Here is a 1,144,779-nt window from a genome sequence, read left to right as displayed (position 1 = left end):
CCCTGGGATTCTCCAGGCAAGAACACCAGAGTGGGTTGCCATTTCCTTCTCCAATGCATAAAAGTGAAAAGTGAAAGTGAAGTCGCTCAGTCGTGTCCGACTCTTAGCGACCCCATGGACTGCAGCCCACCAGGCTCCTCCGTCCATGGGATTTTCCAGGCAAGAGTACTGGAGTGGGGTGCCATTGCCTTCTCCGATGAAGAAAGTGCAGGGACTAAGAAATGTTTATACTATGTATACAGATCACAGTAAAGGACACACAAAGTTGGTGTTAATAAACCTACCCCTCTTCCCATACAGGAAAACACTGAACACTAATTTAACAGAACCTTCAAAATGTATACATTTTTAATAGGCAAGTCTTGATCCTAAGAGTTTGTCTTTTGTCATTTAATAATGTTGAAATTAAGCTTATATTACTGCTCCCTTTAGGAGGTAGAGGTCCTGAAAGAAGACTGGGATTTCAGAAAGGTGAAGGCTGGGAGGTTAAGCATTCATTGAGCTCTTGATAGTGGAAGGCACATCATTTAATTCTGGCTGTCTGGGTTGGTGGTAGTCTGACTTTATTAACAGAAAGTAGGGCTCAGAAGCATGTTAACTTTCTCAAGGTCATCCAACTGGTGAGTGACTTGGGGCTGCTACCCAGATCTGACTTTAGTCTTTTCCCTGCTGCCTCCCAGATTTGTAGTTTATGAATGAAATCAGTTAATTACTACTACTCAAAAAAAAAAAAAACTTCGAGATGCTGATAAATTCACCAGTACAATGATTCTGATGACTTAATTGGTCTCCAAAGCTGCTCATTTTTCATTCAGCAACACTGCATTTCCTTCTATGCCTACATCCCCGTGTGACCAGGCACACCACCTGTTTTCAAGCATGTTCAGACGTGAATTTCATTACATACTGAACAGGTCTTAAGCTCAACCAAAGGAAATTTAACTTCCCATGTAGTTCCAACTCTAGAACCTCCTTAACTTTCCCTTATTCTAGCTCTTACGCTGTGGACACTTTTCAATGGCTGAATTAGGAGAGCTGCCACTGTGGAAAAGCCAAAGCACTAGAGTACAGGGTTGGAGGACGTGCAGGATTCTGCCTACGTTATCCACACTCTCCTGCTTGACCAATGTAACAGTCCTCGGCCTTTAGTGTACTGAGTATTTCCAATATAAAAAGCCACTTAAAAAGACCATGAAAAGCCTCCCATCATGTACCAGGCCATCTTTATTCCTCATACCTGGTGTACTTCTAAGTATTCAGCTGAAAGCAGCTATGTAACTAAAGCAACTTGTTTTAAAAAAGCTTTCCAGGTGATTCAACTTGAAAATACTGGGTGTATGCAGTCTGTATCTTCATTGATCGTTAACAAGAAGAGTTTTGTGTACAGCACTGTGCTGTGAAAAGCTGAACTACATATACAGCCCTGACGAAGAGCTGTAGCACTCATACTGTTATGACTCTGAACTTGTGAAAATCCACGGCTGACTTGTCTCCAAAGCAATTGTTCCTATGACTTGAAAGACTTAAGAAAACTGATCTTGGCGATATGCCTGGACACTGGTTAAGGTCTCAATAAGCCTGTTAATTTCATGGCAGTACGATTAAAAACCCTCATTTAGTGAAGCTCTACATTGCTTTGGGAGGTAGTGTTGTGGGGGAGGGAACAGGTAGGTCACATACAAGACCTGAAACAAAAATGAACAATTTTCTCCATTATACTAAAAGCAGCAGGGGGCTGGGGGTGGGGAAGTGAAGGAACAATTAAGTAGGGTGAATTGCTAAATGAGATTACTAACTTCGGTGAAGGGGAATTTCTGACTTTATGTTCTTAAATAAAACTCGTAATTTATTATATTCTTAAAAAAACACAAAACAACAAACCCTTACTCCTTACTGGCTCCTTATTCCTTGTGACTCAACTGGTAAAGAATCCGCCTGCAATGCAGGAGACCTGGGTTTGATTCCTGGGCTGGGAAGATCCCCTGGAGAAGGGAAAGGCTACCCACTCTAGTATTCTGGCCTGGAGAATTTCATGGACAGTATAGCCCATGGGGTTGCAGAGTTGGACACCACTAAGTGACTTTCACTCCTTACTGGTGTTATCAACATGAAATAAAGACAAATCTAACGTGACTTCAAGACATTTATTTTATATTTAGGTTTAAAATGCCTGTTAGAGAAAGTAACTTTTCTATCCTAGTTCTCTTTTATGAAAGGCACTGCAGGCTTCCAATTTCTTTCAAGTATTAAGTGCAGGAAAACTGGTGTGGAGGGGAAAGGGGTTGGAAAGAGCAGCAAGGGTAAAGCAATTTGATTAAATTTCACGACTAATTGTGGAGGTGATTCAAGAAGGCACACAAGAAAATACCAAAGTATGAGTCTGAATGAACAACTCAAATTCTGTAAACCATAGGCCTGCACTGTCTAACACACAAGTTTACTGCACCTGGCCTGGCCTTTACCAGTTTCCTGAATTATCTACAACCTGTAATGGATGCTCTTCAACACCATCCATTAATCTTAAGCCTCACATCGCAATGGATAGGTACTATTGCTGACATTTTGTAGATTAGGATCAAGGCACAAAGTCAAGACATTTACCCAGACACCAGCCATTAAGTGATGGGGCTGAGACTGGAATATGGACAATCTGATCCTCGTGGCCACACACTCCTTGATGATACATGAAGTCACTCAATTAAAGACTTTTATATTAGAGATCTCATTTCCCACATCTCCCAGGAAGTTATTTCTGATTTATATTAACAAGACATGTTGGAGCCTTGGATTTATGTTGTCAATAAACAAACTTTATTAATAATTCCTTGTAATAGATATTGAGATGAAATTCAATGTCTAATTGAATTCATGCCATATACACAAACTCTTGTTTTAGATTTTCTATTGGCAAACATCCTTTCAATAGTCCTTGGGGGTTCTGAGTACATTCACAAAATGAAATCCCAATTATTGCTGCCAACAAATGAGTACATAAGTTTTTCAAACTAGGTGGGTGAAACTGCTTGAAAAACACAACTTAAAAAAAAAGAATGTACTCATTAATTAACAATAGGCAAATCAAGTTAAATCAACCACTAAACAGGTTTTAAGTGAAATTTCTCCCCCAAACTTGGAAATAAAGGAAATCAGCCCTCAGAATTTACTTTTGCGATTAATGGATCACAGGAGAACAGGGTAAGTCACTTTTGAGAGACCAGAATTACTCCTAGCCACACAACCTTCCAATGTATCTTGCTTATTTAGCAAGCTACCTTAAGAAACTTGAAGCAGAACACATACTGGTAAATGAACAGAAGAGGAGTCATAGAAGCAAAAGGTGGCTGTGCCCAAATTAACATTGCAGAATAAAAAATGGATGCATAGTATCAGACCTAAAATGCTTGGAATACAGATATTTCAGAGGCAAACTTCTCTTACCAAGACAAACTTCTATTTGGCTTACAGCAAAAAAATTTTCAGGTTATTAGTTGTGAATCCTCAAATTAATGCACTGGTACTGTAATTTGACACCTGAGAAGGACGGGGCAGAACGCGCTGCTTCTCCAATCCAGAAACTCCTAAATTAGCCTAACAAACAAACTGGTCCATGAAATTAGCGTTTGTCACCAAGTTTTTCTCACTTGTGGGACTTAATCATTTTTCTGGATAAATGTGGTTAGGAAATCCTACTGCCTTCCAAGAAAGCAGAGACTGCTGAATAAAGAATTCTTTGTAACAAAAGCTATGATTTTTCTCAGCGAAGATCTTAAAAATCACCTAGCTATTTAAGCCAGTAGTAGGTCACAAAAAATTGCTTTTCTGTTTAGATAAAACTTGGGAATGGTGAAATATCTTGACAGAACTATCTTCCCTTAGAGATATTACCATGTTTTTTAAAACTATTTCCATAGTAAATGTAAAACCCTAAAAAAATCTAACCAACCAAGGGTACTACCTAAAAAGTATGTAATAGTCATGCATATATATGCAGTGGTTTATTAGTTAAGATTAATCTTAAGATTAGTTAAGGAATAAAAACAATTTAAGTTCTCAAATATAACAAAAAATATGTGCTTAAAATGCTTTTAAGGCAGGACATTCGGTAACAAAAACATTTTAAATTTGATTAACTGAAATTGACCTTAACTAGTCATTTCTTTAGTTCAAAGTAGACAGGCCAGGAAATATCATATCCTACATAATTATAATGTTTGCACAAAGTAATGTAAGCACCCCTTATGACATTTTGCATGAAACCATTTATCATGGTAGAAATTTTGATTCTTAAGAACTCTAACAAGAATGAATCTGCATACACAGAGATCTAGATGCACTTGTACTGTTTTCAAAGATAAACCTTGGGGTGACTACATGACTTTTCAGTATTTAAATACCTGCAACAAAAAATGAACCTCAGCGTTTATTAAAGAAAAAAAAAAAAAAGGAACTAGGACATTTTCCAAGGTCTTACCACTAAAAGATGCTACCACCGGTTTTCTGGGATAATGTCTGCCTCTGAGAATGTTTCTGTGAAAAAACCACTCCTTTGCTTTGGTTCTGAAAACAGTGTATTTTAAAACAGCTAAGGCAAATATTTAGGGGCACAGCTCAATATCAAAAAATTAGTTCAAAGAGGTAGAAGTAAAGCCTTTCTATGTAATGTGCTTCTGCATAAAGGTAACAAATCAATGATCTCTGATCTAAGGAAAACACAACTGCAAAATGAATCACTCTTTTATAGGATGTTTAAAGATAACGGTTTTTAATAGTTCAAATATTTTAAAAAATCTCATCAAAATGTATCACCTTAACAGTACTTTGCACATGTGGAATTTCATACCTAAATTTGATACTATTTTGGTTTATTTATGGCTACTTACAAGAAGACTCAGTAATAATGTCCATTCATTGGAGTCTTTTTCTTTGGTTGAGCCTACTGGGACCAGGCTGATGAACTATTTTATGCAAACAAGATGGTCAAATTCATGGCAATATGAATTATAAGGGTTCTCATTTAATGGAAATGAAACTTAAAAGAATTTCCATATTTTATCCCCACTGTGGTTTTAGAAGCTAATATCCTGTTTAGAAGTTAAAGAGTTTGAATAGCTCACACAACCCTGTAAAAATTACAACTGTCTGCCCTTTAATAAATAAAGTCATTGTAAAGAATTACATTTACAGAGTGAAAAGTGAATACATAGCATTATCAATTTTGGAAGTAACTAATAAGTACTTCCCCATAACAATATACACTAGCTACCTTTTTAACTGTCCATCATTAGCACCAAAAAATTCAACAAAATTACCTTTATTCTCACATCTCAAAACAATTCTGCAAATTCTTAGTGAAGTTTAAGTATAGTCACAGACCTTAAATATTCACATTGTTTTCTATGTCATACTGAAAATAAGTTCACTACTTTTCTGGATATTCTTTACAAAATCTTATTAAAATTCCTGGTATTATCATCCCCATTATACAGTAGCACAACCACCCAGTATCATTTCACATGATAGCTCCGTAGAGGTTTCACATCTAAATTACCAAGAACAAAAAAACCCCTTCCCTCCCTCATCTTGCACTCTTCTTAATTCTATACTAGTCCTTGGATTATGTACCACTGTAAAAGTGTAACTGTATCAAAATTACCATGTTTATGGATACAATAATATGCCATACAGAGCAACAAAGTTACATGTAATGACAAAGATTACTAAAGTTATGCAAGACAAGAACAAAGTTAGGACATGCTAGCTAAGCAAAGTCCCTAGAAAGAGACTCCTAGTATCCTAAATTCAAATAACATTGACAAAATAATGAATAATTATCTTAAAAAAATTATAAAGCTATCGGCAAATCAGGTAATTGCTAAATAAAAGTAGAGCACAAGATTAAACTCTAATATTTACAACTGCAACATACTTGAGTAAAATTACAATTGTGCACATATCAGTGGCTTTGTAACAAAAATAATTCATATACATAGAGGAAAAAATTAAGACAGTTTTCAGTTCAATAGAAGTTGAATTCAACCCATCTCAAAGATACTCAACAGCTCAAAGATTTACCACAGAATTGAAGATTAGCTGATAAACCAGAGCCACGTTACTGGCATTTAAGACAAATTTTAAACAAGTTAAAGTCTATCATTTGCTCAGAAGTCAGAAGACTGTGCAAACTTGACCTCAACAGGAATATACTGAGATGTGCAAACAAATGGAAAACCTCCACTAGCTGTTTTATCTGGAGGCTTACCTTTTTTCTTCCCCTCAGAGAGCTTCCTGTTAACAACCGTAAGATATAAATACAGGTACAATGCACAGTCAGTGACCTTTTTTGTTTATTTATTGTTAGAATATAAAACAACTGAGAGAGCAATAGGTTTAATTTCAATTTTATAAGGAAGACTGCATTTACCTGAAAAAGAAATATGGCATCACACACAAACACACTTCAAGGGAGGGGTATGTTTAAGAACATGGTGTCATTCTGAATGCCAAAGGAAAAGCGATTCTGTTTATGGTTAAAATATGTAGTGTTAAAGTTCTTTATTTAAGAAAAAAACTTACTAATTCTGCACTAATGTAAGTTTTTGTGAATTTAGTTTTCAAATCACAGTAATCTACATAACCATTATTAACACCTCTGTGTTTATAGTACTGCAACAAGCCAACAAACACTTAAATGCACTTCACATCAAGAGTATGTAAACTTTATTTTTTCCTCTTCAAGCCTTCAGAAATTCAGGGGCTCTTTCAGCAGCCAGTCTGGTCAGAACCTCTGAAGGCAGAATCAGTGCCTCATGGAGAAAACAACCATCTGTGGCACTGCATACCCATCCGGTAGTGAAGTGTCCCCCTTCAGTGGCTTCCAGTAAGGCCTAGAGTTTAAGGTTAACATGAAAAAGTGCCACCTTTGTTTTAGATTAGTGATGGACTCTGACAAGATAAAATAAAGTTATTCTGTATATTGTTATACTTACAAGCAGCTCCAATCCTGAGTATTTATGGTAATATCTAAACATACAAAAATGTATGTACATTTTTCTCCACCTTCTTGTAAACAGTTGTCAGTATACTGTTTTATCCCTTTATCAGTGAAACATGCAAATCATACATACAAGTATAAATACACAAAAGAAAACAATTTACACTCATTCAAAAGCCAAGCAACAACAAAAAATAGCTACAGTATTCAAATTATAAATAAACGAATGCTTGAGGCATCTTATATTCCTAGAAGCAGCCAGCCATTCACCCTAATGTTCTTAGCTGCAATTGTAGAAATACTGAGTTTTGCACCTTCCATGCTTTTACAGTATTTATAACACTATCATATGTGGAGATAAAGACTTGTTTACTATAATCTCTTCTTTTCAGAATGAAGAATAAAGCAGCACTTACAAATATTGAAGCAGTGGTAGTAACAGCAGGTGTTACCACTGCTAGATCAGGAGGAAGTTTTTCATTCTAACAATTTTTAAATTAAAAAAGAAAAGGAAAAATTGACCTAAAGAAATGATTACATGTTCATTCCTTGGGCACTTAACAGCGAGTCCAGCATGTCGAATGTGTCTTTGTAGTCCATATGCTGGCTGTTTGTACTGTACTCGTGATTGACATCAGGACCGTTGGTCTCCACTGGCTTCTTGTCCAGTTTCACGAGGGTGCTGAGATGTCCGTAGCCCACCTGGTATGTGACAGGGGGAGGAGGGGGTAAGGGATGGTTAAAAACAGAGTTGTGAGAGGATATATACTGCTTAACAGAGGAGGAAGAACTAGATGAACTACCTGAACTTTTGGAACTTTTGCTCATTTTGGAGTGATGGTTGTGAGATGCATCATTGATATGCAGCTTCTTCCTTGAAGAGCTGGAACTAGAGGAAATGCCATCACTGCTCAGGCCAACAGGACTCCTCAGAACAGTGGGCGGTACTCCGTCAGCACTGTGTTTACTGCCACCACTGCTGCTGCCACTGTATGAGTGGGAATGCTTGTGACTGCTGGGGTGGTGGCGGTTGGAAGGATGCTCCTTGTGCTTCTCCTTATGGTCCCTGCTAATATGTGGGCTGGAATGCTTGCTCTTCCCACTGCCTTCATCAGAAGAGCTGTGTCTTTCTGAGGAAGAAACTTTTATTTTCATTTTCAGTTCTTCTTTACTGACACTTTTATCAGTGGGTGGTATTGGAATCCGTAATTTCAGTGATCCACTCTTTTCCTTCTTCTCTGCCATGTATTTTTCAGGTTTTTCAGCATTTGTAATGGGAATTTTCATTTTAATGGGAGAAGTCACAGAACTGCTGCTGGCTGCCTGAGACTGTACATGTTTGTGTTGCTGTTCTACCTGGGCAGCTATATAATGATCCCTTGCATCCAGATCAAGGCTTTCTAGCTTACGTTTTTCTCTATATTTATCTAAAGACATTTTCTGAGGAATTACTCCAGGAGTAGCAGAAATTGGCCCGTGGTGTTTACTGCTCCCTGCTTTATGAGTATAATCTTGCTTAACAGAAGAGTGATCAGAAATTTTGTCAGGTCTGTGATGTAATCCTGAATGCAATGATGCAGAAGGCCCCTGCTTGAAGTTGATGTTGTACTGGCTACCAGACAAAGATGTTTCCTGTTTCTGTGAATATATCTGTTCTGTCCTTGCCGATTCTTGATGCTGAGGCCATTCTTGGTGTGATGACAAACCATATGAGGTACTTGGCATTCCTGTTGCTAGCATTGACAAATTATCAGATGCATGGCTGTCTTGAACAGAAATATTTCCTGAATTTAGAGGTACTGGTGCAGGGAAAGCTGATGTAGATGGTTTCTGAAAACTTGGTTTGGTAGGCACACCAGTAACACTATCTACTAACATGGAATTCTGGACCAAAGATGAACCCAGAAGAGGCGTTTCTGATACTTGTCCATCTACTTTTGGTTTCCCAGCTGCCTGGTTAGCCTATTTAAATAAAACACAAAAGAAACAATGACAGCAAAGGAATTTAATAGAAATTTCTTTGCTTATAAAAATTCTATATTAAATATATGAAAATAAAATCACCTGGGGTTGGACTTTATTGCTAGTAAACAAACATCTTATTTAGAGCCATAAAATAAAACTATATATAGTGAAAGCATTGGCTTTAAACTAGATACTGAATAAATTCCAGCCCAGCATCTGAGAGAGGAATTTAACTTGTCTAGCTTTAATTCCCCTTCTTGTAAAGTGAAGATACTATTTCCACAGTAATCACTATGAGAATAAGAAATCCATATTTATAGCAAAGTCTACTGGACACAGTAGTTGGATAACTTATGAGCGCATGTAGCTTATGATACACTGTAATTACTTCAAATATTAGAAATAAGAATATTTAACCATAAAAATTCAAATTAGCAAATTGATGTTCTGATAAACCCTGTCAATTCTCTTACCCTCCAGTATCGAATCTTCTTCAACCTACTAGGCGTTTTCTCCAATATTTGTAGAAACTCATGTGTTAGCTCTAAAAATAAAATTTAAATTTAAAACTTAGAAGGTGCCTTTAGATTTAGAATTCTCTCAAGTGGGCAATATTAAAAAGAAAGCACAAGAGTTCATCTACTTCATGACCACCTTCCTAATTCAACCATTAGCACATACAGAAGTACACACAGCTTTGAACTGGTATTTTCAAAGAAGAATCTTAAAAAAAATTTTTTTGATAAAAAAAAAAAAAAACCCAAAACAAACAAACAACCAAAAATAATCAAACAAAAACCCCTCCTCCCACATCTCCCTGATTTTAAATGCTTACTTAGAATCTCCGAAAAATTTAGTCACATTTAAAAAATTGCTCCCAAACAGAAAACTGCTATCAGGCAAACATCAGGAATAATTGTGGTGGGGAAGGTCCATCATTAGATTCTTTACAATCAGTGCCCGAAAGTTTAAGGAAAAAAGAGAATATTTGTATAATCAAGATATTAATTACAAAGAGAAAATTAGTAACTTTACGACCCTAATCAAGTGATCATAACTGGCATTACCAGCAATAAAACATATCAACTTGATATACCTTGATGAAATGCACTGAGTAGGACAACTCATTTCTGTGGTATTCTTGCCCCAAATGTAAAACCTCAATTTAACAATGGGAAAACATCAGACAAACTCTAATTGAGGAACATTTTATAAAATAACTGACCATTATTCTTCAAAGTGTTAAGGACATGAAGAAAAGATTGAAAAATTATCACAGACTGGAAGAGATTAAAGGGGGGCATGGCAACTAAATGGAACATGGGATCTTAGATGTTATTATTATGTAAGATGCTAATATTAGAGAAACTGGGTACAGGGTATAACAGCACAGACTTTGTACCATTTCACAGTTTCTTTAAATTTAAAACCATTTCAAAGTTAAAATGAAAAAATTTCTTTACCTATACTTGTAACTTCCTAGCAATCAACACATTATTAACATTTCAGTAAACCACGCTGGTCACATTTCTACAATTTTTCTTCTTAAATTTAGGATTATAATGAAATAAGAGATGATTCACTTTTCCAAAGTGGTATGGTTAAGATGAATTCTAGTTTTCAACTCCATAGAAAAATAGTGTTATTAATAAAGTTACTGGCCACTCTCAACACAAGTATTAATAATATCAAATGAGAATGTCATGTAATATTATTAATGCCAATTTAGTATAAAGAGACTGATAAAAATTTGGCATCATTATGTGCTCATAATCTGTGACAACTAGTTCCTATTAAAGACTCAGGAGCTTTTTGATTCAGTTTAGATGAAAAAAAGATCTAATGCCTATACTACCACTTCTTCATTAAAAAAAAAAAAAAAAAGACCACTTTTCTACCTGGACATAGTGGTAAATCTAGCAGATACACAATCCCCCTGGGTCCAAAATTAACAATAAATCATTCTGATTCAGCTTCAGAAAAATTCACATTATAAAAAACACATGGGGGTTTGTTATTAATTAATAACCGCCCCACCACAACCCTCTTATAGGTAGGCCAAACACAATCAATGTTGTTCTGGTGACAGTCATTAAATGTAAAATTCAGATACTCTTAACATCTGAAATTTTGTTACTTTTTAATGTAATCAAAATAGAGAAAAGGCTGCTACATAATATGTTGAAATTTTCAGTGTGTTAAGTGTCCAAGATTCCTATTCAATGTTCAAATGAATATGAACTTGAGCTTTTTCAGAATAGAAGCAAAGAGATATTTAGATGGCTCGTGTTGTGTCAAAAAAGACTTTACCTACAATTTAAGAGCAGGATAAAAGGCAGATTACTTGCTTTCTATAAACTTTATTTTAGAGACATGTATAGAAACTATTTCTATTAAGTTTTTATCTTATTTATATCTTATCATATCTATCAATAGATAAGACAACTATTTTACCTTACCTGTTGACTGCTAAAATAAGATGGTGGCACAGATAATTTCAAGTCACAAATGGGAAAATAAAAAGTTCCCATTAGTTTTTAGACGATGTTATATTTCAACTCGCTGAAGATTTCCTACTACTCTGAGTAAATTTTAAACTATCACTAGTGAGCCAAATATGACCTGTATCCTGTTTTTGTAAATAGATTTACTAGAACACAGCTATATACTTATAGTTGCCTGTGGTTGCTTTCTAGCTCTGGTGGCAGAGTTGTCTTGTTGCACAGACAGTATAGCCCACAAACCCTAAAACAGTTACTACTTGGCCCTTCACAGAAAAGGGTGCAGACCCTTAAATAAATTTCTACCTTAAAGAAGCATCTGAGATATTAATGGAAAACCACATTCCGAAGCCTTAGGGGTCTCTCACTTTTACGTAACAGATGTCCTATAAATCCAGTTTTCTCATCAGTTTCAATTTTGTAAAGGAAGCTGGGGAAAGCACACAAAAAGAAGCTGAAAACCTAACATATCAGTTTAGATCTAAGAAGTGTTATCTATTTCCTTTCTGTAATCTATAGTTCCTGATTAAAATGTGTTAATCTGCAAGGATATTCTACCTCTGGCCTGCCAGAAAAATTTCCTTTCAGGAGACCCCCAAATGCCAGATTCATAATTTATAGAACTTATACTTCCAATTTTTCCTTGTCAATTCATACTTATTAATGCACGGCAACAATGACACACTTTATCACCAGCAGAACAACAGAACAAGGAATATTACCATGAAAATACCATTAGCTTACTGCTTCACATCTTCTACAGTAAGTTAATACATGACTTTGTGTTTATACATTTTAAACCCGACAAAATTAGTATACTTTAAAATTATGTATGCTTATATTATCAACCTGCAGCATTATATTAAATCATATTTCTTTGAAAAGTCATGAAAGAGTTTTAGATATTGAATAGTGGTTAATAATATGTTCATTTTTCCCCCTTTAGGCTAATGAATTTATTCTCATCCTCTTCATGTGATCATGTAACTGTACTTTTAAATCCTATTGCCAAATTGTTAAAACAGAACTACGTTTTAAAAGATTTTTTATCTTTTCAAAAGAGGAAATACCAGTAGATGAAATGATACCTGGGATTGGCTTATCAAGTAACTACAGGGTGAAGGAGGATCCTAGACTGGCCAAAACTGTTCAACTGACCATGAATATATGGGAACTCAATATTTTTTAAAACCTATACAGAAGCAGACAGAATGTTTAATCCATGATAAAAAGTAAGAAAATATTCTGTTGTAACAAAAAGATTTTCTCTACTTACCATCTAGTAATTCCAGAGTAACTGTAGGATCCACATATTCCCACCAATGTTTTCCATCAGTTGACACAGGAATCTCCCAATTGGACCATTTGCAAGCCAAATGAATGCATACACATGCTATCACTGTTGGTTTATACTGAAGACAGAAGGTTGTAAGATGCAGACTGTTGTAGAGCAGATTTGGAACGAAGAGTCATAGAAATTCAAATATGTAAAACAAAGAAAAACATTTACCAATAAGATTAGAGGAAAAACAAAATTAAAATTTCTTTTTTAAGTCTAGAGTACAAAACCTTATTTTATAAAATTAAAAGCTAACATTATGATACTTTTTATGACTATGGTCACAAAAACTCAAACACTAAATACCCATATAGATTATCAATGTTTTCATACTCTTACTTCCCAGAGTATATTATTAATACTACTAATACTAATATATCAGTATTTCTAAACTTTGTTTTTACATCTAAATTACAACTATTTCTTTATAAAAGTAGAGGAAGACAGTACATTTCCAGTAATTATTATATATAAGTAAAATGACTTAAAACTTTTTTCGGTGGTATTTTTGTTTCTTTTGTAATGTCATGGTAGAATAAAAAAAAAGCAGAAAACTGTACAACTGACAAGGTAATTTCAATACCACATTATAATTATAATCAGGGATTCTACCATTCCATGTGGCTTAACATTCATTCATTCTGAAGTAACTCATATATTTAACACTTCTTTAGGTAAAACTATCTTCTCAGCAAAGCCACAGAGAAAACTTACCTTTTGCTGAATAGCTTCAAGGCCCAATGCTGCTAAATCTACAAAAATACTACCTCTCTCCTTCCATGACATGCCAAAAACTGCACTTGCAACATGTCACAGCTAGCTTTTTCTAACCCAAATTTTAAATTTAAGTGGTTCTTGCCTTGTTGTTCAGTATTTCTAGGGACAGAGGTTAAATCCCAACAATATATACCTAAGAAAATATACTGGCTTTTTTGGCAATTCAAAGTTTTAAACAAAACATAACAGTATCACAAGAAATTAAGGACCACATAAAGCTGGTTTAGTCCACTCCTCCCCAATGACTCATTAAAAAAATCAAATTTAAATCATTATTATAATCAATCCAGAACAAAATTATATATTAGATATGAAAGGCTTTTAAAAACTATTCTTCCAGTTCAATTTCAGAACTGATGAAAATGTCTACTGGTCAAGCACAAACCCATACTGTTCTTTAGAGAAAGTACTGAACGTTTAAGTAAAAATTACACTTATGCAAATCAAGGCACTGATAGGATGTGACTACTACTACTAATCTACTACTGGTGGGTATTATCTGGAAAAAAAACCCCAAGTTATATAAATTTTATTTATTAAAAAAACTTTAATGATTAAAGTTAATATAGGATCAAAGTGAAATTTTTAAAAATTGTCATTTAACTATAATTGTAAACTAGAAATAGCTTTATACTTACCAAGTTGCTCGAATTTCTAGGTTAAGTTTAGCTCTTTGTAATCTTTAGCTGCTATTCAGGCTACCAATTTTAGACTTATGCACTCACAAATCGAGAATATGTCACCAGAAAGCACCACTACACTTCACATTGTGCATTTAACCCCTCTGTGCCAAAAGTCCCTTGTACAATACACCGCAAAGCAGACAGGAAGGTACCACCACAGTAGATGGTCCAGTCTCCTGCTGCAACAAGGGTGAGAGACACATTGAGGGGGCCCTGCATTAAAGGAAGCTATAGTGTGCTACAACAGTGCAACAAAGAGGGTCAGGATAACAACCTGTTGGTAGCCATGAAATAGGATGTCTGTGCCAAATCCTTGCTTGCTGTAAGAAAAGAAAAAAAAAAACGAAGACAATACTATCAGCTTTAACATGCTACCATCAAAAAGTTCTCAACACAACAAAAACTTCAAAGATTTGTACACAAAAAGTAAATTTTACTTACTACTTACAAATATCACAAGAGCGCCATCATTTTCTATACTACTGAAAATCTTCAACAACATTCACTCAAATGTTTCTTGCTATCCCCCAAAGATCTGAGAAACAAGCCGATTTGCTTTTAGCTAGCCAGTTACAAGGGCTAAACTTGTTACTAAGTTAAGCATCTAGTCAGCTAAAAGTTGCAATAAAGCATTCTCCTGGATTTAAAAAAAAAAAAGAAGAAGAAGAAGAAAAGATTTTGAAGTCTAATACAAAATACAAAGAGTTGCCTGCCAGACTTAATCCTCAGTCATCACATTTAAGTTGGTTTAAGTACTTCCACCAAAAAAAACAAAACAAAAAACAAAAATCAAAAATAAACCCCCAACCCCCAAACTCAGAGAGGACAACCTGCTCAGTTTTTCATCATGTTACTAAGCATCACCAGAATAAACCACCTAAAAACATCACAAGGATGTACAGAAACCACTGTAATCATTTTTAAATTATATAATCCAATTAATGATAACTTTAGAAAAGATATAAGTACTTTAGAGGGAATCAGGATACTTCAATACTGGTCTTCAACAGAAAAGCAATTTTTAAGAACTAGTTTCTTAAGACACTGGCATTGAAAACAGCCCCCATCTCCCTTCTTCTGCTTCTTATTCTTCCCAACAGGGATGCCTTTGCTACAGTTTCCCTTTCTCCCCCAGTTACATTCATTATCACTGACATACCTTTCCCCTCTTCTCACCTAGGATTAATTCACCTCCACTCACCCCACTCTAACAGGACTCAAGTTCCTGCCCTCTCCTAGTTTTATTCGTGGCACGTGTAATTCCCCGCTGCCCCATGGATCATCAACATAAAGGTTTACAAAAGGGATTTGGGCTTAGCAGAGCTGTGCTAAGGAAGTGTCAAAGCATCGGATGTCTTGGAGGCATTGTGACTTAAGTAAGGCATTCTTTCCTGGTGGAGAGGGAAGGAGAAATCACAGAAATGAAAGGTCCCTGTAAAATGACATTAGCCAATTGTGCCGCAAAGAGCATAATAACTTTCTCATCTCCAGATATGGGGGGCATGGGAGAACTTCAAAGAAATCAAACAATTTACCCCCACCCCCATCCCCACCCCACAAAAGAATCAAAATATATAGATAAGTAAAAATAATTTTAAATTGCCATTGTACTCTTCACCTCAGAATATATGTAAATTCAGTAACCTATTAAAAGTCATTGCGACAGAGAAAAACGTAAGGAAAATGTTCTTTTGTTAGCTTAAAGTGGTTTTAGGGCAAAGGAAAAAAATATATACCAAACATGAAAGAACATTTTAAAAATGGACTAAGATGCAAATTAGTTACTTGTAAATGTCAGACAAAAATGACATTAAACGAGATTTTTACAAAAATTTAAGAATTCGTCACATTTTAAACATTAATAACAGTAACAAAAAAATCAGATTTAAATATTTTGCTTTGGATGATATATCCAATTTACAGATTTTGTGAATGTTTATATATTACTATTCAGTTCTGCAAAATAAATGGACTTTAATCTCTCTAGCTTCTTTAGACAGGATTTAAGAGAAGCTGACTCAAATTTCACAATACCAGGCTGAAAATTCAGTTTCATTTTCTACTAAGTGTGTGTGTATATTTCTTAACCTATATTTAATATCTTTCTTCAACATCTTTCTTTGCTAAGCTCAACTTAGGGCAAATTAAGTGCCTCTCCATTATTCAAACAAAACAGCTCAACCTTTCAAGTTTCCAGGGAAACAAAACTTCTCTAAAGCTTTATTTCTTAATTCCATGTCTACACTAGTTTATCCATACAATTCTATACTATGCTGTAATACTAAGGATGAGAAAGTGCTACAAAACATATAACCATGAATAGGAACCATAATTAAATATACGTAACATCTGCTCTTAGATTTAAAAAAAAAATCTAAGTCTATTTCTTAACAATGACAACTCAGTTATCAGACAATAGGTTTGTTTTTTTTTTCAACGTAGCCATTAACAAAATAAAATCCTACCTAGGGATAAAATGAATTCAATTTAGAATGAATAAAATAAGAGAACATTCAGGTAAACACTAGAAACAAGGCTTTCAAAAGTCTTACCCATTTTGTTTAGAACAAACCTAAAGAAGTCTAGTGGTAAAGGAATAAAATCGCAAAATTTCATTTTCAAAAAGAAATAACAGAAGAAGGCACACTAAAAGTTCCAAGTGACAAGTGCATACCACTTCAAACGGTAAACAGGAAAGGAAAAGTAGTACAGCATGCATCTGTGTGAAAACTTATTTCTAGAGATACAATGATATATAGGATTCATTAACAAGAGTAGAAAAACATATACCACATGCTTTATAAGGAGTAAAGAAACAGTACAAAACTTTGTACTCTTGTTTATAAACTGTTTAATAGGTATATCACATGCTGTTATGTATTATACACAAAAAGGAAGCCACTTTTAGTAAGGCTAAAGAACTTAAATCAATTTTGGCCAAATAAACACAGGTGTTAACATTCCCTAAAATGACAAATCTAAAGGCAATTTTTATCTGAAAGATGTGAAGGTGACCTCCAAATTCAAAAACTGTAATCGGTTTTCAAGAAGTCAATGAAGTTTGATATAAATTGGAAATTAATACTATTTCCTCCACCTATATGTTAAATGGCCCACATCTTAAAATATTAAATGAAATGGGATGAGTATAGCCCAAAATAAAGAGTTCTAGTATTTGGAAGCTCTCTAATTATTATTATTTTTTTAGTGAAAAGAGACTCTCACCTAAATTTAAAGGAAGTTAATTCACCAGGAAGGACCAAATACAGAAGCAGATGAATAGGCAGGTGTAGAACACTGAAACATAATGTTTCAAACTGACATTTCTTGTCATTTTATAATAAAACCCCCAAAAAGCTAGGAGAACAAAACAGCAGTCATTTCAAATATAGACAAGAAGAAGCACTGGTAATTTAAAAGTTTCAAAGATCACTTACCTCTTACTAACTGGGTACATTTCACCACATCTGTGTGTGGGTGTTCAATGGTGATCTCAAAACCTGAAATGAAAAGCACTTTTTTTCCCAATCACTTATACCAGTATAATACTTGCCTGAGAAATCCCACTCATCACACAACTGTAATTATGAATTTTTCATTATTAAAAAAAAATCAAAAGTTAGTTTCTCATCACTGACATGCTTATTATACCTTCAATCATAAGAAGTAATATCTCGAAAAGCATTCCAATTACGAAAACTGAAAAAGTTACTTAGAGATAAATAGTATTTATTCAAAATTCTGAATTACAATTAGTTTGAGATTATCCTTAAGTTACAAACTACAATCATGACAATTATTAAAGCAGCCCCACAATTTAAGCAGGGAATTCAACTATGTAACATATTTCTTAAGTATATTCCAACTCCTCCTTTCAGAAGATGTGAGAAGAACATTTTTCATAAATATAATCTTTGGGCCACAGTGGGAGAAGTGATCTTTTAAATGATACAGTTCTCTTATTTTCTCAGTGTACCTTAGATAAAAGTTTCAATCAGTTAGCTTGTAATTACATCTTATTATTAATAATAAAAAAACTGTTAAGGCAAGTGAACCCTGTAGGTAGGGCATAGTTTCTCCTTTTCCTTTCTTAGAAGTGGAGGTCATTGTATAGTGCCATGAGAAGTAGTTAAGGAGTAATATTCCAATAAGCAGGTAATCTCGATTTTCAAAGTTAGTGTGTGGTCTATTCATATTTGTTATTAAACTTGCAAAAATTACACTTTAGCCATGAGTTGTATCTTGTAAATTCTAATGTTCCCCTTAAAATAATGCTGTTCGTTCTGTGTTTAAGAAATCTGTCATCAGTAATATGAATATGATGCATTTTATATGATAAAATAACTTTTAAAAATAATGTTTTCCCCTTCAACTTTCATTATATGAATATTTGTCAAATCTCAGATTTATATAGTAACAGTAACATGCTAAATCACTAGATTTGGAGAGAATAAAAAGATTTTCACTTTTATTTTTCTTGTTTAATTGCATCCAGATTCTCACTTTCATTCTTCTATCTTTTTATATTATAAAAACCTTCAAGAAGTTATATGTGTTTCAAACAACCTACTTATGGAAAGCTACGATTATGACTTCTATTCAACATCTGGGAATTCAGTATAAATAAGATAAAAACAACTAATAATAAATAATGATTATTTATGAAACACTGTGGCAATTAAAAATATCTTCCATCTTCAAATTCAGTGTTAAAGCAGAATTATTATTCCACCTTGCACACACAGGATAAAAGTAAAGGAACTATGACCAAGTTTACAAAGTAAATAAAGAATATATATTTAAGTGCAGATCTCAATAAAGCCTATATTCTTCCCATGACACCCTGCTAGGTCCTTCCAGAAGTAATACATGACTTTACACAGTCCACACCTCCTTAAAGCTCAATCTCCTCATGAGTAAAGTAAAAGATTAGAATAAATGATCTTCAAAGATGATTTAAGTTGCACAAATCTTACAGACGATTAACTTTTAGACAAGGATGATGGACACTTAAATTACTGTCATATTTAAAATGATGTGATAAATTTATAGGCTCTAGCATAGCAGGACTGCCTCAGATGTTTATAACATTATAATCATATACGACAGCCCTGAAGGACCATTTTATTACCCAATGCAAATCCAGAATGAACCAGAGTCTTAACTATCTGAAAATATGAGAAATCACACTGAAAGCTATGTTGACCATTCAATTAAATGTTAAAATTTTAAAAATGGTTTCCTCAGAACCAAGCACTACTACTCTGGCTCCAAGCTGTATTTTCTTCAATGATAAAATTGAAACTTTCTTCAATGATAAAATTATTTCAGAAATCTGTTCCTTTATTTAGAATATTGCATTGATCAACACATACACAAATAATACTTGACCTAAGTACATACCTAGGGTTTGTAGCATTATGGTTTCAAGTAAAACCAGTTCTTGAGTCTGTTGAAGATAAGTCTGCCAGGTAAAAATAATATCAAAAAGTTTAATAAACATAACATAGCTAGACCACAGTAATGTTAAATCTCTTAAGATTAAATCACAGATCCATTACAAACTCCAACAAAATCTTTCGGAAATATGAAGATGAACTGAGGGTGACAGATAAAACCTATCTCTGTGATAAACAGATTCAGTTACTTCTATTATAAGAAATGTTAAAGCAAAACAAAATAAAACCAATCTAACGCTAATAATACAAAAGAGGGTAGATTAACTGAAAACAAAGAGATCTCCAGTCTGTAAGGTAAAACTTTACCTAGGCATTGGCACTTCGAGTCCCATTAAGGATAGGAAGCACCAACTCAAGAAAGATCAAATTCAAACTGGCCTTTAAACAAAAGCCTCATCAGCTCACTACAGGATACTTCATGTATTAATTCCTTGACTTCCACAGTTAGTCAGTTGTTTTTTAGAATAACTTTTTCTCTTCAGAAAAGACAAAATCAAAACAAACCCTCAAACCCTTAGATTAAAAAAAAAATTTTTTTTTAAGCTATAAAACACAGAAACAATGTACCGAACACCTGTGGGGACAAAAATAGAGACTCTTTTTCCTCAACTTCACTAAATCATTCAAGTGTAATCACTCAGGGAAGAAAAGGTATGAAAAATTTTCTGCCATCTCATTTTTACATCATGACAAATGACTAGGGTGATAAGAAAACCATATTATATATAAATATTCATTTATGTAAGGACATACTGCTAAACTCAGAGTGAAAGCACCTTTAATTTTATTAATGCCCACTTTGAGAAGATCACTGAGCTTCATTTTAAAACAGTCTTTTCTATTATTTAAACAATACCCTAAGTAATCACAAGAAATAATTCTGAGTTCGTAAAGTTAATAGAAACTAAAAGAAATAATTTTAGATAATCTCATATTCACTATACTGAATGGCCACATTAATATTTTAGTCTCTTAAATCCAACACGTAGGATAAATACTTGTCACTAATAGAATCAGATATATTTAATCTGGACCTTAAACTTGATCCAAATCAAACTGAATACTGGTAGTCATTCAGTAGTTAGAAGTTCTTGATAAAGCAATTCAATTACATAGGAGTGCTAGAAAAAGGATTTCAAAAGCCCAGAATGCTATAGCTTCTGTTTTAAGACATCAGAAGACTTAAAAATGGGGATATGAAACTAGACCTATTGAAATGTTGATGAAGAACAAGCTGTTTGGAAACTAGTATTACTTTTTTTTTCCCCCCCTCCAGACTATTTTAGGAAAATAAAAATATTTTTGAAATGCCACTCATGTAAGCATAGTAAAATGCATCTTTATGTATCAGAGAAAAGCAGTAGTATATATGTATTGATAATAGAACACTTTTGTAAAAAGACTAATTACTGGTCTAGAGATAAATCCAGAGATTTTTCTATTCCTACATTTGCTGACAATTTAAAAAAATATCTATCTATGGTCTTAAATATCTATCTATGGTCTTATGGATGTATTTAAGACATCCAAAGATGAGATGATGTCCCTTCTACGTGTATCATTGATTTGCTGTGAGAATAAACAGAACACGAAACACTTAAGAGTACCTTTGAATCAAAGACTTAAATGATTCAGAAAGACAAAAACCTCACAAACATAACATGAAATGTATTTCTGTCAGATCACTTCCTGGTATATACCTTCCTAAGTGATAACAGAAATAAGCAGCACGGGACAGCAACACTAATTGAATTACATTTTTATTAGGTCTAAATGATGAAAAGGTTCAAATTTACAAAGAAAACTCAAAACAACGAATTTTTACATACATCACATTTAGTATCCAGCAGTGGCTCTAGGGGATGAAGACAAGCATGTGCTACTTTGATAACATGTTCAAGTTTTCGAGCCTGTTCTTCTACTTTTGCAGCCAAGAATAATGCAGTAGGTGATATCATCTGCAGAGAAGACAAAATTTGGTGATTTAAAAACACACACATTTTGAGAACACCTTCTACTTTCTAAGAGGGGGATGCAAAAAAGGAATGTAATATTTACAGTATGAACTGAAGCTGGGCTATGACAAGATTGATGTAAGTTTTTAGAAAGTTATTCATTAGATATAACTTGTTACTTCAGTCTATAAAATCTGTTTTACTTGCTTTGCAAATAGAAATCTAAAAGGAAAAGACTTACACTTTAGAAGAAAGTTTAAATAACAATAATAATGCACACTGGGGAGGTAGAGGAAAAAACTAAAGCAAAATAATAAAGCCAAACCTCTTTAAAAAGGAAGGAAGGAAGAAAGTGGTAAAGTATAGTCAGATTTTCCCTCTTTTGAGGCAGTCACCACTCACTGGTACTCTTTTAATCAATGCTTCATTGTTTGGTTAAGAGCTATACCCTCTTAAGAAAGAAAAAGAAACCTCCTAGACGAAATCATAATAGGATTCTGAACATGAAACTGCTACTTAATTTCTCTATAACTTCAATAAAGCAATATTAAAAATACCCTGAAAATTCATGTAAGACAAACCAATAGCGTAGAAACCTTGCCAATTGGAGACGAAGAAATCATCAATTTGTTTTACCTTTAGTAAGTTATCTACTGCAAACAGAAATGTAAGAACATAGCACTATAGAGATATTGACTAAGAGAACACCATTTTGAGCAATTATTTATCCAAAAAGTTAGTACTAAACCAAATAATTGCTGAGTCAGAAAACTGGCATATGTTAAATGTTACTAGAAGTAACATTCTAAGATTCCATACAAGAAATCGGTCATGAAAGGATCATTTCTAAATGTCAAGATTTAGGTACATTATTTTTTAAGAGATGAACATCTAATTGTATGGAGACAGGTAATCAATCCCTACACAGAAACAATACCAACAGAAGGGTGGGAGGAGAAAGGAGGGCATAAATCCCATTACATGTTTTGGGTAGTCAAAATAAAGAGAAAACTTGATATAGGGAAGATGGACCCTTTCTTCTGACAGCTCTTCAAACAACTTACAAATATCACTCCTAAGACATAAAACTTAATCCTTGGATTTTGGCTTTGACAGGGGCCTTCTCTAATCCAACTGCATTTGCAGGTAAGTAAATGGAGTAAAAATGACTTCATGAAGTTGTCTTTCTACATAAAAATCTTTAAAACAGACCTAAAATTAAGAGAGTTTGGCTCTAAACAACCAAAAATAATGTTACCTTAAATAGACTGAATAATTCCACCTTGGACTTTCAATTTATTTCAGTCATTTAAAATTAAAATGACAAGGCAGGCTTAAAAACTTGAGAATGCTGATTTAGTCAAGCAATATCAAAATTAGCCAGTATTCTTGAAATATCAGTTATATAGCAGTGATCCAGGGCAGGGGGTTTTCTAAATTGTAAAAAGTATAAGATAACTGAGAGTAGACAATTATCTTCCATCTGTTCTGTCATTTTTTTCTACATACTGAAAATTTCTTACCACTGTTACCTAGTTTGATTAATTCCTTTGCTATTTAACAGCTTACCTCAAAAGATCACATCCTCCCAACTTCTGGAATCAGAGCGAAATGCTCTTCTTTATTCAACAGGAAACAGTATATTCCTCTGCCATTGTACTTATACTGTATTCTAACTTCTGATTTATTATATTTGCCTGCCCTACCAGTCTAGAAGCAGCTTGAACACAGAGACTAAATTATTCATTTGTGTTCCCATTATCTAGCATTGTGCAGCTGCTGTTCACAATACTTAATGACATGTGGAAAATCCACATAAAGGCACCAACATTAAGTTCACAGTATTCCAAATGTCATAATAAAAATCTAAGAGCCAATGCCAAGGTATGAAATGCAAGAAACAATAAAGTGAATATACTTTCACTTTCCCACAATCTCTCATTTATTATCATTCATGTCTAAAAGGGGAATGGCTACACCAAAATTCAAATGTTAGAACTATCTGTCGAAGAATGAAGCATAGAGGCTCAAGTGAAAAGTCAAATTAGGCTGAACTTAATAAACTGTTTGCCTAACTGCCAGGTAATTTCTCTTAACTTTCCTAAAAGGCACTTCTGAAAATCACCAGTGAGTTTTTCTTGGTAAAACTCTCTTAGGACTCCTAGTAACAGCTCCATCCTCTTCAGACTTTTTGTAAACCTTGGTATCAAGAAGAACTTTCAAGTCACACAGCTCTTCACCTTAGAAGATAGTCTCAAATGGAATCACAATACGCATACTAGTGAATGATTCTAAAATTCTACAAGAATTTAAAAAAAAAAAAAAAAGGCATTTGAGGAGCTTAACATTGATCTTCAGGGTAGGTTCCTTGTTTATTTACCCACATGCCTAACAGAAGTCTTCTGTTCTCCCTCTAAATAGCGTTCAAGTCTCATTCTCCTTCAAGCAACACTAATACCCAACACTCTTTCAAAGTTCCTGGTGAAATCCACTAACTCCACTTAGATTTCCTCCTCTACTGCCTGCAAACATCTTACTCCATCAGGGCTGTAAAAACAAAAGAAAACAAAACACCTTTGTAGATAAATACTTAGTGAATATCCATGTGAGGCTTTAAGGATGACTAAGGAAGGTAATTAAACTAGGTACTACTGCTTTTCGTATGAAAAGCTGATTTTGTTGTATGGCTTACTAACACGAAAATAACTCCAAAAGTTTAAATAATAACAATATTTCTAGTTGGTCTGTGGCTTTTAAAGGTGAACACACTTCCGAAGGCAACAAACATTCATTACCAAACTTGGTTCAAAGTCAAGGAATTTATACCAATATTGGAGTAGACACTTGGCTGGTTCACATGACCAATTACACACTGAGATTCAGTTTACTGGGGACAGGGACCATGTACTATCCATCTTTTGTGCTCTGGTACCTAGTTTAATAAACTTTCTCAAGGTACTCTAACTAAAGGTAATAAAAACTGATCTTTAAATAGTGTCCAGAGTTTGTCACTCTAGCAGATGTACAACTATTTCACAGGGATATTACATTCTCAAAACAAGACAAATTTCTACAGAAATATACCATACAAATGATGGAGAGGGGAAGGTGGAGGTGATGATGCCAGCTGTCGCATAGTAGTCAGACTGTCTCAGTGGAATCCTGGCTCTGTTATCTGACTAGCCTAGGAAAATTACTTATTTTCTTTGTGGTTCAGTTTCTGCATCTGTAAAATGGGAGAAATAGTATCTGCTTATAAAGTTGTGCTGAGGATGAAAGGAATCAATATACGTAAAGCACTTGGAATAGTGCCTCAGAGTTAATATGACTCAAATATTATTACTACACCCCTTCTCAGTCTTTTGGCTAAGATTGAGTGTACTATGTTGCAAAATAAAACCACAGCTGTGTATTAAGACTCAAATATTATTATTACTATATTGCTTCTAGGCCTTTTGGCTAAGATTAAGCGTACTATGTTGCAAAATAAAACAGTTGTGTATTTTTACTGTTGATTTTAAATTTAAAAAGTGATTTAACACCCTCTTTAAAATTCCCTCCTTTCTTGCTCATCTTCTTCCTTGTACAAACTCAGTTCTTTAAAGGGATCACTGCAGTCCTAACTATTTAACTATTATAATAAACAGATTCAAATACTGAAATGATGACACCTGGTTTTACTTTAATGATTACACTTGTAACTCTTTTCTCTTTTCGCTCCAATTGTTTTTCCACACTTCTCTTTTTGTATTCCTTTGTATGTTTTGATTTCTCCCTCTCAGTCTGACTCCCTCCCTTCTCTATCCTCCTCCAGCCCATTCCTGGCCACTGTCTCCCCCGCCTGCTCATGATGCTCTCGCTGCTGACATTCCTCACTCTCATTGCTGGCTTCAACCTTGATAGTTGGAGGCAAGGTCAGTCTGCATTAACAAAAAGCTTAGGTGATTGTTAAGTCACCAAAAATGGTTATATCACCATTAGTTTCAAATAAATCATTTTTGTCTTTATTCTTTAAGTAATTAATTTACTGCATAAACTTTGTGCATACATTTGTATTTAAGAAAGAGCCATGGTCATTTTGTTACTCTTCAATCTCCTAATCCAAAAAAAGCCCTAACAGAAGCAAAGAACTCCAAGTCTGTCTTCTATTTGTTAATACATTATCAACAAGCTTGTTCTAATGTATTTTTAGGTTTCATCTTTAGGTCCCACAGGCTGGTGAGGCTATTTCTCCCATATCCCTTAACTGCCCCAACACTCCCTGTCCCCTAAGACTAGAATTAACTATTTTCTGTGCCTTGAAGATGCTTCATTAATAAATATCCAACTAGTTCTAGGTATGGCAGCTTATAATTTGGGACTATGTCTATCGTTAAGGAAAAATGGTAATGGTGCAGCTTCAGCAAAGACTCACAGAAAAAGGATTCCAGAACAGAAAAAGAAACCTGCTACATTTCTGAATACTATACAAAGGAACAGTGAAGTTAGAAAAGCTCTCCTGAAGCACATCTACTTATTAAAGCTCTCAAGAGTTCGATAAAAATTATCTAGGTCATACAAAGACATTGTAAGAAAAAAACTATAAGAGTTGTCCCGTAGCATCAAAAATCATGCTAGAAATAAGTACTTCAGGGACTTCCCCCATGGCACAGTGGGTAAGAATCCACTTGCCAACGCAGGGGACATGGGTTCGATCCCTGGTCTGGAAGGATTTCACATGCCCTGCAGCAGCTAAGCACTACAACTACTGAGGCCTCGTGCTGCAACTCGGAGAAGGCAATGGCACCCCACTCCAGTCCTCTTGCCTGGAAAATCCCATGGACGGAGGAGCCTGGGAGGCTGCAGTCCGTGGGGTCGCACAGAGTCGGACAGGACTAAAGCTACTTAGCAGCAGCAGCAGCTGCAACTACTGAAACCCACGCATCTAGAGCCTGTGCTCTACAACAAGAGAAACTTCCACAAAAGCAATGAAGACCCAGAGAGGCCAAAACAGCAACAAAACAATTTCTTTAAAAAAAAAAAAAAAAAATCAACAAAAGGTACTGAGAAAATGGAATACTTGCATGAAAAAATGAGACCTTTACCTTATACTGTACACAAAAATTAACTCACAATGGACCAAAGACCTAAATATAAGAACTAAAACTTAGAAGATGAAGGGAATTACTTTATAATTCTGGATTTGGCAATGATTACTTGGGTATGATACCAAAAGCACAAGCAACAAAAGAAAAATAGGTAATCTGCACGTCATCAAAGTTAAAGACTTTTGGGCATCAGGAAAACAAGAGAAGTTGGCCTACAGGAGAAAATACTTGCAAATCATATATCTGATAATGGATTAATATTCAGAGTATATGAAGAACTCATATAAAGTAACAACACCCAACTAAAATATGGACAAAGGACTTGAATAGATGTTTCCCCAAAGAATACATTTAAATGGCCAATAAACACATGAAAAGGTGTCCAATGTCAGTAGTCACCAGAAAATTGTAAATCAAAACTTCAATCACTTCACACCCATGAGGATGGTTATTATCAGAAAACCAGAAAAGGGTAAGCCTTAGAGGATGTGAAGCTAGCATCTGTGTGCATTACTAGCTAGAACATGAGATGGTGCTGGTGCTGGGGAAAACAGGATGGCAGTTTCTCAAAACATTAAAACAATTATAATGTGATTCAGTAATTGCGTATCTGCGTACATACCCCAAAGTACTGATAGTAAGGAACCGAGTAATTTGTACACTCATGTTTATAATAGCTATACATCTGCCCATTAACAGATTAAAATGGATCAACAAATTGTAATACAATTTGTGGTACATACTCAGCTTTAGCAAAGGAAGGGAATTCTGACACATGCTACAACAAAGACAAATCTTGAAAACATTACGTAAAGTGAAATAAGCCAGACACAAAAGTTCAAATATTTTAAAAGTCCACTTATAAGAGGTACCAAAAAGAGTGAAATTCATAGACAAAGTAGAATGGTGGTTGCTGAGGGAAAGGAGACATGTGAAGTTTGATTAATGAATGGTTTCAGTTTGTGAAGATAATAAAGTTCTAGAGATGGATGGATGGTGGTGATGGCTACACAACAATGTGAATGTACTTAATGCCACTGAACTAATACAGTTTAAAAATGGCTTAAATGTCACATTTGTGCTATATTTTACCACAATTAAAAAACACCAAAAAGCTAACTCACCTCCAGACAGACATTAAAAAATCAATTCGTAACATAAAATCTAAGTAAAAAGGATATGAAACCACATATTCAAAGAGCACATCACACACCTGATCATATCAACCTAGACCAACCAACACAAAAACACACTGTACTGAGATTACTGATTTTAAAGGGAAAAATAAACTCCTGGGCTACTTAGGCCAAAAAAAAAAAAGAAATAAAGAAAATTAGATCACCACCCAAACTGCCAGCAATGCTTTATACCAGGAAAGAAAAAAGTTTACATAAATTTAAGATACTCAAGAAAAGAAAGCAAGAGCCAAGTATTTTACACCCCCAAATTGACCATGGGTATAAAGGGCACAAACTATTATCATGCAAAAATTCAGACAATACTGTTTCCATGATATTTAAGAGAACTTCAAACAAATGACTCAGAGATTTCAACATAAGCACCAAAGGCTCAGATAGTAAAGAACCCGCATGCAATGCAGGAGACCTGGGTTCGATCCCTGGGTCAGGAAGATCCCCTGGAGGAGGAAACGGCAACCCACTCCAGCGTTCCCGCCTGTAAAGTCCCGTGGACAAACGAGCCTGGCAGGCTACAGTCCATGGGGTCGCAGAGTAGGACCCAAGTGAGTGACTAATATTTTCAACTCTCAGTGAACAATACTTCCCTGGTGGCTCAGATGGTAAAGAATCTGCCTGCAATACGGGAGACCTGGGTTCAATCTCTAGGCTGGGAAGACCCCCTTGAGAAGGGAATGGCTACCTGCTCCAGTATTCTTGTCTGGAGAATTCCATGGACAGAGGAGCCTGGACGGGCTATTGGGGTTGCAGAGGGTTGGAGTGAGTAACCAATACTTTCACTTTCAAGTGAACAATACAAATAAAGTTACCTGCAGAACTAAGCATGAATGAAGATTAAAAGGAAGAGTACAAGATGAACCTGAAATATCTTGTTATAATAAAATATTTGAGGAAACTATCCCAGATTATATGGGTATGGAATTATATACACTCTGGCAATTCTACTCCTGGGAAAATACAAGGGCAACCAAAACATGGTTCTGGTTTCAAAACATTTATGTGGAAACACAAAACACACATAAACGTTCATAGTGGTAATATAACAGCCAAAAAAGCAGAAACAGCACAAATGTCCATCAGCTGATGAATATACATACAAAATGTAGTATAATGGTAGTTCAGCATGAAAAATAAATTAAGTACTGATACACAGTACAACACAGATGAACCCTGAAAACATCATGTACTAAGTAAAAGAGGTCGGTCACAAGGGATCACAGACTGAATGATTCCATTTATAGAGACTGTCCAATAGGCCTGGGGGAAGAATGGGAAAAGATGGCTAAAGGATGTGGGGTTTCTTTTTGGGGTAATAACAATTTCTTAAATTGATGCACACAACTTCATGAACGTACACAAAACCCACTGAACTGTACACTTTCAAAAGGTGAAGCACAGTGTGGGGATTTTATCTCAACAAAGGCGGTAAACACGGGGCAAGAATCAAGTATTTATCCTACCTTTCCCATATAAACTTGTACCAGCAAGTGTCCAAATAGTAGATGAATCACAGCATTTCATTATAAAAAATATTACAGCTTAAAAATGAAGAAATGGAGAGTTAAGAGTATCAATGAATTAAAGGATCGAGGCACTGAATATCAACACCACAAAAAGAAACCAGATATTAGGAGTGTGCTGATTGAAGAATGTAACAGCACTGATAGTCTTGCCAAAGGGATCTAAATGAGTCTGATCAAATTTCTGGACCCAACTGGCAATTTTCAGGGAATACAAGAACAAAGTACATCAAGTGAAATACTGGGCAGGATGAAGCACAAGCTGGAATCAAGATTGCCAGGAGAAATATCAATAACCTCAGATATGCACACGACACCACCCTTATGGCAGAAGGCGAAGAGGAACTAAAGAGCCTCCTGAAGAAGGTGAAAGAGGAGAGTGAAAAAGCTGGCTTAAAACTAAACATTCAAAAATCTAAGATCATGGCATCCGGTCCCATGACTTCACGGCAAATAGATGGTGAAATATTGCTAACAGAGACAGACTATTTTCTTGGGCTCCAAACTCACTGCAGATGGTGACTGCAGCCGTAAAATTAAAAGATGCTTGATCCTTGGAAGAAAACCTATGACAAACCTTGTGTGTGTGTGTGTTAGTCGCTCAGCCGTGTACAAGTCTTTGCAACCCCATGTACTGTAGCCTGTCAGGCTCCTCTATCCATGGGATTCTCCAGGCAAGAATACTGGAGTAGACTGCCGTTCCCCTCTTCAGAGCATCTTCCTGACCCAGGGATTGAAGCCAGGTCTCCTGCATTGCAGGCAGATTCTTTACCATCTGAGCTACAGGGAAGATCTTGACAAACTTAGACAGCATATTAAAAAGCAAAGACAACACTTTGCCGACAAAGGTCACTGTAGTTAAAGCTATGGCTTTTCCAGTAGTCATGTACTATAAAGAAGGCTGAGTGCCAAAGAATTGATGCTTTCGAACTGTGGTGCTGGAGAAGACTCTTGAGAGTCCCTTGGACTGCAAGGAGATCAAACCAGTCAATCCTAGAGGAATTTAACCTTGAATATTCATTGGAAAGACTAATGCTGAAGCTGAAGGGGATGACAGAGGATGAGATGGTTGGATGGCATCACCGACCCCATGGATATGAATTTGAGCAAGCTCCGGGAGACACTGAAGGACAGGAAAGCCTGGCATGCTGCAGTCCGTGGGGTCGCACAGAGTTGGACATGACCGAGCAACTGAACAACAACAACAAAGGAAAACGATAAACTGTACTATGAGCATACAATAAGCAAGATTCGGACAGGTGGAGACTCTATAGGTTAAACGTCCTAGGTCCTTCAACAGACAAAATTCAAGTAAAAGAAAGGGATGGAGGGGAAATCTGTACTTTGAGACAGGAAACCTGTCAAATCTTTAATAACAGTCAAGGACTGTAGAGTTTCTGTCCCTTTGTGTAGGGAGGGACAGGGCTGACCCTGGGATAGGGCACATGAAGGCAATTCTGGGCTAACTATCAAAGCTCCCTTGCTTGAGTAATAGTTACAAAGTTGTCTGCCTTATAATAATTCACTAAGCTATATATTTAGTGCTTTTATATGTTTGTGTTTCATTTTATAACAATTTTTAATTGTTTTAAAACCCACTTTCTCCCTGCTTCCTCTGGGGGGTGGGGGAGACACAAGTTGTTTGATCCCTGGTTGAACTAAGATCCCAAGTGCCATGTGGCCAAAACCGACCCCCAAAACAAAACAGAAACTCACTTCATTCCATATATGCAGTTATGCTACAGAACTAAATGACACCAAATAGGTAAAATGCAACAGGATGTGAATAAGACCCAAAGGATAAGGTCAGAGAATGAAAAAAGAGCAGCGTTATCTGGGGAATGTTTTTACAGAGTTGGAACTTTAGCTTGGTTGCGCAACCTGACAGGTCAGGACCGCATGAAAAGTGAAGGGAATGCACCACATGGGAAAGCAGGGATGTGCAATGCATAAACGCCAAGACTGACGTATGGCTGAAAGAACAATGTCCCACCTAGTTCAAAAGTGGATTTCACTGGATTTTGCACAACACGGTAAGTAAATAAAAATCTGAGTATTTTCATTATTCACTTGTATACTCATCTCCTTAGAAATCATCAGCATCAACAGTTACTGCACCCTAGTTCTTAAACACATTAGGGACATTTCTTAAACGTATTAGACAAAAGTGAGAACAGCATGGGATTAGGCAAAAGATCTGAGTTCAAATGCCGATCACACAATGGCTGCTTTCTTTCTGGACAAGTAACTTAGTAACCACATCTGTTTCTTCAGAAGGGTAATATTTCAGCTGCCCTAAGTGAAGTGCATATTATACAGTGAGATCTTTCCCAGTATTATTAGTGGATTTTGAATGTAAGATTATTCTTGGACTAACTGCTTATTAAATTAAAAGGCAGGGATGTCCCTGGTGGTCCGTGGCGAAGACTCTTCGCTTCCAATGCAGGGGGCCCAGGGTTCGATCCCTGGTCAGGGAACTAGATCTTACATGCTGCAACTAAGGGTTCACATGCCAGAACTAAAGATCCCACACACAGCAAAAAAAAAAAAAAGTCCCAAGTACCGCAACTAAGACTCGGTGCACCCAAGGAAATAAATCTTAAAAAACAAAATTTAAAGGCAGAAGTAGAAGTGAGCTATAATATAAACAACCACTCAGATTTCAAAGACATTTTATTCTAGCGGCTAAAGGAATTGAAATACATGCTGATTTAGATCCTAGAATATATGGCCACTGTACAGTTATTGCTCAGTAGCCACAGGAGTGACTGGTTCCAGGACCCTTCCACAGATTCCAAAACCCATGGATGCTCAAGTCTTATATAAAATGGTGTAGTATTGGCATATATCCTATCTACATCCTTCTATATTTTTTAAATCACTTCCAAATTACTTATAATACCTAATATAACACAACTCCTATGTAAATATTAAGAGCTGCTGGTGTGGGGTAAACACAAGTTTTGCTTTTTGGAAATGTTGAATTTTTCCCAAATAGTTTCAATCCACGGTTGGTTGAACCCACAGATGCAGAGGGCTGACTGTATAATGGACTATGAGACACAGAGGAGAAATCAAAATTAAAATGAACAATCTTCAACTTTAGCAGATGTCAGTGTTACCTTAACAGTAAGAGAGAGGATCCCAGGTCTCACCACAAGTATCCTGATTACACGGGTTTAAGATATAGTTCACTAAAGCATATTTTAAAGGAACATTTTGGTAATTCTCATGCACGAAGCTGGTGAATCACTACTGGCACAATGCAAAAGCTTTATATATACTGCTTTCAGTGATAAACTTCAAGGCTATGAAAAGATTCCTAACAACAGATACTTGAGGCAGAAATAGTGATAACTGCATGAACAACGGAGTCTAGATCTGGGTGAGATTTTTGCTTCTGTCACTCTGTTGCTGTGTGACTTCAGACAAAGTGTTTAACCTTTATGATTCTTTTCTTCCTTATTTGCAATAAGAGGATAACCAACTTCAGATAAATATATAAGAACAACACACCAAAATTAACCTAAGGAGGAAAAACAAAACACAGAAGCCCAAGAAACTCTTCCCATGAAACCAGTAAATGAATATAGTAGACACTTATCACCAGATAAAAAAAGCAGTAATGAAATAAAGCAAAATTAAAGGCTGGTATGTTTGAATAACAAAAAAAAAATTATGTCAAAAACCACCATAAACAAAACTAGAAGACAAACTACTAAAATATTTGCTAATATGATAAAAAATTCATAAAAAGCTCAAATAAGAGGCTAAGGAACATATTAGTACTTCACAGAAAGGCAAACTAAATTTAAACTTTAAATTTTAAGAATATCAAAAATGTTTCCCTTAAGCCCTAAATTAGAAAAAGATCACAAATTGATCTTTGTTCTTAAGGTCCTTGAGGAATTAAGATGAATACGCAATTTCTTACTAGAACATATAAAATTCACCAAACACTCAAAATTAATCTAGTAAGGATAACACAGCTTTAGTCTCCTTAACTCTTTCGGTTAACCCATGGTTTTCTCAACCTTAGCACTACTGACGTTTTGTACCAGGTACCTCTTGGCTTTAGCGGGCAGCCCTGTGCACTGTAAGATGTTTGGCAGCATGTCTGGCTTCTATTATTCACTATGTATCAGTAGTACCCCTTTCCCTAGTTGTGACAACCAAAATGTTTCCAAACATTGTTAAATGGGTGGTGGGCAAAACTGCCTCTGGCTGAGAACCACTAGGTAAATCTATACCATCCTTTTCTAGTGCCACCTTAAAAATTACTTCTCCAGAAACAGCCACATCTGTCCCCAACTGGGATCAGTCCAATTCTGTATGTTTTTATATTTGCTGCTATGTGCTGGATCCAAAGCCTGTGAAAAAACAAAAACCCTTTCCTCTGCAGATAAAGATACACACAAATGTTTGCACAAGCAAAAAGTATTTCTGAAAGGGCACACAAAAACAATGAACAGCAAATGGTGTAGGGCATGGGGCTTAGACACTTAGCTGGAAGGGAGGTTTATCATATCCCCTTTTCTACCATTTTCATTTAGCATGTGTCTGTTAATTTTCAAATAATAAAACACTTTAAATGTATCTACATAGGGAGAATGTATATAGAAGAAAATGCAGAAGAATTCATTCAACACACCTGTGAAACAGCAAGATTTGATCCGTTCTGTTTACAAACCATTGCTGAATATCTAGTTCATGTGAGGTAATGGTGAATATAACCAAAAAAGAAAAGAGATAAACAAACACCCCTTGTCCTTATGGTGCTCACCTTCTAGCCTGAATGCTGAGGGGTGGTAATGGTGAATTTTTACATTTAACCTTATTTATATTCCTATGCTTGACAGAAATTTACAGCTTTCACAATAAAAATTTAAACAAAATCCTTAGCTAACCAATTCTACCAAAATGTTGGTTTTCTTTCACAAATGTCATTTTTTATGGTGATTTTATGAGCAATTTTAGTATAAGTAAGCAACAGTGGCTGTAAATTGGATGAAATCTACTGTTAAAAAAAACTTGCACCAGACTTGCCTGGTGGTCCAATGGTTGCCTCTAGCAGCCAACAGAGGGCCCAGGTTTGATCCCTGGTCTGAGAACTAAGATTCTGCATGCGACAGCCCTGCCCTGCCATCTTGAATAAATTTTGATGCAAAATTATTAAAAATCAGAATGGGAGAATGCTTTATTATAGGACAAACAACTGGGACTATGGGCAACTTTCTAGATAGATATAAGAATGGATTTCCTTTAAATCATTTAAGTCTTTACAGAGAAGGAAAAGAATGCTAAAGGAACATCTCTAAATTTTCAAATGCTATCAATTGTCAAGAGCCAAGCCAACTGAGAATCATTAAGACTGAAGGAAAAAAGTGGTAATCATTTTTCAGCACAAGCAAATACAAGGTCTTTTATGCTTATCAGCTGACTAATTTTAGACGTATTTAGTGAAACTCAGATATGACATTGATGATGCACTCTTAGAAGTCAAAAATCACTAGTTCTGAATACTGCCCTTAACTAACCATGTATTTGATACCTTAAACTAATAAAATACATTTAAGTTTGGCATAAATGTTTCAATTGCTGAAGTTCAAGAAAGGGGCAACATATCCAAAGAAAGTAAAGAGAAGATTAAAATGACCCCATGAACTGGAGAAATGCTAGGAAACTAGACAATGACCAATAAAAATACTAAGAATGTGCTCTTTACAACTTCATCTTAAGAGAACTCATAAGATTTGGAATTAATACAAGAAACAAGTGCATTGTAAGCTTGACTAACCAAACAAACTAATGAACAGAGTTTCTAGGAGAAGCTGAGTCAATATGTGCTCTATGACTGACACAGGGGACAATGCTCTCCCACAGGATATACTTTGGAGGCACTGTTGGCTCCACAGTTTTTTTTAATACACTTTACTAGATTCATCTTGAGCTTGATCCAGCAAGGCCATCCTTCAATTACTAATCTTAACTACATAAATTTTACTGCATCCAGTGAGCAAAAGATAGATTTATGTAATTAGGTTACGTAAAAAACTCATTTCCTGCTGATAGCAAGCCAACCTTCTAAAAAGAGAAACTGATAATGATAAAAGACAGCTCTGTTGACACTGATTTTTAACACAAGAGCAATCTGACCTTTAGGGGATTTTTTACTTTTAAATTTGTCAATGTGAGAAAAAATAAAGCCACATAAATATTTTAATATAATGAAGGCATATTTACTATAAAATCGGATATATTTTATCACCAACATCTTTAAATTTAAGCTTGTTCTGGTTTAATGTACCAAATGGTGTTTAATTTACTTTGCAATGACTTAAAGTTTACTATGACATTCCATTATAGCCTTATAAGAAAACTTTTCCCAATAATGTGGCAGAATATGAATTTAAAAGTGACTCACATTCAATTTGAGACCACCCCCTTCACCCTAAAAGAATAGGAAAAAAGATAAAAGAGTGAGGCTGTGCAATTGTTGCAAGTGCACCAACACAAATATTAAAACCACTTTTGATATAATAGCAAAGGTAAAAAAGACAATGGTTAGAAATGAAGACTGCAATTTACTTCTCAAAACAGAAACACCAGGTTTTAATTATTCTGCTAATAACAACTCTGTACAACATTGAGGTTTGCCTTTATACACACATAAGACAGAAAGTAGGGTAATAAAAATGAGTACTTTGGCTTTCTTATTAAATGATGGCATTTAAATAAATTAACAAGAGTTAGAATGCCAGCGACCTGGGCTTCACCAGTCAATTTAAAGTTACAGCTGTGAATTTTGGCTGTAAGCATTTGCTTTAAAGCATACCAAACAGGCCATAGAGACAAATTATGAAAGAGGGACGGTTCAAAATGAGAAGTGTAGTCTTGTAGTGAAATCATTACTGAAGTAGAAAAGCAAGCAAATGGGCATCTGCAGCCACACAGAGAATTTCCAGAACTATTTTAATTTGTGACTCCTACCAGTATTTTCCAGGGCTACTTAAGTCATATTCATATTAGTATTTATCAGTTCACTACTGCCTTAGAAGACAATTTAAATAAAAATGCTATTTCTCTCAATCTAAATATTACTATCAAAAAGGTTTCCTCTCTCTTCCCAACACTATCACCGATCTAAGTTCTATGCACAAGAAATAACTAGGGAAATAAAAACAGAACAAGAATCACACAGATTTAAAAGATGGAGAAGTAGAAGTAGAAGCTATGGAGACTGCAAGAGACCAAAATGCATATAAGAAATGTATATTGTTTCTAAGATAAACCTATATGCCAATCTGATAAACCAAGTCAGATTTACAATCAGAAGAGATTAATATAGCAATCAATCCAAACTATGAAGCTTTTCCTTTCTTCCAACTCAAAAGAAGAACCTTTTCAAAAACTGCTTTCTTAAAAGGTCTAATAATCCGTGCGTGAAGTCTTCCATGGTCAATTTTTCCACATACGTTTCAGAGTAACATTCTAAAATAACAGCTGTGAGCAAAAAACACGGTGAGAAATAAGGTAAAATATTTACCTTAGAGTTAAGTATTTCTAAATGATATGTAGTTTTCTTTGTTAACAGGTACAACACAGTACGCTTATTTCGCTGAAAAGAGTACACATCCAACTGCCCTGTTTCATAATTTAAAATTGCAACTAAAAGCCACTACTCAATTTGTGACACACAGATTTACAGCATATGTTCCAAATCAGTACTTTAGTATTGCAAGGTAAGATGTACTTCAAACTAATTATACACACACACGACATAGTTTTGTCTGAAGCAAGATACAATTCAAATCACCAAAAATTTAAGTAGACAACTAATGCTAAACTATGATAAATCACGTTTGACAACTTAAATTGTGTTAACAAGTGAAATACTTTTTCTAAAAAGCAAAATAGTTCTCTCAAAGGATTCTTACAAAACAACGTTGCAATTAAACTAAGCCCAATTCCCACTATTTGAAACAATATGCGTCCAGATGACCGCGTCTCCCCATCACATTGTACACTACTACCTGAAATTGTTTGAATGTCGAACATAAAACTTAAATTCATACAAATGTAATAAACACTCTTTGAGAAAAGAAATGCTTCTGATTTATCTCTCAGCTCAAAAGAGCCGGCAGAGCCTGACACAGAGCCTGGCAGCTTGTCATCCCAAATTAAAAAACTAACAAACCAACGAACCAGAAACCGCGCATTTGAAGCAAAATGTTCATCAAGCCATTCACCTTCACTGTTAACTTGGAACACTAAATACAGTAGTAAAATCCACGACCAACTCCTTTCTACGTATCGACCGTACCTTAAAATTTGGTTGCAGCAAAAACAAACAATAAAATAGTGCAATAAAATAGTACTTACGTATCTACTGAATTTGGTGAAAGAATGGTGCATGTAAAATCTGTGCATATAAACAATCGCAGTGTTTATTGTAAGCTGAGAGCTGGAACGTAACATTTAGGAAATACTGGAGAAAAACAAGATCTCTTTCCAAAACAATTTTGAAGGAAAATATCCGATCTACGGTCCTTTTCCAACGCTACCCGTTCACTCAAAACCAATCCCCAAACTGTAATAATAAGTAAATAAATAAATAAATACCCACAGGATGGTGGGGTGGGGGCTGGCGGTTATAAAAGGCTCCAGACCGAAATGGTAATACTAACAGTAACAACAAATGCCGAGCATTTCGCTCTAATATTGAAATTAAGCGAGCCCAAGAAGGACTGATCAATGGCTACGGCTGACTAAACCCCAAATCAGAGTTGAAACAGGCGAGCGCACACCCATACAAAACCTTGTCAATATAAAGACCTCCCGTGCGCTGCCCAGGTACGAGAAAACCGCCATCAAATTTGCTGAGAGAGCTAGCTCGCAAGCCCTTCTCGGACGAGAAGTCGAAGCAACCGCCTCTTTTCTGCCATAATCCCTAAAAGTCCCCTCTCGTCTGGGCGGCACTCCCATCCCCCGCCGCCACCACGCGCGGCCCCAAACAGATTACACAACGCAGCCTCCCGGCCCGCATTCCCGGTCTCCCCTCCTCCTCCACCTCTCCGCCGGTCGCTCGCGGCCTTCCGAACCCGAACCTGCCTTCCCTTACGGCACGGCCGAGGCCCAGCAAAGGCCGAGGCGACGGCGCCATGTTCGCGCGGCACCAGGCCCGGCGACCGGGCGAGTAGTGAGAGGGACAGGGCGTGAGCGGCGGAAGGCCAAGAATAAGAAAGGATACACATTGAGACGCTGTCCCATTTCCTGGATGAGGTTGGCCGCCTGCTGGCGGTACGAGAGCTCTTTATCCGCCTCCACTCCGCAGCGACGGCTCGGCGTGTTCTCCAGCTGTTCCCGAGTAAAGAACCAGCGAGAAGAAGCTCCACGGCCCGACGCCATGACACTTCCTCCTCCGCCCGCTCCCTCACCCACCCCCCGCCCCTCCGGGCTCGCGGACTCCCCGCCAAGGCCGCGCGACCCCGCCCCACTCCGCTCGCCGTAGACCAGGCACCGCCTCTTTTCACCTCCGTCGCCGTGCGTGCGCGTGCGCGGGGACCGCTCTATCGGCTCGTCCAGCCTTTTGCTTTCTCTTTCCTGCCTCCATCCTCGCTCTCGCGGACGGGACCACAATGCTCCGCGCCCCTTGTCATTTGGAGGCGCCCAGAGGTGGGGGTCGGCTGGAAGGAAAAGGTCGGCGCAGTGCATGCCGGGTCTAGGATTGGCTGGGCTAAGGGCGTGGTGGAGAGGAAGGGAGAGACTGGTTTCGGGTCGGGTGACGAGAGAGGCGGGCACGCGGCTGCGCCATGTGTCCTGGGCGTGAACTCTCAAATCCCGGCGATGCTGGAATCTGGAGTCTGGCAGCGCTTAAAAAAAAAACAAACAAAACCTTCCTGTGTCGCAGTCGTGCGGCACATCCTCTATTTTTCACAGCATCGGTCTGCGCAATATCGTAGGCTCCCTACTCTCAAGTGGTAGGTGGACAGCCTTAGCTCAACGGGTGGCTCTGGCAGGGACCTACCTGAGAAAGGGTGCAGAAGAAATGACGCTCCACGTTTGTGCTGCACCTCAGTGCTTTTCCTCTACATTATCTTGTTTGAATTCCACGACGACGCAGGCTGAGGGTTTAATTGCCTGCCAAAGGTTATCCAGTTAGCAATCAGAGTATCTTGATTTGCAAACTAGGTTTCCAGTCCGTTTCGGTAGTGGTTTTTTAAAATCTATGATTTTAAAGAGAAGTTTGAAGAGAAGCAGATGTTTTAAAAACAGCTGAGGAAAAAAATTATCAGTGTTAAATATGGTAACACTATTCATTAACCCTTTCTCCTGTCCCTGCAAGAAAATTCCGCAGAGCTCCACCCTGGGAGTGGGTGCGTCTCTGGCTTAGAGCCAGCGCCTACTGTGTGTGAATAATTTTCTAAGTTTTAAATTTTTGTTGTTAAGTCCTGTCCGACTTTGGCGATCTCTTGAACGGTAAGCTCCTATTTGCCAAAGATTAGAGCACAGGAAGACATACTTCTAAAGGCAACTGGTACTTTCATTGAGTTCTTGATTAAATCTCCAGGCTTTTGTCATCGTTTTGGGGCTCCGATGCTCAGTGTACTGATCTATCTTGGCTTTGCCGGCCCCGTGTCACACACAGTATTGAGGTATTTTGGTAGTCACCTGGCGTGAACGGTTGTCTAAATAACTTACTTTCTTACCTACCTTGCTTAGAAGTTCCAGGGCAGATTGACTGAAAGCAACACTTAAAAAGTGTCTACCTTGAACGCTCATTCATGATAAAAGCTCTAACAGACTAGGAATGTAAGAGAACTTCTGCAGCTTAGTCAAGTTGATACAGCCTTAGAGCTAGCATCATACTTAATGGTGAGAAACTTTCCTACTAAAGCATGACTCCCATCTCATCACTCCTTTCAAAGTTGTCCTAGATAGAAGTCCTGTAAGAAAAGGTAATCAAAGTAAGCAGATCAGGAAGAAAGAAAGAAAACTGACTTTATTCCTAGTAGCATAATTGTTCATGTAGAAGATCTTGAAGAGTATTAAAAAAAACCTGGAACTAGTAAGTGACTATAGCAGGATTATAATATACAAGAGTCAGTTGCTTTCCTGTGTACCACCCATGTATAATTGATATTTGAAGCTAAAAACAATATCATTTATAAAAAATAAAACTTAGATGTGAATCTAAAATATGTACAGGATCTGTTTATAGAAAACTGTAAAGCTATGATTAAAAAAGTAGATATGAGTGGAAGGATATTGTGAGTTCATGGATTCCAAGAATTAACATCAGTAGATGTCAGTTCTTTCCAACTTCATTTGTAAATTCAATGCAGTCTCAATAAAAAATTTATCAAGTTCTTTATAGATAAGTACTAATTGATTCTAAAGTTTATATGGAAAGACAAAAGACCCAAAGTAGCCTACACAATACCAAAGAAGTGGAATGGGCTCTACTACTACTACTACTACTACTACTACTACTACTAAGTCGCTTCAGTCATGTCCAACTCTGTGCGACCCCATAGATGGCAGCCCATCTGGCTCCCTCTTCCCTGGGATTCTCCAGGCAAGAATACTGAAGTGGGTTGCCATTTCCTTCTCTAATGCGTGAAAGTGAAAAGACAAAGTGAAGTCGCTCAGTCGTGTCCAACTCTTAGTGACCTCATGGACTGCAGCCTACCAGGCTCCCTGTCCATGGGATTTTCCAGGCAAGAGTACTGGAGTGGGGTGCCATTGCCTTCTCTACCTAACCTCAAAGCTACAGTATGAAAGACAGTGTATATTGGCAAAATAATAGACATACATCAGTGGAGCAGAATAGGGAGTCCAGAAATAGACCTGTAGAAATATGGTCAACTGATCTTTGACAAAGGAGCAAAGGCACTTAAATTGAGAAAAGATCATCTTTTCAACAAATAGCGCTGAAACAATGGGACATCCATCTGGCAAAAAAAAAAAAAAAAAAAAAACACCCCACAAATCTCACAAAATCTCAAAAACCTCACTTTTAACAAAAATTAATTTTAAATAAATCATATCCCTAAATGTCAAATGCAAAGCTTTACAAATTCTGGAATATAACAGGAGGAAACCTAGGTGACCTTGTTTGGCAGTGAGTTTTTAGATATAACACTAAAAGATGATCCATGAAAGAAAAAATTTAAGTTGGACTTTTAAAATTAAAGACTTCTGCTCTATGAAAGACAGTTTAGAGAGTGAAAATACAAGGAAAACGTCTTTGCAAAACACTTTCTAATAAAGGACTTGTGTTCCAAATATGCAAATAACTCTTAAAGCTCAATAAGAAAACAAAGAACCCAATTTTTAAATGGGCAAAGGGAGGAGGGGTCTTCCCTGGTGGTCCAGTGGTTAAGACTCTGCACTTCCAATGCAGGAGGACATGAGTGCCATTTCTCATCAGGTAACTAGGATCCCACATGCTAAGTGGCTTAAAAAAAAAAAAGGGCAAAGGATCTGAACAGATACTTAACAAAGAAGTGATACAGATGGCAAATAAACATTTGAAAAGATGTTCAACATCATTTAAGGACTTCCCTGGTGGCTCAGACAGTAAAGCGTCTATCTACAATGCAGGAGACCCGGGTTTGATCCCTGGGTTGGGAAGATCCCCTGGAGAAGGAAATGGCAATCCACTCCAGTACTATTGCCTGGAAAATCCCATGGACAGAGGAGCCTGGTAGGTTACAGTCCGTGGGGTCACAAAGAGTCGGACACAATTGAGCAACTTTACTTCACTTCAACATCATTTAAGTAGTAGTTTGCAATTTTAAAAGACTGGAAGCATGACCATTCATGATTTGAGGATTGAATAGTTTGATATATCTATACAATGAAATACTAGTCCCCTATTAAAAAGAAGGCATCAAATGCTGAAAGAAGAAAAGCTGCCAATCAAGAATACTCTACCAGAAAATCCATCCTTAGGAGTTGAAGGAGAGAGTTTTCCAGACAAGCAAAAGGTAATGAAGTTCATTCCCACTAGACTGGCCTTACAGGAAATGTTAAAAGGACTTCTTTAGGCTGAAACAAAAGAGTGTTAATTGGCTGCAGGAAAACAGGATAAATACCACTGGTAAGTTCTGTAGGAAAAATCAGAATAAAGTTTTAAAAGTGATAGGTTAATTACTTTCAAAGTTTGAAGATTAAAAGACCAAGTAGTAAAAATAACTATAACAACGAAAACTTGTTAAGAGACATGCAAGATAAAAATATGTAAATTGTGACATCAAAAACATACAACATCGGTGGGGAAGGGAATATAACTACAGAGTTTTATAATGCATCCAAACTGAAGTTCGCTTGCTTGCTAAGTCACTGGAGTCATATCCAACTCTTTGTGACCCTGTGGACCAGACTGGAGCCCTCCAGGCTCCTGTGTCCATGGGATTCTCCATGCAAGAATACTAGAGTGGGTTGCTAACACGCCCTCCTCCAGAGAATCTTCCCAACCTAGTGATTGAACCCACATTTTTTAAGTCTCTTGCATTTACAGGTGGGTTCTTTACCGCTAGCGCCATCTGGGAAGCCCTAAGCTAGCTTCAGCTCAGTTCAGTTTAGTCGCTCAGTCGTGTCCGACTCTTTACGACCCCATGAATCGCAGTACTCCAGGCCTCCCTGTCCGTCACCAACTCCCAGAGTTTACCCAAACTCATGTCCATCGAGTCAGTGATGCCATCCAACCATCTCATCCTCTGTTGTCCCCTTCTCCTCCTGCCCCCAATCCCTCCCAGCATCAGGGTCTTTTCCAATGAGTCAACTCTTCGCATGAGGTGGCCCAAGTATTGGAGTTTCAGCTTCAGCATCAGTCCTTCCAATGAACACCCAGAACTGATCTCCTTTAGGATGGATTGGTTGGATCTTCTTGCAGTCCAAGGGACTCTCAAGAGTCTTCTCCAACACCACAGTTCAAAAGCATCAATTCTTCAGTGCTCAGCTTTCTTCACAGTCCACCTCTAACATCCATACATGACCACTGGAAAAACCATAGCCTTGACTAGACAGACCTTTGTTGGCAAAGTAATGTCTCTGCTTTTGAATATGCTATCTAGGTTGGTCATAACTTACTACATACTGGGTTACTCTTTCCTTCCAAGGAGTAAGCGTCTTTTAATTTCATGGCTGCAGTCACCATTTGCAGTGATTTGGAGCCCAGAAAAATAAAGTCTGACACTGTTTCCACTGTTTCCCCATCTATTTCCCATGAAGTGATGGAACCAGATGCCATGATCTTAGTTTTCTGAATGTTGAGCTTTAAGCCAACTTTTTCACTCTCCTCTTTCACTTTCATCAAGAGGCTTTTTAGTTCCTCTTTACTTTCTGCCATAAGGGTGGTATCATCTGCATATCTGAGGTTATTGATATTTCTCCCGGCAATCCTGATTCCAGCTTGTGCTTCTTCCAGCCCATCGTTTCTCATGATGTTCTCTGCATATAAGTTAAATAAGCAGGATGACAATATACAGCCTTGATGTACTCCTTTTCCTATTTGGAACCAGTGTGTTGTTGCATGTCCAGTTCTAACTATTGCTTCCTGACCTGCATACAGGTTTCTCAAAAGGCAGGTCAAGTGGTCTGGTATTCCCATCTCTGTCAGAATTTTCCCCAGTTTATTGTGATCCACACAGTCAAAGGATTTGGCATAGTCAGTACTTGTATAATTATAGATTACCTTTACGAGAATACACATATACAGACAACAGATAAAATTGGCTCCCTCTGGGTGACATACATTGAATTTAATGCTTTTGGACTCTTCTACCATGTTTGTGGATTGACTTCTCAAAAATGAACTTAAAATTTTTTATTAGGTATCTGATAAAAGTGAGCAGTGTTTTACATTCAGAAATGGAAACCTATTCACCTTTGTTCAATTTTGATTCGGAAAAAGCCTCAGAATTGTTGTAAGCTAAGCAAATATGAAGTTGGTATTGATTTTAATTAAATTCATCTCAAGTAATTGAATATATATATTTTAAATGGAAGTATAGTTGATTTATGATATCAACTATAGCTGATTAGTTAGTTGATTAGTAAGTGTCCATCACAGTGATTCAGCTATATATTGGGTTGGCCAAAATATTTGTTCAGATTTTCCCATAAGATGTTATGGAAAAACCTGAACAAACTTTGGTCTACCCAATCACATTTAAATAAATAAATATTTATTTATGTTTGTATGTATTTATTTTGGGCCTCCTGGGTAAAGAATGTGCCTGCCAATGCAGGAGACATGGGTTTGATCCCTGGGTCAGGCAGATCCTCTGGAGAAGGGCATGGCAACCCACTCCAGTATTCTTGCCTGGGAAATCACATGGACAGAGGAGCCTGGTGGGCTACAGTCCATGGGGCTGCAAAAGAGTCCTAAGTAAAATACAATATTGCAACTAAACAACAACATTTTATTTATATGTAATATTATATTTATATATTCATTTTCACATTATTTTCCCTTATAGGGTATTACAAAATATTGAATATAGTTTCCTGTGCTATACAGTAGGTCTTTGTTGGTTATCTGTTAAGTATACAATAGCGTGTATGTGTCAGTCCCAATCTCCCAACCTATCCCTCTCCCCTTTGGTAACCATAAGTTTGTTTTCTAGGTCTGTGAGTTTCTGTTTTGTAAATTCATTTGTGTCATTCTTTTCGATGAATATAGGTGTAAGTTTGCTGGTTGGGTAATAAATATTGGGTTGAATTAGAACTGGCTTCCTTTATAGGGGAGATAGAAAATTTGGAGAAGGGTCCAGTCCAAGGAAGAGAAATACTTGGATGACTATGAAGAGTTGTCCTTTGGAATCTGATGGTGGTGGGATTTTTTTTTTTCCCTCCATGGGTATGTTTTGGCGAAGTACATATACTAGATAAGAAGGGAGACAAAAGCCTAAAAGGGGGATTTTCTTGAGAGATTTTTGAGATTTTGGGTGTGATAAGTGCCGAAGAATTGATGCTTTTGCACTATGGTGTTGGAGAAGACTCTTGAGAATCCCTTGGACTGCAAGGAGATCCAACCAGTCTATTCTGAAGGAGATCAGCCCTGGGATTTCTTTGGAGGGAATGATGCTGAAGCTGAAACTCCAGTACTTTGGCCACCTCATGTGAAGAGTTGACTCATTGGAAAAGACTCTGGTGCTGGGAGGGATTGGGGGCAGGAGGAGAAAGGGACAACAGAGGATGAGATGGCTGGATGGCATCACCGACTCGATGGATGTGAGTCTGAGTGAACTCCGGGAGTTGGTGATGGACAGGGAGGCCTGGCGTGCTGCCTATGGGGTTGTAAAGAGTTGGACACGACTGAGCGACTGAACTGAACTGAACTGAGGGAGGCCTGGTGTGCTGCAGTTCATGGGGTCGCAGAGAGTCGGACACGACTGAGCGACTGAACTGAACTGAAGTGCCGTTTTAGGGCCAGGAGGGTCTTTTCAAATTTCAACTAGTTATATCCTTGTTGCGGTCCTTTAATGGACTGGAACCTGGTGGTCTGGAGTCAACGATAAGAAAGTGAAAGAAGGAAAGAGGCCAATATTCCCTGGGTTATGCAGAAAGCTAATAAAACCCTGGGACAAGGCTTGTACTGTTCATGTAGGCACAGGGCACCCTCTCAAAAGGTCTTGAGAGGTCTTGAAAGCCCGGGCAGGAAAATGAGCTTGGCAGGCTCCACACTCCAGAGAATCAGCCAGAAAGAGAGACAGAGAAAGAGACAGAGATAAAGAAGGACACGGGGACCCAAGTCTCTAGTGGAACAAGGGTCCTTTATTGAACTCTGTGTGAGTATATATACCTTATTACAAGGTAGCTTCTTCAGATAAAGATCAAAAGACCAGACTTTACAAGTTACCAAGGGAATAAGGAGTAACAGAGGCCGTAAAGCCAAAAGACAATCCATATCAAAAGAGGATCATAAACCATCCCTTTCGCCATATGGAAAAGCTAATGAAGGAAATCCTATGCAAGCATCCCATCTCTTTGATCTCAGTCCTGGGAGCGGCTTGCCACTCCGCTTGTTCCTGACAGGAACGGATAAGGAACAGAGGGCTCGAGAGAGACAGGAACCAGCACACAGGAATCCTACTGTTAAACTTTCCCTGACATATCCTAATTAAAAACCTCGCAGCCTTTTGGTAGATCAAATTCCTCAAACCAGTGTATGGCCCCATGTGATCTGGTCTCTTTGTACCAAGAAGGGCTTGCTTTCTCACCTCCAGCCCCAGGGGTATCCTTTCCTGCTGCGCTCTCTCCTGCCACAAGGCTTTCATCCATGCTCTTCCCTCTCTGCTCTTCCCTTTCCTCTTTGCCTCTCTACTTTTCAGCTGTTGTCTGGTCTTCAGAACCCAGCTGAAGCAACAGTTCTGAAAATTCTCTCCCTAACTCTAATGGGCTCATGTCCCGTATTTTAAGCTCTCTATACACTATGTGTGTCTCCTTCCTAGCTCTTGTCACAGTAGCAATTTTACATCAATTTGTTGCTTGTTTGATACCTGTCTCCCTAACTAGATTATAAGCGCAGTTGAGGGCAGGAACCGTGTTTGTTTTTACTTACATTATCCCAGCAGCTAGTGTACATAGTGCACCCTCAGTAAATACTATTGAATGCAAATGAATTAGGTCATAGTTTCTGCTCTCAAGAAAGTTCCGGTCTAGTGGGAAGATAGCAAATGCAATTCAAATTTAGAAGTGTCTGCTATTAGCAATATCAGTACAACTTTTAAAAGTGGATGATACTGATTAATGACATCTCAAAGCCTAGAAAACCATCATTCTAGGTCCTGAGGAATTTTAAAGAGAGCTAGAGAAAGAGCAATGCTATCAGATACATACTTGGAAATTTTTTTCTGGCCATAGGGTGGAAAGTGGATTATGCCAGACTAAGCCAAGAAACAGGAATATACATAAGAGATAATATCAATAATCTTGATGAGAGTTGAGGACCTGAATCTATTTGGAAGCATTAGGGAAGACAGAATAGATAAGAAGTGAAAGATATAAAAATGGCAGAATCTATCAGACTTAATGTCAGGTTTGATATGGGTGAAGGAGAAAATTTAAGTGACTGGGTGATGCCACTGATCAGTATTGGGACTATAGGAACTGGAACTATTTTGAGATAAAGGGATTGAGTTATACTGAGAGCGTATGATTCTGCCCCCAAGTACTAAGTACCAACGTAGTGAAAAGATTTTTTTAAAACCTTAGTTTTGGCTGCACTGGGTCTTCGTTGTTGTGCGTGGGCTTTCTCTAGTTGTGGCGAGCAGGGGCTACTCTTTGCTGTGGTGCATGGGCTTCTCATTGCAGTGACTTCTCTTGTTGTGGAGCATGGGCTCTAAGGTGCAAGGGCTTCAGTAGTTGTGACTCGTGGGCTTAGTTGCTCTGAAGCATTGAGATCTTTCCAGACTAGGTATCCAACCCATGTCCCCTGCATTGCAAGGTAGATTCTTAGCTCCTGTACCACCAAAGAAGCCCAGTACCATAGTATTTTATATTTTTTCTCTTTTAATGCCTAAAGCTATTAGGCCTTCTTGAAACATTGTCTCCCCCTTACTTCTGAATACATTTTTTTCTGGTTTTCTTCCTACTTCACTGAGCACTACTTAGTTTCCAGTGCTGGTGAATCCTAGTAATTAGTCTTAGGTTCTTTTGGTTCTCTGCTTCACTTTTTCTCCTGGTGATTTCATCCAGTCTCATTTCTTTAAATACTTTCTATATACTGATGCCCTTTTCCCAACTTCCCTCTTTAACTCCCCAAAATAGTGTACCTAACTGCTTATGGACATTCCTACTCAAATGTCTGAGACACACCTGAAATATAGTAAGTCCAACAGCAGACGGAGAAGGCGATGGCACCTGACTCCAGTACTCTTGCCTGGAAAATCCCATGGACAGAGGAGCCTGGTAGGCTGCGGTCCATGGGGTCATGAAGAGTCAGACATGACTGAGCGACTTCCCTTTCACTTTTCACTTTCATGCATTGGAGAAGGATGGCAACCCACTCCAGTGTTCTTGCCTGGAGAATCCCAGGGACGGGGGAGCCTGGTGGGTTGCCGTCTGTGGGGTCACACAGAGTCGGACACGACTGAAGCGACTTAGCAGTAGCAGCAGCAGCCAACAGCAGAGCTATTGATTCTCTTTCTTCCCAAACCTGTTTTTGTCAGTCTTCCTCACGATGGTAAAAGAAATCAACCCAGATGCTCAAGTGAAAAAAACTAGGAGTCAAGGCACCTCTCTAAAGTATGGATGAGTTTAATAGCCTTAGCTACATTACAGAGGCTAAATGTCCCTAGAATTACTGCACAGAAAGGACATCATTAGAAAGCCCTTCTTTATATTTGGTTTAAAGAGGAAGTTTCTCATCTTTTCTAGTGTCTGCATAGTTTCACCTTATCTTAGAGTTAAATCTTTGATCGAATCTATGTTGGAGTTATCCTTATGTGTGATATGACAAATGTACCTAATTTTATTGCAGCATTATTTGTAATTGCAAAATATTGGAAATTACATATAATGTCCAAATGTAAGAGACTGAACGAACTATGGTGCACACACACACAGACACCTGGGAATCAGCCTTGATTTTTTTCTTCCCGTTTGCCCTTGTCCTCACATTTATCAAGTGCTGTTGCTTCTCCCTACAACCCCATGTCACTGTCCCTGTTCTACTACTCTTGCCCAAGTCACCATCGTTTCTTGACGCCTTAAAATAATTCTCTGCTGCTGCTCCTAAGTCGCTTCAGTCGTGTCCGACTCTGTGCGACCCCATAGACGGCAGCCCACCAGGCTCCCCCGTCCCTGGGATTCTCCAGGCAAGAACACTGGAGTGGGTTGCCATGTCCTTCTCCAATGCATGAAAGTGAAAAGTGAAAGTGAAGTCGCTCAGTCGTGTCCGACTCTTAGCGACCCCATGGACTGCAGCCTACCAGGCTCCTCCATCCATGGGATTTTCCAAAAACATAAGACAGAGTATGTCACAAACCTATTTTAAAAACTCCACTGGCTTACTAAAAAACTTAATATGAAAATCTAAACTCTCGACCACAGCTTACTTCTCTGGCCAGCTTTTCCGTGTCATCCCTGTTTCTCCCTTGCTCACAAGCTCTGTCCCAGCTCTTTTCTGCCTCAGAGCCTTTGCTGCTCTAGCCCTTCCCCAGAATACTCTTCTCCATGGCCATTTCTTTCTGTTACTCAAGTCTTAGTTCAAAGTCCTCTTTAAACAGGTATTCTCTGGCCCTACAACTTAATGTTTTATCTCCCATCCTTCCCCGAGTCATTCTATACATCTTGTTTTAATTTCTGCATAATGTTTATCAGTATAAGAAAAGTTTCCTCCCTTCCTCCTTTCCGTCCCTCCCTCCTCCTTCCCTCTTGCTCTCCATTTCTCCTTTCTTTGTCCTCCCTCCTTTATTTGTTTACAGTTTCTTACCTACAGGTTGTAGGTTTCATCAGAGAACAGATTTTATCCTTTTTGTTAACTTTCTATGTCCCCAGTGTGTGGAACTGCCTTACAACCCTGGCATATCACATAAATACTCTGTGAATATGAATATACCCCAAATCTATTTAAACTATGTATTTATGGTTGCTTTTCATAATAAAGCAGTCATCAAACACTATGTTTAAAGTGCTCAAATACAGAATATTTAAAAAGAAACAAGACATTTTCCCCTAAAGAATGGGGAAGTAAAAAATAATAACATATGCTTCATGTTGCTGTTTGACTCAACTTTTTCTTTTAAAGCAGACTGGAGTAACAAGCAAAGTGTTGGGTGGGTAAAGTCTTAGAAAGCAACAGGAGAAGAAAGAAGGAAATGGAGTTATAGACTAAAATAAAGAAAATAATAAGATGAGTGTAGTTTAGCAAAGATTAAATCAGTACAATTTACATGTCATACTCAACTCTTGACTAATAGGAGGGAAAAGAAGTATGAATGAATCAAGAGGATGGGACTTCCCTGGTGGTCCAGTGGTTAAGACTGTGTTTCCACTGCATGGGGCATGGATTCAACCCCTTGTCAGGGAACTAAGATCCCTCATGCCATGGCGAGGCCAAAAAACCCCACACAAAAACAAAAAACAAGCCAGAAAACCACAATTAGAGCAAGCGGGTAATTTTGAAAAATTACGTTTTAGAATTCAGCCAGAGGTACATGAACCACAGATGTTAATCACCCCTCTCAGAACCAAGTTCATCTTCAGCAGCCCAGGTGGAACGAATAGAAATGCAGTCAGTATAACAGTCTACCCTGGTATTGCCCTGCTCAACCTCCGCAGCTTGCTTTACACAGTCTGCTCGGTATTTCAAATGGAAAGAGTTTCTGGTAAAAATAAATTATATACTGAAACTTCTCTCCAGAATAGATAAGTTCTTATTCATATGGAAACTATGTTCCCATTGTTTTGCCTTCCTATTTACCATCTTCCAACTCTTAACATGCTTTATTCATTTTTATAGACTCATCTCGAGTTCCAGCTTCTGTGAAGATGTGCCCAAAGTTGGAATCAAATGAATTTTTCTTAACTGAAATTCTGTGACATGCGTTTTTTATTGCTTAGTAATTATTCCACAAACATGTATTTTGCCTCCTTAATTGGGCTGTAAGTTCCTAGAGATTATGGAAAATGTGTTGGACTCTAAAGCATTCCCAGCCCACTTCTGAGCTAATGGAAGGTATTTAAAGTGAATAAAAATAGGTTATTTGGGACCTATTAACCAGTCCATTCTGAAGAAGATCAGCCCTGGGATTTCTTTGGAAGGAATGATGCTAAAGCTGAAACTCCAGTACTTTGGCCACCTCATGCGAAGAGTTGACTCATTGGAAAAGACTCTGATGCTAGGAGGGATTGGGGGCAGGAGGAGAAGGGGACGACAGAGGATGAGATGGCTGGATGGCATCACCGACTCGATGGACGTGAGTCTGAGAGTTGAACTCTGGGAGTTGGTGATGGATAGGGAGGCCTGGAGTGCTGGGATTCATGGGGTCTCAAAGAGTCGGACACGACTGAGCGACTGAACTGAACTGAACTGAACAAATATTTGCTCAAGGTAGAGAACCTACATAAACCCTCTAGGATGAATCTGTTATTTTTTTTCATATGAATCATTAATGGCATTTTGCTTTTTATTTCTGCCATTAATTTTAAAGGCTGTAGGAAAATAATTTTTGCACATGAAATAATGTGCTGTTTTTCAGAATAAAAACATGAGAATCGTTTTTGTTATGAATAGTTTAGGGTATTTGGATATATTCTATTTCTGGATAAAAGAGTTCAAAATAGGATTTCAATAATGCATATGTGATACGTATTTAAAAGCAAAAGTAAAATGTCTTCTTGAAATTTGCCTTTGTAATAAATTCAGTCATTCAAATTGTTTCCTTTCAAGACCCAAAAATTCTAGGGCATTGCCAGCTTTGAGTTTATCCTGAAAAAGAAAAGAAAAGGTTTTACTTTAAAGCATTATTTAATGGCTGTTTTAAAGTACTTACTAACTGTCTTCAGGTTTTTAAAAACTCAGTTCCCCAATGTGAGAGAAGAATACTAGGTGTTTAAACAATGATCTCTTGACCCATGTTTTGCCACACTATTTTAAAAATTATACTCATATATTTGTATTGAACAATATTTTAAAAGCAAAAAATGAATGATGGGTGGTATATTTGTGCTTTAATTATTTTCTGTACTTCTCAAATATATTGACAATCATAGACAAAACATGGTAGAGGTTTTAAATTTTTGAACATGTAAATAATGTATTATTTACATTATAGCTAATGTAGAAAATATATAATTTTATATTTTTTAATAGTAGCAGTTTCTAATGAAATATTTCTGCAAATGCATTTTATATTAAATAGTAAGTACAATGATAAGTTTAAGCATATTATAAACAGAATTATGGGATGACCCAACAATTCCGCTTCTAAATATATCCAACAGAATTTTTAAAGTATCAAACAGATACTTGAAAGGGAATGTTCATAATAGTACTCTGCATAGCAGCTGAAAGAAACAGCACAAGTATACATCAACAGATGAGCAGGCTTTTAAACGTGGTATACACATAAATGGAATATTCAGCCCCCAAAAGGAATGTTCTTTTTTCTTTCAGGTTTATTGAGATATGATTAATATACAACACTGTATAAGTTTAAGATGTACAAGTTATCCTTCAATTAAAAAATAAATTTAAAAAATTATGACAATAAAGGTTTAAAAATAAAATAACATAAAAGTAAAAAAAAAAGTACAACATAATGATCTGACTTGTATACATCATGAAATGAATACCATAATAAGTTTAGTGGGTATCCATCATCTCATATGGACACAACATTAAAGAAATAGAAAAAATATTTTTTCTCTTGGGATAAGAAGTCTTAGTATTTAGTCTCTTAATAACTTTCATATGTAACATATAGCAGTGTTAATTATATTTATCCTGTTGTACATTACAGTCCTGGTGGCTCAGTGGTAGAGAATTTGCCTGTCAATGCAGAATATACGGGTTTGATCCCTGGATTTGGAAGAGCCACTGAAGAAGGAAATGGCGACCCACTCTTGTATTCTTGCCTGGGAAATCCCATGGGCAGAGGAGCCTGGTGGGCTGCAGTACATGAGGTCATAAAAGAGTCGGACACGACTGAATGAGCATAAGAAGATTACAATCCTAGTACTTATTTATCTTTTAACTGGAAATGTGTACCTTTTGACTGCCTTCTCTAATTCCCCCTTTGTCCCTTTATTTGAAATCTAACTTTGAAATTTGGTTGTAGAAGGAGGGGAGGAGACTTTTAACAAGGAAAACCCTCCTAGGAAAATGACTTCTTTGGTAACTTCAACAGGACCCTTCAATGAGTTTTAAGAATTACTTGGAGTCAAATACAGAGAAAAGGTACAGCTTAGGTACCACTACCTTCTCCGTATATGTGTTGTCCTTTCACATGACCCTGAATAAGAGTCTCAGAATATTGTACAACTATGTACATTGATAAGTTTCACATGAGAAAAAGACTGCCAAGTTTTTTTCACCTTCTCCCCAGCTATAGATTAGATCTGCTCCACGGAAAAAGCTCCTGTGATTTGAGAGTTAACTTTGTGATACCCTAATTGATATATGCCTAGCTTGCAAAGGACAGGCATGCAGCTGAGAGTGGAAGGAAACATGTATGGGGTTGTGTAACATCCATACCATTAGTGTGTATCTGTGTATCATGACCACGTCAGGGTTCTCACATAGGCTTGCAGAGTGGGTAATTTGAGGCAAGGAGCTCTCACTTGGGGTTCTTCCGTGATTCACCCTGGGTCATCCTTCTGTAAAGGAAGACTTCAGAAATAAAGGCTGCTGCTCTGAAAACCTATTTGCTTTACTTTTTAAAATATGTTGGTACCAAGTATCCTTTGAAGGTGATACATTTTGGTGTATTGGATAGAGACCTGATCCTGGAGTTAGGAGATTTGGAGTTGAGTTTATGTGCTATAATCCAGCAATTATATCCCTTTGGCAAATCACTTAACACCCAAGTCTCATTTTCCTCCTCTGCATCTGCCTGGTGGAATGCATTTGCCTATCTCTCAGTGTTGTTGTGCTCATCAAATGGATTTATTTATTTCATTAAAAAAATTTTAAGTGAAATTTTACCTTCATGTGGCTCAAAATTCAAAAGATAAGAAATGTGTTTCCTTTTACTAGTACTGCCCAACCACTACTTTTTCTTCCCAGACTTATCAGTTTCTTATCTGTTCTTCCAGAGATATTTTATTCATATATAAGCAAATTCTTATATGTAGGTTTATAATTTTTTTCACAAATGGATAGTGAGCTATTTACAAATGAAAGTATGTGCATTTTTGGTACCTTTCTTAATATATCTTAGAAATTGATTTTTAATACTTTTTAATGGCTATACTGACCTGATGGACATGAGTTTGAGTAAACTCCAGGAGTTGGTGATGGGCAGGGAGGCCTGGCGTGCTGCTATTCATGGGGTCGCAAAGAGTCAGACACGACTGAGCGACTGAACTGAACTGAACTGAATGGCTATATAGACTCCATTGTATAGACATACTATTATTTATTTAACTATTCCCCTGTAGATTGTTTTTAGTCTTTATTACAATGTTATGATGAGTAACATGTAACGTTACAGAATATCATGTATTTATGACTGCATGCAATTTTTATTCAAGATTTTCTGAAAACTCGAAAGTGATAGACGTAAAATTAAATAACAAAGGCATATAATAGTAATTATTATTATTCCACTAAAGTCTTAATCAGGATATTTGACATGGAGTTGGAGTAGACTCTGTGAAATAGTGAAGGACAGGGAAGCCTGGCATGCTGCAGTTCATGGGTCGCAGAGTCGGACACGACTTTGCAACTGAACAATAACAACAGGATACTTGGGGTAGTCTGGTTTTAGTTTAATTTTCATTAATGTTATAGGAAGTTTTTCATTTTCAACTCTTGATATAAAAAGTAGAGAAAATCTTAGTATTGCTTTCTACTTTAATAAGTATATATTTAACAATTATATGAGCTCAGTCGGTAAAGAATCTGCCTGCAATTCAGGAGACCTGGGTTAATTTCCTGGGTCAGGAAGATCCCCTGGAGAAGGAAATGGCAACCCATTCCAGTATTCTTTCCTGGAGAATCCCATGGACAGAGGAGCCTGGGGGGCTACAGTCCATGGGATTGCAAAAGTAGGACACGACTTGGTGACTAAACCACCACTACCGTTTAACAATTCAGGATTTTTAGTTCCTTAAGGTGGGTAAGTGCCAAAGGAGACACTTCCTGTTTAAAGCAGTCCAAGGTTTCCCAGTTAATAACTTGTGACTAGTATATATCAAAATGTGCTCTTCTTGGCATCTGTTAATGTGCTTCAAGTTTCTAAGAAGATGTGATGAGCTGTATCCCTAACAATTAGAGTAAAGAATTAGAGTTGAAGAGAACTTTTGGATCCTAGTTTAGAAGAGAGTCAAGTCTCATACAAAAGGGTTATGACTGAGACTTTTGTAAAATTTTTTAAGAATTTACATCTCCGTGTTTTCATTTTGGCATCCCTGGCCCCTAGTGGTGAAGTCTTAGGAAGAACTTGTTTCATTGTGAGCGGGTGTGGAATGGGATTTGCATGCTCAGTCGGTCTGATTCTTGTCTCCTTTGGCTCCTGCACTGGCAGGGGGATTCTTTACCACTGTAGGATGGGAAAGTCAAAATGTTAGTTGCTCACTCATGTCTGACTCTTTGCAACTCCATGGATTGTAGCCTGCTAGGCTCCTCCATCCATGGAATTCTCCAGACAAGAATACTGGAGTGGGTAGACATTTCCTTCTTCAGAGGTTCTTCCTGACCCAGGGATCAAACCAGCATTTAAGGTGGGCTCTTTACCGTCTGAGCCACCAGAGAAGCCCATGGGATGTGAAGGGGATGGCAAAGGAGAGGAAATTTGGGGACACAGTGCCTCATTTTAAGCTCATTTTGTTTCAGGAACCTAAGGGGCAGAATAGGAAGTGTCAGCATTAAGACACATTTAGCCACCCTAAAAGTCACATGCTGAAAGAAAAACAAAATCCAGTTGCTTGAGGGTTCTGCATCATTGAGTCCTGTTAATCAAGACTTGAGTCTAGATATCCAAATTACTAGAATCATTACAACTTTGGAGATTGGTAGATTTATAATAGAAACATGTTTTCTTATTCATCTAACATGCAAATCTAAATATATTATTATAATATGCTTCTTTACCGTTTTCTTTGTCTTTATGAATTAGTTGTACTAGGTTCACTTTCAGCTTTTTAACTTTCCTTTGTTCTTTAATAGATCAGCCGATTCTAAAGATCAAGCAACAGTTCTAGAAATACTAAGTGCAACAATTTCTCTGTCCTTTGCTATCCCGTATCAAAGTGCTCTGAAACCAAACACAGTTAGATCAGGAAAATTCAGGAATAAGATCATGAAGTAAAAGGCACATACCTTGGTTTCTGCATCAAATTCTCCCATGGATTCTATCAGTTTCCCAGGTTCCAACTCACCTAGTGGGAAGGGGTAATCAGTTCCCAAAATGACTTTATCCTAAAAAAAGAAAAATTTTATCCCTACTTTTTTAAAAAGCATCAAAGAACCTCTTATAAACTTAATTATATTTGCAAACACTCCTATGGTAAAATAACAAAATTTTCCCTGATTAATGGAAGCAAATTGATTTTGAAGTTTTAGGATTTAATGGCTTCAAATCGTATTCTGACATTTTGTCCAGCAGGTGGCGTTATTAGGTCTCTTAAAACTGCAAATAAACCTCTATCCTCCCTTGTTTTTCCTAAGGAACTGAATTGCAGAATACTCAAATCTAAGAAGCAGGCATTTATTTAATAAAACATGCTAATGTCTTCAGATGAAATTAATGATTCTATGTTTCTTAAAATGATGCATTGCAATTGACTCCACAATTCTTGAAAATATACTAGGGTTAGAAAGGAAAACATAAAAAACTAATAACTGGATGAAATGAATGAAAAGAAAAGAAACAAAAACTAACCAGTTCCCACCCTCCCCCAAACAATTACTATCTCTGTAAACTAGATTGTGTTTTTTAATGATGTAGCTTTGAAATTCTATTTGATACTTTGTATGAGAAAGCACACAGTCTTGTCTGTCTGCAAATACATAAAGCAGTATGTCAAGTAATGTGCTAAAATCTAGATTGCCCTGGTCAACAAAACAGAAATGGGGACAGAGAGGGATCAAGATGGCAGAATAGGAAGATGCCTAGTTCACCCCCTGTCACACCTGAATTACACTGCTGAACAGGGCAACTATCTCTGAGAATGACCTGAAGGCTAGTAGAAAAGACATAAAGAACCACAACTTGACAGACAGAAGGGTGGAGACACTGGCTGTCAGGATTCACATTCTTGGCATGGTGACTCACAAGCAGGAGGGAGGAAAATCAACTGTGGAGGTCCTACCTGAGGAGCCAGGTGTCCCAGTCCCACACTGAGGTCACCAGCCTGGTCCTGCACTGGGAAGATGAGCACCCAGAATGTCTGGCTTTGAAAACCAGTGGGGCCTATGTTTAGAACTAGAGGCTGGAGGCCCATCCTTAAAGGGCACATGCAAAAACTTACTTGCTCCAAGTCCCTATGCAGAAGCTGCAGTTTGAAAGGAGTCTGGTTCAGACATACTTGCTGATCTTAGAGAGTCTTGTGGAGAAACAGGGGGCAGCTGGGACTCCCCTTGGGAACTGACATGCTTGTGGCAGCTGTTTCATTATCTCTCTCTACCATGCTGACGCAGGCCCTGGTGGTTGCTTTTTTGGAATTCTCCCTCTAGCCTGTTAGCGCCCGGGTTAGCCCCAAGTACCAGCACATCTGCAACACCCAGCCTTGCTACAATAAAAGGGCTCATGCAGCCCATACAGGGGACAGTCTTGGAGAATCTGACCCTGGTGATCAAAGGGGAACATGCTGCTGGGCTTCTTTAGGACAAGTCATTTCTCCAAGATTGAGAGTTGTAACCAACTACATAATACATAGGAGTAAACTTGGAGACTTAGGCAAATTCAGGAGACAGAGGAGTATGTTTCAAACAAAAGAACATGACAAAACTGAAGAAAAAGACCTAAATGAAGTGAAGATAACCAATCTACCCGAGAAAGAGTTTAAGGTAATGATTGTAAAGATGCTTACCAAACTCAGGGTAAGAATGGATGAACAAATGAGAACTTGAACAAAGAGTTAGAAATTATAAAAAAGAACCAATAAGAGTTGAAGAATACAATAACAGCAATGAAGTATACATTAGAGGGAGTCACTGGTAGAGTAGATGATACTGAAGAATGGGTAAGTGATATGGAAGACAGAGTAGTAATAATCACCTAAGCCAAACAGGAAAAATAAAAATAATTTTAAAAAATGAGGATAGTTTAAGGGACGTTTGGGACAACATGAAGTGTACTAACATTTGCGTTATAGGTGTCCCAGAAGGAGAAGAGAGAAAGGATAGAAATAGTATTTGAAGAAATAATAGCTGTAAACTTCCCTAAGAAGGAAACAAGCATCCAGGTCCAGGTAACATGCTGCTGCTGCTGCTGCTAAGTCGCTTCAGTCGTGTCCGACTCAGTGTGACCCCATAGACAGCAGCCCACCAGGCTCCCCCGTCCCTGGGATTCTCTAGGCAAGAATACTGGAGTGGGTTGCCATTTCCTTCTCTAATGCATGAAAGTGAAAAGTGAAAGTGAAGTCACTCAGTCATGTCCGACTCTTAGTGACTCCAGGGACTGCAGCCTACCAGGCTCCTCTATCCATGGGATTTTCCAGGTAACATAAAGAGTCCAAAACAAGATGAACCCAAAGAAATCCATACCAAGACATAATTAAAATGGCAAAAGTTGAGAAAGAATTTTGAGGGTAACAAGAGGAAATCAATTAGTCACATACATGGGGATCCCATAAGGCTATCAGCTGATTTTTCAGCAGAAAATCTGCAGGCCGGAAAAGAATGGCATGATGTAATTAAAGTGATGAAAGGTATTCCTGAGATGAATATAGCATTGTAAGTCAACCGTAGTTTAATTTTAAAAAATACAATGGATAAGAATATGATATATTTGTGTAATGGCATAGTATACAGTGTTCAATGAACAAATTTTGGAGAAAAAGACAGAAATAATCCCTCTCCTCAGAAACCTCATGATCTAGTAAGAGAGACACTAAATTAATAATCAATAACAAATCCATCTATTGAAATAAAATAAGAGGAACATATTTTCAACTAGAAATTTTACTTCTGGTAAGTATCCCACTCATATGCATGTAATAGAAATATTTCAAGGAAATTAATTGCAACATTATTGTAGTAGCAAAACACTATCAAATTAAATTATAGCATATCCCAAAATAAAAAGGAGTGAAGGATAATTGCATATGCTGAAATGAAATAATCACCAAGTTATATTGTAAACAGGAATGATCTTCACAGCAGACACTTAACACTACATTGTGAATGAATCTTGTAATTGAGAAAATACAATGTAATAGCTGTCAAATGGAATTTACTAAAGCTAATTCAAATATCATATGATACTGCTTATATGTGTAATCTAAATGGTACAAATGAACCTTTTTACAAAACAGAAATTGAGTCACAGATGTAGAAGACAAAGAGATTGGGATCGGCACATACACATTCCATTCAGTTCAGTCTCTCAGTCGTGTCCAACTCTTTGCGACCCCATGGACTGAAGCATGCCAGGCTTCCCTGTCTATCACCAACCCTGGGAGCTTATTCAAACTCATGTCCATCAAGTTGGTCATGCCATCCAACCATATCATCCTCTGTCATCCTCTTTTCCCACCTTCAATCTTTCCCAGCATCAGGGTCTTTTCAAATGAGTCAGTTCTTTGGATCAGGTGGCCAAAGTATTGGAGTTTCAGCTTCAGCATCAGTCCTCCCAGGGAATATTCAGGACGGATTTACTTTAGGATTGATTGGTTGGATCTTCTTGCAGTCCAAGAGACTCTCAAGAGTCTTCTCCAACACCACAGTTCAAAAGCATCAATTCTTTGGGGCTCAGCTTTCTTTATAGTCCAACTCTCACATCTGTACATGACTACCGGAAAAACCATAGCTTTGACTATAGAGACCTTTGTTGGCAAAGTAATGTCTACTTTTTAATATGCTGTCTAGGTTTGTCATAGCTTTTCTTCCAAGGAGCAAGTATCTTTTAATTTCATGTCTGCAGTCACCATCTGCAGTGATTTTGGAGCTCAAAAAAACGGAAATCTCTCACTGTTTCCATTGTTTCCCCGTCTATTTGCCATGAAGTGATGGGACCAGATGCCATGATCTTAGTTTTTAGAATGTTGAGTTTTAAGCCAACTTTTTGCTCTCCTCTTTCACTTTCATCAAGAGGCTCTTTAGTTCTTTGCTTTCTGCCATAAGGGTGGTGTCATCTGCATATCTGGGGTTATTGGTATTTCTCCCAGCAATCTTGATTGCAGCTTGTGCTTTATGCAGCTCAGCGTATCACATGATGTACTCTGCATAAAAGTTAAACAAGCAGGGTAACAATATATAGCCTTGATGTACTCCTTTCCCGATTTGGAACCAATCTTGTTCCATGTCCAGTTCTAACTGTTGCTTCCTAACCTGCATACAGATTTCTCAGGAGGCAGGTCTGGTAGTCTGGTATTCCCATCTCTTGAAGAATTTTCCACAGTTTGTTGTGATCCATATAGTCAGTTGGCATAGTCAGTAAAGCAGAAGTAGATGTTTTTCTGGAACTCTCTTGCTTTGTCAGTGATTCAACAGATGTTGGCAGTTTGATCTCTGGTTCCTTGCCTTTTCCAAATCCAGCTTGAACATCTGGAAGCTCATGGTTCACATACTGTTGAAGCCTAGCTTGGAGAATTTTGAGCATTACTTTGCTAGTGTGTGAGATGAGTGCATTTATGCAGTAGTTTGAACATTCTTTGGCATTGACTTTCTCTGGGATTGGAATGAAAACTCCTTTCATTACTCTATATTGTAATGACCTATATAGGAACAGAATCTAGAAACGAATGGATATAGGTATATGTATGATGAATAATGTATATGTATATAATGAAATATGATTCACTTAATAGACAGTGGAAACTAACATAACATTGTAAAGCAACTATACTCCTATAAAAATAATTAATAAGAAGAAAGAGAAAGTTATAAAGACGGGAAAACAAAGTCTAGGACAATGTATTTGCTATGCTCATATTTCTGTTTCTAATAAGGAACCTATAGAAACACAAATATATTTGTATGGTAAAGTCTATTTCACAAATGGTAGCCAAGAAAGAAGATAGTTTCTTGAGAAACAAGATGGTGAGGAACAAGGATGCCTGCTGTGCTACAGTTCACGGGGTCACAAAGAGTCGGACATGACTGGGCAACTGAACAACAACAGCAACAGCAGCCGAAAAACAAGTAATATTAGGTGTCTCCACAAATGAAGACTAGGATTCAGGGCTGTAGGAGATGCCCCTTTTTCTCTTTTGGGGATATAATTCACATACCACAAAATTCACTCTTTAAAACTGTACAGTTCAATGTGTTTTAGTATATTCATGAATTTCTGTTCTCATTCCCACTAATTTCAGAACATTTTTATCACCTTAAAGTAATCTGCATACTCATTAGCAGGCACTCCTTGTTACCTCCTGCTTCTAGACCCTGTAAACACTAATTTATCTTCTGTGTCTATGGAATTGCTTCTTCTGACATTTCATGTAAATAGAATCATGCGGTATGTCACCTTCATTTAGAATATCATTTTCAAGATTCATCCATGCTATAGCCTGAATCAGTACTTCATTTTGTTTTGGGCCAAATAATATTCCATTGAATAGATATACCACATTGTGTTTATCCATTCATCAGATGATGGATATGTGGTGGTTTCTACTTTTTGGCCATTATGGTAACGCTTCTCTGAACAAGTGTTTTCATATGAAAACCTTTTCCCTTCTCCTGGTATATACCTAGAGTGGAGTTGCTGGATCATATGATAAGTCCATATTTAACATTTAGAGAAATGGTTTTTCGCAGTGGCTGCAGCATTCGACATTCTCAACAGCAATGTGTGAAGGTCCCAATTTCTCCAAATCCTTACCAACGCTTGTTATTGTCCATTTTTTTAAACTATAGCTATCATGGTAGGTGTAAAGTGATATCTCACTGTGGTTTCAATTTGCATTTCTGTAACGACAAATTACTTTACTAGTGTGTGAGATGAGTGCAATTGTGCGGTAGTTTGAGCATTCTTCGGCATTGCCTTTCTTTGGGATTGGAATAAAAACTGACCTTTTCCAGTCTTGTGGCCACTGCTGAGTTTTCCAAATTTGCTGGCATATTGAGTGCAGCACTTTCACAGCATCATCTTTCAGGATTTGAAATAGCTCAATTGGAATTCCATCACCTCCACTAGCTTTGTTCGTAGTGTTGCTTTCCAAGGCCCACTTGACTTCACATTCCAGGATGTCTGGCTCTAGATTAGTGATCACATCATCATGATTATCTTGGTCGTGAAGATCTTTTTTGTATAGTTCTTCTGTGTATTCTTGCCACCTCTTAATATCTTCTGCTTCTGTTAGGTCCATACCATTTCTGTCCTTTATTGAGCCCATCTTTGGGATTTCTTTGAAGGGAATGATGTTGAAGCTGAAACTCCAGTATTTTGGCCACCTCATGTGAAGAGTTGACTCATTGGAAAAGACTCTGATGCTGGAAAGGATTAGGGGCATGAGGAGAAGGGAACGACAGAGGATGAGATGGCTGGATGGCATCACTGACTTGATGGACGTGAGTCTGAGTGAACTCCGGGAGTTAGTGATGGACAGGGAGGCCTGGCATGCTGCGATTCATGGGGTCACAAAGAGTCAGACACAACTGAGCGACTGAACTGAACTGAACTGAACGACAAATTATGTTGAACATCTTTCCATGTGCTCATTGGCCATTTGTATGTCTTTGAAGGAATATCTATATGTCCTTTGTGTCTATTCAAGCCCATGTGTTTCCTTTTTATTGTTGAGTTGCCAGAGTTCTTTATAGTTTCTAAATACTAGAGATATACCAGATGTATGATTTATAGATATTTTCTTCATTCTGTGGCTTGTCTTTTCACTTCATTGGTTGTATCTTTTGAAGCCCAAATTTTAGAATTTTGGTGAATTTAATTATTTTCTTTGGTTGCTTTTGTTTTTGGTGTCATAGTCAAGAAATTATTGCCTAAACATCATGAAGATTTGCAACTAAGTTTTCTTTTAAGAGCTTGTAGTTTTAGCTCTTCCCTCTAGGACTTTGGTCCATTTTGAGTTAACTTTTGTGTATTTTGAGTGTGAAGAAGAGATCCAACTTATTCTTTTTATGCATGTGGATATTCCATTATGCCACTACAATATATTGAAAATACTATTCTTTCTTTATTGACTTGTATTGGTACTTTTGTTCAGAATAAGTTATCTTTATGTCTGTTTTTAAGCCACCATCACTCAGTTTTGATTATCCTATATATCTGTGTAGAAACTTTTGAAATTGAGAGTGTGAGTCCTCCAGTTCTGTTCTTTTTTAAAATCATTTTGTCCATTCTGGGTCCCTTGTATGAATTTTAGCGTCAACTTGTCAATTCCTGTGAAGACAAACAAAACAAACCCTGGATTTTTGATAGGGATTGCATTCAATCTGTAGATCAATGTGAGGAGTATGGTCATTTAACATTAAGTTTTCCAAAAGATGAACATGGGATGTCTTTCCATTTATTTAAGTCTTCTATAATTTTCTTCAACAGTATTTTGTAATTTAGTGTCCAAGTCTTCACTTCTTTAGTTGAATTTACTGCTAAGTATTTTTATTCTTCTTGATATTTTTGTAAATGGAATTGTCTCCTCAATTTCATTTACGGATTATTCAATGCTAGTATATAGAAATGTGGGTAATTTTTGTATATTTATCTTATATATTTGTATATATTTTATGTATTTATTCTAGAACCTTGCTGAATCTCTTTATTAGCCCTGATGCTTTATTTATGGGTTCTCTAGATTTTGTATATACAAAGTCATGTCATCTGCAAATAATTTTGCTTCTTTCTTTCCAATTTTTATGCCTTTTATTTATTTTTCTTGCCTAATTTCCCTGGCTACAATCTCTAGTACAATGTTGAATGGAAGAGGTGAGAGCAGAACTTTTCAATCTTTTGCCATTAAGTATGATGTTAGTTTTTCCCTTGTCTTCTTTTCACAGCCATTTGTAAGGCCTCCTCAGACAGCCATTTTGCTTTTTTGCATTTGTTTTCCATGGGGATGGTCTTGATCCCTGTCTCTTGTACAATGTCACGAACCTCCATCCATAATTCATCAGGCACTCTATCTATCAGATCTAGGCCCTTAAATCTATTTCTCACTTCCACTGTATAATCATAAGGGATTTGATTTAGGTCATACATGAATGGTCTAGTGGTTTTCCCTGCTTTCTTCCATTAAGTCTGAATTTGGCAATAAAGAGTTCATGATCTGAGCCACAGTCAGCTCCTGGTCTTGTTTTTCTTGACTGTAGAGAGCTTCTCCATCTTTGGCTGCAAAGAATATAATCAATCTGATTTCATCAATCTGGTGATGTCCATGTGCAGAGTCTTCTCTTGTGTTGTTGGAAGGGGGTGTTTGCTATGACCAGTGCATTTTCTTGGCAAAACTCTATTAGTCTTTGCCCTGCTTCATTCCGTATTCCAGGGCCAAATTTGCCTGTTACTCCAGGTGTTTCTTGACTTCCTACTTTTGCATTCTAATCCCCTATAATGAAAAGGACATCTTTTTTGGGTGTTAGTTCTAAAAGGTCTTGTAGGTCTTCATAGAACCATTCAACTTCAGCTTCTCCTTTGACTGTGTGGATCACAATAAACTGTGGAAAATTCTGAAAGAGATGGGAATACCAGACCACCTGACCTGCCTCTTGAGAAACCTGTATGCAGGTCAGGAAGCAACAGTTAGAACTGGACATGGAACAACAGACTGGTTCCAAATAGGAAAAGGAGTATGTCAAGGCTGTATATTGTCACCCTGCTTATTTAACTACTATGCAGAGTACATCATGAGAAACACTGGGCTGGAGGAAGCACAAGCTGGAATCAAGATTGCCAGGAGAAATATCAATAACCTCAGATATGCAGATGAACCCACTCTCATGGCAGAAAGTGAAGAGGAACTAAAAAGCCTCTTGATGAAAGTGAAAGAGGAGAGTGAAAAAGTTGGCTTAAAGCTCAACATTCATAAAACTAAGATCATGGCATCTTGTCCCATCACTTCATGGGAACTAGATGGGGAAAGAGTGGAAACAGCATCAGACTTTATTTTTTGGGGCTCCAAAATCACTGCAGATGGTGACTGCAGCCATGCAATTAAAAGATGCTTTCTCCTTGGAAGGAAAGTTATGACCAATTTAGATAGCATATTCAAAAGCAGAGACATTACTTTGCCAACAAAGGTCCGTCTAGTCAAGGCTATGGCTTTACCAGTGGTCAGGTATGGATGTGAGAGTCGGACTGTGAAGAAAGCTGAGCGCCGAAGAATTGATGCTTTTGAACTGTGGTGTTGGAGAAGACTCTTGAGAGTCCCTTGGACTGCAAGGAGATCCAACCAGTCCATTCTGAAGGAGATCAGCCCTGGGATTTCTTTGGAGAGAATGATGCTGAAGCTGAAACTCCAATACTTTGGCCACCTCATATGAAGATTTGACTCATTGGAAAAGACTCAGATGCTGGGAGGGATTGGGGGCAGGAGGAAAAGGGGACGACAGAGGATGAGATGGCTGGATGGCATCACGTACTCGATGGACGTGAGTCTGAGTGAACTCTGGGAGTTGGTGATGGACAGGGAGGCCTGGCGTGCTGCCATTCATGGGGTCACGAAGAGTCAGACACGACTGAGCAACTGCACTGATGATGTTAGTTGTGGATTTTTCATAGATGTCCTTTATCAGATAGTGGAACTTCCTTTCTACCAGTTTTTGAGTGTTTTCATCATGAAAGACTGTTGGAGTTTGTTGAGTGCTTTTTCTACATATATAGTTTAGTATTCTTGATAAACTACTTGAGCAATTTTCTGATAGACTTTATCGAGCTTAAAAGCCCCTCCTGCTGCTGTTTGCTGCTGTTTAATTGTGAATTTGTGTCTGACTTTTTTGTGACCCCATAGACTATAGCCCTCTAGGCTCCTCTGTCAATGGGATTTTCCAGGCAAGAATACTAGAGTGGTTTGCTATTTCTTCTCCAGGGGATCTTCCTGACCCAGGGGTTGAACCTGGGTCTTCTGCACTGGCAGGCAGATTCTTTACCACTGAGCCACCAGGGAAGCCAAAATCCCCTCCTAGGAAATCCATTCAGTTGACTATTAGTCTTGAAACTCATCTAAGAACTTTAACCAATGAAAAGAGGCAAAGAGGCTAATTGTCCTTAACTAGATAGTCATCTCCATTTTTAAAATATAGTCTAATAATAACTGTCTAACCATTTTTCCCCTATAAAATGACTCTGCCAAGATAGAATCTTTGAATTGGGCTCTTCAGAAAGCTTCTTCATTTGAAATAAAACTCTGACCTATGCTTATAGTCAGTCTTGAGAGTGGTTTTGTGTGTTGAAGGGATGAAGGCTTGAATATATGAAAGAGGGAAGTCAGATTGTTACTAGGCCTAAATATTAAATGTGTTTTTTTCCATGAGTCCATAGTTAAATATTATTATTAATATTAACTAAAGTCTGTACTCTACAGTAAGGCTTACTCTTTGTGTTGTACATTCTGTGGGTTTTGACAAAAATGTTGTGACATCTGTCCACCATTCATACAGAATATATTAAATGTATTTTAAGTACTCTCACATTGAGTTATTGTGAGGATAAATGACACTTTGATTTCTACCAGAAAAAAGATTTCCCTAGGTTTTATGATTACATTTACATGAAATAATGTGGAGAAGTATATACTAAAGTTTAGAGGAAGGCCTTGATAGACTCACAATTCTATCTCTAGATTCCTGTATTCATGTACTATATAAAACCAAGCAAATAAATACACCTGCTGGTAGAAACCCTAAAGACCCAAAGTTGTGTCTCCTCACATCTGTGCCAACAGCTGATCTTGATCTGAACTGCCAGCTTGGTATTCACTGGAGGTTCATTCGTCCTTATCTCTACTCCTTTTGCTAAAGTTGTTTACAATTGCAAAACATAACATAATTTTAAAAAGTCCCATGCTTATATTACATTTGTCAACCACATTAACATGAAATTGAAACCTAGAAAATGATTTTTCATTCTAGTCAGGAATTCTTCCATTCCAAGTATTACAGCCTTCTCAGATATAAATATGGTTTAAGCACAGAGGAGTCTGTTCTGTTCTATGGCAAAGGAAGCAAATGATTTTAAAGCAGGAATGAATCACTCCTCTGCAATTCATTCTTCCTGGTTAAGGCACTTCTTTGTTCTCCTGCCTAGCTTGATTTTGGAAGCCCGTTGCAGAACACCAGACTTACGGTTTGCTGTGTTAGTCGCTCAATCGTGTCTTGACTCTTTGAGACTCATGGATTGAAGCCTGCCAGGCTCCTCTGGCTGTGGAATTCTCCAGGCAAGAATACTGGAGTGGGTAGCCTTTCCCTTCTCCAGGAAATCTTCCTGACCCAGGGATCGAACCTGAGTCTCCCATATTGCAGGCAGATTCTTTACTGTGTGAGTCACCAGGGAAGGTACAACTTATGGTTTGGCAGTATTTAATTATTATTTAATAGCTATTGCTCACAATTCCTCTCTATAGGCGATTAATTATCCATTTGTGATAATCTAGTTTGTAAAATGTTTCATACCTATTATCCATTTAAACACCTTTTATTGATACCTTCTGATAAACTTTTGACCATTTCTAACTTGTTAGTGATTTCTTAAGGGAGAGGGAAGTAGGCATAAAAAAACTGGAGGTAAAGTTCTTGTTAATTGGATTTCTTACTCAGAGAAGGGATAGTACAGGGAAGAGATGGGGAGAAGAGATTCCTTCAGAGTCAAATGGTCCTGTAGGATGAAGGTCACTTGCTCCATTGCTTGATACCAATCTCTGCTTGATAGATGCTTAATAAATACTTATTGAGTTAAAAATAGTTTTTGTATTGCTATTTCTTGTTTTGTTCCCTAAGTCATGTCCAACTCTTTTGTGACCCTGTGGGCTCTAGTCCTCCAGGCTCCTTTGTCCGTGGGATTTCCCAGGCAAGAATAATGGAGTGGGTTGCCATTTCCTTCTCCAGGGTATTTTCCTGACCCAGGTATTGAACCCACGTCTCCTGCATTGGCAGGCACTTTCATTACCACTGAGCCACCAGGACAGCCCCTATTGCTATTTCTATCACCTACTAAAACCGCAAATTGCTTGTGTTCTAAATGGATGCACAGTCTGGTTAAGGAAGCATAGGATATGGTCTTGGATGACTGTTGCCTCGTTTCCCATTGATACAAGCTCTGTGGGATATCCAAGGTTCTCGTGATATCTCAGGCTTGCAAGTAACATACCTGGTCCTAGCCTTCCAAAAGCTAGAACTTTGTTCTTTCTTTTTCCTTCTTGTCTGTGATCTAGACTTCTAGTCCTTTGGCACTGGCCATAATTATGAATCATTTTTTTAAGGATATCTGTGATATTTGCTACAGTAATGTTTATTAACATCTACATTTTAGTGGGCCCTTTCTAAAGACTCTACTAAACTCAAAGGAATAATTCTAATAGTTGATATTTTGGGTAGTGTGGCTAACTCTTCTAGGATTCTAAAATTAAACCTTCTCAACAGGTACTGGCTTTCTTTATTAGGCAGGAAAGAAGTGGCTAATCCTGATTGATTTCTCCACACCAACACTGCCCCAACATAATTGCCCTCCCCAAAGTTAGTGGCACACGTTCCCTATGAAGTCAGAGACTTACTGAGTGATAATAATAGTGATTAATATTCCTGCCAGGGAAAAGAAATAAACTGCTCACCTGCTGGGATGCATTAACTTTTCACATTCTCAGGGAATGCTGTGAACACTGAAAGATGTGACTTACTAAAGAAACTCAAATAGTGGAAGAGAATTCATTTGTCTTCTGGAAAAGGAACAATTAACTCTCTTCTCATTAGCGTATTTCATTAGTAGCATTTGTGGTAATTACAACACACCTCTATTACAACATAGCTTATTACAAAAATCCTAGTTTATCAAGGATTCACTTTGTTTCCTGAGACATAATTTCCTAGAGAAATGGCCTGATTTAATTCAATCAGTGCAAAGCAAGATTAGCCTTATATCCACAAGATCATTACACAACTCAGTTAAACAAATATTAACTTTATACCCACTGTGCAAAAAAGCACTGACATTTCGAGAGTCCTTTGGCATTGTGTTATATTAGCTCCTCACATCAACTCTGTCTGGCTATCATCTGTGTTTTACAGTTGAGGAAACTGAGGTTGAGGGTAATCAGTGACCTGATACTGAAGTTCACCCAGCTAACATGCAGTAGAGCCAGGACTTGAACTGTCTCTCACTTACCATAACTTCTTGAGAAGGTAGTAAGTTATACTCTTGTTCTCGGGAAGCTTACAGGCATCAAAAAGGGTTCCACTCTACTGAGGACTGCAGTGCACAAGAAAACATCACTTATCCAGAATACTTACAGACAGAAGTATTAAAATACAGTTAATTTTCAAGTCAGAGTGGAAGCATTTCTAATACATATGGTATACTCCACCACCTACAATGGATATAATCACATCTTTGGTGATACAGGACCTTCTCATTGCTTTAGAATCCTAAAATGGAGCAGTGCCGAATGTTAGTCAGAAGACCTAGAAAATGAATGAAGAAAAAGCTTTGGCTTTTGCACCTGACTGGTCTCTAGTTTTAGGTCCATTTTTTAACCCATAGATTCAAATGCCCAAGACAAGATCACACGTATGCTCACTGTAAAAACTGGTCTGTAAAATGCCCCCAAATAACATTTTATTTCTATAAATGAGCCATTTATTTTGCTGTCAGATAAAATACTTTCTATTTTGCAGAACAGGTGTTTCTGGTTTCTCTTTTAAAAATATACAAAATAACATATAAATAGATGCTTTAGTTTGGGTGATTGAAAGTCTCTCTTGCAGACAGAGTCCTCTTCATTAAAAAAAAAAAAATTGAGGGGAACTTTGCAAACATAGAATTAACCGTTTTAAAGTGTATACTGTGATGACATCTAGTACATTCATATCTAGTACGTTTCCACTCTGATGTTTTCTTGTGATGTACAACCATCATCTCTATCCTGTGCTAAGACATTTTTACACCCTCAAAGGAGACCTTGTACATATTAAGAAGTCACTCTCCATTCCTACCCACCCCATGGCAACCACTATTCTGCTTTCTGTCTCTGTGGGTTTATCTATCCTAGATTCTTCAAAGAAATGGAATCATACAATACATGACCTCTGCGTCTGACTTCTTTCACTTAGCATGTTTTCAAGATCCATGTTGTAGCTTATATTGGTAATTCATTTCTTTTTATGGCTGAATATAATATCCCATTGTATGGATATACAACATTTTGTTTATTCGTTCATTTGTCAATGGACGTTTGTTTCTACCTTTTGGCTCTTGTAATAATGCTACTACCAACATTTGTATACAAGAATTTGTTTGAACACTTGGTCTCAAGTCATTTTCGATATCTACCCAGGAATGGCATTGTTGGGACATACTAATTCTATGGTTAACTTTCTGTAGACCTACAAAACTGTTTTCCACAGCAGCTTATGGAAGATAACCATTTTATCTTCCAACCATCAGTGTGCAGTGTCTTCACATTCTTGTCAATATTTTCCATTTCAAAAAAATTATGGTCATCTTGATGAGGATGAAGGTTATCTCATTATGGTTTTGATTTGCCTTTCCCTAATAACAAAGGTCCGTCTAGTCAAGGCTATGGTTTTTCCAGTGGTCAGGTATGGATGTGAGAGTTGGACTGTGAAGAAAGCTAAGTGCCAAAGAATTGAGGCTTTTGAACTGTGGTGTTGGAGAAGACTCTTGAGAGTCCCTTGGACTGCAAGGAGATCCAACCAGTCCATTCTAAAGGAGATCAGTCTTGGGTGTTCTTTGGAAGGAATGATGCTAAGGCTGAAACTCCGATACTTTGGCCACCTCATGCGAAGAGTTGACTCATTGGAAAAGACTCTGATGCTGGGAGGGATTAGGGGCAGGAGGAGAAGGGGATGACAGAGGATGAGATGGCTGGATAGCATCACTGATTCAATGGACATGAGTGTGAGTGAACTCTGGGAGCTGGTTATGGACAAGGATGCCTGGCGTGCTGTGATTCATGGGGTCACAAAGAGTTGGACACGACTGAGTGACTGAACTGAACTGAACTGAATAACCAGTAATGTTGAACATCTTTACCAGTGCTTGTTAGCCATTTAGATACTAATATCTTTTTTTGAGAAATATTTATTCAGATCCTTTGCTCAATTTAATTGAGTGATGTGCCTTTTTATTATTGAATTATGAGATATTTGAATTTGAGATATATGAGATTATTATATATTTGAATACAAGTCTCTTGTTGGGTGTATGACCTTTGTGTGAGTTTTTCGTAAAAATTATTGTGCTTTTCAGGTTCAAAATTTCTGTTTGTTTTCTTTTCATAATTTTTATATATTTATTGTTGGTCTCTTTTTGTTCAGACATTAGTCTCCTGGTTTCCTTTAGTTCTTGGTCTATGATTTTTCTTTATTTCTTGATCATATTTAAGGATGTTGATTTAAAATCATTGTCTAGGTAGTCCAATGTTTCTCCAATGACAGTTTGTTAGTTTCTTTTTTTTCCCCACAGGAATGGGCCACAATTTCTTTTTTCTTTGCATGCCTCTTAATTTTTTTGCTGAAAACTAGACATTCTGAATATCGTGATATGGTAACTTTGGTAAGCAGATTCTTCCTTCTTCTCAGGGTTCATTGTTGTTTCTTTGTGTGTTTTGTATTGTTTATTTAGTGACTTTTCAAACTATTTTGAAAGACATTCTTTGTTATATATGCTCTCTGAAGTCTCTGTTACTTAAGCTTGTGTCAGCTCATGTTTGGACAAAGAGTTATTTAAATTCCCAGAACAAAAAGAGAATGAAAAAAAGACAAGGGAAAAATCTCTCCTGGTCTTTGTAGATTGGCTCCGTGATGGGCCTTCCTTGAAAACTTGGCCAGGCCATTTACAACCTCGCCTTGGCATTCACTTGCTGCTGATGCTGAACCTAAAGATCAGGGGGAGATTAAAGCACAGGGCCCTATTGTGTCTTTTCTGAGAAAGCATCCTGCTCTGGGCATGTGCTTGACTTTCTAGGTTCTTCCTTATTTTTATCTTGTTCCCTCTTCATTTTTGATGATGTTGCCGGAGAAGATCCAAGCCTTATTTTACATCATTACTTCAGAAAGAGGCATATCATCTTTCTTCCTTCTACCTTCAATCTAAGCCAGAGAGAGTACTAGAATATTCTTTAAATTCTGAAAATCTGGCCAGACCCTTTCTATAACTGTAGTTTCTGCTAACCTATTACTGCATGTAACCATGAATATGACTTCAGAGAACTGGAAGCTGGGCCATAGGAGGATGAGATATAGGTAAGATAAATTTCGTTAGAGAAAAGGAGGAAAGCTCAAGACTAGTATTATTACATGTATCCAAACTGGTCTTCCGCTTGTGCATGATGACATAAGGCACTTACCCTAGAATGTAAATCAATGCACCGCTTCCTTTACTGAAAAAGTCTTGCTGTTAGAAACAAAATCAGGACTTCCCTAATGGTCCAGTGGTTAAGAATCTGCCTTGTAACACAGGGGTTACTGTTTGTATCCCTGGTCCAGGAAGATCCCACATGCTGCAGGGCAGCTAATCCCATGGACCACAACTGCTGAGCCTGTGTGCTAGAACACAAGAGCCACAGTACTGAGCCTCAGTGCTGCAACCACAGAAGCCCACTTGGCCGAGAGCCTGTGCTTTGCAATAAGAAGCCCCTGCAATGAGAAGATCATGCATCACAACTAGAGAGTAGCCCTTGCTCACCACAACTAGAGAAAGCCAAGTGTAGCAACAAAGCCCCAGTGCAATTAGAAATAAATAATAATTAATTAAAAATATATAAAATATTAAAAAAAAACAAAAGTCAGTTAAACTAAACTGTGTCATTAGTAAATCAGTTTACATTCTGGCACAAATTCTTCCTCTTATCATAGACTGGTAACAAAATCTTTGTGGCCTGGAATTGATCTAAGAATCACAATTTGAAACCCCATGAAATAGATGGTAAAGTGGATTTTAAAAAGTGTACACCCACAAGGACAAAGAGAACAAGACAGAAGAAATAAGAAAATTTCAGAAACTGGAAAGCTGTTGGACAATAACTAACTTTAGAAGACCAAGAAAGAGAAATTCCTAGCTAGTATGAGATGGGCCAAAAAGTAATCTGGCTTATATCACCAAGCCCCCAAATATTTGTAAGAGACAGCCTCAGGTACCTCTGGAAGTCAAGGCAAAGACTGAACTAACAACAGGAGGTTTCATTGCAAGCCTGTTGCAGAAGCAGTTAGACCCTAGACCACCTCCCTCACTGCTTAGTCCAGTGTCTGCTTTCCCCTCATTCTGACAAAAGATTGGTCAGTTAGTCTCAAAAGGGGGTGAAAGAGAGAGTCTCTAAATTGGAAGATACCAGGCACAGTTGAAAGCATGGCATGTTCTGAAAGCAAAAGTTTATTAAAAATTGAGCATCCCAGCCCTTATTCTCCTCTCAGTTCCTAGAATACTGGCAACCAGGCCTTTACTGGTTTTAACCCATGTGGCGCTAATGGTAAAGAATCTGCCTTTCAACACAGGAGATGCAGAAGATGTAGGTTCAATCCTTAGATCAGGATTGCCTGGAGTAGGACATGACAACCCACTCCAGTATTCTTGCCTGGAAAATTCCATGGACAGAGGAGCCTCATGGGCTACAGTCCATGGGGTCGCAAAGAGTCGGATATGACTGAGTGACTGAGGACTTTACCATTCAGGTAAGAAATGGAAAGAACTTCTCTGGGAATGTGATAAATCAAAAAGGAAAGACCAAATATCTAGAATTTCCAAAGGACATGGCCCAGTTGGATTACTCTAGAGAAAGCCCCACTTGACAGGTGCCATCCATATGCAGAGACTTCCAATCATCTTTTTAGTGACCACTCTTAAGTATAAGTAGATAGCCAGGGATTATGGACATTTAAGGAAAGCATTTAATATGAAATACTGAGACTTAAAAGACAAAAAACTAATTGCAGGAAGGCTTGTGGGGAGAAGTATATTTCCCAAAATTATTAATATTTTTAGAGTGTTGAGTTACTCACTCAACAGTAACAGGATGTTTGAAAAAAGTTTACAGAACAAGAACAGTAACATCAAGATCTTGCAAATTAAACATTAAAAGCCAATTACATAGAAGGATTTATTAATAAAGTTCAGGAAATCTCCCATAAAGTAAAACAAAAGCTCAAAAAGGGGAGATATAAGATAGAAGAAAAAAAAAGATTCAACTTTAGAATAGGAACTCCAGAAAGAGAAAACAGGGGGTGGGGTGGGGGTGGGGGGGGAGGAAGTCATTAAAGAAGTAAATTAAGAAAATTTACAGAATAAAAGGACTCACCAAATGGCTAACATAATAGGCAGAAACAGTCCATTACTAAGAAATTTCAGGACAGAAAGAAAATCTTATAGTCTTTGAGACAGAGAGTGAAGGAGAGAGAAGTATGTTTTATACGAAGTTTCAGAGATTAGACTTGCATTTTATTATTCAATAACAACTCTAGAAGTCAAAATATAATGTGAAAATGTATTTAAAATTCATCAGGAAAACAGGTTCCAAGCTAGAATTATATACTTAGCTAAACAATTAACTCTTTGTAAGGGAAGAATATGCTCAAAATCCTTCAGGCTAGGCTTCAGCAAGTACCTGAATCAAGAACTTCCAGATGTACAAGCTGGGTTTAGAAAAGGCAGAGATCTAACTGCTGTCATTTGCTGGATCATAGAGAAAGCAAGAGAACTCCATAAAAACATCTACCGTTTCATTGACTATGCTAAAGCTTCTGACTATGTGTATCAGCAAACTGTGAAAAACTCTCAAAATTACGTGTTTGCTGCGAAACCTGTATGCGGATCAAGAAGTGAGTTAGAACCTTATATGGAACAACTGACGGGTTCAAAATTGAGAAATGAGTACAAGGCTGTATATTGTCACCTGTTTATTTAACTTATATGCAGAGCACATCACAAGCTGGAATAAAGATTGCTGGGAGAAATAACCTCAGATGTGCAGATGATACCATTCTAATAGCAGAAAGTGAAGAGTAACTTACATTGAGCCCCATCACTTCATGGCAAATGAAAGAAGAAAAAGTAGAAGCAGTGACAGATTTTCTCTTCCTGGGCTCAGAAATCACTGTGGATGTTGACTACAACCCTGAAATTAGAAGATGATTGCTTCTTGGAAGGAAAGCTATGACAAACCTAGACAGTTTATTAAAAAGCAAAGACATCGCTTTGCTGACTAAAGTCTGTATAGTGAAGGCTATGGTCTTTCCAGTAGTCATGTACAGATATGAGAGTTGGACCATAAGGAAAACAGAGTGTCAAAGAATTGATTTTTCGAGCCGTGGTACTGGAGAAGACTTTTGAGAGTCCTTTGGACAGCAAGGAGATTAAACCAATCAATCCTAAATACTCATTGGAAAGACTGATGCTGAAGCTGCAGCTTCAACACTTTGGTGACCTGGTGCAAAGAGCTGACTCACTGGAAAAACACCCTGATGCTGGGAAAGATGGAAGGCAGAAGGAGAAGAGGGTGACAGAGGATGAGATGGTTGGATGGTATCACCAATTCACTGGACACGAACTTGGGCAAACTCCAGGAGATAGTGAGGGACAGGGAGGCCTGGCGTGCTACAGTCCATGGGGTTGCAGAGTCAGATATGGCTTGGCAACCGAAAAACAGGGGAAGAAGAAAGAAATATTGAGATAATCAAGGCTTCAAAAATTTTATCTCCCATACTCTCTTTCTTAGAAAGTTATTAGAAGATGTTCTCTACCAAGATGAAGGACTAGAGCAAGAAATTGGAAAATTGTGGGTCTCAGGAAGCTGGGAACCCAGTGAGAGAGAGAGAGAGAGAGAGAGAGAGAGAGAACATGAGGCATGCAAAGGGGGGATCTCAAGATGGCAGCTGAGCAACAGGTCTACATAGCAACCCAGTCCATATTTGAGCAAGTCAGAAACTCCTGAGATATTTTTCCAAAAAGAAAGAATTAATAGACTTACCGTATCTAATGTGTTTAAATGTTCTGAGAAGAAAGTTACAAAATTGGTGGAGAGTTTGGGGTTAATTTAGTGTAAAAAGTAGTGGGCAAAAAAATTTAAAAGGTGAAAGAATGAAAGACAGATATTGTTGGGCTGTAGTTGTCTCATTGAACCTCATAACAAAGCCTGAATCCAAATTGCCCAGCCATGTAATTCCTGGATTCCTGACTCAGAGGAAATGAATGAGATAATAAATGTTCATTGTGGTTTTAAACCTGACCTAGTTGGTTGGTTGTGCGTACTCAGTTGTGTCTGACTCTTTGAGACCTCATGGACTGTAGCCCACCAGGCTCCTCTGTCCATGGAATTTTCCAGGCATGAATACTGGAATGGGTTGTCATTTCCTTCTCCTGGGCATCTTCCCTACCCAGGAATCAAACTGACATTTCCTGCATCGCCTGCATTGGCAGGTGGATTCTTTATCACTGTGCCAACAGGGAAGCCCCAAACCTAACCTAAGTTTTTGGTTAATGTAGCATGTAGCAATAGATAACTAATATAGATTTTGGTACCTGGAAGTAGGCCATTGCCATAATGAAAACTTAAAAACATGGGAGTGGTTTTGGAACGGATTGGTCGGAGGAAGTTGTAAAGATCTTGAGACAGTGAAAAGACTGAAGACTCTTGTTAAGACTGTTATTAAAAGCGTGATAACTTGTGAGAAAGTTACCAGCAGGGATTTTGGGAGAATAAGGAAAATGTTATTGGAAACTAGAGGAAAGGAGATCCTTGCTATGTTGTGGCCAAAAAAAAAAAACCAACAACAACAACAAAAGCAATATTGTTACCAACAGTAATATGCAAAGTAGAAATTATATTTATCAACTGGGTGACATTACAAAGGAAATTTCCAGACAGTGCTGGAAGTGCTGCATGCCTGCTTCTCGCTGCCTATAGTAAAATGCAAAGCGGAGTGCCTTAAAGGGAGGAATGATAGCTCAGTCAGTAAAGAATCTGCCTGCAGTGCAGGAGATCCCTGGTTGGGAAGATCCCCTGGAGAAGGAAGTGGCAACCCACTCCAGTATTCTTGCCTGGAAAATCCTATGGACAGTAGTTTGGAGGGCTACAGTCCAGGGAGTCACAAGAGTCAGACATGACTTAGCAACTAAACCAACACCATTATAAATAAAGGAATTGTTGGGTTTGAAATTTCTTAGCTCCTCTGACGGCAAATGATGCTAAAATTAGAGGTAGCTTTCCAGCAAACGTTAAGAGCAGGGTGCAATCTGAAAGATATAGTCTAAAAATGAAGCCAAGATGTAACTACAATATGTTTGTTATGACTTCAAAAGATTTAAGACAGTGCCTCAAAGAACAACCATCAGACAATAAAGGCTTCTACGTAGCTTAAGAGTGTTGTCCTTCAGCAGCCTTTGCAGAAAATGTAGAGAAAGTCTTTTCTCAGAAATTTGTGGGTAAGGCTTTTGCACAATGGTATGAAGCTTAATGTTGGAAAAGGAAATGGCAACCCATTCCAGTATTCTTGCTGGGATATTCCCATGGACAGAAGAGCCTGGTGGGCTATAGTCCATGAGATTGCAAAGAATCAGACACGACTGAGTGACTAGCACACACACACCTGAAGCCTAATAAGATTCATAAAAGACCTGCAAAGAGAACTGCATTTGCAGAAACACCACCAACTTGGATTTAAAGGAACAGCTAGAACTAAATGAAGCCTTTGGGCCTCAAAAGTTGTGGAGAGCATAAAGCAGTCTGTAGAAACTACTCAGCCACAAACATGGGCTACCTTTCATGGAAAAGGAGGGAGGATTCGGAGAGTAGAACCAAGACTGGAGAATCATTCTACCCTCTGAGTTCTAATCAAGGAATTGTCAACACGTGCCCGATAGATTTCAGATTTGCTGGTGATGAGTAACTCCTCTAAATCTCCTGATTCCCCTCTTTTGGAAAGGAGGGTGTGAAGCACCTACCCTTCGCCTGTCTCACCATTTTATAGTTGAGTATGTGCTGGCAAAGAAGTTAGCTCTGTACTCTCAGACTGAGAGAAACTCCACATGAGGAGTGCCATCCACAAGTTACTTTAAATGCTGAGATACTACACTTTAAGCTTATGCTATAAATGGATGAGACTTGGAGGTGGTTGTGGGAGGACTAAAGATATTTTGCATTTAGGAGGAATTACGAAGTTCGTAAATAATTTGTCACCAGAGTGTATAGTGTGGTAGTTTAAAAATATGTCTTCAAATTCTTTGATACTCCTCCCTTCAAAAGGTGGAGCTGAATTCCACTCCCTTTGAATGTGGGCCAGATTTAGTGACTTGCTTCTGAGGGTAGGTCATAAAAGGGCAGCTTCTGCCTGGTACACCTCTCTCTCTTGCTCTCTTTTCCTGTCCTATACCCGTTTCTCTCTCAGATCATTCATTCTTTAGGAAAGCCATGTGCCATGTTGTGAGGATACTTAAGGAGAGTTAGAGGGACCCAGAGGGAGAGTTAGAGGGACCCAGATGAGGAGGAAGTGAGGCCTCTTGCCAAAGTCCAGCACCCATGTGCCAGTAATGTATAAAAGTCACCTAGAAAATAAATCTGTCATCCCCAGTTGAGCCTTCAGGTGACTGCAGCTCTGACTGACAACTTGCCTGCAACCTTGTGAGAAATTCTGAGACCGCTCAGCTGTTCCTAAATGCCAGACACAGAGACCATATGAGATAATAAATGTTTATTGTTGTTTTGATCCACTGAGTTGGGGCAATTTCTTTTGCAGCAAAGAGCTTAGCACTGGATCTAGCCAAAATTATGATGCAATCATAAGGGGAGGATAACAGACCTCTCAAAATCTATCTACCTAAATATATAAAGCGAATTTTCTATGATTATGTTAAGGTGAAAGTGAAAGTCGCTCAGTCGTGTCTGACTCTTTGCTACCGCCTAGACCATACAGTCCATGGAGTTCTCCAGGCCAGAGCACTGGAGTGGGTAGCCGTTCCCTTCTCCAGGGGATCTTCCCAACCCGGGGACTGAACCCAGGTCTTCCACACTGCAGGCAGATTCTTTACCAGCTGAGCCTCAAGGGAAGCCCTGATCATGATAAAACTGGGAAGCAATAATTTTTTTCATATTTTTCACAGTGATAGACCAGTAAAATATAACCAGTATTCTTTGCCTCTGTCTTTAAAAATAAGTAGACAGAGAAAAAGCAAAGAATTTTAGAGATGGGAGGAAGCTAAGAGATTATATAATTTAAGTCTTCTGTTTGGAGGGAACTTTAGAAGTAGTTGCTGCTGCTGCTGCTGCTGCTGCTGCTAAATCGCTTCAGTCGTGTCCGACTCTGTGTGACCCCATAGATGGCAGCCCACCAGGCTCCCCCGTCCCTGGGATTCTCCAGGCAAGAACACTGGAGTGGGTTGCCATTTCCTTTGGGGTGCAATAAATGGTTTTGGTGTATATATGACATATATCTATTTATCTTTAAGGTATTATTTAGAATTTTGACTTATCAAAATAACACCTATACATAGTTAACTGAAAGTGAAAGTATTAGTCGCTCAGTCATGTCTGATTTTTTTCGACTCCCTGGACTGTAGTCCGCCAGGCTTCTCTGTCCATGGGATTTTCCAGGCAAGAATACCGGAGTGGGTTGCCATTTCCTTCTCCAGGGGATCTTCTGGACCCAGGAATCGAACCTGGGTCTCCTGCATTGCAGGCAGATTCTTTATTGTCTGAGCCACCAAAGAAGGTTTTTTAACTATGTTTAATACATAGTTAAACAATTAACTATTACTAATGTCTTTCTTATAAAATACAGTCCTGGGTCCACTTTCCCAGCTCTTGTTGCTGAAAGCAGCCTCTTTTACCTTTTAACATGATAATCACCCTCACAGACCCAGATAATAAGATTATAATATTGTTTCTTGGTTTATTAGCTTTAGAGAGTATTTACTGACTTCCCGTTATGATCGTGGAGAATTTCTTACCCCAACTTCCCTCCTCCATTTTCCTAGCGGAATTACAATTTTCAGTTAAGTTAATGCTTAATATTTACACTAGAAATATAAATATTGTTCACTGTTGAGTCAAGTAGTATGCAGTGATTATCTCTCTTTGTATGGATGTTTGTTTTCTTGGAGTTATTTCCTTTGTTTCATTTGCTATATTTTTTATATATGTACAGCTTGTTTGTTCCTAATGCGTTAATAGATCTGTTGAATGCCTGGCTGATGATCATTGTTTCAAATTCAAACACGTCAAATAATCCATCCATTCTTTCCTTTTGTTTCGTCTGCTATATTTTCTATATACATACAGCTTGTTTGTTCCTAATGCATAAATAGATCTGTTGAATGCCTGGCTGGTGATCATTGTTTCAAATTCAAACACATCAAATAATCCATCCATTTCATTTTATCTGTCCTGGACCTCCCTCTACAGCTCGATAGCTCTAACCTCCCTCCTCTAGCGCTAATTTGGACAGTTTCTGTCTAGACTGGCTGTCATGCTAGGACTTTCCTTAGCTCTTCTGGTTTGGGGATTGTTTCTGAAAGATTTTGATAATGTGAATATAACCAAAATGAAGAAACATTAATATTTTAAAGAGAATCCTAAATTATTAATATATACTGCCTCTGTGTCCTAGATTCACCAGCATGTGAAGTCACATAAAATGAGGTCACATTTGCTCTTGACGCCCACATTTCTGTGGCTCAAGTCTTCACAGTTTGAATGCATCTTTGCAGTTTTGCAAAGTCCCCTCTGAGATTTTCTAAGAGTCCATAAAAGGGATGTACTTCCTAACTAGTCTATCCACTGGTTACCACAAGGCACTTTCCATGTTCTTCCTCTTCTGCTGTGACCTCCTGGCCAATGTATATTGCCCTGAATTCTGTTTAAAGGTGCTAATGATATTACTCATAAGATGGTTGTTGTATTAATATTTGCTGAGGGTGTTTTTTCCTAAAGTTGCCATTGTCAGGAATACCAGGGATACTACATTTGATGGGAGGTAGTGAGAATGACCCTTTCCCCAATTCCACATCAATTTCCTAGTCCCTGTCCTCTGTTGCCTGAAGTTCAGAGCTCACGTTATCTTTCAGTTTCTCCTGTAGTTTCCTACTTATACATCTGTCCATAGCCCCTTTTTCCAAACCAGTAATAATCAGAAGTCACAACTAGCTAAGTTTCCATTTCAGAAGGGGCAACGCAAAAGCCAGAAGGCTCAGAAACAGAGCTCAGTCACATAATTTATTCCCAAACCGGAATGTTCAACATTTTTATTCTAGTGAGCTTCTCAAGCCAGAGAAACAATCAACTTTAAAGTGAGATGTAGTCTCCATTCTGGAGATTGAACACTACTTGCAACTTTCAAATAGTGGACCTCTTTCTCTGCTAAACAAGATTGTAAATGCCTTGGAATCTACTCTCAATCCAAGTACCACATTGCCAGCCTTCAAATATGTAGATGCTCTCAACAGGAGAGCTGCTAGCAGACCACAACAGAGGAAGGACTTTCTCTTGTGAGATGTAAAGCACTACCTTGCTGATCTTTCTGGCCAAATGAGAGAATTATTTTCAAAACAAAGGCCAGAGAAACATTTCAAATAGTGCCTAAGACCCTTCAGCATCTTCCCTTGCCTCCCTGACCAGTGCCATGTTCCAGTTTCCTTCATTTAGCGGATGAGTTAAGTTAAGAGTCCTCTGCATGAATGCTAAGTCACTTCGGTCATGTCCAACTCTTTGCGACCCCGTGGACTTGTAGCCTGTCAGATCCCTCTCTCCATGGGATTCTCCAGGCAAGAATATTGGAGTGGGTTGCCATGCCCTCCTGCAGGGGATTTTCCCAAGCCAGAGACTGAACCCACATCTCTTATGTTTCCTGAATTAGCATGAGGATTCCTTACCATCAGCACCACCTGGCAGAGTCACACTTTACCTAATTCATAAGACGTGGAGCCAGGATTTTAATTCAGGTGTATTTGACTTCAAAACTGGTGGCCTTTTCCTGCTTACCTCATCATGATGTGTCACTTGCTCAGGATCACTGCACAGGTGACCGTAGGAAGAGGAACTCACATGGGAGCTATTAGCCATGTGGGTTATCTGGGCTTTCCCTGGCATACATCCATGATGGTTTTCTGGTGACACATGGTTTGTGTTGAAGGAGATTCTGGATAGGATACCTCATGCGAGCAAACTTAATTCCATACTTTAATGTCCCTTTTTTTCTTCTAATGCCTCTTCTCCCATACCCCTTTTATGGAGAGAGACCAGGCAACTGGTTGCTGATCCTGCACTCTACTCCCCATAAGTTATCTGAATAGCAGTTCTGGCTTACCTTTCCTATGACATCTGTTAACAGCTTGAGGGCCAGAGGATCATGAACCAAGGAGTCTGTATAAAAGGAACCAAGGTATTTCTTTGGGTTGGTTGGATTGTCCTGTGCACACAGATCAGGACGCATGCTGAATCCATGGGAGATTCTTCCAACTGTGAAGGGGAAGGAACCACCTGCAAGTAAAACGCATTTCTGAGAGGCTAGTGTTACTTGAAAAGGATTCTTTTCAATCCTCATGTTGTATGCAAGGAGAAGTTCCTATAGCCCAGTTAGTTAACTGTATTTACAGAGGACCTACTGGGTTCCAAATGCTGAGAGATGACCCAGAATAAAGGAGCGAGAATATAGAATGAAGTTAACTCATCTGGAAATTCAGATTTAAGGAATGCATCCTAGGGAAAGAAGCCAAGTATGTAAAGATATGTGGTCAAGATTTTAAAAATGAAGTGTCTTATGATAGAAAAATACAGAGGCAACCTATCAGTTGGGAAATATTTAAATAATGATGGCATATCCATAAAACATATTGCTATACATACAACCATCAAAAATGATGGTGGTCTGTACTCACTGACATTGAAAGATGTCTCTATATGCTGATGAGAAGGAAAAACAGATTAGAGAACAGTATGTACAGTTGGATATTGTGTGTATGTAACCAAGAGTTCCAAACTCATTTACCTATAGGGACCAAGCAGGAAATGTAAAGGAATGAAACAGGCCTATTTCTAAACAATAGTGAATGGTAAAGACTATTGCAAACTGGAGAGCTTATGGTCTAACAGGCATTTAAATAAAAACCAAAGCAAAATCAAGTAAACTGTGCCAGCCAAACTAAATTTGTCTGCAAAAGTGGGATTTGGTCCTTGAAACATCATATATTTTATAACTAGAACAGTGACTAGAAAGACCAAATTGTATCCCTCCAAAATTTTGTCCCTGATCCCCAATGTGACTGTATCTGTAGATAAGGCCTTTACTGAGATAATTAAGGTTAAATGAGGTCATAAGCTTGGACTGGTCCTCATAAGAAAAGGAAGACACACCTAAACTCTCTTTGTCTCTTCCTGTGAACACACACAGAAAAGGACAGGTGAGGACATAGTAAGGCAGCCTTCTGTAATCCAGGAAAAGGATCTCACCAAAAACTAACCGTGCTGGCGCCATGATCCTGGAAATCCACAACTCTGAGAAAACACATTTCTGTGGTTTAAGCTGCCTAGACTAGTTGTATTTTGTTCTGGCAGCCCAAGCTGACCAATACAGATGGGGTCTTACCTCCATGTGCAAAGCACACTTTCAGTTTAGGAAACTTCTCAAACACTCCACCCATGATCATGGAACAGATGGCTGCAGTGGTCTCAGCTGGCATTCCTGGAAGAGGAAGCAGTCATGATGTATAGGGATTGTCACCACAAGCAAGAAGTTCAGTGATGCTAATGGCAGGGGAATAGCACCTTACTGTAATTGTCAGTGCTGGGAAACACAGTTTCCTTGTGCCCCAGCATGGCTTGGTTTTATGCAGGCCTGACTTTGGCAAGCAGAAGCCATGGGACACTCTCTATTTTCCACTTGCAAGTGAAGTCATCTAATGGCTAGAACCGTCAAGGAGCGAGAGGACCTGGCTTTTGTCCTGATTCTTCCAGCTTCCATTTTGGATTCAGTGGATCATGTAGAGTACAGTGAGTCTAGGCTGAACCCTTCTTCTTTCACTTTTTTTTTGCTTCTTGGCCTTTGAAACTGATATAATGCCCTTGAGTCTGGGGTTCTTCACCTGTGAAATGGGGACAGTACTGCCCATCTTGCAAGGCTATGCATGGCCTTGCAAAGATGATATTGGGAAAGTTCTTGGCCAGAACTTCACACGACAGGTGCTCAACAAATATGAATTGCCTCCCTGTGTTCCAGTTTTCCTCATTTGTAAAATGGGGATCATAATGATTAGTTCTTGCCAGTTAGTGAGTGCTCAGAAAGTATCAACTAATATTAATATTCCTGCCAAATCTTTGCTGCCCCCTTAGAGCTGAGGTTGAAAGTAACTGGATTAAAATGAGTGATTTCAAGTGCTTTGTGCTTCTAGAAGAGGCAGCTGGTCCAAACCTGATGCTTTCATGTCCATGGAGTCAATCTGGGCAATATTTCCAGATTACTGTTTTTCAGTCTGTGATTAAGAACTCTCTGGGGTGGAGAAGTAAATGGCAACCCACTCCAGTGTTCTTGCTTGGAAAATCCCATGGACAGAGGAGCCTGGTAGGCTACAGTCTATGGGGTCATTAGTAAAGAGCATGTTTCATGTAAAAAAAAAAAAGAAAGAAAGAAAGAGCTCTCTGGGGGCTCCATGAATGAGCCCTGGGCCTTCTGGAAAAGCTGACTCTCTGGCTGCCAAATGGGGCTTTACTGGTTGCTCATCCTGCCTTAGGTCTGTCACTGTTCCATGGACAGAGAGGCCTCTGGCTCCCTCAATCCTTAGCCTCTTGAGAATTCTGGAAGTATGATGTTATTCATCTCTGTTTGGGAGTGGTTTGTGGGCAGAGTTTCCCTCCAGTGGGGGGATGAGTAGCATCATATGTGGACAGTAACCCCATGTACATTGTCCATATAGGAGCCAAAGCGGAATATTTATAATGTGAATTGGATCATGACCCTGCCCTGCTGGGAATTCTCCAATCTGTTAAAGACTGCCTTTACATCCAGAATAAAATACTGAAAGTAGTCTGCTTGTTTATGATCTGTGGACTTGTTTGTCACCTCTGGCTTCAGAAGGGCAGAGGCTTTGTCCATGCCTGGTATATCCTTAGTGCCAGGTACAGGGCCTGACATGCTGGAAAGGATCAATATATATTTGTGTTGCAAAATAAGTTATGAGATGATCCTCTGTGTAAATGCTCTCCTTTGTTTTTCCTGTGGGAAGTTGTAGTACAAATATGTTTGTGGGACTTGTCAAAGTGTGTTATGTGAATTGCAAAGAGATTTTCTTTGAAGCTGCAGAGCACTGGGGCTTCTTAGGTTATCTCTTCTAACTGTTGCTCAAGAATTTGGTGGGGGATGGGGAGGAAGCTGCCTTACTAAATTCGTTGGTCTCCAAAAGCAGTAACAGGGGCATAAAATGTCAGGGCAGAAAGAGAAGCCAGACCAACTCTTATTCTGAGTCTGGTAGGCCTAGTAGAGATCTCACCTCCTTTTCCTAGTAGAGGTCTCTCCTCTTATCCTCAGGTGGAACCATGGGTGAACAGTGCAGATGGGGGAAGAGCATGTAACAGGGAACTTGAAAGCCTGGTCCTTCAATGGGGGAAGTTGACCTTCTACTCACAGTTCCAGGGTTCTCATTTGTAAAGGCTGATGCTATCACTGGCTTCTAAAAAGTCTATTAGATAGGCATGGCTGCTTTTCTTCAGAGACTTTTTGGGAGTCCGTGTAGTGAGGTAGCTTGGGAGTCAGACAGATTTGCTTTTCACTTTTTAACCATGTGACTTGCACAGCTTACCTAACCACTTCAGTTTCTTCATCTTTAAAACAGATATTTTAGGGAATTCTCTGGTGGTTCGGTGGTTAGGATCTTGAGTTTCCACTACAAGGAGCATGAGTTTGATCCCTGGTTGGGGAACTAAGATCCCTCAAGCTATGTGGCATGGCAAAAAAAGGCTATTATAATGTCAACCTCATAAAGTTTTGTGTGAGTAAGATTAAAATTAAATGAAGTAACCCAACTAAATCACTCTGCTGTGTACTTGGAACATTATAAATCAACTGTACTTCAATTTAAAAAAATTAAATGAGATAATACATACAGCAATAAGAACTCAATAACTCACAATCCTGTCAATTATTCATATTTTCTCTCTTTGACATAATAGCATCCACAGATAATTGGAAAACACCAAGGCTTGACTCTCTTTTCCAGATCACAAGCTGACACAAACCTATGAGCCAAGGGAACCAGTATTTGGCCATCCGTCCATCCATCTGCATGTCCCAGGGGTGCACAAATAGGGAACAGTTCAGCCTTTCAGCCTCCTTCAAAGAAGCAATCAGAGGGTGAGGGGGTTATTGGGATGAGCCAGCAAATATAGGGCACTCTTTTAGGGTATTGCTTTTCTCTGGGTCTATATTGATCTGAATAAATAAACTATTTTTGAAGTTTTATCTGATCTATATAACAGAGTCATTGACAAACTAACTAAAAAAGAACACTTAGAATTAACAAGGGTCTTGGTTAGAATCAAAAATAGCATTGGCAAAATGCTCGAGGATTGATCTCACACCTCAAATGCCAAGGAAATTTCACCTGCTGGTTCCTGTTTGGTCCATTCTTTCAGAAGGATTGCTCAGATTGTATCATTGGAGTCATAGTTGGCGTGTTCCCTCCTCTGCCCCTCCTGGAAACCCAATGATGTGGAAAGTAAGGAATTGATGGGCTGGGAGCCAGGGGCTCATGACTGTCCTGGAGCAAGTTGGCCTGACCTATATCATCTGGCCTCTCTGAGTCTGACATTAGGTGGGAATTTATGGGCTCTGCAGGCACTCACAAGGCCTCAGGACCACAGCTTAGCTGCTGTGAGCAAGATGACTTCAGAAAGGGAAGAGCTCTCAGTGCTGCAGCGAAGCAGGTACTGAAAAGAATGTCATGAGCACAACTGCTCCAGGACCTTTTGGGAACTGGAAATACCATCTGGAGGGCATGACCTTTACTTAACACAATGTTTAATTAGAAAAAGTCCTCTCAACAGGTTTTTTATATTACTGGCTTGCCATGGTTCAAAACAAATTTCCTTGGAGCATTTCTTTTCCAAATATATTAAGGTGCTGGGATGATTCATCCTATGTCTACAAATAAACATCTGGGCCAACCAGGCTGATGCAATGTGACTTGTGTGCATAAGCATTTTCAAAATGGAGAAATAGTCCTGGGACAACAGGTGATTCTGAAAGTGGCAGGCAATGTGTAGATTGAAGAAAGGACTTCTAACTCAACAGGTTCCAGGGAGTGGAAGAGATATAAATCTTTTGAAGGGAGAGGAGCTAGTTGGTTTCTACTAGTGGATGCAGGCTGGAGAGTATCAACTTCTTGGGATGGTTTGTGCTTGATAGAGGCACATGATCATGGTATCTTGGTGGGATTTCACTCTTCATGAGGATAAAACTTCATTTTGTGTAATTGTGATGGCTCATTTCTATTCAGTTAAAATTAACAAATATTTTGGATCACCTTTGGTATATGAGACATTATAGAGAATATGAAAATAAGTCACACCTTCAAAATCATGATAACTCTAAATTTATTGAGCACTTACTGTGTGCTAAAGGATCACAATAAACTGGAAAATTCTGAAAGAAATGGGAATATCAGACCACTTGACCTGCCTCTTGAGAAACCTATGCAGGTCAGGAAGCAACAGTTAGAACTGGACATAGAACAACAGACTGGTTCCAAATAGGAAAAGGAGTACGTCAAGGCTGGATATTGTCACCCTGCTTATTTAACTTCTATGCAGAGTACATCATGAGAAACGTGGGGCTGGAGGAAGCACAAGCTGGAATCAAGATTGCTGGGAGAAATATCAATAACCTCAGATATGCAGATGATACCACCCTTATGGCAGAAAGTGAAGAAGAACTAAAGAGTCTCTTGATGAAAGTGAAAGAGGGGAGTGAAAAAGTTGGCTTAAAGCTCAACATTCCGAAAACTAAGATCATGGCATCCGGTCCCATCACTTCATGGCAAATAGATGGAGAAACAATGGAAACAGTGGCTGACTTTATTTTTCTGGGCTCCAAAATCACTGCAGATGGTGACTGCAGCCATGAAATTAAGACGCTTACTCCTTGGAAGGCAAGTTATAATCAACCTAGACAGCATATTAAAAAGCAGAGACATTATATTGTCAACAAAGGTCTGTCTAGTTAAGGCTACGGTTTTTCCAGTGGTCATGTATGGATGTGAGAGTTGGACTGTAAAGAAAGCTGAGCACCGAACAATTGATGCTTTTGAACTGTGGTGTTGGAGAAGACTCTTGAGAGTCCCTTGGACTGCGAGGAGACCCAACCAGTCCATCCTAAAGTCCTTGGTGTTCATTCGAAGGACTGATGATGAAGCTGAAACTCTAATAATTTGGCCACCTTATGTGAAGAGCTGACTCATTTGAAAAGACACTGATGCTGGGAAAGATTGAGGGTAGGAGGAGAAGGGGACAACAGAGGATGAGATGGTTGGATGGCATCACCAACTCGATGGACATGAGTTTGGGTGGACTCCGGGAGTTGGTGATGGACAGGGAGGCCTGGCGTGCTGTGGTTCATCGGGTCACAAAGAGTCGGACACAACTGAGTGACTGAACTGACTGGCCGTGTGCCAAAGCTGTTATGTATATGTAGATGTATATAATATATATTATATATGGGCTTCCAGGTGGCGCTAGTGGTAAAGAACCTGCCTGCCAATGCAGGAGTCGTAAGAGATGTGGGTTTGATCTCTGGGTTGGGAATATCCCCTGGAAAAGGGAATGGCTGCCCACTCCAGTATTCTTGCCTGGAGAATCCCATGGACAGAGGAGCCTGGTGGGCTATAGTCGATAGGGTTGCATAGAGTCGGACATGACTGACTTGACTTAGCACACATGCATATATGTAGGTATTATATATATAGCAATTTCACAATTGTTAACTAGTTTAATCCTTTAGGAGATGAGTACTTTTTATTATTCTCATTCTACAGAGAGGGAAACTAAGGCAGATAGAGGCTAAGTAAGTTACTGAGGTCTTCTGGCTAATAAATGGTAGGCAGTTTTCCACTGCCACTCTGCTTCATACAACAAGGTCATTTTTATACCTGAAAACTGATATGAGTATGTTGCTGGGTTCCTTCACTGAGAACAGAGGTCTAGGAGATTAGGGGGACAACCAGGTGCTCTGGAGCTCTGGCTGACCTCTCAATGACAAAGCCAATTTGGCTCACAGAAACTCCTCTCATTCATTTCAGCAAGTTAGTGGTGAGGCTGGCAAGTCTTGCTAACCAAACAAACGTGCTGTCAACCCCAGGACATCACAAGTCAAATGGGGCCAGGATGCTTTCTTGAATCCCCACAGAGACTGGCAGACCCCAAAACAGCCTAGTTAGAATGATTAATTGAACTGATCACAAAAATGAAAATATCCATTTGGACCCCAACTGGCTGCTGTTGCTTTCTGAGCACCTTAGTAATTCATAAAGCTAAGTCCAATGAATAATAAAATGACTTATAGCTGAAGGCTTGCTCACGCTGTGCTGAAACAATTTTTTACACAAGTAAATAAATCCTCTTTTCAGAGCTCATTAAAGTTTCTAGAAAACATATGCTGGATCAGTTCAGCCACTGCAGCCAATAATCTTCTGGGAGTTCAGTATTTAGAGGAGCATTAAATCTTTCAGGTTATTAGGAGGCAGTTTAACAGGCAGTCCCCCAACTGGTGGGCAGTGTCCATAGGCACAGACATGGAAAACATCCTACATGTAGTCAGAGCTTAATAAATAATAAATGAAATAAATGATCAGTGATTATAGTACCTGATGGGGCCACCAACATCTACTTAATTCACTACTGAATATTTTGCGTTTACAATGAAAATAACCAAAAATGATACTATTATAATTCTAGGAGAGAAGACATTTTTTAAAAATGCAATGGAATAAAGAATTACGCATCTTGAATTCTGGCATTAAGGAAAGCAGATTTAGGTACAGAAAGAACCTCCCAAAGTAGAGAGGACCGTGGGATTGTGGACTCTTCTGCTGGATATTTCAGAAATGGCTGGCACTGCATTTTTGAAAATATATTTTATTATGCCATGTTTCAAGTATAGAAAGTTATAAACAATAGTACAATGAACAGCTATACATTTACTATCTAGTATCATCAAATATTAACATTGTGATGGTATATTTTTGTTGCATATTTTTATTATACTACATTTAAAAAGTAAATTGTTTTAAAAGTATCTTAATTGTGAGTCGGTTAAATAAAACAAGACATATTGCAATACTATGCATTTATTTTAAGTCACGCATTGAGAGAATTTTCACTTAGGTTAGAAATTCTCAATTAGAATATAAAATCACATGTATAATAGAATTCCAATTCCATTAAAATATAAAATATGCAGATGTATGCATATAAAAAGATAAATGCACTATTAACCATGGTTAATCATCTTTGAGTGGCAGAATTATGGGTTATTTTTGTTTTCCTCTTTATTTAAAATATAGTTGATTTGCAATATTGTGTTAGTTTCAGATGTACAGCATAGTGATTTTTTTTTGGCAGATTATATTCCATTATGGGTTATTACAAGGTATTGGGTTTAATTCCCTGTGCTGTACAGTAAATCCTTGTTGCTTTTTAAATTTTATGTATAGCTATTTTTCTCCTTATGCTTTTTTATATTTTCCACAATTGGATTACTTCATAATTTTGAAAAATGGTAAGAATTTTTTTCCAAAGCAAAAGTAAATACTTTGGGGCCTGTCATTAACCCGACCCTTTGGCACAGTGGCTGTGATGTGGGTAATATTTGGCTTCCAAATGAAACCTCTTTATTTAAATTAAAAAAAAAATTTTATTTTCTATTGGAGCACAGTTGATTAACAATGTTGTATTTCAAGTGTATAGCAAAGTGATTTGTTTACAAATATACTTGTGTCTATTCTTTTTCAAATTCTTTCCCCATTTGGGTTATTACAGAATATTGAGCAGAGTTCCCTGTGCTTGATAGTAGGTCCTTGTTGGTTATCTATTTTATTTCCAAATTAAACTTTAAAAGGAGAGCAAGAGGGCTCAAAAGAAGAGAGATTTCACTGAGTTAACTTAAGGCTGACCTGGGAAGCATTTGCACTTGTCCCTTTTCTAGTAGGATGGACCTTCCTGTGGGGGGGCTCTTTCCACAGTCCCCCTGCATCCAGCAAGTCATCAGGCATTTCTCCAACCCAGGGACAACCAGCATGGTGCCTGCTCCACGCTGGCTGAGTGGGCACCTCGTACTCACCGCGTACACTGGGAAGAGTTCCTGTGCGTTCAGGTCCCACTCGTTGATGTGGGAGCCGATCTGAACCCCAGGAAAGCCCAACTTCTTCACACAGCGCTCCATCTCCTTAACCGCCAGCTCAGGGGCCTGCATGGGCAATGTCCCCAGACCCACAAACCTCCTGGGGTGGCTCGCAATGGTGGCAGCTAGGTCGTTGTTCAGAAGCTGGCACAGGTCTAAAGTGTCCTGAGGTTTGGCCTGGTGGAGACAGGCAAGGGAAAGCACATGGTTCAAAACCTACTTTAGATATCTACTCTGCTCAGCACCTCCTCTAGGCTCAGTCACTTGTCCCTCCCAGTGGCTTTACACCTCGTAAACCTGAAGCACAGTTTGAGACAGGCACTTGGCCACAGAAGACCCAGAGGCCAGTCATTACCAAGGTAAAGAAAACGGCTAGGATATTGCTGATTAATTAGAAAACTGATGTAATCAGGGCCTGGAATCCTACACTAGACATAGAATGAGGGCAGACCATCCAGCAACCCAGATAGGAGCCTGCAGGGCTCCCCCCTACCCACATCAGGAACTGAGCCGGATATCAGGGCACCTCCTTGTCACACCTCCTTGGGGATATCAGGCTGCTCATGAAACTCTCTTGTCCCTGTCTTTCTCCTTGTCCTTCCTGTTGGCGGTGACACTCAAAGAGTTACCTTATTAGCAAGATGCTGATGCAGACAAAGTTTGCTTTCTGTTCTCCTAACTCTCCCTCCTTCCTTTCTGTCTTTCTTTTCAACATCCCGCCCCACTGCTAAGAATTTGGTACTCTCCAGCAATGCCAGTTGTCCAGTTAGAACAGCACCCAATCAGGTAAATTCAGGTATCTTGAGGTCTTAGGGTATTTTTATTTTAAGCAGTGAATTTCATCATAGGAACAGATAAGTATTGAATCACTAATATTGGAATTATGAGCATAGGTGGAGGAGGTGAGAATAGGTGGTATTTCCAATGTTCCTTAAATCACCACATGCTTGAATATATATTTGGTTGAGTGGGTACTTAGTGTACCTCCAACTACTTACAAAAGTGTCCTTTTGCAGGCTTGCCATCATGCCTGAAACTTTTAGCACTCAAGATTTAATCACTTGGGGAAAGACATTCAACTCAAGGAATCCTGTTTCGAATTGTGTATATTTCCATGGGAGAGGCAACATATTAGGCCATCACCATCACTCCTATCACCTCAAAATCTTTATCACTTTAGAATAGACTGTCTTGTCAGTTACTGAGCCTGGCTTGGCAGGAATGAGTCAATAGGTCATTCTGATGGAGATTAAGATTGAGTCTAGAACTGTGCTGTCGAGTGGAAATACAATTCAATTACATGGTAACATGCAGCTATTGGCTACCATACTGGACTATGGCGTCCTAGAGCAAGGACGTGACTAGGAAGACAGGCCTGGGAGAGAACAGTGCGAGTGTGAGGCGCCTTGCTGATCTCTAAAGGAGGGTTGGGTGGGCAATGTCAAGACGAGGCATCTGTCTACTTGCTAGGGAACTGGATGTGAGCCTTTGCTCACCAAGGAGATGGACTGAGATTTCACACTCACCCAGTAGCTAAACATGACGGGAACCGTGGAAAGGGCTTGCACAGTCACTCCTAGACACAGACACAAAAGCAAAGCCAGTGAGAAGAATGACCCAGGCACCTCTGTATTTCCCAGGGCCTTGGAGCCTAGCAAGTCTCCGTCCCAACTTCCTTCTGCTCTCCCCTCCCTCACTGTGTCTTCCCTGTCTCCTTCTCTCAGGGTCTCTGGCCTAGGCTTCCCTCATCCCTCAGCCTCAGTTCTAAGAGGAGGAGGAAAGGCTGGACAAAAATGAGATCATTGAAGAAAAACTAAAATGCCCATTTTTCAAAGGTTATTTCAGCAACTGTGAAGTTGTATTTAAGCAAGGCATTTCCCCATCAGTTTTTTTAAGGTGTTTCATCTCAGGTCATGCATGACAGAGTATATTTCTCAGTCACCTTCCTGGCCCTATAATTCATCTAAGTGAGTCTGGGTAGAGTCCCACTGTCTGGAATGCCCAGAATGAGGCCCTGAGTGTGGTTCCAGATTCCAGCATCCAGCAAGCCTAAACTGTCTGATAGTCACACTCCTGGAGCTGGGGTATTGGGAGAGATGCTGCCAAGCCAAGGATGGGCCCTCTTTCCCTCATACCCACTTCCAACCCAACAGCAAGTCCTGTTTGCTCTGCTCCAGTTCCTTTTATGCACTCACCTCTCCCCATCTCTTGCCACTGCCTGGTCCAAGCCACCAGCATTTCCTATGGGGACTGCTGCAGAAGCCTCCAAGCTGGTCTCCTACCATCACTCTTGTCCTCTTACAGTTTGTTCTCCACTTGGAAGCCAGAGTAAGTGTTAAAACTTAGATCAAGTCACTCAATTATTCAAAACTTCCAAGTACTTTTAGAGTAATCACACTTAGAGTAAAATCCAGACTTGAACATGGTATAAGGCTCCACACAGTCTTTCCTGCTCACACTGAGCTTCATTTGCCTCCTGCCTGTTCTTTGGAGCTCTTTCCTGCCCCAGGGCCTTTGCATGGCTATTCCATCTGCCTGGAATGCTCTTCTTTTGGCTCATCGCAGGATGCGCTCCTTTTCACCTTTTCACCCCAAGATCTCAGTTCAAGCATCAGATCCTTGGAGAGGCTTTCCCTAACTCCATGCATTCTCTCTCTCACCGTTCTGTTCTTTCAATGTTCTGCTACTTATTACAGTCTGTCATGACTGTAGTTAGTTGTTTATTCTGTGCCATTCCTTACTTGATCATAAACACCACATGAGCCTGTCTGTCTATATCCCATTCCTAGTGTCCAGAATAGTGCCTGACTTGTTGAACATACCCATATATTAAAAAATAAATCATTGTTTAGTGAGGACTACACCCTACAGCTTTTGATTACAGAGCATCGTTAAACATTGCCACAGATCAGGATTTGTGTCCATTGATTAGTTTGCAACAGACAAGTCCCTTTCAACTGTAAAATCTTCACATTTTACACAAATGCTTTTGCTTACATTATTCTGTTTAATTTCTCCACTTTATAGATTGGATCTAAGGTCACATGGCCTGCCAGTGGTGGGATGAGGCTCCTGTCCAGCTTGGCTCCTTCCCTACACCCCAGTAGCCATCACTTGTCTCTGTATTTCATATTAACATAGTAAATTGCATTATTTATGTGCTGGTTTATTTGGATAGCTATTCTTTAGTCTCTGGGAATTGAGAGGGGAAAAAGCAATTAGAGCTGATATTTAAAAAACATAGTTTGGCATAGCACTGCTGCTGCTGCTAAGTCGCTTCAGTCGTGTCCGACTCTGTGCGACCCCATAGACGGCAGCCCACCAGGCTCCCCCATCCCTGGGATTCTCCAGGCAAGAACACTGGAGTGGGTTGCCAAGCGTTCCCCAAATTTACCACTTTACCTTGAGTAAAGTGGGCAGAGGCCAGGGGTGGAGAGAAGTGACATCATAAAAACAAATTCAGAGGCCTTCCCTTAGAAAATCTGACTCAGTGGATGGGGCCTGAAAAAAATTCCTAGTAAGCACCCCAGGCAATTCTTATCCTGAGGGAGGCTTGGGAAAAGCTCTCTTGGAAGAGTGATGGAAAGAGAGACAGTCCCAAGTACAGTCCCAGCTCTACCATTTACTGTTGTGTGTTCCGAAGCAAGTCATTTAAACTCCTTGCATCCCTCAGGTGGGAATAGGTACAACAATGCCTGCCACATAATGTGATGAGGTAACCCAGGAGCTACCAATTTCAATTCCTTGTGAAAATGGCATGGTATGCTGAAATCTTCTGTGTTGTGTCTTTATCATCGTATTTTCTTACCTCGGTGGAGGCACAAGGATACACTGTTAAGCCCTTATGGCCAGACTGCCTGGGTTCAAATCCCTGTTTTGCCCCCTATAAGTTATGTAATCCTGGACAGATTGCTTAACCTCTGTCCCTAAGTTTCTTCATCTGTAAAATGGGTATAATAATAGTTGCTACCTCCTATGGTTGTTATAGAAATTGACTTAATACATGTTGGGTGCTGAGAACAATGCCTGGAAACAAAATAAATGCTCAGCAAGGGTTAGCCATGACTGTTCTCTTAAGGATAGCCATGGAATGAAACACACACCCAAAGCCAAAGAGGACATTCTTTATCTAAACTGCAGTCTTAAACAATGGTTCTGACACTAGTCATCATTTCCAATAGTTTTCCCCTTGAGAGGTGGGAGCTCTGGCTCAGCTTGGGCTCTGCTATCAGTCTGGGAAGCCAGTTCTCTCTCCAGTGCCCCTCCCATCCCTGTTCTAGAACAGGGGCATATGTACCATTTTCTCTGGAATGGCCTATAGAGGTGCTTCAGGCTTTCCACAAAGTTCAATGTCAATGCAATTTATACATACTTTTAATTATTAAAAAAAATCATAAAGCACTATCTGGCCTAGAGTGCGTGCCTGTGTGTGTGCATGCTAAGTTGCTTTAGTTGTGTCCCACTCTTTGCAACCCAATGAACTGTAGCCTGCCAAGCTCCCCTGTCCATGAGATTCTCCAGGCAAGAACACTGGAGTGGGTTGCCATGCCTTCCTCCAGGGGATCTTCCCAACCCAGGGATCTCTTTTGTCTCCTGCATTGGCAGATGAGTGCTTTACCACTAGCGCCACCGGGGAAGCCCATCTAGCTTAGAGTTGCCAGAGACCGCCTGCTCATTTGGGGGCTGATAGTTCAACTCAATTTGTGCAGACCTTAGAATAAAATGTCTCTTGCTGTCTCTGTGTACATAGTTGAACTTCTCATGCATTTGTCTTTGGTTATAAAGGTGGTAGATACAACCTCTTTGGTTTGTGTGTATGAACTGTTTGTTTTCTGGATTAAATCTAGACCACTACTGTTAAAATTTAGGCCTGACGGTGTTATTGTGGGGGTTCCTCATCACAGCCCCTGGGCATGGCCCATGGGTGTCCAGAAGGCTGGGTGCCCTTGTTGGAGCATGCTCTCCTTGGTGGCACAGTCAGCCGGGTAATAACAAGTGAAAGCCCAATGTGGCTGTCATACCATTCTTAAAAAATTAAATTTTATTTATTCTTCATCCCTGTCCATCATATCATATTTTAGATAGGCTTTCACAATTCTTTTAAACTGGGGGGATTTTTGTTTGATTTTTAAATATAAGATAAGGAATGCAAGCAGTTATTATAAATTGTTATTGATTTAGCTAGGAAATAAAAATTTCCTAACTCTCCCCTTTCAAATGTCTGGATTGGTTTCATTGTAGAGTATAGTGGGACTATATGGTTACTTTTTTGTAGCTGCTCCTGCTTCCACCCCCTGTGTGTCCGTGTGGATGTTCTGCGTACTGTGCTAAAGCAAACTGCACAAACAAGTTGGATCCTAACCCTAACTAAGAAGGCAGTTGGCATCTTTAATCTGTGAATTCTAATATTTATTGTTTTTGTTTGTGTGTGTGTGTGGCCATGCCATATCATGTGGGATCTTAATTCCCTGACCAGGAATGGAACCCAGGACCCCTACACTGGAAACCCAGAGTCCTAGCCACTGGGTAACCAGGGAAATCCCTAATTCTTACTGTTTTAATTGGCTCTATAAGTGAATACTATGCATTTGAATTTAAAATTTTTAAAATAATAAAATACTACTTTTATCTTTTTGATAATATAGCATGTGTGCTACGCTGCTTCAGTCGTGTCTGACTCTTTGCGACAGTGTGGATGGCAGCCCTCCAGGCTCCTCTGTCCACGGGATTTTCCAGGCAAGAATACTGTAATGGGTTGCCATGCCTGCCTCCAGGGGATCCTCCCGACCCTGGGATTGAACCTGAGTCTCTTATGTCTTCTGTATTGTGCAAGAGGGTTCTTACCACTAGTACCACCTAGAAAGCCCCTATAACACAGCATTCTACTTTAAAACAAGTGTACCTAATTTGGGGGCTTCCCTGGTGGCTCATATGGTAAAGAATCTGCCTGCAATACTAGGAGACCTGGGTTCAATCCCTGGGTTGGGAAGATTCCTCTGGAGAAGGAAATGGCTACCCTCTTCAATATTCTTGCCTGGGAAATCCCATGGACAGGGGAGCCTGGTGGGCTACAGTCCATGGGGTCTCAAAGAGTCAAACATAACTGAGCACAAACATACCTAAATTTTAAATACACACTCCAAAAACATTATAGTAGGGGGTGCCATCCGTCCCCCAGTGAAGCTGGAACAGTGGAGAAAATGGGATCAGGGGGTGCCATCACATAAAACATGTAAGGTAATCAAAGGGCAGACTTGCCTCTAACATCAGATGAAAACATTAATACCTTTTCTCATTGTAAATACCTGTTTGGTCCATTTCTCTAAGACGAGCTTCTAGATCCCAGCAGTTCTCTTGGACCACTCTGAAGACCTTCCCATCTTTCAGCATCTTTGCTTCTCCCTAGGACAGAAAACTCACATCAGCAAAAGGTGACCTAAGCTTACTTAGCTGGAGAAGGGAACAGTAATCCACTTCAGTATTCTTACCTGGAGAATCCCATGGACAGAGAAGAGTGGTGGGTTGTAAAGAGTCAGACATGACTGAGCGACTAACACACACACGCACACACACAGGCTTACTTAGATTAATTCTTCCTTGTATGCTTGGGAATGTGGTTCTCCCCTAATTTTTTTAGGCATTTTTCCTTAATCCTTGAAGAAGTACTAATCTGTTTGTTTAGCAGAACTCAACTTGTTTTCCCCCTGCCTTAATATTGACTTGGATTTGAAGGGGTGTGCTCTGTGGGTGTCAGAGGCTGGATACAGAGAGAACCAGGTCGTGGTCATGACCTTTTGGGACTATACATCTGAGGATTGTGTAGGTTAGTTACCTTGCCATTCTAAACTGCTGGCTCCAAAAGCTGAGAGGATGGCCCAGGATCTGGAAAACTCTAGATTTATAACATTTTAGAACTGGTAAGGACCTCTGAGATAGGCCATGTTGTCCAACCCTGTTTTTTTAAATAATATTTATTCACGGATTTATTTTTGGCTGTGTTGGGGCTTTGTTGCTGCGCCCAGGTTTTCTCTAGTTGCAGCAAGTGGGAGTTACTCTTCTCATTGCAGTGGCCTCTCTTGTTGTGGAGCACGGGCTCTAGGCGTGCAGGCTCAGAAGCTGTGGCACATGGGCTTAGTTGCTCCATCGTGTGTAAGATTTCCCAGAGCAGGGATTGAACCCATGTCCGCTGCATTGGCAGGTGGATATTCTTAACCACTGGACCATCAGGGAAGCCTCAGCTTCTTGTTTTATAAAGGAGCAACAGATGGATAGTGAGAGGAAATAATTTGTCTGGCAGAGCAGGGCCCGCTGATGTCAGCACCTGCAGGGCGAGGCAGGCCATGCGGTGACGCAGTCTAGAAGAGCATGTGAAGTTTGGTGCTGAGCTGCTGCCTCTCCCAGGCATCATGCCTGCCTTGTACACTACCTTTCAATACTCAGGGAAGGGGGGCCAAACTAAATGGCTTCTCAAAGTATGGCAGTAGGCTCTAAATTGAGCTTCGGGTTGCTGATCCCTAAAGAAAGGGAAAAGTTCTGATCAGGTCCCTAAAATCAGACTGCTCAGGTTCAAATCATTATTCTGCAATTTATTGTGTAGCCATAAGCAAGTTAAACCTCTCTGAACCTCAGTTTGCTCTTTTTTTGTTGTTTGTCTGCTCTTTTTTTCATTATAAAACATGTTAATTTAGCACCTACTCTACTTTTTTTGACTGATGTAAAAACTCTAAGGATATACAGTTGGAAAAAGAAAGGATATACAGTTGAGGAAAAAAGACAAGTTAATAATCTACCACTAAAATTTAGGTTATAAGCATGGAGACTGGAAGGATTGAGAAAAGGAAGAAATTAAGGCACAGATTCCCACCCATGGAGATGAAGAACAGACTACTTGAGTTGATTGGGCAGAGGTTCCATAGGCCTACTATTTTTGTAGATATTAGTAGTTTATTATTTAAAAATGTGTTTTATTGAAATATAGTTGATTTACAGTGTTTATTAATTTCTACTATACAGCAAAGTGATTCAGCTATCCTTCCCAAGATGGTATAATGTGCCACCAAGACCCTCATTCAAGAATGGAGGAGTTGGGAGTTCCCTGGTGGTCCAGGGGCTAGGACTCTGTGTTTTCACTGCAGGGGTCTGGGTTCAATCCCTGGTTAGGGAACTAAGATCCCTCAAGTTGTGCAACATGGCCAAAAAAAAAGAGGATTTCTTCTCCTAGCTTCTGAGAATTGCCAGGGAGTATTGCAGGCAGACAGCTCTCAGTTGTCAGTCCCTATGGGGAAAATAGGAAGATTGTCTTGGGTGGAGAGAACCACTTCCCTCTAAGTCCTGCCTCATTTCCAGGGAAGCCCATTTCCAAATACTGATTACTATGCAGCAAAAGGCCCCTCTTCTTTGTCCCCCAGCCCCAACTTGGGACCCCTGTGGAGGTTGGCTCTAGAGCTTCTTATAGGGTCAGCTTAGACCTCTGTTGAAAACATCACAGCTCAACATTGCCCTGTTTTATCCTACTTCCTCCTTTCCCGTTCCACTGATGTCCATTCTGAGAGCACTTCCTATTAAGCCTTCTGTGTGTTCATCTCCATCTCAGAGTCTGATTCCCAAGGAACCTTAGAACCTCACCTGTGACGCTTCTGATTCTTAAGTTCTAGTTTCAATACTGTCTACAAATGAGTCCAAATATAGCTGATATTTCAAATGTCTGGTATTGTGTATCACTAAAAAGTGTATTTTATAGAATGACCATGTTATCCAGCAATCCCACTCCTGGGCGCATATCCAGACAAAACTTCAATTCAAAACGATACAAGCACCCCTATGTTCATAGCAGCACTACCCACAATAGCCAAGACATAGAAACAGCCTAAATGTTCATTGACAGATGAATGGATAAAGAAGATGTAGTACAATGAAATACTACTTGGTCATAAAAAGAATGAGATCATGCCATTTGCAGCAGCATGCATTCAGCTAGAGATTATCATACTAGGTAAAGTAAGAAAGAGAGCGAGAAATACCATATAATATCATTTATATGTGGAATCTAAGATTTGGCACAAACGAACCTACGTATGAAACAGAAACACACTAAAAGACATAGAGATCAGACTGGTGGTTGCCAAGGGGGAGGACAATGGAGGAGGGATGGCCTGGGAATTTGGGTTTAGGAGCTGCAAACTATTACCTATAGAATCAGTGGATAAGAAGGAAAATATTAGCACAGGGGAAAAAAGAAAAACATGTGTATTTTAAAATTCAGTCTTTTATCAACAGATTTCCATTCTCTTCCCGCTTCCCCAGGTGCCCACTCAAGCTCTACCTCTAGACCATGCAAGCTGCTAGACTGGTTGGGCTTGAGGTGCAGAGCTGGCAGAAATAACCCAGACGGTGTCACCGGAAAGCAGCCTCCGTAATCACTGCAGCTGTCCCTTTAAAGTTTCTGAAGGACAGCTCCATGGGAAGCTATGTTACAACCACTTCCGGCTGTATTCACTCAACCTGCTACTGCTCATCTCTTGCTCAGACCTGCTTGTCCTCCTGGTTCTATTGCATCTCTCCTTGATGTCAGCATTATCTTTCTCACCCCTCTGAGACCACATAACTTTTTTCACTTCCCTCTGCTTGACATATCACCATCCCATCCATTTCCCAATATGTCTCCAAAATAAACCCTGCAGTGATCCACATTTCTCCATCTCCACTGCTCCAGCCTTGGTCCAAGCCCTATCTTCTCTCATCTGAATGACTCTGCAGCCTCAAGCCTGATCTCTTTCTGCTTTCACTCTTGTTCCTCTCTAATCCAGTCTCCACAAAGCAGCAGAGTAAACTCTTAAAACCCTAAATCAGACCTTCCTAGTTCCCCACTGGAAACTCTTGAATGGATTTCTATTGTCCTGAAGATAAAACGCAAAGCCCTTAACCTGACCTAAGTAGGTTCATCATCTAACCCCTGCTTATCCCCACAACTTAATCATGTGTCTACACCTTTATAAATAGGCTCTTTGTTAACTCTGTTCGAAATACCCTAAGTATTTTGTTTGTTTTCTGTTTAGAACCTGATTGACTTAGCTAAAATATATATATGTAAACATATTAAATAATCCTATGTCCTTTTATATAGGTGCATGTATATATAAGTAAAATCATAGGAAGATGTCTGGAAAGATACCCACCAGACTGTTAATAGGAATTACTTTTGAGGATGGGGAATGCTGATCCAACAAAACTATAGCTTTATCTTCAACAACTTAAATTTAAGAAGGAGAAATTACTCAGATTCTACTTTTGTAATGGAAAATTAACCTTAAAAATAAAAACATGAAATAAGGACATTGGGAAAAATGAATGGCTTTCAGTCGATTTTAGCTGAGAACCCCATATTATAAGGAATATATTTTCCAAAGTGACCCAGTACATCTGTATATATCTATTTATAAAGATACAAACTTGAGACAAAAGTTTCATGAAACAACACTTATCCTCACCGTGAACAATACATTCTGCTATTTTCTTTTGTAATGTATTTTATTTTAAAAGCTGTCCTAACCCACTGGATTCATATTATTACTCATTGTTGGGTTGCAACCCACTAAACACTGGACTAGACGATCCCTAGGCCTACAGTCCTATGGTTTTTTTATCTTCATGAAAGTTGCCCGCTGTCTTGCCCTTCCCACCCCCTGAATTCCCTTACTCTTTTACATAGCACAATATTGTTACTGTCTGTATGTATGTTCTTTATTCATTTGAGTGTCTTCTTGGCTCCCCAGTGAGAGGGAAATCATTTTGAGAGCAGGAACCTGATGATTGAAGATCACACAGAATAGTGTGGGTGAAAATACTAAGTGTGATCCCAATGGTGTGTGTTTGTATTTCAAGGGCCTGAAAAACGCTCAGACATTGATGGCCCATGTATTTGAACTGGGCTGTGGATCTGGCCTCCCTTAAATGCTGCGGGGTGTTCCTGCCATTAGCACTTAATTCTACCCTACCCCATGCTGCTCCTGAGAGGAAGGTGTACATAGTTTTAGAAATTTTCAACCAAATATTTCAACCCAAGGACAAATGATGTTTTTCAGTTCTGAACAAGGCTTTACCATGGCAAACAATACCCCTTGATTCATTCCAAAAGCATTGAAAAATCAAAGGTTAAGAAGAGAAACAAATAGGGCAGACCAAAGATGTGTTTGGGAAATACCTTTCGGGAAATAGGAATCTCTGAGGTAAATCAGTCATGGGATGGGGGACAGAAAACATTATTCACAAAAGGAATGTAGGTAAATAAAAAGGAATTGCTCTAAGCTGAATTTGCAATTTGTATGTATTTATATGTTATTTTCCAGTGAGTGTGATCCCTGACCACTGTAATTATTTAAAAAATACCAATTTAATTCTGCTTTGGTTTGATTTGTTTTGTTTTTGAAATGTAGGAAAGGAGAATATCACTTTGATTAGACAACTGTTATATCCGATTTTGCTGGAACTATGCAAGTGGTAGATTTGATTTGAAATATTTTCATTCTTGGGTTTCTTGTTGTTTGTTTGAGGTTTTTTGTTTGTTTTGTTTTTGTTTTGAGATTTGCTGTTATGTTTACCAAACTTTTCTTGACACAAAAACGAAATGAAGGCCATTCAGATCTAGTTATGAAGGGTAGAAACTGCAGCCTGGGACATGGAGTAAAAAAAAATAAGTTACAGGCTGCTCATCCTTCACTTGGGGCTTCCTAGTGGCCTTGTCATCATCTCCACTCAGCTTATTTTCTCTTTTGGGCAGACTTGAGATCCAGCTTAGGGCTTCCCGGGTGGCTCAGTGGTAAAGAATCCGCCTGCCAATGTAGGAGATGCTGGAGACACAGGTTCCATCCCTAAGTTGAGAAGATCCCCTTGAGGAAGAAATGAAAACCCACTCCAGTATTCTTGCCTGGAAAATCCCATGGACAGAGGAGACTAGTGGCTATAGTCTGTTGGGTTGCAAAGAGCTGGACATGACTTGATGACTGAGCATGAGCAGAAGGCCAGCTTAGATCACCAGCTCCCAGGCTAGGAACTGTCACTTTCATGGGAGAAGTGCAGTCTGGTGTCTAAACTGGCACTTAGTGGGCAGTCTTTGATGAGGGTGAGAATGAGCTGCCCCAGAGATTCTGATGTATAAAAAAACTCTTTAATGATTCCTCACTGCCTTCAGGATCAAGTACAACAGCCTAAGCCCATCCCCCAAGGCCCCGTTTGATGAGGCTTCTGCCTACCTCTCCAGCTTCTTCCTACCACCTTTCGCCCCAAACTCTTATATGACTCTATCTGACCCTGACAGAGTACACTAGGTGGCCTTTTAATGCTTTTCTTTTTTTGGCCATGTTGCATGGCATGAGGGATCTTAGTTCTCTGACCAGGGATCGAACCTGCACTCCCCATATTGGAAGTGCAGAGTCTTAACCTCTGGACCACCAGGGAAGTCCCCAGGGGACCTGTTTAAGCCATTAAGACCTTTCAAGGAATTTGCATTGCCTTGAGACGAAAATCTGGCCTCCTTAGCATGTGCTTCAAGTCTGTCCATGATCTGGTCCCTACCTGCCTCTTTTCCTGCCATCTCCCCCTTGCACTACATCTTAGCCAAACTGCCCTCTTCTTGTTCTTTGAATACAGCCCTTCCTCACATGGCAGCCTTTGCAACTGCTATTTCCTCATCCAGGGACACTCTTCCAGGGTTTTCCTTCTCATCATCTTAAGTCTTTGCTAGCTCCCCAACCAGCCAGCCCAGATAAATCTCCCAGTCACCCTTTGTTCCAGCACTGCTTTTTATTCCATCCGCTGAAGCAATTATGTTTGTTTGCTGCCCCTAGAATTTGAGCAGGGAGCATGTCTGTCTTGTTCACCAGCATATTCCACGTGTCTAGCCTGGTGGGCCTGGCATCAAATAGGTGTCAATAAAAATCAGTGAATGAGTGGATAGAGCCAGTGGTTTTCAAGCTTGAGTGAATATCAGAATCACCTGGAGACTTGTTGAAATACAAATTGCTGGCCCAATCCACAGCATTCCTGATTTTGTAGGTCTGAGATGAGGCCCAAGAACTGGCCTTTCTCCCAAGTTCCCAGGTGACACATTTGCTGGACTGCAGCCCATACTTTGAGAAATGCTGATACCAGCCCTAGCCAAGTGCTTGAGTTCTGAGCTTACAGATGTTTAATATCCCTATGCCTTTGCTCCCTGTCTTTGTTTTTTTTTTTTTTTTTTCCCTTTATTCCTTGGGCAAACCTTCACCTCTGCTTCCAGACTCAGAAAGAGCATCACTTCTTCCAGGAGGCCTTCTCCAAATCTTTGGTGCCCAAATCTATACCCTCCAGTACCTGGTCATTATCTTGTCACAGTGCCTTACCCCTGGTCTTCCCATACCCGCAGTCCTTCAGGGCTGACTTAGTCATGTTTGTGCTTTGTTGGAAGCTCAGGAAGGTTTCCCCTGCCCTCCACGAGGGCATGTGATGCCTCTGAGAATGAGGTTGGCCTGGACCCCTAGTTGGCAGCTCACTCTCAGGCCTCATTATGTGCTAAATGTTTTGCCCCAAGCCTTCCTCCTCTTGCTCTTTCCTCAGGCTAAACTCCACCCTTAATAACAGTGGCTTCTTCTTGCTTTTGTCTCCATGTTTAATTTCTCCACCTGTGCTCAAACCTAAACTCTTCCATTTATTTGGTCGGCCTTAATATACTGTCATAACTGTGGAGAGAGCTAGGTCGCTTACTTGAGGCATAGCAATGCTAAAATTGGTTCCAGGGCAAAGAATTAAAAAAAAAAGAGAGAGAGGGAGATTTCTTCATGGCTTCTCCAATTTCAATTTTGTCTTTCTAAATGCTGCTCTTTGAAGTTACACCCATTTTTCAAAATACTTTGGGAAACCTCAGTGCTGCCTACTATAAAGCTCAGTTGGAGAGCAAAAGAGTTGGGGGTCCCTGGAGGACCGAGTGCAAGAAGGTGTCAGACTCAGTTTGTCCAGGGGTCTGAGGCACAGTGGTTCTTTGGGAGACACTCACCTTGCCATTGTGTTGGAGCTGCACCCAGCCTCCATAACCGAATCTCTGTGGGGAAAGGGGAGAACAATCAGACTAGAAGACCACAGCAGAGAAGCCTGCAAGAAAGCGGAGTCCCTGGGCCAGAGCATCCAAGTGCCATCCTTTCAAACAACTTCCCGTTTCCTTCCCCATGCCCGTGACCACTTATTCCATGTTTATATTCAGATCAGGTGATTGTTTCCTGAAATTTTCAGGAAGAAAATCCCTTATCACAGAAGTGCTAGTTTTATTTTTTTTCCCCTAATGCATGTTACAGCATGTTAAAAATTAGTTTTATTTGTTAAAATTTTAATTCATCTATCAGTTCAGTTCAGTTCAGTTCAGTCGCTCAGTCATGTCTGACTCTTTGCAACGCCATGAATCGCAGCACGCCAGGCCTCCCTGTCCATCACCAACTCCCAGAGTTCACTCAGATTGACATCCATCGAGTCCGTGATGCCATCCAGCCATCTCATCCTCGGTCGTCCCTTCTTCTCCTGCCCCCAATCGCTCCCAGCATCAAAGTCTTTTCCAATGAGTCAACTCGCATGAGGTGGCCAAAGTACTGGAGTTTCAGCTTTAGCATCATTCCTTCCAAAGAAATCCGAGGGTTGATCTCCTTCAGAATGGACTGGTTGGATTTCCTTGCAGTCCAAGGAACTCTCAAGAGTCTTCTCCAACACTACAGTTCAAAAGCATCAATTCTTTGGCACTCAGCCTTCTTCACAGTCCAACTCTCACATCCATACATGACTACTGGAAAACCATAGCTTTGACTAGACGGACCTTAGTCAGCAAAGTAATGTCTCTGCTTTTGAATATGCTATCTAGGTTGGTCTATACACATTATTTTATTTTTTTGGCCATGCGGCATGTGGGATTTTAGTTACTCAATCAGGGATCATACCCATGCCCGCTGCAGTAGAAGTGTGGAGTCTTAACCACTGGACCACCAGGGAAGTCCCTGCAATTTCTGAATAAGGATGAACATTAAAAAATATTTGCTTGTGTACCATCTAAAATCCTTTTCAGACCACTAGCAGTACAGGATGGAAGGACCACTCTTCAGGAAATACCATCTTAGAACATTAATCCTGCTCTTCAAACTGTGGGATGCAATCTGTGAGTAGCTCATGAAATCAATTTAGTGGTTAATAACCCAGATGTTCTGAAAACATGAAACAGTATGTGTAACAGATGCCACTGGTGTCCTACCCATATTCCTTCCCCGTAGTGCTTCTCTGAACACCAGCCCTCTTTCAAGCAAAAGCACTCACAATTTTTGGACAAGTTTTTCCCTTTTGCCAGTGGAGCCAACTTTGATTAACCAACTTCTAGAGGATCAGAAATACTAGGAAATTAGTGACCGCTTTCTTGCCTGTCCCCCAGATCCCTCAGTCATGACTGAGGGCATTTGTATATAAACAGCATACACTGTTTCTCAGCCCCTTGGGCAGGGTGGCTCTGAGATGAGGCACGCATTCTACACTTTCATGAGCTGTGTCGCTTTCTCTGTCTCATCTCCCCACTCTACTGGTGTTTCCTGGGATCACCTCCAAAGTAAACTAACTGCATTTAAACCCTTATCTCAAAGTCTGCTTCTTGGAAAACTCAAGCTAAGATAGTAAACAGTGGAATATAATGAAATAGAATAGAATAAAGTAGGATACAATAGCATAGAATAGGATGAAATAGGATAGGATAGAATGCCTTCTATGCCTATTAGTTTTGGAAACTCTTATTTCCATTATGTAAATGAATCTTTGTACTGAGTCACAATATGAAATATATTTTTTCTTGGGGGTCATGAATAAAAAAAATCTGAAAAACTTTGCCTAAGAACATAGGTATATATGACTCATGTTAACGATATGTTTTAAAATCTCATTCTGTGTGTTCATTCATTCATTCATTCGTCAAACCCTCATGGAGTCCCACCATGACCAGCCTTTCTAGGGCAGAGAAAATAAAACAGAAGGGAACACAGTCTTGAGAGGCCAACGCTGGGCAGGGCTGGGTGGATGACTGAAGAGCCTCATCATGTGTGAGACCTGCAGTGCCAGAGCGACACACAAGTGCCCTGGGAGCCTGGAGGAGAATGCTAACACTCAGCCTGGGTCAGGCAGTGTCATGGGAGGGGGCCTGGAAAGGAAATCTGGGATTGGATTGGAGTGTAACCTCCAGTGTGCAGTATTTCCATGCTCTAACGCAATGGTTCCCAAAGAGTGAGGTCACAGGGAGGGCATGGAGGCCAGCGACCATGATGTAAAGGGCTTAGTCAACAGCTCCTGTCAGCAAAAACGGGCAGAGTTAATGAACTCCACAAGGATCCTGGCTTGCTGTGGTTGGATGAGAAGAGGTGACGATAGTTTGGTTCTTATGTCAGGGCGCAGGGAGGTTGTGTTGAGAGGGAGCCAGGTTTTCACAGATCTCTTCCTTCCTGGCTTCCCTCTCACCTCCAGACTGAGAGGGGAGGTCTGGGCTTGAAGCACAGAGGCATTCGTGTGTTTCTGAGTCTGTCCCTGGATTCTTCCCCAGGAGACTTCAGATTTGGTCAATTCTCTACCAACTTTATTCTACCTGGGTAGAAGGTCTGTTCTTGAATTTTAGCTCCAAATAATCACATTAGCTGTGGAAATCTACCTGCTGCTTCCCAAGTGACACAGGAGGAGCTGGCTTAGTAGGCTGGGCATGCAAGGGGCCCTGTCTACCTTGGACCCCTTGCATGTCTCCTTCCTGCACCCCGTTTCTCCTTTGTGGTGCATTCCCACTGTCTTCATGCATTCGGTCCCCTTGTGTTTTACTTCTGTCTTCCCCTGGATAAAGCTGCCCAGAATGTGTTGGAGGAAGGGCTGGAATGGCCTCAATCAGTTACACTTTAGAGTAAACTTAAATACACTCTGGAACTGGAAATTCGCCATTGAAAGCTTAGTTTAATGTGAAAGAAAAGACTTTATTTCCTTCTTTCTTTCCTTCCTTTTTCCCCTCCTTCCTCACGCTCTTACTTTTCCTTCATTCCCTGTGGAATGTTAACCCGTTAGTTCACAGGTGAGAGAGACATTGCATTGGGGAAGGGCAGAATGGCAGGCAGAGGCAGAATGGGGGGACCTTGTCACACATGCAACCCTCCTCTTACAAGATCCTTTACTTTCTTGGAGCAACTTACCGTCTTGAAGTCACTGTTTTCTTAGGTATAAAATGAGGCTAACGGGAGTCTTAGTGACATAAGGTTTTGAGGGAAGTAACTGAAACAATTCAGAGAAAGCTATCGACACCAGACCTGGCTTATAGAAAGGGCCTCATCGATGCTAACAGTGACAATGATGGCGACAATGATAATGGCAGTGACCGCGGTGATGGCAAGGGGAGGCAGAGGTGGTGGTGGTGGTCTCGGCAGGCACGGCGGTACTGGAGGCATGACGCGGCAGTGGTGATGGTTGTGGAGGTGAATTTGGTAGCAGTGGTGGCACCAGGGATGATGGTGGTGGTGGTGACAGGCAATGATGGCAGTGGGGTGGCGTGGTGGTGACAGCCTGTTCCGTCCTGAGGTTCTGAAATAAGGCACACCCTCCACTAAGGAGAGAAAGAAGGAGCCCTTTGTCACTCTGCGTTCCTCCCTTCCCTGTCTTGGAAAGCACTTGGAACACTTTGGAACACTTTATACTTCCCTTGAACTTTACAAAGGCCTAATCTACTTGTGGCAACTTTATCTGTTCCAAATCTGGGCTGCGCACGATCCGTCAAGTCTCATCCTAGGTTGAAAGAGGCTAAAGTTGAAATTTATGACCTTGGGAGTAGTTTTTGTCAGAGCAAATGACAAGGAGGCATGTACCATCTGAAAATGTTGAGTCTGAACAATGTCCCATGGGCATTTATGGCCATGACAAAAAAAAAAAATTAAATTCAAGGAAATTAAGTTCCATATACAAGAGTTGTGTTTCTGAAGTGGCTAGATGTGAATCAGAGGCTGATGAACTTAATGACACTTTTAATGTCTTGGGGACCTCACACTCGTGAGGTGACTAATGAATTCCCGGGTGATGATCTCTATTTTCTCAGAGGAGATATTTAAAAGTCAAGTTTTGTCTGGGATTTTCTCTCCTAAAAACATTACAGTGATTAAGTGCAATTGAATCCTTACTAATGAAAGCAGATGTAAATACGTAATCTTTAAGTAAAAGCCCCCTTAAAATTAAAAGAATCTTTGCAAGCCCTACTGTCAGGCACAGAGTAGGTGGGCAGTAAAGCCTTACTGAAGGAAAAAGCTGAAATCTTATTATCCTTCTTGTTGTTAGGAATAATATCATTGTGCATCAACCCCAAATACCTTTTACACAGGTTTCTTGGGCCAGAGTGTGGTCCCTGATTCATCAGGAACAATTTAATCAAGTGCGCCCTCCTGAATCTGCTCTCTCTCCACCTCGGATTCCACCCACCACCCCCGCCAAGGATCTTAACTCTAACTCTGACTACACTCATTATTAGAAAGTGAAAATGAAAAAAGTTCTCAAATCCTAGTCCTTTGTAATCATTGGTTAATCGTCAAGCCAAGCGTTTGATTCTGCTTTTCTATTTCTTCACTGACTAAGGAGGTCAAGGTATTTGAAGCGTGTCTATTAATATTTAACAAGAAAAGGCAGATTTGAAAAGAGATATCCATTCTTCCAGAGGGGCTTCATCTTCTAAAATGAAACTAGGGCTGGCTTATTTTTTTCATTCTTTATTGGAAAGCTTGAAAAAATGCTAAGGAAAGATCAGAGACTGATGCTCTGAAATAACATTTTACCTACAAGAGACTATTTGAAGACAAAGGAAAATCTGCTAGAACTGTTGAACTCTATGAACACCAAGGCATATCTGCTATTCACTCATGTCACTTTAATATTCATATAGACTGATGATATAGTTGATCATATAGACTGGGAATAGGGAGAGAGAAGGATCCCAGGATGATTTAGATGTATTGATCTCACTCTTCCCGGTTCGAAAATACAGAATCTGTTTTCTGCAAATTGTTTCATGACTAACTTGCCTACATTCCAATGGAAATGCCTACCACATAACAGATCACCTGTTGTGAGGAAGCCCTCAATGGTTTACATGGGTGTGGTGAATTGGGAAGGGGACTGCTGTCAAGGGTGGCCTTGGGGGCTGGGGCGCAGAGGGAAGGAAGCAGGGACATCCCACCCAGCAGTAATGCAGTCCTGGACCAGCTCTCTGAGGGTGGGTGGGTGTGGACAAAGAGCTCTGGAATGGCCGCCACAGCCCCATGAAGCTCTGGAATTCTAGGCTCATTTCTGAGTCTTAGTGACTTCATCTGTCCAGCCAGGCTAATGATAGAAATCCTATCTGCAATTCACAAGATGTTATGTGAATCTAATTACATGTCTCTGTTGCTCTCTGGAAGTGTAAGAGTATTATGATTATTATTACTACCACCACCATCATCATCACGTATGTCAATTATCAAAACAAGAAGAGATTCACAGAGGACAGACTTGTAGTTGCCAAAGCAGGGGGGTGGGGGGAGGTAGGGAAGGGAAGAATTGGGAGTTTGGGATTAGCAGATATAATCTGTCATATACAGGATGGATAAACAACAAGGTCCTACTGTATAGCTCAGGGAACTATATTCAGTATCCTGTGATAGACTATAATGGAAAAGAATATGAAAAAGCATATATATGTATAACTGAGTCACTGTACTGTATAGAAGAGATTAATGTAACTTTGTAAATCAACTGTACTTCAGTAACTTTTAAAAAAGTGCATCAGTTATCTGCTTGCAGGATGTAAGACTGCTAGATAAAATCCTAGTTTATGGGTATAGAACGCCCCTCCCCTCTTCTGAGGCATAACTGGAAGATAGGAAGGCATAACATCAAGAGACAGTGGAACCTGTGTGTGGGGAGCCTACAGCGCATGCATTTGTGCTTATAGCCTCTTCATGCTCTGCGTCCTCGCGCTTCTGGAGCAGCTTTGGCGGTGCCTTCAGGGCCTGGCATTAGGTGGGACACCTAGATATTTGCAGCTCTTGGTGACCAGTTCTCTGCTGAAACTGGAGGCAGTCTTCTGGTGGGAGGCAGGTCATGGGAGGTGGGGTTATGACATGGGATACCAGGTAGGAAGTTTTCTCCCCTCAGCAAGAAGAGGTACCCTTTTAGGCTACTAACGATTGATCATCACTAACATTGTGAACAATGTCTACACTTTAATAATAAAATATAACGAGGACAACAGCATTCAGAACATCAAGTTCCCATGTAGGCACTTAGGCTCCTTTTGGAGGGGTTAGTTCAATAGGGTGGAGAAGGCAATGGCAACCCACTCCAGTGTTCTTGCCTGGAGAATCCCAGGGACGAGGGAGCCTGGTGGGCTGCCGTCTATGGGGTCGCACAGAGTCGGACACGACTGAAGCGACTTAGCAGCAGCAGCAGCAGCAGTTCAATAGGGTTATTGTTTAGTCACTAAGTCATGTCCAACTCTTTTGCAACCCCATGGACTGCAGCCCTCCAGGCTCCTCTGTCCATGGGAGATCCCAGGTGAGAATACTAGAGTGGGTTGCCATCTCCTTCTCCAGAGGATCTTCCCGACCCAGGCATTGAAACTGCACTGGCAGGCAAGTTCTTTATCGCTGAGCCAATAGGGTTAGTTCTTACCATTAACTGTAATAGGAAAACCTTTCAAAGATGATTTAGCATCACTTGTGATTTTTGATCTATAACGTCCACTATCCATCTTACCTAAAATACCAATGGACAAAGAAACACTTAAAATGACCATTCTCCCAGGAGACAACTATGAGAAGAAAAGAGTTTCTTCTGTCTGCACAATGAAACAGTGAAACCACATTTTAATTAGAGTTTGGGTTCATTCACTTTTCCTCACTTGGGATAAAAATAGGTGGAACATTATGAGTCATCTAAAAGTACTAGAGAAGGCTGAATGGGTAAAATCTGATACTTAGCCTGAGTAAAACTCAAACCAATTTTAAATTTCTTTCGTGTTCTCCACTTTCTTTTTTAGTATTCATTTAGAAGTTTTTAATGGCAAAAGGAAATTGCCATCTTTTGAGAAACACAGAGAAAAGTCTTGAGAGACATTCATTGTGCAGAGGTTTCATGTCATTTCCGCTAGTTTTTTTTTTTTTATGCTCCTACTCTCTAGTTCATAACAAGAATTTACAGCTTAAAGATCAAAAAGGGAAGGTTTTAGACAGTGTTTTAAAATAGATTAAAAAAATTCTACAAAGCTATCATTTGGTGCTTCCAAAACTTATTTTCAACATCTTGGAAAGGAAATATGTTTTAGAAGTCCTGGGAACCTATCACATTTAGTTTTTAATAGTCTCCTACTTGAAACTGTAACTTTAAATTCTGTAAGTGCCACCTATCTTTCTAGCAGCTGAATAAGTGACTTAAATGGAAGTAAAACTGCTTGACTTATATTGTCCAGAAGTTTTAAAGAATGCTTCATTTGAGGGGAAAAGGGATTTTTAAAGAATATTTACTTTTAAAATCAAGTTTCTTTCAAAGTAAATATGAAATCTAAAAAACTAGGAAATCAGAGCTACCAAATAACTTAAAAACTTCCTGAAGCAGAGAAATTTAACATCTAATTCCCAAAAGAAGACATCATTCTGTAATAGAGGCATTGAGAAACCCTAGAAATAATTCTAGGAGAAGCTTTAGAAATAATTCAGCAAATTAATCACCATTACCTTTTTTAGGTCTGGCCATTCTCTTGGTAGAATATGAGTGTGGATGTCAATCTTCATTGCCACAGGATCAGAGGAGATGCATATAAATAAAGAAGTTTTGATATGAAGAGGTCTTCATGAAAACCATCGAGTTAATTGATTTAGTTGGTCTCTTTACGGCTGCCACACCACTCAGTATGCCTGCTTAACTGGTCTAGAGCCACTGGAACTGCCTTCTTAAAGTCCACAGCTCTGTTTGTTTGTCTACTTGGCTTTGGGTCAACAACTCTTTGGTAATCAGGACTCAGGGCACAAAATTTGAAAAAAAAAAAACAAAAAAAACCAAACTACTAAAGCCTCTGAGGTCAAACATACTTGCAGGCTGCTTTTGAGTACAGGAGGTCTAAAACTGACTAATCTTTGTTTTTAAATATCTTAATTTTTATAACGATATACATATTTAGAAATCAAGTATCAGAAGGCTTTTAAAGAAAACTAATAGATCCCTGACTCATGTGTTCTTATTCTTGGTTTAATTCCTTAGAAGAAACCAAGTAATGCTTTTGCTTTTTGTACCATAGTTACCTCCAGGTCTTTAAATCATACTTAGCAATTGGCTTGTTCATGATAATCTAGGATGTCGAAAAGTTGTGGAGGAAGTTTCATCTTTACTTTTTTTTAATACTTGATTAGTCAATATTGATATATTTTTATTAACTAAAATCCATAGTTTACATTAGGGTCCAGCCCTTGAGTTGTGTATTATGTGGGTTTTTGTTTAGCTTTTTATATTTTATTGGAGTATAGCCAATATAATTTACTTTTAAATCATAGAAAGAACTTCATACTTTGTATATGTAGTTTCCTCCATTGCTTTTTTTTTTTTTAATTTATTTGGTCGCACCTTGTAGCATGTGGGATATTAGTTCCCCAACCAGGGATCAAACCCATGTCCTCTGCATTGGAAGACGGAGTCTTAACCACTGGACCACCAGAGAAGTCCTCTTTTATTTATTCATTCATTCATTTAACAAATTTTTATTGAGAACTACTGTGTGCTGAGGATATAAGGCTGTATGAGAGTTAGAATGATACATACATTGTTATAGGTACTTGTACAGAGTATAAGTGTTGGGAGAAATAGAGGGTTGTCAGAGCAGTTTGGGGAGGGCTTCCACTTCTCTTTCCTTGATTTGACTCTGCCAATCAAAGAGATCAAGCTCAAGGAGAAGCAGAAATGCCAGTTTAGGAAGGAGTAGAAAAGACCATGTGTTTACTTTCAGGAAGAGAAGGCAAATCTTTCAATAAGGATTGAAGAGATTATTAATATATTGTACTGGACATTTTCACTTCTTCACCTAAGGATGGGTTTGCAATTTAAAGTGGCTTTAGGAATTTTTATTAGCTAAAAATGAGTGGGAATGTCAAGGAGACTGCCTAGGTTTTCATCCAGGGGGAGGAGAAAGACTATCTTTACCAAGCAGTAGTCTTTCCCAAGCAGAAGGGAACGTAAGAGATTTAAAATATTGCGTGTGCAATACATCCAGTGAGTCCTGTCAGCATACATGTAACAGAAGGAAAGAACAACGCATTTTTAAAAAATTAATTAATTAATTAATTTTTGGCTGCACTGGGTCTTTGTTGCTGTACCCGGGCTTTCTGTGGTTGTGGCAGGGGCTACTCTTCATTGCAATGAGGGCTATTCTTTCTTGCAGTGAGCAGGCTTCTCTTGTTGTGGAGCATGGGCTTTGGGCACTCCGGCTTAGTAGTTGTGGCACATGGGCTTAGTTGCTCAAGGCATGTAGGATCTTCCCAGACCAGGGATCGAACCTATATCCCCTGCATTGCAAGGTGGATTCTTAACCACTGGGCCTCCAGGGGTTCAGAAAAGAGCAATGCTTTTACTTCTGCTCATAAAGACAAGCAAACATTTTGGCTTAAAAGGGCAGGAGGTCGCAGTGTCCTCATGAACTAAAGAAAGTACTCTTTCAGTTTCTACTATAACACTAAGGAAAAAAAGCAAAAGGAAAATTGTATAACATCTCATCTCACATCTAGAAAATGAATTATGAATCAGATGAGCTTTATACTGGCATTACTTTGTGGAAGAAGGCAAGAGATCCTTAAATTATTCAGTAGTTTCATTGTCTAAAAATAAAATATGGCTTAGACCAAGTCTGAGTAGTTGCTTTCTCCTGGCCTTAATCTTATGGCTATGAATCAGCTCAAATAATTACCAAGGTTCAGTTCCTGACTCTACTGATTTTTAGCCAGATATCACTGGGGAAATTTACTTAGTCTCTCCGTAGATGCTTTTGAAATGTGGTGCTGGAGAAGACCCTTGAGAGCCGTTGGACCGCAAGGAGATCAAATCAGTCAATCCTAAAGGAAGTCAACCCTGAATATACATGACAAAGACTGATACTGAAACTGAAGCTCCAATACTTTGGCCAGATGCAAAGAGCTGGCTCATTGGAAAAGACCCTGATGCTGGGAATTATTGAGGGCAGAAGGAGAAGGGGGTAACAGAACATAAGATGATTGGATGGCATCACTGACTCAGTGGACATGAGTTTGAGCAAGCTCTGGGAGATAATGAAGGACAGGGAAGCCTGGTGTGCTGCAGGCCATGGGGCTACAAAGAGTTGGACACGACTTAGTGACTATAGAAGAACTGATTCATAAAGTTGTGTTAAGCATTAACGTGAATAATACAAAACTGTCAGCTATGAATTAGATGATGACATGTAATCCAATTATTTCTTAATCCACCATATGCAGAATGACAGGAAGTCTGATGGTGGATTATATAAGAACCCTGGGTTAATGTGATGCAGGACTGTGGGGTGGAAATACCCTCTCTGTGGTGGTCCTGATTGTATATCTCCTTGGCCAGGCCTGTGATCCACTTGAAGTTAGGCAGCTCCACTGGTAGAAAAGGACTTCTCCTGGAAGCTCCCACTCCAAATTAGAATTCTTCTTTCTTCCTGTACTAGCTCTTCTTTGTGTTTCCTCTCTCCGTGGATGACACTGTCCAAACCGAATTTCTCCCTCTTTGCCTCTCTCTTTCTCTTCCCCACAATCAATAAGGCTTCAACTCTTTTTATTCTAACCCCATGGGTCTCCCAATCTTGTTCCTTCCTCTCCAGTGTCACTTTCAAGCCCTCATCGTCTCTCTCCAGGACAGTTTAATCGTCTACTAATGGTCTCTGACTCCGGTCTTGGCCCGCTGTAATCCATCCCCGGGACTCTTGGCCAGTGTGATCTCTCTAAAGTTCTATGTGATCTCATTTCCTTCCAGCTGAATGTTTTCCATGGTTTCTCACTCTAAGTTCAAGTGTGCATGGAAGCAAGGTCCCATATCTACTTTTTACCTCTTTTGTGCCTGTACTGTGCCACTGCTCTCTGTGCCCTAGGCTTAGGGAGCACTTTATGCCTCCCCAGATGGAATGCATTTCCATTTTTGTCTTTACGTATGGCTTCTCTGGCGGTCACTGAACATTTAGCTTAAACACCACTCCTCTATGAAGCCTCTCCAGACTACTCCAATCCACAAGTGGTAAAGGAGGGCTACCCACTCCTGGAAGACTTAGTTAGTTGAGGGAGTGAGTGAATAGAAATGACCCCAATAAAGCTGTGGCTGTTTTAAAGTTCATCTTCAAGGGTAACAGAATCCCTTTCTGCTATCTTTTACCCAGCCTCTTGCTTCTGGCACCCAGAGACATTTTTACCTCTTTTTCTTTCTTATCAATATTTGCTATTTGAAGAGGATCTGGCTTCAGTCTTTTGCACTTGAGTTTGAATTTGTCTACATTGTGGAACTGTTGAATTAATGAATTTTTGAGAAAATACCATAGGGTCAGGGACCATGTTTGTCTTTTCTGTTACAACCTCAGTGAAAAGCAACTGAGTAGGTGATGTGATGATTAATTTTATGTGTCAGATTGGCCACAGTGCCCAAATATTTGATTGAACACTTTTTTTAGAAGTTTCTTTGAATGTTTTGTGGGTTTTGTTTCATTTTTTTTTTTCGGATGGGATTAACATTTGAATCAATAGCCTTGAGTAAAGCAGAGTACCCTCTATAATGGGGGTGGGCCCTTCCAATCATTTGAAGGCCTTAATATAAAAAGACTGACAACCCTGGATGAGGAGGAAATTCCACCAGTAGATGGTTTTCATACTTGAACTGCAGCTCTCTTTATTGGCTCTCTAACCTATTGGCCTACTCTGCAGATTTTGGATTTGCTAGCCTCCACAATTACATGAAGTTAATTCCTTAAAATAAATCTCTCTATATATATACATACACACACATCTTGTTGGTTCTGTTTCTTTGGAGAAACCTCAAAAAATACAGTGTTTTATAGGTGTCTCAGTAAATATTTGATTAACTAATTCATCATTAATTAAATACACATGAATAGGTACATAAGATGTATTTTTCTGGAACGTTACTGTCTGAGCCTCACGTTATGAGTATGAACTGTTATGTGAAAGGTTTCAGCCTTTATTCAATAACATGCAGCAACAGATATCATTTCCAGTATTTCTGTGAATTCTCTGGCACTTTTTATTTTTGGAAAATGAAGGTATTCAAGGGTAAAAACAGAAGCCAACTCTTGGATTTTGAGCTTTTTCTTTAAATTATAGTTGATTTAAAATGTTGTGTTAATTTCTGCTGTATAGCAAAGTGATTCAGATATGCATATATATATATATTCTTTTTATAAACATTCTTTTCCATTATGGTATATCATAGGATATTGATTATGGTTCTCTGTGCTATACAGTAGGACTTTGTTGTTTATCCATCCTATGTAGAATCTTACATCTATTAACCCCAACCTCCCACCCTGTCCTTCCCCCAACCCTCTCCTCCTTGGCAACCACCAGTCTGTTCTTTGTGTATGTGGTTTTGAGTTTTAAAAGCTTCAGCCTCAATGGTTGACTTTGAACCATAGACTTAGGAAGATCTGGGGTTGAGATGAAATTTTCACCCACCTCTGATTTAATAAAGACCTCCTCCCCGAGAAATAAAGACCTCCCAGAGCAGGCAGAGGGGAATCAGAGAAGGAGAAGGGAGTGTATTGATACTGTGGGTCCCTGAGGAGATCATCCCTTTGCCCTGCCTCCCATGGCCAAGCCTGGGAGTGGGATAGGAGGAGAAATCTCAGATCGGTTGTGAGATCTTGATCTGGTAGGAGAGGGGATTCCCAGGCACTGCTTGGGAAGGCGGCAAGAAATTGTGGTAGAAGGTTGTAGCTGAGCAGAGAAGGCGTTATATAGGTAAGCAGAGTGCCTGAGGCTCCGTAAAGCAAGAGAGTTGCAGATTGAACCAAAGAGGAGGGTGGAAGTAGCTGAAAGCAAGCCAGTCTTGAAGGGGCTCTGGGGGAGGGAGGTGATGAGTCAGCAGGCGCCTGTGTGTGCTGACGATGGAACATGTTTCAATATACATCAGCATGAACAGTGACCCAAATGAAATACCACTGAAACTGAGTTTCCCTGCTGAGTTTATAATTAACCTCTCTATCCAAAACTTTACTCTCCTGCTTATCCTGTGCCTGTTCCCTTCAGGATTGAACAGTATCAAAGAGAAGGGGAGACTGAAACCTAGTAGGACTCTGTGGGGCACTCCCCGTTACAAAAGCCCCTTTTGTGTCCCCTGTTTCTTGTAGAAAAAGACTTTGGCTTCCTAGGCCACCCCTGAGTTCCAAAGAGTCATTTGGATCACTCTTTATGCTAGTGTATATTGATACACATTCCTTCCATCATCAGTGCACACAGGTGCTTGCTGATCACAAACACATAGAACCCAGATTGGTTGGAACCAGAAAGTGACTAAAACACTTTAATGATTAAAACATTGCCCTGTCACCTCACCACCAATCAGTCAGAAGAAAGTCAACCCTGATCCTTACTTTTGCTCTTAACAACTCTTCCCTGGGACTTCCCTGGTGGTCCAGTGGTTAGGACACCCATGTTTCCACTGCAGGGGCACAGGTTTGGTCCCTGGTCGGGGAACTAAGATCCTGCATGCCCCGCAGTGTGGCTGACAACAGATTCTTCCCTGAAAGCCTTCAGGGAGTTCGGGTCTTTTCAGTATTAGCTGCCCATTTTCTTTGCTTGGTGTCCTACAGTAAACTCTGTACTTTCCTTTGCCCAAACCCAGTATCAGTACATTGGCTCTTCTGCCTGGCAGGTGAGCAGACCCAAGTTTGGTTTGGTAATACCTCTTCTGCCTGCTAATGCCTTGGGCAACAAAAGAGAGTAAGGAGAGCCTGGGGTAATGGTTTAGAGCATGGACTATAGCATGCTGCTGCTGCTGCTGCTGCTAAGTCACTTCAGTCGTGTCCGACTCTGTGCGACCCCATAGACGGCAGCCCACCAGGCTCCCCTGTCCCTGGGATTTTCCAGGCAAGAACACTGGAGTGGGTTGCCATTTCCTTCTCCAATGCATGAAATTGAAAAGTGAAAGAGAAGTCGCTCAGTCATGTCCGTCTCTTTCTCAACCCCATGGACTGCAGCCTACCAGGCTCCTCTGTCCATGGGATTTTCCAGGCAAGAGTACTGGAGTGAGGTGCCATCACCTTCTCCAAGCACCACCTGGGAAGCCCATAAATCAACTATTATAAAAATCTTTTAAAATAATTTAAAAAGATTTTTAAAAAGCATTAGAGGGAATTCCTTGGTGGTCCAGTGGTCAGGACTCTGAGCTTCTACTGCTAGGGGCTCAGATTCAGTTTCTAGTCTGAGAACAGATTCCACAAGCCGTGTGGCATGGCCAAAAAAAAAAAAAGGCATTAGATCAAATAAAGATACTCCTCAAGGTGAAAAAATATAAATGCACAAAGTGGTTCTATTAGAGTAGTGAAATTCTGAATTGTTTTTTCAATTTCTGTATTTTCAAAATATCTCATAATGAAGTTATAATACTCTAATCATTGGAAAGGTTTATAAAAATATATTTTAAAGGAATTTATAATGTGGTCTCAAAAGTCACTATAACTAATGTCATCTTTTTCTGTGAATCACAGTGTTTTGTCCTATCTAGGGAATTTTATCATAGGTTACCTAATATTTTCATCTCACTTTGATAACCTTAGCATGTAGCTTACCTGTTTCCTTAAACGATTGAGTCAGTAATCCCACAGTGCTGTATGTTCTACTCCAGTTGCCCCCTGAATTATTTTTTAAAATCAACTGCAGAAACCAAAAATTAAGATTCAATCCAGGATCTCCTCTGATTACATTAGCTTTTGCCAAATCAGTGTAACCTAGTAAGATTCTACATTCATGGAGAGCTATGTCTCACGGAAGTCAGGAAAAATGACTGGCTCACTCTAAATCAGATTTATTGAGTGTCAACCTAAAATCTAGTGGTACACTTGGATTTTATTCTTTTTTTCCCCCCCACTGTGACTTTGACTCAGAGATCAGCTCTCCTCTCTCTCTTCATTCACAATTGTCATAATTGATGCCTAATTCAGAAATGAGGTGGTAGGCATTTCCATAATGGGAGACTATGTGTTATTCACTCATAAAGTCAATGCTACGGCTGTCAGTCACTGCTTTCACAGTGCTATGGAGGGGAAAAGCAGAAGTGAATGAATGTGAAATCCATCATCTAAAGTATATTTGAAAAAGAAGAATTCCATTCTACACTTACTCAGAGCTCTAATGATAGAAAATAATAACTTTTATCCCACGAGGTTGAGGATGGATTGAGAAAGACCAGAGATTCTCAATCTTAATTCCCAAGTGGTAATCACTAGGGGAACTTTAAAAATGTTGCTCTGCCTCCCTCCAGCCACTGCCCTTGTCCCTGGTTTCCCTGTCCAGGGAGGTCTAGTTAAATTTGAATTTATAATGTTTATAGTATAAGTATTTCTCAAATATTGCATGGGGCATACTTATACTAAAAAATTCATTATTTATCTGAAATTCAAATTTAGCTGTACACTCTGTCTTCTTCCTTGATAAAGCTTCCATACAAATACCCTTCCTCCCAAATCCCCAAACAAGATTCAGAAGTGAAAGGTCTGGTGCACCAAGATTCGGAAACACTGGGCTAATAAACCTTAAAAGGTTTAAGCTGTAAAACTCTGGAAGCTGACCGTTGGCAGAAGGCAAACTAAAATAGGAAAGAGGAAGATGGGAAATGATTGTTAAGACAGCTCCGTAGAATCCATCACAACTTCTTTGAAGTCTTCTGTTTTGTTGTCCTATATTCTATATTGGTTATAATTTACTGAGGAGGACATTCATGCTACACATACAGGCCCTTCTGGATTACTATACCCTTGACTGATGCTGAGTGGGGAGTTCTAGGTGTTTATGTAGGCATGTGTAGCCATGCTCTGTGTCACTGATCATTTCTGCCCCCTCCAACTGTGTCCTCTGGCAACAAGGCTGGCTGAACCTGGAGGAGACACATGGCCCAAGACAATCAGTTTATGGTCTGGACAGTGGCCTGTAAAGTATTGTGGTATAAGAGTTCTGCCCAGTAGATTGGTGGTGATTCAGTTGGACCAGACAGATTCTCTCTTGTGTTTTATTTCTGTACACAGAGAGCCAGATAATGGAAGGAAGCAGAATCAAATGGGATAAGGTTGGGTCAGTGGTGCTGACTTCAGTGAACGTTAGAATAATTTATAGGGCTAATTGGGCTAGCTTCTGCTGCAGTAACGAACAAGCCCCAGATCTCCATGGTTGAAGGAAACAGGTTTATTTCTTGTTTGGGCCACGTGTTTGTTGTAGGTTGTCTAGGTGCTCAGTTTCCAATGTCAATGTCAGCTTCCTCACTCTGAGACTCAGCCTGATGGAGCAGCCACTGTCTGGGACATCCTGGCCATGATCACAGCAGAGGACACAGGGAGTGCGTGGTGAAGCACATCCTGACTCTTAAAGTTACCCCTGGAGCTGACATGTGTCACTTCTACTCAACTGCGCTGGCCAAAGAGAATCATATGGCCCCACATAACTTCTAGTGGGCTGGTAAACACAATCTTATTTTCTTAGAAGGAAGAGAACTAGAAGATTTGCAAACTGCTTTAATTTTCAACCAATGGCTGGAACCAAAAAAATACACACAGAAAGAGGCTAGCATGCAGAGGGCATGAAATCATCAGAGCCAGGGACTGAGGAAAACCCTGGCTGGTCAGTTGGTAGTGGCAGGGGTGATTAGAGACAAGATGTGGGTATATAGAGTCATATAGTGGTTGATGAGAGTTATTGAAGCTGCTTTTGATCCTAAACCACCTCTAAAATTGTTGCATTATGTTCTGATAACCATGGATGTATTAATATAGATGTTCCCACACATCTATGTGAGAGTCCCAAATGCTTATTCCTACAGACACCTGTAAGCTCATAAAGCCTTCTCCCACAGGGTCTCATCAGATAACCAAGTCACCACCAACAGAATGTGTCCCAGCAATTAAATTAATTTCAACATGACTTCAGTCTGCAACTTGTAGATCTCAAACACTGTGAAGTGGACACGTAGACCAAAATAAAACATCTTAATTTTTAAAAAATAGTTTCATTTATTTATTTGGGGCCGGGCTGGGTCTTTGCTGCTGCATGGGCTTTTCTCTAGTTGTGGCGAGCGGGAGCTCCTCTCCAGTTGTGGTGCATGGGCCTCTCATTGCTGTGGCTTCTCTTGTTTTGAGCACAGGCTCTAGGGCACGTGAGCGTCAGTAGCTGTGGCTCCTGGGCTCTAGAGCACAGGTTCCATAGTTCTGGCACACGGGCTTAATTGCTCTGAGGCCTGTGGGATCTTCGCAGGCCGGATATCAAACCTATTATCTCCTGCGTTTGCAGGCAGATTCGTTACCACTGAGCCTCTGGGGAAGCCCACAAACATCCCAATTTTTCAAAAAATTTTTCATTTTATTTTGCAATAGAGTTGATTAACAATGTTGTGTTAGTTTCAGATGCATGGCAATGATTCAGTTATTCGTATATATGTATCTATTCTTTCAAATTCTTTTCCCATTTAGGTTATTGCTGAGTATCGAGCAGAATTCCCAGTGCTTGTTGGTTATGTAATTTAAATATAGCAGTGTGTACATGTCAATCCCAAACTCCCAATTAATTAAAAAAAAATGTTTTTCCTACATAAAACTCTAATTCTGCCCCAGATCCAGTCTTTGGATTTCTAGTTTTTCCCCCTTCTTTTCCTTTTCTCCCCATTCTGCATTTCAAAATCCCCAAAATCTGATTTAGCAATACAGGGGTGGGGATCTGTGTAAGCAGACCCAGCTGGACTCGTGTGTGGTGTTGGAAGAGAGGAAGGTTTAGAGATCCACTTACGGTAATAATCTGACCCAACAAAACCTTACAACAAACCCCCATTATTTTAGGAAACTGATAGACATCTAGTTCCTTTTACTTACAGAGTCCAAACAAACTGAACTTTCATACTAGGAGTAAATGATTTCCAGTGTGAACAATGTGTGTGCAGGGCTTAACTGTTCTGAAAACGTTAAAAACAAGAAGGAAAGAGGTAAGTTTTCATCATTGCTCACCTGCTCATCTTTTGAAATCGAGCTTAGTCATGTCCAAGACAGCCCCACTGCAGTGAAATTTGGGGTCTACTGAGTCGTTTTCCCACACTGTTTGCTTGTCTTAACACATGAGTTTATCGTGAACCCTGTGATTCTTTTTCCTTACTGCTGTCTCCTGTTCAGTAAATGTCTGATTGGGCTTGAGTTCTGAATTTGGTCCAAGTCCTAGGATCGCTTCTGTGGACACTTCTAGGGCAGGCAGTATTTCTCTGGGGCTCAAGAAAGAGGGCTTCCTTCCCTGGGCTCCATGCTTTAATGGACTTTGCCTCCTGTCTCTCCTCTGGTCTCAGCACCCCTACAGAGTGAGGACTCCCAGAGATCAAGGGGCCATGCCCCGCTGTAGGCCTCCTTCTCACCATTTAGACACAGTCCTGGAATTCCCAAGGGTTCTGAGCTTTCTTCTAGGGTCTGTGTGGGTCTCCTCCTGGGTCTTGGGTAGCACAGATTGTGCCACTGCATGCATACCTCTAGGCCCAAAGTGTGACCAAGGAGTGGCTGTTTGGAGGTGTGTAAATGGAGCCTGGGCATGTGGGCTGGGAGTCTGAGACCAGGAGGGGACCTAGAGGTAAGAAGAGAAAGGGGCATATTTCATGGTCTGGGGACCAGGGCTCTCTGCAGTATCATGATTGGGCACAGAGCCTTTAAGAACCCAAGAATTTTAACTTCAAACTTGACTTTCCACATGGTTCTGAAGGTATATTTGTAAAAGTAGTTTGGATAGAATATATTCCACAGTTTCTTAGGTTGGTTTTCCTTATAAATATTCATAATTATGGCACATAGATCTCCATTTATCTTTTTAATTTTAAAATTATTTATATATGTATTTATTTAGGCTGCACTGTGTCTTAGTTGCAGCACATGGGATCTTTTTTTCCAGAATCCATTTTTTTTTAAATTGCAGCATGTGAGCTCTTAGTTTCAGCATGTGGGATCTAGTTCCCTGACTAGGGATGGAAACTGGGCCCCCTGGGTACCACTGGGAGTGTGGAGTCTTAGCACTGGACCCCCAGGGAAATCCACATAGGTCTCCATTTACATCCTTGCCGTGTGCTAGGTGTGTGCTAAGTCACTTCAGTCATGTCTGACTCTTTGTGACCCCATGGACTGTAGTCTACCAGGCTCCTCTGTCCATGGGATTCTCCAAGCAAGAATACTGGAGTGGATTGCTGTGCCCTGCTGCAGGAGATCTTCCGACTCAGGGATCAAACTTGAGTCTCTTTGTCTCCTCCATTAGCAGGTGGGTTCTTTAATACTAGCGCCACCTGGGAATTCCCTTGCCCCAGACCGTGTAAATGTTAGAGACTGATCTGGAGGGCAGGTGGAGAACTCAGGAGGTCAGGATTCAGATTGTGGCCTGGGGCAGTAAGGAAGCACCTGTCAATATAATTCTGTGGTGCAAATACTGATGAATCTGCTTTGACTATCAAATTTTACAGATTTAAGAAACAATGAGTTGTCCCCAAATCAGGTTCTCCAAAGCCTCGCAAAAGAGCTTGGCAGAAAAAGGGTAAATACTTATATTTCACTTAGCAAATCTGTCTCTCACTTTAATCTGTCAACAATTTGTGTACAACAAGCTATGTTGTCATATTGAGAGCACTAGTGCTAGAATTAAAAAACGTGGTTTGTAGACACTGCAGCCTGGTGGCCAAAAGTGTGGGCTTTGGAATCAGAGAGATACAAGCTGGGACGTCAACTCTTCTGCTTACAAGCTGAGTGACCTCAAGCAAGTATCAACCTCTCTGAGCTTCAGTTTCTCCATCTATAAATAGAATAAGGCTCCCTGCCTGACATGGGTATAGTTAGGATTTAATAAGACACACCTGAAAGTGCCTGGTGCGTAAGGGGTAACTGGTGCCACTGTGTTTTTGTTGCTTTTATTGTAATAATTGATTGTACAACCTTCTACCAGCTAGTTATTTAAACTCACTTCAAAAGTAATTAGAAAAACATAGGATAGCACATTCACATAGTTAAAACCAGATATGAAAAAAATATATATATTGAAAAAAATTTTCCCCCACCCCTCTCCCCATCCATTCCTCATTTCACACAGCCTTATCTTCTGTGTTAGTTGTGGGTGTGTCCTTCCAGTATTTTATTCAAAAATAAGCAAATAAAAATAATATATTCTTATTTTCTCCCTTTTCATACACAAAAGGTAGCACACTATATTTTTTTTTCACTTAGCAGTGTATCTTAGAGATCTTTCCATATCAGTATGTAGAGAGCTTCCTCATTCTTTTCTATAGCTTCATACTATTCTACTGTGAAGTTTATTTCCTTACTCCCCTCAGTTCAGTTCAGTCGCTTGGTCATATCTGACTCTTTACAACCCCATGGACTGGAATACACCAGGCCTCCCTGTCCATTACCAACTCCCGGAGTTTACTCAGACTCAGGTCCATGAGTCAGTGATGCCATCCAACCATTTCATCCTCTGTCGTCCCCTTCTCCTCCCTCCTTCAATCTTTTCCAGCATCAGGGTCTTTTCCAATGAGTCAGCTCTTTGTATCAGGTGGCCAAAGTATTGGAGTTTCAGCTTCAGCATCAGTCCTTCCAATGAATATTCAGGACTGATTTCCTTTAGGATGGACTGGTTGGATCTCCTTGCAGTCCAAGGGACTCTCAAGAGTCTTCTCCAACACCACAGTTCAAAAGCGTCAATTCTTCGGTGCTCAGCTTTCTTTATAGTCCAACTCTCACATCCATACATGACTACTTGGAAAAAAAAATAGCTTTGACAAGACGGACCTTTGTTGGCAAAGTAATGTCTCTGCTTTTTAAGGAGATAGATAAGGTTGCAGGAGGCAGATAAGGTGGTCTGGGATTCCCATCTCTTTAAGAATTTCCCACAGTTTGTTGTGATCCACACAATCAAAGGCTTTGGCATAGTCAATAAAGCAGAAATAGATGTTTTTCTTGAACTCTCTTGCTTTTTTGATGATCCAACGGATGTTGGCAATTTGATCTCTGGTTCCTATGCCTTTTTACTCCCCTAGAGATAAACAACTGGATTGTTTATTTTTATTTTTTATTTATTTTTTTATTTTTTTTATGCTGCAAAAAGTTTTATTGTTTCCATTTGGTCCAAGGCTTGAGAGAGGGCTCCAGGGTGTTAAAAAGCTGCCTAGTGGCTGCAGAGAGGGGCTTCAGGCAGCCCTGATGTTAGGTGGGTTCTTCAATGGCCACTGGTCTCCAGAAGCTCCTAGTCATGCTTGAGGGTAAGCCTTTCGAAGAGATACTCGCCCAACCCAGCCTGGGGACCAGCCAGCCTACGGAGGTTGGTCAGGTGTTCACCTATCTTCTTGATGAGTTTCACTTCCTCATCTAGGAAGTCACAGATGTGGGGGTCTCCGCGGGCAGAAGCCAGGCCATGCAGATCCAGCAGGGCTTGATTCAGGTTCTTCTCTAGGAGAAGGGCTGCTTCCATAGCGTCCTGGGTTTTACCCCACTTATCTTGAGATGGCTTCTGCACGTCCAGGAAGAGGGCACCGCCGCCACGCTGGTTTTGCAGTTTCAAGAGACGCTCCGCGCCCTCGTGCTTCTCCTTGACCAATTCGCGAAAAAAGTGACCCACTCCTTCCAGGGCCACATCGTCGCGGTCGAAATAGAAGCCCAGAGAGAGGTAGGTGTAGGAGGCCCGCAGTTGCATGTTAACCAGGCGGTTGACGGCAGCCTCCACCTCGGTAGAATAATTCTGACGAATCTGGGAGCTCATGATTGGTCGGTAATAATAAGGAGTTAAAAAATGGTGGCTGGTCCCCGTGATCGCGGACAGCTGAGTGGGTGACTCCGGAGGTTGCGACTGGAAAAAAGGTTGGAGGATGGTTGGAGGCTGGAGCAAGGGGCGTCCCTGGGTCTGTTCCGTCCAAGCACTGTTGAAGCAAGAGACAGATCCGCGGGGCCGCCGAGCGCACTTCCGGATTGTTTCTTTTTAAAAGCAATCTTACTGAAGTGTAGTTGATTTATAGTGTTAGTTTATGGTGTATAATAAAGTGATTCAGCTATGTATATATGCTTTTTCATATTCTTTTCCATTATAGATTACTGCAAGATATTAAACATAGTTCCCTGTGCTCTATAGTAGCACCTTGTTGTTTATCTGTTTCATATATAGTAGTTTGTTTATCCGAAACCTCCTGATTTATCTCTCACTCTCCTTTCCTCTTTGGTAACCATGAATTTGTTTTCTATGTCTGTTAGTCTATTTCTGTTTTGTAAATAAATTCATTTGCATCATAGATTCCACATATAAATGGAATATGATATAAGAGAAATATGATATTTCTCTTTCTCTGACTCCCTTCACTCATATGACAATCTCTAGGTCCATCCATGTTGCTGCAAATGGTGTTATTTCATTCTTTTTATGGCTGAGTAATATTCCATTTTATACATTTTCCGTATCTTTATCCACTTATCTGTCAATGGACATTTAAGCTGTTTCTATGTCTTGGCTATTGTAAATAGTGCTGCTATGAATATTGGGACACTTGTATCTTTTCGAATAAGAGTTTTCTCCAAATATATGCCCAAGAGTGGGATTGCTAGATCATATGGTAACTTTGCTGTTAGTTTTTTAAGGAACCTCCATAATGTTTTCCATTGTGACTGCACCAATTTACATTCCCACCAACAGTGTAGGAGGGTTCACATTTTGCTACACTCTCCAACATTTATTATTTATAAACTTTTTAATGATGGCCATTCTGACCAATGTAAAGTGGTACCACAACACAGTTTTATTTGCATTTCTCTAATAATTAGGGATAATGAGCCTCTTTTCATGTGTCAATTGTCCATCTGTAAGTCTTCTTTGGAAAAATGTCTATTTAGGTCTTCTGCTCATTATTTTACATTCGTTTGTTAGTTTTTTGTTATTGAGTTGTATGAGCTATTTGTGTATTTTGGAAATTAAGCCTTTGTCAGTCACACTGTTTGCAAATATTTTCCCCCAGTTCATAAGTGTTCTTTGTTTTCCTTTGCTGTGCCAAAGCTTATAAATTTGATTAGGTCCCATTTGGTTACTTTTGCTTTTATTGCTATTGCCTTGGGAGACTGACCTAGAAAAACATTGCCATGATTTATGTCAGAGAATGTTTTGTCTATGTTCTCTTCTAGGAGTTTTATGGTGTCCTGTGTTATATTAAAGTCGTTAAGCCAAAGAGAGAAGCTCTATACAGTCAGCAAAAACAAGACCAGGAGCTGATGGTGGCTCAGATCATGAACTCCTTATTGCCAAATTCAGACTTAAATTGAAGAACGTGGGGAAAACCACCAGACCACTCAGGTATGACCTAAATCCAATCCCTTATGATTATACAGTGGAAGTGAGAAATAGATTTAGGGGACTAGATCTGATAGATAGATTGCCTGATGAACTATGGAATGAGGTTCATGACATTGTACAGGAGACAGGGATGAAGACCATCCCCATGGAAAAGAAATGCAAAAAAGCAAAATGGCTGTCTGAGGAGACCTTACAAATAACTGTGAAAAGAAGAGAAGTGAAAAGCAAAGGAGAAAAGGAAAGATATAAGCATCTGAATGCAGTGTTCCAAAGAATAGCAAGGAGAGATAAGAAAGCCTTCCTCAGTGATCAATGCAAAGAAATACAGGAAAACAATAGAATGGGAAAGACTAGCGATCTCTTCAAGAAAATTAGAGATACCAAGGGAACATTTCATGCAAAGATGGGCTCAATAAAGGACAGAAATGGTAGGGACCTAACAGAAGCAGAAGATATTAAGAAGAGGTGGCAAGAATACACAGAAGAACTATACAAAAAAGATCTTCATGACCCAGATAATCACAATGGTGTGATCACTCACCTAGAGCCAGACATCCTGGAATGTGAAGTCAAGTGTGCCTTAGAAAGCATCACTATGAACAAAGCTAGTGGAGGTAATGAAATTCCAGTTGAGCTATTTCAAATCCTAAAAGATGATGCTGTGAAAGTGCTGCACTCCATATGCCAGCAAATTTGGAAAACTCAGCAGTGGCCACAGGACCGGAAAAGGTCAGTTTTCATTCCAATTCCAAAGAAAGGCAATGCCAAAGAATGTTCAAACTACCACACAATTGCACTCATCTCACATGTGGAGAAGGCAATGGCATCCCACTCCAGTACTCTTGCCTGGAAAATCCCATGGACAGAGGAGCCTGGTGGGCTGCAGTCCATGGGGTCACTAAGAGTCGGACACGACTGAGCGACTTCCCTTTCACTTTTCACTTTTGTGCATTGGAGAAGGAAATGGCAGCCCACTCCTGTGTTCTTGCCTGGAGAATCCCAGGGACGGGGGAGCCTGGTGGGCTGCCGTCTATGGGGTCGCACAGAGTCGGGCACAACTGAAGCGACTTAGCTGCAGCAGCAGCAGCACATGCTAGTAAAGTAATGCTCAAAATTTTCCAATCCAGGCTTCAGCGATACATGAACCATGAACTTCCAGATGTACAAGCTGGTTTTAGAAAAGGCAGAGGAACCAGAGATCAAATTGCCAACATCCACTGGATCATGGAAAAAGCAAGAGAGTTCCAGAGAAATATCTATTTCTGCTTTATTGACTATGCCAAAGCCTTTGACTGTGTGGATCACAATAAACTGTAGAAAATTCTTAAAGAGATGGGAATACCAGACTACCTGACCTGCCTCTTGGGAAACCTGTATGCAGGTCAGGAAGCAACAGTTAGAACTGGACATAGAACAACAGACTGGTTCCAAATAGGAAAAGGAGTACGTCAAGGCTGGATATTGTCACCCTGCTTATTTAACTTATATGCAGAGTACATCATAAGAAATGCTGGGCTGCAAGAAGCACAAGCTGGAATCAAGATTGCTGGGAGAAATATCAATAACCTCAGATATGCAGATGACACCACCCTTATGGCAAAAAGTGAAGAAGAACTAAAGAGCCTCTTGATGAAAGTGAAAGAGGAGAGTGAAAAAGTTGGCTTAAAGCACAACATTCAGAAAACTAAGATCATGGCATCTGGTCCCATCACTTCATGGCAAATAGTTGGGAAAACAGTGAAAACAGTGGCTGACTTTATTTTTCTGGGCTCCAAAATCACTGCAGATGGTGATTGCAGCCATGAAATTAAAAGACGCTTACTCCTTGGAAGGAATGTTATGACCAACCTAGACAGCATATTAAAAAGCAGAGACATTACTTTGCCAACAAAGGTCAATCAGGTCTTGGCTATGGTTTTTCCAGTAGTCATGTATGGATGTGAGAGTTTGACTGTAAAGAAAGCTGAGCGCCGAAGAATTGATGCTTTTGAACTGTGGTGTTGGAGAAGACTCTTGAGAGTCCCTTGGACTGCAAGGAGACCCAACCAGTCCATCCTAAAGTCCTGGGTGTTCATTGGAAGGACTGATGATGAAGCTGAAACTCTAATAATTTGGTCACCTTATGTGAAGAGCTGACTCATTTGAAAAGACCCTGATGCTGGGAAAGATTGAAGGTAAGAGGAGAAGGGGACGACAGAGGATGAGATGGTTGGATGGCAACGCTGACTCAATGGACATGAGTTTGAGTAAACTCCAGGAGTTGGTGATGGACAGGGAGGGCTGGTGTGCTGCTGTTCATGGGGTCACAAAGAGTTGGACACGACTGAGCAACTGAACTTAGACTGAGAGGACATTTTGAATTTATTTTTGTGTGTGATGTGAGGTCTGTCCAGCTTTCCCAACATTACTTGCTGAAGAGACTGTCTTTTCTCCATTCTTTATTTTGCCTCCTTTGTCAAAGATTAATTGTCTGTAGATGTGTGGGTTTATTTCTGGGCTCTCTATTCTGTTAATTGGATTGTATCTGATATTTTGCTCTAATGAATGATGCTGCTGTAAATGGACTTGAACACGTGCCATTTCATGCAAGTAGGTATATCTGCCTTAGGTAGGAAACTAGAGTAAATGCACTGATAATTTTGATAGATAATATTAAAATGTCTTCCATGGGAGTTATACCATTTTTTACTTTCTCCACAATGTATGTGGTTTAAGTCATGTGAACATTTCACTCATTTTTTCCATGTGTCAAACAGGACCAGTAATGATGCCCAACTGTATTAGTTTCCTGCTGCTGTAATAAACTTACCATAAACTGAGTTGCTGATTTTTTTCTGTAATTTTTGTTGGAGTATATTTGATTTACAGTGTTTTGTTAGTTCCAGATATACAGCAAAGTGAATCAGTTATATATATATATATATATATATATATATATATATATATATATATGCATATATCCACTCTTTTTTAGACTCTTTCCCCATATAGATCATTACATAGTATTGAGTTTTTTGTGCTATACAGTATGTCCTTATTAGTTATTTTATATATAGTAGTGTATATATCAGAGAAGGCAATGGCATCCCACTCCAGTACTCTTGCCTGGAAAATCCCATGGACGGAGGAGCCTCGTAGGCTCCAGTCCATTGGGTCACGAAGAGTCGGACACGACTGAGCGACTTCACTTTCACTTTTTACTTTTGTGCATTGGAGAAGGAAATGGCACCCCACTCCTGTGTTCTTGCCTGGAGAATTCCAGGGACGGGGGAGCCTGGTGGGCTGCCGTCTATGGGGTCGCACAGAGTCGGACACGACTGAAGCGACTTAGCAGCAGCAGCAGCAGTGTGTATATATCAATCCAAATCTTCCAATTTATCCCTTCCCCCTTTTCCTCCTGGAAACCATGTTTGTTTTCTACATCTGTGACTCTGTTTTATAAAGAAGTCCATTTTCTTTTTAGTTTCCACATAGAAATATCATGATATTATCTTTCTCTGTCTGACTTACTTCACTCAGTATGACAATCTTTAGGTCCATCCATGTTGCTGCAAATAGCATCATTTCATTCTTTTACATGGCTGAGTAATAATCCATTGTATATATGTACCACGTCTTCTTTTTGGACATTTAGGATTTTTCTGTGTCTTGGCTATTATAAATACTGTTGCAATGGACTTTGGGGTGCCTGTATTTTTCCTAATTATGGTTTTCTCTGGTTATTATGTCCAGGAATGAGATTGTTGGATCATATGATAGTTCTATATTTAGTTTTTTACAAACTTAGTTGCTTTGAACAACACAAATCTTACAGTTGAACAACACAAATCTTATCTTATAGTTGCTAGAGATCAAAAGTCCAAGCTGGGTCTCATTGAGCTATTGACTGGAGTGCATTCCTTGTGGAGGCTATGGGAGAGAATTTGCTCCCACGTTTTTTGGCCCATGGCTCTGCATTACTCCCAATTCTGCTTCCATTGTCACATCTTCTCCCTCTAACTTTTCTGTCTCCCTCTTATATGGACCTTTGTTATTACATTCAGCCCACTCAGATAATCTAGGATGATTTGATATCTCAGGATCCTTAACTTAATCACTGTTTGCCATGTAAGGTAACATATTCACAGATTTGGGGGATTAGGATAGACTTCTTTGCTGCTGCTAAGTCGCTTCAGTCGTGTCTGACTCTGTGTGACCCCATAGATGGCAGCCCACCAGGCTCCGCCATCCCCGGGATTCTCCAGGCAAGAACACTGGAGTGGGTTGCCATTTCCTTCTCTAAGACTTCTTTGGGGAGGCATTATTCTGCCTACTACAATTACCTACCACATGGGATGTCAGGAGAGTCAAGACAGAGTAATTACCTGTAGAAAGTTATAAATTTGCTGTTTCCTTGTTAATCTCCCCAACTGGAATGTAAGAGTGGAGGTGCTTTTGGTTCAACTATTTAGTCTCTGTTTATGCTTGATACTGTGGTCACTGAGCAGCACTTCAGTATAATTGTTTTATATTTTATAATTATATTTAAGTTATAATATATGAAAGAGTGAATGAAATTCTTAGAAAAAATATAAAGCATATGCAAAAAAGCCATTATTTTTTTTTTTTAAAGAGTATCTATATCCCATTCTTTGGAAAGAAAGCTTGTCTTGCTAGACAGAGAATGGTGGTAAAGACCACCATGAATTATTGAGCCATTATTTTGTCAAATTTTGTGAATCAGTAAAACAACCTGTTCTTATTCAAAATGTGTTTTGATCTTTCAATGAAGAAAATATATCTGCCCATATCTAAAAAAAAAAAGATTTTCAGTTTTCCAGTTTAAACTTAACATGCAGATAGTCTGTCCATGCAAAAAGTCTGTCCCACTTTTTTCTCAGCTTGTGTCACTGAGTCCACGGATCAAAGAACAGACTGGATTAAAGTTAAAACACACAAACACTGAGGAATTCCGTTAATATGCACTGATAGTGCCAAAGTAATCACAAGAAGAACTGCTGAGACGTCAGTAAGAACCAAGGCAAGGGCACAGAATTACGTTAGCAGTGATTGTATTTTCATCATTACACCCTTGCATTAAAAAAAAAAAAAAGTCAGTTTAACTTGAAGAATGTCATCAGTGAAACTGTAGAAGTTATTAATTTTATTAAACCTCAACTCTTGATTATATACCTTTTTAATATTCAGTGTGGCAAAATGAAATATCTTCATAAAGATCTGGGGCTGCATATCCTGAAGGATACGTATCCTAGGTGACTATCTGAGTTATTAGCTAAACTAGCCACCTTCCTTATGAAATGCCATTTTTACCTGAAAGAATAACTGTCAGACAATCTGTGGCTAGTGAGACCTGGATATCTGACAGACAGTTTCTCGAAAATTAGCAAAATGGATTTGGTACTTTAATGTAAACAATGAGCAGTATTTATTGCTAGTGATAAAATTCTAGCTTTCAAAATTTTCAGAAATAGAACTTTGGAAAACTTGCATCCATGTCCATGAATTCAGTAGCTTTCCATCAGCAGCTTTCCTGATGAAGCTGGTGGTGGCTGTTACTTTTTAAATATTGTGTAATGAATTGGGTCAACATTTGAGAGACCTGCCTAATTCAGAAAACCAGTATTTTCCGGGTATTGGAACGCATGATGATACAAAATCTTTCCAAATGCAAGATAAACCAATGAATTTTAATGTCACAGAGTACAAAAAAAGTCATTGATGTGATTTCAGATTCTATACTGCAGCTAATCTTTTAAGAAAGTACCAATTGTCAAATTTTAGTGTAGTATCAAAGAAGAATATCCAAAATTATCTGAAAAGGCCATTATAACAGCCCTCTCTTTTCCAACTCTGTATCTTTATGAGCCCAGATAATCTTCATATCCTTCAACCGAAGCCATCACAACTTATTTAGCACACAAACAGATGTAAAATCTGCAGTGTTGTACTATGCCATGTACTAAAGAGATTTGAAAAATTAACTCTCTTGCTCCCTCTCCCTCTCTCTTGTGGTTTTGGAAAAGATGTTTATTTTTCAGAAAATGTTATATTAACATGATATGGAATTGTTGTTTCTATGTGAATTGGTAAATATTCATAGGTTTAACCCACATAACTAAAAACTCCTTGAGGTCCTCAACAATTTTTAAGCATGTAAAGAGATCCTGAGGCCAAAAAGTTTGGGAATTACAATATAATGCAAGATAGGTAACATAACCCTAACCCAGAAAGTCAGGGCATACTTGGGTCAGTGAAGAGGCTGTAATAAAATTATATTTCATTATCAGTGGGCAACCTTTCTCAGATAAATACATTTAAATAATATGTTGTTGACTACATTGGTAACAGAGCAGATAATCAATTTACCCAGAAACTAGCAGGCAAGTAATTGTCTAAATATATTCTTGTTCTGACCATCCCTTTATTTTTATCACCCTCTTGGGGAAAATCAAATTGGAAACATAATAAGGTCAAAACTCCTACTGTCCATGCGCAGCCTCCCATGCCAGGTCTGCCAGTGAGAATTTCATACCAGGCCTCAGGATATGAGTGGGATGTATTTCAATTAAAGAATAGTTTTTGACTTCTCTAGGAAAAAAAAAAAAGTAGTGGGATCAATGGATATTTAGCTACAGTAACAAATGGGATTCAGCTGGGGCCTGATGGGTTTAACTGGGTATCAAGGTCTTTACATATTTTCGACAGACTGAAACTCCAAATCTTGTCCACTGATATTGGTGTGCAGCTGCCTACACAGATTCATTCCTTCTCAGCTTTGATTTGGCACTGTCAGTGGCCCTCTGGTCATTGTGTAAGTCCAGCCTTCAAAACCAAAGACAGTCATACAAGGATGGCTGTTGTTGTTCAGTCCCTAAGTTGTGTCCAACTCTTTGCAATCTTATGGACTACAGCATGCCAGGCTCCCCTGTCCTTTAGTATCTCCCGGAATTTGCCCAGATTCATGTCCATTGAGTCAGTGATGCTATCTAACCATTTCATCCTATGCTGCCCTCCTCTCCTTTTGCTTTCAGTCTTTTCTAGCATCAGAGTCTTTTCCAGTGAGTCAGCTCTTCACAGCAGGTGGCCAAAGTATTAGAGCTTCAGCTTCAGCCAATCCTTCCAATGAATATTCAGGGCTGATTTCCTTTAGGATTGACTGGTTTGATCTCCTTGCAGTCCAAGGGACTCTCAAGAGTCTTCTCCAGCACCACAGTTAGAAAGCATCAATTCTTTGGTGCTCAGCCTACTTTATGGTCCAACTCTCTGTACATGTACTCATCTGTACATGACTACCGGAAGAACCATAGCTTTGACTATATGGCTGCAGTCACTGTCTGCAGCAATTTTGGAGCCCAAGAAAATAAAATCTGCCACTGCTTCCACTTTTTACCCATCTGTCTGCCATGAAGTGATGGGACCAGATGCCCTGATCTTAGTTTTTTGAAAGTTGAATTATAAGCTAGCTTTTTCACTCTCCTCTTTCACCTTCATCAAAAGGCTCTTTAGTTCCTTTTCACTTTTTGCCATTAGAGTGATATCATTTGCATATCTGAGGTTGTTGATATTCCTCCTGGCAACCTTGATTCCAGATGGTGATTTATTCAGCCTGGCATTTTGCATAATATACTCTGTATAGAAGTTAAATAAGCAGGGTGACAATATACAACCTTGTTGTACTCCTTTCGCAACACTGGCAGGCCCAATGAAACCAAAGTCAGCGTCATGTCAAGGTTTAGACACTCCTGTTCACAAGCAGTCTTCATTTGATCATTTTTCTTTCCTGAGTTTGTTGAGAAATTAATATCAAATATTGGCTGACAAATCTAGTCATTGCAGATAATACCCCTCTAATATCAGAAAGTGAAGAGGAACTAAAGAGCCTGAGTACTGTATAAAGTACAGTAGCACAGTATCTTTATATCAAGCCCAGAATGTCTGGAAGCAAGCAAAAAGCAGCAGTGATGAGGAAAATGCACTGGCTCAGAGAAAGGACAGTGAGAGACAATAGGAAGAAGTAACTGAAGAACCAAAGAGATGCACGATGCAAGGAAATGGCAAGGGGATTTTCTTTATTTGAGGAGGCACAGGACCCAAACAGAGAACAGTACACAAAGGTTGCAGCAGCCATTCAGAATGCAACCCAGTGCTACCATGTCATCTGCGATGAGAAAAGAGGAGCTACTGCCTGACATCACTGGATTGTTTGTTTCAAGAGGCTAGGTAGAACTGAATCCAACAAGGAACCAGAACCTGTGCTGTCAGTGTCAGGCATGAGGGAAACTGCAGCTTGCCCTCTGTCTCCTATTGCTGATAATCCTTCGGCTCTACCATCTCCCACCTCCTCTCCCTCCTCCAGTCAGTAACTCTTCTTGCCGGTTCGCTCGATGCCAGTGGTTAAAAATCTGCCCACCAATGGAGGGGACACAGGTTCGATCCCTGGTCCGGGATGATTCCATACACCTTGGCTCAGCTAAACCCATGTGCCACAACTACTGAACCCGTGAGCCTAGAGCCTGTGCTTTGGAACAAGAGAAACCACCACAATGAGAAAACAACTAGAGAGCAGCCCCCGCTCGCCACAACTAAAGAAAGCTAGTGCACAGCAATGAAGACCCAAGGCAGACAAAAATAAAGAAACAAATAAGTAAAATTTAGTAATACTTTATTACTAAAAAAATGCTAACCATCATCTGACAATGCCGGGTTGACAAAATCTTCCATTTGTTAAAAGCACAGTATCTGCCAAGTACAATAAAGTGAAGTGCAATAATGAGAGAAGCCTTGGTCACTTACAAATGAAACAGTCCTAATAATTTATATTTTAGTTCTTTTTTCTATAAATTTGATTAAAATTCCTGGTCAAAACAAATGGGAGTCCATTTTACTTATAACGATGATAATAGCTGATGTTTCCTGAGCCTCTTCTGTGTGCCAGTCACTGTTCTAAGAGCACCATGTACACTCATTCATTTAATCCTCACAGGAGCCTATAAGGGGCTACATCTCCATCTTGCTGATGAAGAAATTGAGACACTTGGTGAGCCCCATTTCCATCAAGCCCGTGTTCAACATACTTTCTGCTCGTAGGTTAGGGAAAACCTATGAAGACCTTGCCTTCTATTCGAGAAGTCACCAATTAAGTGAGTTACTGTACTTGTAAGGGTCCAAAGTTTATTTCTATTTCCAAAAGTGTCTCACAGAAACCTTGGAAGGATAAGACAGCATGATGGCAGCTGCAATGCAAGATCCCAAAGGAACAGTCAGTGGCAGGCTGCTTCCACATGAGGAGGTCTCTTTGTGCAGAAGGAGGGTTAGAAGGATTCTTTTCTCTCCGCAAGATTAACTGAATAATCAAGGGTAGCATACCACTCTCAGAAATATGGACTCCCTCTGAAAGAAGAGGGATCAGGAAATAGTGGTGTGTTACCATAGCAGAGGAGATGGGGAGTTGGCTCTTCTGCTATCTCCTGGCAACCGTGTGACAAGGAGCTGCACTAGGCATTGAAATACAGGAGAGAAAGCTCCCACTCGGGAATCATCTGAAAGAGAACTTTAATCAAGCTTACCTTGGTGCCTCAAGAGAAGCTCAGATTTATTAATAGAAAATAAATATATCAGGCTCCCCTAATGTATAACTCCGTGGATTTCCTGATGTGTCATGAAAGCAATGAAAGTTTACCTTTAGTTTTTGAAAAACATGCCAAGGAAGGATTAGCCCTTGTTTGCAATTGCCTTTGCTCAGGGGCCGAGTACCTACTGGAACAGAGCTGCCAATGACCTTCTTCTCTCTAACCACTAAATCTTTTAGTGGTATTCCCAAGCTACCGTATCTTTGCCTAAGTCATTCCTTTAAAAAAAATGTGTCCTATTTATTTTTTAAAAGGTCAGACTGTATTTTATTTTTTGGGTGTGCCATGTGGCTTGTGGGATCGTAGTTCCCTTACCAGGTAGATATTGAACCCGGGCCCTTGGCATTGAGAACTCAGAGTCCTAACCACTGGACTATCAGAGAATTCCACTACTTTATTCTTTTTAATTGCTGTCTGGAATTTTGTGAAATGGATGTTCTATAGTTTAGTTTGTTGTTCAGTTGCTAAGTTGTGCCTGACTCTTTGTGACCCCATGGACTACAGCACTCCAGGCTGCCGTTTAGTTTACTATTGTCTAACTCGTGGACTGCACTAGGCATTTTCAACTTTGGCTGTTTCCAGAGTTTTTTTTTTTATAACAAGCATGGCTCTCCTCACCATCAGGTTAATGCTACTTGTGCAAATAGGTTTGCTGAGTTGAGGAGTGTGCACATTTAAAATATTATAGCAACTTCCTGGAATACCCTGGCAGCACAGTGGTTAGGATTTCACACTTCTACTGCAGGGGGCATAGGTTTATTTCCTGGTCAGGTAATTAAGATCCTGTAAGCCAAGTGGCATGGCTAAAGTATATATATATTTATTGTAGCAACTTCCAAATTTCCCCTCAAAACACTAAAGGTTTTACACTTTTGTTAACAGCTCCCTATGAGCATCCTGCCCCCTTACTTCTCAGCGCCTTTGTACATGTTCTAATTGGGATGCTTGCCTCTTACTTGTCTTTCAGGGCTTATTTTAAGCTTTCCTTTTGGGGAGCCTCCCCTCACTCCCTGTCCAGGTCATGGTCTTGTGTCCTAAGCAGTCAGAACATCAAGCTCTTTTCCTTCAGAGCATTTAGTATGTGTACATTAAAAATTGTTGTTGGCAATATGATATATGTCTCCTCGAAACCCAGCTTCTACACCTGGAAGTTCTCAGTTCACATGCTGCTGAAGCCTAGCTTGAAGGATTTTGAGCATAACCTCGCTACCACACAATTGCCTGGAGAATTCCCATGGACAGAGGAACCTGGTGGGCTATAATCCATGGGGTTGCGAAGAGTTGGAAATGACTGAGTGACTAACACTTCATACACTTGCTGTTTTAAATGACTCCTGAACATAATGTTGAAGTGCTGTCTTTTCCTAAACTCAAAACCACCTAGTTAGTCATTCAGTCGTGTCCTGCTCTTTGTGACCCCATGGACTGTAGCCTGCCAGGCTCCTCTGTCTATGGGATTTTTCAGGCAAGAGTACTGGAGTGGGTTGCCATTTCCTTCTCCAGGGGACCTTCTGGACTCAGGGACTGAACCTGGGTCTCCCACACTGCAGGCAGACTCTTTATCACCTGAGCTACCAGGGAAGACACCTTACTTAATGTATATTTTTGACTCATTAGCATTGAACTCATGGCCAGCAGCACTTAACTTATGCCTGAATGAAGCTAATCTAACAGATATATTTTCTCCATAAGACACATCACAGCCATTTTGAGTTTAGGAAAAGACAGCACTTTGACATTATGCTTGGGAGTCATTTTAAATAGCAAGTGTATGAAGTGTTAGTCACTCAGTCATTTCCAACTCTTCACAACCCCATGGATTATAGCCCACCAGGTTCCTCGGTCCATGGGAATTCTCCAGGCAAGAATAGTGGAGTGGGTTGCCATGCTGTCCTCCACTGTATCTTCCCAACCCAGGAATCGAACCTGGGTCTTCTGCATTGTAGGCAGATTCTTTACCATCTGAGCCACCAGGGAAGCCACCTTAAATAGCAAAATCACCAACAAAAAGCTCAAAATTTTGAAAAGTGTGGCACTAAATAGTCTGTGCAAATAATGCTGTTTACAGTGTGAGAGCTGAAACAAGAAGGCAGAATATCAGATTATTTAATCTCAGCTAGGTGCCCAGAGATTCAAATTTCTCACTACTCTGCATTTACGTACAAATTACTATAAAAGTGCTGCACGTACAGTCAGTCCTCTGTATCCACAGGTTCAACCAACAGTCGTTGAAAAATACCAAAAAAAAAAAAAAATTCCAGAAAGTTCCAAAAAGCAAAAGTTGAATTTACTTGGAATGACAACTATTTATATAGCATTTTCATTGTGTTAGGTATTATAGCTAATCTAGAGATGATGTAAAGTATACAGAAAGATGTGTGTAGGTTCCATTTAAACACTACACCATTTTATAAAAGGGATTTGAGCATCCATAGAATTTGGTGTCTGGTGGGATGTCTTTGAACTAATCCCCTGTGACTACTATCTTCCCTGGTGGCTCAAATGGTAAAGAATCTGCCTGCAGTGCAGGAGACCCAGGTTTGATCCCTGAGTTGGGAAAATCCCCTGGAGAAGGGAATAGCAACCCACTCCACTATTCTTCAGAGAAGGCAATGACAACCCACTCCAATACTTTTGCCTGGCAAATCCCATGGACGGAGGAGCCTTGTAGGCTCCAGTCCATGTTGTCACTAGGAGTCAGACACAACTGAGTGACTTCACTTTCACTTTTCACTTTCATGAATTGGAGAAGGAAACGGCAACCCACTCCAGTGTTCTTGCCTGGAGAATCCCAGGGACAGGGGAGCCCGGTGGGCTGCCGTCTATGGGATCGCAGAGAGTCGGACATGACTGAAGTGACTTAGCAGCAGTAGCAGCCACTATTCTTGCCTGGTGAATCCTGTGGACAGAGGCAGCTGGTGGGCTACAGTCAATGGGGTCAGACATGGCTGAGTGACAAACACTCACTTTTTCACCTGTGACTACTGAAGGAACCTGTTATTGCTTTAGGGGTTACAAATACATATACATTTTAGTGAATAGGCAAATTTGCAAATTCAGAATCCTGCAATAGTGAGGATCAACTATATTTTGTTTGACTAGGATGGTGACACCAAGAAACAAACATTGAGCTGAAATGACCAGGATTACAGGATGTCCCTGCTTCCAAATGTTGACTGGAAGCTGACTGCTTCACACTTATGAGAGTCTGGAACTCCTGGTGTGGTTTCCCTCTTCCATCAAGGGCAGGTCTGAGAAACCATCCTCTGTGTGCTATTTATCCCAGTGAAATGGGATGAATGAGTATCAGGGGCAGGCTTGGACAGAAGGAAATTATAGGAAACAGAGACTTGTCTGATGAAGGGGAGGGCAGAGATATTCTAGTGTCTATCCAGGTGGGGGTCAGGATTGTGGACCCCCAGTTTCCAATGCCTTGGGTTTCTCAAGGAGTGCACAGGGCACCACGGGAGGTACTGCCCACTTCCTCCAGCCCAGCCTCTCCTCTGCAGGCCATTGGGTGGGGCCTCGGCCAGTCCACAGTCTTGTTCTGCCCTAAGGACATTTCTCTGCAGTTTCAGATGGGTGGTCTCTCCTTGGGCCAGAACTGGGAGAGAAAAAAAAAGGAAAACAAAGAACTTCACTAGTGGTCCAGTGGTTAAGACTCCATGCTTCCAATGCAGGGGATGCAGGTTGGATCCCTGGTCAGGGAACAAATATCCTACATACAGTGGGGTGTAGCCAAAAGAAAAAGAACTGGGAGAAAGTGGTAAATAGACAAGTTCCCAGCATCTATTCCTAGCATGTGAGGAGTGAGTTTTCCAAGGACCTGAAATCTATCCATTAAGCACACAAATTAGAATTTCTAGGCATCTGGGTGGAAATTTTTTGGATAAACATTTTGTTTCACTGCCAGGTAAAATGATAATATTAAACATAAAATAGTTTGTAGCATCACCCTTACTACACTACAGTTTTTCACTGAAGTGACTTCCTTAGGGCTCAAAGACTTCTATACTGAACACCAACAGCTGTCTTCCTTTTGTTTATCATTTGTTGGATTTTGACCATTTAGCTGGCCAGTAATTACTCTGCTCCTATCAGCATTCTCATCAAGTCCAGAAAACTGTCAGGTTCAGACTTAGCAGGGTAGATCTGAGCTGTTAAGCCAGAAAAAATCGTCTGGAAACCCCAGAGTAGATGCTGCAGTGAGTCTGCTTGCTGACTCTGAGTTCCAGAGAGTTCTACAGAATTATTGCCGTAGTGGGTTCCCTTGTCCTGGTCCTGTGTCTTGGTCAAGATTTTCAACTCTGAAACAAATACCTATTACTTCTGCAGTTTTTCCCAGGCCTGGCCTCCTAGTGGCAAACTCGCTTGCTTTTGCCATGCTGTGGTCTTGTAAACTGATCATCAACCTCCGCACCCACTCTGTGACCACTTTTTATTTTTTAATTTAAGTGGTTACATAGTATTGAATTTTAAAACAACATTTATATATCGATTTATTTATGGCTGCTTTGGGTCTTAGTGTGCAGGCTTCTCTCTAGTTGTGACACACAGGCTTAGTTGCCCCAAGGCATTTGGAATCTTCGCTTCCTGACCAGGGATCAAATCCATGTCCTCTGCATTGGAAGGTGGATTCTTAACCACTGGATCACAAGGGAAGTCCCCGTGGTCCCTCTTTTCTTTACTGCTTCCTTGCTTTCTGGTCCAGCTGTTGAGGTTGGTGCTGCTGGCCAGAGATGGGACATTACCATATGCAGCTGATGAGCTGTATCCTAGAATTAGGTTGTTTGCTCAGAGATGGGTTGATAGGAAATCTCAGTGGGTGGAAAATTTCAGGCTTGGCAAAGTTTTCCCTGAGGGGCTAGAGAAAGAAAGTAGCGGAAGAGTAACTTCAGAATGCCTGCGCTATCTGAAGGAGTTTCTAGAACTCCTAATGAGAGGCTACATCTAGAAAAGTAAAATTTCTAGCCATTCCACAGTCAGTATAACAAAGACAAAAGTTTTATGTTTTGTTTCATTTTGTCTGGACTGAGCAACTGTTGAAATTTTACCAAGCATCAGCTTCCTGTCACAAGCAAACTCCAAATGGGAAAGAAGTTTCCTCCCTACCTCTGGGGATGGCATAGGTGCCCAACACCCCCTCCCCAACCCCATCACCCCCTTCCCCACCCCATCACCCAGACCAGAAGCCAGGGATGTATGACAGAATGTCCTTTTCCCTCCTGCCCCGCAACAAATCTGTCATGAATTCCCGTCGTGACGCTCCATCCCGCCAGTGTCATGAATGTGTGTCAGTCCTCACAAATTGCTTCATCTCAGGTTTTGGTTTCTGATGTTCCACCTGCCACAGCATCACCTGAGAGAACTTCCCAAAAGGTCAGTAGCGTTCTGTGCCCCCTCTGTTGTTGTTCAGCCACTAAGTTGTGTCCAACTCTTTGTGACCTCATGGACTGCAGCATGCCCGGCTCCTCTGTCCTCCACTGTCTTCCAGAATTTGCTCAAATTCATGTCCATTGAATCGATGATGCCATCCAACATCTCATCCTCTATCGTCCCCTTCTGCTCCTGCCCTCAATCTTTCCCAGCATCAGGGTCTTTTCCAGTGAGACAGCGCTTCACATCAGGTGGCTGAAATATTGGAGCTTCAGGTTTGGCATCAGTCCTTCCAGTGAATATTCAGGGTTGATTTCCTTTAGAATTAACTGATTTGATCTCCTTGCAGTCCAAGGGACTCTCAAGAGTCTTTTCCAGCACCACAATTGGAAAGCATTAATTCTTGGGTTCTCAGCTTTCTTTGTATTCCAACTCCGATGCTCCTTTGCACATCACCAACAATTTCATCAACATGGCAGGTACAGTCTTTCTCTACTTTGCTGACAAAGCATGTGTTCGTTGTCAGCTCAGGGGCTTTTCCCCAGACTCCCCAGTTTGCCTGGTAGTTCCACCTAGAAGATGGACCCAGAAATGTGCTGAATCCCAGATGTCCACCTGATAACTCAGTAACCCCAGACAAGTTATTTAACATTTATGAGACTCACTTTTTCCATCTGTCAAATGGGGATAATTTTCAATTAATCTAGCATCAAAACTCATCAATTTAACCTGGCATTGGAATCAGGGGATGTGTGAAGAAGTGACTTACATTTTATACAACTTTATATTGTTGGCCTCTCTAGTAAGAATACATGCATGTATAGTCATGTCCAGCTCTTTGTGAGCCTTTGGACTGTAGTCCACCAGGCTCCTCTGTCCATGGGATTTCCCAGGCAAGAATACTGGAGTGGGTTGCCATTTCCTTCTTTGGGGGATCTTCCCAACCCAGGGATCAAACCTGCATCTCTTGTGTCTCCTGCATTGCAGGCAGATTCTTTACTTGCTGAACCATGGGGGATATGCATTACTTTCACCAGTAAAAATATTCAAGGGATGAAAAAATAGTCTGGTACAGTTTCTGTAGGGTCTGGTTTAAATCCAGCTTGCCCACTTATTCGCTCTGTGACTGTGGGTGAGTTACTTAACTTTTCTGTGCTTACTCTGCTAATTTGTAAAATAAAGAGTAACTATAATACTTATCTTGCAGAGTTATTTATTGTAATCATTAAATGAATGACATACATTAAGTATTTGGAATAGTGCTGGCACATTAAAAGTGCTGCATAGGGGAATTCCCTTGCGATCTAATGGTTGGTACTCCACGTTCCCAATACAGGGGGCCATGTCGGGTAACTAGATCCCACATGCTGCAACTAAAGATTCTGTGTGCTGCAATGAAAATCTCGCATGCTGCAGCTAAGATCTGGCACAACCCCCCCCCCAAAAAAAAGACCATGAGAAGTGCTGCCCAGGACTTTGCTGATATTAGCGATGGATGATGAGACAGTAAATGAATCATACCTGTCTGATGTCTTCTGCCCGCCCCACATATTTTCTAGGATTGCTGTGAGGATCCAGTGAAGTGATATACGAGTGACACCTGGTCCATGTTAAGTGCTCAGTGCCTGCTAAATGTATACCAATTTTCTTCCCTCCTGCTAAATGTATACCAATTTTCTTCCCTCCTGCTAAGTGTATACCAATTTTCTTCCCTCCTGCTTTCCTTGCATTTCATGCCTCAGTCGGAGGACTTTTCCTTTTCAAAGGCTTTCCCGATATCTAGGCTGTCTGGGCCAATCCCACATGTTTCTATTTTAGGACACTTTTCACACGAACATGTCATTGTTGGTTTACCTCTGTGTTCTGCACCAGACTCTTAGAAATTTACAACAAAATTGTCTTAATTTACCCTTGCATTTCTAGTCCTTGGCCTAGTACCTGGCAAAGAGTAGGAGCTCAGTATACATTTGCTGTATTTTTTCATAAATAAGTATGATCTCTACCTTCATGCAGTTTATAATGCCTCTAGGGTGAAAAGAATACACATATCTGAAAGGTCAATCCCATCAACAAATGTAAAGGTCTATTTTTGGAATATGATGGCACAAGGGGTAGTGAGGGTGGAGGAGAGCTCCAGCCCTGGAAAGGGTCAGGAGACATGGGTGGAGTGTCCAGGTTGGTTGCTGAAAATCATAGGAGACTAGGCAACAGGTACCTAACTTCTGTGAAAGGAGGTCCTGTAAGCTGGAGAAGATGACAAAAATGCCAGGCTCCAGGCAAGCCTTTGTGGCTCAGATGGTAAAGAGTCTGCCTGCAATGCCGGAGACCTGGGTTCTGATCCCCGGGTTGGGAGGATCCCCTGGAGAAGGGAATGGCTACCCACTCCATTATTCTGGCCTGGAGAATTCCATGGATGGAGAGCCTGGTTAGGTATAGTCCATAGCGTCGGAAAGGGTCGGACATGACTGAGCACTTTCACTCTGAGCAGATGGGCAGATATTAGGCTTGTGGGGAGGAGGCTGGAATATTTCAGGCAGGGTAATAGCTTGAGAAGAAATAGTTTAAAGGAAATGAAGAGACAGACAGGAAAGAATCACATATCTTTATTGTCCACAAAGAGGAATTAAAAGTCTCATTGGCTTGTGAATGCTGGCATTTTACTTCATCTATCAGTTTCGAAGGAAAGCAAGAAAAACATGACCTGGACTATGAAAGAAAAGCTTGAGGACAGAGGGGTCTGCTCAAATCTGGAGAAAACTGACTATAATTTCAGTGGAATTACATTTTAAAAAATAGCACACTCTTGCATTTAAAACAAAACAAAAGCAGTAGGTATGGAGATAGTTAAGCTCATAACCAAAAGTTTTTATTGCTTTGAAGTTTAATTGAGTTGTTTAAGTGAATTTTAATCTTCTAATTCCACAACTCAGTAAAAAGTTCTTAAAAAAAAACCCCTGGCATCTAGTTGTTTTGTATTTAGCTTTGGAGAACCAGACGGGACATACAAATAACACTCTTTTTATTATTGCTTAACTGTATTTTCTAAATTTTTTTTTTTTCCCCAATGTGGTATTACTCGAGGAACTTTAAAAGTTCTGAAATAAAAACAGACACAAGTTAGAATAACCTCTGAATTTTTTTGAGCCCATCATCTCCTATCTCTGGCTCATTTGCCATTTACAAAGCAGCAGCCCAAGAGATAGTGATAGAAAGGAAACATGCAGGTTCTTTGGTGTCTATGTGTACTTTGCCCCTTATCTACATTTTTGTGATGCTTAGACTTGAATAGTAACAGGCTAGCTAGAAACCATCTCTTCTTTGGTTAACCTTTGGCTATTGCCAGTGACTCAGTGACAGATCCTGTTACTAATGGATGTTGTCCTCTAAGTGGAAAATCACTGGTCCACACACCATTGTGGGCAGCTACAGGCACAGTGCAGTTTCAAATCACTCTACCTGTAATGTAAGAGAGATGATCCTCCCCCCATCCACCCCTGTTTTAAGCTGTTTTGTCCAACCTGGCAATGGGGTGATGGTAGAAAGAATAATGGTTTCCCTAAAAGATGTCCATGTCCTAATCCCCAGAACCTATAAATTACTTACATGACAAAAGGGACTTTGCAGATATCATTAGATTAAGGATAGTGAGTTACCATGGATTATCAAGGCAGAACCAGTGTAACCTCATAAGTGTTTGTTAAAACAGAGGCAGAAGTTTCTGTGTTGGCAGAGAGGGCAACTTGAAGATGGAAGCAGAGAAAGAGAGAGAGAGTTTCAGATGCTATGCTGCAGGCTTTGAAGGTGGAGGAAGGGGCCATGAAAGCAGGCAGTTTCTAAAAGCTGGAAAAGGCAAGGAAGCCTATTCTTGCCTAGAATCTCCAGAAGGATCTCAGGCTTGGTGACACCTTGATTTTAGCCCAGTGGGAACCATCTTGTATTCCTGATCTTCAGAACTGTAAAATAGGAAGTTAGGCTTGTTTTAAGCTGCCAAGTTAGTGCTAATCTGTTATAGCAGGGATGGGTCACTGAAGTGCTGGTCTTGAGAAAAGGAAAGTTACTCATGGACAGGCACTAATCACCCAGGGATAGCATGAACTGGAATCTTCAAAGTCATTACACTATGAACTGCATGTGAAAGAAGGAAAATATTACTCTTTCGGGCCCAACAGGTGGTCCGCAAAGGTGGTAACCTTACAAAAGCCCATGATGATGAGCATTGTTACTTGGCAGATAAGAATATATATTATGCTAGAAAGGGGGATTTTTTTTTTAAGTTCCAGAAATACTATTTAAAAATGGAGTTGTAAATACATAAAAAGTAACATAAGTAATAAAGGTAACAAAAATAAATAAAGAGAATAATGTATCCATGCAAAATAAAAATAACATAGTAAAAGTCCAAATATTTGTAACTGAACTGTATAAACACTTAAACAATACCCTAAGTAGGACAGATGCTTATATTTTCCTAAATAGCTTCTTATCTTTTACGTCCATGTTGATATAATCACTACCCAAACATTAACCAAAGAGGAAACAGTGGTGATTATTTTGTTCTACTTTTTCTTCGCATGGATTGACCCTGTTTTAATGTTTCCTTTATTGGGGGAACTTTTTTGGAAAGAAATACCCCTTTTCATTAGACAGTAGATAGGCTACAGGTGCACTGTAGAAACATAAAATGTAGAAAAACAGAATGAAAATCATCTGTAACCCAACTCAGAAAACCACTGTTTTAGCAGTTTTCTTTTAAACAAGTTTTGCAGTTCCTAAGATTACAGAGTATAAGTTTGAATCCTTTTATTTAATATATCATAAGCATTCCCCATGTCACTATAAATTCTCTAAAAATGCTGCTTTTAATGCTGATGCCATGCTCAACTACAATTTATATTCTAAAGTGACCTACCAGTGCTGTTATTGAGCATTTAAGATGTGCAGTGAATATTTCTATGTAATAATCATTGTCTGAATTTTGGATTCTATGCTTAAGATAAATATCCAAAGATAGACTACCTGCTTTAGAGGCTGTGGATAATATCAAGGTCTATGAAGTTTATTGAAAAATTATTTTTCCGTTAGGTGTGTACTAATTTCCTCTTATTAGTAGTTTATATTGGCTGAGAAATATGCATATTGTAATCGGATCAGTGGCTTTCAAATATATCTTATTGGTTCACTCTAAAAATAACCCACTATGTATCATAACCCAATACACACATACACACACACAGAAACAAAGATTTCTCTTTCAACGTAAGATGCCCTACCACTATGATGTTATACTTTCTATGATCATTTTCCATTTTTTTAATGCTAGTTTTGATTCATAAGGTGATTTCAATGCCAGTGAGTGAGCCACGACCCAGTTTGAAAAAACTGCTTTAGATTATGGTGGTAGATCTAGCTGAGTGTAATTCATATTTGCATCTAGAAGGTTCATAGGAACTATGCCTTCTAAAAGTATCTCAAATCTCAAGTTTCCTGCCATTTCAAGAAACATGCTTATATGATGATGTGATCATAGCAGTAGATTAAAAATAATATTTGTATTAAACAGCCGATCACACTTTGGAAAACCTGAATTAGCTCTACCTCCAAGCCTAAATGTCATCTCCATTATAACATCCATTATAGATGTCTGTTAATTCACAGAATTCTCACAGGTATACACCTTGTGATTTCTATGCATTTAATAATGGAAGATGAAGTGGCAACAACAGATCCTTAAAATTTTGAATTCTGTGAGATTTTGATGTAAGTTGCACCTTTGGTGCTATCAACACTTTTGTGTGTCTGTGAATTCTAGATAGGCTTTAAAAAAAGATTTCCTTTTCCCAGCTAACATCTGGGGAAGGCGAATGAGCAAGTAATGGGCATTTAAAAATAGAGAAAAGGACATAAAAGAAAGTAACCATCTCTATTTTTACTTAGGTGTTAGATTAATTTTCCGGATTCAGGTCTAGAGAAATTCCTTCACACGTGTTGAACGCTACCACTGTGATGAAATTTTTAAAAAGTCTACCAGCAAATATATCTACAATATACTGTAGGCCATTCAGCGCTAGATTTTATGAGTGATTTAAATGCCAAACATTTCATGAAACATACTGTATTTGTGATTGCTATTCTCTCTCTCTTTTTTTTCCAGGCAGCAAGTCAATGGAGAGCCCTAGAAGAAATGCAACAATGATGAAACAGTTGAATGTCAAGGATGGTGAAAAAGTGCCTCAAAAAATACATTTTTTTTAATTCACTTTTCCTTTTAAAAATTCAAAGCACTTCATAGACTTTTGTCCTCATTAATTTTCACAGTCCTTTAATATCACAAACAGACAAAACAATTCTTTTTTTAAATTTAAATTTGGCCACACCGTGTGGCATGCGGGATCTTAGTTCCCCGACCAGGGATTGAACCCGCAGTCCCTGGATTGGAAGCGTGGAGTCTTAAACACTGGACCACTAGGGAAGTCCCTGGACAAAACAATCTTCTACCCACTGACTAGACAGATTTAGAGAGAAAGAAGGGCTATGGCCAAAGGACCTGTCCAGATTTGGAATTCTGGATGAAAAGCTGACATTTGTTATTCTGTCACCATCTCACATGTGACCCTGCCTGCAAATACAAGTCCCTCAAGAGTTTGACATTCTGCGACCAGAGTTGCGTGAGGGCTCTTAGCTACCCAATCAGGGTTCAAACCTGTGTCTCCTGCATTGGGAGGGCAGAGTCTTAACCACTGGATCACCAAGAAAGTCCTCAGAGTTTGTTTGTTAAACACTAAAAGAGCATTACAGATATGCCAGGAACTGTTCTAAGTGCTTTCCAGATAAAACTCAGCTAGCATTCATGTCAATCCATAGAAAGTGGGCATGATTATTGTTTCCATTTTCCTGAGGAGGAAACGGAGTCACTGAGATACAAAGGGCTTGCCCAAGTGAAGCCCGGGTGTGAAGACTGCACATTGGGCTGCACGGTCTTCACCGCTGCACTTGGCTGCCTCACATGCTATAGAGTAAATAAACCCTCAACCTTTCCCTTTGAAAGCCAGCCTTCCCTAGGGTCTTCTGTGGTCTCATACTTTGGAGCATATGTTTTGACATGATGATTTTTTTTCAGAGAAGGAATTCAAAAACTCATGTGTGTGTGTGTGTGTGTGTGTGTGTGTACGTATGAGATAAACAGAGATGAAGCAGAATAGAAGTTTACACACTACAACTCAGATGCAAAATAGAAAACCAAGTAACCTTACATACATGAAATTAGTCCATCCTGCTTCAGACAACTCCCTTCTTGCTCATGCTGATAAAGACACCTGCAGTTTCTTTATTAAATTTAACTCAATCTCTTCCAGTTTAAAACTGTCAGCTGGGGAGTAAATAGTGGATTCAAATTCACATCCTATCTCAGGGCTGTGTCTCCCTTCTTCTCAGGCACTTATGTGCAGAAAGGAGTGTCCTTTGGGTTTCTCCTGCCTTCCATAAGATGACCCTCAGCCTGCAGGGTCTCTGGGCCCTCTCTACCCATGATGCTGAGAAGTAATGGGTCTTGGCTGGAATTTTGGGTGTCATTGCTAAAGCTGAAATTTCCTGATACAGTCTTTAGTCATAAGGCTCTATACTCTGTGGTCTCTTCCTCATAATGCCAAGCTTCCTCTGGTACATCAGTTTTCTTAGCACTCGCTCATCCCCTATTGATACTTCTGGGTTTTTCTCAAGCCTTACATGTGGCATGTAAATGGGGGTCCACTGGGAACACTGACTCTCCACCCTTTCTTAGGAGCCTCAGTGCAGTGCCATTGCCCAGAATGGGACTTCTTTGAGTGCCCTGCAGTTTCCTCTGACCTAAAACTCCAGCGTTCTCAGGTTTTTCAAAATGTAAGAGTGGGTTCCTTATATCCCTTCTGGAAGTTTCCACCCCACAAGACAGGCTAGGACATTTGCATCTGAACTTTTTGCTCCTTCTCCCCTTTCCCCTTTCAAATATTTTGCCCTTATCCAAGCTCTTCCATTCCCTATCATCCAAACTTTACTTCTTCTTACTTAAGGGAAAGTTTCCAAATTTAGAAAATCACTTGTTGTCATTCAAGAAAACCCAGCTTTCAAGATTATTATCTTTGCTGTGGACTTCAAATCAGTTTGAAACTTAAAGGTGAGATCAAAGCTGATTTCTTTGATCCCAGTGGTGTCACCTTCTCTCTGAAGCAAAGAACCATCGAAGAATTGTTGAAGCCACAGATGGGGAGTTGCCCAGCAACATGATTTCCCAGGAATGAAAAATAACATTCCTGGACTCAGGTATGAGTATTAGAGAATAATGAGGCTCCAACTTAAAAATCTTAATCTATAGACTACTTATAAGTGTAAACTGATATTATGAATACATATACCTGAATGAGCTCTTTGTTTTTTAAAAATTTATTGGAGTATAGTTGCTTTACAATGTTGTGTTTAATGTCTGTGTATAGCAAAATGAATCAGCTATGCATATACACACATCCCCTCTCTTTTGGATTTCCGTTTAGGTCACCACAGAGCACTGAGTAGAGCTCGCTGTGCTGTACAGTAGGTTCTCATTAGTTATCTATTTTATACAAGGTTTAAAATGTACACTGCAAGCCACCATCACGGCCCTGTCCCTTTCTTCTCTACTTCAGGCTCTCCTCTACCTCCTTTAACAAAAACATATTCTGTTTCTTCTCTGTTTTAAATCCTTTGACTTTCTGTCACCTTCAGGATTAAGTTCAATTTCTTCTGTGACCCAGGCTCAGCCCAGTACTCCAGCTTGCTTTGATGCCATCCTTTTTCCTAATCGTCCTATGTCCTGCCCGCTGAAAGCCAAATTCCCTGGACCCCTCTTGAGCCTCCTGCAGTCCCAGCAGCAAACGCTGCATCTGCTGCCAACTGACTTGATGGCTTTCCACTGGCTTCTCCATGCTGGCACTTGGCTTGTCCTTTCAGACCTAGCTCAAGTGGCATCATCTCCAGGGAGCCTATTTATGGCTTCAACATATTTTCTGAGTTTGATATGTCTCCTTTGAGCTACTGGGGGCCTCACTGCTGCTGCTGCTGCTAAGTCACTTCAGTTGTGTCCGACTCTGTGCGACCCCATAGACAGCGGCCCACCAGGCTCCCCCGTCCCTGGGATTCTCCAGGCAAGAACACTGGAGTGGGTTGCCATTTCCTTCTCCAATGCATGAAAGTGAAAAGTGAAAGGGAAGTTGCTCAGTCGTGTCTGACTAGTAGTGACCCCATGGACTGCAGCCTACCAGGCTCCTCTGTCCGTGGGATTTTCCAGGCAAGAGTACTGGAGTGGGGTGCCATTGCCTTCTCCGGAGGCCTCACTAGCCTAGTATTTATCAAGTTGGGTGGTTTTTATTTTTTATTTTTTTTGGTGCACGGCAGCTTGTGGGATCTCAGTTCCTTGACCAGGGATTGAACCTGCCCCCTCAGCAGTGAAAGTGCAGAGTCCTAACAACTGGAGTACCAGGGAATTCCCTATCAAGTTGTATCTTAATTGTCTGTTAATCTTTTTCTCTCTGCCACCACCCTCCCACAGACACACACACAGACACATAAGATCATGAGTTCCAAAAGGCCGTAACTTGTGTTTTTATCTCTGTATTCTCAGAATCTAGCACGAGTGCCTGAAATGCACTATATGCTCAAAATTCTTCATTACTGGGAAGAAGAAAGGGAGGAAGAGGGAATTTAGAGTACATCAAGGCTCAGGAGAAGTACACGTTATCTTGAAGTTGTTCTAGTTATTAGTACTAACAAACTGGCTAGCATGACAAACCCGAAGGCATCGGCTTTTGTTCCCCCTCTTTATTTGAGGCTGCTAACATGTTTTGTTTTGCCTTTACTGTTAACGAGACTATTCCTAGCAAGACTGGGTCACAGTGACTAGCACAGTACTGCGGAGCACCCAACAAGACCTCAATACCTTATCGGTGAACTGACTTGTCCAACTGTTCATTTTGCCGTCTAGGACACAGGCGACCAGGGCCCTTCTCTCAATCTGTGGTTGTGACCCCCTCATAGGCCTGTGTAAATGTTCTCATTCCATGCGGTATCCATGCTCCTGAAGTCACCCCATTAAAATGGCCTTGCAAGGTAAAACAGGAATCCAAGAATCCCCAAATCTCCCTGTTTTCTAAACAATTGTCATGTGATGCCACCAGCTAGAGGGTCCCATGACAAGACTTTGACACAACAGGTTTTACCATCCCTCTTCCCTCCTCCACCTTTCCCAGGAAAATAGGACCAAAAACTATCAGAAGTAGTAGATAAAACTTCTTCATAAGCCCAGTACCGGAAAAGGAACCATGCCCCCATAAACCTCATGGAAGCCATATCTTGGATAAGACCTCTGCTTTTATTTATTTATTTATTTTTAAATTTATTTTTAATATAAATTTATTTATTTTAATTGGAGGTTAATTACTTTACAGTATTGTATTGGTTTTGCCATACATCAACATGAATCCGCCAGAGGTATGCATGTGTTCCCCATCCTGAACCCCCCTCCCTCCCTGTACCATCCCTCTGGGTCATCTCATTGCAGCACTGTTTACAATAGCCAGAACATGGAAGCAACCTAGATGTCCATCAGCAGACATACGGATAAGAAAGCTGTGGTACATATACACAATGGAGTATTACTCAGCCATTATAAAGAATACATTTGAATCAGTTCTAATGAGGTGGATGAAACTGGAGCCGATTATACAGAGTGAAGTAAGCCAGAAAGGTGCACTGAGAAGACCTCTGCTTTTAGATTGTTCCAGCTGTTTCCCTCCCCCCCACCCCCCCCCAACAGGAGGCAACCGTTACCCACTTTGCCTGATGTGTTGTGTACAATTGTGCTTCGTTTCTGGATATAACTAGTATTATAACTGAATATAACTAGTATTTCAAGCTTTTCCAGTGTGTAGGTAGGAAATAAAGTTACATTTGCGTGTGATGCCCAGACTGAGATAGTTTGAGCCTTAGCCAGCTGTACTGTGAGATACCAGAAGCTCTTACCTTCTCCTTATTTCTGGAGGTTTTTAAAGGGGTGCCTCACAAGTGCTGAGAGACCTGTTTGTCCACTAGGTGACCATGCAGTGCTCACCATGTTCTGTCTGTCATGTTCTGGTTGGATTCCCCAGGATGAAATCCGTTGCTCTCAAAACTTCCTAAAGGAACCTCACTCTATATTGCCATCGAGGATGGTGCCTATTGCAAACTAAGCTCAGGGATGGTTTGGGGAGATTTCAGTGGACACTCACCATCTTATTACAATAAAAACAAGCCTCAGATCAACTCTGCCACCCCTTCAGACACTTATTACATGAACATTTATTAGCAAACAGCAGGGGCCAAAATGGTCCCCAAAACCGCTTTTGTAACTTCAGTGGAGGTTCCAGCTCTCTGCTATTAAAGTTGCTCTGATGAGTCCAACATCCTAGAGGCTGAATTCAGTTTGGGTTAGAGTGGGCTTTGGCAACCAGTAGTGCTCAGAAACAGTGGCTGGATATGAGATCATTTTGGAACAATCATTCCTCAGTGTGCAAGATTCTTCCTTCCTGACTATTAAGAGTGGGAAATGTCTCTAAAATACTATGTCCAGCCACGTGCTCCTGCTCACTCACTCAATTATGTCCAATTCTTTGTAACCCCATGGATTATAGCCCAGCAGGCTCCTCTGTCCTTGGGTTTTCCCAGGCAAGGATACTGGAGTGTGTTGCCATTTCTTTCTCCAGGGGATCTTCCCAGCCTACATATCTTAAATATAATTTCTTTTACCAAATAAGAATGCATTTCTAAGCATGAATCATGTTCATCAACAAGTTGCTAATTTCATCCTTGAAAAGCAATTTCTGATGTTCACTGTTGTGATTAGCAAAGTATTGAAGAAAAGACTGACATCTGAAACACTCTGTTTTGGTCCTTCTGATGTAAGGCCAGCTGATCACCACTTGAGCATATATTCTTTCTTTGGACAGCCAATATGCCTAGAGATGATGCCTAAACTAACTAGCACACATGTAATCACACCTGGTCAGTGATGAAATATTTAAAGGAATTTTCAGACACAGTGGTGTGTGCCTGGAATTATCAAGAACATCTGTTTCAAAGAGCTCTCTCCTGCTGTTGCTAAAGTCTGCTTCCTGGACTTCCAGAGCAGCTGTGAGCAAATATGGCCATGGATCCTCTTATCTGCTTCATGACCTCTAGGCCACACTTTGTTACTGGCCTTGAACGGTATCACCCATAAGGCTTTCACTAGCCGTTAGGGGGCCTTTGTATGGATTAGGAAAAATGCATCCTTTCTCTCAGGTGGGTGCAGGCTGTGCCAGAAATGGATTGGATTATTGTGGCCACTCACCCCCTTGGCCAGGTGCTCTTGAGCAGGGCAAAAAAAAGGCCTTGACTCTCCAAGTACAGACTTCCCAAAAACCTCTCACAAAAACCAAAAACAAAACAAAAAACCCAAACCAAACAATAACAAAAGTACTCCTTTAGCTCTTCCCTTGTGTCCTCATCTTTTACAAAAAGTTGTCCAAGTGTATCCTCATCTTCAAAACACACACATACATGCATCCTAGTAAAATGTAGAAAAGTCACCACCCATCTCCAGAGAAACAAATAATCATTCAGGCAAACGCTGGTCTCAGATTATGGACAGTCAAGAGAGACCGTGCTTTCCTTCCCTCACAGTGCCCTCAGTTTCCCCCAACCCTTCACCAAGCAAACTAGATTTGGAGAAAGACACTTTAGCCTTGTGACTATTTATGTGATTAAATCAGAACACTCAGTATGCTTTTAGTGGCAATGCACAGAAAACCCCAAGTAGCTACAACTATAAGGAAAATGTATCATCTTACTTAGCAAGAAATCTTGAGATAGAATAGCCGCCAGGGCTGAGTATTTCATTGCCTTCAAGAGTGTTGTCAAAACCCCGGATTCAGGACTTTCCTGGTGGTCCAGTGGTTAAAAATCTGCCTGCCACTGCAGTTTGATGCCTAGTCTGGGAAGATCCCACATGCTGTGAAGCCACTAAGCCGGTGAGCCACAACTACTGAGCCCCCGATCTAGGGCCCACAAGCTGAAACTGCTATGCCTTGTGCTGCATCTAGTGAAGCCCACGCGCCTAGAGGCTATGCTCTGCAACAAGAGAATCCACCACATTAAGAAGCCTGAGCACAAGTAGAGAGTAGCTCCCACTTGCAGCAACTAGAGAAAGCCCACACCCAGCAAGAAGATCCAGTTCAGCCCGATAAGTAAATAAATTGTTAAAAACAACTTCTCATCAAATCCTCCCAGGTTGGAACATGTAGTTAAAAAAAAAAAAGAACTTCCCTAGTCTACCTGGCAATGCAGGGGACTTGAATTCCAACCCTGGTCTGGGAAGATTCCACATGCCTCAGAGCAACTCAGCCAATGTGCCACAACTACTGGGCCTGTGCTCTAAAGCCTGAGAGCTGCAACTACTGAAGCCTTCACACCTACAGCCTGTGCAACAAGAGAAGCTACCACAATAAGAAGCCTGTGCACCACAACGAAGCATAGCCCTTGCTGGCTGCAACCAGAAGAAGCTTTCACACAGCAACAAAGACCCAGTGCGGCCAAAAATAAGTAAATTAATTAAGAAAAAAAAAAAGATTCTGTCCACTTTGCAGTCCTTTTCATATCAGCTTAGCTCCCTCCCTGTCACAAAGTGGCTGCCATGGTTCCAGGTTTCGCACACAGACATGACAGTGTCTGGCAGAATAAAAGGAATTTTTTGTTTAATGTTCTTTTTTGTTTAACTAGTGGGAAAAGGGAATTCCCTGTCTGTCCAGTGGTTAGGGCTCTGTGCTCTCACTGCTGAGGGCCTGAATTCAATCCCTCGTCGGGAAACTAAGGTCACAAGCCTGCAACACAGCCAAAAAAAAAAAAAACAAAAAACTAAAAAAGGTAGTTAAATAAATGAAATTTAATTAGTGGGAAAAACTTTTCCCAGAACCTCCTCTTCCTCTAGCACCTTTGCTTTCCATCTTTTTGTGAGAACTGTGTTACATGCTCACACCCACATCAATGGCCAGCATGGAATTGGGACACCAGGATTGACCGTGGATACAACCACTATTCACACCGGGACCTGAGATTAGGAAGAATGAAGGGCTTTTGAGGAGGTGCACGAGTGTGAAAGAGACACGTATTCTAGGATGTGAATACAGTTCTGTATTGAGTCAGCCTTTATCCCACCTGTCACATTGAGGCATTTAATACTCATTTGCAGAAATTTGCTTGAAACTAGAAGCTTTAAGTTGAAATTGGTTTTATATTCTGCACTGCTCTCTGCTGTGTGTCCTCTAATGATGCCTAAGTGGAGAAGGATGAGGTGGCTTATCTCTTGCTTCCCCATTTCCTCTGGGAGGACTCTGTGAAGTGTCAGTGAGATATCTGATAGAAGCCATTCATAATAGCAGGGCTCAGGCATTCCTCTCGGGACCCCCACACACGATTCTTCTAGAGGCCTCACCTGGACCCAAGCAGCAGTTCTCACCCTACGAGACCCCTCAGACCCCAGGATAGGAACCACTTTTCTATACCTAGACTGCCGGCATGCCACCCTCTTCACCAACTGTCACGGTGGGGACAACTTGGGTGGGAAACTACACTTCCCCCCAAAGAGAGGTACTCGCGTTTTCCCAAATTAATTTCTTCCCCCAGGTCATTTTCATTTTGAACCCTCTTTATGCCCTGAACTGTGACTGTGAGTCTTGGCACTTCACCTTACGTCTATTTTAGTATCGACAAAAATGTCAAGGTTGTGACATGTGATTCCCTTTCTAGAGCCCTACTGAAGGTGCTAAAGAGGAAGTGTGTTGTCAGATGATCTCCTGAGGTCCCCAGAAACAGCATGCAGAGAGAAAGAGAGTGTCCATGTCAGCAAGGCAGGTCTTCATGAACAGAAACAGGAAATACGTTTGCTGTGACCCCTATGGGCCAGGGGATCTGCAGACATTTTATTTAGTCTTGCGGCACAGACTTGTGGATATTATCATGCCAATTTTGCAGGTGTGAAAACTTAGTCTGGGATTAAGTAACTTGATCAAGGTGGTATTTAAGCCCAGATGTATTGCTTTTAAAACCTGTGCTTTTACCAGCACATCCTGCCGGCCTCTAGCAGGATTGAATGAGGTTAAGTGTCCTGCGGGCATTGTGGCAAGAGATCACTGACTTCCATGGTGATAAAAACCTTGACTCTGGGGCCCCTGTGGTCATGTCACAGTTTCACCTTGTCCTGGCAGGAGCAGCTGGAAGGATGGGGGAGGGAGTGGGGAGAGTGGGAGTAGGAGAGGGGCCAGCAAGTTTTGCCCCACACCCTCTACTTCCTTTGCAAATCAGTATTTGGAGCAGCTGCTCTCTCTTTGGGTCTCACATTTTCCAAGATTTCAGGCAAAATGCAAGCAGGTCATTAGCTCTGAGCCTTGTACCATGTCAGGAATAGAAAGATGACAGTTCCTCTCTGAATGAGATGTTCTGGGAACTAAAAAGACAAAATGAATTCCCGTGGGTTTTGTCTTTCCACCATGAAACCACTGCTGAATAACCTTTCCTGAACCTAACAGTTTGTATAAGGAAGTAAATTTCCTGCTGCCACAGAACCAGCCTCTCACCCAACTGTGGGCAAAAGTCCTGTGGCAGAGAGGCACGTTACCCATAAGAGTCACACAAACCAAGCGCACATTTGTGTGTTTATCCACCAGGTGCCACTGCTGCACATCAGAGAACTAGGCTCTTTGTCTGCTCTGCCTAGGATGAGGCACTTCTGCAAAATGAAGCATCTTTGGCATAGAGCCTGCATTTGGATAGTGACGATATTTCATGGATGGATATTCGCCAGGTGACTCTCCCAAGGGGCCCTGCGTTTCCTTTCTCCTATTTCTTTGTTGTCGTTTAGTTGCTAAGTCATGTTGAACTGTTTTGCCACCCCATGGACTCTAGCCCACCAGGCTCCTCTGTCCATGGGATTTCCCAGGCACCAATACTAGAATAGACTTCCCTGGTGGCGCAGACGGTAAAGCGTCTGTCTACAATGCGGGAGACCCGGGTTCCATCCCTGGGTTGGGAAGATCCCATGGAGAAGAATTTACTCCAGGACTATTGCCTGGAAAATCCCATGGACAGAGGAGCCTGCTAAGCTACAGTCCACAGGGTTGCAAAGAGTTGGACATGACTGAGCAACTTCACTAATACTAGAGTGGGTTACCATTTCCTTCTCCTGGGGATCTTCCCAACCCAGAGATCGAACCCATATCTCCTGCTTGGCAGGTGAATTCTTTACCACTGAGCCGTCAAAGAAGCCCCATATTTCTTTATTAAAAGGTAAAAGTAACTAATACTTTCTGGGCATCATGCAACATACAAAATATAGACATCAGCAAGAGTCTGAAAAGAAATCTATCAAATGGCTAAGAGTGATTATGGTTAATAAGATTAGAAGTCATTTACATTTTTGGTGTTTATTATCTGGTTTTTGGTCTTTAAATCGAACATGAAATACTTTCCTACTTAAAGAAAAAAGAAAAATAGAAATGAATTCTTCTAAGCAAGACAAAGGATAAGGAAAATAGCCAGTTCTCCACCTCAAATTTCCAATGTAGAAAGGCAGGAGCAAGATCTGGGTTCAGACATTTGCTTTGCCAATGGGTGGCCCGTTGTTCAAGCTTGTGTTTTTATTTATTTTATTTGTTTTATTTAAAAGATATTTATTTATTTATTTGGCTCTGGCAGGTCTTTAGTTGCAGCATGCAAACTCTTAGTTGCAGCGTGTGGGATCTCTTTCCCTGACAAAGGATTGACCCTGAGCTTCCTATATTGGGAACTTAGAGTCACAGCCACTGAACCACCAGAGAGGGCCCTACTGCATGTTTTAAAATGCCATTTCTCTGACTCCCAGTTCGTATCTCTAATTAGCCTTCTTTTCTGAACTCAAGATTTGGATTTACAACTGCCCATTCAGTAGCTCTACTTGGAAGTCTCAAAATTAACATTTTTATTAACATTTATTAACATTAACCTCATGCGAAGAGTTGACTCATTGGAAAAGACCCTGATGCTGGGAGGGATTGGGGGCAGGAGGAGAAGGGGATGACAGAGGATGAGATGGCTGGATGGCATCACTGACTCGATGGACTTGAGTCTGAGTGAACTCCGGGGGTTGGTGATGGACAGGGAGGCCTGGCGTGCTGCGATTCATGGGGTTGCAAAGAGTTGGACACGACTGAGTGACTGAAGTGAACTGAACTGAACTGATTAACATTAACATAGACTCTCGAGATTAATATTCCAAGACTGAACTAATCATCACCCTCCAATCTGCTTCTCTCACGACCCTCTTTCTCCAGTGATGGCAGCTCCATCTTTCCAATGCTCAGACCTAAAGCTTTAGGGTCATCCTTGACTTATGCATTTCTCTCACATCCTACAAACTGTCTGTAGACCGGCCTAGCATATGTGGCATATCCTGTCATATCATAAAATTAAATTGCTTCTCTTTACCTTTACTGATACACCATGATCCAGGTTATCACTCTACCACGATTACCATGGTAGCGTCTTGGCTTCCTCCCTTGCATTTGAATAGAATTTTAGGAGGCAGATCTTGTTACATCTCTGCTCAGATTCGTCCAGAGGCTCTATCTTACTTGGAGGAAAAAAAAAAACACCCCACTGTCTCTGGCCTTTTTTCTTCACATCTCTCTGACCCTCCCCCACTTGCACTGGTCACCTTTTACCCTGTGAACGTATTAGATGCACAGCAGCCTCCAGGCCTTTCCACTTGCTGCCCCTCCACCTGAAATGCTCTTCCCCAGGTGTGTGCACAGCAGCTCCCTTACCTTCTCCAGATCTTCACACCAGTGTCCCCTTTCCAGTGAGGGCTGTGTGTGCATGCTTAGTTGCTCAGCTGTGTCTGAATCTTTGTGACTCCACAGATTGGGGCCCACCAGGATCCTCTGTCCATGTGATTTCCAAGCAGGAATTCTGGATTAGGTTGCCATTTCCTTCTCCAGTGGATCTTCCTGATCCAGGGATCAAGCCCAAGCCTCCTACATTGGCAGGTGTGTTCTTTACCACTGAGCCACCTGGGAAGCTTCCTGGCTCTAAATCCCTCCACCAAGCTTCAACTTGCCTTTGAATCCTTTCTTGCTCTGCTCCTTTCCATAGAACTAATCACCATTGCACAGGATTTATTTTATTTGTGTTTATTGTCTCCCTTCCCCCAACCCCCAGCAGGAATGTGAACTCTATGAGGCAAGGGTTGTGTGTCTGTGGTCCTGCTGCATCCTTGGTGGCTGGAACAGAAGAGGCATCAGCTTAGTGGTGGGTAGAGTAATGACCCCCAAAGATGACTGAGTCCTACTCTGCATTCCTTTTAAGTTTTTAAGAAAGGAAGAACTTTGTAATGGATATATATATATATTTTAGTATTTGGCTGTGCCAGGTCTTCTTTGTGGCATGTGGGATTTTTAGTTGCAATATGCGAGATCTAGTTCTCTGGTGAGGAATTGAACCCCAGGCCCCCTTCCTTGGGAGCTCAGAGTCTCAGCCACTGGACCACCAGGAAAACCCCTGATTCCTTTTTTTTTAAATTGAGGTAAAATTGTTTAACAATGTTGTGTTAGTCTCTACTGTACAGTGAAATGAATCAGCTATATGTATACACATATCCCCTCTTTTTTGGATTTCCTTCACATTTAGGTCACCACAGAGCACCGAGCACATTCTCATTAATTATCTACTTATACATATTAGTGTACAGATGTCAATTCCAGTCTCCTAATTTGTCCCAACCCCCCTCACCCCCTAGCATCCAGATGTTTGTTCTCTACATCTTTGTCTCTGTTTCTGACTTGCCTCCACTCCTTTATTATAAGATATTCTCTCATACTTTATCCTAATACTTTTAGAGTTTTTCTCTTTATTGTTTATATCTAGAGTCATCTGGAATTTATTAGATATAGGGATCAGATGAGAGATTCAGTTCTTTTTTTCTCCCTGACAACCCAGTTGTTCCAATGCTGTTCCCCTCTGGCTTGAAGGGACATCCTTGATCCAATAGCAAGTTTTTCACAAGCATGTGTGTTTATTTCTAGGCTCTTGCCTATTGAATTGAACTGCATGTCTATTCACAGGTTACTCTCCAGGTAATTCTGTTAGTTATTATAGTTTTTAAAATAAATTTCTATTGGCATATAGTTGACTTAATTATTGTAGTTTTGATAGTGCATTTTAATATCTGCTAGGGTTTGTCTCCTCTCATTTCTTCTCATTTTCAGAAAACTTTTGGTTATTTTAGTATGTTTATTTTTTCCATGTGAACTTTAGAATCAGCTTGTTAGATTCCAAAAAAAAAAAAAAGATCCTTTGGTATTTTCACTGGGAGAGTATTTATAGTTGATTTATGGTGCACTGACATATTTATGGTACCTAATATCATTTTGAAATTAGTTTAAAACTTTAAATTGTGCAGGTATTTTAATCTGGTAGATTTTTAGCAACAGAACTGCTAGGTCAAACTCTAAAGACCCTTTCATTGGTCAAGTATTATGACATAGAAATGACCTCTCCACCAAAGAGAGATTTGTCTGAGAGTGTGCCCTCCTCCAACAGTGCATTCCCCCAAGCCTGAGTGAGGGCATTGCATGTAGTGTGCAATTCAGAACTCCTGGGGGAGCTCTTGGTCCCTTTACAAATGTATACCATCCAGTGCCTGGTCAGTGAATGCAACTAACAAGTTCTGGGTGCATAGAGGCTTCGTTCTACCAAAGGGGCTGGCCCTGACCGAAATTCTCACTACACGTTAGGCAGGAATACTGTGGGAGAGACTCAAAGATGGATAGTGGGCAGAAGTGTTCCTGGCTTACTGTTCTGTAACTTGGAATAATACCTTTTCCCTTCCCTTAAAAGACTGTTAATTTGCAATCATGAGAGGTGACATTCAAATATTAATACAGCATTAGCTCATGACTTCAGGAACCTTAAAGGATAAATGGGCTTTGGCAGGTTGTTGGCTGGAGAACTGAACAAGTATAAACAATAATTACAATAAGACAATGCTTTCTGAATCCTGACAACTTACTTTAAAATTAGTTTTGAAACCATTTGTAGATCAGAAGTGATGGAAGACACCCTTCTAGCCTTCACCACTTAATCCTGGTGCCTCCTTTCCTTTCTCTGTGATGATCCCAGGTCTGCCAGGGCCCTCGGTTGGTGCCAGATCAGGTCCATGATCCTTCAAGAGTAGCTGGGGGTTTAGTTACATCCTATTACTTGTCTTTAGTCAATTTCCTCTTCCCTTCCAAATCCTCATCACTTCCCTTAAGCTTTTCACACAACCCAGCTCTGTCATAGTCAGGTGGCTTCATCTCCTATGTGACCAAAAAATTAGGTTGTTTGGCAAAAACTGTTCTTATTTCCTCCCTTTCACTTTATCCCTAATATATTTGTTTGTCCAGTCTCAAAGGATGAGTACCCCAATTAGGGCTAACCTGTGCTCTAAGCCTTGGCTCTGTCTTCTTTTCCATCAGTGATCGCTTCTTTCTTATATGCAGCTGGGCTGCTGCATCACACAGCCATAGGAGGTGTCATTCACATGGAATGCCATGTAAATGATGCCACCTGGTGTTGGCCATAGACAGTCTTGACTTGAAAATCCTATTTCTCCCCCATCCTTTACTCCTATCTGTCATATTAACAGTCTTGCTGTTCTCTTCGTCCTTTGTAACCATCACTTATTCTCTCTCCTCTAAGCCAGGCTTTTTATTTTATTTTTTTTTTTAAGAGTTGGTCTTTTTATTTATTTATTTTTGTTATTTTTGTTTTTTTATATAAATTTATTTATTTTAATTGGAGGTTAATTACTTTACATTATTGTATTGGTTTTGCCATACATCAACATGAATCTGCCACAGGTATACACGTGATCCCCATCCTGAACCCCCCTCCCACCTCCTTCCCCGTACCATCCCTCTGGGTCATCCCAGTGTACCAGCCCCAAGCATCCAGTATCATGCATCGAACCTGGACTGGCGATTCATTTCATATATGATGTTATACATGTTTTAATGCCATTCTCCCAAATCATCCTACCCTCTCCCTCTCCCTCAGAGTCCGAAAGACTGTTCTATACATCTGTGTCTCTTTTGTTGTCTTGCATACAGGGTTATCATTACCATCTTTCTAAATTCCATATATATGCATTAGTATACTGTATTGGTGTTTTTCTTTCTGGCTTACTTCACTCTGTATAATAGGCTCCAGTTTCACCCACCTCATTAGAACTGATTCAAATGTATTCTTTTTAATGGCTGAGTAATACTCCATTGTGTATATGTACCACAGCTTTCTTATCCATTCATCTGCTGATGGACATCTAGGTTGTTTCCATGTCCTGGCTATTATAAACAGTGCTGTGGTAAACATTGGGGTACATGTGTCTCTTTCAATTCTGGTTTCCTCCTGTGTATGCCCAGCAGTGGGACTGCTGGGTCATAAGGCAGTTCTATTTCCAGTTTTTTAAGGAATCTCCACACTGTTCTCCATAGTGGCTGTACTAGTTTGCATTCCCACCAACAGTGTAGGAGGGTTCCCTTTTCTCCACACCCTCTCCAGCATTTATTGCTTGTAGACTTTTAGATTGCAGCCATTCTGACTGGTGTGAAATGGTACCTCATTGTGGTTTTGATTTGCATTTCTCTGATAATGAGTGATGTTGAGCATCTCTCCATATGTTTGTTAGCCATCCGTATGTCTTCTTTGGAGAAATGTCTATTTAGTTCTTTGGCCTATTTTGTGATTGGGTCGTTAATTTTTCTGGAATTGAGCTGCAGGTGTTGCTTGTATATTTTTGGGATTAGTTGTTTGTCAGTTGCTTCATTTGCTATTATTTTCTCCCATTCAGAAGGCTGTCTTAAAAATATGGAACGCTTCACGAATTTGCGTGTCATCCTTGCTCAGGGGCCATGCTAATCTTCTCTATATCGTTCCAATTTTAGTATATGTGCTGCCGAAGCGAGCATGAAGTCAGTTTGTTTTATTGTATTTATTTATATTTATTTGGCTGTGCTGCACAGCCTATGGGATCTTAGTTCCCCAACAAGCCCTCAGCAGTGAAAGTACAGAGTCTTCCCTGAACCTCCAGGGAATTCCAGGAAGAAGGCAACTTGAAGCTTTCAAACTTTGTCTTTACATTCTTTGTTTTACAGATTTGGGGATTATTCATAACATAAAGAGTAATGGGTAATTTCTAAATCCATAGAAAAGATAGCTAAAGATTTCCATATAATTTAGCTTCCTCAAATTTCACAGGATTCTGTTGCCTAATGTTGACATCTGATCAATCCAAAAAGTCAATTAATATTTGGAAATAATCTTCGTTTTGCAAAGCCAATGTACTCTCCCTTTGATTCATTTCACTGGGCAGAAACGAAAGATGAGAAAACAGCCCATTGTTGCCTTTCTGTAGTGTTTGGAGACTTCTGGACAATGTCTTTAAGAGATATAACTCCTGATCCCCAGGAGTGGTAGTTCTTCTTCATTAGGGCAGAGGTCCCCAATGTCCAGGGTCTAATGCCTGATGATCTGACATGGAGCTGATGTAATAATAATAAAGATAAAGTGCCCTATAAATGTAATACACTTGAATCATTCTGAAACCATCCACTGCCCACCCATCCATGGAAAATTTGTTTTCCACAAATCAGGTCCCTGATGCCAAAAAGGCTGGGGACAGCTGATTAAGGAGATACTAAAGGCAAGGTCTTAAATGCATCCATGGAATTTGGTTTTCCTTACTTGCTCAAAAATACATTTTAAAATACTTACTGGTTCTTCAGCAGCCAGGCCAGATGTGTCCTTGTCAGACTGAGTGGATTCACTCCCTGGGTAATGGCCAGTCACAGACTGCTACTTATCTTGGCCTTGTAATGGTGGTCATGGGGGGATATGGGGAAGCCAGGGAAAATATAGATCAGAGAAAGAGCTTCAAGAACCCTTAATGATCACACAGATCAATGATTCTGAGCCTTGCCTGCAATGGGAATCACCTTGGGGATCTTCTAACAACACTAAGGCCTGCCTCCTACCACTCAGATTTTGACACAAGTATCTGGGAGTGTAGCCAGGACATCAGTAATTTTTAAACACTCCTCCAGTGTTTTTCATACACAGCTTGGGTTAAGAACCACTGACTTTGTTCCCAGTGAGAACAAAGCTCACTGAATCCCAGAACTTCTAGGCCACATGGTTTGTGAGGTAGTAAATGAGGTTTCAAACTCAGGCTTTGCACATCTTCTGTCAATGGTCTCAAGAAGAAGGAGGCATAGCCAGAGAGAAAAGAGAGGCAAACTTATTTAGAAGGTTGGTGGGAATGCTTGTGAATTCACTGAAAGTAGATAATTTCTGTGGTTCATCTAAGAGTTGTGATTAGATCACTTCAATATGTTCCCCAGTGAGAGGGCATGGCATGGGCAACCACAGACAACAGCCTGGTTAGCCTTTCTCCTCCAAAGCCATACCCTCCCTTGGGATTGGTGCTCACCCCTCTGGGTAACAGAATTCAAGTGAGAAAGAACAGAGCTCATGGAGAATGCTGGTTTTGGTCTTGATATTCCCAAGGCTGAAGAATGTGAATGGGAATAGGACACCTTTGCTTCTGACATTAAAGAGAATCATTGGGAAAGTTTATAGGAACAAAAAACAAAGTTAAGAATTCTAAAACTTTATTTTTTTCGGTTTCATTTATTTAGAAAATTTTGGAGTATAATTGATTTTCAATGTTGCACTAATTGCAACTGTACAGTAAAGTGAATCAGTTATTCATATAAATGTATCCATTCTTTTTCAGATTCTTCTCCCATATAAGTTATTACAGTGTGTTGAAAAGAGTGCCCTGTGCTATTCAATAGCGCCTGAAACAACTAGCATGTTTTTGTGTGCTTAATAGGCTTTTGGAAGTCTTTTCTGGTGAACTGTCTATTCAAATCCTTTGCTCATTTAAAAATTAATGTATTAGTCATGACTGTATTAGCCGTAGGAGTTTGAGTTTGTTTGCTTGCATGTTTGTTTTTTGATAGATTCCTTAGGATTTTCTATACACAGAATCATGTCATCTATAAATAAGGACAGTTTTTTACGTCATTTTTTCTAATTTCAGTTCAGTTGAGTCACTCAGTCGTGTCCGACTCTTTGCGACCCCATGAACCGAAGCATGCCTGGCTTCCCTGTCCATCACCAACTCCCGGGGCCTGCTCAAACTTATGTCCATTGAGTCCGTGATGCCATCCAACCATCTCATCCTCTGTTGTCCCCTTCTCCTCCTACCTTCAATCTTTCCCAGCTTCAGGGTCTTTTCCATTGAGTTAGTTCTTTGTATCAGATGGCCAGACTATCAGAGCTTCAGCTTCCTATGAATATTCAGGACTGATTTCCTTTAGGATTGACTGGTTTGATCTCCTTGCAGACCAACGGACTCTCAAGAGTCTTCTCCAACACCACAGTTCAAAAGCATCAATTCTTCAGCACTCAGCTTTCTTTATAGAGTTGTTTTATCTCTTTTTGTTGCCTTACTGCAGTGACTAGAACCTCAAGTACAACATGAAATAGGTCCGATGAGAGGAGACATTTGCCTTGTTCCTGATCTCAGGGTAAACCAATCAGTGTTTCATATTAAGTATGAAGTTAGCTGCAGGTTTTCCACAGATACCCCTTTACAGACTGAGGAATTTCCCTTCATTTCCTGTTTTATTGAGAACTTTTATCATGAATGGTGTTGCATTTGTCAAATGCATTTTTTTTTTGAGCATTAAAATACTTTATAACAACAGAAGGTAGCTGGAAACACTACATGCTAACAGACAATATGACACATAACTCGGGGTGGGGATGCAGAGGAGTCAGCTGGGAGTGCGGCTGAGGCCACCGGTTTAGACCAAGAGCCTTTCGATGGACAGCTGGATGGACTGGATCTGCTGCTTCAGTTGTGAGCCCTCTTTAATGGTGACGGAGCAGGCGATGACAGGCCTGGAGACCCCGCAGGCTCGCCCCAGAGCCTGCTTGGAGCGCACGAACACATAGGGCACGTTCTTGTCCTCACACAGCAGTGGGAGGCGCAGGATGATCTCCAAGGGCTCCGCATCTGCAGCCATCACGATGAACTCAGAGATGCCTCTGTTGAGGGTTTTGGTGGCCTCATTGGCTCCTTTTCGAAGCTGCTTGTAGTTACATGACTGCTGAACAAGGTTCAGTAGTTTCTTGGTGAGGTGGGCATCTGCAAGAGGGTAGGCCTTTGGATTGATGTCAGCCTCGGTCATAGCTGTGGTTCAGTGGTACCGTCCCTCCTCAAGAAGCACAGGCGATGTCAGAAAAGGTCAAATGCATTTTCTACAAGTGTTTGAGATTTGATAGACCTAATATTGGAAATAGACTGTGGGTGGAGCTGGAAGAGGAGAGTCTCAAGGCTGCAGCTGGAGGATCAGAGGAAAAGTGATTAAAGGCATATTACTGGATTCAGATTGCTACTGTTTATTAAGAATTTTTGCATTGATATTCATGTGGATCAGCCTTTAGTTTTTTTGTGATGTCTATCTGGCTTTGTTGTTAGGATAATGCCAGCCTCATCTAATGAAGTGGGAAGTGTTCCGGTATCCTCAATTTTTTGACAGATATGTAGGAGGTATTATTATTTTAAATACTGAATGAAATTATCCAGGTGAACTTTTACAAGCTTATTTCAAATTATGTCTCTTTTTGGCTTAAAATCCTGTTGGTTTCCTTTCTTTCATTTTTCTGGTTGTGTGGCTTGCAAAGTCTTAGTTTCCTAACCAGGGATTGAACCTGGGCCCTCAGCAGTGCACGTGTAGAGTCCTAACCACTGGACCACCAGCAAATTCCCCAAATACTGTTGCTTTCTATTCCATTTAGATCAAGACCCAGCCTCGTCACCTGACTTATAAAAATCCTAAGTGGCCCCTTCTGTCTACTGTTCCAAACTCACCACTTACCTGTCTGCCACCTTCTCTTATTGTACTTCAGCCACCTGAGTTTTGTGTGTCCCTCAAACATACTGAGCTTGCTGTAACCACACACAACTTGTTTCCACCTCTGGACCTTTGCATCCATTGCCTTCTGGTCCTGAAACCTCCTTTTCCCTACATGATGTCATCATTGGTGCCATCCTGATTTTAGATCTCAGCCTGAACCTCACCTCCTCAGAGAGGCCTTTCTCAAGGCTAAAGGATCTAGTTCATCACTCTCTACCCCATATCCTGTTTTAATTCCTACATAACAACTACCTTGGAGTTTTTCTTGGCTATTTATTAACCATTTCTTGGTTATATTATTAACCATTTTATTGGAATGTAAGCTCCCTAAGAGTAGAAACCTCATTTTTTTTTTTTTCCTGGCAAAGACTTCCCACTACCAAGAACAGTACTGACACATAGTAGGGGGTCAGTAAATGTTGGTTGAACAAATAAACATCTCTAACAGCTGCTCTTTGGGAGCAGGCACTGACTGAAGTGTTTACAAATGATATGTAATTATCATAACCCTAGACGCAAATATGATTTTCCTCCATTAACTGAGAAGGAAATGAAACTTAGAGGCACTAAGTAACATGGTCCTGGCCCCCCGCCAGTTAGGGTGCAGAGTGAGGGCGCACCCCACTTTGTTTGATGGAAGAGCCCGAGCCAATCTGTGCCTAGACATACCTCCTCTTTGGTTATAGACAGAAAGAGGTGATCCAACAAATGACAGGTAGTGACCTCAGGCTGACAAGTCTTCGTGGAAGCCCAGGGTGAGGCCCCTTGGTTCCAAGCAGTGATCTGTGTGGACCAGAGGAACTGCTACCAGGGCCCCCTTCCCCCTCCCCAGACAGGCTCAGGCTGTGCTTTCACATCCTCTTTTTGAGAACAGATTCGCTTCCTTAATCACAGCTGGCTTCATCTTGTGCATAATGCAAATTCTTACTCCTGTCTTTTGTGAAATCAGTCAGTGACCTCCACATGTCTGTGAGCTAAAGCATTGGTCTTTTAGACAGGCTGGTCCCAGAAATTAATAATAACTAAGAATCACTTGAGAGGTCTTCTGCTCTAAGCACCAAGAACATCTCAGGGATGACCTCACATCATCCTTGCAACCGCCCCAAGGGGTAATTCTGACTATTATCCCATTCTATGAATTAGAACTCTGAGGCTATACAACATTATGATTTATAAGAAATATATACAATTAGATCTACCAGATGATCAGAGTATATTTCTCAGATATATTTGGTCTTCATCCACAGTTCCCCAAACCCTTGACATTTCCTGAGCAATAAGAGGAATGGGAACATCTTTTGTTATAATATTTGGTCTCTTGTCCTTAATTCCTAAAAAAAGAGCCAAGAAGGTTAAATTGGTGCCTTGTTACTTATAACAAGCCCTTTCCACCACAACTAGGTTTATGTTAATGAGACGACTTCTGTAAAGCATCGAAGTGGGGAGGGTGTTGCCATAGCAACCACATAGGCAGAAAGGATTGGAACTTTTAGTCTCACCCATGATTTCCAGGGAGGAAAGAGGGGCTGGAAGTTGATTCAGTACCCAGTGGCCAATGAGTTAATCAATCATGTCTATGTAATGAAGCCTGCATAAAAAAATACACACACAAGAAAAGAAGGCTTTTGGAGAGCTACCTTGGTGAACCAGAATACTTCCACGTGCTGCTGGGGCCAGGCTCCAAGCTTCCCAAGGACAGAAGCTCCTTTGTTGGGAACCTCACCCAGTGTATCTCTTCATCTGGTTGTTGATTCATATCCTTTGACATCCTTTGTAAGAAATTGACAATCTAGTGAGTAAATGGTTCTGTGAACTGTTCTAGAAAATTCATCAGACCCAAAGAGCAGGTCATGGGAACTTCTGATTTATAGCCAGTCAGGAAGAAGCACAGGTAACAACCTCAGCTTGCACCTGGCATTTGAGGTGAAGGGCAGTCTTGTGGGGCTGAACCCTTTACCTGTGGAATCTGATTGTGTCTCTGGGTACATATTGAGTTTGTTGGTGTGGGAAGCCTACACACACACACATTGGAATTGGATGCAGGAACATTTTCAGGCTCAAGGAGGTTAAATTACGTGCCCCAAATCACATAACTAGTCCAGGGCAGGTCTAGCACAGGATATGAACCTATGTCTGTCTAGACTGCCACTGCCTACACATGCTTACATCACTGAGTGCAGTATCTGGCAGAGAACCAGGCATTATGTGATGTTTCAGTTCAGTTCAGTCTCTCAGTCGTGTCCAGCTCTTTGCGACCCCATGAATCGCAGCACGCCAGACCTCCCTGTCCATCACCAACTCCCGGAGTTCACTCAGACTCACGTCCATCGAGTCCGTGATGCCATCCAGCCATCTCATCCTCGGTCGTCCCCTTCTCCTCCAGCCCCCAATCCCTCCCAGCATCAGAGTCTTTTCCAGTGAGTCAACTCTTCGCATGAGGCGGCCAAAGTCCTGGAGCTTCAGCCTCAGCATCAGTCCTTCTCTTACCTTTATACAACAGAGAGAAAACGATGGTGATGACAGTTTGCGGCATTTTGATGGCTACATTATCTCACTAGGGCCCTCTACGGGGTGCTGTTGGGTCCACACTCATCACTTTTAATTGGCTACCCTTCCCACGACAGTTGGGAATGTTGGCTTCTCACAGCTCTCAGCTGTTTCCTCCTTCTGAGGCCTGGGCTGCCTAGAAATGATTGCTTCCCTCTGTCAGCCAAGGACTGACAGATATGGGCTGCAGAAGCCCAGTCCCTTGTCTCAAGGCTGGATAAGTCTGGTGCCATCAGTGCTACAGAGCTCCCTGTGGGGTCAGACTGAGGTCAGAACTCAGATGCGCCACTTCTTTCTCGGCTTCTTCCTCTATCCTCTTCCACGTCCCTCATTCCTCTTCTCCCCAGAGCGTTCCTACCGAGAATCTCCAACTCAGGTCTTGCTTCTGTAGAACCTCGGACAAGCCCTATGAGTCCACAGCTACTCTTTGTATTTTTGCAGAGTGAAATTGTGGAGGTGCTGCCCCAGTAAAGTCACCTCACAGAGCTTCTGGAGGTGTGACATGACTTTGGGCTCCCTGTCCAGGGAGGGGAGGTTTCTCCTCTTTGAAACTACTGCTTCCCAAGTATAGGAGGAGAAATTTCACCTTCACAGGCTCTCCACTGTCTGGGTTCACTCTTATTTCATCCTTTCCCTGGCTTCTGTCTCAGCGTTGTCCTGCATCATCTGCTGTGGACCACGGCTATCAGACACACACAGGCAAGCTAGGGGCTGAGGCAGTCATGGATTTTATCTGCTGGCATGATTTTCCTGAAAGATGATGCTGTGAAGGTGCCACACTCAATATGCCAGCAAATCTGGAAAACTCAGCAGTGGCCACAGGACTGGAAAAGGTCAGTTTTCACTCCAATCCCAAAGAAAGGCAATGCCAAAGAATGCTCAAACTACTGCACAATTGCACTCATTTCACATGCTAGTAAAGTGATGCTTAAAACTCTCCAAGCCAGGCTTCAGCAATACATGAACCGTGAGCTTCCAGATGTTCAAGCTGGTTTTAGAAAAGGCAGAGGAACCAGAGATCAAATTGCCAACATCCGCTGGATCATCGAAAAGGCAAGAGAGTTCCAGAAGAACATCTATTTCTGCTTTATTGACTATGCCAAAGTCTTTGACTGTGTGGATCACAATACACTGGAAAATTCTGAAAGCAATGGGAATACCAGACCACCTGACCTGCCTCTTGAGAAACCTATATGCAGGTCAGGAAGCAACAGTCAGAACTGAACATGGAACACAACAGACTGGTTTCAAATAGGAAAAGGAGTGCGTCAAGGCTGTATATTGTCACCCTGCTTATTTAACTTCTATGCAGAGTACATCATGAGAAATGCTGGGCTGGAGGAAGCACAAGCTGGAATCAAGATTGCCAGGAGAAATATCAATAACCTCAGATATGCAGATGACATCACCCTTATGGCAAAAAGTGAAGAAGAACTAATGAGCTTCTTGATGAAAGTGAAAGAGGAGAGTGAAAAAGTTGGCTTAAAGCTCAACATTCTGAAAACTAAGATCATGGCATCTGGTCCCATCACTTCGTGGCAAATAGATGGGGAAACAGTGGAAACAGTGGCTGACTTTATTTTTCTGGGCTCCAGAATCACTGCAGATGGTGAATGCAGCCATGAAATTAAAAGACGCTTACTCCTCAGAAGGAAAATTATGACCAAGCTAGACAGCATATTAAAAAGCAGACATTACTTTGTCAACAAAGGTCCGTTTAGTCAAGGCTATGGTTTTTCCAGTAGTCATGTATGGATGTGAGAGTTGGACTATAAAGAAAGCTGAGCGCCAAAGAATTGATGCTTTTGAACTGTGGTGTTGGAGAAGACTCTTGAGAGTCCCTTGGACTGCAAGGAGATCCAACCAGTCCATCTTAAAGGAGATCAGTCCTAGGTGTTCAATGGTGGGACTGATGTTGAAGCTGAAATTCCAATAATTTGGCCACCTGATGTGAAGAGCTGACTCATTTGAAAAGACCCTGATGCTGGGAAAGATTGAGAGCAGGAAGAGAAGGGGTCGACAGAGGATGAGATGGTTGGATGGCATCACTGACTTAATGGACATGGGTTTGGGTGGACTTAGGGTGTTGGTAATGGACAGGGAGGCCTGGTGTGCTGTGGTTCATAGGCTCGCAAAGAGTTGGACATGACTGAGTGACTGAACTGAACTGAACTGATGATTTTCCTCCTGTCCTTCCCACTGATAACACAGCTTGCCTCCCCACCCCCACCTGATTTCAGCCACATGTGGGCACATGACACGGCTGAGCCAGTGCACCGTCTCCTTCAGGGTGCAGAGACTTGTTCAGAAGTGAGTGCATGCTCAAGCCAGGCCAATTGGCCCCAATAACAGCCAATCAGAGCCCTTATTGGGGCTGTTTTTTGGAAACCAAGAGAAAAATCTGCTTCTGAGATGCTGGAAGGATTTGAACCTGGGTCTGCGAGGGGCCATCTTCCCTGCGATGTGGAAAGAGCCCTTCTGAGGTCAAGGAGACTAAGCCAGCATCCAGGGAGCAGCAGCACAAAGAGGTGGCTGGAGAGAAAGCAGTGGTCCTGACAACATGGTGCAGTCCTGGATCTGTATGCAGGATACATCCTGTCCTTCCCAGTTACACAAGCCGGGGCAGGCCTGTCATCGATTTCTGTCTGTTGCATTTGAAAAACTTCTCAGCTGCACTGAGCACAGCTAGATGTAACTTGCAGGAGGAAGCATTCCAGGAGACAGGCGAGATTTCCCAAGGGCATATCACCAGCTCCGTCATCAGAAGGTGAGAATTAGCACATCAGAAATCAGTTTCTCCTGATTCTGGGTCCTATTCCTTTTATTCCAACCTTCCAGTTTTTCCAGTGAGAGAATTACCAGCCCTTGCACCTGGGTAATGAATGATCAGGGTGCAGATCAGCTAGAAAGAAGCTCTGAAGATGTAACTATGTCTAGGTGCAATGGTTCTCAACCTTTTTTGACACGAGGAACTGGTTTCATGGAAGAGAGCTTTTTCATAGATGGGACAGGGAATAGTTTTGGGATGATTCAAGAGCATTAAATTTATTGTGCACTTTATCTCTATTATTATTACATCAGCTTCACCTCAGATCACCAGGCATTAGATCCCAGAAGTTGGGGACCCCTGGTCTAGAGAATCTGATCCAGCCAGAAATCCCCCAGCAGAGCCATCTTCCCCCAGGTCTTTCCAACAGGCAAGGATCTGAAGTAGGGAAAGGAGCTTGCTAAAAGGGATATCTCAGGGATATTTTTGGCCTTTGCTGAACCCCAGCAAGGCAGGGTGTCTTCATGGGACTTTCTGTCTTACTGTGGTTTTTGCTACTATGTTTATTCCTCCAGGGAAGTTTTAGGAATCTTCTCACTGTGTGGTTGGGAGTTCTGATTAGAGTTCTTGCAGATATGAGCCACCCCAGGTCTGGCTGGTTCTGGGGGACACAGGGAAGTACACATCAACTTCCCTCTTTGTCCTCCTCCACATCACCTGACTGCATCTCCTGTGGCCATGCCCCTTCCTGCAGTAAAGTCTCTTCTTAGGAGGGGATTGAATATCCTGTAACTATGCCTTCATGTGAGTTTTCCTGGTGGCTCAGATGGTAAAGAAACTGCCTGCAATGTGGGAGACCCTGGGTCAGGAAGATCCCCTGGAGAAGGGATGGCAACTCACTCCAGTATTTTTGCCTGGAGAATTCTGTGGACGGAGGGCCCTACAGTCCATGGAGTCACAAAGAGTAGGACACAGCTGAGCAACTAACACTTACACATGCCTCCATGTGAATATGACACATTGCATCTTCTTCTCTAGGAGATTTTGGAAGCTAGATACATATTTGGGTAATAAAAAATAAATTTGGGTAATAGTTTCCCGTTAAAAGACTTCAGGGAGTGATAGGTATATGAGCCTTTTTTTTTTTTTGGTAGGAATGGAGAAAAAAGTATCTCTCCAGAACCTTCTGTTTTCATATATGAAGATGGTGGTACTGATGTTCAGTCGTGTCTGCCTCTTTGTGACCCTATAGACTGTAGCTCACCAGGCTCCCCTGTCCATGGGATTCTCCAGGCAAGAATACTGGAGAGGGTTGCCATGCCCCTCTCTAGGGGGTCTTCCTGACCAGGGATTGAGCCTGGATCTCCAGTGTCTTCTGCATTGCAGGTGGATTCTTCACCACTGACCCATTAGGGAAGCCTCACATTCAGGTTTGATCCCTGGTGGGGGAACTAAGATCTCACATGCCATGTGGTGCAACCAAAAAAAAAAAAAAATTCCTCATCTGTATCATGGAACCTCAGCCAAACTTAGATGACTTCTGTGGCCTCATCTAACTCTCTCAGTTTTGTACAATTATTAGTCTGGCTTTCTTTTTGGCTAGGCACAATAAGTAACTATGTCTTTTACACAGAAGTCAAAGTCACTCAGTCATGTCCGACTCTTTGTGACCACATGGACTGTAGCCTGCTAGGCTCCCCTGTCCATGGAATTCTTCAGGCCAGAATACTGGAGTGGGTAGCTGTTCCCTTCTCCAGGGGATCTTCCCAACCCAGGGGCTGAACCCAGGTCTTCCACACTGCAGGCAGATTTTTTACTGTCTGAGCCACCAGGGAAGCCCAAGAGTACTGGAATGGGTAGCCTATCCCTTCTCTAGGGGATCTTCCAGACCCAGGAATCAAACTGGGGTCTCCTGCATTGCAGGGAGAGTTTTTTTGTCAACTGAGCTATCAGGGAAGCCCCAGTGTCTTTTACAGATATTAAGAAATCAAGGTCTAGTGATGTATGAGGACACACTGCTCTGGCTAAGGGTGAACTAGAACCCAGTCATTTGTCTCTTCATTTCCATTAGATCAAAGAGTCATAGAAGAGGTCTTTCTTACATATATTGTGTTTGGATATAGAACAATCTGAGCCTGTTTCAACAGTGTTGGAATCTTGAGATGAGAGCTCAAGGTCAGACCAGGACTTGAAAGTCAAAGTCAAGGTGATGAGGAACGGCTCAGGGTGATGAATTAAAGTCAATTTTCAAGTTTATAAACAGCTACAAAGCCTCATGGTCCCACAAGGGAGTGCCGCTGGGATTACTATTTTGGAATGAAATCAGGACATTTTTTTTTTAACCTATTAAGGGGCTTTTTATTAAAATCTTTCTGTTTTCTACCTTATCAGTACTTACAATTTTCAGTCTTTTCATGAGAAAAATGGAAGAATATATCGCGAATGAGAAGAACAAATATTTCAGCCATTATAGATGGGTTGCTTGGAGAATTGGCTTCAGAGTTGTAGTTCAGAGAAAAACTACATTGAGTACTTTTAATAGGGTGGTTGTTTATTCACTCTTTCTTTCATTAAACCAAGGAATGCTGCTGCTGCTGCTAAGTCGCTTCAGTCGTGTCCGACCCTCTGCAACCCCATAGACGCCAGCCCACCAGGCTCCCCCGTCGCTGGGATTCTCCAGGCAAGGAATATATACATATATATTTTAAAAATTTATGTTATTTATTTATTTTATTGTCAGCTGTGCTGGGTCTTTGTGGCTGTGTGCTGGCTGTCTCTAGTTGCGGTGAGCAGGGGCTCCTCTTTATTGTAGCGGGCAGACTTCTCACTGTGCTGGCTTCTCTTGCTGTGGAGCACAGGGTCTAGGCACATGGGCTCAATAGTTGCCTCATGTGGGCTTAGCTGCCCTGTGGCGCGTGGAATCTTCCCAGACCAGGGATGGAACCTGTGTCCCCTGCATTGCAGGGTGGATTCTTACCCATTGGACCACCAGGGAAGTCCCTTAAGGAATATTTTTATTAAACAACTACCTTATGCCAGCTACTATCCTAGACCCTTGGGATACATCAGTAAATAAAATGGGCAAAAGCCCTTGTCCCTATGGGTCACACATTATAAATATATTTGATGGAGGGTGGCTCCAATTACACCACCCTCAAATTACAGGTCACCCTGTAATTTGGTGACCCAAATTACAGACAGGTCATTTGCGTACGCCATGACCAATGGCAGAAACACTGAGGGCTATGGGACAGGGGGACTGCTCAAGGACTATTCATGGGAACTGAGTCGCTGAGGCTGAGTCTTGGGCAGCTGTTTCCCCCTCCCATCTATGCAGCTGCCTCTCCTTTCAGTGGTTGTACACATGGTGCAGATGGAAGGGTGGACCCTTGTGGTGCCAGATCAGATTCTGTGGTTTCAGTCCTGGCTAACTGCTCCCAGCCCCTACTCCCCATCTATGTGGTTGTGGGAAAGTCACTCTCAACTTCTCTGAGCCTCAGTTTCCTCCACTGTAAAATGGAGCCATGTGAGGATGACTTTCTATAGTGGTCATGAGTATTAAGTGGCCTCCCTGGTGGCTCAGTGGTAAAGAACCCATCTGCCAATGCAGGAGACGTGGGTTTGATCTTTGAGTTGGGAAGATCCCTTGGAGAAGGAAATGGCAACCCACTCCAGTATTCTTCCCTGAGAAATTCTTTTGTGGACAGTCTAGGGGTCAAAAAAGAGTTGGACACGACTTAGCAACTGAGCAACAACAACAACAACATATGAGTATTAAAGACTGGAAAATTCTTGCCCCAGAGTATCCCTGATCCTGTTACCTGTTTGCACTTCTGGTGCTGGGCTGGGATAAGCCCTGGGGCAAATAGTTAGCCTGAGATTTGAGCAGAACTGAGGAAGACAAGCCTGTTGGTGGATGGGTTTGAGAGGGCAGACAGGGGGCACTGGGGGTAGCTGGGAGAGGGCAAGGCATTCATTCATTTGTTTGTTCAAACAATGTTCACCAAGCCTATGTACCTGTACACTGTGTTGAGACCCAGAGAGGTTGAAAGGAAAGATGTTCACAGTCAGGTGAACGGGACAGACAAGTAGCAACTCCAATACAGTGTCATACATGCTCTGATAGAGGCAGGCACTGGTGGGCTTCCGAAAAGGAGGCTCACCTCCCAGCCTTGCCATGGGGAGAGTGTTAGAGAAAGTTTCCCAGGCCACATCACCACTGAGCTGAGGGCATTAGCCAGATGGAAACACATTCCAGGCAGTGGAAAAGCAAAGGCAGAGTGGTGAGGGAACATGGTGATTCGGGGGAACGCAAGATGTGAGTGTGGCTGGAGTTTAGGCATTGAGCGGGGAGAGGCCCTTCAGGGGTCAGAACATGGAGTGCTTTGGTTGTCAGGCTAAGGAGCTAGGAAATACTAACCCGATATAACGAGGAGCTGTTGGTGGACTTTTCACTGGGGAAGGCATGACTAGACTCATTTCTTTTCTTTGGGGTGTGTGTGTGTGTGTAGAGCCACGTGGCTTGTAGGATTTTAGTTCCCCAATCAAGGATCAAACCCAGGGCCCCAGCAATGAGAGCTCCAGGTCCCAACTCCTGGACCACCAGGGAATTCCCTTAACTCATGTTTTCAAGCTGTTTCTCAGACTGCATTGTGGAGAGTAAGTTGGGTGGGAGACATTAGGAGGCTCTTGCTCAATTCTGGTGACTATGAGAGTGGCCAGACCTTAGGGAAACAGCCATGGGGCTGGACCAGTCATTCTGCCTTTGACTGCATAGAAATCACCTAAACAAATTTTTAAAAGACACTTATGTCAAGGCTCTACCCCCAAATTAATTAACTTAGATTATCTTGTGTGGGCTTGGCTATAGGTTTCTAAAGTTCCCCCAGTGACTGTAATGGGCAGTCAAGGGGGGAAGACCACTGGGTTAGAGAGATAGGGGAGAGGAAATATCTTTGATGGGGTTTCTTAGAATTACCTGGGAGCATTTATTAGAAGTACAGCCTCCTAGTCCCATCACTCAAGAGTGAATCTGAGTCTCCGGAGTCCTGATCTGGGACTCTGCATTCACAAAACAGTGATTCTTAGTGCTCCAAGGTTGGAAAAGCACTCTACGGGATAGTAAGGGTGGTAGCCAACAGAACCTGGGAGGAGCAGAGGTCTTCCTGCTCCTGGGAGCACTGCCAGCAGAAGTCCAAGAGGACACAAGGGAGAAGGGACCCAGGGATCACCCAGACAGGGATGGAAGGTCAAGGGAGCTCCATCCGGTCCAGCCAGGAGTTTCCATCACATGCTTGGGCTTGGGCATTGTATTCGTTAGTTGGGCTGCCATAACAAAGTACCACAGACTGGTTGGCTTAAACAACAGACATTTGTCTTCTCTCAGTACTAGAGGCTGGAAGTCTAAGATCAAAGTGCCGGTTGGGTTGGCTTCTTTTGAGGCCCTTCTGTTTGGCTTGTAGATGACTGCCTTTTCCCTGTATCTTTACATGGTCTTCCCTCTGTGTGTGTATGTGTGTGTGTCCTAACCTCCTGTTCTTATAAGAGCCTGGTCATATTAAATTCAGGTCCATGCGTGAGTGTTCAGTTGCTCAGTCATGTCTGACCTTTTGCCACCCCTTGGATTGTAGCTTGCCAGGCTCCTCTGTCCATGGGATTTTTCAGGGAAGAACACTGCAGTGAGTAGCCATTTCATTCTCCAGGGGATCTTCCAGACCCAGGGATGGAACTCATGTCTCCTGTGTCTTGGGTCCACCCTAACTTAATTACCTCTTTAAAGGCCCCCACCTCCAGTCACATTCTGAAGTACTGGGACTTAGGTCTTCAACAAATCAATTCTGGGGCAACACAGGCAACCTGTAACAGGCATCTCAGAGCTGGAAAGGGAGAGGAAGACTGATAGGCTCTGACACCCATAAGAAATGAGAGCACAGAAATAGATCCTTTTTCTCAAAGGCAGGCTGAGAGAACACAGGCCTGAGATATAGCAAGAGGGTTTTAGATTACACCTCAGAAAGTCTCTGACAGAAAGGAGCAGATCACTGGGAGACCTCATTCAGAGACTGAGTCAGCTCATCAGGGTTGTGAATAAAAGGGACAGAGTTATGATTTAAAAAAAAAACTAGAAAAATATTATGGAGGAGAGGACAAAAAATTGTGCTTATGGTTGATGACAATGGGAAGGAAAGTTCTTTGTATTTGTATCAAATATTTTGTATTAAGACTTCAAATCCCTTCCAGGTAACCTAGCAAAGTGTCTGGGTGTGTTTGAATAGATTCTGGTGTGAAGGCAGGGGGATGGCTGGGTAACTCCTGGGCTTCATTTCAATCCTCCAGTTTCATCAATTTCAGGTTCCTCTTTGGTCCAATAACAGTTTTACATCTCCCAGTCTGAACTCTATTTCTGCATCTGACTTTTATTTCCTTTCAAATAAATCAACAATGAAATATTTACTACGCCCTTGACAGAGGCAGTATAGCTCATATCTATATTAAACAAAATGATAAAAGAAAAGGAATTTGTCCTTTGGATAGAGACTGGTAGAGATGTACCTGCTGACCTTTAGAGAACACTGTGTCCTCTTGTGTTTATAAAAATCATTTAAAAATAGCTTTCAAAAATTATGGCTGATTCATGTTGATGTATGGAAGAAACCAACACAACCTTGTAATTATCCTCCAATTAAAAACAAATAAATTTTAAAAAATTACATCTTCAGTTTACGATATTGTTCAGAATGAAATGGTCAACATAGAGTTTTTGTAAAAGAAATGTTTAAAACAGTTTAAATGTTTACCAATAAAAGAAATGGTTAAATAAATTATTGCTTACCAGTATGATAGAATATCCTGTAATTTTAAACCGGAGGTAGATTTATATGTATATAAAGTTGTAGAATAATGTGTTATAGAATACTGTGATCCCATTTTTTTCTTTTTAGTTAATTTTCCCATTTTATTTTAAAATTAGGTAAGTTTATGTATAGAAGAGTATATGTTTAGACCAAAAAAATAAAAAAAGACTCAAAGGATTTTTTTTTAAAGGATGTTCACTGTAGTGAATAATATGGTGTCCTCCCTAGCATCCATCCACGGTTGCATGCCCCATTGTCTAGTGACTTGAGTTTGAATGGAAAGGACCCTATGTCCACCTCTAGAAACTGGCCCTATTCAGGGAGCCAACTAGGACAATTTCATACTTCCTGCCATAAAGGTTGAATTCAGGAATGGGAATTGACCCAATCAATACTTGGCATTCCCCAGGCCTCAGTGGTGTGTTCATAAATAAGCATGTGGCCAGATTTGGTCTGATCAGAATGAAGCCTGTGACGTTCACTCCATGGTTGTTGAGTTTCTCTCTGTCTTGCTTTTCTTTCCCTCCCTTCTCCCCTCTTTGAAGAAGCATGTGGCCCTTTTAGCAGTGTTGGGGAGAAAGAATTTTCCTCTACCCTTCAATGGTTCTTTTGGCTGGTCTAATAATCAAATGGATATGAGACAGATTAATACAAGAAAAAATAAATTTTGCACATCCAGGAACCCCACATACATGGGAGATTTAAAGATAGAAAGGTAAAATGAGGGATATGGCCACCCTGAGCTGAGGAATAGGGTAGGTTCTGGAGCTTCTGAGGACAGAAGTGTCATTCACCGGACGATAAGAAGGGGAGCAGATGGTGGGTGATTACCTGTTCGCCCTCTCATACAGATTGGTCACTCAGATGATGATACTCATTTTGGGAAAGATCTCCAATTTAAATTCTTCTAGGGAATTCCCTGGCTGACCAGTGGTTAGGAATCAGTGCTTTCACTGACAAATGCCTTTTTAGTCCCTGATTGGGGAGCTAAGATCCCACAAGCTACAAGGTGCAGTCAAAAATAAACAAACTCTTCTAGGTAGTTAAGGAAGGGTAGAAGTTTCTCTTGACCCCACAAAGTCTCCATTACTTTAACCTCAAAAGAATCCACATGCCATGGGGACTTCCCTGGCCTTCCAGTGGTTAAGACTCTGCACTTCCACTGCAGGGGGCTTGGGGTCAATCTCTGGTCAAGGAACAAAGATCCCATATGCCACTCGACACAGTCAAAACCAAACAAACCAAAAAGCATAGCTTCTGTGTCTAACTGAATCACTTCACTGTGCGCCTGAAACTAACACACTGCAAATCAGCTGTGCTGTTGTTCAGTCTCTAAGTTATGTGTGACTCTTTGCAACCCCATGTACTGCAGCGTGCCAGGCTGCCCTTCCTTCACTCTGTCCTGGAGTTTGCTCAGACTCATGTCTTTTGAGTCAGTGATGCCATCCAACCATCTCATCCTCTGTTGCCCCCTTCTTCTTTTGCCCTCAGTCTTTCCCATCATCAGGTTCTTTTCCAAAGAGTTGGCTCTTTGCAAAGCATTGTAGCTTTAGCTTCAGCAGCAGTCCTTCCAAAAAATATTCAGGACTAATTTCCTTTACAATTGACTGGTTTGATCTCCATGAAGTCCAAGGAACTCTCAAGATTCTTCGCCAGCACAATTAGAAAGCATCAGTTCTTCAATGCTCAGCTTTCTTTATGGCCCAGCTCTCACATCTATACATTACTACTGGAAAAACCATAGCTTTGACTAGATGGACCTTTGTTGGAAAAGTGATATTTCTGCTTTTTAATATACTGTCTAGGTTTGTCATAGCTTTTCTTCCAAGGAGCAAGTGTCCTTTTCATTTAATGGCTGCAGTCACTGTCCACAGTGATTTTGAGCCCAAGAAAATAATCTGTCACTGTTTCCACTGTTTCCCCATCTATTTGCCATGAAGTGATGGGACCAGATGCCATGATCTTAGTTTTCCCTCTTTCACCCTCATCAAGAGGCTTTTTAGTTTCTCTTCACTTTCTACAATTAGAGTGGTATCATCTGCTTATCTGAGGTTGCTGATATTTTTCTTGACAATCTTGATTCCAGCTTGTGATTCATCCAGTGCAGAGTCCTAACCACTGAATCATAAACTATGTGGCTGATGGCAGACAGTGGTGAAACTTTGAGGGGACTGATAATATTCTGTTTATTGAATTGGCTCCATGTGGGAGTTGGCTTTGTGAAAACTGAGCTTTCACCTTAGGATTTGTGTACTCTCCTACATGTAATGGGTTGATCCAAAAGGTCCTTCAGGTTTTCCCACAATATTTTACAGAAAAACCAGAATGACCTTTTTGGCCAAAGCAATATGTTAAACTTCAGTAAAAGATTTACATAAAAACAATGCAGACTTTCAGGAAGAGGGTCTGCCAAGTTTAAAACCATGTCAATTCAAAAGCGTCTGCCATTGAGACCTAGGTGCGAGGGGGTATCTGCCATCTTTTAAGGGGATGGTACAAATGATATGTTTTTTTCCTCTTATTTTAGCAGTTAACTAATGCTTGATATAGGGCTTCCCTGATAGCTTAGTTGGCAAGGAATCCACCTGGAATGCCAGATCACTGGGTTCGATCCCTGGGTTGGGAAGATCCCCTGGAGAAGGGAAAGGCTACCCACTCCATATTCTGGACTGGAGAATTCCATGGACTGTATAGTCCATGATGTTGCAAAGAGTCGGACATGACTGAGCAGCTTTCACAAGCGCTTGTTATGGGAGTAGCTGAATTTATTCATTTATTCCTTCAACACTTAAAAAAAAAAACTCTCTGCATGCATTGTGATAAATGCCTGAAACACTAGGATGAAAAAACTGTGTTCTTGCCTTGAGAAATTTCCCATCAAGCAGAGAGAAGTAGGTGTATAAACAAAATTAGAGAAATAAAGTGTTATTCAGGCTATAACAGAAGTATGGATAGCTTATGAATAGTGGGAGAGAAACAGGAGGAAAGATCAGAACACCTTAGCAGGTGGGTGTATCAGGAAAGGCGTGCAGAGAATGGAACTGTAGAAAGAACAGAGGGTAACTGGGTGTGCCTGTATTTGGCTGGGATTGAGAGAGTGTCTAGAAAGCTCTTCCAGGAAGAGAGAATCACAAAGGCAAAAGCACAGAGGTGTGAATGAATTATCCAGGCAAGTTTGGGAAACCAAGGAGATTTTGCTTAGTTGAAGAGACAGGGACTAGAGGAATGGGGAGAGTCGTGAGAGAACAGCAGCAGGACACAGATAAGAGGGCTTTCCCTACCAACCAAACAGATTTTTAAAACCTTTATTCTATAAACAGTAGCAGAGGAGCAGCATGGTCAGAGTAATTTTTTGGAAAAAGTGCTGTATAACAGAAGGTGGAGGGAGTTGGACCAGAGGAAGACACATTGGCAGGGAGACCACTGCGATGATACAGGCAAGAGATGGTGGGGGCCTGCAATAAAACAACAGGAGCCTGATAGAAAAGGTAGGTCTGATATAATGAATGTCAAGAAGGTGGAAGAGGTCAGTCAATAATTACCTGCTGCTTGTAAGGTGTGAGCAAGAGTGAAGTCAAGAGGAGATGTTTTTAGGAGGCTGGCTCAAGCTGACAGTGGATGGAGCTGTAATTCTCCAAACTCAGCATGTCCAAGGCAGACCATGTTATCTTTCCCCCCCAAAACCTGAGAATCTTCAACCTACCTTTATTGACTTGGGGGTGTTGCATCTCAGGGCTCTGCGGAGATGAGAGGAGAATCAGGGGATAGTAGCGCCGAAGAAAGCTGAGTGCCGAAGAATTGATGCTTTTGAACTGTGATGTTGGAGAAGACTCTTGAGAGTCCCTTGGACTACAAGGAGATCCAACCAGTCCATTCTGAAGGAGATCAGCCCTGGGATTTCTTTGGAAGGACTGATGCTAAAGCTGATACTCCAGTACTTTGGCCACCTCATGCGAAGAGTTGACTCATTGGAAAAGACTCTGATGCTGGGAGGGATTGGGGGCAGGAGGAGAAAGGGACGACAGAGGATGAGGTGGCTGGATGGCATCATTGACTCAATGGACATGAGTCTGAGTGAACTCTGGGAGTTGGTGATGGACAGGGAGGCTTGGCGTGCTGCGATTCATAGGGTCGCAGAGTTGGACACAACTGAGCGACTGAACTGAACTGAGACACCATAACTTTTACTTTTTACATTAGCAAAAGAAAATGCAACAGTGTTTTTTTTCTTTTTTTTTTTTTTGAGTTTATATGACTCCATTTTCCCCTTTGTACTTCATTCTTTTTAATTCCCTCTTCCTCCCTATCTTTGATGGCCCATTGAGCTGCGATGTCTCATTAGTCCTGCTCAGTGTCCCTTGGCAACTTCTGATGGGGTTCAGTACAGTACAATCTGCTTCTGCCAAGGAAGACCTACCCTCACAATCTAGATGGTTATTCTGGAGAGAATTTTTATAAATATTTTGATTGCAAAATAAAACACACGCATTGCAAACCACACACACACACACACACACACACACACACACACACACACAAAGTGTGGTGTAGCAAATTACTATAAAGCAAGTGCTCCCCAGGTCAAAAACTAGAACTTCCCCAGCCACGCCAGAAGCCTGTTTAACAGGGCCTGTCTTCATCCTCACTCCAACCCCCTTCCTCCCCTAGGTAAGCACTATATGGAGAGAATTGTAGGTCTGTATACATTTACACAAAGTTTGAGCTAATTTTATCACAGAATCTTCATGCCTATATTTGCCCTTTCCTGCGATGAAGTGAAAGTGTTAGTCACTCAGTCATGTCCCACTCTTTGCGACCCCATGGACTATGTATAGCTCACCACGCTCTTCTGTCCATAGAATTCTCCAGGCAAGAATACTGGAGTGGCTAGCTGTTCACTTCTCCAGGGGATCTTCCAGATCCAGGTATAAAACCCAGGTCTCCCATATTGCAGGCAGATGCTTTACTGTCAGAGCCACCAGGGAAGCTCTGAATATTCTGGTGACATAGGTAGGCCTCAGAAAATTCCCACAAACAGGCAAGGTATAAATACCTGGCTAGGGAATTAGCTATGTATGGATGTGAGAGTTGGACCATAAAGAAGGCTGAGCACTGAAGAATTGTTGCGTTTGAGTTGTGGTGTTGGAGAAGACTCTTGAGAGTCCCTTGGACTGTGAGGAGATCCAACCAGTCAATCCTAAAGCAAATCAGTTCTGAATATTCATTGGAAGGAATGATGCTGAAGCTGAAGCTCCAATACTTTGGCCTGATGTGAAAAACTGACTCATTGGAAAAGACCCTGATGCTGGGAAAGATTGAGGGCAGGAGGAGAAGGGGACTACAGAGCATGAGATGGTTGGATGGCATCAGCGACTTGATGGACATGAGTTTGAGCAAACTCCAGGAGTTGGTGATGGACAGGGAAGCCTGGCATGCTGCAGTCCATGGGGTCGAAGAAAGTTGGACACGACTGAGCGACTGAACTGAACTGAAAGGAATTAGCATGAGATAGTGGAATCAGAACCCATTCCAGTGTTCTGGCCTGGAGAATCCCAGGGACGGGGGAGCCTGGTGGGCTGATGTCTATGGGGTCGCATAGGTCGGACACAATTGAAGCGACTTAGCAGCAGCAGCAGCAGCAGCAGCAGCAGTGGAATAAGACAGTGTGTGTGCGCTAAGTCGTTTCAGTTGTATCCAACTTTTTTGTGACTGTATGGACTGTAGCCCGCCAGGCTCCTCTGTCCATGGATTCTCTAGGCGTTAGAGTGGGTAGCCATGCCCTCCTCCAAGGCATCTTCCCAACCCAGGGATGGAACCCATGTCTGCTGCATGGCAGGCAGATTCTTGAGTGCTGAGTTACTGGGGAAGCCCTTTCCTGGGATGCCCCTCTATGTATCACTGTTAGTGTTCATCCCCCTGAAACTTGTCCAGATTGCCGTTTTCTCTGTGTTGAATGACCACTGTGTGTGTGTTGAGCATCAGTGAATCCCAGAGGGTAATGCCCTAGGTCCTGCTCCCTCTCTGTACTGTGTTACTAGTTACTCATGTTTTGTTGACTTGATTTTTTTCCCTTTTGTCAGTTTTTTCCCCATATGTCCCCCATTCCTGACTATATTGTAAGTCTTTTGAAGTAGAAACCAAACCTACTGCTCATGCATTCCAGACCCTTGACCCTTTCTATTCAGAGGGTGGGTCATATGCCAGTATTGGCATCACCTAGGAGTTGGTTAGAAATGCAGAAACCTGGGCCCCTCACCAGGCCTATTGAATTGAAATCTGCAACTTACCAAGATCACCAGGTGGTTCTTGTGCACATTCCAAGTTAAGAAGCACTTTCCTAGAGAAGTGCTCTCTTAACTTGGCTACAAGTTGGAATAACCTGGGGGTCTTCCAAAAACACTCATGCCTAAGTTCCACCCTTAGTGCTTCTGTTCCAATTGATCAGGGAGTTGATTTGGACCTTAGGATTCTAAAGTATATCCTTACTGTCCCATTGTTCCTAGAATTTTTTTTTTCTTTCATGTTAAGACCAGAAATATCCTTAGCAAATGAGGGCAAGTCGGTCACTCTAGACCTGAAGATTATAACATGCAGATAGAGTTAAGATGCATTGCTTAAGAGCAGATATCAAAGGTAGGGATGCAGGTCTAGACCATTCTTTTAAGTCCCTTAAAAGTAGGCTTCCCTTGTGACTCAGTGGTAAAAAAATTTGCCTGCCAATGCAGGAGATGTGGGTTTGATCCCTGGGTCAGGAAGATTCCCTGGGGAAGGAAATGGCAACCTGCTCCAGTATTCTTGCCTGGAAAATTCCATGGTCAGAGAAGCCTGATGGGTTACAGTCCATGGGGTTGCAGAGTTGGACACAAATTAGCAACAACAACAACAATAGCAGCCAAACAGTGTATTGATTAAGAGCAGGGCTCAGGGAGCTCCAGTTCTGGGTTCATTAGCAATGGTACTTAACCTTATCTCTAAGATGGAAATACTGTTAATACCAGCTTTACAGGGTAGTAAGGGCTAAGTGGACTCTTTCCTGTCATATCCTTAGAAGTCATGACCTTAGCAAGTAGTTACCTTACCAGAGGTAACTGCAGCTGAGGCTCTTATTGCCTGCTTTGTTTTTTGGGGCTTCTTGTCCTTTCTTCTCTTTCTTGCATAAATACCTAGGATTAGGGATCTGGCTTCAGACTTTTCTTATGCACTTTCCTTACCTCTTTTAACCTTCATTGCATTGAAGAGAATTAGGGCTTTGTTCTGAGTGGGGCTTTGGCTTAAGGGAATATTGTGTTTGGTCTGATTCTCTATCCAGATCACTGAAACATTTTTCATATCAGCAGGAAGGCTGTTTTGCTTTCTAACCATTCATGTGTTCCCTAGAGTAACACTTAGTTCCTTCAAGAACTTTTCCTTTGTATTTGCAAGGAGGCTAACTGTTTAGGGAGAGAGGTCTAGCTTTTTGGCTTATCTCAGCTTTTGTAATGCTTTCCTCATAAGCTTAGTCATTTCTAGTCTTTGACTTACAGTGAGAGAGGTGTGAATCTTCCTTTTATTTGAACACTTAGAGGCCAGTGTAGGGTTATTAATTGGCCTGATGGCTGGTGACAGAGCAGTCAGAACACACACCACATTTATCAGTTGAGGTCACCATCTTACGTGGGCTTGGTTTGTGGAGCCCCAGATGGTAAAGAGACTGCCTGCAGTACAGGAGACCAGGGTTCGATCCCTAGGTTGGGAAGATCCCCTGGAGAAGGAAATGGCAACCCACTCCATTACTCTTGCCTGGAAAATCCCATGGATGGAGGAGCCTGGCAGGCTACAGTCCATGGGGTTGCAAAGAGTCAGACACGACTGAGTGACTTCACTCACTCAAAACAATTACAATGGTAACATCAAAGATTCCTGATCACATATCATAACAAACATAATAATAATTTTTGAAGTGTGAAATATCTTGAGAATTAGAAAAAAGTGAAACACAAATGAGCAGATGCTTTTGAAAAATGATGTCAATAGACTTGGTGAATGGGCTTCCCAGGTGGTGCTAGTGGTAAAGAGCCTGCCTGCCAATGCAGGAGACATAAGAGACATGGGTTTGATTCCTGGGTCGGGAAGATCCCCTGGAGGGCATGGCAACCCATTCCAGTATTTTTGCCTGGAGAATCCTATGGACAGAGAAGCCTGGCTGGCTACGGTCCATAGCGTTGAAGAGTCGAACACTGAAGTGACTTAGCATGCAGATACATGCAGACTTCCTAAATGCAGGATTGCCACAAACCTTCAGTTTTTTAAAAAATGCTATCTACAATAGAATGAGGCATGTGATGAGGCAAAAGTCACTCAGTTGTGTCAGACTCTTTTCCATCCCATGGAGTGTAGCCTGCCAGGCTCCTCTGTGGGATTCTCCAGGCAAGAATACTGGAGTGGGTTGCTATTCTCTTCTCCAGGGGATCTTCCTGACCCAGGGATCAAATCCAGGTCTCCTGCATTGCAGGCAGATTCTGCACCATCTGAGCCACCAGAAAAGCCCCCAAATGAGGCATACCTGTATTGAACATGTAAAAGGGAATAAATAACAAAAAAGGACACCACTCAATCTGTGTATTTCAGTAGTGAGGTTCATGTGCTTTTACCCACGTGTGACTTTCCAGAGTGTCCTGGTGGAAGCCCTGTTCTAAGAATTTGAGATTTCACAAGATTCACAAAACTTCCAAAATCCTTAAATATACTAACAAGTCCCAGGAAAAGCTAGTGGGACTGGATTAAAATTGTGACTATTAGTTTAATTCTTGGCTGAGTACCAAAGAATTGATGCTTTCAAAATGTGGTGTTGGAGAAGACTATTGAGAATCCCTTGGGCTGCAAGGAGATCAAACCAGTCAATCCTAAAGGAAATGAGTCTTAAATATTCATTGGAAAGACTGATGCTGAAGCTGAAGCTCCAATATTTTGGCCACCTGATGTGAAAAACTGACTCATTGGAAAAGACCCTGATGCTGGGAAAGATTGAAGGCAGGAGGAGAAGGGGACTACAGAGCATGAGATGGTTGGATGGCATCACTGACTCAATGGACATGAGTTTGAGCACACTATGGGACACGGTGAAGGACAAGGAAGCCTGCGTGCTGCAGTCCATGGTGTTGCAAAGAGTCAAACAACAAAATCCTTTCTCACCATTATTCATGAACATTGTACTCCTGATGACCATATTAAAATTTCCAAGAAACTTAAAAGTATTATTAAAGTACCTCATGTACTTTGTCTTTCCATGGTTTCGCTTCAGCAATGGGCAAAATTTAAGGTTAGGATGTCTACCTCTCAGACTCAAGCCTTCTCATCTCCCCCCACTTTATTTTTTTTTAAAGTAGACTTTAATTTTTAGGATAGATTTTTTTGATAGATTGCAGGAAAAATGAGAAGATAGTATAGCAAGTTGCCATAAACCCTGTACTCCGTTTCCCCTATTATTGACGTCTTATGTTAGCACGGTACATTGCTTTAATTAGTGAAGTATAACTGATACATTTGGATATGAATTTGAGCAGACTCCAGGAGACAGTAGAGGACAGAGGAGGCTAGCATGCTACAGTCCATGGGGTCACAAATAATCAGACACAATTTAGTGACTGAACAACAACAAATCGATACATTATTATTAACTAAGGCCCCAGTTGTTCAGATGTTTTAGAATTTAACCTAATATTCTTTTTCTGTCCCAGGTTCCCATCTAGGAAATAATGTACTTAATTGTCATGTCTCCTTAGGTTCCTCTTGGCTGTGACAGTTAAGCCTTCCCTTTTATAACATTTCAGTTCAGTTCAGTTACTCAGTCATGTCTGACTCTTTGCCACCCCATGAACCGCAGCACGCCAGACCTTCCTGTCCATCACCAACTCCCGGAATTTACCCAAACTCACGTCCATTGAGTCGGTGATGCCATCCAACCATCTCATCCTCTGTCATCCCCTTCTCGTCCTACCCTCAATCTTTCCCAACATCAGGGTCTTTTCAAATGAGTCAGCTCTTCACATCAGTTGGCCAAAATATTGGAGTTTCAGCTTCAACATCAGTCCTTCCAATGAACACCCAGGACTAATTTCCTTTAGGATGGACTGGTTGGATCTCCTTGCAGTCCAAGGGACTCTCAAGAGTCTTCTCCAACACCACAGTTCAAAAGCACCAATTCTTCGGCACTCAGCTTTCTTTATAGTCCAACACTCACATCCATACATGACTACTGGAAAAACCATAGCCTTGACTAGACGGACCTTAGTTGACAAAGTAATGTCTCTGCTTTTTAATATGCTATCTAGTTTGGTCATAACTTTCCTTTCAAGGAGTATGAGTCTTTTAATTTCATGGCTGCAATCACCATCTACAGTGATTTTGGAGCCCAGAAAAATAGAGTCAGCCACTGTTTCCCCATCTATTTCCCATGAAGTGATGGGACTGGATGCCATGATCATAGTTTTCTGAATGTTGAGCTTTAAGCCAACTTTTTCACTGTCCTTTTTCATTTTCATCAAGAGGCTCTTTAGTTCTTCTTCACTTTCTGCCATAAGGGTAGTGTCATCTGCATATCTGAGGTTATTGATATTTCTCCCAGCAATCTGGATTCCAGCTTGTGCTTCCTCCAGCCCAGCATTTCTCATGATGTACTCTGCATATAAGTTAAATTATTATATTATTGTAAGTTATTTTGTATTAGTCACCATTTTGATCATGAAATAGAATGCATAGTACCTCCACACATAGTTTAACATCAATATAATGGCAAATTATAACAAAGAAGTAAAATAATATTTAACATGTATTTGCTTTTGTAAATGCTCATATCTGCATCAGAAGTCAAAACATAGTAGTTAGATCAGTTCGGTTCAGTTGCTCAGTTGTGTACGACTCTTTGTGACCCCATGGACTGCAGCACCCCAGGTTTCCCTGTCCATCACCATCTCCTGGAGCTTGCTCAAAATCATGTCCATTGAGTCGGTTATACCATCCAACCATCTCATCCTCTGTGATCCGCTTCTCCTGCCTTCAATGTTTTCCAGCATCAGGGTCTTTTCTAATGAGTCAGCTCTTCGCATCAGGGGGCCAAAGTATTGGAGCATCCGCTTCAGCATCAATCTCTCCAATGAATATTCAGGGTTGATTTTCTTTAGGATTGACTGGTTGGTCTCCTTGCAGTCCAAGGAACTCTCAAGAGTCTTCTCTAACACCACAATTCAGAAGCATCAATTCTTCAGTGCTCAGCCTTCTTTATGGTCCAACTCTCACATCCATACATAACTTCTAGAAAAACCATAGCTTTGACCAGACAGACCTTTGTCAGCAAAGTTATGTCTCTGCTTTTTAATATACTGTCTACGTTTGTCACAGCTTTTCTTTTCTTTTTTTTTTTTTTTGTCACAGCCTTTCTTCCAAGGAACAAGCGTCTTTTAATTTCATGGATGCAGTCACCATCTGCAGTGATTTTGGAATCCAAGAAAATAAAGTCTGTCACTGTTTCCATTGTTTCCTCATCTGTTTGTCATGAAGCTATGGGACTGGTTGCCATGATCTTCGTTTTCTGAATGTTGAGTTTTAAGCCAGCTTTTTCACTCTCTTCTCTCGCCTTCATCAAGAGGCTCTTTAGTTCCTCTTTGCTTTCTGCCATAAGGGTGGTGTCATCTGCATATCTGAGGTTATTGATATTTCTTCCGGCAATCTTGATTCTGGCTTATGCTTCATCTAGCCTGACATTTCGCATGATGTACTCTGCATTTAAGTTAAATAAGCAGGGTGACAGTGTTAAAGCCAAGGGAAACAGACTCACTCAGGACAGTGTGGATAGTGGAGTGCAGTTTGTTACATCGGCGGGTCTGAGGCAGAGTTTCTTCTTTAGCCAGGGACCCCAACCAACTTTTGTGAAAACCTTATATACCTTAGGTGTAAGTTCTCAAGTCCACATCCCCAAATTCCTTAAATCTAGACTGGAAAATGTTAAAGGGAGATGGAATCAGGTTATAGCCATGATTCATAATCAGAAGGGTCAGCTGGTTATACATTGTAACCCACACCAGTGGGTGCCATAAAGATTGCAAAGGTGATTGACTACATAGGGGATTATTACATTCTTTATGGCGAAGGGAAATCTTAGTATGGAATCTGGTGTCTATCAGTCCAGGAGGCCTGTTCAGCCGTAGGTATGTGATCTCCATTGCTACCAGGCATATAGTCCAAAGTTCACTGGGAATGTAAAATGGAATTTCCTTCTTTTTCAAGATGGTGTCAGCTCAGCCTATTCCTTTCCTCCTTCAACAGTATACAGCCCTGATGTACTCCTTTCCCAATTTGGAACCAGTTCGTTGTTCTATGTCCAGTCGCTTCTTGACCTGCATATAGGTTTCTCAGGAGGCAGGTAAGGTGGTCTGGTATTCCCATCTCTTTAAGAATTTTCTACAGTTTGTTATGATCCACATAGTCAAAGGCTTTAGTCAATGAAGCAAAAACAGCTGTTTTTCTGGAATTCTCTTGTTTTTTTCTATGTTCCAATGGATGTTGGCAATTTAATCTCTGGTTCCTCTGCCTCTTCTAAAACTAGCTTGAACATCTAGAAGCTCACAGTTCATGTACTGTTGAAGCCTAGCTTGGAGAATTTTGAGCATTACTTTGCTAGCATATGAAATGAGTGCAGTTGTACTGTAGTTTGAACTTCCTTTGGCATTGCCCTTCCAGTCCTGTGGCCCTTGCTGAGTTTTCCAAATTGGCTGGCATATTGAGTGCAGCACTTTCACAGCATCATCTTTTAGGATTTGAAATAGCTCAGCTGAAATTTCATCACCTCCGTTAGCTTTGTTCATAGTGATGCTTCCTAAGGTCCACTTGACTTTGCACTCCAAGGTGTCTGGCTCTAGGTAAGTGATGACACCATCATGGTTATCTGGGTCATGAAGATCTTTTTTGTATAGTTCTTCTGTGTATTCTTGCCAGCTCTTAACATCTTCTGCTTCTGTTAGGTTCATACCATTTCTGTCCTTTATTGTGCCCATCTTTGCATGAAATATTCCCTTGGTATCTCTAGTTTTCTTGAAGAGATCTCTAGTCTTTCCCATTCTAATATTTTCCTTTATTTCTTTGCATTGATCACTGAGGAAGGCTTTCTTATCTCTCCTTGCTATTTGGAACTCTGCATTCAGATGGGTATATCTTTCCTTTTCTCCTATGCCTTTCACTTCTCTTCCTTTCTCAGCTATTTATAAGGCCTCTTCAGACAACCATTTTGCCTTTTTGCATTTGTTTTTCTTGGGGATGGTTTTGATCACTGCCTCCTGTACAATGTCATGAACCTCAATCCATAGTTCTTCAGGTACTCTAATAGACCTAATCCTTTGAATCTATTTCTCACTTCCACTGTATAATCGTAAGGGATTTGATTTAGGTCACACCTGAATGGTCTAGTGGTTTCCCCTACTTTCTTCAATTTAAGTCTTAATTTGGCAATAAAGAGTTCATGATCTGGCCACAGTCTGGTCCCGGTCTTGTTTTTGCTGACCATATAGAGCTTCTCCATCTTCGGCTGCAAAGAATATAATCAATCTGATTTCTGTAGTGACCATCTGGTGATGTTCATGTGTAGAGTTGTCTCTTGTGCTGTTGGAAGAGGGTGTTTGCTATGGCCAGTGCATTCTCTTCACAAAACTCAGTAGTTAGGTATTTATACCCATTTAAATTTAAGAGCAGTAAGACAAGACTCTGGTATATTATTAACACTTTTTCTTTATTTTTGACATTTTGAGGTTAGAGCTAAATAAAAATATTTAGATACATGTTTGGAATTACTGGGCCTGTGACAGTTACACATTTGACAGGTGCTGATGTACTGATTGCTGACTCACAAGCCACGAGTGGGACTGGTGTCATTGTCCTGATTTTTCCAAACAGTGAACAAAGTAGTCTTCCCTAGATTTATACAGTAGTTGCATTTACAGAAAATGCACTGTGTATTCAAGTGGTGCAAAAATATTTTGTTTATATGGAAAACAGAGTTGAAGTTCTAATGTAATAGAAGCATATTTTAACTGCCCCAAAAGTCCAATCTGACATATGAAGCCCATGCAGGACACAAACAATCACTGTGTTGCAAAATCCTGGCCTGGCAGGTCCTGCAACCTCCTCCACCCTCCACTTCAATGCCACTTCCCTCTGCCCCTTGTTAGACTCAATTAAAGCATCTGTAAATTTCCAAAATACCCCCTAGGGGGCGGTATTGTTGTGGGCTGTAGTGCTAGAGTTTAACAGGAGACTTACCATCTTTTTTTTTTTTTTAATTAACTTTTATTGGAGTATAGTTTTTTAAACAGGAGATTTGCCTTGATTTCTTCCTTTGTAAAATGAGGAGAGTAGTAAAGGGATGGAAACAATTCATGTAAAACACTTAGTGAGGTGCCTGGCACACAGTACATGCTCCAGAATGTAAGCTAATATTATCTCCCAGTCAGTCAGCAGAGATTGTTCCCCCAGGTAGATGTGGGTGAGTGAAGATAGGAATCAGGCACGCACCACATCCCCTGCTTGCATCAGCAGTGAGTTATTAAACACTTACAGTCCGCAAAAAGGAGAGCCCGGGGAGAGCTGGAGTCAGAGAAATCTTTCTGGAGGAGACAAGAACGGCTTATTGAGCCAGGGCAGCTGCAACTTGAAGGAAATATATTTATCCCATGAATAATAAATAACTCCTGGACCCTTGCTTTGAGAGTGTGGTCTTCAGACCAGCGGCTTCAGCAGTGTCTGGGGGTTTGTTAGAAATTTTAGCCTGTACCCCAGACAGATTTAGAATCTGCATTTTAACAAGAATCTTGGGTGTTCAATTGCACATTACAGTTGTGGTGTGATGGACTAGAGAACCAATTGAGGGACCAGAGGAAAGAACAATGATACTTTATCCTTTGAGAAAACACAGATCTTGGGTGTTTCTGACAGAGGGAAGGAGGGAGAGGGAGGAGGCGGGGAGAGATGATGAGTGAGTAGGGGGCAGGTTAGTCAAGATTATGGAGGGCAGTTAGATTCTCAAAGGTGGTCGTACAGCAAATCATCTACATTAGAATTTGTATTATTCAAATAAATATTCTCAGCCAGATCCCAGATCTACTGAATCAGAATCTCAAATAACAAGGAGTCAGTATTTAAATAAATTTAAAAAAGAAAAAACTTCTCCAGATGAGTTAAAAATGGGGAGGGAGTTTTAAAAACTAGCCACATTTTCACCTGTGGTATTAGAATTTCCTGTAGTATTTTTGTTGGTAAACTCCCCAGGTGATTCTAATGTTTGTGAGCTAGTGACAGGAATTAAATGGGAAAACCTGGAGGAAAAGTCTGGGTGGGAGGGAGTAAGAGGTGTCTGCAAATACCTGAAGGCTGTTTACCTCAGAGTGAAAGTGAAAGTCACTCAGTCCATCCGACTGTTTGCGACCCCATGGAATATGAGTCCATGGAATTCTCCAGGCTAGAATACTGAAGTGGGTAGTGTTTCCTTTCGCAAGCAGATCTTCCCAACCCAAGAATCGAACCTGGGTCTCCTACATTACAGACAGATTATTTACCAGCTGAGCTATCAGGGAAGCCCCAAATTAGAGGTCGCTCAGTCTCGCCAACTCTTTAGTCCTCGGAATTCTCTGGGCCAGAATACTGGAGTGGGTAGCCTTTCCCTTCTCCAGGGGATGTTCCCAACCCAGGGATCAAACCCAGGTCTCTCGCATTGCGGGCAGATTCTTTACCAACCGAGCCATCAGGGAAGCGCCTCAGAAGACAGAAGCAAGACCAGTGGGTAAAGTTTTTTATTTTTGTGTGTGTGCTCAAATAATCATAGCGTTTTTCTCCCCCCCCCCCCCATTTCCCCCTTTCCTAGCAAGAAGGGGCCTTTGAAATGCCCTTGTCCACCTCTTAAAGTTTGTAGTTATTGTTTAAAAAAGGTAAAGTAAATTGGCCAAGGTCAACTCAGATATTCTCAACCCATCCCAACGGCAGCAACAAAATGAGACCCTCTTCCCAGTGCTAGTGATATTTCCACTGCACGACAAAGGTATTTTAATCCCACTCGGATTTCCATCGCAGGCAAACCGAGAATGAGAAACTGGTTACTCTTCAAAAAACAGGGTGCCCTCCCCCACAGTAGGCAGGCTTTAAATAAGGAATTGGCATTTTAGAAGACTCATTAAATCTTAAGACTGATATACATAGGAAGAGGAAATCTATCTTTGTGAATCTGGATACGGATATTATATTCAAGCCGAATCTGAATAATGGCCGGTCCCCTTGGGCACCTCTCCGGGTTACACCACAGGGCGTGGGTCCCCGGGTGCACCCACCTCGTTGGTTCGCAGCGGAGACGAGCCGGACCGCTCGCCAGGGGTCGAGCTCCGCGCGGTTAGAGGAGGGAACAGCTGGCCGCGCCAAGGAAGCCAGCGGAGGGCTTCCAGTAGGAGGGAGGCTTCGATATGACCTAAAGTATCAGCAAGACTTGGCTACTCAGAGAGGGAATAGCTGGTGGCGGACAGGCTGGATCCACGGTCCAAGGGCAGTCTCAGTGGTAGTGGTGGTGGTGGTGGGGCGCGGTTAGGGTCCAAACTTCTATAGAACGCCCTGTGGTCCTAAGACACCCGGTCTCTTTAAGTTGGTGTGGAGGGTAATCGACGCTCTTAGAAGACGACCCAACACCGGTGGGGGTGGAGGCAGGTGAACCTCGTTCTCCTGAGATGGGCGATGAGGATGGCAGCCCAGGCAGGAGACCCTGCTTAGTCTGTGAAGCCCGTGCAGCGCCAGAGAAGGGTGCCACATTAGGGCGCTGACCGCTTTCCTAACCAAGCGCGGGCGCAGCCTTCTCGGACAGTAAAGGAAGCGGGTCCGAGGCGATCTCCTCTGCTCACCATCCCGCGGCACGAGTGGGGCGGGTCTCCCATCACACCCTCAGCAGGCCCTGCCCGGGTTTCTGCCGGTCCCGGCTTTCCCAGTAGTCCAGCCCACACCCCCGAGCCTCCGGGCTTCAGGCCTGGCCGGATCCCTCCCTCCCCACCGGCCTCGGGGCGCGGGCTCCGGCGCCGGGGCCTCGGGGCGGGTCCCTGCCGCACGCACCTGCCCCCGGGGGCGGAGCGCGGCAGCTGCTGCTGGGCCCGAGTCTCTGCCACCGGCCACGCGAGCCGCGCGGCTCCCGCACACCCCCCCGCCCCCTGCCGCCGCCGCACCTCCACTCCGCGGCGCCCGCGCGGTCGGTCCGTCCCTCCGCCCGCTCCCAGCCGCGGCGCCTCGCACTTCTAACTCGAGTCCCCGCCGCGCTCGTCGTCGCCACCCGGACCCGCCGCCCCGCGCCATGGAGACGGCCGCGGGCAGCGAGCGCCGCAGCACCCCGGGTCCCGCAGTCCCGCCGCCGCCCAGGGGCCACGCGCCCTTGGCCACCGCCTCCGGCCCGCTGAGCTCCCCGGCGCGCGAGCCGCCGCAGCCCGAGGAGGAGCGGCAGCTGCGTATCAGCGAGAGCGGCCAGTTCAGCGACGGGCTGGAGGACCGAGGTGAGCGCGCGCCGCCCCGGGCCCCTTCCCCTGGCCCGGCCCCTTTCCCCGGCCGGGCGGGCGCGATGAGGAGCCGCTGCTCGGGGCCCGCCTTTCCGCTGGCGGGTGGGGCCGGGCTCGGCGCCTCGGAGCGCGCTGGGGCGCGGAGCTCCGACTTCCCGCGAAAGCGTGCAGAGCTGAGGGCGGCAGCCCCACCTTCCGCGGCCGGCACCGCCCGAGTCGCGGCGCCTCCGCCGGAACCCGAGAACCCGACTGCCTCCTGGGAGACCCCGCCGGGGCCCGCACCCTCCTCTCGGCCAGCCTTGGCTCCTCCAGCGCCCACTGGAAAAGTTTCCTGGAGGCGTGTGTGTGTGTGTGATTTTTTTTTTTACCCCCCCTCCGCTTTCCGAGCCGAGCGCTCCCGGTTGACTGCGGGTCGCGCTCAGTTGGGAGGGTCCTGAGCTCAGAGCATGCTCCTTCCCAAACCCCGTTCGGCTCCGTGGGTTAACCAGTGAGAACTAACTTATGCGGATTCAGCTTCGAGGGGCGACTGCCCCGGCGAAGGGGAGTCGGGTGACCTCCGACCCTCATTTACTGGATACCCAGTTTATCGTGGGTCGCTGCCCCGCTGTTTGCCGATACAGAGGACTGGGACACTTGGATTTGGACCACTGATCCTGGATGGATGCCGCTGGAACCTGGTGGTTCTCGGAGCGCGCATCCCAGCCCCTTCAAAATCCCTGGATGCTGGCAAACGTCCCTATCCCAGGAGGCCAAGCCCGACCCTCCGACAGATAGCCGGTTACCCCTTTGAATTGCCCACATAAAACGCGAGAGACTGCCCTATTCATTCCTATGTCTATCTCCTCCTACATTTCTCTTTTTTCCCCTCCCTAGTTCCCTTTCAGCCCGCTTCTTGGCCACGTCTGTACCTTTTTTGTTTCTTGCAGAATCGAATCCAAATCGGCCCCCTCAAAAAGACTCAATGGCTCTGCTAAAACCGGTTAGTGGCCGAAACGGGATTCTGACAGCCGGCCGCTCCGGGGGGAGCGGCTAGTCGCCACCTCCACCCCCTGTTCTTGGAAGCCTTATTTTGTTGGCTGTGGCGGATTTGTATATTTCAGTCTTAGCAGGTTTCTGTATATTCTTGGTATCTCCTGTACATTTTTATTCCGGTTTAGTGTTCGGAGGCACGATCTCGTTCCTTAGAAATTTTAAACTGTAGCATGTGAAAAACAGAATGACATGGAAGCGGCAATTCCCAGAGAATCGGCAGGGATGCTCGGGCGAGAACTGGAGCCACTCCGGTTGCAACGAGTTCCGCACCTATGTTGCAGTTTCTCCTCCTATTCTCACCTAACTCGATTATCATTTTCGAGCTGATGATGGGTGACATCACAAGCACCCAACAAAATCTATCATTTTTATTGTAGATCGTGTTAATTACCTTTCTCTCTGCAACTGATGCTGTAGGATTTAAAATTTTTGTATTGAAGAAAGACCGAACTCTGGGATGGGCTTATTTTTGTAGCATTGCAGGTCGTCTGTATCAAGCTGGCCTATTTCTCCCTATCTCACAAAAGAATAGGAGGGGAAAAACGTGCTAGGGCAAGTTAATATTTAGTGTCATTTTGTAGCTCGGGCTCAAGCGTAAAAAGCCCATCTAAATTCATTCTTAAGGTTATTTTTCACTGGTCAACTGAATTTTATTTTCCATTATGTTATTGCATGAAAGCATTCACTGTTCATAAACTGTCACTGTGTGAAAGCGCTGCTGTCACACACTGCCAGTCTGTTAAGATGAGTCCTGTCCCCCAAAGAACCCGGCTTGGTGTGGCCTTGAAAGCTGAAAGTCAGAGTGACATTATTCTGTTTGACCCGTTCCTGGTAGCCAAGAGTTAATGCTGAATGAGTCATTTCTATTAAATAAATCAGAAGCTTATCTAGGGAGGTTTCTTAAAATATTTTTGTGTTATTTTTTCTTATGGGGCTGCATCTTTTAAATATCGATTTTTTTTTTTTTTTGTATCCCTTGGGAATGGTTTGATTGCTACTACTGCTATATTTTTCCCAATAGTGAGAGGCTTTGGGGAGGAGGAGGCCTCGGCAGCTGCCTGCTATGTATCTCTACATCATGCCTGGCTTGCTTGTCTTCTAAACCTAAATACCTACCTATGGGTGTGTGGGAGGGTGGACTCCTGGTTCTGTACCCATATTTGGCCTTCTCTCTTGCCATAAATTCCTTCTGAGCTGTCAGGACCCTGTTAACACTCTCAATCTAACTTTGATCAAAGGCTTGCTTATAAAAATCTAGTGTTTGGGAACTTTAGAGGTTTTTTTTTCCCCCCATAGAAGTGATGTGGCTGGTTCCCAGAAACCTAGCTAGCTCATATTGTCAGTAACTGCAGTGCCATTTGGTTGAGCCTTGTAGTTCAGGGAGCAAGAGCTTTGTGGTCCAAGACTGACTAAAACAAACAAAACATAGGCCAAGTTTGTCTTAGGCATTTCCACACCCTCCCTTTCAATGCCCACTCTTCTCCCCACAAGTGTTTCCCATCATTCTGCCCCAAGGCTTAGGGCCCTAAGAGTGTTATCTGCTTCAGCATTTTCTGCTGCCTTCCTATCTAATGAATATTCCCCTTCTTTCTGAGAATCCAAGCATGACCAGTTCTTAGGAGAAAGCGGGGAACTAATTCATACTAGCATGGAAATGACTGATGGCTTCAACCTCCCTGTGTATATTTGCATCTCCTCAACCGCAGTATCAGTCCTTCATTAATAAAACCCTTATGCTTACTTATGCTTACCTTATGCCAGGGTCCAAATTACAAATAGGTGAAATTTGAGTGAGATTAACAATTTGAAGGTGGAGGCCAACTAAAGGCCTCTTTCTTGTAGGAGCCAGCCATGTGAGCAAATGTGAGACCTGCCTTGGGTTCTGTAGGCTGTGCTACCTTTCTTCTACTTTTGAAACACAGCTTCCTGAAAATTTTAGAAATTCTCGTCACATCTCTGGCTTGCACATGTGCATGCAGCTAACACAGGTTGGAGGGGGGAGGTAGAGGAACCTGTGTGCAGACAATTCATTTATAAGCCAGGTCTTCATAGATCATTATATCCCACTTCCCTTTGAGGAGTGGAGAGTCATCCACTCTAGGTTTTAGCTCTATTTTTAGCAAGGAAAACTAGTAGGAAGCAAGTGAAAGTTGAATAGGAATGGGAAAGTTTCTCCCTTCCTGGACAGTCTCCGTTACATTTACTCCGGTGTTTAAAGTTTGAAACTTCTCATGGGGAAGCACATACAGGATCAGGTCTGGGGAAGAACTATCAATCCTGCTGATTAGGTGCAATGCTGCACCACCTTAGCAGGACAGTGCAGTCCAGGTGAGCTGGCAGCCCACACTCCTCCAAGGGGAGTGCTGGCCCCCTCAGGGGTGAGGTGTGTTCACTGGCCGTGCAGTCAGCTCCAGTCACATTGTTGGAAACAGCTGGCTTTGGAAGGAAAAAATAAATGTCATGTGTTGGAATCAGAAACCCAGATCATGGTTGTTTCTCTTAGAAAATTAAATCTTCTAGAAGGAACCTTGTTTTTTCACCCCCAGTGGATAACCTCTTGAGATTGTTGCTGTCAAAGTACCCAGCAAATGAACTGCTTACTTGAGTCAGTACTTAAATGTTACAGCTTCACTTCTGTTGAAAATCAATTGGCCAGGATGAAAGAAAGATTTCTGTGTCATCTGGGAAAAGGGAAATAAATTATAGGGAGTCAGTGGGACCTGCATAATATTTTTGGTTGTAGCTTAAACTGGAATCAAGGGTGATTGCAGTTGAAAATTAAAATGGGTGTTTTTAGCAGCTAGGGAAATAGGCAAAGGGACAAAAAGAAGTAGACCAAGGGACAGTTTGAAATCATTTGTACCCAGGGCATAATGTGATGGGAGGTTTTTCTTTTTTCTGTCCAAGTGCATTTTTTAAAGGAAGGTTTGGTGAGATTTTTACAGTGAGGTGATCGAGTTTATACCTACCTTTTGCAAATTCATCTCCCTTTTGGTTGTAAATGTGTCTGCAGGTTTCAATGACTAAAAAAATCCGGCTGTACACTGGACTCACTAACCAGGCTTCATGACTTTTCCCTGTTGTTCAGGACTTGTGATCTCAGTAGTTAATGGAACTGGGAACTGTGGTGTTGGAGAAGACTCTTGAGAGTCCCTGGACTGCAAGGAGATCCAACCAGTCCATTCTGAAGGAGATCAACCCTGGGATTTCTTTGGAAGGAATGATGCTAAAGCTGAAACTCTAGTACTTTGGCCACCTCATGCGAAGAGTTGACTCACTGGAAAAGACTTTGATGCTGGGAGAGATTGGGGGCAGGAGAAGAAGGGGACGACAGAGGATGAGATGGCTGGATGGCATCACTGACTCGATGGACATGAATTTGAGTGAACTCCGGGGGTTGGTGATGGACAGGGAGGCCTGGTGTGCTGCGATTCACAGGGTCGCAAAGAGTCGGACACAACTGAGTGACGGAACTGAACTGAACTTGTTATATTTCAAACATGATGCAGTTCTCAGTAGCCCAGTGCTTAATGTGGTGCCCAGTCAGTCTAGTGGGAAGATGCCTTTTTACGCAATGTGTAAGTGTGATTTGTTGCATGCTGTGTAGTATTTTACACATGGGTGCTTAAACCCTGACTACCAGTTTCTTCATCATTTGGAGCAGTTGTGATAAGGCTGTTCCACCTCTACGAAGTATATAATGGGTTATTTGGCTAGAGATGGTGTCCTGTTTATGTGGAATGTGTGCTTAGTCACTCAGTTGTGTCCGACTCTTTGCAACCCCATGGAGTGTAGCCCGCCAGGCTCCTCTGTCCATGGGGATTCTCCAGGCAAGAATACTGAAGTGAGTTGCCATGCCCTCCTCCAGGAGATCTTCCCAACCCAAGGATGGAGCCCAGGTCTCCTACATTGCAGGCAGATTCTTTACCATTTTAGCCACCAGTGGGATGCTGGGCTGAGAATTTGGTTCTCCATGCAACTAAGAGATGCCGTATATGATCTCTTTTTAAAGGAGAAGAAAAAATGTCCATCAAGATCATACTGATGTTATACTTTGACTCAAGGCTGTTGAAACTTGGGCATTGTCTCAGAGGCATCCTGTATTTCTGTTGTTGAGGACTCAGTGTCGAAAGCATAGGAGATGAAATCAAACCTTTATTGTATGTGGCATGCCTGGGAAGAGGCCCCTAGTTTTAGTAGGTTTACCCCACTTAGTCTGAGAATTTTTTGACATAAGCTTGATACAAAGGAATAGATACTATAGAGCAGAAAGAGGAGAGAAGAAAACATGGCATGTAATTTAGGTCAGCTGGCTGTTCGTTGTGGTTAAAGAGAAATGGTCCTTCTGTTAATTAATGAGGGGAGCCGCGAGGGTATTTGTATTCCATGACTCATTGCTTTGGGCAAAACCCAGTCCACCAGTACCGGCCAGGATGGTGGATCAACGCAAATTGGTGCTGCAGTTGAGGAGCCCAAAAGCCCAACCAGATGTGGGCTATTCATGCTGTTTTCTTAACGAAAGTCTTTGTTAGAAGGAGCTGCACCTGCTTGAGTCCGTGAGCCAAGGGAGTTAACACAGGGGCAGGGGCATGGCTGGGGTCATATGTCCTCAGGTCAGAGGTTGGTGGGCTGGCAGGCTCCTTTATAAAGAAGACAGCTGGCATTTCCCTGTGGGAACATGAACCAGATACGCTTGAGCCAGCGATCTTTCAAGAGATGCCCCAAAGCTTGATTTCCATGCCACTCTCCTAAAACACCTCTTGGATAACTGACTCACCTTGCTGCACACTGAAACTAGCACAATATTATAAATCAACTATATTTCAATTAACAGTCCCCCCCAATCTTGGCCCACAGGCTGTTGGTTTATAATCCTTGGATAAGAACATATAGCTCTAGTTGTGGGTTTCTTAATAAGGAAATGCCTAACTTCCTTTTCTCCTTGTATTTGTCAGGCTTACTAGAAAGCAGCACTCGGCTAAAACCTCATGAAGCCCAGAACTACAGAAAGAAGGCGTTGTGGGTCTCCTGGTTCTCCATTATTGTCACACTGGCTCTGGCGGTGGCTGCCTTTAGTGAGTATTCAGTCTTGCTGATTGATGTAGTTTATGGGTGTTGTCGGTTTTATTCTCGACTCCTATGGGATGCACTTTTGCTTTTAGTTGACTGTTATTGATGAGTAAATTTTTTTTCGATGGTTACATAGTCACATGCTTATAAATTAGTAAAATGGCTTCTCTCCTCTGCAGAGGCGAGAGGTAGTTAAGAAGACTGGGAGTCTAGGCTCTAATCAGTATGCGCGTTTGTGGCAGTCAATTCTGGCTGCCAGCTGAAATAGTGAAAATATTCTCTTGGTGGATGCCTTCAGCCTGGGCTGACATGTAACAAATATATATCCTTGAGACTGGTATTTTGAACCTCATGCTACCAGATGAGTGTAATATTGTAGTACGACCTCTCCTCCCCACCCCCACCCCTGAATTATATTTGCCTGAGGTTTAGAATAAAATCATCTGAACATTTTAATGAAACAAAAATGGGAGGATCCCCTTGCAAGTTTTCAGTGGACTTGGAAACAAAAATATTTATCATAATCGAGAAGGACTAAGAAAACTGACCGCATTCTGCCCATGGATAATCCAGTTTCCCTGTTAGGAAGCCCCATGACATGCATTTTCTCTACTAACATTTGCAGCCTATAGAAATGTGCATGTGCTGTTTATTCTTATTAATGTGCAGTGATTCACAAGCTTAAGCAGTGACATTCAGCTTCAGCTCAACCTTGCTGGAATCCACAGTGATTTTTTTCTTTTTAATGCTAGGAAAAAGAATATATGATATGCATTTTGTGATTAATTTATGGCCTTAACAGATTTATATTCTGGGTAATGAGTATCATACAAAATGTGTCATGTGACAACTGCAGAGTAGGAGAAGGAAGGGCTGTGTCTGCTGGAATATACTACCCTGTGTGTTTTTAAAATTCCATTCTGCACAGTTAGAGCTGCTGCTGGAAATTGGTGTTGGCTCCCATGGGGGAATATTAGAATTTGACCAAGTGTTCCTTGCAAAACTCAGTGTATATTCCTTGAAGCGATATCTATTTGGAAACACTGTACCACATCTTGGCTTTTTTTTTTTTTTTTTTTTGCCACTTATTTAGCAGCCAAGGATAATTTCAGGGTAGAAGCATTTATCAGTGAGCCAAAAATCTCATCAAGAGGAATTCTGATCCCTGAAAATAGCTACTCCTTCCTTTTTTAAAAAAAAAAATCCTGAAACAAGAGTAACAGCCCTACTGACATCCCTGGAGGATAATTTGGTTGCGGTGGCTGGTGGTGGGCTCCAAATCTGACCCTGTGATTTACATATGTAAAGAAAGAGGAATGGCAGGAAGGGAAGTGATTTACAAACAGCATAATAGTTACTCTGAGTGATAGAGCTGTTATGACTTTATAATGTGATTGTTTGAGTGAGGACCTGAATGTGGAGAAATACTGAGCAAGTTTTTCCTTTGGGAGAAGAATCCTACATTTGATGTGCTTAATCAGAATAAGAAAAAAATTAGGAAATTTTGGGTTTCCATATTATGCCTGTTCAGCTGGGTTATCTTAAAAATTTTGTTCCATTTCTTATAATAGGAAAAGACTGTTGCATAATGCATATGCACTTATAGTATTGCTTTATGAAAAGGGTTCTGTTTCTCTTTAAAATGATTTTATCCCCTTTTTATAGCAAATAATTTAACTCCTGTAACTTCTTGTCTATTAGATGTTGGCATTGGGGTATACATGGCATCATGATTTTTGTTGCTTTCTGTGGTACATTAATTTGTTCCCAAGTTGCTTTCAATTTGTTTTGGTACAGTTAAACCAAAAAATGTAAAAGCTAAACTATGTATTTTCTCATTTTAACTAGAGTAACTTTACTGTGTGTGCACATGTGTGTGTTTTATATTTTAGACCTTCGAGGTGGTCTTTGGCTGCATTGTTAGGGTTGTTGGTTTTATTCTTTAGTTCCCTAAATCTATTTGTAATATGAAATATTAAAAACTTTTAAAACATCACTTACATGTTGATAGACTTTTGCTCAATCCTTTTCACAGTTTTGAAGGGGAAGAAAGTCAATAGAGATTAAGCAATATAAGCTGACTTTTGAAATTGTTTAAATTAGTATTTAAAGGAAAATGGTATGTTTCAGAAAGCACAGTAAATGTATTTTTTAAAAAGGCTCAGAAGGAGCCCTCACTATTCTGCAAGGAGGTAGTTGACAGAGAGATGGGATAAAATGGAATAGGCTGGCTTGGTGAACAGCTGTTGTATCCAATGAAATGGTCAGGTTGAACCAGAGAACTGCTATGGAATGCAGTGCTGTGACATGGCAGAGAAGTGTGGAGTGTGTGCCCGTGTGTGCATATGTGTGTGGTGTGTGTGAGTGTGGTGGTGTGTGTTGCCAGGAGGTGATAGTCATGGTGAAGAGTAGAGGACGGTATTTATTGTCACGTCTTCTTGCTACTACTGGATGGTAAACTCTTCGGGGCAGGATGAACATCCATTTTTACTTGGAAATCAGTATTCAAGATGGTTGAATGAATGAACTGAGAAACATTTTCTAAAATGCAATTTTTTTTTAAGTTGGGGGAAGCAAAAGATTTCTTAGAAATAAATTTCATCTAAAGATTTGTTTAGATACCAGATTTAGGTCTTATTTATTTTATAAACAATTGAAATCTATTTAAGACAACTGGATAATCCTATGGCCATTCTCTTACTAAGGGCCTTTCTTGGAACTCTGTGGCTTGTTCAGTCAGAAACCCATCTTTATCTCCTTATCTGCCATTTCCTCTTTAATTGTACATGCTGGTTTTGAGCTGAGCATCCTCTGGAGAAATGCTGTTGTCTCTTTTGTGTTTGGAAATGAGGCTGATGGATATATGTAAGTTTTGGGGATGCCTCTTTTTTCAGGACTGGAAAGATTCATATTTTTACACAGTGTGTACATTTGCAAATAAAGACTATTATCCTTCACTTCCTACCAGCTTCCAAGTAATCAGGTACACTTTATTTTCACAAATCAGTAGTTTCTAAAAGACCCAATGATAAAAATAGCTTTGTTTAGTATTACTGAGTGATCGGTGATAAATCACTTACACATGTAAGTATGGATACAGGATGTCTGACATACAATGGATGATGTAAATGGATGTCTGGTATAGTCTGAAAAATTAGGTGAGTTTTCAAAGTTTGTGACTTTGAAAGTATTTTGAGAGGAATATGTGCTTTGAAAGGGAGATGAACTATTTTTGGGAATCCTTGGTAATGTAGTGATTTTTGGACCTGCTCAAATGCTGATATAAAACCAGATGGTAATACATCTTGAATATTTCAGAGAGAGTTTTAGTTTGGCTTTAAAATTACTTCTGTTTATAATCGGTAGGCAGCATGGAAAATGGCAATCCTGTTATGAACAAACCTTAAAAAATCTGTTTTAATAATGAGGTTAGAAAGAGAACAGAAGTTCTGTTTCACAATTCAGGGTTTCGACATCATTGATGTCTTTGTTAGAATGATTTAGGAAAGTGCATTCTGACTCTGAGGTTTGAATGAGTGTGAGTTAATTTTTAGGCACTCAATACATGTTCTGTGGGAAGTGAAGATCTATTTGAAACATTCTCAGGGGAAAACCTTTCCTAAGATACACAGTTCCACTTTGAAAAAAAAATTCAAACCAAGATCTTCTCAGAAAAAGTTCTCTCAAAAATTTTGTGAATCAGTAGACTTAAGAATTGGAAAATTTTCTGAAAGGAGTGGTTTCTATACTTGGGGGTTTACAAATAATGTATCTGATTGTTGTATAAACTCTTAACCCTTAAAAATGGTGGAATAAGTATACTTATTCTTTTTATTTTTAATTTGTGAGTCTAAGAGTTGAGCAGAGAAGGCAATGGCACCCCACTCCAGTACTCTTGCCTGGACAATCCCATGGACAGAGGAGCCTGGTGGGTGCAGTCCCTGGAGTTGCTAAGAGGTGGGCACAACTGAGCGACTTCACTTTCACTTTTCACTTTCATGCATTGGAGAAGGAAATGGCAACCCACTCCAGTGTTCTTGCCTGGAGAATCCCAGGGACGGCGGAGCCTGGTGGGCTGCCATCTATGGGGTCGCACAGAGTTGGACACGACTGAAGAGACTTAGTAGCAGCAGCAGCCAAGGGTTGAGAGAGAGATAAAATGAAATTATAGGTGCTTTTATAAACTCAGCAAAATATGTCTAGGAATTTATTATGGTATCTCTCAACTGACACATGTGTGAGGTGGGAAAGGCAAAAGACTCTCCAGTGGCCCTCTGGTGCCCTGAGAGAGACATCTAAAGAGTTACAGTGGCTTAAAATGTGTGGCCTGACCTGGCCTTTGCCCCCCCTTACTCAGATATCCCAGCTTCTCAGGACTGGAGCTGGCATCTTTCAGCAAAACTCATCTTCTGGTAGACCTTCATGTGGCTGAATCCTTTGAGGGCCTCACCAGCCATAAGGACTCATTTCCCAGAGTAGTTTTATTCATTCTTCGGTGTGTTTTCTTCATGCCAGTTTTCCCCTTGGTGTCCCACCTGCATTAGGTCAGGATGCCTGTGAGACCCTCACTGCTCCTGCGGCTGAACCTAAGACCCAGCCCCTACACCATTTCCCTAAAGACTTAGGGGGCTTCCATTCTGCTCCTTCCTGTTGTTCGCTGTTCTTGCTTATTTTTCTTGATGAAAGAAGGACGTGCACATTATGAAAGTTCATGAGGCCGGAAGTACACAGTGCCGATCTCTTTCCCATCCTCAACTTTTTCTCAGTTACCCCTCACCAATGCCAAGCCTTGTTGCCAGGGTCTTGTATTTCCTTCTAGACGTTCTCCGGGCGTGGGAAATGCAGGTGTGGCCCCTGTGTCTACAGTCCCCCGTTGCTACTTAGGTTCGATATGGGTCTTATTCTTGCTGATCTTTCAAGGAGCCCGGCCTCTTTCCAAGCTGCTGTTTCCCCAGGGTAGTGTGGTGGGGAGTTTTCCGGAACAACTTCCCAACCACTGCCGGTCTGGGCTGCTGAGCTGAGCGGGGAGGATGTGGGCAGGAAGTTTGTGAGCCACATCCTGGGCCTCTTTAGGGGGATAACTTGCTCCCCGGGGGAGCGCGGGACAAATGATAACCAGAGATGCTGATTCTGAGAGGTGGAAACCAGGAGGGAGGAACAGCTGAAATTCGGTTTGGGCACCTCATGTTGACAACACGCCCTGCCTCTGGGTTCTTCCTTCCTGCCCTCATGTCCTTGTGGGTTGTGGACTCAAAGGGTGATGCCTCATCTCCACACCCCAAGAATGCCGGCTCACAGATGATGCCGGCTCACGGATGCTTAGCATCTTAGTCCCGCCCCTTTGCTCACCTAGAGGCCCCTTCTGATCTTGCCCCTCCTCCCTGGCTGAACTCGGCTCCTCCCATCCCCCCCGCCAAGCTTGCCCACAAATGCTTCCTGCAGTTCCCCGGACACTGCATCCTGCTCTTCGCCCCCGCATCCATGCACCTGCTCTGCCCTTGGCGTCAGAGGCCCTGTGTTCCTGACCCCTATGTTTTGTTTTCTAGCCAAATTTTACTTATCCCTCAAAACTGAGATGAAAGAGCCCCTAGTCCAGGAAGCCTCCTCTGACCCTCCGTTTTCTGATGAAATGCGTTTTGGGAATATAGCCAATATTTTATAATAACTATAAATGGAGGAAATATAATTCTTAAAAATTGTGAATCACTATGTTGTATACCTGAAATGTACATAAGTAAGTAAACTATACCTCAATAAGAATGATTTAAAAATGGAAAGAAAAAAAAAATGCCCTTGGTTTCCAGAGCTTGGTGGGCACTGGGCAGTGTATCAGGAATGTGATACACGATACTTACATCATTGTGTTGCCACTCGGTGAACCCTCCTCAAAGGCAGGGCCCCGTTTTCTGTGGTCTGCCTTCTCAGACCCTAACACAGTTGGCGCTCAGATGCTGGTTCAGTTAGTTCAGTTCAGTCTCTCAGTCGTGTCCGACTGTTTGGGACCCCATGTTTGGGAAGCTTGCCAGGCTTCCCTGTCCATCACCAACTCCCAGAGCTTGCTCAAATTCATGTCCATGCCATCCAACCATCTCATCCTCTGTCATCCCCTTCTCCACCTGCCTTCAATCTTTCCCAGCATCAGGGTCTTTTCCAGTAAGTCAGTTCTTTGCATCAGGTGGCCAAATATTGGAGTTTCAGCTTCAGCATCAGTCCTTCCAGCGGATATTCAGGATTAATTTGCTTTAGGATTGACTGGTTTGTTCTTGCAGTCCAAGGGACTCTCGGGAGTCTTCTCTAACTCCACAGTTCAAAAGCATCAGTTCTTCGGCACTCAGCTTTCTTTATAGCCCACTCTCACATCCATACATCACTACTCGAAAAACCATAGCTTTGACGATATGGACTTTTGTTGGCAAAGTAATGTCTCTGCTTTTTAATATGCTGTCTAGGTTGGTCATAGCTTTTCTTTCAAGGAGCTAGTGTCTTTTAATTTCATGGATGCAGTCACCATCTGCAGTGATTTTGGAGCCCAAGAAAATAAAGTCTGACACTGTTTCCCCATCTATTTGCCATGAAGTGATGGGTCTGGATGCCATGATCTTCGTTTTTTAAATGTTACGTTTTAAGCCAGCCTTTTCACTCTCCTGTTTCACTTTTATCAAGAGGCTCTTGAGTTCCTCTTCACTTTTTGCTATCATAAGGGTGGTGTTATCTGCATATCTGAGATTATTGATATTTCTCCCAGCAATCTTAATTCCAGCTTGTGCTTCATCCAGCCTGGCATTTTGTATGATGTACTTTGCATATAAGTTAAATAAGCAGGGTGATAGCATGCAGGGTGATAGCATACAGCCTTGATGTATTCCTTTCCCAATTTGGAACCAGTCTGTTGTTCCATGTCCGGTTCTGACAGTTGCTTCTGATACTGATGTTTCAGATACTGGTTGGACTGGAGTAGTTTTTAACATCTCCCTGCTGAGGCCACTGTGGCTGCAGCAGGTTGAGGATGTATGTTTGTAGGTGAAAATCTCAGAAAAAGGAATGGCAGCTTTTTCAAGTGAAGGGAAACAAGTGGGAAAGCCAGTGGGGATGGGGGATGCAGGGCCCTTATCTCTCCCTCCCCCCACACCCCCACCCTCCCCTCTCCCTCTGCCTCCTCTTGGGCCAACAGATCCAGGGTTCCATTGATCCAGACTCACTCATGGCTGTTAGGAGGGTGCGTCTTCCCAGTCCCCAGGCTTACAACGAACTGTTGTTTCCAGCCCACAGTAGAGGAGGGGTCTTAGCAGCTGCCTGCTTGTTCTGCTTCCCGTCTCCCTGCATTCTGCACACAGCCTTTAATTAAAATGTGGCCAGGGTGTATTAGCACAGAGGTGTCCTTGTCGCACAGCCCCGGCGCTGACTCAGGGAAGCTGGGCAGTGAGCCCTCTGGACTCATTAGGCTGGGTGGGTCCTTGCCCCCTCCTTGCTTGTGTCTGGGCTCTGCTAACAAGCCTTCCAGAGTCCTGTGGGAAACTCCTGAGGGCTTTTCCTTTTGCCTCTCAGGCTCTTTCCAGGCACAGTTGTTAGCCGGTGGGACAAGAAGGGGTTATCTGGTCTGCTTGTGCTTAATGACTGTGATCTGGTCCTCTGGGGATTTCCCCTTGAAGGTGAAGTTTCTGGCAGAGTCCTCCTTGACGAGAGGTTATTTCCTGGAGCCTCGTCCTGAGGGCTGAAGATGAGGTTGAAGGGACGGAGAGGACTCTCCTTTTCCCAGTAAAGAAAGCTGTTTCTGAAAAAAAAAGAAAAAAAAAAAAAGAAAGCTGTTTCTCACTTTCTGCTGTTTCCTCCTGCGTGTCCTTCCAGGCTGTGGCTGTGTCCATCCAGTCCTTAGCGAGAGCCTGTTGCCTGTCTGGTGTTCTGGGTACCACAGAGAACCCTAGGGCCTGGGACAGTTTGTCATTCCCTTGATAAGCTTGGGTCTAATGGGGAGGGGATTCTGTGGACGCTGGAGCAAGTGATAGGGTAGTGGGGTAGGGCAAATAACCTGTCAGACACATAGGATGCTCAAGAAAAGATATCACTGGTCTGTTAGAGAAAGGACAGTCTGCAGCCTCCCCAAGAAAGAATTAAAGGAAAATCAGAGCTATGAATGCAGAAGCTAAGGCTGTCCCAAGGCCGGAGTGCAGGAAGACTTAGGAGGGGCTTTGGAAACTAAGATTTTGGAATAAAGTAAATGCACTAGAGGATTTTACCTTCAGTGAAGAGATGGACCAGAATAACCCCCCCCCATCAACCCAGGAAGACCACTCAACTCTGTGTGTGGGGAGGCTTCTACTAGAATTTGTAACCATGGGAATGACCTTGTGCTCATTTGTTTTTGAAATTTTCATAGGTTGCTTTCCTAAGAAATAGACTCTGACTTGGAGAGTCATTGCAGGAGGTTTATTAGGAATGGGGGCTGGGAGAGGCTCTCAGGAGAATTTCTGAAAGGAAGCAAGGGAAGCAGGATTGGGCCGGGGGAGAAGTTGAACGATAGTGCTGTTATCTCAGAGACTTGTCCCATGGGGACTTGGAGCCGGGATGGCCATTCAGAATTGTCTTATTGAAGCAAGATTGCTAGACTCGTCATTGGTATGGGCTGCCCCATGGAGAAGCGTGACCTTGGGAGAGGCAGCTTCCTTCAGTAGAGGGCGGATCCAGGAGAGGGATGAGCTGTGAGCCATTGGCAGCCCTCATTCCTGGCAGCTGAAGGAATGAATGGGGAGTCCCTGAGGGAGAATCCATGGGGTACACCATGGTGTCCTATATAGGTGCTCATCCTGCCCGGGTATCCTAGGAACCCTCAAGCTGAGATACTGACATGGATCTGGTTCCATGTTGCAAAGACCCCTGGAATGCCTGAAAGAAGCAAGTGTAGAACCTCCACTAAGTCCCAGTAGCCTCACGTGGATGACACGCCACCAATGCTGAGCTCATAATCCAACATTAGGAAGCTCCTGAGAAAGGATTTTAACCAGATGACTAAGTCATACAACAGCATGATTAGAACTCGATGAGAAGAGACTCTGATAGAATCTGTAAAATGCATATATTTAATGAACAGACAATAAAAAAAGGAATCAAGCACGTGAAGGACACTGAAAAGAACAACTGGGAAACAAACAAATAAATATGTATTTTTGTTGTTTTTATGGAAGCCATAGCATGAGTGTAGTTTTGTTTTTTGCTGCACCGCACAGCATGAAGGATCTTAGGTCCCTGACCAGGGACTGAACCTGTGCCCCCTGCATTGAGAGCACAGTCGTAACCACTGCACTACCAAGGAAGTCCCATGTGGGTGTGGTCTTTAAAGTTAAGAACTGTAACGGCACCGCGCCCCCCATCCCCGCCCTGCCCCCGCAACTCTCCTCTCTGTTTCCTCCTCATCTCCATGCTGGCTATCACTTGGCCTCTCTAGTTGATTCTTTTCTTATACCTTTAAAAATAACAGGCTTCTAATGCCAGTTCTTGAATTTTTGTTGTTAAGGTATTGCTTGTTGACTTCCCAGCAGGGAAGAAGATAATTTACTCTCTCCTCTCCTCCTGGCCCCACACAGACATGCTGACTTCCTGAATTCCCATCCTTGCATAATAGTTATGGTTTGCGTTACTATGCCTACATAAATCTTGCTCACTGAGCTATATGGCAAAGAATGATTGCCTCTTTCCTGCACCATTTTTTATTTTCTCCGGTTTTAGTATTTGATATGTAAGTTCTGCTTTGTTTGTTCCTATGTTTACTTTTCCCTGCATCTCTTTATTTTTGAAAAATTATTTATTTGTCTTCGTTGCTGCTCTTGGGCTTTCTCTGGCTGCGGCAAGAGGGGCGATTCTGTTTGTGGTGCACGGGCTTCTCACTGCTGTGGCTTCTCTTGGTGCAGAGTGCGAGGTCTAGGACATGCGGGTTGCAGTGGTTGCAGCACACGGACTTAATTGCCCCACGGTGTGTGGAATCTTCCCCAACCAGGGACTGAACCCATGTCCCCTTCACTGGCAGGCAGATTCTCAACCACTGGACCACCAGGGACGTCCCTCTGCATCTCTTTCTTATTAAGTTATAGTTCAGCATTTTTATGTCAACCTCCGCTTCTTTGTAATATTTTCAGATGCATCAATAATTCTGTCAGTGTTTTCTTGAAGAAATCTCTTTCAGAGCTGTTTGACATTTGTTAATCTGTTTGGTTGCCCTTTCTATTTGATGGGCATCCTAACATCCTGCATCCTAGCATCACCCTTCACCACGGATTTGGGCATTCCCTGTATTTCTCCTCTGTTGAGTCCCCTGTTTCCTGGATGTCATGTTTTTTTCTTCTTTGGCTGACACGCTTATCTTCTCTTAGCTCCCCTAGGAAGGAGCACATGGGAAGGGAAGCTTTTTCAAGCCTAAAATGTCATTAATATATCCTGACACTTGACTGATGGCTTAATAGAAAATTCTCAGTACAAATAATGTTCCTTAAGAGTTTTGAAGCTCTTATTTCTAGGGTTACTATTTAAGTCCTAAACCTTTCTAAATCATAATCCTTTGTATGAGACTTGCTGTGGTAGGGTCTTTTTCATAAATGTATGCCCCTCCTTTCTATTTTTTTTCCCCATTTATCTTTTTCTGTCTCTCTGCTCTACATTCTGGGAAATTTCCTCTACTTTATACTCCTATGTTTGTATTGAGCTTTTCATTCTTACTGTCAAGTTTATTTTTAATTGCCTGAGTGTGCCTTTTAAAAAGTCCTCCAACTCTTGTGTTACTGATCTTTTTCGTGGACCTTTTCTGATCTTTTTGGGAAAATATTAATGACATTAAAAAAAATCTTTTTCTGGTTCTTATATTGTCTTTCTCTGAGGTGCTATTTTTTCCATTTTCCTTGGGTTTATTGTTTTTGTGAGGAGTCCTGTGAGCGGTGATCCTTGATAGGTCTGCTCATATTAAGAGTGGGTGTTAAAAAAAGTAGATGTGTACCCTATGTTTGTAGCAACACTATTTATGTTAGCCATCCCTCCCAAAAAACCCCCCAAAATACAATAGTCAAGACATGGAAACAACCTAAATGTCTATCAATAATGAATGGATAAAGAAGGTATGTGTATATGCTACAATGGAATACTACTCAGCCACGAAAAAGAATGAAACAATGCATTTGGGAGCAACATGGGTGGGCTAGAGATTATCATTCTAAGTGAAGTCAGGCAAATACCATGTGCTATCACTTCTGTGTGGAATCTAAACTATGACACGATGAACTTACGTATGAGACAGACTCACAAACATAGGGAACAGACTTGTGGTGGCCAATGGGAGGGGCGTGGGGGAAGGATGGATTGGGAGTTGGGGACTAGCAGGTTGAAACTATTATACCGAGAATGGATAAACAACAAGGTCCTACTGTAAGGCACAGGGAACTAATTTCAGTATCCTGTGATTAAACCATAATGAAAAAATTAAAAGACAAAAATAGTAGGTGTTTAAAAGCTGACTGGAGCTGTGAATATATGGGTGGACTTTGTGGTGGACTGTTTTGTTGGGTGGATCCCAGTTTAATGCTTCCTGGTCCTTCCTCCTGGGCTTCCCAGGTTGCCCAGAGAAGGGCTTTCTGATCTGTCTGGAGGGTAGACACTTACTGCTTGAATTATGTGTGCTGAGTTGAGGTGGAAGATTGAGATCTCATCATTCTATTTGGAATTCTTCACTTGGTCTGCTGGGTAAGAGTTCAGTTTGATTTTCCCACCTTTAGCTGAGTCTGGCGTTCCTCAAATAAGAAACTGTTGTACCTTCTTCAGAGCATAGATCTCTAATGTCTAACAGGAGTTGGGGAGGGAACCTGGAAAGGGCTTTTAAAATAGACTTTGAACCAGTCATTCTGTTTTCAGTTTTCTCTTTGTTACACTGTGCTACCAATTCTGTTTTTTCTTCAGTGCCCTGAATGTAAATTGAGTTGGCTTTTTGCTTTCACACTCTGTCTTAGGAATTTGCTTTCTGGAGTCTGTTAAATCAATTACTAGTTGCCCATATGTTTTCTAGCATCTAAAAATTGTTTTTGTTGCTTCTTCCATTTTCTTTTTCTAATGGGTTTGTCTTTTTTTTTTTTTAATCTTTCTACTCTTAGTTTAGAATTTTTTTTAGGAGAAGCAAAGGGGCTTCCCTAGTGGCTCAGATGGTAAACCTTTAGTGCAGGAGACCCAGCTTTAACCCCTGGGTCGGAAGATCTGGAAAAGGAAATGGCAGCCCATTCCAGTACTCTTGCCTGGAAAAATCCCATGGACGGAGGAGCCTGGTAGGCTACAGTCCATGGGGTTGCAAAGAGTTGGACACGACTGAGTGACTTCAGGAAAAACAAAAGTAACCGTGAGGAACCATCCTGCCATATTTCCCTGGAAGTGGCACACACAGCAGTTTATCATGAAAATATACTAAGTGAATTAGAAAGCAATCAGAAATAGTGAACCAAAATATAGTCTGAGAAACTTACTCAGAATGTAGCCCAGAGTGATACTTCTCTTTCATGTTTTCTAAGAGACATGAAATTATGAAAATTTCTAATGTAAATGAATAAGAATTCTAAAAGTAGAAAAAAGAGGAAATAGAGAATAGTCATTGTTTTTAGAGGTGTCTGAGACTGTTTTGGAATTGGTGGAAATTTAAAAATTGATGTCTTTGAACTATATTATGCTGACCATTGTGTGAGTGACTTGATGTCAGAGATTTTAAAATAAGAAAGAAAAGTACACTAAAAACATGTCTCTTTCATCTAAAAAAGTGCTGGTCACAACCTATCAAACTGATTTTATGTGCCACCAATGGGTTGTAACTTTCAGTTTAAAGAACACTCACCCAGTGGGTCAATATAGAACCATACATCCAACAAGTCTGTTTAACGTTATGGAACATTTATAAATGTGACCACTTCCATGGTTATGAAAGAAGTCTCATTCAGTTACTAAGAATTTGTATTTTACAGTGTTCTTTATTCACAATGCAATGAACATTTGAAATAGCATGTAGCTAAAATGCTTCTGTATGTCACAACATATGTGGGAAATTAACACCTTTCTGAGTATCACAAGGGGGAGAGGTGCTAAATATTTGAAAATATTTAGAACTTCAGTTCAGTTCAGTTCAGTCACTCAGTCGTGTCCGACTCTTTGTGACCCCATGAATCGCAGCACGCCAGGCCTCCCTGTCCATCACCAACCCCCGGAGTTCACTCAGACTCACGTCCATCGAGTCAGTGATGCCATCCAGCCATCTCATCCTCTGTCGCCCCTTCTCCTCCTGCCCCCAATCCCTCCAAGCATCAGAGTCTTTTCCAATGAGTCAACTCTTTGCATGAGGTGGCCAAAGTACTGGAGTTTCAGCTTTAGCATAATGTCTTCCAAAGAACACCCAGGACTGATCTTCAGAATGGACCGGTTGGATCTCCTTGCAGTTCAAGGGACTCTCAAGAGTCTTCTCCAACACCACAGTTCAAAAGCATCAATTCATTGGCGCTCAGCCTTCTTCACAGTCCAACTCTCACATCCATACATGACCACAGGAAAAACCATAGCCTTGACTAGACGGACCTTAGTCGGCAAAGTAATGTCTCTGCTTTTGAATATACTATCTAGGTTGGTGATAACTTTCCTTCCAAGGAATAAGTGTCTTTTAATTTCATGGCTGCAGCCACCATCTGCAGTGATTTTGGAGCCCCCAAAAATAAAGTCTGACACTGTTTCCCCATCTATACTATATAAAACAAGAGACTAAGAAACAGAAAAGCAGTAAACCCAACATAGGTGAAAGGAAGAAAACAGTACATTTAAGAGTACAAATTAATGAAAGAGAAAAAGATGAAATAGAATCAATAATACTAAAAGCTGTTTAAGACTAATACAGTTAGGTTCAGCTCTAGACAAAATGATCATAACAGAAAAGGAAGGAAGGAAAAGTAATTGCAAGTTAAATGAGGAGTAATAACTAGAAATAAAGAAAAACATAGTCAATCAGACTGTTTACAGTTTTATGCCCATAAATTTGAAAGCTTAGGTGAAATGCATAGTTTTCTAGAATCATAATCTGTTATGATTGACTCAAGGAAAAAAGTGACCAAAATGGCAACCCACTCCAGTGTTCTTGCCTGGAAAATCCCACGGATGGAGAAGCCTGGTTACAGTCTACAGACTACTGTCCATGGGGTCGCGGAGAGTCGGACACGACTGAGCGACTTCACTTTCATGCTTGATTTAAGTTAAAAAAGTTAATCTAAGCCATTGGTTCTCACTCAGGTATGATTTTACACCTAACTCTGTGCCCCCTCCTTTCCCAGAGGACATTTGGCAGTGTCAGGAGACACGTTTGGTTGTCACAGCTGGGGCAAGGAATGCTACTATCATCTGGTTGGCAGAGGCCAGGGATGCTGCTGAACATCCCACAATGCGTGGGGCAGTCCCCCACGAAACAATGAATTACCTGGCTCGAAATGTCAATAGTGCAAGGTTGAGAAACTCTAATCTAGGCCAACATGGTTTTATAGGTGGTTTTATGAATATATAAGGATTAGATAATCCCATTCTTATGTATTCTGTTTCACTGAAAAAAAAAGGAATACTTCCCATATAATTTTTTAAAAATTTATTTTTAATTAATTTTGGCCAAGCCATGTGGCATGGGGGGTCTGTCTAACCAGGGATGGTACCTGCGCCCTCTGCACTGGAGTCTTAACCAAGGGACTGCCAGTGAAGTCCTCAATGTTATTTTGAGGGTAGTACTACCTCGATACCAAAAATGAAAGACCTTAGAGAAGAATTTACAGATAAGCAAGCTGAATCTGTGTTTATATAACAAAACAGTAAATAACCATCTTTACCACATTGTGTTAATTTTAGAATGCAAGGATGGTGTAGTCCGAATAGTTATTATGTAATTTACCATGTTTGTAAATTAAGAGGAAAAGTCATAGTGTCTTTCGGTAGATATACAAAAGGCATTTGAAAGAATTCAAGGCAAGATAAAACTTTTAGCAAAGAAGGGATTTACCCTGATAAAGACTATCTAACTTAAAATGTTAACAATTGTAAGTGGTAAATATTAGAAGCAATCCTGTAAAATCTAGAATGAAGATAAGGATGCTGCTGTTATCACTTTTCTCCAGCATTATTTTTGATGTTCCAGCCAGTGCAGTAAGGCAAGAAAAAGAAACAAAAGTACATACATAGACTGGAGATGGGGAAAATAAGAAACCAGCTTTGCTCATGGATAGTATAGTCTACTCTACATAGAAAAGACAAGACAGTTGGCAGACACTATTAAAAGAAATGAGAAATTTCAGCAAGGTTGATGTGGATGAGTAGAAGTTTAACATACAGAAATCAAGTGTGTTCCTGTACAATAGCAACACAGTTGCTTAAAGTTGTTTTTCAGTTGGTCAGTCGTGTCCAACTTTTTGTGAACTCATGGACTGCAACACGCCAGGCTTCCCTGTCCATCACCAACTCCTGGAGCTTGCTCCAACTCATGTCCATTGAGTCAGTGATGCTATCCAGCCATCTCATCCTGTGTTGTCCCTTTCTCCTCCTGCCTTCAGTCTTTCCCAGCATCAGGGTCTTTTCCAGTGAATTGGCTCTTTGCATGAGGTGGCCAAAACATTGGAGTTTCAGCTTCAACATCAGTCCTTCCAATGAATATTTATTCAGGGTTGATTTCCTTTAGGATTGACTGGTTTGATCTCCATGCAGTCCAAGGGACTCTCAAGAGTCTTCTCCAGCACCACAGTTCAAAAGCATCAATTCTTCGGTGCTCAGTCTTTTTTATTATCCAGCTCTCACATCCCTACATGACTACTGGAAAAACCATAGCTTTGACTGTGTGGACCTTTGAGGCAAAGTAATGTCTCTGCTTTTTAATATGCTGTATTCAGTTCAGTTGCTCAGTTGTGTCCGACTCTTTGCAACCCCATGGACTGCAGCATGCCAGGCTCAGATGACATCGCCCTTATGGTAGAAAGTGAAGAAGAACTAAAGAGCCTCTTGATGAAAGTGAAAGAGGAGAGTGAAAAGTTGGTTTAAAGCTCAACATTCAAAAAACTAAGTTCATGGCATCCAGTCCCATCAGTTCAGTTCAGTTCAGTTGCTCAGTCGTGTCTGACTCTTTGCGACCCCATGAACTGCAGCATGCCAGGCCTCCCTGTCCATCACCAACTCCCAGAGTTCACCCAAACTGATGTGCATTGAGTTGGTGATGCCATCCAACCATCTCATCCTCTGTCATCCCCTCTCCTCCTGCCTTCAATCTTTCCGAACATCAGGGTCTTTCAAATGAGTCAGCTCTTCGCATCAGGTCACCAAAATATTGGAGTTTCAGCTTCAACATCAGTCTTTCCAATGAAACACCCAGGACTGATTTCCTTTAGGATGGTCTGGTTGGATCTCCATGCACTTCATGGGAAATAGATGGGGAAACAATGGAAACAGTGACAGACTTTATTTTTTTGGGCTCCAAAATCACTATGGATGGTGACTGCAGCTATGAAATTAAAAGATGCTTGCTCCTTGGAAGAAAAGCTATGACCAATCTAAACAGAATATTAAAAAGCAGAGACATTACATTGCCAATAAAGGCCTGTCTTTTCAAAGCTATGGTTTTTCTAGTAGTCATGTAGGGTTGTGAGGGTTAGACTATAAAGAAAGGGGAGTGCTGAAGAATTGGTGCTTTTGAACTAGTATTGGAGAAGACTGAGAGTCCCTTGGACTGCAAAGAGGTCCAGCCAGTCAATACGCTGTATAAGTTTGTCATTGCTTTTCTTCCATGGAGCAAGCATCTTTTAATTTCATGGCTACATCACCATCCATAGTCATTTTGGAGCCCAGGAAAATAAAATCTGTCACTGTTTCTATTGTTTCCCCATCTATTTGCCATGAAGTGATGGGACTGGATGCCATGGTCTTCATTTTTTGAATGTTGTGTTTTAAGCCAGCTCTTTCACTCTCTTCTTTCACTTTCATCAAGAAGCTCTTTAATTCCTCTTTGCTTTCTGCCCAGGAGTAGAATTTTTAATTTTCATCACAATGCCATGTCTTATACTAACAAACCAAAAGGAATAAATCTAATATACAGTTCCTTAAGTTTTAAAATATCAAAGTGCATTAAATCTGAATAAAGAAACAAATCCTGTTTTCATGGTTGGGAAGATGATAAAGATATCAATTTTCCTTATAGTAACCTGATTACATGCAATTTTGCTAAGAATGCCAATAATTTTTTTCTAGTAAAGCTGTAAAATTTATGTGGGGGAATAAAGGGCTAAGTGTAGTTAAAGTGATCTTGAAGAACAAGGTACATGGACTTGGCAAATCTTTAAACAGTAGAGCAGTTGAGGACTTCTGTGGTGGTCTACTGGTTAAGACTCAATGCTTCCACTTCAGGAGATGCAGGTTCAATCCTTGGTCAGGGAACTAAAGATCCTGCAGGCTGATCCATGCTGCATGGCATGGCCAAAAATAACAATGACAAAAAAAAAACTAGAGCAGTTGAGATTATGATATTTTTAGGGACAAACAGACCAAGGAAGTAAAGTAGGCAGTTCAGAATTAGTACCACACATATGGAAATTTGATATTGAGAGAAGTAGCATCACAGATTGGGGAGGGAAGTAACCGTACTGGAACAATTGGCTGTCTGTGCAGAAAAAATGAACATAAATTTCTATCTCCCACCACAGACAAATACAAATTCCAAGTGAGTTAAGACATTAAACTGAAAAGCAGGAATCTAAAACTTTTAAATGGAAGTATGAGAATATGCATATGACCTGGCAGTAAAGAAAGTTTAAAAATTTAAGACACAGAGAGCACAAGCATCAGTTAATTTAACTACAACCATAAAAAATAAATAAATTTAACAGTAAAATAAACATTCACAAATTTGTCTATAAGCAGACTGAAATCTTTGTACGTAAGAAAGAACTATATAAAATGAAAGATGAGCCTACGACTGGGAGAAGATATTTACAAAGCATGCAACTTTTATACGTGTTCAAGGAGATGCACAGACTGTTCACAGCACTTTTGTCTGTAATGGCAAAACCTCGGAGGGAGACAGATGTCCACTAACAGGAGAACTGATAAACTCCATGTCTTAATTCTGTGACTCTCTCTATAGCATCACTTTTCAGCTTTGTAAGATCCAGGGTACCCTTTTTATAGTTTTCATATATATATATATATTTTTTAAGTTATTTGTTTATTTATTTATTTTTGGCTGTGCTGGGTCTTCAGTGCCGTGCAGGAACGTTCTCTAGTTGCAGAGAGCAGGGGCTACTATCTAGTTGTGGTACACAGTCTTCTCATTGCAGTGGCTTCTCTTGTTGCGGAGCATAGGCTATAGGGCATGGGGGCTTCAGTAGTTGTGGCTCGTGAGCTTAGTTGTCCCAAGGCATGTGGGATCTTCCCAGACCAGGCACTGAACCCATGTTCCCTGCATTGGCAGGTGGCTTCTTAACCAGTGGACTACCAAGGAAGTCCTATAACTTATATGTTACCATACCCATTCTACTATCTTAAAATAAACTCCCATCTATACATACAATTTATAAAAATAACATTATATCCTGAATGCAAAGTAATGGAAAAATAAAAGCAAGATAATTTTGAAGAAAATCGTGCATATGTGACTGTATAAATGCTTGGTATGATGATATTTTTAGATACAGTTAAGCAGTTATTTACACTTGTGTATAAGGAGGAAATTGGGGTCTTAGAGAGAAGATTTCATTGTTTACGTTTTATACATGTCTACAAAAGATGGGGCATTTTGAAAGAAGGACTGAAGAGGTTGATGTTGACGTGGACATGTAGAGTCATGACAAGTGTGACGCCTACGAGGACAGATTGATACACGTGTTTTGTTTTGTGTCTTGAAAACCTGGAGTGGAGTTGCTATTAGTGACCTAATATTTTGAACTGGTTTATAACTCTTTGTTAAAGTCTCACTAAAATCAATCATGCTCTCCTTTTCATTTACATGGTATTTCCTGTAAAAAATCAGTGTATGTATAAAACTATGCAAAAGAAAACAAAGTTTCCTGCAGAGGTAAAAATAGAATTGAGTTCTAGGCTCAGATACTTTTTCACCTAAATGAGTATCTTGTGGGTTTTCTGAAATCCTATGGGAAAAGAGAAAATTTTTCATTGCACAGGAGTTTTGTGTGTAATGGCAAAACCTCGGAGGGAGACATTTTAGAATATTAAGATCCTTGACTCCTTCTCAGTCACTAAATACTACCATCTCCCCAGGCCCACATTTAACAACCAGTGACAACCCAACACATTTCAAACATTACCCCTACTGTTCTATTGAAAATGGCTCAACTGGAACTTCTAATGTGGAGTCAATGGAAAACAGTGCTTAAGAATGGAAGACTCTACCAATGATATAATCTTAACCAATACTAATGTATTGTTCACTACTGCAGTGTTTGTGAATACAGAGGTGTAATAACAAACATGGGAATGGTAGGGTAAACTCAGGATGGTGTCTTGCTTGGAGTGGGTGGACACAAGGGATCAATGAAGGATATACAGAAGGCTTTATCTGTAACAGTAATGTTCACAATCCCCCCACCAAAACAAAAGTAACAAACAATAACCAACCCCGAAAAATACCCTTTTGGTGTAAATGTAGTGAAGTGTTAAGATTTTTCAAAACTGATGGTATGTGTATAGGTGTTCATTCTTTTATTGTTGGATCCTTGCAATATAATGTCAAGTGAGACAAAAAAGAGGATGACTTAAGATAAAGGTCAGATAAAGGATTAAAGTTTTATCTGTACTTAATTTTTGCTTCCATCCCTCCCCACTTTTTTGCCATTGTCTACTGATTCCTTACTATGAACTAGTAACCTTTTCTTTCTCCTCCACTGTTTTCCGTAGCATCTAATTTGAAATACCCTTTTCCTCACAGCATATACCCATAAGCAGTCAGTAAACATGTTTTTTTCATATACTCTTTCCCAGGGACAGAGGAGCCTGTTGGGCTGCCGTCTATGGGGTTGCACAGAGTCGGACACGACTGACGTGACTTAGCAGCAGCAGCTCCCTGCTTCTTCTCTCTTTAAAATATTATGTAGTATTCACATTGTCAGATCAATGTGTAGCGAATTCCCTGGCAGCTCAGTTGGTAAAGAATTCAACTGCAGTGCAGGAGACCTGGGTTCGATCCCTGAGTTGGGAAGATCCCCTGGAGAAGGAAATGGCAACCCACTCTTGTCTGGAGAATCCCGTGGACAGAGAAGCCTGACGGGCTACAGTTCATGGTGTCACAAGAGTCGGATACAATTTAGTGATTAAATCACCAACCACTATATTGTGTTTCTTATAGCCATCATTTAGTCTTAGTTTTACAAGTAAATACTATATTGTTGTATATTGTCTATTGTTGAGAGTCATTGCCAGTCCTTATACTGATGTTTCATTTCAGTTCTTTCTCTGCTAGATTCCTCAGGGAGAATTCATGGGAACATTTCTGGAACTCTTGCATGTATAGAGTATTTTTTTACCTTTATACCTGAAGCTCATTTCAGTTCAGTTCAGTCGCTCAGTCATGTCCGACTCTTTGCGACCCCATGAATCGCAGCACGCCAGGCCTCCCTGTCCATGACCATCTCCCGGAGTTCACTCAGACTCACGTCCATCGAGTCCGTGATGCCATCCAGCCATCTCATCCTCGGTCGTCCCCTTCTCCTCCTGCCCCCAATCCCTCCCAGCATCAGAGTCTTTTCCAATGAGTCAACTCTTCGCATGAGGTGGCCAAAGTACTGGAGCTTCAGCTTTAGCATCATTCCTTCCAAAGAACAACCAGGACTGATCTCCTTCAGAATGGACTGGTTGGATTTCCTTGTAGTCCAAGGGACTCTCAAGAGTCTTCTCCAACACCACAGTTCAAAAGCATCAATTCTTCAGCACTCAGCCTTCTTCACAGTCCAACTCTCACATCCATACATGACCACAGGAAAAACCATAGCCTTGACTAGACGGACCTTAGTCGGCAAAGTGATGTCTCTGCTTTTGAATATACTATCTAGGTTGGTCATAACTTTCCTTCCAAGGAATAAGTGTCTTTTAATTTCATGGCTGCAGCCACCATCTGCAGTGATTTTGGAGCCCCCCAAAATAAAGTCTGACACTGTTTCCACTGTTTCCCCATCTATTTCCCATGAAGTGATGGGAACGAATGCCACGATCTTCGTTTTCTGAATGTTGAGCTTTAAGCCAACTTTTTCACTCCTGTTTCACTTTCATCAAAGCTAGTGGAGGTGATGGAATTCCAGTTGAACTATTTCAAATCCTGAAAGATGATGCTGTGAAAGTGCTGCACTCAATATGCCAGCCAATTTGGAAAACTCAGCAGTGGCCACAGGACTGGAAAAGGTCAGTTTTCATTCCAATCCCAAAGAAAGGCAATGCGAAAGAATGCTCAAACTACCGCACAGTTGCACTCATCTCACATGCTAGTAAAGTAATGCTCAAAATTCTCCAAGCCAGGCTTCAGCAATATGTGAACCGTGAACTTCCTGATGTTCAAGCTGGTTTTAGAAAAGGCAGAGGAACCAGAGATCAAATCGCCAACATTCACTGGATCATCGAAAAAGCAAGAGAGTTCCAGAAAAACACCTATTTCTGCTTTATTAACTATGCCAAAGCCTTTGACTGTGTGGATCACAATAAGCTGTGGAAAATTCTGAAAGAGATGGGAATACCAGACCACCTAACCTGCCTCTAGAGAAACCTATATGCAGGTCAGGAAGCCACAGTTAGAACTGGACATGGAACAACAGACTGGTTCCAAATAGGAAAAGGAGTATGTCAAGGCTGTATATTGTCACCCTGCTTATTTAACTTCTATGCAGAGTACATCATGAGAAACGCTGGGCTGGAAGAAACACAAGCTGGAATCAAGATTTCCAGGAGAAGCTCGTTTTGGCTAAATATAAAATCCTTGGTTCACTTCCCCCGCATCCCCGCCAAATATCTTAAATATGTTACATCATTGTCTTACAACATAAGGCATTCCTGTCAATGTTTAATGACATTGATTTTCTTTCTTAAGAGTGATTTGGTCATTTTCTCAGATGTGTAAATAATAACTTTCAAAAAATGACCAGGAGTCTTCCCAAACTATATTTCAGTGATTGTTTTCTGGATCAACTTTTCCCAGATAGAAGGTGTAGCTTGATGTCTTTCTATTTCAGAAACGTTTCTTAAAGTATCATTTTTAGTATTCTATTCTGTTGCTTTGGTTTTATTCCTTAGAAACTTCAGGGGTAGGTCTGTTGGATCTTCTTTACCTGTCATCTATATCTGTTGCTCAGTTGCTTGCTCGGTCATATCCGACTCTTGATGACTCCATGGGCTGTAGCCTTCCAGGCTCCTGTGTCCATGGGATTTTTCCAGCAAGAATACTGGTGTGGGTTGCCATTTCCTTCTACAGTTGATCTTCAGACCCAGGGATTGAACCTGTGTCTCCTGAATTTGCAGGCAGATTCCTTATCACTGAGCTACCTGGGAAGCCCTCTGTATCTCTTAATTTTCCTCATTTTATCTTTCACTTCTTTTTGAGTTTGAAGATTTTCTTCCTTTCCATTTTCTAGAAAATAGCATTACTGTTTACTTATTCTTGTCATTCTAGTGTTCTCTTCATTGCTGACATGAAAATTTTCTTTTGGTTTTAAGCCTTTGCTGAGTTCTCTCACCTTTTTTAGAAGTTTTGTTTCTCCAGCCACATGTTGCTGAAATTTTAAATTCTGGTATGTATATATTTCCATATGGGCTTCCCAGGTGGCACTAGTGGTAAGGAACCTACCTGCCAGTGAGGGAGACATAAGAGAGACGGGTTCGATCCCTGGGTCAGGAAGATCCCATGGAGGAGGGTATGGCAACCCATTCCAGTATTCTTGCCTGGAGAATCCCATGGTCGGAGGAGCCTGGTGGGCAACAATTCACAGGGTCACAAAGAGTCAGACGTGACTGAAGTGACTTGGCATAGCATGCACATTTCTCCATACACATGCCACTTTCTTTATTATGGTGTACTCCTTTTTGAGATCCTGTGTTAGAGTTTGCATCACTTTGGTGAGTGTGTGCTTTGCATCACTTTTTTCTAGTGTGCTCACCACATAGAGGGATATTTTCCTGCTTCTCCTTCTTTTATTTACTTGAATAATATTTGAGTGCAATCTTTTTCTGAGACTCATGTTTAAGTAAAACAAGACCTCCTTTACATCTATGAGGAAGGATTAGTCTGGAGAACTTTTTGAGCACAAGAGCTTCTAGATCTTTTTTTCCTATAAAGCAATTAAAAAAATATGGCCTCCTTCTCCGGATTTGCCTCTTTGGTTTTGCTCCTGTTTCTCATCTGTCATTATGATAGAGCTTTTCTTTGCCCCAGTTGCTTGTGGCCTATTTAGTTTGAATTCTGCTTCTAGTAATTTCTCCTAAGTGTGGAGCTCAATCCTAAGAGAGAGCTTTGCCTTTAGTTCAGCACACATAGCTTTAGCAGACTTAATTGCTGTCCTGTGTCCATGAGTTGGAGTTTGTAAGACTTTCTTGCACTTTGGACTGCCTTCTCAGATTGACTTACTACTAATTCCAGTGGTTATCTGTTTTAATTTGGTGGTTTTTCCCTGTTTCTTCTTTTAAAAAAACATTCTATTTATTTATTTGGCTGTGCCTGGTCTTAGTTGCAGCATGTGGAATCTTAGTTTCCTAACCAGGTATTGAACCTGGGCCCCCTGTAGTGGGAGCATGGAGTCTTAGCCACTAGATCACCAGAGAAGTCCCTCTGTTTTCTTGATAATTTCTGATCAGTGTTCAGATAGATACTGATCACAGTGTTCAGGTCAGTGTTTATATTTTATGTTTTCTGGCATTGCCTTTCAGCTAGTTTTGTTGTCAGTGTTTGAGTTTTTGTTTTATTTTTATCCTACTTTCTCCAATGTTTTTATTAGAGGACTTCAGAGAGATTAATAAACACTACTTACTGCCATTTCCATTTTTCCAAAAAAAAAAAAAAACCCCTTGGAGTTTATATTTCTTACTTGGGTCTGTTTTGCATAGTGCTTTTTTTAATCCAAGGAAATTTCTGGCATTCTGTTACTTACATTTAGAAACATTATAGCATTTTTCTATGACAAGTGAACTTTGTTTATTTGATGAAGTACATTTTCAAAATGGAGACTTCTTGACTTCTTTTTTTTAAAGAATAATGTGTATATATATTTTGTGAGCTCATTTTGTGAGCGTTTGGATCTAATCCCAGGTTATTCTTTACTGGGAATGAGGAAATCTGGTATCAGAACTGAAGAGATATTTATTATTGAGTAATTGATGTACCAACCTCCTGAAAGCAGAGGCTTAAACTTTACATGTCCCATAAATAGAGCATTCTTAGGGAATGATTTTTATACAAAAGATGGCTATCTTTTTGTTCTAAGCAGGGACAGATGCAATTTATTTCTGATGAAATAAGAATAACTTCTTAGTTGCAAATAGATTTCATTACCTTTAAGTGATGAAGTCACTGTGCCAAGGACACTAGTCCTTCAGTTCTCCAGTACTCACACCATAGATCAGGCACGTCATATCTAAGTTACCATTGTGGGTCGGGTCTTCACTCTCCTTTGCACAGACCAGCACCCTAATATGTCTCTCTTGGTGGTCAGGGTATCTCCCCCCACCCCATCACACTGAAACATCTCAGCAGCAGGCACCTGTTCTCTTCTGTTGGGTCTCGCCAGCACCGTGACACTGCCTGCCTGGAGCCAGTAGCCGGGTGGTCAGGGTTTATTGAACTCACTGATTCAGTGAATAAATTGAATAAGAGTAAGTTGTTTCTCAGAGTCAGAGAAACCCTGTACAATTCAGGGTTCCATCTTTATTTTCATAGTTTATTCAGGTTACTTTGGCATTTGTATTTTGCTAGTATTGATGGCACCCCACTCCAGTACTCTTGCCTGGAGAATCCCATGGACGGAGGAGCCTGGGGGCCTGCAGTCCATGGGGTCGCTAGGAGTCAGACACAACTGAGCGACTTCACTTTCACTTTTCACTTTCATGCATTGGAGAAGGAAATGGCAACCCACTCCAGTGTTCTTGCATCTTTATTTTCTTCCCTCTTTATTTTCCTAGTTTATTCGGGTTACTTTGGCATTTGTATTTTGCTAGTATTAATGGCACCCCACTCCAGTACTCTTGCCTGGAGAATCCCAGGGATAGCAGAGCCTGGTGGGCTGCCGTCTATGGGGTCGCACAGAATCGGACACGACTGAAGCGACTTAGCAGCAGCAGCAGCAGCAGCAGCAGCAGCCTTTGCATTGGTGGAACAGCTCCAGTTTTGATTGTACAGGGTCTAATGGGTTAACCTGGAGAACCTCAGTGTAAAGAAAGCTGAGGTCAGAAAGTTTTTAATTGTCTAAGCTTGGGTCAGGTTAGTAAGCTTTTTTACTAGTTTGTTCAAGGCTCTGAAGAATTCAGTGGCTTTTCCTCTGATGAATTAAATCTATCCTTCACCTGGATTAGTGACTTTTTATGAACTGCTGATGTAGCTTGTTAGATAAATGGATGGATTTTCAGTTAATGTAAAGCCAGAGGGGCAGGTTGAATGTTACTTCTGGGCTGTATGTGCAGTTCTTTGGAGAAACCTCATTTTTAAGAGGGGACGGCTATAATACTTGCTTAGGCATTCATTTGAAATAAAGTCCATCTGTTGTGATTTATGTTACATTGAACTGTTCAAATTAGGAAGCCATAATATTTGGTTGGGTTTCTCAGGTGGCTCAGTGGTAAAGAATCCACCTGCCGACATAGGAGACATATGTGGGTTTGATCCCTGGGTCCAGAAGATCCCCAGAAGAGGAAATGGCAACCTGCTCCAGTATTCTTGCCTGGAGCATCCCATGGACGGAGGAGCCTGGTGGGCTATAGTCCATGGGGTCACAAAGAATTGGACATGACTAAGCACGCATGGGGTTGCTAAGAGTCGGACACTACTCAGTGACTTCACTTTCACTTTTCACTTTCATGCATTGGAGAAGGAAATGGCAACCCACTCCAGTGTTCTTGCCTGGAGAATCCCAGGGACGGGGGAGCCTGATGAGCTGCCATCTATGAGGTCGCACAGAGTCGGACATGACTGAAGCGACTTAGCAGCAGCAGCAGCAGCAGCAGCAAGCACACATGCAGCAGCATCAGCCATATTTAGTTAGAATAGCTCAAGATATTAGCTTTTCTAACTGCATCTGTCTTGCTTAACTCATTCATAAGTACTGGGCAAAGGTGAACTGCAAATGTTTTCCTCTCTTTGTTCTAGCCTGGGAGCAGATCTCTCTGAAAGCCCCTGGGCCCCCATTTCCTCCTAAGTGGTGGCAAGCTTCTTAGGCGGCATCATCTTGGAGGGGATGTTATAGCACTGATTGTTTGGGAATGTGGTCTGGATGGCCCATGTGTCTACAGCAGAACTGTCTAATGGAAACAAAACAGAATTTGAGCCACAGATGAGAGCCACTGCTGCTGCTGCTGCTAAGTCACTTCAGTCGTGTTCGACTCTGTGTGACTCCATAGACGGCAGCCCACCAGGCTCCCTCGTCCCTGGGATTCTCCAGGCAAGAACACTGGAGTGGGTTGCCATTTCCTTCTCCAATGCATGAAAGTGAAAAGTGAAAGTGAAGTCGCTCAGTTGTGTCCGACCCTCAGCGACCCCATGGACTCAGCCTTCCAGGCTCCTCCGTCCATGGGATTTTCCAGGCAAGAGTACTGGAGTGGAGTGCCATTGCCTCCTCCGGATGAGAGCCACATAAGCCATTAAAACATTTCCAGGAGCTACATTAAGCAAAATAAAAAGAGACGGGTAAAATTAACTTCATTGATATTTTTAATTACCCTAATATATCCAAAATATCCAGCATTTTATAATAAAATGTAAGAATCATTAATGAAGTGTTTTACCCTTTCTCATGCTAAATCTTTGAAATCCAATGTGTGTTTTGTACTTACAACGCATTTTATTTTATTCACGCTATATCTCATATACTCAGTAGTTACATGTGTTTCCTGGGTATCATACTGGACAGCATCCTTCTCGAGTGGGTGTGTTTGTGTCTTGGGAGCGAAGATATTTCATTGTTCAGTATTATGAGATATTTGAGTAGGATTAATACTTTGATGAAAACTGAAGGTCAGATTTTCTATTATTGCCAAACACCTGTTGTTTCCCTGGAAATGAATGTCTATGAATGCGTCTAGTGGAGAAACTGTTTTAGCTGAGAGATTTGGTGATGGGAGAACTAATTATTTCCTCCCCAAATTACAAACTTATTTTTACCTATTTAAGAATATCTGGAGGATTAAGCATTCCCATATAGAAAGACTGGGAGAACATTGGAGTTTGTATAAAGAGGAAATTGTCAGGGGCTTCCTTGTTAGCTCAGCTGGTAAAGAATCTACCTGCAATGGAGGAGACCCAGTTTGATTACTGGGTTGGGAAGTTCCCCTGGAGAAGGGATAGGCTACCCACTCCAGTATTCTTGGGCTTCCCTGGTGGTTCAGACAGTAAAGAATCCACCTGCAATGTGGGAGACCTGGGTCCTATCCCTGGGTTGGGAAGATCCCGTGGAGGAGGGCATGGTGACTGGTTTTGCTTGGGGATTTCCCCATGGACAGAGGAACCAGGTGGGCTACAGTCCATGGGGTTGTAAAGAGTTGGACACAACTGAGCGACTAAGCACAGCACAGAGATTTTCAAGTTTCTCCTTTGCCGTTGGTTGATTGCTATATTTTCATAGTGTGTCTTGTGTATCTACTGCAGTGACATTCCTTTTATTTTATTTTCTGTCTGCCAGCCTCTCAACCCCTCTCCTGTCTTTGGAGACTCTCACCATTTGGTTCTTGGTGGGACCAGTAGGGCTCTAGGAGAAAGTTGCTTTCCCAGGGCTGAGGCACAAAGCCTGCAGGGGATTTGAGTCCAGTGAGGCTGTCCTTTAAGGTTCCTTCCTGGCCAGGAGTCAGGTAGCTTGGTGCTGAGTGACCACTAGCGGCATTGTAACCAGAGTCACCTGGCCATATTATTGGCTCTGTTCTCAGCACCTTGTCTTGCTCAGTTTCTACCAGTGCTTGTTTTGTCATCCTTCCGGTCTGTCTTCCGAACTCAGAACTCCTTCCAGGGCAAATCCCTTCTCTTTCTTTTTTTAAAAAAGTTATTTCTTTGGCTGCATCAGGTCTTAGTTGTGGCACACGGGATCTGTAGTTGTGGCATGTGGGATCTCGTTCCCTGCCCAGGGATCAAACTCAGGCCCCCTGCATTGGGGGTGAGAAGCCCTTAGCTACTGGACCACCAGGGATGCCCCCCATCTCTCTGTGTTAATCAGAGGTGCTGAATGGGGTTAGCAACCGAGAATTAAGCTCCTTGAGTTTGGGAGCTGTTTCCACACTTCTTTGTACCATCCTGTGGAACATGGCTCATCATCTAGTAATCAGATAAACTGAGTTCTGCTTTTCACTAGTGATTCATTGGTGAAATAACCCTGGGTATATACATGTTGATCATGGTGTGTGTAGTCTGTGAAGAATTGACCTCCACTTGGAATAGCTTTCCTTAATTGTCAGCTGGATCATGCATTTCATAGTTACCTAAGACCCAATATTACCATCTCTGCTGTACGCGTGGTCACAGCTACATGCGTCACTTCTAGAGAGGTCTCTGGTCTGTAGTGTTTGCGTACATTGTTGAGATGTATCCAGAGAATGAATACACAGTGGTTGTGTCTTGTTAAATTTTTATGTATTTAAGATGAATTTTATTTCTTAAAATGATACATGCTGATGATTGCAGTCAGAGAGTGCTAAATTCGATAACAAAAAACTGTTCCCTCTGCATCCACTCCCCTCCTTCCTCCTCACATAGCTATGCTTACCCCAGAGACAGCCACTTCCCAATGGTTCTTCTGTGCTTTTCTGTAAACCCTGTGTTTCTAAAGTCTTTACTTTTTGGCGTTTCTATGAACACATTATGGAGATTTTAACTTTATTCCTCATTGGGGGATAATTCTCTCTGGGTCTTGGGTATTTCCACATGTCTTGCAAGCAGAGGTGCTAACTCCTGTGTTTCAGATCATCTTTTCAAAGATACAGCCTTCAAGCTAGCAGTAATATCTCCTCCAAAGCAGAGAGCAGTTTGCTTACAGTCTTGGAGGGAGAGAGTGTTTTCCTCCAGAGATAAGAGCAGGTCTGCCTACTGCCTGTGAGGAAAGGTTCAGCTTCAGAAACCTGGGGTTCTTCTCTTGCAACACAACTCATGATTTATATAGGTATCATGAATGTGCATGGCCGGGGAATAGAGGCTTTTAGAATCAAGGGGAAAATGAGGGTCTTCCCTGCTGGTCCAGTGGCTGATTTCATGCTCCCCTGAGTGGTCAGGGAACTGGATCCCACATGCCACAACAAAGAGGCGTGCCACAGCTAAAAAAGATCATGCGTGCCGCAGCTGGGGCTCCCATGACCTGCAGTGAGGATTGAGGATCCTAAGTGCTGTGGCTGGGACCTGGTGCAGCCACATAAATAAATAAATATGAATATTTAAAAAGGGAAAGATGTCACCCTGGCTACTGCTATTGCTGTGAGTAATAAATTATCCTTTGTCTCTGACCCAAAAGTCTCATGTCTTCTTCCAGCATCCATGAACCTGTCAGGATAACTTGTTAGTTTTAAAGTCAGGTAAAATCTGGGACCCTTCACAACTTTTCATTTTTACCTCTCCAGTTTTCCCAGAATTAAGGTTTTTGGTTAAATCTGTATTAGGTATAATTTTGACTATATAAAAATTGTACACTGATGAGGCGAGGAGCATCTATGATTATACCTCCTTTCCTCTATAATTTTTGTTGCTCCTAAAGTTGCTAATTGCCTTTTAAAGATATTCAGTTGATGAGTTTTCTTTTTTTTTTTTAAAGTATTTATTTATTCGGCTACACCAAGTCTTAGTTGCAGCAGGGAAGTCCCTGGTGAGTTTTCTTAAATCTCTCGTCACATCTTCCCATGATTTCTAACAACTCTATAATATGTTAAAAAAAAAAATAGACAGCAGCTGAGAGATAGACTGTCAGATAATCTACCAGTTCTTTTTAACCGTAGACCTACCTCTTGGAGCAACCACCATCCTGTTCTCACGTGTACCTGTTACTTTTAGGGGCTCTATAGTTGTTTTCGCTGAGCCTGTGGCAGGCTTCCAAATCCCCATCCATAACTACTTCTCCATTCTTCCATCTGCTTAGAGGCTGGGTAAGTTATATTTTCTCTTCCCTAGCTTCTGCAGTCTGGGGTGTCTATGTAAAACTTCTGGCAAGTGATATATGAGCAGAGGTTTGTCAGGGAAAACTTTTACTTTCCTGATAAAAAGGACAAGAGGGACTCAGGTGGTATTCCTTTCCTCATGCTCAATGGTGGGCATGATGCTAGGACCTGTGACAGTCATTTCTCTGAAAAGGACACAGGGGTTTATAGGATAGTAGGGTCCTTGGCCTACGCCACACCTAACATTAGTTTTGCTCTAGATTTTCTTTTTGTAACATGAGTCAATACTTCTCTTTTTTGCTTAGGCCAGTATGGTTTGGATTTTCCAACTCTAATAATGAAAAATTCCCAATGATTTTAAAAGCTTTTCATTATTCCTGACCTGGTAATGGAGAGTATGATCGTGTTCAGGAATCTCTAAGGTGCAGAAAATGGGTTTAATGACTATGTGATTGATTTGTAGACAGAGAATCCTTTCGTAGTTTTGACTGTATTTCCTTCTGTCGTGTTCCTTTATAAAAGTTTTATAGCGATGTCATGAAATGCTGATGGAAAGAGGTGGGAAGTGGGGCCTGTGGTGGGTGTTCTGGATCCAGTTAAGCTCCTGGTGGACCTTTCAGTGACTTTTCTGGAAAATCCCTAATTTTATAACATATAGATGTAACCTGATTGCCAAATTATGCTTTATTACTCATAAATAATTCATTTCTTTAATTTGATATTCTTAGCATTCTCAACTGCTATTTTTAGCAAAGGGCAAAATTTCTCCCCAAATTGCTCATGATAAAAACTTCTAGTTACTGATTGGGTTGTTGATTTGTTGTTTTCTACCTACTGTGATTGAAAAAATATTGCCCGCCCTGTCAGTAAACAAACGATGTTGCAGCCATTGCATTAGAGTCGCCCTGATGAGGGAACTCAGGATGGAGGCAGGATGTCCCCCCATCTAGCAGTCAACAGCTGCGGCTTCCCCACTGCCAAGGTGCACCCAGAGATTCAAGAGGAGAAAACACAAGATACTGGTCCCAGAGAGCTGAGGGGCATTTCAAAGGAATGATTTCAGTGAATCATTCAATCACTTGAATGCAAGTGACTCTTGCATTTTCCCATAGATAAAAAAGCAGTAAATTTCTTGAGATGTCTGATTTTCTTTCACAGTAATCTTTTGATGTTCCAACTACCTGGTCTTTATTACAAAAACTCCTATGTATCCTGGCTCCCCACTTGCCTCTTCTGAGCAGTGTCTCAGAGTTCTCTGAGATGTCAGTTTCGTCCACCAAATAAAACACGACTCATCTTTTAGGTTGTGTATTTTTTTTCAGTCAACACTACCCAGAGGTCTTCTTGGATTAAAAGTTTATGTATTATTCAGGATGTTTCAGTGATATGTGTAGAGGAAGAGAGTCCTAAGTGGTAGGTTTATAGTGGAAGTCTAGAGCAATTAATTGAGAATTTTGGAAGCAGTTATTTTTAAAGATCAGACATCCCTCAGATGTAATGAGTGGCTTCAGGAACCTACTCAGCCATGATCTTTAAACACTGTGCTTGACTTTGGGGTGGGCGCACATTCAGCCAATTACTTGTCAACTTGGAATCCAAGGGAAAGTCTGGAGAAGCACTCCTGTTTTATTTTAGTTATGACACCAGTGAGGTAAGAATGTGAAGACTGAGATTTAGATTGGAGAGAGTGGGCATTGTTGGAGTGCCATCTTTTTCTGTTTATCTGTTTTTTAGCTGAAGTATAGTTGATTTGCAATGTTGTGTTAATTTCATGTGTACTGCAGTGCTAGGTTTTGTGTGGACCTTGATCTTGGGAGCTAATTCATTCTGCTCTATGTCTTCTTTCTGGTGTTGCCAGAACGCTGGAGTTGTAGGGCACCATTTTGCTCTCACGCCCTTTTTTGGTACATGTAGAGTCCAGCCTCGCCATCTGATGGCCCAACTCCCAGGGGCCTCCCTTGGAAGAAAATGCCCTTCCCATCGTCCCTAGCCTTGAGAGAAGTTTCCATTCCTTCAAGGCCCTGCCTAAGCCTTCCCTCCTGCTCATGGTCAGAATTAATGGCCATGCTTCTTCCCACTTATGCTTCTACATTACTGCTGCTTATGGTTTTACTTGGTGCTCATTTCATCTTGCCTTGTAGTTGAATGTATCTATAAACTTCACTAGAGGAGCCCCTAGAGTAAGCTTTGTAGTTGATAAATTCTTTCAGTTGCTAGATGATAGAAGATGTTGAGTTCAACATTTGTTAAGAGAATGAATGGATATGCGGTGTGTGTAATAAGGCAGAGACCAAAGGCTGTGTGTTTTCTCCATGACCTGGGACTGTGTGCTGAACTTTTATGTGTCTTGCTTTCCCCAACTGAGATAATGATACTTGATCAGAGTATTGGAGCTCATGCATGCCACTGCTTAGGATGTGGGAGCACATACACAGGTGGCAACTATTGTCATCAGTCGTTGCTAATAAATTGCCCACTTTACTGCTTTGAATTTTCCGTAAGTTAAACTGTACTCTTCAGAGACCACTTGAAAAATCAAGGGCATAGTGTAAAAAAGGGTTCCTTCTGTGTTCCCAGTGGTGAGGATCTTAGCATCTTAGCAAATTTAGGGAATTGCTGATCAAGTCACTTTAGTGCCCCCATTGTCCTTTTACCTGTTACTGGCCACATTTCTTTTCATAGCACAATCTGAACAACTCCCCTCCACACCCCCATGTCTATCAGACACTTGCGTGAAGCCAAGAACTGTGCTGGGAACCCAGGATAGAGTAAGGAAGACGTGCCATCTGCCATTCAGTGTGTCCAGAAATGAGCAGGACTTATTACAGATTGGATCAGGAGGTTTGCAAAATCTTTATGAGCAGATATTTAGGTTCTGGTGTCAAGTGATTCAGACTTTGGAATTCCCCCTGATGTTTGCTCTGTCAGGAAAAAAAAAAAAAAAAAGTTCTCAAAAAAAAAAAGAGAAAAGATATTCCTGTTGTTTGGAGCTTAACAAATGAGCTTGGTTTGAAATTAGGGGTGAGTGCAGTGGACAGAGTATGGAATGGGAAGTCAGGAGGCTTGGGCTCCCAGCTTGGGACTCTGCAGTCGCTGCTGTTCCTGGAACCTTGGCTTCCACACTCTTTGGCAAGTTCTGAAAGTGAAGAACTCCCTGGGGGCTCTTCCAGCTCTAGCAGCCTGTGGTTCTGAGGACTGAGGACACCTTTCCCATTAATTCTAACCCCGTATGCCTTCCCTAAAGGGAGGGACAGCCGTTCCCTGTGGTTTACTTTGCGTGGTGATGAGGCATGACATGATCAGCTGACCGAGATGTGGCTTTGACTGCTCCCCCTGCCCCCCAAAATGAGCTGAGTATGATCTTGGCTTCCACAGACAGGAAGAGAAAATTTAAGCTGTCTGAAGCCACCGAGGAAAACAAATACAAATTTGCAAGAAAGTTCCCCATCCTCCAGCCTTTCTCAGCCTCAGCTTTGCAAGACGATAAGCCTTACTGCCTGAGGAGGCATGCTGAGTGCAATGAATTAATGCCCGTCTTGTGCATTTAGAAGAATGGGAGCCATGCACCGTGAGTGAGGAAACTCAAGCCCACCATTTTCTGGGGCCTGTGGTTGAGATGAGGAATCCTGGTTGGAATGGATTGTAAGGCCAAGTGGCAATCTCTGGGTTAATCACATGCAGAGTCTTCTGTGTTCATTTTCTCAGACATCTCTTAAGTATCGGGCATGACCATTGTATCTACTACTGTGGGCAGGAATCCCTTAGAAGGAATGGAGTAGCCATCATGGTCAACAAGAGTCTGAAATGCAGTACTTGGATGCAATCTCAAAAATGACAGAATGATCTCTGTTCGTTTCCAAGGCAAGCCATTCAATATCACAGTAATCCAAGTCTATGCCCCAACCAGTAACGCTGAAGAAGCTGAAGGTGAATGGTTCTATGAAGACCTACAAGACCTTTTAGAACTAATACCCAAAAAAGATGTCCTTTTCATTATAGGGGACTGGAACGCAAAAGTAGGAAGTCAAGAAACACCTGGAGTAACAGGCAAATTTGGCCTTGGAATACGGAATGAAGCAGGGCAAAGGCTAATAGAGTTTTGCCAAGAGAACGCCCTGGTCATAGCAAATACCCTCTTCCAACAACACAAAAGACTCTACACATGGACATCACCAGATGGTCAACACCAGAATCAGATTGATTATATTCTTTGCAGCCAAAGATGGAGAAGCTCTATACAGTCAGCAAAAACAAGACCAGGAGCTGACTGAGGCTCAGATCATGAACTCCTTATTGTCAAATTTAGACTTAAATTGAAGAAAGTATGGAAAACCACTAGACCATTCATGTGTGACCTAAATCAAATCCCTTATGATTATACAGTGGAAGTGAGAAATAGATTTAAGGGCCTAGATCTGATAGATAGAGTGCCTGATGAACTATGGAATGAGGTTCGTGACATTGCACAGGAGACAGGTATCAAGACCATCCCCATGGAAAAGAAATGCAAAAAAGCAAAATGGCTGTCTGGGGAGGGCTTACAAATAGCTGTGAAAAGAGGAGAGGTGAAAAGCAAAGGAGAAAAAGAAAGATATAAGCGTCTGAATGCAGAGTTCAGAGAATAGCAAGGAGAGATAAGAAAGCCTTCCTCAGCCATCAATGCAAAGAAATAGAAGAAAACAACAGAATGGGAAAGACTAGAGATCTTTTCAAGAAAATTAGAGATACCAAGGGAACACTTCATGCAAAGATGGGCTCAATAAAGGACAGAAATGGTATGGACCTAACAGAAGCAGAAGATATTAAGAAGAGGTTCCAAGAATACACAGAAGAACTATACAAAAAAGATCTTCATGACCCAGATAATCACGATGGTGTGATCACTCATCTAGAGCCAGACATCCTGGAATGTGAAGTCAAGTGGGCCTTAGAAAGCATCACCATGAACAAAGCTAGTGGAGGTGATGGAATTCCAGTTGAGCTATTTCAAATCCTTAAAGATGATGCTGTGAAAGTGCTGCACTCAGTATGCCAGCCAATTTGGAAAACTCATCAGTGGCCACAGGACTGGAAAAGGTCAGTTTTCATTCCAATCCCAAAGAAAGGCGATGCCAAAGAATGCTCTAACCACTGCACAATTGCACTCATCTCACACGCTAGTAAAATGATGCTCAAAATTCTCCAAGCCAGGCTTCAGCAATATGTGAACTTCCTGATGTTCAAGCTGGTTTTAGAAAAGGCGGAGGAACTAGAGATCAAGTTGCCAACATCTGCTGGATCATGGAAAAAGCAAGAGAGTTCCAGGAAAACATCTATTTCTGCTTTAATTGAATATGCCAAAGCCTTTGACTGTGTGGATCACAATAAACTGTGGGAAATTCTGAAAGAGATGGGAATACCAGGACACCTGACCTGCCTCTTGAGAAACCTATATGCAGGTCAGGAAACAACAGTTAGAACTGGACACGGAACAACAGACTGGTTCCAAATAGGAAAAGGAGTATGTCAAGGCTGTATATTGTCACCCTGCTTATTTAACTTCTATGCAGAGTACATCATGAGAAAAGCTGGACTGGAAGAAGCACAAGCTGGAATCAAGATTGCCGCGAGAAATATCAATAAACTCCGATATGCAGATGACACCGCCCTTATGGCAGAAAGTGAAGAGGAACTAAAAAGCCTCTTGATGAAAGTGAAAGAAAGAGAAGAGTGAAAAAGTTGGCTTAAAGCTCAACATTCAGAAAACTAAGATCATGGCATCCAGTCCCATCACTTCATGGCAAATAGATGGGGAAACAGTGGAAACAGTGGCCAAGTTTATTGTTTTGGGCTCCAAAATCACTGCAAATGGTGACTGCAGCAATGAAATTAAAAGACACTTACTCCTTCGAAGGAAAGTTATGACCAACTTAGATAGCATATTCAAAAGCAGACATTACTTTGCCAACAAAGGTCTGTCTAGTCAAGGCTATGGTTTTTCCAGTGATCATGTATGGATGTGAGAGTTGGACTGTGAAGAAAGCTGAGCACCAAAGAATTGATTCTTTTGCACTGTGGTGTTGGGGAAGACTCTTGAGAGTCCCTTGGACTGCAAGGAGATCCAACCGGTCCATTTTAAAGGAGATCAGCCCTGGGATTTCTTTGGAAGGAATGATGCTAAAGCTGAAACTCCAGTACTTTGGCCACCTCATGTGAAGAGTTGACTCATTGGAAAAGATTGATGCTGGGAGGCATTGGGGGCAGGAGGAGAAGGGGAGGACAGAGGATGAGATGGTTGGATGGCATTACCGACTCGATGGACATGAATTTGAGTGAACTCCGGGAGTTGGTGATGGACACGGAGGCCTGGCGGGCTGCGTTTCATGGGGTTGCAGAGAGACGGACACGACTGAGTGACTGAACTGAACTGAAGTGGTTTTTCCTTTGTAAGGTGTGTACCTCTTTCCTAAAGCACTAGCTTTTTAGTTATTACTTTTAAAAGTTCCCCTTATTTCTGGTTTCCTCATTTACACTCATGAAAATAAACCTACCATGAGGGTGCTTTGGGGAATATGAAAACTATACTGGCCACATATGGACATCAGGTTGTTTTATTCCTCGAGGAAAAAGGTGCTTGTTGATCAACCACAGACCTTGATTGATGTCTCTGTGCTGGACGCCAGGCTCATCACTTGTCAGGCAGGAGGACTTGAATACTGTGTGTGATGGTGATGCTCTGCTCAGGGAAGGCATGGTGCCTGGGTCCAGTCATGGAGGCTGGATAGTGGGGTTTCCAGGTAGCTCTTATGTTCCTCTTTGGTTAGGAGACTGTGCATGTATTGGTGGGGGCAGTAGGGAGAAAGAGTTCTTCAAAAGCCTTGTGCCTTTGGGAAATTGCAGGTTGTTAGATCAGTTTGGCAGGAGCACAGAGATGGGGTTTGTGTGAGAGGAGCTACGCGAAGTCAAGCTGAGGAAGTAGGGGCAGGGAATGCAGGGCCGGCTTTTCTGGCGGGGAGAGGAGGCTCTATCTAGTAGTACTGAGCAGGGTCACTGAAGGAGGTCACACGAGAGTGTGGCACAACCTGGTGTGTGTGTCAGAGACGACCACGTGGCCTGTGTGGGGTGGAGGAGGGTGCCCTGCTAGCTGGCTGTGGTGGACACTTGGGCAAGAAAGGAGGGGCTTCATTGTGCATGGATGATGTGCTGAATGGACAGGAAAGGATAACTTAGGAAGTTAGGGTTGCTGTCGAAGTGCCCTTAAACCACCCAAGGATCTCAGGCAGTTAATCTAAGTTTGGTGAAGACATACTTTTATTATCCAGTCTCTATTCTACATTATCAAATGCACCCTGTTTAACCAATTTTTTTTTTTTTTAGTTCTTTTTTTAAAATTAATCCATGGCGGTTGTAGCAGTAACCATTATAAAATGAATCTTTGTTGAGCACTTCCTGTATGTCAGGCTGTCTTCTAAGCCTTTCTTATGTTTTTGTGTGATCCTCATAACAACTCTATGTAGAAATGGCAGAGTGCGGAGGTTAGCAATGCGCTCGAGGTCCTGCTGCCCACATGTGGTGGGGCTGGCTTCCAACCCTGGGCCCCCTGGCTCGAGGGAGATGGTCGTTCTTTCTGCATGAGCCCTGAGGAGAAGAAGCCCTGCTGGCCTGAAACCTCTGATTGTCTGAACAGGAAAGGGAGGCTGGTCCCACTCTCGTGAAATGGACAATGGGCAGCAGGTAGGGAACTGTCTGTCGTACAGATCGGCTGTCTGAAGGACTGATGGGAGGCCTGTGCTGCCACTCAGCTTGTAACGAGCCTTTGGGAATACAACACCAGTGGAGAAATACAAGTTTTGGTGATTTAGTTAATGAAAAAGTGAAAAATATGTGGGAGGTGGACATTTGGTTTTATGTGACTGGTGACTTTAAAGGCTACTATTTATAGGTTTCTTCTTTGTGCCTTAAATCCTGCCTTTGATTTAGTCTTTTAATTTAATCCTTTTATCACTCCCTTGTGGGTAAACATCCATTTAAATGAAAATTTCATGAAAACAGTAATGAATTGTTTAGAAAATGATTAAAAATTTTAAGATCTCATAAACATTTTTTTGCTCCAAAACCTTATGTTGGAAACCTTATTTTCCCATGCAGCCATTTACGTGATTTAGACTTCTAAGCTAGCAACCTCCTTCGCCAGCTCTCATGCTGAGTGGCACAGAGCCACGGAATCCAAGGTATTTCTGTCCCTATTCTGTGGATACATTGGTTCCCTTGTGTTTTCAGAGGAATTGGTGTTCAAGAAGTGTGCGTGCCAAGTTGCCTCAGTCATGTCTGATCCTTTGTGACCATATGAACTGTAGCCCGCCAGGCTCCTCTGTCCATGGGGTTCTCTAGGCAAGAATACTGGAGTGGGTTGCTGTGCTCTCCTCCAGGGGCTCTTCCTGACCCAGGGATCGAACCCACATATCTTAGGTCTCCTGCATTGGCAGGTGCATTCTTTACCACTGAGCCACCAGGGAAGCCTGTTTAAGGAGCAAGTTAGGTTTATGCAGCTCCAGGGTGGAGTCATTAGGGGAATGGGAGGCTGGGCAAGTCTCTGGGCAGAGTGGAAGAGGACCTTGTAGGTGAGCCCCTCCCAGTGGCATCACTCAATTGTGGGGTGGTGGTGGGGCTGGGGATGAGCTTCTGGGGTTAGGAAACTTGTTTCTAGATAGGGCACCACTTACTAGCTCTGTGACCTTGAGCAAGACCTTGAGTCTCTCAGAGCCTCCCCACCTGTCTGTACAATAGGGACAGTGATGCTCACCATTGGCCCTTTCCAAGGCAGGTATATGAATCAAATTAAATGCCGTAGAAAGCCCTGGTCTGCTCTGGAATCATTTTACAGCTCCTTACACTGTTCTTCCTTCCATTGCAGAGCTCTTCTCCACTCAATCACTTGGATGAAATCGTTCTTTCTAAATGTAAATTCTTACAGGAGCCAGGAAGGCATGAAAATGAGTGAAGTGGGCACGGTGGGTGGGGTCCATGGCACACACCTGTCACCTATTTGAAATGCCACTGTGCCCTAAGTGGAGAAGACCTCTTCTTTTTTTTTTTTTTTTCCAAATTATTTATTTGTCAATACCAGGTCTTAGTATGGCATGCAGGGTCTTTAGTTTCAGCATGTGAATTTTTAGCTGTGGCATGTGGGATCTGGTTCCCTGACTGGGGATCAACTTGAGCCCCCTGCATTGGGAGCACAGAATCTTCACCACTGGACCACCAGGGAAATCCTGAGGAGACCGCTTCTAATATGTACAGCTGAAAATGAATGAGTTTGTTCTACAGCTGATGGACCAAACAAGTAAAGCTATATAGTTATATACATGTATGGAACATGTTTGGTCATAAGTACATATTCTCTAGCCGAGGGGGTGGGGGTCAGTAGTCCCTACCAGGATGGCTTTGCTGGTTGTTAAAAGACCGCTTGGTGAGCAGCCACTGGCCCAATCTCCCTGCCTCCACCCTTGCACCCACCCCTACCCCCTGCCAAGATCCTGTGGACATACCCACTAACCAGCTGCTGAAAGGGTGTGGGCCTCCAGGCCTGACCTCAGCCCAGGAACAGATGCTATTCTTTATGGCTGATGGAGGCCAGAGCTCTGTTGTCAAATACGATAATCATCATCTCTGTGTACAAGGCTATTGTTTTTCTGTACATACATAGATCTTGACAGTGTTTTTCACTAAGCGAAAGATTGGCATGGTCATCTCTTGGGGAAACAGTTGTTCTCAGATACAGTGGCCTCATTAAAATGTGGCTTATCTACTTGGAGTTAGAGGTGAACAAAACATCTCAATAAAAATTCATTTTAAAGCAATTAAAAACCAATAACTTGAAAGATTAGTGTGTTCAGCAGGCATTTATTGATCGCCTGGAAAAATAATAACATATCCCAAGCAGTGACCATTGGCTTGGCTCAGTGAATGTATCACGGCTTGTGATGGCTCTGCATCCTTGCTGCCCCGGGTACCTCCGGTGGTTTGGTTTTACAGGTGCGGAAAATGAAGGAGCTTCTGGGGGTGATTTGAGTAGCAGAGACTGGGTGTAAACCCAGGTCTGAAGATTCCAGAACCACTGCTCTCACCTCGATGCCCAGCAGCCTTGCCCCTACTGGGGTGACCGGAAGGCTGAGTAAGATAGATGATTCTGGATTTTCCTGCAGGAGCTCATTCTAGTGAGAAAGATCTAGACGTAAACATAAATAGTCCCCACAGCACCATGTTACTTACAAAAAGAAACCTTGACCCCCTTTTTTCCTGTGTAATTCATAAGGCCTGGAAAGGCAGCCAAAGAGAGGAACACATCCCTATGCTCACATCAAGGGAGGGGGGACGAGGCAGGATGAACCTTGTGTATTGTTTTGGCAGTGAGCCTCAACTCATGTCTAGCTTCCAGAATAGTGGGATTCCTCCCTGCCCTGGTATAGCCTGTGGACCTTAAACCTCAGAGCTCCTTGGGGTCTCTGTCCAGCTCTCCTTACTCTTGGGTGTTTGCTAGTGGCTCGGGGAAAGGGCAGATGTTAAAGATGATTTTCAAGGGCTCAGTGCAGTTCTAGAAAATATGCCTTCTGGAGCTGCAACAGCAGAATCAGTCCTGAGACCAGAGAGAAAAAGTAACCCTGACCAAGAGCGCACGGCAAGTCCTGTTGGGGCAGGGCTGGCCCCCATGTCTTCCTGCTTTGGCTGCAGGTGAGTTTTCTGGAAGGTGGAGGAGCTTTTCACGGCCAGAGCTTCTCCTTGCTGTTAAACCCTACGAGGAGAATAATGACCTTGCTTGTTCTTGCCGAGGTGTCCAGCAATGTGGGAAGCGCTGCTGTCCATTGCATTATGAATTGATGTAACATGGGTTGCATTTAAATTAAAAAAAATAAAAGGCTACTTGGGTATTTATTACCAAGTAATATTATGACAGTAACACATCATTTGGGAAAAAAAAAAAGTACTCCTCTGTTCTTCTCCCATATCCCAGGGACAGCCATTTTAATATTTTTTGTTCACCCCTGAACTTTCTTAATCTATTTTAAGAATCATATATCTGTGGTCGTATTATAAATACAGTTTTGTATTCTGTGGTTTGGGTCGACTTTGTTATAAACAGACCTTCCGAGATTGAAACTATCTCCCTTCTATGCTGCCCCTGCCCTGAAGTGAAGTCTTTCTTTCGCTTATAAGAGTTTAAACCATGGTATGTTTTTTAAAAAAGGTACTGAAAGATGGTGGTTTCTTTGTTTCAAAAGGCTACCAGCACCTTCATCTTCTGTCTTCCCCATGCTTTTTCTACATGGATTTTGCAGTAAGGTTTTTGTCCATAGTGTTTCTCTTACGAGGAGTGGGATTTCATTGAGGGAAGGGCAGCCAGATGAGCTGCAGAAACTTGGGAGATGCTTTTGAAAAAAGCATTTATTTATTTATTTTTTGGGGAAAAAAAAAAAAAAAGCCCCATCACGGCATTCCAGCGGGCCTCAGGCTTCTTCTTGCAGCCTCCTTCCTCACATATGAGAATCCTGGCACGTCTTCAAAGGCAACCTTCCTCTGCATGGTCAAGGCTAGGGTGTCTGTGGGAGGAAGGCAAAGAGCAGGGTCACGAGCTTTGATTGTACAGCCCTCACAAGTTACACTAAGGGGATGTGGACACATTTCATGGTATTTTACATCCTTCTGCGTAGGGGCTGTGTCTGTGGGAAAAAAATGGACAACAGAAAACATGGATACTCCCCTCAAGTTTTTCCTGCCCTATTTACAATGTCTTATCAGTTGGTTCTAGGAGAAAACAGTGAGGGTGGTTAAGTTTTTCACTTTGCATTGCCTCATGTAGCACTAACTCACTATGGTCTGTTCATCCCAAGTATTTTTTTCCTCTCTCTCTCTTTTTTAAAAATTATTTTATTTTCAGTTGCATTGTATGTGGCAAGAGGGTTCCCAACCTGCAAGCGTGTGGGCTCTGTAATTATGGCACGTGGGCTAGTTTGTTGAGGTGCACAGACTTAGTTGCCTCGAGGCATGTGGGATCTTAGTTCCCCAACCAGGGATTGAACTCTCATCCCCTGCATTGGAAGGCAGATTCTTAACCACTGGACCACCAGGGAAGTCCCATTCCCAAATATTTTTATGTTTAAAAATATATGTATAAAATTACATGATGTCATGTATGTGAGATACCAGAATAGGCAAATGTATAGAGGCTGAAAGTATATAAATGTTTGCCTAAGGTTGGAGGTGTTGGGGGAAAGCTAAAGGTGACTTCTAGAGTATAAGGAGTTTGTTTTGGGGAGGGTGACAATATTCTATTATAATATTCTAAACTAAGTCACAGTATTGTTTTTGCTTTGGCTCCATCCCTTCATTCTTTCTGGAGTTATTTCTCCACTGATCTCCAGTAGCATATTGGGCACCTAATGACCTGGGGAGTTCCTCTTTTGGTATCCTATCATTTTGCCTTTTCATACTGTTCATGGGGTTCTCAAGGCAAGAATTCTGAAGTGGCTTGCCATTCCCTTCTCCAGTGGACCACATTCTGTCAGTCCAACTCTCACATCCATACATGACCACTGGAAAAACCATAGCCTTGACTAGACGGACCTTTGTTGGCAAAGTAATGTCTCTGCTTTTCAGTATGCTATCTAGGTTGGTCATAACTTTCCTTCCAAGGCAGTGAATTATATGGTGTGTAAATTATGTCTCAATAACACTGTTTGAAAAAAATATGAATGCATATATGTTCAGTGCAGTACTAAACAATATATTAATATAACCCAACAGAAAGATATGTGTTTGAAGAGAGAACACACAAAAAACCCAATTCTTTATGTAAGAATTCATGGAGGTTCAGGCATGTCTGTGAGATATCACAGTTTTTTTGTTGTTGTTGTTCTTTTGAGAATGGGTGAAGAGGTACTCAATGGAGTCTTCTGGCTTTTGAGAGCCAGTTGCTAAATTTTCAGGATTTTTGTAAATTCCTGACATTGAGCTAGTAGCTTGAAATTGGCAACAATGTGTGTATTTACACCATGGAAATTGGCAAATGCTGTAAGTCAGGGCTTTTTCTCCCTCCAGGAGCCACCACAAGACTGCACCTTCATTGTACCTTGCATCACACACAAGTCAGCTCTCCTCCTGGCCATTGAATTAAGAGATAAGTTTAGGAGAATTATATTGATGAGGGTGAGAATGGTGTGATTGGGAGAATCATTGTCCTGGGTCCTTGCTAAGCTCTCACATTCTTTCTGTCTGAAAGCATCTAATTGACATGTTTCTTTGCCCTTGGTGGCTAACCTGAGGGGTCTTCTCTTTTTGGGGAGCTGTGCTCTGTGGAATGTTAGGAAATCATCAGTGATTGCTTTTGCCTGGCTTCTTGGCTTGTGAGAAAGAAGACAATTTGATTCCCAGATTCCAAGACCTGATCAGTTAATGAGTACCATTCTCCCATGGAGGTGGCCCTGTTGTGGCTCTAGATAAAATTTCCAACTATGACTTGTAAAGCTAAGGGACAGAATCTACTTTCCTTCATATTCATCTTCTTTAATTAATTCAATCTGATTTAGGCTTACATATCTAAAAGTAATTTTTTCCAGGCAGGAAATATCTGAATTATTCGTATAGTCCCCATTATGAACTGTGCATATTGGTCCCCTGAGAAATCAGAGCTACGTATCTTACTGCTGTTCCCCTGTGGTAGTTTGTCAACATCTCTCAGTGAGATTAGTAATTAGACAGCCAGCCATGCTGGAAATTGTGGAAATAATAAAGGGTTTTGGAAAACCTCAGGTGATCCAAGTGGCTGAAGTTGAAACCCAGGTACAGTTATCTTCATGCCTACATGGTTCACATTTCTTTCATTGGTTCATCATTTTTTATTAATAAGAAAAGTAGTGGAATGATGTATTTCATTAAATTATATTAATACTTGGTCTTTTTTCTTTGTGTGATGATCAGAATGAAATTTTGACATGAAATTTCAGGAAATGAGTTTTTCCCTGAAATAGAAATTTCTTCATATATGTCTTTTTGTTTTAATACATATTTATAAAATATGATTAGTACATAGAAAGTAAAAGCTAATGTTTAATCTTGTCCTCAGAGGTGTCCCTCCCTCAGATGAGGAAGAGATATTTTTGTATTGAGAAAATGCCTGTGATACCATATATTAAGTGAAAAAAAGGCAGATTAGAGACTGTTGTGTATAGTACTATTTGATTGATGTACAGGAAAGTATACCCCTAAAATACCCCTAATGTATCTATATGGAAGAATTTATATCCTGGATAAAAGTGTGTGTTTGTATGTATCTATAAATGATAAAAATATCAACCTTTTGTTTCCTAATGAATGTGAGATACTTAAACTAGTCCCCTGTTGATAGATGCTTAGAAACACAGTTTTAGAATTCTGAACAGTGACGTAATGAGAATATACAACAATATAGTTGTGTATATGGGCTTTCCTGATGGCTCAGTGGTAAAGAATCCACCTGCAGTGCGGGAGATGTGGGTTCGATCCCTGGGTTGGGAAGATCCCCTGGAGAAGGAAATGGTAACCCACTCCAGTATTCTTGCCTGGAAAATCCCATGGGCAGAGGAGCCTGGTGGGCTACAGTCCCTGGGGTTGTGAAAGAATTGGACATAACTTAGCGACTAAACAACAAATAGTTGTGTATAGTAATTTGTGTTAATTTCCTATTACTTCTGTAACAAACAACCACAAACCTAGTGGCTTAAAACCCACACAAAGTTATTATCTTACAGCTCTTGAGATCAGAAGTCTGAAGTCAGCTTCAGTGGGCTAAAATCAAGTTCTTGGCAGGGCTTTGTTCTTTCTGGTTTCTCTGGGTCTCCCCGGAGCTGTTTTCTTGCCTTTTCCAGTTTCTAGAGGCTTTCCCACTTCTTGCTGTGGGGCCTCCATTCATCCAGCAATCATATCCCTTCAATCTCTCCTTCCATTGTCACTTTCCATTCTCCTCGTTTCCTTTATAAAGACTATTGTGATGATATGAGGTCTACCTGAAGTATCCAGGATAATCTCTGCAGCTCAAGATCCTTAATTTAATCATACTTACATAATCCTTTTTGCCATTAAGGTAAAATCTTGACAGATTCTGGGGATCAGGACATGGACATCTTTGGGGGGCATTATTCTGCCATATGATTTAAAACAAACTACTAGCTTATACTTGCTTATGTTGTTCAAGTCATTTTCATATCTGAGCACTCGGTCCTAGGAAAACAGAAATGAATGGCATAGTTTTTCTTGGGGGTGGGGGGCTTTTCAGGGAGTTATAGCACTGAAAGGAGAAGGCAACTCATGAAAGAACGTGGGCTGTTGGAGGGTCTGTGGGTCATTCAAGTACAAGGTGAGAGAGAGTTGAAAATGAAAGTTCTTCAGAGGCAGACCAGCAAGTGCTGGTGTGAACCTATGATGTGGGCCTTGACCTTTCGATCAGGGCTTCTTATCCGAGGTTAATGGAAGGACACCAGAAGTCTCTTGTACCACCTGACCTGTGTGTGAAAGTTGAGGTGTTGTGCATTTTCCTGTGGTGGGGGTTGATGATGTTTATTAGATTTTTCATGGGGTTTGTAAACCAAAAGCTCAGGAGGACCACAGCTGTGGTAGGACCCTGGAGGACTCCATGCAGGGAAATGATGGTGTGATTTTACTGCACCTTGGAAAACTGGTCCCTGTGGGGTTTTGGGGGGCACAGATAGAGGCAGAGACATCCTCAGCCCCCCAGGGATGGCAGCTAGCGATGGTGAGGTTGGGCAGATGATGGAACAGAGCAGCAGTAGTGGTCTATGGTAGGTGAGAAAGGAAAAACCGACGGGAACAGGATGACTTTGATTGAGGAGGGTGGAGCATAATTTGCCAGTATGCAGGATGGATGAATTTAGTGGACTTAAGGAATGTAGGATGATGGTCAGGATTAGGGGCCATTCATTTTCGGGTGGGAGGGAGATGATAAATTCAGTTTTGTGTATATTCATGTCATGTGGCCTATGTGGTCTATCCAAGTGGAGGTCAGTAGTATACAACATATAAGCACAGAGATTTCTGGATTACAGAGGTGTTGTTGTTAAGTCGTGTCTGACTCTTTGCGCCTCCATGAACTACAGCATGCCAGGCTTCCCTGTCCTCCACTGTCTCCCGGAGTTTGCTTAAGCTCATGTCCATTGAGTTGGTGATGCTGTCTAACCATCTCATCCTCTGCTGCTCCCTTCTCCTCTTGCCCTCTGTCTTTCCAAGCATCACAGTCTTTTTCTAGTGAATTGGCTGTGTCAGGTAGTCAAAGTATTAGAGCTTCAGCTTCAGTCCTTCCAATGAATTTTTTGAGGTTGATTTCCTTTAGGATTGACTGGTTTTATCTCCTTGCTGTACAGGGGTATAGATACTCACTAACTGTGTTTCTATATTTTAATTTCTTCCTATCTAATACCATCCACTCTGTTCCTTAATGGTAGAGTTAAACCCTTAAAATGAGCAGGATCCTAAGGTTAGGGATTTTGTGGGGGAGACAAGTAGCAATGGCTATAAATTTTTCATACTTTTATAATTTACAGAGTATTTTTTCACAAACAGAATCCCCTTCTATCTTTATATCCATCTTATGAAGGGTGGCAGTAGATGAACTGTAAGTGATGTAAGGATAATGATAATGAATAATTGTTGATAACATATATCCAGCATTTACCATGTCAATCTAGGTTCTGAGTATTTTACACATATTAGCTTAATTCAGCTTCACAATAGCCTTCTAAGATGGTTTCTTTCACTATCCCATTGCACAGAGGAGGCAGCCAGGGTCCAGAGAAGTTGGGTCACTTGCCCTGAGTCACAAGCTAGTGATGGATGGAGCTTGGCTTTGAATTCAGGGTGGAAGTGTTAGTTGCTCAGTTGTGTCCGACTGTTTGCAACCTCATGGACCGTAGCCCGCCAGGTTCCTCTGTCCACGGAATTCTCCAGGCAAGAATTCTGGAGTGGGTAGCCATTCCTTTCTCCAGGGGATCTTCCTGCCTCAAGGATCGAACCCAGGTCTTCTGTGTCTCCTGCATTGCAGGCGAATTCTTTACTGCTGAGCCACCAGGGAAGCCCAGGTGTGACTCTTCAATTCTGTGTCAGGCCTCTCAGTAGTGGGTCTCAGCCTGCATTCCTGCTGATCATCTCCACTCCTGTGCTCCTTGCACTTCACCATCCTGTCTCTCCAAGGACGGGGGGAGATGACAATTGCGTTTCAGTTTTATAGCCGGTGATGGGAAGGAAAGTGCCCCAGGAGAGGGTGAATGGGGCAGTGTCAGGATGGAGAGGAGCAGCATTCCAGGGGTCAGCAGGATGAAGCAGGAGTCTCAGTCCCCAGCTCTGGACAGAGGACTTGGTTTGGGGCTTTAACCCTGGGAGGTTAGTGTTCCCGGAGAGTCAGGCTGTGGAGAGTGATTCCAGACACAGGAGGGGCATGTGTATTGGTGTCTGGTGGAGCCAAAACAGTTTGGGAAGAGTTAGTAGTGACTGATCCTAGAGGCTTTCAGGGACCAGGAGTTGGGGAGGGGTGGGTCTCCTTGCTGGTGGAGCAGCTTGGGTGATTTCAGCAGAGAATCACCTGAGTGTGTTTGGGCCTCTGAATTGGCTTTGCTAATAGTGAGGATTCTGCAACCCAGGCAGTACTCTCAACCTTTGGGGACCTGAGTGTCTTGGGTCTGGTGCCAGTCTCAGCATTATTAGTCTTTATTGAGGGCCAGTGAAGCACTGGCAAGGACAGACAGGGCACGTGGTCCCACTCACCAGGCTGCAGACAAGGCTTCATGGGTCGATGGAAAACCTCTCCAGAGGGAAGCCTTTGCAAACAGCATGGTGTATGGAGGGCAGGCCTTTCCCAGGATGGGGACTGAGTTACTCAAAAAAGATGAGCCATCTGTAAGGACAAAGGGATCAGCAGCTGAGAAAAAGAAATGAGCCAGAAATGAGCAAAAACATCCCAGACGGGTTTTATTTATGTAGGCACCTAACACGGTGTTGGTTTCAAAGGCCTCTAAAATCGAGGACTTCAATGTCAAGTATTTGGCTCTCTGTGGGAAAGTATCTAGTTACAGATGATCGATCTCACGTTCCAGCCAAACTTGGTTTAAAGGCCTCTGGTTTCCTGAAATGGAACCTCCCTGATCCCAGGGCACACCCTGCTCCCTTCCTCCCAGCTGTTCCCAGTAAACCTTTCTTCCCCTTACAACGTCACTTCCTGTTGCTGCCCACAACCATTGGATTGTAGCAACTCTAGCCAATTCAGTGTCACCAGTCCATTTTTTTGTTTTGTTTTTGATTGACAAGTGAGCCTGATTCCCAGTGTCAGAGGCTTGCTCACTATAGCTGTTGTAGTGGAGGAAGGATGGTGTAAGGGCAAGAATGCTTAAGATGGTGTGGAGAGGCCCCCATTTCACCCACCTCTGCGGGTCCTCTGCTGTGGGTCTGCTCTTGGGGAGCACAGGAGGTCCCTTCCCTTCTAGCTCTGAGGATTACCTAACCCCAGTGTGAGAGGCCTTGAGGTCTCTCAAGGAATCCTAAAAGAGGTATTGTCAACATCTTAAAGTGAAAATTTAAACTCATTTTTTTTAAAGTGCCATTTAGCCTACCAGAAGTTGAGTTGTGAAACTACATGCTGATAAGATGTTCTAAACATACCCCAGAGATGGTAAATAGCTATCTTGGGGGATAAAGATCCTGGGTTCCAGTCACTATGTTGCATAAAAATATAGTGGTTCCAAACCAACAATGACCTGCATTTCGTGGTTTCTGTGGGTCAGACATTTGGGTGCAGTTCAGCCGTGTGGTTTGGGGCTGGGGCCCCTGGTGAGGTTGCCATCAGAGAATGGTTGTGGTTTAGGTCATGTCAAAGACTTGTTTGCTCACATATCTGGGGTTGTGAGGAGACCCTTGGACAGCTGGGGGCTGGCACAGAGGGGACTTCGTGCACATCTCTCTCCACTCCCATGGAGTCTTTCCATGTTACCTCTCCAGCACGGTGGCATCAGGGTCACCAGACTTCTTCTTTGTTGGCTCAGGGCTCTGAAGGTATGTGTCACAAGAGAGAAAGAATTGGAAGCGGATGTACTTTGTGTAGTGTAGCTTAGCAGCTGTGCCACGTTCTCTTTGTTGAGGAAGTCGCAGAGCTCTAGCCGGGTTCAAGTGAAGGGAATGTAGACCCACTTCTTGGTGGCAAGTGTCAGTGTTACATTTGTCGGTGTTACGTTGTGAGATGCACAAGTGGGATGAGAGAGCTACTGGTGTAGCTGTCTTTGGAAGGTGGCTTGTCAGAGCTGATGAGCTTTGAAATTGCAGTGTTAGAGAGTCTTCATTAGGGATCCAGTTTCTTTCTTCCAACTGAAGGCACTATTTACAATAGCCAGGACCATGGAAGCAACCTACATGTCCGTTGACACATGAATGGATAAAGAAGATGTGGTTCATATCTACAATGGAATGTTACTCAGCTATGAAAAGGAATGAAATTGGGTTGTTTGTAGAGATGCGGATGGACCTAGAGTCTGTCATACAGTGAGGTAAGTCAAAAACAAATACTGCATATTAACGCATGTATGTGGAATCTGGAAAAATGGTACTGATGACTCTACTTTCGAGGCAGGAATAGAGACACAGACGTAGAGAATGGACATGCAGATGCAGTGGGAGAAGGGGAGGTTAGGGTTGACATATATGCACTATCGTGTAAGCTAGCTGGTGGGAAACTGCTGTGAAGCACAGGGAGCTCAGCTTGGTGCTCTGTGGTGACCGAGAGGGGTGGGATGGCGGTTTGGGAGGGAGGTACAGAAGGAAGGGGACGTGTGTCTGCATACAGCTGGTTCAGTTTGCTGTAGAGCAGAAACCAGTGCAACATCGTAAAGCAGTTATTCTTCAATAAAAATAAAAGTTTAAAAAGTGGGGCTGGGGGGCATGGAGGTGACTAGGGCTCTTTATTCTTATGTTTTCTTTTCCCGTGTGATTGGAGGATAAGACTAGATCTGAAAAGACTCCCTAGGCCATCGCCAAGATTGGAGGGACTTTGCAAAGGGAAGAAACAGCTCAGAAACATATGATTGGGCATCAGAAGGGGTTTCTGTTAGCTTTTGGGGAGGGACTTTGGTCCTTATAGAGTGAGCAGATGCTGGAAGTGATCAGAAGAATTTCCATTCACTCCCTTGTCTTGTTTTTCACAAGTGAGGACAGGGAGCCCCAGGCTCTGCTTGAGCAGGATGCTGCTGTGGTTGGGAAGTGGCCATGGGTATACCCTTGCCACTTTGATTGCCTCCCCTGTGGTGGTCTCTTTCATGTGGCACGAGGCCTGAAGTGCTGCATCCCTTGGTATGAGAGTTCCCCTAGGAAATGTCATTTAGTCAATGAGGTGGACAAGTGACCTCATGTGATGATGGATTTTCACTTCCCAAGTGTGAAACAAACATGGGCTCATCCTGTCTCAAAGGAAAATGATGGAAACACCCAACCTCCTTTGTAAATTATTTTGTGGTTGGGTTCTTCAGTCAGTTCAGTTCAATTCAGTTGCTCAGTCGTGTCCGACTCTTTGCGACCCCATGAATCGCAGCACGCCAGGCCTCCCTGTCCATCCCCAACTCCTGGAGTTCACTCAGACTCACATCCATTGAGTCAGTGATGCCATCCAGCCATCTCATCCTCTGTCGTCCCCTTCTCCTCCTGCCCCCAATCCCTCCCAGCATCAGAGTCTTTTCCAATGAGTCAACTCTTCACATGAGGTGGCCAAAGTACTGGAGTTTCAGCTTTAGCATCATTCCTTCCAAAGAAATCCCAGGGCTGATCTCCTTCAGAATGGGCTGGTTGGATCTCCTTGCAGTCCAAGGGACTCTCAAGAGTCTTCTCCAACACCACAGTGCAAAAGCATCAATTCTTCGGCACTCAGCTTTCTTCACAGTCCAACTCTCACATCCATACATGACCACTGGAAAAACCATAGCCTTGACTATTGATGCTACAACCGAGAGTCTCAGCCTGAGTATTCTACTAATATGGGAAGTGAGGGTGAGTCCCCATGGTCTTGCCCTCCTGGGCGGGGCTGGACCCACAGCCCAGATCCCGTAGCAGCATGTCTGGAGCTTTGTCCACTAGAGTTGCAACTGTGTGGTTTCAAAAACTTGGCAAAACATTGTAAATGTCACTGAATGCGTTTGGCTGAAATTGTCAGATTTAGACTATTGGATTGATTTTTCTTCCCATCTCAAGAGATGTAATGATTAACTGTACAGTGTGTGACTCATTAAACAAATAACACTCTAATACTCTAGCTGACTGAGTGTTCCCTTCTAAGGAGTCACTTTGGGATATTTCACAGAATGTTTTCCTTGCTTAAAATGTATTTTAAACTTTTCTTTTGCAATTACATTTAGAAACGATTACATGTCTGAATTAGCTGGACTATAGGTTTGTTTGCTCTGAGAGACCCCAGTTGGTCGTGGCTTAAGCACACTGCTGAGGCATAAGCGGTCCAGGGCTCTTGTGACGGCTCCATTGTACCAGAGATGCTGTTTCCTTTCTTTGTGCTCTGCTTTCTCTAGCATGTTGATTGCCTCCACGTGGTGAGATGCGCTTTCCATGGCCTAGATTTCATGTTCACACGCCAGTCAGTGGGAAGGGGAATGAGGTGGGGAAGGGTTATCCTTTTTCTGCAGGGGAAACACCACAAGATCAAAGCCACAGTCCTGTCATTGGCCATAACTTCCTCATGGGGCCATCCCTAGTGGTAGGGAATGCCGGAAATAGAGTCTTCATGTGGGTACTGTGTTGTTCAGTCACTAAGTCGCATCTGACTCTTTGTGACCCCATGGAGTATAGCATGCCAGGCTCCTCTGTCCTCTACTGGAGTAGATACTATCCCCTACTGTGTCTCCTGGAGTTTGCTCAAATTCATGTCCATTGAGTCGGTGATGCTATCTAACCATCTCATCCTCTGCTACCCTCTTCTCATTTTGCTTCAGTCTTTCCCAGCATCAAGGTCTTTCCCAGTGAGTCAGCTCTTCACCTCAGGTGGCCAGGGTAGCAATAGTCCTTTCAGTGAATATTCGGGGTTGATTTCCTGTAGGAATGACTGATTTGATCTCATTGTAGTCCAAGGGACTCTTAAGAATCTTCTGTAGCACCACAATTGAAAGCATCAATCCCTCAGCTCATCCTTCTTTACAGTCTCTCACATCCGTACATGACTATTGGAAAAACCATAGCGTTGACTATGCAGACCTTTGTCAGCAAAGGTCATGTCATATGGCCAACTATAAACTGGGCTTCTACAGAAGAAGAGCAAAGAGGGAATAGATACTGAAGGATGACCAGCAGCCTCTGCCACAATTGGTTTTTAATTCTTCTCACATGGAGCACTTTTTTTGGTGTGGGTTTGATTTGGGGTAATATTAGACCCTTTGAGCTAAATGGGCGAATAAGAATGTTCAAGCAGTAGGTCATATTCGTGCTGGGATAAACAAGGGGTCATCATGAGTGCTGGATGGAGTTCCCTAGTAAGGCTTATACTCTGGGTCAGAAAGGTACAGTGTCATCGAGGGCTTTCAGTGATGTTCTGAGGATGGAAGCTTTGATAGAAAAGACTGTGGCCTCCCAAAGCGACATCTCTGAAGGGAAACCGTCAGAGTATGTAAATTCTGGTAACAGGTTACATTTATTGAACACTTACTGTATGCTAGACATTGTTTGTTATGTGGGGTATCTCATTTAATCCATGTAAAATCTTTATGTAGATGATACTGTCTATATTTTTATTGAAGTATAGTTGATATACAGTGTTGTGTTAGCTTCTGGTGTACAACAGTGTGTGTGTGTGTGTAAACTCTTTCATATTCTTTTCCATTATGGTTTATTACAAAATACTGAGTATAGTTCTCTGTCCTATAGAAGGGACTTATATCTATTTTGTTGTTTATCTTTTCTATATAGTAGTTTGTATCTGTTAATCCCAAACTCATAATTTCTCCCTCCCTCACCCCCATCCCCTTTTGCCTTTGGTAACCACAACTTTTCTATGTCTGTGAGTCTGATTCTGTTCTGTAAATAAGTTCATTGTATCATATTTTAGATTCCACATATAGCGATATCATATGGTATTTGTCTTTGGCTTATTTGCTTCCCTTGTGGCTCAGCTGGTAAAGAATCTGCCTGTAATGCGGGAGACCTGGGTTCGATCCCTGGGTTGGGAAGATCCCCTGGAGAAGGAAAAGGCTACCCACTCTAGTATTCTGGCCTGGAGAATTCCATGGACTGTACAGTTCATGGGGTCGCAAAGAGTCAGACATGACTGAGCAAATTTCACTTTTACTTTCTTTACTTTGCTTAGCATGATAAGCTCTAGTTGTATCCATGTTGTGGCAAATAGCATTATTTCATTCTTTTTTATGGCCAAGTAGTATTCCATTGCATGTATCTACCACATCTTGATCCATTTAGCCTGATGCTATGATAATCTCCTTTTTTATAGATGAAGAGCTGGAGTAAATTCTCCAAGGTCATAAAATGAGAAGGTGGTGAAATAGGTTTTGAAGCCAGGTAATCTGGTTCCAGAGTCCCACTTTGCATCCTGAAGTGAAAGTCTACCCTCTGGATGGTGAAGCTGATGAAGTGCAGTCTTCTGCTTACTCCAGAGAGCCAGGGTTATTCCATACACCCCCAGGCAGGAGCATGGAGGGCTCCTACCTCAGCAGTTCAGCCTATCCTGGCTTTGCTAGAGGTGAAGAAGGTGGGCACCAAGGAAGGGCTTTCAAGGCAGAGGATGCGGCATAGGTGGAGGCAGAAACAAGAATGGATTTGAGGAAGCAGTTCCGTAAGTTTGGAGTAGATGGTCTGTGTGGATGAGAATGAATGATGACGAGTATGGAGAGATGGGCCCCTGATGGAGGAGCTGGGTGGGCAGAGTATGGTTCTTTTTTAAGAATTTTTATTTGTTTCCCTGTGGCTGTGCTGCGTTTCATTGCCGCGAGGGCTTTTCTCTAGCTGCGGTGAGTGGGGGCTACTCTTTAGTTGCAATGCTCAGGCTTCTCATTGCAGTGGCTTCTCTTATTCCTGAGCACAGGCTCTACGGTGCGTAGGCTTCTAGTGGTTATGGCAGGTGGGCCCAGAAGTTTTGGCTCCTGGGATCAATAGCTGTGGCCCACAGGTTTAGTTGCTCTACACAGCATGCGGAATCTTCCCTGATCAGGGATCGAACCCATATCTCCTGCAATTGCAGGCAGATTCTTTACCACTGAGCCACCAGGGAAGCCAGAGGATATAGCTATCAAAAATCTTCCTACTCTCTTTTTGTTGCTATTTCTAATAATTTAAGAACAGGATCAGATCTTAGAGGGAGCTGCTTACAAATGTGTCAGTAAACATATTATCAAGAAGGAGGCTTCTGTTGATCAGAGTAGGGCATGTCCATTCAACTACTTTAAAAGCAGTTTCAGGTCACAGAAATAACAGAAGTAAATGTTTGAGCACTTTCTATCACCCAGGTAGAACTTAACACACATCGTCTCATAATGCTCTCAATAGTGCCTTAATACTTGACAGAGGCTGCTGGTGGTGTCCCCAAGTTACAGATGCAGAAACCAAGGCACAGAGAGATTAAGTGACTGGCTGGAGCACAGGGCCAGTGAATGGTGGGGCCTTGTGTTGAACTGGGCTCTGTAACCACTTTGCTGTGCTCTCTCCCTCTCTGTGAGTTAAAGAGAAGGGAGGGGGTGGGTACGGTGTGTACTCACTCAACTTGCAGTACTCATAGTGTTCTGAGTCCTCATCAGGTCTTCCAGGGGACTGACCATTCCTCAAAGTGGCATTAGGTGTGGTGTGGCCAGGGATAGATGGAGTGCAGAGTTCTCCATGTGTGGATCCTGACCAGCTATATCAGCAACACTGCCGTTATTAGTTTCCCATGTCTGTTGTTACAAACTACCAAAATCTAGTGGCTCAAAAAAAACCGAAATGTATTCTCTTACAGTCTGGAGGCCAGGAGTCTAGGCTGAGTCTTATGATGCTAAAGCCTGTGGAGAGTTTGTTCTTGCTTCTTCCAGCGGGTGGTGGCTGCCAGCATTCTTTGGCTTGTGGCCACATCACCCCAGTCTCTGCTCCTCATTGTCACATTGCCTTCTCCTCTTCTGTCATTGACTCTTCCCGAGCTTGCTTCTCATAAGTACCCTTGACATTACATTTGTGACCTACCAGACAATCCAGAATAATTTTCCTATCTCAGCATCCTTAACTGAATCACATCTGCAAAGGCTCTATTGCCATAAAACCTACATATCTTTGTGTGGGAGGGAGGAGGTGACATTATTTAGCCTATCATACTGGAAACTTTTAGAAATGGAATTTTTTGACCCCCTCAGATGTGTAGAATAGTGGTCCCCAATGTTTTTGGCACCAGGGACTGGTATCATGGAAGAGAATTTTTTTCACCCATGGGGTGGATGTGGGGGATGGTTTCTGAATGGTTCAAGTGCATTACATTCATTGTGCACCTTATTTCCATTATTATCACATCAGCGTCACCTCAGATTATCAGGCATTAGATCCCAGAGGTTGGGGACCCCTGCTGTAGACACAGAAACTATAGGGGTAGGGGCCACTGATTCATGTCTTAACAAGTCCTCCAGATGATTTTGTTGGATGCTGAAGCTGACATTGAGCTCACACAGCTCAGCCGGTAATTGGAAACTGCTGAATCAGGGGTCAGGGAAAGGGTAGTCAGGGCTACAGGGATCTTGTGTTATCCTTATTGATGTCCACAAGGGTGTGAGTGTTAACAGGAACCAATATGCACTAGGCATGATGAGAGCCTGACTTTGCTGCTTGCTAGGGAACCTGGTCTGAGGATTCTAGACCTGGAATTTATGAGACAGTAGAGGGGTACATGGTGTACATAAAAATGCTGTGATGCAGGTGGGAGAAGAGGAGGAGCCACAGAACAAAAGTGGGAGAGATTACGTTGGTTGGGCCCTTTAGATCACATCTATAGGGTTACTGAGGGTCAGCAGGTTGGCCAGGTTGGATGTTTACCTGACAACGTGGCCTCGGGCACTTTAGAGCATCTGAGAAGGAACAGGTGTGGTGGAAAGGGCAGGATTCAAATGTTGAGTGTCTCGGTTTTGTTACGTTCGAGCTGGGTAGCCTGGGCATGTTACCTCCTGTCACCACATCTCCTCTCAGCTGTGGGATGGGGGCAATTCCTGCCTTGCAGGGTTGGAGGAAGGTGTGGGGAGATGCAGGAGGCTGTGTGCACGGAACATCCGCATCCTTGCCCAAGGTAGAGAAGATCAGTGCAGTCCTCTTGATGATGCTTCAGACTAAGACCACAGCAGGGGTGCTCAGGCAGAAAGCGCCCTGTGATGCAAGTATTTAGAGCACTTGACCACGCCTTCTAAACTGTCACCCTTCGGATTCATCCCAGAATGCAGTGCAGCACTGGTCCATACAGCCAAGCCGGGGCCTCCTACAGGGCTTATTGCTTTGATTTTTTTAAGGAAGTGGCAAGGAGTTAAAAGGAATTTTGATTTTATGAGCTTCTGGGGTCTCTGCTGAATTCTGTCCTGCATGTTTGCTTCATGAACCAGACTGAGAACTTCAGGGGCCACCCCACAGGCTTCAAAATGTTAGGACTAATGAATTTCTAAGAAGCAGAAACCATCCTGAAGTGTCTTCAGCCAAAATCAGGGCTGAATCCTAAGGCTTATTCCTATAGGAGGCGGGCCTGGAGCTCAGAGCTTGGACTGTCACCAGGTCCTAGGAAGCTGCTGGGACTACAGCCCTCATCTCCCACCTTCGTGCCTCTTTCTGGGTCTGTTTAATTTCTTCTTTTGGTGCAGCTGGGCTTTCTTCACTGCCCAGGCCACTGGGTGAAGTAAGGGCTTCTGCTTATAAGAAAGGGTTGGTCACACAAAGGGAGAGAAGAGTCCAGCAGATCCAGTTCAGGGTTTTCTGGCCAGATGGGCTAATTGGCCTGCGGTGGGTGCTTTATACAAATCATGTCATCAGTGGTGGTCTGGAGGATACTGTCGCCCAAGTCTACCAGGCCTGGCACAGAGAAACTGTAACTTGGTTATTAGGCATAAAGTATAATGAGAGGTCTTGGAAAGCCCCTGGTTCTTCCTCATTCTTTGGAAGCACATGATTAGAAAAGTGTCTGGGGTTCTGGTGGATTTCAGGTCAGTGGTGTCAAAACATTGCTACTGCTAAGTCGCTTCAGTCGTGTCCGACTCTGTGCGACCCCATAGATGGCAGCCCACCAGGCTCCCCTGTCCCTGGGATTCTCTAGGCAAGAATACTGGAGTGGGTTGCCATTTCCTTCTCCAATGCATGAAAGTCAAAAGTCAAAGTGAAGTCGCTCAGTCGTGTCCGACTATTAAAACAAATAAATTACGCCCTTTCTCCCTTCATTTCTTCTTTCTTAGGAGATAAATACAAAGGAAGAGAATAATAATCACTCACTTCTCAAATCCCAGAATGAGTCACTATTAACATTTTAATTACATGTGTAGCTAGTCTTTTCTGTATCTGTCCAGAAATTGAAATTATATGAAAAATTATGAACAGAACACACATTAAGTGGTTTTTGATCAATATTCCCTTTCTGGCCTTGATTCCAGTATATCTAAAGATAGCCACTTTTGTGAGTTTGTCATATATCATTTTGGTCCTTTCATTATATCTTTCATTACATCTTTATGTATGAACTCTACCCATTTCAAATATCCATCTTAAAGAAGGGGAAACTATATCATATGTTTGCGCATTGGTTCCTAGGGTGGAAAGTGAATGAATGAAAGAAGTAACCCCCAAATATTTCCTTGAAAGGCTAAAATTTTGTTATTCGTTTTGAATTCTGACTCCATTAAAAAACAAGACACCATTTTAATTTATTTTTATTTACTTATTATTTTTACTTTACAACATTGTATTGGTTTGCCACACATCAACATGAATCCGCCATGGGTGTACATGTGTTCCCAATCCCGAACCCCACTCCCACCTTCCCTCCCCCAACACCATCCCTCCGAGTCATCTCAGTGCACCAGCCCCAAGCATCCTGCACCGTGCATTGAACCTAGACTGGCGATTTGTTTCTTATATGATATTATACATGTTTCCATGCCATTCTCCCAAATCATCCCCACCTCTCCCTCTCCCACAGAGTCCAAAAGACTATTCTATACATCTGAAGACACCATTTTTAAAATCACATGATTCTCTAGGAAATACACAGAGCCTTCAAGTGCTTAATCTTGGATTGGCAAAATATTTTTTCAAGACTGTGTGAGCTGTGCCACATTTGCTTATTGTTTGAATGAAGAAAAGTTAAATTAGTCTTTATTCTATAGAATTTGCATGAGTTCTGTATTGTGAATGACTCACTGAGGTCATCATAAGCCTCTTGAAACTTAACAAATGTTGCTGTGTCCTACCTGAAAAATTAAGGACTTGCAAAGTATTCAGATCCAGTTGCATAAGTTTTGTCTAGAGAGGCTATAGAGGATTACTTAGGGATGATGCTGTGCTGCTGGGTGAAGCCATTGTTTTGGAACATGAAGATGGCTACAGATTTCACCTGCCAGTTAAATGAAGGAAGTTCTCCTTTGAATAAATACCAAGTGAAAACGATGCCTTGGTATGTGAATGTACTTTTTTCCTAGGGTCTCCTTCCATTTCTGAGCTATCAGGAAAACACTATTTCTCCCTTTCTCTTTCTTTTCTCTCTCTCTCTGTCTCACACACACAGCCATGGGGCACTTGTTTTGGAGATCTCCAGCAAAACCAGCATGTGTGCATGTGACTACCTGGCTCAACTATTTAAAGTGCAGAGCTGCTGGAGATCTGATTTAGGTTTGTCTAATGGCCTAGTTTCTCTTGCTCCTCTCTGCCATAGACTGGCCCCATGGTAGACCTTAGTTGGCTGACTTCAAACGCTGGCCATGGGTTGCCTGGCGGACCTTGTTTGGAAGCTCAGGTAAATCAGTACCACTACAAACAGATGTCTCTAAGGATGCACTGCTGATTTGGGGATCAGGAAAGGAATTGTTTTTATTTAAATCAATTTGTTTTATTTAAACAAAAACAATTCCTTTCAAAGCAGTCTGAGTTTCTACCAGGGACATTCTTTTTTTAAAAAAAAAGTTTAAAAATTTACTTATTGATGTATTTTTGGCACGCTGGGTCTTCATTGCTGTGCAAAGGCTTTTTCTAGTTGTCGTGCGTGGGCTTCTCACTGCGATGACTTCTCTTGTTGGAGAGCACAGGCTATAGACACGTGGGCTTCAGTGGTTGCAGGACATGGTCTCAGTAATTGTAGCTCATGGGCTTAGTTACTTCAGGGCGTGTGGAATCTTCCTGAACTCATGTCCCCTGCATTGGCAGGTAGATTCTTAACCACTAGACTACAAGGGAAGTCCCTACCTGTGACATTCTTGATTTACTCTTTCTTCTTATCCATCCATCCATCCATCCAGTCCCTCCGAATTCCATTAGCAGTTGTCCAAAATGTTTCCTGTTTGCCCAATCCTCAACCATCTCTGCTGTTCCAGGCCACCATCCTCTCTTGTGGGTACCATTCCAGTGGCCTCCGACCAACCCTGCTTCCAGTCCCCTCCCAGCTGCCTTATCTCTCCCTTTCAATAGCAGAGAGATCTTTTTTTTTTTTTTTGAACTATAAACTAAACCTTCCCACTCTCTTACTTTAAACTCTTCCATTGTTTCTCCATTTCTCTGTTATATGAAAATCTAAATTCTTTCCCCTGGCCTAGAGATCTGCAGTGGTCTGACCCTACTGGCCCTTCAGACCTCATGGGTAGACTTCCTATGACTTACTCCCTACAGACTATAGCCACTTTCCTTGGTTATCCAGCATACCCAGATTCCTCATCCACATCTTGCCTCAAAAATCCCCTCTGTGGAGGCCTTCCTTGATCCTCGTCTAAAATAGCCCCCTGTTGCCCATATCACTTGATCAAATCACCTTCTTTTGTATTTTTTGTAAGTTAGACATCACCAAAGGTTTTCTCTTGTCTTCGTTGACTCTTTCCCTTGCTTCAGTGTAAGCTCAGTGGTGGGGACTTCTTTCTGTCTCACCAGGACACCCTCAAGGCTTAGAACAGAAGGTACTTGGCAAATGTTTGTGGAATGAATTAGCTAACATGCCCACAGGAGATGGTACCAGCCAAGGAGCAGGCCTTACTGTTCCTTGCATAGTGTGGATGGCGGCAAGCCCCGAGATGCTTCAGTCACTTTATGGTGTGTTCTGAGAGGTCCTTCACAGGAGGGATCCTCAACCCCCAAAGCAGGGACTAGTACAGGTCCATGGCCTGTTAGGAACCAGGCTGCACAGAAGGAGGTGAGCAGCGGGCAAGCAAGCAAAGCTTCATCTGTATTTATTGCTGCTCCCCATCGCTCGCATTATTGCCTGAGCTCCTGCCAGATCAGTGGCAGCATTACATACTCATAGGATCGTGAGTGTGCTGCTGTGAACTGTGCATTCAAGGGATTTAGGCTGTGAGAATCATCCTGAAAAACATCCCTACCCTCCCATCCGAGGAAAATTTATCTTCCAGGAAACTGGTCCCTGGTGCCAAGAAGGTTGGGGACCACTGCTTTACAGGGTCTGTGCTCAGTATGGCAGGGAGCGGGGTCAGGGTGGGGTGGGGCCCTTGATCTTTTCATCTCTCAGACTTGAAAGTCTGTTGTCCTTATTCTTTCAGAAGCATTTTAAGCTTCTTTGCAGGTCAGAGTTTCATAAAAACGTAAAGGATTTTTATGCTATCTTCTCTTTGGAATATGTGTTCTGCTTTGCATCTGCTAATACAGTTGTTTTGCTCATGTCAGTACTCAGAACAAGGCCAGTGTATTTGTTCTGAAAACATTAAAAAATACATAACTTTTCAGATTTATGCATTGTGTCTCTGTATCATCTGGGGGTGGAGGCAGGGGAAGAACTTGTAATTCGAACAAAACTCATAAAGGCCTTTCATATTATTGTTGTTCTTTGACTTAAATAGAATTCTGAATCAAAAACTGGCTTTCTGTGACCTTAGAGCTGTTGGGTTGGAACAGTGAACATTCATGGCTGAATATTTTCTTAGCAGTTTTCTTTCTGCAAGGGCTGCTCATGTTTTGGGCTGTTGCTTTGTGTCCTCATAGCCTTTCACCCACACATCATAGAAGCTTCCTGAAGTCTGTAGGAAACTGCATGTGGATGGCTATGACCAGCCTACTGAGTAATAAAAGTAACAATAATATTTGATTCTCGTTCTTACCTGTTACAGCTGCTTGTTTCTAAAACAGGCTTTGACTTAGAAATAAACCTTTCAATCTTGATTTGAAACTTTGTCAACACCTATAATTTCACTGCTTCAACACTATTTTAATTTTTCACTTATTTGATTTTGAATATACAGACAGTTGGGTTCTTTTAATTTAAAAGTAACACAGGTTGATAAAAAGTATATATTATAGAGAAAATTATATATTATAGTTAAAAATTATAGTTTCCAAGCATACTTCTTAGGTGTTAATGTTTGAAATATGTAATTCTAGATTTTTAATACATATAAATCTTTATTTTTTTTTACATAAAAATGTGGTCATACTGTGCATATTGCCTTATTGTTTAGTTGCTAAGTCATCCGACTCTTTTGTGACCCCATGAACTCTAGCCTGCCTGGTTCCTCTGTCCATGGAATTTTTGAGGCAAGAATACTGAAGTTGATTGCCATTCCCTTCTCCAGGGGATAGCCACGACCCAGGGATTGAGCCACCGCCCCTAGATTACAGGTGGATTCTTTACCATTGAGCCACCTAGGAAGCCTGTCTCATAGTGCCCCTCACCGTCGTTTTTCACTCTCAGTAATACATTGTGGACATCTTTGCATGCTGCCACATAAAGACTGACTGCATTCCTTAGTGTGGCTACACATAGTGTTCTCTTTTGTGTTATGTTAGGTGCTTCCTCAGTAGAGTTTATGTAAGTTTTTTTTTTATTTCATTGGAGTATAGTCAGCCCTAAAGGAAATCAATCCTGAATATTCATTGAAACTGAAGCTCCAGTACTTTGGTCATCTGATGTGAAGAGCCGACTCATTGGAAAAGACCCTGATGCTTAGAAAGATTGAAGGCCAAAGGGAAAGAGGGCAGCAGAGGATGAAATGGTTAGATAGCATCATTGACTCACTCGACATGAATCTGAGCGAGTCTGGGAGACAGTGAAGGACATGCTGTAGTCCATGAGATCGCAAAGAGTTGGACAAGACTTAGTGACTGAACAACAACAAATAGTTGATTTTCAGTGTTGTGTTAGTTTTACATGTACAGTAAAGTGAATTAGCTATACATGTACCAGTCTTTTTTAGATTCTTTTTCCATATAGGTCATTACAGAGTATTGAGTAAAGTTCCCTGTGCTATGCAGTAGGTCTGTATTACATCTTATACGTAGTAGTGTGTATATGTCAATCCCAGTCTCCCAAGTTACCTCCCCTCTCCCCACTTCCCATTCCCCATTCCCCACTTCTGTATCTGTGAGTCTGTTTCTGTTTTGTAAATGAATTCATTTGTATCTTGTTTTTTTAGTTTTCACATATGAGTGACATCATGCGGTATTTGTTTTTGTCTGGCTGACTTCACTCAGTGTGGCAACCTCTAGGTCCACCCATGTTGCTGCAAATGGCATACACAGTGTTCTATAGCAATAGTTTATATTATTTCACCCATTCCAATGGTTCCAAAGTTTTAGTTATTAAAATATGCACTCACATTTTAATGTAATTTCAGGGTACTTTCAAGTTTTTAAATCATTATACACATTTATCCATGTTTTTGTTGTATAGTTACTGTCTAAAATGGACACCTTTCAGCCAAAACATTACCCAACGTTTTGTAATGCTTCTAAATTCCACCTCTTCGTTACTATAGAGAGTACTTCAGTGGATTATGCTGCGCTGTTGTTTGCAGAAGGGACTGTAAACATTTCCAGTGCAGCAGGACTTGGGGGATGTATTGGTCACTGGTATTAGTTCTGAGTACTGGGCATGAGAGGGGTTTAGAGGGGAGTGAGTGTTTGTGTTCTACTGAGCATGAGACTCCTTAAACTTTTGAGTACTGGTTGAAACTGAACATTTCAAGTGTTTATTTCCTTTTCTATGAATTGTGCACATGTATTTTGCCCATTTATTTCTTGAAGCTTTGATTTTTTTTAATGAGTTTGAGATTTTATGTATTGTAAATATCATATTTTGTTTTTTAGCCGTGAGCCATCCACAGTAGTAATATCCTGAGGAAGTGTTTACTTCTGGTTGAAGTGAATCATTTATGTCCCATATTAGCGAGGGTTGAATGAATATAAGAAATATCACAATTTAATACTGTTGGCAGGAAGTAAGTTCTTAGCACCATGAATCATGAGACTGACTTCAGAAAGGTTATTATAATTAGAAGCAGTGATGCTTACACAGATTGCTTCGTTATAAGTTTGTATGAGATTGTGGTCCTTTCCTTTTATGTCTGAGTGTATAATTGAAATAGAAGTGTAAATACAATACTTTGCTGTTGCCAGTTGGACACTGGCTCTTCTTCACATACTTAATTTGTGTCTCCTCTACGCATCAGTTGGTTTTCCAAATATTCAAAGCTGGCGGTGGGCAATGTGTGTTTATCTTTTTAAGATAGATTTATTTATTTATTTGGCTGTGCCAGTCTTAGTTGTAGCTCGTGGGATTTTTAGTTGCGGTATGCAAAGTCTGAGTTGTGGCATGGGGGATCTACTTCCCTGACCAAGGATCAAACCTGGCCCCCACTGCATTCGGAGCATGGAGTCTTAGCCACCGGACCACCAGGGAAGTCCCAGGCAATGTATTTTTGATGTGTTGGCGACTTTTCAATATCTGTGGGATACAGAGAACATAAATCCTTCTATCAGGTGACTTTGTCTGCCACCTCCACAATTTACATTGAACTTGGCTGCTCTATCCAGTGAGAATTTAAATATTATTCCCACTGTACACGAGTGCTCAGAAATTATTGAAGAGAATCTTTCACAGGTAATTTTAGGGATTGGTAGAACATTCAGAGACTGTTAGATTCTAGTTCTGTTTGATAGATGAGAGATGCTGGGGTGGGGAGAACTAACTTTTATAGTTTAAATTTTATAAATGACTGAGATTCTTTCGTTTATGACTGTGTTTTGTGTATAAATGCTTCCTCTTTATCAGTTTTCTTTTTAGTGCTTAATAAATATGCTTCCTAGACATTTTGATTAATGAGTTAGTGGATAATAATAATAATATAAACTCAATTTATGTTGGAAGGGAATATTGGAGGGGTCTTCCTTTTGTGAGTGAGGGAATTAAAGCATGGAATGGTTAAGTAGCTTGGCCAAGAACCCACAACTGATTGAAGACAGGTCTGGTTTTTCTGAGACAGATCTAGTGTCTTTCTTTTCCTTCTCAAGTTGAAAATTTGCACTATGCTTTTTGTCAGTGTTGACAGAACTTTCTGAGTAATTTGGGTCTGGAAATAAGGACCCAAATTGGGAATAAATTTTAGCTGATTTGCCTTTAGCAATTATATAACTCCAGGTGAATGCAAATTATGAAGATGAATTGTTTGTAAATATGAGTTATCATGAACAGTTTCTTGTGTGGATTTATCATGAATCTAACTACAATGTGTTTAAGTCCTCAGGCTCTTTCTAATGACCCAGTCTTTTCATTTAATTAGAAGAAGCAGAGTAGGCGTTGATGCTAAAAACAAACAGATGATCATCAAAAAAGCTATTCTGTGCATGTACATATTGAGACTATATTACATATATTAATCTTCAGATACTGGAAGTAAATAAACATACAGGAGAAACTTAATATTAGAGGCAAAATCTGTTTTTTGAAAACTTTACTAAGTTAACATAGAGTAAAATTGACTTTGTTTTGGTATATATACTACTATGACTTTTAAAACATGTACAGGCTTGTGTAATCATCTCTGTAACCAGGATACAGAACAGTTTTATTACTCCCCAAAAGTCTGATTGTACCTGCCTCTCACAACTAAGCCTTGCTGCTGCTGCTGCTGAATTGCTTCAGTTGTGTCCAACCCTGTGCAACCCTATGGACTGCAGCCTGCCAGGCTCCTCTGTCCATGGGATTCTCTAGGTAGGAGTACTAGAGTGGGTTGCTGTTCCCTCTTTCAGGGGATCTTCCTGACCTAGGGATCGAACCTGGGTCTCCTGCACTGCAGGCGGATTCTTTACTGCTGAGCCACTAGGGAAGCTCAGCTATGCCTTGGCAACCACTAATCTGTTCTTTTTCACCATAGCCTTGTCTTTTTGAGGATGTCATACGGTAGAATTTTACAGTATGTAACCTTTTGTGCCTGGCTTCTTTCACTCACTTTTGTCTTTGAGATTCATTAAAATTGTGTGTCAACAGTTTGTTCCTTTTTCTTATTGGTTAGAATACCATTGTATGGATATAACACAGCTGATTTATCCATTAACCTGTTGAAGGACAAACATTTGGGTTGGTTCCAGTTTTTGATGATTATAAATAGCTGCTCTGAACACCTGCATTTTGTGTCAGTTGAAGTTCTTTTCTCTAGGACAGATGTTGGCAAACTTTTTCTGTGAAGGGATGGATAGTATTAATAAATATTTTTGGCTTTGTAAGCTGTACAGTCTTTGTTGCAAGTGTTCAACTCCACTGTTGTCAGAAGCAGCCAGAAACAATACAAAAACAAATGTGTCTGGTCCAATCTGGATGCTGCTGAATTTGGCCTGAGGGCTGTAATCTACATGATGGTAAATTCTTAGGAACAGGATTGTTGGACTGAATGGCAAGTTTATGTTTAACTTCTAAGAACCTGTCAAATTCTTTCCCAGAGTGGTTCTATTATTTTGCATTCCTACACTGATAAGAGTTCCAGTTGCTCCATATCCACTTGGTATTAGCAATATTTTTTTAAATGCCATTCTAATGGAGTTGTATCTTACCAAGATTTTTGACTGCATTTTCCTCTTGGGTAATGATGACAAGCACCTTTTCATGTGCTTGTTTGCTATCTCTGTATCCTCTTTATTGAAGTGTCTTTTTATTCATTAAAAAATGAATTTTCTCACAGTTGAGTTTTGGAAGTTTTTTTAATAAATTCTGAATATAAGTCTTTTGTTTGATATATGATTTGAAAATATGCTCTTTTAGTCTGTAGCTTGTCTTTTCATTCTCTTTATTGTGTCTTTTGCAAAAAATGTTTTTAATTTTGCAAAGGCCTTTTATCAGTTTTTTCTTTTATGTATCTTGCTTTTGGTGGTGTGTTTAAGAACTCTCTGGCTAACCCAGGGCTCCAAAGATTTCTCTTAAAATTTTGATAGTTTCATGTTTTGCATTTATGATCCATTTTGAATAAATTTTTGTACCATGTGTGAGGTATAGGTTGTGGCTTATTTTTTTTCCCTTACATGTGAATGTCCAGTTATTCCTACATCACTTGTTGAAAAGAACATCTTTTCTTTATTGAATTGTTCATATAGCTAATTTGTAGAAGATCAAGTGGCCACATTGTGTGATTCTGTTTCTGGACTCTTGTTTCATCGATCTATTTGTCTTTTTGCTGATACCACACTGCCTTAATGACTGTAGCTTTATAGCAAATTTTAAAATTTAATAGTATAGTTCCTTTAATATTGTATATTTCTTTCAAAATTGTTTTAACTAATTCTTTTGCCTTTCTAAATTAATTTTAGAATCAGTTTATCTATATGTAGAAAAAAAAATCTTGCTGAAATTTGACGGGAACTGTGATAAATGTACAGATCAACTTGTGAAGAATTTGCATCTTTACTATGTTCAGTCTTTCAATCCATAAATATACAGTGCCTATCCATTTATTTAGTTCTTCTTTGATGTGTTTCATCAGTATTTTGTAGTTTGAACTGGACATGTTTTATTATGCTGCTGCTGCTAAGTCGCTTTAGTCGTGTCTGACTCTGTGCGACCCCATAGACGGCAGCCCACCAGGCTCCGCCTTCCCTGGGATTCTCCAGGCAAGAACACTGGAGTGGGTTGCCATTTCCTTCTCCAATGCATGAGAGTGAAAAGTGAAAGGGAAGTTGCTCAATCATGTCCGACCCTTAGTGACCCCATGGACTGCAGCCCACCAGGCTCCTCCACTACTCAAAAAGTTGTTTTCAATTATGCACTGTTAGTACATAAAAATTTGGTTGATTTTTGTATGTTGATCTTATATTCCATATTCTTGCTAACCTTAGTTATTAGTTACATAAGAATTCTTTTTTTTTTTTTTTTTGCTGTTTTTGAGATTTTGTATGTAGACAATGTCATCTGCAAATACAGTTTTCTTTCTTTCCAATCTATTTGTCTTTTATTTCTTTTTCTTGCTTTATTACACTGGCTAAGGGTTCTAGTATAATGTTGTATAGGAATATTGAGAGTAAACATTCCCTTGTGTTTGTAGTTTGTGGAGTTTTTGACATGAATGGATGAATATTGAATTTTCAAAATTTTCAGTTGAGGTGATCATGATGTTTTTCTTCTTTATACTATAAGTATGTTGGATTACATTTGTTGATTTTTGAATATTGAACTGGTTTTATATTCCTGGGATAAACCTCATTTGCCCATTATGTATTGTTCTGTTTCATATAATTAGACATTTGTTGTGAATTTTTGCATCTGTATTCATGAGGGATATTGGTCTGCAGTGTCTTCTTTTTATACTTTCTTTGATTGGCATCAGGGTAATATTGGCCTTATAAAGTATTCCTTCTTCTTTTATTTTCTAGAAGACTTTATGTGGAATTGGAGTTATTTCTTTCAATTTTGGTAGAATTTGCTAGTGAAATTATGTGGACCTGGAGATTTGGTCTGCAGAAAGGTTTTAATTACAGATTCAGTTCCTTAAATAGTGATAGGGCTATTCAATTTATCTTTTTCATTTTGAGTGAGTTTTGGTAGTTTGTTGTTTATTTGAAATTGATCAATGCAATATAAATTGAAAGAATCATGTGTATAGAGTTTTCTGTTATTCTTATATCCCCTTATTCTTTTAATGTTAGTGGAATCTATAATGATGTCTCCTCTTTCATTCCTGATGTTGATAATTTGTGTCTTCTCTCTTTTTTGGTCAATCTTGCTAGAGGTTTATAAATTTTATTTTTCAAAGAACTGGCTTTTAGTTTTATTGATTTTTTTTCTCTTTCATTTCTTTCAGTTTCATTGATTTCTGATCTTTATTATTTCCTTTCTTCTGTTTACCTTGCTTATTTTGCTCATCTATTTCTAGTTTTAAAAGATAGAAGCTAAGATTATTGATTAGATACTTTTCTATATAGGCATTTAATAATCCAAATGTTCCTTGAGGCACTGCTTTGTCTGCATCCCATAAATTTTGATACGTTGCATTTTCATTTTAGTTAAAAAATTTCTTTTGCAATTTCTTTTGAGATATCTTGTTTAACTCATGAATTATTTAGAATTATATTATTTAAGTTCTAAATATTTAAAGTTTTTGGGTCAGTTTTCCATTGATTTCTATTTTATCCTGTTATGCTCAGAGAATATATTTTGTATGATTTCAATTTTTTTATTATTAAGATTTGTTTTATTGACTCAGAATATGGTCTCTCTTAGTGAATATTCTGTGTGCACCTAAGTATTTGTTCTACTGTAATGGGTTTTCTATATATGTCAGTTAGTTCCAATTAGACGCTAGTGTTATCCAGTTTCTACTTCCTTGCTCACTTTCTTACTAGTTCTGTTAATGAGAGACTAGTATTGAGGTATTCTACTGTAATTATGAATTTGTCTATTTCTCCTTTCAGTTCCTCTTTCATGTGTTTTGAATTTCTGTTGTTAGGTGCCTATGCATTTAGGATCTTATTTTTTCTTGATGACTTGACCAATTCATCCTTACATAATGTCCATCTTTATGCTTCGTGGTTCTTTGTTCTGAAATCTACTTTGAAGTGACGTGAAAGTTGCTCAGTCATGTCTGACCCTTTGCAACCCCATGGACTGTAGCCCACCAGGCTCCTCTTTCCATGGAGATTTTCCAGGCACGAATCCTGGAGTGGGTAGCCACACCCTTCTCCAGGGGAATTTTCCCGACCCAGGCATCAAACCTGGGCCTCCTGCATCACAGACAGAGTCTTTACCAATGAGCCACTGCGGAAGCCCTGAAATCTACTTTATCTGATATTAATATAGCTTCTTCAGTTTACTTTTGATTCATGTTAACTAGCATATCTCTTTGACTTTTCACTTTTAACTTATTGATATAAGTGTTATTTGAAATAATTTTTTTCCAGGTGTCAGAAAATCAGGTTATTTATTTAATTAACTTATTTATTGGGCACTCTGCATGGCATGTGGGATCTTAGTTCCCTGATCAGGGATGGAATCCGTGCTCCTTGCAGTGGAAATGCAGAGTCCTAATCATTGGACTGCCAAGGAAGTCCTGATAATCAGATTATTTTAAAATTTTTTTCTATCTTTTAAAATTGATATTTAGACCATTCACATTTAATGTAATTATTGCCATACTTTCCTTTAAGCATATCATTTTATTATTTGCTTTCTGTTTGTTCCCTCTGCTTTTTGTTCCTCTGTTTCTTCTCTTCTGCCCTTTTTGAGTTATTTGACTAATTTTTAGTATTCTATTTTGACTATTGAATTTTTGATGATCTCTCTCTATATATATGAACATGTATGTATTTCTAGTAGTTTCATTCATTTACATATCATATTTTCTCCCTCAGCCTGCTGCTTGACTTTTTATTTTCTAATCATATCTTTTTCTGAGGAGAAGACTTAAAATTTAATTTCTCTCTTTTTAAAATGATATTGCTTTCTGTGTTATATTTAAGAAATCTTTGCCTGTCCTCAATTTGCAAAGATGTTTTCTCGTGTTTCCATCTAGGAGTTATATAGTAGCTTTCATGTTTATGCCTACAGTATTTCAAGTTAATTTTTATGTATGGTGTGAGATAGGAGTCAGAGTCCATTTTTTTCCTTTCAAGTGGATATTCATTTATTGCAGCAACATTTGTTAAATTGATACACCTTTTTCCTTTTTCCTGGCATTGCATCTTTGTTGAGAATCAGTTGATCATATATATATGTGCGTCTGTTTCTGTTTTTTATGTTCTATGCATTGTTTATTTAACTGTCCTTATAGCAATTTTGATTACTATTGAGCATTTGCACTCATAGGCAGTTTCCACTGGTTTTCTAGTTATTTTTCCTTTCTCACTGTGCCCTTTATGAACTTTCTAAACAATGCTATGCACCTTTTCTTTTTCATGTTTGTAGTATGTTTGCACATTTGCTTGCTGTTTGTCATATGGCTCAGCTCAGCATGTATAGCTCTATTTAGACCTATTTTTTATTTTAATAACATGAAGCTGATTTCTCCATGACACCCTTTCCATCTGAAACGATACTTGCTTGCCTTCCTCACTGAACTGGAATTTGAGGACTCTTAGTATTAAAAAAATTTTATTCCCTGAAGATACACCGTACGTGAAAAGGGTTGGGAATGGAGCTTGGTTAAAGCTGGGTACAGCCATTTTGAATGACCTGAGCTGTGCTTTCTCTTCTGAGACTTGGTTAAAGGTTTTAAACCTGGGTTTACCCTCTCAGAGTTGCAGATATGCCTGTTCCCATGAGGTGAGAGTACGTGCAGGCTTGGAAGCATTTTCCCAGTTCCCATGACACTTCCCAAATAACAAGCTCTGCCAGTGTTCCTGACTTCTACTAAGATCTCGAGATACTACTGTGATGGTTAGAACTCATTCCTGCTCATGCCGCTGTGCTTGATACTTCTAAGCTATTATCCATTTCCTCATCTTGCTTCTCTTTAAATTGATGGGTGTTGGTAGACATTTTCACTGTGTTGCAAAAACATACTGCTTCATTTTTGAAAACCTACCCACTTTCTTTTTTCTCTTTTGGGGCTTCTATTTTTCACCATTTTGTTAGGTATTAATGCAGGGAAGGAGTGCTGGTCCTTAAGCTTTGCCATCTTTACCCAGTTGTCTGAAAGAATCATTCATTTTTCCTTTTTCTGGATCATTTATAATTTTACCTTTATAAATTTTACCTTTATGGATTTTGCATTTTATGCCCATTTTATTGACATGAGTTTTAACCTGTACCTTAGTACTGGTTGCAGAGCTGGTACTTTAAAAACTGGAGCTCTATTATGGTAAATAGAAGTGACAGTAAAGGGAAGCAAATTCTTAGGTTCTTACAACCTGGGAACACTGATTCTTTTAAGGGAAGTTAAATTTTCAGCATTGTTTGTGTTTGAGAGAGAAGTAAGGAAATGATTTAATGTCTGAAATTTAATTTGCTATTCATTTATAATTAAATTTGTAATTAAATTTAATTTGTTGAATTTAATGATGTTACTGACTTGATAGTAAAGGAATGAACCAAAGAGACTTTAGCATTTTCCTTCCCTGGAAGAATGGGGCATATTCAGAAAAAATAATTTTTATTTCATTTCCAACAGTAGTATCTAATACCCTAAGCTTTGGGAAGAGTTGTATGTCATCTTTGGTTTGCTGCTTGTTTTTGTGACATTTTCTAGGTCTTTATTTCTGATTTAGCAGACGAATTGCTGTAACTAGACAAAAGAGCCCTCCACGGACAAGATTATACACAAATACAGCACATTTAGATGGCAGCTTGTGTTAGTGACATTTTGCTGTGAGCCTCTTAGACGCTTAGCAGCTCACAGCATCTCCAATGGAAGCGAAAGGCTACCAGAAAATGAGAAATTGGACTTGGAACCAGAAACCAAAAATAAAAGTAACCATGGCAGTGTCTAAGCAGTGTGACAGTAAGCTGATTTTCAGATGGTGGGACTCTCATATTTGTCATGATACTGAGGTGTTTGGTGCCAATAGTCCTGAGATTCTGCATGTCAGTTGCCTTCTTTGTCTTCAGTTCTCTGCTTTTATTTCAGTGAAGCCTTTTCTTTGACATGGGAACTCTGACTGTCTTCCAGTTTTCCTTAGAAAAATCTCATTTTCCTGCTGTTCTTGAACCCTGTGTCCATTCTGCCTGGTTGAACGCAGCTTCCACCCTGCTTCCTTGCCTTTCTGTGGTGTCTTTTTCCTGTTGTGTTGAAGATTGGGCCAAGGTGCCGCATCGTCCCTTTACTCCTCTGCTGCGGGCTTCTCTCTCCCTTCAGGCTATTCTCTACTTGACTGACCCCTCTGTTGGCTTTCATGACACACTATTGTGCTTTTTGTTCCTGTCCTTTCTGTTCGATTGCCTTGTCTTGGCTTCCTAACTGTTGGTGACACAAGAGAGGTGGCAGCCTGCACCCTTCTTTCCTTGGGTGGTTCTGTCTGATTCCAGTCATCTTTCTGGGTGCCCTAAATTCCTATTTCTATTCCTGTCTCCTCTCTTGAGCTTGGTGAGACATTTTCGTCAATTAAGTTAGTAAAGTCCACCTGGTTGTGCCTAAGACTCTCCACATGACCACGGGCAGCATGGAACTCTCCTTCAAGTAGAAGAGTGCAACCCACACTAAGGGTTGTGTTTGCTACCCATGTCCTCCTCTATTGGTCTTGAAATCCCTTTAATTTTTTTTTTTAATGTTTCAAGGAATGCTGCTGCTGCTGCTGCTAAGTTGCATCAGTCATGTCCGACTCTGTGCGACCCCATAGACAGCAGCCCACCAGGCTTCTCTGTCCCTGAGATTCTCCAGGCAAGAATAGTGGAGTGGGTTGCCATTTCCTTTTCCAATGCATGCATGCATGCTAAGGCACTTCTAGTCATGTCCGACTCTGTGTGACCCTATGGACAGTAGCCCACCAGGCTCCTCTGTCCACGGGATTCTCTAGGCAAGAATAGTGGAGTAGGTTGCCATTTCCTTTTCCATAAATGTGAGTATTTATTTAGAATGAGAAAAGAAATCACAGCAAATTAGGAATTTTTAGAAATGGACAACATCACAGACTCCCAAAATAAAACATGGCATCTTTATTAACTGCCCAAAATACTTTTTTCCTTTATTATTTTTGGTTACATATTCTTTTTTTAATTCCAATTTTGTTGAGATGTAGTTGACATACAGTGCTACATAAATTGAAGGTGTAATTTGACTTATATACATCATGAAGTAAGTGATTGTCACAATAAATTTAGTGAACATCCATCATCTCATATAGGTACAAAATTAAAGAAATAGAAAATTTTTTTTCTATGATGAGAACTCTTAGACTTTGCTCTCTTAACACCTTTTACATGTAGCATGCGGCAGCAATAATTATGGTTATGTTTTACCTCACATCCTCCCCTTTCTCTCTCCTTGCCCTCAATCACATCTTCCCACCTGCACATCCCTGCACCTTAACTACTCTTTTTCTGTCATCCCCCTTCCTTGAATCCTTTACGCTCTTCTGTCCAGATGTCTCACCTTGACCTACAGATGTCTCTGATCTTGTCTCCCTTTCTTTTCTTGCCTCTGCCACTCGCTCAGGAACCTTCAGTGGTGCATACACTTTGACACAGCATTTCCACTTCTACTAGGATTTATCTTGCAAATTTACATAGACACGGGCATGCCAAGACTGACACTCTGTTGTTTGCTGTCTTGTTTTTAACAGCTGCTGCTGCTAGGTCACTTCAGTCGTGTCTGACTCTCTGCGACCCCATAGACAGCAGCCCACCAGGCTCCCCCGTCCCTGGGATTCTCCAGGCAAGAACACTGGAGTGGGTTGCCATTTCCTTCTCCAATGCATGAAAGTAAAAAGTTAAAGTGAAGTCGCTTAGTCGTGTCTAACTCTTAGCGACCTTATGGAATGCAGCCCATCAGGTTCTTCCATCCATGGGATTTTCCAGGCAAGAGTACTGGAGTGGGGTGCCATTGCCTTCTCTACAGCAACAGGGGGTAATAACCTCTGTCCATCAATGGAACACTGCTTGTATGAATAACGGTAGAGCTGTATAGAGAATAGGATGTTCTATGGCGATTAATAATAGTGAGGTATGTATGTATTTGCTGACATGTAACAACTCCAAGACACATTGGTCAGTTGAAAAAAAAGGGTAAGGGACATGATAGTTGTTGTTGTTCAGTCACTAAGTCATGTCCAACTCTTTGCAACCCCATGGACTGCAGCATGCCAAGCTACTCTGACCTTCACTACCTCCCAGAGTTTGCTCAGATTCATGTCCACTGAGTCAGTGATGTCATCCAAGCATCTCATCCTCTGTCGTCCCCATCTCCTCCTGCCCTCAATTTTTCCCAGCATCAGAGTCTTTATCAGTGAGTCAGCTCTTCATATCAGGAGGACAAAATATTGGAGCTTCAGCATCAGTCCTTTTAATGAATATTCAGAGTTGATTTCCTTTAGGATTGACTGATTTGATCTCAGTCAATCTGACAAAACGTGCTCCACTGGAGGAGGGAATGGCAAACCACTCCAGTGTTCTTGCCATGAGAACCCCATAAACGGTATGAGAAGACAAAAAAAGTATGTATTTTAATATATTTCTATTTGTGTTTTTTAAAAGGCAGGATGAGTTTATATACACACTTGAATATTCATAAAGTATTTGTGGAAGTTTACTGGACAGTTTTGCAGTTTATTTTTAAACTGGGTGTATATATTGCATTTTTCCTACAGAAAATTTAGAAAATAAATAAACAAAACCCTTCAGGCACTTCTTGGGGCTATAGAAGCAAGTCTGAATTTCTGAACCAGCTTTCAATGAAAATGCTTTTAGATATGGCACTGTGGGTGTTGCCAGTCTCGTATGTATTCCTTCCTTTTGTATGGTCTTTATCCCAACCTGAGCCTACTGAAGAAAGGCATAGACCTCTCACCATTGGTTTGGTGGGTGTGATGTGGGCGCAGCCCCAACTGAGGGGCTCTCGCCACTGGGTGTCATGTTTTCACTTTAGTAAGTAGATTGTGTGGACAAGTGAAAAGTTGGGGAGGGTAGCCAGGGTTATGGTAGCTGAGTTGGGTAAGACAGGAAAGGGTGGGCTGGAGAGAGAGCCATATACCTTCTGATATGGACCTTTGGGGGGTTTTAATAGTTGGCCAACCATTGTGTTCTCTCTCCTCAAATATCACCCCAAGGCATCTTTTCTGTGGCCTCTGCTTGCTAGCTAAGTATGTGCCTGTATCCTTTGGTCTTTTCCTCTTGGAACACCCTTCCTAATCTCTGCCTTTGCAGATGCACCCACCCTTCAAGGCATGCTAAGATCTTCATCTTCATTCCCTCCAGTTAGTCAGTTCATTGCTCAGTCGTGTTTGACTCTTTGCAACCACATGGACTGTAGCACCCCAGGTTTCCCTGTCCATCACCAACTCCTGGAGCTTGCTCAAACTCATGTCCATCGAGTCAGTGATGCCATCCAACCATCTCATCCTCTGTTGTCCCCTTCTCCTCCTGCCTTCAATCTTTCCCAGCATCAGGGTCTTTTCCAGTGAGTCAGTTCTTTGCATCAGGTGGCCAAAGTATTAGATCTTCAGCTTTAGCATCAGTCCTTCCAGTGAATATTCAGGACTGATTTTCTTTAGGATTGATTGGTTTGATTTCCTTGCAGTTCAAGGGACTCTCAAGAGTCTTCTCCAATACTGCAGTTCAAAAGCATCAGCTTTTGCACCCTGCTTTCTTTATGGGCCAACTCTCACATCCATATGTGACTACTGGGGAAAAAACCATAGCTTTGACTCTATGGACCTTTGTCACCAAAGTAATGTCTCTGCTTTTTAACATGCTGTCTAGGTTGGTCATAGCTTTTCTTCCAAGGAGTAAGCGTCTTTTAATTTCATGGCTGCATCACCATCTGTAGTGATTTTGGAGCCCAGAAAAATAAAATCTGTCACTGTTTCCATTGTTTCCCCATCTATTTGCCATGACATGATGGGACCCGATGCCATGATCTTCGTTTTTTGAATGTTGAGTTTTATGCCAGTTTTTTCACTCTCCTCTTTCACCTTCGTCAAGAGGCTCTTTAGTTCCTCTTCTCTTTCTGCCATAAGGGTGGTGTCATCTGCATATCTGGGGTTATTGATATTTCTCCCAGCCATCTTGATTCCAGTTTGTGTTTCATCCAGCCCGGCATTTCTCATGATGTCCTCTGCATATAAGTTAAATAAGCAGGGTGACAATATACAGCCTTGACCTACCCATTTTCCAGTTTTGAACCTCTCCATTGTTCCATGTCTGTTTCTAACTGTTGCTTCTTGACTTGCATACAGTTTTGTCAGGAGGCAGGTAAGGTGGTCTGGTATTCCCATCTTCTGAAGAATTTTCCATAGCTTGTTGTGACCCACACAATCAAAGGCTTTGGTGTAGTCAAAGCGGAAGTAGATGTTCTTCTGGGAGTCTCTTGCTTTTTCTGTGATCCAACAGATGTTGGCAATTTGATCTCTGCTTCCCCTGTAGGTTATCAGGGTCTGCTCTCTGAAGCTCTGAGCCTTTTATGTGTCTGGGTTTTCACATTTATCTTTTTCTTTTCCACATCTTTGCTTGCCTTGCCTCCCCTGCTGATGACATGCTGATAAGACCAGAGTAATTCATCACTGTATTCTCTTTGCCAAATGAGGTTTCCCAGGATTCCTGTGGTGTTGAATGTTTGGTCTGGTCCCCTCTAAACAGAGTGATATTCCTTAGTCCAGTGGTCTTGTGAAATGGAATATTTCCTGCCATATCAATAAACAAGTGTGTCATAATAGCCATTCCGACCCTCCAAATGTGAATTTCGGAGCCCGAGGGCAACCAGGAAGGAGAAGGGTGAGCCAGGAACTAAGCATGTGAAAAATCAAGTCAAAGGATGCTGGCCCCAGATAGCTGAGATGCATATGAAAGGAGCGATTTCCTTTAAGCCCAGACTCTTGTATCTTCCCATACATAGAAAAGTGCTAAATTCCTTAACTCGAGACACTTGGTTTTCCTTATTTACAACGATCTTTTGATGTTCAGGCGACGTGCCCCTTGTTGGAAACTTCTATATAACCTGAGTCCTCCCTCCCTCCTCGGAACAGTTCTCTCAGGGTCATTGAGATGCTGTCTCCTGGGCTTGAAATCCTATAAGTTCCCACCAAATAAAGCATAACTCTCAATTTTTAGGTTGTGACTGTTTTTTAAAGTCGACAGTCTTGACTTCTTGTTTGGAAGATTTCGACCCTGAATGATGGTTAAGAGAAAGGGAGAAGGATGAATTGTATTTCTGCTCCTTTAGCAAAGGAAATTAGCAAAGCCCTTTCTGGGGTGGGTGAGGGGAGTGGGGGGCTCAAGGATGCACTGAACCAAGGGCTGGAAGAGCCCTCCTCCATGGCAGTGAGCGCAAGTTCCTGTCACCAGGAAGTAAGGTAGTAGTATTGGTATTTTTCAGATCAGTCCAAGAAGCTTAGCAAGGAATCAGATGGTAATTCTCTCAATGTGCAGTGTAAATGGACTTTCATAAATGTGTTTACTTATGTGTTTCTCTAATTATTTTTTCAAAGGTATTTTATTTTTAATTTTTAAATTAACTTCTTTGGCTGCACTGGGTCTCTGTTGCAGCATGCCGATCCTTCGTTGCTGTGTGAGAACTCTTAGTTGTGGGATCTAGTTCCCTGACCAAGAATTGAACTCTGACCCCCTGCATTGGGAGCCTGGAATCTTGGCCACTGTATCTCCATAGAAGTCCTTCTAATTCATTATTTTCCATGAGACTTTTTCATGTTTTTTAGTCAGTCCTTTTGTTCTCCCTTTTCTTTCTTCTCAAGAACAAAGAAGCACTAAACTTGTGAAGCCAGCTGTCAACACTGGAAATTCTGCTAGGTGAGATACCTGATCATTTGATCTTACTTTGTCTCGATATGTTTCTCATATCTCTGTTATCTTCTCTAAACTTAGCTGCTAGAGTTAGAAGTTTAAGAACATGTGCCTGGTTTGGTTCTATTCCATCTTTTTATTGCAGAGTCAGTGAACTCTGGCTGATTGCTCAGTCACTAGCTGTTTCTGAGAAAGCTTTATTGGGATACAGCCACACCCATTCATTTATGGATTGTCTGTGGCTGCTCTCCTGATGCAAAGAGTTGAGTAGTTGTGGTGAGGACTATATGGGCCTCACACCCTAAAACAGTTACTCTCTGGCTCTTTTCAGAAGAAGTTTTCTGATCTTTGTGCTGATTTGTATTAAATTGTCTTCCACTCCCTCTCCCCACCTCCACCCCGTGATCATGTTTTCTTCTTGGTTGATGCTTTTCCAGTGTTCAGACCATGTTGGTTGGTTGGTTTGTTGCTAAGTCATGTCTGACTCTTTTGTGACCCCATGGACTATAGCCCACCAGGCTCCTCTGTCCATGGGCTTTCCCGGGCAAGAATACTGGAGTGGGTTGCCATTTCCTTCTCCAGGAGATCCTCGCGACTCAGGGATCGAACTTGCGTCTCCTGCATTGGCAAGTGGATTCTTTACCAGGGAGCCACTAGGGAATCCCCTCAGGTCATGGAAAGTATTCAGGTATTCAGCAGACAGGACTGGCTGGTGGAGAGCAGACCTGCTCTTCACCTGGCTGTCCTTGCAGGGGGGACTAAGTCACTGGCCTTCCTGGTGCCCATGGAAGAGGGTCTGGAGGAGGTGCTGAACACCGCTGCTGCTGCTAAGGAAGCAGGTGCTAGGCTCAGTGCTTCCCATGTTTGGGCTGTGCTTAGTCGCTCAGTCGTGTCTGACTCTTTACGACCTCATGGATGGTAGCCTGCCAGGCTTCTCTGCCCATAGGATTCTCCAGGCAAGAATACTGGAGTGGGTTGCCATGCCCTCCTCCAGGGGATCTTCCCAACCGAGGGATCAAACCCAGGTGCAGGCAGAGTCTTTACCATCTGAGCCACCAGGAAAGCCCTTTCCATGCTTAACCTCCCACCGCTTACATGTAGAGAATGGTATCATCTTTGTTTTACTGGGGGAAAAGGAGGCATGGAGCTGTTTCTTAACTTGCTGCAGAACATGATGGGCAGAGGCCAAGCCTGAATATGCATCCAGTCTAAGGTCTGTCTGACTCCAGAGAGCAGTGTCTCACCTCCTGTGCTTGGCTGCTGCCTCACTGAAACCAAACCCAGCCTGAGGCGCCACAGGCTTGTGTTCCAGCTGGTTGTTCTTGATCTTTCTGGTGCGATTGAACGCCTGCCTACTGTTGGCTTCCCTACCTCTTCCGCCTAGAAATAGAAGTTCTTTCTTGGTTTCTTTACCGTACTCTTCCTCTTACTTTTGCATCTTAAATCTAGGCACTCTTTCAGATTCTTCTTTATCACCCCTCTCTTAGGGATCTTATTTGTGGTTGAAGCTTGAAGAGCCAACATTCTACAGAAAACCCTAAACCTGAAACTTTTGGAACTAAACCTTGGTCCTGTTCTTTTCCCAAAAGTTTATCCCTTTCTTTCTGTTGTCTTGGTGGACTTTTCTTGGGTGTCCCCCTGAGATCATGAACTCATTTTCTTCCCTGGGTTTCTGTACATGGCACTGTTGTTCTCTCACTCATTGAGATTCAGAATGTAATGGTCAGGTTTCATCTTATTCTCTCAGTGCTTCTTGTGTCTGCATTATCTTGTGTGTTTGCCGCATTTCTGCCACATCAACCCCACGGCAGCCGTCACAATGCCTTTTGCTTAGACTGGTAGACTGACTCTTTCTGCCTATCTTTAATGTTTCAGGCCAGGAATGACAGACTGCTTCATGGTTCTGTCTTCTCTTGGCCAGACTGGGCCTCAGAAGCCTTCTTAACACAGTCAGTGATGGCACTCCTGTCTATCCCTTCTCTGATTTATTTATGCAGTTACAGTGATATAATTTCCTGGAAGTGCAGCGCCATTTGTATCATTGATCTGCTTAGTAGTTAGGCAACTGAAAGATCCCAGTGGTTCCTTGCTTCCCACCTCCAAGCTAATCCTTCTTCCCGGAATGCCTTTCTCATCTTGCAAAGCTCATCTCAGTTGCTGTTTCTTCTGTGGTTTCTCTGATTTCCAAGCTAAGGTGAGTTTTCTCCCTTCCAAGACTCCATTTTGCTTTGATTAAAACTTTCTTATGAAACTTGGCTCTTTACACATGTGTTGTGACTGGTGGACTTATCTAATTGTTTATTTACTGTGGTCACCCATGGCAGTGGGGTGGCTGTGGCATGCAGCAGCTTGAAAGGGGGTCTGTTTCCTGACCAAGGGCTGAACCTGAGTTGGATCAGTGAATCCTAACCACTAGACTGCCAGAGATAAGTGGCTAGGAGCAGGGCCCTATCTCTTGTCTGCTCTGAAGAAAAACCTCAGCAAAGAAATGAGAAGTAGTGAGGCAAGTAAAATGTTTATTAGGAGAAAAGATATGTGCAGAGAAAGCATGGGCAGGCTTAGAGAGAGGGGGATGCTGTGTGCTTTTATATTTAAATCACTTATATGGGGGCAGTTCTTCTGGGTTTCCTCTAGCCAATCATTTTGCTTTGTCTGGCTTTGAGTCCGCCTTTGGTCTGACTCAGGGCCCTCCCCTGTGTGCACCCATATCTTTTAGCTAAGCTGGATTCTGGTGCAAGCGACAGAATATATTATCATATGGCGCCCCCTCCCCTGAGGATCCTTTCTGCACATGCCTAGCTTGAAGGAGTCAGGGGAGGGTCTCCTTAACCTCAAGAATGAGAAGTCTGTGACCTCTTTATCTTTTATCCGAGCAGGACTCAACTTCTCCTTGCCTCTGCTATTATGTTTGCCTTGGAGTATCTGTCCATAGGGGACGGATTCCAGCTGCTCAGCCTGGAGCCCACCTCTGTCCTGCCTCAACCGCGCTGCTGATGCACTGAAGCAGGGACTCTTCTTGACTTAACTAACGTTCAAGATCCCTTGAAAATGCTTAATAAATATTTGTTGAATCAGTTCGAATGGGAGCATAGGAGAAAAGTCATAAGGTTGGTCATGAAGTTTAATAGCTTCTCATTCCAGTATCTCTAATATACTATTAAGTTCTTCAAAGTATGCCTTTGGTAACATTCAAGTTTTGAAATACCGTCACCTTCAGTTTAAGCCCCAGTACGAGTCAGTTCATTGTGACAGAACACAAAGCACCAAGGAGCAGCTTTCGTGGCACGTCCCTGTCTTGGTCTCTGACTCAGCTCTGTGGCATTGAGCCTGCCTCTTGGCCTTTCTCGGCGTCAGTGTTCTCATCTGTAAACTGGGTGTGGATGAAGATCCTTTTGTTTTCTTAAAAATTAAAAAAAAATTACTCTGTTTTTGACTGTGCTGGGTCTTCGCTGCTGCGTTTGGGCTTCCTCTAGTTCCTGTAAGCAGTGGCTCTTGTGGGGCTTGGGCTTCTCAGTGCTGTGGCTTTTCTTGCTGTGGGGCACAGGCTTTGGGTAGGTGGGCTTCAGTAGTTGTGGCACACAGCATGTGGAATCTTCCTGGACCAGGGATCGAACCCTTGTCCCCTGTACTGGCAGGTGGATTCTTACCCACTGCACCACTGGGGAAGTCTCAAGATCCTTTTCTGATAGAGCAGCAGTGCCAGGGGAAGATTTTGTTTCCTAGGGGACATTTGTTAATGTCGGTACATTTTGGGTAGTCCTTACCCAGGGATGCTGCTAAACTCCCTCATTGTACTAGACAGCACCCAACAAACAATTATTTGGTCCAAAATGTCAAGAGTGTTGACGAAACCCTAAGGTAGAGGATACTATGACTCAAAATTTTATTTTAATTGAATAAGTATCACAAATCTGATATTTTAATTATGATTTAATGGAAGCCATTCTTTTTCTCAGAGGTGTTCTGAGATCTAAGATTGTTTTCATTTTTTAGTGTTTAAACAAATGGGGATAATTAACATCAATGTGTGTGTGTGAGTTACTTACTCAGTTGTGTCCGACTGGTTGCAACCCCATGGACTGTATCCTGCCAGGTTCCTCTGTCCATGAGATTCTCCAGGCAAGAATACTGGAGTGGTGGAGGGAGGGTGGGGAGTTTATTTATTTATTTTTTTTTTAAAAGAATACTGGAGTGGGTTGCCATTCCCTTCTCCTGGGGATCTCCTAGGGTCTCCTTCATTGCAGGCAGACTCTTTTACCTGAGCCACCAGGGAAGCCCTGATTAAACGTCAGAATGGAGGCTTAAACTGTTTGTAAAGTCATATCCACCTTCATCACATTGGGTCTCTAATTCTACAGGTTTCTGTCTTAGAACATTTGAAAGAATTTGCAGGGAAGAAGTTTAAAAAAAATTGGAAACCATGTGTATGTGGGCTGAACATAAATGGAGGAATTAAAAGTGAAACATTTAGCCCTCTTATTCCTCTAAGTACCACATTTACTGGTGTTGTCTGGGGAAGTTCCTGAAGCCTGATGAAGGTAGGGCCTGGGTAATTTGAAGGTGGGACTATTTGCTATTCCTTGGGACCAGTACCCAGTTAATATTGCTTTGTAATATGGAAAGTTTATCTCGCTAAAAACCCCAAAGCCCAGAAAAGGAATAAAGCTGGTGTGGAAGTAGCAGCCGGGTCCAGTGTTGTTTAAGTACTTGTTCCCTTGGAATACCAGGGACCCAGTCTGTGTGCCCCTTGCCAACTGTAGAAACCAAAGGGGATACCCTCTTACGATGGATGTGTTTGGAGTGAGTTGGGAGAATAAGGTCATTTTCTCTTGCTTCTTCCTTTTCTTCATCCATCTCTCCACAGATGAGCTTTGGAATGCTACCAGGTACAAGAAGAGAAAATGTAGTTTATGGAGAATCAGTTTTGGAATGAACTCAGAATCGCATTCTAAGAAATTAGTGTGAAGTTGGAACAGTTGCAGTGAATGGCAAAAATACAAAAATAATTGAAATATATTGGAGTGAAATGAAACTGTTCACTAATTAAAAGGATTAGATGATTTGGTAATTGCACCTAATTTTACTGTGGTGCCATTAACCGATAATGAGAGAGAAGCCACGATTCCAGCAGAATTCCTTCAGGAAGACATGTAGAAAACCTGACTAGGGTGACTTAGCCGAATGGGAGGTTATTCTTCTAGGTTGAATCCAGAGGAAGGCAGTTCAGAATCCTGCCAGGCTCCCAGACTTTCCAGCTTTTACTTCTCTGTTCTTAGTAGCATTAGAGTTTCATTGTCATGTTCGTAGGATTGCTATTTCGCTTCCAGGTTTGGCATCCCACATGCTTGGCAGACAGAAGAGGGGAAAGGGTCTGAGCATGCTCTGCTCATAACCCAATTGGCTGGTTCTGGTTCACATGGCCACCTTTGTTGCAAAGGAGCCTGGGAATCAGGCAACCTGAATCAGGATATTGCTGTCTTTCCAGAAGTGGAGTTGTCATGGAACAGGCTAAAGCAGAATGAATCTCAGAGAGGCCCAAGTAGTGTCTGCTGCTCAGTGCTTTTGTCCAGTAGACCTCATTGTAAGCTCATTCCTGCATTGGCCTAGGAGAAATAGATCCGGGAAAAGAATTTTCCCCGTGTTTTCCTGCTGAGTTTCTCTTTCAGTGGCTGGGCTGAGAGTTTGTGTTGTATTTGATTCCTTTTTGTTGCCAGAAAGACTTTAAAATTATCCTTTGCTATGTGCAGCATCATTGTGTGATTTCCCTGCCAGGACTGAAATGTTCACTTCCCATGCTGGGGCATAAAGGCTAGCTTAAAGGCCTTTGAATGCTGCTCCGGTGAGAGAGGCTGGAGAACATGGGCGCATTTTAATTTAGAGAGAGGAGCATGAACCCCTTTCTATTTTCATGTAGGTTAAGTGTATGGTGAAATGTTCTTTCAGAGGAAGATGCCGGCTGTTCAGGTTACCTGTGTTTCTGGAATTTTCTACTCATGAGTGGGTGGCAGTTCTGTGGAAACTGGTAAGCAGTGGTGGCCACACAGATGTTGGCTTATATGCTGTATGCTGACTGTAAGGCGAATACAGACACATGCCTGCCCAGATGGTTTATTATTCTTTATTGTCCACTGTGATTACTGAACAAGGCGTGTTTATATTTTGATCTATGTCAACTGCCTGCGACAGTCAGAGCCTCAGTGTCCACCCTGATTTACTGCTGGCCCATTTGAGTCAGCGATCTGATGAACCTCCTTTGGGGCTTTTTCCTCTTTATTGGTATGTCCTTCTCTATACCTTGAAGAGACCCTGGGCTGCCTTTAATCCATTTCTTTTAGGTTCCTGTTTGTACTTGGTTGCTGATTTTCCTTTTTCAACCAATTTTTCTTTTTCTCAAGTGTTTGACACTTAGCTGAATGAGGCTGTCAAAATGTTTTCCTTCTATCATTAGCATAGCCTATCTTAGCTCGGTATTGTGTGTGTTTGTGGTAGGTTTTTGTTTAATCTGCCGAGCCACAGATTAACAGCCAGACCTCCCCCTCTTCCCCTCACACATCTCCCATACAGAACACAGATATAAAAAATTAGTTTCAAAAAGCATCCTAGACATTTCACATCGCTGAAGAGGACAGGCTGCCTGCCTCACTGACTGGAGGTGGTGTGTCTTCTTGATGGAGGGTTGCCATGGCAACCGTGTGCAAGCTAAGGCGTCCTGGGAAAGGGGGAGGGGGTCTAGCTGTCAGACCCTTGTTCAGCCCCTCAGCTATGTCTTATTTCTTACCGCACTCTTGGGACTGACATTCGACTCTCCAAGTGCACGATGGATGTGGACGTGTGGAGATGGCTTTGTCAACTGTGCCCTTATCTTGGTTATTTCCTTGTGCCTTTCTGTCACATTCCAGTATCAGGTGTTTTCCCCTCTTTCGGCATCTCTTATTCTCTGCTCAGTGCTGCGTTGGAGATGAGGGGCCTTATAAAGAAGATTCAGCTATATTAAGCCATCACTGACTTGAAAATGCTGGAAATGAAAAGAATATTATTTAGAGGGTTTTTTTTTTTCTTGCTTTTTGAAATGGGCTGGTTGTGTGGTAGGTGCATTAGGAGTGATGATACCTTTCTTTTATTAGGTATCTACTGTGTTCGAGAAACTTATCACGTGTTGTCTCATTTGCTCCTCATAGCAATTCTCAAATGTGGAGAATTATTATTCTCACTATACAGATAAGAAAAATAGGATCAGGGAGGTTAGATAACTTCCTTAAGATCACACAGCAACTACATGACAGAAGTGAAACCCAGGATGTTACTCGTTGAATATCGTGAACAATCCTGACATAGTAGGCACTTACAATGTAGGTTGCATGATTGAATTCAGTTGCTACTGACAAGGGCCTCAGAGGGTCTGTGAATACTGATATTAATGTACAAGTCAACATGTCCTCTCATTAGAAAGTAAGTAGCTCACTGATATTCAGATGTAGCTGTTTCCATTAGTTTGGACGTCTACCTGAAATGCCCAGTCAACACAGATCAATTTGTCCATCAAACCCTTTCTTCACAAGCAACAGATGTCAACTTTGAGCCAGCCCAGCTTGGAATCACAAATTCTGAATTACTGTTTCAGGAAAATTACTGTTTCCTTTATTGATAAGGCTTTGCTTCTGTGTGAAATCCATGCAAATAATTCTAATGAATATACTGATAGAGTTTTATTGGAGAACTTGATAAGAGTGATACTGAAGTTTATTTAGAAAAGTAAATATGCGGAAATAACCCAGACTTGGGACAGAGATTGGTGACAAAGGACTAGGGTATAACCAGAATTACAATGAAGTTTAAATTGAAGACTTTAAAAATAGAATGGTGCAGGCCTGGTCAGTGAGAGAGAACAGAAAGACCAGAAACAGCATCCCCTTACCACCCCCAAGTGTCTATAAAAACTGAGCATACGATAAGGCAGATCTTATAACTACCAAAAATTATTATGTTAATATATGCTTTTACATCAAAATATAATATATATGAAAGTTCAAGGTAAAAGTAATATCTTTTCTTCCTGTAATCTCACTCCTAAGAAGAGATTATTAATATATGTTTTTTGATGTATATTACAAATATACCTACAGACATGCATACATTTTGGGAGACAGGCAGCACGGTGCGTTGGTCATTGTTGTTCAGTTGCTCAGTTATGTCCAACTCGTTGTGACCCCATGGATAGCAGCACGCCAGGATTCCCTGTCCTTCACCATCTCCCGGAGCTTGCTTAACCTCATGTCCATTGAGTCGGTGATGTCATCCAACCATCTGGTCCTCTGTTGTCCCCTTCTCCTCCTGCCTTCAATCTTTCCCAGCACCAGGGTCTTTCCCATTGAATTGGCTCTTCTCATTGGGTGATCAAAGTATTGGAGCTTCAGCGTTAGTCCTTCCAATGAAGATTCAGGGTTGATTTTCTTTAGGATTACCTGGTTTGATCTCCTTGAAGTCTGAGGGACTCTCGAGAGACTTCTCCAACACCAAAGTTCAAAAGCATCAATTCTTCAGTGCTCAGCCTTTTTTTATGATCTAACTCTTACATCCATATATGAGTATTGGAAAAACCATAGCTTTGACTCTACGGACCTTGTTGGCAAAGTAATGTGTCTGCTTTTTAATATGCTGTCTAGTGAAGTCAAGTGGGCCTTAGGAAGCATCACTACGAACAAAGCTAGTGGAGGAGATGGAATTCCAGTTGAGCTATTTCAAATCCTAAAAGATGATGCTGTGAAAGTGCTGCACTCAATATGCCAGCAAATTTGGAAAACTCAGCAGTGGCCACAAGACTGGAAAAGGTCAGTTTCATTCCAATCCCAAAGAAAGGCAATGCCAAAGAATGCCCAAACTACCGCACAATTGCACTCATCTCACATGCTAGTAAAGTAATGCTCAAAATTCTCCAAGCCAGGCTTCAGCAATACATGAACCGTGAACTTCCAGATGTTCAAGCTGGTTTTAGAAAAGGTAGAGGAACCAGAGGTCAAATGGCCAATATCTGCTGGATCATCAAAAAAGCAAGAGAGTTCCAGAAGAACATCTATTTCTGCTTTATTGACTATGCCAAAGCCTTTGACTGTGTGGATCACAATAAACTGTGGAAAATTCTGAAAGCGATGGGAATACCAGACCACCTAACCTGCCTCTTGAGAAATCTATATGCAGGTCAGGAAGCAACAGTTAGAACTGGACATGGGACAACAGACTGGTTCCAAATAGGAAAAGGAGTCTGTCAAAGCTGTATATTGTCACCCTGCTTATTTAACTTATATGCAGAGTACATCATGAGAAATGCTGGGCTGGAAGAAGCACAAGCTGGAATGAAGAATGCTGGGAGAAATATCAATAACCTCAGATATGCAGATGACACCACCCTTATGGCAGAAAGTGAAGAGGAGCTAAAAAGCTTCTTGATGAAAGTGAAAGAGGAGAGTGAAAAAGTTGGCTTAAAGCTCAACATTCAGAAAATGAAGATCATGGCATCTGGTCCCATCACTTCATGGGGAATAGATGGGGAAACAGTGTCAGACTTTATTTTGGGAGGCTCCAAAATCACTGCAGTGGTGACTGCAGTCATGAAATTAAAAGACACTCCTTGGAAGGAAAGTTATGACCAACCTAGACAACTGTGGTGTTGGAGAAGACTTGAGAGTCCTTGGACTGCAAGGAGATACAACCAGTCCATCCTAAAGGAAATCAGTCCTGGGTGTTCATTGGAAGGACTGATGCTGAAGCTGAAACTCCTGTACTTTGGCCACCTGATGCGAAGAGCTGCCTTATTTGAAAAAACCCTAATGCTGGGAAAGATTGAGGGCAGGAGGAGAAGGGGATGAGAGAAGATGAGATGGTTGGATGGCATGACCAACTCAATGGACATGAGTTTGAGTAAACTCTGGGAGTTGGTGATGGACAGGGAGGCCTGGTGTGCTGCGGTTCATGGGGTCTCAAAGAGTTGGACGCGACTGAACAGAACTGAACTAGGTTGGTCATAGCTTTTCTTCCAAGGAGCAAACATCTTTTAATTTCATGGCTGCAATCACCATCTGCAGTGATTTTGGAGCCCAAGAAAATAAAGTCTGTCATTGTTTCTGTTGTTTTACCATCTATTTGCCATGAAGTGATGGAAGTAGATGCCATGATGTTAGTTTTTTGAATGTTGAGTTTTAAGTCAGTGTTTTCAGTGTCTTCTTTCACCTTCTTCAAGAGTCTCTTTAGTTCCTCTTTGCTTTCTGCCATAAGGGTAGTGTTATCTGCATGTCTGGAGTTATTGATATTTCTCCCGACCGTCATGATTCCAGTTTGTGTTTCATCCAGCCCAGCATTTCTCATGATGTATTCTGCATATAAGTTAAATAAGCAGGGTGACAATATATGGTCTTGATGTACTCAACTTCCAATTTTAAACCTGTCCATTGTCCATGTCTGTTTCTAACTGTTGCTTCTTGACTTGCATACAGGTTTGTCAGGAGGCAGGTAAGGTGGCCTGGTATTCCATCTCTTTCAGAATTGTCCACAGTTTGTAGTGATCCATACAGTCAAAGGCTTTAATGTAATCAATGAGGCAGAAATAGGTGTTTTCCTGTGATTCTCTTGCTTTTTCTTTGATCCAGTGGATGTTGGCAATTTGATCTCTTGTTCCTTTGCTTTTTTAAAATCCAGCTTGAACATCTGGAAGTTCTCAGTTCATGTATTGTTGAAGCCTAACTTGGAGAATTTTGAGCATGACTTTGCTAGCATGTGAAAGTGCAATTGTATTGGTTATGAATGTTGACTTTTGAGGTAGGACAGTTAGTTTCATGTATGGATGTGTGCCCTTGGATGTGTTATTAAAACTGTGTGCCTCAGTTTTTCTCATCTTTACAGTGATGGTAATAAAAGTACTTCTAGGGTTTTTGTAGGGGTCAAATGGCATAATATGTGCAAAACTCTTAGATAAAGCCTAGATAAAGATAAGCACATAAAACATCATGAATGTTCAATAAAAGTTAGCTTTTAAAAGTGTAAGGCTGTACCAGGTATGTTTTGCAATTAATTTATGTTTGTTGTAGGCGTATACTGTGAGTGGATACTCTTTCATGTATGTGTGTTTCATTCCTTTCCTTGACTGTATATTGTTCCACTGCACCAATTTATCAGACTCCTGTTGGTAGTGTGTGGGTGTTTCCAAGACCATCCTCAGGCTTACTGGTTCACTAGCAGGACTCACAAGATGTAGAAAAGATGTTACACTTGCAGTTATGGTTTATTACAGGGCTTCCCAGATGGCTCAGTGGTTAAAAAAAAAACAACCACCTTTCAGTGCAAGAGATGCGAGAGACATGGGTTCAGTTCCTGGGTCAGGAAGATCCCCTGTAGAACCTACTCCAGTATTCTGGCCCAGAGAATCCCATGGACAGAGAGGCCTGATGGGCTATAGTCTGTAGTGTCACAAAGAGTCAGACACAGCTGAGCACACACGCATGCATGGTTTATTACAGTGAAAGGATATAAACTGGAATAAGCACAGGGAAGAGGCACATGGCAATGGGGTCAAGTCAATAGAAACCGGAAATCAGCTTCCAGATTTTCTCCCAATGGAGTCACATGGATGCACTTAGTTCTTCCAGCAATGATGTGTGGCAACACATGTGACGTCTTGCCAAGCAGGGATATTCACCAAGCCAGGATATTTATCGGGAGTCATTAGGTAGCATGCATTGCCTGTGTGACTGGCCTCAGCTCACCACACTCTAGCCTTTCAGAGCAAAAGCAGGTGTCAGCCATATATCATATTAGCATAAACCATCTGATCAAATTGGTACTGCAGGCATACAGAAACATTCTTATCAGACAGAATGTTCCAGGGGCTCAGAGCTTATCTCCCCAGAGCTAGTCAAGAATCAGTCCTCAAGATGGGACTTCCTTGGAAATGTGCAGAGTCTGATCAGTATGGGTCTATTGATTTAACCCTATTCCACAGACAGGCATTTAGGAGCTTTCTAGCATCTTGTAAATATTGTATGTAAAGAATACTTGAAGAAGTAGCTGTATACATATTGTCTTAAGGATTTCTGTGAGTGTTTTTATGGTATAAATTCATAAACCTGTTGAGTCAAAGAGCATATAGAATTCAGGTTTTGACAGCTGTGTGATTTTATCCATGAGAGGGTTGCTCTCACACTCTGACCAAGGAAATCAGCGGTGGCATTCCACACCACCCCCCCAACCCTGCCACCCTCTAGAGTGTTTTATATCCTAAACCTTGGTGATCTTTTCCAAACTGATCATGACAACATGTCAGTTTAATTTGCAGTTCATTGTGATAAGAGAGATTGTCCATTTTTAATTTCTTTTTTTGAGTTGAAGTTGCCTATCAAATTTAAAGGATAGAAGGCTACAATAGAGTCAGGACAGTTGGTTAAATTTCTTTGAAAAAGAGTAGGTTTATATTTTTCTCAATATGCAATAAAGTACATCTCGGATGAATTGCTTCTCTGTAAAGGACCAGGTAGCAAATACTTCAGGCTTGGTGGGCTGTACTGTCTCTGTTGTATGTCCCTTTCTTTTTTCTCGAACAGCTCATGGGCCATAAAAAAATAAGTAACAAGTCTCATAGTTTGCTGGCCCTGTATTTAAACAATTTACTGTAAGAAGTGAGTCATCTGATTCTTACATGGTTAGTATGAGAATATTTTTATATTAAGTAAGACCCAAATGTAGAACATTTTCTACTTGCAGTTCAGTGTTCTATTATACTCCAATTATAAGCAATAAAGAAAGTCAACATAAGGGAAAATAATGTACCAAAGGGAAGAGCCTGATGACTAAACACAATTTTTAAATGAGGATTTAATGGTTTAGTCCCAAACATCCATAAATGCAGTGCAAAAAGAAGATGAAGAACTAGATATTTTAAAAATGCCTTTATAAAAGATATTAACCAGTGTAACAATGTTAAAGACAGACATGGCTACCCACTCCAGTATTCTTGCCTGGAAAAGTCCATGGACAGAGCAGCCTGGCGGGCTCCAGTTCATGGAGTCTCAAAGAGTCAGACACGGCTGAGCCACTAATACACACACAGGAAGAAAAGTCCTGTCACATCAGAAAATGGGCAAAGGACACAGCCAGACAATTCCAAAGGAAGAGATTCAGTTTACTAGTAAATATGACACCTGGAACACATTGTCACTGGAAAGAAAAGAAATATATGTTTAAACATTAGGCTAATATTTCCAACCAAATTAGCAATGACTAAATAAAATAGTAATATGTCATGATGGCACAAGTGGTGTGAAATGAGCACTCTAATATGCTGCTGCTGGGCATGTAAATAAAAAGTCTTTCCAAAGGACAGTTTGCAAAGCTCATCTCAAGAGCCTTAATCAGGAGCTCAGATTCTTAGATCTGAAAATAACTGCAGGAATGCTGAATGATTTAAATGATACAATCTGTGTTTTAGCTTGGGCTACTGTAACAAAACATTGTAGACCCAGTGGTTTATCAATAACAGAACTTTATTTCTCATAGTTCTGGAGGCTGGAAATCTGACATCAGCGTGCCAGCCTGGTTGGCCTCTGATCAGGGGCCCTCTTCCTTGTTACAGGTAGTAAGCTTCTTCCTGTATCTTCACATGGTAGAGAGCAGAGAGACAGAGCCAGCTCTTGTGTCCCTTCTCATAAGGGTGCTAATGCCATTCATGAGGGCTCCACCCTCATGACCTAATTACCCCAGAGGTCCCCCCTCCTCATTCTATCACAGGTTAGGATTTCAACATATGAATTTAATGGGGAACACAAACATTCAATGCTCTTAACATATCTATTTCAACATATCGAAAACACCAAAATATTTAGAAGCAATTTGATAGAAACCATACATGAGTATGTTACTTACCCATAGGAGGGAACATTAAACATGCTAAAATTCATATCCCTGAAGAGTGTTTTATTACTAGGTGTGTTTTCGGCAGAATAAGCCCCACCCTCCACCCATGTTCGTCCCTAGAATCTGTGAATAGGTGACCTTACACGGCTAATGGAACACTAAAGAGTTAGGTGTGATTAAGTAAGGGATATTGAGATGGGAGGATTATCCTGGATATTCTGAGTGTGTCTTATGGAATCACAAAGCTACTTCTATGAGGGCGGCAAGACGGTCAAGGTCAGAGAAGGTGATGTAATGACAGAAGCAGAGGTCAGAGTAATATGGGGCCAGGAGCCAGGGAATGCAGGCCACCTTTAGGAGCTGGAAAGGCAAGGAAACATTAGAGAGCCTCCGATAGACGGCAGCCCTGCCAACACCTTGAGTTTTGGTCACTTAGTTGCTCAGCGACTTAGCAGCAGCAGCAGCAGCAGCAGTTGCTCAGTGAGACTGATTATGGACTTCTGACCTCTCAGTTCAGTTCAGTTCAGTCGCTCAGTCGTGTCTGACTCTTTGCGACCCCATGGATCACAGCACGCCAGGCCTCCCTGTCCATCCCCAACTCCCGGAGTTCACTCAGACTCACGGCCATCGAGTCAGTGATGACATCCAGGCATCTCATCCTCAGTCGTCCCCTTCTCCTCCTGCCCCCAATCCCTCCCAGCATCAGAGTCTTTTCCAATGAGTCAACTCTTCTCATGAGGTGGCCAAAGTACTGGACTTTCAGCTTTAGCATCATTCCTTCCAAAGAAATCCTTGATTTCTTTGATATCCTTTAGAATGGACTGGTTGGATCTCCTTGCAGTCCAAGGGACTCGAAAGAGTCTTCTCCAACACCACAGTTCAAAAGCATCAATTCTTTGGCGCTCAGCCTTCTTCACAGTCCAACTCTGACCTCTAGAACTATAAAATAATGAACTTGTGTTGTTCTGTCACTAAATTTGTGGTAATTTGTTATGGCAGCAGTAGGAAAGCCATACTCTAGTGGAAAGCTCACATACTGTCAGTGGGATGGGGAGACAGGATGTCACCACAGTGAGGTGGTTGTTGGGGGGTGGTGCAGCCCCTGCAACAGACTGTCTGATAAGCTGTTGACCCTGTCTGCCGAAAGTGTACACTTGCTGGATTAGACAACTTTAGGCTCAATGTTGTCCTGTGTCATAGTCTTTATTGTGTTACTGTTTAGGAATGACATATGAAACGATCCGTTTTTCCTTTTTCAAAAAATATTTATTAGGCTGCTTCGGGTCTTAGTAGTGGTGCATGGGCTCAGTAGTTGTGGCCCGGGCTCAGTAGCTGCTTTGAGGCATGTAGGATCCTAGTTCCCTAACCAGGGATTGAACCCAATGCTCTTGCATTGACAGTGGATTCTTAACCACTGGACCACCAGGGAAGTCCCATGATCTGTTTTTCAATGCATGATATTTGCAGCCATTCAGGACCTATCTCACTTTTGAGTTAATCTTAGCATCAGCCAGGTGACATCTCACATAAAGGAAAATTCAGAATCATGTCCAGGTGTCTCTGCTTCCAACCTCTCAAATCCTCTGAATGTCTATCTCCTTATAGTGTTCTGTGGTGACTGTGGCCCAGAACAGCATGTGGCTTGTGATCACAAAGTCTCCCCCTCCCCCAACCCCAGGAAAGTACAGATGTGCAGACAAATTCCATCAAGAAATGTTGCTAACCAAACCTTGTGAAACTTGCTTCACCTGTCTGGGCCCCATATGCCTATATTCCCTTAATAAAAGTTAGGTGAGTTTAGATGTTGGGAACTTTCTGGTCTTTCCCATGTTGAATGTTTTAGAATTCTTAGTTGAATCTAGTCCTCAGATGTGAGTGCCACTTTCACAAAGTGTAAATGGAGGTCACAAGATGAATTTAATATGGTTGCCCCTTGGTATCTGTGGGGGATGTGCACCCTCCCCCTCCCCCTGCAGATATCAAAATCCCTGGATGCTCTAGTCTCTTGTAAAATGATATATGATTTGCATACAACCTGTACACCTCCCCCGGGATACTTTAAATCACCTAGAGATGACTTAATACCTAATAAAATGTAAATACTATGTAAATAATTGCAAATGAAATGTGCATAGTACAGTGTAAATAGTTACCAGCACAGCAAATTCAAGTTTTGCTTTTTGGAACTTTCTGGAATTTTATTTAGAATTTTTTTCCCATGTTGAGGCCTGTGAGATCTTAGTTCCCTGACCACGGATTGAACCTGTGCCTCCTGCAGTGGAAGTGCGGAGTCTGAACCACTGGGCTGCCAGGAAATCTCCTTTTTGGAATATATTTGATCAAGGATGGTTGAATCTGCAGGTGCAGAACCATGGATACAGAAGGCTGATTGTATACGCCTGGGTACGTAGACTTAATTGATGGCTGGGGTTTGCATGGTTACAAAGGAAAAAGAACACACAAAGTCAGTGTTGATGACAAGGTGAAGTTTCTGTCCCTTTATTTTTTCTTCTGTTCTTTTTCACTACCACCAGAAATCATCAGAAGAGGGATAGAAAACAGGATGGGAGGAAAGAAATGGTGTGGTCCCCTGAAAGCCCTTCTTAAGAAACTGATGCATGGGCAGAGGTTAGAAAACATTCTTGCTGATTTGTGTTTTTGATACCACCTCTCTGCTTCTACCTTCTTTCTGCTTTCTTCCTTTGGTGAGAATAGATTTTGTTTAGTGCTAAAATACTCCAGGGGCTCCCCTGTGCTTCTGTGTAACCCGTGCTCCATTCAGCAAGGAGGCTGATAGTTTTTCAGAACTTGAGAAGATTGCTCGATTTAATATTATAAGAATCAACACACACCATAACTTAAACATCTGCATCTGGAGTTTTCTTCTCGTAATACTTTCTGCTGGGAATTCACTTTTAAGTCAATGGGGGTTAATAGAAACCAGTATCATTTATCCCAATACTGAAGGACATACCACACTCTCTTAGTGTCTTAGGCACTTGGAAGCCAAATGCTTTAGTACCAGTTTCAGCACAGCCTGTTGGCGATGCAAAGACTAGCCTTTGCTGTAATTTAGCAAAAAGATCTTCTTGGCAAGTTTCATTCCACAATTAGCATTCTCCCTGTTAGGAAGTGAAACCATGGATTTCCTGCTGCGGGAGTGACAGAGGCAGTGTAGGGATGGAAAACAAACGTATTTGCTGTGCCATCCAAGCTATGATTTTTGTTGAGGTATAATTTACGTAGAAGATCTGACAGTTGTAAAATTGTTGAGTTATGCAACCGTGATTCATTGCCTCAGCCCCCAAAGTTCTCTAATGCCTGTTCACATTCAGTGCCTGTTCCTAGCCCTAAGTAACCACAAATCTTTGTTTCTATAGATTTGCCTTGCCTAGAAATCTCATGTAAATGAAACCATGTAACATGTAGTCTTTCATGTTTTGCTCCTTTCAGATGGTTTTGGGTTTCATCCATGTCATAGGAGGTGTCAGTATTTTATTCATTTTATTTAATTGAAATATATTTGATATATAATATTGTATAGGTTTAAGGTACAATGTCCTAATGTGATACATTTATATACTGTGATATGCTTATCATTTTATCATTAGCTAACACCTCTATCATGTTGTATAGTTATTATTTCTTTTTTGAGCATCAGATCTCCAGGACTTATTTATCTACTAGTTGTAAGTTTGTAGTCACACCATCTCCCCAGGTCTGCAGTTCCTCGGCCCCTGGTAACCATCATTGTGTTCTTTGGACGTTTTGTGGGGGGAGGGGCCACACTGCATAGAATGCAGGATCTTAGTTCCTAGACAAGGGATTGAGTCTGTGCTTCCTGCAATGGAAGCAAAGAGTCCTAACCATTGGACTGCCAGGAAATTCCTTCTGTTCTCTGTTTTTATGGCTTTAGCTTTTTAAAGATTCATACAGTGAATATTCATATAGTGGTATCTTATAGTATTTGCCTTTTTTGGCTGATTTACCTTCATTTAACATAATGCCCTCAAGGTACCTTGTTATTGTTGCAAATGGCAGGATTTCCTTCTCATGGCTGAGTAATATTCCATTGTATGTGTGTACCATATCTTCTTTATCCATTAATCCATTGATGGGCTCTTGTTTCCACATCTTGGCTATTGTGAACAATGTTACAGCAAACATGGAAGTTCAGACATCTTTTCCATATGCTGTTTTCACTTCCTTGGATATACACCCAGAAGTGGTATTGCTGGATCATATGGTGATTCTATTTTTAATTTTCTGAGGAACCTTCATACAGTTTTCCATAATGGCTGAGCCAATTTACATTCCTTCCAATAATGTTCCCTTTCCTACACATCCTTGCCAACAATTGTTATGCTTATCTTTTTAATAATAGCCATTCTAACAGGTGTGAGGTGATATCTCATTGTGGTTTTATTTTGCATTTCCCTAGTGACTAATTATGTTGAGCATCTTTTCCTGTATCTTTTGGCCATTTGGATGTCTTCTTTGGTTATGTCTATATAGTTAATCTACCTGTTAAAAATCATATTGTTATTGAGTTGTATGAATAATTTATATATTTTGGATATTAACTGCTTATTGACATTTGGTTTGCAAATATTTTCTCCCATTCCATGGTTTGCTTTTTCATTTTGTTTATTATTTCTTTTGTTGTGCAACTTTTTAGTGTGATATTGTCCCACTTTTGATTTTTGCTTTTGTTGCTTGTGCTGTTGGTGTTAGATCAAAAAAATTATTGCCAAGACCCAATGCCAAGGAGCGTCTTCCTTTTGTTTTCTTCTAGGAGTTCATGGTATTAGGTCTTATGTTTAAGTCTTTGATCCATTTTAAGTTAGTTTTTGTGAGTGGTATTAGGGTCTCATTTCATTATTTTGCATGTGACTTTCTAGTTCTCCCAGCGCCATTTGTTGAAAAGACTATCCTTTATCCATTGAGTGTTCTTAGAACATTAATTGACTGTATATGTGGGGTTATTCTTTTTAATCGTTGAATAGTGTTCCATTGTACAGATACCCAGCATTTAATTTATCCATTTAGTTAATGGGCATTCAAACTGCTTCCAGTTTGGGGTCTTTATTAGTAATATGCCTATGAATATTTATATATTGTGTATATTTTCATTTTTTTATGTATTTTTATGTATTTTCGTTTCTCTTGGTTATATATTGAATTAAATGGTAACTCTTTGTTTAACCTTTTAAAAAACTGAAACTGGTTTCTAATGTGGCTGTATCATTTTACATTCCTATTAGCAGTATATGAGAGTTATATTTTCTAAATCTTCTGCTAACATTTGTCACTGTTTGTTTTTTTATTGCTAGTCATTCAAATGGGTATTTAGTAGTATCTCATTGTTTTAATTTGTGTTTTCCTAATGACTGATGTTGTTAAGCACCTTTTCATATACTTTTTAGCCATTCTTTGGTAAAATACTGTTTAAATTATTTGTCTGTGTTTTTAATTGACATGTTTGACATTGAGTATTATGATATATATATATATATATATGTATATATCAGTCATTGATCAGAAATAGGACTTAAAAGTATTTTCTCCCAGTATTGGCTGGTCTTTCCATTTTGTTAATGGTATCTTTTGAAGTACAGAAGATTTACATTTTTATCATATTCAGTTTATCAACTTTTTCTTTTATGGATTGTGCTTTTGGTATCATATCTAAGAAATCTTGACACTTAATCCAAGGCCATAAAGATTTTCTCCTACTTTTCCCTCCACAAGTTTTACAGTTTTACAAGTCTTATCCATCTATTTTAGTCAACTGTCCATTTTAGTTAATGTTTTTTTCAGGAATAGGAAAGATTTTTTACTTGCAGCAAGTAAATGATCCTCAAAGCAGTATCACCCATTTTAGTTAATTTCTTTTTTGTATAGGGTATAAGGGTAAGGGTCTATATTCATTTTTCTTCTTTTGTGTGTAGACATTTAGTTTCCCAGTGCCATTATTGAAAAGGTTGTCATATCCCCTTCGAATTGCATTGGCACTTTTATCAAAACTTAATTCACCATAACTTAAGTTTTTTTTTTTTTTTGGACTCTCAGTTCTGTTTGATTAATAATTGTATCTGCTTTTATGCTAATATCACACTGTTTTGATTATTATAGTCTTTTGCTGCTGAAATTAGATAGTGTAAATCTTCCATCTTTGTGTGTCTTTTAAACAATTATTTTGACTTTTCTAGCTCCTTTGAATTTCTATATAAATGTCATGAACAGCATGTCCTTTTCTTTTTATAAAAATATATGGATTTTCAGGACTTCCCTATTGGTCCAGTGGCTAAGACTCTGGGCTCTCAAAGCAGGGAGCCTGAGTTCAACCTCTGGTCAGGGAACTAGATCCCACATGCTGTGACTAAAAGATCCTATATACCATAACTAAGGCTAGGTGCAGCCAAAAAAAAAAAAAAAATATATATATATATATATATACACACACAGATTTTCATAGTGTATCTATTGAATTAATAGATTGATTTTTGTAGAATTTCTGTTTTGGCATTACTGGATATCATAGTACAACATTTTCCCTTTTATTTAGCTCTTTAAGTAATGTTTGTAGCTTCTAGTGTAAAAACCTTGCACTTCTGTTAATTTTCTTCCTAGGTATTTCATTCTTTTCAAACCATTGTGAATGAGGTTGTCTTCTTCATACCATTTTCAGATTGTACATTTGTAGAATATAGTATATATAGAATAACATTGAACACCCGCTCTGTGTCCAGAACTCTGTTTAGTGCTGAGGATGTGATGAGACATGGGTCAGAAAGTGGCAGTACTCTGGGGATGAGACTTTTTAAGGAGCCTCAAGCCCAATCTACCTCCTCTGCAACTGGGATTGCAACCTCAGCCGAGAAGAGGTGGGCATAGTTTTTCCAACCTCTGGTCCATATCAACAGTCTTTTCTGGCAGTGGTGCTACTAGTTTTCACATTCAACTTGGCCCTTGTATCACCATCCTATTCATTGAACTGGGCTGGGTGGTCGCTCTTGTCAGAGTCCTACTGTACTTACCCAAAGCTGAGCATTATTTTATGAACATATGCATCCCAATTTATCATATGCCTTTCATTATTTTCCAGAGACCTGAAACGATTGTTTTGACAATTTTATCCATGTATTGGGTTATTTTTAGAGAAGGGATTTATTGACGTCTTCTTTCCTTTTCTTCCTTACCAGAAGTCCTGCCTATGATCTTACATGTCTAGAATGTGTAAGGCATGGTGGAGTATGTGTGAAAGCCTAGTGGAAGAAAAACAAGGTTTATAATGAACCTCCTTCTGGCATTCCCAATTATATATATTGTGATCATTTAGTAATACGAACTCAAAGTGAGTGTACAACAACACCTTGTGTTGATGGGACCCTCCATCACAGTTCTCCTTCTGTCACAGTGTTCTTCTTATTTAGAGAAACAGAAAAAAATCTTGCTTATTTTCCCAATGTGATAATCTTATGAAGATATGACGTATTGATGGAGGTTAAATGAGAGAAACTTGTTTGTGTATGTGTGTGCTCAGTGGTGTCTGACTCTTTGAGACACTGTGGACTATAGCCTGCCCCGCTCCTCTGTCACTGGGATTTTCTAGGCAAGAATACTGGAGCAGATTGCCATTTCCTTTTCCAGGGGATCTTCCTGACCCAGGGATCAAACCTGCCTCTCTTGCACCTCCTGCATTGGCAGACAGATTCTTTACCACTGTGCCACCTGGGAAGCCTAAGAGAGACTTAAATACTATTAAAATTAGACTTGGTTGGTTTGCTACAGATATTAATACTTCAGTATTCAAGTCTACTATACTTTGAGTTTCAATAGAATTTACAGAAGAAAATACAGGTTATAATCCAGTTTAACAATGCCATTTAGGTAAATAATATAATAATATAATTAATACCGATTTTCCCAGTAATTTGTTAGTTTATCATTAAAGGTTTAGGACAAAACTCTAAGGTTACTGTGAGCTTTAAAGTTCTGAGGCATCACACAAATTAATCGCCTAGCACAAGCAATATTATTTTTAAATTTCTAAGACAAGCTGGTCAGTCTTCAGTGCAGCATTGTATTCTTTAAAACCTTATTTATTTTTGGCTGTGCTGGGTCTTCATTGCTTCACCCCAGCCTTTTCTAGTTGCAGTGAGTAGGGGCTACTTTCTGTGGTGGTGTACAGCCTTCTCACTGTGGTGACTCCTCTTACTGTGGAGCTTGGGCTCTAGGTGCCCAGGCCTCAGTAGTTGCAGCCCTTGGGATCTAGAGTGCGGGCCCAATAGCTGTGGTACACAGGCTTAGTTGCTTTTTACTGTGTGGGATCTTCCTCCACTAGGGATCAAACTGGTATCCCCTGCATTGGCAGGCAGATTCTTAACCACTGGACCACCGGAGAAATCCCCAGTATTCTGTTTTTAACAGTGATAGCGAAGATCATTCCTCAAGAAGGCAGGATTATTTTATTTTCAAAGTTAAAATGTAGGCTACGTATTGTCAAAGTGAATCCATCAATATGTAAAAGCATTATACTCAATAACCAATGAGATTTATCCCAGGATGCAAGGTTAGTTTAACATCTGGAAATCAATTAATGTAATACTTCATATTAATAAAATAACAAAAGTCACACGATCATCTGAATAGACACAGAAAAAGCATTTCACAAAATCTACGCTTTCTGGGGGCTTCCCTCGTGGCTCAGCTTGTAAAGAATCTGCCTACAATGCAGGAGACCTGGGTTCAATTCCTGGGTTAGGAAGACCCCTGGAGAAGAAGGGAACGGCTACCCATTCCAGTATTCTGGCCTGGAGAATTCCATGGACTATAGTCTATGGGGTTGCAAAGAGTCGGACATGACTGAGCAACTTTCACTTTCATTTTATTTCATCCTTTCTGTATCAGAATCCTCCACAAACTAGAAATAGTTACCCTAAATCTGATAAAGAACGTTTATGAAAAACCTATACCTTACCATCGTACTTAACAATGAAAAACTGAATGCTTTTTCCTTAAGATCAGGATATCTACTCTCACCATTTCTATTCAGTGTGGTTCTGGAGGTTCTAGTTAGGGCAATCAGGCTAGAAGGAGAGATGTATCCAGACTGAAAGGGAAGAAGTAAAATTGTATTTGTAAGTGACAAAGTCTGGCTCAGATGGTAAAGAATCTACCCACAATACAGGAGACTCTGATTCCATCCCTGGGTGGGAAAGCTCCCTTGGAGAAGGGAATGGCAACCCACTCCAGTATTCTTGCCTGGAGAATCCCATGGACAGAGGAGCCTGGTGGGCTACAAAGCATGGGGTTGCAAAGAGTTGGATATGACTGAGTGACTAACACTTTTTCAGTTTTACTTTAGTCTTCCATACAGAAAATACTAAATATTCACTAAAAAGCTCTTCGAACTAATAAATGAGTTCAGCAAGTTCGCAGAATACAAACAAACTAAATATACAGAATCAATTATATTTTATGTAATAGCAGTGAAAAGTTTGAAAAGGAAGTTAAGAAAACAATTTCATGAACAATGGCATCAAAACAAATAAAATACTTAGAAATTACATTTTTCCTTAGGAATTTGTTTCCTTAGGAAAAGAAGTACAAAACTTGAATTTTGAAGCTACAAACCACTGTTGAAAGAAAATAAAGAAGATCCAAATAACTGGAAATACATCCACATCTGTATCTCATCATACTTGCTAATCCCTGCTCCCCTGGTGAAATAAGATTCACTTTCCTTTCTGGCTTCACTGTACCCTATAGAAATAGCTGTCACAGCACCTTCAACACTTCATTATACTTTTGGTTTGTTTAGATACTTGTTGCTTTCTTTTGGCCTGTCAATTCCTTATAGGTAGAGACTATATTTCTCGGTCTTATTAATTTTTGCATCCCTACCTCTGTGCCTGGGGATGTAGCAGGCTTTCAGCAAATGCTGAATGGATATGTGGGAGACTTAGGGGAAATCAAGAACGGATGAGCGATCCTGGTCCCTTTTGTGCTGGGATAGCCTGGATTCTATTTTGTGGAAATTACAGGTGTGTGTGTGTGGGTGTGTGTGTGTTGTGTGTGGTGTGTGTATGCGCTTCCCTGATGGCTCGAGTGGTAAAGAACCTGCCTACCAATGCAGGAGACCTAAGAGATGTGGGTTCGCTCCCTGGGTTAGGCAGATACCCTGGAGGAGGGCATGGCAACTAACCTACTCCAGGATTCCTAGAGAACCCCATGAACAGAGGAGCCTCCTGGCTACAGTCCATAGGGTTGTAAAGAGTTAGGCACGAACTAAAGCTACTTAGCAGGTGTGTGAGTGTATGCGTGTGAATGAAGAGAAATAGTAACTGACTTTTGACCACAGGGTACAAATTTTGGGTAATTGCCCATTAAATTTTTGGTTGTTTCATTTTTGTTTTATTTTATATTGGAATGTGCTTGATTAACAATGTTGTGTTAATTTCAGGTATTCAACAGAGTGATTCAGGTGTACATATACATGTATCTGTCCTTTTCAAATTCTTTCCCCATTCAGGTTATTCCAGAATACTGAGCAGAGTTCCCTGTGCTATACAGTAGGTCCTTATTGGGTATTTATTTTAAATATAGTAGTGTGTATATATTGGGGAAAGAAATGGCAACCCACTCCAGCGTTCTTGCCTGGAGAATCCCAGGGATGGCGGAGCCTGGTGGGCTGCCGTCTATGGGGTCGCACAGAGTTGGACGGGACTGAAGCGACTTAGCAGCAGCAGCAGCAGCAGTGTGTATATGTCAGTCCCAAACTCCAAGCTTATCCCTCCCCTAACTTGTTTTTTTTTGTTTGTTTGATTTTTCAAAATACTTATATCAAGATCATTTGTTTTAAATTATGTCTTGTTTGTCTGCTTTGTGTACAGCATCCTGTGAACTAGTTATTTGAACATGGCTGACCTGCCTCTTGTAGAAGACAGTTGGGGTAGTTGAAATTACATTCTTGGTAAAGAAGCTCTTTGGATTTAAGGATTTTGCTCAATCTGTATAATTATCCCCAGCCCTAGGGTCCTTCCACTCACTCCCATTCCTTCCAATGATTCCCTAAGGCTGTACTTCTCAATCCTGCTGCTCATTGCATTCACCAGGGGAGCTTAAAAAAATATTTCTTATCCCCTCCCATGGACAAACTGCCTCCAAATTTCTAGGGATGAGACCCAAGCATGGATAGTTTTTGTAAAACTTCCAGATCGAAACTAAGCAGGACTCTTGTGGGGCCTTCCTGGGTCTTAGAAATTTTCTGTGTTCCCTGATTGTTGTTTGTAAGGAAAAGACTTCATCCTCCCAGACCTTCCCTGAGTTCCAAAGGGCAGATTCAAGCAGTTAGTGATTAGGGAAGTGAGGAAATGCAGGAACAAAGGAAAAGCAGTCAAGAAAGAATAGTAGAGTAACAAAGCCGAGTCATGGTTCCCCTTCAAGGGATGTACTTAGCAATCTGATACACATTTAGGGTTCTTCTACCAGAACTAAGGCCCCCAAACAGGTGGAGGATGGTGACTCCATAATGAGTACAAGATTCCTGGGGCACTGCTCTGTTACCTTACCACCATCAATCAGAAGAAAGTCATATACCCTGAATCTCAAATGTTGTTTTTAAATAAAGTGTTGGAGAGTTCGAGCCTTTGAGTATGAGCTTCCCATTCTCCTTGCTTTTAGCCCTTGCGATAAATAAGCCTTTCTCTGCTCCAAACTCTGAGTTTCAGTTTGTTTGGCTTCACTCAGCATCAGGCACACAGACTTGGGTTTGGCCATGAGGCAACTGCTGTGCAGACAGTGTTGAGAATCAAACTCTGTGGGCATCCTGGGGGTCTTTCAAGAATGATGCTGGCAGTATGTGTTTGAACTTTTGAGTACAAATACCTTCTTTGGGAAGATGAAATAAAGCAGATTCTCAAAGTGTGGGTCAGCAGATCAGCAGCATCAGCATCACCTGGAACTTCATTCAAATATGTATGTCCTTGGACCTTCACCCCAGACCTACTGGATTGGAAACTCAGGATTGGGGCTCAGCAGGCTCCTTTCGCAAGCATTGCAGATGACTGATATGCTCTGAAGTCTGAGAATTACTGTGTTAAAAAAAATCAGACCTCTGTTCTTGTAAGGCATGAGGCTAGACCACGGCTGGCGATGGTCCCCGAGTTGGGCGTCTGCACTCCTCAGGCCTCCTGTGTTGCAGGAGGTAATGTGGGGTGTGAGAGGATGGTCACATCCCAGGTCTTAGGTGAGTCCCTGGGATGACCACCAAGTGTGAGTTCTTGGCTTCATGCAGGAAAGAATTCAAGAGTGAGCCATAGTACAGTGAAGGAAGGTTTATTCAAGGAGATACAGGCTCCATAGACATAGTGTGGGCCATCTGAGAAGGCAAGAGGCTCCGAAATATGGGGTAGTTAGTTTTTATGGGCTGGGTTAATTTCATAGGCTAGGGAACGAGGATTATTCCAACTATTTTGGGTGAGGGGGTGGGGATTTCCAGGAGTTGGGCCATTGCCCATTTTTTGACCTTCTTGGTCAGCCTCGGGAACTGTCATGGGCCCTGTGGGTGTGTCATTCAGCTTGCTGATAGGAGTTACAATGAGTGTATACTGAGGCTCAGAGTCTAGTGGAAGTCACCTCATCTACCACCTTGGATTTAATCGGTTCTAACCAGTTTATGTTGTCCTTAAAGGCTGTCATTCTTTTCAAGGTTGTGCCCTACTCCCTTCCTGTCTCACCTGAACCCTCAACAGAGCAGAGAGCCTGCCTCTGCCTTGATTAAGGAGGTGAAGGTCCATCCTGGGCTAGTTTTGTTTTCAGCAGCCTTTACCCCTCCTCTCATAGGTATCGGACCTCCTTGTTCTGGTAAAGATGGTGCCTTGGGGTGTTTCGTTTAGCCCACCTACCCTTCCTGCTTCTTGCAGGATCTTCAGTCCTTTTGCCTCCCCCTCACTCAGCATCTTGGGTTTTCTCTCTCTGCTTTCCCCTTCCCTGTCCCCTGCAGACCCTGCTAGCCTCACCCATAAAACCTTCCAGTGTTTTCAACACTGGAGTGCCCAGGAGTCTATACTTTTTGCTGCGCCACATACAAGTCTATGTACCTGTAACTCACTTCTTCATTATTCTAGTGAAACTGCTTTTCACTGAATTAAAGTTTACCAAATCTAAATCCTCCCTCCCCCCACCATTAATCATAGTCTTCTTTGAATTTTCTGTGTTGTTCAATGTTCTTGGTCACCGTTTCTGGATTGATAGATACTTTGTGCCATTTGTGTGTCACCCTCTTAATTTTACTTTCCCTGCCTTCCATTAGTTTGGCCCCAGAATTCTGTCCTCTGCTCACTTATTCCTCTGACGTTGACATCCATGCCATGTCTGACGCTCTGCTTGGTCCTGGGGATACCATAACACACAAGACACAGCCGTCACCTTCCTGGAGGCCGTGGTGCCCCAGTCTGACTCTTCCAGGGAGATGGGCTCTGGGAACACTTTGGGTGGAGTGGTGATTCTGCAGGCCTGGTCAGGAGTGACTCAGAGGAGGGGACTTTGGCTCAGGGAATGCCCAGGAATTTGCTCGTGGCAAGGGCAGGGAAGAAAACATTCATTGTGAGCAGGGGAAAGAGCATGCCATTTTCCGAGAGCAGCGGTTTTAGTGTTAGATCGTGGGATTCATGACAGCAAGTGTTGGGATTTGAGCCTGGAGGGGTTTGGGGAGCCAGATAAAGACATTACATGCTGTGTTTAGACATTTGTAATTTACCCTGAGAGCAGTGAGTTAAAAAAATACACATATACGTTTCCAATTTAACTTTTGCCCCAAATAACCCATTCTCACTATATCTCCGTCTACAGTATCCCCTCTGTAGTACTCAAGTATTTAAAAGGAAAAGTGAATGCCCTCCCCCACCAGAATCACCCCAGGGGCCGACTTCTGTTACCAGTTTCTGTGTTCCAGATATTTATAAATATAAAACTTGCTATAGTCCCTTGAATAATACATTGCTGTCGTCTTTACACGCCAGCATGTTTGGATCTGCCTCATTCTTCTTAAGACCTGTGGCATTTCCTTATACCAATGTCCTGTATTTTGTTTAACCACTTTCCTATTGATGGGCATTGAGCATTGAAGTTGTCAAGTGTTCACTATTGTGAATGTGTAACAGTGTGCATGCGCGCGCGCACACACACACGCACGCACATAGCAGCACACATCCTTGTCTATGTTTCTTTGTTCTTTCGAGTTCTTCCAGTAAACTTTGAGGAACTTCAGAGGAAACACAAAGGGGAAACTGCCAAGCCCAAGATTAAGCTCATTCATATCCCTCCAAGGTGCTTGGAGCCAAGAGAAACTTTGCCAAACTGATGGGTGAAAAAGAGGCACGTGATATTTTAGTAGATATCCCTTTTATGAGCAACATTGAGAATATTTTCCTATGTATGTTGACCAATAATTTCTTCTGTGAAGTGTGTATCATTTGTCTGTTTTCTTACTGGGCTGCTTTTTTTCTTACTGATGCAGGGAGGTTTTAAAAAGATTTGAGTTATTATTTTTTCATTGGCATTTAATTACCATTTTAATTTAATATACAGTTTGTGAATACTTGTGGATACACGTTTTGAATACTCATGAGGGCAGTCGCTCTATCTCCTTCCCTCAATCCTATTCTGTGTCCCCTCTGCCCCAGGGCTCTTACCAGTTTGGGGAGTGACTTTTCAGTCCCTTTTATATCCCTTTAGACACCTTTGTATTGAGAGAAAATATCTTGAGGGTTTTGTGTTTCATTAGCTGCTGAAGATACATTTCAAGTTCTGAAACTTTTTCACGAGCAGTATGTCTAGTTCATCTTTCTTTGTTGCTATCAATACATATAAAACCAGCTATCATGGTTACCTGCTGCATAATATCCTGTATGTGGCCGTAACGGGATTTATTTAACCATATCCCCCATGGATTAACCTTGCCCCCTTCCTCCCCAGTCTATCCTGTGTTATAAACAGTGCCACACTTATAATCCTTGTGCATTCCCCCTTGATCACTCCAGTGTTTGTCCTGAATGGTTTAAAGCAAGAAAGTTTCGATCAGAAGTGTCTGCAGGAGCCACTCTGACAACAGAGTGAAGGAAAGGCAGCTAGGTTGGAACCAGTTAGGAGGTTATTGCAATAGTCCAGGTGAAAGAGAAAATGAATCTGAATTGATGCAAAGTTTGGAGAAAGAGGAGACCTGTGAGATGGGTGTGGAGTGGTTTAGACTGCCCACAGACAGTGTTTGAAAATTGAAACAAAGCTTCTTTCTTTTCGTTGATTAAGTTGGTACATGGATTTGGCAGATATGAGTAGAACAGTGCCAACTGTAGCGTTGTCTTCTGCAATGCTAGTCCTTGGGGAAGGAGAGAGCCTTTAGCCCAGGGAGGGTTACAGGTGATGCCTGTCACTCTGTCAGTGCCCCAGTATGTGCTTAGGTCAGGGGTGTGTGTGTGTGTGTGTGTGTGTGGTCCTAGTGACCTGGAATCCTAAGGAGTGCTACTTGATATTCTTTTGTCAGGTAAAGGACAGCAGCTGTGTGAGTGGTTTCCAGAAGGTGCCATAGTAGTCACTTTGTCTAGCCATGGGCAGAGCGCTGGAAGACTGCTGCTTTTGTGGAGCATCTGGGAATATATGGGGTATAGTCACTCACTATCTTAAATTGCTTGGCTAAAATCTCTCATGATCTTCAGTTCAAGATTTGAGTCCCCTTTAGGGCCAAATCCAAACCCTAATGAAATTCCATCATCTTTTATAACAATATATAGAACCTTTGAACTTGAACTAATTTAAAGGAGAGCCTGGTAGGGAAAGGGCAAAAGCCTTGTTAAAAGATAAAATATACCTATGGCCCTGTGCCTAGAAGGGAAATTTTCTGGGTAATCACTTCCAGCAGAAAGATAGAAGGTTGAAATGACCTGCTGCTGGATATGGGGCTGGGAAAGAAAAGTGAGAGTCAAGAGCGACTATGAATTTGTAATTCAGGTGACCAGAAGGGTAATGTACAGATGGGACAGCAAAATACATCTGTGTTAGAATACAGATTTAAGTTCACAGTGCCCATAGCCCACACATTAGTCAGGGCTCTCCAGAGAAACAGAACCAATAGGAGAAACACCCACGTAGACACACACGAACACACGCACACATGCTCACGCAGACCCTCATGCGGTTATTGTTCAGTTGCTAAGTAACATCTGACTCTCTGTTACTCCATGAACTGTAGCACGCCAGGCCCCTCTGTCCTTCACTATCTCCTGGAACTTGCTCAGACTCATGTCCACTGAGTCAGTGATGCCATCCATCCAACCATCTCATCCTCTGTTGTCTCCCTTCTCCTGCCTTCAATCCTTCCCAGCATCAGAGTCTTTTCCAATGAGTCGACTCTTTGCATCAGGTGGCCAAAGTATTGGAGCTTCAGCTTCAGCATCAGTCCTTCCAATGGATATTCAGGATTGATTTCCTATAGGATTGACTGCTTTGATCTCCTTTCTGTCCAAGGGACTCTCAAGTGTCTTCTCCAACACCACAGTTCGAAAGCATCATTTCCCTGGGTCTCAGCCTTCTTTATGGTCTAGCTCTCACATCCATACATGACTACTGGAAAAACCATAGCTTTGACTATAAGGACTTTTGTCAGCAAAGTAATGTCTCTGCTTTTTAATATGCTGTCCTGTGGCTATGGAGACTGAGAATTCCCCAAGCTCGAGGTCTAAGAAAGAGGTGGAGTAGTTTAGTCTGAGTCTGCAACCCAAGGTTCCAGTGGTGTAAATCTCACTCTGAAGGCAGGAGAACACAACATCCCAGCTCCAAAGTCAGGTGGGGAGGCAAGTTCTCTTTTTCTCAACCTTTTGGTTCTATTCAGACCCACTGTAGATTAGATGATGTCCACCCACATTGAAGAGAACAGTCTGCTTTCCTCAGTCTACTGATTCAAATGCTAATCTCATCCAGGAACATCCTCATAGACATAATCCAGAAATGATGTTAGCCTAATATTTGCTCTCCCTGTGATCCAATAAAGTTGGTACATAAAGTTAACCATTGTGTTCCATAAGATAGATGTGTCTAATAGGGATTACAACTCAAGATAGAGGAGGACTACAGGTACACTGTACCTGCACAGGTACAGGTGCACCGGTGACTGTGAAAGTGAAACAAAGATTTTAGAGTGAATGGGAGCCTCAGGAGGGTGTGTCAGTCAAGTTAGACCATTCTGTGTCAAGGATAGGGAGAAGAAATGGAATAGCTAGTGAGACAAGCAGAAAATCAGGGAAGAAATGGGTTCTTGAAGTCTAAGGAAGACATAATTTCAGGGAGGAAAAGATGAGCTAATTTAGACATTCCCCTAAGATGAGATTTGATTAGTGTCCTTGGAAATCAGGACATCTTCATTCACCCTTTTCAAAAGAGGATGCTGGTCATTTCCATTTTAAGTATTTGCTCTGTTGGGCTTCCCAGGCGGCACAGTGGTAAAAGAACCCGACTGCCAGTACAGGAGATGCAAGAGACGTGAATTCCATTCCTGGGTCAGAAAAACCCTCTGGAGGAGGAAATGGCAACCCACTCCAGTTCTTGCCTGAAGAATCCCCTGGACAGAGGAGCCTGGCAGGCTACAGTCCACGGGGTCACAAAGTGTTGGACACAACTGAGCGTGGACACAGACAGATCTGTTCTTCGATGGTGTTCTCTTGTGGCATTCAGAGATTTCAGTGTGTCTATTGCATTAGGGCAATTCAAGCTAGCTGCTGTAATAACAGTCCTAGAACTCTCAGGGGCACGACACAATTAACTCATAGTTTCTCACTGTATATGGGTAGGGCACATATGGGGTACCACACACTATATGGGTAGGGCAGCCCTCCTTGGCAGCAGCCCTCCAACAGTGATTTGGAGGACTGAGACCCTTTTATCTTATGATGCTGCCATCTTTAAAATGAGATCACTCCAGTATTCTTGCCTAGAGAATTTCATGGACAGAGAAGCCTGGTGGGCTATATTCCATGGTGTTGCAAAGAGTCAAACAATGACTGAGCAACTAACTGTTAACTGTTTGTAGTTGCTGAGGAAAGGCAAGAGAGAGCATGGACAGGATTGTAGAGCTGTATGGCTAGCTCTGGAAGGAGCGTGATTAACTTCCATCCATATTCTTTTGACCGGAACTGAGTCATGTGATCTCTATGTAATTGCACAGGAAAGTCTAGACTGGGAAATGGTGAGCATTTAACCCTTCTCTGGCACAATACCAAAGGCATACCTACAGCCTTCACCTCTGTCTCTAGTTACAGGGTCCACATGTCTAATTTCTTAGTGGGCATTTCAGGCTCTACTTGATTGAATTACAATTAACCCTTGAACAATCGGGTGTTAGGACACTGACCTTCTGAGCTGTTGAAAATCCATGTACAACTTATGGTGACCCTCTGTGTATGGAGTTCCTCCATATCCATGATTCTTCTATGCAAGTTTCCACATCCTTGGATACACCCAACCTCAGATGGTGTGGTGTTGTAGTACTTACTATTGGAAAAAAAAAATTGCATACAAGTGGGCCCTTACAGTTCAGATCTGTGTTCCAGGATCAACTGTAGATCTTACTACTCCCTTCTTCCTGCTATAATAGAGATTGCTTTCAGTGGCTGATAACAGATTTTAGTTTTCTCCTTTAATTTTCTCCTTAAGTTCCTTTCAGTTAGGGAGTCAGAGAGGTACATTCCCATCTCCAAGCCCTTGCTCAAGCTATTGCCTCTTGCCAGAATGCTTTTCCTTTAGGTATTTATCTCACTGCTTTCATGTCTCTGTGAAACTTCAGCTTAGCTAGGATTGCTTTGTCGTGTCTATTTAATATTGTGATACCCACCCCCACCTAGAATTCCTGATCCTCTGCATTCTACCCTCTTTCTTTATATTTCTTACACCTTCAAATGTGCAATATGCTTGTTTATTATACTTAGTTTTATATAGACTGTTGTCCCAGAAGAATATTAGCCTCAGGGCAGGAAGTTTTGCTTTCATTTCTTAACCAGATAGATCAAGTGTCTCAGACAGTATCTGGCATATAGGAAGCCCTCTATAAATATTTGTTGAGTGAATTGCATTTGAATTGCTTAGACCAAAAAATCTTGGAATCTGTATAGAAGATAGGAGCACAGTGAGGGTCTGGTTGGCCGTCAAGCCCAGCAGAGTTGTTATTGCAGTGGCCTCTTTTCCCTGGCATGCTCATGGTTTAGTTGCTGCTGCTAAGTCACTTCAGTCATGTCCAACTCTGTACTACCCCAATGATCCCATGATCATTGTATGAACACAGTTCTTGTACCTGGTCTGGTTTGTGGGATGTGGGTGGGGGGATGTGGCAAGAGAAACCTGATGTTTCTTGTTCCCATGACATAGGTTTAGGTTGACTTGTTCTTTGTAACAGGCAGTCAGTCAGTTCAATTGCTCAGTCATGTCCAACTCTTTGTGACCCCATGGATTGCAGCACTCTAGGCTTCCCTGTCCATCACCAACTCCTGGAGCTTACTCAGATTCATGTCCATTGAGTTGGTGATGCCGTCCAACCATCTCATCCTCTGTCGTCCCCTTCACCTCCCACCTTCAATCTTTCCCAGCATCAGGGTCTTTTCACATGAGTCAGTTCTTTGCATCAGGTGGCCAAAGTATTGGAGTTTCACCTTCAGCATCAGTTCTTCCAATGAATATTCAGGACTGATTTCCTTTAGGATGGACTGGTTGGATCTCCCTGCAGTCCAAGAGACTCTCGAGTCTTCTCCAACACCTCAGTTCTAAAGCATCAATTCTTCAGTGCTCAGCTTTCTTTTTAGTCCAACTCTCACATCCATACGTGACTACTGGAAAAATCATAGCTTTGACTAGATGGACCTTTGTGGGCAAAGTAATGTCTCTGTTTTAATATGCTGTCTAGGCTGGTTATAACTTTTCTTCCAAGGGGCAAGTATCTTTTAATTTCATGGCTGCAATCACCACCTGCAGTGATTCTGGAGCCCAAGAAATTAGTTTCTCATTATTTCCCAATCTATTTCCCATGAAGTGATGGAACTGGATGGATGGATCTTAGTTTTCTGAATGTTGAGTTTTAAGCCAACTTTTTCACTCTCCTCTTTCACTTTCATCAAGAGGCTCTTTAGTTCTTCATTTTCTGCCATAAGTGTGGTGTTATCTGCATAGAGGCTTCCTTGGTGGTTCAGAGGTTAAAGTGTCTGCCTCCAATGCAGGAGACGTCGGTTTAATCCCTGGGTTTGATCCCTGGGTTGGGAAGATCCCCTGGAGAAGGAAATGGCAATCCATTCTAGTATTCTTGCCTGGAGAATCCCGTGGTCGGAGGAACCTGGTAGGCTACCGTCCATGGGGTTGCAAAGGGTCGGACATGACTGAGCAACTTCACTTTCACTTATCTGCACATCTGAGGTTATTGATATCTCTCCCGGCAGTCTTGATTTCCAGCTTGTGCTTCATTTTGCATGATGTCCTCTGTATATATAAGTTAAATAAGCAGGGTGACAATATACAACCTTGACGTACTCTTTTCCCGATTTGGAACCAGTTTGTTGTTCCATGTCCAGTTCTAACTGTTGCTTCTTGACCTGCATAGACATTTCTCAGGAGGCAGATAAGGTGGCCTGGTATTCCCATCTCCTTAAGAATTTTCCACAGTTTATAGTGATCCACATAGTCAAAGGCTTTGGCATAGTCAATAAAGCAGGTGTTTTTCTGGAACTTTCTTGCTTTTTCAATGATCCAGGCAATTTGATCTCTGGTTCCTCTGCCTTTTCTAAAACCAGCTTGAACATCTGGAAGTTCATGGTTCATGTACTGTTGAAGCCTGTCTTGGAGAATTTTGAGCATTGCTTTACTAGCGTGTGAGATGAGTGCAATTGTGCGGTAGTTTGAGCATTCTTTGGCATTGCCTTTCTTTGGGATTGGAATGAAGATTGATCTTTTCCAGTCCTGTGGCCACTGCTGAATTTTCCAAATTTGCCGGCATATTGAGTGCAGCACTGTCACAGCATCATCTTTTAAGATTTGAAAGAGCTCGACTGGAATTCCATCACCTCCACTAGCTTTGTTCATAGTGATGCTTCCTAAGGTCCACTTGACTTTGCATTCCAGGATGTATGACTCTAGATGAGTGACCACACCATCGTGATTATCTGGGTCATGAAGATCTTTTTTGTATAGTTCTTCTGTGTATTCTTGCCACCACTTCTTAACATCTTCTGCTTCTGTTAGGTCCATACCATTTCTGTCCTTTATTGTGCCCATCTTTGCATGAAATGTTCCCTTGGTATCTCTAGTTTTCTTGAAGAGATCTCTTGTCTTCCCCATTCTATTGTTTTTCTCTATTTCTTTGCATTGATCACTGAGGAAGATTTTCTTATCTCTCCTTGCTATTCTTTGAAACTCTTAATTCAGATGGGTATATGTTTCCTTTTCTCCTTTGCCTATAGCTTCTCTTCTTTTCTCAACTATTTGTAAGGCCTCCTCAGACAACCATTTTGCCTTTGCATTTGTTTTTCTTGGGGGTGGTCTTGATCACTGCCTCCTGTACCATTTCACAAACCTCTGTTCATAGTTCTTCAGGCACTCTATCAGATATAACCTCTGAATCTATTTGTCACCTCCACTGTATAATCATAAGAGATTTGTTTTAGGTCATACCTGAATGGACTAGTGGTTTTCCCTACTTTCTTCAAGGTAGTCTTGAGGGCCTAAAAATAAAAATATTTTAAAAAATATTTTAAAAAATTTAAAATATTTAAAAATATTTTAGATAATAAAAAAGACCCATAAAATATTTTAATTTCTTTAAAAATCAATAGAAAAGTAGAACTTTTAGGTTAAAGCAAAAGTTTTCATCTATGATAGAATACTCATATACAAAGTTGGAAAATATAATATGTAATTAATAGGTCCTTGCTATGTAACTAATATATAAATGCTGGCTGCTGCTAAGTCACTTCAGTCGTGTCTGACTCTGTGCGACCCCATAGATGGCAGCCCATCAGGCTCCTCCATCCCTGGGATTCTCCAGGCAAGAATTACTGGAGTGGGTTGCCATTTCCTTCTCCAATGTGTGAAAGTGAAGTCACTCCGTTGTGCCTGCCTCTTAGCAACCCCATGGACTGCAGCCCACCAGGCTCCTCTGTCCATGGGATTTTCCAGGCAAGAGTACTGGAGTGGGATGCCATTGCCAAGAGGCAAAAATGACCAGTGCTTTTAAAAGTCAGACCCCTGGCTGTGACTTGCCTGGGGTCAGCTAGAATATGGTGGACTTAGGCCTAAAATTGCTTTCAAGTCCCCTTCCTATGAAACTGGGGCCTAAAGAGGCTGTGCTAGGCTGAAAACCACACACTATTGAGCTGTTGAGGTCATTTGTAAGTCTTTTAAACCTCTGGCTAATGCTTCTTGCCTGTGCGCTGTGCCCGTCTGCCTGAAAAACCTTCCAAAGAAGTAACTTAGAAGGATATCATTTCCAAGTATATTTCATTTATTTTAATTATTTCAACAGATGATTATTGACACTCTATTCCTTAGTCATTTATAAGGAAGTCATCAGTAAGTGGCTGTGCAGTTTCAATCACTCTTCAATCATGCTAGATAAAACTTTTTACTGTTACTAATAAGCCAAGTCTTAAAGGAGAGTAAGCTAAGGGGCCATTAGGTCCACAGATCCTACTCTTAAGGAGGAGGAGACCTGCTGTACAGATTTTTGTGTTTTAAAATGAAAATGCATCTGGGGGCTTCTGGTCGTGAGCAGTCAGGTATGACTTGATTCCTTTCCTTTCTCTTCCATTAGGCAGCATTTTTAGTCTTCTGCATGCATCATGTTTTATGCTATTGTTTGTTCATTATCCTGTTGGGTCAGAGACAAGTAAAGAATTAAATCATATAAAACAATGAAGTCACATATAAAGACCGCATTCACCTTCCTTACTGTTTCAATTCCCTATGCTGTTTTGCTCATCTAAACTGAGTTCCACCTAGCCCATATGACAGCTGCATTTCATTCTCATTCATCACTTGTACAGTCATTCATTCAACAAATGTCGTTTGATTGCCTTGTAGGTGATGGGCAATTTTCTAGGTGCTGGGGATGCAGAAGTAAGCACAGCTGGCAAACCCTGCTCTCAAGGAGCTTGATGTCCAGTGTGGGCAGCACTAGATTTGTTTGACGGCGTTTTAAATTTTGAGGTTCCCGATAGCTCTGATGTGTATGTGGGGAGTTTGTATGTGTAAATACTCCTACACATAGCAGAAGCCTTTTTACCAGATCTGATTAAGACTGGGTGTTTTGTTTAAGAAAAAGTACAGTAAACCTGGGAACTTAGAGATATCATCAGTGTTAATTGTAATTTTATGTGTATGAAGTTTATGCATCTACACCTAAAATATGTCCCCTTTTTGAATATGGATTGAGTGGTTGGTGTTTTGAATTGAGCTTGTTATGAACCATATCCAGAACATGCTGCCCCTGATTTCCAGTTGCCTGGGGTTAATGCAGAGCAAGCATGTACATGTCAAGACGTGTCAGGTCATCCAAGCCCAGGATTTTACATTTTTATAACTTTTTCCTTTCTTCCCAGTCTTTCACAAATATCTTGTCCATACCTGGTGTGAGTTGGTTATTTTTCAACAAAATGGTTTTAGCAAGTCTTTCTAAAGCATTTAACCTAATTTATAGAAACCATGTTTTCTTTTTTATCCTGATGAATACCAATCCATCTAATATTTGTGTCGGCTAGCCTAGTAGTTAAAAGTGCAGGCTGCGGAGCCAGACTGCCTATGTTCTATCATAGCTCTGCAGCATTTAGCTTGAAACTGGGTTGTGGCCTGTTTTCTCATTGATAAAATAAGCCTAATTATCAGACATATCTCACAGGATTGCTGAGAGAATTTTATCAGCTAATACAAACAAAGTCCTTGAGCAATATCCGGGACATAGTATGTGTTAACTCTTATGATTACTGTAAATATTTAGTATTAAGTAATTGTATTCAGAAATTCAACTGGCATTTACAGGACTGGGAGCAGGCAACAACGTTTCTTGGCTAAAAACTGGTGAAATTGGAATGGAGCGGGCATCCAGGGAGAATAGTCTAGATCCCTGGGCATCTTATAGTAGGTCTAGTGGCTGCAACTCTGGCAAGTATGTAAGTGGAGATGAGTTGAGAGAGCTTATGCTCAGTGTATTATTGATCATCTATGTGCAAATCCTGTAATTCAGAACATGCATTGAGCTGCGTGTTAATATGCTGTCCATCTTTTTATTTTGTTTAGTGAAAGCCATTACCTTGTTACAAAACCATTCTCTCTGATTCTCTCAGAGAGACAATGAGAAAGACTGGTCTTGAGGTCATGCTCCATGTCACGCTGTAGAGCTAATATTGTGCAGACTCTTTGGGATCCAGAGAACTGGCCACTACTCTCTTCTGAATTTGGCACACTGTGTGCTTGAGGAAATATTTACTTGCTGATTAGCTACACTAGTAGATGGAAATAAACTGAAAGTAACCAGCTCAGCAAGCAGGATATCTGCTGTGGGCGTGCCTCCCTGGTTTACAGTTCTGCCGCATGCGTCCTCGGCTCTTGTGACGGGGAGAGTAACTTTTTGCACCACATATGTCTTTGTTTTTATCCTGCTGTGTGTGTGAGAGGGCATGGTGACAGGCAGCATATAAATAGTTAGCTTCCATTTTTATTTTTAGTGGTAATGACTTTTTTTTTTTGAAATGTGATTTCTTTTTTAATACATTCTGGGGTGTAATTACCACCTCGTCAGAATGCATCACGTTGATTTGCAACTCTCAGTAAAATTGAAGTCCATGTATAATAGAATAAAATAAGCCTGGTAATGAAACAGATAACCTTTAGGCTGTTTTAATGTTCATAATTTCCCTCTCTCTCTCTGCCTCCCTCTTTCCCTTCCTTCCTTCATTTTTAATAAATTGGAATTATGCTGCTTAAAGCTGTTTATGGAGTGAGCTAGACGGCATGTGTTTTCTGATATCCCAGCTCTCCCATTGTTCAAGGGTTGTACTTATAAGTGGATTTTCCCCTTTGCATCTTTATTTACATAATTGCCCACAGCCTTTAAATTTGTCCATCTAGAGAACCTGAAGTCTTCATTAAATGACTTTCCTGTTCTGTATCCAGACAGGCTATGTGCTGGCAGAATAGCCTTCATAGGGGTTAATCCCTACAAGACTGCCAGCATCTTCCTGAGTTAAATCTCTGCGTCTAAAAAACCACCCCAGAATCAGAGTCATCTTCAATATTTTATGAATCACGCTTTTAGTCACTCAAAACCATCAACCCTGCAGTCGTAGGCGTTCTGAAGGGCCTGCGTCCAGATTGGAGAAGCAGTGACTAACGGCCGGTTTTGGACTTGGGTTACCTCCCACCCTGTCCCATCCTCTCCGGCCCCCTCCCTACTGGGCTCTGTTCTTACCACTCAAGGGCTGCACATCCAAGGCTTTTCATCAGAGTGTTTCTTAGGTGATCTCCTCCAAAGAGAACTGCAGATAGCGCCAGGGCATGTGTCTGTTGAAGAACGTAGTGTTGGCTGGTCCTGCATAGCTCCTCGGAGGTGCAGAGGGCAGTGGTGAGGGGACTGTCTGCTTCTGCCTGGGCTGCTCTTTTCAGCAGTCAGTCTTGCGGGCAACAGCGTGGTGTCCTGCATTGCTTCCTCATTGACTGTCGGCTCAGTGCTCAGAAAGGGGTTCCTCATGTCATCTTAAGTGAATGCATTTAGAATCACAGTGGGACTTTTAGGGGATTTTTGTGTCCTCTGAAAAGCTGAGAGCACCTTTTTCTTCTCCTTGTGTCTCAATTCTGCCCTCACCTCTAGTTCCTTTTTTTTCTGACTGCACTGTGTGGCATGTAGAATCTTAGTTCCCTAACCAGAGATCAAACCTGTGTCCCCTGCATTGGAAGCATGGAGTCGTAACCTCTGGACCACCGGGGAAGTCCCTACCTTCACCTCTAAAGGTCACCTCAAGTTCTAGTCCGGCCTGATGGCAGGTCCTGTCTGTTTATATGGATTTCTCCTTTCTCTGAGCTCATAGGAGCTTAATCTGTACCACACAGCCCAGATATTCATCACTTATTTTGTCTCATCTTCCTGAAAGCTTCATATTTTTATTCACAATGAAACAGAAGCCCCTGGAGCCTAAGCTTTGGAAGCAGATTAGATGATATTATAACACTGGTCTCCTCTCATTTCCAAGGATATATGATATTTATGTCATGCCTGTCTGATATGTGCACATTTCTGGGTTGTGAAGGCTTCAGGAAAACATAACCTGGTGGTTTCTCCTAAGAGCCAAATGGGAGGCAGCCACACATATAAGGCATGGCATTTGACTGGCTGTGGGAGTCCTAGAATGTCAGACTGTGGAATTCGAGTTTTATTTGGTAGACACTTGAGGAGCTATGATTTAGGTCATACCTGAATGGTCTAGCGGTTTTCCCTACTTCCTTCAATTTAAGTCTGAATTTGGCAATAAGGAGTTCATGATCTGAGCCACAGTCAGCTGCCGGTCTTGTTTTTGCTGACTGTATAGAGCTCCTCCATCTTTGACTGCAAAGAATATGATCAGTCTGATTTCAGTGTTGACCATCTGGTGATGTCCATGTGTAGAGTCTTCTCTTGTGTTGTTGGAAGAGGGTGTTTGCTATGACCAGTGCATTCTCTTGGCAGAACTCTATTAGTCTTTGCCCTGCTTCATTCTGCATTCCAATTTGCCTGTTACCCCAGGTGTTTCTTGACTTCCTACTTTTGCATTCCAGTCCCCTATATTGAAAAGGACATCTTTTTTGGGTGTTAGTTCTAAAAGGTCTTGTAGGTCTTCATAGAACCATTCAACATTAGCTTCTTCAGCATTACTGGATTACTGTGTGATATTGAATGGTTTGCCTTGGAAACGAACAGAGATCATTCTGTTGTTTTTGAGATTGCATCCAAGTACTGCATTTTGGACTCTTTTGTTGACTATGATGGCTACTCCATTTCTTCTAAGGGATTCCTGCCCACAGCAGTAGATATAATGGTCATCTGAGTTAAATTCATCCATTCCAGTCCATTTTAGTTCACTGATTCCTAGAATGTCGATGTTCAATCTTGCCATCTCCTGTTTGACCACTTCCAATTTGCTTTGATTCATGGACCTAACATTCCAGGTTCCTATGCAATATTGCTCTTTAGAGCATTGGACCTTGCTTCTATCACCAGTCACATCCACAACTGGATATTGTTTTTGTTTTAGCTCCATCCCTTCATTCTTTCTGGAGTTATTTCTCCACTGATCTCCAGTAGCATATTGGGCACCTACTGACTTGGGGAGTTCCTCTTTCAGTATCCTATTCATTTTGCCTTTTCATGCTGTTCATGGGGTTCTCAAAGCAAGAATGCTGAAGTGGTTTTCCATTCCCTTCTCCAGTGGACTACATTCTGTCAGACCTCTCCACCATGACCCTCCCGTCTTGGGTGGCCCCACATGGCATGGCTTAGTTTCATTGAGTTAGACAAGGCTGTGGTCTGTGTGATTAGACTGACTAGTTTTCTGTCAATCATACCATTCAGGAATGACCTAAATAAAATCTCTTGTGACTATACAGTGGAAGTGAGATACAGATTTAAGGGACTAGATCTGATAGATAGAGTGCCTGATGAACTGTGGAATGAGGTTCATGACATTGTACAGGAGACAGGGATCAAGACCATCCTCATGGAAAAGAAATGCAAAAAAGCAAAATGGCTGTCTGAGGAGACCTTACAAATAGCTGTGAAAAGAAGAGAAGTGAAAAGCAAAGGAGAAAGGAAAAGATAAAGGCATCTGAATGCAGAGTTCCAAAGAATAGCAAGAAGAGATAAGAAAGCCTTCCTCAGTGATCAATGCAAAGAAATAGAGGAAAAAAACAGAATGGGAAAGACCAGAGATCTCTTCAAGAAACAGTTCATGCAAAGATGGGCTCGATAAAGGACAGAAATGGTATGGACCTAACAGAAGCAGAAGATATTAAGAAGAGGTGGCAAGAATACAAAGAAGAATTCTACAAAAAAGATCTTCATGACCCAGATAATCGCGATGGTGTGATCACTCACCTAGAGCCAGATATCCTGGAATGTGAAGTCAAGTGGGCCTTAGAAAGCATCACCATGAACAAAGCTAGTGGAGGTGATGGCATTCCAGTTGAGCTATTTCAAATCCTGAAAGATGATGCTATGAAAGTGCTGCACTCAGTATGCTGGCAAATTTGGAAAACTCAGCACTGGCCACAGGACTGGAAAAAGTCAGTTTTCATTCCAATCCCAAAGAAAGGCAATGCCAAAGAATGCACAAACTACCACACAATTGCACTCATCTCACACACTAGTAAAGTAATGCTCAAAATTCTCCAAGCCAGGCTTCAACAATATGTGAACTGTGAACTTCGTGATGTTCAAGCTCGTTTTAGAAAAGGCAGAGGAACCAGGGATCAAATTGCCACCACCTGCTGGATCACGGAAAAAGGAAGAGAGTTCCAGGAAAACATCAATTTCTGCTTTATTGACTATTTCAAAGCCGTTGACTGTGTGGATCACAATAAACTGTGGGAAATTCTGAAAGAGATAGGAATACCAGACCACCTGACCTTCCTCTTGAGAAATCTGTATGCAGGTCAGGAAGCAACAGTTAGAACTGGACATGGAACAACAGACTGGTTCCAAATAGGAAAAGGGGTCCATCAAGGCTGTATATTGTCACCCTGCTTATTTAACTTCTATGCAGAGTACATCATGAGAAATGCTGGGCTGGAAGAAGCACAAGCTGGAATGAAGAATGCTGGGAGAAATATCAATAACCTCAGATATGCAGATGACACCACCCTTATGGCAGAAAGTGAAGAGGAACTAAAAAGCCTCTTAATGAAAGTGATAGAGGAGAGTGAAAAAGTTGGCTTAAAGCTCAACATTCAGAAAACGAAGATCATGGCATCTGGTCCCATCACTTCATGGGAAATAGATGGGGAAACAGTGGAAACAGTGTCAGACTTTATTTTGGGAGGCTCCAAAATCACTGCAGATGGTGATTGCAGCCATGAAATTAAAAGACGCTTACTCCTTGGAAGGGAAGTTATAACCAACTTAGATAGCATATTGAAAACCAGAGACATTACTTTGCCAACAAAGGTCCATCTAGTCAAGGCTATGGTTTTTCCAGTAGTCATGTATGGATGTGAGAGTTGGACTGTGAAGAAAGCTGAGTGCCAAAGAATTGATGCTTTTGAACTGTGGTGTTGGAGAAGACTCCTGAGAGTCCCTTGGACTGTCAGGAGATCCAACCAGTCCATTCTAAAGAGATCAGTCCTGAGTGTTCTTTGGAAGGAATGATGCTGACGCTGAAACTCCAATATTTTGGCCACCTCATGCGAAGAGTTGACTCACTGGAAAAGACTCTGATGCTGGAAGGGATTGGGGGCAGGAGGAGAAGGGGACAACAGAGGATGAGATGGCTTGATGGCATCACCGACTCGATGGACATGAGTTTGAGTGAACTCTGGGAGTTGGTGATGGCCACGGAGGCCTGGCATGCTGCGATTCATGGGGTCGCAAAGAGTTGGACGCGACTGAGCAACTGAACTGAGGAGCTATGGACCTTTGTAGATGGAAGTGGTGTGAGGATGCTCTGCATTTCAAAAGACTTATCTGGAAACAGTGGGCAAGAGCTGGTTGGAGCCAGACCACAGGTGTGAGATAGGGAGCTGTCGCGGTGGTGCTCATGCCGTGTGACAGCGGCCAGCCTGAGTTGGGGACTCTGAGAGCAAGGGGGAGGGTTGGGTGGAAAATTTCAGGGAGGGAGGCAGGTAAGAACATAGGGCTAGAGACGCCAAGCTGGTCTGGCTACTGGCTGTGTGACGTTGGGCAAGTTCCTTAACCTTTCTGTATCTCTTCTTGGTCCTGGTCTGAAAATGGGGTCCTTAACCTTCAACTTCATAGGATTGGATTAGGTGTAGCTCATCAGTAACTCTTAGAAGAAATAAGAATCAGAGGATCTTGGGACCTGGAGGATAGGGGAAAGCCTGAAAGATGATGGGAATTTTAAGTTTAAGTGACTGATGAATAAGAGCAAGTTATCTTTATCCTTCAAGTTCAGATTGTATGACTGTTGCTGTTAGTAATGTAGTTCTTGATTTTCTACCTCCCTCAGGTTTCTTGAGGGTTTGGGGCTGTGCGTTAGTCTTATTTGCATTGCCAATGCACTGCATGCACTGGGTACTCAGTGAGTGCTGAGTGCTGGCCTCTTCTTTGATCTGTGCCTTCTCTTTCCAGTGCCCAGGTCCTGTGCGTTTTGTCTGTATGTCAGAGCTCACCACCTCGGTTGCTCTTTCTGCTGCTTTTTGCTTCTGAATATCAAGAACTTGTACACAGACCATTGCAATAACTTCGTAATTACACTCTGCTTTCAACCTTTGTCTTGTCCAGTCCTTCCTGGGGATTCCTGGGTAATAGAATAAACTTTTTAAAGCACATGCTGGGAGGGATTGGGGGAAGTAGGAGAAGGGGACGACAGAGGATGAGGTGGCTGGATGGCATCACCGACTTGATGGACATGAGTTTGAGTGAACTCTCGGAGTTGGTGATGGATAGGCAGGCCTGGCATGCTGCGATTCATGGGGTTGCAAAGAGTCAGACATGACTGAGCAACTGAACTGAACTGAGGAGCTATGAACCTTTGTAGATGGAAGTGATGTGAGGAAGCTCTGCATTTCGAAAGGCTTATCTGGAAACAGTGGGCAAGAGCTGGTTGGACCCAGACCACACGTGTGTGTTCCCTCTAATATTGTGTTCCCTCTAATATTCAGTGACCCCCATTCCTTGGAAAATAAAGCCCATGTTCCTTAGTCTTCTGTTTAAGGCCCTATATGAACCCTACCCTACCCTTCAGTCTAACTGGTCTTCTGTCCTCCACCAGGAATGGCCTCCTTTTCTCTTGATTTTTTGTATATCTGATTACCATCCTGCAATACTAAAGCTCAGTTGTCACCTGCAGCCCTTCTTGATTCCACCATCAGCAAGCAATCTTATGGCCTCTTGGACTTTTAGGACAAACTTTACCTTGTGATACATTTGCCTTGTGAATTTCCAAGTGTCAGGGTCACATGTGGGTAGGTTCTTTACCACCTCATCTGGTAGATGTCTTTTGCACACCAAAGGTGTCTAATGAACATTTGGATGGAAAACTGTCCTTCTGAGAGGAGCTGTGGTGTAACCTTGGCTAATGGTACGTGCCATCCCTGTGTCCTGGGAGGGTCTTGTCAGTGTCCTGAGAGGGTCTTGTCTTCCCTCAGATTTCATCTGATTTTAAACTTCCCTCCAGTTTTATCTAATTTAGGGACTGTAGATTGGACCCCAAGGTGGTAGTTATGTACTTTTTTGGCTTTGCTTCTCTGGTCTGAATGATGCTGTGTGTGTGTGCATGCTAAGTCACTTCAGTCATGTCTGACTATTTGTGACCCCATCAACTGTAGCCTGCCAGGCTCCTCTGTCCATGGGATTCTTCAGGCAAGAGTACTGGAGTGGGTTGTCATTTCCTTCTCCAAGGGATCTTCCTGATGCAGGGATCAAACCTGCCTCTCTTTGTGTCTCCTGCATTGGCAGGCAGGTTCTGTACCACTAGCGCCACCTGGGAAACCCTGAATGATGCTGTGATATGAGGTGACTGGCTTAGGTAGGCTGTGGAGGCAGATGCCTTCACTGCAAAGTCCTCTCTCTTTCCCCCTTCTTTCTTGTTCTCTAATTCACTCTTTTCTCTTGGAGCTGCCAGAGAATGGCTTTTTAATTTCATTCACAACTTAACAGCTTTCCAGGTCTGTGGGCTGACTGGTTCTCCAGGTTCTTCTCAGCTCTCCATGCAGTAGGGTTTTTTGGAAAGACAACAGTCCTCATTCACAGCATGAATTCTCTTGGCTCCAGAAGTGTTCACTTAGGACCCCAAGGTAAGCGGACTTGGACTTAGGGAGATACTACAAGTTTGGTACGAATCTACCTGGCATTGAAGGGATTTGGGTTCATTTCTCCCCCCCTGGGCTTCTGTAACGTTTTATTTCCCTTTAGCTGTGGCAGTTTACAGGCACTGTAAACTACAGGGTTATTTTTTCTGGTAGCACAACAGGGAACACAATGAAGTTGCTTTCTTCCTGAAAGTAAATTAAATATAAACACTGTGGTCATTGGATTTGAAGTGCATCCCTTCTTGTTCTATGTTTGAAGACCTTTTCATCAGTGCCTGGGAGGTCTCTGGAGCCTTTTAGGTTTTTAACATCACCGCGTGGCTTAACTGAATCTCTGTTACCCGGGAAGGGAGTCCCACCAGTCGGGAACCCTGGGGCAGCGTTTGTGCCTCTCTGCTTAAGCAGCTGCTTTCCTACTCAGAGTCTTAGCATTCCAGAATTAGGGCTCCTTGGTCCCTGTGCTGTGATTTATCTAGGAGTTCCTGTCTCTTTTGTGTCTTCATCAGCAGGAACATATATGCCCAGACAACATGTTTTGTGTACATGGCTCTTTTAGCCCAGCTTCCCAGGTAGAGGTGATATTTTGGTTCAAGGTAAAGGGTATATCTTCTTTTTTTTTTTTAAGGACTTTAAAGACCATAGGTTTTCAGAACTCTGGAAGGAGATAGTAAATAAAAAGTTGACCCTTAATCAACCCTTATTTTCCCACCTTTTCATTTTGCCCAAGTCTCATGGGAAAGGAAGTGCCACTCTGCCCTCTGTTCTTAGGTGTGGAAAGGATAAAAGGATCCTTTAGGATTTTTCTGGTGAGTTAAATGTTGGTGATGCTTGCTTTAAGATGGCTTGCTATAATAGCCCCTGCTGCTCCACTACCTTTATGTGGTTAATTAAATCCTTCATTACGGCTGCCACTGGGACCTACCACCAGCTCGTGATGGGGTCTGGGGTTCTGTTGGGGCTGCAACACCAATGCCACCAGCAGGACAGGCCTGGACTCTTGTCAATAGCTGTTATGGGTTGGCTTGTATTTCCCAAAATTCATACGTTGAAATCCTAACCCCTAGTACCTCAGAGTGTGACCATATTTGGAAGTAAGATCCACAGCTGTAATTATTCAGTTAAGATGGGGTTACACTGGAATAGGATGGGCTGCTAATCTAGTATGCCTGGTGTCTTTATAAAGAGGAGAAATTTGTACATGACACAGAGGGAATGCCATGTGAAGACGAAGTCAGAGAATTAGGGTAAAGTAGCCAAAGCCAAAATGGACAAAGCTCACCAGTAAACGATCAGAAGCTAGGAGAGAGGCATGGAGCCCGTTGCCTCTTACAGTTAGTTCTCAGAACGAACCAGTCCTGCAGACGCCCTGATCTAAGGCTTCTTGCCTTGAGAGCTGTGAGACGATACATATCTGTTGGTTGAGCCCCAAGTCTATGGTGCTTTGTCACGGCAGCCCTGGCACACTAATACAGACTTGGCCTGAGATTAAGGGATCCCCAAAGAAAAGAAGGGGCTTCCCTGGTGGCTGAGTGGTAAAGAATTTGCCAGTAATGTAGGAGATGCAGGTTCGATTTCTGGTCCAGGAAGATCCCCTGAAGGAGGGCACGGCAACGCGCTCCAGTATTCTTGCCTGGGAAATCCCATGGACAGAGGAGACTGGTGGGCTACAGTCCACGGGGTTATAGAAGAGTCGACATGACTGAGCAACTGAACAACAACAGAAGAAAAGGAAGTTGCCCTTGAAACAGCCCTTTCTGCAACAAGTGTCATCCAAAGACTTTATACAGCATTTAATACCTTAATGTAAAGCTTTTTACAACTGATGACCCAGATTTAGAACACTCTTTGGAGATCCTTAGAGCCTTGCTTGCTATTCATTACTATGATAAGGTGTTTGTACTAAAATTTTGGCTTTATGTAAGTAAGTTTTAGTTGCTCAGTCATGTCTAAGTGTTTGCAACCCCATGGACTGTAGCCTACCAGGCTTCTCTATCCATGAAATTCACCAGGCGAGAATACTGGAATGGGTTGCCATTCCCTTCTCTAGGGGATCTTCCCAACCCAGGGATTGAACCCGGGTCTCTTACATTGAAGACTGAACCCAGGTCTCCTACATTGCAGGCGGATTCTTTACTGTTTGAGCCACCAGGAAAGCCCACAGTTTTGGCTTTTTATATATTTAATGAATGAAAAAGCAGCTATCCTTCTCTTTCCATGGTTGCATTTTATGAATGAAATATCTTAATTTTACATCATGTTTATAAGGAATGTTAACAAGAATAGCTAACACTTATTGGGCATTGACTATGCCAGGCTCTCTTCTAAGCGCCTTATTGTACTAATTTATTTGATTCTCACTTCAACCCTCTAAGAGGCAATGGAGGAACAGAGAGATTAAGTAATGTGCCTAAAATTGCCCAGCAAGGAAGTGGAGGTGAGATGATAAAGAGTTTTAGAGATATTCAATTTGCAGCCTTCACCTGAAAATGAATTAGGTTAAGAGGTTGCTAACTCTTTCTATTGTTTCTGAGGAGGGGTGGGTGGAAGGGTTGAATGTATCACTTTAACAAATGCCGTTCCATGTGATGTAGTTATAATAGACTGAATATGTCTGCAGGCAGAGCATCAGTTTTAGGGCCTGTCCTTTAAGTTCCTAAAGAACATCCAAGTGTCCATGACGTGTCTTGACCATGAGCATCTGTAGGGTAGTGGGCAGGTAGTGGGCAGAGACCTGTGTGCAGTTGGGGTCCAGAGCAGGGCCTTGAACTTTGCAACTTACCAGCTCTGTGGTTTTGGACAAATCATGGCCTGTGGTGGCCTGAGCTTCTGTAGCTGTAAATGGAAATACTACCTTGTGTTTACAGGCTCACGCCTGAGCCTGTTGTTGATACTTTCACCTTATAGATGGTTTTGACAAACTTTCCAATATGAATCCAGTATAGGTTTTTTTTTCTTTCCCTAGCAAGAATCTTGGGTTTTCATCCTGTGTTTTTCAACTATTTTTTATAAAGCAGTTTCAGAGAGTTCTTTTAGAATGAAATGGTCAACAAATCTGTGGTTCTGGGTACTTTGTCTTCCAAATAAACCCTGAGGATTGTATCTTGCTTGAAACTTAGTTTGTGGGAGAAATTTTTTACCTGTGATTTTTACATGGGTAACAGTGAAGGGGTTGTGTAGACCCCCAAGCAACCCTACTATACATTCTCTGGGTGGTTGTTCCATGTCTTAGGAGGAGCTCAGTGAATACATGCCTTTGCAGATGTTGCTTTGAACACCGTAGCTGAGTCATGAGTTTGTGGTTTTTGTTGAAGGCTGTTGCCTTTCTCTGATCCAGCCCTCTATTGACAGGCTTCTATGTTTATGCTTTTGATTTCAAGGCAATTGCCTTGTTCCTCAGCTCTTCTCCTGATGACAGTTGAGAAATTTTACATGGGTATATCAATCAGTTCAGTTCAGTTCCGTCGCTCAGTCGTGTCCAATTCTTTGCGACCCCATGAATCGCAGCACGCCAGGCCTCCCTGTCCATCACCAACTCCCAAAGTTCACTCAGACTCACGGCCATCGAGTCAGTGATGCCATCCAGCCATCTCCTCCTCTGCCGTCCCCTTCTCCTCCTGCCCCCAATCCCTCCCAGCATCAGAGTCTTTTCCAACGAGTCAACTCTTGGCATGAGGTGGCCAAAAAGTACTGGAGTTTCAGCTTTAGCATCATTCCTTCCAAAGAAATCCCAGGGTTGATCTCCTTCAGAATGGACTGGTTGGATCTCTTTGCAGTCCAAGGGACTCTCAAGAGTCTTCTCCAACACCACAGTTCAAAAGCATCAATTCTTCGGCACTCAGCTTTCTTCACAGTCCAACTCTCACATCCATACATGACCACTGGGAAAACCATAGCCTTGACTAGACAGACCTTTGTTGACAAAGTAATGTCTCTGCTTTTGAATATACTCTCTAGGTTGGTCATAACTTTTCTTCCAAGGAGTAAGCGTCTTTTAATTTCATGGCTGCAGTCACCATCTGCAGTGATTTTACAGCCCAAAACTATAGAGGCTGACACTGTTTCCACTGTTTCCCCATCTATTTCCCATGAAGTGATGGGACCAGATGCCATGATCTTTGTTTTCTGAATGCTGAGCTTTAAGCCAACTTTTTCACTCTCCTCTTTCACTTTCATCAAGAGGCTTTTGAGTTCCTCTTCACTTTCTGCCATAAGGGTGGTGTCATCTGCATATCTGAGGTTATTGATATTTCTCCTGGCAATCTTGATTCCAGCTTGTGCTTCTTCCAGCCCAGCGTTTCTCATGATGTACTCTGCATATAAGTTAAATACGCAGGGTGACAATATATAGCCTTGACGTACTCCTTTTCCTATTTGGAACCAGTTTGTTCCATGTCCAGTTCTAACTGTTGCTTCCTGACCTGCATATAGGTTTCTCAAGAGGCAGGATATATCAATAAGGGCATCCAAAAATGTGATTTCATCGTAGACAAACAAGGAGAGTTTAATGGTGCCTCCGTTTATCATTAAACCTTTATTTCTAACAATAGCATGCATTTTCTGGGCAGCAATCTTGTAGCGCATTTGTGTAGCACCAACTACGTGGCAGATGCTGTTCTAGATCCACGAACAGAAATCCTGGTCCTTATGGAGCTCAAAAGAAACAAAATACATATGCAATTGTTAGTAGTGCAATGGAAAAAAGTGAAAATGAAAAGGGACTAGAGCACAGAAATAGCAGTTCCATGTTAAATAATGGGAGAGAAAACCTTACTGAGAAGATTACACATGCGAGGAGGATGTAAGGGAATCATCATGCAGGTGTCTGGGGAGGTGCATTCCACACACAGGGATGGACAAGGCAGCAGGTCGTGAGCAGGGCAGTGGGCTTCTCAGAATAGCTGCACAGCCAGTGTGCCCTGAGCAGGGGTGGGGCATGGGGGCAGGTATGAGTTCGTATGAGAATCTGAGCACTGAATAGGAGCCTGCTGAAGTTTGAGAGTGTGGGTTGAAGGTAGTGCCCGTGAGTGTGGTGAGACTCCTTTCCTGGAATTCCGTTGGCTCCAGCTCCCTTGTTGGCCCTTGAATTCCACTTCAGTTGAAGACATGTGGCCTTCTGCATCTGAGGGTCTGTGGCCTTCTCTACAGGGGTTAAGTGAGAGGCCTTATTAGCCCTTGATTTGGTTTGTTTTTTCCCTTCATTCTGTAGGAGGGTTTTTGTCCTCTGAAAGTTTTGTCACTGAGTAACAAATATGAGCATCCACAGGGTGATGATGATGAGAGCTAATTATTAAAATCTTTCCTGCCAGTAGGTGTTTACTTTATGTCAGGCTTCTCTGGTGGCTCAGACCATAAAGAATCTGCCTGCAACGTGGGAGACCTGGGTTCGATCCCTGAAGATCCCTGGGAGAAGGAAATGGCAACCTACTCCAGTATTCTTGCCTGGAGAAGTCCATGGACAGAGGAGCCTGGCAGGCTATAGTCCATGGGGTTGCAGAGCTGGACACAGCTGAGTGACCAACACTTTCACTTCACTTTCACTGAATGCTTTACACGTGTCAACTCCCTCCATACATGGCAACTTCATGAGCTGGAAATTATTATTCCCATTTTACAAGTGAAGAAACCGAGGCACAAAGACATGAAAGAATTGTCTCACTTTTCAGTGCCAAGCAGGGGTGGGCTGAGTATTCAAATCCAGACCACTGGATTCTCAAAGCTGGTGCTCTGAGTAATTGCTTTGCCAATAGTAACATTCCAAGGGAGCTCCAGAGATTCCACTCCCACAATTGTAAATGAAAGTGAAGCTATTATAATATTTTCTTTTTTCCAAACAATCATTGCACACTGAGATGCCTCCTAAAATAGAGAAGTATGTTTTAGTGCCATTGTTATAGGAAGTAAAGTAGAGATGTGTAGTAACCATGTGAGGCATGTTCCAGCAGATGGATTCTTTTCTACTTATTGAAAGTAAGGGGTTAAGCTCCTTGAATCCCCAGAAGTGATTCTTTTGACTTCCTCTCTCCCACTTCCCTCTGCTGCTGCTGCTGCTGCTGCTAAGTCGCTTCAGTCATGTCCGACTCTGTGCGACCCCATAGACGGCAGCCCACCAGGCTCCCCTGTCCCCGGGATTTTCCAGGCAAGAACACTGGAGTGGGTTGCCATTTCCTTCTCCAATGCATGAAAGTCAAAAGTGAAAGTGAAGTCGCTCAGTCGTGTCTGACCCTCAGCGACCCCATGGACTGCAGCCTTCCAGGTTCCTCCATCCATGGGATTTTCCAGGCAAGAGTACTGGAGTGGGGTGCCATCGCCTTCTCCGCACTCCCCTCTGCCTCCTCTCAATGTGGAGGCCGCCCCTGCACCTCCACCTGAGATAGCACCACTTCCTTTTCTTTGGGTGCCAGTGACTTAATGTTGCTATAAAATAAGGTATCAATTTGATACAAGATTATATTTTGCTCCTTTTTCCAGAGACTATTTATTATGATTAATTGGTTCTATGCACCTGGTTGTCCTAGAGGCAGGACCAAGTTAAGCAGAGATTTCTGACTAATCCAGTTGCATGCGTTTGCAAAACTTACTATCCCTGACCTAGCCTCTGCCCTCTCTTTATTTTATTTATTGAAATATAGTTGATTTACATTGTTGCATTAGTTTCTGGTATACAGCAAAGTGATTCTGATATATACATTTTTTTCATATTCTTTCCCATTATGGTTTATCATAGGATACCAAGTATAGTTCCCTATGCTATTTAGTAGTGTGTTTCTGTTAATCTCAAGTTCCTAATTTGTATCCCCTCCCCAGCCCTTGAAAGTGAAAGTGAAGTCACGCAGTCATGTCTGACTCTTTGTAACCCCATGGACTGTAGCCCTCCAGGCTCCTCCATCCATGGGATTCTCCAGACAAGAATACTGGAGTGGGTTGCCATTTCCTTCTCCAGGGGATCTTCCTGACTCAGGGATCGAACCCAGGTCTCCCACATTGCAGGCAGATGCTTTAAGCTCTGAGTAGGTAACCATAAGTTTGTTTTCAAAGTCTGAGAGTCTGTTTCATAAATAAATTCATTCGTATCATTTTTTTTAGATTTCACTTAGGAGTCATATCAGATGATATTTGTCTTTGATTTACTTCGCTTAATATAATAATCTCTAGGTTCATCCACAAATGGCATTATTTCTTTTTATGACGAGTAATATTCCATTGTACGTATGTACTACATCTGCTTTATCCACTCATCCTTCCGTGGACATTCAGGTTGCTTCTGTGTCTTGGCCATTGTGAATAGTGCTGCAGTGAACATGGGGTGCGTGTATCTTTTTGAGTTACAGTTTTCTCCGGTTATATGCCCAGGAGTGGAGTTGATGGATCATATGTCTGCTCCCCTCTTTGGTTCCGTTCTCTCTCAATAGGTATCTGTCTATATAGCACACAGCTTTCTTTCTTTCTTCCCTTTTTGAAATGATCATACTTGGCAGAAACCCTTTGAAAGTTTCCTCAATCTCCTGCATTTCTTGTGTCCTGTCATGGACCTCTGCATTTGGTGTGTGTGTGTGTACACATGTGTGCAAATCTGAGCAGTTCTGATGAAGGTATCTCTTGGTATTTCTACCCACACTCAGGGTGATGGAGCTTCATGACACCATTTGGAAGGGGGGAGTCCTCAATTACAGGACTATTTTCCATTGAAAATATTTAATGGAGAATCAGTGGCCCAGAGGTTGGAGGGATAGTTACCTTTTTGGTTCTAGTGCTTCATTTTAAAGGTGTCTTCTTTATGATTGATATGGAATAATTAGTGTACATGTGCTGATATGTATGGTGGGAAAGGATGAGGTAACTAAAAGTATTAATAGAATGTCCCTTCATCAAGGTCATAAGAAGCTCTCCCACCCCAAAGAGTATGAAGAATATTCTAAACTCCTGTACCTGGGGGATTGTTAGGGGGTGGGCTAGGGGAGGCTCCATATAGCAAAGCAGCCAGAGTGGGCTGGTAGTTGCTAAAGATTTTAAAATTAAAAAAATAAAAAACTAAAAAAGAAAAAAAAAAAAAGAAAATGGACCCAGGTCTGAGCTTCCCTGGTGGCGCAGTGTAAAGAATCCACATCCAGGGCAGGAGACGTGGGTTCAGTCCCTGCTCCGGGAAGATCCCACATGCCACAGAGCAACTAAGCCCGTTCGCTACAACTACTAAGCCTGTGCTCTGGAGCCCAGGAGCCACAACTTCTGAATCCCATGTACCGCAGAGCCTTTGCTCTGCAACAAGAGAAACCACTGCAATGAGAAGGCTGAGCACCACAGCCAGAGAATAGCCCCCGCTCGCCACAGCTGGAGGAAAGCCCTTGCGGCAGTGAAGATCCAGAACAGCCAAAAATAAATACATAAAACAAAATAAGAAGCCAAAATGGACTCCAGTTCCGGAATGAGTGTGAATTGTTGACATGCAGTTTTTCTTACCAAAGTAAAGTGGAGAATATCACGTATTTCTGAAAGAGACAAGCAAGGTGTGTTGTTGAGTCTATGTGCATATATACACTTGTGAAGAGGATGTGAAGGTTGTTTCTGTAGTGTGTATTTTCTAGTTAATTAAAGAGAAGCAATTGTCTTTTTAAGAGGACAGAGGCTGAGTTACTTTTCAAATAGCTACTTTGGGTGATAGAAGGTTGGTCTTTAAAAAAGGCAAAGGAAAGAAAGAACAGAACCAACTGGAAATGTTGCCTCAAGATGCTGCTGGTACCTCTGGACTCCAGGTTCTTTCTGCCGGATTGGCCCAGTGTGTCTAACCCTAAATGTGGCATCTCCCTGCTCTGACTCCATTCTTACTGGCACCAGTGTCTACAATGGTCAGCCAGTTTGTCTTCATTACAGCATCTTGGAACTGAATTGAATCTTAGTGTTTACCTCATGAAACCTTTCCTGGAAAGGCTGGTCGACCAGAACCACTATCCACATCTGGAGAAGGAAATGGCAACCCTCTCCAGTATTCTTGCCTGGAAATCCTATGGACAGAAGAGCCTGGTGGGCTGTAGTCCACGGGGTCACAAAAGAGCTGGACCCGACTGAGCACACATGCATACTATCCACATCTTCCCTGTGTCCTAAGGTTGTTGACCCAAAGATGGGCATCCTTAGCATAGTGAATGAATGAAACCATTTTATTACATGTTTATTAGTGTGTAGTTTGAGGGAAAGCTGGTGAGCTGAACAGGATTTTGTTTTACTCTTTTTTTTTTTTTTTTTTTGGTAAAAGGAGTACTTTATAGCGTCATGTAGTCTGTCCCATCAACCTGCCTAATTGGGCTTGACAATTAGGTTTTGGTTCTTAAACAGTTTTGTAACCCTTCTAATTAAAATCCAGTGTTCGGTGTTATGTCTCGTAAATTGATGGCTGTGACTCATGGGGTTGAGATGGAATAATTAATTTTCAATTCTTAATGAATTCTAACTCTTTTCACCTTTGTTTCCTTCACATTGAGGTCCAGACAACAGCATTTAATGTGCTGTGAAAATTCATCTTCTCAACTGAAGAGAATTCCTTTATTAACATGTGATTGGGCAAGTGAAATACTTCTGCTTTGCTTATTGAAGCTCTTGATGAAAGCCTGGAGTTTCGATTTAAGTACCAAATCTTCCCTGGTTTAATAATCAATAATGTGCTTTTTTCCTGTGACTTTATATTGTTTTTGTAAGGTTAGGTTTTTCAGTTTGGTATCACATGAGATCTTTTATATCATATATAGGAAAAGAAATTCTTAACATTAACCAATTGCCAAGAATTAGTTTTTTTAAAGCAATATCCATAAATAAGTAAATTGGGTACTACATGATTGATATTTTACATATGTTCCTTCTAATTTTTGAACTTTGTGAGTTAGTATCTAACTTTTCAGAGGTGAAAACTGAGGTTTAGAAACATTAAATAATTTGCTGTTACTTAGAGCTGATGTAATGAATGGATATGAGAGTTGTACTATAAGAAAGCTGAGCGCCAAAGAACTGATGCTTTTGAACTGTGGTGTTGGAGAAGACTCTTGAGAGTCCCTTGAACTGCAAGAAGATTAAACCAGTCGCTCCTAAAGGAGACCAGTCCTGAGTGTTCATTGGAAGGACTGATGTTGAAACTGAAACTCCAATACTTTGGCTAACTGATGTGAAAAGCTGACTCATTTGAAAAGACCCTGATGCTGGGAAAAATTGAGGGCAGAAGGGGATGACAGAGGATGAGATGGTTGGATGGCATTACTGACTCAATGGACATGAGTTTGGGTAAACTCTGGGAGTTGGTGATGGACAGGGAGGCCTGGTGTGCTGCAGTTCATGGGGTCGCAAAGAGTCAGACATGACTGAGCGATGGAACTGAACTGAATAGCTGATGTAAGGTTATAACTGGATTCAAATCCAAATCTGTCTTAGTGCCTTGTGTAGACAGCTTGACCCCACTACCCCTGAAAGAACACTTATTCTTCCTTGTAAGGGAACAATTAGGGGGAAAGGTGCTTAGTGAAAGAAACTTTAATTTTACTTAAAAAGAAAACATGGAGGAATGAATCACCCTGAAAAGACTGAGTCAGTTAGAGGATAAGTGTCCTGTTTGTAGTTAAACAGATTTATGGTGGTGTGGTTTTAAATCCATTTTGTTTTGTACTGTGAGAAAAACAAATGGAGTTTTGAAAAAGAATTCTGTGTCCACACTATGTATGTTTTAGCAAACTGGAAATTTTATCAGTAATCTTTGTGTTGAAAGCTCTTAAAGGGATAGTTGCCCTTTTGTAGATACAATGGTGCCCCCTTGAATGGCCTTGGGTCAGCGGGGGGTTGCCAAGGACACAGTTACAGGGCAGCTGGGGCTGCTCTTGAAAAGTGGGGTGGGGCTTGGATGGACCAGAGCTACCCCTCACCCACCCACCTCCGAGTCTAGGAGTGCTTGATACCATCCTGCTGGGATTTTTGTTTGTTTGTTTGTTCACTTATTTATGGCCGCCTCAAGCCATGTGTGGAATCTTAGTTCCCCAACCAGGGATTAAACCTGGGTCCCCTGCATTGGGCTTCCCTGGTAGCTCAGCTGGTAAAGAATCCGCCTGCAGTGCAGGAGACCCTGGTTCAATTCCTGGGTCAGGAAGATCCCCTGGAGAAAGGATAGGCTACCCACTCCAGTGTTCTGGCCTGGAGAATTCCATGGACTGTATAGTCCATGGGGTCGCAAAGAATTGGACACGACTGAGAAACTTTCACTTTTCTTTCCCCTGCATTGGAAACACAGAGCCCCAACCACTGAACCACCAGGGACATCCCCCATCCTGCTGGACTCCTTCCAAGCGCTATACCTGCTGGAAATTTCTGCTCCACCTTTTGATATCCTCTAGGAATAATCGAACCATGCTATTTACTTTTGGATTGTCTATTTAGATATTGGATGGATTCAGCATAGAGGTTTGTAACTCTGTGGTAGGGGATTTGGGGATGGAGGGAATGCAATATATTAAGTTGTTGGGGACTAGAGCAGTCTTTTCCTCTTTATTTCCTCAGAACATGGTCAGGTACCACTTGGCTGAGCTGTTAAAAAAAAAAAGGTTGCTTCTTATGTACATGCACGGGGAGACACACACACACATGCACGAGTTATTTATGTATTCATGTGATCAGAATTACCTCATCTAGGCTTCATGTCAGATTCCTGGGACAAGACAAAAGGGGAGTAATTACCACTGCATATTAGTGTCATTTTGGATGTGTACAGTATTTTCATATTAACTGTACAATTGGGAAGCGTTACCTGATGCCTTTTGCAGTTACCAAATTAGTCTTCTCAAAATAGCTGCATGCAACATTACACATGCAGAATCTATTAGCACACTGCTCGCCTGGACCTGTGCCAGGGTTCTAGGCTGGGCAGGGACCCCTTGCCTTGGTTGGGGAGGTTCTTTTCTGTTTGAATTTGCACAGCACTTAAAGAGCACAAGCTTTTATTTATTTATTTATTTTTTTCCAGAACAAGCTTTTATTCAATGGTTAAAGAATGGAGAAGTGGGAACTTAGTTCCCAAATCAAGTTCCCAACCTGACTTGGGCTGTCACTATATATATACATATATGTGTATATATATATATCTATATAACACAGATCCAGACAAAAGGGAGGGAATTGAGTAAAGAGAAGAAGGAATATCATGAATTCTCTGAGGACATGGGTGTGGTTTGGATCCAGAGCTGAGTTGTTCAGTTGCTAAGTCTCGTACGACTCTGCAACCCCACGAACTGCAGAATGCCAGGCTTCCCTGTCCTTCACTGCCTCCTGAAGTTTGCTCAAATTCATGTTCATTGAGCTGGTGATGCTATCCCAACATCTCGTCCTCTGCCACCCTCTTCTCCTCTTGCCCTCAGTGAGTTGGCTCTTTGTATCAGGTGGCTAAAGTATTGGAGCTTTGGCTTTAGCGCCAGTCCTTCCAATGAATGTTCAGGGTTGATTTCCTTTCGGATTGACTGGTTTCATCTCCTTGCTGTCCAAGGGACTCTCAAGAGTCTTCTCCAACACCATAGTTTAAAAACATGCGTTCTTCAGTGCTCAGCCTTTGTGGTTCAACTCTCACATCCGTACACGACTACTGTAAAAGCCATAGCTTTGACTATACACGTTGGCAAAGTGGTGTCTCTGCTTTTTAATATTCTGTCTAGGTTTGTCATAGCTTTTCTTCCAAGAAGCAAGTGTCTTTTAGTTTCATGGTTTCAGTCACCATCTGCAGTGATTTTGGAGCCCAGGAAAATATGGCAACACTCCTTTTCAGTCCTTATATGGACTCTTCCTGTTGTTGTCTTGGTGGTAGGGTGTATGTCCTTTAGTCTTGGAGCTTCAGCATCCAGTCTTTCCCTAGTGGCTCAATTGGTAAAGAATCTGCCTGTAATGCAGGTGAATGACGTTTGATCCCTGGGTTGGAAAGAACCCCTGGAGAAGGGAATGGCAAACCACTCCAGTATTCTTGCTGGAGAATTCCATGGACAGAGGAGCCTGGTGGGCTACTGTCCAGAAGGGTCTCCAAAGAGTTGGACAAGACTGAGCGACTAACACTTTCCAATGAATATTCAGAGTTGATTTCCCTTTACAATTGACTGGTTTGATCTGCATGCTAATACATTACAATGAGTGTATAATGAGGCTCAGGGGTCTCCTGCCATCTTGGGCCCCTGGTGAGTTCTAACTAGTTTTTGCTTTTCTCTTTGCATCTTGCTCCTTTCGTAATTGGACCTGAAACTCAGATAAGACCAGTTGTTTTTCATTCTAGGGAGGGGCAGGGCTATGACTCTGGGGCAGCCGCCATGGTGACGTAATGGCGGTGGTGAATGCATGACTGTTCACTTGTGTAGCAAGGCGGGAGTATAATTGGCTGATGTGAAGGTCACCCATGACATTTCTGGTTCTAGAGAGATTATACTAGTGCAGTGGAGGCATTAACATCACCAAAGTGCCCTGCCCTTCCCTTTGGTGTGTCTATCTGGGTTCTCCTGTTTGACTTTGGTGAGAGTAATTGTTTTGAAATGAGCAAATCCAGAGCACAGAATGTGAGCAGAATCCATATGTGGACATTTTTTTTTTTTTCTGGTTAAATCCTGTAATTAAGACTTTTAATGTAAATCTGCCAGGATATTGCATATCTCATTGGAAAACTACCCTTCTCTTATTTTTAAATTATGAAACTCATATATTACCAAAATCAGGAAAATTGGAGGATTAAAGGAACCATTCAGCCATCATTTCCCCTCATTTAGAACAGCAGTAGGTAACCTATGGGCCTTGAGGCTCACAGTGGCAGGTGGAGGAGGAGGAGGAAACACCTCCAGCTGATGTGGGTGTGACCTGGGTACTTGGGAGCCTCCTGCAGGCAATTGCAGGTAGGGAGGGAGGCTGGGACGCTTCCCTGGTCCCTCTGTCCTGGCTCTGAGCCTCTGGCAGAGCAACCCTGTGGGGACTTCTTTCAAGAGCAGCACCTCTTGCTGGACTCTAGGCTCCTGCTGGCTCTGGGGACACTGTCACCACCCCTTGTCACTCCAGCCCTTGAAGTGGAACTTAATGTTCACCTGTGGGTGACTCACCATCTGAGTTTGCTCCCTTAACCCTGCAAGGAAAAGTCACTTCATTTGAACCACTTAGGGTGACTTCTGTTCCCTGCTGGGACCTTGGTGGATGGAAGGGATTCTTGGGGAAAGGAAAGGACCATCCAGAAGAGAGAAGATGTGATTCCCTTAGAGAAAGAACAGAGATTTTGGTTTTCCAGAGGAGTTGATTTAAAGTCCATGCCGTACATTTATCGTGTGTGTGGTGTATTGAAACGTGTCGTGCGTATATGTTTGCATGTATATTATAGGCAGAATTTGGGGTGAGGGCAGAGGGTGTGTGACTTTCTCCTGATTGGTTGGTGCTGAGGTGTTAATAACAGGGCGGTGCTCCAGGATTCTTGTGTCCCGCCTGAAGTTACCATCCTCCAGGTTGCTGGGGGTCTTAATTCTGCTGAAGAACTCAAAGATACTATTCTGTATATTTCCTGAGGATGAACCAGGACTCTGCCTAGGCTGCAGTTTGGTTTCTTGTTTGTTCCTCAATAGTTTCTGCTTTCCCTCCCTTTCCTGATGAGCAACTGTTTGAACCTGTCCTTTGGAATTCAGGGAAAGGCAAGGAAGGTGAATGAAGCCCATTTCCTAAAAAATAAGGAATAGGGGATAAAGAAAGAACTTGCACGGGGAGGGCCTCGCAGGGTCTTACTCTATTTCATGTATATATGACATACATATATCTGGCTATCTGAAATGCTAAAAAAAAATGGCCGTTGCCTTCAAGAAGTTCAGGAAATATTTATGGGATGCCTGTTTTGGGTCAGCCTCTTTGCTTAGCCCTGGGGTGAGGTTAGAGAAGGGGCTTACACATGGGAATAAGGTGTAATAATTAATAATTGCGACCCCTGGGGAGCTTCCCAGCTGGAGATGTCAGAACCAGCAAACTGGTTTGTGTGGGCTGTGGTGGTGCACAGATCAAGGTATTTACAAGATTTAAAAAGCACTGGCTGCAGAGCATATCAGCAGGGAGGATTATTATTAATAGTATCTCTGTGTAATGATAATTTCATTTTTAGCAGACTTCAAAGGATTGTCCCTACCTCCTATCCTCAGACAGCATTTGTAACTGAAAGAAAGGAACCCTTGTGCCTTAGAAGAACGGAGGTGGGCCTGCTTGCAAGTGCAAAGAGTGCTATCTCTGCAACTTGAAATGCTTGCAGATGTGTTAGATCTGGGGGAAGGCGTGTCCCCTGCCGGCCCTAAACCCTCAGCTTTGTAAGCAGCCAGGCTCAGGCTCGGCTCAGCCATTATCTTCCTCTCCTGCTGGTTTGTGTGGGAGACCTTTCTCTCCTAGAAAAGAAAACCTTGGCCTCTGAGAGGCATTCAGCCCAATTGGTAGGGAATCCTGCTGGGCCCTTTGTTGAGAGTTAACATTCTCACTGCCGCTTAATGGGTGGCCTTGGTGGACTTTCATTTCGGGAGAGCTGACCTTGCAGGCTCCTCTGGGGTCAGACCCTTATAACTGAGTGTGCAGCCTTCCCTGTACACAGGAATACCAGCGGCCCTATTGGCATTTCTTCAATTTCCTAATTTAGGATTTAGTGAGAAATATAACAGCAACTGGCCCTTCAATGACTAAAACCACTTTGCAGAATTTCACAGAGAGGTCATAGTCTCCTACTTAGTATTTAGTGACTTTCTTTTTAAGATCGCCCACAAGTTCCCAAAGTCGTCACATTCCCTCTGTTCTTCCTTTATCTCTTTTGCCCTCATTCCACCCACTCAGGTGAGCAATCAAGTGTCCTTTTCTCAGAGGTTTGTCCACTGTTGATGTCCCGCCCCACCCGATGCAAATAAAAAGTACAGAGACAGAGTTTGAAGGTAATAGAAAGGTGGCTTTAATTCTCAGCTGGCGTGGATGGGAAGACAGTAGGCTCAGGCCTCAAGAACTGTGCCCCCACTCCATGAGGAGTCTAGGGGCTTAGATAAGATGAGGACTCACAGTCAGGAGCTGGTGATGAGCAGAGCTATTATGATCTTGATTTTTTCCCTCTTTTCTTCTTTTAGAAAGAGTCATAGGCTGGTGACAGTAACCCGTAATTGTGTCTGGCAGGTAGCTCTGAGGCCTTCTTTCTGATATATAACTACAAGGGGAAGAGTGTCCTAAGGGTAAACACCCGATACAGGATGTATTTAGCATAGAGTCAAAGGAAAAAGGTGTGAAGTGTAGCTCCTGCAGAGATAGGGGGCACAAAAGCAAGCTTAGTTACAGACCTGCAGAGCTAGGAGCAGGTAAAAAACAAAACAAAACCGAGCTAGGAACGCTCAGGCGTGCTCACTCTTCTCTTTATCTTCTTGGTTCTCACGAGTGATAGTCTCTCGGTTGTATACAACTCTTTGCTACCCCATGGACCGTAGCTTGCCAGGCTCCTCTGCCCATGGAATTCTCCAGGCAAGAAATACTGGAGTGGGTTGCCATTTCCTTCTCCAGTTCTCAGGAAAGGGAAAGAAAAAAACTCATTCCTCTTTTTTTTCCTTTTCACTGGGACATGCCAGCACAGCCCTTAAGCACTTCAGGCACTAGACGTCCTAGCCCTCATTTTCCCCTTCCCCTTGGCTTCTTTTTTTTTTCCACTGGCTCTTCCATTTTTTCCTACCTCTTAAGTATAGGCAGTCCCCCAACCTTCAGCCTTTGCATGGTGAATTCCCCTTCCATACCCAGAGTCCTCTGTAAGCCATGGGTTTTGGGTAAAGAGAAGAATGGCTTTATTGCTTTGCCAGACAAAGGGAGACACAGCAGGTTCCTGCCCTTGAAAACTATGTGTCCCAACTCAGGAGGATTGGGTGAGGAGTTTCATAGCAGTAGCCGAGGGTGGTGTGGCTGATAAGATTAGGGTCTGTGCAGGGCCTGCACGCTTTAATCTTGTCTTCCTAATCTTGATGAGCTTCTCTTGTTCCTTTAATCTGGAATGAAGAATACTCTGTAGCCATCATGGCCAACAAAAGAGTCCGAAATGCAGTACTTGGATGCAATCTCAAAAATGACAGAATGATCTCTGTTCGTCTCCAAGGCAAACCATTCAATATCACAGTTATCCAAGTCTATGCCCCAACCAGTAACGCTGAAGAAGCTGAAGTTGAATGGTTCTATGAAGACCTACAAGACCTTTTAGAACTAATACCCAAAAAAGATGTCCTTTTCAATATAGGGGACTGGAATGCAAAAGTAGGAAGTCAAGAAACACCTGGAGTAACAGGCAAATTTGGCCTTGGAATATGGAAGGAAGCAGGGCAAAGGCTAATAGAGTTTTGCCAAGAGAACGCACTGGTCATAGCAAACACCCTCTTCCAACAATACAAGAGAAGACTCTACACATGGACATCACCAGATGGTCAACACCAAAATCAGATTGATTATATTCTTTGCAGCCAAAGATGGAGAAACTCTATACAGTCAACAAAAACAAGACCAGGAGCTGACTGTGGCTCAGATCATGGACTCCTTATTACCAAATTCAGACTCAAATTGAAGGAAGTAGGGAAAACCGCTAGACCATTCAGGTATGACCTAAATCAAATCCCTTATGATTATACAGTGGAAGTGAGAAATAGATTTAAGGGCCTAGATCTGATAGATAGAGTGCCTGATGAACTATGAAATGAGGTTCGTGACACTGCACAGGAGACAGGGATCAAGACCATCCCCATGGAAAAGAAATGCAAAAAAGCAAAATGGCTGTCTGGGGAGGCCTTACAAATAGCTGTGAAAAGAGGAGAGGTGAAAAGCAAAGGAGAAAAGGAAAGATATAAGCATCTGAATGCAGAGTTCAGAGAATAGCAAGAAGAGATGAGAAAGCCTTCTTCAGCGATCAATGCAAAGAAATAGAGGAAAAGAACAGAATGGGAAAGACTAGAGATCTCTTTAAGAAAATTAGAGATACCAAGGGAACATTTCATGCAAAGATGGGCACAGTAAAGGACAGAAATGGTATGGACTTAACAGAAGCAAAAGATATTAAGAAGAGGTGGCAAGAATACACAGAAGAACTGTACAAAAAAAGATCTTCATGACCCAGATAATCATGATGGAGTGATCACTCATCTAGAGCCAGACATCCTGGAATGTGAAGTCAAGTGGACCTTAGAAAGCATCACTATGAACAAAGCTAGTGGAGGAGATGGAATTCCAGTTGAGCCATTTCAAATCCTGAAAGATGATGCTGTGAAAATGCTGCACTCCATATGCCAGCAAATTTGGAAAACTCAGCAGTAGCCACAAGACTGGAAAAAGTCAGTTTTCATTCCAATCCCAAAGAAAGGCAATGCCAAAGAATGTTCAAACTACCACACAATTGCACTCATCTCACACACTAGTAAAGTAATGCTCAAAATTCTCCAAGCCAGACTTCAGCAATACATGAACCGTGAACTTCCTGATGTTCAAGCTGGTTTTAGAAAAGGCAGAGAAACCAGAGATCAAATTGCCAACATCTGCTGGATCATGGAAAAACCAAGAGAGTTCCAGGAAAACATCTATTTCTGTTTTATTGACTATGCCAAAGCCTTTGACTGTGTGGATCGCAATAAACTGTGGAAAATTCTGAAAGAGATGGGAATATCAGACCACCTAACCTTCCTCTTGAGAAATCTGTATGCAGGTCAGGAAGCAACAGTTAGAACTGGACATGGAACAACAGACTGGTTCCAAATAGGAAAAGGAGTACGTCAAGGCTGTATATTGTCACCCTGCTTATTTAACTTCTATGCAGAGTACATCATGAGAAATGCTGGACTGGAAGAAACACAAGCTGGAATCAAGATTGCTGGGAGAAATATCCATAACCTCAGATATGCAGATGACACCACCCTGATGGCAGAAAGTGAAGAGGAACTCAAAAGCCTCTTGATGAAAGTGATAGAGGAGAGTGAAAAAGTTGGCTTAAAGCTCCACATTCAGAAAACAAAGGTCATGGCATCCGGTCCCATCACTTCATGGGAAATAGATGAGGAAACAGTGGAAACAGTGTCAGACTTTATTTTGGGGGGCTCCAAAATCACTGCAGATGGTGACTGCAGCCATGAAATTAAGTACGCTTACTCCTTGGAAGGAAAGTTGTGACCAACCTAGATAGCATATTGAAAAGCAGAGACATTACTTTGCCAACAAAGGTCCATATAGTCAAGGCTGTGGTTTTTCCAGTGGTCATGTATGGATGTGAGAGTTGGACTGTGAAGAAAGCTGAGTGCCGAAGAATTGATGCTTTTGAACTGTGGTGTTGGAGAAGACTCTTGAGAGTCCCTTGGACTGCAAGGAGATCCAACCAGTCCATTCTGAAGGAGATTGGTCCTGGGTGTTCTTTGGAAGGAATGATGCTAAAGCTGAAACTCCAGTACTTTGGCCACCTCATGCGAAGTGTTGACTCATTGGAAAAGACTCTGATGCTGGTAGGGATTGGGGACAGGAGGAGAAGGGGACGACGGAGGATGAGATGGCTGGATGGCATCACTGACTCAATGGACGTGAGTTTGAGTGAACTCTGGGAGTTGGTGATGGACAGGGAGGCCTGGCGTGCTGCAATTCATGGGGTCGCAGAGTCGGACATGACTGAGCAACTGAACTGAACTGAGTTCTGTAAAGAGCTGAAAGATACCGTTCTGTGTATCCTCTGAGGAGGAAGCAGGACCCTGCCTCATGGCTGCATTATTGTTTCTTGACTGCTCCTCCATTGTTTCTCCATCCCTTCCCTTCTCTAACGGTTGTTGTTGCTCAGTTGTGTCGGACTCTTTGCAACCCCATGGACTGCATGACGCCAGGCTTTCCTGTCCTTTACCGTCTCCTGGAGTTTGCTCAACTCATGTCCACTGAGCCAATGATGCCATTCAACTGTCTCATCCTCTGTTGCCCTCTTCTCCTCCTGCCCTCAATCTTTCCCAGCATCTTTCTGAGTCAGCTCTTTGCATCAGGTGGCCAAAGTACTGGAGCTTCATCTTCAGCATCAGTCCTTCCAATGAAGGGTTGATTTCCTTTAGGATTGACTGGTTTGATCTCCTTGCTGTCTGAAGGGACTCTTGTATTCTCCAGCATCATAGCATTGAAAACATCAATTCTTCGGTACTCAGCCTTCTTTGTGGCCCAACTGTCACAGCTGTACTGGAAAAACCATAGCTTTGACTATACAGACCTTTGTCAACAAAGCGATGTCTGTGCTTTTTAATAGACTGTCTAGGTTTATCATAGCGTTCCTTCCAAAGTCCAAGTGTCTTTTAATTTCATCGCTGCAGTCACCGTCTTCAGTGATTTTGGAGCCCAAGAAAATAACATTGCTGTGTTGATTCAGTTCAGTTCAGTTCAGTCTCTCAGTTGTGTCTGACTCTTTGCGACCCCATGAATAGCAGCACGCCAGGCCTCCCTGTCCACCACCAACTCCCAGAGTTCACTCAAATTCACATCCATCGAGTCAGTGATGCCTTCCAGGCATCTCATCCTCTGTCGTCCCCTTCTCCTCCTACCCCCATTCCCTCCCAGCATCAGAGTCTTTTCCAATGAGTCAACTCTTTGCATGAGGTGGCCAAAGTACTGGAGTTTCAGCTTTAGCATCACTCCTTCCAAGGAACACCCAGGACCAATCTCCTTCAGAATGGACTGGTTGGATCTCCTTGCAGTCCAAGGGACTCTCAAGAGTCTTCTCCAACACCACAGTTCAAAAGCATCAATTCTTTGGCGCTCAGCTTTCCTCACAGTCCAACTCTCATATCCATACATGACCACAGGAAAAACCATAGCCTTGACTGACGTAATCTGCCTTTTGGAACTCAGGGAAAGTCAAGGAGCCCTACAAACAAGGCACAGGGGACAGAAAGGCTTCTTTGCCCAGGGAGCCCCACAGGGTCCTGCTTGGTTTCCGTGCCTCTGCTGTTTGAAGATTGTCTCCCTAAAACGTGTCTTGTTGTGACTTGGAATATTCTCTTTGGCTCACCTGTTGAAATCCTGCCTCAACTTAAAATGGAACCAGGCTCATCTGTGAAATCTTTTGTGTTCTCTCCCAGCCCAATTTGACACTGTGCAGCTGCAGGAAATTCATTCTGCCTTCGAGAGGCTGGGCATGGCTCCCTATTAATGAGAGACCTATCTCATTAGAGGGTGACCCAGCGAGATGGTGTGGAGCTAGGGAAAAATCCCAAGAACACTGCCTATGTGTCTGTCTTGCCCACCAGACTGTGAGCCCTGGGGCAGGGATTTTTCTGTTCACTTCTGTGCCTGAAACTTGTTTTACTCAAGTCCCTGTGCCTGAGTCACAGTGAGGCCAGACAAATCGAAATGTCCGAGTTTGGAGCAGAGAAGGGTTTATTGCGGGGCCAAGCAAGGAGAACAAGGTGCCTTGTGCTCAAAAGACTGGAACTCCCAGATTATTTCTAGGGAAGAAATTTGGAGTGAGGGCAGCAGGATGGGTGACTTTTCTTCTGATGGGCTGGTGGTGAGGTAACAAGGTGATTCTCCAAGAATCCTTTGCTCAGCCTGAAGTTGCCATCCTCACCTGGGTGGGGGCCTTATTTCCCGTAGAACAGCTCTAAGATGTATTATCAGATTGTTACCACATCCCTTGAGGATGAACTGGGATCCTGCTTTATGGTACACTGTTGTTGTACTGCCTCTCCTATGTTCTGCATTCCCTCACTTTCCTAATTAGTAACTGCTTGACTTGTCCTTTGGGACTCGGCGAAGGTCTAGGAGGCAAAGTCTTTTCCCTGCAAACAAGAAATGGGGGGATACAGAAAGGCTTTTGTGCCCAAGGGAGCCCCACTGGGTCCTGCTTGGTTTCACAACCCTGCACACATGGCAGGCCCTCAGGCAAAGGGTGTGGAGCTGAAATAAAGTTAGATGTGAGCACTACCCCAGGGAATTGTCTGACACCCTCAGAGGCAGTTCTTAGCCTCAGCTCCTGGATGAACATAAGCAGGAATGATGGGAAGCTAGAGGGGACAGGAGGAGGAGGGTGGGGTTGGACCATGGTTTAGATGGGTTGGTTTCCAAGGTGCTTAATCATTTTGTAGGTAAAAACTAAGGCTGAGCATCTTTATAAAGTTATCCTAGCTATCAGTATGTGTGCTTTATGATCATTTCCTTCCTCTTAATTCTTTCCCCTTAAGCTGTGCTGAAAAAAAAATCCACCAGGGCGAAGGAGGTCACCTTTCTCCCTCCCCTCCTCTCTGCTCTGTCTGACCTTCCAGGCTGCATGCTTATGACTTACCTCCTTTCCCCCAGAGCTAGGCAGGTCTGGGATGGCCTGGCTAAGCAAATAGTTCCTATCTCACTCTCTACCACTAGGCCGTGGGACACCTTTGAGCATGTTAGAAAAATGCCCTCTTTCCTGAATCTGGATGTAGGCCCCACAGCAAAGTGCTCAGCTTGAGTAGTCCACCAGCCCTCACTGAACCCCCTCTGCAGGAAGCCCTTGCACAGTGAACAACCTTCACAGCTGTACGGGGCTTTATATCGATCTGTGCTATCATGCGATCTCTTCCCATCTTGCTGCTGGGAAACCCACAAGCACAACAGCTCCTGTTCATGAGTCTGCCCTACCATTTGGTCTTTAGAGAATTTCTTCATCCAAATTGGTGTTTTCGTTTTTCGTTTTTTAAAAAAAAAAAGTTTTCCCTTATTTCTGGCTGTGCTGGGTCTTTGGTGGGGTGCATGGGCTTCTTTTTGTGGTGGCTTCTCTTGTTATAGAACACGGGCTCTGGAGTGTTCAGGCTTCGGTGGTTGGGGTGCCAGCTTTAGAGCGCGGGCTCAGAAGTTGCAGCATGCAGGCTTAGTTGCCATGTGGCATGTGGGATTGTTCCGAACCAGGGATTGAACCCGTGTCCCCTGTGTTGGCAAGCATATTTTCAACCACTGGACTACCAGGAAGTCCCAAATTGGTGTTCTCTTGGTGCAGATTTGAGGAACACTGAAAGATCTTGACAAGTACTAAGTAATTTGGGGGTGGGGGCCTTTGAACACACCTGCCTGGCTCTTTGGTAAATAGTTGGTACCCTGCTTCTATTTTACTCTCTTCATACTTGGCCATTTCCCCCCCTATAGACACATGATAAGCAGATCTTATTTATTTTTATTGTATTCTCCCACTCTGTCTCCTAAGTTACCAGGATCTGCTGTTTCTTGACTGCTTGGCAATGTGCATTTTATTTCTCAGTCCTAATTACTGTCTGGATTTACCAGTGTGTTCATAGTGGGTTTAGAAAATTTTACTCTAAACCCTTAGAAACGTAATTAAAAATACAAACTGCTGGGTGGTAACCAGGAGCTCTGGCATGCAGGCCATGTAACAGATGATAGCAGCCCGGACAAGCTCCTGGCTGTGGGTCCCTCTCCAAGTTCACCTGAGGGTCTTAACTCCCTGAGTGCTGACAAGGAAGCCAAAACTGAAGCTGGCATCTCAAGTATAATGAGCAAATTCTAGCAAAACACATTTCAAGTTTTGCAGAATGAAAGGATACAAGCCTTAAAACAGTGAAATAAACAAACCAAAACTCTTTCTAAATATTTATTGCAATGTGAATCCTCTGGTTAATTAAGTTATGTTTTAAATTCCTTTTTAATGTTTGAAATTATATTTATGTATCATCATGCTTCACACTAGAGTACCACAGAATTCTTAGAATCGATCTGTCTACACATTCTTAGAACTGCAAATTGGCCTTTACCTCTTTAGAGTAGTTCTTGTCCTCAGCGCTGTTCATACTTTGGTCCAGTTAAATTTTGTTGGTGGGGTGAGGGGGAGGCTGTCCTGTGCCTTGTAGGGTGTTCGGCAGCATCCCTAGCCTCTCCTCACAAGATGCCAGGAGTGTCCCATCTCCCAAGCTGTGACAACAATGTCTCCAGACATTACCAGATGTCCATGCCTCCAGGTGAGAAGCACGGGGTTTGTACTTTTCTCATACAACTTGAATGTCACTTTCTAGACTGAGCCCCTTCTATCCATCAGTTTTTTTTTTTAATTTGACACGTATTTCACATTAGAATATGGAAGCATTCTCAGCATTTGGGTCTCGCAGTTGTGGACTGCATATGACAAGAATCTGTTCTGTAGGGAAATGATCGGTTTTCTGTCTTTCTGTGCCTTGGGGCTCTCTTCCTGTCTTGTGATGATGATAATGTGCTGGGGTGCCTGAAATCTGTTTCCTCTGGCCAGGAAAAGCCCTTTGGTGTTCTTTCTTCAGCACACACCTTCCTCAGGAGTTTGGGTGTGGAAGGCCCCATGGTGGTCAACCTAGTGACTGTATTTCTGGGCCATCGGTGTCTTGGGCATAAATTTTTGCAGATTCAGCACTGTGTTGTACTTCTGGGGTAATCATAAATATTTAAATGAGGATGCATATACAGCATCTAAATGTCATATTAAATATCTTCCAGTGCAGCAGTGATTTTCATTAGTTTTCTAATTTTCTGTTGGTTCTTTGCAGAGCTGTACAGATTTGCACAGGTCATGAAGAGGACTTTATTTCAAATCATTAAGCACTTAAGAGCCTATAATAAACATATATGGTCTTCTGAGCGATGGCCTTGGCTGATAGAATAGCGAAAGGCACTCGAAGGTCATGTTACTTGAAGTTGGGAGAAGAGGGGTCTGGTTCCAGGTTTCTTTTTTTGCTTTTTTAAATTTTAAAAGAGATTTAATGTTTATTATTTTTATTTATTAACTATTCTGTTTATACATCAGTTATGTCTCTCTAGTTGTTTTGGTTGTCTAAAGCTCATTTTCTAGTCGATTCTTAAGGAAGGACTCATGGGGATAATACCCCCCGATTGGTTCCAGTTTTTAGACACATTGATGATGGGGCCTCAGTCAAGTTGCCTCCCTCTCTGGACCCTAGTGCTTTTTCTGTTAAATAAAGATGTTGGGCTAGACAGACCACCTCTAAGGACTCTTCCAGCTTTAAGTGAAAATGAATGATTTTAATTAAAGTGATAATGAGCTTGGTATTTTCAGATATAATTAGACTGAGTCAGAGAGGTGTCTTTTCTAAGAGGAGGGTTAGTGCTACAGTATTAAAAAATTATATGTATTCCATCAGTGAAACTTTCAAGTAATGGATGTAATTAATGTTACCATGGAGAATTTGTGGCTGGAAAATCAAAGCTCTCTTTGCATCTTCTTCATTTGCAGTCTCTGCTCTGAAGCAAACATCTTTGGACTATATGTGTCTGGAGGCCTAGGGTGGGACTGACTCTTTGTCTCTATGAATCTGGGGACCTGGGTACCAGTTCTAGCTTTCCTCGGTGATCTTGGGCAAGCCACTTTGTGTCTCAGGGCTCCATTCTCACTTTGATATGAGTAATTAAGCTTTCGTCCTGTGCAGAAACTATAGAAACTATTAACTTAGCAGGTGGGCCACTGCTGTTGTAGAAAATGCTGCTTCTTGGATGGCACATGTGGGGACTTTACTAGTAAAGCACGCATATCACACTGTCTCTGTGATCAGAACGGCTCACTGAGCATAAACTGTCTGTACAAACAGTGTGGTTTATGCTGAGCACCTGCTTGCCTTCTGAGAATCTGAGGTTTTGGTATCTGCTAACTTCCCAGGTGGCTCAGTGGTAAAGAACCCACCTGCCAACCCAGGAGACATAAGAGAAGTGGGTTTGATTCCTGGGTTGGGAAGATCCCCTGGAGGAGGGCTTGGCAACCCATTCCAGTATTCTTTCCTGGAGAATCCCATGGACTTAGGAGCCTGGCGGGCTATAGTCCATAGTGTTTCAAAGAGTGGACAGGACTGAAGCAGCTTTGCATGCATGCACACACAGACAGAAGGTATGTACAAGACGATCCCGATAAAATCCCCAGGTGCTGAGTCTCTAATGCACTTCTCCAGGAGTCAGCATATCCCCTGTGTTTCCCAACTTGTTGCTGGAGGAATTAAGCACGTTCTTCTCCATCTGCCTGGGAGAGGACTCTGGAAGCTGGGTCTTCCCTGGAGTTCGCTCCAAGCACCTTTTCCCTTTGCTGATTTGACTTTGTGTCATGTTGCTGTAATCAGCCTTAGCTGTGAATATGACTAGATGCTGATTGCCGTGAGCCCTTCTGGTGAAGGGCTGCTGACATAGGTACTCTAAAACTCTTCCAAAGTCTATACAGTACCATTCTTTGGATATTTTTCTCCCATGCCATAGGCTTTCCCCAGTCCTGAACTGAGCTGGGAGACATCCCCCTGCTCTGTGGTTAAACCATAGCCTGAAAGTGAAAGTGACAGCTGCTCAGTTGTTTCCTACTCTTTGCGACCCCGTGAACTATATTCTCCAGGCCAGAATACTGAACACTTTCCCTTCTCCAGGGGATCTTCCCAACCCAGGAATTGAAGCGAGGTCTCCTGCATTGCAGGCAGATTCTTTACCAACTGAGCTATCAGGGAAGCCCAAACCATAGCCTAGTTGGTTAGAAAATAAGCACCAGTGAGAAAGGATCACTGTGAAGTGAGTTAAGTAGGCAAGACCATTTCGGCCATCATCCTGTTAGCTGTGTGTTTTACATGTTGGTGCATCCTTCTTGTTGTTGAATTGGATATAGTTGGATTCTTAAGACTGAGGCTGTTAAAAATTTGAGGGGAGCTTACAGAAATCCTCCTGAGAATCGGTTTCTAATTTATCTTTGAAGTGAAGCCAACACGAGTGGGGGAGTCTTGTTTATTATTGTGTCCTGATTGAAAAAGACATTCATGTGTTGTAGCTGTCAAGACTGTTCCAGTTACAAGCAGGAGAGATCCCTCATTAATTTAAGCAAAGTAATTGAGAACACATTACCGAGTGCTGTTCGCTGGATCCGTGCCCTCACGTGATGTTGTTAGAATTCTGTTGCGCTCTCTCCTCCTGCCTCTGTCATTCTCTCTTCTCTCTCCTTTCTTTTGTGTCAGCCTCTTCTCAAGCCGAGTCTCCAATATATGGTGGCCTTGAATTATCCCCAGAGTCAGAGCCATTTTAGTAGCAATAACCCTCAATGGGAAAGGGCAGATGTCCTCAAAAGAAAAAATTTATTTTACCTGTGCAAGGAGCAGAGTGAGCAAAAATAACTGTCTTATGTAAGTGGATCCCATATAACAGTTCCATGGTATCCACAAAATTGAGTCTATGCGGCCCCTTGGTTGGTTGCGTCTTTAAGAACCATCACTGAATATGGGAATAAAATATGACTATTTTCCCTGATGGGTAATAAATGTATTAGAGGCTTGATATGGGCCAGGGGCTGGGCATTGTCTAGAATGCCAGTCCCACCTACAAAGTCGCATCCCCTTATTATTATACAAAGGGAACCTTCATTTACATGCATTTTCAGGTGTTTTTTATATTAATTAACTCTTTACAGCTAAATTTTGACAGAACCCTAAATCTTTTTTAAATTTATTTTTAATTGGAAGATAATCGCTTTACAATGTTCTGCTGGTTTCTGCCATACAACAGCATGAATTAGCCAGAAGTATACATATATCCCTTCCCTCTTGAACCTCCCCTTTACCCCATCCCACCCCTCTAGGTTGTCACAGAGCACCAGGTTGAGCTCCCTGTTTTATACAGCACCTTCCCATTAGCTATCTATTTTACATATGGTAAGATGTATGTTTCAATGCTACTCTTGCAATTTGTCCCATCCTCTCTTTCCCCCATTGTGACCACAAGTCTGTACTCTATGTCTGCATCTCTATTCCTGCCCAACAAATAGGTTTTATCAGTACCAGTTTTCTAGGTTCTATCAGTTCAGTTCAGTTCAGTTGCTCAGTTGTGTCCGACTCTTTGTGACCCCATGAATCGCAGCACGCCAGGCCTCCCTGTCCATCCCCAACTCCTGGAGTTCATTCAGACTCACGGCCATCGAGTCAGTGATCCCATCCAGCCATCTCATCTTCTTTCATCCCCTTCTCCTCCTGCCCCCAATCCCTCCCAGCATCAGAGTCTTTTCCAATGAATCAACTCTTCACATGAGGTGGCCAAAGTACTGGAGTTTCAGCTTTAGCATCATTCCTTCCAAAGAAATCCCAGGGCTGATCTTCTTCAGAATGGACTGGTTGGATCTCCTTGCAGTCCAAGGGACTCTCAAGAGTCTTCTCCAACACCACAGTTCAAAAGCATCAATTCTTCAGCGCTCAGCCTTCTTCACAGTCCAACTCTCACATCCATACATGACCACAGGAAAAACCATAGCCTTGACTAGACAGACCTTAGTCAGCAAAGTAATGTCTCTGCTTTTGAATATGCTATCTAGGTTGGGTCATAACTTTTCTTCCAAGGAGTGTCTTTTAATTTCATGGCTGCAATCACCATCTGCAGTGATTTTGGAGCCCAAAAAAATAAAGTCTGACACTGTTTCCGCTGTTTCCCCATCTATTTCCCGTGAAGTGATGTACTATCTACTCTAAATAGGGCTGCTATGAGCATTGGGGTACATGTACCTTTTTCAGTTATGGTTTTATTAGGGTATAATGCCTAGTAGTGGGATTGCCGGATCATATGATAGTTTTATTTCTAGTTTCTTAAGGAATCTCTATACTATTCTCCATAGTGGCTGTATCAATTTACGTTCCTACCAACAATGCAAGAGGGTTCCTGAACCCTAATTCTTAATAGCCAAAAAGGAAGTTGCTCTGCTTGAAATGAGGTAGGAGTGGGCCGGGAGATCTGTATTATCCCTAAAGGTTGTAAACCTAGAGAGCCTAAGGAATTCATTTTGAAAAACCCTGAGGTGGATGGGCCAGCCACGGTGAAGAGTTTGAAAATATTTCATTCTCTATCCTGATACATAGTTATGAGTTATTTATCAGCACTGAATGGAAATAAAGCTGGTCCCATCAGAAGAAATATTGTCATAGGATCAAGAAAAAGCCATGATTCCTCAGTTTTACTTTCTTCTGGGGAAATCAGCACTGATCCATCTTTGATTCATAACTCAATATCACTGGGAGATTGTCCTGGTTCATGTAAAATGCCAAACACACACCTCTCTACCTGTAAAATCCAACCAGTGCTCAGCGCAGACTGTTTGTCTCAGGGTAGCTGTGAGTCTTTGGCTTAGTGACATCATGGAGTGTCTATATTTCACATTCAAGGCTTGTATCGTCCATGTTTGTTCTTGCGACTGAGCCTAGGCTTCTCCTGTGAAGTTGTATTGATCGTGCGATGGGTCTGCTGATGTCTTTTTTTTTTTTTTTTTTTTTTTTTTTTTCCGCTGTTGTGCTCTTTCCACTTTAGAATGCTCATGGGGCACATGTACAGCTGATGCATTTGTTGACTTAGAAACCAAACTTAAGATTTCTTTCCTTTATTCTTGTTTCTACCTTTTTATAGGCTATGACTATTCATGCTTGAGGTTAATGAAAGCTGACAATACTTTACTGAAACATAATAGACCTGGCTGACCCCTAAATAGAACAGTTAACACAAGATTTCAAATACAGTAAAGTGAATACTGTTTGTTGAGTAAATGGCCTTATTCTAGTATAAATCTTATTTGAATCTCATTTTACTGTTTTGAGTAATAAGAATGCTAAGCTCATGCAATTAACTACTTCAGATGTGATGGTGTCTTTTATATAAGAAAATATATGTGTTTTTGGTAGTTTTTTTAATTTTAAAAAATTTAACTTTTGTTGAAGTATAGCTGATTACAATGTTTTCTTAATTTCTGTTGTATAGCAAAGTGATTCAGTTATACATATATTTATAGATATTTCCATATTCTTTTCCATTATGGTTTGTCACAGGATATTGAATACAGTTCCATGTGCTATACAGTAGGACCTTGTTTGTCCCTGAAAGTTTTCAACCCTTAACAGAGGGGGCAGTGTAGCCAAGCGGAGTCCTAACCTTTTTAGCTACTGCAGAATATATTCTCTGACCTTTGTGTCTAGGACACAAAGTGAGTGTCCGGGACAGTCGTATGATTGAGGATGTTTGTATCTGGTGCTCCTTTTCTTGGTTCTCCATTACCATCATCCCCAACTAGGAAGGCAATGCTTTGTTGCAATGGAGAAAAGGTGCTGTCCTGGAGCCATTAATTTTGGGCAACCTCTGACCTGTATTTTTACTTTGTTGCTATTGTTGCTGTTCAGTTGCTCAGTCATGTCCAACTCTTTGTGACCCCATGGGCTGCAGCATGCCAGGCTTACCTGTTCTTCACTATCTGCTGGAGTTTGCTCAAACTCATGTCCATTGAGTTGGTGATGCTATCCAACCATCTCATCCACTGTCACCCTGTGCTCCTGCCCTCAATCTTTCCCAGCATCAGGGTCTTTCCCAGTGAGTCATCTCTTTGCCTCAGATGGCCAAAGTATTGGAGCTTTAGCTTCAGCATCAGTCCTTCCAATTATTCAGGTTGATTTCATTTAGGGTTGACTGGTTGGATCTCCTTGCAGTCCAAGGGACTCGAGTCTTCTCGAACACCACAGTTCGAAAGCACCTTTGGTGCTCAGCTTTCTTTATGGTCCAACTCTCACATCCGTGCATAACTGCTGGAAAAACCATAGCTTTGACTATATGGACCTTTGTCAGCAAAGTGATGTCTCTGCTTTTTAATACACCATCTAGGTTTGTCATTTACTTCTGGATGTTGACAAATAGCGGGTCTAAGTGGTTACTTTTTCTGTTTTTTGTTTGTACCATCCTCAACCAGGGATGGAAGCCTGGCCCTCGGCAGTGAAAGCACAGAGTCATAATCACTGGACCACCAGAGAATTTCCCAGATGATTTTTAACTGGAGAGTGGGCCCAGGTGGTCTAAAAAGCCAAAGCCTAGCAACTCTAATCTCCATCTGCAGAGGCTTTTTGGCCAAATCCAGTTTAAGTGTGTGATGGCACATAACTGTAGTAACTGACCTGCAGTGACCATATCTAAAGTGGTTAGGCTTCTTTCTTTGGTTTTGGTGAATGAACCTTGGAAATACATGTGGGACATTAAGTATAAGTAGAGAGTAAAAAGCCAAAAGGATGTACAGTGGAATGAGAGCATCCTTTCAACTTCACGTTTGCAGTACCCTTCTGAGGTCATCATCATCTACAGTTTGTTGTGTAACTTCTCTGAAATTTTATCCATGTATGTATGCATTTATTTCTGTACATACAATCTATTACTTTGTGTTATTGACTCACTACATTTTGCAGCATTACAAACTTTTTTCAGAGAGCTTAATGAAAACATCTCATAGAATGAATGTGTGATAATTTATTAAATCACTCCCTTCGAAATGGATACATAAGTGGTTAATGTTTTGCTGTTTTACATCTGTAATAAATACTCTTGTATATATTCTTTCAGAAACTGTGGCAGTTCAAGTATAGAGTATATTTCTCACCATATAACTGCTGGGTTCAATGTATGTGTAGCTTACATTTTGCTAAACATTTCCAAGTTTTCCCATTGAAGAGATTTTCCCATGATATTGAATGAGAGGATTTGCATCCTATGCCCTCACCAACACTCAGCTTTTAAAACATCCTTGTATTTTTGCCCTTCTAATAGGTGAAATAGAACTGATATTTTCTTATATTCAATATTTTTGTCTTATGTTTATTGGCTATTTTAGATTCATTTTTCTAAAGCTGCTTGTTCATGTCCTTTCTTCACTTGAACTTTTTAAAAAATAATTTTTATTGGAGTATAGATGCTTTACAATGTTGTGTTATTTTAGTTTCTGATGTACAGCAAATAGAACCAGTTATACATATACATACTCTTTTAGATTCTATTTCCATATAGGTCATTACAGAGTATTGAGTGGAATTTCCTATGCTATACAGTAGGTGCTTATTAGTTATCTATTTTATATATAGTAGTATGTATATGTCGATCACAATCTCCCATTGTATCTCACCTTTTCCCCTTCAGTGGCCATAAGTTTGTTTTCTACATCTGTGACTCAATTTCTGTTTTGGAAATAGGTTGATTTGTACCGTGATTTTTTTTTTTTTAAGGTTCTACATATAAGCAATGTCATAAGATATTTGTCTTTCTCTGTCAGACTTACTTCACTTAGTCTGACAATCTCTAAGTCCATCCATATTGCTGCAGATGGCATTTTTAGTCTTTTTTATGGCTGAGTAATATTCCATTATAAATGTACCACATCGTCTTTATCTATTCCTTGGACTTTAAAAAAATGCTGATTTATAAGTATTCTTGTGAAAAATTGAAGTATAATAGATATACATTAGAGTGTCCTGATCAAAATTATACATTTTAAATTTTCATGAAATGAACACATCTGTGTAACCACCACTCACGCTCACTCATCTTTTCACCTGAGAATCCCTTCTCCTGCCCTCTCCCAGTCATTGCTCCTGCCCCAGAGGTATCCACTATCCTGAATTCTACCACTGTACATTGCTTTGTCTGTCTTCAAAGTTATGCAAACAGAGTCATAAGTAGATTATCTGTCCAGTGAAGGCTTTTTGTTTGTGTTCTTTTCCATCTCATCATCATTTGTTGAGACTCATACATGTAATTGTGAGTAGATGTAATTTGTTTATTGTCACTGTTGTGTGGTGTTCCATTGGATGAATATACAGTACCGGCCACTTATCCACTCTACTGTTGAATATTTGGGTTGTTTACAGTTTTGACAATTAGGAACACTGCTACTGTCAACATTTGGTAAGCATCTTTTGGTATCCATATGTGTGCATTTCTCTTGGGTACATGGGAGTAGAATGACTGGGCCATAGAGCATGACTAGCTTTTATAGATACTGGCAACCAGTTTTCTGAAGTGTGCCAATTTACATTTCTACAGCAGTTTTTAAGAGTTCCAGCTGTATCATCTCCTTACTAACATTAGAAATGGTCAGCCTTTTTTTTTCTTTTGTCATGGTATCTGTGGGTTTTATTTTCCTGGATGACTAACGAAGTTGAGCATATTTTCGAATGTTTATTGGTCACATATCCATCATCTTTCATGAGGAGCTTGCTTAAGTCTTTTGCCCATTTTCCTAGTGGGTTGTTTTTCTCTTATTCATTTGTTAGACTTAACATATTCTGGATTTAAGTCTGCTAGTAGTTATCAGTGTTATAAATATCTTCTACCCTGTGGCTGTTTTGCTCATTTAATAAGGTCTTTTCATGTAGTTTAATCTAATGATCTTTCCCTTTATGATGAGTATATTTAAGTCCTATTTAAGAAATTGTTTATTGCCCACAAGATTATGAAAATATCCTCCCATATTATATTTCAGATATCTCCTATGTTATCATTTATTTAGCATATTTATATCTATAGCTCATCTACAATTGTGTTTTGTGTACGGTGTGAGGTACGTTTAATGGCCCAGTATCATTTATTGAAAAGACTTTTCTTTCCTCCACTGTACCTTAGGATACCTTTATTGTCACCCTATATGTGTGGATCTTTTCATTCTGTGATCTTTTTGTTTATCCGTGTGTCAGTACTATTCTGTCTTAATTACTATAGCTTTGAAATAAATTTTGATATCTGGTAGTGACTGTCTTCGGAGAAGGCAATGGCACCCCACTCCAGTACTCTTGCCTGGAAAATCCCATGGACAAGAGGAGCCTGGTGGGCTGCAGTCCATGGGGTCGCTAAGAGTCGGACACGACTGAGGGACTTCACTTTCACTTCTCACTTTCATGCATTGGAGAAGGAAATGGCAACCCATTCCAGTGTTCTTGCCTGGAGAATCCCAGGGACAGAGGAGCCTGGTGGGCTACCGTCTATGGGGTCTCACAGAGTCGGACACGACTGAAGCGACTTAGCAGCAGCAGTAGCAGCAGTGACTGTCTTCTGTGTTGTTCAGTACTGTCTCACTACTCATGACTCTTTGCTTTCTGCTTAAACTTTAGAATCAGTTTATCAATTCTCATTAAAAAACTGCTAGAATTTTGATTGCTAACAGTAACTCTTCTAATCCACGAACATGATATTGTCTCTTCATGGTGTGCTTACTCTAATTTCTCTCAGCAATGTCTTATTATTTTTCTTGGTAGAGCTCTTATGCATTTTTTATAAGTTTCCCCTCTAGATATTTGATTTTAATGTTGTATCTTTAAAAATTGTATCTTCTTACTATCTGGTATAGAAACAACTGGTATTTGTACATTGACTTAATGTCTGGTGGCCTTGCTAAATTAACTTCTCATTTCCCTTTGGTTCTCTGGTTCTGTCTGCCAGTTTGCCATTCATCCTTGTCCTAATATCTGGGGATGTTTTCAGAGCTGCATGCAGCTTTGAGTACCTTTTCCCTGTACATTTTCCATCCAGTCTCAGTTATAGGGAGCATCTTCCTGCCTTGTGAGCAAGATAAGACTGCATGGCTGACAGTGGAACCTCTGCTCCTTTCCCTGAAGATGCCATTGATTTCCCAATTGCCTGAATCTTGTACCAGTGCTTTCTAAGCAACTGTTCCTTTGGTTTCACCTTCTTTGCTCTCTGGTGTGTGAAATGTGGGAAAAGGGATCAGGCATGGATGCTAGGACTCACTCCAAAACTTGCTGTTGCTTGTAAGGGGTCATCAGTTGTATCCTGATGATTGTACTATTGAACTGAGGAAAATTTGAGCTCTGCATAAGATTTGATGGAGGTATATTATCAGCTCTCAGCACATTCCTTCTACATTCCTATAATGTAAGGTTTAATGTATTTGATCAGTTCAGTTCAGTTCAGTTCAGTCACTCAGTTGTGTCCGACTCTTTGCGACCCCATGAATCACAGCATGCCAGGCCTCCCTGTCCATCACCAACTCCCAGAGTTCACTCAGACTCACGTCCATTGAGTCTGTGATGCCGTCCAGCGAGTACGTGATGCCGTCCAGCGAGTACGTGATGCCATCCAGCCATCTCATCCCCTGTCGTCCCCTTCTCCTCCTGCCCCCATTCCCTCCCAGCATCAAAGTCTTTTCCAATGAGTCAACTCTTCACATGAGGTGGCCAAAGTACTGGAGCTTCAGCTTTAGCATCATTCCTTCCAAAGAAATCCCAGGGTTGATCTCCTGCAGAATGGACCGGTTGGATCTCCTTGCAGTCCAAGGGACTCTCAAGAGTCTTCTCTAACACCACAGTTCAAAAGCATCAATTCTTCGGTGCTCAGCCTTCTTCACAGTCCAACTCTCACATCCATACATGACCACAGGAAAAACCATAGCCTTGACTAGACGGACCTTAGTTGGCAAAGTAATGTCTCTGCTTTTGAATATACTCTCTAGGTTGGTCATAACTTTTCTTCCAAGGAGTAAGCGTCTTTTAATTTCATGACTGCAGTCACCATCTGTAGTGATTTTGGAGCCCCCCAAAATAAAGTCTTACACTGTCTCTACTGTTTCCCCATCTATTTCCCATGAAGTGATGGGACCAGATGCCATGATCTTCGTTTTCTGAATGTTGAGCTTTAAGCCAACTTTTTCACTCTCCTCTTTCACTTTCATCAAGAGGCTGTTTAGTTCCTCTTTACTTTCTGCCATAAAGGTGGTGTCATCTGCATATCTGGGGTTATTGATATTTCTCCTGCAATCTTGATTCCAGCTTGTGTTTCTTCCAGTCCAGTGTTTCTCATGATGTACTCTGCATAGAAGTTAAATAAGCAGGGTGACAGTATATAGCCTTGACGTACTCCTTTTCCTATTTGGAACCAGTCTGTTGTTCCATGTCCAGTTCGAACTGTTGCTTCCTGACCTGCATACAGATTTCTCAAGAGGCAGGTCAGGTGGTCTGGTATTCCCATCTCTTTAAGAATTTTCCCCAGTTTATTGTGCTCCACACAGTCAAAGGCCTTGGCATAGTCAATAAAGCAGAAATAGATGTTTTTCTGGAACTCTCTTGGTTTTTCCATGATCCAGCGGTTGTTGGCAATTTGATCTCTGGTTCAGACGCATTAAATTTACTCTTTAAATTTGGGGTTTGGGTTGGTCATTTCTTAGTGTCTCTGGTTATTATATTCTTTCTCTAGTTTCCCTTGCTTCGTGTTGCTTTGGTGGGTTTTATAGAGGACAGTGGTAGGGAAGGAGAGGAGAAAAGTCCTTTTTCTACCTTGTTTAACTTTTATTCTCTGAGTGATAGTGTTAATGGTTTTCTAATGACTTTGATTCAGCTCAATTAAGTACATATTTTTCAGCACAATTTTTTTTAAAAGCCAAGTCTTTAAAGTCTTATTCAGTGTATTCTTCTTCCCCACAATGTGTTGTTTTTTTAAAAAGTTCCATTAGCAGTTTTTTTTACCAAAGAAGTCCAGTGTGTGGTGTGTGGTCATAGGTGCTGGACTAAGGGGCATCTTAAGTCATCTGACAAGGCTGGACTTGGGTGGCAGGATCTATCCCCTTGCCAGCTCTCATTGCCCATGGCATCAGCTTTTGATTAATCCTTGCATTTTAAATTAAAAACCAGATATTATTATTAGGTTTAGGCATTTTGCAAGCATTTATTGCTCAGTAAGCATTTATTATGCAGCCACTATGGGCTGGTGCTTTCACAGACCCTGGGGATAGAAAGTTGAATACTATGGAATGAGCCTGACTTCAGGTTTTCACAGGCTGGTTGGAGAAGACACCAGGATCTCTTCTGCATGGTGAAAGGTGAGGGCAGCAGGGACAGGGGCTTTGGGTGCCAGAGGAGAGATGCTAAGCCAGCTAAGAAATAAGGGTTTGAGAATGAGCATTCAAGCTTCAAATTTCTAGCAACCACACTCAAACAGGGGCTTCCCAGGTGGTGCTAGTGGTAAAGAATCCACCTGCCAGTGCAGGAGATTCAAGAGACACAGGTTCGATTCCTGGGTCGGGAAGATCCCCTGGAGTAGGAACGGCAACCCACACCAGTATGCTTGCCTGGAGAATCCCATGGACTGAGGAGCCTGGTAGGCTATGGTCCATGGGATTGCAGAGTCAGTCATGACTGAGCAGAGTAGACACTCAAACAGTAGTCTAGAGACAACAAACTGTCAGAGTTCTCTTCTATGAAACTCTCCCACCTCTGTTTTCTGTTCAGTGAATGCTTCATTTATGAGGCAAAAGTAGCAGCATTCTGTCATGAAGGGATAGTTAGGACTTTTAGAGGCACGTTTTATCAAATAACTGGGCAAGTCATGGCTGTATCCCCAGCTCATCACAGCAGTGAATGGCACATAGTATATGCTCAGTAAGTATTTGTTTATTGAATGAAGGAAGATTAAGGAGCTCAGGCTGCTCTGGTTGTTCTGGAGAGGGTTGCAGGTTAGGGTCTAAGTATCACCTGAAGACCCCTGGCCAGGCCTGTTGCCCACAGGCAATAGAGCTGTGCTGGCATCCCAATAACCAAAGCACAGGGGGGCGGGAGTAAAATCATATGTAAGGGGGATTGTTAGAAATGTGCAGGTGATATTCCCCAAGAACCCAGCTCCTCCCCTTAGTTCTGGCAAGTGAGAACTTTGGGATGAATGTAGCAACCAGTGAGGGTTGATGGGTTACTCCACTGACAACAGTCTGTAAGTGATCATCAGAGGTGGGTAATTGTGTTTCCAATAGCTCTTCTGCCTGTTTATTCCTAGTTTGTAGAAGAAGGAAAGTGAAAATGTGCTGCTGAAGAAACTCTAGCTTGAAAAACTGGGCTCTGGGCTTTTCATCCCTGAGCTAGTGCTTCTTGTGCCTAGAAGCTCTGAGCCTCTCAAAAGCTGGTTTCTCCCTATTAAGTGGCAGTTGTCCCATTCACATTCTAGGAAGACTGATTCCTGCTCTGGGATGGGGGTGAGTGCCTTTCATGTTACATTCACCGAAGCAGAGAGCATGACCTTCTGCTGTGTGTTGGAAGGAGTGAGATGCCCTGGTGCAGGGTGGAGACTCTCCCTGGGTTGTTTTCATTCTGACTTCTTTTGAATATATGTGTACTCCTGATTCTGTCTGGCTCTTAACTTTCTGAGTTCGAGACTATTCTGGCCCTTCCCATAGTCCTAGAGTTTTGCTCTTTCCAGATGCTCCAAATTCTCCTTCCAGGAATGGGCCTTATAGAGGCTGCTTTCTCTGTGACACCCTGCAGAGTGCAGGCTGCCACTCCTGTTTGCTAAGAGAATGGCTGCTTGGTCACCCTTCGAGGCCTCTCTGCATGTGGAATCCTAGTCCTGTCTGCTCTCTCCCTGAAGGCTATTCACTGCAAGTTGGAGGTAAGGGGAAGGTATTATTTCAATCAACCTATCAACCTGAGTGTTTTCATGTGTTCAGGCAGTGATTTGGGTATGTGAGAGACACCAAGGAATAAAAATGAAAAGCCTACAGCCTTTGTGGTGCTTACATTCTAGTGGGTGAAGGGGGCAAATGGTATACAATATTCGTAGATTAGTAAATGGGATGGTGTGGTAGATGTATGCGTTCTGGATAAAGGAACCCTAGAGCCTGGTAAAGGGAAGGTTGCAGTATTAAGTAGGGAAGTCAGGACAGGCCTACAAACTGAGCTTTGAGCAGAGACCTGAAGGCAATGAGGGACTGGACCAGTTGGATTCTGGGGTAAGAATGCTCTGGGTGGAAGTACTAGCTAGAACCCAGGCTTGCAGGAGTGTGCCTGGCTCAGGTGAGGTCAGTGAGCAGGTGCAGCTATAAGGGGAGGAGGTCAGAGCATGGGCCTCATCCATCATAAGGACCTAGGCCTTTCCTGGGCGTGGGGCAGGTAGAACCCCTCTGGCTGCATGTTGAGAGCGGGCTGAGGCAGAGGTACAGGCAGGGGGACAGTTAGCGGGATGTGGGAAGTCCAGGCAAGACACTTTGGGATTTTCCTCCTGTTATAAACCTGAATGCAAGTGCATCGTTTACAGCAAAGCTGCCCAGGTCACCATCAAATGATATTCCCTGCCCCAGAGCAGTAGCTCAAGAGCAGTGATTTCTAACGTCTTCATACACATTCTTGCTGTGGTCACACAGGTTATTGTGTGATGGGACGGGGGAAGGAACTTTATGGCTACTTTCTGTACATGACTGCCTGTCTCTTGGTCACATGGAAGAAAGAGAAACCTTCATAGTCATTCCTGAGGTCTTGGCAAGGACTCTCTGCAGATAGGCAGAGCCCTGGATGGTGGGTGGTCAGTGCCCATGGCCTGACGGGGCTAATGAAAGCTTCTCAGATTCCAGGGAAGATGAAGCTCTCAAAGAATGGTGTAGGCTTTGAGAACTGACCCATGATACAGCTTTCTGTAATTTGCCAAGAGCCACACCTGACACTGGAGATGTCAGACGCTAGTGTTTGTGAAGCCCACGTGAATATTTAGCAGGCATTTTGCTGGGTATTGCAGGCATGGGGATGATACTGCTATCTCTTCCCTTAAGCTGCTCAGGGCTACACCACCAAGCCTGCCTGGTCAGCTACACACCCAAAGGGGCCAGTTGAGCAAGGCCAGCCAAGTCCAATGCTGCAGGAAAGACTGCTGCCCAAGAACACGTCTTGTCTGAATGCAGCACTGGCTCTGCTGAAAGGGACTGCTCAGCACCAGCAGATCCCGGGTTTTTGAGACAAGCCAAAAATTCAGGTGGTTTTTTTCCATTCCTTCCTTCCTTTCCTCCCTCTCTCCTTTTTTTTTCCCCTACTTTGTGAAGTCTCTCAATTAAAAATTTTCATATTTCTGATACTTGAATCATACTATATGGGCCGAACAAAAACTTCTAAATTTCATCCTCACGTGGCCCTCTTGCAGATGCTGGTCTAGACAAAGTACAAGGTTGTTACTGTGCTGCCACTGAAGATGAGTAGCTGAACAGGTTCAACAGTGTTGTTGATTTGTTTTTCTAACTGCGTTCCCTCTTTGCCGTCAGTGATGACTGAATTCAACATCCTGTCACTCGTTTTTGGTAGTATGTTATATTCTTGTCTGAGTGGGAGGGAGCGTCTGAAAGCTGTCGGAGGTTCTGTTTAAGTGAGTCAGAACATCAGTCAATTTTGTCTCCTCCTGCTGCCTAGATTGCAGCCAATATGATGAAACTGGATGATGGAAAGATGGGTTCACAAGCCGAGTTAGTTCCATGGCTGTGGGTGAGGTGGTTGCTAGGCATCTGAGTGACAGAGGTGGTCTAATTAAAGTGGGATTGATTTATTAATGGAGCTTTACTGGGTACATAATTTAGCAACCCAGAGGTGTTATGGGGCCTGGGGTATTACTAAAAGAGTGCTAAGACTCAAGACAATTATTGCCTGGCTTTGATGAGAATGACAGATGGGTCCTCATTGTTGGTTAAATTTTGCCTGCAGTTGAAATGGCCTTCTTTGTTTCATCCTTGAGGGGCTCCAGGCCTTGACCCTCAGCTGCCTCGCTGGCTCTCTCACCTCTCTGCATTTCCAAGGCACTTTGTCTGCTCCTCCCGAAGCCTCTCGGGAGCCCACTGCTCCTGCTGCTTATTCAGCTGCGTGATTTGCATGCGGTTGGGCCCTGACAATGGGTTGCCTGGGTCTGATCCATTTTCCAGCTGTCCTTCTGTTTGAATTGGAGTTTCCAGCTGAAGTGATTTCTGGCCTGAGTGGGATTTATTTAAAGAAGGTCTGGTCTTTAACTAGACCTGTATAAATATTTATTTAGGACTTCTGTTGCATGTGTGCTTCTGAGAGTGTAGCTCTTATTACCCCCTTCACATGTCAATGAAAGAAGAGTGTAGGACCCGCAAAAACTAGGGAGGCTGGAGGGCCCTTATGGGGGAAGTGACATTCTGCTTGTGTCCCTGGCCTGTCTGCCCCCGCGGTGCTTCTGAGAACTCTTTGGAGGCGTTTCCAGGCTTTTCATGTAGGTGATGTAGCCTTGGGGAAATGGGTTTCAGAAACAGAGACATAATGAAGATGTGTCTGGTAGCTCGCCTTCGTCTTAACCAGAAGCCCGTGTGAGCTCATGAGCTCACAATGCTGCCTGCTCCCTGGTGTGCATCATAAATATGATTTCTGCTGCATTGTTATGAGTTGGGTAACTTTTCCCTCAAATAAAATGTATTTCTTTTTCTAATTTGAATGGACGTGTAGGCCGGTTGTGGAAAATATAGGCAGTACAAAGAAGTAGAAAGAAATCTACTCAAATATTCCCACCCACCAAAGATTAACTGCTGTTATCGTTTGATGGATTTTTTAACTAAAAGTTGTTTTTAGTGCATTTCAGTGTATAAATGGACAGTATCACATATATCATTTTGTTGCTTACCTATTCTCAAACAGTAAGGAGATCTATTATCTCACATAGCTCCCCTCTTACTCCCTTTTGTCTCGGACCAAATGGCCTCATACGTTCCAGGTACTCCACCTCAGGGCCTTTGCACTGACTCTTCCCGTTATCTGGACGTTTCTTCATCTAGATGACTGTGTGACTCACTCCCTCACCTCCTCCAGATCTTTGTTCAAATCTCACCTTCTCAGTGAAGCCCCTTCTGACCTCTCCATTCAGTTTGCATCTGTACCATCCAGGGGGCTTCCTTAGTGGCTTGGACGGTAAAGAATCTGCCTACAATGCGGGAGACACGGATTTGATTCCTGGGTTGGGGACATCCCCTGGAGAAGGGAAGGGCAACCCACTCTAGTATTCTTGCCTGGAGAATTCCATGGACAGAGGAGCGTGGTGGGTTACAGTCCATGGGGTTGCAAAGAGTTGGCCATGACTGAGTGACTAACACTTTCACTTTTCAGCCAGAACTGCTCCTGACCTGGACCCATTCCTTTCCCATGACACCAGTACACCAGCTATTTATTATCAATATTATTATTCTTTCTTGTATGCTAAAATAAGCATTAGCCAGCAGCACACTTCCTAAGCATTTTTGAACAGCTATATATATAGCTTATTCTTTAGATGGATCATTCTTTAATCATTACCCTACTGCTGGATATTTAAACTGTGTCCAGTGTTTTGTTATTATAAATAATGCAAACCTGCTATGAACCTTTCGGTAGAAAGTGTTTGTCCATTTCTTAGGCATTAAAAGAGATTTTTGGAAAGGGATGATTTGGGTCAAGATGTATTATATCCAGTGATACAAACTCAACTCAGACTGGCTGAAGTGGCTTTGGTTCGTTATCTTCATATCCGCTTTCCTCTGTATTGGCCTCATTCTAAGCTGGCCTTCATCATTGAGCGCAAAATTGCTACTGGCAGCTCCTGTTTTCATGCTGCCAGCTCTGTGTCCCCTCTTAGATAGAGACATCCTCTTCCCAGTATTTTCAGCAGAATCTCAGGACAGGTTCTCACTGGCTCAAATTGAATTGTGCTATCTTTAAATCATTAACTTTGGCCATGGGACAGGGGGTAGGCTAGAGTGGGGGTCATGGTGACATCCCACCCAAACCCCATAGTCTGAAGGTAGGTGACCTCCTGTTTCCCAGAGGAGTCTGAGGGCCCTTCTACCCAAATGGGGAATGGTTGCTAGGCAGGCCCCAAGCTGCAGATCTTCATTTGACTTAGGAACATCCTAAGGACTCTGAGTCTTAATATATTAAAAAAAAAAACAAAAAAAACAAGAAAGCAGGGAAAGTGAGAGGAGCCCCATTGCTATGTGTGCGTTTCTGGGTGTGTAAGGTCAGTCTAATCAGATGGCAGCCTGTTTTCACTCTCATCACGGGGAAGTGAGAGGTGGGGAGTAGTCTAGGTCTCAGCTCCTTAGGGAATGAGACTCAGTGGCCTGTAGGTAGTACTGCTTCCCTGAGTGCGTGGTTCAGTGATGAATGTTAGAGACAGTCTCTGAATGTGAGGACCAGAAACATTGCTGAAAATTTCCCCAGTTTCCCCACTGGTACCAGTGGTATCCAGATGAATCTGGAGGCTGCTGACAGTTGGAATGTGTAGCCAAGATTCATTGTCTGTACACTTTTGTATCATACTGAAATGTGGAGACAGGTTTGGGGTGAAGTAGCAAAGAATAGCTTTATTGCTTTGCCAGGTGAAGGGGGATACAGCCAGCTAATGCCCTCAAAACTGTCAATTCCAACCTGGAGTGGGTAGTGAGGAGTTTTATTGCAGTGGTTCGAAGAGGAAGGCGCGATCAGCTCATGGACATTCTGTGATTGGTTGGTGGTGAGGTAATAGGGAGCATCATCAACCTTCTGGTCCTTACTGGTCTGGGCTGTGAGTGCTTGTGGACAGCATACAGTTAACTTCTCCCACCTTATGGGAGTTTCAGTATATACAAAACTGCTAACAGATCCCTGGAATAGGAAATGGCAACCCGCTCCAGTATTCTTGCCTGGGAAATCCCATGAACAGAGGAGCCTGGAAGGGCTACAGTCCATGGAGTCACTAAGATACTGCTCTGTATATATCCCTTGAGAGGAAACCAGGATCCTGTTGTAAAGCCTGAACTTTTGTTTCTTGGCTGCTCCTCCCTTGTCTCTACATCCCCTCCCTTCCCTTGTTAGAATCTGCTGTTTGGACCTCGGGGAAGGCCTTGGAGGCTGAGTGAAGCCTGATTCCTGCAAACAAGAGAACGAGTGGTGCAGAAAGGGTTTTGTATGCAGGGCCCTGCTCAGTTTCAGGTGCTCTATTCAGGAGCAGCTGCAGTATTAAACAGCCTCACACCACGTGCTAAGAGCCACAGAGGCTTCATTACCTTCAGCTGGACCTCTGCGTCAACCAGGAACAGCCTTCCTAGGAGAGCTTTGCCCTTGCAATGGGGTTGGACCTTGGCAGCTTGCAGCGTAATGGCCTGAGGTCAAAAGGGCCTTTTCCTCTTTGTTGTCCAGCGTTGAGTCTAGCACTTGTGTGAAAGGCACCACTGGGCTTTTGATGGATCTTTGCTGGCTTCACAGCTCCCCTCACCCAGGTACACGTGGGCTGCAGGGCCTTCCTGTAATCTCTGCCTCGGTGGGTCGTTCTGGCCCAGGACTTCTTCAAATGGAACTCGTTCCGAGTGTGAGGGAGGTTGAAAATGCCATGATGAAAACCCCACAGGTGGCTCTCTTTCTGTGGGAGCAGGGGCTGTCTAAGCTAGTCCCACCTTTGAGGCCCTTCTTATCCCAGAACTAGAGTATGTCTTGTCCAGTTATGGCTCCCCACACTCCCGCCCCCACCAAGTCATTTACTCTTCAGAAACTCCTAAAAAGCTGACTGATCTCTTCCACTGGGTCCTGTGCTAATGACTATTTGCTGTTCTGTCATCTCAAAAGCTTGGGGATTGCTCCCATAGGACAGCTGCCAGAGCTGTGGCCAAGTGGAGGGCCCTTCAGTACACCCTCAGTTCCCCACACAATCTTCAGCCTTTCTCATCTAGAAAATTAGATGGAACCAATTTAGAAGTAAATGGGACATGGGAAACCTTCCTTCTCTTCTGGACTCTAGGTGGTCCTGGAGCCCTCCTGCTCCCATTTTCCTTAATGCATGGGGGTGTAGAACAACATGAAGATTTCACTTGTCCTATCAGTGATTCATCCACTGGGCAGGCTTAAGCCACACAAGCAGAATTTTCTAGTATAGTTCTGAAAGTACATGATATCATGGGCCTTGACTGCCGTGGAGTCAGGGAAATCCCCTTCAGTGGCTATATCCTTTGCTGGATTCTAGAGTCTCTGAGACAAGGTTCCTTGTGTTTCTTAATAAAATCAAGTGGGTGTCAACTTTGAAATCTGTCACTTGTGGAGCCCTATGTGAGTGTCACAGGTGTGGAGACCTATAGCAAGGTCACAGGACAAAAATCTCTGGAATTAACCAGGTTCCATAGCAACTGTTGCCATGAGCCTCCTGATCTAAACCTGCCAATTCCTTGACCCCATATTAGGTAGAATACCCACTCTATTTAATCTACCCTGGTATCTCAGACAGTAAGGGAATGGCAGCCCACTCCAGCATTCTTGCCTAGAAAATTCCATGGACAGAGGAGCCTGTGTTTATACCCCATGCCTGTCTCTCTGCTCCTCAATCTGTGTAACAAACCATGGCCAACCCTAGCTCTGATGTTTCCAAGTTTCAATTCCAACAGGGTACATTGACCAGCTAGAATCCCAGTCTCAATTATTCGTTTAATTTTTAGTTGGAAACTTTACTAGAACACTTGCTAATCACGTGTCCCAATTATCTATAAAAATCAAGTCAGTAGTTGGTTGCTTATAACATTCAAAGGGGCTTTCCTGGTGGCTCAGTGGTAAAGAATCTGCCTGCCAATGCAGGAGACTCATTCAGTCCCTCGGTTGGGAAGATCCCCTGGGAAAGGAAATGCAACCTACTCTAGTATTCTTGCCTGGGAAATTCCATGGACAGAGAAGCCTGGCGGGCTACAGTCCCTGGGGTTGTGAAGAGTTGGACATGACTTAGTGACTGAACGACAACAGCAGCATTCAAAAATCCATCAAATTGTTGCTAGGCAAAGAAGATTGGTATATTGACATACTAGATTAGGTCTACCAGGAACTTGGTCAGAGTTGGGAGAAATGAGTTCTTAGTGTATTTATCAGCTACATCCTTTATAACAATAAAATTCTTAGATTCTGTTTCTGCTACACAGAGGAATTCCTTATACATAGAAAATGAAACATGTTTGGGTTGCCCTGGGTTGGATGTCCCCCCCCCACCCCCCGACCCCGTGGCTGAGGGCAGGAGTACAAAGCCCAGTATGGCTGCCTGGGGTCTGAGTGGATAAGCATAGAGCAGCTCTCAGAGAAGGGACATGTGCTGAGTTGAGTGGGAGTCCAAAGGGATGTTGACTTCCATGCTCTGTATCCATGCCTTCCTTATTCCTTGAGTGAGTGCTTGTAATACCTGTGCCTGGAACAATCCACTTCACAGCCTTGCTGACCCTCAGGGTTGGGTTTCATTCTTTATTAGTGAGTGGGCATGTGCTTGTTTAATAAGGCTTTTGCCTGGAACCTTGCCTTATTAAGTCAAATTGAGAACTGTCTTGGAAGCTGTATGTGGTTTTGGCACAGAACAGATCACAGAATCAGACAAAAGTGCTACCCAATCGACTTGCCCCCCAAAAGGTAGATTGGTTTTTGAGTATGGATGAAATATGTCTTAATTATAATTGTGGCACCTACTTTTGTAGACATCTCTTATTTAAGATAATTTATTCTTGTTTTCCTAAACAGTATTATTGAGGTCCACACTGGATTTTAAGCTCTGGAGGGCAAGAGATTTTTTTCCAACTGTGCTAGCAATGGTGTGTGTATCAGCAAATACCTTATTATGAGAACAGTTCAGATGGTTACAGTTTCACTTTCAAAGTTTAATATGGTTCCTAGCCCTCTGTTCCCAGTTGTTACATTCTCAGAGTCTCAGCAGTCATTTGATTGACAATCACTTGAGCGTTTTCATTCAGAAGCTGGCCCTTTGGTGCTTCAGGATACACTGGGAAGGGAGATCCTTGAAAGTGAAGTCTGGAATCTTTTCATATCACTCTTGAATTTTTTTTTTTTAATTCTCAGATATGACAAGTACAGTTAATTTTTAAATTCATTCTCATAGAACTTTTCCAGTGGTGTTTAAAAGGCCATATCAAATATATGGATACTCTCACAAATGAGAGAAAATATTCACAAGATCTTAAAATATTCTGAATACTATTTTCTTTCTTTTTAGCTGTCTCCGTTATGAGGTACAGCGCCTCTGCTTTTGGGTTTGCAGTAAGTAACCTGAAATGTACTTTTATGAAGTTTTGCACGTTTCTCCCGGGCCCACAAATCTCATGCTGGGGCCTCTGGTTTAAGAGGGTGGTTAGCAGATGAGAGAGAGAGCATGACAAACATACATTTTATGGAAGTCGCTTCTACAAACAATTATAATTTGATAGAAATAAACTGCAACGACAGTGTATAATTCTCAACAGCCGATCAGGGCCACCATGTTTTCTGCAAATCCTTGAGAGGATTTTTTTTTAAAGGGTTTAGCCCTTTCCCCAGCCACTTAAGGTTGTAGGTTTGAAAATGGGCACATACTGAAGTGAAGCATTTGCTGGTGTGGGCAAAGGTGATGTGAGTTAAGATGGGGCTGCCATCAATAGAATGTCAGTCTTCAGCCAGACTAGGGGTACCCTGGTTTCTGAACCTGCTTCCTGATGGGAGTTAGTTAGAGAAGATGGGTCTCAGATACTGAAAACTTGGGTAAAGTCTCCCCACATCTTCGAGAGAGCATTAGTGCTTGTAGTTTTCCAGATGAGAAGTGTGTTGGGGTGAGGTGACTCATGCAAAGAAAGCTCATTTCAACAGCTCTCCTGCTTCAGGGCTTCCTGTACCTGATGGTGTGTGTTCCTGTTCCCAAAGCCACTTTTCCTGTTGTTTTGAGGACTTAATGTTTTGAGGCTGGCAGATTCTTTTCAGAATCTTTTGAAAGGTGTGGACTGTCTCCAGAAATTACGCACACGTCACCCTCCTACTCTGCCCACCTCTCTCACTCACACTCCTCTCTCCTTCCCCTCCTTTCTTCACTCTCTTCTTACACATTCACTTGTTCATTCGAACAAATGCATTGGTTTTTGTATCCAATTTCACAGTGTTGGCAGACTTCATGGAGCACCCTGGGTGACGCCACCCTCACCCCTGGACCCCAGGTAGAACAGTCCTATTGAGAGCCAGAAACACAGAGTCCTTGGGCCAAATCCTTTGCTTGGGATGTACAGTGAAATGCTGAAATCATCTTGCCTGCCCTGGGGAGACCAATTTCACATCTGTCATAAGTGTCATCACCCCACCCCCATCGCCAGCATGCTGGCAGTCAGGGGCCCCTGGAGCAGAGCTCAGCGCACATGGGGTGTGGCTCTCCCCGTGCCCCTGGCAGCAAGCGACCAGGAGGAGCCATGACCCTAGCACCACGTGGGTGTGTTGGGTGCCCTGACTTAGAATTCCCAGGAGCTCCACCTTGAGGATGCTGAGTGGCCAGCATTGTAATGATGTGAAGCCTCTTTGCTCTGAGGTCACTGGTTCAGCTGTTCCAAGTCACAGAACAATTGCCCTGTGTCTTCACGGTTGTGACCTATTAACTCTGGAAAACCACTAACACTGTGTCTCCTCCTTCTAGTTTGATGCCATCCTCGATGTCCTGTCATCAGCAATTGTCCTATGGCGTTACAGCAACGCGGCCGCTGTACACTCTGCCCATAGGGAGTACATGTAAGTGGATTTTTATCTTCTTTCACTTTGTAGAACCCTTGCCATGTAATCAGGCTGTCAGCACAGCTCACCTTGCAGCTTTGGTACAGTGATGAGAATAAGGTCCCCAAATTGCCTTTGAGAGTGGCTGGTGTGATATCACATATATGATTGGCCCCTTCTGGGATGCTCAGAGAGATGGGGTGTGCCCTTATAATTTTCCCTGTTCTCTGCTCTTGAGCCTGGAGTGAATGTTTGTGTGCTTATTTGTCTGTCCATCCATTCATCTATTCATCGGTCAATCTGATACTGCACAGCTCAGATTGGGACTTGAACCCACTGTCTTAACTGAAATCATACACTCAGTCTCAGGACTTAGTGAAGCTCAGATTCTTTATGGCTCAGCACAGAAAGAATTTAGTAAGAGACACAAAGTGACAGCTAAGAAGTGGATTTATTTAGAGAGATACACATTCCATAGACAGAATGTGGTCTGTCTCAAAAGGCTAGAGTGGCCGTGGGAGAAACACACTCCACAGACGATAGTGTGGGCCATCTCGGAAGGCGAGAGACCCTGAAATAGGAGGTGGCTAGTTGTTTCCTTTTTTTAAAACAACTTAGTTGTGGCATGTGGAATCTAGTTCCCTGACCAGGGATCAAACCTGGGTCCCCTGCATTGGGAGCGTGCAGTCTTAGCCATTGGACCACCAGGGAAGTCCTGGGGTGGTTAGTTTTATGGGCTGGATAATTTCATAGACTAATCAGTAGGAGGATTACTCCAACTAGCTTGGAGAAGGGACAAGGATTTCTAGAACTAGGGCCACCACCCACTTTTTGGCCTTTCATGGTTTGCCTCAGAACTGTCATGACACTGGTGGGTACGTCATTTAGCTTGCTAGTGTATTAACAGTGAGCGTATGTATAATGAGGCTTCAGGTCTACTGGGCATTGGCTCTTCGCCATCTTGGACCTAGTTGGCTCTAACCATTTTTTGACATGTCCTATGTCAATGCCCAATGCCCATTTCCTATGACATATGCCCACGTCATTCTTTTAAAGGTCATGCCCTGCCTCCTTCCCTCCTGTTCCAAATCCATCTAACATTCATCCTTCCATCTTCTTTCTCTTTGCGTTACCAAAACCTTTGAATTTTCATGCTTGTTTTCCCTTCCTTTTTAAGTAAGATGTGTTCTCCACTGTGATTTACAGAGGACATTTTGAAAGCGTTCTAAATTATTCTACTTGTCTTCTGTCCTTCTGTGTATTAGAAAATATTGCTTCCTCGGTCTCCGTGTTTCTTGGGTGATTGTTTGTCTTTGAAGTACTTGTGTTTGTGACCATAAAGCATGTCTTTTTCAATTTCCATTTTTTATATTCTTGGTAATTCCCAGGTTCCAAGGTCAGATTTGTTGACTTTGAATCTCAGCTCCACAACTTGTCAGCTTTGTGACCATGGGAAGCTATCTTAAGTGCTCTATGCTTTGTTTCCTTATCTGGAAAAAAGCAGGTATTTGACAATTACGTGAGTGAGATACTAATCATCGTGATATATGACATAATATCATATTATATATATATAAACATGACAGTGTCTGGCATGTAGTTCAGTAAACTTTAGCTGCCATCATTATTAAGGGGGTTCCCCTGAGACTGAGTCACTGTGGCTTGTCATTAGAGCAAGAGCTTTACTCTACTTCTATAGCTTCTGGACAGCTGAATACAAACGAGGAAAAGCCCTGTTGCTGGTGGTGGTGCCCAGATAAGAGTTACTCTTGAGGGAGATGCTGTGTCACACTCAGCCGTATAAAAGTTGAGTGTCAGGGGACTCAGGAAATAGTAATATATCTGAGGTTGCTTGTGCCAGGTGGAAAGATGATGCCAAAACTGACTCGCAAATGAGAGCCAATTTTAGTTTAGTTGTTGGCTTGAGATAGAGCACTAAAGCTGCTTTTAAGTGTTAGATTGGCCTTTTAAGAAATATAATTAAAATATAAAATCTGTAACATCATAGATGATGTTATTTAGGATAAAGTTAAATTTTGAAAAAGTGAGTCAGTTTACTGGTTGGAAAAATCAAGAAGCAATAGTAGTAAACTGATTTTGCAAAAGATACTGATGGTTCCATAATGATCAAAGTTGAATTACCAGCTGTCTAGCCAAAGGAACAGTGAATGCATCTACCCAGGATGTTGCTGATTGGTCTTTGAGGAATACAGTAAGAACAGTCTAGAGAGTGAAGTATAGAGATAAGCTCGACTTTCAAGAGCTAGTCCCTGTCCTGTCAGATGAACACATTCTTTGGATCCATAGTTCTGTTACCAATAGGGCAGCCACTAGAGGCTGTTTTAGCATTTACATGTGGCTGCTCCTGAGAGGTTAATACACACACCAATACACTATTAACAGAGGTTAATAAGATGTATACCAAATCCCGAAGATGTAAGAAAAAAGAATACAAACATTTTATTAATATTTAGAAAACAATATGGATTACTTGTTGATATAAGAATATTTGGGATATATTGGGTTAAATAAACTATTACAATTTTACCTCTGTTTACATTCTTAATGTGGCTTTTAGAAATTTAAAATGACATATGGGACATGTATTAAATTTCTGTTGGGCCTTGCCCTCTGAAAAGAAAGCTCTTCCCTCTGCCTTGCTTGTTTTAGAATCAATAATCCAGAATTTGATTTGCAATTCTAGAAGGAATTGTGTTCACTGTTTCTCAATTTCTGTTTTCTAATTTCCTTTTTAAATCTGATTGCCTTTATGCTAAAGTGAGTCTCTTACATATTAGTCACAAAGCCACAAATTATTGTGGCTTTTCTATAGTGTTGGGATCTCGGTGAACATTTACCAGGTGGCCAGCATGTTATCCAACATTGATTGATGATAAGAAATGTCATTGGTTTCACTGTTTTTAACGATCCCCAAATATATACCCTTAAAAGTGTGTCTTTGATAATACCCATAAGGCAGAAACTCCCCAATTTGCTTTGATAATTCCCGGATGATTGTTCTACGTGATGATGCCCATGGATTCATTTGGAGATTCTTAATCTAGAAATTAAAACAACACTCAGAATCCTCTGTATTGTTGGGTTAGTTTAGATTTCAATCCTTGGCTCATCCCATGTAAATTAAAAATTCATGAAATCACTGCCAGCTGAGAAACTGGTGTCTGCATATTAATGAACATGAATGAGTTATAAGGGGCATAGCTAGAAAAACTACTGGTTTTCAGTTAGTTGCTGGAGAATAAGTTTTGAGAAAATGAGGACATATCCAACCAGTCCTTAGTTAGCTCTTCTAACTTTCCCTCTTCTATTTCTAAGCTTCAGAGTGAATCTTGAGCTTGGAATTGCCAATGCAAAGTGATAGAAACCCTGCTCAGCCTTCTGCCTGATGACTGTGTGCACTGACTGTGGGAGTGATGGGTGTTTGATACTCAGAGGGCGAGAGCGTGCCTTCAGCACCGCCACAGAGCAGAGCGCCAATAAGCTTTGTTTTGTGTCACACTTTTTTATTGTGGGGAAAAGCATATCATATTTACCATCTTAAATATTTTAAGTTTACAATTCAGCAGTGTTAGGTGTATTCATAGTGTTGTGAGCAGATGTCGCAAATTGAGACTCCATACTCGTTACACAGCTTCCTATTACGCCTCCCCCAGAGCTTGGTAACCGCCCAGGACATCCAGCTGGCTGAGGGCTGGGAGGGAGGACCAGACAAGGTGAGTGAGTAGTCGTGTTGGATTAGAACCCGACTTCTGTTGGTGGCTGTTGGTGTGGGGCACTGTCTTGACAATGGGATGCTAAGAACCAGGATTTCGCAAGTGAGGTAGGTGGCTGATAACCTACTTACCCCTCCCCCTCACCACATTTCCCCTTTGATAAGTTTATGTTTGAAATCTGTGTGTCTATTTTATAAATAGGTTCATTTGTGTCATTAAAATAATTAGATTCCACATATGAATGATACCATATTTACATATTCATCTTGCTCTGTCTCAGCCAGGTTTCATTAGGGCAAGGGGTGAGGGAAAGAGGCAGAAAAGTCTGGGTAGGTGGAAACTGGGAATAGGATGAACGTGTTAGTGAGGAAAAGAGCAGGGCCACCCAGGAGGGCACCCAGGAGTGTGGCTATAGGGTGGGGTGGTGACAGTTGTCCTGGTGACTGTGGGCTGTGAGGCCACACAAAAGAAAGTAGCGCTCTTCATACACTTACGTAGTCATCTCTGAGGTTCACTAAGTGAGGAAAGCCTGGAACCAAACCGTGCTTAAAGTCTTTTCTGCTTAAAACAAATGAGATTTGCATCCACACAGACTGTTTGGACATATGAAAAAAACTGTGAGCACACAAAGGAGACTGGCAGCAGGGTCGCCTCTGGGAGGGGGACTGGGGACAGAAAAAGAGGGCAGACACTTTCTTTGTATCCTTTAGACCAGAGCTGTGCATTGAACTCTCTGTGATCATGGGCATGTTCTCTGTACTGTCCAGTATGGTAGCCACTAGGCACATGTGACCTTTGAGCCCTAGACATATGGCTAGAATGATGGATGATCTGGATGTTAAACTTTATTTAATGTCAATTAATTTAAATAGTCATACCTGTGGCTAGTGGCTACCATGTTGAACAAAGCCTCTTTAACTAGTTTGATCATTTTTGTGGTGTTTTAGTCGCTAAGTCGTGTCGACTCTTGCGATCCCGCGGACTGTAGCCTGCCAGGCTCCTCTGTCCATGGGTTTCTCCAGGCAAGAATTCTGGAGTGGGTTGCCATTTCCTTCTCCAGGGGATCTTCCTGACCCAGGAATTGAACCTGGGTCTCCTGCATCGCAGCATCATTTTTAATCTATTAAAAAAACAAACCAACAAAGTCGTTAATAAATCAGTGTCCAGGGAATTTGGAAATGAGAGGAAGATATGGCAGGGAGGAGGTGATGGAGGCAGAGGGTGTAGGGGAAATTAGTGCAGGAGGAACTTGGCAAGGTTGGAAGACATGGAGAATTTCACGCCTCTCTTAGCCATGCCCAGCCCTGGGTACCGTGTAAGTCCATGGGAAGTATCACAGCCTCCCGCTGCCGTCTGCTGTGGAGGGCCATCAGGATGCTTGCCGTGGAAGGTACAGCTTGATGCTCGCTGGGGGCCGGTGACATTTTGCATATGATTGCAGCACAGGTGGGAGGCCCCCTGAAGGTGCCCCAGTGCCAGCTGTCTGTTTGGGCCATTTATCCATCAGCTCCCTGAGATGGAGAGGTGGAGGCATATGGGAGGCTGTGCACCTTTACAGGCTTCTCATCCTGCTACAATGAAGCAAAAACGCAGCCTGGGAGGTTGTTCTCTTGTGCCAAATGTACCTCCAAATGGCATTATGCTCTGCAGCATTTCGGGAAGCAAATGTGAGAGGAATGGAAAAGTATTCTTAGACAGAATCTTTTGTGTGTCTTCTCCTGTGAAGAAGCTGGGACACACTGATTCTCAAGGAGGCAGGGTATTCACTCTGTTTCTCTCTTCATTTTGCTTGGCCTGAAAACTGCCAGTTGACAGGATAGCTTGATAGTCTTTTGATTCCTGGTTTCAGTAGCATCCTTACTGGTTTTGAAGCCAGTCCCAGAAAATGAGAAAGAAAACCGATGCAGTCAAGAAAGGATGGATTGGTAATTTGCTTTTGGCATCTGGTCTAAGTGAATTGCAAAGGCGAGTGTTGTACCAGGAACATAAAATAGTACTATATCCCCCCACCCCACCTTCTCAGGGAGCATCCTATCTGATCATAAACTGAGGGCTCTGGGAAGGCGAATTGCATTTCCCCCACATTTGTCTAGTGCTCTTAACTTTACAAAGCTCTTGAGTGTGTTTTAGCTCAAGAGCAGACCTTGAACTAGAAAAATAAATAACTTCGGAGATGCCCTCTGTGACTGATGAGAGCTAATGTAGAAGGGAGGGCCTTGATAGCAGGACATGAGCTTATGCATCTGCCTGAAAGAATTTGGGTTTAGTCTTGCCTGAAGGCAGAAGGGAGTTGCGTTCCACTGTCAGGAAAAGAACATATGAAACCTGCCAGACATAGACATGATATTGATGGGTTGTTATGCAGTGGGCAGGATGTATGTTAGAAGAAGGAGGGTAGGTTTGATCCCTGTTACAAGTTAAATTGTGTGTCACTGAAAGATGTTGATGTTCTCACTCCCTGTACCACAGAATGATACCTTATTGGAAAACAGGGTCTTTGCAGACGTCAGTAAGTTAGACGAGGTCCGAATCCATTAAGATTAGGGTCCTTGTGAGACGAGTGGACACACAGAGACAGCGGCACTCAAGGAGAGATGGCTGTGTGACAGTGAGGCAGAGTTCAGAGCTAAGGGGTGCAAGCGTTGTTGGTAAACCCCAGCAGCTGGCAGAGGCAAGGAAGCCTTCTGCCCTGTAGAGTTCAGAGAGAGTGTGGGCCTGCAAACACCTTGATTTCAGGACTTTGAGACCCCAAAACTGTCAGACAATAAGTTTCTTTTGTTTTAAGCCCCCTGGTTTGTGGTACTTCGATAACAGCAACTCGGGAAACTAATACGCTCCCTGAGAAGAGTTCTCTATCAGGCCTGCACTCCTTTGCTCTGAGCTTCAGTGACGCATGCATCTTTTGAAATTTAAGTTTTCTCTTGTGTGAAAGGGGGAGGGCCATGATAGCTACCAAAGGTCACTGAGATGAAGCTTAAACACGATATTGAATGTGATGTCAGTATATGCTCAAAAATGTCGGATCATTATGTTCCATCTTGAGAGTTTTGAATTTTTTTTTTCCAGTCATCCTGGGATAGTTTTTCCTTGTCTTCTCTATTGTTTTGTTTTCCTTTTCAAGAGTGTGGAATAAAAGACTCTGCAAAGAAAAATGGGAACAACTCAAATACATGGTTTGGCATATGTAGAAAGTTGCTGTCAGCCTTGAGCTATGGGGTAGCAGTGTAGTGAAGTGATAAAAGATTATTCCTGATTTCATCCCATACACTCCACCCCCACCTCCCCCAAAGTCTGAAACAGGACAAAGCAATACATGATCATTGTAAAAGGTTGAGGTAATTTCCAGTGGCACAAATACAATAAAACTTACTAGCTATAGGACCCCCTGGAGCTAACATTTTGATGGTGTGTGTGTGTGTTTGGCGTGTGTGTGCACTAAAGCACTCATGTGCATCATTACATATACATACTTTTTTTCCCCCACATTGAGATGATCTATATTTACCCCTTTGAAAACTGGGTTTTCTCTGCTACCACCATGTTTTGAACATCTTTTCATCTTAGGACAGAGATATGTTATTTTTTTTATAGCTATGCAGTATTCTATGTATGGATTTAACATAATTTGTTTAAGCAATTTTCTACTGAAGACATGGGTTGTTTTCAAAGTCTTGGGGTTAGAAACAACCTGAAATAACTGTCCTTACACATTTTTATTTTTATGCTTGTCCTCTTATTTCTTAAGGATAAATTACTAGGCATCTGGGTCAAATAATATGCTAACTTACAATTGTGATACCTGGTGTTAAACTATGCTCCAAAAAGGTCATACTGATTTACACTCCCACTGGCAGGGGTGAGGATGTGTGTTTACTTACTTTTGCCAGCACTGTGTTCTCATTCTTTTTGATCATAGTCCTCTGTCCAGGTGGAAATTGCATTCTCTATGCTAAAGTACATTTAAAAAAATGTTAGTTACCAGTCTAGCTGAGCATATTCGCATATGTGTTTTTGGCATTTGTATTTCTTTTGGAAAATGGGTTGCCAGAATTTCAAATAGGATTAGAAGTCTTTTATTTCCGTTTTGGGACATTGCCCAGACTCTGGCTGCTAGAACTTTGGTGGCTGAGGAAGTACAACTTCCTTCTTGCTCTGGCCACCATCACTCATAATTATTTTTCTTTCTTTTGCTGTGCCATATTTTTTTCTTTCATAAATCTAATTACCTATGATATATTTAATAGATGTATTAGTAAATTTGTTTATTGTCCATCACCCTTGCAAGATTTTATACTCACAAAAACAAGGGTGTTCCTTAACTGTCTTGTTCTTTTTATCTCCTAGAACAATGCCTGGCATTTAGTAGGTGCTGGTTAAAGAGTTGTGAAATAAAAAATTGAGCTATGGAACCCCTGCATCTTTCTTTAAATTAATTTTTATTGGAGTATAGTTGCTTTGCAGTGTTGTGTTAGTTTCTACTGTATAGCAAAATGAGTCGGCCGTACACTTACACGCATCCCCTCCCTTTTGGACTTCCTTCCCACTCAGTCACCACAGTGCATTAAGTAGAGTTCTCTGTGCTAGAAGTTTGTTAACTATTTTACAGATAGATGGAACATATATCTCATTTGTTATCTGTTTTATACGTAGTATCAATAGTGTGTACGTGTCAGTTCCAGTTTCCCAGTTCTCTCACCCCTGCCTTTCCCCCTTGGTGTTCATACATCTGTTCTCTGTGTCTCTATTTCTGCTTTGCAAATAAGATCACCCAGTGGAACTGCTTCATGTTATGTAAAATTTTCATAGCCTTTATTAAGAGGATAATAAATATTCCCTGAGCACCTGCTCTGTGCCAGGTATGCCAGGATGTGAATTAGGTACAGATATTATTTAACACAATAGAAATGGTGAATATTGCTTCTGAAGGCTCATGGCTGGTAAATGGATGCACCTGGGGTTTGAACCTAGGTCTTGCTTGCCTGGACATTTGCATGTCTCCATTATGCAACCCTGCCTCTCCAAATGAACATTTGTGTGTCTTAGTTATACCACTTAAAAAAAAAGTCCCTTCCACCCCCAGAAATGGCCCTTGCTAGCAATTAACTGCAACCTAAAATAAATGGAGGGAGAGGGAAAGTGGAATTAAGAACTATAAAATTAGGCAATGTGAAGTGCCGTCCTGGGCTTTGGTTCTGTGTGTGGCAGTGAGATGGTTGGCAGTTGGCCAGACAAGGATAAACTGCCCAGGCCACCTTGGGAAAGGCTAAGGACTGGAGTGGCTCTCCCAGGAGCAGGTGGTCATGTCCTGGGTCACCTGGCAAAGGACGGCCGTGACAGGCACTGTAGCCCTTGGTATCTGAAAAGCCTTGCAAATGAGGATCATTCGCCTTAGCTGCCATGCTCTTTGCAGCTTCAGTTGCTGTTTTCAGGCCCGGCTGGCAGCTGAGCAGGGCTTTCTGCACCGTGGGCTGAGGGCTTTGCCGTCGAGGAGTAGGAGCCCGTGTTGGTCCACTGCTGTGGCCTCTTCTCTGGCGCCTGCTGCGGGGTGGGTGCTGCTGTTTAGTCTCACCCTCAGGTGGTCACCTTTGGAAATTCGGGCCTGAAAGTCTCGTTGTCTATCACCCCTTTATCTTCCACTCTGGGCTGTGGTTCTTGGAGGTGAATGGACTTAGTTCAGGAGCCCTCTTTGAAGCGGGGAGGTTTGAGGCCTTTGAGAACAAGGCCTGTCTCTTTGCTGGCAGGAGACCTTGGTACATACTTTCCTTCCTCTGAGGAGTCCTATTTTCAGAGGAAAACTCTGAGGTCTTGATTCCTTCACAGTTTTCTTTGAAGGTTCAGGGTCAGAATTTTTATGTGTATTTCTTCTCCCTTCAGTCTCTAGAGCTTGTCCTGTGTGTTAGCTGTTGAACATGTAAAATTAAATTTTGTATAGTACTTGCCACTAATGACTAGTTAACACTAAAATGTTGATGTTGGTGACAGCTGGTGGTGACTTTCTTCTTTATGCTTTCTGATTTTTCTGAAAAATATTTTACAAGGTACATGTGTTAGTTTTGTAATCCTATCAAGCTCACTATATTTCCTCTGGGGGAGTATAAAAGGCAAGCCAGTGTGGGAACAAAGAATAAAGCTCTCCTCTCCTCTCTGTTGGTTTTCCCTGCCATGATTATCCTGTGGGTGCTGTTGTTCTCACCGTCAATGTCACAGGGTGCTTTTAGCTATGATACTACCCAGCACCCAGCACAGTTCATGTAGCCTTCCTTTGCGGGTTGGGGGTGGGGGGAGTCAGTCAGTGAAATTGCCTTGATTGTAATTCTGGTAACGTTTTTCTCCCTGTCTCCTTTCTCTAAATAGATACACCCTTTTGAGCTTTTAATTAACATAGGTTTTACAAACATCTCTATATGATTTGGCTTGTTCATATCACTAAATAGAAAGCAGCTAAAGGGATACTTCAGTTTTTTTTTTTTTTTTTTGTTTATTGAGAATAGTTTCTACCCACCTCATAAAATGGTTATGAAGAGCCAGTAAGATAATATAGGTAAAGTTTCTGGTCATAGTATTGCTTGTTACATACAGTAGGTATTAGATAAATAGGGTTATTTTTAACAGTAGGCTTTCTAGGCAAAATAGAGATAGGGTTTTTTTTTTTTTTTTTTAATGGCTGTATTGAAGCAGACTTGGAGATCTAGAGAACAAACTAGTGATTACCAGTGGAGAGAGAGAAGGGGGCAATAAAGGAGTGGGGAGGAAGAGGTACAGACCATTAGGTATAAAGTAAGCTACAAAGTAGACAACAAGGACCGACTGAATTAGCACAGGGAACTGTATTGAGTATCCTGTAATAAGCCATAATGAAAAAGAATATGGAAAAGGGTATATATTTATATAACTGAATCACTTTGCTGTGTAGCAGAAATTAACACAACACTGGAAATCAGCTATACTTCAATAAAACAAATTATATATAAAAAAGAAAAAATACAAGGATATATTGTACAACACAGGGAAGATAGCCAATATTTTATAGTAACTATAAATGGAGCTCAACCTTTAAAAATTGTGATTCACTATATTATACACCTGTAACTTATCTATTATTGCACAGCAACTATACTTCAGTAAAAATATTAAAAATAGCTTTATTAAAATATAGTTCACACAGCATACATGTCAGGAGAATGCAATGGCACCCCATTCCAGTACTCTTGCCTGGTAAATCCCGTGGATGGAGGAGCCTGGTAGGCTGCAGTCCATGCGGTCGCCAAGAGTCGGACACGACTGAGTGACTTTTCACTTTTCACTTTCATGCATTGGAGAAGGAAATGGCAATCCACTCCAGTGTTCTTGCCTGGAGAATCCCAGGGACAGGGAAGCCTGGTGGGCTGCCATCTCTGGGGTCGCGTAGAGTTGGACACAACTGAAGCGACTTAGCAGCAGCAGCAGCAGCATACATGTTTATGCACTGAAAGTGTACATGTCAATGGCTTTTACTATATTTGCAGTTCTGCACATCTATCAATATAATCAATTTTAGAACATTTTTACCACCACCCAAAGAAGCCTCATTCTTTTTAACTTTTACCACTCCAACCTCTCCTAATCCCCTTTCCCCTCTCCCAGTCCTTGGCAACTGTGATCTCCTGTCTGCCCCTGTGGTTGCCCATCCAGGGCCTCTCAAGTAAGTGGAATCATACCCTGTGTGGTTCTTTACTTAGCATGTTTTCATCCCTTACTTAGTCTGTCATTTAGCATAGTATTTTCCACATCTCCATACCATAGTGGGTATCAGTGTTTCCTTTTCGTTGCTGTAAAATATTCCACTGTATGGATGTGCCATAGTTAATTTTTCCCTCCCTCCATTGATGGACATATGTGTTGTTTTACATTTTGGCCTTTTAAATAATGCTGCTGTGAACATTTCTGTGCAGATGTTTGCATGGAGACATGTTTTCATTTTAAGGGGGTTTATACCTAGGAGTGGAATTGCTGTGTTATATGGTGACATTTGAGGAATTGTCAAACTGTTCTCCAAAATTGCTGTACCATTTTACATTCCTGCCAGCAATTATGAGAGTTCTAATTCCTCCATATCCTTGCCAGCACTTGTTATTATCTGTCTTTTTGATTCTCGCCATACTAGTGGGTGTGAGTAATATCTTTGTGGTTTTGATTTATATTTGAGAGTTCACATGCTTTGGAAAAATCACCCTTTTCTTCCTTTGTTTTAGTCTTGGTCTTGATTCCTGCAGACCCTTTAGAAGTTGCATTACTCCTGCTAGTCAGGTGGGTTGTGTCCAGAGAAGCCTTCCTCTGAGAGGTCCTCCATCCCACTGATGATGTCCTCTGGCCTCCTTCCGGCTCTGCAGAGTCTGCCTTTTGGCCTTCCAGGCTGAGGTTTGGTTTTAATGGCACAAGGACAGGGAACTCAGCTTAATCAAGCTTGTAGAACTGACTGTAAAAATAAGGTGCCAGTTTATTGGTGGATGCAAAATGTCTCCATCATAAGACCTTGTCTGGGTATCCATGTGGTTTTTTTCATCTTTGTCCCTATAGGTAGACCAGTGTAGAAATCCCAGGCATCGGAACAAGCAGGGGTTAGATGGATCAGTGTTTAGTGGCTAGAGCTCTGAGACCCCGATATCGACATATTTTGTAGTACGTGCTCAGTTGTGTCCGACTCTGTGACCCTGTGGACTGTATAGCCTGCTTGCCAGGATCCTCTATTCAGTGGATTTTCCAGGCAAGAATACTGGAGTGAGGGGGTCATTTTCTCCTGCAGGGAATCTTCCTGACCCAGGGATTGAACCCAAGTTTTCTTTCATTTCATGCATTGGTTTTTTACCAACTGTGCCACCAGCAGAGATACTATTCAGGACTAAAAGGAACCACCTTTGAGACCAGGCTACTGGCTGAGAGTCTGTCTCCTTTGAAAAGCACACTTTGGAGGGATTTACCATATTTGTCTTCATGATTAATTTTTCTTTGTGTTTCCTTAGTTGACCAACCCATTTCTGTTTTATGAGATTTTTCTTCAGTTATGTCAATAGTGTCACCATCTGGTAGCAATGGAGAACTTCCCATTCTTCTCCTTTTTTAATTCTGTGTTTTGAGTGCCTATAGACCCTAAACATACAGCTATAACTTTCATAGCCTGTCAGGGAATGCTTGCCCGGCGTTGGAGAGCTGGGATGTATGCTGATGATCTACGCCAAGCCCTGTTGGACTCCAAAACCTGGTGCTGCCCTCATTTTGGGATGGCTCCCTGTAGATTTTGCTCAGCTGAGAAGCCCCGTAGATTCCTTGTGTGCTGATGGCAGGAATGACTTGGATCCTGAAGTAAGCGGGAGTCAGGAGAGAACAGCTGGAAACAACCCCAGATCTTCATCAGCACCCACAGGGATGTCTCAGGGCTTCACAGTGAGTTGGAAAGGGTTGCTGAATGGATCTCCTTTATTTTTCCCAGCAGCTCAGAAAGAAGTCACCTTTCAAATTTAAGAGGCCCCAAAACCATGTTTCAGGTCTGTTTCTGCTACACATAATGTAACTCCCTTTTGTTTTATTTCCTCATTTATTAGGTAAAGATTAATCTTTATACCTGCTTTGGGGGTATCCAGTAAAATATGAAAAGAAGGGGTGTTCTGAAGAGTCAAAGTGTTACATGTTGTCTGTGTATACATGTGTATGTACATATACATACATGTATACATAATATATAAGTAAATACATAACATTTTATATGTATCCTTAAATACAATCAAACTAATAAATTTAAATTCTTTAAAACAATCTTTATTTTATTGTAGTAAGAACACTTAAGATGATGTTCTGTTGCTCAGTCATGTCTGACTCTTTGCAACCCCATGGACTGTAGCACACCAGGCTTACCTGTCCTTCACTGTCTCCTAGAGTTTGTTCAAACCCATGTCCATTTAGTCGGTGATGCCATCCAACCATCTCATCCTCTGTCGTCCCCTTCTCCTCCTGCCCTCAATCTGTCCCAGCATCAGGGTCTTTCCCAGTGAGTTGGCTCTTTGCACCAGGTGGCCAAGGTATTGGAGCCTCAGCTTCAGCATCAGTCCTTCCAACGAATATTCACCCCCTAAAAACAAGCCTGACTTTACCTACTTTTAGAATAAAGTTCAAATCCTCATCCTGTCCCAAGGTGAGTGAGGCCAAGATGATGGGAAAACCAGACTCTCCAAGGTGCAGTTCTTCCAGGATGTAAAGTTATATACCAGAGTCTAAAATTACATTCCCTTCAAAAATAGTAGTGGTACAGAGGCTCTGTTGACAAGTCCTGTCTAAGAATGGATGGAAATTTGACAAAAGACATATTTGCATATTGCAATACCCTCTTTTATCCTTCTATGGAGTAAACATTTTGTTTGCTCCAGCTAAGACCAATTTGGCTATGTATCTGCTCTTCCTCAGGGCTCCTTTGGCTGCTGGGGTTGATAGTTCAGGAAAGGTGGTCCTGGAGGGGCTCCTTCCTGACTTCTGTTTGTGTAGGAAGGATTCATGAATAAAGAGACTTCTGTGAAGTATGAGTGACTCTAAACTTCATCCCTCTTTTGAATTCTGTAGCTCATTTGCATTTTTGGGTGATGATCTAGACATCTGGTTTCTGGTCGGATATGTGTTCTGTCAACTGTGAGGAGCTAAACTAAATTATTTATTTGTTCACCTCATATGTGAGGAACTAAATTTTGGGCTTCCCAGGTGGTGCAGTGGTCAAGAACCTACCTGCCGGTGTAGGAGACTCGAGAGACGGGCATTTGATCCCTGAGTTGGGAACATCTCCTGGAGGAGGAAATGGCAACCCACTCCAGTATTCTCACCTGGAAAATTCCATGGACAGAGGAGCCTGGTGGGCCACAGTCAGCGGGGTTGCAAAGAGTTGGACATGACTGAGTATACATACTCCACTCCAAACTTTGTTTCGAAAAAGTCCAGTTTTCCTATCAGGAGACGTATTTTGTAACACCTGACTGATATGTACTCATTGACTCAGCAGTGATTTGTTGAGTGCACACCAGGGGCCAGGTACATTTTGAGAAAAACCAAGAAACAGGCAAACACGCTTCCGCTCTAATGGACCTAAAAGGAGGCGACAGAGAGTAACGTAATTGTATAGAGAAGTAAGAGCCATGAAAAAAATCATCCAGGTATTGTGACAGAGAATGTGTGAAGGGCTTCTCTGAAGTTGGGGGTCAAAGAGGGTCCCAGAACTGTATTTCGGATGGCAGGAAAGGGCCTGGAAGAGAAACATCTCTGGGCAGAGTGATTGCTGCAAACAGAGGCCTGAATGTGGGAACCAGCTTGGTGTGTTTGTAGGTCAGAAAAAAAGGTTCTTGTGACTGGACCCAGTTAGTGGGAGGTGGGAGGAGAGATGAACCCAGGAGGTGGACAGGACTTTGGGGCCCTTGGGAGGAATTTTGATAAGAGCAGTGGGAAGCCTTGGGCAAGTTAAGCCGGCTGGGAGGGGCGTGAATTGATCTGATTATAGAATTGATGTCAGAGAGCTCAGGTGGTTTGTCATAAAGAAATTTGGCCGTTCTTATAAATGTGTGAAGCTGTTTGTTGTTTCTTTAAAAATGAAAATATTTATGTACATTTCACCAGTTGTAATTACACATATTTGTGGGTCAATTACGTTTTAATTCGTAACATATTTTTGAGAATTAAAAAAATTTATTTTATATTGTAGCATAGATAATTAACAATGTTGTGATAGTTTCAGGTGGACAGCAAAAGGACTCAGCCTTACATATATATATATATATACACATATACATACATGTATCCATTCTCCCCCAAAGTCCCCTCCACCCAGACTGCCACATAGCATTGAGCTGTGTTCCCTGCACTGTACAGTTGGTCCTTGTTGGCTGTGCCTTTTAATACAGCAGTGTGTTACATATTGATCCCAAACTCCCTAACTAATGATTGATTATTTTTTAAAACAAAATGTTAGTTCATATAAATTTTAAAGTGAAACTTGGTCTCATTCATACTTACTTTCATCCTTTCCTCTTTCTCCCCCTGAAAGGAGAATTATAGTGAACAGTTGTGTGTATGTTTTTCCAGAATATTTTCTATGTGAATACAATATAATACACCACCCATATGCTTTACACACACACACACACACATATGACTAGGTGTAAATGAAAATAGAATCTGTACATATTGTTCTGGAACTTTCCTCCTTTTTCAACATAAAATCCAAGGACATTTAAAAATCCCCTACCTATGGATCTAACCTACCCTTTTTAATGGCCTCATGGAGTTTTGTTGTTGACTATACCAGAATTGATTTTGCACTCTATTGAGAAATCGGAGTTGTTCCAGCTTTTCTGTTGTAAGCTATAATGCCATCTACTGCTTGTGTGTGAATCTGTACATACCTCTTTGTGTCTGAAATATGGGGTGCTTTTTTTCTTTAATGAGAGGCAGACTGTGAGTTGAAAAGTCCTGTAGTGCATCCTAGCCAAGTCTGTTTTCTGAATGCGGGTGAATGCTGGTCTGTTGGCAAGAGCATGCCTTACATAGGAGACCTGTCAGTCCTCACGTATGGTGGGGCTGTTGTTTGCCCCTGCTTCGTAACCTTGGCAGTTCTTGGAGTGGCTAATGTGATTGGAAACGGTGCCAGCCACAAATGCAGGGGAGAATGAGGAACATATGCAGGGGCTGGTAAGCTCACCTACTTTATATGCATGTCAAGCTGGCAGGATTCCCCAGGCACCCCTCACTGTGTGGGCCCAGCTGCAGGTCTGCATGTCTTCCCGAATATCATGAGTAACTAAAGCCCGGGGACAGGCTTACAAACAATCAACTACACAAAGCTAGGTCTGCCCTTTGCATAATTAACCTGCGATTCTGCATTTCCAGAAACGTGATGGTCAGAGGAAGTGCCAAGCCCGTTCAGGATCAAACATAGTTTCTTATTATCTAATCTGCATCTTGCAAATATCACATTCTATTAAAAGCAAAGGAGCTTAGGAAGAAAGATTGGGCTGATGCAAAGTCTTGGGAGAAAGAAATGACTTAAGAGTAATTTTCTGCATGTGTGGTCCCACCCATTCCTTATGATGTGACCATCCCTGAAGACCAGTCTCACCAATACTTTTGGGGAGGAAGTGCACGGCCCTTGGGGCTTGCTGTGTGTGAGTTGGACGTGAGGTCCAAATCCACCCCCATCCCCCTCCTATGGTCTCTATCCACTGCCTCTCTGTGCCCAGTCACCAGCAGGGAGGCCAAACCCCCCCTGAGAAGGTGAATGGGCTTACGATATTAGCCAGAGTACATATCTCAATGGCCTTTTAAAAGGGGGCTTTTTTTTTTTTCTTATGGCAGAGCAGCGCAAATGTACATGTTGTTACTTCCTTCTCCACATCAGAATCAGACTGTGGTATAAGCTGATGAAAGGCATCGGTGCTCAGGTCAGAAGGAATCAAAGCACAGAGAAGGAAATATAGCAAAGTCTGTCAATGGGTTTCTCTTTGGGGCCTAAGCATTTTTATATTTGGCCCATTTCAGAGGGAGAGTGTGTGTGTGTACATGTGTTGGGAAATTGTACTGTGGGAGGAAATGTATTTGCACATTAGTTACTTTCCAGAAATAATTGCTTTGATTCATTCCCCCTCCAATCCCAGAGGGAAGCCCAGGTTATTAGGTTTAGCTCCAAAGAAGGCATATGTTACTGAGTTAGAGAAAAAGCCTTAAACTAGTAATTCACATTCTTTTCCTTTTTATAGAATAAAAAGTATCTGGATAGATTTATTGAGGAGGACACTTTGCATCTCTCGAGGGCCCATTTTATATTGGGAAGTCAGTCTCTTTTCCCTCTGCCTCTTAGAAAGTAGAATTGGGGGAATCCACATGGATGAAGGAGCTGTTTCTTGAGCATCTGAGCAAATGGGTGTTTGTAGGATGAAATTTTACTTTGGGATTCAGATGGGGATATGGGACTTCCTTGCCTGTGATTTTAATTTTCCCGTGAAGGCCTGGACAGGCCACTAGATTGGAAGGGACCTTGAGGCCCCCAGTGCATCTCTTCCTCAGTGTTGAAATCTTCCCTGTGGTGTTTCCATTATAATCCTGGGTGGGGGCCCTGCAGCCCCTGCCTGGATTCTCACAACTTACCATTTTAAGATTTCTGAAAATTAGGGGTAAAAAAAAATGATGTTTTATGACTTTAATATTTAAATATTAAAATTTATTGTTTTAAAATTGAAAAATAATCTCAAAGTATAAAAGTAAAAACTACCTCTTATCCCTCCCCCCAGAGAAAATGCTTAACTTTCTTTCCATCTCTTTGATATCCATGCACAGGTTTGTGGCTACTTTTACAAAGCTGAGTTAATGTTCTGTGTACTGTTTCTCTCCCACTGAATTTTCTAGAGAGTGAGCATTTCTCTGTTGTTAAAAATCTTGATATTTCATTAAAAAAAAACATTTATTTACTTTTGTTTGCAAAAAGTAAACTTTTTTTTTTTTTTTTTCAAAAAGTAAACTTAAATTTTTGGCTGTGCTGGGTCTTAGTTGCGACATGCAGGATCTTTAGTTGCAGCATACATATTCCTAGTCACGGCTTGTGGTTTCTAGTTCCCTGACCAGGGATTGAACCCCAGCCCCCTGCATTGCGAGCGTGGAGTCTTAGCCTCTGGATCACCAGGGAAGTCCCTGATATTTCATGTTAAGTGTCAGTATTGCGTCTTATGGATGCACTATCAGTAACTGTTCCCGGTTGGTTAAATACTTGTTTTTCTTTTTCTTTTTCTATTATAATCCAGCAGCAAAGAGTGTGTTACATTCTTGCCTGTATCTGATTAGTTTTTAGGGAGAAAATTCCTTGAAATGGAATTTGTAATCTGATGTGATACATATGACTACATTGTCCTCTGAGAGGATTATATTCCAACTGACACTGAAGTTTTTCTTTTTTAAAAAATGGGCAATTTAAGAGGCAAAGTGGTATCCGTTACAACTTTGTTTGCTTTTCAATTTTTTTCTAAGACATGACCTCACTCCAAATTGATTGTGTTTAGCTAATCAAGATTTTCCAGAAGGGTTATCCAACCAGAATTTAGTTCACTTAACTGCATCCTCATTTCTCTATCTTGTTCATAAGAATGTCATAAGAAAAAAACTCTTGGCCTTCATGAAATAAAAATCTCTAATCCAAAGCAATATGCTGGTTTACCAGACTTCTAAAACCATCTGTGAAGGAGATGAAGTTCAGCCAGTGCAATTCAGATGGACAAAGTCTTGCTCATTTTGGAATCTTCCTAATAAGTCTGTTAAATAAGTCAACTAAGAGTTTGCAGTAAAGCTTTTTTACCAATCTTTAATTTCTAAGATCTGTTTAAAAATAATAAGACTTGTTTTCAGACCTATAGAAATATTTTCTGTTTGCCCTTGTTCTTCTTTCAAAGGCTGCTGGCAAATTTTCCATAATAACATTGAATGTTGTTTCAGTGTTTGGGATGATGGGGTTTGGGACCTGGATGCTGTTAGTGTGACTGAGCACTTTTCTTGAGTCTCTCTGGCTGCGTGTGTGTGTCTTCATGAACTTCATTTTCTGTGCTTGTGCCTTGTCCACTTGAAAGGTCAGGATGAAATGAAGAGGAAGTGGTGCTCGTTCTGTTTTTTTGTGTCTTCTCTTAACATGGACCATTTTCTTGGGTTGGAACCCGCCTGAGAGTTTTTCTCTGAATAGCACTTGAAAAGGTTTCGTTTTTGCCTTAAAAATAAAAAAGATGTTCTCAAGGCTCAGCCCATGTGGGACCTATGTTTAATATACGTATTTGCACTATGCATTTGATCATGTCTTTGAGTAATTAATTGGTTGAATATTTTCTTACATTCCTCTAAAATCTCACCTCATCAGAGAATTTCTCATGCTGTCACAGTGATGAATTTATGGGCATCTTTTCTTTCTATCTTGATGTTTTCCAAGCCAGTGCTCCTGGTTTCAGCCAGGGCCAGAAATGACTCCCAAGATTAGGACAGGTAACTCTGGTAGCCTCGCTCAGGTTTTTGCAAAGACAGGAATTGGAAAGCCTCTGAGATGTTGGTCTCATTGCTACATGCTTCTTTGGAAATCATAAAGCCCTTGTCCCTTGAAAACTGCCTGCCACACCACCTCCTCTCCACTCTCGCTCGGCCTTGAGCTATGTTAGAGCAGGATTTAGGACTCTGGGACTTTTTAATATCCTTTGCAGATATTCAGAATTTGTTTTATTCCCCTCTGGAAGGTTTTCTGTTACTTTCTAAAGTTGTTTTTTTTTTTTTAACAAACTTTCCAAGCTCTCTCCCCTTCCTTCGTCTGTCCGTCTGTCTAGTATATGTATATCTGTACATCCATATGTGCGCACACACACACAAACATGTACATGGCAAATATATGTAGACACACATGCACATGTATACATCCAGGTAGAGATTTGCAAAGGAGCCAGGAGGAGTGAGAATGAGAGAATGAAAGTGAGACAGATGTCTTAATGACAATGGATGTGAGATTTATTCCTGATTATAACTCATAGTCATGTCTGAAAATGGTCTGTGATGACTGGAAAGGAAATGAGGAAATAGGAGATATACTTAAAACTCTAGAAATACTTAGCACTCTAGAAAGACAGTTATTTGCCCCCATTTTGTTTTGAGGTGAGACATTTTTATAAGGCCTTAGGGGCTTCCCAGGTGGCACTAGAGGAAAAGAACCTGTCTGCCAATGCAGGAGACAGAAGAGTCGCAGATTCGATCCCTGGGTCAGGAAGATCCCCTGGAGGAGGGCCTGGCAGCCCACTCCAGTATTCTTGCCTGGAGAATCTCATGGACAGAGGACTTAGCAAACATGGTTTAGGGCTCAAAGCTTAAAGGGTGAATGGTGGGAACCTCCATCTGTGCATCTGCCCCCACCAGGCACACGGGGCCTCGCTGTCTGGTGGAGGTATTCTGTGCATTTTTTGAACTAATTTTTGCCTGTGCTGGATCTTGGTTGCTGCACAGGGGCTTTCTCCAGCTGCTGTGAGCAGGGGCTGCTCTTTGTGAGTGCGCAGGCTTCTCATTGCGATGACTTGTTGCAGAGCACAAGCTCCAGGTGTGTGGGCTTCAGCAGTCGCAGCACTCAGGCTCAGTACTTGTGGTGCATGGGCTTAGTTGCTCTGCAGCATGTGGGATCTTCCCAGACCAGGGACTGAACCCACGTCCTCTGCATTGGCAAGCAGATTCTAATCCACTGTGCCACCTGGGAAGACTTGTGTACATTTTTATTATTGGATTTTCCAGTGAAAATTTGATGGGAGCTGGTAAAAGACAAAGTGTGGAGGATATGTGTTTACCTTGTCCTTCTTAAATTCTGATGGCCCAGTTAGGACAAAAGCAGACACAGAACTTCAGAAACTATGGTGTTTGGAAGTAGATTTCCTAAAGGACCTATCAGTGCACTGCATTGCTGGGTGGTGTTCTGTGCTGTTTCTAAGGCAGTGTGAGCTCCAGTTTTAGAAGTAGGTAACCTAGATGAAGCAGCTTCATGAATTACACAAGGGTTCATGTCAGGCAAGCAGGTTGTCTGTCATAGTGGTAGCATGGATTTTAATTCAACTCCTCCCCGACAGCCTTTTGACATGGGTAACTATTTTCCTTAAAGTATTTTACAAATCTTGGGTGGTTTTATAAAATTCTCTTGTCCTGCTAAATGGTCCTGAAGCATCCCTTCCCTTTTCTTTCTCTAAATAGGAGGGGGAACGATGCCTTTGTTCCTCCCTATTGGCTTTGGAAAAAGTGTATTAATTCTGAAGTGATAGTCATCGTGTTTTGGGACCTGTTGCAGGCAGAGCAGATCTAGCTATGAAAGCTTTATGCCCAGGAGTGTGGTTGGCACTGGAAGAGACCTGGCCCCAACCATCTCTCCAGCATACTCTCTGCAGTAACTGCCTCTCCTAGCCTGAGGGGTGAATTCATTGTGCACTTTAAATACCTCTTCCTACCTGCTTGTGTTCCTGTGTTTCTCCAGCCTGTTCCCTCCTCCCTCCACTTATCCTCACCTGACTCCCCTGAAAGTCATGGCCTCCTCTGGAAAGGTTTTCTGGACTCTATACATCTACTGGGTGTGGCAGGTTGATTAGAAGGAAAGGCCCCTTAAAGTCTGGCCAGGGACCAGGGCAGGTTCTGCGATGGTTCGCAAGTGGTGCCCACCCTGCGCTCAGGCTATCAGGAGGCAGATTTCAGTGGGTCCTTCCCCAACTACAGAGTTGGAAGTCAGAGTTCATTTGCACGGTTCCAAACTGTCTATATGTGCTCCTTTACCCCAGAGGTCAGTCTCAAAAGCATGTTCTCCAATCCACTGGGCACACCTTCATACAATGCCTGCAGGGCCACAAGGAAGGAAACCAGGGCCTTCAAAGGGCTGCTCAGTGAGTGATTTTGGAATAAGTGGAAGAACACAGTGATACAATTCCAAGTGATCAGAAACTGATGGGTGGCTGGGGACATGTCATTTACTGCAGCGCTGCTCACATTCAGGGACCCTGGACCCCCTGAGGACTTGCCAGAGCTAACCTGTGGGGCCCACCCCAGAGTCTGATCAGGAATGGAATGAAGGTGAGAGTTTGCATTTCTAAGAAGTTCCCAGGTGGTGCTGATGCTAATGGTCCAGGGACCACACTTTGAGTAGCCCTGATAAACTGTATTTGAAGACAGCAGCTCTTACACTTGACTGCACATCAGAATCACTTTAGACTGCCCCTCAGACCAGTTCCCCCAAATGTCTGAGCATGGGACCCACATGTCCTGTGGCCTGGTGATTCCCGGGAGCAGCCAACTTTGAGAACCATTTTTCTAAGACTTCTGGGGGTTACCAATGTTAATACATTTACAAATGGCTCTGGGAGGTTAAGATGCAGACCATGGTTCAGGACTGGAAATGGACCTGTGAGCTGCTGGTCCATGAGCCACACTTTGGGTGGCAAGGGGCAAAAATATTGGAGTAAAACAGAGTATCTTAGCTTCAGTGCTGTTGACATGTAGAGTCCGGTGATTCTTTGTTGTGGGGCTGTCCTGTGCATTGTAGGATGTTTAGTGGTGATCCTGGCCTCTACTTACTAGACGCTGCTAACACCCACCATGCACGTATGACAACTAAAAGTGTCTCCTCCTTTAGTTGCGTCTGACTCTTTGTGATCCCATGGACTGTAACCCACCTGGCTCCTTTGTCCATGGAATTCTCCAGGCAAGAACACTGGAGTGGGTTGCCATTCCCATCTTCTGGGGATCTTCCCCACTCAGGGATCAAACCCAGGTCTCCTGTATTGCAGGCAGATTCTTTACTATTTGAGCCACCAGGGAAGTCTTTAAAAATGTCTCCACATGGTGCCAAATGCTACCTGGGGGTAGAGTTAGGGATGAACGCACTGGAGTAAGGGGACTTAACTGAGGTTGGAAGGGCCCCATCTCCCTTCTTCACATTTCTTTTTCTTGAAAGGAAATTTTGTTCCTTTGAACTGGAGAAAAACCATTTATCCACATGTAGACTGATCCTAAGTGCTTGGCAGAGGCCACACAGTGACTGGAGTAATTCATAGCAAGATGAATGAAGCTTCAGCTTCTTTTGCCGAAGGCAGGGGAAGATGGCAGAATTATGATGAAGGAGTAGGTGCCTGAGAAGTTGCAGGGCTGGTGGGCTTGGGGTGGGGCACAGAGGTACCCAAATAATTTTTTCAGTAATGGATTTTGAAAGGTATCAGTAATTGCTTTATGTATATTTCCATGTGAAATTTTGCTTGTTCCTCATTCCAGTCATCTCTGAGTTTTAAAACATTTTGAACATCACATGTCAGCTCATTTCTGTTAAGTGAAATTTTTGGCATGTGACCTTTTAACAAGCCCATGAATAATTTCCTTAATTGACTGGCTGGTGATGTTTTTATTCAGCCATGTCAGGAGCAGTCCAGTGACAGAACACACACTCCCACCCCGACCTACACACCCACTGACAAGCTATTAAATCAGCCAAGGGTGCAAATTGCATATCTCTTTCATGCTTTTGAATTGGAATCCTTTCTTACACAAAGCCTGTTAATGGTTAATAAAACTACTGTGTACACAGACATCAGTCTTTATCTACAAGACCCTAATTTTCTAATTGCTTGAACCACCTCTGGCATTAATGGTGCAGATTGAATGTACGTAGGGATTACCCAGGGCCTCTTTACAGGCTCCATTAGGGGTGGTGTCGTTCTTTTCCATCTGTCAGGAAACCATTGGGCTGGTAATTAGGAAGGGAATGGGCATTGCAAGGGCTGCTCAGAGCCACGTGGCATTTTTCTTTCAAAATGTACAGGACCGTATCTTTCTTAAACCCTTTTTGTTTTTTTTAAGGCAGTGACAATTTACTGTAATTCAAAACCACTAGGCAGGCAAATAGAGCAAAATGGGGTACTTGGAACAGTAGCTAGAATAACTATGATGGGAATAATAAATGACTTTCCTCTTTACTGCTCCCATGATCATTCGTTCCATGTGGCTGGCAACCTGTCCCTACCAGGATCTTTATGTCGGTGGTTGATAAAGTCTCTGTTAGATCTGAGGCCCCCAACACAGGCAGAGTGTATTATTCACAGATGGGCCCCTGTAGTTTCTGGTTGTGGGATTTAAGAGGGCAGATTATCTAGTATGTGTATCCAAGAAGCTCTAGGTTCTGACACTGTTAGTACCAAAATAGTATAGGAGACTAACCCGTTTAGGTGAAACACATTTCCTGTTTTAGGAGTTGGCTTCCCCACAAGAAGGGCTGCAAATTCCCTTCTGACTGATCCACTGAGCTGGTGTTTTGTTTTATTTATTTAGTTTTGATTCTCAGGGGAACCTCTGTCTTTTGGTAACAAAGTTGTCTCCACTCTCTATGGGAAACAAATCCCTGCAACAGTCAGTGTCAGTAAGAGGCTCAGATGAAGGCCACTGAAGTACAGTGTCTGGGTCCCAGATTTCAGGGCACTCCAGAATCATCAGTGGAGCTTATAAGACCCCAGAGTTGTGTGGGTCCACTGGAGAAATTTTCTACAGATTTGGGGTGGGGCCATGAAATGCTAGGTGCAACAGGAGCTTCAGATCATGCTTTGGAAAAGTGAAGATCCAGAATGAGGTGAGAAGCAGCCTGGTGGGCGGCCAGAGAATGGGCTTCTAGTGATGCAGATGAACACAGGGCACACCTCAGCTTGAAAGCCTTCAACATGCTCCTGAAACCCATTGAGCCTTGGTTTCCTCGTCTGCTCAAGTCAATCAATAACATCTGTCTTAAATGGGATAGTGTAGCAAAGCCTCGAGCCCAGTGCCTGCCCCTTAGTAGTGTTATTCAGGGGGTGGAGTTAGTTGGGCGTTGAAACTGACACCCATGGATCAAAAGGAATAGCTCTTGTCTGATGTGTCTCTTATTGTGGATATGTCCTTCTTAAGGAAGTTTATCTTCACCTTTCGTGCACAGAGGTTATGGCAGCTTTTCTCTGAGTTAATTGCTGCTCTTTCCAAAGGTTTTGCCCTGCATCAGTCCAACATGTGTTACCCAACTTAGATCTCTTATCTCAGTTTGATGAACTTGGAAACCTGAAGTCCATGCACCGTGCATTGCCCAAAGAAAGTCACACACTAGAAATGATTGAGAGCAGGGTTTTTCAGTGTTGGCATGGTTGACATTTTGGACCGGATAGACCGTTGTTGTAGGTGCTGTCCTACACTGTAGAATGCTGTCAGCATGTCTCGTCTCTACCCATGGCATACCAGTAGCATCATCCCAAGCTGTGACAATATAGAAACTCCAGGGACTTTCCTGGTGGTCTAGCAGTTAAGACTCTGTGTCTCCACTGCAAGGGGTGCAGGTTCGATCTCTGCTTGGGGAACTGAGATCCCACATGCCTCATGGTGCAGCCAAAAAAAAAAAAAAAGTATCTCCAGATATTGCCAAATGTCCCCTCATCTACTGGAGGGTAAAATCACCCCAGTTGAAAACCATACAGACTCAGAGCCTTGCTACTTCCTTAAAACTGATGTCCCAAGCCTCTTGCTTCATAAAATACCAGGAGAGCGCTATAAAAATAAAAACAAAAACAAAAACAACCACCACCTGCTTAGGCCCTGCTGTAGACTAGAGTCGGCTCTTTGCAACCCCATAGACTGTACAGTGCATGGAATTCTCCAGTCCAGAATACTGGATTGGGTAGCCTTTCCCTTCTCCAGGGGATCTTCCCAAGCCAGGGATCAAATCCAAGTCTCCCACATTATAGGCCGATTCTTTACCAGCTGAGTCACAAGGGAAGCCCTAGACTACAGAGTCGGAAATGTCAAGGAGTACCTAGTAATCTGAATTTTTTTAACCCTATAGATTACTCTGATGAGCAGCTAGTTTGGGGACCAAGAGATGCACCTGTTGCGGTCCCCTTGCCGGTAGCTGTGGGTGGACTTCCCTGTTACAATCTCATTCTAAAGATGAGTTGGCTGTCTGCCTTGCTGGATCAAAGAATTAGTAACGGTAAAGGAAGATTGTAGATGAGGAGGCACTTTGGACTTCATGTGATGAGTTATAGGTCCCCTGTCATAGGAAGATGGGCATATGGTCCAAGGGAAAAGTTTTTGTTTGAATCAGTTATGTTTTCTGCATCATCTAGCTATATGCGTGTGCCTGTGTAGTCTCTCAGTTGTGTCTGACTCTATGGACTGTAGTCCTCTGGGCTCCTCTGTCCATGGGATTCTGCAGGCAAGAATACTGGAGTGGGTTGCCATTTCTTCCTCCAGGGAATCTCCCTGACCCAGGGATTGAACCCACATCGCCTGTGTCTCCTGCATTGGCATCACACTCTTAAAATAAAAACAAAGAAACCTCTGTGTCTAGGTTCTGTGCCAATAAGCTCTGTATGGGAATTAATTCATGGTAATTATTCCTATTACACAGATGGTGAAACTGTGGCAGAGAGAGGTTAAGTAGCTCTTCTGAGGTCATATATTGCTAATAAGCACTGTCACCACGATGTAGCCAGACCCTGGGTCCAAGCCTGTGCTTTGAACGCTGCTTTCTACTCCCTCCTCTTTTTGTATCAAGAATGAAGGTTAGAAAAAAGAAGCATAAGTCCTTCAAAATTTTTTTAAAGGAAAATAGAAAAAACAAAGAATGAAGTTTCAACCAGAGCTTTCACTGTTGTTGCCAATAATTGGGGCATTAGGGTTGATTTCACAGAACTGAAATTGGAATTGAAAATGAATAATTCCTTTTTAGAGGTGTCCACATCCTTAATTAATGAGTTGACAAATCAGTCATTTTTAGGACATTGAATTGGTTGTTTGGAGGAAGTGAGAATACATCAAAGACAGGAGGCCTTTTAAAAATGGTCCCTCCCTCTCTTGGGTAGTATGTATAGTTAGCAAAATTCGAGCAAGATTTTCTTGATGCCCCTCACCCTTATTTTTTTCTTTTCTTTTTTTTTGACCCCTCCATGAGGCATGCAGGATCTTAGTTCCCAGACCCGGGATCAAACCTGTACCCTCTGTAGTGGAAGCATGGAGCCCTAACCCCTGCACCACCAGGGAAATCCCACCCTTACCATTGTATTGGTTGTACGAGTTTGGTTTCCAAACAAATATGGAGGATAGGACTGGTGATGTGAACTATCTTGTCCTCTACAGTTGGTCCTCTGCATCAGCGAGTTCTGCATCCGTGGATAAAGAGGGCAGACTGTATTAATTACACCATTTTCTATAAAGGATTTGAGTATCCATAGATTTTGGTATCTGCAGAGGTCCTGGAGGGCTTCCCTGGTAGCTCAACTGGTAGAGAATCAGCCTGTAATGTGAGAGACCTGGGTTGGATCCCTGGGTTGGGAAGATCCCCTGGAGGAGGACATGGCACCCCACTCCAGTATTCTTGCCTGTAGAACCCCCATGGACAGAGGAGCCTGGCTGTAGTCCATGGGGTCGCTGAGGGTTGGACACGACTGAGCGACTTCACTTTCCCTTTTCACTTTCGTGCATTGGAGAAGGACATGGCAACCCACTCCAGTGTTCTCGCCTGGAGAATCCTGGGGGTGGGGAGCCTGGTGGGCTGCCATCTCTGGGGTCGCACAGAGTTGGACACGACAGAAGCGACTTAGCAGCAGCAGCAGAACAACTAAGCACAGCACAGCACAGCACAGTGGTCCTGGAGCCAGCGCCTCGAAGATCGAGAGGGACGGCCCTGAAAAGTGTGTCTTACGATTCACTCTCTTTGTCTGCCTTTCTGATTGAACTTTTTCAGATGACTCAACACTCAGGTCCCCCCCTGCATCCTGGACGGTTGTTGTTCAGCCGCTAAGTCGTGTCCCAATCTGCGACCCCGAGGATTGCAGCACGCCTCACTTCCCTGTCCTTTACTACCTCCTGGGGTTTGCTCAGATTCATGTCCATTCAGTCGGTGATGCAATTCAACCATTTCATCCTCTGCCACCGTCTTCTCCTTTTGCCTTCAATCTTCCCTGGCATTGGGTCTTTTCCAATGAGTTGGCTCTTCGCATCAGGTGGCCAAAGTATTGGAACTTCGGCTTCAACATCAGTCCTTCCAGTCAGTATTCAGGGTTGATTTCCTTTAGGATTGACTGGTTTGATGTCCTTGCAGTCCAAGGGACTCTCAAGAGTCTTCTCCAGAACCGTGGTATGAGTCTTCAGAGTCTTGTGGCCATATTTCTTGTGTTCATCTGACCAGAGGAAGCTAGGAAGCTCATGTCTCTTTCTGCTTCAAACTCACCCCAACCTCCTAGTTCACACCCAGATGCAGCTCTGTTCTTGGTGCTTAATTGTGGCACAGGCCTCAGCCCTGACTCAGCAAGGCCTTCTTTTATGGAGCTGGTCCAGATTTTAAAGACTGCCCCTTCAAAGGAGGGGGAAAAAAATCACAGGACTTCAGAGGCAAAATATATAATGATCTGAAGGGCGAAGTCTCACTCTCTTTGGCTCTCTGATCTCCTTTATTTGGTTTAGTTTATTCATAAACTAAATGATTTTGCTTCTGTGAGTTTCTTATAGGGTAATGGGGAGTTATAGGCTCCTACAACAATTGTGCTCAAGACTGTTGCTTTTGGTTGGATGTTTAAGCCTGGGAGAACAGCCCAGTTCTGGGGGCCTTGCCCAGATTTAATCTGCAAAACCAGGAGAATGTTGAAGTGGCTGTCCTGAGTCTACGTTGGGTTGTTCCCATGGACGTTTGTGATCAGACACTGAGTTTAGCCATGTTATCTTACTTTCTCTTTGACATTATACCATGGCCGTCTTTCCTCTCAATTCTTCCTGGAACAATTCCTGTCTCAGATCGGGGCCTCAGGCAAGGAGCTAGCTGCAGGGGAATGATGGGGAAGTGATTCTGGAGTGATCCCAGGAGGTAGGAGGAAGGAAGAGTTAGGGAGGGAGGAGAAGCCAGTATAGAGGTTTGGAATTATGGTCCCTTCTGTCGTGGGGGCTTGATTCTCCCCAGACTCTGTCGGAGAGCCTAGAGCCTTCCACCAGCCATCATCTGACCTGGGGATATGCTGGGCTCTAGAGGCATCTCCTATACCTCCCAGCCTCCTGCAGTCAGGTGACACCCACACTCCCCACCCCCATCAGTGGTTTAACCCCACCTGTTTACTCCGAGATGTCCTGGTGTTTATTCGGCACTGCAGCAAGTTGTGTACAGATTCCTTAATTTCCCCATTCTGAAAATGGGCAAGGTGATGATGCATGTGTGAGTATTAGCGTTTCTGTCTTAAGATGGTATAATCTGTGATGTTTTTAGCTTATACTGCTGATTTGGTCCCAGATCAGTAGCCTGTTTTTAGGCAGATGTATATTTTATAGGGAAGTGTTAGCATTTTGCGACTCTAATGAGAGAAATCAATGTAACTTAAAGTTCCAGAGTTCTTAGGAACTAGCTCCTCCAGGTGAATGCCTTTGCTGCTGCTGCTAAGTCGCTTCAGTCGTGTCCGACTCTGTGCGACCCCATAGACGGCAGCCCACCAGGCTCCCTCATCCCTGGGATTCTCCAGGCAAGAACACTGGAGTGGGGTGCCATTGCCTTCTCCAATGCATGAAAGTGAAAAGTGAAAGGGAAGTCGCTCAGTCGTGTCTGACTTTCATGACCCCATGGACTGCAGCCTACCAGGCTCCTCTGTCCATGGGATTTTCCAGGCAAGAGTACTGGAGTGGGGTGCCATCGCCTTCTCCAGAATGCTTTTAGGGTTACTTATTAATGTGCTTTTTCCACATATAAGTTAGCGAGGCTACAATATATTTCACGTTATTCAAATAATTTAAAACTGTCACTCTCTTTGGAAAACTAGTTGCCCAACTCGATGTATGCATAACATTGTCTTTTAAAGTGCTCTCTTTCAGTATTATCTATTTTTTTCTCTCTCACTGTGGGAAATGTCAGCCTTTCAAAAGAGTAGAGTGTGTAGGTCACAGAGAAGTTGCAGAAATAAGTAAGAGCCAAAAATGTGGTGAATTTTTCTTGCTGTCTGACAGCTCTGTCGTAATATATGAAGGGAAGCTCATAATTTATACAGCACTCAGTGGGAGACTCATATTTTTTCCCCTAACTTGCCAGTAGGTAAATAATACCTACTGTTCAGTTCTTACATCTCAGCTCTGCAAATCAATCTGTGCCTCAAACCTGTTGGTTTAAACTAAAAAGCTGTAATGAGCCAGAATTCCCATTGCTACATTTAGACTTGAATTGTAGAATGTCAGGACCTTGGTGTTTAAATCAGCATTGTTGATTTTAGGGTGGTGAGGTCTGGAGAGGTGTCACGCATTCTACTTTTCTTCTCCAAGTTCATGACAAAGATAGATCTTGAACCCAGAGCTTCTGAGCTATTTAAGTTAGAAAATTCTGTAAATAAAACCATGTACAAATACCTTATGTGTCAAAACTGACAGAACATCCAAATAAATACAACTCTAGCTTGTCTGTTGTAAGACTCAGGTCTGATTTGAGTCTCAAGTTAGCTACTGACTAGCTTTATAATCGTGAGCAGGTCACGAGCTCTTGCCTAGCTCTCTCTCTGCCTGAATCGTGCTCTCTCCGCCCTTTCAATTTATCAGATGGCAGCCCTGATACGAGATCAAGTCCATGGAAGTTCTCTGTAAACTAGACTCTTAGCCACATGCCAAAGGGTGTTTGCCCTGCAGGAATTCATACCCATTGGATTTGGCCCTAAGACTCTGCTACAGACAGGCCATGCTAAATAGTGGGTCCCAGATACGGAAGAAAATGCCATAGGATTAAGTTAGACATGTTATTTTTATTAGTTTACATATGTTCAGTATCATCTTAATACCATACCATTTTATCCATTGTCTTCTCTGTGTTCAAAACAGTTTTGGAAAGGAAGTAGTATTTTTATCATCCCCATTTTACTTATAAGTAAACTGAGTCTTAGAAAAGGGGGCATGAATCACAGAGCTTGGGTGGAAGCTTACTATATTGTCCAAGCAACAGTACTGTAACCCACTGAAAAGCATGCCTTCTACCTGTGTGCCCCTCACTTTGCAGGACGTAGAGTAGATGCTCAGTTAAAACCTGATTAGTTTGTACCATCAAAGACCAGTGTTTGCTCTCTTATGAAGATACAATAAAAGGAAATGTTAAAAATGATACAACTGGAGAAGGCATTTTTAGACATTTTCTTTTCATTATAAAAGTACAACACAGAGAAAAGTAGAAGGAAAAAAAGTCCACCTTCTCACTACTGTTATTTTTCACTGTATTTCCGACTAAAAATTTTCCCCCATGCTTTAGATTATTTTTACATATTTCTAACCTCCATGGATATAATTTTATGTTTTTCATTTAATATTTTATCTGTTGAACACTTTTTTTGTTGGTAGAGACAGTTTTAAGTAGCGCTTAATAGTCTTCTGAATTGACATGTCACCTGTACTTAAACCCTCCTTTTGTGGCACATTTAACTTCCCCGTTTTTAAATATGAAGAATGCTATCAATAAAGAATTCAGACATTCTTCTGTAGAAAGCTTTTTCTTTAGGGATACATTCCCAGAGGTGGATCAAAGAGAATGAACAATTTAAGCCAATTACTTTAAATACAGTAATCAAGAAGGTTAGAAACACTGGAGAATAGGTTACCAAGGCAATGATACAGTATTTTTGTAGGGATGAAAAGAAAGAGAAGATTCAATTAACCAAGTCACGCTGATAAGCATGTCTCCTGAAGGCTCAGAGCCTTTCATTTCCCACAGAGACAGAGGAGTGCAGTTGGTGCCAAGTACCTGCAATGCAGAGGTGGGCCTTCCAGAAATCTAAGAGGCCTCCACTCTTGTATCCCTTCTTGATGCTGTAAGAGGAATCATTAAGAAGTTGTTTTCCTTGCATATCTGTGACACCAGGATTGCCTGCTTTACAAGACGGACTGAAATCGCTGCTATCGGGCTTCTCTGGTGGCTCAGGTGGTAAAGAATCCATCTGAAATGCAGAAGACCGGGTTCAGTCCTTGTGTCAGGAAGATGTCCTGGAGAAGGGAATGACCACCCACTCCAGTGTTCTTGCCTGGAGAATCCCATGGACAGAGGAGCCTGGAGGGCCACAGTCCTTGGGGTCTCAAAGAGTCAGGCGTGACTGAGTGGCTAACACTTTCTTTCCACTTTACTCTCTGCTGTAAGCAAACTGTTGTCAGGTGTGTTGTACAGCGATCCTCAAATAGCCAATGGCGCACTCCAGTTCCAGGGCTGCTTTTTGGAGACAGCCTTTTGCTGCCACTGCCATAAGAGGTTTCTCTTTCAGGAACCTTATAACTGTAAGTTTTGCTGCAATAACAAACTACCCCCTCATCTCAGTTCCTTTAAGCCATTTTCCATTTAAGCTGAGGTTTCGTGTTGGTCCTTTTCCACCTTAGTTCTCATTCCAGGTCTTGGTCCAGAGGACTGGCTCCTCTCCGAGGATTGCTGTTCCTCTGGCAAAGGGCGGAAATGAGGCCAACCAGACAGAGCTTCTGCTCAGGTGTGGTGTATGTGTTGTACATCATCTCCACTCACATTTCCTTGGCCCAAGGAAGTCACGTCCACGCCTGAACGTGGGCAGGATGCACACTTCCCCTCCTCAGAGGTGCTGTGAAGCACATGGCAAAGGTAGGAATGTGTAACTGAGATGAAACTGCTGTGAACAAAGATGCAGCCTACCGACTAGGAACTGGCCTCCTTGTTTTCTTCTGATCTCCTTCCATCCCCTTGTCTGCTGCAATACAGAACCTAGCTCTCCGTGTGAACTGCTTTGACTGCCCCCATACGAGAGGGTCTCAAGATACAAAGGATTTGCTAACTGAATGTGTGACCTGTCGTTCCCCTTTAAGAGATGATGTCTCTATCTCTTCTCTTTCATCTCAGCAGGCCTATATAGTCACTCATAGCCGACAGAATTTTCTGGAAGGATGCTGGAGTCTTCTGCCTGATTCTTGGGGATTGCTTGCTCTGGGGGAAGTCAGCTGCTACATATGAAGAAACCCTGACTGCCCTGAGGGATATTGGTTAACCTCTCTGGTCTAGAGTCTCCACTGACCTCAGCCTTCCCCACCCCTGCTGTGGGGTGAATCATCTCTGTGTTCAGTCTTTGTTATTATTCATCTTAGATTCAAAGACCAGGGAAAGAATATCTGATTAGCACAAGCTTGGGTTAATTGCCTAGGTTCAAGGCCAGCTGCAGTGATTGTCAGTCTTCTCTTTGAGGAGCTGCTGCTGCGTTGCTTCCGTCGTGTCTGACTCTGTGCGACCCCATAGACGGCAGCCCACCAGGCTTCTCTGTCCCTGGGGTTCTCCAGGCAAGAACACTGGAGTGGGGTGCCATTGCCTCCTCCAGTGCATGCATGCATGCTAAGTCGATTCAGTCATGTCCGACTCTGTGTGACTTTATGGACAGCAGCCCACCAGGCTCCTCTGTCCCTGGGACTCTCTAGGCAAGAATACTGGAATGGGCTGCCATTGCCTTCTCCATCTTTGAGAAGAGTGGGGCCTAAAAGTGGAAGTAGTTCATGGGGGCTACTGACTGAGTCAGCTGTTGAAATGCAAATCTAATCATCTTACTCCATGTTCAAAGCCGTTAGGGGCTCTGTATGGTTTTCATAAGAAAGTTTATACAACTTTGATTGGTCTGTGAGTTTCTTCAGCATTGGCTCTTGGCCCCCTTCTCTCCCCAGCTTCCCAGACAGGATCCCTCATGGAACCTTGATTCCAGTCTTACTGAGGCACTTGTAATTGAACAAATGATCTCATCCACTTTCAAGGCTTTCAGTACAATCTGTGTGATGACTCCTGGTATATGTCCCGACTTGGACTTTGAAACTAAACTCTTGTCTCCAACTGCCTTCTCAGCATCTCCACTTGGGGACCTAACAGACATCCCCAGTAGTGAGTCCAAAACCCAAATCCTGATCACCCCTACCTCCCTGCCCCACCCCAAACCCTGCTTCTCCTGTACTCTTCCCCATCTCAGGAAATGATAACTATTAGCCCTGTTTCTGTCTTTGCCAAGCAGCAGCAATCCTGTTAAAACATGTGACATCATGTCTTCTCTAAGTCAGAGCCTCTAGTGGCTTCCAGTCTGTAAATACCTAAATCTTTACAGTGGCTTTAAGACTTGACATGACCCTTGGCCTCTGTCTTCACCTACCATTTTCCTGCTTCATCTTTAACCCTCTGGCTGCCTTGATGTGCTTCCATCAAGTCAAGCAGACTTCTGCCTCAGAGCCTTGCTCCTCCCTCTGCCTGGAAGGTTCTTGCCCCATATGTCTGTGTGGCTTCTGCCTAGAATGGTGCCTGACACAATGAAGGCTTGTAGGGAAATGTGCTAAATGAATGGATTCTGACAGGCCTTTGGACATAGTTTCCTGGGAACATACTCTTCTATCAAGCTGACTTCTTTTGGTTCTTTCAGTCAACTTAAATCTCAGCTTCTCTAGGACTATTCCTGTGATTTATTAATATATATCCCCTTTTTCTACTCTTTGAGGAAAAGGACTATGTCTTATTTGTCATTGTATCTAGTGTATCACAGGTTTCTTTGCACCTGGTTGACCCTCAGAAAGTATTTCCCTCAATCTCAACATTGATGCTTTATTTATTTATTTATTTTATTATTATTATCTTTTTTTGCAGTATTTATTTTAATACGTGGTACCCGTACATTGTTTACAAAATACATAACATGCCTGCTAGGGTATATAGGGGAAAGCAAGCTTCTGTTCTCCACATATTTTCGGTAGAGACTGTCATCCCTCTTATTGGGTATCTCCCTGCATATATTCTATGCAGAGACCAGCAATTAAACACTCAGTATTTGTTGTTATTTACTCTCTAAGTCTTATATGCCTCTTTGTGACTCCATGGACTGTAGCCCACCAGACTCCTCTGTCCATGAGATTCTCCAGGCAAGAATACTGGAGTGGGTTGCTATTTCCTTCTCCAGGGAATCTTCCTGATCCAGGGATTGAACCCACATCTCCTACATTGGCAGGTGGATTCTTTTACCACTGAGTTACCAGGGAAGCTCTAACATTCAGTATTTGTCTAAGAAAAAAAATTGAGATTGGTACACAGATAATTGACACTGAATATAATCTTAAATATAAACTTGACTTAAATATACTTAAATGGTTCACTCTGGGTAACCAGTTTGCTTAAGTAGTAAGATTTCTTATTCTCCTGAAAAACAAGTATTACCCTGAAAGTCCTTTTTAAATCTCTTTAAAGCCCATCAATTCACTTTGTACTTCCCTAGGTTGAAAACAGTGACTGTCAGTACATTTGCCTTGGATCTCTCAAGAGCTGTAGAAACCAGCCCTCTCTCCCCATCTCCACGTCTTCTGCCCTATTCTAGCAGCATCTCTTTCCAAGATCATTGTTGTTACAGAATTAAGTCTTGTGGGCTCTGCTAGGGCCCAGGGCTGTGGCGAAGGCTTTATTTCTCTTCCAGTTCCTGTAGCCAAAAACGAAACCAAAGCTGAGACTGAAGCAGTGGAGGCTTTATTCAGTGGTCTGAGAATGGAGAGGCAGGAACTTTGTTCACAAATCAACTTCTCATCCCTTGGTGAGATGGGGTTTGATTTTAAACAGTAGAGACAAAGGGAGGAGGAGTGAGGTTGGTGAGGGGAGGCATGTGTACCAGTTCATCAGGGAAGGGGCAGCGCTTTTGATGGCATGGATACCACCCTCTCTTATCTTCTTTTGGTCCTTGATTTCTGATCATGCTGCAAGTAGGTATGTCATGCTAATGTAATAAAATCGACGTATAATGAGACTGTGTTGGAGGTCAGGTATGTCACCATCTTGGTTCCAACTGGTCCTATTTGGCTTTTGTTTTTCTCTTCCTATAGCTTCCTTTCTGATCTCTTAAAGATTTGTGATAACTCCTATTAAATGTGGGGACAGGTGGATTTTGAGAAAGGGAGCTTCCCCGATCGCTCAGCGGGTAAAAGAATCCACCTGCAATAAAGGAGACACAGGAGATGTGGGTCCGATCCCTGGGTTGGGAAGATCCCCTGGAGAAGGGAATGGCGACACACTCCCGTATTCTTGCCTGGAAAATTCCCTGGACAGAGTAGCCTGGTGGGCTGCAGTCCATGGGGCCACAAAGAACTGGATATGTATGACTTAGCGACTGAGCACAAACACTGGTCCTTGTTCTGGCAGCATTATCTTCCCTTGGCCTCCCTGCCTCCACCAATGACCCTCTTTGGTCTGCTCTCAACAGAGCACCCAGATTGATCCTGCGAAAAATAATGTGAGTCATTTCTCTGTTCAATCCATTGTTGGTTTCCCATCCTACTCAAACTAAAAGCCGAGTCCTAGTATGACCATGTATGCCAGTCAGGAGGGCTCCATCGCTGTTCATTGAAAATGCTGGGTTCCCTCCGTTACCAGGCCCTTTCCAGATCCTTCAGCAGCAACACTATAGAAATGAATGTCACTTCCATCAGACCCTTAGACCCTCACATAAGCAAACCTTTCTTATTAAGAGAGGGAGCTTGTGCACAAGGGAGAAGGCAGAAAAAAATAGTGCCAGCTCCCTAAGTAGAAGGGACAAGCTGCTTTTATAACAAAAGGGAGGGTTTGCCTCATGATCACTGATAATTTCCAGAAATTGTCCACCTTTTTTGATCAGCAGCAGGTGGCTCCAATTGAATATTGGGAATAGGGAGCGTTTCTGTGAAGGGAAAGGAGTGCAGGAGAATTTTCTGCGAGAAAACGTCTGAGCAGATGTGTCTAGAGTTTAGAGTTGAGGGACTTCCCCGGCAGTTCAGTGGTTAAGAATTCATGCTTCCAGTGTAGGCGGCAGTGGGTTCAATCCCTGGTTGGGGAACTAAGATCCCGCGTGCTGCATGGCATGCCTGAATAAGTAAGGCAGTCTTATTAAACTTTTTTCTATAGTTGAACTTCTTGTCTTCTGGCAACTAAGTATATTCTTGGGTGTAACACAGGTAAATTTAATATTTTATTCTGTAAGTCTGGCTTTTGTCTCTGGGACTTGGGCGTTTGTTCTTTAGTTGCCAAGGCCTGTTTTGCCCAAGGCTGTTTCTTGGCCTTATTTCCGGAATGGCTGCGCTCATATCTTCCTGCCTCACCTGCATGGGCACCTTTGCTCCTCGTGCTCTCTGTCTAGAGTGCTCGTCCCCGGGTAGCTATTCGGCTCACTCTCCCATCTCTCAGGTCTGTGGTTAAACACCCCCTCCTTAGAGAAGGGAGAGGACTGTGTGTAGAATACAGGCCTGCTACTCTCCTCCTTTACATCTGTAGGATGTTCTTGTTTGTTCACATGCTTATTGTCTGTCTGCCCCTCCCCGTGTAAGCTGCATGAGGGCAGGCTGTTATTCATGTGCTTCTTTGGTGCTGAACCCTGGCACCGGAACACTGAAGGCGTCAATTGGTAATTGTGGATTCAAGGAGGCTGATGAGGCTTGGGTCTCAGCATACAGCCCCCTTGCAGCATATATGGGAAGCAGAGGTACTGGTGGAGTCTGGCAATCACTAGGAAGGTCGTTCTCAGTTCCTTTCTCTCCTTGCATCTCTCTATACCCAAGAAACAGCATCCTGAGACCTAGGGGCCCAGGAAAGTGGCCTGGGCAGAAGGCTTGGGTGATGCTGCTTCCATAAGCTCCAGGTATCTGGCTGTCTGGACATTGCTCCTTGAGCTTTGTGAGTCCTAGACTAGACTCCCCACCAGCTCCCCACCCTGGTCTCACTCCTCCTGCTTTGAGATGTGTCACTACCTCTCGCCTTTTGGAAAGGAAGGTCAGGTTTTCCTGGCATCCTTCTCTGCTGTTCAGTTGGTTACCAGGGTCCATCCCTTCTGCCTCCGCAGAGTCTCTCCTATTGATCCCTCTCGGCTGTCACGGCTACCCTGTACGGGGTCATCACTCGTTTCCTTGACTACTAGCCTTGTCTGCCAGCTGATTTCCTTGCTTCTAGTTTCCTTCCCTTCAACTCTGCCAAACTCCCCCCAGTTAGAAGGTCTTTGTAAAGCACAGATCACATCATGTGCCTCCCTTGCTTCAAACTGTTTAACAACTTCCTGTCCCCACTACAGGCTTCCTCAGTCTTAGACATGTGTGTTCCACCTTGATGATTTGTGCTGCACCACCTATGCCATTGCGTACTTAACATTTATTTAAATATAATCATATTTGACATTTTTTCCTTCAGCAATAATATCCTTGTAGGCATGGAGTAAAAATCAGTTTTCCTAATGTATATTAAAGTACATAACTATTATATATAATACACTGGTCTATGTACTGTCTAAGATGCATTGTAAATATCATGTTCTCAAATTCTTCAAAAAATTGTGAAGAGGAAGGAACACTCCTAAAGAGATTCTCTGAAGCCACCATCAGTCTGATATCAAAACCAGACAAAGATACTGCCAAAAAAGAAAGTTATGGACCAATATTTTTGAATATAGATGCAAAAATTCTTAACAAATTTCTTAGCAAACTGTATCCAGCAATATTAAAAAACTCATACACCATGACCAAGTGAAATTCATCCCAAGTTCCTAAGGCTGGTTCACTACATGCAGATCAATCAGTATGATTCACCGCACAAACGAAAGGGAAGACAAAGACCGCATGATCATCTCAGTAGATGCAGAAAAAGCGTGCACATCGTGGGTGATGTTGTGCCTGCCATCTCGAGGGGACTGCCAGGACACAGAGGGCCTTTCCTCGTGTGGCTGTTGCACGGCTGCTCCCCTAGCCTGATGCTTCAGGCAGAGCCTCTCCACTTTGGATTTCCGTAGAAGCAGGAGTGACAATGTGGGGTCTTATGAAGTTCCCTTGCCTGGAGTGCCCTCCACAGCCTTTCAGTTTCTCTACTTGGTGGCTCATGTCTAGTCCTCTAGACCCAGCTTACCTGTCACACCGCAGCGCCATCCTTCCTTCCCACTCAGTCCCCAGGTTGTGTTTCATCGCTTTGGTTTCTTTCTTCATTTTGTTCTTTGTCCATTATCAGTTTTCACATTCACTACTACTGACTGTCCAGTAATGGTTTTCAGGTTTCCTGTCCCAGGTGTGTGCTCTCGGGAGGCTGGGGCTAGGTTTTGTTTTCTTACCTTGGCATTCCATTCACCTTGAAATGTGAATGAATGCAGTTACCCCAGTGGAGCAGCAGATGTTCTAGGATCGCTTGAGATTAGGTGAGATCAGGAGTGAGGCATGTGAACCTGGGAGATGGGGGTTGACCGGACGGAGAGAGGGGATGCATTGATTGAGAAAGGCACCAAAGGCGTGATGTCCCTTCACAAGGCTTTTCAGAGTAGAACCTGCTGGACTTCCCTGATGGCTCAGATGGTAAAGAATTTGCCTGCAATGCAGGGGACCTGCGTTCAATCCCTGAATTGGGAAGATCCCCTGGAGAAGGCAGTGGCAACCCACTACAGTATTCTTGCCTGGAGCATTCCATGGACATAGGAGCTTAGCAGGCTGTAGTCCATGGGATCACAAAGAGTCAGATACGACTGAGCGACTAACACTACCACTACCTACTGCTGGCCCACATCAACTTACCTGATTGTTCGTGTCTAAACAGATTGTTCGTTTAAACTAAACAGAGTTTTTGGTGAATGTCTGTGTTTTCAACCCAGCCATTAGAGTTCCACCATTGAATATGGTAGTCACTAACCACATGTGGTCATTTGTTTTAATTAATTAACATTGTAATTAATTTATAACACTAAAATTTAATTTCTTCCATTGCATTAGCCACATTTGAAGTCTCTGTAGCTGCATGTGGCTAGTGGCTACCCTTTTGAACAGAACGGAATGGAACATCTCCTTCATCACAGAAAATTTTATTGGTCTGCACTGCTCTAGAATCTGAGTCTAATAAATCCCCCATGCTGATTTTTGTCCCTACAATTGAAGCCAAGAAGAAAGTCCCATGTCAATGAGATTCCACTTGGATAAGATTAGTCAGCTTGTTTATTGTTCATCTGTTGAGTAAGGAGAGGTTCTTAGTGATTCGGTCTTGAGATGGATGATCTTATCATGGACAGGGTTTGACCATGTGCCTGTGGAGCCCTAGCCTGAGAGCCATCCCTGGTCCAAGCCACTGTCCCCCTCACCACAGCCTGTTCACAAAACAGCAGGCGGATGAGGTTATAGCTAAAGAGAGAAGAGAGAGGAGGACACAGGTAGAGAGAGGAGATGGAGATTTAGAGCCCCTGAGAGTCAAGCAGGTAAGATGAGGAAGAACAGAAAGCGGAGGGGAGCAAACTCCTGCAGTGGAAGAGGAGGTGGGTGTTGGTGGTCATGGCATCAAGGGAGGCAGGGAGTCTTGAATCAAATGTTGGCTGTTTGGCAAAGGCATTATAGAGAATGAGAAATGGCTCGTGGCATTCCTGGCACACTTTCTCTTGTCTCCTAGCTGATTTTGTGTGTTATTTTACTTAAAATGGCAGACTACATGGAGTAAAAGAGGACCAGCTAGAATGAAACAGCATTAGAAATCATACATCCCTAAGAACCACGTGCACTTGCCACTTGACTGTCTTTCGTTTTTTATTTCATGTTTGATTGAAGATGGACCCAGATTACAAGTGCTGTGGAGGCTGGGGTGGAAAATGATAAAGCATTACACTTGAAGCTGTGGACTGAATTGGTAAAGTGCCAGAGCAACGGTGTTTTAAGGCTTTTGTAAATTAGGAAATGATTAGAAGAAGTTTCTCTTTGGCAAATAACTTAGAATTGATATGATAAGACCCAGGCTTTATTCATATGATTTCAGGCCTTTAAGCCTATAGTTGACTGGGGACCAAACTTCCAACCTTCTCTCATTTGGGCTGTGAGAGTGTCTGCCAGTTGGTGTCCTGTACAATTTCAGAGGCAAAAATTAATGCTGACTGCAAGGTGATAGATTTACAATGCTGAAGAAATTTGCAGCTTTTAGGAGAATAAAAAAAAATACCAGTGGCTTCAACTATTTCTTTGGATTTTGCTAATCTTTCAGATATTATTAATAAGTATATCTTTGACAAGATTGCTACTACAGTGTTTCTCATAGGACTTATTAAAATACAGATTGCTGGATCCCCATCTGCAGAGTTTCTGATTCGGTAGGTCTGGGTTGACCTCTGGCATTTTCATTTTTAACAAGTTCCCAGGTGATGTGGAGACTGCTGGTCCATGGACCATGCTTTTATAATCACTGGTTCTGTGAGAATTTAGATGCAGCTTCAGTCTGGATTAGCACATTGTGTTCAAGGAGGGGGCAGCAGTTCATTTGAGGAGCAGGGGGCGACAGGGGATGAGATGGTTGAATGGCATCACCCACTCGATGGACATGAGTTTGAGCAAGCTCTAGGAGATAGTGAAGGACAGGGAAGCCTGGTATGCTGCAGTCCCTGGGGTCACAAAGAGTCAGACACAACTGAGTGACTGAATAACAACAAGCAGTTCATTTGCCTCTTTCTTTTTTTATTCAATTAAGTTTTATTTCTTTTATCTTGTATTTTTAAAAGTTGTATTGAGCATACTATAGTTGATTGATAAGGTTGTGTTAGTTTCAGGTGTAAGCAAAGTGAATCAGTGATATCCACTGTTTTTTTTAGATTCTTTTCTCGTATAGGCCATTAGAGAGTGCTGAGTTCCCTGCGCTGCACAGTAGGTCCTTATTAGTTAGTAGTGTGTATACATCAATCCCAATCTCCCAATTTATCCCTCACCCCAAATTTTATTATTTTTAATTGAAATATAGTTGATTTATAATATCATGTTAGTTTCAGATATATAGCATAGTGATTCGATTTTTTTTTTTTTGTAGATTGTATTCCATTAAAGGTTACTACAAGATATTGGAATAATTTCCTGTGTTATACAGTAAATCCTTGTTCCTTATCTGTTTTACGTATGGGCATTTGTATCTAGGAAAGGGAAAACTACAATAGGGAAGGCAAATGTATAGTGAGGATGGAAGAGCTCTTAAATAAGCCAGTACATGGATTAAGAAACAATCCAGAAAATTATAAAAGCCATCTTTTGCTTCCTTCTGGCTCAGTGTTTTCCTGCTGTAGGGTTTGGGCTGGAGGGAGGAGTTGTGTTCGCTGTGGTGACCTGGCTCTACACTGCCTTCTTTCCCTGCCAGGCCAGCCTCTCCTGGTGAAGGCCATGGTGCTCTGATGGAGCAGGTCCCTTCCCCCATCCCTCACCGCCTCCCCACAAACCAGGAAGCAGCCCACACTTGCCCATTAGGAAGCAGCCATATTTGCAGCATTTGCTCCTGACCCAAATCTCTGCTTCTGGGAGATCGCTGCAGTCCCAGGGCAGTGGTGGCGTGAGGATGTCACGTGAAGGCCCAGAGCCTTTGAGTGGCCAGGGAGGCTGACCACTGGGAGGACGTCAGGAGACCTGGCTTCTATTTCTGGGTGGACTTCAGATTCCTGGGGTGACCTTGGGGAAACTTGCCAATCCTCCACAATCCCATTTTGACTCCTTGTGTCTGTGAAACAAACCTCTCCCCACCCCTGACCCCTCCAGTCCATGAAATAACAGAAAAACAGAAACCTAGGTCTGGTCAGTGGCCACCAGGGCATTTAGGAACTGATGTGCAGAACTCTGAGTGCCTGAGGAGAAAGCTGCTGTGTAAACACAATATATTATTAATAACATGTTAAAAAAATAGCATCACACGCTCAGCTAATAATAGCTGCTTTCAGCTATGGGGGAGCTCTGACACACAGGCTTCCAGCAGTGTTGATGAAAGAGTGACTGGCTTCTGAATTTGCAACACATTTAAAAGAAGATGAAAATAGGTTTTTAAAACATTTGGAGCATATTTGTAGGTATATTTTTCAGGCAAATATGATGACAAATCTGTAAAATTCAACATGAATAAACAAATCATCGATTTCTTGGGATTTTTTTTTTTTCATTACATTTCGGAGTTGTTTTACAGTGTGGGCTATTCCACAGGCATTTTGGCTCAAGTGTTAGGAGTCTCTTTCCTCTTCCCATCCCCAGTGGTAAGTGGTTGATGCCCCTTTAAACTCTATGGGGGGAAACTTACAAATCAGTCAGTGGTTAGGTAATCGGTTAATATAGGGAGGTGGCTCAGCTGGTAAAGAATCTGCCTCAATGCAGGACACCCAGGTTCGATCCCAGGGTTGGGAAGATTCCCTGGAAAAGGAAATGGAAACCCACTCCAGTATTCTTGCCTGGAAAATTCCATGGGCAGTGGAGCCTGACAGGCTACAGTCCATGGGGCCACAAAGAGTTGGACATGACTGAGCAACGAACACTTCATTTCAGGGAGTCAAACCTTCCTGGGTGGACCCCATTTGTGGCTCCAATCAGTTAATGATTATATATACTCTACAGATGCTTGCAGGGGCACCTGCCAGGTGCTGCTATAGATACTGAGATGTGAAAATGTGGTTCTCACCCTTAAGGAACTTCTAGGTAGTTTTGGTTAAAGATATATAAGCAGGATATTATGTAAGGAGACCACTGCGTCTCTTATACCTGTCTCCTTAACAGAATCCAACAAAACCCAAATCCACTTTTCGTGCATTATCAAGGTGTGCCTGTGTTGACCGGGAGAAAGAGAGAGTCCTGCAGCATCACTGGTCCCCGTCAGGAAGGAGCTCAGACATTTGTTCCTGCCCGCTCTGAGGAATTTGGAGATGGAGGCTTCTTGAGGATGGTGTGGTAAATGCTCTACAGAAGGTTTAGCACCCAAGTAGTGCCTCTCACTTGGGTTCTCTCATGCCTCAGTGAGAGAAGACTGATCAAGTAACGGGTGCGCTGCAGGTTTCTCAAGGAACATTAGACCCCTCCTTCCTCAGCAGCTGGGGGTGGGGGGGTCCCTTCTGTTCAGAGAAGGATGGATTTTCCCCCATAGTGGAAGCTCGCTAAGGACAGGGCCTTCCCTTGAACTAGGCCTGGGACTCAGCCCTAAGAGATTGTTCAGGGAATTGCCTGGGGAGCTTTATTTTTCTACTGAAGTATAGTTGGTTTACAGTGTTCTGTTAGTTTCAGGTATACAGCAAGGGATTCTGTTTTATGCGCACGTGTGTGTGTATGTATGTGTATCTTCCCTGGTGGCTCAGATGGTAAAGAATCCGCCTACAATGTGGGAGACCTGGGTTCGATCCCTGGGTCAGGAAGATCCCCTGGAGAAGGGAATGTCTACCCATTCCAGTATTCTTGTCTGGAGAATTCCTTGGACAGAGGAGCCAACTGGCTATAGTCCATGTGGTTGCAAAGAGTCGAACATGACTGAGTGACTAACACTTTCACTTTTTCACGTATGCGTATATACATGCATATTGGAGAAGGGAACGACAATCCACTCCAGTATTCTTTCCAGGAGAATCCCATGGACTCTAGAGAAGCCTGGCGGGCTACAATCCATGGGGGTCGCAAAGAGTCGGACACGACTGAGCAACTAACACTTCACTTCATATATGCACATACATACATTCTTTTTCAGATTTTTTCCCCTTATAGGTTATTGCAAGATATTGAGTAGAGTTCCCTGTGCTGTCCAGTAGAACCTTTCTGTTTATCTACTTTATATATAGTATAGCATGGGTGCTCAGCTGCGTCCAACTCGACACAACCCCATGAACTGTAGCCCGCCAGGCTCCTCTGTCCAAGAAAGACAGTGGTGTGCGTATGTTAATCTCAAATCTCCTAGTTTATCCCTCCCCCACTCTTTCCCTTTGGTATCCATAAATTTGTTTTCTATGTCTGTGGGCCTACTTCTGTTTCTGAGAAGCAATTTAAAAAGCAAATACAGATGTCTGTATTCACCCCTAGAGATTCTGATAAGATTGACCCTGAGGAGCAGTCCCTGGGCTACTGTTCCAAAAAATTCCTCAGTGGGGTGTAAAGTGTGAGGGCTAGAAAACCGAGTTGGAGATTAAATTTATCTGAAAGGGTGAAGCAGAGAGAGCATGTGTGCTAGTCACTTGAGTGGAGGCCTGACTTTGAGGCTCTTTTCCTGAAATGGCACCTCTCACGGTCCCATTTGCTAGCAGGGAGAAGTGGTTTACTTCAAGTGCTGGGCACCGTGGGTCCATAGTTGTTTGTCCTGTGGGATAGCTGGGCCTTGGGCCAGTTGCTTTGGGAGCTTTGATCCCCCAAGCCCTGGAATCCCTGGTCCTGCCCCAGTGTCTGGTCACTAAAGGGCCCTCCAGGAAGCCGTCTCATTCCTGCATGATGCCCCTCTTGGCTGTGGTCCCCTCCACCCTGATTACCCTGCCAGGACTGTGGTGACCAGCGCCAGGCACTCCACCTACTGTAGCCTTCTTCATTTCTGCTGCTGTGTCCCTGGGTGCTTTTTGCCTGTAATCTCTACACGCCCACACCCACCCTCCCACCCACCAACCCCCACACACCTACCTGTAATCTCTCTACACACATGCCAGCACACACGCTCACACCCCACCACTCCCCCACCATCGCCCACCTTGAGTGCATGTTTCCCCCCAGGCTCCTTATGAGGATATATGGCCCCTGGGGTGGATCACCTGCGTGGTTTATAGGTCCAGGATTCTCTTTAGCTCAGGTCTGTACCAAGAGCCCCCGCCTGCTTGTTACTTTTTCCTTTTTTCTTTTGTGTTTCACCCCAGCCCACATTGACCGCTTCTTTCCATGTTTTGATTTTGTGATTTTACTTTTTGGCCTCATGCTAGAGCATGTGGGATCTTAATTTCCTGACCAGGGATCGAACCCACACCCCCTGGATTGGAAAGTGGAGTCATAATCACCGGATTGCCGCTGAAGTACCTTCCCATCTGTGTTTTTGAGAGAATAAAACCTACAACTAATGTGTTGATAAGAAGCCTTTGGAGTGAACTCCACGCAGCCTGTTTACCCACTTATTTCTGACCCTTAGGTTTGGGAAAAGGTGTCTGTCTGTAGGCTGGTTAGGATTCTAAGTCGGTGCCACTTTGGGTCCTTCTGTTAGTCCAGAACATGGTAATTAAAGCATGGGCAGTGAAAAATGGTTTTATTTTGTGGCTCGGGAGGAGGGCTGAGAAGGCTTCTAGGTGATGGTGACCTCAGGTTGGGACAGGAATGATGTAGGGCTGACTGCAGTTATTCTTGTATTGGTTTCTTTTCTGTTTCTCTTCGTTTCCATTTAGTATTTTGACCCTTGTATCTCTACCATCATTTCCTCAGGTTTACTTTCATTTTCTGTATTTTTCCCTCCTGTGAGTGTCTGGGTTGCCAGCTGGTGCATCCCAAGCCCAGTAGTCATCCTCCCAGCTCCACCCCACTCCCCTGGCTGGGTGTCCTCTGACTTTTCCCATGACCTCATTCCTAACTTGCTCTTTCCTCTCCTGTGCATGGTGTCTTGGTTGACTTCATCCTTCCTTTTCTCCTCTCATTTATTTTTTAAAAGAATTGCTTCATCCTGCCATGAACACTCTATTTTTTTGCTTTTAATTTTATTTTGGAATATAGTCAGTTAACAATGTTATGATAGTTTCAGGCGGACAGTGAAGGGACTCAGCAATCCATATATATGAACCATCCCCCCACCCCCGACCCCACCAAACTCCCCTACCATCCAGGCTGCCACATAAGATTGAGCAGAGTTCCCTATGCTATACAGTAGGTTTTGTTGATTATCCATTTTAAATACAGCAGATGAACTCTCTTCTTTTGTCATTACTGAATCATTCCTCTTTATGTTTGAGAAAATCCAAAAGTGTCTGGCCTGTCCTATCAGCAAGAGACATCCAGGGTGTGCTTTTCTCTTCCATCATTTAAGCCAGCATTAATGGATTAATTTTTTATGCTCTGTGCATTATCTTATTTTATCTTCAGGTAGGAAATATTACTCCCACTTGACAGATGAGGAAATAGAGGCTAAAAGAAGTTCGGTAGCTTGACCAAGATCAAGCAGCAGGTTAAATGGTAGAACCTGGAAAGTCTCACTTCAGAACCTCCACTCTTAGCTATTAACCTCTGTATTCCAGCTAGAGGAGGAGTGACATGTTGTGTTGCCAGGCAGGAGAATGGATTTCATGGCCTTGAAGACCCTTCTGTACCAGCATTCATGGGATGCTGGGAGGTCATGTAGGATGGTGAGACCCTTTCCCATGGGGTTGGTTTTGATGACAAATCACTGTGTTCTAAAATGATTCAGCATTAATTCTGATGCTGTGGGTGGGCATGGTGGGAGTATGGCAAAGTATGGTGGGTGCTAGGGCCTCGGCTTGTGTCGTCGTCACTGTCATTGTGTAAACTAGCCAGATGGAGTTCTCCCAGTTGATTCCCTATGTTCTGTTTCTTTGCAGAGCCTGTGTCATCTTGGGGGTGATATTCCTTCTGTCATCTGTGTGTATAGTGGTCAAAGCCATCCATGACCTCTCGACTAAGCTGCTCCCGGAAGTTGTAAGTTTCTTCTTTTTTCTTATGAGTCTTTCCTGAGGGTACCAGCCTCTTGTATTACCTCTCACCCCAGATTTACTGGGGGAAGTTGGGCAGGTGGAGAGAAAATAAACAGTATCTTAGGAGTCCAGAAGACCTCATATTAGAATGTAAATGACTCAGCAGAGAAAAGCACTGGGCAAGACAAAAAGCTAGTTGAGCTGGTGCGTGTTCTGTGTCTTTGGACTACTTTTAATGTCTTTTATATTAAGAGAAATGAGGTGATTTTTATATAGCAGTGCTCCAACCTGTGTTGTTTGCATCTGTTCTGCATCCACTCAGTGACTTATAGTAAGAATTGTTTGCCTTTGCACCTCAATTCAGTACTAAATCTATTCACATTAGATTTTCTGACACAACTAACATTCAAATGCAGAAACTGGAGGACACAATTTCATATTAAAGAGTGTTTTCGCCTCATTTTCTTGGTGAGAGGCACCAGATTCTTTTTTGTTGTTGTTTTTTTGCACTCTGATTCTATTTTTGCCCCGCATCTTATGAATACTGATAAAAAAAGATTTTTGCAGTCTCCTGAAGGCTAATTTACCTATCAGGAGATGAAGATACTGCCATTACAATGATTCTCTCTACAGACTTACCTCAGAGATATGACGGGTTTCGTTCCCGACCATCACAGTAAAGCAATCAATGCAATAAAGCAAATCATCCATTTTTTTGGTTTCCCAGTGCACATAGAAGTTATGTTAATACTATGTCTATTATATGTAGCCTATTATGTGTTCAATGCCATTATATCTTAAAAAACAAAACCAGTGTACATACCTTGATTTAAAAATACCTATTGCAAAGATAATGTGAACTATCATCTGAGACTTCAGCAAGTCACAGTCTGTTTGTAATGGTAACATCAAAGATCACTGACCACTGTAAGAAATGTGATAAAATGCGGAGGGAGGGGGGTAGTAAATTGGGAGATCAGGATTGACATATATACATGAGTCTATAGACAATAGATAACTAACATGGACCTGCTGTATAGCACAGGGAACTCTACTCAGTGCTCTGTAACGACCTATATGAGAAAAGAATCTTTTAAAAAAGAGTGGCTATATGTATATACGTAACTGATTCTTTTTGCTGTACGCCTAAAACTAACACAACTTTGTAAATCAACTATCCTCCAAAGAGATGTCTTTAAAAGTTTGAAATATTTTGAGGATTAACAGAATGTGACACAGGGATAGAAGGTGAGCAAATGCTGTTGGAAAAAATGGTGCCAATAGACTTACTGGACACAGGGTTACCACAAACTTTCAATTGGTAAAAATAATAATAATTATCTGCAAAGTGCGGTGAAATGAGGTGCGCCTGTTTATGAGTTGCATAGTGATGTAATGAAAAATTACGGGCTCTTGTTTTAGGGTGTGACTTGGTTTGCACTCGACTATGTGCACCATCTTATAAAAGGCCTAAGTTATGAGACCTTTAGTTTCACTTTTAGAAAAACACATGTTAATCTTTTGGGGGTAACGTATTGCATTTGTGTGTGTGTTTTTATGGGGAAGATGAAAATGGAGTGGGCATTACACTGTATTTAGTAGAGCTGTTAAAGTGACTGCCTTAAGTTATCCTGTGTTCCTAAGGCCCCCACCCCTCGCCAACTTGAACCTGAGATTAGAGCCATTCCTTTGGTACCTCCTCAGGATCTTAACTGTTATTTATCGTCTCAACTAACAGCTCAGTGACACGGAGGAAAGATGGATAGCAGGGTAGTAGTGTACCTACCTATGGGTTTCATCTTTTTGAGAAGAGCTGGCTCAAGCAAATAATCCCATGTTTTCTACTCCATATGTTATATCTTATCTTACCGTGGTCTTCCTGGTTACCTTGAATCTGGACTTGTTCATCGTCTTCCTTCATCAGACTGACTATCATGTGTTCCATTCCATCAGAATCTGAAGCTTGAAAAAAGTGAAAGTGAACATGTTGGTTTCTCAGTCGTGTCCGACTCTTTGCAGTCCTATGGACGGCAGCCTGCCAGGCTCCTCTGTCCATGGGATTCTCCCAGCAATAATGCTGGACGGGTAGCCATTCCCTTCTCCAGGGGATCTTCCTGACCCAGGGGTTGAACCTGGGTGTGCTGCACTGCAGGCGGATTCTTTAGTGTCTGAGCCACCAGGGAAGCCCTTTAAAAATTAGTTGCTCAGTTGTGTCTAACTCTTTGCAAACCCATGAACTGTAGCCCGCCAGGCCTCTCTCTCCACAGAATTCTCCAGGCAAGAATACTGGAGTGGATAGCCATTCCCTTCTCCAGGGGATCTTCCCAACCCAGGGCTCAAACTTGGTCTCCTGCACTGCAGACAGACTCTTTACTGTCTGAGCCACATCTAGACGTAAAAGTATTGTGTGATCAATTAAGATGCCAGTCAGATAAGATCTTTGCATTTTACAAGGGATGGAAATCTGACTCGACTCTAAGAAATGTTTATTGGTGGGAATTTTCAGCACTGGGCTCGTTGACATTTTCATTTATTTAGGTGTTAAAAATTAATGTGAGGCAGGGCTTACTTGATGTAGAATGGATAGCTGTGCTTGTAGACCCTTGTTTGTGGCCCTCCTTGTTTTTGTCTTGAAAGCTGAACAGGTTTTAACTAGAAGCAGCCTTATATCTTATGGTACAAATATTCCTAAGAGAAGAAGCTCACCAAGGTAAAATCCACATCATTGCTAGGGTGTCTCATGCCCAGCCTAGGTGAGATCAGAGAGGGTGAAGACCTCTGTGATTGAACCAAGACTGTCCCTGTCCTGGTAGGGTTCACACCCACTGTATGTTACTAGTCCCGGTGTGGGATTTAAAAATCATACCCATTTATGGTCTTCCTGTCAGAACTCTAAGGAAAGATGTAAGGTGGTCTGTTGTATTTGTTTTTTTAAACCTTCAGAGTTGTGGAAACTCTGGCATATTTATGTAACCAAGTAACCAAGGCATATTTATACTTAAAATATTTGGGGAACCCTGGTTAGGAGCAGGTGATTATTTTCTGGCAGACCAAATGCAGTTTGTGCCTCTTGGTGGCTCATAGTTTGTGGTGGTTGAAACCAGGGAGATTGGAGTTTAGGGTTTTGATATCCGAAATTTTAGGTCCGAGTTACAGCTTCACCCTTGCCCTCATCTGCAGAATTGCCTTTTTTTAAAAAGATATTTTTACATGTACCATTTTAGAAGTCTTTGTTGAACTTGTTACAGTATTACTTCTGTTTTATGTTTTGGTTTTTGGCCATGATGTATGTAGGATCTTGGCTCCCCAACCAGGGATCGAACCTGTACCCCCTGCATTGGAAGACAAAGTCTTAACCACTAGACCACTAGGGAAGTCCCCAGAATTACCTTTTGATGTGTGATTTCCATCCAGTTGTTACATGGGTTTGTCTGAAGCAATGTTTTCCCCACCCCAGGCCTATTTTCCCAGCAGCTTTCTTTTTAATGTCACCGGCACAATTCTTAGAGTGCGAGTAATTTGTGAGAATGGGTGAGTTTTGAAAGAAAGCCATGCGGTTAGGAATTGGCCTCCTGTGAAGTCAGCTGGCTCTGAGCCATGGTGTCGCCTGCTCCTCAGCGGCCTCGTGCTGGAGGAGACAGGCCAGCCCATTCTCAGGGGACCCCGAAAGGATCCCACAGTGTCTCCTGCAAGGGCTTCTTGGGCAGATGGCTTGTTTGCTCCCTCATGGCCTGCATGGGGTCTCATTGGATCACTGACGAAGCATGTTCCAAAAGAGCCTTCTCAGGAACTCTGCAGGAACTATGGTTCTAGAAGCCGGGGAGTGTGGGTGCTGCTGCAGATGCGCTGGCAGTGGTTTGGTATTATGTTTGTGGCTGCTTTGACATGAGCATCATTGTGTTGCTGTTTTCACACCCACCACGCCCCAGAAGGGAAGGCAGGGGCCGGTGGCACACTTCTCTCTTGTGGTGGCACAAGGGGCTCTGAAAGCAGAAGTGCACTTCCTGAGGTCATCGGCTGGCTGGTGGCAGTGCCTGGACTTGAACCCTTGTCTCCTCATCCCGGCTGTCTTGGCTCCTGATACTGTGGGATTCCGCGGTCCCACTGTTCATTGGCTTTTCAAGTCTGAACCTTCTGTCTTATTTCTTCTCCTTTTTTTTTTTAACCCCCTCCATTTGTTTTTTTCTTTGCTTTTTCTTGACTTCTCACGTTCAGGTGGAGGTGCCCGGCCCCCAGCTGATTCCATCCCTGGCCTTTTCTGGCTGCCACCGCTGTTCCCGCCACGCGGGACCCCTGCAATCTGTGCCGCTGACCAGGGTGTGCTCCTGTTGCATTGTCTGTTGAAAAGCATGCAGGCAGGTGTACCGAGAAGCCTTGGAAGAGTAGAAGTAGGGAATGAGGGAATTCAGGGGTTACATGGAGTCACGTGGAAAGAGAGGAGGGCATGGAGGCTGAGTGACTCCCCCCGCCCCAGTACCCAAGTGACCACTGCAAGCAAATTGCTCCATCTCTCTGACTCTGGGCTTCCGGATATGCCAAATGGGGACAATATTTTCATCAGGGGTTTATGATAAAGATCAAGTGAGCCGTTTATTTAAAATAACATTATTAACAGGAGACAGTGCTACTATGGTGGTGACTACTCTGAAGGTTCCGATTTTAAAGTTTCTGAGCTGCTCGTGGCCTGAGTGCCTTTCAGATGGGCCCCTTGATCCCTCTTTCCTGCCTCCTGGTCCCCCTCCCTCTGGCTGGACAGGACTAGTGCTTGTCTCTCTCTGGCTTCAGGTGGCCACAGCCAACTCTGGGCCCCTTCCTTTTGGGAAACACCCAGCACACTGTAGGCAGGCTGTCCTCTAAGTCTAACTCGCCGCTTGTTGGCTGTGAGACTTCCAGCAAATTGTGTCTTCTCTCAGAGAGACAGTTTCCTTCCCTAAATGGGTGTCATGCCCCCTGCTCCACAACAAACATTGTGAGAACTAAACGATGCGATGAACGTGGAATTGCTCCATCAACTGTTGTGTGCTTGGCGAAAGCAGAAGGCATTATGTCAGATCCCATGACCCAGGAATTCTCATCCTTCCCCATGCACTTTCTCTCAGTGACCTGTTGAGTTGTACTAGCTCATTACACTTGTTTACCTTGAGGACTTGACAGTGTCTGAGCCTAACCTTCTCCTTAAGTCACATGCACTAAAAGTGATAACAATTATAATTAAAATGATGCATTGTTCCCAGTTGGCAATGAATAACATATGGTGGTCATATGCTGATAATAATAATTGCTACCACGTGAGTGCCTACTGATTCTTACTGTGCCTACTGTCTAGGGGATTCAAAGTCAACTAGCACTAACGGTTAGTGTTTCTTCATTGCTTTGCAAAGGCCTTGACTTCTGCTGCTGCTGCTGCTAAGTCGCTTCAGTCGTGTCCGACTCTGTGCGACCCCATAGACGGCAGCCCATCGGGCTCCACTGTCCCTGGGGTTCTCCAGGCAAGAACACTGGAGCGGGTTGCCATTTCCTTCTCCTAGGAGCTGGCATTTGCTCTCCAGGAGCTCACAGCTGGGGAGAGACCCAGAGAGCTTAAACATTTTATTTCAGTGATGAGGGGTGTAGTAGAGACAGTCAAGCCTGCTATGGGGGAGGCGTGTTGGGGCCTCCACTGTGATCTGAAGGAAGAGTGGACACTGGGGAGACAGGCTTGAGTGAGGAGGTTCTGAGGCTGAGGTCCAGGGAGGAGAAGGCTCTTAGAGGCAGAGCAGCCACAGGGACCAAGGGATCTGTGTGAGCTTGCTTTCTTTTTCTCAGGCATTTGTTTCCTGTTTGTTTCCAGTGTGTCTGGATAGGAGGAAGGAATAGAGAAGGGAAAACAGAGAAGGAAGGAAGGAAAAATAACTCTGTTGTGGGTCAGGAGTGGTTGCTTGGCATTGTTTTGATTCTTCTTCCTCGAGCTGCAGGGTTGCTTTCAAAACTCCCCTTGTTTTCTCTCAGCTAAGTTCTTGCCTGAGATTCCATCCCACCCACCAGAACAAAGGAGCTTCCGCCAAGAGGAGGGAGCCTCCCTCACAACTGTGTTCTTTCAGGCAACCAGTCATCAGCGCTGTTTCATTTCCAGGCCTCGTGGGACACGAAGGTGGCTCACAGTGCGGGGTGGCCACCTGCTTTCTGGGCACATCTCTTCCCGCAGTGTTGCTAAATCTCCCTCACGCAGAGGCCTGGCTGGCTTTGCAGAGCTGGGGGCGGTCAGTGGTGTCCTTGCACGGGCCCCAGATGGGATTTCACTCTCAGGAACAAAGCTAGAGAGATAACTCTGGTAAAGGATATATTAGGATTGTACTTGCAAGTCCACAGGTGAAAACATTCCCCAAGGATCTTCCTTCACAGTGACTGTGACTCTTGGATTTGTAGGCTTTTGTTTTGTTGAGGTGTTTAGCATTCAGGAGTTACTAGGAAGAGTTCCTTAAGTTCTTCAGTAGCTTGTCACCTCTTGGTCCATCTTTACCAGGTGGAGAGGATGGAACCAGCTTAGCCTGCCCCCTCCCCACACCCCTGTTTGTCTCCTCCCCTCCCTCCTCCCCTCTCACTCAGGGCCTCTCCCTTCCCCTCTGAGCTCCCACCTTGTCCTCTTCTTTGGAAATTGAGCCTCTGCACTCACTCCTCCTCCTGGAACCCTCAGTCACTGCCTGCCTGACTCCTCCTCCTTCTTAGGCAGATCCCTTCAAGTCCTTCCCACCCCCTTCTAGCCCCTGTTGCTCTCACAGATGCTCTATCTGAAGAGACTCATCGCTTCCTTCCCATTCCTCTTGTCCCCTCAGCTTCAAACCCAGCCTCCCCTCAGCCTGCCCCAGCAGTCTTTCAAATCCATTCTGTATGACCTCCCTTGGGAGGTAGGAGATGGTTAGCAGGAGGGCATGAGACAGGATGGAGGGGCCAGGAGTGAAGGCTTGGGGCCAGGTGAGCAGGTTCACAGAGATGCTGCCTACCCAGTCAGCTTGTCCACCTCAGGTCTTCTGGAACAAGTGCCTCATCCGTGGGAGTAAGTTTCTTGAGGCTTTTGTACTGAGTGAGTACTCTGAAGCATGTCACCTTGTGGTTAAAGATGTGGGAGAGAATTCCCTGATGATTCAATGGTTAGGACTCTGCCCTAGATGAGTCACAAGCTGGAATCAAGATTGCTGGGAGAAATATCAGCAACATCAGACATGCAGATAATACCATTCTGATGGCAGAAAGTGAAGAGAAACTAAAGAGCCTCTTGATGAGGGTGAAAGAGGAGAGTGGAAAAGCCAGCTTAAAATTCAGTATTCAAAAACCTAAGATTATGGCATCCAGTCCCATCACTTCATGGCAAATAGATGGGGAAACAGTAGAAATAGTGACATTTTATTTTTGGGGGGCTCCAAAATCACTGCAGATGGTGACTGCAGTCATGAAATTAAAAGATGCCTGCTCCTTGGAAGAAAAGCTGTGACAAACCTAGACAGCATATTCAAAAGCAGAGACATCACTCTGCCGACAAAGATCCATAGGAAAAAAAAAAAAACTATGGGATTTTTCCTAGTAGTCATGTAAGAATGTGAGAGTTGGACCATGAAGAAGGCTGGGCACTGAAGAATTGTTGCTTTTGAATTGTGGTGCTGGAGAAGACTCTTGAAAGCCCCTTGGACTGTAAGGAGATGAAATCAGTCAACCCTAAAGGAAATCAAGCCTGAATATTCACTGGAAGGACTGAAGCTGAAGCTACAATACTTTAGCCACCGGTTGTGAAAAGCCGAACCATTGGAAAAGGCCCTGATACTGGGAAAGATTGGCAAAAGGAGAAGAGGGAGGCAGAAGATGAGATGGTTAGCATGACTGACTCAATGGACATGAATCTGAACAAACTCTATGAGACTATGAAGGATTAGGAAGCCTGGCATGCTGCAGTCCATGGTCTCCCAAAGAGTCTGAACACGACTTAGTGACTGAACAGCAGCGACAGCTTCCACTGTAGAGGTCAAGGGTTTGATCCCTGGTCGGAGAAGTAAGATCCTGTATGCCTGCGGTGCAGCCAAAAAAAAAAAAAAAAATGTGGACACTGAGGCCAGGGAGACAGAGCCCAACTCTGCCTCTTCCTAACTAGAGAAAGATGGGGCAGGAGTCCCAGCTTTCTATGTCTCAGTCTCTTTTTTGTAAAATGGAAATAGTAATAGCAGTCTTCTTGCTAAGCTTGCTAAGAAAGAAAATAAAGCAATATAGAGGATGCATTTAGAAATAATTGTTGAGTGAACATTGACTAATACTATGGTTGTTGGACCAGAGAAGAGGTTTCTAAGGAAGTTAGTGGACCTTCTGATGCCTTTTGTTCTGGAAGCTTAGTCTGTATTGAACCATCCAGGAAATGCATTCAGGGATCCTATTTTCAGCTCAGATTGGGTAATGGTGTAGGCACCTTCTTGTGCAATAGCCTGTAATTCCTGAATCTGCTATGAGCAATAGATTCATATTCCCATATGACATGCCCTCAAGCATAACTCTGAATTTAATTTGGAAGTTGTATTGACTCCCAAATACCTTAAAAACAGACACTTGTACACAGTCAAGGTCCTCACCATCCATCCAACCTGCCAGCATCACCCCAGCACTGCACAGAGAAAGGCAGAAAATTCCTGCTGTTAGATCACCAATGGTGTCCCACTCTTACTACTTTAGACAGAATTATTCCATCACCTCAGCAAGACTGACCTCTGCATTTATTCTAGAGCTACAGCCCACAAGTTTCTAAATAGAAGAGAACTGAGCTCTGATGAAAGTGAGTTATATTGGCTTGAGTGATCTCATGGAGAATCAGTTCAGTTCAACCATGAACTTCCAGATGTTCAATCTGGTTTTAGAAAAGGCAGAGGAACCAGAGATCAAATTGCCAACATCCTCTGGATAATCAAAAAGGCAAGAGAGTTCCAGAAAAACATCTATTTCTGCTTTATTGACTATGCCAAAGCCTTTGACTGTGTGGATCACAATAAACTGTGGAAAATTCTGAAAGAGATGGGAATACCAGACCACCTAACATGCCTCTTGGGAAACCTGTATACAGGTCAGGAAGCAACAGTTAGAACTGGACATGGAACAACAGACTGGTTCCAAATAGGAAAAGGAGTATGTCAAGGCTGCTTGTCACCCTGCTTATTTAACTTCTATGCAGAGTACGTCATGAGAAATGCTGGGCTGGAAGAAGCACAAGCTGGAATCAAGATTGCCGGGAGAAATATCAATAACCTCAGATATGCAGATGACACCACCCTGATGGCAGAAAGTGAAGAGGAACTCAAAAGCCTCTTTATGAAAGTGAAAGAGGAGAGTGAAAAAGTTGGCTTAAAGCTCAACATTCAGAAAACTAAGATCATGGCATCTGGTCCCATCGCTTCATGGGAAATAGATGGGGAAACAGTGTCCAACTTTATTTTTTGGGGCTCCCAAATCACTGCAGATGGTGACTGCAGCCATGAAATTAAAAGACGCTTACTCCTTGAAAGGAAAGTTATGACCAACCTAGACAGCATGTTCAAAAGCAGAGACATTACTTTGCCAACAAATGTCCATCTAGTCAAGGCTATAGTTTTTCCAGTGGTCATGTATGGATGTGAGAGTTGGACTGTGAAGAAGGCTGAGTGCCAAAGAATTGATGCTTTTGAACTGTGGTGTTGGAGAAGACTTGAGAGTCCCTTGGACTGCAGGGAGATCCAACCAGTCCATTCTAAAGGAGATCAGTCCTGGGTATTCTTTGGAAGGAATGATGCTGAAGCTGAAACTCCAGTACTTTGGCCACCTCATGTGAAGAGCTGACTCATTGAAAAAGACTCTGATGCTGGGAGGGATTGGGGGCAGGAGGAGAAGGGGATGACAGAGGATGAGATGGCTTGATGGCATCACTGACTCGATGGACGTGAGTTTAAGTGAACTCCGGGAGCTGGTGATGGACAGGGAGGCCTGGTGTGCTGCAGTTCATGGGGTCGCAAAGAGTCGGACATGACTGAGTGACTTTTAACTCATGGAGAATAGAGCCCAGAAATAGATGCATACATATCTGGTCACCTGGCTTTCAACAAAGGTACCAGGGCAATTTAGGCGGGAAAAAAGTCTCTCTTCAACAGATGGAGCAACTGGAAAGCTTTATGGACAAAAATGGACATTTCAGTTCAGTTCAGTCGCTCAGTCGTGTGCAACTCTTTACGACCCCATGAATCACAGCACGCCAGGCCTCCCTGTTCATCACCATCTCCTGGAGTTCACTCAGACTCATGTCCATCGAGTCAGTGATACCATCAAGCCATCTCATCCTCTGTCGTCCCCTTCTTCTCCTGCCCCCAATCCCTCCCAGCATCAAAGTCTTTTCCAATGAGTCAGCTCTTCACATGAGGTGGCCAAAGTACTGGAGTTTCAGCTTTAGCATCAGTCCTTCCAAAGAAATCCCAGGGTTGATCTCCTTCAGAATGGACTGATTGGATCTCCCTGCAGTCCAAGGGACTCTCAAGAGTCTTCTCCAACACCACAGTTCAAAAGCATCAATTCTTTGGCACTCAGCCTTCTTCACAGTCCAACTCTCACATCCATACATGACCACTGGAAAAACCATAGCCTTGACTACACGGACCTTAGTCGGCAAAGTAATGTCTCTGCTTTTGAATATGCTCTCTAGGTTGATCATAGCTTTCCTTCCAAGAAGTAAGCATCTTTTAATTTCATGGCTGCAGTCACCATCTGCAGTGATTTGGGAGCCCCAAAAATAAAGTCTGACACTATTTCCCCATCTATTTCCCATGAAGCGATGGGACCAGATGCCATGATCTTCGTTTTCTGAATGTTGAGCTTTAAGCCAACTTTTTCACTCTCCTCTTTCACTTTCATCAAGAGGCTTTTGAGTTCCTCTTCACTTTCTGCCATCAGGGTGGTGTCATCTGCATATCTGGGGTTATTGATATTTCTCCCAGCATTCTTCATTCCAGCTTGTATTTCCTCCAGTCCAGCGTTTCTCATGATGTACTCTGCATAGAAGTTAAATAAGCAGGGTGACAATATATAGCCTTGACGTACTCCTTTTCCTATTTGGAACCGGTCTGTTGTTCCATGTCCAGTTCTAACTGTTGCTTCCTGACCTGCATACAGATTTCTCAAGAGGAAGGTTAGGTGGTCTGGTATTCCCATCTCTTTCAGAATTTTCCACAGTTTATTGTGATCCACACAGTCAAAGGCTTTGGCATAGTCAATAAAGCAGAAATAGATGTTTTTCTGGAACTCTCTTGCTTTTTTGATTATCCAGAGGATGTTGGCAATTTGATCTCTGGTTCCTCTGCCTTTTCTAAAACCAGCTTGAACATCAGGAAGTTCACGGTTCATGTATTGCTGAAGCCTGGCTTGGAGAATTTTGAGCGTTACTTTACTAGCATGTGAGATGAGTGCAATTGTGTGGTAGTTTGAGCATTCTTTGGCATTGCCTTTCTTTGGGATTGGAATGAAAACTGACCTTTTTCAGTCCTGTGGCCCCTGCTGAGTTTTCCTAATTTGCTGGCATATTGAATGCAGCACTTTCACAGCATCATCTTTCAGGATTTGAAATAGCTCTACTGGAATTCCATTACCTCCACTAGCTTCGTTCGTAGTGATGCTTTCTCAGGCCCATTTGACTTCACATTCCAGGATATCTGGCTCTAGATGAGTGATCACACCATCGTGATTATCTGGGTCATGAAGATCTTTTTTGTACAGTTTTCTGTGTATTCTTGCCACCTCTTCTTAATATCTTCTACTTCTGTTAGGTCCATACCATTTCTGTCCTTTATCGAGCCCATCTTTGCATGAACTGTTTCTTGAAGAGATCTCTGGTCTTTCCAATTCTGTTCTTTTCCTCTATTTCTTTGCATTGATCACTGAAGAAGGCTTTCTTATCTCTTCTTGCTATTCTTTGGAATTCTGCATTCAGATGCTTATATCTTTCCTTTTCTCCTTTGCTTTTCACTTCTCTTCTTTTCACAGTTATTTGTAAGGTAAATGGACATTTACCTTTATATAAAAACTAGCTCAAAATGAATCAAAAACCTCAGTGTAAAATCTAACCCTAAAACTTTTACAGGAAAGTAAAACAGAACATTTAGGTATTAGGTGAAATTTATTAGATTTGGCAGTAAAAGTTTGCATCATAAAATAAAAAAATTGAAAATTGGACTTTATAAAAGTAAGAAACCTTTGCTATGACACCGTTTATGACAAGACTGCACAGACAGCATACATAGATCAGACAAAAGACTTGTGTCCAGAACACGTAAAGAACATTTTAATAAGAAGACCCAGTAGTCATGTAAGGATGTGAGAGTTGGACCTTGAAGAAGGCTGAGCACCAAAGAATTGATGCTTTGCAACTGTGGTGCTGGAGGGAGAAGACTCTTGAGAGTCTTTTGGACTACAAGGGTCAAACCAGTCAATCCTAAAGGAAATCAACCCTGAATATTCATTGGAAAGGTGGCCAAAGTATTGAAGCTCCAATACTTTGGCCACCTGATGCAAAGAGCTGACTTACTGGAAAAGATCCTGATACTAGAAAAGATTGAGGGCAAAGAGGAGAAGGGGATGACAGAGGATGAGATGGTTGGATGGTTGACTCAATGTACATGAGTCTGAGCAAGCTTGGGGAGATAGTGAAGGACAGGGAAGCCTGGCATACTGCAGTTCATGTGCTCTCAAAGAGTTGGACATGACTTAGCGACTGAACAACAACAACAACATAAGACAAACAATCTGATAAGAGAACAGGCATAAGATTTACAGACAGTTCCTAGGAGAAGAGATAAATGAAGAGCCAGTAAGCACATGAAAAATTGCTCAATATTATTAGTCTCCATGGAATTACAAATTAAAACCACCATAAGATACCACTACATACACATTTGAATGTCTTCACTTGAAAAAAAAACAAAAATATGTGGACCATTTACAGCTCTTATACATTGATGATGAGAGGATAAAATGGTTCATGTGTTTTGGAAAAAAGTTCAGAGATTTGTTAAAACATAAACGTCCATTTCCGATATGACCTAGCCATTCCTTCCCTAGATATTTACCCAAAAGAAATGAACATATACATTTGTAGAAAGACCCTCAAACAAATGTTTATTGCATTTGGGTTTCTAATATCAAAACCTAAAACTAATCCAGGTGTTTATGAATAGGTGAAAAGGTCATATATCCATACAGTAGAGCACTACTCAGCAATAAAAAAGGCACTGCTGACTCATACAGTGACATGGATGAAACTCAGAATTAATTAAGGTGGGTTCCAGATGCAAAGCCAAAAGAAACACATTAATAGTGTACAGGCATACCTTGGAGATTCTGTGGATTTCATTCTATACCATTGCAAAATATTGCAATAAAGCAAGTCATATAAATTTTTAGATTTCCCAGTACATAGAAAAGTTACATTTATACTATACTGTATATAAGTATGCAGTAACATTATATCCAAATATATACATATATACCTTAATTTTAAAAATAGTTTATTGCTAAAGATATTAACCATCATCTTTAGCCTTCATTGAGTTTTAGGTATCATCAAACATCATGGATCACAGATCACCATGACAAATATAATAAAAAAAAAAGCTTGAAACAGTGTGAGAATGACCAACATGTGACAGAGACACAAAGTGAGCAAATGCAGTTAGAAAAATGGCGCTGACAGACGTGCTCAATGCATGGTTGCCACAAGCCCTCAATTTATAATAAATACATTAGCTGCGAAGCACAGTAAAAGGAGAGATGCCTGTATCATTCCACTTATATAAATTTTTAGATGCAATCCCAGTAGCCAAGACATGGAAAAAAGCTAAATGTCCATCAACAAATAAATGGATAAAGAAGACGTGGTATATATACACAATGGAATATTACTCAGCCATTAAAGAGGAATGAAAAAATGCCGTTTGCAGCAGCAGGATGGACCTAGAGATTATCGTACAAAGTGAAGTAAGTAATAAGGAGAAAAACAAATACCATATGATATCGCTTATATGTGGAATCTAAAATATGACACAATGAACTCATCTACAAGGCAGACGCACAGACATAGAGAACAGACTTGTGTTTACCGGAGGGAGGGAGGGAGGGCTGGGGTGGGAAGGACTGGGAGTTTGAGATTAGCAGATGCAAGCTGTTATATATGGAATGGATAAACAACAAGGTCCTACTTAGCACAGGGAGCTATACTCCATGTCCTGTGATAAACCATAATGGAAAAGAATGTGAAAAAGAATGTATATATAGTATAACTGAATCGCTGCTGTACAGCAGAAATTAGCACATTGCCAATCAACTATACATCAATAAAATAAATTCTAGGTGCAGTCTAATCTATAGTGACAGAAGGCAGATAGTGGTTGCCAGAGGATGGTGTTAGAAGCAGGAGGGATTATTAAAGAGTCATAAGGAAGCTTTTGGGGGTGATGGAAAATATCCCCTTGCTTTTGGTGATAGTTTCATGGGCATAAAGATATGTCAACACTGATCAAGCTGCCTGCTTTAAATATATACAGTACAGGTACATCCAGATGATACGCTTGAACACAAGTGACCTCACAATGCCACACCAGATAGGAATCCTGCTCAGATCTAACAGGATAAATATCTTAAGTTGCTATGAAGTGAGAGTGTAGTTTTCTGACTGTAACCCATACCTAGAATATAGACAGCACTGCTAAAATTTATCCTGTAAACAGTCAACGCTATGAAGACAAAATAAATGATGAGAGAGGAAAGTGCAAATAGTAGGCTAAATGTAACAGCTGTCATCGGAGGTAGCTAGTAAGAGGAGCTTTTGCTGAAAATGACTGATCTCATGTAGTTGCCAGAAATACCCCTGAAGTGCCTGCTGGTGGATCAGTCTCTTGAGTGAGGGTATTAACCATTTTAAACCTGAAAATGTGGGTGGTCTGTCTTTTCAGTTCCTTGCATGCAGTGCGATTTGTCAGTTCAGGTGTTACCTAGGAAATCGCTCTGAAGGATCTGTTAGGTTCTCTTTTCCTTGCTGTGTAAGCCTTGGACTTTAATCAGAATGTGATGTCTGTGAGCAGTCTGCCATGTTGCTCTATTCAATTACACCTCTTTGTGCTTTCTGTTTCGTAAAAGCACTTTTTAGCTTGAGGCTCATTAGACTTTCACGGTATTTCCGAAGTGGGCAGAGATACCACCATTTTACAACAAGGAAACAGATCTTCAGATAAAAAAATTAAAATGACTGTGCAGTATCAAGTGTCAGAGACACACACGGCAAACCAGGACCTGGACTGGCTGGGGGCTCTTTCTTGTTCATGGATTGCCTGCTGAATACTACAGAGTTTGAGACCCAAAAGCAAGCTTTTCAGAAAAGCTAATACAGCTAGCTGACTTGCTTTCCAGGCTGACAAAATGCAGCCCATATACTCCTCATAGGAGATTCTGAATCAGCTCCTTGTCTAGGGTTTCCCACACTCAACTCAATGGGGGTGGACTCTGTCCGCCCCTGCCATCTTCCCTGTGGCCTTGAAGATCCCAAGATGACATGTGCTATGAAAACCTGTCTAGGAGGCTTCTGGGTTATGGGAACAAAAATGGAGAAGAGAAAGGAAGGGAAGGAGGAAGGGAAATGTACTCATTCTTCATCTCCTAGAAACATCTGTATATTTAAAGATTTGGGTGTTTATCAAAGGAGGATGTTGCAGGGTCAAGGTTGAATACACTGCTATTTAGATGCATCTGTACTTGACCTCGGAAAGTTTATCTCTTGGTACTTGTTTTCCCAACTAGAATGAGAGAATTTATCATGCTAACTTAGCACTTCTTTTTCTTTGTAATATTTTGAGAGTGCTTTTATCTTTGCAAGAATAACATTTTTTTCAAAAGTGGCTTAACATTTTAAGGTAATTAGTTTTTTCATTCACTTCCCTAAGTATAGCTTGGACAGTACAGTCCTCATAACATTTCTGATTTTCTGTTTATTGTTTAGCTAATGGAGAGAATCGTACTGAATGCCTTTTTATTTCTCAAGCTTTGACTGAAGTACGCCTGTATATCTGGGGCACACAACACATCCCAGTACAGCAGAGCCATGGGGACCGTTTCCACAGTGATGAGAGTGCCTTCTTTAAATGACTTGTGCTCCATTCCCCCATCACATGAGCAGTGCTGGTACTTTGGAATAGTCTGCCTGTGACTGGAATGTATTTGGTGACAAAGCCACACATTACTGGGTTGTTAAGGAAACATTTGATACTGGGAAATGTTAGGTTGGACAAAAAGTTTGTTCAAGCTTTCCCAAACATGTCAAACTTTTTTGCCAACCCAGTAGTTTGGGCACATTGGGTAAAAATTCTTCTTAAATTATCCTGTTGAAAGTGGGCTCTCTCATCATCTGAGCCTCCATGGACTCTATATATAGGACCTTTAAAGAACTTTCTGAACAGAGATAAAGCATGAGAACTGAGCTGACTGTAGGCGCTCGTGAAGGTCAGCTGCTATAGGAGGGACCCTGGACTTTCTCCTTTGTTTCTGTACAGTGGCTGTTCACAGAGGGAGGCTGTGTGCAGAGACTGTTACAAGAGGAAGCAGCTGAGTTAAGGCTCTCACTGCGGAGAGCTGTGGTCATCCACGGTCCCCCTTCTGCTAGTGAGAAGCAGCGTTGGTGACCGTGTTGCACTAGGCTCTGCCTGCTGTCCTGCTTTACCTAACCCTCCCCCATCTCCATTTGGCATTATCCAAATACCACCCCACTCCAGTATAGGCGACCTGCTCCCGTAACACCTCCTGTTGATTGCCGGGCACACTACAGTGTAATTTCCTGTCTGCTTGTCTCCCTGAGAAGACTGTCAGCTCTTTGATGACTTAGCCTTGCCTGTAGCAGAAACTCAGTAAATGGGCTGCATGCATGAGGCTATTGTCCCTACCAGGCAACAGGCTAGAGCCACATGTAGCAAAAGGTTGTAACTAAGAGGAGCTTATCTCTCAAGGAAATCCAAGCAGAGATTACCTGGGACCTTGCTCTGGACACTTACTGATCTCTGTGAAAGAAACTCTGCTTGCAAAGCTGGCTTGTCTCAAACCCCTGCCCCCGCCATCCATTTATATCCTAGAGTTTTCTGTGCTGTGGTGCTAGAGATGCATGTGAAGAGGTGATGCAAGGGTGAGGCACTCCATATCTCTGGCTCCTTTAGACTGTTGATGATGCTAATTGCCCATCATATAGATTCATGAACCTCTCTCCCATTGGTGGACACTACGTAATTTCCAGCTTTGTCACTATATCAAAGCTGTTAGAATGAACCTTGTCGTATTATCATGGTACTATGTAGTGTGGGCAGATGGTGTTTGTTTTTTCTTTTCCTTTAAAAAATTTTTTTATTAAAGTGTAGTTGATCTACAATGTTGTGTTAATTTCAGGTGTACAGCAAAGTGAATCAGTTATACGTATACATATATCAGTTATACATATACTTATGTCCAACTCACTTTAGATTCTTTCCGCATATAGATCATTACAGTGTGTCGAGTAGAGTTCCCTGTGCTCCACAGGAGGGCCTTATTAGTTATGTTCTATATGTAGTAATGTGTATATGTCAATCCCAATTCCCAATTTATTCCTCTCCCACTGTTACCTGCTGGTAACCATAAATTTACCTTCCGTAATATATCTGTAACTCTATTTCTGTTTTGTAAGTTCATTTGTATCTTTCAAAAAAAAAATCAGAGTATAATTGCTTTACAATGTTATGTTGGTTTCTGCCATACACCATAGTAAATCAGCTGTCGGTATGTATATCCCCTCCTTCTTGAATCTCCCTCCTACTCCCCCATCCAAAGACACTAGCCTGCCCCTCTAGGCCGTCACAGAGCGCCGAGCTGAGCCGGCTGTGCCGTGCAGCAGCTCCGCACTGGCATCTGTGTCACACACGGGCTGAGCTGAGCTGAGTGTGCATGTGCTGGTGCTGGTCTCCCAGTTCGTCCCGCCTTCCCCTCCCCACCGTGTCCACCTGTCCAGTCTCTTAAGTCTGCATTTATATTCCTGCCCTGCAAATCGGTTCCAGATGGTGTTTCTTGAGAACAGTATTTTGGAGAGGAATTTTTGGATGGTAGAGGATGTGTGTGTGTTTTAATAGGTACTGCCAATTTGCCCTTGAGTGTGGCTGCACCAGTTTACATTCTCAGTTGTCACTGTGTTTGATAACCTTCAAACGTACCAGTTTTCCAGTCTAATGAGAGAAAAAGGATATCTCATTTTAGTCTGCTTTCCCTTAATTATTGGCAAAATCAATGATACATTAAAAAGTATATTTTCTGTTTCCTCTTTTATAAACTGCTACTTTGCCCATTTTCTGTTGTTGTCTTTTTCTTATTCGATCTTAGGAGTTATTTATGTGTTCTGTGTACCAGTCTTGTATACAAGTTGTAGTTGTATACAATTTTAGAAGTAACCCCTTGTCCTTATCTTACTTAAGTGTCATGAAACTTACCAGTCTTTTCCTTTGTGGGATTGTGGTGGTTGTGTTTTGCTGGAGAAGGTAGGGGTTAAGAATGCTTTTACTCCTGTGAATTAGATAATAATAATGCGTGACTGTGAATAAATGAATAAATCCATCCTTCAGTTTATGCATAATCCTCCAATAATAGAACCTGAGAGTCTGCATTAGGTTTTATTAGGGTAAACAGTTATTCCTCATTCCTGCTCCTTCCATTTATATGAACGAATCTTCTTTTAAAACAATTTTGGCCTATCTCTGCCCCAGGGAAGAAGTGGCTTTCTTCTCTGATCGGTGTATCAGGGAGAATACGCCGCTCGGTGTCTTATGCTGTCTATCTCTGTTTGAGGCCTGCAGTTCTGTGGACAGCACAAGTTCTCTTAACCTTTGCTCATCTGATGCAGAGGCTCTTCCTGCACCTGGATGCACGTGTGCTCGGTGTGTCCGACTCTGCCACCGATGGACTGAAGCCCATCAAGCTCCTCTGTCCGTGGGATTTCCCAGGCGAGAATATTGGAGTGGGTTGCCGTTTCCTTCTCCAGGGGATCTTTCTGACCTGGGATTGAACTCGCATCTCCTGCGTTGCAGGTGTATGCTTTACTGAAGACCTGTGCTTTTTTTGTCTGAATAATTAATAGAGCTCAGATTTGGAAACCAGTTTGGCACACGTCTAAGCCATGTTCTCCAACATCATCTTTAATGGTAATAAAGCTTACATTTTGGTTTAGAAAGAAAAATACATTACTGCCCAGATGCTGTAAAGATATCTTTACCTTATTTTCTTTTAATACATGTAAGAAATTAGACTTTAAAATGGGGCCTTTAGTTTATCTAGAGTTTATTTTTGTGTTTGGTATGCGTTAGATGTTCAATTTTGTTGATTCACCCTGCCCCCACCTGAGGTGATTATACTGCTTTCCCAATGCCGTTTCAAACACCATATCCATCATATGACACATTCCCATGGGTGTGTGGCTGGCTTTGAATTTCATTCTTGAGGTTCAGTGGATCTGTCAGTTCATTCTGTTCTAGTGCCATACTTTTAGAATTTCTGTAATTACACTAAGTCTTAACATTCAGTCACCCTCTCTTCTAGGGTTTTCTAAGAGGTTTTGACTAATGTTGCCTTTGTAATACTCCATATGAATTTTGAAGTCATTTTGACAAGTAGGATGAAAAATCCTTTTGGAGTATTGTGAGTTGCATTCAATTCATTAATTTTGAGAGAAATTTTCTTTTTTTAGCTATTTAACTAACTCTCCTCCATTTCATCCATCTCCATGAGGACCTTAGACCTTTTTGCTAGGGCTATACCTTAATAGTTTGTAAGTTTTGCTGCTTTATATTTATTTCCTTTTCTAAATTATTACTGCATAAAAGAGGTAATGATATTTGAATAGTGATTTCATTAGCCTGTAACCTTGCTGATTTTTAAAATTAGTTTCACTTTTCAGTTGATTATTTTGGCTATATCATATGACAGTTTATTTTTTCTTTCCAATTCTAATATTTCTCTTTTTGTCTTATGTTGTTTATTAGCCAATCTTTAGTACAATATTGAATGATTTGCTGCTGATTTCTGAGCAATGGCTACACTTCTTATTTGCAAAGGATTTGCTTGTTTGTTTTTTAAATCACAAAGAAATGTGGAATTTTGAGTATCTTTTCTGTGTACTCTGAGATGTTTCTTTTCTTTAACATGTTCATATTTTAATTAGTATTCTAATATTAAGGCACCCTTGCACTTTCAAGTGAATCCTGCTTGGTCAGATATTCTTATCATTTTAGTCTATTGCTGGTTTCCACTTACTATTTCATTTAGGAATTTTGCATCTGTGCTCCTAAGTGACATTGGTGTAAAGCTCCTGTCCTTGTGTGTCACATATAATGAATTGAGTAAACTTTTCTTCATTTCTGTGCTCTGGAGTACTGATTATAATGTAGGAATTACTTGTTCCTTTAGGTTTTAGTCGAGCTGATCTGCAAAACTGGGGCTGCTGCCCTTTGGAGAGACAGTGAAGGATGTCATCTGTTAAGATGGTAAACTCAGGGGCCAGGCTGCCCTCATAAATTAGTGGCCCTGGGACCACTTACTTTACCTCTGGTTCCAGTTTTCTCATCTGTAAAATAAACATTAGTGTCTCTTTCATATCGTTGTAAGACTTAATTCAGTTAATAGACATAAAAACAGTTAGTCTTAATGATAGGTGTTTGTGGCTTCTATTATCAGCATCATCATTATTGTTATTATTGAGGCTTATTTCTTGCCATCTCAAATATTTTATAGTTTTTGTTTTTGGAACATTTTTCAAAATTTGTTTTTTGTAGAAAATTGCCCATTTTATTTAGGCCTTCAAATTTACTGGATTAAAGTTGTTTGTATTATTCTCATATAATTTAAAGGTCTCTAATTCATCAGTACTTCTGTACCCTCTTATTGTTTGTGTTTTTTGATGCTCTTTTTGTCTCTGAAGCTAGCTTGCCAGAAGTTTTGCCTTTAAAATAAAATCTGCTTTTGATTATGTAGATCCAGTTGATTTGCTTTCTAGTTCATTAGGCTCTCATCTTTATTTTGTTCAGGCTCACTTTTGCGGGGTGATTAAGTGAGTTTCATGTTTGCTTCTTTACCTTTCTAGGTTTTGCTGTTGGCATATTGTTTCTCCTTTTCCAAACTATGGGAGAGACAAACATTCATTCATGTAAGGAGCTAGCAAAGTCCGTTTGCTTGGAAAGGTGTTCTGCATGGCTCTTTTCCACACTGTCTCTTTTAGGTGTTAAACTTTCAGATTTCTGGCTACCCTCTGCCGTGGAAACTGTGCCTAGTAAGCCCTTCTGATGTAGCCCCAGCATGCTTAAGTGTGAGGAACAGCTCAGGTTCTTTAGTGGCTGATCCGCCCAATAGCTGCTCTTGGGGTAACTATCTGATGAGAGTGTGTTACCCAGTGCCATGGTCAGTTTAACGTGTCAGCTGGCTGTGGGTACACGTTAAGTTGCTTTAGTTGTGTCTGACTCTTTGTGACGCTATGGACTGTAGCCCACCAGGCTCCTCTGTCCATGGGATTCTCCAGGGAAGAATACTTGGGTGGGTTGCCATGCCCTCCTCCAAGGGAACCTCCCCAACCCAGGGATCGAACCTGTCTCTTCTTATATCTACCTGCATTGGCAAGCAGATTCTTTCCCAGGCACCACCTGGGAAGTCTATCAAACCACAGGTTTTTAAAATATTTTATTAAATGTCTGTTAATTGATTTCCTTTATGATCTGTTATATATTTTATGTTATGTTCCTAAAGTCATTTTCTCTGTTCTCGTGGGCTAGTCAACTTCCCAAGGCAGTAGGTACACTCCCTCAACTCTGTCTTTTCTGTGTGGTAATCCCTTCTTCAGCTGAGCCTGGTGAGCCCAGTGCAGAGACCCTTTATCTTACTCTCTGCAGTGAATGCGCTTTCTCTCCTGCTGGAGAGCAATGTCGTCACCCTCTGGGAAGTGGGGGAGGGGTGTGGGCCTCTGAAGGACCTAGTCAGTGAATCCTCCTGCGCTTAGTCTCAGGCCTTTCACGCCATTTCCAGGAGTGCCTAGTGAGCAGCTTTGATTTTTGAGCCTCTGGGAGTTCTGACATCTTGTTTCTCGACCGCCCCCTCTGTGCTAGAGTGCACCATTCCCTGCACCTCTAAGGCAGCTACCATTCTTCTGTAATCCCTTCTCCTGTTTGCTTTGTCCTTGTGGGTTCATGCCTTAAAAAGAGAAGAAACTCCTGTGCTACCATTTAGTGGCCACAAAAGCTGAGTATGTGTTTTCAATCCACCATCTTTAACTGGAATCCCTTCTGCTTTTTAGGCATTTTCAAATATATGAAGCAGTCCTATCAGCATTGTGAACTGTTTGTTCGTCAGCTTTTATTTAGCCAAACTTGAGATCCAGGGCCATTCCTTCAGGTGAAGGGTGATAGATTTTCGATTGGATAGATAGGAGTTTGAATACTATCAATGTCATTGACTAGCTGTGTGAACTGATCATAGGAGCATGAATTTAACCTTTCAGTTTGGAGGCCATAGTTTCAACTGAGCAGGTATCTTCTGATGATTTAAAATAAAGTAATTTATTAAGCCTTAGGAAAAGAGCATTGCCTCTAATGGGCCTTGATAATAATATGTGCTTATATGACTCAAAGGGTAAAGCATCTGCTTGCAATGTGGGAGACCCGAAATCGATCCCTGGGACAGGAAGATCCTCTGGAGAAGGAAATGGCAACCCACTCCAGTGCCCCTGCTTGGAAAATCCCATGGATGGAGGAGCCTGGTAGGCTACAGGCCATGGGGCTGCAAAGAGTTGGACATAACTGAGCAGCTTCACTTTTCCTTTTTTATATGACTGTTATTTAAGGAACTCTCTAGTCTGATCCTGGAGTGTTGATGTGACATTATTGGCATGGTATCCATACTAACAAAGGGAGCAAAAGCAGTCAGCCAGCAGATTCTGCTTCCTTTGCAGAACAGAGCTTTTCAAGGGTGGCAGTGCCTCTGTCCTGAGGGTTTAGCTGAGGGGATGTTAACTTGGTCCTGGTTTTAGGGAACCCCAGAGTTATTAAAATACCTGGTGGTGATGGGCAGGAAGATTGTGAGCCCCGCAGAATGGCTCATCTCAGATTCTGTGGCTTTGTCCAGGGATTAGAGTGCTTGTTCCCCAGTGAGCCTTGTGCTCCTATCTTGAATCAGAAAAGAACAACCAGGGAATTCCATGGCAGTCCAGTGGTTATTAAGACTTGGGCTTTCACTACTGTGGACCTGGATTCAATCCCTAGTCAGGAAACTAAGATCCCTCAAGCCACAAGGTGTGCCCCCCCCCCTAAAAAAGAAAGACAAGAAAAAAAGAAAATGACAGACAGTCAGATGCTTTGTTTAACAGAAGCCAGGCTGTGTCCGGGAGTGTGAGGCAGTCATGGTGCCTCAGTCAACTCTGCCTGTCCATTCTGTGACCCCGCCAAACTCAGTTTCATGATGCCCATAGAGCCAGACATCTGCGTCCTTCCCAAGCCTTTGCAGGGACTCCACGGTCAGGTTGGCCAGTGCAGCCAGGAACTGCCAGGACTCCAGCTCCCAGTCTGTCCTGTAAGCTTGGCAGCGACCCCGACATCCACTCTCTGCAGAACCTCCTGGCTGCTAACCTGGTTATCTAAACACCAACTCTCTACCCTCCCAACATCAGAATGGCTTGATGCTAATTTAAAAATTGTGAAGTCATTTAATGTGACTCTGTGGCAATTTGTCAATAGAATTTAATAACCAGGGGAAATTGCAGGCTCGTGCTTGGTGTCATTTCCTCCACATCTGCCGTCTTCTCTCATCGGCTGGGGTGGGGCGGAGAAGGGGGCAATGAAAAGATCTAGGGATGAGAGTGACTTTTAATTTCACCTGGGGCCATAAATCGATACACATTTCTTATTCAGCCAGCACTCGCATTTCCCTGGGTAATTCTAGAACACATGTAGTGTCAGGAAGGTTTGAAATTTGTCCTCATTAGGAAAGCAAAGGACACTTTTTTTTTTTTTTAAATTTTGCAGACATAGCAAGTGAGACTCCACACTCTCCACACTCTCCCCCACCCCCAGCTGTCACACAGCTTATGAAAAGGGACAGTGTTGGTCTCCGGAGGAATAGGCAGTCTGAATTTCCAGACGTGACCTCTGGTTGGTGTTAGTGGCCACAGCTCCCTGTGACCTGGCATTGCAGCTAATAGTGTCACCTATGATAAGGCATAAACTGAATATAGGAGGTGACAAGTGGCACTGCAGAGAAAAATGTCAGTGCTGCCAAATGTTCTTCTGTGAGCAACGCCAGGAGTCAAATGCTTTGAGATGAGACTGTATGGGAAAATGTGGGGGGTGGCAGGGGGGAGAAGAGAAACTCAGTGTTACAGTGTTAGAGACTGCTGCTGGCGGCTGGCCAGCCAGAGACAAGGATGGTCTGCTTCATGTGATGATGTGAATCTGTCAGAAGATGAGTTGGATTTTCAGGTGTTGAAGCACACCCCCACTTCCCTGTTGATATTTAGGATATTGGTGGGCGTGATGAGGGTGGGGGCCCTAGCCATTCTGGCTGCTGTAACAGTGTGTCAGTTACAGTATGCTGTGTACTGTAACTGACCCAGTGACTTTTCAAAAAAGTATTTATTTATTTGGCTTTGTTCAGTCTTAGTTGTGGCATGCGGGATCTTTGTTCCCTGTTGGGGGAACTTTCACCATGGCTCAGAGACTCTCTAGTTGTGATGCTCAGGCTTCGTTGTCCCGAGGCATGCGGGATCTTCCCGGACCAGGGATCTAACCCGTGTCCCCTGCATTGGCAAGTGGATTCTTAACCACTGGACCACTAGGGAAGTCTCAGTTATATTAACTTTAAATTTAAATAGTCAATATGTGTTTAAATGTGAAAAGCGCTATCAGAAAAATCAGGTTAGAATATAGGGAAGGATTATTAGTCAGGGACCATCAGAAAGCAAAGAGGAACTAAAGAGCTTCTTGATGAAGGTGAAAGAGGAAAGTGAAAAAGCTGACTTAAAACTCAGCATTTAAAAAATGAAGATCATGGCTTTTAGTCCCATCACTTCATGGCAAATAGAGGTGAAAAAGTGGAAACAGTGACTGATTTTATTTTCCTGGGCTCCAAAATCACTGCGGGTGGTGACTGGCCACGAAATTAAAAGAGGCTTGCTTCTCGGAAGAAAGGCTATAACAAATCTGCACAGTGTATTAAGAAGCAGAGACATCACTATTCCAACAAAGGGCCGTCTAGTCAAACCTGTGGTTTTGCCAGTAGTCATGTACAGATGTGCGAGTTGAACTATAAAGCAGGCTGAGTGCTGAAAAATTGATGCTTTGGAACTGTGGTGCTGGAGAAGACTCTTGAGAGTCCCTTGGACTGCAAGGAGATCCAACCAGTCAATCCTAAAGGAAATCAACCCTGAATATTCATTGGAAGGACTGATGCTGAAGCTGAAGCTCCAATATTTTGGCTATCTAATGTGAAGAGCCGACTCATTAGAAAAAACCCTTATGCTGGGAAAGACTGAGGGCAAGAGGAGAAGGGGGCAACAGAGGATAAGATGGTTGGGTGGCATCACTGACTCAATGGACATGAATTTGAGCAAATTCAGGGAGATGGTGAAGGAGAGGGAAGCCTGATGTGCTGGAGTCCATGGGGCGGCAAGAGAGTTGAACATGACTTAGTGACTAGACAACAATCTCACCAAGAAGGTGATACATGAGCTGTGATATGACAGAAGTAGGGGAGTGAGTAGAAACAGCATGTGCAAAAGTCCTGAGGCAGGAGCACACTCAGTGTGTTTGAGGAGCAGAGAGGAAGCTGAAGTGGCGTGAGCTGGGTGAGAGAAGGAGCAAGTGATAAAGGTGAGGGCAGAGGGGTCAGCTTCGTCCAATGGGTTTAATTTGGTTTGATTTCACTGAGACGAGCTAGAAAAGACCATCATGCTATCAACATCCATCAGGTTGTCAGTATGCTAATCTACCAGGTCAGCAGGCTATGTGTGGCGGGCAGTGCAAGGACCCTGCATCTTCCTGGAAAAAGCTGACCAAGACCCAGATCTGGCTGACCACAGTCTCCTGAGATAGTGTGCAAATCACACGTCAGCACAAAGATCTTCTCCAGATCAGCTGTTATCAGCTCTGCCCTGATTGCTTTTGAATCCTAAAATTAGCCCTGTTGCTATATTCTAGCCTAGACTTAAAGAACTGGAAGGGGTTGGTGATGCCAGGCTGCTGAGAAGGAGGCAAAGAGTAGGTGAGAGCCTCTGCTGTCTTTGGGGAGCCACCTGCTCTTCCCAAGCCTGTTTCCCCTCCTGAAGCATGAGCTATATGACCCGTGCTTTTCCAACTCCAGTGCTCTGTATTTTTCAGACCACTTCATGTTTATACAAACAGCATGCCCCCCTTATCTGGTGGTAGGCCAGAGCTGGGGGGCTGGTGGTGGTGATGCTGGCTGGTGTGGGGGGTGCTGGAGAGGAGGTGCTGGGGAAGGAGCATGATCTCTATGGCCTGATCTCTTGGCTGAGACAGGATTAGTCTTGGTATAAATCAGAGTTTGCGGTGAAGAGTTTTTCATACTGCAGGGGTCTATCAGGTTTTTGGAATTCTTCTCTAAATGATTCATCCCACTGAGTAAAGGTGTTTCTTCTTCCATTGGGGGTCAACAAAGTTAGAACATTACAGAGTAAAGGCATTACTGGCTCTTATAAAAGACATGCCCCTCAGATGGACTGGCCATTATCACATGCTCTCTGGAAGGTAGAGGCCTTGTGGAGGACAGGCTGAGGAGGGGGTGCCTTCTCCTAGGCTGGTCTGAAGTTTGGGTTGGGAGTCGTGGGTAATTGCTCAGACAGGCAGGAGGCACTCTGCAGGTCTGGGGTAGGCCATGGGGTGGTGGGGCGGGCCTGAGGCGGCAGCCACTGTCAAGTCCTCGTGTCCCACATCCCTGGCTGCAGACCCAGCTCATATCTGGCATCTTCAAGTGTGAGTGAGGCCATGAGTGTCTGTCAAATCAGGATTCTTCTGATGTCACAGAATTTCAGGCTTGCCCTCACCAATGTCCTCTGTCCACAGTCCAGGGTCACTGTTGGTGCTCAGGAACTGGGGTGGTGTTTCTTCCCACTCCAAGGTACATTCCAGCATCTCATTTAATCATGAAGAAATCAACCAGCTTAACCCTCTCCTCTCCCCACCCCCACCAACCCAGGCAAGCATTTACCACTTAGATTTTTAAGCTTATATTCCTTACTTCCATGGAGGGTCAAGATGACAGCTATGTGGATAAATGCTTCTGCAGCTTCCATTAAAACTGCTTGTAAAAGACTTTGTTGATTATGATTTTGGTGTCTCTCTCTGCAGCATAGTAGTTCACAGCACAGATTTTTTTTTTTTTTTTTTTTGCAATGGGTATAGCTCCTGGGGTGGATGAGAAAGGACCTCTCCACACAGTGAGCTCACAGGAGAGGGGGACAGTGAAGGAAGGAGGGGTCATAGGACCTGGGAGAACATGGTTCCAGGGGCTCATGGAGTGGAAACATTGTCAAGAAATGCTTAATAGAGGAGGAAACACTCAAGATGAGTCTATAAAAGGAAATTTACTCACCCAGATGGTAGAAACACATCAGTGCAGGAAATTCATGAGATTCAAAGGCAGTCCATCTGGGTACATATTCCACCACTGACCTCTCAAGCCTCTAATCTAATCTTTATTTGATTAGATTAGATCTCTGTCCTGACAATGAACGTTATGTCCTTTATAATAATGTGCATATGCTGAATTGCATAAATACTAGTAATCATCACCTCAGGATCCCTGAGCTAAATTGCTTTAAAAAAAAAAGTTTTATTGAGATGCAGTGTGCATACAGTAAACTACCGCTCATATATTTTGATGGGTTTTGACAGATGTTTATAATTACAGAACTACCACCATAATGAAGGTAGAGAATATTTTTGTCTCTCCAGTAAGTGCCATCATGTACTTTTGCGGTCATCAATGAATTCCTCTTCCCAGCTACTGATCTAGCTGCCAGCATGGTTTTCCTTTTCTAGAATGTAGTAGCAATGAATCATGACCTGTTGACTCTCTCATGTCTGCTTTCTTTCATGCAGCATTTGCTTGTCAAGTGCAGCTGTGTTCTTACTGAATGCACCGCTAGTCCTTTTTCATTGCTGAGTAGTATTCAATTGCCTGGCAATTTATCCATCAAATAGATATCTGTGTATCCACTGTTTGTTTATCCATCACTTGTTGAGCATTTAAGCTGTTTCCAGTTTTTGGATGCTATGAACATGGTAGCTAAGAACAGTGGTGTGCAGATTTTTGTGTGGACTTAGGCTTTTTTTTTTTTTCTCTTGGATAAATACCAGTGAGCAGAATTGTTGGGTCCTATGGGCTTCCCTGGTGGCTCAGACAGTAAAGAAACTGCCTGCAGTGTGGGAGACCTGGGTTCAATCCCTGGTCTGGACAATCCCCTGGGGAGGGAATTGGCAACCCACTCTAGTATTCTAACCTAGAGAATTCCATGGACAGAGGAGCCTGGCAAGCTATATTCCATTGTGTTGCAGAGAGTCAGACATGCCTGAGCGACTAATATTAATATATGGTAAGTCTATATTTAACTTTGTAAGGACTGGCCAATCTCTTTTGCAAAGTGGCTATACCATTTTATATTCTTATTCACAGTCCAGGAGAGTTCTTGTTGTTGCAAATTGTACCACAATTGATGTTCTTTCTCTAGTTTTACTAATTCTAATATGTATGTAGCAATATCTCATAGTGGTCCTGATTTACATTTCCCTGTTGACTAATGATGTTGGCTGTCTTTTCATCTGCTTATTTGCTAGTCATGTATCTTCTTGGTGAAGTGTTTGTTCAAAGCTTTTACTCATTAAAAAAAATTGAGTCATCTGTTTTCTTCTTATTGAGTTGTGCATGCTCAAGTCCTTTAACAAATGTGTTTGCAAATTTTCCCCCAATCTGTGGCTTTCCTTAATTATTTTAATAGTGTCTTTCAAGGAATAGAAGTTTTTAATTCTTTTGATGAGAGGAAAAACGGTATCTTGGTGTAATTTTTGTTTCTTTCATTAGTGTGTTTAAGCATCTTTCATATGTTTAACATTTGCTTAATTCTTGTGCTTGTCTTTTGCCCATTTTCTATTAGTTTCTTGGTCTTCTTTTGGATTTCTAGATTAGGGAGACTAACCCTTTGTGATAACATTTTTTTCCAAGCATGTATAATTTATCTTCTGCATATGTTTCAATTTTCCATGTAGTCAAATATATCAATTTTTATGCCTTTGAGATGGTTATAAAGCCCTTCACCACTACGAGGTCATAAGGAAACTTACCAGAATGAACATGACTTATGTCGCTTTCACCTTTAATATACATTTACCCTCGGCTTCTGAGTGAGTGGCTAGTTGTCTGGAACCTTTTTTCACTCATTTCTAACCATTTAGTGATGACCCAACTGTGAGAAACCAGTCAGCCAGCACTGCAGCAGTGGAGACAGAGTACCTAATAAGGGAATGCCTGTCCCCCTGTTTGTGCAGGGTCCACAGTCAGTACTGTGAGAGATGCTTAGGCAGCCATGGTCGAGGCAGCCTGGTGAGGTTTACAGCTGGGAACACATCCAGGTCCTGCTTCCAGCTGAGTGACCTTGGGCAGGTTGTCTCACTGCTGTGCATCTGTCTCTCCACCTTTCAGATGCCTGTTTGACTGGGCAGTGAGGATTGAGTGGGACATGACGGGCGCGGCTGCACTTGGAAAGAAGCCATCAGCGGGGCATAGCTGCTCGGGTTTGCAACTTCTCTTCCTTATGTAGCATTTACCTTATGTACCAGCCACGTCTCATCTGGCTTCCCGACTGTTGGGAAGGTTACAGTCAGAATCACCTTAACTCAGGATGACATAACAAAATGCTAGGAACTTGGTGCCTTTTCACTGTTACCTCACCTGGCCTTTCTTCAATGTGTGTAGGTGGAGAGAACAAGAGAGAGAGAGAGATTTTTTTCTTCTTGTTATAGGACACTAATACCACCATGAGGGCCCCATCCTCATGATCTGATTTACTTCTAATCACCTCCCTCATTTCCATCTCCAGATTCTATCACAGTGAAGTTAGGGCTCTCGCATGGTGCATTTGGGGAGGACACAAGGTCTGTAGGAGGGACTGATGTCTTGAGCAGGCGGATGACTACTTCTCTGTGACATTATGCTCGTGCTAACCATAGATATGGAGGCTGGGGGAAGAGAGAAGACCCAGGTGGGCTCTGGCTGGGAGACTCCCAGTAGACTTCTAGGATGTTGAAAGCTGGTTTGGGGTGAGGGCATTGGCAGGTCTGTGCCAGTCCAGTCCTCCATGAGACTGGCTACGAAGTTAATTTTGCCTGAAGTAGATCAGTGCAGCTATGGTGGGCAAAGCCTTGTAGCTCTTGATGAAGCTTTGAGGTGGCCCCAGTCTCTGTTTTCCCAGACTTGAGGAAGGCAGATGTTCTTTCAGAGCTGGGAGCAGACTGGTTGGTGGGAATAATCCACAGACACGAAAACCCCGAGTTTGGCACCTTGGCTTCTGCACTTTTAAATATATCATTTATTCTGTGCCAGGCCCTGTTGGAGCACTTTGGAATATCCTTTTGAGGTAATATGTGAAGCTTAAGCAGGGAAACAGAACTACTCTTAACTGGTATGGATGGGGCTTTGTTTCAGAATGGCAGGAGGCTCCTGCTTCAGAGTCTGGGCCTGAAGTTAGCGGGGCTCCCCAACAAGAGAGGAGCAGAGCAGGACTGCCAGAGACCCTGAAGGAGCTACATTTGAGTCTCAGGGTCTCAGCCTCAGGGACACGGGTGATCTGATCTGCAGAAAAAGCTTTTGGCATGAAACCGCACACTGAGCACCTGGCCCAGGACTCAGAGAGGCTGGAGGAGGGGAGCCAGGGGAGCTGGCAGAGCTGAGGGCCTGGTGTGGCCCTTCTCCCTCCACTAAGAGGAGCCAGTGGATCAGCAAGCTGTGCCCTGCAGCTGTCTTCAGGGACAAGGGACCGCCGCATCACCTCCACTTTCCAGATCTCCAACAGATGTCTCTGCTGGCCGAGTGTGGCTTGGAAACACCTAGCAAGGGGATTCTGGGAAACATAGCTCCAGCTGATCCTGTGGACATACTACACAGCCACCAGGGGTGGTAGATCTTTTTTTTTTTTTTTTCGCATTTTACAAGTGCTTACAGGGAGGGAGGTTTGGTGACTTGCCCAGAGTCATACAGTTATTAAGTGAGCCTTCTGCTTGGGTGCCTTTAATTATCATATGATGCTTCTACTTTATTACATCAGGAACCCCCTGCCCTATTCCTCCAGTATTCCAGTCCATGGAAAGCTTCTCCAAGGTAAAGGGTAGGTCCTGAGCGCTCCTTCACCCTTGTTAAGTCACCACGGATACCAACCACAGTTTCTCTTATGCTTCTTTACATTGCACCGGGTGTGGTTTTCTCTAGGTAATGAATTCCTTGTGTTTCCTGTATAGGAGTACTTACCATGCTGTGTTTGGGGCTCACCATTAGCACCTAATGTGGCTGTTTGGTGAGATAAGTTAGCCTGTGGATAATGCATCTTGTGCCTCTAACAACAATTACTACATTTAACTGCATACCAGCTGGCTGCCAGGGGCTGTGGGTATCACACTGCTCTTTGTGGAAGAGAAAATTGAGATCTGAGAGCGTCAGTTTGTTTCCCCAGTGAGAAGTGGAGTCTAGGTTGAGCAAAGATCTGCTGGTGCCTCACGGTCCTTTGTCAGCCAAGCCTGCATTCAGCAGTGAGCTCCCCAGGTGAGCAGAACCAGGGCAGGACCAGCAAAGCCCACTGCTCTTCTCGAGATACATCTAGAGGTGGGAGGGGTACCCTAAATCCCAGCTCTCTGGGGCTTAGATGGGGTGAACACAGGCTTTCTCTGTCTCTGAAAAGGTAGGGATGAGGGTTTTGTGGGCAGACTGAGTGGAGCTAGAAAAGTTTCAGGCAGGGGGTGAGCACAGTGAGAATTTAGCTCTTCAATCTGGGGTCTCACCGTACTTAATTGACTGTCTCAATCTCCCAGTTTAGGCTTTTTGAATCCTGTCTTCATGTGGGTCTGTGTTTGTATGTGATTCCTTATCATATTTGCATTTTTTCTTATGCATTGTTGTTGTTCAGTTGCTCAGTTGTGTCCCACTCTGCGACCCCACGGACCTCAGCACACCAGGCTTCCCTGTCCTTCACCATCTCCCAGAGTTTGCTCAAACTCATGTCCATTGGATCAGTGATGCCATCCAACCATCTTATCCTCTGTTACCCCCTTCTCCTCTTGCCCCCAGTCTTTCCAAGCATAAGGGTTGTTTTTTTTTTTAATGAGTCATCTCTTCACATCAGATAGCCAAAATATTAGAGCTTCAGCTTCAGCATCAGTCCTTCCCATGAATATTCAGGGATGATTTCCTTTAGGATTGACTGGTTTGATTTTCTTCCTGTCCAAAGGACTCTCAAGAGTCTTCTCCAGCAACATAGTTCAAAAGCACCAGTTCTTTGGTGCTCAGCCTTCTTTATGGTCCAACTCTCACATCTCTACATGACTACTGGAAAACCATAGCTTCGTCTCTATAGACTTTGTTGGCAAAGTGGTGTCTCTGCTTTTTAATACACTGTCTAGGCTTGTCATAGATTTTCTTCCAAGGAGCAAATGTCTTTTAATTTCATGGCTGCACTCTGGGTCCACAGTGATTTTGGAGCCCAGGAAAATAAAGTTTGTCATTGTTTCCCCATCTCTTTGCTAAGAAGTGATGGGACTGGATGCCATGATCTTCGTTTATTGAAAGTTGAATTTTAAGTCAGCTTTTTCACTCTCTTCTTTCACCTTCATCAGGAGGCTCTTTAGTTCCTCTTCCTTTCTGTCATTAGAGTGGTTATTGATATTTCTGCCAGGAGTCTTGATTCCAGCTTGAGCTTCATCCAGCCAGGCATTTTTCATGATGTACTCTGCATAGAAGTTAAACAGGATGACATTATATAGCCTTGATGTACTCCTTTCCCAATTTTGAACTAGTCTGCTGTTCCACGTCTGATTGTAGTTATTGCTACCATCTCGCATAGTTAGACTGAGTTCCCACATGAAGAAAGCTTTGATTTGGGGAGTGGGGGGGATCCTTCCCTAACACCACCCCTATCCCCCTGTTATGTAACCTCATGCACAGCAGGGACTTGGGATCTGCCAAGAGGCCAGGTTTGGCATAGTCCTTACTGATCTTTTGAGAAACTGAAACTTTAATACAGAGACTATTCTAAAAATCTGCAAAATTTGGGATAGTGTTAGATTTATGCATCAGTTACAAAGACAGGGTTTCCCTGATAGCTCAGTTGGTGAAGAATCCACCTGCAATACAGGAGACCCTGGTTCAATTCCTGGGTTGGGAAGATCCTCTGGAGAAGGGATAGGCTACCCACTCCAGTATTCTGGCCTGGAGACTACTATATAGTCCATGGGGTCGCAAAGAGTTGGATACACTGAGCGACTTTCACTTCGCTTACAAAGACGTTACAGAGAGGTTCCGTATGCCCTTCCTCCTGCCTCCCTTAACGTTAACATCTCATGCTGATAACCAAGGTGCCTTTACTCACATTGCGAGATGATGATGATGTTCAGCCACTAAGTCGTGTCCAACTCTTTGCGACCCCGTGGACTGTAGCCCGCCAGGTTCCTCTGTCCATGGGATTCCCCAGGCAAGAGTACTGGAGTGGGATTGCATTTACTTCTCCAGGGGATCTTCCTGAACAAGGGAACCGACTCACGTCTCCTCCATTGGCAGGTGTGTCCTTTGCCACTGAGCCACCTGGGAAAAACGCTATGAGATGACAACACTGTTAACAGAATGCCAGCCTCTGCGCTGATTTCCCCAGATTTCCTGCTAATGACCTTTTCTTTTCTGTGGCGTTTTATCCTCACATCCCCTTAGCCTCCAACCTGTGTCAGTTTCTCAGTGGTTCCTTGTCTTTCATGATCTTGACATGTATGAAAAGTAGTACTCAGGTGTTTTATAGACCATCCTCAATGCTGTTTATGTTTTTTCACAATTCAGCTGAGGTTATGGATTTGGGGTAGGACACCCAGAGGTGTCCTTCTCATGTCCCATCCTATCAGGAGGCATGTGTAGCAGTATCATTGTGTGTGGACATGCTCACCTTGCTCACTCACCTGGTTTCTACCCTATAAAGTTATGTTTGGGTTGGCCAAGAAGCTTGTTTGGGTTTCTCTTTGAAATGTTATGGAAAAACCCAAATGAACTTTCTGGCCAAACTTGTTTTTCCTTTTTTCTGTATCCTGTTAGATTCAAGTCATGAGTTGAGCTGACATGCAAAGGACCAGGGGATTAGGCTGTGCCTTTTGCGGGGATGCAGTGAAGGATTTGTGGACATATGTTAAAGCCAACCACCACTGATGAGTGTTGTGGAGGAGGTGCTTTGCAGATACCCTCTTTCTAGAGAGGTGATTTTTCAAATCACTTTACTCAGGTTTGAACCTGGGGAAGCAGGCTGTCATCCTAGCTTTCTATTACTTGGTTATTTGAATAATAAAATGCTTAAGGAATTCTATTCTTTGAGTACGTGTGTGTGCATGCTGAGTCGTGTCCAACTCTTTGTGATCCCATGCACTATAGCTCGCCAGGCTCCGCTGTCCATGGGATTTTCCAGGCAAGAATACTGGAGTGGGTTGCTATTTCCTTCTCCAGGGATCTTCCTGTCCCAGGGATTGAACTCGCATCTCCTGCTTCTCCTGCATTGGCAGGCAGATTCTTTAGCACTGCGGCACTTAGGAAACCCATTCTTCGAGCACATATGCTGTTCATCAGATTTGTGCTGGCAGTGCCTTTCCATGTTGGGGGATCTGGAGGCTGTGTCTCACGGGAGTGGTGCCTGGGAGCCCTAAGCTGAGAGCTTCCATGGGCCCTGCTGTCAGGCAGTAGACAGTGCTGCTCGCTTTGGCATGTGACTCACTCACTTGCTTCCAAAGGTGAGCTAACAACTTAGAGGAAGTGCAAAGATAACATCAACAGCAAACTACATTTTTAGATGCCTTGTCCCACCTTGAAAGCTATATTTGAACTTCCAGTGGCTTCTGTGAAGTTAAGGAAAGAATACGGCTAGAAGTAGCCATATTGATCAGCCATAACTGACCCTGTGGCAAGTTCAGTTGGCCCTGTTCTCAAGCCGCTGGTCTACTTACTTGTTCCAAACTTTGCAATCAGCTGCTTTTTGACTTATCCTTGGAAAACTCTACATAGAAGTTACTATTGTTAGCACTTTGACCAACTCCGTGATTGATCAATGATTGCCAACCATTTTGGCGGAATAGTGGGAAGGGAAATCTCCTACAGGAAAAGAAAATGTAATGGGTTTCCGAGGTTTCTAAAGAAATATAAATCTGGATCATGTGTTTCTGATCCTCCTTTTCAGTTTCTGGTGACACAGGTAACAGGTATGAAAGCAAGCAATATACTCCCACCTGGTGGCAGCATCTGTTCTTCAGTCACTGAGTGACTCTGCCACCTCGTGGACTGTGGCCCACCAAGCTCCGCTGTCCACGGGATTTCCCAGGCAAGAATACCGGAGTGAGTTGCCATGCCCTCCTCCAGGGGATCTTCCCCACCCAGGGATCAAACCCGCATCTCCTGCATTGGTGCGCGGACTCTTTACTGCTGAGCCACTGGGGAAGCCCAGTGGCAGCATACTCAACTGTTAATTCTGGGAGCAAAGGCCAGTGGTTTGCCGATGATCTGCTCTGGCGTGAGCTGAACCATTGAAATCTGGAACTTCCTCTTCTAGGATGATTTCCTGTTCAGCGTCTCCATTTTAAGTGGGATCCTATGCAGCATCCTGGCTGTGCTGAAGTTCATGCTGGGGAAGGTTCTGACCAGCAGAGCACTCATAACAGATGGTGAGTAAGGCCAGTGTGCCTGGCCTCTGGGGGCTGAGCTCACAGTGAGGGAAGGTGCTGTTTGGGTCACTTTCAGCTGCTCATCTTGCAGAAGAGCTCAACAGCTTGGAATCTGTTCCCCACTGTTCTCCCTTCCCCAGGCTGTTTCATGATTCTTAGGGTTCCCTATCAGGGCAGATGTTTTGTGCCTGGGAATTGAATACGCTCTTCCTAAAGCACCTCCACCCGGACCTCCTAACAGGGTAACTCAGGGCTTGCCTCCTAATCATAGAGCACAAAGGGCTTCCCAGAGTCTTGTTTATTGTGCATCACTGCAAATAAAAAGTAAGCATATTCCCTGGATTCTATGAAGGTCTGGTGCGTGTTCCACACCCATTTCCCCCTTACCTGGGAGTTCAGGTAGCGGTGACCAGGGCTTTGCTGGGGAAATGAGCCACGTGTACTTTGCTCAAGACCCGAACCAGGTCAACGTGTCCCTCTGTGTCCTGTGGGTCAGGAGGAGCCTCCTGTGTGGCCTTTGGGCAGACGGAGAAGGGTGTGTGAAAGCAGGAAAAGCACGTTTCAGTTTTTGCGCACTGGTGCTGCCATGTATACTAGGAATGTGATGAACACAGCCTCCCGGCTGTTTTCTTTCTCTTTATCCCAGAACGTGTGAAGTTTCTGAGGGTCGGGAGTAGAGACGTGTGCCCCTGTGCCCTGGGGTGAGAGGTCACAGGGTCCTAGCTGGTGGGCTGGTGGCTGTGCCTGCACAAAATAGAGCAGAGATCCTAAGATTTTTTCCCCCCTTAGCCATACCACGAGGCTTGTGGCATCTTAGTTACCTGACGAGGGATTGAACTCAGGTCCCTGGCAGTGAGAGCACTGAATCCTAACCATGGTCCAGCAGGGAATTCCCATGATTTCTTGTTAAAGAACCACTCCCTGCTCCTTAGACTCTCAGAGTTCCCGCCTATGTGAAATATGGGGATACAAACATGTGGGCAGCTGCAGTTCCTTAACATGAAGGATGGGAAGGTGGGCCTGGGGGGAGGCTGTACTGGTCAACACAGCGTACATGCTAAGCCACTCAGTCATGTCCGACTTTTTGCGACCCTGTGGGCTGTAGCTGACTCCTCTATCCATGGAATTGTCCAGGCAAGCATACTGGAGTGGGTTGCCATTTCCTTCTCCAAGGGTTCTTCGCTACCCAGGGATCGAACCCATGTGTCTTACGTCTCCTGCATGGGCAGGCGTGTTCTTTACCACTAGTGCCACCTGGGAAGCCCTGCATTATTCCTGTAAGTCTGTCCTACATTACACCCTAAAGTCACAGAGCCTCTGTGCTGATACAGCATCAGCACTTTCTCTGTTCAGTTGACTACAGCTGAGATGCTGTACTGGAGGCCCCAGCAGTCAGACCATGCCCCCCAACTGCCAGGCAGGAGGCCCTGTCCCCTCCCCACCCATGATCCTGAAGCTTGACCCCTTTCTTCTCAGAATAGTGGGACCTCTCCCATGACAGGCGGTCTTCCTTAACATTTTAAGAGAAGCCCCCGATGATAAGTATGTGTTTTTTAATGAAGTGACTCCAGAGTCCATAGTTTTCACCTACAAAACCATCCAAACACATAAATGGTCTTCCCATCTGCCTCCTGAACCCTCAGGAAGGGGTCATTACCAGGAGGAGTGAATAGTTTAAGGGAAAATTGTCCCACAAACAGGCAAAGCGGAGACAGGCACTCCTCAGGGAGAGGGAACCGAGGTGGGAGGGAGCCTGTGGCCTCGGGAGGGGGTTGGGGGGCTGTTGTGAGGAAGGGTCACAGGGTGAGGAGCCCTGCCAAGTGGGCAAGGGTGGACCATTCGATATGCCAGGTCAAGTGAGGGATTCTTGGATGTTTTGTTAAATATTTAAACAGATGAGGGGGTGACATGGTGGATGTTTCTAAATGATCCTTCTGGCCAACAAGGTGGAGAACAGAGCAGAGAAACTTCTGGGAGGGAGAGGTCTCTGGGGATCCCAGAGGGTGGTGGCCTCAGAAGTTGAGGGCAGAGGGGTGGGATGTGGGGGAACTGAGGAAATGTCGGTGATGTTTATAAAATGGGCAGAGCTCAGGGACAAACAGGCGGTGGAGGCTGAGGAGAGACAGAGCAAGGCTGTTGCAAAGCGTGGAGGCAGCACTCCCACCCCAAGCCCGCCCCATGAGCCTCGTTGCCTGGGGGTGGGGAGAGGCTTGGCATACTCTGCAATCCCTCACTTAGTGGGAGTATCAGCAAAATATGCAGCAGTAATTACAGCCTCCTGCTTCATTCATTGATTAGCAGAACAATCTGTAATTATGTCCTTACTTGGGGAGGTAGGGGGCAGGCTAGGGTTCAGGAGGCCGGCCTGCCGTTCCTGTTGGCTTGGCCCAGGGCAGGGGAGCAGGCCAAGTGCTTTCTCTCCAAGGAGGAAGCAAGTCCAGCAAATTGCTTCTGGTGCCGAAAGGCCAGGCAGGTCTCACTTGTCACCTGGTGAGGCAGCTGCTTCCCAAGCTGGAGTTATGTATGAAATGGGTGGGGCCGTGTGTGTACTAGGCCAGGCTGACTCCACCAGATCCGGTGTCCCTGGGTCCTGTTCTTACAGTCAGGAAGCATATCTCCAGGGAAAGAGGGGCAGCAGGGTGTAGGTGGATTCCAGACTTCCCCATGCTGTGCAGGAAATCCTGTCTAATTGGGTTTTCTTGCTCTGGGTATTTAGTGATGTGATAGCGTGCACTTATGGCTATCAGGACTAGGCTGAAGCTGGCTTTGTATTATTTAAGACAAAATGATTTTGTGCAGGAAGTTAATACTACAAATCAGACAGAGGAAGATTGTGGCAAGGTCCCTGGGGGGAGTTCTGAACCCTCGAGGGGCCAGGGTTCTGGCTCCAGAGCTGCCTGCAGGACAGCTGGAAGCCTCTCTGAGATGAGGGGCCTGAGCTGACTCTGCCCAGAGCCTGTGGTGGTTTTCAAGTACATGAATAACTTTGAATGAGAATTTTCTGCATAAAATCAATATGTGCTTAATTGTATAGATGCTTATCTAGTCATTAAAGCCAGACTGTTAGAGCCTCTAATCAAGATCACCTCAGACGTTCTTATGTCTTCTGAGGTGATGACAGCATTTACTTTTTGCAGCTGCTCTGGTGTTTTTTTTTAAATTTATTTATTTTAATTGTAGGCTAATTACTTTACAATATTGTAGTGGTTTTTGCCATACATTGACATGAGTCAGCCATGGGTGTACATGTGTTCCCCATCCCTCGGGGTGATCCCAGTGCACCAGCCCTGAGCACCCTGTGTCATGCATTGAACCTGGACTGGAGATCTATTTCACATATGATAATATACATGTTTTAATGCTATTCTCTCAAATCATCCCACCCTTGCCTTTTGACAGGGAACATGGGAACGAGCTTATGGGCATGGGAGTTCGGGGTGGGGCCCCTTAGGAGGTGAGGGCAGGGCCCCGGAGGTGAGGGACTGATGGGACCTTATGGGCTGCTTTGGTAAGCTGGGAGGTCTGTGGGTGGGGGCTGTGAGGTTAGGGTCCTTCATGGGGAATGGCTGTAGCTGGGAAGGCTCTAGAATCCTGAAGGATGTGGAAGGGCAGATACAGAATTGTCCCCTGGTCCGGTGTGCTGGTTCCAGTGTTTCCGCCAGGCTCACAAGAGGTGCAGCTGAAATAAGCCGTAACCAAAGGTGGGTGGAGAAGCTCAGATGCTCCTGGAGGGGATGGGTGAACAAGGTCAAAGTTCCACCCACTGTAGGGGCTGGTGGGTCCTCGCACTGTCCTGGGCTGGCTGAGCCTGGTGATTTGGTGGAGCGAGTGGCCATCTAGTGGCCATCTGGGGGAACCTCACTCTCTACACTTTCTGAGCTCCAGCGGGCTGGCTGAGGGCTCCAGGGCTACTGTGCCCACAACGAAGGTGGAGAAAATGGGGTGTAGGATTCTAGTCTGCGGGGGCCGCGGCCATCTCCTTCCTGTCTCTGCCTTTCCCCGGCCACCACTCAACACAGAACTCCCCCAACTTTGAGGATGCTTGAGAGGTCAATTCCAGCGCAGGTAGCCCCTGCACAGAGTGACGGCTTCTGCGGATGCTCTGTGTGGCCCTCTGTGAGAAGATGCGAGCTCCAGAGACTTTTTTGATTCTGTGCGTGCTTGTGTGTTAAGTCGCTCAGTCATGTCCGACTCTTTGTGACCCTGTGGACCGTAGCCCTCCAGGCTCCTTTGTCCGTGGAGTTCTCCAGGCAAGAATATTCGAGTGGGTTGCATGCCCTTCTCCGGGGGATCTTCCCGACCCAGGGATCAAACTTGTCTCCAGCATTTCTCACATTGGCAGGTGGGTTCTTTACCACTAGCGCCATCTAGGGTCTGATTCCATTTGTTATTAATAAAAAGAATAGGAGGAACCAAGGGACAGCCAGAGGCAAGGGGGTGAATGCCAGCCTCTTATGATGGGAGAGGGGAAGCACTGACGATCTCCATGTGTCAGAAGACAGGAGGGAAATATGACCTTGCTGTTCTCAGAGTGGACCTGCTGTCCCCCTACCTGGGGAGATTGGAGGCAGAATGGAGGGTGTGATGTGCAGAGGCCGAAACCAGGGGCAGGGCAGAGAGGGAGGAAGCTCCAGGTGCCCTACATGCAAGGAGCTGGGAAAGACTCGGCCGGCACCCAGCTTCGCGTGAGGTGGCAGAAGGCTGGAGGGGCATCAGCTCCATGAGCTGCGTGGAGAACAGAGACAGAAGGGAAGCAGAGTCCTCTTCCTCATTATCTAGAGGTGAGTGAGCGTGGAGGAGCCCCAGAAACTCACACCACAGGGGCCTGGGCTGCAGCCTCGCCCCAGGCACCCTGAGAAGGGGCACCCATGGAGTTACCTGCCCCTGGCCTCCACGGCGGGGAGGTGGAAGGTTGAGAGATCTGGCCTTGTGACTTGGTGTGGTGGGACACATCTCTGGTGAAGCTCACGTCAGCCCTGCCCTCCCGCTCCCCCCAGGACACCCAGAGGAAGCTCCTTGTCAGACTGGCTATCTACCAAGGAGGCCTCAGTGGGTGAGGGGCGGGAGGCTCACGGTGGGCGGTGGGCAGAGATCCCCGGGTACACAGAGAGGGGCAGGAGAGGCCCGCCTGGAACAGCCCTCACCAGCCGCAGGCACCCAGCAAGTCCTGGCCTCCTTTTCCACACAGTTCCTTGGACTGGCCTCCCGAGGATGTGGACCTGGTTGGGGGAAGGTGGAGGGGTTTGCCTTTCCTCATCCTTGTCGCCTGTATTGAGGTGGTACTGGGTTGGAGAGGTCCACTAGGTGTGAACCTTGTGGAGTGGGGAGGTTGACTCTCCATATGGCCCCCAACCACACCCCAAAGTCTCAGAGTAAGCCCTCTGCCTCTCGGTGGCTGTCCACCCAGAGCTCTAGCTACAGGCTCTGCCTTGGTAGGGAGACCCCAGGGCCTGGGCTGTAGAGGCCTCATCTCTCTTGGGATAGCTCAGCCTGGTGAGTAGGCATCCTCTTAGCAAGACTGAGGCCCTTCTGTCCATCTGTGAGGTCAGTATGAACGCAGCAGTCAGTAGAGGCCCTGAGCAGTGGCAGCCTCCATTCTGGGACTCAGAATACAGCAGGAGAGAGACAAAACTCCTATCCATAAGCTACATTTCTGGTGGGAAAGAGAGGGATGTTTGTAAAAAGAAAAATGGCAAAAAACACCATGTGATGAAGAGCCCTGGAAAAGAGTGAAGGAGGGGCAATGATGAGAAGATAGGACTGTGTGTCGGGGCTGAGTGCAGGCCGGGGAGGAGGCGGCCTGGGAGACCCTGGAAGCAGAGGTCCGGGGTGGGGGGGTGGGTGGTCAAGTCCGGTGTGGCCGGAGCACAGAGGGTGGGGAGGTCAGGGGACCTGATGTGAACAAGGCTGAAGGGGCTGGTCGCGCACGGCAGGGCTTGTCGGCCATGAAGAGTGCACAGGTTCCAGGGCGGGCAGCTTGTCTGCTGGAGGGTCTTGGCTGCTGTCCACTACCACGGTCACTGGCTGCTGTGAGGGGGAATCATTGTGAGGAGGGAGATGTGGGCAGGTGGGGAAGGGGATGGAGGAGGAAGGAGGGGGCTTGGCCTGGGGGTAGACGGAGCATGACTCTTGGAGGGAACAGTTGACAAGAATGACTTGATGGATGGATTAGATTTGCATGTGAGGAAAGTCCAGGATAGACTCCTAGGGTTGTAGCTTCAGCAGCTGGGTGGATGGGGACGCTGTTTACACAGGAGGTGGCTGAAAGGTAAGTCATTTGGAGGCAGAATTTTTTGCTCTGAACATGTTCAGTTTGAGATGCTTCTGTGTCTACAGCTGAGGGGGAAGGTCAGGATGAAACAGAGCTAGGGAGACGCTGGCTTATGGGATGGAGGTGAGAACCTGTGGGGAGAATGTTGATGGAGGAGGATTTCGGGGGACTAAGCCAGGAACTCGGATGGGGGTGACTAGGAGGATCCAGTGACGGAGAGTGAGGAGGAGCAGCTGGAGGGAGAAGAGAGACAGTGGCAGAGGGCGGTGTCACGTGAGGCTGGAAGGAAGCATTCCCAGGAGGGCGTAAGACGAGGACGGGGAGGCAACCATGGCTTGTGACAGCCTTGAGCCATCCATGACCAGGGAGGGCTCAGGAGATGGGAGGACCTGAGGGGTGGGAAGGCAACCATGGCACGTGGCAGCCTGCAGCCATCCAAGACCAGGGAGAGCTCAGGGGAGGGGGGCTGTAAGGGTGGGGTAGGGTAAAGAGAACGGGAGGTAGGCTAAACGGGGGTAGACAGCTCTTCAGGGAGTTTTGCAAAGGGAGGTAGTGAATGGGGGTTGTGTTGGGGGTGGCATGGAATCAAGGGAGGAGGTGGAGGTTTATCCCAGTGGGAGTGATCCAGGAGAGGGAGAAGAAATTCAAGAACAAAGTCCTTCAGTGAACAGAGACAAAGGCACTGGTCTGTCATAGGAACAGGGGTAACTGGAGAAGCAGCTGAGGATGTGGGGGCAGCGGGCCCAGGTGAGTGATGGGTTTGGTGTTGGCAAGATGAGGTATTGTGATCTGAACCCGTGTGCTCTAAGATGTGCAAGGCCGAGTCCTCAGCTGCGAACTGGAGCAGGGAGGTGATGGAGGTCTGAGAGGAGAGAGGCGTGTGTGATGCAGACACCAGAGATGGCCTTGCAGGCCTAGCTTCATCTGGGTCCCATTGTTGGAGGCAGCCTGTTGAGGTCTACCCTGTGGATCTTGAGAAGGGATTTGGCTTAAGTCATCTCTACCGTACACTCTTCTTCCTTTTCCCCTGCTCTTCATTTAGAACGTCCGCTAGTGGTACAGACCCCACTGAATGCATTTAAGATTGTTTGATCTCAATTCTCCCACTGGAACCTGGAGTTAACCACTTTTGAGTTCAGAAGCACGGTGCCCTCACACAGGCCGAGCTGCTGAGGATAGAGCAGGACCTGCTGTTGGAGAGGTTCCTGGCCTGCCCGAGCAGTGTGGGCCTGCCTGCGGCTGCTCTTGGGGCTCAGTTACACTAAGGCAGGCAAGGAGCCTTGTGGCTCACACCTCAGTGAGCCCCTGGGAGCCCCTCTAAGCCGTTCCCTCTCGTGTAGCCTTGGAAAAGCTACACGTAGACTGGAAGTGTGATGTCCAAGTTGTAGGGACCCACCGAGGTGACATGAGGAGGAGATGGTGATTGAGGTGTGTTGTGTCTAGTTCTTGTTTGATTGCTGTTTCTGTAGCGAATTCGAGACTTTGCATGTCCTTCCTGGAGAATGAAAAGCCTCAGGTGGCTTAGGGAGACTGTTGGGAAAGGATGTGGGTACTGGTATCACCCAGCCTTGCCCCTTTCAATCCATGTAACCCTGGTCAGTTTTTTGAACCTCCCTCATTCATTCTGTTAACTTAAGTTTTATTGTTGGTAAAATGGGGGTGATAATCTGACTTGACAGAATTGAGAAGATCCCAACTCTGTACTTGCCCAGCAGACATCAGACAGATGTGAGTCCCTGAGCATTGAATGTGTCCTGTGTGTTCAGCAGGGCTGGTGCCCCTCCCCTCTCAAGGCCTGCGTCCTAGCGTGTGAGAGGGGGGCATTGGGAACCACACATAGGCTACATCACTGGAGCAGGAGTGCCTGGCAGGGGGTGGACACTGATAATGGGGCTGATAACTATCCAGGGGGTCTCTGGTGACATCTGAGTGGAGACTTGGCAAGCCACGTAGGTGTCTGAGGTGGTCGCTGCCGCTTGCAAAGTGCTTCTGGAATATTCCTTCCAGCGCACGCTCTGGAATGCAGAGGCACACCTGGCATTTGGGGGGTTTTCCTTGTGGCCACGCTGGGCACCGGCCTCAGCCTCTCTCTGCTTCCCTTGCAGGGTTTAACTCCCTTGTGGGGGGCGTGATGGGCTTCTCCATCCTTCTGAGCGCCGAGGTGTTCAAGCACAACTCGGCTGTCTGGTACCTGGACGGCAGCATCGGCGTGCTGATTGGCCTCACCATATTCGCCTATGGGGTCAAGTAAGTGCTGCTTCCTCTTTGCCCTCTGGGCTGCCAGGGGTGCTGTATTCCCCACTTCTGATAACTACGTCCTGTCCCTGTGACCCTCCTGCTCCTGGGAGAGGTCGGGGACTGGAACAGCCCCTAGCAGCCGTCATATATCCTTGAGGCTGGGAGAGAAGGGAGGTAAGTGGTCCTGCCTTCAACTGTTGGTGCCAGATCAGTGCCCCTTCCTTCCTCTACAGTGAGGGTCATGATGATGCACCAGGCAGGCCTGTGTGGTATCCTCACCCGTTAGCTCCCTCTGCCACCTGGGGCAGTCAGTGGGGAGGTGGTAGAGGGGGCTAAAGCACCCAGACTGAGAAAACTTTTTATAAAAGGGACTTTGTGCAGTAAGGGCTGCATGTAGAAAAACCCACCCAGGCCTTGGGTTCTAGTCCAGCCCGAGGCCACTCACTAAAGTGCCCTGTAGGCATCACTGGCTCTGTACACAGCGTCCAGGCTGGAGTCAGCCTCTGAACACAGTTTCTCAAGCTTTTAAATGTTAACACACTTCTCTCTCCCACCAGGATGGCTTTAATACAAGAGACAGTAAGTGTTGGTGAGGTTAAGGAGAAATCAAATCTCCATGTTCTGTTGGTGGGGATATAAAATTGTTTAGCCATTTCAGGGATAGGTTAGCAGTTTCTCAAAGTGTTAAACACAGAGTTGCTATTTGGCCTGGCAGTTCCACTCCTTGATACATAATCCAGAGAAATGAAAACATATCCACGTAAAAACTCACACACGAATGATCGTAGTGGCATTATTCACAGCGGGCAAAAAGGTAGAAAAAACTCGTATGCCCAACATACAACCCATATGCCCAACATACAACCCATATGCAGGTTTTAAAGAACGCAGATGTCCAGTGATTAAATAAAAGGTGGTAGAGACATAGTGGAGGATTTATTCAGCCAAAAGAATGAAATACTGATTTGTGCCACAGGGATGAACCTCGAAAACACGCCCAATGGAAGAAGCCAGTTACGGAAGGCTACATGGTGCATGATTCCAGTTACAGTCAATACGTCGAATAGGCAAATCTTTAGAGAAAGTAGATTAGCGGTTGTTGCGGGGGGGTAAGGTGGGGAGTGACTCCTAGTGAGTTTGTTTTTAGGGGATTGATGAAAATGTTCTAGAATTAGGTGGTGACAGTTGCGCCACCTGTGTGTACACTAAAAAGCACCGAATCACAGGAGTTTTATGGTGTGTGAATTGTATTTATAGAAACAAAGCCCCCATCTGTTCCCCAAGCCCAGGGCTGTGGAGGGTCCTTGTTGGGGTGACCGGTCTGCTTCCTCCTCGCAGGCTCCTTATCGACATGGTGCCCAGGGTGAGGCAGACACGCCACTACGAGATGTTTGAGTGAAGGTGGCCCGCACCGGCTGCCCCGCCACTGCATGAAGACTGTCAGGACCAGGAGACGTTTCCACGCAGGCAGATGGTGCCCATGTTTAACTGAACATCAGCTTCTCTCTCGGAAAGCTTGTGCTCACAGGAACGAGGTCTACCCCGCAGGTCGGACTGCCTTGCTCTCCTCCCACCACCGCCCCCGCCCGACACCGTAGGACAACACTCACCGAGCGGGGACCCTCCATGGGAACTGACCTCGTCCACCTTCTGCTATAAAACAGGTTCGTGTGGGGAGGGTACACGCCCTTCTGTGGTGCTCCCAGCCTGACATGGATAGTGACTCGCCAGGCCCACCTCCTCGGGGCCCACCTCCTCTGGTCTCCTGGCAGATTTTAAGAGAGGACCGCACCCTTTGGTCCCACACCCCTTTCCAGAACCATCATGTAGATCACCTCCTAATTTCTATCCGTGTATTTCATTCGTTTCATACTGTTTTACTAATCCTCAGTCTAAACACTGGATTTGTTCTAAAGGAGACCATTCTATTTTTAAAGTACTTAGTGATAGATGTATGAGCTTTGCATGTATCAAACTCAGCCCCAATCCTTTCTTGTACATTCAGAGCCCAAACATATATGTGTAAACACAGGATCCCTTTTGGAGAGATGTGAAACTACAGTTTATTTGTAATAAATTATATAATCTATCCATAGATGCATAGATCTACATGCTGTGTGAAGTGGTAATGGTAGGTACATCACAGTCTTCTTGTGATGGCTTCCTCCTCTGTAAGGAATTAGATGTTCTCGGTTTATGTAGCGTTAGTCGTAGACTCTGTACAAAGCAGCCCCCACATGCAACATTCTGTCCTCCAGCACTGCTGCTTGTCCAGGCAGCGGTGACCAATAAAGACCTTTTCCTGTTTTGTATGGTATGGGGAGGTGATCGCCAGAGTTGTCACTGCTGTGGGCAGGTTTTCTGTCCTGGGTGAAGGACGACTGGTGCCCGGGTAGAGCCCCTGAAGGGCAGGTGGTCTATTCTAAGAGGTCACTGACCTTGGTTCAGTCTGATGCTTTCAAGAGTGCTTTTCTCCAACGGCATTCTGCAGCATGTTCTAGGGGCTGTTACCATGTCGCACACACAAAAAACAGACACTGTTCTGGTCTGGGAAATACAAGGTGCAATAGGTTCCTTTGCTGCAGGTTTTTCTTCCTGTATTTAATGTTTAATGTAGTTCCCACTGTGGAATCTTTGTGTAGCATCCTCAAAACTTAAGCACTCAAGTTATGCTCACCTTTCTGGGGACTTGTGTCCCATCAAAGATGCCAGGTGTCTCCCATGGAGTCTCTGCTCTGGGCAGCATCCAGGCACTCTGCTGTCTTCAGAGAGGCTGCACCATGGCCCTCTAGCATCACCTACAACAAGCCCCTAGTGGGAGTGTGAACTTGACCTTCCGGGGCACGTGCCTAACCAAGTGCTCATGGACCACTGAGCTCTGGGGTCAGGGTGTTCTTTCTGAGGCAGGGTAATGTGGCCCAGGTTTAATAAGCCCACAGCCAGCCTCTTAAGGGCCACCGTACTAGTACATCCTGAAGGAGTTTAAACATCCATTGTAGACCCCGGTTATCTAAGAAAAGAAAAGCCTAGGAACCCACTGACAAATCTAGCTCCCCTCTAGGTGTGTACAGGGGAGGAGGAGCGCTCCACTCAGTACCGGTGGATGCGATCGAAGGGAAGCGTCTTACACAGTGAACACATACCCCTCCCCCAGTGCCTTAAACCTACCTTCCCATCAAGGGTTCCAGCAGCGTGTCTGCAGACGGTGAAACCGCGGCCGCCAGTGCTGGGGGAGTGGCGGTATCGCACCTCGTGCACCCACCTGGACCCTCCCACCCCCCACCCCCCACAAAGTAGGTCCACTTGTCACACAAGAAAAGTTTATTGAAAAATAAAGTTCTCCCTAGTTTTCTCTACAACAGTGGAAAACAAAGCAGTGCTCTCTACGCCAGTACAGTACATGTTAACAGCAACACCTCGTTGGCAGAACCTCGCACGACTGAATCCCGGGGAACAGCAGCAAACGGCCGCACCAGGAGCTGGCTGAGGACACAGACGCGGATGGCCGTTAGCGTACAGACACTGAGCTTGCGACAGCAACTACGGCAGAAAAGATGTTACCATCTCCTTTGGCATCGGTTGTCCCACTCCCATTTGTCCTGGTCATACCTGGGCAAGACAGGGAACAAATGCTTCCCAAGTTTGCGCCATCTCAGAGGTGGGCAGAGGTGGCCGACTGCACTAGGTTCCTGTCCGGCTGTCCCAGGGAGACCTCCTGCAAGTGGTCTGGGCACCCAGGACCGCACCCCCTGACTCCCCAGACACGGGGCCCTGGTCCCTGCATGAGCACACAGCTGCCCTCCATCCCTCTGCCCTGTCTCACCAGCTGCAGGGGGCTAGGGCTCCACAAGATCTGGGGAAAATCGAGGAAGTGCTTGGAAGAAGGTGCGTTCCAATCTTACATCCACAGACATGTAAGAAAGACTGCTGATGCAGCTGAAGAGAATGCAAAACATCTTAAAAAGACACCAACAAATTCCTCCATTTTCCACAAATGCAGTCTATCCAGAATGGCACCAAAATAGGAGAGGAGATTAAAAAAGCCTATTTAGGGAAGTAAGAGGCTGACACCAACCGTGCCCCACCCCCCAAAAAAAGCCAACTGACATTGAGGTGATTTGGAAAAACATCACTAAGCTAGGAGCAGCCTCTTGGAGTTCTGAAGACCCCTCGCTCTCTACACGGAACTAACCTTTAATTTGATAGAAACATAACTAACCAGCCTGGGAGTCTGATCCTCTTGGACTGGACACTGGAGAAGCCACCCTGGCCAGCAGGGGGCAGCAAAGGGACTTCCAGGGGAATGAATATGTTCAAGAGGTCATTCCTTTTCCCTTAAATAAAAAAAAACCAGACACACCTCTATTATTGCATTTCAGAGGAAGATGGGTAACTTTAAGGGAACTGTCAGAGGATTTAATTTCCAGCTCAAAAGTTTCTGCACACACCCTGGAAGGGTTCAGAAGATGTCAGTGGGGTAGGGTCTGGCATGTGGCCACTCTATGTCAAGCTGACTAATTTTGCAGCCCAGTTCCACTTGGGGCTGAAGTCAGGCATATTTTCAAATCAGTCAGTGCATCCAGGGACACAGTACCATTTTAGCCAGCAGGGTGGACACAGGACTTGGGCATCTTAAACCTGTAATTCCTACAACATTCTATCAACTTGGAGTATCTTCCTGCACCTACAGGAATCAATGATAGGAAGTGAGCTCAGCTCTTTTCCTCAACTTTTATGAAATGTGAAAAACAACAATATTTAACATTTACTAGGACTTACTATATGCCAGACATTGCTAAACACTGAATCCTCACAAAACCCCTAAGTGCTAAGAAAGCTAGGGTAAATTTTTTTTTCCTGCATCTGACACTAGACAGCTAATTTGGCCTTTTGCCATATAAACTTGGGTTTTCCATTTTTTTGTTGAAGCCAACAAGAAGAAAAAGAACCCACCCTCCGCTTTAGGCAACTCCCACCTTCCTAGAGCAGCCTGAATCTCTTGACATCTGTCCATCTCTTCACATGAAGATGGTCTGCAGCCTAGGGGATGGGCAGGATTAGAATGAAACCACTGCGGAAATGAAAATATTCTTCAATAAATAAAATATTCCAGGCTTGGGAGAGTAACACAACCACAGCCTGTCGTTAATAGAACTTTTTTTAAAATCAAGAATTGGTGTGTAAGTCGGGGGTGGGCGAGGGTGGCAATGTCCCATTTATATACATATCTAGTAGGGAAACCACCCCAGGAAGGGGTGGCCTGATTGGCCTGGTCTCAAAAGCCCAAACCCGCCCATAACAGCAGTCTCTGCCTAACTGCTCACAATCACAGTTTTACTACCAGTGAGCTGCACTGGGGCGCCAAGGGAGCTTACTGGGAGGCTGATGTTTGCCAAGGAAATAAAAACGGGGGTGCATATTATTTCCCCTTCATCATGATAGGGAGATAGAATGATTTGGGGCCAGTGCTTCCAATGAGCCCAGCAGGGCCTGCTTCCCTTCACTGCAACCCCTCACACAGGGTTGGTTCTCTGCCCCCGCCACCCTCCACCAAGCACCCAGGGTGGCACCTGTCAACCATCTGTCTCCAGACAAACCCAGAGACCTGGCCAAGCAGCCTGGGAGGGTGAAGGTTGTTCTGGAAGAAGTCAACCCTCTTCTTGGGGCCCTCGTGGCTGCATGGGGGAATCTGCACACATATGCTGCGACCTGAGGAGCTTGGAGGGCATGTCTGGCATCCAGCCTGGGTTGCCCTCAGTCTCGCAAGGACAGGTCCTATCTATCTCCAAGCTGGAGGAGTCTGCTAGCTTCCTTCAACTAAACCCGATTCCAAACACCGACACCAGATTCCAAAAACCAACCCCAAAGAAAAGTGAAAAGGCACCTCAGAGAAACAATAAATATCACCAAAGAAAAGATCACTTAATACTTACAAACATATAGCAAACACAAAGTAAAAAACCCAATCTAAGCAAAAATGCGAAAAGCTTCTCCCAATTGTGCATGTGCAAATCAAACTGCAAACAGAAATAAATGAGGTGTTTACTGGCATGAGAAGTGTGTTTTCCCTTTCAGGAATCTTTACTCCTGAAAGTGTTTATATCTCAAAGGAAAGCTTTCTCTCCTTTAATAAATTAAACCTTTTCCCTCAAGTTTTTTAAGAACTTAGGATCACAGTGGAGGAAAAATAAATCCAAACTTTTAGGAAAAAATGTACAAAAAACTAAAAAACCAGGCAAGAGGTGAGAGATGCTCAGAGCACAGGAAGACGCTAGTCCTGACTGGGGATATCGCTCCCTGTGGAACTGTCATCGATTACAAGGTGGTTCAGGAGTCTATCAAGATTGGCACTGGCAAAACCACCCAAGGCTTCTAGCCCACACCCTGAAAGGCGCCTTCCTCTCACACAGCAGGCAGCAATTGCAGCCCTTCCTGCATAGGGCAGATAGAGGCCCCCACCCTAATGTCCTCTGGGGTCACTGACCAGACTGGGGCCAAGTGTGTGGAGGCCTGGGAACCAGTATACATTTGGTGTCGCCCCTTCTCCCCTCAACAACTGGAGTGTGGGTTTCTTTGCACCAGGAGCAGCAGCCACATCAGCCCACCCCCGGGGCAGAACTCTGGCTTACTTCCGGTCAGTACTGGGATGAGGCAGCAAGAAGGATCTTAAGGTGGGGAAGTGCTCCCTGGGCTGCCTGACTGAGGGTCCTGGCGTAGAGAAGAGGAATTCTTGAGAAGGCAGAGTCCCTGAGCTCAGGGGCAGCCGGCAAACAATCCCTGCAGCTTCTGGAACACAAGGCCGGCACACTGTGTTTCCGAGAACTGGGCTTTCCAACCTTGCTTTCAGAGTTCCTGTGCTTGTTGTAACGGATCTCTGCCAGATGCGTTAGTCTGGCAAAGCGTGGGAAACTGGTCTCGGCCTGCAGGCTCCCCCTGCTGGTCAAACACGGGCACGCACACCCTCAGCACCAGAAACGGCCAGAAGGGCCCAGGAGAGGGCAGCACTGGCCCTGGAACTGCAGGTCTGGGCGCTAAAGCGAATTCCTTCTAGGAAGGCTGCAGCCGGGAGGCCCGTTTGTAGCAAATAGTGGTTCCCGACAGCAGGGATGGCAGCCGTTTCCTCCCCCTGCAGGAAGCACTCAAGAGCACACGGGCACTCACACCCTCTCGCCCAGTTTCCTTTCAACTTCTGCCCTTGTTTCTATTCTCAGCCAGTCTGTGAGGGCTGGGCCCTGGCATCCAGGCTCAGCGCAGAGGTGTCCCCATAGGAATTCTCCCCGGCACGGGTACTCGGGGGCCACCTATGGGGCAGGGGAGACCCTGGCTGCCCTAACTCCCCCACTCCATTCTCTAAGATCCACTGAGGTTAGTCTAAGGAAAGAAGGCTGGCTGTGCATTTGATATTAATTTTATACCCAAGAAGAAGAATCGAGGAGTGGGTGGAATCTAACCTCCCATCCCTCACAGCCCCACATTCCTCCTGGGGGGGAGCCCTCAGACTTGAGAATTCTAACCTGAACCTTGCGCCCCGAAGGCTCAACCCAGCCATTAGCCGTGTCCCGCTTTTCTGCTCAGCAACCAAGCCACTCGGAATCTTCAGTGAGGGCTGGGTGGCTCATGGGACAGCTTTCAAGGGGGACATTCTGCCAGGGAGAAGGGAGCTCACTCTTACCAGCACGGAGATGCCAGGGGCATCACAGGAAACGCGCGCACGCAGAGGACTGAAGCACGGCGTGGGGGGAGGGCAGTGGGAAGGCGCTGGCGGGGAGCTTTGCACAAGAGCACAGCACGGGGACTCCAGGGTTTGGTCCAACCTGCTGACCGGTTCAACACCCTCCTCCCCAGTATTTCTGCCTGGAGTAAAAGCCAGTATCAGATTCCTACCCTTTGCAAACCACACCCACACTCATAGTCAGCAGCCAAGACAGTGCACATTGATTCTGGCCTGCCCTTGCTCCCCCAGCCAACATCAAAAGTTCACTGAGAGCCCCATCCCCTGGACTTTGGTGACATCGGACCGAGTGAATATAACACAAGCCCAGCTCAGGTGGTGCCACTAGTTCTTAGGGACCAGCTTCACTCCTGTCCAAATCGCAGTTCAAAGACACCCCTTCTCAAGGGGGTAAAGAGCACCACCTCCAAGTGCAAGGGTAGCTTTTAATCCTAACCAGAAATGACAGCCAAGCTGTGTGGGGGTGTGTTCCACCTTGGGGGCAGGGATGGAACAGAGGAAAGGAACCTGTCACTGCAAAGCAGCCCATCTCTGGTCCCTGCTGGGCTCCCTGGACCACACAGGCATTTCCCCAGACAACCAGGGGGTGCCTATCCCCTAGCCTCTGCCACCTGCTAAGCACAAGGAATTTCTTTTCTTCTGCCACCATCCACTTTGAGGAGCTAGGCACCCACAGCTGCCCTTGATCATGCCACCAGCCCCACGGCACACCCTGCCCAAAGCAGACAACAGTCATGTTATAGTGAAGAGGGGTGGCCCACAGAGGAAAATCAGAGAAGTAGCAAGACGCGCAATCAATCCCTCTTTGCCCTCCCCAGCTCCCCCTCCCTCCCTCCCAAATAAATAAATTAATGGGTTTAGGAATGTTCCCGTAGGAAGTTCTTTCCGACTAGCTCAACTCCTCCTCTGGTTTTGTTTTGTTTAAACGAATATTGAGATTCTCTTTTTTCACCCTGGAGCAGCTGCACAGTCTCCCTACAGTAGCTCCTCCAAAATTAAAGATGAAGTTGTGCCAGGGAGAAGCCAGGTTCCCGGCCTGAGGTTGGCTCTCATTTTGTTTTGGTGAGAGCTCCGCTGTGATCCTTTCACCAAAATGTTCAGGCTCTGGGGAGAGTCCCTGAATGGCGTCTGTGTCCCCGGCCCACCCTGATGGGGCTGGAGCCACTGTCTCCCCCCTGGCAGAGCGTGGGTGCGGGTGGAGTGGTGGCCGCTATAGACAGTCTTTACAGAGAGCCACCTGGCCCTTGATGAAGTCCCGGCAGGGGCAGATCCTCCGGTGGTGGGCGTGGGCACCGGCACAGCTGAACAGCAGGAGGTCGCCTTGAAACACACAGTGCTTGTTCTTGGGGTCGAAGGAGGGCGCCACGATGTCCTTGGCCAGCTCTGAGCTTTGGCAGTTCACCTCGTACCTGAAGAGCAAGAGGAAGGGGTTGGAGAGGCAGGGACTGTCCTCAGCCCTGGCCCCTTCTGCCGCCCTCCAGTGGAGAAGGCTGTCTGGGGCTCCTGCTGGCCACCCTCTGACCCAGCCACCCTCACTTCTGGGAACCCGGGCTGGAGAAGGGCATGTGAGTGCCTGGATGTGCATGTGGGTGCCGTATGTGTTCAAAGCTGCTTAGTGAAGCCTTGCCTGTCATGGAGAAGAACTGGAAATAACCTGAAGACTCAGAAGGTGGGGAATGGCTGGATTCCCTATGGCTCAGCTGTGTTATCAGAGTCACACACAGCACTTGACAAAGAGGTAGGAATGTGAACACCAGCATAAGAGCTAGTAATAACAGGGGGTGCGGTGTATCCAGGTGTGTGTGTGTGAGTGTGGGAGGAACAGCGAGGGGGAGAGAAAGGGAGAAGAAAGAAAAAGAAAGGGAGAAGAAAGAAAAAGAGAGGGAGACAGGAAGAGGGAAAGAAAGAGCAGGTATACTAAAGACTTAACAATGGTTACTTCTGAGAAGTGGGACTGGGACAATGATATGCATTATTTAAATACATTTTAGAACATTTTAAAACTATGTCTATTTTTAAAACTAATGCTTAGAGGGATCTCTGTTATATGACCTTAGTTTCCCGCTGGAGAGCAATCAGATGGTTTCCCCGGCATGGTGTGTCCTGGGGCCTCAATTCACGGGACCTTTGCAGCTGCCTTCCACGACTGTGGCCATAGAACATTCTACCACCCACCCCAGTCCCCAGCTCTTGAGGGTTGTGGATGCGCAGAGCAGGGACTGAGTCCAGGCCCTGATCCCGAGCCCAGGTTCTTGCTGCTCCCCCATCTTATCCCACCCGTCTGGCTGTGGGCTGCAGACCCTTGGGGTTTTGCTTCCTCAGGCTGAAACCCCTACCTAGGGGGTTCAGGAGAACAGTGTTGGCCTCTCATCTCAAAGAAGAGCCATGTAAGTTCTCTTCTTAGATGGGGTGTTCGCGTCCCACCACCTTGTCCCCCGTTGTCCCACATGCCTGGTGGGGACCAGCTCAGAGAAGGTGGCGTAGGAGGGCCAGACAGATCTGGGTTTGCATCCTGGCTTTATCTCTTATGAGCTGTGTGGCCTTGGACCAATGCCTGAGCCTCCCTGTGGCTGTTTCCTTTTCTGTGAAATGGGGATGAATAACACTTGACTCACAGCGAAGGTCATGTGCTTAGTTGTATAGTCATGTCTGACTCTTTGCAATCCTTTGGACTGGAGCCCAGCGGGGGCTTAGTGTCTATGGGATTTTTCAGGCAAGAATACTGGAGTGGGTTGTCATTCCCTTCTCCAGATCATCTTCCTGACCCAGGAATCAAACCTGCATCTCTTGTGTTTCCTGCACTGCAGGCAGATTCTTTACCCACTCACAGGGGGACGGTACAGGGATGAAATTAATGTTTACAGAGCAGCTGGCAGAGTCCAGCTCTGAGTAAGCATTCAACACATGAGAACCAGCATGATCACTCCCGCTGGCAGATGCTGGGTGGACTGCCACCTTCTGCCCTCACCCCACACTGTGAATTTACACACATGGCAAGTGTCTCCATTTTGCTTTGTTCACAGAAGTCCTGATTCCTGCTGACAGGGAAGGGATTTGGGCGGGGAGCCTGAGGTTTCCTGCCACTTCTGGAAAGCTTCCAAATGTTGGGAGAAAAGCATCTGACCCCCACCCCCTCCCAGTGTTACTCCTGCCTGCTCGTCTTCCTTGAGCCAAATAACAGCCTGGGCCCACTTGCCCCCTTGCCAGCATTAATTTGTGATTTCCAGCGCATCTCCTGGGCTTCTGGTGAGTTCTCTGAGGCTGCCAGCCCAGCTCCTGGCTCTCAGGAGGGCAGCACCCCCTCCTGTCCTGGGCAGTCACCAGGGAGCTTTGTGACTTCTCTAAGTGGCCTAACACTTCCTGGTGTTAGGTGTGCCAGCTGGGAGATGGAAGCACCTAGAGGGTTAGGGTCATGGCGAAGGCACGGAGTTGGGGGCTCTACGGATTTCAAGTCAGAGTCAGGGCCCACCTGGTCCCATTTCCTGGCCGACACTGAAATGGAGTCCCCACAGCCCAGCTGGGCATGAAGTTTCCACATGGAATGTAGCCTTGGGATCCAGATTTGTGCTTATGCTATTTATGTATTTAGGTGAAGCACGGCAGCTACTGTGTCTTAACTCAAGCCATCTGCCTGGCACACAGCTCATCAGGGGTGTGAAGCCTCCAGAACTCATCTCGGACCCCGTGGTGAGTGGGAGGGACTGTTAAGAGCCAGGGAGAAACACGCCTGCTCCTGGCCTCAGACTCCAGGCCCAGCGTACCACAGTGTGAGCACATGTGCCCGTGGCCACGGGGCTGCAGCAGCAGCAGCCTGTCCAAGGCCGATGTCCAAAGACCACCGCAAAGAACTTGAACAGCGGGCGTTCCCCAGAGCCACGGGTGACCGGGCCCAGCGAGCTCCCCAGAGGCTCAGCTGAGTGGTGGTGGGGCCACCCTCGGATGCGACCCAATCCCTGGCCTGGGGTCTCTGTCCCACACCCAGGCCTGCAGAGAGGCCCCTCACGCATCCTTGCTGAGTTCAGCAGGGGGAAGGGACCTTCCCAATTGCTAGAGCACATCCTCACCCCCACGAGGCCCCTTGTCCCCAGGGCATGTGCTGCTGTCCCGCCCCTGTCCCTAATATGTCTGTCCTGCCACACACACCTCGTGCTGTTTCCATCTCACACACACACACACCTTGTGCTGTTTCCATCTTACACACACACACACAACCTTGTGCTGTTTCCATCTTATACACACACACACCCCCCACACACACACCTTGTGCTGTTTCCATCTTAGATACACACACACACCCCTTGTGCTGTTTCCATCTCACACACACACACACACACACACTTGTGCTGTTTCCATCTTACACACACACACACACACACACACCTTGTGCTGTTTCCATCTCACTCACACACACACACACACACCTTGTGCTGTTTCCATCTTACACACACACACACAACCTTGTGCTGTTTCCATCTCACATACACACACACACCACACACACACACCTTGTGCTGTTTCCATCTCACACACACACACACACACCTTGTGCTATTTCCATCTCTCTCTCACACACACACACACACACACCCCTTGTGCTGTTTCCATCTTACACACACACACACACACCTTGTGCTGTTTCCATCTTACATACACACCACACACACACACACACCCGTTGTGCTGTTTCCATTCTTACACACACACACCCCTTGTGCTCTTTCCATTCTTACACACACACACACACACACACACACCACACACACACCTGTCGTGCTGTTTCCATTCTGCAGCCCTGGGGTGCTCGCCTCTCTCTCTCTAACTGCCCTCAACGTCTTCTCTCACAGGATAGGACCTGGGGCTTCTGAGGCCCTTCAGCCCTCGCCGGAGAGCTTAGAGCTCTTGAAACAAGAAAAAGGCCAAGCCTCCTCCTTCCCATGGGGCTGCCTATTTCCCAAGACGACAGAAGCCCCGCAGCCCTCTCCACACACACCCATGCAGGATGAAAGGAAGGAGGCCGGGCCCCACCTGCTGGTCTCCCTCTTCCTCCCTCCTCCCCCCGCTCCACCTTGCTAATCCTAGCCCGTATCCACCAAGTCTCCCCAAGCTCCCTTGTCACCGCTCTGAGGCACTAAGGCACCACAGCGCTCACAGTCCAGGCTTCATGGCTTAGAATTCCTCTTCAAAGAAATAAAAAACCACCCCAAACTCAATACATTAATATTCTAGAGGATACACCTGGTAAAGGTAGCAACATTACAAAGGAGGTCTTCCACTAACGTGTGTTTCTGTTTCTGGGGGTGAGGTGCTCCCCCCGGACCCCATCAGCATGGACTCCAGCTCTTTCTAGGATTTCTGTCCTCTGACCTCACAGGGCCTGGTCTGGGTCAAGTGAGGTCGCACCTGAATCACGTGTGCTCTGTGCACAGGGGTTTGTGGTCGCGTCTCGGTCACTCCCATAGCCCCGCCTGAGCAGGAGCCCCAAGACCAGCTGCCTGACTCCCCAAGTCAAAGTGACAGCACGGGACCCTTGACATCTGCCACATCAAGGCATGGGGCACGGCCGGGGACACCTGGAGGCGGAAAGGAGCTTAAACTCAGAGCCAGGCCCCAGGCTGGGGGAGAAGCGGCAGCAGGGCTGGGAGGCGCCGCTCACTGCTAAGTGGCCATGAACATGGATCAGCCAGGACGGCTGCGCTGAGGAGGCACTCAGCAGACCCGCCAGAGAGCGACGACATTATCAGTATTTACAAATGCAGAAACGAAGGCATTCAATAGGGCTCTTATGCTCAGAAAATTAATTTCAGGCAGCTCTATTGCAAAATTAGCATTCGCAGCAGCCTTCTAGGGAGAAAACCCACAGATCTACAAGGGGATAGGTGGGAGGGGGCTGCTAAGTAATGCCTTGGCAAAGGGCCTGGCCCAAGGTAGCCCCTCACCCAGTCCTTCTTCTCCCCTGGGCTCGGCCTGGTGTACGGGATTGCCGGGATTGCTGGTGAGGAGTGGGGTGGGGTTTGAGGTGGGGGCGGGGGACAGGCTTTTCTGGTCGCAGCTTGGCGACTTCAGGCCTGCTCTGTGGCCCACATCCTGGAGGAAAGGACTTTGCTGTATACTGGCTCACCATCACTGGGGATGTCCCTATTTTACAGGTGGGAAGATTGACAGAACAGAGGAAATGGGCCCATTGGCTCCCCTTCTTGTTCCCCTACAGGCTCGCTGGGGCGCTGGGCTCTCTGAGCCCCCGGCCTGGCCAGGAAGGCCCACGCCTCTGAGTAGCCCTATCAGGGTTGCCTCCTCCAGAGGTAGGCAGGGCTGCACGTGGACAGTTGGGTGTGGACGGCTAGCAGTCTGTCCCTAGTGACGCCAGACTTCCTGTCAGACAGGGAGACACTCAGGGTTCTCAGGAAGCCACCTTGGTACAGGAGTGGTCTGCAACCGGGGTGAGTGGGAAGCTCCTCCTGCACTTAGAATTGGGGACATGTACTCTGGAGGTAGAAGCTTCTAGCATCACAGACATCAGACCAGCGCTGCCTCTCACACGGCTGCAGAACAGGATGCCGACCAACTCTGCTGGTCTGGCCTCTATTCTGCTGGTGGAATTGAGGCCACCTCTGATCCTGGTCTTCATGTAAAAAAAAAAAAAGAGAAAAAATAGAATCCCCCGAGTCCCTACTCAGGAAAGGAGCCCTGCAGGCAAGATGCTAGAGATCATGTTTCCTCTCTGAAAAGGATTTTACACCTTATTACTTGAGGTGAGCATAATAAGGCTTACAGGCAGGGCCAGGCCAGCTCAGAGCACTGCGCCCAGATAAATGCAGTGGCCAACTGTGCTCTAACAGGGCGTGAAGCCAGAATGGAGGCCTGTAAGCCTGGAGCCCTGAGTCCACGCTGTTCCCTAAGACTGGGGCAGGGGCTTCCCTGGTGGCTCAGGTGGTAAAGAATCTACATGCCGTTGCAGAAGACACAGGTTTGCTCCCTGGGTGGGGAGGAACCTACATGCCAACCTGTGTACCACAACTGCTGATCTGTGCTCCAGAGCCTGGAAGCAACCAACTACTGAGCCCACGTGCCACAAAGCAACTAAGCCCAGGTCCCACAACTACTGAAGCCTGAGTGCCTGGAGCCCACACTCCACAACGAAAGAAGTCACTGCAATGAGAGGCCCATGCGCCACAACCAGAGTAGTCCTCACTCGCTGCAACTGGAGAAAATTCTGTGCAGCAACAAAGACCCAGCACAGCTAATAAATAAGTTAAAAAAAAAAAGACTGGGACCAAATGACTGCTCTGCAGAATATCTGGGGTTGGGAGAACAAATCCCCTAGGGGAAAACACCACATTGGAGCTATTAAGGTCGGGAGGGAGGTGATGGGTAATTAACTAGGTTGTGGCCCAGTGAGTGAAAGTCGCTCAGTCATGTCCAACTCTTTTCGACCCCATATACAGTCCATGGAATTCTCCAGGCCAGAATACTGGAGTTGGTAGCCTTTCCCCTCTCCAGGGGATCTTTCCAACCTGGGATCGAACCCACATCTCCTTCATTGCAGGTGGAATCTTTACCAGCTGAGTCACAAGCCCAGGGTGGGTTCGATAAATATCGAGGCACAGATTTAGCCCTGACTGAGGTCATGAGTCAGAGGCCGGAAGAAACCTCAGATGAAAATCTGGAAAATGCCAAACTCAAAATGCCACCACAAAAGGAAATTAATGGTGTTCCTGACAGTAACTGCTTCCCGGTAGCTCAGTGGTAAAGAACTCGCCTGCCAGTGCAGGAGACGCGGGCTCATTCCCTGGGTCTGGAAGATGCTCTGGAGAAGGAAACGGCAACCCACTCCAGCACTCTTGCGTGGAGAATCCTATGGACAGAGGAGCCTGGCAGACTATAGACCACGGGGTGCAGGGTTGAACATGACTTATCGGCTAAACAACAACAACTGTAAGTAACAGAAGCAGCACAAGGGAAGCAACGCTGGCAAGAGAGACCCCACCGGGCGACTCTGGGCTGTGATCCCAGGGCTGTGCCCGCCACCCTGCTCGGGGACCCGCAGGGACCTGGCAGGGCCAGGCTCACAGCCGCTGTGAGGCACTCATTCCACAAGGGCTGGAATAAAGTAAAGGGGACGGGGCTGCAGGAGGGGAGGGCAGCAGGGGATTTGCTGTGGGCAGTTCTGTGCCAGGTCCTTGCCCATATTTTTCATTCCTCCCTGACTCCAGGGTTGAATCACTCTGCTAAATGCCATCTGGGGACCTGGCTTCAGCCCGGGACCTCAGGGGCGGGTCCATCCATGCTTGCGGTTCTGGGCCCATCTTGGCTCTTACGCTTCTTGGGTATGAATTAGCTAACTGACACCTCCCACCATCTCCAAGCCCAGACTTGGCATTATTTATACACATACAACACCCCCATTTGAATTCTAAATGTATCAGCAGGCCAGGTGAGCTCATCTACCTAACAGTAAAAATGCTAGGCCAACTTTCTCTGGGTAGGGGGAGACGTGGTGTGACGTGCTCCTTCTCCACAATTTATTCCAACAGCCCCTGAACCTAGAGCCTAGAAACGCAAACTTCATCCCTGTCAACCCAACTGTAAGCCTGAGGCGAGCTGGAGGCGGAGCCACCCCTCCGCGCTCCGGCACTTACTTCAGCAGGTCCTTGTCCTTGTTGAGATGCTGGAAGAAGGACGGCTCACAGATGAGCTGGTTCTCCTGACACACCTGCTTGCAGGACTGCCCGGGCTCAGCAAATTTTACCTGTAGGGCACTCAGGGGCGGCCACATCACTTGCCCGTGGCAGAAGTCCTAGAATGACAATGAAACTGTCAGTCAAGGGACCAGGGATGCAAGCGGGGGATCCTCAGTCTGCCAAACAGTCCCAACAAGCTGGGGCACTGGCTATGCGAGAGCAGAGAGGGGCAGCGGATGGGAGCCAGATGGACTCAGGTTGGGATCTCAGCTAGAACACGGCCTTGGCCTTGACACCTCTAATCACCAGCTTCCTATGCCCAGCACCGCGCCTGCAGTAACAGGAGCTATCCCTTCATGTCACTGTCCATGATGATACAGTCGAGCTATTTAAAGTCTCCGCCCTTGAAGGCCCATCTCCAGGCCCACGTTCACCAGCTGTTCTGTTCCCTCTGCCCTAATTCCTAAGACATTTTCAGCGACTACCTAATTTGACATAGAATTTAACAACGGTTACCTAATATAACACTGTTTTGTGAGTGCTAGTTTCAACTCAGGGAAGCAAAAGAGGTCTGTAGGTCTCTGGAATAGAACCTATTGTGGGGACATGGTCTTGATAGAAGCTCAGTTGGTTGAAACAATTATAACACAAATTCAATAGCTAGAGAAGCTGTCTGAGGATGTGGGATAGGAGGTGAAGTCACCTGGTACCCCCTAAGAGGAGAGGCACCCGGAGGCAGGGGAGGTGGGGGTGTGCTCAGGATGGGGCTGGTCGGTCATTCCCAGGATCTACAGGGAGCGGGGGAAATGCACACATCCAAGGGAGTCATGGGCGGGGAGGACCAGGAGGAAACGCGTGCAGCATGGATAAGCTGAGCGGAGAGGAGAAAGGTGAAGTGGGACCAGGGATAGGGCAGGTGAGGAGCAGGAACTCTCCCTGACCTGGGACCCCAGCTTTCATCTCAGCCATGCCAGGAGCAAGTCTGAACAGGTACCGGGGGTGGGAACTCAGATACCACTGGCACCCAGAGCCCGCTCTGCTTGAATGTTGCTGATGGAACCCTAGTCAAAGCCTTCCAAATCTCTGGGCCATCCAACCTGCAGAAGACAAGCTGTGTTTAACTTCTTTGGGGGTGGGCTAGACCTCGGGGTACCCAGTGATGGTTAGGATCCTAGGCTCTCAATTCTACTTGGAGGAATGCACCCCAAACATATGGGACACATGGGGCAAAGAAACATACTCAGGACACGAGGAAACCTATGCAATATTGTCGAGAGGAGAAGTGAAAGACTTGAAACAACCTAAAGGTTGTATATAAACAGGTTGTATTAAAAGGTTGTGTTTAAACACCTAGAGCCAGACATCTTGGAGTGTGAAGTCAAGTGGGCCTTAGGAAGCATTATCATCAACAAAGCTAGGGAGGTGATAGAAATCCAGCTGAGCTATTTCAAATCCTAAAAGATGATGCTATTAAAGTGCTGCACTCAATATGCCAGCAAATTTGGAAAACTCAGCAGTGGCTATAGGACTGGAAAAGGTCAGTTTCATTCCAATCCCAAAGACAGGAAATGCTAAAGAATGTTCAAGCTATCACACAATGGCACTCATCTCACACATTAGCAAAGTAATGCTCAAAATTCTCCAAGCTAGGCTTCAAAAGTATGTGAACCAAGAATTTCCAGATGTTCAAGTTTGATTTAGAAAAAGGCAGAAGAACTAGAGAGCAAATGGCCAACACCCATTGCATCATAGAAAGAAAAGATAATGCCAGAAAAATATCTACTTCTGCTTCATTGACTAAGCCAAAACCTTTGACAGTGTGGATCACAACAAACTATGGAAAATTCTTAAAGACATGGGAATTCCAGACCACTTTACCTGCCCCTTGAGAAAGCTGCATGTAGGTCAAGAAGCAACAGTTAGAACCGGACATGGAACAATGGACTGGTTCCAAATCAGGAAAGGAGTATGTCAAGGCTGTATATAGTCACCCTGCTTATATAACTTATATGCAAAGGACATCATGCGAAATGCCAGGCTGGATGAAGCACAAGCTGGAATGAAGATTGCTGGCAGAGATATCAACAACCTCAGATATGCAGATGACACCACCCTTATGGCAGAAAGCAAAGTGGATCTAAAGAGTCTCTTGATGAAAGTGAAAGAGGAGAGTGAAAAAGCTGGCTTAAAACTCAATATTCAAAAACCTAAGATCATGGCATCCAGTCTCATCACTTCATGGGAAATAGATGAGGAAACAAGAGAAACAGTGACAGACTTTACTTTCTTGGGTTCCAAAATCACTGCAGATGGTGACTACAGCCATGAAGTTAAAAGACGCTTGCTCCTTGGAAGAAAAGCTATGACAAATCTAGACAGCATAAAAAAGCAGACACATTACTTTGTTGACAAAGGTCCATCTAGTCAAAGCTATGGTTTTTCCAGTAGTCATGTATGGAGGTGAGAGTTGGACCATAAAGGCTGAGCACTGAAGAATCGATGCTTTTGAACTGTGGCGTTCAAGAAGACTCTTGAGAGTCCCTTGGACTTCAAGGAGATCAAACCAGTCAATTCTAAAGAAAATCAGTCTTGAATATTCATTGGAGGGACTGATGCTGAAGCTCCAATACTTTGACCACCGGATGGGAAGAGCTGACTCATTAGAAAAGACCCCGATGCTGGGAAAGATTGGAGGCAGGAGGAGAGGGGGAAACAGAGGATGAGATGGCTGGATGGCATCACCAACTCGATGGACATGAGTTTGAGCAAACTCTGGGAGTTGCTGATGGACAGGGAAGCCTGGTGTGCTGCAGTCCACAGGAGGGGCTGAACTGAAGTAAAATAATCTAAAGGTTGTATTTAAACAGGTAACTGTTCAGATACAAAGAAAACAAAGCAATGTAACAGGTTACTATGCCCTGACATGGAAATATGCCCAGTACAAATTGAGAAGAGAAAAAAATAGGTCGAATGCTGGTATATAATGTGTTTCCATTTGTGTCAATACACATAATCAGGCCTGTGTTCCTGTAAGAATATCTCTGGCATCACAAAGAAGAGGAAATGGGTAACAGGGTCAGGGATCATCAGGGAATTTGCTTTTCAATGTACGTCCTTCTGGAATATTCTTTTTCCTCTTGCTTTCTGTCTATCCTCTTTGTGGATGGGGAGCTGGTTAACCATCTCAGGCTTTCAGAACTGGAGCCAGCAGGAACAGGTTCCATGCTCCCCCTGTTGGTCACGTGGAGCATTACAGGAGGACTGGGCCCTGCAGGGTCCCTGAGCAGTGAGGTGGGTAAAGCCCCAGAATGCAGGCCAGAGCTGCATCCAGGGGGCCCTTCTGTGCTGTTTGCATTTTTCCTCTTTCAAACCTCAGCTTCCTCATTAGAAAAATGTAGGTGATGAAACTGATGGTATCTTATGGTTCCTGCTTCTCCCCACTTCCTTCCAAAAAGAGGTGATGCTATTACACGTGGAGGAAGGTAACTGGCAAGTAGGCTTCTATTCCAGTCTCCTCATCAGGGCTTGCGATCCCACCAGCAAGATGAACTTGCTGTCGGCTCCCACATTACATCCTATCATGTGAGGATGCACATGCTTGAGCCTGAGTGAGTGTGTGCTCAGTGGCTTCAGACTCTGCAGCGCCACTGACTACAACCCGCCAGGCTCCTCCGTCCATGGGATTCTCCAGGCAAGACTACTAGAGTGGGTTATCATTTGCTCCTCCAGGAGATCTTCCCAACCCAGGGATCCGAACCCTCCTGCATCTCCTGCATTGGCAGGCGGGTTCTTTACCACTGGCACCACTTGGGAATCCCAAGTGAGTTTGGGGCTTAACAAATATTTCACAGCATGAGGTCAGGAAACCTAGAGCCTTAATTTGTATCAGCTGAAAACAGAAGACTCCAGAAGGGTCTAATAATTCAGAGATGATAGAAATGCACTGGTTTAATAGGATCTAGTTTAAGGTTTTGACAGCCCACAGAGCAGGACAGTATGCAGAGTGTCCTCCGATCTCACAGCCCAGGGCTGGAAGACCTCGTCTAGTTCTTCAGATTCGTGATCATCTTCAGCATAATCCATGGAGTTGCTAAGGCCTGTGTAACACAATTATTCCGGTCTTGACCCCGGGTGACAGCATGATGGCAGACCCAGGCACCCTGAATGGGAACCCTGAGTGTTCCCTGGTGGCTGTCACTCTCTAACCAGGCAGCGTATGGAAACTTACTGGCTGAACTTTGAAAATATGTCCATCAAATAGGAAGGAAGACACATGGTGATCAACATAGTTATTGCTGATCAAAGCTGAGCATGTACATGGATATTTGGAAAAGTTTAAGCATTGGTTTTTTGATTTGTTTTTCTGGCTGGCTACTGTAAGCAAAAGAACTGATGCTTCTGAACTTTGGGGTTTGAGAAGACTCTTAAGAGTTACTTGGACTTCAAGGAGATCAAACCAGTCCATCCTAAAGGAAATCAGTCCTGAATATTCACTGGAAGGACTGATGCTGAAGGTGGAGCGCCAATACTTTGGCCACCTGATGCGAAGAGCCGAGTCATTAGAAAAGACCCTGATGCTGGGAAAGATTGGAGGCAGGAGGAGAAGGGGACGACAGAGGATGAGATTGTTGGATGGCAACACTGACTCAATGGACATGAGTCTGAGCAAGCTCTGGGAGGTGATGATGGATAGGGAAGCCTGGCATGCTGTAGTCCATGGGGTTGCAGAGTCAGACATGACTGAGCGACTGAACTGACCAACTGTAAGCAACTTTGCCTATAATTCTTTAGGAGAAATCTGATAGCATTTCTATCCTTTAAGTATAATAATAAAGAGATTCAAAGTCTAATGGACACCAAAGCCTACTTGACTGTATACAACAGGCAAACAACTAGGAAACCTAGATCACTGGACACCATGACAGCTGAAAATGCAAACGCTGGCTTTTACAGCTTGGTAAGAACACTGCAGAATGTCCCTCCTACAGGCAGTGAGAGCTGAGGGTGGTGTCTACACCTACTGAGTCTGGTGGACTCTTAACAGACTGCTTCTTATTCATTCTGAGCCTCATGTGGTTATGTGACGCTGTCCAAGGGACAAAACTGAAAGGGGGAGAAAGATTCTTCCCTGTTAAACTAGGAGGTGGTGGGGCCAGGGAATGTGCTTCCAATGTGAGACCTAGATTTGAGGCCTGGCCTCACCAGGGCGGGGCCCCCAGCACACTGCTCAGTCTGGTCCTGCCTCCATTGCTGGTCCCTACGGAGTGATGCTGCCAGACTGTGGGTGATGCAGCTAAGCTGAAGGCTGGCAAATTGCAGGCGCTCCCTTAATGCTCATCACCCTCCTCTGGTCCCTCTGTGGAGGCGGGGCCTGTGCCCTGTACTGGACTCTGGAGGCACTGCAGCACTGGCCTGGGCAGAAGCGGGCCAGCGCTGGATACCCGGAGCGCTGTGCCTTGTCCCAAGCAGGGCAGGCCTAGCCCACCTGCTCAGTTCGTAATGACCCCCTGCAGCCCCCGGTGCAGGCTCCCTTTATCAGGAGAGCTTAACTCAACTCCACATGAACTCTTGGGTCCCGGTCACCCTTGCTTTGGCTCAGCGGGGGCTGGTCCGGTATCCTCTCACTCGTCTGTTCTGGGTACCAGTAGGACCAGAAATAATGAAGATATATCGGTGGGAATGTAAACAGGTGCAGCCACTGTGGAAAGCAGTATGCAGGTTCCTCCAAAAACTAAAACTAGAGTTGTCACATGACCCAGCAATCCCAGTCCTGGGCATACACCTGGAGAAAATGCTAATTTGAAGATACAGATGACCCCCAGTGTTCACAGCAGCACTACAATGGCCAGGACATGGACACCACCTAAATGTCCATGGAAAGACAAATGGCAAAAGAAGATATGATATACATACATATGCATGATGGAATGCTACTCGGCCATGAGAAAGAACGAAACAATGCCATTTGCAGCAACGGGGATGGACCTAGAGTGTCACGTTAAGTCAGAAGGAGAAAGATCACTGCCATATGATATCACTCATATGCGGAATCTAAAACAAGATGCGTGACTTTGTCTATGAAACAGAAACAGACTCACAGAAGCAGAGAACAGACTTACTGTTACCAAAGAGGGCAGGGGGGTGAGGGAAAGCTGGACTGGGAATTTGGGACTAGCAGATGCAAACTATTATATATATGTAAAACTGGATCACTCTGCTGTACACCAGAAACCACAGTACCTTGTAAGTAACTATACTTCAATAAAATAAAAAAAGAAAGAAATAGGGAAAATGGCAGCAGACCCTTTTTAAGGCTTGGTGAACCATGTGGAAAGCCTGAAGGTGAACAGGCTTGAAGAGAGGGAGAATGAAAGCGTCCCCAGTCAGTGCGGCAACAGGTAAGGCAGGAGGGAGTGGGGATCTGAGTTAGGGTCCCGGCTCCCAGCTGCGGGACTTCACAAATGCCCCTCAAGTTCCCTCTGCCTGCGTTCACATCTAAAATGCAGATAATACCATTTGTCTTTCAGTCCTTATATAACTCCTGTGAGATAAAAAATGAAGTGACTCTTAAGAGGGTACCCATGAAAGTGTTAGTCGCTCAGTCATGTCCGACTCTTTACAACCCCATGGAACACAATCCACCAGGCTCCTCTGTCCACGGAATTCTCCAGGCAAGACTATTGAAGTGGGTTGCCATTCCCTTCTCCAGGGGATCTTCTCGATCCAAGGATTGAACCCAGGTCTCCTGCACTGAAGGTGGATTCTTTACCATGTGAGCCACCAGGAAAGGCAAGAGGGCACCGAGAGATGTTAAATATCCCAAGGGAGAACATTATTTGCTGCCAGGGTTCAGAGGGAAACATCAAGTTGCCTGGATTACCTATGACAATCGTCCACAAGAGCCATCTCTTTGTCCAGCTCCTTGCAGGGCACAACTGACACTTTGTCATAAACCTCTTCTCATCCCAAGTGCCAGCCCCACTGGGTGCTCACGGAAAGTGAGAGGTCCTCTGTTTCACTCAACCTCAGCATCAGCTAACAGGGCAACACCAACTGGCCTCGTCTCCTTGTTCACTCATTCAACTCACTCGTTTGTTCATTTGACAAATACTGTACTTGCTATGAAGCAGGAAAGCATAAAGGTTTGGCGTTTGGATTGCTTAGCTTTGAATCTCAGCTCCTCCGAGCAGCTGAGTGGTCTTGGCAAGCCCCATAACCTTTCTTTGCCTCAGTTTCCTCAACTGTAAAATGATGAAAATGTCAGCAACCACCTCAGAGAGCTGTGGGGAGAGCGGAAGTAAATTAATTATACTGTGTAAAGTGCTCAGAAATGTGCATGACCAAACACCATGGGTTGGCTCTTACTGTTATTATGAGCAAGGGACTTTTCTATGCCCTTGGGGATGACTTGGTTAAAAAAAAAAAAAAGGAACTAAAACACCTGCCTTTATAGAGCTTCTTTTCAGTGAGGGAGATAGAGAAACAAAATAAATAAATTATATGTAATGTTAAAAGCTAGTAATTTCTCTAAGTAAGAATGAAGTGAAGATAAGGAATTGGGACTGTTGGGGAAGAGGGTATTCAGATAAGGCATCACTGAGAATGCAACACTCAAGAAAAGACCTGAGGAAGGAAAAGTATGGGCCATGCAAGTGTCTGGGAAGGACATAACAGAAAGCAGCAAACGAAGCGCGAAGGCCGTGACAGCAAGGGGTCCGGCAGGTTCCAGGAGGAGCGGGCAGCTCCACGCAGCCTGAGCTCTGTGTGTGTGCGTGTGCCCATACGTGTGTGGTGTGCATATGCGTGTGTGCGCATGCGTTGGGGGTTGGAAGTAGGAAGAGATGGTATCTGGGAGGTCAGAGCACCCAGAGCTTGGGGCGGGGGGTGAGGGCTAGTTACCCATATAAAGCCTTGGCTTTTCCTTGGAATGAGATAGAAGCTACTGGAGAATTCTGGGCAGAGGAGTGACAGGATCTGCTGAGCTGAGACCAGTAGACAGGAGCAGAAGCAGGAACAGAGAAACAGTTAGGAAGCAACACAGCAGTGCAGACTCAGAGAGAGAGAGGACAGCCTCAGGCATCTTTTTCCAACAAACCTCCCTGAAATGCTCATAGGGTGGCTTTGAAGGGTCTTTCAGGCATCCATTCAAAACTTAACAAACAACTATTAAAACTTGCCCTGGGTGCTGGAAATCTGAATGTGAATGAGACAGAGTCTCTGGGGACAAAAGCCCACATTTAAAAAAATTACAGAACAGTACACAACAGACGTCCAACCAGGATGTAAAGGCCACTGAGAGGAGAGAGAGAATTAACTCTGGGGACGGGAAGGGGTGGGAGTAGTGTCAGTGAAGGCTTCCAGGAAATAGGGACTTCCGGGCTGGGTTTGGTAGGCTAAATAGGAGTTAGCGGCTTAGCACAAACACAGTGTTTTGCAGATAATTGGTGCTCAATAAAGAACCACTGAATGGTTTTGGCATCATGGGGCTTTGATAGAAATAGAAAAAGATACTATTCTAACCCAGAAGCTTTACATAACCAGAAGAGATATAAACAGTAATTTCCAATCTGGTTAACAAGCTCACTTAGACACAGAACATCTGCATTCCTCTCTAATAATGATTTTAGCCAGTCACCAAATTTCCCTAAGTCTGCTTCAGTATGAAATTTCCCTATAGTAACAATAGTAAGAAAGGTCTATTAATCAACACATTTATGAGAAGTAATGTTCTGAACCAATGAACACAACGTACTATGAAAATGAAGGAAGGGTGCTGCCTTTGTAACAAAGGCTAAGTAACAGTTTGGAGAAAATGTGATTCACCTAACACCCAAAGAGCTGGAGAAGACGGGGTGGGGAGAGGGGGACGCTGCTCCCTTGGAGTGAAGCACTGGGATCTCCTCCATAAACCCTCCACCTTGAGTGGACGTCTGGCTAAATCTCTGATTGAGTTATTACACCATGACATATCAGGTGCAGGTGGATTCAGATACAAGTCTGGAAGCAGGATCTAAAGCAAGTAAGGTCAGGAATTTGCAAAAGAAAAAAAAAGGGGGTGGGGAGTGGGAAGCAGGTTCAAGGCTATGAAATTGGGATTTGGGCCAAGTTTAGCCAGCTAGGTAAGGAGTAAGGAGCATATTTGTTATTTATGTTATAGCAGAAGAATCCAGAGCCAAGCACAGAAAAAGTGTTCAATACATCATGCGTGACTGATTGGATTAAACACATTTCAGTTGCTTGCCAGTACCTGCCATTCTCAACTTGTCCTGTCCTCAGAGTGAACTCTGTCCATGGGTGGCCCCTGGGGCTGATTCCCAGCAGCAGGTGCAAATTTACATTTCCACAAGGGCGACAGAGAAGGTGGTCATGAAGCTGAGCTGTGGTGACTAATCTCTATGGGGATCTTTACACTGCAAGCCAACAAGTTCATGTTGCAAAGATTTAGACATGAACCTCCCACATTTCAAACTCTTCTACAGAGGAGACTATTGGGAGAAACAAAAACACATGTGCACATATATATGAATGTTCAAGGTAGCACTCCACTCTTCACAAAAGCCAAAAGGTGGAAATGACCCATATGTCCATCAGTTGGAGAATGGGTAAACAAACTGTGGTCTATCCATGCAATGGAATACTATTCAGCAATGAAAAAGAATGCAATGCTAAAGCATGCTACAGTATACATGAGCCTTACAAACATTATGCTGAGAAACTGCACAGGGGCACAAAAGAGTCTTTTAGGTGATGGAAATGTTGCGGTAGTAATTGCCAAACCCGAATAATTAACAGCAACAAAAAGCCCCACTGAATTGTACCCTTACATAGAGTGAATTTGAGGGTCTGTAAATTACATCTCAATAAAGTTGCTAAAAAAAAAAACAACAAAAAAAACCACCTGAAATGGTCTTACAACATGCTCTTCAGCTGTATTTTCTACTTCCTGTAAAAACCCTATAAATACTATACAGGATGATTGTGCTCACATCGTTTTGCAAGAAGCTGAGTCTTTTATGTGAAAACCAAGTAAATTGGTTTCTGGGCTCCTACAGCAGAAGTCAAGGCTTTCAGAGGACCTACTCTGTGCGAAGTACCTTCTCAGCCTTAAACATGTATTCATTTCTTGATTCCTCTACCAACTCCATGGGGTAGGTAGTAGTATCCTCACTGTACAGAAGAGGAAACTTGACCAAGGTTACTGAGAGTACGGGCTAAGCCAGGAAGTGAACTTGGCTGTTAGACTCTAGGGCCCAGCACTCAACCATTACCCATTTAACCCTCCTGGGTTCAGGAATGGCCGGGCAAACAGCAACCACCAATTTTTCAAAACAGTGAATACTTCTTAAGCAACTGCCAACCTTCTCCCTGTTTTGGTTCCTCTTCCTCTTTCCCTGTGACCTGGTGCTTCCACCCTCCCCTCTACGTGGAGCTATCCAGGTTCCCTGCCAGGTTTGTTCTTGCATCTAGAACATGCCCCCTTGGAGGTCAGGATGGGCCCCCATGAACCAGATTTCCCAGGAGCTAAAGTTGATTCCACTGTGGCTCTTGGAGTTAACTCTTTTCTCCCTCTCCCTATCTCCAGAGTGCTTTTCTCATAAATGATACAGCTCCTTGCAAAATAACGTGAGCATGGCTTTCAGAAATTAACCTGAGTATTGACATTCCATCAAAAGAACCTGCTCTACTTTCTGGCCTGAGGCAAGCACCGAAGTCTTTCCCAAGAAATGCATAACGAGAAACTTAACAAGCCTGAACACACCCAGACTAGGGGAGAAGAGTGCTCTGGATCTTAGAATACATTGGGTTTTTCTCCTCGCTCCTACTGCTGGAGAGGGTGTTTCTTTTGGAGAGCAATGCAATAGGGCTCGCTATGCAAATTGACACTGTTAGCACAGTAGAGGGAATGGGGGCATTAAGGGAAAAAGCAAGTGGTTTTCCTAAAGCCGGGATTCATTCCCTTTGGGTGCTACCTGGTCTGGAGAGGGAGGTTGCCTGCTGTCAAGCACTCTGAACAGAGGACACACTGAGGCCCAGGGCTTTCTCAATTGCGGTCAAATGGAATCCTCTGGCCCCTGTTGCCTGGGGTGAGTGTGATGAACAACCTTGAAAGGGTTCTGGGATAAAAGCTTCCTTATTCCCTTAGCAGATCACACGGAGGGCTCTGAAGGAGGAGATCAGCCTAATTACGGCTGTGGTGCTCCTACGATTTAAGAGACAGCAAGCGTGCACTGCCGCCACCCTTCAGAGCTTGAGGCTTTCCTGTTCACACCAGAAAGAGCCTCTCTCCTCTCACTGCTCTTTGAAGATAGTAATGAACACTCCAAGCTCTGAAACACCAGAGCCTGGAGCTAATCGTTAAGAGGCAGAAGATCCGATCTGTGAACCAATGGGGTCTTGGCTTCCTAATTTCCTTCTGGAGTTGGGGAACATTATGGCTTCAAGAAAACCCTCCCCGGAGGCCTAGGATAAACTCAAAATAGGCCCCGTTATTGCTCATTAGCAGCACTGACAGAATGCTGAATAAGAAATGCCCCTAAACACAAGCGATTCCTAGAGTCACTTTTCTAAAACACCAATCTGATAGCATCACTGCCCTATTCCTGAGTTAAAACCTGTCTTCAGCCTCCTCTGGTCCCAGAATCAAATTCTGAGTTCTTGAGCTGAGCCTCAGCATCTTTTCAGGATGCGTCTCCTCCGACCTCCTCTTGCATCTTCTCTCTCTCTTCAGTCACAGCCAACCTTCCAATTCACCACCATTTCTTCCCCCCCCCAGGCCTTTGCACCTCGACCTCTCGGGGACCCCCACTTTGCCTTCAGGACTCATCTCCCGCAAAGTGCTTCCAGACACTCTCCCCGCCCTCCCCCGTCCCCACCCTGCACCTGAGCTACACATCCCAGAGCACACCCGGGGAGTCACTGCGACAGATGCAATCAATGGCGGCAGCACTGCCTACCTTCTTGACCTTGAAGCTACTTAAGGACAGAGACTCATCCTTTGACACCTCTTCTTCCCCAACTCCAGGAACAGTCTGCAGTCCCCTCCAGTTGACAAATACTTACAGAGTGGATGCATGAATAACAGCAGGCAGAAAAGAAACCCCTGGGTTTCTGTGAGCTGCAGAGCTCTGCAGAAGAAAATCTCTACCCAGGAGAAGTGTGGAAGGGCACTTTTATTAATTGTCTCTCCAAGTCATTAGGGTCAAGATGAGCCTGCTGGATCCTGGCCCACAGGAATGAAAAGCACACACACTCATCACCCTCCTATTCATTTAATCATTCTTTCAGCTTTGTTCACCTTCTCCCTGACAGGCAGAGGGCTAGGCACTTGGATGTCAAGGGGACCAAACTGGGTGTGGCCCTGCATCACTGAACATTTAACAAGGGTCTATTTGCGTAACAGGACCTTCCTGTTTGAAGGGAAATCTAGTAATAGGTTTAAAAAGAATGGGTTACATGATAACTTCTAAGACTGGCTGGCATTCAAGAATTTTAGGGAAGAAAGAAAAATGGCCTTCAAATAAATATGACAGTCTTTTCAAATATCATATGATACCACTTATATGTGCATTCTAAAAAATGATAGAAATGAACATTTTTTTACAAAACAGAAACGGACTCACAGACAATAGAAAAGAAACTTATGGTTACCAAAGAGGAAAGGTGGTGGTGGTTACGGGATAAATTAGGAGTTTGGGATTAACATATACACACAAGTGACAATGACAGTCACTCAGTCGTGTCCGATTCTTTGTGATCCCATGGACTGTAGCCTGCCATGCTCCTCTGTCCATGGAATTCTCCAGGCAAGAATACTGGAGTTGGTTGCCATTTCCTACTCCAGGGACTCTTCCCGATCAGGGATCGAACCCAGGTCTCCTGCATTTCAGGCAGATTCTTTACCAACTGAGCCACCAGGGAAGCCATATGCACACTAATAAATATATATATACTAATTAACAAGGACCCATTGTATAGCACAGGGAACTATACTTAATATTCTGAAATAACCTATATGGGAAAACGATCTGAAAAAGAATGCACATGTATTACTTAATCACTTTGCTGTATACCTGAAACTACTACAGTATTGTAAACCATCTATACTCTGATATAAAATTCAAAATGTCTTTTTACAGTGTGGTGGTGAGTAACCATTTTCCGTGAGAGGAAGTGGAGACAGGAAAGGTGGAAGTGGGTTTTGGCAGGGATCCTGATAAGATCTCAGCCTCCAGGAAGGGTATAAAGTCTGTGATGTGTTAAAATCTCACTGCCACAGGCCACAACATCCCCGTCTGCACCGTTGGGGAAGGGCTGGCAGCTTCTTGAGATCAAAGAAGATGGGAAGTATAGCTCTGGGACAAGTGTCATCGCCTGAGGCTCCAGCAATGCTGTTGGAGCGAGCCTGCATGGGCTCAAACCAACCCAGCATCCAACCCTGATTCCATGCCGAGAGCATGGAATCATTCCAACCCTGAGCACTATGGCCGAGACTCTTGGTTCTTGTTATCCAGAGAATGGGTGATGATTGCTACCTCCCAGGATTACTGTGAGGATAAATGAGATGATGAGTTGGGATGTAAAGTCTGTATGAAAAGGGCTGTCCCCATTAGGATAATGATACTGTCATTCTTGAGTTAAGTGTCATATAAAGAGTGAATGATATAGTGATTCAAATGCTCAGCTCTCGTGGTAAAGTCTGATGAATACTACTGTAGAATACATTGTCACATAATAATACTATAATGTATATTAAATAATCAACAGCAACAGTGTGTCTTTATTGAACATATGTGTCGGCCTTGTTCCAAGCACTTCATATGTACTAGCTCATTTCACAGTAGCCGCTTGAGGTTCTAGTGTCATCCTCATTTTGCAGGGGAGGAAACTAACACATCCAAGTCATATGGCCAGAAGGCCTCAGCGGAGGGGCTGGAACACCAGTGGATGGCTGCACTGTAGTCCCTCTTTCCATTAACAATCATTCAGAACATCAGGCCTGGGCCCCTGAAGCCTCTGTCTCTGGCTGGCCCTGTCCAGCGGCTGCATTCAGGGTTGTCCATGGTTTACCACAGTCTGTGGCCTCAAATCTTTCCTTGGAAACCTGCCTTGGCCTACAGTCCACGCCTACTTTCACTCTGAACACACCATTTCTACTTTCAGCCTTCAGAGTCCTCCCTGCCTACGTGTCAAGATCTCTTGATTGCACTAAGATGCTCTGCTTTGAAGCAGAGCTCCTCATCTCTTGCACCTGGTCCAGGACCTCATATTCCCCTACCCACGGGGGCTCTTGGCCTGCCTATTTCTAGCTCTGTGTTATTTTTGAAGGCTAAGGAATTAAGATGTTTTAAAATGATGGCAATGACACTCTTGGCCTTTGCTTCTCTGAGCACAAGACACAGTGTCCCAACTCTGTTGGGGGTGGTGGGACCCTAGGAGCCCTCCCCAGCTTTGGAAGTAAAGTTTTGCTTTTATCTGTTTTATATACTGGGATTTCAAGTAAAGTTTCATTTGAAAAGGAATCCTATTTTTAAAAACGTTTGAAAACCACTAAAGAGTCCTACCTATTTGGAATTACTGACATATTTTGAGCCATCTATCTGTCCCCCTCCCCACCCAAGTCTTTGTGTGGTTCCTGGACAAGGCACAGGTCTGATGGTGAAGGAGGTTTTCATCTTGACCATCCAGTCCCTCCCTTCAGTATCCATTTGACCTTCTACCCACAAGGAACATTTTTACTCCAATGACAGCCAGACTCCTCTGGGTGACCATGGCAGTTCATATGTTAGAATTACAAGAAGCCCCCATCTAGCTCGTGGAATCCTCCAAATCGGGACAATCCCACAGAATCATGGTGAGCTTTTACATATTCACGAGCTGCCTGGGGTACCAGCAGGGAGGGAATGGCGAGGGCAGATGCACTTGGGAGAGTCTTACCTGTTTTTCGATGAAAGCATTGATTCTCTGTAGCATCCCCTCGCATGTGAATTCATACGGCATGTATGGCTCAATCTGCAGAAACAGAACAGATCATGAAAGAGGAGGACATGAGACATGTAATCTGTACCCAGTTCTCCACTGATTCACCCACACTCAGGTGCCACTGCCTGCAGGCAGTCAGGTGAGGGGCTAAGAATATGAACTTGGAAATCAGCAGACCTGTCTTTACAACCTCCCTGTTCCTTATCAGCTGTGGGACCCAAAGCAAATGAACTACCATCTTTGAGCCCCAGATCCTTCATGTGTGAAATGGTGATAAGAAAAACCCATGCTTTGGAATCTGTGGTGAATATTACATCGAGGGAAAAAGTCAAGTGCTTAGTTCAGTGCCTAACACATGGCAGGCATTCAAGCAAAGGCAGAGAGGGTCAGTTGTTGGAAGTTGGGGCAGGGTCCATGGCTGCGGGATCATGTGTACCCTGGTGCTGAGCAGCAGGGCACACACTGGAACCAGCAAACATCTGGTAAATGAATGCAGGCCTCCTACCCTGAGAAAGGCATGTGATGAGTTATTTCATGACAGTGAAAAACTTCCTTTTGCACTGGTAGGTGAACATGTACCCAAAGAACTCAAGGATCAAAACACAGTGATCACGCATCACAGAGATTTCAGCAAGAGGTCCCAGGAGGCTAGAAGGTCAAAGCCAACTTCTGCTAAAATGTTGGGCTCTTAAGATCATCTATGATTCTAGCAAGCCAAGACTGAGGGAGGACCAAGATACGACAGATGTTCTAGAGGGAGCAAGTAGTGGGAGATTAGACTTGAAAGAACTAGGATCATGGAAGCTAATGAGCTAGGCTAGAAAGCAGCTCACTGGATTTCCACAAAGGACTTGAGATTTCTACCCTAAGGGGCCTGGACTTTATCAGAGGGTGCAAATAAAGCAGAAGGTGCCTCCCTGGGGTGGGGGAGGCAATCTGATCAATATTGTGATACCTGATGGAAGGGAAAGAAAAGTGGGTTGGAGTTCTGCACTGCCTATGCCAACATTCTGAGGCCTGTGTCTTCAGGGGCAGCCGTCTGGCATTATTAACCTGAAATGGACGTTACACTTGGGAGAAAATCACCAGTAATCCAATTTTTTACAGCTTCAGAGAACCCAAAAGCAGTTAGCACGTTCACCACTTCCCTCTTAAGTCTGCACTTGCCTATCTCAAATCTACAGGGTGGAAGCCTGGACAAAACATCTGTGAGATGAAGCCTGATGAAAATGGGAAATTGACAGAGAAGATACTCATCTGTGGGAAGCCAAGCAGTTGGGCTCAAGGCATATTCTCCCGTTTTCTGTGTTGATTCACACATTACATTTGAAATCTTCATTATCTATCATTGTTACTTTCATAACGTGTCTTTGCATACACAATTAGATGACATATCACACAGCCATTGCTGCCCACATCCACCCAGAGAGAGCCAAGAGAGGCAGAGCCATAAGTACTATCATACCAGGGCAGGACTATTCTGCAAGAACTGAGGTCCTTTTGTCCCTAGATAGTTCATCTCAGACGAGCACAAAATTCTTTAACTGACTTACATCTTCCAAGCTGGCATTTTTCATCCCAAGCTTTTGCACTTGCTGTGCCCTCTCTAACCCAAACATAGTCCTTTACACCCAATGTATACTTTTTATTTTCTTTTAAAGAATATTTATTTAACCAACCTGTGAGTGATTCCAGAAGCTTTCTCTAATTGGCTAGAGAATATGTCTCCCCCCATGTTTGTGGGAAAATATATGGAGGAATAAGAACAACAACAAAAAACATATAATAGAGGACTTGGCATATCAGTTTCATTTATAAAGGGATAAGTAGGGTTTCTAGGGTGAGGTAAACAAACAGCAGTGGGCATGTGTCATGCCACCAACAGATCCTATGTGGTAGGAAGCATACTAAACACTCAAAGGGCATTCCTACAACATATTCCAAAGGGCATCCATTAGAAATGAATTAATTCAAGAGCTCATGTGATAAACACAGAAAAACAGCTCTTCCTATGTCACCCTACCAACCAAACCCAGGTTAACCAAAGGGATGCCGACTCATTACCTGCTCTGTGGCCAGTTCACTGTTCTAAAAGATAAGGAACGAATTTTCCTACAAAGGAAGAGCCAAAAAGAAAAGAAACTATATTCTTACGCCATCTCTGCCAGTAAGTTCCATGAGCCATCTTGCTGTGGATGGGAACAGGGCCCCTCTGTGTGGGAAAGCTCTGCAGCTTAAGAAATATTGGGCACTGGCTAGTCTCTAATGTTAGATATGTTGCACAGGTTTTGTGTGTGTGTGTCAGTGAGACAGAGAGAGAGTTTTCTGCATAACCGTCCTTCAGGGAAAGTCAAGGCCTCTTTGGGGGAATGGAAGGAAAGGGAGTGTGAAACCACAGTGACTGAGAATCCCAAATAGGGCCAGTTATGGAGAAGCAGGGGGAGTTGTTTGATCATCCTGCCTGGTGGAAGAAGGACTGTTAGTCATGGCCACAGGAAGGATGCCTGCAGACTGCACCATGCAGTCCCTCCTGGCCTTGGAAACTTTCCCTTATCCCTCCACATTTTCCCCTCTTTACCTTCTTCCTTCCTGTGGGATTTCCTCTCTCCTCTAGCATTAGTCAGTGTTCTAAGTCAGAGTGTGGATTTCTATGGGAACTACAATCTGAGATCAGTTAACCCCTGCATGGCCCCACCTGACACGTGCCTTGGCACCAGTCAATGAGATATGGTCTTAGAAGGCAGAAGACCACGGGTTGAGTCTTATCTTCTCTATCTACTAGGTAGAGAATTTTAAGTTAGACACTTCATGTGATTTCTCTTGATGATTTCAAATGTAAGACAGGTCATGCCATTCCACTGTTCAAAACTACCCATCATACTTAGAATAAAATCCATAATCCCTCTTTAAGGGGGGATTTATTAAAGGCTCTGCAGACTTTCTCTTCAAAGGCTCTACACATTCTGGCTCCTCTGGAATCTCTTATGGTCTTCATTATTTCCAATAGGAAGTTGGTCGTCTTTCATACTGTTATTCCCCTGAATGTAATAAATTTTTCTCTGGCTACTTTCAAGATTATTTTCCTGATCTTTCATTTTTGGCAGTTCAGCTACAATGTACCTAACTGTGTTCTTCTCCATATTTATCCTGCTTGGCCTTCACTGAGCTCCCAGGATCTGTAGGTTGATGTCATTCATCAATTTTAGAAAATTCTTAGCCATCGTCTTTTCACAAATGTTTCTTCTGGTCATTCTCTCCTCCGAGACTCTCATCACACATCAGCTGGGTTGTTTGATGTTGTTCCACAGATCTCATATGCCCCCTCTCTTTATCTTGTTTCTCTAATTTCAATAATTTCTACTGACAAGTCATTAAGTTCACTGATTATTTTCTTCTGCTGTGTACATATGCTGATAAATCCAGTGAAAGAGTTCATTTCTGATACTGTCTGTACCTTTGGTTCTAGTATTTTTTTCATTTTCCATTTCTGCTAAAATCCTCCATCTGTTCACATACGCTGTCCACTTTTTCCATTAAACATTTTAATATATTTGTCTCAGCATTTAAAATTTGCTGTCTGATAATTCCAACATCTGGGTCATCTCTGGGTCTGGTTTTATTGACAGAGTCCTCTCTTAATGATACATCCTGTTTTCTTGCTTTTTTGAGTGTCATGTAACCTAAAATCTTGTAATTAAATATGAGAAATCTTGGTACCAAATTTCTGACACATTTATAACAAGCTTAAGGGCTATAAGAACTCACTGCAAATGGTGATTGCAGCCTTGAAATTAAAAGACGCTTACTCCTTGGAAGGAAAGTTATGACCAACCTAGACGGCATATTCAAAAGCAGAGACATACTTTGCCAACAAAAGTCCATCTAGTTAAGGCTATGGTTTTTCCAGTGGTCATGTATGGATGTGAGAGTTGGACTGTGAAGAGAGCTGAGCACCGAAGAATTGATGCTTTTGAACTGTGGTGTTGGAGAAGACTCTTGAGAGACTCTGGAGAGTCCCTTGGACTGCAAGGAGATCCAACCAGTCCATTCTAAAGGAGACCAGTCCTGGGTGTTCATTGGAAGGACTGATGCTGAAGCTGAAACTCCAATACTTTGGCTACCTCATGTGAACAGTTGACTCATTAGAAAAGACTCCGATGTTGGGAGGGATTGGGGCAGCTGGAGAAGGAGACGACAGAGGATGAGATGGCTGGATAGCATCACTGACTCGACGCACATGAGTTTGGGTAAACTCCGGGAGTTGGTGACGAACAGGGAGGCCTGGCGTGCTGCAATTCATGGGGTCGCAAAGAGTTCGACACAACTGAGCAACTGAACTGAACTGAACTGAACTAAGGGTTATAACGACAATCGTTTTTGTATTATACTCATCCCTTATTTTATCTCTCTCACTCTCACCATTTCCTTTACTTCATTTCATGCTGTTTTTCTTTTAAAATTTTATCTTAATAAACCAGTCAAAATACTAGTTTCTATCCAGGTCCTACTACTTACTAGTTGTGCAATTTTAAGTAAATTATTTAATTTCTTTAAATCTTAATGTTCTTATCTGTAGAATGATTAAATGAGATAAGGCTCATAAAGATGTATAGAGAGATTCTACATGTGTAGAAAGAGCTTCTCCCTACATATCATCCATTATAATTACCACCCCCCAACCCAGTTAAGTGGCCTTAGTTTAAAATTATTTAAACAAATCTGTGTTGTTTAAACCACCAAGGGAAAGGGTTTTAAAACATGGAACAGTAGATATTCCATGGAGTGAACAGAGCCTCACTTAGGAGTGGACAGAACTCGGCACCCACTCAGGGCTTTATGTGTCAGGTATTCCCGTGAGATTTCTGTCTGACAAAGGGATCTATTAGCTACAAGGTTTTGAACTTTATGATCCAAGATTTTCTGTCTGTACATGGCCTCTTTGAGGCCATGCACACTTAACTAAGTGTTGTGGGTTGAACTGTCCCCCCAAAAAGAGATGTTGAAGTCCTAACCCTGTGAATGGGATTCTATTTAGAGATGCAAATAGATACAATCAAGTGAGATGAGGTCATACTGATTTAGGCTGTACTCTAATCCCGTAAGGGCTTCCCTGGTGACTCAGAGGGTAATGTGTCTGTCTGCAATGTGGGAGACCTGGGTTTGATCCCTGGGTGAGGAAGATTCCCTGGAGAAGGAAATGGCAATCCACTCCAGTACTCTTGCCTGGAAAATCCCAAGGATGGAGAAGCCTGATGGCCTACAGTCCATGGGGCTGCAAAGAGTAGGGTACGACTGAGCAACTTCACTTTCTTTTCTTTCTTTCTAATCCAATACGACTGATGTCTCGGTAAGAAGTGGAGAAGACAGACAGACACACATATGGAGACCATTTCGTGACGACAGAGACAGGGGTTAAAGTGTTGCAGCCACAAGCCAAGAACACCAGAAGGTGGACGAGACAAGGAGGAGCCCTCCCAGAGGGACTTCAGAGGGCGCATGGCCCTGCCAACATTTAACTTCAGACTGGAGCCTCCAGAACTGCGAGGGGATAAATCCGTGTTGTTTAAACCACCAAGCTGTGGTTCTTTGTTATGGCAGCTCTCGAAGCTAGCACCTAGAGGACTCTGAGACTGAAGAAGAAAGAGCTTTCAATCTTTACGAGGAGGACCCTCTGGCGGGGAAGATTCAGACGTGCGGCAGACACTTGAGGCAGCCAGCCTCACTAGGCACTTCATCTCTCAGCTTGGCCACCAGAGGTCTGGGGAACTTCTGCCCTAAACTGCTGAGGCAGAGATGTGATTGTACACGTCACTGATGGGAAGCTCTAAGCAGTCACCCCAGAGCTCAATAAGTATATTCCCTCTAAAGGGACATGGACAACACTGGAATGCTCCTGTTCCCTGGAGATGTTCTCAGTAAGCTGAAACTGGCTCCTGTGGGGTACACATTGTATTTCTCAAAGGGGTCAGATGGTCCTTTACATGGCCAACTGGTGACTCCTCCCAGGATACATGTCTTTCTAGACTCTTCCCCGTGACTCTCGCTGTTCCTCCAACTCTTATCTTCTTGAACCCACATCCCAGTTTAGGTTTGCAGATCCCTACTCATCCTCTGAGACTTAACTCAACGCTGCATTCTCCTGATGTCCTTATAAGAAGCAGAGAAGACACACAGAAAAACCTACAGTTACCAGAGGGGAAAGGAGCGGGGAGGGATAAATTAGGCATTTGAGATGACAAACTACTATATATAAAGTAGGTAAACAACAAGCTCCTATACTGTATAGCACAGGGCACTATATTCAATATCCTGTAATAAAGTAAAAGGGAAAAGAATATGAAAAAGAATATACACATGTACCTGAATCATTTTTCTGTGCACAGAAAACTAACAAAATATTGTAAACCAACTATGCTTCAATTAAAAAAAAAAAGCAGAGAAGACAGACACTCCTCAGTCTCTGGCATGTTGGTCTTGGCACCAAACATACTTTGCCTTAGTGTGGTGATTTGCAAATATCTATCCTCACCCTCTCCATGCTTCCCATCCACCTGTTAGGTACATCATTGTGCTGGGTCCTGAGAACACAGCAGTGAGACAGATATAGTTCTTGCCTATGTTGCTTATAATCTAGTGAAAATCAAGACTATCACTAACAAAAATAAGAATATTATAGTATTACAATGGCCGTGACATACAAACAACCTAAATGTCCACTTATGGAAGAATGGATAAAGAAGACATGGTATATATATATTACTTACACACACACACACAAATATACCCTGGAATATTACTCAGCCACAAAAGTGAAATAATGCCATTTGCAGCTACATGAATGGACCAACAGCCAACAGACTATCATACCAGGTGAAGCAAGTCAGAGAAAGGCATATCATTGTATGATAGCACTGATTTGTGGAACCTAAAATACAACACAGATGAACTTGTCTACAAAACAGGAACAGACTCACAGACACAGAGGATAGACTTGTGGTTGCAGGAGAGGGCTGGATTGGGAGCCGAGGCTAGCAGACGCAAAGCATTACACATAGCATGGACAAACAAGGTCCTACTGCAGAGCACAGGGAGCTATATTCAATATCCTGTGATAAACCATAATGGAAAAGGAATATGATCAAGAATTTATACATGGATAACTTGACCACTCTGTTGTGTACTTGAAACACAACACTGTAAATCAATTATACTTCAATAAAAAAGAATACTATGGCATATGTGATACTAACCCTGACTTCATGTGTGTGTGTGTGCTAAGGCACTTTAGCCATGTCCAGCTCTTTGCCACTCTATGGACTGTAGTGTGCCAGGCTCCTCTGCGCATGGGATTCTCAAGGCAAGGATACTGGAGTGAGTTGCCATGCACTTCTCCAGGGGATCTTCCGACCCAGGCATCAAACCCATGTCTCTCATGTCTCCTGCTTTGGCAGGTGAGTTCTTTACCATTAGAACCACCTGGGAAGCCTACTGGTTTCATACGATTGACTAAATGTTTATTGTGATGCTGACACTGCCTTTAAACACTTTATAGTCATTGTCTCATCGAATCTTCTCAAGCACCTGTAAAGCAGATGAAACTATCCTTCATCAAGGATGAGGAAGGTTAGTAACTCAGAGGTTAAGTAATTGCCCGAGGGGGTGCCTCGAGATCCTAAGTGGAACAAGCCTCCTTTATGTTTATGAAGTAAGCATCCCCTACAGTGGTTCAGAAAGTGCTGTGCATACAGTAGGTATTTAATACATGATGCTGAACTGATCAGGAAAAGTCCAGAGAAGTTAGTTTCTTATATAAAATTCTATAAGATGTATAGGTAGAAAAGCCAAATAAATAGATGCTATAGAAAAACATTTCCCAGCAATTCCTTAATTATTCCTTATCCTTCTCACTTCTTCTTTTTTTTTTTTTTTTTTGCAGGGGAGCAGGACTATCTTTTATGATCTTTAGGAGAGCTACATAATTAGGTTGAAGACTCAAGTAACAATTCAAGCTTCTATTACCATACACGGGACCCAGGATTCGTGTCGAAAGATCTGCAGAATCCGCCCTCATTTGGACACCAGCTCCATTTCCATGTCATAGAACATCCACCAAATCCACAGGCCAGCCCTTTAGCTGGGCTGTTTTCTAATGCCAGAGTTAAGCCGACATGGAAACGTTCTAACTACTCAAAGGGCTGGGATGCTTTCCACACCATCCCGTTCACATTACCAATGGAGAAGATGGAATAAAAGAAACAACCTTCTGACTTAAAATCGCTTTCACGGCATCCTCGACCTCCTCCTGATTGCCAAGGTCAACGGTCCAAACGTGTGGCCGGCCGATGAAAACTTCAGCGTAAGGATGCTGCGACGTCAGCTGGAAAAGGAAAAACAGAACCTCAGTCTCACAAACGCTGACTTTTTTCAGCCTTCTGTGCCAGGTGAAGTGTAATGCTTTTTATGATTCAGAGTTGGACTTGTGTAGGTAACGAGTCATTTTCTGTTCTTCCTCCTGATGACGGAAACTTCCTAAGCACCCTATAAGCAGGGGTGCAAGCTAACTCGCTTCATTTGTGTCCAACTCTTTGCAACCCGATGGACTGTAGCTTGCCAGGCTCCTCTGTCCATGGGATTCTCAAGGCAAGAATACTGGAGGGGGTTGCCATGCCCTCCTCCAGGGGATCTTCCTGACCTAGGGACTGAACCTGCATCTCTTGCCTCTCCTGCACTGGCAGATGGGTTCTTTACCATGTGCCACCAGGGAAGCCAAGTCAACCCCATAAGCAGATGATAATAAAAGGGGGAGCACTCCATAGCTTCTCTGTTTTTGACCTAGCAGGACATCCACTGGGCCCTCCTAAGTCAGGACTGGATAAGTATACCCTCTGGATTCGCACACACAGCACTGACGGGTTCAGGTAAGGAAACCAAGGCTGTAAGGTGTGCCCGGCTGGTATCACCCTTAGTGCCTGTGAGTGCCCATCAGGTTCACATGGAACATTTAAAAAGACACATGGGGACCTCCCTGGTGGTCTGGTGGCTAAGACTTCGAGCTCCCAATGCAGGGGACCTGGGGTTCAGTCTCTGGTCAGGGAACTAGATCCCACATGCCACAGCTAAAAGTGTGCATGTCACCATTAAAAGATTGTGACACGCAAGACGTAACATAACACAACAAAGATCAACAATCCCGAGTGCTGTAACTGAGAGCTGTCTTGAGCAAAGAAAAAATTTTTTTAATTAAAAAAAAATATATATATATAAAATAAAAGACATATAGCCAGGCTGTCTTAGATCCTCTGGGCCTGGATCCTGGGCACTTTAGAGGGGATTCTAGGAGTCTAGGGGTCCCTGGAGAGTGAGATGTGCACCATGGCCCTGCCTGAGACCCACAGGGCAGCTCCAGTGATGTCTGGATACCATACCATGAATACCCTTCGGGAGAAAGAGTTACAGTGTCATAACCAGGTGATGTGGAGGCTGTTACAAGTGGCTGTTCAATCCCTCAAATCACACCAAGAAATAATGAACATTCTTTCCTCAATTATATCCCAGCCCTGAAAATCACCTGGATGGAACTAGTATCTACTATACAATACTGGTTAGGACAGATAAGCATAATAAAATTACAGTAAAGTCATTACAGGTTTTAAAGTCATAGAAGGACACGTAATGGCACATATGAAAGGCGACAAAAAGAGAAACAAGAAAACCAGAAAAAACAGAACTTTTGGAATAAGCATCAGCAGAACATTGAAACCATAACAGTCACAAAGACAATTTGTGATCAGAAAAGCAAGGAAAGGCAGCTTTTGTTCTAAAGGAGGTTCTATTTTAAAAACAGCAACCAAAGAGACCCAGAGGAAGACTGGTAACTCTCAGTTCTTGAAAAATCCAGTTTTTAAGAAAACTAAATTTACCCCTGAGACTTATCCCCACCTTTATTCTTGTATCCCTATAAGGGTGTGATATAAAGACAGCATTCTAGACCCTGTGAGCACATGCTCAGTTCTTGGGTTGGCGAGTGCTTTCCTAGCCCCTGGCTGAGGACCAAGGATGCCAGACGCCTTGAGATGGGATAACAGTCCTGCATGGGGCAGAGCTGTCCACTCCCCACAGGCCTTCATATGCCTCCCAAGTTCTCATGTGGGTTCACAGAATCTACTCTTTGGCACAATTTGAATACACACTGAGTTTTCCAGGAATATAACTGCCATGTAAATCAAAGAACCTTTGTGCTCTGTTTTATTCGAATTTCACCAACGAGTCATTATTGTTTCAGAAAAATCATGGCATAAAGTCAGTGCCACCCAGAAGCTCTGGGTCTCCAGGACAATGTACCCTAACTAGTCCATATTTGAAGCTGTCACAGTAATGCCAATTGTGTACATCTGCGTATCTATGTGTAGGCACCTTTCTATTTAGCTTATCTTTCCTGATGGCAGTTGTAAGCAAAAAGGGCTGAGCAGCTTCAACTCAATGTCCTATTCCTCTTAAATACAAACATATTCACTGCAAGGAGGCATGAGACACCACTGCTGCCTTCCACTGTGCTTGGCAGGTTCAGTTCAGTCTCTCAGTCGTGTCCGACTCTGCGACCCCATGAATCGCAGCACGCCAGGCCTCCCTGTCCATCACCAACTCCCGGAGTTCACTCAGACTCGCGTCCGTATGGCATAGCATTTTTGGACTATGAATATACAAAATATCTTTTACCTTTTTGCAAAGTATTTTCATTTCTCTTTCATATTAGAATTAGAGAATCAGCCTTTTAAAAAATTATATATGTTAGCAGGGCATATTATTTATGAATTCATTTCAGGACAGAAAAGTAGATGTAATGATACACTTCAAAGAAGGGGCAGGTTCTCTTTTTTCCTTCAGACCCCTGTATGCTCAGAGGACTGGAGGATTCAATGGGCAGCTCTCCATCTTGCTTTTGACCACTGTTCTTTGTGTCTTACCACATGAATGATGTGCATGCAATGGTTGGTGGTGGGGAAGGGGGGAGAAGATGAATTACTGGGCATCCACGCTGAGCCTTCGCTGGCCTCCACTCATACGCTTCTAGACGCAGGGATCCTAGGTTTTATTTTCGCCTCCTCTGCCAGAGTCACACCTCTTGCCAGCCTGCAGTTCCCCATCCGTCTGACGTGCACCCTCTTCTTTTTGCTCATCTGTGTGCTCAGTGAAAGAAGGAGAGTGGCTGCAGGCTCTTAGAGCTGGGGGAACATCCTTTTCTTTTTTTCTGCACATATTGTAGATTGAGCACTTATCACCGAAGCCCCTCGTTGGGCCAGGCACTGTGCTCATCACACATGCATTATTTATTTATCAGGTTTCCCATGTAACAGCGAGGATTCTCAGGTTTAGAGGGGTTTACAATTCCTCAGGACTATATAGCCAGAAAGTAACAGAGCCGATTCAACAGATCCTTCAACAACTTTTGACCTTTTGACAAAAAAGGAAGATGACAATTTTATTTTTTTTATTTTTTTAATTTTATTTTAAAAATTTATTTTCATATTGAATTACAATTGATTTACAATATTATATTAGTTTTAAATGTACAACATACAGTTTCAATATTTTTATAGGTTATATTCCAATTAAAGTTATAAAAATATCTGTTTTTACCTGTTTAGTATATTTTTGTTTTTTTATTTATACATAGTAGGTTATGCCTCTTAATCCCATACCCTTATCTTGCCCCTCTCATCTGGTAACCAGTAATTTGTTCTCTGTATGTGTGAGTCTCTTCCTGTTTTGTTATATATTCCTTTTTTTTTTTTTTGCCTTTTCTCAACTTTATTTCTTGTCATGTCTTTTTTTTTTTCAGTTTTTTATATTTTAAATTTTAAAATCTTTAATTCTTACATGCGTTCCCAAACATGAACCCCCCTCCCACTTCCCTCCCCATAACGTCTCTCTGGGTCAATTTTAAAAGATGGTCTTGAGTTCTTAAGACAAAGACCAAAAGAAGCTCAATGTAAACACCAGCCTTTTCATCATTTTTTAAAAACTTACTAAAAAAAGAAAAATTACAGGACTGAATGTATGTCTGTATAAGACCTTCCCTGAAGCTGAGCAAAATGTCATACCATTTTCATTTTGTGACCTGGAGAACCAACTAATTAATTCTTCCAATTGAATCAGGGTAAATGAAAGTTGCCATCAATGTCACTATTTAGCAGTCTGTCTCCCCTCTGCCTCTTAAGGTCCCTGCTTATTTACAAGGTTGCTCTAGGTACTTAGAAGATAACGAAATGCTGAGCCATTATTATCATGTTCATTTACATTTATGGAGGGTTACTTAATTTTATGAGTAAGGCTTTCTGTGATGCGTTATTCCCCATCTGAATGTTACATTCCTCCTTGTTAATTTATTGAGAACCATCTGGTTTGAGCTACTTCATTGTATATCCATTAGTATGTTTACTGAAGTATATAGTTTGTAAAAGTCATGAAAATCTTATTAACTATGAGACATTATTTCAGAGTGGCCATTAAATCTCCAGGAAGAACATGAGTTCTCTTTATGGAAGAGGAAACCCTGGAGCCAGAGAATTTCCAATGGTTTACAAAATGTCAGAATAATGATCAAAAACCTGCTAATATGTTTCCCAATATAAAGATTAAAATACAATCCATAGTACATTTCAAGTATAACTTGAATGAACCACACTATACTTAAGGCACATGGAACTTCTCTTCCTGAGTATGTAGAGCGTGGTTTTCAAAAGGGGTCCAACGAAGGGGATATTGGTTCAATCCCTGGCTGGGGAACTAAGATCCCACATGCCTCAGGGTGATGGAGCCCATAATAAGGTCTAGAGCCCGTGTTCCACAACAAGAGAAGCCTGCACACAGCAAATAGACAGAAGCTCCCGTGCAGCAATAAAGAGCCCACATGCCGCAAGAAAGGCCCAGAGCAGCCAAAAAAATAAAAATGGGTCCAATGCAAAACTAAAAACAAAGCTTTTTCCCCACTAAATACAAAGAAAAATTTAGACTTCTCTTCAAATGAAGGCAAAGAAGAGACATAGATACAATTTATATGGATCCATTTATATGGGTCAATTGTTGCTTAGCTCAGAAGATTAGCTAGGGCACAAAAAGATGGCTATGTAATTATATATGCTTCAGTTAGAATTTTTCAATTTGTTGAGGGGAAAAAAATGATACCTTCTAGGGATTCCTGACCCTTATAAACCTGTACAAGTGTTGATAGCTCTTTCCCAATTAAAAGCATCTTTGGTATATGTGCTGCCGAAGTGGACACTAAAAGCATCTTTGATCAGGGGGATTCTGTGAGCTGAAAGAGCAGAGTGCAGTAGCCCACATGCCCCTCAGGTCAGGTTCACTGGCTCCTCTCAAAGCTGAGTCACGTCGCTGGCCATCAGCCTGCTCTCTGCACTGTCTCCAGCAGAGAAGGAAATGGACATCAGATGGAACCTGCCTTCCTGCATAAAGCAAAGTGACCTGCTTGGGGTTTCCCTCCAACTCATCAATGTTCATGCTTCTCAAACTCGAAAAACCCACCTCTTCTTTTCCTTTAAAGCACAGCTCCTCCACCAGCCCCATCTCACCTAATCCAGCCTACCCACCCCCTGGCCACACTCCAAGTTAACTAGCCTTCTTTAATGTACACGGTTATTTCCTTATGCATTCCCATTGATTAAGCATCATTCTTATCATGCTTCCAAATCAGTCTGAGCTCCTGGGAACAGGAAATGTGTCTTGATAAGTTCCCCTAATGTAGTGACTTAGTACCACAGATCCTGTGGGGATACAGTGAACATCCGTTAGCTGATCTCTGCATCCCAGCCCTCCTGTGGGTGCCCATGGCTGATGGAGTCACCTGTGGGAGGTCACTCATTGAGCAGCTATTGAAAGGCTCTGCCAGTGCCATTCTAACTGGAGTCTCATCCCAGCACTGGTCGGACTATGTGAAGGAACAGGAGGAAGCACATGCCTGGGTGGCAGCTGCAGCACCTATTCCCTTTTTATGCTGTGAAGGATGAAAACCCTCTATCATCTCAACAGAGAAGCAAATTACTAAAGGAACGCAACCGACAGGATGAACACACTCAGCAACTGCAGCCTGATCTGATCTATGCATCATCACATTCCGTCACATCACACACTGGGAAAGGGTTAGACTGTGTTTAAGAGGGGGCCTACATTTTTTTCCCCCAGGAAAAAGTAGTCACTTGCAACACAGTGCTATCAAAATCTTCATGAATCAAAATTTAAATTATTATCTAATTCTAATGATCTAGAAGGTACCAATCTAAAATACTCTTGATAACTCATTTCCCAAAGGCTTGTTATAGAAACTACAATAAGAAGAGATGGGTTTCTTTGTTTTCCATGCACTAAAAAAAAAAAAAAATCAAGATGACAGAAAAATCACCATTAGAACACCACTGTAATAATGGTTGCAAGCAACAGCTACTGACACATGGTAAAGATAAATGGTCAAAAGTTGGGGCATCTACAACAGGCTGAAGGGTAGAGTGGGGAGGGAGACGGGAGGGAGGTCTGAGAGGGAAGGGACATGGGTGTACCTATGGCTAATTCTTGTTGATGTATGACAGAAAACCAGAAAATTCTGTAAAGCAATTATCCTTCAATTAAAAAAAAAAAGTTGGAGGATATTTGCATGGTTTCAAAGTATTTCCCCCCAAAATAGAAAAAAACTAGTAACTTCACAGTGGAGAAAAGCTGGCCAACATGACCTTGACCAAGTGATCAAGGTTACATCATCAGTAATAAGACACTGACATCACTAACCTCCTGATATGATACGCTGAGGTCATATCACTTCTGCGGGATTCTTGCCAAAAATGTCTAACCTCAAACTAATCAGGAGAAAACACCAGTCAAATCTAAACTGAGGGACAGTATTTAGAATCCTTGACTGGTACTCAAAATGTCAAGGCCATAAATGAGAGTGAAAGACTAAAGAACTGTCACAGATTGGATGAGACTAAAGAGACACAACAAGCAAAGCCCACGTGGGATCCTGCACCAGCAAAGGGATATTAGTGGAAAAACTAGTGAAATCCAAACAAAGTCTAGCTTAGATAATGCTAGGGTACCAATGTTAATGTCTTGGTTTTGACAATGACACTGTAGTTTCATAATATGTTACCATTAGTGGAAGCTGCATGAAGCACATAACCAAACTCTGTACAATTTTTGCAACTTTTCCATAAGACTAAAATTATTTCAAAATAAACAAAAAGTAAGTTCCAACAATGCTGCTCATAGGTATATACACCACAAAGAACGGAAAGCAAGGATTCAGACAGATACCTGTACCCCCGTTCACAGCAGCATTATTTGTAACAGACAAGAAATGGAAATAACCCAAGTGTCCAGAAACAGATGAATGGATACATAAAATGTGGTCCAATCATACAATGAAGTACTATTCAGCCTTACAGAAGAACAAGATTTGGACACATGCTACAACAGGAATGAACCTTGAAGACCCGCTCAGTGACATAAGCCAGTCAGAAAAGGACAAATGCTCCATGATTCTACTTATATGGGGTAACTAGGAGAGGTAACGGAGAAGGCGATGGCACCCCACTCCAGTTCTCTTGCCTGGAAAATCCCATGGACAGAGGAGCCTGGTGGGCTGCAGTCCATGGGGTCGCTAAGAGTCGGACATGACTGAGCAACTTCATTTTCACTTTTCACTTTCATGCACTGGAGAAGGAAATGGCAACCCACTCCAGTGTTCTTGCCTGGAGAATCCCAGGGATGGGGGAGCCTGGTGGGCTGCTGTCTATGGGGTCGCACGGAGTCGGCCACAACTGAAGCGACTTAGCAGCAGCAGCCACAGGAGAGGTAAGAGACAGAAAGCAGGGTAGTGGTTACTATTCTGTTCAGGGCTGGGGCAATGGAGAAGGGGGCATTACTAGTAATGCACAGAGTTTCTGTTTGGAACAATAAATGTTAAAAGATAGTAGTGAGTGGTGACGATTACATGATATTACAAATGTGCTGAATTCCAGTGAACTGCCCACTCAAAAAAGGTGAAAATCATAATTTTTCATTGTGTATAATTTATTGCAAAAAGTGGAAAAAAACACTGAAAATTACAAATAATTATCCAATTTAGGCAGACATAAAACTTCAGGTTTCCTACACTCAAATAAAAACAGAGGGATGATTTGATACCCCACACTTTTTTCCCAGAGCTCCAAAGTTTCAAAATCAGTCATAGGCTAAAGCACAGATGCCTAAATTGAGATGTTCTCACTGCTGGAGAGCATCTTTTCAAAGTTTTCCAAAGAATAAGTTCTCAAAGAATAAGACTGAAGGTTCCTGATCTGTGCCCTGGTGCCTCCCACAGCATGCGAAGGCCACTCACTCACCCCTCCAAAACAAAGAACTCGAATTCATAATATTAGCAGAAGGAAAAAGCAGGCAAATACGCACACACGCACACACACATACATACACTCACTCACTGACTCACACAACCTGTTAACCTGTGTCAGAGGTTATCTGGGTCACAGGTCCATCCTTTTTCAGGATAATCTGTGGTCCCGCTGATCTCCCCCCATCTCCTTTGGCCCTTTCACCAATGATGCGGAGGGTCAAAGAAAAGAACTCTCAGAATAATCAACTCTATTAACTGGTCAGCTCTCTGACTGGTAAAGAGTAATCATGGAAAATGTGCTTTATTCACTGGGGGCGTTTCAGGAGCATTGTCCTATAAAGGTTTGAAAGTAGCAGAGTTGAAAACAGTATGCTTTAAAAACATGTCTGGGGGTCGGGGTGGGGAGGGCTGACAGCAGAATCATCCTTTTGTCCTGAATGATAGGGCACTGGGATAACTCAACACTTAAAGGCTTCCTCCTCGCAAGCAGCCCGCAGAGCCACTTACTAACTAAATAAATACGAAATAATAAGAAATTGATCTTACTGTCCCTTGCACATGCTTGTTTTCTAAGCAGATATAGAAATACCCAGCTTGGTCACTCACATGCACTTTTGTTTATTGTCCCAAATAGAATCCAACTGCCTTCAACAGTGATTCATTCCCCTCTGTGGATTTTCAAGGGAACCCCTGAAGTCAATTCAGATGAGGCTTCTACAAACAGTTCAAGCAACAGCAGAACTGCTTTTCTCAGGGTGGTGCTGGCCAACAGCTAAAATACCAGGCACGCTATTTAGTCACTCCTGATACATCATTTCTCTTAAGGATGATGATTCTTTAAGGAAGGACCCCACAGCCCACTTTTTATTCCCCAAAGCTCATCACAGAGAGTAGGTTCTTTAAAAATACCCATTAATGATCCAAAAGGATACACGCACCCCAATGTTCACTGTAGCAATGTTTACAATAGCCAAGGCATGGAAGCAACCTAAATGCCCACTGACAGAGGAATGGATAAGGATGTGGTACACACATACAATGGAATATTACTCAGCCACCAAAAAGAAGGAAACAATGCTATTTGCAGCAACATGGATGGACCTGGAAAGGGTCACACTGAGTGAAGGAAGTCAGAGAAGGAGAAATGTTCTATGACATCCCTTATATGTGCAATCTAAGAAGAAATGTTACAAACGAATGCACAAAACAGAAAGAGACTCACAGACTTACAGAATGAACTTATGGCTTCCGAGTGAAAGGAGGGAGGAAAGAGATAGTTGCGGAGTTTGGGATTGACATGTACACACGACTATATTTAAAATGGATAACCAATAAGGATCTCCTGTATAGCACATGGAACTCTGCTCAATGTTATGTGGCAGCCTGGATGGGAGAGGAGTCTGGGGGAGAACGGATACATGAGCCCCTTTGCTGTTTACCTGAAACTATCACATTTTTAATTGTCTATATCACAATACAAAATAAAAAGTTAAAAAAAAAAAACCTGTTAACCAGTTAATTTTCTTTTTATTCCATAAACTAATCATTCAGAAAAATAGAGCCCAGCCCATTCGAAGGCTGGAGATATCTGTTCAAATTAAGATGGAGATGGGGTAGGGTGAAAAGAACCTATATTTTGTAGATGGATGGAAATTAGACTGGATCTTGGCTCTGAAACTACCTAGTGAGGGGATGTTATCAAACCATCCATGTCTGAATCCCTGTACACCCTCCTCCTTCTACCCAACTGTATTAAGTTCCCTACATACAAATGAGTTCCATTCTGAGAGAACATTCGAAAATCTAGTTTGTTTCTAAGTTCAACAAAGGTAACCGAGGTCCCTAACTAACACAATCGGCTATACGGTAGTACTGTGATAGGTTTATAATACTTTTCACACAAATAATATGTAAAAACAAATACAAAAAGTAAAGAAAACATTTTTAATCTTACAGTACAGTATCTTAGAAAGTACAGTAGTATAGTGCAATAGCTCGCATAGAGGGGCTGACATCAAGTGAACAGGCCAAGTACCAGCTACATCACTGCTGCTTTTATGCCTGTTTCTGGACATCCTGGGCTTGAAATAAAGGTACTGTCCTCCTGTACTCCATAGAATACTGCAAAGTACACAAAACCACAACCGCTTGTAGAGGATGCAAGCACATGGCAATGCCTCCCAGACACGTGAACTAACGTGATTGATTAGTGCACATACGTTCGCATCTTTGAAAGTTCACAACTTGAAGGTGCGTATGTAGGGGAGTTACTGTACATGAAATGAAGTTGGCAATACCCACCGCCCAAGGCTCTGAGGTTCAAATGGACTCCTTGCACTCCATAAAGAGGTACCATTCATACGAGTGAAAGTAGAATGCGTTTTATAGATGCTTACCTCTCTCAGAGTTGGCTTGCCAATGAAAAAGTCTGTGTTTTTGCTGCTTTTGGGTGGGTTGAACTTGGGATTCAGAAAAGCACATCCATTCGCAATGGCCTCCAGGGGAGCTGGGCCCTCGTACGGGAACCCAAGCCCAACAAACAGCTGTAAGACAGAGAAACACACCACATGTAAACACAGCGACCAGGACTGGCGTCCCTGGCTCCCAGGGGCCTCTTCTGGGCTCCATGCCTGTGCAGACATCTCTGAGGCTGGGAAGTTCCAAGGCCCGGGCGAGCTGGGGTGATGAGAAGCCAGTTTACAAGAGGACCTGAAAACCAAGACCAGGGACCTTTAAAGGCCCAGGAAGGTGCCCAGGTCATCAGGAATTTCACTTCTTTGTGGGGAAAAAAAAAAAAAGGAAAAGAGTAAGTGTCGGGGGTGGGTAGTTGAGGGGGTAGGGAGGTGGGGGTATTCAAAGAACAACAACAACAAACCTCAAGACTTCACAATAATCTTTCTGTAATGCAACAGGAGACATGACTGGAAAAACACTTGCTTAACTAAACAGAAGGTTTCTTCATTGAACCAAAGGAACAACAGGCCCTTTCAGGGATGCTGGGCACAGGGACAGAAAGGTCGCTCAGCAGTGTGATTGCAGTTCACATGGAGCTGCTTGGAAGCGATGGGAGGTCAGCAAACATGGGTTTTCATAATGGGGTTTTCACTGGGGGACATCAACATCTTGGTTTTTATTTTCTTCTCGATGTGGGGAGAGGGTTCGGAGCTGTGACTGGGCAAGGCTTCCCCTCTCCATCAAGTACACCCTGAGTTGTCCCCACAGCAGACAACAGATGGCAGCAAAAACACATCTCAGAGTCCTTGTAAGAGAACGCTGCGGCCCAGAGCCCCTGTGACAAAAGGGACTTGCTGCAGTTCAGTGGCACTGATTCGTGGGACCAGAAATGAAACATCATCGCATAGAAAGGCCTCCCTGTGTACCCGCCTCCCAGGGCGTTTCACACCGCTGGGGGGCTGTGCTTCCTGACGGGCAGGGTCTGAGTCTGGGCTTGGTGACATGTGAGATCTCCCTAGCCACATGAAGGAGCTGCTCCTGAAACCTCTCCAGTCTCTGAGGCACGTCCAGTGGCAAAGGACAGCTGGGCCCCAGAGCGTCCTTTCCTTCTGCCATCACATTGGGGAACAACCACATGGCCAGGCCCCCAAAGTGAAGGAAGCTGCTGGCTTGGACGTGGCTGGATGCCTGGTTCTCTTTTCCTGGGTCCTCTCCCCAGCCATCCTATCTCTGCAGCTTTAATTGAATGATGATTTGGAATGGTTCTGTCTAGAGAGCCCTGAGTACAAGCTGCTGGGTTCCCCAGGCAACACTGGAAGATGAAGCATGTATGTGCTGGGCACCCAATTCCAGGGCTTAACCCAGTGTGGCCCACGTTGGCCATACTGAAGAGTCAGGAAGCCCCCGCAGGGAATTTTCTGGGGCAAGAAACTAAAATCTCAGGTTTTCTGCAGAGACATCCTATAACTGTATGTTCTTTTGCACAGAACAGCATACTGAAGTGTTTTGTTGTTTTGGAAGAATAACCTTTCATATAGACTTTGAGATGATTCTGAGACATCCACAGGGGAAGAACTGCGGAGGAAAAGCTTTGAGAAGCCAGCTGAGCTCCCTCTGCTGGTGGGGGTCATTTCTTCTGGAGCAGAAGAACCAGAGACATGGAGGGAAGGAAACACGGCAGCTGGAACCTAGAAGCTGTCTGGTATGAGGGGCATCTCCCCCACCATCTGAAGCCCCTGATTTTGGATCTTATTATGTAACTAACTTTATTTTCTTGGGCTCCCAAATCACTGTGGATGGTGACTGCAGCCTTGAAATTAAAAGACGCTTGCTCCTTGGAAGAAGAGCTATAACAAATTTAGACAGCATATTAAAAAGCGGAGAGATCACTTTGCCGACAAAGGTCCATCTAGTCAAAGCTATGGTTTTTCCAGTAGTCACGTGTGGATGTGAGAGCTGGACCAAAAAGATAGCTGAGCAGCGAAGAACTGATGCTTCTGAACGTGATGCTGGAGAAGACTCTTGAGACAAACCAGTCCATCCTAAAGGAAATCAACCCTGAATATTCATTAGAAGGACTGACGCTGGAGCTGAATTTCCAATATTTTGGCCACCTGATGTGAAGAGCCAACTCACTGGATAAAACCTTGATGTTGGGAAAGATTGAGGGCAGGAGGAGAAGGGGATGACAGAGGATGAAATGGTTGGATGGCATCACCGACTCAATGGACATGAGTTTGAGTAAACTCTGGGAGATAGTGAAGGACAGGGAAGCTGGCATGCTGCAGTCCATGGGGTCCCAAACAGTCAGACATGACTGAGCGACTGAACCACAACATGTAGCTAATAGGAGTTAGACTGTCAGAAAGAACTTCTGTGTACAGGGTATGGCCTGTGCATGTGGCTTAGCGGGGCCGGGGGCGGGTGTAACTGACAACATTAGAAGAAACGAAGGAATGGGTGGGAGATCTAGTTCCGAGACATCCCAGCTTCATTAAACATGAAGAATCCGGGATACTATCCTTGAGGCTTTTGATCTCTGCGATCTGTCACTCCGGCGGATTTAGGGGAGGAGGTGCCGGCTCTCTAGGGAAAAGAGGACCTCTATCAGGCTGTGGCTGAACTCAGGAAACACAGGGCTTCCAGATCCTGAAAGATGCAGACAGGGGTCTCCATTGGTTTAACCAGCGACCATAGTATTTCCTAACCTCTGAAAAAGCAGGGCCTGCCATGAAGCGCTGACACTGTCATCAACACTAAACTGCAAAGAATAACTTTGGAGGAAATGCAGGAACCATAATGCTTGTCTATTTAAACAGAAAATCCTGGAAAAAGAAATTTAATTAGCTCCTTCAGACCTACCAATCTGAACCCATTAATTAAAAGGATTTGAGGCTGTTGCTTAATGGACTCGAATGTGACCTAGGTTTAATTATATCTGAATAACAATTTGCACCATCTCTTCTGCCCTGTTGGCAACTGAGTATCTCAGTACACATAAAATAAACACTTTGGGCTAACTCTCCAAAACCTCACCAGTTCATAATGAATCTTAAGCAAATACCACACAACTTCTTGGCAAAGAGTCTTCGTCACACTAATTAGGATTGCAGGAAATGCACTACTTGCAAACACCAAAACAACAGTTCTTTGTCACTTCTGTCAACAAACAACTTTTCTTCTTGCTTCCTGTGTCTTCATTACCTGTGACATTCTAATGCAGCAGATGTATTAAGGTCAAATAGCATACTTGAGGTTTGAATAACAACAGGATAGGCAGAGAGTTTGTCACCACCAAGGGCATTCTGTGACCTTGTGAGGGCTTATGGTCTTGCCACACACTGGCACTTAACCACACTGAACTGCTTTTCCCCCAATTCCCCACTCCCCCATCATTCTGCCCACTTAGATTTCCTCAGCACAGGAACAAGAGAGACACCGCAAGAATGCATTCGAGTGCAAAGGCTCAACTCAGGAGGAAGCAGCATGTTTTATTGATACTTCATCTTGTCTTCAGAAGCCTAGACTGTAAAGAGGATATTCCAGATGACAGAATATCTCCATGGCTGCAGCTTGACTCCATCAATGAGCGTTTCTAAACAGAGCTCTAAATTACATGCTCTAAAATTTAACTTTTGAACTAATACTAAGGAAGAGAGAACAGATGAAGCTCCAGGACTGGGAATTCCCTAGGTATCGACAGAGTTCAGTTAAACTACTCAGATTTTCACTCTGTGTGAAAGGAGGAAAGAAGTTGTTTTAAACCCCTAAGTGGAGTAGTTGACAAAGAATCCCTTAAGAGTAGATTAAGGTAGTTCTTAGACATCAGTGCATGTATGTGGAATCTAGAAAAAAAAAAAATGGTACAGATGAACTCATTTTCAAAAGAGAAATAGAGACATGGACATAGCGAACAAACATATGGACACCGAAGGGGTGGGAGGTGGGAAGAATTGGGAGATTGGGATTCACATATATACACTATTAATACTATGTATAAAATAGATGACTAATGAGAACTTCCTCTATAGTACAGGGAACTCTACTTGGTGCTCTTCGTGACCTAAACAGGAAGGAAATTCAAAAAAGAGGAATATATGTATACACATGGCTGATTTACTCTGATGCACCCACTCCAGAGTTCTTGCCTGGAGAATCCCAGGGATGCGGGAGCCTGGTGGGCTGCCGTCTATGGGGTCCCACAGAGTCGGACACGACTGAAGCGACTTGGCAGCAGCAGCAGCACGGCAGAAACTAATACAACAATGTGATGCAACTACACTCCAATTAAAAAAATTTTTGTTTGTTTTTCAAAAGGTAGTCATTAGGCAGATTCCACGGCTGTGGTCAGTTTCCAGGCTCTCTCTCAAGTAGAATATCCAGGATAACCCAAACCAGGAGACTGCATGCCCAACAGACACTTTCCTGACTTGTTTTCATTAGCCAAGTTGATGGAGCCACTCAGGATGGAGTCTGAGCAACCAGTCAACCTCAGTTTATCCAATAAATAGATTATCAACGCAAAGTGATCAGGACAACAAAGTGATTAAGAATACAAGCTCTGGAGTCAGGCCGACCAGGTTTCTAAGCCTGACTGTATCATCTCCTAGCTCTGTAACTGTGAGAAATTGTTATACGCCTCTCTCCAAGGATTATCTGAGGTCCAGTGATAATGCATTTTCTCTAGTTACAGGTCTCAGTCAAGGTAACACAGGCTCTCTGAACCTGTCTCTTCATGTGTAAAATGGTTGAAAGTAATAGTGCTTTATTTCATGGGGCTGCTCTGAGGATTCAAGGAGATATTTCACAGAAAGGATGTATTCCAAGGTTTGGTTCTTGGAATACAGTGTTTAATGAACACTGACTAAGTTCAAACCCAAGTTCCACTTGGTACCCCTATGGGCCACATGCTGTGGCTAAGTCTTAATTTGTTTACCTTTCAAATAATGATTGGGAATCATTATTTGGTAACAGGTATCCCTTTTATATTTTTAAAAAGAATCCACACAAGGCTAGGTATGGAGAAATTTTATTTTCCTGATAAGTGATGCTTTCATGTAACCCAAAGGGTCTCTCTTTGGACAGCTGTCTTTTGTTCAGTACTGAAAGAAGAGACAACAGTGGCCAAATCTCTCCCCTATACATTTAGCTACTTCCTCTCCTGATCTCCAGGATTCCCTGGTGGCTCAGATGGTAAAGACTCTGCCTGCAATGCAGGAGGCCAGAGTTCTATCCCTGGGTCTGGAAGGTCCCCTGAAGAAGGAAATGGCAACCCACTCCAGGATTCTTGCCTGGAAAATCCTATGGATAGAGGAGCCTGGCGGGCTATAGGTCATAGGATTGCAAAGAGTTGGATATGACTGACTGACTACAGTTTCACTTTCTCCTGACCTCCATAAGCCCCTAACTGATACTACCTGAAAACTGTCTCCTAAAGATCCACAAGGACAAAGGAGACAAAGGCAATATTTGCCAAGCAGGTTTAAGTGCCCACGGTTAGTTGGATGTTAAATCCAAGTCTGTTTCCTAGAGACCAGCTCATTGGGCAGACTCCTAGACTATGCCCAGCTACTTACGCAGCCTTCCAGAAACAAAACAAAACATACAGCAACATCAAAACCACACGATTGGTTTGTGCAAAGTCTCTGCACTTTGGTCATTTGGAAGCCCCAGCACAAAATCAAACACATCACAATTTGCACTGCAAATCCGTGACTTTAAAGACGAGGAGTAACAGAACATTCAGATACATGTACAACTGCAGACGCTGACCATCCTCAACTGTGCCTGTGTGAACTGTCTACACGAAAAGGCAGTTCAGGTGCTCCTCCTTGGAGAAGCCTCCCTCGTGCACCTCTCTCACCCCAATTTCACGCCAGGCCAACCACTCAGATCTCAACAGTGAGGAGGCATCACAGGCCTGCTCACTACCACAGTAAGATGGGCTCTAATGGTTCTGAGGTCAGAGGACCTTAGCGATGAAGAGATAATTCATGCAAAGGGCTTAGCACAAGGAAAGGTTAGAGAAAATGGGTGTAAAACCCCGTGGTATGTGTACCATGGTAACATGACCAAGTTAAACGTGCTACAGCTGTCTCCTGCCCTCCACATGGGCTCAACTTAGTGCTTTCCTGATGTCACCAATCACAGGGCAACATTTTCCACAACCGAATGGCTGACCCTGCATAGGAGGGGTCCCACTCAGTGAGGTTTCCTGTTGGGATCACTATTTTCTTTCCATTATTACCCCTCCTCCTGTGTACTTTTCACACAGTTAAGTCGTCACCTATCTACCTGTCTGCCTCCTCTGCCACAGTCGTTTCCTCCTGTAGGCACAACTGCCTTTGTCAGCCCCAGATCCAGAAGGCCTAGCACAAGTCCTGGGATATATTCTTTACTTCACCAACATTTGGCAGATAAATGGGCAAAATAATCAATATTGCCAGATCTTCCAGCAATCGAGCATCTCCGTAAGGAGAGGACGAGCAATTGTTGTGTGCTATTTGTGTGTGAGGAGGTACTTTTGTTCTTGAAGTCCCAGAGGTTAATTGAATCCTATGTCCAAAACATTCTTCATTTTACATACATATGTGTGAGGGGAGGGGAGAGGATGGAATGTGTGTGCATGTGTACACAAAATACTCTCCATCCAGTTAAGAGAATGGCTTTTGCAACCAGTCACTTGCTTGATTGCCTGAGGGTAAATATTTCAGTATCTGAAATAGACATAGAAGACGGATTGCTCCATCAGTAAGCTCACTCTTGGGCTCTCAAACAGGGCCTGGAGATGTGGGCATAGCACAGAGAGGCAGGCAGGCATTGGGTATCAGAAGGACCTAGTCCCCTGCTGGGGAGATATTGGAGATCAAGGCACACGACTCTTGAGAAATGCAAGAAATCACTCCTAGGGGTGTGGCTCCAAGATCCCAGATGACCAGTGGACTTCTCTTTGTCTCCTTCATCATTCTTTATACAGTTACCCGAAGGCCTCTACAAGCCAGGCCCTGAGAAGGCATCTGCCAACAGTACAAGAGGAGCCCCTGAATTCTCCTGGAGCTGTGCAAGGAGTCTGTTCCATCTCTGGTCCCTGGATAGAGGTTGCCTGGAGCCCCGGGTTTTTGAGAGGGCTTGTGCAACCACATCCAAGCTCATGGGATGAGCCACAGTTGATTGAGGAGGCCAGACTTAAGGATGGATTAGAGCAGGGACAGAAGTGCACACTGCCTGTCTTCCAACCCTATCTAGGCTTCTTGGGGAGCCCCACAGCTAAGCTGCTGAGCTGACCTGGTAGGGAAACAGGGCTGTCACACCCTACCAAGGGCTGGAGGGGGACATGGCCAGAGGTGTGGGTAGAAAAGGCACGTGGCAACAGCAGGAGCAGCAGCTGCTACTTCCTCTGCATTCGCACAGGCACAATATGTTCTTGACTTTCACTGTCAGAAATGGGGGATCCTGTTTGGGCTCACTCCAAATGGTTCTCCAACCCAGTACAGGATGTGAGCGCCCCATTTCATAAGGAAATTCCCTGGTGAGACTGAAAGCGGGGTATGCGGGCACAGGGAGGTGAAATTTGGGAAACGGAAGAAAGAAACCTCAATAACAGAGATGGGATTGAAGCTATAAATTAAAATGTGCCACCCCACTCAGCCCTTAACCGCTGGCTTAAGTTGCTCTGGATTTTGCTGGCCTGAATGGCTTGTCTACAGTCTTCTGATACATCATGAGTTCATCCACATGTATATGCCTATTAGAAGACTCTTCCAGATTTCAACAATTTCCTGGCTCTTTGAGCCCTGACGTTAGGGTGACACAGATCCCATCCTGTCTCCATAGGCTCCGGGTACCTGGGCCCCTCCTGGCATACCAGGACAAAATTCTGCTGAGCAGACGGTCTCCTGGCTTGATGCAGAGATTCAAAAATGGTTCATAAAGAAAAAATAATGAGTCAGAAGCTGATTATGCATCCATCATTTCAATCCGTGTCTAGACCTCGAGGGGCACCCGACCCACTTCCCGCTCTCATAACAAGTCTGAGGAGCATGCACGTCCCATTCATTCCACGCGCATTTGCTTCTCTGCATCCCCAGTTCTCCACTTTCGATGTGGATTGGAATAAATCGCTTTTAAATTGCTCAGAGACACTGAGGAAGGAGTTAGAGGCAGAAAGGGTTATAAATGCAAAGCCTGACTAGTCTTTAGTGTCATTATTCCAAAGCCCAAGATTCATTCATTTCACTGCCTGCTGCTGTGTTCTGGGTATACGGGGAGGCTCAGTGATACACTGCCTCATTTTCATCGCATTTACCAACTGTTTTAGCTATAATTCTACTTGGAGAGCTTTCACGTGTGCTAGTCAGAGGAACAAGCAATACAAAATGGGATCAGCGACATCCTCTAAAGGTACCAGTTTTTCAAGGATAAATAGTCGCTCTTGCACTCAAAACTCCAATGTAATCCTTGGTTCCTGGGCAATATCTTATATCATGGCCTAGGCCTTCCAGACCCCCTCTCTGCTCCTCCCCAAATATCAGGGACCCCAGCTTCAGCCTATTTCCCATTCTCTAACAAGGTAAGTGGATGGTCAGTAAGGAAGGGTTCTTTTAAGATTTACAAAGCTGAGTAAGACATTCATGTGGCTAGGTTAACATAAGCATGTGAGACAGTGACGACGGAGAACCAGGGCTGCCAGATGTACTTTTAAAGGAGCTTGAGCTGCTTCCACATTCTGATGTGGGGGAAAGTAAAATGAGGCAAAAACACTGCCGCCAAAGAGCCCTGACATTCTAATGCATCCAAGTGTCCTCCTAAGACAGAAGGTGAATGCAAAGTCAACAGTAGAAACCGGTGAGCACACTTCACTCTGGAATGGCCCCCGTCATCAGCCTGCAGATGACCTTGTATGGAAATAAAATCTTAAGCAAACCAGATCTTTGGCCAAGAAGAGAAAACTATCAAATGAATGTATTCACGGCACCACGTGCATGACTTAGGAGGCAGCAATGTTCAAACGCAGAAAGGAGATGAAGATTCTTTCAGCTGGTGAGTATCCACTGAATATTCTTAAGTTCATGTGTTTATTCATTAGGATGGTTCATGGAGGGCCTAGCAGAGCTTTCATTTGCTACCCTCGCACCAAAAAAATTCCTGAGTCATGGTTATCTCCAGGGTGACCTTAGTGACTGCGGATAAGCCCAACTCCGTAGTCTTGTTTTCTCCTGTTTAGAATAAAGTTAATAGTGATACCTGCCCTGCCTGCCTCTGCTTACTTATGAGAAGTGAACAGGACAGCATTTGTGAATATGCTTTCCCACACTGATGTATCATACACACGGATCAGAAATGCTGTGAGGCCACAGATGCTCGTCCACCCGGCCTCTGTCCTCTACCCTGGAAATGAAAATGCAGCCGGCAGGGACCAGCGCTGAACACTTCACTGCTGACAATGTGCTTCCCTCAGCCTGAAGAAACATTTGGGCAGAGGGCATGCTTGGTTCTTTGCTCTTGTGTCCTGTGTGTGATGCCTGACATGCAAGAGCTGCTAGAGTCATGTGTGTAAAATTCACAGAGGAGTTTAGTTTTTTCCTATTTTGTTTGTAAAATTGGGGTGTAGTTGCTTTACAATGTTGTGTTAGTTTCTGCTGTACAACAAAGTGAATCAGCAACATGGGTGTGTATATCCCCTTCCTCTCGGACCCCTCACCGCACCCCACCGCACTCTCTAGGTCATCACCAAGCATGGGGCTGAACTCCTTGTTGCTACACTGCAGGTTCCCACTAGCTATTTTACACATGGTAGTGTACGTATGTTAATCCCAACCTCCCAGTCACCCCATCCCCACTTCCCATCCGACATGCTGACATGTCCATCCTCTACATCTATATCTCTATGCCTGCCCTGCCAGATAGATTCATCTGTTCCATTTTTCTAACTTCCACATGTATGTGTTAATTAATAAAGATGATTTTCATATGCGTTGCAATTTTATTACCTAACAATTCTGTGGTTATTGAATATTCTGCAGTTTCAATTCTTTTATTATCTAAACAGTTCACTGTAGCCTGATGTATCTGTCTTATACCTGTGATGCTATTGTGTTCAATACTATAACCCTTTAATGGATTGTAGCATTTTACCTAAAGAACGTGCAGCAATTTTAGGCCGCCTTCGGGAATCTATGTTATAAACGTGTGAAAAGGTAGTCTATCTCGCTCAAAAAATGAGAAAAGTATGAACACTGACAGACTACATAATATCTGTGGAGTCATTTTGGCTGTAACCTTTAAAACTAAATATATATATATCCTTTAGCCCAGCAATTTCTGATAGAAAAAGATATATTTATACATGTACATAAATACACATACACATTTACTCTGGATATTTTCAATACTAAATATGTTGGATTAAAAAAAGATTAATAAACATGAGGAATACACCAAAGTGCCAGCCAACCCTCAGAGGTCCAGCAGTGACCTATTTGCAGGCCCCCTAACTTCACTGGGTGCATCCAGAAAGGACAGAGACTGCCAAGTGGATGCCCTTATGGTGTCAAAACCACGCTTATCATGCCACAAAAACGCCCTCCATCAGTGGCTCTCCCACCTATCCACACACATAAACTGAATTCTACATCTGTGACAATCAGACCCTCAGCTCCTTGTCAAATTTTATCTTCCACTATTTCCCGACACAGGCTCACTGGGTTAGTCTCTTGACTCTCCTGAACGTATCATCTCCGCCTTTGCAATCTGACTCACTCCTGTTTGTGCCAAATGCCAGGCGCATCCACATCCCACCCATCTTTCATCTCTCACATGTTTCATGACGCTTCTTCTGCTCCTTGAGCCCCAGAGACTCTCTCCTTATCTGAACTTCTCTGTTGCCCAGTACAAACTTTTTGAAGCAAATGTGATGAAACACTAACAGAGGTGCCTGGGGAGGTGGGGGCGTTAAGCATTGCAGGCTTGCTGAGAAAGCTGCTGCTCTCTGAGAAAGTGTGACAGCCTCACCTTTCCTGCCTGTCACTGTGTCTCCAGCCCCTCGCTTAATGGCTGGCACAAAGCAGGTCCTCAGCAGATAAGCCTTCAATGGTAGCAACCTCCTTTCACAATTCGCTACCTTTTAAGCTATACCTGGTTGAAAGTATCACTACCCAGAGTTTACCAGAAGATCAATACACCAATGAAAATAAAGCATGGAAGATGTCGATCCCATTTTCAACACCAACAGAAACAAGCCTCTGCCCAACATCATGGATGCATTTTTATAACAACAATGAAAAACTCACCTTGGTTTCTCGGAGAAGAAACTGCAAGTCTCGTCCGCTGAGGATCCCGTGGTTTTTCACGTAACTGGGAATGTTCTTCGTGCTGGAACCGTAAACAGTCGCGTGTACTTCCGTGTATGTGTGGATGATGTCCAAGTAGACCTTTTTATTCTAAAGAGGGAACACAAGGAGAAGGCGTTTCTCTTTTCATTCTCATAGAAACCTGTCTCATGGCTGGAGACTACCAAGACAGGAGTTCTTAACATGGAGACTGCACAAATTTGGCAATCCAACTCGTAAAACTTCTTTTAAAAGTAATCTGGCTGGATTTTAAGGGCAAAAACAGTCACATGGGTGCTGTATAACTTTGCAAGAAGAAATATATTATATAGTGACCTACTACTGAATACCAATGATGGCTCAAGGCTGACTGCTCTTTCAAGTACTGTCCTTGCCTTGCAAATTACCAGATCCAACACTATGCTTTTGGCTTGTCTTCCTTATGAGGGAGGAAGTTTGGGGGAAGGAAAGCACAGAGGAGGCAGTCAGTTGGACTGGAATACTTATCTGGAGATGGTAAGCTGTCCCCGAGGAACACAAACATCCCCAGCTCTTGCCAGTATTTCTAGTGATGATTAACTCATGTTTTCAGAACTGGATCCCACCTAATTCGGATCATGGGGAGATGAGCGTTTCCCACAGTATACACTGATTGACTTGGCAGATAGGAGAAATAATGAGAACATTCAGGTAGACAAAAGGTGGAAGAAAGATTAAATGTAGACTCGGATGAGTCCTGAAACATTCACGAATAGTCTTACTTTTCTTAGAGGCAAAACAGAACCTCTCGTCTGTTATTCGTGAGCATTGAATTTGAGGTACCTTTTCTAAATCAAAACCACCTGCGAGGAGGAAGTAGGCTCTCTCTCCCTCTTTACCTTTCTGTGTGACTAAGTTATAGAAGCCGGATTCTGTGGATTGTCCTTTGAGATGTTTTTTTCTTTGTTTTTGGACATTTGAAAGATTCAAGGTCTGTTATGTTTTCCAGTTGTAGGAGAGTGGGACAAGGTTTTTCCCATTTGAAGCCTGTTTTCACACACTCCAGGCAAGTATAATAATCGCCAGTTTTGTGACTTAGGACCACAAAGGACCTGAGGTTGTGGCATCAATGGCCACTGAGCCCGAGTCCCTCATGCGGGAGAGGGAGGGAGGGGAAGCAGAGAGCCCCTGATGGGAAGCAGCTCTAATGAGAAGCAGCAGCCTTGGGGTGGGACCTGCACTCTGACCTGAGGAGGCAGCTCCCCCCACCAAACCAGCATCCTGAGCCCTGTTCAGCGTCTGCCCCTGCTTGACCACTGAGTGAGGATATTACAAAGCACTCAACTTTGGGGGACACATGTTTCAAATCAGGCATCCAATGTCTTCATGATGGAGAAACAGTACACTTCACAGTCTCTATTTTATGCAGAGAAGAAATTTGTGTGGGAATAAGCAAGTCGACCTTGCACCCCACTGTATGAATAAAATGAACACTCCACCTGAAAGTCTAATTTCATGCCATGTTTGGTGAGGCCAGAAAATGCTAAATTCATTACTTGAGAGATGCATACCCTTCCATTTGTGCAGAGGTGACTAGGAACAGTTTACAAACCATGACTCCCACTCACAGCTTGAGCCAAATGTAGGATCACCTTCCTGGTGTGAGTAAACAGGAGGGGGTCCTGTTTTTGTGCATAGTTTTTGTGCTAGAGGGACCTGATCACTCCTTCTCAGGGGCTCTACCCTTCTCCCCTAGCCCTTGCTAGGTAGGCAGGGGCTTCTGTAACCCTGGCCCACCCCCTGCCACTGCTGATGGGCCCAGGTGTGTCTTTCCTGAGGGGGACCCATCCCCAGGCTGCCTGCCAGCCTGGGACAGAGTGGCTGGACTCAGGAAAATGAGCTGAGCCAGTCGGGACCCTCTCTAGGGGGCTTTGAATCCTAGTCACAGAGAGATGATTGCCAGATGGCCAGGGGCTTTAGAGCACCAAGGTCATGTGGTGTTGGAGTCTGGGCAATTATAGACCAGATACAAGTCAGCTGCCAGTTCTCGGGGGTGGGAGTGGGAAGGGAAACAGATAAGAGCTGGATGGAGCAAAGAGAAAATAATAAAAGGGACCTAGAGTGCCTGAGCGGAGAAGGCAATGGCATCCCACTCCAGTACTTTTGCCTGGAAAATCCCATGGTCAGAGGAGACTGCAGTCCATGGGTCGCAAAGAGTCGGACATGACTGAGTGACTTCACTTTTACTTTTCACTTTAATGCATTGGAGAAGGAAATGGCAACCCACTCCAGTATTCTTGCCTGGAGAATCCCAGGGACGGGGGAGCCTGGTGGGCTGCTGTCTCTGGGGTCACACAGAGTCGGGCACGACTGAAGCGACTTAGCAGCAGTAGCAGCAGCAGAGTGCCTGAGACCTAGACATTCCTCCTGTAAGTGTGACAGGGAAAGGTTGGGGCAGGTGGGGGGGGAGGTGGAGGAGGGAGAGGGAAGGGGGGAGGAGGAAGAGCAAGGAAAGAGGAGGAGTGAGAAAGGCGAGAGGGAGGAAGAGAGACAGATGGGAGGGGGAGACAGACTGATGAGGGAGAGGGAGGGAGGGGAAGCGGAGAGTTAGAAGAGGGGATGAGGAAGAAAGGGAAGAGCAGAGGGACAAAGGGAGACGGGGAGAGGAGTGAGTGAGAAAAGAAAGCAGGGAGATGGAAGAGAGGAAAGCAGGGTCAGAGGTGCTTCTGGGTACCACCCCGTCCGCAGCTGTTCCCTGCCCTAAACCCCCAGGTCTTTCTGGATCCTTACAGTACCAACACCTTCCCAGCACTTGTATCTGGGCCACTGCAGGCAGATTCCTACCATCCAAAAGGAGGTCTGCTAGGACATCAAGCTGGGCTTTTGGCAGGGATGGGACTGGGCTGGGGATGAGGTGGGGGGCAAGCATCCTTCCTTTAATAAAGCAAAAAAACACATTTCCCTGTGAAGAGCCAGTTGCTAACTAGTGAGGATGGGCCCACAGCCTCTGACCAGGTCCGCTGTGAACCACAAAGGAGAGCAGGGAGAGATCACCCGGGTCCTAACTTGGAGAAGAGCACTCACTGGGTTCCCAGACCGAACTCTGGGGAAGGGAGCAGGAGTAGACAGGAGCTCTGCCACTCATCCCAGAAAAGACTGTGGTGCCTTGAAGTTTCACCAGGGTGTAAGTTTAGGCAAATATGAAGAAGTATTTTCCAAGGTCAATAAAGTCTATGAACTTATTAACATGAAAGCATGGTAAAATCTGAAAGCAGAAGTACCCTTCAGAGATGATTCTGTTAATTTCACAACAGGTTCTGAGGGGGAAGAAAAGCTTTCCGACTAACTGTAACCTTTCAAGTTGACACGACAATGAAGAAATTTCCATCTCATGTTACCACTTGTTCTGAAGAAACTGAGGGTGAAGTACACTATGGATTCCAGGCAAAGGAATCTGAACCATGCATGCTGAGTGCCGTGGCCCCCTCCCTCCCAAGTGAATGCTCACCGGATGCTCAGGGAGCCCAAAGAAGCATCTCCGTAGTTTCCCAACCACTGTTTGAATTTGGGGTCCAAAAATCCAGCTGCCTCCTGAACCTCCCCATCTGTGTTGCCACAGACACTTCCAACTCTTAATGGGTCAGAAAGGGAGTGCAGTGCCTGACTTTCCCAGACCAGCATCGCACTGCCCCCCTCCCACCCCCCATCTCAGTGACTAGCATTATCTGCTAGCCAGTTACCAGAATCACAGTTGTCATTCCACACATCAAATTAGTCATAAAGTCCTGCTGATTCTGCCTTTGTAATATCAAATTGTCTCCTCCCCTCCAAGCTGCAATCCTTGCTCACCTGGACTGGACTAGGATGAAAACAACCAGTATCTTAACAACCTGCCCGAGGCTCAAAAAGATGACGCAACTTGTCCACGGTCCAGCAGCCCTGGGACAGATTGCAAAAGAATCTGTATGGCTTGATGACATTTTTTAACCATGAAGAGCAGTATTATTCAATGGTATGCATATCAATAATACTTTACATGGATATTTGTAGTTAACTATAAAAATATGCATGGGGATGATAGATACCAACATCCGGCTACTGATTACTGAGAAGAAAAGGGAGGGTTTGGGGAAGTGGATGGAGCTTGAACGATATTTGAACTATATCATTTTTCTGGTAAAGAAAACTATTGCACAGTATCAACATCTGTACATCTGGGTGGTGGGTATGTTTTATATATTTCACAATTAAAAGAGAGAAAAATTAAAATGCATGTAATCAACAAAAAATAGAAACCAGTCTGTATGACACTGATGGCATCATTGCCATCTCACATCTCTTGCTGGGCTCTTGTACCTGTACCTGTGAAAGTTGCTTAGTCGTCTCCAACTCTTTGTGACCCTATGGACTATACAGTCCATGGAATTCTCCAGGCCAGAATACTGGAGTGGGTAGCCTTTCCCTTCTCCAGGGAATCTTCTCAACCCAGGGATCAAACTCAGGTCTCCCATATTGCAGGCAGATTCTTTACCAGCTGAGCCACAAGGGTAGCCCAAGAATACTGGAGTGGGTAGCCTACCCCTTCTCCAGTGGATCTTCCCCACTTGGGAATAGAACAGGGGTCTCCTGCATTGCAGGCGGATTCTTTACCAACTGAGCTATCGGGGAAGTCCCCTTGTTGGGCTCAGTTCTTTCCATAAAGAGGTTCAAAGGATCTTTTCTCTTCAATGGATAATGCTATCTTTTGTGTTTAAGAAACAGGATAAATTAGGAGGCTGGCATTAATATATACAGACTGCTGCTGCTGCTGCTGCTGCTGCTGCTGCTGCTGCTGCTGCTGCTGCTACTGCTAAGTCGCTTCAGTCGTGTCCGACTCTGTGCGACCCCCTGGACGGCAGCCCACCAGGCTCCCCCATCCTTGGGATTCTCCAGGCAAGAACACTGAGTGGGTTGCCAGTTCCTTTTCCAATGCATGAAAGTGAGAAGTGAAAGTGAAGTCGCTCAGTCGTGTCCGACTCTTCTCGACCCCATGGACTGCAGCCTACCAGGCTCCTCCGTCCATGGGATTTTCTAGGCAAGAGTACTGGAGTGGGCTGCCATTTAGGTAATTCACAAGGATATACTATATAGTACAGGGAACTCTACTCGATATTCTGTAATAACCTATAGGAAAAGAATCTGAAAAAGAGCAGATATATGTTCATGTATAACTGAATCACTTTGCCCAACACCTGAAGCTAATACAACATTGTAAATCGATTATAATTATAAATAAAAGTTGTTTTTTTAATCTATAAAAATAATATAAAAGTTGTTTAGAAAGAAAGAAGGTACTGAAGTTCTGTAAGTCAACCATGGTCCTGGCCTGCCTTTCTCCACCCACGTGAAGGTCCACAGCAGGGAGGGATTTGTGTGCAGGGGGAAGAATATTTTCCAGCAGACCCCTCCCCTCCTGATTTTGGACATCCAGGTTCAAGGTCAAGGTGACACCCCGGAAATAGGAGTCCTGTTGATCCAAGAACTAGGTCAGTATCACTCCTTAGAAAGTTGTCTTCTCTGACTTAAGAGGACAAGGTCAGAGAAAATTACCTCCTCCATAAACCCTATCAGGCTTCTCTGGTGGCTCAGATGATAAAGAATCAACCTGCAATGCAGTAGTCCTGGATTCAACCCCTGGGTCAGGAAGATCCCTGGAGGAGGGCATGGCAACCCAACCCAGTATTCTTGCCTGGAGAATCCCATGGACCAAGGAGTTCAGGGAGTCGCAAAGAGATGGGCACGACTGAGCGACTAACATTTTCACTGTCTTTCATAAACCCCTATTACCTACAAATTTACTGAGACGTAGTCAGAAGGGGCTTGCACAGTCACCACACTGCAGCATGCCACCACCCCTGTCTCAGGGGTGAGACATGCCTCCAAAATGCCCCACCAAGCAGCCTGCAGCCCCTTAAAGCTCTCAGTCTCCAGTTCAATTTAAATTCCCATTAAAAAAAAACCAATCAAACTGATTAAAATTTCAATCTACCTAAGCTCATTTAGATCTACCTAAACTCATTAGGGGTCTTCCCTGGTGGCTCAGTGGGGGAAAAAAAAAATCTGCCTGCAATGCAGAAGAACCTGGTTTGATCCTTGAGTCAGGAAGATCCCTGGAGGAGGGCATGGCAACCCACTCCAGTATTCTCGCTTGAAGAATTTCTTGGACAGAGGAACCTGGCGGGCTACAGTCCACGGTCGCACAGAGTTGGACACGACTGAAGCGACCAAACAGCAGCAGCAGCAAACTCATTAGGAGGCGGGGGAAGGGACGATGCCAAGGAAAGGAGAAGGAAAGAACACACTGGAGCGGGCTTTCAGTGCGTCTTCAGTGGCTGTGATTGCAGCTGGAGGCAGCTCTGTTTGCAGAGCTGGTAGGAAGATACTCAGAGGTTTAATAGAGAGCTTCGGGAAAACAATTCAATAAAGCAACACTTGCCCGAGTCCTTAGCAGGAGGAGAGGTAGAAGGCAGAACCACAGAATCAGGAGCCCTCTTCTTCTCCAGCTGGCGAATTAGGGGTTCAGGAAGGTTCTTTGGCAAATGGCAAATGGTTCTGAGCTTTGGGCCGCAGGGGCGTTATGTGTGTTTCTCCTCATCAACACCCTTGCCCCCCAGGGCAGATAGGCATACCCCTTCTCCTGGACCGTGTTTCGCCTCATCCACACAGCACTTTGTAATAATTCTGCCACCCTGTGCAGAGGTGGTTGGTCCATGGAGAGTGCCTGGTGAGTGCTGAGCTAGTGGGCATCCTCCCCAGGAAGGGCTGAGTGGTGTGAAGAGTCATGCTCTCTGAGCCAAGCAATCAGTTAGGAAACCAGCTGCTGAAGCCAGTGTGGGTCCTGTCCCATGAAGGTCAGGCTCCAGACGGAGAAGAAGGAAGTCCCCTCACAGAGAAGGCCAAGTGTGAGAGGGGGTATGTCCCGGCGGGGTCATGGTCCCTAGTTCCAGTGATATCTCTGCCCAGTGCATGGGTGCTGAGAGTCTCCCAATCCTAAGCTAGGAGAGCTGGGTGTCTGCCATTTCCGTAGAAAGAATTCTGATAGGTACACTTGTGATCAGGTTCCTTATTTTCATCCCCTTGGATTTTTAACCATTTTTCAAGTGGTAGCTTCCTCTTCTTCCCTGACAAATACAGGAATTGGATTATTCCATGACTTTATGAATGAGTATTCAATGATGAATCATATTTTCTTTAGGAAACTTCAAGTCCATAGAGTATGCCTAGCTCCATACTAGCCATAGGAGCCCTTTACTGACTGCTGTGCTTAGTCACTCAGTCGTGTCCTACTCTTTACCACCCCACGGACTGTGTCCCACCAGGCTCCTCTGTCCATGCCATTCTTATTCACTCAAGAATACTGGACTGGGTTGCCATGCTCACCTACAGGAGATCTTTCCAACCCAGGGATTGAACCTAGGTCTCCCGCATTACAGGTGGATTCTTTACCATTTGTGACCCCAGGGAAGCCCAAGAATACTGGAGTGGGTAGCCTGTCCCTTTTCCAGTGGGATCTTCCCCAATCCAGGAACTGAACCGGGGTTTCCTGCATTGCAGGGGGTCTCTTTAACAACTGAGCTACCAGGGAAGGCCCTACTGACTGCTGCTGTGATGTATCTCCTTGAAAGGTCGGGGAGGGGCTTGTTGACTCTACTGAATGAAGATCTTGCACACCTTTCTCTACACTGGGCCCCTCTGTTCACTCTGGCATCCATCCCCTCCTTCCTGGACTGATGTGACAGTCTCTGAGAGGAGCTCGGTGTCTGACTGGTGGCACCCCCTATGGACCTCTCAGATTCCCCAGACTGCCTGCTCTTCTTTCTCTTTCTCATCTCAAGCTCACAAACACAAGGCTGCCCTCTGCTGTCAGACTGGGAAGAAGCTACACCAGGGATGGGTGGGGGGCTAGGTTGTGGAGGCCCCCATCCCAGAACAGCATTCCAGAAGTATGGGACACCAGTTCCCTGTAATGTGAGCCAAGAAGCAGGAGGGAGCCTCTTTTCTCTCTTCTACAGGCTATGCCAAAAGAAGAGCCAGACCCTCCCTGCAGACCTTAATGGGCGTCCAGGGTGCCCAGTGTCTGCGTGGCTCCTGGTAAAGCAGAATAGTGGTACTACTTCAGGGCCTTTGCTGCAGGCCCTGCTTTCTAGAAGCTCTGGGTTAAGACACTGTTTCTAGGATCCCAACCCTTCAATCCACCCTCCCCAGTGCCACAGTTTTCAAAACTGAAGATTTAGTCCCCCTGTATAAAAGTTTTCAAAGGTGAAAGACCATTTCCCCAGCTCTGCACACATGGGGATCTTCACCAACTGGGTTTCTACGGGCTCTGCAGGTCACCACTGGCCATGCCCTCTCCTCCCTTGCCTAAGGTCCACCTACACTTATCCTGTATTCCCGAACCTCTCACGCTCTCTCGCCTGTGTCTGACCTGCCATGGCCTGCCCCGGAGACACCGTTCTTCCCTCCCTACTTTTCTCTCCTGAATGGATTCCTCCCCCCTCTTCCTGGGCTTGCCGAGGTGAGGTCAGCTGCTACCTCCTCTGAGCCCTTGTCACTGTAGGTGTCCACCCAGTGGGTATGCAAATATTGGGGAAGGACACTGTAGGTCCCACGTCTGTAGGTGTGGCACAGACTGACGGCGGCTGCATAAGGAAGACTAAGGGAGCGCAGGAAACACAAGACATTTGCAGGAAGAGATGTCTCAGGGGCCAAGTTCTTCTATATCAAAGCCTGCTCTCAGCCAATGAGCTTAATGTCTGTGACTTTACCTAAGGGTGTATTTGAATCAAAATAAAATAAAAAGAGAGCTGCAAACCTTAAATGATCTATTTCATGGTTGATTCATCTTCCTTTTAACGTAGCAATCAAGTATGAGGTTCTCACTTAGGAGCTGTGAGGTCAAAGAAAGGGAGGGAGCGAGAGAGAGACAAAAAGAAACGACCTCATCTGCCTGTTACTGGAGTCAAAAATTCAACAAAGATTCTTTTATTCCAAGATTAGAAGTCGAGTTCTAAAATGCAAATCTCTGTGAATTTCAGCAGTGAAGCAGAAACAATTTACATCACAAAATAAGTAAGTCCTTGGCTTTTTCTGGGTGAGTCCTTGGCTCGTTGATTTCAAGTAACTTCCCAAGGTGAAGGTGTGTGTGGGGGCTGGGGAGTCCTTGCTCCCCAGCTGAAGAGTCCTTGCTCTGTCCCACTCCGGCCACTAGGGCTCTTGAAGACTCCAGGCAGCTAAGATTCTTAAAGCCTACCCACCTCTGACTCCTCTCCGAATCCTTAGCTCTCTGAGAGACAAGATGGTGCTCAGTGATTACAAGGGGAATAATTGTTCTCTTGTCTCCAGTCTGGCTAGTGGTCCAACTATGGGCCCACAGGTAATTAAAAGGGGGTCTTTCTTTGGCTGTAGTGGATTCTATACTTAAACTCTTTTTAGTTAATTTTTATTTTATATTGAAGTACAATTGACTTACAATGTTTTGTTAGTTTCAGGTAAACATCAGAGTGATTTAGTTTCATATATATATACACACACACAAATATACACACATATTTATATGTATATATACATATATCTATTATTTTTCAAATTCTTTTCCTACTTAGATTATTACAGAATATTGAACACAGGTCCTATGGTATACAGTAGATCCTTGTTGGTTATCTATTTTAAATATTTATTCTTGACTGGACCTTACTTGGTATAAATTACAACTCACCTAGAGCAGCAGGTGCAATAGCTGGTTGTGAATAGTCTGCCCTAAAGTATGACATGAGTGGTTCTCTTACTTACCTTTGAGTTTGGGATGGAGTGAAAAGGAAGAATTTTCAGGAGCCCTTGACTTATTATACTTACAATACTTTGGCCACCTGATGCAAAGAACTGACTCATTTGTAAAGACCCTGATGCTGGGAAAGATTGAAGGCGGGAGGAGAAGGGGCCGACAGAGGGTGAGATGGCTGAATGGCATCACTGACTCAATGGACATGAGTTTGAGTAAACTCAGAGAGTTGGTGATGGACAGGAAGGCTGGTGTGCTGCAGTCCATGGGGTCACAAAGAGTCAGACATGACTGAGCGACTGAACTGACCTATTATTTTCTACTATCTGATCAGGTGAAGAATTTGGTCTCTAGCTTGAAAAAAGAAACTGGGAGATTTCTGAGGCTAAATATATGAGTAATGCAGACAGAGCCATCAGTCCTGTTTTTGCAACCCGATGGATCTATAAACGGGATAATATCACCTCCCAGTTCTAGCAGACACCCACTAACTGCTGAGCTAGAAATGAGAATAATGAAATGTATGTAAAAGCTGCTTAAATACGTATTCTTAGTGTAAAACAGAGTGCAGATACTACCCTGAGCCATCCAATGGGACAAACAAGTGCTGAGTCTGGAGATGGTTAGAGCCTTCACCCCACTGGCCACACCCACAGCAACTGTTCTCTGGGAACCAGCGGGTTAGTTGCTATGCTCCCCTGCTCCCAGCACTTTTGTTTCTGGGATTTCTCCGCCTTTGCACTGGAGCTTTCTGCTACTTAACGAATGCCTTTTAAAGGACCCTGGGGAGTCGCTAGCCAGTTTGTGAAAACAAGAAGCCCTTTGACACGACCTCCTTTCTGCTTTGAGATAGGCAGGAGGTCTTCAAATTGTAAAACTGGCTTGTTTCCTCACCAGTGCAGATGGAGTCACTTAGGGATAATGTTACCCCTCACTCGGCTCCAGCCCGAGAAAAACAAGGCCCCCCCAGCTATGCGACCGGGCTCAGAAAACAGGCTGAAAGGTTAAAAACAGACCGCTGCAGCCTAAATGTGTCACCTGGCTCCTTCAGGAGCTCTGCTAATCAGTAACTGGCGGAAAGACTGGCCGGTGGCAGAGAGCTATCACGAGGGAAGGTCAGAAAACCAGGAGGCTGCCTGGCAACATGGAGCTGCCTTTTTTATGGAACTTCCACAGGATCAGGGACTTGAGGATGGAACGGACTTGACCCGAGAGATGCATCCACTCCTGACAAAGTGGAGGTGATGTTACCCTGTGGGCTTTGGCCGGAGACCGGCAATCAGATGCTGTCTGATGGCAAAGGAGACCTGGCTGACAAAGGAGCATTGTGTGCGGATCCAGGGAAGGCTTTGGAGTGCTGGGGCTGGGTGCTGCCTCAGCAGAGCAGCAGGACACGCATGGCAGGTGTGACCATGTGAACGTGGGCTTGCCCTATCAATTACACCGAGGCCCCAAAGGCCGGCTACTGAACAGGGGACCACACGTCTCTCAAAGTGAGCAGCCAGCCTACATCCCCACACCCTGAGAGGTAAGAAGGGAGGTTGTCCTGAGGGAGCTGTGGACTTGTTTCCCTCTGCTACCTAAGCTGGTGAGAAGGGCCTTGAGGGGACTACTTTGCAGAGCTTCACTGCACCCCTGGGAATTTCTGAGGCACACAGATCAGTGCCAGGGCCAAAGCCTGCAATGCCTCATGGTGGAGACTGAGGTCGAAAGGGTGCCTGGAAGGAGGATTCCTGAGCAGAGTCCGCGTGTGCATCAGCAGGAGCTCCCACAGTTTCTCAAAGGAACAGATGCTGTTTTCTCTTGTTGCAGGTGTGAATCCCACTGAAGGGTGCCCAACTGGGTCCCACTGGGCAGAGCTCTGTAAAAGGGGCCACAGGCAGTGTGGGCTACCAGAGACTGGTGCCAAGAGGGAGCCACATGAGCAGTCCAAGGGGGCATTGCCAGTGATGTGTGTGTGTGGGGACACAGACAAGTGAGGAAGGGCCACACTGTCATTCCACCACGCACACTGGCAGCAAGGCCATGGCCCAGGGACTCAAGATCACTCTCTTTACTCCCTTTATCTAATGGCAGGAACAGAGGAAGGCAAGAGGAACCAGGCCAAATGGTTCTGAGCAGGGAAAGTGCACACGGAGGGAAAAGGTGGGTGGCAGGTCACAGAGTCAAGAGAAAAAGGAAGTGGTCGACTTTCCCTCAATGTTCTCTCGCTTTGCAAAAGTCCAGGGATGGAAAGCTTCCTCATCAGTGACACTCTCACCCTACAGCAGCTGTCAACTGCAAACATCACGCAGGAATTTCCTCCCCTCTGCCTGGATTGTGAGTTTCTCAAGTTCACCCCAAAGAAAAGTCTTGAGTGAGGCCAGGCAAGGCTATTCAGAATGAAGTGTTTAGGAGGCAGGACACCTAGGTATAAGCGTAGCTTTTCTGCAACTACTAGCTCTTCTGGAACGACTGAGAGAAGCCTGAACAACCTACTTTATCTACTGTAACGTCAAATTCCTCGGTTTTAAAATGAGGGAGCCAATGGTTTGAAGGTCCTTTGAGCCCTAAAGTTGCAAGACTGTTAAATTTATGGCTTAAAGCACCTTCCTCTCTGCTTTCCCAGGGGTGATACCTATTCGTCTGCAAAGGAAAGGAGGTGTGGTGGCTGCTGGCGGCCAACCGGGTCCCCCTTCCCCACCGTCCCACCATCCCTGGGTGTTTGGCTTTGACCGTTAACCTCACAACTACCCTATCTCTAGAGAGCAGCTCTGCACTGAAGAAGGCCAGAGGCTGTCAAGGGTTCCAAAAGGCAGACCTCTTGTCGCAAGGTGGGGTCCCCTCTCCAATAACTCACTTCCCACCAAAGAATCAGACTGAGGCTGGTCTCTAGCTGAAAACCCTCAGTATCCCTGGACCACCTGACACCTGAAGGGGATTATTTGTTAACACCCTCTCCTCTGGATCAAAGATTATTTTCAGTAATAACCATGAAATGAAATAAATAGTAATAATGGTCAGAAAAGACACAGACACTGTGAATATTTTCTTTTCTGAACTTTGTAATAAGATCTATATAATCATGTCAATTAAGAATAAAAATATGACCATGCAAAAACAAGTGATAGATTAATACTTTTAAATCACTTACTGTATTTTTCTATTTGTTGTTGTTGTTCAGTTGCTAAGTTGTGTCCAACTCTTTGCAATCCCATGGACTGCAGCACACCAGGTTTCCCTGTCCTTCACTATTTCCCAGAGTTGCTCAAATTCATGTCCGTTGAGTTTGCGATGTTATCTAATCATCTCATCCTCTCTTACCTCCTTCTCCTCCTGCCCTCAATCTTTCCCAGCGTCAAGGTCTTTTCCACTGAGTCGCCTCTTTGTATCAGGTGGCCGAAATACTGGAGTTTCGGCTTCAGCTTCAGCCCTTTCAATGAATATTCAGGGTCGATTTATTTTAGGATTGACTGGTTTGATCTCCTTACAGAAAAAAACCTCTCTGTTGGTCTCTCTCAGTTATGAATAACAAGATGACATTTTCTGGTTTCCAGTGGCAGCTTCTGTGGATCTGTCACTGACTCCACCAAGATCGGTGCTTTTCATATTGTCATGTTACAGTGTAGCCACATCTGTCCACCTAACTTTACTCATAGTTTATACGGAAACACTTTTCATTACTTTCAAAAAGTTTCTTTCACATGAATAAGCACACACAAGGTAACTGGCGCAATACAAACCTAACCTGGATGTACACAGGATGAAAGGAAACTGCTTTTCTTTAATTTCTGACTTTCCCACATTACAGACGGGTAGGGGGGTGGGGGGGGGTGGGGGTGGGGGGGGAGTCGGGGGGGGGTGGCCGGAGGGAAACTGTCTCCAAAATCACACGGGGCAGCCCTGGAGGGTACACTTTCAATGCAGTGACCGTGTAGCAATCTGGGAGGTGGAATAACAGAGACAGCCCTATTTGGTTGGGAAACCAGGAAGGGAAGGTAGCATATGACACACATCTACGGGAGACTGCACACTTGCATCCTTCATTCTAAACAGGGAGGGTTTCCCACGGGCCTCACTGTCTTGCGAGCCTCTCTCAGCTCTGAATGAGAAAGAAAGCTCCAGTTGCTGAACCACACACACAAAGACAGGATTTACACTGCACTGAATACGTGTGTGCTGCTTCTTGGACCTTGCAAAGATGGGAGTGAGAGGGGGCACAGGAAGATGGGCTCCATTAATTTAATTCTGAGTTATACAACCACAAGACCAGGCTGCTGAGTTGTATACAGACAGCAATACACAGTCTGGGACTGAAAAGTTTCCTTTAGGGAAAAAAAAAAAAGCCTTGTTTATGGTTTCACTGATTTTCAGAGAATTAAAAAAACGATTTGATTCTGTGGTAGTATTTGGAGGTATCTTCTCTTTGAAGCCTTAATGAATAATCAAAAGTACCCTGTTGGGGAGACCAGGGCAGCCACACAGATCAGGCAGGTCACAAATGTGGCCAGTGGTGCTGTCCCAGATCCTGACTGTGAAGCCTGCACAGGAGGGGGACATTTCTGAATAAGACATAATTACATGTCCAGGAGGCTCTCACTGTTGGGCTGGTTACGTGTGGGATGATGAACAACACTGTTTCAAAAACACTGAGGGCTTTTTGAAGATCCTTATGCTTGGGGTTCTTACCAGCAGTTGGCACTCAGCGTAAACGCCATCTCCCAGAATGGATGGCAGACGTGGGCCACCTGTCCCGCCCTTGTTTCATTATTCGGAGTAAGGAGGGGAGGGGACTGCTGTCTGCCCGTGGACAGCCTTTCCGTGGGCAGGCCAGCCCCTACCCTGATCTGAAGTCATTTGGTCCCTTCTGGGGACCCACCCACACTTGTGTAAAATTTAGTAGGCAGTTTGGGGTCAAAAAAGAAGCAATCTGGGCTTTTATGCCAGCTCTGTAACTAACTTCTTATGGGACCTCTGGGCAAGTTCCCAAGCTTGGTTTTCTTATCTGTAAAATAAGGCAACAGCAAAGCTGCCCTATGATCTCCTAGGAGCATCTGCAGAAACAAATGACTGTTATCACTACATGACAGGGTCACAATTCCTACCATATTATCTGACACACAGGCAGAGTCATGCAACCCACTCTCCACAGGCCTCTGAAAGAACATCCAGCTTTCTCCAGGTTGAGACCAGGCACCCCACTGACCCTGAGGGTGCAGTGCCTCCCTGTGGAACAGGACAGATCCTTCACTCACAGACGGGTCTTTTGTCCTTGATACTAGGCCCATGATGGAGGAGATCCCACCTCTAGGTGGGTCTGCACAGGCTTGCTTCCACTGCAGTTTCAAATTTCTAGGCTTAAGCTCTACTGTGTCAGGGCTGTGCTTGTTAAATTTCCTCTCCAAGGCATTCAGCCCAGCACCATATGCATTAATACCCAGGAATTCATGATGATGGATGTGTCAGTTGGTAATAATGTGCATAATCTCTCCCCTCTGAATAGCAAGTGTCAACACATCTTTGTTGTAAAGGCTGGGACCTGACATGTGATAAACCAGGCCATTTAAAACACAAGACTCTCTGTCTCAGACTCCTTCCTTGTCCTGCTCCAATCAAACCAAGAACAACCTTCCCAATTCCGGGCACAGGCATAATACCCTGTGCTTTTTGGGGAAGTCAGAGCATACAGATTCTGACTTTGGCATGGCAGAAAATGTTCCCTTTGATGATGGCTAACCACTGGTCTTTAAGTGAAGGACTGATTTTTAAGAGGGAAGCTAAAAATACTCTTTTCCACTCCTTGAAGTAAATCACATGTCTCTTGAAATCTCTTCCCTTCATTCCTCACTTTCTGAAAACATGAAGTTAGCAAAATACAAGTGATTAGCCTAATCACACACATTTGAATCTAAAATGCCACAAATAAATATATTTAGAAATGAAAAACAGCCAAAAGTGTCTAATTTAGAAGCAAGAGTTTGAAAACAGAAACAATTAAAATACACTGGGAATACAAAGCTGAGGTCTAATGCTTGCCCATCACTTTGGAAACTCCTTCAGGCTTTCTATAACCCCCTCTCTCCCCCTCAGTCCACACCTCTTCCCCCACCTCTCACACCTTTCCAAAGATCTGCCACCAAACCAGCACTCATCATAACCTGCCCAAGGGAGGCACAGAGAAAGTGGTGAGAGACCAGGAGTCAGGAGACCTGGGTTTCATCCTGAGTTTGGCCATTTACCAGCTTTGTGTCCTTGTACAAGTTGTTTTACCCACTTGAACCCAGATTATTCAGGTCATAACCACCATCCCTTCCACAGAGGTCCAAAAAAATTACATGAGATGATGTGGACAAGTGACTCAAACTATAAAGAGCTGTGTCAGGGTTAGCATTCTTCTTAGGATTTCTCAACCTTGTCAAACCTTTCTTCCATCCCGAGCTCACGGCTCAGATGCACCCCGATGGCACCTTCTTTTTCCCACTTTCCTCCAGCTAATCACTAATGGCACCACCTCCTCTCCTACTCTTCTAGCTGCCTCCCCCCAGCCCACGGACCACTGTCCTCCCTGCCTACTATTTCCTATCTCCTTAAACAGTGATGAGGATGCAGTATCTATGTCCCCAACTTGATTCTCAGTTTCCAGGGAAGGCAAAGACCTAGTCAAATATGTCTCTGAGCACTAGTCTAGATCAACACCATCAGAAAGCACAGCATATCCTCTAGAATAATGAAAATAAAAACAAAAATAAATAAGTGGGACCTAATTAAATGTAAGCTTTTGCACAATGAAAGAAACTATAAGCAAGTTGAAGAGAGAACTCTCAGAATGGGAGGAAATAATAGCAAATGAAACAACTGACAAAGAATTAATCTCCAAAATATACAAGTAGCTCATGTAGCTTAATACCAGAAAAACGAACAACCCAATCAAAAAGTGGGCAAAAAACCTAAACAGACATTTCTCCAAAGAAGCCATACAGATGGCTAATAAACACATGGAAAGGTGTTAAACATCACTCATTATCAGAGAAATGCAAATCAAAATCATAATGAGGTATCATCTCACACCAGTCAGAATGGCTGCCATCAAAAAGTCTACAACAATAAATGCTGGAGAGGGTGTGTAGAAAAAGGAACCCTCTTACACTGTTGGTGGGAATGCAAACTGGTATAGCCACTATGGAGAACAGTGTGGAGATTCCTTAAAAACCTGGGAATACCCACGGCTGATTCATGTCAATGTATGGCAAAAACCACCATAATATTGTAAAGTAATTAGCCTCCAATTAAAATAATTAATTAATTTTAAAATATAGGGAAGAAAAAAAACCTGGGAATTGAACTGCCACATGACACAGCAATCCCACGGCTGGGCATACACACCGAGGAAAACAGAACTGAAAGAGACACATGAACTCCAATATTCACTGCAGCACTATTTACAGTAGCTGGAACATGGAAGCAACCTAGATGTCCATCAGCATATGAATGGATAAGGAAATTATGGTATATTTACACAATGGAATATTACTCAGCTGTAAAAAGGAACACATTTGAGTCCATTCTAATGAGCTGCATGAACCTGGAGCCTATTATACAGAGTGAAGTAAGTCAGAAAGAGAAAGACAAATACTGTATATTAACACATATATATGGAATTTAGAAAGATGGTACCGATGATTCTGTATGCAGGACAGCAAGGGAGACCCAGATGTAAGGAACAGACTTTTGGACTAGTGGGAGAAGGAACGGGTGGGATGATTTGGTAGAGCAGCACTCAACCATGTTCATTACCATGTGTAAAACCAATGAGCAGTGCAAGCTCCGTGCATGAAGCAGGGTGCCAAGAGCTGGTGCTCTGGGACAACCCAGAGGGATGGGGTGCGGAGGGGCAGGGGAGGAGGGTTTGGGGTTGGGGGGGGACACGTGTATACCTGGGGCCGATTCATGTCGATGTATGGCAAAAACCACCACAATGTTGTAGGGTAATTATCCTCCAATTAAAATAAATAAATTAAATAATAAAAAAGAAGTTGCTCAACGTGCATCTGTAAAAATAAACAGTCAGTGCAAAAGGCAAAGACCTCTGGGGTCTGACACGGGACACAGAGCAGCACAAGTCTGAGGGCTGGTGTAACTGATACTGAAAAGGGGGTGTTTATCCAGCAAAAGAAACTGTGGAAAATGGTGGGAAGTGGCCTGCTTCAGGGGAGACCTGGCCCACAAATAACTTAACGTTCTAAAGGAACTGTGCACTGACTATTTTAACAGAAATCAGTGACCACTATCATAGATCAGTGGGGGGGGGGTGGTGATAGGAGTTTCACATATTAAATACATATCATGTAACTTCACTTTGGCCTCGGCAGTAGTCACATTATTTCATGTATGAGTGGACATAAGGTCAGATTCAAGTCCTTCAAGAAGTTCCACCTTTGAAATGGTTATGGGGCCCTGCCTGTGATTATGGGGCCCTATGATTCAAAATAAAGTTTCACTTCTGAAGACAGTAAAAATGTTTACATTGAAAATAATCTCTTACTGTATTTCCTGATTTTAAAAATTAGTTAAGTTTTGCCTTTGAGGTATGGTTTGTCTGGAGGTTACCACTGCCTCACTGGAACTTCATACAGCGTCTACCCTAACTGATGAAGTGTATACCCAAAGTGGGATTTGCAAGGAAATCCAGTGGGATGTAAGACAAAAAAAAAGCGAAAATGTTTGTAGTTTTCAAGGTTTTCAGAATACACATAACATTATTATAGTCCTGTTCATTTTTTATCAATATATTAACATCCATAGACTGACAGGGGGAGGGGGTGGTCTTGCTCAAATTTTTTTTTTCATTGACATGGCTGTAACAATTAAAATCAAGCTGGAGGCCAAGCAGCAATCCAGCTCTGAAGAGATGCTTGCAAAAAACCACTTTCCTACTGAGAAAAATTCTGGCAAGTCAAATTTTCCTAGAAGGAACAGTTGGGAAAAGCTGATAAACCACACAAGTGCCTCATTGGTCTTGGTCATTTTCAGTTCTCAATTTAGAAAGAGGAAACATAAAAGAATGGCATGGTCTTCCAAATCCCAGCAGAATGTAAAAAAGGGAAAGTGAATGTCCTCCTTAAAAAGGTTCAGAAGAGGAGGCCTTTGATCTCCTGTGTCCTAGACAGAATTTCTGAGCTCAGGGCTATATGGCTTCCCCACAAGGGAGTTACCTAACATCCACTTAGGCATAAACAGAAATATTCCACATTAACTGTAGGACAGCCTGCCATATTCCACATTAGTTCTGATTCATATTTATTCAGGTCACCTTCACACACCATTAACTCAGTTACTCACCATTAGATACCATATGTGCACCATTTTGGGCCTCTGGGTCTCCAGGAAAAAAATCAATCACCAGGGAGCCTATCTAGCTGGTAGGTCTGAAAGTTCAGCTGGTAAAGCATATGGACATAGCACAGGGCTGAGGCTTAACGCCACTTAAAAACATTAAAGTGAGAAAGCTTTAAAAAAGGAGAAAATCTGGAAAAGGCAGAGGGTGCCAGCACAGTACAGATGTTAGCAGGTCTCTTAGATGAATTTTCAGATGTTCCCAAACTGAGCATTCACAAAATTTAAATAGGCTGAATTTAAAAGTCAATATAATATTAGTAGGAATAACTTTCGCAGACTGAAAAACATCTAATATATTTAAATTAAGTGAGTTTGTAAAAACACTTAATTAGAAAATCGCCATTTGCAAGCACTGATGAACTAATGGATCGAGGCAATGATTCTTAATAGCTGAGAACATCAAGAAAAACAAGATAAACAGACTTCTGTACCCCCTGAGGGTGGTCCCCAACCACACCTCCAAAGTGGCCTTCCAAAGAGTCAAACCTGAATTTGATCAAGCTGGAATCTCTTATCAACCGATTTCAGAAAAGAGAGTAGGGAGAGAAAGATGGCAAATCACACCATGAGTATGCAATTAATAAAATTCAGACTATGGGAATCTACAGGATAAATAACCCAGTTTCTTCAACAAATGAACCTCCACTAAGAGACTTATATAGAACATACCCAATCATAATGCGTGGATCTTATTTGCATCCTGACTGAATAAACTCAAAAAGATTATGAGTGTAGCCTAAGAAATCTGTATTCAATGTTAAGAACTTAATAACTATTTTCAGGGGTGATAATGGTACTGTGGTTAAACTGTTTTGAGACTTGATAGAGGTACACAATGAAATACTTAGGGATGAAATAATGAAATGTTTTGGATTTGCTTCAAAATAATCTGGGGGTGGGGGACAAAGAGGAAATATGGCTGGCCATGAGTTGATAACTGGTGAAGCTAGGTGAGGGGCTCATTATAGTAATCTTTTACTAGATATTCTCCATGATAATATACACAAGTCATCATACTTTATTCTGAGAAAAGCTTTCAAACACTCAGAAGTGTTCAAACGTTTTTTCTTTTTTTTGCTGTCCAAGGTAACGCTTTTGATGATTCCTAATTTCTCATCACTCAGATTGCTGTAATCATAGGATTGATTGTACGTAGGGGAATAATCCTGATTCTTCAACAGTCACCTAATCAGTCACCTTATCTTGGGGATTTCCAGGCAAGTTATCCACTCACAGACATGTTATTTCTTCTGGCTCTGGAGCTCTCAGGTACACACCGAATACACAATTCTCCCTGTCTGTAAGTCAGCTCCTTCCTCCCAATATTTCTGGTCCTTCTCGTTCTTCTTCAGCAGACAACTGTTGAGGACTGGGTCAGGATGAAAGTGATCCCTCCCTCACCCTCCAGCATGAGGTTAAAAGACCTTGCCAGCTGCTTTGTGCTCGGCTGAACAGGACTCCTAGCAGCCACATTAGTGGGAGTGGTGCGCTGTGTGCTGGGCTCTCAGTCTGTGCTGTGACTTTTCATGCAGCATTTCAATTAATCCTCATAACCACTTTAGGAGGAAGGGATTGCTGTTGCCACCTTACAGATGGACAAACTGAGGCTCAGAGAGATCAAGACGCCTGCCTAAGGTCATCCTGCAAATTACATGGCAGAATCAGGATTGGAACAAAGCTCTTCACCATCACTCTATGAAAGTGAATGTCTCTGACAGCTTATTTAGTAAAGAGACTCTATCATATGTATCTTTTTTCCCTGGCCAAGTGCTCTTTGACATACTCCTGTTGGGGCAACATCTTTATTGTTCTTTATTTTTACCTCTATCCCAACTTTAGTTTATCTTGAGACGTTGTCCTACACAGGCGTATTTACTGGGCATCCTCCCTACCCTTCATTTAATACAAAGATTAGCTCAGCACATATCCCTCTGGTGGTAGAGACAGCTGGTAGTCACACTCCTCTTCTTATGAACAAAACTCCACTTCTATTTAGGGCAAAAATAGTTCCAGATAAAAGGTTACATTTCTCAGTCTCCTTAGCAATTAGGGTAGGTCAGGACTGTGTACAACTCTCAAGAAAACTCTGAAAAGGGCTGACTCACCTGATGGGAAGGGAATTTGGGGAGAATGGACACATGTATGTGTATGGCTGAGTCCCTTCACTGTCCACCTGAAACTATCACAACATAGTTAATCAGCTAGACCCCAATCCAAAATAAATAGTTAAAGAAAAATAAAGAGGGCTGCCTCACCAGAGATGTTTCCTTTCTATCCTTCCCTCTTTCTCTTGCATCCTAAGTGGACTGAGGACCTAATGGTTGGAGTTTCAGCATCCATACTGGATCAAAAGATAAATTTGAAGATGGGTGGGCTTCCTCCATGGCTCAGCAGTAAAGAATCTGCCTGCAAGGCAGGAATCGCATGACAACCCACTCCAGTATTCTTGTCTGGAGAATCCCATGGACAGAGGAGACTGGTGGGCTGCAGTCCACAGGGTTGCAAAGAGTCGGACACAACTGAAGCGACTGAGCACACACGCACGAATGCACATCATTGTGGCAGAGCAGGAAGACAAAAATAGGCTGGATCCCAGATGACAGGCCACTAAGCAACCCTGAGTTGCCTGTCACTCTCAAATAAGAGAAAGTAAAACCCTCAATTTATTTGTGAAATTATTTGTGTCTGTGTGACCTAATATTCACATTTGAAAGCAGTTCCAAGTTTAGTTAACACAACTAGCCATTGCAACACTCCAATTTGGGGAAACTTTAATGCCAACATTTTATCTATGCAGTTACTCATCTGACTGGCATTTCTTCTAACACTGCTGAGGTCACTCTTCCCTTTTGCATTTTCCGTCAATGGCTTGTTCAAATATTTCATATTTTGCCTCTGATAGCTGCTCAAACCCTGACACTTAACTGGCTCTCTATAGTCTGGTCACAAGCTAATTCTGCACATTTAGAAATAACCCATTATTTTACTTTGCCTCAAATTTTTGCTCTGACACCCTTTTGAGGATTTCTGCCAGCATACCAAAATGTTCCCAGTGCTTACTATTATGTGATTCTGTCTGATAACAAAGTGCTCCTTACACCTTATCTCACCTTCCACAAGACTGCTGCTGCTGAGCACAGCTTCTGCTGAACTGTTCTTTATTTTCTCTGTTAAGACCAATATGACCTCATTGTATATGCCCCAAGCAAAAAAATACTAGATTTATTTCTTTTAACAATATTTTTCAAAGTCTAATTCTCTGTATTTCTTCTTCCTCCTGAGAATGTTCAATATTCTTCAACTCCAGCGGGTTTATTATCTTCCTCTAGTGTTATATTATTATGGGTTTTTCATTTCTTATTGTTATACCCTATTCATGTGTTGATATATACTTATAGATACCCAACCTTACATGTGTCTTATAAAAAAATTATTCACAGAGACTTCCCTGGTGATTCAGTGGCTGGGAGTCTGCTTGTCAATGCAGGGAACACAGGTTCAATTTCTGGTCCAGGAAGATTCCACATGCTATGGAAAAACCTAGCCGATGAGCCAACACTATGGCGCCTATGCTCTAGAGCTTATGCTTCTAGAAGCATAAGCCTATGCTTATAAGCCTATGCTTTTAAGCCTATGCTTCTCGTGGTCTTCAACTATTGAGTCTGCGCTGCAACTACTGAAGCCCATTGTGCCTAGAGCCTGTGCTCCGCAACAAAAGAAGTCACTGCAGTGAGACGCCTGGGCACCGCAGCTAGAGAGCAGCCCCAGCTCTCCACAACTAGAGAAAGCCCATGTGCAGCAACAAAGACCCGTGCAGCCAAAAATGAATAAATAAACATGCTACTCGATCAGCAGCTGATAATTTCTCCAATGGGGAGCCAGAAGTGAGGGCCTTTACCTGGCACAGGGAAAGATCAGGTGATTAATAACCTTCTAGTCAATCTTTTATTCTTCATTCTCTTTGGATTTAATATATACTGTGGTATATATATGCTATCTTGACATCAGTGCTGACCTGGAATTTTTAATGTTCATTTTGCTTGTTTTTCTGGCCAGTTACTGGGATTCAGATTCTTTTCCCATACTGTTGTTTAATACATAAAATTATTTTGAGAAAGGGAAGAAATGACCGAGTCTAAAGGAGAAAAGTACAGTCAGTTCTGCTAACACACGTTTCCTCAATGCCAATAAGCTTCTACATGAGGGATAAGGAGTGATGTGAACACAGCATGTTAGTGACGTTCATACACGATTTTCCCCCCAGTACAATAATGTTCTATAGAATCAGAAACAGCAGATGAATGCAAAAGAAAACTCACTCAGCTGTATGCACAAGCCACAGAGGGACAGAGGACTGGACATCATGAATGTTCTCCCTCGTGGCTCAGCGTGGCCATAGGCTCCATCTGGGAAGTACTCCCATGGGGTTCTCCTCCATCACTGTGCATCTGATCCTGTTCCCATGAAGCGGAAGGAACCTCCAGTCACCTTAACCTCCCCTCTTTCCCAAGCATATTGATTTGACCTTCTTAAAGGTAAAGTTATATATTTATTATAGTATTTACTTCTTAGGCGTTAAATGTATCTTTTCCAACCCTGCTGCAGTTTTTATTAGGAGTATTATCTTTGCGGCTGTGGTTCACAGCATTCAGATTTGTAGCCGTCTGCTCTGACCCTTTTTTCTCCTAAGTTCTGTTATTTTCAGTCTGTGATTTTGCAGTTGGAGATGTCTTGGGAATATAGATATGATATAGCAGCAGTGCTTGTACATCCAGCCTCAAAGAGGTAATGGTAGCACCAAAATAAATAGGAATTTAAAATAAATGTGTATTTGTAGATACTAGTTATTGATTCATTAAAAAATTTTTTAAAAGCTGAAATCTGACTTTATAAATATTTTATACTTCAGAAGATCTAGGAGCTTGAGGTCTTATACACCAGAGGATTGGCCAGAATTAAATAGGTGAACAAAGAACCCCTGAAAAACTGACCCAGTTACATTCAGCACCTTTACTTTAAAGCCAGGCTATAGGCAAGCCCTCAAGGACAGTGGAAAAGTGTAGGACTAGAAGCAGTGGCTCCCCAGAGGGACAGCTAAACAGACAAGTGATTCAGGGAGAGCTGGCATTTCAGTTTGAGGTCCACCACTTTTTTCTTAAAGGGCCAGATAATAAATATTTTAGGGTCTCTGAACCAACATATAAATTCAGTAAAGTTGCAAGATACAAAATAAGCACACAAAAATCTGTTGTACTTCTATCCACTAATAATGAGCTATCAGAAAGAGAAATTAAAAAAATAATATCATTAACAATTGCATCAATAAAGATTAAAATACTTAGGGATGAATTTAAGCAAGGATGAGAAATAGCTGTATATTGAAAATGACAACATGTTAATGAAAGAAACTGAAAAAGACACAAACTGAAAGGTATCCTGTCCTCATGGGTTGGGAGAATATTGTTAAAATGTTCACAATGCTCAAAGGAATCTATAGACAGTATGCAATTCTATCAAAATTGCAATGGCCTTTCCACAGAAATAGAACAAAGAGTCCTCAGGTTTGTAAGGAATCATAAAAGACCCCAATTAGTCAAAGCAATTTTGATAAAGAACAAAACTGGAGGTATCAAACATCTTGATTTCAAACTATATTACAAAGTTCTAATAATTGAAACAGTATGGTACTGGCATAAAAACAGACACAGAGATTAATGGAACAGAATAGTGAGCCCAGAAATAAGCACATGCATATATGGTCAATTAACTTATGACAAAGAAACCAAGAATATACACCTGGGAAAGGAGTCTCTTCAATAAATGGTGATGGAAAGACTGGACAGCCACATGCAAAAGAATGAAACTGAACCACTATCTTACACCATATACAAAAATTAACTCAAAATGGATTAAAAACCTGAACATAACAAAGGAAGTTATAAAAGTCCTAAAAGAAAACATGGGCAGTAAAGTTCTTATCACTGGTCTTGGAAATGATTTTTTGAGTTTGACACCAAAAACAAAAGCAAAAATAAACAAGCAGGTCTCCACAAAACTGAAAAGCTTCTGTATAGCAAAAGAAACAGTATTGCAAAGGAAACTGTCAAGAGAATGAAAAGGAAACCTACTGAGTGGGAGACAGTATTTGCAAGTCATACAACTGATAAGCGGCTAATATCCCAAAATATATAAAGTACACATACAAGTCAATAGCAAAACCCCCCAAAACAATCAGATTAGAAAATGGGCATATCTGAACAAACATTTTTCCAAAGAACATATAGAGATGGCCAACAGGTATATAAGATGTTTACATCATTAATAATCAGGGAAATGCAAATCAAAAACACAAATAAAAAACACCTCACACCTATTGGAATGGTTATTATCAAGACTAGAAATACGAAGTATTGGAGAGGATGTGGAGAAAAAGGAATCCCTATACACTGTTGACAGGAATGTAAATGGTGCAGTCATTATGGAACACAGTATGGAGGTTCCCCCTCAAGATTATCACATGATCCAAAAATTCCACTTCTGAGTGTTTGCTGGAGAAAACAAAAACACTAATTTGAAAAGTATTGCACTCTCATGTTTATGGCAGTATTATTTACGACAGCCAAGATATGGAAGCAACCTAAATGTCCATTGATGGGTGAATGGATAAAGATAATGTGACACATACATACACAAAATAGAGTATTATTTAGCCTTTAAAAAAACGGACATTCTGACACCTTACAACATGGATGAATCTTAAGGACATTATGCTAAGTGAAATAGTAAGAGAGAGAGAAAATGTCAAATACTGTCTGATCTGTCTTATATGTAGAATCTGCTGCTGCTGCTAAGTCGCTTCAGTCGTGTCCAACTCTGCGCGAACCCATAGATGGCAGCCCACCAGGCTCCCCCGTCCCTGGGATTCTCCAGGCAAGAACACTGGAGTGGGTTGCCATTTCCTTCTCCAATGCATGAAACTGAAGATGCTCAGTCATGTCCGACTCTTAGCAGCCCCACGGACCACAGCCTACCAGGCTCCTCCGTCCACTGGATTTTCCAGGCAAGAGTACTGGAGTGGGTTGCCATTGCCTTCTCCCATATGTAGAATCTAAAATCATGGATTTTTTAAAATTTGTTTTCAACCATTTAAAATCATAAAAACCAGGTTTAACAGAAATTGAAACTATAATCAGAAATCTTCCAGCAAACAAAAGCCCAGGACCAGACGGCTTCACAGCTGAATTCTACCAAAAATTTAGAGAGGAGCTAACACCTATCCTACTCAAACTCTTCCAGAAAATTTCAGAGGAAGGTAAACTTCCAAACTCATTCTATAAGGCCACCATCACCCTAATACAGAAACCTGACAAAGATGCCACAAAAAAAGAAAACTACAGGCCAATATTGCTGATGAACATAGATGCAAAAATCCTTAACAATATCCTAGCAAACAGAATCCAACAACATACTAAAAAGATCATACATCATGACCAAGTAGGCTTTATCCCAGGGATGCAAGGATTCTTCAATATCCACAACTCAATCAACATAATACACCACATTAACAAATTGAAAAATAAAAACCATATGATTATCTCAATAGACTCAGAGAAAGCCTTTGACAAAATTCAACATCCATTTATGATAAAAACCCTCCAGAAAGCAGGAATAGAAGGAACATACCTCAACATAATAAAAACTATATATGACAAACCCACAACAAACATTATCCTCAATGGTGAAAAATTGAAAGCATTTCCCCTAAAGTCAGGAACAAGACAAGAGTGCCCACTCTCACTATTACCATTCAACATAGTTTTGGAAGTTTTGGCCACAGCAATTGGAGCAGAAAAAGAAATAAAAGCAATCCAGATTGGAAAAGAAGAAGTAAAACTCTCACTGTCTGCAGATGACATGATCCTATACATAGAAAACCCTAAAGACTCCACCAGAAAATTACTAGAGCTAATTAACAAATATAGTAAAGTTGCAGGATATAAAATTAACACACATTAATGTATCCCTTGCATTCCTATACACTAACAATGAGAAAACAGAAAGAGAAATTAAGGAAACAATTCCATTCACCATTGCAACGAAATGAATAAAATACTTAGGAATATATCTACCTAAAGAAACAAAAGACCTATATATAAAAAACTATAAAACACTGGTGAAAGAAATCAAAGAGGACACAAATAGATGGAGAAATATACCGTGTTCATGGATCAGAAGAATCAATATAGTGAAAATGAGTATACTACCCAAAGCAATCTATAGATTCAATGCAATCCCTATCAAGCTAACAACTGTATTTTTCACAGAGCTAGAACAAATAACTTCACAATTTGTAGGGAAATACAAAAAATCTCGAATAGCCAAAGCAATCTTGAGAAAGAAGAATGGAACTGGAGGAATCAACCTGCCTGACTTCAGGCTCTACGACAAAGCCACAGTCATCAAAACAGTATGGTACTGGCACAAAGACAGAAATACAGATCAATGGAACAAAATAGAAAGCCCAGAGATAAATCCACACACATATGGACACCTTATCATCGACAAAGGAGGCAAGAATATACAATGGATTAAAGACAATCTCTTTAACAAGTGGTGCTGGGAAAACTGGTCAACCACTTGTAAAAAAATGAAACTAGAACACTTTTTAACACCATACACAAAAATAAACTCAAAATGGATTAAAGATCTAAACGTAAGACCAGAAACTATAAAACTCCTAGAGGAAAACATAGGCAAAATATTCTCTGACATAAATCACAGCAGGATCCTCTATGAACCACCTCCCAGAATATTGGAAATAAAAGTAAAAATAAACAAATGGGACCTAATTAAACTTAAAAGCTTCTGCACAACAAAGGAAACTATAAGCAAGGTGAAAAGACAGCCTTCAGAATGGGAGAAAATAATAGCAAACGAAGCAACTGACAAATAATTAATCTCAAAAATATACAAGCAACTCCTACAGCTCAATTCCAGAAAAATAAATGACCCAATCAAAAAATGGGCCAAAGAACTAAATGGACATTTCTCCAAAGAAGACATACAGATGTTTAACAAACACATGAAAAGATGCTCAACATCACTCATTATTAGAGAAATGCAAATCAAAACCACAATGAGGTACCATTTCACACCAGTCAGAATGGCTGCGATCCAAAAGTACAGAAATAATAAATGCTGGAGAGGGTGTGGAGAAAAGGGAATCCTCTTACACTGTTGGTGGAAATGTAAACTAGTACAGCTACTATGGAGAACAGTGTGGAGATTCCTTAAAAATCTGGGAATAGAACTGCCATATGACCCAGCAATTCCACTGCTGGGCAACACACCAAGGAAACCATAATTGAAAGAGACACGTGTACCCCAATGTTCATCGCAGCACTGTTTATAATAGCCAGGACATTGAAGCAACCTAGATGTCCATCAGCAGATGAATGGATAAGAAAGCTGTGATACATATACACAATGGAGTATTACTCAGCCATTAAAAAGAATACATTTGAATCAGTTCTAATGAGGTGGATGAAACTGGAGCCTATTATACAGAGTGAAGTAAGCCAGAAAGAAAAACATCAATACAGTATATATGCATATATATGGAATTTAGAAAGATGGTAACGATAACCTTGTATGTGAGATAGCAAAAGAGACACAGATGTATAGAACAGTCTTTTGGACTCTGTGGGAGAGAGTGAGGGCAGATGATATGGAAGAATGGCATTGAAACATGTATATTATCATATGTGAAACAGATCGCCAGTCCAGGTTCAATGCATGATACAGGGTGCTTGGGGCTGGTGCACTGGGATGACCCAGAGGGATGGGATTGGGAGGGAGGTGGGAGGGGGATTCAGAATGGGGAACACATGTACACCCGTGGTGGATTCATGTCAACGTATGACAAAACCAATACAATATTGTAAAGTAGCCTCCAAAATAAATGAATAAAGTGGAAAAAAAAAACCAACAAGCTTAGCTTAAGGGCTGTATCAAAGCTGGTGGTGGGTCTAGGGGTCAGAATTTGCCAACCTTGATTTAGAGCTTTGAGATGTATTAAGGATGGGATGAACCATTGTATTACAAATAACAGTTGGAAACAAAGTGGCGAAAGTACACAATGGCAGTACTGACAAGAGCCTGGGGTGACCAGGAAGACGATTTCAAAAGCAAATCTTTTAGTACAGTACAGATAGACAGCTAGATTAGTGATTGGTCTTAGACTAATTTTCCTTTTACTGACTGATTTAAATTAGAGGTATTCGTCTTACATGAAAAATAGAAAGTTCACTAAATTATTGTTGTTTAAGAAGATAGAAAATTAATGCTGTATCAATATGTTAAAAGCTAATCACACCTACTCTCTTCATTTACAGCATCTATCATTGCTCATTGTTTCTTATTTAGCAGAAGAGGGAAAAGTAGTTGGTCAGCTAAAAGTAGACAAAAATGAAAGGGGATACCTATATATCAGCAATGTTTTATTTTAACCAAAAACTATAACACTATATCTAAACTTTGTGTTGGTGTAACTTAAAAATACTTGTAGAGCAATATAAGTGAAGTCGCTCTGTGGTGTCTGAGTCTTTGCTATCCCATGGATCATAGCCTACCAGGCTCCTCTGTCCATGGGATTTTCCAGGCAAGAGTACTAGAGTGGGTTGCCATTTCCTTCTCCAGGGGATCTTCCTGACCCAGGGATCGAACCTGGGTCTCCTGCTTTGCAGGCAGACGCTTTACCATCTAAGCCACCAGGGAATCCCCAGAGCAATATAAACACAGCCTCAAAACTCTTCTGAATTTACCATTATTTTACTGTTGTTCCAACCATCCATAACTGAATAGCAAATCATTTTTCAGAAGACTCATTTCGATCAAATCCTTCCTGAGTAACAACCTAAGTTTGTACATAAGTGACTATTCTTAATTTTCACATTTATATTTTATCAGTTGATGTAACATTTAATGAAATTATGTAATTACAACACACGTATGTGGCCTTAACAGGTTAGGTAACAGACATACCTGATGCTAGATAAGCACACAATTCAAACTATGGGTCCAGAAGTACTGGCCACTGTGAGGGTGGCTCAGATTTCAAGGGTTTCTGGGCTCAGCACGTTCGACAAAGAAATAGCGGATGTAGGTTACTCAGGTCTTTGAGAAGTGCGGCTGGTCAAGAGATCTTTCTGACTAGTCTCAACTTTTCAGTATATCCTCAAGTCTCTGGAATGCCTTAGAATCATATAGGGCAGGCACAGGCCCAAAAAATTTAAGTCTGGTTCCCCCCACCATCTCTGCCAAAATCACACAGAAGACCTATAATCCTCCGGCCCTGCCCAGCCTTCCTTCATTCAGATCTCCAGATGTGGTACTTGCTTTTGCCCAGTTCCCAGATGACTCTGATACGTAGCACCTTTGAAAACTATCCTTTATTTGTTTATTTATTTAATTTTTATTGGAGTACAGTTGCTTTATGGGCTTCCCGGGTGTCTCAGTGGTAAAAAATCCACCTGCAATGCAGGAGACATGGGTTTGATCCCTGGTTGGGAAGATCCCCTGGAGAAGGAAGTGGCAACCCACTCTAGCATTCTTGCCTGGGAAATCCCATGGGCAGAAGAGCCTGGCGGGCTATAGTCCACGGGGTCACAAAAGAGTTGGACACGACTTAGTGATTAAACAACAACACAACAATAAAATATTTGCTCTAAAATGTTGTGCTAGTTTCTGCTGTAGAGCAAAGTGAATCAGCTATCAGTATACGTATACATATATTCCCTCTTTTTGGAATTCCTTCCCATTTAGGAAAATCACCCTTTAAAGAGGCTTGCCTGGCAGCCTGATCCTTCCCATAAGACACAATAGTGGTGGTCAACCTTGGTTGTACCCTGTAGTCACCTGGGGAGGTTAGACAGAGATTTTGATGTAACTGGTCTGGGGCAGATGGGTCCTGAGCACTGGGAGTTTTGATGGCTGTCCAGGTAACTCTAACAGCAGTAGCAGCTGGAGCTGAGAACCACCACCACACTCCAATACTACTGACAGGGCCAGCTCATAAAGATGCTTCTAAGCTTCCCCAAACCCAAACTTATTTCACACAACCAGGGTTTAGAAGGCAAATAATGGTTTTCAACAAAAATACACATTTCTTGTGTGTGTGTGTGTGTGTGTGTGTGTGTGTGTGTATGTGTTTTACCATAAAAGACCATGTTCATACTGAAGCAGGGCCCAGGGAATGCACACAGCAAAAAAACCAACTTGTAAAGGATTGCAGATTGCAATGATGGACACAACAAGCCTCTAAAAGTCAAATTCCTGAGTTGATGCAAGGTTTGAAGCAGCTAAGACTAAGATATGCATTTGAGAGCCTGGGCAGGATTTTAGATAAATGTTTGCACTTCTGAAGCCAATCACTCTTTTCAGACATTTATATGGGTACCTGGAATCAGTCATTCTAGAAAGCCATTATAAAATCATTATAAAGCCAGAGACATGAATTCAAACTTCCCACGATTCAAGAGGAATTCAAAACTTGTTTCCACGAAACTATGACACTGGCTCCTCTATTTGTAAGGATTGTTAGTTGAATTTGAGGGAGGCGGCAGGTGTACATAAAAAAAAGAATATTCCAGTCCCTCTCAAAAAAGGCAACTTCCATTATTCTTAGTTTTCTTACCTTATTATTGCTCATAGAATGCATCACTATACTACTATACTATGTAGCTACTTAGTGGTTTATCATCGCCTTTTTTCTTATTAAAATATAAACTCCATGAAGGCAAGCTTATGATCTATTTACTCTTGCAGTATCAGACCCTGGAACAATGTCTGGCATACAGGCATTCAGTATGAATGAAATGAATGAATGAAACAAGGTTCTTGCCTTCTGGAAAGTTAAAAATGGAGTCTAACCCACTGAGCCTCAGTGGGGCAAACACAAAGCAGCTGAATGCGGCAACATCTAATTCTATGTTTGACAGCAAAAGCAATACAGAATTGAGACATAATCGCAAAAAAAGATGGCTTTCATTCTCAGACAGCAGCAACGTTTACACTCTGCTCTTGTGAGGTCTATCTAGCACGTGTGCCAGGTAGTGAAGAAGAAATTGAAGCTTGGAGCAGACAGGTGGCTTACTGACAGCTATAGCGCTGGGAGGTGAGAAGGGTGCAGGGGGGTGGTGTGCCCTCGCTGAAGCACAAGCAAGGCTAGGGAGCACGCATGTACATTTTAGGTGCCTGAAAACAGAGACAACTGTTTTTCCTTAAAAAGCTAACCTAAGTGCAGCCACAAATGCTGAGTATTGGTGTGACATCATAAGGTAATAGTAGTTACTGTTTGCTAAGCAAGTACTATGTGCCTGCCACGCCAATGTGTATTTCTAGTTTACTCCTTTCCACAACCCTTTGTGTGTGTGTGCTGAGTCATCTCCGACTCTTTGAGACCCCATGAACTGTAGCCCATCAGGCTTCTCTGTCCATGGAGTTTTCCAGGCAAAAATACTGGACTGGGGTGCCATTTCCCCTCCCAAGGGATCTTCTCGACTCAGGGATCAAACCCACGTCTCTTGCATCTCCTGCACTGGCAGGAGATTCTTTACCTCTCAGAGGAATCCCACAATCCTCTGAGATGAGCATCATCATCCCTGTTTAGCAGATGAAGTTTTCAAAACTTCTTGAGTTGAGCAGATGTGGGAGAGGATGACTAGAAGACAATCTCATATACCCTTTCTTGGTGCTAAAATGCTGAGTCTGAATGATGCCTTCCTTGACTTAGAGGAAAGGAAGCTGCCAGACAGCTTTCCTTGAAACTCTGTGGCAGACACTAAATGAACCACTCCCCGACCTTCCTTATTTCATCTCTGCAGCTCTATGACCCAGGCACTGTTGATGTCATTCTTGTTTTACAGATGAGAAAGCTGGGTTTATGGAGGTTTAAAGGTGCTCAGAGCACATGACGGAGTTAAGAGCAAGCCCAGAGTCCATGGTAAATTCACTCACTGCAGAAATGCAACTTCAAGATGGCACTCTTTTTTTTCTCTTTCACTGTAAAATGCAGGAGTTGCTACTGAGAGGGGCTGGAATAGACTGCACACCTCCCTGGCCAGTTCACCCACATGTTTACATTTCACTTCTAAGAGGATTATTTTGTGCCTCCTGTGGCCAGAGTCTGGCTGGGCACCAGGTTCAAATGTGAACAAGACCCACAGTGCCTGCCCTCAGGAAGCCTGCTGTCCAGCCCACAGCTGCTTGCTGGTACAATGAGTCTCAGTATGACTGGAGACAGCACTTGCCCACAGAACCACTTGCTCTGGGTTGCTGGTGCTGGCGGGCTGCCCCCGTCTGCTGGTTTGCCTGCACAAAATGTAATTCTTTGAACTCTATATCCAGCTGGAGGAGGGGAGCCCTCGAGTTACAGATGTATCCTCCCAAGGACGAGAAACTACTTCGACTGAGACCTCTGTGTCTGATCCCGAGCCGTGACTCATCGATCTTTCAGGTCTTGGGCAGAATAATGCTGCCTTCTTATCTTATTCCTGAAAGAACAGAACTAGAAAGGGAACACTTGACCCCGGAGACAAGTAACACGAGCAAGTCATCACAAGATAATAAAATACTCAGAACAAACACATGTGTGTTTCTGCAAGGCCATGAGCAAATATTTCTAAACTGTTTCATCAAGCCCTTGTTAACTCATCACAGCCAAAAGCTAAAAATAGGGAGAGAGGATCAAGAGACGCATGACGACAGGATGGATGAGCAGGGGAGAGCAGAGAGTGTAGAGATCAGAAAAAGAGAGAAAGGCAGAGGTGAAGAGGAGGTGAGGCAAGAGGCCTGAATCCACGTGGACCCACACGTAAGTGAGGATTCAAAGTGGGAAGGACTCAGGAGTCACCTGGTCCCATCACCCACAGAGAGCCTTCCAACAATTTACAGAGTGATTACTATATACAATGCACTTCACTAAATGTTTTCATGTCTAACAATGACCTCCAGTATTCCAGATAACCCTGTAAGTTGTATATTACTCTCCCCATTTTACAGCTGGGAACACTGAGGCTTAGATGAGTTCAGTGTCAGGTAAAAGAGTGCACAGTGAGTAACCGGCAGACCCTGGAAATGAATCCTGGTCTATCTCTGAGGCCTGTGCTCATCACCGCTGGGTCCTGCCTCTAAGGTTCTACAGACATGTCTATGGTCAAACAGCCTGTGAAATCTGACTTTAAGGGTAAATAAGACAGACAAATTTTAGAAGATGAGAATCGCACCACAGGCTCTGCTTTCCAGATGATGAGCCCTGAGCCCATATACTCTGCCCCAGTGACATGGTCACCACTTCCTCTCTCTGGCTCGAGGGCCTGGGTGCTGCAGGAGCCACAAAGAACCAGATGCAGAATCCTTTTTCTCCTACATCTTTCATGAACTTTGTATTGACAATGTTCGAGAGCCAGCTACAAAGGAGAATTATTTCCAAGGCCCAAATCCACTGTCACGGAACAATTAGAAAGAGTGAATTTATACTGAGCCTCAGTATGCAGGTACCTGGCACACTGGCTTACCCTCCTGCCAAGTGCAAGAAACTTCCTGGAGGCCTAAGTGGGGTTGGGAGTGGAGGGCTAGCAAAAGCAGCCAGGTGTATGCTGGGTATAGTAGACGCCACATGGACTTTGTTGAGAACTGTGCTGGAATTAAGCCCTCGGTCCCTGCTTGGACTCATCGGCTCATCAAGCCAGTATGAGCATGAACCAGTTCTCTGTAAAAGAGAAGCTGGGGGCAGGTCAGTTCCCGAAAACAGGTGGAAAAAGAGGATCAAATCAAGAAAAACTGATCAGTGTTGATGGCGAGAGCCTCTGAACAACCAAGATGCCTCAGGTGGGGCAGGCAAGGTCCTGGGGCACACACACTTTTTACTTTTTCTCTCTCAATATTGCTGATGAAGTGTTCTATCTCTGAAGTGTCATCTGACTGTGATAAAGAGAAAGGGGTATGCCACAGACTCAAAGTCCACTTCACTCTCCTCCTGCGTTGTCACAGGAATCCCAATACCCTTGAGGTCCCTGGAATCCTGACTGATGGCCAATCACAAACATCCCTTCCTCCACCTTCCCTGACTCCCTTGTGACCATGTGATGCCAGTCAGAAAACAGCACACATCAGGGGGAGATAAGCAGAGGGTGCTTCTGTGTCTGATGAAAGGAACAGACATGGCCGGCTCTAGCCTCTTCACCCTCCTTTCTGCTTTGACCACAGACAGGATGAGTTCTTGTGACCAACAGCTAGCACACTAAGGTAAGGGGGGGGGTGGGGGTGGTCAAGCAGAAAGACAGAATCAGCCCAGGTCCTTAGTGACCCTCAAGAGGAGAAATGCTCCTGCCATGGGCTGTTGACTCCCAGGTGAAAAGTAACCTCTTGTCTGCTGGTGAGGTACCCTGCCCACTCCTGCTGAATGAACTTCTACTGGGTCTGAAGCAATGGGTCTTGGTATTTTCTCAACTATATCTTGTTTGACTCTTATGTCAACCCCCTAAAATAGGTGAAACAGATGCTGTGAGCTCACCTGAAGGATAAGGACATGGCTTAGCATGTGAAGCCATTAGGTCAGAGCACTAAGATGCCTAGTGGCAGAGCTGGGGTCTGAGTGCGCTGAGCTCACATCACCCTGGACAGCATTGGTACAAAGAGGCACCCTGCCAATGGCTGCCAACTGAGTTCCATTTCGGGGGGCAGTTATTCTTGGATTATGATCCTGCAAGAGTCAGCACATGATCACAAAATAAAAGGAAGCAAAACTAATCATTTGTGTCCTGGCTTCAGCTGAAGGATGGGAAGAGGCCTGCTAGTTACAATGGCATTGGACAAGCCACTGCGTAAGGATGGGGAACAGCTTTCTCCTTCCTAAGGTTCCTGCAAACCAGGAGATATGCTGTACTGGGGGTCAGTGAAGATTATTATCTGGCCCAAACGGTGAGGAATTTGTCCAGGAAAGTAGCTAGACATCCCCTTCTCCTTCAAGTTGTTACCAAACTGCCTCTGGTTTAAGTCATCCAACTGCCAATCCATTCCAGGTAAACATCAAGCCTAAGTTAACAAAATGAAAAAGACACTGTCTGATTTGGGACAAAGTCTCTATACCAGCAGATGAGCTATAGCAACTCTAGTAAATGATCTAAATATTTTAAAATACAGAAAGAGAGAAGGAAGAAGAGGGAAAGAAGAGGGGAGGATCAAAGGAAGGAAGAGAGGGAGAGAAGGAGGAAGGAGAGGAAAGGGAGGGGAGAAAAGAGGGAAAGAGGGAAGGGAAGGAGCACGGAGACAGGAAGGGGCAGGAGGAGACAGGAAAGAAGAAAGAAAAGTCTTTGAACTGGATGCATCCCTTCTAAGGGTTCAAATTCCATATCTCCCAGACCCAGTTTCCTCCTGGTAAATGCAGGTAACAGTACTCCTTACAAGGTGGTGGGGAGGCCCTGCGTGCCTGTCATTACGCACTGGCACCGTCTGGAGATCTGGCCAGACCCTGGCAGGTTGTGGACCTGGAACGACCACCAGTCAGTCTGGATCCACAGGGCTGTGTGCTGCCCTACTCCATTCCCTAAAACGGTAATGGTCGTGACCTCTGGGGGTGTGTTGAGGAAAAGCTGCAGGATCCTATAGGGGAGCTCGCTGCTGACTCCCACTGCAAGCCCCCAGCAGTCTTCAAACTCCCCAGCAGTCTGGACAGAGGATGAAGATACTGGGTGAAAGACAGTGCGGGTAGCTTCCTAAGCCCCTTCCCTCTCACCACCACCCCCCCCCCCGGCCCACCCTCCCCCTCCTTCACTTGAGCTGTGACTCCATTAAGGAAATCAGATGGAGTTCCCCTAACCCACACATGGACTATCACTCACCCCTTATAGGGGCCATCCTTATCCTCCAAGTCCTGACATCTTCAAAAGCCATTTGGGCTCATGGGAGTACTCTCCCACTTCCTTTTAAACTTCATTTCTAAATACTCCTCCCCAGCCCCACCACGTTTCTCTTGTTTAGGTCAGTATCTGTCTCACCAAGCTCTGTTAAGGTGGATATGCCTTTGCAAGTCCTGATATTCAAGTAGGTTCCCGATAACTGGTTCTATAACAACTGTTTCAAATACAATGAAAACAGGCAGGTTTCATCTTTGGATCTGGGGCAGAAGTAAATGGTTTCACCCATTCAGTTTAAGTTGCCACACAGAATCCCATAAAACTTTTCCTTGAAATCTATCCATCATAGATATAATCAGGCTCCTGGGATTTGAGGGGATAGGCAGGAGAAAGAGGAAGAAGTTATGGAGAGAGTCCATTTCTTGGGAGATGGTCCAGTGTAGGGGCTGCAGTATACAACCCTTCAATTCAGTCTTGATTCAGTCATTTATTACGTGTGGGGTCTTAATCTCTGTTTGCCTCAGCTGCTCACTCAAAAATGTCTGAGCCACCAGGGGAGTCTCAAAAATATGGAGTGGGTAGCCATTCTCTTCTCCAGGGGATCTTCCCGACCCAGGGATCGAACCTGGGTCTCCTGCATTCCAGGCAGATTCTTTACCATCTGAGCCATGAGGGAAGCCCCACTAATAGTACTGACTTGACAGAACTGTTGTGAGGATCACGCCTGGTATATAGAAGTCCTGAAATACTAGCTATTATCATCACCTCCCCAAGGAGCTCAAAGTAGTTAAAAACAGAATCAGAGAAGAGAGATGCAAAGCCAGCTAGTTGTAAAAATTTCAACTGACTATAGATAACTCCAGTCTTCCCTGAAGCTCCCTCCAGCCCTAAGGTTGGACCAGGATTCTTGAGGGGGAAGTCCTGCGTTATCTTGAGTACAGACAGACTCACTTAGTGCTAAGGGCTGCACAGCCAGATTTTATGAGCATATGCTGTTTATATGAATTTTACTTAAGTATAAAATTGTATATAGATGCTAAATATGATTTTGAGAAGCATACATATTACTACATTATAAAAATCTTCTCAATTGGTTTATCGGCTTCTCAAAGGTCATAATACCTCTTCTTATAATAAAATGATAAATTTTGCTTCCAGAAACACTTGACATTGTAAATGATGCTCTCAATCGGTATTTTTGCTATAAAACTCCACCAACCAGCTCTGTCCTTGCAGGGCCTGTTTCAAAGTCTCAATGACTGGCTTTGCACTGATACAGAAGGTCATGGTGTCAGTTCTCAACAAGATGATTCCTTGGGGATTCAGGCTAGCCTAGGAAGCCAGCTGGGAGCCAGCTCACACAGACACCTCGTATACCTGGTCCCTGAGGCAGTGAACACAACACCAGGAAGAGGTCAAACTTCCTTCAACTGGCCCAACACACTCAAGTGTCTTATTTGACTACCACTCTCAGATTTATAATCTGAGTTGCCTCTAATCTCATTTTAAAACAACACGTCTACCTGGCTATCTTCTCTGAGAAACAGCCAGAAATCCACACTTCTACTTCCTTCTACTGCCGTGGGTTGCTTTCTTCACTGAGTTTCTCAACAAGGGAGGATAAACAGGCCACAGGGAACCCATGTAAAGGCAGCCTCTTTTGGATGTGTCTGAGCCCCTCTCTGGCAAGGCCGATGGGGAATGAACTCCCTCTCCCAGGAGGTGGCCAGGCAGCCTCAGGGATCTGCCTTCTCCACAACCTCTCCACAACTCTCAAGTCTCCAGGGACTGAGCATCTTCTGCTAGGCTGAGCCACTGCAGCAGGTGTGTGGGACCACCACCCAGCTCAGCCTCCTCTCTCAGTCCCCCTGTGTTTCACAGGGTGGCCACATCGTCTTGGCCCAACCAGCTTCCACCGGGCATGGCTGAGCACAGATGTGTCCCCCAGAGCCGTGAGTGTGCTTCTGGAAGAACTCGAATGATGTCTCGAAGTTGCATCCCAAACCATTTTCCTCTAAGCTGTGCTTGCATAGTGTTCTGTCTGAGGGATTCATGATACCAATATGATATCTCAGTTGTCCTTATAAATCTGGGCCTCACATTCAGAAAGGCACGCCTTTCAGACTATCGTAAATTCACAGGCATTATGTCTCTCTCCTTTCAAGAACTATCTTAACCCTTTCTTCGCTTGAAAGGAACAACCTCTCAAGGCTTTTGTAACTCTTCTTTACACAGCCCTCTGGCTCTTCTCCGTGCTGGTGAGCATGTGGGTACCTGAGACCCGCTGGCCACCCCTTTCTCAGGGAGCATAGCTTCCGCACATTTGGTGTCGCTCAGTGGCTCCTGGCCACAGAAAGCTGTTGCTCTCGGCTCACAGACGGCAATTTCTTTTCCCATCCCTAAACACCATTGTTCCCATACCGTGTGCCAAACTGTTAGGGCTGGAGTAATAGTAAAAAGCCTCGAGGCAAATTACAACCACAACAGCTGTGTTTACTAAGAGCTTTACAAATGAACTCATCCCAGCGTCATGAGAGCGGGCAGGCAGTGGCTCGGAACCTTCCAGAAACACCCCACCCTCAGGATGATCACTGGCTGCCTCGGCCTCCTGCTACCCCAGCCAGTCCCAGCTCTTGAAGGAGACCCTATCCTTTGCATAGGAGACCAGGGACCTTTTTCCCCCCACAATACATTGATCTGTATTCTTCTCCCAGCTGCAATGATTTACACTCAGCTGTTTATCTTCTGGGAGGGCTGCCAGTCACTGACAGAATAGGCAACTGGATGCTGATTCTGCAGAGGCAACAAGAAAACAACTGTCCACCCTGAGGGCCCTCGAATGCCTCCCTAACCACCTGCAGGGAGGCCTGAAATTCCACCATTCATCATTCACACCTTTGGACCGTTGGTGACCGCTCTAAATGCAATACATGTTTCAGTGCATGGCATCAAGAGAACTATCACTCATCCATAACTTTATGTGCATTTGTTTCTTCTAAGCAGGTGGCTTCCCAGCTGGCACTAGTGGTAAAGAACCCACCACCCAGTGCAAGAGAAACAAGAGACTTGGTTTCAGTCCCCAGGTTGGGAAGATCCCTTGGAGGAGGGACATGACAACCCACTCCAGTATTCTTGCCTGGAGAATCCCATGGACAGAGAAGGTGGGCTACAGTCCCTGGGGTCACAAAGAGTTGGACATGATTGAAGTGACTTAGCACAACAACTCCAAAACTTTGTTTTGTTACCTGTAAAACTGACACATGCTTCATGAGGCTATGCGGAAGCTGCTTTGCAACTTCTAAAATTCCTGCAATTCGTATTTGAATTACTGGATTAAAAAGCGAGCATTCTTGAGAGAGACTTCACTGGAACTGGTACCAACTCGGCACTCTTGCATGGATTAATTTAGGCAACTGACTATTACCACGGAAATGAGAGGGCGGGTCCTTGGGCTATGAGCGCAGGATACAGCCTAGTAAAACAAGGGCATGCACGTCTTCTGAGCATGGGGTGGTTCTTAGCCAAGTAGCAGCCATCCACCAATCCACCATGTGGAAAAAGAAGCCATTAAGGTTTTACTCCCCTAGGAAAATTCGGACTCGCTAGTACAACTTGCCTGTTTAAAAGAATGACCCGGAGCAACATACAATTCCCAGGTCTCTTTGGTGGAGGTTCTGATTCGATGAGGCTGAGCAGGGTCCCTTACATCTGGATGCTTCACAAATTCCCAGGTGGAACGTACAATTGGGCAAGTTTGTTTAACACTGACCTAGATTCTAAGCACCAACTTAAGCTTCCCTATGGTTCCTTGGAACAGAGGCTGGAAATAATTTTTTAAAAAAAGCAAAAAAACCCACAAATCTCTGCTACCCCCAGAGCACCTGGCCAGTTCCCTGCAGACCTACAATAGAGCTGCTGCTTGAAACTATAGCCCTGAGAAGCTCTATCAGCTGGGTTCAAAGGGGAGGTCTTCACTCTCAGGCTGGAAGGAGTCTAAAGACTTTATTACATTATACATGAGCAGTGAGCTGACAGGCTCCACGTCCCAGACACAAAGTCGATGATGGCCATGCATTCTTTCCGGGCTCCCCCAGTCGCCAACACAAAAGTTGAAACTTCATTTCAACCACAAGACCGCTTGGCAGAAACAGCTCTGGCAGCGTATTATCAGGGTTGGGCTCTGACAAGAAGAAAAACTCAAAGTCTCATAGTTAGATTTCAAGAACCTGGGCTTCCTACTAGAGCCGCAGCTGAAAACGGCCTTCATCTTCCTCTCAAAACTTCCCTGATATCCACATAGGCCACTCAAAGGATGCTGTGGCCCAGATAAAACATGGAATTCATTCTCCCATTCAAAGTTTCTTCTGTCATTTCACCCTTTTGTGAAGAAACACATTCTCTGAGAGCAGGAGATAGAAAGGGGGGCTTCTTTCTGGCCTCCAAGGGGCAAGTCACAGTCTCAAATACCTCTGGGGGCCGAGCAGCTCATGGAGGTTAGAGGTGGACCCGGAAGGACTGTCACCCTGGAATATCCCCTAACCCCTACGTGGCAGTTGCCACTACTCAGCTCAGCCACCCTATGGTGTGTAAAGAGAGTCCAGTTTGCCACCTACATTTTCAAGAGAATCTGGGGATTCTGGCTTTTCAGATGAACTTTCCCAAATGGCAAATGTCCCAATTTAAAAAATGTGCTGGGAATTCCACTGCAGTCCAGTGGTTAGGGCACTGTGCTTCCATCTCAGGGGCCATGGGCCCAATCCCTGGTCAGGGAACTAAACTTAAAATCCTGCAAGCCTTGCAGTGTGGTGAAAAAAAATATGTTGTGCTGGCTAAACAAAAACGTTTGGGGGGTAACCCATATGGGAGAAGAATCTGAAAAAGAATATGTACATATCTTATATACATGTATATAAACATACATATATGTATTCTCTTTCAGATACTTACATATATATATGTATACATATGTAAATATATATAAAACCAATTCACTTTGCCATACACCTAGAAACTAACATAACATTGAAAATCAACTATGTCAATAAAAAAAAATTCATCAGTTAAAAAATTGTCTGTGGGGGATGTCAGTGGGGGCTTTCGCTCCTTGCAGGGCCCTCTCCTCTCCCTCCCTCCTGCCCCTTTCCACCCACCTTCTAGACACATCCTCTCTGGCTGCCAGTACCACACAGGTGGCCCGTCCCCTGGCACCAGTGACCCCTCTCCCCAAACCTTGCCAGTGTTCCTGCAGCCAGCAGCAATGGGGGGCAGGGGCTGGTGGCTTCCCAGGTGGCCTGTCTCATCTCTGGACAGCAATGACGGCTGAGTTGTACTTCATCTGATCTTCCTTGAAAGCTCGACAAGTTCAAGAGCAGCCTGTTTACCATCCTTTGGTGGATTATCCAGGACCAGTCTGATTCCTCATCTCCTGGCTGCCCCTATGGAGTTCTCACCTACAGCCTCCATCATGCTCACAGTTACCCAGCCAAACACGCTAGGTTCTTCAAGCAGTCTTTGTAAAGCAAGCTCCGAGTCTCCGTACATTGTACTCCTTCCAACAAAAGGTCTAATTTACCTAGATGATAACAGTAACAGTGAAACCTAACGATACTAAGGAACACCAGGCATTGCTTTAAGAGCTTTGTATTTATTAACTCATGCATTCTTCCTAAGAACGCTAAAGAGGGGTGCTGTTATTACCACCCATTTTACAGATGAGAGAAGAGAGGCACAGGGAGCCTAAGGCACTGGCCTGCGACCACACAGCTGGTCAGGGCAGAACCAGGATGGAACCCCATCAGAAGTCACCACCACACCCTAGAGCATAAAGTGTTCTCAAATGGATGGGAACACCAATCCTTCATCACTGAAGGTCCATTATCCACACTGTTGACTCACATAAGCTTACTGTCAGTGACTCTCTGAAATCTCTTTTACATACAGGAATGCTAAGTCCCAGCAACCCCATCCTTTCCCCAGGCGGTGGGTTTTATGGACTCTGTGCCTGGCCTGGTCCAATTACCATCCTGCTGCCCTATTTCTGATGGCCCATAACATTGTCCTGGAGGTGCTCTTCCCTGCGTCCTTGCTCTTAAAAGAACTAGGAGGAGGCCAAGGAGGAGTTCAGATTATAGAATCATGGAACTCTGGGGAACCAAACAAAAGAACATCCAGGCCTCCACCTCATTTTACAGATGAGGAAAGTGAGACCTGGAGGGCAAATGAATTCCAAGGACAAGCAGGCAGCGAGCGGTGCAGTCGAAATTAGAACCTGGGCATCTGCTTCCCACCCAGGGCTCCTCCAGCTGCTCCAGACTGTTTTCAGCCCACGTTTCTGGGCTTAAACAGAAGGATGATGAGTAAAATGTGCTCTATGTGCCAGTCGACAAGGAAACCTCAGTGGGTTTAAGACGATAGCAGAGAGCTGGCTGAAACAAGGGGCAGACCGCCACAATGATGAGACTGGGGAGGGAAAAGGCCGCCCAAGGCTCTCTGAGCTCTGAGTTCAGCATTCAGTCCTGCACAGGTTAGCTGCCACACACCGACGGGCTCATGCCAGATGCCCTGCGGGCTTAGGTACAGTCAGCACACAGCCCAGGCTATTGTTCGAAAAGTCCGTAAGTCTTCCGGACTACAGCCTTTAAAATCTTAAAAGACAATGATTCATGCCTGATGTCTCTCTTTGCGTTTGGTGTCTCTTCCTTGTTCCCCTGCCCCACACCCCTAAGCTTATACTTGAATGTGGGCAAAGGCTCTGCAGAATGACTGCCCTTTTCATAGGCCAGGCACTGGGCCAGACAGGACAGCACGCACAGGTGACCAAGGCTTGGCCAGCAATCACCCAGGAGGAGCATGTCCACTCGGGGACATGGAAGTCATCCCCGAGGGGAAGAGACGTACTCCTGCCTCTGGCAAGGGTGGTCTCACAGGGACCGTGATGGGGTCTTTTCTGATTGCTCATTCAAGGGGGATAAACTGGGAGAGATACAGGGATGCTTCCAAAGGCTCTTCTAATGGAAACCAAACCCAGGACCTATGATCACAATGCCTACATTTTCCGGAAAAACTTCAGTAAGACTGATTCCAATTTCATTATTTCAAAATATATAGGCCAATTTGACTTAAGGTAGGCTTAAATAAGGGACTTCCTACGTGGCCCAGTGGTAAAGAACCCACCTGCCAATGCAGGAGACACAGGTTCAAGCCCTGGCTTGGGAAGATCCCGTAGAGTAGGAAATGGCAACCCACACCAGTATTCTTGCCTGGGAAATCCCATGGACAGAGCAGCCTGGAGGGCTAAAGTTCGTGGGGATGCAAAAGAGTTGGACATGACTTAGAGACTAAACAACAACAGATTTAAATGTATCTGGTTTATCTCCATCTCATCTGGGAAGAAAAGTCTGGCCAAGTATTTTAAAGAACAGGATGACAAGGTTTAACCTGCTTACAAAAACATGTTCCTTTCAAGGATTTCAATACATCCTTTAATGACAAAGGTCTTTGGTGATTCATTAAAACAACATACTAAGAGCAGTTAATCTTCTTATGAAATAAAATGGCAGTTCTCCAAACAACTCCCATGTCCAATTTTGCATTAATTTAAATTAGGTCCAAATCAATGAAATTAGTGAGCTAGATGATGACACAGTTTCTAGAATGAGATTTTATCAGTCTCAGAAGAGAGACTTTCAAGATTTATTTCTGGTTGTTTAAAGCAGCTGTACTCTTTCTCCCAGAGAAATCTGACTGGACTTCCAAATCTATGCCACAGACAAACCAGAGCTGCTGTAGTAACTGGGCCCAGAGGAGCTGGTCTCCAGGGCTCTGAAGGACACAGGTGAATAATCACTGATCTCATCCAGGGCTTAGCAAACTTTCTCCAAAAATGGACAGGTAGCAAATATTTTAGACTTTGTGTGAACACGTATGGTCTCTGTCATATATTCCTTTGCTTTTACTTACTATTCATTGTATTTTTTACAACTTTAAAAATGTAAAAACCATTTTTAGCTTCAGGCCAAAGGCCCACAGGTCACTGTTAACTTTGACTTAATTTTTAACAGCCTTATTGAAGTATGATTGGTGTATAATAAACTGCATTTTTGTTTGTTTTAAACTTGCACCCATGGCCAGGTGTGTTTTTTAAAAGCAATATAATAGTTTCGAGCAACATTGTAACAATGAACATTTTCTCTCCCAGAAGCTTGGCTTCTGAGACATCTTGTACAGAATAACATATTCAAAAAGCCTGCTCCTTCCCCAACATGGTCATCTGTTCAAATGTTTGCCCCTCCTCCAAGGAAAAAAAGTGGCACATGTTTAAAGTGTGCAATTTGTACACTGGCATATGGATATAACTCGGACCCATCACCACCATCAGGACAGCAGACATGCCCACCTCTCTCACCCCTCCGCCAGGCAACCAACCATCTGCCTTCCATCCCCATGTATTAGTTTGCATTTTCTAGAGTTTCATATGCAAAGGCTCATACAGTATAGCCTCTTTCTCAAGTTTGATTCTTCCACTCAGTGTCATCATTTTAAGGTATGCCGTGTTGTTGTGTATATCAGTAATTCAGTCTTCTTCATTCATGTGGTTGTTTAGTCGCTCAGTCACGTGAGACTCTTTGCAATCCCACGGACTGTAGCCCACCAGGCTCCTCTATCCATGGGATTTCCCCGGCAAGAATACTGGAGTGGGTTGCCACTTCCTCCTCCAGGGGATCTCCCAAGCCAGGGATTGAACCCTATCTCACTGCATTGGCAGGAAGATTCTTTACCACTGAGCCACCAGGGGAGAGGGCAGGAAAAGGAAGCTGGAAGTGCTACTCAAAAACTCCCACAGATAGTCCAGCCTCTTCCCAGGCTCTCTCACTGCTAATTTCACCAGAGCTTTTGAAAAAAAAAAAAAAAAAAAAAATTTTTTTTTTTTTGACTGTGCAGTGCAGCATGATGGATCTTAGTTCTCTGACCAAGGATTGAACCCACATCCCCTACAGTGGAATCACAGTCTTAACCGCTGGACCACCAGAGAAGTCCCTTGAAAACCTCGACACCTCTTGATGGTCTGAGGAACTTGCACAAGGACCTCCACTCCTTTCCCCTTAAATCCCTCCTTCCGATGTCCCTCAGGCCAGAGAGACTTGGAATCTTCCAAGTCATACCCTAAATTGCACAGATAAATCAATGTGAAAAGAAATCAAAAGGAGACTGATTCATTTATCCAGTAGGTACTGCGTGCCTACCGTGTGCCAGACACTGTGCTGGGTAGAATAACATCAATAATGATTCCTGTCCCCAAACTGCTTCATTTCTTAGCAGTCAAGAAGAGACTGACAGAAAAAAGTAAGTATATGATCACAAAATGCTTTACATAAAAAGTAGGGGAGAGGATGCTGTGTTCGAGATGGGGAGAGGTGACATTTGGTTGAGAGCATACACATGGGACACGATGGCCCTAGGAGGTGAGGGTTGGGGCAAGCCGGGGCAGGGAGCAGCCCTGTAGAGCCTAAATCCCCATGGAAACTGGATTTCACAGGAAACACAATGTGCTCCAAGTTTACAATGAAGCCATTGCTGGGACTCGAGGAAAGGAGGAACACAATCCAATTTATATTTTTAAAAAGATCACGTGGGCCGCTGCTGTGTGGAGACCGGATTAAAAAGGGCAGGAAGTTAGAACAGAGAAGGAAAAGGCTGTGGCACATTTCTGTTGGTAGCTGTAGGGATTCATATCCTGGATGATGAATTACATGTTCAGAAACTGGTTTTGTTTTCCCTCATTTGCACATTCGTTCTGAATGGCTGTTATTACATACAGACATTTAAAGATTATTACAGATTAAAGGCAGTATCATCTCATTCTAATGCACTGCCAAGTTTACCAGGAAATGCCTCAGAGACAGAATTTCAACTTTTAGTTGATTTATCAGAAACTTCAATATGGGGTAAACATTGAGTGTGAGAAGCAACTGTGGTAGTGTTACATTTTTATTGAAAAAAAAAAGGCAGTTCTGTGGGATATCTGTTTGGAAATTTCATCGTTTAATAATTGAAATGTGATAATAAAAGTATATTACAAGTAAAAAAAAAAAATCACCCTACTCCCTGGACCCTGGGGCCTGTGGGTACTGAACTATGTGTCATTTTAGAGGAAGCTTTAAAACCACAGCCTTTTATAAAGAACAGACTCATGGTTGTTAAGGAGGGGCAGGGGTTGGGAAAGGATGGAATAGGAGGTTGGGGTTAGCAGATGCAAGCTGTTATATACAGGATGGATCGACAAAAAGGTCCTACTGTAGAGCACAGGGAACTATCTTCAATATCCTACCTAAAACATAATAGAAAAGCATATGAAAAAGAATGTCTATTTATATATTATATATATATATATATATATAATTGAATCACTTTGTTGTACAGAAGAAACTAACACTTAAACTATACTTAACAAAATTAACTATACTTAATAAAAAAAAATAATAAAAAGAGTGCACAGTCTTTGTCAGCTAGATAAAAAGGAAGTTTCCAAATTCGGATGAGACTATCTGACTTTGGTTGCTGCCAGGCAGGCTAGGGTTGGGGCAAGTCAGGCCCCCGGGTCTGAAGGCAGAAACAATTGAACGTGCTCAAATCAGGCATATTTACTCTGCAGAACTGACTATGAGGCTGTTGCTGACTCTGTGTGGTAAGTACCCAGGAGCAATGGTTTACCGGTTAATGGTTGCCCAGTGCACCAATATCACCCATGCTTCCTGGTTTCTGAATCCTGCTTGAAGCATGGACTCCCCCTGCTCCAGCTCCTAGCGCAAGTGGCAGCCTGGAGGCATGTTTCCTAGCGGGAGGCTGGAACCTTGACCTGGTTCTGGATTGGTCCTGCCATGGGCCACGCCCCTCCATCTCCTTGAGCTGGTTTCTGTGCTAGAAAGCAAGCTGGTGAAGGGAGTGACAGCTGATGCCTCAGATGGAGTCACCATGACTCCCTAAACAATGGCTGCGAAAGGCCCAGTTCACACCAGGTCAGTTCAGTCTCTCAGTCGTGACCGACTCTTTGCAACTCCATGAATCGCAGCATGCCAGGCCTCCCTGTCCATCACCAACTCCTGGAATCCACCCAAACCCATGTACATTGAGCTAGTGATGCCATCCAGCCACCTCATCCTCTGTTGTCCCCTTCTCCTCCTGCCCCCAATCCCTCCCAGCATCAGGGTCTTTTCCAATGAGTCAACTCTTCACATGAGGTGCCCAAAGTATTGGAGTTTCAGCTTCAGCATCAGTCCTTCCAATGAACACCCAGGACTGATCTCCTTTAGGATGGACTGGTTGGATCTCCTTGCAGTCCAAGGGACTCTCAAGAGTCTTCTCCAACACCACAGTTGAGAAGAGTAAACCCTGCACTAATATTAGGCCCTCTTTCAGTATAGTGTTGGGGTTTCCCTTGTGGCTCAGCTGGTAAAGAATTCGCCTACAATCAGGGAGACCTGGGTCAGAACCCTGGGTTGGGAAGATCCCCTAAAGAAGGGAAAGGCTACCCACTCCAGTATTCTGGCCTGGAGAATTCCATGGACTGTATAGTCCATAGGGTCGCAAAGAGTTGGGCACAACTGAGCGACTTTCAGTTTCACTTATTTTCACGTTAGTTACTGAATAAGTGGTAGCCTCAGCAGACTGCCTACTATCAAGAGATGTCAGGCCCAGGGCTGGAGACTCCGTCTTTACAGTAACACAAATCTTAGTAAAGTCACACTTCATTTTCCATGGATTGCTTATCCATCAGCCTTAATTACACAGAACATAACCAAAAATCCTCAAACAGCTAAAAAGACCTGATGAGATCCATGCCAGGGCTGCTGGCCAAATGTGTCCTTCAAGACAGACTCAGTTTACAAAGGACATGGTGTAGTTCAGAGGTCAACAAACTTTTCTATAAAGGGCCAGATAATAAACATTTTAGGCTTTGATGGTTATACAGTGTCTATCGCAACTATACTGCTCTGCCACTTTAGTGTAAAACCAGCCATAGACAATGGGCAGGTGTACCTATGGTCTTTTTTTTTTTTTTTTAATAGTTGGTTTATAGTATCTTGTTAGTTTTTGTGTATAGCAAATGATTCAGTTACAACTACATATTTTTTCCTTTTCATATTCTTTTCCATATGGGAATCACAATTTCTATTTTTTAAAAAAATTTCTTTCTCTTTTTTCTTGGCACATCACCAAGAATGTGGGATCCTAGCTTCCTAAACAGAAATCAAACCTGTATCCCCTGCACTGGAAGGGCAGAGCCCCAACCAGAACGAGCTATGCTCTAGTAAAATTTTATTTACAAAAACAGAATTGGCTCAAGGGCCACAGTTTGCCAACAGAGTTTAAAAACTGGCATCTGAATATCTGAGAGCAGGTTTGTAAATGCAGTTCCTTACAAGTCCTACCCTGAACCCCAGCTCCTCCACGACCTCATATTGCCATCAGTTCTCATTATGTTTCCGATCTGACCCCAATAATTATGCTAATAATAGCAAACATTTAGACTTACACTGTGCCAGGCCCTTTTCTAAGCACTTTACTTACATTACCACATTTAATCACTGAAGAAACCTTATTGTCATCATTTCTATGAAAAACGAAGCCAAGTCAAGTTAAGCAACTTACCTTGGGGTGTAGAGGCAGGATTTGAACCCTGCCATCTGGGTTCTTGACCACTATGCCCTACTAACTGGCAGGCACCAACTGTACACATCAGGATGACAGATAACTAGGCAGGTACTGGGCTTTCTACCTCCTTGGAGAGGCTACTGTTGACCATGGGCTTGCCCCACTCGAAGGGGTCAGGTGCCACAGACTGGCAGGAGCAACTCTTTGCAAATGTGCTTACTGGGAAGTAAGACTGGGGGGCTAGTGGAATGAGTAACTAGCATGGGTAAAAAGTAACATGAGAGCTGGCAGCCTGACAGGAGGAGCAGGAAGGCCAAAGTAAAGAGGAAAAAGGAATGATTTATTCATGGATTAGCCAGCTACCCAGGGCCAAGCACTCTCCACAACCCCAAGCATCCCAAGGCCCTGTGCTTTGATCAGCCTCCCCTGGGTATCACCTGGGAGCTCGTGTGAAATGCAGGATCTCGGCCCTGCCCCAGAAGGTCTGAATCAGAGTGAGCATCTTCTACAAGGCCTCATGTGGTTCCCTTGCACTCTGAAGGCTGAGAAGCCCTGCCCTACATGGCAGTTGTTACTGCTCCCATTTCCCGGGTCACGTACCTAAGGCTCGAAGAGGTTAATTACTTCCCATACTGGTGAACTGCAGGCTTATGTCTGAACTCCAGCTTGTTGTTTAGGTGCTATGCCTATTTCTCGGAGGGGCTCAAAGCAAGTTCTTCAAGACATTTACTTCAGCAGCAAATGTGTATCAAGAAGTAATATGAATATCATGGTATGTAACATGTTGACCTACCATCAGTAGAAAATTGATGTAGATCAATAGATGCAATTGTGCTCAGGATGAATTGTTAGAAACATGAAAATGAAAAATTCAGTTAAGCAAGTTTCAATGACTTAATTTCTACAATATTCAAAATCTCTTACTTTTAAGAAACTACCTTATTTTTCACTCCCTGATGACTTAAGGTAACAGGAAGCTGAAGGACTCTGAATTAAGACACACAGGACAGATGTCCCTCTTTCTTGGCACAAGTATTAGCTGGCGACAATGACCAGACTGCCCCATAGATAGATGAGGACAATCTAAAACTGTGGGTTCTTGGGCTAAGAAACAGGTTTGTACTTGGGATCAGGCTTTTGCAATCTCATTTGTTGCTAAAGGTCTTGAGTAGTGATGCTTTCTAAATGGGTGTCTTTGGGATTCTGGACTCAAGACAGCAAGGTCCTCTCTCTCCCAGTCACCTCTCCACTATGCATTATAACATCAGGAGAAGACCAAAGGGTAACTCCACCATGAATTAGGGAAGAGCTGAAGAGTTAGCCCACTCCTCCTTTGCCTGTATTTTTAACAGACTGTATTTCTTGACAGGCATTGGAAGGTAGGGAGGATATCTTAGAAAATACCCTTCACATTATAATAAGGAACAGAAACAACCCAGAATACTACAAGAGAACACAATGAGATAGAGATGCATGATCCAGAAAAAGAAAGCCTCCAGGACTGCCTTGGTGGTCCAGTAGGAAAGAATCTTCCTGCCAATGCTGGGGACACAGGTTCAATCCCTGGTCAAGGAAGATTCCACTTGCCGAGGGGCAATTAAGCCCATGTTCCACAACTACTGAGCCTGCACTCTAAAGTCCGAGAGCCGCCAACTACTAAATCATTGCACCTACAGCATGTGCTCTGCAATAAGAGAAGCCACTACAATGAGAAATCTGTGCACCGCAGCTAGAGAGCAGCCCCTGTTCGCCGCAACCAGAGAAATGCCTGCATACAGCTACAAAGACCCAGCACAACCAATAAATAAATAAAATTTGAAACTGCACACGCTCAAGCACACACACACACACACAAAGAAAGCTTCCAGGAGCTCTAGCAGCTACTTTCTCTTTCTTTGTCTCCAGGCTGCATGGGTGGTTTCTGCCTATCTGCCTTCCTACCTGCCCCCAGCCCCCCACCCCCGCCAAGGCACCCCACGGCTCTCCCCTGCTGTGGTTCTGCCCCCGTCATCCTCTCAACAGCACCCACTCCCTTTCTAAACTGGTCCTGCTTCCTCCTCGCTGGCCTCCTGGAAGGCTTCTGCCTTGGCCTCATCACAACACTGGACACATCCTTTCAACTTCTGTCCCCATGGCTCACTGCCCCTCTAATTTCCAATGTCAAGTGAAGAATCCCATCAATCCAGTATGGCTTTCTGAGCCAGAGTCAGGGCAGCCAACCACTGAAGAGCCCTGGGGCTGCCTCGGGCCAGAGGACAACGCCCTGGGCCAATCAGCCCAGGGTGGAGGGGTCATGGGGCAGCATTCCCTAATCACATGCCACGGAAGGTGGGAAGCATGTGGAGCAGGAGTAATAGCCTCGCAGCTATCTTCAGAGTTCCAGTGAGTCTAGAATCTCAGGGTGAGCGAGGACCTCCTGAGTCATCGGGTCCAAACTTGTGCCTGCCCACAAGCACTCACTGCAGTCCCCAACCCCGCAGGATTGACGGCGTCACTTCCCTTCTCAGCAATGCTAGGTGGGAGGGGAGAAAGGGACAAGGGATGGGAAAAAATTCACTGACCTTCCTGCTGAAGTCAGTGTTGAACACGACTCTGGAAACATGACTGTAATAACACTGCACTTAAACGGTGTGTGTGATTTCTATGAACATCCACTAGGCACTACAGGATGGGGAAGATTTGAAAGAGGAAGCTCAGTTCTCATATACTGTGCCGTGTTCAAAAGCCTGAGAGGATGTCCTGAATTTATGTTAATTTATATGTCATCTTTTGGGGCCTTTCACGTCAAAGAATGTTGGGTAGTTATAATGCATTAAAATGGAAACATCTCAGATTTTTGGCACTCAAATTCTAAAGGAGACACACTGCTACTCCGTCTTTTGTAATACTTCCAGCACATGGGAGGTCAGGTAACCTGTGGAGTTTTGGAGGAATTTCCAAATCACATCCCAAATCTCTTGGCCAACATGGTTAGTAGTTTAGGATTCTGACTGGCATCATGGAAATCACCCTTTTAGTGGCAGTATTACTTTGTCCAAGGTGGCTGAAAAGCTTTCAGAACCAATTTACTCTTTTGTTTTTCTAGGGCTAGATGGCTCAGTCATGTTTGATTCTTCGTGACCCCATGGATTGTAGCTCGCCAGGCTCCTCTGTCCATGGGATTCTCTGGGCAAGAATACTGGAGTAGGCTGCTATGCCTTTCTCCAGGGGATCTTCCCACCCAGAGATTGAACCTGTGTCTCCTGAGTATCCTGCATTGGCAGTTTTTTTTTTTCTTTTACAACTGAGTCAGCTGGGAAGACCCTTGTGAAACTGAAAAAGCTGCCAGAAGCACCTAGGAGGAAGCTGCACTTGGGTCCAAAACCAATGTAGTTTCAAGTCCACGTGGACATACAAACTACCTTTCTTTTGAGCAGGTACAGGAGGGAGAAGGGAGTTACTATTTTTTTTTTTTAAGAGCTCAAGTCTTACTAAAACCAGCTTTGAAAGTCTTAAAACTAATACTACGATCCACTTATTTTACAATGAAGCAGAGAATGACAATATCCAATGTGCACTTTTAAACCCAAGTTCACCTGAATGGCAGCTGAGAAATGCTCCATTCATAAGGGGCTGGTTTTGACACAAAGGAAACAAAGATGTATACATTCAGGGGAATATCTTAAGTAACCATTTATAATCTCAGCTGATTTTATTTTACTCCAGAGGAGCTGAAAAATGCCCCATTCACAAAGGGCTGATTTTGACACAAAGGAAACAAAGATGTATACATTCAGGGGAACATCTTAAGTAACCATTTATAATCTTAGCTGATTTTATTTTACTTGAGAGGAGAACACATGGAATAATATATTAGGAAATAAATTTTGTTAACGAGCCCTAGTTTCTCAGCACTACTGACATTTTGTGCCAGGTAATTCTTTGCTGTGGGGCTGTTCTGTGCACTCTTGGGTGGTTCAGCAGCATCCCTGACCTCTACCCAGTAGATGCCAGGGGTCCCTACCCTCTGTCACGACAACCAAAATTGTCCCTAGACATTGCCCGATGTTCCCACCGGAGAACCACTGTACTAAAGCAAAACAAGATTCTAGCTGTTACAGCAAAGGCAGTTATCTGGAAATAAATCAGTTTCCCTGGAAATAGGCTGACATGCTGTCCCTTCCACATAGTTAGCACTTAGAACTGAAGAGGGGTGGTAGTGCTTTCCCTTTTCTGAACATGAGGTCCAGTAACCGAAAGCAAGGGAATCTTCTTGGTATACATCACGTGTGCTCCCTCAGCGGTCAGACGTCCAACTTCCTGAGTAAGGGAGACATGGGACTATGAGACCACAGTCCCTCATCATTCCAGAAAGCGAGTAACTTTTACGTTTAGGAAGACGCATATTTTCCAAGTCCTGGAGACTGTTCTGTCTTGTACAAACATATCTCCCAAAAACACTCGCAACATCTACATGCTAAGGAAGACTTTCCTTCTAAGAGGATTTGCATGCCATGTGGGCATGTCACACCTCCAATCCAGTTCCTTTTTTTATCGTATTTTTTTTCAGATGGGGCCTGGAAATCACCCAGGAGAACCAAGGGGCCTCCAAGGGCCCAACAATCCAACGTTCTTGGAAAACTTGGCTCAGTCTGTGGCCAAGAATGCTGTTTAAACCAAGATGTCCTCAAGTAAACTGTCTGCCGTCAGCCCAGGCAGGCATCTCCCTTCCCTGGTTAGCTGAGTACTGACCACACTAGTGACCAAAGCCAAGAGGATGTGAGGGCCAACGTCCTCCCCAGGCAAAGGGAGCTGCCTCCCCTTATGAACCATCTCACAGAAGGCACAGGAAATGAGCCACGTGGCAAAGGGCCTCCCTGTGCAATGCCTCGCTCCAGAAGCGCTTGCAGCCTCTGAGGGGCCCGGGCTTCCGGGAGCAAGCCTAGGATGGGAGAGGAGCCGACACCTGTCACTTTCAACATGCAAAGGATGAGGGGCCCTGCGGGGCAGCCACTATGCAGATGAGCAGGTACAGCTTTGATCAGACACCCAAATACCCGTTGGCCCAAATCCCCACATGTTCTTATTTATTTCTAAGCAGACCCTGTTAAACTGTGGGCACTTGGCTTGGTTATTCCCTGGATCAAAGCTGAATTAAATTACACGGCAAGTTTTTGAGGGTGAGAGGCACGCACATAGGCCGACTCACTTTCCAGAAGCTGTCCACTTTGCCGTACACGAGTGACTGGTTCTGCCTCTTGATTTCGTTGATGTGGTGGATGTCGCTGGAGTTCAAGTGCTGCTCGACCACAAAGCCCAGGAAGCTGTTGTCTGGAGTGTGAGCTGGTGTGGAGAGGACGGGACATGGCAGTTAAAATTCAATCAGCAGGAACAAACACCAACCATTACCAATTTCACTCAAGCTGTCGCAAGCATAATTAAATGTTTTCATGTCACCTCGTTCTTTCTTTACCTGGGAGGGGGTTCAAGAGGGTGGCCTGCTTCCACCCAGCCCCAACTCCACCTTCACAGAGAACTAATTCTCTCCAGGATGGATTAACCCAAGCCCAACCCTGCTTTTCTCAGTGGAAAGTCCATCTGTTTAAAAACCATTCAGCTGTGTCCTCCCCTCCATCCTGTCTCCTCAGCACAAAGACGCTGGCTCCCGACAGAAATGCCCTCATCCAGCTTATACCAACTAGGGGCTGGAAACCTGGAGGAAGCAGGGCCGAGTCCACGATCCCCATCAGGGTCAGCAGACCCTGCACACTCTCCTCCGACTTCAGCGGTACTCACCGTCCAGTGAGCCAGGCAACATCACCTGCACTCTGCACTGCCTCTAAGAATCATTCACTAATGAAAGATGTAATTCTGAATGGATGGATGGAACGAAGACAGAATGAAAGGTGAAGCTCACTGGGCTGTGAACCACTTCTGAAAAGCCAACCAACCTAAGAAAGCATGTCTAGCCTCGAAGACAGACAACTCTGGAAGAGAAAAGCATGCTCCTCTGGATCATTCATCATCTGAAGTCTGCAACTTCTCTATTTTATTTTTCATTTATTTATTCTTTTCTCTTTTGGGTCCACACCATGTGTGGGATAATCTTAGTTCCCCAACCAGGTATCAAACCCTGCATTGGAAGCGCAGAGTCTTAACCACTGGACTGCTAGAGAAGTCCCTAAAACTTCTCTGCTTTAACACCTGACAAAGAGCGAAAGCAAGCCCACAGCCTCCGCAAACATTTATCTCTCATGTCCATAATTGTAAAAAGGAATTTCACCAGAAGGCAACCATCAGAAAACAGTCTCTCTCGAGAAAACAGAGACCTTTCTCTCCTCTCCAAACATCTGGCCAGAGAACCCTGCAGAAGAGGACAACCCAGCAGAGGCCCCACCACAGGAAAAGCAACTGCTTGGCTTGACTTTGACCTGAACAGAACTAAAAATAACTTAAATGGAGAGAGACTGAATATTTAATAAAATCTACACAGCGACGCTCCCACCCTATTCAGTCACAAGTGGGTGGCTGACAATCTACAACCGGAGGCGGAAGCTGGTTCCCGTGTCTTGCTTTGGTTTTCTCAGGAGTCTCCCAGGCAGGAAGAGGGCACAGAAGCCCTTTAAGATGCTCCAGGGATCTGAAGGCCCGGGTCCCCCTCAGGCACCCGCAAGAAGATGAACGAGGGAGCTGGGCAGAGGGCCCTGAGCCGTGGACGTGAACGAGCTGCATAAATACTTGGGATCACCATCCTGTCTCCGAGGCTGCTGCTTAATGGGGGTGACAGAACGAGGAGATAATAGGGTTGTGACTGGGGAGTTGTGTGCGGTCTGGCCAATCTGTTATTTCATTTCTGCGTTTTGAACAAGTGCCCAGAGGCAATGGCAGTGGCTGCAGTTGGCTGGAAAGTAAATTACTGAATAAATTCTACTGCCAATGGGAGGCAATGGTCGCTTTTTTATTTCTCCCCCTTTTGGAAGAGCTGGTGAGGAGGGGGTTTGATGGGATTTAGGGGAGGGGCAGACGGCCTGTGTGCATTTGAAATGTTGATAAGGCAGTTAAAAAAAAAACAAAACTCTTTCTAAAACTTTTGATGCATTGTAGAAATTCTGAAATAGAATCTGATGCTTTAAACCTTGAAATTGTGGTCTTGTCTTCAAAAAATTTATGTGGTGACTAAAGCTCCATACTTTAGATATTAGTTTCTGCAGTTCCGTTATCTAGTCTCTAGGCGGGCCTGTTTTAAAAAATGAAATAATCTAACATCTAAAACACTTAACAGGTTAGAAAAATAGATCAGGTACTAAGGTGCTTTCAAAAAGAAAATGCTCATCAAGACCCAAGAAGAAAAAAATAATTATCTGTTTATATTTCTGTGTCAAAGATTCCCTACAGCTTGAACAATAAGAGGGAGGGGAAGCAAACAATCTTCTCAAAAAAACTTGCGGGGAATGGTGGGCTTTTACCATTTTATGACTGGTCATTTGGTATCAAACTAACTTGGACAGTGTGAATAAAGAATTACACATACAAGCTCTCCTCTTAAGTTTTCATCCACACACCTTACTTCAACTCTTCTCTTGTCCCCAGGTATAAACTTGGGGACTGACAACCAGCAGGAGCCATTTAAGCAGCTCAGGTGAGACTTAAGGAGAAATACGGTAGCACTTACAAACATACTGCCACATTTCACAAGCACCAGGCAGGTCGGCCATGCCTCTTTCCAGGCCACAGTGGACCTGTCCTGGGACACTGAGAGTCTGCAACACGAGCAGATGCTTGCCTGAGATCTGCCGGGCAGGAGACTTGGAAGTAACCAGAGAGCAGGTATGCCTGGCCTCCAAGGAGCTGGGTGTCTGCCTGGTGACAAGCCCTTCGAGAGCCTCCATCTGACATAAGCCTCCTTCCTGAAGCTGAGTATAGTAAACCACAGCCACAAGTGCAGGCTGATGGATCTGCACGGACCTTTCTATGGAGACCTACCCTCAGGCCAAGCTTTGTTTTTTGCTTTGCCTTCAGAAGGGAACACAAACTTCAGCTGTGTTGGGAGGGCTTCAAAGGGAGGGTATTTACATTTCAGGGTAAATCAAAGAAATCCTATCATAAATGAGACACAGGAAATCCTGTACTTTTGGAAATCACTCCATCCTAGGAGGTAAACAAATGAGATTAAAAAAAAAATAGCTGACAATCTGAGCGCTTTATAGTGATCATTTCATTATATCTTTACAAAAACCTTATAACATGTTTGTACAGATGAGAAAACAGAGAGTCACTTAAACTATCCAAGCTGACATGCCAGGAAATGGCAACGTTGGGATTCAGAGTCAGACCAGCTGTTCCCAGAATCCAGCCTCCTTAAAGCACTTTAATACACAGCTTCAGACACCAAGTATCTTATTTTCTGGACTCTGTGAACTGTAATTGTAAACATGCTTTACAGGAAAATAATCTTATAAGGCAGACCAGGATATACATGAAAGAACAATAAAGTATAAATATATATATGGAGTCTTCAGAATTGATGCTTTCTAATTGTGCTGGAGAAGACTCTTGACAGTCCCTTGGACAATAAGGAGATCAAACCAGTCCATCCTAAAGGAAATCAGTCCTGAATATTCATTGGAAGGACTGATACTGAAGTTGAAACTCCAATACTGTGGCCACGTGATGCAAAGAGCTGATTCCCTAGAAAAGACCCTGATGCTGGGAAAGATTGAAGGCAGGAGGAGAAGGGAGTGACAGAGGATGAGAGGGTTGGATGGCATCACTGACTCAATGGACATGAGCTTGAGCAAATTCTGGGAGAAAGCAAAGGACAGGGAAGCCTGATGTGCTGCAGTCCATGGTGTTACAAAGAGTCAGACGTGATTTAGCAACTGAACAACAGCAATATGGAGTCTTTCCTCAGTTTCTTGAGCAACTTATGTTGTATGTATATGGAACCAAGCTGAGTTTTTCTATATGCAGCAACTGGAAGGGACACTGTTTCTGAGCTGACTCCAGCAATGATTTTTTTTAAAAAAGAATTACTGTTAGTTTGAAAAGTGAAAGTGTCAGCCACTCAGTCATATCCAACTCTTTGTGACCCTATGGACTGTAGCCCACGAGGTTCCTCTGTCCATGGGATTCTCCAGGCAAGAATACTGGAGTGGGTTGCCATTCCCTTCTCCAGGGGATCTTTCTGACTTGACACACAATTTAGAGGACTTTTTCTGCAAACCAATTTTATGTGCCAGGTATTGAGGAATTACAACATAAAAATGAGTTTCTGCCCTCATGAAGCTTACCAATTACTTAATAAAAGAGGGACAGATACACCATATTCACCAGGCAGTTATAATGGCCTCTTTGGAAATGTAATTCACAATTTTTATCAAGTTAAACTAAGCCTTCTTTCAATGGCATAAATTCTCCCAGGTCTGATTTTTCAAACAGTCAGTTCTAAACATCTCTAAGAAGTAAAAAATTCATTCTAACAGATGTCTGCCAGTCTCCAACTGCAGCTGGCCCTGCAGCTTTGGGGACCCCCATGCCACCTGGTCACCAAGGGCAGAAATTGCAGGGCCAGCTGGCCTCCCTCAGCAGTCCCACAGCCAGTCAGTCACCAAGTCCAGGGGATGTCAGCTTCTGAAAAGCCATCATCTCCTTTTCTCCTCTTCACCTACCTAGCTATGACCTCATCAAGTCCTGTCAAAACTTCAATAAGTTTTTCTTTTCTTTAAATAGAAACATATTCTCAGTGTATGACTTTTCTCAGACAATAGAGAATGATAGAAGGAAAGAAAGATGTCACCCATCAATTTTACCACCTAGAAATAACTACTATTAGGCTCCTTTTTTTCTAGACTCATGGAGCCTTTTTAATCCTCAAACCAAAATTGGATCTTACTGTACCTATTCTTTCGTGAATTTCTCTTTTCACTTACACAATGTGCCATGGGTATCTTTCTAGGGGTAATAACCACAGTGTCACAGCTTGTTAAAGCAGCACAGTGCTTCAGCGCCTGGATTCTCCCCATTAGATGGAATGCCCCTGGTTCTGGTCTTCCAGCATCGCTATGTGGAACTAACCACCTTTCCCAACCAGCCATGCAATTCTGTTCCATTCAGATAGCCTGAACTGGTGCCAGTCCTGATCCCTCGCCTCCCCAGCTCCCCATGCCTCCAAGGATGGGCGCTTGACCGAGAGGACTCTGCCTGACCATGGCTCAGTTGAAAGATGGGTTTATAACCCAAGTTCCATCCGTCACAGTTGCTCCATGATGAGTGGCAGCTACTTTTGGGGTCAGCATCTTTCTGCTACAGTCACTGAGCTGGCAGGGCGGACATCCTGAGCTGCAAATGCCATCCCTGTGTCTGTGAGGGGACAGCCTGCCTGAGAATAACGCCAAGACAGAGAAATGCTAAGGCGAGATAGGTAGAGACAGAAGAGATCCTCCAAGCCTGAATCCAGCTCTGCCTAAAGCCAGTTTCCTCCCATCAGGAAGCTTCTACAAGCCTCTCATCCTTATCCATCAGAGGGCAGACAGAACAAAAACCACAGTCACAGAAAACTAATCAAACTGATCACATGGATCACAGCTTTGTCTAAATCAATGAAACTATGAGTCATGCCATGTAGGGCCACCCAAGTGGGATGAGTCACGGTGGAGAGTTCTGACAAAATGTGGTCCACTCAAGAAAGGAAAGGGAAACCACTCCAGTTTTCTTGCCCTGAGAACCCCATGAACAGTATGAAAAGGCAAAAAGATATGACACGGAAAGATGAACTCCCCAGGTCAGCAGGTACCTAATATGCCACTGAAGAGGCTGAGCCAAAGCAAAAACAACGCCCAGCTGTGGATGTGACTGATGATGGAAGTAAAGTCCGATGCTGTAAAGAACAATACTGCATAGGAACTTGGAATGTTAGGTCCATGAATGAAGGCAAAGAGTGAACATCGACATTTCAGTATTCAGTGAACTAAAATGGACCAGAATGGGCAAATTTAATTCAGAGGATCATTACATTTACTACTATGGGCAAGAATCCCTTAGAAGAAATGGAGTAGCCATCATAGTCAACAAAAGAGTCTGAAATGCAGTACTTCGGTGCAGTCTCAAAAATGACAGAATGATCTCTGTTCGTCTCCATGGCAAACCTTTCAATATCACAGTTATCCAAGTCTATGCTCCAACCACTAATGCCAAAGAAGCCGAAGCTGAACGGTTCTATGAAGACCTTCTACAAGACCTTCTAGAACTAACACCAAAAAAACACACAAAAATATCCTTTTCATTATAGGGGACTGGAATGCAAAAGTAGGAAGTCAATAGATACCTGGAGTAATAGGCAAGCTTGGCCTTGGAGTACTAAAGGAGGCAGGGCAAAGGCTAACAGAGTTTTGCCAGGAGAATTCACTGGTCATAACAAACACCCCCTTCCAACAACACAAGAGACAACTCTACACGTGGACATCACCAGATGGTCAATACCAAAATCAGATCAATTATATTTTTGCAACTGAAGATGGAGAAGCTCTATACAGTCAGCAAAAACAAGACCGGGAGCTGACTGTGATTCAGATCATGAACTCCTTACTGGCAAATTCAGACTTAAATTGAAGAAAGTAGGGAAAATCACTAGGCCATTCAGGTATGACCTAAATCAAATCCCTTACGATTATACAGTGGAAGTGAGAAATAGATTCAAGAGATGAGATCTGATAGACAGAATGCCTGAAGAACTATGGACAGAGGTTTGTAACACTGTATTGGAGGCAGTGATTCTAACTACCCTCAAGAAAAAGAAATGCAAAAAGGCAAAGTGGTTGTCTGAGGAGGACTTACAAACAGCTGAGAAAAGAAGACAAGAGAAAGTCAAAGGAGAAAAGCAAATATATATCCATCTGAATGCAGAGTTCCAAAGAATAGCAAGGAGAAAGAAGAAAGCCTTCCTCAGTGATCAATGCAAAGAAATAGAGGAAAACAACAGAACGGAAAAGTCTTGAGATCCCTTTAAGGAAATCAGAGACACCAAGGGAACATTTCATGCAAAGACAGGCACAATAAAGGACAGAAATGGTATGGACCTAACTGAAGCAGAAGATATTAAGAAGAGGTGGCAAGAATACATAGAAGAACTATCCAAAAAAGATCTTCATGACCGAGATAACCAAGATGGAGTGATTACTCATCTAGAGCCAGACATCCTGGAGTGCAAACCCAAGTGGGCCTTAGGAAGAATCACTATGAACAAAGCTAGTGAAGGTGATGGAATTCCAGCTAAGCTATTTCAAAGTCTAAAAGATAATGCTGTGAAAGTGCTGCACTCAACATGCCAGCAAATTTGGAAAACTCAGCAGTGGCCACAGGACTGGAAAAGGTCAGTTTTCATTCCAATCCCAAAGAAAGGCAATGCCAAAGAATGCTCAAACTACTGCAAACTGCACTCATCTCACATGCTGGCAAAGTAATGCTCAAAATTCTCCAAGCTAGGCTTCAACAGTATGTGAACTGAGCACTTCCAGATGTTCAAGCTGAAATTAGAAAAGGCAGAGGAACCAAAGATCACATTGCCAACATCTGTTGGATCACAGAAAAGGCAAGAGAATTTCAGAAAAACATCTACTTCTGCTTCACTGAGTATGCTAAAGCCTTTGACTGTGTGGATCACAACAAACTGCAGAAAATTCTTAATGAGATAGGAATACCAGACCACCTTACCTGCCTCAAGAGAAATCTGTATGCAAGTCAAGAAGCAACAGTTAGAACCAGACATGGGACAATGGACTGGAACCAAATTAGGAAAGGAGTACATCAAGGCTGTATATTGTCACCCTGTTTATTTAACTTATATGCAGAGTACATCATGAGAAATGCCAGGCTGCATGAAGTACAAGTTGGAATGAAGACTGCCAGGAGAAATATCAATAATCTCAGATATACATACGACACCAAAATAGGCAGAGAGTGAAGAGGAACTAAAAAGCCTCTTGATGAAAGTGAAAGAAGACAGCGAAAAAGCTCACTTAAAACTCAACATTGAAAATACAAAGATCATGGCATCCAGTCCCATCACTTCATGGCAAATAGATGGGGAAACAATGAAAACAGTGATAGACTTAATTTTCTTGGGCTCAAAAATCACTGCAGATGGTGACTGCAGCCATGAAGTTAAAAGATGCTTGCTCCTTGGAAGAAAAGCTATGACCAACCTAGACAGCATGTTAAAAAGCAGAGACATTACTTTGCCAACCAAGGTTCATATAGTCAGAGCTGTGGTTTTTCCAGTAGTCATGTATGGATGTGAGAGTTGGATCATAAAGAAAGCTGAGCACTGAAAAATTGATGCTTTTGAACTGCGGTGTTGGAAAAGAATCCTGAGAGTTCCTTGGATTGCAAGGAGATCAAACCAGCCAATCCTAAAGGAAATCAATCCTGAATATTCATCGGAAGCCCTGATGCTGACGCCCTAATACTCTGGACACTTGATGCGAAAAACTGACTCATTAGGAAAGACCCTGATGCTGGGAAAGATTGAAAGCAGGAAGAGAAGGGGACGACAGAGGATGCGATGGTTGGGTGGCGTCACCGAATCGACGGACATGAGTTTGAGCAAGCTCTGGGAGTTAGTGATGGACAAGGAAGCCTGGTGTGCTGCAGTCCATGAGGTCACAAAGAATCAGACTGAGTGACTAAACTGACTGAACTGAAACCCAGTTTCAATTCTCAGCGTCACAACTGCCAGTGACAAGCACCAACAAACCCTTGAGACCAAGTCAATTTGACAGAAATTCTAAGACGCCCTACCACACTGGGATTTTTCCAATTTTTGACTGTCTAGATCAACAAATATTGACCATCACTGCACCCTGTGATTTCTGCAGTGGATTTCCAAGTAGTCTCCATATCTCCAGCCTGGGCCTCTTGATTTCTTTCTCACTGCCCTCTAACTCTAGTTCATGTTCTCTGTTGGCCTGACAAGGTATTCTTTGAAACAAGTATGTGACTATGACAGTTTTCCGCTGAAAAGTTTCACTTCCTTCAGGGGGAAGCAGGGCCCAGCATTCGTATCATTCCAGGTCACCCTTCCGTGGGCACCTCTGCTCCATGATGACCTACTTGGGCTTTTAATGCCACGTTTTCCATCTTATTTCCCGCTGGTATGTGTCTGGTGTGTCTATCACTTCCGCTTCCCTTTAAGTTTCAGCTCTCGTCACCGCTCAGGTGAAGGGCTCCCTGACTCTCTAAGACTGAGCTAAGCAACTTTCTTCTTAGATCAGGAAGAGTTAGAGTTCTTGTCATATATCACTATTTCTACTTATGGCTATATACTCCTTGAGGACTGAGTCATGTTTTGTGTGTCTCTGACTCTTGGGGGCCCAGAGCATAGCAGGAATTGAGAAAATATTTTTTGCATGCACAAATGATTAAGCTTGTTGATTAATAATGAATGTTTAATTACCTGGTGTGACTGACTTCATAGGCAGAGCTCCATTATTAGGCAGCAGAGGCCATGCTGCCTGAACCATTTCCAGCAGCACGCTCTTTGCACACAAGCTCCCAAGCCCATTCTTCTCAAGATTCATCATTATCGAAGGTAGCTCACCACCCTATCCTAGAACCTCGCTCAGGCCTGGTATAGTACAGGTGCTTAATGAATATTTATTAAATAGATAAATGAGCATATCTTTTTTAAAAATCTAGGTCACAAAGTGTTGGGAAGAAAGGAAACAAATCAGTCATTTGGGCTTTTAAAATTCTAACATCACAAGTTTCTAAATATCCTCATTCATTCAACATTCAGCACATTTACTGAGCACTTACTATGGACCAGGCAACAGCTTAGGAGTTAAAGATGGACCAGTGAACAGCATAAGCATGGATGAAGCTCCCCTCATTGAGGAGAAAGAAAGTAAATAAGAAAACAGAGTAATTCAGTGAAATACATAAAAATAAACACAACTCGTTTGGTGACTAGTATTGAACTCTAGTTAATGATGTCATGCTGCAATATCCAAGGGTTAAGTGTTCTTTTACGCAAAAGAGAAAAACAAAGTTGGATTGATGGATAGGGAGAAGGTAGACGTATGGATGCACAGGTCATGGAACAAATAAAGCCAACTGTACCTGCGGAGTCCAGGCTGCAGGATTCTACTGTACATTTCTCCCCCGTCCCGCCCCCCACTTTCAAAATATTTCACAAACTGCATAACAAAACGGGGAAGAATATTGGCTGCACGGCATTCATCATGTTGATGCTCATTCTGATGATGATGAAGCTGACATGACAGAAAAAACTCCACCAAAAAAATAAAGTTCCATCACACAAGAAGCCATCTGATTTTAAAAACTGTACACAGCGATGCGATGCTTCAAATTTCACCAAAACTGATGTTTTTTCCCCAAATGGTAGTGATGCTAGGCTCTTTGAGAGATAGGAGGCTGGGATATAGGCTGGGGAAACTATTATGTTCAGTTGAGTTGAAAAGGATGAGCAACTGAACTGTTGACAGAAGGCACACCAGAGCAAATTTTTCAAGTGTCAAAAAGCAATTTAGGAGGGAATGGACCCCTTAGAAGAACATCATTCCTGAAGGCTGAGACTCAGACTGAAGGAACTGCAAGGCTGATCCTATTACTCATTGGTCTTCACAGAAGTAAAAGGCAAGAGCCCTCCTGATCCAAGTTAAAGGCCAAAAAGGCCGTCTGAATCACAAATAGCTCCTCTGCTTGTCAGCCTCTAAAAATAAAGTCGTACATGGAAGCAATGCATCCTTGGCTGAAGCCAGCATGTTCGTCATTTGTATGAAATGAAACTAGCTTGTTTCTAAAATTCCTGTTTTGTCAGGCAAAAGTTTTGGTCTACAAGCCACTATTCTGACTCAGCTGCAAGCCCCAAGCCCCTGGAGAAACTGAGTTAGAATGTCAGCGACAACAACCATCAGTAAGACTTCAACAACTCTGAAAAACCTAACCATGTGAATAAATTCTGCGGGAAGACAAGGGAGAGTAACCTGAGGTCACTAGCCTCAAGAAGCTTCTGTACTCTCAGATTTCTTTTTTTTTAATTTAAGTATTGTAGAATTACAATGTTGTGTCAATTTCTGCTGTATAGCCAAGTGATTCTCATCCCATCTCAATGAGGTGAGGATGAGATGGTTGGATGGCATCACCCACACGACAGACATGAGTTTGAGTGGGTTCTGGGAGTTGGTGATGGACAGGGAGGCCTGGCTTGCTGCAGTCCATGGAGTTGCAAAGAGTCAGACATGACTGAGCGACTGAACTGAACTGAGCCAAGTGACTCAGTTATGTATATATATATTCTTTTTCATATTCTTTTCCATTATGGTTATTAATATCCTATAATGGTTATTACAGGATGTTAAATATAGTTCCCTGTGCTATATAGCGTAATATATAGTGTAATCTTCAGATTTGTACATTGGTACCTTCCTTATTTTTCCCTACATTGTTGCATGGACTAAAAACAGAACAGACATTACCATCCAATTTAATTAAATCAGTAAGTATTTTCTGAATGCCTACTATGTGCCAGATAGTCTTCAAAGTGTTGGAGTCTCAGCGATGAACAAAAGAGACAAAACTCGTACCAACAACTATCAGAATCCGGCAGAGGAAAAGAGAAAATTAACAAAAGTCTGTGAAGTATAAATGCTGCATGGTAAAGCAATTAGAGGAAAAAAAAAGCAGGGAAGGGGTGTAAGAAGTTGCGGAGAAAAGAGTTGCATTTTAAAAAGGGGAAGGGGGTCAGGATTAGTCTCACTGAAGTGACATTTGAGCCACAGACCCAATTTAAGGGAACAATGTTTGGAAGACGGAACAATCAATGCAAAGGTCCTAGAGTAGAAGTGTGTCTGGCCCACCTAAAAACAACAAGGATGCCAGAGAGAAGTGAGGAAGTGAATAGGGAGTAAGAGACGAGGCCAGGGGAGCAGCGGGGCCAGACCCCTTCAGGCCTTGAGGCTACTGGGGTGACTCATCTCCCCCTCCAGTGAGAGGCTACATCACTCTGGAAATAGGAGGGTCAGGATGCGACTGGCATTTTAATTAACTCCATTCTGTGGTTGTGTCTATCTGTTCTTTTTTTTTTTAATCTTTTTAAAAATTAATTAATTAATTTATATCTGTTCTTTATTCATTAATTCAACATGATGTTGCTTCAGATGTGGAAGACTCAGCAGTGATGATGCTCGTGGAGACCACAAGGTGGGATCGGGCTGGCACATGGGAGCGGGGAGGCCAAGGGGCAGGAGCGTGTGGCTCAGGGCGGGAAGGCTTCCTGGAGGACAGCACCTCCCCAGAGGGTGCGCAGGGTGAGGGGGAGGCGCAGGGCGAGGGGGAGGCACAGGGCTCCCAAAGGAACAGTGCATGCAATGGCCTGATGTTGTCCTGGGGGACACCTAAAAGCCGAGAAGAGGCAGGACGACATCAAAGAGGCCAGCAGGCCTGAGGTAGGGTAGCAAAAGGAAAGGGGTTGGAGGTGAAGCTGGGAGGCATTAATGCCTCCAGAGCCCCTCCAATCTGTTCCTCACTCAACTATCATAGCTTTCAAATTTCCACAGGTGCCAAGAAACACTGAACATCCCCCAGCCTGGACTACATGACATGAGCAGCCAGAAGGCAAATTCTCAAAAATTACTTAAGTAAAAATAAACTAATGCAAACAAGACTTTGCCTCAAGAACTGGAAATATTCTAGGACAGTGATATGAACAGTGAGATTGCTAAACAGACTAATAAACGTTACTGAAACTTTTCAATGACAGGAGGTAAATACACACCTGAGATGCAATTTGCCTGAAACCAGGAATGAGGACTCTGGTAATTTCTGCTATTGCTGCCTTCATCCATAGTCTCCACAACAAGAGAGGAAAATAATGCAATTAGATGAAGATGTTTTATCACTGCTCATGTTTTCACATAAGCCAGAAGAAGCTGTGAATGAGGGCATCACAGAGATAACCAGAACACTATCCAAACATGGGATAATTCAAGATGCAAGACACCAACTTCAGGGTTTTATTTTCTCTTGTAAATGGTATAGGCATGTGACTTCTCTGTTTGATTTTTCTGTGTGGGCAGATTTCTTTCATTCCTTTACTGGGGTATAATGCACCTTGTTTGGGACTGAGAAAAACAAGAGCATGCCTTCAGGAGCTTAGTAAAGTATAGACAGCAGATTAAAGGCTACTGACTGAAATAATGCCTAAATATAGGGTCAAGTCCCTAGCAAGTCCAGAAAAAGCAACTGTTAATTCTCAACAAGAAATAGCAAAAGTATCTCCAAATAAATCAAAAGTCTACTTGACAGACTACCCAAAATAGTCCTGGAAACACCAGTTTAAAAAGTAGAACCTTGAGGATTCATATATATGTATTCATGGATTCATATGTATGTATGGCTGGGTCCCTTTGCTGTTCACCTGAAGCTGTCACAACACTGTTAACTGGCTATACCCCAATACAAAACAAAAAGTTAAAAAACAAAAGTAGGACCTTGAGGACTTCCCTGGCGGTCTAGCGGTTGAGACTCCACCCTTCCACTTACAGGAGGCATGGGTTCAGTTCCTGGTTGTGGAACTAAGATCCCACACACCAAGAGGCATGGACAAAGAAAAAGTGCAACCTTCAAAAAAACTTTTGATGTATTAAGTGGAAAATTAACGGGAAAAAAAGGAGACACAAAATTATAGTACGCATGTTACAATGATGTAAAAATGTACCCCTGAAAAGAGATAAAAATGCTTATATTAGGGTATGGGAACCTTCTTCCAAGGGGAGGCTTTCCCTGTTTTTGTGATAGGGTTATTATTAGTAGTATTATTTTATTTGATTGGAAATACAGAGGGAATCATACTTCAAGAGAAAAAATAAAATCCTGCTATTGGGGTGATCTAAAGGAGGCAAAGGTGGTGAGGAATCACAGGGGCACCTTCAGAGAGCAGCAGGCTGTTGGTTGAGGCCAGGTTCAGGGGAAGGGCAGTGGTGGGGGAGGGAAGACGGAGGGTTCAAGAGCTATGCAATGGCCTCTGAATCCAACCCCACGGGCAAGGGGAAGGCGCTGTGTCTGTGAGGAGGAACAGCCTGGTCCAAGCTGAGCTTTTCTGAGCTGGCTCTGGGGCAGGAAGAGGGTCTCAGAGTCCAGTTCAGAAGCCACGCTCAAAGCCATATGAGTGTATGGACAAGAGGGAAAAGCAGGAACAAGAGGCCTGCCCTGAGGGAGGAGGAATCACACTTCTCAGCTCAGCTTCCTGGGGAAAAAACATCATTCAAAGATCTAATTAAATGCCCTTACTATTCTCTGACCATTTGGTTTGCCCCTATAGAAGCTGCGTAGGAAGGTGCTGGGAATAGTCTATGCTCATAAAAATGCTCAAATGCATACAGAATACACGAAGATAGTTCTCTTAAATCCTGAGATTTGGGGCAAAACAGTAAAGAAAAGCCAGCCTTTCCAACTTGTAGAAACTCTATCAACTTGGTGAGGAAATGAGCTAGAGGAGAAATATAAGCAGCCTCAAAGGGAGGTGCTCTCTGAATCTTCAGCAGTATCTATCTGGCCAGGAGCATCTGTCTCACTTCCCTGCTCCTAAAGATGCTTTAGCAATGGTGGGTGTGTTTTACTCTCTACTTATCCTCCTGCTGGGCCCTTTCTAACTGGCCTTTCCCACCCTCCCCCTGCACTCCATACCTGCCAAACACTAAGACAGATGGGGCTGATGACAATTGATGACAATGATTTTATAAGTACATTATTTCTGTGGTCTCCAAACTTCCTGCGCAACCATCCCATCAGGAGAAAACAATCTAAATACATCCACAGTGTATGTGCACCCTGTTGTTCAGCAGCTTAATTCATGTCCAACTCTCTGTGACCCCATGGACTGCAGCATACTAGGCTTCCCAGAACTTCACCACCTTTCAGAGTTTGCTCAGACTCATGTTTATTGAGTTGGTGAACCATTCAACCATCTCATTCTCTGTCACCCCCTTCTCCTGCCCTCAATCTTTCCCAGCATCAAGGTCTTTTCCAATGAGTTGGCTCTTCGCATCAGGTGGCCAAAGTATTGGGGCTTCAGCATCAGTCTTTCCAATGAAAATCAGGGTTGATTTACTTCAGTTATGTAAAGATTACTATCAGCCCATCTTTTAAGGGCTTCCCTGGTGGCTCAGACGGTAAAGCATCTGCCCGCAATGCGCGAGACCTGGGTTCGATCCCTGGGTCAGGAAGATCCCCTGGAGAAGGAAATGGCAACCCACTCTAGTACCCTTGCTTGGAAAATTCCATGGACAGAGGAGCCTTGTAAGCTACAGTCCACGGGGTCGCAAAGAGTTGGGCACGACTCAGCAACATCACTCTATCTTTTAAGTACTAGTAACTGTTTCACTTTTTTTTTTAATTGACAGGAGATAAGTAAATTTTTGACACTTTTATCTTCTATTCAAAGGAATGGTTCCCCGCACCCCACCCCCTCCACTTCAGGTTGTGAGAACAGCCACATATACCCAAAGGGCGGGGGATGGAAGGTTCTGTGGGAACAACTGGGTTAGACTGGATCTGGCCCCTTTGTCATGTGGGAAGGGAAGGACCCTCTCTGAGGGGTGCAGCCAAATTCTCTGTGGGCAGGCTCTGGAGGTAGGGTGGAGCAGGGAGTCACTGCTTTTTTCCTACAAGTTCTCCAACCTCGGGCACATCCTCAACAAGATGAAGGTCCCCAACTGCTTCGTTTCCCTGTTTCCTCCATTCAAGACTGCCTGGGCCATAAGGATGCTTTCCATCAACCTGTTCACTGATGGATTTTGCCATCACTGATAATCCCCACCTTGCTCCACTGTCTTATTAAGAGTTGTAAGATGTTGATTTTCTAATTTTTCATTCCTTTTGCATGTATTAGCTGTGATTTCTCCATAATTAACAATGTTCTCTCATCAACTATCTGATTATCTTCAAATACAATTTGTCCTAAGAAAGCAGGATCAAAACTGGATTCTTTCCCTTTATTTTTCAGAGTAATGAAGTGGGTGTCCTAGCCACTTCTAAAGGTGATCAATTGATTTTGTGGGTTTTCTTGCTTGGACTGTCATTCTGGACTCATGGATTATTTTCTGTTGGTTTGATTCCCTCCACTGCAGTCGTTATTCTTTTTTTTTTTTTAATTTATTTGGCTGTACCAGGTCTTAGCTGCAGCATGCAGGGATTTTAGTTGCAGCATATGGGATCTAGTTCCCCGAACAGGGATTGAACCTAGGCCCCCTGCACTGGGAGCCCGGAGTCTTAGCTACTGGACCACAGGGAAGTCCTTGTTATTCTTTTTGATGCTCAAACGACCTCATCTTTGGCTCCTATGTCCTTCTGACTCCATCCCAGGGGTCTTTCTTAGTCTCCTTGCTTCCAGATTAAGGATGTCACATTTTAATGTTTGCTGCCCTATACCCATTTATCACCCATTTATCTTAGAAGGAGGTTTCTTCAGTGGGAAATGTACTTAGGAAGTCTCAAACGAGTGTTAAGGATACTCATTGCCACCTGATTGTCTTTACTTTTGATCCTCTTCAAAGTACAGAGTTAGGAAACATTTACTTTTTAAAGAAAAAATATAAGTTCACATTGATTTTCCTATTCAAGCCAAATATTATACAGTCTTAACTTCTTTAAGCACTCCCTCTTCCTATACACTGCAAATTCTGGTTCCCACAGTATACCTGGAATAGTTTCAAATAGTAATAAATATTCCCCACTACAAATGTATGGTCCAAAGACTGTGTTTTAAAGTCAGTTGAAATAATTATTTTATCTGTGTGAGAGACTAGCACCAACCTAACATATCACTAGCTGTGTTTCATGTTTTTTTAATCTCTTCAATCTTTAGTGAATTCTTATTTCTCTTTAAATAAAACATTTATATGGTTCCAAAGTCAAAATAAAGTACATTAAGAGATATCTAGCACAGAGAACTATATTCAATATTCTGTGATAAATCATAATAGGAAACACTACAAAAAAGAATATATAGATATGCGTTACTGGATCACTTTGCTGTACAGCAGAAATTAACACAACACTGCAAATCAACTATACTTCAGTTTAAAGAAAAAAAAAAAAGAGACATCTATTTTCTATCCCTGTCCCTTCAAACACTCCTGCAGGGGTAATCATTTTTATTAGCTTGTTTTTTAATCTTCCATTGTTTCTTTTGAAAACACAAGCGCATTCACATACATCGGCATACACATATTTTCCTCCCACTGCATACCCTTCTGGCATAGAAAGGAGGGACTCCACACACTGCCCTGAACTTCGGTTTTTATCACTTAATATAGACGAGACATCTCCCTTCAGACAGTATAATCTTCCCTCAGTCCTTCTGCACAGTTACACACGATTTCACTCTATCAAAGGACTATATGATTCACTCAGTTCTCTAATAGGAACCTCTGGGTTATTTCCAGTCTTTCCTTAGTACAAACAGTGTCAGGGTACACGGCCTTGTATGCATGCCATGTATGATCTTTGCTCACTTGTCTTTGGGGTGGATTCCTAGATATGATCTGCTCAGGCAAAGCAAAGATGCCTAGAAGCTGTGCTAGACGGTGACAGATCCCCTGGCACGGGATAGCAGCAGCCGGGCTGCATTCCCAGTGCTCTCCTGAAGTCTCACCTGAGGAAGAGCTGCGCGAGCAAACTTTCAGCTTCTTGCCAATTTGATATGTGGGACATGGGATCTTGGTGCAATTTTAAAATGTACTTCTCTTATTATGCGTGAGGTTAACATGTTTCATATATTTGGAGCAATGCGTTTCTTTTTTTCTCTGGACTGTTTTTGACCATTTGCCTACAGGATTGTGGAACATTTTCATCTCAATTCTTGGTAGCTCTTTATATATCAGTGATATTAACCCTCTGTAACAGAATATGCTATGGTGTTATTTTTTTGATATTGTTGTTTTTGGCATACAGGTCTTTTTTTTAAGGCAGTCAAATGTATTGGCTTTGCCCCTGATTCTTGCTGAATTCTGAGTCATTTAGAAAACTATCTCCTTTCCAGGTTAACAAGAACTGATCTATTTTTTTCCACCTTTAGTTATATTTTAAGCAGTGAATGGATTTCAATTCAACCAACACTTTCAAATCCTCCATTCATAGAAAATAAAATAGGTTTCTCAGGACTCTGAATCCCAGCATTCTAAATGAGAACTTATTTTCTGGAAAAGCCTCCTATGTTTATGCCCCAGATGTAGGGAAACACCATCCCATGGAAGGTATAAATATACCATGTCATTTAAGCAGTTCTGGCCATTTGGCACAACACGGCTAAACACTGTATTTATGTGAACCAACAGATAAGTCACCCCATTCTGGCTCCTCAAAGTTGCACGGCCGTGTCTCCCCATGCTGCCAGCCACCTGTCACCCACCACCCCTATATTAGTTTGCCCCCTGAATTCTGCCCCAGGAACAGACTACGGCAGCAGGATGACAGAGCTCCAGAAGCAGTAACAGTAATGCTTATGATGCATACAGAACACTTCCACACACCTCTCTGAGCTAAAATGAACACTGAAACATGAGCAGATTTCCCCACCTGCCACAGCCCTTAATTCTTCTTCCTTCTCTCACTTCACACTCAAGGAGCAGTCCAGTGTATTTGTTGTTGTACTCAGTGAACCCAACAAAAGGTCACCTTTAGGTGGCTGTTCGTGAGGGGAAGGGGTCAGCACAGGGGGAAAAGGTAAGGAGAGGGGCGTTGTGGGTCTTAACAAGGGAAACAGATTAGCTTTCAGATAGTAATTCTAGGATGGAAAGCTCTGGATTAAAATTACTCCAGGAATTTAGGAAAACAGAAATCTGCACTCTGAGTGTACGAATGATCTGTTTAGCTTGGGGGAATGGTCATTTCCAGAATAGGCATTCACCTCATCAAGGGGAATTATGTATAAAAAAGATCTTCATGACCCAGATAATCACGATGGTGTGATTACTCACCTAGAGCCAGACATCCTGGAATGTGAAATCAAGTGGGCCTTAGGAAGGATCACTATGAACAAAGCTAGTGGAGTTCACGGAATTCCAGTTGAGCTATTTCAAATCCTAAAAGATGATGCTGTGAAAGTGCTGCACTCAACATGCCAGCAAATTTGGAAAACTCAGCAGTGGCCACAGGACTGGAAAAGGTCAGTTTTCATTCCAATCCCAAAGAAAGGCAATGCCAAAGAATGCTCAAACTACCGCACAATGCACACATCTCACATGCTAGTAAAGTAATGCTCAAATTTCTCCAAGCCAGGCTTCAGCAATATGTGAACCGTGAACTTCCAGATGTTCAAGCTGGTTTTAGAAAAGGCAGAGGAACCAGAGATCAAATTGCCAACATCTGCTGGATCATCAAAAAGTAAGAGTTCTAGAAAAACATCTATTTCTGTTTTATTGACTATGACAGTGCCTTTGACTGTGTAGATCACAATAAACTGTGGAAAATTCTGAAAGAGATGGGAACACCAGACCACCTGACCTGCCTCTTGAGAAACCTATATGCAGGTCAGGAAGCAACAGTTAGAACTGGACATGGAACAACAGACTAGTTCCAAATAGGAAAAGGAGTATGTCAAGGCTGTATATTGTCATCCTGCTTATTTAACTTATATGCAGAGTACATCATGAGAAACGCTGGGCTGGAGGAAGCACAAGCTGGAATCAAGATTGCTGGGAGAAATATCAATAACCTCAGATATGCAGATGACACCACCCTTATGGCAGAAAGTGGAGAAGAACTAAAGAGCCTCTTGATGAAAGTGAAAGAGGAGAGTGAAAAAGTTGACTTAAAGTTCAACATTCAGAAGACTAAAATCACAGCATCCGGTCCCATCACTTCATGGGAAATAGATGGGGAAACAGTGGAAACAGTGGCTGGCTATATTTTTTGAGGCCCCAAAATCACTGCAGATGGTGATTGCAGCCATGAAATTAAAAGACGCTTACTCCTTGGAAGGAAAGTTATGACCAACCTAGATAGCATATTCAAAAGCAGAGACATTACTTTGTCAACAAAGGTCCGTTTGGTCAAGGCTATGGTTTTTCCAGTGGTCATGTATGGATGTGAGAGTTGGACTATAAAGAAAGCTGAGCACTGAAGAATTGATGCTTTTGAACTGTGGTGTTGGAGAAGGCTCTTGAGAGCCCCTTGGACTGCAGGGAGATCCAACCAGTCCATCCTAAAGGAGATCAGTCCTGGGTGTTCATTGGAAGGACTGATGTTGAAGCTGAAACTCCAATACTTTGGCCACCTGATGCTGAAGAGCTGACTCATTTGAAAAGACCCTGATGCTGGGAAAGACTGAGGGCAGGAGGAGAAGAGGACGACAGAGGAGGAGATGGTTGGATGGCATCACCAACTCGATGGACATGGCTTTGGGTGGTGATGGACAGGGCGGCCTGGTGTGCTGCAGGTCATGGGGTTGCAAAGTCGGACATGACTGAGTGACTGAACTGACCTGAAACAATAAATTTATCTCTGGCATGAATACTCTCATACTTGGCATTTGGCTTTACAGTCCTCAACTAATTGTAAATGAAATAAAACTGCAGGCAGGTAGACTGATGGCAGCAGCGAGAAATGGTCAGTGTGGGAAAGAAACACACACAAAAAAATGCTGAGAGGCTACAGCTGGGGCCAGTGTGTTCATCATCTTTTAGTCTGTCCATTACATCACTTTGGAAAATAATCACTGCTATTGGCAACAAGACATCACATGAGCAAGAGAGCATAAGATTTCATCCTGAGCCCAGGGTTTAAGAAGTCGGTAAGGTATGAAACAGATTTTTAAATCATTCCATCTTGAAAAGGCTGGCTTTTTCTTAATAAAGTTTGATGCCTAAAATAATGAAGGTTCAATTACAGTGTTTGGAAAAATGTCTAGGCACGGAAGATCTCATTCTTCCTGAATCATCAAGTGGACCCTAAACAGGGTCTGTGTGGCAGGAAGCATGTTTAGTGTCTGCCAATCAAAGACCACTGAAAGTCTTTCCCAAGTGGTTTCCAGTGATACTTTAATATTGAATATTTTTCTCCAGAACATTTCCAAGGCTTTTCACAAAATGTTCACAGAGCCTTTCAATTCTAGTTTAAAAAAATCCAGTTATTCTCAAGTAAAAGGTTCCACAGCACACATTTTTCTACAGCTAAAGACCCTAGGAATCACAAATGCAAACACATGGCAGCCTCATTTCTTCTCCCATTTGTCTCTGATGGGAGTCTGGAAAGCAGAGCTGAGACATGACTACTCACGGAACATGGTGTAAAACTGCTGTGGGTTCAGATTCCACTTGCCCCAGGGCGTCTTGTGGCCTTTCAACTGGGCATAGTTGGCATGGTTGAACTCTGGCTCTGTGCCAAACGAGTCCAGAATTCGGAGCATGCACCTGAAAGATAAACGATGCCATGAGTAAAATAACAACCTTGACCCCAAAGTCAAAAGACCAAAAGCTCTACCCTCTCTCTCTCACGAACTACCAAAGATGGACAAATTCTTTAAGCAAGAAATGCCACTGGGCAGGAATCGAGAGGTCTTACACTAGCCTGTCTACTAAACATCCCCAGGTGAGCCAGAGCTGATGTCCATACAATCTGCTTTGGACAAGTTGACTAATCACAGAAGATGCTCAAATACCAGTGAAATAAAAAGTTCCCTAAAGCTAGAACTGTAGAAGGCCATGGTCACTGCTGCGCCCCTAGCCAGGGCCGAGCATACAGTGTTGGCTGTTAATGAACAACTGTGGAAAAAGAAAAGAATTAACATTTTTAGAGGTTACTATGGTATGAATGCTAGTCTCCATCCCCCACCACCAGCCCCGCACCCCCGGCAATTCAGCAATTCATATACTGAAATCCTAAGGAGATGGTATTAGGAGGTGGGGCTTTGGGGAAGTGATAAGCTCATGAGGGTGGAGCCCTCATAAATAGGATTAGTGCCCTTGTATAAGTGATTCCATAGAACTCCAGAGCCCCTTCCACAGTATGAAGACACAATATGAAGTCTGCCACCTCTCCTGACCATGCTGCCATCCTGATCTCAGACTTTCACTCTCCCCAGTATGTGAGCAATACACATTTACTATTTATAAGGCACCCAGGATTTGGTTCAGCAGCCCAGGCACACTGAGACAGAGGTCTTATTCTGCTCAGAGCACAAAGCTTGCTCTTCTTCAACAATTATTCAAGATTTTCATCAACTGACTAGAGTACAAGATTTTTGGTAAAGCTTAGTGTCTCACTCAGTAGGCAGTCGTGATTTGTATGTATTTGATACTAGCAGGACATTATTGTTTTCTCCCAGAGCTCAAAATGAAATGAAACTGAAGATGTTTCATTTGGTTATTCCACCAAAGCCTTAGAACAGCAGCAACCAAACCCAGTGTATCGCCTGTTTCTGTGTGGTCTTCTAGCTAACAATGGTCTTTACATTTTTAAATGGTTAAAAAAGGGAGAATATCTTGTGGTGTGAAAATTACATGAAATTCAACTTTCAGTGTTCAAAAATAAAGTTTTATTTGAACTAGCCAAGCCTAGTTGTTTCTATACATCTATTGATTACCTAGAGTAAGAGTAGAGTTTGGTAGCTAAAATGGAGACTACATGACCAAGCAAAGACTAAAATATTTATTTTCTGGCTCTTTACAGATAAAGCCTTCTGATCATTGCTTTGGAGTACATAAAGAATGATCAATCAGAAGAAAGAAATCAATACTAAAACAGAATTTATTGATTTTGGTTACATTTATATCATCACTGATTTTCAAGACACTGATGTAAATTTAACTCACGACTGGCCAATGAAACAGCACTATTTTCTGTATCTATTATTATTTCAGCACTATTATTATGTATTAATAATAACTGTGAATGGCTCTTACTGGACCAATAAGCATAACAGTAAAGAGGGATCAGAGCCCACATTTTAGAATCAGATGATGACAATAACTTTTTGATTTGATTCAGTTTCTGTCTTCCTTCCCCCACTAGTAAGAAGTCCATCTTTCAGTCAGGTTTACGTCAATGCATGACGCAGAAAAAAAGAATGCAAACACCAGACTGAATTTTCCAGGAAGAGCAATATTAAGTTGTCATTTTAGTGTGATGATTCTCACATCAGCATTATCTGTCTAGACAAGGAAGAAAAGAAAGAGGGAAGGAAAGGTGGAAGGCGGGTGGGCCATGACCACAAAGTAAAATACAAGCTGACCACAGAAACAGTGTCCTTCTTCCAGGTCCCCATATGGTTCTCAAGGAACAGGGGATCAAGCTAATGACAGAATTTATATGTATGTGTAACTGGATCACTCTGCTGTACACTTGAAACTAACGCCATATTGTAAATCAACTATACTTCAGTAAAAAGAAAGAAAAGAAAAGAGCTGGGATGATGGCAGCTCTGTAGAAGGTCGCTACAGGAAGGGGAAGGACACACACTGACCTGTGCGACTGGGGAAGGTTCAGCTCCCGAGAGACGAACAGAGCTGGGGGTCAAAGGTGACAGTGCTCTGGGCAGGCGCGGCAGGGAGAAACCAGCCACCCTCCCTACAGAAACCTTTGCCTTGGAGGCTTTGGCTGTCTACACTTGTTTGGAATGGACTCTAACACTCTCTAGCTTGCGATTCTATTTTTAACTTAGAGTTTTGCTGGTGTTATTTTATATTTGGATAATTAAAACAAACCCTGATGAGTAAAGACGCCTGGCAGGAGCCTCACACTTGAAATTCTGGACTTTTAGATGCGGTCTAAATGTATGCTACGTGATGCTGGCTTCTACTCAATGGAAGACTACAGAATGACTGATGATGGGATGTCTCCACTTGTCTCTAAACTTGTAGCTCTACATACTCAAAGCTTTGATCTGGGAATTGTCCTTTTTCTTTTCTTTTTGAGCTTATCTTGGTTTGTTTTACAAACCAGAGACAAGAGACTGATCACTGTCTATGACAGGGGAGGCTGAACATTATAGTTTTCCCTCTTCAATCACTTTCTACATCTGTGTATTTTGGAATTGGGTTTGTGTTGTTAATATTTATGCTGTTCCTCTAATGCCTTTTCTGTGTCTGGAGCATCAGGAACAGACTGATGACTTTAAAAGATATTTGCCTCGCTGCCCGAGGCAGCTGGTTTCCTAACAGGGATGGCTGCAGCAATGCCAAATGATTCCTGGAACATTCTCTCTGTGCTAAGCCCCGCTATTACAAGATTGGATACTCACAACCTCCTTGCCAGGATCTAGGTTCTAATTTGGAGTTTGATGTGAAACAGTGTATCTTAGACTATTTGCATCTCACTTTCCTGTGTGTTCTCAATGCCCAGCAAAGGCCTCACATGAAGCAAAACAGATATGAGTTTCGCAGTACCTAGCAGGACGCTAGTTGCATGTAGATATTCAATACACGTTTAATTGAATGCCCTCAGTGCAGTTTAGTCACTCAGCTGTGTCTGACTCTTTGTGACCCCATGAACTGCAGCACACCCTGGGTCCCTACATAAATTGGACAGAATTTATATTTTTTCGAGATCAACAAGACTCATAAGTTTGTGCCTAAACAAAACATCAAATGATAAACTTTACATTTAACAGAATTCCTATCATCTTCCATTACCCATGATGAATACAGGGAGCACCACTAATTTCTAATCTTTAAAAGGAAAAGAAATAGTCAAGAAACTTTCTAGAGAAACCGCTTGGCCTTTGGATGAGAATCTCAGATTTATCACACCTCAAAGACACCAATGCTAAAGTCCTAACAGACCTCCTGCCAGCTAATATCACTGACACAGATGATTTATTAAAGAATGGAGGGATTAACATTACACTTTCCCATAAAATCCCCTCTGAGATAGAGCCTTTTCATCCAACAAGAATCAAATACCCATCAGCAGTGACCATTTTAATAATAAAATCATCCTTTTTAATTGACTTAAATGCTACCACCGAGAATATATTTCCATCCAGACAGACTTTCTTAATGATGAGAATATGTGAGTCCAGGGACTCTCAAAATGCCCAGTTCCTTTGGCATGTTTATCAGATGCCTGCCACTCGCAAAAGCCAGAGAAAAACAGCTCTGTCTTTCTTGTTTTTAATGCTGTTGCTAAAAAGAAAAAAAACCTTATTCACTGATAAGGCCTATTAACCAAGGATAAAGATGGCTACTCCCATATAACAGAGAACATTTATCGTGGTCTGAAGATTTTAAAAGAAAACAACAAACTGCCATCCTGGACCACTCCAGATTTATATTTTGTTTTCGTTTTTTAAGAAACTACAGGCACACCTCATTTAATGGTGCTTCGCTTTTTGCATTTTGCAGATACTCATTCTTTTTTCAATTTTTTAATACAAATTAAAGGTTTGCGGCAACCCTGCACTGTCAGATGTTGGTTAGCAATTTTTAGCAATAACCTATTTAAAAGAGTTTCCTTTCCCTTTCCAGTTTTACTGAAAAATAACTGACACACAGCACAGAATGTTTCAAGTGTATAGCATAATGATTTGACTTATATACAATGTGTAATGAATACCATAAGCTTAGTAAACAACCATCATTGTAGAGATACAAAATAAAGTTTCTTTTCCTTGTGATAAGAACTCTTGGGGCTTGATCTCTTAACAGCATTGGTAAGTAACACAGCAGTGTTAATAATATTTATCACATTATATATTACACCCCTTACTTATCTCACAACTGCAAGTTTATACCTTTTGACTACTATCCCCCAACTCCTCCTCCCCCACTCCCCACTTGTTATAACCACAAACCTGACCTCTTTTTCCATGAGTTTGCCTTCATCTTTGTTTTTGAAGTGTAACTGACCTATAACACTATGGCAGTTTCTGGTGTGCAACTTAGTGATTCCATATTTCTGTACATTACAAAATGATCAGGATAAGTCTCATTACCATCTGTTACCATATCACTGACTATATTCTCACACTGTGCATTTCATAACGGAAAGTATTTTTAAAATTAAATATGCACTTTTTTTTTTTTTTTTTTTTACTCGTAATGTTGCACACTTACAGTATAGGGTAAAAACAACTTTTATATGCACTGGGAAACCCACCCCCCTCCCAAAAAAGAAACAAAACAAAAAAAACTGTGGGACTCAATTTATTGTGGCATTCACCTTACGGCAGCTGGATTTGATGTGGATTCAAGTCGCCCTTCCTCCCGGAATGCTGGCAGCTATCACCTTGCTATGGGTGGGACTGGAGATGGAGGGGCTAGAGCTGAAGTTGGGGGTGAGGTGGGGCTTCCTCTGGGCTAGGCGGCCGTCACCTTCCTATCAGAGGTGATCTGATCCTAAGGTTCTGGAGCAGAAGTCCTGAGATTTCGGGTCAAGCTGGCTCTGTTCCCATCTATCTGGCTGCATGGGGCAGCACACAGTATCTCTGCTGCATCATTCGCTATTTCTGTTCTGGTACGTGGGCTCTAGTCGCTTCTCATGGGCTCAGCAGTTGTAGCATGCAGCTTTAGTTACTCTGCAGCCTACGGGATCTTAGTTCCCTGACCAGGGATTGAATCCATGTCCACTGCATTGCAAGATGGATTCTTTACCACTAGATCACCAGGGAAGTCTCATCTGTTCCTTGTTAAGTGTGTGCTTTCCCCTGTCCCAGCCCTGGGACCCTCATCCCAGAGTGCGCAGTGCTGAAACAAGGGCAGAGGGTGCAGGCTCTCAGCCTGTCAGCCAACCACAGAGAGCCGAGTTGTCTCTGACATGCTCTCTGTGTGGGCACTGTTTCCCTTCCTCCACTGAGATGTAGGCTTGGGTCCAAGTACCTTCTGCTGCTCACAGACAGCCTTTTGCCGCCCCCAGTCTCCTCTGTTTCTGCCTATTTGTGGCGTTGCTGACAGGTGGAGCCTGCGTGCCCAGGTATTTAGGGTGAGCTGCCATCAGAGATCTGGGCTGCTTCTGATGCGCTGCTTGAGGAAGCATCAACAACAGCCACTGCCGCCCACTCAGGTTCCACCCTGGGACCAGGTCGCTTCCGTGTCCCACTGTTTTCCCTCTCTCATCGTGGCCCCCCTGGATCCAAGGCCATGCTGTGACATGGAGTAAGAGGGGCTGGAGCATTTAGTCAGCTAGGGCTGGCACACACTGAGGCAGCTGCAGGAAGCCTCTGCTCATCCTCTCTGCCCTGCCTCATGGGCAAGCCCGGCATACATGCTCCTCACAAGCACGGTCTAAGCTTCCCACAGATCTCCTGTTAGTACCGGTGGCCCACCAACTTAACAAGGGGGTTCATCTCTCTCTCGGGGAGGATCCCATGACTCAGGGCCCCAGTCTGGCTCTTACCACTTTTCGGAAAAGGGCAGTATCCCTTTTCCGGAGCCCCCTCCCAGGGATCCCTGCCTGATCGCTTTTCCTTCCTTCCTCCCCAATTACATGTGGGTCTTTCTTACAGTCTTGGTCATACGGGACTTTTTCTGCAAGCTTCCAGTTAGTTTTCAGTGAGAATTGTTCCATGTTTCGATGTATTCTGGATGTGTATGTATCAGGAGACAAGTTCCACATTCTCCTACTCCACCATCCTGATCAATCCTCCTATTATTCCTCATTAATAAGAATTATTCAACTCAAACTGGATACTTTATTTTGCCTGCTGAACACTGAGACTTACAGCTATTCTCATGCAAGTGTTAAAAGTAGTGTCGGGGGGATATATGTATACCTATGGCTAATTCACATTGTTGTATGGCAGAAACCAACATAATGTTGTAAAGCAATTATCCTCCAATTTTAAAAAAGTAGTATCTGAGACACAGTAGCATCAAACTAAGCCTCTCTTAGAAAGAGTGTAAGGAAATTGAAAAATTAATAAACTTCATTATAGAATTCAGTGCTTGTGTACCATGTAAAACTATTTCAAATACTAAGTCATGGTCTCAAACCCACATATAGGGAAATAAAACTGTGCACAGAGCAACACTGAACTCTAGTCATACTAAGCATAAGGCTTATCTTTAAAAATATAAGACCCTAGCATTTAGACAAGATACACCCAGCTTTTTATTCCAAGAATGATAACAATACTGATGGAGGAAAGGGACAGAGAAATGAGTCATCATCTCAAATCTAAAGAACACAAGAAATGATACTGTTCATATTTTATCAAAATTGTTATTTGATTAAATGTATGAGATTAGTGTATGCAGACAGAGACGCAAGCTAAGTGTTAGGGGAGGAAAAAAGAAGGCTGGACATTTGGATTCTAGTCTTAAATCAGTGAAACTAATGAAGAATGTTGAAAGTCAAAAGACACCGTGGAGAATCTGAACTTCAATTAGGAATGAGAAACACTCTACACAGCTCAAAAGATAATATTCGATAAGCTTTGTCTACCTGCAACCATGTAACTCTTGTTAACAAAATAAAAAGCTCTAAAAATTTAAGAACAAAACAAGTAAGAGCACTTACTGGTAATGAACCCAGGATGGTCCAAGGGTTTTCTTGAATTGAGCGAGTCCTACAATATCAATATAAATGAGCTCAACGATTCGATCTCCTACAGTTGGGCAGCCAGATCGGTTTCCAACAACCTTCTTCATTATTCTAGAGAAAGAACAGAAAGAAGAAAAAAAGAAAAACAATTTACTACAAGCACTACACTTAGCAACTTTAATAGGCAAAGAAACATCCCAAGAATGCTTATCAGGGAGAATGACATGGCTGTTCCCAGTCAGCTGCCTATCCAAATTCTGCCCAGTCATCAGGTCTATCCAAAGCCTCGATTCTGAGTCTTGCAAAAGCAAATGGTGGTATACAAATACAGCCTTAGAAACCAAAAATGATCTGGGTCTCAGTCTATCTCTATTTAATTTGCTGGTCAAGAAGATTATGGAGGTCTTTAAGCATCGGTGAAAGGGCCAGATGTGTTATTTAAACAGATAATTGTGGAAGCAACATGGAGCAATGGTTCCCAAGTATGCCTGCACATTAGAATCACTCGGTGATCTTGGTGGATTTTCCTAAGCCCAGGCCATATGTATTCCAGACAACATAAATCATACTCTCCAAACTAGCAGCCATGAGATCTTAGGTAGTTAACTTCTCTGAATCTTTCCTCATCAAAAACAAAACAAAAAGGATTAGATACGGAGAAGATGGTAAGACAAAAACCTCTCGGGAATTCTTTTTTTTTTTTTTTTTTCCGGTAATTCTTTAGGTAGTTGAAATAGGTATTGAAAAGAAAGTATACATACTGGATACTCAGTACCTATCAGTTTCTCCCAGAGTCTGTTCTTATTATACAGCCCTTACTGACCTCCTTCCATTTCAATACAAGCCTCTACAGTACAAACTTCTTTCTATACTGCACTGTACAGAAAATAGTTTGGTCAAGAAAATGCACTATCATAGCAAACACCTTCTTTCAACAAAATAAAGAGATGATTCTACACATGAACATCAACAGATGTTCAATATCTATACCATACTGATTATATTCTTTGCAGCCAGAGATGGAGAAGCTCTATATAGTCAGCAAAAATAAGACCAGGAGCTGACTGTGGCTCAGATTATGAACTCCTTGTTGCCAAATTCAAACTTAAATTGAAGAAAGTAGGGAAAACCACTAGACCATTCAGGTATGACCTCAATCAAATCCTTTACAAGTATACAGCAGAAATGACAAATAGATTCAAAGGATTAGATCTGACAGACAGAGTGCCTGAAAAACTATGGATGGAGGTTTGTAACACTGTATAGGGGGCAGTGATCAAAACCATCCCCAAGAAAAAGAAATGCAAAAAGGCAAAGTGATTGTCTGAGGAGGCCTTACAAATAGCTGAGAAAAAGAAGAGAAATGAAAGGCAAAGGAGAAGAGGAAAGATATACCCATCTGAATGCAGAGTTCCAAAGAATAGCAAGGAGAGATAAGAACGTTTTCCTAAGTGAACAATGCAAAGAAATACAGGGAAACAATAAAATGGGAAAGACTAGAGATCTCTTCAAGAAAATTAGAGATTCCAAGGGAACATTTTATGCAAAGATGGGCACAATAAAGGACAGAAATGGTATAGACCTAACAGAAGCAGAAGATATTAAGAAGAGGTGGCAAGAATACACAGAAGAATTATACAAAAAGATCTTCATGACCCAGATAACCACAATGGTGTGGTCAGTCACCTAGAGCCAGACATTCTGGAGTGAGAAGTCAAGTGGGCCTTAGAAAGCATTGCTATGAACAAGGCTAGTGGAGGTGATGGAATTCCAGCTGAACTATTTCAAATCCTAAAAGATGATGCTGTGAAAGTGCTGCACTCAATATGCAGCAAATTTGGAAAATTCAGCAGTGGCACAGGACTTGAAAAGGTCAGTTTTTATTCTAATCCCAAAGAAGTGTAATGCCAAAGAATGTTTAAAGTACTGCAAACTGCGTTCATTTCACATGCTAGCAAAGTAATGCTGAAAATCGTCCAAGCTGGGCTTCAACAGTATATGAGCCAAGAACTTCCAGATGTACAAGCAGGATTTAGAAAAGGCAGAGGAATCAGAGATCAAATTGTGAACATCTGTTGGATCACAGAAAAAGCAAGAGAATTCCAGAAACACATCTATTTCTGCTTCACTGACTATGTTAAAGCCTTTGTGGATCACAACAAACTGTGGAAAATTCTTCAAGAGATGGGAATATCAGACTACCTTACCCACATCCTGAGAAATCTTTATGCAGGTCAGGAAACAACAGTTAGAACTGGACATGGAACAATGAACTGGTTCCAAATTGAGAAAGGAGCACGTCAAAGCTGCATATTGTCACCCTGCTTGTATAACATATATGCAGAGTACATCACGCGAAATTCTGGGCTGGATGAAGCACAAGCTGGAATCAAGATTGCTGGGAGAAATATCAATAACCTCTGATAAGCAGATGACACCACCCTATGGCAGAAAGTGAAGAAGAACTAAACAGTCTCTTAAAAAAGTGAAAGAGGAGAGTGAAAAAGTTGGCTTAAAACTCAACATTCAGAAAACTAAGATCATGGTGCTCCGTCCCATCACTTCATGATAAATAGACAGGGAAACAATGGAAACAGTGACAGACTTTATTTTCCTGGGCTCCAAAATCACTGAAGATAGTGACTGCAGCCATGAAATTAAAGGCCGCTTCCTCCTTGGAAGAAAAGCTATGACCAACCTAGACAGCATATTAAATAGCAGAGACATTACTTTACCAACAAAGGTCCGTCTGGTCAAAGCTATGGTTTTTCCAGCAGTTATATATGGATGTTGAGAGTTGGACCATGAAGAAGGCTGACTGCCAAAGAATTGATGCTTTTGAACTGTGGTGTTGGAGAAGACTCTTGTGAGTCCCTTGGTCAATCCTAAAGGAAATCAATCTTGAATGTTTATCAGAAGGACTGATGCTGAAGCTGAAACTCCAGAACTCTGGCTACCTGATGCGCAGCCAACTCACTGGAAAAGAGCCTGATGCAGGGAAAGACTGAAAGCAGGAGGAGAATGAGACGACAGATGACGAGATAGTTGGATGGCATCATCGACTCAATGGACATGAGTTTGAGCAAGTTCCAGGAGATGGTGAAGGACAAGGAAGCCTGGTGTGCTCCAGTTCACATGATCACAAAGAGTCAGACACGACTGAGCTACTGAACAACAACAAAATACTGCTCTGTGCTGTTTGCTAATTTTTTCTCTTATGTCTAATTTTTCCTTCTGACTAGACTGTATTTAAGAACTGGCACTATGGTTTATACTTTTTCATTATCCTTCCATCCATCCACTAACATAAACCTAATCATCTATTTAAACCCCCGCTCGCACTCAGAGCTAACATACTTGATTGTAGGTGAGCTTCACATGGTGAAGCATATAACTGCTAACCATACTGCCATCTGCCCAGAAATTGGCCATTTATCTATTTATCCCTGCTCACATCCCTTAACAGTCCTTAACCAAACTATGGACACCCTACTCCAAAGGACAAGAGTCATCAAAGGCCTCTGCCTACAGCTCCTCAATGACACTGCTCTAGGCACCCTTTACTCTACTGGGTTTCTGAAAAAACCAATTTCTTACCAAGAATTTGAAAAATTTTTTCTGTAAAGGGCCAGGTAGTAAATACTTTCATCTTCACAGGCTACATATTCTCTGTCACAGCTATTTAACTCTGCTCTGGTAGAAGGAAAGCAGTCACAGATAATATACAAACAGTGGGTGTGGCTGTGGGCCCATGAAACTTGATTAATAAAAGAGGATCCCTGTGCTACACCTGAGAGCATCAACAGAGAGTTATGCCTGAGCCTTACCCCCAAAAGCTGGCATTTAATTAGTCTGGGATATGGTCTGGGCTGAGGGAGTCTAAAAAGATCTCTAGGTGATTCTAATGTGTAGGCATGTGTGGGAACCACTGCTCCAAAATTAACAAACACATCTGGCTTTGACACCAGGGCTTCAAGACCTCCATGATCTTCTTGACCAGCAAATCAAGTCTCTGCCTGGTAGATTCCTAATATGACTTTTTGGGCCTCCTTAGGGAGTACCTATCCCCAGAGCACCCACCCTCTCTCCCATTGATCTCTTCATTTATTTGTTCAGTAAACAGTTATGAGTACCTGCTGTTCTAGGTGCTCAGTACACAGTGGTGAGCAATACTCACACTTTCTCCACTCCCTGTACTTATCATCCTCACCTCAAGTAGTACTAATCACCGTGCAATTAGTGTCACTATTGTATAATGCATCAGTTGTAATTATCAAAAGGTTTGCATCTCCTTGACCACAGGCTGATCATCTCTGCGTCCCATATCAAGAACCAGCCCAAAGGAGGAGGTGAAGGAATGACCGTACAATGTATGAATACACCCACTTCAGAGGTTGTGTCCCCAGTGTGTTTTTTTTTAAGAAGCAGGGCAAAGGCAATGGCAGGCAGCTACTAAAGAGTGGTGAAGGGCTCAGAAAGACCTTGGGTTTCTCGAGCTTTGAAAGGAGCATTGTGGTTCCATGGTCAGGAGCACAGGCTTTGAGGTCAGAGAGACAGAGGACTCAAATCCTGGCTCTCCCACATATCCTCAACAGGACCTTGAAGAACCCATTTTTGGTTTGAACCCCAGTTTCCTCATCTTTAAAATGTAGAAAGCAACAGTACCTACTTCTAGGCTTACACTAAGGACTAAATAAAATATAACATATGAAGTGCTTAATATCTGGTGCACAGGAAGTGTTCAACAAATGTTAGTTCTAAATGGGCACTATCAATATTATGGCTGTCATAATTGGTGACATATGATATTTTCACCATCAATATCATAACTATTGATATTACTGCTATATAACTAAAGCCCAGATCATGGTTTCAGCACATGGAAACCATTTAACAAATGAGAGCTGACATTGTTTTATTGATAATACTGCTTTTTCATCTCCATACTGCCTCTATTCCTGTGTGGACCTTGGACCTAACACAGTGACCTCGCTGGACAATAATGTAGGAGCAAGGTGGGACATATGCTGTCTTACGTCTTCCACCTCTAGAATGTCCCTTCAAGTGTTTTCTTTTGGAACAGTTGACATATTGCTTCATGCTAACTTGGCTGTTGGGTAGAGTCTCAATGGGCAGTTATCCAAAAAGGAGGAAAGGAGAGCTAAGCACTTCTGCTCGGTCAGCCGTGTCAGTCTAAAAGTGATTAACGGCGGATTCAAGCTAGAAGCACATTTCAATGAAACCAAAAAACCGAGGTAGAATTAACAGACTCAGAGTTGCAAGTGGGCTAATTGAAATAGGATTGGATCAGTGCTTTCGAGAAATTCATCTTCTCCAAATTAAATTACAAACAGGAACCTGCCCTGTTTGAAGATTTAGAAAGTGTGATGTTGAGGAGGGAAGGGTATACATTTCAGCAAGAGACAGGGAATTAGTAAAGTTAACAATGTTTTGTGCTGCAGATGTTGGAAGCACCTGTAACAGCAGAGAATAAGCTCCTTAGTTTGAATTTTCTGGCATTCATTTATCAAGCCTCTGGAGCTTGAAGCTACAATGAAAACATATTAGCCTTTTCACAGTGTATGTATTTAGCTCCTGAAAATAATCTTCTTATCTCCTGTTTAGTGAATTATCACTTTCATTTTTCTCCACAAGAAATTACACACTAATAGAGGGCTGTAAGAGTTTACAATTTCTTTTTTGTATTCTGATTTTAAAATTGAAAAGTAATCTCCTTACTCCTTGAGCTCTGCCAGTGAAGCTGAAATCCTAATGTCATGGCCCAGTAAGTACAGAGATGTAATTAAATCACTCCACTGAACTAATTCACCAAGAGGGCCACCACTGAAAGCTGTCTCTGCAATCTTAAATCCAGATTCCTTAGTCAGGAGGCCCAGGTGAACAAGGACCTGAAAAAAAAAAAGAGGGACATACTGATTCTCATTGGATCAAGTACAAATTCCACAGTAACCTACCAAAAAACCACTCACCAATTCCAAAAATAAAATCTCAACATGGGGTAAATAATTTTTATAGAAGTTAAATAGAAAGAAAGGAAATGATCTCTCGTTGTTTTAGAGAAATAAAGTCATTTCTGCATTCGGTATGGCTTTGGACAGATAATCCTGCTTTCCAAAGGTAAAAAATCAGGATTAAAGGACAGTCAACCAGGACAATAAAATATCTTTTAACAATACTGGACTTTTTTGCCACAGATGGAATATTTTTAAGCTATTAACATGATAAATTTCAAACACTAACAAAAACAGATAGGACAATACAGTCAATTCTGATGTACTTAACAATTACTGACTTCAACAATAATTAACTCCTGACAGATCTTATTTAGTATACACCCCTCACTTTCTCTCAACCCCTCCAGCTTATCTGGAAACAAATCTGAGAGAGCCTATCATCTGTAAAAATCTCAGCTGGAATTTCTAAAAGAAATACATTTTCACTTAAAAAATACAACTGTAATATCACTGTCACCCCTAACACAGCTATTAATTTCTTAGTATCATCCAATATCCAGTTAGTGCATACACTTGCTCAACTGTCCCTTATTTTTCCCAAGAGCAGTTATTTGAGCCAGAATTCAAATAAAGTGCATAAACTGTAACGTCTCATACCTCTCTTAGCCTTCTCTAACTGTAGCTTAACTGCCTGATCTTCCTTTCTGAGAGGGAGAGGGGCTTGAAATTTACTTGTCAAAGAAACTGGGTTGTATTTCCAGAAACCCTCTAGGTTTCACTGACTGTAAAACAGATTTTTCTGTCCCTTGTATTTATGGTAAATCAATAACTACAGCTGCAGCCATGATCAAATTTGTATTTGATTTTTTGGGCAACACTACTTCATAGGTAGTGCTGTGTACTTCCAGTGGTAGGAACAGTATCTGGGCGTTTCTGTTTTGTGGTGTTCGCAGCTACTGATGATCACTAACTAGATGCATTAATCCATTATGGCTTGCCATTGATGACATTCTATCATCCCTTCTGCATTCATTAGCTGTAATATTGGTACTTCTAGAAAGAGAAAACTATCCCTCATGGACAGCTTACATAAGAAAAAACCTGGTAAATACCTGATTATTTCCTTTTACTTATTGGTTTTCAAAATAACAGATTTGTTCTTTAGCATTCTCTAATGATGACAAAGGAAGATTTTTAAAAAAAATATGTGTATTATTATACATGAACATAAGTATATTTGATGGGTTTCAGTACACTGCAGTTATTATTCTTACTGATTACCAAATTGTGCCACCTTGGGCAATGGGAGGCTATTAAAGTTGGCTTTCAAGTTCTTTGAAAAAATTCTAGTAGTCTTTGATAATTTCTTTTTTTTCATATATAAAAAGATATTATGCTCACATGAGATTCATATTTAATACATATCAGTATGTTTTAGCTGACAGTGAGAACAGCATTCAGTATGGGTTTCCAGGTGTAAATTCAGAGTAGCAAGGCAGCTTTTAATGTGATCCAACTGACTGCAGTCTGAAAGGAAAACAGCGATGTTAGCTTAACTAAACCTAGGGTATAAGAGCTTCACACTCAGGGATATTACAAGGGTTTCCCAAGCATCTCCTCATGAACGTCAAAACAAACTTGCTCTAGTTCAATTTACAGTATCTCTGTCTCAGGAACACAAGCAGAACCGCCACCAAACACAGTAGCAGTGAGACTCACCAGCTGGTTGCCCAAATGGCAGAAAGGACAAATACCCAGAGTATGAAACTGTCATGATGATGTAACAGGAAGTTCTTTAAGGTTGTATTCGAGTAAAGAAAAGAGAATTAAACTTCCTGATGCTACTGAGAGTGAGTCAGATGGTACATAGGAAAATCTTACAGGCAGATATTCTGCCTGGCTTCACTGAAGAAAAACGTGTGCTAGTTCCTGCTAAGATTGTTGTAAACCAGGGAAAAAGCCCAAAAATGGCTGTACAGGAAGACTCTGTGTGGACTCGCCCCCAGGGAATATCACTGGGGACATGACATTTCTCTTAGTCTCGTCTCCATGAAAATCAAATTTTCAAGAAACTGGCATTCAGCTGAAGTGAATTAATCAGAAACTCACTTTCTTCCGCTTTCTCTTCTCAAGATTCTGCTTCATTGCCAAAGACTTGATTGCTTGGATCCATGCATCAGCCATTCGCCGGATCCGCAGTCTCATCCATCGGAATTCTTCATGCTTTTTCATCATACTGTAGAGAATATTAACATCTGTACGAATTTCTGCCTAGAAACAGAAATTTAATAAAAATGAATAGGAGATAAGAAGCCCAAAAGCATAATGGTTTTCATGATGTGACGTTTGAAAACTTGAAAGAGAGAGTCAATTAAACATGTGGCTTCAAAAGGGAGTCTGGTTCACTGAAGAGCTTTGCTTGAAGGTCCTGAGGCTGCAAATTGAGGCAAAGGGTCACTGACTGCTGCTCTGCTATATAAGGGGCATCATTAAAAAATCAGAAGTGGAGAAAAGCAGCACAGGCATTGCCAAGCCCTGAGCTAGGTCAAAATGTGTATTTTACAGTGAAATGTGCTTGATGCATCTTGAAATTGTCTGCACCCGAATTTATTGGCCCTTTGGATCTACTTTGGGGGAGCAGACTCTTGGGAAAACTGAAGTTTATCCTTAACAGGCTACCTGCCATTGTGGAGGCTGCCACAAAGCCTCATTCCATCTACAAAGTAGGAAAATACATGCTAACCCTCTAGTCTTGCCCTAATCCAAATAAGCAAAAGTTTATTATTTTCTACAAGGAATTTAAAAGCCAGGAATATCACTTTACTATTGTAACTGAATAAAATTTTGAATTCAAGCCAGAATAACTTAAAAGTCAGAAAGAGTATTTTTCTACAATAGCTGGATGTAATCAGTGATTGAAAGAACAGGGAGAAATAATAACATTAGTATTCTTTTCATATAACATCTAAAGAAAGCACGATGAATCCATCTTTCAGCAGTCACCATAATTGATTCTAAACGCTCATCTGACCATGCCATGACTCAATTATGTCCCAAGAATCCCATGGTCTAAGTGAGGCTCAGCAAACTAGCTCTTTGACCAAATCTTTCTCAGTTTAGTTCAGTTGCTCAGTTGTGTCTGACTCTTTGCAACCCCACGGACTGCAGCACGACAGGCTTCCCTGTCCAACACCAACTCCTGGAGCCCATTCAAACTCATGTCCATTGCGTCATGTGATGCCATCCAACCATCTCATCCTCTGTCATCCCCTTCTCCTCCCGCCTTCTATCTTTCCCAGGATCAGGGTCTTTCGCATGAGTCGGTTGTGCGCATCAGGTGGCCAGAGTATTGGAGTTGCAGCTTCAGCATCAGTCCTTCCAATGAATATTCAGGACTGATTTCCTTTAGGATTGACTAGTTGGATCTCCTTGCAGTCCAAGGGACTCTCAAGAGTCTTCTCCAACACCACAGTTCAAAAGCATCAATTCTTTAGTGCTCCGCTTTCTTTATAGTCGAACTCTCACATCCACACATGACTACTGGAAAAACCACAGCATTGACTAGACAGACCTTTGTTGGTAAAGTAATGTCTCTGCTTTTTAACATGCTGTCTAGGTTGGTCATAGCTTTTCTTCCAAGGAGGAAGTATCTTTTAATGTCATGGCTGCAGTCACCATTTGCAGTGATTTTGGAGCCCAAGAAAATAAAGTCTGTCACTGTTTCCATTGTTTCCCCATCTAGTTGCCATGAAGTGATGGGACCGGATGCCATGATTTTAGTTTTCTGAATGTTGAGTTTTAAGCCAGCTCTTTCACTCTCCTCTTTTACTTTCATCAAGAGGCTGTTTAGTTCTTCTTTGCTTTCTACCGTAAGGGTGGTATTATCTGCGTATCTGAGGCTATTGATATTTCTCCCGGCAATCTTGGTTCCAGTTCGTGCTTCATCCAGTCCGGCGCTTTGCATGATGTACTCTGCATATAAATTAAATAAGCAGGGTGACAGTATACAGCCTTGACGTACTCCTTTTCCGATCTAGAACCAGTCTGTTGTTCCATGTCCAGTTCCAATGGTTGCTTCCTGACCTGCAGACAGATTTCTTAGGAGGCAGGTCAGGTGGTCTGGTGTTCCCATCTCTTTAAGAATTATCCACAGTTTGTTGTGATCCACGCAGTCAAAGGCTTTGGTGTAGTCAATAAAGCAAAAGTAGATGTTTTTCTGGAACTCTCTTGCTTTTTTGATGATCTCCTTCTTTCTTGATGATCTTCCTCACTGCCTGTTTTTCTGCACAGTTTTGTGAGAACACAGCCATGCCCACTCATTTGCATATGGCGCGGGCTGCCCTGTGCTCAAGGTCAGAATTGAGTAGGTATACAGAGACTTTCTTATGGCCTACAAAGAGGAAAGTATCTACTATCTGGCCTTTCACAGAGAAAGTCTGCTGACCTCTGAGGAGAAGAATAAGGGCTTGAGTTTTTAATATGAAGCTTTTCACAGCCCCTACCTACCTTTCCCATCTCTTCTTCATTCCAGCTCATTCAGACCCCTATGGCCTTGTCCCAGGCTCTTCTCCTGAAAATGCCAGGCTCTAGCATGGGCACCTTTTTACCTCACATCTGAGACATCTTTCTCTCCTTGATTTGGTGTAAATCCATTCATCACTTCAAATTCAACTCCAAGGTCATTTTCTCTTTACATCTCTCCTGACCCACGCAGGCTGTGATGGCCACTTCCTCACTAATTTCCATGGGCCTGTGTTTCAGTGTCGACACGGGTGCAGTCACCATTTACAACCACCACCTTCATTAACCAGATCACTGAGCACCTCCAAGTCTGGTACCAGGTCTTACTGACTTAGGAACCCTCAGAGAACTGCTCAATAAATAAACATAACGCTAACGGGGTTGATGTGGCCACTCAAATTTCCACAGGGCTGGGGACAGAAGTTCTTCAGTTTACTATTATTTCAGATTACAGCTGGCATCTCTAGAAGTCTCTACATGTATCACTTGGCAGCAGCCCCAAATCACAAGCCAGGTAAGAGGTTTCCAAAACCACTTACCAATGAATTACGATCAGCTTCTTCATAGGGATTTTTCGCTCTCCAAGGTAAATGGGGACACCAATTTTCAACCTGAAAAACAGGAACCAGAGACTCTAAGTATGCCAGTTCATTTGCAAATGAATTAACGTCTGTGCCAAGCTGGAGCACAGCGCCTTGTACACAGAAAGTGGGTTATTATTAATACCATTATTAGTCAGACTCCCACACTCTTAGCTAGCAACCCAGAGAGGTCTGCTCTCAGATGCAACAATAACCAGTCAAGGTCCCAAGGAGCCTATGATTACACTGTACATCCATCCTTCAAAAACTTCATAATGACTAGTTCCTTAATCATTTAATCTTCATAATTCTATGCAGAAGGAGAGGGGGGCTCTTATGGTGGAAAGTTAAAAGATCTGAACACTGCCACCAGGGGATAGGAATGCAAAGGTGCTTCTGTGCCATTTATTTAGCAGAAGGACAGGAATGATTTGTTATTTGCTCTGGCATGTCTGGAAAGGTAACAGCAAGTCATCTGACGCACAGAACTCCATCATTTATCTCCAAATTAGGAATGCAACTGAGAGTTTAAGGCTAACGGATCAAGGCTTCCCCTCATTTTGCGGCTGTTCACTTCACACTATCTCAAGGAACAGGGTGATAAAACCTATTGGAAAGAGAGATGAGGAAAGAAAAACACCCTTCAGCAATCTTGCGAGAGCCATTGTGGAAGACTGATGGTTCTGTCAATGCGCCAGAGTTTAGAGAGCAGGAGAGGAGGTAAGAGAAAGCAGAAGTACCAAATTTTACAGGAAAGGTTACCAAAGAAAAACAAGGCAGATTTACACTTTCTAGTAACTGAAGAATGCACTGACTGATATTGATGTCTACCCTCTTTGCCAAAACTGGCCATATAGTTCCAAGACAGCATATCACCCATTCACTAATATGAGATTATTAAAGATGGTTAATAAACAGGAAATGAAAATAATGTTTCTATGGCCAGGTGGACCCATAAAAATGAACAGAGCCAGAGGGCGGGAGGCATCCTTGGAGGATCATGGAGAAGGCAGGGATGTAAGTGAAGTTAGACTTTTCAGGTCAGCAATGTAAAGTCAGACAAGCTGGTTAGCCCCCCAGCTCTGGGCGAGTTTTCAAAGAAAGCAGTTTCACTACTCTAGAAATAAGGCAAGGTGATTTTGACTAGGACCCAAAATAATTGGGCAATTTGCATAAAGCCCTCTGCTGCTGCAAGTGATCTGAAAGCAATATGCAGAGGGTAGCTAAGTTTGGGGGTAGGTGGAATTCCTGGATAGGAAAAGTATCATATTCTCTTTTCTTTTTGTGGAGTGAAATTAGATTTGACCAGCTTTGTGAATGGCTTCAGAGACTCAAAAGGACTGCTCATAAGAAAGGTTGCAATGGTTTTTACTCATAAGAAAATAGCAACTTGCCTGAAATGCCTACGTCTAAACACTGAGCACTTATACAGCAGCATCACCATGAAAGGCAAAAATCACAAAGGAAAAGCACTCTATAAGTGAGAAAAGTGAGGAAGAACCAGCAGAAAAGAAGCCTCCAAGGGGATGAAGCTGGTCCCAGCAGCACTGCACACATCTGTGCCTTGTATGCTTAGGCTGGACTGAATTATTTAATTCAAATTAAATTTTTGTAAATGGACTCAGTAAGACAGTGCTTTAAAGCATATTTATACCATGAAGGATTCAAATAGATTGCTGACCTGACTGCGAGAACTTCCATTGCACAAAAAAGCACGAGGGTAAGCGAGCAGGGCACAGATTCATAGTCAATCCCATATTAAATAAATAACAAAATGCACACAGCAGCATGTCAGAATAAAAAATGTCCTCATGAAGAGCATGATAGGGAGAGATGAGACATGACTATGAATAAAGAAAATCAAGCAAAAGGAGACACATTAGTGAGATCAGATAAAGGAGAGTACATTCATTCCTCTGCCCTTCGAAGAATCTTCCAAAATTTACTCTGATGAAAATACAGTCCAAGGTGATCTTCTAAAGTATGAGTTCCCTACAGAATACTCAAGACTTTAATTCCTCTTTGAAACTGATCATTTATCTCAGTTCCTCTTACTCTAAATCACTGGATAATACCATGTGAGATTTCAAGGGCATCTCAGAAAGTATGGGAAATGGAGTCAGTGTATTTTGAATTTAGCAAGAAATCTTACCATTACATACACAGTCATAATAGAGGAAAAATCCATTCTGAATATCTTGACCCAGAATGAGGACAGTGGGTTTTCAGGGTGGCTGTTTCTGTACACAGTGATAAGCTAACTGGTTAACAAAATAATTAAATTATACATGAATCAATTACTCCATGGGGAGTGGAGTAAAAAACAAACAAACACACACATTTCTTCCTGAAATCTCAGTGGATTACCAGGACTGGAAGAAAGCCAGCGCTGGCAGTAACTCCACGAATTGAAACAAAACAGCCCTCAAACGAGCAACATTTTCCTAAATAAGAACATCATTGACAACACAGGGAAAGATCTTGTTCAGGGATTGTAATTCAACTTCCTCATCCCTAACTGTTTTGTCCAATCTACCCTGGCTCCCTAAATGTGTCTAACCACCCAGCATATCATCCTACCTAAGAAAGCTGGACCCCAGGGAGAGCCCCCTGTCTTCCTGATCTGGAAGCTCTTCTCCTTTAACTCATTCTCATCATCTTAGTGTTCTTCTGGCTCTCAGAACCCCAGGGCCCTATTTCTGCCTGTGGTCACCTACTGGCTTGGCTACAATTTTCCAACTGCAACCTTAGAGCTCTCTCTGGGATTAAATCTGTGGTGCTGGACTCTCCCACTGCCTACCCTCACCTCTACCCAACTCCTGCAAGCTGGCAAGTCCTCGGTCAAGCCCTCTGCCAGGGAAGGGAATGGGCAGCCTTAAAACCTCCCACAAATCACTGTAGTGAGTCTAAGAATTGAAAATCATCTAAGTTTAGGGCAACACGCATGCAGCAATCAATAGAGAAGCAGAACCATGACTATAATAACCTTTGATTTGAAGGTGAAACTTCTATAGAACTAATCTTTTTAGTGCACTAGCCCAGGCTACAAAATGAAGAGGCAGGGGAGGAGAGGGTGAGATGTATGGAAAGAGTAACAAGGCAATTTACATTACTATATATAATGATAGCCAAGGGGAATTTGCTATATGGCTCAGGAAACTCAAACAGGGGCTCTGTATCAATCTGGAGTGGTGGAATGGGGCTGGAGATGGGAGGGAGGTTCAAAAGAGAGGGGATATATGTATACCTATGGCTGATCCATGTTAATAACAAAATTCTGTAAAGCAATTATCCTTCAACAAAATAAAAAAAATATGAAGAGGAAGAAGGAGGCAATGGCAATCCACTCCAGTACTCTTGCCTGGAAAATCCCATGGATGGAGGAGCCTGGTAGGCTGCAGTCCATGGGGTCGCGAAGAGTCAGACACGACTGAGCGACATCACTTTCACTTTTCACTTTCATGCATTGGAGAAGGAAATGGCAACCCACTCCAGTGTTTTTGCCTGGAGAATCCCAGGGACGGGGGAGCCTGATGGGCTGCAATCTATGGGGTCGCACAGAGTCGGACACAACTGAAGCAATTTAGCAGTAGCAGCATGAAGAGGAAATAGAACCAGAAAAGACCAGCCAGGCTAGACCTTTGGAACATGAAGGCATCTCCCAGAGAGAGGGCACAAAGAATCACTTTTCTTGAGCAAGGAGATCTAAAATTAACCAATTTTATTTTTGACATTCCTCCTTCCAATGATTTAAACTTCTTTGATCCGAGAAGGTTTTGCAGCTCCATCAACGTACAACGTAAATCAAAGCAAAGTTCCTAAACGGACATCAGGTAGGTCATACTTACTTTCTAGTTCTTTCAGATAGACAATTCTTACATTTAAGAAAAGAGACACTACCAACAGAGATGCCTACAGCTCGAATTGGATTTTAAACAGGGAAAAGAAATAATAAAATTACAGCAAAAATGAGTAGGAGATTTAACGTATATATACGTGTACGTCTGCAGAACTAGACTTAATCTCTGCAGTAATATTCTGTTCTTTTGAAAGAATAATAATCAGGCTCTGACATGGCCTCTTCTCTCATGGATAATGTGAAGGGTTTTGCTTTAATGAATCACTGACATACAGAATTTCACCAGTATTTTTCCAAGAGTTAAGTGTGGTCAAAAAGTAAATACGCAAATTGCATAAGAAAAGTCTAAGATTACCTCTAGAGGTTGGTGTCTTGGATGCTTAGGATTCTCTTCTTTATGTAAATTTTTATATTATGATTTTTTTTTTTTACAAAGAACATTTATTGAGTAATTTTTAAAGGCATTACATTATATAAGCATACAATCATTGACTGAAGGTTTATAGTTCAGTGCATCTGGGAAAAAAACAAATGAACTTGACTGTATCCCATCATTTAATCCCCTGAAGTGCCCTACAAGGTGGGTACCATGCCCAGATTACACGTGAGGAAAGCAAGACTTGAAGGTGCTGAGAACTGCAGAGGTCCACTCACTAGTGACTTCCCCAGTGGCTTAGATGGTAAAAGAGTTTGCCAACAATGCGGGAGACCCAGGTTCAATCCATGGGTTGGGAAGATCCTCTGGAGAAGGAAATGGCAATCCACTCCAGTACTCTCGCCTGGGAAATTTCATGGATGGAGGAGCCTGGTAGACTAGGTAGGCTACAGTCCATGGGGTCACAAAGAGTCGGAGACTGAGCGACTTCACTTTCACTTTTCACTCACTAGTGAGTGGCGGGGCTGGGTGATGACTGAGATCCCGTCCCTGGACCAGAACATGAAGTGTCAGAGACACTTTAAAGGGTAGGGACAAGAGGGCTGCTGAATTTGGAATCCACCAAAACAGATTCTATGTCCAACTCCACAAACCACTAGGGGTATAACCTTAAACCATCTGACTTTCAAGTTTTCTCATCTACAACATAAAGGTGCTGGCTTGGGTACTCTATAATAATTCTATTATCTATGAGACCTAAAAAATATAGTTAGACACCACCATGTGGGTTACCTAGCAAAATGACACGATTGATTATACTCATTAGATAAACTGACGATACACACAGGTATATGCATACACATATTTGCTGTACTGATAACCCATCTAATGTAGCTACTCATTAAGGAACATGCTTAAAAAATTTTAAAAAAGATCCCTTTACCCTACTCCACGCTCCTCCCAGGTCTACTCTCCTTTTCTAAAGATTCAAAAAGGAAATGCACACGGTAAAAGATGTCTCCACATGTGAGCGGTCCCACTACCTGGCCCCACCCTCTCCATCAAACACCTGAGCTGATGAATATTTTGGCCCAGTGGCTTGTTAGGAAAGGCTGTGCCTGGGGAAGCAGGTAGATGACAGAGAAGAAGAAGAAAACCTACAGTGCATCAAGAGCCAAGCACTAAGGAAAGCGCTTCACACACACTGTGTCCTCTGGTTTCCACGTAATCATATGGGCAAGGTCGCTCATCATGGCAGATGAAGACATGGGTGCAGGGCGGCCCCGTGGCTGGGGATGGAAGTGCCATCTGTCCTGTCCAGGGCAGGCACTTAGCAGAGAAACCAGACATGTGGTTCCTGCAGTCCCATGAGCACAGTCCAGCCTCCAATATCAGAGGAGGACTGCCTAGATCTTCTCCACGGAATTCTTCAGAAAGGGTTCCCTCCGCTCCCACTGCGGGCAGTGCTGGAAGGGCTGTGATGACAGATGTCATCCCTGTGCGACAGTGATGACAACTTGCTGCCTGCAGCCTTCTTCCCTGTCTGCTCTGTGCAGCAGAGGTGATCACCTAATCCTAAACTGGATTACATCCCACACTAACTCAGACCCTCCAGGGGCTTCTCCGTATCCTTAGAATAAAACCCAGAATTTACCCTCAAGCTTACACTGCTGTCTCACTCCCCCTGCCCTCCAAACAAGAACCTCCTTCCATATCCAAACACCCGCCAGGTTCATTCCTGCCTCTGGAGGGTTGCCGGATTTGTGAGAAGAGGGGAAAAGATGCTCAGCAAAATTCGAATTTCAGACAAAGGATGATTTTTCTTTTTAGTAGCTGCATGCAGTATTTGTCATATGTGAAAGTGAAAGCGTAGTCGCTTAGTCATGTCTGACTCTTTGTGACCCTATAGACTATAGACCACCAGACTCCTCTGTCCATGGAATTCTCCAGGCAAGAATACTGGAGTGGGAAGCCACTCCCTTCTCCAGGGCATCTTTCCAACCCAGAGATCAAACCCAGGTCTCCCGTATCATGGGCAATTTTTTTTTTTATCATCTAAGCCACCAGGGAACCGCCATTTGTCATATACTCACAGTTCAATAAATAAAACACTCTACCTGAAATTCATGATCATTGGGCATCCTGTATTTTACCTGGTAACCCCACACCTCAGGCTTTGGCATCCACGCTCTTTCTACCTGAAACACTCTTCCTCCCAGAGTGCACATGCCTCCCTCTCTTCCCTCCTACACACTATGCGCCAACTTTTCCTGGGAAGCCTTCCCTGATCTGCTTACCTGGCCACTCTACCTCCTTACTCTGCTTTTCCTTGGCACACACACCACATGCAGAAATTATCTGACCTATGGGACGGCTACTGTTTGCTGCCCCAACGAACGTAAGCTCCTTAGGGACTTCAGTTGGCCTGTTCAGTGCTCTTTCCTCAATCCAGAGAACAGGGCCTGGCACACAACAGGTCCTCAATCATTACTTGTTACATACTGAATGAAAAAATGGGTGACTTGAGTGCTAAAGATATTTATTATACGGATACTCTTTTCCTTTTAAGGGGCACAATGTATCTTCATCATTGTTATTAGACTCTTTCAACAATACCCTGAGGCAAGCATGGCAGGCTTCACCTTGACCTCGTGAAGAGAAACCAGTCTGAAAACTCAAGGAAAAGTTCTAGGCCACACAGGTAGGAGCTGAATCCAGACAGACATTTATTCATTTATTTTTTCATGGAAAGGCATTTTAAACATAGCAGGGTGTCCATGTCAATCCCAAACTCCCGAGCTACCCAAGCATTTTCTGCGACATGCAGTGCTGCCCCCTCCACGGCGGGGAAGGCAGGAATATCAGAAACAGAGAGTATGGAACCAATCGTGTGCAAGAGAGCCGAGGGCTGGGAAGGCCTGAGACAGGTCTACTCAGGATATTAGGGAAGGGACAGGACTTCAAGAGAAACTGCTGTGAGTTTCCAACACACCACAAACCAGTGGGGTTCTAATGAGAGGATGTCAGAGTTTCAAAAATTCATCCAAATCTCTCTGGGAAGAGACCTGTCAATTTCCTTTAAACAGGAGAGGCAACAAATTACTCTTCTGTCATGAACTATTCGGATAGTAGAGAGATGCTTCTTACACTGCACAGAGGCAAACTCGGCCCCACCGGGCCTGCATTCACACTGAGGACAGTAGAGCCACAGTCACCCAGCTGATACAAGTGGTCACACTCCAGTCACCAGGGACAGAGCTCCTCTTCTGTGGCCGTGTGCAATTTTGCCTTAAGTGTGCAGCTGCTGCCGCTAAGTTGCTTCAGTCGTGTCCAACTCTGTGCAACCCCATAGATGGCAGCCCACCAGGCTCCCTCATCCCTGGGATTCTCCAGGCAAGAACACTGGAGTGGGTTGCCATTTCCTTCTCCAATGCACCAAAGTGAAAAGTGAAAGTGAAAGTGAAGTTGCTCAGTCATGTCCGACTCTTCGCGACTCCATGGACTGCAGTCTACCAGGCTCCTCCGTCCATGGGATTTTCCAGGCAAGAGTACTGGAGTGGGTGCCATTGCCTTCTCCATGCCTTAAGTGTAGATCCAGGCAAATAATGCTGAGTAACAATAAGAAAGGGCTTCCCAGGTGGCGGTAGCAGTAATGAACCCACCTGCCAATGCAGGTAGATGTAAGAGACGCAGGTTCGATCCCTGGGCTGGGAAGATCCTCTGGAGAACAGCATGGTAACACACTCAAGTATTCTTGCCTGGACAGAGGAGCCTGGCGGGCTACAGTCCACAGGGTCGCAAAGATCACACATGACTGAAGCGACACACACACACGTAGAACAGCTCTTCTTTTGCAGTAGTATGCGATTTTGCCTGAAGCGTTGACTGAGGCAAATAATGCTGAGTGACAATAAGAATAAAAGCTGGGCCAGAAAACTGTGCCTTCTAACATAATTGGCTAATTCCATTCTAACAGTCTAACCCGATCCTCTGCATTCCCCTATAGATAAAATATTAAAGAGCATTATATTAAAATCGTTAATAAGTGCTCAGAATGTCCTTGCTTCATGTCTCAAACTTAATGTTTTTAGCAGATTTTAATCTTAAAATTTTACAAAAACAATTCAAGATTAGAAAGTTGATAGCTGGTGAGGTCACCCACTTAGAACAAAGAGACAAAAAAGCTACCAACTACTTAAAAAAAATGCTTTAAATAGTCATTCATTCAATAAATATGTGTGCCAGGCACTATTACTCCTGTAAACAAAACAGACAAAAACCTCTCTGGAGATGACTTTTCATATACTTTTTCTTAATGCTGGATGTTGATGGTCACCCCAAGACCTTTGCACTGACTGTTCCCCCCACCTGTTAAATACTTGTGTCAGACTTCTGAACCTCTTCCTCCCTCACCTCCTTCAATATGGTGCTCACACATCCTCCTCCCATTTTTTCAGTAGGGCATTTTCTGAACATGCTATCTAAAACTGACACCATCACTCCTCATGAGCATTTTGAGTTCCACCTCAGTTTTATTTCTCTCCACAGCTCTACTGTAATCTGAAATACATATATTTTACTTTTTGTTGCCTGTCCCCTCCTATAAAACATAACCTTAAGAAGTGTTTGCCTTTTGGCTCACTGTCATATGCCCAACATCCAGAAAATCCCAGTAGCAATGAATTACCCTGGTATCCAGACTATGGATTGTCTTATTTCCCAGTAAGAGGAACCAAGGGGACTCACAGAAAACACCCAGGGTTATGTCAAAAGGCCTCAAAGACAATATGCATTGGCTCCCACTGGTCAAAGAAGGAGTAATATGAGAAATAGCAAGAAAATAATTGGAAGGGATCAAACATATCAAACATAGTTCAGTCAAAGCCTTGATTGAAACAAGGTGCTGATTGAAACAACAAGCATTAAAACAAGCAAGCAAACAAACAAACTACTGGTCACCAGTGGAAGATGGTAGGAAATCAACAGAGAAATCAAGGTTTCCTTTATGAACTGTTCCTCAGGGTAACCAAATACAGATGAGGACTCACTTCTCTATAAAGAGTATTCCTGATATATTAAGAACGAATCCTGATGAATCCAGGCAGTAATGATCGATGGCTGCTGATATCACAAAAAGAGAAAGAGCCAGGCATTTATGTGTCTCCTGCTAGAGGCATTTAATACCATCCATGAAACAATTTTGAAAAAAATATTAAGCCTAACTCTGATCAAGCCTCAGATCTACTATCAATTTACAGGAAATACAAGGGTTGGGGAACCAGGTTATCCAACAACATGGGGATATGGTCATAAAAACTTAGAGTACAACAAACTCTTCTAAGAGTATAGAGTACAACAACAGCTTCTAAGGCAAGTAAAGTTTCATCAGTGGAAAATTACAAGGGGCACCAACAGTTGTAATTTATGGTCATTGCTTGAAACTCCATTCAAATAAATAAACTTCAGGTTACAAAATGGTCTACAAAATGTGAATAGTAATCTGACATTTGAAGATATTATGGAATTCTGTGATTTTAAAAATATGGAACAGTTTTAAAAAAGAGCCTCTTTTAAAGGTATGTAGTGAAACATTCACAGATAAGATTCGGGGGATTTGCTTCAAAATAACCATCTGGGAGAGGTCAATGAATGAGATTGGCCACAAACTGGCACTTATTGAATCTGTGTCACAGACACACAGAATTTCCTTATATCTGTTTCTTTTATACAGGTTTGACATTTTCCACATTAAAAAAAGTTTAAAACATAAAACTTTACAAATGTCTTCCTGGTATATAATATGAATGATCAAAGACAATGTTTAAAAGTTTGTAAAAACACAAATTGGAGATGACTGCATCAAAGCCCCACTCTGCCACATGTTTCCAAAGAGCAAACAGGTAATGGTTTGGGGTGTGGCAAGTCCCTTTTAATTTCTGGAAGGTGGAGGTCAGAGTAAGAAATCTCAGTCTAAATGTTGTAGTTTGTGAAAATAATAATAATTTTTAAAAAGAAGCAAAAAATGATATTAAACTAAATGCCGTAGTATGTGAAGCTGACAAACAGGAGTGGTCATGAAAGAAGGAACTTAGGAGAAGGCAGAGGTGGAGGGAAACTGAGAGGTCATTTAAGCTGACGACAAACATTGTTCGGTAAAATCAGGACTGTTTTAAAAAAGTGGTTTCTAAAGATGTCTTAGAATTCAGGTAATAAGAGCCACAGAAACACACAGATAAAGAAGATAAAAGTAAAGGCTGAATTCAAGAACTGAAAAGAACAAGATCATAAATCTGTCACTTGCTGTGTTGCCAAAAAATATTATCTCACAGAAAGAGAATTTCCTGTGTCAAATGGCCAAACATTTAAAAGGTGTGTGTGGGTAATCTCCGGCAACAGTCTAGTGGTATTTTTAAAGTACTCCCTGCCCTGTCCCAAAATGTTAGTTATATTTTCTCATTCAGGTTTTCTCCTGCAACCTGAACAGTCAATTCTTTACTGCAGCCCACTTTGACAAATTAGTCTGTGCGACACCATTTCCAAGATATCTTTAGCAGCCAACATAGTCCATAAATCCAAATCATTGTACTGGTTATTAGGATTTCATTTCATGCTCACATTCACAAACATTTAAGCTTTCAACCTTTGCTGTTGGGCATTAATCTTGGCATTAATCAACGGATTAAGTGCGCTGAATTTAAACTCAAGGTTAATAGCACACTCAGCCAATATTAGTTTTACATATTGCCAAGGGAGAACAGGAAGACATGGAGACCTTTATGCCTGTTGTTTCTGAAACATAAGAAACAGACTGATGAGTAAGGCATGAAATTGCTTCTTTTGTTCCTTTATGAGGGACTCACACATACAGGTGGGTGTGCACACAGACACAGACAGACACAGTCACTCACTCAACCAGGTCAAATCGGCATTTGAAGCAACAGCTTGTACACATCCTAAGATCTAGCAATCAATCACTGAGCAATCGAATGGCAATATATGTCCTTAAAAAAATAGTACAAACAAATTAAGAAGTCTGGCAGGGTGTGATGGTTGCTAGTTGCTACAATAATTGTGTAGACAGCAAAAATGTGTGGGCATCAAATATATCAGCACCATCTATCAATATAATATCAATAGGGGTAAAGACATTTATTTTCAATTGTGTAAAAGCTGACAGCAGTAAAAGGCTCTGCAGAGGGCTAAGTTAATAATACCTGAAACAATGACATTCAGAGTAATTACTTTATAGGCTACTGTCTCTAATGGGAGTAGTTACATGGCTCACAAAAACAGATATAGAAAATGAACTGCCCGATGATCTGGAAATGCAAGGCTGGTTAACGGACATGAATCATTCATTTGCTCCCACCTGAGTACTTGGTTTGCACAAGCTGTATCTTCAGGAGAATTGGTGCTGTTTTGGTGGGGGAGGGGGCTAGTAAAGTATTAAAATTATGAGTATTTGAAAACTAGCAATGAAGACTGATTAATGGAAACCAGCTAACTTAGAGCTGTATTTCAAACACAGGTGGATTTGGGAATAGAACTGAACGCAAAGGCAAGGATGACAAATGGCTTCATTTGAGTTCAGCTTTCATTCGACGTGAAAGGGCAACAGTAATGGTGAGTGCAGAAATACGAAGCAACTAAACCTCTTAGAGCCTCTAAGATGCAACTCTCCGAGCTGGGGAGAGGTTGAAATGGCACTGTGCATTTGAGGTGTCAGGTACACACGGGGCTCAGTCATGCTTCATTCTTCTCTTTCTGCCTGCCACGCAAGAAGGGCAATGCTGAGACTTTTAGCACCACACCCAGGCCCTAATACAGTGTCAGACACATTACAAGCATCTGTGGGGATAATGAAGGATAAACACTGATGGCTTTACCTTCTGAGAGTCCCCGTAAGAGGCTGGTAGACTACTAGTTGGTGAGAGGAAGATTAGACGTTTCGGGGGAAGAAAAATGCAGGGAGAGTGCTGTCTTCTAAGACTGGTTTGAATCTAAACGCCTCGATTCAACTAGTGACTGACTATGGGAGATTTTGCTTCATGTCCTCTTTCATATTCATCAAAGCTCTGAAGTTAAATGTACATGGAAACGAGAACTGGCCCTTCTTCAATTTTTGTTGTTGTTCAGTCCCTAAGTCAAGTCTGACTCTGTGCAGCCCCATGGACTGCAGCACACCAGGTTCCCGTCCTTCACTACCTCCCAGAGTTTGCTCAGATTCATGTCCATTGAGTCGGTGACGCTAATCATCTCATCCCCTGCCCTTCAATAAGGATTAAGAAAAGAATCAAAGTCACCAGTGTATTCACTGATGAAGTAAAAAAATCAAATGAAAATGTCTGTCAATCACCTTCCCAACTGCAAGAGTAAGCTGGCATACGATACAGGTTAAATGAAGTAACAAAAGGAGGAAAGTGTGAAGAAAGCAAGAGGGGGAAAAAAAAGACAAACACAGCACCACAAAGCCATAGATGTTGTCCAGGATTTACAGACTACTAGAACAGAATTAACAGGGTTTAGGAAACATCTCTAATAATTTCATTTTAACAATGGCAAAAGGTGCACTGCGGCTCCACACATCCGGTTCGTGATTTTAATATGAACAAGCATCACATCCTGAGAAAGGAAGCCAAGGAGAACTATATTCTTCTATACTACTAGAAGTCTAGGGATCTAGAATTAAATGAGATCTGTGAATGAGAACCAGAAATTCATTCTAATTCTGAAAGGAAATCAAGGTCCCAATAGAAAATGTCCCGGGCTATATGACACTCCACAACTGTACTCAAATAACGGGAACATCAAAAATCTATCATGCACAGACATAGAAAGCAAACTTATGGTTACCATAGGGGAAAGGTGTGTGTGGGGGGACAGATAAATTAGGAATTTGGGAGTAACACACACACACTATTTTATATATAAAATAGATAAACCACAAGGACCTACTATATATCACAGAGAATTATACTCAACACGTTGTAATTATATAGGAAAAGGGGGCTTCCCAGCTGGCGCTAGCGGTAAAGAAACCACCTGCCAGCGCAGGAGGCATAAGAGATGCAGGTTCGATCCCTGGGTCGGGAAGACCCCCTGGAGGAGGGCGTGGTATCCACTCCAGCACTCTTGCCTGGAGCATCCCATGGACAGAGGAGCCTGGTGGGCTACAGTCCACAGGGTCGCAAAGAGTCGGTCACAACTGAAGCACCTTAGCACGTATTAGGGAAAAGAATTTGAAAAAGAATATATATATATTTCATATACACACACACACATAGACCTGAAACTAAGACAACATTGTAAGTCAGCCACAGTTCAATAAAAAAACTAAATACCCTCCACGAAAGTAAAGTAAAAAAAAAAACAAAACAAAACATGAAAGCATCAGTTAAAATAATTATCATTTATCAGGCTCTACTCTAAGCATGGTCCCATATAGACTCAGGAATCCTCAAGGTAGGACTCTTTAAAAACAAAATTAAAACTTTTATATTATAAAGGAAGAACCCGAGGCACAAAGAGAGCAACTTTTCCAAGAGCACAGAGTTTAGCAAGCATCAGAAACAGAAGCTGAAGTCAGGAGTGAGGCTCTAAGACAGTATTGACTACTGAAAGGCTCATATTGATTACATTTCTTCTCTTATAGGGTACCTATTAAGATGCTTTGAAAAAGGAAAAAAAATTTGCTTTAAGTGCCAGAGTTTCAAGATAATTTTCACATTAAAATTTTGAAGAAGTTCCTAGTTGTTTCCCAGGACCCCTTCCTGGCTCAATTTACCTGGATCCATGCTTTCTCTTCTATTAGACTTTAAAGATAATGAATGCATAGCATGGTGCCAAGCAAATGAATTCTCAGTAACTGTTGACAATCAATGAACAGAACAGATGTTCAATAAGTGCTCACTGAACTGAGTTCAGTGGAACAAAAAGAAAAGTCTGATCATTTGCATAAGAAAAGAGGAGAATAGGTAGAAAGGGCAAACAAAGCACCATTCCATGTCCAGGAAGGAGAAGAAAACAGCTAAAGGCTCTGAAACAAGACACCCAGGCTCCGATGTCCAGTCTACAGGATCCATCACATCTTCATGCAGCCCAGTCTATCCCACACTCCTCTCAATCTACCTCCACAGAAGTTCCCTCTTCTCTCATCTCAGCTACATCCTCCCTTCCCTTCTGGTAGTGGTAGGGGGGCTGTTTCAGAGGAAGGGAACCAGGTCATACGTAATCGCAGTCCTCTTCATCTGAACCATCCTCCCGCACCTCCCCAGCTCTGGCTCAGGAAATGAAGACCCAGGCTGGAGCGGGCACCTCAAATCCTCTTCCTCTCCCTTCACTTCAGCAGTCCTCCCCAAGATGCAAACTGTTAAGAAGGTGTGGAATTAGCTCTTGTCAATCAGGGAGCCCAGCTAGACAGTGGCTAAATTCTATCAAATGGAAATGGGAAAAAAATGGGACTTTTTGCTCAGGGCAGGAAAGGTGCCTTCAGTTGACTTCTCACTGGAGTGAAGGTTCACCCATAGCCCCAGGTCTTACTCCCCTGGAGAAGAAAGTGGGGAGGCGGGCCCCAGGCCACCCAAGCGTGAAACACACTCAAGTACACGCCACAGAATCAACTCGTCAGCAGCCTGCTAATAAGGTACATCACACACCCAGCTCTCAGAGCTTTTTCATTTCCAAGAGGCATTTTGACTATCATTTACTCTGACGGTTCCCATGATGGCCCTGGGGTGGTCATGGAGCAACCTCATCCCCCCCCAAAAAAAAAAAAAAAGTCTGACTCTTACAGAGGAAAGAGAAGGGTGCCAAGAGGGACAAATTTCACAGATTCCAGGCCCACATGCCCTACAGCAATACTGGTTTGGCTTCCATCCCCCATCATCTTATGCCACAGGGGAGAGACACCGGAATCCCACAAGGAAAAGTATGGCAAAAACATTTCATTTAGCCTCAGAATGGAGGCATTCTCCTCTCTGCATGGCATCACCAGGGAGATGTTATTAAGTACTGGTTAGACAACAACAGTACCAAAACCAGGGGTGCAAATAAAAGAAGATGGAAGCCAAGAGCCTGCCAAGCGCACAACCCTTAAAATTAGCCAGCGTCCATTCCACAAGCTCTGAGGGCTACTGCCACTGCCCATAAGGGATGGGGGATAGAGCCAATGGAGTTTTCATTCCCTGCTCAGTTCCCTCCTGTAGCTGGCTCTGAATAAAGTCTTAACCCCACCCCACTCCATCAACCTTTCTAAAGGTGAAATGAATCACTGAAGCATGTAACAGATTCCATGTGGTCTGTAAAAATGCCCTGTGACTCTTAAAAAACAAGCTGCTATTTAAATTCAAGGGTACAAATGAAAATGACGTTCAGATAAAAAGGTGGAAAAAAGGGAGAAAGTTAATAATTCAGTCTGTAAGTACAATAAATAGCTCACTCAGCCAAGAAGCATATGAAAAGATGCTGAACATCATTAATCAGTAAGGAAATACAACCAGTGATACGAGTCAGATACTCCCTCATACCCATTCACATGGCCATTAGAAAAGAAAAAAAGAAAAAAATAGAAAATATCAAGTGTTGGTAAGAATGTGGAGAAGTTAGAATCTTGTGCACTGTTGGTGGGAATGTAAATTGGCGCAGCTGCTATGGAAAATAGTCCGGTGGTTCCTCAAAACATTAAAAATAGAATTACCATATGATCCAGCAACTCTGTTTCTGGACATATACCCAAAAGAATTGAAATCAGGGTCTCAAAGAGTTACATGTACACTCATGCTCACAGCAGTGCCATTCACAACTGATGAAAGCTGGGGGCAACCCAAGTGCCCACTGACAGATGAATGGGCAACAATATGCAGTCTGTATACATAATGGAATATTACTCAGTCTCAAAAAGGAAGGGCATTCTGACACCTGTTATAACATGGATGAACCTTGAGTACACTATGCTAAGTGCAATCAGCGGATCACAAAAGACACATACTGTATATTTCACTTATAGGAGGACTTGGAGCAATCAGAATCTGAGGCAGACACAGTAGAACGGTGGTTGCTGGGGCTGGAAGAAGGCGGAGGCTGTGGAGTCATGGTTGGATAGGAACAGTTTCAGGTTGGCAAGATGAAGCGTTCTGGAGATGGATGGATGGTGGCGATGGTTACAGAGCAACATGAATGTACTTAATGGCACTGAACTGTACACTTTATGATTAACCTGGTAAATTCTGTTATGTGTATTTTACTACATTTTTTAAAATTGGTTAAAAAAAAAATTAGTGAACTCAGACTATTTTTTCCTCAAGGGGAGAAAAAAAATCATGCTACCTGGGGACAGAGGAGAGCAATGAAGAAGGAAATCATAAACCGTTCATGTAAAAACAATATACATTTTTAAGCTCTTCAAATTCCAGGCTCAGCTACGGAACCGACCAACTACACACATGGACTCCACCCCCCGAAAGACACAAGAAGCCGCTCACCTCACTGAGGTAAATAAAAAAAGAGCAGGTGGACCCATCCACTCCGTATTCTGCGTAGCAGGGATCCGAGCGCCACATATTCTTCATCCACTGAAACAACCAGAGCAGGAAGAGCGCTGGTGAGCAGCCATTCCCTGAGCAGGCACGTCGGCCTAGAGGCCGTGAGATGGCTCCAGCAGCAAAGCCCAGGAGCACTGGTGGGAGGAATGTTTCCTCAAGGGCAAGTGCCTCACAGACCCTGGCACGAGAGTGCCCTCCTAGAGACCTACAGTTGCACCAGCCCCAGCATGGAGCCTGGAAAACAGCACGGGAATCAAGGCAGGGGCACAGTGCGTACCTGAGTCCCATATGGGAGCCATTTAAAACGCTCTGGGGCTTCTCTCGCCATCCTAAGCGATGTCTGAACAGAAACTTTCCTCTGAAAACCACTGAGCAGGGAGTGGTCTCCCCAAGGTTTGGCCACATAAATGCAGTGAAAAACAAACAAACGTTAAGAGTCAAAGAGTGGCCAACAGCATCTGGGCACTCAACTGCACAGGCAAATGTGACATTTAAATAACAAGCTGGAGACCTCACAGCTGAGGCCTGGGGACTTGGGAGAAGGGAGCTGGACACTAAATCACGGAAGCTCCTTGTCTTTGGCTCTTGAAGGATCACCCGCTGGAGGATGGGAAAGAGAGGGAATGCAATTTCAGACACAGCAGGTGCCTGCAATGGCCCAGCTCTTTCAGTCTGACCAGTTAGTCACTGTTGACTAACCCCATGGAGCTGGCATAAGCAGGGAATGGTTGTCATGGCCACAGCCCCAAACTGGCAGGGCTGATACACCCCTTAAATGACTTCCTTAAAGAGGGCTTGATCACCCATCTGCATCGCCGGGGAGGAGAAGAGAAGGGAGGGGAAGCCAGGGGCTGTCAGCGCAGGTCGAGGAGGAGGCAGTGAAAGGACATTGCTCTTTACTTACCTTGATTTTCCCCTCGCAATGGGGGTAGCCATCCATAGGAGGCAATACGCATTTTTCTTGAGCTCCATTAATGATATCTGAAAAAGAGAGAAAAGAACAAAGGATACCATCAAGTTTATGGCAAGTGCGGGGCAGAAAGAGAAACAGAAAAGAGAAGTCTATCCTGGGAGCCACGTTGGCTCTGACCCCTCCAGCTGGTGACATGCTGACTGGTCTGCAGTGAGGACTTGACCCAACCACAGCCAGTCTCCAGGGTGGTCGGAGGCCTGTGATGGGTGAGGCCAAGTTTGAAAGGAAGAGTCAGGCCAACCATAGTGATTACTTAGAAACTTGCAACTGTGAAACTGACAAAGCAAACAAGTGGGCGGGGGTGGGGGGTGGGGGCGCAGGAAATGAAGCCAGATGATTAGGAGGGTCCCTGGGTCAAGCCAGGCTGGGCCACGAGGACAAACTGAGGTCATGAGCAGCTTCAGGAACACATGCGCTTGTCACTTACGGAATTGAAAACAGTGGTACAAATGAACTTATTTACAAAACAGAAATAGACTCACAGATATAGAAATCAAACTTACAGTTACCAAGGGGAAAGTGGGGGGTGTAGTGGAGGAATAACTTAGGAGTTTGGGATTAACAGGTACATACTACTATATATAAAATAAATAACAAAGTCTTACTGTTACAGCACAGGGAAATATATTCAATATTTTATAATAACCTGTAACGGTAAGGAATATGAAAAAATATATATATATATAAAAAAGAGAAACCATTTTCCTGTATATCTGAAACTAACACGACACTGTAAATCAATTATACTACAATAAAACAAAACACACAAGTGCCTGAGCTGAGGCAGCCCAGGAGAGAGAGGTGAAGGTGTGCAGAGGTGCAGAAAGCCCCAAGATGCTTGTGAAAGGTACAACTTCTTATAGACCTGGTTCTTATATTTCCACCAAGATCTCCTTATTTTTCCAATCTTTCCTCCCAATAAACTCCCTTTCTATCAGCAAGCTCAAGTGGACTCCTATTCCTTGTAACTACAGAATCAAAACTAAAAAGAATGCCCTCTAGAAGCTTACGGTTAAGTGACGGACAACAGACAAACTGGTCAACAACTGAACAGTAGCTTAAAAGGCCTTATATTAGGGAGGGGCCAGGGAAGGATGCTCATACCAGTCTCTAAGCATCAGAGAAGACTTCCTGCATCCAGAGACATCTCGGCTGAGATGTGAAGTTGCAGGAGTGAGCCAGGTAGAGGGACATGGTAAAGATGGTGTTCAGCGAAACGTCCACATGTAGGACCTGATCTGATGAGAGTAAATGAGGGTGAGGTACTGAGATGCGAAGAGCTAACTCCACTGGAAAAGACTCTGACGCTGGGAAAGATTGAAGGCAAAAGGAGAACGGGGTGGCAGAGGATGAGATGGTTAGATAGCATCACTCATTCCATGGACATGAAATCTAAGCAAACTCCAGGAGACAGTGAAGGACAGCGGAACCCTGTGTGCTACAGTTCATGGGGTCGCAGAGTTGGACACGACTTAGCAACTGAACAACAACAACTGAGAGTCAGGCAGGACCCAAACCAGAAAGGCCACAAAGACTCCAGCCTCTGTGCTAAGGGCATGGCTGGTGGAGCACTGAAAAATTTTAAGGAGAAGTTAATTATGATCAGGTGTTTGTTTAGGAACGATCATTTTAGTTGGAAACTAGGACAATCCTAAACCTACATGCTTCTCTTCTGGGACCAACTATATTTTCCAGACATGCTTGGAAAATGTCCCCATTTCTCACTGCTGACCATTTTCAATTCAAAGTACTGGTCAGAAATTAGGTCCCAAACTACAATGTCATTTGACAGTGGTATTTAAACAATGTTGATGGCTGTTAGGGCTAAAACAGAAGTTAGTGCAAAGAGGAATTTTAGTTGTAGCTGTTCCCTGAAATTCAGTTCATCTGAGAGTCTAAAACAGAAATCTCAGACCTCCTGATTGAGCCTTTTCAATGAGCATTCCACCTGCTAAGGATAACTAGAGCATAAAATCAGTATCTTCCTTATCATAGGTTGGAGGCTGTCAGTTAGTTGATAACAGAAAAAACACTTAGCTTGTTGGAGTCTTTGTTTTCCCATCTGTAAAATCAGAATCACTGCACTTCTATTTCATGCAGGTCTTATTAAATAAGTTAACATTTGTAACAAGCCTGGTTGGCACTCCTATCGGCTGGTATCAGAGACCATGGCAGGTGCTTAAGAGTTGGCATTTGCTGTATAATTCCACACAACTTTCAATCGCTATATCCAGGAAAGCAGGGTTTCAAATGCACAGCTGCTTCTGGAAATGAATTCTCTTTGTTTTTAAAATAACCGCAGGCTTGAATGTTGGATCTCCCGAAAGTTCCCCTTCTGTCTCACTCGCACGGCGACTGCCAGCTCCAGTATCCTCAGACAGATGGGTTGCCTTACCAAGAAGAAAGATGCTTTCCAATGACTACTGCTCCGATGACTGATTCCAATTTTGCTCACATTCAACAAGCAAATAAGAGGCAGCACAGGTTCTGAGAAACTAAGCAGAGTCTAGAACTGCTGAAGTTTGGGGGTAACTGAACATTTAAGGGGATCCTTAGGGGTCAGTAGGCTTCCTACGTGGTGCTGGTGGTAAAGAACCCCCCTGCCAATGCATGAGACGTAAGAGACTCGGGTTCAGTCCCTGAGTCGGGAAGATCCCCTGGAGAAGGGCATGGCAACCCACTCCAGTATTCTTGCCTAGAGAATCCCATGGATAGAGGAGCCTGTTGGGCTGCAGTCCATAGAGTTGCAAAGAGTCGGAAAAGACTAGAGCGACTTATCATGCATGCATGCATTAGCGGTCAGTACCTCTCTTTTGTTACACACAATAGGTATTATTCTAGTTCTGGATGTTTGGAGCCAGAAGTTACTGCAACTAAATGAGCTGGAGGTATGCTTGTGTGGGGCAAAGAGAAACCGCCAGGTGATAAAATTAACCAGCAGGTCCATGAAGGGTGCAGGCAAAGCCTGGTTGCTGGCAGTGTGGGCCCACTTCATCTAAGCGTTTCAAGGGAAAAAACTCCGTTATGCCAACTTGCTCTGCAAAAGGCTAGACAATAAATATTTAAGGCTGGGCAGGCCACATGGTCGCTGGGATGTAGCAATCACAACAGGGGAATGGAATGATGTGTGTGGCTGTGTTCCAATAAAACTTTATTTACAAAAACAGGTTCAGCCCCTGGTGTTTGCTATGCTATGAGAACCCCCAAAAGAGGATCCTCGCTTCTTCAAAGACCTGCTGAACTGACATTTTAAAGGACATCTGCAGGTACTCTCCTGCCAGGTGTGCCCTTCCTCCATGCACTTAAAGCCCTTCCTCCTTTTTAAAGCCGAGTTGGAGCATCCATCCCCACCTGAAGAAAGCCGAGATCCTTGCTCCCTATCCCCAAGTTCAATCAAGACTGAGTTAGGATTGAGGGCTGCCCCTTCAGCTCCTGGCCCTCCCATGGCAGTGAGCAATCCTATTCTCTTTTTTGCATCTGTCCACCCCCTTGCCTAGGACATGAGAGCACTGTGGGAAGGTTAGTCTTTCCGCTCCATCACCAGGCGTTCAGCAAGTGCTGCTGGACTGAATGAACACTCACATGTTCTGCCTGACTGCCCCCCCCCACCCCCAACACCTGGCACTTTGCATCAAGAAGCAGGAGACTAAGCTGAGACCACAGTGTTTTTCACTCCTCTACCAAGCGGCAGTGTGTCAGCTCATCCACAGGCCTCCCCTGCATTTCTGTGATCTTAGGAGGGCTTTTTTCGCTATTTGTTACACAGCGATGGGTTTGAATAGATGGCGGCTTCCAAAAGTGCAGTTCAGCAGCTGAAGGCTCTGAGGTAGGCGGGATCTGTGAAAGGGAGACACAGGAAGTGCCAGCCTTTCTTCTGAGCATGGGTTTGAAATGCCCCCCGAATCTGACCACCAGTAAGTAACCTGAACAAGACCCTCCACTACCCCCCAGGCCCTGAAGAGTCTCAGCACACCTCACAGGGCAGCTCCCCATCTTGCTTCCATCACGAGGACAAAAACCCAATGAATCATGTTTTTATTAGATTTTTCTAACAGAAAAAGAAGACTTTTCTACCTCTGGAAGAGCCTCCAATCTCAGTTCAGTTCAGTCACTCAGTCGTGCCTGACTCTTTGTGACCCCATGGACTGCAGCACGCCAGGCTTCCCTGTCCACACCAACTCCCGGAGCTTGATCAAACTCATGTCCATCAAGTCCGTGATGCCTTCAACCATCTCATCCTCTGTCACTCCCTTCTCCTCCTGCCTTCAGTCTTTCCCAACATCAGGGTCTTTTCAAATGAGTCAGTTCTTCACATTGGGTGGCCAAAGTATTGGAGCTTCAGCTTCAGCATCAGTCCTTCTAATGAATATTCAGGACTGATTTCCTTTAGGATGGGCTGGTTGGATCTCCTTGCAGTCCAAGGGACTCTCAAGAGTCTTTTCCAACACCACAGTTCAAAAGCATCAATTCTTCAGTGCCCAGTTTTCCTTATGGTGCGACTCTCAGATCCATACATGACTACCAGAAAAACCATAGCTTTGGCTAGATAGACCTTTGCTGGCAAAGTAATGTCTCTGCTTTTTAACATGACTACTTTTCAAGGGGCATTTAGCTTACTGTTCATGAGGCCCCTCCAAAAAAGGAGACAGGATTCTGCCAAGATATGTTACTAGAAGGTTCTTCCTGCTGTTTTCCCCATGCTCCCCCACATGTCAAATTGTTTTTTTAATGGTGAAAGGGCAAGGTACTAATATAAGATAAAATGCACAATAAGATGCTAATGCAAGCAAAGAAACTCAGCTCTTTTTTTTTTTTTAAGAAAGCACATTAAGCTTTAATATAGAAATATTTAGGTTACACTTGTGCTCAAGTAATAGTAAAACACTTGTTCTTTTTGATCTCATACATTCTCTCCTCAGGAATGGCCCATCTCCTGCACTCTTGGAGCAACCTTTGGCTACGTGGCTGGCCTTGTAATTTCACCACTCTGGATATACTGGAATAGAAAGAAACTCACATATAAGAACAATTAATCGGAGCAAAGGGAGAAGAGATTTCTTTGTGCAGATTCCATAAAGACTGTGCAGAAATGTATATGGTCTAGGCCAGGCAGTTCCACTTAACAGCACTGTTTTTTATGTAGTTACATGATGTGATTGTAGCTTTTTAAACTATGAAACCCCTGAGAGATTGTACCTTGTAGTTGAAATGAAGTATTTATATAGATTGTGGCTTCAGATGCTATTTGCTGCTTCTTGGACCTTTAAGAAACATTCTTAATGAACTTTTATAGAATTCTGAGGACAGGGTTGGTTTTTTTTTTCCTTTCAAGTTTTAAACTGCTTCATTATAAGAGGTCTGGGTACAGCTGTAGCATTTCATATGCAGAAACTCAGTTCTTACTATTGTTCAGGATTCAGTTTCATTTCTCACCCCCATAACCAGCCCAAGTAGTGCCCCGCACTGAAAACATCACCTCTGAAATGATTCTATGGCGCTGTCGACCAGGTATTAGAAAAAAGGCACGATATCTAGGTGTGAAAACTATCGTTTTATCAGAGCAGTAAGAGGTCAAATATTAGGTTGAATCTAAGAGAACAGTTTTATTATCAAAAATGTTTACGACTCAGGAAGAGCACATGTACCGCAGGAAAAGAGACCAAAGACGCCATAAACACATCCAGAGCAAGGTGCTCCTGTCAAGCGTGGAAACAGATTCTCCCCGACAGCCCTAACATGTGTATACACATTGAGAGAGACACAACGGGATTTCAACTATACATTTGCAAGTGACGGAGACCGAGAGATATGCAATCAGGCAGATAGACTTTTTAACTCATGCGTTTCTCTGCCCGAGGAAGGAAGGAAGGAAAGTGGGAGAGAACAGGGTGGAAGTAAATGGTGAAGACAATCTCAGAGGGATGGTGACAACAGAATAAGGGTGATTCAGGAAATGAAGGTGGATGATCGTGACCTCTCAAGATATACGACCAGCCTTTTGAAAGTGCTGGTACACGCATTATCACATTTTACACTCACCACATCCTCCTGAGCAAGGAAGACAATTACCTCATCTTATGGTTTGGAAAGAAGCTTCAAAATCCTCAGCATCTACCTCCAAACTCAGCCCACAGTTACTCGGAATTTCTCCCCAAAGCCTGTGGCTTGCCATGTGCTGAGATGTCAAAGCCGCATCCTTGAAAGATACGGTCTGCATCCTCGAGGAGCTCCTCAGGGCTTGAGGAGTGACCACATACAGCAGAACGAAGCACACATCAGCGGAACCCCATCCCCAGATAAACCTCCTGAAAGGCTGGACAGCCACTCTTCGGCTACCCCCCGCCTACTGCCTGGCACCCTGGCAACTCTGCAGAATTTTTTTAAAACAAATATATGAACTACCGTTACAAAGGGATGAAGAGCCTCGGTTCCAGAGAAGTGCAGGGAGGAGAAGGAGAATGAGCCACAGAAGAAAGGGGGTGAGCAGTCCTCACTGGGAATCCCTAAACCAGAAACTCTGAGTTCCAGACCACGCACTAAACAAGCCGAAGGAATCTGAGTTCCACACAAGGAAAAACGACAGAAGGAGCAGCAGTGAAAAAAAGACTTGTTTCCCAAGCAGAGAGGGAGGAAGTGGACCCATTCCCTGTGTGGATTACTGATATTTAAACCTTATCAGTATTTAAAAAGAGAGGCTTATGGTTTTGTGAGATATGATCTTCGTGAGTTCTATGCTAACTGTCCTGATACATTTACAAACCGAGCACAAACACGGGTCACCACACATGGAAACCTTTATCTTTTAACTGCCCAGTTCAATGCACACACATGGAGATGCTGTTGTGTTTTTAAAGTAAACGATCAACCATGCAGCATCATAAAACACTCACCTACTCAAACTCACATTAAGTTAATGATAACCATTGTTCATTTTGAGGGACAAAAGTGATCCAGAAATACAGTTATAAAAAGAAGCTCATAACAAGAGGCTGGAAGCCAGGTGTCACTCTTAATCTGATTCTGTCAATGCTTGTGGATGGTACCACCTGTAAGAAAGTCAGCTACATGCTTCTGGTTGATGATGATAAAGTGAGGACATGGAGGGGAAGGGAGTGGATGTGTGTGGGGAGGGTGGGGGCTGAGGAGGAGGTGGGAGAAAGGAAGAGAGGTGTGGTTGTAAGTGAGCCCCACACAGAAGAGAGTTATTTCAGAATGAAAGCTGACCCTCCAAAGAGAGCCTCCTTTGTGAAGGCTCACTTTTCTGAGTATTAATTATAGCGAAGACAACATGTATTTTGATGTGGCATTTCTTTTTAAGACTTCCCTGTAGCTCAAACAGTAAAGAATCTGCCTGCCATGCAGGAAACCAGGGTCCAATTCCTGGGTTGGGAAGTTCCTCTGGAGAAGGGAATGGCAATCCACTCCAGTATTCTTGCCTGGAGAATTTCATGGACAGAGAAGCCTGATGGGCTACAGTCCGTGGGGTCACAAAGAGTCGGACACAACTGAGCGACTAACATATTTCTTTTTAAGAACTTGTAAAACATGGTGCCATTAATTTTTTAATCTAGAACTCAACAGGCATTGATAGATTAAGGGTTTCTGATTTCCTCACCATCACTATTTTAACAGAAAAGGGGAAGAAAGAAAGAAAAAGTATTTTAGAAGCCTCTCAGAAACCTCAAAAAACATGACCATCTGTCCACCAAAGTTTTAGGAAACCTAGTTCAACCTCCTCGTCCAGTTCCATTGCCAACAGCTCAGATAACCATCTTCATGAATGAGGGCTAGATCCGCCCAAAGGTACCCCACGCATATTTCCTCTTAAAAGATAAAGAGTCTCCAGTGATCTGCTTTGTGTGCAAGACAAGGAAGTGCTTCTCTGGGAACACCTGATAGGAACACACGGCCCCAGTTATCAGATGGCCCCTGCAGGGCGCCCACGTGAGCACTGCGCCAGCCGGGAGCCGACTCCAGCTTTGTGCTCAGCCTGGAGACCAGGCTCTTGCCAGCACCTCTATCAGCTGGCCTTGTGTCAGGAGTTAATAGCAATAAATCGGACAGAAATCAGCCATGGTGAAATGTAATCTCCCATTAAAGCTGACCTCACCAGTCATTCTCAGCTTGGCAAATATTCATTCAGGGCCACTTTATATCTGCATTATGAAAAAGTGATTTAATTTCTATAACTGAATCATGTACACATATTCCAGACCCAGGGCCCACAGGAACAGGAAACTCTCTGCCCTCTGAAGGAACTGGGGCAGTCATGATGGGTAATAGGGCATGACGCACTCAGACTCTCAGGGGTGGACAAGGAGCACCTTGAGAAGGGTTGTCTGCATTTTGTTGGTTTTGTTTGGCTTCTCAGCCTAAGAAGCTAGAAATGCAATCACTGAACCAAAGAATTTCAGAGTTGCAGAGGACTTTCTGAGGCCATATTAGTAAGCTGTTGACTTTTCCTGATTCACAAGAATGCACTGAGTGATGAAGTGCCTTCCTTATTCAGTGATTTAACAAAATTCACTAATTACCTCCCATGCACAATGCATTCTGCAACCCTGGCCTCTGTGTTCTAAGTCAAGATTGTTTCCACTTCTGGCTCTTGGTATTAAAAGGCACACCACCACCAGCATATTCATGTTCTATTCTAGAAATCTGAAGTCAACACTGAAGAATAAAATGACCAGCTTTCACTTGTCTCTCAATAAGTACTCCAAGGGCCTCACGGACTCGCTAAAAACCTGGAGCTACAGTATTGCACATGAAGAAATGCTCTAGGCGTAATGGAAGTCAATAGGCAAATCACATTTGATGAAGCTTTCCAATTATGCACAGCTTTTCAAGGATGGTATTAATGTGTAAAAAGAAAGATATTGTGAGGACTATGAAAATACATTGCCAAGTATAATCAATGTCAAAATTTCAAGTCACAGTAATAGCTAAATAAACCTTATTATTTACATTTTCTTCTGTTATACCCTGTGCCATTTGTTTATTAATATTTATTTTTGCAGGATTTCTACCTAATTAAGGTTTTAAGCTAACATTAATAAGGTTTCATCTTTTTTTGGTAAACAGAATTAAAAAGAAGGTCTAGGATTAGCATCTAGGATTAAGATTCTCAGTACAATGAGGTATCACCTCACACCAGTCACTGGCCATCTTTAAAATAATAAGTGCTAGAACTGAACTGAACTGAACTGATAAATAATAAATGCTGGAGAGGGTATGGAGAAAAGGGAACGTTCCTACACTGTTGATGGGAACGTAAATTGATGCAACCACTATGAAGAACGGTATGGAGGTTCCTTAAAAAACTAAAAATAGAGCTACAATATGATCTTGCAATCCCACTCCTGGGCATATATCTGGAGGAAACCATAATTTAAAAAGAGAACATGAACTCCAGTGTTCATAGCAGTACTGTTTACAATAATCAAGACATGGAAGCAACTTCAGTGTTCACTAACAGATGAATGGATAAAGATACGGTGCGTGTATACACACCGTTAAAAAGAATGAAGTAATTCATTTGCAGCAACAGGGATGGACCCAGAAATTCTCATACCAAGTGAAGTAGGCCAGACAAACAAAGTCAAATATCATATGATATCACTTATATGTGGAATCTAAAAAAAATAATAATAATTTACTTACAAAACAGAAACAGACCCAAAAACACAGAAAACAAACTTATGGTTACCAAAGTGAAAGGTAGGGGAGATAAATTAGGAGACTTGGATTGGCATGTACACACTACCATATATAAAATAGATAACCAACAAGGACCTACTGAAGGGCACAAAGGACTCTACTGAATATTTTTTAATAACCTATAAAGGAAAAGAATCTGATATGTGTGTGTATATATATATATATAGTATATATTCATACATACATATGACTGAATCCTAAATCACTGTTCTGTGTACCAGAAAGTAACACAACATTGTAAATCAAGTACACTTCAATGAAATAAATTTTTTAAATAATTAATTAAAAGATTCTAGGAGGGGCAGGGTCCATAAGAATATTGGTCCACACACACATACACCCTATTCTGATATGCCCCCAGGTACTGCTTCTGATAAATCATGTCAGATTCCCCGGAATTCACACCTAGGACCATATATGCATAGTGGGCAGAAAACAGCTAGGGTTAAACACTTGCCAGTGACTTTAAAAAAAAAAAAAAAGCTCATCATTGTTAGTCATCAGGGAAACTCAATCTAAACCACAATGAGATATTACTATACCCACTGAAATGGCTAGAATAAAAAATTCAAGTCATAACAAGTGTTGGCAAGGAGAAATCAGACCCCTTAAGTACTTTTGATAGGAATCTCAGATGATGTAGCTATCTTGGAAAACAGTCTAGTAGTTCCTAACAAGTTAAACATGGAGCTACCATTTGACCGAGCAATTCCACTCCCAGGTAGATACCCAAAACAAATGAAGACCTTAGACCCATACAAAAGTTCACAGCAGCATTAATCATAAGAGCCAAAAGTTAAACAGCGAAACAACCCAAATGTTCAGCAATGGATGAACGGGTAGACAAAACACGGTATATCCATACAACGGGGTAGCATTCAGCCATTAAGGGAATGAAATACCAATTCATCCCACAACATGAATGAACCTTGAAAAAGTAAGCTAAGTGAAAGGAGGCAGTCACAAACGACCACACATTACATGAAAGGTCCAGAATACACAAATCAACAGAGACACAAAGTAGCTTAGTGGCTGCTTAAGACTGGGGGAAAGGGAGGCTGGGGGCGTGGGGGCAGGTTGTAGGTAATGATAACTAACTGGTACAGAATCTTTTTTGAGGTGATAAAAATGTTCTACACTCAATTGTGGCATGGTTGCACAACTCTGTGAATATACTTAAAACCTTTAAATTATACTCTTTAAAAAGGCAACCTGTAGGGTATTCAAATTATATATCAATAAAGCTGCTACGAAAACCCCAAAATCCCTGCCAATGACTCATTCAACAATCACTGCACCTAAATGAGTACCTGTGATGCTTTTAGTCCCATCCTAAGATGTATACCGGGGTTTCCCTGATAGCTCAGCTGTTAAAGAATCTGCCTGCAATGCAGGAGGACCCTGGTTTGATTCCTGGGTTGGGAAGATCCACTGGAGAAGGGAAAGGCTACCCACTCCAGTAATCTGGCCTGGAGAATTCCATGGACTGTCCACGGGGTCGCAAAGATTTAGACACGACTGAGCGACTTTCACTTTAAGACGTATACAGAGGAATATAAAGTAATGTTTACCTTGAGGGAGCCTAGAATACACCTAAAACTTGCCCATCAGAAAAGGCAGGTGACAGCCTGGTGCACTAGAGAATAAAGGACCGCAGATGAGCAGTAGGCGGCAGTGGCCCGGACTTGGCAGCCACCCGCCACTCCTCCAGTCTCATCTTCCTCTATGTCACAGAAACAGAGTTTTAAGCTGAACCCCTGGCTGGCCAGGTAGGGCCTCTGTTACATCTAGATGTGACCAGGAGACTATGCTCAGGCCAAGGAGACACGAGAGGAAGTTACAGACAGTCCTCAACCTCAGGACTCTCTGCCTGGCCAAGTCTGCAGTTCTGATCCCCTCCCTGCGGGCTGGAAGATAGAGCTGTGGTGACTCAGCAACATGGGAGGGATGGGGAGTCTCGAAGGGCAGTGAGTGTTTGGACAAGAGCCGCCTGGGAGGCCTGACTGTTGGCTGCTGGATTACCATGGGAGAGAGAAGACGCTGTCTCACCGAAGCACCGTATGTGGGTCTCTTCCTTACAGCAGCTTAGTTTGTTCCTGAAATAAGCCCCAGGCAAGTGGGATTTCAGTTGAGCTTCAAAGCAGAAGTAGGAGTAGACAGGAGGGAAAAAGAAAGATAAACAGTGCGTAAAACAGTGGTGAGGACAACCAGTACTGAGCACCGACCAAAATCCATGCATGTGAACACCCCACTTAATCCTCACAGTAACTTGAGAGCTAGTAATACATACGCCATCTCCATTCTACAGCAGAGGACACTGATGCCCAGAAAGACTGACTAACCTGGCCAAGGTCACAGAATAAACTTGCCCTTCCACATAGTAAAATCATTTAGGGGGCGTTGAAAAATGGACTGTACCCTCCAGAGATTCTAACAGTCTGTGGAATGCTTTGGTCACTGTGCTTTCTTATGCTCCATTTACCTAAGGTGATTTTGATGGGCAGTTACTGTTGAGAAACAATAGAATAAATAGGGAAGTAAGATGGGTACCCAGAAAAATAGGAAAGGATGGAAATGAAAAACAGATTTTTACCTCTTGTTTTAACCCCGAGTGTCTTACTGTGACAGCAAATCCACCCCTCAGTGGGTGAGAGCAATCCATCCACCATCAATGTCTGAGAGGGTATGGGAGAGGGGAAGGGGGTCAGTCTGGCTAAAGCAGTGACCTCAGAGCAGGAAGAGACAGGCTGGAAAGACAAGCCAGCAGCACACCTCCCAGAATCACAAATTTCCCACTGCCCTGCATACACTTGGGGCGTGCGTGCAGTGGCACTGGGGAAGAAAGGCAGTCTTTGAGGAGAGAAGCAACACCCTCAAAAATGTGAAATCCAAGGAAAAAGCAGAGCAACAGCCACATGCAGGATGAAAATTTGATCCTGTGGACTTCATCAGCATCAAGTCTTTATAGTTGAGTAGAGTTTATCTTGAAAGTTGTAAACTGTCAAGGAGCGGAAAGCTGTCTTTGCTGGTAAGGAAGCTCATGCTATTTTTCCAACACGGGATTTTGAAAGATAATTATGAGTGTTTAAGCCCTTCTTTGATTTATAGCCATTTCTAATGCCATTCTTCCTCCATTTACATTTAATGAAATTCTCATTGATGCCTACTTGGCAGGAAGGGGTAAACTCTTTTCAAATTTTCAAATGTTTTCCAAAATGATATGGCATAAGCCTCTCAAGTTGTAAAATGATAAATATCTGTCTTCTGACTACAGTTAACACTGCTGTGCAGTTTATCTCAAAGTTGCTAAGGGAGGAGATCCTAAAGTTCTCATGACAAGGGGAAACAAAAAAACGCCTTTTTTTTTCCCTCTCCAGCCTCTTTTTCTTATTGGAGAGGATGGATGGATGCTAACTAAATTTACTGTGGCAATCATTTCACAATATTATGTGAGTCAGGCCTCCATGCTATACAGCTTAAACTGACACAGCGCTGTATGCCAGCTGTATCTGAATAAAACAAAGGAAAAACATTGGTCTTGTCCATGCTTCAACTAGTAGATCAATCCTCTCATGAAATGCTATCTTCCCACCCCAGCCACCATACTACATGCCTTCTCATTATGAGGCAACCTGTGTCTGGAACTGACGCAGTAAAACATTCCAAGAGAAAGCAGCCCTCCATGTCCTGGTATTTGAGTACTTGACCACACTGCACCCCAGCAGTGGAAACGGTAGAAAAGGTGAGTAGAGACTCTGTGCTGGAGAGGACTGCCGCTGGGATTAGCGCTCAGTTTCCTACCATCTAGGAAGGTTACTGGACCTTCCTGAGCCTGTTTCTTCCTGCAACAGATGGAGTCAGTAAAACTTTCTAACACCTGAGTTATCACCTCTACTGTGTCAGGTGCAGCCCCTGGCACTCATTTACGGTCTCACATCATCCTTAGCTTTCAGAGTCAAATAAGAAACGCTGGGGGAGATAGAGCTGTAGGGAAGAGAGACGCATATGTTACACTGAAATATCACATGCTAGCTCTCATTCACTCAGTTCGCCTATTTGTAAAATATACTTGTTCTGCTGTCTCTATCTCTCTGTGTCGTTACCCATCTCTGATTCATTTTAATGTCACAATGCTTGGTGGGGTGTGAGATACAGCCAGTGACTAAAATGCTTTGGATTTATAGAAGGAAAAAAGTTCAAAGTCTTTTTAAATGAATGGCACAATGGCATACACTGTATATTCTAAGAGCTCTGGGACTGGAAGATAGAACTGAGTGTGCAATATGATTAAGGCAATCAGCATTCTTTTCATGCATAAATCTACCTATATTTATCTCCATGAAGTATCATGTTCTATAAATTTGTACTTCATTTCTACTATCATTTCTTCGGCAACAAAATGTTCTTTGGCATTTCAAGTAACAATGTAAGGGACATAAATTGTTCCATGTGGCTATTATATATCCAGTCATAATAAATGGACATAACAGTCACTAAATTGGGAAAATGTCACTTTTGTGCATCAAAAACAAAATTAAAAGTTATAGCGGTATTGTATATCAAGAAAAAATAGTTTCCATATATAATATTTTAAAAAATAAGATAAATGTGGTTTGCGGCAACATAGATGGACCTATGAAGTAAGCCAGATGGAGAAAGACAAATATCACATGATATAATTTATATGTGGACTCTAAAAAGATTCAGAAGAACTTATTTCCAAAATAGAAAGAGACTCACAGACATAGAAAATCCATTTGTGGCTACTAAAGGGGAATGGTGAGGTGGTGGGTGGGAGACAGGGATAAATTAGGAGTTTGGGATTAATATATTCTTCCCTGGAGAATCCCTATAGACAGAGGAGCCTGGCCAGCTACAGTCCACGGGGTCGCAAAGAGTCAGACATGACTAAGCAATTAAGTATAGTAGTATTATATATCGGAGAAGGCGATGGCACCCCACTCCAGTACTCTTGCCTGGAAAATCCCATGGACGGAGGAGCCTGGTAGGCTGCAGTCCATGGGGTCGCGAAGAGTCAGACACGACTGAGGGACTTTACTTTCACTTTTCACTTTCATGCACTGGAGAAGGAAATGGCAGCCCACTCCAATGTTCTTGCCTGGAGAATCCCAGGGACGGGGGAGCCTGGTGGGCTGCCGGCGATGGGGTCGCACAGAGTCAGACACGACGGAAGCGACTTAGCTGCAGCAGCAGCAGTGCTATATATAAAATAGATAAACAATAAGGACCTACTGCAGAGCACTGAGAACTTTACTCAATATTTTTTAATAACTTATAAGGGAAGAGAAGTTGATAAAGAAGGTGTATAGTTGTAAATCGACTATACCTCAATAAAAAATTACTAAATAAAAAAATAATATTGACATTCAAATAAAAAATAAGATATACTACTGACAGATTTTAATGCTTTCTCAGCTGTCAACTTAGATTCAAGAAAGATTAAATGGGAAGTAGATGGCAGACATTAAAAATTCCAGACTTGTACAATTCTCAAGTTGGGAGCCTTAAGGCTCACACCTACTCTCCTTTTTCTATAAACAGGAGAGGGCTTTTCATAATGTCCCTCTTTTCACATGCAGCTTACAGTAACAGCCACATGTCCCTGACACTTAAAGAATATACTAATCTTCCCTCTCCCCTCCAACAACAAATACTTCCATTTTTTTTCTAAAACACAGTTAGGCACAGCTCACACATTTCTAACTATTCGTATCAAACTGTCAAGTGTTTGGGGTTTGGATTTTGTTAAGTAAAAGAAATGTACACACAACGTATGAATGTGCGTATTCTTTGTTGAAACTAAAGAAGAAGAGCAAGCAATACGGAATTAATAATGAGAAGATTGGCTATGTGTGTTAAGTCGCTTCAGTTGTATGTGATTCTGTGCAACTCTACGGACTGCAGCCCGCCAGGCTCCTCCGTCCATGGGATTCTCCAGGCAAGAACACTGGAGTGGGTTGCCATGCCCTCCTCCAGGGGATCCTCCGGACCCAGGGATCTAACTCGTGTCTCTTAAGTCTGCCTGCATTGGCAGACAGGTTCTTTACCACTAGCGCCACCGGGGAAGCCCACCCCTAGGCTATTTTGATTGTACAACTAGAAACTACTGTTCTCCTCCTTCACACAAGGCCCCTTTTGAACCACCTGTCATAAGCCTTTTTGTAGCTGTTGGTAAAGACAGGAATTACGATTGGACATCAGACATCTACAGGCAATGAGGAAGTTCTTTGATTATTCTTTTAATGGGAGATCAAGATAAATTTTTTCACTCACTCATATGAACTGAGTTTTTCATTTTGTTTTGGTTGCTTGGTTATAGCCTCTCTCCTCGCTTTTTAGCATGGAAAAATACATTGTAAATTAATTTAGAGTCAAGATGACACCCTGATAATAAGTTTTAGGTACTACAAAAAGAAGCAGAGTGAGAACAAAACGTAACAAAAAAAGAAGCTTAAGGTCTACAATATTGAGAACACCCTCCAGTGCATCAAACCTTTGAGTACGTGCTAGAAGACAGGCTGAGAGCTACTTAATTTTTAGGTCCATTTGACTTATCCAGAGTTGCATGAAATCTGCAAGCCCCCTGGCACAGCACATACATGCTCTGCCTGCTAGATATGTCCTTGGCTAGGGGGTTGTCTCTCAAAAACCAGGTTGTCTTATAACCTAATTCCTATCTCTCCTAGCCTTTAGTAGGTTTTTCTTCTTGTGGAAAGGAAACATGTCTGCTTAAGACCATATAAATTTGGACAATGGTACTCAGCTTGAGAAATTACGAGGCTAATGTCCATATACTTAAACATTATGTCTTACCCTGAAATGCTAGTCATCTACTCAATATAAAACGTTAGTAAATACTTGAACACAAGTTCTTTCTAGTATGAAAAATGGTTTTCAACGGCCTGGGTATCTGTTTTAGGAAGTAGGAAAGTTGGTTTTTGAGTCAGTTCTTTGCCAGTGCTGACCCTCTGGCAGTGGGATTACCTGAAGGTCTTCACCTAAGGACCCATGCCACCATGTCAGTATCCAGAGCAAACTGCACTCACCCACTTGCTCTCCAGTCATGGCCTCTAGAAGAGGGAGAATCCTCATTAAAAACACATCCTCCTTGTCAAAGTAGAAATGGAGGTTATTGCATGAAAAGAAAAAGAAAACTCCACAGACAGAGGAGCCTGGAAGGCTACAGTTCATGGGGTTGCAAAGAGTTGGACATGACTGAACAGCTGAGCACACTGGATAAAACCCACGTTAAACAGCTTTGCCGTGAGGGCATTCTGGGTGGTGGTGGGATCACTAGAAGGTTAAGCAAAAGGTTATAGTCTTAGGATTAAGTTTGGGTAATCAGGATAGCAAAGAAACTGAGGCAGGAAGTTTCCATAAAGAAGGAACCAAAGAAGGGGAGCCCCCAAACTGGCATATAAACTACCTTAAAATCCTTAAATGACCCTATCACTGAGCATTTGTCTGGGAGATTCCAAGGAAAGCTCTAAAGGCAGTCAGAGATTCAGCTGCTGCTTGCTGGTAGGGAATCAGAGTTTGAAACTGAACAAGTCAGAGGGGTTTGGCCAACATTTCAAGGTTTCCACTGAAATCACAGAAAGCCTTGCATCAGGCCCAGGACTTCAGACTTCCTAAGACTAGGATAAAAACTGAAACAGACATGCCCAACAAAGCATAAAATCAAGACCTCTTAGGCTCAAAGTGGTCAGTAATTTAACTGCCTGCTAGAATGAAAAAATCAACTCTTCAGAGGATGATAACAGAATTCACACACTCAACAACATATTATAACGCCAAATATATAACAATTATTAGACTTGTGGAAAAACAGAAAATGTGAACCAGGGTCAAGAAAAGCAGTCAACAAAAAACATATCCCAAGATGATGTACTGCTGGAATTGATGAATAATTTAAAGCAATTACCATAAATATGACTAAAGATAAAGAAATGGGCAGTTTTTAAAAACAGAAATTCTGGGACAAAAATGGAAAGTTGACAAATGAAATTAACAACAGTTTGAAGATGGTAAAAGAAAGGATCAATAAACTCGAAGTGAAAGTCGCTCAGTCACGTCCGACTCTTTTTGGCCCCATGGACTATACAATCCATGGAATTCTCCAGGCCAGAATACTGGAGTGGGTAGCCTTTCCCTTCTCTGGGGGATCTTCCTAACCCAGGGATCAAACCTAGGTCTCCCGCATTGCAGGTAGATTCTTTACCAGCTGAGCCACCAGGGAAGCCCAAGAATACTAGAGTAGGTAGCTATCTCTTCTCCAGGGTATCTTCCCGACCCAGGAATCGAACCGAGGTCTCCTGCATTGCAGGTGGATTCTTTACCAACTGAGCTATCAGGGAAAATAACAGTTCTTCAATCTGAAAAAGAGTGACAATGAAGATTGGAGGAAAAAACTGAGAAGAACCTTATAGTGACCTGTGGGCATCATATAAGCTAAACTCTGTAAAAATGGATACCTAAAGGGAGAAAGGAGGCAAAAATGGGGAAAAAAATAACTTGAAGGAATAATGGCCACCTACTTTCCAAACTCAGACTCAATATCTCAATGAATCACAAGTAAGAAAAATACAAAGACAATTACATTCACCACCATCAAAATGCCAAAAGCCAAACATGAAGAGAAGATGTTGAAAGTAGCCAGAGAAAAATGAGACACATTACATTACAGAGTGCAAAGACAGAAATGTTGCCTGACTTCTCAGCCACAAAGGATGGAGGTTTAAAAAACCAAGAAACAGCATTTTTAAAGTCCTGAAAGAAAATTACTATCAATCTAGAATCCTCTACAAGAAATGCTGAAAAATGCTGGTTCCCAAAAAGCCATTTTCAGATAAATGAATAATGAGAAATTTTACCACCTGTAGACCTTTGTGGCAAGAAATAAACAAAAGTGGTTATTTGCATTGAAAGGGAAATACCTTAAGATGGAAACTTGGAACTACAGAGAGGAATAAAAGTCATTAGAAATGTTAATATGTAGGTAAATATTAAAGACTATCATTTTTCCTTCCCTTAATTTCTTCATTAATTGACTTTCTAATACAATAATCAAAACAGGGTACAGTGAGGTTTAAAATATATGTAGATGTAAGATATTTAACAACAGTGCAAAGGATAAGCAAGCAGGATTAACAGAATTTAACATGATGTTTGCAATATTAACTCCCAAGTAGACTGTGGTATGTTAAGAAGGTCTATTGAAATTTTTAGAACAGGGATCAGCAAACTACAACTTGGAGGTCAAATCTGGTCCACTGCTTATTTTTCTAAATAAACTTTACTGGTATACAGCCAATCCATTCATTTATGCATTGGCTATGGCTACTTCTGCATTATAATGTCAGAGTTAAACAGCTGAACCAGAGATCCTATGTCCACAAAGCTAAAATATTCACTATCTAGTGCTTTACAAAGCTAGTTCAGTAATCTCTTTGCTATAGTACCCTTTGGTCAGTCTTAGTGCTGAGAAAATTTGGGGGGGCTATCTAGGAGGTAGGATGTAATGATTTGCTTCCACCAAGTTTTTTTTTCAAGATAAAGAGCCCCAGCTTCTGTAGAACATTCATATCCCAAGGGCAGAGCAGGAAAAAAATAAGACTAGGGTGTCACTCTGTCATCATCCGGTCCAGCTCATACTTGTGGATTCCGGCATGCTATTATTTTCCTCTGCTTAACATTCATCTTCCCTTGCTGGCTGTCTGACTTACGGATTTCAAGTTTCAGCATCAGACACAAAAGCAATACCTTACAGAAACTATTAAACCAACTCCCCCAGCTGTGTATGGTCAAAACAAATTCCTTAATAAACATGTGCTTACACACACACACACACACACACACACACAAAACTAGTGGTTCTGCTTCTGATTTAATCCTGACTGACAGACAAATTAATAAAGCTGAAGTTGACTCTTTGAAAAGACGAATAGAATTTAAAATGCCTAGCAAAAGTGATCAAGAAAAAAAAGAAAATTTAAATGCACAATATTAGGAATTAAGAGAGCAATGTTGCCAAAAATCCTACAGATATTCAAAGCGTAAGAATAGCAACAACTTACGGCAAATTCTACAGTCTAGAATTTAGAGGAATATGATGGGCTCCTGTATTTTTGGCAGTATTCATAACAGTGCAAAGCTGGAAATTATTCATATGTCCATTCTCAGGAAAACAGATACCATCAATTACGTTTATACTTATAAAGCAGAATACTATTTGGTGATTTAAAAAAAGAACAAACTGATAAATGCAATACCACGGATGAATCCAAAAATACCATCCTGAGAGAAAGAAGCCAGGCACATGCTGTGTGATTCCATTCTTATGATGCTCAAGAACAGGCAAAATTAATCTATGATGATAAAAATCAGGACAGTGGTTTCCTACAGGGGAGGGAGAATAAATGCAAGGAGACTTGAGGGAACGTTCTGGGGTGAGGAATGGGTTTGGTATCTCGCCTGCAGTATTGCTTTTATGGATGTACACATCTATCAAACCCATCAAATGGTACACTTAAGATCTGTGTCTTGCATTATATGTAATTTGGCTCTCACATATGCCAAATTGCTTTAAAAAATGTATGCTTTCTCTATGCTTAGGAATATAGATGAAGGAATACTATTTTCCTTTGCTAATTTCCATTTATTAATTCTTTGCCAAACTTCTTCAGGAGAAAAGATACATTCTCCAATGAGCTCACACACATCTTAAAGCATCTCACAATACCAATGGCTTCAATGGCCTCTAATACACTTTTCACCATGGGCTGGCTGTGCTGGGGGCTCCCTCATTTAGGTTGGTTACGCAAGCACAGAGGGAACTGATGTTTAATTTTTCTTCTAGAAATTACAATCTCAGAATTAAGCACAATCTGTTGGGAAAGTGCTTACCCACCTCCCCCTGGTTACTGACTGCATCAGGGTGTCCCTTATTTAGAGTAGACCAGTTAATTGTGCATTTATAGTGCTCAGCATGAAGCTGAAAGAGGTGTTTAAATAATATCCTACACTCTAAAATGTAACTGCACATAGGCAGAGTGAAGAGTCAGCAGTCCTAGGAAATAATCACCCAAAAGACACTCAACAGAAGAAAGGATGTGATTTCACTCCTCCCGTCTGCAGCCTGCGACAGAAATCACTTGAATTCAATTTGCAACATGCAGCTCTGATTGCTCAGTCTATTTGTAATATGTGGATTTCTGCCTCTTAAGCTAAGCTCCTAAACAAGTACTGAGAGGAGGGGATGGTCTAAGTCAGGGGTCCCCAACCCCTGGGATCTAATGCTTGATGATCTGAGGTGGAGCTGATATAATAATAATAGAAATGAAATGCATTGCATTTAATAATAGAAATGAAATGTTATTGCATTTATCAGTTTGTTCTTTTTTTTAATCACCAAGTATTAATAAATGTAACATACTTGAATCATCCCCAAACCATCTCCTCCCGGGTCTGCAGAAAAATTTACTTGCATGAAACGGGTCCCAGGTGCCAAAAAGGTTGGGGATCACTGATCTAAGTGAGGCAAATGGGAGAATTGGGAATTTTTCATTTTTCAGCATGTACAAAGATAATAAACCAAAGGGTCAGAGAACGGTGGCTTCTTGTAAAAGTTAAAGTGAACAAGCAGGACTGTCAGGACTAACTCTTGACTTCCATTCTGTTCACTAGAACACAGAAATGAACTTAATAGTAACAAGTGCCAAAGACGACTTCCCTGGTGGCTCAGATGGTAAAGAATCCACCTGCAATGCAGGACACCTGGGTTCAATCCCTGGGTTAGGAAAATCCCCTGGAGAAGGGCATGGCAGCCCACTCCAGTAGTCTTGCCTGGAGAATCCCATAGACCGAGGAGCCTGGCAGGCTATAGTCCATGGGGTCGCAAAGAATCAGACACAACTGAGAGACTACGCACAGTGCACAGTGCTTCAGAACTGTGGACAGAGAAGTAATCGTTAATAATTTCTACATCTATGTGACAAAACTGCAGGATATGAGCTTGGAGATATTCAAAGAGTTCCAAATAAGTTTAGGGCAAGGCAAGGAGAAACCCAGGGAGTAGTCCATTGGGAAGAAGCAAAGTTTATATGTTCCAGGGGTCAGTATTTGCTACAGGAAGAGGACACTGCCCAAGGAGGCCTTTGGGATTAAAGGGAGACAGCTTTGAAGTGGAAAAAAAAAATCTTTTTTTTTTTTTCCTGGAGACTGTACATGTTAACTCTGAAGTTCTAGAGGAATCAAAGGTGAGATGGGAAAAATAACTGACATTTATCCAAATATTATCTAAATGCTACATAAGAGAGGGCAAGAATTTCCAGGAGTTGCCACAGATATTCCTGTTTGTATTGGTCTTCCCACTTGGAACTAGAAGACAGGGTGCACCTGTCGAACACCTGAAGTTCACTTTGCTGGAATAAAGAAGATATTGATGCAGATGGAGACTGCAGCCATGAAATTAAAAGACGCTTGCTCCTTGGAAGAAAAGTTATGACCAACCTAGACAGCATATTAAAAAGCAGAGACATTACTTTACCAACAAAGGTCCATCTAGTCAAAGCTATGGTTTTTCCAGTAGCCATGTATGGATGTGAGAGTTGGACTATAAAGAAAGCTGAGTGCCGAAGAATTGATGCTTTTGAACTGCGGTGTTGGAGAAGACTCTTGAGAGTCCCTTGGACTGCAAGGAGATCCAACTGGTCCATCCTAAAGGAGATCAGTCCTGAATATTCATTGGAAGACTGATGCTGAAGCTCCAATACTGTGGTCACTGGATGTGAAGAACTGACTCAGTGGAAAAGACCCTGATGCTGGGAAAGATTGAAGGCAGGAGGAGAAGGGGACAACCAAAGGATGAGATGGTTGGATGGCATCACTGACTCAATCGACATGAGTTTGAGTAGGCTCCAGGAGTTGTTGATGGACAGGGAAGCCTGGCGAGGTGCAGTCCGTGGGGTTGCAAAGTGTCGGACACGACTGAGCGATTGAATTGAACGGAACTGATGCAGACACACTTAAAACAAAATCAAAGAGCTACAAAACTTTAAATATAAATCCTGTATCCACTTATTCAATGCAATAAAGGTCATACAAATAGCTTTCAAAATCTTAGCCAGCCTGCAGACAGAGCTCAAGGTTTCCCTTACCTACAAACTTGGCAACTTCCACTCAAACAGATAGCCTGGATTGCTTCTGAACATCTGTAAAATTTTTAATCTGTACTGCACAATCTAGGACTGTTGTGTGTTCGTTTTGCCCTCTAATTGAGGTGTGTTTGTGTGTGCACAACCCCAAAATACTGCAAAGTCAGTAAGATTAACTTCTGCAAGGTCAGTGACTATAAATCAGCTTCTTTTCTATTTCCCAGAAAAACAGAACAACAATGGCTCACACAATTGATAAGGTTTGTGAATTAAAGATGGTGTTGGTAGTGCCTGTACTTGAAAAGGTCAGATAGGAACCCCAGGGGAGAACAAAAATGATAAGTTCCTGTGTTTCTGAGCAAGATGGAAAAGTGCTGTCAGAAAGACCTAGGTAAAAATATTATTCTCAAATGAGGACATCACTCTTTCAGAGAAACAATCATTTTCTAAATGTCACTTTCCTCTTCTGTTGCCTTCTTCGTTCAGAGGGAAGTCATAGTTTTAACCTGCATCCATGTCTGCTGTTATGAAATCACCTCAGCTGTATACATTATATCCAACCAGCCCCAGTTTCAACCCATGGCCCTGGCCACCCAACATAACCAACATACATGTGTGCCCTACACACACATATACACTCAACTACCATCACCACCACCAAGAAAAGTCACTCCTTCCCCTATCCCCGGCCTAGATGCAATTCTTTGATACACTTTCGATAACAACTAGTAAGATACCCTAAGAGACTACCCCAAATTATCTGTGGTCCTGATACAGGTCATACTGAAAATAGCTTCCAGCACCTGGAAACTGGAAATCTATATTTAGTTGACATTACTGTTTGATAAACAAGGATTTGTAACAACAAAATTTGATTTATATGATGTACAGTTTCCACTATAAATAGCTCCTCCAATTATCTGATCATTCTTAGGGCTGGAAAAAAATAAGAGACATGACTTACTACAAACAGAAATGATGTTCTAACTCTAAATTTTGAATTACATTATTTATAACAAAGAATTCAATGCTAACACATAAGGAAGTACACAGTTCAGTTCAGTTCAGTCGCTCAGTCGTGTCCGACTCTTTGCGACCCCATGAATCGCAGCACGCCAGGCCTCCCTGTCCATCACCAACTCCCAGAGTTCACGCAGATTCACGTCCATCGAGTCCATGATACCATCCAGCCATCTCATCCTCTGTCGTCCCCTTCTCCTCCTGCCCCCAATCCCTCCCAGCATCAAAGTCTTTTCCAATGAATCAACTCTTCACACGAGGTGGCCAAAGTCCTGGAGTTTCAGCTTTAGCATCATTCCTTCCAAAGAAATCCGAGGGCTGATCTCCTTCAGAATGGACTGGTTGGATCTCCTTGCAGTCCAAGGGACTCTCAAGAGTCTTCTCCAACACATTCACACTCAAAAGAAAAAAAAAACTGCTTATGTGAACTTACAATTTGGACAAACAGAAAACAAGACAGATTTAAGGTCCTGGAAGTTTTTTAAATTACCTAGGTTATTTTTTCTAAGTTTCTATTAGAAAAAAAGGTGAAACATACCCAACAGTAGAATGAACTAATAAACCTTTATTGCCCATCACTTAGCTTCAACAGGAAACAATACACTGCTGGAGAGAAGTGAAGAGTGGACAACCTTGCCTTTCTGCTGATCTCAGCGGAAGAGTCTTCAGTTCTTCTCTATTTAAGATGCTGTTGTTGTTTAGCTGCTAAGTCATGTCTGACTCTCTTGCAACCCCGTGGTCTCTAGCCCACCAGGCTCCTCTGTCCATGGGATCTCCTAGGCATAGTGAAGTAGGTTGCCATTTCCTTCTCCAGGGGCTGCTCCTGACTCAGGGATTGAAGCTGTGTCTCTTGCATTGGCAGATGGATCCTTTAATACTGAGCCACCTGGGAAGTGACTTAAGTGCATTAAGATATTATTTGTAGGATTTTTCCTAGTTTATTGAGTTTTTCCAAAGTTAGATTTCCTCAAATGGTTTCCTTCATCTATTAAGATGACATATAATCTCTGACCTTTGTTTCATTAATATGGTATATTAATAAATGATCCCTGAATGCTAAAGCAACCTTGCATTCTTGGGTTAAATTCAACTAGTCATGATATATAATCCTATTTATATATTGCTAGATTTGGTTTCCTAGTACTTTAAGAAATTTTGTGTCTATGTTCATAGGAATCCATGGTTTGTAGTTGGATTACTTGTGATGTCTTTGTCCAGTCTTTAGTGTCTAGGTAATAACACTGGACTGCTACAATGTGTTGAGAGCCATTCCTTCTTCCTCCACTTTATGGAATAGTTTGTGAAGGGTTGGTATTATTTCCTCTTTAAACTTTTGATAAAAGTTACCAATGAAGCCATATGAGGGTGGATTTCTCTTTGTGGGAAGAGGTTTAAATACTAACTCAATTTCCTCATTTGTTACTGAGATATTCAGACAATTTTGAGATAGCATGGATTTTTTGCATCTTTTGGGGAACTTGTGGAAATAAGTCCTGAATATTCATTGGAAGGACTGATGCTGAAGCTGAAACTCCCAATACTTTGGCCACCTGATGCGAAGAACTGACTCATTGGAAAAGACCCTGATGATGGGAAAGATTGAAGGAGGGAGGAGAAGGGGATGACAGAGGATGAGATGGTTGGATGGCAACACCAATTCGATGGACATGAGTTTGAGTAGGCTTCAGGAGTTGGTGATAGACAGGGAAGCATGGTGTACTGCAGTCCATGGGGTCACAGTGTTGGACATGACTGAGCAACTGAACTGAGCTGAGGAACTTGCACAATTTTATCAAAATTGTCATATGTGATGGCATAAACTTATTCATAGTATTTCCTTATAGTCTTTCTAATTTCTGTGAGGTCATTTGTGATGTTCCTTTTTCCATTCAGGATTTTAGTAGTTTACATTACTCTTTTCTTTTTTTCATCAGCCTAACGATTTGTTAATTTTCTTGATCTTTCCAAAGAATCAACATTTGATTTCACTGATTTCCTCTGTTGTTTTGATTTCCATTTTACTGACTTTTACTCTGATCTTAGTATTTCTTGATTCCTGCTTGCTGTGGGCTTACTTTGCTCTTCGTTTTCTCATTTCTTAGTATAGAGGCTTAAGTTATTGATTGGAACCTTATTCTTTTCTAATATAAAGATTCAAACTTATAAATCCTACCAACATATGTTATAAACCCAAGAATATTTCATTAAATCCTAAATAAGAAAAGAAAAAACATACCTATATTTATCTACTGATATAATCTTTCGTATTTACTCATACATTTACTTTCTTTGGTGTTCTTCATTTCTTTGTGTGAATATAAGTTATCAGGTAGTATCATTTCCTTTTAGCATAAAGGACATCTTAAGTCTTTCTTGTTTGTCTTTCTTAAGGCAAGTCATAGTTAGCAACAAATTCTCTGAGTCTTTGTCTGGGGATGTCTTCATTTTGCTTTCGCTATTGAAGAACAGTTTTGATGGAAACGCTATTAACTGCTGTTTTTTTTTTCCTTTCAGCACTGTGTATTAACAGTGTCTTCTAGTCATTGTTTCCAACGTGATGAGTTATTTTCTACTTGCTGGTTTCAAAAATTTATCTTTGTCTTCCAGTGGTTTGCCCATGATTTGCCTCTGTGTGAATCTCTCTGTTTATACTGCTCTGGGTTCATTGAGCATCTTGGCCGCTAGGCTAATGCCCTTTATCAAATTTTGAAAGTTTCCAGCCATTATTTCTTCAAATGTCTTTTTCTGACCTCTTTCCCTCTCTCTCTTGTTGGGGTTCCTATGAAACATATATTAGTATGCTTGAACTCAGACAAGTCTCTTGGGTGTACATTTCATCATTCTTTTATACTTTGCTTTTCAGATTGGATAATTTCAGGGCCTTCCTCGGTGGTCCAGTGGTTACAACTTCACAATTCCACTGCAGGAGGCGTAGGTCTGATCCCTGGTCAGGGAACTAAGATCCTGCATGCCACACAGTGTGCTCCGTACCACCTCCCCAAAACAAAAAACAAATTCAGAGTGGATAACTTCTACTTACCTATCTTCAGGTCCACTAATGATTTCTTTTGACATCTCAAATATTGTCATGAGTCCCACTGGTGAATATTTCATTTCAGTTATTTCATGTTAGAATTCCAGAACTTCCATTTGGTTCTTTTTTTTATAGTTTATATCTTTGCTGTGATTCTCATTGTTGAGTTATTGTCATCATGCTTTCCTTTAATTTTTAAAACATGCTTTCCTTTAGTTCTTAAAATAGCTGCTTGGAAGTGCTTTTCTGGCAAGTTTAAGATCTATGCCCACTCACAGAGAGCCTCTATTAACTGCTTCTCTTGGACTCCAAGTACAGTTTTCCTTCCTGTTTCTTTGCCCAGCTCAATGCTTTGGATATCTATCACAGCAGCTCTGGAGTCTGTCCACCACCACCACCTCACCCCTGCTGGAAGCTGTTGCTGCTAAAATTTTGTTTGTATAGCAATCTGCCTAGACTAAATCTGAAATCTGTTTCCTGCTTGGTATTTAGCTGATGCTTCTGCTCAAGTTTTTTGTTTGTTTTTTTTATTCCTGGTTCTTACTTTTAAAGTCCAGATCCTAAGAATCAGCCCTGTGTCTGCACAGCTTAGTAGTCAGCCAAACACTTGTCCACTACAAATTGGCATTTGCCATTGGCCCTTGCTATCTACCTCTATAAGAATTAAATCATGTATTTCCATGATGATTTTCAACACCCTCTGAAAGGAGTTCAGGGTGGAGAGCAGAAATGAGGCACTCGGTGCTCTGAAAAAAATTGGCAAAACAGGTCTTCAGATAAATATTTTCAAGAGCCAATTTTATGAGCCCAGTTCTTGTATCTCCTCATATCTAGAAAAGCACTAAAATCCTTCATGGTGACAACTGCTCCTCATAATGAACAGAAAACTTCTGCAAAAAATAAGATGCTTGATTGCATGTATTCCTCCTTCACCAAAATTACATATATACTGACCTTCCCCCTACTTCTTTGGAGCAGTTTTTCAGAGCTATCCGAAATGTGGTCTCCCAAACTGTAGTCTTCATTTTACCCCCAATAAAACTTAACTTGAAACTCTCACATTGTGTATTTGTTTTAATCAGCACATTGTTCAGAGATTTGTCTGTTGACAGGGCATTCAATATTCAGCAGTATTTAAATCCATCTGGCTTTTATATTCTGCCATAGCCCCTTGTGTTTCCTCTGTATGTGCACACAGGTTTATGGTCAGCTAGGGATGAGTAGGCAGCTTGAGCCCTCTTTGGTCTCTCCTGAGTAGATTTGTGGAAAGCTTATAAAACCATCTTATGACTGTCTTATTTCCCAGATCTCCATATCTGGCTTAGTCTTCTGGTTCAAGCTTGCCCCAAACCAGGAAACAACCTCCATCCAGCTGAGCCAGTGGTGTTCACATTCATTTGCCAAGATCACTACTGGTACCGACTGGACATGGAATTTTTCTCTGCTTTGCTGCAAATCAAGTCAATCTCCTTTCTATCAATCAACCTGCTGGTTTTCTCACACTGTCTTTCCCCGCTAGACTGAGTTGGGGTGGAAAACAGCAGCAACTCCAGGCAAAGGCTATCAACTATTTCAGTCTATTTTAGCAACATGAAATAACAGAAGAAAGAGGGGTTACATGAAATAGATTACAACATCTGCAGAATAAGGTCAATTTTTAAGATTCTCTATTTTTTACTGTCTCTCATATACTCTGTAAGAATAAGAAAAGTGGTTTTTTTTCTTTCAAGTATTAAAATTAACTCCAAAGGGTAAAATGGAGAAACATGAAGGACAAAAAGGAAGAGGAAGTAAAAGAACCTTAAGTTCTGGTCCTATGCTCCAAAGTTGTTGCGGGGGGTGGAATATATATATATATATATATATATATATATATATATATATATTTAAACTCCTACCAATAAAAACTTGAAGCCAAAGATATTAAGAACAGGAAGTTCAGAAAAACTCAAGGAGCCAGCCACTCCCTCAATACCAAACCAAGTAATTTAATATTTGGTATTTATTTAGTGCCCACAAATTCCAGAAAATGACTTCCAGGTTCAGCCAGTTATATACGATCATAGTGACTTTTAAAACTGTGTAGGGTTTTTTGAGTACCAGGTGTCCATTCTCAATTGCCGGAAACGCAGCTGTGTGGAAAACAGAGCAACTCAAACACAGTTGGCTTTGCCAACCATACTACACAAAATTTAATGAATTTAGTCTGTTTCCCATGCTTTTCTCCCTCCACACCATCTTTTTGCCTAAACAGTCAAGAACATAATATTTCTTTGTCCAAAGGGTCAAAATTCAAATAAGAACAAACACATGTGCTTGAGGCTGCCAAATACTACCAGATGAACTACTATTTACCTCCAAAGGATTTCACCTTACTTTCCACTTCACAAATAAACTTGTAGTCATTTTTGGATCCCACTACAAACCATAAACCCATAGATTTCTACGATTCAGAAAGAACGTTGTGAAACCATCTAACCAACCCCCCATCCTTAAGGAGAACTTAGATTAAGACAGAGGAATATTCGTTGTGTTAAGGCTGAGCGACAGACCTGAAAGATGAACTGCACCTCGGTGTAACTCAAGCTTCCCGAAACCACTCTGCTGAGCATCAAAGCTGCGCAGACAGCTCCTGACGCTTCCAACAGAAACTCTGAATAGTCCCATCCCATTTGGCTAAAGCCAGCGACATAATCAATAAGCCACAATCAGGCCACTACGTGGTTCTTGTAATTCTTGGAGAGAATCTATGTGCTGTATTCAAATAGAATGAATATTCTTGGTAGAATGATCTTAAAACTACCTGCCAAAATTAAGACAGAGAAGAGTGAGAATAAAAGAGAAGGCCAATCAGGGGAACAAATAGTTTTAACATCAAGAAGATTTCTTTCCAAGTATCATCCTATTTCATAGTGCTGATGTTTGAAAATTACTGAAAGAGGACATTCAAATGACTGCATCGTCCTTGCCTGACTGCAGAAAGCCATGTAGAGGACTTGGGTCCCCTGACCTCCCCCTCACCGTCCACATCCTGCCCCGCCCCCATCTCCGCTGTCAGCCTCAGCAGATACTTCTAGCACAATCTGAATGTACTATGGTTAAATCCAACTTATCAGTACCTTACCCATAACTTATCCATTTCAAGTCTCTACTTGTTCTTTTCTGACATCTTCAAAGCCCTTTAAGAGTCATCCAACGTCAGTCAATATATAGGCACCCAAAAGTATATATCTAGACTGGCCTTTTATGAAACCACAACTCTCAGCATGAAGGGCCTTAATACAGAAGTTTATCTGTAGTGAGATATGCCTGGGATAAAAATCCCTTGTTACACTACGTATTTCTAAAGTTTGTCTCAGAAATAAGAGCATCATACTTGGAATACTTAATCCTAGGGGCTTCTGAAGCAAAGTCATCCAGCATCCCAATAAAATCCTTATGTTGAGATCCTATGTTAAGACTTGGAAACATATGAAAATACAAATGAAAAACTTAAACTGAAGACAGATACTTTACTGCCACTATGTACAAGAAACCCTCTCACTACTTACAAGGTCTATGGGGCGAGACTGCAAGTGTGAACGTGAAAGTTTTGCGAACCCAAGGACTATACAGATTCTCCAGGCCAGAATACTGGAGTGGGTAGCCTTTCCCCTCTCCAGGAGATCTTCCCAATTGAAGGATCGAACCCAGGTCTCCCACATTGCAGGCTGATTCTTCACCAGCTGAGCCACAAAGAAAGGCAGCAGGTGTAGCCCTTAGTTAATGCCCAAAATAATGCAGACTGGCCACCATGAAGGAAGGCAGAACACAGTTTCACCTCTCTCCTCTGTATGTCCCTCACTCAGAAGCAAAAGGATTGTGGCCCCCAGAAAAAAATGCAGAAGATCTCTTTGTTGGATGGGAAATTCTGTGTGAAGCAGTCCAAGAAGCAGCCCCTGCTAGATGTATCTTCTGTCCATTAAAACACCCAGAGAACAAGCAGGCAGGAATCTGGGAGGGGCAGAAAAATAGTGAGTCATTTCTCCCATGTGGTCCACTCTCCCACCTCCCCACTGTCTTTCACATCCATGGAATCCTGTGCAAGAAGAGACAGAGAGTACGGACAGAAGGGGTCTTACCTCATTCTAGCAAAGCCATGATCACACACCTGGGAGAGGCTGTACATTCCCATGTCAGCCCACTCTAGCATCCAGGGGCTTAGCCACTATCAAAATACACACTTTTTCAGCTCAGGTCTTCTTTGATTGAAAGGAGGAGAGAGGAGGCATGAGAAGAGGAAGGAAAGGGGGAAGAAAGGGGTAGATATGTGGATGAAGAGGGAAGAACAAGAAGGGAGCAAAAAATACCCACTTACTTGTATCAGTATCCACAGGCTTCTATAACTGCCCACCCCCCAAACTTATTATCCTAAAATCACAGCATGAGTAACCAGCCTAGCGCTTGGAGCCAAGTGCCAGCTGATAATAGATTCATTTGCAGCTTAATGAATCTACCATGAATTTTCAATTTTCATTATTTTCCACTCAATGAATAGTAACACTTATTATCATATACATGTTATAAAAACAGGCAGGAGGGGCCAGGGTGCACAGTGGTGCCCAAAATGAATTGTAATTAAATGAGAAGTAGCTACCTCTCCTGTGTGAAGGTCTGGTAAGAACCTGGGTTCCCCTGGAGGCATGTATGGTTGTACTTTTACCAGTGACAACAGTGGATTTGCCCTGAGCTTGAAACCCATCTGGGAAGGGGTGAGTGGAGACCGATGATTTCTCATCTGAAAGCTATTTGGAGATCTCACCATGAAACATGGCCTTTGAGGTACCTACCTGTTCTTATCAACTTAGGTATTTGGGCCAACTGCAGTGGCTTGTCAAAGAGCTGCAAGAACCAGGAGTCACATGCTTTGATAAAGAGTCCCTGCATGGCATGGAGAGCCTAGAGCACAGCCACTGGGGACTAGAGTTGCCTGTGGAATCTCCAAAGCAAAATTTAGCCACCAGCTATGGTCCAAGGCCAAGAATAATGAGGAAGACAGATCCTAACTCGGGGTGGGCGAGGGGAGGCGGATAGTTGGGGAGACATACTAAGTGGTGGCTGGGATCCTGGACTGGTTGGGGTAGGAGGGTGGGGGGAGATAAACCTAAATTCTATTAAAATCACAGAATTTTGGAGCTGGAAGACCTCGGAGAGAATCCAAATCTTCTAATTCCAAAAATAAACAAAGCAGAATCTGGCTTTATCCTCAGGTTAACACTCCACTGAGCAGAACTGACAAGAGAAGCAAAGTCTCCTGTGACAGGCTACAAATACGATGGACTGTTTGAAAGAGCTCAGAGTCAGGTCACAGATGTTCTAGTTAAGAACAAGAACGGGAGATCTTGAGCAAAGGACACTCCTCTCTGCTGTCCTGCAAAAGAGAACTAGCAGGGATATTCTCGGCCTGCTTCCTGCAGGGCACTCTGTTCTGAAGACACACACAGCATCCGAAAACTCATCACTAAATGAGGCCATGTTTCCCAGCCAAGGTACTGGAAGGTTTCCATTTGACTCACTCATTCTAAGGGGGCCCAACACTTTCACATGTTAAAAATGTCAAACTCCAGATTGAAAAAAAAAAAAAAGATGATATGTATGCATACAGTCCCAGCCTACTGGGTAAATGCCTTTGAGAGGGGAACCTTCTAGATAAACAGTCATGGAAGGTCCCAGAATGGACCAGACTCTACGACTGCTGGTAAACAGGCAGAGACGGAGTACCATACTTCATAAAGCCTGTTGTTGCTGTTGTTTTCAGTCGCTCACTCATGCTCCACTCTTTGCGACCCTGTGGACTACAGCCCACCAGGTTCCTCTGTCAATGGATTTCTCAGGCAAGGATACTGGAGTGGGTTGCCATTTCCTTCTCCAGGGGATCTTCCCGACCCAGAGATCGACCCCACATCTCCTGTATTTGGCAGGTGGATTCTTTACCACTGAGCCACCAGCCTGGGCAACCACCAAATACAGAGCATTCACAGATTCTAGCAGGGCCCAAGTTTTATAAGCTGTTAGTAACACTGGACTGAAGAAGTAATAATCATAGCAGCTACTGTCACAACTATCAATATCAAAATAGTCTTCCAGCAGCCAGTGAACAATTCTAACATGTCCAGCAAGGCTCTCAAACCTCAGCCTGTATCCCTTTCCCCCCTATTCCCGGCTCTGTGGCCACACTGGCCTCACTGTGACCTACAGACATGCTAAGGAATGTCCCAGCTCCCAGACTGTCTCCCTGCTGTTTTCTCTGTCTTCAATGCCTCTCCAGAAAGTGGCTCCTTCACTTCATTCAGATTTCTGGCTCAGAGGCCTTTCCCACCCATCAGAAATGCACTCTCATCCAGCCTCAGGTCATTCTCTCTTAACCTTGCTGTATGGTTTTTACTTGACATTAATATTATATGTAAGCTTGTTCATCTACTGCCTGCTATACTCACTAGAATGTAGGCTCCCAGAAGGTAAGTCCTTGTCCATTTCATTTCCTATTATGTCCCAGCACCTAGAAGAGGCTGCACAAACACCTACTGAGTTATGTAAATAATTTTCAGGCTCAGCGTACCCAATCTAATCATGAACTGGTCTTGCCCTGCTCGGTTCCACTGGTGAAGTGTTCTCTGCTATGCTTTTCTGCCACCACTGTAAAGTACGGAAGAAATTGGTTTTCTCCCTCCAGTATATCTTTCTCTGCTGGCTACAGATATGAAGTAGAGAAAAAGTCACAGAAGCAGCAAGCCCCTCTGTCACAGGGATCGACGATGCGTGATCAGCCCGCTGGTGTGCATTTTCAGGGGGGCACCCCTTTCAATGCAAAACCAGTGGGGAACCGAAGGGTGATTGGGAGAGGTTTCAGAAAAAAAAAATTATATATATATATATACATATATATATATATATATATATATATATTCAAACATCAGTACAAACCCAACTGCATGACGTGACTAAGACAGGAAGAGATGTCTCATTCGCGTGGAATGAACACAGGAAGGAAGAGTGTGATGGGGCGGGGGAGGGGAGTGGCAAACCACTAGTCTCACATTTCTTGTACTGTGAGTGGAATTGATCGCGGTCATCTGTTTTCATCTCCCACAAATCCCCGAAAATACACCAAAGCAACACAATCAGAGAAACCCAAAGGGCACAGCTACTGTCGAAATGCTAAGAGCTGAAGCTCAGAATGCACCAAAATATATCAAGTGGCCAAGAGAAGGCTGGTGGGAACAGCTCTTCTCAGTTTCATCTCATTGGTTCAAGTGTATGCTTTCTGAAAGAGAGGGTGAACCTGAGAAAGTGTGTGTAGGATGATCCGACACCAGATAGCCTATCTTAAATCTGCATAGCCTGTGAGTTCTGACATCCTGACAGCAGCCCCAAAAATACCTCCTCGTGTCAGGGGTCAGTATTTGAGACTGCTCCTAAGTTTGGTGATTCCAAGACACAGCTAAGATCTATTTCAGCAAAAGTAAAACCAGCAAAGGGAAAAGGTGCAGGTGGCTGAGTCATAGGAAACAAGGTAAAAGTCCTCTCCCAGTGGAGTCACATGAGATGCAGTTAATTCCTCCTGCCACGAGCTGTGAACACACAAGGGAAATGTCATCCAGCTTGTTAGAGACTCGATGCTCTGTGTTTTTACTGGGGACTGGTCACATAGGGACTCTCTGTCCAGCATGAGCCAAGACTCGAAACCCCCAGAAGAAAAGCAGGTGTTTGGCATGAACCACATTGTCTGCACAGGTGATTTGGGCACAGTGAGCCACTCCTATGAGGAAATGGTAGGGACCTTCCTGAATTCCGAGCCTCCAGATGCCAGTCACAGGCCAACCTTTCACGCAGGCCTGTCTAAGGATAACAAGTCTCAGGATCACAATGTGAACCCTTTCTGCATGGACACCCCTACACCATACCCAAGTCTGTCACCTCTACATACACACAACACACACGGCACTGCTGCCAAGAGGTTGTGTCTCACGTAGTGTGAAAAGAGTGGGCAGGAAGCAGCAGTTGGCAGCTTTGTGTCCAGGCCACTACCGAGGGGTACTGTCGTTGGCAGGGACTCTAGAACAGCCACGCAGGCGATATGAGTACCAGGAAAAGAGAGGGTGTCTCCAAGGGCACAGAGCCCAGCAGTAATTCTCCTTCCACAGTCAGAGAAGGAGAGGCAAGGGCACACCACAGAAGCCAAGCCCCACCCAGCAAAAGCCAGGCAATCGGAGCCACCCGTGCATGCCCCAGGGCCAGCACAGCCAGAGCGTGGCTCCTGAGGGGTTGGAGGGGACGGCCATGGAAGCATGTGCAGAAGCCACAGGAGGACCACTGGGGCGCTACAGACAAGTGAGAGGAAGGACATCCAAAAGAGACTGGTGGTTCAAACATACGGAGGGGCATTCAGTCTCCACATGCTAACCACCGGCATCCATCTGCTGGCTGCTTATGCAACGCTTTGACAATAGACAAAACAAGGTCTGAGAAGGCTAAGCCAATTTTCTACATCTGGTATTTCCGGAAGGTAAGAGGTGAGGAGAAGAATAGAAAAAAGAAGTGGCGTGGTTTGCAGGTAGGATGTGGCTACAAAAGCAGTATTCCTGGAACCCTCCTGCACTGTTGGTGGAAATGTAAATTGGTGTAGCCACTATGGAGAACAGTACACGGTTCCTTAAAAGGCTAAAAATAGAGTTACCATATGATCCAGCAATCCCACTCCTGGGCATATATCCAGAAAAGATAAAAATTCTAATTTAAAAAGATACATGAACACCAGTGTTCACAGGAGCACTATTTACAACAGCAAAGACATGGAAACAACCCACAGGTGTCCATCAGCAGATAAATGGATAAAGATGTGATACATATATACAATGAAATTTTACTCAGCCATAAAAAGAAAGAAAGAATGTCATTTGTAGCAACAGGGATGCATCCAGAAATTATCAGACTAACTGAAGTAAGTCAGAGAGACAAACATCATATGATATCACTTACTTGTGACATCTTAAAAAAAAATGATACAATGAACTTATTTACAAAACAGAAACACACTCACCGAAAACAGAAAAACTTCAGGTTACCAAAGGGGAAAAGGGGGAAGGACTAGATGAGGAGTCTGGGACTAACAGATACACATTACTATATATAAAACAGATAAGCAAGGACCTACTGAATAGCACAGGGAACTATATTTAATATCCTGCAATAACCTATAATGAAAAAGAATCTGAACAGGAATATATAAAAATATGTGTGTATGTGTATGTGTGTATATATATATATATTTTTTTTTTTTAATAGTCATTACGTCATGTCTGACTCTTTTGTGACCCCATGGACTGGAGCCCACCAGAGTCTTCTGTCCATGGGATTTCTTGGGCAAGAATATTGGAGTGGGTTGCTGTTTCCTTTCCAGGGGATCTTCCCAACGCAGGCTAATTCTTTAACACTGAGCCACCAGGGAAGCCCCATATATGTTATATATACACACACATATATATATGTATCACTAACTGAATCACTTTGCTATACACCTGAAACTAACACAACATTGTGAATTAACTATGCTTCAGTTTATAAAACAGCAACAACCAAAAGCAATATTCTTGGAAACCAATTATCTGGTAAATTCACTGAAGGGTGGACTGACCAGCTATTACACCAACATACATCACTAGAAGAAAGATGACTGCCACTGTCATCTTATTAGTTTTTGCAGAAGGCATGAAAATGACACTGATTAGTTTTTGTTAATCAGAACAAGGAAGCAGCAATTTTCCTGAGCCTTTGCAAATACATGTATGGTATGAAGGAACCAACAAACATCTAGTTTAAAGGTTTGTGAACTTTTTTTTAAAAAAGAGCCAGATCATAAATATTCTAGACTTTAATGGTCTCTGTCTCAACTATTCAACTTCTGCCATGAAAACAGCGAGAAAGCAGCCATAGGCAACATGTAAACAAATTAGCATGACTGTGTACCAGTAAAACTTTATTTACATACCAGGATGTGGGCTCGATTTTGGCCCATGGGCCATCATTTACCGACCACTGGTCTAATTTATATATAGAACTCGTAAGAGGCAAAAACAGGTCTTGGATAGCCTTTAAGGTTTTTAGTTGAACTGGTGTTGACCTGTCTGAGAAGAAATGCACATCACGGGTCAGAGTAAGTATTTCAGGTGGCTCTGTCCTCACATGAGGGTGCTGCTGCCGCATCAGGGAGACACAAAGCCAAATATAAAGGAAGCCTTCACTTCCAGACACCAGGATTCAAACTTCAGTGGCTTCTCAGGAGAATAAAACCAAAAAAGGACATGAACAGAATATTTATGAAATATACGAGTCCCATGAAACATATGGAAAACATCCAACCTCTCTAGTAATCAAAGAAACACATGTAAAATATCATTTTCCATTTATTATGTTGGAAGACATCTTTTTTAAAAAAGGAAAATATCAAGAATTTAGACAGAGAATGTGAAACAGGAATATTCAGACATTACTGGTTAACAGTGTCATTTGTAACATCTATCCTTCAGATGCTTACACTGGAGATTTCCAGTCAGAAACAGCAATGGTTTATTCTCTGGACCCAAAAAAGTTTCTAGACCTAGAACAGAAGGGACAGAGAAGTGTGGGAGAGGTCCCTACTCCAAGTTTTAAAAGGCCCCAATCTCCAGCTTTGCAACAGTTTTAGAAGTGATGCTTTTTGTCCCCTGCATCTCTGAGGAAACCAACCAGAGAGAGAAAAGCCTAAAATCAGATACCCGGGGGCTTCTTCCCCTATGGTTCCTGTGAGCTGGCACAGCAGCTATCAATACTCATCTATCGCCAAGCCCTGTGGTCTCCATACCTTTCCCTCTAGTATGAAAACATATCTAAGTGAAAGAAATCACAATAAATTCATAAACACAAAGGGAAAGAAAAATAACTCAGAGGAAACCGAGGTAGCACAGACAACAGAAAATGATTTATTAATAACGTTTTTTAAAGGTAGTAAATATCTGACAGATGCCAAGAAATACACTGATTCAGGAAACCAGAACAAGAACAGCACACTTTTTTTTTTTTTTTTTTTTAAGAGGAATCCTTAGAGAACAAGCAGTCTTGGAAATGAAGACTAAAACAGAAGAATTAACACATTCGGTAGAGGAGCTGAATATAAAGCTGAGGAAATCTTCCAGAAAACAGAGCAAAAAGATGAACAGTAGGATAACAGAAAAGAAAAATTAGGAGGGAGGAGAGGGGAAATCAATTACAAGTGCAAATTCCAACTGATGTTTTAGAAGAAAAGGTAGGGGGAAATGGTGAGCTGGGGTGGGGTTGGAGGCACAGAGAGAAAGAGGGAGATCAAACATAATAGTTTAAGAATACTTCCCAGACAGAAAAGCATAAATATCCCAATTGAAAGAGTCCACTGAAGGGTCAGAATCATGATGAAACACAGCCCACACCAGATGCAGGGCAGAAAGCAAAGGCCACAAGCTTCCAGAGGGGCCACAGGTTCACACCTAGGTATGAGAATACAACCAGGTATCTCAAAATAACACAAAGGAACAGGTCTTCAAATTTTTAAGAAAAACAATTTTCAAAGTTAGAATCTTATATTCAACTACCTTTACATTCAAGTGGCTCAGCAGCAAAGAATCCACCTGCAATGCAGGAGACATAGGTTCAACCCCTGCATTGGGAAGATCCCCTGGAGAAGGAAGTGGCAACCCACTCCAGTATTCTTGCTTGGGAAATCTCATGGACAGAGGAGCCTGGGGGCTAAGGTCTATGGTTGCAAAAGAGTGGGACACGACTTTGCAATTAAATAACAGCAACAATTTCCCATTCAAGGTAGAACAAAGATACTTTCCATTTACTGAGACTTACAGTGATGAGCATTATGCAGTATATACAAATGCCAAATCATTACACTGTATACTTAAAACTAATATGACGTTACCTGTCAGTTAAAAAAGGGTATGTTCCAACAGTCAAACATTTTCTCCCCATGTACCCTTTCTTAGGAAACTACCTGTAAATGAGCTTTACCTGGATGAGGTAATAAAACAATTTTAAAAAGGAGCAACAGAGAGGGAAAGAGTCTTCTAGGTGTTGGAAACAGGGCAGCAGCCCCAGGACAGACTGAAAAGGAGGGCCAGAAACCAACCAGGCCTGGCTGCAACAGGAGGGCACAAGTTTCCAGGAAGAAAGCTGCTAAATAAAAATGCCTCCAAGAAACTATCTGATCTGCTGGCCAAGTTAACAGAAATTCTGATGCAAAGTACAGGACTGAAGCTTGATGAGGGTAAGAATTTGTTTCTCTTTTGTTCAATAATGTATTCCTGGCACCCTGAAAGTAACTAGTAAACATTTACTATACTTATTAAAATGAAACAAATATAGAAAGTCAATTATTAACTCTGGGACAAACAAAAAGATGTATCAGGAAGGCAATTTAGTATCACAATATTTTACTAGAGAGCTGATCTATGTCTTTATACTTAAGTACTGACAGCTGATTTAATTTAAAAAGAAGAAAATCAGAATATCAGAATTCTAGCAGATGGGAAGAGAAGTATGTGTGGGAAGGTTCCTGATAACGGCGGTATGTGGTGTCAGAAAGTTACATTCCCATCTTCAACAGCAGAAAACCAGGAGGTAACACTGCAAACTACAAGATAAGGAAAAGTAGCACAGACATGTTAATGAGAAATACAAAGATATATATTGGAAGGAACAATTAAATAGAGTTAAAGGTATTTACACTTGCCAGGGAGAGGGAAGAATGAATAAATACAGGACAGGTGACTGGTTTTGTAGAAGCCTGGGATCAATTAAGTGTATGTCCTAATTTGATAAAAACAAAAATTAAATCTAAGACGAGGCTTATACTTTAGGCCTAGCCATCTGATAGCCATGAACTCTCCCAGGAGAATAATCGGAGATGGGAAGATTTTTGTTCACTGTAACAATCTTCATAATAGAAAACACGGGGTGATCTATTGATATTATTTCTTTCATAATAGAAAAATTAGAGATCTAGGTAATGAAATAAGAGAACATTATGTAGTTATTTTAAAAATAAAGCTTTTGAAGAACAATGAAAACATACTAGAATGCTCCTTTAAAGATAAGGATTTAGAAACTATACAGAGTACAAGGATAGCTGCATAGAAAAAAGAAACAAGCAAGCATATGTTAACAGTCAGGTGCTCTAAATAGTAGGTTTACAGGTCATTTTTATTTCTTTTATACACTTTTCTGTATCTTCCAAATTTCCTACAGTAAATTTGTATCACTTGGTCAAGCACTTTTACAGTGGTTTTAATTTACAAAGTAGGAAAAATATAAAAATTGGAAAACAATTTTTGGTATTTCTCTAGGGAAAAATGACCTCATTTGAACACTTAATGGTTAAGAAGAAAATCAAAGGGTCATCAATGCACAACAGCAAAAAGACACTCCCTCCCTCCCAAAATCAAAGACCCACAAAATAAAGTATGCATGGTGCCTGACACATGTATAATACAGAATTACCAAAAGAGGTCCTGTTATCTTCCACTGTTACGGCTTAAACCGATCTCATCTTTTAAAACACCCCGGATATGACCTTGGCTTGAGGGGCAATGAAATTCTATTGTCTCAGCTGTGGGTGTCTCCGGATGTGCAGTTTTGTTCTGAGCCAAACAGGATCTGAGTCCCAGCTCAGGTTTTCACCAATTTAGGCAGATTATACACTCTCTCTTATTCTGCTACTCCTCTATTAAATTGGGATCATTATTTTGCAGCCTTGCTTTGAGATAAGAACTAGGAAAGTATTTTTAAATGATTATTTGTTCGTGGGACATAGCAACCCATCAATAAATGGTGGCTTTTTTGTTGTTGTTTTATTTAATGAACACCCCACAAGTCAAATCTGTTTATCCACAGTCACTAATACAAAGTGTGTACTCATCTACTCACCGACTCCTTCACCCAAACTTAACTATGGGCCACATGTGCTTGATCTGAGAGTGGGAAAAGGGATGACTTATTTCAAAGAACTACACAGCAGTGACTAGCTCACTGTGTTAAATTTTTACAACTTCATCCTTTATTAAGAAAGCAGCTATCTCCAAGGGAATCTGATCAACTTGCAAAGGATTTGTGAGTTTCTTTTTATTTTTGACAAATAAGAAATGAAAGTTCAAGAGGTACAAGGAAAGTACAGTGGTGAATAACAAAAAGCTACGCTGTACCAAGGCCAAGGTCAGTGTGTTGCAGCCACACAAGGCATACTTAGGTGATTATTTTCATAGTAATTTCATACAGGGCTTTAAACATTTTTAATAGTGTTTTCAATGACTTTGCTTTTAATTTCTATTGCCAAAATCTGTAGGGTGGCAAAGTATAAGTATGATATAGATTTGAAGGATGGGAATACCTGCACCATTATCTAGAAATTGTTGAGAAGACCAGAGATGGCCAAATGTTTCCCCCATTCAAATGTGGTAGAGGAGATAAGATTATGAAAAGAATAAGCTTCCTGTTCATTCCTGGCAAAATTCTAGAGAAGATTACTACACAAATGACTTAAGAGTTAATTAGAGCACCAACTAAACTATCATTATCCACAAACACATCCCTCCCCCTTTGTAAAGGGGTACCAGATCGGGAAAGGAGGGAAGGGTGAAATGTCCTCTGATGTGACATCTTGACGTCACTCCTAATGATATCCCTGTGATTAAGATGGGAAAGGGACTGGCTAACTAGTTGCATTGTACCTGGCCCAGCAATTATACCAGTACCATACTGATCACTGGGCCAATGTCAACCTGGAAGTTGTCTCTAGTGCTCTCACCATGCCTTTGCTCTTTCACTGCTTAAATGAAAGCCAAAAATGGAAGAAAAAACTATTAATTCAGAAGACAATAAAAACTTTAAAGCATCAAGAGGAAGGTAAGGCCCCTCCTTTCTTCCAGGCTCTGAACCATGCAGCTATAGTTTCCAGAGGAATGAACACAGCCCCGGTATCCCACTGTAAGCGCAGAGTCCCGGCAAACTGGAGCATGCTCAGAGGCCAGCATGGGGTCTGGGGCGAATGGAGATACCACACATCATGCAGGAATGGACTGGGACAGATCTGAGAGGGTGAGGACGTAATGCCTGAAAAGGAATACTCTGCAGTCACATGACACAAGTCTCAAAGATTAGGAGTTATTCTAGAAGGCAAAGCCAAGATGAGTAATCAGAATGGCCCCAAGCTCAGACGGTTATCTTTCATGTTGGCTGAGCCCTACCAGGGCCATAGCTCATAAAGCACAGGCCGTGCACTGCACTCCAGGGAGCACCGCTCATTTAGAGCCGGGGCAGCAAGCTTTTTCTGTTAAGAGCTAGGAAGTAAATGTTTTTCAGCTCTGTGGATCATATGGTCTCCACCACAACTTCTCAATTCTATATTTGTAACATAAAAGCAGCCACATATTGAAACAAATGGATTTCAATGCTTTATTTAAAAAACAGGTGGTGGGCCAGATGTGACCAATGGGCCATAATCTGTTAACCCCTTGTAGACAGAGATCCACTGATGCTTCATAAGATCTAGGCTAGAAAAGCAGCCCACCAAGGATTTCAGAAGGTTGCAGTCACTCAATGTGGGGGAAAGGTTAGAGTAGCCTTTAGTCTAGAAAGGGTGCTCTAAATAGAAAGTCTTCTCTATTTCTAAAAGTCCATGAAAATCTGTCTATGAAAGAAGAAACAGAAAAGCTGATATCACAGTCAGTTCTGAGAGCGGTAGATCTAGAACCCAGACCTCCTGGGTCCCTGGTTCTATACTCCTTCACCACAGCTCACTGCACAAAAGGCCTGGCATTCCTCAAACTTGTGGCCAGCTTACATTCAGAAATCTTCTAAATGCTAGCCAGTCAATCATGAGCCACTCACATATTCTCAGAAACCTTCCATCATTGATGCCCACATCTTGGCATCCCTGACGTCACACAGAGAAAACCCAGTGGCCAGGGGAACGCACACGATTCTCTCCTTTGGATCTAAGAACAGAGCAGGCAGAGACTGGAGGTCCTGTGTAGAAGGAATTCTTGCGGAGCTGGGATGCGGGGCAGACCTTTGTCTCATGACTCCATGTGTCCAAGAATTCATCTTGAGTCAAGGAAAGCAGAGGAGGCGACCGAAACACTAAGAAAATTTGCATCTTGGACCCAGATACACCATGATGACTTCTCATCTACATACCATCTCTCAGGAAGCAGTAAGCTGAAAGCTAAGAACTGAGTGTAGATCAAGCCACACAAATACCACACAGGACCAATGATGACATCACCGTGTCCTTCTGAAGACTCTCTGTTACACACCAACATCCCCAAATCTGAGAACAGTTTCTACAAAAACAAACACTACATTCAACAATGGTTTTAAATCTGAAGAGACAGGCAAAAACAGAGAAGTTGTTGATCTCCAACCAAATCTGCATGTACTTCATGACAGAAAGCTCAAACCCCACCCCAAATGCATGATCCTTCTGTTAAAGCTTTGATTATATTAAGCCTACTTGGCAAATGAATAGAACTTGTTCCCACTCTGGTGCCTTAAATACAATTTTTTGAAACTTTATTGAAGGATAGTTGATTTACAATGCTGTATTACTTTCTACTGTATAGCACAGTGATTCAGTTATATATAAAACCATTCTTTTTCATATTCTTTTCCATTACACTTTATCACAGAATATTGAATATAGTTCCCTGCACTACATAGTAGGACCTCGTTGTTCATCCACTCTAATAAATCATAATTTACATCTGCTAATTCCAAACTCCCAATCCATCTCTTTCCCACCTTTCAATACAACGGACAACAAGTGTTTTAGATTTGGTTAAAGCGTCTATGGAACAAAGTCACCTACCATTTGCCAAAACCGCATTTTGATCATCATCATAAGAGCCAGTGTTTCCTGGTCACTTCCTGTTTGCCATTACTTCATATGCACCTCCTCACAAGGTCCTCCCAATGTCCCAGTGAACTAATTTCTGTAGTACAGACGAGGGGGCTGAGACTTGATTTCTCTAAATGACTTAGCCAAATCCACACGGCTGGTGGAAGTCAGATTCAAACGGCAACAGCTTGAGCATGGGGCCTGTACTCATGGCTTCTACACACACGTAGGTCATCACCTACCAAACCACTGCGTTGACACAATAGCTGACCATGATTCCATTACCATCTCACAGATACCCAGTCTGAGCCTAGCAGAAGCATAAACCTCAAGTGATACAGTTGATAGTAAATGTTTTCCTTGAGGGTTTTAATAAGCCATCTTCTGCAGTCAAAGATTTAAAGAGCACACAAGTGTTTCTTGAATGCACCTAGGAAGGCTGTGCCAGGGATCCCTGTGCAAAGACCAACCTTCCCCAGGTGGCCTCATGGCTCGCTTCCTCATTCATCTGGATTTCCATCCACGCCACTTCTTCAGAGAGATTTTCCCTGACAACCCACCCAGCCTGAAACAGTCCCCTTCCACATCTCCTCACCCTGCTTAGTTGTCTCCTGCAGCATTTATCGCCACTGGGCACAGTGTGTTTCTGTATTTGGTGATCACCTGCCTTCACTGCTGGGATGTTACCTTCATGAATGAAGATACTTGGTTTTGCTCACCCCTCTATCTCCAGTGGCTAGGAAGCACCCAGCACAGAACACACAGTATCTGGTAGGAGAGCAGCAAATCAATTAATCTCTGGGTGATAGAATAACTGCTGCTTTGTACTTTTATCTTTGTGCTTAGCTGCAATTTCTAAATTTTTAGCAGTCAAGTTTTATCCCTTTTTTATAACACAGAAGTAAAGTTCTGTTTATAAAAGCCTTTCCTTTAGAGACTAGTACCCTATTATTACATAAACTCAAAGACAGAGATTATGGCTGCTTTTGGTCACTGGTAGCCTAGAGGCATGAAAACCATGTTAAATTAATCCCCTGGTGCCCTCAGATGACAGGTTAGCATGGCCAGCCAGGGGCAGGCACTCATCACGGCCTTCCCTGGCCAGCTCAGCTGCTGCTAATGGCCTTCTGCCTTTAGTGAACAACATCCTCCCTGCATGGCAGAGCCATGTGCCAACAGCTACCTTCCTAATCCTCACAGCATGCCTGGGAGTACAGAGAAGGCAGTTTCTCTACATTGCCATGTTACTCTGTCTCATGGGGGCCAGAAATGTAAGGAGAGACCAGAGCTCACAACTGTCCCCCAGAAGACACCCGCTGGCCTCCCCCAGCTCAGTGCAGGGGAGCCACCCAAGAGAAACCCTTGGAGCCTCACCTAAGAACTCCACTGTATTTCCACATCAGACACCATCAGACTCAGCTTTTACTAATCTTCTCTTTACTCCAACCCAACTGCACCCTGAAATAAAGTCTTAAATATTTACTTTGTTCTTTAGCTCATCTTGCTATAACATGTACTACTCCTATTAACCAAACTTAATGAGAGCAGTTATTGAGAAAGTTATATTAGCATAAAGTTTAGACAGGTTAATGACTGCCTTCCCTTGGGAGCTGAGCTCTACAGTTTAAGAGCTCCCCACCCTGCTCTGGAGTGAGACAGTGCAGTGAAGGGTCAGCACAGTTTCCAGAAGGCCAGACTTGGCTGTGACGAAGGCCATATGACAGCCATCGTTTAGTGGACATTCCTTCTGTGCCAATCCCTGTAGGCCATTCCCAGACCGATCCCCAGATGGCTACAGAGTTTGAAGGTCATTCTCCAGGCAAAGCCAACAGGTCCTGAAAGAAGCTCTAGGCTGAAAGCCAAGATAGGTACCGTGAGCACCGTCAACCTCTCTTCCTTCTCTGCTACATGGCAAGCCCTGTATTGCCCACAGTAGCCTTAGCTTCTGACCTGGCTGCACCACCATCTGCCCCCGAACCGCCCCCACACCCCCACCGCCCCAAGCCTGGCACGAGACCCAGCACCCTCCAGGCAGGGCTGGGTATAAAATGCACATCAATGTTTGCTGTATTATGTTTGGACTCCTCCCTTCCAACAGGGCACTAACCACAAAGGGTGGGCTCTATAGGTAAGTGGGGACAAGATGCCATGCCAGACTCCCAGCACACGTTTATCTCATCAAACACTTGCCACGCATGGGGGGAACATGGGCATCACTATGTCTCTGGCACCTATTACAAAGCTGCTGCTAAGTCGCTTCAGTCGGGTCCGACTCTGTGCGACCCCAAAGACAGCAGCCCACCAGGCTCCCCCGTCCCTGGGATTCTCCAGGCAAGAACACTGGAGTGGGTTGCCATTTCCTTCTCCAATGCATGAAAGTGAAAAGTGAAAGTAAAGTCGCTCAGTCGTGTCCGACTCTTCGCGACCCCATGGACTGCAGACCACCAGGCTCCTCCATCCATGGGATTTTCCAGGCAACAGTACAGGAGTGGGGTGCCATCGCCTTCTCTGACGACAAAGCTAAGACTCTGCAATAGTAAGAAATCACCGACAGCAGGTTAGAAAGGGGACTGAGAGTTCTGCTCAAGATCATTTGATACCAACTGTCCAGTCTGTGAGTGCTAGAAGCTTCCAGGAATTTTGTTCCCCAGGTCCAGTTTTCTCCAGGAAAAATGGCATGAGAACTGGGTGGTTCACACACTCACCAGGCACTGACCATCTTCTGCCCGCCTGGCCCACAGGTCCAGCCCTGAACTGCGTCCTTAAGCTGTGCATGTCCGGGTTCCCAAACCCTACTGAGCTCTTATTCTGTGTGTGGCCTTCAGTGTTTTCCAAGGAGTAAGTCACAGTCTTCACAACAGCACCACAGCCCAGGTCCTCTAATCCCATTCTACTGATAAGGAAATTGACTGGGTTTCTCCAAGGACACATGGCTAGGACGGGGAAGAGCTGGGATGTGAACCCAAGCAGTCAGGGTTCAGGGTCTGTACCAGAATCCTATGACCGCGGGTTGACCACCCTCCCCTCCCACTAGACTTCACTTGCTGTTCACCATGGTCCTTTCATAATGACTCTGTTTCAAGAGCCCATTTCCAGCTGCACCCAACAAAGAGGAAAGTCTCCACTGTAGATGCTGACTTGGGAAGTTCACCAAGATGAGACATCAAGACAGCTTTAAAGCAGTTCAAGACTTGTGGTTCCCAAGGCGGGGGAAGGTGGAGAGAAGCAGACAGGGAGTTCGGCATTAGCAAAGGCACACTATTATACATAAGGATGGATAAACAATAAGATCCATGTAAACCATAATGGAAAAGAATATGAAAAAAGAATATATATGTATATATATGTACAACTGAGTCACTTTGCTGTGCAGCAGAAATTAATACAACATTGCAAATCAACTATACTTCAATAAATTTTTTTTTTTAAAGGAGTTCATAGTGTAGCTGGTCACCTCAGACAAAGCACATCAAAATGCACCGTAAACCCTCTGTCAACCCGTGACAGGAGCCCCTCCGCTGACTCTGTCAGTGCAAGAGACCTTCAGTCCGGCACGAATGGACCTGGGAGGCTGTGATCATGCACATGGGATATGCCCAATGTCCACAGGCCAAGGAGGGACAGAAAAGGAGACCGCCATGAAATGAGGTCAGCAGGTTGAACCATGGGGCAACTCAGAACCTCTTCTCCACGTTTCAAACTGGACATCTTTTTCCTTCATTTCTAAACTCAGCCAAGAACTTCAGACCACTTTTACCACAGAGGCTGCATTTCTTCTTTTTCTGAGATCCAACGAGGACAGAAAAAACTGAACTGGCACCTGATTTTCATTGAGGCTGCCTAATTTTAGAAGCTAGGGATATGCAAAGCAAAAGCATGGCTTAAAAGAAAATCCCTCAAAACCGCAAAAGCCTCTGAACGGAAAAATCCTTTTCAACCACGTGGAGACAGAGACAGTCCCCTGCTTCCATCCAAACAGCTTTCATTCCAAAATGTTGCTGGGTTTGTACATCTCAGGATCTAGGTGGCTTCTATTGAAGTAATGTGTTAAACAGGTAGAGAGAGGATGAGGCGGCAAAGACAAGGGAACATCTTGGGTAAAGCATATGCGGGGCTGTCACTGTGGAATGTCTTTTGAATCAATACCATATGCAAGCTGATAGCACAACTGTATACACATACCTCATTAAGCCAAATTAGAGCAAGTGGGATCTGTCGCCTTCTGATTAAAACAAACACGTCTAATTTTGGCATGTCCTATCTCCCATCCGCAGAACCACCCTGGAGGCATTTTCATAAACACAGTAAAGCCTGCACAAGTTCCCAAGGCCAATGCCATGCACGCTCCTAAGGGCTGCTGTTCCCCCTGATGCCTTCCCTCAAACAGCTGGGGAAGCATGGGATCCTCCCAAAAGGATACTCACTCTCACTTTCTGAAATGGAAAAAGCCACTTTGAAGTGTCAGTAATGAGTCCAAAAGCACTAAGACTGGTGTCCCGCCTCTCTTCTGCAAAAACTCTTCATTCAGAGAAATCCCTAATATAAGACTTCCCTGGTGGCTCAGATGGTAAAGAATCCACCTGCAATGCTGGAGACCCAGGTTCGGTCCCTGGGTTGGGAAGATCTTCTGGAGAAGGAAATGGCTACCCACTCCAGTATTCTTGCCTGGAGAATCCCATGGACAGAGGACCCTGGCGGGCTACAGTCCACGGGGTTGCAAAGAATCGGACACAACTGAATGACTAATATTTTTCACTTTCAATACAGTGTAGCTGGTGAGAATTCTTTTTTAATCCTACTCACATTTTCATAATTACCTGTGAAAAAATGACAAAGTAAATTACCTTATTATGGAATCATAATTTCCAGAAAGCACAGGAAAGCAAAAGTATTTTTCCTTCTGAGCAACTTAGCAGTCAACTTTGTAGGTACTTTCAGGAATTCCTAAAATATTCAGGAAACTGCCAAGGCAGCAGACACAGTGATTCAGAACTGAGAGTGTAGACCCCAGTGTTGTGCTAAAAGTTTCAGAACTGTGGCTGACCTGGTGTGTGGCCAGGATGTGTTCAGTTGGACAAACATTCATTGAGAACCTGCTATTTACCAGGCTCCCTGCAAAGGCGGAGACCTGGGTTCGATCCCTGAGTTGGAAAGATCCCTTGGAGAAGGGAAAGGCTACACACTCGAGTATTCTGGCCTGGAGAATTCCATGGACTGTATAGTCCATGGGGTCACAAAGAGTCAGACACGACTGAGCAACTTTCGCTCACTGCTATATACCAGGCTTAAGGGCTGAAAGGGAAAATACAGGCTATTTTGCCCATGCCTTTGAAGGGCTTGGAGCCTGGCTGTGGAAATGTCCAGGGATCACATAGTAGTTGTGGGGAATGTAAAGCATAAAGAAATCCCTGAGAGCAAAGGACCTCAAGGAAGCCTTCTTATGGGAAACGGTGCATTAGGTGAGTCTTGAAAAAATACGATAAATAAAGGTAAGCTAGAAAAATGGAGGGCATCCAGGTTGAGGACAAAAACAAAGCAACATTTTAGGCACACACAAACAGCACGTTGTAGGCTGGGCCAGTTCCTAGAAGGGCTGGGGCACACACTCAGGCATAGCAGCATTTAAATTGGAGGCAGGAGACTTCTCCAGCCATTCAGCAGTTAAGACTTCGCCTTCCAATGCAGCGGGCGAAGGTTTGATCCCTCCTCAGGGAGCCAAGATCCCACATGTCTCCCGGCCCCAAATCCAAAAACATAAGACAGAAGCAACACTGTAACAATTCAATAATGACTTTAAAATAAAATGGGGGAGCAGAAAGGCTAGCATTCCAGAAGCCTTGTCCTCTGAACCCTGCTGGAAAGAGAAGCCTGGGCTGGGCTTATGACGACTCTGGAAATCCAAACCATACATGATAGGAGTCCCTGATCATTGTCTATGTCTATCTGCTTGCTTGGAATCTTTTTAGGGACACTCTCCCATCATGAAATCTCAGGGTGACCTGACTGGGCGATGCAGGCCCAGTCAGTCAGGAGGTTACTGCACACTGTCAGTGGGTCGTGGAGAGGCATACACTGCAACCCAAGCTGTTCCCAAATAGTATTGCCAGAAATCTAGAGTCTCCGGCGACATTTCTGCCACCACCCTGTGAGGATGGCCAAAGAGTGACGCCAGTGCTGTTGGAAGTACCGCTGAGGTTCCTGGAGATGGTTCCAAGCCTGCCTGCACTCAGCAGTGTGATCTCGGCCTCATCTTACGAACCTGCCAACTACATGGGCCCCCAATTCTATTTCTGTTTGATTACTGATAAATACGTGGATTTCCTCTCAGTACTGATAACGAAAGTCTCTAAGAACGGACAAAACGGTCAGTTGGGGAACTTCAAGTTTAAAGTGCTCAAGGAAGTAATATACGTGTATGAAAATATTTTCTTAGCCATAAAACACTATTCAAGTATCAGTTATTAGTTTCACTGGTGATATTAACAACTAGTCAGTATTATATTACATATAAGATTAACAACTAATAATTAGTCAATCTGGTCTTCATTCTTATATCAATATTCCAAATGTGTAGCCTTTAAACCGTAACTAACAATGTTTATTTAGTGCTGACTTTGCAACACGTATGTTTCTATGTAGTTTGCTGATCTCACTTAACCTTCATAAACAACCCCCATTATTATTATTGGGGGACTATTGGGCACTATTATTATCTTCCCAATTTTATAGAAGAGGAAATGTAAGCCTTGAAAGATTAAGAGAGACTCCCTGGTGCTCAAGGGGCTAAGAATCCACCATACAAGGCAAGGGACTCAGGTTCCATCCCTTGTTGGGGAACTAAGATCCTACACTCTGTGGGGCAGCTAAGCCTGGGTGCTGCAACCACTGAGCCTGTACACCACAACTAGAGATGCCCACGTGCCACAATGCAAGACTCCCACACTCCACAGTGAGGATTCCATGTGCTGCAACTAAGACGTGACACAGCCAAATAGATAAATATAAAGAAAAAGAAACATTAAGAAACAGACCCAATGTCACGAAGCAGAATAGGGTGTGAGCCTGGGTAGCATGGCACCCCACTCCAGTACTCTTGCCTGGAAAATCCCATGGACGGAGGAGCCTGGTGGGCTGCAGTCCATGGGATCGCTATGAGTCAGACATGGCTGAGCGACTTCACTTTCACTTTTCACTTTCATGCACTGGAGAAGGAAATGGCAACCCACTCCAGTATTCTTGCCTGGAGAATCCCAGGGACGGGGGAGCCTGGTGGGCTGTCATCTATGGGGTGGCACGGGGTCAGACACGACTGAAGTGACTTAGCAGCAGCAGCAGCAGCATGGAACAAACACTGCCTTTCACATCCCTCATCTCCTGAGAACTAATGCTCCAACTTCCTTTAAACTGGTATTTCTAAACAAATGGCTTGCAGCAAAGCAATTTATACTCCAAAGTCCACATTAACACATGGCAACTGTCTTTCCCAAATCTTGCCTTTGCTGGCTTCTTTCCTCCATAAATGCACCACCCCAGTGTTCCATCATGCAAGCTCCATCCTCGAGAATCGTTATGACGCCTCCCCCCTTGCTGCCTCCCATGGTCCACCAGCAACCCCGTCAGGTGAGCTCCACCCAATGTGGATCTCAAATCCTCCCCTCCCTAGCCTCCCTCACACTCTCTTTCAGTCCTTCTACACAAGTCAACTAAACTTTCACCTGGCTTCTCTATGACCCCCTTTGAAAGCATTCTGCATCCACATTTTTCTCTGAAAATATAGACCTCATCTAATCATCTACCTGCTTTAAACCTTCATCAGCTGTCACTGCATACAGAATAAGACAGAAACTCCTTAGTACTACATTAAAAACTCTTCGCAGATCCCCCAACCTACCTTTCCTGTCTCATCTTCTTTTATGTTGCTCCAGTTAAGGTCTGGAAGGTATTTCATGCTGTGAAGTAGATCTTTAGGGACCTCTCTTGCTTCCCTTAACTTAGTTAAATTACTCGCTCATATCTAGATAATTATATACTCTACTTAAAATTAATAAAATGGAATTTCTTCTAAAACATCCTGGTAATTTAAATCCACTCTCTCCAAATACTTTGCCATCATTATTCTGAATTAGTGGCTCTTTTATGAAAAGAAATAATTATATTCTATATAAGCCAGAGTAAAATGCAAATTGCCAAAATTGTACGGTTTGGGTCCAGGAAAGAGGCTTCTTAAGGTCAGAATCCTAGAACAGTCTTCTGGGAGTGTATAACATTTTTCAAAGGTTTCAAAGACCAGTTGCAAAGCTAAAAGTGGTGAGGCTTGCAAACTGCCTTGGTAGGAATGGGGAAGGAGACTAAAGGTTTCAGCTGGTGATCAGGAAACCTCAATGTCTCAAACATCTTTCTCCACTGATCATAAGTGGGAAAACCAATTTTCAACAATGCCTTACAGATGAGGGTTTCTGAACTACCACACAATTGACATTTGGGGCTAGATAATTCTCTGCTGTGGGCCAGCCTGTGCACCACAGGCTGTGCAGCAGCATCCCTGGTTCTGTCTACTAGACATCACAACATTCTCTGTTGTGACAACCAAAACTGCCTGGGGGGAAAAAAAAACCTCAGGCAGTTGAGAACCAATGATATTAATATCCAGGCACAGAGAAATCAGAACTACAATGAGATATCACTTCACACCAGCCAGAAGAGCTATCATCAAAAAATCCACAAACAATAAATGCTGGAGAGCATGTGGAGAGAAGGGTGTCCTCCTAGACTGTTGGTGGGAATGTAAATTGGTGCAGCCACTATAGAGAACAGTACGGAGGTTCCTTAAAAAACTAAAAACAGAGCTACCATATGACCTTGCAATCCCACTTCTGGGCATATATACGGAGAAAAACGAGAACTGAAAGGTGCATACGTGCACCCAAAGTTCAGTGCAGCACAGTTTACAACAGCCAAGAATGGAAGCAATCTAAATGTCCACTGACAGAGGAATGGATAAAAAAGATGAGGCACACACATATAATGGAATACTACTCAGCCATTGAAAAGAATGAAATAATGCCACCTGCAGCAACATGGATTGACCCAGAGACAGTCACACCGAGTGAAGTCAGAGAAGGAGAAATACCCTAGGACATTCCTTACGTGTGGAATCTAAAAAGAAATGATGCAGATGAACTTACAAAACAGAAAGAGACTCACAAACTTAGAGAATGAACTTACGGTTGCCGGGGGAAGGATGGGAGGAAGGGATAGTTGGGGAGTTTGGATGGACATGTACACACTGCTATATGTAAAATGGATTACCAATAAAGACGTGCTGTATAGCACATGGAACTCTGCTCAATGTCGTGTGGCAGCAGGGATGGGAGGGGAGTTTGGGGGAGAATGGATACACATATATGTATGGCTGAGTCCCTTCACTGTTTACCTAAAACTATCACAAGCCTATACCCTAATCCAAAATAAGAAGCTTAAAAAAAAGAAAAGAAAAATACCCAGGCACACAGGTCAGCACCACTCCTCCTGAACTGTATTTTCTTCCTTTTCCTCCTTCCTTGTGATAAAAATCAAACTGCCCTTGACCACACAAAGTGAAAACCAGACCAACAAAGACATCCATTCTCTGAGATGGTACTAAAGGGACTGTTTCTGACAAGTAGCCAAATACTTACTGCCCCCTGTGCAAAGAATGACACAGAAAAGGACAGGTAGATGGACAGAGATACTGGTTTCTTGCCCAGATTAATAAAAAATCTTTCTTTAATTAATAAAGATCAGTCTTCTCTCTCTCCTTTCTCTCAGGCAGCACCTGGAGTGCCACTGACAGGCTGAAACCTGATCCTGGGAAAGTCTTCCGCTGCGCTGGTGTCTGGGCGGGGCTGGGACACCCCAGGTGCTGGGCCAGCATATCTGATGTCACAGGGACACAAACAAGGCAACAGCACAGGTGTGACTTCATTTCAAGGTCCATTAGCAGCACCAAGAGGGGAGAAGCTGCACTTCCAAACACAGTCCCTGGAACTCAGCAGGAACATTTTTTAATTTTCGAATGCTAAGGATAACAATTGTGGTTCTTTTCTTGAGAACAACATCCCAGTTCAAATACATCGCACTTCAACTCCAAATACTAGAATATGTTGCATGCTGAAACTGACATTTGGAAAACGCAGGGCTGCCTAACGTTCAATTTAGACTCAGTATCAGAAAGCATCCTTTTGAGCTGTGCCTGTATTTTCGATTTTGCGAATGTTTCCCAATTCATTCACCTTGCAACTGTAAGCGATCATAGCACAAGCGGATGGATGTGGTCATGATGTTCTGTCTTCTAGTCAACTGTCAGCACTGGCCAGTTATTCAGCCGATGCTGAATGACAACAGGCCCTTGAGAGTATAAATGAATAAATTTGCACACACTAGTGCCCACACTCCTGCCTCCCTGTCCCTCACTAGAGAGCTGCACAATATCCCCACTCCCCACAAATATTACAGCCTAGAGTGGGAACCATTACATACTATAAGGGCTCCAGAGCACCAAATCACCCACGGGAAGTTCAGTCATGGTCGAGAAACACGGAGTTGTATTTCTTAGATGGTGTCTGCCACTGTTGTCTAAAACAAGAAAATGAGAAGCCAAGTCCCACTTGTAAGCAAATCCCTGTACATGTAAGTGGAGAAGGGGAGCTACAGGGAGGAATTCCTTGCAGAAGTGAAATGCTGTCCCCTCCAGCATAATCCAATCCATGTGGACAGTACTTACTAAACACCTTCAACAGCCAGGCTTTGAACAAGACACAGATGGCCAAACAAGGACAGAAGCAGACAATGACAGTCCTCAGCAGGCCAGCATTTTCACATCACACACCTGTAGCTCTTTACCTTTCCCCATGTCAATACATGGCCAAGAACCACCAACCCTGACCTATTCTCTCCACTTCAGAATTCAAAATCACAAATCCAGAGAAAAGCAGAATTGGTCTTTCAAAAAAAAAAAAAAAAACCCAAGTGTCATTCCCAAAATAAGTAATTTTGACAAGGAAATATACAAGTTTTATCACTGATTAAACCTGCAGAAATCATGATTTCTCATGATTGAAAAGTTTTTTTCTTTTCATTTCTTTGATTCACCTTCCTCTTCAGTAAGATAAAGATTGCTCAAAAATGCAGTTCAAATCTCGTTCTTTACTTTCCTAAAGTCCATTTCCACCACAATTTCTCTAGGGGAACATTCATTTTCACATAGTAAAAAAGCCCTAGAGTAATAAATTTGGCAAGACAAGCCATTTTGGATAAAAATCACATACAACATAGTTAAACAGAGCAAGGAAAGGGGAGACACACACACACACATATCCCTAAAAAGAAAATAAATTTAGAGAATTCTTCTTCAACTGCTATGGTATCCAATTTAGATACAGTTTATAGTCAACCAGAAGATATATCAGCGAGCAATAAGACACAACAGTAAGCAATCAGAAACATCCGTTAGCAATAAGACACCAGAGTAAGCAGTTAAAGACACACCAGGGAGAACATTTCTGAGCAATTACCACATGTCTTAATGCAGCGAGCGGGGAAGAACAACTTCACTCAACTAGGATTGGAACCCTATAAAAAACGAACTCTCATGGCTCAAAAGCCACCCCTGCTATGACAGGAGGGATGTGAGAACTGCTAGCCTGGCAAGGATCAGGGAAGAGGGCAAAGAAGCCATGAGGGGCTGACCACAAACTAGGACTGGGAACTTCAGTGCTCTGGCCCTCTTCGTGGCACACTAACCCACAGACCTGGCAAATAAAGAATACGTGTGTGTTCTCTGACAAGATATCACGGCCCCTCCGACCTTTGGAGGAAATAGAGGCGGATGCCTGCATTCTTCACGTCACATCTGTAGTCACTGAGGCGAGGCTAGCGCAGTGTCTGGCAGGGGAGCATGTGCACGCACACACACAAGGAAGGATGACATTTCTTTTTGTTGTGGTTTAACACACAGGTCAGCCAAAGAAACAGACCCTCAGACAGAAAGAACTTCCATTTTAGACAGGATATTAAGTAGTCCAGGAAACTGTCAGCTCTCTAGGAACCCTGAAGAAAATGGGAGCACATTTTTCTAGACTCACCGTTTGAGATGATTCACAAAATGGAAAGCCAGGAGCGGGGAAAACAATCTCTTCTCTGCTTGGCACTACGAGGTCTTTACCTCAGTCCCACCCCATCCCACATACTTAAACTCATAAAACCTGTGAAAGCACTTACTTCTGAGATGCTGAGAAGAATAAACAAAAGCAAGGCTCCAAGTCCCTCCAAGGCTCAGGAACTGGAAACAGTTTAATGGCAGAGAATGGCCACTTTCCTCTCCTTCCTTCTAACTTCTTACCTGGGTAGCAATCCATCTCTACTCTGTGTCTCCTCCTCAATCCTCAATTGCCTCCGTCCTAACCACCTTCTAAGTTTACCTTCCTATCAGAAGCCTTCCAAAGACAGCCCCTCTTACAGTGACCATAGTTTGTGTTATCCCATGCATGTGTATTATTTTTCTAATTGGCCAGTAAAAATCTCAAAGGTATGGAGCGTGTCACGCACGAAAGATGAAAACAAGTAAGAATGAGGTTAGTTATCAAAGGCAGAACTTTAAATTATCTTTCCAAAAAGGAAAGATAAAAAACCAAGTACTCTGGTTCTATAAATATTAGTAAAAGCACAGTACCAGTGGCACTTTTAAAGAAGCCCTTTTCAAATCCAATGACTTTATGCAGAGGTCCCCAATCTTTTTGGCACCAGGAATCGATTCAATGTAAGACAATTTCTCCATGGACAGGGAAGGGGGGGGTGGTTTCAGGGTGACTCAAGTGCATTACATTTATTTGCACTTCATTTCTGTTACTATTGTATCAGCACCACCTCAGATCATCAGGCATTAGATCCTGGAGGTTGGGGACCCTTGACTTAGAGAATGTGCTTAGAGATATTTGTTAACCAAGTGTACTAGCTCCAGGCAAGGGTCAGGGACTCCATTTGAAAAGAGTGGTCACCGCCTCCATCACATTTCATTCCACAATTGTGTACCCTGGGACTTGAAACTCAGACAGGAAATCTCCCTGTGAGCCTGGCACACAAACAAGACAGTCAGAGGCAGCAAGATCCCTTATCAGGGAAGAGAATGATGGTAGACACGTGGACACGGGCCCTCCAGGACAGATGCAGTGGGAAGCAGCGATGCCAGAGACGGAACACCACCCTGCCCCCTACACACACAACCCTCTGAAACAGGAACCTACAGAACTGCCAGGAAATCAGAGAGGACCTTCTCAACAGCACTTCTTACTGGGAACAGGGGTGGAGGAGTGGAGGCTGGAGAGGCCTGGGTTCCATTTATTAATAAGCAGCTCAGCACAGTGGGAGGTTTTCTTGTCTAATTACAGAAGCTGCTGGAAACTGCAAGGAAGACAGGATTTATGGCCCAGATGACACTGCCTCTGTGTTGTAATTAAAAGTTATTTTTAATGCCTCTGTTTGGTCAGATACTTTGGATTATTAGAAATATAGTTTGCAATTTAAAACTTGCTAAAGGGCAGAGAACACAGCAGAAAAGTAATACAACAAGCCTGCTTAATGTGAAACAGTTAAATGTTTTGACACTGGGAGGTAGGAAAGGAAAAGAATCTTGTTCCACTTAAGGCTGTGAGTTTCCTATAAGAAAGGGAGAGAAAAACAAGCCAGAGAGGATACTAAAGTCGATTTTTAAAATTTCGAAAGTAACCCAGCTACTTCTTTTATCTATTAGCTAGAGCTTGTATACCACCCACCAGGAGTATAGACAACGCATTCACAGCCATTCACTCAAAGCACCTAATCCTTACCCTCATCAAAGCTCTTTGCTTTGTCCTGGGTCCCCAGGAAATGACAGTGGTCACCCTAACAAGGCCAAGGCCTAGCTTAACCACAAAAGCCAAGAGGCCAACGTCAGGGCAGAGCAATGCTGGGGAGGCGGCGGCGGAGGAGTGGGTGGGTGGGTCCAAATGTGAGCTGTGGACAATACACGTTGGGTATGTTATGGGGATTGTTTCAAATTCATTTCCCTTCTTTTATCCAAGAGTCCAGTTGCAAGAAGGGGGTCAGACACACACATCCAGGTGTCCACAAGAGGCTACAGCATCAGGCCAAGATCAGACAGGGGCCATCTATTCCCCGAATGCCATTTCTAGAACGCCTGTTTCCCCGGATACACAAAGGAGGCAAGTCTGCCATGGCTCTCCTTTAACAGCAGGGAGGAGAGAATTTATTATGTGGAACAGACTTTTGAAATTGTTTGATGAAAATGGGGAGGGGAAGGAACATCTACCTGGTGTGAGCCTCCCAGATCACCTCTGTATTTCCTTTATCCCTGCTATGAATCTTCTCATTAAAAGTAATTCCAGGAGCTCATTATGGGAAACATATCACAGAAACCACCCAATATTACACATCATGATGAGACTGTAAAAGCCTTTGAACATATTATCCAAAAATAAATTTAAAGTTAGGGTTATAGGGACCATACTAAGTTGATGGGATTTATCTTATATCAATAAGAACCACTGTGCCCCTGTGGTTCTCTTCCTAGTTCAGAGCAGGCCTTGACTCCACGTCTGGGCATAGACTCATGGTCCTTACCTGCCACATTAATTTTCTCAAGTAAGCTGGGAACAGGTGTGGTGGAGTTGGTCAAGTTTGTCCCTGTGCTGTTGCTTACGAGGTTGTCCACCTTTGACTCCAACTTGCCAATGCGCTGCAGAATGTTATCCAGCAAGACAGCAAGAGTCTTCTTCAGATCTGCAACAGCAAACATGCACAGGATTTAATGCAACAGCTCAGACATCCTCCGGTCCCCCTCACATCGGCCTGACACACACATGCACACTCACGCTTGCTCTCTCTTTCCCTCCCTCTGATGTGAAGAACAAAATGTGGCAATTCAAAAAGCACCCCATGAAGACCTGTCCTAACAAACTCCACCTGAAAGGCAACAGAGGCCGCACTCAAGGGGCCCAGAGAGTCCAAAACACATCAGTTCGCTCTGTAACACAAGCTTCACAGTAAGTGACATAAAACTGTTCAGCTAGTAGGTTGAGAGATGCTGTTATTTAGCATCCTACCAAAGCATTCAATTCTTCCTCCTCTCAATGGTGGTTACTAACACACAGAATGACAAGCCCCAAATGCAAGAAGGCCTTGAAAACGTCCAGATCAAGTTCATTGTTGTTGTTGTTTTGTCTGTTTTTTAGTGCTGTATACTCTTGGGCTTCCCTGGTGGCTCAGAGATCGGGAGACCCGGGTTCGATCCCTGGGTCGGGAAGATCCCCTGGAGAAGGAAATGGCAACCCACTCCAGTACTCTTGCCTGGAGAATCCCATGGACAGAGGAGCCTGGTGGGCTACAGTCCACGGGGTCGCAAAGAGTAGGACACGACTGAGTAACTTTACATTACTTCACACTCTTGCAAGTCCCAATTTTTTGAAAAGTCTTTACTGCTGTTGGTTACATATAGTAATACTTAATAAAAAGTTATGGGCTTTCCTGGTGGCTCAGCAGTAAAGAATACACCTTCTAATGTAGGAGATGCGGGTTCAATCCCTGAGTTGGGAAGATACCCTGGAGAAGAGAACGGCAACCCACTCTAGTATTCTTGCCTGGGAAATCCCATGGACAGAGGAGCCTGGCAGGCTACAGTCCATGGAGTCACAAAAGAGTCAGACACAATTCAGCGACTAAATAACAAAACAAGATAAAAGCTACAGTTTCAGATTTCAGATATGCTGGATAATCCAAAGTTAACTATAATGCAATTTAGAAGCACACTTAAAGACCAGATTCATTCATTTATTCAAAGTGAAAGTCGCTCAGTCATGTCCGACTGTTTGCAACCCCATAGACTATACAGTCCATGGAACTCTCCAGGCCAGAATACTGGAACGGGTAGCCTGTCCCTTCTCCAGGGGATCTTCCCAACCCACGGATTGAACCCAAGTCTCCTGTATGGCAGGCAGATTCTTTACCAGCTAAACCACAAGGGAAGCCCAAGAATACTGGAGTGGGTAGCCTATTTCTTCTCCAGTGGATCTCCCCAACCCAGGAATCGAAAGGGGATCTCCTGCATTCCAGGCAGATTCTTTACCAACTGAGCTATCAGAGAAGGAGTTCATTCATTCAAGATATTAATTAAACCACTACTATGTGCCAAGCATTGTTCTAGATGCTGGGACCATTTTCTTCTGGTGCTGACATTTAAGAGTTGATTCTCTTTCTTACATATCTGCCTATGGGTTACAGAGAAATGTACTTCTCTCCAGATAAATTACAGACGCATTATCTTCAGGCCTACATAAGTATTTACTAAGTTTGTATACAAGGTAATCTACACAGAGAGAGAGATTAAGTTAGCCCCCTCCTCTGGAAACTCAAAGACAGTCTGACTTGAACATGTGAGAAAGGCAGGAGGACCACAGGGCAGCAGCTATGTGAACAGAATCCAGACTCACTTATGAACTGGGAGTGTGCCAGGGGAGCAGGATGCAGCAAAATCCTGAATTCAGACAAAGGGGAACCTTCCATTCTGCTGGGAACAGAGCAGACTTGCCATGAACAGGTGCTCAGATCTGGCCAGGAAAGAAGCACACACTGGGCCAATCCACCAACCCCAGAGCACAGCCAATGACTGTCCACTAACAAGCAGGCAGCCTTTCTACTTCCAGTCAAGAGAGAAACACTAATCCGACAGAAACAAGACACATAACTGACATGGACATGCAAGTTTGCATTCCCGGGGTTAACAGACAGCATCACTGAAGCTCACTAAAGACTGGAAACAGAACCCACACCTTTATCCTGGAAGTCTGGATCTTTGTGCTTAGCATAATCTCAATCTCCCCAGCACTCCCAACACCAAACCCAAGACTTCTTCCCAGCATTAAGACCTGTAGCAGTCTCTTCATTCAGTCTCTCTAACAAACATCTGACCAGGTCTACTTTTTATTCTTCATTGAGGATGTTACCCACAGATTCTAAGACAAGCTGGCCATGCAAAAGAGCAATTGTCCAAAAATAAGATTATAACAAAGAAGGTTAAATAGGAACTAAGAGCTCCTGAATGTCTATCAGGTGCCATGCACATATATAAGGAACTGCATTTATTAATAACTTCACATTCTCCATGAAGCAGGTGTGACTTCATTTCACAGATGAGAAAACTGAGGTTCACAGATAGGAAGCAATATGCTCGTGGTTCCAGACATACAAAATCACAAATGGGGACTCGACTCAGGTCTGCCTAATTCCCAGATGCCTTGCTGCTACCAGCCAGAAGTCAAGAGCCAGGGCTGAGAAAAGAAACCAAGTGTGAAATTCAGTGACTTTCAGCCTAGCGATTAAGGGCTTAGACTCTAATCACTTCCTAGGTTTGAGTCCTCACTCTCCACTTCTGTACCCTTATTTGTAAAAGAGTGAAAAGAATAAGCCTACCTCTTTGGCGTTATAATGAGACATAATGAGTTAATATTTGTAAAATGTTTTGAACACTGCCTGGCACATAATAAGTGCTACATAACTGTTACATAGGTAAGTTAAAAAAATAAAACCTTTGGAAAACGCTCTCATCCTTCCTAGAGAAATCTCTCCCCCAGTGATGCAAAGCTTTATCGTTTTATCCAAAGGGTCATAAGATCACGCTCCTCGGAGGCTGCAGCCTGACAATCAGTGTGACTCACAGCCTGTCCCTGACACATCATTAGCTGGCACAGACAGCAGGAGTCAGCCACCAACTCTGGTCTTACACTGACTCTGAAGCACTGACTGCCTCTCCAGAGTTCTGAAGATTGCCAGAGGCTAGCCACACAGATGGGGGCCATGGTGCTGCTCAGAGGTGGCTGCGTGCACTCTAAAGAAACCACTCCTCAGATAAATGATATCCATCTCCCTTGCCCTGCCTCCCAATCTCAACGTCTTTGCCCAGAGCCTGAATTGTCAGCCAAGGCATTCACGTGTAAAAAGGGCATTTAACTCTTACCAGCAATTGTAGTTAGCCATACACAGAGGCCCGATCTGCTAGTCTGGCTTTACTCAGGTTTCTCAGTTTCTACGCTATTGACACTTTGGCCAGATAATTCTTTGCTTGCCAGGAGGGTGGGGAGCAGGAGGAAGGAGGCTATCCTGTACTGTAAGGTGTCTGTAGCATCCCTGGACTGTAGCCACTAAATGAGAGTAGCAATCCTCCTGTGTGAACCAGAAATGTCTTCAGACATTGCCAATGTCCCTTCTGGGGAGTACAACTGCACTCCATTCAAGAACCACTGAATTAAGCACATTCTCCCAACGCTTGTCTTCCGCACTGCCCTTCTGCAGAGCTATCAAGATAGAACTTGGACACAAGGATTATGGGAGAAAGAACGAAGAGTGAAAAGATAGTCACTAAACTTGCATTATGTATGACTTCCATGGTGACACTACTGCAAATATGATGGAAAGTACAATGAGGAAAGGCAGGAGCTGACAGCCCATGCTGCAGGTCTCTCAAGAGCTGGTAACCCCTTTCAGGCTTTGCCCTTTTGTTAAAAGGCAATATGACTCCTGGAGAGCGTCTCCCCACAGCTTTTGGTGACAGTTATTGGTGGCATACACACCCTGGATACAATACACGGTGGTCACATCGGCATTAAGAAGACATTCTTCCTTGATTCTTTAAACACAGTCCATCAATAAATGTGATTTACTATCTCTTGTTGATCCCACCTACACAGATGGATCTTGTGTGACTCTATGACACGGTATAAAGGAATTCATGATGATGAGCAGAATGCTGATGTTCACCATCATCACTCTACTCCCATGCTACTATTGCTAAGGTTGCTACTGCTGCTATTATCACTATACTGATGCAACTGCTACTACTGTTCCTCCACCAGCACCAGCAACACCATTTATTAAATCTCATGTGTTAGTTACTGGGCTAAGCATTTTACATGGATTAATTCATTTGGTCCCACCAAGACAATATGAGAAACATGTTGCCATTCCCACCTCCATCATACAGATGAGTAAACCACAGTACATAGAGGTTAATGAATTTGTCCCACGTGACTGCAGATCTGGGGTCCAAACCCAGGCAACCTGGTTCCAGACCCAACAGTTCTTACCCACCATGCTTTACTGCTTCTTAAGGAACCTTATGGACCTTCCAGCCGGCAAGCATCTCTGACTTGCTGCTTCTGAACACACTTAGTAGGGATTAAGTCCTGGGCTTCTGCAATGTGTCCCTGTTAAATCATACCCCAACCTCCCTCAAGACTCACTGATGGGGCAGTTCTGTGAGCAACTCCAACACTTAAACATAATGAAGAACTTGTTTTTCTGTGTCTTCTCCCTTAAATTCCATGAATTGAATACAAGGCTATTAAAAACCTTGGCCTCTCTAGACACTTTACCTGGGTAGGCATGTTTTCTCTCTCAATGTGGAAAAAAAGAAAAAAGTTCATTTTCAATTCAAGCAGCTATTTGAGTCACTATTTCTAGGCATTCCAACACAAGATAAAAGATAGTTGTGTCAATAAAATATACAAGGGTAAAGATGATCCCAAGTTCATCTCTGAGTCCTTACAAACTGGCACGGTGCCTGGCACATTACAGTAATCAGTAAGTGTGTGTTACCTAAGTGGATAAGTAAATGAATGAACCAACAAATAAATGAACTACAGTCTTCCCACAAATAAGGCTGAATAAGCAATACCTTTCTAGGTGATGCAATTGTTTCTCACCTTTGTATTTTACAGCTAAATCTGCAAGAACTGTTAAAGAGTTTTATTGCAATTTTAAACTTAACACAGAGTATTTTTGTATGCATTCTTAGTCTTAATGTTAACCCATATATTTGATAAGACTGAATACTCAAGACTAATTTCATATAGTTTAATAAAGAAATGACAGTGAAAATATTCTTCCAAATTCCAGTATAATATCTTCATATTTATCATTGTGTTTTATAGTTATTACAGCCATAAACTGTATCCTCAGCAGGATTACAATTTCCAATTACTAACAGACTTTTAAAATTTTGTTTGTGCTTCAAAGCCTCAGTAATAAAAATTTAATCCCAACATTACTATTGCAATTCTGTGTTCTGAAAACTTATTGAACATGACAAAGATGAGATCAAAGTAAGTGAAAACATTTTAAATGTCCCTCTGGGGAAAGAAAGCTTTGGTTTCTATCAGGCCAGGAGTTCTTTGATAAAGGGTGAGATCAACAAAATCTCAGAACAGGTGCCCTGGCAGCTCCTTAAGTTTTCATTTCTAGAAAACCATGACAGTAATGGTGAGAGAGGCTGGAAGAGGTTTTCATATCCTTGAACAGAACAGTCAAGGATTTATCACTGCCAGCTATATCTTCCCCCATAGCTGGGATCCAAGGAGATGGAAACTAAAGAAAGGGGGTCCTGCTGGTGGAAAAAGATCTATCAGTTCATAGGTCTACTGGCTAAAGCTGTGAGACTGGGTGATAAACCCTGACTGCCCAGATCAGCAAGTCAGTTAAGCAAGGCTGTGCTGACCCCACCCCGTTCCCCTGCGACATGCTTCCCAAGCAGGGGTTCTCCAGCCTGCAGTCTATCAGGCTCAGTTGTGGAGTCAGAGGTGCCAGGTTCCATCCTCAAGCCGCTCCACTGGAACCTGCACTATCCACACGTCAAGGACTCTGGGCCCAGCCACAATCGAGAACTATATTTAAGGCGCAGCTGCCACGATTCACTGGCACAGAGCCAACTGTGCAATGAGCAAGGACTTACATCAGAACTGCCAAAAATCATTTATATCTGGGCTTGCTCCTAACGCAAATCCCTCTCTACCATGGCCACCCTCAAGGGCAGAGCTCGAACCAGAGGACCACAGAGCAGATTCATTCACTGCTCTGGAGAAACCAGCAAAAGACAGGGCGATAATGAGAAAGGAAGGTGCTAATGAAAAATGAATTAACCCCAACCTCCCATTCCCACTGACTACCAGGAATGTCAAGTTTCATCAGTTACATGTTTGAAAATTAATTTGAAAGTGACCTTTCCACAGAAAGATAATACGGTTAGAGCAATGACCAAAATACAGTCCATTCATTATGTACAAGGACATTCGAAGCAGTGTTAGTTATAAAAGAGAACAGTGTTATTTATTACAGATAAGCTGTGGACACTACCCAAACACCAGCAAAAAGGTTACATTATATGATGTCCAACTATTCCTAAAATGGAATAAATCACTAGATTGGAGCCCGGGGAGGGCAGACAGCAGGTCTATCCTGTCATCTCTGTTTATTGCCACAAGCTATTGACCCCAAGAACTCAATAAACATTTACTGAATGAAACGTTTGGATGAAAAAGGAAAAGTGTATGGTCATTAAAAAGACCTAATGGATGAGGAAATACAACAAAGATGAGTTTTAAAAGCTCTGTATAAAATATTCCAATTTTAAAAAAATAAGCATACATATATCCATCTGCATCTAAATAAAGGACTAGAGAGAAATCAAACTTATCTGGGTTTGGGGGTAAGGAGTATTTTCTTTCTTATTCTTTATTCGTAAGAATGCGATGATGGACTTGGGACTATCTCTGCCCTTGTGTGTTTTATGGAATAGTATCTTTTATCTTGTGTTGAACAGCTTTGAAATAGTGACTCACATGGCTGCTGGAATTGAAAATGAATTTTTTTTTCCTTTCACAATTGAAGAAAAAGAAGCTGACCCAGGAAAAGTGCCTGGAGGGTTGCAGGTTTTCGTCAGCCTCGTGTTTCAGATGCTCTTAATTTTCTATCAATGTTCATATCACTCTGACCATCACAAAGGTATGAAATGCTATCTGGAAATGCAGTCAGAATAATGTATTCTACCTCAGAACTCCAAAACACTGGCCACAGGTACCCTGACACCCCCTACCCTTCCGAGAAGCATTTCGGTCACTGACCTAGCTCCATTTCATCTGAGTTCTTCAAGCCATTCAGAGGACAACTCACCCACATCTAAACTCACCAATGCGCCCTTCACCCTGCAATTGTCACAGACAGCCAGACCAGGTCACAAAGGGAACAATTACCACACAATGAAGAACAGCTTCAGAAGCTCAGCATCACTGACTGCATGCTCTCCTGGGTTAGCTGTAGGCAATTAAGCTGTGACCTGAACTTGCACCTAGAAGTGAACGCTATTCCTGTGCTGTGGGGAGGGTCGTGAGGATTTCAAGGAATTCTGAGGCAGCACAATCTGAGACTGGATCTTATCTAGGCCTCTGGACAGTAGTTAGTGCTTTACGGAATCTGTAAACAGCCAGGATGGAGTTCTTGGGCTGCTCTCTCCCTTTTCCTAACACTTTGCCAGCTGCATGGAAAAGGACTCAAGCAACTTAGCAACTGGTATAGAAAAGTCCACAGGCTCTGAAAGGTCAAGTCCACTGTCATCCGAAGTCCCTAATGACTCCAGGGCATCTTCCTTGTCGGGAAAGAGGAGCCACAGCATAGCCCTCCCCACTCACCATCCACCCCCAGAAACTGCTCCAAAGGTGCCCACTTCATAGACAAAGTGAGAGAGGCTGCACTGGTCCATCCCACACCCATTAGAGAAAGACTTATCTTCAAATAGGAAGACAATGACAATCACACATTCTGTTTCAAAGATGCCAAAGTCACTCAGTGGTGCTAACAGACCTTTAAAAAGGGAGCCAGGGCAGCGCCAGACTCTCCATAGAGTCCAGAGCAGTGGGTCTCAACCCTGGGGTGGAGCCCAGCATCTGTGTTGTCACAGCAGCCCTGGGGATCCTGGTGGACACGCCTTGCCAATCTTGTTTAGGAGGGAGTGGCAAGCCTGCTTCCTCCACACCACAGCTTATTTCCTGTCTTGTCTGGTTGGGTCCTGTCCTCTGTAAACCCTAAGAACAGCCACAGAAACAAGCTCCTGGAGCCCCATATTCAAGTGAATAAACAACATCAGGTCTACATTGACCATTCTCGTTGGCTCATGGCTACTGCAGGTCCGTGCAGGCCAAAGTGAGCAATAATTCATAACAAATACACGTTACTAGTCTAAGTGATTTGATAAGCTTGGTCGCATGCAATCCTTACAGCAAGCCTATAAGGTCAGTGATATTTTATCTGCTGTTTCTTAAAAGAGGAGGCGGGTTTTTAAAACATCAGTGACTTGCCCAAGGTCACACATCTAGTAAAGAATCCTTCCACAAGCCACAAATAAACACATTCCCAATGCCTTCCAGAATACACAACGGTTCCCATGTCCGGATCCTGCATAAATAGCTACTTGGAGGCATCTGGACACCCAGTTCATAGGGAATCTCTTCTCATTTCCTGTCTCACTGAAAACATCACTGAGTCACTGTGATTTTCAAATTAGCCTCAGCTGGAGCTGTACTACACAGAGTCCGAGTGGAGGGAACACTGCTGCTATTCACCTGCGGGCCCCACTATGTGCTAGGCAGGTGCCGAGGCCCCAGAATACTGTGGGGAACAAAACAGATACAATGCCCTGCTCTCTGGGAGCTTAATCTAAGTGGGGGAGAGAGGTGATGATAAACAAAGTCACAACAGTGTCATGACAGGTGGTTTAAATACCATGAAGAACAAGAAGGAAGCAGGGGTGTGGCTCTGCTTCTGAAAGGGCCTGGAAGGAGAGGAGGGAGCCGTCTCTGTGGAGGAAAGGCATGCAGCTGGAGGGAAGAGCAATTGCTGAGGTTCAGAGGCAGGAAGATGCAAGGCCATCACCCAGCATCTGGTCCTGGGAGATGGCTGCGCCATGAGGCAGCATGAGCAGGTGGACAGCTCTTCAGGGTGGCTGGGAGCTCTGTCCGAGCAGTTCTGAGCAAAAGAGCCCAGGGACACATCTGGAAACACAGCTGGAGGAGCTACGGCCCCCAGGGAAGGTGAAGGACCTACAGTTCAGGGCGGGATCTGAGTCTGAGGCCAATCCCTTCAACACCTGTGTTCCCTTCTCCAGCCAGGACCAGAAGCAGCGGTGCGGTGTGAAGAAAAGGGCTTGAGGACAAAGGGAAAACAAGAGAGAGTGTCCAGTTCCTCCCGGAGACCCAGAGATTACAGAGCTGTCCCAAACACACCCGAGGTCCTCCTCAGACATCCGGACTGGGCAGGCGTGCCCGCGAACTTGGCCTGGCTCAGACGGGCACGCTGCGGGGGCCAGGCCTCTACCACAGGCTCCTTGGAAAAGCCCCAAGCCCCAGAGAGGCCTGTTTTCAGGTTCCAAGCTTTTAAAGCAGGGCCCTTTCTTGAATCATACCAGCCATATCACTGTAGAGTAACCAGGGCCTCCTCAGACAATCAAATGGCTCATCTCTCTCTTTTTTTTTAACCCCCTACCTGGTTCACTCCAAGAAGAATGTATTTCCCTCAAGGGCAGAGAATTTCTGCCTGGGCAAAGGTGGTTTTTCCACATCACCCAGCCCTCCAAAAAATGTCCCTTGATCAAATTTGGAGGAACAGAGGCAAAAAGAAAAAATTTAAAAAAAACAACAAATCTTCACAGGCCTAGCCAATGAAATCCAAGTTCATTTCTTTTTTTTTTCTAACACTAAATGGTGTTAGTCTTGGAAATGGACATCCCCAGGCCAAGGAGGGCCACAGAAGCCCAAAGCTGCTACTGCTCCACTGCCCACTGGCCGGCAACCAAAACTCCACCCTAGTTCTCCACCCCCACGTCCCTAAGGAAACAGAAAGAACTCCCTTCCTTCTTACCTCCCTGCCTTGCTGTGTAAATGACAGTGGGCAAGAGGACAGGGGCAAGACAGGCTGAGCTCTACAGAAGGGCATCCACCCATCTCACCCCCGCCACTCCCATCATACCGAGACCGCAGCCTGCAAAGCCATGGCACCCACGCCCTCTGCCTGCTTCTCCCACGTCAGCACCAGCCAAGCTACTCCGTGCTTACTTTCTTCTAGCTGCAGTGGCCTCTGCTCTGCCCTGGGACTGCACATGAGGCTTTGCTGCTGCTGTTGTTCAGTAGCTAAGTCATGCCTGACTCTTTGCGACCCCATGGACTGCAGCATGCCAGGCTTCCCTGTCCCTTCACTATCTCCCAGAATTTGCCCAAGGCCTTAGGACCTAGCATACACCATGCTTCTTGCCTGGCCTGATCTGCCTCCATCTCTCACCTCCCACCTTGCCCAGTAGCTTCTCGGCATCCTTTGGGCTAAAAGACACCTCCCAGGAGAAGCCTTCTTTGACCTTCTCCTCCAAAGTATCAACAGCTCCACAAGTACTTAAAAAAAATTTCCCTCTAAGCATTTTTCTTCCTGGAACTTACTGTTATCTGTCATTCTCTTGTTTATTACTTCTCCCTCCAAGTAAGCGTAACCTCTGTGAGAGCAGGAACCCTGACGGTGTTTGCCCAGCTGTGCATACGAAGCTTCGATGGCACTGACAGATACCAGCCCACAGCACAGACATGGTCCAGAGTGGCAGGCTGGAAGGGTACCAACCAATCCAGGGGACAGTCTAGGCCCAAGGAGTTCAGGGAACCAGGGGACAGGAGGTTAGGCAGAGCATGTGTACAGACCTGGAGGCCAAGAGGAAGCAGGCAGCACAGAAACAGGATATTGGTGGGGGCTGGCTGAGAAGCTGGGGCTGGCTGAGAAGCTGGGGCTCTCGACTGCTTCAGCCTGAGCTGATGACCTATCCAGGTCAGAGCGTCCCAGTGCACAGAGAATCAAGTGAGAGGAGTCAAGGCTAATAAGGTGAGGATGGACCCCTTGGTTGGGGAGAGGTGTGTATCATCAGCCCAGGTTTCTATTACTTTGAGAACAGGATGGACCATGCCTGGCCTATTAGAAAAGAGCTGATCACTGAGCATCAGAATTTGGGTCAGGCCATTGGAGACAGACATCAGTTCAACTCAGAACAAGCCCGGCACTAACTAGAGTGAATGACACTGTTTGTGATGCAATTCCCAAGAAATCACGGACAGGCATGGCCCTGCCAGTCATGCTGGAGGCTAAGCTGTCGATGGCGCTGGCCTTACACACTCCTCTCCACAGTGACAGGGGAGCACTCAGAAAAGCCCTCCACACCCCAGGGATGATTGCTCCAACTGTTCCACACAGGCTGCCAGGGACATCTTTCAGGCACTGCTCCTGAATGACCAAATCCCAAAAGAAAGTCAGAAATCTCTTTTTGTATCACCAGACCAGGGTTGGGGGAGGAGGAGATATCATTTGAAAGTTCTTCTACTGTTGTCTGAGGATTAGTCAAATGGACAACCAACTGCAATCCTGTTGGAGACTGGCAAACATTTTTGGCAAAGGACCAGAGAGTTAACATCTTAGGCTTTGTACTCTGCAGCAACTACTCAGCTTTGCAACTGTCGCACCAAACAGCCACAGACAATACAGAACAATGGAATGCTGGGTTCCAAATCCTTCCAAAGCCATATGAAAACAAGAAGACCTGGCCCAAGGCCATGGGATTCCTGGGAAATTGTTGACACAGGAGGGGTATGATCAGATGAGCATTTCAGAATGAACTATGGAGGCTTCTGAAAGATAGAGTCAGCACACTTTAGATGTTATGTGAAATAAATCCTGGTATTGTCACGTTTGTCTGTTATTAGTTGCTGTAAACAAATGACAGTGTTTGTGTTTCAGTCAAACTTTATTTACACAGAGTTCCAAATGTGACCCACAGGTCATAGTTTGCTGAATACTTCTGCTCCAGCATCTCAAGTCACAAATTTTAATAAGTCAGTAATATTGTGTGCGTGTGTGCTCAGCCGTGTCCAACTCTTTGTGACCCCGTGGACTGTAGCCTATTGGGCTCCTCTGTCCACAGAAACTTTCAGGCAAGAATACTGGAGTGGGTTGCCATTTCCTACTCCAGGAGATTTTCCTGACCCAGGGATTAAACCCACGTCTCTTGTGTCTCCTGCTTTGGCAGGCAGATTCTTTACCACTAGTGACACGTAGGAAGCCCCCAAATCATCTACTACTATTCTTCAAACACCTGCTGCAGCTACTGAAGACACATAGAGAGCCTCTGATTATACCAATATGGGACAAGAGATGGAAGACATTTTTTTTTTGAGAGGGAGGTGGTCTATTAATTGGATTCATTCAAACCAGACACAGGTCCCAGCCACTGAGGGTCAGCTCTTCACTGTCCCAGAGCAGACGTCCAGGAGATGCTCTGTGCATGGGCTGTGTTTGTGGCAGAAAAACACAGCCAACCAATGGCTCATGTATCCTCATCCCCACGCCTCCAGCCCAGCTACACCACTGAACACTCAGCAGTCTCCGTATCTCCATCCAACATACAACCTCACCCAGCAGAGCTGCCCAGCTACCGACATGCCCACACGGCTAGTGATGTAGTGATGGATTCCAGGGGAAGCACATATCCTCACAGTGGCTTTCCAGCTTCCCAGGACTGGGCCTGGATTATACATTGGGCTCAATCCCAGTTGTTGGTGCCCAGAAATGAGAACCAGGGAGAACCAAGCTGGCGAAATTTAAATATCAAAATTCAATTATCTGCTTGAGGACTTCCATGAGAAGGTGCCGCTAGATGGGTTTGTTGTGTTCAGCCTTAGTGCAGCGGTTCTCTAAGGCGAGGAGAGGGGAAATTTTGCCCCCCAAGCCTGGAGATATTTTTGATGCGAGTGGATAGACACACCAGACATGCTGCTAAGCATCCTACAAGATACAGCATGCACAGAATTATCCGGCTCCAAATGTCAATGGTGCTGAGAAGAGAGCCTATGTCTTGGTAAGATTTCATCTCATGATGATCCTCAAACCTCAAGCACAAATGCACAGTCCAATTAAATTCTTGAAACTCAGCTCCAAGGACCACTTTGATTGGCAGGCTGAGTTGATTAGATGAAAGAGAAAAACAGGTTAGATTTGCCATTTGGTTGTCTCTCTGTTGTTTCTGAGGAACAGAATTATTCTGCTAAAATTCCTCTGTAAAGGGAGAAAGTTGAAATAAATTTCTGTAGTTTCTTTGAGCTCCAAAGTCTTATGATTATAAACATATAAGGTGGTTGATATTCTAACTAGGCTACTCTGAAGTTTTCAATAACTTTCTAAAAAAAAATATACTGTCTCTGTGAGGCTGAAAAGCTAAGACCAAATCATTGCTCTTTAGTGTGGAGGAAACTCACACTATGAGATGTTTAGCAGCACACAAGAAATAAAACCATTGCAAACAACTATAACACAAAAAGTCTATGCATTTGCCATTCAAGTGGTTTTTCCTTTCCATGATAAAGATCTGAGAGAGAGAAACAGGAGGAAATTACTACAGGACTAGACCCCTTTCTCTACAAATGTGTAACATGGAAAGCACAGAACCAGAAATTGGAAAGCAGTACCTGTTTTACTCATGACATTTACTTGTAACACAATAGAAACACCAATGGTGACAATGGGCTTTATTTATCTTTTTCTGGTGGTTTACCTATAATATTTGGGTATTAATACAGAAGATCCAAGTCAACACGTAATTTAAAATGCACCCTCCGAAAAACTACCTAGCTGTTTTTCAACATCAGCTCTCAAACTCGTCTCAGTTTTTGATCCATCAGATCAAAGAAAGGTGACATTTAGATGTATTAAAAAACCCAGTGCCAACAGACACTGCCAAATCCTGAAAGACTGGATTAAAAGCAGTTTGTGTGATCATCCAAATAGTGGGCACTGAAAAAGAAAGTCCACATTGTATATGGAAAACAATCATTTCCTCCTTACCAAAAAATATAGATATATATAATTAAAAAGTAACCGTATTTCTTGGATTTCTTTTAAAAAGAAAAAAACATATATGTACAATTGAGTATGATTTCTGAGGCGGCTTAGTGGTACAGAATCCTCCTATGGATTCGATCCCTGGGTTGGGAAGATCCCCTGGAGAAGGAAACGGCAGCCCACTCCAGTATTCTTGCCTGGGAAATTCCATGGACAGAGGGGCCTGGAGGGCCACAGTCTACAGGGTCTCAAAAAAGTTGGAGATGATTCAGTGACTAAACAACAACAACTCCTGTGTTTGAACTTAAAGTTCAACACCTGTTGCTACACATTTTCAGGAATCATCATTTGAACACTAAAGAAGGCCATCAATGCTTCCCACCTCAACCAACCCCACCCTTGTATCTGATTTATATTATACCTCGGGCTCCAAACCTTGAGGCCACTGAAGTCTCCATTCAATGGCCAGACCTGTCACTGCACGACTTCACAAAGGTCATCCACTGCGAACCAAGTCCACTCTAATACTCAGTGACCACAGGAGGGCTGCACCTTGGATTTTCCAAAACATGGTCTGATCCAAATTTCATCTGCAGTTTATATTTTGTATGTGTGTGGTGGTTTAGTCGCTAAGTCGTGTCTGACTTTTGCAACCCCTGGACTGAAGGCTGCCAGGCTCCACTGTCTATGGGATTCCTCAGGCAAGAATACTGGAGTGGGTTGCCATTTCCTTCTCCAGAGGATCTTCTTGACCATAGGAACCAAACCTGGTCTCCTGCATTGCAGGCAGATTCTCTACCGACTGAGCTACGAGGGAAGCCCCCACATTGTATTTGTGTATGCTTTGGTAAATATTTTGTGTCCACATATATTTGCATGTGAGTGTGTATGTATATACATACGTAACAGAAAGATATACACTGCAATGTTAATTGTGGTTATTTCCCACAGTAGTAGATCTATATGTGATTTTCCTTAATCTTGTTTTTTTTTTTTCGGTTTGTCTACAGCTTCCAACTTTTCTATATTAAGCCTAACTTTTGCCGAAAGAAAAATAATATTCCATATGCATATCTTTTCACTCAACCTCATTTCAAAAAGGATTTCAAGCACCTGACAAAAAAAGCAACGAGTACCAAAAGATCTCTTTCAAAGTGAGAGCAATCAGAGATACGAGCAAGCAACGAGAGAGCCATCAACTGTGAGGAAACCCAAGGTTAAAACTACTGATCAGCATGTAGGCTCTGATGAAGTGTGTTCTGGCTGGAGGGAGGTACACATTTGGCTCTGAGTTTTCTGGCAGGCCTAGAACATTCCTCCTCACCGTCCTTACCTCCCCCTACCCGTCCTAATTAAGTTTTGTTTAGGGAACAATAATGAGACTATTTTTCTACATTCCCTGAACATCCTCCCAGATGAGATCATGCAATCCAGCCATGTGTCCAGCGAAGAGGAGCCAGCTGCAAATACAACCAACAGAGCTCCAGGAGGGAAGCCCCACTGCTCTGGGCACTAAGCATCAGTGTGGATAAGAGGTCAGAATCTCCCAAAGGGCACTGCTTTAACTCTCGCAAGGCGTCCCTTTGTGTGCAATGTGTCGCCAGGAGTGGCAAGAGGTAGACTCAATCCATGACCAAGAGTGAGAGCCTCCAGGGTCCCTTGGAGGCAAAGCAGAATTGGACAGAGGTGCCCCGGCAGTGCAGAACTTACCATAGGCTGTCATGACCCCCGCATAGGGTCCATCCACCACGTTCCTATTTTCTTCAGCCAGCGCCTTTATGTACCTCTTGCTGAGGTCCAGGATCTGCTCCCGGAGCATGGAGCTGCTCTCGGGCTGAGTTCGCTGCTGGATGGTAAAATGCAAGAGCATCATACCCCAAATAAAGCCAAAAGTCACGAGGAAGAAGCCCAGCTTCTGAGAGGACAGCTTCCACGGAGTGAAGAAAGCCATTGCTTTCTGCCGACTTCGCCTGCCCCAGGCTCCTACAGCGCAGAGGGGAGACGCGAGCTCATGGTACTGGCTGGGTTTGCGGGTTTCCTCGACTCACTCTGGCTCCTGCATCAGCTGATTTCCTTGCCTTGGTTCCATCCTGCTGTGAAGAAGGGGGAAAGTTAGCAGAGTCCTCGTGGCAAAACACGGCGAAATAAACCAGAGCCTTGTTTTCATTCAAACAGCTCTGAAACGTGCAGTTCCTTTTTTCTTCATCTGCCGGTAGCCTATCTCGTGTTATGATTTAGGATCTGTAAGCCGAGAGGGGAAGTCTGGCTGGTCGACAGAAAGCTGTACAAATACGGAGGGGAGGAATGTGTGTCTGCGCGTGTTCACAGGTGTAGTAACAGGGCTGTTCCAGTCTGGACCAAGCTCAAAACAGGAAGTTTGTTTTGCAAGGTGGGGAGGAGATGGAAGGATATTTCATTAAATGTCAGCAAAAACCCAAGAGGAGGGTGAAGTCGTATCACCAGCAGGCACTTCTGTGCCTGTGAAACTTGAACTTACCAAGTCAAGATTCTGTGCTCTGGCAAGGATTAGAGCCCGCAGCTGGAGAGGTGAGCCAGAAAGTGGATGCCCCCTAGGGGGTAATCAGACAAGGAAAGGAGAGAGCCCCCCACAACTGGTATTATTTGAGCATGGTCAGCTTTCAGTAGCAGTGTCTGGAGCCAAGCTGAAGTTCTCAGGGCCACCAGGTGGCCTCTCCCCAGACAGCAGTGCAGACAGGCTGTGCAAGGGGTACCCGACTATCTTTCCGTGCCAGCTATACAAGTGAAAGCTGCACAGTACTTCTCACTTGCACACTTCAGCAGAGGAAATGTGGGGCACATGACAGCCTGCTTTTCTGTGGTTCTCATTTTTACTCACACCATGGGGCAAAATGAGAGGTTACAAGGCATCCTCTCAATACCAATGCAGCAGATGCTATCTGGTATCAGCACAGGCTGCACTGTGGTCCTGAATCAAGCCTTCCCAACAAATGAGGCTGAAGCATGGGATACAAATGCACAGGTGGGCCCCCTTCTGAGAGTCCTGGCCTCACAAACCAGCCGGCTCACAAATGGCACAATTCTTTAGGGTTGTGAAAGCAGAAGCTGAGCATCCACTCCTTCGAGGGACTGACCCAGGATGTATTCTGACTGTGCCTATGTTGCGAGTCAAAGGATTCCTCTTCCTGAGCAGCATAAGAAGAAATGATAGGGGACCCTGGAGCAATTAGCTTTCAGGGTCTATAATGAACCAGATCTGTGCTGGTCTTCCTCTCTCTTTTCTTCGCCTGTCAACGGTCATCAGCAGCTGGTAATACCTCTACTGATACTAATAGTAAATGATAAATTCTAGTGATGTCCCAGGCACTGTGATAGATGGTTTTTATGCCTTAGCTCATTGAATTCTTAAAACAGTCCTACACAGTAGAACTATTAATGTTATGTCTGTTTTATAGACCAAAAAAACAACAACATGGAGATTACCTTGACAAAGGTCAGTCAGCTACATGGCAGAGAAGAGAGAATCTATAGACATGCAACCCAGGAGGCACCAAAGCAGGCCCTGCCTTCCCTAGACCATTCCTCTTCCCTGACAATCTGCTTATGGCCAAGAATGGTCTGAATAGGCTTAAAGGGTTGTGAAAAGCAATGAAGACTATGTACCTGAAATCCTACTTAGTTCAAAAGCCTAGAACATGCACTCTTGGCCCTTAACAAAAAAAGTTTACCAGCTGCTGAACTCTAAGCCAGTGGTTCCCAGAGTGTGGTCCCCAACTCAGCAGCAGCAGGAGCATCAGTGAGAAAACCAAATTCTCAGGCCCCACTTCAGACCTACTGAAGCAGCAACTGGAGGTGGCCAGAAAGTGGTAGGAGGGGTGGACCTATGCTTCAATAGCAATAGCAACCAGCAACCTGTGCTTCAGTAGGCAATTCTGATACCCACTCAAGTCTGAGAGCCCCGAACGCAGGCAGACGCCCTCACAATGCTGCACCATGGCGCTGCCAGTCCGTGTGGCGGTGTCTCCCTCTTCTCATCCCGTAAGTTTCTCTGGTCCACCACACCCTCCACATCCGCCATTCTACTAGCCCCTTAACCCCCAGGGTCTCCCTGTCTTTCCTCAAGCTGCTCCCCAGACCTGGCTGACCCTGCCCCACATCACACAGATCATCCAAACCAAGCCTGTCTCCGCCTCCTCACCCCCACCCCGCTCCATTCCCATCTGCTTCACACTCCTCCCCTCCCTCCAGGGCATGACGCTCCCTCCTAGTCTGAAGCTGTAAAACATTGTCTACCTCGACTGTTTACCAGTTTCTGTATGGGATCCATGACACCTTTAAGAGACTCCCCGCTTGTGTTCTCAGAGAACGATGCTGCCAGGGACCAATAAAATTCCTACAGACTGGATGAGCTGGTTACCCAGGCTCGGTGGCACTTCATTCAGCCTCTTCTCACGTGGGCCAGCCGAGAGGCACCTGCGCTCACCGCTACAAGGATGCACTGAGCACGTGCAGCCATCCGCCCCGGGGACTGAACAGGGATAAGACAGGGCTCCCATCCTCAAGGCCTGAGGCTTCAGAAGCCACTCCCCAACCCAGGAAGTGGCTGTACTTCCTTTTCAATAAGCCATGCCAGTTAGTCGATGTCACCCCAGGGCTGAAGGGATTTTCCCAGAGCAAGCAAACAAGATGCTTACCAAGAAAGACAGCCTCTGGTAATTTTCTTTTGCTCTTTTAGGAGAGCCCCCAAAGCAGATAGGAATTACCTGTCAGCTTTCATATAAGAAGCCCTGCTTTGCTTTCCCTAATGAACCCCTGAAGAAGCTGCTCAAGGCTGCAAAGTTTAAGCAAAGGAAAGAGCAGGCCCAGAAACTGAGCAAGGACCCAATAGCAGGTGGTGCTTCTCTGCCTTGGCTTTGGGGACAGTCAGGACCCACCCAGGTGATACATGCCAGGGGCAAAAAGACCATCTGAAAACCCAGACATGGTAAAATCACTTCCTAAAAGACCAGCGATCACTTCCTCCCTTCCCGTCCACTCATCAACATGCTGAAATATGGTTTCCCTTTTGAAATGTGATCAAAGATCACAATTGACAAGGAAATACATCTTAATTTAAAAAACAAAAGTATATGAAAAGATACTCAAAATGACTAGCCTTAAAGAAATGCAAATAAGAAGCACAATGAAATTTCAATTCCCCTCCATCAGGATGGCTATAATCAAACAAGACAAATAAGAACAAATGCTGGTGAGGATGTAGGAATAGGAGAACCCTTATATCCTGTGGGCAGGACTGTACAATGGTACAGCCGATGTGGAAAACTGTCTGGCACTTACTCAAATGACTAAGCAGAGTTATCAGATGACCCAGCTAACTCCGCTCCTAGGAATCCTCCTGAGAGAAATGAAAGCATGCGTCCACACAAAAACTTACATGTGAACTTTCACAGCAATATTATTCAAAATAGACAAAGAATGAAACCCAAATGGTCATCGTGACAAATGGATGACCAAAATGGGGCAAATTTGTTCTATTCAGCAATAAAAAGAGATGAAGCACCGATACATGCTACAACATGGATGATCCTCGGAAATCCTAAGTGAAAAAAGGCAGTCACAAAATGCCACATACTATTGATTCCATTTATACGAACTGTCTAGTAGAATAGGCAAATCCTAGTAGAATGTACACGGTAGTTGCTTAGGGTTCTGAGGGGAGTGGGGGTGGGATTAGTAGGTGACAACTAAGTCTTGCAGGGTTTATTCTGAGGGATAGTGAAAATGCTCTAAAATGGATTGTGGTGATGGATGCACAATTCTGTGGATATACTAAAAACGCTGAATTGTATACGTCAATGGGAAAATTGTATGATATGTTAAACATATCTTAATAAAACTTTTCCAAAAAACAAAAAGCAAGCAAGCCCACCTCCAAAGTTGGGGAAGGAGGGAGAGCTGAATCGAAGACAGCCAGAGGAGCTTCATGGGTGCACTGTGGCCCCAGTCAGGACCCACCCCCCTTCCCCTACTTCCACAGCCGAGATAAGGCTGGACCCTTACTAAGGGCTGACCACAGGCCCTGCAACAGAAGAAAGTTACACAAGGAAATTTGCCACCTGTTTACCAGACACCGCTAACCCTTCTCAGCTCTGGATCACTCACTCTTCAAGGCGAGGCCTGCTTTGCCTGCCAGATGCCAATTTCTCAACACACTTGAGGAAACTCTCAAACTCAGCCTGTTCTGAACAGAACCAGTCTGAAGAAGCAGTGAGGACGCTCCTCCAAAGGCCCATCTGACATTAGTGGGAGACCATTTGTCACACCAGGACCTGTGTCTTTGGAGGATGGATGAAGACAGAAATGCCTGTCCCTTCAGGAGCAATACCAGCCCCAGCCACGGAGATCTGACCTTTTGCTCAGGCCCACAGGACAGTCCCGACACAGCCTGTAGGTACCACATGCACATGGGTAGCACGACCTGAACTTAGTCATTCCCACGACCCTGCTGTCCTATTAGGGGTCACCTGATCTTCCCACCTGTCTTTGGATGGCAGCCATCATGGCCTACCTCTCGCCTCCCCCTCCACAGTAATATTCAAGAAATCCTATTTGTGTTCTCAGAGGCTGCTGCCACGCCACCATCACTCTCTGGCTCTCCAAAGCCAGTGCACCCTCTAGCTCACCAAGCTCCAGCGACAGAAGAAGGTAAGAAAAGAGGTCTCTACACAGACTGCCAGGAAATCCACCCAGGGTAAAGCATCAAAGAAGCAACTGGCTATGCAAGCCGCTCACAACAGTGTGCCCTCTACTAGAGGGGTAAGAGAAACCTCACTGTTACAGGCCTGGTGAAATTGATTCGCAAACTTTCCTTCCTGCGTCTGGTGCCAGAAACTGCTCAGGACTGCAAAACAGATCTGCGCTTCCAGACTGCAGCTACTGGTGCTTTGCAGGAGGCAAGCAAGACCTGCTGCCTTTTAAAACACATCAACCTGGATTGTATCTATGCCAAATGTGTAACCATCATGCCAAAAAGTATCCAGCTAGTACACCACATCCCTGGAGATCCTGCTTAAGAATCCACTATGGTGAAAAACATTTAAGAAAAGCTCTCTTCTTCCTATTACTGGTAGTTCTGAATGTTAAAATATTTTTCCTCCATGAGTGTCAAAAGATAACTAAGTATATAACTGCAAGTGGAAAATGGGTTGGGGGTGGGGAATCAGTATTGGCAATTTTTCCACTTTCATTTCCGTGAATTTTTAATATAAATGTGGGGATGTAAAGCATTAATGCAAGTCAAAATGTTTCAGTGAACAAGTTTCAGCAGTTCAACTTGATAACAATATAAATAAACCTGTTAAAATTTTCTGGACAATGCCAGCATTTGGATTTTTTAAAAAACAGGTAAATTTCTTACTGACTGTAACTAAATGGTATTTGTAGCATTTTTATCATACAGTAGATTCCGTTCATTCACTATACTTTTCTGAGTTGTCCTACGTCGAAGTACATGTTTTTATACATTAAACTATTAAAAACACACACACACATCCTGAGTACACTGTACTCATCCACGTTGCCTTGGAAACCCCATCACTATCTCACAAATGAACCCCATAACCTATCTAAAACATTCCCGGGATCCCTGGACTGAGGAGGGCCCATCCTCCTTGGAGCATCCCCCAGAAGTATGTGCTCGTTCTAAAGAGCTTCTTTACTTCTCTGTAGGATAATCCTCTCTTTCATTTCCCTTATAGGGTCTGTAAGTTCCCTGGAGACAGGAAGTGCCAGGAATGGGACTGCCTTGCACACTGGGGATGGTCATTATGTGTTTGTCAGACGAAAGAATGGGATGACAGGGATGACAAAACACAAATGAGTAGTGGCCTCTGGGACCACCACCTGGGGTGAACCGCAAAGAAGCCAGACACTCTGAGGATGTAAGTTAACCTCACCTGTTAGGCGTTCTTAGATTTGTCACATAGCAGTGAACGATTATTGCGCCCTTGACTAGATGGGGGTTAAACTAAAGAGGATGCGGCGGTAGATGGGTACAAAAAGAAAAAAAAAGGGACAACAGTTTCAGGAAATAATTCTAGAAGGGGCAGTGACTTTGGCACCAAAGAGCTGTCCAAGACAAGGGATGGGAGGGGAAACAAGTTTGGGGGGAACTTAGGTAGAGGCCGTTGGTTCCATCATCGGGTATCCAAGATGATCCCAGGACATCAGAAGGGTGATGAAGGGGAACTGAAAGAACTCCTGCATCTAGGGCCTGGAAATCCACAGCCGGTCCCACCCATTAGCACTGTGGGATTGCAGACAAGTCTGTCTCAGGTTCTGCATAAGTGAGATGAGGAAAGCTGTAGAACCACCGAACACAGTGGCAAACTAGATGAACGGGGGCTACTGGTCTTCAAACTGTGTTCCAAAGGACTTTAGGGTCCCCAGAGGTGTTTCTGAGGTTCCATAAATGTTTTCATTTGAATTTTGTCTTCCTTAGCATAAAAAAATTTGGTTAGGAAAAGTTTTATACTATAGACTCTCAACAAAACTTCCACATATCTCTGTATGTGGAGTTTAAATTTTGAATTCCTATGCTAATTTGGTAGGAAAATTAATGCTTGGCAGTGGTCTTATTTGCTTATTTGTTTTATAAAATTCAGGTCCACATATCTACTCATGTAAGATTGCATGATACCAAATACTATGAGACCCAGATTAAATGCCAGATGAGGATCCATCATAAATTGCATGTTTCAGAGACATTTTGGCTGATCATTCTTCATTACAAGTAATAATAGCAGTCTTTAGAGAATGCTAATGACTCAACTCTGAAACAATTCCCTACCACTTCTCTTTCTAGCTTCTGTACGAATTTACATTAATAGCAACTTCAGAGTGCCTGGTGTTAAAAAATAGTAGCCATTACCATTTGCTATCAGGGTGAATCTGGACTTCCACTATTCTATAGCCAAAATTCAGCACAGAAATCAACTGTGTGCTAGCTAGACATGAGTGCACACCACCTCACTAATTCTGACTCTCCAGAGTAGCTCACTGGCCTAGTCATCCACTTTAAAAGGAAGTAGGATAAATTAAAGCATATAAAATAGTTGTATGCAGACTGGGATACTACGTGAGATCTGGCTTAGGAAAATAATAACTAAGTACAAACTCTTCATTCACAGAGAAGGACAACGAGGTTCAGAAAACATTCTGCTTTCCAATGAGAGTCAGAATCAAACCATAACTCAAGCTTCCTGATCCCATTTGATCTGCTCCACACCAAGCTGTATCTCCCAGCTGCCTGCAGGAAACTCAAAGGGGAAGAAACTTATCAAATGAAACACCAACCAGAAACCACAGTTCAGTGACAGTAAGGACCTGTGAGTCTACTGTGATGCCGCACCAAGCTCGAGGAGCTGGGAGGATCAGCAAATGAAGAAAAACACATTCATGGAATTACTGGTGCAAGGCAGGCAGATGGCCTGGGGTGGGAGTCTTGCTCTAAATGTGGTATCTTCTGTTGTTAAAAGGAGAAGCCGAGCAGGAGGGAAGGACAAGCAAAACAATTTTTTCCTCCCAAGGAAGTCCAAATTCCTAGGAAGATGCCCCAAAGCTGGATACTCACTGCCTGCATGGTTCAGTGTCACCAACCTGAAGCCAGTCCCGGGGCCCACTCTGAGGTGTGAGTCCTTGAAAGCTGTGCTAACCATGAGCTCGCCTTCCAATTTGTGGAGCAAAAGAGCCCAGAAAACAATGGTGTTGGAGGCGCTGATGGAACATGTACAGACAGGGCCCTCTTCATCCACCTTCTTGACTGGGTCCTCTGACACATTCTAGTCCTTTATAAACAGGAAAAACACATTTGAAGTGAAAACAGCCTGTTCTCTTTAGAACCAGCTAAACAAGTCTTATTTTGAGTCACTAACCAAAGACAACGGCTAAAACAACACAGCTTTGCTGTGGGGGCGGGGGGTGGTTCTGATGTTTAGGTTTTATATGACCCATGCCTTTTACATCTGAAGTGATCAAACCAAGACAGCGCTACGCCTGGTTTGCATTTATCAGGCGGCACTTGCATCCTCCATGTGGACAGACAGAAGGGAAACGGCCGGCCATGCCCACTTGAGGCAAGATCTGCCTTGCAGTTACACTGTTGACTAAGAGTAGTTCGGAGCTCTGTAGCTGGCATTAATAAATAAGTTTTCAGATGCTGTAATAAAGCTGATGACTCTGTATCCAGAATAGGCCCTCCTTCCCACCCTCTCTATTCCATCCCTTCCCCACTTTCACCGCCAACTGTCCTCTGGTGTATGTGGCCATCTCCACTAGGGGGAGCAGAGGGGCAAGGAAAACACTTGCAAAGGCACCTGATGACTGTATTCTGACTTCCCCTCTTGCACATTACGGGCAGGCGGACAAAAAGGAAAGGTGACAAAGGACTGCGGAGGAAGCTGTCACTTCTGGATCAGATAATATCTTTGTTCCGTAAGTTTCATTTACCAGGCTCACAGGTTATTCACAGTTGACAGAATTTCCCATCATCAACAACAACAAAAGATGAAACCGCAGCAAGTCCAAGAATTCGGAAAACATCAACTAAGCCACAACAAAAAGCATGGGTCCCTGAAAAATGAAATAAACCCATTTAATCCAAGACGTCTCCGTCCTTGGCACAACTGACATTTGAGGCCAGATCCTTCTTTGTCATAAGGGGCTGTCCTGTGCATTATAGGAATTTGACAGCACCCCGTCCTCTAGCTACTAGACACCTTTAGATAGATGCCTTTAGAACCTGCCACTCCCAACTGTGACAATCAAAAGTGCTTCTTGACAATGTCAAATGTTCCCTAAAGGATCAAAGCACCCAGGTTGATAACCACTGCCTTAGCGCACCAGCAGGACATCACCCACCCCACTGGATGAGGCTCAGGGAAGGTGACGCTGTAGGACTATATTGAAGAGCAAGGAGAAGCAAACCAAGCAAACTCAGGAGTCAGTCACCAGCCCTGAAGATGCACAGGCTCAGAGGCCTGAGCTAAGACTAGAGGCCATAGACAGACAGGGCAGAGCAGGGGTAGCGGCTGATTCCTGATGCTGTCCCAAGCTGACTGCCAGATGAGTCTCATTTTTTCCACATCCTTCAGTCCCAATGCTATCCTGGTACCTGCCAAGGAGCTCATGCCTGGGCTGGCTGCTGCTGCTGCTAAGTCACTTCAGCCGTGTCCGACTCTGTGCGACCCCAGAGACAGCAGCCCACCAGGCTCCCCCGTCCCTGGGATTCTCCAGGCAAGAACACTGGGGTGGGTTGCCATTTCCTTCTCCCATGCATAAAAGTGAAAGTGAAGTCACTCAGTCGTGTGCGACTCCTAGCGACCCCAGGGACTGCAGCCTACCAGGCTCTTTTGTCCATGGGATTTTCCAGGAAGAGTACTGGAGTGGGTTGCCATTGCCTTCTCCGGGGCTGGCTATGTCCCCATTTACTAATTAGTACATGGCATGCAGGCTCCACTCCACAAAGATCCAAGCCTACAAATCAAGGCACAGGGAAGAAGCCTTTGAGAAGACAATCTCTGATGCTACATCAGACAGTCTTAAATAGAAAAAGATTGTCATCTGGCTTCCAGCCCAGGAAACCATGAACAAACATTATGACAGGTCGATAATGACTCTCTAGAGAGAAAAAAGGAATGGTCTGTGAGAAGATCACACAGTGTGTAAATCTGTTGATCTCAACGCTGGATGAAACACTCAAATATTTGCTTCCACTCAGGGCCAAAGGACAATAAAGCCACAAGGGAATTTTAAAAGTATGAAATGTACTTTTTTCCCCTGAGGATCAGATTTCTGGTAGCTCTCTATATGTAGAAAACATCTGCAAATGACAACAGGCCCTAGAGGACCCTGGAAAAACAGAGTCACAAAGATCATCAAAATTACTTCCAGAAAGTAGGACAATGCCTCAAGATAAAGCTCACTATTCAACAAGTGCTCCCAGAACCCTATAAGCCCATCAGCCCAGAACCCTACTCCTCCACCTGGGTGGAGCACAGGCTGAGTGCTGGACCACAGTGTTCTAGCTGCACCATCTGCAGAAACAGCACAGCTCTCTGAGCACTGGATCTGATAAAGATCAGCATGTTAAAAGTTCTTTTTCAAAAAAAAAAAAAAAAAGACTAGCTGGTGAGTGAGAAGATGAGTGCACACACACGCAAACATGCACACACCACTGGAAGTGGCCAATCAGAGGCTTATCCAACATAAACAGTTTAATGAATTTCCCATCACTTCTAAAATGGGGTTATAGCAAATCTCCGTGAAGCACAAAGTCCTGGACTCTGGCAGATCCTGGGTCATAAATGCCCCAAGGCTAAATTTTCTTAAAGAAGAACTTAACCATCTGACACGAGATGATAAGCTTACTTGTCCCTTAATATATAAACCAAGGTCAGCTCTCCCAATCACTACAAATATCTGGTCACAAGTTACAGGATTACACAAATGATGAATTATCTCAAGTTAAAAGTTCCCTGCCCTCCAAGTTAAGAACTGCCTAAATCCAGGCCTTTCATCCCTGATGCATTTAAAAATCACCTGCACGTGTGTTTAGTCACTCAGTCATGTCTGACTCCTTGCAACTCCATGGACAGTAGCTTGCCAGGCTCCTCTATCCATGGAATTTCCCAGCAAGAATACTGGAGTGGGTTACCATTTCCTCCTCCAGGGGATCTTCCTGACCCAGGGATCAAACACACAACTCCTGTGTCTTCTGCATGAGCAGGCAGATTCTTTACTATTGAGCCACCTGGGAAGTCCAATAATCACCTGGGCTCCTTAAGAGAGAGAGAGAGAAAAAAAAGATGCCCAGGTCTCATACCTAAAGATTCTGGTTAACTTGGTTTGAGGTGTTACCCAAGCAAGGGTATTTTTATTTAATACACAGGCAGATGTGATAACCATTACATCTTTGGAAAGATAGCCTTTCTATCAAGTCTGTGGATCCTATCTAGTGGAATCCAAAACATGGTCTACCCAGTATTTACAAAGATAAACCATCTTCTCTGTACAAATGCAGGTGTGCTGTTTACTAGACAATATATATGCAAGGCCTTTTGGTTTTCTCCTTCAGGAATCACATGCTGATCTTCTTGGGTCAATGCCCAAGGCACCCTGCCCAAGGAGGCAGCCTTTCAGGAAGCGCTAGACGACTACAGAGCCCCGTTAGACCTCTGTGCTGTGGAAGGACATGTTGAAATAGAATGTTGGACTATTAGGGCTTTTATTAATCTCTCCTTGGCATTTGGCTCCAAAGATGAGAGATTATCTGAGGCTAAAATAATGACCTCAATGTCTACCAATGTGTCTAGTAACCAGCACCTCTATAACCTTGTCTGACTTGTGGACCGGCAGCACTGAGATGAGCTGCTAGATTGTTGGAAATCTCAGGCCCAATCCCAGAGCAACTGAACTGGAACTGGCATTTAAAACGAGATGTACAGGCATCTGCACATTAAAGTTTGAGATGTGTAGCTTTTTATCTCATCCAGGATACTAAGAATGAGAGCCTCTAAGACACTAATTTCCAGTGGGGTATGGTGGAGAAAACAGCATAATTCTTCTTTTTTAATGTGCAAAGAAATGAATGATTTGGTATTACTTTTGAATGGAGTTTCCCTGGTGGCTCAGTTGTAAAGAATCTGCCCACCAACAAAGGAGATGCAGGTTCGATCCCTGGGTCGGGAAGATCCCCGGGAGAATGAAATAGAAACCCACTCCAGTATTCTTGCCTGGGAAATCCCATGGACAGAGGAGCCTGGCGGGTAGAGTCCATAGGGTCACAAAAGAGTTAAACATGACTTAGTGACTAAACAACAATAAATTACTTTTGAATAAACTGGAGGCATTTCAGGAAAACCACTTATCTAATAGACTTATTTACTTTAAGATGCATCCAGAATGGCATCTGCAGGATTTTGATTCATTTTGCTAAAATCCAAGACATGGTTTGGATCCATGTCTTTCAACATTAACTCTGATACGGCAAGTAACTCTATACTGCAAATCATTCTATGCAGCAACCCAACATATACTCTATGCTGTTCAAAGTTAGATATCATCAGGGGAAAGGGGGTTACTGGGTTTTTGTGTTTTAATTGCTGAAGCGCTCAGTTTAGAAAACTTGCTTAACAATTCTGACTATTGTCCCAGATGACTTCAAGTGAAACAGTCTTCAACTCAGGTAACCATCCTTATCAGAGGATGCTTAATTTTGCCTAAGATGATGTAAACCAATATTTAAGTTGCTAGAAGAGCCTCTAATTCTGGCATTTTCCAGGGCACGACTTTATGGCCACGGTAAGCCTTTCAACGTTTTGCTGAAAGAAACTATTTCTGAAGGATGACTAAAGTTCTTTCTGAAAGAAACTCTGTTTGAAGGATGACTCCATCCATCCACTGTTACAGATCGACTTAGCCCAGCCTTTTGGAACAAATGAGCTCTTTAATCATCTTTCATTCTCTTACACACATACGCACAAGCACACGTACCTTAGCAACTTTCTAAATATTTCTTAATGCCTATTTCATTTTTGAAACAAGATATTAGTTTATGAAATTCATTCATTTTGATACCATCTTTGTTCATGTGCAAAATGACAAATTACCTTTTGCCTCTTTAGGCTGTTACACACAATCGGCTCATTATATGAGAAAAACCATGATTAGTCAACAAAATCAATTTCACAATTACAGTCTTATTAGTACACATTTGGGGTGGGGACCCAATGCCTATTCAAAACCAGAAAACAATCTAATTACCACTTCCAGCAACAAAACCAGACAGGAAACAGCCCAATTTATTATATATGAATTTAACAAATCAAATGGTTTATACAAGGAGGACCCTTTACTTCCTCTGGACACATTTTCACGTAGAATGTGTGTTCCACTTCCCAGTAAGAACCACAGAGGGGACTAAAACTACTCTATCGTCAGTGCTCACAGGCCTTCTGGGGCAGAAAGGACAGCATCTCAGAGGGGAGGATGGGGTGGGCGGCTGGGTTTCCTGCCTTGGGGTGGGGATGCAGTCTCCCCTTTCCCTGCCTCCAGGAGTTAAAGAGATGGGGCTTCTCTACCCAGCAGAGTCTGCTCATGGCTTCTTGGCCAACACCCAGGCAGCTGTGTAAATTTCCATCCAGGATGGGTCAGAAGTCTTACACCCAAGATCCATCTTCCAACCCAACTTACTCTAATAAAGCTGATACTGTAATCTTCATCTGGCTTCTACTATTCCCTCTACTTCAGAACCCAGAAGGAAGGAAGGGTATAATTAATTGGCATCTCCAACTCCCCATAAGTTTATTTTTTAAGTTTTCCTTGTTCTGTTTCTAAATATCAGGGTAAGACAGGTGGTTTCCAGCAGCTACTTGGAAGCATTTCTCCACAAATAACACATTGCAGGTGTATGAATCTTTAATTCTAATAAATTAAAAGACAAAATGACTATCACAGTCAAAATATTTTCTCTTTCTAAATATTGATTTAAAAAAAAATACTGTAAGATATGCCAAAAGAATCCTGATCAGATGAATCCAACTTTTGGCTAGAAGGAAGATAATCTGGAGGAAATCTGGCAGAATTATCAGTAAAATGATCAAATTTATACTTTAACCTCAGTGTTCCTTATGTGTTGTGTCTGTAACCAACAGCCTATTAGGGATATAAATAAATGTTTTTATAACATATCACTTCCAAAACTTCCTGGGTTTCTGGTTCAGAACTACTGATCACAATATAAGCTCTTCATAAAGGCTGGTAGACTTTCAAACCATTCCATCTTAAACAGGAATTGGAGATTATGTTTGTAAATATATATTATATTTAATGACTTTCAAAAATAAGAACATTAAAAAGGACATCATCACCATTCAGGATGAAAGCCTAGGGCAACCCCAAGAGCCCCCAGGGCATAAGATCCATCACTTGGCAACTGCTGCTCTAGACGTTTCCAATCCCTGGATTTGTGCTGACCCTAGACAACATTTCTTGGAAGAAATCTTCAAAGGAATGTATATTTAACCTAAATAGAAAGCAGTAAAAAGGAAATGGCCGGATAAAATGTATCTCTGTGTTTACCATAACCATGGCAAAGGTTTTCCTCATTATCCTTTTTGTTTTCCAAAGGACCCAGAGAAGAAAGTTCTTTCATCTTCGTATCATGTTTTTGCTGTGCTCAGTCATGTCTGATTCTTAGCGGCCCCATGGACTGTAGCACTCCAGGCCTCTCTGTCCATCAAATTTTCCAGGTAAGAATACTGGAAAGGCTTGCCATTTCCTACTCCAGGGGATCTTCCCAACCCAGGAATCGAACCTGTGTCTCCTGTGTCTTCTTTGTGGCGAGTTCTTTACCATTAGTGCTACCTGGGAAGTTCTCTCAGTATCATCTGGGCATCTGAACAATTAGTTGGATTTTACTCAATGACATGTTAAAACGTAAGCGATATTGCTTCACCTTTCAAGTGCCTAGGAAAAGCTGAAAGCCAAAATCACAGCCCACTTCTAGGAAACAAATTGGTGTCAGTTTTGTGTTTAAAGCTCATTCCTGACTCTTCATTTCCTCTAATTTTCTCCCTGCTCCATTTTTTCCTCTTCATTTTAAATGTATTACATATTTTAATCTTTTTTTAAACATATAAATAATTAATTAAACAAAAAGGAACAAGACAGCTGTAGCATACAGAATAGTGGTTCTCCACATATGTCCACATTCTATCCTCAGAACCTATTATATTACATTACAAAAGGGGGATTACAGTATTGGACGGAATTAAGGTTGGCAACATCTGTAGGATCATCAAAAAAGCAAGAGTGTTCCAGATCCAGAAAAACATCTACTTCTGCTTCATTGACTATGCCAAAGCCTTTAACTGTGTGGATCACAATAAACTGTGGAAAATTCTGCAAGAGTTGGGAATACCATACCACCTTACCTGCCTCCTGAGAAATCTGCATGCAGGTCAAGAAGCAACAGTTAGAACCAGATGTGGAACAACAGACTGGTTCCAAATTGGGAAAGAAGTACGTCAAGGCTCTTTATAGTCGCCCTGTTTATTTAACTTACATGCAGAGTACATCATGCGAAATGCCGGGCTGGATGAAGCACAAGCTGGAATCAAGATTGCCAGGAGAAACCTCAATAACCTCAGACATGCAGATACCACCACCCTTATGGCAGAAAGTGAAGAGGAACTAAACAGGCTCTTGACGAAAGTGAAAGAGGAGAGTTAAAAAGTTGGCTTAAAGCTTAACATTCAGAAAACAAAGATCATGGCATCTGGTCTCATTACTTCATGGCAAATAGATGGGGAAACAGTGGAAACAGTAATAGACTTTATTTTCTTGGGCTCCAAAATCAATGCAGATGGTGACTCAGCCATGAAATTAAAAGACGCTTACTCCTTGGAAGGAAAGTTATGACCAACCTAGATAGCATATTCAAAAGCAGAGACATTACTTTGCCAACAAAGGTCCGTCTAGCAAAGGCTATGGTTTTTCCAGTGGTCATGTATGGATGTGAGAGTTGGACTATAAAGAAAGCTGAGTGCTGAAGAACTGATGCTTTTGAACTGTGGTGCTGGAGAAGCCTCTTGAGAGTCCCTTGGACTGCAGGGAGATCAAACCAGTCAATCCTAAAGGAAATCAGTCCTGAATATTCATTGGAAGGACTGAGGCTGAAGCTGAACCTCCAATACTTTGGCCACCTGATGCAAAGAACTGACTCATTGGAAAAGACCCTGATGCTGGGAAAGATTGAAGGCAGGAAGAGAAGGGGACAACAGAGGATGAGATGGTTGGATGGTATCACCAACTCGATGGACATGAGTTTGAGCAAGCTCCAGGAGTCGGTGATGGACAGGCAAGCCTGGCGTGCTGCAGTCCATGGGGTCACAAAGAGTCGGACATGACTGAGTGACTGAACTACTGAAGGTTTCCAATTGGATAACCTTAAAATAGGAAAATGATTCTGGATTATCCTGGTGGCTCACTGTAATCACAGGATCCTTAAAAGTAGAAAAGGGAGACAAAGGACAGGTCAGAAGGATACAACAGTCTCAAGAACTCACACTGATTACCGAGTTGTTTGCATAAAATCAAGCACACTGATATAACACATTTGGTCATTTAGCTTCTCCTGGTAACCTTTGGTTCTACTACAGTAGTGAGAGAAACAAATAAGGAGGGCATGAATGGAGATGACAGGACAGAAAGTAATTGCAGAAAAGGACCATAACTTAGGGCCACTTGGTATAAGGGCCAGCAGCCTCTCAGGAGGGCCTAGGAGCATCATCTTGTGATTCTGACCAAAACTGATTTTCATAATAATGACACTGCCTCACTCTTTAACAAGCTGTGATACAGAATTCTGGGATACTTCTAGAATAATTCATATAGCTGAGCTCCTCACTTACAGATAAATGAGGTATGGATGGGGGATGGAGGATAGAGAGAGGAAGACCATACGGTGAGATGGGAAAAGCACTGATGGGGTCAAATGTCATGTACGCTGACCACAGTGCTTCCCCACTTGATCCTGGCTTCCACGCAGGTATCCACTCTCTGAAGGTGGGACTGTCCTCCTCCTCACTGCAGTGAGAGCTGTCAGTTATCACCTGTCGTACATCCTCTCAGCTGATCAGGTGGGGACGATGACTATCCCCACTTAGAGCAGGGGAAACTGAGCTATGGAAGACCATAAGCAATCTGTTTGAGGCCACACAGCTACAAGTGGCAGAGCTATTACAGACTCCAGCCATCTGGCTTCTTAACTATGGCCTCAGCACCTATCAGAGAGCCTGACACCTTGAAGGTATCCCCCTGATGAATTAGTGGAGTGAGTCTGCGAAAAACCAAAGGGATTAAATCACTTGCTTGGGCACACAAAACAATAAGCTGTGCTTAGTTGTTCAGTCGTGTCCCACTCTTTGAGACCCCATGGACTGTAGCCTGCCAGGCTCCTCTGTCCATGGGGATTTTCCAGGCAAGAATATTAGAGTGGGTTGCCATGCCCTCCTCCAGGGGATCTTCCCAACCCAGGTCTCCAACACTGCAGGAGGATTCTTTACCATCTGAGCCACCAGGGAAGCCAAAACAATAAGTACTTAATACATAACAGTTGTTTTCCACTGAGTGTTAGGCTTTTCCCCTGATTTGAAGGAAACCCTAAGTCAGCTCTTCAAATGAGGAGCTGGGGAGATATATAATAATCATCGAGAAAATTTTCAAAAGATATAGCCTTGAGCAGAGCCCTCCCTCATCCTCTTCCGCCAATTTAGTCATCCTGAGTTGGGCTTCTATCAGGAGATTAAAAAAGAAAACCACTTTCTAGGTGATCATGCAAACACCCACTCCTATCTCCACCCGAAGCCAGCAAAGCATCTCTGTTATAAGGTGTCTTGGCTCCTGTGACAGGGAGGAGAACCCAGAATGGGCTGAGTATGGAATCTCATACGTGTGTGCTCAGCTGTGCCTGACTCTTTGCGACCCTATGGACCGAAGCCTACCAGTCCCCTCTGTCCATGGCATTTCTCAGGCAAGAATACTGAAGTAGATTGCCATTTCCTTCTCCAGGGGATCTTATTGACTCAGGAATTGAACCTGCATCTCCAGCACTGACAGGTGGATTCTTTACTACTGAGCCGCCTCATGGTGGAGACTTAATTCCAAAGGTATGAGGAGGCGCAACCAAAATTGATACGATCAGCAAAATAATTACAATATGAGAGCTTTGGCAGCCAGATATAGAAAGGGGATGGAAACACACACACATACCTTACACTGCAGAGGCTATCCTGAGGAGAATGGGAGATATACGATCATGTTACCTATTTAGAACAAGATCACAATCTTACTCTTTTTCTCATGTGATTTCATCAGAGTGATATTAAGGTGGCTTTTTTTTTTTTTTTTAGTATTTTCCATAGAACAAAACCAGAGAAGCTGACTAGAGCATAGAGACCCCCATCAGTCAAACATGCAGGAAGGAGCTCACTGTGTGCCCTTCATGGTTCTGTATGTTGTAGAGAAGACACCAAAGGTTCAAGAAATGGTGCCTGCCCTCAGAGACAAGTGTCACCCCCCCCAACACACACACACACAGCTGTGCAGAACATGCCAACTCTGGGCTCTGTCCAAGACACGACACCAGGGTGTCCCAAAGACACAGGGGATGAAGAGAAGCCCCCCAAAAAGTTTCAGAGACCCCCTGACATAAATTGGGTCTCTTCCCTTCACTTTCCCTCATTTTTTAAGCTCCAACTAATGCCAGGCTCCAGACTAGTCATTTGGGGATAAAGGATGAATAAAAGTTCTGGAAGCTACTGACTGCAAGCCACAAGCTTTAGGAAGGGTACGCAGCAAGGGAGATACCCACTTTCTCTGCAATCGCAAGGGTTCAGGGAGAACAGCTCTAAACTAAAGGGAGGGGGCCATGAGGCACAGACTTCTAAGACTAGGGACAGAGTTTTAAATGAGTTATTTAACATCTCAACACCTTGGTTTTGTCTGACCTTGAAAGGAAGCAGCAGATAGGTGATACCTAAGTCCCTTATATTTTAAGATTCAAATAAGAACATACGTTTATGACCAACTACTCAAATGTTTTGATCATTCAGGATGACTACTCTCATAACTTAGAATGCAATCCTGGCAGGAGCAGGATGGGCAAGTAGGCATCAGATGGCAGAACCTGATTTACAGTGAGGGAATTATACACAAATGAGGCCATTGTGCAAAACAGAAACCACCAAAGTTCATTTTAACTGTGTCACCTCCATCCTTTGCCTGGAACACACTAAATTCATGTCACTCGCCTCCCAGGACCACTAGATTTATAAGCCCATTAAAAAATACTTTGATAATCATTCTGTGCAAAACACTATGGTCATTATTATAAATGATTTAAATGCCTGCAGCAGTGCGGCAAGATCTGGGGGGAATTTATTAATGCCTTAGCAAAATGTGCCATGAATACACCCTTGGGATATTTGCTTTGAGAAAAAGTTCCGAGTTTTTCCCAGTCAGCTCAGTGTGTGGCTCAGACAGTAAAGAATCCGTCTGCATGCAGGAGGACCCAGGTTCCATCCCTAGCTCAGGAAGATCCCTGGGAGAAGGGAATGGCTACTCCAGTATTCTTGCCTGGAGAATTCCATGGACAGAGGAGCCTAGCGGGCCACAGTCCATGGGATCGCAGAGTGGGACATGACTGAGCAACTAACACTTTCAGCTCCCATTGTGTTCACATTGTGTGGGGCTCAACCAATAGAACAAGGTAAACTGTTTCCCTATTTCCTCTGCCCCATGGTGCTTCTCCTCACTGAAACCTACATGAAACCAGGATCATGCTAAGGCCCTGGTTCCAACCCTTACAGTGCATCAGAACCATCTGGGGAGACTTTTTAACTACAAATGTCAGCGCAACTCCTCCCCAAGATGATTCAATTGGCCCGAATAAAGCCAATATAATTTTAAGCATGTACCCCAATTCTGAGCACTATTGGGCTAAGGTGTCCACCTTACCAGACAGATAATTCAATGGGGTAGAGAGAAAAATGGGGGGAAAATGTGTTTGAGGGGAGAAAGTGGTAGACAAGGGAAAAACAGCGGTCGTGATGAACCAGAGACCCATCTAGAGGTGGCAACCACTTTGTAGATCCTAACATGGGACCACTTGAGGGAAGAAAGACAGTCTGGGGTTGGCTACATCTTTCAGTCTCTCCAGAGAACCAGAAAACCAAAGTCTTATGACAAATCTCTCTGTATGTATCACTGTCTGCACTAAACTTAAGTTCAGATGGGCCCAAGTTCAAGGGAGTTTAGTATTGTTCACCTGCTCAGGCCACCTCATCACAGGTATGTTACTTTATCCTAATCGCCTAACCATTCTTAACCTTCTAAACAGTAACCACTGTTGTTCTCAACCAAACACTAATTTCTGATCATCAGTCTCATTGGCTCCAGAGCTCTAGCTTCTAGGCCACATGTTCTACCCAACACAAGCTTGTGAATCAGTGACATGTAATTGCCACCCCTGACTCTTTGCGACCCCATGGACTGTAGCCTATCAGGCTCCTCTGTCCATGGGATTTTCCAGGCAAGAGTGCTGGAGTGGACTGCCATTTCCTTCTCCAGGAGATCTTCCCGATCCAGGAATCGAACCCAGGTCTCCCACGTTGCAAGTAGACGCTTTACCGTCTGAGCCACCAGGAAGATCTAAGAACTGGAAGGGCATTTAAAAGCCATCTAGAAAGAGAGATGCAGATCCCAGGATCCAGAAAGTGTAAGTGACCTGCCAAGGACCACAAAGACTGTTGAAGGGGGGGTGACCAACTCTGCCCTCATAGAAACTGTTAGTTGCTCAGTCATGTCCGACTCTTTGTGACCCCAGGGACAGTAGCCCGCCAGGCTCTTCTGTCCATGGGATTCTCCAGGCAGGAATACTGGAATGGGCTGCCATTCCCTTCTCCAGGAGATCCACCCAGGGATTGAACCCACATCTCCTACGTGGCAGGCAGATTCTTTATCACTTGAGCCATCAGGGAAGCCCATCCTGCTATAAGCGCCCAGGCAAACCAGGATGGTTGATTGCCCTGAATGAAGGACAAAGCCACATGGCTGTCCCTTGGGAAGGCATCTCTATCATCTGGAATTCTCGATACATATAAACATTATAGCTTCATGTAGCCCTGTTAAGATTCAAACTCCTCAAAGGAAGGGATTCAAGTCCTACAGATTAAGTACTTGACATTTGTTGGGGCAAGTCTTTGCAGCTCCGTGGTCAATAAATATGCCTGCCAGTGTTGTCCCAGGAAAATCCAGGCATCACTGCTCTGGGAATCTCTCTTCAGAACCTAAGGTCTTGACCATTCACAGGAGCTTCCATCTCAGCCCCCGATGACTGCTTCACCACTTCACTGACAGCGTGAGAAAACCAAAGAAATGAACCAGATGACTAACTTGCAGCTGGCTGCTTCCTTCTCTCCTCAAACCACTAAGTCTCCTTCCTGCCTAATGAGGTTATTACCCATCATCAAGGGACACGGTGTCTAGTGCATTTTGAATTCTCCACTCGGAAGGCAGCCTCTCAGCCATGAAAGAAGTCAGACTCTGCGGTCCTCTCTCAGACGAACTCAGTGTCTTGCACGGATGCAAAGGCAATCGGGTGTGGCAGCAAGATCCAGATTCAAATTTCAGAACTGGCCCTGAGCCCTTTTCCTTTGAGGCTTTCCAGGTGGCAATAGTGGTAAAGAACCCGTCTGCTAATGCAGAAGACATAAGAAACATGGGTTTGATCCCTGGGTTGGGAAGATCCCCTGAAGGAGGGCATGGCAACCCATTTTAGTATTCTTGCCTGGAAAATCCCATGGACAGAGGAGTCAGACAAGACTGAAGCAACTAAGCATGCGCACATACACCTCTCCCTTTGGTAAGTTATAGAAATGGAGATACCGCGTCTCTGCCTATAAAATGTCTAATCTGCAGGATTTTAATTTGCAACAGAGCTGGTCTTAATGAGAGGTATTACTGAATAAGTCTCAGGACTCCTATAAGGCTCCCCAGCAGCCTTTGTGACTGAGGTGAGAAGTCTCTCCACTACTGCCTTATTTTAGAACATACCACCAGCCTCCGCTAACCAGGTTTTATTCTGAATCAGACAGTGGTTTCCTTACTGCCCCTCAGTTCCTTTTTTTCAAAAGATGCAAGCTAATCTGTCTGAGATGCAAAAAGCGGAGGCAAGTGTCAGCAAAATGTCATCATGACTGACACAAAGGATTTTTCTAGTTCACCCATCAGTATTGATGGAGAAGGGAGCAGAGCTCAGTCACCAAGCCCAAAGCCTGGTGTTGGTAAAGATTACGGCTTCAAAGAATGTCCTAGGTCAGCACCTAAAAGCCTGAAACCCATCCCCCTGAAAATCATTACTATAAGCCATAGTAATTCAGCAGGACTCCGTCACTCAGAGCAAAACTTCACTTTCAGATTCACAGACTCGAGTCATTCCCTCCAAGCAGCTGTAGTTTAGAATTACGACCAAAACAAGACCAAACAACAATGACAAAACCATCCCTATGCCCTTATGTTTTACCATCTAAACAAGATAAAACAAAGCAAGATCTACACGTGCCTGGGAAACAACACACACGGACATCATTCTAAGCGAACTGTATCTTAGATTCAAGAAGAGTAACGGTCTGCACTGTTCTTCTAGCATAAAACCTGTTGTGGCAGTTCTGGCTTTTTACATAAGAAAGTTATGCCCTCAGGTCACCAGATAGAATTACAGTGCTCAGATTTATTTCTTGGGGGTATAATCCACTTTGCAAGGATAAACAAGTGACAGCTATCAAAATCTTACAGACATTCACATACAGCAAGGACCACTGCCATGACCATGAGTGTTCACAGAAGTAAGACTGTCCACACTGATCTTGAATCAAAATGTGTCACAGGACTTTCCTGGTGGTCCAGTGGTTAAGAATCTGCCTTGCAGTGCAGGGCACATGTGTTCGATCCCTGGTCAGCGAACTAAGATTTCACATGTCATAGAGCACCGAAGCCGGTGCGCCACAATTAAGACCAGACGCAGCCAAATTTAAATAAATGCTAAAAAAACGAAGTGTCCCAACGAAGTTGGGAAATAACCGATGAGTCCACATAACGAGAAGTTTGACATTCTAACCTAGCAAGAGAAATGGGCAATAAAAAACATTACTTGGGTCTAACAAACTAATACTCAAAATTCTCCAAGCTAGGCTTTAACAGTGCATGAACTGAGAACTTCCAGATGTTCAAGCTGGATTTAGAAAAGGCAGAGAAACCAGAGATCAAATTGCCAACATCCACTGGATCATAGAAAAAGCAAGAGAATTCCAGAAAAACATCTATTTCTGCTTCATTGACTACACCAAAGTCTTTGATTGTGTGGATCCCAACAAACTGTAGAAAATTCTTAAAGAGATGGGAATATCAGAGCACCTTAACTGTCTCCTGAAAAATCTGTATGCAGGTCAAGAAGCAACAGTTAGAATCAGACAGGGAACAATAGACTGGTTCCAAATCAGGAAAGGAGTACATCAAGGCTGTATAATGATACCCTGCTTATTTAACTTATATGCAGAGTACATCATGCGAAATTCCAGGCTGGATGAAGTACAAACTGAAATCAAGATTGCCAGGAGAAATGTCAATAACCTCAGATACGCATATGTCACCACCCTTATGGCAGAAAACAAAGAACTAAAGACCATCTTGATGAAAGTGAAAGAGGAAAGTGAAAAAGCTGGCTTAAAACTAAACATTCAAAAAACGAAGATCATGGCATCTGGTCCCATTACTTCATGGCAAATAGATAAGGAAACAATGGGAAAAGTGACAAACTTCATTTTCTTGGGCTCCAAAATCACTGCAGATGGTGACTGAAGCCATGAAATTAAAAGATGCTTACTCCTTGGAAGAAATGCTATGACAAACCTAGACAGCATATTAAAAAGCAGAGACACTACTTTGCCGACAAAGGTCTGTCTAGTCAAAGCTATGGTTTTTCCAGTAGTTATGTGTGAATATGAGAGTTGGACCATTAAGAAGAACACTGAAGAATTGATGCTTTTGAAGTGTGGTGTTGGAGAAGACTCTTGAGATTCCCTTGGACAGCAAGGAGATCCAACCAGTCCATCTTAAAGGAAATCAGTCCTGAATATTCATTGGAAGGACTGATGCTGAAGCTGAAGCCCCAATACTTTGGCCACCTGATAAGAAGAGCTGACTCACTGGAAAAGACCCTGATGCTGGGAAAGATTGAAGGCAGGAGGAGAAGGGGACGACAGAGGATGAGATGGTTGGATGGTATCACTTACGTGATGGACATGAGTTTGAGCAAGCTCCAGGAGTTGGTGTTGGACAGGGAAGCCTGGCATGCTGCAGTCCAAGGGGTCACAAAGAGTCTCACACCACTGAGCAACTGAACAGTAGTCAATGTCCTGGCATATAAAATGACATTGCTGATGGAGGGGGGTTCATAAAACTCTCTGTACTATTTTTGCAACTTCCTATTAAATAATTATTTCAAAACAAACAAACAAAAAAACCTCGTTGCTTCTCAAAGCATTATTTATTGAGTTTCTGCCTGTTTGGGGAGATTTTTCAATATTTTTCATAATACAGAAGCTCAAACTCCATTCCAAATGCTCCCTTTCTACTGATGGGTCCAGGACTGGACCTATACCTAAATACTTTGAAAAGGTCTGCAGATGTTTCTCGACAACCTCCCCTGTTCAATAAGACCCCCAAACAATGTAAGTTACTGGAGACTTTTAAAAGCAGAGAGACCACCACATTTGATCTTGGCTGCTATGTGGAGGATCTAAAGAGGGCCTGACCATAGCTCTGGAGGCAGGATCATGCAACTCTGGGCGGGGACTGAGTCAGATAAAGGCCTCAACAGGGTAATGGTAGACATGGTAGGTAGACACAATCAAGAGGTCAAATCTGCAGGACAGTGAACAATGACTAAGTGAAGGGGTAGAGGGAGGAGTCTCAGATGACCACTAGACTTTCATCTTGGGCAGCAGGGGCTATCATGCATCAAGACAGGAAAATGAAGAGCTGGTGTGTGAAGGAGGATCAGAAAGGCTGCCACAGTGTTCTACAGGGCAACAGATTTATGTATTATCTTCTGCAGTGGAGAAATCCCTTTTTCCTTATCTGATGGGACATAAAGAACTGGGGATGGACAAGTTAGCACAGGGGGTGAGAAGGGCGGCCATTGTTCAGCCACATCAGCCACGTGGCCATGTTCAGACCATTCTCACTGTCAACCACACTCCCAAGCATTAACCCTACGTACCTCTACTTGGAAAAGAGCTACCCAACCGAGATGTCCCCCACAGGATTTAGAGATGTTAGATTCCAGCATTAATATAAACAGAACTAAACACCACAAGAAATCCGACTTAAAAGTTTTTTTCAAAATTGAATATCCTACAACAGATATTTCTACATTTTCTTTTACATGCAGGAGTATAGTTTATTGGGAATAGGAAAAGGGTCCCTGGACAAACATTTCCTTGGGTGGACTGCCACAACCACTCAAAGTTATATTTAGGAATGCATTTCTTTGAGGCAGAGAATTCAAATTTCAGAACAACTGCAACAAAAGAAACGTTCCTAGAATAAATTACCAAAAATCCTAGGAAGGAGAAAGGACCTCAAAAATAGTTACTTCAACTGTACTCCTGAAACTAATGCAAAATTGAAAATCAACTGTGCCTCAATAATTGGGCTTCCGAGGTGGCACTAGTGGTAAAGAACCTGCCCGCCAGTGCAGGAAACGTAAGAGACACGGGGTCAATCCTTGGGTCAGGAAGACCCCCTGGAGGAGGAAATGCAACCCACCCCAGTACTGTTGACTAGACAATCCCATAAACTGAGGAGCCTGGTAGGCTACAGTCCATGGGGTAGCAAAGAGTCAGACACAACTGAAGTGATTTAGCACGCATGTCTCAATAAAAATAAATTTCAAAAAGTTAACTTCTATTACCTTCTCTATAACCTAAATGAATCCTTTCAATATCACTGATGATCAGAAATTAGCTTCTTCACCATCTATCCCATCCTCCACCCCAATCGTTACCTACTGAAAGGCCATTTTCAAATGAAACGTTGCCCGGTTAGGCTGTAAACACACAGGATTCCTCCCGTCTGTTTCTCTCTTACGACTTTTGTGAAATGTCTGTGCTAGGGTCACTTTTGTATTTGGATTATTCCTGTTATTTTGTTATAAGAACTATTTCTTGAGTGCTTGCCATGCACCAACTAGAGGCTTTATGTAAATCTTAATTCTCACAGCCAGTATAGTATCTGCTATACAGAAAAAGAACCCAAGACTGAGAGATATTGATTCTGTAGTAAAGTACAGAAATGCTCTTAGTGATACTTCTCTGTCCTAATGCAGGCTGCCTCTCCCTGTGAACCTTAGTTTATTCCACATTACATATGTGATGTAAGGGTTTTATCCCCAGCACACTGAATTCTGGTTTTCCCACAAAGCTGTCCCCACAAGAAAAAGACTCTTTAGTGAGTAAAGATACACAATGATTATTTGATAAACTGCACTAGCCCCTCCCCAAGCAGGGCTACCCTCTGCCTACACGCCCTGTAAGTCAGTGATTCCGTTAATGAGATCTCAGTGTTCCCAGTGGGATCCAATGTTTGCCAAGTTCTGGCACTGTCAACTTCCTTAATCTGGAATCCCTACTGCTAGAACCATCTTCTATCATCTGTATCATCATCATATAGTACCTACTAGGTGCCAGGTACAGCTTTAAGGCTTTACAAACATTAACACGGTTGATTTTCACAACAGTCCTGTAAGGCTGATGCTACTATACCCATTTTACAGATGAAGAAACTGAGATTCAGTGAAGTAAAACAGCCTGCCCTCGCCATTCAGTCATTAAGTGATGATCTGGGGTCTGACTCAAACTTCATGGTTAGTTTCCTAGAACTCAGAGCAATCTGTGGCTCTTATTTAACCTTCTTTCTGATCATAACCGAATTAAAACCACCACAGCTTTATTTATAATTGGAATTACCATTAAGCAGGGTCTTCTCCACTCTGAAAGAAAGTGAAAGTGAAAGTCGTTCAGCTGCATCTGACTCTTTGTGACCCCACGGACTGTATGGAGCCTGCCAGGCTCCTCTGTCCATGGGAATTCTCCAGGTCAGAATACTAGAGTGGGTAGTTGATCTTTTCTCCAGGGAATCTTCCCAACCCAGGGATCGAACCCAGGTCTCCCACATTGCAGGTGGATTCTTCACAGTCTGAGCCTCCAGGGAAGTCCACTCTTCTCCACTCTGGGTTGGTATAGTTGTTTTGCGTTTACATGCATGACTTCTTATTTACAGTGGTACCTTTCTTATCCTTGGGGGATATGTTCTAAGACCCCCAGTGGATGCCTGAAATTGTGCATCGTTCCAAACCCTATATATGCTATTTTTTTCCTATACGAACATACCAGTGATAAAGTTTAATTTATAAATTAGGCACAGTAAGATGAACAGTAACTATTAATAAGATCAACAATTATAACAATACATTGTAAGAAAGCTTATATAAATGCAGTCTTTCTCAAAATATCTCACTGTACAAATTTAAAGCCTCCTCCATGTTAATTAAATACCACACACTGTGCTGTGGCTATAACTTTTGCAGTCTAAGGAGCAACAGCATAACTCGCACAAACATCCTTTTTCTTCTTTACAGCATCTCAGATAGAAGATTCGTTTTTACTGCAGATGTTACCAACCTCAATTAGTTGAGAACTTTCACCTATGCGTTAAAGAAATCACTTTACAGCTTCTCTTTGGCACATGTAAATTGCCAGCATCACCACTCCAGTGCATTGGGGTCAGTATTAAGTAAAATAAGGATGGCTTGAACACAAGCCCTGTAGTATCACAGCTGATTTGAAAACTGAGATGGCTACTAAGTGGCTAATAGGTGGATATGCTAGACAAAAAGATGATTCACATTCGGGCAGGAAGCAGTGTATTGCTGTTATTCAGAATGGTGCACAATTTAAAGCTTTGGAATTGCTTATCTCTGAAATTTTCCATTTAACATTTTCATACTGTGGTTGACTGTGTGTAACTGAAATTGCAGAAGGCAAAACTGCAGATAAGGGGAGGCTACTGCATACCCAAGACATTAATATTGTTAAATTCAGCCCATTGGTCTATCCCACTGTTTTTCTTTGATTGTTTCTGTCCATTAAAGTTCTAGATATCATTTTGGCTTTGCATCACTTATAAATTAAATAATTTACTAATTTACAGATTCCTTGGGTAGCTACTATCACAAGACCCTGAGCAGAAAGGATATAAAATTAGACCTTAAACACTTAAGTAGTAATGGAAAACCAGGAGAAATAAAATTTCAGACAATGCATTGGTTCTCCAAACTGTTTCCTCTACTGGAGAGCTAGAGAGGAGAGGAACGCCCTGTTAAGAAATCATCCAGTTATTCAGTTCATTTTGCAATAATCTCCCTTAAAGAAATGGTCTCCAAATTAAAAAGGAAAGTTCTATGTGAAAGGACATCCAAAGAGAAAGCCCTCCATGACACTCCTCTGACCTGTGGACAATGGACCTGTACGTTTACACACCAGCAGCATTTACCACCCACCACTGAGGGATGTGGTTTACCTGACTATCATTTGTCTAGGTTACCTGTTTTTGGTGACAGCTTTATTGACATATACTTCACATACCGTACAATCCATTCTTTCAAAGTGTGCAATTCAAAGTTTTTAGAATGTTCACAGAGTTGTGCAACTATCAAATCAATCAATTTTAGAATATCTCCATCATTCTGAAAAGAAAACCTTTCAGTTCACTTCCTAGTCCTCTACCCATCCCCCAGCTCTAGGCAATCACTAACTCACTTTCTGTCTCCACAGATATGCTTATGGCAGACGGTTCATATAAACAGAATCCTATACTATGTGGTCTTTTATGATGGTCATCTTTCACTTAGAACAACGCATTCTTGCTGTTCAGTTCAGTTGCTCAGTTGTTTCCGACTCTTTGCGAACCCATGGACTGCAGCAAGCCAGACTTCCCTGTCCATCACCAACTCCTGGAGCGTGCTCAAACTCATGTCCATCGAGTTGGTGATGCCATCCAGCCATCTCATACTCTGTCGTCCCCTTCTCCTCCTGCCTTCAATCTTTCCCAGCATCAGGGTCTTTTCCAATGAGTCAGTTCTTCACATCAGATGGCCAAAGTATTGGAGTTTCAGCTTCAGCATCAGTCCTTCCAACTAATATTCAGGACTGATTTCCTTTAGGATTGACTGGTTTGATCTCCCTGCAGTCCAAGGGACTCTCAAGAGTCTTCTCCAACACCACAGTTCAAAAGCATCAGTTCTTCAGCGTTCAGCTTTCTTTATAGTCCAACTCTCACATCCATACACGACTACTGGAAACACCATAGCTTTGACTAGACAGACCTTTGTCGGCAAAGTAATGTCTCTGCTTTTTAATGTGCTGTCTAGGTTGGTCATAACTTTCCTTCCAAGGAGTAAGCGTCTTTTAACTTCATGGCTGCAATCACCATCTGCAGTGATTTTGGAGCCCAAAAGTCTGACACTGTTTCCACTGTTTCCCTATCTATTTCCCATGAAGTGATGGGACCAGATGCCATGATCTTAGTTTTCTGAATGCTGAGTTTTAAGTCAACTTGTTCACTCTCCTCTTTCACTTTCATCAAGAGGCTCTTTAGTTTTTCTTTGCTTTCTGCCGTTATTGATGTTTCTCCTGGCAATCTTGATTCCAGCTTGTGCTTCATCCAGCCTGGCATTTCACATGATGTACTCCACATACAAGTTAAATAAGCAGGGTGACAATAAAGAGCCTTGACATACTTCTTTTCCAATTTGGAACTGGTCTGTTGTTCCATGTCCAGTTCTAGCTATTGCTTCTTGACCTGCATACAGATTTTCCAGGAGGCAGGTCAGGTGATCTGATATTCCCATCTCTTGCAGAATTTTCCACAGTTTGTTGTGATCCACACAGTAAAAGGCTTTGGTATAGTCAATGAAGCAGATGTTTTTCTGGAACTGTCTTGCTTTTTCAATGATCCAACGGATGTTGGCAATTTGGATCTCTGGTTCCTCTGGCTTTTCTAAATCCAGGACTGGGGAAACAGGGTCTTGGAGGATACAAATGGAGGCATGGTGTATGTACCCTTAGTAGACAAGAAATCATTTTTCCTTAATGACTTAACAACATTTGGAAAACAGGGATATTTAATATAAAAAAACAGTTTCTGGCAGCTTCTGAAAAATGGGATTATCTGGTCACACTAAACCCTTTCCTCTGAGAGGACTTTAGCAATAGTGTTGGGCATAGCCCTCCAATTTTCCATGGACACCATGCAGACTTCTTTATATATCTGTCACCTGCCTAGCATTTAAGTCTTATACTAAATGACTGTAAGATCTAAGGAGGGCATATTCATAAGCGTATTTCAACACAGTGTCAGGGGCACAGTGACCAGCAACTGGGCCTGCTGGATACTAGGCACTTGGTATCAAATACTGTGCTAGACCCTCTGTTCACAGCATTTCATTTCATTCTTACCCTTTTGAAACAATTGCTCATCACTTTACATGATGTTCAGAGAATTAGCCAACTGCCCTTTCAAAGCTCACCCAGCTAGTACTGATCCAAGTTTATGTGATTCCAAAACAAAGGAGTGTGGAAAAGCAAGTAAGGGTATAGATAAAGAGTTTCTCATTAAAAAAAAAAACAAAAACAAAACAGCAAGAGGCAAACACTCTGGTTTCCCAGATGCAGTTTTTGTTCTACATCTGTCAACAGAAAGTACACACTTTATAGGGTCATTGCTTCTTTCTTCTGCAAAACTCTTAATCTTGCACCAAGAGAGGCGGGCAAGGTCTCACTTATCTTCTGAGATGGCGCATATTCTATGGAAACTTTTCCTCTCAGGGCCGCTCTCATTTTCTGAGATGGTCTGCACTCTGTCTGTGGAATGTCTTTCTCTCAAGGATCCTCTAGCTTTCTGAGACAGTCTACACCCTATCAAATGCCTTTCTCTCAGTGCCTCTCTAGGCTTCTGAGATGTTCCACACTCTGTGGAATGCTTTCTCTCAAAGCCTCTCTAGCCTTCTGTGAGTTCACACTCGACGGAATGTGTTTCTCTCATGGTCTCTTAGCCTTCTGAGATGGTCCACACTCCGCCTGTAGAATGTGTATCTCTCTAAATAAACTCTCCCAGTTTAAAAGAGAGAGAGAAAGCCAAGTTCTACCTCCTAAATCTTCAAATGGGTTAATTCAGCTATAGGGATTAGTGACCATGCTTCCAGCTAGGCAATTCAGAAGGAAAAGCATTCAGCTGAAACATAACATGCCTTCAGTGTGAGATCACAAAGACAAAAAGTCACATCGGGAAGTCATTCCACGGAATAGGAAGTAGGGATCCTTAGCCAAAGGGCAGAGTCCAGAACAAGCACTCAATGACAAACATTCTCTCTTGGGCTACATACCAGCTGACCAGTAACTGAACAAATGGCTATTTAAGCTACTTGCTAGAAAACACAAAAAGTGCTATGCAGTCACAGTTTGAGGAGGCATCATAGAAGCTCCCAGAAGAGGTCAGATTCTGATAAAGGTCTAAAAATGACTTTATCATATAGGGCTGTCCACCTATCAATATTTACTGAGATGGATGACACCTCAGCAGTAGGACAAAAATCTACCCACTCTTTTCTCTGGTTCTTATGAATCACAAGATATACTACAAGATGAAATCACTCTTTTAATGTTTATCCTCCTGGACCAGACTCCTCAAAGTCAGAATCAAGGTCTTACTGCTTGAACCCCCAGAACCTTCTACAGTGATTTCCTAAGGTGGGTATGAGTAGGTAGTCAAAAGGATTCTTTTTCTGATCTACTACATTTGCTTCAACACTCACAGCAAAGTACCGAACAAATCACATGCAGATATATATTACAGATACATATATATTTACTTTATGATAAATTCTAACACAAAGTGGCTTATATATATTTGTGTTAGAATTTATCATAATCGTGATACGAAATCAGAACCACATCTGACGCAGGGAGGGGCCTTGCCCACGACACAATGCCTCAGAGAGATTTGACTGCTGCCCATGAAACAGGCTGAGCCTAGAACTTTGCTCCCTGAACATTCATGTGCCTGTGAATCACCTAGGACTCTGGTTATTCTGTAGATTCTGAGTCTGTGGGCCTCAAGCATCTGCACTTATTCATTTTTTTTTTTCTTTTTGCATTGAATAACATTTTTTAATCACAGTTTTTTTAAAGATTTTTTTTGTTGTTATGAATCATTTTTTAAAGTCTTTATTGAATTGAATGTGTTACAATATTGCTTCTGCTTTACTTTTTTTAACTTTTTAGCTTATATTGGAATATAGCCAATTAACAATGCTGTGACAGTTTCAGGTGGACAGCAAAGGGACGCAGCCATACATGTGTCCATTCTCCCCCAAATTCCTCTCCCATCCAGGCTGCCACATAACACTGAGTAGAGTTCCTTGTGCTATACAGTAGGATATTGTTGGTTATCCATTTCAAGTACAGCAGTGTGTACACATCAATCCTAAGCTCCCTTTTTAAAATTGATTTACGATGTTGTGTTAACTTCTGCTATATAGCAGAATGACTCTATTATACATATATACATTCTTTTTTATATTATTTTCCATTATAGTTTATCCCAGGATACTGAATACAGTTCCCTGTGCTACACAGTCAGACCTTGTTGTTTATCCATCCTATATATAATATAGTTTGCATCTGCTAGTCCCAAATCCCAGTCCTCCCTCTCCTAGCCCTTGGCAAACACAAGTCTGTTCTCTGTGACTGTGAATCTGTTCCTGTCTCATATGTAAGTTCATTTATGTTGTATTTTAGATCCCACATAGAAATGATATGCTTTTCAATAAGTGCTAAGTGATTTGGTATTGGTCTTTCTCATTCTGACTTCCTTCACTTAGTATGATGATCTCCTGCTGCGAGAGTCCGCACTTCTGATAAGCCTCCAGCTGTTGCCAACACTGCCAGTTTGTGGAGCGTCTCTGAGCAACAGGGATCTAAGAGCTCCAACAAGGACCCTAACCGCCTTGGTTCCTTGCAGCCTACGCCATGCCGTAAGGAGCTGGGGTGACAGGCAGCAGAGGGCAGAACTGATGAGATGTGCTTTCAATGGGAAATTCCTAAGGCAATGACCTTTCCCTTTTATTTCATTCAAGCTCTGACAGTCTATCAGCAGTCATGCCTAATGGGTAAGAATTAGTACAGGGTGGGGGGAGGAAACCTTTCAAAAACAAATTTCAAACACCTTCCTGACCACCCCTTGTGTGGCTGCCACAGCTGTGGTGATCTGGGCCGTGCACCTCCAGATGCCTGGTGAGGGCTTTATCCTCACTAGAAACAGGCATCTACATGCTCCTGCAGCCTCTATTCTCTTCTTCCAGATCATACATTGTTAACTTCCAGTCTCTTCTGTTGTTAACTCACTCAGTCGTGTCTGACTCTTTGCGACCCCATAGACTGCAGTATACCAGGCCTCCCTGTCCATCACCAACTCCTGGAGTTCGCTCAAACTCATGTCCACTAAGTTGATGATACCATCCAACCATCTCATCCTCTGTCACAGGAAAGCTAAATATTGGGGGCCCACAGAATCCAAGGGGAATCTGAAAAAAGCTATGAACACTCTCTGCTTCCCAAATACCCAGACACTAAAGGTTATTTAACATTTCAGAGGTTTCATAGACGGTGCTGAATCTATAAAAGGAAGCCTGTGCCCTGTCTTCTAGAAGCTGTACTTTAAAAAAATAAACATAAAAAACAGGTTAAGACTTACTCAGAACACTTCATTTTTAAAATACAAATCCTTTTCTACAAATACTCCATGGGAGATATCATGTCCCTGCCTCTGGAAACTTTTCTGCAGATCATAAAATGCCTGCAAACAGGTGTCATGCCTTGTTACAGAGCGAGATGACAAATGAATGAAAGCCCAAATTTCAAGACAAAGCCACCAGCCTGGAAACAATAACTGTGCTGGCCACTACTCCACCCACATTTTCTTAAAAGCATGCAAGAGATGGTGGGTCTTGTTCTGTTCAGCCACAGAGGACTGTAGGATGGAGGGGACCAGAGGAGAAGCAGAGAGGAAAACTAATTAAAAAGCAAATGGGGAAAAATGAGCTTGGAAAGGGCTCACTGAACTGCTGACAGCCTAGAGTGCGGAGGTGAAAAACAAATGCAAAAGAGATTTGGCAGAATCCAAAAAGAGCAGGATCAGAATGAGAAATGAGGCCACGACCAACTCCCAGCTACAAGTCACAGAGAGGAGTCAGAGTGACATTTACGTGGAGGAGAAAAGAAAAAGTTCCCTGGATGAAAAGGGAGTGAACAGAGTGGACTGAAGGAGAGAGAGAGATAAGGAGGACCATGGACAGATAGCTCCTGCAGAAAATAAAACATGGCAGCATCACAGTCACACACACATAGAACAGCAGAGAATCTTACCAAAGCCATCAAATGCCCTCTTAAGAAAAAAGAGGGAGGGGACGATGAGCAGCCTAAGCCATCACAGATCAGCTTAAAATTACGAATGAAAGCCTACCCGGTACATGGAAGAATTTGCAGGCACCTGCAGGGGCGCCTCCCGGGCCCCACCCTCACATCACAGGCCAGGTGGCTCCTGCTCACTAACGCAGGAAACGACAAGCCAGAGAGACACCCTCTTATGCTCCTTTCATCTGAGCCACTGATGGTGGAGACAGGTCATTCCACTGTGGCAGAGGTGGGGATGTGGGAAAGAGACTCTGTTTGCATGCAGGTGTCTAAGGACAGAACTTGGAAACAGAGCTGCATCTGGAAAGTAAAGTTTCCTGAAATGAGAGGCTGTGGGAGAACCCGGATTCCATGGCCAGGTGTGAAGATGCACAGCACTGCCCTGCAATGTCACACAGAACAGAAAGTCCCACTGGCTACTCAAAGACTCGTGGATTTCTCTGCAGACCTTCCTTCCAACAAGGGGTACCTTGTTGTTGGTACCCGTGCTGTGCTTCTATAGACTCGGGGCGGGGGGGGGGGGGGCGGTGGGGGGGCGGCGGGGAGCTGTGCACGCACGTGGGTGTACGCTCAGTTGCTCAGTCCTGTCAAACTCACTGACACCCTATGCTTCTGTCCCTTACAAAAGACAATGGACTCAGCAAGAGCCCAATTACAGGCGTGATGCTGAATGTTAAGGCAGCTAGCCAGTTAGTGTTTACCCACTACCAGGCTCCACTAATAGCCTTTTACTTATACAAGCTCATTTATTCCTTTTGGTCACCCCAGAGGGAGGCAGCATCTCCACTTTACAGATGCAGGACCAAGAAAGAAACTCACTTGCCGAGGTCACACCTCTAATAAGAGGCAGGGGGCAGCATTTGAACCCAGGACCCTTAACAATTTCACCAGCAGTTCCCAAACTCAAGGGGCTTCCCTGGTGGCTCAGACAGCAAAGAATCCACCTACAGTGCAGGTGACCCAGGTTCAATCCGTGGGTCGGGAAGGTCCCCTGGAGGAGGGAATGGCAAACCACTCCAGTATGGGAGAATTCCCATGGACAGAGGAGCCTGGCGGGCTACAGTCTATGGGATCGCAAAGAGTCAGACACGACTGGATGACGAATGCTTTCAGCCTTTCCCAAACTCAAACTTGCCCACTTTACTGTGCCTTTAGAGATTTAGTCTTCAGTCATTTTTTCAGGACACCCTTTGGCCAGAAGAAGTAACTAAGGGAAGCTCCACTTACCAAAGCATTAGGTACAAACAACTTTGTGGTGGTAGTGAGGTGGTATCTGGCAAAGAGAGCTATTTTCCTCACAGTTACACAATATCCTGTGACTTTCACTTAATCTCATGACTTCCTCGGGGCACCCCAGGGTGCCTCGGCTCAGTTTGGAATCCACAGAACCACACTTGCCTGCCTTCCTACTTCTGGTGAGGAAAAGGCATCAGCCTGCAATAATCACACTGGCTGCTCCTTCCAGTACATGTGTCAGAGAGAAAAAGAAGTCTGTCAACAACTGCCCTCTGGCTGTCAGGAATGGCTGTGCCCTGAGCGCTCTGAGCTGCAGGGTCCACCCAGCCCACTCAACTTCCTGCCACTTCACCCTAACAGGGACCCAAGCCTTCCAGAACAAGCTGCTAAGGTCCTGCCATCTGCTTTCCCTTCCGTCCAGCCACTTCCTGCTCCCAGTTCCTGGATGACTTAGTTCCTCTTCTGAGCAGTCTCTCCACCCAGAGAGACCTGGTTCACCTCTTCCTCTGGGTCAAGGCCCACTTTGCACACAAGATTTGCTGGGCGACTCCAACTGGCCGTCTTCATGTGTATTTCCCCCTCCCCTTTGGTGATGAACTTTTGCAGGGTGGGCTTGTATCTCACTCATCTTGGTGACTTCTTCAATGACTCTGCACAGTAAATGGCACACAGTCTTTTGAGTTTTCATTAATAAAGAATGGAACAAGAGCGAAGGATGGCTTGAGGAACCATAAGAAGGATTACGGGGTGAATGAAAGAAAAGGATAAATATAGGAGATGTAGGGCACTGGTGGCCCCAGTTAGGGAAATCCCTTATCCACACACCTTGCAATGAGACCTCGTAGCAACTCTCACCAAGATGAGCCTCCATCTTACCCTTTGAATGTGGATACATGCTGCACCTTGCTTTGCTAATATATGTGGTAGAATCAGGAATGCCAGTTCTGAACCTGGGCCTCAAAAGACATTCACGCATGCTTCTGCTTACCCTATGACCTGGATCAAACGGCTGCAAGAGGGCAGGCCATGTGGAAGGGAGCCCAGCCAACGCCGGCTGGGACCTGGGAGCCTTTGCTGCAGTGTTTGCACCTGGACAAATATCTCCCAAACAACAAGATACAGAGAAACTATAAGGGACTAAAAATAACTGTGAATGTATGAGTGAGTGAGTGAGAATCACTCAGCTGTGTCTGACTCTTTGTGACCCCATGGACTGTACAGTCCATGGAATTCTCCAGGCCAGAATACTGGAGTGGGTAGCCTTTCCCTTCTCCAGGGGATCTTCTGCTGGGGCAAATTATGGACAAAAAGACCAAAAAACCCAACTGCCACTTCTGAAGAGCCAGAGCAAAAGCAGGGTACTGTGCATGCCCCCGGCACCCAATACCACCTACAGGGTGGTGGTAAGCCACCCCTCTGGCCACAGTCCCACCCTCACCCTATGAAAGGAACTAGCTCACTCTCCCAATGGGGAGCAAGTGAGCAAAGGAACCTGTTACTTGTTTTCACTCCCCTCCTGCTGCAGCAGGGGCCCCAGTAAAGTCCTGCCTGAATTTCTTGTCTGGCCTCTTACTAATTTCAATTGATTAAGGAGGCCAAGAACCCTGGTTAGTTACAGTCTCAGCTGAGACAATCCTGGACCAAACTCAGCCAGCCAACACCTCCCCAAACATGTGAGAAGCCAGCTAAGAACAGCAGACTGACCCCCTAATCACTACATGAGTGAACCTAGGGGAAACCAGAACCACCACCCAACTGACCCAAGTCCCAGAAACACCAATAAAAGACAGTGTTTTAAGCCGCTAAGAGTTGGGATAGCTTGTCATGTTGGTATGACAATGGCTGACTATTGATGAACAGTCTAACTTAGGGCAGTCAAGTCCCTAGAAGGCAGGGGCTGTGAGTGTCTGTCCCGTGCTGAGCACCCACGTTATTGAGCAGATTGTGGGCCCATCTTAGGAGGTTATCTCATGATCTATCATCAGGTATTTTTTGTTTGTTTGAAAGAATGAGAGTTTTATTCATGAGCACTTAGATGTCTACCAACATTATATATATATTTTTTTTAAAAAATACTGATTTCATATCAGTCTTTACAATCACACTCACATCTAGAGAGAAACACTGTTGTAGGGATTTGAACAGAGTGTTCCTGAATTTTACAAGGGATTTACGTGAAGTTAGGTGTGGATTCATCGTTAGCCTCATCTGTAACACTACCTCTCTGCATTGTGATCAGCTTTCTTGAGGAAAGAAAGGGGCAGAAGAGGAAAGAACCTACTTCCTATTGTGCCTCCTAGAAGGCAGCAACAATAGTCACAGCCAGCAGGTATTCACACCTGTCTTACCCACCCTCTCCTGGAAACCAGCTCCCAGTGCATCTAAACAACCATTTCCGGTGATGATGTCAAATCCTTTTGAGAAAGGGCAAGGCATAAAAACATTTTTCAAAGTTACAGTTCTTTTCTTTTTTTCCTTCAACGTTCCGTGTTTTCCCCCCTTCAATCAACATATTGCCTATTTGTGCTCGGCACTGAGGAAACCAAAGACCTGTCTTCTGCCCCCAGGGAACTCCAGTCTGACTGACCTAAGAGGCCTACTTCTCTCAACAAGAGCCTAGTAAGGGCCCATCCTTATTCCTTCTGGCTATCAAAATCAGACATTTACAGCAGGTGGTGAGCCTTAGGGCCGGCAATCTAAAATGAGAAAGCCTAGTGACCACCCCCTCCCCCCCACCATGGTGGTTGTCCCATTGGCATTGTAGAAAGCCTCCAATTTCAACCCCATTTCTGGGACAAAGTAGGTCCTTGTGGAGGGTGACTGCTGCTTTTGTTGCAGGAAAGGGGAGGCACTAGCAAGAGGGATTCTGGGAAGTGGACGGACACACGGTGTCTCCTTTCGAGCTTTCCCGAACTCTTCCGGTTGGTGGTGGCTTATTAGTTCCGTATTCCTTACCAGGATCTCCTGTCATGAATCAGCTCACGCGAATGGTTACTATGGGGCCTGGCCAGGGTGGGCGCTTTCAGTCAGCGTGCTTCCCCTAACACTCTGATGGCACATGCAGTGTCTCTCCACAACGCATTTCCTCCGGAAGGCAGCTTTCAGTTCAGTTTTTAGGTGCCTACACCCACTTTCCCTTACGCTTTTCCAGGGAACCCTAGTCCAGCAAATTCTCAAGGCCTGCAAGCCTTAGTTTCACACCTACAAAGCAGAGAAGAAATGAGGTTGAATAAGTTGATATGACATGAAAATCCAAAGGCTGGGCACAGTCCCAAGCACCTATCAGTGCTCACAAATGTTTGCTTTCCTTCCTTTCAGCTACAAAAACACAGGTGCTACCCTACACACACAAACATATACACACTCACACTCCTTCAGGCCATACGTACCCTCTTCTGCCCAGTATCATGTCACACTGGTAATAACAGTACGAGCACAATGTTCTGAAAGTCAGGTCCCCAAACACAGACATTCATTCAACTTTTACCCAACATCATACTGGGTATGATCAACGTGGGAACCTTGAGGCTCCCACCAACCTCCAAGGAGACTATTCTTACTAGAAAGGATCATGACAACCTTCTGAACAATCCACAGAATATCTAACAAGCAAACAAGCCATTGGGGTCCTAGCAAACAGCATCTCATTATCCTACTGAAGTCAGTATTCTGCCAAGTCCATAGTGACTTTATTTTCTGGCAAAAGCATCTTTATGCTAAGCAAGACTCCCGACATGTCCAGGCGAGGGATCCAATCTATTCAGCTGGCCCTCAACTGTCAAGCACAAGATGGATCATGCCTCCTGCTCTGGAGACCTACTTCCCCACTCCCACCTCCCTCATTCCCTGAGCACCTGAGCTGGTCCCTAGATAAAAACAGTCACAGCAAAAGGAGCAACATAAAAAACGATGCCAAATCTGTCTTCATTAATCACCTTCCTCTGCTGGTGTGAAACTCTCAGGAAAAGAGCCGGAGAATGACTCAGATAACCCGCTTACATAAGGAGACCTGAGTCTCTAACATGCTTCATGTACCAACACTGTTTCCTAACGAGCCTTTAATTTCCCCTCAGGATCTCCATGGTACATTCTTTAGATCATGCAATTGCCTCGACAAACAGAAAAACCTGAACTCCATTCTAGGAAGTAATACTACAATGTGCTTTCAGGTTGTCAGGGGTTTTGAGCTACTTCATCTTCATTTCTCTTCTTTGGAATCCTTCCATCCTGAAAGTGTATTCATGACAACAGGGGAATTTCCCACTCAAAACCTGAAAATCAAGTCTAGTCTCACCAGACCTGGATTTGAACAAGATTCAGACTTCTCCATCTTTTGCCTGCTGACTCCTCTGGGTTGTAAATGCCCACGGTGGGTACTAATCAAGTCAGCTAGACCAAATTAAGCCAGCCTGACTTAGACCTTGTTCCTTATTTTTGCTGATCTCACTGCAACCAACCATACAGTGAGCAGAATGATTACTGAGTACAAGACACCAACTTCACACGCTTCTCCCCTACAGAACAGCTGGGAGATGGTGGGGTCTATTAGAAAAATCAGCCTCTTTGGAAACTTAAAAAAGTATGCCTGCCTAAGGTCACCATCTGAAACTAGTAAGGATTACAAAGTCCGTTATAAGCACCAAACAAAAGCACATAACCAAGTCCTTTGGAATCAAATACAAAGGATGAGATTAAAACCACAACATAATACCACTACACACCCGCCAGAATGGCTAAGGTGAAATGGACAGGAAATAGTGTACTGAGGACACAAGGGAGGTCAGCTCTCACACACTAGTCAAGGTACAAGCTGGTACCACTATTTACGGAAACTGACAGTTTTCTCATATAGCTGAGCGTGCATACTCCCTGTGACCCAGAAATATCACTTCTAAGTATATAGTCAATGTGCAACGTGCCCCTATGTCCACCAAGAGCCATAGACTTGAGTATTTCCAGAAGCACTACTGAGAAGAGCCCCAAACCAGGAATCATCCAGATGCTCATCTGTGGCAGAATGCACCAGTCAATGGCAGCATAGTCACACAATGGAAGACTCTATAGCAATGAAAAGTCCCAAATAGCACACACCGCGCGAGTCCATTCATACAGAGTACACAGAAGCAGACCAAAGCCATCCGTACTGGAGACGATCAGGAGAGTAGTGGGGCAGTGAGTGACCAGAAGGGGTGAGACAAGGTGGTTCTGAACTGCTGGTGATGTTCCGTTTGTCTGTCTGGGTGGTTAGGTGGGTGTGTGCACTTTGTCCAGATCCACCAAGCTGTACACATGTCATGGGTACTTTCCCGCATATATATATATTATATGCCAATTAAAAAGTTAAAAATAAAACCAAGGATGGTGTTTTCCTGGGTAAGTCCCTGCTTGCCTCAGTAACTAGCCAACGCTGGCTGGCCAGTAGGTGGAGCTAAGGTTCTTGCTGACTGCTACTCTGGGACTGGCAACCAACTGGCTTAGGCACTAGCTGGTTTTGTGACCTGGGGCAAACTCTTTTACCCCACTTGCCTAAACTTGTTAATAAGATTGGACAGAACGCTGGCTCAGACTCCTTCGCAGTTCTGATTCTTGAAGATTATAATGTTGCGCTCCTCATCCATTCCTTCACGAGGTGGATAGGAATCACGGGGGAAGGTGGCTGGGGTTTAGGATCCTGCTAGAACCAGAGGGAGCACCTGGAACGGACCCTCTTCATCTTAGAATGCAAGCTTTAAAAGGACAGAGGCCCAAGTCTCACTATCCAGAAGCGTTTGATGTTTCCAAAACCAATCCAATTTCTGATTAGACAAAATGGCACCTCACCATCTGGATCTGCAATTTCAACCCAAGAGCTCAATTTGCTGCTCACCTGTCACTTGCCTCCTTTCCTTTCCTCTAGGAAAAGGAGTCGATAGGGTATAAGCAAAGTGATGCTTTTACACAAGTCAGCAGCAAAGGCCCTCTGAAAATAAAGTGCAAATATTCAAAAGGCTCATCCATATAGGGCTCCTCCAAAGAACAAAACCTATCTCAATGTCAAAGAGAAGACAAGCCAAACATTTTGCTCCTGTGCTGACTTCAGCAAATCAGCCTTCCTCGCCCAGTGAGGCCCAGCACTCAGGCTGGTTCATTTACCCACACCGCTCCCTCTGGAGTCTCAAGGTCTTACTGACATCCTCCCTTGCCCTGGTTTGACACAGCACAACTGAATAATGAAAGGAGTATTTGTGAAGAAGAATGAGAAGATGGTGTGGGCGGGGAGGTGGACAGAACGCAAGAACCAGGGAAATTCAAGTTTTCCCCACAATTTTCCATGTAAAATAAAACTTTTGTTTTGAGGAGGGAAGTTGGAGATGCTCCAAATTTCCAGAGACCTCTGATTCTACATTCTCTCAAAGCTGGACAAGAGGAGGCCAGGAAGCAAGGCGATCATTTCAAGGTGTTTTATGTTGTACAAAGAAGCCAACCCCATATACAACTCCCTTGACCCCCTAAAAGCAAGAGAAAGAGGAAGACAAGTGACTGCTCATGACAGACAATTGCAGGACAGGCCTTGGTCTTTCCACGCACAAGGCCTTCATGCTGGCAGAACAGAGGCCACCCAGCAACACTGCTCTCAAGACCCTGGAGATATCTGACGCTGATCACAACCCAGGGGCCCTTCCCTACTGATTCTCTTTATTATTGCTTTTGTTTCCCCCAGAGGCTGAAAGTAAGACCAAGTGTTATTAAAACAAAGACTATCACACAAAAAGTTTTAAAAAGTTTAAAGCCCAGTTGAGAAAGGTCAAACAGAGTTTTGTTTATTACATTTTTGCTTCACTTGAATATTGAGTTTCATGGTCTGGTGAGGGCCCTGTTTTGACCCTATTTCCATATAAAAGCAACATAACTTTTTCCGTGGCTTTTATTCCCAGTAGGATAAAGATGAAGGTTTGTTGGGCCTTTTTTTTTTTTTTTTGAGGGGGGCAGTGAGGGGAGCAGGATACACATCTCCTGTGTTATCTATATTGTAAATACTACTGTCGGTAACTAAACTCTTTTGCTTGCTGGGACTACCAGCTTGTCCACACCCCAGTGGACAGGAATTCTATTTGCAATGCTTCTAAATAGCTAACCAGCCATCCTCTTAGCTGCTAAAGCTAACAGAAGTCTGGCTGATGACTCTATCTCCCTAGAGCACCAAACCCCCGGGGCAGTCAGCATAGTCTAATACAGGTTTGTTCCCAGTGTCCCACAGGTGCACCCGGAGAGTACACAGAATATCCAAATACAGTTTTGATTCTAGTTGTTCAGTAATTATTTCAACCCGAACACACACCAAATGTGTATCTTTGTATATGTTGTCAGTTAGGAATTAGGATAAGACCAAATTAAAATACATGATAAATTTATTATATATAAACAATACATTCTTATTAAAACAAGAATAAATTTGAAGAAAAAATACGTTAAGTAACTAATACAAGTGGCAATAGGAAGATGGCAGAAACTATGCGTGAAGTTTGGAAAATAGTGATCTGCTTTAAAAGAAAAAAGTCCTGCCAAGATTCAAAGAGCTGCGGTTCTACAGCTGCCTGTCTGTGTCCTTGGGGATCTTCCACCTTCCTTCCCTGGGCAGCCGTTGCTAGAAGAATGACAGCAACGAAGCTGACAGGGTCAGGGCAGAGTGACAAGCACGAAATCTTCTAAAAGAGAACACAAGGCCTTTCTGCCTTCAATTAAGGTGTGGCTACTGTCCAGCTGAGTCTCATGGACCAATATAGTTTTGACACATACACCGAGAGGGTAAGAGAGTGAAAGCTTGAACCTCCGCAGAAGCTCCCTGAGCTGTGGAAAGTCATCCTGCCAAGCCTGCAGGCATGGACCTCCCGAGGTCTGCTTGGTGGTGGGCAGGGGAGAGCAGATGGTGGCACACCAACAATACGTATCACTGAGGCCTGGAGTCTGATCTCAGTGACAGCCATGCCCAAGATTCCCAGGAAGAGAATGTTCCAAAGTCATTCATCACTAGGCTCTCAAGATCACTTTTGAGCCGAGCAGAAGCAAATGACCAGTATCTCTGGTGAGCAACTATCTTTTTTTAACCTGTCAGTCTCATCCTGGGGTTTGCCATGTGCCTTGAGAAAGCAAGCTTGAAGGATGAAACATGAAGGTCTGATTGGCTCAGGGATTGGAAGAGGAGTATAACACCAGGTGGGCAAGTTAGGTTTCCCAGAGAAGACCTATTTTTTCACCTTATATACTATTGTTGATATAACAACATTGTTATATTATAAATAATATAAATAATAGTATTGTTATATACTATTATTGACTGGCAGATTTCTGCGGAAACAAATGCCTGTGGCGTGAATACGTCTCCAGTCAATAATGTGTTAAGTAACTGCCCACCATCCATAATAGGCAGAAAATGCCTGCCTGCCCCCTAAAAAATGCCCCTGTCCTAATCCCCAGAACCTGTGACTATGTTGCCAAGGGGAATTAAAGCTGCACACAAAGCATGCAGGGTGGGGATGGGTGACTTAGGGGAAGCAGATGAAAGGTACGAGCTACCAGTTACAAAAGTCACAGGATGTAATGTACAGCGCAGGGAGTGTAATCAATAGCATGATAACAACTCTGGATGGTACATAATCTATAAAAAATATTGACTCACTATGCTGTGCTCCTGAAACTAATATTTTAGGTCAACTATACTTCAGTTGACCGAGAGTGCCAGGCTGTGACAGTGCAGGAATAGCCGGGAGGAGCTACCCCACGTCTGAGGCCAGGGGCGGCCAGGAGCCTCCCCACGCCCGAGGCTGGGGTGGCAGCCGGGAGGAGCAACCCCATGCCCAAGGAGCAGTGGCTGCACGGGCGCAGGAAGGCCGAGAGGAGCCATCCCACATTGAAGGTCAGCGGTGAGGAGATACCCCTCATCCAAGGTAAGGAGCCGCGGCTATGCTTTGCTGGAGCAGCCATGAAGAGATACCCCACGACCAAGGTAAGAGAAACCCAAGTAAGATGGTAGGTGTTGCAAGGGGGCACCAGAGGGCAGACACACTGAAACCATACTCACAGAAAACTAGTCAATCTAATCACACTAGGACCACAGCTTTCTCTAACTCAATGAAACTAAGCCATGCCCACAGGGCAACCCAAGACGGGCAGGGCAATCTAAGACGGGCGGGTCATGGTGGAGAGGTCTGACAGAATGTGGTCCACTGGAGAAGGAAATGGCAAACCACTTCAGCATTCTTGCCTTGAGAATCCCATGAACAGTATGAAAAGGCAAAATGATAGGATACTGAAAGAGGAACTCCCCAGGTCAGTAGGTGCCCAACACGCTACTGGAGATCAGTGGAGAAATAACTCCAGAAAGAAAGAAGGGATGGAGCCAAAGCAAAAACAATACCCAGCTGTGGATGTGACTGGTGATAGAAGCAAGGTCTCATGCTGTAAAGAGCAATGTTGCATAGGAACCTGGAATGTCAGGTCCATGAATCAGGGCAAATTGGAAGTGGTCAAACAAGAGATGGCAAGAGTGAACGTGGACATTCTAGGAATCAGTGAACTAAAATGGACTGGAATGGGTGAATTTAACTCAGATGACCATTATATCTACTACTGCGGGCAGGATTCCCTCAGAAGAAATGGAGTAGCCATCATGGTCCGCAAAAGAGTCCGAAATGCAGTACTTGGGTGCAATCTCAAAAGCGACAGAATGATCTCTGTTCTTTTCCAAGGCAAACCATTCAGTATCACAGTAATCCAAGTCTATGCCCCAACTAGTAACACTGAAGAAGCTGAAGTTGAACAGTTCTATGAAGACCTACAAGACCTTTTAGAACTAACACCCAAAAAAGATGTCCTTTTCATTATAGGGGACTGGAATGCAAAAGTAGGAAGTCAAGAAACACCTGGAGTAACAGGCAAATTTGGCCTTGGAATGCAGAATGAAGCAGGACAAAGACTAATAGAGTTTTGCCAAGAAAATGCACTGGTCATAGCAAACACCCTCTTCCAACAACACAAGAGAAGACTCTACACATGGACATCACCAGATTGTCAACACCAAAATCAGACTGATTATATTCTTTGCAGCCAAAGATGGAGAAGCTCTATACAGTCAACAAAAACAAGACCAGGAGCTGACCGGTCTTGAGGAAAGCAGGGAAAACAGCTAGACCATTCAGGTATGACCTAAATCAAATCCCTTATGATTATACAGTGGAAGTGAGAAATAGATTTAAGGGCCTAGATCTGATAGATAAGAGTGCCTGATGAACTATGGAATGAGGTTCGTGACATTGTACAGGAGACAGGGATCAAGACCATCCCCATGGAAAAGAAATGCAAAAAAGCAAAATGGTTGTCTGGGGAGGCCTTACAAATAGCTGTGAAAAGAAGAGAGGCAAAAAGCAAAGGAGAAAAGGAAAGATAATAAGCAACTGAATGCAGAGTTCCAAAGAATAGCAAGAAGAGATAAGAAAGCCTTCTTCAGCAATCAATGCAAAGAAATAGAGGAAAAGAACAGAATGGGAAAGACTAGAGATCTCTTCAAGAAAATTAGAGATACCAAGGGAAATTTTCATGCAAAGATGGGCTCGATAAAGGACAGAAATGGTATGGACCTAACAGAAGCAGAAGATTTTAAGAAGAGGTGGCACGAATACAAAGAAGAACCGTACAAAAAAGATCCTCATGACCCAGATAATCATGATGGTGTGATCACTCATCGAGAGCCAGACATCCTGGAATGTGAAGTCAAGTGGGCCTTAGAAAGCATCACTACGAACAAAGCTAGTGGAGGTGACCGAATTCCAGTTGAGCTATTTCAAATCCTGAAAGATGATGCTGTCAAAGTGCTGCACTCAATATGCCGGCAAATTTGGAAAACTCAGCAGTGGCCACAGGAATGGAAAAGGTCAGTATTCATTCCAATCCCAAAGAAAGGCAATGCCAAAGAATGCTCAAACTACCGCATAATTGCACTCATCTCACATGCTAGTAAAGTAATGCTCAAAATTCTCCAAGCCAGGCTTCAGCAATATGTGAACTGTGAAATTCCAGATGTTCAAGCTGATTTTAGAAAAGGTAGAGGAACCAGAGATCAAATTGCCAACATCCACTGGATCATGGAAAAAGCAAGAGTTCCAGAAAAACATCTATTTCTGCTTTATTGATTATGCCAAAGCCCTTGACTGTGTGGATCACAAACTGTGGAAAATTCTGAAAGAGATGGGAATACCAGAGCATCTGACCTGCCTCTTGAGAAATCTGTATGCAGGTCAGGAAGCAACAGTTAGAACTGGACATGGAACAACAGACTGGTTCCAAATAGGAAAAGGAGGACGTCAAGGCTGTATATTGTCACCCTGCTTATTTAACTTATATGCAGAATACATCATGAGAAACGCTGGACTGGAAGAAACACAAGCTGGAATCAAGACTGTCAGGAGAAATATCCATAACCTCAGATATGCAGATGACACCACCCTTATGGCAGAAAGTGAAGAGGAGCTCAAAACACGCTTGATGAAAGTGAAACAGGAGAGTGAACAAGTTGGCTTAAAGCTCAACATTCAGAAAATGAAGATCATGGCATCTGGTCCCATCACTTCATGGGAAATAGATGAGGAAACAGTGGAAACAGTGTCAGACTTTATTATTTTGTACTCCAAAATCACTGCAGATGGTGACTGCAGCCATGAAATTAAAAGACGCTTACTCCTTGGAAGGAAAGTTATGACCAACCTAGATAGCATATTCAAAAGCAGAGACTAATATTACTTTGCCGACTGAGGTCCGTCTAGTCAAGGCTATGGTTTTTCCTGTGGTCATGTATAGATGTGAGAGTTGGACTATGAAGAAGGCTGATTACCAAAGAATTGATGCTTTTGAACTGTGGTGTTGGAGAAGACTCTTGAGAGTCCCTTGGACTGCAAGGAGATCCAACCAGTCCATTCTGAAGGAGATCAGCCCTGGGATTTCTTTCGAAGGAATGATGCTAAAGCTGAAACTCCAGTACTTTGGCCACCTCATGCGAAGAGTTGACTCATTGGAAAAGACTCTGATGCTGGGAGGGATTGGGGGCAGGAGGAGAAGGGGACGACAAAGGATGAGATGGCTGGATGGCATCACTGACTTAATGGATGTGTGTCTGAGTGAACTCCGGGAGTGGGTGATGGACATGGAGGCCTGGTGTGCTGTGATTCATGGGGTCGCAAAGAGTCGGACACGACTGAGCGACTAAACTGATACTTCAGTTAAAAAGAAAATACAAAATTGTATCTCGACTTAAGGTTGCCAGCAGGATGATACTGAGAAGATGAGACTGGATCATGCAAGCGGGTCCATAAGGGACCTTACATGTGGACTCATGTCAAAGTCACAAGAGTCAATGGCTAACAAGCATCAGGACAGATTTTTAAGATAGAAGAAGGCCACGAGTAAGGATGGCAGGCAGCCCCCAGAAGCTGGAAAAGGCAAGCTAGCATTCTCCTCCAGACCCTCCGGAAAAGAAGGCATCCCTGCTCGCCATGAATTTAGTCCAGAGAGGCTCTATATTAGCCTCCTATAGCTGCTGTAACAAATGACCACAAACCTAGTGGCTTAAAACAACAGAGATCTATTCTTTCAAACTTCTACAGTCCAGAAGTCCAAAAACCATTTCATTAGGAGGAAACCAGGGTGTCAGAAGGGCCCTACTTGCCCCCCACCCCCACCCACCACCCAGAGGCCTAAGAGAGAATTTGTTGCTTGGCTCTTCCAGCTTCTGGGGACTGCAAGCACCCCTTGGCTTGCAGCTGCATCAGGCCAGTCTCTGCCCCCACAGTCACTCTGCCTTCTCCTCTCCTGTGTCTGTGTCATCTTCTCCTGATTCTCTGTGATAAGGGTATCTGTGATGGCTTTTAAGGCCCATCTTAATAATCCAGGATAACATGCCCATGTTGAGATGCTTAACGTATCTGCAAAGTGTCTGTCTCTTTTTCCATACTTGTTGCTGTTCAGTCACTATATGTCCAATTCTTTGCGACGCTATGGACTGCAACACACCAGGCCTCCCTGTCCCTCACCATCTCCTGGAGTTTGCCCAAGTTCATGTCCATTGAATCAGTGATTCTATCCAACCATCTCATCCTTTACCACCCTCTTCTCCTTTTGCCTTCAATCCTTCCCAGCATCAGAGTCTTTCCATATAAGGTACTGTTTATAAGGTCAGAGCCTAAAATGTGTGGAGGGCATTATTCAGCCTACACAGACCCACTTCAGACTTCTGACCTCCAGAACCTTAAGATAAATGTGTGCTGTTTTAGGTCACCAAGTACGGTCACTTGTTACAGCAGCAATAATAGGAAACTAATAAGCTCCTGTCTCTCAAATGTGGGCTACAGATGAGGAGACAGCCTGGATGAGGGAAAGGAGCTAGCCCATCCCTACTAGTCACATCTGGGGCTGGCGGGGGGGGGGGGGGTTGTATCTAAAGATGACACCCCTCTCACCCCACCAGATGTGAAAGACTGCTAAGATTCTGCAGCAGGTGGCCAACGGAAGCTTCAGAAATCACCCTTCTCTCTTTCCTTTCAACTACTGCAAGGTTCTTAAATAAACTTTATGGTAATTCATAAAGCAAAGCTTAGGGGTGAGAAAAGAACTGCCATTCATTTCCAGGAATTCCTCTATCATATAATGAGTAGGCTCCATCCACAAATGTCAACGGGTTTTGCTCACAAAGCCAATAATCCTTACCACAAATATAAGATAATATAAGACCTTGAAGGACTGTATCCCTCAATTAGGAACAGCCTCTTCTGATAGCTTTCCTATCCTTGCAGGGCCAGAACATCACACTTTCAAGCACCCATTCATCACTGTTCTTTCTCAGGGAAGGTTATACTGCTGAATTTCTGCCATCTCTGTAGGGGTTTCTATTTACAGAATTGCGCCTTCAGGACACTACAGCAATTCCTGGGTGGACTCCTATCCCAGAGTTCACCATGCTGGCACACCCATAGGTTCTGTCTCCAGCCCTCTCCTCTCTGGGTTCTCTCCCTTAGTGACTGTACCCTGTCTACAACCTCAGATCCATATACCCAGCCTTGACCCTCACCTGAGAGAGCTCCAGTTTCAAACGTCCAAATGCCTCCTCCACTTAAAACTTTTAGAATCTCCCCAATTTGGCCGGTCCCCAAACAGAGCTGCTAGTCGCACAAAGAAGCACCCATTGGCTTCATAAATGCCACCAGCATCCACCGGAGAGCTCTGATGAAACCCACAGCTTTCACATTCACGATCTCTTCATCCCTTCTTGCCCTGCATATTTAATTCATCAGCAAGTCTACAAGCCTCTGTCTCCTATATTTTTCCCAACTCCTAATTATTTTTCAATCTAGTCCAAGCTCCCCCTGCTTCCCAATCTGACTATGAGTGTGTTTGTCAGTTGCTCAGTCGTGTCCGACCCTTTGTGACCCCACTAACTTTAGCCTGTCGGGCTTCTCTGTCCATGCGATTTTCCAGGCAAGAATACTGGAATGAGTTGCGATTTCCTCCCACCCGGGGAACAAACCGTGGTCCCCTGCATTGCAGGTGGATTCTTTACTGTCTGAGTCACCAAGGTAGGCCCATTCAGACTATAGCTATTGGCTACCAGCTGGTCCTCCTGCCCCAGGCCCTGTTGCCTCCAACCTGACCCTCTACCCTCCTCAGGGCTGTTGGTCATCTTTCTAAATTAGAAATCCAATCCACCCCGCACTGTGAAACTGGCTTCCGGCTACACACAGACTCACACTTGACCTTGATCCTGAGGCGATCTGTCCACTGCCTAGCCTACAGGCTCTCTTCCCCTTTGCTCACACGCACACACACTAGCCTCTGTCCTCATCTGGAATATGAAAGGTTTATCCACCTCCGAGCCTGGGTGCCTGCTGCCTCCCACCTGTGAACGCCCATCCTCCAGATCTTCGCATGACTGTCCTCTTCCATGCTGAGGCCTCACCTCAAAGGTTTAAGACCTGAGCACAGGGGAAAAGACCCTTCAGTCACCATTTTTCTACTACTCTACTTTGTCCTCTTCAGAACAGAGTACCCGAATAGGTCTTCACTGTTTGCAGATATAAGTGTGGTGTCCTTCTGGGGGAGTGCATGCTCACAGAGGGCAAGACTCTTTACCACAGTCTCCCCAGTGCCTGGCATGTCTCAGGGACACAAGAAATACTTGGTCACAAGCTGCTAAGGGTTTTACAATCCAGTCATGTCCGACTCTTTGCGACCCCATGGGCTATACAGTCCATGGAATTCTCCAGGCCAGAACACTGAAGTGGGTAGCCTTTCCCTTCTCCAGGGGATCTTCCCAACCCAGGGATCGAACCCAGGTCTCCCACACTGCAGGCGGATTCTTTACAGCTGAGCCACCAGGGAAGCCCTTACAATCCAAGGGTAATACCAAATCATCTTAGTCTCTTTTAGCTTTTTTTTTTTTTTTACACTATTTTCCCTTTTTTTCAATTGAAGTATAGAAGACTCATAATGCTATCTTTGTTTCAGATTTACAGCAAAGTGATTCAGCTTTATATATATAGATATATTCTTTTTCAGATTCTTTTCCACTGTAGGTTATTACAGGATACTGAATATAGTTCCCTGCGCTATAAAGTAGGTCCTGTTGATTATCTAATTTATATACATTAACAGTAATGTGTATGTTAATCCAAAACTCCCAATTTATCCAATCTCTTCGACTCTGAGAAAGAATGATTTCCTGGGTTCCAACAGGGAAGGCATCAAGAGCCCCTTCCCACACAACATTCCCATCCCCTTTCCTGGCTCCTCTGCTTTCTTACATTGTGTCCCATTCTCTGCTTCCTACCAGCTAGCTGGCTTCCTAACCTTTCATTTTACATTGTTTCAGCTTCCATATGGTTTATCACAGGATAAACCATAGAGCTCAGTAGGTCACTATACTTGGTAACAACAAAGCTTTCTCTTACATCTCTCAATTCCTCTTCCCAGGAGACTGTGTCCCTGGCCTGAGTATAGAACGAGAGCACCCAGGCAGAACTAGGAGTTCTAGTACTGAGATGAAGAAATCCTCCCAGCAGTAGTGGGACCAAATGCATCTCCATTCCTTCTCCCTGGAAAGATGAGCACGCGACCACAGGATCCTCCCAAAAGGGTGGGAGGGGTGTCAAACCCCGCAGATGGTGGGAATCATGAGGACATGTGAAATGAGAATGAAGATTAGCAGGGAGATGAATCTCTGCGTAAACAGTGTAATTCATTAAGAAAAATTAAGCAGTGCAAGGACACGTCTGATCCTTCCTTAAATGCCTGTACAAAGGCTTGCTCTTTGGTGGAAGGCTTCCTCTTGGCCCACGTACAACAACTCCAATTTGTGCTAGGTAGTAAACATGCTAGAAGCTTTTGCTCAAATCAGAGCTAATGCCTACAACATGCCTGCAAAGGAACTACAACCTCCCTTTTCAGGAGAAGGAAAAGATGTTCACAATGGCGTAAGGACAGTTTATCTGGGAGGCATGACATGTATGGTATCAAGGGCCCGATAGCATACATAAAAGGAAACTTTTAGGGGCCATGAAAACGCTTTCATGTTTTGTTTGTCTTTAATAAGAAGGGGAAAGTGAATATAGTTCACCCTGAATGCAATCATTAAAATATATGCAATGCATTAAAATGAATGCAATCATTAAATTTTTCAGTACTTTCACAGAGGAAGGTGTCTGTTAAACTCAATGTACCTGGGGCCCTCGAGAGTCCTAGGGTGACTCTGAAGAGGTGGAGTGATGTACCTACGGTCACTAGAAGCTAAGAGCTGAGAAAAGGCCAGACTAGCCCTGCCCTTTCAGAACACCACTCATACTTTTAATGTCTCATGGAGCCCTGAAAAATCCCAGGTTTTAAAATGTCTCCATCACTTCCTGAAAATGTGTTTTTTTTTTCAATGCAAGAATCAAGGAGCTATATAACACAGGGAACTATATTCAATATCCTGTGATAAACCATATGGAAAAGAATACGAAAAAGAATGTATGTGTGTGTGTGTGTATAGACAGATATATCTATTTCTCTCTGTGTATGTATATATATATGTGTATATATATATATATATAAAATCACTTTGCTGCACCACAGAGGATGAGATGATTAAATAGTATCACTGACTCAATGAACATGAATTTGAGCAAACTCTGGGAGACAGTAGAGGACAGAGGAGCCTTGTGTGCTACAGTCCAAGGGGTTGCAAAGAATCAGACACAACTTAGCAAATGAACAACAACAAGAAGAAATTAACACAACTAACAAAATTAACACAAACACTTTGTAAATCAACTATACTTCAATAAAATAAATTAACAAAAAAGAATCATAGACCTAGAAATGTACCTTTCAGGACTCACCAAATATCAGACCATTCCTCCTGTGCTTGGAAGACAAGTTGTTCCTAACATATTAAAACAAGTAGACTCTGAGTGTTCCTATCCCCAGGACTTTCTTCAGGGAACCCTCAAGGCAAATAAAGACTGGTTTTCAAACAGCTTGTTTCAAAGCTTGTCCTGGGACTAATAACTGCTCTGCGATGACGAGGCACACTCCTTAAAAATGTAGATTCCAAGGCCCTGGGGCTTCCCTGGCATGTCAGACAGTAAAGAATCCACCTGCAATGCAGGAGATGGGTTTGATCTCTCAGTGGGGAGGATCCCCTGGAGAAGGGAATGGCAACCTACTCACATATTCTTGCCTACAGAATTCCATGGACAGAGGAGGCTGGCAAGCTACAGTCCATGGGGTCATAAAGAGTGGGACATGCCTGAGCAACTAATACTTTCACCTTTATACTTTCCAGGGCCCCACCCCAAGACCTGCGGAACCATCAGGGTTAGAGACTAGGAATCTGCATTATAAACAAGCACCGCAGGGGAGTCTGATCTGCTGTGGAGATTAAGACCCACTGGTTAGGCGCCCAGATGGGGACAAGCTACTCCTTGCACAGTTTCAACATCTTCTAAATTATCGCAGAACACAACTGCTATGTACAATGAACCAAGACTTACTTTGCTTTTACAACTGCTATGTACAATGAACCAAGACTTACTTTGCTTTTTCTCAACTTTACCACAAGCTACTAAGCATTAAAAAAAAAAAAGAATCGTATCATTGATGACAAAACCACTCCTGGAATATGAGTCACCCAATCAACCAGGTATTGAGGGTTGTTAGATTTATTGGTAATATTACCAGTACCTACAGGGATCTGACGATGTCATCTCAACTCATTAGTACAGTTGGGTCCAAGCATTTAGATAATGAAATACCTATTTGAGTATGTACTACTTTCATTTCTTTTTCACATTAGGAAGTTGAATTGATTTTTTTCCCCTCCAATTATGTGTGCTGGTAGGTTTCATCATCTGTGACTTGCATTACACATGGCAAAGAGAGCAGGACAACAGAATTGTTATATAAGAAGACAATGGGCCTTATAGATTAAAATTTAACTTAAAAAGATCCTGGCTAAAAGGTACTCTTTGAGATGTGGCTGCCAGTCTCACAAGTAGGGGAGGTCCCAAAGGACATTGCCCAGCCATCCATTTAGCCACATACAAAAAAAAAAAAAAAAAAAATGAGGACTCTGCAGATACCTACAGTAGCACCTCTATCCAGGAACTGACCCCTGGGCCAACCACAAGGTAGACAAGCTGTATGAAAAAACAATAAACATGAAATTCTGGCACAAGGGGCAGGAGGCGAGGGATGGGAGAAAGAGGAATAGAGAGATACGAGTTCCTGGCAAGTCCAAGTCCTTGGGCTGGGTGGTTTCAAAGTTATTCAATAACAACAACAATAGCAACAATAATAACAATGCTATGGAACTAGTTGCATGTATTCTTTAGTATCAATCAACTACTGTATCATAGAAAGGAAAATGACTAACTTAGCAATAGTACTAAACCCTGGCAGCTTGCGTAACAGACAAGAAGCAACACGTTCGCACAGAGCCCTTTAAGCCTGAGAACTCATTGGCAGCTTCTGAGAGGGATGGTGAGTAGTCACTGTTCTCATATTAATAAAAAGAAATTAAAAAAAAAAACAAACTAGCAGCAGCAGGCGCTTGGCACAGGGATCACGGCCTCCTGAGCACTGTGTCAGGCAGATAAAGACGCTGGCGCCTGGCGGCCACCGAGGCCACCACAGGCCACCATTCTGTTTCCTCATTAGCATCGTGCAGCTGTTACCTCACTAGACAATAACACCCGCCCTGGGGGATCTGACAAGCACAGGTCGCCCTGAAGGCGAGGGGAGAGACGGAGCCAAAGACAAATCATAGAAATTGTTTCACCCTGACTGGAGCTGTCACAGGTTGACTAGACACAGCAGAAGATGGCGACTTCTTTTCCAAGGGCCTCTGCAGGATTCAAAAGGGCACTGGACTGCCTGCTCTTCCCCCCCATCATCTCATCTTTCCTAACAGTTGGTTACCTAACATAGAAGGACATGAAAATAGGAGAGAGGGGAAAATAATTTGCTGCTCGTGGCCAAAACCTAAGAGAGGAATCCTCCCCTACATTATTCCATCATCGCAGAAGAGCAGACAAGCCCCTTTTTGGTGCCCCCCAAAAGACACATCTTTGTGCCCCCACTGACCCCTGGATCTGCCTTTATACGACACTTAAGACTTCACTGTACCTACTGATTCACAGATGCACCTGCCCAACTATGTCAGAGAGGATTCAAGAAAGTAAAGACCACATCCTCTCCATTTTTCAGAAACAGCACCAGGAGTAAGATCAGGCACAAAGCAGGTCTTTAATAAAAGCAATTGAACAAATAAGTACAACAGATAAGCTCCCCCAAACTGAATCCATTTTCTGTGTGTTCAAACTCCAAAGTAGCTTGTGGAACACCTAGGCACTGACATGGCATAAAGTCCACGACTGTGCATTTTATTATCCTATATCACACATGACCTTTAAAGTCTTTATAAGCCCTGGTGATAAATGACAGGAACATAAGAGGAGGAGATAGAAAACTCCAGGCACAGCCCCAGATGGGGACAGTAAAGGAAAGGAGGGTTGAGAAAGCCAGCCACAGCTCCCGGAATGTGGAGACCCACGATCTGCTCCAGGTACTCTTCATTCAACTTCTTTTCTCTCTCCCTCCAGAATCCAGAGTCAAGAAGGAGCATTAGTTAATATGCCAGCATAGGGACAGACAGGCAGTCAGAGACTGGCCTGAACTCACCTTCCCATGGCAGCTCCATGAGTCAAGATGATCACCAAGTACAGCTTCTGCAGTGGCAGACAAAGCCCTTGGTTCTGTTAGGATGAAGTTATCAAGGAAGGGAGAATGGCATTGCATGTCACTTCTAGGAAGGATATCAAGTGTATAACCTGGCACTTGGATCTCAATGCCCACATACAATAAGTAACTCAGCCTGTTGACCCTGACAGAAATGTGAGGTTGTTGGCACAGACTTCCTTAGTAGGCCTGTCTTCCTTATTCCAATGATGTCCATTACACTGCAGGGAAAATTCGCAGCTCCTTACCCTGGCTATATGCAGCCTATCTCAATCAGCCACCTCCCCAACCTCATTTCATCCCACTCCTCACTTCCCGTCCCCATCTTTGGTGATGAGAACAAGGCCTACTGCATAGTAAGTGCTTAACTATTCCCTCAGTGAATAAATATGTGGAGAAGGGCTAACGGTCAACAGAGATGACATTGAAAGACACTTGACCTGTACCAAATTGGGTTTATCTGATTATAATTAGAGAGGGAAGGTCAAAAAGTGGCAAAACAGAAAAGAGAGGGAGGCCAGTGGCGCTGCTGATTGGCAAGGACAGCCCTGGTCCAGGAACAACAGCTGCATCCCTGCGAAGGCAACAACACTGAGAAGATGAGAGAAATTTCCAGAAGGACTCACAAAGGAAGCCAATGTCAGGGGACCTCCAAGCAGCCCTGTCTGAAGCATTCAGGCTGAAAGCTACACTCCCTTGGCAGAAAATCTGTTGAAATCCTTCAGGCATGACTATTAACAGTGTCCTTATCAAGGTCAGTCACCCACATATTTCTGGAACACTTCCCCCAAATTGTGACTTTCTCAGCCCTTATTGGGGGGAAGTGAAGGGGGCAAGAGGATCAGCTAAAACAATCATCTTTGTCCAAATAAAAGGCTTGCAGTTATGTGCAAAGTCCTACATAATCAACTCTTCGTTTCAGGGAAGTTTACCTAAGACAGAGAAAACAAATTCTCAGGTATTCCAGAAGCACGCTTCTAGTCAACCGCTTTAATGATGCATGAAGCATTATGTTTGCCAGATTACAGAAGTTCCTTGTGGGCAAGAATGTTCAATTCTGCTATCTGCTCCATTTCAACAAAAGCAGCACGAAGTATGTACCCAATCAACACCAGCCTCCCTTAAACCAGCAGGGCCAATGGCAACAATGAATACCAGCCATTATGCAGAGCCATTTCCCAAGCAGAGGATTTTCTGGGTCACCTTCCCAAAGTTGAAAGTTCAAATAGTAAGGGAGGAGAATAAAAAAGCAAAGGATTCCAGGTAAACCCTAAGAAAATCCTGAATGACTAAGGGAACAAAACCACAGAATGAATATCTGAATGATCAAACAGTTGGAAAAAAAAATCACAGAATAAAGACATGAAAGAGTTGTTAGGCCAGCATGCAGAATGGCGTAAAAGTCATCAGGTTTCTCTCAACAGAGATTTAATCCTTCAGTCCCCACAGAGTGAAGGGAACAAAGAGGTACAGGCTACTGTTTTTAAAAAAAGAAAACAGAGCATGCAAACAAAAGACAGCTGCAGCCAGCCCTGAAATGCCAGCTTCCATCAGAAACCAACCTGACTGTCCACAGGTGGCACAAAGGAAAAGTAGCTTTCTGTCAAAGCTGGTCCCACAGCTTCAGCCACTTGACCCTGACTCCCTCCAAGAATCCAGCCCCATCCCGCGAGATTTTGTCTCATGAGATACACAAGCTTCTGAGTCCTACCAGCAAGCAGGAAAACATACTATCTTCCCGTGGAAGGCAGAGGATGGGGGGCAAAGAAGTGTAGTTAAGAAAGGAAGGGAATTTGCTTCTCTAAGATTCTAGCCAAATTACGCGCAAAAGATTTCCCTAACGAAACACTGGCACAGTCTAAAACCTCCAGAACGGAGTTTAATGTTTACTTTCCAATCTATCACCAATTTTGGAAGATCTGAAAGTATTTAATTTCCCTGAAATGGTACACATGCAACATTTCCTGGTGTGCTCATTTTTACCTTCTGTTAACCAAAATGTTTTAAGACAACTTAATATGCCATGAGAATACATTTCAAGGGAGCCTGGGAGCTGCACACAAATATCATTCATTCAGAAAATAAACTTTTGTCTCTTGAATACTTTGAGCATCAGAAACAGCCCAGGGCTTTGCACTTACAAGTTAAGCTGTAATACAAACCCCTCAGTGGAAGGGGAAATGAGATGCAGTTCAAGAGAGTTGTAAGTAGTTAAGGGAAAAATTGCAAAGCAATGGGTCCCAAACCTGACCTAATGTTAAACCTACAAGGAGGCGGTGTTGCTTAAATGTCCATTTCCGGGCATCAATCTAAGAACCTGCTAGAGCTGGTCTACTGTGGTGGATTGTAGGAACCCACAAATTTAACCAACCCCTCCCTCATGTGATCACAAGGCAGGTTTGGGAGCAGCTGCTATAGGAAGCATGGCAAAGGTGAGTTGACTGTGCTCACCCACACCATGTGAACTCGAAGTCTATAGGCAGCTTTGTACCAAAATGCCCACAAGATCTCATTAACTCAGCCATCTTGGAGGGAGTCCAGATGGCCCCAGACAGCCCAGCCTCCCATCCAGCTGGACTCTGGAGCAAAAGCAGTACACTCCCTGAGCACTGCTGCCAGGAGCCTGGCAGTTCTGAAGAACGCTGGGTCAGAGTGCTAGGAATCTTCAGAGCAAGATATGTGCATGTCTGCCTGGGCACTTGTATTGCCCATAATGGTGAAGGTCACAGAGGGCAGCTGGAAGCCGACTAGAAGGCTTAGGGAGTTGGAAGAGGGAGACGGAAAGGGTAAGGCCTGTTTCATTTTTCACTCTGAGAAAGTAGGCTGTGGCTAACCTCCTTGATGACTCAGGGGTTTTAAAGAACCTTTCATTTGTAGTTATCAACAGCTTCAGCTGCAGAGGACAAGGTCTAAATAGGGCTATGATGGACTGCTAATGTTCACCCCTAACCATTCTCCACTCATTCCAAAGACTCAGAAATTGAGCAGAGCACCAGGATCTCCTGCAGCAGGTGGCAGGGCTAAGAGATGAAGAAATGTGTGCAACTTCTGGGCCACTAATTGCCCTTGCCCTTCCTCCCACACTTTATCCTCCCTTGCTCCTGCTTAGTCGCTAAGTCGTCTGACTCTTTGTGACCCCATGGACTGTACCCCATCAGGCTCCTTTGTCCATGGGATTTTCCGGGCAAGAATACCAGGGTGGGTTGTCATTTTCTTCTCCAGGTAATCTGTCCCTACCCAGGGGTTGAAACCATGTTTCCTGCATTGCAAGCCAATTCTTTACCACTGAGCTACCAGGGCCAAATGACAGAAAGAAACCCAATGGAAGGAGTTCAGGCCCTTTAGCAGAACAGAAGTGCTGTTCTAGCCAACTTGAGTAAAAATCACTGCAGATGGAGACTGCAGCCATGAAATTAAAAGATGCTTGCTCCTTGGAAGAAAAGCTATGACCAAACTGAACAGCATATTAAAAAACAGGGACATTACTTTGTCAAAAAAGGTCCATTTAGTCAAAGCTATGATTTTTCTAGTAGTCATGTGTGGATGTGAGAGATGGACTATAAAGAAAGCTTAGCACCGAAGAACTGATGCTTTTGAACTGTGGTATTGGAGAAGATTCTTGAGAGTCCCTTGGACTTCAAGGAGATCCAACCAGTCCATCCTAAAGGAAATCAGTCCTGAATATTCATTGGAAGGACTGATGCTGAAGCTGAAACTCCAATACTTTGGCCACCTGATGAGAAGAAGTGACTCATTGGAAAAGACCCTAATGCTGGGAAAGATTGAAGGCAGGAAGAGAGGGGCGTGATAGAGGATGAGATGGTTGAATAGCATCACTGATTCGATGGACATGAGTTTGAGCAAGTTCCAGGAGTTGGTGATGGATAGTGGAGCCTGGCATGCTGCAGTCCATGGACAGAACTGAGAGACTGAACTGAAACTCTAGGTTGTTTAAGTCACTACTGTTTTGCATTAAAGCAGCTGCTCATGTATTCTAACAAAAGGGCTTTCTTTCATACATGGAACACAAAAACTACTGCCCTTCATACTCCCTTTTCCTCCTCAGTCTTTCAATATGGCAGACATTACCATCTTCAGCAACAAAGGAGATGGACAGGGAGGCCTGGCGTGCTGCAATTCATGGGGTCGCAGAGAGTCAGACACGATTGAGCAACTGAACTGAACTGAAGATAGCTAGTTAAGGTCAGGAAACTCAGAAATCTCTCTTTAATCCCCAACATCAAACTTTTTAAGTGCTAGACACACCTGATAAAAAAAAAAACAAACCTTTCATCTTCTACCCAACTAATGTCTCAATCTACCTTTTGAAGTGAATTTTCTACCAGTAATTACTATGTAGACTATTCGCGATTTCTGAAACAAGTCTAATATCACTTCTCCAACACTAATGGTGTTCCCTCTGCCTGGAAGGCCTTTCCTGACCCGGAAATTCCTCCACATCAGTGCCAATTTCAAATGTAGAAATGTCCCCACTCCTAAGGGCTTAGAGGACTTTTAAAAAAATGGATTGGAGTATATTGTGGTAAACATGCCTGTTAATCCTCAAGGCTGTTGGGTTTTTGATATCAAGAACAGCTGATTCATCTTTGTAACCCCATCGACATCGCCAGCTCCATACATGTCAGTACCTAGCATAGTATGAATGAATTGAATATTTGTTGAACTAATGAATAAAGGTATTGAATTAACTGTGTTAATGCTATCTTGAAAATAATTTCAAAATTGTTGAAAATTCAAAAGCAAAGCATATGCTTTAAGGAAATTTCCATGTAAATCAAACAACCACAAGTATTTCCCTTAAATTATTCAACATTATACTATAGTCTCTTAAGGTAGGCAACTCAAGATTTTAAAGGATAACAGTGGAGTTAAAGATCCATGGCACTTATGAGCAACAACTATCATTTATTAAAAGCTGCACTTAATGGAAAGACAGTTTTGCACCAATCAGAAAAACAGGTAGTACACTAAGAAGTCTGAGTGGCCATATTTTTTTTCAATGATCCTTTTGCTTTGAAAGCAGATCCTACATTGAATCAAAAACATACACACATTAAACATTTTTAAAAGTCCCCTTAGATGGTATGTAGATTTGTTTTTACCTAAAGATCTGAAGCGAAAAAAAGTATATACACATTCCATATGCTAGCACTTAAGCGCCGGAAGCAACAGCCTAAGGTCTCTCTTTCCAAAGATAATGGAAACAGTATTTTCACAAACACCAAGAATAGGTCATGGGTCACAGGTCACAATTCCCAAGTACAAGGCGAATCTGGACCAACTCTATGCTCAGTAGAAATTTCCACTTTTGTGACTTGCTGACAGCATGGCCTGGGGACTAAGCAAATGTCTAACTAAAGGTTAAAGAACAATATGGGCAATGAGAAAATGCGACTCTCAAATAATACCACATTCAGAATATAAAACAGGAGCCTGAGGGGACCCACCTAAAATGATAACCTGAGGAAAAAGTTACTTCAAATTCTGTAAGGATCATTGAAGCCTTTTACCCTGGAGTCCCTGAAAAATAAAGCAGGTAATTCTTAAAATCACAGCATTTTAAAACTGGAGGGACCTTCAAGACCATTCATTCTAGATGCCCAGATATATTTAATGGCTTTCTGGAAGCTGGATGGATGAACCGAGAGCCTGTCAAACAGAGTGAAGGAAGTCAGAAAGAGAAAAACAAATATCATATCTTAACACATATACATGGAATCTAGAAAAATGGTAGCAATGAGCCCATTTGCAGGGCAGGAATAGAGACACAGCATAGTGAAGAGACTTGAGGGCGATACATGTGTACTTATGGCTGATTCATGTTGATGAGCAGCAGAAACCAACACAACACTGTAAAACAATTATCCTCTAATTAAAAATAAATTAAAAATTAAAAAATGACTTGCTGGAGAACACAAGCCAGTTACGGGCACAGCAAAGCCTCGACTCCCCAGTCCTCAAAGATCTAATCCAGGGTCTCTCAGCACAGCATAAAGAATCAAGACTACTCCTTAACAAAATCTACACAGAGAAAACCAACTCCAGGAAAGGAGATAATCCAGTCCATTCAGAAATCCATCTTACACACACACACACACACACACCAGGCATTCAATGCAGCAACAATTACAGACATTAAAAAGCCTCCAGGCAAATCTTACATTGGGATTCACTTAATGCAGCAGGTATTTACTAGGAATTAAAAAATGAGTGAAGCTAAAAGAAACACATTCCAACAGAGTTCACAGTAAGCGAAAGAAACAGAGGGGCCTATATACATAAATTACAAAACCACATGCTTCATCCCATATGGGAGATAAAAACAGAGTATTATGGGACATTTCGGACTCCATGATTAAATGTTTATTTGAATCTTTCTTCCCTCTGTAATTTCTAGGGTAATGTCTAGAAAATTATACTCTAAGCTAAGTGGATAAATGCAAGAAGTTACAATGCCCAGACTAAAATCAAAAGACTCTTTCAGAACCTTTGAAAAGACAGATTGAATCCTTCTCCAGAAGAGGAAATTCATCCTTGAAACTTTTTTCTAAGTCAAGTTTAAAAACATTGAGGGTATTGCATTTGTGGAAGACTAACGAGGACTCAATTCTAGTACAATATCTTCTAATTCAGACTTAGGTCACCTTCTCAGGTGGGTGAGAAATAGACCTGAACCACTGACAGGAATATCCCAAGCTGTATTTGTCTTGAAGGTCGACAAACTCCATTATGCATGACCCCAATATCAACTGTGTTCTGGGGAAATTTGAAGTCAGAGACCACGAAAATAAAATAGACATGCGACCTTCACTTCCAGAACCACTAATAAAATACTGGAAGACATTAAGCACCTGAGCAATTGGCTCAGATCAGAGAGAAAAGATTTGTGAGTATTAGTAAAACAGCTCCCAACTTTAGCTCTCTCTTTGGCTTCCTGAAGCAAGGGTCTTGTTGGGGTTGCATGGACCATCCGAACCACAAAATACCAACCAATATCAAGGAGAGGAATAAACGCTCACAGAAGACCTCCCACCAGGGCCTTCACCAGAGAAGTGAGGCCAGCACAGAAGAACGCTCCTACCACTAGAAGGGCTGGTGAATGAGGCGGGATTTCAGAATCCACTCAAGGGACTGGAGCAAAACTGTATTGAAGAGGGATCTACACCTCCTGGGGAACAGAGAGAATTCATGTGGGCAGGACCAAAACATTTGGATTCTAAGCATGCCCCATCATTTATTACATTTTTTTTAAACACCAAAAATATTTTGTATTGGGGTGTAGCTGATTAACAATGCTGTGGTAGTTTTAGGCGAACAGTGAAGGGACTCAGCCATACATATACACGTATCCTTTCTCCCCTAAACCCGCCTTCCATCCAGGCTGGCCCATAACATTGAGCAGAGTTCCATGTGCTATACAATAGGTCATTGTTGATTATCCATTTTAAATATAGCAGTATATACCTGACCTTTCCAAACTATCCCTCTCCTCACTCCCTGGCAACTACAAGTTTGTTTCTTAAGTCTGTGAGCCTCTGTTTTGTAAGTAAGTTCATTTGTATCATTTATTTTTAGATTCCAGATATAATGGATGTCGTACAATATTTCTCCTTCTCTGTCGAACTTAACTTTACTCAGTTGACACACTCTAGGTCCATCCATGTTGCTGCACTTATTGCATATTTTGTGAGTAAAAGTTTTGAGTGACTCAGACATTTATTTTTATTGCTCAGCACCCAGAAAGTCATATCTTCTTAAAGCCGTTGATCAATTATGGGGTGAACTTAAGACATAATAGTCTACACACACACACACTAGTGTATATAAAATAGATAACCAACAAGGACCTACTGTGTAGCACAGGGAACTCTACTCAATATTCTATAATAACCCATATGGAAAAAGAATTGGAAAAGGAATATATAAACATGTATAGACATAAAAGTTATGACCAACCTAGATAGCACATTGAAAAGCAGAGACATTACTTTGCCAACAAAGGTCCGTCTAGTCAAGGCTATGGTTCTTCTGTGGTCATGTATGGATGTGAGAGTTGGACTGTGAAGAAGGCTGAGCACCGAAGAATTGATGCTTTTGAACTGTGGTGTTGGAGAAGACTCTTGAGAGTCCCTTGGACTGCAAAGAGATCCAACCAGTCCATTCTGAAGGAGGTCAGCCCTGGGATTTCTTTGGAGGGAATGATGCTAAAGCTGAAACTCCAGTACTTTGGCCACCTCATGCGAAGAGTTGACTCATTGGAAAAGACTCTGATGCTGGGAGGGATTGGGGGCAGGAGGAGAAGGGGGTGACAGAGTATGAGATGGCTGGATGGCATCGCTGACTTGATGGACGTGAGTCTGAGTGAACTCCGGGAGATGGTGATGGACAGGGAGGCCTTGTGTGCTGCGATTCATGGGGTCGCAAAGAGTCAGACACGACTGAGCAACTAAACAGAACTGATCAACATAAAACTGAATCACTATGCTGTACACCTGAAACTCATACGATATTGTAGATCAACTATACTTCAATTAAAAAAACACTTTTTAAGAGTTACTATTCTACCCTGCCTCCTTGTTACTGCCCAAAGTTGTACCAGGAATGAGAGAATGGACATGAACACTGCAACAGAAATGATGTTATAACCACCCACACCACTTTTCTGCCCTGTTCACACTGATACCTACTCGCATACTATTCTACAGAAGGCAGCAAAACTGTATTTTAATGCTACCCTTGCAGATAACTCTGAGAAAAAAAAATGTACTTTCCTCAGAAGTTGGCACATGTGTTTATTTAGGGAGACATATCTATACAACACTAGCAATAAAACTAATTCAACTTCTGGGAACCAGAGAGTCGATGTCACCTCTATCTCCTTCCCAAAATTCCATGAGGGAGAGGGGGAAAAAAAAAGCAAATTGCCGCTGGCAGAGTTTCGTGTTTAAGGTGCACAGAACGATTCAAGAGCAAGTCAAGGTTTCCCAGCAAATGCCTATTCATTTACCCGGTAGGAGGTGCCACGCCATCTGGCACTCACGTCCAGTGAAAGATATATTGCTTAGGATCAATGCTGAGCAGCGAGCAAGTTTATTTTTATCCTTTCATGCGCAAAACTACAAGGACATAAATGTCTGCGTTAGACATGCCAGAAAGACTTAACGAGACTGGAAAATGGAATCCAAAAATGGGATCTGGCAGGAACCAGCTTTCATGGAACTTGATTAAATAACACCCTCCTCCTGACGCCAAGGAATCCCAACAAACCCCTCAACGCCTCAGCTAGAGACTCCCTGGGAGTGGAAGGGAGGGGACACAGCCTTGCAGCCACTGATGTCAAAGGACTTGAAGGGGCTCACACCCCAGCCGGGACTCTGGAGGCTGCCTGGGCACCTCAGCCTGAGTGCAAGGCCAGCCACAGGGGACGGTCAGCCCATCACTGGGTGTTGGACTGGCCACTCTGTGGTCTTCTCCCTCTGGGGCTCTTTGAGTCTTCCAGAACCAACCAGGATCTTCTTTTTCCAAATGAAGTTACTACCTTTTTCTTTAACAGAAACATTATGTTTCTCATGCCAAAAATGTACTCAGTGCCAAATCATCAGAAAAGCACAAATAAAGTTAAAAAATCAGTTGTCATCTCACCACTCACATATTTACTGCTACGATTTTGGTATATTTCATATATACACAGAGAATGTGTGAATACACATATATATGTATCACAAAAATAATATTATATTTGCTTTCTTATAGCCTGGTTTTATGGGCTACCCAGGTAGCTCAGTGGTAAAGAATTCGCCAGGCAATGCAGGAGACAGAGGAAAGGTGTGTTTGATTTCTGGGAGGATTCCAGGGAGGATCCCCTGGAGGAGGAAATGGCAACTCACTCCAGTATTCTTGCCTGGGAAATCCCATGGACAGAGAAGCGTGGTGGGCTATAGTTCATGGGGTCACAAAGAGACACAGCCGAGCACACACACAGCCTGCTTTTATATCTTAATAACACATTTTAAAGTGTTTTCTCAGAATAAAAAATATCTTTACACCACAATTTAAAAGGTAAATCGTACTCCACTATTCTAGTAGTCATGTATGGATGTGAGAGTTGGACTGTGAAGAAGGCTGAGCACCAAAGAATTGATGCTTTTGAACTGTGGTGTTGGAGAAGACTCTTGAGAGTTCCTTGGACTGCAAGGAGATCCAACCAGTCCATTCGGAAGGAGATCAGCCCTCAGATTTCTTTGGAAGGAATGATGCTAAAGCTGAAACTCCAGTACTTTGGCCACCTCATGCGAAGAGTTGACTCATTGGAAAAGACTCTGATGCTGGGAGGGATTGGGGGCAGGAGGAGAAGGGAACGACAGAGGATGAGATGGCTGGATGGCATCACTGACTCGATGGACGTGGGTCTGAGTGAACTCCGGGAGTTGGTGATGGAGAGGGAGAGCTGTGATTCATGGGGTCACAAAGAGTCGGACACGACTGAGCGACTGAACTGAACTGAACTGATGTTACCATCCTAAAGAAAATCAACCCTGAATATTCACCGGAAGGACTGACACTGAAGTTTCAATACTTTGGCCACACGATGCGAAGATTCACTGGAAAAGACACGGATGCTGGGAAAGATTAAAGGCAAAGGAGAAGGGGGTGGCAGAGGATGAGACGGTTAGATAGTGTCACCGACTCAGTAGACATGAATGTGAGCAAACCCTGGGACAGTGTGAAGGACAGAGGAGCCTTACAGGCTGCAGACCACAGGGTCACAAAGAGTTGAACATGACTTAGCAACTGCGCAACAACAATTGGGCATTTATTTTTCTCCCAAGTTTTCTGTTAGAAAATAATGCAACAGCACAATGTCTCTCACTCCAATCCTCACAATTTCAGATATCACCTTAGAAAAAAGGAATAAGTAGATCAAATAGGAGAATTTTTAGGCTGTTGATATAGTAATATTACCACACTGTCTTTCAGAAAAGTTATGCCAACTTATACTCCCCACTAACAAGGTACAAGGATGCTCCTATATACCCAATGCTCTCAAAGTTTTTATTATCTATATTTTATTGTCACTTATAAAATGAGTTACCAGTAAGGTGCACATGACCACTGATAATAATAACAGTAATAATAATAATACAATCATGACACTCACCAGGCACTTACTGGGTACCAGGCACTTACTGGATACCAGGCACTGTTCTAAGAAGTTTACATGTGTGAAGTATGGCTATATTCTAGACCCCACTATATGGATGGGGAAAATGAGGTACAGAAAATTGAGGTCATCTGCCAATGTGTAAGTGGAGGGGTTGGGGGTTTGAATCCATGTGATCTAGTTCCAGAGTCCAGGCTCTTAATCACTAGACCACACAACCACAGGGGGAACTATCAGGAAGAAGGAGAGAAGGGATCATTGGAAATATCTCCGGCCTGTCACACCCTGCCCTTTATTCACATGTTCAATTATCACCATTGGTGAGGTTGTCCCATAAGTGACAAGCAAGAGTTGTCTGTTCTAACAAACTAAATCTGAGAGCAAACTATGTACTTCCTATTGGCTCACTCATTAAAGTGACCTGTGTTTATTTCTTTCACATGTAACTATTTGCCTGGTCATACCAGTCACATAAAAGGAAGTGGCTTACTTGTCTCCTTGTAAAATAAAGTATTTGGGATTCAGTAATTTCACTTCTGGGTAGAGAGATACCCCTAAAGTACTGAAAGTAAGAACTGGAACAGATATATCTGAACACCTATGTTCAAAGCAGAATTGTTCACAACAACCAAATGGTGGAAGCAACTGAAGACTCCATTGACAAGGAATGGATAAACAAAATACAGTATACATGTCCAGTGGAATATTATTTAGCCTTAAGTAGGAAGAAAATTCTGGCCTGTGCTACAGTATAGATGAAACTCGAAACATTAAGCTAAACAAAAGCAGTCAGTACAAAAGGAGAAATATTGTAGGATTCCACTTCTGAGAAGTACCTAAAACAGGCAAAGGCAAAGAGACAGAAGGAAGAATGGTGGTTGCCAGGGGCTGGGGGTGGCTGCCAGGGGCTGATTGCCAGGGCCTGGGGGTGGTTGCCAGCAGCTGGGGGCAGTCAAAGGAAGCAGGGGTTGTTCTTTAATGGGTACAGGTGGGAAGAAGAAACAGTTCTGGAGATGAACAGTGGGCAAGGTTACACAGGGATGGGAATGTACTTAATGACACTGAGCTGTACATTTAGAAATGGTTTAAATGATACCTTTTATGTTATATGTACTTAACCACAATTAAAAACATTTTTTTTGAAAGCAAAGGGCCTCCTATGAACTTTGCATCTAGTTAGGATGCTTCAGCCACTCGGGCCCTCATCAATTCCCCATAAACCTTTCTGGGAAAGGCTACCCAACAGAAGTTGAGAGGGAATACAAATGATTAAGAGATGAAAATGCTTCTAGAAACACTCAGTCTTAAACTACATGGAAGAACTTGTACTGACTTCCACATAAGTGAGCAGTCTGAATACCAAAAGAAAAAAATGGATTCCAAAGGATGGACTATAGAACCACACCTGTACAGGAATCAAAGAACCAATGGGAAAATGAGGTGAGCATTCCCTAATTAACTGCTGAGGATAACAAGCACAACCACAGGAAAGGTGTTCCCACTAGCCTATATAGACCAGCAAACCTCAGTCTCCAGTGGCCAAGAATATCAGGTGCAGAAAAACTGTCCATCCACAAGTCAGGATTGGGGCATGCTTATTAAGAAGGGTACCTCTGGGAGTCAGGAAGATAGCTTCTGAATACTCAGCAACTCACTGTATTCACACAGCATCACAGAATAGTTTTAGAAAGACTCAAATGCAGAACTGTTGTCTTTGTGACTTATGTAATAGAAGGTCACTATAACATTCCCAAAGACAGCTTAATCACCATGAGACTATATAAAGCTCTTCTAAAGAAAGGAAAGCTAGAACTATCAAGGCTAATCACATATTACTGCCTAACCACAAACCCAATTCTATAGACACAGGATTAGACAGTCAACACCAAGACAAGGGCTGGGCTCACCTACCAGGCCACTATCTTATATCTTGCTAACTCAAATCCTCCCTTATACAATAAGGGGGGATCTTCCCTGGTGGCTCAGACAGTAAAGCATCTGCTTACAATGCTGGAGACCTGGGTTCGATCCCTGGGTCGGGAAGATTCCCTGGTGTCGGGAGCAGCGTTAGGCATTACTGACAAAATGGAGGCACGGTCCCCAGCCCCCTCTCCTCATTCCGCAGGCACAGTTCTCGGGATGAAGGAGTTAGGCCTTGCAATTCTGACGTCTTTTCCTTTCCTTGGCTGAGTTGACTGAAAAGGAATATTAAGGTGCTTTAAGGTGCTTATTGTTCTTGAGAGAAGCATGAGAAGGCATAAAGCCTTCTGCAGCATTGCTCAGAAAATAATTCATAAAGTTAATCACTGACATTTGTTCAAGGACTTTTACAAAAGAGTGTTCCAAGATGAGCACATAGGCCGTAGCTTGAGGCCATGGGAGGGATTGATATCTGAAGCCTATTTGCAAGGAAATGTTTATGGCAAAGGAGTTTAATGAATTTAGGGCTTAGAAATAATTAAAACAGTTAGAAGTTAAAGATTTAAGGAATGTTGTAAAGTTAGCATATTTTGCTTGGAGAAGGTGATGGCACCCCACTCCAGTACTCTTGCCTGGAAAATCCCATGGATGGAGGAGCCTGGTGGGCTATAGCCCATGGGGTCGTGAAGAGTCTGACATGACTGAGCGACTTCACTTTCACTTTTCACTTTCAGGCATTGGAGAAGGAAATGGCAACCCACTCCAGTGTTCTTGCCTGAAGAATCCCAGGGACGAGGGAGCCTGGTGGGCTGCTGTCTATGGGGTCTCACAGAGTCGACACAACTGAAGCGACTTAGCAGCAGCAGCAGCATATTTTACTATAGCTTATAGGAATTTTTAGAGACACTATAGCTAGAAGCCTTTTTAAGAGACAGTGAGCTCAGGATGTTAGGGGCAAACAGGACTTAGGAAGTAGAATGTAGCATGAGTTACAATGTAATCACAAGTTAACTATAGGACACATTAGAGGAGGTAGATAATAGATAAGGTTAATTCCGAGAGAATCACTGAAGCAGGAACTCTGAGGAGCAACAATGATTTATGGAGATAATAAATCTGGGAGAGGGGGAACTGAAAATGTCAAACCTCTGGGCTAATGTTTTTGTAAAAGTATAAAAGAGAATCTTAAACTTGGAATAAACAGGCAGTCCATAGAAAATTGAGAGGCTGTCTCATCGCCGACACCGTTCATCTCTTCAGGTTAAATCCCTGGCTGCTGGAGTTAGACTCCGGCACCCTGGAGAAGAAAATGACAAACCACTCCAGTACTCTTGCCTGGAAAATCCCATGGACAGAGGAGCCTGGTAGGCTACAGTCCACGGGGTCGCAAAGAGTCGGACATGACTGAGCGACTTCACTTTATACAATAAAGAATTTGACTGATCTTAGTCCTTGGTTCTGGAGAAGGCAATGGCACCCCACTCCAGCACTCTTGCCTGGAAAATCCCATGGAGGGAGGAGCCTGGTGGGCTACAGTCCATGGGGTCGCGAAGAGTCGGACACGACCGAGCGACTTCACTTTCACTTTTCACTCTCATGCATTGGAGAAGGAAATGGCAACCCACTCCAGTGTTCTTGCCTGGAGAATCCCAGGGACGGCAGAGCCTGGTGGGCTGCTGTCTATGGGGTCGCACAGTGTCTGACACGACTGAAGCGACTTAGCAGCAGAAGCAGCAGCATCAGTCCTTGGTTCTTAAAAGGGAGACTATAAATCCTTGGAATTTCCTGAGTAACAGAAGTGTCTTTGTTATTCATGAGCTCCTTGGATCACACCTGAGGTTATCTAAGTTAAGAAGACTCAGATTGGGGGCTGATCATCAGTAAGACCAACCATGTGATTAGAGAGGTGGGGCTTTGAGGCAGCCCAATCCTGAGAAGAGGAGAAAGGCTGGAGATTGAATCATTGGCCATGTGGATGGACTCAATGAATCATGCCACCATAATGAAACCCCAATATACTCTCTGGACACCAGACTCAGTAAGGCTTGCCGGCTGGTGAATACAGCGATGAGCTGGAAGGTGACAAACCCTAATTCCACAAAGAGAGGGTGTGAAAGCTTAGCATTTGGAACCCTCTCAGGCTGTGCCTGTGTCTCTTTATTTGGATAGTCCTGATCTATGTCCTTTAAAATTAAACTCCAGGCAAGAATACTGGAGTGGGTAGCCATTCCCTTTTCCAGGGGATCTTCCCTACCCAGGGATTGAACCTGGGTCTCCTGCATTACAGGTAGTAGATTCTCTACTATCTGAGCCACCAGGGAAGCCTGATCTACATCCTTTAAAATTAAACTCTAATCATAAGTATAGAACTTCCTTGAGTTCTGAATCATCCCAGTAGATTACTGAACCTGAGGAGTCACGGAACCCGCAGACTTGGCAGCCAGTCAAAAGCGTTAGTGGTTTAGGGACCCCAGTTGAAGGGTGCACCAGTTCCAGGTGGTCAGTATCAGAACTGTAACTACGTGGTATTAAAATAGTCCTCCCAACACACACTCCCAACTGACTCAAGTGCTATACACTGGTTCAGCACTGGAGTCCACACAACAGAGCTTCATCTGCTACCATTTAGGCAAACTGCTAATGACTAGAAAATTTTCCCCCATTCAAATACTGCCATTTGCAGCAACATGGACGGACCTAGAGATTATCATACCAAGTAAAATAAACCAGGAAGAGAAAGATAACTATCTTGTGATATTCCCTTATATGTGGGACCTAAAATATGATATGAAGGAACTTTAAAAAAAAAACAAAAAACAAAGCAGAAACAGACTCACAAGGATAGAAAACAAACTTACGGTTACCAAGGGGAAACAGGGTTGGGAAGAGAAAATTAGGAGTTTGGGATTAACATATACATACTATTATATATATATATAAAGTAAACAATAAGGTCCTACTGTAAAGCACAGGGAACTGTGTTCCACATCCTATAATAAACCATAATGGAAAAAAAAACATGAAAAAAAATACACACACACACACACAAATATATGTATATATAACTGGATCACTTTGCTGTATACCAGAAATTAAAACATTGTAAATAAACTATTTTAATTTAAAAAAAAACACACACAAAAAAGAAAATTTTCCCCATTCAACACTCATGCTCCTGTTTAGTCGCTCAGTCGCATCCAGCTCTTTGTGACCCCACGGACTACAGTCCACCAGGCTCCTGTGTCCATGGGATTCTCCACATGAAAATAGTGGAGTGGGTCATCATGCTCTCCTCCAGGGGATCTTCCCAGCCCAGGGATCGAACCTGCATCTCCTATGTCTCCTGCATTGGCAGATGGGTTCTTTACCACTGAGCCACCTGGGAAGTCCCACCCCTCCAAGGAGTCACAGGTCATTGCCCCACTCCCAGTTGCTCCCATTCTCCATCTTTATGCCATGTGCCTAGTCCCTTGGGGAAGACAGCATGCTTTCTGATGATAGATTTATTCAGCTTTGACTGGAGCTCAGGAAAACTAACTCTGAGAACACTACAGTACTGGGGAGGATTAACTGTTTCCCTGAAAGTCTTTTCCAACAAAAATACAAAATTAACAGCTGGATTACATCTGGAGCCATCCAGCTGTTAATTTTGTATTAAATTTTGTGACAAATTCCCCTGCAATAAATGAATAGATTCAAAGTTGTTCCTTTTCATTACCATCTCGCTCACCACAGGCAGAACCTCTCCACAGGTGACATGAATCCCTTTCTCCCTTCTTTTTTCCCCTAATTACTTAGAAGTATTACATAAATGCTTCCTCACTTTTATTAAATTGGTATAAGGTTAATGTTTTCAGTATGCTTAGTACTACAATTAAAAACCTCAGCGGTCACAGTGGTCATTTTTCAAACAGAAATGATGTAAGAAGGACATCAGCTGACTGTCCTTATAATTCATGTCCTCTTTTCAGCATTCAAGGCACTCAGGACTGGGCAATCAGAAAAGTCTGCTTGCCCTCAGGGCACTTACATGCCAGCAGGGGATAAAATCAAAAAAGGGAGAGGTGTGGGCAGGCATGCACTGTATGTGTACATATGCATAAATAGGGGAAAAGATCAACGATGTTAATAATAGAGTGAGTGTAGATATCTGGAAGAACAGGATGTGTGTTCCTGGAGTGAAATCAATATTTTTCATTCAAAAGGGTAGGAGATGAAAACACAGAGGGATCAGATGCTTCTGAGCTAAGGGATCCAATCCCTCATCACTGTCTCCTTCCCCTCCCCTGAATCTCTGCCTCCTTACACTGGACATTTGACTTTCCTACCTGACCTCTAAGGCTTCCTTACAGCCAGTTCTCCATCCAAGCTAAATGACCTTTACAAAACAGAAATCAGATCAGGTCACGTCCCTGATCAAAACAATCAGTATAAAACTAACTCCACACCACGCCAGCGAGGTTCTCCATGTTCCAGAATTGTTTGCCCTCCAAACTCAGCATCTTGTTCCCCTCTGCCCACACAGCCTTCATGCTGAGTCAGGTTGCTCCTGCCTCAGGCACCTACACCTGCCATCTCTTCCTGGAGCTTCTTTTACCCCGGATATGTGGATTCCACTGTCATTCACATCTGGGCAGGAACATCCCTCCCGGGAGCAGCCTCCTAGACCACCGAACCCTATATAGCACCCAATACATACTTCTTATCCCTCACCCAACTGGATTCTTCTCCACCTTCATCTCTACCTGACATATGATTTACCTTTTTCTCCACTTCCTCTATCTTTTTGCACTACTGTATCTGCTGCGCCTAGACTGATGCTGGGCACACAGTAGGGGCTCAGTGAACAGCTGCCAGATGGAGGGATGAATGGCTTTGAGGATGCCACCAACCTCCTAATCCACAACCAGGTGAATCTGGGCTCTCCATGGCCCCTGCCCTCAGATCACATACTCTTGGGTCAGCTCTTATTGTCAGCCAGCACAGAAGAAACACTTTCCATCAGATTAGGCCAACTGCTCCAATTCCCTCCCCCTGTGATTCTGATCCTAAGAGCATAAGGACGTCCTACAAAATCATCTGACAACCCAACATTTACCAAAATGGTCCCAAAGTGCTTCTTGGTCAATACATTTACCCAAATAGTGAAATAAGGATCGTCATCCTTTCCAACAGGCAGTGGCTAGAGAAGACTCCTGGGGAGGTAGAAACCATCTCCAGGGCTCCCTTTTCTTGCACAGACTCAGTCACCACTCACTGAACTCCTTCCAAGTGGGGGCTGTGAGCTCAGCTCTGAGAGCACAGTGAATCTCAAGAGTCAGTCCCTGGGGCAGGGGGCTCCATGAAGTCTAGTATGGGAGAAAGGCAAGACTGGACATCCTTCAGACAGCCACTATGAGCCTCAGTGCTTTGTCCTCTCAAAAATCACTATTGGAAACAGACTCACAGAGAATGAACTTTTTGGTTACCATCAATGAAGGGTGGGGGGAAGAAATAGTTAGGGAGTTTGGAACGGACGTGTACACACTGCTATTTTTAAATGGATGACCGACAAGGACCTACTGTGCAGCACAGGAACTCGGCTCAGTATTCTGCAATAACCTAAACTGGGAAAGAATTTGGAAGATATACATTTATATGTACAACTGAATCACTCTGCTGTACACCTGAAACTAAAACATTGTTAATAAACTATATTCCAACATAAAATTAAAAGTTAAAAAAAAAAAAACAAACCAGTATGGCTGTCAGCAACCAAACTGAAATCTCCTTTGCGTGTGTGTGTGTGTGTACGTGCACTCATTGACTCAGTCATGCCCAGCTGTTTTCGATCCCAAGGACTGTAGCCCGCTAGGCTCCTCTGTGGGTGGAATTCTCCAGGCAACAATACTGGAGTGGGTAGTCATTCCCTTCTCCAGGGGATTTTTCCAGACCCAGGGATGGAACATGTGTCTCCTGCATTGGCAGGCAGATATTTTACTGCTGAGCCGGCAGGGGAGTCCAGAATCTCCTTTGAGACTACTTCAAATTGCCAATATAATAAGTGACTATATTACTGCACAAAATAAAACTTTAGCAGGTACGGTCCCCCTTTCTGAGATAGTTTAAATACACAAATATCATATTTGACTAGGAATTACTGTGATAAAGTATGGCAGCAGTCATTAAAAGATGGCTTCCAGTGTCCATGTAAAAAAAATTTTTTTTAATCGCTGTTGGGGAAAATATGGTGTCAATAACTATACCTCAGGATGAAAAGCAGGTGACTGAAAGACCTTCTGGCCTGGTGGGAAGGCTTGAGTGGGGTGTGGGGGAGAAGACTGCCCGAAATCTCACCCCTAAGGCTGCCTTCACCACGTTCACAGAGGTCAAAGACAACTTTTCTCCTCTTCTCTGGCAAGGGCAGTGAGACGAAGGACAAGTTTGTGGTGACTGACAGGGCCTACCAACCTCCTGCCTTCAATCTTTCCCACATCAGTGTCTTTTCCAATGAGTCTGCTCTGCGCATCATATCACTCCTGGGATTCAGGCTCTTCAGGCAGCAAGGAGACACGCCCTGTGAGCCATGAGCCTCAGGCAACTCGCCTCTGCTTGTGAGCCAGGGACCCCCAAATGTGGGAAAGAGCAGAACCCCTAGCATCTTGGCCTCTAGGACATGAACACCCTCCTTCTGAACCAGGAAAAACCCAACTAGCAGGACAGGGTACAGGCTGTGGACAGAGGCCTCAGCATCTCAGAAACAGGAAGATTAATGTTAAAGTCACATCTGCCTGCTTTCCTACAGCATGCTTTACTACGGTTCTTCTTTCTACCACCCATGGGTCTCACTGATAGATAGGTGATTGCCAAAGGTCTAAGCAGGTTGGAGGAGGGGAAGGAAAAAAAAAAAAAGACAACTTTGGGAAAGCTCTATGCCATCATTTAATTTTTTTCTGGGAACTGAAAAAATACCACTATGATTCTAGGCACTAAGTATCTGATTCCAGGTAAGCACTCATGCCAAAATTACTACAGAAACAAGACATGCAACACACAGAGCCTTTGTTGAGCTGCACAGTCATCATGTAAAAATGACAGTTATTTCCCTGAAGGGGTGATAATTAATATTGCCTTTACATAAGCCACTGTTTTTTAAGTTTTCCTTTTTTCCTGACGTTTTCCTGCATTAGCAATCAGCGGGGTGATCGGCATCACTGTCAGGCTTTTTCTCTGAGAGATGAACACTTTCACCAACACTTTCCTGCAGGCAGAGAAGTATTCCCTTTTGAAAAATAAAGCAAGGGGAGGGGGGGTTTAGGGTGTAGTTCTTGCCCCACAGCATTCTGGGATTCCCTTGCACCTGATCCCAAACCCACTGGATGAGATTCTGTCCATACTCAAGACTTAACACAAGCGAATGTGGTACAGGAAAAACTCTCCCTTGCTTCTAAAATGCTCTCCCCATCAGGCCAGCCTTGCCTGCCAGCCATTCAAACATTCCCCACCACCCCCCACCCCACCCCCAACCCCCCAGGCCACGACACTCACAGCTTATGGGATCTTAGTTCCCCAACCAGGGATCAAACCCAGGCTCATGGCAGTGAAAGCACCAAGTCCTAACCACTGGACTGCCAGGGAATTCCCAATTCAAACATTTTTTGAGTACTTTTGTCAGTTACTCAGTATGTGCTGATGAGTAGGTATGATCCCAGCCCTCAAACTTTAGTGGAAAGATAGACAACAATGGATCATTCAACTATAGCATAAAAGTAGAATCTACCTAGTGATTCCACAAATGTTTGCTGAGCACTGTTCTGGATGCCGAGCACATGCGGGTATACAAAACCAAGAGGACATACACAGGATAATCACAAGAACACAGAAGAAATCCATCACATCCTATCCAGGAGGATCAAGAAAGGCTTCTCTGAAAAAAGGAACCCCTGAAAGATGAAAAGATGGTGGAGGAAGGCATCCCTAGCAGGGAGGTGACCAAGGACGCCCCAGTGCCCGTTCCACTGCACTCCTGGAATGGGAGGCAGGGGGCCAAGAGCAGTCTTGGGAAGCAAGACAAGGTAACCGGGACCTTGATGTCACAGCAGGACTTCCCTGTTGTTGATGTTCAGTTGCTAAGTAGCGCCCAGCTCTTTGCAGCCCCATGGACTACAGCACGCCAGGCTTCCCTGTCCTTAGCTATCTCTCAGAGTTTGCTCAAACTCAAGTCCATTGACTCGGTGATGCCACCCAATCATCTCATCCTCTGTTGTACCCTTCTCCTCCTGCCTTCAATCTTTCCCGCATCAGTGTCTTCTCCCATGAGTCTGCTCTTCACATCAGGTGGCCAAAGTTTTAGAGCTTCAGCTTCAGCATCAGTCCTTCCAATGAATATTCAGAGTTGATTTCCTTTAGGATTGACTGGTTTGATCTCCTTGCAGCCCAAGGGAATCTCAACTCTTCTCCAGTACCATACAAGGCTCCCCTGTAGTTGAGTAAATCTGAAGAGCCTGAATCCCAAGAGTGGTGTGATCCAACGTCCATCTCAGATATATCATGAGATGGTTTTTATCTGCAAGTATTGCCTCTCCTGCCTCAAAGGCTTGAAAATGCAAAAGACAAGCAGATTTAGATTAAGTAACTGGATACAAATACATTTCCAAAAAAATAAGAATCTTCTACTCCCAAAAATAGAAGATTCTTCCCTGTTTTAATTAGAGAAGATGGCTAGAAACCACTAAGTGGGTGGGAGGGGAGGAGGGAAGGAAAAGGATGTTTTTTTTTTTCACAAGCCCCCAAAATTAAGTGAGCAAAAAGCAGTTTCCCAGAGACAAACAGTACTGACTTAGTAATTCTGCTAGAACTGTTCGTTTTCATCTCTGCTGGGACCAACAGAAGCTGCGTGGAAACGCTCTTCACGTCCCGTGTGGCCTGCTGCCACTTCACACCTCAGTAGGAGCCACACCAGCCTCCCAGCTTTGCCGCCAAGCTCGTCATGCAAAAGCCAGCCTCTGACAGATCCAGAAAGGAGTGAGCGTACATATTCTCCCCACAGAGGATGGCTGCAGCGAAGGCTGTTTTTTCCAAATAATATTTTACATTAATTTAATAGTTCAACATTCCCAAGGGCCTTCAGACTGAGGACTGCAATTCTACAACATGAAGGACAATTTCAGATCCCCACAGCCCAAAATTCAACTATTAAACATTCCATCCCTATAGACAAGATACACTTAGTACTCAGAAAATGGTACCCTGAATATAATACACTGAAACAATGAGATCACACTGCTACATTATAGCTTCCAATCAAAATCTAATTAAAAGTTGCTATATAGTGTATCCTGATTATTCACCAAAGTTTAAGCCTACCAGCTATTCTAGCTTCAAATGAACTTGATAGCTTTGATACAACCACAAACTCCAATTTGATAACTACACAATTATCTGCCTTCCAAATAAAATTCTAAAGCCCAACAAGTAACATCATAATTAGGTTGGTTACATTTTTTATTATGGAAGGAAGCATATTAAATGTTACTACCTCGAAGGCCAATGTTTCTCTTAGGGAAGCCACACATGAAACAAACTGGGGAGTTTTGTTCATCTCCCACTACAATTTGCCAAGATGTTTAACTGCCACATTTTAGAACACTTCAAAAGTTCCCAGTCAGAAATAAAATTGAGAGATGGGTTAAAAAGTAGTTTTCTTGGACTTTCCTGATGGTCCAGTGATTAAGAACCTGTCTGCCAATGAAGGACACATGGCTTCAATCCCTGGTCCAGGAAGATGCCACGTGCCTCAGGGCAACTAAACTCATATGCCCCAACTACTGAAGCCCCCAAGACTACAGCCTGCGCTCCACCACAAGGGAAGCCAGGGCAATGAGAAGCCCGAGCACCACAATTAAAAGTAGTCCCCACTTCTCACAGCTAGAGAAAGCCCTCATGCAGCAACAAAGACCAAAACCTGCTTTACCAGACATGTTTTCATTCTCTTTCATTCATTTTTCTTAAAGATCCCAACCATATGTTCATCACAGCATTATTTATAGTGCCCATCAGTGGATGAATGGATAAAGGAGAAGTGGTATATATGCACAATGGAACAATACTCAGCCATAAAAAAGATGAAATCTTGCAACAACGTGGAACAATACTCAGCCATAAAAAGGATGAAATCTTGCAACAACGTGGATAGACCTTGAGGGTATTAGGGTAAGTGAATAACACAGAGGAAGACAAATACTGTACAATTTCTCTCATGCGGAATCTAAAGAACAATAAATAAATAAATGAACAACCAACAGAAAGAAACACGTAGACACAGAGAAGAGTAGTGGTTGCCAGAGGGGAAAGGGTCAGGAAGGAGGGACGGGGGATGGATAAAAGGGATCAACTGTGAGATGAAAGATGGAAACTAAGTTTTTGGTGGTGAGTATGCTATAGGGTACATGGAAATAATAATATGATGTTGTATACTTGAAACTTATATAATGTTATAAACCAATGTTACTTCAATAAAAAATAAAAATAGATCTTAACCATCCTAACAGTTGTGTACCAGCACAGGGGACACCCAGCATGGACCATTATTTAACCATTCCCCTCCTTCATACAGCTCAACTATGTCCAGCAACAATCGCACAATCATCATCATTCTACTCTTGAATCCTTTAGTTTTAAGCTGAGTATTTAAGTCATGCGGCAGCCTGGATGGGAGGGGAATTTGGGGGGAAATGGATACACGTACATGTATGGCTGAGTCGTTCTGCTATGCACCTGAAACTATCACAACACTGTTAATCAGCTATACCACAATACAAAATAAAAAGTTTAAATAAATAAAATGAAGGCCAATTTTAAAGTAACTTCTAAAACACAGCACAATTTTTCTTCCATGATCTAAAATACACACTTACCCAGCAACATGACACCTAGGAGTTCTCACTCTCTCTTTTAAATCTTAGTCACACATTAAAACCTCCAAATGGTCACACAGAGTGACGGAAGTGAAGAAGCTCAATTTCTGTTTCTTCATCATTAAACTGCACTATCACTGTTTATCTCGAAGTCCTATTTAAATTTAAGAACAGGTTGTACCATAAGGACAAAAGGCACGGAGTACTCCTGAAGAAGCTCCAACACAGCCAAAGCACTGGGATCTCACTCTCAAGTCAAGGAGTATCACTTAGTCCACGAGAGTCGGGGCCAGCCGGATAACAGAGCTGCCCAAATTAATTTCCACGTACAATACAATGCTTATTAAAGGGAAAGCTTTTAAAAACATGTGCTAATCTGATTGTGTAACTAAATATATACTTGAAAAATCAAAGTGTTACTCACTCAGTAGTGTCCAACTCTTTGCGACCCCATGGACTGTAGCCTGCCCTCTCCTCTGAACATGGAATTCTCCAGGCAAGAATACTGCAGTGGGTAGCCATTCCCTTCTCCACGGGGTCTTCCCGACCCAGGGATCAAACCCAGGTCTCCCACATTGCAAGCAGATTCTTTACCATCTGAGTGTTTATGTATATAAGGGCTTCCCAGGTAGTGCTCGTGGTAAAGAACACGCCTTCCAATGCAGGAGACGTAAGAGATGAGGGTTCAGTCCCTGGCTCTTGAAGATCCCCTGGAGGAGGGCACTGGCAACCCACTCCAGTATTCTTGCCTGGAGAATCCCATGGATGGAGGAGCCTGGTAGGCTACAGTCTACGAGGTGATAAAAACATCAGACATGACTGAAGAGAATTAGCACAGCACATCTGCATATAGTTATTCTGGCACTTTTTAAATATTGGAATATAATTGCTTTGCAAAGTTAGTTTCTGCTGTTCAACATCATCAGCCAGCTGTGTGTGCGTATTAGTCGCTCAGTCATGTCCGACTTTTCACGACCCCATGGACTATAGCCCACCAGGCTCCTTTGTTCATGGGATTTTCCAAGCAAGAACACTGGGGCAGGTTGCCATTTCCTACTCCAGGGGATCTTCCTGGCCTAGGGATCAAATCTGCTGTCTCTTGCATCTCTTGCAGAGGCAGGCAGATTCTCTACCACTGGGCCACCTGGATTACTTGGCCATAAAAAGGAACAAAATTGAGTCAGTTGAAATACTGTATTAATAGACGGTCCTAGAGTCAGTCATACAGACTGAAGTAAGTCAGAAAGAGAAAAACAAATACCATATATTTACACATGTATATGGAATTTAGAAAAATGGTACTTATGAACCTATTTGCAGAGCAGGAATAGAGATGGAGATGTAAAGAAAGGATTATATTATTTATATGTTGTTTTCAGTCTCTAAGTTGTGCCCGACTCTTTGCAACTCCATGTACTGCAGCATGCCAGGCTTTCCTGTCCTTTACGATCTCCCAGAGTTTACTCAAACTCGTGTCCATGGAGTTGGCAATGCCATCCAACTATCTCATTCTCTGTCGCTCCCGCCCCCAATCTTTTACATGCATATTATATATATATATAATTTACATAATCATATATAAATTATTCCCTGGAGAAGGAAATGGCAACCCTCTCCAATATTCTTGCTTGGAGAATTCCATGGATGGAGGAACCTGGCAGGCTATATAGTTCATGGGGTGGCACAGAGTCTGTCACAGCTGAGCACACACACATATATGTACATCAATTATTCAGGACTTAGACAAGCAAAAGGGTTTTTCCCAGAAAGTATTTTATCATTAGCTTTGTTTAGAATTGCCCACACAAGCTGATAACGGAAAGCAGCAGAAGGCTGAAGTCAGCTGTATTGGTTTTAGGCCCTCTGACAGCCCCATTTGGAGTGGACCATGCCCATGGCCCCACCCATGGGAGGCAGCTGCACACAAGCAAAAGAAGCCTACAAACAGAAGCCTTCTGAACACACAAAAGTGTAAAAGTTCAGACACAGAAGATTTTGTGTCCCCAACATTTGTAGTGAGGGTAAAACAGGACTTTTCAACATCAGCACTACTGACTATCCGGGCTGGGTAAGTCTCCGTTGTGGGCGTGTCCTGTGTGTCAGAGGGTGTTTATCTGCACGCCTAGGCCCTACCTATTGCAGTCACAGACCAGCAATACATTCCCATACCCTCCACCCTAAGAGGTGAGAAAGGTCATCCCCCATCACTGGACAGCTGAGAGTCCCTGGGGTGGAGGTTAGAACACCTTGGAACAACACATAGATCAAGCCAAGTGCTCACTCCAGGGAAGGAGACTTTTTTTTAATAGCATCCTTCTAATTCTTAATAAGTACATCTATTTCTTATTCAAACACACACATTTAAATACACAAAGAGTATGCCACTGAGAAAAACACCAGCAGCCCTCGTGAATTATTTTCCTTTATTTTCAAATATTTCCCTAGTGAACAGAAACAAAACTAGCATCTTCCCAAAAAGGCCATTCAAACCAGTGAAAGATACTCTGTAAACAAGGATATAAATGATTATTTTAAATAAAGTGTTTCTGGATTCTCCCTTGGAATCACTTCTTTCACGCCCTGTTCTAACTTGCTGTGGCTTCTCCAGGTCAAAGCAGCCTGGAAGGAGCCAATCTGAAAGGTGGTGTCAAGGCCAGTATTGGGTACCCAGAGAACCTGGCAGAGAGGCAGCCTGGGTGTTACAAAAAAGCCTAGCTTGGAAACCTGGCTTTGAGTCTCTGTTCTATCTAGCACTTTCTCAACCTGGGGCCCTGCCCAAATCACAACCTCCCAAGAAGCCAGCTTTTATTTATGAAATCAGGGGTGATGTATGCTTCTGAGAGCTGCCCTGAGAACTAAATCATTTTCTAACAGGAGGGAAGGGGGCAGGGCACAACTTTTGAAAGTATGACATAGTCCAAGGACACAACATAAACCAATTAGACTCAAATGGGTCCAAGATGGTGGACAAGTCCACTTTGAGGGATCCTCAATCAGCAAGCTAAATGACACACCCAGAGGCGCCAGTTCCAAGGCACTGTCAAAAGACCAAGGAGTGGGTGGTGGCCCAATTCCTGGAAATCTCCACCCCTTCTCCAAAACAGATGAAACAACCCTCCCACTGATTAGCATATGAAATTACCCAGCCTATAAAAACTAACCACACCACAACTCGCCCTCTGTGATGGCCCAAACAGTCTGTGGAATGTGCTTCTCTCTGAATCTGAATAAATTCATTTCTTAACTATAACTTTGTCTCTTCTGCAATGAGACATCAAGAACCTGAACTTCATTAGGTCCTGAAACCAGGTACCATGGGTTTTATCTGGATTCGACTCCCAGCCACGTGGGTTTGAGTCCCAGTGTGAGGTAAATGGTTTCAATTTGAACTATGTGGAGGTTTTCATACACATGTCAAATATTATTACCTTTATTGAAGAATTATACACGTCAAGAATCTCAACCAGAGGTAACTGTTGGCCTTACCCACAGGAGTTTTATCACTGAAAAGAGCTGCAAGGTTGGTTCCAACAGCATCAACAGCAGATTCAGGAGATGGAAAAGAGTAGGAAACAAATATGAAAGCGTAGAACATGTGGCGAAGGGCAGGGAGCCTGACTGCCTGGGTTCTCATCCCATGGGGTGATGCTCAGCAACCTTCTGGCCTTATGCCGCCTTGGTCTCCATCTACAAACTGGGGAAAACAGTGGCACCACGATGGCCATCATTTGAAGTCATGATGATAAAATCTACAAAAATCGTGAACACTGACTTGGCAAATATTAAACCAGTGCTCCTAGGGAAAGGGAATATGGGGTTAGGTTTCCATGATCCTCTAATTAGAACATTTTGGTCATCTGATCAATGCATAACCATCCACTTGGACTTCCCTGGCAGTCCAGTGGTTAAGACTCTGCTTACACTGCAGGGGGTGTGGATTCAATCCCTGGTTGAGGAGCTAAGATTCTGTGTGCCCAGTAAATAAATAAATAAAACAAATATTTAATTTCACCTACTAGTTTTTCTAAAAAATCAGAAATAAATTATTTTAAAAATAGATCACTGTGTTTTATGTGTTTCTGTTTTAGGACACCTTATTTACTATATAGTGTTGGTTCATTATGCTGAAATTGCTTATCTAATATAGCTTATCGAATATACCTGTTTTCTCCCTAAGGCACAGCACAAACTTCTTGCCCTCAAGAACTCTAGATACAGTCTGAGCCCTAAGCTTGGGGGCCATTTTAAACAACAAAATCACCAGTCAAAAAAAAAACCAAAACTCAAAAATGCCAAGAGTTGCACTAATTATACCATAAAGAGGAAAGTGAAAGTGAAGTCATTCAGTTGTGTCCGACTCTTTGTGACCCCGTGGACTGTAGCCCACCAGGCTCCTTAATCCATGGAATTTCCCAGGCAAGAGTACTGGAGTGGGTTGCCATTTCCTTCTCCAGGGGATCTTCCCAACCCAGGGATTGAATCCAGTCTCCCCCACTGCAGGCAGATGCTTTACCTCTGAGCCACCATGAAGAGGACACCTACTTAAAGTATAAGACCTGAAACAAAAAGGCAGAAGATCTCCTGAGCTGGGAATGAGCACATCAGTAGGTCAAGTTGTCCTCCACTCTGTCTGTAAAGGGTTCCACAAGCACTGCAACTACTGATTTGGGTGTTATACACATAAATCTTAACAAGGAAGCAAATATGTACATACAGAATGTACAAATAATGAGTATCAACTGTACTGAGTTGCTCTGAGTGGGTCTGATGATTCAATGAATGAATACAGATAAAGTGCTGAAACACTGCCTTCCCCGTGTATAGTAAAGTGTAAGTTGCTCAGCTGTGTCCTACTTTCTGCGACCCCATGGACTACACAGTCCATGGAATTCTCCAGGCCAGAATACCAGAGTGGGTAGCCTTTCCCTTCTCCAAGGGATCTTCCCAACACAGGGGATTGAACCCAGGTCTCCCGCATTGCAGGCAGATTCTTTACCAGCTGAGCCACAAGGGAAGTTGTGTATAATAAGCACTCCACAAATGTTCTCTGTAATTATTAGGGAGTCAAACATGTCCATACATATTACATGGTGTAAAAAGTTGAGTTCTTTCAAATCTTGAAAGATGATGTTGTGAAAGTGCTGCACTCAATATGCCAGCAAATTTGGAAAACTCAGCAGTGGCCACAGGAATGGAAAAGGTCAGTGTTCATTCCAATCCCAAAGAAAGGCAATGCCAAAGAATGCTCAAACTACCACACAATGGCACTCATCTCACATGCTAGTAAAGTAATGCTCAAAATTCTCCAAGCCAGGCTTCAGCAATACGTGAACTGTGAACTTCCTGATGTTCAAGCTGGTTTTAGAAAAGGCAGAGGAACCAGAGATCAAACTGCCAACATCCGCTGGATCATGGAAAAAGCAAGAGAGTTCCAGAAAAACACCTATTTCTGCTTTATTGACTATGCCTAAGCCTTTGATTGTGTGGATCACAACAAACTGTGGAAAATTCTGAAAGAGATGGGAATACCAGACCACCTGACCTGCCTCTTGAGAAATCTGTATGCAGGCCAGGAAGCAACAGTTAGAACTGGACATGGAACAACAGACTGGTTCCAAATAAGAAAAGGAGTACGTCAGGGCTGTATATTGTCACCTTGCTTATTTAACTTCTATGCAGAGTACATCATGAGAAACGCTGGACTGGAAGAAGCACAAGCTGGAATCAAGATTGCCGGGAAAAATATCACTAACCTCAGATATGCAGATGACACCACCCTTATGGCAGAAAGTGAAGAGGAACTAAGCAGCTTCTTGATGAAAGTGAAAAAGGAGAGTGAAAAAGTTAGCTTAAAGCTCAACATTCAGAAAACGAAGATCATGGGATCCAGTCCCATCACTTCATGGCAAATAGATGGTAGAACAGTGGAAACAATGTCAGACTTTATTTTGGGGGGCTCCAAAATCACTGCAGATGGTGATTGCAGCCATGAAATTAAAAGATGCTTACTCCTTAGAAGGAAAATTATGACCAACCTAGATAGCATATTCAAAAGCAGAGACATTACCTTATCAACAAAGGTCCATCTAGTCAAGGCTATGGTTTTTCCAGTAGTCATGTATGGATGTGAAAATTGGACTATAAAGAAAGCTGAGCGCTGAAGAATTGATGCTTTTGAACTGTGGTGTTGGAGAAGACTCTTGAGAGTCTCCTGCACTACAAGGAGATCCAACCAGTCCATCCTAAAGGAGATCAGTCCTGGGTGTTCATTGGAAGGACTGATGTTGAAGCTGAAACTCTAATACTTCGGCCACCTGATGTGAAGAGCTGACTCACTGGAAAAGACCCTGAAGCTGGGAAAGATTGAGGGCAGGAGGAGAAGGGGATGACAGAGGATGAGATGACTGGATGGCATCACCGACTCAATGGACATGAGTTTGGGTAAACTCCAGGAATTGGTGATGGACAGGGAGGCCTGGCGTGCTGTGATTCATGGGGCTGCAAAGATTTAGACATGACTGATTGACTGAACTGAACTGAAAAAGCTTAATAAAATTGTGAAAAAAAGACTACAGATGGTGACAAGAGAGCCACAGAAATATGGCACGGAAGAAAGAAATAAAATTTTAGAAAATTTCTTCCCTAAAGCTGTCATCCATTCAATCTATTATCTTCCTTTCTCTCCACCAAAAGGTTACACTCTCCAGGCCAACCCTCTACCTGTCTGCTCTGACATACATTCTCTGGACACCTTGTCCTTTTTGCAACATATTGTAGCAAACTCCATTTATCAAACTCTCCCACCAACTAGCTTCCACTTAGGCGGGTACCAGCAGCTCCTGGGAAGACAGGAGCTGGAAAAAGGCCGGGGTCTCTCACCCCTTTTCCATCCACCCACCGGCATCTCTGCCAGGGATCCAGTCCTTTCTGGTATCATGGCCAACTCCCATGCCCCATGCAGCTCCAGGGTGGGTATCTTCCGGTGGCTGCACAGACTCTTTGGCATGTCACTCTCACCTCTTTCATTACCTACAAACCCAGCTTTCTGTAGAAAGTTCTCTGTTCACAATGTTTAGTCCAGTTATCCTGATATGCCACCACGCATGACTCCAGAAGGACGCTAAACCAAGCAAATCTCCTGCCAAGACCAGCCCCACCACACACAGATGCCCCGTCCCTCCTGCAACCTCACCTCTCACATCTGGACTCTCTGGATTAAGGACAGATAAAGGTCCTTTGGTTTCTCTTTTTTAATTCACTGCTTGCAGGGGGAAAAAAAAATGCACTTACAAAACTATTAGAACTAAACTATGAGAACTATTCTTCAGCTTTTTATCAAGTATATTACCTTCCCCAGCTTTCAACATAGGCTCCTGGCTGCCCTGCACCAAAGTCTTCTCACTGTTTAAGTGTTATTTACTTTAAAAAGATTAAGCAGTACTCTCAACTCCTACAAACCTTGATTTTTAAAAAAAAAAAAAGATCCAAATGCAGCCAAGGGCACATGGCCAATTTACTGTCCTGGTCGGCACTGGCCACTGCTGGCTGCTGACAGCGGCTGGTATAATCAATGTCCATTAATCCTGAGGCAATTTCCGATCTTCTCCTCCCATTGTTTCTTATCCAGGGCATATAAAAATGTAATGCCTGACCATAATCACGTACAAGCATGAAAAGAGAAGTAAACCAGCTCATGTAGATAAAGGACGCAAGAGTGAATCAGAGAAGCAGGAGGTGGTGGTGCGGGGGGATTGTGGGCAATGCTTGCTATGCACAGAACGCACATTCCTCTTCTCCCTGGACACACAACTGGAGGAGATGTCCCAGCAAGGGGCAGGGGCGGGGTCCAGGGTACCTGTATCTGTGCCCCCTTCCAGGGGCTAGAATGAGCACTGCAGGGTGACCCTGGAGGGCAAGGGTTCACAAAGTCAAGCCCTATCCAGCCTTGGTCACTAAACAGCATTTTTTTTCAGTTGAAGTGTAGTTGATTTACAATATTGTGTTTCAAGTATATAGCAAAGTGATTCAACCATACATATATATCTATATTCTTATTCTTTTCCATTTTAGGTTACTGTAAGATGTTAAATATTGTTTCCTGTGCTACACAGCGAATCCTTGTTATTTTATATATGGTAAAGGGCTTCCCTGGTGGCTCAGAGGTTAAAGTGTCTGCCTCCAATGCGGGAGGCCCGGATTCAATCCCTGGGTTGGGAAGATTCCCTGGAGAAGGAGATGGCAACCCACTCCAGTACTCTTGCCTGGAGAGTCCCATGGACGGAGGAGCCTGGTGGGCTACAGTCCACGGGGTCGCAAAGAGTCGGACACGACTGAACGGCTTCACTTTCACTTTCAGTGTGCATCTGTTAACGCCATACTCCCCATTTATCCCTCCCCCTCTTCCCCTTCGGTAACCATAAATGTCTTTCTTTGTCTATGAGTCTATCTCTGGTTCATAAACAAGTTAGTTTGTACTATATTTTAGATTCCATATAGAAATGATGTAATATTTGACTTCCTGACTTACTTCACTTAGTCTGATAATCTCTAGGCCCACCCATGCTGCTGCCAATGGCACTATTTCATTATTTTCATGGCTGAGTAATATTCCGTCATATATTTGTACCACATCTTCTTATCCATTCATCTGTGAATGGACACTTAGGTTGTTTCTATGTCTTGACAATTAAATAATGCTTCAAAGAACACGGGGTGCACATATCTTTTCCAATCCAAGTTCTCTCCAGGTATATGCCCAAGAGTGGGATTGCTGGATCAGATGGTAACTCTAGTTTTTTTTGAGGGACCTCCATACTATTTTCCTCAGTAGCTGCACCAATTTATGTCCCCATCAACTGTGTAGGAAGATTCCCCTTTCTCCAGAATGTATTATGCTAAATGAATTCTTTAAAAATTTTTTTATTTTTAATTAGAGGGATAATTACTTTACAATATTGTGATGGTTTCTGCCATACATCAACACGAATTGGCCAAATGTCCCCTCCCTCTTGAACCCCCCTCCCGCCTCCCTCCCCATCCAACCACTCTGGGTTGTCACAGAGCACAGGCTTTGGGCTCCCTGTGACATACAGCAAACTCCCACTGGCCATCTATTTTACGCACGGCAATGTATATGTTTCAGTGCTATTCTCTCAAATCATCCCACCCTCTCCTTCCCCCACCATGTCCACAAGTCTCTTCTTTATGGCTGCATCTCCTTTGCTGCCCTGCAAGTATGATCATCAGTACTATTTCTAGATTCCATAATTACATATTAATATATGACATTTGTCTTTCTCTTTCTGACTTACTTCACTCTGCATAACGGGCTCTAGGCTCATCCACCTCATCAGAACGGACCCAAATGCATTCCTTTTTATAGCTGGGTAATAGTCCATTGTGTATAAGAACTACAACTTCCTTATCCATTCATCTGCTGATGGTCATCTAGGCTGCTTCTGTATCCTAGCTATTGTAAATAGTGCTGCAATGAACACTGGGGTTCATGTGTCTTTTTCAATTACAGTTTCCTCAGGGTATATGCCCAGTAATGGGATTGTTGGGTCATATGATAGTTTTATTCTTAGTTTTTAAAGGAATCTCCATATGTTCTCCATAGCGGCTATATCAATTTACATTTCCACAGCAGTATAAGAAGGTTCCCTTTTCTCCAAACCCTCTAAATGACTTTTTATTTAAAAGGGATCATTTCCCCATCTCCACCAGCCTAAAACTATGAAAGAGGGGAAAAAAAAAAAAAAAAACTTGCACTGGGTACAAAATGACTATCCATATCGAAACACACACATGTGCACACACACACAAGAGGTCCTTCTGTTACAGAAGGTCTTGAACGCATGGATGTGTACTTTTCAAATGAGCTGGGCAGACATCTGCTCAAAGTGGCCACGGGGGTACGTGAAATAATCCCCAGCTTGTCCCTTCCAGACAGATCTCCAAAGGGAGAACCATCTGAGTGAGGGTCACAGGAATAAGTACTGTTCCTGGTTCCCCAGGTCCTGTTAGGGAGAACTGTGCCCTGCAGACCAACAACACTTTTACTGTGTAGTACAAAAAAACAAGGATTCAGAGAGGTTAAGGTGGGCCTTTCAGCAAAAACAGAGCTAAGACCCCTGTCTCCCAGGTCAATGCTACTCCAAGCGGGGTAGGGGCACATCCACAGAGCAGGGCCAGTCCACAAAGAGTTGCTGGTCTTTGAAGTACCAAAACGGAGGGTAAGTGTTAACTTTTACAGCCAGTGGACAGGGTAATTTTATGTCTTTGAATCTCATAATAAAATTGAAGGCTTGTATTTTAGACTTCTTTTTTTATCTCACTTTTCTAGTAATTTATTTTTATGGAAACAGTCTGTGATGGTTTAGAATTTTAAAAGCTGGTTCTCTTTTTGTCGGCACCCAGAGTCCCCAGACTCTTCTACCAAGATCATTGCACCCTCTTCCCCAACCCTTCCTGCCTCAGGCTCACCCAGGGTCTCCTCCACCCACCCTTCACCCTTCCTTTCCAGGAGGTGCCTCCCCTTAGACAGCTAAAGTTTCCCGGAGCCCCTCCAATGCGTGCGCTGAGGACACCGATTCCTATGAGCCATCCTGAGCTCAGGCCAGAAGGAAGTCAAGAGATTGATCAGTCCTCCATCCACAAAGCTACAATAACACAGGACCCTGGTCCCAGAAAGGCTTCCCTGCTGGCTCAGTGGTAAAGAATCCATCTGCAACTCAGGAGACCTGGGTTTGATCCCTGGATTGGGAAGATTCCCTGAAGGAGGATATGGCAACCCTCTCCAGTAGTCTTGCCTGGAGAATCCCATGGACAGAAGAGTCTGGCAGGCTACAGTCCATGGGGTCATGAAGAGTCAGACAAGACTTAGCAGTTAAACAATGACAACAACTAGTCCCAGAAAGCAGTCACAGTATAAGAAGAAAGGACTGGAAACCTGTCAGTGGCACTTACCCACATTAATTAACCCAGGAGAGAAGCTCAGCATCCCTGACAGATGCTGTCTATCCATTATCTCAACCTGGGATGACAAGCGAAGGGGACTTTGCCTCTCTACTCCAGGGAGATGGGGATACACGGAGAGATCCCACACTGGCTTAGAGAGAAAGGAGAGATTATTTACAGAGTGAGTCATGTGTGTGAGTGAGTGTGTATAAGCATGCGTGCATGAGAGTGTGCACACATAAGAGAGAGTGTGCATATCAGAGAGAGTGTGTGTGTGTGGCATCAGGTATGATGAAGTATTATGGGAAGGGAAGGGGATGTGGAGACCACATTAGCTCTGCCCAACAGGACCCACTGAACAACCCCTTACAAGGGAGCCCAAGCTAGTGGGGAGGAGGACCTGGAGAGAAGGATTTAAACACATACATCTCCTTGAAAACGAATGAAGAGAAAACCAGCCAGATCACAACGATGGCCATGACCTAGCAGAAGGAAGAAAAGAAAGCCCAAGAAGCAGCACCACCCCTTCCCAGAGCATGGACACTATGCGGGGCTCAGAGTCTGTCTCGGTTCCAGGGAGACCACATTTTTTCAGAATTTGCAGAGACAAAAGGATGGTAATTTTAATTTTCAGCACCTCTCAGTTATTAAGACATGTGTCAACCATGGATCAGAAAGGCAGGGAGTCAAGGGGGATGTAAATGAGTGAGTGTTCTGCTAAGTTGCTGTACTTTTCTGGATATTTGAAATAAAAAAAATTTTTTTTTTCAAATAAACCAGAGAATAGATGCATGATGCTGTTTTGAAACTTCTTGCCACGAACGGGGAGCTCTGATTAGATCCTGTCCAAACTGGGCATGCCTTGCGAAGACAGCTGCTCTGCTGTTCCCTGTCTGGCCCAGGGACAAGACAAGGGGCAGCCCCTGCCCTGACCTCCGCCCTGCACCCCCACCTATCCCTGAGGCCAGCAGGGCTAACCCAGTGTGGTTATTATCAATAGGCAGCAGCTCTCTAGATAGAACATAGGCACCTCATGGGCTTTGAGAAGCAGGACTGGAATGGAGTTCCCATGCGTGCCACAGGCAGAGGGCCAAGGAGGTGACAACCACCCTCAGCTGGTTTTCTTCCCAAAGCCCGTGGCCACCATCAAGCTGGCTCAAAAGCCTGTCCTTGCCCCACTCCAGGCAGGCCACACACTGGACTCAGCTGCCTAGCACATGGCCGAAGTCAAGCACTGACATTTCCTAAGACGAGACTCATGTCCCAGGAACCACAGAAAGAAATCGGAGCACAAAGAGCGAAGGCTGTTTCATTTTAATTGCACCCCAAGCATGCCATCTAAGCACCCTCCTTTCTGTTACACCTCTTCCAGGATTACTCATCTTTGATGACAACAGGAAAACATCATGAACTTGAAACCCCATCATCTGGATTTCTGGATGACTGTACTTCAGTGCCTGCACTAGCAGGATACAAATAAAATGAAACCAAACTTCTCTACCTAAGACCTGTTTCTCTCTGACATTCGTTGTTTCAGCTCATCCTGAAGCCACATGCCAGGATCTTCACTCCTCGCCAATGATGTGAAGGGAGTAAGGCCAGTCCTTCTGCTCAAGAAATTTACAATTTACACAGACCCACAATGAATACAACGCCTTCCGCTCCCCTCCCGCATCTTCTCCGCTTTCTTTTGCAGTGTGTTCATGTGATCTACTGGGGTGGCTATGGTTTTAGTTTTTATGTTTTTATCATCAACACTGCATCTTTCAGACATCCCTGGTGGTCCAGTGGTTAGGAGTCCTCCTGTCAATGCAGGGGACACAGGTTCCATCCCAGCCCGGGCAGATTCCACAGGCTGCAGAGCAACTGAGTCCATTCATCACAACTGTTGAGCCCGTGCTCCACAAGAGAAGCCACTGCAATGAGAAGCCCACACCACAACTAGAGAAGGCTTGCACACAGCAACAATAACCCAGTACAGTCAAAAATGATTTAAAACAAAACACGACATCTTTCTCTTCCAGTCCTATCTCCAGAAACAAAATGGAGAAGATGTTTCTTTGAGAAATTAAGGCATAAAAAAACAGGTGTGGGATCTACCAACCTATCTGAGAAACACCCCCCTTTTTTTTTCCCTACACGCATTTCTTACCACAGACTCTGCAGCAGAGCTCGAGAGTCATTTGTTTGCAGAAGCCAACCACCTCCCTGATCTAAACTGTTAGTTTAGATCATATGATTATACATAAACCCAAGCAGAAAGCCGGGACATCTTTTTCGCAGCTGAGTCAGAAGAGAGATGATGGTTTTACAAACTGGCCAGGGGACAAAGGTAACTGTTTCTTCTCCCTTCAGGAAGATCCAACCATTGCCCAAGCCCTGGGTGTTGTCGAAATGTGGAGTGTGCTTTCTATCTTGAACGCTATTTATAGGATGATAAGAAACGCAAACTCATCTGTGATATGGCTTTCAAGTTATAAATGTCAATGACAGCCAGTCTGCTGCATTGGGAACTCCTCCAACAGGTTGACAACGGCCCAATTCCACGGCTCTGGAGGAGGCCGACAGACAGCTGCTCTTTCAGCAGTTATTTCAAAAGGAGCCAAGAGGCCCTTCCAAAGGCAGCTAGGTGTTGGTGTGCTGAAGGGGGAAGGTGATGCCACTCCTGGTGGCAGACAGGCACAGTCCAGGAGTGCCACGAGATGCCAACATGTCTGCCTGCTCCATGGAGACTGTAAACCCAACACAGTACAGGGGGGCAAAAAATATCACAGGAGAGCCAGAAAGATGAGCATCCTTCCCAGAGCACAGGCCACAGCACCTGGGTACCGGGGACCACAGACCCAGTCCTGAGTCTTCACCATGTCAGCCTGCTATGCCCCCAGGTGCCATGCTTGGAAACTCTTGGAGGGCAGTGAACGAATTTCCCTATCTGTCCACACAACACTAGTTTCAGACAGACCCTTGAAGGCAGATAGTTTAACTAAACCAGTCTCTGAAATGAAGCTCATTCCCTTTAAGTCATGTGTGTGATGTGGGGGTGGGGAGGGTATGTAAGATGGGATTAAATATGCTTGTTTCACCTCAGACAAAATCCTGTATCTTTAGAGAGGCAAAATCTCTTTGAGGTTCTGAAGGAGACAGTTCTTATTTTCTCTGGTTTCTCCCAGCGGGACAAACTCTCAAGGTGACAGGGAGAAGCCTCTGATAAAAGTCACACGATCACATGATTTGAGTTTTAACTAAGGCTTTTATTCACAGACATTCATCTGCTTGTCAGTTGCTGGGGTGGTTTTTTCTTCTGTGATGTTGTTAAGGACAAAATTTGTTCAAAGACCCACACACATGAAAGAAACACCAATTATGAATGCTTAATGTTTCATTCTGCTGGCCCCATAACCTCAACACCCAAATCTATCAGCCTATAAAATCCAAAAATTCTGTTCCCAAGTTGAAAGTCTGATTTACCAAGGTGACTCTCAAAGGTAGCTTAGATCATGGTTTTAAGCACTCAGGACTATTCGTACTAGAACAGGAACGTACTTAGCAAATTGCTTCCTCCATAAAATATGTTCATAACTGGGGCTAAGGAAAATATACTCTTTTACAACATTCTTGAACACGGACACAGTTCAGAGATCATGCAGTCATCATGAGTCACACTCTCCAGTTCATTGGCTTTGTTATGTTCACACCACGATCCTCTGTGTCTGAAGGGGCCCGCACTTCTATCTAAGAGTATCTGGGCAAGATTCAGTTCAATACAGTTATGTTTGATAATGACTGAATACAGTAATAGATGACCTTCTGCTCCAGTCACTTTACTAATTCGAAGCAGATAAAATATCCTTGCCCAATTAACCCAAATAATACATTTCACCAGGCCTTAACCAGATAGCCAGAAACGTACATGCCCGTGGGACTGAGCCGCACTAGAATAGTGACCCCCCTGGGCCCTTCGGGTCTTAATGGCTCCAAACGCCCTGACTCAGTACTCAGTGCTCTCTCTAAGGGCAAATATCTCAGTCTGTGCTTAAATATCTGATTATAGTACTTACATGGGCTGATGGCTCTGCCTCCAAAGTCCACTTTAGAACAGTAATCACTCCTGCAATCACAAAGACAAAGACATCTTTAAGTTTCTCCTCTTTACGGACTTGAGCCACTGCAAACAGGCTGACAAAGAGCTTCTACGAACTATGCCTCACATTTTGGAACCCAACAGCCTTTTAAGATAAACACCTAAAAATAGCTAGATGAGAATTCCCTATCACTCCAACACCCAGAGGCATATCTCTAAAAAGTTACATTATCTCACTTGTTAGGATCCAAATCCATCCATTATTAGTTCAGCAGGAGTAAGGCTCCATTTGGCAAAGATGGAGAATCTCCACAAAACCACTCTCTTGTTCTAAGTCTCAGGAGGCATTAAACCAAAGTTTTTACCAGTCCTAATGCTTTCCGGACTAGACTACATTAATTCATACACACAGTCTCAAGTATATGCATACACACAACTTTAAAAATACATAGCTCTGTGACAAAAAAAACAAGGAGTTTGCAATACGCGATAAAACCAATTGAATGACAAGCCTGTTCATTTAAATATAACAGATTACTTGCAGCTGCTTCACCTTGAGAAAGCAAACCAGAAGAGCAGTAAAAAGCCATTTTAGAAATATATCTACTATGTGCTTGTGATATCACTAATATTTTCCCTAAATAACACTCCTGTTCAATAAAAGGGGGAAAACAGTCTTTTTACAGATACATACAGTGTGTTTCTGATATTCATGGAATTTATCAGCAGATAATTATAAAACTGAGAGCTCAATAGAGAGAGACGGAAGGAGGGAGAGAAAATAAAGACCAAGCTGCACAGATCCATCTTCAAGATGACTACCCATAAGTTTTTTAAGACTAGCCAACAGGTCTACCTCTTCCGTAAGCCCCTCGTGGAAGAACATGTACCATCTTCTGCTGAAAAACATTTGATAAACTTTTGCTTTTTATTTCCAAATATGGTCTGCAACATATAACTTCCCTTCACAGTACTAACATTTTTGTCTGTGTCAACAATCTCTGAACAATAGCAGAGGGCTGTGCACTGGGGCAACTTATAAGAGCAGATTCAATCTATTATTCCAAAACCATGATTTCCATGAAACAGTCTGGCCTCAAATGTTTGCTGAGGAAGGGTAGAAGGCTGGAAGGGTACCAAAGCAATGCCAGTGATCACATGACCCTTTTAATGCCAGCTATTATCTGAGATAGCTTTGAGGTGAAGGAATGGGTTATGAAACTGGGTTATCATGATACAGGAAAAGCTACTATCTCCTGTAAGCAACAGCAAGATATATTTAGAGAAAACAATCCTATGCACCTTCATCAACGTCAAAAATACATTCTTTTGTAGTGGTATCAGCTAACAAAATGAACACCTGTGTGCCTCCGACCTGAATAGAATCAACTTACTTTCAGTGCTCTTTTCTGTATGTTTTCATAAACACCTAATTTGTTGTATTACATGGTAGTTTGCCTTTGAATATTGTGATCAAGTGCACAGGCTGTGGTGGCTAATGAATCATACAGTAGTGAGACTGGTATGATTCATAAATCAAAATGTTCATGATGAGCCAAAAGGGAAAAAAAAGTTCATTATCTTTTACCTCCCCCAATGCTTTCAAATCTGGATTTTTTATTCTTTCATAATACTCATACTAATAAGAACTCAATCTTGACTTCACCTTAAAAATCAGGCAAACTACTCCCTGCGTCATATGAAAATATTCATTAGTAAAATTCATGGTCACCAGGAAGCCCAAAGGCCAGTCATCTTTATCCTCAGCAAAACTTAAAAGTTCAGCTAATCTTAAATATCATTTCCTACAGAACCAAGCATATAATATTAATGAAAGTTTAGAACTATTTTTAGCGGTGTTTATAGGTAAATGTCTTAGATAAACGTTCTCCTTCCCCATTTTCTAAACAGCACCACTCCATAGCTTTCATCAAGATCTTACCCAAAAGTATCTTTTCTGTAAGTTCCCTCAATCTCATCTTGGGTATATACTTTGATTTCCCACCTTAATTAAACCTAACTGTGAAAGCACTTGTAAATAGATTCTTCAGGCAAGAATACTGGAGTAGGTAGCAGTTCCCCTCTTCGGGGAATCTTCATGACCCAGGGACTGAACCCGGGTCTCCTACATTGCAGCCGGATTCTCTACCGTCTGAGCCACCAGGGAAACCCGAAATAGAGATCATGGGAGTGCAACTCAATCTAAAAAGAGTAAGACAGCAATCACTGGGGATGGACAGTGAAAGAATAGTTAGGAAAACCTGGAGCGTCATTTTCAGACATTTACCCCTCTCAATTTATAATGTGGATAAAATATATTGTGAATGACCCACAAACAACCTGCTTAATGAGTTCTGCCTTCTAGAGTGGCATTCTATTAGAAATCTGCATCTGAGTATTTTGCCTATCGCCCCTTCCCCATTCAAAGCATCTTGAAAGGGGAGCCACGACAAGCCCAGCTTGCTGAAGGACCACGTCTGCAGTGTCTACTCTGCATCTGATGGCACAGGATGACAGAGGCCAATTCCAGGCATGTGGATCTCACACCTTCCTGTCCCTAATGCCTTTCAACACTCAAGCGTCCCTCTTATTTCCTATGGACAGCACCTCTCCAAATGGAGAATCTCAGAATCTTGATGTAACCTCAGATACAACTCCAAGCAGGCTTTCCCTCCCTGCTTTTTCACAGTCTAAGCAAAGGTGACTCACTGAGAGCACCAAAGCTGTCTCGTCTATAGGTTCATGTGAGCAAATAGTTCAAGGGAGCCTACTGCTCTGCCTAAAATATTTTCATGCCTAGAACAAAGATTTTCAATGATAAGACCACTGAATGGTACACGTTAGAAACAAATCATGACCATCATCATATGCCTTACTTTTTAACATTTTTTCTTCAATTCTTTAAAGAAGTTTTTAAAATTAAAATGTAGTTGATTTACAACTTCATGTTAGTTTCAGGTGAATAGCACAGCAATTCAGTTCATGCATATGTATATACACACATATACACTTCTTCAGACTTTCTTCCCTTACAGGTTATTACAAAATATTGAGTATAATTCCCTGTTGTTTTAAGTCATTCAATCTCCCCTAAAGAACATCAGATAGCCACAGAGGAAAGAAGTCCCATAATTACACTCCGGCTTCATACGGCTGTCACCCGAGGTTGGGCAGACTGACTAAATGTACTGCAAGTGCAATCCTGCCCAGTAACAGAGATCTAGAGTTGGCCTTGACGACGGAACTTGCATAATCTTGACCTTTGTTTGGCTTTGTCACAGGTCTCTCATCAAGGCTCCACGGAGAGCTTCCCAAAGTAGACTCCAATCTAAATCCGCGCCCCCAAGGCTCCCACTGCCTGGACACAAACTCAAGGCTCAATCTCACAACCAAAGCCTCTATCTTCTTGTGTCTGAGGCAGAGGCAACCTCAGTGCCTCTGTCAGAAATGATGGGGGGGCTCACAGACTATCACAGACAAAAAGCGCAGCTGCCACATCAGAGGGGCAGCGAATCCTCTACAAATGTTAGTGATTATTACTATTGTGTTGTTACTGCTATCAGAGGATAATAAACTAATAGGATAATAAAAGGGCAGTTCTAGAACCAGTCAGAAGTCTGGAAGCACAGCCTAGTGGTGCCCAAGGCGTTACATCTTCATTTCGCTAACAGCTATTCTGGCAGGTGGTGGATCAGGAATAAAGAATCCACACGCAATGCAGGAAATACGGGTTCAATCTGTGGGTCAGGAAGATCCCCTAGAGAAGGAAATGGCAATCCACTCCAGTATTCTTGCCTGGGAAATCCCAGGGACAGAGGAGCCTGGCGGGCTATACTTCATGGGTTTGCAAAGAGTCAGACACAACTTAGTGACCACATCACCACCATTTTATCAGGCAGGTGTGACAATTACAATGATTCAGCGGCTTGGACCCTGGAATACCCTTACTTAACAAGACTGTTACCCTGTAGATGGTTCCCAGGTAAAGTGCTTGATTTACAAATTAGAAAAAAATATTCAAATCTTGCAACGTTCCAATTCATCACTAACTCGAATTAGAGAGAGAATACTTGTAGCCAAAGAAGCTTATCCAAGATTTTATCAAGACATGAGGATAGCAGGTCAGGGGACCACTTATGTAGGCTTGCAACCATTTTTAACATTGACAGTGTCACAAAAAGCAGGTCCCCTTTACAAAACTTGTACATAATCCCAAACAAAACTTGCTATTTTCATTAAAATTATTTTAAGAGGCACAAGGGAAATTCATCTTAAAATTCTGTTTTTGAAACCATCCCCACATTACACCTGTTTCTCTCCCACAGCCTAACAGTTCTCAATGTATAGGCCCAGATCCAGAAACACCAACATCATCTGGGAAGTTGGGGATGCAAAATCTCTGACCCCGCCACCACACACCTACCGAATCAGAAATTCAACTGGGGCCCAGCAATCTGTCCGTACGAGCACCCCCAGGAGATGGGGATGTACCCTCAAGTCCGAGAAGTGCTCACAATACGCTATTCACATGTGCCCAGGGACACCACTTCAGGCAGCTCTTTTCCCTAAAAGACGATCTGGCGTTTTTCTGTTCCTTAAAAACCTGCTATAAGATGATGTCAACTGTTCCCTTCTATTTTTAATTCCTCATGATGAGGCTGAAGATGATTCATTCGGCACCTTATGTGATCACTTAAATAGTAAGGCTCCCTGTCTCCCACCCCTAATGGAAGGTGACTGCTGCCTGTTAGCGCTGATGTAATTACAAGAACGATTCAGCAACAAAAGCCTGTCCTTTATCAACCTCGGTGAAAGCTGTAATAGAGAGTTGTAATTATAATGCTCCCTTCTTTTCCATAACGTGTTCATAATAATGTATCCTTTGAAACTGATCATACCGCATGTCATAACAAGGAAACACACAACCCGGGATCAAATTTAGTTTATTGTAAATAGAAATCAAAACTGCAAGTGTTTGGGCAAATCCTTTCAACTGACAGGAAACAAGGATGCATTAACCATCTGGCTTGATCTCACTTATCTACATGGAATATGAAAAAAAGAAAGTTGACTTAAGGCTTTCCATGGGCCCTAAGGTGACCTCAATACTGAAGGGTCTTATCACCAGACATCACCCATCATCTAACTTGATTATCAAAGCAGGAAGCATTAAGGGGCATTTCTGAAATAATAAATAATCCTTTTCTATACCTTTAATTTGTTGAAGTGTATATTAATTCAAAGTTAATATCCTACCTGCTGTGAGGCCTCCTGATGGATTGTGACTACCAATGTTATTATTAATTTCCCTTTCCTTTTTGATTAATTTCACACTTAGGCTGGAGAAGAAAGGCGAGATTAACGATGTCTGGAAGACAATGTTTGGTTCTTGTAAGATACTAAATTAACTTCAAGTGTTCAAGTAAACAGAGAACCCAGATAAGGATATGATAATGGAATCATATCCCAAAGATGACTGAGGTGCCATGCAAACACAACACCCACAACCCCAGGGAGTGTGTGAGCTGTGAACTCCAGCTAATACTCTTCTGGGATGTAAGGAAAATGAAAGTTGGAATTCTGAAGGTTGCAATACACACTGATAAACTTGTGCCCCTACCAGTGACTGCAGGCATGGGTTTATTTATCATACTATAATTTTTGATTTTGCAAGGGTCCCTCTGTGTATTACTTAGCCTCTTCACACCCTTCTTGTCATCTCTACAATCTCTCTGGGACAATCTCAGGATTCCTTGCCCAACATGTGAAGAGACAGATCTCCTTCAGAGGATATACAGAAAAGGAGTATAAACTCAGTTGTGTGATGCACTTCAATAGTCAGGGAACTGTGTGTATATATGCTAATCCTATTTCCAGTAATAATGTCTACATTCTTTGAGAACCTTCTATGTGCCAAGACACTAGAAGCTTGACACTAGTATAAGTCATCTAACATAACAAAAGCTCTTGGAGGTACTATTGATATTATACACATTTTACAGATCAAGTAAAGGCTTAGAAACCTAAATATCTTGCATAGGCAACCACCATTTTCATACTGATCTGTCAGGCTCCCAAGCCTGAAGTCTTCCATATCACACTGCTTCCCTGGGAGTGCAAAGGAAGAGAACACATATACCTGCATGGACTTTATTCCAGATGATCTAGAAGCTACAGGCATGCCATTATCCTCTAAGAAACTTTCCTGCCTACTCTAGCTCCACTGACCCAAGTCTTCTTTGAAGTCTAAGATTGTTTTAAAAAATTTATAATACAGCATAGTTGATTAACAATGATGTGTTAGTCACAGGTGTACAGCAAAGTGATTCAATTACACCCAGACAAGTATCCATTCTTTTTCCATTTGGGTTAGTACAGAATATTAAGCTGAATTTCCTATGCTATACAGCAGGTCCTTGTTGGTTAACAATTTTAAATATAGCCATGTGTACATGTCAATCCCAAACTCCTCATCTATCCCTCCTCCTCCTCCCCTTTCCTAGTGGTAACCAATAAGTTCATTCTCTAAGCCTGTAAGTACTCCTGTTTCATCAATAGTTTTTTTTTAATTTACAAAGTTCATTTGTATATATATTGTTTGTTGTATATGTATTGTGTATATATATATATATATATATTAGATTTCTGAAGTCTAACATTTAAATAAAATTCAACAATTCTACACTATCATCTCTTAGACTTTCTCATATCCCTTAGAGTACCCTTAAGACATCTCCCGTCACAAACAAGCCTGCTCAACTAGGACCTATATTCATTGCTAAACACAGCCAGCAGTCATCTCTGGCCACTGTCTAGATCAGGGTTCATCAATATAGCTGTCACTTACTACATATGGCTATTTAAATTTTAATGACAAGTAAATAAAATGTAAAATTCAGTTCCTTAGCCACACTAGGCACATTTCAAGTGTTCCATAGCTTCACATGGCTAGTGGTTGTCACAGTGTACAGCAGAGATACAGAATATCTCCATCACGGCAGAAAGTTCTACTAAACAGCACAGGGGTAGATTTATTTCAGGACAGCACTTTTTCATCTAACATCCTTCCAACACTGTGTAGGAGGACACAGCCTCTTCACAGAACTAATTAAGGGCTTCAGACCTATGAGTTTTCAGATGTCATCTTTTAAGGACTAACACTGAGAAGTTAGGTCACTTAGAAAACTTATAAATAGAGCAAGCAGACCTACCTCATAGCATAGAGAGTGTCAGAAGCTAGAGGCACTGAGAAGCAATCATTACAAGGCGCTCCATTCAGGAATAGCCACTCTCACGGAAGCACAGGTCACGATTCACCAGGAACAACCACACAGACACTTGCACAGCTACCCACACACGTTCCTCTAGGCTCCTCCTCACCCAAGCCCTCTTCACTATTTCTCCTGGGCAAGACAAGAGCCCAACATTTGTTCTTTTGTTTCTAATCACAAAGCAAGAAAATCACTTTTCAATCACTCTCAACAGCTTCATTAAAAGTTGGAGAATTGGTAATGAGACAAGCTTTTGGTGACAGAGACAGTAGGCTTGAAAAGAGAGCCTCAGTCCCCTCAGTGACCCCTGTCCTGGAAGTAGTTACTTAAAAGATTTCTAAGAATTAAAAAATTTGAGAAACTCTGGGTATAGCCAACCTTTGGGGGAGGATCCCAAAATACAGTGTTCATTACTGTTGGATTAGAACAGCCTTGGGTGGGACTCACTGAGGTATAAAGAGGCAAAATCACGAATCTGACCTTTGACTGTTACCATCTGCAAATGCCCTGCACGTGGCATTTCTTCTCTCCCTCCATTCTTCATTGCTTTCTCCTTCCTCCTTCCCCACTATCATCAGACCTCTAGGATTGAACGCCATGCCCAAGACAAGCCAGCCTTCACGGCTGCTGACATTGGTCCAGAAAGTGGTAGACAGATGTCTGAATGCCACCTCCACTGCTGAGAAGGAGAGTTTTCTGAAGAAAATGCAAATCAAGTCATCCTCAGTTAGGAGGAGGTGAAGATAAACTAACAAGTCCCTCTCTTAGAGCCTATGAAAGTCATCTCATCTCTAAACTCCCAACTCAATCACAAGTAAGACCGACTTCTGCCTCTCCTGTCGGCATTACTCACCTTTGCTTAAGGACCACAGCCTACTGAATCACTAACTCTAAGGAGAGGCCCAGCATTAACCCTTTCCTGGCCAGTAGCTCACAACAGCATTCTCACCGGGGGGACCTTTCTCCAGCCTCATCCGTCCACCTCCCAATCCATTCCTGACCACCTGCCTGATGAACCTTGGGAAGCACCTCCCAGGCCAGGCCATTCCACATCAACCAAGTGCCACCATCTCTAAGATCAAAACTTGGCCTCTAAGGTTCTCCTGAATTAGGATGGATGGCTCTGCTCAAGCCAACTTGTCTACTTTTTCTCCTTCTTGCCTTCAGGTCTTCCCTGCCCCCATTACAGCCAACTTACTCTCCATAAACAACATCTGCTCTGGGGAACTTTCGCAGGCCCTGAAATGCCCATCGCCTCCCATGTGTGATAAGACCTATAGCCAGTCAGCTCCCCAAGAACAGGGCGTGTCCTACACTTCCCAGTATCTCTGAATAGCATTTCAGACCCAGACTCTTAACACACAAATTGATGCTCTGCAAGTATTTGATAATTCACTGAAAATAGCTTCTGTCCACGCTTGTAAATCCATCATTTCAACAGTGGATTTTCAGACCACTAAGGCCTCTTCCCAGAGAAGGCAATGGCAACCCACTCCAGTACTCTTGCCTGGAGAATCCCATGGATGGAGTAGCCTGGTTGGCTGCAGTCCATGGGGTCGCTGAGAGTTGAACATGACTGAGCGACTTCACTTTCACTTTTCACTTTCATGCATTGGAGAAGGAAATGGCAACCCACTCCAGTGTTCTTGTCTGGAGAATCCCAGGGACAGAGGAGCCTCTTGGGCTGCTGTCTATGGGGTCGCACAAGTCGGACACGACTGAAGTGACTTAGCAGCAGCAGTAGCAAGACCCCTTCCATATCCAGTTTGCTCACTGTGAGCCCATGAAGGCTCTGGACTCTGTGTTGTGATTCCCATTCCACCATCTTCCAGGAAATGTACTTAACACCTCGAAGTCTCGGCACCCTCTTTTGTGAAACCAAGGCCCTAACAGTAGTAGTAGTTGCAATACCACCACCACCAACACCCCCTGCCAGCTGTGGGCTAGAAGCAATGGGAAAGCACTTACACAGGGCTGAGCACACAGCAGGCATTCAGTAACTGTTCCCTTTACCTCTTTCTCCTATTATTAGTAAGTTTCCTTAAAGGGGCTTCCCTTGTGGCTCAGCTGGTAAAGAATCTGCCTACAATGCGGCAGACCTGGGTTCAATCCCTGGGTTGGGAAGATCCCCTGGAGAAGGGAACATCTACCCACTCTAGTATTCTGGCCTGAAGAATTCCATGGACTATATGGTCCATGGGGTCGCAAAGAGTTGGACACGACAGAGTGACTTTCACTCACTCACTTCTTTAAGGGGACATGGAACATAGTTGCTTTAACATGGTCCTGTAATAACAACTTGTGTTCAGATCCCAACTCAGCTCAGATCCCAGCTGTAGGACCTTGGGGAAATTATTTCACTCAGCTTCGGAATCTTCAGCTGTAAAAGGGGTTAATAATCCACCTTAAAGGGCTAGTTTAAGAATAAGGGAATACACCTCAAGTTTCCAGTACTTGGTCAGCAATTCACTTCATGTCATTTACAAAACATGATTTTACTTCAGTCAAAACACCACTGAAAAGGGGAAAAAATAAATCCATGTATCCTCTCATCACTGTCACTCCACCCCCCTTTCAGTCACATTAACCCCATACACAAGGCCCTGGGCATTTTGAAACTGAGCAGGACCCTGTGGGGGGCTCTCTTGGGTACAACTGTCTTTCCAGTGCCCTGTTTTTGTTTGATGGAAAAGGGCTGCAGCCTCCTGAGCTCCAAAAGGGCAAACAGCTACTACTGAGGGAGTGAGGGAACGCAGAAAAGAAAGGAAAGGAAGTCAAACAACAGTGCAGGCCTGATTCTGTGCCTCCCAGGGGACGTGGGGAACAATCTGACAGGACTCCGAGCTCCTCTACAGGAACCAGCCTCCCACCCTCCCCGGTGGAAGGAAACGTTCAGAGCAAAAGCACATGGACCCCAGATTGGCTGGAACCAGAAGGCTGATGACTGAGACCCCTGGACCACCCCTCTGTTCTTCCCCAACAACCAATCAGAGGAAGACCATACACCCTGCAGCCCTCACCCCAAATTCTGCCTATGAAAACTCTTCCCCCAAAACCATCAAGGACTTCAGGTCTTTTGAGCACCAGCTGCCCCGATCTCCTTACTGGGCCCTGTTATCAACCTTACTCCACTCCAAACAACCATGATTCTGTTTGTTTGGCCTCACTGTGTGTTGGGGACATGAACTCGGATTTACCAAAAATTTCAGCTGCCAAGCCCTACCTCCGGGGACATCAGCCAGAGTCTTCACATAGTGAATGCCAGAACATTCCATTCAGAGCTGCAAGGAGACCCATTTCCTGAAGGCAAGTATCTGGGTTCTCACTTCCATCACTTTCCTATCTCCAAATAGTCATATCTACTCAGATTTACACTGAGAACCAGCAAGGTCCTTCCTGAAAGGAAAATTCACTAAGATAACAAGCTACTTATCAAAAACAAACCTATAATTGAAGCCATTCTAACCAAACAAGAGCCCCATGTGCCATCCACAGGTTTGAATATTCAAACAAGTGGTAGAAATGATACTACCCCAGAAAGGCAGCTCCCAGCCAGAATCACACTCCTATTGAAAAGAAACACTATTCTTTCAGATCAATTTGCAAGTTTCTGAAAACTCAGAGAGGGAAGTCAGAGCAAAGAGAAGCCTGGTGCACCCACTTTTGCCTTGTACGAAGCTCCGGGGTTCATGCCTTCCACCTCCTCCCAGCTCAAGGCCAGGGCCCAGAAGGCCCCAGTGCTGAATCCTTGGCTCAGGTCCCTCCAGGGCTGGAGGTGAGAGGAAGGACAAGAAGCCAGCATCCAGGGTGACAGGAGTGAGCAGGTAACCAGGTTCCCACCAGAAACATGTGTCTTCCCTGCAATGGTCTTACTCCCCAGAGCTGAAAGATGACTTCCTTTTCTTCCCCAAGCACCCACTCGGCCACCCCCTTGATGCCCTGGGCTCCCTCAGGCTCACAGGCTCTTATTCCAGTCCTGCTCAGTCAGCTGGTACAAGGACAGTCATTCCCCCGATGCAGGCCAAGGAAGGCTTGCCGGCACCCAGGGCAAGGGAGCTGTGCTTCACAAGAGCCCAGGTGTCTAGAGCTGCGGACCCACCGACAGCCCCGGAATCCACTGAGCAGCTCTCTACCACACGCTTCCTCACCTCCTTTCACTACCACCTCCTCCTCCACGTGTTGTCAGGTTTTTCCCCTCGCCCAAATCTGCCTGGGGTTCATAGGTGTTCCTCGTTAAACCTATTAAATTAGCTGGATGTTCTCAGCCTGAGGTTCACTGGAAGTACTCAGATACCAGGGCAGAGCAGCAACAGGCATCACCCACTGCTCTCCAACCAGCCACGATCTCCATGACCAGTGACTTTTACAAACACCCTCCTGTTTGCAGACGAAGGAACAGAGGCTCAGAGACTGCAAATAACCAGCCCCAAGTCACACAGCTGACAGGTGGCAGCGCCAGGATGTGAACCCAACTATCTAACCACAGAGCTCTCCGTCATGACCTCTGGACCAGTCTCGTACCTTCCAGCCACTCTCCACCATCTGTCCTCTCACTGTTCTTTCACTGGAGGAACGGATGACCTCTTAATAAGCCCAACTCGCCGTCATCAGGGGCTGCGTGCTGGGTGGAGTGGGGCAGGGGGGACTGGCTGTGTCAACCCCCAGCTGCACGCAACTCCTCATGAGCACCTCTCCCGAGGGACTCAGGAAGCCAAACAGCGCTTTGCAGAAATGAACACTGGAGGCTTATGCTGCAGGCAGGGCTGCACTGCCCCCTCCCAGTCAAGCAAATGTGTCCAGTGACTTGTTGGGTGCAGATCAGCCTCATTCCTGGGAAACGCCAGCGTGCAGAGCTCAGAAATCTGCATTTCACTCCCCATATGACTCTGATGCCCCTTAGGAACACCTGGACCGCCCCCTCTTCCCCAGAGTGGTAGTTCTCAAGGCAGATTTGGGAAGGGAATGAGAGACACCCGCCTCAGGAGCTGTTAAAGAGATGTGCCATGACCCCCAACAGAAATAAAACCAAAGAAATAAGGCAAGAAATCTGGAATCTTCCAGGGCATAAACAGTAAGGTGGGAAGATGGGAGACAATGAATGACTTCCTAGCTTTGTGGCCCAGGATAAAGCACTCGCTGCCTTTTCTACTGAGCAATCTCATCATTCTTGAAAGGACGTAACATTCCTAGAGATTCATTTAGCAGGCTCAATAAAAATAGTGAAGGGGGGGAGGGGGTGAGAGAGAGAAAGAGAGAGGGAGAGAAAAAGGAAAGAAAGACAAAGGAAGGAAGGAAGGAGAGATGACAGGAATAACAGGGCCCTACACACACACACACACGTGTGCGGATTTAGACCAGCACTCACCAAAGAAACAGATGAAATTAATTTCAATGCCGTTTATTTAACCCAATATAGCTAGAATAGTATTGTAAAACATATAATCAGCATCTTGCCATCATTAATGAAATCTTCTACATTCTTTGCTTCATAGTAAGTCTCTAAATGTCAGTGTGTATTTACAGCATATCTCAGTTCAGATTAGCTGCACTTCAAGGGCTCAAACAGCTACATGTGGCCAGTGGCTGCCACATTCAACAGTCTGGATTTAGACAGAGATGGTCAGCTAAAGGGGCTTCCCAGGTGGCTCAGTGGTAAAGGATCTGCCTGCTAATGCAAGAGATGCAGGTTCAATCCCTGGGTCTGGAAGATCCCTTGGAGAAGGAAATGACAACCTGCTCCAGTATTCTTGCCTGGGAAACCCCATGGGCAGAGGAGCCTGACAGGCTATACAGTCCATGGGTCACAAAGAGTCGGACACGACTGAGCAATTAAGCATGCACACACAGGCAGGTAAAGAGGAAAAGAAGGGGTGGAAATAAAACCTTGAACAAAGAACTAAGGGAGCATGGCGCCCAGTAACATCCATGACCCACAGTCAGTGTTTGTGAGGGGTGAGATGTAATTACCTTCAGACTCAACAGTTAGTACGTTAGCACAGTTACTAACCAAGGGAAAGCTGGTGTCACCTTTTGGGTGCCCAAAGCACCAAGCCCAAAACTGAAGAATCAAAGTCCGTTAACTCAGTAACATGGCACCCAGTTGCACATCACAAACACCTGCTAGACTTCAAACCTCAATGTGAACTCTCTCTCACATAGAGCTCAGGCCTCTAAGGGAAGTAGCTGAGAGCTGCCCTCTCAAGTCCTGTGGGCATAAGCTCCACCCAGGGAAATCAAACAGCAGGGCCCTCCCATCTACAAGTTGTAAAGGGGAAGAAAAACACAGGCAGCTGAAGAAAGGAGAAGATGACTTAGCACTTGCGGTGGGCAAAGTATCGGCCCACGATCATGTCCTTGTCCAACTCTGAGAACTCGGCAATGTTGCTTTACTTGGCGAAAGGGACTTTGCTGATGTGATGCAGTTAAGGATCTTGAGATGGAAGATTACCCTGGATTGTTCAGATGGGCCCAAGGTTTCATAAAAAGGGTTCTTATAAAACAGCACCAGGAGAGTCAGAATCAGAGAGGAGTGGAATCCCAGCAGAAGTCACAGTAACGTGATCACTTGCTTTGAAGATGGAGGGAGTGCCAAGATCCTCTAGAAGCTAGAGAAGTCCAGGAAACAGAGTCTCCCCTTCCAGAAATAATGCAATCCTGTTGACACCTTGATTTTAGCCCTGTGAGACCTCTACTGGTCTCCAGGACTGTAACAAATCAGTATTAAGTCACCAAGTTTGTACCAACTTGTTTCAGCAGCAGTAGAAAACTAGCATACCATCTGCAAAGTGGTCAGCTAGACACACACATGGGTTATGACCCTGCAAGGTGTCCGAAGTATTAACTGTAGCTGTCCCTGTAGTAATGGTAATGGCCACCTTTTGTTGTTGTTTAGTCACTAAGTTGTCTCCAACACTCTTTTGTGACTCCATGGATTGTAGCCTGCCAGGCTCCTCTGTCTATGGGATTTCCCAGGCAAGAACACTGCAGTGGGTTGCCACTTCCTTCTCCAGGGGCTCTTCCTAACCCAGGGATTGAACCTGCGTCTCCTGCATTGGCAGGTGGACTCTTTACCACTGAGCCACCTGGGAAGCCCCCTACCATGTATTGAGGGCTTACTAAATCACAAGCACCCCAATCACTTCACCAACATTTTAAAAAATACATTTTTCATTTTGGAATAATTTTTAATTTACTGAAAAGTTTCAAAGATTGTACAGAGTCCCTGAATCTGTTCACCCAGCTTCCTGAATATGCCAACCTCTTACACAATCATGAAACATTTGTCAAAACCAAGAAATTAACATCAGCACAACACCACTAATGAAACTACAGACTTTCCTTGGATTCCACCAGTTGTCACAAATATTTTATCTCCCGAGAACCCTGTGAGGTGAGCACCATTCTAATTGCCATGTGATAAACGAGGATGCTAAGGCTTAATAAGATCCAGTCACTGACTCATGATCATAACAGTGAACACTAGCAAGGCCTTTCAACTTGATGCCACTGTTTGGCTTTTCAACTTGACCGCTGTGCCATAAGCTCTCCTGGATATCATCATTCCCGTTTTAGAGGACAGGAAAGCCCAAGGAGAAGCAAGTTACCCAAAGGCTTGCTACTAGAAGCAGCAGCAAGCCTGGAGGTGTCTGACTCCAAAGACCACGGTCCAGCAACACCATCTCCCTCCTGGACACAGAGGGATGAGAAGCTGCCAGGGCCCATGAGAGCCTCATGAAGTCATAAAATATGGTGGCTGTGATGGGAAAGGAGGGGATCAGGCCTCCAGACAAAGCCTACCTATCTAGGGCCACTAGTTAACTATGACTCTCAGGCAGCAAATAGAAACCCAAGGGGCCCCCTAGAGAGTCCCTTACAAGGAGCTTTCTTAGAGGATCTGGCAGCAGAAGGAGCTGCCACCAATGACTCTCCTGAATCCAACTTCTATCAGACCTCCAGGATCCTTGCCCTGGCGCCTTTACATGATTACAGTGAGCTCCTTGAAAACATTCCTCCCCCAAAGCGATTATATTTCAATTAAAAAAAAAATTCATTTCCTGGGGGATCCTGCACCTCCCACCTTTTAGCCCTGAGATTCTACCACTTCAGTCCAAAAAAGTAGAAAGAAGAGATTTTCCCACTGTGAAGTCATTAACAAACACACACAACGACACACAAGTGAAACAGGAACCAGTGCAAACTGACCTGGACTGCCCACAACAAGCCACCTTGTTCATTCTTGCCCAGTCTTTCTTTCTTTGGCGGCATTTCATGATTTACAGGTCTCAGAGCACTGTGTCAGGGACAATTTTGCTATCTACACATCTCTCTCAGTGATTCTCAAACCAGCACCCTCACCTGGGAGCTTGTTAGAAATGCAAGTTCTCAGGTCACATTTCAGGCCTAGGGAATCAAACTCTGGGGGATTGGACCCAACAATCAGCATGTTAACAAGTCCTGCTGGTGTTTCTGATGCCTGATAGCTTGAGAATCAGTAAACTCTATAACCCCTGTGATCCTCCATGGCCGACCTATAACCTAGGCGTGTTTGCAAAATTCTGTGTCAGCAGGCAAACACGATGTCATACACCAACTGCAGGCCCAGAGCAGGAGATCACAGCCTGGCTGGGGCAGCAGTATTTATTCATCACATATTAGGAAGCAGTATAAGCCAGTGCAGGCCAGGCCTGTGTCACGTGCTAAGGACACATCCTTGGCTTCGAGAGAAGACAGCCTCCCTGGTGGCTCTGATGGTAAAGAGTCTGCCTGCAATATGGGAGGCCCGGTACAGTCCCTGGGTTGAAAAGATCTCCTAGAGAAGGAAATGGCAGCCCACTCCAGTATTCTTGCTAGGAAAATCCCACGGATGGAAGAGCCTAAAGGGTTACAGTCCATGGGGTCACAAAGAGTTGGACATGACTAACACACACACACAAGGGAGGAGAGCTTGAAGGCATCAGTCAAGCAAACCTATAGATGAACAGAAATTATAAACTGGCAAACACTATGAAAGAAAAAAATGGGAGTGCAATAACACAGAATGGCAGGGTTCTCTTCTCACCTCAGTAGTCAAGGGAGGCCTCCCTGAGCAAAAGACACTTAAACTAAGACACAGAGGAGGAGCAGGAGTCGGCCAGGCAAAGAGGGAAGGAGGCGAACATTCACAATATAGAGAAAAGCCTGTGCAAAGGCCCTGCGGCAGGAGAAAGAATAGTGCTTTGGAGATGCTGAGAGAAGCCAGGGTGGGCAGAAAACAGAGAAGGGAGCAGGAGAAGTCCTTGGGAAATAAGAGAAGCTGTCCAGCCTTGTATCCTGCTGCATCTCAGAGGCTTGGTTAGGTGTCTGCGTTGGAGTCTAGACTTAGAAGATCCATGAATTTTAGGTGGAACATCGACAATAAACATAATTTATTCAGTTGTGGTCTAAGTGTTCCACGTAAAAAGATAACCCTCACAACAACTCATGAGTCGGTTCTATTAGCATCATCATCTCCATTTTGCAGATGAGGACAGAATGTAAGGTGCCCCAAGTCACCCAGCTAGTGAAGGATTAGAATCCAGTAGGACCAACTTCAGGCTTCCCTGGCGGCTCAGTGGTAAAGAATCCTCCTGCAATGCAGAAAACACTGGAGACACGGTTTTGATCCCCGAACGGGGAAGATCCCTCCAGGAGGACATGGCAACCCACTCCAGTATTCTTGTCTGAAGAATCCCACGGACAGTGGAGACTGGTGGGCTGCAATCCAGAGTTTCGCAGAGTTGGACAAGACTGAAGTGATTGAGCACACACACAGGACCAACTTCAGAATCCAAGCTCTGGATCACCTCGAGCCAAGCCTCTCAGTGGTAGAAGACAGATGGCAGTGATATGGTTTGCATTTCAAAAGCTTGTGGAAGATGTTGTATAGATAGGGAAGAAAAGACAGATGCAGAGGCCACTGCATCTTCCCAGGGAAAAACAGCATGTCTGGGTCTGGGTGGTGGGAGAAAAAGATGTTCATCAAGAGAAATGTCTGGGTGCAGAGAAAAAGTGGTCTCTCCTGGGGGTTGCTTGCCTAGTTCTCAAGCTCCTGAACAAAAGTCAGTGCATCCTAACCCATAAGAGCTGAGAGGGCTCCCTGTCCTGGGAGATAAACCCAAAACACAGGGCTGTCATTGTGACAGAAATAGAACTTGGCTTCTTCAACTGGAGCCACTGTCACTCTTTAATTTTTTTATGGGTGGCACAGCAGTAATAATCTGCCTGCCAATGCAGGAGGCCCAGGAGACTTGGGTTCGATCCCTGGGTGGAGAAGATTCCCCCAGAGAAGGAGATGGCAACCTACTCGTTTTCTTGCCTTGGAAATCTCATGGACAGAGGAGTCTGGCGGGGCGACAGTCCACAGGGTCCCAAAGAGTTGGCCACGACTTAGTGACTAAACAAATAGTTGATGTTGTGTTAGTTTCTGGTGTACAGCAAGGTGATTCATTCACGCATATTTTTTTCAGATTCTTTTCCATAGTAGTTTATCGTAAGATATTGAATATAGTTCCCTGTGCTAAAGAGTAGGACTTACTGTTTCTATTTTAGTGTGTATATGTTAATCCCAAACCCCTAATTTAGCCCTTTACCCCCCTTTGATAACTGTAAGTTTGTTTTCTGTATCTGTGAGTCTGTTTCTGTTTTCTAAATAAGTTCACTTGTATCTCAAACTTTAGCATTCTGAGGAAAAAGTCTGTTGCTTGTTCAGAATGGATGTCATTTGCTACCAGGAAAGGTCACCAACAGCAACAGAACCATATCAACAAGGAACAGATTCAGACCTGGAGATAGAGGCTTCCTGCAAGCTTCTGAGTGAACAGTTTCCTTTAATTTCCTTGACTGCCTCGTAGTTCATCAGGGTAAGTAAGAGCCCATCCTTCAGGTGGCTGACAATTCCAGAAAAGTCCTGTCTATGACTTGATGAAATGGTATGGGTCTTGGGGAAGACAGTACTCATCCATTTCCTTGGGTTCCATTTATAGTCCGAGGGGCGTGGTCGGTGTGACCTGACTTTAAAAGGGTGAGCAGGGGTGTGAGGCTTCACTGAATCATCTGACAGAGCCTGAGACCCAGCACCACTGACTGAGGGCTGTGTTGGCAGTGGGGAACCCCCACCAGCCTCCAGAGCCTCTGGGTTTCCTGTCTTCTGTGGGTCTGGAAGCCGCGGGGCTGCCATTTCCCCATAATGAGCCTGGCTTCAGCCAACCCGCAGGTGTGGATGCAGCTTGGATGGGCCAGCTGTGGAGCACAGTGGACCTCAACAGGAGAGGCTGGGCCCTGATAGGAGACAGTGGGGACCATTTCCTTATATAAATCAGTCCCAGCCTCACTTACTATAGTTGTGAAAAGGCCCCGTGGATTTCAGAGTTCTGAAGAGCTTTGTCTTTGAAGGCTACAGAAGTGGGCAAGCTGTCCTTCTGAAGCCTCCCTGGCATCCATTCCCCGCCCACCATTCTTCTGTCCCATACTCTTCTTAGCACTGCCTGCCTTATTGAGCTGCAATGTCTCTGTCTTGTACATTGAAACTGTAAAACCTGGAAAGTGAAAAATGCTACATCTTGCTCTTGTTGACAAAAGTATGAAACTAACTGCCTCCTATTTTGTAGGGCTCTTGTATCTTTTCCCCTAGATGACAGTGAATCTTAAAAAGAGCTACAGGAATTCCCCTGGTGGTCCAGTGGTTAAGACTCCATGCTTCCAATGCAGGGGGCATGAGCTCAATCCCTGGTAGGGGACTCGGCCAAAAAAAAAAAAGGAAAAAAAGGGAGAGAGAAAGTGGACTTCCCTGGTGGTCCAGTGGTTAAGAATCCACCTGCCAATGCAGACATTGTTTCAATCTCTGGTCTGGGAAGATTCCACATGCCTCAGAGCAACTAAGTCCAGGAGCCACATCTCCTGAGGCCCAAGGGCCTAGAGCCCACGCTCCGCAACAAGAGATTACCCCCCGTCCTGTGCCTCAACTAGAGAAAGCCCACACACAGCAATGGGGACCCAGTGCAGTCAAAATTAATTAATTAATTGAAAATAAATAAAATATCATCTGTGAACAACAACCCCCCCCCCCCCAAAAAAAAAGAGAGAGAGAGAGAAAGTTACAGCCCTGCCCTTGCTCCACTTGAAGGGGCCAACAAACTTCTGATGACGTAGGAAACATAAAGAGACAGGATGGGAAAGAGAACCCCATCTCTCTGGGCCTGAACCCCCACAGCATGAGCCCCTGAGGAGCCTCCCTTCCCAAGGAAACATAAGCAACGGGTAAAGCACCACGCAGGGAGCTCTGGGGGAAGTACAGCCATGATCTCGGAGCTGATGGTCCTCCAGCGGCCTTTAAGATGCCGAGTGAATGGCTTAATCACCCAGCAGGGCCTAGTACGAGATACACAAAACTCCTCCGAGACAGCGGGCCTATAAATGGAAAACATTATCATTTGTAACAGGATTAATAACAACACAGGCTTGAAACCAACGGACACCACTGGATTATTTTTCCAACCTCTTCAGGCAGACCACTGAATTCAAGAGATGGTTTTATTTCTTTGTTTTCAAGCAAGACAGAACTTCCTCCCAGTAGACAGTAGGACTCCCGGGCTGCCTCCAGGGAATTTACTTCTGATGCATCTGTCCTGCCAAAGACAGGCTGCTTGAAGTGCAGGGGTCAAAAAAGCAAAGTGAAAAAATACAGTCTGGAAGAAGGTCCAGAGGATTTTTACAATTCTGATTAAAAAAAAAAAAAAAAAAAAAAAGAGCAAAGATCTCCAGATCAAGTATCAGTACCTTAAAAATGGCTTAAGGGGAAGCAGGGGTGGGGTTTTGGAAATAGGAGGAAGATAGTCAAAAGGTACAAACTTCCAGCTATCAGCTAAATAAGTACTAGGAATGTAGCATACAGCATGAGAAATACAATTAACATTGCTGTTATACTTGTTACATCATATTCAAAAGTTGAGACAGTAAATCCTAAGAGTTCACCTCACAAGGAAAAAATGTTTCCATTTGTTTAATGTTGTATCTATATGAGATGATGGATGTTCGCTAAGATGTTCGCTAAACTGATTGTGCTCATCACTTCATAATGAATAATCATTATGCTATACAACTGAAACGTATACAGAGCTGTATAAGTATACATCTGTATGTGAAACAAAGTTGTTCAGTTGTGTCTGACTCTTTGCAACTTCAAGGACTATATGGTGGTGGTGGCTTAGTCGCTAAGTGGTGTCCAACTCTTGTGATTCCATGGGCAGAGAAGTCTGGAAGGCTACAGTCCATGGGATTCTCCAGGCCAGAATACTGGAGTGGGTAACCTTTCCCTTCTCTAGGGGATCTTTCCAACCCAGGATCAAACACAGGTCTCCCACATTGCAGGCAGATTCTTTACCAGCTGAGCCACAAGGGAAGCCCATATATCTGTATATATCTCCATAAGACTAGAAGAAAATAAAAACTTAGGAAATGTGGAAGTGTTTCCTAAACTGTGTTTCTTGAACCACCTGGGGTGTTGGCTACAAAGGTGGACCCCTTGTCTTGGGACAGGGTTGCAGGGGCTGAGATTTGCCTTTTTAATAAACTCCTTCAGTCCTTTCTTATACAAATGAAATAGGTAAACTACTGCCCTATGGACGGCTGAAGTCTGAGACTGATCTCAACTTTTATTTATTTTTTTTCAAGATTTTTTTTATATGGATCATCTTTCAAGTCTTTACTGAATTTGTTACAACATTGCTTCTTCTGTTTTATGTTTTGAGTTTTGGGCTGTGAGGCATGTGGGATCTTAGTTCCCTGACCAGGGATCAAACCTGAAACCCCTGCATTGGAAGTCAAAATATTAACCACTGGACCACCAGGGAAGTCCCCCAACTTTTCTTTTAAAACCATGATAGTCTCAATCACGTCTGTGTGTAACTTGGGAGATAAAACAGAGTTCACCATGCTCACCAGCCCAAGTCTCTGGCCTCTAAATCTTTCAACAAGCACTTATTATCTAAGAAAAAAATTTTTAATTGATTTTTACATTTGCTTTCTTTGTTTTCCTTTGGTGAAGTTTCTATGGACTCGCTGCTATCTACAAAAGTCAGCATCTGGAGACAGAAAGATGAGGTATCCCCATGGTGGTGAGCTAGTCCACCTTGCTCCATGAGAAGTTCCTGCAAGTCTCCCTTACTTATGTTTTATCAGCCTGACAATTATGCAAAACACAGACATACTTTCCAAATCTAGGTCTCAGAAGGCACAGAGGGAAACTGAATAAAAGCACACAGAACCTGGAGGGATGGGGATTAAATTTGGCAAGAGCCCAAGTCACAACAGCCTCAGGCCCAGACATCTGACACTTTCTCCCACTGAGTCACAGAGCCTCACAGAGATACAGCGATGGGGCTGAAGTGGAAGTCATTTTATTATATAACTTTGAACAAATATCCTATTACCAGATCACACCACCCAGAGTGTGCGCTCTCTCCATCGTTTGTAACTCTTTTAATTATCTCGTGGAAAGCATGATTAGGTTATATTATGTTTTTTTGTGTTAAAAACATGCAATTCTTACATATAAACATTTAAGATTCTCTAGGGTGATGTTAATCCTAATATGCATCTTCCCACTTTTCAAATACATTGGGAGGCTCTAAAGATGGAAGCAGCTGGATCTTCTCTTGAGTTCTGCGAGGCTGACCTGCAGAATAGCTGGTGAGGCTGACTGGGCACCAGTGTGGTCTCCTAGCTGCCAGAGATGAAATCTACTACTGGAGATCTCCAGGCATGGGTGTCAGGAGAAAGACATGAGGGTGTTTCCAAATTGACATCTTCTCAACTAGGCCTCCGTGTCTTTGGTGTATTACCTGCCCAGTGGCCGTCATGAACTAGGGAGCAACAAACATTGATAGCTTCTCTACACAGACACCAAGAGAGCCAGAGCTCAGAAAAATAGGATAGATCTTGATTTGAGGGTTTGCTTTTTAATAGGTGAAGGTCTCCCTCCTTCTCTGTCTCCCTGAATAACCTTGCTGGTGTTTCTTTCAGACAGGGTTGAACAAGCTGCCATCTAAATCCTAAGAGGCCAGGGGAAGGGAACACCATGTACTGGGCCCCATTTAGGTGCTCAGCCCACTGGCGAGCACTTCATTCACTTCTGATGTCTAACAGCCACTGTGTGTGCTGCTTATCTGGTTATTTCCTGTGGCCGCCTCCAAACAGTCCCAGCCCTAGCCTGTGCCCTGACCAGCTGGCACCTGTGGATTACATCACCAGGACTCCTCTGCCTACTGGCTTCCCAATGGTTGGGCCCAGCAGTAGTTTGGAGAATAGAAGAGCCAGGGCAGGGTATTTCTTCCCAGCGCCATCCCTTCTTGGATGCCACCATCTTGGGGGTAGATTCTTCTTGAATGCTCCTCTCCAGTTCCAGATTCCACTGGGCTCCAGTAACTCTACTTTCTCCCATCCCCTGCAAGCCTAGCAGACACACTGGTTTCCCACTGTTGTCCATCCTCGTGTGCCTCACAGTACCTGGCCAACGCCTCGGTAACTGCTCCTTTCCTTAGTCTTCATTCAAACCATCTGGTGTGAATTCTGTTTTTGGTCACACCAAAATACTGGCTCTCACCCTAAACATAATTGCTTCTGCAAGTGAGATGAAATACAAAGTCAATATGCTGGGGTCGGGGGTAGGGCAGGGTGTCCATTTCTAAGAATATGTTAATCTGATCTAAGTACTTCCCTGAGAAGAAGTGATAAAGCTAACTCATCATCAGTGTGGCCTTGGACCCAACTCCTAAACCAGCCAGATGATAGCAATCCCAAAATGTGGGTTCAGGGCCTCTAGACTGTCTGCAGGGGTTGCAGAGGGATTTTTTTTTTTTTTCTAATTTACCTCTTGTTTTCTGTGTACTAATTGAAAAAAGAACTCTGAAAGGACCAAGGACTACATCAAGCTCCTTTGGGGAATACAGTTTGCAAAGAGAGTCCTGATAATAGCTGGCTACACTTCCGGCAGATTCTTTACCATTTGAGTTACCTGGGAAGTCCCACTTGATAATAGCTACCTGTCACCAACCTTGCACAGATTTCACAGCAGCCCTGAGAGGAAGCCTTCGTAGTCCCCAGAGGAAGCCTTCGTAGTCCCCAGAGGAAGCCTTCGTAGTCCCCATCTGACAGATGAGCAAACAGATTCAGAAAAGTTTGCAAGGATAAGCGGCTTGCCCCAAGGCCCACACCCCAGATGGGCCTGACCCCAATGCTGTTCTTTCCTGTCCATCCCACTAGTTCTTAAAAGAGGGAAATAAGAATCCATAGTCTTCCAGCTACTTCTGAATTGTACCTATAGGGATCAGGCTCCCTAGTTGAAGGCAAATCAAAAACAGCAAAGAAAAGGAATTTAACCTCAAGGACCAATTTAGCTCAGAAATTAGTTTTGAAAGCTCTCTATGTGAAATAACTTGTATAGTATGTCTGCATGGGGTAACATGTATAGTATAATCCCACTGTGGGTGTATGTGTGGATGTGTGTGTCTATAAGGATTAATTATGCAAAAAAAATTGTCGGCAACAGTTATATCTAGGAAGGTGAGTGAGCTGTGCTCTTTGTACAGTTTGAATTTTCTATCGTAAGCATGAAACTGAAGTTCTTATTTAAAGAATCGGAAAGGAGGCAGAGGGAGAAGGCAATGGCAACCCATTCCAGTACTCTTGCCTGGAAAATCCCATGGGCAGAGGAGCCTGGTAGGCTGCAGTCCATGGGGTCATGAAGAGTTGGACACGACTGAGCGACTTCACTTTCACTTTTCTGCAGTGGAGAAGGAAATGGCAATCCACTCCAGTATTCTTGCCCAGGGACGGAGAAGCCTGGTGGGCTGCCATCTATGGGGTTACACAGAGTCGGACACGACTGATGTGACTTAGCAGCAGCAGCAGCAACACACTGGGATCACAGGCCTCACTTCCATAAATTCTAATTAATTAGTCTGATAGTCTGGCATTATGACTCAGGTGGGGCTTTCCAGGTGGCTCTGTGGTAAAGAATCCACCTGGCAATGCAGGAAGACTCAAGAGATGTGAGTTGGATCCCTGGAGGAGGAAATGGAAACTCCCTCCAGAACTCTTGCCTGGAGAATCCCATGGACAGAGGGCAGGCTACAGGCCATGAGGTCACGAGGAGTCCAATATGACTGAGTGCACGCGCACACACACGCACACACACACAAATGACCCAGGCACCAGCAATACTTGAAGCCCCCAGGTAATTCGTATAGGCAGCCGAGGTTGAGAGTCCCTCTGTTAGTCCCAGTTCCTTGGTATAAAATTTAAATCACAAAGAGGAGGGGCTTAAACTTTTGTATGCCTCAGACCCCAGGGAAATGAGGTGATGCTTCTAGAAGTCTCCTCCATATGATGTTTTTAAATACCTAAAACACAAAACATTTCAAAACAAAGGATACTTAGATTTCATCGTCATCATGTGTTAAAACTGTGATACAGTAATATATAAGTGTTTCTTTATTAATACAAGTAATAAGATGGAAAAATAGCTCTGGGATCTAGCATTATTTTGAAGTAGTGATGTGTATGTGTGTATAACATCTGGTGATTTCTGCACAGCTATAATTCAATATAGATATATAGGGACAAAATCAGGATCCTTTTAACACTACTTTGATTTGCTGCCTAGGTTCATAATGGAAGAAAATGCCAAACTTCAGTTAGAATTCATTGTACATAAAGATGTTTTTTTTTTCCCATTCAAGCTCACAGATTCCCAGGTATTGAGGGAGGAGGACAGGTTACACCAGCATCAATATTACCACAATAAGCTATGGTATATGATCTTACACTATAAGGTATAAGATCTCAAACAGAAGGACAAGGAAAAAATAAGTTGAACCTTGTTGTTCGGCCACTAAATCAGGTCTGATTCTTCGTGACCCCAAGAACTTCAGCATGCCAGGCTTCAAATTTTGAGTAAACTCCGGAAGACAGTGAAGGACAGGGAAGCCTGGTGTGCTGCAGCTCATGGGCCCACAAAGAGTCAGACACAACTGAGCGACTGAACAACAACATGTCCGTTGCGTCGGTGATGCCATCCCACTATCTCATCCTCTGTCGTCTCCTTCTCCTGCCCTCAGTCTTTCCCAGCATCAGGGTCTTTTCCAATGAGTCAGCTCACCACATTAGGTGGCCAAAGTATTGGAGCTTCAGCATCAGTCCTTCTAGTGAATCTTCAGAGCTGATTTCCTTTACGATTAACTTTAACTTTATCATGTGCTAATTTCCAATAGAAGCTGAACTCCCCCCACCCCCCGCCATTTTTTTAAAGTAACTGTAAGGCTCCTTCAAGACATGAAAAATGCACATTTCCTGAAAACTAACTACACTGTATGTTTTAATTACAGAAGTATTTTTCAAGTATCACTTCGTGTGAAAGGATCCCTGTTCCTTCCACTCAAAAGACTCCACTGTTTTATCTGCCTCAAGACATCCATCACAGGAGTGCCAATATCTTGGGACTTAAAAGGAGGTTTTTGGAAACTTTCTAAGAGTTTAATCAATAGGTTCTTTTTCATACTGTGCTGTGCTGCCTACATAGAATCTGAATGCTTTTTTTTTTCCTTTCCTCTGAATTTAAAATGGAATTTACCATGTATTGACTGACTGTTACATTGCAGGCACAGCACTGGGCTCTTTTCCTGAATTAGTCCTAATGCTCATATCCACGCTGACCACTATCCCACCCTGTAACACAGAAATAAAAGAATGAGGAGTTTCACAACAGAGCTTGATATTATAAAATCACTCTCTCAGGAAGGAAAAAGGGAAAGGAAAAGAAAGCCCCCAATATATCAATATCTGTGTTGAAACTCCAGTTTTAAATTAAAAGGTAGTTATTTTCATCTAAACAACAAAATATTTTAAAATATTTTCCTGGGGTGGGGAGGGACTACCACACCTAGTATCCTAGCAACAGACTGAGCTAAGTAATTCAAAGGCCTATTTTTTCTTCATATCCATATTTTTCTGAAGCATGACTGCTAAAGCTTCTTCCATCCTTCGATTCTCAAAGTATACAGCACTCTGATTAAGCAGAAGAAGAGAAGAGCATAGTCAGATCCAGACTGTCCACGCAAGCAGCACCCAGACATGAGAGAAACCCAGCCTCTAAGACAGGCACCCAGCAAGCCTGGCCTCTGTAACAACAAAAGAGCTTGGGGAGGGTCCCCAGGCCACCAACATTGTCATCATTTTCAGAAAAGAAAGTTCTTGTTCTGTAACTACAAAACAGCTTTTGAAACAACCCTCAGTTCAGTTCAGTTGCTCAGTCGTGTCTGACTCTTTGCGACCCCATGAGTCGCAGCAAGCCAGGCCTCCCTGTCCATCACCAACTCCCAGAGTTCACTCAAACTCACGTCCATCGAGTCGGTGATGCCATCCAGCCATCTCATCCTCTATCATCCCCTTCTCCTGCTGCCCCCAATCCTTCCCAGCATCAGAGTCTTTTCCAATGAGTCAACTCTCCGCATGAAGTGGCCAAAGTACTGGAGTTTCAGCTTTAGCATCATTCCTTCCAAAGAAATCCCACGGCTGATCTCCTTCAGAATGGACTGGTTGGATCTCCTTGCGGTCCAAGGGACTCTCAAGTCTTCTCCAACACCCATTGTTTGAAACGCTCTCCGAACTCATTTCCTTTGACTTAATATCTGAAACTGGGGTGGCAGTGGGGGGCGGGAGGGGAGGGTATTTGTATTATTTTGTTTTCTGCTTCCTGTGAAATCAGTTCCTCAAGAAGGCACTTCATGAGGTGAGGGAGCCTCATAATTAAGGAGTTGTTTCAACATTAAACACCTAAAGAAAACTCAGGATGTCCCAAACTCTCCTTGAGACAGTATAGAGGCTGGGGAAAGAAACCCACGAAAGAGATCACAAGGCAAAAGGCAGCAATGTTAAGGATACCTTTAAACCAGCGCAATAGGAAGTCAGCGATTCACCCTTTGTTCTTATCTGGCTCCTCCACCAGGGCAGAAAAATACATGAGACTGGGGGTGTGGTGAAGAGTTTCCAGGAAGAGAAAAAACTGGCATTTACTGAGCCCGTCTGAGTGAACTCCGGGAGTTGGTGATGGACAGGGAGGCCTGGCGTGCTGCGATTCATGGGGTCGCAAAGAGTCGGACACGACTGAGCGACTGAACTGAACTGAACTGAACTGAGCAAGCTTAAGGGGCTTCCACAAGTGTCATTAACTCTTCTGATCTTTCCCATAACCTTATCAGATAGAAAATCACCTCTCCGATTTTAAAATAAAATCAGTTGTCAGAGAGGTTAAGCGACTTCACCCAGAAGCACAGAGCTCATAACAGCAGTCAGGATTGGAAGAAAGACTGCCTAGACCCAGGACCCCACTTTCTCCTCCCCTGACTCCTCAAATCTTGAGTTATTTCAGCTCAAATTCCAAGGTTTAGGAAAACATTATCCCAGGTTCTTAAAATCTCCTCTAGGTCATAATCTCTTGGGAGGAGGGGGAACAACATTAATGAATATTCATGAAATCAGAAGAAAAGGGGGGAAAGGTCCAACTTAAAAAAAAAAAAAAAAACTGGGTTGGGGATGGATTCCAGAAACAAATGATGTTGATTTGTATTCAGGTATTACAAGGAATATCCATCAAATTGTTGGTGATTAATTCCAAAAGGTGATCCACAGTGCATAATGGGTTTGCACAAGGCCAGTGACTCCACAGAAATTTTATGCCCTTTCTGGAAAATACCCATACCTGGCTAACCAGGCGTTGGTGAGAGACACAGGAAACACAGGACTTCTCCTTCAGCAAGTCACATGACCTGCTCTCCAATGTGACATTACTCCCAAAGATGTCATCCCAGGCCTGTGAACCTCCCAAACCAGTCACTATCACAACTATTTTCTCTTTTTTCTTTTATTTTATTTTAGCATACAGCTGATTTACAGTGTTGTACAGAGCAAAGTGATGAAGTTATACATACCCAGGTCTCCTGCACTGCAGGCAGATTCTTTACCATCTGAGCTACCAGGGAAGCCCCTATACATATACAAATATATATTCATTATTTTTCAGATTATTTTCACATGTAGGTTATTATAGAATATTGAGTATAATTCCTTGTGCTATACTGTAGGTCCTCGTTGATTATCTATTTTATAATATAGTAGTGTGTATCTGTTAATCCCACAGATACACACATATAGACAGTAGGGTGCATCTGTTAATCCAAAGGTCCGTCTAATCAAAGCTATGATTTTTCCAGTAGTCATGTGTAGATGTCAGAGTTGGACTATAAAGAAAGCTGAGTGCCGAAGAATTGATGCTTTTGAACTGAGGTGTTGGAGAAGACTCTTGAGAGTCCTTTGGACTTCAAGGAGATCAAACCAGTCAATCCTAAAGGAAATCAGTCCTGAATATTCATTGGAAGGACTGATGCTGAAGCTCCAATACTTTGGCCACCTGATGCAAAGAGCCAACTCATTAGAAAAGACTCTGATGCTGGGAAAGATTGAAGGCAGAAGGAGAAGGGGACAACAGAGGAAGAGATGGTTGGATGGCATTACCAACTCAATGGACATGACTTTCAGCAAGTTCCAGGAGTTGGTGATGGACAGGGAAGCATGATAGATCATGGGGTTGCAAAGTGTCAGACACGACTGAGCGACTGATCTGTTAATCCCAAACTCTTAATTTATCCCTTCCCCCACCTTTCCCCTTTGGTAACCATAAATTTGTTTTTGAATTCTGTGAGTCTGTTTATCTTTTGTAAATAAGTTCCTCACAACCATTTTGACCACACATTCCATTAGTAAAAATGAGCATGCACCCCTAATTTATTTATTTAAAAATAAGAAACATGTAAATATACCTAAAACAAAAATCCTCTATTCTCGAGGGAAAAATACAAGTTAAAGGGGGCGGTCCTTGAAGGAACATGATGGGGAGACCACATTCTCCCCTACAAATTCATCGAAAGAACATCTGAACACTGAGCAAATTCCACAAAACAATCTCTGAACGCTGGCAGAGGACACCAGGCACCCAGAAAGGCAGCCCATTGTTTTTGAAAGCAGTGCTGTATGGATGGAGAAGTTTTGAGACTACTGTAAGAATAAGAAAACCAGAAGAAGGAGGCTTAAGTCCAAAAGCTGAAACACCAGAGAAATCCTGACTCCAGGGAACATTAATCAATAAGACCTCATCCAAAAGCCTCCATACCTACAATGAAACCAAGCGCCACCCAAGAGCCAACAAGTTTCAGAGCAAGACATCACACAAATTCTCCAGCAACGCAGGAATATAGCCCTGAGCTGAAATATTTAGGCTGTCTGAAGTCACACCAAACCCATCAGTTCAGTTCAGTCGCTCAGTCATGTCCGACTCTCTGCGACGCCATGAATCGCAGCATGCCAGGCCTCCCTGTCCATCACCAACTCCCGGAGTTCACTCAGAGTTGCATCCATCGAGTCAGTGATGCCATGCAGCCATCTCATCCTCTGTCATCCCCTTCTCTTCCTGCCCACAATTCCTCCCAGCATCAAAGTCTTCTCCAATGAGTCAACTCTTCGCATCAGGTGGCCAAAGTACTGGAGTTTCAGCTTTAGCATCATTCCTTCCAAAGAAATCCCAGGGTTGCTCTCCTTCAGAATGGACTGTTTGGATCTTCTTGCAGTCCAAGGGACTCTCAAGAGTCTTCAACACCACAGTTCAAAAGCATCAATTCTTCGGCGCTCAGCTTTCTTCACAGTCCAACTCTCACATCCATACATGACCACAGGAAAAACCATAGCCTTGACTAGACGGACCTTAGTTGGCAAAGTAATGTCTCTCTTTTGAATATACTATCTAGGTTGGTCATAACTTTCCTTCGAAGGAGTAAGCGTCTTTTAATTTCATGGCTGCAATCACCATCTGCAGTGATTTTGGAGCCCACAGAAATAAAGTCTGACACTGTTTCCACTGTTTCTCCATCTATTTCCCATGGAGTGATGGGACTGGATGCCATGATCTTCGTTTTCTGAATGTTGAGCTTTAAGCCAACTTTTTCACTCTCCTCTTTCACTTTCATCAAGAGGCTTTTTAGTTCCTCTTCACTTTCTGCCATAAGGGTGGTGTCATCTGCATATCTGAGGTTATGGATATTTCTCCTGGCAATCTTGATTCCAGCTTGTGCTTCTTCCAGTCCAGCGTTTCTCATGATGTACTCTGCATATAAGCTAAATAAGCAGGGTGACAATATACAGCCCTGACGTCCTCCTTTTCCTATTTGGAACCAGTCTGTTGTTCCATGTCCAGTTCTAACTGTTGCTTCCTGGCCAGCATACAGATTTCTCAAGAGGCAGGTGAGGTGGTCTGGTATTCCCATCTCTTTCAGAATTTTCCACAGTTTGTTGTGATCCACACAGTCAAAGGCTTTGGCATAGTCAATAAAGCAGAAATCGATGTTTTTCTGGAACTCTCTTGCTTTTTCCATGATCCAGCGGATGTTGGCAATTTGGTCTCTGGTTCCTCTGCCTTTTCTAAAACCAGCTTGAACATCAGGAAGTTCACGGTTCATGTATTGCTGAAGCCTGGCTTGGAGAATTTTGAGCATTACTTTACTAGCATGTGAGATGAGTGCAATTATGCAGTAGTTTGAGCATTCTTTGGCATTGCCTTTCTTTGGGATTGGAATGAACACTGACCTTTTCCAGTCCTGTGGCCACTGCTGAGTTTTCCAAATTTGCTGGCATATTGAGTGCAGCACTTTGACAGCATCATCTTTCAGGATTTGAAATAGCTCACCTGGAATTCCATCACCTCCACTAGCTTTGTTCATAGTGATGCTTTCTAAGGCCCCCTTGACTTCACTTTCCAAGATGTCTGGCTCTAGATGAGTGATCACACCATCGTGATTATCCGGGTCGTGAAGATCCTTTTTGTACAGTTCTTCCATGTATTCTTGCCACCTCTTCTTAATATCTTCTGTTTCTGTTAGGTCCATACCATTTCTGTCCTTTATCGAGCCCATCTTTGCATGAAGTGTTCCCTTGGTATCTCTAATTTTCTTGAAGAGATCTCTAGTCTTTCCCATTCTGTTGTTTTCCTCTATTTCTTTGCATTGATCGCTGAAAAAGGCTTTCTTATCTCTCCTTGCTATTCTTTGGAACTCTGCATTCAGATGCTTATATCTTTCCTTTTCTCCTTGGCTTTTCGCTTCTCTTGTTTTCACAGCTATTTGTAAGGCCTCCTCAGACAGCCATTTTGCTTTTTTGCATTTCTTTTCCATGAGGATGGTCTTGATCCCTGTCTCGTGTACAATGTCATGAACCTCATTCCATAGTTCATCCAGCACTCTATCAGATCTAGGCCCTTAAATCTATTTCTCACTTCCACTGTATAATCATAAGGGACTGATTTAGATCATACCTGAATGGTCTAGTGGTTTTCCCTGTTTTCTTCAATTTCAGTCTGAATTTGGTAATAAGGAGTTCATGATCTGAGCCACAGTCAGCTCCTGGTCTTGTTTTTGTTGACTGTATAGAGCTTCTCCATCTTTGGCTGCAAAGAATATAATCAGTCTGATTTCGGTGTTGACCATCTGATGATGTCCATGTGTAGAGTCTTCTCTTGTGTTGTTGGAAGAGGGTGTTTGCTATGACCAGTGCCTTTTCTTGGCAAAACTCTATTAGTCTTTGCCCTGCTTCATTCCACATTCGAAGGCCAAATTTGCCTCTTACTCCAGGTGTTTCTTTTTTTTTTTTTTAGTTCTGCAGACTTTTATTTATTTTTTTTTTTAGATACAATTAATGTTCATTTGCTGTTGTATCTTTTTTTTTTTTTTAAATTTTAAAATCTTTAATTCTTACATGCGTTCCCAAACATGAACCCCCCTCCCACCTCCCTCCCCACAACATCTCTCTGGGTCATCCCCATGCACCAGCCCCAAGCAAGCTGCACCCTATGTCAGACATGGACTGGCGATTCAATTCTTACATGACAGTATACATGTTAGAATTCCCATTCTCCCAAATCATCCCACCCTCTCCCTCTCCCTCTGAGTCCAAAAGTCCGTTATACACATCTGTGTCTTTTTTCCTGTCTTGCATACAGGGTCGTCATTGCCATCTTCCTAAATTCCATATATATGTGTTAGTATACTGTATTGGTGTTTTTCTTTCTGGCTTACTTCACTCTGTATAATTGGCTCCAGTTTCATCCATCTCATCAGAACTGATTCAAATGAATTCTTTTTAACGGCTGAGTAATACTCCATTGCGTATATGTACCACAGCTTTCTTATCCATTCATCTGCTGATGGACATCTAGGTTGTTTCCATGTCCTGGCTATTATAAACAGTGCTGCGATGAACATTGGGGTACATGTGTCTCTTTCAACTCTGGTTTCCTCAGTGTGTATGCCCAGCAGTGGGATTGCTGGGTCATAAGGTAGTTCTATTTGCAATTTTTTAAGGAATCTCCACACTGTTCTCCATAGTGGCTGTACTAGTTTGCATTCCCACCAACAGTGTAGGAGGGTTCCCTTTTCTCCACACCCTCTCCAGCATTTATTGCTTGCAGATTTTTGGATCGCAGCCATTCTGACTGGTGTGAAGTGGTACCTCATTGTGGTTTTGATTTGCATTTCTCTAATAATGAGTGATGTTGAGCATCTTTTCATGTGTTTGTTAGCCATCCGTACTTTCTAACACCGTACACAAAAATAAACTCAAAATGGATTAAAGATCTAAATGTAAGATCAGAAACTATAAAACTCCTAGAGGAGAACATAGGCAAAACACTCTCAGACATAAATCACAGCAGGATCCTCTATGATCCACCTCCCAGAATTCTGGAAATAAAAGCAAAAATAAACAAATGGGATCTAATTAAAATTAAAAGCTTCTGTACAACAAAGGAAAATATAAGCAAGGTGAAAAGACAGCCTTCGGAATGGGAGAAAATAATAGCAAATGAAGCAAGTGATAAACAACTAATCTCAAAAATGTACAAGCAACTTCTGCAGCTCAATTCCAGAAAAATAAACCACCCAATCAAAAAATGGGCCAAAGAACTAAATAGACATTTCTCCAGGTGTTTCTTGACTTCCTACTTTTGCATTCCAGTCCCCTATAATGAAAAGCACATCTTTTTTGGGTATTAGTTCTAAAAGGTCTTGTAGGTCTTCATAGAACTGTTCAACTTCAGCTTCTTCAGCATTACTGGTTGGGGCATAGACTTGGATTACTGTGATATTGAATGGTTTGCCTTGGAAACGAATAGAGATCATTCTGTCATTTTTGAATTGCATCCAAGCACTGCATTTCAGACTCTTCTGTTGACCATGATGGCTACTCCATTTCTTCTGAGGGATTCTTGCCCACAGTAGTAGATATAATGGTCATCTGAGTTAAATTCACCCATTCCAGTCCATTTTAGTTCACTGATTTCTAGAATGTCGACGTTCACTCTTGCCATCTCCTGTTTGACCACTTCCACAAACCCATAGACATCTCAAAACTCACTACTGGACACTTCATTGCATCCAGAAAGAAGAAATCCAGCTCCACCCACCAGAACACCAATGCAAGCTACCCTAACCAGGAAACCTTTACAAACCACTCGTCCAACCCCACCCACAGGGAGGAACCTCCACAATAAAGAGGAACCACAAACTGCCAGAATACAGAAAGGCCACCCCAAACACAGCAATCTAAACAATATGAAAAGGCAGAGAAATACACAGCAGGTAAAGGAACAGGATAAATGCCCACCAAACCAAACAAAAGAGGAGGAGATAGGGAGTTTAGCTGAAAAAGAATTCAGAATAATGATTGTAAAACTGATCCAAAATCTTGAAAACAAAATGGAGTTACATATAAATAGCCTGGAGACAAGGATTTGAGAAGATGCAAGCAAGGTTTAACAAGGACCTAGAAGAAATAAAAAAGAGTCAGTCAATAATGAATAATGCAATAAATGAGATCAAAAACACTCTGGAGGGAACCAACAGTAGAATAACTGAGGCATAAGATAGGATAAGGGAGGTAGAAGATAGAATGGTGGAAATAAATGAAGCAGAAGAGGAAAAAAGAAAAAACAATTAAAAGAATTGAGGACAACCTCAGAGACCTCCGGGACAATGTCAAATGCCCAAACATTCCAATCATAGGAGTCCCAGAAGAAGACAAAAAGAAAGACCATGAGAAAATACTTGAGGAGATAATACTTGAAAATTTCCCTAAAATGGGGAAGGAAATAGTCACGCAAGTCCAAGAAACCCAATGAGTCCCAAACAGGATAAACCCAAGGTAAAACACACCAAGACACATATTAATCAAATTAACAAAATACAAATATTAAAAGCAGCGAGGGAAAAACAACAATAACACACAAGGGGATTCCCATTACGATAACAGCTGATCTTTCACCAGAAACTCTTTACGCCAGAAGGGAATGGCAGGACATACTTAAAGTGATGAAACAGAAAAACCTACAACCCAGATGTACCCAGCAAGAATCTCATTCAAATATGAAGGAGAAATCAAAAGCTTTACAGACAAGCAAAAGTTTAGAGAATTCAGCACCACCAAACCAGCTCTTCAACAAATGCTAAAGGATCTTCTCTAGACAGGAAACATATAAAAGGTGTATAAACTCGAATCCAAAACAACAAAGTAAATGGTAACAGGATCATACTTATCAATAATTACCTTAAATGTAAATCGGTTGAATGCACCAATTAAAAGACAAAGACTGCTGTCTACAAGAGACTCACCTCAAAACAAGGGACACACACAGACTGAAAGTGAAGGGCTGGAAAAAGATATTTCACGCAAATGGAAACCAAAAGAAAGCAGAAATAGCAACACTCATATCAAATAAAATAAACTTTGAAATAAAGGTTGTGAAAAGAGACAAAGAAGGACACTACATAATGATCAAAGGATCACTCCAAGAAGATACAACAATTATAAATATATATGCACCCAACATAGGAGCACCACAATATGTAAGACAAATGCTAACAAGTATGAAAGGGGAAATTAACAATAACACAATAATAATGGGAGACTTTAATACCCCACTCACACCTATGGATAGATCAACTAAACAGAAAATTAGCAAGGAAACACAAACTTTAAATGATACAATGGACCAGTTAGACCTAATTGATATCTATAGGACATTTTACCCTAAAACAATGAATTTCATGTTTTTATCAAGTGCACATGAATCTTCTCCAGGATAGATCACATCCTGGGCTGTAAATCAAGCCTTGGTAAATTCAAAAAAGTTGAAATCATCCCAAGAATCTTTTCTGATCACAATGCAGTAAGTTTAGATGTCAACTACAGAAAAAAACTATTAAAAAATCCAACATACGGAGGCTAAACAACATGCTTCTGAATAACCAACAAATAACAGAAGAAATCAAAAAAGGAAATCAAAATATGCATAGAAATGAATGAAAATGAAAACACAACAACCCAAAACCTATGGGACACTGTAAAAGCAGTGCTAAGGGGAAGGTTCATAGCAATACAAGCTTACCTCAAGAAACAAGAAAAAAGCCAAATACATAACCTAACTCTATACCTAAAACAATCAGAAAAGGAAGAAATGAAGAACCCCAGGGTTAGTAGAAGGAAAGAAATCATAAAAATGAGGGCAGAAATAAATGCAAAAGAAACAAAAGAGACCATAGCAAAAATCAGCAAAGCCAAAAGCTGGTTCTTTGAGAAGATAAATAAAATTGACAAACCATTAGCCAGACTCATCAAGAAACAAAGGGAGAAGAATCAAGTCAACAAAATTAGAAATGAAAATGGAGAGATCACAACAGACAACACAGAAATACAAAGGATCATAAGAGACTACTATCAGCTACTATATGCCAATAAAATGGACAACTTGGAAGAAATGGACAAATCCTTAGAAAAGTATAACTTTTCAAAACTGAACCAGGAAGAAATAGAAAATCTTAACAGACCCATCACAAGCACAAAAATTGACACTGTAATCAGAAAACTTCCAGCAAACAAAAGCCCAGGACCAGACGGCTTCACAGCTGAACTCTACCAAAAATTTAGAGAAGAGCTAACACCTATTCTACTCAAACGCTTCCAGAAAATTGCAGAGGAAGGTAAACTCCCAAACTCATTCTATGAGGCCACCATCACCCTAATACCAAAACCTGACAAAGATGCTACAAAAAAAGAAAACTATAGGCCAATATCACTGATGAACATAGATGCAAAAATCCTTAACACAATCCTAGCAAACAGAATCCAACAACATATTAAAAACATCATACATCATGACCAAGTGGGTTTTATCCCAGGGATGCAAGGATTCTTCAATATCCACAAATCAATCAATGTAATTCACCACATTAACAAATTGAAAGATAAAAACCATATGATTATCTCAATAGATGCAGAGAAAGCCTTTGATAAAATTCAATATCCATTTATGATTATAAAAATCCTCCAAAAAGCAGGAATAGAGGGAACATACCTCAACATAATAAAAGCTATATATGACAAACCCACAGCAAACATTATCCTCAGTGGTGAAAAATTGAAAGCATTTCCCCTAAAGTCAGGAACAAGACAAGGGTGCCCACTCTCACCAATACCATTCAACATAGTTTTGGAAGTTTTAGCCACAGCAATCAGAGAAGAAAAACAAATAAAAGGAATCCAGATTGGAAAAGTAAAACTCTTGCTGTTTGCAGATGACATGATCCTCTACATAGAAAACCCTAAAGACTCCACCAGAAACTTACTAGAGCTAATCAATGAATATAGTAAAGTTGCAGGATATAAAATCAACACACAGAAATCCCTTGCACTGCTATACATGAGCAATGATAAAACACAAAGAGAAATTAAGGAAACAATTCCATTCACCATTGCAATGAAAAGAATAAAATACTTAGGAATAAATCTACCTAAAGAAACAAGAGACCTGTATATAGAAAACTATAAGACACTGGTGAAAGAAATCAAAGAGGACACGAATAGATGGAGAAATATACCATATTCATGGATTAGAAGAATCAATATAGTGAAAATGAGTATGCTACCCAAAGCAATCTATAGATTCAATGTAATCCCTATCAAGCTACCAATGGTATTCTTAACAGAACTAGAACAAATAATCTCACAATCTGTATGGAAATACAAAAAGCCTCGAATAGCCAAAGCAATCTTGAGAAAGAAGAATGGAACTGGAGAAATCAATCTGCCTGACTTCAGGCTATACTACAAAGCCACAGTCATCAAGACAGTATGGTACTGGCACAAAAACAGAAATATCGATCAACGGAACAAAATAGAAAGCCCAGAGATAAATCTACGCATCTATGGACATCTTATCTTTGACAAAGGAGGCAAGAACATACAATGAAGAAAGGACAATCTCTTTCACAAATGGCGCTGGGGAAACTGGTCAACAACTTGTAAAAGAATGAAACTAAAACACTTTCTAACACCACACACAAAAATAAGCTCAAAATGGATTTTGGATTAAAGACCTAAACATAAGACCAGAAACTATAAAACTCCTAGGAGAAAACATAGACAAAACACTCTGACATAAATCATAGCAGGATCTTGTATTACCCACATCCCAGAGTAATGGAAATAAAAGCAAAAATAAACAAATGGGACCTAATTAAACTTAAAAGATTTTGCACAATGACAGAAATTATAAGCAAGGTGAAAAGACAGCATTCAGAATGGGAGAAAATAATAGCAAATGAAGCAACTGACAAATAATCTCAAAAATATACAAGCAGCTCCTGCAGCTCAATTCCAGAAAAAATAAATGACCCAATCAAAAAATGGGCCAAAGAACTAAACAGATATTTCTCCAAAGAAGACATACAGATGGCTAACAAACACATGAAAAGATGCTCATCACTCATTATCAGAGAAATGCAAATCAAAACCACAGTGAGGTACCATCTCATGCCAGTCAGAATGGCTGCAATCCAAAAGTATACAAACAATAAATGCTGGAGAGGGTGTGGAGAAAAGGGAACCCACTTACACTGTTGGTGGGAATGCAAACTAGTACAGCCACTATGGAGAACAGTGTGGGAGATTCCTTAAAAAACTGGAAATAGAACTGCCATATGACCCAGCAATCCCACTGCTGGGCACACACACTGAGGAAACCAGAATTGAAAGAGACACGTGTACCCCAATGTTCATCACAGCACTGTTTATAATAGCCAGGACATGGAAGCAACCTAGATGTCCATCAGCAGACAAATGGATAAGAAAACTGTGGTACATATACACAATGGAGTATTACTCAGCCATTAAAAAGAATACATTTGAATCCATTCTAATGAGGTGGATGAAACTGGAGCCTATTATACAGAGTGAAGAAAGCCAGAAAGAAAAACACCAATACAGTATACTAACGCGCATGTATGGAATTTAGAAAGATGGTAACGATAACCCTGTAAGACAGCAAGAGACACAGATGCATAGAACAGTCTTTTGGACTCTGTGGGAGAAGACAAGGGTGGGATGACTTGATAGAATAGCATTGAACTATGTATATTATCATATGTGAAACAGATCGCCAGTCCAGGTTTGATGCATGAGACAGGGTGCTCAGGACTAGTGCACTGGGATGACCTTGAGGGATGGGATGGGGAGGGAGGTGGGAGGGGGGTTCAGGATGGGGAACACATGTACACCCATGGCAGATTCATGTCAATGCATGGCAAAAACCACTACAATATTATAAAGTAATAAGCCTCCAATTAAAATAAATTAAATTTTTAAAAATACAAGTTAAGGTTTTCATCTTTTATTCCCATATCCTAATGGGTTATCCCAAGTACCAAATTTGGGAAATGACTGCCCCAGCAGTACTGTGACCACTTGGAGGTCTTCAGTGGCTGTCACCTCACTCCACCTGAGCCACACCCTCGCCTCCAGCTCAGGTCAGCTGTCCAGGTCCCAACACCAATGACCTGCTCTTCATTTCTTGGAGTTCAGGGATCATTTGCTTCCATTTTCTCCATGTCCAGAGCTGACCCCTCCAGAATCCCTTACCTCCCTGAACTATTACCACCAATGCCCTCTCTTTCCCCAAATCCTGGTCTTTCCATTGTAATCACCCCACCCCTTGTAGCAGCAAACTCAGCCTCATAGGCTGCCTGCTCCTCTGCACTCAACACTACCAGGAAAAGCATTTGTTCCAGGTGTCTTCACACCCTCATCTCCTGCACGCCATGTTTTACCATCAGGAACCCAGGCTTTTATCCTCAGCTCCATTTCCAGTTATCCTCAGCCAAAGATTCCAAACCAGCAGCCCCTACCACACTCTACATCCAGGAGCCCGTATGACCTTCCACCCTATCCATCCAGGCCACCATTCTTTCATTCATTCCAACATCTACCGAGCACCACCATGTGCCAGGCACTGCTCCCGTACTAGACGGGATGGAATCTCACAGCCCTGTCTTACTTTCTAGTAAACAAACTGCCATCAGCTGTTGGGAGATGCTGACAATAAAGCTGTTACATAACAGGGAGCAAGCAGGGGCCAGAGAATCCTGGTCACCGGATGTGACCCACTTTGCATTTTTCCCACTTGTCCCCTTCCAATTTTTTTTTAATTGAGGTAAAATTTACATAACTTTGAATTAACCATTAAAAATTTTCCACTCAGTGACATTTAGTACATTCACAATATTGTGCAACCAGCACCTCTGTCCAGTTCCAAAACAATTCTGTCTCCTAAGAAAGAAATCCTGGACCCATTCAGCAGCTCACCCCATTCTACCCCTCCCCCAGGGCCTGGCAACAAGTAACCTGCTTTCTGTCTCTGCAGATTTACCTTCTCTGGATGCGTGTGTGCTCCATGACTTCAGTAAGGTCCGACTCTTTGCAACCCCATGACTGTAGCCCACCAGGCTCTTCTGTCCATGGGATTCTTCAGGTAAGAATACTACAGTAGGTTGCCATGCCCTCCTTCAGGGGATCTTCCTGACCCAGAGATCAAACCCACATCTCCTGCATTGGCAGGTGGATTCTTTACCACTGAGCCACAGGGGAAGCCCCACCTATTCTAGCTATTTCCTATGGAAGGAACCCTAGGATTCCCCTTCAATTCTGACAACAGCTCTGACCTTCCTGCTTTCTTCCCTCCAGCTAGCTCCTCCTCCTCCTCCTCTGTGTTTGCCGTCCACCACCTGACACACGGGTCCTGAGTCCCCAGGGTGACTCCTGCCTCTATCTTCAAAATCTCCTTATGAGCCGGCTACTTCTTTCAGAAAACAAACCTTGACCTTAACTCCTCTTGCCCTCAAGACAGTTTCAACATCCTCCTCTTCTCAAGCTCTGCTTCAGGATTTGCAAAGGTCTGCAAAGATTTCCATACTGACAAAACACATACAAAAAAACCAGGCTGGGGTGAGGTACAGGGCAGGGGGGCGGGAGGGGGCTCATCTCATCAGGGCAGTCAGGCATGTGATCAGGGTGGTCTGGCAGGGCAAGGCATGTGACCTTGGGTAATTGTGACTAACGCTTTTTTCCTCGATTTTCTCTTTTGTAAAGAGGGGATCAGTATAACACTTACCTCATAGGGGTTTCATAAAGAACAGTTGAGTGGAAGCACTCCCAGTGCACGTCCATGTGCCAGGCACACTGGAAGGGCTCAAAAAATGCTATCACCTCGGTGATCAGTTCATAAAACCTGCGCCGCCCTGCTCTGTTCCAGCAGGACCAGGCCTCTCTGGCCTTTGCTCTGGGGCTTCTTTTGGGCTCAGCTTCCAGGGATTGGCTCTTTCGAGGTAACACTGTTTGGGGGAAGATATCATCCACTCTCCTGGCTTTAACCAGCACCTGATGCAGGCACTGCCCAAACCCCCATCTATCCCGTCTTCTCCCCCAGCTCAGCTAGTTTGCATTCACCCAGAAACATGTATATGGCACACGTCAGCAGCCCAGGACCCTTGAACTCAACATACCCAATGTTAAATGTGACCTTCCCCTCCTCTCCCTCTAGCCACCTCCGCCCACACACTCACACCGGCATCCCAAGATCTCTTTCTGGGACCACCGCAGTAACTTCTCCCCTCCCAATCTTACCCTTGTTCCTTCCTCTCTTTACACTGTAGCCGGAACACCCCAATCTGAAATCCATAGCTGCCCATGTCACTCCCCTTGTAAGCCCTTTTGGGAGTTCTGTCTCCACTGTTCTCAGGAGCAAGCCCAAATGACTTCCCCAGGAAGGCTTCTCCTGACCTCACCCCATCTCCATCAGCCCCTGCCTGACCATCTCTGTTCCAGGCATAGCTACCCGGGGGAATGCTACAGTTAGTTCACATGGCTCCTCTGCTTGACATGCCTCTCCCACCAGATTCTCCCAAATTCTGGTCATCTTTCAAGGTTCAGTTCAGGTATCAGCCCCTGAAGGAAGGTGTCTCTGATAACCCAGATTGGACTAAGCACCCTTCCTGCCTGACCATGACTGGCATTGGGTGTTTATGAGTCTGTTTTCCTCCTTAAACTCCCTGGAGACCTTGTTTATCTCATCCATCCATCTATCCATCTGATCATCTAGCCAGTCAGCCATCAACCATCCATTCATACATCTATCCAACCATTCATCCATCCAACCAAGATCCATTCATCCATCCAACCATCCATCTATCCATCCATCTAACAAAAATGCCTCAAGAGCCTATGTTCAGCCAGGCACTAGGACTACAACAGTTAACAAGACAGAAGAGGTTGCTGCCCTTGGGCAGCTGACCATCCAGCAATGTACACAATATGTGACAACTACCCCACCCCCCACCACCACCACACACACAGCAGCTGCACAGTGTGAGCTCTAGAGCGAGGCCCACCAGGTTCAAATCCCAACTCCATCAATGGTTAGCTGTGAAACCTGGGACAAATTACTTCATTTCTCGGTGTCTCAAAAATTAGAGCAGTCTGCCTAACTCATAGGGTTGTTGGGAGGATTAAAAGAGCTAATACAGATAAAGATAAATGGAAAGTAAATATAACCCTGCCTGGCATATAACAAAAGCTTCCTAAGAGTTAGTTGTTTTCCTTGCTGATAGGCCAACAGGGGAACTTATGACAGGGCCCCACCCTAGATGTAGGGCCAGGTGATGCATTTGTGCCCCTATGCTTGACATAGAGGTTCACTGGGCCACTCTGGTTAGCCCTGCAAAGATGGTTCAGCATCAAAGACTGAGAGCTGGAAGTCATGTGTGTAACCTCTGACCCAACTTGCCCACTTTTGCAGAAGAAAGTGAACTGGTGGGAGGGAAGCACCAGCCCCCAGATCTCATGACTTCCCAGCCTCCTGTCCTGTTCCAAGAAGACTCTGGTTACCCGAGACAGCACAGCTGCCCTGCATCCTCCACGGGTTCTCATTACCCACAGCAGAAAGGCTATGGCCACCTCTTTTATCCCCTTGCTTCCCCTCACGCCTCTCGTCCAAGACTGTTTTCTTTTTCTGTCTTGTAACCCATGGTTCTCTTATTTCCAAGGGGAAATCTGGCCCTTCAAAAAAAAAAAAAACACCCCACCAAGATTGCAGTCTTCTTCATGGAGCTAGCTGCTCAAACAAATCACAAGCAGGTGCAATCCCTGAGCCTCCCAGTTCCGCTCCTGCTCCCACTAGCTGGGGAAGGCTTCTCCGTCGCCAGAAAGTTTCATTTTGCCTGCTCTGGGAGTCAGTCTTTTTTGGATGCTCCAGGTTTCAGAATGCACATCCCTCAGGGGAATGAAGGCCAAAGAACAGCTCTCATTTCAAAGCCAGATCCCATATTTCCAGCCAGACACATAACTCTTCCCCACCGGGCCAGCTAGCTCTGGTTCCCAGCAGCGGCCTTTGAATGGCATGCCATTCTCTGGCATCGCTGACTTGATGACGAGCGGCAATCCAGCAGATGTTTTTAGAGGCCATGGGATTTACAGAAGTGTTCTGTTAGGAAACTTTCGCTTTCACACCTCAGTTTGCCTGGAAGGTGGCAAGAGAATGAGACACAGAGAAAACACAAATCCTGGAGTGCTGTGTAACGTTCTTTATTATTTTCCGTGGTCAGGCTGTACTATCAGTTTTAAGTACCTTGAGTTTTACCTACCTTTGTGCCTGCACTTCTGCTAGTTGTATTCATACACGCATGTCTGAGGCTCACAGAGGCTCGTCACAAACCAGGGTATCCAATCCTGGGAGTGCAATATATTTAAATGTGAGGACTTTTATCTTAAAATCTTGCAGTAATGGTTATACCACACAGATCTGCCTTGTTAATAACAGTCACAGACAGAGTACTAAAAACAAGGGTAGTAAATGACCTCCACACCTTACCATGGAGAATTCATTATATTACCCTCTATGGCAACAACCACTGACTATGAAGATGTTTACCCTGCATATGGAATTTTATGAGTCTTTCTCTATCTTTCTTGGAAAGGCTACAGCAGACCCATTTTTTCCAACAACAACAAAAGGAAAAACCATTTTTCTAGAAGAGAAAAACCATCTGCCCTTCCAACAAAACCCCTTTTACCTTTTATATAAAAGATCTCTGCTGCTGCTGCTGCTAAGTCACTTCAGTCGTGTCCGACTCTGTGTGACCCCAGAGACGGCAGCCCACCAGGCTCCTCCATCCCTGGGATTCTCCAGGCAAGAACACTGGAGTGGGTTGCCATTTCCTTCTCCAGTGCACGAAAGTGAAAAGTGAATGGGAAGTCACTCAGTCGTGTCCGACTCTGCGCGACCCCATGGACTGCAGCCTACCAGGCTCCTCCGCCCATGGGATTTTCCAGGCAAGAGTACTGGAGTGGGGTGCCATTGCCTTCTCCCCAAAGATCTCTAGTAGACCTTTTTCTTGCCAAAGGGAACTTTAACCTAGCCTAAGAGGAATTTCTCTTTGACTCTCTAACCAGTGCAGAACTCATCTTCAGAAGTTTATTCAATATGTGCCTTAACAATTTATTTGTAGCAGCCCAGTTTAATGCATCTAATTAAATACAGGTGAGCAGACAGGCTCTGGAATCGGATCTGAATTAAACCCCCAATCTGTACCTTCTGTATTAGTAAGAGGGCCACATGTCCCCGTTTATGGCTGTTATCCTAGCTTCATTATTAATTTAATAGCACCCCTTTCACTCTCAAGTGTTCATGTTTCAGGACTTCCCTGATGGTCCAGTGGCTAACACTCTGTATTCCCAATGCAGAGGGCCCTGATTAGATCCCTGGCCAGGGAATTAGATTCCACATGCTGCAACTAAGAGTTTGAACGCCTCAACTAAAGAGCCCTCCTGCCAAAACGAAGATCAAAGATCCTGAGTGCAACAACTAAGACCTAGTACAGCCAAATAAGTAATTAAAAAAAAAAAAAGACTTCTCAGGTTTGGATGATAAATTATAAGATCACATTATAGTTATGTGAGTCACTCAAGACAGAATATTTAACTTTCCCATACTTTGGTTTCACATTTGTTCAATGAAAACAAAAGATTCTAATTTACAAGGCTGTCATGAGCATGAAATTAGACAGTGTCCTCAAGGCTTGGTTCCCAGGAGGGCCCAGTATTCCTGCAAACACTAGTCACGTGCTCAAGAGGTCCACCTTCTGGAAAAGGCGTTACTCTGTGAGATCTTCACCTTTAGATCATCAGTTTGAAGACAGGACCTGCATTTTCCATTTTTCATTGTGACGATATCTATAAAATGGAAATGGCATCTGTGTCCAGCAGCCATGCAATCAATTCTGCCATCTCTGACCAGCAGGTGAATCACTTATGGAGATTTTAGCCCCTATTCTCTAGATCTTCAGGACTTCATTTAATCTCTCCACAAAGGTAGGATTAAGACCAAAATTACCCCCAAACCAAACCTCTGTGAAAAGTAAGCCAAGTGCTTGTGGCTCAAAACAGGAACAGGGGAGGGATAAGAGATCCTTTTAACTGAGTGAAAGCCGCATCCCTCAGCCAATGAGCTCTGTGAATTTCTTGCTTTCTCGAACCAAAAAAACTTAGCAATCCAATGATAGGATAGTTTATCAATAAAAGGATCCAACATATCTCTCTTTAAAAATTAAGCCCACAATCTTACACTTGCATCTGTAATTGCATCATCAGTTCAGGAAGCATGTGTTGTTCCCTTTTTACAAAGAGAAAGAAAAATGCTATCACTTCACTGACAGCTTGTTAAAGACACCTATGTTCACATGAGCAGGAATAAGATCTTGTAATGGGGCTGATCTTACTTCAAGGTAGTGGTTTTGACTCAATGAGAAATATGATCAACACCTAAACCCAAAGAAGTAGTCCATTGTCCAAGAAATAGGTCATACAATTAATTGGCTGCCGGGGTGCTTTCCTAATTTATGGGGGAAGGACCATTTCCCAGCAAGTAGGGTTTGGGGTGAAGGCTGACAACTTCATAAGGGGTGCCCTTTGTCCTGGGTGCTACCTTGCCATTCAGTGAGTCCGCCCTAGAAGGTGCTATGCCCCAGCTATAACATGCCTTTGTGAAGGCGCAACATTTGAAACTATTCGATTCCAATCTTAAATCATAATATTTTCTGAAACACAAAATGAACAAATGCAATTCCCATTATTAGGTAATATGGTTGCTCAAGGTATTATTAGTATTGCATGCGTAAAGATCTCTCTTGCGCTCAACTTCTAAAGAACTAGAAAGGAAATTTTCAGCATTTTCAGGCTCTAACTAAATACAGAAGCTGTGCGACAAAAAAGATGTACATAGCAGCACAGCAGTAACTGCGTCTGGAGGACATTGAGGAACAACAGCAGGCTATTCTGAGATCAAGACAGTTCCTCCCCACAGAAGTTTCTAGTAACAGAAAAAGACTTAGGCCATTCCCAGAAATCCAGTTACAGCTGGGGCATGGCACCCTCTAGGGCGGACTCGCTGGGCAGCAAGGTAGCACCAAGGACAAAGGACACCCCTTATGAAGCTGTCTACCTCCACCCCAAACCCTACTTGCTGGGAAATGGTCCTTTCCCCACAAATTAGGAAAACACCAAGGCAGCCAACTGAATGATCTATTTCTTGAGCAATGGGCTACTTCTTAGAGTCCTGTGATTCTTAACTCTGAAACACACAAAGAGGAAAACAGAAGTCTGGCTATACACAGGGAACTTTCCTGCAGGATGTCTATGGTTTTTCTCCACTTGAAAAGCTCAACCAGAAATCACACTTCTGTTCCAGATACATTTGGCTTTAAATGCATCAGTACCTTGTACTGATCAATGCAAGCCTTCCCTGAAGACTGTTCGGACAATCTTGCCTCCTCGTGTCTGATAAGAGAATGAGCCAAGGGCAAACCAAGAACCGTTCTTTGACCAGGTCTAGGAAGAAAAAGCCAACTGGAGAAAAGTCCACGCCCCCTACACACCCATACCTGGCTGTCTTGGGGAAAGGCTGAGTCAGGAGGTAGTCAACTCCCCAGTGAAAGCAAGAGACAAAGCAGAGTGCGGGGCTGTAGCATCTCAAGGACTCCCCAGTTCTACTACACAATTTCTGTACCACCCAGACCTACATAGGTTGATGAGGGGGTACTCCTCCAAATGCTTTAAATGCATAAAATTCATAGAATTAGAGAAAACTTTTAAAATTGTAACATAGTAACACATTTGCTTCTCTGTTAATACATGGAAGGCAATGGCACCCCACTCCAGTACTCTTGCCTGGAAAATCCCATGGGCGGAGAAGCCTGGAAGGCTGCAATCCATGGGGTCACTGAGGGTTGGACACGACTGAGTGACTTCACTTTCACACTTTCATGCATTGGAGAAGGAAATGGCAACCCACTCCAGTGTTCTTGCCTGGAGAATCCCAGGGACGGGGGAGCCTGGTGGGCTGCTGTCTCTGGGGTCGCACAGAGTCAGACATGACTGAAGTGACTTAGCAGCAGCAGCATGTTATAACCACTGTAATTTCTAAGTCATAATGAGCATGACATTTCAAGGTTATCTATTAGATACCTAAAATGTGATACAAAAATATCAAATTTCTATTGGTGAAAAAGTTGCAAACAATGCCAATATTACTGTGGGTCGTGACCAATATCCAGAAGTTAAGGGATTGCTCAATTTTGGTCAAAAGTGTGTGAAAATCAAGGTGTAATATTTTTCCATGCAAGCTCACAGATCCCCTTGAATCGCTTGCAAAGAGGTCAGTAGTAGTTCACATGAAAACTCAGGTGATAATTTCATTTCATCCCCTACTCTTCAGGCTCTTCCAGAATCACTGAAATCTACATTAGAACCTGAACCCAGCAGCAGCCTCAGCCACCTGTAAGGGAGGGGAGGGGAGGATCTACACCAAGGACAGTCTCTCAGAAGGAGCAGGGTGGGGCCAACATCCTTGTTCTTTTTTTCTCTGTCAGCTATGTGTTAAGGGTTATTTAACACATTGTTGTGGGAGAAGGCAATGGCAACCCACTCCAGTACTCTTGCCTGGAAAATCCCATGGACAGAGGAGCCTGGTAGGCTGCAGTCCATGGGGTAGCTGAGGGTCGGACACGACTGAGCAACTTCACTTTCACTTTTCGCTTTCATGCACTGGAGAAGGAAATGGCAACCCACTCCAGTGTTCTTGCCTGGAAAATCCCAGGGACAGGGATGGGGGAGCCTAGTGGGCTGCCATCTCTGCACAGAGTCGGACACAACTGAAGGGACTTAGCAGCAGCAGCAGCAGCAACACGTTGTTGTATGGCAAAAACCAATACAACATTGTGAAGCAATTACCTTCCAATTAAAAGTAAATTGTTTCAAATGTGGAGAAACAAAGTTATTCAATTCAGTTGACTCCTAGGTAGAGGGGAATTTCTTTCCAGATCACTTGACCTAGTGCTGTGTTATAAACTCTATAAGCCCCAAAGCTCAAGGCTTACAGCAAACTTCCACCTCTTTACTTCCTGAAATCAATTCTTAGATAAACTTCCTGAATACATTTTCAAACATATGTATTTACTGCTTTAATAGTAGTATAAATGAGACTAAAAGGAAAATAATTTATAACAAACTAAACCTGTATTTCAGTATGCAATTAGTTGGACAAAACCAAGCTAGAAGGCTTAAGAAGTCGTTAGATGCTTGTGTCAAAAACCAGGTGAGCTAAAAGTGTTGACTAACAGGTGATGTGGTGATACCACATGATTTTCTTCATGGTAAATTTCCCAGTAAAACAAACCACAATCTTTCTTCACAGACTGGAAAAGTCAACATTTATTCGAATCATGCAAAATAACTCCTTATGTGTAAGCTAGGTCTCCAGGTTCAGGTAACAAATAGGTTTTGCATCCAAGATCACCTTGTAACCAAACTGGTCAACCAGACCTGGGCTGGGGTCTTAACCTAGGCAGAGGCCCCTTGTCTCAGCCTAGGTTCTTTTTTTAAAATCAGGTTTGTATAGCCAATAATAAAGTCATTGCTGCTTCAATGGTCAAAAAGTAGAGAAGCAGGAACTCAGTTCAGAAGTCAATTTAACCCAATTTGGCCAGAGACACTGAATATATAGGAAGGTGGAGGTAAAAGGATTTGGAAAGGGTGGAAGAAATATTCATGAGTTATCTGAGAACAGGGGTGTGGTTTAGACTTGGAGCTGTACCAACTTGCTCCTGGAAAGAAAAGCTATAACCAACCTAGACAGCATATTAAAAAGCAGAGACATTACTTTGCCAGCAAAGGTCCATATAGTCAAAGCTATGGTTCTTCCAGTAGTCATGTATGGATGAGAGTTGAATGTTGAAGAATTGATGCTTTTAAACTGTGGTGTTGGAGAAAACTCTTGAGAGTCACTTGGACTGCAAGGAGATCAAACCAGTCAATCCTAAAGGAAATCAGTCCTGAATATTCATTGGAAGGACTGATGCTAAAGTTGAAGTTCCAATACTATGGCCAACTGATGCAAAGAACTGACTCATTGGAAAAGATCCTGATGCTGGGAAAGATTGAAGGCAGGAGGAGAAGGGGACAGCAGAGGATGAGATGGTTGGATGGCATCACCGACTCAATGGACATGAGTTTAAGCAAGTTCCAGGGGATGGTGATGGACAGGAAGGTCTGGTGTGCTGTAGTCCATGGTGTGGCAAAGAGCTGGACACGACTGAGCAACTGAACAACGACAAATTTCTCAGTAAAATATATATATATATATTTTCCCAAAGTCTTTTCAGTTCTATAAGTCCATGATTTGATGTCTCTAAATTTTATTATGCTCAAAAACAATACTAATTCAGAAATGTGACAGTAAAGACTAGGTGCCACAAAGGTGTTCTGAAAGAACCCAGGGTGACTGTTTTCCAACCTTTTCCCACTAATGGACTCCATTATATCACAAAAAGAGGCACTGCTGGAGTCTAATGAATAAATAACTAGCACTTGTATAGAATTTGTGTCCATTTTAATTCCAGCTACTTTCCACAAGAAAGCCTCATTTAAATTAGAAAGAGGGGAGCATGCTTATAATGCAACATTTTCAAAACCCTTTAAAAGTTTCCTATATAAGTCAATCAGGTATAACGTTAAATATTAATAGCAAAAACTTAACTGTTGAATCTAAGTGAATAATCCAGAGAGCGTGCGTGTGACACAGGAAAAGGGTTCGTTTTCACATCTGCTGGATTTGTTTAGTGTAACTTCCAGATGCATTATGGGGAGAGCTAAAGGTCCCTTAAACAGTGTGTCTTCTAAATGGAGGATCACAAGTTAGCCATGGGTTATGAAACCAATTCGGAACAGGGGGTCAGAAAACTTTGTCTTCAAGAGCCGAAGTGTAATACCTTAGGCTTTGCAGGCCAGATAACCTCTGTTATAACTTCTTGACTCTGTCACTGCAGCTTGAAAGCAGCCATAAATAAACCATGAACAAAGGGAATTGGCTGTGTTCCAACCAGACCTTATTTACAAAATGGGCTGCAGGCCACGGTGCTGACTCCTGACCAGCATTTTTTAAACAAATAAAATATAGTAGGATATATCAGAGGCCATGAGGACAGAGAGTAGTTACTGTCTCATGAAACTTTTCTTGCTGCTACACATTTCAAACTGTAGTGTTGAAGAAGATTCCTGAGTCCCTTAGAATGCAAGGAGATCAAACCAATCAATCCTAAAGGAAATCAGTCCTGAATATTCATTGGAAGGACTGATGCTGAAGCTGAAGCTCCAGTACTTTGGCTATGTGATGTGAAGAGCCAACTAACTTTAAGAGACCCTGATGCTGGGGAAGACTGAAGGCAATAGAAGAAGGGGGTGGCAGAGGATGAGATGGTTGGATGACATCACTGACTCAATGGACACAAGTTTGAGCAAACTCTGGGAACTAGTGAAGGACAGGGAAGCCTGGTGTGCTGTAGTTCATGGGGTCGCAAAGAGTTGGACACTACCTGGCAACTTAAATATGTATTTCTTACTGTAGGTTGAGGGTCAAAAGCCACCATATTAGAAATGATAGAAGAATCTGAAAAGAAAAACACAAGTCTGCTTCTGAATGAAACTAGTAAGAGTTTAAAGACTTTCATGTTCCCCCCTCCCCCAAAAAAAAGCAAAGAAAAAAGGGTAGAAATAATGGGCAAGTTCTTGAGCCTAACATATAATCTTAAAAATATTTTTTAATTTATTAAAATTTTGAAAAAAGAATATGAATTAGTTACAAGCAGTCCAAAATGGTCTTCAAAAGGACATTAAAATCACTTCTACGCTCTGCAAACATCCGATAGAAACTGTATATCAGTTAGCAAGAGCTGCATAACACACTTCCCCAGGACTCTGTGGCTTAAAATAATCATCAATGCTTTCTGCAACTCTACACGTCAGCTAGCTGGTTCTGAGGACCTAGGGACAGATCTTGGCAAGATAAGCTCAGGAGACTTCGAGCAGCTGGTCATTCACTTGGAAGCCAGCTAGTCCAGAAAGCCCTCAGCTGAAACAATTTGGCTCATTCCCCTGCATCTCTCAGTCCCTCCCTTAGACTAGCCTGGGCATGCTTTCGTGGGGGTGGCAGGGATCTGAGTGAGCTCGCCTAGCTGTGCAAAAGGCAATAGAATTGCGTAGGCTCTTAAACTCTGTTTATGGCATCAGCTAACATCCCAGGGGCCAAAGTAGTCATGAGGCCAGTAGTAGGGGAGAGGGATGGGGACTAGTAAGTTACAACGCAAAGAGTGTGGACACAAAGAAGGAGGCCATTAATCGGGGCCATTAGAGCAATCACTCTGCCGCAGACATTATAACTGTTTGTCACCACCTTGGCAGAAACAGAGAGATTTTACATTATTTTAGTTTTCCCATTATCATTTCTCATTCTGGTTTTCCATTATCACTCCTAAGGCAGGAAGGCAGAGTGAAAAGAACACAGGCTTTGGAATCAATGAGATCCACTTTCACAGCCTGGCTCTGCCACTTTTGGCTACCTGACCCTGGGCAAGTCTCCTTTGAACCTCAGTTTCCTCATCACAGCAACTACTAACATAACATGAGCTGGAACACAGAACATGTGTAGGTCAGTGTCTGGTTATCTCAGAACTCAAACCTTAGACACTGTATGTTTGTGAATAGCTAAGTATATTCAAAAAGATGAGGAACAAGGAAATAGGCAAATTTCCTGGGAAGTAAAGTTTCTTAACAGAAAAGAACAGTTCCTTTACATAATAACTAAAAAGTCATTTCTTTGCAAAGAGTTTTGGGGACTGTGGCAGGCAGGAATACGGCCCCAAGGATGTTCACATGCTAAACCCTGGAGCCTGTGAATATGCTACCTAACAGGAGAGGTATGATGAAATTAAGGACCATGAAATGAGATTATCTGGAATTATCTGGGTGGGCCCAATCTAATCATATAGATCCTTGCTGCTGCTGCTGCTGCTAAGTCACTTCAGTTGTATCCGACACTGTGTGACACCATAGACGGCAGCCCACTAGGCTCCTCTGTCCCTGGGATTCTCCAGGCAAGAATACTGGAGTGGGTTGCCATTTCCTTCTCCATTGCATGAAAGTGAAAAGTGAAAGTGAAGTCACTCAGTCGTGCCCAACTCTTAGCGATCCCACGGACTGCAGCCTTCCAGGGATTTCCAGCCTCCATCCATGGGATTCTCCAGGCAAGAGTACTGAGTGGGGTGCCACTGCAGTCAAGGAATCTTTCCAAGCTGTGGTCCCAGTCCAATGGCAGAGACAAGGAGTCAGCCCAACACTGCTGGTTTTGATGCTGGAGGAACGAAGCACAAGCCTGTGAATGTGAGCGGCCACTAGAAGCTAAATGAGGCAAGGAAAAGGATTCTCCCCTACAGCTTCCAGGAGGAGTGCACACCTTGGTTTTAACCGGTGAGACCCGTGTTGACCTCTGACCCACAGCATAATAAATAGTCTATGTTGCTTTAAGCCATCAAGTCTGTGGTTATTTGTTACAGGAGTGACAGAAAGATGATGTAATCTTGTCATCTTCATAGAGAGGCTGACAGTGAGGAAACAGGAAAGTCCCTCAGAGCCCCTGAACCAGGAGGAAGAAACTATGGAATTCAGAGAGGACTAACCAGGCATGGCATGACAAAGGAGAGCTGCATCTGATTCTGGTTATCAGGGCAATTAAAACAGGCAGTATGACAGAATAAGCAACTCATTATCAGGGAAAACACGTTACTGCAGTCTACAAGGAAGTACAATAAAATCACTGCTTATCCACACTGTCTCCAAACATCCCTGGTTATAACTGACAAGCATGTACTAGGAGAAAAACCGAATTTTAAAAATCCTTCCACAGAATCTTTCTAAAGGTTTCATTTCACTGAGGGCTGTTTCAGGGATGCAGTTCCAACTCTGATCACTTTCATTTCTGTTTGTAGATAATATGACAATAAGGTAAGAAGCCCTAGTGGTATGTGGATATGAACACACACACACAGTCACAATTTTTGAGACTTCATGAGCCCACAAATAATGCTCATAAAGAGGGAGAACAATGTGTACACCCAAAGCCCACTGACAGATTTAAAACACAGAGCTCCAAGCCACAGCCAAAGAGGAACTCAAAATCAGGGACATACTTGGAACTTCCCTGGCAGTCCAGCGATTAAGACTTCCTGCTTCCATTGCAGGGAGCAAGAGTTCAATTCCCAGTTAAGGAACCGAGATCCTCATGTGGTGCTGGCATGGGGGGAAAAAAAAAGGGACACACTTAAGAAAACCCTTGATTGATTAAACAGTGTACAGCAGATGAGTATGCTGGGCTCAGCCAAGAAGTCAGACTAGTAGAATCCCACAGATGCAGGAGACGCTAAAAGATGCCTCACGTAACAGATGAGAAACCAGAGTCACAGAGCAGTGAGGTGACCTGCCTGAGGATAGCCGGGCTAACTGCACAGAGACCTGCCCTGACTGAGCAGCAGCTTACCTGTGCTGCCCAGCTGATCACACAACTCTGGGGTCAGGCCTTCTGCAAGGCAGTGGGGCTTCCAGTCATGCGTATAGAGCTTGGCTCCTTGCTTAGAAACCCTTGGGGCCAGATGCAATTTTTTAACCAACCCGGGTTGCGGAGGGCAGGGAATGCTCCCTTTCTGGAGCTCCCATCAGACTAGGAAATAAGGAATGGTGGACATATAGAAGAAAGCTGATAATATTTGCCCAAAAGATTACATTGGCCTGCACTTATCCAGTACAGTGAAAAAGTACCCACATGAAAGTGAATGTGTTAGTCCCTTAGTCATGTCTGACTCTGCAATTCTGTGGACCGTAGCCCACCAGGCTCCTCTGTCCATGGGATTTCCCAGGCAGGAATACTGGAGTGGTTTGCCATTTCCTTTTCCAGGGGATCTTCCCAACCCAGGGATTGAACTTGGGTCTCCTGTACTGCAGGCAGATTCTTTACCATCTGAGCCACCAGGGAGGCCCAACATAACGTTGCCTTTAAATCTAGCAAGGACAGCAGTTAGACATGATAGAAAGGGGAGGAGAGAGAAACTGACCATTCTTAGCCACTGGAGCTGAGAATTCTGTTAAGGAAGGTAGGCCATTCTGATGGACAGAGGGGCTGGAAGCTAGGCTTGCAAAGATCTCAGTTAAGACCAAGGATTCCTCAGTCCATGGGGTCACAAAAGAGTTGGACACGACAGAGACTACACAACAACTCCTCATATGATGAACATTACTGGGGAGGGAGATGGAGAAAAGCGCCCCTTCCCTTCCAAGTTCCCCCCTGAGGACTGTCTCTAATTTTGGTGGCTCTGAAAAATTTTAGGAGACGGGGTGAAGAGAAGTATAGCAAACACAACTACTAAGGGAAAAAAAGAAGGAAAACAGAAAGATTGTACTTTGCAAGAGGTATAGACAGTGCTTTCCTAAACAAGATGTGTAAAAGAAAGAACTGGTCATTGAGAACATTTCTTATTGGAATGTGCTTAGTTGCTCAGTCATTTCCGACTCTGCAAACCCATGGACTGTAGCCCTCCAGGCTCCTCTGTCCATGAAGACTCTCCAGGCAAGACTACTGGAGTGTGTAGCCTATCCCTTCTCCGGGGGATCTTCCCAACCCAGGAGTCGAACCAGGGTCTCCTGCACTGCAGATAAATTCTTTACCAGCTGAGCTACCAGGGAAACTCATTAGAATAAATACTAGTAAATGAAAAAATTAAAGTTGAAAATAACAGATGGCCAAAGAAAAAAAGAAAAGCAGCTTCAAGGAGATTGTTATCAAAGTCTCTATTCTTTCAACATAGTTGTTTCACAGGGAAGCAATAATGAAGGTATGTAAACAGACTCTGGCCCAGCTTGTGGCAGTATAAACACTTAGCCACTTTCCTGAGGGTGCTGTGCTGGGTCTCGAGGGTGCTGTGCCGGAGAACCAGAGAACTCTGGGAGTCTGGTCATCTCTGCTCTTTAAATCTCAACTTCCCAAGAGGGGAAAAATAGCTTCACTAGGGGAAGCAGGTTATTTTTAGGCTGAGAAGGACCACAGCCTTTTATTTCTAAACATACAAAAACACATATCCCAAAAGACAGTGATGGTAGAGGGCTAGTTCTTAGGTAAGCAATTCAACTGTCTACTAAAGAGTCTGCCAGCAAAGGAAAAAAACAACTTGAGCTTCTTCTCCATCTCTTTTTGTTCAATACTGCTATTTTATTTCTTTATTCTACACCTCCTTTGCCACATGTGTAGCAATTTGAGGACTGAATGGAACCTTGGAGCTTGTTCAATCCCCGCTTAGTCTCTAATGTAAAAACTAAAGCCCAAAGCGGTCGCATGGGCTGAATTAATGTGTTCTTCATTTGCATATTTATTTTAACTGAACTTAACTCTTCTGTGTGGGCCCTGCCCAGGCCTAGACTTTAAACTCCATGAACAGCTGCTGCTACTGCTGCTGCTAAGTTACTTCAGTCGTGTCCGACTATGTGCAACCCCAGAGACAGTAGCCCACCAGGCTCCCCGTCCCTGGGATTCTCCAGGCAAGAACACTGGAGTGGGTTGCCATTTCCTTCTCCAATGTACGAAAGTGAAAAGTGAAAGTGAAGTCACTCAGTCATGTCTGACTCTTAGCGACCCCATGGACTGCAGCCTTCCAGGCTCCTCCATCCATGGGATTTTCCAGGAAAGAGTACTGGAGTGGAGTGCCATTGCCTTCTCCACCATGAACAGCTAGGGACTATCTATTAACCACAAAAGTTCAGAATCAAGAACAGGTGAGAACAATGACGTCCCTAAAATGAGGCCAGTCAAATATAAGGAATAAAATGAAGAGAAATAGCGCTCAATGGTACACTTGATGGAAAAATTCCATGAAATATGAAAATCTTGGTGGTCAGAGGAATATTTTGTGGGACTTCAGCTCTATCTAGGGTCCCAGAGACACTGGGGGAACATCCTTACAGGCCTTTCATTGGAAATGTTAGGGCATAGCCCTAACTCATCTGTCAGATTACCTCTGGCCCACCCCATGTCCTGAAAGCGTGGAAATCAACACCAAGCAGGGGACTTCCCTGGTGGTCCAGTGGTTAAGAATCCGCCTCCCAATGCAGGGGACGAGTGTTCGATCCTTGGTCAGGATATGAAGATCCCACATGCCATGGGGCACCTAGAGAAACCCACATGACACAAAGACCCAGCACAGCCAAAAAAACAAACAAACAACAAAAAACCACAGCCAGGAGCCCTAAGACACAGAGACAGAGATCCAGCGACAGAGAATGAATATTTAAGAATGAAATGTAAAAGCTTTCCCAGACTATATCCCTAAGATGTGAAACTTACAAGGTGACATAAGCAAGGGAACGCCTCATATAAGTTGCTCAGATTCTTCTACTTGGGTATGCACAAAAGACAGGGCCACACACACCTGCTCCCCACCAGACTGCAGGGTGAGACTGGATGTGAGCACACAGGGTGCTGGGAGTGGGAGGGACAGATGTCAAATAACCATCACATTCTCTTCCTGGGTCATGACTATAAACAAAGCAGGCACACATCTGCTATCACTTGTTATCACTGTTGCTAAGGGACCAAGGTCCAGCTTTGCCACTGCCATCAAGCAGGGAGACTTCAAGCAGGTCCTTCTGCTACTCTACACCTTGAGGACTGCAGCTAGAAAGAGAAGGGATCCCGGGGGATCTCCTTGAGGTCCCTTCCAACCCAAGTGACTAAGACTCTTCTTGGCCTCGTTGGAAAGAAGGAGCTGGCCAGTACAGGGTGAGCTTGCTAGCCTAAAACTAAGCTAATGTGGACCCTGGACCTAGACCACCCAGGTTCAAATCCTCAGCCAGCTGCTTGCATGACCTTGGCCAGCTTTCATAACCTCCCAAATACCTCAGTCATCCTACTGTATAAACTGGGAATAACAATAGTCTTCATCTCAGTGTTGTAGCAAGGATTAAACAAGATACAAATGAAGCCTTTGCAATCACGTCAAGTATAGAAGATACATTTTTCATCTCCATCTCTCCAAGTTTCTCGCCCACCTGCTCTGAACATTTTTCCACCCAGATATACAATCACTGCAGATGGTGACTGCAGCCATGAAATTAAAAGACACTTACCTCTTGGAAGAAAAGTTATGACCAACCTAGACAGCATATTAAAAAGCAGAGACATTACTTTGCCAACAAAGGTCCACCTAGTCAAAGCTATGGTTTTTCCAGTAGTCATGTATGGATGTGAGAGTTGGACTATTAAAGAAAGCTGAGGGCCAAAGAATTGATGCTTTTGAACTGTGGTGTTGGAGAAGACTCTTGAGAGTCCCTTGGAATGCAAGGAGATCCAACCAGTCCATCCTAAAGGAAATCAGTCCTAAATATTCATTGGAAGGACTGATACTAAAGCTGAAACTCCAATACTTTGGCCACCTGATCCAAAGAACTGACTCATTTCAAAAGACCCTGATGCTGAGAACAACTGAAGGCAGGAGGAGAAGGGGATGACAGAGGATGAAATGGTTGGATGGCATCACCAACTCGATGGATGTGAGTTTGAGTAAACTCCAGGAGCTGGCGATGGACAGGGAGGCTTGGCACGCTGCAGTCCATGGGGTCGGATATGACTGAGCGACTCAGCTGAACTATACAATCTTTGCTGATCACCAACAGAACACACTCTCATGGGCGGACAGAGACATGAAAGAGATCCACAACTATTATACTGGAAGACTGTTCCATGTGGGATATTATTAAAAAAAAAAAAAGGCATCTTACCAGCACACTAGGACTTAGCCACCTGGGTTGAGAATGCAACACTAGGGAGTGGAGCTTGAGCAGGACTGATTGGGCGGGGCTTAGGCAGGAGCTGCTGGACAGTATACCTTACTTCAAGGACCAGCACCAACCCGCAACCCCTCCTTTCCCCATGAGAGAGGGATGCAAAATCAGGGAGGCTGTTATTCTTCTATGGATAACCTTGAAGTGATGACATTTTTAAACAAAGTAAATCAACTGCAAACACCCAGTACTTAACTCTTGCAGATAAGGAAGTATTTGGATACATCTGGCTGCTGAGTTCACAGGCGACAAGGTGGGATCAATACTCCTTAGCCATCCTAGGGTGCTGCCCCAGCTCGGGCCAAGGTCCGGCAGGCATTAACATAGGCATGGCAGTGGGGGTGCCCGTTTAAAGGGAGAACTGCCCCCCACAAGCCCAGCCACAACAGCTTAACCCCCCTGCCTGTCCAGACTTTTGAGGCTGGACAAAGGCCCTGACAGAAAGGCCCCTGTCCTGTTTCCTGAAGGCTAGGTGCTCAAACAAGAGAACTGTGGGATTCTGAAGAAAAAAAAGATTCCTATGACCTTTCTCATGCACACGTACAGCTTTCCAGATATGACAAAGTCAGGGAAGGATAGACTTAACTGTGGTAATGAAAAACAAAAGAAAAAAATGAGGAAGAAATGGCAACCCACTCCAGTCTTCTTGCCTAGGAAATCCCATGGATAGAGGAACATGGCGGGCTACAGTCCATGGGGTTGCAGAGTCCAACATGACTGAACACACACATACAAACAAAGAAAGTGGGCAAACAGATCAAGTCCCAGCTCTTCCAGCTGAGAACACTGTTACAGGACTAAGGCTCCTGGGACCCATCGTGGCAACTTTCCAAGGGCTATTAGTTTGCCTTAACACAGGGAAAGAGAAGGTCAGATGCATTAAAAGCGAGAAGATAATTTTGAAGGAGGACGTCTTCATACCCAGCACCAGCACCCACCAAACCCGGCTCAAAGTGGCTGCCTGATAAACACTCAGTGAAAAACCCACAGCTGGCACTGAGGTCACAGCTATGCTCAAACTTTTCGTGTTGACTGTTCAGGGGCATGGCTTAGACTCGCAACTTTAAGAAGATGGGGTTGGGGAGACCATAACTCAATTTCAAGCAGAAATCTTAAAGTTTAGCCATCTATTCAATATCGTGGAATAAACCATAATGGAAAAGAATATAGAAAAGAAGGTATATATGGATATGCCGGAGTCATTTTGCTATACAGCAGAAATTGATATAACACTGTAAATCAACCATATTTTGATTTAAAGAAAAATATTTTTTTTCAAGTTTAACCATCTTCCAGCCATTAAGAGTGACTCTATACTTCAAAGCAATTATGAACTTTAAAGGCAGCCTAGTAAAACGTGCCCTGGCGAGTACCAAATTTATTTCTCACATAAGCCTCTCAACTGTCACCCACCTGGCACTCTCTCCCAAATATAAAGGTATTACCTCTCTCTTTCTTAAAGTACCTAGATTCTGAAACACACGCATCTTCCTTCAGCCAAAACTATCTGTTAACAGTTCACCTGACACCAAAACCCTTCCCCAAAATTTGACATCCCCGCTAACAAACCCCCAGAGATCATGCCCCCCACAGGACCAACTTTTCCAAGACCTCCTGTGGTAACATCAGTGCAGAACACCACCCTCAACAGCCACTCCACCCTCCTACAGCTAGGAGGCCAAGACACACGAGGAGAAAAGAATGAATCCCCTCCGCTCTTTAGGCCTCTAGGAAAGGAGGAGAGCAACTACCTGCCTGGAGGACCAAAATGCAAAAGGACAAGAACTTCCCAAACGAGGTCTTACTGATGAATGCTCCCGGCAAGTTTCCAGATAGCTCTGCAGGGGACAGTGGTCACCATCTGTCCCCTGCCAAAATCAACCTGAGAGTGACTCTGCAATGACTTAGAGAATTAAGTCTCTGCAATGACTTAAAGCCACATGGAGTATTAAGAGGCTCGCTTCATAGCAGAGGAATCAAAGACACTCCCTGGGCTAGGATCACTGGGGATTCTGGCACTGCAATGCTTTTGGAGGCCAACTGGGCAACGGCTGGTTGGTTATGTTTAAACTGAGAAAACTGAACAGGAGGGGAGCAAATTTGAATTCCTATGATTTCCTAAGGTCCCTTCCAGCCCCAAGCTGCTACCAGAGAACACTGCATATGCACACACATGTGTACACGCTTCTTTATAAAAATGCATGTAGGGGTGTGTGAATATATATATATGAGTACTATATTCACAATTCCAAACACAAAGCACTTGAGATGCACACAGCTGGGGCAACTCAGAGATGCTTGAGCTGCTGGAACACAGATGCAACTGGCAGATCTGAGCAGGGCCACTCAGCCTGCCTGCCTGCCACTGCGGGCGCCTTCAAACTAACCTGCAGCCGCTTGTGTAGGCTCGAACCCTGCGAAGTCCCAAACTGGTACAGTAGACTCCTTTCCCGGTGACTCCAGTCACAAGCCTCTCAGACTCGAGAAGGTGGGCTGGAACCAAGGAGGGGATGAAAAAAGTAAAGACCAAACCTCTATCCAGAAACCCAGGTCTGCCAGTCAGGGGTCGGGCAGAGCAGGGTCCTTCTTCTCTCCTCCCCCCTGCACCGTCCCTAAAAGAGGCAAAAGGTCACCCTCTTCTGCCACTGTCATCACCTCTTTTCAGGGTCTCTCTACTTCAAGTTGACTACATGGATTTCGAGCTGGTAACTGAAGAGTCTAGAAAGCGGAGCTCTGCTCTAATCCTAACAGAGCTAACCAAATTTAAGGGTTTCCTATCTCAGCCCAGAACAATAAGAACGAAAAGAATTTATGCTGTGTGTGTGGGGGCGGGGGGGGGGGCGGGGGTAGGGGTAGGCGGGAGGAATGAAAGTTCATTTATTAAGAAACACCTGGGATGGTTTACCTGTCCGTGAAAAACATTTTGGTGATTTTCTCCAATCAAAATCGAAGAACTTCTAATCCGAGTTAAGGATCAGGATGTAGGTAGCTAAACTGGAGGGCGGGGTGGAAGGGGGAGGTGGGGGGTGGTGGGTGTGTCTCTCGGAATAAAAACCCACGGAGTCGCTCAGGTCCTGGCAACGAACGGAGGCGGGGCGCACCGGCTTCCCACCCGCCCCTCTTTAGAATGAGATTCCACCTCTAACACTTGGATCCGAGTTGTTTACAGGTGCAGTGCTGTCATTCCCTGGGGAACCCCGCACAAACCTCAGCCTTCCCCTCCCCAACTTCACCGCTCCCAAAGTGCCCAGCCGTTCCTAACTGGGCCGTCAGGGCTGGTGCAGACGGAGGCGTCCGCCCTGGGCCGGGCCTGGCAGTCAGCGACAGGAGTACCGGGCCCCAGACCTCGACTCGGGCATCTCTGAAAACCCTCTGCATCGCCAGGTTACCTCAGCCCGCAAGCGCCCGGCACCCTGTCTGCGCTCCAAACGCTGCCGGACAATGCAAGCGCCACCTCTTTTCTCTTCCGCGCGGCAGCTACGAAACCACGGCTTTGTGTGTGACAGCAAGTGTGTGCGCGCGAACGTCCCCGGGCTCACACACCCCCTTCCATCCAGTCTGCTCACCGCGCCTGGTCCGCGCGCGCGGCGAGCGCATCCCGAGCGGGTCCTTACATCAGGCGGCCTCACCGCCATGCCTCTGGCCACCCGGCCTCGGACCTGGCCTCGGGAAGCTGGGGGCGACATTCACGCCCCCGTTCTCAGCCGCAGGGACGACCGACGGGAGCAACGCCGGGAGCCGGGCAAAGACGAGGAGGCGAAAGGACCACTGGCGCGCGCCGCGCCCCCAAGTTTGGCAGCCGCGGGCCGGGAGGGGGCCGGGAGGGGGCCTGGGCGGCTCGCGACTAGGCAGGAAGTTCCCAAGGCTGCACTGAGCATGCTCTCGGGGATTGTGTGAGCGGGTGTGGGCTCTGCGCTCCCCGCAGCCTCTCCGGCCAGGCAGCCTCCGGAGCGCGCGGGCGGGATCCGCGGCCCGCGAAGGTCCCTTAATGGTGGGGGGCACCCCCAGGCTTCCCTGGTCCCCTGAACCAGAGCACCCGCCCCCCACATCTCTCCTTCCCAGGAGCCAGGAGCCAGCCTTCCTTCTTTCACTCCCCAGCGGCCGGTGGCTGAGCCCGCCCTGCGCTCCCAGGTCCCGGGGACCCCAGCCCGGCCCACACCCTCAGCGTGACCCCACCAGGCTCCTCCGCGGTCCGAGCGCCCATCTACCATCCCTGGCCGCTCGCCTCCAGTCCGCGCAACTAAAGCCTTCTCCGGACAGTCCCTTGAAAAGCCCACAACCCCCACTTCCCAAGGGCCATGGAGTCCTGCAGTCTCCCCAGGGAAGCGGTTGCCCCGGGCAGGTGGGCGCCTCAAGGCGTATCCCCGGCCGCACTCCCGGGTCTCTCAACCCGGCCAGGGCACCCAGGCTGGCGGCGGGGTAGCGGAGGGCGGAAGACCCCAGACGCGTAACCCACGGTGCAGACTCTTCCCCCACCCCCGCGCCCAGCTCCCCGCGCCCTCCGCGGTCCCTTCTACGTTCATCTCCCCGCGGGGATGGAGAGCTTCGACACGATCGCCCCGACCCACTAGCTCTCACCTCCTTGTTTGAGCAGTAGCAGCAGCCGGGAGTGCCTGCCAGCCGCTGTCCCCGGGGAAGCCCAAGGCGCGGCGGGGCACCGGGTCGCGGCGCCCCGAGCCTGCGGCGCGGCTACCTGGGCTGGATCGCGCCCGGGGCCGCCGCGGCAGCCGCGGGAGCCGCAGGGCCGCCGCTGAGCGGGCCGCGGCAGGGACAGTCTGCAAACTCTCAGCCCTGGCGAGGCCGCGCGCGGCGCGTCCACAGTCGGCCTGGACACTGCAGAGACGTTCCTCCGGGGCTCAGCCGACCAGGGCTGGGGGTCTGTCTGCAATTTCTTCCTTCCCTCCCTTACGGACCCCTCCAAGTTCCCCCTAGCTTCCGAGCTCGCAGCTCTCTAAGGCAGGGATTCCGGCCAGGGACGTTCGGCAAACTCCCCGCCCTCCCCGCGGAGCGCTCAGCCAATTCGGAACGCCCCAGCCTCTCAGGGGCCGTCTGCAAACTCCCAACCCTGTCGGAGAGGACTTCTACCAACCCCTCAGTTCCGCAGCCCAAAGGGGAAAGGAAGCAAGGGAGACACTTTGCTGCCACAAATAATAATCTAGCAAGGTCAGGGGCAAGTATGCAAATACTGATGTGACAGTGCATCCTCCAGAGAGGTGCAGTCCAGGCCACTCGGCACCAGGGACCTTCCTGCAGCAGTGAAGCCCAATGGGGGAAGATCAGGGACTCCACCATCTATAGGTACAGGCTGCTTGAATCGATGCCCTGAGCCTCAATTTCCAACCTTGGGGAACGGGTTACATGAAGCAGTATTAATTTCAACCTGGTTTTTGTGACCTTGAGCAGGCCACCTAACCATCTGAATTCAATTTCTTTATCTACGAACATGATAAATGGCGTTTCTTGAGGTTATTTTGAAGATGAAATAAAATATACCTAAAGTGCTTAGCAATACGTGGCACATAGTAGGTGTTCAATAAATAAATTCCATTTCTCTTACTCCTTCCCACTCCCACCCCCAGGTTTTATGAACACCCTGGACCGCCTAACCGAACGTTGCACTGTTATAAATTCAAAAAGAAATAAAGCATCCCATGCCCTGAAGGCACCACAGAGAACATTGACTGACATGACATATTAAATCCAACCAAGCCCCAGGAGAGAGAACATTGTACATTTACATCGCTAAGTATTATAGATCCTTGTTAAGCAGTATCTGGAATGGAAGGAGAGTGGCCTGGTGAATTACCTAGGGGTGGAAATGACAAGGTTAATAACTCCATCGAGTTCCAAGCCCTTGTCACTGCATCAGGTTACTGTACGAGGGTTTATGTTCAACTTTCCCTTACCCTCCCTGCAGAATTTCTCCACCCGCATTTTACTGTCCCCCTAGGGTCTTCTTTCTTCAACTTAGATCACCCTACTCTGATGCTCACCCTCTTCAGCAAAGGCATTTAAAAACTAAAGATAATGGAGTTCTTAGACCCCAGAAATGACTTAGTCCAAGAGCCTCACATTGTAAGTAAGCTGTCCTGGCCACCCAGCTGGTTAGGGAGGTCTCCTGTCTCCAGAATCTTAGTATCCAAAGAACATACCCTGTAGCCTCTCTTGCACTGAGCTACCCTAGGCACATTAGATCGATCAGTCGTATTTTTAATTCAAGCTGAAGGAAATGACTCTAACACTTCCTGACCAGATGAGCCCCAAATTATCAGCCACTTATATCCTCTGCTGTCAGGAACTGTCTGGATAATGACCGAAAACCACAAGGAAATCTGTATGGGCAGGATGATTCCTCTTAATGAGACCTTTTGGTAAAATCCCAGGAATGTTGGGAGTCACGTTTTTCTCTCAGTCCCTTGAAAGAAAAACATCTCTCCGTCTCTGGACACTGGGAGGGAAATAGAAGGATGGTGACATCTGGTGGTCAGGACTTTCTGTGCTTCGGATGGATGGTACAGATTCTGATCCTAATAAATTCACTTTGAAGCCAAGTTCCTGCGGGTGCTTAATAATTGTACCACCTGGTTGCCTAGTGATTTCTGAAAGACATCAATTATTTGAACTCTGAGGACCCACTGCTATAAAGAATATGACAGATGATTATTATTTCAGGATATTTTTTATACAAAAGGATATGTGTATATAGAGAAATAAAGTATGTTTAGGTGTAATATTCATATGTATATATACCATATGCATTTATATAATATATATTTGTAATACATATATTCTATTTGTATGAATAATATACTTCAATGCTTTTGAGGGAAATTATATTATCTCAATTGTTTTCTTTATAGAGTTAAGGTTGTAACTTATAATAATGATTGCTAAAGAACACCACTTATAGATGTAAAGATGCTTACTAGGATAGAGTTGTATGTTTCATCATGTTCTCTCAAGAGAGAATTGATTACAAGTTTAGAGAGGAAGAAAATAAGACAGTGGTGTTTCAATAGTGAAAGCCCTGGCAGCTGATGGTCAAGCCCAGGCTTACATGATGAACAGTGATTCATTTTCTGCATTTCATCACTTGTGAACAATGGTGTTAGGTTCAAAGAAGAAAATGTTTGAAATTAATTCACAACAATGCAACAGTGTCCGTTGGTGTTACTAAATGTTCCCCATTTCCCATTTCTTTCCATGTTTGTTCCAGGTACCATCCTTTAGATAATTGCTCAAATATAAACTTAGAAACTACAACTCTGTCCATACAGTCAAGTCTATTGTTTCTCAGAATTGCTTATTAAATTCTATGTGAATTATGTTAAGCTTTTTAACAATTTATAGAGTAGATTTTACTATACCCATTTTATAGAAAAAGAAGCCAAGACTGAAAAGTTAGCTAATATACTCACCAGAAGGCACTACTGAGTAGTCAGTCAGGATTAAGTGGAAATTTTTCCTCACCCCAGAGCCTGAATCTTTCTACTATGTTGTGTTGCCCTCCCTCAGGAAGAAATGAAGATCAGAAACCACTCTGAAGGATACACTGAAAACTAAGGAGGAAACCTAAGGTACTACAGATAAACCACATTTCCTGACCTTTTCAAATTGAAAATTATAAGCAACAAAATAACGACTGTACATGTAAACCTTATAAAGCTGAGATTTATGTGATTCTGTCTTTGGAGCAGCTTTCCAAAGTAAAGGAATTTTTTTCCTGCCCAGTACCTGACCTATCTTTAATGGCTTGAGAATTACCCACTATGTAATCCTGAGTGACTCCTAACATTCCCATTAATGATTGTTGTTCCATCACAGGTAATTTTTAACTTTAACTTTTATACTTGTTTATAATTGCTTATAAAGGAAATTTCTGTATTTCGGATCCTATTAGTCTAGTCTGTTGTCACTAAATTGTGTCCGACTCTTGTGACCTCATGGACTGTAACCCGCCAGGCTCCTCTGTCCATGGGATTCTCCAGGCAAAAATACTGGAGTGCGTTGCCATGCCCTCCTCCAGGGGATCTTCGCGACCCAGGAATCAAACCTGGGTCTCCTGCATTGCAGGCCAATTCTTTACTGACAGAGCTACAAGGGAAGCCTCTTGGAAGACAAGTTGGTCCCAGTATGAAGCCCAATCACATTTGAGAATGTCAAACGTTTACAAATTTCATACCTTAAAAATGATAGAGTGTATTTTAAAGATAACCATAATGCTTAAGATGACATTATTTGTAAAAGCAGGGGAGTTAGGTTTCTTCCTATATGATTGTATTGATGGTGCTTCATTAGTTTCCAATTGCAAAAGTAACAAATTACCACAAACTTCGTGGCTTAAAATAATGCAGCCATATTATCTCATACAGTTCTGGAGGTTAGAAGTTCTAAATGAGTATCAAGGGGATAAAATCAAGTGTCACCAGAACTGGTTTCTTCTGGAGGATCTAAGAGAGGATCTATTCCTTGCTGCATCTAGCTTCTAGAGGCTGCAGCATTCTTCAGCTGCTGGCTACATCACTCCAATCTTTGCTTCAGTCATCACATCACTTTCTCACTACCTCCGTCTTATAAGAGCCCTGTGATTATATAGATCACTTGGATAATCCAGGATGATTGTCCCACCCAAAGATGCTTAACAGTCATAGCTGCAAAGTCTCTTTTGCCATATAAGGTAATATTCACAGGCTTCAGAAATTATGTTGTGAACATCTTTGTTGTTGTAGTTGCTCAGTCACTAAGTCATGTCCAGCTGTTTTTTGTCCATGTCCCCTGGACTGCACAAGCCAGGCTTCCTTGTTCTTCACTATTTCTTGGAGTTTGCTCAAACTTGTGTCCTTTGAGTACGTGATGCCATCCAACCATCTCATTCTCTGTCCCTCCCTTCCCCTCATGCCCTCAGTCTTTCCCAGCATCAGGGTCTTTTCCAGTGAGTCAGCTCTTTGCATCAGGTGGCCAAAGTACTGGAGCCTCGGCTTCAGCATCAGTTTTTACAGTGAGTATTCAGGGTTGATTTCCTTTAGGATTGACTGGTTTGATCTCCTTGCTGTCCAAGGGACTCTCAAGAGTCTTCTCCAGTCCTGGAGGATCCTTATTCAGCTCACCAGACTGTCTTCTGGCCCCTAAAGATTTACATCTATCTCACATCAAAATATATCACCCTTTTCCAACATCCTCCAAAGTCTCAACTTATTACAACATCAATGTACAATCTAAAATCTCTTTGCATATTTATCAGTTCGATAGTCCCAAACCACTTTACTAAATCATGGAAATTAAGAATGACTGAGACTGTGGGTATAATCCTGGGCAAAATTCTTTTCTGTCCCTAGACCTGTGAAATTCTAAAACAAATTATCTGATCCCCCAAATAGAATGGTGAGATAGCCATAGGATAATAGTTAGAGACATTCCCACTCAAAAAGGAATAAAATAGAAGAAGCAGCCATTAGTGCTGAGCAATTTTGAAGTCCAACTATGAAAACACTATTTCAAGGCCTGTTTTAATCTTCTGTGGTTCTGCTGTCTAAGCCCAGGAATCCGCTCTCAGTCATGCTTCCTTTTTAAAGAAGAGTAAGACCAGTTTTGACCTGAATAGTTTTATCCATCTGTTTCATGCCTGTGGAATTTTGGGAGTTCAACAGTCTTTTTAGGTTTTGTCCTCTCTCTGTCCCCTTCAGTTCAAGCTGGCAATATTTCTTCTCATATTACAACATCAAAAACCTCATGGGTCTCCCATGCATGTCCCAGAGATGTCTTCCATTAGACAACATGCTTCTCCACATTTTTTTTCTGGATAGGTCTATGAGATGGCTAAAGAGATTGATGGATCACAGGCTTAATTGTTTCAAAGAAACCATTGTGCTACAGAATATATATATATACACATATATACATATATACATATATATATATATATGTTGTTGTGTCCGACTCTTTGAAACCCCATGGACTGCAGCATGCCAGGCCTCCCTGTCCTTCACCATCTCCCGGAGATAGATATTTGATTCCAGGTACTAGCAAAAGACTGTCCAGCCACATCCTTGGCTTTCCCTCTAGAGCATGCTTTCCTAACTGTAAATCTCCTACTTTTAGCCAAAATTTGTATAGGCTGAGAATTTCCAAAATTACTTAGTTCTGTTTGCTTAATAGTACTTTTATCAATTTCTTTCTTTCTTCTTGGATTTTACTAAAAGCAACAAGACTAAGCCAGGTTGTACCTTCAATATGTTGCTTGGAAATCTCTTCAGTTAAATATCTAATTTCATGATTGACAAATTCTTCTTTTCATGTAAATGTAGGACACAATTCAGCTAACCTTTCTGCTGCTATATATGAATATCAAGAATCTTCTTTTCTCTGGTTTTGAATAACATTTTCTTCATTTCCTCCCAAGCCCTTACCAGCAATCTTTAACACCCATATTTCTACTAACCGCGTATTCCAGGCAATCTAGGCTTTTTCTATCATGCTCTTTAGAACTTCTCCTAGCGTCTACCACTTATCCAATTCTGAAGTCATGTCCACATTTTTAGATGTTCGTTACAGCAGCACCTCACATCCAGATACCAGAGTCAGTAGTGGTTTTCAATTGCTGCCCTAGCAAATTACCACAAACATAGCGGCTTAAACAACGCCAGTTGACTCTCTTACAGTTTGGAAGTCAGAAGTCTAAAATCAAGGTGTTGACAGGGCTGCATTTCTTCTGGAGGCTTCAGAGGACATTCTGTTTCCTTGCCCTTTCCAACTTCTGAAATTGTTTTCTGTCCTTGGCTCGTGGTCCCATATGAGATCACCTTTCCTCCCTCTGCTTCCATTGTCCCAGGTCCTTCTTCTAACTCTAATCTCTTGCCTCCCTCTTATAAGGACCTTTGTTGTTACACTGAGCAAATCCACAAAATCCAGGATAATTGCTCCATCTCAAAATCCTTAATTTGATCACATCTTAGTCACACTCAAAATTTCCAGAGATTAGAGTGTGACAAATTTGTGGTGCTCTTTTCAGCCTACCCTAGGCCCCAATTCACCACTCCTTGGAACTGTGCCCCTGGTCATGTAATTTTACAATGGCCTCTTTCTGTAACGGGGGCATCCTTCTCACCCTTGGACTCTGAGGTTGGCCATATGATTTGCTCTGACTCACAGAAAGAGGCAAGTGATATCCTCAACGGGTCTTTCAGATTTCCTACTGCCTTTGAGCTCTTGCCATTGCCATGAGGAGGAATGTTTCCATCAGTCTAGCCCAGTGGTCCCATGAGATAGATGAGGAATGTGTGGGGCACAGCTGCCCCAAAGAAACGCAGTTTAGGGTGGAGCCTCCAGCTGCTCCACAGACAAAATAATAAGTGCAGTTAGAGCGGAGAGTCTCTGCCACTAACCCTCAAATGTGAGAAGTAAATGCTTATTGTTGAATTCCACTTACTCCAGGGTGATTTGTTAAGCAGCAAGACAATTATTTTTATCTCCCTAATAACTGTAAGGCCTAAGGGAAAATTACCCATGCCCATCCAATTGTTCAAAATATCTACAGACATGTGAATTTTAGCACACATACATACACGCACTTCATTTTATAGAATATGAAACAAACTTTTAATGCTTTATAAAAACTGCTTCCAAAGAAAACATCATATGGGCTGAAGCAAAGAGGAATCAGAGAAAAATTGGAGAAGGCCGTGATTTAAAATAGAGGGACCATATATCTTGGAGCATCCCCAACAGAAATTGAAATTATGAGGGAGGGTGTTTACTGAAATAGGTTTCCTAAAAGACCCGAAATTCTGTTAAGTACACCTTCAGGTCATGCACACTGACTCTTCCTTGTTTCACAAATTTTTCAAATTAGAGAGTGTTTCCCAAAGTATTCTTTGCAACCCTAGTTTGGCCATCTTAACTGATGCTGTTGCTGTTGTAGGTGTAGTCATTGTGTCCTGACAGACAACAACTGTATACATCTCTTTCCAACTCCACGTTCAGCAGTTCAGTGACATCAGGTGACAGCTAGCAATGAACTCTGGTGGGGCATTTACACCACGGAGATCTTGCTTCGTCTCTGGACGTATGCACTGAGTCATAATAGCAAGTGTATTTCTTACACTGGGTCGTAGTCAGAAGCTCTGAAGGCCATGGCTCCCATAGTGATTGAGTAAACTTCAGCTTCCTGCAGTGCTAATGATCTATTTGTGCAAAACATTTTTGCCCCTGGAAGCAAAGCCTGACACAGTAACAAGGCAAATGGTAACATTACCCACATTAATTTGGAAACAGGCATTTTTCTGTGGACTCTTCTGCCATGGGTGTTTAGGTTTCTGAGTTTCTCTTTGTCCTCTAGCTAGCTGCAGCAGCTGGGGGCCAGAGAGTATGTGTTTGTAGATATTTTATCCTAATGCTCCAGGCTACAAATTACAATTTATGTCAGTAATAAGAAAAGAATGGGTGTTTTCTTTGGCTAACTTCAAAAGATGGCGGTGGTCCCTTCCCTGCTTCTCTCAGACCATGCCGTTGGCCCAGCAGCGCTATTCAGAAGTGATGTGGGGCACAGCACTGACTTTGAACCATGCTGGTGGCCCTTGTCTGCATCCTGTAGGTCCTTGCCCAGCAATTTGAAAGACTTTATGCTCAAGAATAATTCACCTGGGCTGGGAACTTGAAGCAAATCCTGTGAAGGTTGGAACAATCTCTGTGTTAACACAACAATGTTAAAAGCTAATTTTGTGTATTCATCCTGATGAGGAGGCTGAGATGTTGCTCTTCATCGAATTTCCATATTTTGATGAAACATCATATGTTTTGACAAACATACCCAATATTTTCTCTTGCTTTATGACCTTCTGTGTATCCTGAGTCTCAGACACATTTAAGAGTCTGGGGGCCTCTCTGCCCGTTTTACTGTTTCCCACTTTCACTGGAGCAGAAATTTAAACAGGGGCACTAGGGATAGATAGTGATGTAAAAGGCACCTTCCTGGAGCCATATGGTGCTAACCATCTCAAAAACCCTTAGTCAAGTTTATTTCCTACCTCTACCCTTTCACACACACAGTGAGGGTGGCATTGGCATGACTTTACCCACATCCCCATCTCCAAAGCCTCACTGTTTGATCAATTGACTAGTCACTTTCACCTAAGTAGCCATCTGATATCAAGTTAAGCTCTTACCCACCTCCACAACTTTCAACTAGATGGGTGCCACCAAGCAGCTCCCGTAGGGGCGCAATGGAGGCCGACTCATGTTGGCTTTCCCAGAGAGCAACAGTTGACCAAGGAAATCCTAAAAGAATAACAATGGTGGAAGGTCTAGTTGATGTCATAGGTAATTCTACATGCCAGACATCATTCTTGGGGCTTCGCATCTATTAAATCACACAACTCTTCTAAAACAGATGCCATTAGCATCATTTTACAAATGAAGAAAACCAAGGTTAAATAACCTGCTCAAGATCTCAGAGCCATTTAGTGGCAAAATCTGGATCCAAACCCAGAGAGTTTGGCCCCAATGGCTCAGACTTTTAGCAAGACACCCCTGACTCCAAACCCTTTACCTCCTTCTCCAGACTGAGTTCTAACTCGTCAGAGAGGCCCAAAGGGCCCTCCTCATCTTATCCTCTGCTGTCTCTCCAGCCTCAACTTTCCCTGGCCCTCCTCTCTCCACCTCTCCCCACACTGACCAACTCTCACTGCCCCGAGCTTGCAGCACTGCTTGAAGACACTTTGGCACAAGTTACTCCCGTCCCATAACACATCAAGTGAATAGGAGGGTCACTGACTATGTCTAAAGTTATATTTTTCAAAGACAAATCCCTTTGCAATATTAGTGTTTGACTTACATGCAGTAAAAAAGAAATTGTTATGATGCATCTTACAATGGATTACAATGATCAGTGTGGTATGGGGCCAATGTCAAAAGCCACTAAGATGACAATAATATCTAGAGCTTCCATTTAGTTGCTTGATAAGCCCTCGATATTTTAAAACTTGAGTTGAGTCCTGACTCCTGGAAAAAAGCAGCAGTTAAGAAATCTATTATTTTCTTTTTTTTAATTGAAGTGTAGTTGAAATATAGTTGAAGCTCCAATATTTTGGCCACCTGATACGAACAGCTGACTCATTGGAAGAGACCCTGATGCTGGGAAACATTGAGGGCAGGAGGAGAAGAGGGCAACAGAGGATGAGACGGTTGGATGGCATCACCAATTCAATGGACGTGAACTTGGGCAAAATCTGGGAGATAGTGAGGAACAGGGAGGCCTGGCATGTGCTGTCCATGGGGTCACAAAGATAAAACACAACTTAGCAACTGAACAAATGTTGTGTTAGTTTCAGAGCAAAGTAATTCAGTCATATATGTATGTATGTACATACATACATATCTTTAAAAGAAAATCTGTGTGTATATATATATATGTGCTCTCTGAAGCACATAGAGAATTTCCCCCCCAAATGCTTTAGTATCAATTGCTGTACTGTGACAAAACAAGAATTTGGTTTCCTCTCTATTAAAATGACAAAATTTGCTGAGATGATTGGTCTGCTCTTTTAAGAGGCTGCAAAAGATAATTTTTACCTTCTGTGCAATCTGCCTAGATACCAAAGATTCTTTATAAGAATAATTTCTTATTCTTGATGTTGACTGTCATGTTCTTGATTAGGTAAGAGAATAAAGCTTGCTCACTTTTGAACAAGCTAAGTAAGTGTTCCTGAACACCACAGTACCAGCTATGTTTCCTTTTAAAATGTTATTGTCACTTTGATTAAATGGGTATCCAAGTATTTATTCTCTGTAACCTATGATCTTCTTTTAACCAGTGTTCCAATCTCCTGACAACTTTTGATATTTTGCCTTCTCCAAATTAAATCCTAAATGAGATATCTTACTTTTAAAGCTGTCTTTAAGATTTCCTAGAGGGCCCCCAGAAAATCACAAGCAATTTCTTTCAGCTTCTGAAGAGACGTGCTGGAAATAGGTTTATTTGGTATGCTACAATTGTTGAATTGCATGGAAAACACTGTCAAATCAGAAAATATACTTAAATTTTCCTAGATCAAATTTTTATGGGTAAAATATTATTAATATGATTATTTTGAAATGATAAGCCCTATCTTTAAAGTAACCTAATATGAGAGTGCTGTTTTCTGTTGGAACTCTGGTTGACATAATGAAAATTTATTTTAACCTCAGAAGACATTTTGGTTTGAGGGAATCCACTTTCCAAACATTCCTTGGGAGGACAATGGCTTCAATTATTTTCAAAGAACAAGGCCCACCATGATCTGGCCCCTTTCTCATCTTCATACCTCTTCTCACACATTTTATGCTTGAGTCAACTGAAATGATCAATATTTGAAGTTGCCCCAGTGTGGAATGTTATTTTACCCCATCATGCTTTGATCCAGGTTGAAAAACACACTCACCTAATCTGGCAAATTCTTACCACTTGTCAGGGATCCAAGGCAAGTACCCTTTCTAGAAATCTCCCCTCCCTGTGCCTTTCAAGCAGGGGGCCCACTCCCTCCTCCATAATCCCTGGCACTCACTTCCAGTTCTGCACCCGCCATGCTGTCCTGGAGAGGCCGTCTCCATGTCTGTCTCCACAGGACATTCCTAGCCCCTTGAAGATGGCGTGTTGTGCATGCCAGGTCGCTTCAGTCATGTCCAACTCTTTACAACACGATGGACCATAGCCCACCAGGCTCCTCTGTCCATGGGATTTTCTAGGCAAGGGGATAGCTTACCATGCCCTCCTCCACAGGCTCTTCCCAACCCAGAGATTGATACCAGGTCTCCCACATGGCAGGGAGATTCTTTATTGTCTGAGCCACTAGGGAAGCCCCTTTGAAGATAGGGTCTTATTTAATTCATGCTTCCTTGGGTCAGAAAGATCTGCTGGAAAAGGGATAGGTTACTTACTCCAATATTCTTGGGATTCCCTTGTGGCTCAGCTGGTAAAGAAACCACCTGCAATGCAGGAGACCTGGGTTTGATCCCTGGGTTGGGAAGATCCCCTGGAGAGGGGAAAGGCTACCCACTCCAGTATTCTGGCCTAGAGAATTCCATGGACTGTATAGTCCATGGGGTCACAAAGAGTCAGACACAACTGAGCGACTTTCACTTTTCACTTTCATTTTCAGCATATAGCTTGGGTCTTCCCAGGTAGCACTAGTGGTGAAGAATCCACTTCCCAATGTAGGAGATATAGAAGACTCAGGTTTGATCCCTGGGATGGGAAAATTTCCCTGGATTAGGAAATGGCAACCCATTTCAGTATTCTTGCCTGGAAAATTCCATGGGCAGAAGAGCCTGGCAGAGTACAGTCCATGAGGCCACAAAGAGCCAGACACAACTAAACACCATTGCATTGCAGAATATGGCTTGCATATAACTAGTCTCAGTAAATACTGGGTTTGTTGAATTAATTTACAACTGATTGAATTAAACTGGGGGTTCAGTTCACATTGATATAGTGAAGAAAGAGAAGGGCATCAAATGGAAGGGGTGGGGGGGTTCCATCCTGACTTTTTGCCAGGGGCAGGTTCTGTGTACCTTTTACAGCCAAAATAAGAAAGAAGAGAAAACAAAAAGCTTCACAGTTAATATCTTGGTGGCAAAACAGGTCATAGTGAAGCTGAGGGTATTTAAATTGGTCTTCTCTCTAGGGAGGCATGCTACATAAATTAATACACTGAACCTTGGCTTGAAGGGCCCTGAGGCTTTAATAAATAAAGAGCTGTACTGGGCCAAATAAGAACATAACACTGCCAAACGTCCTGATGTCTCAGTTACAATAACAATGTTTCCTGGGCGTGGGCCAGAGAGCAGCTCAAAGAACATTAAAGAATTTTTGTGCTCCTCTTAAATTCCTCTTTGATTGAAGAGACAACTTTGGCATCTTCCAAAAGCAAAGTGGGCATCTCCAGTCTGCTTAGGCTCCCGCCTGGCTCTGGCTTGAAAGGAAAGGCTATCTCTGGAGCCTCTCTGCACTGTTTTCTTCTCTGAGGCTTCTCCATTTATGTAGGATGAAAAGCCAGCTGATGTTAAAGGGACAGTTCTGCTGGGTATGCTGGGATTTTGTTAACAAGACCTCTTTTACAGGGGAAAAGAGGATACTTCTTGGGATGAATTCCCTCTATCCCACTATATAATATCATGATATTTAAGCTATACAGGATCTTAGAAGTTATCCAGTGTCTTATTTTACAGATGAAAAAACTAAGGTCCCAAGGATGATCAAACACACTCACAGTCACAGAGTAGGGCCAAAATTAGTTTAGGGTTCCAATCCGGTGCTTGATTCATTCAGCACTTCCTATTGTTTGAATATCTCTAAATTTCCATCAAAAGATTGAAAAAAAATTTAAAAAAACAAAGATTGATATTTGGCCATTCATAGCACCATGGATGGACTCAGAGGGTACTGATGTTTAGTTGCTAAGTCATGCTCTTCGTGACCCCATGGCCTAAAGCAAGCCAGGCTTCCCTGTCCTTTACTATCTCCTGGAATTTGCTCAGACTCACGTCCATTGAGTAGGTGATGCCATCCAACCATCTCACCCTCTGTCGCCCCCTTCTCCGCATGCCCGCAATCTTTCCCAGCATCAGGGTCTTTTCCAGTAAGTCAGCTCTTCATATCAGGTGGCCAAAGTATTGGAGCTTCAGCATCGGTCCTTCCAATGAATATTCAGGGTCAATTTCCTTTAGAATTGAATGGTTTGATTTCCTTGCTGTCCAAGGGACTCTCAAGAGTCTTCTCCACCACCAGTTTGAAAGCATCAGTTTTTCAGTGCTCAGCCTTCTGTATGGTCCCACTCTCACATCCATACATGACTACTGAAAAAGCCATAGCTTTGACTATAAGAACATTTGTCGGCAAAGTGATGTCTTTGCTTTTTAATACACTGTCTAGGTTTGTCAACTATTCGTCCAAGGAGAAAGCATCTTTTAATTTCATGGCTACAGTCACCATCCTCAGTGATTTTGGAGCCCAAGAAAATAAAATCTGTCACTGTTTCCACTTTTTCCCCTTCTATTTATGCTAAGTAAAATAAGTCAGAGAAATAAGTATACTGTACAATACTACTTATATGTGGAATCTAGAAAACACAACAAACTAATGAATATAACACAAAAGAAGCAGATACACAGATACAGAGAATAAAATAGTGGTTACCAGTGGGAAGGGAAAGGCAGTCTTAGGGGTAGGGAAGTGGGAGGTACCAACTACCGAATGTGAGATAGGCTAGATGGTTGTACTCGGCAACATAGGGAATATAGGCAATATTTTGTAATAATTCTAAATGAGGTACAACCTTTGAAATTGTATTTAAAAGCTTACTAGAAAACATACACAATAAAACATTGTTTATGAAAAAAGGAAGCTACTGCAATAAGTAATCCATATGGGAGGCGATGAATCTGAAAAAAGGATGGACGGCAGAAGTGATGAGGCAAAGACAGGGACTCCCTTGGCAGTCTAGTGTTAAGATTCCACTTCCGGGGGTGCAGGTTCAATCCCTGGTCTGGGAACTAACAGCCTGCATACCACGTGGCCAAAATAGAGGTAAAGACAGATGAGACATGTATACGGAGGTGGGCCCAAAGGACTGTAGAGATGGAGTGAATGAAGAGAGGGAGTGATCAGTAATCTGTGGCCAGCCATAGAGAAATACTCTGCATAGCAAGATTTCTCAAGCTTTCCTCAGCATCATTAGTATTTTTGGCCAGATAATTCTTTGTTAGGAGGAGATGTGTGGCTGTCCCAGACATTTTAGGATGTTTAGCATCATCCCAGGTCTTTACCCACCAGATCCCAGTACCACATCTTGCCTTCCCCCATTTATGACAACCAAAAATGCCTTAAGGTATTGCCAAGGGTCAAGGCAGGATGAGGGAGGGGAGCAAATCATCTCCCAGTAAGGTTTCTCAGCAACTGACCTGAACACCAGCAGCTTTGGCATCACAAGAAACCTTGTTAGAAAAGCATTTTCTGGATCCCCAAACCAGATCTACTAAGCCAGAAACTCTGAGGTAGTACCCAGCAAGCTTTGTTTGAATGAGGCCTCCCAGGGAACGGTGAGAACCAGTGGTACCAAGGGGAGAAAGGAAGATGAGGTTGAGGTTAGAGGCTCTGGACTGGATAGTGTACTTCTGACCTGAAGAGGGTGTGTCCTAGAGGGAGATTAGGTGTCTCCTAGTAACTCTGCTTAAAACAAGGTCAGACCACTTTTTCCTGAAGCCAGCATATAAGGGGTAGAGAGAGAGCTAGAGGATCATGCAAGGTCCAAGGATGGTGATTTATTTTTTGGACAAAGCTTAAGTATCTGTACAAGTATAGTCCAAAGAGCCGGCTGGGACAGGGTTCAAAAGCTGCAAAGAGAGACATAGAAAAATCTAAGAGAGAGTAGTTCAGAAGAAAGTAAAATCTGTAAGTAAACAATGTAAAACATCAAAGAATACAGTGGCAGAATGGTGTGGTTTAGACCACAGTCTCATGGGAGAGGTAGGGGAAAGTTCATTATTCAGGTTCAAAGTCAGCCTTGGGAATGTGCCTGGATCCTGCAAGGGTCTCATTGAAGATTCAATTCTGGTGTATATTCATGCAAAATACCTATTGTTTCAGGCGAAGGAGAAAGAACTAAGTCCTCAATTATTTGGACATACCAATTAAAAGGGTTTCCTTTACTTAATGAGTTTCATTGCTCAAATTAAGAAGCTCTTTTCCCACCTTATCAATCCATTTAACTTGCTCACAGATCCCACTTCAGTGGCCTGGAAACTTCAAGTTCATAAATCACTGTAAAGTCCTGGACTCTTGGTATGAGAGAGCACCTTAGAGGTGAGCTGGTCTCTGTTCTCTCTTTGGGCAGGGAAGGCCTATTTATGCTCACCATCATAAGTGAGTCAACTGAGCACCCAAAAGAGAACGAGATTTGCTCAAGGAAACAGAGTCACCTTGTCAGGATGTTACACATTAAATATTAAATGATGTGCTTGATACTGACGGCTCCATGACTGGATGTCTGAGCATTATCAGGGTATAGACCGTAACTGACAATTCCGGAGTGATGAATACAAACCCTGAAACAAATAATGCTTGTTGAGAAGATAGCTAGTTGATGTTACATAACTGGAAAGACCGTATGGACCAAAGAGGTAGATTCTCGGGCCATTTGCTGTGCTCACAACTCCCTTAGGGACTTCCTTTCAGTGAGTCATCATGCTGGTTCCCTCTGAGCCTTTGCTCCTCCTAACCTTGGCAAACTGGGCAAGAAGTAGACACTTGATCTAAATACAGCCAGGGTACAGGCTCTGCAAAATCTCTGTTCAAACAGAAACTTCACTGATCAATCAGATTCCCCCTATCTTTAGACTCTGAATTGCAGTTGAAAGGAGAAAGGTGGTTAGTTGGTATTGTGAGGACAGTTGAGAGGGGCTTGGAGAGAGGAGAAAGAAACTTTGTCACAAAGATAATGGAGCCCTAGAGTGAGGCTCACAATAATCTAGGCACTGGGGTTGCTTTGGATTTGGAGCAAACTCTGAACTCTTGACTAGATTCCTAGGCTCTGGTAAGCCCCATTTGCCCCCAGGATCCTAGTGATGCTACTCCTGGGCTAACATTAGAACAAGCCTGAAGCTGTGATTCCAACCAAACCAAACCAAATCAAACAACAACAACCAAAAAGCTCTTTCTTCCTTCCTTGAGGAATTTGGAATCTCTGTTGTTTGCAACCAGATATGCCTGGTCTGGCAGTCCACTCTAGAACCTCTATTACTGCCGTAGCCCCTGCACATGTGTAATGTGCATGCTAAGCAGCTTCAGTCATGTCCAACTCTTTTCCACCCTGTGGACTGTAGCCTGCCAGGCTCCTCTGTCCATTGGATTCTCCAGGCAAGAATACTGGAGTGGGCTGCCATGCCCTCCTCCAGGGGATCTTCCTAACCCAGGGATCAAACCTGCGTCTCTTGCATCTCCTGTATTGGCAGGCAGGTTCTTTATCACTAGTGCCACCTGGGAAGCCCCAGGCCCAGCACATACATATCCTAAAATGAGGCCAGAGTATCCCAGCAAAATCCCCATGTGCTAGACCTTAGATAACCTTCTATCAAAGGACTATGTTCAGAGGGAAGGAAGATCAGTATATCCACAGTTGTCCTCTGTACTTGTAGTACGGACAATGCAGCTAAGGTTAGTGATAATAGTAATGTCTGTGGAGGAGAGGGTAAGAAGCACAGTCTAGCCAGCAGAACTCTCAACAAAGTTTTCAGTAACATACTTACCACTTTTCCTTCCATCAGTCAGGTTTGGGTGTGCAAAATCTGTTCTCTGCTCTCACGAAGCTCATTGTTTAGTTAGAAAACTACTATGCAAGCAAGTGAATGTAATACAATGTGACAGGTATGGTGATTGTTGCAAATACAGGGGAAGTGAGACGATACACTAAAGAGAGACCCGAGGAACAGGCCATACTGAAAGAGAGAAGGACATGTGTGAAGCCCTGGAGGCCAGGAAGCATGAGGAGTAGCACCCAGAGTGCAAATAACGCAAGAGATATGGGTTTGATCCCTGGGCCTGGAAGATCCCCTGGAATAGGAAATGGCAACCCACTTCAGTCTTCTTGTCTGGGAAATTCCATGGACTGATAACCCTGGGGGGTTATAGTCCATGGAGTTGCAGAGTCAGACATGACTGAGCGATTGAGCACACACACCCAGAGTGCTATGGATGAGGGAGCCAGGGAGAGTCAGAGATGAGTCAGGCCAAGCCAGGTCAAAATGCGCCTCATCAGAGATCCCCAAACTTGCTCATTTCTCTGCTCTCTTAGTTTGTGAGTTGTTTTTTCATGGTGCCCTGAAGCCAAAAGAAATATATGGAAATAATACAGTTCCATGTATTAAATAGTTGGGTTTAAGCAATTAAATGGATATTTATGTCTTAACGATTATTGCCACTTGAAAAAATATACATAAAACACATATTACCACTCTGTTCTTAAAAGATCATGATGAATTATGAATAGGATTCAGGTACCTGTTGGAACCAGCACAGTTTCTCAAACCTTGGAATCAGATTGGACTCTGCCACATCATTTTCTGCTTCAACTTGAATTTTGGGTGATATTTCCTTTTCATCATTATGATCACACAAAACGCAGCAAAGTTATAGTGTTATTAAAGGAATGAGTTGGGTGGGATGCTGAATTGTGAACTGTCTCAGACTGGTGTCCCTCAATGTTAAAGACTGCTGCATTTCCCTCAAAAATGTAAAATATCCTGGGTTCTCCTGTGAGTTCTCTTCCAGGTACTCTGATGCACTTCAGAGTCCAGTGTGGGAATCCTGGGGCCATGATATGGTTCCTGGTTTCCCAAAGAGATAAAACAATGAGACCACACAACAGAAAACTTGAAGTTAATACTGGGATCCTTAGCAATCGTTGGCATTGTTGGTGAAAGATAGAGGAACTCTGGGGACAAAGAGGAGATATATGTATACAAATAGCTGGCTTAAAACTCAATGTTCAAAAAACTAAGATCATGGCATACGGTCCCATCACTTCATGGCAAATAGATGGGGAAACAATGGAAACAGTGACAGACTTTATTTTCTTTGGCTCCAAAATCACTGCAGATGTTGACTGCAGCCACGAAATTAAAAGACACTTGCCCTTGGAATAAAAGCTATGACAAACGTAGACAGCATATTAAAAAACAGAGACATTACTTTACTGACAAAGGTCCATATAGCCAAACCTATGGTTTTTTCAATAATCATGTATGGATATGAGAGTTGGACCATAAAGAAAGTTTAGCACTGAAGAATTGATGCTTTTGAACTGTAGCGTTGGAGAAGATTCTTGGGAGTCCCTTGGACTATAAGGATAAAACCAATCAATCCTAAAGGAAATCAGTCCTGAATATTCATTGGAAGGACTGATGCTGACATTGAAGCTCCAATACTTTGGCCACCTGATGTGAAGAACTGACTCACTGGAAAAGATCCTGATCCTGAGAAAGATTGAAAGCCAGAAGAGAAGGGGATGACAGAGAATGAGATGGTTGGATGGCATCACTGACTGGATGGCCATGAGTTTGAGCAAGCTCTAGGACTTGGTGATGGACAGGGAAGCCTGGTGTGCTGCAGTCCATGGGGTCACAAAGAGTCGGACATGACTGAGTGACTGAATTGAACCGAGAGCTGATTCACTTTGCTGGACAGCAGAAACTAACACAACCTTGTCAAGCAACTGAACTCCAATACAACAAATAACAAAAAATAAAGTTATTTAAATAAAAAGCAAACAAACACAAAAGAGAAACTCTTTGGACACATGCAACGTAGATGGAGATAAAGGAACAGTGGAAGGTAGAGATGATAGCCAGGGAGATGCTGTGCACTTGAGAGATTATTATTAAGCCTCTCTAAAGGATTTTGGTTTCTGTTACCCAGTAATAACCCTCAGCCTGGGTGAGAAGAAGCAGGCTGTGAACTCGAGTCGGCCAGTCCCTCCGAGGTTTGAACATGGCAGTGTGTACTCTGATGACCCCCTACTCCACCCTCTGTCGCTGTGGTGGCTGTGTGCTGTCTGTATGTAGGCACTTCATTTCTGTTTCCACCAAGCACAAAAACACTGAAATAATTGCTGTGGGCCCTAGGCCTCTTCCATTCTAATCTGCAGTTTTCTGTCCATTGTGAGTGGAATTCCAGGGTTTCCAATGGACTGTAGAGGCTACAAATGTCAAAGGAGACAAAAAGGTGAAAAAAAGAGAGAGAGAGAGAAAAAAAAAGTCAGCAGGAAGCAAACACAGAACTTAACAGGAATGGAAAGACCCCTTCCGTGAAGGAGATAAAGCAGAGAATGCCTGACCTTTATTCACGGGAGATGAGATACAGTCAAAAGAGCAGATGCCCTGAGAAGAAAGGGGCAAGAGAGTCCTGGAGAGACAGGAGCATTTTTCTATCACTGGGATAGTGGTGGCATTATTAAGTCCCTGCCCGAGTTGCCTCCTACAGGAATTGTCTCTCTGGGCTGCCTGAGGAATGGGTAGAGACGCTCCTAGGAAGAACAGGCAGCCGGTGGCATGGAATAATTAGAAAGTCACATAAACTCCCCAGCCCTGGACCAAAAATAACCTCCCAACAGGCCTTCCACCAAACCTGGAATGCTCACCATTGTCACACTGCTTTTGAATTGGGGCACTGTGTCTCCAGGGTTCCTCTGTTAAAATAGAAAGGTGTTATTCAGGGAGGATAAAGCATTAACCCAACAGTGTTTGCCCAGATTTTAGCTCAGAATGGCTAATGGTTAGCCAATATAGTCTAATGAATTATCTACTAATGTATACTTCTGTATCTCACATCACCTATCCCTGTAAGACAGATTATCTCAAAATTAGTGGCTTAAAACAGTAAGAATTTACTCTCGTAGTTTGTGTGAGTCAGAAATTTGGGAGTGGCTTTGCTGACAGTTCTGGCTTAGGACCTCTCAAGAGAATGTGGTTAAGATTTTGGCTGCAGCTGCAGTTCTCTGAAACCTTGAACACTTTCAGGATGGCTCTTGGCAGGCAGCCTCACAGGCTTACCAAACGTGCCTCTCCAGGGGGCTGTCTGAGCATCCTCAGAACATGGCTGCTGGCTTCCATCAAGAGTGAATGATCTAAGAGCTGGAAGCAGAGAAGGAAGCTACAATGCCATTTATGATCTAGTCTCAGAAGTTATGCTGTCTCACTTCTGACAACATCCCGTTCCTTGGGATAAAATCACTAAGCCTAGGCTATATTCTGGGGGAGAATGATTAAGCTCCATCTCTTGAATGGAAGAGTATCAGAGATTTGTAGGCATGTCTGAAACTCATCACAGCTCATCAACCAATAGCCAAAGTATGAGAGATTTGTAGGCATGTCTGAAACTCATCACAGCTAATCAACCAATAGCCATAAAGAGATAAGAACTTTTTTAAAAATAGATTTCTTGTACTATATTTGATATAGCCATACAATCTACCAATTCAAGGTGTACAATTCAGTGGGCTTTAGTACAATCAGGGCTGTACAGCCATCACCAGTAATTCCAGATCATTTACATCACCTCAAGAACAAAGCCTGTACCCATTAATGGTCCTTCCCCATTCCTCCCACTCACCAAGCCCTAGGCAACCACTAACCTACATTGAGGATTAGGTTAGTTTTTAAACGTTTTTAGTTTAATTAAAAATTTTTTATTTATTTAAACAATTTTGAAGGTTACTTTCCATTTACAATTATTAAAAAATATTGGCTACATTCCCCATGTTGTACAATCCTTGAGCCTATTTTTACATCCAATAGTTTGTACCTCCCCCTCCCCATCCCTATATTGCCCAACCTCCAGGTGGTAACCACAAGATACTGGTAACCATTAGGTTACTTTTGATAGTTAGTAAAAGAGAAAAGATCAGAATAGATTTCTGTTCTGGTCTTCCACCTTGCTGAGGAGGGCATGGCAACCCACTCCAGTGTTCTTGCCTAGAGAATGGCATGGACAGAGGAGCCTGGCAGGCTACAGTCCATAGGATCGCACAGAGTCGGACACGACTAAGTAGCAGCAGCAGCTCCCACCTTGCTAAGGCTGGTCAGAGGAGGGCAGTTGGAGGCAGGAACCCAAAGAAGGCAGTGGCAGAGGTATTGCCAGGCCCACCTGTGTGCTACACACAGCGGTCAGAGACCACTCAGGGCTTCTCACCATCAGCCTCCAGAGCACAGACACTGCCTAGGAAACTGGGTCTGCCTGATGGTCTCTGGTGAGGGCCCTGAGCAGCAGACCAGCAACCTGCGGATTCTCATGCCTTGTAGCAGGGCTCCGTGCTACAGGCTGAGAGACACTGGATCTAGAATCTGATACACCTTTATTAGGATCCCAGCTCTGCTAACTCGTGTCTCTAGTCAAACTGCGTGAATTTATTTAAGTAGAGCTTCCCTTGGAGGGTAGTACAAATTCTCTTTTTAATTTTCCTCCTGCCTACGAGTTCCTGAGACTCACCACAGAAGTACCAAACTTGCAATTTAGTTGTAAGTATTAGATAAAGTAGTTAACTAATGAGAAGTTACCGTATAGCACAGGGAAATCTACTCGATGCTCTGTGGTGACCTAAATGGGAAGGAAATCCAGAAAACAGGAGATATGAATAGCTGATTCACTCTGCTGTACAGTAGGAACTAACAACACTGTAAAGCAACTACACTCCAATAAAAATTAACTTAAAAAAAAGGAGTATATGAATATACTTAGCCTAAGTATATGCATGCGTGCTCATTTGCTTCAGCCCTGTCCTACTCTTTGTGATCCCCTGGACTGTAGCCCGCTAGGCTCCTCTGTCTGTGGGATTCTCCAAGCAAGAATACTGGACTGGTTGCCATGTCCTCCTACAGGGAATCTTCTCAACCCAGTGATCGAACCCACAACTCTGATTCTCCTGCATTGGCACGTGGTTTCTTTACCACTAGCACCAGCTAGGAAGCCCCAATAAAAAAGAAGCATATCAATACAATCAACCTGAATACTTTGCATATATTGTTTTCAACAGAGGATGATTGTTACTACTATTATTCACAAGGTTGCCTGGGAATCACTTGCATTTAGGCTGAGGGCCTTAGCACTTGGGGATAGGAATCCAGGTGAGTCGAGTCTCCTTTACCTTTCTCCAGCATGGGAGACACCTCTTTTGCCTCCTTTGGGAATGCTCTATGTCTTTCTTTTGAATGGAGGGTGAATTTGAGAAACTCTTTTGTTCTCACTGCACTTAGAAATACAGCAAGAGCTTAGAAATACTGCTATGTTAGCTTATACATTTATATAAAAGTTGGTTTCTTCCATTTTGAATGCACACCATCTCACAAACACATATGTACACAAATGCGCTGCTCTGCCATGTTAGCAGAAAACACAGTTCAAACAACAAACAAGCAGATTAGCTGCAGAGGCAGCCGGAGAAAAGGCAGGTAGCCAGATGGGCTCCTCTCCAGGGCTCCTGTTTTAGATTTGCCCATGGGCTAGAGAGGTGTTAATATTACCCTCACTGCCCTGCTTGGCGCCATCAGCCCTGGGCATGCCTCATGGCAGAGAAGCACCAGGAAGAGGACCTGTAATTTGAGAGAAAGGAAAGCAAGCTGCCCCTCTAGCATCCTTCCTCCCCAAGGCTGGCCCTCCCTTGGCACTGGGTGGGCACAGAGGGTTTACTCATGACCTCCATATCTTTACTTCCTTGTGTGATGGGGCACTGGCTCTATAAGGAGCCCCTGAACAGGTCACTTTTCTGATTTCCCATCTTACTTGGGCACCCTCTCCAACCACTCACCATCAGGTCTCCACGTTTTATCCTTTTTTTTTTTGGCCAGGCCACATTGGAAGTGTAGAGTCTTAGCCACTGGTCTGCCAGGGAAACCCTCCACGTTTTATTTCCTTCATGGCAGTATACATCAAAATCTTTTGTTTGCTTCTTTGTTCACTCTCCCCACACTATATGAACATAAACTCCAATGGTGGCAGGGATTTGCCATCTTTCCATCCAGTTTCGCAGTTCCTGGAACTCTGTGTGATGCATGGCAGACACCGGGCAAATATTGCTGAGAGAGTGAATAGAACCATCCAGCATTTAGCATCTTACAAAGCTTACAAAGCATCTGACAATGCTCTTTCATGCATTATCGCATCTTATGCTTCCCCAAACTCATGAGATAACCTTTTTTATTGACTTTATTTTATAGATGAGGAAATGGAGGATTCTAACCCTTAAATGACTTGTCTAAAGTCATGCAACTAGAAAGAGAAGGAGCCAGAATCTGAACCTGCTTCTCCTTTTTTTTTTTTTTTTTGGTATAAGTTTCTGATTCCAGATCCTTCATTCTTTTTACCAAATCCTGCAACCATCCTGTGTGCCCCATGATGGTGTCCCCACTTCCAGTCTCCCTCCACCCACACTCCCACCACTGCTCCTATGTAAGACTGGTGAGCTATTAATACCATGTTCTTTTCCCTCAACAGGAACTTTCATCTTCCATGATCATGTCTTGTAAGAAGGCCACCAAATAGAAAAACATACTGGTTGCTAAAAGCTTAGATTCATGATCCTTTTCATAGATTAAAAAAAACCTGCCTTTAATTCATTGGAACTGATGTGGAGTAATCTCCAAAATAAAAGGAAGAAAGCAAGATGCAGTACATTGTTTATGGAATACTACTGCTTGGGTAAAGAGGGAAGGGAGATCATTTGATCCAGCAAATGGTATTTACTCAAGTGAGCTGAAGCCTTATGTCCACGCAAGGACCTGCACACAGATGTTCATAGCAGCTTTGTTCTTAACTGCCAAATTGGGGAGCAACTGAGATGTACTTCAGTAGGTGAACAGATAAACAGACTCTAATACACTCAGACAATGTAATATTACTTAGCACTAAAAAGAAATGAGCTATCAAGTCATGAAAAAAGCATGGAAGAATCTTAAATGCATAGTGCTAAGTGAAAGAAGCCAATCGGAAAAGGGAAAGCATGGGATTCCCACTATATGACGTTCTGAAAGAGGCCACACTATGGAGCAATGAATAGGAGGAACGTAGAGTATTTTTAGAGGGTTTTACTCTATATGATTGAAATTATGCAATTATTCTGTATGATACTATAAAGATGGATACATGATATTAGGCCCATATCAAAATCCAGAGACTATACAAAACCAAGAGTGAACCCTAATGTAAATGATGGTCTTTGGGTGATAAATGTCGTGTCAGCATTGGTTCATCAGTTGTAACACACGTACCACTCTGGTGGGGGATGTTGATAATGGGGGAGGCTGTGCATGTGTGGTGCAGGGGGTAAATGGAAACCTCCATACCTTTCTTTCAAGCTTGCTATGAATCTAAAACTGTTCTAAAATAGAGTCTATTTTTTTAAAAGCTCAAAAATTAAAAAATTAAGTTAAAAGGAGAGAGGAGAGAGTACTTAGACATGTTTGCTTATATATGCATTACGTATCTGGCAGGATAGATAAGAAATTAATTACATTAATTGTTTCTGGGGAAGTAATTAGGTCCCTGGAGTTAGGGATGAGGGGAAGACTTTTCACTGTGTACCCTTTTGTTCCTTTAAAATATTACAGCTCATGACTATGTAATACTTTCAAAAATAAAATACCTCATACCAACCAACAAGAACCTACTGTATAGCACAGAGAACACTGTCCAATATTCTGTAATAACCTAAATAGGAAAAGGATTTGAAAAAGAATAGATAAATGTAGATGTATAACTGAATCACTTTGCTGTACATCTGAAACCAACACAATATTGTTAATCAACTATGCTCCAGTATAAAAGAAAAAATACATACCTAAGTGATAGAACCCCTGACCATTCCCAGTGTCGGCTTTTGTCTAAGTCTAATGACACAGTTGAGTTCTGAATACCCAGTCTGAGTTTCCCTCGACTTTCCACCAAAAAACAAAAAAATAAAATAAAGTAAGAGAAAATAAAAATGTCAGGGCCGCAGGATCCCAGCCAGGGACCGAGGGCAGCTCCAATGTCAATCTCTCCCACCCAAACCCACCCACAGGAGGCGCTGGTCCTGGCAGGAGGTATGGCTCCTAGCACAGTAAGTGAGTGTCCCGCTTGGAGACTCCAAGGCCACATGCTCTGACTCCCCTTCCACCCTCCAGTCCTCAGAAGTAGAGATCGGGGCCGAGGCGGGCATTCTGGGGAGTAGTTGTTTTCCTGAGCACGTTTTCTAGAGTGTTTTTTCAGTATTTTTTCCCGCCAGGTAAGCTGTTGATATATTAGTTGTTAGAACTAATGGTAAAAATTTTTTTTTCACAAGAGAACATACCTGATAGAGTTGGCAAAGGAAGTTGCTGCTCTTTTATTTATTAAAAAAAATTTTTTTTGGAGTACAATTGATTTATAATGTTATGTTAGTTGCAGGTGTACAGCAAAATGAATCCACTGTACATATACATATAGCCACTCTTTTTTAGATTATTTTCCCATATAGGCCATTACAGACCATTGAGTAGAGTCCCCTGTGCTGTACAATAGGTTCTTACTGGTGGGAGTTGCCACTCTTTTCTTTCACCAGTTCCCTCTTCCATCAGCTACCAAGCACATGGCTGGGTCATCCCTAGCACCCTCCTTCTCCCTGCCTCCAAGGTGAGAGCATGTCCATCCCCCTGTTTGGCTCCCACAGTCAGCTTTTTCCTCTTTGAAGACAAAACAGTGAGAATTATGCACAAAAACTTAAGATCCTCTTTTCCCCTTCTAGTCTCTCCTAGACAGCTGGCAACACTTTCCTCCTGTCCTGGATTTTAACGCCCAGGATTTTAAAGCTTGTACTGCTTTCAGAATTGATGGCAGATAATTTCCTATTCGCTGCGACTCCCCCACCTCGTCAGAAGCTAAGAGCATGTTTGTGACCTCACTGTTAACAGAAAGACACCAAACATTCCCTAGAGATTCCTTAACCACCCAGAGCCCTATCCACTCAAGTATCCATTAAGTGCAGTGCCTGCTCTCAGGCACCAGTAAGGCAGAAGGTAACAATCAATCTGAAAATATGTACCATTGTCTGAGGATGTCTTGACTCAAATAGGGGAAGCACACATCATACTTAAAAAATCCCAAACATAATAACATAGTGCAGTAGCGACAGAACATAAGTATGCAACTAATTACAGATAGGAAAGCAGATGGCCTCAGCCTCATGGAAGAGATGAGGAAAACCTCTGCTGAGCAAGGTTAAGTGACAGCTCTGATAGGCCCGTGGCAGATGGAAGAAAGGCAGGCTTTATCTACCGTCTCGTCTGTCCTCCCCACCCTTTTCAAGGCTAGAGAAGTTCTCCGTCATTAGCCTGTCAGAGCAACAGTCGTAAATAACGAGAAGAGCCCCCACCTTTTTGGCAACTTGAAATTCAGAGAGGATAAAAGGAGTTGAGAGGAGGAAATGAAATGCTGCTTTGAGCTGTTTCCTCTGCCCTTCCTATTTGGAAGCATTCCATCCAGTGACCGTCTCTGACTGCATGTATCCCCTAACCAAGCTTGGGAAATGCTGGTCTTGCACATCTTCACCTTGATTCGTGTGGTTCTTACAATCATAGCCCTCAAACAAGTCCTTGTCTTAATCCCAGAAACCTATGAATCCGATATTCGCATGGCAAGGGGGAATAAAGGGAGATGATAGAATTAAGGTTGTTAACCAGCTGACTTGAGGAAAGGAGGTGATCCTGGGTTGTCCAGGTGGGCCAGTGGTCCTTCCATCATGTGGTCCCTCCATCACACACAGAAGAAGGATGAAGAAGAGTCAGCGTCACAGTGATGCAGCAAGAGGACTCAGACGGCTATGACTGGCTTTGAAGATGGAGGGAGGGGCCGCAAACCCAGGACTCTGGGTGGCTTCTGCATACTCCATCACTTAGTCGTGTCCAACTCCTTGCAACCTCATGGACTGTAGCCCACCAGGCTTCTCTGTCCGTGGGATTTTCCAGACAAGAATACTAGAGTGGGTTGCCATTTCCCTCCCCAGTGGGCGGCTTCTAGAAGCTGGAGAAGGCAATGAGAAGAAGTCTCCCCTAGACTCTCCAGGAAAGAACACAGCCTTGTTGACACCTTGATATTAACCCAGTGATATCCGCTTTGCACATCTGGTCTCCAGAACTATAAAATAAGTTTCCTTTTTTCTTTTCTTTGGTTGCACCACGCAGCACGTGGGATCTTAGCTCCCCATCAGGGATGGAACCTGCACCCTTTGCGGTGGAAGCAGGGAGCCTTAACCACTTGATGGCCAGCGAAGTCCTAAAATAAGTTTTCGACCACCTAGTTTGTGGTAAGTTGTTACAGCTGCAACAGGAAATGAATAGAATTAGAAAATCAGATCCTACTTGACTCAGGTTGAGGTAGGACCTGCCTCCAAAGCTGTCCTGGAGGGAGTCAGCTCCATCATCATCATTCAGATGAAGGCCAAAAGAAAATGAATTCCACCCACTGGCTCTGAGCTAAGGCAGCAGGAAGGCTTGAGAAGGAGTCTCTGACATTTAGTTTCCAATATCTTGGGGAGAACTGAAATTAAATGGTGCCCAGTACTCATAAGAGAAGATGACTGGAGCAACTGCATAGAGGTGTAGGTACTAAGTGTTCGAGTCAGTCATGGTAAGAAAGCGCTGCGTGACCTCAGGTGGCAGAAGCAGACCAGGCTTTGGCCTGAAGGTTGTAAGGATCTAGTGAAGTGGAATCAGAGGAGGACATTGTAGCCCGAGGGGTCCCCAGGAACCGAAGCCCTCTGGTGGGAGAGGTGCTTATTCACTCTTCAGAAAGAACCACCTTGGCCTGGAGGACTCACTGACACACAACACAGAGTATCTCCTGAAGCTCTGAACTTCTTGCAGATTACAAAACCAAACCTTGTGGATTCATCAGAAAGGGGTAATGACCACTGAATGGTGCGACAAGTACAACTTTAAAAAATTCAGTAGAAACTCATTACTAATTCATTCCTAGAATCAGCTTTTAAAAATCTCTATTTTCAGTGCTCAGGAGGTTCAGAATTAAGCTTCACAAGCTGTTTATTTTTCTCCCAAAGGAAACACAACACATAATGAGTCCAAGCTTCTCTTTATTTCTCAACATTCCCCCAGCTGACTCCATCATTTATCCCCCAGGAAAATGTTGGGGAGAGGGAAGTGGCTGTGGAGAGGAAGCAGAAAAGCATTTCTTGGCCATCCTGCTTACTGAAACATGGAGCATGACCCCCAGAAGGGGGTGGTGGCCTGAGCTGGAACAGGTTGGAGGATGAGGGAAGAGGGCACAATGTGATAACCAGAGCAAGTCTAAGCAATGCACTCTGGGTTCCCTTTAGCTGGAACCCAACTCTTAGCTGTGAAAACTCTAGAAGCAGAGCTCATGGATGTTCACACATTACATCCCACCGGAACCTCTCCGTCCCAGTACCAAGTAGAGTGCTGGGCACAGGACATTCCACTAAACCCCAGCTGAATTGCATGGGATTTGAATAGGCAGCTGGGCCTCCCTTGTGGCTCAGCTGGTAAAGAATCCACCTGCAATGTGGGAGACCTGGGTTTGATCCCTGGGTTGGGAAGATCCCAAGGAGAAGGGAAAGGCTACCCACTCCAATGTTCTGGCCTAGAGAATCCCATGGACTGTGGGAAAGAGTCGGACATGACTGAGCGACTTTCACTTTCACTGAAGAGGTAGCTAAGGTCTTCCTTCCCTTCCAGCAGCTGTGACTGATGGACTCTCTTACAGCAGACTCCAGGACTCTCTCTGCACCAGGTCATAGGAGTTTAAATGAGACTATGTAGCATTAATATAAATTGAAAAAGTTGTAAAAATGCCTCTAACTGGAACATTACTGGATGGATAATTTGGGGTGTAATCTAACTTCTCAGGAAAGCAAATCTGTGATAACTGAGCTCGTCTCCCGCTCCATCCACAGTCTTCCAGTTTCTCTCCCTCTTCCACACACTAACTGAATGACTCAGTTCTCCGCAGTGACCAGGTTCTTTGCGGCTATTCCTCTGCCTGGAGTGCTCCCCCTCTTCCCTCTTCCCCATCTATCTGGCAAACTGTCATTCTCAAAACAACATTCAAAAAACCAAGATCATGACATTTGGACCTATCACTTGATGGCAAATGGGGAAAAAGTGGAAACAGTGACAGACTTTATTTTCTTGGGCCCCCGAATCACTGCAGATGGCGACTACAGCCATGAAATTAAAAGACAATTTCTCCTTGAGAGAAAAGCTATGATAAACCTAGACAGTGTATTAAAAAGCAGAGATATCACTTTGCCAACAAAGGTCCCTGTAGTCAAAGCTATGGTTTATAAAGTAGTTATGTATGGATGTGAGAGTTGGACCATAAAGAAGGCTGAACGCTGAAGAACTGATGCTTTCAAACTGTGGTGCTGGAGAAGACTCTTAAGAGTCTCCTGGACTGCTAGGAGATCAAACCAGTCAATCCTAAAGGAAATCAACCTTGAATATTCATTGGAAGGATGGATGCAGAAGCTGAAGCTCCAGTACTTTGAACACCTGATGCAAAGAATTGCCTCATGGGAAAATATCCTGATGCTGGGAAAGATTTAGGGCAGGAGAAGGGGATGACAGAGGGTGAGATGGTTGATGGCATCACCGACTCAATGGACATGAGTTTGAGCAAGCTGCAGGAGATGGTGAAGGTCAGGGAAGCCTGGTATGCCGCAGCTCATGGGGTCGCAAAGAGTTGGACACAACTGAGTGAGCAAACAACAACAATTCAGGTCTCATCTCTCTCGAGAAACTCTTCCTGATGCTCCAGGCTGGGCTAGGTGCCTCTTCCCCAGGAACTTTTACTGACTGTCACTTGTTTCAGGCATAATTAATACTTGTCGCCTTCAGGGATTGTGTCATTTATCTTTGTATCCTCGTAGCCTAAAACAATACCTGGAGTGTAGTAAACTCTACAAATGTCTTCTGAATGAATGACCCAGTATTAACAGATACGTTTATTGGACATATTTTACTCTGGGCATCACATTGTTCTATGCTTTATGTGTATACTATCACATTTAGTCATTTCAACAGTCATGCAAATGTCCATCTGCATAGGAACGGATAAAGATGTGGTACGTAAGTATAATGACATATTACTCAGCTACAAACAAGAAAGGCTTTCCAGGTGGTGCTGGTGGCAAAGAGCCCACCTGCCAGTGGAGGAGACAAAAGAGACGCAGGTTGGATCCCTGGGTTGGGAAGATCCCCCGGAGGAGGGCCTGGCAGCCCACTCCAGCATGCTTCCCTGGAGAATCCAATGGGCAGAGGAGCCTGGTGGGCTACAGTCCATAGGGTCACAAAGAGCTGGACACAACTAGAGTGACTTAGCACACGTAATCAAGAATGAAATATTGCCATTTACAGCAATGTAGATGACCTTAGAGATGATCATACTAAGTGAAGTAAGTCAGACAGAGGAAAACAAATAGATTATGTCACATAGGTGGAATCTAAGAAAATAGCACAGATGAGCTTACTGACAAAATAGAAGGAGACTCAGACATAGAAAACGGACTTAACAGTTACAAAAGGGGAAGTGGGGGAGGGGATAAAGTGGGAGTATGGGGTGAACAGATGCACTCGATGTATAAAATAAATAAACACCAAGGGTTTACTGTATAGTACAGGGAACTATATCCAATACCTGGTAATAAACTGTAATGGAAAAGATTTTAATATGTACATATATGTATATAAGGGCATGTATACATACATATATGGGGCTTCCCAGAGGCTCAGTGGTAAATTACCTGCCTGCCAATCCAGAAGACACAAGAGATGTGGGTTCTGTTCCTGGGTTGGGATGATCCCCTGGGGAAGGAAACAGAAACTTGCTCCAGTGTTCTTGCCTGGGAAATCCCATGGACAGAGGAGCCTGGCAGGCTATAGTCCATGGGGTTGCAAAGAGTCAGACATGACTGAGCATAGCATAGCAGTTTATACACACATATATGTGTAACCTAATCAGTGTGTTGCACATCTGAAACTAATACAATATTCAACTATACTTCAATTTGAAAAAAGTAAACGTGCTCTCCCATTTTATAGATTCAGGAACTGGGGTCTGAAGAAGCTGAATAATCTTCCCAAGTTTACTGAGCCAATCATTGGAAAAGCCATCATTCAAATACAGAAGTTTTATCAGATTCTCTCTGGGGTCTTCTAAGGTTCCTAAGAGGGTTATGGACCACTGCTTTAGTTTAAAATAGAAAAGATCAGGATGGTCATCTTGTGTTTCCCATGTGTCCTCTAGTACGTACCCTTTATCATGTGAGTTTGCAGCTCCTACCGTAAGAGCAGGAGTTAATTTCTGGCTCCATTGATGTTGGGTTTGGCTGTGCGGTTTGCTTTGGCCAAAGGAATGTTAGCGATGGGAAAGGAGGACAGACTTTAAAGCCATCAATGGGATTGGGCTGGTTCTTTGTGCTCCTGCTTTTCCCCAAGGGAACACCATGCCTCAGGGTACCACTGATCAGAGGAGAATGAGGGACAAACTGGGTAAGCCTGGTCCCAACCACAGCTTGATGCCAACGTAGCTGAGGTCAACCTCGATCAGTCAAATCTCTCACAACCCACAAATACCTGATGAAGAAGTCAGTGCTTTTGCTAAGCCACCGAGTTTTGAGATTGTGTCTTAGGCAGCAAATTTTTGGCACAGCTAATGAAGACATTTAAGAAGTAACTTTAGACACATAAAATATAATAATACATGAATAATATCCTTTCCCAGTGAAGATTAAAAAGGACCTCTAGCTTTTAGATTCATAGGAAAAATAATTTGTCAATGGTTACTGTGTTGTCCTATATTGGTTAATTGGGAAACACAGGAAAATTTTTTCCAGAAGAGCCTCATAAAGAGCCATTTATCTAGAATAATTTCTTGCAGAGACTCAGATACAGTAATAAGCTAGAAGACCTTTAAAAATCCCTTAAAACCTGGAGATTTTGCTGGCCTGTAATGATTTCTAAAAGGAGTTGAAAAGTCTTTGAAGTCACAAATATGTAACTGAAAAAATTTAAACTGGCAACCTTTTGATTAAGTAGCAAAATGGTGCTATTTACTTTCTGGCAAGGTTGTTCTTGGGAATGGCAGTACTGCTCTGTGGTTAAGGTAGGAATGAATCTAAGTTAGAGGCCAAAGAAAAGAAAGGATTTGGATTCAGGAAAAATACGCACACACAGATTATGAAAGCTTTCAGTATGTTCCCATCACTCACATACTTCCATCAAATTCTCTGCCCTCTAGCAAGTTGCTGCTGAAATCCTCAGTGTGAGAAGCCCTTCTCTGGGCTTTCTGGGGAAGGATGTCAAGCTGAGAGATGAGGTTCATTCCAGGCTCCTCTTCCTGGGGCTCAGTCTTGGCCTTTCTCTGGCACTGTGTCAGCCTCCTTCTCAGACAGCAGGAGGGAGATGGAATGTTTGTGGTCAAGCACGGCAGGCTACTGAGGCATCCACTGTAGCATAATTGCCTCACCACCCGTCCTTCTTTTGATGATAATTTTCATGTTGATGAACTCATTGAGGGTAGAGATGAAGATCGTCAGTCCTTCAGGAGCTTTTCTTTTTCTAGGGTGATTTTTCTTTAATTAATTGGATGAGCTCCCCTCCCTCTTCACCCCCAACTATAGCCAGTGAAAGAATTAAAGAGAATTGTTGAGATTTATAGCAACACAGTCTGACCTACTTCGGAACAAGCACATTCTGGGAAGCCCAGATTTCAACTATCTGTTCTCTTTGTATCTAAATCCTTTGCTCTTTTAGTAAAGAAGGGCCAAAGATAAACATGGTCTCATTGAGATTTAGAGAATTTCATTTTCTGTGGTGGATAGTTGACTAATAAGCTTGATTCTGATGCAAGTGAAGGCCATTACGTAAAGGAATAGCCTTTGTAGCTGGGTCAAGAGAGTAATTTTTACTTCAGCTTCATTAAAAACTCAAAACGTAGGGCAAACATCTTAGCACTTGCTAAAGCTGACCAAATTGGAAGGCTAAATGTTTAACTTTTTCTGAGAGTCTTAAAAACAGAAAGGGAAGGTAGGATTTCAAATGAATAAATGTTATTTAACAGTGCTGCTTTAAGTCTTCTAGAGCCATTTCTTAAAAATAGCTATTAAAAAAATTCAGAGAAGACAATGATGGGAGAAAAAACACTATTGCAGATCCAGAGAATCAGTCAAGTGTGTTTGAATAACTTTCAAATCCATGACTTTTAAAATTTAATGATCAAAAAGGCAAAGTCTGATTCAACTGCTTCCCAACCAATAAATATCTGAATATATGATCCCGCATGTCATAGTGGCCTCAGAATTCCTCCAAGGACAAGAATTTGGGAGCTGATCATAGGGTGGCATCAGAGCCACGGTTTTCCCCTAGGCCTCTTTTCCTTATTCCACTTGTTAGAAGGGTATTCCTTACATATATCTCTACCTGCCAAGTCGTCATGGATCCTACTCACCTATTGCACTATTGCTCTGTCTCCTTTCCACCCTCCCCAGGTTGACATGATAGGCATTTAGTTACAAGAGAACAGTGCACAGCCACAGATAACTAGCATCTCCATGTATCTGGGGAGCGGCCATTATCACAAATAATCTCCACGTACTTGCCACTTAGCTTAGCAGGCAAAGCATAGCAAAATCAGGGGATCTCTGCTCACAGGTGCACCACTGTGATAGTGGCAATGTCCTAAAAATGTTCACAAGCCTAAGGACAGGTAAAAAATATTGTAAAATAGTCATAATATAGATTACTACAGAGAATGAGACATGGGTACACTTTAAAAAATGCTGGGAAGAAACCGTTGCAGAAGGGTCCCAAACTATGACAGCAGAAATATACAGTTTAAAAGATGCAGAAAATATACTATCTATTAGATGGTAGTAGGGCTTCCCTGGTGGCTCGGTAGAAAAGAATCTGTCCGCCATGCAGGAGATGCGAGAGTCAGGGATTGATCCTCTGGAGAAGGAAATGGCAACCCACTCCTGTATTCTTGCCTGGAGAATTCCATGGACAGAGGAACCTGGCAGGCTACAGTCCATGGGGTCGCAAAAGAGCTGGACATGACTTAGCGACTAAACAACAACAACAAATAGAGGATAGTAGTAAAGGCAGGAAGATCTTCATGGGGACAGAGAACAACACATTCAGGATAGAGGTCACCACTTGGGGGTGAGGTGGGAGGAAGAGCAGGAGTCTTCATTTATATTTTTATTTCTGATGTCAAGTGGTGGCCACAAGATACTTGCCTTATTTTTGCCTTGCTTTTTTTATATGCCTGGAAAAATTCATTATAATAAAAATATGAGAAAGAGGGTGCTATAGACTGAATGCTTGTATCCCTCCCAAATCTGTGTTGTGTATGTTAAAACCTAAGCCCCAATATGAGGCTGTTGGGAGGTGGGGCCTTTGGGAGGTGATTAGGTCATGAGTGTGGAGCTCTGATAAGTGCGATTACTGCCCTTGTAAAGGAAGCCCCAGGGCACTCCCTCAGTCCTTCTGATTTTTGAGGATACAGCAAGAAGATGCCATCTTGAACCAGGAAGAAGGTCCTCACCAGGCACCAAACCTGCTGGTGCCTTTCTCTTGAACTCGCAGCCTCTAGAACCTTGAGAAATGAATGTCTGTTCAGAAGTCAGTGGTATTTCCCAGGCTGTGGTATTTTGTTACAGCAGCCAAATGGACTGAGACAGTGAGCAAGCACCTGGGCAGGGCTGGAGTTCTTATTCCATGGAACTATCCCTCGTTTGCTCTCTCAGCCTTGGCTCTTTAGACCTCAGTTTTCTAACCCATGAGCTAGAAAGAGTTGGCCTCCATAATCTAGGATTTTAGACACCTGCCTGCAAAAAAGGAAATACTCCATCTATCTGCTTGTCAGCATCCTTCTAAGACTGTGTCTGCACAACAGTGAGGATGAGTGAAAAACTGAAGTGATCAACACATGTGCTAAGTCACTTCAGTCACGTCTGATTCTTTGTGGCCCCATGGACTATAGCCCACCAGGCTCCTCTGTCCAAGGGATTCTCCAGGCAAGAACACTGGAGTGGGTTGTCATGCCCTCCTCCAGGGGATCATCTTGACCCAGGGATCAAACCCATGACTCTATGCCTCCTGCCTTGACAAGCATGTTCTTTACCACTGAGCTACCAGGGAAGCCTTGGAGTGATTAAAGATGACACCAAAAGACTGACATGTCTGATTTTTTTTTTTAATTTCACTGACCTGCTATTTCAGCACCTGCTGAAGGTCCCCTGGATGCCTGGGACTCTTCTGTTCTCAAATTTCTTCTAGAGAAAAAAGATTCTACAGTTTCCCTTGGTAGCACTCCTAGTTTCTGGCAATCTCTACTGAAGAGAGTAATGCATGAGGAAATAATGCTTTTCCCCTTTACCCCTTAGCATTTTTATATTAATAAAATTATAGATTTAGATAAAAATTACATGTTAAAAATGCCACTATAAGAACTTCCCTGGTGGTCCAGTGGCTAAGACTCTGTGCTGCCAGTGCAGAAGGTATGTGTTTAATCCCTTATCAGGTAACAAAGATTCCACATGCCAGTGTGTCATGGCCAAAAAAAATCCGCTATAATAATCTTTTTTTTTTTTTTCAGAGAAGACTTAAAGATTTCACAAAATGCCCATGATGTAAAGTTCTATAATGGAGGATATACAACTATGTATGGCATGATACCAATTCTGTTAAAAAAAAAATCACACACACATACACATAACTGGAAGGAGGAAGATGGAAGGAAATGCATCTAGGCAATGGAATTATGAGTGATTTGACATTTTCCTTCATATTTACATGAATTTTCTGATTTTTCTACAATAAGTATGTATTACTGTTATAACAGATTATCTATGTGCATGCATTGCTATATATTTTAAAGCATGGTTTGTTTTGAACTGGAAGCCAGGTTTCTAGCACTACCCTCCTGCCCCCAGTCCCTGCATTGGAGGAACCTGGGGCAGGCTCTGAGTTAGGCAGCGGGGATGCCGCACAGAGCCTTTCTGAGAGTCGCTCGTACGCTAAGCCAGGTGTTCCAAAGCCTGGTTTCCTAGAGGCATCTGAAGCTCCATTTGACACATGGCAGAAGAACAAACGCATCGCCAGAGAGGATTCTGATGCTTCCAGAGAGTCATAAAGAGTGGAATGGAGTCGGTTCTCATTGCCAGCATAAAGTCTGCATCTAGGGGGTGATCAAATGCCCCGATACATCTCCTCAGCCAGCTCAGCTGCCCAAAGTCTTAGAAGACATCCCCTTAAACCACACAAACATCTCTGTCTTAGTTAGCTTGGGCTGCCATACAAACACCACAGACTGTGTGGCTTAAAGTTTATCTTCTCACAGTTCTGGAGACCGGGAAGTTCAAGATCAAGGTGCTGGCAGCGTATGCGCTCTGGTGAGACCTCTCTTCCTGGCTCGGTAGACACAGCTTCTTGCTGTGTCCTCACATGGCCTTTCCTCCAAGCATGCATTTGAAGAGAGCAAGAAGGCAAGCTCTCTGCATCTCTTCTTTTTATTAAAAAATATTATTATTTATTTGGCTGTACTGGGGCTTAGCTGTGGCACACATGACCTTTGTTGTCTTTGTGGCACATGGGCTCCAGAGCTCAAGGGCTCAGTAGCTGAGGTGCACAGCTCAGCATGTTGGATCTTCCCTGACCTAGGATTGAACTAGAGTCCTCTGCATTGGAAGTGAAGTGAAATTTGCTCAGTCATGTCTGACTCTTTGCGACCCCATGGGCTATACAGTACAATCCATGGAATTCTCTAGGCCAGAATACTGGAGTGGGTAGCCTTTCCCTTCTCCAGGGGATCTTCCCAACCCAGGGATCAAACCCAGGTCTCCCACATTGCAGGCAGATTCTTTACCAGCTGAGCCACAAGGGAAAGCCGGGTTCCTAACCACTGGGAAGTCCTAGCATCTCTTTCTAAGGACATTAATCCTATTAAATTAGAGCCCCACCCTTATGACCTCATCTAAATTTGCTGCTACGGCTAAGTCGCTTCAGTTGTGTCCTACTCTTTGTGACCCCACGGTCTATAGCCAGCCAGGCTCCTCTGTCCATGGGATTCTTCAGGCAAGAATACTGGAATGGGTTGTAATTTCCTCCTCCAGGGGTTCTTTCCAAATCAGGGACTGAACCCGTATCTCTTATGTCTCGTGTATTGGCAGGTGGGTCTTTTACCAGTAACAACACCTGGTAGCCCCATCTAACCTTAGTTACCTCCTAAAGGGCCTCTCTCCAAATACAATCATATTGGGGGTTAGGGCTTCAGCATATGAATTTGAGTGGGTTGGGGGTGTGTGTGACGAGGGTGGACACAATTCACCTAGCAATCTTCTGAAAGTAAACTTTGGACAGAACCCAGTTTTGTTTTTCTCTTTTGGGTCAACCAGCCAATGCCCTTGAACCTGCATGGACCAGTTCTTTAAAGAACATAATGGAAAGGACACAGGCTGATGTATTGGGTTGGCCAAAATGGTCGTTCAAGTTCCTGAACGAACTTTTTGGTGAACCCGATAGAACTAGGTGGAGAGTAGGCAGCAGTGATGGGGGGTACAGGGTGACATCCGGTGAGGGGGAACACTTGTAAGGAAACCCTACTGGCTTCCTAAACAAACCACCAGCCAATCCTACAAGGTTGGAAATGAAGGGAGACATTTCAAGTGTGCAGAAATGGCTGGAATTTGGGACCCAAAGATTTATCCTTCTCTCCGGAAATCTATCCTTATTGATGACAATCACTGTGATGGCCTAAAGGATGTCTGTTCTCTCTTATGAATCCCCCTTCCAAGGGTGTCATTGATTTTTCTCTTCTCAGTTCCCTGATGTATATGAACAACCAGAGGGGATCATCTCCCCAGCAGGAGGGTATTTCTTTATGCTCTCTTGGGTACCCAGGGGTGACCTGTTCCTCTCAGACTTAGTAATTGAGGACATTCCTTAGTTAACAACTCAGGGTATTTTGCTCAATATTACCTCCTACAGTGCTATTCTTAGACATAGAAATGACTAGATGGCAGAGAGTGATTTTACTTTAGAACAGTTAGTAAAGGAGCTGTGGAATAAGCCTGGGTCCTCAGAGATGCCTGTTACTCTGTCAGGTTCATTACCAACTTAGGATGGCAGATGGGCCAAGGAGAGGATTTATTGTTCTTGTGGCAGAATGATGGCATGCTTTAAATGACCTGGCATTAGTCTAGCACCTGAGCACCGTGTAGGCACCTCAAAAATATTTGTTACTGTATACACGAATGAAATGGCCAGTCAGGGTGACAAGCATGGCGATGCTCTCATTATCATCTTCATCAATAACAAGTTCATTCTTACTGAGCATTTCCTATGACAGGGGTCCCCAACCCCTAGGCCACAGGCTGGTATAGCAACTGGGCCACACAGCAGGAGGTGAGTGAGCAAAGCTTCATCTGTATTCACAGCCCTGCCCTATCACTTACATTACCACCTGAGCTCTGCCTACTGTCAGATCAGTGGGGACATTAGATTCTTATAGGAACACAAACCCTAGTGTGAATTGCAAATGCGAGGGATCTAGGTTGCACGCTCCTTATGAGAATCTAATGCCTGATGATCTGATTCTGCGTTATGGTGAGCTGTATAATTTTTTCACTATATATCACAATGTAATAACAATAGAAACAAGAGCACAATTAATGTAGTGCTCTTGAATCATCCCGAAATCATTACTCCTCCTCCCTCTGCCTCATCTATGAAGAAATTTATTTCCATGAAACTGGTCCCTGATGCCAAAAAGATTGGGGACTGCTGTCATACGAGGCCAGAATAGTTGAATGTGCTTTTGAAAAAGAAAGTCATTCACAAATCAAAGACCCACAGAAGTCACAGAATCTAGTGTTCTCACCTAAGAACCCTAGGGCTGCCCAGTTATCTCAGAGGATGTGTGCTGGGATAGCCAGGGGGAAGTAGCATCATTTCTACCTGTCTCCTATATTGGCAATCTCTCAAAACAGGGTATCAAGAGAAAAAGGGTTCCACTGCTAAAATCTGAAGAGCATTGTTTCATTCAACACTCCTATTGAAAAAATCAAGTACCAGAGTTAGAAAGAGGCTCAGCAAAATGTTACATAGTTAGTAAATAACAGAGCTGAGACTAGAAACTTGGTCTCTAAGACAGTGCTCTTTCAATCCATGACTCTCTGCCTATGATAATAAATACTGTAAAGGTAACAATGTACTGATTTTTTGATTATATAAATTGAGTGACTAAAAGAATAGAGGCTTTGTTGAGTCCTTGCTATGTGCTGGGTATTGCTAAGTACTTTGTAGGTATTTGTTTAATTTTCTCAAGAATCCAGAGAAGAAGATGCTGTTATTGCTGTCATTTAATAGATTCAGAAATTGAGTCAACAAGAGATGAAATAACTTGCCTATGGCCTCAGAGTAGGAGTGTGATAAAGTTAGAATTTTACCTCAAATAATATAGCTTCAGAATTCATCTCTGAATATGTTAGCTAATATATTATTCTGCATCTCAAGATTAAAAATAATTCATACTGCAGCAACATGAATGGACTTAGAGGGCATTAGGCTAAGTGAAACAAGTCGGACAGAGAAAGACAAATACTGTACGATATCACTTACATATGGAAGCTTAAAAATACCGCAAACTAGTGGATATAACAGACACAGCTAATGAACTAGTGGTTGCCAGTGGGAAAAGTGGAAAGAGAGGCAATTTAGGAGTGAGGAGGGGGAGACACAAGCTATTTGGAATAAAATAGGCTCAAAGATGTATTGTAAAACATGGGGAATACGGCCAATATTTTATAACAACTATAAATGGAAAGTAATCTTTAAAAATTGTATGAGAATTTTAAAAAAGAATTCACATCAAAGCAAAGATGCACAGTGTTAGTCCTTAGCCTTTTCTGTCTGCTCAACAATTCCTTTTTGCTTGTCACCTTATTTCCCAACCTTTAAGAAATGAAAATTATAGAATCCTCAGTGGATTCATTGCAATCTCTGCAGGGACGAATTAACGGTGAAAGGAATTATTTCTGCTTTATAGATGAGATGCCTCACAGAGGCTGGTAGGCACAACTCACCATTTCTTATGCAGAAAATGCAGATAAAGTGGGAAATTATATTGGTTTGAGTCCCCAAGCTTGGTTCATCTGATAGTGTGAGCTGCCTAAGAGCAGAACAAACAGTTGCACGTGCTTGTGTGGTGGGAGGAGATGAAGTGAGGACTGGCTGTTGAGAGGTGAGGCTGGAGAGGTATTCAGGGGAGGCGGCCTCAGTGGCCCGGAAACTCTTCAGTTGCTGTGCTTTACATAGAGGCCGCAGAAGAGCTTTAAGAGACTGAGGGAACAACAGTTAGCATTGTGTTTTGGAAATATCACTTTCCATGGTAAAGACTGGGTGTAAATTGCTGCAGCCACTATGGAAAACAGTATGGAGGTTCCTCAAAAAAGTAAAAATAGCACTACCATATGATCCAGCAATCCCACTCCTGGGCATATATCCAGACAAAATTATAATTCAAAAAGACATGTGCACCCATATGTTTATAACAGCACTATTTACAATAGCCAAGACATGGAAGCAATCTAAATGTTCATCGACTGGTGAATGGGTAAAGAAGATATCCTTTATCTTCTCTGGGTATCCAATATATCCATATATATTATATATCTATAACTTCCTCATATGAAGAATGGAATACTACTCAGCTATAAAAGAATGAAATAAGGCCATCTGCAGCAACATAGATGGACCTGGAGATTATTATACTAAGCGAAGAAAGTCAGAAAGACAAATCCCATATGATATTACTTAGTGGAATCTAATATACAACACAAATGAACATATTTATGAAACAGACTCACAGACAGAGAGAATAGACCATTAGGCAGACTCCTGCCAGGGCAGCAGGAGGGGTGGGGGAATGATGGATTGGGAGTTTGGGACTAGCAGATGCAAATTATTACATATATTGAATAGAATGGATAAACAACAAGGTCTTACTATATAGCACAGGGAAGTATATTCAATCGGAGAAGGCAATGGCACCCCACTCCAGTACTCATGCCTGGAAAATCCCATGGGTGGAGTGGCCTGGTAGGCTGCAGTCCATGAGGTCACTAAGAGTCGGACACGACTGAGTGACTTCCCTTTCACTTTTCACGTTCATGCATTGGAGAAGGAAATGGCAACCCACTCCAGTGTTCTTGCCTGGAGAATCCCAGGGATGGGGGAGCCTGGTGGGCTGGCGTCTATGGGGTCACACAGAGTCAGACACGACTGAAGCGACTTAGCAGCAGCAGCAGCAGTATATTCAATAACCTGTGATGAGCCGTAATGAAAAAGAATATGAAAAAGAATGTATATATGTATAACTGAATCATTTTGTTGTAGAGCAGAAATTATTTTTATTTTATTAAATTTTTTTTGTACAGTAAAGGTTAAATACAACATTGTAAATCAACTAGACATCAATAAAATTTTTAAAAAAGACAATTGGAGTTGGCTAATCTTGAAAACAGCATAGGAGAGTGGGGGTCAGGGAGTTGAGTTAGGAAGCTGATACAGCTTCCCAAGAGAGAGATGCTGAAGCTATTTGAGCAATGACAGAGGTGTCTGACCACATTTGTATGCAGTCCCCATGCTTTGAGCTTTCTACATCTCAGTGATGAAAAATACTCTCTAGCATCCCTTAAGCTCTCCGGAAACCCTCCAGTGTTGATTGGCTATAACTGTGGCTGAAGGCTCATGGTGTATGGATGCTTGATTGGAGATTTCAAACTAACTAACCTCTGTCCCTAGGGGCAGCAAAGGATGAAAATTAACATACATAGTTATTATATTGTTAAGACCACATAATTGAAAAGTGAAGTATGCAGCTAACAGCAGGACTGAGTAATGGGAGAGTGAATGACAGGGAAGGTGAGTTGGAAGAGATGCTTACACTTTGGAATTGTTTCATCTAGAAGGAAGATGAAATGATAACAGTGGACAGGCATTAACTGTTCAGGTGAGGCCAAATAAGACAAAGGATCTAAGTGTAGGTCATTAAGAGTGACGGATGTCCTCAGGTTGGCCAGTGGTCAGATGGACTGGTCAGGAGTAAACTTAGCTTTTTATTCATTTCACGGTGATGTGCCAGGCTCTGTGGAAATACATCAATGAACAAAAGAGATGAAAACATCCCTCGCCATGGAGGTTTTAATTTTTTGGAGACATTGTTAGAGAAGCTAGGTGAGACTTGAGCTGGCTACAGAAGGAAGCAGAGCCTTGACTGGCAGAGAGCAGACAACATCAGAGAGGGGAATAGTTAGTATGAAACTCAGGCACACTTACATGGGAGATAACATGAGGAGGCTTGGGGAGTGGCCAAGGTGACTTTGTACTTGGGGGTGGGGACATCAGGAAATCAAATTGGAGAATGAGGTTGGGACTGGGGTTGAAAACTTGGCAGGGGAGAATGGACTTTATCCTGTAAACATCCCAGGGGGATGGGAGTGGAGCTTCAAGCTGAAAGGAGGCGGCAGAGATAGCAGAGCAGATGGTGGGGCTGAAACCTGTGACCATTTCAGAAATTAATTATTTCTCTCTCTCTGTCTTGTCATTTTCTCCACCCTCTGAGTTTTAAAGATATCTAAAATGTTGTAATTATGTCTGAACACATAAGAAGAGTAGAACCAGGTGGAAACAGCATACAGATCCACTGAAATTATTATGTAAATGACTTAGCAATAATCTAGCCAGTGTTCCCAGAGTGAACACTTAACCATTCTTACACTGGCTACTTAAACATATTGTGAGCTTAAGAATAAATCTAGGAGATTGATGTGCTTGGGTGAAGTGGGTCCCTGGGCAGGGTCATCTGGATATAGTTCTTCTGTTGGAAGTCCCTCACGGAGAATTTAATTTTAAATGGGTGATAATAAAGTGGAGAATTAAGATTCAATGAGAGGGAGGGAAAATGGATAAAGACTCCAAGGGCTTCTCTCTCTCTCTTATGCATACCACACACTTTATGGAATCTTTTATCATTTTGACACTTGCCATTTATAGCCCCAGTGTCTTCTCCCAGATTTATTTTACCCTTGAGGAGAAATAAAGCTGCTTATGCAATTCTCTAGCTTGCTCTGCAAAGAGCAGCATCCCTATGATGATTTCAAGAGTCCGTCATCTCTGAAACTTCTTAGAGCAAAGGTGAGGATCATCTTTACCTTGAAAAGGAATATAGGAGCCTTTCCTTGATCAACCCAGAGGTACCCAAGCTGATGATACAAATAATCATGGGATGACTGTGGAAGCTCAAAGCTTGGGCACAGAATCCCTCAGTGATCTAAGGGAGTCTCCAGACATGCCTTACTTGTGCTCATGTCCTCCTGCTCCTGGTAAATGTGCAAGAATGCATTCTGCTTGGCACACCGGTCCTTGAACCCTTAATCACCTGTGTCTTCAGATGACAATGCCACAGGGTGAGCCCTTACATTTTATCGTGGAGACCCCAGAGCATCACTGCTAGTATCCAGTTTCACAAAGTCCTTATGTCTTTCAACTTTGAACTCTTCTGTTCACAGAGCTCAATAACAGGCCATCAGAAATAGGCAGAAGAATGTATATTGCAGATGTGCTTTAGCACTGAAGGACCAAAAATACATTGATTTCCCATCAAGAAAAGAAATTGACTGAATATATCATGATATATTCATACTGTGAAATTATAGGTAGACATTAAAGATAATGAACTAGAACTATGTCAGATGATTGAAAGGATTGAGTTGCAAATAAAAGAGGTAGAAATATATACGAAATTTGATCCCATTTTTGTACAAAATGGAACCTGTGGAATAGTGTAACCTGTGCAAATAGTGTGTATTTGTACAGGTTACATTGTACAGTGTGTTATACATTATTTGTACAATAATGTACACTGTCAATCTGTATGTTTTAACATATGTGCATATGTAAAGGAGTTAATAGGGCATTTATGAGATACATTAATATTAAGAAACAAGACGTAACTTAGGTTTTTGCAAAGGTATCAAATACCTCTTTTGCCTCAACATTTTTTTCAGTCCACCTGCAAAAAATTTTCTTGAAAAACTTAAGAAACGTGGTAAAGTACACATAACATACAGTTTATCATCTTGACCATTTCTGAGTCATAGTTCTGAGTGTATAGTTCAGTGGCACCATGTATATTCGCCTTGTTGTGAATATACTAATACATCATCACCGTCCATCTCCAGAAAGCTTGTATCTTTCCAACTGACACTCCAAACCTATTACCCAATAACTCACTGTTTCTTCTCCACCAGCTCTGGTAACCACCATTCTACTTTCTGCCTATGAATTTGAGTACTCTACATACCATATACAAGTGGAATCATATAGCATTTGTCCTTTTGTGATTGGTTTTTTCATTTAGCATGCCCTCAAGTTTCATCCATGTTGTAGCATGTATCGGAATTTCTTTCCTTTTTCAGGCCAAATGATATTCTATTATCTGTACCTAGCACACTTTCTTCATCCACTTGTCTGTTAATCATCACATGGGTTGCTTCTATCTTTTGGCTATAGCAAATAATGCTGTTCTGAACATGACTACTTTCAGTTCTTTTGGGTGTATACCCAGTAGTATTGCTAGATCATATGATAATTTTAGCTTTAACTTATTGAGAAACTGCCCCACTGTTTTCCATAGAGACTATACCATTTTGTGTTTCCTCTTATAGTACACAAGGTTTCCAGTTTCTTCAAATCCTTGCCAACACTTATTAGTTTTTGTTTTCATCTTTGTTTTTGACAGTAGCCATCCTAACGGCTGTGAGTATCTAATTATGGTTTTGACTTGCATTTCCCTAATATTTAGTGATGCTAAGTATCTTTACATATACTTACCGGCCACTTGTTTATCTTCTTTGCTGAAATGCCTATTCAAGCCCTTTGCCCTTTTTTCCATCTGTTTGTGTGTTTTGTTGTAGCTATTGAGTTGTAGGAGTTTTTCATATACTCTGGATATTAACTCCTTATCAGATATATGATTTTTAAATATTTTCTTTCATTTTATGGGCCACCTTTTTACTCCATAGATTACCTTTTTGTTGCACAAATGATTTTACTTTTGATATAGGCCCATTTGTTTATTTTATTCTTTTGTTTCCTGTGCACTGGTTCACCTTCTTTGCCAAACTTTCTGGAGCTACTAGCTTCAGTAGACGTCACTTGACCACACCTCACTTCAACTCCCCTTCTTCCACTCCAGATCTCTGGTGCCGGCTAGATGCATCCAGCATTCATACCTGCCTATACAACCTGCAGGTTCCAAGTGGTTAACACTCATGTGTCAAACCTTGACCAACAGGGCTTGGGTGTGGTGGATTAATCCTCTCCTCTTTCTCTCCTGAGATGGGCCACTCTGAGGTGCATTTTGTTGAACTCCTCAGACGTTTGCGGTCAGTTAAATGACCTGCCCAAAGAGATCCATGTCATATCTCTAGATCGCTGTGAGTGTTAGCTTGTTTGGAAAAAGGGTCATTGCAGGTGTGATTAAATTATGGATCTTGAGATTATCTTGGTTTATCTGAACGGGCTCTAGTTTCAACGATAAGTGGCTTTTTCAGAGCAAGACAGAGGCACACTTGAGACAGAAGGAAAGACAGAAACAGGAGAAGGTGATGTGAAGACAGAGCAGAGGGAGGTGTGGCCGAAAGCTGAGGAGCGCCAGCAACCCCAGAGGCTGCGGCAAGCAATGAAAGAATCTTCTCTAGAAGGTTCAGAGGGAGAATGGCTCTGCTGACACCTTGATCTCAGATTTTTACCCCATGGAACTGTGAAAAAATACACTTCTATTGTTTGAAGCTGATAAGTTTGTGGTGATTTGTTACTGCAGCCAACGGAGCTAACAGTCTCCTGGGCGGGGTGAGGGGGAGCGGGTTCTAGCCCTAGTTGCCCACAGTTAGGGCAAGCTCAGTAAGTGAAGGACTGGCTTTCTTTCCTCCTCTGTTTCATTCATTCCCAACCACCATTTCTGTTCGCTAGGATCATTTCCCAAAATACATTTCCTGCATGTAAACCCTGGTCTCAGTCTCTGCTTTCTGGGGAAAATCTAGGTGAACAAAGTTAATTGCAGCAGTGACCCTGGAAAGCAGAACCTCAGCTGGCATTGTGGGATTGGTTCACTCACTGATCAGACAGTGATAAGGACCCCATTGCTGGTGGGAAGTAGACTGGTGATAACCGCTGGCATCTGGCACTCTGGTGATGTGTTTGAGGCCCCTGATGACATGGGAGATGCAAGGACAGTCCCAACAAGTTGCCAAGCATAACTGATTCTTTTCTTGTACCTCCTATACCAGGTAAGAGACATTATACTTGTACCTCTTTCAACTCTGGAGGTTACACTGAACACATTTGGGAATACAGCTCTTGTCCTTTGATTGGGTCACTCAGAGTCCTGTCTGTTTTGAGAAGGTTCTGCAGCCCGTCTTGGCTTTGGGGCAGGCTGTTCTCCTACTTGAGTCATAAGACTCGGCAAATTCTATTGTAGATACTGAAGTATCTACAGTAGATAAGAATGCTGTGTGGAGTCCTTGGAAAACCCTTTTAGGAAAATCACAGCATAGAACCCTAGGGATGTAGTGCAAAGTCACACCTTCTGCAGCAGAGATTAACTCACCATTTGAAAAGCAAATGTATGCTACTTTGTATCCTGTTAGGCTCTAGTGGACACTGACCATCTGCCATGAACCATCAAGGGACTATGTGACCTCAGCTGCCAATCCAAAGTTTGGCATTATGGCCTGCACTAAATCCTGTGATTAGACAGGCACAATAGCAGGTACTTGTCCAGAAAGAACAGTAGATTTTTGAACTGCATATGAATAGGTACTGAGGGCACAAGTAAGTGACATGAACAAGCAGCCCTGACTCCCATGTCGCCTGCCTCTGTGGTACCGTTGCCTCCTCCTCAACTTAACACAGGCAGCCTTGGGAGAGAGGGAGTTATGACCAACTGACACAGGAGGAAAAACCTTGCAGAGTGTTCACAGGTGGGTAAGTTCAGTAAGTCGCTGGATCCTTCTGTACTACAGCCCCACCCAAGGGGGCCCTACGGGATGGTGAGAAGAAAAGTCCTGTTTGCAGGAAGAGCTACAGCAGTACACTGATGATTTAATTTACATGGGGGCAGAGATAATCTGAGATATGTCTTATACACAGACCGCTGGCAGGGGTAAGTGGCTTGGCTGAGGGGCTAAGGGCCTGAGGAACAAGACTGAAAGATGAGAGTTGAGGAAGTTAGGAGATGAGGCATTTGTGTCCATGAAAGCGGGCATGGTGTGTAAGATTTTTTTGTCTCATGTTAATCCTTACTACTACTACTGCTAAGTCGCTTCGGTTGCGTCCGACTCTGTGCGACCCCATAGACGGCAGCCCACCAGGCTCCCCTGTCCCTGGGATTCTCCAGGCAAGAACACTGGAGTGGGTTGTCATTTCCTTCTCCAATGCATGAAAGTGAAAAGTGAAAGTGAAGTCGCTCAGTTGTGTTCGACTCTTAGCGACCCCATGGACTGCAGCCTACCAGGCTCCTCCATCCATGGGATTTTCCAGGCAAGAGTACTGGAGTGGGTTGCCATTGCCTTCTTCGCATGTTAATCCTTACCAGAGAGCATTTACCACAAAGGATAGCCCTTTTGTGGAGATAACAGCCAGCTTCTCTCCTTGGTCACCAAGGTCTTATTCAATGGTCTCTTGGATGCCATGCTGCTGCTAAGTTGATTCAGTCGTGTCTGACTCTGTGCGACCCCAGAGATGGCAGCCCACCAGGCTCCCCCGTCCCTGGGATTCTCCAGGCAAGAACACTGGAGTGGGTTGCCATTTCCTTCTCCAATACATGAAAGTGAAAAGTGAAAGTGAAGTCGCTCAGTTGTGTTCGACTCTTAGCGACCCCATGGACTGCAACCCACCAGGCTCCTCCATCCATGGGATTTTCCAGGCAAGAGTACTGGAGTGGGGTGCCATTGCCCTCTCCTTGAATGCCATAGAAACCAAAATAAATGCTATCTAACTAGTCTAGCACCTGGAGCTTCTTATTGAGGTTGATTAAGTTATTGCCACTGATGAGTGCCTAGATTTCCAGCCAAAGTAATCGTAGAGAAGCTCTTGATGGGATAACATCACTCAATGAGCCCAATAAGTCACCTGGTGGTGGGTGAAGTTTTTCAGATATTTTTCACCCTGGTAGGGCAGCAGTTTGTTCTTACAAGAAGTGACATCTACTCTGGATATGAGATTATGACCCCAGGCTGTCAGCATCACCAACCAAGGGTCTACAGAATGCCTGATTTACCAACATAGCGCCTACAGAACATTGTCTCAGACCCAGTTTATAGCGAAAGACGTGTGTCATTGGATGCATGGCTATACGAATCGCTGGAAGTTGACAGCTGAGAAGAAGGATGACGGATTTAGTAAAGATTCCTATAAGATGTTCTCTTGGGCACAACACTCAGTGGTGTTGGAATGTAACTTTCATGATATGTTACATGCACTGAATCATGGCCAGAATATGGTTTGTGTCCAAATAGCTAGAATATGTGGGTCCTGGTACCAAGGGGTGAAAGAAGATTAGCTACTCTCAGCATACTCCCAGGAATCCGCTTGCGGAATTTGCACTTCCCACACTGAGACCTTCTACATGGTCAGATTGGGACTTACAAGGGGATGGAGTAGAATAGGGGTTGAGAGGCATATTTGCTCTACTGGATTTGAAGTGATAACTACTGCCTAGTCATTTTAGCTTTCTTGAGCAAGCGGACTGTAAATAGCTACATTGGTGAGGATAACGGACCCTGATTACTATAAGGAGCTAGAACTGCTGATCACCAGTGGAGTAAGAAAGGAACCTGTCTGGAACCCATGGAACACTTGTGCTTCATGTCAAGTGGTAAGTAGAAATGGGCCATCACAGCAACCATGACTAAATAGGGGTAAGAGAACTAAGGCCCTGACTCTGCAGAGATGAGGGATGAAAAGTCTGGCCAGGGTGAGGGAAATCTGGAATGAGCATAGGGGAAAGAAGCAATGCACATCAACAATGGTATTGGGATCGTGTAAAGCTGCGAGGACTGCAGCTTGGTCTACAGACTCTCCTGTCTCTTTTGTAGCGACTGCTGCTGGCCATCACATTAAAGCAAAACAGACTAATAAAAACAGAGGACAAACCAGTGGTTGCAGGGGTGAGGGTGTGTGGCAGGGGGGCAGATGTAATGGGTGAAAGGAATTAAGAGGTACGAACTTCCCGTTATAAAATAAATAAGTCTCAGGGAGGTAACGTACACATAGGGAATATAATCAATAATATTGTAACTATTTTGTATGGTGAAGGATGGTAACTGGACTTATTGTTGTGAAAATTTCATAGTGAATAAAAATATTGAGTCACTATGTTGTACACTTGAAACTAATATAATATTATATGTCAAGTATAACAATGAAAAAGGAAAGACCATAACTGAATAGACTCCAGGGAGGGCTTGAGTGGGTGCAAGTAGTGTCAGGAGTGAAATATATTAGTCACCTCTCATGCCTCATGCCTTGTATCCCTTCAGCCTACCTTTTGCCATGTCCATTGCTGAAGTGACCAGCTTCGTGCAGGTATGACCTTCCAGCATCTTCCTGAGCTGAACCTCATTTCTCACTTTCTGCCTGGAGCTCTCTCTGAAGTCACTTGATGAAATGGCTGCTAAACTAGTCTGGCAGCTGCTCACTTGTGCACAATCTAGAAATAAAAGGAAATTTATATTCAGGGGGCAATCCTTGACCAATGAGAGACAGAAATTAGTGAATAAATAAGTGCTTCCATCTTCCCCTCCCACAGGTGGACAATTCTGAGTTGTATTCCAATAGCTCCTTAGCTGGTCCCTGGGAGATTGAGTCCTAGTTGCTCATGGCCATGATTAGTTCAATAAAGAGCGCTTGTATTGACTTTCTTTCTTCCTTGCTTTGCTCTTTCCAGCTCTTCTTTGCAGCTCTTTGTTCCCTGGGTCACTGTCTCAAATAAACTATTTGTGTGTCAATCCTTGTCTCAGGCTCTGCTTTCTGGCTAAGACACAAGGGTTAATTGGGGAAAATGGAGATGGGTATGGGCTGCTGATCGGGGTGAGGACAGAGAGAGGTGGGGAAAGGTGTCCACAGGAAAAATGATCGTTTATATAAGATCCCATTTTTGTAAAATTACATAGATATGTGCATGTATACATAAAGAGATGCTTGCAAAAGTGGTCACCAAAATATTAGTCTGTGTTACTCAGGATGGTACCATTTTTATAAAATAAATAATGTATAAAATAAACTAATAAAATAATATACAAAATAAATTTTATAAAATAAACATTCTATTACATTTTTATATTTTAAAGTATTATATCTTTATAGTTGTTGGGATTATTTACAATGAATGTGTGATTGTTACATATTGTAATCAGATGACATTGTAAGAAGATGGGTATACATGGTGGGGAAAAAAATGTAGGTCTTGAAGCCAAGATGGGATTTCTCTGTCCAGATATCTGTGCACAAAACTCTCTTCCTGAAGCCAGGAAACAAATCCTCTGTATATATCAACTCAAGGCAAATAGAAATTCCAAGGCATGATGGGACCCCACTAGTTCTACAGCAGGGGATTTAATATTTTCTCAAAATTTTCACTTATGCTAGGCAGCAAAGAAAGCTAAAAGGCTTATAGATTACAGAGGATGAGCTGAACCCTCTGAAAAATGATGCCTTCTATTTATTATCGTCTATCTTCCTTTAGTCAAAGGTCACCACCTGGAGATCCTAACACCATCTGATGCTAAAGGTCACCAGGCAGCCCACAGCTTCAAGTGACTTATTTAAATAAAACTGTCCTCAGCACAGCTTGGCTTAGTTCATCAGCAAACCAGGCCCAGGGTAAAACACAGGCAGGACACAAGGCTGTACTTTTGGGAGGTGGATGAAGCTGGGGAACTCTTCTTTCGGACTAGAAATTGGATTTTGGAAGATAGAGGAAAGTTTCTAATTTGAAGAGTGGGTTGTCATACCCCTGACAGAGGAAACCTTCTGGGTAGAAGATTCTAAGTACGAAAGATTTTTAAATGTGACCTAGAAAAAAGAAGGTTGGTGAAATCAGATCTCAAATCCTGGGTTGACAGCAGATTTATGTTATTAAATCCTGACTTTAGAGTGGAAGGAAATTTCCCACTGGAAAAAAACAGAATCAAAGCTGATACTTGGCACTGGACTCGACAGTCAAGGAGAGAGAAAAGACATCTTTCTGTAAACATCAGTTTAGGGATTTAAAGGCAGCAGGAGCATCTTTTTTTTTCAGCCTCTAGACTGAAGTTTGCACCCCTCAGTGGCTATTAAACAAACCTTCAAGCATTATCATTCTTTACTGAAAACTGTAATTTACAAGTCAAGCCTATCAGGTTTCACTGCTGTTTTTCTCTTGTCCGCCACATTCGAATTTTCCGTAGACTTCACATTCACTGCCATCCTCATCCAGCTCCCATTCTCCTTTCCCTTGCCTTAAGCAGGGTCCCCACGGGATCGAATGCCTGGTGATCTGAGGTGAAGCTGGTGTAATAATGACATAAATAAAGTGCACAATAAGTGTAGTGCCCTTGGTAGTTCCCTGGTGGTCTAGTGGTTAAGAATCTGTCTGCCAGTGCAGTCGACATGGATGCGATCCTTTGCTGGGGAAGATCTCACACGTTAAGGAGCAGCTACACCCACAAGCTGCAACTACTGAGCCCATGTGCTGAAACTATCGAAGCCTGAGGGCCTAAAGCCTATGCTCTGAAACAAGACAAGCCGCTGCAGTGAGAAGCCATCGCAATGAGAAGCCCGAGCTCCGCAGCTGGAGAGTAGCCCCTGCTTGCTGCAACAGAGTAAACCCCAGGGCAGCAATGAAGAACCAGCACAGCCAGATTAAAAAAAAAAAAAAAAAGTAACGCACTTGAATCATCCCCAAACCATCCCCCTGCCTCAGTCCGTGGAAAACTGTCTTCCACACAACTAGTCCCCGATGCCAAAGATGTTGGGGATCGCTGCCTCTTAAGGTTTCCTTTATTTTGTCAAGAAAATGTTCTCAAGGGCATGAGGCTGCTTGGAGAGATTCTGAAGTTACGTGCCTGAATGTCTTGCAATTGCCTTTAAGAGAAAATTTTCTTCCAATCTCCCCTGACTACCTCTAGCAGTCCATTACACATCAGGGATAAGCTGGCCACCCAGGCAGAGGTCACAGGAGGCCTCAATTTGCATAATAATGTAAATATCATGTCCATATTCGTGTGCCCTAGGAACACTGTGGTGGTGTTGAAAACATTTTCTATCTCGGTCAGCATGGTGGCTACCAGATCTATAATAAGTCAGCTTTGTACACTTGGTTGTGTATATACTGCAGTTTACAAGTAATTTTAAAAATGTCTTCAATATGTGCACAGGTAAAACCTCACACTGTCCTTCTTATTCCTATGAACATTGAAATACGACTAGAAGCCATGGCTATTTTATAGGAAGCCAAACATCTCTAAGATAATATACATTTTGAACCAACAGCAGATTTGGTTCATATTTGTATCTTGTAACTGCACAAACATTTCTTGGGAGAAACATCAGAACTCAGAGAAGAAATGGAACTTTTATGGAATGGCATTGTGATGGGAGGCAGTTGTTTGCAGTTAGTTGATTGGTTTCTTTTTCTTTTTAAGGTGACATTTGATTTACACTTGAGAGTACCAAGGAATACAGGTTAGTTTCAAAACAGAAAATCCTCAGTTCTTGAGTGAGTTGTGGACAGCTCCTGCATTCAGGATCCTTCTCCAGGAGACTACCTTGGACAGCCTGCAGGACTGTGTTGCTGGCGGCTCTTGGCTAGAGCCGGTGGGCTGGAAAGGGACCATCCCTGATGTTGTTCCACTGGGCAGAAGTCCCAGGCACTCATTTTGTGTGTATCTTCTGCTTCTCTGACACTAGGCTCTTGGAGAGGACAAGACACTCTGCAAACCACAGGCCAGGTGTCTGTTTATAACTTGGAATTTTCTGTTTTTATTCTATGAAATCAGCCACTGTCTGGGCAACCTGAGCAAGCTTTTTACTTATCGGGGCTTCCTATTTTTTCATCTGTAAAATGAAAGAGTTGGTCAGACCCAGTGGATGATAGCCCTGGAGGTGGGAGAAACTGTAAGATTTAACCAGAACAGAAAGCAGGTGCTGTAGCAGACGTTTTTCAAGGCTCTGGTTTAAAAAATGCAGATACAAAGTCTGCAAGGGAGCAGGACCCTCTGGTGCCTTCCCAGGGACAGAACTCTCCCCCATATCCTCTCCTGTAGCATACCTCCATATTTCCTGAGTTTTTCAGATGTTCAAAACCACCACCAAATGGAAGAAATTAACTACTTGATGATCAAGAGCACGTAGCTCCCAGACGTACTGGTGCCTAAGGATTGATCATATTAACTGCCCTACTACCTCAATATCAACCAATAAGAGAATTGTGGATGAGTAAATCACATACCCTGAGACCCGCCCCCCCTCCTCCCTTTCTTTTAAAGACCTTGCCTTTAAAACCTTTTGCTGAAATTCTTTGAGGATTTGGGGGTGTTTGGGGAATGAGCCACCTGTTCTCCCTGCATGGAAATCCAGTAAACCATTCTCTGCTCCAAACTCCCACATTTCTGTATTGTTTAGGCTCACTGTGTATTGGGCACATGATAAATCTGTATTCTGTAACAAGACCCTAAGTTTTTTAAGAAATGGAGGACATGCTTTTAAAAACACACTCCTGTACTCACAGACATAGAGAACAGACTTGTGATTGCCAAGAAGGCGGGTGTGTGGGAGAGATGGATGGGGAATTTGGGATTAGTAGACAAAAACTATTCTATATACTGTAGGATAGATAAACAAAACAAGGTCCTATTGTATTTCACAGAAAATTATAGTCAATATCCTGTGATAAACCATAATGGAAAAGAATGTGAAAAAAATGTGTGTGTGTATGTATATATGTGTGTATATAAAACTGAATCACTTTGTTGAGAGCAGAAATTAAATCAACTATACTTTGATAAAATAAATTAAAAAACACATGTCCATAAATTCAGATAAAACCCTAATTTGAAAAGATATATGTACCCCAATGTTCATAGTAGCACTGTTTGCAACAGCCAAGCCATGAAAGCAACCTAAATCAACAGATGAATGGATAAAGACGACATGGCACGTCTTTGCAGCAACATGGATGGACCTAGAGATTATTTTACTAAGTGAAGTCAGACAGAGAAAGATGTATCATATGATATCACTTATATATGGACTCTAACAAAACGATACAAATGAACTTATTTCCAAAACAGAAACAGATTCACAAATACAGAAAACAAACTTATGGTTACCAAAGGGGAAAGAAGGGGGAGTAATAAATTATGAGTTTATCCTAATTTTAGGGATTAAAAGATTCACACAACTATATTTAAAATAAATAAACTGTAAGCATCTACCATATAGCACAGGGAACTATATTCAGTATCTTGTAATAATCTAAAATGGAAAAGAATCTGAAAAAGAATATATATATATATGTATAAAACTGAATCACATCTGTATACCAGATACTAACACAGCACTGCAAAATATTCTCTACATCAATTAAACAACAAAAGTAAAAAATGTCTGGTGAAACAGTCATTGTCCTCCATCCCACTGAGTGACATTCAGAACGCACTAGCCCTGCAATTAAGCATTTTATATAATCTGTCCATTCCTCCCTGTTCACGCCACCTCAAGTCATCCCTAAACATTCCCTGTTAGGACCAATGAAACTATCATTCAGTTATTATTATTTTTAACCTTTGTCTTTTGAAATAATTTTAACTACAAGATATTGCATAAGGAATATGGTAAGTTCCTGTTTATCTTTCACCCAACTTCCCCCAAAGACAGCATCTGACATAACCATCCTCACTGGTCATTATTTCATAATATGATTTACATCATCCCCACTCCTTAACCTCAATCAATCTTGGGATATGGAAGAGCCTAATATCAAACAGCAGCATATTTGCAACAAAAGAGTGAGGATCTGAGACAAAAACTCACTTCCTGGTTCCTAATTCAGAGCTTGTGTGTCTTTATGCGATCTGGCTTCACAAGGAGATTAAAAACAAATCCTCAAACGAAAACAGATGGTTTATTTATTTAAAGTAGATGCAGTGAATAATTCAGGAATTCATGCGTTTGGTTATTAGTCTCCTTTGCAGTGGAGATGGATGGATAAATCAATTTATCTCTCTGCCTACGCATTTCTTTCCACCATACAAGGAAAATGAGATAAGCTAGAGAAGGCAGTGAGGTGTGATAGGAAAAGGACATCCCTGAGACTTGGGTAGCGGAAGATTTAGTCCTGGTTCTGCCAATGGGTCGAACTTGGTAAATAATTTTCTGAGCCTTCATTTTCTTGTTTGTAAAATGAGAGAGGAGACCTGGGTGGAGGTACCCTCAGAGGCTCAGACTGTATGTCTATGAGAATAGGCATGGTAGGTTGGGTTCCCTAAGTATCTGACTTAGAGAAGGGGGTTAGCTTGCAGGATGCTGGTTAAGGAACATGCGGGAGCAATGTCATAGAAGAAGGAGGCAGAGGGAGAAGGTGAGGCCAAATGAAAGACTTGGCCAGTTGCATGGAGAGCTCTGGAGCTGGAATGCCCTTGGCATAGTGAGTAAAGGTGAAAGGGCTGGGTGCTTATACACCATGTCCACCAGGTGGGCTGTCCCAGGGTAGGCTGGCACTCTCTGCAGCTTGAGGCAACTCTCCCCAGTGACATTCCTAACATCTGAGTAATAAAGTCTTCACTGAAGGGTCCTCACCACTATGGCCACCACAATGGGAAAACATTTGTTGTTGCCATTGTTTAGTTGCTAAGTCGTGTCTGACAGCCTCTTTTGCAGCCTCATGAGGTGTAGTCCTCCAGGCTCCTCTGTCCATGGGATATCCCAGGCAGGAATAGTAGAGTGGGTTGCATTTCCTTCGCCAGGGGATCTTATCAACCCAGGGATTGAACCCGGGTCTCCTATATTGGCAGGTATATTCTTTACCATTGAGCCACCTGGGAAGCCCTGCGAAAGCACAGGTTGCTATTAATTAATACTATCCTAGGAAGGATAGGATGTTAACATACATAGGGATATTAGAAATCATGCAGCTTGGGGCTCATCTGGTGGCTCAGTGAAGAGTCCGCCTGCCAATGCAGAGGACACAGGGGACACAGGTTTGATCCCTGATCCGGGAAGATCCCACATGCCACACAGCAACTAAGCTCTTGTGCCACAATTATTGAGCCTGTGCTCTTCAACAAGAGAAGGCACTACAGCAAGAAGCCTGTGCACCATAACTAATGAGTGGCCCTGCTCACTGCACCTAGAGCCAAGCCCTCACAGCAACGAAGACCCAGGACGGCCAGAAATATATAAATAGATAAACAAGACAAGAAAAGAAATCATGTAGCTCAATTTTTTCATTGAACAGAGAAGGAACATGAAGGGTTCTGTCTTGCCCAAGTGAACCTGGAGAAATGCAACTTGCAGGGCTCTGGGGAGCTCTGGCTCTTCATGTTTTAGCATAGAAAGAATTCAGCTGGAGTCTGTCTTTTCTCCCTGGCTCCTGGTTGAAAGGGGGAAAGTTAAAAAAGCATTAGTATTAGGCCCAGTGGTAGCAGTTCCTCAGTGCCTTCAGCCACATGGAAAACTCTTTAATTCATCATGCAAGGTACCTCAGCTGGTAAAGAATCCACCTGCAATGCAGGAGACCCCGGTTCATTGGGAAGATTGGCTGGAGAAGGGATAGGCTACCCACTCCAGTATTCTTGGGCTTCGCTTGTGGTTCAGCTGGTAAAGTATCCACCTGCAATGTGGGAGACCTGGGTTCGCACCCTGGGTTGGAAAGATCCCCTGGAGAAGGGAACACTACCCACTCCAGTATTCTGGCCTGGAGAATTCCATGGACTGTATAGTCCACGGGGAGGCAAAGGGTCAGACATGACTGAGCGACTTTCACTTCACAAAGCTGGACTGACAGAATCCGGAACACAGAGCCAAGCCTGAGAGGATCGGAAACAGGCTTTTTTCCCTGGATTTGCACAATTTCATCCACAAGGTGTGCTGGGGCCTGGATTGGAGAGGCCCACGTGGCTGGATAACGAACGCTTGGGTCTTGCCGAGAGCTTCCTTGGGTGCCTGGCAGCACTTGGTGAGGTGCGGGCGGGAGTCAGGGGGAAAGAGTGTCAGAAACAGTTACGTTTTGTTAAGAGACGTGTCTTATCTTGTTCCATTCACAGAGGAAAAGAAAACATCAGTTCCAGAGCCAAACCTATTTCTCCAGGTAATCCATCTCTGTACAGCTGCTCCCTGCAAAGCTCTCCTGTGTTATGCTTCCTGGGCTTCAGACTAATTCACGCACTGTCTCAGAAATTTAATAAGAGCCCTGTGTGTCTTTTGTGATTCCTGTTTCTGGGTGTTATCTCCACATAATGTGTTAATATGGAAATTAATTTCATGCTTATCAGATAGCGGAGTGAATTGTCAAGGTGTGGGTTTCTTTTGGCTTTGTTGAAAGTTCTCCCTGCCCCATTCTCTCACAGCCTAATACTTAATGTTATCCAAACAGGAGGAAATTAACTTGCTACAAACACAGAGAAACTACTTTAGAGATGAAGGGATTCCTTAACTTTCCAAGCCTGGATCATAGTTAGCCTTCCCTGCTCAATCTGTTTTCCCATCACTCCTACCTGTGTCCCCCTCACTTGGGTACCTTTCTAGAAGATTCCTAAATGCTCACACTGTTCCAAGTCTCCGTCCCTTAATGTATGCTGGTCCCTCTGCCCAGGCCTGTCTTCCCTCCCTTCTTTACAGGAGAAACACCTTCACATTTTTGACCGGCACGGGGTGCGCGGGGCAGGGTACACACTGCGTGCATGTGGGATCTTAGTTCCCCGACCAGGGATTGAACCTGTGGTCCCTGAATTAGAAGGCCATTCCCTGGACTGCCAGGGAAGTTCTTCACCTTTTAAGGGTGTTAAAACGTCACTTACTCCAAACAACAGGGATTGGGGTCCTTCCACCCTGGAGGTGTCCTCCGTGGCCGGGGCCAGGGACACAATCCTGCAGGTGGGCCTATTTGACCTCCTTGGGGATATGTGATTCTGATTCTTTGCACACCTCCCTCCACGGAGAGAATTCCTGCAAGGGAGACCAGCTCCTGCTTCCGGGGGCTGCCCTCCAGCTATGGCTTTCAGAGTTCTTACCTTTGTTTGGCGCCTCCTGGGTAAGTCGTCAACAATTCCCCTGTAGGGACCTGGCCTGCCATTGTTGGTTTCCAGCCCTTAGCAGGCTCAGGAAGGGGGCAGCTATTAGCATTGAGTCTTTCTCAATGAATACATTAATAAAAGAGGGAAGTCATGAAGTAGGAACAGGAAGTAAATGTGTTTCCAAGGGAAAACAACTGGGAAAGTTTTTTCCCCTCTTATTTACAAGATAACAGGTTTTTGTTGTTTTTTTTTTTTTAAGTACCCTTCTCTTTAATAGAGAAAAAAGTTAAAAAAGAAAAAAAATAGCTATGAGTCAGAAGCCAGAAATAATTTTCACAGTTCTGAGACATGAGAACAGTAAATTCACTCCCCTTGGACCCAAAAGGCATGTGCAAACTGCCTCACCTGGAAGGGTCCCTTTGTCTGAAATATTTGGGAGGAGGAAGCTTGTCTCGAATGTGCTGCCCTGAACTGTTCCTCTTTGGAACTGGGGCTCTCCTTTCCACCCCAGCACAGCCACAGGCCTCTTTCCTGACCACAGGTCACTTCTGGTAGCCCCGGGACCCCTGCATCCTTACCTGCATCAGTACCACTGCTTTGAGTGTGAGGGCAGGAGTGTGGACAGAGTGCCCTTCCTGTTACCTCCCCCAGCAACTTCTCACAGCCCCGTCTCTGAAGGCTGTGTGGGAGGGTCTGATTTCACTGAAGGGTGAGGAGAGGTAAGAAGCAATGCAGACACAGGAGGGAAACATTTAAAAAACTGAACTTTATATTGCCACCTACGGTGGCCAAGAGGAAAAAGCAAAGCTAGCCCCTCATAGAGGTGACATGCCCAAGTCCCTAGTCCGCTTCCCTCCCAGCAGATCAGCTTCCTCTGAAAGAGAATCAGGGGCTACCATGTACACTTACTTAGAGTGTGGGGGAACTAGTGCCCCCTGGAGTTGTACAATGCAGCAGCCCTGGAAAGAAGCCCTTTCAAGCCTTCACATCCTCAGGAAGGAGACCCCAGAGGGCAGGTGTTGTCTAATTTCACTTCCCTCCATCCTCCACGCCCAACTCCCACTCCCCTCTGGGGACAGCTAGACACTAGACACAGCAGGACACTGCTCAGTGAGCCCTGGCAGCTGTGTTGGCCTCTTTGGAGTTCTTCCTGCCAGTGTGAGATTTATTCACATTGCATAATCTTGTTGCTGTCCTGGGGATAACTATTGACACAGTTCCCAAAATCATATATAGCCATACTTCAGAGACATTGCAGATTCAGTTCCAGACCACTGCAATAAAGCGAATATCACAATGAAGCAAGCATGCGAATGTTTTGGTTTTCCAGTTCATACAAAAGTTATGTTTAGACTATACTGTAGTCTGTCTACTGTGCAATACTGTTATGTCTAAAAAAACTAACTATATATATCTTAATTAACAAAACTTTCTGAAAAGTACTAACCCTCATCTTACAATTCAGATTGACATAAACCTTCAATCTGTAAAAACCTCAATAAACCAAACAGCGCTAAGATGAGGTATGCCTGTATTGAGTCTCTCAGATTGTATACTCTGTTTTGTTTTTCAGTTGCTAAGTCATATCCTACTCTTTACTACCCCACAGACTGTAGTCCGCCTGTCAGGGTCTTCTGTCCATGGGATCTTCCAGCCAAGAATACTGGGCTGGGTTGCCATTTCCTTCTCCAGGGGATCTTCCTGACCTAGGGATCGAACCCATGTCTCCTGCGTCTCCTGCATTGGCAGGTGAATTCTTTACCACTGAGCCACATGGGAAGCGCTGATGAAACTGAGACATTATATTAATACATAATAAATACATCTGCACAGAGAATTCCACACCTAGGGCCCAATAAGAGTATAATCACTTGACATGGCTTTGTAGCCCACTCGACCGCATGTAGGGCAACCCATGGGCAGAAGGAGACCCTAAGTTGTCAAGGTGAGGTTAACCACTGAGAGGGAGTAGCAGGCCTAAGTGGAAAAAAAATGAGAGAATGATACCAAAGACCAGGGGTCAGACCCAATCCCACTACTTAACAGCCATGTGACCTTTAGCAAGTCCCCCTCAGATTCCCAGTTTCACATTCTCATAGCGGAACACAGCGTTCTTGTGAAAACAAGATAATACAGATGGAAAGTCCTCTGTGAGTTTAAAAGAACAAAGTAAATGTTTGAGTCTAATTATTCAGCTCCATGTTTAAGAAGACATGTGTGCAGGAAGATTTGAAAAGAGTTCCAGAATGGGAAGGGATGACTCTCAGTTCTTTGAAGATTTCACTTAAGTAAATGTGTGTGGGGTTTCCCAGGTGGCTCAGTGGAAAATGCAGGAGATGTGGATTTGATCCCTGGGGTGAGAAGATCCCCTGGAGGAGAAAACGGAAACCCGTGCCAGTTTTCTTGCCTGGAAAATCCCATGGACAGAAGAGCTTGGCAGGCTATAGTCCATGGGGTTGCAAAATCTTGGACGTGACTGAGCAACTGAGTACACATGCATACGTGATCGACGTATCTCTATCTATCCATCCATCTATGAACAATATGAAAAGGCAAAAAGATATGACACTGAAAGATGAACTCCCAGGTCAGTAGGTGCCCAAAATGCTACTGGAGAAGAGTGGAGAAATAACTCCAGAAAGAATGAAGAGACAGAGCCAAAGCAAAAAGAACGCCCAGTTGTGGATGTGACTGGTGATGGAAGTAAAGTCTGATGCTGTAAAGAACAATATTGCATAGGAACCTGGAATATTAGGTCCATGAATCAAGGTAAATTGGACGTGGTCAAACAGGAGATGGCAAGAGTGAATACCAACATTTTAATAATCAGTGAACTAAAATGAACCAGAATGGGCAAATTTAATTCAGGTGACCATTATATCTACTACTCTGGAAAGAATCCCTTAGAAGAAATGGAGTAGCCCTCATAGTCAACAAAAGAGTCTGAAATGCAGTACTTGGGTGCAATCTCAAAAATGACAGAATGATCTCTGTTCATTTCCAAGGCAAACCATTCACTATCACAGTAATCCAAGTCTATGCCCCAACCACTAATGCTGAAGAAGCTGAAGTTGAACAGTTCTATGAAGACTTACAAGACCTTCTAGAAATTACACACACACACACACACACACACACACACAAAGATGTCCTTTTCAACATAGGGGACTGGAATGCAAAAGTAGGAAGTCAATAGATACCTAGAGTAACAGGCAAGTTTGGCCTGGGAGTACAAAATGAAGCAGGGCAAAGGTTAACAGAATTTTGCCAAGAGAATGCATTGATCATAGCAAATACCCTCTTCCAACAACACAAGAGACAATTCTACACATGGTAAATACCAGATGGTGAACATCATCAGATTGATTATATTCTTTGCAGCCAAAGATGGAGAAGCTCTACACAGTCAGCAAAAACAAGACCAGGAGCTGACTGTGACTCAGACCATGAACTCATTGCAAAATGCAGACTTAAATTGAAGAAAGTAGGGAAAACCACTAGACCATTCAGGTATCAAATGATTAAATCAAATCCCTTACAATTACACAGTGGATGTGACAAATAGTTTCAAGGGATTAGATCTGATAGACAGAGTGCTTGAAGAGCTATGGACGGAGGTTTGTGACACTGTACAGGAGGCAGTGATCAAGACCATCCCCAAGAATAGCAAATGCAAAAAGGAAAAATGGTTGTCTGAGGAGGCCTTACAAATAGCTGAGAAAAGAAGAGACGTGAAAGGCAAAGGAGAAAAGGAAAGATATACCCAGATGAATGCAGAGTTCCAAAGAATGGTAAGGAGAGATCAGAAAACCTTCCTCAGTGACCAATGCAAGAAATAGAGGAAAACAATAGAATGGGAAAGACTATGAGATCTCTTCAAGAAAATTAGAGATACCAAGGGAACATTTCATGCAAAGATGGGCACAATAAAGGATAGAAATGGTATTGATCTAACAGAAGCAGAAGATATTAAGAAGAGGTGGCAAGAATACACGGAAGAACTGTACAAAAAAGATCTTCATGACCCAGATAATCATGATGGTGGGATCACTCACCTAGAGCCAGACATCCTGGAATGTGAAGTCAAGTGGGCCTCAGGAAGCATCGCTACGAACAAAGCTAGTGGAGGTGATGGAATTCCAGTTGAGCTATTTCAAATACTAAAAAACGATGCCAATAAAGTGCTTCACTCAATATGCCAGCAAATTTGGAAAACTCAGCAGTGGTCACAGGACTGGAAAAGGTCAGTTTTCATTCAAATCTCAAAGAAAGGCAATGCTAGAGAATGTTCAAACTACTGCACAATTGCACTTATCTCACACACTAGCAAAGTAATGCTTAAAATTCTTCAAGTCAGGCTTCAACAGTACTTGAACTGAGAACTTCCTGATGTTCAAGCTGGATTTAAAAAGGCAAAGGAACCAGACATCAAATTGTCAACAACCACTGAATCACAGAAAAAGCAAGAGAGTTCCAGAAAAACATCTGCTTTATTGACTATGCCAAAGCCTTTGACTGTGTGAATCACAAAATACTGTGGAAAATTCTTAAAGAGATAGGAATATCAGACCACCTGACCTGCCTCTTGAGAAACCTATTTACAGGTCAGGAAGCAACAGTTAGAACTGGACATGAAACAACTGACTGGTTCCAAATAGCAAAAGGAATATAATATGTCAAGGCTGTATGTCACCCTGCTTATTTAACTTTTATGGAGAGTACATCAAGCAAAATGCAGGGCTTGATGAAGCACCAGCTGGAATCAAGATTGCCAGAAGAAATATCAATAACCTTAGATACGCAGATGACACCACCCTTATGGCAGAAAGTGTAGAGGAACTAAAAAGCCTCTTGATGAAAGTGAAAGAGGAGAGTGAAAAAGTCGGCTTAAAACTCAACATTCAAAAACAAAGATCATGGCGTCCATTCCCATCACTTCATGACAAACAGCTGGGGAAACAAAGGAAACAGAGATTTTATTTTCTTGGGATCCAAAATCACTGCAGATGGTGACCACAGCCACGAAATTAAGACACTTGCTCCTTGGAAGAAAAGCTATGACCAATCTAGACAGCATATTAAGAAGCAGAGACATTAATTCGCTGACAAAGGTCCATCTAGTCAAAGCTATGGTTTTTCCAATAGTCATGTATGGAAGTGAGAGTTGGACTATAAAGAAAGATGAACATCAGAGAATTGATGCTTTTGAACTGTGGTGTTGGAAAAGACTCTTGAGAGTCCCTTGGACTGTAAGGAGATCAAACCAGTCAATCCTAAAGGAAATTAGTCCTGAATATTCATTGGAATGACTGATGCTGAAGCTGAAACTCCAATACTTTGGCCACCTGATGTGAAGGTGACTCATTGAAAAAGACTCTGATGCTGGGAAAGATTGAAATCAGGAGAAGGGGATGACAGAGGATGAGATGGTTGGATGGCATCACCGACTTGATGAACACAAGTTTGAGCAGACTCCATCAGTTGGTGATGGACAGGGAGGCCTGGCGTGCTGCAGTCCTTTGGGTCACAGGGAGTCAGATGCGACTGAGCGACTGAACTGACTGCACTGATCTATCTATCTATCTCTTTTTCCATCCACAGAGAGAGAAATGGAAAGTTTCATTGATGGTAAAAGCAGAGGTTCTGGAGTCTCTAATGTAGAAAGTGTATGTTCATTCATTCATTGATTTCCTGAGTGTCTACCAGGGAGCAGGGGCTTCTCAGGTGGTTCAGTGGAAAAGAATCCTCTTATCAATGTAGGATACAGGGAATCAGTTCCTGGGTTGGGAAGATCCTCTGGAGAAGGAAATTGCAACCCACTTCAGTATTCTTGGCTGGGAAATCTCATGGACAGAGGAGCCTGGCGGGCTATATCCATGGGGTTGCAAAAGAGTCAGATATGACTTGCTGACTGAACAACCAGCATGGAGCAGGCCCGAGGCTAGGCACTGGGTATTCAGTGGTAAGAAGAGACCAATATACTCGTGTCCATTTTAACCTAGGGGAAGCATTAATAAAATAATCCTACTAAAGAATGTATTTTTAGAAACTGCAATGGTTGCTCTGAATTATGGCCTGGTGGTGCCAGGTTGCCTGGTTTTGAGCCCAGAATTCTGGCAGGGTGAGATTTGGTATGTTACTTAACTCTGCAAGGCTTCAGTTTCCCCATCTATTAAATGGGGAATTATAACGACATCTCTTAGGGTTGTTGTGACGATTAAATGAGATAATACCCCTAGAGTAGGGATTCCTAATCTTGGCATGATAGGCATTTTGGGCTGGGTAATTCTTCATTGTGGAGGATTGTGCTGTACATTGTAGGAGTTTTCATCCCTGGCCTCTACCTGTTACATGCCAGGAAGCACCTTTTCCCGACACTATGGCAACCAGCCATGGCTCCAGACACTTTCAGATGTCACCAAATTCAGAAGCACTGGTCTAGAACATTTAGAACAGTGCCTGACACATGTTGGATACTCCGTATATGTTGGCTTTTATCATTTTCATGAAGGGAGGATACACAGAAAGACTTGGATTCAAATCATGAAACTGTCATTGACTGGTTTGTGGGGTCTAATTTGGGGAAGATTCAGTTCAGTTCAGTCGCTGAGTCATGTCCAACTCTTTGTGACCCCGTGAATCACAGCACTCCAGGCCTCCCTGTCCATCACCATCTCCTGGAGTTTACCCAAACTCATGTCCATCAAGTCGGTGATGCCATCCAGCCATCTCATCCTCTGTCGGCTCCTTCTCCTACTGCCCCCAATTCCTCCCAGTAACAGGGTCTTTTCCAATGAGTCAACTCTTCACATGAAGTGGCCAAAGTACTGGAGTTTCAGCTTCAGCATCAGTCCTTCCAAAGAACACCCAGGACTGATCTCCTTTAGGATGGACTGGTTGGATCTCCTTGCAGTCAAAGGGACTCTCAAGAGTCTTCTCCAACACCACAGTTCAAAAGAATCAATTCTTCGGCCCTCAGCCTTCTTCACAGTCCAACTCTCACATCCATACATGACTACTGGAAAAACCATAGCCTTGACTAGATGGACATTTGTTGGCAAAGTAATCTCTCTGCTTTTGAATATGCTATCTAGGTTGGTCATAACTTTCCTTCCAAGGAGTAAGCGTCTTTTAATTTCATGGCTGCAGTCACCATCTGCAGTGATTTTGGAGCCCCCCAAAATAAAGTCTGACACGGTTTCTACTTTTTCCCCATCTATTTCCCAGGAGGTGATGAGACCAGATGCCATGATCTTCGTTTTCGGAATGTTGAACCTTAAGTTAAGATTTTCACTCTCTTCTTTCACTTTCATCAAGAGGCTTTTTAGTTCCTCTTCACCTTCTGCCATAAGGGTGGTGTCATCTGCATATCTAAGGTTATTGATATTTCTCCTGGCAATCTTGATTCCAGCTGGTGCTTCTTCCAGCCCAGTGTTTCTCATAATGTACTCTGCATATAAGTTAAAGACATGTAAGTACTTTGGTTTCTCCATCTCAAAAAAATGTTGATTATTACACATAGCTTACTTTATTGATCTTAAATAAATTATATGCATTATTGTATATGAAACAGATAACCAGCAAGGACCTACTGTATAGCACAGGGAACAATACTCAATGCCTCGTAATAACCTATAATGGATAAGAGTCTAAAAAAGAATATATATGCAATATATAAATATATATAAAACTGAATCATTTTGCTGTACACTTTTAGTGGATCTCAAATACTATATTAAACATTAATTTAGCTCCACATGAGTATCTAAAATAATGCTTGCATCCTTAAGGCAAAGTTGACAGATACCACCCCTTTGATCAAATCTGGCCTGCTGTCAGTTTTTGTATAGTGCACAAATAAAATGGCTCAATTTTTCTTTTTTTTCATTGAGTTGAAATTCAGGTAACATAAAATGAGCCATTAAACATTTTAAAGTGCACTGTTCAGTGACAAAGGCTCTTAGGCTTTTTAATGGCTGAAAAAATAAAAAGAATATTCTTTTCCAACATGTAAAAATTATATGAAATTCAAATTTCAGTGTCCAGAAATAGTTTTGTTCGAACAGAGCCCCCACTCATTCTGTGGCTGGTTTCTCACTGTAACAGCAGGGTTAAGTAGTTGTGATGGAGACTGTATGGCCCAGAAAACCTAACATATTTACTATCTGGCCCTTCATAGAAAAAAGTTTGCTGACCTCTGATTTAAGTGTTAGTAAGATGGAAAAATTAAAGCCCTGGTTTTTAGGAAGTATGTGCTTCCTTCTTTTTTACTCTGCTTGCTGATTTTAATGAATGACAGAGTGTACTTGAAAATAGGAAGTGCTGTTATTTCCCGCCATCAATCTGGCCTAATAGGCAAGATGTGTAGACTTGAGGTCCTGGAGGCCAGTGAAGAGGTTGGTCCCATGAGGATCTGGGCGGGGAGGTGGCCTCCTGCTATCTGATCTTCAGTTTCTGCTCTTGATTTCCCTTTGCTGTCTGGGGCCAAAAAAGCTACCTCTGATCTTGAATGGTTTCATTTTGGAAGGCTATGTCATTTCAATTTCTGGTCATAAAACCAGGCTGTCTTTCTATCCTTCAGTTCAGTTCAGTTCAGTTGCTCAGTCATATCCGACTCTTTGCGGCCCCATGAATTGCAGCACGCCAGGCCTCCCTATCCATCACCAGCTCTCAGAGTTCACTCAAACTCATGTCCATCGAGTCAGTGATGCCATCCAGCCATCTCATCCTCTGTCATCCCCTTCTCCTGCCCCCGATCCCTCCCAACATCAGAGTCCTTTTCCAATGAGTCAACTCTTCGCATGAGGTGGCCAAAGTACTGGAGTTTCAGCTTTAGCATCATTCCTTCCAAAGAAATCCCAGAGCTGATCTCCTTCAGAATGGACTGGTTGGATCTCCTTGCAGTCAAAGGGACACTCAAGAGTCTTTTCCAACACCGCAGTTCAAAAGCATCAATTCTTCGGCGCTCAACCTTCTTCACAGTCCAACTCTCACATCCATACATGACCACAGGAAAAACCATAGCCTTGACTAGATGGACCTTTGTTGGCAAAGTAATGTCTCTGCTTTTCAATATGCTATCTAGGTTGGTCATGACTTTCCTTCCAAGGAGTAAGCGTCTTTTAATTTCATGGCTGCAGTCACCATCTGCAGTGATTTTGGAGCCCCCAAAAATAAAGTCTGACACTGTTTCTACTGTTTCCCCAACTATTTCCCACGAAGTGATGGGACCAGATGCCATGATCTTAGTTTTCTGAATGTTGAGCTTTAGGCCAACTTTTTCACTCTCCTCTTTCACTTTCATCAGGAGGCTTTTTAGTTCCTCTTCCCCTTCTGCCATAAGGGTGGTGTCTTCTGCATATCTGAGGTTATTGATATTTCTCCCGGCAATCTTGATTTCAGCGTGTGCTTCTTCCAGCCCAGCGTTTCTCATGATGTACTCTGCATAGAAGTTAAATAAGCAGGGTGACAATATACAGCCTTGACGTACTCCTTTTCCTATTTGGAACCAGTCTGTTGTTCCATGTCCAGTTCTAACTATTGTTTCCTGACCTGCATATAGGTTTCTCAAGAGGCGGATCAGGTGATCTGGTATTCCCATCCCTTTCAAAATTTTCCACAGTTTATTGTGATCCATCCTTGGTGTCACCTATTTCTATCTATGGTATCTTTCCTATGTTGTTTCTTAGTTGCATATCATGTCTGACTCTTTGTGACCTCATACACTGGAGCACCCCAGGTTCCTCTGTCTGTGGGAATTCCCAGGCAAGAATGCTGAAGTGTGTAGCTATTTCCTTCTTCAGGGGATCTTCCCCACTCAGGGAGCCACATCTCCCGCATTGGCAAGCAGATTCTCTATCACTGAGCCACTTGGGAATACCCCATAAAACATTTTATTCTCCTGTTTCCATCCCTGGTATAAATTAATCAACCATGGAACACTGCTTGGTCCAGTGTTTAAAAAGAGATTCCCATTACTGCTTAGTTCATGCTAAATCATTAGGCTGTCTGGTCTAAGAAGTTTATTAGAATATGAAAAAAAGCACAAGAGAAAGAACTTGAAATTATGCTTTCCTTTGAAGATCATGAGGCTTCCCTGATAGCTCAGTTGGCAAAGAATCCACCTCCAATGCAGGAGACCCCAGTTCAATTCCTGAGTCAGGAAGATCCACTGGAGAAGGCATTCGAGACCCACTCTAGTATTCTTGGGCTTTCCTTGTGGCTCAGCTGGTAAAGAATCTGTCTGCAATGCAGGAGACCTGGGTTTGATCCCTGGGTTGGGAAGATTCCCTGGAGAAGGGAAAGGCTACCCACTCTATGATTCTGGCCTGTAAAATTCCATGGACTGTATAGTCCATGGGGTCACAAAGAGTCAGACACAACTGAGCAACTTTCACTTTCACTTTGAAGGTCATCCTGTAGGGAAAACCTGAGGAATATTTAGCTTGAGCAGGTACAGTTAAGATGGAAGCAGGAAGAAAATCTTTTATAAGGTACAAAATTCTTGAGTGCCTCTGACACAAGTACTCTAGACTGTGGAAAACTTGAATCAGTACTCAAGGAATAGGCTTCTCATGTCCCTGGAAAACCCTTCCCGAGGGTCTATTCCCATAGCCCCCAGAGTGAGGCCCTGGGATTCTTTCCTGGCTTCTGATAAGAGCTGAAGACCTTCTGGCCATTACTCCCCAGGACCCTTAGAGGATACTATCTAGATAAAATGAAGCCACAATACCAGACTTTTCACCCTAAGAAGCCTTATTTTTCACAGTGATTGAGTCAGAGTCCTTCCTTCCTGGGTATATATTATACAGACGTGGAGGCTTCCTCTGAATAAATGTTATTTTGATATTGATAATTCTGTAGATCAACTTATACCCTAAGGATCCCTTTGTCAAAATTCATCTATAGTCTTGCCCCTAGGATACTACGTCTCTCAGGCTGGGTCTGAAGTAGTAGCCATGGTGACAATATCAGAAAGGACTGGGAAGATTCACAACAAAGCTTGAAAGAATTTTTGATGTAGCAGATCTTACTTAGGAGGAGGTCAAAATGCTTCTAGCAGTAGCTTTGAGCCTCAAAAATGGTGAATGTTGATTCCCCCTGAGGCCGACTAGTCACATCCTTGTCTCCCAATCTGAAGAAATTTTAGATTCTTGAATTTCCTTAGCTCTGAAAAGCTAGCTTGGGATGAAAAGAATTAATGCATGGCACAAGAGAAGTATGCCCATTAGTTTTATATTAGGGAGAATTATTTAAAAATTAATGTAATAAAAATAGAAGTCAGAAAAATGCCTTCAGGCTTCTTAAAATCACTTCAGGAAAGTTTTGTTTTTCAACCAGGGCAGGGAAAAGACAGTGGCAAGGACTATGGTGGATGGACAATGTGCACTGTATCTGTGTGACACTGCATATGTGTGCATATTCAGTCCCTCAGTTGTGTCCAACTTTTTGCAACCCCACGAACTGTAGCCAGCCAGGCTCCTCTGTCCATAGGAGTTTCCAAGCAAGAACACTGGAGTGAGTTTGCCACTTCCTCTTCCAGGGGATCTTCCTGACCCAGGAATAGAAGCGGCATCTCCTGGGTCTCCTGCATTGGCAGGCGGATTCTTTACCGCTGTGCTACCTGGGAATCCCCTATCTATATGATGCTAAAAAGAGTAATAATTTCAACCTGTATTTTGGGGGCTGTCATATGGACCTTGAACTCTCCTTTAACCTTTGGTGCAAAATGGAGAAGAGGGACTTTTTAACTTCCTGAAGAAGGGTTTCCCAGGACAAGAGACTTTCAGTGCTAACAGCAGGACAGACATAGGTAAACCAGTTTGGTCACCATAAACTGACCTCCAAGAGCCCACGTGACTTTACCACCACTTTCTCCTAAATCATGCTCTGGGTGCTGGAAGCCTAGAATTCCTTGCACAAATGGTCCCAAGACCAGTTCTGGAAACTGTACAGCCACCCTCCTGAATCTACTCTTGATTATGCCATTGGTTTTCATTTGCCTATGCCTACAGTGAACATGTTGGGAGGGGTATACTTTTTGCAGGTATAAGGATAAGCTTAGCTAGGTGGCTAGGGTGTCTACATGCATGGTGTAGCAGTCCCTGGAAATATACAACAGAGCAGGGCTGGGGAGAGTAAGGCTTGGCCTGACACTGACTCTCTCCATGTCTCCATCTTTGATACAGAACTCTAAGAGGTCTAAGAATTTTAACTTGAATATGGGCTTCCAAGTTGTTAGGATATCTTTTCTTTAATAATTTTCTAGCTTGATGTGTAACTTTTAAATATGTGTAGAAACGGCTATGTGAATATCCATTCGTAGTTTTACCCCTTGTATTGGCAAACATTAGGGGTGGGTTTTATCTATTTTCCTTGCTTGCTCCGTGGAAGAAAATTTATGACCAACCTAGACAGCATATTAAAAAGAAGAGACATTACTTTGCTGACAAAGGTCCATCTAGTCAAAGCTATGGTTTTTCCAGTAGTCATGCAAGAGTTGGACCATAAAGAAAGCCAAGCACTGAAGAACTGATGCTTTTGAACTGTGGTGTTGGAGAAGACTCTTGAGAGTCCCTTGGACTGCAAGGAGATCCAACCAGTCCATCCTAAAGGAAATCAGTCCTGAAATTCATTGGAAGGACTGATGCTGAAGCTGAAACTCCAATACTTTGGCCACCTGATGCAAAGAGCTGACTCATTTGAAAAGACCCTGATGCTTGGAAAGATTGAGGGCAGGAGGAGCAGGGAATGACAGAGGATGAGAAGGTTGGATGACATCACCAACTCAATGGACATGAGTTTGAGCAAGCTCCGGGAGTTGGTGATGGACAGGGAGGCCTGGCGTGTTGAAGTCCATGGGGTCTCAAAGAGCTGGACACAACTGAGCAACTGAACTGAACTTGCCTATTTTAGTCTTATTGCTTGAACAGAAATTCTATAGGCAGTTTTGTTTGATAGAAAATTTTGAAGGTCCTAGGCAGGCATGTACAGATGTGAGAGTTGGACCATAAAGAATACTGAGCACCAAAGAATTGATGCTTTTGAATTGAAGTGTTGGAGAAGACTCTTGAGAGTCCCTTGGACTGCAAGAAGATCAAACCAGTCAATCCTAAAGGAAATCAGTCCTGAATATTCATTGGAAGGACTGATGCTGAAGCTGAAGCTCTAATACTTTGGCCAGCTAATGTGAAGAACTGACTCTTTTGAAAAGACCCTGATGCTGGGAAAGATGGAGGGCAAGAAGAGAAGGGGGCGACAGAGGATGACATGATTGGATGGCATCACATACACAATGGACATAAGTCTGAGCAAACTCCAGGAAAGAATGAAGGACAGGTTAGCTTGGCATGATGCAGTCCATGAGGTTGCAAGTCAGACATGACTGAGTGACTGTACAACAACAAAAGGCAGGTATTCTCCAAAATTTGTCTTTAAAGAATGAGTTACTTTTAAAAAAATGAGATTCTGATCCATTTCTTTTGTTTTTTCTTTCCATTATCTGGTTGAATGATTATTGCCATAAGAACTGAAGAAGAGCAATCAGCATCATTTTACTAAATGACTTCAAACCATCTCTCAACCCTTGGTGAATGAACATACCTTCCTCCTTGACCTGTGTGTGTATTGAATTGACTTTCACTTTGTAAATTAAATATAGCAATGTTTATTTATATTTGCAAATATAATGCAAAATATAGCATTTTGCACATGGACCAGATTTTCCTACCTGGACAACCTTGAGTGGAAAATACAATGACTAAATCAGAAGCACTGTATTTGTGGTTTAGTTTGGGATTTAGTCAGTTTGGGACTGACCTTTGTAGAAGTCCCATCTGTCTGTGGGGAGATACCCTAGTGAGATGGGACATGAGCTCAGAGTACTTCCTGCTAAAGCCAAAGTCAAATTGCCTATGTGGCCCCTTTGATGCCCTAAAATCCGTGTTCAAAAGAAGCAGAAGTTTTGAGGGCTTCATTAATAACCTCCTTGAACAGGATGTCTTAGTTCTAATCCAGAGTCCACTAGACACTTAGTGAAGAAAGAGGTTGGGGAATTTTAATTCTGATGACAGACATGTCTATTGCTTTGCTGAAACCTTTACCACATTCTTTTGTATGTCAGCCCAGTTCATTCCACAGTTCCTAATTCTAATACCATCCAGTATCCCAACTCAGGTCGCTATTGTTTTACCTGGCCAAAGCATTATTTTTCCTCTCCAGTATATTCCTAACCTCTTATGCTTTCTACCATGACCAATAGCTTACATCCATTACACAAACGAGATTAGTCGGGGAATTGCTTGAGCTGTTGCAGCCACTGAAGCTGCTTCTCTCAAGGACCATATATTTCCTCTTGCCACTTACCAACAATAAAACAACTATATGACTTAAAGAATGAGGCCTCTGATTAGAAAAAGGCCATCAGAAAACAGCAGCTTGCCTCCTTCACCCTTTTTACAACCTGTTTATATCCACACAGTCATCTCATAACTCCCGAGTCCCCTCTGTCAGTTAATACATCAGTTGGAGGGGACATCCAGGAAATTCGAGGGAACAGAACAAATTAGAACTGCCCGTGTGCACCTGCATTATGCAACACAGCAGCTTGTTATTGTGTGTGCTCTCTGCTTATGGCTCGGGGCAGCTGGCGCTGGAATCATCCAGGACCTGACTGATAGCTGGATGCCCTCTATCTACTAGTGAATTAAATGTATCAACAGTCTCCTATCAGGTGATAACCCCAAGTCCTAATTATAATATGCTTATTTTACAGAAGGTTCAAGGATTTTCCCTAGGAGAAAAGTTTCCAAACTACTGGAAACAATGAACTATCAGAAAGGGAAATAGCAAGCTCTCGCAAAGAGAAATTAAGGAAACAATTCCATTTACCATCACATCAAAAAGAATTAAATACCTAAGAATAAACCTACCTAAGGAGGCAGAAGATTTGTACTCAGTAAACTAAAAGAAACTGATGAAAGAAATTGAGGATGACACAAACATGTGGAAAAACATACTGTGTTCTTGGATTGGAAGAATCAACATTGTTGAAAATGACCATAGTACCCAACACAACCTGCAGATTCAATGCAATTCCTATCAAAATACCAATGACATTTTTCACAGAACTAGAGCAAATTAAAAATTTGTATGGAAACACAAAAGGCCTTGAATAACCAAGAGTACCATATCTTCTTTATCCATTCATCCGTTGATGGACATTTAGGTTAATTCCATGTCTTGGCAATTGTAACTAATGCTGCTATGAACATCTGGGGTGCGTGTATCTTCTTGAATACTGGAGGCAAAACAGGATGTTGGGAGCAAATACAGAGTACTGTGCATGCCGCCTGCACTAAACACCACCAAAGTGGTGGGCCAACTACCCAAGCCACCCCTCTGGCCTGATCCTTGGGCCTGTCCATACCTTCACTCCATATAAGGAATCAGTTTTTCCCTCCTGGGGAAGTGAGCAAGTTAAGCTGTTGCTTGTTTGCTTGTTTTTGTCCCCCTCCTGCAGCTGCAGGGGACCTTGCTTGAATTTCCTGTGTGACCTCTTATCAATTTCTATTAATTAAAGGAAGGCCAGGAACACTGGTCAGTATCACAGCTACTGAGGAAAACAGTATGGAGGCTTCTCAAAAAGCTAAAACTACCATATGACCTAGCAACTTCACTCCTGAGTATATGTCAAAAAAACAAAAGACAAAAAACAACCCAAAAGACTAATTCAAAAAGATACATGCACCCCAATGTTCATAGCAGCAATATTTGCAGTTGTCAACATATGGAAGCAAACTAAGTGTCCATTGACAGATGAATAAAGAAGATATGGTATATATATACAATGGAATACTACTCAGACATAAAAAAGAATGAAATAATGCCATTAGCAGCAACACTGATGGACTTGGAGGGTATTATGCTAAGTGCAATAAATCAGACAGTGAAAGACAACTACTGTATGATATAACTCATATGTAGAATTAGAAAGGACAGCGAGCAATGAATATAATGAAAAAGTAGCAGACTCACAGATATAGAGAAAAAAAATGATGGTTACCAGTGGCGAGAGGGAAATGGGGAGGAGCAGCATAGTAGCAGGGCAGTAAGAGGTACAAATTATTGGGTATAAAATAAGCTACAAGCATCTATTGTAGAACACAAAGAATATAACCAATCTTTTATAATGATAACTATAAATGGACTTACTGTTGTTCAGTTGCTAAGTTGTATCTGACTCCTTTGTGACCTCATGGACTGTACCTCAACAGGCTCCTCTGTCTATGGGATTTTCCCAGGCAAGAATACTGGAGTGGGATGCCATTTTCTTCTCCAGGGGATCTTCCCCACTCAGGTATCAAACCCACGTCTTCTGCATTGCAGGTGGATTTTTTACTGCTGAGCCACAAGGGAAGCCCATAAATGGACCATAACCTTTAAAAGTTGTAAATCACTATATTGTACATTTGTAACATATAATATTGTACAACAACTATACTTCAATTAAAAAATACAGGTTTCTGGGCCACACCTCCAGTTCCTCATTCAATAGTATGTGGTAATGCCTAAGAATCTTCATTTCTAAAGACTTTCCAGGTACTGCTAGTGCTATCAATCTGTTGACCACACTTTGAAAACCACTGCCCTAGAGGAAAGCAGACATATGACTTTGCCAAAACCTTGCTCCAAAAACACATTCCTCAATGTAGACTCTGATCAAGTTTCTAGGTTTATGGGATAAATTTTCCAATTTTTATGTAAAGCCCCCGGCATTGAATTCTAACCACAGAACCCAGAAGCTTGAAAAGCTTTGACAAGGTAGATTATGATGTGAAGCAAGAATTAAGTAGACTTTTCAGTGAAGACCTTAAATGGCCTGAGACCTCTCCAATTATCATAATGAACATGAAGTTCTGTAGCCAGAGAACTCAGCCCATGTGAATTGTAAGGGGAACAGCTCAGCTGATTCCAACTTATGTTCCAGCTGTTTTTCTTTAGAACGGCAGTTGGGAAACTACGGCCCACAGGCCAAATCAGGCCTGCCATCTGTTTTTGTATGGTCTGCAAGCTAAGAATGGTTCTTATATTCTTAAATGGTTAAAAGGAAAAAAAAGATAAGGATGACTGTTTCATTGAATGTGAAAATTATATGAGATTCAAATTTCATTGTCTGTAAAGTTTTCCTGGAACATAGCCATGGCCAGTTTGGCATGTGTTGTCTATGGCAAAGTTGAGAAGTTATAATGAAGACACTATGACCCACAAAGCCTATAATTTACTGTCTGGTCCTTTACAGAAAACATTTGCTGACCCCTACTCTAGAGGGGAAAAGAGGTTACCTTATGGCATCTACTGAGTGAAGACTGCGAAACCTGCAAAGCCATGAAGAACTCTTTGGAACCACAGGCCATGTGAACCCAGATGTTGAGATGTGCATTTGAAAATGCTGAGTTTCCATGTTCCCACAGGATTATTAACCATCTTTACGTTGCTCACCATTGCAGTTGCTGTATCTGCTAGGAAGACCTTTCCTCCTGCCATCTTCATTATCCGTGTCCAATACCCCAGCAGAAGGTTTAGAAACCAGTTCCCTAAACCTGGCAGTTGCGCTGGAAAATAAGTCAGTGCTAGGCTTGGGTGTGTGCATGTATTCAGTCTCTTCAGTCATGCCTGACTCTTTTTGACCCTATGGACTGGTAGCCCACCAGGCTCCTCAGGCCATGGGATTCTCCAGGCAAGAATAGTGGAGTGGGGTGCCATGCCCTCCTCCAGGGGATCATCCGGACCTGGGGATCAAACCTACTTCTCCTGACTTCTGCATTGGAGGCTGATTCTCTCAGCTGAGCCACCAGGGAAGCCATGTGTATGGCCCCTTAATGATAGTGAGCCTTCTTTTCACAGACTTACTATAAACGTTTCATTTTGGAGCAGTTTTATGGGTTAAGGGAAGGCTTCCAGGTCAAAACAGTTAGAACAATGCAGGAGGCTGCAGGGCCACCAATGTGCTCACATACGAGCCTCACAAGCTTCACAAGAGGAGCCCACAGCCAATCACTGGGTCAGTGGCCTAAGAGCAGCCCATAGTCTCCTGTGCCTGCCCACTGATGGAACATACAGGATCACAGCAAACTCCCCCTAAACACAAACATTCAGCAAAACAAACACAGATACTTTTGAATAGCAGTGGTGTTTTGTGTTGCAACGTCTCAAGAATGACTGACCCCTTGGAACATTCCTTCTAAGCAAACAACAAAAAAAAAACCACTTGACTGAAAGTGTAAAGTTTCCATTGATAAAGCTGTAAGTACTGTTTGGAGATTCCCTAAAATCTGTGTGTTTTTATAACGAGGAAAAATACGTGAATTTGTTTGTATACAACTAAAAATTATGAAGTAAACTGTTGTAAAAACAAAACTTCTATTTTTCCACCACAGTCTTAAGTTCAGAAACTTCTGATCTGCTAATAAGAAAACATAAGCCAAGGAATGAAAAGTCCTAGTTCAAGAAAGCAAATATGTGGGGGTGATTTTTTTGGTTTTGGGGTGATCTTGTTTTTCTAAAACATATTGTTCAAATATAGACTTTGTATGCTGCTGTTCAAGCACTAAGTTATGTCTGAATCTTTGTGAGTCTATGAACTATAGCCTACCAGGCTCCTCTGTCCATAGGATTTCCCAGGCAAGACTACTGGAGTGGGTTGTCATTTCCTTCTTCATGGGATATTCTTGACCCAGGGATCACACCTGCATCTCCTTCACTGGCACGCAGATTCTCTACCACTGAGCCAGCAATTTGTTACTACTCGCCTGGAAAGACTGTCCTCTCACTGCCTGGCAATTCCTTGACCTGATAGCTACCAAGCAACATTTCCCATGTCATTCATAGCAAACGCTGTAAACTCGATGCAGTAAAAAGGAAAGACATCATTGTACAGAAGAAATCTTCCCTCCCTCTTTGTCCCACAACAATAAAGTTGCTGTCACAGAGACTGATAGTTTAGACCTTGGAAAACAAATAAGAACCTTGTGTCTTAGTTCTACTGAACAAATAGTGTGACCTCTTTCAAAAGTCCGTTAAAAGTATGCTTTAGAAATTTCTAACCCAGGCTCCGGTTTAAGAGAACTGCACAGACCACCTTGCCATGTTGCGATATTTGGCTGAGATCAGTTTGCTTCTTATTTAAAATAATCCATTGTACCTAAAAGAATCCATTGTTTCTTTCGTAGGTTTAATTTGTAAGCTGAGAAAGGTCAGTCAAAGGATGGGGTGTGAGTGTTGTAGAAACTTTTTGTCATGTGTGTATGTGTGTGTGTGTGTTTCCCTCATTTCTTCCTGTATGAGGATTTTGGGTTAGTAATAAAGCCTTCTTCAAAGTCTGAAGTCTGAGGACTTATCTTCTACAATAATCAAAATTACTCTTGAGAAGCCTGTGATGTAGTGGCTGGGAACCCAAGACCTTCTTCAAGGGGAAAAAACCCAAAAAAACATAACCTGTGAACTGCTTTCACAGGAAGATGGGTTTTGTGTCTGGAGAGACCCTCATTTTGCTGAGTACCTTGACACAGTTCCCCAGGTGAGTTGTTCTGTATAACTGAGTTGGGTGAGGCCTTTGAAGTTTCCCCCATCTAATTGCCATGAAGTGATGGGACCAGATGCCATGATCTTACTGTTTTTAATATTGAGTTTTAAGCTGGTGTTTTCACTTTCCTTCACCCTCATCTTTAGTTCCTCTTCGCTTTCTGCCAATAGAGTAGTATCATCCACATATCTGAGGTTGTTGATATATCTCCCCGCAATCTTGACCCAGCTTGTAACTCATCCAGCCTAGCATTTCACATGATGTGCTTTGCATATAAGCTAAATAAACAGGGTGGCAATAAACAGCCTTGTTGTATGCCTTTCTCAATCCTGAACAATAAAGAAGACAGAGAGCCAAAGAATTTATGCTTTTGAACTGTGGTGCTGGAGAATACTTTTGAGAGTCCCTTGGAAAGCAAGGAGATCAAATCAGTCAATCCTAAAGGAAATCAACCCTTAATACTCTTTGGAAAGTCTGATGCTAAAACTGAAGCTCCAATATTTTGGCCACCTGATGTGAAGAGCCAGCTCATTGGAAAAGATCCTGATGCTGGGAAAGACTGAAGACAGGAGGGGAAGGGAGTGACAGAAGATGAGATGGTTGGATGGCATCGCCAATTCAATGACCATGAACTTGGGCAAACTCCAGGAGGTGATGAGAGACAGGGAAGATTGGAGTGCTGTAGTCCATGGGGTTGCAAAGAGTCAGACACTACTTAGCAACTGAACAATAACAACAGCAGCAACCCATGGCTCTGTTCTGCTCGTGGTGAACACATGACCTCTGTCTGTCACTTTGTATGTACATAATGCAGGTGGCGAGGAAGAATGCACGATAAACACCTGCTTATAAGAGAAATGTAGTTAAAAAACAGGAAATGAGTAGATTAAATATTTCCCCGAGGTACACTGAGAACCCTTATTAGGACTGCTGAAAGGGCTTTGTGATTTCTTCCACCTCCTCATATCTAGGTAGCACTTTTAACTTCTCAAAGCATTTTCCCCATCATCTAATTTGTTGTTTACAACTACCCTGGTGTAGGCACAGCAGTTCTTACTCTTTCACTTCTTCTACAAAGATATATTTAAAACACAAATTTACCAGAATCAGAGCAAAGATTCAAAATGGAATAAACAGTGATATTTCTGAGAAGGATACAATGGCTCCCTCCTTAGAGAGAAAATTCAAATGAAATGAAATATTTAACATATAAACAGTTCCTTTCTGCTGAAGCACAGCACTAAGTACTTATTAAAGGAGAACACATTTTTAGGTCAATTTTTTCCAAGAGAGAAAATGCTTATAAAAAATTCAAACAATATGGCAGTGTTGTAGAGAATACTTAAAATTTTTTGCTCACCTAAAAAAAAAAAAAAAAAATCAAAGAACTTGTGTGAGGCTGAGTCCAGTTAGGAAACAGAAATAACGATAGTTATTTGAATGAAGCAAATTTTATGTAAAGAATTGCTAACTAGGTATAAAGTGGTTAACTAGGTAACTGAAAGAGTAAACAGAGAAAAAGGCTGAGGTCTGAAAACTATAATACAACCTGTGGGCCAAATCTGGACAGCTGCCTATTTTTGAAAATAAAGTTTTATTGGAACACAGCCATGCTCACTTCCTTACAGACTGTTTATGGCCACTTTGTGCTATAGTGGTAGAATTAAATAAGCTCAACAGAGACCACATTGCCTGAAAAGCCTAAAATATTTACCATCCAGCTCTTGGCCAGAAAGGTTTGTGGATCTCTGCTCAGTATCAGTATCAAGGGTTTCCCAGTATTTATCTCAGTGGTAAAGAATTCCCTTGCCAATGCAGGAGCTGTAGGAGACGTAGGTTCAGGAGTCAGGAAGATCCCCTGGAGAAGGAAATGGCAACCCACTCCAGTATTCTTGTCAGGATAATCCCATGGAAGCTCCAATACTTTACCTGATGTGAAGAGCCAACTCATTGGAAAAGATTCTAATGCTGGGAAAGATTGAGAGCAAGAGGAGAAGGGGACAACAGAGGATAAAATGGTTGGATGGCATCAATGACTTAATGGATATGAGTTTGAACAAACTCTGGGAGATAGTGAAGGACAGGGAAGCCTGGTGTGCTGCAGTTCATGGGGTCACAAAGAGTCAGACACAACTTAGTGACTAAGCATCAATCCCATGGACAGAGGAACCTGGTGGGCTTCAGTCCATGGGGTCACAGAGTCAGATATGACTGACGGAGCTCGCACTTATGTTTAGTTTCAAGGAGGCAGAAAGCAGGAAGCAACTTTGACCTCTAGAAGGGTGGGAACAAAGAGAAAGAGTTGTAATTATTAACACTTAGAAGCTTGGAGGAGCCAAAAGCAAGACCAGAGAGGAGGAGTCTGGCTGCTGCTGGAGTTTCAGGGATGGGGCACGATAATGCTGGTTTTCCAAGGGTTGGAAGAACTATAAACTTTGTCCCTTTGAGCCAAAAAATGAGGCTCACAAGGGTTAAGAGCCTGCCTTCAGACCACACAACCCTAGGAGCAGAACTGTGAGTTCCTCCAGGAAACAATTTTTCAGAATTGCCATAAAAACATTGGAAAGGAGAGAGAGCTTGGTAGGATGGTAATGTTGGAAGAGTTTTCTTATTAGGGAACAGCTCAAGGTGGGAAATGCAACACAGGCATTAAGCTTGGGGGAAAAAAAAATGAAAAGGGTGCCAGATCCTCTGCCCAGGTTGCAGCTCAGACAGGTTAAATCAGGGACTCTAGGCATGGTTCTTGAGCATCAGTGGTTCTGAAAGCCCTGAGAGTGATTCCAAGTGATTCCAATGTGGGGCCAAGGCTGAGACCAAGTGCTTGAAATGAGACATGGATGCATTCATGTTCAAAATCATCCTCATGCCCCCTCCCTGCTTCACTCATGGTATTTTCCACCTTGGAAGGAGTCCATTTTTGGGGATGGAAGGGATCACTTCTGCACTGGGGGGCAGAGTGGCTGTGGGCAGGAGAAACAGCAGCCCCTTTAAGAGGAAGAGCAGTCTCTTATTCCTCAGCAAACAGAGACGTAGGTACACCTTGGTACTGCAGCCACAGGGGTGAGCAGCTGTTCCCAGACTCTTGGCTTAGAGCAGCTTGGTTCCACCCACTGTGTTTCTCTTGCAGTCAAGCCCCTTAATCAAGCTTTCATTGAGCGAGGTCATTTTCAGAGCATTAGCGCTGGCGTGTTGCAGAGAAAACAAACCCTCATGAGGGAGGAAAACACCCACACAGGAGGAGGCTAGGGCAGGAACCTCCTGACCCCAGGTGACTCTGAGCTGGGTCCTCCTGTGGAAGGTGGTACCAGAGGGATCCAAGGGAGGCAGCTTTGCTGAGCAACACTTCCGGGGCCTGATTCTTAACACTCTTTTTCCACAACAAAAGAAGTGCATGTTCTTTTTTTTTTTTTTTTTTAATTTGAAAAATCCTGAAAAGCACAAGGTAGAAAATCATCAGCTATATTCTACTCCTCAGAGATGATTACAGGTAGAATAATAGGGTAATTGGCCTGGACAAGCCATGAATACATAAAATAAAATATAGACAAGAACAAAATTTGGATCATATTGATTGCACATCTTTGTGCTGTTTTTTTCAAACTTAATATATCTTGAGCATTGTCATCTGTAGTGTTATTTTAAAGAGTTCATTGGATTTTATTGCATGGATAGCATAGCTTATTTAAAACTTTTTTTTGAGAGTAGTTTAAGGTTCACAGCAAAATTAAGAGGAAAGTACAGATTTCCTATATATCTCCTGCCCCCACACATGCATAGCCTCCGCCATTATCAAATCACCCATCAGAATGGTACATTTGTTACAGCTGATGAGCCCACACTGAAACATTATAATCACTCACAGTCCATAGATTACATTAGGGTTCTTGGTGGTGGATTTTCCAAGGATTTAGACAAATGTATAATGACATGTATCCATCATTATAACATCATAAAGGCTTTCTTTACTGACCTAAAAATCCTCTATAGCATAATTAATTTTTCACCTGTTATTGGACCCATGGGTTGTTTTTTATTTTTCATTCTCATAAATATTAATGATCATCCTTACAGATAAGTCTTGATACCGTTGCTACTGTTTAGTCACTAAGTTGTGTCCTATTCTTTGCAACCCCGTGGATTGTAGCCTGCCAGGCTCCTCTGTCCATGAGATTTCCCATGCAATAATAATTGAGTGGGTTGCTATTTCCTTCTCTAGGGGATCTTCCCGGCCCAGGGATCAAACCCACATCTTCTGTATCTCCTGCTTGGCAGACAGATTCTTTACCACTGAGTCACCTGGGAAGCCAAGTCTTGACACACATATTGATGATTTTTCATTTCCTCTTAAGTTCTGAGATGTGGGCTTTTATACCCTCTGTCTGTAACACTTCCCTCTCCCTAGGCTCTTTACTTAGTTAACTGTGAGCCTAAAATATCAATTCCTTCCGGGAGCCTTCCTGATCCCAAGGCTAGGTTAGACCTACTATTATATAACTTGGTAACTACTGTACTTTACTTTCACAGCAATAGGACATTTATTTCTGTCTTGTTCTCTCCCAAGCTCCCAGAATTTGAATAGTGTCTGGTCTACAGCAGGTATACAAGCATATGCTAATTGAATTTATATGGTCATTAATGTTTCTCAGCAGGGTTTTCAGATATCTTTTCATTTTTCAGAGAAAAGTTTTAGAAGACTGATTTAACCTCCAGTTCACCCATTGTCCTAAGGCTGCATTGCCCAGTTTGCAGGTAATGAAGTCAAGGTCAGAGTCTGATCATTTCAACTGTTAATTGATTGTATTTGCCTGATGACCATGGTCAGATCCTCCAATCTAGGCCCTAAGAGAAAAAATTTATCTTTACTAGAGGAAAACCTTCATATCCCTCTAACCAGGCATCATCTGTCAGCCTACCCATCCATTCATCCATCTTACTCAGAGTGAACATGTATTATTCCTTCTCTCAAAAATATTTATTGTCTACCATGTGCCAGGCATGGTTCAAGTTTAAGTGAAAATGATGGCTAACATTTCCTTTTTCTTGGAGCTTATGCTTCATCTATTATATGGAAAACATTGCACCATCAATTTAGAAAATGCTACAGAGAAAGAGACATGGTTCTGATTCCTAAGGAACTTAAGGTCTACTGATGAGTTATGGCAAGCACACAAATAGCCATAATACAAGAAGATATGAGAGCTATTAAAAGAAACTAAGAATTGCTACGAGTTAAGCACTGCCTCCTTCATGATGGAGTTCCCCTATTCCCATATATGGAAGTTCCCATATAATTTCAGCTCTTGGTCCAATGGTGGGATGTCATTCAAACTGATCACTATCCTCTGGTCAAGGTGTAGAGAAGGAATCTGCTTCCTTCCTTGGAGTATTTCACATTAAAATCTAGAGTATCCATTTCTTTCTAAGAGTGTACATTTTAAGAGGAAAAGTTCCAAGGAGCTGTAGGCAGCATGTTTCTTGATATGTGGGGGAAAATGGGCTGCAGGGAGAGAGAATGGAGCCTGCATGAAGGAGGTGGAGAATCTGATGCCTTTCATTCACGATTCTAGCTGTTTCTGCAGACTAGCTGTGATTTTTTGGTCATATTGTCTAGTAAAGTCTTCCTTATATTTCAACAGCTGACATATTTACCACCAGTATTTATTGCTTAGGGTTGGGTTTGTATCACTTGCAATTAAAAGAATCCTTTCTAAAAGTAAAGACTTTCCAGAAGAGGTGAAATTTGAGCTTGAACAATAAATAGGACTGAGGGTTTTAAGTTTTGACTTTTGCTCCAAGCCTGAGCTACCAGATAAAATGAGTCAAATCACATTTCAACTGTCATTTTGTATTTGGAAAAAAATTGAAATAACTTTTCCCCTGATAATATTAAAAATATGAATATTTCAAATAATACAGAAATAGTGTTTATCCCTAGTGTCATTTAATCCTAGCCTCAAGAAATAACCACTGTTAACAATATGGGATGAATACACAGTATTCTATAATCTACTTTTTTCCTCACTATGGGCTTCTTTTAAAATCATTTTATTTAGAAAGTTTTTTTTTTAATTTGGCAATAATATCAAATTTACAAAATTTTGAAAAATTAAAAACAGTACTGTGAAAAGAAAGCAAACCTAGATTTATCTTATCTCATTTACTTTTCTTTTGCTTTCTCTCTTTGAGTCATTTGAAGGTAGATCATATACATCAGGCAATGGCACTCCACTCCAGTACTCTTGCCTGGAAAATCCCGTGGACGGAGGAGCTTGGTAGGCTGCAGTCCATGGGGTTGCAAAGAGTCAGATGTGACTGAGTGACTAAACTTTCATTTTCACTTTAACCTTTAAATTCTTTAGTGTATATACGTAAGTATAGGAACATTCTCTTATATGACTATAGCTCAGCTGTCAATTTCATAACTTTATACCAATATGACGGTCTTACCTAACCTACAGTCTACAGTCCAGTTTTCCAGCTATCCTAATGATGTCCTTCACAGTCTTCTTCCCTCTCAGGACAGGATTCAATTTAGGGCCAGGGACTGCGCTTAGCTGTCATGTTTCCATAGCTTTATTTAATCTGGAATGTTTCCACAGCCCTTCTTTGTCCTTTATGACGTTAACATTTTAAAAATAGAAAATGCTTCATTTTGTGTTCATTTGATATTTCCTTGGGGCTTCCCTGGCGGCTAAGCAGTAAAGAATCCTCCTGCAATGCAGGAGACAAGGGTTCAATTCCTGGGTCAGAAAGATCCCCTGAAGAAGGAAATGGCAACCCACGCCAGTACTCTTGCCTAGCAAATCCCATAAACAGAGGACTAGCAAGCTAGTCCATGGGGCTGCAAAAGAGTGGGACACAACTTAGCTACTAAACACGAACACACACATGCTATTTCCTTGTGATTAGTTTGAGGTTATTTATTCTCTCCCAGAATATTGCATAGGTGATATTATAGTCTTTTCAGAGTATTTCATCTAAAGGTGTAAATTATATGCAGAAAAATGCATGAATCCAAAGTGCATAGTTTAATGTATTTTTTAAATTGAAGTATAGTTGATTTATAATATTGTGTTAGTTTCAGCATATGGTGAAGTGATTCAGATATATATGTGCATAAAATATATATGAAAAATACATACATATATACATATATTCTGACTCTTTTTCTTTTCCATTATAGGTTATTACAAGATACTTAGTATAGTTCCTGGTGCTATACAGTAAATCCTTGTTGCCTATCTATTTTATGTGTAGCAGTTTTTAATCTACTAATCCCTACTCCAAATTTATTCCTTTCCTCTTCCCTTTCTCCTTTGGTAAACAAAAGTTTGTTTGATAATTTTTCTTCACGTATTCATATACCCACATGACAAGGTCAAAATTGAAAATATTTCCATCCACTCAAAAAGTTTTCCTGTGTCCCTTCTCAGTCAATGCCCACTCTCATCCCTACCTGAGAGAACCACTATTCTTCTGTCAATATATATCAGTTTTTTGTGTTCTTGGACTGCATATAAATGGAATCATACACATGTTACTCTTCTACATCTTACTTCTCTCATTTAACATAGTCTTTTGAGATTCTTTCATATTGTGTATATTAGTAGTTCACTTTTCCCCCCTTGTTGCTTAGTACTCTTCTGTATGAATGCACCACAATTATTTTTATCCATTTTCCTGTTGATGAAGAATGTTTTCAGCTTTTGGGTATTGTGAATAAAATTGCTATGAAAAACCTATTTACAAGCCTTTTGTGGATATTCAGTTTTATATGTCTTGGGTAATTAGCTTGGAGTAGAATTGCTTGAGAAAGCTTATGCTTACACTTTTTTTTTGAAATCACTAGTTTTCCAAAATAGTTCTATCAGTTTAAACTCAGTAGCATGAAAATCCTGTTGCCCCACATTCTCACCTAGGCTTGCAGTTGTCAGTCTTTCATTTTAGCTTATTCTAGTGGTCATACATTAGTTTCTGTCTGTGATTTTCATTTGTATTTCCCCGATGATTAATTATTTTAAGCATCTTTGCATGGACCTTTGGGTCATTGGATGTCTTCATTTGTGAAATGCCTTCTTGAGTCTCTTGTTTACTTTTTTTAATTGGACAGTTTGGTTTTTCTTCTTGATTTCTCAGAGTTCTTTGCATATTCCAGGTACAAGTTGTGTCAGATATGAAGATAGTGAATATTTTCTCCCAGTTTCCCCTTAATTCTCTGAATCATGTCTTGTCAATGAGTAAAAGTGTTTTATTTTGACTGAGCCATAATTTCAGCTTTCACATTCACATATCTATGTATCATTTTTTGCATATGGTGAGAGATAAGGGTCAAAGCGTCATCCTACAGGTGTTACAGGCCCTTGCCTCTAGCAGGACTCTGGGCCTCAAGCTCTGGACGCCTGTGCCTCTCTCTCTGCCCTCCAGCCAGGCTCTAGTTTCTCTCCCTGCTGTCACTGCACATCCAGCACTTGGGATGGGAAGAATTGGTGGACATGGAGAGTTAGCTCTGCGCTGAAAGCCCTAACAAACAGATCCCAGGCTCTCTGGCCAACCCAAAGACTTTCTGAGCTCCACTTGTTTCTCCTTATCCCTATAAAGTCTGCCTACAAGGATGGATTCTCCATACACTTATGTCAAGATTCAGCAGATACCTCAAAGGCAAAAAGCAATCTGTAATCTCCTCTCTTCTGAGGAGATTCCATCCTTTGCTGGTACTTTGTTCCCTTAGACTTCTTTGCTCTCCCAAATTCTGGAGTCCTTTAAAAATGTACATTTTATTTGGCATATCCACTTTTCAAAAAAGTTATTACAGGGACTGTGATGAGCCACTACAACTGTCTCTGTCAGAACCGTAGCTAGAAACAGAGTTCCATGAATTTCAACAACTATTGTCCTGCTGTTGATTCTCAGTTGTTTATTTTGAGCCAGGATTATGCTAATGAATCCCAGACCTTTATCTCTAGTTATACTAATATTCTATTACCCTCTGACATTTGCAAAGAGTAATACACCAGCTCCTATCTGGAATTTCCTGTCTTGGTGAATACCATCCCCACCCACCCAGCCACTCAACCCCCAAACTTGTTGATTTTTCCTTCTCTTTCTCTATCCTAGCAATGGGTTATGATAATCATTTCACTGGAGTCTTCTTACAAATCCATTCTCTGACTCCCCTACCTCTGCTGTACTCAAGGCCTTCAGAATCACTGGCCCGAACTATTATAACAGCTTCCTGACTGAACTCTGGTGCCTCTCTCTGCTTCTCTCTCTATTTCTTTTCTAGAAACACACCACACACACAGACATACACACACAGACACACACACACACAATTTTACTTACTACTTTAAGAATGATCTTTTAAAATAAATATCATTTCGAAGAGTCAAACATGGTTGAATAGCTCGAAGACTTGGGCTCAGTTACAAGGATCTTTGAATTCTAAACTTATACTTTCTTCCATGGGAATTAAGAGAGCTATCAGGAATAGAGTAGAAATTCTTTAGACCACAAAATCCTTTATAACCTAGCCCAAACCTACCTTTCTAGTCATGCATCTAGTCCTCCCACTTAGATGCTTGTGGACCAACTGATGTGCAGCTTCTGGGCACCATTCATATGGAATTCTATATAAATGACATCCTGTAAAATGCAATGTCACTCACTGGAGTTTTTGCAGTGAAATAGCTTGGTTATACTGTAGTATCTCTAGATTGTTTTCTGTTCCCCCCTAAATAAGTTACATTTGCACCTTTGTATTCCTTCTCATGTTCCCAGGAGACCCCTTCCATGGTGGCAAAATTCCTCTTTTTACTCCAAGACCCAGCTCAGATGGCTCCTGGCCACCTTAGGTTTTTCTAAAAGCCCCCTCATCCTACACAGAGGAATAAATTATTCCATTGTGTTATAGTTGTTTGCTTCTCTCTTGCTCTCTCTTTCTAAGCAGTCAGATTTGAGGAGAAGCTTATGCGGTTATATATCCTCATCTGCTAGGCTGGGTAATCTTTGCTCTTTCGAGTTAGAAATAATTTAGATGTCTGGGTGTGGCTGTTGTTGAGAGCTTTGAATATCAGTTTGTGGAAGTTGTGTTTATCGTGCAGACAATGGAGAGGCATTAGGATTGGAGCTGGGTGAGTGGTAGGTAATAAAATGAGCTCTCCTGTGCTTAACAAAAGAAGTCAGCATCAAACAAAGGAACAATTCAGGTATCCGTGGAGGCAGGAAGGGCAGCTGGGTTGCCTGCCCAGCCCACATGCGTGAGTAATAATTTCCTCACACGTTACAAACAGTCATGTTGTTGTTATTCAGTCGTTAAGTCATGTCCAGCTCTCTGCAACCCCATGGACTGTAGCCCATCAGGCTCCACTGTCCATGGGGTTCTCCCGGCAAGAATACAGAGTGGGTTGCCATTTCCTTCTCCACAAGCAGTCACGTGAAGACGTTATTTTTGCAGAAGAGAACAATTAGCCAATTTCTGAATTGTCCCACTTAGCTTTCAATCTGAATGTCCCATTTAGTGGTCCAAGCGTCGATTTGTTGAAATCTCCCTGGAAGCTTATTCATGTGTATTTCTTGATGGCTTTGGCTAGGCTGTCTCTAGGTATAAGGAGCAGTTTCTTCATTTATGATATGACTGCATATTCTGCTTTCTGCTGGGATATGTGGGGAGAGAACCAGTCAGCTCAAGGGCAGGTGTAGGTCCAGTCTCTTCTGCATTCCCTTGTTTGACTGTTTTCCTAACTGGATCCCACTGACTCTAAGCAAGCCTAGAGCCCTTCCTTGCTGGACATACAACATTTTATTTCAGGACAGAATCAAATCATTTTTGCAGTTCCTCCGTTTCTCTCTCCTTTCTTTATTTGCTTTCTTTGTTTCTCACTTGGTCTTGATTTTCTATTTCATTAACCTCATTGTATATTTCTGTTGCTGAAAGCCATGTCAAATATACTGTACAAAAGCCAGGCTATAAATAAAACCAAGAAAAAAATGAAACAATAGCATGCTTTTGAAAAAAGCAATACACTTGTATCACAGAAATTTTATGACATGTAGACAGCTAAAAAGAAAAAAACTATTTAGAGAATAGCAGTATTAACATTTTGGTATATACCTGTAGACAAAGAATGCTGCCCACCATCAAGCCATCAGCCAGTGCCCCACCCCCTGTAGCAAACAGTGCACTTTGAAGGGAATTCAGGATGGAGAAAATAGGATATTAGCCCTAGATAGTTAAAATGTGTATTAAAGGAGTAATTTCAATGAGCCCAAACTCTTGCACCTTTCCACATATAGGAAAGCACTAACATTAACTGGAAATGTCTGTTTTGTGATTAGCAGTAATCTTTTATGTTCTACTACATATTTTTTCAGCACAAATTCCTAGGTATCCTGGCTCCTTCCTTACCTCTTTGGAACCATTCCTCAGAACTATCTAAGAGGCACTCCTCCAGGCTACAGTCCTCAATAATATCTCCAAATAAAACATAATGCACAATTTTAGGCTGTGAATTTTTTTCAGTTGTCTTGCCCTTACAAATTTTTACATAAAATTTCTACACTATAGTTTTACATATCTATATTTGTGGGCTTCCCTGGTGGCTCATATGGTAAAGGATCTACCTGCAACGCAGGAAACCTGAGTTTGATCCTTGGGTTGGAAAGATCTCTTGGAGAAGGGAATGGTAACCCACTTCAGTATTCTTGCCTAAAGAATTCCATGGACAGAAGAGGCTGCTTCCTCAGTCCTATATACACATATATATCTATATTTTTAGGTTTCAGTATAGATACGGATAGATACAGAAACATTGATCAAATATGTATTTTTATAACAATAAAATGCTTATTTCATAACCTGCCTTTTTATCGATTTGTTTCTCCATATCAGTCTATATCCATCTAGTTTCCAGATAAGTGTAGTTAAATGAAATTGGAACTTAGAATTTATTTTTCTCTCTGTCTAATTAAATAAAAGCAGCAAAAGCAAAAACAAAAAATAAAACCAATGCAACCAAATAAATGAACACAACCTCATTATAACCTAATATTCTTTTTTTAAAAAATTTTTATTTATTTTTTGACCTCACTGCATGGCATGTGGGATCTTAGTTTCCTAACCAGGGGTTGACCAATGCCTTCTGCATTCGAAGTGTAAAGTCTCAACCACTAGATCACCAGGGAAGTCCCTAGCCTTCTGATCAGGAAGACAAATACTTCTTTTTCCAACCCTCAGAAGCAGGTCATGAAAAAAAAAGAATATTAATCAACAAAGCCCTGAGAGTTTTTGCAAATATTTTCTAATATGAAAGGGAAAAAGAATAAGAGTTAAACAGGAAGCTCAGGATCTTTTCTATCTAGGGAAGTAAGAACATCTGCTAGGAAGAGATGAGTGAAAACAGAAAGTAAACAACAGGAACTGACCATCTCATATGACATATAGTTTCTAAGGAGTCATACTGAATTAAGCAAATAATCCAGCGTTGAAGTGCAGAACTAATACTTCCCATTTTATTAAGTGGAGCCCTTTTACAGGACATGTCAACTCTCTTGAGTTGAGAGTGAGTTGAGAGGAGTAGAGCTGAGAGGTCAGAGCCAAGTTTCCCAATGGAGATTGCATACAGTGCAAGCTGATCACTTCCTCTATCTTCAGGTGAATCAAATTTCGTACTTCGTTGATTTGGAGCAGAAGGAAACAGATGTCAAGTGGGAAGGAGTCAAGGATAATTCATTTATCTTCCGTTATAGGACAGAACTTCCCTCTTATGCATGGCACTTAGGCCTTTGTACTAATAGTATTAAGAGAAATAACAATAAGTGAAAGGAACATAGAACGCAGCTGACAGCTGAAGATTCCATTCTGGGAAAAAAACCCTAAGAAACAGAAGAAAATTGTCTGCAAATATTTCATTCTATACAACAATTAGATGAGAATTTGAATGCAATATTTAGAAGAGCTCTGAAATTAGCTGATAAAATATCTAAATGAGATGGATATGGAGCTGCACAACTAAGGGGTGATAATAAATAAACCACTATCACTATAGAAGTTATTACTTAGAATAATTTAGAAACAGGAAGGAATGGAATAATTGTGGTTGGAAATGTAACTATGGAAATTTAGGAAAAGCTAGAGGTAATTTCAGCAAATTTAAATGATTTAGGAACAAGCTAAATGAATTAGATAAAGAGAAGATAACAGCTATAGAAGGGAGATAAGAATGATCAAACATTGATAAAGATGAAGCAGAAAATCCATCAAATAGAATGTAACATTTATTAAATTTCGTAAAAGAAAAACGTCCCTGCAAAGAATACTTGAGTTTGATATAGAAGATAATCTGTGCTGTAGAAAATCATTGGTCCAGATGGTAGACTCGGAATTATATCCTTTTAAACTTATTGAAGAAGGGAAAAACAGTATTCTTTAGGTCACCATGAATAAAAAGTCTTTTGAACAAGAATCAGGTTATCTTTAGACTTCCCATAGCAATATTGAATGCAGCAATGCCTACAATTAATATGAGGGAAAGTATGAAAAAAAAAACCACTTAGCAATTAACAAACATTAAAGAATGAGGGAATAAACACATATGAACCATTCTTGAAGCAAATAAATCAACAGTTACTTTGTAATAAAATTCAGTGATCAAGAGATGAATGGAGAGGCCATAGGGAGAAAAACAACAACAAAAGGTTAATGGAACAATTTATGCAAGAACACAGTGAAATAATGTCTACAAATTTCTCAGGTGAAGAAAGTGTGACTCAAAGATTTTATAGTCACATTGATTTTATAGCAGAAAAGTGAGGACTCCTCTCCACAGCCCCCAACATGCACATGTGAGAGCTGAATTTAGTGATTAGACTCAGAAGTCTTGCAAAACAGAGAGTTGAAGCCCTCTGGTGATGAGCAGATGCTCTGTGGAACTTTTACCTTGGATTATTGCTGCCTTTGTGCCATCTCATAGTCTGACCTCAGTATCTCCGCCACTTTCACTTCTATCTCCTTGGTCTGCCAATAGAAAGAGTGAGATAGGCCTGGGACCTTGAACCCTTTGCTGTAGTGCTGCAGTGCTTGCACCTGGATACCCCTCTCCTCGAGCAACAAAATGCATTAAAAAAAAATGTATAGGACTAAAAATAACTGCATGCTTGTGCAGTTGGATCAAATTCTGGACCCGCAAAATCCAGAGAGACCAAAATATCCAGCTGAGAGTTTTGAGGAGCCTGGCACAGAAACAGTGTCAGGAGCAAAAGCAGGGTACTGCAAACACCCCCTGCACTCGACATCACCAAGGGGGTGGGCAGACCACCTAGGCCACCCCTACCCTCACCCCCCTTAAGAAACAAGCTTGCCCCACTGTCAGGGAGCGGGCAAACAAGGGCAATGGGTGTTTGTTCTCACTACCCCCTGCTGCAGCTGGGGTCCTAGTAAGCCTTGCCTGAATTTCTTGTCTGGCCTCTAGCTAATTTCTATTCATTGGGGAAGGCCAAGAACCCTGTCAGTAACAAGAGCATGATACTTAATGCAGGGATTCTGAGTTTATATTCATAAATGCTGCTGCTGCTTGAGCTAAAGTGTTACTTTCTCATAATGTTCTTGCTATTTTTGAATCAAGGTGATGTTTACCTTATGAGTTAGTACGTATTTTTTTCAATAGTTTGGATAAGATTGGAATTAATTTTCTTTAGTTGTTATGTAATAAGTGTTTTAGTTGTGAATCTCTATATTACTAGCCTAATAGTAAGAAAGGATAGTCTAATGATGCCAGTTGTTTGAAATTTACTGATACATCATATAGCCTAGTACAAATACCATTCCCCAATACAAATATCAATGTCATTCTTACAAATGCTTAATGTTTGCTTCATATGTTTTATTATTGGGTCCAGAATTATATATGTGCTATTAGGTCAAAATTGTTTATTATGCTGTTCAAATTGTTTATACTCTTATTTATTTTTTGTTGACTTGAAATCATACAGTCACTTCCAATCATGTCCTCTTTCTTTATATGCTATTTTTGTCATTTATTTTCATTGTAATTTTGTTTTATTTTCTTGCCATAGATATTGTTCTTTGATAGTTACTTATTTGGTTTTCATAATACAGCCCATAGTCCAAAAAGTCAAAATACTGAGACAGGTATGCTAAAATCTCCCACTATGATTGTGAAACATTCATCTATCTTTTAGCAGTTCTGTCAAATTTTGCTTTATTTTTTTGAGGCTACATTATTAGAGAAATACTATATTAATTACATCAGTCATATCAAATGCCATGTAATTAAAACTTTGCTTTTAGAAAGTCTTTATATTTTTAAATGGATTTTTAAAGTTTGACAGACTTTGTGCATTAATGAGCAATCTATTTACATATATTATTATTTGTGTATTTAGATTTATCTCTGCCATAGTGTGTTGTGTGTTCTATCTGTTGTGATTTTTCTCGTTGTGGGTTTTCCTCTCTCTCTTTTTTTGAAAGATTAAATATTTTTTCTTTATTCATTGTTTGGTCCACAGATTCAGAAGTCATACGCTACTACTCCTCTTCTGTTAGTCATTAACCTAGGATTGTAACATTAGTGCTTAACTTACTACCTTCTAGGGCTTCCCTGATTGCTCAGTGGGTGAAGAATCCGTCTGCAATACAGGAGACACAGGAGACGTGGGTTCCATCCCTGGGTTGGGAAGATCCCCTGGAGGAGGAAATGGCACCCAACTCCAGTATTCTTGCCTGGAGAATTCCACGGACAGAGGAGCCTGGTGGGCTGCAGTCCATGGAGCCACAGGGGCCGCAAACAGTCGAACATGACTGAGCATCTGGCACATCTCCATTCTCAAGTTATACAAGATGCTCGGTTAACATCTCAGACAATAAACCCCAGTTCCAATCACGTGCTCTTTCTTTATATGCTGTTTTTGTCAGTTATTTTCACTGTAATTTTGTTTTATTTTCTTGCCATGTTGTTCTTTGATATTTATTTGGTTTTTATAATACAGCCCATAGTTCAAAAAGTCAAAACACAACATTAAAGGGGAAGTTTAATAAAAATTCTTCCTTTGTTTCTGACTACAACCCACCTCCTTACCTCTCCAAAGAGAAGATTTTTATAATCTTCTAATATTTCTTAATATTTGTACAAACAGCTATAAATATAAATTCTCATTTTTTGACTTTCATAACTGCGAGCATACTGTAAAATGCTTGTGTATTTTGATTTTTAAGTTAAACAGTGTATCTTAGAAATGATTCATATTAATACGTGGTTGTTGTCATTTAGTCACTAAGTCATGTTCAACTCTTTGTGACTCTATGGACTGTAGCCTGCCAGGCCCCTCTGTCCATGGGATTTCCCAGGCAAGAATATTGGAGTACTTCTCCAGGGACTATTCCTGACCCAAGAATTGGACCTAGGTCTCCTACATTAAAGGCAGATTCTTTAACACTGAGCCACCTGAGAGGCCCAGAAATACATAGAGATTGTCATTATTCATTTATATAGCTGCACAATATTCTACTGTCTGAGTGTATAGTAATATATTTAACAAGGTCTTTATCATTGGCAACTTGGGTTGTCTCCAATCCTTTCCTAATACAAACAATGAAGCAATAAATACTCTATATGTGAAAACTATCTTTTTATAGGAGGGCAATTAAATCTGGACTGAGGTTTGTGACATTGTACAGGAGACAGGGATCAAGACCATCCCCATGGAAAAAAAATGCAAAAAAGCAAAATGGCTGTCTGGAGAGGCCTTACAAATAGCAGTGAAAAGAAGAGAAACAAAAAGCAAAGGAGAAAAGGAAAGATATAAGCATCTCAATGCAGAGTTCCAAAGAATAGCAAGAAGAGTAAGAAAGCCTTCCTCAGCGATCAATGCAAAGAAATAGAGGAAAACGACAGAATGGGAAAGACTAGAGATCTCTTCAAGAAAATTGGAGATACCAGGGGAACATTTCATGCAAAGATGGGCTCGATAAAGGACAGAAATGGTATGGACCTAACAGAAGCAGAAGATATTAAGAAGAGGTGGCAAGAATACACAGAAGAACTGTACAAAAAGATCTTCACGACCAAGATAATCATGATGGTGTGATCACTCACCTAGAGCCAGACATCCTGGAATGTGAAGTCAAGAATGATAACCCTGTATGCGAGACAGCAAAAGAGACACAGATGTATAGAACAGTCTTTTGGACTCTGTGGGAGAGGGAGAGGATGGGATGATTTGGGAGAATGGCATTGAAACATGTATAATATCATATAAGAAATGAATCGCCAGTCTAGATTCGATGCAGTATACAGGATGCTTGGGGCTGGTGCACTGGGATGACCCAGAGGGATGGTGCATGGAGGGAGGTGGGAGGGGGGTTCAAGATGGAGAACACGTGTACACCTGTGGCAGATTCATGTTGATGTATGGCAAAACCAATACAATATTATAAAGTAATTAGCCTCCAATTAAAATAAATAAATTTTAAAAAAAAGCATCACTTAGATGCTTAGAAAGCATCACTACGAACAAAGCTAGTGGAGGTGATGGAATTCCAGTTGAGCTATTTCAAATCCTGAAAGATGATGCTGTCAAAGTGCTGCACTCAATATGTTGGCAAATTTGGAAAACTCAGCAGTGGCCACAGGACTGGAAAAGGTCACTTTTCATTCCAATCCCAAAGAAAGGCAATGCCAAAGAATGCTCAAACTGCTGCACAATTGCACTCATCTCACACGTTAATAAAGTAATGCTCAAAATTCTCCAAGCCAGGCTTCAGCAATATGTGAACTGTGAACTTCTAGATGTTCAAGCTGGTTTTAGAAAAGGCAGAGAAACCAGAGATCAAATTGCCAACACCCACCAGATCATGGAAAAAGCAAGAGAGTTCCAGAAAAAACATCTATTTCTGCTTTATTGACTGTGCCACAGCCTTTGACTATGTGGATCACAATCAACTGTGGAAAATTCTGAAAGAGATGGGAATATCAGACCACCTGACCTGCCTCTTGAGAAACCTATATGCAGGTCAGGAAGCAACAGTTAGAACTGGACATGGAACAACAGACTGGTTCCAAATAGGAAAAGGAGGACGTCAAGGCTCTACATTGTCACCCTGCTTATTTAACTTCTATGCAGAGTACATAATGAGAAACGCTGGGCTGGAAGAAACACAAGCTGGAATCAAGATTGCCAGGAGAAATATCCATAACCTCAGATATGCAAATGACACCACCCTTATGGCAGAAAGTGAAGAAGAACTAAAGAGCCTCTTGATGAACGTGAAAGAGGAGAGTGAAAAAGTTGGCTTAAAGGCTCAACATTCAGAAAACGAAGATCATGGCATCCGGTCCCATCACTTCATAGGACATAGATGGGGAAACAGGGGAAACAGTGTCAGACTTTATTTTGAGGGGCTCCAAAATCACTGCAGATGGAGATTGCAGCCATGAAACTAAAAGATGCTTACTCCTTGGAAGAAAAGTTATGACCAATCTAGATAGCATATTGAGAAGCAGAGACATTACTTTGCCAACAAAGGTCCATCTAGTCAAGGCTATGGTTTTTCCAGTGGTCATATATGGATGTGAGAATTGGACTGTGAAGAAAGCTGAGCACCAAACAATTGATGCTTTTGAACTGTGGTGTTGGAGAAGACTCTTGAGTGTCCCTTTGACTGCAAGGAGATCCAACCAGTCCATTCTGAAGGAGATCAGCCCTGGGATTTCTTTGGAAGGAATGATGCTAAAGCTGAAACTCCAGTACTTTGGCCACCTCATGCGAAGAGTTGACTCATTGGAAAAGATTCTGATGCTGGGAGGGATTGAGGGCAGGAGGAGAAGGAGACGACAGAGGATGAGATGGCTGGATGGCATCACTGACTCAATGGGCATGGGTCTGAGTGAACTCTGGGAGTTGGTGATGGACAGGGAGGCCTGGTGTGCTGCGATTCCTGGGGTCTCGAAGAGTCAGACACGACTGAGCGACTGAAATGAACTGAACTGTACTGAATTAAATCTGTGAAACAAACAAAAAATAATAAATCTGTGAAACAAATTCTCAGAATTGTGATTGTCAGGTAATAGAATATATTTAGTTTTCATTGAACAGAGCTTTCCAAATTGCCCTGGTGGACTTGGTTTGCTAATATTTTGGTTAAGATTTTTTACATCTATGTTCATGCGTTAGATGGACTTGCTTTCTTGTCATGTTCTTGTTAGATTGGGGTATCAGGATTATGTTTGTTTCAGAAAACAAATTTGGGATATCCCCTTGTTTACTTTGGTAGAGTTTGTATAAGGTTGGTTTTATTTTTTATTTATTAATTATTCAGTAGAATTTGTCAGGAAAGCCATCTGGGCCTGGAGTTTTCCTTGTGGGGAGGTTTCAAATTACAGCTTCAAAATTTTAATTGAAGTATATGGCTTGCCATTACCAGAAAGGAAACTCCCTATGGCCTTATTATCAAAAGAAATCTTCACAGGTAAAAAATTCAGGCTGATACTTCTCTCAGCACAGAGAATTGATTGACTATAGTGGTCAAGGGCATAGTCTCAGAAACAAGGCTAACTTGATTTGAATTTTAACTCTGAAATTTACTAGCTGGATGAACCCATTAAGAGTCCTGCTTGACATGGGCTGTCCCTGGTGGCTCACTTGTACAGAATTTGCTTGCCAGTGCAAGAGACGTGGATTTGATCCCTGACCCAGGAATACCCCAAATGCCACAGAGTAACTAAGCCCGCGTGGCACAACTATCGAGCCTGTGCTCTAGAGCCTGGGGGTCACAGCTACTGAAACCCTTGCACCCAGAGCCCATCTCCGTAATGAGAGTAGCCCCTGCTCACCGCAACTAGAGAAAAACCTCCACAGCAAGGAAGACCCAGCAAAGCTAAAAAATAAAAAAACAGATTCCTGCTTCAGTTTTCTTATGTGTAAAATGAGAACAGTATCAGTACCTACCTCCTTGTGATTCTGAGGAGTGAATAAATGGGCTGTGAAGGCAAGAAAAGCCCTTAGAACATTCTTAGGTACAATAGGTACATTCTTAGGTACCATGGAAGTGCTGATTTCTATGATTCACGATATTACCCTATGATACTGTGGTTTTTCCATTGAGAGGAGACTTAGACTTTAGCTTTTGCTGCTTTGAAATTAACTTGTGTTTCCATCCTGGCTACTTGTATGATCTGCTTTTTGTTTGTGATATTTCCCAGTTTGATTATGATGCATCCCAAGGTATATTTTTCTTTATTAATCCCCCTGCTTTTTAAAATTTTCTGTTTTCTATTGGAGTATAGCCGATTAACAATGTGACAGCTTCAAGTGCAAAGCAAGGTGAATCAGCCATATCCTTTCTTCTTTTTAAATATGTGCATAAGAGTAACACAACTTTTTGAAAACGTTGAGCTCTTATTTCCTCAAAGACTGCTTCTGTCTCATTCTTCTTCCTCTCTTTTTGGAGTTCTAACAATACATATGTGGTACCTTCCTGCTTTTAACTCCTTTTTGTGGGGGGATGTGTTATTCCATCTCTTTGTGTGTGCTTAACATTGGATAATCCCTCTATTTCTCACTTTGAGTTCACATTGTCTTTCTTCAGTTGTGACTTAATCTGTTTTGTAGCCTATCATCAAAGTTTTAATTCCAATTATTAGTGTTTTTTTTTCTTTAATTTCTAGAAGTTCTGTTGGGTTCTTCTTGAAATCTGGGTATACTTCATATTTCTAGTTCCTTGTTCACTTTTCAAGTGTCCCCTCAGTTTCTCTAAGCATGATAAACACAATTTTAAGTTATGTGTCTGATAATTCTAATATCTGAAATATTTCATGTTGCTTTAGCCCTCTTTCTTGTTTTGGCTTACTCGCAGACCTGGTGACTTGTGTTCATGTCTGTTTTATGACATTATATTCTACACTGCTCATTTTTCTTGGAACTTGATGCATAGGAATTCTCAGGACCTGGGATGAGTGGGCCCTTCAGAGAGGAACTGTGTTTATTACTTCTCTGTATCTTAAGGCGGTATCACAGTCTGTCATGATTTGAAACTATTTTTGGTTTGAAGATTTTAAAAACATAAAGAAGGATGAATCTGGGGATACAGATTAAAGCAAAATTTAAATTTAAGAAAATCTAAGTAAAATCAAATAAAATTAACTTTAATACTTTAAAAGTAACAGTATCTACCTGTCTGTTCAGGTGTTCATCCGTGTGTCCCTGGATCTATTTGTCTAGGTTTCTTTGCGTATATGTGCTTAGAATTGTCTGAAATGACATCCATCTAACAGGAAGAAAGCTTATTCCTCACTGATGCAACTTAATGTTTTATTCTTTGGTCTCTGTTCTTTTTTGTATTGCTTAATTTTATGTTATAATGACCACATGTTCATTTCCTAAAACAGTGAAGTCATTTTACTTTGAAAACAAATGAATATGTAAATAATTTTCTATGTATGCATAGTCTATAAAACATTCCCCCTCAGTCTGACCAGGAGGCATCTTATCTGGTCTCTCCTTGTGTTTTGTTCTGTAACTGAATTCCTCTGGTCCTAAATCTCTTTTATGACATTGGATGAGAGTCCAGTCTCTGGTTTCTCATCCAGCGTGTCCGGCTTCCCTAGTTGCTGCCAGACGTTGAGCCTGCCTGCTTGCTTTTCCAATCTGGCTGGTGGGGAGAGTCTTCCTGCCAAGGCCTGGTGTCCCAGCAGGTCACTCTTGTCAGACCTTGGTGCTGACTGCTGTCTTGGTATCGCCTTGGGTGTCTCTGGTCCAGCCCTCAGGATGGTGTGCTCAATCCAGGTCCTCTGGACGTCTTCTGCTGGACCTGGGCTTCCTTTGGGGCAAAGCTACTTGCAGGTGCCAGCTGTTTATTCTTTAAATCTTTCCTTCCCTCACTCTTTCTCCATGGCGCCTCTTCTCGATTCCCAGTCCCCCTTCCCCTCATGATCCTATCCCACCCTCTTTTCTTTCCACTCTCCATTCCCCTCCCCTTCCCTTCTACCCTCAGCCACCCTCCATCCCCTCTTTTCATCCTTCTCCCCTCTTTCCTTTCTCTTTTTCCATTTCTTTTCCTCCTCATTTCTTGTCTATAAAATGCTTTGTTAGAAGGACTAAATGGGATGATAAAATGTCAGTTTTTAGCATAGTGTTGATTACGTAGTTAATGCCTGTTCTATATGGGCACTGCTACGATTGCTGTCTATTTACTGAATCCTTCATTCAGGCAACAAACTTCAGTGAGCCTACCACACACCAGGCACCGGGTTAGGCATTCACAGTTACAGTGAGGATTCAGATATTTTGTTCTCAAGGAGCTCACAACCAAGTAGGGAGAAAAAACACAGGAGAGGACAGATACTGTGCAGCTAGCTGGCCATTTCTGCTCCTGTCACCTTGTGCACAGAGGCTGGGGATTGTCAGCTCTGGGGCAGAATTCAAGAGAACTGTCACTGTTGCTGCTGAAGGATCTGCTCCCTGAGTGAGGAGGGGAAGGGCAATAGCAAAGACAGATTCTACACCTTAGATAAATGGATCTCTTTGGTCTTCTCAGAACTGTAAGTCAGCCTGCTTAGTCTCTAAGTTGGGACAGCTCTGAAGCAGAGTTTAACGTATCTATATTTGAGCCACTTTTATTATACAAGCAAGGCAGTAAATTGGAAATCAGAGGGAGCGATGATGCTTATAAGAGGCAAACTCGGTCTCATAAGAACTGAGGTGTCCTTTAAAGAAGAATCACCATGCATTCTGCCATTTTCATTATGAGCCAGATTTGGGCCTCCTGCACCTCTTCTAACACACAAAATTTTGCCTTTGGAAAATAAGATGTCCTAAGACATTCAAAGGACAATTTTCCACAGAGAGTCCAACTGCTTTTCAAACAATCGTGTGTGAAATGTGCTATTCCCAGCTGTCTAGGCCATTCGGCCGTCAGTAGCCCCCCTGCCAAACTGCTGTGCATGTTAGTTGTCCCAGGGTGGGGCGGTTTAAGCGTGGCCCTGCAGTGAAGCCCAGGCAGGAAGCCCTGTGGCCAGGCTTAATGTTGTTTGTGCATGTCAGCCTTAGCGCCTCTTCTCCAAGTCCCCTTCCTGGGTGTGCTCCTGGATACGCACAGCTGCCCACTGTTTCTTCCAGGCTGGGTGGTGTGCCCTGGAACTTTGGGTACCAAATTGGCCAGCAAAATCAATCTGTCACCTGTCTCCTTAGACTCCTGAAGTCTTCTAGCGCTATTGTTGTTCAGTTGCTAAGTCACATCTGACTCTTTGTAATCCCATGGACTACAGCATGCCAGGCTTCCCTGTCCTTCACTATCTCCAGAGTTTGCTCAAATTCATGTCCACTGAGTTGGTGACACTAACCATCATCTAATCCTCTCCATCTTCTGTCGCCCCCTTCTTTTGCCTTCAGTTTTTCCTAGCATCAGGATCTTTTCCAATGAGTCAGCTCTTCACATTGAGGGGCCAAAGTATTGGAGCTTCAGCCTCAGCCTCAGTCCTTCCAATGAATATTCAGGGTTGATTTCCTCTAGAATCGACTGGTTGGCTCTCCTTGCAGTCCAAGGGACTCTCAAGAGTCTTCTCCAGCAACACAATGTGAAAGCATCAATTCCTCAGTGCTCAACCTTCTTTATGGTTCAACTCTTACGTACACATATGACTACTGGAAAAACTATAGCTTTGACTATATGGGCCTTTGTTAGCAAAGTGATGTCTCTGATTTTTAACACATGTCTAGGTTTATCATAGCTTTCTTTCTAAGGAGCAAGTGTCTTAATTTCATGGCTGCAGTCACTGTCTGCAGAAAATTAAAATCTGTCACTGCAGGCCTGTGGGATTTGCTTTATCCATTGAATCACACCTATTGGGTGGCTGCTGTCTTTGTCTTTAAAAAGATGCTGTTTTTGTTCGTTTGTTTCATTTTTTGCTGTTAAATGTCTATCGCACAAGGTTCTGAGAAGGGAAGGGCCAGGCTAGGCCTGGAAGGAAGAGTGAGTGCCCCAGCCCTTGGTCAGCATCATTTTCTAGGATTATGTTAGAGAGGTCCCAGCCAGCAAGTCTCTTTTGAATAATACTTTTCCTATAAAAGTATCTTTTGAATAACATATTTCCTATATATTTTTTTCAAACTTCAAGAGAAATGAGTGCTTGGTTTAGGTAATTAGAAAAGTTCAGAATGGACCGAGTTAAAAAATATAAATCATCCATAATCTTACAGGCTAGTTATAATCACAACTACCGTTTGGTGTACATTGTACTTCTGGTCATAGATAGACAGACAGATAGATGGAGAAGCCTTAACATCACTACGTTTAGCCATGTCCAGTCCATGGTGTTCCTTAACTTTCTAGAAGAGTGGTTCTCAAGATATCATTCTTGAACTAGCAGCATTTTGGGGAAACTTCTTAGAAATGCAAATTATGAGGCCCCATGTCAGACTTCACGGGAGTCCAAAGCTCTGGTGGTGGGTCCAGTAATTTGTAATTTAACCAGCCCTTCTGGTGATTCTAATACACACTAAAGCCTGAGGACTTCTATATCTGTAACTAATCTGATCCTCTGTGCCATTCTGACCCCTACCACATCCTCCATAACTACACAGGGTTGCTAGAGAAAACCTTCCACTTAGCTCATTGGAGTCGAAACTTAATCCAGACTATTTATATAGTCTCTTTAGGTTTCCCTTCATCTTGGGACAATTGTTGAGTCTTTCAGATTCTTACCCAGCTCTTCTCCAAGTAGCATTTGGGAAATACAGGGCTTAAGCTTTCGTGTCCCCATAGCCAGAGGGACCCCTGTCCCTGTGTTGGTGTCCCCTGTGTGCGGCCTGCTGATAGCGAGAGACGGCTCTTGGTCATTCTGCTGGCGTTCGCCTCTTCGGTGTGGCTGCTGACATGTGTCCCATTCTTTCCCAGCTTGTCTGGGGGCCAGGAGCCTCCCTCTGCAACCTAGGTCCTTCCACGGCTCCTACAGGTGCTGCAGCCCCCTGAGTTTCTGTCGTTTCTTCTTATTTACTCTTGATCAGCTTGATCCACCTGTGCTGTCACCTGTCCACATTTAATTCAGATTCCACAGCCACGGGGATGCTTGCTCTACCCAGCTGTATCTCTCTGCTATGAGTTGTGCACATGGACTTGTCTTGCACCTTGGCCTTGCCCTCTTCAGGAGGAGACCTGGGGAAGATTCTGTCTGCCTTCAGTCCCCTGAGCTCAGCAGAGACAGCTTTCCCGCTCTGTCTCCATTTTCCTTCTGTCTAATCCCTTATGCAAAGCTATTGGCTTCCCAGCTTTCAAGCCCATCTCAGGTGTAAAATCCTCTTTTGAATGTCAAAAGCTAAACAGTCATTCTTTCCCTTGGCATCTGTAATCATGCCTTGCCTCTAGGCAGATGGAAGTAGGAAGGCAAAATAGAAAAACACAACAATATGTTTCTAAATCTTACCGGCGTCTCCTAATCAAACATACACATCGCTTCCATACAGTTTTAATTCTACTGCACATTCTTTTGGATAGGCCTTTTTTGTGTGTGACTTATCCATATGCCATGAACACTGTTTCCATGTCATTAAATACTTTTCTACAACATGACTTTTAATGACTCTGAGGAATTCAATTAAATGTGTGATGGGAAGGAAAATAAATTGCTATTTTAAAAGCCATTGGCAATTTGTCTTGGTTTCTCTAGGATGTGGTAGCAAAATTCATTTGGGGGATAATTTTTTTTTTAACTGATACAAAAGAAACATTTCAATGGGTCTTTGATGATGCACAGTTAAGAACGAATTCCTTCAGTGGAGCCAAAGTTTGAAACAAGGAGGAAATAAGTGGCAGCTAAAAATGCCTCTTTAGTTGTTCTAATAGTTATTGATTTTTGGCTTCCTTTGGGGGCCTGGGGTCAGGGTTACAGGCTTAGGACACAGAAAAGTGAGAAGAACATGGATATAAGTTAGAGTGGACTTTTGAGGGTGGGGGTGGGGAGAGAGTGGTGTGGTAGGGGATGGACCAGGACAAAGAGGTGAGGTCAGCAAGGAGATCCTTGTATTGAAGCACCAAAGATGGGTTTACGAATACTGATGTCTGATTTTGAGATTTAAGTTCAGTGTTTTTGGTCTTGAACTCTATGATCTCCCCAATCAAGATTCACAGTCAAGTGATGCCTTGAGAAATGAAACAAGGGGGCTATTTCCATGTTTGCAGTAAAGTGGAGACAGGGTAAGGATACCACCAAAAGATACTCGAAGTCAAGAGAGCATGAATCAAGGGGTGAGAGCCACCACCAATTACTATGGCTACTTCCTAGGACTTGTTAGAAACATTCAGGAGTCTCAGTGTCACAAAGAATAAAAAATCCAGTTGATTCATTTGAGAATTAAATAGCAGGGTGGCTTCACAGGGTTGGAAAGCCTGGGACACTTTAACCATAAGTGTATATAACTTATTTAACCACTTCCTACTTTGGGACATTTTCCTCTCCATTTTCCACTATCATTCATAACACTGCTATAAGCAGACTTATAGATAAATTTGGGGTATATTATTGATTGCATCCTTAGAGAAAATGCTAGAAGTGGAACTGTGTGGGTGATGATATGCCCATTTCAAAGGCATGTTATGTAGAGCAATTTTGCTTTTGTCCTTGGACTCCCTAGAAGAACAGCCATCTGTAGGGTCATGTGTCTATCAGAACTGGCACCTTGCATGTAGTCTGTGAACCAGACAGAGGAGTCTAGTGTTTGAAGGAACGTCTACATCCTAGGCTCAGACTCTGGCACCACACCATGGCCTGGGACACCAGAAGTGAGTCAGATGTCTGAGACTTTTCTGGTTGACAAATGTTGCATACAAACACATATATGTGGACTCTAGAAAAATGGTGCTCTGTGTGTGTATTAAATCATTTCAGTTGTGTCTGACTCTTTGTGACCCTATGGACTGTAGCCTGCCAGGCTCTTTTGTCCATGGAATTCTTCAGGCAAGAATACTGGAGTGGGTTGCCATGCCCTCCTCCAGGGGATTTTTCCCGATCCAGGAACTGGACCCACATCTCTTATGTCTCCTGCATTGACAGGTGGGATCTCAACCAAGGGCACCACCTGGGAAACCTATTTCCAGGGCAGGAACAGAGACACAGATGTAGAGAACTGACTTGTACACACAGCAGGGGAGGGGAGGGTGGAACGAACTGGGAGAGTAGCACTGACATGTATACTACCGTGTGGAAAATAGCTATAGCCAGAGGGAACTTGCTATGAGCACAGGAACCTCAGCTCGCGCTCTGTGACACTCCAGACAGCTGGGATGGGGATAAGGGTGGGGTAGGGTGGGAGGGTGGAGAAGGCAATGGCACCCCACTCCAAGACTCGTGCCTGGCAAATCCATGGACGGAGGAGCCTGGTAGGCTGCAGTTCACGGGGTTGCTAAGAGTTGGACACAGCTGAGCGACTTCACTTTCGTTTTCCACTTTCCACTCTTATGCATTGGAGAAGGAAATGGCAACCCACTCCAGTGTTCTTGCCTGGAGAATCCCAGGGACGGAGGAGCCTCCTGGGCTGCCGTCTATGGAGTCACACAGAGTCGGACACGACTGAAACGACCTAGCAGCAGCAGCAGTAGCAGCAGGGTGGGAGGGAGGTCCAAGAGGGAGGGGATATATGTGCACTCATAACCGATTCACTTCATCATACAGCAGAAACAAACACAGCATTGTAAAGCAATTATACTCCAATTTAAAAATTTTTTAAAAAGGAAAAAGATAAAATGAGGATGATTCTATATGAGACTTATCAGTTTGATTTCATGGAAATTACACGTAGAAAGTGTGTGGAATTTTATGTACACTAAAAAAAATCATAGATATTAAAAGCACAGAATTCTCTGCCATTTTTTTATTTAATAGTGAAAGAAATGAAAATTTCAATGCTTTCATCTCTACAACTCCAGAAAGGAAAGGAAAATAAACCACATATAACCTGCTTGCTGTGGTGGCTGCGGTCAGCCATTAGCCCCAGTAATTAAATTCAAGGATATTTATGACCTACTTTTTGAATCACTGCAGCCCAAGCAGTGCTGTTTCTCATGTTCTCTTGCTGAGAACTCAATGTCCAAGCAGAGGCTGTGTGGTTTTCCATAAAGAGGTGGGTAGAATTTCTCTGGAAATTCTGGAAACCTTTCCAAGTGTGCAGCACAAGCTACGAGAATGATGGAGACAGGCTGTCATGCAAACCCATGCAAGTCTGCTCTCTCAGTCTTGCAGCCATGAGCCTGGGGGAAGTTCTTGCCTCCATATGTGCTCATCTCTCTGACACTCACTGACAAGAATTAGATCCCATCCAGCCTGAAGGATGGGCTCTGACTCTTTCTCAAACACCATTATTTCACTGAGAATTTGTTGTTCAGTCCCTCAGTTGTGCCCGACTCTTTGGACACAACACTCTTGATGGGGTGTGCAACCCCATCGACTGCAGCATGCTTGGCTTCCCTGCCCTTCACCATCTCCTGGAGCTTGTTCAAACTCATGTCCATTGAGTCAATGATGCCATCCAACCATCTCATCCTTTGTCATCCCCCTTCTCCTCCTGCCTTCAATCTTTCCCAGCATCAGGGTCTTTTCCAATGAGACAGTTCTTCACATTAGGTGGCCAGAGTATTGGAGCTTCAGCTTTAGCTGAATATTCAGTGACTATTCATTATTGATTTCCTTTAGAATTGACTGGTTTGATCACCTTGCAGTCCAAGGGACTCTCAAGAGTCTTCTCCAACACCACAGGTTGAAAGTATCAGTTCTTCAGTGCTCAGCCTTCTTTATAGTCCAACTGTCACATCCATAACTGACTACTGGAAAAACCATAGATTTGTCTATGGGTTTTTATGGCTGGTCATTCATGGAGAATGGCCAGGCACATAAAAGGATGAAATTATGCCATTTGCAGCAACATGGATAGACCTAGAGATTATCATACTAAGTGAAGTAAGTCAGAAAGAGAGAGACTCATATCATATGATGTTACTTATACAGGGAATTAAAAATGATGCAAATGAACTTCTCTAGACAACAGAATAGACTCCGAGACATAGAAAAGAAACTTATGGTTCCCAAAGGGGAAGGAGAGGGTAGGGATAAGTTAGGAGCTTGGGATTAAAAGATTCACACTACTGTACATAAAATAGATAATCAACAAGGTCCTACTGTATAGACAAGGAAATATATTCAGTATCAATAAACCATAATGGAAAAGAAAGAAAAAAAAAAAGAATGGAGTCATGCCAGTATGGACAGTGGGTGCAAGAGGGAAAAGAAATATTTTCAACTGTGCTTGTGCCCCTTGACAACTGAGAGGTCAAATCCCAGCCACAGATGATAGTTCCTCGTGAGAGCATATGCAGTGCAAAGCGGTAGAAGAAGTCATTGTTGAGTGTGTCTTTCTAGCTCCCTGATCTTGTTCTGGAGGCTTTTTACAGAGATGATTTCATCAGGGCTGGGCCTGCGGGAGGTGAATGAAGGGCATTGTGCCAGTGCAGGGGTGGATCCTGTACTTAGAATTTGGAAATTTTGTTCTTTTTTTTTTTGCATGAATATTGCTCTAAGAAATATTTCTGTGGTTGAATAGTGTCCCTTCAAATTCAGAACCTCAGAAGATGACCTTGTTTGGAAATCCATAGAGTCTATGCAGATGTAATTAGTTACAATAAGATTATATGAGATTTGGGTGGATTCTAAGACCAATGGCTGGTGTCCTTATGAGAAGGCTACCATGTCTATGTGAGATTCAGAGACACAAAGGGAGGACATCCATGTGAAGGCAGAGGGATGCCCAAGACCACCTGCAACCAGCAGAAGCTAGGAAGAGGCAAGGGAGAATTTAGGGGAGCATGTATCTTCTGACACCTTGCCTTCTGTCTTCTAGTGCCCAGAACTGAGACAGAATAAATTTCCATTATTTTGAGCCACTCAGTTGTAATACTTTGTTATGGCAGTGCTAGGAAACTAACACAATTGCATTAAAGTATTTATCTGACTACTGAGGTTTTGTGTGCCCCCTTAAATATTGATTCTAGTCTGTGAGTCTGTTTCTGTTCTGCTCTAAATAAATTCATTTGTATCATTTTTTTAGATTCCACATATCAGTGGTGTATGATTGATACTAATGTAACTTTATTTGAACCTCTGGTTGGTGAGGTCAACATATCCAAGCTATAGATGTGCCTAGTGGCATTCATTCATTCATTTAACAAATACTAGGTATGAGCAGTGGTCAGAAACTGTGCCGAGTGACAACGCTGAAACACAGAATCTCTGCAGTGAGAAGGGGATATAAGAGATGGACACAAGCACCACAGAAAGAGATGGCAAAGAGTGGGGTCCACAGTTCCCCAGAGGTTTTCATCTGCAAGGATCCTTCCAGGCCTTTTGCAAAACACTCCCTGGACCTTGTCCTTCTCATCCACAGGACAAGAGATGGAGCTGTGGGAGAGCTTCCTTTGCTTTGTTCCCTCCCCCCTGCTTTCTGATAGGTGTGGTCCTCCTGGTGGTGTGCCAAAAGGAGGTCAAGCCCATAATGGTGTCAAAACAAACATCCAGAGCCAAGACACCCACGCCAGGGTTCAGAAAGCACATTGTCAAAATAAAACTAGGAATACACATTTCTCTTGCTATGAGGGAGTATGGATAGGGGACTTCAGTGGGGCTCGGGTTGAAAAGCCACTGAGCATGTGCCAACTGTAAGGATAAATCAGATTTCTGTTGGTTTCGAGAGCCAGTTGGACAGGACAGGCAAGAAAGAGACAGGCTGATGGCCCCAGGAGCCTGGGATTTGCAGGTGCTGCCATAGTGGAAGAAGAATGTCAGGGGAAAGAGAGATGGGCAGTGACTCTGGTACAGAATTTTCCCAGCTGGAGAAAACCCAGCCTTCTTGGAAACAGCTGTACAGAAAACCATTTGCCTTAGTGATGCAGGTTAAAAATAGTGGTAATTGCCAGCTGCCTGAGTGTGGCCAATTATTACCATTATTATAGCTGGACTGGAAATTAACCCATTGTGTATGGAACGCACAACACATCCACACTTGTTTCAGGCCAGCTGGTTTGCAAAACAGTAGCATTAGTGTGGTTGGTGCTTTCTTGGAAGAACTCAAAGCAGGGAAGGAGGGGGTGGGAGGGATGGTACCAGCTGTAGCCCTTGATTTTTCCAAGCTCTGCGGCAGTTCTTTTTTTTTATATACTATTTTTTTTATTGGAGTATAGTTGCTGTACAATGTTGTATTAGTGTCTGATGTACAAACAAAGTGAATCAATTGTACATATATCCCCCTTCTTTCTAGATTTCCTTCCCATTTAGGTCACTACAGAGCACTGAGTAGAGCTCCCTGTGCTATACAGTAGGTTCTCATTCATTATCTATTTCATACATAGTAGAGCATGTGGGTCAATCCCAATCCCCCAATTCATCCCATCCCCTGCAAGTTGATCTCTACATCTGTATCTCTATTCCTGCTTTGCAAATAAGTTCATCTATACAATTTTTCCTGGAGAAGGCAATGGCACTCCACTCCAGTAACTCTTGCCTGGAAAATCTCATGGACGGAGGAGCCTGGTAGGCCTCAGTCCATGGGGTTGCTAAGAGTCGGGCATGGCTGAGCGACTTCACTTTCGCTTTTCACTTTCATGCATTGGAGAAGGAAATGGCAACCCACTCCAGTGTTCTTGCCTGGAGAATCCCAGAGACAGAGGAGCCTAGTGGGCTGCTGTCTGTGGCGTCACACAGAGTCGGACACGACTGAAGCGACTTAGCAGCAGCATACCATTTTTCTAGATTCTACATGTAAGCAATATTATATGATATTTACTTTTCTCTGTCTGACTTACTTCACTCCGTATGACAGTCTCTGGCTCTCTCCATGTCTCTGCAAATGGCACTATCTCAGTTTTTAGGGCTGAGTAATATTCCATTGTACATATGTACCACGTCTTCTTTACCCATTCCTATGTTTACGGACATTGATATTGCGTCCTTGTTCTAGCTATTGTAAATAGTGGTGCATATATGGTTCCAAATTAAGATTTTCCCTGATATATGCTCCAAAGTGGGATTGCTGCTTCATATGGTAGTTCTATCTTTTGTTGTTAAGGAACCTTCATATTGTTCTCCATAGTGACTGTACCAATTTACATTCCCACCAACAGTGTAGGAGGGTTCCCTTTTCTGCACACCCTCTCTAGCACTTATTGTTTGTAGATTTTTTTGAAGATGGCTATTCTGCATCATTTCTAAAGTCTAAAGCTAGGAGAAGCTGTGCCAAGGTGCTGAGTGGCTTTGCCCTTCCTGGTGAAGCGGCATTCAGCCTCACCATTGTGATGTGTTTACCTGCTCTCTAGGGGTGATGGGGACGTGGCTGATGGTGAGACCTGTGTGTTATAGAGGGTGTGAAGAGGTCCAAGGTCTCTGAGAACTCCCAGCTGACTGAAATTCTGAGGCTCACTTAGAAGGCTTGTTCATTTTGGAAAATCAGATCTAATGGGAAGACACTGCCCTGAACAACATGGTGAGGGGGAAATAAGGGATTAAAATTAGGCCTGCAAGTGGCCCAGGATGCAAAATTTAAGGAGGCTCTCAGTCCCAGCTTCACACAAGTACACTGTTAGCACTTGCATGAACCTAAGAGTGAGAGCCTCCTTAAAGTTTGTGCTCTGGTCCCAGTACTGCTATCTGATGCTTTTCTTAATCTGAAGAGAAACGTGAGCATGATGCCTGTGACGGGAGTGACCTAGAAAGGAGCTCAGGAAAATGGGAGCTTTTGTGGCAACAGTTGGTTGCCGCCTTCAAAGTTCATTTCTCCTTCCTTCTTAGGAATAGGAGCCTGATTTTATTTAAGGGGATGAGCAACGAGCCTAGTTTAATAAAAGCACATAAAAGATTTCCCTGGTGCCCTTGTACCTTACAGCTTGGTCATGAAACTGACTTGTCCTCCCTGAAAGAGGAGCGTAAATGCATGTCATGTGGGCAGCACAGTCTGCTTAAAAGGAGCTGATTAAACCAGACAAGGCTCTTTCTTTCCTTTTCACCATTTCAACTTTTCTCTTCCTTCTAGCCTAAAAGTCAGAAGCTCCAAGAGCATTTTGAATCATTAGGTGACCTTGAGAATGGAAGCCTTGTACTAGGCAGACACAGTAGGATAAGAAATCTGGGTCCTTAATGCCAGTGTGGAGCTGTTAGTGATGCTGTTATTAAATCTCATATGAGACAGGTCTTTATAGATAAGGAAGCATGATGCTGAGGGATAAAGTAACTGGCTTCACATCCTTTTCCTAAGAAAGGACAAAGAGGACTTGAAACTCAGAACCATCTGATTACAAACCTATGTTCTTAGCTGCTACCTCATTCTACTATGAGTTAAGGGTGCTTGTGGTCAACCTTTGGGAAATAAGTTGTACAGGGGCCTGTTTGGGCTGGGACTAGAGGTCAGCCCTTTCCCTGATACAGCGGGAAGTTTTCTGCCAAGTTCCCCTGAGTGACGTGTGCTACTCAGACCTGAAGCCTGATTACTGGCTCTGCAGTCCCCCCGCCCTACCTCCATAGGCCGGGCCTAAGGATCAGCTTCCCTGCTGGGACCTTTGAGCTCTCAGCTTCCAGAGCGCCAGCTTCACTGCACTGGTCGACCTGCCCAGCCAGGACGGAAACCCTCCCTAGGGCTTGTTTTTCCAACCTCCACATTCTCAGTCAGATTAGGTTTCCATGAAATATGTATGCTTTTTCCTATGGTTCTGGGAAGTCTATGCCTGCCAGGATCAGCTGGGTGGGCTGATAAGTCAGGCTGAGGAGAGCTACTTTTTTATTTAGCTGTTTGTCCTCCACCAATAGTCAGACAGCAAAGAATCTATCTGCAATGCAGGGGACCCAGGTTTGATCCCTGGGTCAGGAAGATCCCTTGGAGGGGGGCATGGCTAACCCCTCCAGTATTCTTGCCTGGAGAATTCCAAGGACAGGGGAGCCTGGTGGGCTACAGTCCATGGGGTTCCAAAGAGTTGGATACAACCGAGTGACAAACACTTTCACTTCATTAAGGGGCTGGAGTATCTTCATGTTTTGAGGGAAGCTTGGGATCAGAAAGGCTGCCCACCAACTGGTTCTGTGGTGGCAGGGAAGGTACAGTGGATTGTTCTCAGGCAAATCATTCAGTTGAGAGGCAGGGCAGGGCCTATCTGGTGTGACATGAGGCCCCTGGTTCTATCCTGCTGCCCTCAAACGTCCCACTTGTCTCCAACCCCAGAAACTCTACCAATAGCAGAGATGCGTATCTTTCATCTTGAAGCCTGTGAGATCTTCAGCGGGTTTCCCAACCCAGTTGAAAATTTGAATTGTGTTTAGGGTTAGGGTTGTGTTTATCTTAGGATTCAGCCTTGCCTAATCAAGTGGAAAGCTGATGGTGGGGTGCCATGAGAGGCCACTGGCGGGGGTTGGGGGTGGCTTGCTACTTATATGAAAAATAAAGGAGTCTGTGGGGAAGGATCTTAGATTTAGAGAAGAGAAAGTTAAAGCCATACTTTGGTTCAAAGGGTAAGGAAGGGGATGAAGGTGAGGTGGGGCAAGCTCTTTTTCCATCAGAAGAAGCAGCCATGGTAAAGATTTGGTGCCAGCCACATGAACTATGTGTGTGTGTGAGTTGGACCATAAAGAAGGCTGAGCACCAAGAATCAATATCTTTGAACTGTGATACTGGAGAAGACTCTTGAGAGTCCCTTGGACAGCAAGGAGATCAAACCAGTCAATCCTAAAGGAAATCAGTCCTGAATATTCATTGGAAGGACTGATGCTGAAGCTGAAACTCCAATACTTTGGCCACCTGATATGAAGAGCTGACTCTGAAAAAGACCTTGATGCTGGGAAAGATTGAGGTCAGGAGAAGAAGTGGGAGACAGAGGATGAGACGGTTGGATGGCATCAGTGACTCAGTAGACATGAGTTTGAGCAAACTCTGGGAGACAGTGAAGGACAGGGCAGCCTGGCATGCTGTAGTCTACAGAGCTGCAGAGTTGAACATGACTTAGCGATTGAACAATAACACTACGCGTGAGCTGTGTCCCTGCCTTCTTTGTGGAAGCCTCATGCTGCTCTGTATCAGCCCCATTAGCTCCAAGTGATGCACTGACTGTGAAGCGTGGGCCATGGTGCTGGATGTCCCTGGACTCTGTGTACCCTGGTGCAGCTTTAGTGGCATCAGAGGCAGTGTCAGTGCTGGGGGACAGCCACCCCAGCAGACATAAGCAGCACAGCTGCCACCTCTGTCGCCAGCCCTGGGGGGGTGCTTAATTTTAGGTGTCAACTTGTCTAGGCTATGGTGGGAGATTGGGGAAAAAGCAGGTTGCTTTTCTTAATGTGTGTGGGCCTTAGCCAATCAATTGAAGACCTGAATTGAACAAAAAGGCTGACCTACCCATAACTTGAGAGAGAATTCTGCTTCCTGCGCCTTTCAAACTGGGACGTCAGCTCTTCCTGGTTCCACAGATTCTGGATTTTGGACTCACTTGTCAGACTCCAGAATTGTGTGTGTCAACTCCTTATAATAACTCCTTTCATCTGTATCTATATCTATACCTAAAGCTAATCTCCTAATGATGCTTTGAAAAACTCTTAACTCTCCAGGAACATCACCACAGGGGCCCAAAATAAAGGTTTACCTTTAACCTCATCATACCTGTCATGGAGTAGCCAAACCACCTGGGGAAGCTGAGTGAACTGAGAAACACATGTGGAAATTTCTAGAATTATCTGACTAAATCTTTAGAAAGAATGGTTTATTTCCTTACAGTGAGTGAGAGCTTAGAGGATGTCACCAAAGAGATACACTTGTGAGGCCTTGTGGTAGGCTGAATAACGGTCCCCTAAGGATGACCATAGGCTTCCCTGGTGGCTCAGATGGTAAAGAATCCACCTGTAATAAGGGAAACCTGGGTTCAATCCCTGGGTTGGGAAGGTCCCCTGGAGGAGGGCATGGCAACCCACTCCAGTATCCTTGCCTGGAGGATCCCCATGAACAGAGGAACCTGGTGGGCTACAGTCCATGGGGTCGCAAGAGTCGGACACAACTGAGTGACTGAGCGCAGCACAGCACAAGGATGACAATGACCTAATCCTCAGAACCTGTGGCTGCGTTACCTTTCATGGCAATAGGGACTTTGTGGTGAGTAAGCTAAAGGTTTTGAAATGGGGGGTTTGTCCTGGATGGTCCAGGCAGGCTCAGTGTAACTGGAATGGTCTTCGTTAAGAGGCAGAGAGGATCAGAGAAGAGGATGAGAGATGTGAAGGTGTTAGTAGCAGTTGCAGTGGTGTGCTTTACAGATGGAGGAAGAGGTCACGAGCCAAAGATGCTGCTGGTCTCCAGAAGATGGAAAAGGCAAGAGAGACGAATAGCTGGAAAACACATTACTGTCCCTGAGAAGGGTGGGGCATGAAGACATCAGTTGAGCAGAAGGCAAACCTGTCTCTACACAAGTAGGAAGGCAGACCCTGAGGGCGGCTCCCCAAACTGCACAGACTAATGTACTGACAACACAGAGCAGCTGAACTGATCCTGGAACTAGCTTCCCCCCAGCCATCTTATTACATCACAAAAACATATGCACCCTTCTGGGTGAGGTCATTGTTTAGGAGGGTTTTCTGATGTGATAGCCAGGTGTGTCTGAACAGACCCAAATCTTGGCTGAGTCTCCTGGGGGCATCTCAAAATATTGTGCGGGGGCTGGGCATTTTTTAGACACAAAGGTTTGCAATTGATTTCCCTTGTGCATAAGGCGGGTCCATCCCATGGGAGAGAAGGGTGTGGAGACCCTCTTGCTGCCCCAGGATTTTGCTTTGTTTAATGGTAGCACGGTACTAGACAAGGCGGTTTGCTTATCTGATCTGAAGGCTTTGATGTGTGGTGCAGGTGACCTGAGATGGTTTCTACCGGGAAGGAATAGCGGAGGGAGAGAGTGCTGCTCAGCCAGCCCACAACAAGGAGGGGTGTAATTGTTGCTGGGGAGTGAGGCTGCGGTTCTGTTTTTTCTCTCTCTCTCTCCCATCTTGTAGTTTTTCTAAGTTTGGCTTGGCTGCCCAAATAATCTGATTTTCACATTCTGTCTTTGTGTTTGCTTTAACTATTTTTAGATCCTTAGTTGGCAGCTGCTCTTCCCTCAAATACTTGAAGAACTTCCAATTTCACAGTCAGATGAGGCAAAGTTGGGGTGGCTGGGAAGAAACCCCTTCCCACTGCCGCCTTCCTGAGTCACCAGGACGCGGGTGACCTGGACTCAGCAGGGCGTGCACTGGCCCGCAGTTGGCGTCCTCTGTGGGAAAGCTCCAAAGGAGGCTTTCTCACGCGACCAGAGAGCTCACGTCACCTCCTGTGAATGCAACTCATGGCAACATTTTGAGGGCAGCCCCAGAAGTACTTCCTTGGGAGAACTCACGCTAGCTCTTCTAAGGTTCTGTTTGCCAGAATGGGCAAAAGTAGGATATCGGATGGCAGCCTTCTATGGCAAATGCGTGGGTTTTAAACTCAGCTGAGATTTCAATACTACTTTCTGATCCCTCAGTCATTCCCTGGGTATTTCTTCTCTAAATCCTGACATTGCTTGGTGACCACCTGGGTTCAAGTCCTGGCTTTGCCACTTTCCCCCACGTGACCATAACCTCTAAGCCTCAGTTTTCTCTTCTGTAAAATGGATGTGATGATAATAGTGTCTCCCTCCTGGAGTTGTGGGGAGGATTAAATGAGTCAATATATATAAAACGCTGACGACAGTGCCTGACACACAACACACTATGGAGGTGTTAGTTGTGTTCTCAGGCGACGGTGTTGCTGTGTTGCTGTCTCATGACTGAGGAAATAGAGGCCTCTACTACCAATGATCTCAGCTCTGTTCCATTACAAAAGTTGATATTTTTAGTTCAAATCTTATATTCTGTGTATGTTAATTTTACAATTAGACAAACAACATCAACACTTGGCCTTGGATTGTTTTTAATTGATTGAGTACCCAATAAAACCTGAGTCATCTGAAAAAAATTTGGCATTACATGAATTTTTATCCTCTTCTTGTTGCTCTCAAAGGACAAACAACCCCTCCTCTTTGCCAGTACTAACCCTTCTGCCGGTGGGCTTGATCACTGCTCTTGTCTTGAAGTCTGGGTCTCCAGGGCTTTCCCATCTTGGGTTACTCCTTCTCTTCATGGCTATTCTTCTTAATTTCAAAGGAAGCCCTGAGTAAAATACTTTCATAGTAGGATAAAATATAAATAAATTGAAAAAATCAACCATAATCTCACTGAACTGGCCCCCTCTCCAACTTAAAGATTATGAGTGGTTTTTCCCACTCATATCAATTAGTCTTTTATGTGTCTATTTCATCACATCATCCCCCTGCCTCCAAGGGTCTTGCCACAGAAGAATATTCATCTTCTTCAGGTTGCTTCTGGAGCTCTTTGTCATCCACCTTCCCATCCCCCTCTCCTTCCCAGGAGGCTTTTGTAAGCCCCCAACCTTTGTTCCAACTTGTTTCTCTACCTTGTAAAATTCTACTGGTGATTCAAGCTCCACAATGAATGTTGTCTGTTGGGGAAAGCCTTCCTTTTCTATCAGCAGTCAGCAGTGTGATCACATTGTGTTCAAACTTCTAATGAAGCCCTTATCACACATTACCACCTGTGCAGGTGCATATTTACACTATTCTTTAGATTCATGGCATTTGGCTGTTGTGTGATTCTCTCTCACTCAGCGTTCCTGGAGATGGCTGAAATATCAGCAGGGAGTTCTTCCTCAAAGTTGCATGCATAGGCGTTTAGCTTACTTTTGGAAGTAGCATGCTACAAATAGCCCTAGATCTCCATTTGCAACTGGAGGAGGGCATTTTAGGGGCTTGTCTTGTGAGCACCCCTGTCAGGTGTATCTTTTGGTGGTTTCTTCAGGAGACACGGGTAACTCATCTATGTCAAGTTTTCTGCTGTGCATTTGCCTTCCTGAGTTATTTAGAATCTGCTCCTTGCTGAACTTTGAGTCAGGGGTTCTCAATGGCAACCCACTCCAGTATTCTTGCCTGGAGAATCCCAGGGACGGAGGAGCCTGGTGGGCTGCCATCTATGGGGTCGCACAGAGTCGGACACGACTGAAGAGACTTAGCAGCAGCAGCAGCAGCAGACTTCAGCAGATGTCACAGTCACTTGGCAGTGGAGGTGAGGGCTGGTCAGAGGCAGGTGAAGAGGGGAAAGGAGAATAAGGATGTGTTAAAATGCAGATGGCAGTGGCCCCACCTCCAGGGTTTAAGATTCCCAGAAGGTCCCAGATGGGGAACTCAGATGTGCATGTCAGCTAAGGCCCCAGGAGAGGCTGATGCTGCTGGTCTGAGGGCCATACCTGGAAAACTTATGTTCTGAAAAGAGGGACAGGTCGAGACCCTGCTTCCCTCCACGGTCACTGCCCTACATTTTCCTTCTGTCTCAATGACAACGGCCACAAGTTTTTCCTCTGCTTATTACCATCACTACTTGTGACTTCCAATCATTTTATATCTATTCCTTGCTTTTCCCTGGCCCTCTTTTCTTTCTCCAACATGCCTATTATGAACACCCAAAGGACAAAGATTATGCCAGTGAGGTTTTTTTATCCTCATTGTCCACAATGAGCAACACACACTAGGTACTTGAATAAACTTGAGAATAATTGAGGTGGGTGTCTGGTCCTGGCCCTGCTATTGCACTTTGTTCTTTTGGCAGTGAGTTAAATACTCTCCCATCCATTTCTAATGTTGGTAAAATGAAGGGAATGAAGTTTGACAGTAGAGATGCATTAGAGAATTGGGTACAAAAACAAGTCTGCCTAGGAAGGTGAATTAATAACCTGTTAATCAATCAGGTGGAGGCAGTGTCCACTGGTGATACTGGGAGTAGTCGTGCTGGGCAGCTGAGAGCCCAGGTGGTCTGCAAAGCTGTTTCCTGGGTAGGCTGCTTCCAAGATTTGTTCCTTAATGTTCTCCACAGGAACACAAGCTACTGCACCATCCATGAGAAGAATTTTCCCCAAAGAATTTCAGTTTGGGAAAAGAAATAAGGAAATGTGAGCCTTTACACAGCTGCTCTGGCCCAATACTTCACAGGATAGTAATATAAAAGTTGACTTTAAAAAATAATAATGTCTACTTTTTTTGACTTGAAAAATTAATTTACATTTTAGAAGTTTCAGGACAAAAAATGTATCCTGAAGGACGTAAGTTATCTACAACCTTCATACATAGAAATTACCTGCATTTACATGCTGAATTATTTTCTTCCTTTCAGTGTCTTTTTTGACTTTGTGTGTGCATGCGTGCATGTATGTGTGTGTGTATGTGTGTGTTGGAGGGGCAGGATATTTTATGGGGTTTTAGGCACCCCACTCCAGTACTCTTGCCTGGAAAATCCAGAGGAGGAGGAGTCTGGTAAGCTCCAGTCCATGGGGTTGCTGAGAGTTGGGCATGACTGAGTGACTTCACTTTCACTTTTCACTTTCATGCATTGGAGAAGGAAATGGCAACCCACTCCAGTATTCTTGCCTGGAGAATCCCAGGGACAGAGGAGCCTGGTGGGCTGCCATCTATGGGGTTGCACAGAGTCGGACACGACTGAAGTGACTTAGCAGTAGCAGCAGCCTTTATATGTGTCCTACTTAAAAAAATTAACCTTGCATTGTAAACATTTCTCTGTCATCCATCAATCTTCAAAAACATAATTTTTAGAGATTTCCTTGGCAATCTAGGGGGCATGTGTTTGATCCCTGGTCAAGGAGCTAGGATCCCACATGCCAAATGGTGTGACCAAAAAAATACCCATAATTTTTCATCTTTATTTTTTTAATTATAAAAAATTATAGTAAGTAAACCCAAGGATTCACAATTTTATATAGTAGAAAAGAGAAATTTTCTCTTCTCTAAATTCATTCCCTAGAAGAAATCACTGCCAACAGCTTGAGACTTTTTATTCCAGGCATAGTCAGTAATTTAAAGTTTAAAGAAAATAAACAAATGGGTTTATATCATTCTGTCACTTGCTCTTAAAAAAGATTTAGCATTTTGTAGCCACTTCTTTTATACAAAAAAAGTGAAAACGTGATTTTTTTCGCTAGCTATTCCAAGATTCTATTATCAAACACTTCCATTGTTTGGCATTTTCAATATTCTAAAGAATGCTGAGAACACCCTAATATAGACGTCTTTGTCTGTGGGAGGTAGTGAGTGAGTGAAGGTCACTCAGCCATGTCCAACTCTGAGACCCCATGGACTACACAGTCCAGGGAGTTCTCTAGGTCAGAATACTGGAGTGGATAGCCTTTCCCTTCTCCAGGGATATTCCCAACCCAGGGCTCGAACCTAGGTCTCCCACATTGCAGGTGGATTCTTTACCAGCTGAGTCACAAGGGAAGCCCCAAAATACTGAAGTGGGTACCCTAATCCCTTCTCTAGTTGACCTTCCTGACCCAGGAATCAGACTGGGGTCTCCTGCATTGCAGGCAGATTCTTTACCAACTGAACTATGAGGGAAGCCCCCATGGGAGGTAGGACATTTTTAATGGCACTTGTTTGCTAAGCAAGTCAGTATCAAGGATTCAGTCTTCAAATAGGGCTCTTGACTTTGGTCTCACCTTGACTCCTGACCTCACCTCTCACTCGCACCATTGTCTCAAGGACTTTTGGGGTTGAGTGCTGTCTGCAGGGTGGATCACTGAACTCTGGGTCCCTTACTTGGTCCCTCAGGTCACGCTCAGGGTGGCATTTTCCCAGAGGAAGGAAATGTTTTGAAAAATTCAGAGCAGCATAAATGTCCTGGAGGGTAAGACAGTTCTTATCATTCATCCCTGTGAACACCCGGGGTCAGGGGGTCAGGGGTGAATCCTGCTTCCCCCTTCACCCCCTCAATTGGAAGTCTTCTAGCTCCATCTCTGCTCCTGAAACCCACTAGAACAAACGGCTTTTGTATATGGTGCTGAAAACTCAGCTTCTCTGTACAGCAGTGCCAAATCAAATCTCAGAGACGGAGTCCTGGGTGAGGTAAAAGAGCTTTATCGCTTTGCCAGGCAAAGGGGGACACAGTGGGCTAATGCCTTCAAAACCATTAGTCCCCACTTTGGAAACATAAGAAGTTTTATGGTAAATGAGGGCATGATCAGTTTCTGGACATTACTTCTGATGGGTTAGTAGTGAGGTAAGTGGGAGTCAGCATCAACCTTCAAGTCCAACTGGTCTGGGTCTGCATGCTTGTGGATAGGATACCATTAACTTCTCCCACCTAGAGGGGATTTCAGTATCTGTAAAATAGCTCAAAGATATTGTTGTATGTATTGATGGGGAAACCGGACCTTGCCCCAAGGCTGCTCTTGACTGTTTGTTTCTCCCAAGTCTTGCATCACCTCCCTTCCCTAATTAACAACCCTTTGAATCTGCCTATTGGAACTCAGGGAGGGTCATGGAGGATAAGAAAAGGCTGTTTCCTATAATCAAAAAAAAATGGGGAACACAGAAAGGCCTTTGTGCCCAGGAACCCCACAGAGTTCTGCATGGTATCAGATAGAAACTTCTGAAGTTATCAGGATGATTAAATGTGGAGGACAATGTTATTGGTCCTCCTGGAAAGTCAGATTCACTGCTTATGTGGGGGACGGGTGGGATTTTGAGAGAAAGCTCTCAAGAAAATGGATAGCAGAGCTGAAGTCTTTTGAAAGGGAGTGCGTAGACCCTTCTTGGATGAAACCAGAAATACATGCAGTTTTACGTGACAGGAATATGTGCTTCTTGGTGAAAGACTGGAGAGGGTTCACAAGTCACTGGGAATGAGCAGGAAATCACCTCCTCCCCAGATGCACAGAGATAAGGGAAGAATCCTGAGTCCTTGAGGAATATAGCTGATGTGTAATTATTCCAGGCCTGGGACACAGTTCAAAGGTCTTGGCAGCCATTTCTCATTTCCTCCAGCATTATTGCTCTGGAATCATCCCTGTCATAATCCCCTCCCTGAGATGGTGTAATAGGGGAAAGGATGAGCCTAGAAAGAAAAGAAGCCATAAAGGCACAAAGACTTCTCCTCCAGACCCAGGGTTGGGAGTTTTATGATGGATGGTTATTGTGCAGACTGAGGGCTCTTCAGAGTCTCACAGGGTGTGTACCTGGGGGTCACGTCTCTGATCCTTTGAGCTAGACCTACCAAGCAAGAACCTATGGGATCTTCTAGGGACAGGACCCACCCTCACCCCTTGATCACCACTCCCCACCCATGATCTGTCTGCTTCTTGTTTCATGAAAAACTTTAGCTTTCTAGGCCTTCCCTGAGTTCCAAAGAACAAATTTAATCAGAGAGATGAGAAAATACAGAAACAAAAGAAAACAGTTAAGCAAGACAAAACAATAATAGTTTAGCCATTAGATAAAGTCAAGGACCTCTAGTGCCTCCTCGTTGGCTCTTGATAATATTCTGAGTCATATCCTTGAGTTGAAATCTCCCCGAGCTGGAAGAAATCAACAGTATGCTGACCGCAAGCACATAGACCCCATACTAGCTGGAACCAGAAGGTTGATGATGCTGACTCCCGATTACCTTACCACCAACCAATCAGAAGAATGGCCAAGAGCTGATCACACATCCTGAAACCCTTTCCCTCACCCTGTCTTTAAAATATCTTTTCATAAAAGGGGAAGTTCGGGCCTTTTGAGCATTAGTGGCCCACACTCCTTGCTTGGCCTTGCAAAAAACACTGCACTTTCCTTCACCACAACCTGGTGTCAGAAGACTGGCTTTATTTCAGCAGGGTGAGTGGACTCAAGTTTGGTTTGGTAACATATGGGTCAGGATTCAATCAGAGAAGCAGAGTCACTGGGAATGAATATTTATACCAGGGACTTCCATGGTTGGACAGTGGACAAGAGTCTGTGTACTAATGCAGGGGAAACAGGTTTGATCCAAGGGAGGATTCCACGTGCTGAGAAGCAGCTAAACCCATGCACCACAACTACTGAGCCTGTGCTCCTGAACCCATGAGCTGCAACTGCTGAAGTCCTTGTTCCTATAGCCTGTGCTCCACACCAAGAGAAGCTCCCACGATGAGAAGCCTGCACACCACAACTAGAGAGTAGCCCCCACTTGCCACAATTAGAGAAAGCTGCATGTAGCTACGAAGATCCAGCATAGAGAAAAACAAAACAAATTAATAAAAAAGAATATCTATCCCAAATCCCTGCAACAAAGTATTTGTGTGTATTACATATAATGTAATATAATGCTTTTATATTATATATTTGCACTGATAGTTCTCACTATTGGTAAGGTCAAATTCCTGCAACAAATCATAGATAGATAGATAGATAGATAGATAGATAGTTGCGGTTGACTAATAATATTATATGGGGGAGACTATTTATTGGTCTCTATTCATACTATTTATTGGTAAGGTCAAACTTCTGAAACACATTATATGCCTATATATGTGACTGTGAAGTAGAAGAGAACAAAGGACAAGCTGGAACCCACCGGATGAGTGGAGTCTCATGAGGATAAACTTAAGCCCATGTCAGTTCTCACTGCCTCTGAACTGGGTGGTATGAGCACCACCATAAGAAGCTGAGGCTCTTCATCAAGGTGTGAAACACACTCCTGGTCCAGGAACTGCACAAGCTGAAGGAGAGTTCAGGAGAAGGCAGAGCAGTTGCAGCCCTGACTTCTTCACACCAAAGAGATGAGCCAGCAGATAAATGAGCACACGCGTGAGCTTTTCAACACCTGCAGCTTCCATCCCTTCCATCTCCAACTCCAATATCCCACAAGAATATCTCTTGTGGCCCATCCTAACCAGAGACACTGAGCCAAAAAAGGGAATCTAGCAAATGTAGGGTAGCTTAACCACACTGACACATCACACAGATACTGGAGTCTGCTTCCTGACCATTTGGCACTCATACACACTCCTGAAAGCACACTTTTTAATCTCCAAATAAAGACAGTAGCAAAGTCATCCTTCCACCTACCATAATATGACTATTTAATGGCACCCCACTCCAGTACTCTTGCCTGGAAACTTCCATGGACGGAGGAGCCTGGTGGGCTGCAGTCCATGGGGTCGCGAAGAGTCAGACACAACTGAGCTTTTGCTTTCATGCATTGGAGAAGGAAATGGCAACCCACTTCAGCGTTCTTGCCTGGAGAATCTCAGGGATGGGGGAGCCTGGTGGGCTGTCATTCGAACACGACTGAAGCGACAGCAGCAGCAGCAGCAGCAGTGTGCAAACAGAAACACTCCAGCCATTTCTCCAAAAAAGAATATAGAATCCTTTCTTTGGTCTTTGGGTAATGTTTCTTCTTCCCCCAGGAGATTCGTACACCTCTTTTATATCCTCTACTTTAAATATTGAGATTAAAATACCAGGAAGGTAGATAAGGCATTCTGTAGGTTCATAGATAGTAGTTTTGGCAGAAGACCTGCAGGGAGGAAAGGCAAATTTCTACCCAGAGTAAATGACTACTCTTCCATAATATTCCATAAATATCCACTGGGAATATTTCCCTTTTCCACTGTCCTTCTGGCTCATCCAAGAGTGAGGCTATAATGAGGCAGCCACCCGCTTTCAGGTACAGAATGAACTGTGAACCATACCCAAAAGTTCTTCATTCTTCTCCTCAACCAATTGTCATAGGGAATATCCTACGAGGCCATAGGTGGGGGTTAAAAGAGAGAAAGTGATTAGAAGATAGAGGAGCTGTGGTGGTGATGGTTTAGTCGCTAAGTCAGGTCTGATTCTTGTGACCCCAGACTGTAGCCTGCCAGGTTCCTCTGTCCATGGGGTTCTCCAGGCAAGAATACTGGAGTGGGTTGCCATTTCCTTCTTCAGGGGATCTCCCCAACCCAGGAATCAAACCCAGGTCTCTGGCATTGCAGGCAGATTCTTTACCGACTGAGCTATGAGGGAAGCCCTAGAGGAGCTGTAGGGATCTGATTTACTTCTTTGTGCAACTTGAATCTTTAAAACCTGCTTGACTCTGATCAAGCAGGGTACATCATATGTACCACTTCCATATGATAATGGAATGCTGTTGTGGGTCAGACAACCCTCCCCCCGACCCCAGTTTACAATGTGTAGCTCAAGTCATATAATAATGTAGTGTCCTATGGTCAGGAGTGGAGAAGGCAATGGCAACCCACTCCAGTACTCTTGCCTGGCAAATCCCATGGATGGAGGAGTCTGGTAGGCTGCAGTCCATGGGGTTGCTAAGAGTCAGACATGACTGAGTGACTTCACTTTCACTTTTCACTTTCATGGCTTGGAGAAGGCGATAGCACCCCACTCCAGTACTCTTGCCTGGCAAATCCCATGGATGGAGGAGCCTGGTAGGCTGCAGTCCATGGGGTTGCTAAGAGTCAGACATGACTGAGTGACTTTACTTTCACTTTTCACTTTCATGGCTTGGAGAAGGAAATGGCAACCCACTCCAGTGTTCTTGCCTGGAGAATCCCAGGGATGGGGGAGCCTGGTGGGCTGCCATCTATGGGGTTGCACAGAGTCAGACACGACTGAAGCGACTTAGCAGCAGCAGCAGCAGCATGGTCAGGAGCATTTTGTCCCCATCAGTGCCCAGTAGAAAGCCCAAAGCTGTTGTTGTTTCTCAAAGGAAAGTAGTTATCTGCAGAGGATAGCATGACTTTGCTTCCACATCCTAAGAATCTACCCCGTGAATCACATACAAGTGCCTTCCAAAGCCTCCAGACATCATGCCTACCAGCCACTGCCACTTCAAGCATGACTGGGCCTGTGGGTTCTGTGGTCCAAGTGTCAGAGCAGCTGGCATGGCAGACCTGCTTTAAAGTCTTCTCTTGTTCTGGGACCCACTCAAAACAGGAAGCTTTTTGAATCACTTGGTAAATGGGTATGTGTTACTTCCAAAATCCAGAGAACCATTATGCAGGATGGGGCAGATATAGCAATTTGGCCTTCACATTGAAAGAGATATTGCAACATGCCTCAGACAATGAGATTTCATTAAGGTTTTTGTGGAATCTATTTCCCTTACCTTACTTAGATGTTACCTCAATATGCCTGAAGTTTGCTCAACAGGTTCAATTATTATAATATCATCAATGAAATGGACAAACACAGTATCTTATGGGATGGAAAGGTAGTCATGTCCCTATGGACTAGATTGTGGAACAGGACTGGAGAGTTTCTATAGCCCTAAAATAGAACGATGAAGGTGTATTACTGGCCTTGCCAGCTGAAAGTAAACTACTTCTGATGATCTTATTAATAGGTATAGAGAAGGAGGCATTTGATAGACCAATAGCTGCATACCAGGTGCCAGAGGATGTGTTGATCTGCTACAACAATGAAACCACATCTGGAAGAGCAGCTGCAACTAAATATACCACCCGATTAAGTTTAAGGTAATTCAAGTTCCATCTGTTTTCAACACAGGCGAACTATTATAGGCTAGTTGTATGGGATGTGGTAGTAATCACCATGCCTACATATTCAAGTCCTCAGTAGTGATAACAGTCCCCACAATCTCTCCTGAAATGTGGTACTGCCTTTGGTTTGTGATTTTCCTGCATATAGAGAGTACCAATGGCTTCCCTTGGTCTTTCCTAGCACAATAGTCCTCATTCTACAGATTAGGGATTCTGCTATGTTTATTCCAACTATGCAGCCCAGATCTGGGCAAGTAACTGCAGGATGATTTCAAGAACCCACTGAGCCCCCTATGAAGTGTAACTGTACCAGAATCCCATCAATCATTTGATCAATAGAACCCCTGCTCTGACTGGTGGACCATGGTGACATTTTAGACTTTCTAGGAAATCATGTACATCCAGATTCAGTGTCCCAGAATCCCTGAAAAGTCTGAATGTGTCTCCTTCCCCAGTGCACAGCCTCCTTGGTAAAGAGTCAGAGATCTTTGGAAAGAAGGATGGGAGTGGGTTAAACAAGATATATTTTTGATGCTGGAGAGGTGTGGAGAAAAGGAAACCCTCTTAACACTTTTGGTGGGAATGTATTGAATAACCAGTGCAGCCACTATAGAGAACAGTATGGAGGTTCCTCAAGAAGATAAAAATAGAGTTACCATATGATCCTTTAATCCCATTCCTGGACATATATCCAAACAAAACCATAATTTGAAAAGATATATGCACACATATTTTCATAGCAGCAGTATTTACAATAACCAAGCCATGGAAGCAACCTCAGTGTCCATTGACAGATGAATGGATAAAGAAGATGTGGTATGTATATATATAATATTCATATTATGTTGTATATAATATGAATATTGAATGAATATGAATGAATATTATTAACCATGAAAAGAATGAAATAATATCATTTGCAGCAACATGGATGGACCTAGAGATTATCAAATTAAGTGAATTAAGTCAGAAAGAGAAAAACAAATATCATATAATATCACTTGTATGTGGAATCTAAAATATGACACAAATGAACATATCTATAAACAGAAACAGACTCACAGTCATAGAGAACAGTCATGTTTGTCAAGGAGGAGTGGGGGAGAGGGAATAATTGGGAGTTTGGGACTAGCAGACACAAACTGTTATGTATGGGATGGATAAACAACAAGGTCCTACTGTATAGCACAGGGAACTATATTCAATATCCTGTGATAAACTATAATGGAGAAGAATATGAAAAAGAATGTATATGTGGATACCTGAATCACAGCAGAAATTATTACACAACACCATAAATCAACTATAATTCAATAAAAAAGAAACATTTTTGAGAGCGTGGTAGGCTTCTTCAAGGACCCATTGAATCTGGGCTGGTGAACTGGGAGATGGACTGAAAGACTAAAACTTTCTAGTTTGGTAGCTTGAGTCAGAATTCTGTTCACTTAACTTCGAGCTTTGATGACTATACAATTAAAATAAGGCTTTAATATACCGTCCAACTATTTTGGTCCTAGGGATAGCAGGATCAGTTATTCAGTGCTAAAGATCTCTGTGAGTCAGACTTTTGATTACTGCCTGGACTCTTCTGTGCCACTCCAGAGTCTGATCATTCTCATCACACTTAGGAATCACAGTTGAGTCACAAGTCACACTATAATATCTGACCTACAGAGAAGAGCAATCACAAAACTCTTCAACAATGCTGGTGGAGGGTATCCTCTAATTAATTTATCACAGCCTTAGTGAAAAGTGTATCCTCTGGATCCCGCCCAGAGTGGATGAGGTGGTATTATACAATCTCTCCATCCTATCCATCCCAATCTCAGCAAGGAAGTTTTGGCATCTCATCTTCATTTACTATAGACCACTTTTGGATACAAATTTTACTCAATCAATCAGGCAAAATGTGAGAGCTATTCCAATTTCCTTGAGCTAAATCCTCAATTATGGATTCTTTACTCAGTGAGCCTGTATTAATTAGATCTTTCCAGAGAAACAGAACCAATCAGGTGTGCGTGTGTGTGTGTGTGTGTGTGTGTATGTGTGTGTGATTTATTACAAGGAATTGGCTCACATGACCATACAGATTAATTCCAAGATCTGCAAGGTGAGATTTGTGAGGTGAGTCCTAAGACTGTAGGGTGAGTTGGTAAACTGGAGACCCAGGAGAGTTGATGGGATGGTTCCAGTGAGAAAGTGAGCAGGCTTGAGATTCAAGAAGAGCTGATGTTTCAGTTCAAGCCAAAGGCATGAAAAAGTCAATGTCTGAGTTTGAAGGTCATCAAGCAGGAGAGCTCTTCCTTACTTGGGAAAGTTCAGCCTTTCTGTTCTATTCAGATCTTTGACTGTCCACCCACATGAGAGAGAGAGCAACCTGCTTTACTCAGTCTACTGATAAATGTTCATCTCACCCAAAAACAGCCTCATAGAAATATCCAGTATAATATTTTACCAAACATCTGGGCACTCTGTGATCAAATTAACACAGAAAATTAAACAATTTAGAGTCTTTATCAATAAGTTTGGATTGATTCCAGTTTATAATTCTTCTATCTGAACTAAGGCAGGAAAGGAGAGGGAGTGAAGGAGAAAGCTAGGATAGAGAATCTATATGGTATATAATGATCTTACTGGTCACTATTCATGCCATGATGTACATTCTTTAGAATCCCCAAGAGACTGATAACGCACACTTCCTAACTAGCAAGGCAGCTAGCTTTACCCTTATTAGCTTATCTGTATTGTCAGCCTATTCTTAACCTTTGTGTTGAGGTGAATAGACAACAGAACTAGGAAAGGATGCTATTGTCACCTGGATTCTATTCCTGCTCCTTCTTTTTGGAAGGAAAAGTATATAAATTCTAGTTTCTTTCTCTTTGAATGGGGTGTTGTTTTGCGGAAGTGGTGATGATTAGAGACATTGTAAAGACCCGAGTTCTGGCTTCCAAGGTGGCACAGTAGTAAAGAATCCACCTGTCAATGCAGGAGATGCAAGAGGCTCTGGTTTGATCCTTGGATTGGGAAGATCCCCTGACATAGGAAATGGCAACCCACTTGAGTATTTTTGCCTGGAAAATTCCACGGACAGGAGGAGCCTGCTGGGCTATAGTCCATAGTGTTGCAAAGAGTTGATCATGACTGAGCATGCATACACTACTGTAAAGAGCTTGGCACAGAGTCAGCATGAAATAAAACACTTGGTATCAATTCTTATCATTAGGCCTAAGTATGCAAATAAATCCCATTCCCATCCTTTTTGCTTGAATACTTCTGGAGAGCTTTTTTGCCTTTAAATCTCGAATTTTGTGTAATCAGAAAATTATCCCTTTCATATCCCTATACAATTACTTAAGAAAACTATCTGACGGACCTGACATCACAGAGATAATGAGAAGGTGCTCTTTTGGAGCATTAGAAACATACCAATGACTGGTTTATTTTGTGCAAACCTCAGTGCAAATGCTGCTTGACCACATGGGGGCTGGGGTGGGGGCAGAAACCAGGGTAGTGGAGTGTTTCAAAGCATATATTCTAGAGCCAGTTGGTGAGGGTTTGAATCATGGCTAGGCATGGCTTATCAAATCTCTTTGTACTTTGGTTCCTTCAACTGTACAGTGGGGGCTACTGTGCCTACTCCCAAGGTTTACTCTGATAATTAAAGGTGTTAACACATTAAAACCCTTAAAACAGCTGCTGGTACACTGTCCTTGTGCTCAGTAAGTATTGCTATTGAAAGCAGGTCTCTGCAGTGTACTGTGGCTATGTATTAATAATATATGATCTTTGGGGGAAGCAGGGTGAAGGGGTTCATAGGAATAATTTTCACTGTTTTTGTAACATCTTGTGTGTCTTAAATTCTTTCAGAATAAAATGATATATAAATAAAAGGGAATCTCCTGACTCCAAAGCCTGTATCCATCCTTAGATGTCTCTTTCTTCATTATTAGGAAAAGGCATTTCTTAAATGTTCCTCTGCAGTAACTGCTCTGGCCTAAAGGACTGCAAAAGTAATCAAACAGTTCTTCAGGGTCCAACTATACATATAGAGAAGAGTGTTAACTACTTATGGAGCAACTAATTAAACCTAGAAGGAACTGCAAGTAACTTCTAGTTGAGAAGCCCAGAAGTTAAAAGCAATGACAGAAATATCACTCTGTCCAGTTTAACTATGAGTGGGAGACATTGGCCAAAAGTCTTTAGTAGCCTGAGTTCAGGGTGTGTGTGCATATACACAACACACACTTGCCTTAGGAACCTCAGAGGTCATCTACTTGTCATGTGTATATGGCTCAGGTGTCCAATAAAGCCCCGTGTAAGAATGGAGAACATATGGTATAATCTTGTGCATCACATAAAGGGAAAGAAACAGGAGGAAAATACCCAGGAATATAATTTTTAAGACATTAAAAAGAACGATAAAAGTTGCAGGATATAAAATCAACACACAGAAATCCCTTGCATTCCTATACACTAATAATGAGAAAGTAGAAAAAGAAATTAAGGAAACAATTCCATTCACCATTGCAATGAAAAGAATAAAATACTTAGGAACATATCTACCTAAAGAAACTAAATACCTATATATAGAAAACTATTAAGCACTGGTGAAAGAAATCAAAGAGGACACGAATAGATGGAGAAATATACCATGTTAATGGATCGGAAGAATCAATATAGTGAAAATGAGTATCCTACCCAAAGCAATCTACAGATTCAATGCAATCTCTATCAAGCTACCTTGGTATTTTTCATAGAGCTAGAACAAATAATTTCAGAATTTGTATGGAAATACAAAAAACCTCGAATAGCCAAAGCAATCTTGAGAAAGAAGAATGGATCTGGAGGAATCAACTTGCCTGACTTCAGGCTCTACTACAAAGTCAGTCATCAAGACAGTTTGGTACTGGCACAAAGACAGAAATATAGATCAATGGAACAAAATAGAAAGCCTAGAGATAAATCCACACACCTATGGACACCTTATCTTCGACAAAGGAGGCGAGAATATATATTGGATTAAAGACAATCTCTTTAACAAGTGGTGCTGGGAAAACTGGTCAACCACTTGTAAAAGAATGAAACTAGAACACTTTCTAACACCATACACAAAAATAAACTCAAAATGGATTAAAGATCTAAACATAAGACCAGAAACTATAAAACTCCTAGAGGAGAACATAGGCAAAACATTCTCTGACATAAATCACAGCAGGATCCTCTATGACCCACCTCCCAGAATACTGGAAATAAAAGCAAAAATAAACAAATGGGATCTAGTTAAACTTAAAAGCTTCTGCACAACAAAGGAAACTATAAGCAAGGTGAAAAGACAGCCTTCGGAATGGGAGAAAATAATAGCAAATGAAGCAAGTGACAGACAACTAATCTCAAAAATATACAAGCAACTCCTGCAGCTCAATTCCAGAAAAATAAATGACCCAATCAAAAAATGGGCCAAAGAACTAAATAGACATTTCTCCAGTGAAGACATACAGATGGCTAACAAACACATGAAAAGATGTTCAACATCACTCATTATCAGAGAAATGCAAATCAAGACCACAATGAGGTACCATTTCACACCAGTCAGAATGGCTGCTATCCAAAAGTCTACAAGCAATAAATGCTGGAGAGGATGTGGAGAAGAGGGAACTCTCTTACACTGTTGGTGGGAATGCAAACTAGTACAGCCGCTATGGAGAACAGTGTGGAGATTCCTTAAAAACCTGGAAATAGAATTGCCTTATGACCCAGCAATCCCACTGCTGGGCATACACACCGAGGAAACCAGAACTGAAAGAGACACATGTACCCCAGTGTTCATCGCAGCACTGTTTATAATAGCCAGGACATGGAAGCAAACTAGATGTCCATCAGCAGATGAATGGATAAGAAAGCTGTGGTACATATACACAATGGAGTATTACTCAGCCATTAAAAAGAATACATTTGAATCAGTTCTAATGAGGTCTATGAAACTGGAGCTGATTATGCAGAGTGAAGTAAGCCAGAAAGAAGAATACCAATACAGCATACTAACACATATATATGGAATTTAGAAAGATAGTAACGATAGCCCTGTATGCGAGACAGCAAAAGAGACACAGATGTATAGAATAGACTTTTGGACTCTGTGGGACAGCAAGAGGGTGGGATGATTTGGGAGAATGGCATTGAAACATGTATAATATCATGTAATAAACAAATCGCCAGTCTAGGTTCAATGCAGGATACAGGATGCTTGGGGCTGGTGCACTGGGATGACCCAGAGAGATGGTATGGGGAGGGAGGTGGGAGGGGGGGTCAGGATTGGGAACTCATGTACACCCGTGGCGGATTCATGTGGATGTATGGCAAAACCAATACAGTATTGTAAAGTAAAATAAAGTAAAAAAAAAAAAAAAAAAAAGAACAATACATCCAAACCCCTACTGATCAGGTGATTTTTGCTACTCTCAGTTCAGTTCAGTTCAGTTTTTCAGTAGTGTCTGATTCTTTGCGACCCCATGGACTGCAGCATGCCAGGCCTCCCTGTCCATCACCAACTCCTGGAGTTTACTCAAACTCATGTCCATTTAGTCGGTGATGCCATCCAGCCATCTCATCCTCTGTTGTCCCCTTCTCCTTCTGCCTTCAATCTTTCCCAGCATCAGAGTCTTTTTTGCTACTCTAGGGAGGAACATGAAGATTTTTGAGGAAGCCCCTCATCAAATGGTGATATGGGTTAAAAAAAAACTATTGACTCAGATAACTAAAAATAGAATTAGCATATGATCCAACAATTCCACTCCTGGGTATACATCTGGACAAAATTATAATTCAAAAAGATACATGCACCTTGATGTTCAAAGCAGCACTATTCACAGTTGCCAATACATGGAAACAACCTAAATGTCCATCACTGGTTAAATGGATAAAGAAGATGTGGTGCATATATACATTGGGCTACTACTCAGCCACGAAAAAGAACAAAATAATGCCATTTACAGCAACACGAATGCAACTAGAGATTATCATGCCAAGTGTGTCAGAAAGAGAAAGACAAATACCATATGATATCACTTACATACAGAATTGAAAATATGAGACAAACGAACTTGTCTATGAAAGAGAAGCAAACTATGAACATAGAGAGCAGACTTGCAGTTGCCAAGGGTAAGGGATTTGGGGAAGGGATGGATTGAGAGGTTGGTGTTAGCAGATGTAAGTAAGCTATTATATATGAATGGATCAACAACAAGGTCCTACTGCATAGCACAGGAAACTATATTCAATATCCTGTGACAAACCATAATGGAAAGAATATTTTAAAAAGAATATATATATATGTATAACTGAATCTGCTGCACAGAAGAAATTAACACAACATTGTAAATCAACTATACTTTAATAAAAACACAAAACAATTTATATAGACAACTATTAAATACATATAAATTTATATTTTATATTAAAGAACATATATTAATAATCATTTTAATTTATATTTTTAATTAAATGGCAGATGAGCTTATTGAAGGCAAATGATACAGCAGAAGCAGTAGAGTATAAAAATGCACAAGGAATGGTAAATTTGAAGAGAAGTTTTATACTGATGAAGAATAAGTGGTTCTGAAGTCATTATTCAACAAGGGAGATTCTTTACCATTGGAGCCACCTGGGAAGCCCCTTCTTATTTTTAAAATGATAGAACTTTTAAAAGTAGCAATATGGCATTACATTTGTATTTTCTTACATTGTTTCCAGTCACAATTAATTCTTACAAGTAACTAGAAGAAAATCTATTGAAAACTTCTGGACTAGATGGTACAACAGATACCCTACATCTTATTTGCCCTCCAACCCCCCTCAACAACTTTTACCTCCCTATCTTCCACCATTGGCTAAGACAAACTGGGATGACTGCTAAATATTAGCAGACATTTTTCTATGGGATAATTGAGGACTCAATATTTGGAAGGGGAGTTGGAGAAACATTTTTCCATGGATCTCTGCTCTTTCACTTGTCTAAAAAAGCAGAATTCTCTGAGCTTTGGAAAACAGATCAAGGTTTATTTTTTTCCACCTGGTTTCTATGAACTACAGACTACACATCAGCTCACACCTTCCCTCTGTAGTCCTGCTTGACAAGGCTAACTGCTAGACTTGAATCCTGTTTCAACAGCTTAAATGATGAACTGTATTGAGTGACACATTTTATCTCTCTGAACTTCCATTTCCTCATCTATAAAGTAAGAAGGATAATAAGAGTACTCTTAAGATGGTCATTGAAATGCTTAAATGAGATAATGCACTTAAAGTCCAGCACTTAAAAAGTCCTCAGTAATATTAACTATCATTATTAATATCTGGGGATAGAATTAATTGATCCTTTGCTCTCCTTCACCTAAATGCCACCTCCATGTGACTTCTCCACACATGTCTTCAGTACTATCATAGGATGTTATATAAATGCCTGGTCATGTTCCAAGTATATATTTGTTGTATACATAAGAAGATAGTCAACTAGAATCAGCATTAATCTGTAATTTGGACAGTGGTCAAAATGGAACCTGGGTATAAAAGGCTGGATTCCAGATGCTTCAACCTGGAGCATCTCTCTGGTCAGGAAAGGCCATAGTAAGACCTAATAACAATCCTTGATCTTGCCCACTAAGTCCTTAAAAGTGTTATCCTTCTTGGGCTTTCTTCTGAGAAACCTGAAACATCCCAAGTTGTAGAAAAGAGAACCTTGGTTGCCCACTCCCTTTTCACTCAGAAGTGCTTCCAGCTTGTGAGGACCTAAAGAGTATGGGTCCCCATCTTGGTAACAGATGAGCAGTTTTTCCAGCAGACAATCCAGTGCCTAAGGCTCCCTGAACACCCAGCCTGCATGATCCTGGATTTTCTCTCTGTGAGCTGAGTCTCTTCTGAATGGAAGCCAGCTGAACTTTGTGAAAGTGACCTCAGGGTGACTCACATTTACATTTCCAATTTTTTCCCTCTTTGGCATTTTGTTTCTATTTTTTATGCTCCTTTTTTTGGTATTTGATATATCATTTTAAGCAATCTGCCATCCTTTCTGGAATGAGATGGCATATAAATACATACATAGATGCATACATAAAATGAAATGCTGAGATTTGAGAGAGACATCAAACACAAATGCATCCCCCTAGGTTATTGATATTCAAGATAGTGACAAGGGAGGGGAAAGGAAAGCGAGCTCTCTGTTTCAAAATATACATTCTAGTTTGTTTTTTTTTTCCTCATCCTTCCCTACCCCCACTCCCCAGCTTCCTAGGTAATATGAAAATCAAGGTGAAGGGTGGATTTGTATTTTGAAACATTCTTTCAGGTGATTTTTGATATACCTCTTTGTCTCCCAATCCTCTCCCCAGAGCTCAGAGCCACATCTCCAGTTTTTTCAGCTCTATCCTTGTGTTTGGTCAGGAAGCAGCTCATTTTGCCAGACTAGCTCATCTCTCCATGGAAATGCCATCCCAGAGTTATGATGGAGAATTATGCCCTTGGATCTTAAAGTGGGATAACATGAGAAACAAGCAAGAGAGTTGAAGGGCATTTCTGAATCATTTGCAGAAACTTAGATGAGGCCACTGTTTGCTGTGTGACCAAATGTCACCCAAATAAAGATTTCTCTTCTTGGTATTCAGTCCCTGAGAAAGATCTGACTCTCCAGGAAAACTTGACTGTCTATAGAGGAGAACTGCAATGCCCATCATTCTGTCATTTCCTCCGCATTATCTTTCAGGGGATTCTCTTCAATGCAGCAAATACTGGATGCTGGGAACCATGTTACACTGGTTTATAAAGATGAGCAGGGCTGGCTCTGGGGTCTGGAACATTTATTCAATATAGTCTACAGGATGCAAAGTGAAATACATGTTCCATTATAGCGATACTTTCCTCAGATTCTTCTTATAACATCTCCTCACTTTCTCAGTAGTGCCTATAAAGCTTTGTTATATGAATTAAAAAAAATATGATGAATGAATAAGAAAGCTGTGATACATACACACAATGGAATATTACTCAGCTATTAAAAAGAATGCATTCGAATCAGTTCTAATGAGGTGGAGGAAACTAGAGCCTATTATACAGAGTGAAGTAAGTCAGAAAGAAAAACACCAATATGGTATATTAACGCATATATATGGAATTTAGAAAGATGGTAATGATGACCCAATATGCAAGACAGTGAAAGAGACACAGATATAAAGAACAGACTTTTGCACTCTGTGGGAGAAGGCGAGGGTGGGATGATTTGAGAGAATAGCATTGAAACATGTATATTATCATATGTGAAATAGATCGCCAGTCCAGGTTCGATGCATGAGACAGGGTGCTCAGGGCTGGTGCATTGGGATGACCCTGAGGGATGGGATGGGGAGGGAGGTGGGAAGGATGTTCAGGATGGGGAATACATGTACATCCATGGCTGATTCATGTGAATGTTCTGCAAAAACCACCACAATATTTTAAAGTAATTAGCCTCCAATTAAAATAAATAAATAAATTTTTAAAAAGAAAGAAAAACACTAATACAGTATATTAATGCATATATATGGAATTTAGAAAGATGGTAACAATGACCCTATAATGCAAGACAGCAAAAGAGACGCAGATGTAAAGAACAGTCTTTTGGACTCTGTGGGAGAAGACGAGAGTAGGATGATTTGAGAGAATAGCATTGAAATAGGTGTATTATCATATGCGAAACAGATTGCTAGTCCAGGTTCAATGCATGAGACAGGGTGCTCAGGGCTGGTGCGTTGGGATGACCCTGAGGGATGGGATGGGGAGGGAGGCAGGAGGGGGGTTCAGGATGGGGAACACATGTACACCCAGGGCAGATTCATGTCAGTGTATGGCAAAAACCACTGCAATATTGTAAAGTAATTAGCTTCCTATTAAAATAAATAAATTGATAAAAATGTTTTTATATAGTTTTTAAATATTACTTTGCATTTATAGTTATAGAATATGGGCTATATTTCCTGTGTTGTACAATATATTCTACATGTACAATGTTGTACATCCTTGAGCCTACCTTGCGCCTGACGGTTGTCTGAATTTTTTAATGTCTTGGCTTTGGTTTTCCAGTGGGAGACAGGCTTTTGGAGGGGCTTTCTGTTTAGTTTGTTTGGTTTTGGCTGTTTGCTGTCCTGTATTTTCCGTCTCCCTGTATCCACTACTCAGAATCTCTTTATAAAGCCTCACGTGCAGTGTAACCCCTCCTCCACAGTCACAGGTAAATGGACTGGAGGTGACCACCTGACCCAAGCTGGGCAATAAGGGTTTTCACACTAGGAATTTGAAATTGGAACACTTAGAAACAAATCAAGTGGTCTCGGGGACTCAGGTTACCATTTTGAGGTGACTGTGGTGGAAAATGAGATGAGAATGATGATCTTCAGAAAGGAGGAGACTGAATTAAACAGCCAAGAAAATCTGACGTAAAGACCATAAAGAATGAAGGGAAAATGGGTAGAAGTCTAAGAGGGTGAGAAAAGCAGATGGCAGCACATGAAAGTTCTCTAGATTATTTCTATTTTCTCAGCGAAATGAAAGGTGAGGTCTTCAGCTGAGACGAGCTGTGGGAAGGAGGTGGGCAGCTTGAGAGGAGAGAAGGTGGTGTGAATTACTCATCATGCAATGGGGGAGTGAATTGACTCAGGGAACGTGGTGGGTGTGACAATCAGTGCTACAGGCTCACTGGAGTGACTAAGTGGAGACAAGTCATCCTAGTTGTATGCTTTTCTCTGACCACTTTCAGCTGTGTGGATATGGAGCTGTCAAGTGAATACGACAGAGCAAGAGAGGAGCAAAGGAGTTGACTATGTCTATGAAGGATTATTCCAGTAATGGACCATGGAATCTAATGAGGGAATGGACAAGTGAAATGATGACAGGGTTCATGATCCCAATGTAGTCAAAGCATCAGTGATACTGGAGCACAGAGGGAATAAGCTTGAGACAAAAGACTGAGAATCAGTTCAGTTCAGTCGCTCAGTCATGCCCAACTCTGCAACCCCATGAACTGCAACATGCCAGGCTTCCCTGTCCATCACCAACCACCAGAGCATGCTCAAACTCATGTCCATCGAGCTAGTGATGCCATCCAACCATCTCATCCTCCGTCGTCCCCTTCTCCTTCCGCCCTTAATCTTTGCCATCATCAGGGTCTTTTCCAATGAGTCAGTTCTTCTCATCAGGTGGCCAGAGTATTGGAGCTTCAGCTTCAGCATCAGACCTTCAAATGAATATTCAGGACTGATTTCCTTTGGATGGACTGGTTGGATCTCCTTGCTGTTCAAGGGACTCTCCAGAGTCTTCTCCAACACCACAGTTCAGAAGCATCAATTCTCTGGTGCTCAGCTTCCTTTATAGTCCAACTCTCACATCCATACATGACTACTGGAAAAACCATAGCTTTGACTAGACAGACCTTTGTCAGCAAAGTAATGTGTCTGCTTTTAAATATGCTGTCTAGGCCTAGACTACTGGTTTTCCCAGTAGTCTAGGAAAAACTGGAACCAGTTTGTTGTTCCATGTCCAGTTCTAACTGTTGCTTCTTGACCTACATATAGATTTCTCAGGAGGCAGGTAAGGTGATCTGGTATTGGTTTACTTGGAACACAGATTGTGGAAGGGTGTGGCATATGGTAACAACGAAGAATAAAGTGATGGTGAGCAGAAGTAGGGAGGACAAAATAAGTGGAGAAGAGAGGATCAGGAAACTGGGAGGTAAAGTCCTGGAGGTATTACCTATGTGAATACTGGAACTATCAAGTGTTGTACCAGGAGTACTAGAAGGAGAGAGAGGGAAACAAAGACCTTCACATGGCTCTGATAAGATGATACCATATGGTGCACAAGCATCATGGAAGCCATGCATGTGTGTGCTTGTTTGTGTGTGCGTACAGGAGGAATGAAGGTCTGAAAGCTGCATTGAAGAGGAAAGAGGATATGTTTCCCACATATAACCTCAGTGGTTGGAGAGGAGTGAGATAAATCTTGGACTTGAGAGGGCTGCAGGGGTTGGGGAAAGGCCTCAGGGAAGAGTCAGGCTTCAGCCAGAGCACCAAGAAGGAAACATTCAACTGTTAAGGATGGATTGGATTTTACTGATGGTGGATCATGAGTTTCAGAATGCACAATGAAAGAGTTATGAATAAATAGGAAATTGGATTTGATTAGGGGATGTTTTGAAGCTTACGAGGGTGAGAGTCCAGGTGGGAAAGAAAGACTGGAATTGTGGAATCTTGTGGTGACTTAGGGAAACAGGAATGTAGGATTAGATGGGAATGGCATTTATGGTCTCTGACTGGGAGGTGGACAGTCCATTGTATCTTTTTTTGTATCCTCTTCTTAAAAGTAAATTCTCAGGCAGATGGTAACAGTGAAGAGGAAGTCCTGGGGACGGTTGTTTGTGATGTTCCTGATGGTGGAGGCATGACTGGATAGGCATGGTGGCGTAGAACATAGGAGCAGGCATGTGACACGTTCAACCAATCACAGACCCCAGCTCCCATCAGAGATGGTCTCTAACACTAGAAACCAGTATCCAGGTTTTAATGATCTTTTGTCCACATCCTTGTAGCTCTACCATCTCTTATCCCTTATTCGGAAATCCTCCTACTTTGAAAATCAAAGTTTTATATTATTCATTTATTGGCAAAGTCTGACCTGATCTGAATTAACAAGAAAATTTGCATTAACATCATTATCTCGAAAGTATGACTCTTCAAACATTTTACCATAAAAGACTGCTTGAGTTGGATAATGGAGTACTGCTCTACACTCCACTGGTAGGGATATATAACCTTTAACCTCTGAGCCACCAGGGAAGCCCAGGGATATATAATATATACCCTATATTATGTTTGTAAAATCTGAAAAGTTATAAAACTTATCTGACTCCTAAGGTCTTGGGTAGAGGTTTTTGTATTTACATATGTAACCAAGTGTGCAAATATCTCTCCCAAGCCTCTCGAAGGTGGGGCAGCTTCATGGGACTTGGCCCCACCTGGGAACACTGTGAGAGCTCCCAGGACCTAGGAGTCCTGTGGGCTTGACCTGCTTATTCTCCATTCCTGCTTCTAGTCTCTTTCTCTATAGGCCAAAACAAGATGGGAAGAGAAGCAAAAATACAGCCACAGAAAAGAACAAAATTTTTAAAAAAGAATGAAATAATGCCATTTGAAGCAACATGGGTGGACTTAGAGATTAATAATATCATAATAGGTGAAGTAAGGCAGAAAGAGAAAGACAAATATACCATACAATACACTCATATGTGGAATCTAAAAAATTATACAAGTTAACTTATTTACAAAACAGAGATAGACTCACAGACATAGAAAACAAACTTATTGTTACCATAAGAGAAAGAGGTGGAGGGAAGGATAAATTAGGAGTTTGGGATTAGCAGATACAAAATATTATATATAAAATAGATAAAAAGGAGGGAGGTGGGAGGGGGGTTCATGTTTGGGAACGCATGTAAGAATTAAAGATTTTAAAATTTAAAAAATAAAAAAAATTAAAAAAAATAAAAATAAAGAAAAAAAAATAAAAAATAAAATAGATAAAAAGGACCTACTATATAAGCACAAGGAATAATATTCAGTATCTTGTATTAACCTATAATGAAAAAAATCTGAAAAAGTATATACACATAGATATATGTACACACACATATATATGTGCATGTATAACTGAATCAATTTGCTGTACACTTAAAATTAACATGTTGTAGCCACGTATTCCAGAAAACAAACTCACTCAGAAGGACAATGCAGATAGTGGAGTGCAGCAGTCTATTACACCAGCGGGGCCAAGGCAGAGTCTCCTCTTAGCCAAGGATCCCCACCAGTTTTTGTGAAAACCTTACATACCCTAAGTGTATGTGCACAAACCCACATCCCCAAATTCCCTGACAATCAAAGTTAACCCATGATCCATACGCCTTAAGCCTAGGTAGTTAACAGTGGACAATTATCAATAGGCCTGTGGTCATACCCCAATAAGCATAATAGAATGTATGATTCTATTCAGTTACACAGATAATTAGGGTATTCTTTTAGCGAAGAAAGAGCGGGGCTCTTCCTTCTGGGGGCCTGGTTTTCCAGTTGGTATGTTGTTTCCATAGTACTGGGCATATAGGTCAAAGTCCACAGTCCAGCCCAAGATGGAATCCTGCTTTTAAGATAGGGCCTGTTCTGATTCCTCCTTCAAACACACTATAAATCAGTTATGCTTCAGTAAAAAATAAAATTAAAAGAAGCTATAAACCTCTATCTTTCAGCTCTCTGTATTGATAGGAGAAAGAGAAGGAATTTTTATGCAGGTACTGAAATTCATACCCACTAGAGATTCCATGGAGAAGGCAATGGCACCCTACTCCAGCACTCTTGCCTGGAAAATCCCATGGACGGAGGAGCCTGGTAGGCTGCAGTCCATGGGGTTGCTAAGAGTCAGACGCGACTGAGCGTCTTCACTTTCACTTTTCGCTTTCATGCATTGAAGAAGGAAATGGCAACCCACTCCAGTGTTCTTGCCTGGAGAATCCCAGGGACGGGGGAGCCTGGTGGGCTGCTGTCTATGGGGCCGCACAGAGTCGGACACAACTGAAGCGACTTAGCAGTAGCAGTAGCAGAGATTCCATGGCTGCTGGTGGCCATGGTTCCTGCCCTTAGAAAAAACTTTCTTTAGGGAGTAAAGATGAAGCCAAGATTTTAAGACAACATTGATGGAAGGCAGGACTAGAAAGCAGGTCCTAACTATGTTCCAGTCCTGGAATCTATTATTTGTGAGTTCCCAAATCCTCATCTCCGGCTTAAGCTGGGTCAAGTATTCTGTTCATACATGACACAGCAGGAATGCCCTTCTGGTCAAGCGGTGTAAAGTGACAGAGACCCCTGGACCTGGGGATGTTGGGCATCTTAGAAGACAGGTAGTTGTGAGTACTATGGAAGTGTGTCAGCCATTACCAAAGTCTCTGTTAGGTAGGTAGAACGGGGAAAAGGAGTCCAAAATGGCGGTGGCTACAAGACAAGGAAGGGAAAACCCCGCGAAAATGAAACAAAAGAAGGTCCGAGGACCAGAGTGAGGACCTCAGGTAAAACAAACAACACTCCTGGCTGGCCCAATTTACATAGGACAGGCTCAGGGAGAGATGAACATATAAATACAGCAGCCAAAGCTAGCTCTCGCTCTCTCTCTCTCCACCCCCCCGCACGCTGGGGCGCTCTTCTCATGTCTTTAGATCGACGTGCCCTCATGCCTCAAAGATGGATTTTCTTCACATTCCCCCTCTACTGTGGGAGCTTCGCTGAGTTGGGCTCCGGCTGTGCTTGGCCTCTTCCACGCAGAGGTTGTTTCAGCCAGGTTATATCTGAGTCACGGTACTATAGATGTCACACGAGTGTATGTTCCTCGATTCTTTGTCTCGTCACAACAAAGATTTGGAGTGACGGACATTACAGCCCCCTCGGCGTGTCACAGCTCTCAGGTCTTGGATAGACCGTGTTATAGCTCTCAGGTCTTGAATGGACCATGTTATAGCTCTTAGACAAATCAGTGTTACAGCTCAGTGTTACAGCTCCATTTTATTTAGAAGATAGCAGGAAAATCCATCTTCAAGGCGTGAGGGCACATCAATCTAAAGACACGAGGAGAAGAGCACCCCAGCGCACGCACGAGAGAGAGAGAGAGAGAGAGAGAGAGAGAGAGAGAGAGAGAGAGAGAGAGAGCGAGCTTTGGCTCTTCTATTTATATGTTTATCTCTCCCTGAGCCTGTCCTGTGTAAATTGGGCCAGCCAGGAGTGTTATTTGTTTTACCTGAGGTCCTCACTCCGGTCCTCGGACCTTCTTTTGTTTCATTTTTGCGGGCTTTTCCCTTCCTTGTCTTGTAGCCACCGCCATTTTGGACTCCTTTTTCCTGTTCTACCTACCCTGGTGGCTCAGAGGTTACAGCATCTTCCTCCAATGCAGGAGACCTGGGTTTGATCTCTGGGTCGGGAAGATCCCCTGGAGAAGGAAATGGCAATCCACTCCAGTATTCTTGCCTGGAGAATCCCACGGATGGAGAAGCCGAGTAGGTTACAGTCCACGGGGTCGAAAGAGTCTGACACGACTGTGCGACTTCATCTTCACCTACCTAACAGATAGAAGAGACTTGGTGACTGAGCACACACCCAGAAGAGAAGAGAAGCTGACGAGAGGGAAGATCCTCAGAGAGGAACGAAAGAGGTAGAGTCGAGAAATCCCTGAGTTGAAGAAAGGGTAGGTGTGGCTGCTTTTTATGGGATATCTGTGGCTTAGGTTTTGAGTACAGAGAAAGCTGCTAAGGTAATAGTTCACTGGAGACAGCAGACACACAATGGTCAGAACTGCAGCACAGGATTGGGTCTGGACAGGACTCTCAGATGAGCCAGATTGTGGTAACTGTTATGCTTATGCTTTTGGTCCCTAGGAAGCCATGTGTCTCAGTATTCACACTCTTGTGTGGTCCTTCCCATAGTAGTGACTCTGGGCTCAGCCAGACAACTGGCTTTGGCCAATGAGATGTCAGAAAATCTGATTAATTAGAGCTCTGATAAGCACTTGCTCATTGACTTTACACTCTTAGAATTCTCCCTGTTTGAACTCTGAAGCCACCATGCTGTGAGGAAGCCCAAGTTCACCATGTAGCTCTCAACATGGAGGACAACCAAGGAACTCATCCACGAACCAAACTCTAGGTCCCCCAGTTGGCCAGTCCCCCATCTGAAGCTTCAGATATCATGGAGCAGAAACGAATCTTCTCCATTGTGTCCTTCCCATTTCCTGCCTCATAGCACTGTGAACAAATCAAGTAATTGTTGCCTCAGGTTACTAAGTTCAGGGCCATTTGTTATGCAGCAATGGGTAACCAAAACAGGTGACCTCCTATCTACAAAGTTGCCGTCTTAGGTCAGAACTGGCCCTAAAGCTAGTGGGTTCAGTCAAGCCTACAGGTTGGTAAACTAACTGTTGCTATAGGGGTTTGAAAGGTGGAGACTTGACCCAGGCCTGACATAGTGATCTGTCTGCAGAGGGTGTTGTCGGTTATCTGCTATTTTTTATTTCTGTTCCTAACAGATTCTGACCAGGTATACATCTCTACTCTAGGTGATTTGTAGAAAGATGACCCCAGTCCCCAGGGGTAGATACTGGTTATGGAAGGAATATGTGGCTTAGTTTTGGCCAATGAAGCATGAGGGTGATCCGGCAATGGGGATACATATGGTTTCTTTTTAGTTTTATTCCACTTTTTAAACAAGTATAATTGATTTACAATGTTGTGTTACTTTCAAGTGTACAGTGAAGTGATGCAGTTACAGTATATATATGTGTGTGTGTGTGTATATATATATATATATATATATATATATATATATATTCTTTTTTCACATTCTTTTCCCTTATAGGTTATTATAAAATATTGAGTAAAGTTCTCTGCCTCTATAGTTTCTTGATCCTAACAAAGTCCTTTTCCTCTCAATAGTCATTGCCCACATGACTTGATGACCTATTATCATCTTTCTACAAAGCCTGTTAATGAAGCCAGCATAGGAGGAGTGGAAGGAATGAAAAAGTTACAGAGATATGGGGCTGGAACTCTAATACAACATGTCTGGTCCCCTCTCTGCCCCTGGTCTTCTTGTTAATGGGTTAATGTGTTAACTTTTTGTGTGAGCTTTTCAGTAAATTCAGTTACTTGTAGCTGAAAGTGCAATATAGTGCAACAATATAGGCTTGGGCTTTGTTGTCTTTTTAATCTTTGGAAATAAAATTCTTGACATGGGTGTTTATTGCAAGCTGGAAATTCTATAAATAAAAATATTTGCAAACTACTTCCCATCTTCAATGGAGAGGCTCTATCACTGTGTGCTTACTTTCTTCCTACCCAATCCCCTCAGGACCAATTTCTAAAATGCACTGGGATGCAGCAAGGAGCCAGGCTGGTAATTTTAGAGGATCACAGCCATGCAGAATTATTATGGGTTATCTGTATTCATTTTGAACTTAGATAGACTTTTTGGTTCCAATTGTCATCTTGTGACCCAAGTGGGCAATACCCATTTATCCTTGCTCCAAAGGGCATTGGGGGCACAACAGATATAAACACTTCTCTTATCCCTTCTTGCTCAGTGCCTAACACATCTGCTGTCTTTTCCCTCTGGTGTTTGAAATTTTAAAAAGGCAATAAAAGACACACATAAATATGTTAAAATAACTGTATCTTCTAAATATCATATTCTGGTTTTCTGGGCATAAAAAAGTATACAATAGCCTTCTGTAAAAATAAAAACACAGCTTATAACACTATTTCCATCTGACATGTTCTCCTGCAAAGAAGACTATATTATATTTCCTAATGTTTCCCCAACATCTACTTGAGTATCAAGTTGTAAGATGCTGTTATAGAAATTAGTAGTTATTTATGTGTAATTGTCTTCAGGTTCAACTGTATCTATAATAAGTCACTGTGCTGAGGTCATTAAGCTCTAAATAAATCAGAGGATGGGAATGACTCGTATCTATCCCCACTACTGGGTGAAAACTCAAAGCTTGTCCTTATTACTCACTCTGGGGTGTCTTTCTAAAGAGAGAAGAACAAGGCTGAGTTATTTGGAGAAAGCTGAAACCTGTGAATGCAGAGGCACAGCAGTGATCAATGGAGCATCCCCATCATTCATCACTGGGAAAGTCCAGAGAGGGACTATGTGCCCTATTTCCTCTCACTACCCTTAATAGAACACAATCTCATTGCTCCATCTCTCCCCATAGCCTGTGCAAGAGCAAACGGTTTTGGGATGTGCACACTTCAAAGCAACCCCATTAAGTCAGGATGGCAAATGTTGTAAAGAATTTTCCATTCCTCTTTGGAGAAGTTGGATAAATGTGGCAAGTGGTAAAGACTTTCCTACATAAAGACTGTGACAGAGCATTAACTAAGTTTAGAACAATAGGTCAAGGTCCTTTCTCAGAGGAGAAACAGATTACTTCCACTTGGTGTGGTAGCTATATTAGAAACCTGTGGGTTTGCCCTAAGGCTGTAGCTGGAAGCAGGGCAGTTATTGGGACATTTAGGCCAGAGTTCTTTCCTCTGAGCAGCACTGCTATTACAGGAAGACTCTAAATAAGGTAACTCAAGTGTTCAATGGATTCTGTGTTTTAGTCTCCATCACTCCATTGACACTTGCTCTTATCCTATTTCCATCCCTTTCTTTTTCATCTTATGCCCAGCTGTCTACAAATTATAGGACTTCTTCCATACCCAACTAGAGGGTATCTGGTCACTACATTTCCACATGCTGCCAGAAGCCAAACACGATAAGAAATTCTAGCAACTCCTTTTGTCCATGGAGAGGAGATAGATGGTAAAAGGGAATTTCTGTTTAATTCAAGTAAGAATGTACGAAGTACCACATACTGATGAGGCCATCAGGGGACACAAAGGTGAAGGAAGCATGGCCCATCTCAAAGACCTCACTATCTAGAGAAAGGGTTGGCAAACTACATCTGAGGGCTGAAGACCGCTGCCTGTTTTTGTAAATAAAGTTTCATTAGAACACAACCATGTTCATTCATTTACACATGGCCTATGGCTCTTGATGAAAGTGAAAAAGGAGAGTGAAAAATTTGGCTTAAACCTCAACATTCAGAAAACGAAGATCATGGCATCTGGTCCCATCACTTCATGGGAAATAGATGGGGAAACAGTGTCAGACTTTATTTTGGGGGGCTCCAAAATCACTGCAGATGGTGACTGCAGCCATGAAATTAAAAGATGCCTACTCCTTGGAAGAAAAGTTATGACCAACCTAGACAGCATATTGAAAAGCAGAGACATTACTTGCCAACAAAGGTCTGTCTAGTCAAGGCTATGATTTTTCCTGTGGTCATGTATGGATGTGAGAGCTGGACTGTGAAGAAAGCTGAGTGCCAAAGAATTGATGCTTTTGAACTGTGGTGTTGGAGAAGACTCTTGAGAGTCACTTGGACTGCAAGGAGATCCAACCAGTCCATTTGGAAGGAGATCAGTCCTGGGTGTTCTTTGGAAGGAATGATGCTAAAGCTGAAACTTCAGTACTTTGGCCACCTCATGCAAAGAGTTGACTCATTGGAAAAGTCTCTGATGCTGGGGAGGGATTGGGGGCAGGAGGAGAAAGGGACGACCGAGGATGAGATGGCTGGATGGTATCACTGACTTGATGGACGTGAGTCTGGGTGAATTCCGGGAGTTGGTGATGGACAGGGAGGCCTGGCGTGCTGTGATTCACGGGGTCACAAAGAGTCGGACACGACTGAGAGACTGAACTGAACTGAACTGAACTGACCTGAACTGATGGCTACTTTCCCTCTACAGTAGCAGAGCAGAAGAGTTGTAACAAAGATTGTATGACCCACAACGCCTATGACATTTACCATCTGGCTCTTTACAGAAGACGTTGGCCCACCTCTGTATAATTCAGTGATTTTAAAAATATATTTACAGAATTATCACACTCATCACCATTACTGAATTTGACAACATTTTCATCACCCCAGGAGAAACCCAGTGTTTATTAGCAGCCAACACCGTAACTGCTGGCAACCAATGTAATACCTATCTCTATGCATTTGTCCATTCCTGACATCTCATATAGGTAGACTAATATGTGACCTTTTGTTACTGTCTTCTTTCATTCACCAAGTATACTATTTTTCAAGTTCATCCAGTTACAGCATGGATCAACACTTTATTTCTTTTTATTGTCAAACAATATTCCATTGTGTAAATATACCACATTATTCCTTTTTATCAGTTGATATTAAGATCATCTCCACTTTTTGACTATTATGGGTAATACTCCTCTGAACATTTGGTTTATATGGTTTAAGTTTTCTGTCCTCTTGAGTATATGACTAGGTGTGGAATTGCTGGGTCACTGAAATTGAAGGAGGTGGAGAAAATCACTAGACCATTCGGGTATGACCTAAATCAAACCCCTTATGACTATACAGTGGAAGTGAGAAATAGATGTAAGGGACTAGGTCTGATAGAGTGCCTGATGAACTATGGATGGAGGTTCTTGACGTTGTATAGGAGACAGGGATCAAGACCATCCCCATGGAAAAGAAATGCAAAAAAGCAAAATAGCTGTCTGAGGAGGCCTTACAAATAGCTGTGAAAAGAAGAGAGGCGAAAAGCAAAGGAGAAAAGGAAAGATATACCCATTTGAAGGCAGAGTTCCAAAGAATAGGAAGGAGAGATAAGAAAGCCTTTCTCAGCGATCAATGCAAAGAAATAGAGGAAAACAATAGAATGGGAAAGACTAAAGATCTCTTCAAGAAAATTAGAGATAACAAGGAAACATTTCATGCAAAGATGGGGTTAATAAAGGACAGAAATGGTAGGGACCTAACAGAAGCAGAAGATATTAAGAAGAGGTGGCAAGAATACACAGAAAAACTGTACAAAAAAGATCTTCAAGACCCAGAAAATCATGATAGTGTGATCACTCATCTAGAGCCAGACATCCTGGAATGTGAAGTCAAGTGGGCCTTAGAAAGCATCACTGTGAACAAAGCTAGTGGAGGTGGTGGAATTCCAGTTGAGCTATTTCAAATCCTGAAAGATGATGCTGTCAAAGTGCTGCACTCAATATGCCAGCAAATTTGGAAAACTCAGCAGTGGCCACAGGACTGGAAAAGGTCAGTGTTCATTCCAATCCCAAAGAAAGGCAATGCCAAAGAATGCTCAAACTACTGCACAATTGCACTCATCTCACACACTAGTAAAGTAATGCTCAAAATTCTCCAAGCCAGGCTTCAGCAATATACGAACTGTGAACTTCCAGATGTTCAAGCTGGTTTTAGAAAAGGCAGAGGAACCAGAGATCAAATTGCCAACATCCGCTGGATCATGGAAAAAGCAAGAGAGTTCCAGAAAAACATCTATTTCTGCTTTATTGACTATGCCAAAGCCTTTGACTGTGTGGATCACAAGAAACTGTGGAAAATTCTGAAAGAGATGGGAATACCAGACCACCTGACCTGCCTCTTGAGAAACCTGTATGCAGGTCAGGAAGCAACAGTTAGAACTGGACATGGAACAAAAGACTGGTTCCAAATAGGAAAAGGAGGACGTCAAGGCTGTATATTGTCACCCTGATTATTTAACTTATATGCAGAGTACATCATGAGAAACACTGGGCTGGAAGAAGCACAAGCTGGAATCAAGATTGCCAGGAGAAATATCAATAACCTCAGATATGCAGATGACACTACCCTTATGGCAGAAAGTGAAGAGGAGCTAAAAAAGCCTCTTTATGAAAGTGAAAGTGGGAACGAAAATCTTGGCTTAAAGCTCAACATTCAGAAAACGAAGATCATGGCATCCGGTCCCATCACCTCATGGTAAATAGATGGGGAAACAGTGGAAACAGTGTCAGACTTTATTTTTGGGGGCTCCAAAATCACTGCAGATGGTGATTGCAGCCATGAAATTAAAAGACGCTTACTCCTTGGAAGCAAAGTTATCCTAGACAGCATATTGAAAAGCAGACATTCCCTTGTCAACAAAGGCTATGGTTTTTCCAGTGGTCATGTATGAGTGTGAGAATTGGACTATAAAGAAAGCTGAGCACAGAAAAATTGATGCTTTTGAACTGTGGTGTTGGAGAAGACTCTTGAGAGTCCCTTGGACTGCAGGGAGATCCAACCAGTCCATCCTAAAGGAGATCAGTCCTGGGTGTTCATTGGTAGGACTGATGTTGAAGCTGAAACTCCAATACTTCGGCCACCTGATGGGGATAGCTGACTCATTGGAAAAGACCCTGATGCTGGGAAAGATTGAGGGCAGGAGGCAAAGGGGACTACAGAGGATGAGATGGCTGGATGGCATCACCGACTCAATGGACATGGGTTTGGGTGAACTGCGGGAGTTGGTGATGGACAGGGAGGCCTGGTGTGCTGAGGTTCATGGGGTCGCAAAGAGTCGGACATGCCTGAACGAGTGAACTTAACTGAACAGAACAGTAACTATATGTTTAACATTTTGAGGAACTAGCAAACTGTTTCACAAAGCAACCGCACTGTTTTACAAGCTTAGCAGCAATGTATGAAATTTCTTATTTCTCCAAATCTTGCTAACACTTCTATTGTCTATCCTTTTTATTCTAGCCATCTAACTGGGTGTGAAGTGGTATATTATTGTGGTTTTGATTTGCATTTCCCTCATGATGAACAAGGTTGATCTTTTCAAGTGCTTACTAGACAATTGTATACTCTCTTTGGAGAAATGGAAGGAAAAGCACATGCTTTTTTTGGAGAAATGTCTATCATATCCTTTGCCCATTTAAAAATTTGAGTTATTTGTCTTTTTATTGTTGAATTGCAAGAGTTCAGTTCTTTATATTCTCTTGATCATAGTCATTTATCAAATATATGACTTGCAAATATGTTCTCTCATTCTGTGGGTTGCTCTTCACTTTTTTGATGATATACTTAGAAGTAGAAAAAAGATGTAATTTTGTTGATGTCTAATTTGTGTATTTTTTTGTTCACTTATGCTTTTGGTGCCATATCTAAGAAACCATTGCCTAATCCAATATCACAAAGATTTATTCCCATGTTTTTCCCTAAGAGTGTTATGACTTTAGCTTTTACCTTTAGGTCTATCATCCATTTTAAGTTAATTTTTTTATATAGTGTGAGGTTGGGGCCCAACTTAAAGTTTTTGCATATGATGTTATTTGTTGAAATGATTATTCTTTCCCCATGAAAGAATCTTATATCTTTGTTGAAAGTCAATAAACTACAAATATGAGTTTATTCATTGATTGTGAGTTCTGTTCCATTGATCTATATGTCTATCCTTATGTTTATATCACACTGTCTTCATTACTGAAGTTTTGTAATAAATTTTGCAATTGTATGAGTCTTCTAACTTTATTCTTCCTTTTCAAGACTGTTTTGGTTATCTTGGATTTTAAGAAATTTGTTAATTTCTGCAAAAAATAAAAAAGCCATCTGGGATTTTTGATTGTTGTTCTTCAGTCACTCAGTCACGTCCAACTCTTTGCAACCCCGTGGACTGCAACACACCAAGCTTCCCTGTCCTTCACTGTTTCCCAGAGTTGGCTCAAACTCTTGTCCATTGAGTCAGTGATGTCATCCAACTTTCCTATCCTCTGTTGTCCCCTTCTCCTGCCCTCAATCTTTCCTGGCCAGCATCAGTGTCTTCACATCAGGTGGTCAAAGTATTGGAGCTTTAGCTTCAGCATCAGTCCTTCCAATGAATACTCAGGGTTTATTTCCTTTAGGACTGACTGGTTTGTTCTCCTTGCTGTCCAAGGGACTCTCCAGAATCTTTTCCAGCACCACAGTTCAAAAGCATCAAGGTGCTTAGCCTTCTTTATAGTCCAACTCTCACATCCGTATATGACTACTGGAAAAACCATAGCTTTGACTAGGTGGAGCTTTGTTGGCAAAGTGATATCTCTGCTTTTTAATATGCTGTGATTTTGGAACCCAAGAAAATGAAATCTGTCACTATTTCCATTGTTTCACCATCTATTTGCCATGAAGTGATGAGACTGGATGCATGATATTAGTTTTTTTAAAAATATAAATTTATTTATTTTAATTGGAGGTTAATTACTTTACAAGACTGTATTGGTTTTGCCATACATCAACATGTATCCACCACAGGTATACACGTGTTCCCCATCCTGAACGCCCTTCCCTCCTCCCTCCCTGTACCATCCCTCTGGGTCATCTCAGTGCACCAACCCCAAGCATCCTGTATCCTGCATTGAACCTGGACTGGCGACTCGTTTCATATATGATATTATACATATTTCAATGCCATTCTCCCAAATCATCCTACCCTCTCCCTCTCCCACAGAGTCCAAAAGACTGTTCTATACATCTGTGTCTCTTTTGCTGTGTCATATACAGGGTAATCATTACCATCTTTCTAAATTCCATATATATGTGTTAGTATACTGTATTGGTATTTTTCTTTCCGGCTTACTTCACTCTGTATGATAGGTTCCAGTTTCACCCACCTCATTAGAACTGATTCAAATGTATTCTTTTTGATGGCTGAGTAATACTCCATTGTGTATATGTACCACAGCTTTCTTATCCATTCATCTGCTGATGGACATCTAGGTTGCTTCCATGTCCTGGCTATTATAAACAGTGCTGCGATGAACATTGGGGTACACATGTCTCTTTCAATTCTGGTTTCCTTGGTGTGTATGCCCAGCAGTGGGATTGCTGGGTCATAAGGCAGTTCTATTGGCAGTTTTTAAAGGACTCTCCACACTGTTCTCCATAGTGGCTGTACTAGTTTGCATTCCCACCAACAGTGTAAGAAGGTTCCCTTTTCTCCACACCCTCTCCAGCATTTATTGCTTGTAGACTTTTAGCTTCTGCACAACAAAGGAAACTATAAGCAAGGTGAAAAGACAGCCTTCAGAATGGGAGAAAATAATAGCAAATGAAGCAACTGACAAACAACTAATCTCAAAAATATGCAAGCAGCTCCTACAGCTCAATACCAGAAAAATAAACGACCCAATCAAAAAATGGGCCAAAGAACTAAATAGACATTTCTCCAAAGAAGACATACAGATGGCTAACAAACACATGAAAAGATGCTCAACATTACTCATCATCAGAGAAATGCAAATCAAAACCACAATGAGGTACCATTTCACGCCAGTCAGAATGGCTACGAAATTAGTTTTTTGAATGTTGTTTCAAGCCAGCTTTTTCACTTTCCTCTTCCACGTTCATCAAGAGGCTCTTTAGTTCTTCACTTCTGCCATTAGGGTGGTGTCATCCACACATCTGAGGTTATTGATATTTGATAGAGATTGTATTAATCTGCAGATCAGCTTGGGGATAATTCTAGGATCAGTATTCACCCTTTTGTTTACAAAATGTGAGGATGGATCATCTGGGTAACTTTCCTCAATGATGTCCAACAGTTTTGAACATCAATATCCCTCTATAATACAAATTATTACTGTTGGCTCCTTAAAGGGTAAAAATTGTACTTTTTAAATTAATAATAATCATTTATTGCCTAAGTACACAAGAACAAAAATTATTATGAATTTGATAATGCTTTCATGTGAATTTGTATTTTATCAATTCACAGTTGCATCTATATAACATCCAGAGTCATAAGCCATAACATGGAGACATGCTAAGTACTCTGTCTTCAGTCATATGCTGTATATTTATGCCATTGTTGTATCATTTGCCCAATGGCTCCCATGCTGAGAACCTCTGGTCAGAATAGAAGTCCTTCTTATGTATTCCATCATAGCATTCCTTCTTTCTGTACAGAATGTCTCAGCCACAGAAGAAGGAAGTTTGGCCAGTACTGGCCCCTGAGAATTAGTCCACAATCAAGCCAGTGCTTGTGATAACCTGATTTTCTTGTGGGAGAAGGAAATCCCTTATTGAGCCACTGCCTTGCCGTCTCCGGCCAACCATGCTGATTGTCTCACCTGGCTTAGGAATCCTTGCTCCCAAAACGATCTAACAATTGAGCTAATTGGCAGTAATACTCAGATGAACAAATTAGCCACAGAGATATTGTAACATTTTTTCTTTGACACCTCCAATTACCAGTCTTTATAAAAATACAAAACAAGCAAACAAAACTTACGAAACATTCTGATCTTTCCTGCTGCTACCACTTTTCTTTATATTTGAAACAAAGTGAAGAAATGAAAAATTATCATTTTTTAAATGAGTCAAGGAGCTCTACTGAATAAAAGAATGAAATATGCTCATTGCTTACAACTGCCCAGATGTTTAGTTTTTTTATTCTCTTTTACTTGGAAAGATCCATTTGCCACATGTTAATTGAAAGATCACTGATTTTAGCATAAAAATATTTGAGCTCGTCTCAAACCCCTGTCTTACCAGTCCACATTTCTTTATCAGCTATAAACGTAGTAATAGCTAACTTTTGGATATGAGAATTAAGGAGAAACTTGAAGAGAAGTGGTTCAATAATTTAAGTATATTTTTGTCATTAGTGCACCATTTCGACATTAATACTAATGTGGATGTGCTCAGTCATGTCTGACTCTCTGCAACCCCATGGACTGAGCCAGCCAGGCTCCTCTGTTCATGGAATTTTCCAGGCAAGAGTAATGGAATGAGTTGCCATTTCCTCCTCTAGAGAATCTTCCCAACCCAGGGGTCAAACCTACGTCTCCCTCATCTCTTGCATTGGCAGGTAGATTCTTTACCACAGAGCCACCTCAGAAGCCCTCTTTAATACTAATGTGCCTGATACCTAATAAGATTCCCAGACTCTTCTAGAGGGTCATCTATTTTCAGAGAGCCATGAGTCTATGTGGCTTCCCTTCCTCTGGAACAAGTAGGAGGTGTGCACACTCTGAGAAGTGTGCCCAAATCATGGAACGCTCGAGATGCCAGGTCCCAGGAGTTTGTTTTTGGGACAGGAGTTCTTTCTTTCTGATGGCAGGAGTTGCCAAAGCAATGGGCCACAGGCCCATATGAAGTGAGACTGAGACAGCTAGGAGAGAGAGAGGAGCATACAATTTTTCTCTCTCCAACCTCTCACTTGCCCAGGTAACTGACATTGCTTTAATCTTCATGTGCCCTTTGGGTCCCTGGGTCTTCTATTTTCTTTTTCAGTATCAGTTAGTATTTTCTAGGCTTCTGGCTTGGTGCAAACTATTTGCCTTTATGGAAAATAATACTTTTTTTGAAAAAAAAAAAAAAAAAAAAAGATTCACAGAGTTTAAAAAATCCCTCTAGTTTCCCCTTCTTTTCTCTCTTTTCCCCCTTCTGACAAACCAGGTTCCATTTTGTGTTCATTGCCTCAGGAGCAGCTTGAAAGGGCAGGCTAGCTTGCCAGTCACTGGCTTCATATTTCTGAATCCTGACCCATGAACAAGAGTTGGTAGGGTGCCCTGGGTAGGATTGGGGGATAATAGGAAAGCATGAAGATGGGAATACCTCTGAGGAAAAATGCCCAAAGTCAACAGAGAAGAGGTTCTTCCACCTATTCTCCTTTCTCCAGACTAGAAAAGGATCCTCTGGGCTGAGGGTTAGGTTCAGAGGGAAGAGGTGAGAGCAGAAAGTCAACAAGTCAGAGAAGTTGACTTGTGCACCCTACTTTAAAGGCAGGGCCTGGGATCCCATGCAGCCACAGAAACTTTGGGGAAGCTGGAGAGCAGGTTTGCAACCTTCCTCCATGGCAATAGTCCAGAGAGGCTGCAAGTGCCTAGATGGATTACGTCTGAGCAGGATGTCCCACAAGATAGGCCATAGGAAACCTGGCTAAGAATCTTGTGTTCTGTTCTGCTCAGAAACTTCACAATGGGTCATAAATAGACCAGAGAAGTGCAGCCCCAAAGGGGCTACATGAATAAGAATGTTAGGATGTGGACAGGTGACAGGAGCAGGTGGGGTAAAGCATATTTTGGTTAATACCTGTGACTCAAGGAACAGCAGATGCCTTCCCTCTACCCCCACCCTCATGGCCTTGGCACTAAGTAATCTCTCTTGAATTAAAACAAACAAACAAACAAACAAAAAAACACGACACCCTGGGCAAAGAAGAAGTGGATTCCTATTATGTGAGATCACATCTTTGCCATTCTGGCAGAATGAGGGCTCAAATAAAACAAACTGAGTTATAGGAAACTTTGTACTTCTCACATGCTTGAGTTGGTGGAATGAAAGTCATACCCATCACATGTTTCTTTGTTTATTCCTTATATATATTTCTACTCTCCTCGGTGTGTGTCCTTTGGACTGGTTTACTTCTGGTAAAACAATTATAATTGAGCCTACCATTTGCCTAACTCTGTATTAGGTGCTAGGCACACCCATGTGACTTGAATGAAGCTTCAAGGAAAGCCCAGGTGATCCCTACCTCCTTGGGCAATTTCCCAGGTCTCTTGGTTTTTATGATCTTCTGAATCCTCTCCATTTGGGTATAGGCTGGACCTAGTGACTCACTTTTAGCAAAGAGAATATGGCAAAAGTGATGGAATGTCATTTCTAATATTAGGTTATGATAAGACTACTGAAGAAAGTCAGCTGCCTGTTGTGAGCCACCCCATAAATAGATCCATGCAGAAAGGAGTTGATGTCTCTTGTCAACATCCAGTGTGTCTTGTCAATAGCCATGTAAGGGAGCTTGATTTCTTCTCATGTTGGACCTTAAGCTCTGGTTGACCCTTGATTACAGCTTTGATTGCAGGAGGTGCCCTGAGACAGAAACCCAGAGAAGTCACCTGGATTCCTGACCCTTGGAAACCATGAGATAAAAAATGTTTTCTTTTTGAAGCTGCTAAGTTTGGGGGCGGGGGGTGGCATTTGTTATGCAGCCATAGATAACTAGTACATGGTCCTTCTTCTCCAATAGCTTTTGCTCTAGGATGAGAATTTCTTTGGAATGGGTATCCATGATAATAAATGTGAGCTGGGCAGAATGACATGGATTTGGTTAATTAGGCTTCAGGTGGTGAGATGGGAAGAAGGGGATACTCAGATTGATGAACAGGCAATAATGGCTTTTGATGTCTGTGATGGATTTCCTCTAGACAAGGCATTCTCTTTAATTACAAAAGTTCATTTACTTGAAATGACAATGTTTGTATTTTCAGTTGGGTGGCAGAAGTTGGAGAAATAGCATCAAGTGGTAGAAAAGAAAAATCAGGGCTGTTCTGCTATTGAATTTAGCTCAAATCAACACCTATTTGGGGGGGCAAGTTGATGCTATACTCGTGTTTGCTTCAAACTCACACATGTTCTGCCCTAGGCCTTTACTGAGGACATCTTTGCTAGGAAGGACTGCCTGTGAGTGACATCCTTAGTCCCCATCTCTTCTGTGATTGGAACACATAGAATGGATGGGAGCTCTGAGTCAGTGATTCTCATCTGCAATCATTTACAAATGATGGAACCAATTTTGGAACTACTTTATTGAAAATGGAAGTGGGTGGTGGTGGAAGTGAAGGTAGTCATGAACAAGAAATTGGACAGTCACCATTTCTCCTAAAAAGTCTCAACTTAGCCCAAACATTGGAAGCAGTACTTTTATTTATTTATTTATTTTATTCTGCTACCTACACTGAGGATCCCTAAACCACTATCAAGGTAAACTGCCTTTTCATCCCAAATAATGTATTCTAACAAAAGCAGCCCTGGGCATCTAGATCATTTTCCTATCTATTGATTTTTTTCCCCTTGAGTGTCATCATATTGGAACATTATTCCTGGCTCTTTGAGTGAGGAGAGTTCAGAAGAAAAGCTTCAGACTGAAAGAGGGCATTGATATCAATTATAAACCCATTAGCCTGAAACAGTTTCCTTGTTCTTTTTCTCTTTTCCCCATTTCTGTATTGGCAAGTCCCCACACATACTGCATTTGGGTGCAATCAAACTGCTCCAATCTTCTGATAACTGCCTTGAATGTCAGAAGTCACAGGGAGTACCAGCAGTCAGGCAGCATTTCTGCAGAAACACCACTGAGTTATATGGAATTATGTGAATCTTATTGGAACAGCTTATGTTTCATCTTGTGAGCCCAATACCTTAGCTTACTGCTTGTATTTGCAATGTTTGAGAGATAACAATGGTATTCGCTCTTTTGTCTTCTGTTAATAGCACTGACTTCCTGGGGGGTAGATCACACTCTTGGTCCACATGATTGGGTGGGACTGCTCCCACCCTTGGCTCTGGAAGGAGGCACAGGACCCAGGGATGAGCCTTCAGAGCACTGTATCTCCTGGATCTAGTAATTGGTTTAGGATGGACTGATTACCCAATCCCAGTCAAGCCATCGAGACTTGATTCCCAGATGTTTATTAGAAGGGTTGTAAAAGGCATGCTTTGTTTTGGGGTTGGTGATGGTACCCCTCTTCCAATCACAAGGGAAGGGCCTAGAGGTGAGTGGAGACAACATAGAGGAAAAGGGAACAGAGAGAAAAGAGAGAGGAGTTTTGTGAGTTGATATATTTCTCTATATCTTCTTCTTCCTGTTTTTTTTTTTTTTTGGTTTCATTTTGTTTAAACAAATTTAAGCTGGGTTTCTGTAATTTGCAGCTTGAAGGGTCTTGGGTAATGTCAGGGAGCAACCTGCATGGGCCCTGCACACTCTTGCTGGATATGCCAAGGCCTCAAGGCCCTGACTGATCTTTTTTTGATACGCTTTTCAGGACTGTTTTGCACAGAGCAACTTGAGGGATGAGGTGACCTCTTCCATAAAGAGCACACTTGTTTCCAAGTGCTATAAAGGTGGTGAATCCTCCAAGCTCAGTGTTCCTTTCCTATACCACCACTTACCATATTTGCAGACATTCATTTGATCCAACTGTGTGTGCTGCGGAGCCTGGGAATGGAAACGGGAGAAGAGACACAAACCAACAGAATGTTGACATTTTCCTGGCTGTGACTGCTAATGACCTTTGTTGCTTACCCAAGAGCCTCATGTCTCCTGCCAACATCCATGAAAAATGTAAGGAAGTAATTTACTAGCTTGAAAAGTAAAGCAAAATCATAACCTTCACCCCTGTTGACACTGTATAGTTCCTAGGGCTTCCCTGGGCCAATGTGGGGTGCACGCTGTTTCACTAGGGCATGCGCCAAATAGGAAGACAGACAGTTGATTCTAGGCTCTGCCACTGACTGGCTTTGTGATTATGAGTTTAGTTACCTAACCTCTTGCGCTTCCCAGGTGGTGCTAGTGGTAAAGAACCTGCCTGCCAATGCAGGAGACATAAAAGATGTGGGTTCGATCCCTGGGTTGGGACGATCCCATGGAGGAGGGCATGGCAACCCACTCCAGTATCCTTGCCTGGAGAATCCCATGGACAGAGGCTGGCGGGCTACGGCTCATAGTGGTGCAAAGAGTCAGACACGACTGAAGGGACTTCACTCATGCACATGTATGTAACCTCCCAGGCTGTCTGCTTTCTCCTCCGCGGAATGGGGCTACTATTGCTAATCACAAATTTTTTCCATGAGGACAGAACAAGAAAATGATTGTAGTGCACCTGACACAGAACTTGGCATAGGGTAAGCTCAGCAAGTGTTAACTATTATTAACTCCTTAGTCATAGCATTTAGTACATTATATTATTTAAAAAAATATTCTGAAATATTTTCTCATTACAAAAAACTTCATTGTTGAAAAATTAGGAAATACATATCAAAAAATAAGAAAAGCTTTTTAAAAGTTATAATTCCACAACCCATACACTTCTTACTATTGTTTTGCTCAAAATCTAGCTAGAATTCTAGTGTGGATGTATGTGTGTGTGTGGGGGGGTGTATGCATATCTGGTTCAAGGCAGGGTCATAATGTACACATTGTTTTGTTGTCTCTTTTTCCTTACTTAACATACCATGACCAGACTTTCTTTTCAGGTTTTACTTCAGTTTATACTTTGCGGCTGCTGCTGCTAAGTTGCTTCAGTCGTGTCAGACTCTGTGCGACCCCATAGACGGCAGCCCACCAGGCTCCCCCGTCCCTGGGATTCTCCAGGCAAGAACACTGGAGTGGGCTGCCATTTCCTTCTTCAATGCAGGAAAGTGAAAAGTGAAAGTGAAGTCCCTCAGTCGTGCCCGACTCTTAGCGACCCCATGGACTGCAGCCTACCAGGCTTCTCTGTCCATGGGATTTTCCAGGCAGGACTACTGGAGTGGGGTGCCATTGCCTTCTCCAGTTTATACTTTATACTTCACTAAAGAATGACTAAAGCGCGCCGGCTGCGAGGGACCGCGCAGAAGTGTGGCCACCCCTCACCAGAAGTCAGGGATGGCGGCCAAGGGGAGCCACCCCATGTCCAAGGAGCAGCGGCTGCTCGGGCGCAGGAGGGCAGAGAGGAGCTACTCTACGTTCAAGGTTAGGAGTGGCTGCAATGAGGAGATACATCTCATCCAAGGTAAGGAGCAGCAGCTGCACTTAGCTGGGGCAGCCGTGAAGAGATACCCCACATTCAAGGTAAGAGAAACCCAAGTAAGATGGTAGGTGTTGCGAGAGGGCATCAGAGGGCAGACAAACAAACCATAATCACAGAAAACTAGTCAATCTGATCACACGGACCACAGCCTTGTCTTAACGTAATGAAACTAAGCCATGCAGCGTGGGGCCACCCAAGACGGGGGGTGGGGGGGTGGGGGGTGGGGGTGGATGATGGAGAGGTCTGACAAAATGTGGTCCACTGGAGAAGGGAATGGCAAACCACTTCAGTATTCTTGCCTTGAGAACCCCATGAACAGTATGAAAAGGCAAAATGATAGGATACTGAAAGAGGAACTCCCCAGGTTGGTAGGTGCCCAATAAGCTACTGGAGATCAGTGGAGAAATAACTCCAGAAAGAATGAAGGGATGGAGCCAAAGCAAAAACAGTACCCAGTTGTGGATGTGACTGGTGATAGAAGCAAGTTTTAATGTTGTAAAGAACAATATTGCATAGGAACCTGGAATGTTAGGTCCATGAATCAAGGCAAACTGAAAGTGGTCAAATGGGAGATGGCAACATTCTAGGAATCAGTGAACTAAAATGGACTGGAGTGGGTGAATTTGACTCAGATGACCTTTATATCTACTACAGTGGGCAGGAATCCCTTAGAAGAAATGCAGTAGCCATCATGGTTCACAAAAGAGTCCGAAATGCAGAACTTGGATGCAATCTCAGAAACGACAGAATGATCTCTGTTCGTTTCCAAGGCAAACCATTCAATATCACAGTAATCAAAGTCTATGCCCCAACTAGTAATGCTGAAGAAGCTGAAGTTGAATGGTTCTATGAAGACCTACAAGACCTTTTAGAACTAACACCCCAAAAGATGTCCTTTCATTATAGGGGACTGGAATGCAAAAGTAGGAAGTCAAGAAACACCTGGGGTAACAGGAAAATTTGGCCTTGGAATACGGAATGAAGCAGGGCAAAGGCTAATAGAGTTTTGCCAAGAAAATGCACTGGTCATAGCAAACACCCTCTTCCAACAACACAAGAGAAGACTCTACACATGGACATCACCAGATGGTCAACACCAAAATCAGATTGATTATATTCTTTGCAGCCAAAGATGGAGAAGCTCTATACAGTCAGCAAAGACAAGACTGGGAGCTGACTGTGGCTCAGATCATGAACTCCTTATTACCAAATTCAGACTCAAATTGAAGAAAGTAGGGAAAACCACTAACCATTCAGGTATGACCTAAATCAAATCCCTTATGATTATACAGTGGGAGTGAGGAATAGATTTAAGGGCCTAGATCTGATAGATAGAGTGCCTGATGAAATGTGGATGGAGGTTCATGACATTGTACAGGAGACAGGGATTGAGACCATCCCCATGGAAAAGAAATGCAAAAAAGCAAAATGGCTGTCTGGGGAGGCCTTACAAATAGCAGTGAAAAGAAGATAACTGAAAAGCAAAGGAGAAAGGGAAAGATTTAAGTATCTCAATGCAGAGTTCCAAAGAATAGCAAGAAGAGATAAGAAAGCCTTCCTCGGCGATCAATGCAAAGAAATAGAGGAAAAGAACAGAATGGGAAACACTAGAGATCTCTTCAAGAAAAGTAGAGATACCAAGGGAACATTTCATGCACAGATGAGCTCAATTAAGGACAGAAATTGTAGGGACCGAACAGAAGCAGAAGATATTAAGAAGAGGTGGCAAGAATACACAGAAAAACTGTACAAAAAAGATCTTCAAGACCCAGAAAATCATGATAGTGTGATCACTCATCTAGAGCCAGACATCCTGGAATGTGAAGTCAAGTGGGCCTTAGAAAGCATCACTGTGAACAAAGCTAGTGGAGGTGATGGAATTCCAGCAGAGCTATTTCAAATCCTGAAAGATGATGCTGTCAAAGTGCTGCACTCAATATGCCAGCAAATTTGGAAAACTCAGCAGTGGCCACAGGAATGGAAAAGGTCAGTGTTCATTCCAATCCCAAAGAAAGGCAATGCCAAAGAATGCTCAAACTACCGCACAATTGCACTCATCTCACACACTAGTAAAGTAATGCTCAAAATTCTCCAAGCCAGGCTTCAGCAATATACGAACTGTGAACTTCCAGATGTTCAAGCTGGTTTTAGAAAAGGCAGAGGAACCAGAGATCAAATTGCCAACATCCGCTGGATCATGGAAAAAGCAAGAGAGTTCCAGAAAAACATCTATTTCTGCTTTATTGACTATGCCAAAGCCTTTGACTGTGTGGATCACAATCAACTGTGGAAAATTCTGAAAGAGATGGGAATACCAGACCACCTGACCTGCCTCTTGAGAAACCTGTATGCAGGTCAGGAAGCAACAGTTAGAACTGGACATGGAACAAAAGACTGGTTCCAAATAGGAAAAGGAGGACGTCAAGGCTGTATATTGTCACCCTGCTTATTTAACTTATATGCAGAGTACATCGTGAGAAACACTGGGCTGGAAGAAGCACAAGCTGGAATCAAGATTGCCAGGAGAAATATCAATAACCTCAGATATGCACATGACACCACCCTATGGCAGAAAGTGAAGAGGAACTAAAGAGCCTTTTGATGAAAGTGAAAGAGGAGAGTGAAAAAGTTGGCTTAAAGCTCAACATTCAGAAAACGAAGATCGTGCCATCTGGTCCCATCACTTCATGGGAAATAGATGGGGAAACAGTGGAAACAGTGTCAGACTTTATTTTTTTGGGCTCCAAAATCACTGCAGATGGTGACTGTAGCCATGAAATTAAAAGACGCTTTCTCCTTGGAAGGAAAGTTATGACCAACCTAGATAGCATTTTCAAAAGCAGAGACATTACTTTGTCCACAAAGGTCCAGCTAGTCAAGGCTATGGTTTTTCCAGTGGTCATGTATGGATGTGAGAGTTGGACTGTGAAGAAAGCTGAGTACCAAAGAATTGATGCTTCTAAACTGTGGTGTTGGAGAAGACTCTTGAGAGTCCCTTGGACTGCAAGGGGATACAACCAGTCCATTCTAGAGGAAATAGTCCTGGGTGTTCATTGGAAGGACCGATGCTGAAGCTGAAACTCCAATACTTTGTCCACCTCAAGTGAAGAGTTGACTCATTGCAAAAGACTCTGATGCTGGGAGGGATTGGGGGCAGGAGGAGAAGGGGACGACAGAGGATGAGATGGCTTGTTGGCATCACCGATTCGCTGGACATGAGTTTGAATGAACTCCAGGAGTTGGTGATGGACAGGGTGGCCTGGCGTGCTGTGATTCATGGGGTCTCAAAGAGTCGGACACGACGGAGAAACTGAACTGAACTAAACTGAACTAAAGAATGAGTAGCATAGAAGTCATTAAGCGGGATAAAATGAACACCCAGGAGCCCACCATATAACTTAAACAGGAGAATATCCATACAGCTCTGAGCCTCCTATGTGTCCCTTCCTAATTAGATCATCTTGCCTCATCCCTATGCTCTCGTGATACCACAATCCTGAGTTTCTGTTTATCATTCTGTTACAATTTGCATAGTTTTACCATGCATGTGTAGATTAATAAGCATTGAATCATTTGGCTTGCTCATAGAAGTTAGTAGACATGGTATTATGCCGCATATGTTTTCTGTGACTTGCTTTTATGCTTGGCATGTGTCTCTGAGATCCAACCATGTTGACACGTGCAATTGTTCTTTTGTTTTTCAGGGATGTGTGGTCTTCTCATGTAGACGTATGACTCTATTTAGTCAATGATATTTGGCTAAATTGCCAAGGAGATGGGTTTGGAGAAGGATGTCTATCTCCCTTGACAGGTGCTAAAGACTCTAGGTGGGAGATGGGAGTCCCACCCCAAGCTAAGCTATTTGCTCCCAGGCCACTTGGAAGTTTCCCAGCACTAAACAGACTGACCCAGATAAGACACATCCCAGGGGTAATGTGGAGGAGACACTTACAAGCACAGAGGAGAACAAGGAGGGTTGGTGGTTCAAGGCAATAGATAGAAGACAGTATGGATGCCATAGGTAGATTGCAAATATTGCACTGAGGGAAAACATTTTCCCATAAGAATAAATGGCTGGAGATGTAGTACTGAGTAAGTTAAGATTACTCTGCCTAAGAAAAAGCATGGAAAATGTCATGCCGTTTAAAACTAGCTATGTGGGCTGAGTGTGTGGGTAACTGACACTCTCTAACATTGCTAACAAGAGGATAAATTAGCAAAACCTTCACGGAGGATAATTTGGCCGAATTTACAAAAATGTAGATCTAAAATGTGCCAAAAATGTACCTTTGAGCCAATGATTAAATTTCTAGGAATTTATCTTACAGATGAGTAAAATTATATATGTACTTAGTTACTTACTGCAGCATTATTTATGATAATAAAACACTGAACAATTTAAATGTCTTTCTATAGAGAATTAGATAAATTACATTCATTCCATCCGATGGAAAAAGCATAGCTGTTACAGAGGATGAGGTAATCTCTGAGGTACTGGTAGGGTACAATCCCTAAGTTTTATGAATTGAAAGGCAGAGTGTAGTGATTTAAAAAAGAAACTGTGTTGTGTGTATTTTCTGTTAATAGAATATTCTTGGTGGTTGCTTCCATGAATCTGGATTATAGGGAATAAAGATGGGAGAAATACATTATGGTTGCCTTTTGTGCCTTTACAATATTGTGCTGTACAAATGTGTCAGTGAGCCAAAGGGTAATAAACGTAATTAGAGGTGAGAAGCTGCAGTCAAAGTGAGGGAAGCAGGGGAGTGAAGAAGATGCAAGTACAAGCTGGAGCTTTGAGGAAAAGCAGGGGCGTTTGTCCTGAAGGAGACTGTCAGAAGATATGGTGTTAAAGAGGATTTTTGAGACGTTTTACAGACTGTTGGAGTAGTATACCATTGTTTTGCCAAGATGCCCTTTGCCTGAGGAAATCTTCATTCTTAATGCAGTTTGTGAAGTTGGATTCTTTTTCTTTTATTATTTCCATTTTGTTTTTCACCTTTAAAGTGAAAGTTGTAACAGTGGTAATAACAATAATAGCAAAATAGTGATAATACTAATATCAACAATGAAGATTGGTTACTATTTTGGCATTTAGAATTTGACAGCCATTGACTAAGACTTCACATGCTTGATCTAATTTAATTCTTGTATCAACTGTAGGAAGTCAGTGGCACTATAATTCCTGCTTTATAGATGAGGAAACTGAGGCACAAAAATATTAAGTAACATATATTAAGATTACATAGATAGGAAGTGATAGCACTGAAAAGTGAGTTCACTTTTGTCTACCTTCAAAGACTGTGCTTTTATCCATTTTGAGGTATTCTTTTCCTAATAAATGAGAAATCCGTTAGAAAGTATAGTTGCCTGAAAGCATACATACACGCACACACACACCCCTCATCTAACTTCAGATGTTAACTGCTTACAAATATCTATGGGCCAACTTTCAGGTAGAGGTGGGATAAGAACAGGGAATTGATGTTATAATCTTGTTCACCCAAGAAAAATCTAGAGATATTAGGACAATAGGCAGGGTAGTCATTTGGGGAGTGTTAGGAGGAAAGATGACTGCAAATCGACAGTCAAGCAGGTGTTGCTAGCATTTCTATTAGGCTACTGGGGATTCTCAGAATGTGAGACTGAGGAGGAAATCAAATCAATACTTTGCTGACTCCACTAACTTGCAAAATATTTTCAAAACTCCAAGCAGATTATTTTCCACTGTTCAGGGATTCTCTGACTCTTGGTGATATTTCAGAGATAATGTGTTAAGCCAAAAGCTCTCACAAATCACCCCAGAGCTAAGATGAGGCAAGCTACTTCAGCTCACATGGGGCACGAAGGAGCCACTATTTTCCCTGAAAGACTAGTTCTTTCTTCCTTTCCCTTATTGTTCCAACAAAGCTGATTATTTTAGTAAGTTTTGGAGAATAATTCAAGGTCTATTTTCTCGAAAGGGAGCTGAAATAATATTAGTATCTTTGTTACCACCAAAGGAGAAGTGTATTTCCATATTGTTCCCCACCTTAAGCTTTGATTTATTTGGACAGAAAGTTTCTAATCAGGTACTCATATTCCCATCAACACCAACACTTTTAAACTCTGGTTTAAAAAGACTAGAGTAGATTTGTGCTATTGGGGGCTATAGTCCCGATGGCTCAGTGGGTAAAGAATCTGCCTGCAATGCAGGAGACACAGGAGATGCAGGTTTCGGTCATTGTGTTGGAAAGATACCCTGGAGGAGGAAATGGCAACCCACTCCAGTATTCTTGCCTGAAAAATCCCATGGACAAAAGAGCCTGGTGGGCTACAACTCAAAGCATTGCAAAGAGTCAGACATGACTGAGCAACTAAGTCCACACATACACACACATATGCTTAGTCACTAGTCTATAAATGTAGTTAATCTAATCTGAGCAGTTTTGTAAGTGTGAGATACATATCGTGTTTTGAAGACTTTGTATGAAAAAAACAATGCAATATATCCCAAACTTTTACATTGATTATGGAAATGATAATATAGGCAGTCCTTGCTTTACAGACAGTGCAAAACCACAAAAGTGACTTAGTAAGCCAAAACTACTCTTAGTAAGCCAAAATGATTGCAATAATCAATGGAGGGGAGTTATGATTATTACGTGACCTTTAGTGCTCACTTTGGCAGCACATATACTAAAATTGGAATGATGCAGAGAAGATCAGCATGGTCCCTGTGCAGGGATGACACACAAGTTCATGAAGCATTCTGTATTTTTAGCATGAGAAAGGAAACATTCACTCAAGTCCACTTGAAATATTCAGTGAGAGGCCCATATAGGATTACTCCAAGGAGGAACACATCGAGACACATATTAATAAAACTGACAAAAGTTAAATACAAAAATATTAAAACCAACAAGGGAAAATCAACAAATGATATACAAGGGAACTCCTAAAAGGTTATCAGCTGATTTTTCAGCAGAAACTCTGCAGGCCCGAAGGGAGTGGCATGATAATGTTTAAAGTGATAACAGGGAAATACCTACAACCAAGAATACCCCACCCAGCAAGGCTCTCATTCAGATTAGATGGAGAAATCAAAAGCTTTACAGTTAAGAAAACATAGAGAATTCAGCACCACCAATCTAGCTTTATAACAAACATTAACGAATTTCTCCAGGCAGAAGGAAAAAAAAAGAGACCACAACTAGAAACAAGAAAATCATAAACGGGAAAGCTCACCAATAAAAGAAAACATACAGTAAAAATAGGAAAGCATCCACACGCAAATATGAAATAAAAACCAGAAAACACAAGAAGAGGAAAATACAAATGCAGGAAGTGGAAGGTGAAATTAAAGAGACAAGCAACTTAAAACAACTTTGTATATAAATAGACTGCTATATCAAAACCACTGAAAACTGCAAACCAAAAAACTATAATAGACACATACACACAAAAGAAAAAGCAATCCAAACACAATAATAGTCATCAAATCATAAAAGAACTATGGAGAAAGGGAAGAGAAAAGCCCTACAAAAACAAATCCAAAAACAATTAAGAAAATAGCAATAAGAACATATAAATTGATAACTACCTTAAATGTAAACAGATTAAATGCTCCATTCATAGACATGGACTGGCTGAATGAATACAAAACCAAGACTCCTATATATGCTGTCTATAAAAAGACTCACTTCAGAGTACAGACTAAAAGGAAGGGGATGAAGAAAGATATTTCATGCAAATGAAATCCAAAAGAAAGCAAGAATAGCAATACACATATCAGACAAAACAGACTTTAAAATAAAGATTGTCGCAAGAGATAAGGAAGGACACCATATAATGATCAAGGAATCAATTCAAGAAGATATAACAACTGTAAATACATATGTACCCAATGCAGGAGCACCTCAGTATATAAGGCAAATGCTAACAGTCACAAAAAGAAGAAATCAACAGTAACACAGTAATAGTTGGAGACTTTATCACTCACTTACACCAAAGGACAGATCACCCAGACAGAAAATTTTCCTTTTTGTCACAACCACGTTCCTCATTTCTGTCAATAAGTTTACCTTCACTAAGTTTCTGAGGCTATTCATCTAGTCTTTCGAACAGTAGAATTGTCAGAGTCCCCGCAATTGTTCATCATCACCTCTGCTTTCAGTTCCAATAGTATCTTTTAAAAATTTATTTGCTGATCTCTCACTTTATCAGGCAACTCCCTAAATGATTATCCATTTTTATAAAGTGTTATGTGGGCTTAACACTGAGCTACAAGAAGGCAACACAACTATATGTTTCACTGTCTATGCATGAATTGAATAACAGGTGTTCAGTGAACAATTACCAACAGACTCTGAAAGAAAAATATGTTTTGATTGGTCACTGATAATGATGCTCACTTGTTGTTCAGGTAGTTGTTTGTGGACTGAAAGTCTAGTAGTGAAGTTTGTACTTTATGCAACTACTCACAGTTATTATATCAGAATAACAGAGATTCAGATCATGTTATTGGAAGACTACTTTTATTAAACTAAATGGTGATAACTGAAATTAATGCATGCCAGAACCATGCAAAGTAAAATTTGCCTGTATTTTGGATACTAAGTCAAATAAATTATATGATTAAAATTAATTATACCTGTTTATTTTTGCTTTCTGTGGCTAATAGAACATTTTAAATCACATACGTGGCTTGCATTAAATTTCTATTAGACAGTGCTGCTGTATACCGTATATTAACAAAAATGTTACAAGAACAAAAAGAAATACTCAGCTAGGAAAGAATCAAACACTGTCACAGTTTCCGAGTGAGAAGAGTAGTCACAAGCAAAGGAACAGATTCAAATCTGCATAAACTGAACATAAGTTTATGGTGAAAAACAGCAAAGCTAAAACTAAAAGATAATAAATTGGGAAAACATTTGCAACAAATATGAGCCAAGGGTGAATTGCTGACATTATAAAATTACCCATTCAAATTTATTCTAAAAGTATCAAGATCCCAGTAGGTTGTAAAACAGATGAATAGGCAATTTATATGAGAGGAAATTGAAGTAGTAAGTAAACATCTAGAAAAGTATTTATCTTGTCTGGTTATCAAAGATATGAAAATTATTGCAACTTTCAGTTACAATTTAGTATCCACTTTATTAACAAAACAATTACAACACCCAACACCATGGGGAAATTTGTGAACTCATGCATGATAACTGGCATTATAATTAGATATAGTACTTTTAGTAACCAGCAATGTATAAACAGGAAGAGCCATACAGATATTCCCAACCCTTTGACCTCATAATGCCACTCCTGAGAATGACCTGAAGGAAGTAATTCAACAAGAACAAAAAGTTATATATATAGTAAGATACATACTGTATCTGCATCATTGCTTATAATAGCAAAAACCTGGAGATATTCTAAAAATTTAATGTAGAAAACTGTATTCAACAATGACAGAATACACAGTGTTTTTCAAATGCATATCAAACATTTACTAGAATTTACTGTATGCTGTGTCATAAAGCAACCTGCAATATATTTCAAAGGATTGAAATCATTCAGGGTATGCTCTCCAAGTATAGTGGAATTTCTCTCAACACCCATAACAAAAGCTAATTAGAAGAGTACCAACTGCTTTTAAAATTGAGCAATAAAATTCCAATCAATCCATGAATCAAATAAGGAAATACATAGAAATTAGAAAATATTGAGCTAAATGACATTGAAAATATGGCATATTAAAACATCTGGAAGATAGTTACATGATGATCAAGAAAATAACTACCAACCTGTAATTCTATAATCATCAAAAGTATCCTTTAACTTTATCTTCAGATTAACAAAAACAGAGAATTTATGCAGTTCCTAGAGGAAAATTTATATTCTTAAGTGTATATATTAGAAAGAAAATAGGATGCTATTCATCAGTGATTCAATTTTCTATCTCAAAACAAAAAGAATGGCACATACAATTAATTAGTACAGAGAAAGTAGAAGGAAAAAAACAATAAAAAATAAAAGCAGAAATAAGAGAAACAGAAAACAAAATACAATAAAGAAAATCAACAAAATGAAAACTTTGTTCCTTGAAAAAAATTAATCAGATTGATAAAACCCTGGAAAGACTGATGTAAAAGGAGAGAGAAAGAATATACTAATATCACTAATGAATAAAGAGACATTCGTATAGGTCCTATAGATATTTTAAAATTAAGACTGCAAATAACTTTATGCCAATTTAAATGAAATAAATTCCTTAAAGGATATAATGTACTGAAACTGACACAAAAAGAAAGAATAAACAGAATATCATATATCGACTAAAGAAATTAAATGTTTTATTTTAACCTCTCCACAAAGTATTCTCCTAGCCCAGATGGTTACTTTGGTGAATTCTAGCAAATAGTAAAGAAAGTAGAAACTTCAATTTTATATATACTCTTCCAGGAAATAGAAAAAGAAGCTAGCTTTTCCAATATTTCTATGGTATCAGCATAATCTTGATAGCTAAATTGTAACAAAAATTAAAAGAAAGGAAAATTACAGATCAATATGCAGCAGGAACATACACATATAAACATTTAATAGATTAGAAAAGGGAATTCAGTAATATATAAAATGGATAATGCATCACAATTAAATGAAGTTTATTCTAGGAATGCTAATCATCAGTTTTAGTTCAGTTCAGTCACTCAGTTGTGTCCAACTCTTTGCGACCCCAGGAATTGCAGCACGCCAGGCCTCCCTGTCCATCACCAACTCCTGAAGTTCACTCAGATTCATGTCCATCGAGTCTGTGATGCCATCCAGCCATCTCATCCTCTGTCGTCCCCTTTTCCTCCTGCCCCCAATCCCTCCCAGCATCAGAGTCTTTTCCATTGAGTCAACTCTTCACATGAGGTGGCCAAAGTACTGGAGCTTCAGCTTTAGCATCATTCCTTCCAAAGAAATCCCAGGGCTGATCTCCTTCCGAATGGACTGGTTGGATCTCCTTGCAGTCCAAGGGACTTTCAAGAGTCTTCTCCAACACCACAGTTCAAAAGCATCAATTCTTCGGCACTCAGCTTTCTTCATAGTCCAACTCTCACATCCATACATGAGTTTACCATTAATAGGACTTCTGGTAAAGAATCTGCCTGCCATTACAGGAGATGAAAGAGACATGAGTTCAATCCCTGGTTCGGGAAGATTCTCTCGAGTAGGAAATAGCAATCCACTCTGGTATTTTTGCCTAGAAAATTCCATGCACAGAGGAGCCTGGTGGGCTGTAGTTCATGAAGTTGCAAAGAGTTGGAAACAAGTGAGCGACTGAACACACACACACAATAGTCAATATAATTCAACACATTCACAGAAAAATGGAAACAAATAAAATGATGATCTTAATAACTAGAGAAAAACTTGATAAAATATTGATTTATGATGAAGACTCTTAGAAAATCAAAAAGAGAAGTTAATTTAATGGCAAATTACTGAAACTTTCTTCCTGAGATTAGGAACACTAGATGGATTCTACTAACACTATTTCCATTAAAAGAAAAAATATCTTAACCAATGCAATGAGGAAATAAAAAGAAACAAAAATCATAATATTTAGGAAAAGAAAAAATAAAACTCTCATTACTCACAGAAAATATAATTTTACATAGAGAAAAATCTTTTTAACAATCTAGAGATAAATATCTAGAATTAAAATTTATTATTCAGGTTGTTGGATCTAAGGGCAATGTATGAAATCAATTGCATTTTTACATACCAGCAACAAAAGGTTTGGAAAAGAAATTAAAGTGATAACACTTATAGCAGCATAAAACCCATTAAGTCAAAAAATGTATTTGATGATAGATGATTAGGACCTCCACACTGAAAATTGTAACACTTTGTCAAAAGAAATGGATAAAGGCATAATAAATAGATAAATTATTTTCCCTCATTTTCATGTACTGGAAGAATTTAAAACTTTTAGAATGCAAATTTTTCCTAAATTAATTTTTAGATTAAAAACACAATTCTGATTAAAATCCCAATACATCTGTGTAGAAATTGACAAGCTGATTTTAAAATTCATATAAGAATTGAAGAGGGCAAAAACTATCAAGGTGATCATTAATAAATAGAAACAAGCTGGAGGACTTATACAGCCAGGTGTCACAACAATTAAAAAGCTATTAAAATTAATATAGATTAAAGTTAGTATAAGAATAGACTAAAAAAACAATAGAAAAGAGTTCCACATCTCAGGGCTACCTCAGACTGGCAGAGGTGGCACTGTGGTGTAGTGTAGAAATATTGCTGTTTTTAACAAATGGTGCTAGGCTATTTGGATTCCCAAGTAAGAATAGTTACTCTTTACTGTCACCCTTCACAAATCAATTCTAGGTGGATTATAGATTTAGATATGCAAAAGTCAAGCAAAGGCTTTTAGAAAAAAATTGGACAATATTTTTATTAGTTCAAGTAGACAAAGTTTTCTTCAATAAGATACAGAATATTCTAATCATAAAACATTAACTTTAACTATATAACTTCCCTGGTGGCTCAGATGGCAAGAATCTGCCTGCAATCCAGGAGACACAGGTTTGATTCCTGGTGGGAAGATCCCCTGGAGGAGGCATGGCAACCCACTCCAGTATTCTTGCCTGGAGAATCCCTATGGACAGAGGTACCTGGTGGGCTACAGTCCATGGGGCCGCAAAGAGTTGAACACGGCTGAGCAACTAAGCACATATTAAAATTAGGACCTTCTTCCTCAGATGACACCATTCAGTTCGGTTCAGTTCAGTTAAGTCGCTCAGTCGTGTCTGAATCCATGAATGCAGCACACCAGGCCTCCCTGTCCATCACCAACTCCCTGAGTCCACCCAAACTCATGTCCATTGAGTCGGTGATGCCATCCAACCATCTCATCCTCTGTCGTCCCCTTCTCCTCCTGCCCTCAATCTTTCCCAGTATTAGGTCTTTTCAAACGAGTCAACTCTTTGCATCAGGTGGCCAAAGAAGAGAATCAAAACTCAAGCCACACAACATTGAATATATTGGTAATTCATATAAAAAGACTCATATGCAGAATATATAAGCAACTAAACATTCAATATAAAATAGGACAAATGACTTAAACAGTCAAAGAGGATAGCCAAATGGCCAATAAACATATGAGACATGTTTAACTTCATCAATCATCAAGAAATGCAACTTAAAATGGCAAAGTAGTATCACCACACGTTTAGCGGAATAGCCAACACAAAGTCAGACACTACCAAATTTTAGCAAGGGAGTAGAAGAACTGAACTCTCGCTCACTGCTGCCAGTTTAAGTGTAAATTCATACAACCACTTTGGAAAAATGCTTGACAGTCTTCTAAAGCTGAACGTATATATTTTGTATGAGCCAGTAATTTCTCTCCTAGGCATTCATTCAATAGAAATACAAACACAGGGCATCCCAAAACTTACAAGGAAGTTTATTGTACTATTTGAAATAGCTCTGAACTGAAATGATATGTATTTGCCAATAGCTGAATGTGTAATTTTTGTTTGTTTATACAATAAATACAAGTGATAATAATGACCCACTGCTACATGCAACAAAGAGCGAATCTCTAGGAGTGACACGTGCATCATGGAAGCATAAGCTACCCCTCTGTCTCCTTTTTAAACAACTAATTAGACGTCCATGACTGAACAAAAGTGCTTCCGTACATTACACCAAGGCACTCAGCAGGTTTCTAGCCCACCTGTGCATTTGAAAAACAAATGTGCCGAGCCTGGGAAAGAGCTGAGGATTCGAAGGCATCAGCAAGCCTGTCCCACCCCACTAGTCATGACGGGGAGAAAGGAAACCCGAAGATTGCACATGTAGGCAGATGCCCACGGATGAGAGAGAATTTGCGGAAGTGCAACCTGCCTAAGGGGGAGAGTCCAGCATAACACTGGAGAGGGAGAGGGGTGAGTGTGAATGCAGAGGAGAGGGAGGAACTTGCCAAGGTGGCAACCCTCACAAGGGTTCTTGCAAAGGGTTGGACTTTTGGTGGCAGAGAGATGTGTCCAGCAAAGGAGGAGAAGAGCAGTGACTTTTCCTATGGAGCAGGTGGAGAGCAAAACTGATGAGTAACTGCCCGGCTACCCCAGTTAATAAACAGAAGGAGCTCTTTACCAAAGAGAGTGAAATTAAAACAAACAAACAAACAGAAATTCTGGATCTGAGTAATTCAATGAATGAGATGAATAATACAATAGAGGCCACTGGTAATAGGACAGACCGCATGGAGGAAAGGATAAGTGACTTGTAGGATAGAGACATAAGTAATTCATTAGAAGAGGAAAGAGTTCTGAGATTTTTTTTTTAAGTGAAGAAACCCTACAAAATCTATTGGATTTGATAAGAAAGGTAAATATAAGAATAACTAGCTTATAAGAAGAAGGGAGAAAGAAAAGAAACAGAGTATACTTAAAGAAATAATAGCAAGAATTTCCCAAACCTGGGGAAAGACTTGAACATAAAATTCCATGAAACTAATAGAACACCTTATTATTTCAATGCAAAAAGATCTCCAAGGCACATTATGGTGAAACTGTTAAAAACTATAATAAAGTATCTTAACAGTAGCCAAAAGGATAAAAGAAAGTAACCGACAAAGGAAGCCCTGTTTGGATATCAGTAGATCTCTTAGCTGAAACCCTACAGGATAGTAGAAAGCAGAACGATATGTTTGAAGTGTTTAAAGATGAATTTGTCAGGCAAGAATAATTTCAGTAAAGTTATCCTTCAGTTATGAAGGAAAAGATTTTTTAAAAACTAACAAAAAATTAGAAAAGAAACAACCAAAAGACTGAGGGAGCACACCACCACCAGACCTGCCTTGCAAGAAATAGTGAAAAAAGTTCTTCAAGCTGAAATGTACCGAGAGTAACTGGCAACATGAGAATATATGAAGGGATACAACACACACTGGTGTAAGCGAAAACAGAGTTTAAAAAATGTAGTTCTGTATTGAAATAGTGTGCTAACCACTTAACCAGAGTATAAAAATTAAAGGAAAGGAATATTAAAAATAACTATAGGTACAATAATTTGTTGGATTTCCCTGGTAGCTCAGCTGGTAAAAAATCACCTATAATGCAGAAGACCCCAGTTTGATTCCTAGGTCAGGAAGATCCCCTGGAAAAGGGACAGGCTACCCACAGCAGTATTCATGGACTTCCCTTGTGGCTCTGATGGTAAAAGAATCTGCCTGCGATGTGGGAGACCTGGGTTCAATCCCTAGTTGGGAAGATCCCCTGGAGGAGGGCATGGCAACTCACTCCAGTATTCTTGCCTGGAGAATGCCATGGATAGAGGAGCCTGGTGGGCTACAGCCCGTGGGGTCACAATGAGTCAGACATGACTGAGTGACTAAGCACAGCATAGCACTATAATTTGTTAATAAATATACAATGTAAAAAGAGATAAATTGTGACATCAAAGGTATGAAAGGGGATGAGTATAAGAGTGGAGACTTTGTAGGTGAGTGAAGATAAGTTGCTATCAGTATAAAACCAAATGTTTTATCTGTAAGATGTTTTATGTAAGCCTCAAGATAGCTACAAAACAAAACTGTATAATATATTCATGAAACATAAAATAGGGCAACAGAGCTTACCAGAAGGAAAAAAAACAAAACAATGGAGATACCCGACAAACAGGAGGCAAACAATACCACGGCAGTAGTAAGTCCTTGTTGCTGTTGTTCAGTTGCTAAGTTGTGTCTGACTCTTTGCAACCTCATGAACTGCAGCATGCCAGGCTTCCCTATCGTTCACGATCTCCCTGAGTTTGCTCAAACTCATGTCCATTGAATCAGTGATGCCATCCAATCATCTCATCCTCTGTCACCCCCTTTTCCTCTTGCCCTCAATCTTTCCCAGCATCAGGGTCTTTTCCAGTGAGTTGGCTCTTCACATCAGGTGGCCAAAGTGAAAGTCCTTACACATCACTAATCACTCTAAATGTAAATGGATTAAATTTACCAATCAAAAGGCACAGAAAGGATGGATAGATAAAAAGTAAGACAACTATGTGTTGCCAATAGGAGACTCATTTCAGCTCTAAGGACACACATAGAAACAAAGTGAATAGGATGAAAGAAGATATTTTATGCAAGAGGAAACCAAATGGAAGCAGAGATACTTGTATTTATATGACACAGATTAGACCTTTTTAGGCCAAAAGTGGTAACAAGAGGCAAAGAAGTTCACCATGGTTAAAGAACAGGATGCTTGATTAAAAAAAAGGTCATGTGGAATCAATTATTTCTCTATGAAATTGTCATTATCTTCACTTTATGGATGTGGCTTAGAACTATTAAATAACCTATGACTATACAATCTAGTAATTCACTGGGGTGAGATCTGAACATGGATCTACCCCACTCTAAAGCTTATTTCTTTCATAAAATGTAGCCCATAGCTGTTCACTGTACAAGTAATTCAGTTACAGGAACTCACACAGCAGAGAGAACACTGCAGGCTGGGTTGATCTGGAAGCTGTGCGGAGGAGGGGGATACCCTTTCAGATTGGATTTAAACAGGAAACCCATGAAGGGGAAAGAATCCTTGGTTGAGGTTGGAGGTGGTCAGGAAAGTCCTGGGAGTTTCAGTGGTCAGTAAGCAACTTGTTTGATTGAAGAAGAGGATTTTCAAGTTCCCTGAAGTTAAGGATTGTGTCTGTTGTGAGAACTGAGTTATTCCCAGAGCTTGACACATTTTAAATGCTTGATTAATATCTGTTAAATGAATGAAAGGGTAAATGATAAGTTTCATATCAAAATTGATTTGAAGCAACCTAAATGTCCGTTGACAGAGGCTTGGATAAGGAAGATGTAGCGTACATATACAATGGAATATTACTCAGCCATTAAAAAGAAAAAGATAATGCCATTTGCAGCAACATGGATAGAGCTAGATTGTCATACTGAGTGAAGTTAGAGAAACACAAATATTGTATGACATCCCTTATGTGTAGTATCTAAAAAGGAATGATACAAATGAACTTATTAAAAAAAAAAAACAGAAACAGACTCACAAACTTAAAGAATGAACTCATGGTTACTGGGATTGGGGGCGGAGGGGAAGGATAGATAGGGAGTTGGAGCTCAACATGTATACACTGCTATATTTAAAATGAATAACCTACAAGGACCTACTGTATAGCACAGGGAACTCTGATCAGTGTTATGTGGCAGCCTGGATGGAGGAGAATGGAAAGATGTATATGTATGGCTATCTGCTCTGTACCTGAAACTATCACAATATTGTTAACTGGCTATACTCCAATATAAAATAAAAAGTTTTTAAAAATTCGGCTAAAGGTAACTGTTTATAGATGGCATAGTTCATTTACTCCCTGAATAACACAATTTGACACACCAGTTAAAAAGTACCCAGAAAATAAGATGGTATCAGCCAAACTTATTGAGACAATATTCAGGGAAATTGAGCTTTCCAAGCATGACTTTGCATTTAGGTGCTGGGGGTATCTTAGAGCACAGGGTGGAGGTGGCTTGGATTAGGGCCAGCACATGGACATGTTACCCAAGGCATCTGCCTCAGCCCTTCCGTCTGGGGCTTTAGAACCTTTGTCCTTCCTGTCAGAACTGCATTTTTTGGAAATTTCTTTCTGAGTTCTCTTTTCACTAGAAATACAATTTGTTGAGATAATGATCTATACAATGCTAAAAAATATTTCAGGCGCCACCTCTGCTTTTAGGGGGAAGATTGGCATTTCAGGTCACTGTTAAAGAATTGCTTTTTTGGTGTTGCAGGAACACTGCTCCTCAAACAGTTTCCTCCTTGGGGAGGAGGAGATGATGAATCTCCTAACCTCAGTGTCTCTGACATTTACATCTGTGGGCTTCAGGTAAGGCTCATTTCCAAGATATCATGGTTGGTTAATTACAAAAGGTATTGATTAATGGACTCAAGTCAACCTTGAAAAATGTTTCTAATGGATTGCAACAAGGTTCTGTGACTCTATCCATTTTATTATCTACTCATGAATATATGAAATCCAGACTTCAGACAGACAATTGGAATACATTAGTAATATATGTCGGATGAGAAATTCCAGTAAAAATTTCAGGCTTTAAAGATGTGCTGAAATTCAATCAGTACAAATGATGTCATAGGTTCACAATATCACAAATACAGAATGGGACACATGAGACTATACATCAATTTAAATATAAATGGAAATTAACTGCTAGTCAAAAAAAGAAACCTAAAACGTATTCTCTAGTAAACACTTGCATGCCCACTTGTACCACAACAAGACCTGATTCCCTGCCCATAGTTAAGGGGTCCAGGAGTGGGCATGTGACTCAAAAATGAGATACCATCACTTAGTTCTGATTTAATAATTATTAAGTTCATAGTAATTTAAAGATATGATTATTTTGATATAGAGAATGGTAACCCAGTCTCCCCCTGAAACCCTAGGTTTTGAAAGGCAAAGCTCTGGATTTGTAGGCAGCCATGTTTTCACCACTGGGGCAACAGAGGAATCTGCCATGGAGAGAACATCAGATGAGAGATGAAAAAAGAAACTTCTGTTGAAATTTGAGTTCCTTGGGTCAGTTGTGCCTGTGACTCAGCACCATTCCTCCTTTCTTGACATCATTCTATTCTAATAGCCTAATGTGTGTGTGTGTGTATGTGCGCATGCACACGTGTGCACATGTGTCTGACTCTTTGCAAGCTCATGGACTGTAGTCTGCCAAGCTCCCCTGTCCATGGCATTTTCCAGGCAAAGATACTGAAGTGGGTTGCCATTTCCTTCTCCAGGGGATCTTCTCAACCCAGGGATCAAACCCTTGTCTCTTGTGTCTCCTGAACTGGCAGACAGACTTTTTACCACTAGTACCACCTATAACTGAGCAGAACCCGAGAAATTACTTTTTAACTCAAGTTATTTAAGTTTCTGTTATTTATAATACAAAGTGTCATAAGTAATAATACACAAACTTAAGCTCCAACTCTAGTGTCTGGAATAATGGTGGGATAAAGTTATGACCAACCTAGATAGCATATTGAAAAGCAGAGACATTACGTTGCCAACAAAGGTCCGTCTAGTCAAGGCTATGGTTTTTCCAGTGGTCATGTATGGATGCAAGAGTTGGACTGTGAAAAAAGCTGAGCACTTAAGAATTGATGCTTTTGAACTGTGGTGTTGGAGAAGACTCTTGAAAGTCCCTTGAACTGCAAGGAGATCCAACCAGTCCATTCTAAAGGAGATCAGTCCTGGGTGTTCTTTGGAAGGAATGATGCTAAAGCTGAAACTCCAGTACTTTGGCCACCTCATGCGAAGAGTTGACTCACTGGAAAAGACTCTGATGCTGGGAGGGATTGGGGGCAGGAGGAAAAGGGGATGACACAGGATGAGATGGCATCACCAACTCTATGGATGTGAGTTTGAGTGAACTCCGGGAGATGGTGACGGACAGGGAGGCCTGGTGTGCTGTGATTGATGGGGTCGCAAAGAATCCGACACAACTGAGTGACTGAACCGAACTGAACTGAATCATTAAATACTAAATCTCTAGGTAGCTATAATCTGAAGCTCTGTCCTGGCCACACTAGTATGGACTGTTGTGGTCATTCCTGGGTTCAACTTTCTACAAATGCCTGTCAACAGGGAGAAGTTTTAGAGGAGGAGGATGCAGCTAAGTAGGAAAGTTTAAAGGGCTGCCATATGGAAGGCAGAGTAGATGTTCTATTTGAGTCAGTGGACAAAACTGATCCCAGGAGTAGGAAGTTAGAATGAAGATTTTGACTCAATATAAAGATAGCCTTTTGTAAATGGAGACAGTAGCGTGGATGCATATACACTAACATATACAAGTAAATAACCAAGGGGAATTTTCCTTATCACAGGGAACTCAAATGGGGGCTCTGTAATAACATAGAGGGTTGGGAATAGGCGGGAGGTGGAAGGGAGACTCGAGAGGAAGGGGACATATGTACACTTATGATTAATTCATGTTGATGTATGACAGAAATCAAATCAATATTGTAAACCATCCATCAATTAAAAATAAATAAATATTAAAAAAATAAAGGTGGCCTTTCTAAACCTTAGAGCTATCCAACAATGAAATGGATGACCTAATGAACGATAAAGGTCTCCATCAATGGGAAGGTTGGCTCTGAACATGGACAGTCACTTATTTGGTAATTTGACAAATAGGCAGCAACTAATAGCTATAATCTGTTGCAGGCTTCCTGTATGTAAAGTGCAGTGGCTAATACACGCTTTATATAAATTTACTCATGTAATCTTTATAACAGTGAGTGACTATCACACACTAACAATTTTGCAGTACTCTTAGGGCCTCCCTCGTGGCTCAGATGGTAAAGAATCTGCCTGTAATGCAGGAGACCTCAGTTCAGTCCCAGTCGGGAAGGTCCTCTGGAGAAGGGGATAGCTACCCACTCTGGTATTCTTGCCTGGAGAATTCCATGGACAGAGGAACCTGGTGGGCTATAGTCCATGGGGTCGCAAAGAGTTGGACATGACTGAGTGGCTAATAAGACAGACAAGACTCATTTAATCTCTATAACAATCAAGCAAAACAGACATTTCATATCCATTTTTTAAAAAGTTACTCAATATTTTACATAGGGCTATATTTCAATAATATTTAAGGTAAAAAATAATGTATAGAATTATACTACAGGTAGTGTCAATCTTTGTCATAAATACTTGTAATTTTACTATTTCATGGTTATTTAAGTTGATAAATAGTTCTCAACTCACTTCTACAGCAAATAGTATCCTATAAGATTTTTAAATATGGACAAGATAAAGCACTTTCATCTCCGTTATGATTAATTCAATATGTTTGCCCAACAGCCTCCCTGTAGTGTCTTCAGGACCTAGTGGATAATGGGTCTTCATTTATTCTATAGTAGGAAAATTGACCTTTGTTGTGCTAATATTCACTAGTTGTGAAGCTCAAACACTTTCTTTCGTAAGTGGGTAAGATAAGGAGTTAAACTGCCTGCTTTACTATTGCTCATCAACTCCAAATCTTTAATATTATCTGCTACATGCAAAATTCCAAAAACCACCACTGCTTAACATCAGCCTAGAAATGAATCATTTCTTTTGGAGGATAACCTAAATTTGATAACTAACCCAACCTACGATACTCTTTATATAATAAGGAAATCTTATCCATCACACTAACTTCTAAAATATATTTTTGAGTTTTAAAATATTTTCTATAGCCATCTATTCAATTTTGCATTTACTTTTTTTTTTTTACCAAGTACTGTAACAATTTTGCGACGGTACGTCAGTATTGTTTGCCCTTATCTCTTTTCTTAGTTTGCCCCACATTCTTTTTCTTTATAAGATGTCTTTGAAAAGACTAAACATAAACATACAACGAGCCCAGCTAAGCCAGATGCAGAGAGACTGACAGTTAATGCCAGATGCTGGAGGTTCTCTTCAAATTAAATATTCAGCACCAGGTGTTTGAGTTGGCCTAACAAAGGAACATGTGCTTACGAGGGATACAAAGATGAAATTAGAGGGACCAATTCTCATTTGGATAAATTATTTAATCAAAGTATGTAAAGAGGGTTTGAAATGAGAGTAAAAATGAGATTAACTTAAATCATTCATTCACAGCTATACAAAAGGGAAATATTGCAATTTGTAAAATTTCTTTTCAAAACTCATACTTAGGACAAATGCTGATATTTATAATATAGCTAAGTGAAAAACCTCTTTCATTTGCTTTAGTGACAGCATAATATTGTCTGTTTCCAACTCCCTACAGATTGGTAATATTTAAAATAATCAATTTTTTTCATCTGACTTAAAGTAGAAATGGGATTTCTCTCAAAAATATATTTCTTTACTGAAAAATCTCACAGCTGAAATTCAGGTTGATGCCTTTACAATTGGCTACAGTAAGTGAACTGACCACACAGTATGACTTCACACAGAAACTAGTGACCTTAGCAGCATTGTAAGATGCTTTCTTAACACAAGTAAAGCAAGTCATCACAAATGCACTGTGAAATGTGTTTAAGATAGATGTTTACACATATATGGTTGATGTGGGCAGGTGAATATTGCTATTGCCAAAGTTGCCACTGTTTCAGAAAGCTATCATGAAGGCAGGATGCTAATTTTACCATAAGATGTATTTATCAAGGTAGCACTGTCATCACTTACATTTATTTCATAAAAGTTACTTTTTAAGAATATAATATGGATGAACGAGAAAGTAGCCTCTTAAAAACATTTCAGGCAATATTACAAACAGCAAATACAAATGTACAGCTGTATTGTCAACACACAGGAGTCTCCTTTTTTTTTTTTTTTTTTTTGCCAACCATCACCTTGCAGAAATAAGCTGAATACACAGAAGAACTGAACAAAAAATATCTTCATGACCCAGATAATCATGATGGTGTGATCACACACTCTCACCTAGAGCCAGACATCCTGGAATGTGAAGTCAAGTGGGCCTTAGGAAGCATCACTATGAACAAAGCTAGTGGAGGTGATGGAATTCCAGTTGAGCTATTTCAAATCCTGAAAGATGATGCTGTGAAAGTGCTGCCCTCAATATGTCCGGAAATTTGGAAAACTCATCAGCGGCCACAGGACTGGAAAAGGTCAGTTTTCATTCCAATCCCAAAGAAAGGCAATGCCAAAAAATGCTTAAACTACTGCACAATTGCACTCATCTCACACGCTAGTAAAGTAATGCTCAAAATTCTCCAAGCCAGGCTTCAGCAATACGTAAACTGTGAACTTCCAGACATTCAAGCTGGTTTTAGAAAAGGCAGAGGAACCAGAGATCAAATTGCCAACATCTGCTGGATCATGGAAAAAGCAAGAGAGTTCCAGAAACACGTCTATTTCTGCTTTATTGACTATGCCAAAGCCTTTGACTGTGTGGATCACAATAAACTGTGGAGAATTCTGAAATAGATGGGAATACCAGACCACCTGACCTGCCTCTTGAGAAACCTATATGCAGGTAAGGAAGCAACAGTTAGAACTGGACATGGAACACAACAGACTGGTTTCAAATAGGAAAAGGAGTGCGTCAAGACTGTATATTGTCACCTGCTTATTTAACTTACATGCAGAGTATATCATGAGAAATGCTGAGCTGGAAGAAGCACAAGCTGGAATCAAGATTGTCAGGAGAAATATCAATAACCTCAGATATGCACATGACACCACCCTTACGACAGAAAGTGAAGAGGAACTAAAGAGCCTCTTGATGAAAGTGAAAGAGGAGAGTGAAAAAGTTGGCTTGAAGCTCAACATTCAGAAAACGAAGATCATGGCATCCAGTCCCATCACTTCTTGGGAAATAGAGGGGGAAACAGTGGGAACAGTGGCTGACTTTATTTTGGGGGGCTCCAAAATCACTGTAGATGGTGATTGCAGTCATGAAATTAAAAGACACTTACTCCTTGAAAGGAAAGTTATAACCAACCTATTCAGCATATATAAAGAGCAGAGACATAACTTTGTCAACAAAAGTCTGTCTAGTCAAGGCTATGGTTTTTCCTGTGGTCATGTATGTACGTGAGAGTTGGACTATGAAGAAAGCTGAGTGCTGAAGAATTGATGCTTTTGAACTGTGGTGTTGGAGAAGACTCTTGAGAGTCCCTTAGACTGCAAGGAGATCCAACCAGTCCATTCTGAAGGAGATCAGTCCTGGGTGTTCATTGGTAGGACCGATGTTGAAGCTGAAACTCCAATACTTTGGCCACCTGATGCAAAGAGCTGACCCATTTGAAAAGACTCTGATGCTGGGAAAGATTGAGGGCAGGAGGAAAAGGGGATGACAGAGGATGAGATGGCTGGATGGCATCACCAACTCAGTGGACATGGGTTTGGGTGGACTCCAGGAGTTGGTGATGGACAGGGAGGCCTGGCATGCTGCGGTTCATGGGGTCACAAAGAGTAGAACACGACTGAGCAACTGAACTAAACTGAACTGAGAGCTTATCATTCTGGAATGGATTCTTTCAAGTTTTCAAACAGCAGATTATTTTTATATTAAAAAAGGTAGGAAAAAAGCACATTTCATGTCTGTTACTGATACATTGTTGGACTTCCTATGGTTTACAACAAGATACACATTAATATGGTTTAAACTGGCTCTAAAATCCATCTTTTATGTTGAAAACCTTTAGAACACTGAGTCCAAAGTCCTCATGTTAGTCATTATCATTAGAGGCTGAACATGGCAGGAATCAAGAGAACATAGGACACCCCATTAGTCAAATGATAGAACTGTAAATGAAATACCATCACTCTCATGTAAACATCATATATTTCATGATTTCACAAATATGATGATTCAAATGCATACACTTTAAGCATACAACACTGAATATTTAAATGATATGGGATATGCTTAAAATAAAATGAAAAATACAATAATAGAATAATGTAAATAATAATCTTGTTTGTTACAGAATGGCTGGATAGTAACTGGTTAATTCAGTTGTAATATTATGGTAAAATATTGATCTTGCAGTCCAAGGGGCTCTCAAGAGTCTTCTCCAACACCACAGTTCAAAAGCACCAATTCTTCAGCTCTCAGCTTTCTTCATGGTCCAGTTCTCACATCCATGCATGCCTAATGGATAAATCATGGATTCATGGACCTTTCTCGGCAAAGTAATGTCTCTGCTTTTTATAAGCTGTCTAGGTTGGTCATAGCTTTTCTTCCAAGGACCATACCTGTGGCATACCAAGTGGTTTTCACTACCTGTGGCATACCAAGTCAACTATGTCAAAATCTAAGAAACTTAATATTTTTTAGTATTTTTACCATAATATTACAACATCATTTTAAAGGTTACATGCGTTTTTAAAAAAATAAGACTTGCCATAAAAACATTCAGAACATTTATCTATGCTAACCCACCACCAACTCCCTCTCCCCTTAAGTTCAGTTCAGTTCAGTTGTGTACGACTCTTTGCGACACCATGAATTGCAGCACTCCAGGCCTCCCTGTTCATCACCAACTCCCGGAGTTCACTCAGACTCAAGTCCATCGAGCCGGTGATGCCATCCAGCCATCTCATCCTCGGTCGTCCCCTTATCCTCCTGCCCCCAATCCCTCCCAAATCAAAGTCTTTTTCAATGAGTCAACTCTTCGCATGAGGTGGCCAGAGTACTGGAGTTTCAGCTTTAGCATCATTCCTTCCAAAGAAATCCCAGGGTTGATCTCCTTCAGAGTGGACTGGTTGGATCTCCTTGCAGTCCAAGCGACTCTCGAGAGTCTTCTCCAACACCACAGTTCAAAAGCATCAGTTCTTCGGCACTCAGCCTTCTTCACAGTCCAACTCTCACATCCATACATGACCACTGGAAAAACCATAGCCTTGACTAGACGGACCTTTGTTGGCAAAGTAATGTCTCTGCTTTTGAATATGCTATCTAGGTTGGTCATAACTTTTCTTCCAAGGAGTTATCACCTTTTAATTTCATGGCTGCAATCACCATCCGCAGTGATTTTGGAGCCCCCCCCAAAATAAAGTCTGACACTGTTTCCACTGTTTCCCCATCTATTTCCCATGAAGTGGTGGGACCAGATGCTATGATCTTCATTTCCTGAATGTTGAGATTTAAGCCAACTTTCTCGCTCTCCTCTTTCACTTTCATCAAGAGGCTTTTGAGCTCCTCTTCACTTTCTGCCATAATGGTGGTGTCATCTGCATATCTGAGGTTATTGATATTTCTCCTGGCAATCTTGATTCCAGCTTGTGTTTCTTCCAGTCCAGCATTTCTCATGATGTACTCTGCATAGAAGTTAAATAAGCAGGGTGACAATATACAGCCTTGATGTACTACTCCTTTTCCTATTTGGAACCAGTCTGTTGTTCCATGTCCAGTTCTAACTGTTGCTTCTTGACCTGCATATAGGTTTCTCAAGAGGCAGGTCAGGTGGTCTGGTATTCCCACCTCTTTCAGAATTCTCCACAGTTTATTGTGATCCACACAGTCAAAGGCTTTGGCATAGTCAATAAAGCAGAAATAGATGTGTTTCTGGAACTCTCTTGCTTTTTCCATGATCCAGTGGATGTTGGCAATTTGATCTCTGGTTCCTCTGCCTTTTCTAAAACCAGCTTGAACATCAGGGAGTTCATGGTTCACATACTGCTGAAGCCTGGCTTGGATAATTTTGAGCATTACTTTACTAGCATGTGAGATGAGTGCAATTGTGCGGTAGTTTGAGGATTCTTCGGCATTGCCTTTCTTTGGAATTGGAATGAAAACTGACCTTTTCCAGTCCTGTGGCCACTGCTGAGTTTTCCAAATTTGCTGGCATATTGAGGGCAGCACTTTCACAGCATCATCTTTCAGGATTTGAAACAGCTCAACTGGAATTCCATCACCTCCACTAGCTTTGTTCACAGTGATGCTTTCTAAGGCCCACTTGACTTCACTTTCCAAGATGTCTGGCTCTAGATTAGTGATCACATCATCATGATTATCTGGGTCGTGAAGATCTTTTATGTTTAATTTTTCTAGCTATTTCTTCTGGAATTTATTCTGAGTTGGGTTTGTGTGTGTGTGTGTGTTGGGGGGGTGGTGGTTGGTATGGATTGTGTTTATTTTTGTTTTGCTTTTTGGCTGTGCCATATGACTTGTGGGATCTTAGTTTGCTGACCAGGGATTGAACCCAGGCCCATAGCAGTGAGAGCGCCAAGTCCTAACCACTGGATCACCAAGGAATTCCCTCTGTATTTTGAAATAACATGTGTGTGCTATACTATTGCTTCCTGAGAGGATGATTTAGTTTTCTGTTGCTTGTGTAACAAATGACCACAATCTTCATGGCTTAAAACACACAGACTTCCTGTCTTACAGTTCTGCAGAAGAGAAGTCCAACACTGGCCAAACTGGGCTAACACTGAGCTGTCAGCTCTGTTTTCTCCTGGATGCCCAAGAGCAACATCTACTTCCTTACCTTTTCCATCTTCTAGAGGCCACTCACATTCATTGGCTCCTGGCCCCATTCATCTGTCTTCAAAGCCAGCAACCTTGTATCACTGTGCTTTTCTTCTGTAGTCACATCTTCCTTTGAGAGATCCTCTGCCTCCCTCTTTCATTTTTAAGGATGCTTATGATTTTCTTGGGCTCACTGAATCATCTAGGATAATCTTCCTGTTGTAAGGTCAGATTATTAGCAATCTTAATTCTATCCAGTAGCTTAATTCCTCTTTACCATGTAGTGTAACATATTCACAGGTTCTGAGGATTAGGATGTGGATATTTTGTGGGGAGGAGTAGGTATTTGTTTCAATTAACAAAGGCGTCATGGGGATGTCGCCATCCAAAAAGAAGAGTTTTGCTCAATTTCCTTGTTTTTACTGCAACAGCCTATCTTGTCTATTCCTGGTATCTCTGAGTCCCTTGATTCAACTTCTCATCTAGTCTTTGGCTGCTGTGAAGGAAGATCTGACCACATGCAGCTAGAAAGGGAACCTAGGATTTTATCTGCTTCCTCCACCTTCCCCCATCCCCTTCTCCCACCCTCAGCCAGGTAAGAACACTGGAGTGGGTTGCCATATCCTACTCCAAGGGATCTTCCTGACCCAGGGATTGAACCTACATCTCTTGTGTCTCCTGCATTGGCAGGAGAATTTTTTTATGCTGCACCAGTTGGAAAGCCCTCCACAGTGTCATGTCCCCTCCAAATCTTGAAACTCTCTGAGGTTCTTTGTGTTATGAATTGACTTCTTTCCCTGAAAGAAATTGGCTTCTTTCTGCTTACAAGCATTTTTGCCCATTTTCCCCTCTCTGTCTCTTGTTTCTTGTGGGTAAAAAATTCTTTGCTGCAATTTATGAGAGTTTAAAGAGAGAGTGGAGACAAACATGTGTGTTCCATCAGCCATGTCCAACCAGAATTTTAGGATACTCATTTTACAGAAGAAAAGCAAAGTCCCAAAGCTATCAAATAACTTGCCTATGCTCACAAAGCCAGTTAATTTGGAGCCAGAATTCCTGTCTAGGCTTTTCTGATTCTTGCATTGGGAAGAAGATAAAATGAGATGAACTTTAAGTTCTCTCCTAATCTAAGACTTTGTGGATACAATTAACCACAGTGATTCTCAAGATTTATTGCCTCTCTGACCAGAAAGGCTTTTTAAATTTATATACATGCCATATAATATCTATAAGATGATAATTACCTTGAGAATTTTATATATCTTTTTAACTCATGTGTGTCATAAACATAATGGTCACCTGATAAAAGAATTAAATAATAAAAAAATTTTTATTTGAGAACAGATTTGATCTCCAGGGTCTCTTAATCTATAAGTCTAGAAATGGTTAGTGTCAGAGCTAGAGCTCAAATCCAGCCCCTGATATAATGTGAAGGTTACTCTATAGTAGGAATTCTGTGCTTTGTGAGTCAGCAGTCTGCTCATGTGGTGTTTCCAAGGCTCTTTCAAAAGCACATGTAAGACAAGAGGCCATGGACATCTATGTGGATTATTAGCACTTGGTATATATTGGCACAGAATCAAAATTTTTCTTGTTGACACTTTTGGTATTTGGGGCTGGAAGACATCAGTGCTAGCAATAAAGTTCTTGTAGTTTCCTATTATCAGACAGAATGGAGATGGTGTTAAGCCTGGGCTATAACTTTAAAGGATTTGAGAATTGTAAAATTTATAATGTCCAGAGAATGAGAAGATAAACCAGAGAGTTGGAGAAAATATTGTCAAAATACACACCTGATAAAGAACTGTAATCCAACATATACAAAATATTAAAACAAACCAACTAAAATGGGGAAAAGACCTTAGCAGATACTTCACCAAAGAATATATACAGATGGCAAACAAACATATAGAAAGATATACCACGTCTTGTCATTGGGGAATGCAAATTAGCACAACAATGAGTTACCACTATACACCTATCAGAATTGCCAAAATCCAGAACGCTGACAATACCAAATGCTGACAAGGATGTGGAACAACAGGAACTCATTCATTGCTGATGAGAGTGTGAAGTGATACCGTCAGTTTGGAACACAGTCTGATGATTTCTTACAAAACTAAACACACTCTTACCATATAGTTCAGCAATCATAGAGTCTAACTGTGCAAACTGAGGCAAGTTGTGTTATTTCTCCAAACCTCAAATGCTTCAGTAACATTTGCTTTAAAATACCAACCCCTTAACACATGCATACTACTATATAGAAAATAGAAAACCAAAAAGGATCTATTGTATAGCATGGAGAATTATACTCAATATTTTGTAAAAACTTATAAAGGAAAAGAATCTGAAAAAAATAGATATATATGTATGTATAACTGAATCAGTTTGCCGTACACCCAGCACAACATTTTAAATCAACTTTACTTCAGTAAAAAAAGAGAAAAAAATTTTAACAAACTCATTTAAAAACTTATTTCATCTTCTATTTGTTTTTTCTACCTGTGCAAATACATGTGTTTAAATGAATAAAATACATACTTTTCACAGATGTTTACTTAAAAAATAAAATACCAATCCCTTAGAAGGAATGTGAGGGAGAAGTGGAAAAATACATTAGGAGTTAGCGCCTGCCAATAGGTATCAGTTCCATTCCCCCCTTTCTCATTATAAATAAGGGGATTCTGGTGACAATAATGCAGTACATTTTACTGTAATTTAAAAACTACAAAGCAGGTTCATATACATTCATAGAATGATCAAATATTAATGTTTGAAGATAATTTAAAAATTATCTCATTCTTTATTCCTATCCATGAATAAACTGGGGTTAAGAGACTCTACGTAAAATGTATCCAAGGTCACTCAGTTAGATAAGGGCAAGATTAAGATGAAAAACGTGGGTGACACTCTGTTCCTAAACACACTTTTGAGTGAATTTTATCTTTATGGATGATGTAGACTAATATAATGGTAGCTATTATTTATAATCAGTTACATACAGAAATCAAAGTGATTACTTTCTTTGTAGCCAAAGATGCAGAAGCTGTATACAGTTAGCAAAAACAAGCCTGGAGCTGACTGTGGCTCAGATCGTCAGCTCCTCATAGCAAAATTCAGGCTTAAACTAAAGTAAACTGGGAAAAGCACTAGGCCAGCCAGGTATGACTTAAATCAAATCCCATATAAATTCACAGTGGAAGTAACAAATAGATTCCAGGGACTAGATCTAGTCAACAGTGTGCCTGAGGAACTATGGGCAAAGGTCTGTAATACTGTATAGGAGGCAGTGAACAAAACCATCCCAAAGAAAAAGAAAAGCAAGAAGGCAAAGTGGTTATCTGAGGAGGCCTTACAATTAGCAGAATGAAGAGAAGTGAAAAACAAGGGAGAGAGGGAAAGGTACATCCAATCAAATGCAGAGTTTCAAAGGAGAGCTAGGAGAGACAAGCAGGCCTTCTTCAGTGAACAGTGTTTAATAATAGAAGAAAACAACAAAAGGGGAAAGACTGGAGAGCTCTTCAGGAAAATTGAAAACATCAAGGGAACATTCCACCCAAAGATGGGCACAATAAAGGGTAAAAATGGTAGAGACCTAGTATATGCTGAAGAGATCAAGAAGAGATTGGAAGAAAACATGGACGAACTGTATAAAAAAGATCTTAATGAACCAGATTACTATGATGGTGCAGTTAGTCACCCAGAGCCAGACACTGGAGTGCGAAGTCATGTGAACTTTAAGAAGCACTGCTGTTAATAATGCTAGTGGATGCGATGAAATTCCAGCAGAATTATTCAGATCCCTAAAGGAGGATGAAATCAAGGTTTTGCATTCATTATGTCACCAAATCTGGAAGACTGAGCAGTGGCCACAGGACTGAAAAAAGTCAATCCTCATCCCAGTTCCCAAGAAGGGTAGTACCAAAGAATATGCTAACCATCGGAAATTGGATTCATCTCCCATGCTAATAAAGTCATGCTAGGCTTCAGCATTATGTGAACCAAGAACTTCCAGATGTCCAAGTTGGATTTAGAAAGGGAAGGGGAACTAGAGATCAAATTGCCAACATTTGCTGGATTATACAGAAAGCAAAGGTATTTCAGAAAAATGTCTATCTCTGTTTCATTGACTGCATTAAAGCCTTTGACTGTGTGGATCATGACAAATTGTAGAGAGATGGGAATATCTTACCTGTCTCCTGAAAAACCTGTATGCTGGTCATGAAGCAACAGCTAGAACCCTGTATGGAACAACTGATTGGTTCAAGAACAAGAAAGGAGTACAACAGGGCTGTCTGCTGTCTCCCTGTTTGTTTAATCTGTATGCTGAGCACATCACGAGAAATGCCAGGCTGGATAAGCTGGAATGAAGACAGGTGGGAGAAACATCAGCAACCTCAGATATGTGGATGATACCACTCTAATGGCAGAAGGCGAAGAGGAGCTAAAGAGCCTCTTGATGAGGGTGAAGGAGAAGAGTGAAAGAGCCAGCTTAAGACTAAATATTAAAAGAAAACTAAGATTATGGCATCTGGCCCCATTACTGTATGGCAAATAGAAGGGGAAACGGTAGAAGTAGTGATAGATTTTCTCTTCTTGGGCTCCAAAATCACTGCAACAGTGACTGCAGCCGTGAAATCAGAAGGTGTTTGCTTCTTGACAGGAAAGCAATGACAAACCTACACAGTATGTTGAAAAGCAGAAACATTAGGTCCATATAGTCAACAAAGGTCCATATAGTCAAGGTTATGGTCTTCCCTGTGGTCAAGTACGGTTGTGAGAGCTGGACCATAAAGAAGGTAGAACACCAAAGAATTGATGCCTTTGAACTGTGGTGCTGGAGAAGACTCCTCAGAGTGCCCTGGACTGCAAGGAGATCAAACCAGTCAATCGTAAGGGAGATCAACCCTGAATATTCACTGAAAGGACTGATGCTGAAGCTGAAGTTCCGGTATTATGGTCATATGATGTGAACGGATGACTCATTGAAAAAGTCCCTGATGCTGGGAAAGGTTGAGGGCAGGAGGACAAGAGGGCATCAGAGGATGTGATGGCTGGATGGCATCACCAATGCAATTAACATGAACTTGGGTGAACTCTGGGAGATGGTGAGGGACAGAGAGGCCTGGCATGCTGCAGCCCATGGAGGTTGCAAAGAGTCAGATACGACTGGGCGACTGAACAACAACAATAATTATTTATCAAATTCTAAGATTTTCCCAATACTTCCTCATCTAATTCCTACCACAATATTCCAAGGTGGGTACTATTATTTCCCCATTCAAGGAATTAGGAGTGGGGGCTCAGAGAGGTTGAGGAACGTTTACAAGTTCACTCAGCCAACAAGAGACAGTGTAAGAACGGGTCTGACAAATTCCACGAAAGTGTTGTCAAATGGAGTTATTAAAGGACAATTTGGGTGGAATTAGTTGCACTGTTCAAACCACCTGTATGAGTAACTTCCTGAAACTGGTATTTATTGCTAGGAAACATGGTAGTGAAAAGTCTGTCTGCTTTGGAGTTAGGCAGACTTGGGTTGGAGTTGGAACTTCAGAGGAGATCTTTTGAGTGGAGTGGTTGAGTATGGACTCTGGTGTCTATCTGACCCATGTTCCAGGCCTGGCACTGCCACTGACCAATTATGTGACCTCCAATTATGTGCTACTTGTCCTGTCTAACCTCTTTCTCCCGTCTGTGAAACAGGCATAATAATAGTATCAACCTCACTGGGTTGTTGTCAAGAAGAAATGAGACCAAGAATGTTTAAGGAAACAGTAGAGACACAGCATTTTGTACCATGCTTGTTACCTAGAGGGTGCTTACTGAATGCTAACTCTCATTATTATTGTTTTCAATAATTTCCTAACCTCTCTGAGTCTTGGTTTTTTTATTAGTAAAATGGGAAAATGATATCTGTATTATAGTATAATCATTAAAGAAATGTATGTAAAGTACCTGGCACCAAAAAAATGGCAACTCACAAGTCCAGAGTGCCCTAGAGACTTTTATCACTGAGTTTCTGCAGATAAATACTAAGCATTCAGAAAAGTGTAGATAAGTAGTCTCAATGCTAATAATGCGGTCCCAGATGGGAAGTTGCTTCCTTATACTCACGTTCTTGGAGAAGGAAATAGCAACCCACTCTAGTATTCTTGCTTGGGAAATCCAGAATGGACAGAGGTGCCTGGTGGGCTACAGTCCATGGGGTCACAAGAGTCGGACACAACTTAGTGACTAAACCACTGCCACCGCCCATGTTCTATTTTGTAAAACCAACTATCAGAAGTAAATGAAAAGCTACAGATTAGGAAAGATGTCAGCTTTGCTGGGACTAATTTTTTTAAATGGCTGAAATCCTCTCAACCCCAAGGTTGAAAAGAAAAATCTGTTGTTCTTTTGCCTTCCTCCAACATTCACTGACAGCTGAGTTTGCTGAGACATTAGACTTAGCTTATAAGAAAAATGATTTAAACTATTTAAAATAGCAGTAGTTCCAGAAGGCACTTGAGGAGGGAATAAAATGGTGGGCGTTTCATGGTTTTGCAGAGTGTTGAGTGTGATGCCTTTTCTCAAGGGTGCATTTTGCGCCTCATGATTCACGCTATGTGGTGAGGTACTGCTCATATCACACCCAAGTGGTTGAGTCTTCTCCTCATGCTCCTTGGCAGGCAGAGAAACGAGTGGTTTTCTGAAGCTAGCGTCTACTTGGGGATGCAGAGGGGCTGCGAGTAGCATGGTGGGTTGGGAGCAGGGGTCCTGGATCAGAAGTTCCCTTGAGTGCACAATGGGTAGGAAAAACTATACATCCTCAAGATTCTGTCATGGGTGGTAAGCAGAGAGACTACTCAGGAGAGTCCTGATGGGAATGTGACCTTGCTGGGTGCCTCTGCCTTCAGCCACAGTGCCCTGAGGTCTCCCTACCTAAAGCCTAAAGAAGGCTTAGTGGGGGTGGTTCCTGAAATCGTGGTAGCCCTTCTCCTTCAGATTCCCTTACAGAGGATAGGGTGCACAGGGACAGAGTGGGATGTCAGAAACCACTGGGAAACAGAGAAGGCATAAGACAACCCCCAGCTCAGTTTTTTTATCAGCTGGGGACCCTGGATAAGTAAATAAATCAACACCCCTATGTTTCTCCCTGACTCAACCATCTGTAAAATAAGAACTGTGAAAATGAAACGCAGAAATGTGTTTGCTATGATGTATTGTGGGTGCTCCAAAAATGTCTAAAAATCATTAATGTTAAATGTTGGAGAAATAGAGAATACATCATAAACAGCAACAACAAAAACAAAACAAAACCCCTGAGCCATAACCAAACCTGAGCTTTCCAGGCCTCCTGTTCAAAGCATGAAATAACACCCAGTGGATTGTTTTGATGATTACCTCAAGTCTAAATTGGTAGTACTGTTTAAAAAATAACCATTGATTTAGATTTTACTGGCTTAAAACTCCCTTGAAAGACGTTTTCATCAGTGACATACTCTTTCTAAATTAATTTGAGAGATTAAGTCATAGGACTGTTTGAAGTAACTTAAAAACAATTCTTCTTGAACACTTGTTATCTCAATAAATAAATGAATTTCTAACTTTGGTATTTCAAATTAAGTAATCACCTATTGTCTAGAAAAATGTCTTTCTATATTTCTGAAAAGCTTCCTACTATCATCTTAATTATGATAAAGTATTTAATTTTGTAGGAATATTGCCCTTTTCACAGCTCACATGATTGCAAAAGATCAATTAATGGATTCTGAATCCCTGATTTGCATAGTTTAAGGCCATAACTACAAAGACTCAGAATATTCTTTTTTATAAATTAGCTCATTTCCAACTCCAGTACTCTTGCCTGGAAAATCCCATGGACGGAGGAGCCTGGAAGGCTGCAGTCCATGGGGTCGCTGAGGGTCAGACACAACTGAGTGACTCCACTTTCACTTTTCACTTTCATGCATTGGAGAAGGAAATGGCAACCCACTCCAGTGTTCTTGCCTGGAGAATCCCAGGGATGGAGGAGCCTGTGGGCTGCCATCTATGGGTTCGCACAGAGTCGGACACAACTGAAGTGACTTAGCAGCAGTAGCAGCAACAGAAGCTCATTCCCAAAGAGCAGCCAAAACTGGATCCCCTGACTATTCCAAGCTTTCTCTTATAGGAAATAAATGTACAGGAAATACATTTCCCCAAATAGAATTCGTAGGTTTCCATACAGAAAGGCAAAATCTACATCTCCGCAAAATAATAGTACCCAAGAAGGAGAGGAAATAGTGTTTATTGAGCATCTGCTTTGGAATCTAAAAGCATTAGATGCATGATCTCATTATACTTTCACAGAATCCATTTCATTTTAATCCTTACAGCAACACTATGACATAGACATTGCTTCCATTTTTCCGCATCCTGCTTCCCAAACCTGTCTCTCTCCCCATTCATCCTCCCTGCTTCAACTCCAGGTAGACATTACTTCCCAGCATTTTCATATCGTGGCATTTGCATGGCTCATTGAAACAAACAGCAGAGTCCTCTGAAGCACTTTAGATAAGTCTTGGTGAAATATACATATATAAAATAAGAAAAATAAAACACATATATTATAGAAGATATTAAATATGGAATTTGTACCATCCTTATAAATTAAAATTGTTTGAGAAACTTAAAGCCTACTTTTGCAAACAATACTTCATTTTTTATTGGAAAAGTTTATTGAAGCTTAACATTCAGTGAAATATACCGATTTTAATGTGCTTTTGATCATTTTTGACAAGGGAACAAATACCTACCCCTCAATTGAGATACAGAACGTTTTTTCACCCTAAAAAGTTTTTTTTTGTGTGCTAGCAATCAGTCAATGGCCCTAGAAGCAGCCCCTTGATCTGGTATCTATTACTGTGGAAAGGACTTCATACAAATAGAATAAATCAGTGTATACTCTTGAGTGTCTGACTCCTTTTGTTAAGCTTAATATTTTAAAGATTCATTCAGTTTGTTGCATGTATTGGTAATTTGTTACAGGCATACCTCATTTTATTGTGTTGCATTTTATTATGCTTTGGAAATACTGCTCTTTTTATTCCCACAAATTAAAGATTTGTGGCAACCTTGTGTTGAGCAATCTATTGGGACCATTTACCATTTTTTCAACAGCATTTGCTTACTTCAGATCTCTGTGTCACATTTTGGTAATTCTCATAGTAGTTGAAACTTTTTCATTATTGTTATAGTTGTTATGGTGATCTGTGATCACTGATCTTTGATGTTACAATTGAAATTTTGTTGAGGCTCCATGAACCATGCTCATAGAAGACAGTGAACTTAATAGATAAATTCTGTTTGTGTTCTGACTGTTCCATGGATCAGGCTATTCTCTCATCTTTCCCCCTCTCCTTGGGCTTCCTTACTCCCTGAGATACAATATTGATATTAAGCCAATTAATAACCCTATTCTGTCAAAGGAAGATTCACATGTCTTTCAATTTAAATTAAAACCTAGAAATGATTAAGCTTAGTGAGGTGGGTGGTGGTGGTTCTCGCTAAGTCGTGTCCAACTCTTGTGACCCCATGAACTGTAGCCCACCATGTCCCTCTGTCCATGGAATTTCTCAGGCAAGAATACTGGAGTGGGTTGCCAAGGTATACCTTCTCCAAGGTATCTTCCTGACCCAGGAACTGAACCTGGGTTTCCTGCATTGCAGGCAGTCTTCTGCACTGCAGGCGATTCTTTTCTGCTGATCCACCAGGGAAGCCCAAGCTTAATGAGGAAGGCATGTCAAGCTGAGATAGATCAAAAGCTAAGTGAATGTATGGCAAAAACCACTACAATATTGTTAAGTAATTAGCCTCCAATTAAAATAAATAATTTACAAAAAAAAAAAAAAAAAGCTAGGTCTCTTTCACCAAACAGTTAGCCAACTTGTGACTGCAAAGGAAAAGTTGTTTGAAATTAAAAGTGCTACTCCAGTGAATACATGAATGACAAGAAAGCAAAACAGCCTTATTGCTGATATGGAGGAAGTTTTAGAGATCTGGACAGAAAAGCAAATTAACCACAACACCCCCTTAGGCAAGAGACTAGCCCAGAAGAAGACCCCAACTCTCTTCAGTTCTATGAAGGCTGAAAGAGGTGAGGGAATTGCAGATGAAAAGTTTGAAGTTAGCAAAGGTTGGTTCATAAGGTTTGAGGAAAAAAGCCATCTCTGCAATATGAAAGCGCGAGGTGAAGCAGCAAGTGCTGATGTAGAAGTTACCTACAAGATCTAGCTAAGATAGCTATGGAAGGTAGCTACACTAAACAACAGATTTTCATTGTAAACAAAACAGTCTTGTGTTGGAAGAAGATGCCATCTAGGACTTCCATGGCTAGAGAGGAGAAGTCAATGCCTGTGTCCAAAGTTTCAGACGACAATGTGATTCTCTTGTTAGGGGCTAATACAGCTGGTGACTTTAAATGGAAACAAGTGCTCATTTATCATTCTGAAAACCCTAGGACCCTTCAGAATTATGCTAAGTCTACTCTGCCTATGCTCTATACAAGGACCAACAAAGCCTAGATGATAACACGTCTAGGCTATCCAGTTTACTGAATATTTTAAACCCTCTGTGAGACCTACTGCTCAGAAAAATGATTCCTTTAAAAATGTTATAGCTCACTGACAATGTACCTGGCCACTAAAGGTCTCTGATAGAGATGTACAAAATTCATGTTGCTTTCATGCCTGCTAACACAACATCTATTCTAGAACCCATGATCAAGGAGTAATTTTGACTTTCAAGTCTTATTATTTAAGAAATGCATTTTGTAAGGTTATCATTGCCATAGAGAGTAATGGATTTGGGCAAAGTAAATTTTAAAACTTCTGGAAAGGATTCACAATTCTTGATGCCATTAAGAAAATTTGTGATTCATGGGAAGAAGTCAAAATATCAATATTAACAAGAGTTTCAAAGAAGTTCATGAATGATTTTAAGGGGTTCAGGACTTCACAGGAGGAATTAACTGCAGATGTCATAGAAACAGCCAGAAAACTAAAATTATTAAGTGGAGCCTGAAGATATAAAGATGAAAAACATTAATGGATTCAGTTCAGTTCAGTCGCTTAGTCATGTCTGACTTTTTGCAACCCCATGAATTGCAGCACGCCAGGCCTCCCTGTCCATCACCAACCCCAGAGTTCACCCAAACTCATGTCCATCGAGTCGGTGATGCCAACCAGCCATCTCATCCTCTGTCATCCCCTTCTCTTCCTGCTCCCAATCCCTCCCAGCATCAGGGTCTTTTCCAATGAGTCAACTCTTTGCATGAGATGGCCAAAGTATTGGAATTTCAGCTTCAACATCAGTCCTTCCAATGAACACCAGGGCTGATCTCCTTTAGGGTGGACTGGTTGGATCTCCTTGCAGTCCAAGGGACTCTCAAGAGTCTTCTCCAACACCACAGTTCAAAAGCATCAATTCTTTGGCACTCAGCTTTCTTCACAGTCCAACTCTCACATCTATACGTGACAACTGGAAAAATCATAGCCTTGACTAGACGGACCTTTGTTGGCAAAGGAATGTCTCTGCTTTTGAATATGCTGTCTAGGTTGGTCATAACTTTCCTTCCAAGGAGTAAGCGTCTTTTAATTTCATGGCTGCAGTCACCATCTGCAGTGATTTTGGAGACCCCACCCCCCGCAAAAAAAAGTCTGACACTGTTTCCACTGTTTCCCCATCTATTTCCCATGAAGTGATGGGACCAGATGCCATGATCTTCATTTTCTGAATGTTGAGCTTTAAGCCAACTTTTTCACTCTCCTCTTTCACTTTCATCAAAAGGCTCTTTAGTTCCTCTTTACTTTCTGCCATAAGGGTGGTGTCATGTGCATATCTGAGGTTATTGATATTTCTCCTGGCAATCTTGATTCCAGCTTGTGCTTCTTCCAGCCCAGCGTTTCTCATGATGTGCTCTGCATATAAGTTAAATAAGCAGGGTGACAATATACAGCCTTGATGTACTCCTTTTCCTATTTGAACTAGTCTGTTGTTCCATGTCCAGTTCTAACTGTTGCTTCCTGACCTGCATTTAGGTTTCTCAAGAGGCACATCAGGTGGTCTGATATTCCCATCTCTTTCAGAATTTTCCACAGTTTATTGTGATCCACACAGTCAAAGGCTTTGGCATAGTCAATAAAGCAGAAATAGATGTGTTTCTGGAACTCTCTTGCCAACTCTCCAGCGGATGTTGGCAATTTGATCTCTGGTTTCTCTGCCTTTTCTAAAACCAGCTTGAACATCTGGAAGTTCACGGTTCACGTACTGCTGAAGCCTGGCATTTGAGCATTACTTTACTAGCATGTGAGTTTTGCCAAGAGAACGCATTGGTCATAGCAAACATCCTCTTCCAACAACACAAGAGAAGATGGACATGGACATCACCCGATGGTCAACACCGAAATCAGATTGATTATATTCTTTGCAGCCAAAGATGGAGAAGCTCTATACAGTCAGCAAAAACAAGACCGGGAGCTGACTGTGGCTCAGATCATGGACTCCTTATTGCCAAATTCAGACTTAAATTGAAGCAAGTAGGGAAAACCACTAGACCATTCAGTTATGACCTAAATCAAATCCCTTATGATTAATGGATTTGGAGTTGCTTTCTTATTAATGAGCAAAGAAAGTGGTTTCTTGAGATGGAATCTACCGGTGAAGATGCTATAGGGTTATTGAAATGCCAACAAAAAATTTAGCATATGACATAAATTTAGATGATAAAGCAGCAGCAGAGTTTGAGAGGATTGACTCCAGTTTTTTAATACTGTGCATAAAATGCTATCAACCAGCTTTTCACGCTACAGGGAAATTATCCATGATAGGAAGATGTGGCTCTGCCACAGCCATCCCAAACTTCAACAGCCACTACCCCAATCAGTTAGCAGCTGCAAATATCGGAGCAAGACCAATACCACCAACAAAAGATATTTCCTCAATATTCAGATGTCGGTTAGTTGTTTTTTTTTTTTTTTAAGCAATTAAGTATTTTTAAAGTGGGGTATGTAAACTTATTTTCAGACATGATGATATTGCACACTGATCATGTAATGGACTACAGTCTAGCATGAGCATAACTTTCATAGGCACTAGGAAACAAAAAATATTGTATGATTTGCTTTATTGCAGTATTGTGATATTTACTTTACTGAATGGTCTGGAACCAAACCTGCATTATCTCTAAGGTATGCCTGTATTTAGATATCCAGTTGTACATCCATCACGCTTTAATGATACTTTCCTTTTCTCTTTAAATTTCTTAGGTGCCCTTGTTGAAAAATCATTTCACTATATATGTGTGGGTTGCTCTGTTTTGTTCCAAGAATCTATTTGCCTATCTTTTAACCAATATCACACTGTTATGATTAATGTAGCTTTTAAGCAAGTACTGAAATGAAGCTAAGTCCTCTAAGCTTGTTTATCCTTTTTGAAAATTTGACTCTTGTAGATCCTTCTTGTTTATGTAAGTTATACATATATATATATATATAATTTTTTTCCTTTGGCTGCATCTCATGGCATGAGGAACTTCCCCGACCAGGCATCAAACCTGCACTCCCTGCAGTGGAAATGCAGTCTTAACCACTAGGCCACCAGGGAAGCCCCTTGTTGAAGTTTTAGAATCAACTTGTCAATTTCTACACATAGTCTGCTATTATTTTGGCTGGGTAGCACTGACTCTAAAGCATTTGAGTAGAATTCCCATAGTAACACACTGAATCTTCCCACTCAAGAACATGGAATTTTTTCCATTTATGTCTTTAATTTCTCTTAGCAATGATGTTTAGTTTTCAGTATAAAAGTGCTGTGTATCTTTTGTTAAATTGATCCTTTAAGTGTTCTATATTTTGGGGTGCTTTTATAGGACGGTATTTTAATTTAGGTTTTCAGCTGTTTATTGTTAGTATATAAAAAAATCATTTGATTTTGTATATTTTTGTATACTTTGTATTCTGTTGTTGTTGTTTAGTTGATAAATTGTGTGCAACTCTTTTGCAATCCCATGGACTATTACCCACCAGACTCCTCTGTCCATGGGATTTTCTAGGCAAGAATACTGAAGTCAATTGACATTTCCCTCTTTAGAGGATCTTCTCTTGACCCAGGGATTGAACCTGCATCTCATGGTTGACAGGTGGATTCTTTATCACTGGGAAACCAGGGAAGCCCCTTGTACTCCGTACCTCTGTTAAATTTTACTTATTAGTTCTGAGAGAGTTTTTGTACATTCCTTAGTATATTCTATACACAAGATTATTCCACCTATAGAAAAAACTGCTACTTTTTCTTTTACAAATTCTATTCATTAAAAAAAAAACTTTATTTATTTTTGATGATCTTATTGTGCTGGGTAGGGCCTCTAGTAAAATCTGTGATAAAAGGTAAAGTAGTAGACAAAACATTCTTATCTTGTTTCCAATCTTAGGAGGAAAGCATTTAATATTTCATTGATATTAGTAATAGGTTAATCATAGGTGACTTTTATTACATTGGGAATTTTACTTTGATTCCCAGTTTAAGATATTTTTGGTTTACGTGACATAGTGTTGAATTTTGTCAAATGATTTTCTGAATTCATCAGGAGAATCATATGACTTTTTCCCTTTAATCTGTTAATGTGGTTAACTACATTGATTTTCCAAGGCTTAAACAGACTGTTTCCAAATAGGAAAAGGAGTACGTCAAGGCTGTATATTGTCACCCTGCTTATTTAACTTCTATGCAGAGTACATCATGAGAAACGCTGGGCTAGAAGAAGCACAAGCTGGAATCAAGACTGTCGGGAGAAATATCCATAACCTCAGATATGCAGATGACACCACCCTTATGGCAGAAAGTGAAGAAGAACTAAAGAGCCTCTTGATGAAAGTGAAAGAGGAGAGTGAAAAAGTTGGCTTAAAGCTCAACATTCAGAAAATGAAGATCATGGCATCCGGTCCCCTCACTTCATGGGAAATAGATGGGGAAACAGTGGAAACAGTGTCAGATTTTATTTTTGAGGGGCTCCAAAATCACTGCAGATGGTGATTTCAGCCATGAAATTAAAAGACGCTTACTCCTTGGAAGGAAAGTTATGACCAACCTAGATAGCATATTTAAAAGCAGAGACATTCCTTTGCCAACAAAGGTCCGTCAAGTCAAAGCTATGGTTTTTCCAGTGGTCAGGTATGGATGTGAGAGTTGGACTGTGAAGAAAGCTGAGTTCCGAAGAATTGATGTTTTTGAACTGTGGTGTTGGAGAAGACTCTTGAGAGTCCCTTGGACTGCAAGGAGATCCAACCAGTCCATTCTAAAGGAGATCAGCCCTGGTGTTCATTGGAAGGACTGATGCTGAAGCTGAAATTCCAATACTTTGGCCACCTCATGCGAAGAATTGACTCATTGGAAAAGACCTTGATGCTGGGAGGGATTGGGGGCAGGAGGAAAAGGGGATGACAGAGGATGAGATGGCTGGATGGCATCACCGACTCGATGGACATGAGTTTGGGTGAACTCCGGCCATTGGTGATCGACAGGGAGGCCTGGCGTGCTGCAATTCTTGGGGTCACAAAGAGTTGGACATGACTGAGAGACTGAACTGAACTGAAACAATCTTTTATTCTTCCAATAGACTCCACTAGTTCAGAATGCATTATTCTTTATGTTATACATATATGTACATTTCATATTTTTATATGTGTCTTTATATTTTATGTATACCTGAGTTCAATTTGCCAATATTTTGTTAAGAATTTTTGCATGTACATTCATGAGGACTGGGGTTCTTGTAGGGAAATTTTAATTGACAAATTCAATTTCTTTAATGGAGCTAGGAATTTTCTCTTTTTTGTTCTGTTAAAAATGCTTTTCAAGAAATATGTTTATATCATTTGAGTTATCAAATTATTACAATGAAGCTTCTCCTAATGTTCTTTTATTATCATTTTAATGCCTGGAGGATATAACCTGCTTCCTTCATTATTGATATGGGTATGTGTGCTTTTTCCTTTATGGTAGTTGTTTATCACTCTTTTCAAAGACTCTACATTTACCTGTTGATTTTTCTCTATTGCTTCTTTTCTATTTTTTTGGCTTTGTTGTAATCTTTTCCTTTTATTTATGTAATTTGAATTAACTATGCTACCTTTTTAGCTTCTTAAAGTGGAAGCCTGGATCACTGATTTTAAATTTTTACTCTTTCTTAATATAGACATTTAAAACTATGAAATTTCCTCTAAAAACTTTTATCTGTATTTCATAAAATTTGAAATTGTGTGTTTCACTATGATTCTGTTAAAAATATCTTCTAGTTTATCATGCTGACTTTAAAAAAACCATGTGTCATTAGAAATGTATTGTTTAATTTCCAAATATATGAACATTTTCTACTTTTCTACATTTTTACTAGCTAGTACAGTAGCCACTAGCCATATGTGTGTATTTAAATTTTTATTAATGAAAAGGATTAAAATTAAAAATTCAGCTGCTAAGTCATTCTAGTCAAATTTCTAGTGCTCAACAGTTACACATGGAAAGTGACCACCTTATTGAGCAATACAGATACAGAATATTTTCATCATTACAGAAAAATCTATTATAATATTTTATTGTTATAAATTTCTAATTTAACACATTGCAGCCAGAGAATACTCTATATGATTTTGACTTTTTGAAATTTATTGAGATGTGTTTTATGGCCCAGAAAAGAGTCTATCTTGGTGAATTTTTCATGTGCACTTGAGAAGATTATACAGTCCTTTTCTATCATTGGGAGTATCTGTCAGTTAAGTTGGGTTACATCTTCCATGTCTTGGGTACTTATTCTTTTTGTCTAGTTGTCCTATCCATTGCTTAGAGAAAAGTGTTAAATTCTTCAATAATTGTATATCTATATATACTTTTATTAGCTCTGTTTCATTTAAACCTGTTGTAGTCTTTTTTTCTTTGATGTGGACCATTTTTAAGGTCTTTATTGAATGTGTTACAATATTGCTTCTGTTTTATGTTTGGTTTTTTGGCTACGAGGCATGTGGGATCTTAGGTCCAGGACCAGGGATTGCTGCATTTAAAGGCGAAGTCTTAACCACTGGATCACCTGTTATAGCCTGTTGATCACCTGTTCCCTTTATCATTGTGAACTGCCTTTCTATCCCAGTAATACTCTTTATCTTGATGTCTACTTTTGTTATTAAGTAATGGTAGATTTTTAATGATTAGTATTTGCGCAGTGTATCCTTTTTCATGTTCCACTATTTTACTTTCAAATTTTCTGTGTCTTTATGTGTCAAGTGTGTTTCTTGTCAACAGATGCACTTTGGTCTTGTTTATTTTTAGCCAGTCTGACCATCTCTGACTTTCAGTTTGGCTCTTTAGTCCATATTGCAGCTGTTGGTGTGTGTGTGTTTGTGTGTGTGTGTTAAGTAGCTTCAGTTGTGTCTGACTCTTTGTGACCCTATGGACTGTAGCCCCCCAGGCTCCTCTGTCCATGGGATTCTGTAGGCGAGAGTACTGAAGTGGGTTGCCATGCCCTCCTCCGGGGATCTTCCCGACCCAGGGATTGAACCCACATCGTTCCCATCTCCTGCATTGGCAAGCAGCTTCTTCACCACTAGTGCCACCTGGGAAGCCCAAGTTACATGAGTTTTAATCTACCATAGTGATCATAGTGATCTTTGATTTATATTGTTCCATCTGCTTTTTTCTTTGATTCCTCCTCTTCTGCCTTTTTGTGTGTGTGATTTAATTATTTTTAAGTATTCATTTTATTTTTATTTTCCATGCTAATTATTATCAACAGTTATGTCTCTCCTTGTTAAAATTTTAATGGTTGATCTAGAGATTATCATAGGCATTTCTAACTTGTCACATGTACAATGAAAAGTTGTTTACTACTTTACAATGTAACAATCTCAAAATAACATGCTTTAATTATTATCCTCTCACTCATTGTCCTCTTGTTATATGTTTTACTTCTAAATATGCCAGAACCTCACACTACAATGTCATTATCTTTACTTTAAAAGATTAATAGTCTTTAAAATGTGTATTTTTGTGTATGTGGCTTCTAATATCTTTTATATTTACTGACATGTTTTCTCTTCCTTCTCAAAGAACTAGTTCTCTATCTGGTATTGTTTTTATTCAGCTAAAATAAATTTTTTGCATTCCTTATAGTAGAGGTCTCTATGCCACAATTTCCTTCACTTTTGTCTGTTTGAAAATATCTTTATTTTGCCTTTTTAATTTAACAATGTCTTTATTTATTATTGGAGGACCCCAGTATTGCTCCTAAGTCTCTTTATCTATTTTGGGTAGTCCCCAAGAAATGTCTCCATAAGCTCACAAAACTGACAATAGCCAATTTTCTTATCTCCTGCTTCAATACTGAGATCTCAGAAAGTCTCAAAAAATTTGCCAAGGCATTAATTTTCCGAGTTCCCAGATAAAGGCCTTCAGCTACAGCCAAGGTTGTTGCCTCGGGTGTCTGCTTTTTCCGAGTCTCTTGTGCCAGCCCTAAGAATCTGCTCTGATGCCAGAACCGTGTGTGCGCGCTCAGTCCCTCAGTCATATCTGACTCTTTGTGACTCTGTGGACTTTACCCTGCAAGTCTCCTCTGTCCACGGGATACTCCAGGCAATAATACTGGAGTGGGTTGCCTTTTCCTACTCCAGAGGACCTTCCTGACCCAGGGATCAAACCCATGTCTCCTGCATACATATATTTCCCCTTTTGTTGATTTCCTTCCCACTTAGTCACCACACAACACTGAGTAAAGTTCCCTGTGCTGTTCAGTAAGCTCTTGTTAGTTATCTATTTTATATGTAGTAGTGTATATATGTCAATCCCAGTCTCACAATTTGTCCCACCCTATTTCACTTTTCTTAATTTTTAGGAAATAATTCCACTAGACCTAGAATTCCAGATTGATTTCTTTTCTCCTTTCCTTAAAGATGTCATTCCATTGTTTTCTCCATTGTTGAGAAGCTATCATTTCTATTGTTGGTCCCCTAGATGTAATGTGTCTTATTTCTTCTGGCAGCTTTTAAGATTTTCTCTTTATGTTTGTTTTTCAGCAGTTTGGTTACAATGCTGTAAAGGTGCTTTTATCATTTCTTTGTATTTATCTTTCTTTGGGTTTGCTGAGCCTATTGAATCATGGGTTGATGTCTTTCATACATTTTAGAAAGTTCTAGGCCATTCAAATAATTCTCCAGGAACTCAAATTACATGTTTGTTTGGACATTATATATATCCCAGGTATGTGTGTGTGTGCTAATATATACTTTAGTGCAAACAGAATTCAAAAGTGATCTATTTTTGATTTCACCAATTCCTTCTGCTGTGTCTGGTCTGCTAATAAACTCATTGAAATGAATCTTTATCTCTGGTATATTTTTTATGTCTAGCATTTCCACTTGGATATGAAATTGTTCATCTGTTCAAACATGTTCACATTTTCTGTGTTATCATTTTATATATATATTGTTATATAAAAATGCCTGATCATTCCAGTAGCAATGCTATTATTTACTAGGTCTGGTTCTATTTACTGTTTTCTGTTTAAGGGAAGAGTCATTTTTCCATGTGCCTTGTAACTTGATTTTGACTGAATTCAGACATGATAAATGATCAATGAATAGTAGAGTCTGAGTAAATCAATAGACAATGGTAGACCTTTTTTTTCTTTTCTGACAGACCATTAGGGAGAATGTTTGATACAATCCAGTCTGCCCTTGATTCAGGTCTGAAAGTTTTGCTGCTGGAGTTAGATTTAGTTCACCATATGCTTCACGTTAATGAGAACCTTTCCCACAGCAGGGCTTGGAATATGAGTGCTTGAGGGTATGTTATCAGCACTTTGCCTTGTGCTCATTGCCGCATCTGGGGGTTTCTCTCAATAGCCCTGTTCTGCCCCTGGATTCTAGCTGGCCCTATGCACTTACGTTCAGAGCAAGGTGCCTTCCTCAGCTCACCAGCTCTTCCCCTGGCAGGGAGAAGGATGGAATCTGGTAAGGTAAGGTCCTTTAGTATCTGTGGAGTTTCTCTCCCCTCTCCTTGGACTCCAGCAGGCTTCACCCAGCTGCATGTGGGGAAGCTTTCCTCAGCTCTCCAGTTTCTCCCCCAGGAGTAGGCAGTTACTCCTCAAAATCTGCACCAGGATCTTAGAGCTGAGGGAATTCCCTAAGTTCTCTTGCGCAGACGTCTGCAGTCTCCACACTCCTGTGCACTGGGGGTCTCTCAGCAATCTTACCATACCCTAGTCTGTCCTGAATACGCTCTGTGAAGGCTTGTGGAAAGAGTTGGTGGGAAGGGGCAGACCCCTCTGTGTCTGAGCTCCTGAGGCTTTAAACACTTTTGAAGTTGCACTGAATACGTGCACCTCAGTATTCACAGCAGCACTGTTTACAACAGCCAAGATACAGAAGCAATCTAAATGTCCGCCGACAGATGAATGAGTCAAGATGCGGCACGTCTGTATGTTTTCTTTGGAGAGATGTCTGTTTAGATCTTCTTCCCATTTTTGCTTGTTGTTGTTGTTTTTTCTTTTTTTATTGAGCTGTATGAAAAGTTTGTATAGTTTGGAGATTAATCCCTTGTTGGTTACTTCATTTGCAAATATTTTCTCCAATTCTGTGGGTTGTATTTTGGTTTTGTTTATGACTTCCTTTGCTATGCAAAAGCTTTAAGTTTAATTAGGTCTCATTTGTTTATTTTTGACCAAAAAACACATGAAAAGATGCTCATCATTACTAATTATTACAGAAATGCCAATTAAAACCACAATGAGATATTCCCTCATATTACATATACATATCTCATATTATGAGATATTACACCAGTCAGGATGGTCATCATCTAAAAACCTATGAAAACAATAAGTGCTGGAGAGTATGGAGAAAGGTGAACACTCCTATACAGTTGGTGGTAATGTAAATTGGTACAGCCACTTTCTTTCTCATGAAAGTTCCTTAAAAACTAAAAATAGAGCTACCATATGATCTAACAATCAGATTTCTGGGCATATGTCCAGAGAAAACCATAATTCGGAAAGATACATGCTCCCCAATGTTCATTGCAGAACTATTTACAATAGCCAGGAAATGGAAGCAACCTACTCGTCTATTGGCAGATGAATGGATAAAGAAGATGTGATAACATATATACCATGGAATATTACTCAGCCATAAAAAGAATGAAATAATGCCATTTGCGGTGACATGGATGCACCTTGAGATTGTCATAGTGAATGAACTGTGTCAGTCAGAGAAATACAATTATCAATGATATAGCTTATATGTGGAATCTTAAAAATGGTACAAATGAACCTATTTACAAAACATAAATAGAGTCACAGTTGTAGAAAACAAACTTATGGTCATCAAAGAGGAAAGGTGGGATGGGGGCAGATAAATTGGGAGATTGGGATTGACATATACACACTACTGTATATAAAATACATAATTTATAAGCACTTACTAGATAGCACAGTGGAGAAGGCAATGGCACCCCACTCCAGTACTCTTGCCTGGAAAATCCCGTGGATGGAGGAGCCTGGTAGGCTGCAGTCCATGGGGTCACTAAGGATTAGATACTACTGAGTGACTTCACTTTCACTTTTCACTTTCATGCATTGGAGAAGGAAATGGCAACCCACTCCAGTGTTCTTGCCTGGAGAATCCCAGGGACAGGGGAGCCTGGTGGGCTACCGTCTATGGGGTCGCACAGAGTAGGACATGACTGAAGCGACTTAGCAGCAGCAGCAGATAACACAGGGAACTTGACTCAGTACTCTGTTATGACCTATATGGGAAAAGAATCTAAAAAAGTGTGGGCATACGTATATGCATAACCAATTAACTTCGCTGTGCAGCAGAAACTAACACATTGTAAATCAACTCTATTCCAATAAAAAGTAAAAAAGATAGATAGTGGAATATTGCTTAACCACAAAAAGAGAATGAAATAATGCCATTCATAGCAACATGGATGGACCTAGAGATTATCATACTAAGTGTCAATAAGTCAGACAGAGAAAGGCAAATATCTTATGCAGTCACTTACATGTGGAATCTAAAAAAATAAAACAAATGAACTTATTTACAAAACATACTTATGGTTACCAAAGGGGGGAGCAGGGGAGGGAGGGATAAATTAGGAGTTTGGGATTAGCAGATACAAACCACTATACATAAACAACAAGGTGCTACTAAATAGCACAGGGAACTACACTCAATATCTGGTAATAACCTGTATGGGAAAAGAATCTGGAAAAGAATATATGTGTGTGTGTGTGTATATATATATATATATATATATATATATAATTTTGTTGTGCTCTTGAAATTAATAGAACATTGTAAATCAACTGTACTTCAATAAGAAACATTGCCCTCAAGATACAGCTGTTTTCTTATCAGCTTCCTCTCACATTGACAGTGCTGCCAAGGATAGAAAAAGCTCTCAAGAAGGATGTTGTTACTTTTTGGACTTGGGTTCATTAGGTTTCTTTATACTCATACCAGCATTCAAAAATTACGACTTTCTAGATTATCTGGCTTGTGCTTATTGTTAGGGTGAGAGCAATGTTCTCCTGTGACTTTCCATATCTCAAGTAGAAAGGGAAGTCAACATAGCTTTTTCTATCAAGTTTTATGTTGCAATGGTTATAAGCAAATCCTAATAGGCTTTTTAATGTATTCTTGTCAAATCCTCATCATCACCATTGAAAACAGAGTTTCATGTAGAGATGAAAAAATACTTGAAAACATGTTTTACAATCATTCAAACAGTTGCAAGAGCTAAAGCTCCTTTAAAAACCTCAATAGTGCTTCCCTGTCTTGTATGGACAAAGTTATGTTAAATTTTGTTTTGTAAAAATGAAACCAGAGTTCAACTCTTCTTAATATCTTCTGCTTCTGTTAGGTCCATACTATTTCTGTCCTTTATCGAGCCCATCTGTGGAAAGAATACATGGAAGACATGTACAAAAAAGATCTTCAGGACCCAGATAATCATGATGATGTGATCACTAATCTAGAGCCAGACATCTTGGAAAGTGAAGTCAAATGGGCCTTAGAAAGCATCACTACGAACAAAGCTAGTGGAGGTGATGGAATTAATTCCAGTTGAGCTATTTCAAACCCTGAAAGATGATGCTGTCAAAATGCTGCACTCAATATGCCAGCAAATTTGGAAAACTCAGCAGTGGCCACAGGAATGGAAAAAGTCAGTGTTCATTCCAATTCCAAAGAAAAGCAATGCCAAAGAATCCTCAAACTACTGCACAATTGCACTCATCTCACATGCTAGTAAAGTAATGCTCAAAATTCTCCAAGCCAGGCTTCAGCAATACCTGAACCATGAACTCCCTGATGTTCAAGCTGGTTTTAGAAAAGGCAGAGGAACCAGAGATCAAATTGCCAACATCCACTGGATCATGGAAAAAGGAAGAGAGTTCCAGGAAAACATCTATTTCTGCTTTATTGACTATGCCAAAGCCTTTGACTGTGTGGATCACAATAAACTGTGGAGAATTCTGAAAGAGATGGGAATACCAGAACACCTAACCTGCCTCTTGAGAAATCTGTATGCAGGTAAGGAAGCAACAGTTAGAACTGGACATGGAACAACAGACTGGTTCCAAATAGGAAAAGGAGGACGTCAAGGCTGTATATTGTCACCCTGCTTATTTAACTTATATGCAGAGTACATCATGAGAAATGCTGGGCTGGAAGAAGCATCAGCTGGAATCAAGATTGCCAGGAGAAATATCCATAACCTCAGATATGCAGATGACACCACCCTTATGACAGAAAGTAAAGAGGAGCTAAAAAGCCTCTTGCTGAAAGTGAAAGAAGAGAGTGAAAAAGTTGGCTTAAAGCTCAACATTCAGAAAATGAAGATCATGGCATCTGGTCCCATCACTTCATGGGAAATAGATGGGGGAATAGTGGAAACAGTGTCAGACTTTATTTTGGGGGTCTCCAAAGTCACTGCAGATGGTGACTGCAGCCATGAAATTAAACGACGCTTACTCCTTGGAAGAAAAGTGATGGCCTAGATAGTATATTCAAAAGCAGAGACATTACTTTGCCAACTAAGGTCTGTCTAGTCAAGGCTATGGTTTTTCCTGTGGTCATGTATGGATGTGAGAGTTGGACTGTGAAGAAAGCTGAGTGCCAAAGAATTGATGCTTTTGAACTGTGGTGTTGGATAAGACTCTTGCGAGGGCCTTGGACTACAAGGAGATCCAGCCGGTCCATTCTGAAGGAGATCAGCCCTGGGATTTCTTTGGAAGGAATGATGCTAAAGCTGAAACTCCAGTACTTTGGCCACCTCATGCGAAAAGTTGATTCCTTGGAAAAGACCCTGATGCTGGGAGGGATTGGGGACAGGAGGAGAAGGGGATGGCTGAGGATGAGATGGCTGGACGGCATCATGAACTCGATGGACGTGAGTCTGAGTGAACTCCGGGAGATGGTGATGAACAGGGAGGCCTGGCGTGCTGCGATTCATGAGGTCGCAAAGCGTCATACACGACTGAGCGACTGAACTGAACTGAACTGAACCAGAGTTCAAATGCAAACTATCTTTGGCATATAAAGAATTTGAAAATAATAATGAGGCTTTAATTTACAGAACATACATAGCAACACCTTTACTAGGAAGATACTTGGATTGCTAGTAAGAACACTTCAGCCACAAAGCAACACTTCCTAATCTGTGTGAAAGAGGTTTGGATCTACACTATCCAGTCTCCTAGGGCCCTGGCCAACAAGTTGCCCCTTGGACTATAAGCCCTGTTCTGTGGGCATGTGGAATACCCCTGGCCACCGTCACTGCAACAAGCTACACCTTCACCTATGACCCCTGTTATGTGGGCACTTAGAATGTGAACCTTAGTGGGTCCGTGGGTCCCGTGGCTGTGATGGGCAGCTGAGTGCTTTACAACTGACTGCTGATATAGAGGTCCACCTGGAACAATCTAGATGCTACCTGAGGAAACCAGGGGCCCACGATGAGACCTCATCATGCCTTCATCAACCTTCAAAAAGCCCTAGAAGAGACTTCTATGGCTACAAGTGCCTGGCCTTGTGTTCACCTTCACCCACTGGCACGCACCAATTAGGGAACTCAGGGATAGAAGTAGCCTTGCACTGCTTCCAGGCCCCCCAGCCTCCCTTGCTCTTCTCCACTTAACCCTGCATTCTGAGCTTGGTTCTCACTTGTAAGGTTGCCAAGTAAAATGCTGGAAAAAAAATCAGGTAAACATAGATAACATTTTCCTATGTCTCAAACATTGCAGGAAACATACTTTTACTTAACGTTATTTTCTATCTGAAATTCTAATTTTACCGGGAGTCCTATATTTTTATTTGCTAAATCTGGAAAGGCTACTCACTTGGAGATTGCCCTATTACTGGCCAGTAATAAGGCAATGTCCTGGTTATTTTAGTCTTTGATTAGCTATAATGAGTTGGCCAACACACTCAACCTCTATACCCTAATTAGCTACACCATTGAACAGAGTTGGGTAAGATTCAAATGAGATAACACATGTGAGTGCTGTTGGTGTATTATGAACTTCTCTACAGAAGCAAGGCAGCATAAAGATTACAGAAATGGCAAAATCTAGTTAAATGACTAATTGTAACAGAGAACAAACCTGACGCCATAGTGGCTCTATTCCTTTAGCTCTGACCCTTGTGCTTTGTTGCCTGTGCTTAGTCATGCTGGCCCTGCACTTTTGTAAAAGAATATTGCCCATAGCTTGAAATATCTCAATGCTCTGCCTTTCAGTCTTAGCCTTTAAAGGTATAACAATTTTCCATTCTTACAGAGACAAAAAATCGCAGAACAGAAATAACAATTGTTTTGGAAGATTATAGGAACGTTGTGACCAGACTTAGCAGGACAGTTGCAAGAACAAAGGATTCCAGCACCAAGAAATTTGCAACAACTAGCCACACCTCCTCCCCTGTCTGTAGAAAAGAAGCTTGAATTCTAATTCTGGTAATAAAGTTCTTTGGGACACTAGTCTACCATCTTCTCAGACTGCTGGTTTTCTGAACAAAATTGCTTTTCCTTGCTCCAACACTTTGTCTTTTGATTTATTACCCCATCACGCAGAGAGCAATATGAGCCTGGACTCTAACACAGCCATTTAAAAAAGTCTTTTTACACTGTTCTCATTTCAGGCCGCATGTCTGTCCGTGGGGGAGACAGGATAGCGAAGTTGGGGAGTTCTAAACTTGAGGCCTCAGTTTGAATCCTGACTCTTCCAGTTAACTGGCTGTGGGATGTTGGACAAACAATCTGTTATGTCTGTGCCTCAGAGGCCTAGAGATCCTGCTAGCACAGACCTCCCAGGGTACTATGTAATCTCCTTTAGAATAGCATCAGCAAGTAGCAAGTGCTCAGTGTGTGAGCAGACCCTCCCTCTTTTGCATCCAACAGGAGATTGCCTCCTCTACCTTTGTACAAGCATTTTCTTATGATATTAATAGATGTTCTGAGGAAAAAAAAGTTTATGTGATTACAAGTTTGGGAAGTGCTGCCCATTACAAGCCCCTTTGAAGCTTCATAGCATATATTTGCATATCAAAGCTACTGAGATGATCCACTGTAGAGAAACTTATTCTATTTATTGATCCAGGATTTCTAAATTTATTTATACATAAAACACCTTTTTAAAAAATGGTTCATCTATTAACAGCCTGTGTAACTATGTTCATCTGTCAACATTGCTGTTAAAAATCCTTCCAATGCAAGGGAGAAAGTCAAGAGGTGTTATTATTTGTAGACAATGGAACAAGACATAATGCTGTGGAATATATGACTTAAAGTGACAAAAATAATCAATACAGGAAGTGCAAACAGTGATAAACCTTTACTGAAGTTAGGAATTGGGATGATTTTTATAGTTGAGCTAAATCTTCATCTGCTAAAGAGGGTCAGGAGATCTCTTAGATTATCACACAAAGCAAGAGTGACAGAAACATGTTTTTCTAGGCAAGATAGGAACAACCCAGATAACTGAAAACAGGGGTGTGGGGTGGACAGGGGCAGAAATGTTTTCTTTTATTACCCGTTCCTCGGTAAAAGCCTGACTTTTTAAAGAATATATGCTTGTACTATTTGGATAAAAATTTAAAATAAAAACTTTGAATCCTCAAAGTTTTCAGGCTTGGGTAACTCTAAGTGGGGCCTACATCTGATGAAAAAGGAATTTCTTGGGACTAAGACCCCCTACCCCACCCCACCCCACCCCACCCCTTTCACCTCCACCACTTTGACAACAAACAGAGCTGTGATCAATCGACACCAGCCAGTTGGAACTTCATGCATGGCTTTCCCCTTGCTCTGTTTCAATTTTGTGCTTGCTCTAATACTCTTCCCTCCCTCCCTTCTCTCTTTTTCACATTTCACGCCACCCTGCAGTTCTATATTGTGGGGTAAGATTAAAAAGAAACTAATAAGCCCAGGGCAACTGGCTGATTGGCGAATTCAGCTACCGTACTATCTAGACAATATTATGACTGTGTTTCCTCCAGCAGCTCCACATATGCCTGCTCCTTTATGGCTTTCTTTTTTTTTTAGTGAAAAGATGCTGAAAAGTCTTAGTAATCCTAAGATAAGAAGAATTTCAAGATGCAGCAAACTTTAGAAATGGCATCCAGATGCATTGTTTAAGCCCCCTGACATCACCAAGGTAGCCTGCCTGACTGATTAAATGATTAATTCTGCCTGGATTTAATTTCTGGCTCTTTTAGAATTCCGCTGTGGTCTAGATTAAAGCATTAGTCTTTTACCGAGAAACATGAATTTGGTTTACATGTGCAGCTCCCATTAGGAACAAGTTCTCATCCATCAAATCTCAGCTCATAATTCACCTCCTTTCTCAACTCCATTTCCCTCCTCCTTTGATTTTACTCCTAATCGCCTATAGGTCTCATATGTACCTTTTGTGCCAACACCTCCTATGCTATATTACAACCTTTTTACCTGTTTATCCTCACCTTACTTACTACAAGGTACGTTTTAGACACAAGATGGTATATAAATGGAGGTGTATGGCCCCCTCCCCCTGAGCATAGGCAGGACCTGTGAATATGACATCTTATCACTCTGTTGCCCTGGTTACTTTACAGGGCAGAGGTGATGGGAGAGTCCCTCTGTGATTACCTTATGTTGTGTAAGACTCACAGCAGATAGCAGGAACCTGCAATGCTGATGCCTTGGTTTTAGCCCACTGAGAAAGATCTTTGGACTTCTGATCTTCAGAACTGTATAATAATAAATGTGTGCTATTTTAAGCCACTAAGTATGTGGTGATTTGTTACAGTAGCAACAGGATAGAGATTTCAACCCCACCACCATCCTATATTCTCTTGGTGACTATCAGTCACTGTGCTTACCCTGCTTCCTCTCCAAAGAGAAAATAGGATTCAGATTTCCTATCCTGGAATATGAATTTTAAATGAACTGAGATCAGGGTCAGAAACGGAAGTCTTCTGGAGCTAAATCATTACAGGGCAACACCCAGAATATGGCTCTTAAACAAATTCCAATTGCTGAGATCCCTGTAGGTGCATCATTCTCAAGGTTGATAGTTTCGATTACACTTTGAGCCAGTTAGTGCCCCAGCATCTTTATAAATTCCTCTTTTTTTTTTTTTTTTTGGCTTAAGCTAGCCAAATGCAATTTCTTTTGCTTGCAGCCAAAAAAAAAAAAAACAAAACCCTAACCAACAAACAAAACCCTACCAGCTATCACCAGGTCAGCACTTATTCTCTCTTTCCTCAAATATCCTCTCCAGGTTGACTTTCCCTCCCAGGTATTGTGCTTTGTCCTTAATTCTATTTTAACTCTATTACAATGAGGGCAGGAGGAGAAGGGATGAGGACAGAGGATGAGATGGCTGGATGGCATCACCGACGCAATGGACATGGGTTTGGGTGGACTCCGGGAGTTGGTGCTGGACAGGGATGCCTGGCATGCTGCAGTTCTTGGGGTCGCAAAGAGTCAGACATGACTGAGCGACTGAACTGAACAATGATTAACTCTTTATAGTAACTCTTATAATTTTAGGATTAGCTATTAGTCATTTCACTGATGGGAAACAGACACAAAGGATTAACTTGCTCAGTGTCACATGGCTATTTCATGGCAGCACCTGAATTCGAACACGGACCTCTTATTCTGAAGGTCCATTTGCCCAGCTAGGAAGCTATATTGTTTTTAAAATAAGTGACGTTTGTTGAAGAAAGATGAAAGAGGCACTCCTCAGAGGGAAGAGAAGAATCTAAGGTTGAGGGCAAGGAATAGCCTATGTAGATGCCGTAGCTACAGAAGCTAAAGTGAAGTGAAAGTTGCTCAGTCATATCCAACTCTTTGTGACCCCATGAGCTATACAGTTTATGGAATTCTCCAGGGGGAGTCTATTTTCAAAGGGCAGGAAAACTCCTGGTTAGAGGATGAATCTATCAACCAATGTAGGCTGTTCCTCTCAGTATTGTGTTCGGTGCTGTGATATTTGGGCCCCATATTGAGCAAAAGAATTATGAGGAGCAAAAGGCATAGTTTCTGTTCCCATGAATATCAGTAATCTATTTTTGATGATAAAAACCAGTGGTAGCAAGGGAAAGGGCTGTTGGAGAGAGCAAATTACAGGAGATAATGCAAGGAAATCTCTCAGCAAGGTGTTTGGCCAGTATTGAGGCTAAATAAATATTGCTCTAATTCTAGGACTTCGAAGCCCTCTGTTAAGGAAGAGAGTTTTCCTTTATATACTATGGTAGTGCCTCCACCTGAGATTTGCCGCAGCTTACAGCCCTGATCCAGTGTTGCTTGCTTCCTGTTTGTGTGTTTGAAGGCTATTTTATTTTTTTTCCTATTTCAATTCCTCAGAGGACTTTTCACTTTGGGTTCTCACACATTGTTACCAATGCCTATAGGATAATATGGCAGGATGAAACTTTTTTCTTTTACCCAAGCCTCTCCCATCCTCTCCTTTCCCCAACTCTGTGGCCAGAAGACCATCTTTTATGAGACAAAAAAATATGAACATAGCAATGCATCAGAGCTATCCTTCTTGCAATATTAGGTAGAATGTTGATTGTCTTTGAAGATTCCCACTTGCTCTGGATTATTCAATCTAATATCCTCCAGAAATTTGGAAAACTCAGCAGTGGCCACAGGGCTGCAAAAGGTCAGTTTTCTTTCCAGTTCCAAAGAAAGGCAATGCCAAAGAATGCTCAAACTACTGCACAATTGCACCCATCTCACACGCTAGGAAAGTGATGCTCAAAATTCTCCAAGCCAGGCTTCAGCAATAGGTGAACCGTGAACTCACTGATGTTCAAGCTGGTTTTAGAAAAGGCAGAGGAACCAGAGATCAAATTGCCAACATCCACTGGATCGTGGAAAAAGCAAGAGAGTTCCAGAAACACATCTATTTCTGCTTTATTGACTATGCCAAAGCCTTTGACTGTGTGGATCACAATAAACTGTGGAAAATTCTGAGAGAGATGGGAATACCAGACCACCTAACCTGCCACTTGAGAAATCTGTATGCAGGTAAGGAAGCAACAGTTAGAACTGGACATGGAACAACAGACTGGTTGCGAATAGGAAAAGGAGTACATCAAGGCTGTATATTGTCACCCTGCTTATTTAACTTCTATGCAGAGTACATCATGAGAAACACTGGACTGGAAGAAGCATCAGCTGGAATCAAGATTGCCAGGAGAAATATCAATAACCTCAGATATGCAGATGACACCACCCTTATGGCAGAAAGTGAAGAGGAGCTAAAAAGCCTCTTGATGAAAGTGAAAGTGGAGAGTGAAAAAGTTGGCTTAAAGCTCAACATTCAGAAAATGAAGATCATGGCATCCGGTCCCATCACTTCATGGGAAATAGATGGGGAAACAGTGGAAACAGTGTCAGACTTTATTTTGTTGGGCTCCAAAATCACTGCAGATGGTGATTGCAGCCATGAAATTAAAAGACGCTTACTCCTTGGAAGAAAAGTGATGACCAACCTAGATAGTATATTCAAGAGCAGAGACATTACTTTGCCGACTAAGGTCTGTCTAGTCAAGGCTATGGTTTTTCCTGTGGTCATGTATGGATGTGAGAGTTGGACTGTGAAGAAGGCTGAGCACCGAAGAACTAATGCTTTTGAACTGTGGTGTTGGAGAAGACTCTTGAGGGTCCCTTGGACTGCAAAGAGATCCAACCAGTCCATTCTGAAGGAGATCAGCCCTGGGATTTCTTTGGAAGGAAAGCTGAAACTCCAGTACTTTGGCCACCTCACGCGAAGAGTTGACTCATTTGAAAAGACCCTGGGAGGGATTGGGGGCAGGAGAAGAAGGGGACAACCGAGGATGAGATGGCTGGATGGCATCATGGACTCGATGGACGTGAGTCTGAGTGAACTCCGGGAGATGGTGATGGACAGGGAGGCCAGGCGTGCTGCGATTCATGGGGTTGCAAAGAGCTGGACACGACTGAGCGACTGAACTGAACTGATCCTCCAGAAAGAGTGAAAGTGAGTGTTAGTTGCTCAGTCATGTCTGACTCTTTGTGACACTATGGACTGTAGCCTGCCAGCTTCCTCTGTCCTTTGAATTCTCCAGGAAAGAATACTGGAGTGAATTGCCATTCTGTTTTCTAGGAGATCTTCCCAACCTAGGGATCCAGCCTAGGTATCCTGAATTGCAGGCAGATTCTTTACCATCTGAGCCACCAGGGAAGCCCTAAGGAGTAGAAGGATCTAAAATCTTTTCCAGCACTCTCTAGGGGAAACTATTGCAGAGTTGGGGTCTAGAGGGAGAGGTGAAGAATGGGGGAAGAGCAGAGATAAAAAGACTGAAAGAAACAAAGAAGAGAACTGGGTAGGACAGAGACAAAGTGTAATGAGAGACAAGAGGGACAAGTACACTCCATTCATTCTATGAATATTTGGGGGGATCTACTACATTTCAGGGAATGTGAGCATGGCAAAAGAACGCCCCAGACCTCAAGGAATTCACATGACAGTGGGCAATAAACTAGTTAACAATGGATGAACTAGATGATTACCAAGAGTGGTAAATCCTAAGACCAATATACAAGAGAATGATGTTATGGAGAGCATCTAGGGATGAGAGGCAAGGGAGTGATATTGGTTTGGGGGCCTGGGAAGGCCTCTGAAGAAGTGGTGGGTAAGCTAAGGTCTGAATGATGAGCAGGCAGCATGTGAAGATGAAAAGAAAGAATGTTCCAGGCAAAACCAAAAGTGCAAGTCAACACGGAGGTGCAGAGAAAGACTGATCCAAATAAGAGAAGGACCAAAGTCTCAGTGGTCATGGACCTGCTGTGGTCAAGCAATGGGAAACAGACTTCAAGCAGAGGAGTTCCTGCTCCTTCTCTTGGAGCACAGGTACAGGTAGCAAGGTCCATGGTGAGAGTTTTCTGTAGTGGACTCCTCTCCACTTTCTCAGACACTTTCTACCCTTCCAAATATTCAAGGGAAGCACAGGGATAATGATGTACTTTTTAACAGATGAGGAAACCTAGGCCCAAAGTGAAAATGACACTCCCAGAGGAACAGAGAAAATGAGTGGCTGAACCAAGGGTTCAAAGGTATCACAGCCACATGATGTATCCCTTAAGCCACACAGATGTTCTCTGGATTCAGCTGTTGGGTTGCCTCCTTCTAAAAAATAAACTCTCTTTTCACTAACATCCTGTCTGCCGTGGATGTTACAATTTCTTTATTTGGCTACATCAAGTCTATTAGTTACATTAAGGAACCAATAGTTAAACTTCCTTTTTCAAAAATTTTATTTTAAAAGTATTTATTTATTTTTACTGGAGTAGAATTACTTTACCGGGCTTCCCTCATAGCCCAGATGGTTAAGAATCCACCTGTAATGAAAGAGACCCGGGTTCAGTCCCTGGGTTGGGAAGATCCCCTGGAGAATGAAATGGCAACCCACTTCAGTATTCTTGCCTGGAGAATTCCATGAACAGGGGAGCCTGGCAGGCTACAGTTCACGGGGTCACAAAAAGTCAGATGTGACTGAGCAACTCTCACACACACAAGTGCCTTACAATGTTGTGTTAGTTTCTGCTATACAATGAAGTGAATCAGCTGCATGTGTACATATACCCCCACCCTCTTGGACTTCCTCCCATCCCACCCACCATGCCACCCATCTAGGTCATCACAGAGCTCCCCCTGCTTTAGAGAATTTTCTAAGTGTATCCTTGAATAGCCCTTGAAATCTGACAGGTATCGTATCACTTGGGTCAGATAGCTCTAGTGCTTCCTGGCTGGGCTTCACCTCTGAGACCCTAGGGGAAAGTATGGAAGGCTGTGACCCTGGTGTCAAGTGTCCACCCTCTCTTGGTGGCCAAGGAATTTTTCCCTCTGTCCCACCTGGCACTGTTCTTCTGGAGGCCTCAACAGAGCTAACTAGGGAAACAGAATTCCTCTCCTTACCCACTAGGGAACCACTCAGGAATCTGCATTTAACGTAAGTTACCTTAAAGAATTCCTACCTAGGTGGTTCTTGGACTAGCTTCAGTAACACTGCCTTAGGGAATATACTCTGGGCTTGTCTGTTCTCTCATTCATTTTATTCTCTCCTTCATTGATTCACAAGTGTTTACCGACCCCTACACTGTTCCAGGTGCTGCTTTAGACACTGAAGAAGGAGCAGTGATCAAAGCAGGCAGAAGTCCTGCCCTTGTGGGATTCCATGTTTCTCTGTTAGGCAGGCAATAAACAAATTAACAAAGAAATACACATAGCATAGGGTCAGGCAGTGATGGAGAGAGGGATGCTAGGGAAAGGGAAGAGGGGCAGGGGTGCTACTTTGAAAAGGGTGATCAGGTCTCCTGGAGAAGATGTCACCTGGGCAAGGCCTGGGAGCAGTGAGGCTGTTCTCCAGGGAAGAGAGTCCTGAGCAGAGACCGGCATAGGTCCGAGGCTAGGGTGAGCCAATGTCTCTGTGGGAAGCCAGGTAGGACAGCTTGAGCAGGAAGGGCAGGATGAGGGGGCAAGAGGAGGACTGAGTTATACGGCCAGGCAAGGCCACTCAGGAGGTCACTGGGGCATTATTGAGGGGATTCAGATTTTTACTGGATTTCAAAGGATGGACCTCTTTGGATGCTGGGGATGATCAGAGTGCATGGTGCTGGTGCCTGGAGCCTCTGGGACTTCCTTTCCTTGCTCTGTGTATCCATCCCCCAGCTTCTGTGAGTGTTCAGAGGACTGCCCAAGCACCCTGTAGCCATGATCCCAGGGAGATCTGGAAGGGCTACAGGAGCTTGAAAGCTTACAGCCTGCCTGAGAGCTGTGGCCCCAAACCAGTGCTGACTGATGTGGTTAACAGAAGTCCGCCTCCTCCCCCTCCCTAGCATGCTGCCTGCCCCCACTCTCTCACTGGTGTTTTGTCACTTGTACTAAATCTTTGGTTCAAGTTCTGCTTCTGGGATGAAGTTCTGCCATGACAACCTCCGGGTAGGCTGATACTCAGTGAGCCCTCTCTTTGTCAGACCAAGTCCCTCGTCCCCTGTGGCAAGCAGGCTGGCAGCCTCCAGAAGTAATTCTGTGTAATTCTCACTTGCCTCCTATTCATTTGGCTTTATCTTCCTGATCTTTCTGATTTTCAACATCTCCCTATGACTGAGAGTTCAAAGTGTAATTCTGGGGTGGCAGACTTTCCAAGAGAGTTTCGGTCTTGATTCTGACACCTGCTGCTTGTGTGGCCTGTGCCATCTGACTTGCAGTTTTCTCTTATGGAAAGTGGTGACAATCAAGCCACCTGGCCAGGTGGTTGTACAAGTTAAATGCCACAAAGCGTGTGAAGTGCCTGGTTCCCAGGGTTTGCTCAGCAAATGCTGTAACTTTCCTCTCCTGTCCTACCCTTACAGCTTAAACTCTCCTCTCCTCCCTCTCCTCAAGGAGCTGAAGAAGGCTTTTGAAAATGATTACACAATAGCAAACGTATTTGCATATTGACTAACATCCCAGAAGAGTGTTAAACACTTTGCACATGGTTTCTCTCTGAGCTCTCTTGTGTTAACTGTGATTTACTTGAAACTTTTGAACCAATATATTCTTGCGTGTATGTGAGATTGCAGTTAACCAGTTGCCTGGGTGCAGCTGGCATTCCAATGTGGGCTAAATGGCCAGAAGTGGTCCGTAAGCACTCTATCCAAGAGGCCTCTCCAAGGGCTAATGCAGGCTTTTGTATCTGCATCTCCATCAAGCTCAGATGCGTTGCCTGTTAGCTCAGAGGATGTCAGAAATGTTTCCTTACTGGTAAAATTAATGGCTTATTAAGTAACATAGCAAGGGCTTCCCTGGTAGCTCATACAGTAAAGAATCCGCCTATCATAAAGGAGACTTGGATTCAATCCCTCTTTCGGGAAGATCCCCTGGAGAAGGGAATAGCAACCCACTCCTATATTCTAGCCTGAAAAATCCCATGGACAAGGGAGCCTGGCAGGCTACAGTCCAGGGATGTCATAGAGTTGGACACGACTGAGCAACTAACACTTCACTTCAAATAACATGCAAACTCTTAGACATGTATTTCAATGGGGAAATAAAAATCTTCAAGATGTTTGGGCTGGATAAAACATTTTAGAAATGCTCTACAGCCTGACTCCTTAGAAATGACTCACAAGGGCTAAATCTCTAATCTGTCTGATGTCCAGCGTAAGCAAGGAAAAGTCTGGTACCTGGTGCCAACTAGAACATAAACTGAGTCCCTGCCTCAGCAGTCACCGTGTGTCTGCCCTGAAGGAATCTCCCAAGCAGACAGAGGTGGAAACACAGAGGGGCCGAGAACTTCATGGAGCTTATAGACAAGCACCCACTGTGAATTCTTCTGGGTTTGCTTTCTAATAACTGTGTGGCAGAATTGTCAAATCTCCTTCCTTTTTAACCTGGTTAGCTTGTAGAGGAGGAGTTGGCCAACTCTTCTCTACCTCAACCCTCCGTTACCCACATCTACTACCAAAAAGAACCCAAGAAATGGGCAAGATCATACTCCATTAAAAGTTATTACAAGAAAATGGGTGAAATTCCCTGTGCCATAAAATACATCCTTGTTGCTTATTTTGTTTTATACACAGTAGTTTGTATCTCTTAATCCCCACCCTCCTAATTTGCCCCTCCCCAGTCCCTCTCTCCTTTGGTAACCGCTAGTTTGCTTTCTATATCTGTGAGTCTATTTCTGTTTTATATATACATTTGATTTTACTATCAGACTGTTTCAGATGAACCTGGCTGAGATGCCTTCTGCCTATTCCTTTAGGAATAGAGGCTGCTTCAGTGAACTGTTCAGAGAACTGCTTCAGTGAACTGCTTCTGCCAGTTCAGCCACTGGCCTGTTCCTTTGGAATAGGGGCTGCTTTCTGGAAACTGGCTGATAAAGCTTTTGGTCCAGCTCCTCCCAGACCAAGCTGTCTCCTTAGAACTGGCTGGCAAGTTGCTTGAATTGAGTTGTTTGTACTGTAAGCTGTTTGAACATGATTTTTCTACTCTATAGGGGAAAACCTCTGAGAAATGGGATCCCAGTTATCTAATATTTAAGCGAATACACCCACCAGGGACCTGGCTGATTTTATGTTTAAAAACCATGATTCTTCTTCATGCATATTTCTAACTAATTGGATTGACCTAACAAAAGGCCACTGGGCTTCCCTGGTGGCTCAGGTGGTAAAGAATCTGCTTGCAATGAAGAACACCTGGGTTCAATTCCTGGGTTGGGAGGATCCCCTGGAGAAGAGAACAGCTACCCACTCCAGTATTCTTGCCTGGAGAAATCTATGGGCAGAGGAGGCTGGCAGGCTATATATAGTCCATGAGATGGCAAAGAGTTGGACATGACTGAGCAACTTTCACTTCACTTCCGAGTAATAAACAATATTATTATCCTTCAGGTTTCCTAGGTGGTGCAGCGATAAAGAATCTGCCTGCCAGAGCAGGAGACACATGAGACATGGGTTCGATCCCTGGGTCAGAAACATCCCCTGGAGTAGGAAATGGCAACCCACTTCAGTATTCTTGCCTGGAAAATTCCATGGAGAGAAGAGCTTGGCAGGTTGCCGTCCATGGGGTCACAAAGATTCAGGCATGCCTGAGCATGCATGCACACACACACATTATCCTTTAACACTCTTTTGCTTCTAATCCTCATATATTACCAACATCCATTCTCACCAGAAATAAACTTGTTACTGTAATTGATTTACACAGTGCATTCTTTAGTATTGCAATTGATGAAGCCAGTTGATACCTTTTGGCTTTCACTTGGGAAGAAAATAGTTCACCTGGTCAGTAATGCCTCAGGGTTTTACTCAGTCCTTCTTGCTTCTTGCAAATTCTAAAGGCTGACCAGGATGATATAAGGTTCCCTAGAGGTTCTACTTTCTTGTAATATCTGGATGATTTGCTTCTTTTTTCTCCTTCTCAAGCTTCCTCAGAGGAAGACAGCATCTAATTGCTAAAGCTTTTAGCCTTAAAGAGACATAAGGTCACCAAAGGACTTTGCAGATCCATAGAGACTTCACGGTGTCCTAAGTTTCCCCAAACCAAAACTAAGTGCCAACTGCAAGGTTTTCTCAGGCTAGTTGGTGCTGCTGAAACTGGATCCCAAACTTCTCTTTTGACTAAACCTCTATGTGTTTTACTCAACAATAACAAGCCAAAAGCAATTTTATGGGAAGACCAGGATGATATTGCCTTTAAAATCTTAAAGAGAGAATTTGATGAACTCATCTACCTTTGGGCATCCAAATGATCAGATTTCCTTCCTCCTTTCTGTACATGAAAAAGAAGGGAATGCCCTTGGAGTACTCACTCCAAAAGACAGGGATCACTGTTGACCCAGAGGCAATTATAGACAGCAACTGGGCCCTGTTAAATGGGGATGCACTCCTTGCCTTAGCGTCATTACTGCCCTTTTGGTTAAGGCCACTGAGAAAATTATTGTGGGCTCTCCTTTAACCATTACTTGTGCCATATGCAGTAGAAGTTCTCCTGAATTCACATCACATTCAACACTTCTCAGCCAGTCACCTCACCTTCGAGGTAGTTCTTTTGTTAAGTATTCTTCACAGAACTCTTTTATATTGCAGTAACCTTAAAGCCGACTACTCTTCTCCCCTCCCTCACTGACAAAGTCTCTCATGACTGCTTAATGCTGACGGACCACCTCCTGACTCTGTGATGATCTACGTGAAATTTTTGGGGGGCTAGTTTTGACTTTTCATGGATTGCTAATAGTTCTTACTTAGAAGGTGACAATGGTCCAACTGTGTTGGACATGCTATTTTTGATATTGTTGATGCTGTAGCTTTACGTATTCAGCCCAACCAGTTGAATTATTTGCTCTTACTTGGGCTTGTACTTTAAACAAGGACAAAACTGGCAATTCTTACACTAATAGTAGTATATTTTTGGAGTAGCTAATGATGTTGGAATATTGTAGAAGCAACATGACTTCCTTACTTTCAGAAGAAATAAATTAAAAAAAAATTGTCTGTTTAGGTCTTTCTCCGACTTTTGGATTGGGTCATTTGTTTTTCTGGTATTGACTTGTAGCAGGCTGCTTATATATTTTGGAAATTAATCCTTTGTCAGTTGTTTCATTTGCTCTTATTTTCTTCCATTCTGAGGGTTGTCTTTTCACCTTGTTTATAGTTTCCTTTGCTGTGCAAAAGCTTTTAACTTTAATTAGGTCCCATTTGTTTTTATTTCCATTACTCAGGAGATGGGTCATTGAGGATCTTGCTATGATTTATGTCATAGTGTTCTGCCTATGTTTTCCTCTAAGATTTTTACAGTTTCTGGTCTTAAATTTAGGTCTTTAATCCATTTTGACTTTATCTTTGTGTATGGTGCTAGGAAGTGTTCTAAGTTTATTCTTTTATATGTAGCTGTCCAGTTTTCCCAGTACTACTTATTGAAGAGGTTATCTTTGCCCCATTGTGTATTGTTGCCTTGTTTGTAAAAAATACAGTTCCCATAGATGTACAGATAAATTTCTGGACTTTCTATCTTGTTCCATTGATCTATATTTCTGTTTTTGTGCCAGTACCATACTGTCTTGATGACTGTAGCTTTGTAGTGTAGTCTGAAGTCAGAAAGGCTGATTCCTCCAGCTCCATTCTTCTTTCTCAAGATTGCCTTGGCTATTTGATGTCTTTTATGTTTTCATATGAATTGTGAATTTTTTGTTCTAGTTCTGTGAAAAATGCCATTGGTAATTTAATAGGGATCACACTGAATCTGTAGATCGCATTTGGTAGTATGGTCATTTTCACAATATTGATTCTTCCAACCAAGGAACATGGACTATCTCTCCATTTGTTTATGTCGTGTTTGATTTCTTTCATCAATGTCTTACAGCTTTCTGTATAGAGCCCTTTTGTCTCCTTAGGTAGATTTATTCCTAGATATTTTATTCTTTCTGTTGCAATGGTAAATGGGATTGATTCCTTAATTTCTCCTTCTGATTTTTCATTGTTAGTATATGGGAATGCAAGTGTATTGATTTCTGTGTATTGATTTTGTATCCTGAAACTTTGCTAAATTCAGTGATTAGCTCTAGTAATTTTCTGATAGTATTTTTAGCATTTTTTGTGTACAGTATCATGTCCCCTGCATACAGTGAGAATTTTACTTCTTTTCCAATCTGGATTCCTTCCCCCCACCCCCCCACCTCTGATTGCTCTAGCTAGGATTTCCAAAACTGTGTTGAATAATATTGGTGAGAGTGGGCACCCTTGTCTTGTTCCTGATCTTGGAGAGAATTCTTTCAGTTTTTCACCATTGAGAATAATGTTTGCTATAGGTTTATCATATATGGCCTTTACTGTGTTGAGGTAGGTTCCTTCTATGCCCATTTTTGGAGAGTTTTTACCATAAATGGGTGCTGAATTTTGTCCAAGGCTTTTTATGCAACTATTGACACATACAGATGGCTAATAAACACATGAAAAAATGTTCAACATTACTCATTATTAGAGAAATGCAAATCAAAATTACAATGGGATATCACCTCACACCAATCAGAATGGCCATCATCAAAAAGTCTACAAACAATAAATGCTGGAGAGGGTGTGGAGAAAAGGGAACCCTCTGGCACTCCTGGTGGCAATGTAAACTGATACAGCCACTAAGGGAGACAATATGGAGATTCCTTGAAAAACTAGGAATAAAACCACTATATGACCCAGCAATCCCACTACTAGGCATATACCCTGAGGAAACCAAAATTGAAAAAGATCCATGTACCCCAATATTCATTGCCATACTATTTACAATAGCTAAGACATGGAAGCAACCTAAATGTCCATCGATAGACGAATGTATGAAGAAGCTGTGGTACATACATACAATAGAATATTACTCAGCCATTAAAAGGAACTCATTTGAGTCAGTCCTAATGAGATGAATGAACCTAGAGCCTGTCATACAGAGTGAAGTAATGGACACGACTGGGTAGGGGATGAAGGAGAGGGTGGGAGTTATGGAGAGAGTAACATGGAAACATACATTGCCATATGTAAAATAGATAGCCAGTGGGAATTTGCTGTATGATTTAGGGAACTCAAACTGTGCCTTGGCAACAATTTAGAGGGGTGGGATGGGGAGGGAGGGGGTGGGAAGCTCAAGTGGGAGGGGACATAGGTAAACCTATGGCTGATTCATGTTGACGTTTGGCAGAAACCAACACAATTTTGTAAACCAATTATCCTTCAATTAAAAATAAATACATTTTTAAAGAAACAACAAAAAAACTAAGATCATGGCATTTGGTCCCATCACTTCATGGCAAATAGAAGGGGAAAAAGTGGAAGAAGTGACAGATTTTCTTTTCTTGGGCTCCAAAATCACCGCAGATGGTGACTGCAGCCATAAAATTAAAAGACGTTTGCTCCTTGGAAGGAAAGCTATGACAAACCTAGGAAGCATATTAAAAAGCAGAGACATCCACTTTGCCAACAAAGGTCCATCTAGTCAAAGGTGTGGTTTTTCCAGTAGTCATGTACAAAAGTGAAAGTTGGCCCATGAAGAAGACTGAGTGCCAAAGAATGGATACTTTTGAATTGTGGTGCTGGAGAAAACTATTGAGATTCTTTTGGACTTCAAGGAGATCAAACCAGTGACTATGAAATAAAAAATGGTCTCTATGTTCACACTGACTCAATGGATATGAATTTGAGCAAACTATGGAAGATAGTGAAAGACAGGGAAGCCTGGCATGCTACAGTCCATGGGGTCGCAAAGAGTTGGATACGACTTAGCAACTGAACAACAACAAAGTTCACAAATTACCTGCTGATGCAATACTTTTACCTGCTGATTTATCTGTTAAGATTCTCAAGTACTCTAAACTTCACTCTCTAGATGCTAAGGGAAATTAACTTGCTGTTATTTCTGCAAAGAATGCTGCTCTTAAAAAGACCACCAGCAGCCAAACTGCTACCACAGTCCAAAGGCATATTTTCCCAAATGATAACTTAGAAAAATTGGCTACAGAAGCCCGACAATTGACCTCTGAAAGGGAAAAACAAGATTGGAAATCCAACAATTGTTGGTTGATAAAAAGAGAAAACTCTGGTTTGGACCAAATAACACCCCAGTCCTAAAATCCCCACTCCTCACCACTGTACAAGCACTAAACCAGAGATCTACCAACACAATGATAGCCTTCATGAATCAATACTGGTGGAGAAACATAAACAGGACTGTAAAAGCGTGACCACACTTGCTCCAGTTGTCTGAAGTATAACCCAGGGATGAGTGTTCTTACTACTCCCAGATGTTTTAAACTGCCTAATGGGCCATGAAAGTTCTGGAAAATAAAATTTATACCACTTTCTCCATCTTGTGGATATAAATATGTTTTAGTCATGATCTGTATGTTTTCACACAGGACTGAAGCCTTCCCTTGCAGACAGGGTGCTGCCTGTTCTGTGGCTAAAGTCCTTTTAGAAAAGATTATCTCTACACGTGGACCTCCCCTTGAACTTCATAGTGATCAAGGGACCCGTTTTACTAGTCAAGTACTTCAGCAAGTTTGTGCTGTTTGGCCTGTTTTACAATACTTTCACTGCTCTGGTTTAGTCAAATGTACTAATGGCATTGTTAAAACTAAGCTGACAAAATTTGTACAGGCATTCTAAATGCTTTGACCAAAAGTGCTGTTGTTGATCTTTCTAAATCTTAAATTCACCCTCTTAAAATCTCACTTGATAGTCACAGGGCACCCAGTGGACTTTGCTCCTGCCTTTTTTTTTTTTTTTGACCTAAAACTGATTATAAAAAAAAAAATAAAAGAGCTATTCCAATATTATATACAGAAGTGAAAGTCACTCAGTTGTGTCTGACTCTTTGCGGCCCCAAGGACTATATAGTCTTTGGAATTCTCCAGGCCAAAATACTGGAGTGGGTAGCCTTTTCCTTCTCTAGGGGATCTTTCCAACCCAGGGATCAAACCCAGGTCTCCCACATTGAGGGCAGATTCTTCACCAGCTGAGCCACAAGGGAAGCCCAATATCGCAAAAACCTAATTGTTTCTATTGAAATTAACCATATTTTGATAGAGCACTCTTTACAGTGCATTCTCAGGAGATGAAGACCTGAAGCATCACATCTTGCAACCTGGAGGTTTTGTCTTTTGGAAAAGATCTCTCCAAAAGTGTTCTCTTCGACCTCATTTGAGTGGCCACTCTCAGGTACTGCTAATCTATCCTTGGGTCACCAAACTCCAAGAAGCAGACAGATGGATTCACAAGACATGCCTAAAGAAAGCACTGAATCCTGACTGGACTGCATGCCATCTGGTGATTTAAAAGTGAAGTATTTCCTGGAGTTGAAGCAGGTAACGTCTGTTAAGATCGTTTTCCCTGGAGATCAGAACCAGGCCGTTGGAAGTTTATCCCCACATCTTTGATGATGACATATTGCTTTAGATGATCTCCAACATCTATGATCTTGAAAATATATGGAATTTAGACTAAAAAGTGCCTGAGAATTCTTCCTTGCATCCCCCCCTTTTAACTCAAATGTGACCTTCGTAGGTTTCCAATCTGTTAATTTTCCCTCTGACATGGACACTAACCTACGAAAGATCCCTTCTGACACTGAGGGACAAAAAGCTGCTGAAACTGCAAAAGCTAACTCTTGATAAATGATGCTTTCAGAGAAAAATCTTAATCAAGAGGGAGAAATGCAAAAAACTAATAAACAGAAACCTCAATTAAGCCGAGTTGGGAGGCCAGAAGGAAGAGCTCTTATGCCCTGCAATGGTAGCAGAGCCCAACTGAAAGTACAAAGATTCCTCTTCTTTTCTGGCAACAACTTGGCCAGTGAAAAGTCATGGAATCTTTGTTTACTATCGCACTCTCAAATTCCTTTCTCCCCTCTATAAAAGAGTTCTGCTTCTCCTGTAGCATGAAGACTTGCATGTGGCTCACCACAGTTGCGGACCTTGAATTGCAATTCTCTGCAAATCCCAAATAAACCCATCTTTGCTGGAGAAACACCTTGTAGTCTATTTGTTTTAGGCCAACAGGATGAAGAGGGCTCAATTTTCAAAAACTTGCTAAACAGATGAAAGATATTATTTGCAGAGACAGAGAGAAAAAAGAAAGATAGGAAGATAGATACTAAAAAAGAGATATAAAAACCATCTGAGTGTTCACAGTCTCACCACATCTGTCTTATTTTATATTCTCACAACCACTATGTAAAGTATATGCTATTAGCCTGATCTCCCCTTCATGATCACTACCTTGTCATGGTGAAGGCGTTTGCATAACTCCATGAAGCTATGAGCCATGCCATCCATGTAGGGCCATCCAAGACAGATGAGTCACAGTGAAGAGTTCTGACAAAATGTGATCCGCTGGTGGAGGGAATGGCAAACCATCCCAGTATATTTGTCGTGAGAACCCCACGAACTACGTAAAATGAGAAAAAGATGTGACACTGAGAGATGAGCCCCCTGGGTTGGAAGGAATCCAATATGCTACTGCAGAGAGCAGAGGACAACTACCAATAGCTCCAGAAAGGATGGAGTGGCTGGGCCAAAGTGGAAGCAACACTCAGTTTCACATGTGTCTGGTGATGAAAGTAAAGCCCAGTGCTGTAAAGAACGGTATTGCATAGGAACGTGGCATGTTAGGTCCATGGATCAAGATAAACTGGACACGGTCAAGCAGAAGGTGGCAAGAGTGAACATCAATATCTTAGGACTCAGTGAACTAAAATAGAAGGGAATGAGTGAATTTAATTCAGATGACCATTATATCTACTAATGTGGCAAAGAATCCCGCAGAAAAAATGGAGTAGCCCTCATCATTAACAAAAGAGTCCAAAATGCAGTACTTGGGTACAACCTCAAAAATGACAGAATGATCTCAGTTTTCTTCCAAGGCAAACCATTCAACATCACAGTAATCTAAGTCTATGCCCCAACCACCAATCCCAAAGAAGCTAAAGTTGATTAGTTCTATGAAGACCTAGATCTCCCAGAACTGTAGAAGGTTCTATAGGACTTTCTAATACCAAAAAAAAAAAAAAAAAGATGTCCTATTCATCACAGGGGATTGAAATACAAAAGTAGGAAGTCAAGAGATACCTGGAGTAACAGGTAAGTTTGGCCTTGGAGTACAAAATGAAGCAGGGCAAAGACTAATATAATTATAGAGAACACACTGATCATTGCAAACACCCTTTTTTCAACAACACAGGAGACAACTTTACACATGGATATCACCAAATGGTCAATATTAAAATCAGATTGATTACATTCTTTGTAGTTGAAGATGCAGAAGCTGTATACAGTCAGCATAAAGCAAGACCTGGAGCTGACTGTGGCTCAGATCATCAGCTCCTCATAGCAAAACTCAGGCTTAAACTAAAGAAAATGGGAAAACCACTAGCCCAGTCAGGTACAACTTAAATCAAATCCCCTATGAATATACAGTGGAGGTGATGAATAGATTCAAGGTATTAGATCTAGTAAACAGAGTGCCTGAAGGACTATGGACAGAAGCTCATAATATTGTACAGGAGGCAGTGAACAAAACCATCCCAAAGAGAAAGAAATGAAAGAAGGCAAAGCAGCTGTCTGAGAAGGCCTTACAAATAAAAAAGAAGTGAAGTGTAAAGGAAAGGAGAGAAAGATACACCCAACTAAATGCAGAGTTCCAGAAATAGCAAAGAGAGACAAGAAGGCTTTCTTCCATGAATAATGCAGAGAAGTAGAGGGTGACAATAGAAAGGGAAAGACTAAGAGATCTCTTCACAAAGTCGAAGATATCAAAGGAATATTTCATCCAAAGATGGGCACAGTAAAGGACAGAAATGGTAAAGACCTAATACAAGCAGAAGAGATCAAGAAGCAATGGCAAGAACACTCAGAAGAACTACACTGAAAGATCTAGTGACCCAGATAACCACGATAGTGTGGCCACTCACCCAGAGCCAGACATTCTGGAGTGTGAAGTCAAGTGGACTTTAGGAAGCACTGCTGCCAATAAGACTAGTGGAGGTGATGGAATTCCAGCAGAGCTATTTCAAATTCTAAAACACGATGCTGTTAAAGTGCTGCACTCAATCTGTCAGCAAATTTGGAAAACCTAGCCGTGGCCACAGGACTGGAAAAGATCAATCCTCATCCCAGTTCCGAAGAAGGGCAGTACTAAAGGACGTTCAAACTACCGGACAATTGAACTCATCTCCCATGCTGGTAAGGTTATGCTCAAAATCCTTCAAGCTAGGCTTCAGCATTACATAAACTGAGAACTTCCAGATGTTCAAGCTGGGTTTAGAAAAAGCAGAGGAACAAGAGATCATATTGCCAATATTTGCTGGATCATAGACAAAGCAAGGGAATTCCAGAAAAGCATCTACCTCTGTTTCATTGACTGTGCTAAAGCCTTTGAACTATGTGGATCACAACAAACTGTGGAAACTCTTAAAGAGATGGGAATACCAGACCGTGTTACCTGTCTCCTGAGAAACCTGTATATGGGTCAAGAAGCAACAGTTAGAACCTTGTATGGAAGAACTGACTGGTTCAGAATTGAGACAGGAGTATGATAAGGCTGTTTATTGTCACCTTCTTTATCTAGCTTATACACAGAGCACATCATGTGAAATGCCAGGGTGGATAAGTTACAAGCTGGAATCAAGACTTCTGGGAGATATATCAACAATCTCAGATATGTGGATGATACCACTCTAATGGCAGAAAGTGAAGGGGAACTAAAGAGCCTCTTGATGAGGGTGAAGGAGGAGAGTGAAAAAGCTGGCTTAAAACTCAATATTTAAAAAACTAAGATCATGCCATCTAGTCCCATCACTTCATGGCAAATAGGATGGGAGAAGGTAGAAGCAGTGACAGACTTCCTCTTCTTGGGCTTTAAAATCACTGTGGATGGAGACTGTAGCCATGGAATTAGAAGATGGTTGCTTCTCGGCAGGAGAGCTACGACAATCCTAGACAGTGTGTTAAAAAGCAAAGACATCACTTTGCCAATGAAAGTGCATATAGTCAAGGCTATAGCCTTCTAGTAGTCATGTATGGATGTGAGAGCTGGACAATAAAGAAGGCAGAGTGCTGAAGAACTGATGTTTTCAAACCATGGTTCTGGAGAAGACTCTTGAGGGTCCCTTGGACAGCAAGAAGATCAAACCAGTCAATCCTAAAGGAAATTAACCCTGAATATTCATTTGGAGGACTGATGCTGAAGCTGAAGCTCCAAATCTTTGGCTGCTTGGTGCAAGAGCTTACTCACTGGACAAGTGAGTCTAATTTCCCTAATTCTGGGAAAGAATGAAGGCAGAAGGAGAAGAGGGCGACAGAGAATGAGATGGGTGGATGGCATCACTGATTCAACGGACATGAACTTGGGCAAACCATGGGAGATGGTGAGGGACAGGGAAGCCTGGCATGTTGCAGTCCATGGAGTCATGAAGAGTCGGACATGACTTGGTGACTGAACAACAACAAGCCCCATTTTAGTACTAAGGAAACGAAAGATCCGAAAGTTTAGATCCTAATGCCACACAGCTGATAATAGAGGAGATCAAAATCTAGTACTCTCCACCTTTAAAGGCCATGCCCTAAAACACCACCTAGCAGACTTTAACTCTCAATGCTGGGGCACTGTGTTAATAGGGCAGGAGATACCTGCCTTGGGACAGTGTTTCTCAAACAGTCTGCAATGGGGGCCAATCTGTTTCATATCAATAAGTGTGTTTATTGCACAGGACCCAATCCCATCTCATGCCACAAATGACTTACTAGCAAATGAATAACGCTCACTCTCACCCTCTGTTTTTACCTTCTTGTGACTTGGTAGCAAACCATTCACAGAAAAGAAGCACTTTGTGAACCACACTCAGTATCAGTGGTGCAGGGCCCAGCTCTTGCAGGGAATCCAGCCCTCCAGCAGGGCCCTGAGGTCAGGGAAGAGACACTGCCCAAGGAGCTCTCATTCTTCCTGCTAGCCACGTAGTAGCAATCTCTAGGCATTTTACAACTCAGCGGATGCACAGCTGGCTCTAGATAAATAATTTGACAATGTCCTCATTCATGGGGAAGAATATCTATGACTCCTTTGAGATGCTAAATGAAATATTTTCAAAGTTTCCTTTGCTCTCCGTGTGATGTTAATTATAGTGTATTTATGGCTGTTGCTATGCGTTTTTGCCTAGGAGGCAGCTGAATCATTTAAGAGCTGCCATTTCAACAAGGACTTGTTAAGGTGTTTGGACATCCTCACTGTTGGTGATTGTGCCTATAATTTTTCTTTTCTTGGAGCACCCGCGGGGATTTCTGTGTGCTCCTGGTAAACACGTGTATTTAAATAGTCTGCTTCTCCCAGGGTTATGATTTTTCACTGGAATACAAACATTAGGATTTGCTGCTATCTTTTTCTGTCATCATTCAACACCTGAGGAAGCGTATTTTCCAGCCTGCTTCTTGGACCCTTGGCTTATTTCCTCTGGGCGGCTTTGCTCCCTGTTTGCATTCGGTTCACCTCCACAAACGCCCCAGAGCAGAAGACCACTGTACTTGCTGGCTTTTGTCTCAGACGTGCTTTTTTGGTGCCACCTAGTGGCCAGTTGGAGAAGGCAATGGCAACCCCCTCCAGTGTTCTTGCCTGGAGAATCCCAGGGATGGCGGAGCCTGGTGGGCTGCCGTCTAATGGGGTCGCATAGAGTCGGCACGACTGAAGCGACTTAGCAGCAGCAGTGGCCAGTTAGGTTGATTTCAGGCCTTGGAATTGTGACTGGTAAACTTGGCCTCACATTGTTTAAGGAACATCTCAAATGTTTGAAAAATGAACGTCTAGAATTGTTTGGGTCCCCCCCGCCCCCACCACGCCCCCGGCAAAAGACCCTACTGAAAGCAGAGTTTTGAGAACCTGAAACTCATAGTTTTGAGTCAGGTTTGGGTTTGAACACTGACCGAGACTTGCTACCTGGGTGACACTGAACACATTACTTAACCTCTTTGGTCCTGGCTTACTCATGTATAAAAAGGGGATAATACATGCTGCTGCTGCTGTTGCTAAGTCGCTTCAGTCCTGTCCGACTCTGTGCGACCCCATAGACGCGGCAGCCCACCAGGCTCCCCCGTCCCTGGGATTCTCCAGGCAAGAACACTGGAGTGGGTTGCCATTTCCTTCTCCAATGCGTGAAAGTGAAAAGTGAAAGTGAAAGTGAAGTCACTCAGTCGTGTCTGACTCTTAGTGACCCCATGGACTATAGCCCACCAGGCTCCTCCATCCATGGGATTTTCCAGGCAAGAGTACTGGAGTGGGGTGCCATTGCCTTCTCGGTAATACATGCTAGTGGGGATTAAACAAATATTTCTGGGATAAATAGTGCTTGGAAGAACAGTCAGACTTGCACCCGGGAGAAGCCTGGAAACATTTGGTAGATGACGCAGATGAGAGCCCTGCTGTCAGAGCTTCAGTCCAATCTAAGAGCAGACCATCTCTGCCCAGGTAACCTCAGGCTCAGTGCATTCAGGTATATAGGGGTTTGTACACACGTCTTCATAAATTCAGGACAGATGCAGAAAAAGGAAGGGCATGGAATTAACTTTCCACACCTGCCTTCAAACTTACCTATTCAATTCTTGGGCAGTGGGGTGGTCAGAGGCAAGGAGGACTCTGCCTACAGACTTAATAAGTTAAGAAAGGGCTGAGGAGTTTCATAGAAGCATCAAGAGAGGTACTTTGGTCTCCCCCATCCCCAGTCCTGATCTCTCTACTTGAGGGGTTCATGTGACCAGAAGGAAGGGGCACTACCCTAACCCAGGCTCTCCATGCCTCCTCCAAAGGTTCCAAGAATGCATAGGAACAGAAGTCTGTTACACCTGACACTGTGGGCTCCTCTGCAAGGAGAAGGGTGTCTGCAGGCACCGGGGGGGAAGACTCAGTCTCACTCCAGGAGCTGCTCTGAGGGTTCCTCTTCCATATCATTAAAAACAAAGTGTGACTTCAGATGTGATGCTATCGGGCGGGGAGTGTACAGCTTCTTGCGTGGCAGAAGCAAGCTGCACTTTAAGGAAAGGACACATGAAACTGGAGATAAATTAAGGACTGGCTCTTTGCTCTATGAAAGGGTGCTTTGATGTAGAAAGAAGATTTGTCATGAAATTTAAGATACTGGATATGTGACCTGAGCTACAAAATCTCAGTTTGTATGTAACATTACAAGAACACATGTCTTTTTTATCTAAAGCTCATCTAAATATTGGAAGCTGAAGAATGAGGCCATTAACATAAAATAATAGACAGAGTCCAGATAGGGAAAAGTCATGGACTTTGGGTCATGCAGAAAGGTATGTCTCTGCCCTTTACTCTGAGTCAAGTGGTCTTACAGAGGATGCGCATCTAAATTTCTTCAATGTGCAGGAAACCACATACCTCAGGGTCTCATAAGGAGTCCACAGGCATGTAGCTTTAAACTGGCACTGAGCTGGCTCTTAGCAAAAGTTTATTTTTTTCCTGTTCCCCAAGGAGTTGATCAGCATGGTATTCTTACTGCGTTTGTGTCTGTGAATGTGACTGTGTATTAGAGTCTGTGTATGTGTCTCTAGACAGACTTGTCTGGTTTCAGAGGGAGCAGGGTAACAGACTGGGCTTTGGTCTATAAGAATCTCCTGTCTTTATTTTACAGCTGAGTGAGGTCAAAGTGAAGGCAATGGCTAAAATTCCCTGCCAGTCTAGTGGTTAGGGCTCCATGCTTCTACAGCAGGGGGCACAGATTCAATCCCTGGTCAGGGAACTAAGATCCCACATGCTGCACAGCACAATAAATAAATAAATGAAATAAAAAGTGAAGGCAATGACTTGGGTTGCTCTTCAGTCGCCTCTAGAAGGGCCCCAAGTTTCTCCCTCTCATGATGTTAGAGAAAAAGTACTATACATAACGTAAAAACATTAGTAGGTTGGCAAGTCCCTAATATTTAGTTACCAGAAATCATGTGAGATTGTACTTTATCCACAAAGTTGACCAGGAAAGTCCCCCTGTTCTAGCCAGGTGGGTGGGAGAGGAAGGGGTCCTAGAAGTAGCATAGCCTTCTACTGCTTCCTTGTCCAGGATCCTGGAGAGCTTGACCTCATCTGACCACATCCATCTGTGAATCTGTGCCATAATGTCGTGTCAGACTCTTTGTGACCCAATGGGCAGTAGCCGCCAGGTGCCTCTGGAATTTCTGTCCATGGAATTTCTCAGGCAACAATACCATTTCCTACTGCAGGGTATCTTTCTGACCCAGGGATCAAACACACATTTATTGAGTTCCCTGCATTGGCAGGTGGATTCTTTATCACTCCACCACCTGGAAAGCCCACGTCCATGCTTCCCTAGAAAAACAGGCTGGGAAACCAGCAACAGAGCTCTGAACACTCAAATATCATTCTCTGCCAAAGATGCATGAATATGCTTTATTTTCCACCTCCTCTTCTTTAATTTTTTAAACAAATATTATTATTCCTTTTGAAGATTTTAAAAATATTTCAGATATGAATGCACTGATTTATCTCATCTCCCCTTTGTACCTCTCTGTTCCTGCTCTGTCTCTTTGGGGGACTGACTTGCTCATTCCTGAATTGTGGAGGCCCCTCTCTTTCCCCTTCACACTTTCTCTTCTCTCCCCACGCAATACAACCTTCACCAGCAGTTTTAGGAGATGCCATCTCAGGCCTCCTAAATTCAAATTTTTGGATGAAACCCATGTCCAGTTACCCAATGGGTGTCCTTATGGGGTTGTCGCACTGACATCTTAAGGTCACCATGCCTTGGGCTGAACTTATTTCCTACATGGATCTGAAAGTTGCTCAAGCCAGAGACCTGCATGTCCAATTTTACTGCTTTCTCTCCATCAGCCCTCATAAAAAGTCAATGAGTGTAGCCTTGCTTCTGTCCCTTCTTATGGTCAGTTCAGGCTAGATCAGGCCCCTGCATCATCCTCCTGAAGGGTCTTTGACCTTCCATTTTGACCTGCTCCAATTTGTTCTCCAGAGAACCATCAAGTATCTTTTTTAAGAATGCAGGTTGGGATATTTCTTTGCTTAAAATCTTGCAGTGGCTCCCACACCCCATAGAAGAAGCCTCACTCTTCCTAGTAAGCCAGGAAGGGGCTCTGAGGTCTGGTTCATCTCCCTCCACCACCACGCTGTATCAGCATCAGTGGTCTTGCAGCTCCCAAGCTCATCATGCTGCTTCCAAGCTGTGTTCTGTTTCTGGAAAGTCTTTTTTTCTGCTGTACACTTGGTGAACCCAAATGCATCCTTAGATGTTAATTTTTCCTCTATAGAGCTGTCTCTGCTTTTCGAAACTGAATTAATCACTCCCCGCTCTGGGCAACTGCTGTAACTCCCACCGTTGTACCTCTATTGTTGCACTTGAAATTGTTTTTGATGAGTTCGTTTTTCCCACTAGACTGTGAGTGCTTGAGGGCAGGAACTGAGTCATATTCATCTTCGTGTTATCAACTTCTGGCCCGAGGTCATATTGTCAATATTAAATAGATCACATGGTTCAGACCTTAAGTGTTTCACAGGAGGCTTCCTGTACATTTAGTAGGAAGAGGCACAGTAAAACCATCTGTCCAGCCCTTGTGGCCCTTCCTGCACAGCTCCAAAAATTGCCTTGATATCTGAGAGCTGTTCCCTAGCCTCCCCACAGCATTTCTCTCTGGTCTATAAACTTTCTGAACTAGCTTTTCTTCTGAAACTGTGTTCCATTTTGCTTTCCAATATGATGGATAAGCTAACCTAGACTAATTTTCACAAAGGTATTGATGGCTGATAATAACATAAATACTAACTATAGGCAGTATTTGTTGCTGTTTAGCTGATAAATTGTGTCCAACTCTTTGCAACCCCGGGGATTGTAGCCCGCCAGGCTCCTCTGCCCATGGGATTTCCCAGGTAAGAATACAGGAGTGGCTTGCCACTTCCTTTTCCAGGGGATCATCCTGACCCAGGGATCAAACCCACATCCCCTGCATTGGCAGGCAGATTCTTTACCACTGAACTGCCAGAGAAGCCCCATAGGCAGTATGAATTTACATAATGTAACTGCTCCTTGGGTTATTTATACTTTAGTAGAGATGGAAACCTTATTTTTCTTTTTAAAAGAAAGTTGGCTTTGTATGCATATTATGTCTCCTGCATTGCAGGCAAATTCTTTACCAGCTGAGCCACCAGTGAAGCCCTACTATGGTATTATGGTATGCATATTCCTGGGCTTCGCAGGCGGCTCAGTGGGAAAGAATCTGCCTGCCAGTACAGGAGACGTGAGAGATGCAGCTTCAGCGCCTAGGTTGAGAAGATCCCCTGGAGTAGGAAATGACAACTCATTCCGATATTACCTGTCCCATGGACAGAGGAGCCTGGGGGGCTGCAATTCACGGGGCAGCAAAGAGTTGGACATGACTGAATGACTGAACGCAAAGTATGGTTATCAATATGAATATAGAAAAAGAATCTCAAATAATTGCTGAACTTTAGATAAAAGTTTTTTCTAGCATAAGAGAGCAGTGTTTTTTAAACTTAAATATTAAAATATTCATAAAGTTATTACATAATGTCAGGAATTAGAGTCAGTATATTTGTTTAATCACCCATTTCAAATTCAGGCAGTGTCTACTGAGTCCCTTCTTTCTTGCTATAATTTTGTTTAGGTCTCACCCTTTTGAAGTGAAAGTGAAAGCTAGTCACTCAGTTGTGTCCAACTCTATTTGATACCATGGACTGTAGAGTCCGCCAGGCTCCTCTGTCCATGGAATTCTCCAGACAAGAATACTGGAATGGGTAGCCATTCCTTTTTCCAGGAAATTTTCCCAACCCAGGGACAGAACTCAGGTCTCCTGATGCAGGCAGATTCTTCATCATATGAGCCACCAAAACTCACCCTCTTACATGTCCTAATTAATTTGTGCCCATCATGATAGTTCCATTCACCTTGTTAGAGAATGAATGAGGACTCAGTTCTGGCAATGAAATGCAGAAGAGGGTCTGCAGGAAAGTCTTGAAAAAAATTTTGGTTTTTTACTCTTCTTTTGGAGATGATCGCATCTACATGGATACCTGTAGATATGCCAATCATGGAGAGGGGCAACCGAGGGCCACCCCAAGATGAAGATCACAGGGCGGACACGTAGAAGTGATCTGGATCCTTTGTGACACCACAGCTGCTGAATTAACCTACTTGGAGGCTCGCTACATAGGAAGTTTTGCAACGTGAGCAAGTAAATCTTCCTTCTTGCTTACTACAGTGGTTCTTTGAAAAGATCAACAAAATTGACAAACATTTAGCTTGACAGATGAAGAAAATGAGAGAGAAGAATCAAATTAATACAATCAGGAATGAAAGAGGGAGCCCCATTATTGACCTTACAGAAAGAAAAAGGAATATAAGGCCATCAACAATGGCATGCCAACAAAGTAGAAAACTATGATGAAGTGGGCAAATTCCCATGAAGAAAAAAAACTATCAAAAGTGGCTCAAGAAGAAATAAAACACCTGAGTAAACCTATATCAAACAATAAGGTTGAATTAGTAATCAAAAAATTCCCCCAAAGAAAATTCCAGGACCAGGCTTCACTGATGAGTTCTTCCAAACACTTAAAAGAGAATTAAAGCCAATTTCCACAGTCTTCCAAAAAAATAGAAGAAGAAATACTTCTCAATTCATCCTAAAACAAGACAAAGACAACATAAAAATCATAGATTAGTATTCCTTATCAATATAGATTAAAAATCCTCCACAAAATACTATCACACTGATACTGCAATATAAAAAAGATTATACACCATGACCAGTTGGGATGTTTCCCAAAAATGTAAGGTTTGTTCAAGATACAAAATTTAATCAATACAATATTAATAGAATAATGGACAAAAATACATAATCCTCTCAATAGATGCAGAAAAATCAACACTCCTTTATGTTAAAAACACTCAATAAACTAGGTATTTAATGAAACTTTTTCAACCTGAAGAAGGGTATCTATGAAAAACCTACAGCCAATATCATACCTAATGTTTAAAAACTGAAATCATTCCCCCTGAGACAGAGAAAAAGACAAGGACGTCTGCTGTCACCATTTCTATTCAACATTGTACTGAAGGTTCTAATCAGGGCAATTAGATAAGAAATACAGGGCATCCAGGTTAGAAAGAGGAAAAAAACAACCTATCTTTTTGCAGATAATATAATGATATATATGAAATCTTAAGAAATTCACACCAAAAAAAGTCATTAGAGCTAATTCATTCAGAAAAGCAGTGGGATAGATGATTGCTATTCAAAAGTCAATTGTATCAATAATTCTACATACTGGCAATGAACAACCCCAAAATGAAATTAAGAAAACAATTTTATCTATAATAGCATCAAAAAAATAAATAAAAAGCATCAAAAAGCACCATAAATCAAATACTTAGGAATAGATTTAGCAAAAGGAATGCAAACAGCATATACTGAAAACTACAAAATTCCACTGAAATGAATGTAAAGGCTTCAGTAAATGGGAAGATATCTCATAAACTGGAAAACTTAATGTTGTTAAGATAACAAATCTTCCCAAATTGATCTACAGATTCAGTGTAACCCCTATCAATATCCCAAGCAAATTTTTCTTCAGAAACTGATAAGATAATCATAAAATTCATTTGGAAATGCAAGGGACTCAGAATAGCCAAAACCAATTAAAAAGTTGGAAGAGTCACATCTCCCCATTTCAAAACTTAGGACAAAGCAACAGTAATCAAGACTGTGTAGTACAAGTGTAAAATGGACATGCTGTTACCGTTGTTATTTAGTTGCTAAGTTATATCCAACTCTTTCGCAATCCCATGGACTGTAGCCTCTGTCCATGGGATTTTACAGGCAAGAATACTGGATTGGGTTGCCATTTTCATCGAAAGGAGATGCATCAGTTCACTTCAGTCGCTCAGTCGTGACTGACTCTTTGCAACTCCATGAATCACAGCACACCAGGCCTCCCTGTCCATCACCAACTCCCGGAGTTCACCCAGACTCATGTCCATCGGGTCGGTGATGCCATCCAGCCATCTCATCCTCTGGCATCCCCTTCTCCTCCTGCCCCCAATCCCTCCCAGCATCAGAGTCTTTTCCAATGAGTCAACTCTTTGCATGAGGTGGCCAAAGTACTGGAGTTTCAGCTTCAGCATCAGTCCTTCCAATGAACACCCAGGGCTGACCTCCTTCAGAATGGACTGGTTGGATCTCCTTGCAGTCCAAGGGACTCTCAAGAGTCTTCTCCAACACCACAGTTCAAAAGCATCAATTCTTTGGCACTCTGCTTTCTTCACAGTCCAACTCTCACATCCATACATGACCACTGGAAAAACCATAGCCTTGACTAGATGGACCTTTGTGGCAAAGTAATGTCTCTGCTTTTGAATATGCTGTCTAGGTTGGTCATAACTTTCCTTCCAAGGAGTAAGCGTCTTTTAATTTCATGGCTGCAATCACCATCTGCAGTGATTTCGGAGTCCAAAACAATGTCTGATACTGTTTCCTCTGTTTCCCCATCTATTTCCCATGAAGTGATGGGACCATATGCCATGAGCTTCGTTTTCTGAATGTTGAGCTTTAAGCCAACTTTTTCACTCTCTTCTTTCATTTTCATCAAGAGGCTTTTTAGTTCCTCTTCACTTTCTACCATAAGGGTGGTGTCATCTGCGTATCTGAGGTTATTGATATTTCTCCTGGCAATCTTGATTCCAGCTTGTGTTTCTTCCAGTCCAGTGTTTCTCATGATGTACTCTGCATATAAGTTAAATAAGCAGGGTGACAATATACAGCCTTGACGTACTCCTTTTCCTATTTGGAACCAGTCTGTTGTTCCATGTCCAGTTCTAACTGTTGCTTCCTGACCTGCATATAGGTTTCTCAAGAGGCAGGTCAGGTGGTCTGGTATTCCCATCTCTCTCAGAATTTTCCACAGTTTATTGTGATCCACACAGTCAAAGGCTTTGGCATAGTCAATAAAGCAAAAATAGAAGTTTTTCTGGAAATCTCTTGCTTTTTTCAGTGATCCAGCGGATGTTGGCAATTTGATCTCTGGTTCCTCTGCCTTTCCTAAAACCAGCTTGAACATCTGGAAGTTCATGGTTCACATACTACTGAAGGCTGGCTTGGAGGATTTTGAGCATTACTTTACTAGTGTGTGAGATGAGTGCAATTGTGCAGTAGTTTGAGCATTCTTTGGCATTGCCTTTCTTTGGGATTGGAATGAAAACTGACCTTTTCCAGTCCTGTGGCCAATGCTGAGTTTTCCAAATTTGCTGGCATATTGAGTGCAGCACTTTGACAGCATCATCTTTCAGGATTTGAAATAGCTCAACTGGAATTCCATCACCTCCACTAGCTTTGTTCGTAGTGATGCTTTCTAAGGCCCACTTGACTTCACATTCCAGGATGTCTACCTCTAGGTGAGTGATCACACCATCGTGATTATCTTGGTCGTGAAGCTCTTTTTTGTACAGTTCTTCTGTGTATTCTTGTCACCTCTTCTTAATATCTTCTGCTTCTGTTAGGTCCATATCATTTCTGTCCTTTATCGAGCCTATCTTTGCATGAAATGTTCCCTTGGTATCTCTAATTTTCTTGAAGAGATCTCTAGTGTTTCCCATTCTGTTGTTTTCCCCTGTTTCTTTGCATTGATCGCTGAGGAAGGCTTTCTTATCTCTCCTTGCTCTTCTTTGGAACTCTGCATTCAGATGCTTATATCTTTCCTTTTCTCCTTTGCTTTTCACCTCTCTTCTTTTCACAGCTATTTGTAAGGCCTTCCCAGACAGCCATTTTGCTTTTTTGCATTTCTTTTCCATGGGAGGGTCTTGATCCCTATCTCCTGTAGGAGAACCTCCGTCACGAACCTCCGTCCATAGTTCATCAGGCACTCTATCTATCAGATCTAGTCCCTTAAATCTATTTCTCACTTCCACTGTATAATCATAAGGGATTTGATTTAGGTCATACTTGAATGATCTAGTGGTTTTCCCTTACTTTCTTCAATTTAAGTCTGAATTTGGCAATAAGGAGTTCATGATCTGAGCCACAGTCAGCTCCCAGTTATACATTAATGTAAAACAATTGAGAGTCTAGAAATAAACCTTACATTTATGGTCAGTTGATTTTTGACAAGGGTACCAAGATATTTTAATGAGAATAGTCTTTGTAACAAATAGTGCTGGGACAACTGGATGGCCACATGTAAAAGAATGAATCTGGGCCCCTCTGTCATACTACATCAAAAATTAACTCAAAATAGATTATAGACCTAGATGCAGGAGCTAAAACTATAAAACTCTTAGAAAAAAATATAGGAATAAATCTTTGTGAGCTTGAATAAAATAATGATTTCTTATATATGACACAAAGCATAAGCAACAAAAGAAAAAATAATAAATGGAATTTCATCAAAATTAAAAGCTTTTATATTTCAAAGGTTTCCAGCAAGAAAGTTAAAATAACCCACAGAATGGGAGAACATATTTGCCAATCATACACCTGATATTGGACTTATGTACAGAATATATAAAGAAATTTTATAGCTCAAAAATAAAAGAATAAAATTAAAGACAAAATAAAAATTAAAAATGGGCAAAGAATTTGAATAGTCATTTTTCTAAAGAAGATATTGTAACAATCAATAAACACATGAAAAGATGTTGAGCATCTTTAGTCATTAGAGAAATGTCTATAAAACCACAATAAGATACCATTTCACACAAACTATGATGGCTAGAATAAAAGAAGACCAACATTAACACATGTTAGCTAGGATGTGGAAAACCTGGAACCCTCAGACATTTCTGCTGGGAATTTAAAATGGTGCAGACTTTTGGAAAGATTTGGGCAGCTCTTCAAACTGCTAAATGTAGAGTTGTCATATGAGCCAGCAATTCAACTCCTAAGTATGTACCCAAGAGAATTCAAGCATATATCCACATATAAACTATTCATAGCAGCATTATATGTAATAGACAAAAAGCTGAAACAACTCAGATGTCAACTGGTGAACAAAAAAATGTAGTATATATCCATACAATAGAATATTTTCAAACCATAAAAAGGGTCAAGTACAATTCATGCTACAACATCAATGAATTTGAAAAGAGTATATTAAGTGAAAGACACCAGTCACAAAAGGTCACATAATGTATGAATTCATTCATATGTAATGTCCTGAACAGGCACATCTGAAGAGACAGAAGATAGATTAGTGGTTGTCAAGGGCTGGGGGTAAGCATCACAGAATGTGACCAATAATGAACATAGGCTTTCTTTTTGCGGTGAAGAAAATGTTCCGGAATTAGATAGTGTGATGGTCACACAATTTTATGAATGTACAAAAAGTCACTGAATTATATACTTTAAAAAGGTGGATTTTTAAGGATATATCAATATACCTTAATAATTTACATTAAATATAGAGAAAATAGGGATAGTTTATTGGAAGTGTTTCTGTTTCATATTCCTCTCTCCTAGCCCTTCTAAAGAACTAAAATCTGTCTTAATAGAGATGCCCTCTGCCTATTCTATGACTGGCTTTGATCTTGAAGCTTTAATTGAAGTATTGATGGATTTAATGTCACTGACATCGGCTACTGCTTTTATGGTAGTGAACTGTATCTTATTTACCAAAGTATAACACACTCAGAAAATTACGCCAACCATAAGTACACAGAGGGAACATACTGTTTAACTGTGAATCAGGTCAAGAGAGAGAGTATTTCCAGGATCCTAAAAGTAAAATTTGTGTATCTGCCCATTCCATAACCTTTCTATTTTCCCTAAACATAACCACCTGACTTCTAACACCATAGGTTAGTTTTATCCATTTTTGAAATTTTATAAATGGAATTACACATTATATACTCTTTTGTTTCTGACTTCTTTTGCACAGCTTCATGTATGTGAGATTCATCCATGTAGGTTGTTGCAAACAACTATAGTTAAGCATTTTTTGCTGTACTGATTTCATTGCTTGTATAAATAAAAGAGTTTTTAATTTTTTCTGCTGTGATGAACATTTGGCTTACTACCATTTGGAGCTGTGACCTTTGCTGCATATAACTTTTGGTGTACATGGGCATGAATTTCTCTTTCTATAACTTTAAAAGATTTTTAAAAATTAAATAATTTCTTGGACACATATATAGGAATTTATGGGTTATTGACCATGTATATATTTAAATTTAGTGGATACTGTCAGACAATTTCCTAAAGCATTTATACAAATGTATATTCCTATTAGCAGTAAGTGAGAGTTTCAGTTGCTTTACATATTTGTTGAACTTAGTTTTGCCAGGCTTTTAAATTGAGGCATCTTAAAAATTATACACTGGTATCTTACTATAGTTTTAATATGTATTTCTTTTAATGAGTCTGGGCACATTTTCCTTTCTTAAAAAACTGTGGTTAGAACAATGAGATCTACACTTAATTTTGTTTTTCTTTTATTTTTTTGGAGGACAGATGCTCTGTAATATTGGGTTGATTTCTGCCACACATCAGTACAAATCAGCCACAGGTTATCCTCAATTTTTTCAAATGTAGACTACACTATTGTTAACTATAGGGATAACGCTGTAAAGAAGATTTCTAGAACTTCTTTATCTTGGGTAGTGGGAGACTTTATACTTATTGAACAGCAACTCCCCAAGCCCCTTCCCCAACCAGACCCTGGCAATCACCATGGTATTCTCTGCTCCTAAGAGTTTGACTATTTTACATATAAAAGTGGAGTCATTCAATATTGGCCCTTCTGTGACTGGCTTACTTCACTAAATATAATGTTCTGAATGTCTAATTCATGTTGCTCCATATGGCAGGATTTCCCTCTTTTTAAAGACTGATTAAATTCTATTATATGTATATGCCATGTTTTCTTTCTTTATCCACTCATCTGTCAATGGACATCTAGATTTTATCTATGTCTTGGCTACTAGGAATAATACTACAATGAACATGGGAGTGAAAATATCTCTTTGAGATACTGATTTTAATTTTTTGGGTAAGTAAACAGAAGTGGAATTGCTGCATTTTACTTTTAATTTTTTTTAGGAACTTATATTTTTAATTTTTTAAGGAACTTCCATATTATTTCTGTAGTGGTTGCACCATTGTACATACATCCATATATATTTAATATATATATACACACAAATATATATACATACATATATGTACGCACATCAAACCCCATTGAATTATACACACTATATATATATATATATGTATATGTGTATATATATATATATATATGTATATATACATATGGGCTTCCCAGGTGGCGCTAGTGGTAAAGAACCCAACTACCAAGGCAGGAGACAGAAAAGATGAGGGTTTGATCCCTAGGTCGGGAAGATCCCCTGGAGGAAGGCATAGCAAGTCACTCCAGTATTCTCGCCTGTAGAATCCCATGGACAGAGGGGCCTGGTGGGCTACAGTCCATATGGTCGCAGAGTCGGACACTACTGAAGCAACTTCACACACACACACACACACACACACACACACACACACACAATGGCCATCCTAACAGGTGTGGTTTTAATTTGCATTTCCCTAGTGATCAGTGGTTTTGAGCATCTTTTTATGTACCAAAGAAGATATACAAATGGGAACATTTTCATCTCTTGTTGGCCATTTAAATATCATTTTTGTGAAATGCTGCTACTGCTGATGCTAAGTTGCTTCAGTTGTGTCCGACTCTGTGCGATCCCATAGACGGCAGCCCACAAGGCTCCACCACCCCTGGGATTCTCCAGGCAAGAACACTGGAGTGGGTTGCCATTTCCTTCTCCAATGCATGAAAGTGAAAAGTGAAAGTGAAGTCGCTCAGTCGTGTCCAACTCTTAGTGACCCCATGGACTGCAGGCTAAAATACTCATTCAAATATTTTGTCTGTTTCTAAATATATTAAATTGATGGGATTTAAAAATTTATTGGTGATATTTCTTAATATAGCCTGGATATATGTCCCTTTTAGCTACATACGGTGTGTAAAATCTCCCATTTTTGTAGCTTGTCTTCTTGCGCACATAGCAAAGTCTTTTCATGAACAGTTACTTTTACCTTGCTCTAATTTGTTATCTTTTCCTTTACGGTTAATAGATTTTGCGTTCTTTTCAGAAATCTTTGACTACTCCAAGTTCATAAAAATATTCTATTTTTTCTTGTAGATCGTTTTATATTTTGCATTTACATAAACAATTAATCTGAAACTGATTCAAGGTAGCGATTGGGTTTCGTTTCTTTAGATGCAGATATCTAACTGATCAGCAAGGCTTGATGACAGAATTGTCTTTTCCCTGCTGCTTTCCATGCCACACTTGTCATAAATCAAGTATAATACTGTATGGGTCTCTTTCTTGGCTTTATGTCCAGTTCCATTTTCTTATTTGTGTCTTCTTGCACCAATACCACACGGACTTAATTACTACAGCCTTATTATAAGTCCTTGCATCTTTTAGACATCTTTGAATTTATATTGAATATTCCTGGTATTTTACACTGCCATACCAATTTTAAAGGGAGTTTGTCACATTACATACACTCTAACACACACACCACATCCTGCTGAGATGTTGTCTGGGACTGTGTTGAATCTAGAGATCAATTTGAAGAGAACTGACACATTTACAGTATTAAAACTTCCAATTCAGGTACATAAATTTATTGTCTTGTTTAACTTCTCTCAATAACGCTTTAGAATTTTCTGTGTAGCCATCTTGTACATCCTCTCTCAGATTTATTTCCTAGGCATTTGATTTTTTAATGTTATTATAAATAGTATAAACATTTTTATTTTCAAATTATTTGCTCCAAGAAACACTATTTGTTTCGTGTATTTACCTTTAATCCAGCGTAAGTGCTAAGCCCATTTCTTAATAATTTATCTATAGTTTGTGTTTCTAGTTATATAACTATCTCTTATGAAAATTATGACAGTTTTCCTAATTTTAAATCTTTTTCCCTTTCTTTGTTAGACTGACTAGGACTTCCAGTACAATGTTAATTAGAAATTAATGAATTTCATTATTGTTTCATTTCCAATTTTAGAAGGAAGGTGTCCACCATTTCACTAGTAAGCATGACATATGCTTTTAGATTACTGAAGATCCAATTTATCAATTAGGAACTTCACTTCTGTTCCTAGTGTTCTAAGATTTTATCATAAATAAATGTTAAATTTTATCAATCTTTTTTCCATGCCTATTGAATAAAATCAAGTACTTTTTCTTTTTTGTAAATGGAATGAATAACTTTGAGCTTCAAAACTTAAACCTCCCTTTTACTTCTGAATTAACTTTTGCACCATTTATTATCTTTCTCATATATTACTTGATTCTTTTTGACGATATTTTGTTTAGCATTGTTGAATCCTGGTATTGTTTCTGGGATTCAGGTGTTTGAATCATGAATTCATGTTTGGTGTGAATTCCTATTTGATATGTAAATTTCCCTTCTTGTAACATCCTATATCAGGTTTTGGTACTAAGGTTATCCTAGCATCAAAAAATGACTTAGGAAACACTCTCCATTAAAAAAAAAAAAAAGTCCCTGGAAGGGTTTATAGACAAGTACTAGACCGTCTTTCTTAGTGACACTTGACCTTGGGAAAATCTGAATCTTCCATGAAGCCCGAGGCAGATGCCCTGGCCCTCCCCACATTCCCTCAACCAGACTCAGGTCTTGCAGGGCTTGGTTTACTTACGCTTTGTGCACACATTTGTTTCCTTACTTTATTATTAGTGTTCGGTGGTTTCCTTCTCTCTTTTTTTTTAAATATAATTACTTTACAATGTTGAGTTAGTTTCTGTTGTACAACGGAGTGAATCAGTTTTATATATACATATATCTTCTCCCTCTGGAACCTCCCTCCTACCCCTCCTTACTTTATTTAAAGTAGTGTTATTTCTCTATCTTTTGTCTAACTTTTCAGTTTTAATTAATTTTTGCAGAGAGAGTCCAGCAAAAACAGTTGTATTTTTCTACCTCTCAGTGAAAATTCTTCTCCTCTATTTTAATATGGGAATCCTTGCTTTAAGACAAAGAAATGAATATGTCTCTTCTAGACATCTAAGATGGGAGAATGGAGGGATTGTATTTGGAGAAGTGAGGCTCCTAAGAGAAAGACCACAACATATAGGAAGAACACTGGATTAGGAGTTAGCAGGCCTGGGTATTTGACTATGTTTCCTCTCTTATTATTTGCATGAGGCACTAAACTTCTTAGAGCTTTAGTTTCTTTTCCTATAAAACACAGAGAATAACACCAGCCTTACAAAATTCAGAGGATTAATGGGAGGATCAATATTATTATCAATAATATTAGGGTAAACAATATTATTCTATTTGCAAAATGCTATAGAAATATAGTATGTTATTTTCATGCCTTCACAGTGAACACTCTGGAAAACTGTCAGGGAACACGAAACAAAAGAATGTCATATCTCCTGTTGCCTTTTCATTCTATTTTAATGAATATCCCCCAGCTAATCTGTAGTCACAGAGGAGTCACATTAATATGGAACTTATATAAATCATAAACTGATACAGCAGCCTGGAAAGGCTTTAATCAGTTGCCTTCACTCCAAATTATTTTAAAACTTCAATAATGGCCAAATGAGCTGCATGGCAGTTTAATTAATTTGCATTAAGCCCAGAGGTCCTGAAAGAGTAGTGAGTTTATGAACACAACGCCTCAGGGTTCGGCAGGAATATGTCAAGCCTGAATGGGTATCTGGGCTGGCTCCCTTGCATTTCTCCCAAGCCAAGCTGTGTGTGTGAGTATGTTGCATTCACACAATTTGTCTCCCTGTTTATTACATTAGAATTGGCCTTGAAGCCTCTGAAAATGAGCTCGCTTGCTGTCACTTGCTAAAGAAAAGCTTTAGAATTATCCGTGAATTCCAATTGCCTCTGCTCTCAGTGCTCCAGTTTCTATGCAGCAATCTGGCTGCATGCCATTTTTATTTTTGTGGAGGAGAACTGATGCTTTTTATTCCCTGCCCATCACACTGGCTTGGTCATTAGTATGTTACAATGCAAAAATCCCACTGGGTGATAGTGGCATTCCTGAACTGTTTCAGTCTGAGCCAGATGCTGCACTGAGTTGGCCCTGCTCATTCTCAACCTGGAGGCTGTCTTCTCAGGCATGAGTCTGGGCAGGATTTATCACCCACATTACCATTTCTCTGAGTTTGGAGTCATACCCATACCATCAAGAGACATTTATATCCACATGGTCAGGAGGGCAAAGAGGAAGAAAAACAAAGTAGGTAAGTAGAGTCATTTATCTGATTCATTGTATTGGTCTTCTATTTTTATATCAAATGCAGCCACCAAATGTGTGATATTTTGCAATGGCAGCACTAGCAAACTAGTTCAAGGGACAATAATGTATTAATACTACATATATCCCAAATTGTGACGATTTAATGATGCGCAGTCTGTGAAGCAGGTCCAACAGAATCTAGTGTGTAGTAAAAAGAGTGGGTGTTTACTGAACATTTCCTATCTAAGTGTAAGTCCTCTTGCCGAGATGACTTATCACCCTGGTATGTGTTCAAACTCTTTGCGACCCCATGGACTGTAGCCCACCAGGCTTCTCTGCCCATGGAATTCTCCAGGCAAAAATACTGGAGTGGGTTGCCATGCCCTTCTCCAGGGGATCTTCTCCCACCTAGGGATTGAACCTGGGTCTCCTGAATTGCAGACAGATTCTTTACTATCTGAGTCACCAGGGAGAGTGAAGTCACTCAGTCGCATCTAACTCTTTGTGACCCCATGAAACCTGCCAGGTTCCTCCATCCATGGGATTTTCCAGGCAAGAATACTGGAGTGGGTTGCCATTTCCTTTTCCAGGGGAACTTCTCGACCCAGGGATCGAACCTGAAGTCTACCACACTGCAGGCAGACTCTTTACCATCTGAGCCACCAGGGAAGCCACGCTTATTGAACATTTCCTATCTAAGTGCAAGTCCTCTTGCTGAGATGACTTGGTACTTGTGCAAAGAACCTAGGGTGGTACTGTTATTTAGATCATTCTGTATCGATAGGGATGTAACATACCACTGTTCAATATGATAGCCATGGGCCATATGCGTCTCAAGCATTTGAAGTGTGACTAGTGAGACTGGGAAACTTAAGTTTTATTGAATGTAAGTGTAAATAGCCTTAGCTACTGTATGGGAAAGTACAGATCTAGACCGCACTAGAAGAGGCCCATTTAAACTTGACATAGTTACAATACGATCTCATCCATCAGCATGGGGTGCCACATTCCTTGCAGCCCTCTAGGTTAGTCTAGAGTGCCATCAGTGTCACTGTCACCAAGAATTACAGTAAATCCCCTATATATGAACATCTAAGTTGAGAACTTTAAAAGAGGTGAATGTGGGTCTGGTTCCAGCCCTTCCTGGAACCCGTCCCATCAATGTCAGACATGAATGAAATTGCAGCCTGCCCTCCATCTCCTGTTGCTGATGATCCTTCAGCTCTACCATCTCCCGCCTCCTCTCTTTCCTCCAGTCAATAACTCTTCTTGCCTGTTTACTCGATGCTAGCCACTATATGCCAGCTGTTGTACTGTACTACTGTACTTTTCAAGATAATACTGTAAGATTAAAAATGTTTTATTATTTGTGTTTGTGTTTTTTTATGTGTTACTTGTATGGAAAATATTACAGTGCAGAACTATACAATATTACATGCGTGCATGCTCAGTTGCTGAGTTGTGTCCGACTCTTTGTGACCCCATGGACTGTAGCCCACTAGGCTCCTCTGTCCATGGAATTTTCTAAGCAGAAATACTGGAGTGGGTTGCCATTTCCTCCTTCGGGGGATCTTTCTGACCCAGGGATCGAACCCAAGTCTCCTGGGTTTTCTGCGCTGGCAGGTGGATTCTTTACCACTTCACCACTTACAGTACTGTACTATATATAGCTGATTGTGTTGGTTGGGTTCCTAGGCTAACTTTGTTGGACTCACGAACAAACTGAACTTACGAATGTGTTCTCAGAATGAAATACTCCGTCCTGTGCAGGGCACTTACTGTACACAATGTCAGATCCTAAGTACCCAGCACATAATTTAATTGAATGTGTTGCTGTTTCCATCCAAACGTTAAAATCTCCATTGTTGTACATTCTAGTGGTAGAAAATAATATTTAAAAAATGGCCTGAAAGAACCCTAAAAGGCTTTTATTTGCTATTTGAGGGACTTTTCATCTCTGCTCAGGTGTGCTTGGATCTCTGTGGTGTAAGAAGGAAAAGTTGAGCGTGGTAAGGAGTTTTCTGAACAGGATTGGAGGATGAAAGTGAGGTGGGGATGATGAAATGTGGTTTAGAGGTGAGTAAGGATCTGGATTCTCAGTCTTTGCTTTCAAGGGGGAGCCTGGTGGAGAAGCCTCTGCTTTTACCTTAGTGGAAAACCATTACCCCATAGCTTCAACATATTCTGTTGTGTCAGAAACACAAGTCCAGCAGGAAGAGCTGATGGTAGGACGAGGAGGAGGTCTTTATTAGTTAAGCCAATATCTGTCTATCACCTGGGTATCAGTCCGCTAGGCAGGGAATATAGTGAGCAAAAGTTGATGCTGTCCTTGTGCTCATGGCACTAGCAGGCTAGTGATACAGACAAACATGATTACATAGTGACACAAAAAGCCGTACAAATGAAAGTCACTCAGTTGTGTCCAACTCTTTGCGACCCCATGGACTATACATCCATGGAATTCTCCAGGCCAGAATACTGGAGTGGGTAGCCTTTCCCTTCTCCAGGGGATCTTTCCAACCTAGGGATCGAACCCAGGTCTCTCACATTGCAGGCGGATTCTTCACCAGCTGAACCACAAGGGAAGCCCCCCAAAACTGTAGTGACAGGCAAAAAAATTTGCTGAGGAAGGAAGGTCGGGGCTGAATTCTACAGGATAGGTCCTGGCTTAGGGAGTGCCTCCTGTGACTGAAGATGAAAGAGCAGAAGATTATAATACTTTTCACTCAGTACCTTAGTATTTGAGGTACTACATTAGCTACTAGTACAAGATGCAAAGATGAGTTCTTCCTTTGAAGACCAGGGAAGGACTTGGAATGGGGTAAACTGGAGGAGTAAGTGTGTACAGAACAGATGCCAAGGCAAATGCTGGAATGCAGTCAATGTCAAATGGTGGGGGAGGCCAAGAGATAGGGTTCAGAAGAGGCAAAGATCTGTCCTGATGGCAACATTGGGAAGGCCTTGTTGACAATGGGCTTTAGATTGGACTTTGGAAAAAGACAGGAGGGAGTGGAGTTCCCTGCTTCAACTTAACCAGGTGGGCTTGAGCAGTGAACACCATGGCTGATACCACCCTACTCAAATGACAAGACCATGCTCATGTACCAGCTTCCCTTTTAAACTCAATATTGTTTCATGGTGCTGATGGCAGGGCAGATGTGAGAAAGAAGCTCACCAGTGGCTGAAATTTAATGTTTCTCCAGCTAGGCAATAGGGATTAGAACTAATTTAAATTGATACAGAAGAAGAATAAAGTGATCTTTGCTATACCTTCAGTTCAGTTCAGTTCAGTTGCTCAGTCATGTCCAACACTTTGCGACCCCATGAATCACAGTACACCAGGTCTCCCTGTGGGTCTGCAATGAAAGTCATACTTTTTTTCATACACTGCCTGAAAATGCATGATTCCTACCCTCAGAGAGCTTACTGTCAGGAGGATGGGTGGATTAAAAAAATGTGTTAATATTTTCTACAATGTAATTAGTGCCATAGATGAGGCATCCTATAGGACATTCAGAAGAAGGAAAGGCCACATGGTAGAACAAAAAAAGTTTTAGAGTATGAAATGATATTGGTAATAGCTCAAAGACAACGGTGAGATTTCATAGAGGGGAGGGAATGGAACTCCAGTAGGGAAAAGTGCTTGAACAAAGACTTGTGAAATATCCTTGTCCTAGGGGTAGAGATGAATTTAGTCCTTCTAGGGAAGATTGGCAGAAACATCTTGCCTTCCCCTCACTCAGGGTCTGACCATTCTTTACTGGGACAAATGCCCACTGAAAATCAGTATATTTTTCTTGTATTCCCCCAGATCAGGGATATTTTATTAAGATGTACTTCATGTAGTTTGTATCTAAAAAATGATACAAATACTTATTATTTGAAATACAGTGTAATATTGGACATGCTTTTTATAAAATATAAAGAACCTTTAAGGACCATCCCTTTAGACTCTGACTCATTGTCAATCTTCCTCCTCATTTGAAAATCATCAGAGTTTACTTGGGTTTAAGATATGTGTATGGGGAGCTATGAGAGTTAATATTGGGAAGCTTGGATCAGACTTGGCAGTTAATACTGAGTGGACACAGAAGAAAAGGATAAGATCAGAGGACTCTGATCAGAGTAGGATGAACTTAATCAAGGAAGCCATCTTGGGAATGGTACCGTGAACCAGGCATTGATGAGCAAAAAAGAAAAGATGGTGAAAGGATAGTAGGGCAGGGGGAAGGAACACCCACTTAGTGCTGCATTGCAGAATAAGCAGTTAATGATTAAATGAATGAATTAGTGCAGGTGATGTGAAATTATTCAAGTGAAAGATCCTGTGGATAGAATGAGCCACTGAAAGAGAGTTTTTTTAAAGATGAATGAGTCAAAAAAAAAAAATGCATGGCTCATATTTGGAAATCCGTAGGTTTACAGCAGATAAAGAAAAAAAACAGTATTGTTACTATCACATGAGAGGAAAAGGTGTCCTTGGGGCTAATTGAAATTGAGTGCTACCACCAGACTGGTTACATGGAGTCAGCGGGAGCAGCTGTTTGACTGAGGGGTAACCTGGGAATTTTATCTACTCTCAGCTAAAAATCAGAGAGGTCTTCTTTTCATGTGAAATAACCCCTAAAAAATCTTCTGGGTCTTCAGCAGATTAACTGAAAGCAAAATTGGAGCAAAACTGGAGCAAAATTCAGGCAGAAAATAGAGGTGACGGGCTGATGGGCAGGCTGTGGTATTGGCTGTTGAACCCAGGGTATGGAGTTGGATTTAATTCAGCAGAAAATGATTTTCAGGGTGAGCAGTCCACCCAGTTGGACTCCCAAGACAGGCAAGAGTGAGTAATTTTGTGGCCTCTCAGCAGCGGGAAGGAGGATGGAGGAACAAGTGCATTAGTATTTGGAGGGAGGAGAAGCTTGCTTTATCTGAGATGTAGGGCCTCCTGCCTGAAAGTCAGTCACATAGAGTCCAACTTAGTGGCCTTTACTGTGGGGATGTAGCCAGAGAACACTTTGTAGGTGGCTCTCGCGCCAGAGTTCTACTACATTTTAAAAGAGAGGGGAAAGCACAGTAATTTTCTAGAAGGTTTGAAACCTGGTCAGCTCCCTTTCTCTGTCCAGGTTCTGAATGGTTTGAAAAGGAAGACAAAAGAGCTGCAGATAGAAGCCAGGATGGTGGGTATGGCTCTGGGTCTGTCAATGCCTCCAGAATTAGGCACGTTTCTCCCTCTCCTCACAACCTGGAGAGGGAAACATGTTCTGGAGGAGTTCCAGAAGCCACCTGCTCCCCAAGAGCAGCTTATTCCCCAGAGGAGAGAAGAGGGGCTGAGATTAGCAGATCCAGTGGTTCTCAAACCTATCAGTCTGGCCCATGATGGTGTGTGGTGCCAGCAGCAGGAAGAAATAAGACTCTCCTCCAGGATCTGGCTGAAACAAGCGGTTTTTCTGATTCATTTAGAAACTGACTCAGGACTCAGAAGATGGCAGCTCCCTCCACCCTTCCCTTCCCCATCCCTTATAGATCTACTATGGACTTTGAAATCAACTGGATTCTCTGGGTACTATATAGCAAAGAAGGCAGCTTTCTTTTATGTTCCTTACTATAAAGGGACTGGAATAAAGTGCCAGTTCCTTGAAAAGGTATCTGAAAGTGTTTCAGAGGTTGAAAGTGAAAGTGTTAGTCACTCAGTTGTGTCTGACTCTTTGTGACCCTATGGACTGTAGCCCACCAGGCTCTTCTGTCATGGAATTCTCCAGGCAAGAATACTGGAGTGGGTTGCCATTCCCCTTCTCCAGGGGGTCTTCCCAACCAAGGGATTGAACCCTGGTCTTCTGCATTGCAGGCAGATTCTTTACCATCTGATCCATCAGGGAAGGTTGAGTTTATTCAGTTCAGTGAACTTCTCTCAGATCTACTAGAGAAATTTTGGACTCTGGGTACTGGGAGCTGATGATAAACCTGTACTCAGAACTGGCTATGTAATCTGAAAGGCCTATCATGAAGGGAAAAGCAGGTCCCCAGTTCAAAAGTTATTAAGAACTGTAGGATGGCGACAGCATGGCACTGATCCATGTTTGGGATCTTATCTATACGAGGTCTGGTGCAACTGCAAAGCTCCCACACCATGTGAAGTTAGCCCTTGATGCTCCTGGATGTTATTTGTAGCCTGTAGGATAGTTTCTTCCCTGTTTGCTCTCCAGCCAGGAGCATCTCTTTCTCTCTCTGTCTTCATTTTACACATATACACAAACAGACTTTAAATGTAATTTATGTTTAACATGTATAAGAGAAATTTTACTTGTCAGTAGTGTGCAGCTTGACTGATCTTTCGCAAAATAGTCACATCAATGTACCTACACCAGTTCACAGAACATTACCAAAATCTCAGAAATCCCTTTGTGTTCCTTTCTAACCATTACCTGTCTTTTGTGATTGGTTTCTCTCAGTCAGTTCCCTTTTTGAGATTTATCTGTGTTGTACATGGCTGAGTTGGTTCATTTACTTTGCTGTGTTTTAAGTCATTGTACTTATTCACTGATGTATTTATTCTGTCTCTGGTTGATGAACATTTGGGTTGTTTCTAGTATTTATTATACTTAGTGCAGCTGTGAACATTCCAGAGAATCTCTCCTATAGCATACATGCATTCATTTTGTTGGAGTTGCTGGCTCATGGAGTAACCTTATGCTCAACCATAGTGGCTACTGGTATTTCCCCAAAGTGGCTGACTAATTTACCCCCCTATTAGGCTCAGACAGTAAAGAATCTGCTGTTGTGCAGGAGACTCCGGTTCAATCCCTGGGTCAGGAAGATTCCCTGGAGAAGGGAAGGGCTACCCACTCCAGTATTTTTGCCTAGGAAATCCCATGAACAGGGGAGCCTGGCAGGCTACAGGCTATAGGGTTATAAAAAGTGGGACACAACTGAGCAAAACACTTCAGAATATATGAGAGTTCCATTTGCTTAATATTTAATACTCTTGCCAACATTGGTTTGTCTTCTTATAAAACTGTTTTTATTTTGACCATTTTGGTTAGAAGGGTATATAAAATTGATTTATGTCAACATTGCCTAATTCAGAAAAGATGGAAATTTTCTTATACTTGACGCATAAAACATACCTCCTGTCTCAGCTTCTCTCTGTCCAGTGGCTTCACTTTTACATCATTTTTTTTTTTCTCCACCTGGTGGCAAACAGAGCCACAGCAAATTTTTATTGCTGTCAGAATTTGGGAAAAGAGAAGCCTATGGACTAAAGGAGTCAAGGGAGACTTTGTAGAAGTTATGAGATTTGAGTTAGATTTCTAAGAACATCAACAAGGTGGCGGGTTGGCAGGGAGGGATTCTTAGCTGGATTAAGGTGGAGAGAGTGGTCACATCAAACCTGCTCAGGCTGAAACGGCAGATTCTGCTTGGGAGCAGTGGTCAGTATGGCTGAGGGGCTACAGGGCCAGAGTGCATGCAATGACTCCCCGTGGCTGAGAAGCTTGGTTGCTATCCCTGGTTTGCTCATGTCTGGTTTAGGAAAATTAACCTGACCAAGGCCCATTCAAGGGAACCCAAGGGGAAAGGCTGGAAGCTGGCTAGGACAAGAGGAAAGGATGATGGTGGGTGGGGGGTGGGGAGGGGTTCTGAATTAGGGTTTCCAGTAGTGCCAGAAGACAAAAAAGGAGTTGGATATATTTGGAAGGAAGATGGATGGTCCTTCATATTTCTTGTTCCTATGCCAACATCATAGGAACAAGGATCATCAGAGGATGCTCGAGTAGATGGCTCATGGAGAGGCGCCATGCTATCTCCTTGTCTGGGTCCCTCCTTCCTTGCCTCCAGTACAGAGCATCAGTATATAGATATGCATATTAGGCACATCTCATGAAACTCTTATCTAACTGACTAACAAAGTTGTGGCAGTGCCTCTTTATTCTGAATTAAGAAGAATATGACAGAGATACCTGAAATCATACATTTCAACTGATTTCATGATTTTTCATTAAGGAAAGGAAGGACTGGATTAAAAAAAAATTTTGTAAGGATATAAAGATTGTTTTGGTAGTTGGAAGTCCCAAATATATGTTGAATATATTTGCATGCAGGACATGATATAGGCTATTTTGTGTAGTTCTTTCTCTCCATGGTTGCAAATGATGTCTTCCTGCCAGTTTCGCTGGAAAAGGTACAGTTACTGCTTCAGTTTCTTTCACATTTTAATATTGCCTATCATGCTATTTGTATATGAAGTTGATTGCCTCTCTACAGGGGTGTATGCAGTTCTTTTAAATATTTAAAACAATATTTTCCCTAAAGACGCCACACAAAACTACTAAAACCGATAAACAAACTCAGCAAAGTAGCAGTATATAAGATTAACACACAGAAATTGTTTGCATTTGTTTACATGAACAATGAAATATCAGAAGGGGAATGTTAAAATTGCATCAAAAATGTTAAGAATAAAATGGTATTTCATTCTGCCACATTCCCAAATGTCTATTTTAGGATGCAGGATAAATGTACCTAGCTCTCTCTTTTGTGTCCAGAAGGCATGAACTCATATACGGAATGAACTTTCAATGGCTTGTGATGAAGGGAGGTGGTGGTGGTAGGTGAGTGACCAGGGGTCTCCTTCTTTGCCAGGATCTCCAGTCTTTCTCACTTAAAGCCAAAAGGTTGTTGTTGATGCATGTGGGTTTCTGTGCATGTGGGCATCTTCAAAATAATCTGTGGTGGGTAAGAATTTGGAGAGTAGTATCCCGAATGAGGGCTCCAATTAGCCAATGACTAGGAATGGCTGTATATTTCTTGAGTGATGGTTTCCTGTCCTTTTTCCCACCATAAATGTTCATAAGCTTTGGGACCTCCTTGGTAGCCCAGAGGCTAAGACTCTTCACTTCCAATGCAGGGAATCTGGGTTCAATTCCTGATCAGGGAACTAGATCCTGCATGCCACAGCTAAAGATCCCACATGTCACAGCTAAGACCAAGCACAGACAAATAAGTAAAGAGTAGAGTGAAAGCCACTCAGTTGTGTCCAACTCTGTGACCCCATGGACTATACAGTCCATGGAATTCTCCTGACCAGAATACTGGATTGGGTAGCCATTCCCTTCTCCAGGGGATTGTCTAAACCCAATGATTGAACCCAAGTCTCCCACATTGGAGGTGGATTCTTTACCAGCTGAGCCACCAGGGAAGATTTTTTAAAAAACTGTCCAGAAGCCTCAAGACAATGACCTACACTCACTGGACCTCAGTTTCCAACTGTCTAGGTTGAAGTTAAGGCCATTTGTCCTACTTTTCTCTCAGCTATGCTATAAGCACCCCATACACATGAAAGGTATATGGGAAGCTTACATAAAGGATTTTTGTTATTAATGAAATAAATACTTCAGAAATCCTTCAGAGATTCCCCTGTGAGAGTATTTGACTTTACAGAGTTAGAAAAACAGGAAGAGAGAATATTTATTACCAGTTCTTATTTATGTAGAGTTTGCTTATCCTGTTTATCTAAAATAAGAGGCAACAATCTGGAATGGTTTTGATTGGATCTAAATATTTCTCCACATTTGAATGGACTCCAAGGGTATATTTCAGCATTTGGGCCAAGAGATCTGCACGTTCTGCAGGGGAGCGAGGTTGTCTGTGTGGGCAGTGGTCCTGCTCTGGCTGCACACAGGCGATGATGTCATGTTCCCCCCACCCTAGCTGTCACCATCACCTGCCTCCCTCTGCTCTAAGCCAATGGTGGGCTAGGGTCCCTGGAATTATGAGAAGCAATCTTCTGCCTGTCGCAACTCAGGACACTCTGGACATTTTAACTCTGAGAAACTGGCCTTTGTTCAGGTACTGTTCATACTTTGGAAGAGAAGAATTATCATAGCTAATATTTATTGAGAATTTATGTACCAGGTATAATTCTAAACACAGTCCTTTTGCTGACTCATTTAATCTTCCTAACACTTGAGGTAGGCAGTGTTACTCTTCCTAGTTTACAGATGAGGAAACTGAGGTGTTCAGTTCAGTTCAGTTGCTCAGTCGTGTCTGACTCTTTGCGACCCCAAGAACTGCAGCACTCCAGGCCTCCCTGTCCATCACCAACTCCCAGAGCCCACCCAAACCCATGTCCATTGAGTCGGTGATGCCAGCCAACCATCTCATCCTCTGTCATCCCCTTCTCCTGCTCTCAATCTTTCCCAGCATCAGGATCTTTTCAAATGAGTCAACTCTTCACATCAGGTGTCCAAAGTATTGGAGTTTCAGCTTCAACATCGGTCCTTCCAATGAACATCCAGGACTGATCCTTTTAGGATGGACTGGTTGGATCTCTTTGCAGTCCAAGGGACTCTCAAGAGTCTTCTCCAACACCACAGTTCAAAATCATCAATTCTTCTGTGCTCAGCTTTCTTTATAGTCCAACTCTCACTCCCTTACATGACCACTGGAAAAACCATAGCCTTGACTAGGTGGACCCTTGTTGGCAAAGTAATGTTTCTGCTTTCTAATATGCTGTCTAGGTTGGTCATAACTTTCCTTCGAAGGAGTAAGTGTCTTTTTTAATTTCATGGCTGCAATCACCATCTGCAGTGATTTTGGAGCCCAGAAAAATAAAGTCAGCTACTGTTTCCACTGTTTCCCCATCTATTTCCCATGAAGTGATGGGACTGGATGCCATGATCTTAGTTTTCTGAATGTTGAGCTTTAAGCCAAGATTTTCACTCTCCTCTTTCACTTTCATTAAGAGGCTCTTTAGTTCTTCTTCACTTCCTGCCATAAGGGTGGTGTCATCTGCATATCTGCATAACTGAGGTGTAGAGAGGCTTAATATCTTCAGTCCGCCCTGCAGTAAGGGACAACGTGGGTGATATTCAAAAGCTGTAATGAGTAGGATGATCCAGATATTGGCCAATCAGAGGCAAGACTGTGACCTCAGAACAGATGCTACATGTAAGCAAAGGTGGCATGGCTCCACGGGTCCTACAGGCTGAGCATCACTCCAAGTGGGGGTTCAGACCTGGGCAGGCCATCTACAGGGTCCACATTCTTGCCACTCCCCTGTAACAACTCTTTGCTCTGGGAAGATGCTCCATCAACAGTGGGCAAAAGTAAGGTGCTATGATCCAAATGCTCCCTTGAGGGGGGTGGGGGTAGTTCTGTTTTTTTTCTGTTTCCTGCCCCTCCTCTTGGCGTTTATAACACCAAAAGCATGATCATGCTCTTGTGGAACCATTCCTAAGTGATCTTCTGGTTTCTGCTCCATAGTACTCTTTCTCTCTCCTTGTCAAGATCCAGGGTTCACTAACCTGCTTCCAGTCTTTCCACAAACAAACAACCCTTTACTCTACATGTCAATACATCCAACAGTTCTGCTTTTGCCTTTCTGTCCTATGCCATATGATGGCTTCCCTAAAGGCACTGAGAATCTGTGGTTTTCAAGAGGTGGCCTAGGCTGGTCCTAGAAAATGTGGGGCAGGAAGAAGAGGCCCACGCAAGGGTTTAATGACCAACTCCAGTAAGCCCTTCAAGTTCCCAAGTGTCTTTTAGGGAAAGAAATAGAATATATAGACTGGAATTTCTCCATAGACGGAAAACTGACACAGAGGGCTTCTCTGTTGGCTTGGTGGTAAAGAATTCACCTGTCAATGCAGGAGACACAGGTTTGATCCCTGGTCGGGGAAGATCCTACATGGCGTGGAGCAACTAGGGGTGTACTCCAGAACCTGGAAGCTGCAACTACTGAGCCACATGCCTAAAGCCCATGCTCCACAACAAGAGAATTCACTGCAGTGAGAAGCCCTTGCACCACAACCAGAGAGAGCAGCTCTTGCTTGCCAAAACTAGAGAAAAGCCTGAGCAGCAACAAAGAAATAAGTAAAACTATATATATATTTAGATATATGGCACAAATAAATAAGTAAAACTATATATATATATCAGCCGTGTCTGACTCTTTGGGACCCCATAGACACCAGGCTCATCCGTCCATGGGATTTTCTAGGCAAGAGTACTGGAGTGGGTTGCCTTTTCCTTCTCCAGAGAACTTCCTGACCCAGGGATCGAACCCAGGTCTCCTGCATTGTAGACAGATGCTTTACCATCTGAGCCACCAGGAAAGTACATATATATATTTAGAAAGCTGACACAGACTTTCTGATTCAGTAAGTCTGGAGGGAATGCTGAGAATCTGCATTTCTAACAAAATTTCCAGGCAATGCTGCTATTGCTGGTCTGGGTACCACACCTTGAGATCATAGCACATTATTCCGGTCTTTAGAGCCAGCCCACCTTCTTAGTGATTGATTTCACCTAGGAAAGGCTTCCTGGTTCAAGGCTCAGGGCTTGTTCTAGTCATTTCTCAGTAGCATTGGCTGCATCCTCATTAAGGGCACTTGTGTGAAGAGTTTATCCTGACCCATGTCCAATACTTGGGCCTTCCTGGCCTGAAACCAAGGGCTGCTCTGAGTGTGGTGTGGTATGGTGGTGGTCATGGGCAATCAGGAGTGCTTGTGATCAATGTCACTAGGAACCCATCAATCTCCAATTCCACATGCTTGCTACTGTCCCTTTGGGATCCTGATGTCAAAAGGCACAAAAGGGTGCCTAGTGCAAATTGCCCCTCATACCGCTCCCCACCCCCGACCCCCAAGTTTTCCTCCTTAGAACAGTCTTACCTCTTTTCTGGAATCTTATCATTCCTCTGCAGCTTTCACTTCTGGGATTCCTGAGCACTCCTTCCCATCAGTTTTATGGCACTGATTTGGACTGCAAGCAGCTGGAGGGCATGTCTCGCTGCCTTGTTGATCCTTGTCAAAGGGCAGAGCACACTGTAGGCACTCTCTGAATGTTTGATTATTGTTGTTGTTCAGCCACTCAGTCGTTTGTGACTCTTTGTAAACCCATGGACTGCAGCATGCCAGGCTTCCCTGTCCTTCACTAAGGGAGTTTGTTTGAACTCATCTCCATTAAGTTGGTGATGCCATCCAACCATCTCATCCTCTGTCGTCCCCTTCTCCTCATGCCTCCAATTTTTTCTACCACCAGGGTCTTTTCCTGTGAGTCAGCTCTTCACATCATATGGCCAAGGTACTAGAGCTTCAGCTTCGGCATCAGCCCTTCCAATGAATATTCAGGGTTGATTTCCTTTAGGAATGTTTGATAAATGAAACAAAGGCACCAACTAGGAAGATAACATAACACAACAGAAGTAAGGCAGTCTGACTCTGGAGTCATCTGACCTGAGTGTAGGTTTTAGTTTTGTCATTTGTTAATTGCAAAACCCTGTATAGCAATTACTCAACTTTGTTCTCAGTTCTCTAATCTGCAAAGTAGATACAACAGTATCTTCCTCATGCTGCTGTGACTCCTGCTAAGTCCCTTCAGTCATGTCTGACTCTGTGCGACCCCATAGACGGCAGCCCACCAGGCTCCCCTGTTCCTGGGATTCTCCAGGCAAGAACACTGGAGTGGGTTGCCATTTCCTTCTCAATGCGTGAAAGTGAAAAGTGAAAGTGAAGTTGCTCAGTCGTGTCCAACTCCTAGTGACCCCATGGACTGCAGCCTACCAGGCTCCTCTGTCCATGGGATTTTCCAGGCAAGAGTACTGGAGTGGGGTGCCATTGCCTTCTCCCATCTTCCTCATAGAGCTGTTTTATTAAGATAATACATATAAAGCTCTTATCACTGGGCACAGAATCAGTTCTCAGACAATGGTATTTATTAGCAAAAGAACCATTTGCTAAACATATGGGGGGTGGGCACAGAAAGAGGAATCTTGGGACCTTTATGCTTCAGGCTTTCACCCAATATCGTATTTTAGCTTGATCTGCTGAAGTGGGATAAAGCAAGACTCTAGAGGGCAGATGTGTCGTGTCTGAAGGGACAGAACAAGGAGAGTGGAAAGAGACAAGACAGACCCAGCAGGCACTTCACAGCCTGTCTGGCCTTTGTTTCCATTTCTGTGTTTGTTTCTAACGGTGTTAATTCTCTGTCTGCTCTCTTTCACAGACACGCTTTCTGTCTGTATTCATCAACAGATACAATAAAACCTGAATCACCCTGTGCTGAGAACTAGGACACCAGAGATCTGTGTTTAATAGGTGTTTGGGAATGCCACTGCTTATTAGTATACACGATATGTCAGGGCTGTTAAAAACACAGCTTGCTCAGTCCTCCAAGCTGCGCTTGACTCTTGCATTTGCTAACTTCCCTTTGGTGCTGTGGAGAGGCACACCATGTAACATGGCAGACATCCTGGGTGCCAACGTCACACTAGTATCATGTCCAGCTTTCCTTCCCTTCCAGGCACGTGGATGACAGGCCCCCTGTAGTTGAGCAGGGCCCTGAGCCTGGTCCTGGGTGGCTTGTGAGCAGAGGCAGTGAAACCCCCCCACAGCTCTCTTTCTGAGGGCATGTGATCCTGCAGGAGGCCTTGTTTTAGGGGCAGAGCTTCAAGATTGAAACAACCTGGACCCTGGGCTGCACCAGTAGGAAAGCTGCCTTAAAGAGGTATTTGCATCATCCCAAATCATTTGATGCATGAAGGCACTGAAATTTTGAGGTTGTTTGTGGCTGTCAGATACCCTGGCTCATTCTAATTTTTAAAAATCAATAAGACAATATTACAAGTCTTTCCACACTTTTCCCATCATCAGTAGGTTATCCGCTTGTGCTTTTCATATAGTAGCCCAGGCATGTCAGTTTATAACGTCCTTGACAATTCTCTTTTTGGCCAGGAGCCTTCTCTTCATTCTCCACTACCCACTCCACCCCCCAGTTTTGTAGGCCAGGTGGCACTAGTGGTAAATAACCTGCCTGTAATGCAAGAGACATAAGAGATGCAGACTCAGTTCCTGGGTTGGGAAGATCCCCTGGAGAAGGAAATGGCAACTCACTCCAGTATCCTTGCCTAGAGAATCCCATGGACAGAGAAGCCTGGTAGGTTGCAGCCCTTAGGGTCGCCAAAAGTTGGACATGACTGAAGTGACTTAGCCTGCTCATCGCACACATATTTGCCAAAACTCTTCAAGAAAGATCTAGATGTGATCCTGGTTGGATCAAACCTATCCTTCTCCTGCTGAAAAATATTTATATTTTACTTGTGGTGAGAAAAGAGTGCCAGCTGCTTTGTAAACAGAATCAGATCTCCAGATGGATCTTTTAGTGATAGAGTCTAGAGAAATACATGAACCAGTAATTTACTTTAGTTTTGTTTCTTGTGTGTGTGACCCCAAGTAAGAAGTAGCGTAGCGTGGATATCTAGATGAGGGACTGTGAAACTGGGTTTACAGAGGAGACTTGACTGGAGTCAGCAGTGTGGTTGAATGTCATCATATATCCTGGGTCCCTGCTCATGGGTCTGAAAGACACTTCCTATTGCGTGTGATAGAACTGGGGCCTCTGGGCTCAAGGAGCACAGGCGGACTGCACAGCACGGCAGGCCTTGAATATGTCCCGTCTGCACCTCCGCTTCCTCACTGTGGAATGGGACTGTTACATACTTCCCAGGCCTTCAGAAGAGACACAGTGCTTGGTACTGTACTGTATAGCTTTGCTTTTTCTTTTTTACTATGGGTAAATTTCTAAAAAATATCCACAAACAAAAAGGATTTCCAAAGAACCTAGGATCAGAAACATGGATGAAATAAAAATTCTGACTGATTAAACTATATAAAACTCTCAGGGGTATATCAGGATAGAGTAGGTTGAAGCGCTGGCCTACTCTCCCTAACTCCCACCCTGGGACCAGATCGGGACTCCTGATTATTTCCGTAAATAAAGTCTCATTAAAACACAATCAGGGTTTCCCAGGTGGCTCAGTGGCAAAGAATCTGCGTGCCGATGAGGGAAACACAGGAGATACGGGTTTGATCCCTGGGTCAGGAAGATTCCCTGGAGGAGGGCATGACTACCCCACTCCAGTATTCTGGTCTGGAAAATCCCATGGACAGAGGAGCCTGGTGGGCTACCATCCAGGAGGTCGCAAAGAGTCGGACATGACTGAGTACTCACTCCCACACAAAACAAACTCAAGCTCATCCACCTTGCACAATGCTCATGGCTGTTTTCATAGTACGATGGCAGAGGTAAATAGTTGTGACAGGAATTTACGGCTCACAAAGCTTAACATATGTAGGATTTCGTCCCTTCTAGCCAAGACTACAACAGTGGTTCTCAAACTTGAGCAAGCATTTTAGAATCACACGGTGGACTTACTAAAATACAGATTTCTGAGTCCTACCTCTAGTTCAGTAGGTCTGGGGTAGGGCCCATGAATCTGTATCTATCAAGGTCCCATCCAGGTGATGCTAATGTTGCTTGTCTGGGGACCACATTTTGAGCACCATAGGACTAGAGATTATAGCTGGCAAGCTCTAATGATGAGACAAATCCTAATAGAACAGAATGGGCACCAGCCATGTTTGGCACACTTCTCCAATTTCCAGAACAGAGTGGAGGAAGAAGGGGGTGCCTCTTTCTCTAGGACTCCTGGACTGATTATCGTTGCTTGGCTTCATCTCCCAAAGGCTACTTCCCAGAGCTCAGCAGTTGACGCCCATCAGAAAGAAGTGATAATGGATGAACAAACAAACAAAATGGGATATTCCAGGGCTGCACAGAAGTTACTGTGCATATATTTGGGGAACTCCATGAATAAGGCTGTCTATAAAACAACTCCTTTATTTGTGGGTGTGTGGGAATACTGAAGATCTGCAGAGCCTGAGGCAAAATACTTCTTATGTACAATCAGCAGGTACCAACTTGTAGCTATATAATTACTGAATTCCAGATGAACATGTCGAAATTCACCAGGTATCACTTCTCTCTGAGGGTGGTCAACTGCTAAGCTCTGGGAAGTAGCCTTTGGGATATAAAGCCAAGCAGTGATAACCAGGATTTTTAAAATATTTACTTATCTTAGCCCCCATACCCCCTTTGGAACATTAGTTCATTGGTATAGGGATTGAGAGGAAGCCACTTGGTATAAAAAAGGAAGAAGATAGGTGGCAAAGTCAGTCCCAGAATAGGGAATGAAATGGAGGTTGCCCACAACAATTCTTGTGCTGGAAATTCAGCTGTAGAGGAAGAAGGCTAGAGTCTTCTTACCTGTGCGGATTCAGAAATGAGATCCTGTTTTTATCACTTGCTTCTGAAAATTCTCTCCACATAGCCATGCAGCAAGGAGGATGAAGAGGGAGGTTTCTGGTCCTTAGCGTTCCATACAAATAGGACTTAATTGCCTTTCAGGCTGGGCTAGGGTTCTTTGGGAATGAGCACTCAGAGATAGCAGAGGAAAGCTGGAATTCACCCAGAGCCTCCTCTGCCCCATTCCCTCCACACGCTGCTGCTTGCCTCTTCATCTCTTTAATGTGAGGCCCTCCAGGCGCAGAGAAAACACAGCTGTTGTGATGGCCCCACA

The 1,144,779-nt window shown here is 42.7% G+C and overlaps 4 protein-coding genes, 2 non-coding genes and 2 pseudogenes across 23 annotated transcripts; 1 reads left to right on the top strand and 7 right to left on the bottom strand.

Annotated features, from left to right (window-relative positions):
• CCNT2 (cyclin T2) lies at window positions 4,739-38,963 on the bottom strand. Of its 8 annotated transcripts, XM_018062112.1 has the most exons (10): window positions 38,724-38,963; window positions 37,856-37,937; window positions 21,545-21,673; window positions 19,660-19,720; window positions 17,694-17,756; window positions 14,531-14,576; window positions 12,734-12,897; window positions 9,430-9,500; window positions 7,795-8,953; window positions 4,742-7,693 (listed from the first exon to the last, which is right to left on the bottom strand). In XM_018062112.1, the coding sequence occupies exons 1-10, from the start codon at window positions 38,879-38,881 to the stop codon at window positions 7,626-7,628; spliced, it is 2,001 nt and encodes a 666-aa protein (XP_017917601.1). In that variant the 5' UTR covers window positions 38,882-38,963; the 3' UTR covers window positions 4,742-7,625. The 8 variants fall into 8 exon arrangements, 7 of the variants coding, with proteins under 7 accessions (XP_017917608.1, XP_017917627.1, XP_017917618.1 ...); XM_018062107.1 differs by having other exon boundaries at window positions 4,742-8,953; XM_018062119.1 differs by lacking the exons at window positions 37,856-37,937; window positions 38,724-38,963 and adding an exon at window positions 35,898-35,917 and having other exon boundaries at window positions 4,739-8,953.
• Window positions 50,603-113,792, bottom strand: ACMSD (aminocarboxymuconate semialdehyde decarboxylase). 6 transcript variants are annotated; one of them, XM_013969990.2, is made up of 11 exons: window positions 113,567-113,791; window positions 109,127-109,419; window positions 105,829-105,873; window positions 98,108-98,204; window positions 93,329-93,378; window positions 91,743-91,979; window positions 86,648-86,741; window positions 84,006-84,101; window positions 82,728-82,900; window positions 56,472-56,570; window positions 50,603-51,917 (listed from the first exon to the last, which is right to left on the bottom strand). In XM_013969990.2, the coding sequence occupies exons 1-11, from the start codon at window positions 113,583-113,585 to the stop codon at window positions 51,855-51,857; spliced, it is 1,266 nt and encodes a 421-aa protein (XP_013825444.2). In that variant the 5' UTR covers window positions 113,586-113,791; the 3' UTR covers window positions 50,603-51,854. The 6 variants fall into 6 exon arrangements, with proteins under 6 accessions (XP_013825444.2, XP_013825457.2, XP_005676257.2 ...); XM_013970003.2 differs by having other exon boundaries at window positions 109,127-109,397; window positions 113,567-113,789; XM_013969992.2 differs by lacking the exon at window positions 50,603-51,917 and adding an exon at window positions 55,220-55,692 and having other exon boundaries at window positions 113,567-113,792.
• Window positions 127,185-127,903, bottom strand: LOC108633422 (annotated as a pseudogene). Its single transcript, XR_001917064.1, has one exon. The product of XR_001917064.1 is annotated as a ferritin light chain pseudogene (transcript).
• TRNAC-ACA lies at window positions 140,947-141,018 on the bottom strand. The gene has a single exon. It is a non-coding gene; the product is annotated as a tRNA-Cys (tRNA).
• Window positions 169,247-169,813, bottom strand: LOC102174705 (annotated as a pseudogene). Its single transcript, XR_001296371.2, has one exon. The product of XR_001296371.2 is annotated as an NHP2-like protein 1 pseudogene (transcript).
• On the top strand, window positions 199,908-472,666 carry TMEM163 (transmembrane protein 163). Its single transcript, XM_018062098.1, has 8 exons — window positions 199,908-200,197; window positions 206,188-206,307; window positions 376,902-376,945; window positions 378,336-378,427; window positions 425,949-426,045; window positions 461,938-462,049; window positions 470,426-470,567; window positions 471,897-472,666. The coding sequence occupies exons 1-8, from the start codon at window positions 200,002-200,004 to the stop codon at window positions 471,955-471,957; spliced, it is 864 nt and encodes a 287-aa protein (XP_017917587.1). The 5' UTR covers window positions 199,908-200,001; the 3' UTR covers window positions 471,958-472,666.
• On the bottom strand, window positions 473,865-876,570 carry MGAT5 (mannosyl (alpha-1,6-)-glycoprotein beta-1,6-N-acetyl-glucosaminyltransferase). Of its 4 annotated transcripts, XM_018062080.1 has the most exons (20): window positions 876,186-876,570; window positions 873,995-874,100; window positions 856,985-857,069; window positions 813,557-813,606; window positions 718,534-718,916; window positions 702,709-702,867; window positions 644,091-644,167; window positions 643,127-643,216; window positions 626,371-626,442; window positions 623,420-623,581; window positions 621,075-621,244; window positions 615,312-615,446; window positions 608,136-608,269; window positions 587,053-587,186; window positions 532,089-532,238; window positions 520,743-520,889; window positions 510,208-510,324; window positions 501,903-501,977; window positions 486,927-487,084; window positions 473,865-479,699 (listed from the first exon to the last, which is right to left on the bottom strand). In XM_018062080.1, exons 5-20 carry the CDS (start codon window positions 718,772-718,774, stop codon window positions 479,501-479,503), a joined length of 2,220 nt encoding a protein of 739 aa, XP_017917569.1. In that variant the 5' UTR covers window positions 718,775-718,916; window positions 813,557-813,606; window positions 856,985-857,069; window positions 873,995-874,100; window positions 876,186-876,570; the 3' UTR covers window positions 473,865-479,500. The 4 variants fall into 4 exon arrangements, with proteins under 4 accessions (XP_017917569.1, XP_017917563.1, XP_017917581.1 ...); XM_018062074.1 differs by lacking the exon at window positions 856,985-857,069; XM_018062092.1 differs by lacking the exon at window positions 856,985-857,069 and having other exon boundaries at window positions 718,534-718,913.
• Window positions 562,002-562,074, bottom strand: TRNAC-GCA. Its single transcript has one exon. It is a non-coding gene; the product is annotated as a tRNA-Cys (tRNA).

Source organism: Capra hircus, chromosome 2 (genome assembly GCF_001704415.2).
Source record: "Capra hircus breed San Clemente chromosome 2, ASM170441v1, whole genome shotgun sequence".
Taxonomy (NCBI): Eukaryota; Metazoa; Chordata; class Mammalia; order Artiodactyla; family Bovidae; genus Capra; species Capra hircus.
The sequence above is the reverse complement of the archived record's forward strand: the minus strand, read 5'-3'. Positions and strand labels throughout refer to the sequence as shown.

What these genes read in the sequence shown, in the direction of transcription:
- CCNT2 (XM_018062107.1), bottom strand. Translation starts at nt 38,881, where the DNA reads ATGGCGTCGGGCCGTGGAGCTTCTTCTCGCTGGTTCTTTACTCGGGAA. An exon ending in TGCTGGATACTAAATGTGAT is followed by an intron (nt 19,721 to 21,544) that starts GTATGTAAAAAT and finishes TTTACCTGGCAG; the next exon opens with ACTTATCTTCAACAGACTCA. An exon ending in TACTCTGGAATTACTAGATG is followed by an intron (nt 9,501 to 12,733) that starts GTAAGTAGAGAA and finishes TTTTATTTTTAG; the next exon opens with AGCTAACACATGAGTTTCTA.
- ACMSD (XM_013969990.2), bottom strand. An exon ending in AGCTCCAACACAATGGCAAG is followed by an intron (nt 98,205 to 105,828) that starts GTGAGTGTCTCC and finishes TTTCTGTCCTAG; the next exon opens with GGAGAAGCAAAGATGCTGAA. An exon ending in TAACAGATGTCATAGGAAAG is followed by an intron (nt 56,571 to 82,727) that starts GTAAGCCAGAAC and finishes TTCTTTTTTTAG; the next exon opens with GATAAAGTCATTTTGGGAAC.
- TMEM163 (XM_018062098.1), top strand. Translation starts at nt 200,002, where the DNA reads ATGGAGACGGCCGCGGGCAGCGAGCGCCGCAGCACCCCGGGTCCCGCA. An exon ending in CGACGGGCTGGAGGACCGAG is followed by an intron (nt 200,198 to 206,187) that starts GTGAGCGCGCGC and finishes TGTATTTGTCAG; the next exon opens with GCTTACTAGAAAGCAGCACT. An exon ending in CAGAGCACTCATAACAGATG is followed by an intron (nt 462,050 to 470,425) that starts GTGAGTAAGGCC and finishes CTTCCCTTGCAG; the next exon opens with GGTTTAACTCCCTTGTGGGG.
- MGAT5 (XM_018062080.1), bottom strand. Translation starts at nt 718,774, where the DNA reads ATGGCTTTCTTCACTCCGTGGAAGCTGTCCTCTCAGAAGCTGGGCTTC. An exon ending in GGGGGTCATGACAGCCTATG is followed by an intron (nt 702,868 to 718,533) that starts GTAAGTTCTGCA and finishes TTGCTGTTGCAG; the next exon opens with ATCTGAAGAAGACTCTTGCT. An exon ending in ATGCTTTCATCGAAAAACAG is followed by an intron (nt 487,085 to 501,902) that starts GTAAGACTCTCC and finishes TTGTCATTCTAG; the next exon opens with GACTTCTGCCACGGGCAAGT.